A 1,153,433-nucleotide genomic window follows, 5' to 3' on the forward strand; every position below is an offset into this window, starting at 1 on the left:
GTCATCTACTAGTGTAAGGAATAATGGTGTTTAAAATCAGGGCCTAGATGAGGCTGAAAAGATAAAAACTTCATTTCCCTTGATGACAGTTAAATTTCTTCAGGCAGATAAAACAATCAAACGCTGAAGGATCCCAATTGGAGTGTGCAGTGTGGGTGAACATGTGTGTGCAACACCTATGTGATCTGGTATATGTACCATGTCTTCTGGTAGCTTGGACAAGGAAGTCTCAGAAAGCAGAGCCCAGACAAGGGTTTTTGTGCAGCTAGTTTATTTTGGTAAGTGACTCCAGGGAACAGGAGTGGGGGGTCTCAGAGAAATAAAACAGAAGTTGAAAAAGCCAATCCAAGGGCATGTTCTCAAGCTGGTGACTACTATGGACAGAGGGCTTAAGCCTGCTGGAACCCTCTGTGGAGCTGTCAGGATATGCCGCAGCGTGGTCCACCTGAGGTGTGGGAGAGAGAGTTGTTTTCAGGCTGTGTCGACAACCTTCACCCTCCTCATGTGGCTCATGCTTCAGAGTAGGCAGCCATGTTGCTATGAGTGGCTCACAGGCAAGAGTGAGAAGTCTGGAGGTAGGAGAGAGAGACACACATAAAGCTAGGGAGGCAGGTGCTTGGAGCTGGTTGCTGGTTGCTGCTGGGTGGAGTAAAAATGTATACGAGGAGGATGTGAGAGAAGGCACAGGAGGTATTTGATATTTCCTCCTACTAGAATGTTCTTTTTTGTTGGTATTGAAACCTCAGTCCTGTGTCCTCATGAAAAGCATCTGTCATATGTTGGAGACCACAAGTAGAGACCTGATGGGTTTTGTCCAAGTTTAGAGAACTGTTTAGAACCTTTCTGATATAACTGATTTATCAAAGGAGTGACATCGGGAAAGGACCTATGATGTATCATACACTGTGCTAGAAGGAAGGAGGAGGAGATGAAAGTAACATGAATTCCTGTCTGCAAGAAGGTGTTTATGGGGGGTGCTGGCTTGTGACAACCCGAAGGGGGTTAACACGTTACTCCTCAGCTGCTTAGCCAGGTGGACCTGGGAGTGCTTCTCTGAGCCTAGTTTCCTCCTTTGTGAAATGGGGATAATGAGGACCTCTCCAAGTGACTGTAAACTGCCTATCACAATTCCTGGCACATTGTACATGCTTAAAAATGATGGTGATAAGCTCACTTTCAAGTGGGGAGATATGAGTGTACTGATGTTTCCTGTGCACTGTGCTAAGTGCTATCTCTGTTAGAAGCAGAGTGAGGGCTGAGTGAAAACTTTCTGGAGAAGGCTCCATAAAGATAAATAGTTGATACAACAACACAAGGAAAGATGAAACAAAAGTGGGTATTTTTAACAATAAATTTAGTCAAGTCAGTTGAGAAACCCATTTGAACTGATAGCAAGTTCAGAAGTCTGAATGCTGAGTAAACGCAACAAGAGATTACGAGGCAGAGGTTTGAAATAACCGACATACATACCCTGTTTCTAGGTGAGAGGAGATGGTATCTTAAAAATGGCAGTTCTCCTCAAATTATTTTACAGATTCAATAATTCACTCTCATTGTTAGTGTGAGACTCGTTGCTACCTCATTATTGGAAAGAAATTTGGCAACATCTACCATATTGCAACTTTTGACCTAGCAATTGCATTTTTAGGAAAGTATCCTCTGGCAATACTTAAATGAGCACAAACATGTCCAGGGTTCATTGCAATAGTTAATGTTAGTAGAGAATTAGAAGCCATTTAATGGTTCTTCAGAAGGGAATGATTGCCTTACGGAATGCAATGTAATGGTGAATAAAACTTCTGTCAATCTGTATATATTGACAGGGAGATTTTCTAAGACATTAAGTCAAAGAATAATGCGTCGAGTATGATTCCAATTATGTGGAAAACAGTATGTGTGTATGAATGAAGAAAAGAGCCTGGAAGTCCAGTAATTCCTGAGGGAACTAGGGCAAGATTAAATAGGGACTTACTTTTTTTCAAATGAAAAAATATTATATTTGTTAATATAAAAAAAGTGAAAAGAAGCAACAGAGATACATATTTTTTATACAAACAGTCTGATACAGTTTTGATATATAATTGTTCCAAAATTTGATTCTTAAGTGATACTACTAATTTCATGAAAATAGCATAGTCATCAAGTAAAAGCCTAAATGAGGTTATTCATTCCCATTTTTCCTGATTTATAGCTCAGTATTTAAAATATAGCTTTTAGGCATGATCATTGAATATCGATTTTTCCATTTTCTTATACTTTTAGATTAATTTCCCTATTCATGTAAAAATCAATGTTTGGGTGACTTATTAAAGTTTCATATTCTTTAATATTCCTTGATCCTTCCGTAATTTTTTCTTTTTACATAAATAATCTTGAATACACTATTTTTATATTTCACTTTACATCCGGCTTAGATGGATTTGTTTATAACCTCTCAGCTGTGTCACAACATCTGTGAGTCTTTGTCTTAGCGGATGAAGCCCACACCCAGGATTCTGGAACATTGATACAAATTCTCTCCCCACTGTCCTCCTGGAGTCACTGATTAGTCTCTCAGGTTTGTCACAGTGCGTATTCAGGGTCCCCCTCCTACCTCAGACTTTCCTTCCTTTTTGCTGTCTTCTATAGTCTCTCACCTTTTCTGGGGGTCCTACTGGAGAACCTTGAGTTGTGTGACCCACAGGAAGCTCACAGCTTTCAGGCTCTTCCCCCCCATGAGACAAGCAAGCCTTTTTATTCCTAATGTCAGTGCTGTTTCCCAGTATTGCTTTGATGGGCTATCATGATATTGATCTGTTTTCCGGGAAAGGGGTAAGTGGGAAGGAAAGAAGGCCAAAAAAGGAAAAACACACTTCCTTTTGCCACAGCCTATGATAAGGTAAAGCAAAGATGAACAAGAGTTTGCCAGACTGAAGAGGGGGATGGTGGTGTAGGAAGGGAGGATTGCTACAGAGAGGAAATGATTTAGGGAGGCAGGGTCACCTGCCTCCACATCCCCCTGCCTCAGCAAAAGGTCCAGCAAAACCTACAGGGGCTGTAGTTCTTGACATCACAGAGTTTCTCTCTTTGCCTCAGTTTTTTCATCTATAAAATAGGGCTAATGCTAATGTATATCTCACAAAGTTATTGTGAAGATTTAGTGAGTTACTATTTGTGAAATGCTTAAAACAAGGCCCAGTGAGCTATAAAGGCCATATATGTGTATGTGTTATTATTATAAACAATCTATGGCCTTGAATTCTTTTTACCGTTTCCTTACATGAGTTATATGTTTTAAAATTTTCTTTAGAAAAAAATTTTTTTCAGTTCATAGAGAGAAAAGAAGCTGTCAGCGTTGTACATTTGAACAACAAAGTGGTTTTATTTCAGAAACAGTCCCTATTATGCTGTCCTGGTCAAAAGCTTTTTGGCAGTTCTTTTTCACTTGGGTTCATCTGATCTGATAAAAGACTTGACTGGCCTCTGAGCACATGTTCTTTTTTGCTGTTTTTTCCTCTTGTTGGAAGAATCAATGGCAGCTGGCTATCAGTGAGCCTCTGGGTGGTCCCATGTAACCTGTTGAAAAAACTGTTTAGCACAGAGGGAAGCTGTGCTTAGACTCATTGTTCCTCACAATGTCCAGCCTCCTGCCTCTGTGCACCCCAGGATGGGCCTGGATGGGTAGGATGGCTCCAGGGGATGGGGCTTTGATATTTGGCATTGCTGATTACTGTAGTGTAAATCCTCCCACTATGGCCAATTTCAGATTACTCATATGAGGTCATCGAATGCAGAGTTGGAAAGAGATAAGAACAACCATTCATGGGTGAGACAGGAGAAACCTTACTTATAGCAAAGGGGCTGGTGTGGGCAAGGTTGAAAATGTTCTTGTGGGGATTTCTTTTCCCAGCAGGGAATGTTGGAAAGACTAGTAGAGAATTAACATTTGCTGAACATCTTCTGAGTACATTGTGAGCTAGGTGGTTTGTAGACATTATCTCATCTGATCTTTGTAATGACATCGTAAGTCAGCTAACTTCAACCCCATTTTCATTTGAGGAGGGGAGCCTCAGAACTGTTAAGTAACTTGCCCAAGGTGACATAGTGATAGAACAGAGGCTGAGAGCAGTACAGGTGAATCATAATGATTCCTGGGATTGAAGCAGCAGAGAATAACACTAATGAAAAAAATTATAGGTAATTCTCTATGGGTGAATCCATTTTAACTTCACTCCATCACTCTGTCATAAAAATCATGGCTTTAAGACCTGGGAGGAGCCTTTATTTAGCTCAGTCTCTGATCAAGAAGATGAGGAAAGTGAGCTAGAACAGCTTAATTTTAGCACAAAATAGGGATAATATGAGTGCATGTGTTGTTATAGTTAGGAAGATGCTCTGTGCTCTTGGGAGAAAGATGCTAGGAAGGGCAATCTTACCTCCCTAGGGCTCTACCACCAGGGCAAAAAACAAGAGCATTAGTGCCCTAATTTGAGGAAAACAGAATGATTCCTGGAACCAGAATTGCAAATGAGCCCATAGGAGGATATGCATCCTTTCTTCTCCATGGGACCTTCTCCATGGACTCCAGGGACATGGATTCAAACCGAAGGAGAGGAACACTGCTTGAGGATACTGATGACTTTAAACCCCCCAGGTAGACCGTTTAGCTCAGACACATGCCCCACAATCTCTACCTAAGGAGAGCTGCATTTGTGAATAGTCCTTAGCATTGTGGTGCTTCTTGGTTGTTAATTCTGTGCACAAGGGATAGGAAAAGTACTGTCCCTCTTCTCACATTTCAGCCTTTGCCTATTAGAGAGGAAGTGAAGAGGTACATTTCATTTTTTTAAAAAAGATTTTATTTATTTATTCATAGACACAGAGAAAGAGAGGCACAGACACAGGCAGAGGGAGAAGCAGGCTCCATGCAGGGAGCCCGATGTGGGACTCGATTCCGGGTCTCCAGGATCACACCCTGGGGTGCAGGCGGCGCCAAACCGCTACGCCACCAGGGCTTCCCAAGAAGTACATTTCAAACTTACTATTACATCCTTTTTTGATTTCCTCTGCTAGTGTGATTAATTAGCCCCTGGGTCAGAAGAGCCATGTTAGTAGGGTCAGGGTCACCATGTCTTAGAGGGCCTGCAGGCATGCTTCTCTATCACATCCTGTGTCCAAAGGCGGTGGGTCCCTCTCTGCCTCTGGCCCATGTACAAGCTCACCTAAGCAGAGCCAGAGTGCTCAGCTTCTGGCCACCACCATCTTTTCCTATTCCAGACAGTCAAGCAGGAAAGATTATTCTAATGGTGGAGGCATAAAATAGCTGCTCGATTGAAATGAACAGAATTAGTTTTTTTTTTCTTATTCTAATGCTGTCCCGGGTTATTTCATATACTCTTTTAAAATCTGCAGTTGTGCTGGGGTGCCTGGGTGTCTCAGTTGGTTAAGCATCTGACTCTTGATTTCAGCTCAGGTCTTGTGAGATTGAGCCCCATGTCGGGCTCTGTGCTGGGCATGGAGCCTGCTGATGATTCTCTCTCACTCCCTCAGTTGCACTCTCTGTCTCTCTCTCTCTCTCTCAAAAAAAAAAATCTGCTGTATTTGGCACAGAGTTATGGTCTTCAGCTTCTGGGGTCCCTTGGAGTTAACCCCATCCTCCCTGGGGGTCTCATATTCCCAGTTCAAGGCTTTGAATCTGTAGTGCCAGATCATGTGTACTTCCCCCGCTTACCCACTGCAGACATAAGATTGGACTATGAATCTCTGGGATTTCAAAAGATTCAGGCTTAATGAACCAGCTCTAGCTTATGTCTATAAAAGTCAGAGAACCTTAGTGAAGCCAGTCAGCATAGCAGGCTGGGAGATCCATGGAGAAATGGGGGCCCAGAGTTTCACGGGGAGGAGGAGAGTTGGGGAGGACCCAGGAGCAAGGCTGCCTCTGCTCATGGCTGACCCAGGGGTCTGAACTAACGCAACAATAAGGGGGCAGGCAAGTCAGACCACAGTGATGGATGGGCCTCGCTGTCTCCTTGGGCAGAGCAGGGAGCCAGAGGCTTCCCCAGATGGAGCCAGAAGTCATTTTCCTTTCCAGTGAAAGGGCAACTTGTTCAAGTGGAAAGGAGATGGGAATTATCAGCTTGTGAAGTTTTCAGTTTCTTGAGGCAGAAAGACCAGAAATGGTTGCCGGGGGGAATGCCTGTAGCCTAGGCTAATCTGAGGAGAGCCACAGGCTTGGAAGCCCACAGACTTGAGTTCAAACTCTGGCTTGGTCACTCTGTGGTTTTGTGACTCTGGGTAAACATACTCTCTCTCAGCCTCAGTTGCCTTTTCTTTAAAATGGCGGGCAAGAACACCTTTCTAGATTGTTGTGAGAACTATATAAGATGATGTTTTTGAAAGGCCTGGCACAGAGCAGGCTCTTGATAAATGCTGATTTTCTTTTTCTCATCCTTAATTCACATTTACTTCTGTGGTAATTGGTCCCCAAAGATAGCTCCCCGTGTGCAAGGCCTCGTGACACTCGCACCTAGCATTTGGGCTGGCTGAGTCTAGCTTCTTGACCAGCAGAGTGCAGTGGAAGTGATACTGTGACTAGGTTCCAAGGAGTTGGAGCTTTGCAGATTCCCTTGGGCCTCCTGAACAGCTTGCTTTTGGGTTGCAGGATCTCAGAATACAGCTATCATCATTACATAGAGAGGGTATGTGTAGTCACTCCAGATGACAGGTCCAGCTGAGCTCCTGGGCAAAGCCAGCATCAACTGCCAGCTATGTGAGTGAGCCATCTTGCACATCCAGCCCAAACAAACCTTCAGATGGCTCCAACCCCAGCCACTAAGCTATTAAGTTGACCCTTAGAACCAAGATAATAATTATGTGTATATAATGCATATATTATGCTATTATATTTTATATAATATAAAATAATAATATAAAATATGTCTACATATATAAAATATATGTCTACATATATAAAATAATAATATAAAATATGTCTACATATCTATAGATATATTTTTCTGTCTATATATAGAGAGAGGGTTTTGTTTTAAAAGCACTATGTTTTGCAAGTTTGTTAAGCAGTAATAAATAACCATCAAGATCTAACATTTATTATTATGTGGAAATTCCATCATGACTGACTTATTTCTTTGGGTTAGATATTAAGCTATCTGGAGTCCCTTTTTAACATATAAGGCCTATTCTATCTCAGGTTTTACTAGGGTTAGGGTCCTGCATAGCCTGAAGCCTTGACCATGTGAATGAGAGAAGGGAATGGGCAGGGAGGACAGCTTGGGGATTCTGAAGCCAGACCATGTGGATAGAGAATGTAGCCTGAGTGCCATGGCTCAGCTAACAGGCTCAAGGATGGCATAGCTTCTGGATCATGAATGTCTGTGGTGAGCCCAGTGCACCATAGCTGTGGTGTTTGCTCATTTTCACCACAGCCTTTGAAGCAGAGTTGATTGTACCCAATTTATAGATGAGAAAATGAAGGCTCAGAGATATGGAGATATAACTTCACCCAAGGTCACAGAGCCAGTGAGAGCAGGGCCAGGTTTGTGTCCATTTCTGCTTGATTCTAAAGTGGGGTCTCTTTAATCTGAGGCCTAAGCATTTTTCTGGGGTTACTTCTTCCCCTAGCTCATGAGTTACTTTTTAGCACCAAAGACCTTTATTTAGCACATACTTTCAGGTGGTGGAAGAGTGGCAATTTCCCCTGAAGGGCAATAACCAGAGCCTGTTGTCCATATCTTCAAGAGTTCTGTGGTCCACAACAAGGTCAACGGTCTTCCTTCATTAAACCTCCAACCAGAGTACAGGTCAGTGTTTCCCTTGGAACCCAGAATTGCCCAGGTTGGCAAACCATGGGTCCATGTGTAGCAGGGGCAGGTGCCTGTGGAGCAGCTGGGTGGGGGCCAGGCCCTGCTACCTGACTGTGCTGGGGCTCCGTCTGCTACTCTACATGTGGCCTGCCACTGTCACCAGGATCCCATGTATATCCCAGGTCTCTTTACCAACAGAGGGAATAAACGTGGAGAAGTTCAAGATGGGAAGTCTAGGCAATTCCTTTTCCCATGATGGAGCTTACACTTCCCTGCTAGTGACTCTCAGCATGCCCACTGTATTTTTAAGGAACGAATAAAATGTGCTTCCAGCCAAACAGCTTTCAACCTAAACCTGCTATAAATGGCCTGCTAGTCACTCCCCATCTAAATGCCTAGCTTTCTTCAGAGATAGCACCTCCCTTGAATTCAGGAAAAATCTCCTTCTCCTATGGGTTGGGTCAGATTCAGGAAAGCTGTTGTTCACTGTGGATCGAGGAAAGGGACTGACTCACTCAAGGGCAGAGTGAGGGCCCCCCCATGGAGTAGGCTTTCATGTGGGGGAGGTTGATGAAGAGTTGCTATGGAACAACCCTTCATGAGGGTAAGCATAGCTCCACGTACTTTGCAAAGAAATCTTCCTTTACTTCTCATGATAAGACTGTAAGTTGAGTATTATTATCTCTGTTTAGAGGTCAGGAAACTGAGGCTCAGAGATCTTAAGTGACTAAGATTCTCTTTATTCACTCAGCAACCATTTACTATCTTAGTTTGGGTTCCTTGAAGCAGAGCCTGATGCAGGGATTGGGCATATGTGATGTACTGAGGAAGCACTCTCAGAAGAATCACACAAGGAATTAGAGGGAATAGGATAGGCAGTGGAAAGGGTTGAGCAAAGATGTGGTGTTAGGTGTAGTCCTGCCTTGGCCTAAACTATGGGGCTCTGGAGCATAAACAGCTCCACAGAGTTGCCCTAACTTGAGAAGGAGAGCTATGCTTTCATACCTCTGTATCAGTTATTGTCCTGCCACACGTGGTGATATAACCTCCTAGTATCTCTGGGTAGGGTAGCTGCTGTCAGCCAAAGGCCATTCTCTGGAGATGATCACATAGATAAGTTTTTGGTACCAGCTCTTGAAGCTGGTCTAAATGACACTCGAGGGTGACTAGTCATCTGGATATGCCCAGGACTGAGGAGTTTCCTAGATGTAGGATTCTCAGTACAGAAACTGAGAAAGTCCTGGGAAGTCTGGCACGAGTTGTGTACCATACTTGGCAGTAAAGCGTATCTGAATGGAGCACTGACTATGTCTACTACATTGACTGAGGATCTTGATGTGGAAAAACTCTTCTTGGTAATGGGAAGGCAGTGGTGTCTGCCTCCAGAAGCCCAGAATCTACTTGGGGATACCCACAAAATGACAATGGCTGCATCGAGTGGAAGGAAGCACTGGGGGCTCAGAGAAGGGACCCTCGCCGAGCTTAGGTGGAGGGTGGAGCATGTGTAGGAGGACAGGTAAGGTTTCCCAGGGATGGTGATATTCAGTAAGGAACTGAACATAAGAGGGACTTAGCCAGGTGAAGAAGTTGGGAGAGCAGGGAAAGATTATACTCTAAATATGGAGATTTGAGATGTAAAAGGTAGAAGCCCAATCACAGAAAAAACATGTGATGGGATGGGCAAGGTAGATTTTGAGATGCATCATATGTTGGCCACCTAATATTGAGAAACCAATTACCACAACACTTAGTAACTTAAAATAACAAACATCTATTATCTCACAGTTTCTGAGGGGTAGGATTTTGGAACAGTCTAGCTGTGTGGTTCTGGCTCAGAGTCTCTCATGAGGCTGCAGACAAGACATTGGCTGGGGGAAAATAAAAGTGCCTTGGCTGGGGCATCTGAAGGCTTGACTAGAGCTGCAAGATCCACTTACAACATGGCTCACTCTTGTGGCTATGGGCAAAGGCCTTCAGTTCCTCTCTGGCTCTTGGCACGAGGCCTTGATTTCTCACCATGTGGGCCTTTCTACAGGGCTGCTTGAATGTCTTCTGTTATTCCTCCCAGCTGGCTCCTCCCAGAGCAAGTGATCCAAGAGGGTGCAAGATAAAAGCCACAATGCCTTTAAGATGTATGCTCAAGGTCGCGTTTTGTAATTTGGATCCCTTTCAGTTGATTCATTAGAAAGGAGTTACTAAGTCCAGCTCATACAGAAGAAGAGGGTAGTTAGGCTCCACCTGTTGAAGAGTGGAGTTTCAGATTGAAAATGAGGTTGGTCATTCTCTCTTTCTCTCACTTCCTCTCCCTCTGTCAGTGTCTTTCCTGCTAACTTTTCTTTTTTCTTTCTTTATTTTTTAAGATTTTATTTATTTATTCACGAGAAACACACACACACAGAGGCAGAGACACAGGCAGAGAGAGAAGCAGGCTCCATGCAGGGAGCCCGATGTGGGACTCGATCCTGGTACTCCAGGATCACACCCTGGGCTGAAGGGAAGCGTTCAACTGCTGAGCCACCCAGGCATCCCTTCCTGCTAACTTTTCTATTTTAGTTTCTGTAGGTAACAATCTCTCCACACTGGAGGCAGAGAGAAAGGACGGCTTTTGGCAGCCTTTGGTGTACATTATTCTATCTCCCTAACCAAAGAGATAAGATCCACTTCTCCTCATTTAATAACGTCAAAGGGAAGTCTTCGCTTTGCCTTATTTGGAGCACATGATCTTACCTAGACCAATCTTAGTTCCAGGGGAAAGCAGTTCTCTGATTGGCTGAGCCTAAGTCCTATGCCCATTCCTATGTCCAGAAGGAATGAATCTTGGATCATAGGTTCCACAGGAATCACATGATAATCCCAAGAGTAGAAAGTTCCCCCTGGACCACAATTTCCACTAAATGTGACGGAGGCAAAGGGGACAACTTTTGTAAAGGTGATTGGTAAAGCAAGAATGTGATGCTTCCCGGCTAGCCAGTCTACATGTGTAGGTTAGAATGTAGGTTGGTATGAAGGAGCTAGAGGCAGCAGTAAAAGATAAGGCTACAGAGGAGGCCAAAGCTGTGATGATGGAAGCCTCCCATGCCTCGCCAAAACCCAATATGTCATGATCACATCTATTTGTAGAGATTACCCTAGCAGTAATTTAAAGGCTATAATTAGAGGAGGTTGATTGGAAACAAGCATGCTGGTTCAGAAGCTATTTCAGTGATACAGTTGAAAAAAATCATTTAATAAGAATTTAAAATGTCATCACACATGGTTTAATTTTAGTTACTCTTGTTGGGTTACTGGGAGATACTGCAAAGGAGAACTTTCTAGCCCTTTTCACCAAGTCTATGTTAGAAATGCCTCGGCTATTCCTGTTAAGCCCTTTCCCTCTGAGCTTCATGCATTCAGTAAATGTTTGTGAGGAAATGGTTAAACCAAAGGAATTAATTTCTAATGATAAAATATCAGGCATGTTGGTAGGTTGGTAGGGGAGATATTTTGGGGTAAGAAGAATAACTATCGCCTGTTCCATGCACAAAACTCTCACCCTATCATAATTAAATGAAAGGATCTTTGCTTTTCACACTGTTTCTCATTTCATTCTCATAGCACTTACTGGCCATCCACTCCTTTGGGAGCACCCAGCACCCATAAGTGTGACCATCCATCCCTGTACAGTATTCAACACCAGACAGAGGCTTGCAGAGGTAGGCTAAGTAACAACACCAACAATAGCAAGAAAAGCACTTTAAAGAGCCCCAGGCACTGTTCTAAGTGTTTTACACATACTGTCTCATCTGATTCTCATGATAGCCTCCAAGTACTAGTATTATTATTATTATCATTTTACAGCTGAGGAAACTGAGGCTCAAAGCAGTGGGAAAAGTTGTTCACAGTCACATGCTGGAAAGTGGTAGTTTTGAACCCAGGCAATGTGATACCTACCACACTGCTCTTTCTACTCTGCTGTGCTGACTCTTATTAACATACCACAGTCTAAGCCAAGAACATGAACCTCTGTGTGGAAACTCACTAATGTGTGTCACATGTGGCATCTCCATGTGTTCTCTGGAGCTAGCAGATGGACATGATTGTGAACACCCTGGGGAACATTTTGTTCTCTGTGAATCTCTAGGCAAGGTCAGGATTTCAACCACTGTCATTCCCTTGGGAAATGTCTTACAAGAAGCAGCAAACAAGAGCTTGGCAAGAAAAAATACAACATATTAGAGCAGGATATTATTGGATAACAACATGCATTTTTCTCTCTGCATCTTCATATAGGCTCTTGTACATTGAGAAGGTGCTCTGAAAATGTCCTTGAACAGAATCCTGTAAAATTCCAATCTAGATGTGGTCATTAGGAATGCAATTCATTAGGAATGTAATTCTGGTTCTTTTCCTTCTGAGGCATGGCATGGTCTCACATACTTGCCCCCTTGAGGTCAGGTGTGGCCATGTGACTTGGATTGACCAATGAAGTATGAGTGGAGGTGACATGTCTCCCTTCTGGGTGGAAGTCATGCTCCATTCCTTTGCTGAGGTGCCCAGCAAGGCTCAGATGGGGCATGCTCTGTCAGCTGTGTCTCAGAGCATCAGAGCCCCAGAGGACCTGTGATAGCCATGCAGTGAGAGTTACACTTTTTTTTTTTTTTTTAATCTTAAGTCATTGATCTGGGGGTTGTTAGTTACTAGATCATAATCTGGCATGTCATGACTGTTATAGCAAGTCTCTGTTCAACCAAAACAATCCAGTGTCCCCCTGTTAAAGGAGTTAACTGGGTGATTAATTGACGTCAATCTGGGGACAGATAATGCTTTGGTGGTTACTGTAGCTGGATTTGGGATGGATCTATTGCTTACCTCAAAGTAACATTAACTAAAGTAGATTATAAGTGGGAAATTGAAGTGGGGATCATGGCACTTGACAAATGCACAGAGATTTATTTTTTTCAAAGACTTTCTGTATCTATCATAATTTTCGTCCAGAATAACAATAAAAACAGTATGTGACAGATTCTACTTTCTAATATCTACCATCCCATTTGCTCTTCTGCAATGTGATGTTCCTTGTTCCTCAATTAAGGGATGAAGTTGATTTCTCCATCCTGGTGGGACTGTGACTACTTGGACCAATAGAGTAAATCCAGTGGAAGTTATACTATACTAGTTCTGAGAATAGCTTTTAGTTGATTGGAAGTTTCTGCTTCCTGACTGCTATATTTAGACTCTGGGGTGAAAAACCATGTGGAGGGAGGGAGGAAGGGTGACAGAGAGAGAGAGAGAGAGAGAGAGAGAGAGAGATCAAGAAGTATCATTGTGCCCGATATGTGAGTGAAGCAGCATTCTGGAATGGAATCCAAAGGCCCCAGCTGATGCCATGTTGGGCTAAGATAAATCATCTAGCTGCATCCTTCCCCAGATCCTTGACCCACATAATCATGAGTAAAATAGATGGTTGTTTTTAGCCACTATCTTTTGTAGTAGTATGTTCCACAGCACTAGATAACCAAAACATAAAAACAACAGTAAAACCTGGAAAGTAAGAAAGGCATGACTTTTTTTTTTTTTGGTTTTAAAGATAAGGAAACTGATGCTCAGTGACACTAAATCCTTTGCTTAGATCATAGTACTCCTTGGTGAAATAGGAAGGACTAGAGCACAGACATTCTAATTAACGTAACCCCAGATTTTTCCACAACAAAGCCACCCTGGCACACAAGTTGGCGCATGTCTTGCAGAGGATCTGTATGAAAGGAAAATGAAGCCCAAAAAGGTTGAGAGCCTTGCTTGAGGTCCCATGGGGAGTTCAGTCTACTGACCAGACAAGACTCCCCATCTTCTGACTCTGGGATTTAGTTCTTTGCCCTACAGGGTTCTGATTCCTCTATTATCTGAAAGAAGAAGAGCCAAATAGCTTGAACAATTAAAATGCGTTTTTGTTGCTTTTGTTTCTTGATAATACTGCGCAAAAGCAAACGATAATTCTCAAGGGGATGTTAAATAAAAAGCTATAAAAATATCTCATTGCCACAGGCTGAACATTTGAAGGGAAATTTGCTGAGGAATGAGCCGTATTGTTAGAGCCAAGGGAACTAAGTAGAGGAGAAGCCTGCAGTCTGCTTCCATTGCAGGAGCCCCCTGCTCAACAGACAGCCCTGGCTCAGACCCACCCTGGGCCATTTGTTTTCCCAAAACAAAAATAAAAATATAAAAATGTCTATTGGCATGCTTATTATATATATTATATAATTTATATAATGGGTGTAACCATTTTACTGAATGGTTAAAGTTCCATCATTGTCTTCCTATACATCCTGTCAGATTTCTTTCTTTCCCTGTAATGTAACCTCTAGAAAATTCTATAGCTTTCTGGTCATTCTCAGCTATAAAAATTCTGTTTTCAGGTATTAAAAGGCCTAGCCAAATCCAAATAAAAGCTCTGATGTCTCATCTCACTTCTCTGTCCAGTTTACAATGGCTCAGGCTTAGGATCTACAGTGGGAAAGGGGGCATGATCATTTTTCCCGCTCTTCCTTGCTTTCCTTTCACACCCTTGATGCTAACTGCTGTGCCCTCTACTCTTGCCCTCAAAGGTACACCCACAGCCTCTTCTTGGTGGGTTTCCCCACCTGGCAGGCACCACTTTTTTTTTAAAAAGATTATTTATTTATTTATTTATTAGAGAGAGAGAGAAAGAGAGAGAGAAAATGAGCAGGGGGGTGGGGCAGAGGGAGACGCAGACTCTCCATTGAGCAAGGACATGGATACGGGGCTTGATCCCAGGACGCTGAGATCATGACCTGAGCCTAAGGCAGATGTTTAACCAACTTAGCCATCCAGGCATCCCTGGCAGATACTACTTTTGAGCAAAATTCCATTGGGATGGCTCAAACCTAGTAACCTCTGTGTTCATTTGACACATGGGGATTTCATACATCCTTGTTATTGTCAAACTCTGTCCCAGCTCTTCTTGTCTGGACATTAAGGGCAGCTTTTGCCAGATTCTAGCCTGAAAAGTTTCCAGGAAGGAATCTCTAGGGTGACTATGTCACAAATTCCCAGAGTAAATTATCAAAGTGTCTGAAGAACTCACTATTGTATTGGTTAGCTCTTGGTACAATAATACTATATATAACAACTACCACCAAACTCAGTGAGTGGAACAATAAGCACTTATCCTCACACTCATTGGACTGCAGTTCAACTTATTGACAAGTTGGCCTGTCTGGAAAGCTCAGCTTTAAGCGGTGGTTCTTAGCATTCTTGGCTCTTTACTGCTAGTTGGGCTCAGGTTTGTTCCATGTGCCTTATGGGTCAAAGCTAAAGAAGAAGCAGTTGCCTAAGGTAGCTATACCCAGAAGATGACAGAAGTACAAAGAGACAAACAAAATTATGTATGGACCCTTCAAACCTCTGCATACACCATGTCGACTAGTATCTCATTGGCCATAGCAAATCCCATGACTGAGTGCAAAATCCAAGGGTGAGAGGTGGTAAGTATGCTTTGTTCACCATGAGGCCAAAGAAAATCACATGACCAAGCCTAACATTGATGGAGTGGGAAAGAATACTCCCATGATGATGGTTGATTGGAAGGAAAATTTGCTCAATAGATACCTAGTTTACCACAATCACTGAGATGGGATTCTGTTTTTACACCTTAGTTTCTAGCTGGCAAGCAAACTATTAGCTCTTCTCACAAGCATCCCAGTCTCTCCCAACAGTTCTCTTCTTGGGGACACCCTTTCCCTCCACTACAGAGTAAGAGAAGAATCCAATTTTCTAATCCTACTTCATGTTCAATGAACTCTGTTTGAATCACTCATCTTCTTATTCATAACCAGGATGGAGTAGTTGTTACTGGACTGGTTTTACTGCCTTTTAGCTGGTTCTGCATGAATGTGGCTACAGATTCTCTTTAGAATGGGTGTATATGTATCTTTTGTTCTCAGCTTTGGAGCTTACATCAACCAATGGAAAAGTCTGATTAACTAGTCTCTACAGGATTATGCTATAATTCCTCTCACACTAGCTTCTTCTGTTTTCCCCCCTTAAATCTACCAGTGGACATCTTTCTGTGGAAGCACATAAATGCTACTTTCATTCCTTTTAATGACCTTATGGTGTTTCAAAGTATAAAAATATATTTTAAAAAACCAACCTCCTAAATGGTAGACATTTTGGTTGTTTTTACTTATTTATTTTTTTGTTATTTTGAACCTCTTTGCAACAAGCATCCCTGACATGCATCTTTGTATATTTGTTTTATTTCCATAGCATATATTATTAGAAGCAGGATTGCTGGATTAGCAATAAACTCCAAAAAAAGTCTTATTTTGCATGGAGAAATTAAAATCCAATACAATATGTTCATACAACATTTCTTTACAACCACTATTGCAGAAAGCATTACTACTCTTTAGAGTTTTTGTAGACTGGCAATTCGGATGTGAAAATGGAAAATCCCAATGCTAGATCTGAGAAGATAAGAAGATAAAGGCAAGGAAAACACTTCAGTTGTTTCCTTTCTTTCTCTAAATTTTCTTGTACACATACCGACCAACAGTGACAGACTGAAAGGATTTCATAAGACCAAAGGAGAGATCAGTCACTGGAATTCCTGGAATTCATATTATTTGCAACAGCAGCAGCATTTGGTATCTTTTATCAGAGTTAAATTAACATGCGAGTGTGTGTGTGTGTGTGTGTGTGTGTGTGTGACAAGGATGACCATTTAAATAATGAATAGCCTCTTAATAGGATGGGCAAGTATCCAGAGTCCTGGAATTCATCATATATATACCCTTATATTTGATGATAATAAAAGGTAATACTCCAGCATTCATTTTGTTCTTTGTATTTGAATAATACTATTATACTGTAATAACTTTAAGATATTTAAAATAAACTTCTTTTCTGATTATCAGAGAAATATGTTCCCTTTCAAAAGTAAAGGAAAAGCATAGAGGTACAGAAGCAGATTTACCTAATCATCCCACCACTTAGAGGTTTATATAGAAGAGCAAATATTGGCGTTTGACTCTTATACAAATATTGCTCAGTCTATAATAATGGAGTATCATCCCCTGGTGGAAGCTTCTGGAATTGCAGGTTATGCAGGTGACCAATCATTTCAAAGGAAGAAATGAAGGAAAGGGAGTGATAGATTTGTTTACTTTCATTTTAAGACAAAAGCCCTCTGAAGATTAAATAAGAGGAATGAGGTTGGGGTGGGGAAGGAGGGAAGAAGCACAGGCTGGGCTCAGAGGAGGAACACAAATGTGATGGAGAAGGCTTTGAAAGAGTTTCATTCGTTCTCTTGCTGTAAGGCATCTGTGTGTATTACTGTCATTAAATTTCCTCATGTGTTCTTTGGCTAAAGCATAATAGGTTGAAGACAGTTTAAACCTGCTATTTTGATTGAGTAGCAGTTGGGAGCAAACTGAAATATAGGCTCCCCAAATTTGAAAATCAGGCAAAATTAATCTTTTTATTTAACTTTGGTTTCTGTGATTTTAAGAGAGCAAGATAAAAGAAAAAAAAAAACACAAAGACAAATCCAACCTAAACCTCTTTGTGTGTGAGAGGCTACGTGTGGAGAACTGGCAAAGTGGCTGTGAGCAGAGACCGTGACCCAGGGACCCTGGAAATGGCATTTATTTGCAGGAGTTAAATAAAGGGGCCCTTGGTTGTGGCATGATTCTCTTCTGTTTAAACTGTGCTTGAAAAGGTTTCTACTTTAATTATATTAGTTGCCACAGGAGGCCAACTGCTCGGGCATTGCCTAGGCAACCCTCTGTCATGGATGCTGACACGGGCTGGGGGCCGGGGAAGGGCAGCTGGACCACAGCAGGGATTTCTGACCTTGTCAAGTTTGAGGGTCTCCCTAAATGTCAAAATCTTTCTGGTACCTCCATAGGTTGGTGCTTGGGCTTGTAGTAACTCTCTATATTTTGTATTTGTTCATTGCCGTGGCAGCTTCCTACATTTGGAAAATGCAAGCTCATGCGTGGGATAGGTGCTGCTATTTTCTCAGGCTGCAAACAGTGCTTGGTGTACACGCCGATTCCTGCAGCTTCTTGGTTGCTCTGTGGCCCAATGCTGGGCCTCTGTGGGTCAGGAGATCTCTGTGAGCCGCTCATGGTGGCATGGTGACAGGTCTCCCAACACTGCCCTGGGAAAATGTAAAGTCCCTCTCACTCTTGCCTCAGTGCAAAATAAATCAGCTCAGAGATAGGCAGGTTCTCCAGATGCAGGACTTTGGAACTTGCAGGACTTGTGGACTCCTGCCAGATGGGGCACAGAAGTGGAATTTAGGGCTTCTTGACTTCACTGAAATCCTGTGCAAAATCCTCTGTGTTTGTGTTTTTCCCCAGGGTCTGTCATTTCTGCAGATTCTTAAAAAGAACCCAGTAATTTGGAAAAAGTTCAGAACTGCTCTGCCTTAACAGAAGCAGCCTGCATCAAGACACAACTGAATGGAACAATGGTAATCGTGTGGATTATCACTGCAGTTGTAGCAACAAATCTCAATTGCTGAGCATCTGTCACAGGCCAGGCACTCTGCTTGAGACTGTGGGGATATATTCTCATTTTATACCCCTGTAGTCTTCATGGCTATCCTTCCCCTTTTACAGAGTGAAGTCCTGGGGCCCAGAAAGTGTAAACACCTGCACAGAGTCCTATAGAAACAGATGGCAGAGACAGGACATGGGCCCAGGTCTGGTTGCCTCCATTGCTGGTGCTCTCTTGGGGCATCACTCTGGGAAGGTGACAATTACTCAAATGAAGTGTCCTCCTGGGGAGCCTGCAAATGCCTTAGAGACTTCATTTTCCCTTTCTGATTATTCCTGGAGAGCTGGGGGCAGGGGGAAAGCCTTGTTTTCTAATTAGAGTTGATCCATTGAGAAGATCCAGTCTTTAGAGTGGGAGGCCTGAGGTGAGTGAGGTCTCTCCAATCTGACAGATAGATTATCACTTTTAAACCCTCAGAGACATTGGGCTGGTGCCAAGAAAAGTTGATTTATTTCTCTAAACCATGGACATTCACTTTTACCCATATAAGACCTGCAGCTTTTTTTAAACTGGGAAACAAACACTTTAGTTAAGGACATTGAATGTCTGGTACTTGGATATCAGTGGCCTTTCTGCTACTATTCTTTGTGAGGAGATGGGCACCAAAAGCCTCTACTGTTATGAGGTGACAATGCAAGGAAAGGGTCTGTCTGGATCCTGTCAGAGGATCTTGGTGGGTGTTCCTGGGCCTGGGTGAGGACCTGGGTCCCTCATCTAATGCTTCTGTTCCCCATACTCACCTGGCAAACACCACATGCCCTCCATACCACCACGTGCAGCCTTCACTGGGAGCCTTCCTTGACTCCCTGGAGCATCCTGGGGCCGCCTCCTCACACTGTGACCCACCCTGTATGCTGTGACCCTTTCCACATGGTTTCAATCTTGAGGGTGGGGCAGCGTCTCCTTTATCTCCGTGTCCCCAGCACTTAGCAAGTGAGGAAGGCACGGATGCACCCCAGACTGATACTAATAAAGGGTGAAGGGAGGGCATACTGTAAGTAGCAGAACCTCCACTCCAATTAGCTTAAATTACAAAGGAGGATTTGGGAAGACTGGGGTGGATCCTGATGCAGACCCAGGAATATCGCCGAACCCCTCTTTACCTCTTACCTTTGCTTCTCTTGCCTTTCCATTTCATCCTCAGACAAGGCCCAGGGTGGAGGCAGCACAGAATGCTCACCCATCACAGCCTCTGGGTCGAGGGCTGCATTCCACCTCAACCTCTCTGTGCCACTTGTATGCTGTGTGACCCCAGACAAGTTACTTAACCCCTCTGGACCTCATTTTCCTTATCAGTAAAGTGGAGATCATTACAGTGCCTGTCTCAAAGGGCTTTTGTGAGAATTACACAGGCAGTACATATAATGTGCTTTGCATTTAGTGCCTGTAATATTGTCATAAATGTTACTTATTACTATTATAATTACTATTATTATTCATTTCCAGCTCAACAACCTATATATGCTTCTCATTAGCCATAGGATAAACTCAAAATCTGTTTTTCATCGACTCCTATAATTTGCCTCAAATCCCCATCAAGGCTTATCACTCTTGAGGAGGAAAACCACACTCCTGTGTGTTATTTCTCCTTTACTCTCAAATTGCTGCCAAACTTCACTTCTGACACTCTGACACCACATGTGTGGGGGCATTTCCCATACCACGCAGTTCTGTGAACCAGCTGGTATCCTATCACTCATGTCAATTCTGACATGATCTACCTGGAGTCAGCATCAGATCCCTCAACCTAAGAGCTCAGTCCCACAAGACTGGCTCACTTCAGACACCACTCGCATACCCTAGGTCACCTGGACTTCTGACCTATAGAAGATAGGCTATAGATCAGGGCTCCTACAACTCCTCCTTGGGTTTAGTCATTTGGTAGCTATTCTAGCAAGAGTAGCTCACAAGACTCAGGAAAATACATCTTGGTCAGATTATTATACTGGACATGATAAAAGATACAGAACATTATAAAGGACATGATAAAAGATACAGAATAGTCAGGTAAAGAGGTATATAGGCTGAGGTCTCGGAGGGTCTCAGCACAAGAGCTTCTGTTTCCATGGAGTTGGGGTGTGCCACCTTCCCAGCATGTGGATGTCTCCACCAGCCTAGAAGCTCCTTGAAGCCTAATGCTATTGGGATTTTTATGGAGGCTTCATCACATAGGCTTGATCAATTATTAACTCCATTCTGGCCCTTATCCTCTCTCTGGAGAATGAGGTGTGGGACTGAAAATTCTAAGCTTCTAATCATAGCTTGGTCTTTGTGGAGACTGGCTTCCATTTAGAAGCTCATTGGATTACCTCAGTAGAATGAAAGATACTCCTATCACCCAGAAAATTCCAAGAGATTTAGGAGCCCTGCATCAAGAACCAGGAGGAGAGACCAATATATATTTCTCGTTATTTCACATTCATGCATCTGACATACTAGTTTAGCTTCTGCATTTTTATTCATGCTGTTCCCCTACCTACTACGCTTACTTCTCATTCTCTGCTTCTTCAGTTCCCTTCAATTGTCATGACCTCAGGGATATCATGAATGGTTCTACTCTTAAGAAGTCTGGCCTGGACATCAAAGCCCACGTAGGGGTAGGACTTGATTTTTCTTCCACCATTTCATGTGGGAAACATGGAGGGCAGAGCTGGCTCTATTTGTTCCATATGCCCAGGGCCAGGTGGGTGCAGCACTTGGTCAATTTTTCTTGAGTGAATTTGTTATCTGCTTTGGTGCTCAGAGAGAAACTTCTCATACCTGGCTTTATTAAGATGAAATACTCCCTTTATTCTGATTTTCTTGGAAGGAAACAAAATCAAAGAAATAAACCCTGAAACTGCTACAGTTTTATATAGAAAGCATTATTTCTGAGCTAAATGATTTTTTTCCTGAAGGAAAATTTAGAAATTGTAGCTCCTGGTGGAATTAAAGGAATGGAAATGAAGTCATGCATAGATTCACAGCATCTGAAGAACTCTGTTTTGGACCTTATTTTGCTAACTTCTACAACTTGGTATAAAAAAATTCAAGCTTCTGGGCCCGCTTCAGCTTTGCAGTAACACGTGTCCCTTGGGCTTCTCCCCAAATTGCATTTTTTCCTAGTTTCAGTCAATTATTTGCCTTGGAATGTATTAGCTTTTCTGAGAACTTCTAGAAAACCTGATTCTTCTGGTCATTTGCTGACAAAGAAACCCTTTGATGTCAAGCCAGAATGTCCTCTTAGATCATTTGAAGACTAGGGTGGCAGAGAACTGCCTCACCTTACCCCCTTCCATCTTGTCTCCATACCCTGCCCTCCCTGCTCTGCCAGTGTCCTACCTTCCATCACAGATATTGAAGTGTTCTCTCAGGGACGCCAGGGTGGCTCAGTAGGTTAAGCTTCTGCCTTTGGTTCAGGTCATGATCCCAGGGTCCTGGGATCGAGCCCCACATTGGGCTGTCTGCTCAGTGAGGAGCCTGCTTCTCCCTTTCCCTTTACTGTTTCCCCTGCTTATGTTCTCTCTGTCAAGTAAATAAATAAAATCTTAAAAAAAATAAAAAAGCATTCTTTCAGAACTATGCCTATTTGATCTTCTAGTCCTTCAGCCCTCAAGGCAAGTCCTTATTAGTCCAGGAAGTTTTCCATGACCTCAGAATGGGTGATGTGGTACAGAGGCAGTGAATGTTGAACATGTGTGTGTGTGTGCATGCATGCATATGTGTGTCCATAAAAATGTATGTATACAAGTGCATGGGTGTTTGTGTGTCTATAAAGCATATGTGTGTGTGTGTGCTTGTGTATGTTGATATATATGTGAATATGTACTTGTGTGAGTGTGTGTGTGTGTGACATAGCTGAGTCTGTGATGGCATAGCTGAGTGTTGGTGATGGCTTGTACTAGGAATACATGGAAGCAGGCAAAAATAGGGACATGTGGGACCACCTAGGTGGCTCAGTGGTTGAGCATCTGCCTTTGGCTTAGGTCGTGGTCTTGGAGTCATGGGATTGAGTCCCTCTTCGGGCTCCCCGAAGGGAGCCTGCTTCTCCCTCTGCCTATGTCTCTGCCTCTCTATGTGTCTCTCATGAATAAATAAATAAAATCTTAAAAAAAAATAGGGAAACTTGCATATAGGAGTGCTCCCACCACATTCATGTTCTCTCTCTGTTTTCTGCATATACTATATTCCTTATTTACTTTGGAGTAGGGGAACCACTGAAATAATAGCAATGATTTAAATGATATCCAACATTTTCCTGTTTCTTATTATATCTCAAAACAAAAAGAGGGAAATACATACATGGCAAACTCAGAGTTTAACAACTCACCAGTGAGTGCTTTCTGTGTACCTATTATGCTGAGTTCCCCATTCATCCCTGCCTCCTTGCTCTTTTGCAAGCTGTCCTCATGATAGCCTTTTTTTTTGGCCTGTGTCCTCTTAGTGTTCTTTTTCTGTCATCAGTCCTCCAGTCTGTTAATCAGTCCATATATTCAATTCTCTCTGTTAAAAAGATTTGGTGTGGTTTCTGTTTTTCAGCAAACTGAATGACATGCACCCAGCTGCTACTGTTTGATTCCATTTACTTGTCCTTCAAGATCTTCACTCATTCAAGGCAGAATTCTGATATTCTCCAAAGCTTGTCCAATCTCCGCTACCTAGATTCATCATCCACCCAGTGCTTAATCCAGAATCTTGGGTATCATCCTTGAGTCCTCTCTCCTGCTTACCCACACCCTCTATTAGTAAGAAAGGGCTATGATTCCACTTTGAATCTGTCTCCCAGCCCAGGTATCCACGCTTGTGCTAACAGTCCTCTTTACTTTTCTGTTGGCCCCCCATGGCTTATTTCCCATCCAGAACCAAAGGCAATACCACTGAAATATAAATAGGGTTGTCACATTGCCTAGCTTAATTAACATCTTTCAGCAGCTTCCTGAGACACGTGCCCTCTGTGATGGCCCGTAGATCCTGACAAGGCCACTTTCTTGTCCTTTTCTCTCCTTTTTTCCTATACACCAGCCTCTCTAGATGTGTTCCTGTTTCTTGAACATGCCTTCTTCTACCTGGAATGCTTTTCTCCTCTGCTCATCACATGGCTGGTTCTTCCCCATTTTTAAGGAAATAGCTTTAAATTCATCTGCTGGGGAGTCTTTCACTAATACCTTTGTCTTAATCTGTGAGGGTGGCTATAACAAAGTGTCATAGACTGGGTGTCTTATAAACAATAGAAATTTATTTCTCAAAGTTCTAGAGGCTGGAAGTCCAGGATCAGAGTGCCAGGATGGTCAGGATCGAGGGAGGATCCTCTTCTGGGCTGCAGACTGCTGGCTACTTGTATCCTCTTTGATAGAAAAAGAGAAAGCTAGCTCTATGGCTTCTTATTAGGGCACTGATCCTATTCATCAGGGCTTCACCCTCATGACCTAATCATTTCCTGAAGCCCACCTTGGGATTAACATTTCAACACATGAATCTGGGGGGAAGGGCAAAAACATTGCACCCTCTTTAGAGTTGATACCTCTCAGCTCCACACTCCTTTCCTTCCTGGCACTTTCATCATTTCCAGTCATCAACATATCTATGTATTTACTTTATCTGCCTCTCTCTTTAGATTGTAAAAAACATGGGGTAGGGACCATGTCTACTTAATTCACCACTGTATTCTCACACCTTGCAGTACAGATGTGCTAAATGGAGAATAAATCTAGAGTGGATATCAAAAGAAAAAAAGGAAAAAAAAGGAGAGATGAACATAAACCACTATTTACTTAGCTAGTGACTATACCAACTTGCTGTGAGCTGTTTTAGGGTAGACATAGCAACTAATTATCTGTTCCTGTAGTCATAGACTCTTCTCTGAAGAAAGACTGATAGGGATGTTGAAATATATAGACATACAGAGAGATTATGGCTCAGCACAGCACATATATTTATGAATTTCTTGCTTATATTTGGCGTACATACATTTATGTATATGTACTACTGTGCACATACATATTTGCATCTTATAAAACCTCATCATCTTTACAGTATTTTCTGCTTTGTAACGTGCGATCACCTACATTGCTCACTGGAGTCTAAACAACAATCCTAAGAGTCAGGGAAAGGAGCATTATTCTCATTGTATTAAAGATCATCTAAAAAAATAAATAAAGATCATCTGTAAAATCTCCCATCAAACCACATCGTTGCATAGATGAAGACGCTGACACCCAGTGTGAGAGACGAACTTCCTCAAGGTCACACAGCCAGTTAGTGTTAAAACCAGATCCTTGCCTCCTCTGTTTTTAAACCTCAGGATGAGTCCTGGGAGGGGGGACTCTGAATGATGTATGGGGGGTTTTGTGCCATTAAGAAATCATATCTTGCATTTGATAGAATAACTTTGGTACTGGTTAGGTTGGCCTCTCAGAGAATCCAGCCAACTGTTGTGGTCACTAAAGGAAAGGCTATGTGTTCTCTAGAGAGGCAAGATCAGGGTGCTGAGGCTTATCTGATTCTGGACACACTTGCTTTCACTGTGTGTAGGTGTGATCATTGTAATGCAATATTCATACTACTCTATTTTTGTTAGTTTAATTTCATTTTAGTTTATCAGTAGTAAAATCCCTGCTGGCATGTCATTTAATTTGCTCTCTGTGCTAATGATGATTCTGAAGCCTTTTACAGAAATGATTATATGGTAATACCAAATCTGATGGTGGATTCAAGCCATCATTTACAGTAATAGGATCATAACGAAGCTCCCTGGGGAATTTCTTCTTGTAATACTGTTGGGGAGTGGGGCAGGAATCTGCTCAACTTCATCTCACATTATTAGAAGATTCTCACTGGGGACCTTTCACAGGAAAAGGCCTTTTCTGGCTTTGATGCTGAAGCTCAGGGCAAAATCAAAGGTTGTAAAGCAGTGGCCCTATGGGTCAAGCTAGATGGGGTAGCCATACTTGCCCGCAGGATAACTCATGAAAAGCATGGGTTAGAGCAGGTGGAGACCAGTGACTGTCTTTTTCCATGCCCACCCTCACTTCCCTGTGTAGACCTTTATGCAGATTGATATGTGGGGAGGTTCAGAGGAGGGTCATTCTGTGTGTTTGCCTTCCAGCAGTACTTCCTCCTCTCTGCTACTGATGTGCAATGTGAGCCTCACCAAGCCCGGCACTGAGGACAGAATAAATAAGATCCTGTCTCTGCCCTATAGACTGGGGACAAATGTGAGCACCTGAGTTTCAAGGGCTGGAATAGATGTCTGTGTCGGGGATAGGAGCAGGGGAGGAAGGTTTGTGTTTAGTGAGGACTCAGGGGAGGAGGGAGGTATCATCTTGACCCGGAAAATCAGCAACAGCTTCCCAGAAGTGGTTGAACTGGGTCTTAAAGACTGGTGGTATTTTCCTGGCAGAAGTGGGGTAGGGTTCAGGACAAGGTCATTCCAGGCCAATGGGGCCTTGTTAGGTCAGAGACCCTGGGGGCTTCCTATTGTCTGAAGGGCCAGGCTGAGTCCTGTGATGAGGCTGGAACTGCCATGTGATTCTGCCATTCTTTCTTGCCTTGCTCCAAAGGACCATAGAGGAGCCTCCAACCAGGCCTTCTACTGTTCCTCCTTTGTTCTTGGGACCAGTAGGAGTATGGAGAGGAGGGAGTGCTCTCAAGTCTCTATGGCTCAGAGGCAGACCTCAGACCATGGGGTAAAATTATAGGAAGGCAAAGGTCAGCTCTCTGGTCTGAAAGAGCATTCTAACAACACTCACTGCTTACTGTTGAAATAGACTAGATGGTAAGGTAAGGAGCTCCCCATCAATCAGTGACTTTCCCAAACCCTGAAAGCTAGTTAGAATGAATACTCAGAGGGCCCGACTGCTAAGAGAGTGCTGTGTTTACTACCCAGAGGCCTGCTGGCTGCCATGTACAAAACACCACGGAATTCTGAGCCTAGGATTAGGCTTGAGCTAATGGAGGCATAGAGACTTGCTGTTTTACATCTTAGTTCCAAAATAATGAGCAAACAGCAAGTCATGACATCAGGCATTTCCTTTTATTAGCTCTTAGAAGACTCAGAAGTCCTGAGAACATTGTCTACAACCTCAATGAAGAATGAAGTGAGAAAAATACGTGTGTGTGTGTGTGTGTGTGTGTGTGTGTGTATGTCTATCTGTGGTGCATCGCTGAGGTTGCTGCCTGCTGTGTGTGTGGGGGGGTGCTCAGAAGCGCTTCTGGAGGGCAGTCTGGATGTTCTTCAGCAGGCCCCACTTAGCTCGGTTCTTCCCACGCCCATCTGGGGTTACCACCTGCAATCAGAAGCAGAAAGCCATGGCACCAGCCACAGGGGAATAGTAGCTTCCAGGAGCATGGCCATGCCATGTGCCAGACCCTCACATATCATCTCATTAACTCCTCATGACAGCCACATGAAGCAGGTGCTGCTGACCCTATTGTATGAATGAGGACACTGAGGCTTGGAAGGACCAGGCAGCTTTTCGCTTTTCTAAAGTTGTAATATGTGGTGAGACTGGGACTTCACAGACCAGGTTCCTCTTCTAAAGCATCTCATTTAACTGAGTGTTGTGACCCTGGCTTCGCTGTAGAGGAGTTCCCCTGGTGTCCCCCCTAGCCCCTGAAAATTGCTTCTGTCATAGCAGAAATTCAAATTCCATTGAATGTGGTTGACTGTTAACAGACTGAGCACCTGTTGACTGGGTTGTGGGGGAAGTGACAGTCTTTCGTCTCTGTATTTCCAACACTGGTTATCATAGAGAGAAGGTTCTAGAGAAATAGATGGAAGGTGAATAGAACCACAATTTGCAAGTCTGCCAATCATCTCTCTCTGATGCTTTGCACTGTCTTTGATCACAATGAGCTCTCAGAGCTACCTGGAAAGGGCAGACTGCACTGGGCAAGTCTCCTACAAATCTAACCAACTCAGCTTACATGTGGATCTCCCTGCTGTATCTTGAAGGTGTTGGGCTTCTCCATGCCTCTGGTATGGTAGCATTCCCATTCCTTTCCAGTATACATTTACTGAACAGGCATTAAGGGAGTGAGGCTGGGATCCTGGGGTGAGGGATAGCCCCCTGGATCAGCGGGCTCTGTCTAGACAGATCAGGACTCATGGGGCAGATGGGGTGGAGGTGTGGTTTGGGCACAAGATTAATGTTTGTACAATGTCCCTATATACAAAGCTTTTAACTTTTCATATTTGTATACAAAGGGAAAGGGCAAAAAAAGAAATAGACACTACCATTATGCCCTCTAGTTGTATCAAATTTATTTTTAATTTTAAATAAAATAGGGCTTCATGCAAGGTAAAGATCATATTATATACATGACACAAGGTCACCCATTGCCTGATAAAAATGGAGATAACACAGAGAGACAGCTTTGGTAAAGATAATAGATATAGTGTAAGATATATACATAGAGCTATCAGGGGTGATAATGAAGGGATAACAGTGTTGTGGCAGTGTTGGGAATTGACTCATAAAACATAGAGGATTTGAATTCTGCTATAAAGTAGTCAGGGACTCCAGAGATAAAGACTGTGTGTGATATGTGAGTGGGGCAGTGAGGATTTGGGCATGTCTATGAACAAAGGGATCAGATGAAATAGAACAGAAGAAATAGAGAACAGAACCTGAGATACTAAAGAAATTGGAAAGATAGTTGACATCCTCTTCCCTGCCCAAAATGTTCAGATGATTTTCCAAATGAATTTTAACAAACTTTTAGGAAAAGACTTGTTCCAGAAAACAGGAAAAAAGCAAAAATTTCCTACCTCATTTTATTAAGCTAATAAACTATTAATTCCAGAGCCAAATAAAAACAATATAAACAAAACATTATAGACCCAGTTCATTTATGATGATAGACACAATAATCCAAAATAAAATAAAATATGAGTTAACTAAAACCAAGTATATTAACTAATCACATCATGATCACATATGATTATTCCATGAATGCAAGTCAAGCTTAACATCAGAGAATCAATGTAATACATTTCATTAAGGCCTGAAGGAGAAGAATCATGATAGTCTCAGATAAAACCAAAAAATGCATAAGAGTGTACAGCTCTCAGAAATTTAGAAGTAGAAGGAAATTTCCTTAATGAGAATTATATACCACAAAAACGAAATAAAAAATTATCATAGCTCAATGGAGAAGCATTAAGATCAGGAATAAGACAAAGATAGCAAGTATTTCAGCTTCTATTTTCTGTAGGACTCATACTCCTAACCAAAGGTATAGGGAAAGAAAAGAAATAGAAGTTCAAAGATTCTAAGAAAAAGCTAAAACTATCATTATTCATAAGTGACAGGGTCATAGCCTAGAAAAACAAGCAAAATCAGCAGATAGACTTTCAGAATAATAAGAGAGTTTATCAAGATTGCTGGAATCAAGATTAATCTTAAAAACCAATAATTTTTATTCTAAACCAGCCATACATTAGAAAGTATAATCAAATATAAGATAAAATTCATAATATCTACAAAGTCTGCAAACTATTTGGTTTAACCAGAAACATATAGGACCTTTATGAGAAGAATCTAAAGGCCTAAGTAAAGCACATTGAATACAATTTGAATACATGTCAGACCTATTACAAAAATATCAGATGTCTCCAAATTAATTTAGAGACTCAGTGCCTTCCTAATCAAATTCTATCTGGATTTTTCTTTTCTTCTTCTTCTTCCTCCTCCTCTCTCCTCCTCCTCCTCCTCCTCCTCCTCCTCCTCCTCCTCCTCCTCCTCCTCCTCCTCCTCCTCCTCTTCTTCTTCTTCTTCTTCTTCTTCTTCTTCTTCTTCTTCTTCTTCTTCTTCTTCTTCTTCTTCTTCTTCTTCTTCTTCTTCCTCCTCCTCCTCCTCCTCCTCCTTCTTCCTTTCTTTTTTTTAGGAATTCAATTTACTTACTCCAGAATTTATATGAAGGAACAAATTCCTATGATTCATTAAATAAACCTTAAAAAAGAAAGAAGGATAATGGGCAGACTTAACCTGAGCAGTTCATCAAGGCAAAGCACAAAGCTGAGGTTAAACTGTAATGATATCGAAACAGACAAATTTACCTACAGGAGGCCATAAAGAACTCACAGACAGACACCTAAATATATGACACCTTAATATAAAATGACAGTGGTACCTTTACTGTATACTAATGGAGAAGAGATTGGTTGGTGGGTGCTATTGGAAAAACTGGCTCACTAGATGGTCAAAAAAAGTGTATCCCTATCTAGCACCTCATACAAAGTGTATGAAGTGGATCTGGATCCACTTCATCTGGATGGATGAAAGTCCTAAATTTGATGGTAAAACGAAAGTTAATAAAAGAATATGTAGAAGATTATCTTTGTGATCTAAGCCTATGGAAGGACTTTCTTAAATGAAACTTCAAAAGGTCAAACCTGAAGGAAAAAATAATTGATGACTTTGATCATATCAAAATGGAAGTTTCCTGCTGTCTCATGAACTACATACACTATGAACAAAGTTAATATACAAATGTCAATACAAAAAAAAAAAAACCAAATGTCAATACAGAGAAGACATTAGCAATGTCTAAAACCATTATTTGGAACATATAAGGACACACTGCAAACCACCTAGAAAAAGAAAAAAGCAATAGAAAGATGGGCAAAGGATATTTCTCAGGCTATATATAGAAGAGGAAATCCTGAAAACTAACAAGCATTTGAAATGAAATTTCAAACAATAAGGAGGCAGCACTTTGTACCTATTGGATTAGCAAAATAGTAGAAAGCTGTATTGTGCCACATATAGGTGGGGCCTAGGATATAGGGACCCTCATTCATTCCTTCTGGACACATACATGCATATATCAAATCAAGTATCCTCATACTCTATGACCCAGCAATTTCACTCATAGTATGTATATATCTGATCGTGGCTAAATTGTGTCCTCTCGAAATTCATACCTGGAAGTCCTACCCCCAGCACTTTAGCACATGCCTGTACAGTAGACCCTTAAACAATGCAGGGGTTAGGGGCACTGACCCCCTGCACAGTTGAAAATCCATGTATAGCTTTTTAGTGCTCCAAAACTTAACTACTAATAGCCTACTGTTGACCAGAAGCCTTATTGATAATATAAACGGTCACTTAAAAATATCTTATATGTTTATTACTGTATTCTTACAATAAAGATAGAGAAAATAAAATGTTAAGAAAATCATAAGGAAGAGAAAATACAGTCCTGTAGTATAAAAAAATCAGTGTATAAGTGGACTCACACAGTTCAAACCTGTGTTATGCAAGGGCCAACTATATTTGGAGAAAAGACCTTTAAAGAGGTGATTAAGTGAAAATGAAGTCATTAGGGAGGTCCCTAATCCAATCTGACTGGTGTCCTTATAAAAGGAAGAAATTTGGACACACAGAGACTTGCCAGAGGTGCCCTCACACAGAGAAAAGGCCATGTGAGGTGTCTGCAAACAAGGAGAGAGGCCCTCAGAAGAAACCAGGCCTGCCAACAACCTGATTTTGGATTTCTGGTTCCAGGACTGTGAGAAAATTTGTGTTGTTTAGGCCACCCAATCTGTAGCATTCTGGTTTGGCAGCCTTAGAAAACAAATAGTGTTCCAGAGAAATTCTTAGACCTCCATCCTGCCCACAAAATGTCACAAATGAGGCTGTTCACTGCAGCATTATTGGAGGCCACCTGGGTGTCCATCCTGGCTGAGTGGACAGGTAAAGTGTGGTGCCCACATTCACCTTGTGAAGGATGAGGCAGCATCAGGACTAAATGTGTATAAAACACTGTGTTCATAGCTAGAGCATAAAAACACAGCTTTCAGGGAGAAAAGGTGAGAAACAAAGTAGGATATGTGGCACAATACTGTTTGTGCAAATTACCAACACATTGAAAACAGTACTATGTAAGAACTCAAAAGCAACAAGATACACATAAAACGTATTAGAATAGATGTCTGGGAAGGAATGGCCACAAAAGGGAATGCAAACATAGACAAGAAAAGGGCCTTGCATAAACCAGTGTTGAAAACAGACCATGAACTGGAGTGTATGATTAATTCAACCCTCTGTATATGAGGTTAAAAATAATAGGTCTGGCTTGGCCTAAATTATCCTCACTCCAGGGTTCAAGTCTGTCTGCAGAGCAAGTAGGGAGAGACTAATAGGGTTCTATTTGCATGAAGGATCAAAAAGCTCTTTGGCAAAAAAATAAATCTTAAAGAGATAGAGAGTGCAAACTCATTTTTCTTTCATTTCAGGGCAGGTTGTTGCTGTATATGGGTGGTGTGGGGTAGGTTTGGGGTAGTTATTCTTTTTTTTTTTTAAGATTTTATTTATTTATTCATGAGATACACAGAAAGAGAGGCAGAGACATAGACAGAGGGAGCCCGATGTGGGACTCAATCCCTAGACCTTGGGATTATGACCTGAGCCAAAGGCAGAGGCTCAACTGCTGAGCCACCCATGTGTCCCTGGGGCAGTTATTCTGAGTGTGGGATAGTGTTGATCACTCAGATTGCCCTGCAGCCTCACCTCCTGAAGATGTGGATCTCAGCCTAGACAGGAGGTCTGAAGTAGGGGCCGAGGTCAAACCAGAAGGGGGATTTCATGAACCCAAGGTAAGATGCTCAGAATGGCTGGGCAGCCTGCCTCTGTGCCTGAAGTTCCAGGCTGGGCAGGAAGGGAGCAGCATTTCAGAGACTCAGAGTAGCTGGCAGAGGGAGCACATGGGAGACACATTAGGTGTGACCTCCAGTACAGACTGAGAAGGAATTTGAGAGGGTGGATGAATGGGGCCGGGGTGGGCACATTTCTAAAGACCTATCAGGAAAGACCAAGAACAGTAGCAGTTTGTGACTATTGTTGGGCTTGAATTTTTACTTCCAAATGTAACAGGGGACATCTGGTTTACAGACTGTGGTAGGCAGAATAATGGCCCCCAAAGATGTCCATGTTGTGATCCCAGGAAACTGTGAACATGTTATGTTACACAGCAAAAAGGAATTAAGGTTCCCAGTCAGCTGGCTTTAAGACAGAAATATGCTGAATCATGAGGTGGGTCCACTGTAATCACAAGAGTCCTTCAAAGTAGAAGAGTTGGGCAGAAGAGAGCCAGGAAGATGATGGTGTGAGAAGGACTCAGCTTCATGATGCTGGCTTGGAAATGCAGGAAGGGGCCATGAGCCCAGGAATGCAGGCAGCTGCTGGCAGTTGGAAAAGGGAAGAGAATAAACTTCTCCTAGAGTCTCCAGAAGGAACACAGCTCTGCTCACATCTTGGTTTTACTCAGTGACACCCATTTTGGAAGTCTGATCTCCAGAATTGTAAGATAATAAGTAAATGTGTATGGTTTAAGCTACTAATTTGTTACGGCAATCATAGGAAACCAGTTACATAGATAGTTCCATTTGTTATGGGAAGACTTCCTGGAAGTTAGCAGAGATTGGAAGTCAGAGGGAGACAAAGTAAGGAGGCTCTTTTCAGAAATGGTGGTCAGGAGGGACCCTGGAGACTAGAGGAAGAACAGATTAAATGATATATGACTTGTCTAAAAATACATTTCTCCATTTCTTCGAAACTGTCAGTTAGGCTCTTGGATGTTAGAGGCTGTCAGCTGAGGGCCGTGGGATGAGAGGAATGAGGAGGGCCAGCACAGCACATGTCCTCTGGGGGCTTGCAGCCTAGTGGAGTTGGGGTGGGGTTGGCATACCAGGTTAAGTCCAATGCTCAATCTTGCCTCTCAAAAAATTTTTTTTTTTTAAAAAGTTCTATTCTTACTGCTGTTGGCTTTGACATTCTCCCAGAATCCCAGAGTGAGGTAGCAGGTCCCCAGGTGGAGCCCACTGACCCACACTTTGCTGAATCTAACTGTGGTGCAGGGGACAAAGAACTCCAGCTTGGATGACACCTAGGTTCCAACTCAACTCCTTCAAGTTTCATGAGGGCCAAGTGTATTCATCAGGAATACACTTTCTCTTCCTGAACCTCAGTGTCCTTATCTCTAAAATAGAGTCAGTAACTCCCCACTTCCAGTGGTTGGTATATCAGTGATAATGAATAGACAGTGTCCGACATGGAGTCAGCCTTCAATAAATGGGACTTTTAAAAAGCATTCAAGTTAATTTTCATGCTTCATGTATTATATTTCGAATAAAATTCCTTAAAAATCAGCAAGTCACAGACTATGAAAATCAAATATGAAAGGTGTTATTTCACTTCCTTTACAAAAGTACATATGATGGAAATATTGTATTTTGGATAAGAAATGATTCGACTTCCTCATTACAGTATTTTAAATGAAACCTTTCAGGAATACCTGCATAGAAGCAATGCCAAAGGAAAAGTATTTCGATTTTATAGGAAAGAACTGAAGTCATTACTTTTATGAAGCTTTATAAATGTCATTCAAACACACCATCTTATTTTCATTTGCTATTGAAGCCTTTACTTATGCAAATCATGACAAATGTTAAGGAAGCCAGTGTTTCCCCTAGAATGCTAATATAATCACAAAGAGGGAGGAAGAATTACTTCTGAAGGAAAAATCTATATTGCAGCTCTGCGAGTCAGATAAAAATGAAGCTTCCAGAAAACCTCATTAATTAGTGCTCTGCTCATTTAGAAATTGTGTTAAAAAGCAAAGAAACTGGAATGAGTTTCCTTCCCATATAGGGAGTACAAATTAATCGCATAAACACAATTTCAGGGGGAATGTTATTTCTTGACTGATTGCATAAAACACTTAGCTTTCAGGCATCTTATGGTACTTTGTAATTATTAATTTTATTCATCAATTTATTTCTTCACTCTTTAATTTAGACATTCATTCATATATTCATTTGTTTGGTCACATTTTCAGTCATGTATTCATTCAATAACCATTAAGAACCTGTGATATGCACAGTGCTGTGGTAAGCATTGTGGGAGAAAGAGAGATGAATTAGACATGAAGTTTGTTCTCAGGGAGTTCAGAGCTTAAGAGGAAGGACAAAACATCTATCTAAGAAGGGCCGACACATTTTAGTCTCTCCACCCCCCTGTCCTTGACCCTAGCATGTAAAAATGACAGGAGATACATTTAAAAAAAAATTAGTAACAGCACTGAGTGCCCTTCATAAGCAAGACATTTTTGAGGAATTTCTGAAAAATGAGAAGGCAGATGGAATTAGATGAAGGAAAAATCCATAGTCAAAAGGACATGCAAAATATGGTAGCAGCTATGGGTGTTTCATGCTTGGGAGAGAAGGGTAGTGATAAAACTTGGGCTCGGAGGCACCTTACTGATAGTGTAACTGGCAGGGGTAGAGCAAGAGGAGCAGCAAGGCAGACTTTCTCATTCCACTTCCTTCCCAGCTAAGTGTCTGACCTCTGTGGGTGGAGGGGGTGCATGTGGGTGCTGGCTCCAGAAGTAGTCCAGATGGACTAGAGAGCCTCCACCTCCAGCAGACTTGCTACTGGTAGGCCAACTAACAGCATAATCCTGCCCCCACCCTACCTCCTGCTTCCCTTCATCGCTAGAGAGAGCAATGAATCAGATTCCCTTCTGCAAACATTTGACCCAAGACAAAGGGAGAGTGGCTACAATCAATGATTGTGTTGATCACATAGAGATTGGGCCAAGAAAATCCAAAACCACAAGCAAGCTGAATTTAGGGGAGGTTATACTACAAACTGGCTGAAAGTCGTGCAGATTTGAGCAGAAGCAGGCATGGACAAGCAGACAGAGGGAGGACAGAGAGACAGAGACAGAGAGAGGAAGGCAGAGGAACTGATGGCTTTTCAGGTCCCGTGGGGACCAGATGTATGTCCTGGCTGGAAGTGGTCTCATGAGACTCCTCTTTCTCTGTACCATAAATTTCCCTTTTCCAAAGCTGAAATGAACAGACTTAACTGTCTTTCCTCTAAAGAATCCCTGATTAAGCCATAACCTACTCTTATCCCAAAGAATATCATCATGATTATATAGTAAGGTAGCTCTGGGAAGTCCCGATATTTTTCTTCCTTTTCTCCTTTGAGTATCACTAAAATTATACTCATGAATGCATATCCCTTGGGGATACAAAGAAGAGTCAACCTTGCATCACAAAGAAGATAGGAATAATCCTGTCTCTTCTGTTTGGGAGACCATTCTGACATGCTCAGCGGCTATTCCTTGACTTCCAGATAAACAGCAAATGAAAATTTATAGTATAACTATGCCCAAAATATTGCATGGGACATGCTTATACTAAAAAAATTGTTTGTGTCCTGTATTTATGTTTGTTAAATCTGGCACTCTACACTTGATTTGAGTCACCTCTTTTTTTGTCCTTCTCATGCCACAATGATCTGCCACAAGGATCCTGAGCTCCTTGAGGGCAAGGATTATGTCTTATTTTCCTCTAAATCTCTACATCCTAAAAGAATGCTTGGCCCAAATGTTTTTTGAATCGAACTGAACTAATAATTCTCAGGCCTCATTTGCCAAGTTGGTTGAGGCCAGCAGCCTTCTCTTTGACCTGAGTTAACAAGTTTTCTGGGATTAGAGGGGGTAATCACACAGTAGGTTCTGTGATTTCATGATCATCCTAACAGAGCTGCATCAGAGCTTATAAAGAAAGTCTGTCTGAGAAAAAAAAAATGTGCACAGTACCTTGCAGATGTCACTCCATTGCCCAGGACCATTGTCGTTGATGGCTCTAACTTTAAACAGATACTCAGTATTGGGGGTCAGATTGTGCAGTTCCAGATTCTGCTGCATTATATCCCGAATTTGCCCACAAAGCTCTGTCCGCACATTGTTAGGAGGGGTAGTAATGAGTTCATAAAATTCCATCTCAAAAGAATCCACATCTTCTGTTGGGCATGTCCAATAAACCTATGAAGCAATGAACATGTGGCTGTGATACTAATATATACCATTCAGCTTTCTTTCCTATAAAGATTTGTGTCACTGTCAGTGGGGTGAGTTTAAGCTGACCCCAACTCTTCCAGCTGCTAAGGACTTTGGCATAGACTATGTTCAACAGCCTTGAAAGGCTGCCTGATAAGGCCTAACATGTTTCTCGTGATGCATTTCAAGAACAAAAGAATGCCCCTCTGGGTTCTGTTACCATCATCCAAAATGACGGGACCACTGTTCTTACACAACTAAGCAAGGTAGATGCCATTTATTGAACATGTTCTATGCATCAGATTCTCTGTCAGACATTCCTTTACTCACCTAGTTTTTACAACTCCCTTAAAGGGAAATTTTATCATCCCATTTTACAGTTAAGGCTCAGGAAGGTTACATTTAGCAAATTCTTTTTTTTTTTTTTTTATAAATTTTTATTTATTTATGATAGTCACAGAGAGAGAGAGAGAGAGGCAGAGACACAGGCAGAGGGAGAAGCAGGCTCCATGCTGGGAGCCCGACGTGGGATTCAATCCCGGGTCTCCAGGATCACGCCCTGGGCCAAAGGCAGGCGCCAAACCGCTGCGCCACCCAGGGATCCCACATTTAGCAAATTCTAATAGAACCACAGACCAACCAAGATGAAAAGGTGTATCTATTCCAACCCTCTCTTTTACACACAAGGAAGTAGAATACCAGAGAGGTGAAATGACTTACCCAAGTTATGGAGAATAAATGTTCACACTCAAAACATAAAATTTCAACTTTTGGAAAGAGATATTTAACAAGTGTCAATTAGCAGCTTGTGCCTGGGATATAAATATTTTATACTGATTATATTTCTATGCAGTTACTGTGTTCTTAAAGTTTTAATAAATTCAAATGTTATTACATTTATATAATTAATTTTTTAATACTCATAAGAGCATACATTTTTGTGAATTTATATAATTTTTGGTTATTTTTATATATTTATACTTGTAAAACTTTTTATAAATTTATATAACTCATCAGTAAAAATTATTTTTTTTTCTGATTATCAAAACTAACATACTCATTGTAAAAGACCTGGAAAGTATAGAAAAAATATAAGGGGTGAAAATAAATATCACTTATAATCCCCAAATTCTGTTAATAATTAATTTCTTTCCAATTTTGGGACATACACAAATACAGAGATACACATAATTTGGATTATATTGCTTTGATTCTTCTTTTCTTTCACTTGTTATGCTTTACATATTTCCCTATATTATGAAAAACTTAGTAAAGCACCACTTTAATAATTGTCCCATAAGTGATTTAATCTTTCATAGTTGAACATTTAGGTTGTTTCTAATTTTATAGTCTAATAAATAATGATGCAATGAAGACTTTTGGGGCATGAATCTTTATCTAAATTTTTAATCATTTCTCTGGGAAAGATTTCTAGAAATAAAACTGAATTTTTAGAAAAAACTCCTTAGGATTTTTAAGATACATATTGACAAGTTATAAGACTAACATTAAGGATTTTTCCTATGCCAAAAGCCTAAGAGGACTGTCAACCATCATTTGTGAGAGAAAGCAACATTAAGTTAATCTTTGGCATTACTGAGCACTATGTTTCCCATGTGAATTCCATCCCATCATCCTAATAGGGATCAATGATATCTTCACACCAAAAACCACTATTTGGTAGTAGGTTTAGGTGTTCTGTCTCTGTCTCTCTCTCTCTCTCTCTCTCTCTCTCTTTTTTTAGGTGTCCTCTTTTGACAATGTCTTGCTTGACTAGGTTTTCCTATGTAGGCCTGTTTCTTGGGCTCCTCCAGGGACCACTAGCCAGTGGCATGGAGTGACTGTTTTCCAAGCCCAAGTATGGAGCAGATATCACTAGTCCTTCCCTTCCAGAGCAAGAAACTGCCAACCTCCTAAGCAATCTAAGTTGCATGGAGAGACCTAAGGTCATAACTGAGCTAATGTCACATACACTTTAGGCTTTGCTGATCTAGTTTCATTGGGAGATGAAAGTTCAGCTGCTCAGTTGTGGGTATCTCTTACATGAAGGGCAGAGATACTTTGCTGTGTCTGATAGCCCATGGGAAGGTATATTCTACTTTGCAATGTAGGTCATTCTTGCTGGCAATTATAGACTCTAAAACACAGATTATGATGTCTCAGGAGAACAGCAAAGTAAAGCTTGGTCAGTGTCTGGCTTTCATTTTCTTGCTTTTAGACCCTTGATGTTAAAGTGTGGTGTGCAGACTGGCAGCAATGGCAACACCTGGAAGGTTGTTAGAAACATAAAATCTCAGGACCCCCTGAGGCCCACTGAAACAGAATCTGAATTTTAACAAGACTTCCAGGTGCACATTAATGTTTGAGAATCAATGGGTTAGAGTTCAAGGATGCTAAAAATCTTTGGGAGAGTTCTCAAAACAAAAGATGGGTGGCAAAAGATGGGTTTTGCCACACAAAAGCAGGCCAAGGGCTGGTCTGGGAGATGTCCGTGTAGGGAACCCTAAGAGAGGCAAGGTAGCTCTAATAGAATATCTAATTGCAAGTTATTCTGTTTCCCTCCCTGAACCTTCATAACACATTCTATAAACAGTTCAATGTAGATTCAGCTGGATTTGAAAGGAATATCAAGGGAAGGGTCATTTGTCCATGTTAAGCCAAGAGGGTCAGGGAGGAGTTGTGTCCCCTGAAGTCAGATGATAGAAGCTATAGAGGTCTGTGAGAGATCCACGTCCCCCAAAATTTGAATCTCAGGAGGTTAGAATTGGAATTCCACTGGGGATTATCCTTCCATTCTTTCCAAATCATCGAGAGTATGGACACTTTCTTTAGGAAAGATAGCAATTTAGAGGAATCACAGCCTATATTTCTAACTTGAATTTCTGTGTTCTCTCTACTCTTATAGGTTTTCCCCTGGGAAATATTACACCCTCCAATCAGTCTCTTCATATTACTTTGGTTCCCAATTGGATTGCCCTTGAATGGGGTTGGGGCTTTCAGATGTATTTTTGTCTATGAGTTAAATATGTTGTTTGGTTTAAGCCAATCTTGGGGTACTTAAGATTTTAGGAACTTATCCCTTTTGAATGGGCTGACCCTGAGGAATGCAAAGGAGCAGACTTGAGTGACTAGACCCTAGAGGTCAAAGAGGTAAGTGCAACCTTTTCTGACTACCCACTTCCATTTTGTACCCCACATCCTCCCACCTTCCCCACAGGCCCAGAGCCTTTCTTACCTTGGCGGCTCTAGGATACACCAGAGTCTGGTAGATAACAATTGGGCCTGGGGTCTTCACAGAACCATCATTGAATGAGTACCAGTTGTGGAAGCTGTTGCTGTTCTGCACAGACTGGTTTTCTGCCCCTGCGCTCCAGTATGTATAGAGGCCATCTGTGGGTTTGGCAGGTGAGGCAGATTGGGCTCGCCCATAGGCTTCCAGACCCATCTTGGCCTTCTCACCACCCGTGGCATTGAAGGACAACAAGGAGGAGCTTCGCTGGTATATCTGTTGGTTGTCGAAGCTGTGAGTGCTGAAAGTAACCTTCCTGGCCATCATCATTTCTGAGTGCATGGGATAGTGGGAGGGCAAGGAGTCCCCTGAGGAGCATACCTTCTTGGGTCCTGTGGGGAAGAGCTCATGGATGGCACTGCTGAGCTCAGCAAAGTCCAGGGGCATACAGTGCAAGGAGTGTAGCCGGAGTTGCGGGTCAGGCCTATAGGTGCTCTGGATGCCATCTTCGATCTGGTCCACGAGAATCTTGGCAGACTGCAGGAACGCCACCTGGCCTGTCTCCTTCAGTGCTTCCTTGGAATAGGCGATCAGGCCATCCATTTCATTCACTTTCATGGTTGTGACGTACACATATTTTTCAATCTCCTTCTGCCTAGACACCTCCAGATTCTCTATCTGCTCCATGATGGACTTCTCCTTCTCCTGTAGAATGCTGCGCAGCTTGAGAAATCCATTTCGGATCTCTTTTCGCTTCACCTCCTTGTCAGCTTTAAAGCTGTTTTTTAAAATGTTGAACTCCATTAGGTCATTATCAATCTCATAGCGGACTGCAAAACAACCAGGTTAGTTACTTTCGTTAAAATTTTCATCTCCCCAGGTGTCAAAGCCGATGGCAGACTGGAGAAATTTCCCATGGATCACGAGAAAGTGGGCAGAGAGGGAGGGAAGCCTCTTGTAGTTGAACTGAATTAGGCTAGAACAGGTTTATGAGGTGTATCTGGCCTCCCTCAGGACCCCCCTCTCGGCCTCCTTATCTAATACTTCCCTCAGGAATAACAGCCTTTCTTTCTTGGCATAGTTATATCTAATTTCGGTGGCCCTGGGTTGAAATGGAAAGTCCAAGGCCACCCTTGATATGAATTTTTACCAGATTTCTCTTGTCACCATATTGGACTTGAGAAGAGGTGATGGTTTTCCCTATGTGAAAGGTAATAAGCTTCTTCAGGGGCAAGAGAAAGAACTAAATTTCTCACAACTTCTAAATGCTGCCTCGCCTGCCTCATTCACCAAAAACCTAGCCCTAGATAACGGGAGGAAATCAGCCGGGCTCCCTCTCTTGCCTTGCCCCCATTTCCTTCCAAGAAAGAGTCTGCTATTGCACTCAAGGAGAACCTAATTTTTCCTGTATCCTCTTATGTGGCTTTGGATTTTAGGTTCACTTAGGCATTCAACAAACATTCACTAAACACCTGTTTCATGTCACATGCCTTCCAAGGTAATAGCGATACAGATATGAATATGAAAGGGCACTGATGCTCAAGGCACTCATAAATACGATGATACTACAGTATAGAGGGTGCTAAGACAGAATGTATGTGGCACATCTCTGTGAAATGAGCACCTTTGTTGGCTTTACAGTGATTTAGGCATCAGGCAGCAACAGCTATGTGAAGACATGTCAACCTTCTGTGGCCTAAAGGTAAGATCTTATCCTGAACAGCCAACTTTGCAGTGAATTGATGGGCTATAATTCTCACCAAATTTTACTCAGGAGTAGGGGTGCCCAAGAATTATTTTGTACTTGGTTCTTAACATTGTCCCGGGTGCAGAGTAAGCTGGACTTTTGTGGGTGGTGGCCATTGGAATAATGATGTGCATTTGAGTAAGAGAAACTCAGGAATCCTTTTGGGCCATGAGAACCGGTGTGACTGCTGTCTTGGTTATCACTATGACTAGGATGTGTAGAAGGGCTTGAAAGGTATTTATTCAGTGAAAGTCAATGTGTCCTGTTTTTTAACATCTTTAGGGTAAATGTCACTCTCTGGCCTATTTTGTGAAGCTGCCGTTTCCTCTGCCCTCAAGCTGGCACAGAAGGAATGAGGAGGCGATACAGATGGGGGCTGAACAGGAAACAATCAGGTGATTGCAGAGGTGCTGAGAAGTGCTTCCTGCTCTCCCCTGATGCAAACTCTACTGTGGCTTATGGCAGCTGAAATTCAACTTTATTCATTCATTTCTTTGACTATTCAATAGTTACTCACTGCCAAAGAAACTTGTAGGAAATTCCTTGCTTTATTAGGGATTAAGTTTGTGTAAACTCCTGAGAGGTAGGATAAAAATTCCTTAGTTGAGGGGGAAAGAGGCAGCACCAAGAGAAAAGAAAGAGGAGGCCAGAAGCACTCCTCCCCCATCTTACAAATATGACAGCTTTCCAAGAGCTGGTCCTAGAGCAAAGTTAAATCAAGATCTCTTTCAGGCAATACTCTTAAAAGTAGGTATTATTTGTTAACCATTTATTATAGACCAGACCTATATGATACACATATTATGGATCACATCTCTATATTATCATATACAACACGTATCTTCCTATGAGGAAGATATTGTTCCCATTTATAGATGAGGAAACTAAGGCTCCAAGAAGTTAAGTTACTGTCCAGTGTCACACAGCTAGTAAATGGGAGAGACCAAGTCCTATCTCTAATTCTATAAGTCTGACTCCAAAGGCTATGTTTTGAATTGCTCCAGTGTGGTTCTCAGCCCTCTATGAGCTCCAAAATCCCCTGGGGAACTTTATTTTTTTATTTTAAAAATTTTATTTATTTATGAGAGAGAGAGAGGCAGAGAGGCAGAGATATAGGGAGAGGGAGAAGCAGAGGGAGAAGCAGACTCCCTATGGGGAGCCTGATGCAACACTTGATCCCAGGACCCTGGGATCACAACCTGAGCCACCCACATGCCCCTTCTAGGGAACTTTAAAGAAAACTCTTCTCTTGGCCTCACTTGCTGAGATTCTGAGTTGGCCTGAGTTGGGGCTCAGGAATCCAGATGAGGCATTTTGCTGCTGCAAATTAGAATCTAATTCAAGGAATTTTGGGGGGATCTTGTTAAAAAATGCAGATTCACATGAAATTAGTATGGGTGGGGCCTATGGTTCTGCATGCCTAACGGGCTCCTGAGTGGTGCCATTGTTGCTGGTCCTAGTTAGCTCCCCAGGTGGTTCCAATGTGCAGCTGGGATCAACACCACAGTTCAATCAATTGACCCAAACTTGATCTTCCCTCCCAGGCCCAGAGTTTCTCAGTGTATTGTCAGATCATCTGCTTTTGAATTACCTGAAGATCTGTTTAAAATGCAGATTTATGGCACCTTCCCCAAAAGTGAATTGAGTCCTTAAGAGCAAGTTTGAACCCTGGTTAAAAAAATGGGGGGGTGGGTGGGTGTGGGTAGTGGTAGTTCCCTTAGCAAGGATAGGCAGGGTTAAATTCTTTACCTACATATAAATGGATATGCCTTGAAGGTGACCCCTGTCTCCTTCCAATTGCTGGGCTCTCTGGAATTTGTACTGGTGTCCCTTTACACTGAATTGAATTTCATTGTCTGGTTCCTAGGTGCCCTGGACTCTCAGAAACTACCTTGGGTTTCTCCTGTGTTAAAAATCCAGGCTTCCTGTGGTTGCATGGGGGCCACAGCAGACTGTAGGCAGCAGTCCTTTCCCCATGCTGAGGCCCCAGAGAATCTAGCTGAGCCAAGGTAGGGAGTTAAGAAAACCTTAAGAAAACCCATTAGGAACTAAAGGGGCTACCCATTTACTTGGCAATGTGGCTCCTTTAGAGTTTCTTTAATATAGAGACTTCCCTGGTGGTGGTTCTAAAACTGAATAAATATCAATTGATAAACAGTGTCTCCTAGTAGAAGTAATTGAGAAATGAAGGTATTCCAGAAATATCTATGCTAGGGAGAGGTACTAGGTGACAGAGTTAGCAAAGTCCATCTCTGACCCATTTCTATGTCCAACAGGACCTCTGTGCAGCTCAGAGAAAAACTGCCTCCCACTCATATGTTCAGGCATGTTTACACATGGACACTGAAATATCTGACAAAGGGAAAGGGCTGGGGTGATCTGGTGCACTTTGGTCACTTGACTGTCGTCCACTTCTTAAGGAAACAGACCACAGATGATGGTGGTGGTGGTGGTTTCTGTTGCTTTTCTATCTTTCAATATTCAGATTCTAGTCACTGTTTAGCACAGGGTAGGTTGTCAAATGAATATTATGGATTTAACATGGGCGTTGGGGTCAGATGGACCAGATCTGCCCATTTACTAGCTGCTTTGTGTCAATGACTTCTTGGAATCCCTGTTGTCTTATTCATGGAGGAAATTTTAGTGCCTGTACTGTAGGACGATTGAGAAGATTAGGCCTGGGCAAAGTAGGCCTCTCTTCAAGGAAGCTGTTCCCAGGGGGCAAAAAGCCCTAAAAGGATATCTGAAATCCTCATGTCTAATCAGGTGGATCAACACCCAGACACTATGGGTTTCTTTGCTGAACTCTGCAAAATATTGTTGTACTGCATTCTAGCGTGGAAACTAGGGTAAGTTTCCCTTATACAAACTGTACCTATTTTATAGGTAGCCAATATAAAATAACCCTGAGCAGGCATGCAGAAGAAAAACCAGCTGTTGGCCACAATATTATTGGCTATTTTTGAGTTTTTCTGTTATTATATGTTTGCTACTAGTTCATTTACTTTGCTGTTTGCAAGTTTTGAGAAAACATTGTCAAGGAAAACTTAAAATGAGATAATTCTCAACGTGGACTTAATTCTTTCCCTCTGCAAATTGGGAAAATATCAAAGATATCCAACTTTAGTGACAAAACACTTTAGAAAGGCTCACAGATCTTTGTGATACTAGAAGATCAAATTTTCATTTTCCAAAGGAGGAAATGAGGTCCAAGGTCATGAGGATTATAACCAAGATGATAGAATCTTTCTGTGCTGATTATGTGCCAGATACTTTTTTGCATGCTTCACTTAGAGTAACCTATTTAATCCCTACAGTCACCCAATGGAGTTACTACTGCTATGCCTATTTTACAGATGGGAAAACCGAGGCACAGGGAAGTTAAGAGGCTGATGGTAGTTGCCATGCATGCACACCAGGCCAATGCCTTTCAGCCCCGTTCAGTGTTTCCCAGTGCTTAGATTGCCCCAAGGTGGGGTGGGGCGGGGAGGCCCTCCCCAAACAGCCTGCGCAGAGCCATTTTCCCCATCAGTTCCTGGATAAGGAGTTACTGTGCAGGAGAGGGAAGGGGACCAGAACCTGCTTTGAACTTGGCGATGGCGCTGAAGAGTGCGGCGGCCCTTTCGGAGCAGGCATCGATGAGGCTGATGGTGTCGTGGCCGTTGTGGAAAGCCGTCTTGCAGAAGGTGCAGAGCAGCTGGTTGTCGTGGCGGCAGTACTCAGTGATGCGGCTGGACGGGTGGTGGATGCAGATCTTCTCATCCTGGTCCTCGGTGCTGGTGTCCACGAAAACGTGGTCCTGCATGGCCACGTCCGAGTGGAAGGTCTTGAGGCAGTCGTTGCACAGGTTGAGACGGCAGGTGATGCAGCGCTTGTAGGCAATGCGCCGGTTGCGGCAGACCTGGCAGACGATGGGCCCGGAGGAGCGGTCGAAGCGCCACTTGAGGTAGCCGTGCTGCTGCATGTAGCGCTTGGTGAGCCGCCCGCGCAGGTAGTTCTCGGGCAGCTGCATCTTGTGGCTGTAGGGCATGCAGTGCGAGCGGCTGCACACGGGGCAGATGAGGATGAAGAAGTTCTCTGTGACCTCGGCGTGTTTTTGCAGCTGCCGCAGGCACTTCTCGCACAGGCTGTGGTTGCAGGGCAGCATGAAGGAGTGCAGGCGCAGCCGGCTGCACATGGGGCAGGAGAGATGGTCCACCAGGTTGCTGTTCGCAGGTGTGGGCTTCACTTCATCCACCTGGGTGTCGCTGGCCCCGATGCGCAGCGCGGTCTTGGAGCTGGAAGGAGAAGCAGACGTGGGGAGAGCTTTAGGAGGCATGCCCCAGAGCTCACCCGAAAGAACTGGGGATCACTGCAAGGCAGGCCAGTTGATGGCAGGGAGCATCGGCTCTGGGCCAGGGCCCCCCACAGGGTTCTAAAGGCGCCTCCACTATTCTTTTAGCTGGGTGATCTCAGGTCAGTTAGTTAACCTCTCTCTGCCTTTTTTCTCTCTATAAAATTCGCAGTCACATTATAGAGTTTCTTGAGGGGATTAAAATTACATTTAATACGTACAAAGCTTGAGAGTGGCCCCTGGAACACAGTAAGTAGTAGACAAGTGCATGTTGTGATTTTTGAGCAAGAGAAAGCAGGATAGACTGGCCTGGCACCATCAGTTGGGCCTTGGTGTTCTGTGACATTACTGGCGGGCCACAGAACTCCAACACCTGAAAAACCATTCTGGAACTGTGATGGAGCAAAGCAGAAATAAGACCACTTCATCCTCTTTGAATGTAAGCCAAACAAGAACATCGTCCAAACCACAAAAATAACCAAACTCAGCTTATTCTGGTTAGTGGGAGTGACTGCTGTTTTTTCACCAGTTGCAGTGTTAGGCACCCTGTGTTCTTCCCATCTTGTAGACAAGATTTTTTTTTTTTTTATCAAGCTATCCACTAGGAGATCTACCCCCACGTCCTCATCCAAAATGAGGCTAAATCCCATAATAACTTGCTGATGCCTTCTTACTGAGACACTTCACTTCTAACCATGCTGTTATGTTCTCACTTGTTGCAATGACTCGATAAATCCAATCCTATCCACCTATAGGTATGTTCTTGGTGAGTTTCGCTTGGTGGGCATTGACAACATCATTGTTATTGTATGTAGGATGGAACACAGAAGAGGATGGGTACAGTGTCCTTCCCAGGACACCAGGAGGTCAATCCCTGAGCCAAGCCTGGAACCTGTGTGCTTCAACCAGAAGACCCAGAGGTAAGAGTTAAGAGTCTAGGCTCTAGGGGAGAGTGCTCATGCTGAAGTACAACCTTTAGAGTTGTGCCTTTGAGGTGAGTTTCATACCTCTCCCCTTCTCAGTTTCCTCCTCTGTAATTTGAAGCTCAAAGTTCACAATCCTATGTACTTCATGAGAATTTTATGAAGTCTACATGAGGTAAACCATGAAGTCCTTAACTGCTGGTGCACAGTAAGGTCTCAATAAATGTGGCCACTGCAAATACTCCCCTCAGGTACTAGCCAGCTAATGTCCATAGTAGAGGACAACAATGGTCAAATCCAGGAAAAGTGTGTTTCTACTGTTTTGTTTGTGTGTGTGTGTGTGTGTGTGCGTGCGTGTGTGCCTGCATATGTATGTGTTGATTCTTTGTCTAATAGTTGAGGCTGATTTCATATATTTAATTCTAAGAGTCATGGATGAAGAAGAACCATAGATGAAGTAAAAGGATACTAGTAAAATTCAAGTGCATGTTCTAAGAAGCTATAATCAGGGCAAAAAGCAGTTTCTGAAAATAAGTAAGTTTGCTGTGAGGATTGAAGTGGAAACAGATACACAATTTGTGACTATTCCTGTCTCTTCACGTTAGTGATATTTGGGTGTTGATTTTGACATTATGTCTGTATTCTCATCTACTTCTGGCTTCTTGCAGTCTCTAGATGCCCCTATCTCCTTCCCCATCCCTTAGCCAAGGACCTATCTCTTAGAGCTCAGATAGTCAAAGGTGCTGCCCAAGCATACTGGGAAGGGGTGCCCCTGTGGTGATAGAGTGCCTCTTGTGGGGACTCAGGTTCCTGGAAAGCTCATCCTTTAGGAATTTGGATACTAGGTCCTAGGCCTGCTCTCCTCCGTGTTCTCAGCCCCATTCCTTCTCTGCTTTCTCGGTCTCCTGCCTGGGCCCTGCAAGGAGTCGCTAGAGGTACAGTCAGTTGTACATGTGATAGCTGGATGAACCTCTAGTTCAATAAGGTGGGACTCTGAGAATCATGGTGTAATATAAAGGGAGACAACATGAGAAATCAGGAAGAGGGGGGAAGGGAAGGTAATGTTGGGGAAAGAAAGAGAGAGCAGGGATGAGAGACAGGTAGCCCAGAGAGCTGGGATGGAGGTGAAAAAGGAAGTGAGAAAGAAATGGGAAATTCAGAGCTGCATGAGACCAGAGCGGGGCTGGATGAGCAAGGTGCTGAGCAGGAAGTGGCAATGAGGAGCATGGAGGCAGTGATGCAGAAACCAGGGGAGAGGCCAGTTGGAAGATAAACCTCAGTGTACCCACTGCCTACTTCCTGACACTTGCAGTTGGATCTCTGACCATCTTCTGAAAGCCTCAGACTTGGACCTGGGCATTCAGTGGCCATGGTTCCATGCCCAAAGAGCCACCAAACCCAGTAGCCTTGCTTTCTTGCTGAGATATCCAGCCTCTTCTCCTTTGCACAGCTCCCTCCTTATAATTTAGGCCTAATTCTCCTAGTACCTGGGTTCTTACTGTGTCACCTGGCAGGTCTCCCAGCTTCCCTCCTGTTCCCTCTAGGCCATATGTAATATAGAAACACCTGGGGTGGATTTTACAATTCTGATGTCCAGGTGATACCCCAGACCAATGATACCAGAATGTCTGGGGATGAGGATCTTTGTAAAGATCTCCAAGTGATTCCAATATAAAGCAGAATTTGGGAGCGACTGACCTAAGGCATCTTTCCAAAGCACCAATGTCATCCCTACTCTGTTAAAATGTGGTCAGTGACTCTCCATTGCTGAACATGCAGAAAATAGGGCAGTTGAGTCAAGAGGGAGGAGTGTGGATGCTACTTTCTGCACCTGAGAACTTCTGGACTTGCATCTAGGACCCCTGGGTTCTCTACTCATGCAAATGCCACAAGAGGTTCATGAATGGAGGGTAACGTTTGTTGAGCATCTATTACTAAGTGCTGAACTACAAAATGGATAATATTTTTTTGTGTGTGAATTCACTGAACCTTTGCTCATGGAATTGCTTTGCTTCAAACCTGCCTCTCATTTTCTGCCTCTCCAAATGCTGCCATCTTACAGTACTGAGCTTTGATCTTTTCTCCTCTAAGAAGTCTGCCTTTGCTACTCCAGACTCTCCTCAAATATGACATAAAAGGACTGCCTCCATCAGAGCAGGAAGAGAATATGCAGTGCTTGACACAGGGGTCTAATGCCCCATGGAAGTAATTGCGACCTTAAGTTCCTAAGCAGGAACTGATGGCCATCTGGGGTACTTCATAGGACACAGGAGCCAAAAGTGGCCTGGGGAAGTTGTTAACTTTCCCAATAAGTGTTGAAGGTATCAAAAGTTCAGAGGAGGAAGAAAAAGGACAATTTACATTTTATATCACATAACAGATTACAAAACACAAATCCCTGTACCCACCGAACCATGGCAGATATTATACTGAACACTTTGGAGTACAGCATTTTTAAGTAAAGACACAGATTCTGGGTTCAAAATCTGGGTGCATCTTACCAGCTATGTGATCCTGGGCAACTTAACCTTTTAAAAGCTTAGTTTCCTCAGTGGTGTGGTGGGTGTGGGCAGTGCCTGGTAGGTGGCTTATAGATGAAGTATTAGCTCTTGTTTGGTGCAGGTGAGAGAGTGCAGTGCTCATTCACTTGGCTGGTGGGGCATGGATTTGGAACTCAGGGCTAGATGCAGTTACTGGCTGTTTAGGACACACTCAATTGTTACAAAATTCTTGACCTCCTTTTTTCAGATAGAGAAATGGCTTGCGGGTAAGGGCATCTAGGAGCCCACAGCTGGTGAGGGTCCCATGGAGTGCCTGGCACTTACGAGGTGCGGATGCTCCTGAGGCGGCCCTTGCGGAACGTGATGGTGGCATTGCGGCAGCAGCGGCTCTCATAGTAGTAGCACTGGAGGTTGCTGCTGGTCGTGCAGCAGCATTTGCAGTTGGGGTCATTGGCCCAGGAGCAGCAGCACCAGTGGCAGTTGGGGTTCTCGGAGCAGGTGCAGTGGCAGCACTGGCAGTTGCGCTCATCCTTATACGGGCAGGGGAAGCAGGTACAGTTCCGCTCTGAGGTGAAGAGGAACTTGCAGCACAGACAGGAGCATAATCGAGGACAACATCTCTGCCATGTACAACATGGAGAGCAAACACACATAGCAGTCTCCATGGCTCCTACATGATCACCACCGGCTGTCTAGGGCTCTTGACATCTCTATCAGAATCTTGCCGTCTCCTAGGGAGTGGGTCCCTCCCCGACTCTGATGAGGCCCTCAGCTTGGAGGTTGCAAGAAGTTGGCTTTGTGAGGGTTTCACAGGTGGTGTCCCTACTAGGAAGCTCCTGGGCTGGCATTTACATATATCAGCCTGAGGCCATTTGCTTATGTCACAATCCCTGTCTCCCCACCATGTCTCACCATGCTGGTTGGATGAGATGTGGGGGGTAGTGCAAGGGGTGGGGAGCTGATGGACAATCCATGCTTCCATAGGATCGGTTCCAAAGGAGGGTTAATGCAAAGAGCATCCTGGAGGTTTAGCTGTCACTCATCATCTTTTGGTTTATGGGGTGAATTTCAGAAGCTATTTCTCTTTGATGATGTTTTCCCCTGCGACTTTGGCTAGTTGACTTCAGGGTATGTCTTCATGGGCTGAAAAGCCTGGGTATGATTGATTGGAAGTGGACTGACCTCGGGCCTTTTCTGCATTGATTGAACTCTTTATGCAATGAACAAAGCACAGTGTTTACAAATCATGGCCACATTTAAGGAGAATTACCATTTGGAGAAGGAATTAAGGGAAATAAAAAAGATAGGGGTTCACTTAGGCACATCTTTCAGCAGTCATTGAGTTTGTCCATTGCTGCATAGCCACTGGTGACTTTCATGAGGCTTCATGCATATGTCACTCTGAATATTTCTTGGCTTTTTTGTAGCCTCGTGGGGTTTGGCTGAGGTTCAAGCTCTGTTTTCCTCCCCGCTACCCACTCCTTCCACCCCATGGTCTCTTATCAAGAGGCTGGAACTTTACATGAAAATCTCTAACTCTTAAGTATGTGCTCAGTATTTCTAGAAATGATCTTATATTTTAGGGGAGAGTTTTGCTTTCTACTTTGCAACTTGCAAAGATTAAAAGAGAAGAAATTTCATGGTCATACTACCCTATGGTATAAACACTTATTTTTCCAAAAAGAGCAGAAGTGAGAGCTGAATTTGGCAAGGAGTTTATTGCATAATTTATTATCTCTCCCTGTGATTATCACCTTTATATTAGGAAAGAACATTCACTGAGTACTAACTGCCAGTCACACATTGGTTTTAGATTATCACAAATGAAAATTCTGGATCATAGGGTAAGTGTTTTATCATTATATTTTGATAGATTACTACTAAATTGCTTACCTAAATGAACGTGCCAGTTTATATTGACATCAAGAACGTACGGGAGACACTTTCCCTCCACATTTTCCAAAACTCAATTTTATCAATATTCCTCTCTATCTCCCAGGCACAGAAGTTTGAGTTTCACTCCTGGATTGATAGTACATTTTCATCATTTCATCTGTGCAAGGCTCCTTGTTATTTTAGTTTTTTTTCTTATTTTAGTTTTTTTTAATTTTAAAACTTGTATTTTATTGAGACATAATTCATTTATCATTAGAATCACCATTTTAAAGTGAACAATTCAGTGGTTTTAGTATATTCACAAGATTGTGCAACTATCACCATTTTCTAATTCCAGAACATTTTCATCACCCCAAAAAGACCACCTGTACCCATACCCATCACTGTCTATGCCCCCATCCCACAGCCCCCTGCAATCATTAGTCTATTTTGTGTATGTATGGATTTGTCCATTCTGGATATTTCATATAAATGGAATCATATAATACATGGCTTTTTGTATCTGGCTTCTTAACATAATGTTTTCAAGGGGCATCCATGTATTAGCATGTATCAATATTTCATTTCTTATGGCTGAATATTATGTGTATATACCACATTTTGTTTATCCATTGATGGACATTTGTGTTTTTTCCACTTTTTGGCTATTATGAATAATATTGCTGTGAACATTCATGTGCAATTTTTTTATGAACATATGTTTTCAGTTCTCTTGAGTATATACCTAGAAGTGGAATTGCTGGGTCATATGGTAACTCTGTGTTTAACTTTTTGAGGAACTGCCAAACTGTTTCCAAAACAGATACACCATTTTACATTTTCCCATTCATATCAGCAATAGATGAGAACAATTTCTCTACATCTTCACCAAAACTTGTTACTGTTCTTTTAAAATTATTATTGTTTCAGCCACCACAGTGGATAGGAAATGGGATCTCAAAATTACATCTGTTTACTCAACAATTCCAATTATAAGAATCTCTTCCAAAGATATACTGGCAAAAAATATAGAGATAAGAGCTTCATTCATGGTGTTATTTATTATAGCACTATTTTGATAGTACAACACTAGAAACAATCCAAGTACTCATCAATAGGGAACTGATCAAATAAACGGAAGCACATCCACACAGGTGCATCTACTGTCTAATGCAGTTATATCAAAGAATTGAAAAAGACCTTTGTTTACTGTTTCAAAATGATTTCTAAAGTATAACATTGAGTTAAAAAAACCAGGTATAGAAATGTGCATGTAATAAGCTACTATTCATTTTAGGAAAGGTCTTAAGTCATTGGTTTATCTTTTCCTATGATACGGAAAAATAAACCACAACCTTAGATTTATGAGGGAGCATAGAAACAGATTCAAGCAGTCTATATATCCTAATTTACATAATTGACTTTGAAATTACTTAAATATTTTATGGGGCACCTGAGTGGCTCAGTCAGACGTCCAACTCTGATTTCAGCTCAGGTCTCGATCTCAGGGTTATGAGTTCGAACTCTGCATTGGGCTCCATGCTGGGCATGGAGACTACTTAAAAAAAAAAGAAACTACTTAAATACTTTATATAATTAGAAAACAAAATTAAAAAGACTAATCCTAGAAATTAAAGCAAAATGAAACAAATGAGTCTGTGAATTGAGTGGGTGGCACATACGAAGAGGAATTATTTTAAGTTAGTTTAAAGCATGGTAATTTGATGATGCATCCTGGGGAGGGGGGGATTAATCCCTAAGGAGAAACAAAACAAAGTGAAGCAAAGCAAAGAGAAATCTTAAAACTCTTTCAGTAATCATATTGTTAATGGTACTGTTTTGGTATTGTTATTCTGGAAGACTTATGCATGTAAGACTTTAATTGTACAGTAAAGCAAATGAGGAATTATGTTGATGTCAATGAGATTCACAGTTTTGGACGAGGGGGAAGGGGCATGGAGATGGTCAACTGCTGAAGTTAAAATTTATAGTCCTGAATTTGAAACTCATGATGTATTTTATTTGAGCAAAAAATAAGTATTTCTTAGCTCCAGCCACAGAAAAGTCCCAGGAACTATGAGTTAACCAGTAGTAATGAACCCCTTTGTCTCCCAGATTGTGGCCCTAAATATCACTAAAAGGTACTACAGCTCTTTGAAGGAATGGATGATTTCAGGTCTAGGGCAGGAGATGTACAAAACAAATGTGGGCTTAGATCTAAATTTCACAAAACTGAGCGGGTTTCCCCACTGGCACCAGTTTATTTAGCTTTGCTAGGACATACAGAACGGGAAGGACAGCATGGCAGCAGGACAGACTCAGGTGTGACAGCTCAGGCGTGAAGAAATGAGACCAAATGAGTAGGTACAGTGATGCGGTGGTGCACAGCTTGGGGATCCTTGTTAAGACCGAGATCATCATTCCCCCAGTCGTATGAGTGCTGGCTGCTTGCAGTTCACATCTGAATCTGTCTCTGGGGGTTGCTTTCAGTGGTGAGAAGCTGTCTGGCTCAGGATTATGCCCTTATATTGGGACTTTAAAGGGCCATCCCAGCTACTGAGAAAGTCTGATTGGATTGGCTGAGGTTTACAGTTGCAACTATACTGTAGTTTAGCTTTTCCCCCCCGCACAATCCTATCTCCCTCACTCCCCAAGAGCCCTCTCCAATAACTTCCTGTGCATAAATCTCCATGTCATAGTCTGTTTCTCAGGGAATCTGGCTCAAGTGAATGAGTATAGGAGCTATTCTGGTTTATAAGCTCCATTCCCCATATGAGCCGATATCTTTTATTTCCTCCAGTGGGAATAGCTTCCAGGAGTCCTAGAAAGGGACATGCCCAGTTATAAGAATGCACTACATTCAGAGGAGCTCAAACTATGGATTCTTACTGGGTATTTATAGTTAATTCACAGTCCTCCCAGGACAGGTGTAGTTTACTAATTAGAGGTCATTTTTACCATAAGCAATGTTGCGTGGTAACATAGATGGCATCCCACCTTTATTAGGTTTCCAGGGGAACAGAGCTAGAAAGTTAACTCAAGGTCATTTTTCCATAGAGAAAGAGAATGAGTTTGTAAATTCTTTATTCACAGTTGAAAACCTGTAAGTTTATAAAAGTATCTGAAACAAAACAAAAATCCCAGTAATCCTCATTGAGACGATACTAGAAAACTAACTTGTTATTATGAAACTTGTTAAGTGAAGGGAAAGAAGAATTTATCCAGACTTGTTATATGGATTGGGGCCTTACAATAATAAATGAGTTGATAATGGGAATTTTCTCTTTTTCAAAGTATCCCAGCTGAGAAACGAAGAATGATGAAATTAAGATATCATCCATTTACATTCATCTCCTACAGAAAAGACAAATCTAGGCAATATTATGAGTGGCTGCTAATAGCACCAAAGAGGAACAACCAGACATGGTGTGTTCCTCATGGAAGTGTGCAGCGTTGCCAATGAAATATTCTTGCAGAGTTCCAACCTGAATCTGATCAAGCTTCTAGATCTTCACTGGGGAGATGATAATGGGGTGAGGCAATTTGCAATTGCAAAATGCAGATTGTGGAAAATTGTACAGGACAAATGACCTTTTTTTTTTAACAAAGATTTTGCAAGGGGCACACACACATGCATATGTACATACACAGAAATGTGAAGGGGAACATTTATACCCTAGAGAGACCTAAGAGATAAGAAATATATTAGCCAATTATAATTCTTGGAACTAAGATTCTGATTTGAGTGCACTATAAAAATATTTACTATTTATGATTCAATTGACAACTTGAACACTGCCTAAAGATTGGGTGATAGGAAGAAATAATTATTATTTTGGGGGGGGTTGGTAATGGTATGTTGTTATTTAAGAGTCCTCAACTTTTAGAGATACAGGCAGAAATATTTGCAGATTATGTGATAAAATACCAGTTTTTCCTCCAGACAATCTTGACTGTGAATAATGGATTCAATGAAACCAGACTGGCTATGAGTTCATAGCCGCTGAAGCTGAGCATTAGGTTTAGGGGGGCTCATTATACTGTTTCTTTTACATGTTTGCGAATTCCATTATAACAAATAGAAACATACGTACATTTACTTTTTAATATAATAATCTCACTCCTGGGAATCTATCCATAGATGTTATCCATGTATGGATGTTTAATGTAGTAAAACTAACAAACAGAAAAAAAGATTCTGGAAATAAATTGAATACCCAACAGTGACATATGGTTGAATAAATTGTGATACTATGCAGTCATTAAAAGGAATAATTTAGAGGCAAACCAGTTCACCTTCGATGAGTTTTCAGGAATGTTGCTGAACAAGACCTTGTTTAAAAAAAAAAATAAAGACAAAAACTCTACACAAGCACATTTGATATGTGTCTATGGGAGGGTGTCCATCAGGGTGTTAATATGGTTACTTGGGTTGAGGGGAGTGGGAAGGTGCTTTGGGTGGATGGTGGGGAGATGAGGCTGCTGAAAAGCTCTGAAAAGACAGAAGGCAGCCATGATGCGGCCCATGTTTTGCTGGCAGGGTGGGCTATATGGCAGGGGCACAGGCCATGGGGCCAAGTGCAGTGCAGTTCAGCTTTGCCAATTGCCAGTGGTGTTGCAGTGGAGAGTTCAGCAGTATTTAAGGAGCACCTGCTATGTGCCCAGCCTGGCCTGCATGCTTGTGACACAGGGGTGATGATTCTGCTCCTTGCCCCTCTGAAGCTGCTATGCTAAAGAAGGAGGGGGAAAGATCAACATATGTAGGTATTTTCCACACAGGGTGCTATGAGCATATTACTTAACTTTTATGAACCTCAGTTTCCTTATCCATAGAATGGGATTACACTGTGTGATCACAGGGCTACTATGAAGATTAAATATGTGCAATACAAATGTGAGTGCACCCTCTTGAGTCATGTTCCTCTCAACATGCTGTGATTGTTCCTACAATGGGAAGCAGTGAGAGTGGATAAGGTAAGGGATAGCTGTTGGTCAGGGAAGATAAATCTGAGAGCTAAGACACACACGTAAGGTTAAATTTTATGATGGTTTCTGGGACACAGGGGAAAGGAGGTTAATGTATTTGTTTAATCATTCATTTGAAAGCATTCGCTTAATTTACTTACGTTAGACATCAGTGAACAAAATAGACCAAGATCTGTGCCCCTTCAGAGGTTATAATCCAGAAGGAGGAGATGGACAACAGACATTAAAAGGGGAAAGATATTGTGTGATATATTTGAAAGTCCTGTGGGGAAAAAGAAAAGCAGAGCAAAGGGAGCTTATTAGTTTCTAGAGTTGCTGTAACAAAGTATCACAGCTGGGGGCCTAAGCAACAGAAATTTATTGGCTCACAGTTCTGGAGGCCAGAGGTCCAAGATCAAGGTGTTGCAAAGCCATGTTCCTTCCCTCTGAAGACTTCAGGAAGAATGTGTCCCAGATGTCTCTCTTTGGGTGGTGACAGCATACCGTCAGTCCTCACATGGCATTCTCCCCGGGGGCATGTCTGACTCTGTGTCTGAATTTCGCTTTGTTATAAGGATACCAGTTCTGTTGGATTAGGGACCTACCCTACTCCAGTAGGACCTCATCTTAACTAATTACATTGACAGTGACTCTATTTCCAAATATGGTCACATTCAGAGCCACTGGGGGTTAGGACTTGTGCGTATGAATTCACCCCAAGGGGGTGGATGAGCTGTGGTGTTAGAGAAACTTGTTGAGAAAGGGACATTGGAGAGAAGGCTTGAAGGAGGCAGAGAGGGGGCTGTATGGTATCTATTGAAGAGTGCCCTAGGCCAGGCCAGAAGTGCCATGACAGGAGCATGCCTTGGGTTTTTCTGGAATACCAGGAAGCCAGTGTAGTTGCAGCAGAGTGTGAGGGGGTTGAGCCAGGAGGTGAGGCCAGATAGCATCAGGCACAGGTCACACACGGCCCTTGGAGGCCTGTGAAAGACTTTGGCTTTTACTCTGAGCACAATGATCATAGGTTCTGGTCAGAGTGTCATGTTGACAGCACCCTGTGGTTGGGTGGGAGGCAGGAAGTCACAGCTGGGATTCAAGTGGGAGATACTGAGATAGGAGAGAGCAATGTCCTGAGTAGATGAGTGGGGTTGGGATCTGGTGCACAAGAAAAGGGATTGGCGTGGTCACCAGGCCTCAGCAAATATGTGCAATTTAAATGCTTTTCCCTTATTGTGTATTCAAAGGATCTAGCAAAATAAACAATGGACAGAAGATCCTCAATATTGGTGTTCAGTTTACTAACGTACAGAATAATACCCAGTGCCCGTCACCCATTCACTCCCACCCCCCGCCCTCCTCCCCTTCTACCACCCCTAGTTCGTTTCCCAGAGTTAGCAGTCTTTACGTTCTGTCTCCCTTTCTGATATTTCCCACACATTTCTTCTCCCTTCCCTTATTTTCCCTTTCACTATTATTTATATTCCCCAAATGAATGAGAACATATAATGTTTGTCCTTCTCCGACTGACTTACTTCACTCAGCACAATACCCTCCAGTTCCATCCACGTTGAAGCAAATGGTGGGTATTTGTCATTTCTAATAGCTGAGTAATATTCCATTGTATACATAAACCACATCTTCTTTATCCATTCAAGAAGATCCTCAATAAAGGTGTGTGTGTGTGTATCAAGGATTTATTTCTTTTTCTTTTTTTCTTTTGCATCAAGGATTTTTTTATTTTTATTTTTATATTTTAATAATAAATTTATTTTGTATTGGTGTTCGATTTGCCAACATACAGAATAACACCCAGTGCTCATCCCGTCAAGTGCCCCCCTCAGTGTCCGCCACCCAGTCACCCCCACCCCGCCCTCCTCCCCTTCCACCACCCCTAGTTCATTTCCCAGAGTTAATAGTCTTCCATGTTCTGTCTCCCTTTCTGATATATCCTACCCATTTCTTCTCCCTTCCCCTCTATTGTAAAGGTGAGCTTTTTTCCTCTACCTTCCATCCTAGAGTCTGGCCTCCTCTGTACCCGTGCTGCCATTCTCTGTTTTCAATCACTCATCTTAATCTCTATTGGCTCCCTAATCTGAAAAGAGGGCAAGTGCCATTGGCTTCAGGAAATGAATTGTAAATGATCTGAGGACTCATAGGTGTTTGAGATAGTGCCTTGGTGTCTTTGAGGGTGAAAGAAATGATAAGTGGAGAAACTCCCAGGTATCTCTGCCTATTCCCCCTGCCCCTGCTCCATTCCCCCACTTTATCTAGAAAAACTCACTCTCTATGGTTTGTATACAGCATGCTGTATATACTTGTTAAAGTCTTTTACTTAAAAAAAGAAGATTTCTGCTTTTTAAGATCCATTTCTTAGAGCATTTTTTCTGTCTGAGATATTTTAAAAACCTCTAACACCAAAGAAATGAATCTCTAATGGTAGAATTTTAGATCCTGGTTCTGCTTCTTTTGCTACAGACAGACTTTCTGACTTCATCGAATAATAATATGATGACATGACAACTAACATTTATTGAGAGCTAAACTTGTCCTTGTATAGGATCCTGCCTAGGAAATTGTAAAGAGTGGTGCTATGGGATAGTCAAAGTCATAGGTTCGTGAAGCCATAGATGGTTGGAGCTTGGAGAACTCTTCATAATATTCTCATTGTAATCCTCTCATTTTATTAACAAGTAGCTGAGAGAAATGTTGACTTGGTCAAGCACAGCTGGGTGTAAAGTCCAAGTGACCTATGTCCCAAGTCCTCAATTTTCTCATTACATCTGGCTAGAAGGCAGGTGTGTTCAGACTAGGAGAGGGAGTGCCATATTACAGCTGTTGAAACAAAGAGTAGACAAGAAATGTGTGTTGAAGCCATTTGATGTGACATTTACTGTCTCTGGGAGTTCAGGTTTATAAGCTCCACCACATTTAAGAGCCTTTTAAAGTCTCTAATTGCTCATTTATCTGATGTTACGAAAACAGTCTCCACAGATACAGACTGACAGGTAAATAGCTTGTTGAGAATTTATTTAAAATGATAAACTAACATAATGCATCTTCTCTTGAGAGAATTATCAAAAGCACCACAGTTTGTGACAATATTTCCTTTGTAGTTATTATTGGCTGTGGCCTCCTAATTTTCTTGGGAAGCATTTCATTTCTTGATCCACGAACTACCACACTAAATAAACCTGGTAGTTTCCCATGGGGACAAATAGATGAGAACACCTGGTGAAGAGTAAAGAAAACAGTTTGGGAGGTTCCCAGATCTGAATCCAGCCTCTGCCTCTTAGTTTTGTCTTACTTGGAATAAGCACTTTAGCTCTCCGTGCCTCAGTTTCCTCTTATATAAAATAGGAATTATAATAATGCCTGTGGGTGTTAGGATGGTTGCGGGAATGAAGTGAGTACAAGATGTAGAGCATCTTGTGTCATGTCTGTCTCGTGGCAGGTGCCAGGTGGTGGACATTCTGTTGGGAGGCAGGATAGAGCCGTGCATTGCACTCTACATGTGGTTCCCAGACCAGCAGCATCAGCCCATCCAGCTGGGAGCACACGGGGCTGGCTTTTGAGTCGGCCTGGTTGGGGTCAAGTTTCAGTACGGTTCCTAACTAGCTATGTAGTTTTGGATGAACCACTTCATTTCTCAGTTACTGTTTGCTCATCTGTGAAATCAGAAGGATGATGATAGGAGTTACCTACTTTATGGGCCATTTTACCTATCAATGAGATGCTGCGGAATCTCCCACAATGTCTGGTGTGTGAGGAGTCACCATTATAATTTTCCAGAGACCGTCATCCAGAAGCAGCAAGCCTGTGGTAAACAAAACTAATGTGACGTTTTGGGATAAGGAAAGATACATTCCATTTATATTTTCAGTTACTAACGCAGTACTGGGCAAAATGCTCTCCCGTGTATCTTCGAATTTTTCTCTGCATTTGTGTTTTCTCTTTTATTGATTCTTATTGTTATAATTTTGTGCTTTCCCTCTTTCATTCCTGATTAGGCTGCCCAATGATGTATTAGTTGTATTGATTTCTTCCCCAGAGAATTTGCTCTTAATTTAATTATACTATTTGTTGATCACAAATCCATTGTTTTTTGATTTTATGTTTTTATTGAATTCTTTTTTCCTTTATCTTTTAACTTTTTATGTTGAATGCTTTATTTAATTTATTTTTATTCTTGTTTGCTTAGTAACATGGGTGTTTGAGGTTGTAAATTTCCCTATGGGTACAATTTTGAGTGTATCCCAGTTCTAATTGGTAATATTATTTTATTTTTTAGATATTTGACAATTGTAATTCATCTATTACCTTTGACCTAATAGTGAATTAGAAGAGATATTTTCCCCCCTAGTTTCCAAGTGTTCAGCCTTTCTATGTTTCTATTTGCTACTTATTTATTGTTTCATTGTCTTGCAATCTTTGAATGTAGTTGTCAGCTTTTTGGAATTATGCCTAAAAGATGATAATTTTTGTAAATGCACCATAGCAACCTAGAAAGACCTAATTTTAATTATATTTTCACATATTTTATATCCTTACTTATTTTCATATACTTGATCTGTCAGGGATCTAAAGAGGTGTATTAAAACCTTTTATTACTTTCATATTTTTGTCAATTTCTCTTTGTGTTTCCTATGGTTTTACTTTACTGATGTTGATGCTTTGTTATATGATTCTTAATGGTTCATGACAGTATTATCTCCACTGTGGATTGCATCCTTCATCATTGTGAAGTGACTGCTTCTACCCCCACACAGTGCTTTTGACCTTGAATTCAACTTTATCTAATAACAGTGGTCACAATTCCTGCCTTGTCTCCATTCAGGCTTCTGTTCCAGGTTAAGAATCTGGTTTGGGGAAAGGAGTAGTGATACAGCTGGCCCACCTTTCTCTCAACTCTGCCTACGTAGTTGTTTCCCTATATGGTGGACACACAGCCCACAGGGGGCGCTGCTTCTCCCCTGGTTTACCTAAACCCAGTGTCTCCATGTCTTCTAGAAAACAGCCCTCTAGATCCCTCTTGCTGATGTTTTCAAATTTCCTAAGCACTGGGGATGCATCGGTGAGTAAGACACAGACCCTTGGTCTCAAAGCTCACTGTAGTGGGGACAGTCAAAGGGAGAAGTCACATTGCAGAATAGCATGAGTTACAACCAATGCTGCCTCTGTTCTACATAAGTGGATGGTGTTGTCCAGTCTTCTTGAGGAGGGGACATGGATCACATATAGTCTGAATAGGAGTTAGTAGGCAAATGGCAAGGAATTCATGGGGATTCGAGACAGAGAGGATGCAATGATCAAAGTCATGGAGATGGTATTTATATATTTATTTCACTAAGAAGGTAGTAGAATTTCAAAGAAGTAAGGTAATTAGCTCAAGGTAAAAGTAGATAACAGAATCAATATTTGAATCCAGGTCTTTCTGACTCCAAAGTCTGTGCTCCGCCTTTCCCAGTATACCCCATTTCCCTACATTGGTGTCCTGTTTTCTTGTCTTCCTCATGCATTTATGTTCCTAGTTATCACACTTTCTTCTCTAATAACAAAGCTTTCACCCAGAGGAGCAAATGATAGACAACAGTTTAATGTCTGAGCCACTTTCTCTCCAAAGACATCTTTATCTTAATGAGATTAAAATCAAAAGCTAAAAGAATACAACTCCAGTAGTGGAATTCCATTCCTTGTATAGAGAAAGAAGTTTGGGATTGTGTAGGTGCTTTGCCAATGCCTGAGAAGTTTCACCACTTGAGCTATACTCTCTGCATCCCTCTTTTCTTTCTTTCTTTCTTTCTTTCTTTCTTTCTTTCTTTCTTTCTTTCTTTCTTTTTCTTTCTTTTCTTTCTTTCTTTTTTTTCTTTGCTCACTGATTTCCAATTTCTTTTGTATAAAGGAGTCTCTAACTCATCTCTTAAGTGACCAAAGGCACAAAGTTGCTGTGGACCTCCGGGAGGGAGATGTTCATAGGGGACACAGGCTTCAGTGGTGAGAAAAAAACTTTGCTCAGTTTACAGTTTTCTAAATCCATTCCTGCCCATGTCAAGTTCTTCCTTCAATTCTCTTTTCGAGTCCTGTGCCTTCCCTGTCCGAAGCCAGCTTCTTCCTGCCATGGACCTCAGGCTTTTATGAGTTCCTTCCATAAATTCATGTTGCCCATTTCAGCTCTCATTCTCACATCCCTTTGATGTGGAAGGCACTCCGAGGCTCTGATTGTTCACTGCTCCAGGAGTGCATCTGCAATGTACAGGTGGGGATGGGAGGGGCCTCCCCTTAGGTTTGTCTGTTCCCTGTTTTGGGAGACAGGTGGCCTTGCCCAGAGACGGTCAGTGAGAACCTTCTTGTTCACTGCCACTTTATTCTATGGCTCAGCCTTTAGTGAGTTCTGCTCATTCATCATTGGTAGGCAGTTGCATATTTACCCTAGAGCTTCCAAGTTCCAATGATTGTTGCTTTGAAACTCAGAGGTTCTCTAACACTTGACATGAATTATTTCTGACAGAATTATTCTTTCCGTGTCCAATCAGTCCAACACACACACACACACACACACACACACATCATCATATCATTATCATCATCATCATCATCTTGGAAAGCTAGAGTGTGGCCAGGATGTGCTAGCTGCTTTAGGAAATGTAGAAATATAGGCTCTTTATCCCATCACTCAGTTTACACTTTTAGCTACACTGAAAGTATTTTTTAAACCTAACAGCAGGGTGTAAGGTGGGGCATTCAGGATTTTTGTTTATTTTTTTTTAAAAAAGATTATTTTTGAGAGAGAGCAAGAACAAAGGCATGGGGAGGGGCAGAGAGAGAAGAATCCCAAGCAGACTCAGTGCTGAGTGCAGAGCCAAATGCTGGGCTCAATCCCAGGACCCTGAGATTATGACCTGGGTTTAAATTAAAAGTCAGGTGCTCAACCAACTGAGGCATCCAAATGCCCCTGATTTGGTTTTGAAGTAAAATAATGTTGTATCAAAACTTGCTTAAACAGAAAACAATTTGGGGGGGGGGCTCATTTAGCAGAAGCAATCCAGTTATAGTTTCAGACACAGCTGAATTTAAGGACTCAAACAGTTTCTTTCCACATCTCAGCCCTGCCTTTTTCTGCCTTGACTGTAGTATCAGGTTTTACATGGTAACATGGTAATGGCAACAAATCTCAAACTCTTCCCTTCTTACAGCTTAAATCCAGAGATGAAAATGCTTCTCTCTGTCCCAGAAACACCAGGGAAGGCTTATTGCATTTTTATTGTCTCGGGTTGGGTCATGTCACCATTCCTAAGGCAATGGCCACAGCCATGGAAATGCAGTGTGCTGTTTGGCTTAGACTCAACTTATGCGTTCATCCCCAGAGCTGGGCATGGGCTGAACCCACTCAGAGGACTTGGTCTCAGTGTGGAAGAGGGTAGTTCTCCAGAGGAAGGCAGGGTTTAGGAGCAGAGTGGCAAGTGGATGGTTCAGGGACAAAAGCTGTAGGTGTTCGCCGCACCTAATCTGGCAAACTTTTTTGAACTTATAGACCTAAACCAGATTGATAGAAGTAATATGATGCCAGGGTCACTTCTGGAACATATCTTTTTGTGCAATGACGAGCCTGTCACAGAACATCAGGGATTTATGGTCACTGAACTGCTCCCTCAATCCCTATGGTCTTTATAATCATTTGGTAATATCTCCCGGAGGAAACCAGCAGAGTATAAACAGTGTCTCACCCAGTCTATGTATTCTTGGCAATTTTAAAAGACATTGTTTTGAAAATCTATTTATTATATGTGCAGAGAACTTATAAATTGCTTTCAACACTTCCCAGGGAAGTGTGAAGTGCTCTGAAGGCTGCCAATAAAATGCCAAGTCAGCCCATTGACAGAAGAAGGAAGAGAAACCTTTGGAAAAGACATTATTGCTTCCCATTAGCTTACTTTCCATCTGAATCTGTGCAGCTGACCTGAGGAAGGAGGTAGGAGAGGATAAAGGCATGAAATGCTGAGTAGGCTCTTCACTAATGGTTTCAGTGGGAGAGATGCAACCTTCATCATTGTAATTCTAAGGGAAACACCCATAGCTTCAAAGATGTTGGAATCCTTCTTCTTGTGGAGCCAGACTTTATAGTGTGAAAAAGAGACCTCAGCATAAATCTCTTTGGGCATCTTTTATTAACAGACTCAGGCTAACTAAATGATTCCCCAAAAGCTCATCAAATTTCCAAGAAGGCAAGCAAACTTATTAATCATGAAATATTAATTATTATTATTGCACATATTTTAGAGTGAACATAGAACAGTGAATTTGTTCCAGGACAGTGATCTGATAGTGTTGGGGAGAGAAAGCTGTGCTGCATAGACCAGAAAGCAGGGCAATGGAGGAATGGATATTGGAGAGTAAAAGCCATTCAATCCATGAACTCCCATGAAAAACTTCTATTTCAGCAGATGTAGGATCTCACTGCAGGTATCACAAACAACACAGTGCATGTTTCTCCTTGTCCTTGGATTTGCATAAGAATTTCTTTCTGGTGAGTAGTAAGGTATGGGGCTGCTTCTTGTCAATCATATCTGCTGTGTGCCCCATCAACACAGCAACACCAGTTATTTTATGGGTTTATAGGACATAAGGTCAATGTACAAACATAAATTATATTTACATATACTATTAACAAAAACATCAGACTTGAAATTAATAATGTCATTTAAAATAACATCAAAAATATAAAATAATTTAGGGAAAATATGAAATATTTAGGGAAAACATTTTAAAAATACACACAAAATCTGTACATGCTGAATATATTTTTAGTATACTGAAAAATATTTGCTGAGAAAAAATTTTAAAGGCTTGAATGACTTACAGTTTATGGTTCCATAGTCAGGAGCTTGTATGCCTCCACTCTGTCCTAACTAATAGATAAAAAGCTGAATGATAAAAAAAAATCAATAATTCTTCTTGGATCCATAAGAGAGGGGAGGACACAGGGCAAGCTACTGCCCCCAAGTTTAGAGAGACAGACAAGTGAATGCAGGGAGTGATAACTAGAAACCAGAACAGGAACCAGGGTTGGGGTAGGAAACCCTAAACTGGAATTGACAAACTGTTGGAGGCTTAGTGTGGACAAGTCTGAGAGTTAACAACTCCAGAGGGAATCCAGTCATAGGGGAGGATCCCATAATTCTGTGAGATTTGCCTCTAGGAGCTAGACTAGTTTCCCACCATATATATCCAGGAAATAGTACCTTGTAACTCTGGCAGACAGGAGAAAAAAGGAATCATTGTGAAATATGCCAGAGCACTCTGTTCATAACAAAGTCTGCCTGCAGGGGAAACTAGTTAACCAGAGTTTACCTTACTGGGGTATTTATCAGACTGACTGGGGGAAAGAGAGATAACCACTTCTAACTGGCTCTCGCAGTCTCATCCCACCCAAGGTAGGGAAGAAAAAACTGAGAAACTTGTGTGAAGTTCATTTGAGAGACACGGGCTCACTAAAAGACTAAGACCTAATCACAGGACTGTAGAAAGCTCTCCCTTCCATCACACCTCACCACCACATTACTAAAGGCTTATTTACGACAAGTTCTTCTACCCAGTACATCATATGCAGCTATCAAGAAAAACATCACAAGGCATACCAAAAGGCAAAAAACACAATTTAAGAGACAGAGCAAGCATCAGAGCCAGATGTGTCAGGGATGTTGGATTATCAGACCAAGAATTTGAAACAATTATGGTTTATTACATTAAGGGAATCTAATGGATAAAATAGACATAATGCCAGAACAGATGGCGTATGTAAGCAAAGAGATGGAAGTCCTGAGAAAGGACCAAAAAGACATGTTAGAGATGAAAAACACTGTAAGAGAAATTTAGAATCTTTTCATGAGCTTATTGGTAGACTGGATACAGCTGGGGAAACAATCTCTAGCTGAGGATATTTCAGTGAAATCCTTCAAAACTGAAAAGCAAAGAGAACAAAGACTGGAAAACATAGACTAAGATATCCAAGGACTATGGGACAACTGCTATAAGTATAAAATGCAGGAAATGGTAAATATCAGAAAAGAAGGGAATAGAAAGAAACAGAGAAAATAGTTCAAACAATAGTGACTCAAAATTTCTCCCACATTAATGTCAGACATCAAACCACAAATCCAGAAAGCTTAGAAAACACCAAGAGGATCAATGCCAAAAAATTACACATAAGCATATTATTTTTGAACCACAGAAAATCAAAGATAATGAAAAATTCTGAAAGAAGCCAGAGGAGGAAGAAATCTTACTTATAAGGGAACAATGATAAAGGATTACATCTGACTTCTTAGAAGCCATGAAAGAAAGGAGAGTGTAGTGAAATATTTAAAGTATTGAGAAAAAAAATTAACCTAGAATTCTGTACCTTGTGAAATTATCCTCCAAAAGTGAAGGAAGAAATTGACTTTCTCAGACAAACAAAAATTGAGAGAATGTTGCCAGTATATGTACCTTGAAAGAAATGTTAAAAGAAGTTCTTTAGAGAGAAAAAAATAGTATAGATCAGTAACTAGGATCTATATAAAGTAAGGAACAATACTGAAGAAGGAATACATGAAGGTAAAATAAAAACTTTTATTTTTATTATTCTTACTTGATCTAATAGCTAACAGTTTCTTCAGATAATACCAACAATGTATTTTATTATGCATGCTTTTATATATATATATCATGTGTATATATACATGCTTTAAAAAGACTTAAGATAACATACTTAACATACCGTGTTTATGAATTTGAAGTCTCAGTATTGTTAAAATATCAATTCTCCTGAAATTGATCTGTAGATTTAAAACAATTCCAGTCAAAATGATAGCAGGCTCCTTACGGCTTCTTTCACAATCTGATTTACACTTTTATAGAAATCCAAAAAACCTGGAATAACCAAAGCCATTTTTACAGAGAAGAATAGAAAGGGAGAACTCACAGTTCCTAATTTCCAAACTCACTATATAAAACTACAGTAATCATGGTAGTACAGATTTAGCATAAAGATAGATATGTAATTCAATGAAATGGAAGGTAAAGTCCAGAAATGGACACATACATACATCTCCAATTGATTTCCAACAAGGTGCTGTGAAAATTCACTGGAGAAAAGCTAGTCTTTTCAACAGGTAGAGTGGAAGCAATTGGACAGTAATATGGAAAGAAAAATGAACTTTCATCCTGACCTCATATAATACACAAATATTAACTCAAAATGGATCATACTATCATATAAAAGCTCAAGCTATAAAATTTCTAGAAGTAAACATAGAAAATGTGTGTGACTTTGGCTTAGGTAAAGATTTCTTAGATAAACACAGAAAAGCAGAAACTATAAAAGAAAAAAAACTGATAAATCAGACTTCATGGAAACCAAACGTTTTTGCCCTTTGGAAGACCCTGTTAAGAAAATGGAAATGCAAGCCTCAGACGAGGAGAAAATATTTGCCAACCATATATTGGATAAAGGACTTGTATCCAGAATATTTAAAGAGCTCTTGGGCTACCTGAGTGACTCAGTTAAGTATCCGACTCTTGATTTTGGCTCAGGTCATGATCTCAGAGTTGTGAGATCAAGCCCTGTGTTGTTTTCCATGCTTGGTGTGGAGTCTACTTGGGACTCCCACCACCTGCCTCTCTCCTTCCCCCACCCCGCTCTAGATAGATATAGATAGATAGATAGATAGATAGATAGATAGATAGATAGATAGAATCTTTAAAAAATATTTTGTTTAAATTCAGTTTGCCAACATATAGTATAACACCCAGGGCTCATCCCATCACCCATCAAGTGCCCTCCTCAGTGCCCATCACCCCAGTGACACCATCCCCCCACCTATCTCTCCTCTGCAACCCTTTATTTCCCAGAGGTAGAAGTCTCTCATAGTTTGTCTTCCTAATTTTTCTCCACTTCGTTTCTCTCCTTTCCCTTATTGTCCCTTTTGCTATTTCTTATATTCCATATATGAGTGAGCCCATATGATAATTGTTTTTCTCTGATTGACTTACTTCACTCAGCATAATACCCTCCAGTTCCATCCACATCAAAGCAAATGGTGGGTATCTGTACTTTCTGATGGCTAATTTTTCATTGTATATATATGTCCATATATTCTTTATACATTCATCTATCAAAGGACATTGTGGCTCCTTCCACAGTTTGGCTGTGGACATTGCTGCTATGAACATTGGGGTGCATGTGTCCCATTGTTTCACTACATCTGTATCTTTCGGGTAAATACCCAGTAGTGCAATTGCTGGGTTGTAGGGTAGCTTTATTTTTAATTTCTTGAGGAACCTCCACACTGTTTTCCAGAGTGGCTACAACAGCTTGCATTCCCACCAACAGTGCAAGAGAGCTCCCCCTTTCCACAGCCTCTCCAACACTTGTTGTTTCCTGTCTTGTTAATTTTAGCCATTCTTACCAGTGTAAGGTGGTATCTCATTGTGGTTTTGATTTGTATTTACCTGATGGCAAGTGATGTGGAGCATTTTTTCATGTGCTTGTTGGCCATGTCTATGTCTTCTTTGGAGAAATGGCTGTTCATGTCTTCTGCCCATTTCATGACTGGATTGCTTGTTTCTTGGGTGTTGAGTTTGATAAATTCTTTATAGATCTTGGATACTAGTGCTTTTTCTGATATGTCATTTGCAAATATCCTCTCTCATTCTGTAGGTTGTCTTTTAGTTTTGTTGAGTCTTTCCTTCACTGTGCAAAAGCTTTTTATCTTGATGAAGTCCCAATAGTTCATTTTTGCTTTTGTTTCCCTTGCCTTCATAGATGTGTCTTGCAAGAAGTTGCTGTGGCCAAGTTAAAAAATGTTGTTGCCAGTGTTTTCCTCTAGGATTTTGATGGACTCTTGTCTGACATTTAGATCTTTCAACCATTTTGAGTTTATCTTTGTTTATGGTGTAAGAGAATGGTCCAGTTTCATTCTTCTGCATGTGGCTGTCAAATTTTCCCAACATCATTTACTGAAGAGACTGCCCCCCCCCACCCTGGTGGTTATTCTTTCCTGCTTTGTTGAAGATGATTTGACCATAGAGTTGAGGGTCCATTTCTGGGTTCTCTGTTCTGTTCCATTGATCTATGTGTCTGTTTTTGTGCCAGTACCACACTGTCTTGATGATCACAGCTTTGTAGTACAACTTGAAATCTGGCATTGTGATGCCCCTGGCTTTGGTTTTCTTTTTCAATATTCCCCTGGCTATTCGGGGTCTTTTCTGATTCCATACAAATCTTAGGATTATTTGTTCCAACTCTGTGAAGAAAGTCCATGATATTTTGATAGGGATTGCATTGAACGTGTAAATTGCTCTGGGAAGCATTGACATATTCATAATATTAATTCTTCCAATCTATGAGCATGGAACGTTTTTCCATCTCATTGTGTCCTCCTCAATTCCTTTCAGAAGCATTCTGTAGTTTTTAGGGTATAGATCCTTTACCTTTTTGGTTAGGTTTATTCCTAGGTATTTTACGGTTTTGGGTACAGTTGTAAATGGGATTGATTCCTTAATTTCTCTTTCTTCAGTCTCATTGTTAGTGTATAGAAATGCCACTGATTTCTGTGCATTGATTTTGTATCCTGCCACACTGCCGAATTGCTGTATGAATTCTAGCAATCTTGGGGTGGAGGCTTTTGGATTTTGTATATACAGTATCATGTCATCTATGAAGAGGGAGAGTTTGACTTCTTTGCCAATTTAAATGCCTTTTATTTATTTTTGTTGTCTAATTGATGAGGCTAGGACTTCTAGTACTATGTTGAACAACAATGGTGAGAGTGGACATCCCTGTTGTGTTCCTGATCTTAGGGGAAAGGTTCTCAGTTTTTCAATAGATAAAATCTTTAATAAAAAAATAAAGAACTCCAAAAAAAAAAGAACTCTTAAAACTTAGTATTGGGAATCCAAACAACCCAATTACAAAAAACAAAGATGCTAAGACTCTTTACCAAAGAAGATATAGGTATGGCAAATAAACATGAAAAGATTATTAATACCAGTTGCCATAAAGAACATTCAAATTAAAATCTGCTTGAGATTGCATGACACACAGCATGAGTAGATTAAAAAAGACTGGCAATGCCAAATGTCAGAGAGGGTGGGGAACAACTGGAACACTTGTAAATTGCTAGTGGGAAAGCAAAATTGCCATTCTGGAAAATAGTTTGGTATTTTCTTATAAAGTTAAACATACATCTACCATATGACCCAGCCATTGCAGTTCTATATATTTACCCTAGAGAAATAAAAACATATCCTGCACAAATATTCTTACATAAAGTTCATAAGCTCTTTATTCAAAGTAGACAAAACCTGGAAACAACAAAAATATCTGCTAACAGGTGAATGGATAAATAAATTGTAGTATATTCATACAATGGGATATTATTCAGCAATAAAGAGGAATAATCTAATGATAGATACAAGAACATAATTGAATTTTAAAAGCACTATGGTAAGCAAAAGAAGGCAGGCTCCAAAGACAATATACTCTAAACATGCATTTTATGACATTTTAGAAAGAGCCAAAGTATAGCGATAGGATGCGGATCAGTAGCTTGGAACCAGGAACTTTTGAACTGCATGGTTCACTTATACATAGATTTTTTTTCAATAAATACAGTGCAGGACTGTAAATGTATGTTCTCTTATAATTTTCTTAATAACATTTTCTTTTCTATAGCTTATTTATTGGAAGAATAGAATATATAATGTGTATGGTATACAAAATATGTGTTACCAACAGTTTATGTTATTGATACGGCTCTGGTCAACTATAGGCTATTAGTAGTTAAGTATTAGGAAAGTCAAAAGTTATATGAGGATTTTCAGGTCTGTGGGGGTTGGCCCTCCTAACCCCAACATTGTTCAAGGATCAACTGTATGTCTTGACTGTGGTGGTAGTTATAAAATTGTGGTGGTAGTTATAAATGGGTGACTTTGTAAGTTAGACTGCAATAGATCTGATTTTTAAAATTGTTATAGCATCTGTTGTGTTGGATGCAATGTTTTCATGTTGTTGCACAGGAGATCAGGTCCCAGAATGTTGGAGGGCCTGAGTTAGGGAGGTAGTGGGATATGGTGAGGATAGGGGAGCAGCCTGGGCTGCCCAGGTGCTGGCAATTCTGGAAAGTGCCCACTTCCTCTAGCACATTTCAGCATCCTTTAGCACATCACAGGAATGTGATGTCACATTTCTTTCTCTTGGAGCCCCCATTACAATCCTGGGGTCCACATTTGCCTGCACAGGTGAAATTCCCAATGTCCATCCGGTGAAGAAGTAGTGGGCCCCAGAGCAGATGAAGGAAGTGAAAGTTGCTGTTTTTGTTGGGGGAGAGAACAGTGGTCTAGGAGTCAGACCAAGAAAGCACCTGCCTCTGCTGATTCTGACTTGGGCCTCTTCCTCCGTTGACAGACTAATCCAGCCAGGGTTGGCTGAGCATTTTTGTGAGCCCTGCCCTTTGTGATCGGCAAGGGCTATGGCAGGATCCCACTTGTCCCTCATTTTAAGGTTCTCACTGTCCAGGAGAAAAATCAGACATGGGAATAGGCAATTGTCATAATGCATTTGGCAAGGGCTGTGATACAAAGATGTATTCAGGAGAGAACAGGGCCAGGACTCTTGAACCTCAGCACTTTCACCCATTAAATGTTGGAAACAGCAATAGCAACATCCCAAGATCATTGAGAGGGGTTAATGGAATATCTAACACTGCACTTTCAAACTCCACATTGCTAAAGTTGCATAAGGAGCAGCATTCACAGCATGAATCTGATCTCCTCTATGCCCTAGCTGGCTTAGCTCCATCTTTCCTGAATGGAGTATGGCTTGTATCTGAATAAACTAATCATAATAATAGCTACCAGGTGTTGTGCAAACATTATACAATTTAATCCTTATAAACATCATGCAGGATCTGTACCATTAGCCCTGTTTTACCCAGGAGAAAAGCAAGGCTTCTAAAAGTTTAGACTTGTCAAAAGTCACCCAGCCAGTGAGCATTGACTCTGGTGGAAGATGGATAGAAAGGCAGGATTCCTTGACTTCTTTTTTCCTCTTAGTCTTACTCTGGCTTTGTTATCCTCTTGTCACACACCCAAATGCCTGCAGGAACCAGGTAAATGATGTAGAAGGGGGAGATAGAGAGTATCAGACCGGAGGGCAGAACTATGGATACTGAGTGGCAGGCGATGTACCCCTGTCTAAATTAGCAGCTCCTTAGCTCCAGCCAAGTTTTGCCAAGCACGAGTGCCAGCTCCATGTGACTAGCCCCTCTAGTTTTCCAAGAGAAGCGGAAATCTGAATCTAAAAGTGAACTCAAGTAAAGCATCCTGATTTTTAATTGTTAAATACTTCTAAAATTAACAAAAATTTTGCAATGGGGGCCTAACCCAAAAGTTTGCAACATCTAGTCTATATAATTTTCTTTTAATGTAAGATTAAGAACTAAAAAAGGAATCTTGCCATAGGCTATATTCAAAGATGTGGCATATTGTATTGGATTTTGGATCTACATGCTACTTTAAACCATCTTCGCTGATGTATTAGGGTATTCCAGAAAACAGAACCAATAGGATGTGTGTGGTGTGTGTGAAGAAAGAGATTTATTTAAGGAACTGGCTCATGAGGTAATAGAGACTCAGGAAAGAACCAATGTTGGGCTATTTGCTGCTGCTTGGAACAACTTGATCAATCAGTACAGGTCTCTGGGTTAGAAGCTAAGAAGCTGATGGTATTGAAGGCTAAAACTTTTGAGTCAGTGAATGAGATTTCACCTGGCTACAAGTCTATAGATAGTATTTGGTAAATGGACAGAATGCCTTGATTTGCATGCATATTATAAGCAAAGATTTATTAATTCAGCTTTTCAAAGGGGGAGTCCCAGTTTAAGATGGTGTAATAGGAAGACTCAACTCACTTCCTTTTTTTTTTTTTTAAGATTTTGTTTATTTATTCATGAGAGAGAGAGAGAGAGAGAGGCAGAGACATAAGCAGAGGGAGAAGCAGGCTCCCTGCATGGATCCCGATGAGGGACTCGATCCCAGGTCTCCAGGATCACGCCCTGGGCTGAAGGCGGCACTAAACCGCTGAGCCACCTGGGCTGCCCTCAACTCACCTCCTTCATGGAACACACCAAATTACACCTATCAGTAGAACATTTCCTCCTAAAGAAGAACTGAGGGCTGTTTGAACTGCTACTGAATGACTAAAGACAGAATGGCCAGAGAACAGCAAGAGAGAGGGACACATGGTTACAAGAGGGACTTCCCATCCCCAATACTGCAAATGGCAGTGGGGAAGGATAGCACTGAGGGATCAGGAACAGATCCCTTGGTTCTTAGGTACAGGAAAAAAAAAACCTGTGGTTTAAAAGAGCAACTTGCATATAGCAGAGGTGACACTAGAACTTTGCCAAGTGGCTGAGGAGCTATGGGAAAGCTTCGTAGGTCAGAAGGACTGGTGAGTGACATGGTTTATATTCTCACCCCACCTTGAAAGCCTGGACTGGAGCAAGGTCTGGACAGTGTGGCAGGCAGGTCTAATCATTTCTGTGGACTTGCAACTTCAGTAAGCCCAGGGTCCATAGGCCCACACCAGCCCGATATGTGCTAGAATACAGAGGAAAAACTGCAGTTTAAAGGTGCTGGGAAACCATGGGAATGTTCTCTTCACCTCCACCTGAAGGGCCCAGACCAGATCAGAGGCCAAAATTGGAGGGTCCCAATGGCATAACCAGTGGGTCAGTTCATGACAGAGAGCTTGTGGGCACACACCAGCCTTGATCACACTGAGGCACGTTAGAAAGAGCCGTGGTTTAAAAGGGTCAAGGAACTGTGAGAATGTTCTCTTCCCCTATACTTTAGCAGGGCCCCAGCTCATGGTGAGCTTGTGACTTCATTGGCCCAGGGTCCATAAGCCTATACTAACTACCTGGTGGTGCTGGGCACAAGGAGCTAGCTGTGGTTTTGTGAGTGTGTGTGTGTGTGTGTGTGTGTGTGTGTGTGTTTTAAATTTTTACTATTTTATTTTTTTAAAAAATATTTTATTTATTTATTCATGAGAGACACACACAGAGAAAGGCAGAGACACAGGCAGAGGGAGAAGCAGGCTCCATGCAGGGAGCCCGATGCAGGACTCGATCCCCGGTATTCAGGATCACACCTTGGGCCAAAGGTGGTGCTAAACCACTGAGCCACCCAGGCTGCCCTATTTTTTGACTTTTTAAACTTTGTCTTATTTTGTTTTTATTTTTTCAGTTTGGTTTTATTCTTTTCTCCTTTTTTCCTTTTTCTGTTATTATTATTATTATTTCTTTATTCTCTTTATAAAAAGCCATGGCTTAAAAGAGTAACTGGCTATATAGTCATAGCTCCAGTCAGCCAGCATACATGCATCTCTTAAAGCAAAGGAAACAAAAGCAAAAAAAATATTGGAACTACATGAAAATAAAAAGCTTTTCTCTGCACAGCAAAGGTGATAACCATCAATAAAAGAAAAAGACAACCTACTGAATGGGAGAAGATGTTTTCAGTGATATATCCAATAAAGGGCTGGTATCCAAAATATATAAAGAAATCATGCAACTCAAAAAACAAACAATCTGATTAAAAAATAGGCAGAGGACCTGAAAAGACATGTTACCAAGGAAGACATACTGATGGCCAACAGACACATGAAAAGATGCTCAGCATCACTAATCGTCTGTGAAAAGCAAAATCAAAACTGCAATGAGACATCACCTCACACCTGTCAGAATGGCTAAAATCAAGAAGATATGAAACAAAAAGTGTTGGCAAGGATGTGGAGAAAAAGGAACCCTTGTGCACTGTTGGTGGGAATGTAAATTGGTATATCCAATAATGTGGAAAACAATATGGAGGTTCTTCAAAAGATTAAAACTAGGAATACCATATGACATAATAATTCTACTATTGGGTATTAATTACCCAGGGAAAACAAAAACACTAATTTGAAAAGATACATGCACCCCTATGTTTATTGCAGCATTATTTACAATAGCCAAGATATGGAAGCAATCTAAGTATCCATCGATAAATGAATGGATAAGGAAATGTTGTATATGTACACAATGGAATATTACATAGCCCTAAAAAGGGATGGGCTCGTGCCATTTGAGACAACATAGATGGACTTGGAAGGTATTATGCTAAGTGAATAAGTCAGACTGAGAAAGAAAAATACCTTAGGATTCTACTCATAATTAGAATCTAAAAAATGAATAAACAAAAAGCAAATATGAATTATAAAGAACAAACTGATGATTGCCAGAGGGTAGAGGACTAGGGGGCTTAGCAAAATGTGTGGAGGGAAGAGGGAGATACAGGCCTCCAGTTATGGAATGAGCAAATACATCACAGGAATAAAAAGCAGGGCATAAGGAATATAGTCAATGATGTTGTAATAACGATGCAATGGGACAGATGGTAGCTATGCTTGTAAACATAGCATAATGTATAAACTTGTCAGATCACTAAGTTGTACACCTGAAACTAGTATTACATTATGTGTCAACTATACTCAAATAAAACAAAAACATCTCCAAATAAAAACAACAACAATAAAATGCAGGCTTTAAACAGACAAAGCAGCTGCCTGTAGAGGACAATGGTGTGGAAGAGCAAGTCACAGGGCCAGATTTGGACTCAGCCACTAGTGCTCAGAATCTGAGCTGTGTTCCCATGCATGGCGTGTGGGAGGTTCTGCAAGATCAGAAACAGGTGTGTGCTCGAGGCTGGAATTCCAGCTTCTAGCCCTGGCCAGCTTTTTAGGTGTTGGGGGCTTGAAGCAACCACTCTTAGCTTCAGCATCCTCATCTCATGAATAAGAGAGTTTCCTGTATGAGGTGTTTTTTTTTTTTTTTTCTACTTTTTTGGCTATGTACTTACTCTTTGATTGACTTCCACATGTCAATACTTTTGTGATATCATTGTTTACAGATAGAATTAACTGGCAATTCAGTCTTTCTGCTAGCATGGTTGATTCAAATTTCCTTTTTATTATTGATAATTTTAGAAACGTCCTTTGGTTTAATAATTTATTTTTGGAAATGTCATATACATTTTTAGGATTCTTCTCACATTTGGGAAATACTCAGTTTCTTCCATATATGTCTCATCTAATGACATATGAGTTTAAATATTTGTGCTTAACATCACAAAATTGGACAGTTTTGTCCTTAATGTAATTTCTACATTCTTTGAGGCATCTTTTTCTCTTGTCTTTAATATGTCAAAGATTGTTACTGAATCCAATTGATATGCCCTTGGAGGAATTGACCAAAGCATATTTAAAATGCTTAGAAATAAGCAAAAGAGAAAAGAAAAATGAAAATTTAAAAAGGTTTTATTTTATTATTTAATTTTTAAAAAGATTTTATTTATTCATGAGAGACACAGACAGAGAGGCAGAGATATAGGCAGAGGGAGAGGCAGGCTCCCTTTGGGAGCCTGATGCGGGACTCCATCCCAGGACTCTGGGATCATGACCTGAGCCAAAGGCAGATGCTCAACCACTGAGCCACCCAGGTGCCCCTAAAAAGATTTTAAAGTAGCTACACAGATCCATTGAATATGAAGAACTTCATGTGTGATAGATACTTATTTGCCAAGGATGCACATTCAGAGGAATTGCCTACTTTGGACAGCTGCACTTTGCTTGATAGAAGCCATGATAGCCAAATCATGCTCTGTGTTCCAGCCCGAGTCCTCCAGAGGCTTCAATAGGCCACTAGGGAATTGGGTTTCGGTGACTTAACACCTGTCCACCCTGCTTGGTGTCACAGAAATGGTGTTGAGGGTGGGAGCAAGAGAGAACTTGTAACATGGTCCTATATCCCTGACTTCTGTATGGAAATACTTCTCCTTAGCAACGCATACATTTGTATTTATGAGAACTAAAAATTTCTCTTTTTGCTTTGGACACTTGGAAGCTCCCACTGACTTATGTGACCTTAGTAAGCATGAAGGATTGTGCAATGTATATTTTTAGGAACTGTGGCTTCAGTGTCTTGTTCTGATGGGTGCTAATCAATTAATCTTTTTTGTCTATTGCATACAGATTTCAAAGCCCCACAAATCCTATTTGGGAAAAGAAAAGACATAAAAATGTAGAAAAAGGTAATGTTTGGAGAGAGAATGGCTGACGTGGGGTTGAGCAACAGGGGAGATGAATAAAAGAGCTGAGATGGGAGGGGAGTGGGCTTTGAATATTGAAGAAGTGTGAGAAATGGGATGGGGTAAGGGATAAGAAATTAAAGACAGGATCAAGATTTGAGAGAGTGTTAGCAAAGACAATGTACTGAAATCAGAGCAGTGAGGACAGCCCAGGAAGAGGGAGGAGAGTTTCCAGCCACACCCAGGACAGTCTAACCACCACATCTTATTTGATTAGCAATCTTTTTTTGTCTGGGTATTTTAAATATTTTTTTATCTTTTTTTCACTGTGACATGTCAGCTTTTGGATTAATTTGTGTCAATCCTGCTTTGTGCTCAGAGCAAACTTTTAATTAGAGAATTTATGTCTCTCTTAGGTCCTGGAAATGTTCTACTTTTCTCTCTCAAATATTATGTCTTCACTGTCCTTCAGGTCTCTTAGTGAATTTTTCTGATAATTATCTCTGTCGTGGCTGGATACAGCTCACTTCCTCTGAGTCCATTCTCACCCTGTGTACAGTTTCTTATACACTTCACCTATTGAATTTATTTCAATGGCTATATATTTAATTTTCAAGGTCTGTCTAGTTTTTCAAGAGTTTTTTTGTTGTTTTAACTTCTACCTGATTTTGTCTCATAATTTTGGTCCCTTTTTTGGTGATATTTCTTTTGAACATCTTAGATGTATTTATTTAAAGTCATTTTTAGGCTATAATTTTACTTTTGTCTAGAGTGAATTCGTGGAGTTATTTTGTTTCAGGCCTTTTATCAAATTTGATGTCCTCACGTGCATTGGCATTTTTGTTTGTAGGCTTTTCTTAAGAGGGAGGTCTTGGCCTACCTCCCTATCCACACACACATACACTATTTCAGTTAGGATGTATTTGACTTCCTGTAAGAGGAAATCCAGCAGCACTGGTTACACCATATATTATTAGCTTGAGGAGTACAGAGGCGGAGTGGTCCGGCACCATCAGGATTCCAGGTCAGTATCTTTCCTTTTCCTTGACAGCTGCAACAGGCTGTCTCAGCTTCAAGCAATCCTGTTATTACATAATAACTTCCCAGGTGAGATTGGCAATACAAGCAGAAGACAGCAGCTTTTCCCCCACAAATGCTTGATTTTGAAGAAAACCTTTCCCAGAAGCCCTGAGTGGTGAGCCTGATGTGGGTCCTTCACCTGGTGTTCAACACATATACTGCCTACCTACTGTGGAAGAACAAAACTCTCAGACATCCCAGACTAATCAAAACCTTACCAAGACAGCAGTGCTAGCTTCCACTCATACCCTTCTGGATTTCCCTTCCAATTCACATCTATTCACCATCATCTTGATTTTCAACTTGGCTATAATTTTTTTTTTAAATTTCATCTGTCATTACAATGTGGTCAGATTGGAGGAAAGGAAGGGGGCTTCAAAGTATGTACTTAGAATACTATCTTGATCCAAGTCCCACTCTTTCTATTTTGAATTAAGGGATGTGAGTCATGTGTTGGGTAAATTAACTTGCTTTGAAGGATGTGGGCCAGAAGGATAGAGAGGGCCATCTTTTATAATCGTTATGGATGTGTAAGACTTAAAACAGGTGAAGCTCAAATCAACAAGACGTAAACCCTCAAGAAGATGCACATTCAACTTAAAAGGACACACCTGCCCATTCAGCTTACTAACACCTGAGGGTGGAGACTGTGGCACAAATCTACTTTCCATATGACTTGAATTCCCAAATCAACCTCTAAAGCCATGAATTTTTGTTACTTACACCCTGAATTAGCTTCCTTATGGCAGTTGCAGTGAGGATCAATCAATATATCTTGGTTAATTTATCTGGTTAATTTATCTCTTTCCTACTTGGAAACAATAGGGGTAGGATATGAATACCTTGACCCTGGAGCCCCTTTTGTCTGCCCAGTGGGAACTTCATGTATACCCCATAAGGCATGAAGTTGGGAGGGGGCTGGAGGGACCCAGGGCCTTTTCTGTATCTCTGCCCTAGGAGGGCCTGTGCTACAGGCAGGTTACCACAGCAAGCAACAACACATTTTGTTTAATCCGCACTTACTTGTGGATTGCTGGCTTTTCTAGACTGGCCAGTTTTGGAGCAGAGGTGGGGCTTTTCCTAAGACTTTCTTTCAAAGGCTTTGTCTTTAGAACTCATTCCCCCCTCATTTCACCCTCATTTCCTTTTTCAAAGGAAAAAGAAAGTTCTGTACAGCTTATTTACTAGCAGTTTCCCCAAGGGAATTGGAATTCAGCATTTCAAAAGCCTTGCTTTCAGAATTTTTTTCTTTCTACTTTTTCCCTGCCAAAGACAGAAAGTTCCATGCAGTTTATTTACTTGAGAAGTTCTTCCAAAGGTATTGGAGGGTAGCCTGTGATGGGGCTGCATGATGCCCCCCACTGCCAGTCGTTTCCAGCTTCAGGTCTGCAGCTGTGGAAGCGGAAAGGGCCTCGTGGAGGCTGTGGGGGCGGGGGGCTGCTTGGCCCATCCCAGCTCTGACCATGGGGCCAGCAGGGGTTCCAGCCCCACGTGGTGAGTGGGGCTACGCAGGCTCTATGTGGCGTACTGTCTCCGATGTCTTGTTCCCCCCCCTTTTTATTTTACAGAACTGATTGGAATTTTATTTTTTTTGTATTTTTTATTGGAGTTCGATTTGCCAACATATAGCATAACACCCAGTACTCATCCCGTCAAGTGCCCCGCTCAGTGCCCCTCACCCAGTCACCCCAACCTCCCCACCTTCCCTTCCACCACCCCTTGTTCGTTTCCCAGAGTTAGGTGTCTCTCCTGTTCTGTCTCCCTCTCTGATATTTCCCACTTATTTTTTCTCTTTTCCCCTTTATTCCCTTTCACTATTTCTCATATTCCCCAAATGAATGAAACCATATAATGTTTGTCCTTCTCCGATTGACTTACTTCACTCAGCATAATACCCTCCAGTTCCATCCACGTCGAAGCAAATGGTATTTGTCGTTTCTAATGGCTGAGGAATATTCCATTGTATACATAGACCACATCTTCTTTATCCTTTCATCTTTCGTGGACACCGAGGCTCCTTCCACATTTGGGCTATTGTGGACATTGCTGCTATAAACATCGGGGTGCAGGTGTCTCAGTCTTTCACTGCATCTGTAACTTTGGGGTAAATCCCCAGCAGTGCAATTGCTGGGTCGTAGGGCAGATCTATTTCTAACTCTTTGAGGAACCTCCACACAGTTTTCCAGAGTGGCTGCCCCAGTTCACATTCCCACCAACAGTGTAAGAGGGTTCCCCTTTCCCCACATCCCTCGGTCACTTTTGAGGAGCTAGCGTTCTGTGCAGCCGCTCAGCTGCGGTGTTCATTGCATGTAAGTGAGTGAGCGCCCACAGATGGTGGGCAAGGCAGGCCCACAGTTCATTTCGCTAAGGGCATAGGTACGGAGGTGTAGGAAATGGGCATTATCAGGCCTGTGCAGCTGCTTGGTCACGTTGGTTTAAGGAGTTGGCTGTATCTAGAGTAGGGGTAGGCAAAATACAGCCTCAGTTTAGTGTGCCACCTGTTGTAAATTATTGGCCCTCAGCCACAGTCATTTGTTGATTTACATTTTCTATGGCTACTTTCACTCCTAAGCAGGGTATTTGCACCCCGGATGGTATGGCCCGCAAAGCCCCAAATATCTGCCGTCTAACTCTTTGCAGCACGAGTTTTGTCTTCAGTCTATTGAGAAGAAACTTAAGACTTCTGGCAAAGCCCTGAGAGATTTAGGAAAACTTCTTTCAGTCTGTCTGGCACCCCTTACATGTGTTCCGGGTGTGTGAGGTCCCAGTGATGCTTATCCACTTAACCAAGATAAATCTAAGTGCACTTAACTTTGCGTCTGACAGCCCGAGTGAGGTTCATGGTTTACATGAACCCGGTTAATTCCATCTGAGAGATGTTATGTCACTAGGAAAGGACAGAGCTGAGATACTATAATGTTAGAAACAATAAAATATTTGTGATTATTGGCATCCTTGTGAGGGTTTTGGGGTATCACATTGTTTGCTTTGGTGACATCTGCTAGAGATAACAGCAGATGTGTCCTTGACCTAACACAGTTGTATCCTAATACATTTGTATCAGTGCATCCTTGGTGGCCCCAAGGTCAAGGAACACAGCAGAGCTGTAGGCTGCCACAGTTGTGAGTCCAAGGCAATCCTCAAAAAGCCATGCCTATGGGAGAATGAGTTGCGCGTCTTCCTCCTTCTCGGGGTTTCTGTTTATTCATCCCCTGCTCCAGGTGGAACCGCTGAGGCAATAAGGTGCACAGAATGTGTAATTGATCTACGTGGGAAGAATGAATCAGCGAGAACATTGCCAGGTCTGCTCTACCTAAGGAGTTCCTGAGCTTGCTTGTTCAGGATATGGTTTTTTCCTTTATAACCCAAGGCTATTCTCCAGGATTGTGGTGTATCTCTCAAACAACGGTAAAGAAAATTTACTTGAAGCTTGGAAATAAGGCAAAAATATAGGACATTTTATTTTTTTTATTTTTTTTCAAAGATGTTATTTATTCATGAGAGAAACAGAGAGAGAGAGAGAGGCAGAGACACAGGCAGAGGGAGAAGCAGGCTCCATGCAAGGAGCCTGACATGGGACTTGATCCCAGGTCTCCAGGATCACACCGTGGGCTGAGGCGGCACTAAACTGCTGCACCACTGGGGCTGCCCCCAATATAGGACATTTTAAATGGCTCAACCAAGGGGCACCTGGGTGGCTTAGTTGGTTAAGCATCCGACTCTCGATTTCGGCTCAGGTCATGGTCTCAGGGTTGTGAGATGGAGCCTTGAGTCAGGCTCTGTGCTCAGTGGGAGGGGTGTGCTTGGGATTCTCTCTCCCCCTCCCTTTGCCCCGTCCCTGCTTGTGCTCTTTCTCAGATAAATATATCTTTTAAAAAAATAGGTTTAACCAAGCATTATTTATGAGATATTCCTGTGTTTGACCTTGTATTTTTACCATTAGAGCTCAGACATTGTAAAGTTACATGCTGACTTAAGTTCTGCTTGATAAAAACAAAACAAATTATGGTTTTATTGCTCTGTAGGACAGTAACTAGTTTCACATCTGGCCTAGCAATCATTTTTAAAGAGTTTTTGTGTTTTGTTTTTTCCCTGGAAATCTTATTCAAGCATTCTTTTTTTTAAATGTCTTTTATTGAGGACTACCACACCTGCTCCTCACATACTCTTGGAAACAGCTCTACCACCTTACTGGCACATACTTCTAGCAAAAGGCAGGCCCAACCCTGTAATTTTAAGTCCCTTCTCCTTTAATGTACTCTGACTTCCTATTGGCCAAGGTAAATCATGTCAAACTCGAGGTCAATGAACTCGAAATGAGGTGAGAATAAATATTACCTGAACAAGTATCTAACCTACTGTAATAGTTAATTTTGTGTGTCGACTAACTGGGCCATGGGATACCCAGACAGTTGATTAAAACATTATTTCTGGGGGTGTCTGTCAGCGTGTTTCTAGAAGAGATTAACATTTGAATTAGTAGACTAAGTAAAGCTGATGGCCCTCCTTAAGTGCAGGTGGGCATCCTCTCCTCTGTTGAGGCCCTGAATAGAACGAAAAGGCAGAGGGAGAAAGAATTCTTTCTCTGCCTGCCTGCTGAGCTGAACATCAATCTTCTGCCAGCTGCCTTCAGATTCATCTGGAATCTACACCATCAGCTCTCTGGCTCACAGGCCTTTGAACTATACACTACTGGCCTTCCTGCCTTCTCCAGCTTGCAGGCGGCGGATCATGGAACTTCTCAGTCTCTGTAATTGCATGAGCCAATACCTTATTACATATATTGGCTCTGTTTCTCTGGAGAACCGTGACTAATACACCTACCACAGTGAATGAACTGGAGAATTTCATTAGCAGAACCCATTGCAGATTCTTAGAACAAATAAAAATGATCATGTGCTAGACAAAATATAAAAGCATGCGAACTGACTTCTCAGCAAAAGCAAATTGCAAATTGCACCCCTGTGAATGTGAATCGCAGACTTTGTCGAGCATAGTGGAGATAATAAGTGAATCCAACCAATCCAAACATGGTGATGCCATAATCTTGCACTGGTATCATGTAGAGATTTTTTTTTTTAATGCCAGTTGTATGCAATGTTGTAGGAGGTAAACAGATATAGGTGATATAACTATGTTTATAATAGACTAAGCTTATACCCCTTGCCAAAACATCTAGGATGGAACAGAAAATTTGAATCAGACAGAGGTAGGAGACTCTACCAAATATGGCCCACCCTTCATTTTTGTCAATAAAGTTTTATTGGCATACAGTCATAAGCATTCCTTCAAGAGTAGTCTGGGGCTGCTTTTGTGCTATAGTGGCAGGGTTGAGTAGATGGAACAGAGATCACAGGGCCTATAAAATCTAAAATAGTTTGTCTCTGGCCTTTTACAGAAAATATTTGTTGAGCCCTAATCTAGAAGAATGCCACAGGTATGATTTTTGCTTACTCTTGAGTTGCCTCTGGAGACACCAGCCAGCCTACACGGCCAGCGAGGTGATAGTAAGGGCAGCAGGACAGGCCGTGCTACTGTCTCAGCCTGTGAGAAGTGGACTCTGCTCAGAGATGTAGGCCAGGGTCTGCCAGGAAAACTATTGAGAGCTCCTACCTCGCTACACCTTCTCCAGCTTCCTAGAAAAATGTTTTCTGGAAGCAAAAATGTTGTGGGTATTACCATCCCTCAAGAATTAGGAAGGTTTACCTCCGTTATACACCTTGAGCTGAAAACAAGAGATATTTATGTGAAAATGTGAAAAACTCAATTTGCAGCAGCAGCAGCAGCAGCAGCAGCGACAGACACATGCAATGTCAGGCTGCTCTCTCCCCACTGACATTGCCAGGATTAAAAATAGCTGTTCTGTTTGTCCTTCAGCCCTGTATTGAACTGGAGCCTCTGAGCTGAGTTCTCCTTAGCTTCACGCTTAATGAAGCATAATTTGTATTAATAGCAGCTATTAAATCTAGAGTGCTTAATAGGAATTTAGAGTGGAGGCCCTGAGCCACTGTGTGCCTCCAGCATGGTCCCCAGAGAGCTGAGCTCAGGCCTGAATGCTAGTGGCAGTGAATCTTGGGCCTGGTGAGGTGAAGCAGCTGTGGTTGAGCAGGAGGAGGAGTAGGGCTCAAAATCTCTGAAGTTTATCCTGTTCCAGGTCTTGTGGTGGTCGCTTGGTGGTGTTATGGCTGTATTCTGGAAAAGGTAGTGTTGGGCGCTTGAGAATAGACGGACATGGCAGTTTTACAGACTTGCATTTAGTTTTGGGTGGTATTGTGTGACCTGGCTCAGGTCCCCTTATCTCTCTGAGCCTCAGAATGTGTTTTTTTTTTTTTTTTTTTTTTTTTTAATCCTGGGAAATGGTTGTAATTGAATGGATATAATGTAAGGAATGCTTTGAAGTTGAGTTGCTATGAAGAATCCTAAGGAAAGACACACAGAAATGAAGACTTGATACTGGTTCTGCATCTCTCTCTCTTTTTTAAATATTTTATTTATTTACTCATGAGAGACACACAGAGAGAGGCAGAGACATAGGAAGAGGGAGAAGCAGGCTCCCTGCGGGGAACCCAATGTGGGACTCGACCCAAGGACCAAGGATCACAAGCTGAGCTGAAGGCAGACGCTCAACCACTGAGCCACCCAGGTGCCCCTGCACCTCTCTCTTTTCCCATCCTACTATAAAACCATCTATTGTAGATGTAATACGGAAGGACTTCTGTAGAAAATTACTATGGGAAACAAAATAGCTCTCTTTTAGACCTGCATTAGCAAAGATTTCCTTACTTGTCTAGGCTTCCTTCCATTAGCACACATTGTATTTGCATTTTTGCTGTGTTATAAATCCCCTCCTCAAATGTCTTGTCTCTGCCCCCACCCATCACCCTGAGAGCTCCTTGCAGGCTTTGGGAAAAGAAAATGTCTTTCTCATCTGGGACTTGCCATTGCCTTGCCCAGGTTCTGGCACCAAGTAGGTGTGTGGTTATGAGGTTGCTGTGATCACTGTTATTTTACAATTAAGAAAACAGTGTTAAACACTGGGTCTAACTGCCTGTTTTAATATCATCACCAGCTGCTTTTCTTGAGCAAATCACTTAGTCCGTCTGGACTTCAATTTCCACATCTGCAAAATGGGGTTAATAATAGTACACCTCATAGACTGTGGAGAAGATGAACTATAAAAATAAAGCACTTGAGATGTGTTTGTTCCCTATAGTTATTCATACCAGAGTTGCCCTCTGGTTATTTCTAGCAGAGCAGGAAAGGCAAGGCACCATCAGTGCATAGCCTGTAGCTCCTTCTGTCAGTTGTGTACTTGGTGTGAAAGTCCTTTTCTGTGCTGGTCCATGTGGTGGAGGCCTGGCTCTGTGCACAGCTTCTGCTCAGCATGCAGGTAGATGGGAGACATCTGCAGATCATGGACCTTCTAAGAAATTACCAAGTTGGCAGCCTCTCTTTGGAGGATACTGTTCGAAGCAGGCCATTATAGCAACGCTGGGGTCCTTTTAAAGGCAACCAGGAGAAAATGCTTTTAACAACCTACTAAAGCCCTGAAGTGGGTGAATTAATAGCAGCTCTTGTCTTGGACTCAGGCAGCCTGCGGGAAGAGCAACAGTGAAGACCTGGCCAGATGCAGGCCTGAGCATCCTTACTGAGCATACCTTTCCGAGGAAGGGGTGGTAGGAGAGGGGGAGAGAGTTTTTACTACTTTAGCAAACAGTGAGCAGCTGCTGTGTTTCATGAACAAGCAGGTGAGACTATAGACTGTCCAGAGTGGGAGCATACAGCAGGGGGATTCTATTGAGTGATTATTCATTTCTATGATGCTGGCTTAACTGCAGTGATTCAGTGACAGAGGTGGGGCTCTTCGCTGGGCTGTGGCCATCAGACCCAGAGTTCCAGGACACTTGCTCTTCTGTGGTGTGCAACAATGTGTGCACTCTGACTTCACACTTTCCCCAGCTCCAGGGAGCACAGGCCTTGGGTTAAGAAAGGACTGGAGCACTAAACTGTGGGAGTGACCTAAGGACACTTAGCAGTAGGGCAGTAACAGTAGAGCTGGTTCACAAGCAACCCCCCCCCCCCCCATTTTCTTTTCTGAACAAGGCACAGGGCAAAACAGTGGAGAAAAAGCATGGATACACACAGTTCCTATACACCTGGGCGTGGCCCCAGCTTTTGTGTGTCCTTTCCTGAAAATAAAATAAGATGAGGAACACAAAAGTAGGTAAAAAGTTGGAGTGCCTAGGTGGCACAGTTGGTTAAACATCCGACTCTTGGTCTTGGCTCAGGGCCATGAGATGGAGCCTTGTGTTGGGCTCTATGCTCAGGGGAGAATCTGCTTGAGATTCTCTCTCCCTCTGACCTTCCTGCTTGTGCTCACTTATTCGCTCTTTCTCTAAAAGAAATAAATCTCTTTTTTAAAAATAGGTAAAAGGGGGATCCCTGGGTGGCGCAGCGGTTTGGTGCCTGCCTTTGGCCCAGGGCGCGATCCTGGAGACCCGGGATCGAATCCCACGTCGGGCTCCCGGTGCATGGAGCCTGCTTCTCCCTCTGCCTATGTCTCTGCCTCTCTTTCTCTCTCTGTGACTATCACAAATAAATAAAACTTAAAAAAAATAGGTAAAAGGGAGATATTTATTTAGAAGAAGAAAGAAATCACATCAAGTTTCAGAGTTTTTAAAGCTGAAAAAACTAGACAAATAATTCTGTGCTTGATTTAACAGCCAGACGCAACTCTATAGGAATTTTTACTTATCTATTTTGAGAGCATATTCTTTAATTGTCAATTCATATATATGTAATGTGATTTAATTGAGGACAGAAAGGTGATTCAGTCTCTCCTCTTGCATGGTTAATCAGATTGCTGTATATTATTGGTAGTTTAGGAAAACATCTTTCATCCTCGTGAATCATTATAGTATTTAATGGAAGTGTGAGGATTGTTGTAAATTTGGAAAAAAAAACCTATTTTCAGTATATGGATCATATTTACTTCTGCTTGTTTGTTTCTTGTTTGGTAGTGTTCTGATCCTCATCATCTTCTATATCTCTTCTGTTATTTCATGATCTACACTTTTTGGATACCACAATTCTTTCCCTGTCTTCATCTGGATCTCAACATTTTAGTCTAGTGTGATGTGAGAGGTTTGAGCATGTTGATACCTCTCCTAATGTGTCTTTTAGTTGATATTTTTGACCTCCATCAGGACACTTCCTTTCTGTTGTATTTGAGCTTTGCAATGATAATTCTGAAAAAATATATAAAATAATCTGTAATTTAGGAACACACAAACTCAAATATATTTTTAGATGCTGGTACTTTGTATTTAACTGCATAGTTGTAAAATCAACTTTTATACAATATATATTGACTGCATAGGAGTTTTTTGTCAGGCAAGTTTTTCTTTAGTCATTTTCATGCATCAATGGTAATTTTTTTTCTTTCAAGATTTTATTTAAGTTCAGGTTAGTTCATATATATTAGTGGTAATTTTGTGTGTAGTTTTTACCTGAAACTTCCAGATGTTTTGGAGGAGAAATTGTGTTCGATTCACTAAGATATGCCCTGATACACAGGGATGTTTAAAACATACTATTTCCTACACAGACATATTGTGTTTGTAGTATGCTGTAGATTTGTGCCCTACAGCACAAGAATTATTATAAAATTTATTTTGTTCCATTCCCATAAAAAAGAATCTTAAAATGTTTGCCAAATTTATAGTTGTGTATATAACATTATTCGATGTATTCCTGAGAAGAGAGACATTTTCATCTAGGATAGCACTATCTAAGACAGTGTGGATAAGCACTGAAGCCTTTGCTTGTAATTGTAATCTTCCTGTGATTGTAAGAAGGAGCTCTGACTCTCTGCATTTTGAACTTGATTTCTCTTCTACCCCCAGGTGCTGTAGAACATGTTTATGATATCATACAGTCTCTGGACTTGTGCCTTTGTACAAGATGCTGGAGGAGGTGGCACAGTAGGTGGTAAGAGTATTCCCTGGAAGTGACTGCACAGCCCTTTTGTAAAATAAACTAAACGATCCCACCACTGCTCCAAGGCCAACTACAGGGAGGGAAATGACACAGAGGGGAAGTCAGCTGGAGAAAGATGGTGTTATTAACCAGTTATGTTTAAATATCTTATTTTTGACAAATCATGTGACCATGAGAACACATTTCTGGGGCTGCTATCAGGGCCTTGGAAAGGGGCTGGGCAAGTGAGGAGCATTGAGGAAAGGATTCTCAGCTTTGTGGGGGAATCCACCTCTGTGGGCCTCCAGGAGCTCATACAGGAGGGAGGGAGCAGGGGAAATAGGCTAGGGGACAGGCTATGCAGGGTGGTATGATGGGTCCAAGTCAGAGGGAAGCAAGGGCAGTGGAGAGTCAGGGAGGAGGGACCCAGGTCAGCTGGGAAGGCCCCTCCTTGAGGAGATGGTGTCCAAGTTGAAACCCAGGTGATGGCCAGTGCTTAGCCAGACAAACAAATAAGAGAGGAGTTTCAGGTGAAGGGCACAGAGAGCAAGGGCCCAGAGATGTGGGTGTATGCAGAGTCCAGGTACACACAGCAGTTTGGTATGGCTGGAATTCAGAGTACCAGGAGAGGAGAGATAAGTGGTTTAATAGAACAGCAGAGGTTGGACAGCAAAGGATCTACAGACCATGGTAAGGAGAGGATAGGTCCTGGGAGGCACTGGAAAATGCAGATGTGATTTACATTTAGAAGGCTCACTTGAAGCAGAGTTGAATTGGAAAGGAGTGGAAAGAGGCGAGGCTGGCGCATAGTATGGTGGAGAGTGGCTGTGTGTGTGAGAAGAGTAGGTCTGTATATTAGCAAATAAATAAATAAATAAATAAATAAATAAATAAATAAATAAATAAATAAATAAAATAATAAAAAAAAAAAAAGAAGAGAATGAGAAAGGAAACTTTGGATAAGTGAGTATTTCAAGGATAACAACCCGGGTATCTGGGTTGGTGGTAATGTCAAGTGAAAGAACAGAGGAAGAGAAGCAGATTATTTGGGGGGAAGATGATGGGCTGCCTGACGTTCTTGCAGTGGTGATGCCCCATTAGGGGCCTCTGATACACCCACAGTTCCAGTGAGGAATCTGCCCTAGTGGCGACTTTTGCAAATCAATGAAGTCAAAGGCAGGCATGAACTCCTGGAAGATAGCACCCTGTGAAAGAATCAAGGGCATAGCACCAAATCCTGAAGCACTAATACTGACGACAAAAAAGAGAAGTATGAGTAGGAGACTGGGGAGAGATGGTAAAGTGTAGGAGAAAGCTCAGATTCCAGAGAAGGTTTCCTGAATTTGAGTATCATCTAGAAAAGGATAGGATCAGGCAAAGCTTTCAAGGAATACTTGAAGGTTGGGGAAGCCCAAGTAAAGGCAAGCATGTTTTCCTTTTTGCATTTTCAGGTGGTTTTCCATGTTGGCATCATCTGGTGATTGGAAGGAAAACTACTTCCATTCTATTTTATTTTTTCTCAGAGGGATTGGAGAGAATATGAAACCATAGCATTCTCAGTATCTGAGGCAGACATTCCATTAAATTAGTAGAGAATGTGGACAAATACAAAATATGGAGATTTTGCCTAAAATTATCCTATCACTATCTCTGTGGCCTAAAACATGAACCTAGCTTTTGCATATACACTTGAATTTATTAATGACATTATTTAATTCCTATAATAATAGTTTTGTGTTGCATTCTATGTAGTTGAATATAGATATTCGTTATCTCAGTTAATTAGCCAGAATAATTCTATGTAATTTAACAAAGCAGAAGTTTATTTCCCAATCATAATTCCCATTTACGATGGGTCAGTCAGAGTTGTGTTCCATAAGGCTGTTAAGGGGTCCAAGCTGATAGAAGGTGCATCATCTTGAAGCTCCACCATCTGGAACACTTGGCTTCCTTAGTCACCTGAACAGAAAAAAAGAGAACTGTTGTGCCATGCCCTAGCTCTACAATGCTTTGGTCCCAGAAAGGATATGTACCACTTCGATGCCCAGCCCTTCAGCCAGGACAAATCACACAACCCCATCTAACCATCCAGGGGCTGCGAGTGTGGAGGAGTACATCCCTATATGGTGGGCAGTATATGTCTCTGCAACACCAAATATTATATAAATCCAAAGTCTCCAGAAACAATTTAGGTCACAAATACAAACAAAACAATAAGAAAATACCTTACAATTAATATGAACAAGTATCCGTAATGTACTTTTATTGGAAATTATCTAAACAAATACAAATGTAAATACATCTGTATAATTTACAATGTCTGATTTCATTGGAAGCAATTTATTTTTTAAAATGCTAGTAATTTAGATTTTGACATAATATTTGTAATATTAATTGGAATACCACATTGACATTCCACTTATATATTTTCCAGTATTAATTAAGAGTAACTAGAGTATTTTTTATTGTCATTTTTATATGAAAACAAGTATATAAAATTCAGAAAATTAGTCATAAAAAGTTTTAGCTGTTTTGCTTTTTTGTAAAACCTAATCTTAACATAATTTAAATATATCATGATATGTTTCTATCTTTGCTTTCTGTAATAAGTGCACAAATACTACAGAGATGAAACACAGTCACTCATAAGAAATTGAGTTTCAACAAAAACTTAATTCACCAACAGATTTTTTTCTCATTTCAATTTATAAGGAAATTACTAGACTGTGAAATGTTAAATTTCCCAGTTTTATTATACAATACATTTTTATTTGGAAGCAAAAGCATTCAATATAAAGTACCTATGTCTGGAATTTCTAATCATTTGGAGACAAGAAAGCTCATATGTAAGATTTTTTTGTTTTTTTGAAAAGAAAAGTCAGAGGATAGTTTCAGTTACTTGTTTTTGGCTCAGAATCCACCATTTCATAGGCAAAGATTGAAAGTGAGAGTTTTTATTCATTTTTTTAAAAAAAGATTTTTAGGGACAGCTGGGTTGCTCAGTTGGTTAAGCATCCGACTCTTGATCCCAGCTCAGGTGTTGATCTCGGGGTTGTGAGAGCAAACTCTGTGTTGGGCTCCATCATGGAGCCTGTTTTTTTTTTTTTTTTTTAAGGATTTTGAGCTTCATATTGAGAGAAACACCCCTCCTTTGTTTTTCCATTATTCACACATTCATGAGACTTCTGATACCACATGTGTGGGTTTTCCACATCACAAGCAATTGTCCGTGACACCAGCTGGATGTCCCATAACTCACTTTGATTCAGACACCAACTCCTTGGAATCAGAGTCAGATCCCATGTGCTGAGGGCTCAGTCCCACAAGACTGTCCAACTTCAGACACCAATCACAAGTCCTAGATTGTCATCTGTGCTTCTGACTGATGGGTTATAAATCAAAGTCCCCATAGCCCCCTCCTTGGGCTTGATAATTTGCTGGAATGGCTCACAGACTCTAGGAAACTGTTTATGGGGATTTTTTACAAAGTATGCAATGAAGGATACAAATGAACAGTCAGATGAAGAGATATATAGGCTGAGGTCTGGAAAGGTCCTGAGCATAGGAGCACCTCTTCCTGTGTGATTAAAGGGTGCCATCCTCCTGCCATGCGGGTGTGTTCACCAACCCAGATGCAATATGAATCCAATATTATTGGGATTTTTGTGAAGGATCATATAGGCTTGATTAACTGTTAACTCAATTTCCAGCCTCTCTCCCCTTTCCAGAGGATGGGGAATGGGAAGACCAGTTCTAAATTTCTAATCATGGCTTGGTCTTTCTGGTGACCAGCTCCCATCTAGGAGCCCATGGAGTCACCTCAGTAGAACAAACGATTCTTCTATCATCCTGGAAATGCTGAAGGATTTAGGAGCCCTGTGTCAGGAATGTCCAAGACCAAATATTAGAACAAAACATTCTCTTAGTGTTCCTATCATTTGGAAACTACAAGGGTATAGGAGCCCTGTGTCAGGAACTTGTGGCTCTTTACAAATACTTGCGTGTATTTCATTTTTTTCCTAGTCAGAGTATTTTTATGAAAAGTTTTTAAAATAAGTTTTTAAAATCTTTTATTTTAATTTCAGTATAGTTAACATATAGCGTTATATTAATTTCAAGTGTACAATGTTGTAATTCAGCAATTCTTATATATACCTCACTCAGGGTTCATTGTGTTAAGTATACTCTTTAATCCCCTTCACCTACTTCATCCAGCCACCTATCCCCCTCCTCTCTGATAACCATCAGTTTGTTCTTTATAGTTAAGAGTTTGTTTCTTGATTTGTCCTTTTTCCCCCTTTGTTTGTTTTGTTTATTAAATTCCACATATGAATGAAATCATATGGTATTTGTCTTTCTCTGACTGACTTTGCTTAGCATTTTTTTTTTTTTTTTTTTTTGCTTAGCATTATACTTTCTAGTTCCATTCATGTTGTTGCAAATGACAAGACTTCATTCTTTGTTATGGCTGAATAATATTCCATTGTATAAATATACACCACATCTTCTTTATCCATTCATCGATCAACGGACACATGGGCTGTTTGCATAATTTGGCTATTATAAAAAATGCTGCAATAAACATAGGGTTGTGTATATTTTTTTGAATTAGTATTTTCATATTCTTTGGGTAAATAGCCAGTGGTGCAATTACTGGGTCATATGGTAATTCTATTTTTAATTTTTTGAGGAACCTCTCTACTGTTTTCCACAGTGGCTGCACCAGTTTGCATTTCTAACAACAGTGCACAAGTGTTTGTTTTTCTCCACATCCTCATTATTACTTGCTGTTTCTTGTATTTCTTATTTTAGCCATTCTGACAGGTGTGAGGTGATAACTCTTTGTGGTTTTGATTTGCATTTCCCTGATGATGAATGATATTGAGCATCTTTTCATGAATCCATTGGCCATTTGTATGTCTTCTTTGGAGATGTGTCTATTCATGGCTTTTGCCTATTTTAATTTTTTAAAAAGATTTTATTTATGTATTCATGAGAGACACAGAGAGTGAGAGAGAGAGGCAGAAACATAGGCAGAGGGAGAAGCAGGATCCATGCAGGGAGCCTGATGTGGGACTCGATCCTGGGACTCCAGGGTCACGCCCTGGGCTGAAGGCAAATGCTCAACCACTGAGCCACCCAGGCATCCCTTTTTTGCCTATTTTTAATTTTTTCTTGGGGGGTGTTGAGTTATATGACTTCTTTCTTTATATATTTTGATTACTAACTTTTAATCAAATATGTCATTTGCAAATATCTTCTCCCATTTAGTATGCTGTCTTTTAGTTTTGTTGTTTCCTTTGCTGTGCAGAACCTTTTTATTTTGATGTAGTCTCAATAGTTCATTTTTACTTTTGTATCTCTTGCCTCAGGAGGCATATCTAGAAAGTTGTTGTTATGACCAGTGTCAGAGACATTACTGCCTGTGCTCTCTTCTGTGAATTTTATAGTATCAGGTCTCACGTTTGGGTCTTTAGTCCATGTTGAGTTTATTTTTCTGTATGGTGTAAGAAAGCAGTCCAGTTTCATTGTTTTACATGTAGCTGTCCAGTTTTCTGAAAACTATTGAAGAGATGGTCTTTTTCCCATTGCATATTCTTGCCTCCTTTCTTGTTAATTAGTTGACCATGTAGTTGTGGGCTTATTTCTGGGCATTTTGTTCTGTTCCATTGATCTATATATCTATTTTTGTGCCAATAGCATACTGTTTTGATTTCAACAGTTCTGTAAGAATCTGGAATTATAATACCTCTAGCTTTGTTTTTCTTTTTCAATTGCTATGACTATTTGGGGTCTTTTGTGTATTCCATATAATTTTTAGGATTGTTTTTTCTAGTTCTGTGAAAAATGTTGTTGGTATTTTGATAGTGATTACATTAAATTTGTAGATTGCTTTGAGTGGTATAGTTATTTTAACAGTATTTGTTCTTGCAACCCATGAACGTGGAATGTCTTTTCCTTTGTTTGTGCCATCTTCGTTTCTTTCAACAATGTATTATAACTGCTTAAATTTATTCCTAGGTATCTCATTTTTAATGCAGTCGTAAATCAGATTATTTTCTTAATTTCTCTTTCTGGAGCTTCATTATTAGTGTGTATAAATACAGTGGATTTATTTAAAAAATTTTTTTATTGAAGTTCAATTTGCCAACATATAGTATAACACCCAGTGCTCAACCCATCAAGTGCCCTCCTCAGTGCCCATCACCCAGTCACCCCATCCCCCCACCCGCCTCCCCTTTCACTACCTTTTGTTTGTTTCCCAGAGTTAGGAGTCTCTCATGGTTTGTTCCCCTCTCTAATTTTTCCCACTCATTTTCCCTCCTTTCCCCTATAATCCCTTTCACTATTTCTTATATTCCCATATGAGTGAAATCATATGATGATTGTCCTCTGATTGACTTACTTCACTCAGCATAATACCCTCCAGTTCCATCCACGTTGAAGCAAATGGTGGGTATTCGTCCTTTCTAATGGCTGAGTAATGTTCCATTGTATATATAGACCACATCTTCTTTATCCATTCACCTGTTGATGGACATCGAGGCTCCTTCCACAGTTTGGCTATTGTGGATATTGCTGCTATGAACATTGAGGTGCAGGTGTCCTGGCATTTCCCTGTATCTCTATATTTGGGGGAAATACCCAGTAGTGCAATTAATACAGTGGATTTATATACATTCGTTTTGTATCCTGTCACTTTAGTGAATTCATTTATTGGTCCTAGTAGGCTTTTTTGGTGGACTCTGTAGGGTTTTCTAGATATAATATCATGTCATCTGCAAAAAAGTGAAAGTTTTACTTCTTACCAATTTAGATACTTTTTATTCCTTTTCCCTGTCTGATTGGTGTGGGTAGGACTTCCAGTACTATGTTGAATAAGTGGTGAGAATGGACCCCCTTGTCTTGTTCTTGGTCTTAGAGTAAGAGCTTTCAGTTTTTACACATTGGGTATAATATTAGTTGTGGGTTTTTTTCCTATGTGTGGAGATATGTTCCCTCTAACCCTATTTTGTTGAGGGTTTTTATCATGAATGGATGTTGTATTTTGTCAAATGCTTTTTTCTGCATCCATTGAAATAATCATGTGCTTTTAATCCTTTCTCCTGATGATGTGATGTATCATCTTATGTTGATTGATTTGTGAATATTGAACCACTCTTGCATCCCAGGAATAAATCCCACCTGATTGTGGGGAATGATTTTTTTTAATGTATTGGTGGATTTGGTTTGCTAATATATTGTTGAGGATTTTTGTATCTATGCTCATCAGAGCATTGGCCTATATTGTCTTTTTTTTTTTTTTTTTTTTTTGGCTCTCTATCTGGTTTTGGTTTCAGGGTAATACTGTCCTCATAGAATTAATTTGGAATATTTCCTTCCTCTTCTATTTTTTGGAATAGTTTGAGAAGAGTAAGTATTTTAACTCTTTCTTAAATGTTTGGTAGAATTCACCTGTGAAGCTGAGTGACTTTTTATTGGGAGGTTTTTGACTACAGATTCAAATTCACTTCTGGTAACTAGCCTGTTCAAATTTTCTATTTCTTCCTAATTCAGTTTTGGGAGGTTCTCTATTTCCAGAAATTTAGCAATATCTTCTAGGTCGTCCAATTAGGTGGCATATAATTTTTGGTAATATTTTCTTAAAATCATTTGTCTTTCTATTTTGTTGACTGTTATTTCTCCTCTTTCATTTCTGATTTTGAGTCCTCTTTTTTTCTGTTTTTTTTTTTTGATAAATTTGGATAAAAATGTTCACTATTGTTGATCTTAAAAAAAAAGACTAGTTCTTGGTTTCATTGATCTGTTCTATTTTTTTATTATTTTTATCATTATTTTTATTTTTTTATTTTTTTAAGATTTTATTTATTTATTCATCATAGTCACAGAGAGAGAGAGAGAAAGAGAGAGAGAGAGAGAGGCAGAGACATAGGCAGAGGGAGAAGCAGGCTCCATGCAGGGAGCCTGACGTGGGATTTGATCTCGGGTCTCCAGGATCGCGCCCTGGGCCTAAGGCAGGCGCCAAACTGCTGCACCACCCAGGGATCCCTGTTCTATTTTTTTTAGTTTCTATTTCATTTATTTCTGCTTTAATATTTATTATTTCTTTCCTTCTACTAGTTTTGAGTTTTGTTTGCTGTTCTTTTTCTAGCTCTGTTATGTATAAGGTTAGGTTGTTTATTTGAGATTTTTCTTGCTTCTGGAAATAGACCTGTGCTGCTATAAACTTTATTCTTATAACCACTTTTGCTGCATCATGAAGATTTTGGACCATTGTTTTCATTTGTCTCCATATATTTCTTGATTTCCTCTTTGATTTCTTGGTTGACCCATTTGTTGTTTAGTAGCACATTATTTAACCTTTTTATTTTTATTTTTTCTTGTGGGTGATCTTTCATAGTGTTGTGGCCAGAAAAGATGCATAGTGTGACTTTGGTCTTTTTTGAATTTGTTGAGGCTTATTCTATGGCTTAATATGTGATCTTTTCTGGAGAATGCTCTATGTGTACTTGAAAGAATGTATATTCTGCTGTTTTAGGATGGAATGTTCTGAATATATCTGTTAGATCATCTGGTCCAATGTGTCATTCAAAGCCACTGTTTCCTTGAATGACTTTCTGTTTGGATTATCTATCCATTGATGTAAGTAGTGCAATAAAGTCCCTTTCTATTCTTGTATCACTTTAGATTATTTGTGTTTCTTATAAACTGCTTTATGTCTTTGGGTGCTCCCATGCTGGTTGCATAAATATTTACAACTGTTATATCTTGTTGGAATAGTCCCTTTGTGATTATTGAATGTCCTTCTTTGTCTCTTGTTACAGTCTTTTTAAAAAAGTCTATTTTGTCAGATACAAGTATTGCTATTCTGGCTTGTTTTTCACTTCCATCTGCATGATACATGCTTTTTCATCCCTTCACTTGCAATCTGCATGTGCCTCTATGTCTGAAATAAGTCTCTTGCAGGCAGCATATAGATGGGTTTTGCTTTTTTTTAACCCATTCCCTCACTCTGTGTCTTTTCATTGAAGTATTTAGTCCATTTACATTTAAAGTAATTATTGATAGGAGTACTAATTGCCGTTTTATTCCTTGCTTTATGGTTGGTTTTGTAGTTCTCCTCTGTTTCTTTCTTCCCTTGCTCTCTTCTCACAAGATTTGTTGGCTTTCTGTAGTGATATACTTGGATTCCTTTCTCTTTATGTTTTGCATATGTATTCTGGTTTTTGATTTGTGGTTACCATTAGGTTTATAAAGAACATCTGCATATAGCAGCCATATTAAGTTGTTTGCCACTTAAGTTTGAACTCATTCTTTAATTCTTTACTCCTCTCTTCCTCACCCCTCCCACATTTTAGGTACATGGTGTCATACTTTATATCCTTTTTTGGGGGGGAGGAATCCTTTGACTGATTTCTATAAATATACATATTTTTACTGCTTTTGTAATTCCTACATTTCTTCTAATTATGGTCTTTCCATTCCACTCAGTGAGTACCCTTTAAAATTTAGTTGTCATAAATTCGTTTAACTTTTGTTTTTCTGGGAAACTCTTTATTTTGCCTTCTATTTTGAATGATAGCCTTGCTGGATAGAGTATTTTTGGTTGCAGATTTTTTCCTTTCAGCACTTTGAATATATCATGCCACTCCTTTCTGGCCTACAAAGTTTCTACTGAAAAATCAGCTGATAGCCTTAGAGACTCTAAGGCTATCAGCTCATTGGTATGTAACTGTTTTCTTTTCTCTTGATGTTTTAAAATTTGATCGCTGTTTTTTTGCCATTTTAATTACTGTGTTTTGGAGTGTACCTCCTTGGGTTGATTTTTGTTGTGAGTCTCTCTGCCTTCTGGATCTGGATTTCTGTTTCCTTTCCCAGGTTTGGGAAGATTTCAGTTATGATTTCAAGTAAATCTTCTTCATTTTCTCTCTTCTATTTTTGAGATTCCTATAATGCAAAGGTTATTATGCTTGATATAGTCATTGAGTTTCCTGACTCTTTTCTCATTTTGCATAATTTTTTCTCTCATCTGCTTAGCTTACTTTCTATTAATCATTCAGAGGTTGCTGATTTGTTCTTTTGCTTCCTATAGTCTATTTTTTTTCCATTCAGTGTACTTTTAATTTCATTTATTATGTTCTTCATCATTGATTAGTTCTTTTTTTATCTCTGTTAAGGGTCTCACTGATGTCACCTACTCTCTTCTCATGTCCAGTGAATATCTTTATGATCATTAATTTCTCTATCAGGCATGTTACCTATCAGGCATGTTTCATTTAGGTCTCTTGATGTGATTTCGTCTGTTTTCTTTCATCTGGGACATATTCTTCTGTCTCCTCATTTTGTCTAACTTTCTGCCCCCAGTCCACTGCTAGGGCTGTAGTCAGACTGGTGTGTGTGGTTATCTTTCTCTTTCCCCAGAGCAGGAGTCAGTTTGGAGTGGTGATGGCCCCTGTCAGGTCTGCTTGCATACTGCCAGCTTTGTGGAACCACTTTGGTTGGGTTTCAGCTAAGAGAGTATTGGAGGGTGTGGTTTTGGGAGATATGGTGTTGGAAAGGTTTGCCCTGGTCTTCTGGGGGAGGGGAGACCTGCATCACCAGTGCTGAGGCAGGCCAGGTTGGAGGAGGTCGGTCCACTGAAATGGGGGTGGGATATGGCAGGAAGTTAGGTAGTGAGTGTTAGTGCTATGGTGATTCTTGCAGGTAGCTGTGTGGCTATACTGCGGGGCAGGGGAGTAAATCACACCCACTAGCTCCTTTGTTTCCAGAGGAGTTTGCCAGTCATCTGTGTCCCTCAGGGACGTGCTCCGAGATTAATAAACAACTCGCCCTTCTGTATGCTGCAGGTGTTTTTCAAACTGCTGTTTCAATGTTCCATTTCTGTGGTGCTGTTTGTTGTGCTGTCTCTTTAAGGGTGGGGGACTCCATTTCCTTTTGCCCTCCTGACTGTCCCAGAGCTAAGCCTGCAGATTTTTCAAATTCCAGCTGGTTGTAAGAGCTCATTATGTTTGGCACCTCTGGTTTTCTAGCCAAATGTTATGGGGTTTTGTCTCCCATGTGGGCTTCCCAGCGTGATAGTTTTGTTTCTCTCCTGTCTCCATGTCCATGAGTTCCTCCTTCCTGGGGACAGTCCCCCAGTCCCCTTGGTTCCCCACCACATCCCCACCCTTCCTGCTCTCTTAAGTGTGACCTCTTCTCTACCTTTAGTGTGTGGAATTTGTTCAGCCAGTCTTTGGGTGGTTTTCTGGATTACTTACACTGATATGAGTGGTATCTAGTTGCATCCATGGGACAATGTGAGCTTAGGGTCATCCTACTCTGTTGTCTACCTAGCAATCTCTTTTTAAAGAAGTTTTTAAAATATATTTTTACAAATGGGGTTTTAGACTTTCAATTACCTATATTTTATATTGCATGATTAGAAGCCACAATTTATAGTCTCTTGCTCTTGAGAATTATAATCTCTGAATATCATCTTAAAATTATAAATTACAAAAAACCTATAAATTACAGAACATTTGTGTAAATTACAGAGGACTAAGTTCACAACTATTTTTTTAATATTTTTTGAAGATCTTAGTGGCTTTATTAAGCGACTGATTTGTGAATCAAATAGCATCCCATCTAGCAAGTAGAGTTGTACAAAACAGAAGGTTTTTATAGGGAGATGGGTGAGGCAGGAGGTTATTAGTAAAAGAAAAGGATTGTTCCAGGCCAGATCTCCTTCCCTTAAGGGAAAGGGCAGGGGGTCTTATTTTACAACTTTTTTTTTTTAAAAGGAAGTCCTTATATTTGAAAATGAGCGGGAAGATTAATATATGGTATCAGGAACCCGTTTGTCTGCAAATAAGAGAAATCCAACTAAGTTGGCCGAACAGATAACAAAAAGTTGGAGTGGGAAAGGGAGGCAGTAGGGATCCAGGCTGTTGCCAGTGGCTCAGCAAAACCAGCAAGAGTCCAGGCTCCTTTGCATGCCTTCATTCTGTCACCCTCTGCATGACTATCTTTGCCTTGTGCAGGGTGTCCTGTCGTTATAAGGTGGCTGCTGTCCCTCAGAGCCCCTCAGCCATGTTCCGGCAGTGGTCAGGAAGAAAAGGAAAGGCTACCTTATTTATAATTCAAGCAAGAATATCTTCCTCAGGGTCTTCCCACTCCATCTTATCGGCCAGAACTGAGTGAAGTGGTCATGCTTAGGGGCCAGGCCTGGGAGACTGGATAGTTTGAATAGTTCTGTTAGTGAGAACGTGGGAGTGGAGACAGAACAGACAGTTAGCAGGGGCTGCTGAACTTACGTGATTTAAAACAAAGATACTTCTATAATTTAAAACTTCATGTGCACACATTTATTTGAGTAGTATATGAATAACCTTTTTCATTTTATTTATAATTGGCTGCTATTATGATTTCCCTCCCATAAAGAGAGCTATCTTAGAGCCCTTCTCAGACTTTGTTCTTTATAGCTTTCTCTCTTTGACACCTGGGTATTTATCCTTTTTCCCTTTTTAAATAAGAGGACTTTGGGTTACTTTTAAAATACAAGGAGGACTCTCTTGGTTAATTCATGGGGTGAGAAGGATGATGAAAACAGACCTAATTAAGGAAATGCTAGAAGCCTTAACACACAAACCCAAGTGTATAGAATGATTAATAGACAATGAAATATTAACTCTCCCGGCTTTGTTCTAATTCATTTTGAATTTGCTCATGTAAAATCCAGAACAAGTGTCCTGGATCAACAGGCAGCTCTCCCGTCAGTGCCCCATCTCCTGCCCCATTGTCCACTTCGGCTTCTAAGGATGCATGTTGATCTGCGTCTAGTGGTAGGAGAGGAAGAACCCAGAGAACTGTTCACAGCAGGTTTATAAGGGCCAGGCTCGGAGTGGCTGGCATCACTTCATGCCATTGGCTAGAACTTCATCACAGGATTATACTAACTGTGGCCCTGTAGAGAGGAGGGGGTGCTGGGAACTGCTTGCCAGGAAGACGATGGAGTTTGGGAAACAAACAGCTAGAGGGTCTTTGCCTCACAGCTGGTTAGGCTGTTCAATAATTACCTGGTTCTTCTGGCAAACACTGATTGCGTCTGGCAATTAGAGTTTGGCGGGGCTCTATTTCACTATTCTACACTTTTGCTGCAGAAATATCACAACAAAAACAATTTCTAAACTCAATTCTAGTGAATGTATAAGAAGTTAGACAATGGTCACATGAGCTATGCTTGTACATAAGGAGGTTCCCCTGTCTCTATCCTTAGCAACTGCTGTGAGTGCCTTAAAGGGCAGGTTCACCACAGGGCAGACCCAAAGGTACTCAAGATATTCTGATAGCAGAACTAGCTTGCCACAGAGTTGAGTGACTTGATGGAGTGCTCTGGAAAGTGAGGGCTCTAGACCTCAGTGCTGTTCTGAAGGAAGCAGGCGGCTGTGCTTGCTTTCTTACCCGTTGTTAACACAGGGGCCATGGAGACCCAAACCATCTCTGTAGGCAGCCACATATCCTGAGCCACTCCTTATTTCATCAATTCAAATTAGTTTACTTTTATTACTAGTAATAATGTAAACTGCAGGCATGAAACGGTTGACCTAGTGAACTCAATGGCTCATGTCCTGCTGTCTTCATTGATCTCTGTTCAAGGCCCCGCTCCCACTCCTGTTCCTTCCTTCCTCACACAGGCAAGCCATCTAATATATAAATGTGTGTGTTATCTGTGTATTCTTGAAAACATAGTTTTGTGAAAATGTGTATAGTACTGTTCTGTTTATTCTGTTGGGTTAGAGATCTCATTTTGTTACTTAATATTTTCTCTCCCTATTCTTACAAGATCTACCTATGTTACTATGGTCTTAGATTGGGTTTCCCAGGACATAGACTCTGAGATAGAGATTAGTGTGAAGGAAGTTTACTGGGAATATTCTATGTTCCAGGGTCAACCCTTTGGAGGGAGGGAAGGAGAGAGGGAAGCTGAACCGGGCAGAGGCAGGACCTGATCTGTAATGCAGATCTCGGGGATCTTGTGGGGAGCTCTGGAGCTAGGCTAGTCCAGCAGAGTTGCCCTCATTTAAGACAAAGGGCCTGGCCTCAAGACACCAACCTGTTATTGGATGTGGGCTGCCTTGGATATGCTGAGGTGTTGGACTGAGGTGAGAGGCTGCTTTGGTTGAGAACAGTTTTCCAAGAAGGATTGAGATAAGAGGATCAGTGGTCAGCACCTCCACGGCCTGGAAGAATGAGCACCTCTTTCTTGAGAGAAGAGGGAGGCAGAGGCTGGGGAGCACATATGCTATCTGCCACTCAACACCTAAGTCCAGTGTGCCACTTCCCACCCTGCTCCACATCCTACTTCACTTCCTGATTTGTGTCTTTTCAAGCAGTGCCAGCTCCCTGGCGCCACAAAGGATATTATACCCAACACCCCCATTTCCCATGTGGATCTAAGAGAGACTCTCTGGGAATCCTGGTCAGGGAATTCCTGGGGTCTGGGCAGTGGTGCTGGCTCTCTCTCTAGAGCACTGTCCCTGCCTCTGTTCCTACCACCCTTGCACAACTGTTTCTGGGGTCCATCAACTGTCAGCATGATCCGGCTCTAATTTTTGCCAATCTGATGGGTCTATGAGTCTGATTTAGGTTTAAATTTGCTTTTTTATTATTGCTAATGGGTTTGAGAATATCTTTATATGCCTTTTAGCCTCTTGGGTTTCCTCTTCTGTGAATTTTCTGTTCATAGTCTTTGTCCATTTTTCTATTGGGTTCTAAAAAAAATATTTCTGATCTCTTTTTAGCTGGTAAACAAACTTCCCATATACATTTTAATAATGATATCTAAAGAGTTTAAGCAAGCCTCTCTGGAATAGAGATTCCTGTTCAGAATATTTCAAGTGTTAACCAGCCTTCCCTTTCTCTCTCCTCTCTCTTTCACACACATTGCTATTTATAATGAAGTATTTTTGAAGAAATTATCACTTTTATGTAACAACATAAAATGTAACAATCCATCTAGTTACTTTTTAAAAAAAGATTTATTTATTTGAGAGACTGCGGGCACATTTATTTTAGAGAGAACACTTGCATGCGAGTGGGGAGAGGGGCAGAGGGAGAGAGAATCTCAAGTGGATTCCTTGCTGAGTGTGGAGCCCAATGCAGGGTTTGATCTCATGACCATGAGCCAAGACAAAGCACTGATGCTTAACTGACTGCCACCCAGGTGCCCCTCCATCTAATTACTTTTTAACTGAGGGTTTCTTTGGAATGGTTGCTTTTGTTTTTCCATCTCTCAATGCTTTCTTTGTAGCTACAATTAATCTTTTTCCATCTAAATTTTAAAATTTTTACAATATTTTCTACCATTTCTGAATGAGAACTACCATCTTATAGTCAATTGAATCTGTAAAAGAGCTGAAGAAGGTAGAAGGGCTGGTTTTCTTGCCTTTACCTCCATCCTTCCTCCCTTGTTCCCCCTCTTTCCTTCTCTCTCTAGCATATTAGTCAAAATAGGAGTCTAGAAGCCCTGGATTTATGATTTGGGGTTTTTTTTAAGGTACATGGTTTTGTTTAAAACAGAAGACCTTGTTTGAGGGAAATATTTTTTTATCCCAGGAAATGTACAGCCTTGATACCATATGATGTGCACATAAACTGTGTCATCATCCTGGGTGAGTACATTCTCAGGCGCTCTCTCTTCACACTTCCCCTCCACCATGGGAGAGAAACTCCTTCAGGCCAGTCTGCTTTAGCTTTCCAGAGAGGAAGTTTATGTCAGGGGAAGAATATATTCAAACCCATCTGTTTTGGGTTAAAATTTTCCCTGTTTACAGATCAAATCCCTCTGGGGTCCTATTGCAGAAACCCAGGTGACCATCAAGATGGCCTGATAGTGCAGGGCGAGCGTGTGCCCCATCCCAAGGAAAATTCAGGGGTTCCCCCAATCAGCATACAGTTCCTTTAAAAAATTTTTAAATTCCAGTTTGGTTAACAGACAGTGTTATATTAGTTTCAGGTGTACAATATAGTGATTCAACAATTCCACACATTACCTGGTGTTACCACACGTGCACTCCTTAATTCCCATCACCTATTTCATACATTCCCCCATCCCCCTCCCCTCTGGTAACCATCAGTTTGTTTCTTATAGTTAAGAGTCTGTTTCTTGATGTCTCTTTCTCTATTTTTTTCCTCTTTGCTCATTTGTTTTGTTTCTTAAATGCCACATAAGAGTGAAATCATATGGCATTTGTCTTTCTGTAACTTATTTAACTTAGTGTTAACCTCTCTAGTTCCATCCATGTTGTTGCAAATGGCAAGGTTTCATTCTTTTTCTGTGGGTGAATAATATTCTATTACATATATCTACACACACATCTTCTTTATTCTTTTATCTGTCAATGGGCACTTGGGCTGCTTCCATATTTTTGTTATTGTAAATAATGCTGCTATAAACATAGGGATAGATATATTCCTTTCAATGAGTATTTTTTTTTTCTTTTGGTAAATACCCAGTAAGGGATTACTGGATCATAGGGTAGTTTTATTTTTTTTTGAGGAAACTCCCTACTATTTTATCCAGTGGCTGCACCACTTAGCCTTCTCACCAACAGTGCAACATCCTTCCCAAAAGTTGCTGTTTCTTGTTTAATTTTAGCCATTCTGATAGGTGTGAAGTGGTATCTCAGTGTGGTTTTGATTTGTATTTCCCTGATGCCAAGTGATGTTGAGCATTCTTTCATGTGTCTGTTGGCCATCTGTATGTCTGTTCGTGTCTTCTGCCTATTTTTTAATTGATTATTTGAATTTTAGGGTGTTGTCTAAGTTTTTATATATTTTGGATACTAACCCTTTATCAAATATGTCATTTGCAAATATCTTCTCCCATTCAGTAGGTTGCCTTTTAGCTTTGCTGATTGTTTCCTTCAATGTACAGAAGCTTTTTATTTTGATGTAGTAGTCCCATTAGTTTATTTTTGCTTTTGTTCCCCTTGCCTCACAGGACATATCTAGAAAAATGGTTCTGTGGTCAATGTCCAAGACATGTCTGCCTATGCTGTTTTCTAGGATTTTTATGGTTTCAAGTCTCATGTTTAGGGTTTTAATCAATGTTGTTTATTTTTGTGTATGGTTTAAGAAAGTGGTCCAGTTTCATTGTTTTACATGTAGCTGTTTGGTTTTCCCAATATCATTTGTTCAAGAGACCATCTTTTTCCCATTGGATATTCTTGCCCCCTTTGTCAAAGATTAATTGACCATGTAATTGTGGGTTTATTTCTGGGCTCTCTATTCTGTTCCAGTGATCTATGTGTCTGTTTTTGTGGCAGTACCATATTGTTTTGATTACTACAGCTTTGTAGTATAATTTGAAGCCTGGGACTGTGATACTTCCAGCTGTGCTTTTTCTTTTTCAAAATTGCTTTGGATGTTTGGCATCTATTGTGGTTCCATATAAATTTGAGTTGTTTGTTCTAGTTCTGTGAAAAATGCTCTTGGTATTTTAATAGAGATTGCAATAAATGTGTAGATTGCTTTGGATAGTATAAACGTTTTAACAATATTTGTTCTTCCAATCCATGAGCACGGGATATCTTTCCCTTTGTTTGTGTCATCTTCATTTCTACTACCATCAGTGTTTTATAATTTTCAGAGTACAAGTCTTTCACCTCTATGGTTAGGTTTATTCATAGGTATCTCATTAATTTTGATGCAATTGTAAATGGTATTGTTTTCTTAATTTCTTTTTCTGCTGCATTGTTATTAGTGTATAGAAATGCAATGGATTTTTGTACATTGACTTTATATCCTGTGACTTTGGTGAATTTATTTTCTAGTAGTTTTTTTGTGGACTCTAGGATTTTCTAGATATAGTATCATGTCATCTGCAAATAGTGAAAATTTTACTTATTCCTTATCAATATAAATGCCTTTTATTTCTTTTTGTTGTCTAATTGCTGTGGCTAGCACTTCCAGTACTATGTTGAATGAAAGTGATGAAAATGGACTTCTTTGTCTTGTTCTTGATCTTAAGGAAAAAGCTCTCAGCTTTTCCTCATTGCGTTGATATTACCTGTGGGTTTCCTGTATTATGCTGAGAATGTTCCCTCTGAATGTACTTTTTTGAGGGTTTTTATCATGAATGGATGTTGTACTTTGTCAAATGCTTTTTCTGCATCTATTGAAATGATCACATGGTTTTTATCCTTCCTCTTATTGATGTGATTTATCACATTGATTGATTTGTGAATATTGAACCACCCTTGCATCCCCAAATCCCACTTGATTGTAATAAATGATTAACGTATTGCTGGATTTGGTTTGTTAGTATTTTGTTGAGGATTTTTGCATATGTGTTCATCAGAGATATTGGCCTGATATCTTTACATGATTTTGATATCAGGGTTATGCTGTCCTCATTGATAAATTAGGAATTTTCCCTCCCTCTTTTTTTTTTTTTTTTTGAATAGTTTGAGAAGAAGAAGTATTAGCTCCTCTTTAAATGTTTGATAGAAATCACCTGTGAAGCCATCTGGTCCTGGACATTTGTGTGTTGGGAGGTTTTTGATTACTGATTCAATTTCATTGTTGGTAATCGGCATGTTCAAATTTTCTATTTCTTCTTCAGTTTTGGGATGTTATATGTTTCTAGGAATTTATCCATTTCTTTCAGGTTGTCTCATTTGTTGGCATATAGCTTTCATAATATTCTCTTGTAATTGTTTATATTTCTGTGGTGTTGGTTGTTACTTCTCCTTTGTGATTTTGTTCAAATATTTCTCTTTTTTGCTTTTAAGAATATGGCTAGAAAAAAAAAAAGAATATGGCTAGAGGTTTATCAATTTTGTTGATCTTTTCAAAGAACCATCTCCTAGTTTCATTGATCTGTTCTATTGTTTTAAGTTTCTATATCCTTTATTTCTCCTCTAATCATTATTATTTACTTTCTACTGCTAGTTTTGGGTTTTGTTGTTCTTTTTGCTAGTTCCATTAGGTGTAAGGTTGCTTGAGATTTTTCTTGCTTCTTGAGGTAGGCTTGTTTTGCTACAAACTTCCCTCTTTGAACCACTTTTTGCTGCATCCCAAAGGTTTTGGACCATTTGTGTTTTCATTTGTTTTCATGTAATTTTTATTTCTTTTTTGATTTCTTGGCTGACCCATTCATTGTTTAGTAGCATATTATTTAACTTCATGTATTTGTGGTCTTTTCAGATTTTTTTCTTGTTGTTGATTACTAGTTTCACAGCATTGTAGTCAGAAAAGATGCATGGTATAACTTTGATCTTTTTGAGTTTGTTAAGGCTTGTTTCATGGCCTAATATGTGATCTATTCTGGAGAATGTTCCATGTACATTTGAATGTGTATTCTGATGTTTTAGGATGGAATGTTCTGAATATATCTGTTAGATCCATCTGGTCCAATGTGTCATTTAAAGCCTGTTTCCTTATTGATTTTTTTTGTTTGGATGATTTGTCCATCAATGTAAGTGGGTGTTAAAGTCCCCTATTATTGTATTACTCTCAATTAATTCCATTATGTTTCTTATGAACCATTTTATATATTCGGTGCTCCCTTTTTTTGGTACATAAATGTTTACAATTGTTATATCTTCTTGTTTGATCCCTTTATTATTATACAGTGTCCTTCTTTGTCTTTTGTTGCAATCTTTGTTTTAGAGTCTATTTTTTGACATAAACATTGCTACTTTTGACATCCATTTATGTGATAAATGTTTCTCCATCCCCTCACTTTCAATCTGCATGTGTCTTTAGATCTCTTGTAGGCAGCATGTAGATGGGTCTTATTTTTTATCCACTTTCACCCCATGTCTTTCAATTGGACCATTTAGTCCATGTATATTTAAATTAATTATTAATAAATATGTATTTATTGCCATTTTATTACTTGTTTGGTGGTTGTTTTTGTAGTTTTCTCTTATCCTCTTTCTTTCATGGTTTTCTGGGCTTGTTTAACAATATACTTGGATTCCTTTCCCTTTATTTTTTGCATAGCTATTACTGTTTCTTGATTTGTGGTTACCATTAGGTTTGTAACCATTATTATTATTTGATTATTTAGTGAGTGCCTAAAGGGCTGGACATTGTGGCAGATACTTCACAGAACTTATCTGACTTAATTATCACAAGAATCCTTTAAGAGAGGTACCATTATTACCATTTTATAATCAAGGAAAGGAAAACTCAGGTGTGTGCATAGATGTATTTGCAGCTAAACGTGTGTGTGTGGTGCTTGTCTAACTCCCAAGAAAACAATAGGCATTCATGACATGAATGTGCAATTATTAAAGGGCTGTAAATGTTTCTGGTGATTAGAAAGGTAAAGATAGATAAAGTGGAGGGTGGAATGGGAGTAATGTTTTGGCACTGTAGCCCTGAGGAAGGGAAGCCAAGGTCAATTCATAGAGAGCTTCTGGGGCTACCTTCCTGTTTTATGGGGAAAAGAGAACTGGACTAAGGGTTCTGAGTGAGGTCAGAGGGTACTGCTCACAGGTCCTGGGAGCCAAGACTGTGAAGCTTCTGTGCACAGTGTCCTGGTGACATCCATAGGCACATATGGAAGCCTCTGCAGAGTAGTCATATTTAGGATGAAATTCATTGTTGGTCCAGGATGATTTCCCAGTGATGCACTGAAAAAAGGAAGAACTCTGGGCCTCAGCTTCAGGACCTTATCTCAGATTGATACCTTATGAGGTAAAGGAATCCATACTGAATCTGGTCTGAGAAATATATGTAGTACAGGGATTCCTGGGTGGTGCAGTTGGTTAAACATCCAATTTTTGGTTTTGGCTCAGGTCACGAGCTCAGGGTTGTGAGATCAAGCCCCTTGTTGTGCCCTACACTTAGTAAAAGTCTGCTTGAGATTCTCTCCCTCTCTCCCTACCCCTCCACTCATGCTCATTCATACTCTCTGTTAAATAAATAAATAAATAAATAAATAAATAATATGTAGTACCAGTAATGCTATCAGATTATTAATAGTATATATGCATATGATTAAGAGTGTGTAATAATTATAATTTTGAAATTTAGGTATGCATAATACATTATTATACAGTATATAATTATAATTAAAATATACACTGTATTGCCATATACTATATTGATTACATATTATAATATATATTATGTAAAATATATATTAGGGCTTGTTAAGAACTCTCTTGAAAGAAAAAAATCAGAAAAATCTGGTAATAATGGGCAGCCATTCTTGCATTGACACAGTTGGCTAGAGCAGAGGGACAGTTTCCACTCTGGACTTGGCATGCATCTTTCTCTTCACTAGAGGCCCCATCTAGGTAGTGACACTCACTCGACCTGCTTTACTTCTGCAGGTATTTGAATTTGGCTTAGAGCACCACATCCTGTGATCTGTTTCCCTTACCTTTCACTCAGGGCACTTTATAATACATCAGGACATGCTCTGAGGGTGCAGAGGATGGTAGGATCACATTCCACTGGGGAAATCAAGAATGGTATCACTGACAAATAATGCAGGAGCTTGGGAGTAGGAACTCCTGTTAGGGATAAAATTTCTATGGTCTGATATATGGGAGGAGGGGTGGCATTCCAGGTAGCAGGAGCCACAGCAGCAACAGTGTGGAGGTGGGAACACTCACCATGGGTTTGGGAACACCAAGACATGGGACTCATGTTGGGTGACTGGGAGATATGAGGATGGCCCAATGTAGGTTGGGCCAGGTCATTAAGAAGAGGTTTAATTCAGTTCAGTTTAATTAATTCCCTCTGAGCCTTTCTATTGCGGGCTCTGCACTAGAGTATGAATATGGTTATGATTGAGATGAAACCTCTGCCTGAGACTTTTAGCCATAGTTTGGTAGTTTAGAAACTGGTTTGTTAAAAAAAAAAAGAAAAAAAAAAAAAAGAAACTGGTTTGTTGGCATATGTAAATTTTTGCATTGGACCCTCTATCAGGTTAACCCAATATGAAGCCTATACTCAGGCCTGATAATCCAGGACTCTTTAAGTTTAAAGAATGGAGTTCATTTACCCTAAGGATGAGGAGCCCCTAGAGCAACAGGGCCTTAGGCTCCCAGAAGTTTCTGTAGCCTGTTAGCCTGGGAAGCCACCTCCCAGGGAGCTTCTGCAGTGTGGTCTATGGCAAGCACAGTAACTGAGGAGGGAAGAGGGCAGGAGGCTGCTGTGGAGCTGAGAGATGAGGGGATGTTTTTGAAAGAGATGGGAGAGAATAGGCACAGAAGGAAGATGAGGAATCTATCAGATACAAGAACAGGGGCCAGATTTCTTTGGGGAAAAAGAGAGTGGAGAGGTCAGGGCTCTGGTAGTGAGCCGCTACACTGGGCTCCAGGGAAGCTCAGGGTTGGGGCATGGGGAGGTCAGTTGGTGTGTGTGTGTGTGTGTGTGTGTGTGTGTGTGTGTGAGACCAAAGTGAAGATGGAAGGACAAACAGACAAAGCCTTCCTCGGCTCCCTGCTGGCTCTCTGAGGTGTAATACAAAAATACAGCTCGGTGCAATATAAACATGCTGTCTTAACCTCAGGCAGAAGAAATCCTTCTAGGATGTGAATGATCTGTATTTGGGAGAAGATCATGGTGAACTAACTCCTTGGGGCAGAAGGATGGGCATGGATTTTAGCAGGACACCAGGGACTGAAGGAAAGATGACAAAGCTGCTCTCCAAAGAGAAAAAGAAAGTTGCCTCTTATTTCTGAGAAGGATGAGGAGGGAGGAGAGCAGGGGGCGGTAGGAAAAGGAAGGGCGGGGTGGGGTGAGCATGCAGGTGGCACATGGCTGGGGGAGGGTAGCCAGAAGGAGTTGAACAAATGACAGTGCCTTTTGTGATAAGTGATGGCTGTGTGTCATGTACAGCGTGGCTCCTCTTCATGACCCCAACACTTCTAAGAAACTGTTTTTGGCTTTTTCTTCCTTCTCTCTGGATTTTTCCTCCCTCTCTCTGACCAAAGGGCAGGCTTACCCCCTGGGTCAGGCCAATATGAAACAGGAAGGCAAGACAACTGTAACTGTAACTCCACCTAGGGAAGTGCTCTGGAGCTCTACCAGCTATGGGTGGGGAGGAGAGCCCATTCTCAGTGGGCTGCAGGGGCGAGATGGAACCTGGGTGTGAGGGAAGGTCAGCATGCAGGGGGCAGGAAGGGATGGGCTGGGAGAGATTCAGAGCTTTGCTCAGTCCCATCTGCCCTTTGGCAATGCCCGTAGCTCCAAAGATTAATTAAGACCAGACACAAAGGGCTCCAGCACTTGTAGGCACTAAGTACAGGAGGCTTGTCTTTGTACTGGTTTCCAGTAACAATGCTGCAGAGTTGTATTCTGGGTGTAACAGGGTACCCTAAGGGAGGCCTGACGGGGGCCAGCTTGCCATGTTACCACCCCTCATGTCCCACACCCCTCTCTTCCCCATGCAAGGATTTAGGATAGAGCTCCAAAGAATGTTGACCCAGCTAAGCAGTTCTCGGCACCTTGCCTCATCAAATAGTCTGAAGGATAAAAACTCTCAGAGGTCATCTTTACTGTGAAATTCTAAAATCATATTTATTCACCAATTCACAGAAAGTGTCGTAACGACCACCAGCATGAATCAGTTTGTAGGCATTTACAAGTCAAGGCTGAAAATAAATATCTGTCTGTGTCGAATAGGCATTTAACAAATTACTTGGAAACTGCAAGAATCTTAATTGTTAGAAATGTAAAGTTTGTGACTCAAATATGGATAAAATCACAGTCATGGGAAGAAGCCCAACAGATTCCTGTGGTGGTTCTTATTTTCTTCCTATATCTTTATATACATGGAGATTCTCAGCGCCCTTCACTCTGCATCAGCCTGAAGTGGACAGGACAGCTCAATTAGGCAGGGACTAGATCAGGGGAGGGGCTCATAGGTGTAGGGAGGAGAAGGGGCATTTTCTCTGGTCATCTGTGATTGGGCAACCTCATTCATTGAGCAAGATGATAAAGTGCTCTCCTGAAATTAAATTCTATAAATGCATACAGTCTTTCTAACAAGATAGTCCAAAGTTTGCATTGTTTCACATCATACACACTAGTATATTTAGCAAATAAACACATTTTCTAGACTAAAAGGAGTCAGTTTTTTGAGGCAGCTGAAAGAGCTCAGAGGTGGACATGTATCAGGTATACATACACGGGCCCACCTGTTGAGGTGGCATCTCCAGATATGGGTGATGGGAAGAGCTGAGAGAAGAATCATTAGACCTCTGAGACTGGCTGAGCCCAGAATCATTATATTTAGTTCTAGAATTGTACCCGAAGTTGGCACAACTCCACAGCATTGCACAAGTGTTTAGGAAATGGCAGAAGCAATAGGAGGGGAGCCCTCAGTCCTGTTCCCTGTAGAAATAGCTTGTTAGGTGTTATGCAGATGAGGTCTAAGTGATACAGACCCACTATGTGCAGCGTCCTAAGTGATATAGGCCCACTCTGTACAGCATCCCGGCAAGAGCCAGACCCAGTGCCTGCAGCCAGCTGGACATTGTTCTGAATCTTTGAATTCATGCAAGCTTCTCCTCAGCCGAGGTGTAATGATCTAGGAGGGGGATGTGGCTGACTTGCTTCCCTGTGGCTCACTTAATTGGGTGTATAGTGAGTACTGAGTCCCATGTAGCGACAAGTTGGACCTTCCATTTTCCAATGCTTACTAAACTCCTACTATGTGCCAGGCACTGTTCCCAGTGCTCTGAGAGCTAAAAGTAAATGAGAACAGTAAGAAAAAGTGTAACACCCAAACCTGTGCTTCTAAGGAACTGAAAATGTGTTGGGACCATTGACATCTTTATATCTTACTTATTTCTGTATTTTATGCATATGACGCACATAATTGCTGCCCTTAGCCTACTTTTCCCTGATAGCTTATATTTAACACATTAACTAATTTTCCAAGTGAATGTCCCACCAAGTCATTCTGAATCTTACCTTTCTGACATTATAATGTCCATGCCGATAACATAACACACCTAACTCTAATACCTATGGATATCTTTGAAAACAACCAACTTCTACATGCAGTTTCTTTTCTAAATTCACTGGCTGGTTTTCTTCAATTTCCTTCTCTGCTGTCCAGCTCAGGGCATCAACAACTTTTTTTTGGAAGCCACCGAGGTCAGGCTGGAAGCAATCAGGTGGATTGATCCATTGTGACTAGTTCAATTAAGAATGAAATCACCTTCGAATAGGTCTGACTTTGGAGGCATTGATTTGATTGCCTCAGGGTCACATGGCCAGGCTTCCCCATAGTTTGCTGAAACTTGGATACAGCTTTCAGTATAGAGCAATGCTCTGGCTTCCCAGGTGAGGGTGTTCCTGTTCCGTCACTCTTCTCTAGCCTCACCTGTTCCCTCTCTAACTCTGAGTCAGCTTTCCCGTCAATCTCTTTTTTTGCCTTTTGAGTGATCAGCCCTGGATATCAAGTCTAACTTCCTAATCTCCAAAAGGCTTTTGCCTTATTTCCACCACTTGAAGTTTACAAGCAAAGATGTGCATGCCATCTTCTGAATCCTGCACATTGATGGCTCCTTTGCAGACAAGGGAGGAGCTAAGGGGTATATTCCACACTGCGCAGGATGGATGGACTTTTGTCTGCAGGGGTGTGCACATTACATTCCTATCTGTGACCCACAGGCCCAACCAGAACCCTTTCTCACAGAGGCCCCAGTGAACCCTTCCTAAGGCAGCTGTCTCCTGGCCCTTCCCCTCCCTTTTTCAAAGAGGCTGGACTCTAGTAGCTGAGACCTGCAGTTGATTCCCTGATTCTGCAAATAGAGAAAACCTATGGGCTCTTTTCTTTGGTAGCTCTTTCTGCTGGGGAAAAGAACCCTTACCATGAGTGTGTGTGTGTGTGTGTGTGTGTGTGTGTGTGTGTGTGTGTGTATGTCCCATTTATGTTCTGAAATGCTCAGAAAAAAAGGTCTGGATAGCTGAGATGCATTTTCATTTCAAGATAAAAGCAAACAGATGTTAAAGTCGGCATGTTTTTGTCACCTGGGATTAATACACACTGCCTGCATTTTGGCTCTTCTCACCTCTATTGCCCTCTTTTCCTTCGGCTGTTGGGGGTTGGGCTTCATCTTGATGGATCTCTGCATCAAATCTGCTGAAAGGAGCTGCAGAGTAGCACAAGACTAGGGCGATTAACAGATTAGGACGTCCTCCTTCCTGGGCAGCATCGTGACTCAGGACCTGAGGATGGAGCAGGTGGGCTTACCAGTGCCCCTCCAGCTGCTCTGGGCTTAGGGGCACCTTTTAGTGAGCTAGCAAGGGGCCACTCTCCAAAGAACTCCATTCTTGTTCTTTTCCTGCCCCTAGATATACTCCTACTTCTCCTTGCTCTGATTTTATGAAGGATTCTGACCTATATACTAAGAGAAAAGATGGAGGAGTCTTTTTCTATGGAAGCATCTTAATTTTTCACATCCTGTGCATTTGCTGAGGTTAGGTGATCTCTGGTATTCTGTTTAATTCACCATTTATCAAGCCCATGCTATGGGCTATGTGCTGTGATAAGTGAGTGACACTTCTTGCCTTGATGAGGGCCTGTGACAGCAGAGGCGGCAAGAGCTGAGGGGCCATACAGCCTCACACAGCCATGTTTTCTGGTGCCTGGTCAGGGTCCCCAGTGGGTGCAACTGACAGTCCTCATGGAATGGGACTCTGACTTGAAATGGATCATCTCAGTGGTCCAGACGTAGCAGCACCTCTTTGGGGCTTAAAATGGGAGGGACTAGCTGATATTGGGACGCAGTCCTCCCCTGTTTCTGACAAATGTAAATGACTAGTATGGCTTGCACAGTGACATATCTTGGGGGTCTCCTCTGTGCCCATTCTTCCCAATAAATATCCCTCATATTCTTTCTTTCCACCTGGTGTTCTGGCTAGATTGGAGCTCCTGACCCTTCTGTCTGACTGGATACAGATATAAGCTTCTCAATGAGAACAGAGCCCATCCTGCTCCCAGAACTACCTAAGGCCTCTCCACCCACGTCCTGCCATCCCATCCCTTGTCTTTTTGTCCCATAGGGGACTTTGTAATAAGTGACTTAACTTCAGGGAAACAAAATTGTCTTAAGGTCTTGGGAGAGAGATGTCGCATCAGAGACCAGGCTGGAGAAGAAAATTCTTCTGGACCTAAGTGATGTGAACAGGAAGAAACTTTCCTTTCACCTCTTGGGTCTGCTCTCTCCTTTGCTTCTCACAAACAACTGGCAAACCGTTGGTTCTTTTTAGCACAATCTAATGTGTTAGAGATGGTTGTTCTTGATATGGTCACTGTGGTCTCAGGGGATTGATTGACCATTTAATCAGAAGACCCTTCCATAAACTAGGCTGGAGACATGGAGGTATCCTTGAGGGCATTTGGGGGAGGACTCAGCTAGGACAGGGCTGACAGGACCAGGAATGTGCCTTTGATCAAGAGGGAACTGGGTTCTTAGAAACTATACAGCAGGTGCCAGCTTTCCAAGGCCATGTGTCTGGGTTCCCCTCCCTCCCACTCCTCCTCTCTCCTCCCACTCCAAGGCCCAGTGTTCCAGTTCTCTGACTCCTAGTCTCAGAAACCCTTACATGAGGACAGATTCTGCACCACAGGTAGGTGTGACTGATAGAATGTCAACTTGTTTCTCCCGAAAGGTTCTAGATCTTTGCAGAGTTTAAGCCATGAATCAAAAACCTAAATCAATAATTGGCAGATCTTTGGCTTCTGGGAGGTAGGGGAAAAGGGAATTGGTGGAGACTGGTACCTTTGCAGGTCTTAGAGATTTGAAGACCAACACAGATTCCACCTGTAGAGAATGCTGCAGGTTTGTTTTAGGTTTTGTTTTCTACTTTTAGTAACATCCAGAATGAGTTACTGCCCTTCCAAGAAAAGCCATTCATTCTCCATCCAATTTTGTGTTTGGATTGTGACGCTGCATGACCCAGTCATATTACAGAAGGCGCAGCACCACAGTAAAGCTGGCAGTGTCCTTGGATGACCCCACGCCACTCTCTGTAGGCCCTGGTGGCTCCACAGCATAGATGCTCTGTGGGGACCAGTTCTCCTGGTGATGTAAGGACACTGCTACAGTTTAATCATTTCCTCTAATACATGGCCCTTCAGGAGGCTGCTTATATATGGGAATCTGGAAGGCAGTCTCCTTAGGGATGGGTGGCCTCACTACAGCCTCCCCTAGACTATGTGTCTCTCTAGGATTAAAGGGGCCAGACCAGCAGGAGATGGATCATGCCCTAGGAGAGGAGTGGAGTTGGGACGTGGCCCAAGGTTCCTTAAAATCACTGCTTCAGGGATGCCTGGGTGGCTCAGCAGTTGACTGTCTGCCTTCAGCCCAGGGCATGATCCTAGAGTCCCAGGATCAGGTCCCACATTAGGCTCCCTGCATGGAGCCTGCTTTTCTCTCTGCCTATGTCTCTGCCTCTCTCTCTCTGTCTCACGAATAAATAAAATATTTTTAAAAAATATCACTGCTTCAGGGAGTATGGACTAGAGTCTAGAGGGCCCTACAGGGTTCATAGAATGGTCTGCTTTGACTCCTTCTCTTCTCACTAGTAATTGACTCTCTTATCCTATTAATCATCTCCCAGTGCCAGTGAAAATTATTCTCATACTCCACATCTGTGGTTTTCAAACCTTAGAGTGCATCAGGATTTGAGAGCCTTGAAACATACACCACTGGGTGCCACCTGTGGTTTCTGATGCAGTAGCTCTTGGGTGGATCTTGTGCATTTGCATTTCTCACTCATCCCTAGCTGATGCTCTGGTCCAGGGCGCTCCTTGGGAATCTCTGCTCTACAGTGTCCTGTGGCCCTTAGCAAAGTCAAGCCCTTCTTCTCTCCTCAGCTCTGACTTCAGGCCTCAGAGGTCTTCCCTCATGTCATGCTTTTCATGTCTTTGAACTTGGCACATACCAGCCCCTGTATCTGGCTTACTTTCCAGGTCTGCCTGCCTGCCATTCATACGAAAGAACTTCCTTTGTAGTTTCACGGATTCTCAATCATCAGCCACGTGATATCCACCTTGTGGGCAGGGTGACTTGCTTTCATCCATAAGTGACCTGGGTCAGGCTGGGGAAGAATTAGGAACATCTAGGAAAGCACTGCCTGCCTCCCTAGTGCTCTCCTCCGCTGGCCTTGGCAATGTGTGTGAGGGCTCCCAGAATCACACCTGCCATGTAACTTAGGGTGGAGAACTGCCAGAGCAAGTTACTCCCTTCCCCCAACTCCAAACTTCTGTCTGCATCAGTCTCCACTGCTCTCACAAAGGAAGCCTGCCAACAGTTCATGAGACCGAGAGACTTCCCTGGGCAGGGCCACACCTCATTCATCTACCATTCCCTCATTTCTGGCACGGGGCCTGGCACACCATGGGTACTCAGCAAGGATTTGCTGAATTACATTGAACGTAGCTGCAAACACAGAATCCCATCTGTTCACTAATGGCATCCAGGGAATGTCTGATTGCTTTCTGGGGTGCTGGTGGAGATAACTTCTTGTGTCTCTTTGTACCTTCCTGGGATAGAGTCAAGTGTGACTTCTAGTCCACAGCCCTTGTAAAGCCAACTTCCCTTTGTAGTTGGTGCCAAAAGGAAAACTGGAGCAAGATCTATAGAGTAGGTACAGAATAAATTTATAAAATAAAGTAAATAAAGGCAGGGAAATGAAAGTGCTGGAGTAGACTTTAAAACTTTCACTGTTCATTTCCTTTGCCTACAGCTGGGCAGCAGAAAGTGATTACATGAAAATTAAATTGTGCCAAGGGCTTTGGCTTGTCAGCCTCGATAAAAGTCTGATGCAGATAGAGGATCCTGTACCGTCCGTAGCCCTCCAGAGTATTTCACGGAGGCTTTGTGGATACCCCAAAGGCCCAAGAATGATCCTACCTGAAAACCATCTACTTTTCACTTGTAAATTCTTTCAAAGAATTAAACTCATGCCCTCACTTTTTTTGGTAAAACTGATTTAGTTAATTTCAATGAGAGGATGATTAAGAAAAAGTCCTCTTTTCTTCCTCTTGCTAATATTGAATTATAGAGCCATGAAGAGTGCTAATTTTGAAATGTGCTGGGTAGGGCTTTCTACTGATTATGTTGCTATTGATTCAAACAGTCAAAAGTCTTTAGGATCATTTTTAGAGCAATGGCATGAATAGAGCCGAAATGGAAATCAGTCTGAGATAATGAACACCCCTGCTTAGAAATCATTATGGGCTGAGTCATGCTGGGAAGGCGCTGTGCCTGGGAGTTGTCCCTGAGCCCAAGGGGGTTAGCACTCAGTGGTCAGTCAGTTTGGGCACTCAGGGCTTGGAGTTCTTGATGAATGCTTATCTGCGTTCAAGTCAATTTGACGGGTAGCAGGTGTTTTTTTGTTGTCATTTTCTTGCTGGGACATGAACATTTAAAACTTAATTAAGGGCCGTGGAGTTGTTTGTAGTTCATTTTGGAGGCAAAGACCCCTGGGTGGATGAGGAAGGGTCTAAGATAGCAATTTACTTTCTCTTGGTAAATAGAAGGGCTGCTTTCCTTGAATGTATGGTAGAGGTATGCAAACTGTGACCCAAGGCCAAATCAGGCAGGCTGCTGGGTTTTGTATGGCCCATGGGCTCACAAGAGTTTTTAAAATTTTAAATGGTTGAAAGTAAAAATTGAAAAAGAGTAATAAAATTTCATGATATGTAAAAATATGAATTCAAATTTCTGCTCTTTTAGTATTCATAAATAATTTTTTTTGGAACATAGCCATATCCATTCATTTATGTATTGTCTGTGGCTTATTTCATGCGACAGTGGCAGAGTTGAATACTTGCAACAGAGACCATATGCCCTGCAAAGCCTAAAATATTTACTATCTGGCTCTTTCCAGATAAAGTTTGCTGACATCTGCTGTATGTACTGGCATGGAGGACATTGCTTCCCACTAGGAGCCCTCTTCCTGGAGGATCTGTGTCCACTAGGTATAGCTCTTGCTACCTGCAGAGTTGTGTAGTCTAAACCCTGCTTGATAGGATGATTGAGAACATTTAAGAAAATGATAATGAAATAAGATCCCCTGAAATCATATTTTTGTTACCTACTTACATTTGGGCCTTGGTCAAATTCAAAGCATTTGATTAACCTACTAGAATTACTTTTGTTATTAAGACAGCTGACCAACTAGTTGATTGCTTTACTCCATTGGGCAGCTCAGTCTGTATTGGCCTATTCCATTTCAACCTCCTCTTCCTCTCCCTCCCTGTCACCTGAGTCACTTGAGAGGTTTCAGCCTATCTCTTTCCCAGCTCCAGAGAGCAAAATCTGGTCATCCTCTTGGCAAGATAAGCAATGGTCTGGCCTGTGGCCAAACTGGTCAGCTGTTCCTCTGGGATATGAGCCTGCACCTGCTGCCTCTGATGTCTGGATGAGAGGCTGCATGGTGTACAGGCCATCTGGGAGTTCTGGTTCCTGGATACCAGCATATGGAGCCTGGAACATGCTGGGCTGATTGATGACATTTTTCACTTTATTAGAATATCTGGTGTAGAGCAAGTTAAATTACTACTCACCTGAATGGTCTCTGAAGCTTCTGCTACTTCTATATAACCACTCCTTGTTGAGTACGGCTTTGGGAACATGATAAATGCCCATTGACCCAGCAGTATTTCAAGTGTCTCATCTTTTGAGCTGACACACAGTGTGACTTGGCACAACAGTTGATGGAGAGGGTCCTGACTTGTTGTTCCCATTGTTTCTCTACATCAATCCAGTCACAAATGATTCAACTCTGCATCCCTAGCCAAGTGCCACTTTCACCTGCTCCCTCCGCCCCCATAATCCCTAAATTAGGGCCCAATTAGCTTCCTCAACCAGAAGTGATACAGCCATTGGAGATAGCCGGAAGGCATGAGTAACCCCTTCTCACCCCAACCAAACTGAAAAGACTGTGTAGACTCAGATATTTTAAATGTAAATCCGATTGAAAAAGCACTGGTTGTGATGAGCACCAGGTGGTGTAAGTGATGAATCACTAAATTCTACTCCTGAAACTAATTACACTATATATTAACTAGAATTTTAAAAACTTGCAACATCAAATTTTATCTTACGAATAACAAAAAAAATTGAAAAACCATAAATTTGGTTTTTACTGCCATAATTTTGATAGAATTCTGTTAGCTCCTAAATGCCCAACTGGAGAATCTTTTATTTAATGAAAGGGATTATGGAGACTAAGCAGTGTTAGAGATTTTCTCCTTGTAGCTGTGCAGACACAACCTGATAGAGCATTTTGCTTGGGAGAATTCACCCAATCTTACTCAGCTTTAGCATCTCCTAGGGCTGCTGGTTGAGTGCTTAGCACATAGTAGGTCCTCAACAATGCTTGTGAGCTGCATAAATATAAGTAGAAGCAGGGTTATGGGCACTGGACCAAGAGTGGCAGGTGGGAAGTCTGGTCTTGTCTCTACCTCTGAGTGACTCTGAACAAGATGCTGAAGCTATGAACTTCAGTTTACTCAAAATAGGCCTGACAATAGGTGTCCCAACTCCCTGACAGAGTTATGGTGAGGCTCAAAGGGGGGGAACAGAGTGCAAAAATCACTTTTGATGGTGGAAAAAGCTGCATCAGGTAATTTTCTTCAATCAGAAGCTTGCAGGGGCCTCTCATGGATCCTCGTTGGGTGGAGCTCAAACTAGAGGTCATTCATGATGGTCCCCCTTAAACTCTATTTTAGTGACATGGTGAGTAGAATGAACAGATTCTCAACTTACTTTTGAACCTGAATGCCCCTGTGACTAGGGGCCAGCTCTGTGCCTCTGCCAGTATGGGATGAACAACAGGGGGAGGGTGGGAGGACAGGGACAGATTGTCTCTGGCTTTATCCTTTGTACATTCAAAACAAAGACGGTCTCAGAGCCTTGTGGAAGTCCTAGAATGGCCCTGTTTTTGCCTGCTAATCTCTGGTCACAAAAGAGCACAGACAAGTTACTATAGCAACTGTTCTCTCCTTACAAGGTGTCCATGTTAGGATGGAGGTGGAAAAGATTTTATTGAAACAAGAAGAAAAAAATTAGATTTTCAGATATATTTGCCCTCCACCCAAAGCACTGCTCCTTTTAGAAGAATACAGCAGCAGCTGTTACTATCACAGATATGCTCCTAATTCCTAACATTCAAATCTCCAAACTTTCATTTTAGATTTGGTGCAGTTCATGCTGGTTCTAATACATCGGAGAGGGATGAATTTGCTCAGAAGGCAAAACAGTGTGAAACAGGTGATGAGGGACCCTCAGACTAGATGCTGAGAGCCTTGTCCACCTCTGGCTTCCCTCTGGCTGGGAAGACCCCAGCCACCCCCATCTCCCAGATCTGTGCCCACCATAGTGCCCAGCTGCTCATCCTATTAGCCCTTCCTTCTGGTCTCTGGCTGCAGGCTTGTCACACTGTTGCTTGAGGCAGTACCTCTGCAGAGTGCTTGCTGGTTCCTGTGATGTCATGTGGTGGCAGCCTGGTTGACAGAGAGCTTTGGCTGGGGCCCAGGCCCTGCTGTGGCCAAAGACCTAGTCTTGGTTTTGGACTTTTCATCTAACCTTATGTGACCTCAGAAAGGACAAAGGGAAAGGCTCTCCAAACTGGGGAGAGCGAATGTGTGCATGTGGGTGTGCGTGCATGTGAACCTTTCCCTATATGTTAAATCTGCCTCAACAAAGACTTTCTTTTAGAGTATTAAGGACTGAAGACCTCTTACGTGTGAAGTCTGACCACCTCGCCCACGTGAACCCACCTGAAAAGTCAGGTGAGAAGAACCTGCTGGTCTGTGTGGAAGGGGAGACGGGGTCAGGTGCACGCACAGTGAGCTGGAACCCAAGGGCCCTGGGCACAGGGAGCCCGGGGGAGGTGAGTGACATAAAGGCTGACTTTTTCCTTGCAAAGAAGAACAAAGGCAGAATTCTGCAGATTGGCTGACAGGATGCTAGGTGAGTCCAGGGCAGAAGTAGGGGCTACAGGGCAAAGTCCACCCTGAAGTCTCCACTAATGATGACCCTGGGCTTCTTGGACCCTCCCTAGGGAGTACCCAAGGAATAAAGGGTGACTTCCAGGACGCTGGGGAAGGCCTGCCCAGACTTGTCATAGAAATCAGAGGCGACAGGTGATAGACTCAGGCGTATATCAGGTGGGGCTTACAAAAGGGACACTGGGTGGGCACAGACAGCTGGGCACTAGTAGGGCAGGGCAGAGTCGTCCCACTCCAGCTGGGCTTGCCTGGCTCCACTCTGCCCATGTCTGCCCTTGCCCATCCCTTCCTCCTCCTCTTCCTCTTCGCTGTCCTCTGAGTCACTGCTGCTGGAGCTCATGTCTTCCTCCACTTCTTCCTCCTCCTCCTCAGTCTCCTCTTCCCCACGCCCTGGTTCTTCATGTTTCTGGATGTCGGGGAGAAAAGGGACATGCTCATCAGGGGTTGAGCAGAACCCACTTTGGAACTTACATGTTTCTCCCTCCACTAAGGGAACATTTCAGGCCCTTTGAATTCCTTTTCCTTCATGTTAAACCCATGGGCCTGGGGACAGGCGTCCTGGATGTGAGGTCCTCTGGTGAAAGGCAAATCAGAGGGCTAAGGACGAAGAAGAAATAGTGAATTCCAAGACCTGGACTCAAGGTAAATGGTGGGTTTTAAACACAAGATATCAAAGCCAGTCCCTTCCATCACTGAATGAGCCGTTTGCTTTCTGGCGTTCCTGGCACCTGTCTGTATGGAGCTAAGTCTTAGGTGTTTGCTTCTCAGTAAGAGCATGGCATTTACACTTACAGCCCATTTCCAGGTGAGATTATATTTGCTGGGAGCAGAAGGTCTTCTAAGCCAAGACTCAGGTGTGTTGCTCCTCAGAAATATTCCTCTGGGAAGGACAAAGTTCATGGTCCTCATTTTCCATGCCTCCCCCCTCACCATCTTTTCCAGTTCTATTCCTGTCCTACCCCCAGCCAGGTTTTTGGTGATTCTAGCAAAATCTTAGTTCTGGATTTATGTTTTAAGGTAATGAAACAGCCGTAAGATGCAAGTGCCCTTGTGTGGTTGCATCCCCTCCCTGGAGCAGCTTCTTTTCTACCTTACCCCACCCCCACCCTAACCCATTCTTCAAAGCCTCCCTTAGGCTAACCTCCTGCGGGAAATCTTTCCTGAACACTCCAGCCTCAATGGCTCTCCCTACTCATGCTTCACTGATGGCTGGCATTAGCAGGTTAGCCCCTCAGTGAGAACACTCCTGCCAGGACTCTGATCCAGGCACAGGGGCTTGTTTCCCACAGCTGAGGCTCAAGTTCTCTGAGGTGGAAATGCTGGTGTCCCCAACTAGTACACACAGCATTCTATGTACAACCTATGCTAGGAGAAGGAAGCTGAGCATCAGCCTGCTGGCTATGAAACTGGAGCATGAGGCCAACTCAGGAGGATCTTGGGGACCCAGCTGGGACAATCTTCATTCCTCAGTGACTGTTGATCTTCCCCTGCTTTTCTAGTCCCGCCTCTACCACCACCCAGGACCCATGGGCAGCCCGCAGGGTACTTAGATATTCATATGTCCAGACCTGGGCCTTAGACCCTCATGGGTGGATGTTGGAGGTTGCTGGCTAACTGAATATGACATTAGGGTCTGGCAACCTTGAGTTGAATATTGGCACTGCCATTATCAGCTATATAAGTTTGAGCACTTTGACTTTCTCTCGGAGTTGGTTCCTACCTTGGGAAGTGGGATGGTGTATACAGAACACCCTGTGCAGTGTCTGGCATGATGAGGGGCTCTATGAAGGGCAGCTATTGCTGTTGTATTTTTGTTTTAACCTATTCTGAGCCTTTAAGTGAGCTCTGTAGGCAGCACGGAGCAAAGCCATCTAATTTACACTGTTAATCAAAAATTCAATACTGAGTCTTTAAGTGTTAGTCAGCTCTGAGTTAAATACTATGGGGGAGGCAAGGGATAGACACCACATGGCTGTGTGCCTTAAGAAATGTCTGGTTCTGTTTGTAGGGTGAGAGCAATTCACACATTTTTAAGCACTGAATGCAGCTGGTGGGAGAGTATGGTCCATGCAGGTGGAGTGGGCTGAAGGTGCTCAGAGAAGGCAAGGGTCAGTGGGGCTGGGCTAGTTGGGGCAGGGCTGCCAGCACAGGGAAGATGGAGCTGATGGAGGGGAAGCCTCCTGCCCCAAGATCCCAGCCCCTATATGAGGATCACCTCCATGGGGTTGACTGTAATAGTGAGCGCAGAGTCGTCCCAATCCATCTCCGCCTCCTTGGCAGCCTCCGTCTCTTGGGTGAAGTGCTGGTGGGCAATCCGGACCCGGTACACGCCCATGGCCACGACAAACACCAGCATGCATACGGAGATGATGATGACCACTGTGGCGATGCTTGGGACCACTGGAACGAGGAAGGAATCCACATGATGTGGTGAACGGAAGGACTAGCTCAGTCTTGGGATGGAGTATGAATGAAACATCCACGTGCAGGCTAAAACCTGCCCTACTGCTTCTCAGTTGTGGAACTCTGAGCCAGCACCTTACTCTGTATGGGCTTCATTTTCTTCATCTCTATAATGGATTGAATAATTCTCACCCCATGGGTAATTGTGAGGAATAAAGCAAATGATTGATGTAAGTTCTCTTCTATCTTTTGCTTTCCCCCTCAAATTCTAGGGCGCCTTCCACTGAGAGCCAGGCACTGTGGAATTTCACAGGGACTAACACAGTGGTCACCAGACAGTAATACAAATGGCAAGACTGGAACTGAAGTAAGGTGTGCAGGTGTGTGTGTGTGCGCGCGCCCATGTGTGCACTTGCATATGAAGAGGCTCAGAGAAAGTGGTTCTGAGGCCTCAAAGGACTTGGAAGACTTCACCGTAGCCCTTTGTACTGACCTCTGTTATGCTAGATAGTGAATCTTTCCCTGACTAGCCCTCTACTGAGTCTGTGAATATCTCAGAGGCAGGACCCACATCTTTTCCAGTCCTGGGTTCCTCTTTCATTTCTGGGCACCTATGGCTGCTGCACCATACCTGTTAGTGGATGGTCTTGAATCACAATGACTGCCTGATATCCTGAGGTCCTTCCTCCCAGGCTACCTACCTGAACTGCGCTGGATGCTACTCTGGGACTCAGGGTGGTGGACAGACTGCAGGAAGGGAGGCTGCACAATAAGGTGGTTGACGTGCTCCTTGTCTGAGACTCTGGCCTCATGGAGGATGCTGACCTAGGAAGAGCAAGGAGAGGTGCTGCTGACCAGGAGTGGCAGGTGGGCCCAAACAAGGAACAAGTGATAACTCTGAAATTCCCTAATGATGGCAGGACCCACTCACCTCCAGGTTGAACTCATTGCTGGTATAACGCCCGTTGAGTTCTGAGCACTTGATTCTGAACCGCCGAGACTCAAGGGAAGCTGGATGCCAGTTGCGGTAGCGGATGTGATGCAGTACCTGTTCATAGCGGCTCATGGAGCCCACACCTGTGCCAAAAGACCACCCCTGTCATAAGAAGGTAGAAGATGGGGGAGGTAGGATGTGGCTGCTGGGACTTGCAGTTCTCTTGAACTTGTCTAGGGTAAGAACTTGAAATGTTGTTTAGGGGAAGACAAATGTATGGACACAGAAGGAGCCAATTGAACTGACCCACAGGATTTTGAAATACATTAGGCTCTGACCAGAATGGCCTCAGTCTGTCAAATGCTGCTATGAAATTTGCTGAGGTCAAACAGTATAAGAGAAAGCATGCACCTACTTTCTACAGAAGAGGTCCTCAAGATGCTGGAGTAGCTCAGTGACGGAGAGGCTAGAAGTTCATGCTCTGAGGTCAAGGATCCCTACCCTGACCCCTTCTCCACAGGTGACAGAACACCATCATACTCATGACTCCAGCATGAGGGCACTCTGAGAGGAGAGCACCAGGTTATTTATGCGGCACAGTGTGGTCTCACCGTAGATGGAGTAGCCTGCTGTGGAGTTGGTGGCATCCAGGTGTCGCTGATGGAGCTCACTGTGGTTGAGCTCCAAGCACTCCTGTCTTGGGTCCAGGTCCCCTCCAAGCACCAGAATGTCACAGAAATCTAAGTTGTGAAGCATTTCTTCTAAGACTGCTGATTTGGGTGCTGAGGGAAGACAGACATATGGGAAACACAGGCATGAGGACAACTCAGACAGCAGGCTTGTGTGTCACCTTCCTCCTCCATGACTGCATCCCAGGGTTAAAGTGGGTCAGGAGAAGAGGCTGTGTTATCCCAACCACCACCTCCACAGCTCAGACAAATGCCCTGAGGTTGGGTGGCATGGATTTCTGTGAAGAGCATGAGTAGTCAAAATATGTGAATTTGAATACTAAGATACTTATAGGACTGGAGAAACTACCTACCTCTCAATTTCCTATCTGTAAAGAGGATGAGGGTCTTGAGAAGTTTGAAGACAGACCTAGTGTGCTCAATAAGGGATATTTCTCTTTCGGGGACAGTGGTAAGTGCCCTTCTACCATGCTCTCCTAGCTTTCCCCATGTGGTCATGGTGTATCTGTCATCCCAGCAGACCCTGAGGTTTTCAAGTGCAGGGGCACTGTTCTTATTTATTTCTTTCCTTTTTTTAACGACCAACTCCTCAGTACTTAACCCAGTGGCTCATATGGAGCATATTGGTACACACTGCACAAATGGAGAAGCATTATTAATATGATGAAACGATTAAGTAAACTGGTTAATTGACAACCCTTTGGTCAGTCTAGCAATCCTGGCCTGAATGTATGACCCCAATTTTCCCAAAGGGATGTCTGAGTGACACATTGACAGTCCTAACTTAAATTGATTGGGACTTCTGTGGAATATGGAGGAGGAGGAGGACCCTAAGCTTACCTCATCCCATGGAGATACAGCATAGAAGCAGCAGTTTGAAAAATGCCTGGAGTATATGGGAGGGAGGTTTACTAATTTCAGAGCATGTGCTGAAGGGACAGAGATTATTGGGAGACTCTTACAAGAACAAAGGAACATGTAGGCACCATTTCCCTCCCCTGCTCCACAGCCTAGACACAGACACCTGAGGGAACAAGCACAGTGCCCACACATGCTACCTAACTTGTTAACAGTGCAACCATTCCTAGGTTCTCCTGAAGACATGCCCCTTTCAGCCAGGCCTCCACTCCAGGTTCCTACTCACAGCAAACTTGCATAAATCTTCCTAAAACCAAGGGGCCTGCACCAAGTTCTCCTGCTGATCAACCCCCTCCAATATGATCTTGGCCAGAGCCCAGCCAAAGTGGTGCCACAAAAGCCCGGAAGTATGCAAGCAGCCCTAGAAGGGACCAGTACTAGTCAAAAGGGATTCCTTTCCTGGGGAAAGGGGATGATAACACATACCCGAACTGCAGCCCCAGCAGTATGCTAGGGGCAGATATCTGGTCTGACTACAAGCTCCACCCACCAACAAAAGCTTCCTAAGGAACAACACAGGAAAAACACCTGCAGCTTGATGCTACTGCATCTCTGGCAAATGCCTGGTCTGCTCAACTCAAGCCCAAGGCAGGCCCAGATTGGCTAACACCATAGGGACCAAACCCTGCCCACAGCAGGCAAAGAGAGTCATTGCAGACCACTGGGCTGAAGGCAAAAAGCAGTTCATCCACAACAGTAGTTCACACACAACACACACATAGAGATGCTCCTGAAGCGCCAGGTTCTGGTGAACAGGGGACACTGTAGGGCACTATAGGACCTCTTCATAAGGCCACTACTTTCAAGAGCAGGAGGCCTTGCTGACTTTTTCAACACAGAGGGTTAGACAAAATGAGAGGAGAGAGGAATGTGTTCCAAATGAAAGACCTAAACAAAAATGAAGAGCAATATCCCGGGTGTAGAATTTGAAGTAATGGTCATAGATACTCAGTGGACTGGTGAAAAGAGTGGAGGACCTCAGTGATATCTTCAACAAAGAGACAGAAAACAACCAATCAGAAATGAAGAACCCAATAAATGAAATTAAAAATATATAGAGGGAATACATAGACTAGAGGAAGCAGAATGGATCGACAATCTGGAGGACAGGATAATGGAAAGCAATCAACAGGAGAAAATGAACAGGAGAGAGAATAAAAATGAAAAGAGACATAGGGAACTCAGTGTCACCATCAAAGATAATAACATTTGCATTCTAGAGAGCTAGAAAGAGAAGAAAAAAGGGAGCAGAGAATTTACTTGAAGAAATTACAGCTGAAAACTTCCCAAATCTGGGGAAGGAAACAGAAATCAAGATCCAAGAGGCACAGAGGGACCCCAACAAAATCAAAACAAGGAGGTCCACACCAAGACACAGAATATATGGCGAAGAATAGTGATAGAGAATTTTATTTAATTATTTTTTAGAGACAGCATGTGAGCAGGAGGGGAAGGGCAGAGGAAGAGAGAATTTTAAGCAGGTAGCATGCTCAATGTAGAGCCTGACCACTACCCTGAGATCAGGACTTGTGCCAAAATCAAGAGTCTGATTCTTTTAACTGAGCCAACCAGGCACTGAAAAGAGAATTTTAACAGCAAGAGAAAACGGTTACATATAAGAAAACCCATAAGGATACTAGCTGATTTTTTAGTAGAAAGGTTGCAGGCTAGAAGGGAGTGGCATGATATATTCAAAGTACTGAAAGGAAAAAAAATTGCAGCCAAGAATACTATATCCAGCAAGGCTATCATTCAGAAGAAGGAGAGATAAAGAGTTTCCTGGAAAAACAAAAGTTAAAGAAATTTATGACAACTAAGCCAGTCCTACAGAAAATGTTAAAGGGGATTTGCTGAGTGGACAGAAAAGACCATAAGGAGCAAGAAAAAAAGGAACCACAAAAGCAGTAAAAATAAGTTATTCATGAGTATCAGTCAAGGGGCTCACAAAATAAAAGATGTAAAGTATGACACTATATACCTGAAATGTGAGGGTGGGGGGATAGGAGTAAAGAGTGAGTTCAAACTAAAGTGACCAACTTAAATTAGACTGCTATATGCAGATGTTATTTATAAACCTAATGGTAAACACAAATCAAAAACCAGAATACATATGCAAAACATAAAGAGAAAGGAATCCAAGTATATCACTACAGAAAGCCAACAAACCATGTGAGAAGAGAGCAAGAAAGGAACAGAGGAGAACTACAAAACCAACCATAAAGCAAGTAACAAAATGGCCAATTAGTACACCTATCAATAATTACTTTAAATGTAAATGGACTAAATACTCCAATGAAAAGACAGAGTGAGGGAATGGATAAAAAAGCAAAACCCATCTATATGCTGCCTGCAAGAGACTCATTTCAGACATAGAGGCACATGCAGATTGCAAGTGAAGGGATGAAAAAGCATGTATCATGCAGATGGAAGTGAAAAACAAGCCAGAATAGCAATACTTGTATCTGACAAAATAGACTTTAAAAAATGGACTGTAACAAGAGACAAAGAAGGACATTCAATAATCACAAAGGGACTAATCCAACAAGAAGATATAACAATTATAAATATTTATGCACCCAACATGGGAACACCCAAATACACAAAGCAGCTAGTAACAAACATAAGGGAAGTAATCGATAGAATGATAATAGCAGGGGACTATAATACCCCACTTACATTGATGGATACATTATTCAAACAGAAAGTCATCAAGGAAACAGTGACTTTGAATGACACATTGGACCAGATGGATCTAACAGATATATTCATCCTAAAACAGCAGAATACACATTCTTTCAAGTGCACATGGAACATTCTCTAGAATAGATCACATATTAGGCCCCAAGACAAGCCTCAGCAAATTCAGAAAGATCAAAGTCATACTGTGCATCTTTTCTGACCACAATGCTATGAAACTAGTAACCAACCACAAGAAAAAAATCTGGAAACACCACAAACACATGGAGGTTATATAATGTACTACTAAACAATGAATGGTTCAACCATGAAATCAAGGAGGAAATAAAACAAATACCTGGAAATAAGTGAAAACAACAGTCTGAAACCTTTGGGATGCAGCAAAAAGTGCTTCTAAAAAGTAAGGTTTTGGGATCCCTGGGTGGTGCAGCGGGGATCGATCCCTGGGTGGCACAGCGGTTTGGCACCTGCCTTTGGCCCAGGGCGCGATCCTGGAGACCCAGGATTGAATCCCACGTCAGGCTCCCAGTGCATGGGGCCTGCTTCTCCCTCTGCCTGTGTCTCTGCCCCCCCGCCCCGTGACTATCATGAATAAATAAAAATTAAAAAAAATAAAAAGTAAGGTTTTAGCTATACAGGCCAACCTCAGAAGGAAGAAAAATATCAAATAACCTTACACCTATAGACTTAATGGAACTAGAAAAAGAACAACAAAATCCAAAACTAGCAGTAGGAAGTAATAATGATTAGAGCAGCAATACATAATATAGAAACTAGAAAGAACATTAGAACAGATCAATGAAATCAAGAGTTGGTTTTTTTAAAAGATCACAAAAATTGATAAACGTTTAGTTACACTCATCCAAAAAAAAAAAAAAAAGAGCTAAAATCAAATCATAAAAAGAAATAACCAACACCACAGAAATACAAAGGTTTATAAGAGAATATTATGACAAATCATATGCCAACAAATAACCTAGGAGAAATGGATCAATTCCTAGAAATATAGAACATCCCAAAACAGAATCAGGAAGAAATAGAAAATCAGGAAGACATAGAACATGCCAATTATCACAGTGAAATTGAATCAGTAATCAAACACCTCTCAACAAACAAAAGTCCAAGACCACATGGCCTCACAGGTGAATTCTTTTTTTTTTTTTTTTTTTTAAGATTTTATTTATTTATTCATTTAGAGAGAGAGAGAGAGGCAGAGACATAGGCACAGGGAGAAGCAGGCCCCATGCAGGAAGCTCGATGCGGGACTCGATCTCGGGTCTCCAGGATCACGCTCTGGGCTGCAGGCGGCACTAAACCGCTGCGCCACCGGGGCTGCCCCTCACAGGTGAATTCTATCAAACATTTAAAAAAAGAGTTCAGGGATCCCTGGGTGGCGCAGCGGTTTGGCGCCTGCCTTTGGCCCAGGGCGCGATCGTGGAGACCCGGGATCGAGTCCCACGTCGGGCTCCCGGTGCATGGAGCCTGCTTCTCCCTCTGCCTGTGTCTCTGCCTCTCTCTCTCTCTGTGTGACTATCATAAATAAACAAAAATTAAAAGAAAAATAAAAAAGAGTTCATACCTATATTTCTGAAAGTATTCTAAAAAAATTGAAGAAGGAAAGCATCCAGATTTCATTCTATGAGGTCAGCATTACCCTGATACCAAAACAAGATAAAGACACTACCAAAAAAGAAAAGTACATGCCAACCAATATCTTTGATGAGCATGGATGCAAAAATCCTCAACAAAATACTAGGAAACCAAATCCAACAATACATTAAAGAAATCATTCACCATGATCAAGTTGGATTTATTCCTGGGATGCAAGGGTGTTCAATATTCACAAATCAATCAATGTGATACATCACATCGACAAGAGAAAAGGATGAAAACCATATGATCATTTCAATAGATGCAAAAAAAGCATTTGACAAAGTACAACATCTATTCATGATAAAAATCCTCAAGATAGTAGGGTTAGAGAGAAGATACCTCAACGTTAATTAAGCCCACAGTTACATCACATGAAAAACCCACAGTTCCATCATATTCATTGGTGAAAAACTGAGAGCTTGTCTCTAAGATTGGGAACAAGACAAGAATATCCTCTCTCACCACTTTTATTCAACATAGTACTAGAAGCCGTAACCACAGCAATTAGGCAACAAAAAGAAAGAAAGTGCATCCAAGTTGGTAAGGAGGAAGTAAAACTTTCACTATTTGCAGATGACCTAATACTATATATAGAAAACCCTACAGATTCCACCAAAAAACAACTAGTACTGATAAATGAATTTAGTAAGGTCACAGGATACAAAATCAATATACAGAAATCTGTTGCATTTCCATACACTAATAATCAGAAAAAGAAAGAATCTCATTTGGAATGCGTGGGTGGCTCAGTGGTTGGGCCTCTGCTTTTGGCTCAGGGTGTGATCCTGAGGTCCTGGGATTGAGTCCCATGTTGGGCTCCCCGTGGGGAGCCTGCTTCTCCCTCTACCTATATCTCTGCCTCTCTCAGTCTCTCCTGAATGAATAAATAAAATCTTAAAAAAAAAAAGAAAACACTGACATCATTCTTCACATAACTATAAAACTCAATCCTAAAATTTATATGGAATCACAGAAGACCCTGAACAGCCAAAGCAATCTTGAAGAACAACAACAAAACTGGAGGCATCACAATTCCAGATTTCGAGATATTCTGCAGAGCTGTGGTAATCAAAACACTATGGTACTGGCACAAAAACAGACACATAGATCAATAGAACAGAGTAGAGAACCCAGAAATAAACCCATGCTTATAAGTCAATTAATCTATAAAACAGGAGACAAGACTGTACAATGGGAAAATGACAGTCTCTTCAACAAATATTGTTGGAAAAACCGGAACATCTTCTTATTATACCACATACAAAAATAAACTCAACATGGATTAAAGACCTGAGAGACTGGAAACCATAGCAATCCTAGTAGAGAGCACAGCCAGTAATTTCTCTGACATTGGCCATAGAAAAAAACTTGCTTGTTAGGTCTCCTGAAGCAAGGGAAACAAAACCAAAAACAAACTTGAGATTTCATCAAATAAAAGACTTTTGCACAGTAAAGGAAGCAATCATCAAAACTAAAAGATTACTTACTGAGTGGGGAGGATATTTGCATATGACATTATCTGATAAAGGGTTGGTATCCAAAATATATAAAGAAGTCATACAACTCAACACCCCCAAAACAAATGATCCAATTAAAAAAGGTCAAAAGACATGAAAAGACATTTTTTCCAAAGAAGACATACAGATAGATGGCTGCAGACACATGAAAAGGTGCTCAACATCATTCATCATCAGGGAAATGTAAATCAAAGTCACACACACACAAAAAATCAAAGTCGCAATGAGGCATCACCTCACACCTGTCAGAATGGCTAAAATAAAAAACACAAGAAACAATAAGTGATGAGGATGTGGAGAAAAAGGAACCCTCATGCACTGTTGGTGGAAATGGAAACTGGTGCAGCCACTGTGAACAGTATGGAGATTACTAAAAAAATTTAAAATCATCATATGATCCCATAATTCCACTACTACGTATTAACCCAAAGAATCCATAAACACTAATTTAAAAAGAACCTATGCAGGGCAGCCCGAGTGGCTCAGTGGTTTAGTGCCACCTTCATCCCAGGGCGTGATCCTGGAGATCCGGGATCGAGTCCCACATCAGGCTCCTTGCATGGATCCTGCTTCTCCCTCTGCTTGTGTCTCTGTCTCTCTCTATCTCTCTCTGTGTCTCTCATAAATAAATAAATAAAACCTTTTTTTAAAAAAAATTAAAAAGACCTATGCACCCCTACTTTTATTGCAGGATTATTTACAATAGCCAAATTACAGAAGCAGCCCAAGTGTCCATTGATGGATGAGTGGATAAAGAAGAAGTGGTGTGTGTGTGTGTATTTACACACATACATACACATATATGTGTATATATATATACACACACGCACATATATTTACACGATGGATTATTAAACTATAACAAAGAATGAAATCTTGTCATTCTGCAACAACATGGATGGATCTTGAAATGCACTCAAAGACAAATACCATATGATTTAACTCATATGTGGAATTTAAGGAACAAATGAACAAAGAAGAGAACCAAACCAGAAAGCATACCTTTAATTATAGAGAACAAACTGATGGTCACCAGAGGGGAGGTGGATAAGGGGATGGGTGGGTGAAATAGGTGGTGGGGATTAAGGAGTACACTTGTTGGGTGTGTGAAGTGTTGGGTGGGTGTTGAATCACTGTATTATAGAGCTGAAACTAATATGACACTGTATGTTAACTATACTGGATTTAAAAAAATAATAAAATTGACTGGTATTTATGGGGGTGCTTGCTATGGACCAGGCATTGTGCAAACAATCCTAACAGATAGATAGTAAATGGGGTATTATTATTATCCCCATTTCACCAACATTAAGTAGAGGGTCCAGGGAGTAGGGCAGATTGCACAGATACTAGGGGAAGAGCTGAGACAAAAGCCATGACTTTCTGATTCCATAGTTTATAAATCCATAACCTTTGGGCTGGTAGTCTTCAAATGTTTTTGATCTTGTAGCCTTTCTGGGAAAAATTTCTGAACTGAGATCATTTAAATATGTATACTTATTTATTTATAAAGTGGACTAATATTTTGTATACTATAAAATATTTATGAAAATAGAAATTTAAAAAGGATTTATTGAAGAGAATTATTTTAAATAATTATTTTCTATTTTAATGTTTTCGTGACACCAAAAATATTTTTTTTGCTCTCACTAGATATACATTATTCTAAATAACTTCATATGCTTAATTGTTAGATGCTTGTCAATCCCAGTGGCTTCACGTTTCACTGGCAGAATCTAAAATCGTGTTAATCTACACTTAAGACCTATCATTAGTGATAGCATATGTGTATCTGGATTTCAAATAGCCTTTGCGTGGTTTCTGGAATTTTTTGCCAGCTTGTCACGTGGGTTTAAGTCAGCCTCTCTCCTGCCTCCCCATGTGGCTGGCTCACTGCTCACGCTAGGCAGGGGGCACGCTGTGCCTATTTTCTTGTTCTCCTGTGGCTGCGTTATAAGTTCTGTCTTCCATCTGTATGTATTTCTCTTGATTCCCACGGTGCTGAAGGGACTGTGCTGGGCTCAGGCATTTAGAGGTGAATCAGCCACAGTTGAGCCCTCACGGAGCCCCTGGTTTGGCTTAATTAACAGATCACTGCCACCGAGGGCTAGCAAATGTGCATGTGACGTGACACAGAAGCATCGGTCACTGGAGGGCCTACAGAGCTGGAGAGCTAGCCCAGTCTAGGGGAGAGAGTGCTGGCGGTGGAGATGTTTGCCGGCAGTCACATGGATGGGGAGGGACAGGGACCTTCTAGGCAGAGGGTAGGGCACTAGCAAAGGGGAGAACACAGAGGTGAGGGGGTGTTGTACATTGGGGACTCGCCTGTCTTTGGTATTGACACAGCACAAAGAGGAGGTCAGTAGGGGCAGCAAATGATGCTGGGGCGGGTCACTGAGCCCTGGTGGCACATGCCATGAGCCTGCTTTCTTAAAGCATCTATAATAATGATTATTCTACAAATGAGGGGAAGGGAAAGATCACAGGCCCTAATGTACCTGGTGGTGGGGGGGGTGTCGCTAGGAAACAGCCCTGTCCTGGCAGGGACCCCTGGTAAGACACTATCTATTACCATGAGCTAAGAAAAGCTACGTTTTGAGGCATCCCATTCGCTAGGGACCATGGTGGTTTAAGGCAGTGAGTAATTAGGACTGTTAGAGGGGCAGCCCTTCAGGGACTCAGGCCCACTGGTGCCAGCACATCATTAGCAGCTGCTTTGGGAGGGAGGGAGGGAGGGAGGGAGAGCTGGAAGTCTGCTCCTGGAGGAGGCTGCAGAGGACGGTTAAATGAGTATTTCCCCTGTAGATCTGAGTCCTGGGTTTCCCTTTCTTCCTTCCCGTCACCCCTCCCTCTCCGACAGCTGAGAGCACCGTAGCTTTCCATGCAACTGTCTCTCCCAGCAGATCATCTCAACTACTCCACCTCCGTCGGGTGGCCCTCCCAAGGATAGATGTGTTGCAAAGTTTCCTGAGAGCTGAGACTAATGCTGCTGGATCACCTGACTTTTACTGGGTGTATATTAAGGTGCAGCTAGAATTTTTTCCTTGTGCCTCTTTAGCTGTTCTTCCAATTATCAAAATAATACATGTTTACTATTGAACATTTTGCATTTGCAGCAAAGTGAAGGAGAGCAGAGACAAACTGGCTCTTCTGTGTCTCAGAGAACGGCACTGCTAGCGATAGGTGTGTTTTCTTCTTGACATTTTCCTGTGTGTGTGTGTGTGGGTGGGCCCTCTGTAATTTGCATCTTGCTTTCTTTCATTTACCATTTGACATAAATACTCTCCCTCCAACATCACCTCACGTACGCAGGTGGACCAATTATTTGCCAAATGGTTCGTTTCCCTCCTGTTATTTGTGTTGCTTGCAGCTTTGTTTGCTTTGCTATTAGAAATTCCCTGCCGTGGTGAGCAGCGCCACTGTCCTGAAGCGGCACGTGACATGGCTGGGCGAACTGATCCCACCCCACAACCTAGTACGCATCCGTACCTGTGGTCTTCAGGTCACCTAGGGCCTCGGCTTTGGCGAAGGTGCTCACAATCTTGAGGTCGGGAAAGAGGGTCACCCCTCGGGCACTTTCAAACTGGGCAGCAGGTCTCCAGAGGCGGTCTGTGCCACGGAGGCTGATCTGGGGCTCGATGGCCTGCAGCACCATCACATAGGCATCCACGTCGGGGACGCTGATGCACACATCTTCTCCAAAGCACCTGGGAAAACAGCTGTGGTCACAGCGCTGAAGAGTGAGCGACAAAAGCATCCTTCACGCGGCCATGGACAAGGATACACACAACCCCCTCTAGTCCTTGCCAGGTACCTCAGAGACTCTGAGGGTGTCAACAGACATTCAGATTTAAAGCCACATTATAGTCAGAACTAATAACAATCTAGGGACTTAAAGAAGATTGGCTTCTGGGAGAAATGGGAATCTTCTATATAAGCAACAAGTAACTGTTAAGCCTTTAATTATCCTTTAACAAAGTAATCAGCAGCAATATTAATTAGCAACTGCTTGGTATGTGCATTAGGATTTGGTAAGCAAATTGCGGCCTAACTGGCTGGTGACGGGCACCTCGCCGAGACCCCAGGGCCGAACTCTCCTGCGCTTGTATATGTTGTCTCTCTACAAGGAGATCCCACCGTGCCCCTGTTGCAGATGTGCTGAGTGCTACTGATCACACTCTCTTCTCCTGATACATTGCCATAGAAATACCTGGAAGGTGGGATGATGTGACCCCATGAGCAATGCCTGGCAAGTTAGATAAGGTCCACGGCCTGGCTCTGGCATAATGGGCTTGGGTGACCCTGGGCAAGGTGTGACTCCTGTGAACCGGTTTCTCCATCTATACAATGTGGTTGATGATAATTATCTTAGAGTAGTAAGGATCAAATGTGATGACATATAGCAAAGAAGCCGACCCCAGAGCCTGCATCGTGGTTGGAGCTCAGTAAATGTTGGCAGATCTGACACCCTCATCAGATTCCATCAGGCATGTGAGTCACTGGCACTCTCCGCGGCTTCTCTAGGCCAAAGACCTAGGTTGCAAGAGCCCCTGGGGCCCAGATGGATGCTCTGGGTAGGCTGGGTGGACTCCAGTGGGTGGCATTTGTCAACTTGTATCCCTTGGGAAAGTTCCTGAGGGAAGCACACTCCATCTTCTTGGAGGTGGGCGAGGTGTGGGAGCAGTGGTGTGCTCCTGGTTTTGTCTGGCCTTTGCTGTACCAACCCCAGAGGGCACCCTGCCCCTTGTCAGTTTACGGTAGCCTGGTCCCCCTACTTGACTGCAGTGTGGAGCTGACCTGGAGGTGCTTGCTCCCTATCCCAGGCCTCCAAGGGTGCCCTTAGCGTGAAGGTGGGAGCACCTCCTCTGTCACTAGAACTGTTGAATCTAATTGCTGCCTGTGGGGTTTAGCCGGGCACCTGTCTCTGGCCCCAGTAACGTGGCAGTCAGCAGACCCATCTTTCCCAGCCTTGTTCCTGTTCTTCTGGGTTCAGTTTCCTTGTTCCAGGGGCTAGGTATCTTCCCCTCCCTGGAGTTTTTCTGGGGTCCTGTCCTTGCTGCCCTACCAGGCAGTGGCTGTGGCTGAGAAATGACTTGGCAGACCAAGAAGGGCAGAATCCACAGGCTTCACTAATAAATGGTCTCATCTCTGTTACTGAACTCTGATCCCTTGGGACAAGAGCCACACCCTCTCTTTTCTTGCATACCTGTGGTATTTAGTTGCTCTGCAAAGCTGGGTTGGTTGATTTAATCCAATTTGATAAACATTTGTCAAGGTACACCTACTATGTACCAGTTACTGTAACCTTAAATCAGACCACTTAAAACTGAGCTGAGAATTTAGAGGAAGCGGTACATCACATTCTGAATTAAATAGAGAAAGCTCGATATGTGTTGGCAAAGCAACAGCACATTAAAGAAGACAACACAGATCCATTGGGGCACCCTCCTAGGGATGGCAGAGAAACTGCGAATAGCTGAAGAAAGATGAGTTCTGTTTTGCCAGGGAACATTCCCCAGGGGCCCTCTCTGCCGCTTCGCTGGGCCCCTGGCAGACCCGAGTGTGTCTACTCACTGGACTTTGGAAGAGACTCTCAGGCGCCGCACGCCCGCCGTCGGGAACTGCCTGGAGTTGATGTAGGACACCTTCTGGAGGGCGCGGTTGATGTTCCCAATGTCGTCACCTTCCATCACCAGGATGGACTGCGAGGGGTTGAAGTGGTACTGGAGGAAGAAAGGGGGTGTCATGGGGGGGCATGATCAACAACAAAGCCCACCATCTCCATGGACAGGCCACGAAGGCCCAGTGTCTCCAGAGTGTAGGCCAGTGCAGCAGCCATGCGCACAGATGACTGTTTTAGCCCCTTAAGCAATTCCTGCTACCCCTGGGGGGCTTCCAGGTCTTCCCTGTAAGATCCTTGGGGGTTATAAACGCAGGATGGGATTCTGAATCCCTGTCACAGGGCTCTTGTGGTCCAGCCCTTGGCAGGGTGGCCCCTGCTCTGTGCCGCTGTGGGGTCCTGACGAGTCTTTCAGCCCTTGGACAGCCTGCCCCCTCAGCTGGCTGCCTAGACACTTGGGCTTTGGCTCCTTTCACTGGTCTTGTCTTTGGCCTTGAACTTTCCTCAGTTCACCCTGTGCTCTCTTTCCTGATCCATGCTGTCTTCTTGGTTTCCAACCTTAAAGCTCATCGTTCAGTTAACGGCCCTCCTCTCTCAGATCTCACTCCTTATTTTGCTTCCCTGTTGCTTTACTCTGCTTACCCATGAGTTGTGCTCATTTTCTGTATACACCCCTGTCAGCTGTCCCAGGTCCATTATCTATTCATTCCACCCAGAGACCCTAATATCCTACACTTGGTGAAGGTCTGGGGGCTGTGATGCTCCCCACCAAGTCACTTGAGTCCTCAAATTGGATAAACCAGATACAGACTCCTGCTTCTCCCTGCAAAGCCCTGGCAGTTACTCTTCCTTGCGTGGAGTGTGGAGCATGGAGCACTGCCATGGTACTGGTTGGACTTGCTGATCCTCACATGCTTCTGAGCAGGATTTATTATCAGTAAGATGTCAGGAGCTTATCAGTGCATTCAGATGATGTATCTGGAGTTCATGCCACAGGAAAAAAAATCTGGACATATATATATAAAATTATCTTTATACTCAATATGGGACTCGAAATTACACCCCAACTGAGTCAACAGTCATGTTCTCTTCCAAATGAGCAAGGCAGGCACCCCTGATCTGGATATATTTTTACATAGCTACTTGGCAACACTTCTTATGCATAGTATGTTCACATAACTATACACACACACACACACACACACACACAAAGTGAAAGTGCCCATCCTATCTACCCAGTTTCCAATATCTCATCCCACGAGTATTAATTTCTTAGTTCCAGGTTGCATTACTGTTTATAATTGTTTCCCCTCCCAGTGGGAGGCTTATACATGTCTGTCCTATTGTCCATAGGCTTGACTATGTGACACATGGAGCTCTTCCCTGCAAGATACACTTTTGCCCTGCTGCACTCAGTAGTGGTCATGTGACTTCCTCAGCTAATGAAAGGTGGCCAGAAATATTATTTGGTTCACAATCATGAAGAAGATTTCACAGCCAGTGCATGTTTTTCAATATCCCTTTCCCTCTGCCATGAAACCTGCCAAGTTCCCTTAGGGCCTGTTCCATTAGCCTGGGTCTCCCAGTATGGGTGGTATGTGGATCAGAGCTGAAGCCAATCTACAATGGACATTGGTTGTGAACAGTAAAAAAAAAAAAAAAAAAAAAAAAAAGTGTGTAATCCACTGAGATGTTTAAGTCACTTGTTACTGCAGCGTCACCTAGCCTATCCTGAAAGTTATACTTCAGCAGTCTTATGAATATAGAGTTCCTTTTTCTTTCTTCCACCAATGGTAGTATTTCATGTACTTTATTGTACTTTGCTTTTTTTTTCCTTAGCTCATATCTTAGAGATTGTTCTGTATTAGTACATCATAAGTTTCCTCCTTTTTACAGCTGTGTAATATGCTACTGTGTAAATAATTTATTTAACCAATTTTTTATGGACACTTGGATTATTTCCAGTCTTTTACTAATAATGCCATAATGAATAATCTTGGTGCATTTCATGGGTGCAAATATATATCTATTGGATAAATCCCTCTGTGTGAAATTGTTAGGTCCAAGAGTATACGCACTTTAAATTTTGACAAATGTTGCCTGATTCCCCATTGGTAGGGAATATATTAATATACACGCCCTCTCACAGTGTATAGGAATGCTTCTTTTCTCAAAACTTCAAAAGAATATGCTGTAGTTTGGGATTTTTGCTAGTCTGATAGGTGATAAATGCTACCTTAGTGTATTTTTAATTTACATTTCTCTTGCCATGAAGGAGATGGAGTATGTTATTATGAGTGGAAGGAAAAATCTATGTATATTAACTTTTCCCTGATAGGACTTGGTTGTCTTTTTAAGAGCTCTCCGTTCTGAGCCTGGACTCTAAAAGGAACTGGGTGTCCCATGAGTACCACTGTTGATATGACCCATGTAAGGTCCCTGTAATGTGGCCCCTAGGCAACTGAGAACTTAAATCTTTGCTTCCTTCAACTATCATTTGTTTTACTGTTACCTCCTCCTTGAGGCCGCCCCAGCTTCCCTCATTTAGGTCCCCACTGGGTTCCTATAGTGCTTATGAAATGGTAATATAATGATTACAGTACAGGGACCATGAGTTCACCGAGGACAGGGGTGCCACTTCTTATCTCTGAATCTCAGAACGTAGCCCTAGTGCCCTGTAATCCCATTAGATGAATGAGTTAATGTTCCCCCTTGGCCCACATTGTACTCAGTATCATCTCAGGGTTACTCCCAAAAAAGACTTTTTTAGTCACTCTCTTTTCAGTTAAGTCTCTGTGGGAGTTATTATCAGTGCTCACTAAACCCTGCTCTTCTTTGCATCCTCAGCATCCTGGAGGCTACCTTTGGCATCAGCCACCTGCCATGTATGGGTGGGCCATGTGACTGCATCTGGCCAATGAGGTATGAGAGGGAGTGGGGCAGGGCTTCTGGGCTGAGTCCATGAAGGACCCTGCAGATGCTCCAGCCTTTTTCTTCCTCCCCTCTGGTGGCTGTGGCATTCCAGGCAGAAACCCCACTCCACCTCCCTGGTTTGACATGAGAGAATAATAAACTTTTAATCATTAAGCCATGGGGATCTTGGTGTTATTTGTTACTGCAATATTTTAGCCTATCTGGAAAAATTGCACCCTTCCCAGGCAGGATTCTCACCTAAGGCTCTGTGGCAACTTGGAAAGATCGTGGGCTGCGTGGATTGCAGTACCCCAGTTCTAGGACGGACTATGAAATACAACTTTGGACAATTTACTTCCCCTTTCTGGACTTTATTTCCTCATTGAAAATAATGGGGATAGGGGATCCCTGGGTGGCTCAGCGGTTTGGCACCTGCCTTTGGCCTAGGGCATGATCCTGGGGTCTGGGGATCAGGTCTCATATTGGGCTCCCTGCATGGAGCCTGCTTCTCCTCTGTCTGGGTCTCTGCCTCTCTATGTGTCTCTCATGAATAAAATCTTAAAAAAAAAAAAAGAATGGGGATGTTAATATCTAGCTGTCTGGGGGCTTAAATGAGATAACATATATAATGAATCTAGTACTTACAGGGTGTTTAGTCCAAGATAGATTTTATTATAATTCTTAGCGTTGTAATTATTTCTAAATGGAGTCTCTGCCCACACAGGTACTGCTGCCTTCACTGCTGGTCTTTCAATGCCCCGAGCAGGGTCTCTGTGGTCTGGAAGGTCTGCTCACAAGCACCAATCCCTCTTTTGGGTTTGGGAGTCCCTGGATATATGTGCAGGTGATGTCACAGTCACGCTCTGAGTTGGCTTCTCCGTTGCTGTGGAGGACTCACTAGCTGAGTGGGCTCAGCCATAGAGGTGCCCTGTTCTGAGTGTTGCACAAATCATCCATTTCAGATTTGAGCAGATTCAAGTTCATTCTTCTGAAATACCACCTATGTTCCCACATGTCTTTCTGCCTCCCTATGGCCTCGCACCACCGTGTACCATTCCTGCTGTAGCAGAGTCATGGTGCTGTTGCTGTCTGCCTGCCTCCCCCAGGCAACTGTGAGCACCTTGAGGGCAGGGTCTATGGACTTTTTCCCAGGGTTACCCTCAGGTCTAGCACATGAGAAACATGACAAAATGATAGGCCCTGCAGTGGAGGCTGAGCCAACCTTCACACAAGGGCTAAACAAGAAAATCATGGGATGCCTGGCTGGCTCAGTTGGAAGAACATAGGACTCTTGATCTGGGGGTTGGGACTTAGGGTCCTGTGTTGGGTGTATAGATTATTTAAATAAATAAGAAGAAAATCAAACAGTTCTTCCAGAGAGTTGAATCGGCAGCATCATGGCAATCAGCACAGGGTGCATTCCCACCGCAGCCCCCTAAGGAGAAGGTGGATCGGCTATGTGTTGGATCTCCAGTTAATACCCTAGTCTGGCCGTCTGAGCATCCTGAGGGCTGCCACAGGGCATGAAGGTGGGTACAGGCCTAGCCATCAATATAGTTCTGGCAGGATCAATAAAACCTTCCACCAAAGTAGGTTTCTTTGTTTCGTTTTTTAAATTGTGGTGTTCCCAGCCCTGTGGCATGTCTGAGGTAGGTCTCTGTGTCAGACACAGTGGCAGTAGCATTATCTCAGGGACAAGAGATGGCTTCCTGGGGGCCCAGAAAAGGGTGACAGCACTCATACTCCTTTGGGAAGCTGTGTTGTGGCCACCGTGATTCCTTTCTTTGAGAAGCTGCTAGACAGATGGCCTTTGGGAATAGTCAGTTATCCCAGGTCAGCCGGGGTCACCAAGCACCTACCAGGCTGGGATATCAGTGAAATCCTTGTCCCAAGCCCAGGGCTGTTCCTCGAGGGAAGGCTGGCCATGGTACTCCAGGCACCTTGCCATTCACTTGGACACCTGCCAGCCCCTCTGGCTTGAGCCAGATGGAAGACTTGCCATATTCGAGGCTCCTCTGCCAAAACTGTCACCCAAATTTACCTTTCAAAAGCAGCTGGGGCAGTGGTAATACCAAGTGCAAGACCAGCCCAGTGGGAGAAGGGAACTGTGATTTGTTGAGAACCTATTAGGTTTGCTAAAGGTGATCCCTAGAAATTTATACCTGTATCTATCATCTCATCTATCTCTATACACATATTTTTCATCTGTAGATACCTAATGTAGATATATATAAAATATACATAAAATCCAATTCCCTCAGCATCACAACAAAATACACTTTATACATGAGGGAATTGGGGCTTAAGAATTAAATTACTTTGCCCAAGGTCACCCCGCTAGTAAATATTTGTAGTATAGTTTGAACCAAGGAGTGCCTTGTCCCAGAGGTCTGGCTCTTTCCCACTCCTCCAACACTGTGGACTTTTTTTTCTTACTCTCTTACTCTTTCTTTCATAAATTTCCGATATTTAAGCCAACCAGCTTGTGGTATATTATAAAGCAACCTCAGGAAACTAATATGCAACCTTTAAAACTTTCATCCCAAATGTCACCTTCTAGGTAAAGTCTCCTGGCCTTCCTCCCATATAAAGGGTTCCTGCCTCTGTGTTCTTTGTTCTTTTCTCTATTAGATTATCTTGTTTTATTAAACATTTTAAGTTACTGTACTTTATGTTAAGTACTTCCAGGCCTTGAGCTACTTGAGGACAGGTATCATGTGTTTTCATCTTTGAAATCCCTATGATCCATAACACATAGTATGGATTAAATACACCTAAGTTCAAGCTTTTCTAAAAATGCTGAGGTGTTCTTGGGCTATGAAAGAACAAATTGGCAGGCCTTATGCTAGGAAAATCAGAACAGGATATTCTTCAGGAAGGTGGTTATTCCATAGTATCCCAGGATCTCGTACGGGTACAAGACAGTAACCACCCCAACCATTTAATGACCCCAGACATGCTGGACAAATATTCAGAAATAGGCATGATCCAGGGGAAGACGAGTGAAAAGAGGAACCTGCACTGGGCCCTGCGAGCAGATGGATAGATAGTCTTGTTCATTAGAGGAGGCCCTCACTTTCCTCTGGACTAGCCAGGGAGGAGTGGGGAGGCCTGGAACCAGGAGAAAGGAGAAAAACAGTCATTATTCTGAAATGAGTGAGGGATATGAAATGGAGTTAGGGCAAGAGAGAAGGAAGTCTGAATAATTTTCAAGAATGCCTTATAATCTGAGTTGCTGGTGTGGAGGAAAGAGCATGGACTTATTTTGGGCAGGTTCCTGAGCCTGTCTCCTTATTTCTGAAATGGGGCCATAACATTTAATCTGTTGTGAGGCGTAGGGATAATGAACTTTGAATAGCCCCCGGTGGGTACACGATGACTTGTGTCTTATCATTAACTTCTCCTGCGGTGCTAGTTCGTGCCAGCTGTGCCTAAGGATGGAGAAGGATCCTCTGCGGTGACTGGGAGTCAACAGGTGGGATCCTGAAAAGTTGGAAGAGCCTCTGCACCCGCCACGGCTTTGTGTGCCACGTAGTTTACAACCCCCTCTCGTCATAGGCTCTGGATGCTCCGTAGAGATTGTGCATCTCCTAATGTAGAATTCTAAGAATGTGGGGCTTTTTGGTGCAGTATCTTTGGATTGTTTGTTTTGTAGTGCTTGAATCCTGAAGCCGTGATCTCATGGGATGCTCCGGAGCAGAGCAGATCCACTCAGAGGCGGGGAGCAAACCCAGAATTAGAGGGGGGGAGGGTTGGAGGACAGGTTTCTGCATCACTGGGCTGACAAAATGCTAAGGGAATGACTCCAACAGTTGGTTGAGGATCAAACCCCAGGCTCCGCATGCGAGGGTACCAATATCAAATGTGCCATGAAGTAGACAGGGATGGGGGTGGGGGGTGGGGTGAGGAGTCGTCCTTTCCAACATGAGGCAGTCTTGCAGGTCTCCTTCAATGACAGGTGATTAACTATTGAGTGCCCCTGTTCGTGCCTATTTAAGGTTCTGTAAGGCCATTCTTGCCTTGCCCTGTCTGTACGCTCCTCCCACCTTCCCCCTCTGACCCAGCCTCCAAGGTGAGCATCCTAAACTATGCTCCTGGCTGGATCATGCTGCTCTACCTGGAGTCCTTCAGTGGCCCCCTGGGGCCCACCGGAGAAAACATGTAAACACCTGAACACAGTTCACTGGGCCCCATGACACAGCCTATGCTTAGGGGACCACACTTCCACCTTTATTCCTACAATTTGGGCACTTTAACAATTTGGGGCATGTAACTCCTTCTTGGAATCCCAGTGCACGCTGTGGGGCACCCCAGCCCCCTGCCATCATCCATGCTCTCGGATCTGCCTAGAGTGACCACCCAGCTCCCCTCCCCCTGCCTTTCTCCTGCTTGATTCCTCCTCATCCTGAAACATGCTGCTCAGACCCCACCTCCTCCAAGGAGCCTTTTCCAACTGCTGCTCCTCAGGTTCTGGAACTCTGGAGCAAGACCTCCTGGGGTTCAAGTTCTGGCTCTGCTCATTACCAGTTCTGGGATCTCAGACAAGTTTCCATTCTCTTAAAGTCCTCAATTCCTTATGTGTGAAATAGGAACATTTATGGGAGCTTTGTCATAGGGTTCTTCTGGTATTGACTAAGTTAGTACCCACAAAGCATTTAGAGCTGTGTCTGGCACTTGGGGGAGCCTCGTGCTCATCGTTATCGCAGCTTACCAGCCTGGATTACAAACATCAGCTTGGGCCACTGACTTCCCTGAAGATAAAAGGCTGGGAATGTTCAGCTTTGGGTCTCCCTCCATCTAGCCCAGAACCAATACCCGGGTGTCCATGGCATGTTTGCTGAAGTGACTGCGGCTTAAAGAAAAACATGATGTGCTCAGATCACCAGCCCCTCCATGGCTCCCCATGTCAGAGCCTCATAGGCTCCCCTGGCAGCAAAAATAAAGGTGCTGTCTTTGGGAGGGGGGACTCCCTATACCCTGGGGTAGGGGTAGGCAGGGTAGGCCCAGGGTAGGAGGCACGGAGGAGACGGTAGGTGAGGGGTGAAGTGGGCAGCCTCTGCTCTGGTCACACCAGCCTTGAGAAATGGCCCATAAAGGAAACCTCCAGGCTGTGGGGAGGGGGTTGGCTCGTGGGGCTGGCCTGTGCTCCAGGAGGCCGAGGGTGGCCTGTCTACTCTCTCTGGGGTCCATTAGGACCGAGCCGGGGTGCAGTGATATTTAACCAGCTCTTTGCTCAGGTTCCCAGAGGCTCCCTGCTGGCAGGAGCGCGCAGGGTCCAGGTGAGGCCAGCAGGCTCCCTGCCGGGTGGGGGTGAGGTGACCGGGCCGGGTGCTCACTGAGGACGTTTAGCTACGCGTGTCCTGCCCCTCAGGAGGTACCTTTTTCAGAACACAGCTTTGATTCTTTCGGATCACATGAATGTTTTTATTTTGCATGAATCTGCTCACATTCCCTCTGCCAGAGATTGCTCGAAGCCCAACCTGCGCTTCAATTTCACGACATGAGACCCAGCAACCTCCATATCTGCTAATTCCAGCCCCCCTGGGCTGACCTTCCTTCCTAATTTATATTTAACATGGCCAAACTTTTCATTCTATTTTTAAATATTTTTTTGAAATCTCTTCTCACATGCTGCTCCTGTTCCTTTGGCAAACAAACAACAAAGCAACCAACCAACCCAGAACAGCCGAAATACAACCATCCCCTTCTGGTAGACAGGGGACACGTGTCTGCTTTTGTGTAATGAACTGATGATGCACAAGGGCTTCATCTAGGGAATCTCACGACACAGCAGAAGTCCACCACGGCAGTCACGGCCCCTCACCCCCCCGCCGCACCATCTCTGTGCAACTCGACAGGTGGGGACTCCGTTTCCCAGAGTGCGCTGGCCCTGGGCAGCCTCCGCCCCACAAGTCAATGTCTTACTGGTGGCGACACTGGCTCCTTCCTTACCTTTATGCCTTGGCCGAGGCTTTCCAGGGAATTGATATCCAGTCCTTCCTTGCAGGCCTGCAGGCAGGAGATCACCTTCTGACTCTCCATTTTGCCGGGGCGGATGGTGAGACTGGCCAGGCTGCCGTGGAAGAACTGAGCAAACCGTGGTTTGGTGACTTCTCCTCCTAGAAGTGAAAGCAGCACCCGGTCATTTGCCCTGTGGAGGCTGGGTATGGAACACCCACGATCTGGCTGGGGGACCAAGGACACACTGTGGCTGTGTCCCCGCAACCTGAGCCTTTCCTCCAGAGCAGTAAGCTCAGCGGCCGTACTCCAACAGGAGGATATCATCGGTGCCCCCCAGCTGCACCCGACTTAGAAAAGCTGGAATTCTTCAACTTGAAGCAGTTGCTTTCAGAGGCATGACCTGCTTTAGAAGAAAGGACCTAGAGAGAAAGAACGGGAAGGAGAGGGAGGCTGCCACTGACAGGAGGCCTGCTGTGCGCCCGGCTCTCAGCTAGGGCCCCCATCTGAGCAAGCCTGCAAAGAAGGGGTCCTTGTTTCCCGCTCACACCTGCAGACCCCTGAGGCTCAGAAAGGCTGAGGGACTGGCCCCAGGATGCACAGCCGACGCTGGAGCTGGTCCTCTGGTCCTGGTCTGACTCCAAAGCCGGCGCTCGCCTCCCGACATTCCACGGAGGGGTTGGCAGGCCGCCGAGGAGTCCCCGAGCCCTCCATCCACAGGCCTGGCTCTCTTGCAATGAATTGATTTCGTACCCACTTAAATTCAAGTTCCCGGATTCTGTTCTGCCTCTGCCTCTCTTCTCCTCGCCTACTTCTTGGTTTCCACTGTTCTCTCTATGGGCTGAGTCAAGGCCTATCTGAGCGCCGGCCTGCTCTTCACACGAAACTGTTCAGTGCTGCTCATGTCAAGGCCTCTCCTCCTCCTCCCTCCCTGGTTTTCTCCACGTCTCTAAAGTAAAAGCTCCCCCAAGGTCCGTTTGAACCCTCACCTCTTCTAGGAGGCCTTCCCCACAGCCTTCACGGAACACGGGCCCCTTCTCTCTGAGCAGCCTACACCGACACTAGCCTTGATCTCGCACTTCTGTCTGTTCAGAGATGTAGCAGGACGTAGGTAGCGGGATGTGGGTCGAATTCCAGTTTTGCTAATTCCCTGGGAAGGTTTGGTAAACAGCCTCTGCTGGCTTGCAGGGGACAATTCTGGGTTTTGGTCCCTGGGTCTCCTGAAATGCATCCCTAGCGAAGTGTGCTGCAGTGAGACAGCACGCCGGAGGGCCAATTTCTGACCATTTCTACTAGAGTGACCCCCACAGTGACTTCTCTGTGCCAGCAGAGCCTGGACCTCAGCTGGAGGGGGCAGAGGGCTCTCCCCGGTCACTCTAATTCAGCCCTGGGGTAGTAGATGCTCCTAATACCTGCGTTCCCATATTCTAGAGAGTTCTACTTCTCAGTAGCGAATCCTTGTGATTCCAATTCTCTATTATGGTTAATAATTCTTTATACTTATCCGTTGAAATTGTGGTGTGGTTTTTCTCTGGTGATTGAGTCCACACCAATACCCTGTGTTGGCATGCACACCTTGCTCACACCTGTTCCTCTTCACGCTTAGATACCACCTCCAAATGGCTTAGGTTAGGCAAACGCCATGGTCCTTCAAGGCCCCGTAAGCTCTCTGTCCCCGGCTTGCACACAGAAGCCTCTCATGGGTCACCCGGTCTACTTTCCCCCCTCCCTGGCCAGAGCCCCCCTGCCCACCACGTCCTCTCCTGAGCCTTGGAGCACTGACTTCATCCGACCACACCCTCAAAACCCCACGTTGCTAATGGCTTACATGTGTGGGGTTTATGTCCTCAATAGCCTATCACTGGGGTTCTCAACCTTGCCTGCACATTTTAATCATCTGAGGATCTTTAAAAAATCAAGTTGATTCTGGTGCTGGGTCCCACCTTGAGAGATTATGGCTGAGTTGGGGTGAAGAGCTTCAGAAGCTCCTCAGGTGCGCTGAATGTGAAGTCAAGGTCAGGAATCTCTGGCTCTAAGCTTCTTAGGCTGGGCCTTCTGCACACTGCTGTGCGATCTCTCTCCTTCACGCCACCCACCGGCTTACTCTTGCTAGCCTTTGCACACTGCTAGAATGTATTTGTTTAAGTCTCCTGGATGGCAGGGAGCACTCATGCATTATTCATTTTAATGAAGATGATACTGAGCAGGTATTAAGGGCCGAGGGTTGCAACAGGCACTTTGCGTAAGTTGGCTCATTTATTCCTTTCAACAGCACAGGTGCCCCGTGTGGTCCCGGCATCCTGCACCCTGCCTGGCACACAGCGGACATTTCATAACTGTTTCTTGAACTGAAAGAGGTGGCGGATTAATGCCAGCAGAGTAGTGGACATTGTGGAGTCTCTCCAACATCCATCTCCCCTCTGCCCTCTTGCAGCGGCAGCCCAGAGGTTCGGGGGAGTTGACTTGAATTCCAGGGATGGATTCTATTTAGTCACGGCTACTCAGGTTTTCCTCTTCCCCTTGCTCCAGTGGCTCAGTCAGGTGTTGGCATCCGATGAAGCCGATCGGTACCTGCGTCCACTAAGCCACAGAGGCTGGCCCAGGAGTAATCAAGACCAAATTCAGGCCAATGAGAGGAGAGGAGGAATTAATTGGCAGCCTTTGGGAAAAGAGCTTCCCTTTTTTTTTTTTTTTTTTTTTTTGAGCTTCCCTTTTCTATCCAGAAAGTTTCTGGAACCTACTCCTGCTCTCTACCCTGGAGATGGTGGTGTGAAGAAGGAAGGCTTAGGGCTGCTGCCGCCACCTTGTAAGCAGGCCAAGGACAACAAAGGTGATGCATGAAGGCAGGCAGAGCTGGGACAGTCCTAGTAGAGGCCCAAGTAGACCTCCTCACCACTCTACCACAGGGCATCCTCAGCTGGCGGAGCCAATCACCCACCTTTAAGCCATTTTGACTCATGTTGTTCTTACCTGCCATCAAAAACATTTTCACTTTGGAAATGAAAGGAGAAGGTTCTATCAAAGTACTCAGTCCACAGGGAACTTTAAACAGATGTGTCTTTGGGGAATGCCATGACATGGCAATGACTTGAGAGTGGTGGGGGAACCCATCGGGGACCTCCTGATCTTGGCCCTCAAAGCCCCCTTGGGTAAAGTGCTCCTCAGTGCCATTGACATGTTCCTGCCCTCACAGACGGGCACTCCCATTGATCTGCACAAAGAAAGGTGTGAGCATGGGTACAAATGGCAGAGCTGCCACTCCCCAGGGCACTCGGATGGTTGTCTCCTCTCTGCTTTGTCCACCCTGTGTCCCCAGAGAGCAGCAGATACAGCAACATTTTCTGTGTATGAATTGAACTATGTCTCCAACACGGTGTGCAGTCCTCACCATACATCATCATCTTACTGAACCTTCACCAAACTCTTGGGAGGGAGGTACTCATTCTGTAGTTACAGTTACGCCAACTCAGATCTCTCAGTAGTAAGCGGCCCAAGGCCACACAAGTAGGAAGGGGTGAAGTGTGTGCCCCTCCGGTGTGCGTACATTCGGCCATGCATGGGGCCAGCTGGAGCATCCCGGTGTACTGGCCAGGCCCATCCAGAGTGAGGCTGGGAGCGAGCCCTCTGTGGTCTGTTATCTAGACCCCCTCAAGGGCTCACTCTGCAGCTCCGCGACTTTGCGACTTTCTTGGGCGCTAAGGCATTTTCCTACACACCATTTTTTTCTCCACAAAACATTCAAGTTTAGTATTTTTGATGCAAGAATCCCAGATCTGTGGTGCACTCTGTTTATTAGTGATGCAGCTCCAGGAAATTGATTCAATTAGCAATTTGCAATAGGAGGCCGGTATAAAATTTGAAATCTATTTGCACTCAGGAGTGGCTGTGATGCAGGATTTAAAAAATAATAGATACACTGAAAGCCTCTTTCTTTTTAATATCTTAGTAAACCACATGGCTCCTCTGTTAACATTTAGACCCAAACATGGTCATGAATTACTTTAAGAAAAAACAACATAACCTGATTTCCTATACAAAGAACTTTCTCTACATGTTTGCGAATGTGATTTTGGGTTCCTGAGGCTAGCTCTGCACACATTTTTAAAGTGTTTGCTGAATGCCTAGCCTTCTGTTAGATTGAGTTAATTATAAGATGTAGTTCATTCTCTTTAAGAACTTCTACTTAGTTGGGAGAATAAAGTATAGACACTGGGGAAATAAAAACATGAGTAAATCGCCAGTATAATAGACGGTCTAAGGCAGGGCATGATTGATATCCAAAGAAATGATACAGATGTGGTGTCCAACGGATCAGAGGGAAAAAATAATGGCCATCATCTGTTAGGCCCTTAAAATATGGCAAGTTCTTTCATGTGCTATTTTAGTTAATACTTAAGTGGCAGGATAGTATGTTTGAGACCTTAGCCTCTATTCTTTTGATTTTTCCCAAGTATTTCTCTCATCTTACCCTCCATTTAGACACATATCTGGCTTGTGCTCATTGCCACAGGGAGGGTTGTGACAAGGAGATGAGCAGATGGAGCTTAAAGCTGAGTTTCTTTTGCTTCCAGAAGCCTAAACCCTTCGGAGGCTGGGGAAGATCTGGGTATGGATCCACATTTGGGGAAAAGTAGAAGAAGAAAAATCTGGCTTCCCGCAGACAAGAAAATGTCACCCCCGACTGGGAGGTGGGGGCTAGCAGGGAGGATGTGGAGGGGGTAAGGCACAGGGGTGCAGAGTGAGGCACCTGAAGCCCGCCACCTGGGCTGAGCCTTGGCTGGGGAGCGTGATGCTGGAGGCAATGCTGGTTTGTCGCATCTGGACAGATAGGCAGATGGACTGCAGATGGTCTGACAGACAGAACCTGAGAAGCAGTGAGGATATTTTTGTGCCCCTAAGTAAGGTGAAGAAATACCGAGAGCTGCCAGCCCCGAAAGACCGTTAGTGACAGGACCGAAGAGGTGAGCACCATCTCAGAGCACATCTGCCCGGGAAGATGACTGGGGTCCCCTCTGTCCCTGGCACCGCAGCTCCACATACATTTCCTTGCAATCGGCTGGCCGAGGAAATGGAACAGTTTCACATTTGCCAAGGTTAAATCTCCCCCGCTCAGATGGAATAGTGGTTCGGAATGAAACGAAGATGGATGTGGAAACAATAGTTTTTCTTTGTGAATTCAGATTCCTACCTGCTAAACTTCTAATTCCTTTCCCAGACGATGTTTCCAAAGTTTGGTCACTTATTCACAGCAACGCAGCCAGGAATTAGTGAACCAGATTCAGACTCAGGTCTCGCTCGCTGGCAAGGCTTTGACTTGCATGCAGCATGATGGATGTGGTGGTGGTGGGCGGGGGGGGGGGGTGTGGAGGCTCAAAGAGGGTTCTTGGAGGGTGTAATAATCGGGCTGCTTCCTAAAGATGGGGACAGGCTGGGACTGTCACAGTGCCGGGGGAGAATGTCCAATTACACTGGGGTTCTGTGGACACGGAGGGGCTTCGACAGCAGTTATTCTGAGCCAGAGTTTGCACTGGGACTGACTTACCCTTCAGCTTTCTTTCTACTGAGAGGTGGGACCCACTCACCTCAATAGCTTTTGAACCCTTTCCCTCTAAGTAGAAGATCAGAGCTGTGTGAAGGTGCCGTCTCCTCCGTTTGCAAAGCGTGTGCAGGATGGGCACCGCCTTCCCTCTTGCCCGAGTCGGATGCTGCTCTGTGCATGGCTTGTTGACGGGGATGCCCCTCAATGAACACAATTTCATGGATGGTTGGGTATCAATTTTGAGCAATGCAAATGGTGAGACGGTCTGAAATCTTGCTTTCCCTCATTTCCTCATTTCAACGATGGAGACACCGACGGAACGCAAAGACTAAGTGGAGTGTGTAATAGACCCCCAGAAGCTGTAGCTTCAGTACTGTCCACACAGCCCAGAGGGCTGCAGCTGTGGGCTGCAGGTGACTTGTGGAGACGGATGATCTGCAGTTGCAGCTGGCCACGACCGTTCTCAGCAGGCTTTCTCAGCCCTTTCCGTGTCTGTGTAGCCATCTCTCAGCCTTTCTAGTAGACATTTAATATATGGCATGTTCTAAGTCAGCAAAACCTATGACTCCCCCAAATCATCTCTGTGGGGTTGGGGACCTGAATTCATGGAATTGGAAGGACCCTCACATACCATCCAGGAGATCTCCTTCATTCTCCAGGTGAAGAACTGAGGACTACAGAGGCAGGACACTTTTCAAAGACCCAGAGCAGCAGAGCAAGGATCTCAAATTTTCTTCTTACAGCTCCAAACTCAACCCTCCCTACACTGAACCATGATGGGTCTGTAGTTAGGCCTCAGTTTGACTTTGTCCAATCTGTGGGAAGAATGCCCTGGGAGTTTGCTCAAGTGATCTGACTCCAGACTTCAGAATCCTCTGGTCTTTCATACTTGGATATGAAATGCCATCTGACTATACACGTCCTTAGAAGCAGAGGTGGTGTAGCAATGCAAATAAGGGTGACAGTTCCAGTGGCAGACACCTTGGTACAAATCCAAACCCCTCTCTCCTCTCAGTTTCCTCATCTGCAAAGTGGGGATCCCTTTCTTATCCAGGCAATAGGGTTGCAAAAGGGGAAGCCTTTTGGCAAGCTCGTTGTATGGGCAGCACGAACCAAGGAACTCAAATATGAAATTACATGATGTGAGTTTTGTCTGTTTTTCACTTCTGTGGCCTTTTCTCCTCCTCCCCTCTGGTGTATCTCTCAGGGAAGGTGAAACAATACTGTTTTTACTCCAAGATCCTTGTCAACTTTTCTAATTGGTATAATCTTTGGAATAAGATACAAAGTTAGAATACAACTCAGTTATACCGTGTTTCCAGACATGAATTTTAAAGCAGATTTCATCTATGTCTCCTTTAAATTAATATGCCCTCACATCCAATTAGCTCCAGGGCCTAGAGCAGTCTTGTCTTGATTTTTTGATACAGTTAATACTAGGAGACACCTTGTTAGTCATCCCCGTGTGTCGGACCACGAACAACACACCTTTGTCAAAACAGCTTCAAAAATGGGATGTAATCCAACAAACATTAGCTACTGACCTTCTCTCTTGACCTACTGGAATAGGGGGGAAGGTGAAGAGAGCAGAATCTGGGAGAGCAGACAGTCCTTGCCTCTGTAAACTGATAGCCTAGCAGGGGATGGAGACCTGCATTGGTAACTCCAATGAGATGTTTCCCGAAGAGTGTTCCAAGGACACTATTTCACAAAGAGTGAGTTCTGTAGTGAGTTAAGATTGAGAAATATGGGTTAAGTCATATCAAACGGATTATTTTATTGGTGAGCTTTTGAAAGCTCTTAATAAGCTAACGAGCATTGTGACTCTTGAACGTGGTGGTGTGGGGAGAATTTATGCAGTTTCCCACCCTTGACCATGGTCTCCTTGTGCCAGGGGCATCCTTTGGAACTGGAGCTTCACGAAGCCCTCCCTGGGAAATGCCCACCTGAATATAAGGCAGGCTATGTTAGCACATGCTGCTTTCTTCCAGCAGCAGAGACCCTAGGGATGCAGAATAATTTCAACACAGACTTTATTAAGAGAATTTGTACTAAATTAGACCAAGCTTATTAAGTGAAGGCATGTACTCCAAGTCCCTGTGCTAATTTTAGTGTCTGGCAACAAGATGACCTGGAAATGTGCACCAGATCTCAGGACCACGTGTGGCTCCAATTCTGCTCTGTCTGAAGGTGACATGCTATTGATTATTGAAACTCTCAGGGTTATGTCTGCCTTTTAATCCCACTATTGACCTCTCCTGTTCTTTGCCTTGGCTCCTCCCCAAAGCCACAATAGGAGTTCTATATCTGTCCCTTAACAAGAAGTTCTAATTTTTAGAACCACCTCTTTCTCTACCTCCTGTGGGTTTATTTGTTAAGTAGGCGGTAGGACTCAGCAAGATCAGGAGCTAGGGTAGAAAAGTCTCCTCATCTCAGACCTGGATAGTATCATAGTTAGGAGCAGGCAAAGCTGGACGCTCTAGGAAGGCCAAGGTCCAGAGTATTGGGGGAGAGTTCCTGGCAGCAGTAGGGATGTGGTGGTTGCTGGGGACAAGTGACAAGGAGGGAAGCCTGCGATGAGATCTGCCAAGAGTAGAGGAGGATCAGGGAGGGAGCAAGGGGTGGCTTCTTGAGGGCGTGCGGAGAGACATGCTTCTGAGATCTGCTTAGCTGCTTCCTTGAAAGAACCCTTGCAGATGCCACACAAACTAGGTGACCCAGAGCAGATCTGTTTGTGGTGTTGGGTGGAGGCGGCCCAGACTTCCACCTGCTGGGGCATCTCCCTGAAACCTCAGGCCCTGGTCTGACACCATCAGCAGCCTTCCTGACTTGCTGACAGCCAGGGACGCCTGGGTTCCAGACCCTGAGTGGGTGGGCCCAGTTTAAAGGTCCAGGGGTGAAGCAGGTGTGAGAATACAACTTTTATTATAGATCAGTAGAACTTGAATTTTTGTTGTTAGAAATGGATGAGGAGGAAATCTAAGGAAAAGGGCAAATTAATTAGTCTTTTAAACGATCTTCTCCCATGGTGTGACCCCAAGAGAGACAAGGCACCTGGAATTGGTCTAAAGGTAGCAATTTCTGCCTTGGCACAGACGGAGCTGGGCCCGGAGGGGGTCTGAGTGCATCCTGAGAACACTGTGACACAGAGGTGGAGGCAAGGAGGGGAAGAGGACTCTTTTGTGATGCCAGGTCCATCCTCGCTGCAAAAGCCTTTCTCTACAATTAAGATACATGCTCGGGGCTGTGCTGGCAACATTTCTTAAGTGTAAATGAAGTCTCTTTTTTTTCTTAATTACTGGAAAAAATACCAATGAAAATGAAGTTCCACTGATTACTTTGGCTTTCAAATTCACTAACAGGACACAGTAGGCTAATTGGGGCTGTGGAGCACTGCCCAGCAACAGTGCTGGAGCCTGTTCCCGGGAGCATCCAACAAGCAGCTGCTATCAAATTATTTTCTATCCCCATTGTTAAACCCCAATTGGAAAATTCACAAATGGGAGCTGGTTTCCTTGCCAACCTCAGAAGCACCTAAAGAGCTCCCTACAATCGCCAGCCCAGAGGCAATTAGAGGCTCACCCAGCAGGCTTATAATATGCATATAAGTGGACTTCAGAAAGTTAGAAATATGCCAAGTAAGGGGGTGCATCATAGGCTCTTGGTTTCACAGCACTGTGTCCTTTTGAAAGGTCTTTTGATGTCTTCTTCCAAGGCAAAGCATGACTCCAAGGAGGATGCAGGTATTGATGCGAATCCAAGCTCCTGCACGAGATGGTCGGGTGTCCTGTGGTCTGGTCGCAACTCCTCTTCCCAGGCTCTCCTGCACTCGTCTTGGCCCCCGAACCCCCAAGCGACCGGGTGCTCTGAGCACACCTGTGTGAAACTTCTCTGCAACGGCATATGCTGTTGTTGCCTTCTCTGTCTTCCTGGTGAACTCTTAGCCCTCTGAGAAGGCCCAAGTTTGAAGATTTTGAAGAATTTTCTCCTACGCTGAAAATTTACCAATATATTATCTTTCCTCTCAGGGCAGATGCCTACATCTCCAAGGCCTGACAGACCGCGTGATCAGGTTCTTGCCCACACCACAAAGGCTGTGTTCCAACACTTGTCTTCTCATTGGCTCTTCTCTTGCTTCACTGACCTTCCTTCTGACGTGTAGATGGACCTGAGAGATCAGGGTCTGTGTGGGATGGCTCCTCCTAGGGTGGGGTGGGGGGGAGAGTTGGTGCCCACAAGGAGCCACGGGGAGGCTGGAATGGCAAAAGCCAGGGCATACCAAAGGTCCTGCAGACTGTCTGCCGCGTAGGGTCTAGGTGCAAGGAATGGAGAAGGGATGGAGGCGGAGACCGGTAGATGTTTTCAAATTTAGGCCTTTATTCAACTGAAGCATGCTGAGCACACTCCATGTACCTATCACCTGTACCTTATAATGACAAGGGAGGTGTTAGCCTAGTTTTATAGCTGAGAAAATAGTTGCTCAGGGAAGTTACAGGTTCTGCTGGGACCATACAGCCAGCAAGTGGCAGGGTGGGGATTGGACTCACACTCAAAATTTCCTGACTCTAAAGCCTAAACTCTTCTTCCTTGCTCTTTGGAGGGTCGCTTGAGAGAAAATATAACAAGGGATGAGCAACTGGGATGCAGGGTTGCTGTGGGTTTTTGATTCCAGAGTTGACAGATGTGTCAGAAGGTAAAGGGGTTGCAGAGTTTACACATCAGCTCCAGCATTTTCCCAAACACATCATCACATCAACAGGATGATCAACTAGCAATGGAGAAAGAAGCCACAATGAGAAGAAAACAGGCTCTGAAGACCTGGGGTCAGGCAGGTTGGGTGGGGTGACCTAGGGTCAGCTACATTACCTCAGAAAGCCTCGGTTTCTTTATCTACAAGTTGGGACTCCTAGCTCTTTCTCACAGGATTGTAAATACCCAGGCACATAAAGGGCCTCCTTGCATCACTGTCTCTTGAAGTTTCATCCAGAAAATGACATCAGGCACTTCCACTCCCATTTAATTGGCCAAAGCAAGTCCTATGACCGCACCTTCCAGCATCCCTCTGGGAAGAGGGCAGAAACACTCGGCGGTGAACACCTCCTAGGCACTTTCTCCCACATTCTTTTAAAAGGAACATATGCTTTGGTTTGAAAAGCGTTTTGTGAAATAGCTTTTAAATAAATCATTATCAGATATAATATTAGTGCTGTTATTTATGGAGCAATGATGCTGTCTTATATGTAGCCTAGGAGAATATCAAGAAGGAAAGACTCCCAGAAAATGGAGTCAGGAGCCACAAAAAACACTCTCCGCTTTAGAGTTAGGGGCCCTTAAAGCATCAGCCCAGAGGGATTTCAGAATTGCTAGTGACCAAAGACTGCGGTGTTTCTCTAATTCTTCCTCTTGCTTAGTGGAAATGTTTTTTGGTTATTTTCCTTATTCCACTTTTGCATCGTGGGCGTGTATAGGAGTTGTGGTGGCAGCGTATTTCTTCCTTTTAGTGTATAGGTCTCCAGATCAAGTGGGGCCACAGCTGGTCCTGAAAGAGAGCCACCTATGCCTCTTAGCCTGATGAAGAGGTCGCCAGGAATCACTCAGAGAATCTGGACGTTGAGCTTAGAGTCAGGTGGAATTTTGGGTTGCCTCATTTAGTCAAGATGGTTGTGATTGTCCCCCCCCCCCCCCCGTGGGAAGGACAGTCAGATATCTGTTGCCTAAGTGAATAGACCATGGTGTTCATCAGTGTTGTTCATAAAATATTTTCAGTTTTTCTTCCAGACACAATGTAGATTTTTACTTCCCTGCCTTCTTGGAGTTAGGTGTGGACATATGAATTGCTTTGGTGAATAAAATGTGAGTAAAAAGGATTGGTGTCACTTGTAGGTGAAAGCTGTAGGGGCTCATGCACCATTCATTCATCAGACTTTTTTTTTCCTTTTTCTCAGTATGAAGCAATGTGGCTGCTCTGCCTGCTTGGGTCCCAGAGTCAGGAAAAAACAGAAAAGATCTGCAGTGAATATCAACTGAAGATTATTTTATGTTCCTGAAAATTGGGGCCTGATTGTCACTGTAGCATAACTTAGACTATTGTAACTGATTCAAAGAGGTCATCTTAATTCTTTATAAAATTACTTTTTATTTTGGCGGGACTGTTTCCCCCCCAGGGGGTACACAACCGCACAGTAGTGGTTCTAGCTGGCCTTGTAGAGGTGGGGGCGGGTTCCCACTGCAGGCTGGGGTGACAGGGATCTCAATGTGGTCTCTGAGGGCCTCTAAGGGAAGAGTCATGGTGAAGTTCATAGTGAGGATGTCACAGGACTCCCTTAACTCATGAGCAGCATTTAGCCTATGTTCCAGAATATCCAGAGGCTGGCTGTGGTGTCCGGCTGGGGCACTGAGCTGCATGAGAGGGCGGCTGTGTTCAGTGGCTGATGATTCCTGTGCAATCTCTGAATCAGTGGCTTGCTATACGAATTAGTTTCATAGACTCTTGCCACACGACACAGTCTCCCTTTTCTGAATTCCTGGAAAATTTTGCAATACGCATGAAGCTCTTAGCCAGTTCGATTGGCATGTTTGATGACTTCTTAGTATTGTGTGACATACGTCAGATGTCAAGTGGTTGACTTCAGCTAAAAATATATTCTCTTCCCTTGCCTCATTTGTGCTTTATTCCTTCCTGGGTTTTATATCCCTAGTGCTCCCAGACTGTGTTATGTGTGCATTTTTTGATCCTATCTTGCATGGTGCGGTCCAGCACCCACTCTTTGTCTCAACTCACAGGGGCCTATATGTCCCCTAGCTCACTCTTTGGTCAACTGGTTCTCTGATGTTCTTTCCCATGGTGAATGGTCGAAGTCACACATCTTAGTAACTTTCAGACTCCGTCATCACGAGGTTGGGTCATCTCAGGGTACAAATATGCTTATTTGGGGAGTATTTTTCTTCCCCTCTATTCTCACTGGTACTTCAAAGCACCCCAGCTTTTAAGAAAACAAAAACAAAGATTCCAACAGATCTGAGTGAAAGACAGAAAGGTTAAATGTATGTTCGAAGAGCTGGTTTTCTTGTTTCCAAAGAGGAGATTCACCTTCTAATCTGGGGATTGGAGGAGAGGCGGCAGCAGAGACCTTCTAGTGGGAAGGCAATGAGGAGCCTCTGCCCTTAGTGAGTGGGGAAAGGGCTCAGAGCTGAGCTGAACTTGATGGTGGCCTCCCATAGCCTCATGCCTGTAAACAATCCATCCCCTCAGCCCTGCATATTTATGAGCTCCCAGAGCAGAGGGTTGGGGGCTTGGACAACTTGTGTGGGGATAAAGGGAGATCCTTGGATCCTGATTAGCATCAAGAAAGTCAAATGACAATTTTGGTACAGGATTTTACTTTCAGCCTTTTCTCTACACAACCCCCATTTGAAAACAGAGAAGGTTCCAGAACAATTAAAGGCACTAGCAACTCAGAGGCAACCATGAAACTGCTCATGTTGATCTAACATCAAAATCTGGTCTCAAGCCAAGTGCTTTATTATTACACAAATTTAGTGTCTGAATTAATCCTTATTTTAAAAAGTCCTGTTTTATTAGTAAGGGGTAGTAAATTTTCTAGGCTAAATCTCACATCACTTGCTTTTCCCTTTTCTCTCTCAGTACCTTTCCTGGACTGTACACAGTATGCCAGGGAGAAGGGCCTGATGTGGAGTTACCTTGCCAACAAGCGCCGACCGTAAGTTGCATGGCTATGTGAGATGGATGAATGGGCCAATCGTTGGTCACCAGATAGGGTTCATATGTTGCTCCATCCATGTATAAGGTAACTACAGGAAACTCCACATTGATGACGTAGTAATGCCATTCTTTGTCACATATCTAATGAAAAGAAAGAGAAGCAACACTTCAAATTGAATATTCAATGAAAGATCAAATAGGCTTTTATTCTAATCATGAAAGGGGGAGAAGACATTTTTGGGTTAATCATTTTTATTGCCAAGAACTCAACAAACATAATGGTTGCCATAACTGAGGTTAGAGAAACTCATATGGAACATGATGGAGCAAACATGGGGCAGAGGAACATGGGAAAATCTGATCAGGCAAGTATTTGAGTATGGACAGAGTATCTTGGTCACAGAATTAACAGCTGTTGAGGCTGGCAAGTTCTTGGAGGACAGGTGGGGTTGACGGCTCAAATTTGTTTTGTATAAAATTCTTCTTAGTTCTTTAGTAGAGAAAGAAGTTAAATTAAAATTATTTTCCTAAGCTTGGGGGATAGATTAAGCTAGAAAAAGAGATACCAGATTGAAAGTAGAAAGGAAGGTGGGGATAGAGAAGGGAAGGAGGAAGGGAAAGAGAAAAATGAAATAGAGAATTAGGGGCAAGAAAGGAGGAGAGAAGGCGAAGAAAATGGGATGAGGAAGAAGGATGGAATGCAAATTAGTAGGAAACCCTGATTCCTTTGTCTCTAGGAGCAACCAAGGAGTCTTATGGCCCCTTCAACTCGTGCAAGATATATTCTGAGAAAGATGGTCTTCTCAAGGGGTCTCCCATGCATCCTACTTGGAGTACCTAGGGAGGCAGAGAAGGACCACACATGGTCCTTCTGGCCTGGACAGGTACAAAGCACTCTTATACTTACAGCCTCTCACAACTTTTGTGCCCAAGATGTATGGTCTTTGGGCTGGTAACCAACTTTAATGGATGAACAGAGACACCGAGGGCTAGGATGGAATTATAATTCTTGACCTCAAGGAGCTGAACTCCCATAGCATGGTCCAAAATAGAAACCAAGACTAGTTAACCTTGGGAAGGGAGACAGGAAGGTGGCCAGGCTGGAGAATGGTACCCCTTCTCTCTGATCCCCTAAGCCAGTGCCTTGGGAATCATGTTTGAACCTCTCCTCCACACGCCTTCCCTCTCAAATCCCCCTGTGGAGGCCACCTGTGAAATGTTTCTCATCTGCACCCTCATCTCCATTGCCCCCGCCATCTGTGGCAATGGAGACAGATGAGTTCGGCATGAAGGTGACCCCTATGTGAGGGCGTCAAAGCCCTCCCTACATCCCATTCTGGATTAAATGTGCTGTTGCTCATGAATAGATAACACCAACAGGGATGCTAAATGATCTTTTCCCTTTCATTTTGGAATAGGAATTTTTTCCTTAATGTTCTTTTTATATTGTCCTGTCTCATATCTCAGAAAATTACTCCTTTTGAAGCCCATTAGCCTGATAAAGCCTGATGAATATTTTAGGGGCCCTTGGAAGGTAATCAGGAGGTGTCCAAGCAAGTACTTCCAAAATCCTGTTACAGCCCACTGTATGTACAGCTCGGTACCTGCTACGAAGATCCTAACCAAGTTTACACCCCTCTGGCTCCATGCCTGAGACCAGGTACTGGGCTGGGGGCGGCTCTTGGGCTGACCCAGTGGTGTGTGAGCGGTACAGACGAAGACCTGCAGACAGAGCCGAGGGGTGTTAGAAGAGTGGGAAACTGAGGAGGAGGCATCTAATCCAAGCAAGCCCATCCAATGCACCTCGAACTTGAAGTCTGCAAACAAGAATAGGCAGACAGCATATTCCAGAATCTGGAATATGGCTCACATCCTGGGGGTGTTCTCTGTGGCACGGAGAGATCTCTGGTCAGTCCCAGGATGGGGTGGGAGCAGGTGGCAGCGCCATGACCCTGACTGCATCCTATGCCCTTTGAAATGTAGGTAGAGCATGAGAATCAATGAGGCGGCATTTGGGGGGCTCCCCTGTCCTGGCCTCCATACCACCCTCCTCTCAGCCATGACTGCCATGTTGAACCCATGTGCTCGCTGACTCTGTGGCCCTTCACACCAGCTGACACTGGATGGAGAACGATCTTCTGACTCACTTCTTTTTCACAACGCTTACAGCATTTTTTAAAAAAATTTTTTAAATTTTTATTTATTTATGATAGTCACAGAGAGAGAGAGAGAGGCAGAGACATAGGCAGAGGGAGAAGCAGGCTCCATGCACCAGGAGCCCAACGTGGGATTCGATCCCGGGTCTCCAGGATCGCGCCCTGGGCCAAAGGCAGGCGCTAAACCGCTGCGCCACCCAGGGATCCCCACTTACAGCATTTTTGTAGGGCGATACAAAAAAATTCCAAGGAAGAAGTAAAATAATTCCATAACTAACAGTAGCTGCAACCCCTCTCAATATGGCAATCGTTTCCTAGGTGTCCCCCCAGGTTTTCTGAAATGTGCTTCATGAACAGCAGCCCCCAGGATCCCCTGCATAAAAAGAGTGATCCTGCATACTGAGACTAGTTTTTTTTTTTTTTTTGGATTTCCCATTTCATTTGCATATCCAAGGCTTCCAGCAGCCTCAAAGTATATGGCTATAATAACTTTCCAACCTTGTTGGAAAATGGAACTTTTCTATTTATAGCATTCCTATAAGCACCCTGTGAAACAACAGTGGGGGAAGGTCAATTTGGATCACACTGTGTACACAATTTGAAAGTTTGCTGGTTTCACTTAATGTCAGCATTAAAATGCCTTTACCAGCTTCAGTTTAGGTGGCTGTATCGTATGGATATCCTAAACTATATTTAAATATTCCCTTATTATCAGGTGTTGATTATGTACCAGCAACATAAAAGATGCTGTAACATAATGCTGTATTTCTTTATGCATAAATGTTTATCTGCATTTCTGATGATATCCTTGGGAAAAATTCATGGAAGTAGAATTACTTCCAGGGTCAAAGGTTGAAGGTATTGTGAAGGCTCCTGACACACACTGTCAATTTTTGTTTTGTTTTTTTTTCTGCAAAAGTTTGTGTCTATTTCTTCTCCTGCCCACAGACTGTAAGAGTGCTCATGAGTTGTACTCTTTACCACATCGAGTATTAATAAAATACATAATCCTGGCAATTTGAAAGGGGATACATTTTAATCTCATTTTAATATGGTTCATAAAAGATGGCAAGATTTATATTCCCCAAGGTCAAAAGGGAGGGCCTTCTGGGAGTGGGGAGCAGTCTGAGCTAAGACACAGGCAGGAATGCCGGGGAGCTTGCTCAGTTAGCTCCTGATTCTGCATCTAGACAGGATTTTAGCTCAGACTAGGCTTATGTCTGCAGACGTCTCGCACCAAGTAATCTATGAAGGCAGCTAAAGGAAATGCCTAGTTAGGGTTTCACTAATGTGGATCTATGATTGGGAGGAGACCCACATTAGCCCTCTGCTAGAATTGGAGGGACAAACTGTAATTAAAAAATGATCAAGCCAGGAGGCAGCAAAAATAAATGTGTCAGTGCAATGGCTCAACCATGAAAGAAAGAAATTAGGCAAAGTGACCTTTCCCCGCGGGGAGAAAAGAACTTTAATTCCTGCCTGTTCGTGAATCATTGGTGAACGCAGTTGGCACCAAGCATGTCCAGTGCTATCCCCTGAGGCGATGCCCAGGGCCTCAGTTGGGCCAGAGATATTTTTCTCCCTGAACACCTGCAACTGTGTTCCCAGGGGGAGTGGCTGCAGCTGCCATTTACCGGGCAAGTGAACCAGAGACCAGAGAGCCAGGGATGCGTGTTGAGGAGGGACAATGCCAAATGGGGTCTGAGTTGGGAGTAGGCTGGTACTCCACAGTGAGTCAGGGGCCATGGAAATCAGGCTGCTGGCTGGTAGGTCCAAATATCCTTTCAAGTGTCAGCCCCTAGCACATAATAGGTAGGAGGGAAATGTATCTCATGTTGAATAGCTGCATTCAAAATACCTCATTCCCTCGAAAAACCAACGCCAGTCTTGCAATGTGGCCCCTTCAGGGTATCTGCCCTAGGAGTGGGGAAGAAGCACAGACACAGAGCATGGAGTGGTCAGGCTGGTTTGGGAAAGGCGAGGCTGGGAGATGAGGCTGCAGGGACAGATTTGAAGTGAGGCCAGAGGACCTGGGCTGCTTTCAGCCTGTGGGGGGCAGGAGGTATAAAGGTTTGGGGCAAGAGGAGGAGGATGGTAATCATAACAACAATCAATCCTGGAACATGCCTTTTGGTCTTTTTTTTTTTTTTTAAAGATTTTATTTATTTGACAGCGAGAGAGTGAGAGAGAGTGAGCATGAGCAAGGGGAGCAGGGGCTGGAGAAGCAGATGCCCGGCTGAGCAGGGAGCCCGATGCAGGACTCAATCCCAGAACCTGGGGACCATGACCTGAGTTGAAGGAAGACGCTTAAGCAACTGAGCCACCCAGGTGCCCCCTGCATCTTGGATTCAAAGCAGCTTTTTATATCCCTTATGCTTTGGAATCCTCACTGCGAACCTTGACAGTAGGAGGGCCAGTTCTGTCTCCAGCACCTCCAAAAGATCGCGAGAGAAATGACATGGTTTTGGATCTCAAGAAGTAGATGTCGGGAGTTCGATGTCACACGAACCCCAATTGGGCTTCCACATTTAGCTTCTTGTGTGTCCGTCTCACACACAGCCAGTGGCTCAGCTTTGCATACTCCCTGCCATATCAGGGCCTGGGGCAGATACTTATCTCCCGACGGACTTGCAGGTCCGATTGCCCCTGGACGGTCCACCTGACACACCACAGGCGCTTCCAACTCACAGTGTCCAACATTGAGCTCAATGTCTCCCACACTCGCTCCCCCTGTGCCCCATCCTAGGTCCCTGCCTCAGCAAGTGCTCCTCATCTGATTTGTTGTCTGGGCCAGAACCCTGGGCATGGCTTTAGGCTCCCCCACTCTTTACCTCCCTCCAGCCAGTGTGCCACCAAGTAGTGACGATGCCTCTCTCATCCATCCTCACCTCTTGACCTTCACTCATTCCTGCTCAGAATTTGCAACACGTACTCAAGGGGGAAGATTGAGGAGATGTGTTCCTGACAGGCTAGTGCAAGGAGAGCGTGCGGGCAAGGGGAGAGGCCCATCTGCAGCAGGGGGATGGCGAGAAAGCTCTGGCATGAGCCTGGGGGGCAGAGCCTGCAGCCTACTAGTGCCCGGCTGTGCCAAGGGCCGCACGGGAGGCAGTCTGCAGGCCAAGCCTGTGGCGGGTGGGCTGGGTGGTGCACCAGCTGTAGGAACTTCTGGGACAATCATGTTCTGGACTTTGGGAAAATAACTGAACCTTTTAAATCCTGACTCCTTCACCTGTAAAGTAAGGATGATAAGAGTACCTGCTCACAGGGTCATCATGTGAACTGAGCTAAAATAAAGCTTGTACCATGCTGGGCACTTATTTTCAGCCTGAGCAGATAGGGAAACCCCTTTCCTCTTCCAAATACATTGAGATGCTGCATAAAATAAAACAGAAATAAGCGAGTTAGAAAGAGAAGTCCTTAGGCATAAAAAGTTAACAAAACTCCCAGGCTGGCCCTGAGTGAATGGCTGCTGAGGGGTTGGGGCCCACCCTTTTAGCAGTGGTTTCAAAGCCACTGGGAGAGGAATGGAGACTCAGGGCCTCCACGCAGAGAAACCTGGAGGCTGACGTGTCTGCATAAAGCCCACAGCTGCGGAAGGACTGTCTGAAGCCTGCGTCCAGGGACAGTGGCCACCATCATCCTAGGAAGGCAGGCAGGAAGCCACACACGGGCTCTGGAACAAGTCAGCTCTGAGATGCTAGACCCCCAAGCCCACTCTGTGCACGGGCATTGGCTCCAAATGTATGTGGCCTGGCAGGTGTAGAAATCCAGGACTCAGAAAGGAACTTAATGGGACAGACAAGTCTTTGGGCTTTCAGAAAAGGCCTGCTCAAAATCTATTGACGGGATGTGCCCATCACCTGCCTAGGGCAGAACAATTCCCGATGGCCTAGAGCTCAGAGTTAACATTTACAAAACAAAGAGGAAGCAATCCTTTGTGTGCCAAAGAAAAAGCAGGCAAAACAAGTGGTCAAACCTGGGTTTCGGGAACCACAAGAAATGGAGATATTATTATTATTATTAAAGATTTTATTTATTCATGAGAGACACACAGAGAGCGGCAGATACACAGGCAGAGGGAGAAGCAGGCTCCCTGCGGGGAGCCGGTTGTGGGACTTGATCCTAGGACCCTGGATCCCAGCACCTGGGGATCAGGCCCTGAGCCAAAGGCAGACGCTCCACCACTGAGCCACCCAGGTGCCCCAGAAATGGAGCTGTTAGAAAGGAAATAGGCGAAGGCAGGTTTGAGAAAGAATCAAAGCAAAATTCTAGAAATAAAAGACGTAGTTATTGAAATAAAAATAAATCAAGAAAACTGACAATGGAATTAGAGAATTGGGTGATAGATGAGATTAGAGAAAAATGAGAATCTGATAAAGCAATGAAGAGGTATGGATCCTATGGATGATCAAAGGATCCGTTCCAGCAGACAGCCTAGCCTGACAGATGTGTGTGGGGAGGGGGCCTGGTGGAGAGCAGTGGGGCCGGGCTCCCGAGAACCTCAAGTGCCACACTGAGGTGTGTGCTACTTTATTGTAGTGCCTTGCATTCTAGAAAGCCATTCTTTACTTCCACAGCCTTCTCCTGTGTTAGATTAGATGACTGTGGACACAGAGAGAGCTCCATAGCCTCTGCCCCACGGGACGTATCTGATGGGTGGGTCAAAACTGAACCCCTTTCCTGAAATGGACAGCGATTGAACTAGGAGGGTTGAAACCAGGCAAATCAGGTTCTCACTGGGAACTTGCAAGGCCCTTTGGCCTTGGTCACTATTTTGGAACATTTAGAAAGAGGAGGTTTTGGTTAGTGCCAAGACCAACCTCATGCCAAAGCAAAGATGCCACTCTCCTTTGCAAATCTCTTTAAGATCCTCCCAGGAGGACGGCTGCACTTCCAAACTGGCAGAGAGACAGAGAGAAGTACGGGTGTGTTTTTAGGGGAAGGTGATTATGACAGCTCAGAAAGCACCCGCTGGGCCTTCTGTCAAAAAGCAATTGCTGACTCAGGGCAGCAGAGCACAGGGGAACAGGGAACATGAAAGGTAGCTTGTGTCAAAGAGACCACCTCATTTGCAATCTAGTTGAGCAACATTTGGGCAAATCCCCCAAAACAATCCTGAAAAACTGTCCTTGCAGTTGGTGCTTGTACCATGTAAATCAAGACTTGTGTGCACCCAGGATTTAGGCTCGTCCACGGGGAGAGAAAACACACCTAGTAGGCACTGAGGATATGGCTGGTACCCTGGCACCATGCTATGATCTTTGCCTGTGTAATCAGCTCCTTGGACTAGCTGTTTATTCTTCCCCAGCGCAGCCTTTAAACAATGCCAATCAGCTCTCCCTTCCACCCCGGCGGGACCCCCTGGGAAGATCCCTCAACTTCCAGGTCTCACCGATGGCTTTATTGCATGTATTCAAATTGAACTTCAGTTAGTCTCTCATCCAAGCCAAACCCTGGGTCTGCTGTGCAAATTCTGCAAAGCCCCATGGAGTTAGTAGGGTTGGCAGGTTAACGTGGGAGCCAGACGTTGGGGCAGCAAATCTGCCCTCAGTGAGGTGGGGACTGTGCATTCTGAGTGCTCGGTCTCTCACAGGAGTGAAGAGGAGGAACGGGACCGGCCAGGGGAGAGGGGCCCCTCACTAGCCATCAACCATCAATTCAGGGAAGTATGGCCCTTTCAGCATTCTTTCCCGACTGGCTGTTTCGAAAACAGTCCTGCGAGGTACATCATGAACAACGGTGCCAGGGTCAAAATCGGAAAAGCTCCATTTCACACAGTTAAACGGGTTTCTTCTGGCAAGACTCCATAAAACAATGGTTCTCAAAGTGTGGTCCCTGGACCAGCAGCATCAGCCCCAGATAGTGTTATGGACCGAATGTTTGTAGCTTCTCCAAATTCCTATGGTGAAGCTCTAAAGCCCGGTGTGATGATGGTATTTGGAGGCAAGATCCTTGGGAAGTTAAATAGGTTTGAGCAGGGCTTGATCCCAGGACCCCAGGATCATGACCTGAGCCAAAGGCACATGTGTAACCGACTGAGCCCACCCAGGAGCTCCGCTCTATTTATTTTTTAAAGATTTAATTGAGGGGAGGGGAGAGGGAGAGAATCTCAAGCTGATTCCACACTGAGCACAGAGTCTGACGTGGGCCCGGATCCCACAACCCTGAGATCACGAGCTGAGCCAAAATCAAAAGTTGGATGCTTAACTGACTGAGCCACCCAGGCGCCCTGGGATTAGTGTCCTTATGAGAAGAGGAGCCAGAGCCCCTCGTTTTCCCTGCCATGTGAGGACACAGGGAGAAGGTGACCATCTGCAAGCCAGGAAGTGGGTTTTCACCAAGAACTGAACCTGCTGGCACCTTGATCTAGGACTTCCCAGCCTCCAAAACTGTGAGAAATAAACATTTATTGTTTAAACCATCATGGGCTGGCTTTCAATAGATCACAGCGGGGGAGCCGTTCTGCAACGTATGAAACCCCGATCCAGAAGCAGGTCACCTACGAATGGCTTAGCACCAGGTGCCCCACATATGTGACAGGTGAGGGGTCGGACCTCTTTTCAGTTGCGTCCTGTTTCCCCCAGACGAGGAGCCCTCTGCACCTGACCCTGGTCCCGATGCGGGGGGAGGGGCACGCTTTATCGTATTTTGTTGTGCCTGGAGCTAAGACACCTGGAAATTGTAAGAAATGCAGATTCTCAGGCTCCACCCCAGCTCCGTTCAACAGAAGCCTGCGGGTGGGGCCCAGCAATCTGTCTCCAGCAGGTGTTCCGCTAGGCTAAGTTTGAGAACCTTTGCCTCAGCGACTATGCCAATGTGGGCAACAGAATAGTCAGTTTACCAAATCTGTTGACCGCCTTTGTGTTCCTGTTAGGTCCCTAAGAATATCACCGGAAACAAAAAAATCTCCAAAGACACATGCTGTGAAATTCATCGTGTGTGTCGAACGCTTGTTAACCGAGTCCCAGGCACCTTCCCGGCACTGGGGATGGGAGAGTGAACAAAGCAGGAAGATTTCCGCGGGTCCCTTCCCACTTTCCAGCATTTGCCCCAGTGTCGCCCCCCTCCCCAGTCCCCAGCCCCCTCACCCGCTGACGAGGCCTCCCTGCTTCTGCTCACAGGTTCCCTGCAACTCTTCCTCTTGAGCATGAGGATTCCCTTGCCCCAAAGCAAAAGGCCTCTCTTAAGCCTGCCAAGCTTTCTTCCTCCTTCTCAGTTTTTGCTTCGAGGACACACCACAGAATTCATCTGGGGATATTTTCCTCATGAGCTTACTGAACAGCTGACATCTGTCAGGACCCGGATGGGAGCTGCGGAGGCGGGCCAGGAAGCCCCGTGTCTTCAGTTTGACAATTAGGAAAGGGACCGTTTCTCCTCAGGTGTTCTTTCCCTGATCACAATCAATTGCACAAAGACCAAGCAGATCGCTTGCCCTGAGAGAGGAATGGTCTCGAAAGTGAGATGCTTTCCTTTGGGGCTGAGGTGGGTGCTGTCCCTCCTACAGAAGACGCTGAGCCTCTCCAGGTGCAGCGTAAGGGGCATGATGCCCACCCAACAATCCCGCTCACGGACCAACCGACCTACTGAACGAATGAATGGTTACAGTGAAAGCCGGTGACCCTGGAAACGGATGCTCTAGAAAAGGGGGCCCAGCTCAAAGCTGGGTGGAGAGCAGTCCTGGGGATAAGGCCCTACCTGGGTCAAATACTTAGAATTCTGACAAGCTCACCGGCATGGCGGCCCGAGAGAAGGGGCTGAGCAGGCCCAGCACTCATGGAAGGTTCTGGGCAGAAGATGAGGCACGGGGAGGGGGGGTGTGAAAGTCATCGGATCCAAGTGGGTCTAGAGAAGACCCTGACTAGGGAAGGGCCCAGGCATGTTGAGTAAACCTCCTCACGGCCTCTGGCTTCAAGGCCCATCCTGGGGTATCAGCGACTCTGCATTCCCACCAAGAGGCAGTGGCTTTGAAGTGAGTCAGCCCCAGGGGAGATTTCAGCTGTACCCTCTTACCTGGACTGGGACCTGGGGCAATTTTCCTTTCTTTTTTTTGTTTCAAAAGATTTTATTTATTTATTCATGAGAGACACAGAGACACAGGCAGAGGGAGAAGCAGGCTCCTCACAGGGAGCCTGATGTGGGACTCCATCCCGGGACCAGGGATCACGCCCTGAGCTGAAGGCAGACACTCAACCACTGAGCCACCCAAGAGTCCCTTCTTCCTTTTTTTTTTTTTTTTTTTTAAAGATTTTATTCATTTATTTGAGAGAGAGAGAGAGAGAGAGAGAGAGAGAGAATGAGCAGGGGAGGAGGAGGGGCAGAGGGGGAGAGGAAGGAGACTCCCTGCTGAGCAGAGAGCTAGATGTGGGGTTTGATCCTGGAACTCGGGGATCACAACCTGAGCCAAAGGCAGATGCTTCATGACCAAGCCACCCAGGCACCCCCTTTTTAAAAAAATATTTTATTTATTTGAGATAGAGTATGAGACAGAGCATGAGCAATGGGGAGGAGGAGAGGGAGAAACAGACTACTCCCACTGAGCAGGGAGCCCTATGTGGGGCTCAATCCCAGGACCCCAAGATCATGACCTGACCCAAAGGCAGACGCTTCACCGATTGAGCCACCCAGGTGCCCCTGGGGCAATTTTCTTAAACTTTCTTAACCTTAAACCTCATGGTCAGTTTCTTCATCTGTAAAATGGGTAGAACACCTGTGTTGCAGGAAGGTTTGATTGTTTATTCAATGGATGTCTACTGGTAGCAATTATAGATCAGGGACTGTTCTAGGTGTTGAGTATATAAAGTGGGCCAAACCAGAAGCAGCTCCTTCCCTAAGGGAATAGATGGAAAATAGAATATTCACATGAATAATGGAATGTTCTATCTGCAAGAAACACCATGCAGCAGGGTACAAGGTGCCATTTGAGCTTGTAGTTGGGAGATCGGACCTGTTTGGGGGGATGAGGAAGTGAGGGTGAAGAAAAGGAGGCCAGAGAGTGGGCCGATGGAGGTAAGAACAACGTTCAAGGAGGAGGGAACAGCACAGACAAGGGCCTGGGCTGAGCACAGAGGGGGAAGGCAGAGCTTGTGATATGGTGGGCAAAGGACTTGGCAGCAGAGGATGTCAGCCCTGCTGCTGCCAGCACCCCTTTGTGTCAACCCCAAACTCACTGCCCGTAGATTAATCTTCCTGTCTCCTCAGGCTGGGTTCTGCACTGCTCCAGATCTGTGGGGGTGGTGGTGCCCACTTCCCACAGCAAAGTGCTCACTGCTCAGCCTGACCCTAGCGAGGGGCGCTACACAGGTCAGTCCTAGGGCTCTGGAGCCAGACCTCCAGGGTTCATAGCCTGATTCCACCACTTCCTGGCTGTGTGACCTCAGGCAAGTCACCATCCCTCCCTGTGCCTCAGTTCCTTCATCTGTAAGATTGAAATAACAGTAGTAACTACCTTGTGGGGTTGTCCCAAGTCCCGCACAACCCTCAAGGCACGTGTGTAATTTCACATTTGTTAGTAGCCACACTAAAAAAACTAAAAAGAACCAGGTGAAATTAACTTTAATAATATTCTCCAGTTGGATATAACCATGTATCATTCAACAGGTGCTCAATCTTAAAGATCAAGATATTTTATTAATTTTTATATTTATAATATCTGTTTTTCTTACTGTCTTTGCAAAGCATTGTGTATGTTATAATGTTCGAACTAGCCCGATTTCAAATGTTCAACAGACACATGTGGCTAGAGGCTCTTCTGCTGGTCAGGCCAGCCCTTGACCCTGGGATCCATGAGGCCAGGGCCTGTTTGTACTCCAGGTTCTCCGTAAATGCAGACTGCACACATAAAAACATGGGTGCAAGGAAGAACAGAAGTCATGCTCCGCAAAGCCCCCATCTGCTCTCCTTTGGCCTCTTCCTCTTCCAGTTGTTACTGGGCACACAGCCCTCCAGCCACGATGGAGAGCAAATCCTAGGTACCAGGTGCCAAATCACCTTTCTGGATTGAAGGTGAGAAGAGCACTTCCAGGACCTAGAGCCCCAGGAGGCACCATTAGGAGGGCCACGTGAAGAAAGAGAGGCAGAGGGGCACCTGGGTGGCTCAGTTGGTTAAGTGTCTGCCTTCTGCTCAGATCATGATCCCAGGGTCCTGGAATTGAGTCCTGTGTCAGGCTCCCTGCCTTTTAGGGAGTCAGCTTCTCTCTCTGACGTTCCCACCCTGCTCATGCATGCTCTCTTTCTTTCAAATAAATAAATAAAATCTTAAAAAAAAAAAAAAGTGGGGGGATTGGTGAAGATTCATGTTGGGTCAGGGAGGACAGGCCCCACCCCAGGAATCCTTGGTCTTCCACCTACAGATAAGGGGAAGGAGGAATGGGCAAGAGGAGGGTGGCTTCTCCCAGTAGGGCTCTCTCAATTTCCTAGGGCCTTGGCCGGAAGAATGAAAGGAGGGAATACTTGGGCACAAAAATAATCCTTTCTGTGCTTAATTTCTTTTTTCTTATTAGGCAGATAAACAGCAGCACCACAGAGCAGTCACACATCACCCTTTCACCCTCAGGGAGACTGAGGTGTGTGGGCAGCTGCAGAAGGGCAGGTGGGAGGCCCCCCGGAGCCTCGGACCAGCCTGCTGGGCTCAGAGAGTAGTGGGGCCTTGCCCGAGGTATGCAGCTTTCTGCTGGTGGGGCCTGGGCCCAGAACTCCTGTCTCTTGTCCTCACGCTTTTGAAAGTTATCTCTTGGCCAAGATGAGAATACATTATAAGCTCTTTGAGGAGCACCCCAGTATATCAAACAAACAGGTGACTGAGATGCAGTTAACTGTTCAGTAATGTATTTGCAGAAAATTAATTTTTCATTCTGCCACTCAGAATATTGAGGCTGGCTGTTCATAAATACACAGTCTGACTCCTCCTTGCAAGTTTAAATAAAAAAAAAAAAGGACTCTCAGTGGATATCTTTAGAGAAACATAATTATAATTTAGTTGACATATCTCATATCTCGGTGCTGGTGAATAAACCTCCCCTGAATAATTCAAATAATAAATTCTGCCCCTTTGGAAAATTGAGCCGATCCTGAATGGAACCTGTTAAGCGTTCCCCTCTTGGAAGGCACAGCACGAGGCAGCCAGCGCGCACGTCTGCATCTGAGACCTCCCTGGACCGTCCTCAGGTACGGGTTCTGGAAACCAGCCATGGCCATGTGCCTGCCTGGCCTATCTGTTGGCTGCCGTGGGGGCATGTGAGAGGAGCGTGCATCTCCAGGCGGGCTGTTGACCCTCCTGCACTGACCCCCCACCACATGGGCTTCTCGTGCTGATCCTGCTTTGGTGGAATTCAGAATGCCTGAGAGAAAGTAAAGGTTGTGCGTGGCTGAGGCCACGGGATGACATCATCGATCCAGAAGAGGCCCATTCTAGCCCCCTTGGATCACCTGCTCCCCTGCAGGGAGGCCTATTTGCATTCCACAGGGGTGTCTGGGGAAGGCCCGTGAGCAGGGTGGTGTCTCTCCTTGGGATTCCACAGCTAAGACATGGGGCATGTCTCAGAACTACAGGTCAGTCTGTGAAGTCTGGGGAGACTTGGAGAACTCTTTAGGGAGCAGTTACAGTTTTACATTCATGACAGCATCCAGGATCTTAAGATCAAATATGGATATTTGCTAAGTGGGATTTTCATACCTGGGTTTTGGTCTCAATACAAAGATTTGGGAAGAGTCTAAAATCCAGCAATCTCCCCCATAAAAGAAAGAAGCCATTCAAAGAAACACAAAAACCCACTGGCACCAATCTTCCCTTGCTTTGGAGAGAAGGTGGGGTGGTCTGACCAGCTCCATGTCCAGATTAATCACTCGGCGTGGACTCCTGAGTGCTGCTCAGGTGCTGAGGGTGTGCTGGTTCCAGGCTGTAGTCTGGTGGTGGGTGTCAGAAAACCTAAGTGGCCCTCCACATCAGCTGAGCCAAGTGTGGCTCATTCATGCTGGCTTCCATCTGAGCTATCCCGGTCAGGGGCCAGGTTTTTACAAAGTCTTTGAAAAAGGCTGAGAAGGCCTACGTCCATGATTCTGTGTTGGCCTTTGATTAGTTTGCTAGGGCTGCCTCGATAAAGCACAACCCACTGGGTGGCTTATTTCAACAGGATCGTGATGGTCTCACAGCTTTGCAGGCCAAAAGTCTGAAATCAAGGTGTTGGCCGCTTGGGCCTGCTGAGGGTTCTGAGGGAAGATCTGTTCCAGGCCTCTCTCCTAGCTTCTGGTAGCCACAGGCCTTCCTTGGCTTGTGGATGCAGCACTTCAATCCTGTCTCCCCATGACACTGTCCCCGTGTGTCTGTGTCTTCACGTGGCCATCTCCATATAAGGACACCAGTCGTATTGGATCAGGAGTCCACCCTACTCCGGTATGACCTCATCTTAGCTAATTTAATTTGCAACAACCTGATTTGCAAATCAGGTCGCGTGCACGTTATTGGAGGTTAGGGCTTTAGCATCTTCTATGGAGGGACACAATTCAATCCGTCACAGCCATGTTCTCAGAGGGCGGGGCTGGGGACATAAAAAGTGCTCAGAGGATGTGTGCAGCATTCCATCCTATCACTCACCACGTCAGAAACTGCAAAGGGGCTCCTTAGAGTCGCCACCTTGTTTGGGGATGAGGAAAGAAAATTCTTTGAATCATGTGTGATAATAATAGTAAACTATGAGGCGTTGTGTACGTTCAGGAAGTGCTACTTTTTAAAGGGGCATCTCTTGTTCATAATAATAAAAGCTTCCCATTAAAGGGTCTGTAAACCATATTCCTTCATTCATCCATTCAGTCAATACGCATGGAGCCTGCCATGCACCAGGCACCCTGCTCCACATGGACGAAGCAGAGGTCCCACTCAGGAGACCTGGAGCCGTGGCTTGGCTAGATCTAGATCTAGATCTAGATCACTAGATCTCCTCTAGTGATCTGGTAAGAAGCAGGGAGATGCTCAGACTTGAGACCACTTCCAGAGCATTTATTCTAATGCCCGAGTGTGAGATAACACGAAATCTATATATATGTTTTTGCCCTTGGTTCTTGACCTACAACTGTTGTAAATTGGGGTATTAGGAGAATCTCTTGTTCTAACATTTAGTCTTGGCACCAGTTCCTAACACAGCATTCCTAAGACCTCTGTAATTTCCCGAGTGATGGGAGCATCTGATTGCAAGCTCTTAAATCCTTTGGAATATCCTGGGTGATGGGAACACCTTTTGCCCTAATGAAGTGACTCCTGGTGGGCTCTTAGTTAGGGGGGGTCAGTCATCAGAAAGGCCAAGCCATGATTGGAAGCCTGGAACTTTCAGCCGTACCTCCCTCCTCTGGACAAGGGAGAGGGGCTGGAAATTGAGTTAATAACCCATCTGCCAATGTAATGAAATCTGCATAAAAAATCCCAGAAGTACGGGCTTCAGGGAGCATCTGGATTGGTGAACATATCCAAGTATAGGAGGGTGGTGCACCCCAACTCCATAGGGACAGAACAAGCTCCTGCACTTGAGGTCCATCCAGACCTCACCTTATGCATTTCTTCATCTGGCTGTTCATCTGTATCCTCTCTCATCTCCTTTATTATTATATAATGAACTGATAAATGTAAGTTAGCGTTTGCCTGAGTTCTGCAAGCTGTGCCAGCAAATGATCGAATCCAAGGAGGGTGGGGTCTTTGGAACCTCTGATTTATAGCCAAGTTGGAGAGAAGTTATGGGTAACGTGGGGACCTTACTTATTGGCATCTGAAGCAGAGGCGGCCTCATGGGACCGAGTCTTATCCTGTGGGGTCTGCATGAACTCCAGATCAGCGCCACTGTTGAGCTAGACTGTCGGACACTCAGCTGGTGTCTCAGAGCATTGCTTTATGTGGGAAAGACCCTAAATATCTGGCAGCGGAAGAACTGTGAGCATGGAAAAGGGAGAGAGCAAAGGAGAAGCACACAGGGGGTCGTCCTTGCACACACTGAGGTGCTAAGGGAGCGTGTGGATTTATGTGGTAAGGCGGTGTCCTGTGGAGAGCAAGAGGTGGCCAAGGACAGATGCCACCAGGTGCCCTGAGTGCTGACTCTGGAGATGGAGCCCAGGACAGTTGGCAGCTTCCCCAGTGGGAAAGGGCGAGGAAACCCATTCTTTCCAGAGCCTTCGGAAAGAACACAGCCCTCCTACATCTGACTTTAGCCCCATGGGAGCCCGTTTCAGGCTTCTGATCTCCTTCTGATCTCCACAAACTCTAGGGTAATAACTGTGTTGTTGGCAGCTACTAAGTGCGCAGTAACACGTGCAGTAACGATCGGAAACAGTTGCACGTGTCTTAGCCCACACTCCTTGCTTCTGCAAACATAGGATTTCCTCATCATTGTCTTTTTGTCTGAAATGCTATTCTCACTCCCCACTGATCTGCCCTCTCCCCTGCCCCCACAAAAATCAGGCACTGAATGCAGTGACCTCTCAATCCCCTCCATATTTCGAAGAGTGTTTCTCATTATCCATAATCCATGACCATTTTCAACTGAACAAATAAGCAAGAGTCACATCTCCCTAGATACTGAGAAGGGCTGGGCTGGCCACGTACAGCAAAACTGGATACCGGACGAATCTCCCCAAAGCTAGAGCTCCCCATGAACTAACCCCTGCTGACTAAGGCTCCTTTCCTGACATGCCCACAGACCGCCCCTGCGTGGAACTGCAGGCTGCCGGGGGAGCTCAGCGGCTGGCTCTGTTGGTCCCTCCTGCAGACACAGGCCTCTGCACCTGCCCCTGCTCAGCCTGTCCCGGACGTGTCCATTTGCTCCAAGTCTTTCCACTTAGACACGCGAGGCTGCCTTGGGCCCCAGGCACCTCCTAAGCTTGAAAAATGTGCTCCTCAAATTCTTTGAAACGCCTCCCCAGGCAAAGGCCCATTTAGGAGTCTCCCATTTTAGCATCCTGCCATCACCACTGGCGTGTGGACCGCGTGCTCCCCTCCACTCTGTGCCACGGCCTGGGCTGAGAACTTTGCATGCATTGTCTTATATTTTTTCCCAACAATTCTTGTAGGTAATGCTATTATTTTCTCCATGTTACAGACAGACAGAAGCTCAGAGAGGTTACATAACTTGCCCAAGACCACACAGCGAGTTTGTGTCTAGAGCTTTGCTGAAAAGCCTCGCTAATCAGTGTGAGCCATCAGTCAGCAGCAGCGGGTGCAAGAAGCACAGCCTTCACCCGGGAGCTGGCTAGAAACTAGAGTCTCAGCCCCGCTTTCACCTTCTGAACTGGAATCTGCAGTCTAATGAGACCTCTAGGTGATCTGCATGTGCATAAAAGTTTGAGAAGCTCTAAATTGTTATGTGGTGTGATCACCCAAGAAAGAAAAAAACCAATCATTTATTGGATGAGAGCTTGAATAGTGCATCTGGGAAGGATTCCTGCAGAGCAAGTGAAAATAGGCTGGAGGACCTTGGGAGAGGAAGATGAGGCCTCCGGACGCATTCCATTTAATCCCTGAGCTTTTAGCTGCCAGGGTGCCCGTCATCCCTGCACCCAGCCCTCAGACCCAACAGGGGGGCTGCTCCCACCAGTTCGCTGGAAGACTGACACGGTGTTTGTCCTGTGTGGTGGCCACGGAGCCGATGGCCTGCAATGACAGGAGAGCTATCGGGGAAGCTCTAGCAGAGGTCCCTGTCCGGACTGCATTTTCAAGCTCAGCCTAGGGAGGAAGGAGTGGGAATCTGGGCAAGCTAGCTAGTGTGAAAGGGGATGAGAGAGAGAACGAAAGCAAGGTCAGGGAGGGGATGGCTTGATTGGGGAGAGGTTGCCTTGTGTACCAACGAGGTGAGTGAAGAGCACGCTCTCTCCACACCAGGTTCCCTCCAGTCAAGCAGGGTTAGGGGGTCCTCCCTGTCCCCCCAGCACCCACCTAGAAGTAAGAGGAGTGACACTGGTACTCAGTCATTTGAATGGATGCCTTGACATCCATCCATTCAGATCTTATTTACTTATTTATACCCACCTCATTTCGCATCAGATTTAGGATTAATTTGTATTAATAATAGATACTTAATAACCATTGTTAATGGCAACAGCACTGATAATTTTCCACTAATGAAATAATACTTTATTATGTTCAAAGTACTCTGCAGAGTCCCTAAGAGGACAAATGGGCGAGTGGTGTATGCATTCTACAGGGAAGAAAGTAAGGTCTGCAGAAGTACCATGACTTCATGAGAGGCAGTTTCTGCAGTAGGGGACCAGGGCCAGAGCCCAGGTCTCCTGAATTCTAGGTGGCATTAATTCCTTGGAATTTCCTCTAAATAACTCTAAACAAACATGAAAACGAAACCATAAAAAAAAAAAAAAAGAAAACGAAACCATGAGATAGGGAAACTGAAAGCCTCCGTGAAAATCTGCTTTTTGCTTCTTTTCCTGCTTCCATTCTTTTTTTAAGATTTCATTTATTTATTCATTCATGAAAGACACACACACACACACAGAGAGAGAGAGAGAGAGAGAGAGAGAGAGAGACAGGCAGAGGGAGAAGCAGGCTCCATGCCAGGAGCCTGATATGGGACTCGATCCCGGGTCTTGGATCACAGCCTGGGCCAAAGGCAGGCGCTAAACCGCTCAGCCACCCAGTGATCCCTCCTGCTTCCATTCTTGATAGGACCCACACCCTCATTTTACACATGCCTCATAATGCACATAGTGTGTATCCTCCTTGTAAGGGACAAGGAGTTCATGGTTTCTTTGGAGTCTTCCAGCATAACAGATGACATCTAAGGAAGGGCTGGGCAAGAATGACCAGAAGAAGCCATCATTGTGCATTTCAGACCACTGACACTACACAGCGTGATGCCACGACCCCCAGCTCTAAGGAATAAGTGACTTATGGAGGACAACTGGATGCTTGTCCTGTGATTGGTTCCTAGGTACCTGAGACAACACATACACCAGACCACAATCCTCAATGAAAACCCCAGACCCTGAGCAAACGACTCTGTCTTTTTTCCTTTCTGAGTCTTCCAGACAATCTGTACCTGCACTTTCTCTATACCTTCAATAAACTCTGTTCTCACTTCCTCCTGGCTCACATTTTGACTTCTATCCTGAGCAAAGCCAAGGACACTCTGGCTGGCCTGCATCAACAACTCTAATCAGATATGGACAAAGAAGGTAAGACTCCACACTCTGATTCGGGAACATTTACCGTGGTGTCTCATAGCCTTAATACAGTCTTACATTTTAGATTTATGATTGAGCATCCTGCTTGAATGATTTACTTTGGTTCCGTAGTGGGCCTGCCCACATGTCTTAGAAAGTTTCTCTCTTCCTCACACATATTTTGAGCATATTCCTCATTTTCAAATCTGCTTTTCTTCTGTGGTCACACATAGGTGTGTGTATGTGTATATATATATTGCTTGGTTTGTTTTCTCAATTCCCAGATATTTTCTGGGTCTTTAAACAATTACCAGCAAGGCTAGTTTGGGGATGAGCCTCTGATAGACAATGAGGAGAAATGCCTGTTGAACAGATGGGTGAATAAGGGAATACTTATGTCCAGAATCCCCAGGGATCACGAGCTGACTCTGAATTCCTGGACCCCTCCTTGGGAGTCCTTAACCTGAGCCTCCCTGAGTCCCCATGAATGCCCTGATTTCCACACCTTGCTCTCCCCCAGTGAGAACCTTGGTATTTTTACAGGGGTCTTAGGTACCTTCAGCCCATGCACAACAACGGGTGGAATGTCAGGCACTTGGGTGGCCATCAGAGATGCTCAGTGACAAATACTCGGAGATGGAGGGATTATACTGCCCGCTACACCGAGGGCAATTCTGTCCATGAGCAGAGCTGCCCAGCACAAAGCCCAGCCTCTCTACCTCTAAATGCTGGCTCATCATCTGGGCCAGAGCCGTGGCTCAGTACCTGGGTGGGACTTTGTTTCTTGGATCACAGTTCTTAGGCCCTGAGTCCAGAAAAAGAAAGAAAAGAACGCCCAAGCCAAAGGTGTCCTTCCATGTGGTTGGCTGACCATTTAATTACAAGGTCCAATCAAACTAATTACACTTTAGGGACCTCGGAGACATTAGGTAATTAAAGGCCACCTTGCTGCTGGCTTCCAGAAATGCAGATTGTTTTCATCGCAGTTGGTAGATGCGCTGTGTGAGTCACGCAGTGAAGAGGTAAAGCTTGAGAGCAAGAAAGAGGAGCATCTGGAGATAGCAGACTCTCTAAGGGCTTAATATTGGTTGACATTTTCAGACTCAGAGAGCTCTTTGAATTTTTTTTTTTTTCTGGGCAAAAGCTATCATCAAAGAAAATCTGGTTTCCTCATCACATTATATGACTGAGCCATAGCTGGCAAGGGCTGAGTTATGTGAAGACAGAACAGTGTAAACCAGCTAGTGCAGTGTTGGGCATATAGCAAATGTTCAATAAATAGTTATTAATATGACATTACATTATTTTACTGTGATAACTGTGAGTTGTTTGGTTCAGTGGAAAAACATGCATCAACTTCCCACAATGCCAGACACAGTGCTCAGTGCTGGGGATTCCAAGGACATGCAGTCCTTACAGATTCTTGGGGTTTCCAATGACTGATGTAACCTAGGCTTAGAGGAAGCACTTCAGCAAACAAAAGCCTTATACATGGTAGGAGATGTGAGTTCAAGGCCACGGTGTAGCGGAAGGAGAGATGGTGACAACAGCTAGTGGTTGCATCGATTCATCCTCAAGTACGTACCCACTTTAGTCACTCTTAGGAGCTCTTCAGGGAATAAAAGACAGGAGGTGCCTTGGGATTTGATTCTTAATGAGAGGATGGATTAACACACAACAAATAATCGTTGAATTTTCTATATACCCTGGCCCCCTCCAAAATATATTGAATGTGGCTTGTGATGATAAATGTCAGTAGACGATTTTTTTTCAAAAGTCAGGAAATAGAAGAAGCCAAAGAAAGGAAAACATGGGTAGGAGAGTCTGTCAGACATCTCTCTGGACCACCTCGGATCTGGGCACCATCTCTCTGGGGGAGGAGTGGGGCACAGGGCACGGCCGTGTGTTGGCCACAGCTGCCATCGTGGCAAATACCTCTGAATGGTCCACCTAGCTGCTGCTCAGTGATGGACCCCCCGAAGGCACAACCCAACAGCCCCTCCTCTCCCAGCTATGGGGCTCCCTAGTTGTCTCTGACGCATAAGGCTCAGTGGGACAACTACCACCTACACATACTGGGGATGAAAGCTCCTGGGGCAAGTTTTGGGCCAGTAGGAGACGGGTGCCAGTGGACAAATACTTCTCCCCTTCTCTCCTCATATAAGACTCAATAGTTCATTTTTAGTAGCTAATACTTCCTACGGAAGAACATTCAGCTGAACCTGATCATCAACAGTGCGACTCTTGATACCACACCCTGTTTATTTAAGTCCCTCGGTTCCTACCCCACACCCCTTTCCCACACCCTCATTCCCTGGGCTTGTGCTCCTTATTATAAAGGAAAGACTCATAAGCCTATGCCCCCAGGCTTTGCTTTCTAAGGACTTAGGGTAAGACAGAAAGTTAAGATGAAGTCTAGGAGGGAAAGTATGTGGCTCATCCCCAAAATGTACGTGGACAGGGTTGGCTCTTCAGCAGCGGGGCAGCCAGTTTGGTTCCAAGCTGTATAGCAACCAACGTGAAGGAGAAACTTGATGAGTCATATTGTCTTACCATGCCAACAAAGTGAAAAGATCCTTTTTTGTTAAAGAGAAGCGGAGCTTTTACTTATAGAGTCCAGACAGAAATCTCTCCTGTGGGTTCTCGAAAAGAAGCATTGTGTGATGTAGGGATCACCGTCCTCAACCTCACCCTATATTAATTTCACAATGAGTTTTGGGGGCTGGCTCTTATAACACCCTTCAACATGGCCTGAAAGTGTAACATCACAGTATCCTCCAGTGAGAGCCCACAGCCAGTGAGATTGCGTAGTGCACGGTTGACATCGAGGGCTCTGACGCAACATGGCTTTCCATAAGGCTCCCAGTTCTGCCACTGACTACCTGTGTGGCCTCAGGCAAATTAAACCCCCTAAGTTTCTTTCCTCTGTAAAACGGGTCATGATAGGGATAGATAAAAGAATGCAAGAAAAGTGCTCAATATGACACTCAGTACACAGTGAGTGTCCTGTGGAAATTACTATTGATCACACTGTCCTGGGATGGGCCCTGGAACAAAATCCACAGACAGTGTGGTTCTCAGATGGTCTGTCTGAATTCACAGCCGAGTGTTGAGTATTTTGAGGTGTGGCTCCCATTTCTTTTTCAACACTGAGGGTCTCTTTTTGGTTTCAAACATTTCAGGCTTTGCATATAGTTGTTTTAGTATCCGTGGTCTGAGAGAATAATATCACGACTTAAAGCTACTATGTATATGAATATATTAGTTTACTAATGATCATGGCATTTGAAACCCAAGAGGCACATACAGGCTATGTGTGCAAAGACCTTAGCAAGGCCAAGTGTGCAATGACCCCTCAAGGTAACACAGGGTTCCATTGTTGGGGGGTCCCGGAGCCTGAGATCTGCTGACCTTTTCATCTTTCAGCCCATGTGGAGAATAACTGAACTCTAGGCTTTTTTGCTTGTTTGCTTTTATTGGCTACCAGTGCTAGTATAGAATCTAGAAACGAAGTGCAGGGAAATGAATATTGGGAAGGACTATAGTAATCACAGCGGTTCCTAAAAAAGAGGCTCTAATTTCTCTTTTCTTTCCTCCCTTCTTTCCTTCCCTCCTTCCTTCCCCATCCCCTCCCTCACTTCTTTTCTTCTTTCATTCTACAAATACTCTGTGCCAGTGACTGTGCTAACGCTGCCGAGTCTGTGCTAACCACAGCGGTGGAGGTCTCTGCCCTCATAAATAAAGCTCACGGTTCGCAGAGGAGAGAAATAGTAAATGAACAATCATACTGATAACTATATATTGTAGGTAGTGACAGATGTTTTGAAGGAAGAGCACAGGGAGTGGCAGTTTTTATGGCGGGTCCTGTAGTCGAGGGGTCTGGGAAGGTTTGCTGACAGCAGGCAGGGAACTCCCGGTGGAGCTGAGCCTATGGACGTGCCTCCTCCTCTGACTGCCACGACAGCTCTTGTGGTTGACAGCTGGGATGAGGCCACCCTTCATGGATGGGGGCACAAGTCCCTGGGCCTCTCTAGGAGGCCATGGATTGTCATGGAGAGGGAGCAGGGTTTTGGAGAGACCCATTCAGGAGCTGTGTGGCTTCAGACAAACTCCTTCTGTGCTCTGGGCCTTGGGACTCCTATCTGTGAAATGGGGTAATGATTCTTCTTTGCAGATCTTCTTTGTATGATTAGAAGGTGAATGCTGGCAAAGCCCCTAGAGCACATGGTAGCGTGGGGGCTGGTAATCATGTTCATTCCTTTGACCCTCTTCGTCCTCCCCCTGTTGTATTACAGGGTGGTAACAACATCCGGCTCTGATACCATAGGGAAAGAGCTTTGCCAACTGCTTCTATGTGACCCCGCCGAACCTAGCTCAGTGCCTAGTACAAAGCAGGTATAGCAGGTAAAGCAGGTATAGACAGTAGGTGCTTCGGTATCTGACCGAAGAAGCCAACTTGTCACATTGCCCTCAGGTTCCACGACTAATGCTATAGTTACAAGAGCAGCACGGCTAAGAGTCCAAACAAACCCTATAATGGATGTAAATGATTCCCCACCATCCTAAATAATAATACAGATTTAATTAAAAACACTTTAAAGACATCCTTTCAAAGCCTTGGCCCAACCCTCTGTTCCTTTATCAGACTCTCAATTTGCTGACTGGAGTGTGATTTTTGCTGAAACCTCTGAATGGCAAATCACATTTTCATCCTGAAGTGTCAGAGATAAAGCCATGTAAGAGAATGGAATAATTAAAGGCCAAAGAGGTAAATCCAGCTAGGAGTGCAATGGGAAAACATGAGTGAGCCAATGAGGTTCACAGACTTTTTGTCTCTCTTTTGCTGATTAAACCAAAGGTCTTGGCTGTAAATTAGAACCATGTTCTCCTGAAATATTAATCTTTGTCTTAAGTTAAAAAAAAAAAAAAACCCATGGTTGATTGTTGTAACTCAAACTCTTGGTAAGTGTCCTTGGCAGAGGCAAGTATGGTTTGTCAAACCCTTTGTGGAATATTCCCTACATGGTGGCAGGCCCAAGCTTCCAGTGGGAGCTGCCAACAGGCAGCGAACCCCTGGTGGAGAATGAGCGTGTGGACATGCCTCCCTCCTCTGACTGGCAGGATGGGTGTTGTGACTGACAGCTGTGAGTAAGGAGTCACGGATGTGGACACAAGCCCCTGGGTCTCTCCAGGAGGCCAGTGAGCTGTCGTGGAAAGGGTACAGGGTTTTGGAGAGACCCCTTTAGGAGCTGTGTGGCTTAGGACAAGCCCTGTCCGTGTTCTGAGCCTCAGGACTCCTGTCTGTGAAATGGGGGTAATGAGTTTACCTAGAGATCCTTGAACTCTTATCAACTTCAGACCCCCATCCTCGCATCCAGCATAAACTCACTGAGCCCCCTACTCAGAGCCAGGTGCTGTGCCTGCTGCTGAGCAGGACACACGCTCAGCTCCCATGGAGGGAGGTCACAGAATCACATACACAAATCGTTACACAATGTAAGCCAGCGTTGTCCATACTGATACTCACCCAACCAAATTGCCTTGAGCAAGGTGCAAAAGGCCAAGATCACTTGGTGCTGAGGTAAGTAGCTGTTTCTTCCTGACAGGTAAGGGCCATCTGATGCAGCCCTGTATTTCTGGCGCCTAGCACAAGCCCAGAACATGGTACACAGTCAGGAAAAGTGTGTTCTATCAAGAAGAATCTGCTCTGGGGCTACCCAAGGACAGGGACGAGGTCTTACCTGCCTCTGCCCAGAGTGCTCCAGAATTGGTTTCAATTCATTCAACCAGCCTATTCCGAGACCCACACAGTTCCCAAATACTGCACACGTCTCTTAGTGAACACCTGCACGCGTTTCTGCTGGGTAGACACAAGCAGTACAGCTTCTGAGTCCATTTTAGGAGATGCTGTGAAGCGGCTTCCTGGGTGGCTGTACCAGTCTACGTTCCTGCCAGCTGTACGCGGCGGTTCCAGCGGTTCTACATTCCTGCCACATCTGGGCGTTTTTCTTTTTCTTTCTTTCTTTCTTTCTTTCTTTCTTTCTTTCTTTCTTTCTTTCTTTCTTTCTTTCTTTCTTTCTTCTTTTCTTTCTTCTTTTTCTTTCTCTTTTCTTTCTCTTTTCTTTCTTTTTTTCTTTCTTTCTTTTTCTTTTTTTTTCTTCTTTCCTTCCTTTTTCTTTAAAAAGGTTTTACTTATTTATGAGACACACACACATACAGAGAGAGAGAGAGAGGCAGAGACACAGGCAGAGGGAGAAACAGGCTTCATGCGGGGAGCCCGATGTGGGACTCGATCCCGGGACTCCAGGATCACGCCCTGGGCCAAAGGCAGGTGCTCAACTGCTGAGCCACCAGGCGTCCCCTTCTCTTTTCTTTCTTTTCATTCTGGTGGAAGCATCTAAGTGCTCATTATATGTTGGCTGTGCTTAGCCCTCCTGCGCACCAGTGGTATGTGAGCTGCACCGGCAGACCCAGCGCCAGTGGGAAATGGGCGTTCAGACAACGTGCCTGCACCAGGCAGCAGTGCTGTGGCCTTACTGATGTCTTTAGAAGGATCACCGAGGGGAGGTGACAAGAGGCTGGAGGGGTGCCAGACTGGCGAGACACACAGGGACATGGAAAGACAAATTAACACTTGACTCTGGTTGTGATAGAAAGTATGTTTTTAAAGATTTTAAGTGTCCAATTGTATTTTACTCCGCAGATAAAAAACCTGAAGTGTGTTAGGGACAAATGACTTGCAGAGGGTTAAGACAGCTAAAATCTTATTAAATGAACAGGCTTTAAATGTCCTGCCTCCCTCTCCTAGATAAGCGGCTGTTAGAGGACATGCAGAAGGAGAGTGTAATGAGGAAGCACCTGCTCCCCCCACCCCGCTTCTTCACTTGGCGGTGTGGGAGCCGGCCCTGGACACCACAGCCAGGCAGGCTAGGCTGTGGGACCTCTGCAAGACATGGGGTCTGCCCCGTGCAGACTGATCTGATGGAGGTACCCGTGTTCAGCCCATGACACTGCTCAATGAGCACACTGCCCATGACCTGAAGGTGGGAAGTCACAGGGTCCTGTCCTCAAAAGCCAGTAGCCTGCTTGAGCACAATCCTTGGGGGTGTGTCACATTAGGAACTGGTCCCAGGCAAATGGCAGTGGGGATGAGATCCTTCTCTGTGGCTCAGCTTCAGAGTTCTGGAACAGAAATCAGTGGGAAACCCCTAGTCTTGGCAAATTATGCCTTAGTGTTGCCCATTAGCTGCTGCTTCTAGGGATGAGCATCTAACACACGGGCCCCGAGGGGCATTCGTGTTCAGCTCTGGCTCCAGTGGGAAGGGATCCTTCCTTCGTAAAGGGGTGGAGCAGCCCCTCCCATCTCCGTGGAGGAAAAGTGACTGATGTGGAGCCCCTGCGGTCCATAGAGCAGACGCCAAGGCTGCTGCGCATCCCTGCACCTGCTGGCGTGCTGGGCCGAGCCGCAGAAGGAAAGTCTTGAAGAAAAGACTTCAGGCTTCAGTGTCTTCAGCCTGTGCTGAGCCAGACCTTGAGCCAAGAAAGAACGTCTGTAACTGGAGCAAGGATCTCAAAGACTCTCAAACTGAGAAGCCCCAGAGCAGTCTGTGATGGCCAGGGAGGGCTCCAGTGAGACCCCTGGGCCGTTCTGCTCCATGCTTGGGCAAGGCTTCTCGCTAGCTCCTTGATGCAGACAGCCTGAAGGCAGAGGTACGCCAGGTACCGTGTGCTGTGTTGCCATGTTTAATCCTCCCAGCCCAATGGGGTGTCAATCTAACCCCACTTTGTAGATGGGGAAACTGAGGCATAGTGAGCTTAGTTAACTTTCCCAGGCCACACAGCGAGTCGTGACAGATCTGGGATTCAGACCCGGGAAGTCAGGTTCCAAAATCTACACACGTAACCAATAAGCCAGGTCACCACTCACAGCCAAGTACACCAGAGAGGATGGCTTCTTATTTCCAGAAAGTCCTGAATTCTAAAATCCTCCAGGACAGATTCAGATTGGTTAAGCCAATTGAATCTTGATTCAATTCAAATTGAATCCCATTTGAATCTTTAAAAAAGATAAAAATTAGGACAAGGATTAAACAATGTAATTTGGGATGCCTGGGTGGCTCAGTGGTTGAGCGTCTGCCTTCGGCTCAGGTGGCAATCCCGGGGTCCTAGGATCAAGTTCGGTATCGGGCTCCCCGCAAGGAGCCTGCTTCTCACTCTGCCTATGTCTCTGCCTCTTTCTCTCTGTGTCTCTCACAAATAAATAGATAAAATATTTAAAAAATAAACAATGAAATTTCTTATCACCTAGCATGAATTAGATGCTTTAGGCACGTATCTAATGCTCATTAACCCATTTTACAGATGAGGATGGAAGGGGCTTCGAAGGGTTGAATCACATCCCCAAGTTCCCACCGCTGGGGGGTGGTCCTGGTAAGATGTGAACTTGGGGTTTTTTGCTCAAAGCCCATGCTCTTGCTTCTACACACTTTCCTTTGCCCCCGTATATTTTCTCGAAGTATACTACATGTACAGCTTTCCTTCTTCTCCCAGGGGTATGTGAATATACAGCCTCGTCGTCATCTGGGAAGGGGACCCCCAGCCTCAGGAAGCGCCCTGGCAAGCTGTGCCAGTTTACACTTGCCCGAGCAGCACAGATGCAATGCACCCCTGCCATACTCGGCATCCTCATGAAAACAAAAGCAACTTGGCCTTTGGTTGGACTTTGTTAAAAATGAATTAAAAATTTTTGTAATTTAGAAATTTATAAGGTCTGCTTTCCTGTTGCCAATCCCTTTAACTCCCGGCCTGGGCTATCCTGGGTTCTCATAGACTAACCACCTGTATCCATCAAGGGCCCACTCCCTCCCTGGAAAAAGAGGGCAGATTTAGTTGAAGTCTCAGCTCTCCTGTTTACTGGCCAGCTGGCCGAGGGCGGGTTGTTTTTACCACCGCTTGAAGCCACAGTGGCCTGACCCCTGAGGACGGGGGCAGTGGTGCCCGGCAGGAGTTAACTGAGACATGGGGTGGGGGTGTAGAAGCTGTGGAAAGTGCACAGCAAGGTGCGAGGCCTGCAAGCAGGTTCCCGGTGTCTCAACCCCCATCTCAACCACCTTCCCGCTCCGGGGAGGGTAGGCTCTGCTGACCTTCACAGCCCTCCCCTTCTCTACAGTTGGATCACTCAGGTCTGTACCTCTGTACATTATAGGCTTTTTTTCCCCCATTAAAAAACTAGTTTGTTCCATTTTATTATTTATTTAATTTTTAAAAGATTTTCTTTCTTTATTTGACAGAGAGAGTGCACAAGCAGGGGGAGCAGCAGAGGGAGAGGGAGAAGCAGGGAGGCTTCTCAGGGGCTTGGCAGGGAGCCCCAAGCACTGGGCTTGATCCCAGGACCCTGAGATCATGACCTGAGCCTGAGAAGGCAGATGCTTAACCAACTGAGCCACCCAGGTGCTCCTCATATGAAATTTTCAATGAGCTGAGCTCCCCATGGGAGTGAGGCATGGGATCATGACCTGAGCCACCCAAGTGCCCCTAGTTTGTTCCATTTTAAAGTCTTTTTTTTTTTTAATCTACAGATTCCTCCTCCATTGCTTTCTTTTCCTTACAGTTTATTTTTTTTTATTTTTATTTTTTTAAATTTTTATTTATTTATGATAGTCATACAGAGAGAGAGAGAGAGAGAGGCAGAGACATAGGCAGAGGGAGAAGCAGGCTCCATGCACCAGGAGCCCGATGTGGGATTCGATCCCGGGTCTCCAGGATCGCGCCCTGGGCCAAAGGCAGGCGCTAAACCGCTGCGCCACCCAGGGATCCCTCCTTACAGTTTAATTGCCAAAAAGCCCAGGACATTTGAACCTACAGAGTTTCCCTATCTGGATTTTGTGAGTTGCACGTTCACATGTAATTTAAAATGTTGAACTCTCCTCTAGTATTTCCTGCAAAGAGGCGACTGGCTCCAGTCTCACAGTATTCATTTTCCACCCTATACTTGGAATTGGTGATTTCTTCAGGAACCCCTGGTGATGGCCTTTTGTTTTTGTTATTGTTTTTTGGTACAAATGATACTTTAAGACCACAGTGTGGAAAATCTGAGCAGGGACCTATCATATTTTTGTTCACTGCTATTTGCCCAGCTCCCGTCAGATCAGTGCCTGGTGTGGAGTGGCAGAAAGTGAAAAAAAAAAAAGGAAAGAAAGGAAGAAAAAAGGAAAGAGTTGTGGATGCTTATTCCACCTGCTGTCCATCTGTCTGTCTGTCTACCTACCTCTTTGTACCCATGTATATGTGTGACAGTGCATATGCATTAAGATAGTGCTGGTCTGCAAAAACCACATTTCCACAGGTTGAATTCGGCTGCCGCTCCCTCCTCACTAACCTTGTTTTACATTTACTATACTTGCACCCCCAAACTGTTTCCAATTATCCTCATTTCACAGATAAGAAAACTGAGGCTCAGAGAGGTAAAGTGAGGCATTCGACGTCACACAGATAGTAAGGGGCAGAGCTGAGCTGCAAACTCAGGTCTGAGAGACTGAAGCCTGTGTGTCTTTCACGGCTCCTTGATGAATATTTGCTCTTGAAATAAAAGTTTGTTCACTTTAAAATTTAATCTTTTTTTTTAAAAGATTGTGTTTATTTATTCATGAGAGACATAGAGACAGAGGCAGAGACATATGCAGAGGGAGAAGCAGGCGCCCCACAGGGGGCCTGATGTGGGACTCGATCTCAGGATCCTGGGATCATGCCCTGAGCCAAAGGCAGATGCTCAACTACTGAGCCACCAGGTGCCCCAAATTTAATCTTGATCGAGATTTGTGGAAGAATGACTGAGTGAATGGATGCCTGACTTCGTGGGGCAGGATGTAGACACAGCCTGCTTCTACACTTTGCTCCACAAGAGAGAGCTTTTTTTTTTTCCTGCTTTTTTTGTTTGTTTGTTTCCCAATGTGACTTATTTTTGCTAGATATGGCAGAGGGATATTTTTAGCATTCTGGAACAAATCTGAAGGTATATTTTTGCTCTTGGCTTATGAGGCTCATTTGTATGTTTACAGATGCAAAAATAAGTGGATGGTATCATACTTCTTCAAATAACTCAAGTCTCAATTCACATCATACTCCGATTATGGGTTCACTTTTTATATGAATCTAGAAGATAGGTATGAGAATATATTTATGCTTTGAGCCCACATAGCCGAAGCTTTGTGTCCCCTTGTATTTGTGACTGTCACTAACCCTCTGACAGAGTTGTGTCCAATGGAAAGATATGTGGCCCTTGTGGCAGGAGCAGACCACACTATCAGACTGACACCAAGCTCTCTGTTTCCAGGAGAGCCAAAACAGGACAAGGACTCCACGGTATCTAACATTTCATGTCACGTCAAGAAGCAGGTGCTAGATTTTGTTATTGGGAGAGCAAAGAGCTCTTTTTCATGAGCACATGGGAAGTTACTATCTATATGCCAAAGAGTAGAAGGCGTGTGGATCTGTGGGATCAACGCAGGGTTGGGCCTACCATTGTCCTCTGTCTTCATCTCAAGCACTGAAGTCAGGATAGTGTTGGAAAGAATGACAACTCATCCCCATTGATAAAGAGGGTGGAAGGCCAGACTAGGTTCTATGTGTCTAATTAGCCCAGAAGATTATAAATGGAGGTTGACTGGAAAGCCTCCACTGGGCTATTCTTAGAAGCTGGTTTGGCTCCTGAAGGTAAAATGGCCAAAAGACCTAGAGGTCAGAGATGAGGAGTCAAGGAAATGCCAAATAAAAACGGGACATTCTTGGTGCAAATGAGGGATCATTTCTGAGATCTTTGTGGATATCCCAATTCCTGAATAGTATTTATAATTTCCCTCCTAACCTCTAATTTATGGCTAAAATCACTACTTTTGCAGACCTCTTTATTCACTGCCATGACAAGCATAAACAATTTCAACAAAGAGTGATATTTCTGTTTAAAAAGGGAAAGAGACATACTCTATCCTAGGGAGGCTGATTATACACGATGATACACACAGGCCTGTGACCCCCTAGGACCTTAGGTATACACTGTTTTAAAATTGTCTGCAAGATTTGTTTTAATCAGGTATGGCAAGATACACAGACACTGAATGACTGTCATAAAGGAAGAAGTACTGATACTCACAGATCCCTGGAGGCACTACACCACACCACACAGAGCCAAATGGGGTAGGGGGTCACCAGGATTGGCCAGAAGGCAGAGGGAGTGAGAGGGAGAAGGATGCTTTATTGTGGTTTTGTGGGAGGAACAGGCAAAGCTGTAAGCAAGCTGAACAGGTTTAGGATTGGGTAGTTTGAATAATTTCAGCAGGCTAGATGTCCAGTACCTGGCCCTGGGATGATTTAGGGCACAAAGATAGTGTCCTGGTCTGAAGGAGTGCAATAAAAGGAGGCAGATGGAAATATGGACTCAGGATTGGTAGGTTTGCATATCAAGGGCATGCTGGCTGTCAAGTAATTTACTATCTCTAGGAATGAGCTAACACTGCAAGGGAAAGTCCCTCTTTGGGTCCACAAGGCCCCAGGATGTCAAAGCATCAAAATGCAGAAGAAAAAAAAGATCTGACACACACACAGACAAAGTTGATGTCATTGCCTGCAGCCTCAAGAGCAGCAAATTCCACCTTGCTTTCTATTCCTGCACCCCTAGGTCACTCACTACGTCTCTCGAACTTAATACCTGTTGGCTCCCTTGGTTACTTTCTGAAATCTAAAGCTCAGAATTTTCTCTCTAGGTCCTCTAAGACCCTGTTTCATGGCAAAAAAGCAATCCTATGTTCTTAAATATTGTGTCCAATTCCAATTCAGCATTGCAAGGTCAGATTGGGTCCTCCTTCATCATTCATGCCCACTCTTGAGCACTCACTTTGAGCACCATCTAGAAATTTCAGATTCAAGTTCTCCATTCCTTACTGTGGCCCATCTACCAATAAATGTTCTTTGCTCTTGTCATGCCTTTGCCCATTTAAAGCAAAAATCTATGTCAAGAAATCTACAACATCCTAAGCTTGCATTTCCTCCCTGTGTATCCCTCTAATTTCATGGTCCTTCACCTAAAGTAGACCTTCCTTCATATGCATCTTCAGCCTGTCAGTATCCTTAACACTGTTAGCACTCCACACAAAACATGAGAACCATGGGGCAGTGTAACTCCCCCCTTAACATTTGTTCTATTGTGGTTATGTATTTGACATCTATGTATGTTATATGTCCTCAATACACTGCTAAAATTGTTGAATTAAAAGTCATGGCCTTTTAAAGAAATTAAGAAAGAAGGAAAGAGAGTATTTTATTTGCCCAGATATTTATCATTTTTAATGCTCTCCTTTCCTTCTTAGAGATCTGTTTCCCCAGCTGACACCATTTCCTTGCTCTCTTACACACTGCCTTTGTCATTCTATTGTCTTTTGGTCTCCAACATTTCCAGTAAAATGTCAACTGTATTCATATTATTTTTCTCCCATAATGTCTTTTTTTCCCTCCTTTTCTGTGGATGCTTTCAAGATTTTCTCTCTTTGTTTTTTAACACCTTGGGAATACTGTGATTAGGTGTGGTTTTCTTTGTATTTCCTCAGTTCGAGGCTTGTTTATTTCAGTCAACCTTTAGGTTGATGTTTTATATGAAATTTGGAAACATTTTTAGCTATCGTTTCTTCAATTAATTTTTTTGCACCCCATTCATTCACTCTTGTCCATTGGTTCTTTTCAGACTTTTCTCTCCTCCCCTCTATTCTCTTGCCTCTCTTTCCTTTTCTCTGGCGCTATATTTTAAGAAATCTTTCTCCCTTCTTTTTTCTTCATATTGGACAATTTCTTTTGATTTCCTTCCAGTTCATTAATTTCTTCTATCTCCATTCTACAAAGCCCATCCTTTCGCTTTAGGTTTTGTATTTTTCATTCTAGATTTTACATTTCTGTGTAGTTTCCATTTCTTTGCTGAGATTCCCCATCTGTTCACCCATTATGGCAATCTTTACAGTTTTTGAACATATTTAAAATAGTTGCTTTAAGATTATTTTCTAATTCCTATATCTGTCTCATCTCAGGGTCTGTTTCTCTTGAATGATTTTACCCTAGACCTTTGGTCATGTTTCCTCACATGTCTAATAATTTATATTTCATACTGAGAACTATGCATTGCGCATTGTAGAAACTCTGGATTCTCTTACATTTCTCCAAGATTATTGATTTTTGTTGAATCACTGAATGATCACCTTGTACTTGTAAAGTTTGATCTTATACTATATATGGGTATATTTGTTTAGGTTTACCCTTAATTCTGGGCCAGTCCCTTAATCTTGGCATATAATCTTTATTAATATCTCTTCTGGTGTTTTATTGGAAAACTCTTCGTGTTTATCTGGCCCTTCAAACTTGAGAAATTTTAAAATCTGTCTCCTTTGGAGTAGGCAGTAGCTAAAATCTCTACTTAATTTTTCAGTCTTTTCTATTGTTGCTTTTCACTGGGTTCCTCCTGAAGTTTCCCCTGTGTGTATACAGTTCTGGGGTCATCCAGGACTTAATAGGAATTTGAAGGAAGTCTATATTCCAATTTTGGGTCTCTTCTTCACTTTCCTTCTCTGTTATGAAGCCTGTATTGAAGCTCTTTAGAGTCCAGACAGTTCCAATATCATCTCGTGTCCTCAGAATGGGCCATTTCTCAATTCTTATTTTAATATCTTTATTGAGGCATGATTTACATATCATAAAATTCATCCATTTAAGTGTACTATACAATAATTTATAATAAATTTATAGAGTTGTGCAATGATCATCAAAATCTAGTTTTAGAACATTGCCATCATTCAAAGATATCTGTGCCCATTTACAGCTGATTCCTGCTCTCACCCCAAGCCCTAGAAAACTACTGATGGGCTATTTACAAATTTGCTTTTTTATTGATATTTTATGTAAATGAAATCATGCAATATATAGTCTTTGCTTTCTAGTTTAACATAGCACGATATTTTTGAAATTCATCCATGTTATATGAATCAATAGACTGTTCCTTTTTATTGCTGAATACAATTCCATATGTGGATATACAACAGGTTATTTATTCATTTACCTGTTAAAGGACATACTTTTTTGTTTTTTCCTGGAAGCTTTTTTCCTTTTTCTCAGTGTTCCTCAGATGATACATCACCAAACTGATACTTAAAGGTCAATGGACTAGTGTTTGGGGACCACAGATAAGGACTTTTTTTTAATTTAATAAGCATGTATTGAACATGTATTTGTGTTAGACACTGTGTTAAAGATTGAAGTAATAAGTAAGAATGATATTCTAGTACAGTGGAGGAAATGAACCAACAAATAAGTAAGTGTAATAAAGTATGAAGAACTGCTGTGAGAAAATTCTGGGGCCTCCATGGAAGTGAGGTCAGTTCTCTATTTGCCTGGGGGGAGGGCAGTTTACAGGAGAGTCTTTATCAAATATGTGAGCCTTGAGTATGGTCTGGAAAGATAAATAGGTAATTGTCCACACTGGAAATGACTTGCCTGTCCACGACACTCTGTTTTATTCTTCAGAGCCATGCAGATAGGTGCCTGCATAGCGTGGTCCCATCTGCCTCTGCCTGGGAATCATTTGGAAGGAAAGATTCCCATGAGTTCCTGCTGAGATGGAAAGATGGAGAAATCTAGTGGAGACCTGGAAGATATCCAGTTCTGCCAAGCGATGTAGACACTTCTTAACAAGACAAACACACCATGGAAAAGAACATGGAGCTTTGGAGAATGGTAGACTTGGTCCAATACCTTAAGTAAATTATTTCATCTTTCAGGGCCTCAACTTCAGTATCTATGAAACTGAGATAAGAAATGACTTCAAAAGTAACTGTGTAGTTTAGATTTAATGCATGGAAATCAATGAGTTTAGGGATTGGTCTCTCAAAAAATGCCAGTCTTTTCTCTTTCCCTCACATGTAATATGCATCTAAAGCTACCAGGAGTTAATGCAATCACAAGGCTTATTCCTTTTTATTCCTTTCTATCACAAGACTTCCTTTCTATTTCCTCAAGAAAGCCACCATCTTCTAAGTAAGCAAGGGATGTAGTAGCTGTTTCATAATGAGGCCTTGCTTCCTTCTAAATATGCGCTGATTGTCAAGGTGATGGAAGAGGTTCATTATTTAAAGGCATAATTAAAGGGCACTTCCTTTAGCTAACTAATGAGCAGTAACTGCAGCAATATTTGCATGTTTAGACATTAAAGATGGAAACAGATGACTCGTAGGGGATTGGGAGAGAACAGGAAGGTAGGGCAGATTAATCTCACTGCTGGACCTCTAGGGTTATTGCTGTGCAAGACTTCCCCAGAGGAGGGTCTTCCCTGAGAAGTCAGCTCCACTGGCTTCTCTTATTTTATAGGATGAACAGCACTCTCATCACCATGTCTCAGGAGCAAGCTGATCTTTAAAAGATGTTAATTCGTGATTCCTCCTAAGCTGAGCTTGGAATGTGCTCCTGGATGGACACCCATGCCCTGTTTTGAAGACTTAGTTATCAGCATGGATATTGGTTCATTCTTATCATCTTGGGTGTTCACTAAGGTTGTAAACTCTTCCAAGTCAGTAATGGTGCCTTTTGCCCTCTTGGAGTATGTGTGTTTTAAGGTTATATTTCAGGTTTTTTCCATTTATTAGGTAAGAGATGTGGAAAGCACCCTGCTATCTCTCCCATTCTTCATCTGTAACCTGGATGGTATTCCTGAACTGCAAGATTTTTATTAGAATTAAAAGAAAGTGCCTGGCACAAGTAAGCAGCGAAGTAATGCTGGTTCAAATTCTCCTCTCATTCCATAGGGACCTCACAGTGACCAGTGCCTTTACCTCATTTCTCTTAAATGAGGGGTTAGCATTAGAATTTGCCATTTTATATTAGCATTCAGCTTTGTCAATTTCTTGTCCTTCCATAGTGTGGAAGTGACAGAGAAAAATAACTTTCCTATAATGAATGCAGACATTTGGGTTTGATGCCAAGGAGGAGTCTCCCTCCCCTCCCACTGGCATCAATCCCTGAAGCGGCCTGGAAAGATAGGAGCACAGCGCAGCCAGTGTAGTGACTGAGTTAATGTTGCTTCCAAATGGGACTACCTCAAGGCTCAAGCACCTTAATTTATTATTGAAAAGGTGGTTTGATTTACTAGGCATTTTTAATTGTGTTGACATTATTTCTTCTTTTTAACAGTGAAATGAGAGACACTGACTTTAAATATCTATTATGGGATGTCTACTGAAAAAAAAATGCATCCATTGCCTCTGGGCAGATGTACAGGTCAGGACACAAATAATCATTTCATGGGAGCAAAAGGAATTGCTAAGCAGCTGCTCATGGGGGAAGAAAGACCAGAGAAGAGCCAGGTCTGCCAGCAAACGGGGGGGGGGGGGGGGGAATGGAATGCTAATAGAATTCTTAGCATCTCTGATTAGCTTAAATGTAACAGTTGTATAGCCTTCCACCTCCAGCCCAGATGAGGGAGTAGGGTAGAGGAAGCCAGTGAGACTGTGGCAGAGGAGAGAATGACATTCCAGTAGCTCTCTGGATTCGATAAGCATTAGGCTTCTCCCCTGGTACAGAATCTTCAGAAGAAAAAGTAAAGAGAATTTTTGGGTAATGGAAACCCAAGAAAGCCCTCAGAAATCAGCTCTTGAAGCAAATGGCTCAGGACATATTGATAAATAAGCCTACAATAACCCTCAGCGAGTTTGTGGACGCCATGTCCACAGCAAGACACTGATGGAATGATGTGCTTGTCATCAGATCTCATCGTTGGTTAGGTAGACAATCCACTCATTAATGTTTGGCAGCACTAATCCGAACTTCATCCGGTCTCTTGGTAATTTCCTCCGTCTGGTCATGGTTCTGCCTTGGGAACTCAGCAGACACCCCTTTCTTCCCAGAGATACCAGCAGGTGCTGTGTCCTAGTTTCTCTCTACAGATCAGAGATTTTCCCTGTGCTGCAGGGGTGAGTGAAGCAGAGAGTTCATCGGGGAGGTGGTTCCGGGGGGAGGAAAGAAGAAGTGGGAAGAGTGAGATGGCCAAGGAGTGGACCTTCCAGTGAAGCTGATGACTATGTCTGGGGGCAGGACAGGTACTATCTAGAGAATCTCACTGGTGTACCAGCTTTGTCAACTTCCAGCTTCCAGGTGAGCCTCTGTCAAGAGAGAGGATTTTCTAGGTTTGCTTTAGCATTTCCAGAACCAAGCAGAGTGCTCAGAGCTTCTTCCCTGAAAGCAGAGAAGGTAGCTTTTCCACATAATGGCTGGTGGGCGGGGGCAGCACTTTAAGTTAGAAGAAGAATATGGTGTTGAGCAGAAGGAAAGGCTAAATCTGCCCCTTGGAGGTCCTCCACAAGGGGCTTGTGGGAAGCAAGCTTGCTGGGAAGTGAGGAGCAGGCCATTGATGAGGAGCATTAGGACAGTGCCTAGTCCTCCTTCCCTCCCTCCCTGCCTCCCTCCTTCCCTCCTAGGGCCACACTTTCTGAGGGGACAGAGGCACCATTCACAGGGCTCAGCAGAGTCTCTGGGTCTGCCTGGAAACCCCAGCCCAGGGTCACCTCAATAAGCTGTGGGGGTGGGGGGCTGCGTCTACGAGCCTGGGGCAGCTCTGGGTCTCCCCAAGGCTCATGAGTGAGGTACTAGTTTCCCTTTGCTGCTAGAACAAATCACCACAGACTTGGTAACTTAAAACAGCACAGATTTATTACCTTACAGATTTGGAGGTCAGAAGTCTGAAATGAGTTTCAATGAGCTGCAGTCCTTCTGGAAGCTCTAGTACAGAATCTATTTCTCCCTCTCTCTCTCTCTTTTTTAGCTCAGAGAGACTGCCACATTCCTTGAGCCAAGGAATGTGGCAGTCTCTCTGAGCTCTGCTTCCTTTGTCACATCTTCTCTGATTTTTATCCTCCTGTCTCCGTCCTATAAGGCCCCTTGTGATTGCATCAGACCCATCTGGACAATCCCTCTATTTTAGGATCTTTAATTTAACCACCCTTTTGTCATGGGAGATAAGATATTCACAAGATTCAAAGATTAGGAGCTGTGCATCTTTGGGAGTCATTACTCTATCTGTGGCAAGTGGCCAACAGGGGAACTAAGGAGCCCCGCTGAGTATGGCATGTGGTGTTCGGTGGTGGTCGGGGCCAGAAGTGCAGCAGGGACCCAGGCCAGGCTGAAAGGCCTCCATGAATGGGGCTTCCAGTGGAGGGAATGTGGCTCAGGCAATAGAATGGATGCTAGCAGCTACCAGCCTGTTGTACCCTCTCGAAAGGAAACAGAACAAACGTACTAACTGTGTCAGAAGTCACCTTTCCAGAGAGTAGAGAATCCACAGTCACTGCACAGGCCCAACCTGAGAGGACCAAGAATGTCCTTGTGGGTGTGAGGACCCTCCTCTGCCATCACCATGAAGCCACGGAAGCCAGCTCTCTGCAGAGGTCTAGAAGATGGTAAGAGGCAGGGAGAGGGGCTCTAAGAGAAGGGCTCCTCTGGGGCCCTTATATATTAGCAAGAGAAAGACGAGGGAGAGTAATTGTGACCCTCGCCACATCCATTTTTCATTCAGAACAACCTTGCAAGTTGGCATCTTAGAAAAAAGTCATTTGGGATTCCGCCTAAAAGAGGTTCTGGACACTCTTCCCCCTGTTTAGGACACATGTTCCTAAAGGAACACACGTGTCACTGAAGGCTGGCGTGTGGGCAGGACGGTGAGGGGGCGGCCACTGCATTGGAGAAAACAGCTAATGCATCCAAGAATTAGTCTTGAGCGGCGGAATTAGAGTGCTGACAAAGCCCGATGATTCTGCTCATTAAGAGCACTGGTCTGGACTGGACTAACCATTCTCCAATTAACTCCTTGGCACTTGGCTATAATAATGATTGAACTAAGCCATGTGACTCCCAGTGTGGCTGGAAGAGCAGATGTGGGCAAACTGACTATGTCGTTCTGACATTCATCCCCACTAGGGATAAAGATTTATTCACTTGCAGCTTCCTGCAGGAGCTTCAGAATTCCATGCAAGAAGAAAGGATCTGACCAGCAGAGGCTCCAGCCCAAGACAAATGGGAGCATTTGGTTCAAATCCCGGCCCTGGCGTTATTCCTGCGGAGACCTGGGCCTGTGCCTTCCTGTCTCAGTCATGGAAGAGGAAGGGGAGACCACCACCCCAGGGGCCTGGGTCTAGGGCTCCTGCCCCACTCGCCCCTGCCCCCCTGTGTGGGAGGACATACTCGCCTGCCCCTGCCCCGGAAGCCCAGCACTCTTCTTGGATGGAGGGCGCTGGTACTAGAACAGGAAGGGCTTTCAAAGAACACGTGGGCCGGGATCCCTGGGTGGCACAGCAGTTTAGTGCCTGCCTTTGGCTCAGAGCACGATCCTGGAGACCTGGGATCGAATCCCACATCGGGCTCCCGGTGTATGGAGCCTGCTTCTCCCTCTGCCTGTGTCTCTGCCTCTCTCTCTCTCTCTCTCTCTCTGTATGACTATTGTAAAAAAAAAAAAAAAAAAAGAACACGTGGGCCTCGTTTAAGAAGATCTACATCTCTCAAATAGACGTGTTATGGTGTGGTTTTTCCTGTGTGGAAATCAGGGAAATTTGTTGTTTTTTTATCGGTAGCCTCAAACTGGTGACCAGAGTATAGAGGTACACTGTAGAACATTTGCTGAGGCTGATGATGTAGGCTTTTAAATGAGAAAATTGGGAGACTTTACATAAAAATCTGATTCTAACTTCTGAACAGTTGGAAAGGTAGCCCCAGGCCTGGATTCTCCCATGGTGTAGATCCATGTGGTGGCTGAGTCTTCAGTGAGGACCCACCTTCACCCAGCCAGGTATCTTCCCTCATTCTCTGCACCCCTAATCACTAGAGTTCCGGCTCCTGCAGGAGCATGCTCTTTAGAGTCTATAAGTGGGCAGGGCCATGAGCTTCCCCAGGGCAGGGCCATGTCCTCTCTCTCCCTCTCTCTCTCTCTGGTGCCTATCACAAGTTCAGGCACAGAGACAGCAACAGCCAACAGAGTGAGTCTCACTTCAGCATCTTGAGCTCATTGCAGTTTTTTCAGAGATGCATTTTTTTCTTTGTATGATCTGGGGGCACCTGTTCTCTTGCTGGTCGATTGAGGCTGTCACTTAAGCTGTGTCTTCCAATAAGTGGAACACACTGTAAAACATCAGCAGGTTTCCCTCTGACCACCAGGACATCCAAAGGGAAGATCATCAGAATTTGTGACAATGAGTCAACCATATCCAAATAATATTAAAGCCGGAAGGGGCTGCAAATTAATAAACCCTTCTTGTGTGAGATGGCAGCTGGGTGTTCTTCTCTGCTCCTGTCTGGGTTTGCACATGACCGGCTGAAGGCTCGAGGGATTTGCATTTAGCTGATCATGAGTAAAAATCCCATTAAAATGACATCCTCCTCATCATTAGGATCCTGTTAGTGAGGTGCACTGGATTGTCAGGACATTTCCTGGAGCTGCTTGATAATGGACTTACCAATGCAGTCTGTCCACCCTGGCAAAGGCTTTCTGAGGTGTGGGGCAGAGGGGTGGGTTGCTGGAGACCTGCAGCTCCTCTGTGGCAACTGCCTCCCTCCCCAGACACACACCTGAAGAGCTCTGTGCATATCATACCCTGGTTTCGATGCCCCTGAGCAACATCTACCGAGTGCTTGAGCTCCTGGCCTGGCCATGGAGGAAAGAAAGGGGAGCCCCTGGTTCTAATGCAGCCTCTGCCACTGGCTCTACTGAATACCTGGCCTGAGCTATATTCACTTAAATTTGATAAATTTTATGAATATCATACTAGCATTATTCACATTTCCCCATCCCTAAATTCTCCTTGAAAGACAAAGTTCTTCAACTATAGTCCATTTTTCTGGGGATAAAGTGCCAACTCAATAACATGATATGAAAAGCCTCTTGGGATTTAACCGACACCTGCTCCTCTAAATATGCATCCTAATACCTGCCAAAGCATTCCCTTTCTGCCCCATCCCTGTGGTCTGCCACATTGGAAACCTCCAGTCTCCTGAAGCTAGATGTGCTGCTCACATCTCTGTCATCTTGGCTGCCTGGCTCCCTATCACCGAGTTCTTGGCACTGTGTTCAGGCAATGTCTCCTCTCAGTGGCTTTTCCAGGCCCTTATTTTCAGGTCCATGTCAGGTGTCTCTAACATGAGCTCCCACAGACTCCCTACATCTGGTCCCTTGCCTTCTGCCCCAGCACATATCGCATAGGATGTAAACTGTTTCTGGGTACTTGTATACTTGTATACAGTAGGGGCTTCTGTTTTAGCAGGTGACCCCTCGTACCCAGCACAGAGCCAGGTACATAGTTTGTGTTCAGCATAAACTGCTGAATAAACAAATAGATGAAGCCCTGTTAGGTATTAGAACATTTATTATGCTTCTGGGAGCTCCAAGGTGGGTCAGGAATTTGAATACACATAATAGAATAGACTGGCTAGAATCCTTTCTGGCCAAGGCCAGAAAGTTCTGCAATAATTACAGAGCCACTGGCTGGCAAATCCAGTAAAATCTTTGGAATTAGGTATTAAGATAAAGGCTAAGCAACGTTTGAGATCCACAGAGTAAAAAATGGCAAAATTTTATAATTTTAAAATGCTCCATAAAATGAATCAAAAGATCGATTAATCACCAGGAGGTTGTAAAAGGCCTCTGGAGTTTTCTTCTCTCTTTCCCTCTCTCCCTCCCACATGTCATCTCTCCCTTCTTTTGATCTTCACATCCATTGGCAGTTATGCAAACATTTACTGGGCACCAACTGTGTGCTCAGGGCTCTAATATGCACTAGGAACTGGAGAGAGTAAAATTCAATACTGCCCTCTCAGAGCTCAGCGCAAAGTGATCAGAAAGGCAGGATAAATGGGCTACTGGGGTACAGTAAGCATTGGGATGGAGTTCTGTATGGAGTCTGGGGAGCACTGGGGGGAGGTAAGCTACTCAGGGAGGTGACCCAGGGTAGCTTCCTGGAGAGGAGACGTTATCAAGTATGTACATTTCTGAATACCAAGTGATTTACATCCAAGAAGCTTCTGGAAGGCTCTGTCTACACAACTGAGTAAGGGAGAGAGAGGTCTGTGGCTTGGTCTATGTGTACCACTGGATTGCTAGTATGCATGTGGCAGAGGTTTCCTATATCCTACCCACTGTGTCTCCTTTCAAAGGGGCTGGGGCTTCTGATCACTTGAAGTATTTACCCCCCAGTGTGACTGTAGAAACAGGAGGTCATAGGGTGGGGCCCTAATCCCATAGGGCCTTATAAGAAGAGGAACGGGTAGGTATCCTAGCATGCAAGCTCTCACTCATTCTCTCTCTCTCTCTGTCTGCCAGTGAGAAGGCGGCTGTCTACAGGCCAGGAAGAGGGCCCTCACTGGAGAACTGCGTCAGCTGGCACCTTGATCTTGGATGGACTTCCCAGCCCAGAACTGTGAGAAATCAATGGGCTGCGATACTTTGTTATGGCGGCCCCAGCCGACTAAGACAAAGGAGAAGACAAAGTTTGAGCAAAGCAAAGATTTGACACAGTTTCATGGAGTTTCATTAAGACTATAAACATTTTGCATCTCAGTGATAATGCGGATCCTTAAAACTGAGACGTGAAAACATTTTAAATTAGCAAGCTCACCAAAGCAGCAGGATAGCATAATGGAAAGGGCGGGTCCAGGCTGCAGTTCACCGTGTGACCTTGGGCAGGTCACGAGACCGTGGTCCCCTGCCTCATTTCATCCACTGGGCGGGGGCCCGGGGCAGACGTGAGAGTGAGCCTGGTTACAGAGCCGATGCCGATGAATGAGATCTGAGTAATCTGGAAAGTGTTCAGTGAGCCTCAGCCCCTCCTTAAATTCACCACTTTGGGAACAGATTTCAGAATTCCTAGAGTCATTATATCTTTTTCTATAGAGCCAGAATTCCTTCCTCACCTATTTTTAACTCCAAACCCTGTGACTTCATTTGCCTGTATCAGTACTTCTCAATCCCATCTTAGCAAATGCTGCAGGGCATCTGTAATTATCCTGGCCAGTACAGCAGTGTTCTTATTAAAACCCCTCACAATATGGAATTTATTTTAATTCATCTCAATTCGTATTATGTATTTAAATATATCCCATATAAGCCATATGGCACGTTAGAAGGTAGCTGAGAGGTTGCCGGGAAATCAAATAAGCAATGTCAAGCTTTCACCATTTCTGCAATACCCAGAATTCCTAATTCAGAGGAACATATACCAATCCAGATGCCATATTTGCAAAACCCCGGGATCCAGCAGGATGGGATTTACTGGGAATAGATCAGGCAATTGCCACTGGGCCTCCTCAAACATCTTTCCATCAGCTTGGCATCCTTGACCTTGTCACGTTGCCTGAAGTTCCAGCATTGAGAGATTCCCTGAGGTTAATGAATCTAGCTTTGAAAGAGCATATGTCTGTGCTTCTGTGTGGATGAAAGGGGGCAGCTATCATTCGGATCTCAATGTAAATGAGTTCCTTCTGGAACGCTTCCCAGTAACACTCTCTGAAACCAGCCCTACTGGGGCCTGGGGAGATGCCCATAAGAAAGAGAGAGAAGGCAAAGGATTCTGGAACATTCAGCTCTACACAAGGTGATGCAGGTAGCACACACCATAAGTTTTAGGGGGAGGAAAGAAGCCTGAGGTCCCCAGAAGCACTGAGAATATGGGTGGGGTACCAGACAGGAAGACCGCAATTTGAATGAGCATCATCTCACCAGCTTCATTAAGCAGACTCGTTCTTCAGTCTCCTTGCCTGTCTGCTGGCCTTCTCCCCCTGGATAGCTGACAACCATTTTTAAAAATTCACATGTGCCTTCCCCTCTACCCGCCCCCCGCCCCACAGTTCAAGTCTAAGTGAAGGCCAACTCTAGGCCTGCTGCAAAGACATTTCCTCAGTGGCACAGCCACCCAGAGAAGTGACGGCCACCTTCATAATCGCGGCCCTGCACAGCCCTTGGAAACAGACACTTCAAAGCTTTTCGCCCAGAGCAGACACTTCATTTGTCATTGACAAATATGACACAAGTAGTGACCTTTGTGATCACAAGTCAGGAGGCTCTGGTGTGAGTCATAGACTTTTGCACTTCAGAAAAGAATGTGCACCGCTCGCAGTGCACTGTGACACTGTTTACTTACAGGTCCTCAGCTCCCCCCACCCCGCTTGTTTTCAGCCTGGCAAGGCTGCACCATCACCCAAAGGAGATGACAAAGCATCAAAGAGGAGACACGGGCACTTATGCTATAAAGATGTGCTAACAAAGATCACAAACTGGGCCTGGGGGTCAAGAGAACCAGCTTCCCGGGAGCTCAACGTGGAGCAAATGGACAAGATTCATGTACTGGCAGGTCCACCACCTGGCAGGGGTCCCGGCTGGGAAGTGTGGCCTTCCCACCCCCAGCTGGTCTTTAGGGCGGCAGTTTTTATCTTGACTTTAAGATGCTGTGTGGCTCCCTGAGCTGATGTTTCCCAAACTCAGCAGCGAGCAGAACCTTGACGTGCCTCCTCTCTGTCATCACTGGGGCACACCTACCACCCCGCAAAGGGGTGGGCTGGGGTGAGGGGTGAGGTGAGTGCCATACCTGGTCCAGCTTCCAGTGGAACTCTGCGGGGCGGAAGGTGTCCGCCTGGTCGAAGTCCTTGCGCAAGAGGAAGACGAGGCGGCAGTTGTGCACGTACAGGGCGTAGTGATGCCGATTCATTTCTGAAAAGCAGAAAGAGGAGCGGAGTGGTTATAGTATCCCTGCATCAGTCTCTGCCAGGGGAGTCTTCCCCGACATCACTGAGCACACCATCCAGGGGGAAAGGGATGGGCATGGCAGTTTCCCCTTTTATTATCAGATGTAATGAATGTTCTAGAACATGCATGGGGGAGCTCACTGAAATGGAAGAGGAAGATTCAAGAAAACCCACAGCAAAACTTCTGCAGAGAAGCCATTTGGACTTTAAATACCAGCCTGACTTATACTCAGACACCGCATCAGGCCCAGGATAAAAAATTATGTAGCGTTAATGAGTTTTGTTTTGTTTTGTTTGTACAAATACTTCTGGGAGGGTTAAGGGGGCTCTCTGACAATCACGTCAGCTACCCCCGGCTCCTTTAACACAGCTGGTTCCTCCTAGGGTGCTGGCCTTTTGTTTCATTTCATCAGGCTTGACAATGGTGACCACAGAGCAGGTCTCCTTCTCGACCTTATTGTGTGCAGTTAGAGGAAGTGGCTCCATTTGTAGTTGCTAGGAGGAGGGGGCAGGTTGATTTTTCAGCATTAGTCATAGTTCTGTGTCCTTCAAAGGCAATGAATAAATACCTCTCCCCATACACAATGGATGGGATGTTTCCCGCCTCCGATACCAATACTTCCTTTTCTGCTTAGGAAATCTCACATCGTGGGTCCCAGGCATGAAGTCCTGCAGCCACAAGATAACAGCTACTGCCAGGGAGGAGCTGTTCTTTGACCAATACTCAGAGAACTCACATCTATACTACATAGTAGCATACACGAAATCTACTACAAGGCGCATGCTCCATAAATGACGGATGGATGAGCAGGTGATGTGCCCTTGTAGAAAGAACATGGGCCCTAGCAGTCAGACAGGCTTTGGGTGGAGTTGTAGCTCTCCATGATTCTGGGAGAATTCTTTAGTCTCTTAGAGCCTCAGTTTCCATACCTATGGAAACATCCCATGACAGGGATGCCAGATTATCCTAATGCATCATGGGAATAGGACAGGGAGATTGATTTTTGTGCATCCTGTATAAACCTTGAGGTGTGAGTGTGAGGAATCAATACCAATCCCTGGGCTCTGGTTGGCCTCCATGCCATGGCGATTGGTTCAGGGCCCAGGCCCAAGTCACGCAATGCAGGCTATTCTCTTGGCCACAGGCCTTCTCTCAGGAAAGCGATTCAGTTCAAGCCAGAGATTCAGGAGCTTTCCTGAGTGAGTCCAAAAAAGAACTCTCTTTTATCAGAAAGAAAATAGAAGAGATGTTCTCTCTCTAGAAGTTGTAGTATATAACCAGGATGCATGGAGCTGCTGCAACCATATTTGCTAATAACATGAAATCGATACATATATGGGGGCAGATCTGAGAAATTGCAGAGAAAAGAGCCAAGCCCTTGATCATATTTTGCCTGAAGCTGTCATAGCTCTGGACATTTTCAGTTACAAAAACTCTTAACTTCTCTTTATTATTTTGATTTCGTGGATCATCTGATATCAGCTTGATCTATATTTCCTGTTTCTTATAACTGAAAGCATCTTAATTGATACAGTGAGGAAGTATGTGCAAAGCGGTTGCCAGTGTGGCAGGGTTGCCCTGGGCCAATGTCTGGGTGGCCACTCAGCCTTGGGCCTGATAAAATGCCCAAGTCTTCATTATAGGGATTTTATCAAATATTTCTTGTTCCCCTCACAACTGCCCAACTGATTTCCATTATCTATTATCTATTGTCAGGAAAATATAGAAAGAAGGACTTTTTCCCCCTTCTTTTTATTTGGAGTCAGGAGAGATTGTGAGTGAGGAAGTGGAATGAGAGGAATGAATGGAGTTCTGGAGCATCTTCTAGCTTAGGAAAATTCTCCCTCCCTCTCCCTTTGTTAATCTGGATTCCTAGAGTCACCACCCACAGTGGGGTCACTGGTTTATTTAGTGGGCTAGGGACAGGGTACACTCAGAAATCCGCTTCATTTCTTTTCATGACCCTTGTGTTCTTTGGAGTAGTTAAATGTTTAACAAAAAGAAGCCAGATAAATGAAATAATAAAGCCCCATGACACAATCTTGGATTGTTATGTAATCCATATCTTTAAAGAATATTTTATCACGAAGAGAAATGATCTGGATATAATGTTACATAAAAGAAACAGGGAACATAATGGTATCACATGCATTATAAAAATAGTGAGAATTGTTAAGGACATTCTACATATGCATAGAAATAAAAATGAGATTTTATTTGGTAATGAAATATGCCAAATGTAATCAGAAAATATCTTTAGGTATTAGGGCTTTAGGGGATTGGTGTATTCTCCTTTATACTCTGTGTTTTTCAGGTTGTCTGATATAAACATGTCTTGAAAAGATGTTTCTGATATATAAAAGCCTAATAAAGCCTTAGTTTATTCCTGATATTTTTTAAATTTAGGGCAAGAAGGTGTTACAGATTTCTTTTTTTTTAGTCAAAGAAGTTAGAGGAACCTTCCCCATTTTCTTTGTGCTGGGGCTGAGCTGCTTACAAGGTGTGGCTCTGTGCCATGACCACAGTGGAAAAGCGCCAGGTAAGCTGCCTCCAGGTGCTGACATGCCTGTGGGGTAGACTGCTTGGGTGACAATGAAGCATCATCATTTAAGGTGGTGGGTTAAGCCAGAGCTGCACAAAAAGTTCCCTAAAAACTCCGACTTCCTGCACTGGGGTGGGGCCCTGGCATCTTTGCTTTTTTACAAGCGTGCCAGAGTTTTCTGCTGTGTAGCATGGTTGAGAACCACTGGTCATCAGAGCATGGGTCTGGATCCTGGGCCCAGGACCCGATCCAATCTTGTTTCTCTGGGTAATTGGCTGTGTTCCCCAGGCCAGCCACTCCACCTTTCATATTTTAACTTCCTCTTCTGTAAGCAAGAACATTCACATCTGTGTGATCTGCCTCCCAGGGGTATGTGATACATTGCAGAAAGGACTCTATGTATCTGGCCTTGAACCCCAGCCCATGCTGCTTTGCCTTGGTATGTTCAGCCCTAAGCCATTTTCTCATTGATGCAGGGCCCTGGATTATGATGGGAGCACCTTGCCAGGCGCTGCAAGGACCGGGCTGCGGGGTGATTCCTGAGATTGTGACCTGGACGATCGCTGAGCTCTGAACCCAGTCCCAAACCTCTGTGTGATCTCATGCATATCTGCAGGGTCCTTCCTGAATGAAGGTCCCAGAAAAACTGATCCTTGTCATAACCGTTCGGACAGACTTACTTTATGTCTAGGGAAAGCTGGGCAACTCTCTCAGTTTCTACATCTGAAAAAATGTGCTAACATAGATTGTAAGGAGTGATTGCAATTGAAAATGTGGAGTCCTAGGAGTAGCATAATGTGGAATAAAACAAGAAGTAATATGATAGTAACACCATCAAGTAAATAAACTGAGCACTGATTTTATATCTGATGCTGAGTGATTTCACGCATTATTTCATGTTTATTTCCCCCATTTTACATATGGGGGAACTGAGGCTCAGAGACATTAGCTACTCCTCAAAGATCCCACCTGAGAATGAAAAGGCTGAGAAATGAACTTTGGGTGTCCAGCCGCAGAGGCTGAGCTGTGAGCCACTCTATCCTGCCTTCTCACTGCAGTATCTGCTGGGGATATTATTTATTTTGGGTATTTTTAAGAAAAGTAGCGCTTGAAATAGGGAATTGCAGAATTATAATTTAAGATAGAATTGTAAAATTTGTATATCTAAATATTTGTGTGTATGTGTGTGCTTGTGTGTGTGTGTGCACAGGCACATGTGTATGCCTGCATGTGTGTCCGTGTGCGCATGTGGGGTGTGGTGACAAGTGCGCAGGATTGGAGTTAGCTGGATCTGAGCTTGCGTTTCAGTTCTGATCCTTACTGGCTATATAACTTGGGACAAGTTATTAACCTCTCAGGGATGTTTCTTTATCCTTAAAATGAGAAGTACAATCATGCTTTCCTAAAATTGTAGATCTGAGAAACAGTCTACAATAGTAATATCTAACGCAGATGGCACCTGCCCTGTGTCAGGCACGGTTCTAAAGCTCTACACGCGCATTAAGTCATCTAATCCTGATAAAAGCCCTATGAGGTAGATTATATGTCCATTTTATAGAGGGGGAAAGCGAGGCACAGAGAGGTTAAACAACTTGCCCAGTATCACACAGCCAGGAAGTGGTGGAGTGCTTTGAACCCCCAAGCTGTGAACTGCCTTGCGCAGGCTCAGCATGGGGAAAACACCTAATAGAAGTTAGCTACCGGTATTATGTTTGACAGTGATTTTGAAAATTACCATGACCCTTTCATTGAAAATAAACTTTTGGACATCTTACTACATACAGCATCGTGAAGGTAGAAGTGCTTTGAAGTAAGAATGAAGTCCCCCTGCCCCCCAACTCCCACCGCATGGGTCACAGCTCTAAGTTGCCTCTGGGGAGGCTGGGGTTCTAAAGAACCCGGTTTGAAAGCAACTAGTCCAAGATTTTGCATTCTTTGTGTCTGTGCCTCTTCCCTGGTCCCGCTCTACCCCAAGCCCAGAAAAACTCAGCAGCCAGAAGACCAGAGACAAGAGTATTTTCCCAGGATGCCATCATGCTCTTGCTTTTCATCCACATTGTCTGTGGCTGTGTCTGTGCCTAACCAGCTGGGATGTAACGGGCAGACTCACCAGTCTTGTCTGAGTTGCAGAGGATAGTTTCCTTCTCGGCTCTCACACCAGGGCTGGGGCCATGTTTCATCCACATGGTGATGGTGAACTGGTCTGTCAGGTTCTTGGGCACAATCCCATCGGGGATCTTGGCACCTTGTCTGCCATCAAACTTGAAGATCATCTCGCTGCTGTCCACGAGCAGTCCTGCTGTCCAGTTGGTGGCAGCACTGGGGGACGGCAAGAGGTCGATGATGCCAGAGGAGGCTCCTGCAGGGTAGGGGGGCCAGAAAGAACAAAGGGTTATTTATTCCTTACAGGGTGGGTGTCCTCACCTTCTGTTTTCTGCTCCTGGGTCAGGATGAACTGCTCAATGTATTTACTCAGCAATCTCAGCCAACCTTCCAGGAGGTGACTCTGGAAAAGAAGGGCCAAATGCCATCCCTGCCCCTGAAGGGTCTTGCAGAGGTGAAGGCATCAGTAACCGACAGACAAAAATGTTGCATGTGACACAACAAGGTGCAATGAACAAGGAGAAAGTACTGTGGGAATTTAGGGAAATGAGAACAGGGGGGCTGTTAGCAGGGAAGTTTCCTGAGCACAGAAGGCCAGATTTGGTGTGGATCAATGAATTCATTCATGCATTCATCCATCCATTAACCTATGAGCCATTTATTGAGTACCAACCATGTGCCAAGACCCCTGCTAGGAACTGGTGGTGTAGATGTGAATCAGTACAGTCCCTGAACTGAGGTAGCTCAGAGCCGACAAGTAGACAGACAGCTGTGACACAGTGTGATCAGGGGTCTTGGTCCTGTTGCCATGGGAAGGAGTGTGAGCCACTTTGTACTCACCACGCTTTTTTTTTTTTTTTTTTTAACACAACCATTATGTTTAGGCTGAATGATATGGTGGTCAAGAACATGGGTTCAGAAGTCTGCACACTTGATTTTGATGCCTTGCATGTCCTTTAGCTTTTCTGCCTCTCCAGCTCCTGCTGTGATGTCTCCCTTTCCAGTGGGCTGCAAGGACTGAATAAGAGCCCTCGCTAGAGCCTGCAGCAGCATGCTGGCCATGTGGAGAATACTCACTCCATGTTACCTGTGACTTTATCCTTATTATTATTATTATTTTTGCTACCACTATGATTCCAGGCTAAGGCACGAGGGCTAAACTTGAAGTAGTGGGAGTGTCACAGGTAGATTGATGTCTTAGGAAGGTCACACCAACAGCTTTGTGGAGGACAGAGCCAAGGTGGGCAGAAGAGGGCAACCCCACAGAGAAGACTGGATGCCTCAGTTCAGAGGACCCTTGGGCATCCTCTGACTTCCCTCGGAAGCTCAAGTACTGCCAGCAGAGCTTTCCACATCTTTATGTCCCACACAGGAGTCAGGACTTGGCTCTTTAGGGGAGGATAAGAGACAGGGGCTTCCCAATATTGTTAGGAAATGAGAGTCAGGGAGCTAAGGTGTGGCTGGTGCAGGGAGCTAGGGTTCTCCCAGGATGGCACTGACCAGCCAGTCGTAAATGGTGATGGGTTTAATAGACAGTGGCTGTGTGCATTACCTGATCTTTGTCAGAGGTCCCTGGATTTCTGAATTTTGTATATCAGAGTCTTACCTCGCCTAGTATTTGGGTTCCAAAGTCAGCTACCACAAATATCTACAGTTAATATCTACCCTTGAGAATCCTTCAGGAGGGTGCCATATTGAAAACCAATATACTTCTTTGAAAATACTCAACCAGCCAGTTTTCCCTTTCTCCTTGGAGCAGATGATCAAGTCTAGAGTTGAGCATCCATTGGTTTGCAATAGAAAGTTGTGCTATGTGAAAAATAAGTATCCTTAGAGCTAGTTGCCTTGTTTAGTGCTGTGAAAGGCTTGCCCTGGGAGAGGCCCCCAGGAACTGTGGCATCTGGGAGGCCAGGAGATTCCGGTCTGTCAATTCATGATCACCCTACAGCATATGCTTATCAAAGGGAAATGGGGGTGGTGTTGATTGCATTATTGAGATGTGTATGTCCTAGGAGTTTTGGGTTGGTGTCATGCCTGATACATAGGAGGCACTAATTAACATTTCTAAGTGTCCTTCCTCCCACCCAGTGCCTCCATGAGATACTTGTAGCCATCCACCCGATGCTCAGGTGAGCTTGCCCATGAAGCCTCCTGTCTGTGCCCCACACCTCTCACCAATAGTTATTTGTTCTCATCCCATACCCCTCCAGCCTTGTCTAATATCCATTTTATTTATCTGATAAGCTGATTCACACTAATATTTCAATGACTAACAAAGCTTTAAGGGTTATCACCCTCCAGAGGTATCTGAAAGAAAGACATCTATCTAGGTGGTAGCAGGTAGAGATTTGGGAGTGGTTTAAGGGTGGGAGATTGTGGTGTTTTGCAGCAAATTCATTTTCTAGGAACCCCCAGCATAATGCAATTGCTTCTTTGACCCATAGGTAAATTGGCTCTGACACCAGGAGTTGTGTGTCAGGCTCTGAAATTTCAGGTAATCAGAGAGGTGCAGGCTAAGTGCTCAGGACTCCTGATGGCCAGCTCACGCCAGGGAAGCCAATGCAGTCTAGCAGAGCCAGAGCAAAGGTGTGTGCTTGATGACTGCCAGCACTAGCTTTGCCACCAATACCATTATTATTTTCCTAGGAACCAGTTTTGGGGCACTGAGCACCAGACCTGAATTAAGTACTATAATGCTTTTTCTTAGTTATTCATCTACATGGTGAATACTGTCATGATTCCTGGCTACAGGTCAGAACCTGAGGCTCAGTGAGACCAGGATCACAACTAGCTAGTAAGTGGGCCCATCTGCAGGGCTTTGCAGTTCCAAAGCCCATGCCCCACACTGCACCACTTCAGTGAACCTGGAGTGAGACCTTGTAACCTCCTCCACATTTTACAAATGGGAACCAAAGCCTAGAGAAGGGAAATGTCTTGATCAAGGTCACACAGCCACACAGCTAGCTAGAGGCAGGCCCAGCTCCTAGAGACCCAGCTAATATTCATTCTACCACACAGTATGGTATCTTGCCAAGCACACAGCACAATCCCCTGGGATCCCAACTCCCTACACAGATGGCTGTCTGCAGAGAGGCACACTGAAGACAGCATGTGCCCTGGTAAGGCCACGGATGCAGACTTCCCGGATTCCATGGTGTGGGGAGCAGCAGGCCACCCTGCCTAACCCACAGATGTTGCCTACCAGAAAGCAACAAGCTGTAAGTAGCCAGATGGTACAGACTTCCCCAGCTTAACAGCTTATATTTCATTTCTCAGTGCACTTACACAAACTGAGAGAGATTTACTTTCTCCCAAAGTTCCTCTCTCTCTCTCTCTCTGTCTCCTCTCCTCAAGGGATCTCATGGAAGGCTGTGGGTAAATAGGACACATCACTTGCAAAGATGGTACGGCATTGTCTGCACACACGGTGTATTTAAGAAGCTCCTTGGGAATCCTCTGTGAAGGTCCCTGGGAACCCAATCAACCCAATCAAGCTGCTTAGAGTCCATGCTGGTCTGGTGCACAGCAGTTGCAGCTTGAGTGTGTGTGTGTGTGTGTGGGGGGGGGTTTGGAACCAGAGTTGAGGTATGATTCAAGGTCCCTGAGCTCTAGCATGGGGAAGCCTCTCTGAGCCAGCAAGTAGAGAAAGAGGGGGTAGATGAGGCAGATTTCAGGACACATTGTGGTATGAATGTATAAATGGAACCTGGGGACACTGAACTTCTTTTTCTTTTCTTTTTTCTTTTTCTTTTTTTTTTTTTTTTGACACTGAACTTCTTAACTGCAGGGTTTGCATTCTGCTCTGGGTTGGCTTTGGTCAGGATAGAGTGTCTGTAGCACTTCGAGGTGTGGCAACGATGATTGATATGGAAGCTCAGGTCATGCCTCCTCATGGTCCACCACAGGGCAAGAATAAGTGGGAGGGTCTTAGGGGAAACTATTATAACCAAAGACACAGGCCTCATTCTGTGGAGTATTCTCACAATTGCAATATCAACTCTCTATTATTTCAGTAAATATTTATGTAATGTCTAGGTTATGGCAGGCACTGTGGTGAGAAGGCAGCAATGAACCAAACAGAAGTTGGTCCTACCTTTAGGGACACAGTAGACCTTTGGTGGGTGGAACAGGTCAGCGGGAGAGACTGGCAGGGGAGGACAGCGAAGCCCCCTTGACAAACGTTGTACTAGAACTGCATGGCTGTAGAATGCATTCTGCTCTCAACACGCATCTCTGACCCACTGATGGCACTTAGACATGTGACTTGCTCTGACCAATAAAATGTGAGTGCAAGTGACACATCATACCGGGGCAGAAGCTTTAAGAGCCAATTCATGGTTTTCCATGTGTCTTTTCCATGTGCCATGAGATCCACGGTGCTCTAAATAAAAGCTGTTTGTTAGCCTAGATCCCAGAGGGAAGCCACATGGAAAAGAGCCACAGCCCATCCAAGAAGGACATGCAATGGGAATGATAAATGAACTTTTGCTGTTTTGAGCCAATGAGACATTACGGTCATTTGTGATTGCAGTATCCTGCTATCCTGCTAATCCACATAAGTGACTGACATCATTGGCTATGATTCCCATTTCTTCTTTGGCATGTCTTCAGCATGGACAGGGAGTACTTTCTGATGTCCTTTCAGGAGCTCACATGCCGTTGACTCTATAATCTGAGCTTCATTCCACCTTTGGAATCCTAGACGGGAAGGGTTCCGGCACGGCCTTGCAATTGGGAACTTGGGTCTTCAGGTGGAACAGGCTGGGCTCTGGCGGAGGGGTGGTCAGTCAGGCTCCTGGAGCAGGGCCATGGATACCCAGTTGCTGACCAGCTCGGGCAATGCCACTGAAGGGAAAAACCTTCTACCCAACATGGGAGGGCATGATCTAAGACAGCTGCTCAGGTGAAGCCAAAGAAATCGGCGTATCCACTGAGATGCTTCCTGCCTATGCAGCCCTTTGCTGATGGATAATTAATGATTTAATCTGATTCCTGATAGCTGTGTGCCTATTAAAGCAATAGGCCCACTTCTACTCTCTGAGAACGGAGGTACCAGCTATGCTAGGGGACTGACACTCAAGCCTGGAAGCTCCAGCCTTTCAGAGGCAGCTTGGGGAAACCGATGATAGCTCCTGGAATTGGGTGTTTCTGGAGGTACAAATACCTCTGACTGTGATTTGGAATGAGGATGAGCTCTGTTAAGTTTCATGGCGTAGTAAAAAACCATGATCTTAACTTTTTTTTTAACATGTCTTCCCAGAGACTGAAGTGTCGGGTTCTATATAACCTCAGGGGTTACAGCATTTGGACACTCAACAAATATTTGTCGAATTAATAAATACATAAATGAATGAACGAATGAATGAATGAGCAAATCATCTATGAAAATCTCCAGGCTCACAAGTGCAAAGATCCTGAGAACAGCTTCACGTCTGGTGATCAGAAGTGCTCCGACACTTGACTTAATAGCATGCTCTCATTCTGTGACCTTTCCTTTGACAGGGCCTGCTCTCCTAGTTCTTGACTCCACATAGAGAACAGCTGGCCCGGGTGGCGTCTGTGGAGGTGTGGGCCAAGGGCCAGGAGCCCTGTGATCCCGAGGAGGAACAGACCCTGGCCTCCGAGCTGGGGAAGGATGCGCGTCACAAACTGCTCTTCTATTTACTGTAATATGTAGTGACTTAGGGCCATTGAAGTGGTCCTTTCCTGGGGCTGTCGTTAATGTCAAATTTAATTTGGCCCAGAGGTCTTCCTAAGGGCTTCATGGGGCATGTCATACTCAAGGCAGTTCTGTGACATTTCACTTCTGGAAAGCCTGGGCCTCAGATGACAGACCCCTTCATCTTGAATCTCTGAATTCAGAGGAAATGATAAGCACTTTGCCCAACTTCCCCAAGAAGCCTGGCTTTATGCAAAGCAAGCCTAGTGGCCGGCCATTCTAGACTATGTTCTACAAGCTGAAGGGGACACAGGTTCAGGACCCCTGCATTGTTTTTATTTCAAGGCAGAATGGAAGTGTCTCCGTGCGGGCTCAGACAGGCTGTTTCAAAAGCTGCTGCACCTGTCAGGTACTTCCTGACAATAGGCTTTGAACCAGCTATTGTTTGCTTCTAATGGAGCCAGTGTCGCAAGAGGAGGAAGCAGGTGGACAGTGACCAGGCATGCAGAATGCGCCTCCACAGAGACACCCCTGCCTGGGTCACTGCACAGCTATGGTATCACAAAACAGATACTGGAGCTCAAAGGATCCAGGAAACACCCCCAGGATAGCCTCCGTAGTGTACAAAGGCCGGGAGAATATTGACAGAAGGGAAAGCCCTGGAACAGCAAAGGGGGGGAGGATTCTAGTGGGAAGAAAACATGAGCTAAGATTTAGGAAAGAGGGACCAGCCCGGCACAGGGACAGAGGAGGTGTCCCGGCCAAGAAGAGGGAAGAAACAGGCTAGGACATTGGATCAGCTGGGTGGGGGCAGGTCCTCCGAAGCATCCAGAGTCAGGCCAGCATTGAACACTCGCACCTGGGTGTCCTACAGGCACGTGTCCTCACAGTCCCTAAATCTGCTCGTGCCTGGATTCCTAGTCCTGATCGGTGGCACCCTTGGCCAGTTAGATGCTTATACTAGAGTCATCTTAGATTTCTTCTTTCTCATTCCTGACAGCTAATCAATCATTGATTAGCTTGCTGATTTTGCCTCCTAAAGCTGTCTTAAATGCATCCCTACTGCCACTCCCCTGGTTCAGAACTCATTATCTCTTGCTTAGACCATGGCAATAACATCCTAATTGGTCTCCCTGTTTCCATCCAGAGTCAATAAAGATTTGGAATATGAAAAATGCATGGCTGCTGAGGCTGAAAGTGTCATAGCCATTCCCTAGTTGGGAAAGCCTGCAAGCAACGTGTCTACCATCCACTGAAAACACATGGAAGCTTGTCCAGCACCTAAACTGCCCCATAGGAGCAGGAATTATAACCCAGACTCTGTTTTGGAAGCAATCCAGCCTGCATTTCCCTCACAGTTTGGAGAGAGCGTGGGGCCTGGTGGGCTGCCTCCTTCGGAAGCCTACTCTAGCACTGGATGTGCATCTGGGTTCCACGCATTTGCTTCTGCCCCCTTTTCCTGAGCTCTCCCTCCATGGAATTCAAGATTCAGGCTCCTGGCATGGAGGCAGGAGTGGCCCTGGCCGTCTGGTAACTCAGACAGAGTCCCCACAGGGTGGTGGGCGCCAGGCCCAGGAAGGTCACCAGAAGGACACACAGACCTCCCCCGATAAAGGGCCACTCCCAGAACCAGGTAAGCTCACATTCTAGGGGAGCCTGCTTTCCTCCCTGAATTGCCTGCCTTCCTGCAAGGTGAGGCTGGCAGCCCTGAAGGAATGAGCGCTGTTAACAACCAGATGCAATTTTGCTCAAAAGTTTCTTCCCTCAGGAAAAAAAAAAAAATAAATAAATAAATAAAAATCCTTCTTGCTCTCTGTATCTCCTCATCTCTCCCCAGCAACATTCAAAATCAAATCACAAGTGCGTGCCCTTGGGCCCACCTGAACTTTAACAACCTGATTCCATCATCTCCTTCTAACCCGGAGGAGGTTAGGAAATGACTGTAACCCATGGTGGCGTGAGGTCGAGTTGACTTCTAATCCAGGTGCCCGGGGAGTGAAATGGCCTGCTCGTTCGCAGTAAGATGTCGTCTGAGGTGGCTTCTCCGCACACGGAGGGAGGCAGAGCACTAGAGGCGGTTTTCTGCATACTCTAGGCCCGACATCCATTTTTGCAGGGGCTGTCTGGAGTATTGAAATTGTGGTGATCTCCCCAATCTACTGCTTTGTTCTGGAGAAGCGTGTGTCCCCACAGGCCTTCCTGACAGCTGGGTGACATGATAAATGGGAGGTGGCCCACATAGGGTCCACTTCACATTCACTTCTAAATTTTCACCTAATTCTTTGGGCAAGAGCAGTGTGTGTGTGTGTGTGTGTGTGTGTGTGCATGTGTGTGTTTGTGTGTTCAGGAATGGTGAGGGAGGCAAACTGCCCCAGCGGTAGCAGTGGAGGGCCCCCTGGGAGGGGACGGCGCCCCGGAATCGCACTGTGTTCAGGAGGCTCCTGTCCCTTTTGTGGAGATGGAATTACCCCCAAACACAGGTCTAGTCTAAGGGTAAGCTCTTTCCTAAGCTCCCCACAGAACAGATGTGAGTTCCTGAATATTCTGGGAGAGAACAAGACAGCAAGGAAATATATGTGGTCCACCTCACCCCAAGGCCCATTGGCACGTCAGTGGGCTGGCTTTCTATGCACGGGGGCCCTTCCCACCATATGGAGCACGCCACAGGCTGACTGGGAGACTGGCCTTCTAGCTCCCAAGGCCCGGCCGCCCTTCGCAGCTACTGAGCTGAACAGCCTGCATTCGGGTAGAACTACCTTCAAATTCTGACTCAGTCACCTTCTAACCAGGATCTCGAACCTGCCATTTCTTCCTCTCTGGGTACCAATTTTCCACCTTTATTTTTTTTTTTAAGATTTTATTTATTTATTCATGAGAGACACACACACAGAGAGAGAGAGAGGCAGAGACACAGGCAGAGGGAGAAGCAGGCTCCATGCAGGGAGCCAGACATGGGACTCGATCCCGGGTCTCCAGGATCACACCCTGGGCTAAAGGCGGCGCTAAACCGCTGAGACACCCGGGCTGCCCAATTTTCCACCTTTAAAATGGAATGAATAACAACCTCCTCACACTGAAGACAGAGAATTAAAGTGATGCGTGTGAACGGTGTGGCAGGTGTACCGAGCAGGTGCTTGGTGAAGCCGTTTCCTCATGTCGCACCGCTGTGGGCCTTGTTCCCCTAGTTCCCAGTGGCTCCTTCGCTGGGGCATCGCCTCATGAAGACAGCAGGTCCTCTCCCCTGTGCTGCGACACCTTCGCGGGGCCCACCTCCTCCACCCCAGCGGGAAGCTAGGCTGGCTTTATTGGTATGCCACCTAGGGTGTCACGTGGGGCCTGCGCTTGGGGTAGGCATCCCAGCTTGGTTTAATGCTTTGCCACTGTAGCCTTAAAATTCTTAAATTCTTAACAAAGGCTTCCCATTTTCATTTGCACTGGGCCCTGCAAATTATGTAGCTGATCCTTTGGGGAGGAAGCCGACCTCTCCCCGGTGAGAGACACCACCCTTCACACTGGCCCCTGGTCAGGTGCCTCTTTCCAAACCAACCCAGTGGAAGGGAGCCCAGGTTTCTTCAGGCTCCATGATAGGTTCTCTCAAATACACTAGGTCATTAATTAGGTTTTACTGATGAGGAGTAGAGGCTTTGTCACATGCCTTGCCTCCAGCCACACAGTTGGTCAATGGTGGGATCTGGCCAGGTGTTCCTGATGCCGAGAGCTGAGCCATCTGACCCTTCAACCATAATAAGTAGACTTCATAGTCATCCAGGAGTAACATATGCCAATGCGGGTTGGGAGGGACTAATTCTTTCATAACATATGTTTTGTATAAATCATTTAAAAGCAATTAAGTAAAAAAAAAGATCGCAACAGGAAAAACCTACCACATAATTTCTGAAGGGATCTCTCAGAGTAGGTCTCCCGGTCGCAGCCCTTCCCGATGTAATTGGTCTGCAGCTCCGTGGTGATCTGGATGGAGGACACGGCCCCGTCGCACGTCTCCAGGTGGATGCTGGGGAAAAGCGGCACGCTCCCGGAGCCAGGCTGATACTCAATCCTCTTGGTCCAGTCTGAATAAACAAGGAAAAGGTTAAAGTCAATCGGGTACGGCCAGTTCTGCTGTAGCTCTTGTTCTGAAAATGTGAATTTGTTCCAGCATAATTGATATATTTGGGAACAATCTGAGGATAAGAGGAATTTCACATTTGCCCATTATGCAAGATTTCCTTCCTGAGAAACACTGGGTGAAGGCAGAAAGCGGCACCCAGCTGAGCCGAGCCAGGTAGGAATGCACAAAACACGCCCATGGACACGCCTCAAACGTCTAGCAGCCACGCAGGCCACTGAGTGTTGAGGGCCACATCCACCTGCCCCCACAGTTACAACTTCCCCTCCATTCAGAAGCACCCCCCTTGTCGCGGTTCTGCTCCAGCTGCAGCCCTCCCCCATCCTCTTCTGCGGGCAAACATCAGGTCTCTTCAAGGTGACGTGCCATAGTCATCGAAGTACTTGTATATTTTCTTAACCACTTAACCTGTGTAAAACCAGGCTAACATGTTTTCTTCCTCTCTTTTCTGTGTGTCACTGATGACATTTTTGAGTGTTACGCTGCTTGCTCCACTTCCCTCATCTTGCCTAGTGGGGTGGCTTTTAGGAATGGGTATGTCCCGCCATATGACAAGAGGGCATGGTAGTTCCGGGTTCCTGGGGGTCATGAGGTGGGGTGCAGGATTCTTTCTCAAGCGTTCAGGACCGTGACCCACTTAAGTGGAGCCGATGGTCTTATCGATTCTTCTTAGTGGAAAAATAATTTGGAGATGACAAAGTGTTGGAGAGGAACAAAACCACAACCAAAATGGCACCACACAAGATAGAGCAATCAGCGAAGATAAACACCAACAGGGAGTGTACACATGAATTGGCTGGAACAACAAGAGCAGCAGTCGAAGGGCAGAGGACCCTCCAGGCAACGCTGCGCTCCTAGTGACCACGCACAGCGCTTGCTGACAGCAGTGGGCGCACCGCGCTCTGCGAGGGCACGTCTGTGAGGTCTGTGCAGACCTAGCCAGACCCGGGGGGCAGGATCAAGGAAGGGGACCTACGGACACCCTTGGCTTATGAAGCCACATGTTTGTCACATAAACCTTGCTGGAAGGTATCCTTTTGCTGAAGCAGAAATAAAAACCTATGAAATTGCCTGTGAGGAAATCTGGCATTGATGGGTCAGGTTCTTCACAAGCCCCCAGTGGGCCCCAGGCTGCCATCCTGAGCGATTCTGTGGAGGGGCCAGATGCCTTTGTTCACTGAGCAACCGTGTGTTCGGGGTTTCCGTGTACGAGGCTCTGCATGGAGCATCGAGGATACAGCAGTGAAGGAGCCAGGAAGGGTCCCTGTCTTGCGGAGCCGGAGCAGGGGTGGGGGTGGCTTGGGGGGAGGCCTGTGCTGTCCTGTCTGAGAGAGTGAGTCTCTGAAAGAAAAAGCGGTGACAGAGAGAGGCTCTTTGGATGCAGAGAACTGTCTGAGCTGAGGTCTCAATGCCAAGGATGGGTGTGCGTGGGAAGCCTCAGAGAAGCAGGTTTGAAGCAGATGCCCCAGCAATCTTGGCTTGACTCTGTCTGGTCAGGAAGTTTCTGGGCAGGTTAATGAAGGTCTCCAAGCCTCGGGCACCTCATCAATAAAATAGGGACCTTTCAGTGTTGGGGTGAGGAACGAGGGCCTCGGTGTGTGCATGGCATGCAGTAGGGCCTCGGGTGGTGTTATTCTAGGAGAGGAAGGGAGATGTTCAGTCCAGGGGTACGAGTGTCCTTGCTCTGCAACCCCGCCACGTTCCAGATAGCCACGCCATCTGGGTTTAGGTCTGAACCCCCAAGTCAACCAGCTACCCTTTTGGGGATTTTCTCAGAGCAGGCCAGGAGCAGAGACTGCATGCAGAGTTGTAGGTGGCTCACCAGGAGCTTACCACGGGAGGATATTTGGGTGGGAGGGACTGCATGTGAAAGAGAAGGTACCCAATTGCATGCTTTTCCTCAAAGCCTCCAGCAGCTGTGTCTGGACTAGCCCATCACCTCCTGGAGGATGAGATCCTGGAGCTGCTCTAAGCCATGTTCCAGAGGCCCCAAGTTCAGTAAAGATGAACCACTGGAGGGGGGCAGCAGGGCTTTTGTCGGGTGCATCTGAGGTCAGAGCTGTAAGCAGCAGTCCACACTCAGCCAGCCCTGGGTCTCAGGGACAACGTTTCCTGCCTCTGAACGCTCGATCGTGTTGTTTCTTCTATACAGAGCTCCCTTTCTATGCCTTTCTGCCGTGGTAACTCTGCGCAACCTTTCCGAATTTCTCTGGTCTGGGGAGATATGCTCACCTGTGCTCCACAGCATCCTCCACATCAGACACAGCACTGGACTCTAAGCTTCAGGGTACTCTGAATCCCCATCACGCTCTGTGCCCAGTGCCTGGCACAGAGTAGATGCTCACCCGATATTGGTAAAAAACGTGAATGAATCCTGCAGGATTCATTGGTATGCTTGCCTCCCCCCAGTAACTGGGAGCTGCTGAACGGCAGGGATTGTGATGTTTATTTTCGATCCGTCTACACTGAGGTCAGAGCGTAGGGAGTATTTGCCAGGTGGATCTGGGGAGCCTCAGTCACCTAACCCGGCTGCTGCCATGGCTGCCTTTCCTGAGCCACAGACAGAACTTGTGGCCTATTCGCCCCTCTCTGGTACTGCCCCCGTCTGCCCCGACCTGCAGTCTGGCCATCCCCACAGCAGCCCATAACATGTTGGGTTCTTTTTGTTCTCAGCAAGGCAGCTAGTCTAGAGCTGCTGATGAAGGGAATCTACTTCCTGATGCTAAGAAAGGGCACCAAGGAGGAGGTCTCTTACCCTTCCTTCCTTGCCTCACCCCTCTTTCCCTGGATTTTCCCTTCTTCAAAGATGCAGATAGGAAAATGGAGAAAGTGGTTTTGTGTAGAGGGCCATGGGGTGAGCCATGTGGCAGCAGCTCTTGGTTTTTTTGCCACTTCTGCTGATGCAAGGTCTTCCCACATCACCTCCTTCTGGAAGCTTCTTCATTGAAGAAGCCCAAGCCATCTGTGGTATTGATTCCCTCTCTTCTCTGGGGGCTGTGGGTGTCTAGATATTTTGGTGGTTATCTTTGATGAGAGATTCCACCTAAAATCGTTCCTAGAAGGAGTGCAAATAAAGAAGCAAATGGGGGATCCCTGGGTGGCTCAGTGGTTGGCTCCTATCTTTGGCCCAGGGTGTGATCCTGGAGACCCGGGATCAAGTCCCACATCAGGCTCCCTGCATGGAGCCTGCCTCTCTCTCTGCCTGTGTCTCTGCCTCTCTCTCTCTCTCTCTCTCACATGAATAAATAAATAAATAATAAAATTAAATTAAAAAAAAAAAAAGAAGCAAATGAATAATGAAGGGAAGGTCAGTGGAGGTACAGGCCTAGGAGAGATTTTATTTCTCTCACCACCTCCAGGCTGGGGGTGCGGGTGGGGGGCAAGGGCCTCTTTGGGAAGAAATCAGGTACAAAATAGCTCTGGAAACATCACATCTGCAGTGGCTTTGCTGACCTCTCAAGGCTCGCTTTTGAGGGTTCCCAAGGAACAGGCAAAAATTGCAACCACATAGTAAAAGAAATCGATGAAGCTTTCTGAGTGTAGTGTCCTTGAGAGAGTGGGAAGCTCACACAAACATCATTCGTTTTCCAAGAAAGAGTCTGAGATGGGGATCAAGAGAGCAAAAGGCAAGTCATCAGATTCAGCCTTTGTCACATGAAATGTCTATTCATCCTCAACTCCTGGAGGCAGGATAGCAATATGGGTGAAAGTCTGGCCTCTAAACTCAGTGTGCGTGGGTTCAACCCCCACCTCTACCATTTCCTGCATGACTTAGGGCGAATCATTTACCCTCCCTGAGTCTCAGTTTCCTCTTATCTAAACATGGTGTTTACCACCCAGTATTTGTGGGGGGAGGGGGATTAAATGCAGACTAATTTTAGTGCCAAACACAAAGATTATGTTCAATAGATATATTATGGTTGACTTACCGTTTATTCAATAGTACTTACTGCAGGAAAAAAAGGATATACAATTACTAAGCATCTATAAGGTGTAGGCACTTATACATCTATCTTTTTTTTTTTTTTTTCTTGATCCTCCCAGGAATCCAATAGTTATTATCTTAATTGTGCAGAGGACAAAGCCATGGTTGACAGTTGGCGTGCCTTGCCCAAGGCCAGGCAGCTCTTTTACAATAGTTCTGCCATGGTTCTGAGGATTTGCCAGGATGGAGAACAAGTGCAATTTTTACAGATTATTTTTGAATGTTCAATTTATACTGATATATATAAACATAAATATATACATATATACATAAATGTGTAAAGTGATCATCTCTGATGTTGGCAGAGAATCAAGGAGTGTTGTCAGTTTCATCACTGCCTGACCTTGAGGGCAGCTGGTGGGGGCACTGGGGTTGCTTTGACCCTGGAGACTGCAGAGGACTATACTTGAATCACATCTCCCCCAGAGGTGGGTGATGTGACCTCTGCAAAGCTGAATGAGTCATCTCTGAGCCTCCACAACCTCACCTGCAGATCTGAATTAGTTATACCTCCTCATGGCCTTGTCATGAGCGTTGAAGGTTAAGGGCTCAACATGGTGACCTTCCTGTTGAAGCCTCACAAAAGGAATGTCCCGCGCTCTGGTTCACAAGCTTCCTCAACTTCTCTGAGCTTTCCTGCTTAGAAACAAAATCTTTCCAGTTTATAAAGGACTTGGAGACTAGTTTATGAATTGTGGTTCAATTTTTTTTCTTAAGTGAAGAGAAAGGAAGCAGACTACCTCTTGTTTTGATAAATCGGGCTCAACTGCCTTGTAGGTATTCCTGGAAAAGTGAACAGTGAATGCCTTTAGGAATTAAACTCCTTCTTCCTTGGTTAAGGAATTAGAAACATGATGATTTTATTAGAACTAACTCCTGTTAAATTTGGGGGGACACATGCTTTCTTATCGGGAGAATATTAACCACTTGGAACTCTCATATTAGATGCCTGGAGTTGGAAAAAAGCAAATCTGAGAGTTCTGGAAAGCAGAGAGTTTGCAGGTTTTTGTAATCCAAGACATTCAGAATTGTTCCACTTCTGTCCTCAGAAGTGAGACTGAAGGATGAAAAGGGAAGACCCAGGTATGTCAAAATACTCTTCATTCCTTAACTGTGGATGCTTACGGGCCTCCAGCTCTTCTTGGTCTCCGCTGAATAGGCATCAGGGTTTCTAGGAAATCTCTGGGTTTATACAAAGTGAGTAGCTGGATGTGGGGATGCAGGATAGTGGGAGGGCAGGAAAAGGTTCCCCCTGCACAGGATCGTGCAGGCGGCTGACATTCTAGTCTCTGCAGGCATCATTAGAGATCTGGCATCTTTCAAGACTTTCTCCAAGAGGTGGGTGACTTTGATTTGGGCACCAAGGGGCTTCCTTTCCTATCAGCAGAAGCTAGAGAGGTACTTTTGCTCAGCAGGGAGCAACTTTATCTCCATGGCCATCCAGTGCATCTGAATTTGGGGTGGATTAGGAAGTAGAGGAGGCTGGAGAAGTAAGTAGAGGTCAGATGATGAATGCTGGGTAAGAGGTTTGGGTTTCACCTAAAAGCTAGTGAAGGGCCATAAATGCGTGTTCAGTGAGGGCATAACATATCCAGATTCTGCTTTGAAAAGGTCATTTGGCAGCTGGATTAGGTCTGGTGTTCATTTTCAGAACATTAGAATACTCCTGATCATCAATCCATGCAGAGGGCCCCCTCTGACAGGGTCACACAATGGGGAATTAACTTCAATTCAGTTCGATTCAATTTAATTAAATTCAAAAGTGTTAACTCTGCAGCTGGACACAGTCAGGTTTGAACCCTGACTCTGCCACTCCTTGGCTGTGTAGCCTTGAATAAATCACTGAACTTCTCTGAGACTCATTTTGCATCTGTAGAATGAGGCTAACCCCCTGCAGAATTGCTTTGGGACTTGGAAAAAAGATATGAAAAGCACCGGGAACAGAGAGCTACTCTCATTACTACTATTATTATTGTTCTTGTATCATTCTTATCACTTTTCAGATGCCAAGTGTTCACTGAGCACCTACTATGTTCCAGCAGAGCCCTAGACATGGGAGGCACAAAAGTATGACCGACTCCTAACCCTTAACTGGGAGCCCACAGCCAAGGCGGTAGCAGCCACAGACAGCAGCCAGCTCCTACTGAGCAGACAGAGGAACAAAGTGCAGGCTCCAGGGAATGGAGAAGTAAATTATGTTGAGTAGGGCAATCGATGAAGGCTTCCTGGAGGAAGTGACCTGGGCATTTGTCTTAATATAGGTTTTATTTATTTAAGTATGGTAAGGCCAAGAGATCAGGGTGCTGTTGCCACTGAACAGATCATTTATTACACTCAGAGATCCCAAGGAGAGGGGGCTATGTATACCACTGGGGGAGAAGCAGTGTGGCCAGTCAGGAGGCAGAGGGGGATGGGGAACCGGGCACAAGAGCCTTTATTGTGGTTTCCATGGGAAGGAACAGGCAAAGCATGGTAACCAGGTTTAGGATTGCCAAAAATGCTAGTTCGTATAATTTCAGTGGCCTCTGGTGTACAGGGGCTGTCCCTTACTGTCTGGTACCTGGCCCTGGAGCGGTTAGGGCAGATAGATGGAGGCACAGGGTTTGAGAGTCCAACAAGGAAGGTCGTTGGGGGTGTGGGTTCTGGATTGGTTGGTCTGTGTTTGAAGAGCAAAAGGGTAAGCTGTCTCTTATCTTTGAATTGCTAGGAATTGGCTAACCCTGAGGGTCAGCAAGACCCCAGTTGTCAAAACAGGAGAATACAGACAATAAAAGGCAAATATTGAGGAAGGTGGGGAAAGCCAGAAGGCAAAATAGAACCCCAGGATGTCTCCATCATGGGCTTGGGGCTGCACGAGGCCAAGGGGGGCTATTTAGCTGGGAAATGATGAGTATAGTATCCCCCATGTCAATCTACAACTCAGCACCCTGGCACAACTCAGAAGGTGTAGACCTATGTGAGGCTGGGGGTGGCCTCCTGGGGGCCCTGGTGCCAGGTGGGCCAGAATGGGGAACTTTGGGACCAGACTGAGTGCTGAGCTGGGTGGGGGATCTTCTACACTTTAGGTAATAGAGACTCTTCCAAAGTCTTCATATAAGGGTGACAAAAGCTGGCTTCTGAGCTTCATCTTCTCTCCCTGCTCCCCACGTGGCTCCTAGGGGTGATTTCCTCAGTGTCCAAGCCTGACCTTGGAAAGGGCCATGATGACACTTAGATGACAGAGTGCTAGACTTTTGGATTCAGACCCCCCTCTGTTCACCAGCTCTTGTACCTTGGGCAAGATACTCTGGGCCTTGATTTTCTCATCTGGAAAATGGGGGGAAACGACAACTCCATCTCATGGGGATGCTGTGAAGAATAAGTGAGACAATACAAGTGGTAGGGCCAGGACTTATTCCAGGCCCACCTAACTCCAAAGCCCAACCCCAGAAAGCATTCTTTGCTTTTCTGATTTTTTTTTTCTTTTTACATTTCCTCAAGTGCTGCTCTGGATCTTTAACTGTGAAGTGGGACATTCAGCTGGAAGGAGACAGGAGGTGGTGAGGTGTCAGTGAGGCTGGGAACCCAATCCTGGCTCCGAGACGAGCTTCATGCTCAGAAGGGCCTTGTACTTGCTTTACTGCTCTACCATCCCTGTCTTGAAATTCTTAATAATTTGAAAACGAGAGGCCCCCTACTTTCATTTTGACCTGGAACCTACAAATTATGTATCTGGTCCTGCCTTTAGCTGACTAACCTTGGGACTGTTCCTTAACCTTAAAAGCCTCTGTTTCTTCATCTGCAGAATGGGGATGGTTATTAACCACCCAAAAGGAGGAACCCGGGCCTTGGGCTCAGACCCACGTGTGAATCCCAGCTGTCCCGCTTGGTGCCATGTACTGTGGGCCAGTCATTTCCTTCTGTGCCCGAGCAAGCAAACCCTCGTGACACTCACGCGGACGCTGGTGATACTATCACCTATTTCAGAGCCGTTGAAAGGGTTTATGTCAGATAATAAATGCAAACCACTTAGCCCTGTGCTCCACATATAATAGGCCCACACACAACTTAACAGGGATTAAATTATGTGGCTTTCTCTTCTCCAATTAAAAGCAATTACATGCAGGCACAGTTTTAAAAGAAACCAAACCACAGACTCTCTGAACTCAATTACAAATACAAGGAATCCTCTCTCTTCCTTTATTGCCGACCCCTTTCCATTTACTACATTTTAGTTTCACAAAGTCAGAGCATTTTATTATCTTTTCATTCTTCCTCAAAAGAGATTTCTTAATTAAGTACAAAAGGGAAGAAGAGAGGGGAAAAAAAAAAACAAAACAAAAACATGCCCATATCACAGGGTAAGCCTCAGGCCCGGATGTTCCGTTCCTGCCCTACCTGTGGCTGGTCTTCCGCTGCTTCCAGGCCTCAACTTACAGGTGCCTTTGTAAAGGAGGCCTCCGGGCCACAGCTTGATGACCAGCACCCTGCTTCCACCCATCCCTGCCTGTCCTCCCCTCTGGAGCATCACTTACTTACTTGTTTATGGCCCATTCGTGCTCTGGAGCATGACTTGTGCATCACCGTGCAGAGCCTGGTCCACACTAGGTGCTCGGTAATGAGTGAGCGATTAAGTATATGGAAACCAGCACCCGTGCATGCACACACACACACGCACACTCACGCTCCAGGTCTGGCTGTCAGGGGCGAGGAAGGTGATCATCTGGACCCAGAGAACCTCTGCTGCTGTCCAGGTGGGATAGCACACCTCAACCCCAGCCAGCTGCCAAATGACAGACTGCCAGGCATTACAGTGGGAATGATTTAAGACATGGCTGCTGGGTGTGTGTGTGTGTGTGTGTGTGTGTGTGTGCATGTGTGCGTGTGTGCATGTGTGTGCATGTGTGTGCAGGCACACACCCCAGCCTGAATTTGAGTGTCTGTGGGAGAGTGTATATGATGATGAAATTGCACTTAACGTATGGCTCCAGCTCTGGAAAACCTCATATATCTTTACTCCTTTTAATATCTCCCTCACCCTGAGACATCTCAATAGATGCCAAGTGAAACAACGAGGAAATCTGTCCTCAAATTTTGTTCTGCCCCTGAAGTTCTCTCTGGTTCCTTATGGCAAAAGGGCTTTCATTTTGTCTCATATCCACACTTGTGGCTCCTCGGCCTAAGAAAACCCTCACAGCTGCCCCTCGGGTGATTTCGGAGTCCTGTACACAGGCAGACGCTTGCAAGCTTCATTGTAGGAGCACCTGGCAAACTGCAGACAGCTTCCTTCCCGACAGCTTCTGGCTGCGGCCAGAGACCTCCAACATACCCTCTTCAAAGCCTGCCTGTCACTGTCACCCAGGAGAACCGGCGCCACTAGGCAAGGACCACAGAAGGATGGCTGGTGGAGGAGATTGAATTGGAAAGATGATCCAAACCATTTCAGGTTTTGTGGAGGCGAGGGCAAGGACATGTTGCCAGAACAACGCTACGCACTGTGGCCTGTAGACCAGTTGGGTCCCTGGACTGCTCTAGGTCTGTGATGAGGTCATTAGAGAGATCAACAGTAAGCATTTAGAAACTTCTATGGCCATTTGACAGAGTGAGTTTATATTTGTTGACGCTAATAAAAATAAAAATTTTGGTTTACATTTTGAATGGCTTTGCTATTTATTTCATTTCCCCGGAAATTTGTTTCTATTACACATTTTTACACAATTTTGGTCCATGACTGGGAAAAAAAATCCTGGTCCTGCACCACAGATGATTTCAGAAGCATGGCCCGAGATAATACTCTATCATCATGCTGTCCTAAAACTAACCTCCAAAGGCTTCAGATATAGAAGGCTTCAGAGCACTGTTAACATTTTACCCTCCACATGCAAAGGGCCATTAAGGCCTCCTGCTTCCAAGATTGGTGTCTCTCCACTCTAGTGAAAGGCCATCATCACTTCTCACCTGGACCAATTACTATGATAACTTCTTATCTTACCTCTCTTTGTCCTTCTAATCTGACCTGGTCACCACTGCCCCAGGGTAATACATCCAGTTCACCTCTTCCAGGGAGTCCTCCAGGATTACTCCAGCCTAGATCACATTCTTTCCTCCCCAGTTCACGGGCTTTGCAACATACATCACCTACGTGGGACTCACACTGTGTCCCCTAAATCATTGTCTCTAGACAGGGGCAGGGTTAAGGCTGGCCTCTGGAGAATCACTGGAAAAACTTCTAAAGACACTAATTCCTGGGCCCCACCTGAGGAGATTCCCAGCGGAACGTTTTGAGGGCCAGGGCCTGGAATCTGTCATTTTAACTAACCTCCCAAGTGATCAAGATGCAGATAGACTCGGAAGCCACCAACCCAAACAACATTGAGCAATGGACTCTCATTCCTTCTCTCACCACATTCATGGGTCCCAGCGGCCAGAGAGGAGCTAAGAAAGGATTTCTGTGCCCTACACAGGATGCTCAGAGGGAGACCTGTTTGCTGCCTGGAACCTGACCCAGCAGGGTAGGAGGTCATACCAAATGAATTCAGAACAAGCTGTGTTTTCTTTCTTTACCTTCTGCAGGGCAAAGCACGGGTTCTGGTCCCGGAAGAACCACAGATGGAGCACCTACAGCTCTGAGTGGTGAGAGAGCCACTTCCTGTTGTGTGCATTAGACTATTGCTCCTGACCATGCCCCCTCCAGTGGAAGGAGTACATACCCACGCCCCATTGAGCCGGGGCTTAGCCATGTGACTGGCTTTGGCCAACAGAATAAACTATTAATTTATTTCTTAATTGTTTTTCTGCTACTCTCTATCCCCACCCCCACTCCCATCAGAGGTTCCATGAGATCATGGTCTGCATCTATTTTGTTAATTTAAAAACCTCCAGCGCCAGGTGCAGTTTCCAGAACACTGTAGGTTCTCACTGAATACTTGGGAAATGAACAACAAGGATGCTTCATGAGAGGTGCCTGCCCAGGTCCTGAGGCTCAGAGAATTCCCTTGGCCCTCCTGCTCTGCTCAGACTTTTTCCTGGTTTCATTCTTTGCAGATCCTCTTGCTGGGTCCAGCCTTTCTGGATGGAAGATATTGCCACGCTGCTGGGCAGGTTCGGGGTTGCTCTGTGTGCTGCTTCTCCAGGGCCTTTGGATCTACACACAGCCTTTGGGTTCTGCTCCGTTCTAATGCCTGGTGCAAGCCTCTGGATGCTGTGCCCCAAAGCAGCCAGCCTCTGGGCCCGTGTTGTGAGGGGCCCCATTCTCTTCTGGCTCTTTGGTGCCAGTGTGAGCACCTCAGTTCCTTGACAAGCATCTGAGCTTGCTAGTGTTGGGCATCACCTCTTTAAAGCCTGTGCGCCCCCTTCGCCCTGGCTCCAAGCTCCTCGGGGCTGTTGGAGGAGCAGCTCATGCTGCCATCAAAGGGAATCCTGTGGTGTTCAGAAACCAGGAAAACCCACTCAAAGCTTGGCTGCTAACTTTCTCCCCGACCCCTTCCTCTCCAAAGATCCTCTACTCACATGCTTCTCGGCTCCCAAACAGAAACACAGCAGGCAGATTGATGCCGGAAAGGTGCAGAAACCAGGCAATTTAAGAGCAGCTTTTCTGAAAGATAATTCTCCCAAGGGGGAAATCATTAACTCAACCAACCAGGGTACTTTCTCTTGGATTTATAGAAACTCTTCTCTCTTACGTCTAATAAACATGAGCATTTTCCAGGCAATTTTCTTATCTTGGGACAAATGTATATTATTGGTGCAAGATGGAGTAGCTATTCTTCAAAAATCTTTACTTTTATGGCTTCGAAAAGCATTTGCAATGCAAGAGTATGGTTTTTCCTGCACACACTCTCAGTCTTTTTGTAAAGGTGTCCTATGTATACTTTTTATGCTCCGGTAATATGGATCTCTTTAATTTCCAGATCAGTTGTACATGATTGCAAAACTTTTTATTTATTTTTTTAAATAAAAAGACCATGACTCTAGGTAATATTACAGTCCTACAGGACTTCTCATTTCACTAAACTATATTCTAAAATTGGAACCAAATTATTATCTCTTCAGAAAATATGGTACAAGTCTGCAGAGTTGAGTAAATACACCAGAAGCCCGAGAGTACGTGAGGGTGAAGGGGGCAGCATATGCCATCATAAACGACCAGACCGGTGCTTGGCAAAATGTGTCTCAGGCAGGACGTCTGGGTGGCTCAGTGTTGAGCATCTGCCTTCTGCTCAGACTGTGATCCTGGGATCCTAGGATCAGTCCTGCATCAGGCTCCTCATAGGGAGCCTGCTTCTCCCTCTGCCTGTGTCTCTGCCTCTCTCTCTGTCTCTCATGAATAAATAAATAAAATCTTTTAAAAAATGCATCTCAGACTAAGAAATGGCCACGTACTTGGGCCCAGGTGATATACTCCTGAGAAAGTGACTCAAAATGCAAAGACTTTTACACAAAGATATTCACTGGTGCACAAAAAAAGAAAAATGGAGCCACCCTAAAATCAATCACACTGCTCTAACTGCAAGGACACAGACAAGCACATCTGACCTTCTGTGAGGGAATATTATGTAGCCGCTGGGGGGGCTGGTGAGGTTTTATGAGGTGTGACAATACATAAGGCACAAAGGTAAGTAGAAAAAGAACACGAAGTTGAAGTGACTATTCAGAGAAAAGGATACCATCACATTGATGGTTGCATTAATTGGATTATGGGGAATTCTTATTGGTTGTTATACTTTTCAAAAATCATCTTTGAAAGAGCATCATAAGCCATTTTGTAATTTAAAAATGCTCATGAAAAAGGGCTGCTGCTTGTTAGCTCAGGCTCTCTAGCAGAATGCAGAACTTGTGTTTTGAAGACCATCCTTCTCCCTTGCCTGCTGGGGAGCCCCTCTCCCCAGCCCCAGGCACACAGACGGCCTGCCTCTTCCCTTCGCCCCAGGGCCCTGCTGGCCTGTGTGAGTCCATCCACAAACTAGGTATGGAGGGCTTGGTCTTGCATTTGGTAATGGGGCTGCTGTAAATTTACAGAAACTAAGGGTCTGAGGAGCAAAAATGTTTTGGAGGCCAGGAGGTGTCGGTGACGCACTATGTTTGCTTCTGGGCCTGGGTGCAGGGAGAAGCCCACTGAAGCTGAGGGTTTCAGCCAGTGGGAGGCCGTCATTAACCACAGCTCCCAGGGGGTAGACGGGCTCCCAGGCCTCACCTGCCTGGCTCTGCCCGTGTGAGGCTGGCTGCTATCACCCAGGGATGCGGAGCCTCCGGCCAGAGACAAACACTGGCACTGGGAGAAGCAGAGTGGCTTCTGGCCTCCAGAAAATGCCTCGTTGCTGAAACATGGATAACCAAACAACCTACTTGTCTTCAACTGTGGCTGAAAATAAGGTCACATTTTACTCTAAATATTGACTTCCACCAACCAGATTATCAGAAGTGAGCCCGCCTCAGAGTGTACTAGTTTCTAGAGGTCCCAGACAGGTTCCCCCATATTGGCCCATTGTCTGATTAGGCATCTACAGGCCCTACAGGCTTCCCTGAACCTACCATTCTGCTCACACTCACTTGTCCATGCCTGCTGCTCCCATGGTAAGGCAGGTAAGGCCTTGCCCTGCTCCACCTGACCAGCAGACATCAGCCTTCCAGCCGAGGGCACCAACTACAGGGGCTGAGGCTGGCCGGGCACCCCCAGAGAAGTGAGAAGAAAGGAGTCTCACTGGGGAGGCCGGGGGAACTCTGGTTGTTATGCTTACAGCCTTATAGAATCTCTCTGTCTACTTCATCCCCCATCTACCCTGGAGATCTCACTTTTATCATGAAAACAAACGCCAGTTCATCTGTCCCTGCTCAATTTTCTCCAAATCCTTTTGTGTGACCGAAATTCTTATCCTCTGTCAGCCATAAAGCAGGAGATGCTGAGCAGAACAGGGGATGGAAACAGGTTCCTAAAAGGTGCAGCTTTTAAGCACCGACCTCTCCCGGGGATACTCCTCCCTGCTCCTTCCCAGTAGTGCCTCCTTCCCACACCCTAGGGCACCTGGCGAAATTGTATTGACCCCTCAGACCCCAGCCTCATGACCCCCTCCCCAGAGAAGCCTTCCTGAAGCATTGGGCACCCCTGCTCTCTGCTTTCATAGCCTTTGGGGCCACTGCTCTGACTTCCTTGTATTGGAATGATCTATTTGTGATCTGTTCACCTGCTTGCCCTCACCCCACTGCTCCAGCGTACGGTCCCCAGGGACTCACCACCCCCTGGCACCCCGTTTGCTCAGAGTTAGCCCTGAGCAAAGTTCCCTGAGTTAAATGGAAGCTTTGAGAGTTCCTCTGTCATGGTAGGACCAGGGCTAGCCCTCTCTGTGATTAGAGAAGGTCAATGGTGCAAACCCCTGTAATGGCCTGTGAAGGGATGGGATATGCATGCTGTCATTCTATCTACCAAGTACCATGTGAGGTGGATGTGGGGAGAAGGGGACACTATCCTGCCCACTTTAGAGGTAAGGACAAGTATGGCAAGAAGAGGTGGGGCAGCCTGCCGTGGCTCACATTTATCACTGGAGCCCAAGTGGCTGGATGGCCTGCACACGATGATACTGTGCCTAGGCTGCCTCGGGCTGTCCTCCCACTCAGTGATGCAGACAGCAGGAAGAAAACCACCATTTAATGGCCCTGAGCCAAATGCTGGGCTTCTTACGTGTGTTATGGGCTTGCATGGCATCTACTTGAGGAACAGAGCAGGAGGGGGGCCATTTCACTGATGAGATAAGTGATGCTAAGATGTCAAGAGACCAACCCAAGGTCACACAGTCAGAAAATGGCAGCCAAAGGCTGGCCTGCCTCCTAAACTCACTTTAGTAGCTTCTAATTCTTCTCTCCCTGAACCTCCTTGCTGGAACCGTCGAGCCATTCCTATGTGTGCGGGGAGCAATTTTACCTTATGTCAGCCCTCTGAGGCTGTCCCTAGAGCCTGATTGTGCAGATGCCACATCTGAAGGTTTGCAAAGTTAAATGGCTTGCCTAATGTCCCTGAGTCAAGGCATAGTAGGACCTGCATCAAATGCTCTGCTCCTGGGACGCGTGGGTGGCTCGGTGGTTGAGCATCTGGCTTCAGCTCAGGTTGTGGTCCTGAGTCCAGGGATCGAGTCCCGCATGAGGCTCCCTGCATGGAGCCTGCTTCTCCCTCTGCCTGTGTCTCTGCCTCTCTCTCTGTGTCTCTCATGAATAAATAAATAAAATATTTTTAAAAATGCTCTGCTCTTTCTGGCTTCAGAGCCATCCCTCTGAAGCCGTGCCCTCTGCTGACTCCCTGTAAGAAGAAATTCTAGTAGGCTACAAATATTTAAAAGAGCTACCAGTGGAAGAGGCTGATTGTATGTGGCTCTGGGGCCGACCCAGGTCTGCAGAGAGAGGGGTTAGAGCAGGGATTCTGAGTTAGAATCCCCAATACCACCCACGGGTCCCCCTCTCAGCATCTGTGTGTCCTTGGGCAAGCCCCATGCCCTTTGCGGTCCTCTAGAGGTCATCTAAGAAAACTGAGAGATGGCCTTGCTATTTGAATGAAGACAGGACCCTGAGGTGGGCTTATGTGGTTGGAGTGTTACCTCCCTGCCCACCCCTCAACTCTATAAGTCACAGTCCTCTCTCGAGGCTGCCCTGATGTCCAATTATATATTCTCCTTACAATATCAAGGAAGGGGTTCCAACTATCAAATTTTTCTCAAAATAGTTTGCAATGATCTCACAAGGCAGCCAGTGTTCTCCTCTGCTTTGAGACACATTGTGGGTGAAGGGGCAGGAGCTCTGTGTCTGTAGAGAGATAGGACTGGGCTTGACGCAGCTCCTAGAGGCAACTAGCTGTATGGTGAGCATCTTAACTTCAGTGTTCTCGTCTGCTAAGTGGGAAAATAGCAGCTTTCAGGGTGTGGTGAGGAGTAAATTAGGAATAACGCATCACCATTAGACAGGCTTTGACAAAGAGTAAATGCTTGCACACTGGTGACTATTACTTTGACCGAGCGGTGTTTGGGATGAGTGCAGTCCGCCTGCACCCCCCCTCCCCCTCCCTCAGGGCTGAGATGATGGGCCCCAGAAATCTCCGAGGCCCATTTCCACTCATGCTCACATGGAGGCCCAGGTGGAAATAGGCTCATGCAGGCGTGCTTTTATCTAGCAGGTCTTTAAGCACATTAAGACGCCACCGAGTAGGTAAATCAGTATCCTGTACAGAAGCCATTTGTAGCACCTTAATGATCAGCTGTGTCAGTGATGTCAAAACAGGTCATTACTCGTGGAGGAGTGCCCCTGGAGGCCCTCTGCCAGGAGCTCGGATGCTTGCCTGGCAGATCTGAGCAGACCCAGGAGCAGCTGCCCCAGGGTCACACTGCCAGACTTAGTGGAATTTGGCTTCAGTGATGGCTTTTCCAATTATTTGGGGAGAAAGTGCTCTATTGTGACTTAGGAAAATCAGAATAAAAGGAAGTAAAAAGAACTGCTGTTCATTAGGCCACCTGTGTAGGTAGGTGGTCATGAGCATGGCATTCCACAGGCAGCCTTCCATCTGGGCCCAGGGGAAGGCATTATTCCATTTCCATGTGGAGAAGCCGAAGTAGGCATGAGTGACTTTCTTGAGGATGCACCATGGCTTAGAGGCCAGGAGGGACTGAGGCCGGTGTGCCCACCTATTCAGACTGTGCTCTTCCCTGTGCCCACCTATTCAGACTGTGCTCTTCCCACACACCTCACCTCCCTGTCTCCCTTTGGAATAATCTAAAGCTCTAAAATCAAGAGCATGATGCTCAAGCCACATAGTCTTACCAATTCTATGAATTTCAGTGTGTATGTGTACGTGTGTGTGTGTGTATTCATTTTATATGATGGTACCTATTTTACCAATTTTATTTTATTTTATTTTATTTTTATTTATTTTACCAATTTTAATCATAATATAGTTTGCATGGGAATCTAAATTTTGTAAATAAATAAATAAATAAATAAATAAATAAATTTTGTAAAGTACTTCCAAACACAGGAGCTCTTTTGGCCTCCTTACAGTCCTGTAAGATGATTAGGCCAAGGGTTATGCTTCTCAATTAATGGTTGAGGAAACCCCGGCTCAGCCAGCAAAATGGCTTCAGCAACGGCTATGGCCAATCACGACTGGGCTCAGGGTTGACCTGAGCCATTTTTGCTCCCACCTGGCTCCCTCTCACTGGTTTGTACTTGATTCCTGCACCTCTGGGCCCCAGAACCTTCCCCAATGATGGAGAAGGATCAGAGGATGAATATCAGAGCAATGAAGGGGGAGAGGAGGGCTGTGGAGATTGGGGGTACAGGGATAGGAAAGAATATGGCAAAGGGAAAAGTCAAGAGGACAGAAGATGCCTGAAAATGGAGGATACCTAGGGGGTGAAGGAGCAGAACCCCTGGGTTGAACTTCAAGTAAAGCCTGGTACTGGTGAACAGAAGGGTGGATGGATAACTTTCACGTTCGAGTCTCTTACGGGAGAAGGCGGCCCTCTTGCTCTGGTGTGAGCTGCCACACTTGGGCATGGCATCTTTGGCTTTGAAGCTTTATGTACATCTCAGGCTCACGCTGTGTTTCTCTGGCCCGTGTGCTCACCAGAAGCAATTTTAGGTTCAGGTAAAAGGAATCCAAGAGATGGACAGTCCACAAGCGTGGGTTTATTTTCCCATGAACTGTCATCTCAAGGCAACAGTGCACCAGACTGGCGTCAATCCAGGAGGGGTGCATGAGGCAGGGCGGGGAGAGGAGGCAATGAGCCGCGGAGCACCCCTTAGGTGCCACATGTGTCATTGAACTGTGGCTCCCTTTCAAGGTATGTCTCCTCACCATTTTGTAGATAAGGTGATTGAGAGGTGAACTGTGGTGCCTGAGGGTCTGCAGGTTGCTTATTTTCTTCTTCTTCTCCTACCTCTTCTTCTTCTTTTTTAAGATTTTATTTATTTATTGACAGAGAGAGAGAGAGAGAGAGAGAGAGCGAGCGCACAAGCAGGGGGAATGGTGGAGGGAGAGGGGGAAGCAGACTCCCAGCTAAGCAACGACCCCGACTCAGGACTCCATCCCAGGACCCTAAGATCATGATCTGAGCTGAAGGCAGATGCTTAACCAACTGAGCTACCCAGGTGCCCCCGGTTGCTTTTCTTCTGAACAGTCTCTTGAGATGCCCTTTTAGAGCTGGTTACATGTCCCTTTGGAAATTCCCAACCTCCTTATTCTATCCTTCTTCCTCCTAACAGTGACCTCGGGATAGGCTGATATAAACTTGAATTTTATCTTTGCCATTTATCAGTTGTGAGATAAGTCACTCAAGCTCTCTCACCTGAAGTTTTCCTCATCTGTAAAATGGGCTAGAATTGTTTATCTCACAGGGTTATCATTCCTGCCCTCTGGGCAGCAAACCTTACGTTGGATTCTCGTATTCTTTCGCCTCTGTCTAAATTTGTCTATTTGGTGTCGCATTCTTTCCAGGCTGTCCACTGTACTCTAATAAATTCCTTCTCGCTAAGGTGTCAATGGGTGATAATAGCTTCATGCAGGTGTCAGCAAGCTTTCCGTGGAAAGGCCAGAAAGCAAATGTGGAGGCCCTGAGGGCCATCTGGTCTCTGTCTGCTGTTATTGTGTGACAGCAGCCATGAGGTAATAGGTAAACGGAGGAGTGCGGTAGGGTGCCAATAAAACTTTATTTATGGGCACTGAAATTTGAATTTCATGTGCTTTTCATGTGGCCCAAAATATTATCCATCTTTTGATTTTTTTCCCAACCATTCGAGATGCACAAATCATTTCTTAGATCACAGTAGTACAAAAACAGGTTGTCAACTAGATTTGGCTTGTGGGCTATACTTTGCTGACCACTGGCTTAACAGTGATTCCTACAGGAGGCACTTACATTTTGGGGGGTGGGGGGAATTATCCTTTAGAACAACAACAAAAAAATTGGTACCCTAATGGTGGCATCTCAGACACATTGGCAGTACAGTGGAGGACAGAACGGGGGTCAAAGAGCCATCTTTCTTTCTGTCATTCTTACTATGCCCTTGTGCATTGGCCTGCATTAAGGGTGACACCATCGTGCAATCCTCAGATGGACACAGCTTCACCGTCTGAGCCTTGCCTGTCTCTAAGCAAATCTGGCTACCTTCTGGGCTTATCACCCTATGATTTGAAATCAGTGCCTTTTATGTACTAAAACCTAAGCCAGCTCTTCAGTGTTCTTGATCAATAACTGATCTGATTTTGGAAGGGGTAGAGTGAAGCCAGCTGACCGCTGTGCCCTGGAATATTTTTTTTTCCTTGGCAGGGCGGTGGGCAAGTGGACAGGGACATATGCTTGACAAAGCTTAGCATTGGTCTTTTCTATCTCAGACATGCTTGGCAGCCAGTCTTGTCCCCTTGCCTGTGGGGTCTCATGGGATTTGCCTGAAAATATAACTTCCTTTGCAGTCCAGTACTTTGAATTCGCTTTTGAATAAATATATGACTTTAGATACTTTTCCCAAAGTGCTCCATTTAAAAGAGCACTCAGGATTAATCATCCTTTTCAGCTGGTCTCCCTGTCCCAGTCTCTGTATCTCAGTCACCATCCATGTGGTTGGCCAAGGAGTCCTTCTTCCCTAAGATCTCCCTCACCACACGGGTCATGAAAGCTTCTGTGCTCCCCAGTGCCTTTGGGGTAACACAGGAGGCCCTTCCTCTGTGACCTGATCCCCACCAGCCCATCCAGCCTTCTCCCACATGCTCTGGTCACAATTTGCTATTTCCCACCTTTTTGATATCCATTCTCTAGTCCGGAATAGTCTTCTCTGTGCACAAATGATTATCCTTCAAGATTCAGCCCAGGCACATCTCCCCAGGGCCCCACCAAAGTTAAGTGTCTCTCCTCTGCGTCCCCAAAGCCTCCTCTGGCAGAGCTTTTGTCCTTAGCATTGTCCTCGTCTCCTTCTGCGCTACGAGCCCTGGGAGGTCGTGTCTGTCTCTGTCTCCCTGGCCTTCGGCACACAGCGGGCCTCGGGAAAGGGTAAGCAGATTCACTGGGCAATGTCCCCGCAGCCATGTGGCATGCGTGTCAATGCCCGTTATCTCGCAATGCAAATAACTACAGGAGAATTAATCTCCACCAAGCAGCTTTCATGCTGCTGTCCTTTCAACACAGAAGTCCGAGACACACTCTAGGTGTTCAGTGAATATTTTCTGAGTGACCTTCTTTGTTCAAAGTGAAGGCCGTGGACCAGCAACATCCAGGGCCTCCTCAGACTCATGAAATCAGAATCTGCATTTTACCCTGGTTCCCAGGTGCTCCTGTGCACACTTGGGCCTGAGAAGCCCTGCTCTATCAGATACCACCCTGTCTGCCTGATGGCGGCCTGATTTGCAGAATGGTGGAAACACCGAGACTGTCTGATGCACCTGGAGAATTATTCAAGCCCAGGGAACAGAGAAAAAGTGGTTCATTATATGGCTGCATTTCTTTTTCTTTCCATCTGAGATAGGGCACCTTGCTGTGAAGATAAAAGCTGCAGGAATTGGGCCCGTGAGAGGAGGTCTAGGAACCGGCAGTGCTGGGTGGACAGGTGCTGGGCGAGGGGTCATTGACCCCAGTGGGATCGTGCTCAGTGATGAGGGGGGCGAGGAGAGATGAGGTCCCGCGGGGGCCGGAGTCTGCAAACCTCATCTGACATGGGAACTTTGAATCCAGAACAGCTGCATGTCTGGTCAGCACCGTGTCTGGGAAAGAAATGGGGAAGGGCCACCAGGGCACTCAGCAGCGGCTCTCTCAGAGGGAAACTGTTTCACATAAAGGGACATGAAATACTGAACTTTGGGTCTCGACTGGCAGGAGCAGGTAACAGATACAAAAATTGGACTTGCTATAATAAAAGGGAAAATACACTGAGTAAGTGTTATGAAGACAATGGTTTCAGCTTGCAACATAGAAGGAGATGGGCGATGGGATTTTAAAGGACAATAAAAGAAGGCATCAAGAGGAGATGTGTTTCTCGACATAACAACTAAACAAACAAACAAAACCCAAACCAGCAACCAAATTACACAGGATTGTCTAAGGCACAGTCTGGGGCCCCTAGAAGGAGGGGTCTGCAGGGTCAGCTCCCCCTGGGGCTGCTGCCTCTATCCCCCTGATGGCCTCTGAAGGCACTACATCCTCTGTGGTGCTCTGATCCTGAACAGATGCGGACTCTTCCCTGAAGTCCTTAGCACCCACACAGCCGGGCTTGGGCAAGTATGACTGCTTGGCAAGAGGAAAACAGACACTAAGATGACGACAGATGTCTGGCATGAGAGGCAGGGCACAAGCCAGTCCTTAGCATCTAGAATTTTTCCTGCTTCCTAATAGAATCTTCTATCTTAAAAAAAAAAAAAAAAGAATCTTCTATCTTGATGAGTAAGAGCTGCTAGAGAGATACCATGAGATCTCAAAGCTCAGGACAAAGCACAGAGATTTAGTTCTCCCTTCCGTTCCCACAGGTCTAGTGGGTGCTTGGATGACCATCTTCTCTGGGCAGCTGAGAATGGGAGTGACATTCCCTTGGGCAAAAAGCTCCACCTCCCCATGTACAGTGAGCTGACCCCCACCACCTATTTAGAATTACAATCTCAGGATACGAGAGAGAGACCAAAACTCGTATCGTTTCTGGGAAGACAAGGCCCAGCCACAGAAAAAGACAGAGAATGGAAAACCACAGCCACAGGAGCCAATGCCTGGGCCAGGGTCTGAGAGGCAGGTGGCAACAGAGCCGGGGTCTGCGATGCCCTTGTGCAGAGCTGGGTTAAGGCCAGCTACATGCTGGGAAAGCTGCAGCCCCACACTCTTGAAAGGGGTTGATGTGATGGAAAACAGGGCACGCCCTGGGGTACCTCAGTAGTCTGGGAGCAGTCCCTCCTCGGCCTGGGAAGGAAGGGGAGGCTCTAGCTGTGAGCAGGCCCTTACTCCTCCAGGACAGCTCCTGGGAGAAGCTGACGGAGGCTCCTGAGCATGATGGATTGCTTGCGCTGTGCTGCAATCCCCTCCTGCCTGGAGGGAAATGACTAAGAACAGGTACAAGAATTTGAACTGCCACACTGTGTTTGCTTGGTGACTCTTGTCGTTTGGGGGAAATCAGCTCAGGGAGGAGCTTCTGTTCTCTGGGGCAGTTATCCCTGGCACATGCCTGCAGACCCCTTACTCATGGCTGGGTCTGGGGGGCTTGGGATCGTTGCAGCTCCTGACCCAGGCACTCAACATCTCGACTGCCAGCCCCACCCTAACTCTGGCCTCTCCCGCCTTGTTTCCCACTTCTCCACAGTCCCAACCACCTATGCAAGCCAGACTGGCTTTCTTACACTCTTCACCAGTGCCTTGAATGGCCTTCCCTCTCTGTGCTCCTCTCCCATTCTATATAGGATACGCTTCACCTTCAAGGCTGCCTGCCCTTTCCCCTAGGGGCCTGACCACCTCTCAGAGTGAGGGGTGGCCTGTTTCATCTGTGGCCAGGAAACTATGGCCTTCTCCAGTTTGCTCTGGGAGGCTGGGAGAGGGGATTGGACGAGGGACACATACGAGGGGCCAGCGGTGGTTTGCTCTTCCCTAGAGAAAGGCACACTTCCAACTACGAGGTTGCGGCCCCGACCTGGGGCAGAAGAGAGGACAGGCCCCAAGATGGGTCAGCTGGAGATGAGGGCTGCCCAAGTGGAGGAATAAAGTGGGCCAGTCTGCTGGAAGGAGAGGCTTGCTCTCCAGGTCTGGGGGTTGGCACAGGAATTGCTGGGAAGCAGTTAGAGCCCTGCCACACGCATCAGAGAACCTGGAAGACCTGCCAACGATCTGAGAGCCTGTTGGGATGACGGCTAGGGAGAGAGACCTAGCAGCTTCTAGAGGGGCTAAGCTGGAGGGAGGAGGGGCACGATGCAGAAACCAGTGTCACCTTCTGCCAACAAGGCTGGCTAACTAGGCAGGGAAGCCACCATAAACTAGTTGATTCTGATTTACACATGCTTAAATGGTTTTGTCTGACACAGCGAACGGATACAGGGAGTTGCTGCTTCCCCTTTTCTTCCTTCCACAGAGAGGTATGTTTTTCACCATTTATTCATCCATCCAGCACCTGCATCCAGGTGCCTGGCCCTGTGCTGGGCACTGGAGACACAGCAAATGGGCAGGACCTCTGCCTCCAGGAGCTCACTGTCTGGCTACAAATAGGACTGTGCACCAGACGGTTAGGGGCTCCACACATTCTGCACACACACAGAACTCAACATTATTAACATGAGTTTCTGTGCATACATTTAACACTGAAGCAAGTACAAACTCGGTTAGGAAATTGCATTTAAATATAGGTACAAAAATGTAATCCCAAATCTGTAGGTGTCTCATTTATCAAAGACACAAAACATTGAGATCGTTCTCCAGATACAGCTTTGTGTTTTACTTTCCCCACTGAAAATCCCATTATGAGCATGTTCTCTGCTTAGAAGGCTTTTATATTCTTTCCAGGCTTGCTTTTTCAAAAGCTACACTTTTACTGGCTTAGTCCTTATAAGTTAAAACAAAACAAGCTGAGTTCTTCTTTACTCAAATAGCTTTTCTTTCTTTCATTCATTCATTCATTCATTCATTCAATGGCTGTCTCTTGAGCACCTGTCACTGGAGTCAGATCTGCACTAAGTCTGAGAAATTCAGCTGTGAACAAGAGACAGAATCCTGCCCTCAGGTTCCTTGAGGTTTAGTGAATTATAACAACCAGAGCCCAGGCTCCCTGAGGTTGGTGACATGTAATTTTCCACTCTGGGTTGTTCCTTTTTGTCTGTCTCTGGCTTGATCCTGAACAGGCGACACAAAGATGGCTCTACTTTGTTATTTATGTCTCATCTGTCTTACCTGTGACTCCTCCACTGGGCATTTCATCGTGTCTACTTTTTTCAAAGGCAAATGACTCTGGCTTTCTCCAGAGGTGGGTTTAATTACCACCTCCCATTTTTCTAGTTGAAAGATTAAGGGTGATAAAGTAGTGTGGGGGAGGAACCCTTGGAGCACTGCCCTCTGAGAGGAATGACCCCAGGTGGGTCCTCAGGTGTCCTTGCTGTGCACCATGAGAATGAACGCTTGACCAACAGGCAGCAATTCCAAGTCTAACTGTGACCTATGTGGTTTCCGGGCATTGGTCTATCCAACAGAAATACAGATGCTTAACATGGCTAATGACACTCTCTCTAGGGAAATTTAAGAATGAAGTAGAGAGAGAGAGAGAGAGAGAGAGAGAGAACCAGGTAGACTGTAGCAGGGACTTGAAGCTTCAAGACACATGGAGAAAAGACAGTTGATAAAGCTACAAAGTGGAGACTCCATGAAACACCCTAAAGTTTTGAGTGGGCAGCAATCTGCAAGCAGCAACACAGGAAGCAGAAACAGCAGTGGCTGAGCCACCAAAACGGTGGCACAGAGATACCTCCAGCATCCCTGCCCAGTCACTGGAACATTGGTGTCAGCCCTAGAGCTACTGTTATTCCAGAAACCATCCAATTCTTGGCGAGATCCATCTATGCCTCTGGCCCTGAGCCCTTTATTTCTCTTAAGTCAGCGCTACACCTCTGTCACCTCAGTGTAACCTGCACCTTTGCTCTGTCTTTGCACACCAAACATCAAACCACAACAAAAATCCACCTCCATCTCGGGCCATTGTCTTTCTATTCCAAGAACCAACATTTGAGAAACGCCTTGATCCAAAGGCTGGATTCTGGGACTCTAACCTCTGCTTGTACACCTTCTGTGCCAGTCCAAAAAACAGGCCAACCTTCCCCAGGTACTGAATGATGATTCAAACTTGAGGCATAACAGCTATACTCGTTCCCTTAGATAAAGTGAATAGGCTTGCTGGCACTTTCTCCTGAGCACTGTGCGATAATTACTATTGATCCCAAAGTGTCATGAGATTTTAGAAAGGGTGCACTGGACAAAATGGGGCACGTGACATTAGATGAGTTGCCTCAGACGTTCTCAAGCTGTAAAATAGTGGTAATATGTCACCCAGGAGTTGTAAGAATCAACAAGCTACTCTACTTTTTTGCAGCAGAGTGACCACGCTTAAAAAAATTCCTCTAGCTACTTGTTGTGATGATTTTTAGGAACAGATCTAGCACCTTCTATACACCAGGCTAAGCTGCCTTCACTCAACAGGATCAACAAGAGATGGCCCACCTTGCCAGCCAGGCTTGCAAACTGGCTTCACATCCACCTGCACCAGCGTGTCCTGAGCGGCCGGCTTCTGTCCACAGTCATAGGCGGTCACCAGGATCTCGTACTGGCGTTGCTTGTCATAGCTCAGCTTCTCAGTATTTCTAATGTTGCCTGAGGACACAGGGAGATTTAAAATTGTTTCAGATCCAGTCAACCACACTGCAGTTCTTTTATTTTTTCCTTTAAATTAATTTTTGTTAACTTATACTGTATTGCTAGTTTCAGAGGTAGAATTTGGTGCAGTTCTTTAAAAATCCCTCCTCCACTCCTCTAACCTTCACTAGAATGGAATGACCCCTTTCCTTACCATCTTGTACAAATAAGGGCAAACAGGGGGCATGGCTTTCACACGTGGTCTGCTTGTGCCTTGGCGGCAGAGTCCCAGGAACCACTGGCTGGAGGCACCCGACTGTGAGACAGGACTACTGGGGAATTCCAAGCACACGTCCAGAACCCAATTGGTGTGTTTGTTAGTAATGGGTTGTCAGAAAATTCCCTCCTCAAGTGTGCCCATGTGGTCGTGTCCTCGTTGATGTAGGGCACCAATGCTCATCTGCCATGAAATCTCTGGGAAAAAGATGGGATTCAGAAATGTCCTGACACATATTTTTCAACATCTGGGCTTGTTGCCAGGAATGTTCACTGCCTCTTCTCACATTATTTTGCTACCAAATAGGAAGTAAAATCAATAAGAAAACGTGTGACCTCCCTTCTGAAAGCTATACAGAATAACGGATTCCTTGCCCTGGTGGCAAAGACATTTTTCTTCTCCAAGAGCGACTGAACCATTTTTCTGGACCATTTGTGAGTTTTTGTTCCCGTGGGTTGATACTATAATTCAGAAATGTGTATTTGATAATTAATGAGCAAAATTCTGATAGACCATTTTTGCTGAAACACAGTTTTGGTTCTAAGGAACGAAGAAAGGCCCAGCGTGCCTTTAATACTTCCCGGTTTTTTATTCCAAGGGAGTGAAGTCTTCCTTTGCGGGGGATAATTTCATTCTTGCCTTTTTTCTGATAGTGGAGCTGACAGCAAATTACAACTCCAATGTTATCATTATCCTTCAGCAGAAGTGAAATTAAGAAAATGGAAATTTAAAAACAAACCAACACACTAATAAGCAAACATGGAATGGCTGACTCAAGTATATTTTTACATTTCATCAAAACTAAGGGAAAAACACCCTAATGAGCTTTCTTCCATTTCATTGGATATCTATGGCTCCCATGAACTGAGGCAACAGGGACGAAGGCAAGAAAGCCTGGGGAGTTACCAAAGCCACAAAATGTCTTAAAGCTCAGGAGAGTTGACCTCTGATCATGCACCACTAGTAAAACAGTCCTCAGTGCCAGGCATGGGCAGGGCTCCTCTTGTGGGAGCCGTGGCTGTAAGGTGGGAAGCAGAGTTCCTACAAAGCTGCCCAAGACGTGGGATCCAGAATTAGGACCATTTATCCCGCTGTCTGCTCCATACTGCTTTCTAAAAAATGTAGCCACAGCCACTGAATTGAAGTAAAATGTAGTTTAACAAAGCCAATCAAAAATCTCTGAAAATGGGTTTGATGTGTTTTTGGCCTTGGGCCTGGTGTTCAGAATCCCTTTCACTCCCCCCCCCACCCCCCAATGTTAGCTACATCTCAGCTCAGGACCCCCCAGGGCTAGAGCATCTCAGTGCTGGGTTGGTAAGGTTCCCTGTGGGTTCTGTTAGCAACCTAGTTTGTGGTTAGAGACCTCACAGGGGAGGAATTCTTGCAGGTGGAAGCACCGCGATATAACCACGGGAAGTATGTTTCAGCAACATCAAATTGAATTTTGAACAAAAAGTTTTGACTTTCCCTTTCTTTAAAGTTAAATAGCTCTCAAAAGATATGCCTTTCGAAAGAGGAAGGCTCAGGGCTTACAAGCCGTGTGACATTAAGCAGACCCAACACTATTGACCGCGGTAGAAAAATAAACACACAGGCGGCAGTCCTTGGCCTGGTGAGCCGCCGCCACGTCCTAGCAAGTCCTGATGAAGCTGTCTGAGAAGCTAAAGTACTTCCTCCGCCACCACTGACTTCATGCATGTGAGAGTGGGTTTCACTGCCTGGAATTTGAAGCCTTAGGTCAAATATAAGTGTATAATGTTGTGACCAATTACGGTGCTGGGGAGAGTCCTGTTCAGATAAGACACACATCTAAACATTTTTGGAAGCTCAAAAAGCCACCCATTTTTGCTCCTGTTACAACTGCATTATTTTCCCACATTTGAATGATTTCTCCTAATAGTGCCTTCGGAGGAGACCTGAGTCCACAGTTAGCCCAGGTGAGTAGGAGTTCCTGGGCCTATTTCTCTGGTCCAGAGAAATGTGGAAGCTAACTCTCAAAGAACAATCAGTACCTCCCTTGCATATGAGTGAAGGTATTTTAAAAACTGAGGCAGGGTGGAGGTACAATGAGACAAGCATGCTGACCTGCACCCTCCTTCCAATGGAATTTAAATGGGAATAACGCTTTTGGAAAGTCATACAAACACTAGTCACTTTGCAACTGCTCATGCCTTTTGGGCATGCAATTCCACATCTGAAAAACTGATTCCCGGGCAAATGATAAAAATTGTAGATACAAGTGCAAATATGTTCGCCTAAGCATTATTTCTTTCAGTGAAAAATAATTTAAAAACCGGCTGCCTGATATTAAGGGAAGACCTAAGTAAAGGCGTCTATGCATCAGATGGAATGTTTTTAGCACTAAAAGTGGTAATTATGAAGCATTTTTAAGGGTCGAAAAAATCCGTACAACTGAATGTTAAGTGAAAGGGGGAAGATAAAGAGAAACAAGGAAAGTGTGGTCTTACTTTTGTTAAAAAATTTCATTGAAAAAGTATTGGTGGAATGTTAATAATGGCTATCTTTGGTGGGATTACAGGTGATTTATTTCCTTCTTCACACTTTTCTATGGTTTCTAAATTACAACGGGCATGTGTTACTTTTCTATTCAGATGAAAAAGAAATGTTTTCATTTACTTTAAAATAAGCAGACTCCAGGGCACACTTTGCCCAGAGGCAGCAGAGTCCCATTACTCACCAGGGCAGCCTGCTGCCAAAGACAGGCTGCCTGGGGACCACACAATTGCTGGAAAAGAAGAAATGTCTGCCGAGGGATGACTGGGTGTCATGGAGACCCCGGCTGCTCCCTCTGGTCATCCCTGAATGTGGCTGAGAGCTTGGTTTGTGCTGATACTCTGGTGAGCACCTAGCTGGTAGCACATCCACCGCTCACACAGGCACAGTACTTAGCATAGGTATTTAATTCCCATTTTTACCTGCAAGGATCTGAGGCAAGGTTACATAACTTGTCAAAGATCTCTCTCTGTCTGTCTCTCTCTCTCTCTCTCTCTCTCTCTCTCACACACACACACACACACACACACACACACACAAAGTAAAGGATGCAGGATTCAGATGCAACTTTGTAGTTTTGAACTAAAAAAACCTAGCCATGCATTCCTGTCAGACATCACTGAGGATTCTGTGATAACATCACTGGTGGGAAGGTGTAAGGGCTGATGCTCAGGGGATCTGGGCTCCACTCCCAATTCTGCTACCAGGGTGACAGGTGCTGTTAGGCAAGCTCTTTATACTTTAGGATTCAGTTTTTCCATCCATTCAATGGGAATGAGAACCTAGGCCCTACTGATCTCATAGAGACCAGCCAAGTCCCAGGAGATGGGGAGCGGGGAGCCATCTGAAGTGAATCCAGAACTTTCTGAGAGGGAGTAGATGTCACCAACTCAGTCACTTGCTCATAATTTCAGCCTGGAATAACCTTCATGTCCCAATCACCCAGGTAAATATTTGATGATTGCGGCACCATGAATGGAGCATTCCCTAGCTGCCAGGTACCCTGTGAACATCCTCCCTGGGGTGGCTTTCCTGAGGTCTCACAACCCCACAAGAAGGCAGGGGCGGTGGCTGCCCCGATTTCACAGGGAAGGAATTCAAACAGAGGGAAGCCTACGACCTCTGGTAGGAAAAGGTTGAGTCTGGGGCTATGACAGGTCAAGCTGAATGCACCTAATGTCTTCTATCCCCTCTGCTGTCCTGCTTCCCTTCTTTCCCCCCACAGACAAAGAGCCTGGCAGGTTGGAGGGGCCAGGAGCCATCTACCTGCAGTGACGGGGCTTCAATGAGGGAACCCCAAACTCAGCAGTACTTTCTCTGATGTGCATGCAAAGAACTTCTTCAAGGAGCCTGGAAGGTCGCTGGGAGAAGTGATGGATAAGGGCCAACTGGGAAGCTCATTAGAATGGGAGCAGCCGCTTCTGTGTCTGCCCCTGGGTCCTGCCTTCATTACTTGGAGGACTGCTTTTGTAAACCTCACTGTCGGGGGCCCACACTCCCTGGGAGTGCCCACTCTCCTCTTCATCTAATGTTGTAAACCAATGTTGGAGGCAGAGGCTTGGCAAAGGACCATTACTCACTTTTAATGAGACAGCTAGGGAAATAAATTGGCATATGTTAGTGAAATGGCTCATCAAGGTGAGTAATTATCTTCATGACTGGGGCAGTTTACCCTCAGATGAAAGGATATGCATCTCATCTCCCATTGGGCTGTGACTCTCCAGAACGAAGGCAGGAGGTCAAGTGGAGCTTGACCACTCATCACTGATACCTCCGCTTGTCGAGTCTTGCTCTTCACCAAGGACTCATCACTCCCCAAATTCCAAAGCTTTGGTGGACAGGGACCACACAGTTGATTATAGGGGAACAGAAAAAGACAAAGCAGTTGTTTTGTATTTTATGGAGTGGTGTGTGTGCATGCACGAATGCCCGTGTGTGCACGTGCATGCACCTGTGTGTGTATTTAATGTGTGTGAGACATGTGTCTGTGTGTTGGGGACAAGCCAGCCACTAAATAGGGCCTGTAGGAAAAGCTATCAGGAAGCAGTTCTGACAGGCTCTACTACTTGAAATTACCTACTTCTTAGCCCTGAACCAATCTTTAAAGTCCACTAATTTCTCCTTTGCCTTCTTGTGCACTGATGCACTGATCTGTGTTCCACACGGTGAGCATTTAGCACTGTCCAGGTTTGTAGCTGTCATTTCCACAGGTTTTATCATTCTACAAGGAAACTGCCTTACTACTATTTTGTCTGTTTCATGAACGTTGATTTCATCCTCCAAGGCAGATCATAAACCGCTGGAGGTCAGGGACGAGGGTGTCTCCTTGGCTCCCATCCCTTACGGAACCTGCTGCAGTTCTCAGGATACAGAAGCCTGGGTCACAGGATAAGTTTCTCCCTGGTCTCAACATCAAGGAGCACTGGGAGCCATGATGATACACAAGCAGGTGACTGATGGTACTTCTCTCTAGGCCTTGGCTATTACGAGGCTCTGAGTGAATCCACTGCCTAACCCTGGCTCGTGGTATGCTTTATGCACCACCCTCGCCCTGGATGCCACCTGGGTCTCTATTTTTTATTTTGACTTTCTTTCCACTGGATGGTAAGCTCCATGTGGGCAGGCCCATGTCTGTTTTGAGTTCCACTCTGTCTCCATTCCCAGTTTCCAGCATCATGCTTGGCGCTCAATGAATATTTACGGAGTAGATGAACTTCAGGTTTTGCAACATTTGCATCTTTATGCACTACTATATGATCCTATTTGAAACAAAGTGGGGATGATATATATATATATATATCCCACATACTCATGTAATTAAATAATATACTTGGCAAATAATGATCGTTTGATTAATATGGAGTTATTCAAAATTGCATTTAAAGTGGGCTGAGTCGATTGGGCCTCTGACTGTGGTGCTTACACTACAACAAGCTTTTTATTAATGATGATGGGGAATTAGACATGTGGCTTTATAGGACTGTTTTCAGTTCAGTAAGTTCATTTGGAATTGGGGAGTGGTGGTCGGCAAAGTATAGCCCACAAGCCAAATCTAGTTGACTACCTGTTTCTGCACTCCTGTGAGCTAAAAAATGATTTGTGCATCTTAAGTGACTGGAAAAAATCAAAAGACAGATAATATTCTGGACCACATGAAAATCACAGGAAATTCAAATATTAGTGCCCATAAATAAAGTTTTATTGGCATACTGCCACAATCCTCCATGGGGTGGCAGAAATTCCCAAAGACTCTGGCAAGCCCATTAAAGATTCCTAAATTAATCTAAGCTTAGAAGGTGTTCCCAAAAATCTTAGAAGGTGTTCCCAAAAATCTCCACCTCCTCTCTTAGCTTTGTCTGTTTGTTTGGTTTGAGAGCAGGAAGCAGATGACTGGGGTGAGGATTAGTGTCACAACTTGTGATATAGGAAAGGGACCCAGATATGGCCGAGTTGATGGTATGGCAATTAGAAAATTCTACCAGAAAACCATCCTGTCTTCAGTATCCAGATGTGTGGCATTATGAGTTCTATGGATTGTATTCATTGAGTAGGTTTCCAAGCTGTTTTGGGGGTATTGTAGACTTGGCTATGTGCTGCTGATAATGTGAGGCCATCCCCTCTAGTGTGGAACTGAGTTCTGGGTTATGGAGCCTACGTCATGGATGGCAAGGAAATTGTCACCTGCCATGGACATTTGGAGCCCCACCTGGCCTTCTGAGAGGGGGTGGTGGAGTTGTTTCCCTGCCTCCCACCAGGGTCCTCTCGGGACACTCACCATTTCTGTCAATGGCAAAAGACACACACTCACCATTTCTGTCAATGGCAAAAGGCACGTCAGTTGTGACGATTTCATAGTTGCAAATCTGGCTGTACTGGGGGGAGCAGTCTTCGTCGACGGCCTCCACCTGCAGGATGCTGTCGTAGATCTTCCCCTCTGTCACGACTGCCTTGTAGGCTGGCTCTTTGAAGGTGGGAGCAAACTCATTGACGTCCTTCACCTGGATGTGGACCACGGCCCTGGGACCGCACACAGGAAGGAAGAGATGGCGGTGAAGGGAGGATGACGCCGTCCTCCCACGCCTCCCATAGGCACTGACCCCAGGGCCCAGGGAGCAGAGAAACCACAGCCAGTCAGGACAGTTGTCATCTGAGCTTTCTGTCTGCCTGCCCACTGGAGATGCCTCCACCTGTCCCTTCCCTGGTCCTGAGATGAATCCGCCCTTTCTCCGGCCTTCCCTGCTACCCAGCTCTGGGCAATGATTCCCTCGAGATCACCTCCCCTTTTCCTTATTCATTCCTCTTCTGTTCAGTGAGAACTTAACCACTCTGACACCGTGTTAGGCTCAGAGCCCAACTCCATAGGGAGATAGAACTCAAACTAAAAAGTGCCATGACAGAGACAAGCATGTGGCACATCAGAAACCCAGAGAAGGGCCCCAATCAGGTGTGCAGGGAAGGGCTGGCTCAGGGGAGGCTTTTCAGAAGTGACACCTGGATGACACCTGAACACAAGCCTGCTGGTGGCAGAGGAATGCCTTCCTGCGAAGCTGAGGGGCAGAGGATTACAGGTGGAGCCTTGGAGAACCAGCCAGTGGTTGAGCACCCCGGTGTGACCCCTGGGTATGCTGGCCTGAAGAGCAGTGTGTGGTCCCCACGGGGGGTGGGGTAGCAGGGAGCCCTGTCAGGCCACTCACTTGTGCGACTTCTTCCAGGCTGTCTCCCGGGGCCCTGCGCCACAGTCATAGGCCTGGATGATGAACGTGTACTCCTTCTGCAGCTCACAGTCGATGGGGCTCTTGGCTCGCAGCCGGCCCTCTCCTGACGTCTTGTTGAGCACCACCGCCTCAAAGGGCAGCTCCTGGCCGTGGATCTTGAATGCACAAATTTCCCCTGTGGAAGGATGGAAGACAGCGGATGGGGACCCTGAGAATTTCCAGGCCGAAGACAGAGTTTCTCCTGGACCCAATTTGCAAACCCCAAAACCTCCGGGCCATTTCCTCCAAACAAAAAAATTGTCAAACTAGAAGAAGAGGCCTCTGGAGACCCAGAGCAACATGCTCATTTCATGGATGGTAAAATTAAAGTGGTTCACACATAGAAATGTCAACCATCAAGTGTATCTGGCGGAAAAAAGGGGAGTCATGGTGTAGGGAGTGCTGGCTGATTCCCAGTTTGCTGCTTTTCCTAGCAGCTCTCCCCACTTGCCCTCTGCCCAGTGCGAGAATAAAGATTTTACCCACGGCCTACGGATAAATGAGTGCAGAGCAAAGAGAAAAAGGCCAAAGCTTTCACAGTGTTTTGTGCCTGAAACCAGAAGCATGAACATTGCGAGGAACTTGCTAAAAATACAGACTCCCAGGTCCCACCAGGCCTTCCTGAATCAGAATCTGCATTGTGTTTGCTTATTTATTTATTTATTTATTTATTTATTTATTTATTTATTTATTTATTTTTTAACCAGGGTGCCTGGGAAGGTAATTTGTTTGCTCACTCAATGTAAGCAGCACTGCTCTGTCCTGTCCTGGCTTAAATACGCCACGTTGCTGCGGCCAGCTTCCCACCCCAGCCCTCCGTTCTTTCTCTCCCCCCACCACTTCCCTGTGGGGAGAGGGGCACCACTCAGTTGCAATTTTCTCTCATAACAGTGGGGGTGAATCTATGTGAGTTCCAGAATCCCCGTGGAGCCTGAAAAAGCTAACTTCGTAAAGAGCTGAACATGATGTGAAATTAATGCATTTCTCCCCCTCAGCTGGGTTAATGTGTAGTATAACTATTTTTCTGCATTAAAATTATAAGACCGTGAAAACATCTTCTTTTTCTCCATTGATGGATATTTATTTCTTGAACCCTGACTGCAAGTAAGCCCTGGAGTGAGTGCCTTGGGAAGTACTGAAAAGTTGAGACACATTCTCTCCCTATCTTGTCGGGGAGACCATGTGTAGATGTCCAGAAAGATAATTCATGGTGCAGAGGACTGTGTGAGCACCAGGACAGCAGAGAGTTTAGCTCTAGGCTGCTGGGGGATAAAACACAGACTCGGAGCCCAGAGGCCAGGACTCACATTCTAGGTTTGCCACAAACTCGCTGCTGTAGTCAAATTATATTGACTCTGGGTCTCAGTTGTGTCACCTATAAAATGGCCCAGGAGATGGTGTTGGAGGAGGGCATCTACCCTGAGATGCCCCAACCCGGGTCTGACATCATCCCAGCCGCACTGCTGGGGCTTGGGTGAGGGGCCTAGTGTGCATAGTTTAAGGGGGTCCTCACTCTTTGGGCAACCAGGTGTCTTCTAGTCCAGGTGTGGCCAGCTGTTCCAAAGAGGAACAGTCTCCCGACACTGTGGGGAGAAGGGGTAACATGATCTTATATGTGCTCTGTGCCAGGAACCGAGCTCCGTATCTCCACCCAGGTGAATATTAGCCAAACGTCATAGAAAATCTGGAGGTAGGTGTTTTATTCCAGTTTGTAAAATTAAAAAGGAAGAGGGGGGGAGGAGAGGGGGAGAAAAGGGAGGAGGAGGGGAAAGAGAATCAGAATCAGAGAGGTTATTACCTGCTCCAGGTCACAGAGCTGAGGTTGGTGTAGGCCCCAGGTATGGCTGACTCCGGAGCCATGCCCTTTCTACTCCACCGCACCCTCATAAGCAGCCCCATAACTTCAAGGGGACTGCGCTGGGGACTGCTTCTGGTAGCATTCTATATTCCCATTCAAGTCTCACTCTGGAGAGAAATCCCCCATTTTACATATAGGAAGCATGCCCTGATCTCTTACTAACAATGTTTTCTGAGATGGTCAATCAATACCAATCTTACCTGTAGGCTTTTATTTTTTATTATTTCATCGATCCTCAATTTCATTACGAGTGCTCCATTTTCACAACCACCCCCACCCCCACCCACGGACATTTCTCCGATGTGGGTGAGGAATAATGGACAAGACAGGTTGCAGACAAGGCCTAACAAGAAGGACGGGCCCCATTCCACCACCCTTGCTCAAGATCGGTGGTGTCACTGTACTGCCTCTCGGGCAAAGTTAGCTCTGCAGCCCTATAGGGCAGAAGGGCAGGTTTTGTCTGATTCTTGAGTTTAAGTTCTCTTCTGTGTTGGCTGGAGTTGAATGGATGAACTTCTGAAATGCCTGCCTTGTGATTCTACCCCGAGATCAATGCCAATATGGGAATATTACCAGCGAATGTGCCCAGCCCAGCTCTGGGGCAGACTCTGGCGTGCCCAACCACTACATGATTATAGGACCAATCAGGCCATTTTTCTTTGAAGAGTCAAGTTAAACTGAAAATAAATGAGAGTAATTTTCTGTTGGAAACATTTGATCACAACTAAAGTGGTTCTTAAGACTCAGAAGTCCTTAACAAGCGGGAAGGAGAGGATGGAGGAAAAAAGGAGGCACGGCGGAGGGAGAGAGACACAGGAAGCCTTAAGGCCACACATTTCATCTAAGTCCAGCTCAGTTGAAATTCAATAGGACCAGAACTTTCTGAGAGCTGAGTAAGCGCCAGGCCCCATGCTGGGCCCGGAGACACAAAGGATCCCTTAAAACACAAGGAGAGCCTATCATCCAGCACTCATTATCTAGAAGAGACAGCAAGTAAACAAGTGCCACAGGATGCTCACGTAGTCTCACCAGTTTGGGCTGAGACAGGATTTAGCCTCTTGTGAGCAAAAACTAGAATTCATGCCACCCTCATTTATCGCACCTCTTCATCTGACCCTTGTGCTCCAGTTGCAAAAACATTCAATCATTTTTTTTTTTTTTTACCCACTCATTCACCTTATGGACATTTATTAGGAACTATGTGCCTAATAGGTGACACATTAGTGAACAAAACCTGGTCCTAAACAGACCTGGTCCTGGCCTATATGCTGCTGGCAGTTCAGTGGGAGGACCCTAAGCCATCTGATAATCACAGCCTTCAATGGAGAATGGTGACCACGATGTGATTGGAGGAGAGCTCCAAGGTGCCGAGGAAGTTCTGACCTGTCAGCAGGGCAGGGAGAGCTACCTCAGGATGTGACAGCTGAGCTGAGATTACAGAAGAAGAAAGGCCAAGAAGGAGAGAACCAGTTTCAGGCAGAGGAGCACAAAATTCCAGAGCGTTCACGATGCATGGGAATCCGGAGGCCTCAGAATGAGAAGATAAGCGTGTGACGTCTATGATTGAGGAAGCAGGGAGCTGACCACCCTAAAAGGCACCCTTTCTGTTTGGAAAGAAACACCCACAATTGTTTTGGATGCAGAAAGAGGGCAGGGGCGTTTTAAAACCCATGACCAAGCAAAGAACCCCGTGGTATCCTTTCTTACACACGTTACGTCCCTGTAGTAGTCGATCGCTTCTGCTGGAAATGGCAGAGAGGAAGAGGACAGTTAGGACAGCCTATGGTTCCTTTTGTTTGGGGCTGTCCTTCCTATCAGTAGGCCTCGGGCAGAGAGTGTGGATCAGATGTGTGCATACCAAGAAGCAAAATAAAAACAGTTGAGTCCCGTTTGTGTTTGCGTGGCATTTACACTGCTCTGGTGAAGAATGAAATACATATGCACACATGAGCTATGAAATGTAAATTCTTTAATTTGGGGAGACCCTGCACAGCAGTTAACTGCTCTTCTATTTGCATTTAAGACTGGCATTGCACGGTATAAGGATGAATGGTAAAATTTACGCTCATAATTTCACATTTTAATTTGTCTTTTCCTAGAACGACACCAAATAGCAAATTTAGAACACCACAAGTTGAGAGAGGATCTGTGGAAGAAAGGTCCCAGGATGGAGTGCTGAGGGGGAAGGATACTTAAAACTGCAGTTCCCAGCACCAGTATGTGACTCAATTGGGCTGTTTCCATCTTTTGTGAGGCCTGCCACTAGGATTTGTTATTAGTGATAAAGGATTGCAGTGTGTGTGTGGGGGGGGGGGGGGAGGGGGGGAAGGGGTGGTGTGCTTAAAGTAAAAGTTTGTCACGATGATGACAAGTGGTGGTTTCCAGAGAAAAATATGCTTTTTTTGGTAGGAGAGCAGCACACATGGATGCGTATTCTGGACCAACAATGGGCTCTGTGCGCAAGTGAGACCAGCAGCACCAGGCCATGGCCTCAGGAGGCCAAACTCGGCTTCCCCAAAGGCCTCCTTGGGAGGCCAGACCAGAAGAGGGGCCTGGGCAGTGTCTGGGGAGGGCATGATGGGTCCCTCCCTCAGCACCCCTGTCTATCTCACCTTTACCTTCTCTTCCTCAGTAACGCCCCTCCCTACACCCCACAGATACTTGCACAGCTGTCTCTTAAGTCCTCTCATCAGATTCTGGGAGAAATGAATGAAATTGATGAATGAATGGGTGAATGAAATACACTTTTAGAATATATTTTGTTCCTACCCTTGAATACCCTTGAACAACAGGTTGTGTTGATTTCAGTTTTCAGATGGGGAAACTGAGTTCTCAGCTTAAGTGAACCACCCAAAGTCCCTTTAATAGTAAGGAGCGGATTGAGGACTGATTTAGACCCCCCAATTCTAAATCCAACACACTCTTTGTTCTTTCTTGTTGTTTATCACTAGGTGAGACTGACATTCTAGGACAGGGGTTCTCTAAATGTGATCTATGGACCACTGGGTTCCCCAAGACCCCTAGTGTGGTTCACAAATTCAAAATTATTACTCTATTAAGACATTATTTGACTTTTTCATTGTGGTGATACTTGCACTGATGGTATTAAAGCAATGATGAATAAAAGTGCTAGTGCCCGGGGGCGTGGGTGGCTCAGTCAGTTAAGCATCTGCCCTCAGCTCAGGTCATGATCGTGGGGTCCTGGGATGGAGCCCCACATCAGATTCCCTGATCAGTGGGAATCTGCTTCTCCCTCTCCTCCCCGCTTATGCTCTCTTTCGTTATCTCTGTCTCTCTCTCTCAAATAAATAAATCTTAAAAAAAAAAAAAAGTGCTGATACCCTAGTAGCACCTAGCTGCATTCTTTATTACACAGAGTTGGAGTAAAAAAAAAAAAAAAAAGTTAATTTCACTTAAGAATGACTTGAATAATGCAGTAAATATTAATTTAATTAAATCTCAATCCTCGAGTACACATCTTTTTAATTCTGTATAACAAAGTGGAAAGTATACATAAAGAAGCTTGCATAGCAAAGTGTGCTAGTGCGTCTCTGAGAAAAGCCTTTGCGTGAGGTGAGTGAGAACTGAACCTTTTTTCATAGAAAGCCTTTTTTCCTTGAAAATGATTTATGGACAAACGATGTTTATTCAAACTGGACTGTGTGGTAGACTTTTTTGTAAAGTAAGCCCGCCACTTCATGGAAAAGAACCAGTAGTATTTTGTGGCTGATGCTACAATTAGAGCTTTCAATTTTGGGAAACTTGTGTCTGCCACATTAAGTTTTCACAATTTACCAATACTTCAATACTTTTCCAATTAAGTGGTTAATCATATTAATGAATGTGACTGTAGGCTATTGTATAATGAAATGCATCAAGTTTTGAAAGATCTACTTTGGCTGGTAAATCAGTATCTTCCAAATGACCAAAGTATGGCATTACACAGTCACATATGGATAAAAGACCCATTCAAGGTGCAAGACAGGGACGCCTGAGTGGCTCAGCAATTGAGTGTCTCTCATGAATAAATAAATAGAATCTTTAAAAAACAAAACAAAAACAAAGTGCAAGATAGACTAGTGGATTATAATGTAATTTTAATGTAAAAGTATATGACAAGTTCATTCACGTGACTTCAGATTCCTTATTATAACTAACCTTTAAGAAACTATTACTTATGGAGTTCTGGTGTTGTTATCAGGGAAGAATATCTACAGTTACCTAAAAAGATTTAAAAAATATTCTCCCTTTTACAGCTACATACCTGGGTGAAGCCATATATTTTTTTCATGTATTTCCTCTAAATAATGTAGCTCAACAGATTAAGGAAGAAGCAGATATGAGGATCCAGCTGTCTTCTAGCAAGCTAGACATTGAAGAGACTGCAAAAGTGTAAACAAGGCCACTCTTCTCACTTACTTTGTTTTGGAAAATATATGATTTTTGGTCAAACTATGTTATTTGTTTTTTTTTAAAAAATATTTTTATTTATTTATTCATGAGAAACACAAGAGAGAGGAGGACACACAGGCAGAGGGAGAAGCGGGCTCCCCGTGGGGGAGGGGATCAGGCCCTGAGCCAAAGGCAGACGCTTAACCACTGAGACACCCAGGCGTCCCATGTTATTTATGTTAACATCTAATGAATTTATTATTACTTTAATGAATTAATAAATAAAGATTTGAAAATGACTCAGTTTAAATTTCTTCTATAGTAAATATTGATAGACATAATGCATATAGGCAAAAACTCTTGAGGGTCCTTAATAATGTTTAAGAGTATAAGGGGTCATGAGACCAAAAGCTTGAGAAGTACTGTTCTTGTCAGTTACCAAGCACACTTTCCATCTAGATCATGATTCCACATCTTGTTCCTGATGTTTAAAGCACAGCCCATCACCTCTCAGAGAACTCCCAACCTCAGAGCAACACAATATGCTTTGTTATCCCGAAGCCAAAGCCTTTGTAGTGAGCTCAACTAGGTAGCTCTTGATGTCCACAGACGGTTGGGGGGCAAGAAACTTCATTTCTAGATCTTCATCCAAACATGGATGGTTAAAATCTGGCTCTGGAGCTCCTACCTCTCAGGTTAACTACCTGTGTAACCTTGGGCAAGTCACCTACCTCTCTGTGCCTGTTCCCTCATCTGTAAGATGGGATGGTATTAGTAATAGTCACCTCATTGCAATATTGGTTGTTGGGAGGATTAAATGAATTAACATACGTAGAACACTTAACAGTGCCTGGTATGAAGTTAAGTACCACATAAATGTTAGTTCCTATCATTGTCATTATACTGAAGAAAAGTCACACACCTCTGGCGAACGCCCTCTTCATGTCTGAGAAGTGACAGGGCTGAATGTGGAGATGATTTCATCTGCAGAAATATTTTGAATTATTCAAAAACTGTCTGCTCCTTGAAACACCTTGTACTCATCAGCCACAGCTTATCCACACTTGGCTTCCTGAACATCACTGGTCAGTGACTATAACCCATGTCTGCAAAATCTCATCCAGGGCCAGTACTGCTTCACAGGTAGGGTTTCTGGGGGTGGGTGAGCACTGTTTACCTGTTTGATTTTGCTTGTCACAGTGACGGGAGGTCGCTAATGGCTGTTATTGGGTAAGAGTCAAGGGTGCTCTTGGTATCCTGCTCTGAGCAGGCCAGTCTCACCCAAAATGGCTATAGCGCCCTGTTGACAAACACTGTATCCAAAGCATGCAGCTAGTATTCTGTTGGAATTAATACCAGGCCAGGTTCGCAGCCCCACACCTGAGGAAAAGAATAGGCCTTGTAAAGGCTTTTCCTCCAGATTGGTGGGGTGCCTCCAGATGGAGGAGGATCCCATCTGCTCTCTGCTGCACGCTCTGTCCTCTGGTATGCACACTTGGCAGACGGTGAACACTGACTATGCTGCTGGCGGGCTGGGAGCGGGCCTACCTGGAGACATCTGCAGTCACTTTAAGTGTAATAAAATGGGAGAGGACAAATGCTAATCACATCAAGAGGCAATCATGTCCAGAATACCAAGTTAGGGCTGAACTTAGAAATAGACCTCCACTTTAAAAGAAAGAGTTGATTTTAAGCCCTCTTGCTCCAGATAAAACTTAAAATGTCCCAAAATTGAAAGGGAAAGGGAACGTTTCGATGGATCATCATTTTTGCTGCTCCTTCATCTGTCTGGATGACAGGCAGAGGACATTGTCTGGGGTCCCGGCTCTCTTCTTCTCAGCTGTGTGCCCTTGGCTGGTTGCTTAAATTCCTCTTCATTGTAACTGAGGATATGACCATGCCTAATCCTGAAAGTACGATGGGGGTTGCACTGACACACTAAATGTGTAAGTGCTCTGGGAAGTAGAAAGGTCTATTTGCTTTTTATTATTGTGATAATAATAAATCCTGCTTTCAAGCCTGCAAGTAGCTAAATGCATATTGGCAACTTATTTCTATTAGACACTAAAGTCAGGGAGAGGGGAGGTATCACCATTTATAGCTTTCTGTCTACTTAGTATTGAACAAAATGAAACATATTGCTTTATTTAAAAGGTCATTTTCCTATGCTCTGAGATCGAAATCCCCCTCCTTCTGGAAGATTTACGCAGCACAGTTTTTGCATTGTTGAAAAACCAAAGAAGACAATGCATTTTTCCTTCTTTGACAATGACTGTTGAATGAATAAATGCCACAACAACTAATATACATGCTGAGAGACTTGGAGAAGTCCCCCTGGGTCAGCTAACCACAGTTAGGTCAAGTAGAACCTGAAGAGATGTCGGGCAGTCATTTGCTCTGCCTGGTGCCCTAAGGTCTGGAGTTGAAGGACCCCGGGTACAAACATGTGCTGTACTCATCATTCACTCACCAAACCTTCCCTAGACATGCATAACATAATAAACAGAAATGGAGTCAATAATAATTGATAAAACTCACTGCAGCTCACATTTATTGAGCATTTATGAGGGATCAAGCATTTATTTAGGTCTACGTTGAAAACAACCCACATCTCTTTATGTGCTGACAAGAAAAGGAGGCAGGTGAACAAAGAGTTAAGTGCACTGAAGTACTCCAAGGCTGTAACAGGTGTCTGTTCTGGGTGTGGGGAGAACACAGAGCACGATGGTCAGTCAATGTCACCCCTAGAGCCTTCCAGACACAGCTGTTTGCTGTCACAGAGCCACCACAGAGGAGTGCTGTAGCTGCCAGGAGGACAGAATTTCAGCCTAAGCAACTGCTGGGATAAGACCTGCCTAGCGATGCCATCATGTCTTCCTCTTTACAATGGCATTTCCGGGCTTCTGTTCCTAGCAGAAGGGTGGTACAGGTCAGTGCCTGACAGACGAGACAGCTCCTTCCTCATCCCACCCTTGTGGCCTTGCCGCTGGGAGTGACTCCTCGGCCGCCTGCTGACCTTGCTGATTGGTCCCCAGGTAGCCACAGTTGGTCAGGAGTTGTCAGAAGTCAGAAGAAGGGAGCAAGCAGGGAAGCCACACTGAATAGGACAGTGACTGAGTTCATAATGGCTGTAGTTTTATTGTTTGCCAAGAATATTTTAATATTCCATGTCTCAAAAATTACTGACCTGGATGCAATTACTGGATGGGAAGAGATACCTTTCTCACTGCCAAGCAGGAATGGGGGACTGTCAAATAGGGTCGAAAATCTCATTTAAAAATGAAGGGATCTTGTTGGCCCACAGTTGTTGGGCCACAGCCAGTTCAGTCAGACCCAGTCCACAGCCTTACCTGGAATCTACCTCCACTAATTCCTACTTGGCCTTTTGGGGCAATAATGGATGTAGAAGTGCCTGCAGAATGAAAAAGTCCCATACTCATATGATGGCCTTCAACCACTCTCCAATAGTCTCTCAACAGAATTTTTATAAACACCTGCCTCCTGCTGGGAGGGAATCATACGAGATGCTGAGGTCCCTAGAAGCATTCAACTGTGTTCTTAAAATCAGGGCCAGGGTTCACAATTTCAGAAATAGGAGCTATCCATAGGACCAAGTAATTTTTTTAAATTGAAGTAGAGTTAACATACAGTGCTATATTAGTTTCCGGTGTACAATATTCAACATTTCCATACATTACTCAGTGCTCATCATGGTAAGTATATGCTTGATCCCCTTTATCTATCTCACCCATCCCTCACCTATCTCCCCTCTGGTAACAACCAGTTTGTTCTCCGTCCTTTAGAGTCTGTTTTTTATTTGTCTTTTTTTTTGCTTTGTTCATTTGTTCTGTTTCTTAAATTCCACAGATGTATTGAATTATATGGTATTTGTCTTTTTCTGGCTGACTTCAGTTAGCATTTTACCCTCTAGATCCACCCATGTTGCAAATGGTAAGATCTTATTGTTTTTCACGGTTGAATAATATTGCATTATATATATAACACATATCTAGATCTATATATCATATTTTCTTTATCCTTTCATCTATTGATGAACGCTTAGGTTGCTTCCATATCTTGGCTATTGTAAATAATGCTGCTATAACACAAGGGTGCAGATAATTTTTTTGAATTAGTATTTTTATTATCTTTGGGTAAATACCCAGTAGTAGAATTACTAGATTATAGGGTAATTCTATTTTTAATTTTTTGAAGAACCTCTATACTGTTTTCCATCATGGCTGTACCAATTTGCAGTTCCAGGACCAGTACATGAGGGTCCCTTTTTCTCCACATCTTCACTAATTCTTGTTTTTCTTGTTTTTCTTGTGTTTTTTATTTTAGCCATTCTGATAGGTGGAGGTGATATCTCATTGTGGCTTTGATTTGCATTTCCCTGATGATCAGTGATATTGAGCATCTTTTCATGTGTCTGTTGGCCATGTGCATGTCTTCTTTGTAGAAAAGTCTATTCTGGTTTCTTGCCCATTTTTTAATCAGATTGTTTGTTTTGGTGTTGAGTTGTATAAATTCTTTATATGTTTTAGATACTAACCCTTTATTGGATATGTCATTTGCAAATATCTTCTCCCATTCAGTAGGTTGCCTTTCAGTTTTGTTGATGGTTTCCTTTACTGTGCAAAAGCTTTTAATTTTGATGTACTCCCTGTAGTTTATTTTTGCTTTTGTTTCCCTTGCCTAAGGAGACATATCTAGAAAAATGTTTCTATGGCCAATGTCAAAAAAATTACTATGTATTCTTCTAGTTTTATGATTTCAAGTCTCATATTTAGATCTTTAATCCATATTGATTTTATTTTTGTGTGTAATATAAGAAAATGGTCCAGTTTCATTCTTTTGCATGTAGCTGTCCAGTTTTCCCAGAACCATTTATCAAAGACATTATCTCTTTCCCATTGTATACTCTTCCCTCCTTTGTTGAAGATTAATTGACCATATAATCATGGGTTTATTTCTGGGCTCCCTGTCCTGTTCCATTGATCTATGTGTCTATTTTTGGGCCAGTACCATACTGTTTTAATTACTACTGCTTTGTAGCATATCTTGAAATCTGGGATTGTGAGGACCAATTAATTAATGAATGCTAATGAGTTTTCAAGATACGAGGATTGAATATTATAAACGCCTCAATTAACTAGAAGAAAGCCTGAAGACTAATATTCAAATAGAATTGGTATAGATCATGCTGACAGATAAAATTTCTTCCTGTCTCCTTTTTCTCAGTGTCCAAACAGGGGTCTCAGACATAGCCTCAACACTGAACAATTCAAGCTCTAACCCAAACAAACCTAAAGGCTTTGTTTGCCTCCACTCATTTTTAAAAACTTTTTCCTATAATTCATTCTGAATTTTTCTCATCCACTTTTGGAACTTGGATAGGCACAGGATAAAAGTTTCCCTTTGAAGGACACCTTCTCGAATACTCTGAACATTTCAGGGTAGAAACCTCTAGCCATAGTGTAGTTCTTAAATACCAGATATGAGGCTAGTGTGACTGAAAAGGTGGATCTAAAATTTTATTTAATTTTTATCATTTAAATTGTACATTTAAGAACAGGTGCTCGGGATCCCTAGGTGGCGCAGCGGTTTGGCGCCTGCCTTTGGCCTGGGGCGCGATCCTGGAGACCCGGGATCGAATCCCATGTCGGGCTCCCAGTGCATGGAGCCTGCTTCTCTCTCTGCCTGTGTCTCTGCCTTTCTCTCTCTCTCTCTCTCTCTCTGTGTGACTATCCTAAATAAATAAAAAAAAAAATTAAAAAAAAAAAAAGAACAGGTGCTCAATTCAGTTACTTGAAAACTTTTAAATATGTTTGGGTACGTGATTCGGTTTTTTTCAACTACCAGCTATGAAATCTACATACAGATCAAAATTCCCAATGAAAATTTAGAGTCCAAATTGAGATGTCTTATAAGTGTAACATACACATATTTGACAAACTTTTTTATGAAAAATTTCTCATTAATAATTTTCTATTTGATAGCATATTAAAATGATAATATTCGATATATTGGGTACATAACAGATTTTTGAAAGCAGTTCTACCTATTTCTTTTTGTCTATTTAATGTGGCTACTAGAAAATAAATAATTATGTATGTAACTGGAATTATATTTCTGTTGGACAGTGTTGCTCTACATAATTAATAGTATACATCACTAAGACTAATTTTCCCATAGAAATAAATGTAGAGTACAGAGGATGCATCCTACAGTAATTGTAGAATTGTTCTGCTTTAATGCTGATTTTTATTTCTCAGCATTATTCCTAATATTTAGAGTAATGTTTTTTCTTAAAACAACAGCCCGTTTGGCCTTCTTCAGATGATTAAACCAAATTTAGCTCAAGTTCCCAAAGTGCTGTCAGGCCTTGAATTAGCACGGCCTCTTAATGCCTTGGGTGCTTTTTATTATAAAACAGAAAATACTTTGAAATTCTAATGATATGGCATCTTTAAATAATAGCACATTGGTCACATAGAAATTCAGATGCATGTATTGATAAAGGGCTTTTATTATTTATGAGCTAAGGTAGAAGCCTTCTGGCAATAGGATTTGAGTTTATAATCCACTTAGTCACCAAAATTAAAAATGTATAATCCTTTATAAAGAAAATTTTATTTTTATAAAATAAATTTAATAATATCACATTGGTACTATATTTATAGTAAAATACCAATTTTACAAAATAATAATTATATATTGCATGTCAGTGTCATATTAGGTCAATATCCTCATTACATTTTTTCTAATTAGAATAATTCAATAATTAGAATAATTTACACTCAATAAACCATGTTTATTTCCCTGAAACTGGGAGGACAGCAAACTTGGGGTTGTAAGGGTCCAAGTGTAGGGACCTAAGGGGTTCTGCTTCTGATGTGGATGGGCAGGCCCCTAACACACTGACTCTCTCACGAAGCCCACACCCTGGAAGAGTAGCTCCCCCTTCCAAATACCTGAAGTTTGGAGAGTGACTAAAAGTAAGCAGATTTTGGAGGGGAGTAGAAAAAAACTACTAAAAATGCATGAGTTCTTGGATTTTTTTTTTAAGATTTTATTTATTTTTTTTAAGATTATTATTTATTTATTCATGAGAGACACAGAGAGAGAGGCAGAGACATAGGCAGAGGGATAAGCAGGCTCCCTGCAGGGAGCCCGATGTGGGACTTGATTCCAGGACACCAGGATCACACTCAACCACTGAGCCACCCAGGCATCCCAGTTCTTGGATTTTTAATAATTTTAAAATTTGTTATAAAATGCACATAACATAAAATTTACCATCTTAACCATTTTTGAGTGTGCAGTTCAATATTACTAAGTGCGTTCATGAGTTTTCTGCTTCAATCGATCCTTTGCCCTGAGGGCAGTTGCAGCCTTGATGGAACAGGGGGGGATAAAACTCTGATAGCAAGCCTGTTGTCTTTCTGGCCAGATGGACAGGACTGCTGGAGGGTGAGGGAGGCTCCTGGAGAGGAGTGAGCCAGGGAAGGGGAAGCCCAAATTCTATCTTTAAATACCCAAGTCTCTGGCTGGTCCCAGAATGGTGCATGTGGGGGACAGATTGAAAGCCATCTGCACCGAAAGCTGAACTGCTGCCCATAGCAGGAAAGGGAGAGTTTACAGTTTGAGTTGAACTAAGTTAATTGCCTGTTAAAACAAAACATCAACAGTCCTTGACGAATATGACAATCCAGTGTCATCTCAGCATCACAGCAAAATATCCAGTATATAATCTAACCTTTATTGTCATATGAGGAGTCAGGAAAATGTGACCCTTTCCCAAGAGCAAAGACAACAGGGCCCAACCCCAAGACAACTCACGTGTTTGTATTTTCAAACAATTATATTATTTATTCTTATAAGCATGCTCAAGACTATAAAAGAAAATATGCTTATAATGAAGGAAAAGATGGAAATCTCATTGGACAAATACAACATAGAGAAAGGAATCAAGTACAAATTCTATCATTAAAAGAGATAATATTTGAAATAATATATTCATTAGATGGACTGAGAAGGGCAGGACAGAAATGATAGGAGAGGTGAGTGAATACGTGAGAAATCAATATAAAAGTATCCAATTTAAAGAAGAGAGAAAACAAAGACTGAACAGAGATAAACAGAGCTTTGATGACTTGTGAGAAATCTATCATAGAAAGAGAAAGAAATATTGAAGAAAAACATAATTTCAGGAACCTATGGGTTGATATCAAAAAGTCTTACATAATAGGTCGTTGGAGTTCCAGAAAAAAGAGGAGAGGGAGAATGAGACAAAGATAATATTCAAATAAATAAGTTTTGGCTGAAAACTTTCCAAATTCGGTGGAAGACATATACATTTATGCCAATAAATCCCAAAAGGAATATATAAGGATGAAACTATACCCACGTACATTAAAGCTGAAGAGAAAGAGAAAGTAGCCACAGAAAAATGGCATTATATACAGGAAACAGTATTTTGAAAGACTGCTAACTGATCACAAACCATGGAAGCTATAAGGCAAGGGAACAACATCTTCAAGGGACTAAAAGAAAAAAACCCCTATCAGCCCATAATTCAATAAGAAGCAAAAGGAGCTTTCAAGAAAGAAAGTGAAATGAAGACATTTTAGTTCATCTCCACCAGACTGTCACATAAAAAAATGCTAAAGGAATTTTTTTTCCTAGCAAAAGAGAAACGATATTATGGAAAATATGTGTCTGCAGGGATAAAGGGAGATCATCAGGAATTGGGAGTATCTAGGTTAAGTCTAAGAGACTATTTTTCTCCTCCTATTTCTTTAAAAGAAAAAAATGAATATATATGTATATATGTATATATATATATATATATATATATATGATTGTTTAAAGTAAAATTATAATATTGTGTAGTGGGGTTTATAATACGTATAGATATAATACATGTGACCACTGTAGCATCAAAGATGGTAGGAGAGGAGTGGTAAATGTATATGGTTGTGGTGTTTCTGCAGTTTGTACAAAGTGGTAAAATACTAATTCTAGGAAGACTTTAAAAATCTATAAATATATACAGGGAGCAAGTAGCCACTAAAAATAAAAGAAGCAGCTAAAAGTCAATGATAAACCAAAATAAAATTCTAATGAATATTCAAACAATCCCAAAGAAGGTAGGAAAGGAGCAACAGAGAAACAAATATCAGAGGTTAAACAGAAAACAAACAATAAAATGATAGATCTGAATTCAACCATATAAGTAATTACATTAAACATTCCAATAAAGAGGCAGAGATGGTCAGAATGAATAAAAATGCAAGAGACAGCTATATGCATGCTGTCTACAAGAGATGCACTCTAAATATAAAAACATACATAGGCCAAAAGGAACGGTAGAAAAATGTCTGATACAAATTGTGGGCAGAGGAAGGCTGAAGTGGATACATTACTATTAGATGAAATTGATGTCCAGCAAATAATATTGCCAAAGAAGGACATCACATAATTACAAATGGAATAGATAACTATTAGAAAAGCACATGCACCTAATTATAGAGCCTCAAAACACATGAAGCAAAAATGGACAAAATTAAAGGAAGAAATAGACAATTCCACAGTCACAGAAGAAGAATTTTAGTAATTGATAGAATTGCAACACACAAAAAAAAATAGTCATAAACAACCCAAACAATGCTGTTAATCACTTTGTCCTAACTGATATTTAAAAAACATTACATGCACCTACCTGCAGAACACATATTCGTTTCAACCTCACATGTCATGTTCACAAAGATCATGTATGGGCCATAAAGTAACCCAATCAATTTAAAAGCTGAAATCCTAGAGTGTGTTCTCTGACCGCAATGGAATTAAATTGGAAATCGACAGCGTTTAACAATAAGCGGTCTACAGAAAGCCCAGATATTTGGAAATTAAACAATATACATTTAAACAATACATGACCCAAGAAGAAATTGAAAGAGAAATAATTGGAACTGAAGAGAATACAAGTACAATATATTAAAATCTGTGAAATGCAGTTAAACTGGTGCTTAGAGAGACATTTGTAGTTTTAAATGCATATATTATAAAAGAAGAAAGATCGAAAATCAAGAAGGTACTAAAATAAGAGTAAAGCAAGTCTGAAGTGGGTAGATTAAGAAAAAAAACCCCTGTTAATTATTACCATATTTAAATCATATATTAAATCATTAGGATTTTTTTTTTCCAGAAGCTCTTTCCACAAAGCAATTCTAGGCCCAGATGGTTTCATTGGTTTCTATCACTCATCTAAGGAAGAAACAGCACTAATCACATATAATTTGTTTTTAGGAAATAGAGGAGGGAACGCTTTCTCCTTTTCAGAGGCTGGCATTACCGTAATTCCAAAACCTGGGACAGACATTATAAGTGAAGAAAATTATAGACCTCTGTCATGAACATAGACACAAGAATCCTCAACAATATATTAGCAAATTTAATCCAACTCTATAAAGAGGATTATGACTAACTAGAATTTATACCAGAAATGCAAGTTTCAGTCAATGTAATTACTATATTAACAGGATAAAGGAGAAAAAAACATATGGTCACTTCAATAGAGGTAAAAAAAAATTCACCAAAATTCAAGACCCATACACAATAAATTCTCTCAGGAAACTAAAATTAGAAGGGAGGTTGTTCAAGCTATTAAGGGGCCTCTGTGATAAACTGACAGCTAACATACTAATGGTGAAAAGTTAGATCCTTCCTTCCCAAGGTCAGGAACAAGACAGGAGGCCTGTTCTCACCACTTAATAGTTCTTGAGTGTTTATTATGTGCCAGGTACTGTGTCGGTGGCTTTAGACAAACCCTTTGTGCAAGGACCAAACCTATTCCCATTATAGAGATGAGAATGTTGGAACAAAGGGAGGGAAGGAGAATTTCCCAGTGTCATAAAGTAATTGTAAGCCAAGATTTATTTTTTAAAAATATTTTATTTATTTACTTGACAGAGGGAGAGAGAGAGAGAAGGAGAGAGAGGGAGAGAATAGGGGAGAGAATAAGCAGAGGGAGCAGCATAGGGAGAGGGAGAAGCAGGCTTCCTGCTGAGCACGGAGCCCAGCATGGGGCTCCATCCCAGGACCCCGAGATCATGACCTGAGCTGGAGGCAGATGCTTAACCGACTGAGCCACCCAGGTGCCCCATAAGCCAAGACTTAAATTCAGATCTCCCTGACTTTAGAGCCCACCCCTTAATCGCAGCTGTCTATTCAGTAGTAGCATGGCAATAATTATTAAAGGGATGTAGAGGCAGCACAGAAGCTTCTGTTGCCAGGCTGCTTCATACTTTCCCCGCTCACAGGTCTGAGCAAAAACCACTGCTGCTGCTTGTCTAGCCAGGGACGACACAGGCTAACCGGGATGTGGTTTCCAGGAGATGCAAAAGAGCCCTGCCTGATTTATGTGCCTCCATCAAAGAGGCCATGCTGTCCATCAATAGGAATATTCAAATTATAATGGTATTTTGCTACTAAAAGCGAGTCTAATTTGCTCATTTTCATTATTTAGAGGCAGTTAATTAAAAACCCAGCCGATATTTATTTTGCTCCCTTCACATCACCAGTGATTTCTGGCTGCTGTGCTTTCACAGCATTACAGTTTTATGACTTGACACGGCCTATAGTGGGTTTCTTATGGTTGTGTCTCCCATTACTTTAATTTCAAGCAAGACATTAAAACGCTCTAAGATTTCAGCCATTGCTGGTGAAGCGTGAGGTGCCATCGTGGTACCCGTCTTTAGGAAAGAGCGACTTTCCTGGAGTATATACTAGGAAACAGACCCTGGTCCCTTCCACAGGGAGAGTGTGGGGATTCAGCTTTTGAGCAGGTGAAGGATCGACCCCAAGTGTTCTCTTGGGCAGAAGCAGGCAGCCTTACGCGAGCCCAATTCAGATGTCCCATCATCTCCTAATAATGGAGAAGGAACTGCCGTGCCAAAAAATGGCTCATGTCAATGGTGATGTTTCTAAGAAAGCTCATTTCTTAAGAATCATGCTAATTTTGCAACTCACTCTATAAAATATCTAAATAAAATATGAACTCAATGTTGTTTCCCCTTGCATCTTTGAGTAGAATTAACATTCCAAGAAAATGTATCATGTTTATCTGGTGAATCCATCCCTGTTTGGTAAAGCAGCTTCTGGCAGACAAAAGCCCTGCTCTGAAATTGCTGGTTGAAGGGCAGCCTATCAAGGAGCCAAGTGGCAATTGATACTTAAAGTTTTCAGTCTGAAAATTAAGGAAGAATTAAAAGCACCCTAATAAGTAGGCTCTTTGCTTGAAAATGGAAACCTGTGGAAATAGAAAGGCTTGCAAGCTGCCCAAGGAGAGGTTAGGAAGCAGCTGATAGCGCCACCAGTAGCCTTTGCTGCCCCCCCCCCCCCAAAAAAGAGCCACCCTATCTGGTCTTGGTCAACTGACAAAGAACACTCCTTTGTATCTGTCAGGAGAACTCCTACACAAGCTTCAAAACCCAGTTTGCGCATTACCACTTCTGAGGAGCCTGCTGTGGCTTCTCAAGCTGAGATGACAGCTCTGCCAAGCCTCATGTTTCCCTGCACATTTCCTTCCTGTTCTGTCAGTTGTGCCCACAGGTCTTTTTCCCTATAAAGCTCCCAGAGGCAAGAATCTCTACCCTGACCTCACTGCCTAGTTTAAGGCCTGGCTTAATAGAGGGGCTCAAGGAACAACTGCTAGATATCAGAGAAATAAAGTTTCAACCAATTCAAAGGCAGCATGGTATGACGGTTAATACCAGAGTCTTAGAATGACTTGTCTTCAAGTATGAGCGTCAACATTCCTAACTCTGTGATCGTTGGCCAAAACCCATTAACTTCTCCAAACTTCAATCTCCTCATTCATAAAATATGAATAATGACAGATTCTACTATACTGGGCTGTTATGAAGTTTAAAATCAACAAGTTTTTTTTCTTTTTTAAGATTTATTTATTTCAGAGAGCGCACAAGTGTGCCCGCATTGGGGGGGGGGGGGGGCGGGGAGAGAGAGAGAGAGAGAAAGAGAAACTTTTAGCAAACTCTGCACTCAGCATGGAGCCCAAGGTGAGCAGGTGGGGTGGGGCTCCATCTCAGGACCCTGAGATCACAACCTGAGCCGAAACCAAGAGTCGGACGCTTAACGGACTCCGCCACCCAGGCACCCCTAAGATCAACAAGTTTAAACTCAGCACGCCGGCATGGAGAACGTGCACAGTACGTGTTGGTCCTTTGCTAACTCAGTGGCAGCACCTTCATACTGAAGCTGAAACTCATTTTCTTGTTCTTGTGACCTCGCCAGAGAGAAAGAGGCTCCCAGAAGGTCACCATCTAGTGTCAGAAAGATCCCAACAAGGACATACTAAGACTCTGCCTCCAGGTAGCGCCCTACCTCCTTCAATGGGCCTCATTTCACAATCTGTTTAGCCCCTGTGCCAGATCCCACTTGCTTCTGGGGCCCTGAACAGTGAGCCCCTCTGGTGGGCTGCTGTTCCAGGTGTCAGGGCTCCTCTCACGTCTGATGCCATCCATGCATTTATCCTATAGCTTACTTCTTCTGGGCTGTCTACACTGCTCTGTCTTTCCCCAGTTCACTGTGGACACTAAGAACACTACGTGTACAATCTCTCACTGCACCAACGATCCCATTGTCCAGGTGCATTCACCCCATTTGGCAGATGAGTCAGCTGAGGCACAGAGCAACTGCATGAGTTGTTCCAGGTCACACTGGGATCGGGCCCCTGTTTTCCCAGCTCTGGTCCTCATACTCTACACCAAGCTGCCTCCTTGTACAGCAAAGCCTCTGAAATCGATGAACAAGTGCAGGTACACAAGACCTCATATTTCCACTCCCTGACAAGTTTTGCCCATAATCCATATGTTGTACTGAAGTTCCCAAATGTCCAGGTGGGGAACCCCAAAGGGGCAGAGGCATATTTTAAATGTTTAATTCAAATTAAGGCTAGTGTCAGGAAAATCCATATTTTGAGCCACAGAAGAAAGAGAAATGGCAGCCCAATCAATATTACAGAAGTATATGGACTCTTTTACTGTTCTATCAATTCCTGGAGCTAATAAGTCAGCCTCTCAGGGGACAGCTTCATAGTTTAAAACAAAAGTTCAGAGGCCGCTGCCTGTCAGGCCTGATTCCAGCTTTCATTCTGATCAAGGTGAGTAGGAGATGAAGGGCCTTCTCACACGTGGACCCGACGACCCCTGGGCACCTCTCATCAACAGCAGGACTGCTCAGCTGATAACAAGCACCTCCCCTGTGGCTGGCTAATCCTTGTCGTCAATGCTGCTGGCAAAGCCCCCACAAGAAGGCATGCAGATTAAAATGTTAAATCAAATTCTGAAGAGAAATTTGAAAATCAATTTTAGGTTCCTGAAGAAAAGGCCAGGGAGGATAATTAAGACTCGTAACTCCCAGCTTCAGCCGCTTTATTTTCTAATTCTGGAGCAAAATAAAACCATTATTTTCCAAGGAGTCGGCCGCAGTAGGAACGCAATGGGGGAGCGGAGCATGCTCCCCAGCTGAGAGCCAAGGGGGCCAAGACATTCCCAGTTCACGGACACGCACTTCAGCGAGGCACCCGATCAGCAAACTGACTTGCAACACTCTCATTTTCTTTTCATGTACCTTTTATTTTTTTTCTTCCTGGCAACAGAAAGCCAATGCAAATGTGAAAGGTTGGCTGCTTCCAAGTTTACGGTAAATAAGTTGAAAGAGCTGTAGATTACCGGGGCCTTGGGTGTCAGGAGCTAATGCGTTCTAAATGTAACCCATTTCCAGCAGAGCCAAACTCCGCTTTGACATTTTCCTTCGCTGCACACGGATATTTGTATTATGGGTGCTCTGCTCTTGTTCTCATTTGCCTATTGTGATTCTCGCAGACCAGCAATGCTAATAGGATGCTTCATTGTCCCCTTGGGCCGGTGCAAGATAAATCACAGCTTCATGATCCATCTCACTGTACAGGAAGTACGCTTAGGCCGCTGCTCACTTTCCATGCAAAACATATGTGAATGCAGTTCACTCTTAAGCTACGTAGAAGTGGAAGGAGGGATGGGAGGGGGTATTTGTAGGAGACCTATGAGAATTTAATCCCCTGGCTCCCCGCAGCAAAGGTCACATAATTATGCCATCTACAGCGAGAGCCAAAATTCTGCATACCCCAGAAAAACAAAATTGACAGAAGGAGTGATTTCTGTAGCTCCTCACAACTGCCTATGTCTCTAGTGACTGGGAAGCCTGCATTGCGTGTTTCCACACACATTTATCAGCAAGTCATATTTCAGGTTTGTTTTTTTTTTTTTTTTATCTTACTCCTGCTTTGTGACTAGTATTTGGCTTAGAGCATTCATGATAAGTTCGGGATTCGACTACTTATATCTTGTGTCACTTGTTATTCTCCCAGCCAGTCACACTTCATGCATGAGGTATTAGGAATCATGAATGAACGAACACTCATTATACATTGCAGAGGAGGCAAAAGGAATGGGATTCCAGCACTGTCCTGCAAGCTGACATCTCCTTAGGAGGGGGTGCTGGGTGCCTCATGCCACCCTGAGGCTTTGGAGCAGCGAAGAAAGATACAGAGCTCCTCCTCTAGTATTTTTCAACATCAGTTTTTCAAGGGCCACCTTCATAATTTTTGCGAGAGTCGAGGAAGGCCTGTAATACTTTTATTTCATGAGTTTAACTAGATTTGTTAAGTAGATTTAACATAAATTTGTTAACATATGGTTTGTTAACATAAATTTAACTAGATCTGTTTCTACTTAAACTGATTTATAAAGAAGACATTATTACTATAGTTTGGAAAACAACATGATCGGCCACAAAGAGAAGGCACTGCTTATGCGCTATTTCTAGTTTGGAGGTTTTACCCTCACAGTGAGGAAATAGGCATGTGTCCATCTCATTAAAATGGAGTGAAATAAGTACGCCAGAGAGAAGAGAGGAAAGAGCAATTAACCAACTGTAGGGATGAGGGAAGGCTTCCTGGAGAAGGAGATACCTAAGTTGGACTGGAAGGATGATCAGGAGTTCATTAGGAACACAAGACAACCTTCCATACTCCCTTGAGGTCTTCTTGTGTTTGGAACCAGCCACAGATAGGCTCTGATCATTCCTCTTGTGAAACATCTCTAAAATGTTGCCGGTTTTCATACTCGGCATCTCCCATTTGCTTTGATTGTTGTGATTTATTTTAAAGACCACATTGTGGCTACTCTCCTTTCTCCAGGCTGTGATTCCCTGGTAGGGTCAGAAGCCCAACCTCTTTAGCTTGCCATGAACTGGCCATGCACTACAGGGCACTGAGCTTAGGGGTGCCTAGAGATTTGGTGGTGGTGACATCTCTGAGCCGAAGAAGCTATTCCCTGGTCACCTGTCATATAGGGGATAACCCTCAAAGCCCCTGGCTTAGACTTGCTTCATTTCACCTCCTGGGGGAACAGGATCATTTCACTGCCCTTACAGAGCATGTGCGAAGTAGTCTTGAAGACCTGGAGTTTATGCCAAGGAGAGCAGCTTCTAGAGTTTCCTCTTTGATACCACTTGTTTGTAGCAGTGAGGTTTTTCATAGGATTACCCCATTAACCTGAGCCCCAAAGAAATGAGGTGGAGTATAGCCCACAGACATAAACAAGGTGGTGGTGGCTGTGGGTGCTTGTCAATTTCTTTGAAAATGAACTAATTTCTTTGATAAATCAACATTGACTAAATACTACCCAGCTGGAGAAACTATGAATCACTCATTTTCCCCAGATGACTAGCCCCCCTCAGTCTTATGAGGCCACCTTGTCTGGGGAGATAGTGTCATTTTCTATCCATTTGATATACACAAATTGTCCCCAGTATTCAGGACTTGAGCTGGGTGGGAGGTAGTCCGTGGGGAATAAAACTGACAGAGACTCTATGTTCTGGGACCTGGCCTGATAGGAAAAAAGGCAAATATCAAACGAGTAAGTATATGATTGAAGATGTGGTTACAAACTGGGTTAAATGTTAGGAAGGGAATGAACAGGACAAATAACTGGGTGGGGGGAGATAGTGGGTAGGTAAAAAATGAGAAGAAATTAGAAACACTGAGGAATGGGCAAGGAGGGTAGAGGGTAGCTACACAGTGTATTCTGAGTAGAAGAAACAGCAGTGCAAAGGCCCTGAGGTAGGAGGGTACAAGCTTCCTCTTTCTGAACAAAAAGAGTCTGAACATAGTGAGGGTGGTGTCAGTGGCATGAGAAGAACTAGAGAAGTAGGAATGGACACATCATGTTTTTCAATTCAAGGCTTTCTGGTCTGACCCCAAATTTATTCACTGAGGACCTCTTGCTTTCTTATATCCATCCAGCAGGCCTCAGGGCAAATGTGGTTTCTGTGAGGTTGTTTTCAAAAGGCAAGCTTTGATTGTTCAAATTTGCAAAATTTGATACATCACCAGCCCTACGTCTGGTCCTGTGCTCTTTCTTGCTGGGACACCTAGCTAGTCAGCCTAGGAGAAACCCGCTGGCATGCCACCCTTGGACCCTCCACAGTGTGGAGCTAGAGCTGCAGTACCAGCCCTGGTTGGCTTAGGCTGGACTCCCCTGAATGGAGAGACTGTGTGACCAGCAAGTGGTAGCTTGTTAACAAGGATGAGAAGTCACACCCAGAATCAGCCTGGCATCGTTACGAGCTCCACCCATATTACTTCCTTTAGACCTTGCAATGACCTTGGAATTAGGTGTTCTTTTTAACTCCCATTTTACAGAATAAGATGTGGCTGAGGCTTGGAGAGGCTGTGTGATTTCCAAAGCTACATCAGCCTTAGGAATCATTGTGGATTGAACTATGTGTCCTCCAAAAGAGATCTTGAAGTCCTAACTTCAGAACACAAGCTTATTTGGAAATAGGGTCTTTATAAAGGCAAGCAAGTTAAAATGAGGTCTTTAGGGTAAGCTCTAAGTCAATATGAATGTATCCTTATAAAAAGGGGGAAATCTGGACACAGAGACAGGCATGCACAGAGAGAAGATGTGAAGACATGTAGCAGAAGATGACATGATGGGGGGATGCATCCACAGGCCAAGGAATGCCAAGGATGGCCAGTAAATGCTAGAAGCTAGAAAAGATGGAGAGCACGTGCCTGCTGACATCTTGGTTTCTGACTCCTAGCCTCTAGGACAATGAGACAATAAATTTCTGTTGTTTCCAGGCATCCAGTTTCTGACATTTTATTATGGTAGCCCTAGGACACTAAGACAGAAGCCAAACCCGAGGCAAATGCACTCTTTGTGAGCCTCAAAGCCCACAACCACATTTTCCTCAGCTGTCGTTCAAGTCCACCTTGGTCCTAGGTGGGAGCCGTGGGGTGCTGAAGAGGGAGAGGCGATCCCAGAAGGAATAGACAATCCAGCAGTGGAAGGTCTCGTATCTGTGTCTCCTTCCCCACTAGATCCACATGAGCAGGTGGGGTTCAGCATACAGTGAAGGTCCAAGTGCGCTTATTAAATAAACCAGGAATTATGCATCAGAGTCAGCCACACCGGCCCAGCCACTGAGGCACAGACCAGTGGTGTTTGTGGCGGGGTTGGAGTCAGTGGGAAAGACCCTCCAGGGGCCAGACCAGATTTTCTCAAGAGGAAAGAAAACTAATCCTTGTCAGTATTTCTAAAACTTGGAGACATTTCAGAATTAAGAAAAGAAATTCTCAAGTACTTCAATTAAAGGGCTATAAATAAATCTGTTATTATTTCATTGTAACCCACTGTCCCTTGAGGGAGCCAATCTGATAAGCCTTCCAGTTTACACCTGGCTGGTCAAGTCTTGGAACAGGAATACATCATGTGTCCCACTGTGTCCTCTCAGGAAACAGGGCCAGGCTAGGGTAGGGGCCCTGCTCCCCCTCTACCAGGGCTCCACTGCAGAGGCTGATTTGGTTGTGGCTGCCTGGATATCTGATGGGCACACACTCCCAACCGCTCTTCACAAGCATTTCTGGTTGTTCCCAAAGCCCAGTATTGTCAGAGTGGCTCAGCAGTCAGTTGCGTAGGCCACTGTCTGGGTGGCACAATTCAACAGGCCCCAAATGGCTCTTATTTCAACAAATATAGCCCTGGTAGTGCCTGAAATTCCACACTAGAGTCTGTTTCTTTGGGCTTAGTTCATCCATACTGGTGTGTCTTGGTTTTATTTCTGTTTCATGTTCAGTTTTTATCTTTTATGCTCAGTAGATAAAATATAGAAATATAAAAGATTAAAAAAAAAGGATAGTAATCCTACTTCTGGGAAGCAATCAAAAGTAACTTTTAGGCATATTTACTTCCAATCGTCTTTCAGTGAACTTTTTTCTAAATAGCAGAGATCATGCTTTATCTATTTACTTTTTACACATTTTTATTTTTAAAATACTTTATTTATTTATTTATTTATTCATGAGAGGCAGGGAGAGAGAGAGAGAGAGAGGCAGAGACACAGGCAGAGGGAGAAGCAGGCTCCATGCAGGGAGCCCGACGTGGGACTCAATCCCGGGACTCCAGGATCACACCCTGGACCCAAGGCAGGCGCTAAACCGCTGAGCCACCCAGGGATCCCCTTCCTTGCTTATTAAAGACTCCTTGCAAGTACGACTTTTAATGGCTACATACTGTTTCATTCTATGCATATGGTTAACATATATGACCCAATGCAAGTGGCTGAAATGGAGGTTGTTTGTAATTTCTTACAACCATAAATAGTGCTGGGATATACAGTTTCATATATATTTTTAAATATCACTGGCAAATGAGGATGGATTCCTGGAAGTGAAAATACTAAGTTCAAGGGCATAGATGTCTTACAGTTCTTGCTATGTTTTGCTCTTTTACTTAAAATGCAGCCTCCCACCTCCCCCTCCTTAGCAGGAGAATACATTCCATCACTCATGCTCCACTACCCTAATGCTAACTTCCCAGGACATGGAGCAGCCTTCATAATTGTGGGGTGGACTCTGGCTGACTGGCTGTCCAATGACCGGCCAATGAACGACTGACTGAAGAGTCACTGTCTCCTCCTTCTCACTCCTGAAAACCTCCACAGTGACTATGACCTCCCTGGGATCAGTCTCCTTTGTACTCTGGGAGCACATCCCTCTCAATATGGTCCTGAGACTGTCTGCTTATTTTTGGACCAGGCTGGTTGCCGAGACTGTGAGTGAGAAACAGCAGGTTCCTGCCTGCTGAATGCGATGGTCTCAGGATGCCTGGGTGGCTCAGCAGTTGAGCATCTGCCTTTGGCTCAGGTCATGATCCTGGGGTCCCGGGATTGAGTCCCACATTGGGCTCCCTGCAGGGAGCCTGCCTCTCCCTGTACCTATGTCTCTGCCTCTCTCTGTGTCTCTCATGAATGAATGAATGAATAAATAAATAAATAAATAAATAAATAAATAAATAAAATTATATATAATAATTATATATTTTTATTATATTTAAATTATATATTTTATATATATATATAAAAGAGATGGTCTCAGCTCCTGCTGGCAGACACCCAGCAGTAACTAACGGGGAAAAGTGACTCATTGTTTCTTCTTCCTTCCCCCAGAATGTGGGGGCCCTTTGGGGATTTTCAATTAGCACCTGACCCTCCGGACAGCAGGGTGGGAACAGAGTGGAGTGGGGCCGAATGTGCTCGCAGAGGAAGCCCAACTGCTAAGCTAACGCTGACAGTCAGCAATGACCACTGAACATTGCAGGCCACACGTGCATTTCAACAGCTAGCAGGTGGGCTCAGGCTATGATTGTGGCAGGAGGGCAGGGAGGGTAAAGCAATCTAGAAATGAGCGTCCACTATATATCAAACACTTATGTGGCATTTCACGTATATTAGCATGCTAAATCTTATCTACAGGCCTGAAAGCTAGTTATTTTACCCAATTTTAGAGAAAAACAAACTGGCATTCAGAGACGTTATATGACTCACCTAAGGCCACACAGCCAGTTAGTGACTCTCGGGCTTCAGGCACGATCTGTCTGATTCCTACAGTCATGCTCCTCCTGCTGGGCACCAGTCTCTAAAGAAGCCTTTTCTGGCAGAGCCTCTAGGCCTCCATGCTTCTTCTTACACAGCCAGGTTCACATGGGCAATAGGGCCGTAGGGCGACTGAGAAAGTCTAGATCTCAGGTCTCTAGCAGACAGATCATACAGCCTCAGTGTCAAATAAACAGAATAAGCTTACTGCATTTCGAGCTCCAACTTTCTTAATTTTGGCAGAGAGCTCTTAGTCTTTGGACCAAATCCATTAAGTCAGAAGGTTGTTGGCACTGGCTTCGTACAGCCTAAGTGTGTAAAGTGCCCAGAACATAACAGATCTGAGAAGATGTTAGTTCCCTTTCTCCATTAGGGTCAGATGGCTTTGCAGTTCATTCATCAAATATTCACTAAGCATCTACTATATGCCATCTAGAGTAATTCCTATACAGGTCCACTACCGGGAGAAAGGAGTAAGGGAGGACTCACAGCAAGAGATATTCTTTCTCTTAAGTTTGACTCGCAGGAAGGTGGTTCCTGTAGGCTTTAAGACTTCATCAAGAAACCATGATAAAATGATCCCAAACCCAGCTCATGGACCTTTCATTATGCTTCTTTCCAGGGAATCTCATGAGAAAGCTACAAATAACAGGGTGGGTTATTTCAATTAAACCAACACACTTCTCTCTTGTTGGCACATTTTGCCAAGTGTCCTAGGGTTGTATAGTCAGACAAGACACTGGATATCCAAAACACCTCATCACAGGGCCTGTAGAGAATGTGATATGAAAAAACAACTTAGTTCCAGAATTTAAGAGCAAAATCCATGCAGGGCTTATCTCTTGGGATGGAGATTTGGAATTTTGGCTAGTTGTCTACTAGAGAATTCAGCTAAGTACTTTTAAAGTATATAGCTGAATACTTAGTTGAAGGAAGAAGAGGTGGTAGGATGATGCTAAAGGGAGGGGAATCTTTGGGAGGAGGTTATGATGCTGTTGCAGGATATTTGGAAGGAGAAAAGCATCTAGTCTCCCTCCTGTCCCTCCATCACTGCCCTTAAGTGAGGAACCTGTCTGCGATGGCCTAGAAGTTACAGCCTTGGGCACTACTTGCTCCCATCCTGATGGCTGAAGCTGTTAGAGGTGATGAAAGGGTTAAAAGCAGAAAACTGAGCCAAACAGAACAATAAAATCAGATCCTCTCCTCCTGGTATTTGGCAGAGGTTAACCGAGACTAGTCTGTTACATAGTAGTAGATTCTGGACTGTAAGGCATGTAGACTTAAGCTTGGTGGTTAGGGTGGGCCCTGGGAAAGCAGACCTGTGCTGTTTGGAGAGGGCACATGAAGCAGAAGAGCAGAGAGGAAGAAATCAGGAACCCCAGATTGGGAGACAGATGGAGAAGACAGTTGTTGGTGATAATCTTCCATTTCTAATGGGGCTTGAATATCCTTATTGCTTTTCATTTCTTCGATATTCGCCTGTATCCTTCCAATAAGCCTTCACTAGACGGAATTATCATGAGTGGCTTGCTGCTTCTGGCCACTTGAGCTGTCCTTTCAAAGATACTGGACAACCCTCACAACTGGCTCCTTCATGAGTCTGCCTCTAACTTGCCGTTTTGTAATGAAAGAGCATAAAAGCCCATAGAGTAACAGTATGCTACCAACAAAAAGATGAATCAAGACAAAAGTCATTAAAAACAGCAGAAAAGGCAAATAACGAGGCTGAAATAAAATGAACAGCATAAAAATAAAGCTCAAAATAAAAGTTGAATATGATGAGGGAACTAGATAAAATACGAGCCATGGATAAAAGTAAAAGTGAGATAAAAGCAAGCCATTAAATTGTCGTCAGCTGAGAACAATTAAAATACAAGAAACGGAGCAAAGTGAATACTGAAAGAGTATAATCTACAAACCATAAAACTGGGATAATCAGGCAATAAGACAAAATGGATAAGAAGATAGAACTCATCTAGCCCTGGGGCATATGCCAAAGGCTGGAGTTCCCACCAGTGAAGACCATCAGGGCCTTTCCACTGGGGCACAGGTCTCCCATGACTGTCTTCCCATGGCAATGGATCCCCAAGCAAATGTTCTTGGGAGAGAGACCCACAGGAGTTGGAGAGCAGGATATATATTCTTTCCTTTGGTGTTTTCCCTTTTCTCCTTCAGTGAGGGTCCCCACCCCATACCAACTTCTTTATTTAATGTACCAGACTGAGACCTCCACCCAATCAGCCTCTCTCCCTCAACCCCTCCACTACATTCTGTGAATGGCAAAGAGCAGTGCCCATAAATATAGTCCATTAGGAGTCCCAGTTTCATGATCTAACACCACACCCTGCCTGCTAGATGGAAGGCTAACGGCCGTGTCTGTCTGAAATTCTGCAAAATGCACGGAGGCTTTGGGTTGGGCTGGTATGGCCAGAGGAAATCACCAGGTCAAGAGAGTGGCCTATGACTGGATGGTCTCCTTCTCCCAACCTTTGCCAGGGTACTGGAAATGGTCTGGTGGCCAACATCACACAGGCAATGTTGAGATACACTGTGATGCTATCAAGGAGCTCCCAGGGTATCAAGGGGACAGGCATCCGGCTATGAAGAAGTGCTGGTTGCTTTATTCTTGAGTTATAGGATCATCTAGGCTTTCCATTTTTTCTTGCATCAGTTTGGAAAGCTAAACTTTTAGAAATTTGTTATGTCAGTTAGATTTTCAAATGTATTATATAGTCATTTACAATACCACTTTATTATCCCTGACCATCTGATGTCTTTTTTTGTCATTCCTGTCATGTCTTGTTTCTTCTTCATTTGGTCATCCTTAACAGAACTTTATCAGTTTTATTGGTATTTTCAAAGAACCAGCACATCCAAACAATAGACATGAATGAAATAGCTAATAGAATCCTGAGCTTCTTAGTGCAAAAAAGGATACCTATAGAAGGCATCTTAGGGCAAAAAAAGATACCTATTAAAAGTAGCTAACAAAACATGAGTGGAAAGCTAATGTTACAAGGGTATTTAGGTCCTATCAGAGATCACTCTGTACAGACATACCAGGCAGGATGTGGAACTTCAGTATTTGCACAGGCAGGGCAAGGGGAAAGGAGGGAGTCTTGAGCAAAGCACAGAGTAGACAGGTTGATCAACTTGGTTTCTGTCACTTAAGGTCACAGAATTAAATAGTAAACAAGGGCCCCATCATAAAGGGCTGTGATGTGAAAGCCAGGGGGAAGGAGCTTATGGCACATCCTGAAGTTGGTGGGAAGCCACTGAAAGTGCCTGGCAGATGAAGGACATGGTCCTGCAGGAGGACTTCTCTGCAGAGCTGCAGAGGGGAAAGCAGCTGGACCACAAGACTGTCAGCAGGCGGTGGAGGTCATCCGTGCATGGTGATGAGGGCCTGCAGCAGGAAGCCTGCACAGAAAATAGACAAGGGTCTTGGGCCTGAGCAATCAGGAAGGGAAAAGAGCTGAGGGCACATGAAATGTCCGGTCCACAAGGGAGGGCTCCAGAAAGTTCTGGTGGGGATGAGTGGCCCATTTTCTGCTCCAGTGCTGGCAGGGAGCCTCCAGCCTTGTTGCTCTGACCCCTTTCCCTCCTGCTGATTGAGAATCCAGACTCCACCTCGCTCTTCAAAGAGGCGATTATGCTTTCCTGACTTTCCCACTGTTACAGCCTCACATGTGATGGTGTATGTAGGTCAGAATGATTGTTCCTTTGCCCTAAAATAGAGTTCTTTCTCTCCTGAGCCAACAGTACTGATTACCAGTGCCCCGTGCACTTCGAGAGCTCTTTCCCTTAAAGACAGTCTCCACGCCCTACCTGCGCAGCCCCGTGGCCTAAACTGAGTGAGGAGGGAGAGGTTTATTTCTTCTGGCTCTTGTTCTCTGATGCTCTTGTTCCACGTGACAGTACATAAGAAAGCAGCACTCAGAATGGACCCTTTGTGGGAGCACAGTGAAGCAGAAAGCTGATCATCTTCCATTTGAAAATATAGTTGTCAACACTGGGCATGTTTACATCCCTGGTGGTCACACAAGCAGCAGTAGGGGAAAGAGGTCGTATTTCCCTGATGGCTGCGCTGAGTTTCTCCCAAGAATAAGGAACAAGTCTTCAAAGTTCCAGTGAGATATTCTTTCATTACATCACTGTTGAAATAGTGTGATGATCATTTTTGCTAGAGTATGCCCTGCCATTTCATTTTTTTAAAGATTTTATTTATTTATTAAGGGGGAGGGGGCAGAGACACAGGCAGAGGGAGAAGCAGGCTCCACGTAGAGAGCCCAACATAGGACTCGATCTCGGGACTCCAGGATCAGGCCCTGGGCCGAAGGCAGCACTAAACCACTGAGCCACCCACCCAGGGATCCCCCTGCCCTGCCATTTCTTTCTTTCTTTCTTTTCTTTTTTTTTTTTTTTTAAGATTTCAGGTTTTTTTTTTTAATTTTTTTTTTATTTTTTATTTATGATAGTCACACACACAGAGAGAGAGAGAGAGGCAGAGACATAGGCAGAGGGAGAAGCAGGCTCCATGCACCGGGAGCCTGACGTGGGATTCGATCCTGGGTCTCCAGGATCACGCCCTGGGCCAAAGGCAGGCACTTAACCGCTGTGCCACCCAGGGATCCCATCTTTCTTTTTTTAAAAAAATATTTTATTTATTTATTCATGAGAGACACACACACACACACACACACACAGGCAGAGACACAGACAGAAGCAGGTTCCATGCAGGGAACCCGATGCGGGACTCGATCCTGGATCCCGGGATCACACCCTGGGCCAAAGGCAGACACTCAACTGCTGAGCCACCCAGGGGTCCCTGCCCTGCCATTTCTTAATGGATATTATAGACACAGTTTCCTTTATGGCTACCCATGTTTGGAAAATGCTGAGTTAACAATAGGTCTGTTAACTGCATGACTTCTCAGAGCCTTTAATATGCTGATTTATATTGTATATTTCCAAGAGAACCAATGTTCCCAAGAGTAGAGCATCTCATGCAAAGGAGCTTACAGCGTGCCGTTAGAGAAAATGGTCAAATGGCCGTTTCACCTCCATGTTGATGGAGCCGCCTGAATTCTGAGGGTTATATTCAGACTCACTTCCCTTACTTACCTCTCCAACAAAATCTCACAGATGCAAAGGGATTTTATTGCATCATAACTGGTGACACCAAGTGGCCTGAAGTTATTAAGTCAGCAAAATGTGTTGTCAAGGGCCTCCCTATCGTTCCCTGCTTCCTCTGCTCTTCTTACCCACCAAATGCCCTATATTCACTCTGACATAGTTATCTGAGTTTCCCCTCATAAAAAGGGGGGAGATCTCTCACACTGACACTGCTCACTGGTTACCTACCCACACAGGCATCCCTTTATCTCCTCATTTCATCATTCAGAAACAGCCAGTGCTGACTGTGCTGGCTACAGAGTAAGTTGTAGACCATGCCCTGGAGAAGATCTCAAGTCCAGTGAGAGAGGCAGGGAGCCAAAAAGATAAATACCCTCTTGGGCAATACACCATGAAGAAGGATGGACCAAGAGTTTTGGGAGCAGATAATGGATATCTCATCTGGTCCAAGAAGAACGCATCCAGAGATGGCTTCCAGAAGGAGGTGATACCTAAATGGAGAAGCAGGAAAAGGTGCTAGAGCAGAACAAATGACATGGACAAGGCTTGGGGATGAGACACGGCATGCTATGCTTGGGAGAAGAGTAAGTGGCCCAGCATGGCTGAAGAAGAGAATGATTTTAGAGAAATGGCTGGAGATGAGGCCAACAGGGAGGTGGAGGCCAGATCAGAGATGTTCTTATGGAGCAAGAAGTGTAGATATCATTCTGGAAACTAGGAGGAGTGCTGTGGTATGGATTAGGAGTAAACTGAGCTCTTATTACTCTCTCCCCACTTTGGGATTTCGTAGGCTTGGGACATCCCCATCTACTGTGCATCCTTCTCCAGATTCACCCTAGGGCCTCACAGTTACTCCTCTTCCACCCAGATCCCCCAGTTACAAACCCTGTCGCCACGCAGGAGTTACTGGCTTGCTTTCGTCAGCCACCTAAGGCCCATCATGAAGCATCAATATATCACAGCACCTCCACATATGCCCAGGGAGGGAGAGATGGGCATTGTGGGTATGTCCCTAGGGCCAGGGTTAGGTGCTTTCTGGCACCACTTTCTGGTGGTGCCACCGCTTAATGTGAAGCTTCCTGACCACCAATTTGCTGAACACATGCTATTTGGCTATTGTACTATAACTAGTTTGATAGAGAAACCTTGAAATTAGTGAATGTGTGGCCCTAGGCTGTTCCTATAACCTCCCTAAGTTGCAGTTATTCAACAAAGTAGGAATATAATTTTCTTCTTAGGCTTTCTTTAAGATGGATTACATGGGATGATGGACACTGAAGCTCTAGCCCGAGCTTAGACCAACCTCAACATGCCCAGACATGGTGGTCAACTGGAGGGTAGCACCTTGGGGACTGATTTGCAGGAAGGTTCCAGGGGTAGCCACTTGGTGGCCCTAATGAAAGCCAGGGTTGGAAAATCTATCAGTTTGTTCAGTCTGTAACATAAACTGAGTGGCTTAAACCACAGAAATTTACTGTCTCACAGTTCTGGAAGCTAGAAGTCTGAGATCAAAGTCTTTGGCAAAGTTTGTTTCTTCTAAGAGATGTGAAGGAGAATCTACCCATGCCTTTCTCCAAGCTTCTGGAGGTTTGATGGCATCACCCCACCTCTGCCTTCACTTTCATATGGCATTCTCTCTGTGTGTACATCTGTGCCCAACTCCCCTTTTTATAAGGACACCAGTCATACGGGACTAGGAACTTGTCCTTCTCTAGTATGACTTCATCTTAACTAATTATATCTACAAAGATCCTATTTTAAAATAAGATTACATTCTGAGGTACTGGGGGATTAGGACTTCAATGAATGAACTTGGGAGGGGGGACATCATTTAACCCATAATCAGGATGAGCATGGGATGACCCGTTAAGTTCACACGAGACCCTCTGGGAACTGCAAAACTTTGGATGGTTTGCAGCCTGGATCGTGCCAGCATTATGGGCTGCCTGAATGTTTGAATATGTATGTTCATAGTATATTACTAGTTACTGGTGTGGAGGTCTCATCTGCATCAAAGATTGGGGAGGACTGGGGAAACTCACTTAGGTACAGAAGTGCTTGGCATGTGCTTGGCCTTAACACATGACCACTCCTTGTCTCCCACCCTCTATCACCCTGTGTTCTTGCTGAGCATGTTTTCTCCTCAGTCCTCTATAGATTGTTTGCAACGACCTTCCAGGGCCATGTTTTCCAGGCCCAGCCAACACCTGTCTTCAAAGCTGCCTCGGGTCCTGAACCCCTCCACTTCCCAAAGCCTGTTCAGATCCCCGTCTTCAGAGGTACCTGCTGGGAATCCTAGAAGGCATGCCTTACCTGGCTCCCTTTATATTTTAGCAGCTTTGATGCCGAGGGAATTGCCAGTGCAATATGTTGCTGCTGAGAAGTGAGAAAATCTCTGCAGAAGGTGTTTGCCAGAAAGACAGCAAAAGGTGTTGTTTTCGCTTAGCAGGTGTTTAAATTTTTATGAGACACAAACCTGTGGAAATCACAGACTTTCAGATGGGTGTTTGATAGCTAGAGTCATTATGCTTTCCTGGCCAAGGCACTGGAGGTGGGGGTGGGGTGTATGTTTGTTGGGGGTGAGGGGTGCTACTGGGATTCTGAGGGAAGAAAGAAGTGCTCGTGGGTCTAACGTGGTCCCTGTTAGGAGCTGGATATAGAAAAAGACTGTTGAACTCCCAGAAGATGGTTCATCCTTGAAATGTGATTTGCTCTTCTGTAAGCCTTGAAAGGTGCTCTTTTCTCAGCTGTGTATACTTCCCACTTAGCCTGACTCCAGACCGCCCGGGGTGAAGGCATGCTGAGTAAATCAAGCTCTCTCTGGCCAGTGGAGTTATCTTGTGCTCTTCTCCTTCCTCCTTCAAACCTGACACAACAATCTTATTCTAGAACTACAAAATCAGCACCAAACCAGATCATAAGCTTCCTAGGACAACTCTTTTCCTCCCTCCCTTTCTCTCCTCCATCCTTTCATAAGTGTACACGATGCATATACCATGTGCCGGGTACTGTGTTGGTGAAGGACACAGGATCCTGGGTCTTCGGTCTACTGGGCAGGTAAACCTCCGAGGCTTTCAACCCAGGACTGCACCACTTCAGTCCTAGGATTACTGGCCTTCAGCAGACAGCCTTCCTTGGGACAGTGATTCTCCACCTTGACTACCCATGAGAATCACCATGGAGTTTTTACATATGCTGGCCTTAACCAGGCCTTAACCTGAGAGCAAGTGAACCTGACTCTGGGGAGAGCACACACCGTGTGGTCTACAGTGGAGCCTGAGCCGAGATGCCTGCCCCAGGACAGCCTTGGGCCCATTAGACCATCTGCTCACATATCCTAGCCCCTGTAACCCACCTTGCTTAGTTGCAGGGACTGATGGGGGGTAGGGGGAGTATTTCCAGAAGAAATATGGAGGCCCACCCTCCATGAAGCAGGGGACTCTCGGACTGCAGATATGTCCCCACAACCTTATGAAAGCAATCCTTATGAATTCCCGGATTACATACGTCGTTTCATATACGTAGCTACCCATCTGTAATATCAAATGGTCCCAGAAACAACTTCCAGGGGGACCACTATCTGCATTGCATGGGGAGGCTACCCATGGTGAGCCTGTGTGTCCATCGATAGCCTTGTTCCTCCATGATCTGCAGCTCGGCATTTCACCTCCTGCAGGGAGTGCAGGGCTAAGTACCTGTAGTGTGTGAAGCAGACTGAGTTAAGGACAAGTGGCGGTGGAAGCTGGGGCCAGGGTATCCCTGGGTGGCTCAGCGGTTTAGCGCCTGCCTTTGGCCCAGGATGTGATCCTGGAGACCCGGGATCGAGTCCCACATCAGTCCCTGCATGAAGCCTGCTTCTCCCTCTGCCTGTGTCTCGCTTCTCTCTCTCTCTCTCTCTGTGTCTCTCATGAATAAATAAATAAAATCTTTAAAAAAAAAAAAAAAAAAAGGAAGCCAGGGCCAGAGGAGGGCTAATGCAGGGGCCAGATTAAGTGATCTAGTTTTTACCTCCAACTCCCTGTGGTCAAGCAGGAACTTACGTTGGCATCTTCATTTTTTTTTTCTGCAGATTTTTAAGTGACATCTCCTGATTTTTAAGTGTCAAAAACCAAATTTTAAAATATTAAAACCAACCAACCAACCAGACGAACAAAAACACATTGGACAATGCAGGTCAGATATGCCAACCGATCAGATTTAGTTTCCAGGCCAAAGGGATAGCAAGTGCATCGGCCATGCAGGGCTCTGTGCACATACAGACCTTCTGTGATGGATCATCACTGGGAACTGCTGGTCCCTTGGGTTTATTAGTAATATTCTAGGCAGGAAAGCCCTATCGCTGGCCTTCCTCTGCTGCCTCCTATGAAATACAAGTACAAAGTCCAGAGAGACCTGGGACGTGAAAATCTCTCTCACCGACTCAGTATTGACTCATAATGGCTACTGATGAATTTTACACAGGACAATTAAACAGCAAGCCATAACGACTGAAGTGCCTGGAACCCAGCTGATGAGTTTGCTAATTATTCTTTCTTACCTAAATGACTGGTCTTAGGTGTTTGCTGGGTAGCCGAGCAGCCACAATCTGGCCAGAAATTCATTCTTTTACTTAAAAATGGCTACAGACCCTCTCCTTGAGGTGGGCTTCACTTTCGAGGTCCACATAATCCTAGAGGAGGAGAGTCAGTTAAAAGTACGCACTGGCTGTAAGGAGGGAAGCTGACTGTGGTTATGGAACAGGACGGGACCACCTGCCCTTCACTGCCTTTCCAGATTGTTTTCATTTCAAGCTCATACACAGAACATTATAAGAAAATCAATGAATGAGGATGCTATAGCAAATAAATTTCTATAGCAAATGAGCAAGATGCACTCGGGGAGAGGGCAACTTCTCTGCTCTCTCACCACAGCAGGGCAGAGATGGGGGAACAGAACTTACAGACCCAGCCTGCACTTGGGAACTTGCATGGCTTTTTGATGATTCTCATGGATCGTCTTGGGGGGCTTTAAAAAATAGGCTGAGACAAAGATTGGTTGAGAATTAACTGCAACTTAGGGAAGATCAGAATATTTGGCTGCGACTCATTGAGTGGGGCTTGATTCAGGCCAAAGAGTGTGTCCTCCAACAGGGTCTGGATGGCTCTGGGTCCTATCCTTCCTTTCCCCAAACACTGTCACCTCCAGCCAGAATGACTTCTGCCCCTCTATGGGGTTATTCCCACATCTGAAGCCTCCCCTCACAGAGTCACGGAGGTCCTGCCTCCTCCTCTGAATATCCCCCCAAACCATCTACCTCTGAGGCCAGTGTTTGTGCCATGGTGCCTTCTTTTCCAGGAAGCCCTTCTTGTCTAGTTGGCCCCTTCTGGAAGCTCCTACATAGGAGCGTTTATTGAGTGCCTATCACATACCACATGCTGTATCTATAAATAGCTCTTTAATTCTCAGTACAACCCAAAGAAGGTCTCTTTTACAGAGGGTCAGGGAAGTTCAGCACGAGGTGTGGGGCCAACCTGCTACTAAGTGTAGTTCTAGAATCTGATCTCATAGGGTTCTCCATGCCTTGCGGATGATCGCCATGCTACTGGGATGGGCTCTGGGAGACAGAACTCTGGGAGGGGATGAGGGCCATGGGTCAGGGAACTGTCACGGGAGATGTAACAGGTGAGCAGTCTACAAGGAAGAGCGGGAGTGAGTCAGACAAGGAGGTGCCAGTGGTCATGTCATGGTGGGGGTGCCAGGAAGAGGAAGCCGCTCCTTTTCCACGTGGCCTTCTTTCAGCACATCCTTCAGGAACTATACTGCACACCAGAAAATCTGGCTTCTTTTCTGAAAGCATTTGAAAGGACTCATTCTCCTTCTGTCAGAGCTTTTATATCTTTTTATATTTTTAATATCTTGCTAAATGGAATGGTCATCCACCAAGTCTTTTGATGCAGAAATTTGGGAAGTTTCCCTTTCTTTATCCCTTGTCCTTTACATGTACTTAATCCCTAGAATCCCCCCTCATTATCTCACGGATGTGCCTTGGCCTGTTCTTATAATCTCTCACCTAGAGCCCAAGTGGCCTCCTAAAGTGGGCTCCAATCTGGCTCCCCTCCAGCCCATCTTCCGTAAGATGGCCAGAAAGTTCTTTCTATAAAGCCAAGCTGAGCACAGTATCCCGGCATTTAAAATCCTTTTGGGGTTAGCATTTACCTTCAAATAAACTCCAAGCTATTTAGCTTAGCACAGAAGCCTCTCTGTCATGAAGGTCCCTGCTTCCTTCCCCAGCACAATGACCCTCTAGACTCCAGGCAGAGGGCCTGGCAGGGCCCAGGTCTAGTTCAGGACTTCTCACTTATGAAGGGTTCCTCTTTCCCTCTGTGTCTAATGTTTACCTGTAACCAGTCATGGTCCCAGGAAGAAACTGGAGAGGTGAGTAAAGGGATGACTCACAAGGGTGAGGTTCTGGTGTAGATAAACCACAGGAGCAGAGGTAGCCAGGGATACAGACACCACATCTAGGCCTAGGTGGGGGTGAGGAAGCAGTTTCCGAGGTCTGAAGCTGGAGGCTGAGGATGGAGCCACCTGACAAGACTTTGGCACTTGGTCAAGGGCATATCTAGCCTGTAGTGACCAAGCAGGGAGGGTGCCAGGGCAATGAATAACCTGGTGTCTCCTGCTTTCCTTCCTCTGAGCTCCTGCCTGGCCCCACTGGCTGACCCAGCTGGAAGGTAGAGGGCAGGGCACAGAGCAGGGCAGGAAAGGAGAGCCCTGGAGGGCGAAGAGTACCTCAATTCCAGCACAATACTCATCCCTTAAAATGCAGCCAGGCCACCTCATCTGGGAGGCCTTCTTGGTCATACCCCTCCTCCAGGTAATGCAGGTGTCCCTGTGCTCTGTGACTGGATCAGTTTAGGGACTCAGGGAGAGTGTATGGAGCATGCCCATGAATGCATCTTTTTAATTTCACTGGTGGCCTGTCTTCCCTGGGTAATAATCTCCATATATTTACAATATTCTACCTTAACTAGGCCTTCCATGATTTGTTTTTCCAAAAATAATCACCTGGAAGTTTCCAAGGCCCTCCGTGATTTAGATTTCAGGGTCTGAAGTTTTCTTCCTTCACCCCAGTGATGCAACATGAACCACTGACCATGTCCTCTGGTGCCCAGACAGAAGTAATGACATCTCTGAGGATTTGCTGTCTTCCAGGTCCTACACTCAGAGTGGACAGGCTAATTCAGTTCATTACACCTCCTAACAGGCAGTTACTACTGTTCCACTTTACAAAGGAAAGAGATGGAGGTCCAGAGAGGTTGCCAACCTTAGCCAGTGGCACAAATTCAGGTGGTACAGCCAGGACTCAGGTAAGTACCTTAGGACCTTCATGCATTAAGAATCCTATGGAGCCCTTAACCTTCCCAATTCAAAATAACACAAAACACTGATGTAAAGCTACTGCAGAGAATGGAAGTTTCTAAGTTTTGTGATTCTAAAGTTCTGGGTGCATTTCTCTGAAGGTGACCTTCTCTCCTTTTGGTGTGTCCCTCTCAGTGTCTTTGTTGGGTCACCTGGCCCTGAGGTGAAAGGGCTGGAGTCCAGGTGGTGGCGAGTTCAACCACTAGCAGGCCCACTGCAAGGCCACCCCAGCGAGCACTCCTTTGGCATGTAGAGTGGCCTCGGAACCTTCCCAGCTGCAGGTGGCCACACAGTCCTTGGGACTCTGACTTTGCCTTCCCTCCTGCTGACACCGCCCAGGCCAAACCCAGTGTTAGTTCTCTGGGTTGGCCAGTGAGAGCACCCTGGTCATTCCCAACTCGGATCTTTGCATCTTTCATCCTCCCCAGCTGGTCCCAGAGTGCCAAAGACCTTTAGAAAGATCCTAAGTGCAAGGACAAATCTTGAGTAGGAACAAGCCAGTCAGAGTTTGAAGAAGAAAGTGGTCATTATCTGCTGAGAGAGCTGCAGGTGCTGGGAAGAGACAGGGTCTGAGCAGATGCAGAAGGTGGAGGGGATTCGAGAGGGTTCTGGCCCCCCCACCAGCAGGACTCAGGAGCAGAGAAGAGAAGGGAGGCAAGGGGAGCTAATGACAATGCATGCGGGCGGGCCTGCCCACATGGTGTCCTCTGCAGTCTGTCTGAAATCAGCCCTGGGTGGCTCAGCCTGCAGCCCACGCATTTAAGTGCCTTGGTTTTGACTTACATATTTTTTTCTCTCTGAATATCTGATGACTGCTTTCTTAACTGCTCTCTTAAGGCAGAACAAATTCTGTCTCCGGTCCTCCTGCAGCTCACAATTGGTTTCAGGAGCGATGAAGTAATTAGGCTGATTGCTCCACACGGGGGCCGCTGCCCACACCTGATGGGTCACATTCTCCTCACACGGACGGCGTTTGGTTTACCTGGCAAGGCCTCTCCAGCATGAGTAACCGGGGTTCCTGGACAGGTGGGGCGGAAGGCGGTGCTGGAGACACTGTGCCCCAATCCATCCCATGGGTGGGTTCTATGGGGCATCGTGTGCAGGGTACCTGTGCCCCCCGTGTGATGTGTAGCAGACCAGCGTGTCCAGGTGCCCCAGCTAGGGCGCTGTGTTTTCCCCTCCTGGCTCAGCTTGTCTCCAGCCAGCGTCTACAAGGGCAGCCTCCTTTTGACAATCAGGGTGAGGAGCTGACCTGGGCCGTGCTCCTCCAGGAGGTAGAACACAAGCTTCTGGGGCGACCCTCCATCTAGTGCATGAAGTTGCACCTCATTGTCTCTCTACACATCTCCCAGGTGCTTCAGGCAGCTTGCGAATGAATTGAAAAAATTTAAAAAGCGAGAAAGTTCTTGTTTTGAACGTGCAGCGGTCTATCTCCATCTATCTCCAGTGCCCCGGGGCCTGGGACAGGCATTCAGGAGCGTAGAGCAGACAAATGGGAGGAGGGTGGGAGGAAGGCAGGCTCCAGGGCTCTGATTGTTTTTTTTTATTTTCAAAATTCCTTTTTTAAAATTAATAATCGAGCTGATTTTGTATTCTTTAAAAGGGCCTTAAAATGCATTCTGTTCATTACCAGCTATCTTTAAAAGCAAGATTTTTATTTACTATTTTATTTGAGAGAACAAGGGAGAGAAAGAGAGAATGAGCAGAGGGAGAGGGAGAAGCAGACTCCTCACTGAGCAGGGAGCCCGACGTGGGGCTCTATCCTCGGACCCTGGATCATGACCTGAGCCATAGGCAGATGCTCAACCAACTGAGCCACCCAGGTGCACCCCCTCCCCAGGCTACTTTTTCTTTTCTTCCATATTTTTATTTAAATTCCCTAGGGCTCTGATTTCGAAATCCTGTCTCTGGCACCACTATTCACCATGTATGTGGCTTTTGGTCAGTGCTGCCCTTTCTGAGAATTCCTGAGTCACCCTCATGTTTGGGTGAAGGGATCCTCCTAGGGCCTCTCAGCCCCTTGGGCTTCTCCACTGGACTATAAGCTCCCTTACTCACCACTGTGACCCAAGTGTGTGTCCAGTGTCCAGATGGGGCCTGGACAACTGCGGTACTCAATCAGTCTTTTCTGAATGAATGGATGGATGGATTTCTCTTGGGTAGTAACCCACATTTCCCTCCAAGGCAAGTGATGGCATGGAATTTGAACCAAGCACCTTCTACCTGCCCATCTAGAGGTGGGCCTCTGCTTCTATCCTGGCCCTTTCTCTGCTTCATTATGCTCCCACAGGCCCCAGGGTTGGGGATCCTCTTGTCCCCTTTCCCCAACTGCTGTTATAAGCTACTCATACCCTTACCCCACCCCTATGTCCTGTTTCTGGCACCCTGGACATGGGTTCCCCTTATTCCTCACCCCTTATTCCTCCTCATAGCTGACCTTCAAATAGGCACCAGCCTCACATATGCAAGTTCTAAGTTGGTTACTACTGGGTCCGACTGAGACCCAATGGTACATTAAGGGGAAGGTAAAGTTCTGTGGACTTTGGGCAGTTTCTGTAGTAACTGTTGGTTCCCCCTCAAACTCCCTTCCTCAACAGGAGATGGAGATAGGGCCCTTTGACACCTTAGGACAGAACCCATCAAATCCCAGGCCCCTACTCTGGACAGGGGCCAATGCCACTCAGAACTCCAGGGATCTCCTCCATGGACCCTCCCTCTTGGAATTCCAGGTGAATGTGTCTGATGGCTGTGACTGCCTATTTCACACCAATACAACTAAGTTCACTCCTTGGAGTTGACTTATGGGAAGGAAGTGGACTAGAAGGGCAACTCTTTGAGAACGTACACCCAGAGGTCTAGATTCAGGACTTAGAAAAAGGTGCAACACAGAGGGACTCTAGAGGGACACTCATTCAATAAACACATATGGACTGCTGTCAACTGTATGCCAAGTACTGTGGATGGTGCTGGGGTCCTGCAGTTTATCCCTCTTGGTTTGCTGATAAGGACATCAGGGGAAGCTAAGTCAGTCAGGGACATGAAGCTGGTGAAGGTGAGGGCCACCTGGAGACTCTCTCAGGATCCAGCCTCCCGCTCATCTTACCACTCTAACTTGGGCCATTGCAAGAGTGACCCACTTGGCCTCCTGCCCTCCAGACTCCCCATCCCAAATTTACCCTTTACTTGAGCAATCAAGGGGAATCTTTGTAAAATCCAACTTGGATCTTGTTATGCCCTAAATTTAAAATCTTCATGGTTGCCCACTGTGCGCAGCATAGAGTCCCAAAGGATTTTGTTTGTCCTCCCTGTTTTTTTCCCCACCATCCCACCTCTGCCCAGAGAAGGCCTGCTTTGGTGGAATTCAAGGCAGGGGGAAAGGATATACAGACAGGATCCTAAATAGGTATTATGTCCCTTTGACTGTCAGGCATCTCCATCACCAGTGGCCACTGAACCCAAGACCACTCTATCTATTATTATTCATGGTTTGAGAATCAAAAGTTTTGATCTCTTCATTTTTTAAGCAACTTCACTGAGGTATAATTTACAGATCTAAAAATTTACCCATCAGAAGCCTATACTTCAGTGATTTTCAATAATTTTATAGAGGTGTGCAACTATCACCACAGTCCAATTTTAAAACATTTCTATCGCCCCCAAAAGATCCCCTTTGTGCCCTTTTTTAGTCATGTTGGAGGCTTACATCCTTTATCTCAGGCAACATCTAAGACAAATCTACTTTCTTTTTCCATAAATTTGACTTTCCTGGACATTTCATATAAATGCAATCATGTAATACCCTGTTATAATATGGAATAACAATGTTATATAACCCTGTTGTGACCGACTTCTTGTATTTAGCATAATGTTTTTGAGATTCATCCATGTCATAAAAGTAAGGCATTCCTTCTTATTGATGTATAATATTCTATTATATGGACATATATTTTAACTACTCATCAGTTGATAGACATTTTGGATTATTTCCACTTTTAAGCTTTTGTGACTAACACCACTATTAATATTCTGTATGTAGACATATATTTTTCCTATCTCAGGTGAATACGCAGGAATGTAGGTTTTGGGTCATATAGTAAGTTTATGTTAACTTTTTAAACAAACTGATAGATTGTTTTCTAAAGTGATTGTATGATTGTGTTTCCTCACTCTTGCCCTGCACTCTATAAGCGTTACCATTTTTCCACATTCTTGTCAACATTTGTTATTATTGTCTGTTTTATTATTATTATTGTTTTTAAAGATTTCATTTATTTATTCATGGAGAGAGAGAGGCAGAGACACAGGCAGAGGGAGAAGCAGGCTCCATGCAGGGAGCCTGACATGGGACTCGATCCCGGGTCTCCAGGATCACACCCCGGACTGAAGGCAGAGCTAAACCGCTGAGCCACCTGGGCTGCCCATGTTTTATTATTATTATTATTTTCTTTTTTTAAAAGATTTTATTTATTCATGAGAGACATGGAGAGAGAGAAGCAAAGACACAGGCAGAGGGAGAAGCAGGCTTCATGTGGGGAGCCTGATGTGGGACTGGATCCCGGGACCCCAGGGTCACATCCTGGGCCAAAGGCAGGTGTTAAATCGCTGAGCCACCCAGGGATCCCTATTATTATTATTATTATTATTATTATTATTATTATTATTATATTCATTTTTAGGCTCCTAAAATGGTAGCTTACTGTGATTTTAATTTGCATTTCTCTAATGATGAATGACTTTGAATACCTTTTCACTTTTCATTCTTACATCTTCTTTGGTGAAATGTCTATTCACATTTATATTCTGCATTTGAGTGAGTCCTTTATCAGATAGATGATTCACAAATATTTTCTCCGAGTCTGTGGCTTGTCTTTTCGTATTCTTTATGGTGTCTTTTGAAGCATAATAGTTTTCAATTTTGAATAAGATCGATTTATCATTTTTTTTAATAGGTCACACTTTCGGTGTTGGTGTCAGATTCCTTGCCTAATCCTCAGCCATAAAGATTTTCTCCTGTTTTCATCTAAAGGTCTATAGTTTTATTTCTTATATTCAAACTAATTGTGGATGCATTTTGAGTTAGTTTTTGTGTATGTTGGAAGTAAGGGCCTATATTCATCATTTTTGCATGTGGATATCCAATTATCTGAGCACCATTTGTTGAAAGGACTACCCTTTTCCCCACTGAATGAATGTGTAACCTGTATTGAAAATCACTTGATCACAAATATAAGAGCTTATTTCTAGACACTCAATTTTGTTCCATTGATCTATATTCCTATCCTTCCAACAGTTCCCCACTGTTTTGATTGCCATAAATATAGTAAGTTTTGAAATCACAAAGTCTAAGTCTTCCAACTCTGTTCTTCTTTTTCAGAATTGTTTTGGCTATTTTGGGTCCTTTGCATTTCCAGGATCATCATGTCAAATTCTGCAAAAAAAAGCTTGCTGAGATTTTGATAGGGCTTTCATTGAATATGTAGATCCATTTGTGAAGAGCAATCATCATAATAATATTAAATCTTCCAGTTCATGAACTTGGAATGTTTTTCCAAGTATTTGGAAAGTATTTTTAATTTTTTTCTCAGCAATGTTTTTTATGATTTTTAGTGTACAAGTATTGCCCTTCTTCTGTTAAACTTTCTCCTAGGCATTTTATTATTTTGATTCTATTTTGAATGGAGTTGTTTTCTTAATTTCATTTTTGGATTGTTCATTGCTAGTATATAAAAATACAATTGACTTTTTTACATTGATTTTGTATCTGCAAACTTGCTAAACTTGTTCATTAGTCTTAGTAGAATTTTGTTGATTCTATAGGCTTTTCTACATTCAGCTTCATGTTGTCTGTGAATAAGGACAATTTTTACTTCTTCCTTTCCAATCTGAATGTCCTTAATATCAATTTTTTGGTCTTATTTCACAGGCTTAGAAACATTAGTTTAATGATGAATAGAAGTTTGGAGCGGGTATCCTTACTTTGCTCTCGTTTTATGGGGGAAAGTTTTCAGTCTTTTCATGACATTAAGTGAAAATAAGTGTGATATTTGCTATAGGGTTTTGTAAATGCCCTTTGTTAGGCTGAGGAAGTTTCTCTACTTTTAGTTCAAGTGAGGGTTGAATTTTTTTACACCCTTTTTTTTTTTGTATCTGTTGAGATGATCATGTGGTTTTTGTCCTTGTTAATTCTGTCCATTTAATAAGATGATATACTATTACATTGATTGACTTTTGCATATTAAACCAGCCTTTTATTCCTCGGATAAATCTGAGTTGGTCATAGTTATCTTTTTTATGTATATTGAACTTGATTTTTCAACATTTTGAGAATTTTTGCAGCTATGCTCAGGAGAGATAACGATCTGTAGTTTTCTTATGATGTCACTGTCTGACTTCGGTATCAGGATGATATTGGTCTCTCATCCTCCTCTTTTTCCTGAAGAATTTGTGAAAGATTGACATTATTTCTTCTTTACATATACTATAGAATTCATCAATGAAGTCATCTGGACCTGGGCTTTCTTTGTGAGATGATTTTTAATTAATGATTCAATTTATTGACATAAGTCTATTTGATTTTCTATTTCTTTTGAGTCAGTTTTAAGTTCTTATGTCTTTTGGGGATTTTCCAATTTGTTGAAATTGACTTATTGGCACAAAATTGTTTGTAGTATTTCCTCAGTTTGTTGTTTGCTTTTGGTCAATTTTCACAATCCTGAAATGGTTGTGATGGTTTTTGTTTTGTTTTGTTTTGTTTTTGTTATAGTTTTATTGTCCCTTCTTGGGAAGAGTATTTGCCAAACTCCTCATTCTACCATTCCAGAAGTCACACTCTTCTGGTTTTGGTACCATATCCTCATTTCTTGGTGAAGGGGACTTTGTGTGGGTGACCATTTCAAACATTTGCATTGCTATTAAAATGACAACGTCTCTGTGAGAGCTTTCTTGGTCACTGTCATCTCAAATGCCTCTCCGTCCGCCTCTATGTACTTATTATCATGTCAGTCAGTTGTATTTTATCACTACCTAAATTTATTCTATTTGTTCAGCCACTTTCTCATTTAGTTACGGTCTGTTTCTTACTCCATGCCCACGTCCAACCTCCTGGCCAGAATGTTAGTGCCACACAGGCACAGGCTATCCTCAACCTTCTGCATGGCACCCAGAGGAACCTGAAAAATACCTGCTGGTGAACGAGTGAGTGAAGGAATAAAAGAAGGAAGGATTATGGGAGGAGATCAGGCCTCAAACCTGAGACCCTCAAGCCACCCCAGAGTGGTGATTTTCTAGTCTACTGTTCTTTCTAACTAAATTATAAATGTGTTCCCAGGATGGAGGTGGGAGAAGCCATACGTGGGCAAACTAATGTATGTATACTGAGCTTACTGCCCATAGAGAGGCTGTAGGCATTTCCACACATTTTCAAGCCTCCCTTGCAGTAAGATTGGGGCCAGTTACTGGTGCTGGCCAGTGGAATACAATTGGAAGTGAGCCTTATGTCTCCACTATCACTACTCAGCAAGATAGATATTGTCCCCCTTTAAAGATGAGGCTGCTGAGCATCAGAGGTTAAGCCATATATGACCAACCTCACCCAAGTGACAGGAGGTGGAGCCAGCCTTCCTTTTAAATTTAGTTCAAAGGACTTGGGATCCTGCTGTGCTTTCACTATTCCAGTCAACCTACACGGGGGTAATTATGTCATTAAGTTATTATAAACAATTAACACCATAGATGGTTTATTGTGGGCTCTTTTTTTTCCCTTTTCCTTTCTTAATGTGACTACATAGAATGTTTAGCATCAGTGCAGCCCTGGCTAACTATCAAAATGATTTTTATGCTGACAATATTAAAATTTAGGACAGAATGGTTAGTTAAGTGTGGAAATGGTTTCATTATGTGACGTTCATGATTTAAACGGAAGCCTCGTACTTGAGCACTTCACATGCTTTTGCTCGTTCACTCACTCATCCACCAAACATTTCTTTTCTGGTTTAATTTTTCCTCTATCAGGGGATGTAAAGATGAGGAGACTCAGTCTCTGCCCTGAAGAGCTCAGAGTCCAGAGGGACAGCCAGAACCAAAGGCTGTATTTCCCCACATATATCAGTAAATAAATGGCCACCTCCTGTTTCTGCATTAATTCCTGGGGCAGCGTTTGTGGTAGATGTTGTGGGTGCATGATGGGTAATAGCAGACTCAGAGTTGACACCTTTGAATAACAGGATCTTTGCTCTTGGTATAGATGCCTGGATGTCAGAAGGAGGCTTGGTTGCCAGCCCTGCCCGGGAAGGGCAGCCTGGCTGTGGCCTCTGCTCTCAGGTTTATTTGGCCTCCTGATGACTGCCTGGATGTGTATCTGTGCTGGAAGCTCTGCTGCTCCCTGACCTCACTGCATCGGCACCCACAAAATAAAGAGCTGGACCAAATCTCCCTCCCCAGGTGCCTATCATCTGCATCACTGAAAACATCATTGAAAACACTGAAAAACACAAAGAATGCTTTTGTCCCATCCCCAGTAACAGGATCAAACTATGGGAGTTGCAGGGTTAGAGGGGTGGGTTGGGGGTGGTGGTTGAAGATGGGTATTTCTGAAAAAGCTCCCAGGTGACAGTGATGAGCTGCCAGGGTTGAGAACTAAAATAATATAAATCTAGAATAATCTCTCGGGCCCCTTCCAGCTCTGTGCAGATTCAAATACGCTGAGGCATGACCCAAGAAAGGGTCACAGTCTGGAATCACATTTCCATGGCTGAAAGGCATTTCTCCGCCTTGCCTTTGATATGGCCTTATGTTTTCCTAAGTGCTTTCCTATTCATCAAGGGAATGATCTTTAAATATGAATATGGCAGCAAGATAGGTATTTTAGATATTTTATAGATAGTTAAGTGTCTCCCAGGGTTACCAGCTATTTAGCCACTAGTTGGAACCAATACCCAGACAAGCTAGACCCTAGCCCAGAGCTGACTCCAGCAGCTCTAATTGCTCCCTCAAGCTGAGAAGCTTTTGGAACGTTTTCTCCAGGCCGGGGGTGGGGTGAAAAGGGGATGCCCACACCTCTCCAATACTCTGAAAGATAGAAGGGCCAGGTTTTCCAGAATTCTGAGCAAGGAGACCCACCAGTGGGCCACCTTTTGACACACAGAGCACAGGGAGCCCCAGCCTGCCCAGCAGGTGCTCCACCAGTTCTCAGCTCTGATAAAGGAGGTGGTGGGGTGGTGGGAGCAGCCTCCCTCTGTGTCAGCTGGGCTCACGCTATAACAGGGAGAGAAGTTCTTGCTAGGGCACTTCATACTTAACCCCCTGCTATTGGCTAATGGGCTGTCAGAATCCATAAAAGAGCCTGCATTTCTGCCCTGCAATCCAGAAATGTATCATATTTTCCTTGGTATGAAGTTGCTGAGGCTGGTCGGTCTGGCACTGAATTTACAGTTCAGGCGGAGAAGTCTGAGCCTCCGGAACATCCTGGTGACCCTTGGCCAGGCTACAAATGATAGTGTCTAGGTGCCCCCTAACCACAGTCCTCTGCTCTCTGCATGAGACGGTCTGGATCCCAAATATTCCCATCCCTGAATGTCATTGTAAAGGCATATGGAGAGAGTAAAAAATGTGGGGGACCATAGAGTCTCCACTCAGCTCTGATCCCTACAAGCAGAGTCTCCTGTAGTCTCTTCTCTATCCATGCTCGGTGTGTCTGTGTTTGTCTTCCTCACATAAAAAGACAATCTTGGGTCAACAAACGAGTACTAAAGTGACAATAATAATAAAAACTCAATGCTGAGGAGGGGGCACATACCCGTCTAGCCCAGCTGAAGGCCAGGAAGGCTTCCTGGAGGAGATGTCTGATGTCTGAACAGTAGGTGCTCCATGATGCTTGGCAGGGATGGGAAGGGTTGTACAGCTATCAGCAATCTCCTGGTGAGGACTCATCCTGTCTCACAAGGTGCCCGTGAACTTGCATTCTGTCTTTAGGGCATGCTATGTCATCTCCCACCACAGCCAGCGTCTGGGGTGGGGTAGCAGGTGGTAGCAGGTGTTAGGCCTGAGGAATACCTGCCATTTTCCTAGTTGAGGAAGGTAGAGCATTTTTGGGCATGGGGTCTCTGGGCAACTCCCAAGACTGGGCCTCAGGAATACCTGGAGCTCTGTGCTTAGATTCAAATCCTGCTTCTTTCTAGGCCTGTCCAGTTTCCTGCCAGGCCTGTTAGGAACTGAGCATATCCATCTGAATCTTCAGGAGGACTGTAAGACCCTTTCTCTGAGATTCATCCTCAGCCAAGGCCTGTTCGCGTGTGAGCAACAGGTTGCCCCACCTGGCACCTCATCTGGCTCCTCTGGGAGGCTGGAGCCATGGTCACCAAGGCACTTGCCCACCATGCTCCCATCATCTTTCTATCTATAGCTGGACTTCTGGGGAGATTCTCTCCTAGGGCAGGAGGAGAGAACACTCTAGGTTGTGGCAACCCCTACCAGCAGGCCTCTGGTGGTCTATCCTCAAACCTGTATGTCTGGATATGAAAGAGTAGCTGGTTTGACTATGTGGGTGTGTGTTGGTGGGAAACGGTGCCCATGGAGGTGGCTTCTGATGTTGCTGGTCCAGGGACAGCATTCAGAAACATGGGGTCAGTTAATCTTTCTAGCCCCTTCTGACAGGGCAGTCTTCACCCACCTTGGACAGTCACCACTGCTGCCACTTTGGAAGATTCACTGGACCAAATGAATTTAATTGATAATATTTCAGACAATTTAACCAAAACTAAGATCTGTTAGATACCTACTATCTCCCTGATCCTCTGCTAGGAACCGTAACATAGAACATCTTATTTCCTCTCCATTTTCCAGACTGAGGTCCAGAGAGGTGACTTGTCCTAGACCTGGCAGGTATTATGCGTTGGTCTGAGTTCCAAGCTTGGGTTTTGCTTTTTACTCTGGCCTGGGGCCATGTTCCTCTTGTAAGCCTCAGTTTCCTCACCTGTAAAATGGGGATGCCAACCACACACGGGTGCATTGTCAGGACTGAGATAGCACACGGAAGGTGGTTGCTTATATGAGTAACTGCTACCCAGTTCATGGTAATTCTCAGTTCTCCTTATCCTTTCCATTGTCTGAAATGACAATTTAAATATTAGTGTAATATGTTCTAAAGTTTTCTTTTTAATTGAGGACAATTGTCTTCCTAGCACAGGTAGGAGTCACCTAGCACAGGTCCTCATAGGGAAAGCCCTCCATCTTGTCTTAGCTCACAGGGAGTTTTGTCAGTCATGGGTGCTTTGGCTCATGGATACCTTCAGGGAAAAGCTCAACTGTGGCCTGCTTTGTGAATCCAGTCCTGAACCGTCCACTGGGGATGCTCTCTCACTCTGCTGGCTCCCAGAGCATTTTCTGCTTCCTGTCCCCTCTGATGTTGGTCCTTCCTTTACGTTCCCATAGTTATTGAGCTGTGGGTCCAAGGCTCTGTGTCAGTCTCTTCCCTGGAGAAGCCCCCAATCAGTGGGAGAAACAGATGGTCAGAATTCAGGGTGGTAAATGCTGGGTGGTGGAGGTAATGCAGGTAGGGAGATGGTGAAGTCTGAGCTGTGTCATCACTAATGGGAGTTTTGCTAGATGCTCAAAAATTATTATGGTTAACTTTTCATTCACTCTTATTCAAGGACAAAAGCCTACATTAATTTACATTTTCTGAAGGCAACAAACAGATGTTCACTTACCAAGGAAACAAGAGAAGCACTTGAACAGAATAAAATCTCTCCCCTGCAATATCCTGGACACAATGCTCCATGTCTACCCCTCCTGGGAGTGGGGAGGTACTGTGAGTGGGAGTTGGGGAGCAGGTCTGGCCCCAGCCTGTCTCCTGGCACCTGCCCCATGCTTGGTGCAAGTCAGGCCACCTTTCAACCCGCCTGACCCACGGGCTGTAGCACAGCACCTTGCTTCGCCAACACACTTCATAGGCTGCTTCCAATCACGTGGCCTTTCACTCCTGAAAGCTGGCAGCATGTCCTAACTGCCCCAGCCCTGTCTCTGATAAGCCCATACTGTTGACAGCCCTTTAACTACCGAGCACCCTCCTTATGGCAGATACCATGGTAAATGGGACATTTACCCATTTACCCATTTTCCCATTTTTGCCTCAAAACAATACTATGAAGTTGATATTAATATTCCCCTTTTACAGATAAAGAAAGTAAGGCTCAAATGACCAAAAGGCATGTGAAACGGCAGAAAAATTTCTTTGCATCAAACTAGTTATTCAAGAGAGTGAAGATTCACGTAGAAGCTTAAAAAATTAAATTAAAAATGCCATTCTTAAATAAGGAAGGCCAATCTAAGAAGGTACTTCTTATTCCTTTTTAAAGATTTTATTTATTTACTCATGAGAGACAGAGAGAGAGAGAGAGAGAGAGAGGTAGAGACACAGGCAGAGGGAGAAGCAGGCTCCATTCAGGGAGCCCAACGTGGTACTCGATCTCGGGTCTCCAGGATCATGCCCTGGACTGAAGATGGTGTTAAACCACTGAGCCACCTGGGCTGCCCTAAGAAGGTACTCCTTAAACCCATGCAGAATTTAATTGCAGTGCCACTTTCTCTCTGTAAAACACCCGGGACTCACCCATTAGCTTATCTGCCTTCTGACAACACAGTGAGAGTCAAGTATGAGGCCTCCCCCTACCAGCTCATTCAAGATCCCACAAAGACAGTCCCAGCCTGGAGCTGCTTCAGACACCTCGGAGAGTACGGCACAGGCTGGAGCAAATGGTGGTACCTGAAGAGGCCTTGTCCTGAGGAGTGTGTGTCAGCAAGCACGAGCATAGCCAATGTCATGGAAGAGGCACGTTCTCCATGAGTGCCTCCAGGTGAATTCTGGCCTGGTGGCACAGAGTAGGGAAGATGGGAGATTGTAGGCGCGAGAAAGCAAAGTCTCCCTTCGAGCATCCTCACAGAAAGGAGTGCCGTGATGTGCTTGATTCCCATAGACCCCACACCAGGCCTAACTCATTGTGGCCCCTCCAGGCTCCCCACTTCCACATGCAAGCAAAGACATACTCATAGCACAGCACAGCTCAGGCTGAGGCTGCATTTTGGTGGAAGTAGACCCTTGCAGAGTGTCAGGAGATGTCCAATGGGCTGTGGGGAGTCCAGGGTATTGTGGAGCAGGCACAGTAGTGATCAAAGTGCTAGGACATTTGTCATTATGGGTAATGTGGGCACAGAAACAGTTTCCATGGTTGGCACAGGGATGGCAATGCAGTGGGTAGAGAGGTACCATCAACCGACAATTGAAGAAGGTAAAGTTTCTTTAGCATTAAGGGGCATAAAGTGTCTTTAACCACAAAAGATACCTAATCTCACAAAGCTAGATATACAACAGAAGGCAATGAAGTCCATTTGCAGATTGTCACCATCAAGGCCCCCACTGAGCTCCCTTCTTCATAGGAATGATAACTTTTACCTTTCAGAGGCAAACAACAGGAAGAGCACCTACCAGCCTATACCAGTAGGAGCCCAGCCACCGACTCACACCTGCACAGATGGACCGTGGAAGGTCCGGTGGTTAACTCTACCTCATTATAATGTTAAAACCTATGCCCAAGGAGAAGCACGAATCTCACTTATATAACACATGATGCATATTTAGGCAAGCTTCCTGAGGATGCACGTACGACCTTATGCCCACCTCTACATCTGACGACAAAACTCCTCTTTCTGAATATTCATCCTAACCTGAAATCAAAGGAACCCACTCACCTCTGCTTGGGAAGTCACAGCTTTGGAAGTTATTTCCCATCTTATTCATGGCAAATCAATTTTCCTTGGTGTAACAACTCTACTTGGTGTGGTCTTTATCTGTGACTCACCAGAGAGTGAACTCCTATTAGGTCAGTTACAAGATGGAAATTCAGCATCCTTGGGTGGCCCCAAGTTCCGCCCCAATTGGTGCAACTATGAGTGATATCATCACCTGGAGGTAGGGTGCTGTCAGATGTTAGAAACAATATTGGCCACTTTCTAACTATTTCTAGCCTCACCTCCTTTACCCATCCCCCCCCCCCCCCCCCAGTTACCAAGGCTCTGTGCCTACTTACCGTCCATATGCAAGAAGCCATTGCAAATCAAGCCAACACATTCCTGAGTGGCTAATGTGTGATGGATGAATAGGACTCTTTGTCCAGGCTATTTTTCACCAAGCTCAGCCTTGAGACCCACCTCAGGTCCACTTGTGGGGTTCAGAGTCTCTGCAGTCTGATGCAGCCTCAGCACTGGGGCTGCCCCTCCGCCCAGGATCACCAGGCAGTCTGTTTGATTGAACCTAGGCAAAGAACTGATAGCACTACATGGCATTTGTATCATTACTCTTAGACTATTATTATTTAGAAGTGAAAAAGAAATATACAAGTAGCCCACAGTAAATACGTCATCACCATTAATATTTTATTGAGGCCATCTGAGTAAGTTTTAGGGCTAACGGGGCAGATATTACCAGCAATCTGAGTGGGGCATAGGAAGCCCCCTGAAAAGAGAGAGCCTGGCTGAGGATGCCATGAGTTTTGGGGAAAGGGATGAATTCTTCTGCTTTGAAGGAGATAATTGGTCCTGGTTAGCAAAACAACAAAACAAAACAAAACAAAAACCCAACCCAACCCAACCCAAACCAAACCCAAAACCTTTCAACAAACAGTATGGAGGTCCTTCAAAAAAAGTTAAAAATAGAAGTACCCTATGACCCAGCAATTGCACTACTGGGTTCACCCAAAGAGTACAAAAATACTGAATTGAAGGGATACCTGCACCCTCGTGCTTATAGCAGCCATTGTCAACAATAACCAAACTATGGAAAGAGACCAAGTGTCTAACGACTTATGAATTGATAAAGAAGATGTGGTATATAGAGAATGGAACAGTACTCAGCCATAAAAGGAGTGAAATCTTCCCATTTTCAACAACATGGATGGAGCTAGAAGGTATTATGCTAAGAGAAGTCAGAGAAAGACAAATATCATATGATTTAAGAAGCACAAGTCAGAGAAAGACAAATATCATATGATTTAAGAAGCAAAACAGATGAACACAGGGGGGAAAAGAAGAGAGGCAAACTAGAAAAGAGATTCTTAGCTATAGAGAACACACGGAGGGTTGATGGAGGGAGCTGGGGGGGTGCTAGGCTGAAAAGAGGATGGGCATTAAGGATGGCACCTGCTGTGATGAGCACCTGGTGTTGTTGTAAGTAATGAATGACTAAATTCTACACCTGAATCTAATATTACACCGCATGTTAGCAAATGGGAATTTAAATGAAAACTTGAAAAAGAAAAAAAAATAATAGGTATAATTTTAAAGAGTGGCTTTGAGGAAGCGCAGGTCACTGCTGACAGAGCCAGAACAGAAAGCACTGCTATGTTTCTTGGAGAATCTCTTTAGGCTTGAAGAAACAGGTAGGAATCACTGTTAATTAGCACATCCATTGTGGGAATGCAAATGGAGCTGCAAATCCAGCAGTTTTGCTCTAAGTACACTCACTGTGTCCTTGTTTACAAGGCAACTGTCCCCAGAGCCCTTGTTGTTTATAAATTGTTACTGGGGGTGGGGGATGAGGAGATTCTTAATAGGAATTCCAGGAAACGCTGGGCTTCTGAGCCCAGCCCGGTATTAAAGGTAAAGATGGAGTTGGTTTTAGGACAAAATCTCAAAGATCGAGGACCTGAAATGAGAAGGTAGTGAGCAACAGGACTCTCTATTACACCTTCAGGATCCCAGCACCAATCTTCTGTAACAAATTGTGGACTCAACTGTAGTCCTAGGCCTTCCCCTTGGCTTTAATAAAGACTATCAATAATAATTATATAATTAAAAGCTATCATTTATGGAATATTGAGAAATGCACTCTTTTTTATTGTCACAGCAACCCTCTGGCTAGATCCAATATTATTTTTATTTGTCAAGCAGGAAAATTGAGTTTTAGTAAGATAACCTCAACCCTCTCGGGTCACTCATTGGAATCGGAACTGATTTGACTCTTCTTCTTGCCCAGGTATATTAACCAGGTGTGCTTATTGCTACAGGTAAAAAGATAGTTGATTTCCTCCTAAATTATCCAGCTTTATTCTTCTTTGTATGGCAAATACTCCCTTTTCAGTGCTCTAGGAATTCTTACTCGCTTATAGCTCCCTAAACACAACATGTGAAATCAGGCCCTTAGTGCCTTCACACTTTTTTGGTTTCCTTACCATAAACTTATGAGAAAAACAGCACCAAAACTTGGAAATAAGTAAGGAAGATGATTATGTGACCCTTTAAATTCCTCCTGGAGCAGAGGTCAGCTACACACTGCAGGCCAAATCTAGCCAACCACTTGTTTTTATAAATAAAGTTTTGTTAAAACACAGCCACACTCATTCATTCAAGTGTTGCCTGGGGCAGCTTTTGTGCTGCAAGGGCAGCACAGAGTAGTTACAATGCAGACCTTACGGTCCACTAAGCCTAAAATATTTACTACTTGAGTCTTTATACAAAGAACTTGCTGACCCCTGCCTAGGCGGGGAGATGATTGAGTTTTCTTTAGGTTTCCTATTGATTGGGGCCCATATAGTGTGTCTTCTGTAAGACAAAAAAGTTAAATGAAACTCCCAAACATTCTCCCTCTCTCTCCATTTTGGGCAACTTATTTTTGACAAGCTCTTCCATATGCTTCTAATCACACTTCAGCACTCATCTGGGTTGTCCCCTTTTCTAGGAAGTCTCCCCTCATCCTGTCCTGGTTACCCGCCCCCGTGCGCCTGCAGCATCCTGAGCACACTTTCCCCAGCACTAATTCTCTCCACGTGGGAGTGGAGCACCGGATATTGAGCAAACAACCACGAAGAACCTGCTCAGGTGTGGATGGGAGAGGCTGGGGTGGGGGCTGGTGTTGAGGGGTCCAGGGGCTTGCTTAACACCTGATCAGCCTTTTGACAACTTTACTCAATGACTTTGTGTCTCGGGTGTCTCATCTCTCATCTCTCACTCTCTAAAACTACCCAGAGCCCCAGGCATCAGGGACATGGAGTCAATGGTAGAAAATCATTGGATGAAGGAAGTGCCTCATTATGTGCATTCCTTCTGTAAAAGGCTAACAGAAACTCAGATGTTAGGACATCTGGGAAGAAAGAACCCAAGAAGTTTCTAGCAAGCAAGGAGTAAGTGGGTAAAGGTAATCTAATCACATCCAGCAGCCACTGTTCCCATTTTGAGATGCAATTATGTCATTGATACACTCATTATTTGATGTGTCTTTCAATGTTTTACTTTTGGAAACATAAAACATGTAAAAGAGCTTTCACAAGTCACACCCTCCCCTTACCCCACATCCCACTTTCTCCATTAGATTTAGTCCCTCACCACAGGATGTTTTCAGGGACCCGCCAGCCACTGGCAAAGCTTCGTGCTGAAGGCAGATGTCTATCTACCTTCTATGGTAGATGGGGGGCTTTGAGCTTCCCCATAATACCTGCATTTGCAAGTTCATTTGTATGAGTGAAATTCCTCTAGCTGTTGTTACTTTCTGAGATTAGGGTAGATTTCTGGCAGATAGTGTTCTTGGCATCGTTAAAGAAAGATTTGATTTTTGGGAATGTGCTCCTTTTAGCTTTCCAAAGTTGCTATCTTTCTTCCTGACCACCCCCACCCTAAGCTGTCACCAAGTCAAGAGGCAGAAGGGCAGTTGCTCATGCAGCCAGCTCCCCTTCTTTGGGGATTAGAGCACATGTGGGTAGAAAGAGGTTCGTTAGTCCACAGCCTCAGCCTGACTCTTGGCTCTCCTTCTTGGACTTCAGGCAAAGTTTTAAAACCTGTCATCCAAATGACCCTTCAATCTTTTGGGCGATGTTAACAAGGTAAGAGGTGGGAGGAGGGTGTCAGAGAAGGCTTTGGAGACAGATGACATGATGCAAAATGTCTGTGCTCTGTTCACAAACCAGCCATGGGAACAGAGTGATGGGGAGTGTGTGGATGCTCACTCCACCCTAACCACATATATTTGCAGAGTCTTGTCATAAAGGACATTTGTGCATGGAACCAAAGTGGAAAAACAGCAAGCAAAGGGTAAATGGGGACTTGTTGCTTCAACTCTAGAACCTGTTGCCTTGCAATTAGATTCAAAATCTTGGATTCTTAAATGTCTGAGTGACCATTTCAAAGACTTTTCACTTCACAGATTTTGGATCTGGCCATTCACAGCCCTTATACCTCAGTCATTACTACCACCATAGTTTGGATTCCCACTGCAATGCCGTCTACTGTCCTCTTGATGAATCTACAGGATTATATAAAAAGTAAACAATGAATGTTTCTTGGATAAATGATTATTCCTATGGGGAAAGGATTTTTATTTTACAAAAGGGAACATGTGCTTTTTTTCCTACACTAAATTCCGTCAGTGAGTTCTAAAAGTAATTGGATTCTGACCCAGGGACAAAGTAGAGTGTACATTTGTGGTAGCGCATGAGGGAAACACAGTCAGCCCTAATAATGACTGACAGGCAGTCTTGGCAAAGTCACTGCGACCCTATCTGTGCCATAATAGGGAGGGAAAAGAAGGGGCACAGAGGAGGGGGTAGGGAGAGCAGGGGGAGAGAGTGACAGGAGTTCTGGACTTCAGGGAATTTACCTGTACTTGTGTGTGTGCGTGTGTGATTGACATAGTGAAATCTTTAGGGAAGGATTTCCCTCTGATGCAGACGCAGCAGAGCTGGTCTCCCATATAGGCTGTTATATATAATGTATGACTTGGAGCATAATGTAAAGGCTCTCCTGTATGAAATTATCTCCACTATCTGCTACTATGGCCTCCATTTCTGTCACTGGGGGTAAGGGGCTATCTTTCATTCCTCAGAAATTTCAAACTATGAATCTCTCAGGAAAAGAAAAACAGTGAAAGCCATGCTGAGATGTAAATGATTGAGAGCAGATCCCTTCTTGAGGGCACATGGGAGCTGATGCCTGGCGGGGAGAAGTGCCCAGGCTGACACGTACCTCAGGGCAGAGAGGAGAATGCAAGGCAACTGAAGCTAGTGTTTGCTGACCGACCCTCAACTGAAGCATCAGTATAAAGGTGATCAGAGAAAGGAAAAGTCCTTTTAACTTGAAACAGATGTTTAAAAACTTTTAAACGTTAGTTTTGGGCTCCAGTGCTCCAGAAGTAAAACTATGGAATCCGATCTATCCATGCCTAGGGGATTAGACTGAATGACTTAGTTTCTATCTGAGTTTGAAGCCAAAGCACTAGAGCTGCATCTCACTTTGGTAACTCCACAATTTCAAGAGGAACTTTTCCAAGGGCCAAAGCTCTATAACTTGACCACAACTGGTTAGCTTTGCACATCTAGAGGATAGAACGAATACCCAAATACTCATGTTATCACTTGCTTTCTACCCAAGTGACAGTCAATGCTAATTCATCATGGCATCCTCTGTGCTGAGCCAATATTATGCATCAGAATCCTTTTCAACCCAGCTCTCCAAGTTGCAGGAATTAATGAACTTAATCCTTGGGTCAAAAGCTATTTTCCTTCCTTGGTCAAAAGCAATGAAACAATGCATCTTTTCCCTCAAGAGGCAATTCAGAGTGGGCTACTCTAGCACCTATGCAACAGAGCTATAAGCATTCCATAAAAACTCATGTGTAAACGAGTACACATAGTCAACACATATAACAATTCCTAAGAGGTGGGTGGAAGGAAGCGTTACCTGGATATCATGAAAGTATTATTTGCTGTGACTGCTTACTCTCTGTTGCTTTGGGGAAAAAAATGATTCACTGAGGCCTTATCTACACAGAGCTCTAGCCACGTCCAGCAAGAAAGAAATATTGCTGCTATGTTTTGGTAATGGATCTGATGTTTGCTTAACCAAAAATCAGAGGAATTATGATGAGTTAATAAGTCTATTCTGGGTGACTCACTTTTGCTCCCTCTCTTGTTTAGGACTCCAGGGAAATGACTGAGCTCACCAATATGGTGGACTTCGGAGCACCATCTTGTAAATACCCATTAAACAAAACTATAGGAAACTCAAGCTTTCACAGTTCTGCAAAACCTTTTTGGAATCTTCAACTCTTAGATTCCATGTCACTGGAATGACTTAATCTCTCCTGTTCAGCATGGAAAAGTTCAGTAGCTATGAGAGAGAGAGAGAGAGAGAGAGAGAGAGAGTCTACTAGGAGAGAGCAAATAATACATTTTACTCATTGTTTTAGGAAATGGTGTTTTGTGAGAAAACCACCAACAAAACAACAGTTCTGTTCAAAATATGTGTATGATTCTCAGGAGGAAACGGAATCTGGGCCCCTTTAAAGAAAATCAAATATAACTTTTAGAGTTGTGAAATTCCTCCCAGGAGAGAAATATTGTAAAAAAAAAAAATAAATAAAGGTTAGATAAGATAGTCTTCCAGAGTTTACTGTCAGGCAGGTTAAGTGGATTGGTAGATGCAGGGACCCAATATTAACCATTATTTTAGATTCCGGAAAATCTATCAAGGGCCACATGCATTTCACTATCTTTTACCTGTAATCCTCACAACTGCATTCATGGTTATGGTTACCTTGTTATGTAGGTGAGAACCAAGAGATGCTGAAGGGTAGAGTCATCGGCAGAGGGCCCCTGGGGAAAGTGGGAAGCTGGCTGTATGTAGCGATGCAAAGAACGTTTTCAGTCCCAATTTTAGGTACTCTTAGATATAATGGCCTGTCATCTCAGCTTACTGAAGTCCCAATTTTAGGTAAGTAGGGACCAAAAATGGCTCAGTTCAGAGATTCTGAATATTTGACTCTTATTCCCAAACTGACTACTTAATTCTCCTAACTCAGTCCTACCAACTTATTGAGTAACTTCTCTGTGTAAAGCACTTGTGCCAGCAGGGGACCCTGCCTAGAAGATCTGAATGGGAAGAACTGGGAATGTGGGCAGGCAAAGTACTGCACAGAGAGGTGGATACACAGAGTGGGTCACTGAAAACAAGGCGGGAGTGCCAGACACAAGACTGCATCTATCCCGTAAGTTCTTATAGCTCCCTGCAGCCCTTCTCTAAATGAGAATACCAGAAAGAACTTGTGTAGGCTATTATATGCAGGATGGCTGCATGGACTTGGCTAATATGAAATTCTAAATTTGAATAAACAGTGTGATATCTTGTTTGATGAATTTTACAGCCAATTCAACTGGCGTGGAATAAACCCCTTTGAGAGGGTGAGACTCATCCGAATGTTTGCATTCCTGGGGGAATTAGAAATGGCACAAGAAGAGATAGCAGGGTTTGGGGCACTGCCATCCCCTGCCTTCTCTCATATTTTGTGTATTGATTTGGAAGAGGCTCCTGAATGTCTCCACTCACTCCTTTGGATGAAGACCCAGCCTGGGAAGCCATGCATGGTTTCAGTAAGCTGAGATGATAGGCCATTATATCTAAGAGTACCATATTGAACCGGCAAACACAGATAATTGAGTTACCTTCAAAATGATCATTCGCACTGAAAGGCTTTGGATTTCTTTAAATGAGGAGCAGCTGTGACTTTAAAGTACCACCCGGCAAATATATAAATTCCCATTTCCAGCCCTATTCTGAAGAAACTGAAGTCTGTAGTGGGTTGAAAGCAGCCTGTGAGTCTGTACCCTTCCACCCTCCCTATTGCCTCTGGAAAAATCCTAACAGAGATGAGTGGCAGCCACACATGTCACTGGCTTTAACCACATGCACAGCCTTCTGCTCCATGCTCTCGGCCCCACCCACTTTACCAGAAAATCAACACAGGAACACCAATGACAAATCAATGACAAATCCAGTATAACAAAGCCTGCGTCTACCCAATGTCTCCCTGCCTCAAATCCTCCAAGACTACTACCTGGGGAGCAAACTGGAAGCTAGCCAGGACTGCTTCTTACCCAAGTCAAGATAGGAGGAACAAAATTCAGAAAGGGCAAATGAGGATATGGTGCCCACCAGAGCAGAGCTTAAGCCACATGGTCTACGCTGATTTCCCAGTCTCCACATGCCTCAAAAGCAGATGGCATTTATTGGACATAGTCAGTTGTACCCAGACAGCTCATACGGTTCATTCCAAATGGCCCTCCTACTTGGAAATGTCAAAACCCCAGTTTTTTTCTGTGCTTTCCCCCAGAGCTGTCAGTGTAGAGAGGCCAGTGCCAAAATTCAACACATATTTGTTCTTTAAAACCTTTGAGCCTGCGCTACATGGGGGTGGGGGGTGGCAGGTAATGGTGAATAAGATATGGTTCAACATTCATGAAATGGCGGGAGTGATAAAGACAAAACATATTTACTGTGTAGGATAACAGGGTCTGCATGTACAGAATGGTATGGGAACCCTAATGGGAGTAGAGGAACCTGTGTGTTGTCAAGTGTCCCAAAGGGGGTGGCCACTAACTAACATCTAGGTGAGTCAGAATGAGGCAGGAAGTGGGATGGTTTAACCCCTGAAGAGAGAGTATTTCAGGTAGAGGGGAGGGTATATCAAAGGCCCAGAGGCCAAAAAAGAGCATGACACTTACAGAAATGGTTCTGGCCATGATAAATTGGGTAACCCCTCAGAAGATACTCAAGTATTCTCCCTTGCCTGCTGGGAGGGGTCTCCTGGCATGCAATGTGACTTTGGGCTGAGAATAAGACTTGTGTGGGCCATTGGTATGTCAGTAAACAGGATGCGAACAGGCTTAAAATGTGCCTGTGTAGTCATGTTTGTTGTCTTGTGCTTCCCATCTCTTGCCAGGAGAAGATATGTTGGGTAGCCTCAGGCCTGGCCACAAGGAATATAGAGAACAGACCTGAATCCTATTTCAACTGAGCTCAGCCTAAATCAGCCAAACTCCAGATGATGGTGCACAAGGGAGTAGTAAACAAATGTTTATCAGTGTATGCCAGTGAGAATTGGGATGGCTTGTTATGCAGCATTACAGAAATATGGCAGACTGATACACTAGGCCAGGCAAAGAATGGGAAGAAGAGAGGTTGAAGAAAGGACAATATGCCAACCATAACGAACTGGAAAGAAACACAGAAGAAAGACAAAAGGAACGAAAAGTGACCCTGAGACTTGAGAGCAGGGACTTTCTTCTTTTGGATGGTCACCCATGCCTGACACTTAGCATAAGTCTGAGCACATATAGCAGTTATTCAGTAAAGACAGCTGAATAACCAAACCAGCAAGTCCTCAGGCAGGAGCAAATGAGAGGCTGAACATACATCAGCAATGACAGTCTAAAAGACACTGGATCCCTGGGTGGCGAAGCGGTTTGGCGCCTGCCTTTGACCCGGGGCGCGATCCTGGAGAACCGGGATCGAATCCCACGTCGGGCTCCCGGTGCATGGAGCCTGCTTCTCCCTCTGCCTGTGTCTCTGCCTCTCTCTCTCTCTCTCTCTCTCTCTCTCTCTCTGACTATCATAAATAAGTAAATAATAAAAAATGTTTAAAAAATAAATAAATAAAAGACACTGGACTACTTGCAGCCCTGGCTTGAAACCATTATGGCAAAGGTTAAGTTGTGGCCACAGCCTCAGTCTTTCTGTTCACAACAATCATATGAGCTCACTGAGAACTTGCATAAGGGCTGAAGAGAAGTATAACTTCATGTTCTAATTATATTTTGCCTAGAAATTCCAGGCTCAAGAAAAATCTCACAGCTCTGATATAGACGATAGTGAGCATAATATAATACCCAGTCACTGAGATCAGAAACATTTATTCAGTAAACACTTAACTAAGAACCCAGTTTGTGCACTGCATATTGGTAGAGTCTGGAAACACAAGCTCATTCTAAGACAGTCTCTTAAAAGCAAAGATTTATGTGCAATCTTATTTCAAGTATATCAGCATGACAATTCTTTATTGAGCTAAGCTCATAGTAACCAATGCTGTAGTTTTGCCTTAAAATGATCTTTCTCAAGGTGAAATGGAGTTAGCTATTCTCAAGACCTCTAGAGTTGAGAATCAAATGGTTCTCAGAACCACTGGGGCTGGTCAGAGGGAATAAAACAGACAAAACCCCAGAATCTTCCGCCTCCAGTGGACTTGGAGGGTGATTTCACTTCAGTCTCTTTGATTCTGGGAGAGCCTCTGTGGTGAACAAGAGGAGAGAGCCTGAGAGAAAAGTGTTGGGAGCCAGGGATGAAGTGAGAAAAATATATTCTGTGCTACGGTAAGGCAAAGAAAACAACTGGGGCAGATGGCCACAACATATTCTGTCCTTGTGCTCTTTACAAGGTGACTTGGACACTCCTCCCATCTGGGAGTACTTCTGACCACAGTTGAAGCCATACCATGCGAGTTCCCACACTTGGTCATAAAAGGCAACACAGTTTCCACCTGGTTCTCTTGTGATCGTCACCTTTGGAGCCCTGAGACACCATGCAGGAATTGGAATGCTCTGAGGCCACCATGTTGTGTGGAAGCCCAGACCACCACATGGAGAGGCCATGAGTAGATGTTATGGCCACAGCTCCAGCTTAGTTCTAGATGACAGCAAGCACCAGCTGCCAGACATGCGAGTGAAGATAGCTTTGGATGGTTCTAGGTCCCCAGTGGGATGTCACTCTCAGCCTTTGAGTCTTTCCACTGAGGACTCCAGACATCAGGAGCAGGGACAAGTCATCCCTCCTGTGCCTCTTCTAAACTCCCCAGAATCCAGAAACGGTTGCTGCTTTATTGCACCAAGGTTCGGGTGCTTTGTTACACAGCAATAGGTAACTGGAACAGGAACCATGATGGGACTGCCTCCCTGGTTTCCCCTGGCAATCTCTGCAATTAATGGTTAACAAGTCATCAGCTTTCCACAGTCAGGAAGTAAGCAAATGTATTCCACTGTAGACGACCTAGAGAGATAGTCAACCCTTTAGGATAGTGGTTCTCAACTGAGGATGATTTTCCCCCTGGGGACAGTTAGCAATATCTGAAGACATCTTGGTTGTCACAACTTGGAGGAGTGGTGCTACTGTTATTTAGTGGGTAGAGACCAGGGATATTGCTAAACATTCTCCAAAGCACAGGGCAGCCCCTCACCACAAAAAATTATTCTGTCTATAATGCCAATAGTGTTGAGGTTGAGAATCTCTGCTCTAGAAGACAGCAACCACTCGGAGCTGCACAATTTGCCAAGAATGTTCAGTTTTTTCAGGGACTCCTATCTGGACCAGGACAGCAAGTCTCTGACAAGGTACGGTTGAGGACTCTTTCCTTTCAGGTGTTAAATAAATGAAGCAAGGTCCACCGGCCCTCCGCACCAGGGCACCCGCCTCCACAATGTCATCTCTGAAGCTTGCCTTCTGCACCAGGCTCCCCTTAAAGCACAGCAATTAGCCACCTGCTCTCAGACTCTGGAGAACTGTTTCTTTTGGAAAAAGAACAAAACCTAAAACAAACCAATTCACTAAGGACAGTAAATTTGGGAACAGTGTGCCTGCTGCAGGTGGCCAGAAAGCTGTTCCTGTAAGAAAAAGTGTCCAATTTCAATATGTTACTCTCACTAGCTTCTTTGACAAAAAGCCATGGATGAGATGAAGGTTCACTCATTTATCCCTATGGTAACCGAACACAATGTGCCCAGCTCGGTGTTGGGTGCTGGGTGTTCTCAATGAAAGGAGGTGTGGAGCAGATTGTCCTCTAAATGGCTGGGGTGCTTTCTGGTGGCTGGATAAGAATCTTCTCCTCCAGCAAGATTTATGCCCTGTTTACCTTCAACACCAAGGAGAAAGTGAGGCTGAAAGTCCCCTTCACTCTTACAGGGAGGGCAAGGCTCCCAGGCTGATTTATGGGGCCACTTGCTCAGGGCAACATCGGAAGTTATTCTGTACAACTCGCCCTCCGTGAGGCTAGCAGCCTGGGCCCAAGGCAAAGTCATACTTGGAAGGCACTGAGGCTGGTGACCAGACAAATTCCCAACATAGACTTCTGGAGGAGCGGTGTGTGCAATAGTGTGAAAATCAAGCCAAAATAAAATACAGAGGAAGGATGAAAGTCTTAGGAGACATTGTCAATTGTTTTTTTCCAAAATGCTTATCAAGGTAAATGTGCTTACTGAAAGAAGAAAACTTTGGATAATACGGAACACTAAAAAGGAAATCAAAGAGTATAGTATGGAAAAGAGGGTGGAAAGTGACCGTATGTTTACAGAGGAGAACCTGACAGACACCACCACAGCCCAAGTTCAAGTCCACATCAACAGTACTAAGTCAGGTTGATAGTATGTGCCCCTGATACCAGGTGGCGAAAACAGCCCTTTACCTCTGTGGTCTTCCTTCCCCAAAATCATAGGTTCAGTCTAATTATGAGAATAACATGAGACAAATCCCAGTCTAGGGACATTCTTCAAACACCTGGTCAGTATATTTCAAAACTGTCAAGGTCATCAAAAACAAAGAAGTCTCAGCCAAGAGGAACCTTTAAGGAGATGTGATGACTCTGTAATGTGGTATGCTACATGGAATCCTAGAACAAAAGATGGGCATTAAATAAACAGTAAGAAAATGTGAATACAGTGTGGACTTCAGTTAATAATAATACTTCCAGATTGTATTAATTGTAGTATGTATTACAACTGTTAATTGTAATAAATATACCGTATTAATGTAAAAAGTTAATAATAGGGTAAACTGGGATTGGGGTTTATGAGGATTTTCTCTACTATCATTTGACATTTTTCTGTAAATCTGAAACTACTCTAAAGAAATAAAGCTTATTAAAAAGCAAAAAGAAAATACAAATCATCTATAATTGCACCCTCCAGACAAAACTATTGTTAATAATATGGTTTATAGCCTTCTCTTTGCATACAGAATCATTCTATATGTATACGGTCTTATTTCAATTTTTCCAAACAAAAAAACAGGGTTATTCTATGTCTCTTTAACCCTTTTTATTCACTCTCTGGGCTTCATTTGCAAGTCTAGTCATCGTACACTACTGTGATGTTCCATATATGAGGGAAGGTGAAAGACATGTAGGAAGTGCATCAGGACTTCTTAAAATCAAGCCTACTTCACAAATCACCCTGCACCAAGATAAAATGCATGTTTTGGAAAGATATCTGCTGGGCAAGTACTAGTTTCAGCAAGATTATAAAGGGATACACTCAAGCTATAGGGAGGGCGTGAGAGAAGAACCCACGCTCCTGCTGTTGTATTGCACACAGCTCACCCTATGACCACTGTGTCTTTTATTCTCACAGAAATCTGGTAAGGTTGACCTATTTGTCCTCAGGAAAGAAAACTGGAGGGTCTGGGGGACATATATGCCTTGTCCAAGGTCTTAAAATTCAAACAGTAGGTGCAGAGCACGTGTCTGCACCAAGTCCAACTAGTAGGACTAGTTTATAGCCTGGGAATTGGCAATTCTTTTAAGTTCCCCAGGGGACGTGGATGTGTAGCCAGATTTAGAAGTCGCTGAGATGGATGGTCCCTTCTAGTTTTAAGATTCTAAGGGTAATTGATTAACAAACTAAATCCCTATAATTACTCTTTATAAATATTGCTGTAATTCCAGAGTCTCTTCTGGTCTTAATAACTTGTCCTTGGAGAAAGGGGGCGGGGGGAGAGAGAGAATCCAATTCCTTACGGTACAGACAGGGTACCAGAGTTTTGAGGGCCACATTGAATCCCGGACTGTGCACCTCAGACCTGAGGCTGAAAGCACTGCCCAAGAAGCAGATGGTGTGGAGCTGGTCATGCTCGCTGACACAGGGCAGCTCCGCGGAGAGGAGCCACCGCATGGTGCGACAGCATTGCCATTCTCTCCTAATAGAGCAGCATACGCAGGTCTGTGTTAGGTGGCAGGAACCCTCATCTCTGCCCCCCACCTCATTAGCTAAGAGCCCATAAAGCCCGCCCCAATGTCTGTCTGGAAAAAGCAGACAAGCGCAGTGCACATCAGATCAAGGGAGCAGCTGGCCAGGCTGAGGACAGGGACGACGTGGCATCTGTGCACTGGGAACGTTTAGGCCTGGAAGAACAGTCCACACTTGCCCCCTCTGTTCTCCAAGGTGTGTGCTCCCCCAGGTCTCAGGCAGGAAAGGCCCCTCAGGCACCAGGGCCAGGCCTGGTGTCGTAAAGGGTGCTAGTCTTTGTGCAGTTATTACGATCCTCCTTGGGCCCCTCAAATAAGAGCTCTTGGATGAGCTCAGTGACACACAGCGCCTGGCAATTCTGAGGGTGCACCCCTTTACTGAGCGCCCCCTAAGGGCCAAGAGTGGAACTGGATGCGTTAAGTGCTTTGCCACATTTCATCCTTGCTGCCATCCTCGTGGAGATGTTATTATTTCTGCTTCACAGATGGAACTCAAAGGGATTAAAATCCTTGGTCCATTTACAGAGCTGAGACTTAAGCCCAGGCATGATAAGGGTTGGCTACCAGAGGGCCTGTGGCAGTGTTAGGGATTCAGGTTTTAGTCTAAGAGCTGTGGGTCAGGCAGATCTGTGGCCTCAGGTTGCACTGCAAATAGATTCCTCCTCCAGCTGAAGAGTGGGGAAGAGAGTGGAGTGGTTACATATGGAGACCCATCACTAAGTGCCTGAGACAGAGATGCAGCAGTCAGAGAAGTGGGAGGAAAACCAACGTGCTCACACTGGCTAACCCTGAGGCCTGTGGATTAAAGACTATTTACAGTTATTTCCATAGAAATAGGAGGACATTTAACCAAAGTGTGGACCACAGACTCTGCATCAGAATCACTGCATGTGCTTTTAAAATTCAGATTCCTGGGGATCCCTGGGTGGCGCAGCGGTTTAGCGCCTGCCTTTGGCCCAGGGCGTGATCCTGGAGACCCGGGATCGAATCCCATGTCGGCTCCCGGTGCATGGAGCCTGCTTCTCCCTCTGCCTATGTCTCTGCCTCTCTCTCTCTCTCACTGTGTGCCTATCATAAACAAAATAAAATAAAATAAAATAAGTTAAAATTCAGATTCCTGGGTTCCATCTCAGTTTTGCTGAATCAGAAGCTCTAGGGGAAAAGCCTAGAAATATGAATTACTGAGAATTTAGGATTTAAAACTTGAGTGCTAATGTCAGAGTGCCTGAGTTTTCATCCAGACTCAGTCACTTCAGTGAGTTTGGGAAAGTTACCTGCTGTTCGTAAAACGGGTATTATGCTAGTATCCACCTCATATGGATGTTATACGGATTACATCAATTAATACATGTAAACCCTTTAAAATAGTTTTAGGCCAAGAGTAAGTACCCAAGGGCTACCAAAAGGGATAATGCAAACTCAATGTCAACTGGTAGAGGCTCAGGCTCCATTCTACCCTAGTAGAGATGCGTTCAGAGATGTGTTCATGATGGGCTCCTTCTAGGGCTCAAGAACTGAGATTGGAGGTGGTTATATTCTGCGTCTCAGACCAGGGTAGTCCCACAACTTGGGTGTACCTCACTCGCTGTGGCAGCTAACATATCCACCTCTCCCATGCAGATTCCAGAAATAAAGAAAACATTGTGGCCGATACGGGTTGAATTATTTTCCCCCTCAGGATGTTGAAGTCCTAACTCCTGGTACCTGGGAATATGATGATCAAGTCAAAATGAGGTCATTAGGATGGGCCCTAATCCAACGTGACTGTGTCCTTGATAAAAGGGGAGATTTGGAAACAGAGAGAGACAGACATGTACAAAGAGAAGATGATGTACAGACATAGGAAGAACACCATCTACAAGCCTACGGGATAGCTGAAGCCACCAGAAGCTAAGGAAGAGGGCTGGAGCAGGTTCTCCCACATAGCCCTTAGAAGGAACCAATCTTGCCAATGCCTTGATTTCAGACTCTGAGCCTCCAGAACCGTGCGACAATAAATTTCTCTTAATTAAAACAAGTGTTTTAAATGTGTTTCTTGCAGCAGCCCTAGGAAATTAATACATCTGTCAATCCAGAACGGGCAGTAACTGGCCTCTAGAGCTGAATGACAGCTCCCAAGAAGTAAGCCTTCAATTCCTGACAACTGGATCCTGAATCTGGCCTGCTGGGTGCCAGTGGGGGCAAAGGCCTTTCCGGAGACAGTAACGTTGCTACTGATTGGGATGAGGGGGTTATTAGTTCTTCCCTCAGCTGTTCATCTTCTGGAGAGTGGAGGAGCGCGAGTGTTGTAAGCACCCCTAGCCCTCCCTTGCCTGTGCAGATGTGCAATTTGGTTGGGGTGTTCTCAGCAGCCCCGTTAGCCTGCTGTCTGGTGAATGCTAATGACTGAAGCCTCTGGCGGTTGGTTTCATCACCAGGATTCACACAGGGCAAGCAGCAAGGGGTTGCATGAAAGAGATTGCAAAAGTCCCCTACCCCAGGACTTCAGCTTTTAATACCTTGAAAGTAGTTGGCTTTCAGGAAAGTCTTGGCATGTCTACACTGGCTCTGACAGGCTGTGAGTTTGGGAGAGGGTCAGTTCCCATCCCCACCTCAGGAAGCTTTGTGCCATACTGAACCCCAGAACCTAGGTGCTGAGCAGGAGGGCAGTTGTACCAATCCACGGGACTTACCCACACTTCAGGGGATGCTAAGGAGAGGCCCGTCCACAGGCAGAGCCTGAAGAACAAGAAAGGAGGAAGGTTGAGCCCCCTAGAATGGTACTCCTGCCCCTTCACGATTCACCTCCAACTGCAGTTTCATCTCCTCCTCTTCTCCTACACATTAGGCTCCAGAAATGCTGAGTGATGGGTTACTCCTGGGTTCAAATCCTGTCTCCACCATGTACCTGTTTTGTATATCCAAATACAACACTGAGCCTCAGTTTCCACCTCTGTAAAATGGGAGACTCGAAATAAAATGTTCAAAGGGCTTTGCAGTGCCCAACACACAGTCAGCACTCAATGGCTATTATTGATCATCATTGGCTCATTTGTCAATAACCAAATTCAACAGTATTCAATCTAGAAATTACTCATTGAGGACAGAATAGCAAAAACAAAACCAAACAAAACAGTAGTTGACTCATTCGACCTAGCTTCACAGTTGCTTATACTTATACTGTATAAGAGTAAAGAGTGGTTTTCTGGTATCTAGTATCCTGTTAACTTAGACTCTGGTGTGGCCTTCAGCCTCTGTTCCGAGTGGAGGAGTTCTGATAGCAGTGAAGGTCAGTGGAGAGAGACCATTCTGGTATCCCCACCCCTCGCTCACCACACACACACACACACACACACACACACACAACACATGCACATATGCGCACGTACACTGAGTCATATTCAAGTGTCCTGCAAGTTCATTTTTCCCCTTGTCTTGGAAGAACGGACTCACTGAAGCACATGGTCTCCAAGTTACAGGTGCATGATTGGATTAATACCAGTGGTGTAGACATCGGTGGCCACCTGAAAAACTTCTGTAAGTAATCGTATTCTCCCTTCAACCTTTATTATAATAATGTAATACAAAATAATGGGAATGAGTCAGAAATCCAGTGTCTAAGTCTTCCCATCTGAATTATCCTGTCTCTAACTGTCTTAGAGATTCTGGATGTCTCAGTCAGGGGTGCCCAGACCTCAGGCTGCTTTCTTCGGGCACTGTGGTCCTGGGGCCTGAGCAGGAAGGTAGCCCTTCAAGCTCATGTCAGAGAAAAGCCACTTCAGTTTCCACAGGGCTTTTTTTGCCTTCCACATCTTCCGAGCAAGGGCACACAGCAAGGGCTGTGAGCAAGGGCACACAGAGTTCCCTTGACAACTTCTCCCCCACCTGCTGTCTGCCATAATTGATCTTTTGTAAGAGTTAGAAGGTGGAACTCAAGTATGTATTTCTTTACCTACTACCATCCTAATAGTATATAATTCCTGAAAGATGAGTACACCTTGTGCCTTGCCTCATTTCCTGCCACAGCCACCAAATGGGTCACTAGGTCCAAAGGTCCTGGGTGGCCAGAGGCAGGCTGCCCGTCCCCCATCCCATATTTGAGTTTTAGTCAAAACTGGGATGAGACTTATGATCCACAGAGGAGGACACAGCAACATTTTGCCCATTGGAGTGCAAATAATCCTCAGTCTTCGAGTCCTCCCAAGGGTACCTTCAGCCAAACAAATGTCTGGTTGGGGTCAAGAGCCAGTCACTCATTTAAGAAGCCTTTGTCACCACTCCTCTGTTGGCATTTATAGCCTCCTGGACCTCAGGAGCTCCCCCGGAGACTCAGACCCTGTACCTGCCTGCCCTAGAAGTAGCAACAGGGAGTGACAATGACAAGTTCCCAAGGCTCTGGGGCAAAGAAAAGGTCGATTTCCAGCCTCTGCTTCCCAGACTGAAAACTTGGCTTTAAACTTGCTTGCAGGTTCATTCCTGTACCTTCTGCCAGTCGACATTCAACCCAGACTTCAGGCTCGTCTCCCCTTCCCCAGACAGCTCCCTTCCCCTTCTGCAAATGCCTTACTCATCCTGCAAAAGTCTTTAAAGCTTCCTCCTCTGAGAACTTTCCTGGATTTCTCTAGATGATTTAGTGATCCTTTTCTTAGCCTCACATGGAATATTCCTTCATTTTGTTGCTGATTAGAACACACTGCAATTGTTTTCCTTTGTGGGCCTCCCTATGTGGCTCTGAGGTGGTCTAAGGCAGGGACCCTATACTTCCATTTGTGTCTCCACAGCCTAGGGCAGGGCTTGGCACAGAACAGGTCTCTAGCAAATGTTGTTGCGTGCTCACTGAATGAGCATGGAATAGTAAATGCAGAAGTAACACAGAGCAGAAACTTTCAGCCGGGCAGTGATGAATGAGGCCACCAGGCTGTTTTTTCATTTTAATGTTTTAGAGCTGCCATGCTTCCTCTATTTATTCAGGTCACATCCATGAGAATGAGTCATTTCTCAGTGGCTGGGGTAGATGACTGGTTTAGCTCATTCTAGAAAGCCTTTCTGTAATGGATAAGCAATGACTTCATGATAACGCTTCCTCCCTTCAGGACAATGTTGGTATGTTTCTCTCAATGCACCTTTATATGCAATGTCTCAATCAGGGTAGGACACCCCTCCAGGGAGAAGAGCACCTTCATTTTGCAGATGAGGAAACTGAGGCCCAAGAAGGTAAGCACCTGGACTGAAAGGGCACATGGTGAGCTAAGAAAAAGCTGGAAGGAAGCTCTTACCCCTGCCTTCTTCTGTCATACTTTCCACAATGCTAGGGTGTCCCTCCCTGATCACAGTGACAGTCATATCCAGACATAAAATCCATGTGTCATTTTTTTCTCTGGTCTGCTCATAACAGTAGGCTGAATGTGAAGCTGCAAGTACTTATGGGGCCGCTGTTTCTGCCCTAACAACTGTCTAGATGGCCTAGTCTGGTGAACGCACCAACCATACCTCTGATTCTAAGTTCAGGCATTCTTTGTATTTCCCTCATTAATACCCAATCATAATGAAGTTGCAAACTAACTCAGCAAAAACAATATTGCTTATCTCCTCTCTGCCCAATACTGTTAGCTGCTATGATGAGACCAGAAGTGGGGATGAGATACATAGTGTGGCAGGGGTCCAGGGCAGTCACAGAGAATTCTACTGGGATGGGAAGGCAAGGAACTGGATAGTGGGGAAGAGGACCCAGTGATGAGGAGGGTAAAATTATAGTGAGACCATGGGTATGGGGACTCTGAGGAGAGCTTGCACACCATGTCACAGCATTTGGGCTTTATTTTCTAGATAGTGGGGAGCCATGGAATTATAGAATCATATAGTATTAGAGCTGAGAGGACTTTCACAAGTGATCCAGTCTATCCATCCACTCTATAGATGAACATACAGAGGTCCAGAAAGGGAATGTGACTTGCCAACAGTCATTTGGTGAATTACTGGCAAAGGAAGTGCACCATCAGAGCCCTGACTCAGAAGGTCATCACTGGTGGAGGCATGGAAGTGTATTAATCTGTAGAGAGATGGATGGTGCTGAGGCATGTTGGCACAGAGCTCACGTGTTTACAGAAAGAGAGGCAAAGAGATGTGGGAAAAGGCCCTCAAGGAGGAGCCAGTAGAGAGGAATGAGCCAATATCCAACCAGCCCCATCTGGGGTCACCTTCAGAGTTAAGCTCAGTGCCAGGCACTCTGTATTGGCCCCTTTACTTGTTCTAACAGCCCAGTGAGTAAATGAACCCTCTTGAAAAGGAAATTTGAGCCTCAGAGAAGTTTAATGACTTATCTGAGTCCAAACCTGGCTTTGAATATAGGTAAGTAAGACACAAAGATCTCAAGCTCTTTCTCTTCAACTGAGCCTCCCCATATTTTACAAGGTCATGCTAAGATCTTGAGCAAATAAACAGGTATGGAAACCCTCCATCTGGCCCACTGCCCACCCTCTGCCTTTTTTTGTTGCTCCTGTCTCATGTCTGTGTCCAGAGGAAGGGCAAATGGACCCTTCCTGTATACTGTCTTACCTGAAAAGATAAGAAAATTCTCTTGGGAGATATGCAGACCCGAAAACCCAGCATCCACTGTGTGCAAAGGATGTGGACAGGCAGAGGTGATTATAGCCCCTGATCTTTACTGATTCAGCACCTTCCATGTTGAGAAATCAAATCCACATCCATAGCATTTCTCATTCATTCATTACAGCCAAATACTCATCCCAACCCAATGGATCCTCACTCTGTGGCTTTCCATTGAGAAACATGGGTGGATTTGGGGGAGGGGAGGGAAGCAATTGAGTTTTTACCATTTCCTGAATATAAACAAGAGCAAAGCCCTTGCTGAGTACCTGTCTGCTTTTTATAGGGTTAGTATAAGCACCTTGATGGGCTTATCCTATAGAGCAGGGCCATCCCCAACTCAGCCCAGCTTCATCTCTCCTTTTTCTGCTTTCACATCACAGAATAGTCTAATGTCCTCAATGAACATTTCTTGTCTTCTTGCCCTTGAACTTGCCATTCTCTCTTGGAATGCCCTCCAGGTCTCCCTTGCTCTAACTTTATCTAGCATTAAGATAGCTCAGGTTACCTATTGCTGCCTTTACCCCCAGAACCCCTGAGCTTTCCTCTATCATTGCCTTCATCACTGTTCTACCCCTGTCATTCTGCTTTTTGTCCCTCCCTAGGACAGGGGTTGAATTGATTCATGTCCGCAGACCCAGAGCCAAGCACATTATTAGAAAACACCGAACGCATTCTTGAAGAACAAATGTATGCATAAATGAACAAATGGGACAAATCTCGATAAGCACTGCAGTGACACAAGTGCACTTGGAAGTCTACTAGAATGAGCAGACACGTGAAGAACAAATGCTGGAGAACACAGGTATACCTCTGGGAGAGGAGGAAAGTGGGGAGTCAGCAGTATACCAAGGGCACACACAGAAATGAAAATATCATACGGGGCATGAGAGCAAGGATGCCAGGCCACAGCTGTGAGGTTGGTGCATAAAAGTCATCAAACATAGGACATACCCCAGTGAGGGGTCTGAGGACCACAGCTAGCCTAGAAGATGCCTTTGTATGAACTGGAAAAAGGCACCCCTTTTGTGCAGATTCCAGCCTGCAGCCGCATGGCCTGGAGAATGGTCTGTAACTTTGTGCTAAGAAACAGGAGCCTTTGATTTTGGAGGATGCAGCCCAGAACTTGAGGGTTTGGCCTGGTGGGTGGAATGAGTGCCAAATTTCAAATTCCTGCATTAGGTGCCTTTGTGCAGTGCCCGCCCTGCATAACTGGATGCCGTAGCCTGATTATGGCAGTCCCAGCAAGATGCATAGACAACAAGAAGCACAGTTAAAGTCAAATTCTTTCCATAGAACCTGACTTTTAGAGGTATTCAGCCTTTTTGTCAGTCCCCAAGCCTCAAAGATCACTTCCCCTTCCGGAAATCCTCCTCATACTGTGAGCCTATGTCCCCTGAAAGCAAAAACTAATAGAAGGACTTGGACCAGGTGATATACCTGGGAGGTGTCTCAGGAAGGCAGAGTAAGGGGGCATAGAAAACAAGACAGGAAACTTTGGAAAGGGCACAATTGGGCAGTTATTGCTGTGGACACACTGAAGCTTGATCCATCTGGGGACCCTTTGATGAAACATGTAGAATGCACATCAAAATGCGCATCCTTTGTATCTGCAAAGGATGAGAGGCTGGGAGATATTTACAGTTGTTTTCATTTCAGTTCAATTTGCCAACATATAGTATAATACCCAGTGCTCATCCCACCAAGTGTCCTCCTTAGTGCCTGTCACCCAGTTACCCTAACCCCCACCCACCTCTCCTTCCACAACCCTTTGTTTCCCAGAGTTAGGAGTCTCTCACGGTTTGTCTCCCTCTCTAATTTTTCCCACTCAGTTCCCCTCCTTTCCCTTATAATCCCTTTCACTATTGAGGCTGGGATATTTGTTGACCATCACCATCCTCTGTCTCCCATTAGTTGGGAGGTGTTATTGGGAACATGACCTTTCTTACACTTCTGGGCAGCATGTGACTATGAGGTGAGTGGACTGTAGTGGGCGTGGGATTCTGAGAGCATGCACTAAACCACCCCCTGTGACTTCACTGAGAGCAGATGGGCCGAGGGGGCAGGATGAGGGGCACAGAACACATCTGCCATAGCCTATTCTTTTTTTTTTAATTTATTTTTATTGGTGTTCAATTTACTTACATACAGAATAACCCCCAGTGCCCGTCACCCATTCACTCCCACCCCCCGCCCTCCTCCCCTTCTACCACCCCTAGTTCGTTTCCCAGAGTTCGCAGTCTTTACGTTCTGTCTCCCTTTCTGATATTTCCCACACATTTCTTCTCCCTTCCCTTATATTCCCTTTCACTATTATTTATATTCCCCAAATGAATGAGAACATATAATGTTTGTCCTTCTTCGATTGACTTACTTCACTCAGCATAATACCCTCCAGTTCCATCCACGTTGAAGCAAATGGTGGGTATTTGTCGTTTCTAATGGCTGAGGAATATTCCATTGTATACATAAACCACATCTTCTTTATCCATTCATCTTTCGATGGACACCGAGGCTCCTGCCACAGTTTGGCTATTGTGGCCATTGCTGCTAGAAACATCGGGGTGCAGGTGTCCCGGCGTTTCATTGCATCTGTATCTTTGGGGTAAATCCCCAACAGTGCAATTGCTGGGTCGTAGGGCAGGTCTATTTTTAACTCTTTGAGGAACCTCCACACAGTTTTCCAGAGTGGCTGCCCCAGTTCACATTCCCACCAACAGTGTAAGAGGGTTCCCTTTTCTCCACATCCTCTCCAACATTTGTTGTTTCCTGCCTTGTTAATTTTCCCCATTCTCACTGGTGTGAGGTGGTATCTCATTGTGGTTTTGATTTGTATTTCCCTGATGGCAAGTGATGCGGAGCATTTTCTCATATGCACGTTGGCCATGTCTATATCTTCCTCTGTGAGATTTCTGTTCATGTCTTTTGCCCATTTCATGATTGGATTGTTTGTTTCTTTGGTGTTGAGTTTAGTAAGTTCTTTATAGATCTTGGAAACTAGCTCTTTATCTGATATGTCATTTGCAAATATCTTCTCCCATTCTGTAGGTTGTCTTTGAGTTTTGTTGACTGTATCCTTTGCTGTGCAAAAGCTTCTTATCTTGATGAAGTCCCAATAGTTCATTTTTGCTTTTGATTCTTTTGCCTTCGTGGATGTATCTTGCAAGAAGTTACTGTGGCCGAGTTCAAAAAGGGTGTTGCCTGTGTTCTCCTCTAGGATTTTGGTGGAATCTTGTCTCACATTTAGATCTTTCATCCACTTTGAGTTTATCTTTGTGTATGGTGAAAGAGAGTGGTCTAGTTTCATTCTTCTGCATGTGGATGTCCAATTTCCCCAGCACCATTTATTGAAGAGACTGTCTTTCTTCCAATGGATAGTCTTTCCTCCTTTATCGAATATTAGTTGACCATAAAGTTCAGGGTCCACTTCTGGATTCTCTATTCTGTTCCACTGATCTATGTGTCTGTTTTTGTGCCAGTACCACACTGTCTTGATGACCACAGCTTTGTAGTACAACCTGAAATCTGGCATCGTGATGCCCCCAACTATGGTTTTCTTTTTTAAAATTCCCCTGGCTATTCGGGGTCTTTTCTGATTCCACACAAATCTTAAAATAATTTGTTCTAACTCTCTGAAGAAAGTCCATGGTATTTTGATAGGGATTGCATTAAACGTGTAAATTGCCCTGGGTAACATTGACATTTTCACAATATTAATTCTGCCAATCCATGAGCATGGAATATTTTTCAATCTCTTTGTGTCTTCCTCAATTTCTTTCAGAAGTGTTCTATAGTTTTGAGGGTATAGATCCTTTACATCTTTGGTTAGGTTTATTCCTAGGTATCTTATGCTTTTGGGTGCAATTGTAAATGGGATTGACTCCTTAATTTCTCTTTCTTCAGTCTCATTGTTAGTGTATAGAAATGCCACTGATTTCTGGGCATTGATTTTGTATCCTGCCACGCTACCGAATTGCTGTATGAGTTCTAGCAATCTTGGGGTGGAGACTTTTGGGTTTTCTATGTAGAGTATCATGTCATCGGCGAAGAGGGAGAGTTTGACTTCTTCTTTGCCAATTTGAATGCCTTTAATGTCTTTTTGTTGTCTGATTGCTGAGGTTAGGACTTCCAGTACTATGTTGAATAGCAGTGGTGAGAGTGGACATCCCTGTCTTGTTCCTGATCTTAGGGGAAAGGCTCCCAGTGCTTCCCCATTGAGAATGATATTTGCTGTGGGCTTTTTGTAGATGACTTTTAAGATGTTGAGGAATGTTCCCTCTATCCCTACACTCTGAAGAGTTTTGATCAGAAATGGATGCTGTATTTTGTCAAATGCTTTCTCTGCATCTAATGAGAGGATCATATGGTTCTTGGTTTTTCTCTTGCTGATATGATGAATCACATTGATTGTTTTACGGGTGTTGAACCAGCCTTGCATCCCGGGGATAAATCCTACTTGGTCATGGTAAATAATTTTCTTAATGTATTGTTGGATCCTATTGGCCAGTATCTTGTTGAGAATTTTTGCATCCATGTTCATCAGGGATATTGGTCTGTAATTCTCCTTTTTGGTGGGGTCTTTGTCTGGTTTTGGAATTAAGGTGATGCTGGCCTCATAGAACGAATTTGGAAGTACTCCATCTCTTTCTATCTTTCCAAACAGCTTTAGGAGAATAGGTATGGTTTCTTCTTTAAACGTTTGATAAAATTCCCCTGGGAAGCCATCTGGCCCTGGACTCTTGTGTCTTGGGAGGTTTTTGATGACTGCTTCAATTTCCTCCCTGGTTATTGGCCTGTTCAGGTTTTCTGTTTCTTCCTGTTCCAGTTTTGGTAGTTTGTGGCTTTCCAGGAATGCGTCCATTTCGTCTAGATTGCCTAATTTATTGGCGTATAGCTGTTCATAATATGTTTTTAAAATCGTTTGTATTTCCTTGGTGTTGGTAGTGATCTCTCCTTTCTCATTCATGATTTTATTAATTTGAGTCTTCTCTCTCTTCTTTTTAATAAGGCTGGCTAATGGTTTATCTATCTTATTAATTCTTTCAAGGAACCAACTCCTGGTTCTGTTGATCTGTTCCACAGTTCTTCTGGTCTCGATTTCGTTGAGTTCTGCTCGAATCTTTATTAACTCCCTTCTTCTCCTGGGTGTAGGATCTATTTGCTGTTTTTTCTCTAGCTCCTTTATGTGTAAGGTTAGCTTTTGTATTTGAGTTCTTTCCAGTTTTTGAATGGATGCTTGTACTGTGATGTATTTCCCCCTTAGGACTGCTTTTGCTGCATCCCAAAGATTTTGAACGGTTGTATCTTCATTCTCATTAGTTTCCATGAATCTTTTAAATTCTTCCTTAATTTCCTGACTGACCCTTTCATCTTTTAGCAGGATGGTCCTTAACCTCCACGTGTTTGAGGTCCTTCCAAACTTCTTGTTGTGATTTAGCTCTAATTTCAAGGCATTATGGTCTGAGAATATGCAGGGGACGATCCCAATCTTTTGGTATCGGTTCAGACCCGATTTGTGACCCAATATGTGGTCTATTCTGGAGAAAGTTCCATGCGCACTTGAGAAGAATGTGTATTCAGTTGAGTTTGGATGTAAAGTTCTGTAGATATCTGTGAAATCCATCTGGTCCAGTGTATCATTTAAAGCTCTCGTTTCTTTGGAGATGTTGTGCTTAGAAGACCTATCGAGTATAGAAAGAGCTAGATTGAAGTCACCAAGTATAAGTGTATTATTATCTAAGTATTTCTTCACTTTGGTTAATAATTGATTGATATATTTGGCAGCTCCCACATTCGGGGCATATATATTGAGGATTGTTAAGTCCTCTTGTCGAATAGATCCTTTAAGTACGATATAGTGTCCCTCTTCATCTCTCACTACAGTCTTCGGGGTAAATTTTAGTTTATCTGATATAAGGATGGCTACCCCTGCTTTCTTTTGAGGACCATTCGAATGGTAAATGGTTCTCCAACCTTTTATTTTCAGGCTGTAGGTGTCCTTCTGTCTAAAATGAGTCTCTTGTAGACAGCAAATAGATGGGTCCTGCTTTTTTATCCAGTCTGAAACCCTGCGCCTTTTGATGGGGTCATTAAGCCCATTCACATTCAGAGTTACTATTGAGAGATATGAGTTTAGTGTCATCATGATATCTATTCAGTCTTTGTTGTTGTGGATTGTTCCACTGAACTTCTTCTTAAAGGGGAATTTTAAGAGTCCCCCTTAAAATTTCTTGCAGAGCTGGTTTGGAGGTCACATATTCTTTCAGTTGCTGCCTGTCTTGGAAGCTCTTTATCTCTCCTTCCATTTTGAATGAGAGCCTTGCTGGATAAAGGATTCTTGGTTGCATGTTCTTCTCGTTTAGGACCCTGAATATATCCTGCCAGCCCTTTCTGGCCTGCCAGGTCTCTGTGGAGAGGTCTGCTGTTATCCTAATACTCCTCCCCATAAAAGTCAGGGATTTCTTGTCTCTTGCTGCTTTAAGGATCTTCTCTTTATCTTTGGAATTTGCAAGCTTCACTATTAAATGTCGAGGTGTTGAACGGTTTTTATTGATTTTAGGGGGGGATCTCTCTATTTCCTGGATCTGAATGCCTGTTTCCCTTCCCAGATTAGGAAAGTTTTCAGCTAGAATTTGTTCAAATACATATTCTGGCCCTCTGTCCCTTTCGGCGCCCTCGGGAACCCCAATTAAACGTAGGTTTTTCTTCCTCAGGCTGTCGTTTATTTCCCTTAATCTATCTTCATGGTCTTTTAATTGTTTGTCTCTTTTTTCCTCAGTTTCCCTCTTTGCTGTCAACTTGTCTTCTAGGTCACTCACTCGTTCTTCCACCTCGTTAACCCTCGTCGTTAGGACTTCTAGTTTGGATTGCATCTCATTCAATTGGTTTTTAATTTCTGCCTGATTAGCTCTAAATTCTGCAGTCATGAAGTCTCTTGAGTCCTTTATACTTTTTTCTAGAGCCACCAGTAGCTGTATAATAGTGCTTCTGAATTGGCTTTCTGACATTGAATTGTAATCCAGATTTTGTAACTCTGTGGGAGAGAGGACTGTTTCTGATTCTTTCTTTTGAGGTGAGGTTTTCCTTCTAGTCATTTTGCTCAGTGCAGAGTGGCCAAAAGCAAGTTGTATTGGGAAAAGGAGAAAAAGAGAGGAGAGAAAGAAGGAAAGAAAAGAGAAAGAGGAAAAAAAAAAAAAAGAAAAAAACGAAAAAAAAAGAAGAAAAAGAGAAAAAGAAAGGAAAAAAACAGGGGGTGGGGGAAGGAAACAAATCAAAAAGCAAAACAAAACAAAACAAAACAAAAGAACCACGGGGGAGTATCTTCTGATTCTGTGTACTTTAAGTCCCTTGGCTCCCCCTGGAACTTGTCCGTCTAGCTGGTCTTCTGGGGGAGGGTCCTGTTGTGCTGATTTTCAGGTGTTAGCACTTGGGGGAGCTGCTCTGCCCCCTGCCTGGTGCAGGACTCAGTGGGGGTTGTTTACCCCGTGAGGCCGCAGGAGCAACAGCCCTAGTGGCGGGGCCAGCTCTGGAAACCTGGATTCAGCTCCCGCAGGAACTCCGGAGCTCTCCGTCTGCAGGGCCTGGAGGCTCCGGGGCGGGGCCGCTGATCTGCTCAGCTGGGGCAGGAGCGTCCTCGCTGTCCTGGGCCCTCCGGGGAGGCCGGATCCTGGGCTGTGTCCCGGCGCCCTGTGCTCCGGAGCCTGTGCTGTTGGATTCGCGCTCCCGCCCGCAGCCCCCTCTGTGGAGCCGCCCCCGAACCCTCCGAGCTGCTCCCGCCCCGCAGCCCCCTCCGCGGAGCCGCCCCCGAGCCCCCGAGCTGCTCCGGGTCCCGCCGTGCGCTGCAGCCCTTAGGGAGCTCGGCGCACTGTCCCGGGGCGCAGGTGTCTGTTACTGTCCCGGGGAGCCCGAGGGCATCCTCGCCCTCCTGGGTCCTGCTCCAACTCCCTGGGAGCCCCTCTCCGCCCGGGAAGGTCGGTGCAGCTCCAGCTTCTCCCGGACGGGGCTCTCCTGTCCTGGGGACACTCGCCCCGGCCTCAGCCCGGCTCCTCGCGGGGCCCCTCCCCCTTGGAGGCCTTTTGTTTCTTTATTTCTTTTTCCCCGTCTTCCTACCTTGATAGAAGCGCGAACTCTTCTCACTGTAGCTTTCCAGGTGTTCTCTCTTTAATTCTCAGGCCGAATTCATAGATTTTCAGGATAATTTGAAGGTTTTCTTGGTAATTTGGTGGAGACCGGTGATTTGGGGTCCCTACTCTTCAGCCATCGTGCCCCTCCTCCTGCCATAGCCTATTCTCAGGTCAGATCTCACACTGGGAATTCTCTCTTTACTTGAAGGGGTTCAGGAAGAGGAGTAGCCCCTCTGGTTCTCTTTCCTTCCTAAAGAGGCCAGAAATGTTGGATGGAGATTTGGCTCTGTGCCATTCATTCCCTGGAGTAGTGAGCATCATGGGACCCTGAGAAAGGTGGCTTCCATGGACAGTCAAGGTGCAGGCACAGCACTCATAGTCTGCAGGGGCCAGGTTGGGTGCTCCACGGGCCATTCCTTCCTGAACAGGGTGAGGAAAAGGCACCAGCTTGGCTCTGGCTCTTGGGTAACACTGAATTACTTACATTTAATATTTTATGACAGGCGTAATGATATAAGCTGCATTCTTCAGCATCCATTAGAAATGAAGGAACATTTATATTTCAGTGGCACCCAGCCATAGATTCCCACGCCTCCTTTGCTGAGGCCATGCTGTGAACGCAGGAAGTGGAGGAGAGGCCATCGATCAGATCTTGGATCTTAACCCCATAAATACGACCTGAAGTGCTTACGCCTATAAAATCAAAGGGAAGGGGCTGATTTTTTATGAGGTTGGGCAGAACTGCTTTTTTAATTCAAGGTGTGTCACATGTATTTACAAGCCAGATCACAATCCTTTCAGGAAAGGACTGGAGATTGTTCTATGAATACCAAGTGCTTAGCACAGGACACAGATGAAGGAAGGAGGCATCTAAGAGGGGGCTGGGCAGCAGACCCCAGGACCAGCCATCCCTGCCACATCCAGCGCCATGTCATAAAGTCAAAGGATATAAATGGGCATGATCAAACCACCTTGTCCCAAACCCAGAAAATAATAAATGCTGTGAGGATCTGGAGAAGTTGGAACCCTTATGCACTGCTGGTGGGAATGTAAAACGGTGCAGCTGCTAATGGAAATAGTACAATGGCTCCTCAAAAAATTAAAAATATTATAACCATATGATCCAGCAATTCCACCTCTGGGTATATACCAAAAATAATTAGAAGTAGAGACTTGAAAAGATATTTGTCCACTGCAGCATTATTCACAATAGCCAAAGGGTGCAAGTAACCCAAATGTTTATCAATATGTGAATGGATAAAAAAAAAAAAAATGTGGTATAGATATACAATGGAATAGTATTCAGCCTGAAAAAAGAACAGAAATTCTGACACATGTTCTACAACATGAATAAACCTCGGGACATTATGCTAAGTGAAATAGACCATCACAAAAGAACAAATAGTGCATGATTCTATTTATATGAGGTACCTAGAGTCATCAAATTCATAGAGGTAGAAAGTAAAACAGAGGTTGCCAAGGGCTGGGGGGAGGGAGAATGGGGAATTACTGTTTAGTGGATACAGCTTCAATATGGGGTGATGGAAAATTCTGGAGATGGATGGTGTGGTGGATGCACAACAGTATGAACATACTTAATACCACTGAACTATACACTTGAAAATAGTTAAGATGGTAAATACTATGTTAGCTATGCTTTACCATAGTTAAAAATAAAAAAGCAAGAAAAGATAGGAGGCCTTATGGATAATCTGTCCCAACGCACTAATAAACAAATGGGGGAAACTGAGGCCCAAAGAGCAAAAGTAACTTGGATAAACCACACACTAAATTGATGGAAGAACCAAGACTAAATTTAGATCCTGACTTTCAGTCCAGTGCTGTTTTGACAATCCCTATTGACTCACCTCATTGCAAACCAGGGGGCAAAATGTCAATAAGAAACTTATGCAAGTTTCTAACTTATGCAACTGTTCTAAGGCCTTTACATGTATGAACTTATTGAACGCTCACAACAACCCTGTGAGGAAAGAACTACCAATATTCTAATTTTCCACCTGAAAACACTGAAGCAGAGAGTAGTTATACAACGTGCCCAAAGTCACCCAGTGACAGAGACAGGGTTTGAACCTAGACTGTCTGACTCCAGCGTCCATTGTCTTAACCACTCTATTACTGCTTCATCAGGATTCTCCATACCCCATGTTTCAAAGGAGCCTCTCTACCCACAAACAGTCTAAAGAATTGCACTGTGAGGAGATAGCTTAATTCCCTTCTATTTATTGTACGTATGTTTGGCTCTGGAGAGTTTCTAGCCTAGGGAAAATTGGGAAAAAGAGAGAAGTGAGAACCATGGGAAGATAGCTAACCTATGATCCCCCCCAAATCCCAGACATTTATAATCCAGTAGGAAGGAAGTGCTCTGCATGGACTGGGAGGCTCAGTGAAACTTCTCTGTGGAGGGGGGTGTCTGCCTTGAGTTTTGCAGAATGAGCAGGGCTTGGCTAAAGGGGATGATCTATGTGCTGATTATCTGGTGTACAGTCCCACCCTAGCAACCATGGGGAAGGTGAAGACACACATTCCATTGATTTACTTTCCAGGGAGCCAGGAAATGTCTGTCTGTACTGGTTAGGTTGGGAATTGGATCCAGCTCCTGTAACTTTCCAACTTGGGCCGGAGAAGACACCCGGTTTCGTTCTGATGAATTTACAGCAGAAGCAAGGCTATTGTAGGTGGAATGAGCACCCAGGACAACTGACAAACCATCTTCCTGCGATTGCCATGGGCTTCTGGGACCCCCTCAGGCTGGCACTGAAGTACAATTGGCCTGAGCTGTTGGGACTCCAGGTATCTCAGTCCCACAGGTTAACTTTCAACTAGTTCACATGTTGTGTTTCTACACAGAATTTCATTAAACAAATGGGACCCTGACTAAATATGTTTGAAAACTAGAGTATGAAATTAACACGCTCCACTAAATTCTTCAGATCCCACGGGATTCTACGGATTGGCCCATGAGCTGACATTTATTGAGTTCCTGGTAGTGATTTCAATTAATTCCCACAAAATCACTAGGAGGTAAGTTTTACAGATCTGCCCACTTCATAGATTAGGAAGGAGAAGTGACTTGCCCAAGATGGCAGAGCTGTTTGTCAGTGGAGTCAGTATGTGGAGAGAGCAGCCTGACCTGATAGCCTCTCTTCTCTGGAGTCCAGCTGGCAGCATGTCCAGAGTTTCCCCCCCAACTCCATTTCCTAAAGTTTGAGGACAGGCATGAGGGAGGTCTGGCTAGCAGAACTCAGGAGACCTATACCCCAAACTTGAGACCAGCAGCACATGGATCCTTATGTGAGTACAAGGAGGCTCTGGGTCCTTCTCTTGTGTGAAGGCACTTCAAAAACTGGACCTGTTTCTGGGATAATAGGGGCAGGTTTTGAGTGTTTGGGGTTATTCTCCCTGTTGTTGTCCCTCTTCAGAACAGGACGATGGCTATGTTGTGAAGCGCAGTAGGAGCATTTGTTACCACAGTGCATGGTATAGCATCAGACTTTGACTATTATAAGCCTGGCTTCAATTCTAATGATTTGGTTTCCCCGTAAGAATGAACCCTGGTTGGGGGTGTCTGGGTGGCTCAGTTGGTTAAGCGTCTGCCTTTGGTTCAGGTCATGATCCTGAGGTCCTGGGGTCGAGCCCCCCCGCACCGGGCTCCCTGCTCAGCGGGAGTCTGCTTCTCCCTCTCCCTCCGCCTGCCGCTCCTTCTGCTTGTGCTCACTCTTTGTCAAATAAATAAATAAATAAATAATATTTTTTAAAAAGCCAAAAAGCCAAAAAAAAAAAAAGAAAAAAAAAAAAAAGAGAATGAATCCTGTCTCATTCAGGGTTGAGATAAGATAGACTCATCCTCTTTGTCTTCTGTGTGCTTCCCGGCATTGCTTTAATGATACTGACCTGTTTGCCAAGAGCTACAAACCCAATCACTTTAATGAGGTGTTATTTTTTTCTGTGCAATAGATAATCTTATTTGATTGCATTTTTAGTTATTCTTCAGGGCAAACACTTTGCATTAATCTTAGCAATGACGGATAAAAGGTCATGTATAAAATATTTCACATCCAGAAAGTCGACCTTTCACTCTTAAAATTGATGTCTAAAGCAAATACGGTTGTAGAAAGCACTTTGGGAAAATGTCACACCAAATTGCACAGGTCAATGAGAGAGTTTTGTCTGAAGGTGCAGAGGGAGATTCTAATGAGGCCCTAAGCTTTCCTTCTTTTGGTCCCTCATAATTGGTACAATGTCACAGTGTTAGTATCACGGGCATCACCACGGCAAGTGCTGCCTGGATGAAGGGGTCATCTGGGCAAAAAGGGTGGTAGCTTTTGGAGAATTCTGTCTCTTAGGCTCTTGAGTCCTCAAGAGGAATCTGGCTTGCAGGAGTAAGCCATTGGCCTTGACTCTCCCATCTGCTGTGGATTAACATGCAAATGTTCTGCTTCCTGAACAAATAAAGCTGATTTTCTTCTGAAAATGGGGAAAAGCTGAGACAACAAAATGACATCATGGATGGGAAACGCTCAACACATTCTATGCTCCCTTTTCCTCAGTCCATGGAAGAATCAGGTGGTTCACAGCCTTGGATGACTGTACTAACCAACGGGAACACGATCTTCGGAAGCTTTAGGCACAACACGTGCAATGTGGTGAAGATCCTGACTTTGGGGGCTACTTCTTGCTTTATCTCCCCGACTTCATGCCCGGGAGCCTTCCCTACTGGTGGTCAGTTACCAATCCACAGGACACTCTGGCAGCCACGTAAAGCTTTATCTCTCAGGGAGAAAATATTGTTTGGGGGCCCTTCAGAAACAAGGGCCTATTCAGTGCCTAAAGGAGTAAAGCCATAGTGGTGGCATTTCAGGTACAGTGCCTAGCAGCGGGGGAGAGTTTGGGTATGAGGTGTGGTGGGTAGAAATCGTACACACCCAGTGATTATTACAATGACTCAAAATGGTACTTTTTGCTTGTGGCTAACACTTTGTTGTGGGTTAGGACGCTGAGGAGAAAAAGTACACATCTGGCTTCTTAAAACTTTGATCCAGGGGTACTGGGTGGCTTAGTTGGTTAAGTGTCTGCCTTTGGCTCAGGTCATGATCCGGGCATCCTGTGATCCAGCCCTGTGCTCCCTGTTCAGCAGGGACTCTGCTTCTCCCTCTGCCCCTCCACCCACCTCATGCTCACTCTCTCTCTCAAATAACTAAATAGAATCTTAAAACAAACAACAACAACAACAAACAAACAAACTTTGATCCAGTATCAAGTTACGGCTGAGGCAGTCCAGGAAGGGGGGCTCTTACCAGCAACTCATCCATGGTGAAGCAACCCCCACCGTCGATTTACACATCAAACTGGCCCTCAGTAACCCCATCTCACGCTTCCTGAGCTACCTCATCAAACTTCTTGTCTTAGAAGCAGCTTCAGCTCTTTAATCTCTTTGTAATCAAAATAAATCTCTTCATAAGGATGCATGCCAATCCTCTTTAATTTGTCACGGACGTTAACTGTGGTTTCCCCGCTTTTTAGTATTTCCTTGACACATTTGCAGTCCCAGAAGAGTCCCCTAACCTATATTTCTGTGGTCACCACCACCACAGTATCACTTCTAGTTTATATTACCTGTTCTCAGGGCCAGAGGCCCTTTCCCTCATCTCTCATTTGTTTCAATAAACCCGTTAAAAATGCATGAGATGCAGATGCTTTCCCCACATGGTCTGAGTTGCTTTTGCACATTGATTTGGATAGAATAGGATGATAGAAATATACATGCAGATCCATGCCAAGGGGGCATTTTCTGTGGTCAGGCTAACCACCATTATTTTTTTAAATTGTTTTTCTTCCTGTTAAAAGACTAAACATGGGAATCATAGAAATCTTGGAACATTGTAGGAAAAGAAAAATAGAACCAATCAACTGGGCTCCCGCAACCCTAGAAAAATCACTGTCAATATTTTGGTATGATTACTTCTAGCACATTTTTTCCCCATATATAATTTTGTTTTATATATATGTTGGCTTTCCGTAGTGGAAATAATGTGGTATATATGTATTTTTATTTTAGTCACTCAACATTTTACAGTAGGACTTTATATGTCATTGGAAACTCATTTTTAATATTACATAATTAGAGGAGTACATTATTGATTATTCGATCATGCTTCTACTGTTAGACAATTGTTTCCTTTTCTATCCTGCTTTTAAAAATTATATCACAGGCAGCTTTCTATATAAAGGATAAATATCGCAAAACATGATAATTTTTGATAACTGAGTGCTTCATTAACTGCTTTTAATTAGGAGCAACACTTCCGCGAGGGCTAATGTATGCATGTACTTTTCAAGGTGGTAGAGGAGACATCTGACAATATAAGATCATGTCCTACTCCTGGAGCCTTATTTGAAGAGGTACAGCAGATGCTTCCGTCTGGCTGCCCCTCTGAGACCTACCCATTTTTCTTACTGGTGGATTTCTTATTATATTGATATCAGGAAGGCAACACTTCTGGGCATGGCTTGTGAACATTGTTAGGTACGGGTATGAGGCTGTACCGTCTTGTGAGAAAAGCAAGGGACCAGTCTTAGGACAGAAACCAATGCTGGCACCTGGATCTTTGGGGAAGTCATTGAGCTGCCATCTAACTTCTCCTGGTACCGTCCTGCCACCAGACTTCTTATTACAAGAAACCTATTTTCCTCCTGGTTTCTTCTAGTTGAGTTGGACTTTTTCCTAATTGCAGCTGAAAGCATCCTAACTGATAAAGCCAACACCTATCATAAAAATGGTGACCATTTACGAAGTTGTTACAGATTTTATCTTTTATCGAACGGCAATTCCCCTCACTGAACAAATGAAGAGACTGAATATCAGAGAAGCTACACAACTTGCCCCAAATCCATATATGTGTGTGAGTCTGGAGCCTCATTGACAGGCCAATTAGAGAAGTGAAGAGTGTCTGGCATCCTGTCCATGAGGGTGAAGAGAAAGGAGGTAGCTTCCTTCCTTTCTGCACCCTTTGTTTAAATGGACATGTGTGCAGCTCATTGCTTTATAGAACATTTTTATACCTATTCATTTATTTTATCCTTCCCCAGATACCTTGTAGAAGAGGAGACAGGTTCAAGGAGTTTAAGCGCTCTATTGTGAGGCACAATAGCAACCGGTGTCCAGACAGTGAACTGGAATCCAGGTTCCCTGACCAGTGGTCCATACCTTCCTCCAAAGGATCCCACTAAGGAGAATGTCTGCTCAAGGACAAAATCCCCTCCCCCTTCCCAGTTGTCTCCCGAGTCCCCACCATTCGATGTTTTTATTTTCTCTAGTGCAGCATCTACCCTGTGGCGCTGTTAACAAATATAATACATCAGAGAAAGAATTACAAATATTTATGGCTGTAATAACTTCCCACCCAAAACAGGGGCATGGATCAGATCATTAGAGAAAATCAACCCAGCATGAGGTATGCTTTTTATTTCTCCCCTAGATTTTAATTCAGGGAATGTACACGATTTTCTGGGAGTCAGAAACTTCTGCTTAGGGAAACAGGATTTTGCATGACAGGGATGCTGATTTGCAAATAGGGAGTTTATTTTTTGATTCACTGATTCCATCAGAATGTCGTAACCCAGAAATCCCTCGGAGGCTTTCCCAGTGAAACTCAGAGATTCTAGGAGTGATAGTGTTCTGATGGATGCGTGAGTCTGAGATACACGGGGCTTTTTCTCTCATGCATTCTGTGTCTTTTACGACCTGCATTTGGGCAAATATTTTTTATTAATTTATTTCTAAGGTTCAATAAGAATTGATAACAAGGAGGGTCATGCTAAAAGACACAGCTCATTGCCATCTCCTCTAGAAAACGTCCCTGGCCACCCTCTATCCTGAGGTTGCTCAGGTTGGGGTTCCTCCCCCATAGCCCTACAATCCCTGGAGATAATCTTCACTTGGCATCTATCATTCTGCATCCCATTGGGCTGTTTTCTTGTCCATGTCCACCGCTTGACTCTGATGTCCCATAAGCAGCAATTATCATACTGGGGTCTGTATTCCCAGCTCTAAGCATGGAGCTTGCCAGGGGGATAGGGACTCAGGACATTATTTATTCAACGACAGTGCCCAGGAAATGACTTAGTGTTAGCTCATATCTCAGTATTCAGGTGGGGAACTTGTAGCCAGGTTATCTTAGCCCAGTGGAGATGAGCAATGTACAAGGCAGTCTAGGAAAAGCTCCCGCCTCTCCTGAGCACTGACATTCTCTTCACTGACAGGGTCTTCTTGTCCTGGAAACTTTGCTATGACTAAAGCTCTGCCCTAGAGAAAGTCCTGACCCCAGGACTGCCCTTCTCCTGGAGGACTGCAATCTGGACAAATGGAGCCACAGAGGAGCAGAGGGTGACAATGAGGACCCAGATGTTGGCCCTAGAATGAGACACTAGTCAAGCCAGTCTGCTCCAAGTGCCAGTCCTGCACTGGACAAGGCTTTGGCCACATAGCCCTCCTTCCCTGAGAGCCTGGATTCCCTGGGAAGCTAGGAATAGTCATGGGCCCTAAATGCCAGTCTGTATTGGACACAAAAATGGCAGAAATGGGGAAAAATGATTTCCCAGAACTCTTTTCAAGGAGAACAATCTGATCATCTCAGGGAGTGACATGGGGCTAGGAACATCAATGCCTTCTCGGGAGGGGGACTCTGGGTATCTGAGAGTTTGGGTTTCTCAGTGAGGTGTGTACCCTCCCCAGCTGCTCCCCCACTGCCTCCAGCCTCACTTCTAAATAAATGAGCAGCAACACTTTCAGGACTATCGGCCTGAAGGACTGCTAAGTTATTTGCTTCGAGGGTCCCCAGCAGTCTCTCTCTGGCCCAGCTGAGGGAGGGTGGTGGGTCTCAGTGGGGATCCAGACCTGAGAGTTTAGGGAGCAAGTGGAGAAGAATGCAGTGTAAACACTGGACAACATAGGCCACTGCCAGGAGGCAAGAAAGTTCAAGAGATGGAGGAGGACACAGTTTTAGATCTGAGGGGTCCCCACTCACCACCTGGCTGGGCTTACCCCACCTAGCAGGTAGTGGAGTAGGAGGTGGATTGCCCTGGGCAGGAGGTGTTGGAGGTGTTATCAGAGAAGAGACAGGCACGCTGAAGACATATGACACGAGTCTGGACTTACTCTGGGTTTAAGGCAATGGAGGGTCAGGGGTCAGATCCATTCTCACCTGGTCCTCAAGTCTCCAGGGCCCTGCCTTGCAGGAACGAGCTGCAGTCTGCCTAAGGTATACCCAGACAGCTGAGGGAAAGCACCCTGTCCCACAATCATTTACTATGCTCCCTCATCCGTAGGTTATCTTGCTTCTTACCCTTCATAATCAAGCCTATTGATTTCAGCTCCGTGTCTACCAAAAGATAAGGGGGCGTTCTACGTCCTCCTAGCATACCCTATGTGTGGGCCATGTGGTGCAGTGTTGCTTCCGGCACCCAGTGAGAATGATGTCAGATATCGTCTCTGTCGCCTCTGCTCACCTCCCATCCAATGAACAGGGCAAACTGAAGCAACCCAGAGTCTTAGGAGAGCACCTCTGTTTCTGCCTTCTCTCACTCCTGCCATTTACTCACGCATTTCTGGAGCTGCTTAAGGCTCAACTGCATCCCCGCAAATGGACTTTTTCTCCTACCTGACGTGATTCAGGGCTCTAATTAATAATGAAGATGCTCCTGAATCTTGTACGATCCAAAAAATATCCATAAACTGAGCACTACCACCCAGCTCCCCACCCCCCCAAAATAGAAAGGAAGCCTAGGTATTATTTGTCTGGATGTGGGGCCTGCTTAGGGCCACCTAGTTCTCAGGGCCACTGGTAGAGGTCAGGCTCGAGATATCCTCTCAGGGCCAACGGTGTACCCTGGAGCATGTAACATCTGCATCTGAAAAATCATCAAATTGGGACCACATCTTCTACTGCTCTGTCATCTTTTTTTTTTTTTTTTTTTTAAATATCTTATTTATTTATTCATGAGAAACAGAGAGAAAGAGAGAGAGAGAGGCAGAGACACAGGCAGAGGGAGAAGCAGGCTCCATGCAGGGATCCCAACGTGGGACTCGATCCCGGGTCTCCAGGATCACACCTTGGGCTGAGGGCAGTGCTAAGCCCCTGAGCCACCCAGGGACCCTCTGTCATCTTTTCTTATCAACCTTATCACACTCTCTTTCTCTCCTTTAAGGGAAGGTGATAGGGCTCTTACTTTCCATTTTGGAACTTCTACTGGAGCTCTCTTCCCTGTTTTTCCTCTGGCTTCCCCATTCCCCATCTAGAAACCACAAATGGGGGTGAATTCTAATGAGACCCTCCAATACCTGATCTGTGATATTCTCCAGGTGGGCGGTTGTCCCAGCAACCCCGTGCTTCTGCTTACCCCAGGATCTCCTCGCTGGCTTGCACCATGAGGCTCCGAAGAGAACCTACTCCCCAGGGCTGTCAAAACAGCTGGGCTGAGGGAGGATGTGACATATGGTTGCCTGTGGTCAGACATGGACATCCATCATGCTCTGGGACCGTGCTCAGACACAAATACATTTCATGGCAGAACAAGGATATTTGTTTAGGACACTGGAACACAGTGTTCAGAGGCTGCTGGGAATGCACTTGCAATAAAATGGAAAAGCTATAAAGCAGCAGTGAAGTGTTTGCAGCAAGAGTGGCCTTTTTTTCTCTGAAGGGAAGTAGCTGAGTTACTGTGCCTAGGGCATGTTTCAAAAGAGCACAGTGATCGTTATTTGAAACAGGGACAGATGGAAATTCCTAGAAGGATTTGCACCTTTGCTTATTATTAAAGTGATCTATAATCATCTAAGGCACATGCTCAGAACTTTCCATGTGTCATCTCTTTACTCTGTGGGACAAAGCTGTATCATGGCAGTTGTGGTGGACACTGTTGCTGGCTGCCTTCCCGGCATGCATATCCTTGCCACCCTTCCTAATTGGATCCTGATTTGTTCTGCAGCCAGCCCATCGCCAACCCCACAGGAGCTGTCTGATTACTTAAGAAGCAAATAAGTGCCTACCATTTCTCTGGCCATCGTCACTTGACTGAAAGTGACTCAGGACTATGGCCCAGACAGACTGAGCATAAGGACACATATGCCATGCTTGGAGAAGCTGATTCTTTCTCTCTCACTCTCCTGCTGGGTGACAACAGAGTGGCACACAGTCCCGGGTGCCACTGGTGGCCACCTTGATCTCAGGGAACCACCCTTAGCATGGCACCCACGCTGAGGACAATGGAGCAGAGGGACAGGGAGACCTGGGTCCCTGAAGCCATTAGTGATCTGTCCACCCTACCTCTGGGCTTCCTTCTAGTGTAAAACAAGACATTTCCTTAATTTCTAATTCAGGGTAAAGTGGAATCACTCTTGTACTTGGAAAAGTCCTAATTGATCTGGGACTATTACTATCCTTGTTTTACTGATGAAGAAACCGAAGTTTAAGGAACTAATTAACTTAACTAAGGTTATATAGTTAGTAAACAGTGAAAATTCAAGGATACTTTGACTCCAGAGCCTAAATTCTGAATTACTGCTACATATAGGTTCTTATAATAATAATATGTGGAAATTTGACAATTCACCTTATTGGAAGAAAAATACATTAAATCTATATTGTCCCCCAAGAATTCAGAGCATAGATTGTTTTGCAGGATGGATTCATTTTAAACATTGCTTTAGAACTCAAATCTTATACGTCATTTGCAAATATCTTCTCCCATTCTGTAGGTTGTCTTTTAGTTTTGTTGACTGTATCCTTTGCTGTGCAAAAGCTTCTTATCTTGATGAAGTCCCAATAGTTCATTTTTGCTTTTGTTTCTTTTGCCTTTGTGGATGTATCTTGCAAGAAGTTACTGTGGCTGAGTTCAAAAAGGGTGTTGCCTGTGTTCTCCTCTAGGATTTTGATGGAATCTTTTCTCACATTTAGATCTTTCATCCATTTTGAGTTTATCTTTGTGTATGGTGAAAGGGAGTGGTCTAGTTTCATTCTTCTGCATGTGGATGTCCAATTTTCCCAGCACCATTTATTGAAGAGACTGTCTTTTTTCCAATGGATAGTCTTTCCTCATTTATCGAATATTAGTTGGTCATAAAGTTCAGAGTCCACTTCTGGGTTCTCTATTCTGTTCCATTGATCTATGTGTCTGTTTTTGTGCCAGTACCACACTGTCTTGATGACCACAGCTTTGTAGTACAACCTGAAATCTGGCATCGTGATGCCCCCAGCTATGGTTTTCTTTTTTAAAATTCCCCTGGCTATTCGGGGTCTTTTCTGATTCCACACAAATCTTAAAATAATTTGTTCTAACTCTCTGAAGAAAGTCCAAATGACGTATCAGATAAAGGGCTAGTTTCCATGATCTATAAAGAACTTCTTAAACTCAACACCAAAGAAACAAACAATCCAATCATGAAATGGGCAAAAGACATGAACAGAAATCTCACAGAGGAAGACATAGACATGCCCAACACGCACATGAGAAAATGCTCCGCATCACTTGCCATCAGGGAAATACAAATCAAAACCACAATGAGATACCACCTCACACCAGTGAGAATGGGGAACATTAACAAGGCAGGAAACAACAAATGTTGGAGAGGATGTGGAGAAAAGGGAACCCTCTTACACTGTTGGTGGGAATGTGAACTGGTGCAGCCACTCTGGAAAACTGTGTGGAGGTTCAAAGAGTTAAAAATAGACCTGCCCTACGACCCAGCAATTGCACTGTTGGGGATTTACCCCAAAGATTCAGATGCAATGAAACGCCGGGACACCTGCACCCCGATGTTTCTAGCAGCAATGGCCACAATAGCCACACTGTGGAAGGAGCCTCGGTGTCCATCGAAAGATGAGTGGATAAAGAAGATGTGGTTTATGTATACAATGGAATGTTACTCAGCCATTAGAAACGACAAATACCCACCATTTGCTTCAACGTGGATGGAACTGGAGGGTATTATGCTGAGTGAAGTAAGTCAATCGGAGAAGGACAAACAGTGTATGTTCTCATTCATTTGGGGAATATAAGTAACAGTGAAAGGGAATATAAGGGAAGGGAGAAGAAAAAGACTCCTAACTCGGGGAAATGAACTAGGGGTGGTGGAAGGGGAGGAGGGCGGGGGGTGGGGGTGAATGGGTGACGGGAACTGAGGGGGGCACTTGACGGGATGAGCACTGGATGTTATTCTGTATGTTGGTAAATTGAACACCAATAAAAAATTAATTTATTTAAAAAAAATAGAACTCAAATCTTCTGCTTTACTCTTTCTCCAGTTTCCTTCGCAGCTAGCTAGGCACAGAGCAGGCACTAAATGTGTGTTATTAAATGACACACCAAAGACCTCCCCAGCAGGGAATGGTGGCTCTGAGGAAGCCCTGGAGTGTCTGGATCCTTTCCTGCATTACACTAATTCCCTAGATCTCCAACATGTGGAGACATTCATGTTAAGTTCTGTTTGTTGAACAGCATGAAGAAAATAAAAAGCTTTCAGCAGTAGCAAAATTTTCACATTTAATCTCTAATATATTAGCTCATACCCTGAGACCTGAGGGGCCCTTGATAATCTCCTAGGCATGGGAATCTCAGAGGGGGTCTCCAATAACTGCTCTGCTCCCTCAGTTACCTTGAGCCAGCTTCTGCAGAAACCCGGCATCCTGATACCACCTTTGTTGGAAGACCTGATTCTTGATGCACCTGCTCTGTCTCTGTTGTCCCTGACCTTACCCTCTGCTCTCTACACATCCCTTGGGATCCACTGCATCCACATAGCCATCCAAGCCCCTTCTCCCTTGCACAGCCTTGGCTGGTCACTGGATCACATGATTGTCGCTGCCCAAGGTACCGGATTTACCAGGGTAGCATCATTCCCAGGTGAATGCCCGAAAGATGACATAGCTAGTCCACAAGGCCCCATCACTCACAAGGTGAGTGACTTTGGCAGGTCACTTCATTTCCCTGTGCCTCTCCATCCTCATCTGACATGGGAGCCATAATAGCCCCTGCCCCATGGGGCCAATATGTAATGACTACAAAGTAATGGGCCGCACAGCTCTAGAGAGTGCTTTTGATGTGGTGCCCAACCTGCGCATCTGCACAAGGCAGTCTTGACTTTTATGGAGCAAGTAATCAACACGTTTCAGATTAGATGTTATTATTGTTGTTGTTATTACTTTTGTTGACTAAATTCTCTGGGATCCTCTCTGCCATTCATGTCCTCCTGGCTGGCCCCTAGATGCTATGTCCTTACAAGAGGGGAGAGAGCTGGGGAGAGCCCCTCGGGACTGTGTTTGGCACGGATCTTAATATAACCCGGGGGGGGGGGCAGTTCTTTTTAGGAACCCTCGTTACAAGAGGTACAAGACTGTGAAGCTTCCTAAGGAACTGAGAAAGCTGGTATGAGACGTGAGGGAGGACACGGCGGCATCTTTAACATGAATTTCAGTATTTCCCATTTCCTTTACACTTGAGCATGGAGTTAGATAACAGTAATGAGCCAGTATAGTATTGGGAAAGTAAGTTATTAGGTTTCTAAGCCTCATATACATGGTGTCATCTGAACCTTGGGGGCCATGAGAGAAAGTCCAGGCAGATACATTTTCTACTCTACTTTCTTGCCCATGAGGGATAGAAAGTCTGGAGAGGTGGTGACCTCTGAGACAGCTGGTCACCGGTGGTCTGACACAAGAGCTGGGGCCTCTCAGACTGGGCCTGAGTGAGAACACTCTGGGGAGGTGACAGGCCTCAGTGGGAGGTCTCTGGCCACTCAAGCCTCACTCCATGGTTTTGGTTGCATCAGTAAACTGAGGCTTTCAACTATCTGAGGCAACTTATTAGATGTGCCCTCCCAGAAGACTCCCCAAACTTTACCACCTGCACTTTCAAAAGATGATGCAAAGAGCAACAAACCTGTTTATAAGTGAGCCATCTGGTCCACTCAACACTTCCTTGGTATAATTCATGAAGATTGTTTTCTTTCTTTGTTTGTTTTTTAAAAAGGCTCAGCTTCATTATAAAGAAGCGTTGTTCCCAGAGGACCCACTAATCGGGGAAATCACAGAAACTCTTAGATGGAAATGCCTCTAATAATTCACTTTATTATGACTCCGCCTAGCACTAAGAACTTATTTTCTTGATTTCCTCGAATTGTCTCTAAAGTGAGACAATTTTCCCATCAGCATGCTGACAGCCTACCCTGCATTATTCTATGACAGGCTTTATTTGCATTCACAGTGAGTTTAAAACTTGGAGTAGTTTGATGAGATTAATATGAGGTGTCTCTTCAAAAGTTGAGTGGTATAACAATTTAGCAATGACTCCACTAACTATGTGAAATGAAATATTAACTGCACAAACGTGGTGACAGATTAGAATAGCATTTGCCTCTAAGGCAATTACAGCTTCTGATCACACATCACTACCACCCCTGGGAAGTGTACGAGCCCCTCTGTCAATCACTCCCCAACAGGCATTCATGGAATACCTGCTTGGGTACCACACTGCTCCAGGAGACCTGAGACACCATCCCTGGCCTTAGGGAGCAGACACACCGGCACAATTAACTGATGACTAAAATGGTATACAATCAAGAGGCAAAATGGGTGACACAGAAGCCAAGAGATGTTGAGAAAAGACCGTGTGAGTTGAAGGAGGGGGTTCACGGAAAAGATGTGAATTGTAAGAGCATCGGTACCATTTAGCAAGTACGACTTATGCCAGCACCATGCTAGGCACCTGACATATGAGACCAAATTCAGACTTGATAAAAATAACTTTATGAGAGAAATCTGAAGTTCACCCGTGGTTGTCCTCTGGGACTTGCAATATGGGGTCAGGAATCTGGCCAGATGAGACCCCGTTCCTTGTGCAGCTCCCTAGAAAGGGCTTTTCTCCTTCATACCACTGCTCGCACTGCACAGTAGTCATATGTGAATCTATCTGTCCCCAGACCTAGTTGTGAAGGGCAAGGCGAGGTTTCATTTCTCACCACATTACTGGTGCCTTCCACAGAGCCTGACCCACAGCTGGCACCCAGCAAATGCCCACTGTATGAGGGAGTAAGTCTAAAGACTTAAAATTCCTCCAGAGTCGGAGAGATTGCACATCCCTCGGCAAGCCCATCCTGACTCTGTCTCCCTCCACTGAGCTCCCCTTCCTCTGAGTCCATTGCCTCAGTGAGACAGAAGTCATCTGGGAGCCAGTGACCACTCTCCACTTTGTATCCTCCCTACCCTCTACCCCAGACTCTATACCATTATGAGCCCATAGTATGGGCTCCAGAAGCTGATTAGAACAGGTGGGCTGTGACCTTGCTAAAAGGTCAGCTCTGACTTGGGATTTTTGCTCAGAGAGCAGTGTTAGCTCCCCCTGGAAGGCAAATTGCTATGGGAGGCCCCTATACTCAGGAAATAACCAGTCCATGGAACATTCCCTGGACACCTGCAACTTTCATTTTTTGAGTTTCTTTTAAAAATGATTTTATTTACTTATTCATGAGAGACACAGAGAGAGAGGCAGACATAAGCAGAGAAAGAAGCAGGCTCCTGTAGGGAGCTTGATGTGGCACTTGATCCCAGGACCCCGAGCCAAAGGCAGACGCTCAACCGCTGAGCCACCTAGGTGCCCACTTGCACCTTTTAATTGGCCTTTACCAACCGAAAACAAGTTTCTCAGCTGAAGCACCTGAGCAAGGAGACAATGAAAGGGCTTACATGTGGCACATGTAGAAGGCAAAAAGCCACACTTAGGAGAGGATAACACCATCCACAGGAACAAATAAACATTTTCATAATTTGCCTACTAATTAAAATAGCAAATACAATCAAATCCAATTAACGTGGATTGGTCTGTGGGGCTTTAAATCAGAGGAGCCTGGTTGATTGCTCCAGAGTCATTAATTAGGCCTGACATGATTTCTTCCGAGCAAAGCCTCTTGGCATGCACCTTTCCCAATTACGGGATTCATGATCAGCTGGGAAATCACAGGTGTTGCTCAGAACTGGACTTTTGCAAGGGCCTATTTTGAGGGTTTCCAACATTTTACTTACTTCGGGGGCAGGGGGCTTCCGGAGCTCCTGGATCTGGTTGGTGTGTGTGGTGGTTTCGGGGTCTGAGGGGGATACTGGAATGTCAGTGGAAGTGGTCCTCTGTGGGCCTTCACCTTTCTCCGCAGTGTTTTATCCCTGTGCTGTGTCCTCACCAGGAAGCATCTACAATTTCCAGGCCAATCTAATATCTCCTTGGCATAGGCTGAAAGTGATCTAACTCTCTCATCTAACTGAGAGACATAGAAACTTAGTTCAATCATGGTTCCATTGAGGACATTTTTCAGTGTTTGCTTTGTGCTAGAAGGTGGCCATGAGTGAGAGTGGGGACTCTGTTCCGAGGAGCAAAGATGTGTTTCCTTTAGGGAGACAGACATCTCTGTAGTTACTCCAGCGCCCCATGGGCCACTCCAGGCGCAAGACCTAGAAGTGGGCCTGGAGCAGAAAAACAGGGAGGGTCGGGACTATGGCACATGGGAGAAGACAGGCCCCTTCGTGAGGGAGCAGCCACTACTGATGCACAATGAGGGTTTCCTATCAGGAATATGGGCCCGAGTTCCTAGATGTCAGGGTCTACTCAAAGGTTAGAGATGCAGATCCTTCTGCAAAAGCTCCTATTTCTGTTGTTTCATTTTTTAAGATTGATTTTTTAAAAAAGAAAAACAAAAACACCAGAGCATGGAAACATGGGCCCCTTGGGGTAAATGGAAGTAAGGAGAAGAGCATCCGGACGTCCCATGTGAGCAGTCCTACCAGGTCTCCAGGGCATTAGGTCTTGACAACAAACAGCTCTTCTCCAGATTAAGGAGGTAAGGGTGGACGGGTAGGAAGCTTAAAACAGAACACATTCAATTCATGGGTTCGCAGGGACAAACTGATGCCTTCTCCAACCCGGGGGCCTTGGCTTCTCCAACAACAGTGATCCCAGAGGCAATTCCAGGACCACAGCCAAGGGAAGCTCCATGGCAGGACACTGAGGGGTTCTCACACACTGTGAACCGGAACCTGGCTTTGAATTAAACCCATGAGATTCATCTTTACCCAACTCTTTCCTAGGAGCTTGGCTTTCAGGATGGCTATTTCATATCTTAAATGGAAGATGGAGACTAAGAGTGCCTGGATGACTCAGTCAGTTATGAGACTGACTCTTGATTTCAGCACAGGTCACGATCTCAGGGTCGGGATATCAAGCCCCATGGTGGGCTCCGTGCTCAGCGGGGAGTCTACTTGAGATTCTCTCTCTCCTTCTGCCTCTGCCCCTGCCTCTTTTTATAAAATAAATAAATATTAAAAAAAAAGTTGGAGACAAGATAAACCATCTCGTGAGATGGTTGTAGAGATTCCATGAGGCCACAGCGGGAAGTGTACAGGGCCTGTCACCTGCTGGTATGTGCCCTACAAGTGGCAGTGCTCATTGCTGTCAAAAATCCCAGTGGCCCAAAGCACATCCTTGCCTTGAACTAGGCGTCCCTTGGCGCTGTGGCCACCCAAAGGCAGGGATTGGAGTGGGTCAAAGGGCAAATGGGCAACACCAGAAGGTAGGGCCTGTTTGTGTTCTTTTTCACTTTGAGCTGTCGACAATATTCCCACACTGATAGTGTCAACTTCCCAAAGGCCTGAGGACCAATAGCAGGCAGAGTTGCTGGTGCATTTGCTGTGATTTGGAGATCAGTGTACTGTGTTTTGTGTCACAAAGCCATTATGAGGTCTAGACTTTTTACCAATGACACACTTCACTTTGTGAGTATAGAAATAGCTTCTGAGTAGCTGGTACAGATGCACTTGAATGCTGTAAAAGCCTCCCTGTCAGTCTCTGCAGCATCTCACTCCCGGAATCATTATGCCCCTCTGCTACAGCTTTATAACCCATTTGTGCTTCTTCCAAAGCACTGACCACAGCTGCCACCTCCTCTAGATGCTCTTAGCTTGCCTCCGCTCTCAGCCTCTCTCAGAGGTAATTTGTCATATAATTCAAAATGACAGTGCGCTCCACTGAACGGCCAGCTCTTCTACGGAGCCTTCGTGGGCCCCCTTCTCAGACAGAAAGGATTCCTCCCCTTTTGGCCTCCTATTGGGCACAGGGGCTGCCCTGGGGAGTGGAAGGGGCAAGCTCTGCATCTCTACCACCTTGCTGTGAATCCCTGGCCAACCTCTCTGAGCCTCAGTTTCCTTATCTGTAAAAGGAACTAATTAGTCCCTGATTTGCAGGGTTATTGTGAAGATCAAGCACCATGAAATGTACAACATCTGACATGTAGAGAGATTCAAAGAAGAGCTGTGAAATGACTTGTTGCCCTTGTTTTTCTGTCCCCTCTGCTAGAATTTAAGTTTCTGGATGATGATAATGGTGCCTGATTCACCTGTCTTTACAACCCCAGCACCCAGCACCACGGATGGAACATTCCTTGATTCACTGAATGTAACTGCCCAAACCTTTTCTCTCCTGAAATCTTTGCATAGCTTTTAAGAAATGTTTTCTTGGGGCACCTGGGTGGCTCAGTGGTTGAGTGTCTGCCTTTGGCTCAGGGTGTGATCCCAGGGCCCTGGGGTTGAGTCCCTCATCAGGCTCTTCGCAGGGAGCCTCCTTCTCCCTCTGCGTATGTCTCTGCCTCTCTCTCTGTGTCTCTCATGAATAAATAAAATATTTAAAAAATGTTTTCTTTATGTTCAAAAATAAATTAACAAATAATACAAATACCACAAAATAGAAATTGCCCAGGATTTGGATGCAGACCTTTGGAGACAAGCTAACAAATAATCCAATTGCTGAAAATGTCAACCCTTAAAAGATTTTGCTCTCAATTTTCAAAACAAATGCAAATTCTCATCTCTGCTTCTCCCACGTACTTGTTGTCAGACTCTAAAACCAAGGCAAACCAAACTGTGTTCTTCTGAAAACCCTCAATTTTTCCCTTGACCTCAACTAATTATAATTTCATTGTGGTTTTAGAGAGTTCACTTCACTGCTGATTGCAACTTACTGGCTAATCCTGGCTTTTGACAATGCTTATACCATGACAGAAGGAAAGATCCAGAAGGTGTTCATCTTCTGTATTTCTCATTATTTTAAAAGAGGGCTTAAAATTTTCTTGCACTCTCCTAATACAGAATGATTACTTCAAACAAGCTCTTAGTTTAAACTCTACAGAAAGACTTACAGACTGAGGGTGATAACCATCCTGTCAAAACAGTTTGCTTATTTCCCCCGGGGACAAACTACTTGAAAGAAAAATAAAGAGCAAGAAAGACTCCTCGCATGTAATGATGACAAGGCAGGTCAAGGGGCCCCGTGCTGAGTAGAGTTGCCAGGTGACAGCTCCCCAAGCGGGCCCTGCCAAGGAAGGTAGCACTGCACAAAAGGCATGCACACCGCAAGGGAAGAAATCGTTTATTTTTGTGTAACTGGGATCCTGATTTGTAAAGTAATGCCCACCTAGCGATCTGAAACCAATTACTTGTTAGAAAAACTAGCACAGAGCAAACAGCTACCGGGAGGAGATTTCAGACTCATGTCCTAATGAAACACTTGGCCTTCTCATTAAAAATAAATGTCTACATTGCTTCCAAGCATTTGGGGAAGACAGTCACCGACTGTAGGGGAGAAAGGGAAAGCGCTGTGAGTCCGTATGAACCACGGAAAGCAGAACCGAGCTTAATTGGATTACTTCTAATTAGTGACTCAAATGAGAATTGAAGAACATTGACAACACATGTGTAGAGAAGTGACTGGAATAATCTTCATAATTAGAGATGTGGCTGTAGATAAGGCTTTTCATTCCCTGGGTGGTTTGTTAGAACAAACTTGTTCTTCCAGCTTTTCATCCTCCCGGAGCCCAGGATCTGGGGCTCATGGCTTGGATAGAAATCCAGGCCCACACTCACTAGCTGTGTGATTCGGGCAAGTTCCTTAACTCTATCTCTCCTCATCAGCTGGGTGCAGATGATTAAAATGGCACTTACTTCATAGGGTCCTCATGGGGATTCCGTGAGTTATGACATGCACAACCCTTATTATAGTGCCTAGAACATAGTATGTATTCATAAATCTTAGCTGTTATTATTAATTCACATACCCATCCACCATCTGTTTACTCAAACAGCATTTATTTGGGTATTTTCAATGTTCCCAAATCTGGGCTATGCAATTCTGATCATATTAACCTCAATTCAATGGCTTTCCACTATTTTCTAAAACGAAGACTCTATTGGCTCACAGCCAGGTCTTGCCCACCTTTTCCTTCCTCTCTCTGCTCTGGTGGCACAGGTCTTCCTCCTGGCCCTCTGACCTGTCCTGCTCCCTCTCCACAGGGCCTCGGCACAGGCTCTTCCCTCAGCCTGGAATGCTCCAAAAGGGCAGAGTCTGTATCTATTTTTTGTTTGTTCTTGAATCCGCAGCACCCAACATAGAAGCTGGTTTGTACTAGGTGCTCGATTAAAATTCATTGAACTAATGAATAAATAAATGAACTGAAGATTAAGAATAATAAATAAGACAGTGCTAAGGCAGGATAATAATAGCTAACATTTATTTAGCGCTTGCTCTGTGACAAGCACCCTGAGAACTTTTCTTATATTATCTTTACCTAGTCTACCTTGAAAGGAATGAAATGGGGTGGAGGGGAGTTGGAGTGCCATGTGCTGGAACAGTATAGGACAGGGCAGGAGAGGATAGGAGAGCCTAACCTAAGTCTATACAGGAGGGAGACCTGTGAACAGATCACTATAATTAGTGAGTTAACATCATGATGGAGGAGAGCAGAGGGCATGTCGGCAGCCCAGAAATGGCATCCCTGCTGTTTATAGACACTGAGGAAGGTCTCACACAGGTGATGAAGTCTTGAAGTGAGGGCTGAAGGATTGTCTGTAAGGCGTGAGTAGGGCCTTTCCAGGAAAAGGAAAAGGAATAGCAGGTACAAAAGCATGAAGGCCCACGAGAGCCTGGGAAACTGAACCAGCATATGAAACAAGGCTGAGTAGCTTGCCAGGGAGTGGTGGGAAAGGGGCTAGGGAAATGGAGGTGGAGGAAGACCAAGGAGGGCCCGTGGGCCAGCCTGAGTATTCCCCAAAAGCTTTAGAGTGGACATCCAGATGTATGTTTTATAAATATATCTCTGGCTGCAGCACTGAGTCTGGATGGCATGAGTTGTGCAGGAGACAAGGAGGAAAGATGTGAGACTGGTCTAGTGGTGTAGGAGACAGACGCTCAGACCTGAGCGGTAGCAAGAGGGGAGAAAGCCAAGCTAGAAGAAGGAAATGGAGATGGATTAGAAGAGAAGGACAGAGAGAGAGAGAACATGGAAGGCTAGAACTCTAAGACCAGACCTTCTGTGGAGGGGATATAAAGAGGTCAGGGCAGAAGGCCCAATCAGGGTGACTGTGCCACAGGCAATAAGAGTCAGAAGCATCAGTCCTGCTCAAACTGGAAGAACCAGGAAGAACCAGGAATGTGTCTTTGTAAGAGTATGGTGAAGATCGGGGAAGCGGGCAGATCCCAGGCTTGAGAATATGGGAAGGCCAGATGCCAATACAGGATGCAGACATTCAGGACTCTGAGGCCTTGCAGTGTGGGGAAGCAGCACAGAGGCAAAGGAGACACTTAGTCACTGCGAAATAACTCCTGGTAGGGCACATGGGGTGATTCCTGTGGCTGCCTGGTCATTGCAGCTGTGACCTGAAACCCTTGCCTGGATGCCCTAATCACCAAGAGGTTCGGCAGATCTGCTGAGATCCCCCAGCCTGTGTCCTCTGGCCTGCCTATCTTGCTGCTGGCTTTACCCAGTTGGGGACAAGACCAGACCTTTACGATATTGTGGTATGTACAGTGATACCATTTCACAGAGCTGCCCCTCACCCAGCTCTACCCCCAGAGCTCCCTGGAGTACCCACCTTCTTGCCTTCTTCAGACACCCAGGGTCCAAGGCCTTTTTCACCTTCTCTTGTCTCAGACAGCCCCAGAGCCAATTCCCCAGGATAGACCACAGTCCTGATCTGGGCCAGCCAGGCTTGCATGCCTTGATGCCACCTCTCGCCAGCCTTACCTGGGACCACCCTTCTGTGGGAGCAGCAGGTAGACCCAACATCTGCCTGTTACCAATATGTCCTGAGCATCTTGCCACAACAGGCCCTTCACAGGCATGTTCATTACCCCCCTTCCCCACCTCCTACTCAGTCTTCAGTTTTAGCCTAAATGGGGCTTCCTTGGAGAAGCCTTCCCTTGGGCCCCCCATTACGTGTTCCCAGAATGCTGTACTTGTCTCACTTGTCAAGACTGTAATTCAAATAATTAGTTGCTTAATCATGTGCTTAGTGTTTGACTCTCTGTGAGGGCAGGGACCGGGCTGGCCTTATTCCACACTGTATTCCTGGCCCTTAAAGTAGAACCAAGCACATAGCATGTGCTTAATAAACATGTGTTAAACAAACAGAATGAATAACCAATGCAACCATGGCTCAAGGATCACACAGCCAGTAACATGGGGATTCAAGATGCAAATCACCTATTCTACATAGGCTCCAGACAAGCCCCATTAGGAAATGAGGTCTAGAGGAGAATTTGCCCTTAGATCTACATTAGGGTGGCCCTTAGGGAAGCAGAGGGATGGTATAGGCAGGGAGGGGGTCTGATATGCCAATGAACGCCAGTTTTCTGAGAGTACTAGATGGCTTAGCGTAAAACTGAAGTGAGATTGTGCTTCTGAAATGTTTTTTTTTTTCTTCTGAAATGTTAAACATTGTTTAATAATTTGGCACTGTATGATGAGGGGTTTCTGTCAACATCGAACATGCAGCACTCCAGCTGGCTTAGAAATGAGCAGGGTGGTTTTGAAAAATTCACCAGTTCTCTTGGGGAAGGCCAACTCATCTGATTTTAACACCTCACACAATGCTTTAGAATTACATTCATTTACTTCAAAAACGTGCTTGCTAGAATTAACTGGGTAGGCTCTCCCAAGGGACATGCAGAGTCCTCCATACACACCACATTTCTTTATCTATCGGAATGTAGTGTGAATTCCAAGAGGGACTTTGAAGGATTTATAACATTTGGGATAATTTATGGAGAACCTACTATGTGTTGGCACTGCACGGGATCCTCACCCTCTGCCTTTCTCAGGGACGTTGAACAATACTCTCTGAATGGGTGACTCTTACATCTACGTTGTGGTTAAGTCATTTGTGTGAATCCTAACATCTGACACTAATGGATCAGGCATGAACACCCTGAAGCCGGTGTTCATTTCTAGTTCCATTTTGCCTGACTTCTGGGTTGATACTGGTACAGTCAGCATTCTAGGATTAAGGGATCTGTGGCTTTCCACCCATGCCAAGAGCCAATGTCATGGCGAATGGCCACGCCCCTGGGTTCACTTTCCCAAAAGGTTCAAGATGGAATTGATAGGCTCCAAGGTCAGCAAATGCAAGTGGTGTCTATCATGGAGGTTGGGGGGCTCTGGACTATCCTTCACTTTTAAGAAGAGCCTCAGGGATCCCTGGGTGGCGCAGCGGTTTAGTGCCTGCCTTTGGCCCAGGGCGCGATCCTGGAGACCCGGGATCGAATCCCACGTCAGGCTCCTGGTGCATGGAGCCTGCTTCTCCCTCTGCCTGTGTCTCTGCCTCTCCTTCTGCCTGTGTCTCTGCCTCTCTCTCTCTGTGTGACTATCATAAATAAATAAAAATTAAAAAAAAAATAAGAAGAGCCTCATATTGAGACTTGCTGTTGGGTCTGCAGGGATAACCCCAACAGACTTCAAAGGAAGCCCGTTCTGAATCTTAATTGTTCTGTGTAAACAGTAAGTGCACCATGGTGTTGCTGATTGGTTTGGCACTGTTCTAGCCTTTAATATACCAGAAGTCCTAAAAGGACAAATGGCTGACATCCTTCTGTTCCCATGAGCAACATGGAGGAAAATGTAAAATTCACTAATTGTGTTCTGGCCATTTTAGGAAAGTTGATTTCAACAAGATAGAGGGAATGTTTGGGGGAGTAAAAGGGCAAGACAATGAATCAATTAAAAAACTCTGAACGGGGCAGCCTGGGAGGCTCAGCAGTTTAGCGTCACCTTCAGTCCAGGGCTTGATCCTGGAGACCTGGGGTCGAGTCCCATGTCGGGCTCCCTACATGGAGCCTGCTTCTCCCTCTGCCTGTGTCTCTGCTTCTCTCTGTGTCTCTATGAATAAATAAATAAAATCTTAAAAAAAAACTCCAAATATTCAGCCAACAAACATTTACTGAACTCTGACTCCGTGCCCTGGGTGAGGCAGAGTTCCATGCATATGGCTACGTACGGTGAGCACTTAGTGTATACCTCATACCTAATGCCCAGGCATGCCTGATGGAACTTTTTAGAGATGATTGGCCTCACCTTTTCTGTTTGTGTAGCATGGGCAAGTGAACACAGACTTGGAGCTGTCAGCAGCACAGTCTACACCCCAGCAAAGGGGTTACACCAGGAGTCCCCAGGAGGATGAGCAAGGAGGGTAGGAGAAGGAGCAGCACTGGATCCTGTGGGGTAGGTTGCAATCGGTTGGTGACAGAGGAGAGGGGAGATGTCTCACAGCATGAGGGATTCTGAGTTACTCAGTGCCATTCATGTAGAAACAGCAAAATGGAAAAAATAAATTACAAAATATAAACGAGAATGGATCCCAGAACACCAGAAATCTAATGGGGATGAAACAAACTGCTCTGGGTAAGTAGAAAGTCATTTAGACAACTGAGATATCAATCTCCTATAAAAGCCACATTTTGTAGGTGCTAAGCCCAGAGGCTCAGAGTAGTAACAGGACTGGGGTGTGGGGTGGTGTGGTTTGGAACACATGGAGTGACCCAGGGAAGCCCAGCTCTTTTTTTTTTTTTTCCCTGTAAAGATTTTATTTATTTATTCATAGAGACACAGAGAGAGAGAGAGAGGGGCAGAGACACAGGCAGAGGGAGAAGCAGGCTCCACGCAGAGAGCCCGACGCGGGACTCGATCCCGGGTCTCCAGGATCACGCCCTGGGCTGCAGGCGGCGCTAAACCGCTGCGCCACTGGAGCTGCCCGGGAAGCCCAGCTCTTAACATAGCAAGGGTTTACAAAAAAGAAGCCGGAGTCAAAGATGTGTGAGGCAGGTGCTGTTCTCATTACACTTGTTTTCACTGATTCTCAAATCCTGTGGGTCAGGCCCTGAGTTTTGCTTCCATTGGTAGAAATGGAACTCAGTAGAAACTGAGACTTGGGTTTTATCAACCACCTAAGCAGTGGAGCGAGGATCAGCTGATGGTAGAGCCAGGATCGGGCGGCTGTAAAGCCAATGGATATTTTCCCTGAACATGCTATTGGCCTCTTAGAAGTTCCACGCTGTGGGGAGGAATTCTATCTTCTGCTGGAAGAGGTCATGGTGAATGATGGTAGCAAAGAGAAAAAATAGGGGCAGGAGGGATTCTGCGTGGCATCTGTTTCATGGATTCAGAGAATATTGATGAGTGCTGCCTGTGCGCACAGAAATGTCCTAGGCACCCTGTGTCCAACAAGAACACGGTAGGAGCTCTGTGGGAGCTCAGGTGGTGCACAAAATGCATGCTGTGAGTACATTTGACAAGGGCAATCTGGAGGACACTGGGCCTTGGAAGATGAGTAGGATTTGGATTTATGTAGAAAGGAGGAGAACTTTCCGTGGGGGAGAGGGGCTCTGCAGGAGCAGCCGACTGAGGGTGGGGATGACTACGTATCTCTGATATAGTCAAAGTAGAGAGATGGACACTTCGAAATTGCATTCCCTCCCTGACTGTAAAAGTAACATATGTTCACTGCAAAAATCCTTGGAAAGACAGTATAAAGAAAGAAGCTAAGAAGTCATCTATCAGTTTTTGCTATCTATCCTGCCAGGCTTTGTTCTACGTACTTAAGAAAACAGAACAAAAAAAAAAAAAAAAAAGAAAACAGAACAAAACAAAAACGAGGTCACAACAAGACTTATATACAATCCCATGGCTTAATTTTTTTTTTTTTTAACTTAACACATAGTGGAAGTGATTTTGTCCTGCTAAAATATTTTCAAGGATCTGGGTTTCCATGGTGCTCTGTGTAGGGCCTTCCAAGTTATTTTTAGGCCCTGCGAGCATATTGACCATGTTGGCTGATGAGGACGTGGCTCTCTGGGCTGAAGAGGCTAGTTCACCAAGGCCTTCCTGGGCTTCTCTTGGGGAACTTCTACTGGGGCAGGTCACCTTCTCATTGGTCCTGACCATGCTCCCCACTTCTTTCCTCCTTTGGTGTCTGGCCTTGCTAGGGGTCATCTGAAGGGAACAAAAGGCTGAGTCTGCTTTTCCTTTGGAGGCAAGGGACCCCACTGCCCCTCCCCACCTTAAAAACCCAGCAAATAAAGGATTTTTAGAAGGCATTATCTAGAGATAATGGGAGTTGAAAGGAATCTGTTTCAGGTTTCTGGAAGTATGAAGAGATGCAATTTCTAATTCAACTTCTGTTGGAAATCAGCATATCAGGCTATTAATACACAAATGCAGCTCCTTCTGACCCCGTCTTACATGGTGACAGCTTGAATCCATTTACAGGCTCCTCAGCATAGAGTAGAGGCTTCCCTTCCTGGTGATTAATACTGGAGGTGGGGAGGGAGGGGGTGTCGCACACACAGTGTGTGTGTGTGTGTGTGTGTGTGTGTGTGTGTGTATGTGTGTGTCTGACAGCTCACGTGATCCTGTCCTCCAGGGAGAAACAAACTATCATGCGTAGCTTGACATGTAGGGCATAAGGAACTTGATAGAGATTATTTTCCTTTGGATTTATAACAGTAGGTAAAGAAAGAACAACTGTTAGGTTTTCTTACCTGAGGAGACAGAAAGGTCGAGCATTTTGCCCAAGATGATATGCCTACTCAGTGGTGGGGTTGGGGCTGGGGCTGGGACTCAGATCAACCTGGACCCCAATCTGGCTTTCTTCCCACTGCACGGCCCCACCCCTGCACCGGTTCAATGAGGTGAGACGCCTCCTCCCCATATCCTTCCCACCCCAGCCCTGGGGAACTGTAGGCAGCGTCCAAGCTTCAAGCGGGGCTCAGGTCAGAGTCCTGCCGTCAGCAAAGGATTCTATTTGGAAGTGAACCCAGCATTTTGGAAGATTATCAGGGATAAGGAAAGAAACATGAAGGGCTTTTAGGTTGGCCACAGTTAGAGAAAATTCAAAGACATGAAGTTCCATGAAGTTACAGTCTGGAGGCATTTAATCTCCCTGCTGTCAGTTTCCGAGGTAACCGTCTAGCTCACACATCCTCTTCTGAGTTTTACACACATTGTCCACTTAATCCATACAATCCTCCTAATGAGTATGGTTTCTGATCACTATTTCAAAGACAAACAATAGGAGACTCTGAGAAAGAAGCAACTGGCTTAAAATCATAGAGGAAAAAAGTGCCACATCCTGCAGCAGACTTCACTTTCCCCAAGACTCTAGATTCTTAGGATGTTAAGGCCGCAAGCCCTGCCCTGTGAATGGTGACCCCATGGAAGGTGAGAGCAGGGTTCTTGGTTAGGGCTGGTCTTTGCACATTTCCTGCCAGAGTAGTGTGACACCTCCTAGGATGCAAGGCTCATGCTCCCTAGGGCATCTGGGTTCTGGAGCCAGGTCACCATGGCTGAGCCAGGTCACAGGCTGGCCACCAAACTGTCACTTCAAGCTCAAATTTGTCCTTACACTTTTTGAAGACAACCCTACAAACCCTCTTCCTTTGCCCCAATTGAGTTTGAGCTGGATTCATTTTAAAATTTGGAAGCTCTATGCTTAGAGGATGTTATTATAATTATACTTGGAAAAAGCTCTGGGAGGGTTATTTCAATTACTCCTTTATAAGTAAAAAACTGCCCAAAGAAGCTATCTGACTTGTTAAAGACTGCAAGGTTAGGCAATAGCAAAGCTGAGATGAGAGCCTGAACTTTCTTTTGGATTTGAGTCAGTGAAATACCAGTTGAGCACCTCCTGTATACTCACGATCTTGCCAGAAGCAAGGGAGAAGGAGAAGTTGCAAGTTCCTGATTGAGAGAGACCACATCTCGGTCTTCTCTGGTTCCCCAGGCCAAGTGGTATGGTTGGTGCCAAATAAGCACTTAAGAAATATCTGCTAAATAAATCAAGCGACTGAACTTCTGGATGCTCATACTCTTGTTTCCTCTTGTGAACCTACCTGAGGTCTCACTTCATCCAAGAATGCCTCAGCTTTCCCATCATCATTATCCCTCTATTCAACTGCACCCTCCATGAGACTGCATATGCGTCCAGAGTAGAGACCTTGACCCTGCTCTTGCCTCTTGTGCTGTGTGCATTGCAGAGCTGGACAGGGGCTGGGGACTCGGCAGTGGCTGAGGAATCACGGCCACACATCATCTCTGGGACTGAGCCTCAGTAAGGCTAGCATACCCTTGGCCCATACCAGTATGCCTGGGTCCTCCTTTGGAACCCTGAGCCACCTGGGTCCACATGGGTTCTACACCAGCCAGCTAGAAGCCGCCATTCCTCACCATCCAGCCTACCTGCATGGCCCCTGGCTGCTCTGTACACCTGCCTCACTGCCCCCATCTGGGTGGTGGGCCACAGTGAGGGCACTTTTTCCATAACCCCAACCACCCTAACATCTAGATCAAGGTTTTTCATGTGGTAGGGATGCAATAAGCTTCTGCTAAACACAGAAAATATTTTAGCCACACGTGTTTGGCTTGTTTTCAGCCAAGGTTTGCTGGCCTTTGAAAGTAAATGCTTTGAAGACCATATTTTTCAAAGAGCTCCTACGCAAACCCAGAATTAATAAGCATCTAAATTACAAATCTCACCATGTAGAACAAATTGGATTTCTTTTCATTAATAGCAAGGAAGCAGAAAACAGGCCCAATCCCAAGAGAGCCAAACGAACACAGTTATTCACCATTTCCTCTCGCATTCTTTTTTTTTTCATCTATAAACCCATCTTTATTCAATTATGTAGCTCATAAATATGGCCCCTGTATGTCAGCACAGCTAACAAGTGGTCTCCAATGTCACGGACCTTCTGACAGCTCACCGAGCCTTGCAATAACAGAGTCATGGCTCTGGTTCTGGGACTTTTTTTTTTTTTTTTTTTCCCAGAAAACAACAACAACAACAACAAAAACTGGCAATACTCATCTAAGCCTCAAAAGATCACAATGTTTCAAATATTAAGATGTTGGGCTCAGTGACTTTTTAATAAAAAAAATGTTAATGCTGTTCTATAACAGTAAACAATCCATGTCACTAATGGAAAACAGAGGCCAATCCACACAGAAGAGTCTTCTATATTATTATGCCTTCTTAAAAAGACATGTGCTTTAAGAACAGACTTGACACTTTTGCAGAAATCTGAGCACCAAGTTGCAAGCACTCTTCTCCAAAACAATTACTGTAGGAGTTTGAGGAAATTCCACTGCTGTGCTGGGTCTATTCTACTATTTTACATTTCCCATTTGCCCTGCTGGATGAGGAGTGGGGATGGGGAGCTGTTACCTGATGGACTCAGAGCTTCCAGGAAAGGCACCAGGTCCCCTGCCTACACAGCAGAAGCCCAAAGCCTAGCAAATTAGCCAATTATAAATCCTTGAGCTCCTTGTTCCCAAAACAGAAATTCTCAAAGTACAGTCCAGGGACCCTTGCCATTCTTGGTGACCCTTTCGGAGGAGAGCCCATGAGCTCGAACCTATTTTCATAATTTCACGAAGACGTTTTTGTCTTTTCTACTTTTATTAGCTCACGAATGTACAGCTTTCCAAACTGCACAGAGCTACACCAGCTGTAATGCTGCCAAGAGATCAAGTGAAAAAAGTAGCAGTGAGAATCTGCTATCTTCTATTAAGTCAGCTATTAAAGAGATGTGCTGTAATGTGAAGCAATACCACTCTTCTTGTTGGACTGACTTTGTTTTGGACGATATAGTTACTTTTCAGAAAAATGTTATGTTGACATGTAATAGGTTGATTATTTCTGAATTAGTAAGTATTTCTAAAACATGTCAGTTTTAATTTGAATAAGCATTGATACACATAGCCTACATGAATAAGTTCTTTGTGGTCCTAATTTTTAGGAATGTAAAGAGGTCCAGGAGGAAAGGGCATGAGTACTCTGTCCGAGGATGCTCCTCAGCTCTTCATGGCCTTTCTGGCTCCTGCTCATCCTTCAGTTGCATCTCCAACACACCTCTAGAAATCTGCTTCAGAGCCCCAGGCCCCAAGCAAACTCTGGGTGCCTCTATGATCACACGGATTACCCAGTATTGCATTCATAGGTTTCCTTGTCTGTACTTCCCAACGTTGACTGTCTGGTGCAGAGCTGGGAGGTTTTTAGTCCTGCATTCTGGATGCCAAAGAGAAGGCTTGATACCTAGGAAGAATTTACTGTGGGTACTGTAAGCTGTAAGGCTTTGCATGTGCTGAAGGAAGGAAGGAAGACAAGAAGGAAGGGACACAGACGAGCGAGCAGGGTCTTGTGGGGGCTTGGGTCGGAAGGACATTAATCAGCATCACAGACCCAGCCTGGCCTATAAACTCTCAACCACAATCATCATTCACAGAGGGCCTAATTTTGGTCCAGCTCTGCTTGCGGATTTCTGATACATGATACATAAAGCTATCTTGAGGTATTTGTTAAAACTTTGTATTTGGGGACCATACCCCAGGATAGTTATACAGCAAATCCTATAAAGCTGGTGAGGGGTACAGGGGTGGAGGGGAAGCTGATATATGGGCAATAGCTCCAAGTGAGGAAGCCAAGCCATAGTCTTCCGAGCAACAAGAGGAAACCCTTCCAGGTTGTTTACAATCTGGAAGTAGCTCTCCTCCCTCCAAAGGTGAGGCTGTACCCAAAACCAAATTCCCATGTGGCATTCTCCCAGCCACAGATAGAAATGTTGTTATCACGGGAAAGGAGAAAGAAAACTTTCACTGAGAGCTCCTGCAGGCTAGTTGGTGTAATGTAACTCACACCAAGTCCTGCAACTGCATGTGCGTGCGTGCAGCCAAATCAGGGGAAATTCGCTGGGGGGATAGAGCACCACCATGGGCCACAGAGCCAGATATCCCTGCAAATCACTTTTCCACCCTGTACAGGCAGTACTCTTCATGACGCAGCAGAGAGGGATGTCAGACAGCTTGGGGCACACCTGAAGATCAGTGGCTGACACCAAGACACAGTCAGAGAAGATAAAGAAGGGGATCCAGACAGGATGGGGACTGACAAACACTTCCTTGCTCCTGCCTGAGGGTTTCATCCCTTCCCTGTTGAGCAAGGACTGCAGGGATGAATTCTCTCTGTGAGTTTGTGTGCATCTGCAAACACATAGTGTATGCATGGTATGACTGAAACAGTGCTTTAGTAAACGGAACAGAATTTATTACGTAATGTTTCATTCTAAACTAACCTTTCAAACAACTCTTATGATCAAGGACTCCTGTAGGTTTGGTTAGGAAGAGGGGTGGGAAGCAGAGGGGCCCACGTAATCATGCAAGGAAAGATCTGAGGAGCAAGTGGACATCCAGGGGCTCAGTCTCTTCCTATAATGCGGCTGCCAGGACAGAGTCTGTTCCCACTCAGCTGGGCCACATACAACAATTACTGAAAACCATGCCCTGGAGTAATTTGGGAGGACTTCTTCGGGAGGGAGCACTCAACTCTGGGCTGTTAGGAACCAGTAGTATCAGGCTGAGTGGAGGGGCATCTCAGCCTATGGAGAGTCCAGGTGATAGTGAGGAGCTGAAGCCAAGGAGAAGGGGATAAGTTTGAGGGCTAGCCTTGTATTTGGTGCTCACTGTGTGCCCACCACCTAGTGAGGCACTATTCAGAGTCTCTTTATTGTAAGGGGCTGCAGATATTTCTGCTCAGCTCATGTCCAGACCTCGGGTCCTACATTCCAGACTTTGCTCAGGCCTGAAGCACCTTCCCTGTCTCCTCAAATCCCTCTCTCACCCTCTTAGCTCAGTTCCAATGCTCCTGCTGAACGCATGCTGCCCAGGTGGGTTTCTGTCCTCCTGCCTCTTCACTCCAATGGCAGCTTATCTGCATTTCCTTTATTCCCCCTTTGCTTTTATTCTAGTTTCTTGTGTGTTCATCACTACTCCCACCCACAGTGGACAATGAACTTTTTGAAAAACTACATTGCTCTCTGCCTGTCCAGTAAAGATTTTATGGACGAATGAATGAACTGCCGAATGAGTTTCCTTGTGTGATCTCTGGGTTTTGTCTTTCCCATCTATGGAACCTGGCCATTGACTGTGGCCTCCCCAGTGTGCGTAGATGGGCCCCCAGCCAGGGCTTAATTGCTCAGTACTTCCTGCTCCTTCTGCAGTCTGTTCGTGGGACAAACCCTCCTCACCCCACCAGACATACCAGAAGCAGCTGCTCCCCGCTGACCTCTTTGCAGCCCCTCAGTGTCCTCAGCATTTTATATCACAGTACTGCAGCTATGTGTCTCTATGCTAGTCTCTTTCTCTAGACTGTGAGCTCCTTAAAGGTTCATAGGCCGGAGTAAATTATAGTTATTGTTATCATTACTATTGTTACCAGCTTCCATTTAATAGATGCTATATTCCAGGTACTGTTTTAAAGACTTTCCAGAGATTATTTCCTTATATATTTAGAGCAGTCCAATGGGCTATTACCTATATTTTACAGATGAACTATATTGTGTCCATTTTACAGATGAGAAAACTGAGGCTTAACAGGGATGTGAAATGACTTGCTCAAGGTCAGTAGCATGTATGCAGCAGGGCCAGAAACTGTGTGCAGGCTTGTCTAAGGGAAAGCTAGACTATTAAAATGACTATTCTTTATACCATCCCACCTCTTAGCATGAGGCCTAGCATATGGTAGATGCTTAGTAAATTGTCAATAATGAATGAATGAATGAATGGATAATTATTAGATTGAGCCATCATTATGGAACTCAACAGTCCTACCTATTAGCCCATGTGGTCAGAAAGAGATGACTCAGGGAGAGTCACAGAGCTTTTCTGAGCGCCAGTTTCATTATCTATTCACCAGAGAGAATAGTATATGTTGGTACAAGCAAACTATGGCTCCAGGCCAAACCCGGCCCTATGCCCAATTTTGTATAGCCTACAAGCTAAGAATGGTTTCCATATTTTTAAATGTAAGATGTAAAAAGGAAACTAACCTTCTAAGAAAACGGTTGTTTGACTTTGCCCATTGGCCAGCAAAGTCAAAGTGAAATATATATGATCTGGCCCTCTCCTGAAAAAGTTTGCTGAGCCCACATTATGTAGTAATTACTTCGTAAGTTTATTGTGAGAATCCAGTGAAGGTTGTCCGGGGAGATCTTCTGAAAAAGAAGATGTAGTAACAAAGGCATTCATATGAATAATAACTATTGATATTTATTATGAGCGGATGTCAGAGGTGGCTGTGTTTCCCAGAGCCCTCTGCATGTGTTTAGAAACAGTGGGCATGAGGTCCTACCTCTTTCAGCCCTCACAGAGGCCATATGATTTCTGGGCAGGATCAATTCTCACAGCCAAAGCAGAGATCACTTCAAGGACTGAGGCTGGCTGACTAAATGCCAAACTGGCCAAAATACTTGGCAAACAAACAAATCAGATTGAGTCCAAATGTTTCCTAATTAGTCAAAATATTAGTAAGAAGTTAATTACTTTAAGTAATGCCCAGAGAGCTTCCTGCAGAGGAGTAGCTGGAAGGTCTGCATCTCACCTGAAGGAAATTGGGCATACCCAAGAGATGACTCCTGAAATTCAGCTTTATCTGTCCATACATCTGTCCATCTGGCAGAGGAGCAGAGGCTGCTTGCAGTGCTGGCCTGGACACTCCTGCTGGCTCTGTCTCAGCTTGCTCCCCATTCTCTACTAACCTCAGGTTCTAAATTTGAGAATGAACTCACATCACACCTTTTCTTTCTACCTAACAGGGTGGTTATGAGGAACTAATAGAAAAATGGATGTGATAGTATAGCCTTTGCTAGGATTAGAAATAATAAAGCACAGCCCTCACAGGAGACATGGTCCATGCCAGAAACCTTAAAGAAAATACTGGTAGATTTCACTTTATTAATTCAATATCCAACTAATATTTATTAAGCTTCTATTATGTGTCAGGCATGATAAAAATTAAAAATTTCTATAGGGAGAACAAACTTAAATGTCAAACAAAATTTTAAAATGTCTGTTGTATATGACAAAGAAATGGTAAGGGAAGAGCATCCTAATTAAAGGAAAAAAGGGTGTGAATCCATAAAAAATATAACAAGTGGACTGTAAACATCTGAAAAGATGCTTGCCCTTACTAGTAATCAAAGAAATGCAAAGTGAGATGACAGTGGGATGTCATGGTCCACTACAGCAATGGGTAAAGTGCCTGATGTGGACAGAGGTGTGAGGAGATGGGGAGAACGTCAATTAGTTCAAACTTCTCTGAGAGCAACTTGCCAGAATGGATCAGCATCTTAAATCCGTACACACTCCATCTCTAGCAACCTTCTAACTGGATGGTTTTTAGGGAACTGACACAGTGATTCTAAAAATCCTAAAGATCATCTTCAAGAATAAATATGTGAAGACTGCCAGGGTCTTCATAACAGAAGATCCTTCTAGATCCTAAGACAGATGAAAGGAGGAAGCTGTGAGTTGAAGGCACAAGAAAAGACAAATGAATCAGGACATCATCGTGGAGAACTCATAAATAAATTCAGGTATTAGGGCTGCAATGGAAATCAGAGTGGGGGGCAGCACTGGGATGACTATGTAACAGAAAATTTGGGGCAGTTGTATCACTCTTCAGGGAAAAAATATAACTAGAGATTTACATCACTTTTTATTTTTTAAAGATTTTATTTATTTATTCATTAGAGACAGAGAGAGAGAGAGAGAGAGGCAGAGACACAGGCAGAGGGAGAAGCAGGCTCCATGCAGGTAGCCCGTTGTGGGACTTGATCCCTGGACTCCAGGATCACGCTCTGGGCTGAAGGAAGGCACTAAACTGCTGAGTCACCCATGGATCCCCTTACATCGCTTTTTAAACCAAAATACGTTTTGGATAGACCAAGGATTGATTGACTGATTTAAGATTTTATTTATTTATTCATGAGAGACACAGAAAGAGAGAGAGAGAGAGGCAGAGACACAGGCAGAGAGAGAAGCAGGCTCCATGCAGGAAGCCTGATGTGGCACTTGATCCTGGGTCTCCAGGATCACACCCTGGGCCAAAGGCGGACACTCAACCGCTGAGCCACCCAGGCATCCCTAGACCAAGGATTTATATGTAAATAATGCAAGCATGTTAATGTTGAACAAAAAGGTGAGATCCTTTTATAATTTTTAATAAGCCTTTCTGGAAAGGAAAAACTATGATAAAGAAGGTTGAAAGATAAAGTCAAAACCTAGGGGAAATATTTTAACTTATGCGATGATGAAAGGCTAAAATCCCTAACATCCAAACTGACTTCAGAGTCATGAGGAAAAGTTCAGTACCAACCCCCCAATGGAAACAAGCAGGCAATTACAGAAGAAGTATAAATAGTCCATCAACATATGAAAGTATGATCATGGGATCATCCTTGCTTAGAATAAAATGTATATAAAGAAAAACAGGGTATCGTTGTTTCCTAGAAACTTGGCAAAACAATGTGCATCAAACTAAATATAGCTACAAAATTTTTGAATGAAGAGAAGGAAGGAGAGAGAAAATGAATGCTCCCTGAGGGCAGGGGTTGATACACTCAGGCATCATAGTGGGGGAGGAAAATTAGTCCTCAGCCTCATGGAGTCCCTGCCTTCTTATTGGCTAACAATGAACGTGACACTAGCTACCTGTAAGCAGGATTGCTATTTGAAGTACATGATCATACAAAGCCCTCTATAATTTTTTTAATATTTTTTTTCTTTATTTATTTATGATAGTCACACACACAGAGAGAGGTAGAGACACAGGCAGAGGGAGAAGCAGGCTCCATGCACCGGGAGCCCGATGTGAGATTTGATCCCGAGTCTCCAGGATCGCGCCCTGGGCCAAAGGCAGGCGCCACACCGCTGCGCCACCCAGGGATCCCTTAAAGATTTTATTTATCTATTCATGAGAGACACACAGAGAGAGGCAGAGACATAGGCAGAGAGAGAAGCAGGCTCCCCGTGGGGAGCCCAGTGGGGGACTCGATCCCAGGACCCCAGGATCGTGCCCTGAGCTAAAGGCAGACACTCAACCACTGAGCCACCCAGGTGTCCCAGTCCTCTATAATCTACACAGCACACTCACAGCCATGATCTCCCAGCAAAGCTGTGAGGGGTATATTGTTATTCCCACCCTCATCTGGCAAATGATAGAATTGAGCCTGAGAGAGGTTAAGTTGCTTGTCTGATGTCACTTGACTAATAAAGGATGGAATGTGGGTTTACAACATCCAAGTCTTTTAACTCTGAGTCCTGCATGACTCTCTTCTCTGTGTAGCGGCTGGTCTAATAGGCATCCAGCAATGCTGGGGTGGAGAGAGATAACTGCTGCAGCTTGTGGGTGGGGGTATCAATGGATTCATTCTTCAACAAAGACTTGCTAAGGAGTTCGTGCTTGGCCAGCTCGAGACGCAGCTGTGTTCAAGGTGGATAATGGCCTCGTGTGTCAGGGGGCTTGATTTTAGTGGGGCAGTTAGAAGAGAAACAAGCATCAATGGCACAGCTAACCGGGTGCATCAGAGAAGGCCTCATTGAGGAGGAGATATTTGGGCTACGATATTCACAGGGTCCCGCTTATACCAGCCGTGGGAAGAATGGAACAACTCCATCCCAGAGAGGGAGCAGCACGTGCAAAGGTGTGGCCTGTTGGAGAAACAGAGAGAAGCCACACAGTGTGTGTGTCCTGGAGCAAAGGAGGAAGAGCAGTGAGAGTAGAGTGTGGGCGGTAGGCCTCAGCCAGGCCACGGGGCTTGGCAGGACAGGGGATGAGGAGTTGTTTTTTATCTTCAGGACATAGGGAATTCTTTGTATTGAATTAAGGGAGAAAGAAGGATCTAGAATTTGCTTTAAAAAGATCCTCCGGCTTTGAATGGAGAATGCACTGAGGAGGGGCAAGAGCTGGAGCAGGGAGACCAGTCAGGAGGCTCCTAAGGTCCTCCAGGTGGGAGACCATGTGGCTGTGGAGGTGAGAAGGGCACGCTGAACTAGGATATGTTTTAAAGTTTGGGCTGCACTAGTAGGGCTGGTCTTGTGGTGCGGATGGGCAGGGACGAGTCAAGGGCAGGGATGGAGGTCGTTTTTGATGGAGAGAACCAAAGGGCAGTCATTTGAGGTGGGAGGAGGGGACGGAGCTCTGCTTTTGACATTGCGTTCCAGGGGCATGTGAGACAGTGGAGCAGAGATGCCCAGTAGACCAGGCAATACGCCGGCGTGCAGTTCACAAGAGGCCCAGCCTGGAGAGGGTGGAAAGGGTACAAACAGCAAATATAAGATCCCCAATATCTGGCTAGCTGGTGGAAGCTCAGTCCTTTTGCTGCTCCCCTCCCCACCTCTGAAGATCCAAGTATTACCAGCCCCCCCACAAGTCCCAACCTCGGGCTGACCACAGTCCTTAACTCATGAGAGGGCCTCAGTATAAGAATGTATGATGAATTCACATTGCAAACCAAGCTAAAAAAGATTCATAAAATGAGGTTTCCAAGACAATTCCAGAGTCCATCATTATCTTAAACACGCAAAAAGATAATGAAAATCTTTTCTGATGCCTGTTAGCAAAATTAGAGCACTAAAGGGACTTTTGATCTTTATTTCTCCACCTTTTACATAAAGTCTGGTTTCAAAAGCCTGAAAAATGCCTGTTCAGCATCTAGCAGACTGGTCAAAGAGGCTTCAGAGACTATTTTTACATGCCTCGCAAGCCCTGTTTCTAACCTGAAAACAGAGTTTTGCCTGATTCAATATGAAAATTTGTCATCATTAGCATAGATGAGGATCCTGATAAAATCTTATGTTTTGGGCTTTTAAATCTTGTCTGATGTGTAAGAAACTTGTATACGAGATTATTGACACGGTTATATTTTTAGTCCATGATCAAGTCGACAGGCATGTGATTTTAGAAGGGCAACAATTGCTAAACCTTGTCCTCATACAGGCATATATTTTAGTGCATTCATTCATTCAACAAATGTGAATTATGTCACCTATGATGTGACAGTCATTGTTTGTTAAAGAAGTAAAGATTTGCTTAAGCGTTTGGCCTTATTCTGAAGTCAGTGAAGATCCATGGAGGGGTCTGAAATAGGGCAGAGGTCCAGTTGTGCCACAGATGGAAGAGACCTATGGAATTAGGCTATGGCCCTTCGTACGGGCTATTCCTTCAGCTTAAGTTTTTGGCCAGTTGCAGAGATTAACTAGGTACCTGAAGAAAGACCTCAATTTCTAAAAATACAACTCACTGGATGCCAGCAAAATTAGAAACTGAACTCTGACCCAAGCTCTCTGGGTTTAAATCCCAGCACCTCCATTTCTTAACTGTGTGACCTTGGACAAGTCACTGAACTGCTTTGTGCCTGGTTCCCCTATCTATGCAATGGGTATGATACCACACTCACCTTCTGGAGAATAAAGGATTGAATGCAGGTAAAGCCTTTGGAACAATGCACATAGTAATAACCCATATTAGCTATTGGGGGTACTTTGCATTTGGTCCTGTGCACACAAAGGAGAATAACCATGGGTCTCTCTTCCCAGGGAGCAACCGGTAACGATCCCAGAGGATTTCAGTTTCATCGGGGCAATAATACAACAGCAGCAGCATGATTTTAGTGAGGAGAAACAGAGCATCAGGGTGTGGAAGGAGAGGTGTCTGGGGAGGCTGCTGCGACCAGTGGAGGCAGGTATAAAGGATGGATAGAAAGAATCCAGCTCATTCAGGGGGCTGTGGAGAATGCCAGCTCAGAAGCAGCTGAATTTTCCCAATTTATAGATTAATTCATTAGTGTCCACGCCTGGTTCACAGTTGTTTTTATATAAATCTCTTGGAAGGTGTTAATGGGACCTTCCACAGCATCAATGGTGGCATTGCAAACGATAATTAGTATCAGTGGTGTTGGTGGGAAGTAGGAGATGCTAACTGGAACATGGTGAGAAGAAGGAAAATCAAAACAATCAATCCGCATTCCTAAATCTAATATATAGGCCCCAGAAATTATGTCCTGCACTTGGGAGGCTGAATTCCACCAAAAAATTCAGGGAATCTAAGCGTCCCTAACCACTGTGATTTTTTTTTTCCAGCTAGCACTGAAGAATGTTTCTAAAAATTCTAGGAAATGGTGTTCAGTGATTGCCATAGAATCTTTCTCAAAAGAGCTGGGTATCTGGGAAGGTCCCAGGGGTTTGGTGAGATCCTCACTCTTACCACGAGGGTCTTATGTAGAGAGGGGCAGAGCTGGGAGGATGACTTGGCTGTACACTTGGCATATGCACCAAAGCAGAGGGTTTTTTTCCCCTTTATCTCTTCCTTTTGCCCTCCCTCCCTCCTTCTTTCTGCCTTTCTTCCCCTTTTCTTAAAACTTTCTCAAAACTTTTACTTCTATTTTTTGCTTTTCGGACATGTGTTAATGATTGCACATTCACACATTACAGTAGGTATATATCTGAAACATAAGTTGTCCACATACATCTCTGACCCTCTGGTTTCCTGTTCTGCTGATTCTTTTCTTTTCTTTTCTTTTCTTTTTAAAGATTTACTTACTTATTTATGATAGACAGAGAGAGAGAGAGAGAGAGAGGCAGAGACACAGGAGGAGGGAGAAGTAGGCTCCATGCCGGGAGCCCGATGTGGGATTCGATCCCGAAACTCCAGAATCACACCCTGGGCCAAAGGCAGGCGCTAAACCGCTGAGCCACCCAGGGATCCCGCTGATTGCTTTTCAAACTAAGGTTACACTTTGTCTATTGAGAAAAAATATGTGATTAAAGATCACTTGGGTTGGGTTACAAATTTGAGCCAAAATCATCCTGATATTCATAATGTAGAACCCTCTCCTAATCCAAACCCATTCTGGAAGATAAGAGGGAGTCCTCTGAGATTTTGGAAGTGCTTTGTGGCTCATCAGTTTGTCCCTCTGTCTTCCAGAACCCTGGGACATACTCTCAGAAGGAGATTAAAGTTTGAGAGGCACAGATACAGTAAATGGCACAATGATCTGGAGATTGGACAGACCTGTGTTAGAATTCTGGCTCCGCCCATCACTTACAAGTGGTGTGACCCTGGGAAAGTCACTGGACATCTCTGAGCTTCAGTTCAGAGTTTGTAAAATGGGAATTTTTTTTTAAGATTTTATTTATTCATGAGAGAGAATGAAAGAGAGAGAGAGAGAGAGAGAGAGAGAGAGAGGCAGAGACACAGACACAGGCAAAGGGAGAAGCAGGCTCCATGCAGGGAGCCTGACATGGGACTAGATCCCAGGACTCCAGGATCACACCCTGGGCCAATGGCAGGCGTTAAATCACTGAGCCACCCAGGGATCCCCGTAAAATGTGAATTTAATATCTACATCCTTGGCTGCTTGAGAGAATTACATGAATTGATATATAAAATATTGCCTTTTTCTTAATAAATTCTTTTTGTCAATCTCCACTAATGTTATGGCTTCTCTTTATAAGAAACCGCACATGTTGGAAGTGTGTATTTTGACCAGTGTTGACATATGTATATACTGTGAAACCACCACTACCATCAAGATCACAAGCATTTTCATCACCCCCCAAATTTCCTCAAAGCCCCTTTACAATCCACTTCTCCCTCTGCTCCCTTCTCCAGGCAACCACTGATCTACAATCTATCTTCAAAGATTAGTTTTAATTTTTCAGAATTGTATATAAACAGAATCACACAGGGTGTCTCTTTGGCCTATGTTCTTTCACTTAGCACAGTGATTTTGAATGCATCCATGGTGTTGGTTATAAAATAATTTACTGCTTTGTATTGCTGAATACTACTTTATTACCTATACTTTTTAAGCTGGTAAGGCATGCCCTAACATATTGCACAACATCCTGGAGGTCAGGAAGCCAGAAAGATCTTGTCATCTCTCATTCTCAGAAACCTTTGCCTATATTATATTTTCTGATTCATGATGCCTACCCTTCAGCTGGGCTATGAGGCCCTTCCCTCATCTGCTGCTTGGACTGAACCAATCTCTTTCCCCTCTGTTAAACAGCCTCATTCCTCATTCCAGCCAGGCTGGGCTTCCCTGTCACTAACATTTTCTAGGATCTCTTCAGCATCTGTGCCTTGGCTATTGCTGATCCATGGCTAGGCACACAGTCTCTTATCTTCTTGTGCCTAAAAAGCCAACCCAGCCAGATAGCCCAGTACCTGCCTTGCCTTCCTCAGACCCTGCTACTTCTTCAGCTGCCCTTCGGCCCCCTTCCCAGCATATATGTCTCATAAGTCAGCATGTACAACCAAGCAGGCCCCTCCTCCTTCCAGCAAACAATCCCGATTGGCAGCTCCACACCAGGCTCTGGGCTGAGAGTGGGAATAGGGAGAGAGGCAAGACATGATCCCTGCCCTCAGGGTGCTCACAGTCCAAGGGTGGGCAGGCAGGCAGCCAGGGGCACTGTCATGCCCATAGGCAGACAGAAACCAGAAGGAGAGAAAGAGGCCATGCCTATGTCTGCTTGTCTGCAATGGGGAATTGGGGATGTATCTTGTCAAACAACTATTTTCTCCCAATTTGTCAGGGACATCACAGGAGCAAAGAGCAAGCTTTATATACCACCTGTCAGCTAAACAGAGAAGATGATCAGTAAATAGTTATTCTTTATTTTTAAATTGATGTTCAACTTTTTATTTATTTTTTAATTTAAAGATTTTATTTATTTGAGAGAGAAAGAGAAAGAGAGAGAGAAATCACAAGTGTGGGGAGAGGCAGAGAGAAAGAGAGAGAGAAGCAGACTCCCTGCTGGGTAGGGAGCCCAATGTGGGGCTCAATCCCAGACCCTGGAATCATGCCCTGAGTAAGGCAGGTGCTTAACCACCTGAGCCACCCAGGTGTTCTGTTATTCATTTATTTTTTTAAATTTAAATTTTAGGTAGTTAACATACAGGGCAATATTGATTTCTAGAGTAGAATTCAGTGATTTATCACTTACCTACAACACCCAGTGCTCATCATAACAAGTGCCCCTCCTTAATACCCATCACCCATCTAGCCCCCCCACCTCTCTCTACCAACCCTCAGTTTGTTCTCTATAGTTAAGAATCTCTTATGGCTTGTTTCCTTCTCCTCCTTTTTTCTTTTTCCCCTTTCTATATGCTCATCAGTTTTCTTTCTTAAATTTCACATATGAGTAAGATTATATAGTATTTGCCTTTCTCTGACTTATTTCACTTCGCGTAATGCACTGTAGCTTCATCTAGGTTGTTGCAAATGACGAGATTTCATTTTTTTGATGGCTGAGTAATATTCCATTATATATGTCTCCATTCATCTGTCAATGGATATTTGGGCTCTCTCTATAGTTTGGCTATTGTTGATAATGCTGCTATAAACATCAAGATGCATGAATCCCTTTGAATCTGTATTTTTCTATCCTTTGGGTAAATTCCTAGGGTTACAATTGCTGGACCATAGAGTAGTTCTATCTTCAACACTTTGAGGAACCTCCATACTGTTCTCCTGAGTGGCTGCACCAATTTGCATTTCCACTAATAGTGTAAGAGGGGGCCCCTTTCTCCACATCCTCACCAATATCCGTTGTTTCTCATGTTGTTAATTTTAGTCGCCCTGATAGATCAATGGAACAGCATGGAGAACTAAGAAATGGATCCAAAACTATACGGTCAACCAATCTTCGACAAAGCAGGAAAGAATATCCAATAGAAAAAAAAATCCAGTCTTTTTAACAAATGGTTTTGGGAAAATTGGACAGCCTCATGCAAACAGCCTCATGAAGCTGGACCACTTTCTTAAACCATACACAAAAATAAACTCAAAATGGATGAAAGACCTAAATGTGAGAAAGGAAACCAATAAAATCCTAGAGGAGAACATGGACAGACACCCATTTGGCCTCAGCCACAGCAACTTTTTACCAAACATGTCACCATAGGGAAGAGAAACAAAAGCAAAAATCAACTATTGGGATTTCGTCAAGAGAAAAACCTTCAGCACAGCGAAGAAAACAATCAACAAAACTAAAAGGCAGCCTACAGAAAGGGGGAAGATATTTGCAAATGACATATCTGATTATCCAAAATCTACAAAGAACTTATCAAACTCAACACCTGGAAAGCAAATACCCCAGTTAAGAAAAGGGAAGAAGACCTGAATAGATACTTTTCCAAAAAAAAAGTAAATCTTTAATTGATTTGTAAAGCAGAAATGGTCCAAAGAGTCTCCCCAGCTCTTCTTGAAAACATCACACCTAACAATGAAACCCACAGCCAGGTGGGAATCAAAGGCCTTGTCACAGCTTGCCCTATTGTTCATTCTTCAGGCCACCAGCATCATCTCTGTTAGAATCAGGACCTGGACATAGAGGCTGATTTCTTTATTGGGGCTGCAGTTCTGGATGCTGTTCAAAGATTGGGGATAAGATCAAGCCTCTTGCTTCAAGAGGCCAATTAGGCCCTTGCTGTTGGAGAAGCAGCTCACCTTAAAGGCCAACACTAAAATTTCTCAGGGGCTATACCACCACCATGATTCTCCACAAATACGCTGGGAGGCGAGAAGGACTTTGTCTAAACTGCCCATTTGGTGAAGTCCCTGAGGCACACAGATGGTGGTGGCAGTGCACTAAGACACCTCCAGATAGGGTGATTGAATTGACTTGTTTCCCCTTGTTCCAGGACTGTTCTGGTACCAATATTTGAAAGTCTCATGTTTCAGGGCATCCTCTCCCCGAAGTCCTGAGCAAGCTGGGATGGTTGGTCACCTGAGCTCCATGTGCATCCTCTGGGCAACGTTTTACATGATCCCAAGGACTCTGGAAATGTGATCATCTGACCAGCAGCACAGGCATCACAAACCCTAGGGGTGGGCATCAGCAATCTGTGTCTTAAGCTGTCTAGGAGCGCCCAGTGCCCATTCAGCTTTGAGAACCACATCTATTGCAAAAAGCCTCACACACAAGTATCTCGCCAGCTCCTGCCTCTGTTACACCGCCAAGAGCTCCTACTTTGCACCTGTAGCTAAGCGGATGCAGCAGTGGTAGGGCAAGTGGGGCTGGTGCTCATAGAAACTGCCTCCTCCCAATAGGCTAATGGGAATGTGGGGAGTAGCATTCCCTGAAGTGACAGCAGACAGAGCTAGTGGGTAAAGGATATTTTTTCCACCCCTTTGGCCTGCAATTTGAAAACACAGTCTATAGATAGTCCATAATAAAAAAATTACTTAAAATGGAATAAATGAAAAATTCAGTCCCCCCATCTCATGAGTCACATTTCAATCACCCGCATGTGGCAAGTGGATGCAGTACTGGAAAACACGGCGAGCATTCTCAGCACCACAGAAAGCCCCAAGAGACAGTTCCTACTCTATAGGACTCCTCACAGGGTGACCAACTGGAGAATGTTGCTTTGCATCAGCTTTTCTTCCCTCCCTCTTTATACCCTGGCCCCATGCCCCAGGCTTGTTCCCTGGAATCATTTAAGCCTTCGTCTCAGGCTCAGCTTTCTTGGGGCAGGGGTTGGGGGGGAGGCAGGACAGCATGGGGCGTTGCCAGCACAGAGCCCATCCTGACACCAGCCCTGTCACTGGTCCCAGCTCTGACCATCCCCCAGTCCCTGGTGTTAGGCTGAGCAGGCCAAGCATGCAGAGGCTCTGCCTCCAGCCCAGCAAACACATGCGGTTGACACAGGGAGTCTTTACCTTGAGAAATGTAACCTGAAGATGATGGGAAAAGGAAGCCTTCAGAATGAACAGTTTTGGACAGAGGTTTGCATTGACTTTGAGAAAAGATTTGTGCTGCTTGAGCTTTTCTTTCCACAGAAAATAGGCCCCCACGGCAGGGCACATCCAGAGTGGCTCTTGAGCTACGAAACCCACAGTGGCAGCACACAGGCTTGATTTGAGAACTTGATTCCCACAATCCTCTGCAGTGTGTGAATAATGCTATTTTCTTTGAAAAAAAATCACTCTTTCATTTTCTTTAGGATTCCATCAATATTATATATGTGGAACAGCCCTACAATAGGCTGTTTTACCTTAAAGACTGATTAAGAGTGATGGTGTCTTGACATCTTTTCAATTCAGTTCAATCTGACAAGCATTTATTGAGTAATTATGGTGGGCCTAGTACGGTGCTTTTTAGCTTAGCAATAAATGTGAAGCCCAATTTGTTCTTTCATTAAAAAAATGTCATAGCATTTATATATATAAAATATATATAATTCTTCATTTGGACAAAAACCTACCTAGTTTTCATATATTTTTTACTGCATCTTTGAAGGTAAGGCTTGATTTCAATAATAAATATTTCACTGCTTTCTCTTAAAAAAAAAAAAGGAGATATTCTTTTTGGATGACAATTTTATTTGATCAATAATTGCATCAATTCCTGCCAAAAGCACATACTAGCTGCCCAAGGTGAAATTTACCAGCTTCCAATTCTTAATTAGCCTATATCTCCTTTACAGTTGGCGCTTCTAACAGAGAACTGGAGCAAAGTAACTCACCGAAGAAAGGCAAGTCATGCAGAAAATGCCAATATCAATTTTCTAAACAAGTCATAACTTAAATGCCACCCACCTGCTCTCAGCCCTAAGCTTTAAAGGGAGAAACAATCAAAGAAACTGATTGGGAGGGAACATTATCAATTAATGAGACAAGTTAAAAGGAAAAAGAATGCATACGTAAATTGGAAAAACAAATTTCAACTGAGGCTTGTTATTTTCAGTCTGAGGAGGAACGACTGTTCTCTTTGGACTCCTCTGTCTTTGCTTCTGAGTGGTCCAGGGCCAAGAGGAGACAGAGTGGTGGCTGGGAGGGGGATGGGTCCTGATGCCAGACAGGGGAGGCCCAGGGGGCAAGTCTGGCTCTGTCGCCGTCTGGGGGACTGGTGCCCATCTCCTAATCCCTCTTGAGGTCCTTATTCCTCCTCAAAAAAAATGAGGGTAATGCAGTCAGCCCCACAGACCCAACAGGCTCACTGGAGATGGTGATGCTTTATTTTTTTTTTAATATTTTATTTATTTATTCATGGAAGACACAGAGAGAGAGGCAGAGACACAGGCAGAGGGAGAAGCAGGCTCCATGCAGGGAACCCGATGTGGGACTCGATCCCGGGTCTCCAGGATCACGCCCTGGGCCAAAGGCGGCGCTAAACCGCTGAGCCACCCAGGCTGCCCAATGCTTTGTTTTTTAACCTGGGTAGTAGGAAAACAATGTTTTGCTGTATTAGCCTTCAGAACCTTCTGTGTTATGAAATCCACCTGTCGATCCATCTATCTATCCACCTATCTATTCATCCATTCACCCCCCCTCCCCCAGTCACCCACCCTCTTACTTACCTATTCTCTTACCTAAAGAACAAAGCAGTAAACCTCTGGTTGCAGTAGGAAAATAGGAGGTCTGAACACCATGACAATCCAAAAATTATTCCTCATCCCCAGCTCTGCTGTACGTCTCTGTATGTCATTTCGGGAGTAGATGACAGCACAGTTTTAGGGGAGAAGGCCATTTTGAGAAATGATTATCACTTTCCCTCTGGAAACAGAAGCTCAGAGACTCTTTTGCAATGGAACATTCCCTTGTTCAGCCTTGCCAGGATGGGTTGCAAATGATAAAAGTTGGCATGCCCGAAATTCTAAAGTAACACCCGCACAGTAAGACAGTGTCAACCAGAAAATTGTGAGTCTCTTTTGAGCTCATACCTAGTTGCAAAATTCGGTTCCTCTGACCACCAGCTTCAGGAACTTTGGCAAATGACCACACCACTCTATAAGGTGGCTTCCTCGGTGTGTGCCGGATAATAATACCCCTCCAAGCAGAGAGAGATCACACATGGGGGAAGGGAATAAGAGAGAGGAAAGAATCTTGGGGCCAAAAAAAAAAAAAGTGACAGATAAGTTTCATTGGTCTATAAAGTATTCTGAAAAATGGAACTTGTAACCATTTTATACTTGGGAGATATCACAGGAGGCTGCAATTTCCAGCTTCTTGGAGAACAGGAAGTCCAGACTCACCTGGCCTTCATCCCCATGTGCCTCAGTAGGCTGCAGTTCTGTGGGCACCGCACGCTGTCCAGCCCACCCCAGCCTCTCCAGGCCACCTGTCTGCACCTGTAGTGCCCAAGGGTGACGCTGCTATTTGTGACGTCTGAAGGAATATGCGTGGAGGACCTAGTTCAGCGGCATATCCTCACCGTCCTTTGGCAACCAGGATATGTAGTGTCTGGCTGGTGTGCTTAGTGTCTGAAAGAATCCCACTGCTGAGCTTTATTTCTCTGGGGTGGGTGCGGCCAATTGCCCGCCCCCTCCAAGAAGCACCTCTGTCCCCACGCCTTTTTTCTTTGGATCAACAGCCAATCTGATGCAGCAGCCTGTGCCAGGAGGGTCAATGGTTGAGAGAGATGGGCAGTAGCCCCAAGGCTGGCTTTCACTGGGTTTGTGTCTGCTTTCCTACTTATGGTTTCCAGGCTCATCTCTCGCTGTCTCTTTGATAGTGTCTTTTCTAATCTCGATCAGAGGGCTCTCTCTAGGATTCACCACCTCCACCCTCCATCTGAAAATTTGCCACTGCTAATCAGCTGTGAGTTGAGAAATCAGGCTACCAAGCTTTTTAAATCAAAGACATTTGTTCCATAAAATCTCAGTGAGTGGCCTATGAATGGGGCCTGAGAGCATCTCTCAGAGTAAATTAATGAGGTGGCTATGGCTAGGAATGTTCCAAGCACCCCCCCGCCCCCCAACCCCTCCATGTTTCTGGATTAAGAGATGTGGGCAAAATAATGGGATTACACAACCCTGTACCACGATCTACTTGAAGTGAGAAGCTACCAACATAAATTTTCTCAGGCACCAATGCTCCTGAGGCTGATGTTATTTTGTTTTGTTTTGTTTTGTTTTGTTTTGTTTGTTTCATTTCTGAAAGTTTCTCAAAGTCCATGAGCTCACAGAAGGCAGGAACACTCCTTCCTTGTAGCTGCCCCTGTGCCTTTGACATTACTGGCAATAAATATTTGTTAAAATAAAAAAGAATTTGTTCATATTATATTCCAGTACTCAAGGCACCTATATGCATTTATTTAAGAACTCACTCAAAAGCATTTTACAGAGTTCCTACCCTCTGCGAAGTGTTCTTTGAATGACATTTTAAATATTTAATGATGCCACCCACCCCTTGTGAGGCTATCAGCCATATACATGGATGTACATGGTCTCACACTCCCGCTTTGACCTTGAGTCTTGAAAGGAGCTTTAGGGAAATTAAACCACAGCCACTGTGCTCTCCATGGTGTGGGGGACAGACATTGCTGGTCGATTATGTCAATCATGTTGCTCTTTTTACTGAACCTTGATCCTAACTCAAAATCCTTCTCAGTCCTGGGAAGGCTCTACCAATTAAACAGAATTGGCATTTGGATGAATGTGAGTTATTTACCATCCCAGATCAAGCTGAGTATACCAAACTCTCATTGTACAAAGAAGGGGGTTGGGGCAACCCGGGTGGCTCAGCGGTTTAGCACTGACTTTGGTCCAGGGCCTGATCCTGAAGACCTGGGATCGAGTCCCACGTCAGGCTCCCTACATGGAGCCTGCTTCTCCCTCTGCCTGTGTGTCTGCCTCTCTCTCTCTCTTGCTCATGAATACATAAATAAAATCCTAAAAAAAAAAAAGAAGGTTGTCCCTAGATATGTTGGGTCATTCGTACCAATTCTCAAGTTTCTTGTTTGTTTGTTAAGATTTTATTTATTTATTCATAAGAGACAAAAAGAAGAGAGGCTGAGACACAGGCAGAGGGAGAAGCAGGCTCCCTATGGGGAGCCTGATGCAGGACTCGATCCCAGGACCCTGGGATCATGACCTGGGCCAAAGCCAGACACCCAACCACTGAGCCACCCAGACATCCCCCAATTCTCAAGTTTCCTTGCAGCAGGCCTGGCCCTTCTGCCCCAGTGTGCCTCCCCTACAAGCCCCAGTGTCGTTGCATGCAAAGTGTGTAGGAAGCTGGCCTGCCCCCCGCCCTGCTCCATATGTGGCATTGCACCCTGGAAGATGCTCCAGTTCAATATCCAAAACAACTGACCAGAAATGCAAGTGTCTACTGAGCTGTCTCTGAATCTATGGGAGGCGAGTTCATTCATTATGCACATCAAAACATCCTGCCCATCTTCTCTCTCTTTCTCAGCCCCTCAAAGACATGCACTTGCTTCTCAGTTACTGCCCTCACTCTTCTAGTTCAAAAATTCCCCTCAAACCAGCCCTCTTTGCCTCATGCCATCCTCTCTCCACATAGCTCCAGTCTACTCTCGTCCACCAGCAATTTTATGCCTTTTTCAATGCAAATAAATCCAGCCTGACGTTCTTCCCCTCAATTTCCCTGCTTATCTATTGCCATGATTCTGCATATCGAGGACACAGGATCTAACATGACAGAGCCGGCATCCACAGGTGGGGCTGTGAGAATAACACCTGTGAGCCCCAGGGGCTGCTCCCACTATTTCACTTTATGATTCAGGCCCCAACTATCCAAGGATCTAGAAAATGGCTTAACATAATCCAATTTAGAGTCCTCCGTCTTGAATACTAAATAGATGGAGGAGGTCAGGAAGGGCCATCTCAGACCATCCTGACCACGCCTGCCACCTTATTCAGCGGACCGCAGCCAGGCTGGTGAGGCTGGGTGTGCAGCAGGGCAGGCCTCGGACCTGGCAGCTGGCCCATGCAGGGGATGTCACCTAGCTCTGGCAGGGAGAGCCCAGGCTGCTTGTTTAAGATTCAGGTTAAGTCTTCCTCTGAGAGCACCACTGTCATGGCCAACAAAGAGTTATTACTTGTCTACATGTATTGTTTATTTCCTCCTTCAATAAAGCCTCACGGAACACAGATATTCCTTCATTTCCATTTCTATTAATTGCAGTGTCTTTGAGGTGAATAATAAGAGTGTGCAATCAATAGTAATGATGGAACCACTGAGCACAAATAATATCTCCTCCACCGTCTCTCCCCCAGCATCTATCTACTTTATTAAGTGGCAAAGTATATTATTTTTTTTAAAGAAAGTACACCAGTAGGAGAAACAAATCTACAAATAATTATTTAAAAAATTAATCGGTGGTATAATTCAATTATGCGGCATGCAAAGCAGAAAAGTTCTCTTAATTACAACAGAATTGAATAGAACATTATTCCCCCTTAACCTTGTTATTTTTCAAGGTGAGCAATTATAATCTAGACTCTAGGATGCCTTACAATAGTCTCTCTTTGCAGTATCTGCAGAACTATTCATAAGGAATCTGTCTTGGCATCGATGCAACTGGAGATGGCTGGAGGAAAAACAGATAACTAGAGGCCACGTGTGAAAGGCAAGGAGCATGGACTTGGAGGCTGGATGTGCCTCATGGAGGAAACAAAGCCGGTGACCTGGAGGGAAGCAACTTGACTCCTCAGACCTACAACTTACCTCATCATCCCTGCCTAGCAGAATTCCAGGAACAATGAAACGGTTTCACAGAAACAGAGACCTGAGATCCCAGCTACTGGTAGCTGAGCTTACCAATGCTTCTACCCGTATTCCCTTGTCCCACATCTGAGTTCGCCTGCACTCCAAGCACTGCTCTTTGTGTGCTGACAGCTTCTTACCTCAAGGGCCTGCAGCTCCTGGCTTTCCTGCCTGAAGACTTTCTCCTGGGCTCTAGTCACTTGCCAAGCTGCTTAAGAGGGGCAGCCCAGAAGTGCCCATCCCCAGAGGCAACACTCACCCAGTGAGGGACTTGTGTCTCTAAAACTCCAACTTTGGTGAACAGTCTACATGATACCAGTGGCCAATATCCTAGTCTGCAAAGGGCTGAGGGGATTCCAGGTATGCAGGACTTTCAGGGCTAATGCTTGTCAGTCTGGGTAGATTAGGATGGTTGATGATCCTAATTACAGCTCAGAAGGTCCCCAGTGGGATCGAGCCCAGATGCCCACAGAAGTAACCTGTGTATTACTGTATTATTTGTTGTTTTTTCCTCCTTTCCCTGTCTCATGTTCTCTGCTCTTGTCCTTGAGCTTTCTGGGGCCACTCCTACACCAGAGTCCTTGTGTCAGAGGTAACCCAGACTGAAAGAGCTCTTGGCTGCATGGTGGTTCCCTCCCTCTGCCCTTGCTCTTGCCTCCACTCTAGACCCTTTGTCACAATGGCCCAGAGGGTAGGCTGAGAGTGAGGAGGAGCATGGTAATAAAACCACACAGGAAAGACTGCCTCCTGGAAGTCAGGAGACTCACAGGGACTTACTTCATCGTGGGCAAGCTGGGGGAACGATGCGTCCTCTGTTTCTGGTGAATGGTTAAGGTGCTGTCAGCTGGCTCATTCTCCAGACACTGAGCTAGTTTCCATCTTGTGGAAGTCAACAATATGAGTTTGCTCTTTTTGAGTTAGAGACTACATCACGTAGGGTTGTCACACAAAGGAAACTTCACTTGGAGCAAACAAAGAGATCACAGGAGGGGCCCCTGGGTAGTTCAGTGGGTTAAGTGACTGCCTTTGGCTCAAGCCATGGTCCTGGGGTCCTGGGATTGAGCCTGGTATCAGGCTCCTTCTCTGTCTCCCTCTACCTACCGCTCTCCCTGCTTCTGCTTTCTGTTAAATAAATAAATAAAATCTTTTTTTAAAAAAGGGAAAAAAAAGATCACAGAGAATAACTTCCAAAGCCACATCTCCCCAAGCAAGGGTGAGTGGGTTCTTTTTATTTAGGGTTAGGATTAATGTTCAGATAGGGGAGCTTTGTCAGCATACACAGAGGCGGACATAAGGTCATGCATGCACCTTAAGGAAGCGTGCCCTTACCTACATTGTATTTTGTGTAAATGAGGTTTGTGCTCTTCCTTTGGTGCAGGTGCTAACATTCTAATGAAGCAGAGGTAACTGTGGGGCAACAGAGAGGGGCTGTGGGCATGCTTCCAGAGCGAGTGTCCAGTGGATGGGATCTGGGGAAAGGAATGGAGAACCCTACTGCTGAAAGGGCATGGGGAGTTTTTACCACTGACTTACTGTCTCTGAAAGGGGTATGGCTGTTTCCAGGCCTGGTAGAGAGTGTTAGTTTTTACATTCCCTTTGTCCCCTTAAAATCCTTAACTAGTAAGGACTTCTTTGCATTTCTTTGTAATTCTGACACCTCCCAGGAAGTTCTGCAAGAAGGGGGCCTGGGTAGCTAGAGCTGGTAGGGTACAGATCACTAGCTGGAGACCTAAAGTGACTTCTCTTGTGTTCCAAAGCCATGTGCCATCTTTCCTTTTTTCTGGGGACCTCTGACTCTTTCTGCTTACACTTGGAACATTCCCCACTGTTCCCATACCCATGGAGCTACTTTGGGTGGGAGAGGAAAGGGGTATTCTTTGTTTTCTGGGAGGAATATGGAAGGCAAGTCTCCAGTGCGTACCCAGGTTCTCTAGCCAATGCACGTTTGAGCCCAGGCAGCAAGGCCTCCTTGTCTCTGATCCCCAGACCCTCAGGGCTGGCCACTGCATCTGTATCTTTGCTCTTGTGCCACTCTGATTCCATCCTCCTTGGCCTCTCCAAATCCTGCGTTACCCAGTGTGAGACCTAGGAAGCTCTCTTTGAATGTTCATAGCCCACACCAACCTCGACCTCTCCATGGTTCCTGTCCCACATCGGTTGAACTCACTGTGGCTCATGGTTCTGCTGCTTCCCCCAAGTAATTTCAACCATTGAACATCCTCTGAGGTTTTGTGAGCTGCTCCAGGTCTGCCTCCTTTTGGAATTAATCCAAACCCTCAAAGAGCCACACATGTTCTTTGGGGACAGAGTGGGTGAGGATGCCTTTCCTGGTGATGTGAACTAATCAACTACAAAGCACTTTCCTACAGTTAAGTAGTTAGGTGTAAAATTTTGAAGCCCTCTTCAGTGCTTTGACACCCATACCATGAGTCAACAGAGAGGGCAAGTCACTTTGACAGACTGATTTGGTGGGCTTTCTGAAGAGACCCTGGCTGGGAGTGAGGAGAGGAAACCAAAAGCAAACACCCATTAGGAACTCGAGGCCTCAGGGCTCTGACAAGTCAGTTCACTGATTTTCTCACAACAGTTTATATAGATTTTTCCTCTGGACTTTAATATTATTAACCCTACTCATATGTGACATAGAAAAAAAATTATGAATTTTGGGGTCATGCTAAGGCCACATATACCTATGAGGCTTTAATTTCCTATCCATAACACTGTGGTGAGGATTAACTGAATTACCACAAGGGAAGTATTTTACAGCATCTTGGGTGATCAGTGTTATTTTTGGTTTTGGTTCTGTTTTTCTAGAGAGAATGCATGCATGTATACCCGAGGTAGGGGGAGAAGCAGAGGGAGAGGGAAAGAATCTTAAGCAGACTGCACTGAGCACAGGACCCCGTGCGAGGCTTGATCTTACAACACTGAGATCATGACCTGAGCTGAAATCAAGAGTTGGATGGTTAACCAACTGAGCCACCCAGGTGCCCAGTGGGAGATTATTAACTTTTAAAAAGAAGGAAGTGTGTATGTTTTCCAACCAACAAAAATTCAAAGATGGTGAATCTGATTTCAAGGGCAATGTCATTCTTTAGGAAGTTTTGCCTTAAATTGTGAGATAAATCCTTCCCCCTATCCTGGGTCTTCATCTGAATATATCACAAATGTGTCACAATATATAGTACAACATATCACAAATGACAACGGAGTGAGAGAGCCAAGGAGGACATGGGGGTGGGGGTCTGAAACCCTAAAGAACTGGGTCCATGTGTATAAGATCAGTTTCCTTTGAGGTTTTCAAAACTGAACCAAGACTGAAAAGGACATTGCCCAACTTCCTTAAATACTTTATGATTTTCTCATCTAGTAATCAGTATGATGAGATGTAAAATACAGAATATTAGATTTTAATCATCAGTCTTTCTAATTACTATAATCTCACTGACTGGCTATTGTGTTCTGGACACAGTGCATACCCCTTCCTATATAGGATCTTACTTCTTTTCATGCTTCCCTCATGAGAAATTAGTTGCTGACCTTATTTATGTCCTATGAATGATTAAATTGTTGTTCTGTGTCTCAGAGGGAAGAAACTGATACCAGCAACATTAAGTAACTTTGCCTAGGACACTTAGCTAGTTTTGGAACATTTGGGATGTGAACCTAGATTTAACTTGTTCAAAAACACCTAAGGTTTTCTTTACCCACATCACTCCATAGCCTTTTATGAATTTATGTGTGAGCAAAACAAAAACAGGGAAGGTAGTCCTTTATCCAACTTTTCCTTTGCCCACTTCCTCCATTCTAGAAGGGCAGGGAGCTAATGGCTTTGCTTTAAAAAACAGCCCTTGGCAGCCGCTTTATACACAGCACTATTTTCACGACTAGCAAGAAATATATTAAGAAGGAGGCTGGAGAATGGAGAGTTGGTTTCTGTTTGTACTTTTTATTCTAGAATCTTAAGTAAACACATTTTGTCTCAGCTAGGAACCCACGCACATTTGTGTGTCTGCGTTACACAAGCACACTTAGTTTGGATTTCAAAAGCTTTCCTTTTAAAAAAAAAAAAAACTAATCAAGCCTGGTAAGCAGCTTCACGTGCTACTCCATACAGAGAACTTTTTTTTTTTTTTTCATACAGAGAACTTTTGATGAAATAAAACAGCCCAGAGGGAGAGGCAAACAGACAAAAGCACTCTGAATAACCTGCCACTTGCCCTTTTCTGCCACTTGTCCTTTCCTGCTTGGACACTAGTTGGCATTGGAGCTTCTGCCCTCTTGTGTATCTGGGGCCCCAGTGAGCAGAGATGACCTCTGAGAGATTCGGGGATAAATGATCTCAGAATGCAACGGTGCTCTAAATCCATTCGATTGGGGGCAATGATGCACCAAGCCATCAGCTGTTTGGTGAGCCAGTACAAAGTGATTATGCTGCTCCCTGGGAAGGAAATCAGCCAGAGACACTAGTAAAGAATTATCAGGCATAAGGATGTTAGGGAGTAATTCCTCTTAAATTATTACGTTCTTGCAAGACTATCCAATGGTGCTAAATTGTCTCCACGCTAGGAGGAGAGGTCAAATGCAGGCATCTTACTGGGTCTGTTGGAGAGGAGTGACGATAGGAAGGGAGCTGCAAGCGAAGCCCTCCCTTAGGACCACTCTGGATCGCGGTTTTCAGAATCTGCTATCAGCAGCCAGATGATAATGAATGTGTGTTTCAACCATTCTGTGGGCTTTAATGAAATCATTTGGAAATGCTCAGTGTTTCTGTGGCACTTGTCATCTCCTGGACGAGGGTTTCCAATCATAGACACACAGAACCACAAGGTGGACAAGGGGATCCTTGTATCACTGTCCTGAAAAAACACAAGTTGGCCTCAAAGTAGAGGATAACGTTCTTTACTTGCCCAACACATGAATTGCTCAGTTGGGGGATACTGGGATTACCCTGAGTTGACAGTTCTCTGCTTGTGAATTCTGTCCTATGACCAGACTGTAGGTCCATCCCAAATGAGGAGCTTGTCTCTTTTTGTCTCAAAGGCGGTTGACACAAAAAGTAGATGACTGCCATCTTCTGTTCTGCCTCCTTCCTCCTGAGGACACCACCAGGCAGAGTGGGACAGAGTCTGGGCTCTGGAGCCAGGTGCATCTGGGTGCAAGTCTAGTCCAGCATGGACTCTTACCCTTGGTCTCTCTGAGTTTCCCTCTCCTCATGTATGTAGGAGGTTCTGAAGATCACAGTTGAATGGAGGAGGCAATGAGTGGCATGTGAATGAGTAGCATGTAGTAGAGGCCATACAGTCAGTTCTCTCAATAAATAGGAGCCATTAAATTCTCACTAGGACATTTATGTAGTTCCAGTATTTACTCTTTTCTAATTTCCTTGTCATGTTCACCTGTGAAGATGGGCTTATTGTGTACCTCATATGTTGGCTCTGAGGCTTACAGTTGGAGCCCCTGTAAGGAGCACTTGCTCAAGAAACCATCCTGCCTTCCCTCCCCCTTGTTTTTTCCTTTTATATCTTCACCACTTCAGACATCACCAAATTCTCACAAAATCTCTCTGAGATATATATAATTATTATTATCACTTAATGAGGAAACTGAGACTCAGAGAGTTTAGGTAACTTTCCCAGGATCACACAGCTAGTGACAGGGTGAGGCTTTGAATCCAGGAGTAAGCCCCTCTCTTAATACTATTCCAAATCCTTATGGGGCCAGAAGCACCCTAAAAATGGAGATGAGCTGCATTTCACACTGTCCTGATTTCCCACTACACTTTGATCCCCCCACTGGTTAAAGAATTGGGCTATGCACACAGACTTTAACTCAACAATATCAAAAGTTTTTCCTTCCAGAAGGGTCCAGTGTTTAATTACCTCCATCTCTGTGAATGGACCACAGCTCAGGCCACTCTGCCCCCTATGAGTGTTGATTATTAGATTTCTGTTAATTAATACTGAGTTTAATCTTCTTTGATTACAAACATTGATTGTTGCTGATCTTTCAGCCATCCCTGCCAGCGGGTATGTATCTGAGTTCCAAAACACTCAGGCACCATCATGCCAGGAGAAAGGTGAAATGAAACATTACACTGGGTTTATGGTCAATTTAATTAATGCAAATGTTCAGCTCGGTTCATTTGGCCCAATAATGCTTTCCAATAAAGCTATTGGGGACAAACACTTCTTGACTGTTTATTTTCTATGTCCTTTTTAAGAAAAATCCTTTCGGCAAGAAACTAAGCAAGGTACGGCCTAAAGGACACCATCCAGTTCTGAGTTGTGTCCAGTTCTAACCCCACAGAAAACCTGCCTCTTGACTAAAATCCTGAAAACAAAGAGAAGGGCCACTCAGCAAAGAGGGAGTAAGCCTATGAATTGGCAGGGCTGATGGTGGAAGGTAGGTGGGAGTGTGAGAGAGAGTGGGGAAGGGGGAGAGAAGACAGGGAAGCAAAAATGGAAGGGGTTGTGGGATGTAGGGTTTACCCACTAGCAGATGTATTAAAGATGTCTCTGATCAATTAATCAATAGACAAATCTCTATTGAGTAATAAAAAAATATTTCATCCATGTAGAACCTTCCAGGGCCCAGAGCACTATTGCATACATTATCTCATTTGACCATTGCTCACGCAATCAAGGTAGGTGCATATTATGGTTTCTATTCTGCACCTACAAAAAATGAGACTTTGAGAGGTCAAGTCGGCCACTTAAGGTTACACAGCATCAGAGTCAAGACCTGGGTTGTCTATGCCTCCAGCCCACTGCCATGGGAGTGCCGTGTATAAGCATGCAGGCCACTCCTTACAGAAGGGTACCTCGGTGCTCCCATGGCTCACTGCCTAAGTCAACACCATGTGTGGATCCTGGGATAGCCAGAAGACTGAACTCTTGTTCTAATGCACACAATGGTGCCTTGGCTTGCTAAGCCTTGTACCTGTGGGTGGCATTTGTCCAGAAGAGGTATCATTTTCTAATGTGCCCCGAAGTGCCACGTGGAGGCTTGCAGCAACCAGGCCTGCATGTTCACCTACTTGTACGTCAAATCCACCTCAGCATCCATAACACTGCAGATAAGTAAAACTCAGTTCCCTCTGCCTTGGAAGTTCATGGTGTGCACATCTGTGTGTCCCAGAGCCCAACATGGGGTTTATAAACATGGAATATAAGGTTGGTCAAAGGGCTGAGTGAATGAATGCATGAATGCTGTGTCCAGTGCTCCTGTCATAGCACGTTCCTGGCCCAGACCTCTGCTGGATGATCCGTCCCTCCTCTGAAGACTCAGAGCCCTTGGTCCCTCCCTGAGGGGGTCTCAGGTCATGATGTATTTACTAGACTACTCTTACTAGATAATATGCTACATGAGGTGGCCACAGAGGCAGGTTGAGGAGCTTTCTTGCCATGAAGCTCAAAGCTTGGCATTAAATGTTATTTGCCTCTCCTTTTCCTCTGCCTCCCATTTATTCCCCACTTTTATGTGGTCTATCTCTTAAGCACAAATGATATGCTTATGTAATAGGAGCTAGTGAATGCCAGTGTGGGTATAATTTCATGTCACAGAGTCAGAGTCCAAGAATTGTTACACTTTCTAAGAATGCAGTCTTCTGGAGTGTCCTCCTGAGGCCTTTATCCAGTGTTCTATCCCTAGGCTTGGGCTTCTGAGCCATACCAGAATTCCCATGCCTCCAAAGTTCAGGGCAAATGAAAAGTTGAGGGATGAAAAAGATGGCAAAGCCCTTCCTCAGGCCAACCAAACTAGAAATCACTGAAGGTTTCCCTGGTACTTTCAAAGGTTTGCTTGTCTGCTGGCCTAGGGCAGGGCAAACCACCTGGCTTTTGCCTGAAGGAGGTAACAGAGTTGTTCTAAGCAGCCTGCCCCTTGAGAGTGTAAGTACATCCCCATCTGGCATAGGCATCCACCTGCCTTCAGCTTCCTTTGGTAATTGCTATTGTTTGACTCTCTCTGCTTCAGCGAGGTTCAGCTTCCCCCCCCCCCCCGACCTTCATTGCTCCATCAATACACATAGGCTTTCACCTTGCTCCGCAACCCAGAAATGTGCAGACTCAGGGATTGGAGCCTGTGGACTGAGGCAGTTAGGCCAGAGTAGAGGGTCTCTACAACAGAAAAAAAAAAAAAAAAAACTTAGAAGAGCAATTGAAAGCTGGGTTTGTGCCAAAATCTTTTATCTACATTTGCTCATTAGGCTGCATTCTCCTCTTCCCTACTTCTTAAAGAAGGATCTGAGGCTTCTAGAGAGTGACAGGTGCTCAGAAAAGCCTAGGTGGGTTGACAAGAGGAACCAAGTATTGTAACGGGCATGAAGATATACAGTCTCCATCAGCTACACATTCAACTTGATGGTTTGGGAGGAACACGATCCATTCTCCATCCACCTGGGATTTCCAGGTATAGCTGGTTTCCAAATGTTGTAGCTCTGATCCAGGGATGAAAGACAGGTCTCACTTGTCCAATTCTGTCTACCTGTACTCACAGTGGACACTGCTAATTGATCATAACACTGTTCTCTACTGAGACAATTTCAGCCTTGGAATTCTTTCCAACAGAATGTTCCAGACTATAACTAACAATCAGAGTTGGTACATGAAATGCCACAGTGCTCTTTCTATACAGCTAGGACAAGTCACTAGTTAACATCCATGTCCAGGTAACACTAAACTGTCCAAGCTTTAATATCTGGCACAGACTAGATGGATGAAACCAAAACACAGCAGCGGAAATCCAGACATTTTCATTTATTCAACCTCTACTTGAGGAAGAAAAACCTACTTAAAACAAATGATAAGTTTTAGCAACCACTATATAAACAGGATAGCATATATCTCCTGACCGTTCTTTACACTGCTCTTTAGATATGCCCACATGTGGGTGCAACCAGGCATTTCTTACACTTAAAAGAAAGTTGGAAGAGCCTCTCTTGGTTTTATAAGAGCACCAAAACTACTTTCTTATAATATGAGCTCAATAGTTTTTCAAGTTTGCAGTGATTGTTTTGGATCTTACTGCTGTGGGATTCCCAATGTTGTCTTCCTTCCTTCCTTCTTTCTTTCTCCCTCCTTCCCTTCCTTCCTTCTTTCCTCCTTTCCTTCTCTCTCTCTCCCTCCCTCCTTCTCTCACATCCTCTGTCTATTTACACTTGGATTGGTTTCATTCACTCATCAGATTAAGAATTTAGGAAAATCTGGGATCCCTAGGTGGGCTCGGTGGTTTGGCGCCTGCCTTTGGCCTGGGGCGTGGTCCTGGGGTCTCGGGATCGAGTCCCGCATCTGGCTCCTGGCATGGAGCCTACTTCTGCCTCCTCCTGTGTCTCTGCCTCTCTCTCTCTATGTCTATCATAAATAATCAATCAATCAATCAATCAATCTTTGGAAAAAAAAGAACTTAGGAAAATCTGCTTAGGGAGCTGCATTATCTTTGCATTCTCTCTGGTGATGAGGGAAAACAAAGGACAGTGAAGAGGGGAAGAGCTGGCCAACACTGAGAATGGATTAAGTCACCCTCAACAATCCAGTGCCCCAGTTTCCAGTGCTAGGCTGCTGAAGATCTGAGGAGCACCCATGAATCACAGCTGGCTGAGCAGAGGCAATGGGTGTTGATGTCTGTACCAGCTGTGCTCACCTATGGAGAGGCCCAAGAACCCCAGGGCCTAATTTGCCCAGTGTGGGAATGCTTACTGAATGTATCATTACAGATCACAAGAGGGAGACTCAGGCTGGCACAGATGCCTCCATCTGCCTGGGCTTCTCACCCTGAATGTCCCTTTGATGTGTAACATTCTTGCTGATTTACAAGGTTCCCTTTTCAGGAACCCTGTGTAGGAGTAGGAAGAATGGGGAAAATCTTGCCTTTACCTAAGAAAACTCAAAGCACTGATGGTTTTATTTTTCTTCCAGATTAAACTGGCTTTTATTTCATATCTGCAGCAAGAGAATCACTTTTAAAAGTCAATGCTGATGGAAAGTGCATTCAAACTGCACTTAATCACACTCAATGGGGATAGGCTAGCTGGAATGATTGCCTTTTCTTTCTCTCTCTCTCTTTCCTTTTTTTTTTTTTTTTTTTTTTTTTTTTTTTTTTTTTTTTTTGCAGAAGCTTGTTTTTTTGAAGGTGGGACTCACAAGGCCTTGGAAAGCCCATGTACAGTTATGGTCAGAATTCCCACCACACAGAGTCTGTGTGGCTTCCAGTCTCTGAGCCCTCTCTGCTCTGTTGACAAGTTGTTAGTTTACACCCTCCCTTCCCTATTAGTGTCTGAGCCTCCTAGAAGCAAACTCCTGCTCCTAGTTCCCTCAGGCCCTGTGAGTACCACCCCACAGACAGCATCTATAACTGGGAACTGTCTTTGCTTCTACATGTCCACCAACCAGGAAGGGCAATGCAGACTCATAGTTGAGGGCCCTGGTGTCCACAGCTCCACTATTTTGACTCAGTTTCTGGCTCTGCCACATTCTGAATAAATTCAGGCAACTTATCTAGCCTCAGTTAACTCCTCTAAAAAGTGACCATAGTAGTACATCCTCATGGAGTTACTGTGGAAATTAAATGGACTATTATGCGTAATGCACCACAACAATAGCCAAAACACACCCAACACTTTGTAAGCGTGGGAGTGTGGGAGGTGGGGAATCAATGACGATGAGCTCCTGGATGACAGGGTCCTGTCTAAAACATCTCTGTAATCTCAACATCTAGTCTGACACAGAGAAAGCTCTCAGCAAATATGTGTGGAAGCATGCCTATACTCTGAGATTCTTTCCCACTGGCCCAGTTCTCAATGAAAAGTCAGGGTTCAGGATCCCTGGGTGGCTCATGGATCCCTGGGTGCCTCAGCAGCTTAGTGCCTGCCTTTGGCCCAGGGTGTGATCCTGGAGTCCCAGAATTGAGTCCTACATCAGGCTCCTGGCATGGAGCCTGCTTCTCCCTCTGCCTGTGTCTCTGCCTCTCTCTCTCTCTCTCTCTCTATCATGAATAAATAAATAAAATCTTAAAAAAAAAAAAAAAAGAAAAGTCAGGGTTCAATGAGATGAACCTGTTTTGCAGTTGTGCTAAAATCCACTGACCGGTCCTTTCTTCTCTCTCTGCCCCATGCTCCTGGGTCACTTGCTTAACACACTACAGATGACCTCTTGCTATAGGTCAACAGAAGACAATGCAAGGAAATCATCCTCAAAAGGGAATCCTCATCAATTATAGTCAATTCTTGTTATTTGCAGTAGTTATGTTCTACAAAGTTGCTACAAACACTGGATTAGTGAATTCTGAATCATTTGCCCCTAAGGGAAATACGGTTAGGTTCCTGAAAACTTCTGGTCATAAAATGTTCATCAACTGATGAATCTATAACCTGGCTTTCTGTGTGTTTCTGTTGAAAGACGCCTTCTTTAATACATGCTGTTGATTCATTAATATGAACTCATGACCAATAGCAGTATATCTTGTGCCTAGATGAAGCTTATCTAACACAAATGCTTTCTTCCTAAGGCACACCGTAGCTTCTTGTGCTTAGGTACACTAGACAGCTTTTTGCACTATGCTCAGAAGCAATTTTAAACAGCAAAATCACCAACAAAAAGCACAAAAACAAACAAACAAACAAAAAAAAACAGGCATGAAGTAGACCATGAAAAGCACATTTGCTTATGGTACAAAAGCTAAAACAAGGGGGCAGAATATTGCCTTGTTACCTTTAGCTAAAAACATGGACATTGGTCAACTCAAACTTTTGCCACTTTGCACATACAATGACCACGAAGGAGGCATCAGGAGTAATGATATTAGAATTGCAAATAATTTCCAGTAAGTAGGTAAATTTGTAAATATGGAATTGGGGAATAATGAGGGTTGGCTATATAAGAACTTGAAATAAGAAAGGAACATACTCAGTATGGCGTGTATTGTGAATGCCTGTAGGATTGTGGCTTCAAATGTTCTCAGACGTGGGTTCACTTTAAACTTCCTTTCAGGGATATTTCCCCCTCTTGGAATAATTGTATTCCTAATTAGCTCTTTAGTTCAATGAGCTAGTGACTATGAATGTTTTATTGTTCTAGTAAGGAACAGAAAGATATCTTTATCCATCTCAAAGGCTGGTCTCACCACTCATGTGCTGCATCTGATCAGTACTTGCATTCACTACAGCAATCAGCCCCTCTTGCTACCACATTATACATTTTATTCACACTCTACTAGATCATTTTCAACTGCAAATAAACCATGCACATAAATAGGGTATATAAGCACAATGAACCTGTAAAGTTTCTACTATAATGTCCATTTTCTGAATGAAGAGTCTCAGGGGCACCTGGGTGGCTCAGTCTGTTAAGCATCTGCCTTTGGCTCAGGTCATGATCCTAGGGTCCTGGGATTGAGCCCCATGTCAGGCTCCCTGCCCAGCAGACAGCCTGCTTCTCCCTCTCCCTCTGCTACTCCCCCTGCTTGTGTTTTCTCTCTGTCAAATAAATAAAGAAAAGTTTTAAAAAAGAGAGAGAAAAACTGAGTCTCAGTAAAGTTAAGAAACGTATTGAGGTCACACAGCTAATCAGGCAAAATAGGATGACTGTGAAATCTAACGTTTTTATAGTATTATATTAATTAGCCAAAGTTGTATGACCTTGAAATAAGCCTTAATATCAACCATAACTAGCAGAGCAAGCTCTAAACATATTGATACCTAAGATGAGTCATAAAAGATACACAGGGTCTAAGACACAATTACCAAAGGGACTGACCCAAATGTGAGTCAGTAGTATAGTTTGCAAATTTGCAAGGTTATCCATTTACAACTCCAAGGACATATCTATGTAATACTTCGGCTTCCTCTATATAAACAGTCAAGATGTTATATGCATATCATGATTTTTATCAGTGAGAAAGCCGATAGTGTGAATAGGTTTTGAAAATAAGGATAATTACACAGAAGACCCTTCTTAAGTACTCCTTGTCATCAGACAGCTTCTAGTAATCATACGGCAAGTGCCAGAATAATGGAAATTTCCAACATGTTAAAATTCAAAGAGGTCTTGTACCCCATAGAAAACAGTTCAAAGATATTAAGATGGAAGTTGCCACTAAAGACAGTAAAGGAAGGGTGGGGTGGGAGGGGGAAGATGAATAAGGAGGAAGTAATGAAATTTAACTTCAAGTAGAAAATGCATTCTCGCTTCAGGTTTGTAAAGCATAATACCACAGCAGTATATGGAGAATGATAAACCTTGCATCAGAAATATGACTTTCATTCTCATTGTGGTACATTTACAGCTTTTCCAAGAATTTGACTAAAGAGAGCCAGAAGAAGAAAAAAGGAAAAGACAAATGAATCGGAGATGACCTCATCCATTATCTACAGCCACATGAAGGAAATAATGCCTTCCCAAAGCTGGGCCATGGATTAGCTGTCAAAAGAAGAAACCAATGGACAAATACTTGACCTAAGCATAAAGCATAAAGTAATTTCAGATATATATGTCTATAAGGAAGTCACTGCCCATGTGGAATTAACAAATTAGTAGGTAGAAGTTTCCACACAGGGCCTTCTTTTCTTAATCTCAAAGTCTGATTAAGTAATTTTACAAAAGGGAGCTAACACAATAAAGGAGGCTGAAAAGCTATGAAGAGAGAATGTGTAAATGAGGAAATTAAAAATGCCATTAAGCACTGGGGAGAGTGCTCAATCAATAATTAAAGAATAACAAATTAAAACAAAGATCATTTTTGTACCAAAGTAGAAAAAATATGTTATAATATTTAATGTTGGCAGAATTTGTGAAAGGGAGAGCACTTGAGCACTGTTTGTCAGAAAGCAAATGGACAAATCTGAAAAGAATGCATGTGAGGGGTCTTAAAAATGTTTATATCCTTTGACTCAGCAATTTGTCTACTGGAACCTCGTCTTCAGGAGAGAATCTGAAACAGAGGCTGACATTTGGCACCAAAGAGATCATTGTAATATTTTTAAAAAGTATCTCTGTGTATATCTGCAAAGGTTTGGAAACAGCCTTCACACCCAGCAGGAGGATTGTTAATTAAAGTATGACACACCTATATGCCGGCACAGTTTTTGCAGCCATTTAAAAATGCATTTTCAAGATATTTTTAGTGATGTGGGAATATTTAATGTTTTATAGAAAAAAAATTTTTAGGGCGCCTGGGTGGCTCAGTCGGTTAAGTGTCTGCCTTTGGCTCAGGGCATGATTCCAGAGTCCCAGGATCAATGGAGTCCTACATGGGGCTCCCTGCTCAGTGGGGAGTCTGCTCCTCTCCTTCTTTGTACTCTCTTTCTTTCAAATAATAAAATCTTTAAAAAATAATAAAAAGAAAAACAATTTGTGCACAGAATGTGATCCCACAGCAGATACTCAGGCATGCACACACTTCTCCGCACGGAACACTGAAAAGAGACAGACTGGAATACTTACAATGTCACTCTGTGCTAGTGAAACTACCAGTGATTTTAACTTTATTCTTTATAAACAACTGAGCAATAATGAATGTTAAATACAAGAAGATATTATCATGACACATATATCTATAGTAAGTATTTTCTATCATTTCTCCAAATAATATGAGACCTTCCTCATTACCCAGGCACAGACTGTGTTACTGTTGAATGTATCTTGTCCACTGAATCATGGTTTTCTCCTTCTTATCCAAATACCTTCCCTTATGAAATCATTTTTTTAATTTATTTTTTAATTTGTGGGTTTTCATTTTATATGAAATCATTTTAATCTCCTAAGAAATCCCCAGAGACTGTTTCATTTGTAGTCTGTCCCGAGGGCTATTTATGGAGCATACACTTAATCATTGTAAAGCTCTTCATTAGCTTGAAGCATTTTTGCTCTAAAAGGTTGAAACTGATCCTCTATACCCTTCTTCAACCATTGAGGTGAACACTGAATTCAGTTTCATGAATACCTTCATTTATTTAAAAAATATTTATTAAGTGCCCACTATAGGTCTTTCTACACCACCCTGTTGCTCTCAAAAGTTTCCTGTGCATTAAGCTTGTTTCCCCTTTCACTCTTAAGTCCAACTTCCAGCGTGAGAACAGTTAGGCATACAGCAAACACATGTCCTTGCCTGGAAGGAGTTTTCCCCTTCTTGAATCAGAACGCAAATTAAAAACACACAGACAAAACAAAAACTCAGTGCCTTACCAACCTCATGCAATGGTCCCGACTATATTTTAAAATGTTAACAATAGCTATGTGTGGGTCTTTCTGTTGGACTGAATCAAACCGAAGTCTCAAACAGAAATTTTTGACCTAGGGATAGCCAAGTCCAAAAGGAAATGCTGCAAGGCCTAGAAAAACACTTCTTTACTAAGAATGTCAGATCCAGCAATGTTCTAGGGTGGAAAGCAAGGATGGCAGAGAAGGGAAATACCATGTGAAACTCATTCTGAAGGATTCCAAGGCAAATGACCACTTTCGTGCCCCTACTCTGGGGCAGGCATAGTGATGACACTCTTTCATTTCATTTCATTCAATCTGCACAAATAACCCAGTGCAGTTGATGTGATGATACTTTTTTTTTAGAGCTCAGAGACTGAAGTATCAGACTTGTTTTCATGTGTTGAAACAGGTTGCCATTATTCAAATATGTATTTTGGGAATTAGTTTGATCATAAAAATTAAAAACATAGCAGTCCTAAGGTTGCTTTTGGAACAGCATGGCTCAAAAAGTTTAAGATCCACCTTCATCAAAAAGGGGCAGACATTTGTATTTTGAAAGGAGAGGTCTCAATGCTCAGGAGAAGTCTAGGGTAAAGAAATGGGTGAGGGGGCTCTTGAGGATATTTTTGAGGAAAGGTCTCTCTTGTCTTCACCTGTCATAAGTAAGACTGACTCTGACCTAGAAAGAGCTTTGCCATCTCACATTATCCAAGACCCTTGTATTTGCAAAATGTGGGAAAGGGACTATTTGGCTTGTTAGAAATCTGATTTACACACATAGAAATCAGTTCTTCAGATTCAGGGTTTAAGGATTTTAAATGTCTCCAAATGTTCAAATGCTCCGGAGTATGTAGATGGAGCTGGTAATTTCTGCTCCTAAAGCTTGTACTAGAATTGAAGACCAGGAGTCAGAAGCCTGGTTATGTGTTCAGTTTCTGAGAATTAATAAGCATGTGGTCAACGAGCATTAAACATTTCTACACCTCAGTTTTCTCACTATAAACTGGAGATAATGATTTTTGCTCTGTTCCATTCACAAGGATAACAGGAGGATCACATGGGATATATCTAAAGGCTCTTCAATAAACCTTAAACCATTAAAAACTCTCCAAGTTCTTAAGCTATTTTAAAACATAGCCTTTGTAATTTTATGAATGATATAATTCTGCTTCCCATAAAGATGTTCAAATGGGTGTATATAAAAATTGTACACAAAATTATTTCTATAGTTCATGGAGTCCCTAAAGCCATGATGCGTTCCAGAATAAGAACTCTTATAAATTAGTTATGGGAAACTCTCACAAAAGTCCCCTCCATAGAGTCCAAGACTTCCTCACCCCAATATGTGATGAGTTTTCCTTTTTGCAGAAAGCCAAGATTGGTAATTCGATTATTTCCATCTCTTAGATAAGATTTGTAAGGATCTGTATCTCTTCTCAGATTTGTCATGTATTTGCAACATGAAGTGAGAACATAGCAAGTCTACAAATATCTTGTAATGAGTCCCTGCTAATGGTTTATAGAAAAGAATAGGGAGAAATTAAGTAAGGGACTCACAATTTCTGCCCGAAGGAAACTTCCAAAGGAGACAGAACACGACTTCCTGACCACTGTGGAAAGCTACTCAACCGCTCCTAACAAAGGGCTGCCTGTGGCTTTGAGCAGAACACTGACAGCCCACCCCCACCACCAGACATGGCAGTTCCAATTCCAGGAGTTCACTCAATCAAAGAATCCCACACATGTCAGAAGGATGAAAAGGCCACAGTCATCTCTGGATGGTGCCCTACCTGGGAGGGAAAAAAAATACAAGACTGAAACTCTGAGTGGATCTCTGCCTCCTGAGATCTTCAACTTTCTATCTCCTTGTAATGAAAAGAATGCAACTAAGGTCTGTCCCAGAGAAGGGAGCCATCCCTGATTTAGGAAACAGCTCTTCCACTACATATTTCTGGCTATATTCTCTCTTAGAACACATACCCTTCCCTTGTGAGGAAAAGGTTGGAATGCCAACATGTCAGGGGGACCCTGCTCACACTCTCCTAGCCTGAACTGAGCCATTTTGAATGATTTCTTTGGTATACTTTTTATTGGAATTCGATTTGCCGAACTATAGTATAACCCCAGTGCTCATCCTGTCAAGTGCCCCTCTCAGTGCCCATCACCCAGTCACCCCACTCCCCTGCCCACCTCTCTCATGTTTTGTCACCTGCTCCGATATTTCCCACTCATTTTCTCTCCTTTCCCCTATAATCCCTTTCACTATTTTTTATATTCCCCATATGAGTGAAACTATATAATGTTTATCTTTCTCCGATTGACTTACTTCACTCAGCATAATACCCTCCAGTTCCATCCACGTCGAAGCAAATGGTGGGTATTTGTCATTTCTAATAGCAGAGTAATATTCCATTGTATACATAAACCACATCTTCTTTATCCATTCATCTTTCGATGGACACTGAGGCTTCTTCCACAGTTTGGCTATTGTGGACATTGCTGCTATAAACATTGGGGTGCAGGTGTCCTGCCATTTCACTGCATCTGTATTTTTGGCGTAAATCCCCAGTAGTGCAATTGCTGGGTCGTAGGGCAGGTCTATTTTTAACTCTTTGAGGAACCTCCACAGTTTTCCAGAGTGGCTGCACCAGTTCACATTCCCACCAACAGTGCAAGAGGGTTCCCTTTTCTCCACATCCTCTCCAACATTTGTTGCTTCCTGCCTTGTTAATTTTCCCCATTCTCACTGGTGTGAGGTGGGATCTCATTGTGGTTTTGATTTGTATTTCCCTGATGGCAAGTGATGCGGAGCATTTTCTCATGTGCTTGTTGGCCATGTCTATGTCTTCTTTGGTGAAATTTCTGTTCATGTCTTTTGCCCATTTCATGATTGGATTGTTTGTTTCTTTGCTGTTGAGTTTAATAAGTTTTTTATAGATCTTGGATACTACTCCTTTATCTGATAGGTCATTTGCAAATATCTTCTCCCATTCTGTAGGCTGTCTGTTAGTTTTCTTGACTGTTTCTTTTGCTGTGCAGAAGCTTTTTATCTTGATGAAGTCCCAATAGTTCATTTTTGCTTTTGTTTCTCTTGCCTTCATAGACGTATCTTGCAAGAAGTTGCTGTGGCCAAGTTCAAAAAGGGTGTTGCCTGTGTTCTCCTCTAGGATTTTGATGGAATCTTGTCTCACATTTAGATCTTTCATCCATTTTGAGTTTATCTTTGTGTATGGTGCAAGAGAATGGTCTAGTTTCAATATTCTGCACGTGGCTGTCCAATTTTCCCAGCACCATTTATTGCAGAGACTGTCCTTTCTCCAGTGGATAGTCTTTCCTGCTTTGTCGAGTATTAGTTGACATAGAGTTGAGGGCCCATTTCTGGGTTCTGTATTCTGTTCCATTGATCTGTGTGTCTGTTTTTGTGCCAGTACCACACTGTCTTGATGATCACAGCTTTGTAGTACAACTTGAAATCCAGCATTGTGATGCTCCCAGCTTTGGTTTTCTTTTTCAATATTCCCCTGGCTATTCGGGGTCTTTTCTGATTCCACACAAATCTTAAGATGATTTGTAAACTCCCTGAAGAAAGTCCATGGTATTTTGATAGGGATGGCATTGAATGTGTAAATTGCCCTGGGTGACATTGAAATTTTCACAATATTTATCCTTCTAATGCATGAGAATGGAATATTTTTCCATCCCTTTGTGTCTTCCTCAATTTCTTTCAGAAGTGTTCTGTAGTTTTTAGGGTATAGATTCTTTACCTCTTTGGTTAGGTTTATTCCTAGGTATCTTATGCTTGTGGGTGCAATTATAAATGGGATTGACTCCTTAATTTCTCTTTCTTCAGTCTCATTGTTAGTGGATAGAAATGCCACTGATTTCTGAGCATTGATTTTGTATCGTGCCACGCTGCTGAATTGCTGTATGAGTTCTAGCAATCTTGGGGTGGAGTCTTTTGGGTTTTCTATGTACAGTATCATGTCATCTGCAAAGAGGGAAAGTTTGACTTCTTCTTTGGCAATTTGAATGCCTTTTATTTCTTTTCTTTTTTTTAGGTTTTATTTATTTATTCGAGAGAGAGAGAAAGAGAGAGAGAGAGAGAGAGAGAGAGAGGCAGAAACACAGGCAGAGGGAGAAGCAGGCTCCATGCGGGGAGCCTCATGTGGGACTTGATCCCAGGTCTCCAGGATCATGCCCTGAGCTGATGGCAGCACCAAACCATTGAGCCACCTGGGCTTTTATTTCTTTTTGTCGTCTGATTACTGAGGCTAGGACTTCTAGTACTATATTGAATAGCAGTGGTGAGAGTGGTCATCCCTGTCATGTTCCTGATCTTAGGGGAAAGGCTCCCAGTGTTTCCCCATTGAGAATGATATTTGCTGTGGGCTTTTCATAGATGCCTTTTAAGATGCTGAGGAATGCTCCCTCTATCCCTAGACTCTGAAGGGTTTTGATCAGGAATGGATGCTGTATTTTGTCCAACGCTTTCTCTGCATCTATTGAGAGGATCATATGGTTCTTGTTTTTTCTTTTGTTGATATGATCTATCAAGTTGATTGTTTTACAAGGGTTGAACCAGCCTTGCATCCCAGGGATAAATCCCACTTGGTCATGGTGAATAATCTTCTTAAGGTACTGTTGGATCCTATTGGCTAGTATCTTGTTGAGAATTTTTGTATATGTGTTCACCAGGGATTTGGGTCTATAATTCTCCTTTTTGGTGGGGTCTTTGTCTGGTTTTGGAATTAAGGTGATGCTGGCCTCATAGAATGAGTTTGGAAATATTCTATCCCTTTCTGTCCTTCGGGACAACTTTAGAATAGGTAATATATCTTCTTTAAACATTTGATAGAATTCTCCTGGGAAGCCATCTGGGCCTGAACTTTTGTGTCTTGGGAGGTTTTTGATGACTGCTTCAATTTCCTCCCTGGTTAATGGCCTGTTCAGGTTTTCTATGTCTTCCTGTTCCAGTTTTGGTAATTTGTGGTTTTCCAGAAATGCATCCATTTCTTCTAGATTGCCTAATTTATTGGCGTATAGTTGCTCCTAAAACTTTTTAAAAATCATTTGTATTTCCTTGGTATTGGTTGTGATCTCTCCTCTTTCATTCATGATTTTATTAGAGTCTTTTTATTTTTAATAAGGCTGGCTAATGGTTTATCTATCTTATTAATTCTTTCAAAGAACCAACTCCTGGTTTTGTTGTTCTGTTCTACAGTTCTTCTGGTCTTTGTTTCATTGAGTTCTGCTCGAATCTTAATTATCTCTCTTCTTCTGCTTGGTGTAGGTTTTTTTTTGCTGTTCTTTCTCCAGTTCCTTTTGGTCCAAGGTTAGCTTATGTATTTGAGTTTTTTTACAATTTTTTGAGGGATGCTTGTATTGGGATATATTTCCCTGTTAGGAGTACTTTTGCTGTATCCCAAAGATTTTGAATGGTTTTATCTTCATTTTCATTAGTTTCCATGAATCTTTTTGATTATTCTCTAATATCCTGGTTGACCCATTCATCTTTTAGTAGGATGCTCTTTAACCTCCACATGTTTGAGTTTCTTCCAAATTTCTTCTTGTGATTAAGTTCTAGTTTCAAAGCATTGTGGTCTGAAAATATGCAGGGGACAATCCCAATATTTTGGTATAGGCTGAGACTTGATTTGTGACCTAATATGTGTCTATTCTGGAGAAAGTTCCTTGTGCACTTGAGAAGAATGTGTATTCAGTTGCGTTCAGATGCAAAGTTCTGTATATATCTGTGAAATCCATCTGGTCCAGTGTATCATTTAAAGCCCTTTTTTCTTTGGTGATGTTGTGCTTAGAAGATCTTTCCTTTGCAGAAAGTGCCATGTTGAAGTCTTCCAGTATTAATGTATTATTATTTAAGTATGTCTTTACTTTGGTTATTAATTGATTGATATACTTGGCAGCTCCCACATTAGGGGCATAAATATTCATGATTGTTAGTCTTCTTGTTGGATAGACTTCTTAAGTATGATATAGTGTCCCTCTTCATCTCTTACTATAGTCTTTGGGATAAACTTTAATTTATCTGATATGAGAATGGCTATCCCTGCTTTCTTTTGAGGACCATATGAATGGTAAATGGTTCTCCAATCTTTCATTTTCAGGCTGGAGGTATCTTTAGGTCTAAAATGAGTCTCTTGTAGACAGCAAATAGATGGGTCTTGCTTTTTTATCCATTCTGAAACCCTGCGTCTTTTGATGGAATCATTTAGCCCATTTACATTTAGAGTAATCATTGAAAGGTATGAATTTAGTGTCATCATAATACCTATTCAATCCCTGTTTTTGTGGTTTATTTCTTAGGGCTTCCTCTTCCTTTTACAGGGTCCCCCTTAATATTTCTTGCAGAGCTGGTTTGGTGGTCACATATTCTTTCAGTTTCTGCCTATCTTGGAAGCTCTTTATCTCTCCTTCTATTCTGAATGAGAGCCTTGCTAGATAAAGAATTCTTGGCTGCATGTTCTTCTCATTTAGTATCCTGAATATATCCTGCCAGCCCTTTCTGGCCTGCCAGGTCTTTCTGGAGAGGTCTGCTGTAAATCTAATATTTCCCCCCACATAAGTTAGGGATCTCTTGTCTCTCGCTGCTTTAAGGATTTTCTCTTTATCTTTGGAATTTGCAAGTTTCACTATTAAATGTTGAGGTATTGAAGGTTTTTTAAATTGATTTCGGGGGAGGGGAGCTTCTCTATCTCCTTTATCTGAATGTCCTTTTCCCTCCCCAAATTAGGGAAGTTCTCAGCTATGATTTGTTTGAATATGCTTTCTGTCCCTCTGTCCCTCTTGGTGCTCTCTGGAACCCCAATTATATGTAGATTTTTCCTTCTGAGGCTATCATTTATTTCCCTTAACCTTTCCTCGTGGTCTTTTAATTGTTTTTCTCTTTTTTCTTCAGCTTTCTTCCTTGCCATCAACTTGTCTTCTGTGTCTCTCACTCTTTCTTCCACCTCATTAACTCGCATCATTAGGACCTCCAGTTTGGATTGCATCTCATTTAATTGAATTTTAATTTTGGCCTGAGTAGATCTAAATTCTGCAGTCATGAAGTCTCTTGAATCCTTTATGCTTTTTTCCAGAGCCACCAGTAGCTTTATAATTGTGCTTTTGAACTGGCTTTCTGACATCAAATTGTAATCCAAATTCTGTAACTCTGTGGCAGAGAGTACTGTTTCTGATTCTTTCTTTTGTGGTGAGTTCTTCCTTCTAGTCATTTTGCTCAGTGCAGAGTGGCTGTATGAGTGGGCTGAGTCAAGAATATCAACCACGATTTAAGTAAATTACACCCTAGATGATTCTGATGAGGTCAGAGACCATAAAATGAAAACAAAGATCAGAATGAAATAAAACAAAAGGACCATTAAAGTGAAAAACAAATTTTAAAACAAAGTAGTAAAAAATAAAAAGCCAAGATTTCCAAAGAAGAAGAAAAAAAAAGAGAAAAAAGAAGAGAAAAAAGCAAAATTAAAGAAGGAAAAAAGAAAAAAAAAGAGAAAAAAAGGAGGGGGACTGGGAGATGGTGGTAGTGAAGAAGTTGTAGTGGAGGGAGAATGTAATCTACCTGAGGGGTCCTAGAAGGCGATCCTCTTGGTTCTGAGTGTATTAAGTTCTGTATGTTAAAAGATGCTCACTCCCAAATTTATATAAACCAGCAATACTTGTAGAGAGCCCCAACATTTACCAGCCAAACATAAATGAGATAAAAGAGGGGGGCAGAATGGGAATAAAGAGAGAATATAATTTCCCAGAATGAACCAGCATGGTATACCACTTGGTTCTGGGTGTGGCTGGTCATGTTTTAGAAGGTATTAACTTCCGCCATTATAGAACAAAATGAGGCAGAGAAAACAAAAAACACAAAACAAAAAAACATATCTTGTCTATCTCCCCAAATTAAATTGAGTATGTTGAAGGGAATCTAGAAGTAGAAAATATATCTAGGACCAGTATGTAATTGTCGAAATATGAAAGTCAAAAAGGAAGAAACTTGAAAATGAAGAGGTGGTAAAATTGTGTAGTTAAGGTGGGAAAAGAGAAAAAATATTGGAAATTTATAGTCTGATATAAAAACGAGTTGTACTGGAAAAAGGAAAAAAAAATAGGAGGGATACCCTCTGGTTTTATATACTGTAAATTCTTCGACTTCCCCTGGAGCTTCCCAGCGCTGCTCAGTCAAGAACTTGCTCTTCCCCTGTCCTTCCAGCTGGTCTTCTGGGGGAGGGTCCGCTGTGCTGACTCTCAGGTGGGTGCACCTGGGAAGCTGCCCCGCCCCACACCGGGTGCTGGGCCCAGTGGGAGCCGTTTACCCCCGGAGGCCCCCATCCCCTGGTGGCCCCGCCCCTCCCAGGCACAGGGTGACACCAGGAGGAATGACCACACTGGCGGCGGCCAGCTCCCCAGCCCTGGAGTCCACTCCCCCAGTAACTCCCGCAGCTCCCAGTGCGCAGGGGCCTGGATGCTCCTGGGGCGGGGGCGCTGACCTGCACAGCTCGGGGCGTCCCACAGCAGCAGCATCCTCACTGTCCTGGGCCCTCCCCGCCTCTGTCCCGGGGGATCTCAGGATCCTGGGCTGTGTCCCCCGGCGCTGGAATCGCGCTGGAATCCCACTCCCGAGGCCCCGCAGTGAGCTCCAGTCCTTTACCGCGCTTGGCCGAGCGCCCCTCCTCTGCTAGTGACCCCGGGAACCTGGGGGCTCCACTGCCCCTCCTGCGATCCTGCCCTATGTCTCCCGGAGCGCCTTTCCCACCGCGACGAATCCAGTGTGGATTTTTAAAGTCCCTGCGTCTCCGGGGCAGGGCTCTCCTGTCCTGGAGGCTCTCACTGCCCTCCTCAGCCCAGCTCCTCACGGGGGCCCCTCCCCGACTGGATTCTTTTTTTATTCTTTTTCCACCTTCCTACCTTGTTAGAAGTGAAAACCCTTCTCTCTGTAGCATTCCAACTGTTCTCTAAATCTCAGGTCGAATTCTTAGGTGTGCAGGATGGTTTGGAAGTTACCTAGGTAGACTGGTGGGGCCAGGTGAGCTAAGGACCCTACCCCTCCACCATCTTGCCCCTCCCTCCCTTCCTCTTGATTTTTTAAAGTAAGTTATAAAAGAAAAAAAAAATAAATAAAGTAAGTTATAAAAGAGCAATTATACAAATTTGATTACATCACATCATAAGCAACTGTAGCTGCTGCGAACAGTAATTCGGCAGATCAATTGCTCGGGTGCCACATGCACCCCTAAGCTCAGAGGGGCCGACAACAGGTTTCCTAGCTATGGAGACAGCTCCCGCAGGTACCCTGGGAACCCACCCTCCCAGCCATTGAACAGCCCGGCAGTGACTATGGCAGGGCTTGAATGATGAAGTGAACTAGTCCCCACCTTACTTCTTCGTCTTGCCCAGGGACAAGACTTACTGACTCGGCCTTTGGAACAGTGACTTTGTAACCTCCACCTATCTTCTGTTTTCTATCCCTCTGCTTTGACTTCGGGTAGGGCTCCCACTGTCCCTGGCCTGGAGTGCCTGGACTATTCAGGTGGTCAGATAGATCCTAGTGATCAAACTCATACATGTACAAAGATTCTTAGGCAGAAAAGCACATTTGGCTGACAGTGACATAGTTTAGGTTAGGGCTGCGGGAGACCCAGGGATTGCTGTTAACTTAGCATGTTGGTGTGGTCTCCCTGGCTTCCCTGCAGACATTGGGCCAGCAGATCCAGCTGTCATTGGCTTTCATAAAATGGGCTAAGCCAGGGCTGAAGAAAGGCTCACCGGCTGTCTCTACTGTTCATATATATCTTCAAGTCTCTGAGCCATAGCTCTACTTCTTCAAGCAACACAATTGACAAATGCACCTGTACACCACATTGTCTAACTCACTTGCACCTTATAGAGTTGTGTTCCTCCTTCCCATAATCTACCACGGATGTGTCCTCAGACTTCCACATACACCTGAATGACTCAAAGAGTTTGTCAAAATGCAGATTCTGATTCAGTAGGGCTGGAGTGGGTTCTGGATTTCTAACAAACCCCAGATGGAGGCCCGTGCACCTGGTCTGTGGGCCATGCTTTGAGTAGTGAGTGTCTCTGAGTGCTAGTTTGGGATCTCCAACAAGGGTAGACTGCTGGAACCTTTAAAAATGCTTTAATTTCAAGCCTTGGGTCCCATTCTAGAATCTGCTCCCTCTTTTCCTGACTCTCCACTTCACCTCCCCCCTAATCAGCTTCCTTGTCCCAGGTTTACTCTCATTCACCACTGCTTTCCTCAGTTCTGTTTCCAAAGCTTTCTTTATAAAGAAAACACGTGTCTCATTGTGTCACCACCTTGTTTAAAATTCTTCAATGCCTCTCCACTGTGCTTAGTAAACCAACTTCTTAATATGACTTCTGTGGCTCTTTGAAACTTGGGCCTGTCTCTCCACTGCAACCTCATGTCCCCCCACTGCTGTCTTCTTATCCCAAGCTGATGCAGAACAAACACCCTGCAATCCCCGTGTGTCATGGCTGTCTGCCTCCAGGCTTTGAGCATGGAGCTCGGCTCTCTAAAACCACCTTCCACCTACCCCTTCTCCACCAGAGAAACTCTTACTCCTTTTGGGCTGCACAGATTCCACAGCCTTAAAGTACTAGGTCCATTCCATTGTGTTGTCTGCTTCCTTCTTTGTTTCTCTCACTTACAGAGTGCCATGAGGGTGGGAGCTGCATGTCCCTTCCACTACACAGAGTGCAGGGCATGGGGCTTGGCTCAAAGAAGGTACTCAGTACCTCTCTGAGGAGGGAGGGAAGGGAGAAAGGGAGAGGACCTAGCAGCCATGCTTGGTGATTTCCTTTCCCCTGTCACCCTTGTCAAGGAACCAGATGTCAATCACCAGGCTAAAGATGTCATCTCCAAACTTTATGAAACATTTTTAGCTTTTCCTGCCAAAATTTAAAGAAAGTAAATGAGCTCTTCAGACTCTTAGTCACAAAACAGTCATTTAATAACTAGGCAAACTACCAAAGTATAGAAACAGATGCTGAATAAATCATACAGGCCAAAGCAAATTTTAATGGAAGAAGACACTTATAATTATTCTTTCCAAAAATTTTTACAAATACCAAACTCAACAGCTTTGCTCCAGGGGGGATGCCAAATTTTAGTATCAAGAATAATGGAATTACCTTCTGGTAATGCTCCTTCCTTCCTTCCTTCCTTCCTTCCTTCCTTCCTTCCTTCCTTCCTTCCTTCCTTCCCTTCTCCCTTCCTTTCTTCCTTCCCTTCCCTTCCCTTCCCTTCCCTTCCCTTCCCTTCCCTTCCCTTCCCTTCCCTTCCCTTCCCTTCCCTTCCCTTCCCTTCCCTTCCCTTCCCTTCCCTTCCCTTCCTTTCTTTCCTCTCTTCCTCCCTGGCCTTCTTTTCCTTTCATTTCCTTCCTTCCTTCCTTCCTTCCTTCCTTCCTTCCTTCCTTCCTTCCTTCCTTCCTTCCTTCCTTCCAGATAGTTCCTGAATGCCTACCCGGCTGGGTTCAGAGAAAGCCAGCCAAAGAAGATGTGCTTCTGGCACTCACAGAAGGGTCCATGCACTCATGCTTCCCCACATGCATGCAGCCCGCAGGAGTCACAGTCAACATATGCTTGGCACAAATGTCACAGCATGGATACATCTGCCACGTGGAAACCAATCAATGGGGAAAAGGCTCTTCTCAAAATTCATCTGCTTAAAAAATCCCTTATAATTCCATATTGTCAGTTTTGGGTTTAATAAAGGTCACACAAGAAGCAATATTCTTTTCTGAGGAAAAATCAGCCTTTGAATTAAGGTCTGCCTAAAACCACATTTTACATTAATGAAGACTATATTATTAAAATGAATTTTAATTTTAGTATTTTACTCTGAAGTTTGGAAAAAGAGTGATTAATTAAAGAGAATGCTTGCCTTTCTTTTCTCCCCCAGGTGGATTTTCTCGCCCATTTGGCCTAATTATCCCTGGCCAGGGGCCTATCCAGTTGCAGCCGAGTACAGATTGGCTCTCCTTGTGTGCAGAAATGTCTGGCTCAAACTCCAGGGGCTGACGCACTTTCAGGGACAGCGGCTCTAATGCCACTCCAGGGAAGCCCATAACGAACAGCATTACATCAAATGATTATGTAAATTTGACTTCTAAAAAGTAATTGAAATAGATTTTCTCATTTCTTCCCTATGAAAACTCCATGAAGCATTAGCCCTAAGCCCCCAAAGAGGCCAGCCAAATAGCTGTGACTCTCAGCTGTAACTGACTGACATGGAAATATTCCTCAGCTTACTCTAAAAGGATCCTCCTCCATCCTACCATCATTTCGGCATATTCTGGAGGAGTATGGCTCTGGGAAGACAGGGCCAGACCTTACTCACTTAGGGTTCCCACATACTGGTACAGCACTGGGCACAGGGTAGGCACCCCTAAACCTATGTTGAGTGCATGCATGATCCTTCACACATGCTTGCTGCTGGCACTGAATGTCTGGTTGCCGAACGATGTCTATCTTCCCAGTATGCTGTTTGACTTGTTATGATAGATTCCTCCTTTGCAAAACTCCCAAGCTTTTTTTTTTTTTTTTTTTTTAAAGATTTTATTTATTATTCATGAGACACACACACAGAGGCAGAGACATAGGCAGAGGGAGAAGCAGGCTCCTCCCAGGGAGCCCAATGTGGGACTCAATCCCCAGGCCAGAGATCATGTCCTGAAGCAAAGGCAGATGCTCAGCCACTGAGCCACCCAGGTGTCCTTACTCCCAAGCTTCTAATAAAAGATTAAGCAAGGTCTTTCCCTAAGTGGCCTGAGGTGATCTCTGAAAATAGATCTCTATTCACTTGATCCAGAGAATCCCATAAAATCATGCAAATCAAGAGGTTCAACTCTTCATGTCCACTTTAAGAACACTCATGAAACTGCCCCGGGCATCAGGGTATGCCTAAGTGAAAAGCTACTGAGTATCTGAAAGACCTTATTTTATAGAAACAGTGTGTGCCATTCTGTCCTTATATGGTTGAGCTGGAAGGTAGGCCCAGACCAAACAGTGGGGCTGGACACAGGGTTAGTGGGCCAAAAAGAGTGCTGAGTTTAGGCTGCACCTGTTTAAAAATGCACAGACTAATGCTGAACTTAAGAGTTTGGATGTAGAATCTCTGGTCATAAAGTACATCCAGGTGAACACAGCCCCCCGATGTGCCTCTGAGCTTACAGAGCTCATGGTCTGAAAAACCCATGCATGAGCTCCACGTGCCACACTGAGATGATCCTTACCAAAGAAGAACAGATTGCTCCTAAACCACAAGAGGAGATTGCACAGAAGAAAAAGATATCCCAGAAGAAACTGAAGAACACAAACTTATGGCCCAAGAATAATTCAACATAAAATGAATACAAATACAAGTTTAAAAAAATTAAGCAGGTACCTCTTGAAGGAGGGACATTTGCTGTTTAGTAAATTGACATGATTCCTGGCTAGCATGTGCGGTCACACTGCTGTCTTTCTGGGCTCTCCCTGCCAGTTGCAGGCCACAGCTGCCAGCCCATTGCCCTGCTGTGCAGGGCTCTCTGATGGCCATCCTAATCTTCTACCTTTCCAAACCCCTCATTGACATCTCTAACCTCTTGTACTCCCAAGTTCCCTTGGCTGGGACCTATGAGTTATAGTAGTTTTCCAAGAATGGTGGGTGAAATAAGGATAGCTAGAATTTAGCACGTAATGGAGAAAAGAAAATAGGCTTTCATGCAAGGCTGCCTGGGGCACAAATTAACTCTCCCCTTATGAATCTTCAAGCCTTAATTTTCTCATCTATAAAATAGAGATCATAATGCCCTAGGGTCTGGAAGACAATTAAATTAGATAAAATGTGCAAAGTGCCTATACTGTACATGGAACATTGCAGGTGCCCAATATGGAAGCCGTCCCCCCTGCTCAGGTCATGTCAGGGAGTTAGACCAGAATCCATACCCTTTGACTGGCTGTGATCATTTCCTCCTAAGAATACTGGCCCTTAAAGCAATGAGGTGTCAGATTAGCCCTCCACAGAGTGTTCACCCAACTCCCAGCCTTGTCAGACTTCTCAGACTATACAGGCTGGCCATGTTGACTAAACGTTCTTATGTGAGCTACAGGGAAATTGCTCCAGCTAGAACATCTGTCTGTGTCAATTTATCTTCATCTAGGCTCAGCTTTGCAGCTGGAGTTGTTTGAACAGGGAAATAACTTCAGGAGCAGGACACTTTCTCTTGGGGCCCTGTTGTTGGAATGACAACAGAGGTTGCAGGGCTTGACTTGCTCCCAGCTGGCTGGCATCTCAGGCCTTCTGAGGCTCCAGGAAGTGCAGGGACATACTTAGGAGTGGCAGGGAGGGAGTAGAGGAATGTGACTGGGAGCAAGGAATCAAAGACCCATAGACAAACCCTACTTGAAAACCCTCTCTTAGGATATGGAGAAAGGGGAACCCTCCTGCACTGCTGGTGGGACTTTGAACTGGTGCAGCCACTCTGGAAAACTGTGGAGGTTCCTCAAAGAGTTAAAAATAGATCTGCCCTATGACCCAGCAATTGCACTGCTGGGGATTTACCCCAAAGATACAGATGCAGTGAAATGCTGGGACACCTGCACCCCGATGTTTCTAGCAGCAATGTCCACAATAGCCAAACTGTGGAAGGAGCCTCGGTGTCCATCGAAAGATGAATGGATAAAGAAGATGTGGTTTATGTATACGATGGAATATTCCTCAGCCATTAGAAATGACAAATACCCACCATTTGCTTCAACGTGGATGGAACTGGAGGGTATTATGCTGAGTGAAGTAAGTCAATAGGAGAAGGACAAACATTTTATGGTCTCATTCATTTGGGGAATATAAAAAATAGTGAAAGGGAATAAAGGGGAAAGGAGAAAAAATGACTGGGAAATATCAGAGAGGGAGACAGAACATGAGAGACTCCTAACTCTGGGAAATGAACTAGGGGTGGTGGAAGGGGAGGTGGGCGGGGGGCGGGGGTGACTGGGTGACGGGCACTGAGGTGGGCACTTGACGGGACGAGCACTGGGTGTTATTCTATATGTTGGCAAATTGAACACCAATAAAAAATGAATTTATATATATATAAAAAGAAAACCCTCTCTTACTTTACATAGATACTGTGGTAAGTTTACGTGTCATCTTGACTGGCTACAGGATGCCCAGATTAAACATTATTTCTGGGTATTGTCCATAAGGGTATTTCCAGATGGGATTACCATTTGAATTGGTGGACTCAGTATAGTAAACTACCCTCTCCAGTGTGTGTGGGCATCATCTAAGCCTTTAGAACCTGAAGAGACCAAAAGGCAGAGGAAGGAGGAACTCATCCCTTTTTCTCCTGCATCACTAATTGTGCTGGGACATTCCATTTCATCTTCTCTGACTCTCCAACCATAGATTGCCAACCACAGATTGTGAGACTTCTCAGCCTCTACAATCGCAGGAATCAATTCCTTATAATAAATATTTATGTATCTATAGATGTGTAGATATAGATATATGCCTGCTGGTTCTGTTTCTCTGGAGAACCCTGATTAATACAGAGACTGAGCTAAAAAACATCCTGACTTCCTAAAGATCTCTTAGAGATCATCTAAGCCATTTCTGTCATGTCAAAGTTGGGCAAATGGATGCCCAAGGAGGGAAAGTGCCCTGTCCAGGGTTGCTTAGTTATTTAGTAGGAGAAGTGAGATTGAAACCTGACCTCCAAATCGGTAGCATGCAGCTTCTTCTAGCTCTTGGGTGTAGATAAAAATTTTATAACAAACAATCTTCAAACATATTACAGAAGCCTTCCATTGGAGGAATTCCGTAAGGACCTTTTGTTCATGTGCTGATCCAGCACCAGGGTGAGCTGGTAAAATTGTTGTTGCCAGACCTCAACTCCTGGGGATCTGTGATGAGCTAACACTTGAGTGTTCCTAGTCTCTCAGCCCCACCTACATATCCACACCGTTTCAGCCGACCCTCTTCCGACTGCCGATGGAGGTCTCCCAAGGGACATAAGACTGGACGTTCTCTGGGTAAGTTTCATACATGCTCGAGAGCAAGTCCTCCTAATGCATTATAAATCAGCTGACGCCTGCTGCCCACAGCATTTGAGAAGGATCCTTGGCCTCTTCCACTGCTGCCCAGAATGACCAACATCACCTCCCTCCTCTGTGCTTGGGGCTGCTGCCACTTTGTAGATGTAGCTGTCACTGCCTGCAGGGCTCAGGACAGGGAGCCTTGATCTAAGCACACCCCCAACAAGGCCCCTAAGCACTAAAGCTTGTGTTACCATTTCAAAATGGCCCCTTCAGCTTAACCTGCAACCCATTGTTCTGTGGGATGTCAAATCTACTGCTTTGTTCTACGCAGGGAATGACATCATCTCCTCTCATCTCCCCTCAGATACCCATAGACAAGTCTTTGAAGTTTCCTTCTCACATGCCTATTAATTTGTGCCCTCAGATGCCTGGGAAGTAGCAGGTCTGAAATGTGCTGGCGTCTGGAACCACCTACTGTTCATACATCCTGTTTGATTACAAAAGTGATCTCAGTTCTGGCAGCATGTTAAAATCGCCTCAGGGAGCTTTTAAGGAATCCCGACGCCTGGCTCAATCTGGGATCAATTAAATCAGAATCTCAGAGGGTGTGACCTGGGAATCAGTATGTTTGAAAAGCTCTAGAAGGCAGGAACAGTGGTTCCTAGGGGGTACTAACTGGACAGAGGTGTAGGGGAGCCTGCAGGGTGCCCAAGCTGCTTTATGACTTCATGTCTTGCTACATAAGGAGACAAAAGTTTTCTTTGGGCAGGGATTGAAGGGTGGCAGTGTCTCACTGTCCTTGTGCCCTGCACTCCTCCACACATGAAAATGCCTGTATTTCCCACTCAAAGGATACACAAGCAAACAAGCACATCAACAACCATTAGGGGGGAGAACTACAGCAAAGTAAACAAATCACACCCTTTTGTTTTACTTTAGAGACCCAGGTGTTTTGTGTCCTTGTACTTGCCTTTTAAATGAAATAAATCTAATATGCTGCTTGGAGTTGATCTTTTTTTAGGCTTAGGAGAAAAAGTAGCTTAACACAAATGTAGTTCTGGGCACTATAAGGATGCCAGGGCTTTACAAAGGTCATCTTTCATCTGTAAGGTAACAAGTAGGAGCATGAACCATCTAGTTCTTCCTGAAAGAGTTTCTTAGGACACAGAACTCAGTGATAAAACTGGGAAGTCCCATGAAAACCTAACAAGTTGGTCACTCTATCAAGAATTAGTTGGCAAATGCTGAACAGCTGGGTTCTTGACATGGTCATGAAGGGAACTCAGGCTTACAAACTAGACCCTTATGGGACAGACATCACTGATAGCCAAGTCAAGACCTCAAAGACTAAGTCAATGCCCTTTCATTGTGATCTTCAGCTCACTTTTCTGAAAATTAACCAAAATCTCAATGGAATTCATCTTCAATTTGAAGAGGAATCTTCACATGCCATCATGGTGGATGTGTTCTCCATTTTATGTTTTCTGGTATCAGTTTATAATCATGGCTCCCAGTTATTTGGCGCCAGGAATTTGGATGATACTTTCATCCATTATTCATAATCCTCACAATAACTAAAATTGCATTATTCTTCCCATTTTAATAACCCTAGATTTAGACCCCAAGTTTATCTAAATTCACATCCCATATTATGCTGCTTCTCAGAAGCAAGTGAGGATTCTCCAGGACAAAAGTAGTCCCACAGATAGCTGCTAAGGAGTCCAACACCCTCTTCTGGGATTCCTTCAGACTCGTCTTCCTTTCTGCCCAGATGTGCCCCTGTCCCTCCCTGCCTAGCCCTTCCTTGAACTAGTTTATTAATTTGAGATTTCTCATTTTTACTTAGACTTCAAAAAAATAACAAGAACGCAGCAATGTAAGTGCACTTACTACGTGCCAGGCATTTCACTCTATATTTTACATGTTTTATGAAATCCTCATCCTATGAAAATCCTCATCCTATGAAGTGGGTATCATGCCCACCATACAACTGAGGGAACTTAGGCTTAGAAAGATGAGATAACTCATCAAAGTGTTATCAAAGCTACCTCATGGTATAGATGGGTTTCAAATTCCCATGTGTCTGACTCCTTCTCCTGGCTCAGACCGGCAGGGAAAGGGAAAGCATTCAGAATGATTCCTGGAACTCATGGCAGTGAAAGTTCTCCCAACAGCAACTGCCCATTCAGAACCACAATTATTTACCAGGAATATCCTCTGATTGAAGGGGCAGGAGGTGCATTCAATTAACATTTCATGCAGAGTCAAAATTCATGACTCTCCTGGGGAAAATAATAAAACGTCACCTTAATCATAATTAAAAATGATACTCAGCTTCCATCTGATATGCATCTAAATCTATTTTAGTGTTATTAGTATGGAAACAGATTCTCCATCAGTGTCATTCCCAGCTCATAAATAAACTAAAGTAAAAGCAAAATAAATTTTAAGTTGGAAGTATCAACGTAAACGCATTTTTACAAGTTGTCTTATTTACAGTCACTGAGATTCACAGTTTATTGATTGCAAGCTTAAAAAAAAAAGCTACACATATCTGTACTGCATAACAAGAAGACTTTAAGAAAATGAGGGATTCAATGGTATGCATGTCCTCAGTAAATGCCACCAGCCTTGCTGGCTAGAGCAGGGGCCACGTTCTAGGGCAGCCTCCCTCAGATCCTAGACCAGCAATTACGTGTGAGCTAGTAGGGTGAGGCCACTATCCAAAGCCATCATGGATCCCTGAAGTCAGGAAATGTGGCACCTTCCTGAATCAGGGCAAGATATTGTCCCCACAGAGCTACATTGACTCTAGGGGAACAAAGAAGTATGCAAAGACATTCTCAACTCCAACATCTGTCAGTCTTAACATTTTCCTTTTTGGAAATTACTACACTCTGGGACATAGCAATGTATTTCTATCAAGGTTTGGAAAATGCTGACCATCCTAGACTTTTTTCTCTGGATTGTTTTCCCTTATCCTTGTCAACCGTGGTCAACACGGAGTTATCTTTCCAAAACCTATGTTAGCCATTATGTAGGTAAAGGATTAAACATCCCTTTTCCTTTGCAACCTCCATGCCTCATATATCCACCATTTGTTCCACTTATGCACAGTTGGTCATTTCCTTCATTTAAATGCCCATATCTCCTTCAAGACTTTGAGTTTCCTGGAGATGCAGCTCAGTTTCCTTCACTGAGCCTACCATGCCTACCATCATGAAAGGCACAGAAGCAGTTACCTGCACATTTCACTGTGTTGGATTAGAACTAAATTGAATGAATATGTTTCACCCTGGAATTTATGTCTCGTTGATGCTCTCACAAGCTTACTTTTATCTAGTTAATCATTCAACAGGCAATCTTTGAATACCTACTATGCCCTCCGCCTTGAAGACTAAAAGCCAAGTAGAAAACACATTGACAGCCTGTAACACATGGTTGTCAAGTTAGGAGACAAATGGCACACATACCAAAACAGCTAGATCAGTATTTCCCGAAGTGTCTCCGGAGAAACCAAGACTCTGTGAGGGAGAGGCTCTGTGGTAAAGAAAGCTTAGGGAACCCTGCAAAGTCCTGCTTCTTGGGGAACTACCCTGCACATTTATGCAGCTCAGGGCTGAGAAGTCCTACTGCAACACACATGATGACATTTTTAAATTCTAATATTTCAAAATTTATTGCACAACAAGAACTTCTTTTAATATAAGATAAAATTAACATTCTGTAGGAGCAAGTGTTACAGGGAACAAACTGCAATAAACATCAAACTAGAACTATAAGCCTAATAAATTATAAGCACAAAAAAAATCTGTTTAGGAAGAAACTCAATAGGGCTGACCTCTTCTTTAGATAAGTGAGGCATTGGTCTTAGAGAAAGGCCTTCCTATGTTCTTTTACTGCAGTTGGGTTTGATCCAATGAATTTTATTAAGCAGCTATTATGTGCCAAGCATCATCCCAGAGGTTGAGGCTACAGAGATGAACCAGATACTGGACCAAGTGTAAAGCTTGTGCCTTGGTGCCATAAGCATGAGTATGTACGTATAAGTGTGTGTAGTTGTGTGTGTATGTGTGAGTATGTGAGTGTGTGTGCACATGTGGGCATGTGATGCCTAAGACAGAGACTCCTCCCATAAAGAGTGTAGACTTCTAGGTAGATGTGAAGTGAAGGAAAGAAAGGAGAGATGGCATTTCCTGAAGTATGGGGCAGGGTCTCATAAGACATAAAGACCTGAACGGCTGCAATGTGAATTTGACTTCATGCTAAAGTCACTGGTTTCTTGATAACTACCCCACCACCACCACCACACTTACCCCATATCAGGCAGCCCCACCCTGCACCTATTCCATTTCCTGTCATGTTGGTCAGGTGTGCCATGCAGAAGGCCACCCCTATTACTATGTAACGGTGGCCTGAGGACTCTGCGCCTCCTAGCTGTGACTGAGTTCAGATGCTAGTGCTTCTCCCTGGCACTGAATGCAGACTATTCCCCTCCACCCTTCCCCTGACATTCCTGACAGACAGTGCTCCTTGTAGAAGAGGAGCTGCACACAGGGCAGAAGAAACATGGGCACAGGCCTGGGCTGCACCAAGGAGGGCCCAAGTACGCTGAGCATTACCAGGCCTGGTTGTGGTTCCAGTTTAGACACAGACTGACCTTGAAGACTCATCTGGTCCTGTTTCTCACCTGCACAATGCAGGTAATAGACTCTAAGCATGTGCTTCTCAAACATTCATGTGCTTATGAAACAAAACCTGGAGGTTTTGTTAGCACTGACTCATAGATCTGGAGACTAGAGATTCTGCATATGGAGCAAGCTCCCAGGTGATGCTGAAGCCTCTGGCCCATGGACCACACTTGAAGAAGCAAGATTAAATTCTTCCCTCTCCCAGAGTCTGCAGTTTAAGTTCTCAGGACTTTCTGGAAAAGAGACCATGGAACTTACAGAGGCTCTGCATATATATAGTTGTGATCACTACCTGTGTGCCTCAGCTGCATACAGCCTAAACGGGGTACTTCACTATGTACGCACAGCCACATGGGGAATAAATAGACATCCACACACTATGCACTCCTATATAGCCATTCATTCACACATACATACCCATGCCACATGTCCTCCCTATTCTCCATGCTGTCCTCACCCAGACCTCCCCATCTGCTAAACCACAGAGAGATGACAGCAACAGTACCCAGGATGTCTCAAAACATCAACACCCTTTCATGACCCACTTGTGGGAAGCACACCACTAGTTGATCATTTACCCAGCAATGGCTTTCTTTCTAAAGTCTGGATTAAAATATCAAGCATTGAATTAGCCCTTGGAGAGTGAGGATTAATATCCTAACTTGGAAAGGGAAGAGCAAGAGTACATTGCAGTCCCTGTCCATTACCAGTGGGATTTAATGCATATATCTCCCACTGACCTTGTGATGGAGGTGGGTTCAACAATGAGAACTGAGAAGGCCTGTGCCCCGAGAGTGTGGCTGGGAAAATAGGACTGTTATAATTAGCAAACATGTGCTTCTGAAAATCAGGGAAGGAAAAAATAACAGTGGGGCTGTAGTGGCTTGGCAAGGGTTCTAGAAGAATCAGAACTTAACAATGAGTGAGGTAGAAGAGAAAAAAGTGGTGTTGATGAAAATAAGTACAGAAAAAGTATAGATAACTGTGGCAGCAGCGTATGTGTAGTCCTGTGGGGTAGTGGAGAGTGAGAGATGATACAGCTAAATACAGTCCCCTCATCTAAGGAGAGGCGAGCAACGCTGCAGTGTTCATCCCCAAGAGAATTACTTGGGTAATGTGCACTTTCCCTCCACAGGCTGTTGGGCAGTGAGGACTCCGTCAGGCCCTACCGCTTCTGTGAATGCCAGACATGGCAGCCTGGGGAATGAGAGTCATGTCCTCTCATAAAGTTCAGAGTCCCGTGAGCTCCCACTGCTTGCAAGCTTCCCCATGGGAAGCTGATGGCTGAGTATCAAAACCCTCCAGGTCCATAAAAGCCCTGTAGTTTCCAGCAAAGTGGGAAGGCACTGTGGTGGAGGCCTGCATCAGTCTTGTGTAGGGAGAAGTTAACTTTCCTGGTCTCTGGGAAGTCAGAGCACAGAGAATGGACATTCAGGATAAAGCACACGAGGCTTTCAAAATGTAAAGTAAATATAAGAAAAAAATATTCTCAGAGTTGGCCCATGGAAGACATATGGCCACATTTTTTCAATATTATATTTCAAATGTACTTCCTTCATATCCCTGTCCATATATCTCATAGACAAGTTTTCCTGGAAAATAGTGAAGATGTATTTTAAAACCGCAATGTGGTTCTATGTGTCTTTCTCAATGAAAATTTCACTGATTCCTGGAATAGGCCAATTTTCCCCATTTTTACATATTCACAATAAACTATAACAGGTCCTATCCTCTGTAACATGTAAGACAACTGTATTGAATAGTTTGTGTGCTTGCTGAAGGCATATCTTCCTTCCTGACAGCAGGACTCCAGGGGTTCCATCTGGCTTGTTTATTGATACATTCCCCAGATTCTAGCACAATTCCTAATACATAATAAGCACCCAATCAAAATTTGTTAAATGAATGAATGGGTGATTGAGTGAATTCATAGTCTAGTCACTTGTGCCAGAAGAGTCTGGGACACTAAGATTGGAGCAAGATGCCTGGGAAGAGTTATAGGATATTAACATCAAGATTGGAACTAAGTGAAGGACCGACTCCCTCCTCAGCCATCTCTTAAATGTTTGTTCAAACAAAGATATCTGGATGAGTGGCCTTAACCATAGGTCAGAGTCTGTGGATTCATGGAACATTGAGTCCATTCTCCTCTCTCTCTTCCATGGCAGATGGTAATATTTAAGTCCTCACAGAACACTTACTTTGCTAAACATAAAAATGGCCTGAGAATATTTTCCAATAGAGTACTTCCAGGAGTTACTGACAACTGATGAGATGACAAGAAGTAAGAAACCTATTTATCATCCTGACTACAGGTGACAGGGATGGGTAGGCACAATTTGACAAAATGGGTATAGTCACACCATGAAATGGCACTCTTAATATTCCTCTTTTTTTCAAATTATCTTGCTAAAAATATTGAAAAACAACACATAGAATGATAACTTATAATCTACAGCTGATTCCATGCATTATAATTTTTCATGTTCTGTCACACTGTCAACAGTTACAATTCCTTATCTCCTGAGATGTCAGTATGTTACAACCTGATGACAGGGAGACCCATACCACTTCTCCCACTTTGAGCCTCCTAAACGATGGTCAGCATCTCATCTGGGAAAAGGACGATTCTCTGATGGAGAAGGCATGTACAGAGGAAGGGCCCCATGAAACTTTGGCCCTCTTCTTTTACTCCATCTTTAGAATATTCTTTTATCCCCTGGTCAGTCTTCTTTGCTTCAATCTTACAAAGCTTTCTCACATCCTCCCTAGTTCTCTATTCTGATGCTTTGCTAGAAGCAAGACCAAGGATCATCCACAATCAGTAAAGAGCTTACCTACTGGCCCACAGGACATGTGCCAGCACAGTGGCAGTGTAAGTGAGATTCATGTGTGTTGTAATTTTTTATTTGTATAAATGTTATCTCATCTGCCCTTTTAACAAACCTGTCAAGTTGGTATTATTGCATCGTTACTTATAGATGAAGAAATGAGGCTTAAAGAGGGTATGTAACTTGACTAAGAGCTCATAGCTTATAAATATTACAGCTCTGTAGGGCTCAAATCTTGTCCCCTTGTTTCCAAATCTCATGCAGTGTTCCATGCTTGTTTTCTTTGATCGCAATAACTTGCTCAGTAAGTACTACTATAAAACGGACAGAACATCCAGCTGCAGTTAAGGTAGAGCTACAGCTGCAGTGGAGCTAGGGCTTAGAGAATGCCAAGGCCAGAAGGAAGTGTACAGATGGTACATCTTACAACTGATGCCATCAATACACAGAGCTCACAGATATATTGCGTGTTAATTCATACATGTTATGTAGGTCTATTTTGCAACCCTAAAGAAAAATTGAGTTGCAGGTCTGGACTGAATCAAAATTGTGGAGTTATCCCATTTTTGCTTCTCATGTCACCAACCAACTTGCCCCATCCTCACATTCAAGATCTGGGAAGACTAGCAGCAAAAATTGTGGTTATTAAGGACTTCCTGTAACCCAAATGCAGCAAAAGAATGCCAGGATAGATGATGAGATGTACAGTATGTTGGAGAAATGTAAAGAAATTTTTTTTCCATGTGTCACTTTGATTTTTCCCCAAAATGAATGTCTTCAATTCTGTTGAGCAATCTAACTTCCCTTTTAGATCCACATCCACTGTACTTTACACCATGAATGCTGAGCTAAAACTCTGGAATTCAAATCCCTTCTTGCCTTAATCGTTCTATTATTTCAGTGCATCACAAATTTCTTTGTAGCTGAACCCAAGGCTCTGAGGCATTCTTGAAATAGTTCTTTTAAAGCTGACATTTTAAAATCACCCCTAACTCAAATTAAAATGGTTTTGACATGATGTTCTGAGAAGGCACAGTGCTTAATAGCAAACACTTCTTGTGTATTAAGCAGGATTAGTAAGCCTAATTCTAAAAAGATGTCATAATGAGCACAATAGATGTTTTAAAATTTGGACCAAATTTGCTTCTATTTTTTCCCTTTTAATGTCCTGGAACATGAAGGGGAAGTTCTACTTCTGAAAATGAATAGAAATCTCTGATTACCAATTACAAAACAAAATGCAAAGAAAATGGGAGAGGTTCGGATTTATTATTCCTTTCCCTTAGTAGAAGTAAAATATATCAAAAGTAGTTTCTTCTGGATAGTATAGATTCTTTTTCCACTCTGCGCAGGAAATGTTCTTAAAATAGAACACAGAGAACTTTACCTAGCTGAAAACCATGCATAATTCAGCGTAGAGAGTGAACCATAATCTCTTTACACTGTTTGGGTAAATGGTTTGTGCTCTGAAAACAGGAATTTTCCAGATAGCAGTGAAAAGTCAGATTGTATTTCTCTTTAATACACGTATCTGCCACAACTGGAGGCGCTGGCAATCTATCCTTTGGTCCCAAAGGGTCAGGAGAAATGTTGTCTGTCCTTAGATCTGAGACAGGATGCAAATATAGCATTGAGGTTGACACTTGGAAAAGCATCCATGTTTAGCTCTGAGCACACAGATAAGTAGAATGGGCCTGTCCCTTTGAATGTTGGATGAGTTTATGTGAATACATGTTGATTTCTTTCTTCTGTAATTGGGAAGTACCAAATAATCATTCACAAAGATTTTTGACTTGTTTTACATAAACAGTAAGATGGTAGAGCCTAGAGTTTAGTAACAGACTAAATCCCTGGCTATTCCAATTGTTAACTACACAAACTTGGGAAAATTATTCTTTGTGTCTTAGTTTCACCATATTGGAAAACAAAGATAAAAATAGTAAAAAAAAAAATACTGGAAAAATGTATAAAACCATGGATTTCAGATACAGTACAAGAGACAGCACAGCATAGTGATCCCTGTGAGAAAAGTAACATGAGGTGAACCCTATGGCCCAGCTTAGTGCTTGGCAAGAGTTTCCAGGCTTTGCCATAGGTAAAGAGTACCCAGAGTGAGATCAGCAGTTTCCCTGAGTTAAGAAGTTAGATTCAGAAGTTTGAGAAGATCAAGGCAGCTAGAATCTGTGAGCAGGAGTATCAGAAAGGAAGAAGATGCAGCGAGCCAGAGAGAGACAGAGAAAGACAGAGACTCAGTGAGAGACAGAGAGGGAAAGAGAACACACTCTGGAGATAACAGAATTGCCCTCAAAAGTCTTTGATTGAGTACCAATTAGAGCATGCATGAGAAAATCACCAAGGCTGGTAAAAGAACTACTGAAAGAAGCAGAAAGTATAATCCCTAGAGCTTACACAGTGTTAGGAATAGTTTGCATTCCCACATCCAGGGAGGAAAATCTCCATACATAAGGCATGGAGTATTGCCTTAGTTGTGGGGACAAACAGACTAACAGCTGATCTGGTCCAACTTAACAATACTTAAAAGCAAATCTTGAAAATCTCAAACTGATTTCAAGTAACTTGACTGGTTACAAAATGAAGTCCTCGTATATTTAAAGATATAATAAAAAATCCTGCAACTCAACATAAAATTCAGTGTCAAAAATCAATAGAAATTTATTGTGCATGCAAAGAAGAAGGAAAACCTATGAGAGAACAACCAATTGATAGAAACAGACTCAAAAGTGACACAGATAATAGAAGTAGTAGACAAAGGATTTAAAACAAACATTATAAATATATTTCACATGTTCAAAAAATAAAGCATGGGCAGATAAGGAAGATGGTAAATAAGATAGATGAATAGATAGGTAGATAAATAGATAATAGATAGCGATGGATGTAGATGATTTTATATCTAACACAGAAATTCCAGAAATGAACAAAAATAATACATGAGGTTTAAAATACATTGGATGGGAAATAACAGCAGATTAAATATTGCAGGATAGCACTGAACTTGAAGGCATAGCAAGAGAAACTATCTAAAATCAAATAAAGAAGGAAAATAATTGGAAAATAAAATGAGAATAGGATCATTGCATCAGTGAGCTATGGGACACAGCCTAACATTCTTGTGACTGGAATCCAAAAATGTTTAAAGAAACAATTATTGCAAATTTAACAAATTTGATGAAAACCATAAACACACAGAAAGCTCAATAAGTCACAAAGAATTTTAAGAAAAACTTGAAACATAAAAAATTAAAAAGTAATGATAAAAATTAATCTTTCCCCAAACTGACCACTTTTGCACCTAGCAGTACTTTAGTGCTCCTCTACCACCACCCTTCTGGCAGGGGTGGGTGGGTGGTTACACTGTGGACCTGCAAGGACTTCAAGAAAAGAAGAGGGTACAAAATCCTGGTGTGCAACTGTCAGAGCCCTTCCTCTGGTCCTAAGAAGCCAATGACTGGGAGCAGCAATGCACATTAATCAGTCATGTGCCCAGCTATGTGCAAAAAGTCATGTGATGTGCAAAAAGCACGGAGGACAAAATGAATATGTTTTGATCTACTACGTGCAAGAAGTATTTATTGTATTATGGTTAATCCTTGCAACAACATGGAGGCATAACAATTATTATTCCTACTTTAGAGTTGGGGAACTGAGGCTTAGAATACCTGAGTGAGTCATACAGCTAAATAAAAGCCAAGGAGACAAATTTCACATATAGGTCAGTTGTTTCTCCTGGTGTTGCATGAACTCAGGAAGGAGGAGAGCACTGTGGGTGATGGCCACAGTCGTGGGGGGGCTTCCCGCAGGAGGTGGTGAGTCTGCTGAGCTTTGAGACAGGTAGAGAGGAGGGAAGAGAGAAAGCAGGCTTAAGGGACCATTATTACTAGAGCAAAAGAGCAAGAGTGAGAAGACTGAACAACATCAGAGTGGATGAAATGGATGCAATGCTGTTATGATCTTCTCAGGTGGGCAGGGAGATGGACAGAAAATTTCATGCAGAGCAATAGTATGGAGAAAGTTCCAGTTTAGGCATCTGGCTATTCCTAGATAGCTAGAAGTTTGGGGAGAGGAACACACAAATCCAAGAGATCTTCTTAGAAATTCTTACTATGTTACTAAGCACACAGCTGAATAAGACCATAATAGCTGGCATTTATTAAGTATTTTGAGTAAACCAAAGATTGTGATAAGAGCTTTCCATATCTCATCTATTTTCCACTATAACTTTGGAGAGGTGGATGTCACTCTCATTGAGCACATTTTACAGAGGGGAAAACTGAGACTCAGAGGGTTAAGTAAGTACCTTACTTGCTGAAGTACACACCATTGGTAAATAGGTAGCCAGATTTAGACAGTGAGAGTCCAGAGTCTTTGCTCTATCACCTCACAACCGAAAGTGTGGTCGGCAGAGCAGCAGCATGGGACTTACCTGGAAGCAATAGTATTTGTATTTGAAGATCTTTTCCTTAACGAATATGAAAGTACTTAGAAAAACATAAAGCATTATCAAAGGGAAGGTATTAGAAATGCCTTTCAGCCATGGAAATTGGATTTAAGACTGTGACCCTTTCTTGGATTATGCCTTGCATATTTGAATCTCAGCACAGAGATGAATGGGCCCAGATGTTCTTGAGCAAAGCTCTAGAGCAGCTGTTGGCAAACCTTTTATATAAAGGACCAGGGAGTAAATATTTTAGGTTTTGTAGGCCATATGGTCTCTGTTGTTATTACTCAACTCTGCCACTATGGCATGAAAGCAGTCATAAACAATACATAAATGAACAAGTGTGGCTGTGCTACAATAAAACTTTATTTATAAAAACAGGTGGTGAGCTGAATTTGGCCCCTAGGCTATGGCTTGCCATCCCAATTCTAGAACATCATATATTCCCTCTCAAAGAGGGGCTGTGGAATGTAAGGCAAGGTAAGAAAATACGCTTCATTTTGAATGGATATTCTAGTAGTCACCTGGGGGCAGGATATTCCAATGGATGCAAAAAAGGTTTGGATTCTGAGTGTCTAGAATGAACATACGTAGTATTAATAGAGTGACGAAGAGTAACAGACTATTTATGACAGGGAAAACTTTTTCTCCTTCATGTCAAGCTCTTATTGTTGGGCTCTGTAGAATAGAAAGAAATGTTAACTAACATCCATCAGTTCTGTTTTGTTTATCCATCCTTACTGAATGACTACTACATGCCAGGTAGTATAAATAAATACAGGATTCATTATGCAATGCCCCTGTTTTCTAAAAGTTGGTAACCCAATGGAGGAGGAAGGTGTAAATAAATAGCCCAAGCCAATGTGATGTATGGTAGAAAGGAGAAAGCCAAGGAGCACTGCATGAGCTTGGAGGAGGGTACCTTATATAGACCAGAAGAAGGGAAGTAGAAGCAGCTATCAAGGAGAAGCTTCTGTTGATAATTGAAGATTTGGAGGATGCAAAGTTAACCAGGTGAAGGAGAGGCAGAGTGTAAAATGTGCAAAGGTTGTAAGTGGGAAGGAGCATGGGAGCCTAAAACAATGTGCCTGCAGAACCAGAGATTCTAATCCGAGAAGGAAATGCAGGGAAATGAGGTAAGAGAATCTGGGGCCAGATTATCAAAGAGCTTTTTGGCCTCTGAAGGAGGGGATTCTAATTCTTAGGGCAATGGGGGTACACTGAAGCCGTACAAGCCAGGGAGAAAAAATGTCTGGATTTCTCTTTTAAAAATCTAGAGACATTTTACTAAGCTTCACCATGGAAAATGAATGGACCAACGGAGTGGCAATATAGAGGAGAGACCAATGTTAGGACACTCTGGAAGTCACTCAGGATAGAGCTAGTATCCTGGACTAAGATAGTAACAGGGGTCAGAAAGAAGGGAGTAGTGTTAGAAACGATTATATAGAATTGATAAGGCTTAAGAATTAAGGGGCTTGGAACATCAGTCTTTAGGACTGTGATCAAAGCCATGGCAGGGAAGAGATCACACAGAAAGAGTGCATAGACTGTGAAAAGCAGAATTCCTAGTAGGGATTCCTGGGGACAGCTGGGCAGAGTATGGAAACCATGAGGAGGAAGGGAAAGGGCACCTATGAGGAATGAAGGAAGATCAGGAGAGAGTGCCATAACATTCATTGTCAGGGATGGCACATGGATTATCTTCTGTGATGCTTCCAACTGTATGGCTAGATCTGATTATTCTTATTTTACAAATAAGAGATCTTGGAATCAGTGGGGAAAACAACTTGACTAGGTTTGCAGTGCCAGTAGGTTATGGAGGCATGATTAAATGAAATATGCACTTGTGAGGTGGTCTTTTTTTTTTTTTTTAAGCCTATGCCCTTCTAACCCACAAGCTACATCACAGATTTCAATAATGAAATGAATAACATTTATTTAGCATGTACTACACTCTATACACTATTATAAACATTTTAAATATATTAGTTAATTCTCGCGATGATCCAGTGATATCCAGTACCAATAATCCAGTGCCATTATTATCTTCATTTAAAAAAAATGAAATCAAGATTCCATGATTAGAAAATGACAGAGCTGGGTTTTAAACATAGGAAGTCTATGCTTTTAACTACTACACTATGCAACTTGAATTTGAAGCCTTTGAAACCTTTCATTCAGTAGAGGCTAAGAAAGTAGCAGGCATTATGCTCCATGTTGCAATTCAAACATGCACTGAAACATTAGGGTTTCTACCCAAATGGATCTTACAATTCAATACTTCCTCAATCTTATTTAGAAAAGACTCACAACAAAGAGACAAGAGTTTGGCAACAGAATGTGCAGGCAACTTGAATTGGGGACCACTTAAAAGAAACACAGACACTTATTGAACACCTCAGTGTAGAGTACTGCTCTAGACCTGAGATGAGCTGTAACAGGCAAACTAGTTTAAGGGCATAGACCTGGGTTATTTCAGGCTTGGTTTGACCTGAATTTGTCTCCCCTTGTGTTTTCCTATGGAAGGTATTTTTGTGATGGTTAATTTGCTGCTCCTGAAACAGTCTGCATTTTTTTTTAAATCATAAAGCCTTTTTTCAATCTCCTTTTTGTGATGGGAAAAGATTTAGACATTTAAAACTTAGAGGGTTGGGGTTTAGAGAAATTGTGGAGTTCATCCAGTGTTGGATGATGGGAAGGATATTAACAACTCTGGAGCCAGGAAAGGGAGACTGTATGTCTACTTCCATAGGAAGGACTCTTGGGTGACATCGTGACATATTGGGAGCTTCCTAAAAAAAGGTAAGACCCTATTGGTCCCCTTTATCTCTTGGTAACATCTCCCTTCCCAATACTCACCACGGGTTTTGATTGTTATGGAGATGAGAAAGGTCTGAATTAGAAGGGATCTACATTAGATGTTTCATTGTACAGAAATAGTTGACTTATAAAATAAATAAGAGAATTATTCTCCTGTTTAAAAGCCAAGTGTGAGCTATCTCATTGCCTTCAGGAATTGCCAGGCAGACTTGCCAATGAAGTCTCCTGAGATACTATGGGGTTCTTTGTCCTCACAGCATTTTTTCAGATTCTAGAAAGACTACAATATTCCGAAGGTGGTTTGGGAAGGATTCCCTCTATAGATATCAGCTTGGCATCACATGGAGGTTTTACATGACATTAAAAGGTGGTTTTTGAAGAAGATTATTCACCATGACCAAGTAGGATTTATCCCCGGGATGCAAGGCTGGTTCAACACTCGTAAAGCAATCAATGTGATTGATCATATCACCAAGAGAAAAAACAAGAACCATATGATCCTCTCAATAGATGCAGAGAAAGCATTGGACAAAATACAACATCCATTCCTGATCAAAACTCTTCAGAGTGTAGGGATAGAGGGAACATTCCTCAGCATCTTAAAAGCCATCTACGAAAAGCCCACAGCAAATATCATTCTCAATGGGGAAACACTGGGAGCCTTTCCCCTAAGATCAGCAACAAGACAGGGATGTCCACTCTCACCACTGCTATTCAACATAGTACTAGAAGTCCTAGCCTCAGCAATCAGGCAACAAAAAGAAATAAAAGGCATTCAAATTGGCAAAGAATGAGTCAAACTTTCTCTCTTCGCAGATGACATGATACTGTACATAGAAAACCCAAAAGACACCCCCCCCCTCAAGATTGCTAAAACTCATACAGCAATTCGGCAGTGTGGCAGGATACAAAATCAATGCCCAGAAATCAGTGGAATTTCTATACACTAACAATGAGACTGAAGAAAGAGAAATTAAGGAGTCAATCCCATTTACAATTGTACCCACAAGCATAAGATACCTAGGAATAAGCCTAACCAAAGAGGTAAAGGATCTATACCCTAAAAACTACAGAACACTTCTGAAAGAAATTGAGGAAGACACAAAGAGATGGAAAAATATTCCATGCTCATGGAGTGGAAGGATAAATATTGTGAAAATGTCAATGTTACCCAGGGCAATTTACACATTCAATGCCATCCCTATCAAAATACTATGGACTTTCTTCAGAGAGTTGGAACAAATCTTCTTAAGATTTGTGGGGAATCAGAATTTTCCCCTGGGGAATATTAAAAAAGAAAACCATATCTGGGGGCATCACAATGCCAGATTTCAGGTTGTACTACAAAGCTGTGGTCATCAAGACAGTGTGGTACTGGCACAAAAACAGACACACAGATCAATGGAACAGAAGAGAGAATCCAGAAGTGGACCCTAAACTTTATGGCCAACTAATCTTCAACAAAGCAGGAAAGAATATCCACTGGAAAAAGGACAGTCTCTTCAATAAATGGTGCTAGGAAAATTGGACAGCCACATGCAGAAGAATGAAATTAGACCATTCTCTTACACCACACACAAAGATAAACTCAAAATGGATGAAAGATCTAAATGTGAGATAAGAATCCATCAAAATCCTAGAGGAGAACATAGGCAACACCCTTTTTGAATTTGGCCACATCAACTTCTTGCAAGATACATCCATGAACGCAAGAGAAACAAAAGCAAAAATGAACTCTTGGGACTTCATCAAGATAAAAAGCTTCTGTACAGCAAAAGAAACAGTCAAGAAAACTAAAAGACAACCTACAGAATGGGAGAAGATATTTGCAAATGACCTATCAGATAAAGGGCTGATATCCAAGATCTATGAAGAACTTATTAAACTCAACAGCAAAGAAACAAACAATTCAATCATTAAATGAGCAAAAGAGATCAACAGACATTTCACCAAAGAAGACCTACACATGGCCAATAAGCACATGAGAAAATGCTCTGCATCACTTGCCATCAGGGAAATACAAATCAAAACCACAATGAGATACCAACTCACACCAGTGAGAATGATGAAAATTAACAAGGCAGGAAACAACAAATGTTGGAGAGGATGTGGAGAAAGGGGAACCCTCTTGCACTGTTGGTGGGAATGTGAACTGGTGCAGCCACTCTGGAAAACTGTGTGGAGGTTCCTCAAAGAGTTAAGAATAGATCTACCCTACGACCCAGCAATTGCACTGCTGGGGATTTACCCAAAGATACAGATGCAGTGAAACACCGGGTCACCTGCACCCTGATGTTTATAGCAGCAATATCCACAATAGTCAAACTGTGGAAGAAGCCTCAGTGTCCACAAAAGATGAAAGGATAAAGAATATGTGGTCTATGTATACAATGGAAGATCACTCAGCCATTAGAAATGACAAATACCCACCATTTGCTTCAACATGGATGGAACTGGAGGGTATTATGCTGAATGAAATAAGTCAATAGGAAAAGGACAAACATTATATGGTCTCATTCATTTGGGGAATATAAAAATGAGTGAAAGGGAAAGGAGAGAAAATGAGTGAAAATATCAGTGAGGGTGACAAAACATGAGATACCTAACTCTGGGAAATGAACAAGGGGTAGTGGAAAGGGAGGTGAGCCGGGGGTTGGGGTGACTGGGTGATGGGCAATGAGGGGGCACTTGGTGGGATGAGCACTGGGTGTTGGTAAATTAAACTCCAATAAAAAAAAATAAAAAATAAATAAAAATAAAAGGTGGTTTTTGAAATGGCTGTATTCAGCCACTCCATATCTTTTTATTAGAGAGTTTAAACCATTTACATAATATAGTATTTTAAGGCTACCAGACTAAGCATGGAAGCTTCCACACTTCCTCATTCACGGACTTGAATACTTACTTTTTTGCCTGTCTGAATATTTTTTTAGTCCTCTGAATAACCACATAAGAAGCATAAATATGATTTTTGCTTTGTCAAAGACATTTCAGGATGCTAGGGAGCAAGATGGTGGATTGGAAATCCTTAGACCCTCCTTTTCTCATGAAGATACTGATCCAACAACAACACACAAACCAATTCCCTTTGTGAGAAAACCAGAAACCAGTTACAAGGATACTGTACCCCAAGTGAATGCAAAACCAGCTGTTATAACTATAAAATGTTTTATGTATGCTCCACATAGTAACCACAAAGAATATACCTATAGAAGATATACAAAATAAAATGAGAAAGGAATCAAAGCATATCCCTACAAAATAAAATAAAATAAAATAAAATAAAATAAAATAAAATAAAATAAAATAAAATAAAATAAAATAAAATAAATAGCAAAAGATAAAGGGGGTCAAAATTGCTCTAAGAGAGACAGAAAACAATGAACAGATTGTCAATAGTAAGTTCTTCCCTATCCGTAATTACTTTAAATGTAAATGGTTTAAACTCCCTAATCAAAAGACATGGAGTGGTTGAATAGATGGAAAAGAAAAAGAAAAAATGAACACCAAGATCCAAGTATATGCTGTCTACAAGAGTTTCACTTTAGATGTCAGAACTAATACAGGCTGAAAATGAAAGGGTGGAAAATATATTCCATGTAAATGTCAACCAAAAGAGAGCAGGGATGGTCATACTTACGTCAGGTAAAATAGACTGAAAGTCAAAACTGTCACAAGAGATAAAGAAAGACATTATATAGCAATAAAAGGGGCAATTCATAGGAAAGTATAACAATGATAAAAATATACAAACCTAAACATTAAGTACCCAAAGAGATGATGCAAACTTTGACAGAATTGATGGAAAAAACAGCAATACAATAATAGTAGAAGACTTCAATAATCTACTTCCAATAATGGATAGAACATCCAGGCAGAAGGTCAGTAAAGAAACAATAGATTTGAACAACACTATAGACCAAATAGACATAACTGACATACCACCCAACAGCAGCAGAATACATATTCTTCAAATGTACACAGAATATTCTTCAGGATAAATCATGCGTTGGATCACAAAAACAGTCTTAAATTTAAGAAAACTGAAATCATATCAAGTATCTTATCTGAACACAATAAAATAAACCAGAAATCAATAGCAGAGACTGCAAAATTCACAAATATGTGGAAATTAAATAACATACTTTTGAACAACCAATAAGTCAAAGAAGAAATCAAAAGGGAAATTAGAGAGCATCCTGAGACAAATGAAAATAAAAACACAACATATGAAAACTTAAAGGATGCAGCAAAAGCAATATTGGTAATGGTAAACATCTGGTAGTGGTAAACATCTACAGCAAAAAGGAAGAAAGATCTCAAATAAACAACATAAATTTGAACTTCAATGAATTAGAAAAGGAAAAAAACTAAGCCCAAGGTTAGGATAAGGAAGGAAATAATAGAGAAGGGTGAAAGACTTGTACACTGAAAACTACAAGACATTGATGAGAGAGATTAAAGACAAAAACAAATGGACATCTTATGTTCATGGATTGGAAGACTTAATATTAAAATGTCCATACTATCCAAAGCAATCTATAAATTCAATGTAATCTCCTTAGGGCTTTAATATTACTTTTTTCAGAAACAGAAAAAAAAAATCCTAACATTTATGTGGAACCACAAAAGATCCTGAATAGGCAAAATAATTTTGAGAAAGAACAAAGCTGGAGGTTTCACACTTCTTGACTTCAACACATATTATAAAGCTCCAATAATCAACAATGGATTATATTGTCATAAAGACTAAGATAGATCGATCAATCTATCAATATATCTAGAAACAAAATAGAGAACCCAGAAATAAGCCTATGCATATACAGTCAAATCATATTTGACAAAGGTGCAAGACTACACAATAAATGGTGCTGGGAAAACTGGATATCCACATGCAAAATATTAAAAATTGGACAGTTATACCAAGAAGCTCAAAATTTAAAAAGCTAAATGTAAGACCTGAAACTAAAACCCCAGAAGAAAGTGTAGGGGGATAGTATCTAACATTGGTCTTGGCAATGATTTCTTGAATATGACACCAAAAGCAGAGGCAACAAAAGCAAAAGTAGACATATGGCTACTTTAAACTAAAAAGCTTATGTGTAGCAAAGGAAGCAGTCAGAAGAGTGAAAAAGTTCTATTCTAACCTATAGAATGGGAGAAAGTATTTACAAACCATATATCCAGTAAGGGGTTAATATCCAAAATTTATAAGGAGCTCCTACAAATCAATAACAACAACAAAAAAAAACAAGACCTGGTTTAAAAATAAGTAAAAGGACTTGAATAGATATTTTTTTCCAAGAAGACAAATGGTCAACAAGTATATGAAAAATTGTTCACTAATCATAAGGGAAAGTAAAACCACCACAAGCTATCACTTTACACCTGTTAGGATAGCCTTTATCAAAACAACATCATCATCATCATCAACAACAACAAATAAGCAAAAGAAAAAAGAAAAACAAAAGATAACAAACGTTGGAAAGCATGTGGGGAAACCAGAATTCTGTGCACTGTTGTTAGTCCACTGTGAACTCCACCATTGTATAGTTGGGTCCTGTCCTATATCTGTCTGTGTTAGGGCTATTGCTCATATTTCCAGTGTATTTGGTTCCAATAGCTTATTATGGAAATTTTGAAACATGGAGAAGAGGTGAAAGAACTTTCTAATGAATATCCATGTTAATGTATACAATACCCAATTGTACAATGAATCTAGTTTTATCACATATCTGTATATACATATCTACTCATAATTTCCTCTTATTTTTCAATGTGCTTTTTAGATTACACTTTTTATTTTGAGACAATTATAGACTCACTTGCAGCTCTAAGAAATCATGGAGAGAAATCCTATGCACACTTCACTCAGTTTTTTCCCAGTAATAACATCTTGAAAAGCTATAGAACAACATCACAATCAGGATATTGCTGTGGATGCAATCAAGATACAGATTCCATCACCACAAGGATCCCTCACATTACCCTTTTATAGCCACACCTACTATCCTCCCTTCTCTATCCCCTCCCTTAACCCCTGGCAACCACTAAGCTATTCTCCATTTCAACAATTTCATATTTCAAAAATGTTATATGAACAGAATGATGCAGTTGTAGCCTTTTGGCATTGGCTTTTTTCACTTAGCATCATTCTCTGGTGATTCAGGTTGTTGTGTGTATCAACAGTTCATTCCCAATGTGTTTTCAAAGGCATTTTCACACCCAGGGGAAGTTCTTTATAAGCTTGTGTCAGCATCACCCAAAAAAATCCCCAGAAATGTTAGAGAAGGAAATATACTCTTTAGAGTCTTTTCTTTTTTAAAAACAACCAACTTATGGAGGTTTTGACATTTTGCAATATTGGCCACAAACATTTTGAAAAGTTTCCAATGTGAATTTTGTATGTGTGAATTTGAGAAGGGAATAAAAATGTCAGTGGCCATATTCATCTTGCATAAAATATTTGAACTTTATGCTGCACTAAAACAATAAATTGTCTCTGTAATAAGACATGGGCAATTAAACAAGCAAGGGAAACAATTCATGTAGCTTGAGTTGAATGGAAGCCCTGCAATTGAAGTAATGTAATCACACCCTAGGAGCCCGAGGAGGGGGTGTGTGCCCAGGAGAGGTGACTGGTTTATGCTTCTTTATATAATGGATAAGGGAAGTGTAATTTAATTTGCAAACAGCAATCTTTAAAAATCAATTAGGAGTTTATTCCAAAGAGGGCAAACACCAGGTAGAGATTTATGGACTTCTCTGTAGAGGAGGGAAGTTGAGCATTTAGTGCTCATACCCCGCCTTCCCCACTTCTGCAGAAGTGACTCCCAGAGGGGAAGGAATGTGGGAGCCCACAAGGAGAGTTCTGTGCGGGGCCTGCAGCAGAGAGCCCTGCAGTGGCTGGGCAGCTGCTGACCAGGATAGCAGGGCTGATGCTCCTCTAGGGAGTTGGCAGTGAGTCCACACACAGGCAAATCCACCTGGGACAGACCCCAGTGGCTGGAGAGCACTGGTTAGTGGAGAGAACATTTTTCTCTTGAGAGCAGAGAAGTCTTTGCTTTTGGTAGAAGTACAGATCCTGGTACTTTTCACTATATTGTGTACTTACTTATTAGGTCATCTTTAGCTCTTTAGCTCAGCATTGCCTTCATGTGCTCCTCAGAACATAGACCCATGACATCCAGTCTAATAGGAATTGTTGAAGATTTTTGTGTTCATGTATGTTTGGGAAATGCTGGTTTAATCGAAGTTAATCAGGCGTCTTTACTGTAGGATGGCCCAGACTTTTCAGTATGAGACTGTGCGTGGGACATCCACAGATTATTAAGATTATACAGTCATAATTACTGATTACAATCATAATTTTTTAAAACTTATCTGGCCAGGTACCTCATTTTATTATGAAGCTTCACCCAGACAAAAGCATTCTGGGTCACATACATGCTCAGTTCCTGTCTGTGAGACCTGTGTGCACATGACCACAAAGAACACAAGAAGATAAGCTCTGTGCTAGAGAACTTCCCATTGTGGTCCCTACTGTCTGTCTACTGTCTAGCACAGTGCTTGGCTCACAGCAAGTGCTCAGTTAATGCTGGTTAAGTGACTAAAAATAAGAGCTATTATTTCTTGAGTTCCATGAAATGTGCTAAACTTTTTTTCTGGTATTATCCCAATCAACACTTAAAACAATCCTGAGAATTAGGTCTCATTGTTATTCCCTTCTATGGATGAGAAAACTGAGGGTTATGATGGTTCCATAATTTACCCAAGATCACACAGATAGGAGGGGGCAGGCTGGGGCTTGAATTCAGACTGTATGACTCCCCACCCACGTTAGTAACTATTTCTTCATTGTTTCTAAGAAGAAAGAGACAAATAGATAACTCTAAAACCCATCCAGGCATCCCTCCCCTGAAGAGAACTAGCCCCAAGTGGCCCCATCAAAATAGCCCATTCCTTCAAGTGAATTCATCCTTGGAGGTAGCCTTCCAGCTTGTTCAGTGATAACACACATTTCCAAAATCTTCCTGGCTGCAGAGGATGGCACACATGCTTGTGGGAACTACAGTGTCACCAATAACCAGATTTGCCTGAAATATTTGATTTGTCTTCATTTAGTTATATGTGGGTCTCCTAGAAAGAGTCAACGTTAAACACTGAAGCATGCAGAATACAACAGCCACAGGAACAGGTGTTGGGGGCAGGGGATGAAGTCTTTGTAAAGGATCAAGTAATCACTAAGGCTTCCAAACAGGAAATTAGGAGCATTTCTTTTAGCACAGCAGACAAAGGTCCAGGAGAGAGCATCTCAACATCTTGAGGTTCACAGCATGTCTATGAGACGCTTCCACCCCCCTGGCAGAGAGGAAATAACAGTTCCTCCCTCCCCTCCAGGAAAGTGGGTGTCCATATGGTAGAAAGCTAGGTGCAAAAAGGCATTCTGAAGATCTCTGTTTGGAAACAGGAAGTGAATCTCTCAGAAAGTTCACCCTATTCCTTAAGGGTCTCCTTCAGCTTTGCCCAAAATGCCAGCCCAGGCTCTAGACCCTATAAGGGGCTGTCCTAGGTACTGGGAGCTGGCTGCTTTGCATGATGCATCTCACACGTGACTTAGTCAGGCATGGCCCTGCCTTGTGGAAAAGCAGTCTTCTATTTTTCTTTCTTTTTTTATGGATAAGGGATTGTTCAGATGCCTGAACAGCATAAATGAATTAAATTATTGTTATGATTAGGGATTGTGCTGTAAGCACACTCCACTTGCTAACTATTGCTTCGCCCCATTGATTTCTCCATGCATCTTGTGTTTGACAAAAGATGGAGACTTGTTGCTAGCTCAGGGTAAGACATGAGCTCTGGCCCAGGCACACAAGGCCTCTGGGTGAGTAGGACATGTCTTAGGCAACATTATTGCAATTCAGCACACAACAGTGGTGAAGAAGGCAGATAGATATTCAAGCCAGACTGCCTGACTTTGATTCTTAACTCTGCCATTTACTAAACATCAGCTTTGAGCAAATTATTTCTTTGGGCCTTGGCTTTCCCATCTCTATAACAGGAACACAAATGATAGCATCTACCTCTTAAGATTATTGTTAGGATTAAAAGAGAGAATAGATGTAAGGCATTTAGATGTAAGGCCTGGTATGAGCACTAGCTGCCAATCATGCTATTCCAGGTGTATATTTCCTTCTCCAAAGTCTTTGAGGCCAACTGAGTTGCAGAATTCAAGATTTTTTTTTTTTTTTTTTTTGGCATTTAGGAAGGTAACATGGAACACAATATTTTTAAAAGGTTTTATTTATTTATTCATGAAAGACACAGAGAGAGAGAGGCAGAGACACAGGCAGAGGGAGAAGCAGGCTCCATGCAAGGAACCCGATGTGGGACTTGATCCCAGGACCCCGGGATCACCCCCAGAGCCAAAGGCAGATGCTCAACCACTGAGCCACCCAGGCGCCCCTAGGATCACAATTTATATTATGTACCATTCCATGCAGGATTGAGGGTAATGCCTCACAATTAAACATGTTAATATTTATGTAGCTAAATATAGAAACATTTGTATTGAGATAAATAAATATTATAAATTCATTTCTATAATTTCAGTCAAATGTTTTCACCCAATGACCTTTGACATCAGACTTTTAGGTTTCAGAGCTTTTTAAAATTTTGGGTAAGAGATTTTTGACTTGTCTGACTAGTACCATTGCAATAGGTTGCTGTGTCTACACTAGAATAGATGCCATCCCTACTCAGAGCCCTCAGCCTTGTGTCTGACTCACTGTGAAGGTCTGTTTCAGCAGCAGACGGTTCCTCCTTAGACTTTGTCCATGAACCTCCAGGAATGGTGGGTGGTTGGTAGTGGCCAGAGGCTTCAGTTATGCCAGGTGCCTGGTACCCAGTGCCTAGTGCCCAGTATCTGGCCAAGTCTGCTTGCTGGCTTCTGATACTGCGTTCACAGTGCCAGGTCCTGCCCTCAGCCTGGATGAGTGACGGATACCGCTTTATAGCTGGTCTTCTTGATAGAGCTCTTCCTTTAAGTGATGTGGGCAGCCTGATGTAGCCATGGGCCAGTGAAAAGTGGGTCAAGAAGCACCTTCTCTCTTGAGGCTCTAAAGATCACAGATTTATGGGCAGCTGAGTGAGGGCTGGGTGGGATTCAAATATGTCTACTCACAGGAAATATTTACTGTGTTCCTACTCTGTGCCTGGCCTCATACCAGGCTCTACATGGCCAGGAGTCCGCAGAGTCACAATGAGATACAGCTAACAAGGACAGAGTATTTGGAACATGGGCCAGGCACTGTGCTCTGCACTTTATCAGATTGGCAGACTGGATTCCTCCTTCCTTCTTATCTGGCGCCACTGGAGTCTGATCCTCTAACCCAGGCCCTAGAGTTCTAGCCCTTAAAGTCTGAGAAATAATCCCCATGAGATTCTTCATGCTCCATGAAAGAGCTTTTATCCTCAGTCCATAAAAGCATTAAGCTGGGTACCAGCTCTAAAGTTAGCCAGAATGGAAGCAGCAGCTTACCTGTCAATGTCTGTTTCCCCAAACTACATGAAGATGCCCCCAAGATGTGGTAATTTTTGCAGTAGGACACTGACTGGACTAAGCCCTGTCCTGTTCAGGACCACTTAGCAGTTCCCTTGCCTAGGGAGGCCTGAGGTCCTTGGGCTAGTATTTGCTGTAAATAGAGACAGGAAGGTGAGCTTCTGTCCTAGGCCCCTCTGTAAATTTTGGTCCCTGGTGCCCACCTAACGATTTGTCATCTCCTGAGCACAATCCTATCTTTCCAGACATTCTCTGAGTTCTAACTCCTGAGAAGGAAGTAGAGCTTCTCAACTTTATGCTATTTTCCCATGTTACACATCAGGAAAATGAGAAGTAGGGAGTTAGAGCACTGAATGTGGTGGTCTAGGCTATGGTCTAGATCTATTAAAAATCCAAACTTTGGCAATGAGAGACAGAAAGGTACCCTTACGTTCCGGGGCCCCACGCTACTGAAGACAATACATACTGTTGACAGCCTAGAGATATAAGAGGTACTTTACTAATAAAGTGCTCCCCAAGCTAGAAGCACTAATCTGTTTGAAGGCTTTTCTCATGAAAAGAGCCAGCCTAAAGACATAGCCCTGCCTGTTCAAGAAACAACCAGGGGAGAGGGTATCTCTTCATGTCCTATCCAAGACCTGTGGATGGTCCGCTCTTGGAACAAAGATGGACACACAGAATTTCAAAATGAATAAAAAATATTAGGGTGCCGAGTGGCTCAGTCAGTAAAGCATCTGCCTTTGGCTCAGGACCCCAGGGACGCCAGGTCAGCCCCTGCACTGGGCTCCTTGCTCAACAGGGAGCCTGCTTCTCCCTCTCCCTCTGCCCCTCCTCCCTCCTCATGCTCTCTCTCTCTCACTCTCTCTCTGTGAAATAAAAAAATATAGTCTTTTTAAAAAAATGAATAAAAATATTTAAATTGTCTAACTTTTTCTCCTAATCTTGGCTTTGAATCTCCAATTGTCTGGTTATATTCTTGCCTTTATGTCTTGGTGGCCTTCTGGTTTTCACACCAGCCTCATGTATTTAGGTAATGTATGACGGTTTCTTGGTGTTGGATCAACTCTGGGGCACAGATAAATTCTAGCTTTGGGGGGCTGCATGCCAGGGTTCTACTTGTGGCCACTCTGTGAGCTTTTTAGACCCTAGATACCTGGGTCTCACCACAGGCACCAGCCAACCTTCCTTGTAATTCATTCCCAACCACCTAAAGGGTATAGATGTCCCTAGAAGCTCCAGGGTCTGCTAGAATTGGAATGAGACTCTCAGGGCTCCAAATCTAGCCTATCCTCCTGCCTCCTAGAATTCTGTGTCTTAAGCATTTGTCCCACATTCTGATGAGACATTCAGTTCTTAGCTGCGGACATACTCAGAGGAGCATGTAGACTGATAATTGAAAATTAAAGTCATAGGGAAAGACTTGAGGACAGCAATCATGAGTTTAAATTTATTATCCCTCTGAGTATCCGTCATGTTTCTGCTCCATAAGAGCCCTTGAATTATATTATTAACTCATTCTTTGAATAATATAAAACATTATTTTTCAGCAAGTGGTAAAGGTCCAGCCACTATAGAGATACAAAGAGGAACAAGGCTCGGCCCATGATTTCTGCTTTGATTGATTGTCCATGTTGAAATCAGACTCAGTAAGGTCACATGTGCCCAGAGCCTGGCTGACTCCTCACCTGTCCCCTGGACTCCATCTGTTCTCAGCCTTGTCTCCTCAGAGTCACAAACCCAAGATCTCATAGAGTGAGTGCCTCAATTTACTTTCTGTATTTTCTGGCCCCAGATAATAGTATTGAGCTCACCAGCTGGTTGTGAAGATCTAAGGCCAAGTATAGGTGAAAGTCCCGAGCACACAGGCCTGGACATGAAGAGGCATATGTAAATTTTACCCTCCTTCCTTCTCTGGATGGAAACTGCCCTGTCTCCATCACCATTCAGCACAAATGGTATTTGGTATTGTGTTCTTTCTTTTCTGAGTTCTTGGGCTTTGCTTTTGGATTTTCAGTGAGAAAGTATTATGGAAGCAGGCACCAATTCTGCTCATGCGTCTTCAGTATTGGGCCTGAAGACATTTCTACTGAATTGAATGGAAATGGCTCTTGGCAAATTTTCCTCTGAATGCACCCAGAATCTTCTCCATGAGTAGGGGGTTAATAGTAATGGACATGGATGGGTTGCTTGCTATGCTGCCCAGGCAAGGAGGCCTGGTTCCAAAGCTAAAGACATCTAGGCCAATTTAAGGCTAAAAATAGAAACTGTCTATGAACTAACCAATGGGACTCAGGTGGGAAGACAAGAAGCCAAATTCCACATAGTGGACCTAGTAATATTCACAATTCTATTCTCCCAGGGTACTTGCACTCCCTGCCCCTGCCATGGTTATGGGCTAGTGACCAAATATATCATAATATTGATATGTATAGTATTATAAGCCCAATGAAGTGGCACCTGGAAGGTGGGCAATCTCTGCCAGGCTTGCTACCCTGCAGACCTTTGAGGAGTCCAGCAGCAGGTGACACAGCCCAGTCTGTGTCTTAAAGTTGAACTGATCCAAATGTTGTTTTCCTGGATGCCGGGATCCGTGAGAGGCAGGACAGTACAGCAGGTCAGAGCACAGTATCCAGAGCTCAACTGCCTTGGTCTGAAGCCACTTACAGATGCTGAGAACATATTGTAAACCCTCTTGTTCTCCATTCCCCCAACTATAAAATGAAGACAAAAGTAGTGCCCACCACCCCTAAGGGTGGAGTGACCAAATATGGCCAAAGTGTGGATCAAAGAGAAAACAGTAAGCAGTAGGTTAGCAGTAGATATGACGGTGATGACATCATCCTTTGGAGACATTCCTGTATCCCAGTACCTGACATAGCACATCCCAGGGAGGTATCACGGTCAGCCAGGAAACTGAAAAGGAAGCCAGGCTTCCAAGAGGTGCCTTCTAGAAGACTCACTTTGCCAAATGTATATGCAGGAGATCCAGTTGCCCCTGATGCCAGAGCTGAATCTGGACAGTCTTGAAGGGCTGGGTACTGCCCTTCCAACCTGGTACCACCGGTGTCCCTGCCTCTGTGTTTACCAGCCTCTACGACACCAAGCTAGGGTTTGCTCTGAACAAGGAGGGAGCACATCCATAAAACATTAAAAAATACATCAAGAAAAAGGACTCTGGCAGCAAGATTACTCGTAGATAAAATGCCACCTTGTTTTCTTAAAGAGCTTTGAATTCTCTGAATTAAGGAACTGTGGTTTGAAAGGTTACCTGTGGGGAATATGGAGTTTTTAAAGCCCTGGGCTTTAATTAAAACTCACTCATGCGCAACTAATGTGTGAGCCCAGAGGTCCTCTGCATGTTCTCCAGGAAGACAGGCCAGGAAAGGTCTCTGATGAGATGAGAAACTCCCAAGACCTCAGCCCTGCATTCGAGTCCCCTCTGTCCCTAGCCCCATTCCCATTTTTTTAAAGGAAAGGCTGTAGAGACCATTCTGCACCCAGAGTGCACCATGAATGCACCCAGGCTCCTGAATGTCCATCATCCCTATAATTCACACATGGGGCAGTACATGGTTGGAGTTGACACACAGGTGGTATAAAAAAAAAAAATCCCAGTTATTTAAACACCACCACCCAGGTCTACATGCCACCTAGTACAATCTTGTACGTGAACCAACCACTCCTAAATGGGGTTACCCGCTCCATCCAGGTTGGGCTCCCTCTGTTCCCACTCTCCCACCTCTGCTCATGCTGTTTATTGTGATGGTTTAAACCATTGCACCATTCAATCCTGCCCCACATGACCATGTTTGTGAAGGCCATTTCTATATCCTTGTCCTCCCAGGGACTCCACATAATCTGTTATTAGAGGCAAACTCAAGTCATCCTTTCCCTCAACGGATCCTACCCCAATATTACCTTTGCTCCACATTTCATGAGGCTTTATTTATTTTATAAAGCAGCTGCCTGCCTTAAAAAGCCTCTGGGGAGAAGGTTCCTCTGGGCTGAATTTGGTCCAAAGGCATGCTAGGCTGACCTACTCAGTATTTTAAAAATAACTAGCAGTTGAAATGTAAAATTCATGAAGGTTTATTATTTTGTTTGTTTCATTTATTTCTTTGTTTTGTTTTTGGTTTGTTTTTTTTTTTTTTGCATCATTTTCAGGTTCTTCTAAAAAAAATCAGAGTATCTAGTAATATGAGCCAGCAATCAAACGAGGCACCAATGGGTGGGGTCCTGTTTTCAGGGAGAGCAGCACTCTGCAGCTCAACACAATCCCAATACCTCTCTGTCTTACACACTCACTTGCACCTCTTGCTTTGCCCTGGGATAAGTCTTTCCAAACCAACAAGTAAGAATAAAATAAGTGAGCAAAGACTTACGAGCCCCTGGGTTGTTTCAAGAATACCACCCCAGATCCCTCACAGCCCCTCCAGGAAGGGGTTGTGTGAGGTTGCCTCTTTGCTTAAATGGCAGGGAAATTAATACACGCAAAACAACAGCAAATCCAGGGGCTCCAGAGAGTCTTGTTTCCAAATGCTGGAATGTCTCAGTCAATAGGGGTAGCCATTTTTCTAACAAGAATGCAAAATTTTGCTAACAGAGGTTTAACAATATAAAAAATTGTGCTTTAAAAAATGATAACTATAAAAAAATTAAAATTAAAAATAAATAAATAAAAATGATAACTATCACATTTTCTTATCAACATTCTAGTTTTACTTTTACTTCCTGAGTTCCAGCCCCTTGATGACTTTTTGGATTATGCTCACATTCCTATTCCTGGTCATCCTTCTGCTGAGGCAGCTAGAAAATGGATTAGTTCATGTATGCTGAGTCACAGATGAAGGTTTTAGGGAGGGTCTGGTTCATTCCAGGGCTAATGTGCTCTGGAGCTGAAGCAGAGCATGGTTTGGTTTCTTCCTTCCTTTCTACTGTAGAGAACTTTTAAAATTTAAAACCATAATTTCTAAGCTTTCTCTGCACTTGACATTTCTTATATAGTTTCATTTTCTAGTCCAGCAACAATGCTCTGGTTTGTAAGGTAAATATGGCCTTTTGTGCTTTAGAAGCAGCTGACAGAGAAAGCCAAAGGTGAGGGAAGGCTATTAGAAGAAATGGGTCATGTGCTACAAATCCTCGGACCACAACTCTCTCTCAAGATACCAACCATTTCTATTTCTCCCACATCTTAAAAAGGTGTAGAAGAAAATATCATAATTATATTGGAGAGCAAGGAGTTTTTTGCATTTTCTTATTTCCCATGTTTGTCATGTACAAAGTAATTAACAAATTTTAAATTTTTTTAATTAAAAAAAATTTTATGGTGACCATTGAATGATGATCAGTTTTTTCTGACTCTCAGAAAACCATGGAGGAGGGGCCACTGTGGGTTGAATGAGGATCTTGGGGCAGTTCTTAGGGCAGTTTATGACTCTCCATAGACAGCCATCCTGGGGCAAAAATGCTTTATCATTTGGCCATATTCTTTTTATAGGAGAACACATCCCCAGCCTTGGCACAAAATTGATGCTAGAATCAAGAAAGAAGGACCTGTGCTTTTTAAAGTAACCTCTACTTTGAGGATGTAAAAACCACACTGGAGCATATAACAGACCCTTGGCTACAGCCAGAGCCAGGGCTCAGGTAATATGAAGTCAGCCAAACAGGCTGTGCATTCCTCCTTTTGCTAGAACATGCAGTTAAGAAATTGTGTCACGGAATCAAACTGTTGGGATTCAAATCCCGGCTTGACCATTTGTGAGCACTGTGACCTTGGGCAAGTTAACTTCTCTGGACCATAATTTCTCATCTATAAAATGTGTATAATAGTGCCTCTTGCATGAGTTTTCATAAGGGTTAAGCGACTTAGCACATATAAAACCTTTATAATAGAACCGGCACATGATAAATTCTTAAATGCATCAAATTATCTATGGAACATTGTTTGTACTGTCACTTGGTTTCCCGGGTTTTCCTTTTGTTCTCCAGACTTCTTGGTAATATTTTTTTTCTTTTTAGGTTATATTTCTCATTTATTAAGCTCAATAGGATATGAATTAGAACAGGCAAAGATGTTATCATAATTGGAGAAAATATATATAAAAGACAATGTTTCACTGAAGAAATTGTTTTTTGTTTTTATTGTTTTTATTACATTTGTTTTTATTTAAGTTCGATTTGCCAGCATATAGTATAACACCCAGTGCTCATCCCATCAAGTGCCCTCCTCAGTGCCTGTCACCCAGTTACCCCATCCCCCCAGCCGCCTCTCCTCTGCAACCCTTTGTTCATTTCCTAGAGTTAGGAGTCTCTAACGCTTTGTCTCCTTCTCTAAGTTTCCCCACTCAGTTCCCCTCCTTTCCCTTATAATCCCTTTCACTATTTCTTATATTCCCTGTATGAGTGAAACTATATGATGATTGTCCCTCTCCGGCTGACTTAACTTCACTCAGCATAATACCCTCCAGTTCCATCCACATCGAAGCAAATGGTGGGTATTATGTGTCTTGGATTCATTGTTTGGGCATATTGCTCATGGCTTCACTCTCATTACCATCAAAATCTCCATTGAACTTTGAAGTTTACAAAATGCTTTTGTACTCTAAATCTCACATAATCTTCACATTAGCCCTGGTCTGATCTCCCTATTCTGCATGATTGTTTTGGGCAACTTAGTACCATTCTCTCTCCTCTGTGTTTTCCCCCATATCACAGTTCTATAGCCCTGGGAACTAGATTTTCTGGAATTCTAACCAACAGTTCATAGATTTTCTATCTTTGTAAGAGTAACAGCAAAGAGGCTGAAAATTTGAAGGTGGAAGAGTAGGAGCAGAAGTAAGAGTACTGCTTACTCTCTTAAGCAGTAGTGAGCCGCCCTGCAGGCTCTCTAGCAGTAGGCAAACAGGACATAGCAATGCCAGTAGCAGCTGGACATCCTCCTGCAAGTCATCCCCCCACCCAGGTGCTATAATTCCTGACTTCCCAAACACTAACAGTGGCTGTCTTTTTCATCCTCTCAGCTTCTCAAAAGAACTGTGTCCTCGAATCTCCTCCACAAAATCCCTTTCTGCTGGAAATTCCTAGAGTGTTTTCCATTTTCCTGACCAAACCCAGACCTACTTTATGTTAGATAACAATGAGTACCTACTTTATGACAAACACTGTTTTAAACATTTTATAAGAATTAACTTAATCCTTGTAAAATGCAGTTTGAAAAGTAGCAGATAAGGAAACTGGGGTGCAGAGAGGTTAAGTTACTTGCACATGGTTATTACTAGGCTCTGCTGACCCATTTAAGTTACTGAATGTTTACTCTATGTGCCCGGCATTGTGCTGAGTGTTTCAATGAACGATGAGTCTAGGTTTCCCAAGGTAACAGGTAGGGAAAAGGCAAGCAGGGATTCCCATCCTTTCCCAACTCCATATTCAGTGTTTCTTTCTCTCTGATGCCTCTTGCATGGAGATAATCACCATGGGGGTAAGGATAGATAAATGGTTACAATTAAAGAACACCTGGCTAAGAACACATTGCCTGTCTCCTGTTCTAAGTGCTCCTTACATTCTACCAAGGAAACTGTTTTATTCTAAAGAATGAGCCTGTAGTGGTTGGTCTTGTGACCCAGGGATAGTTTGTTATTGTCATATCAAGGTATAAGTAGGGGGAGATAAGGAAAGGAGAGGGAATGAGGAAAAGGAAGAGAAGGGGGATGATGCAAGAGAAGAATAAGGAACAACCACAAGGCAGAAGGAGGAGAGGAAGAAGAAGGAAGGCAGAGTAAGAGCTTTTTCAATCAAACCCACCAGCTACACATAAGAGCAAGGGCAGAAAAGGGACTCTTCCCACCTCCCTTTTCTACCAGGGAATCTAAATCTCTGTCACTGCAAGGACTAAGTGCAATTACTAAAATATTCATCCCTCCACCCCAGATTTACATCATAATGTAAAACCCATAAGTGTTAGTTAGCTATTTTGGTTGCCTGTTAAAAATTTGATACATTCTGATTAACGCATATATAATAAATAGTCTAATTTTATTACGTTGTATAAAGACTTCAAAAATATATGGTATCTGTGCTTTTCCAAAGTTTAAGAAAACAGATAAGGCTTCAGACAAAGAAAGATTGCTTTCATTAAATTATGCAGTTATTGAATTTCTTCCCTTATACTGTCCTCTCTGTTCTCAAAGCTATCTGCCACACGAGCAGTTACTTAGGGTGGGAAACTTGCCTCCTCCATCCCTGGAAGTGATCCTTGAAGATACTATTTAAATAATTAGGAGATTCTTTACTGAAGGCCTACAAATAGCAAGATATATCAGAGAGAGGTCAGATGAGCTAGTAAATGTGGTGTCAGGTCTAGCTGCAGAGGAGGCAAGCTCTCACTTTAGTACCTAGGGCATCCTGAGATTGAAGGATGTTGATCATCTTAGGCACTTTTACAAAAGCCTTCAAAGTGGATGGGCACATCATCCTTTAAAAAATAAATAAGGAAACTGAAATTGGGATAATTTTATCTAAGACAGAGTTAGAATGGTTGCATTGGGGATGTTTTATACTCATTGTTCTGGAGTTTAGGTTAGAACCATAAACCTAGCTGTCAGGACAGTTGACCTTTCCAGATCTCTGAATCTTGAATGGATTCACTCAAGGATAGGAATTAAGCCTGAGTCTTCAACCTCCTATGGCTTCTGTGAGTTCCCTTTACTCACATTTCCTTCTAGTAAATCCTTTTCTGCTTAAGTTACCAGGGTCTATTTCGGTTGTTTACAACCAAAGTGTGCTGACTGATAGAGGGCAGGGCTGGATTTGGGCCCTGACCTCTCTGAAGACACAAACCATATGTGAAGGAAAGTGAGAATCACCTCTCCTACCAATCCCACCAGAGGGTCCTATGTTCACATCACAGACCTTAGACTAGGTGAATGTGGGTAGACCAGGCATCCTGAAGGACTGAACGGAGAAGGACACCAGGCAGCAATAGCTATTCCCCAGCATAATGCTCCTGCTCTTCATGCTGGAGTAGTTCTAAGCCTGCCTGCCTAGGCCTAGGGGGCCAGGTGCTCCTCACTTTACTCTGATAAGAATCAGCAGGCAGGGCTGGGTCCCCAGCTTCCTTAAGACTGGCTTCCTCCAAAGCTCATGTCAAGAAAAATGGTCCAGGGGAGGTATTATGCAGTCTGTTCTCTTTGATCATGGTCATTTTCCAGGGGAACTTGGAATCTTCTTATTGCCCCCACCCTCACTCAGGCCTGCATTCCAGAAGAGTCCACACCCATTGTCATCCTAGTCTGATCCAAATCTACTTACATCCTGCTTCTTTTTCCCTTGGGGCCTAAAGTTATGCAGATGATGGGTGACATTAATGGACACATAGTGGTTAACTTGAGGAGATGATAATCTCAAAGAGCCCAGAGCCGGTTAGGCTATATCTAGTGTGCTGCATTTCCTCTTAAGAGTGGCACTTTAAGAGAGGATTTTCCAAGCCGGTGCATTCAGAAGGCTACCTAATGTTTACAAGGTCTAGAAATCAAATCCTAAAGGACTTGGTGAAGGATTAAGATAAATGGTTTGTGGGTGACAGTTCCCATCACACATCTGGAGAGCAAGTGGAGAGGAGGAGGAGGTGCACTTAGTGGTTGGGGTTCCAAAAGAAAGAACCAACAATGAAGGTGGAGATCAAAAGGGTGAAGATTTTAATTTAATGTGGAAATAAATTTTCTAATTAAGGTTGCCATCTCTGGTACAGAGCATTCTGTTCTTTTAAATATCCAAACAAGAATGGGAGACATCTGCACAGGACTCTGCGGGAGGGATTCCATTCTCTAGAGAAGATCGTATAATACTTGAAGTCCTCCCCCACCTCTGAAAGACTTCAGAGTCACTCTGTGCTTAAATACTGATGGATAGTAGGGGAGTAATTACATACACTGTTCTATCCATGTTCTGAAATCTTGACAGCCCCTAAAAAGAATGAATTAAAGCTAAAGATGTTAACACATGACCAAATTTGTATCATGCTGTAAATTTTAAAAAGCAAGCTACAAATATATATTCCCATATAATACATTTTCTTTGTAGTATATGTGAGTGCAAAAATACAAATGTGCAAATGTGTATACATGCACCTTAGACACACACGCATGCTAGGAAGGATAACACTAAACATAGGAGAGAATCCTGGGCCTGGAATAAGAGGAGTTTAGCCCCATTTGCAATGTTTCCTTCCTTCCTTCCTTCCTTCTTTCCTTCCTTCCTTCCTCTCTCTCTCTCTCTTTTTTTTTTTTTAGATTTTACTTATTTGTTTATGAGAGACACAGAGAAGAGGCAGAGACACAGGCAGAGGGAGAAGCAGGCTCTATGCAGGGAGCCGGATGTGGGACTTAATCCCAGAACTCCAGGATCACCACCTGAGCCAAAGGCAGACACTCAACCACTGAGCCACCCAGGTGTCCCTCTTTCCTCCTTCTTATATCTTTTTTTTAACAAGGAGACTATATTCACATATTACCTACAATATTAAAAATTAAAGGAAAAATGCGGGTGGCTATGAAGCTATGTCTCCCAGATAGAGAATTGCAAGTGTAATCTTAATTGAAAATTGGATCATTCATTCATCAATAGCCATTGAGCATTCCCTATGTACTGACACGGTAAGGATATGACTCATGGTAAGGCAGACAGAGCTGCTTCCCTCAAGGAGCCCTGGCAGAAGAATCAGCAATTGCAACTTAGTTTAAGTGAGGCTATGAGATGTATCAGCGTGGGCTTCCTGGGTCTGTGATCTGAGGTCTGGTGGGTCTTAACATGGGAAATGAGGGCCTCAGGCACAATGGACAACATGCTCAAGGTCTAGAGTGAACAGAAGCACAGACTAATTGAGAAAATGAAATAAGTTTGTTATAGCTCTTGAGAGGAGGAAAAATGGTGGGAAGCAAAGCTAAAGATAGAAATAAGCACTGGGTGTTATGCTATATGTTGGAAAATCGAACTCCAATAAAAAAATATACAAAAATAAATAAATAAGCAGAGGGACGCCTGGGTGGCTCAGTCAGTTGAGTGTCTGCCTTTGGTTCAGGTCATGGTCCCAGGATCCTGGGATTGAGTCCCACTTCAGGCTCCTTGCTCAGGGGGGAGTCTGCTTCTCCCTCTGCCTGCTGGCTCCCCCGCTCCTGCTTGTGTTCTCTCTCTCTCTCTCTCTCTCTGAAAAATATATTTTTTTAAATAAGCAGAATATAGATAATAGAGGCCCTATGGGTCATGTTAAAGAGATGAGATGTTAGTCTAAAAGCAGTGGGGAACCGCTGAAGAACATCAAGCAGATGAGAGGCTAATAGACTTTTATGCTAGCTAAAGGAATTTTCTGGGCAGACTGGCTCTGGGTGGTCCTCAGAACACAGCACATAAACTTTCTACTTACATAAACCACAGTTTTGATTTCAGAGAGGTACAACTGAATCAACTTGTAATTATCTATATGCAGATTAATTGCTTTGTGGATTACCTGTGGCAAATGAAAAATGTTAACCCCAAACTAATTTTCCATTGTTGCACAGGACACTGGTGGCTGCCTTTCTGTCATTAGTCACTAGCTCCCCTAGGCCTCAAACTCATTTTAACACTGGACTGAGTCAAACCAAATCCGGAAGGGAAATCTCTGGTAAAAATGATTAACATAATGCCTGAGAGAGCCAAGTGTAAATAACTGCTCATCCAGGGGAATACCCACAGCAAGCACCCATAGCGTTCCTGAGGAACCAAATGTCCCTGCAGTAATTCAGCACAGCCATATGGGAAGTGGGAGGCTGAGAAGGGGCTTGGTCATTTGGGGCAAGTGCATCCGAATCCTGGCTCCTCAGCAGATCTATGATGGCACCTGTCTTTTCATCTCATTTCTAACATGGATGATGCTGGGGAAATCTATGCAGGTTTAAGGTGGAAAATCAGCAGGTGTGCTGAGAATTGAAAATCAGGCACAAATTGCACTTTAAAAATAAAACAACAAAACTTTCAATCCTGTTTAAATTGTGAACACCAGGCATTTGGAAGCCCCAAAGTTTCCATTTACTAATATTCTTTTTTGTTTCTTACATTTTTAAAAAACTTACTAGAGGTTAAGGTCTAAGTATGAAAGCCTGAGGGAGAAATGGCAAATAGGGTAAGAGGGGCAGGGATGTAGAGATAAGTGAAGATGTCTCTCTTAGTGTCCATATTTGGTTTCAATCAAGTAAATTAAATGTGTATTATGATTCAACTCCATCGTACCAGTGTAACTATTGCAACTACCTAAAGTTTTTTAATTGTGGGGATTAATTGGATATATATGAATTAGCTAGCATATATTATGTGGTTTGGGGGCCTCTCCCTCTGTTTATTGGTCATGGATAATTGAGAACAGATTGCTCATCCCTGCAAACCAATCATTCTAGAATGAATCTTAAATAAGAGAGCTGGAAGTTTCCTTAAAATAATCTAAACTGAACTAAATTGCTCACTTTATGGAGGAGGAAACTGAGGCCAGGGAGGGAAGGGTTACCAAGGCCACACTGCTGGTGAGGGGCAGAGCTGGGAGGAGATCCCAGCCCCACAACAGCCAGTCCATAGCTTCCCATTCCACCAGGCTGATCCTCCACAGGAGCCTGCTCTGGCTATCCAGGAAGTGAGACACTGCCTCCACCATTTAGTGTTCAGAACTTCTCTTCAAAATCATACTTACAATAGTGTAGTGAGGAGAATGTCTGGTTATTGTTCATCGAATACTTGCAAAAGGGAGGAGTAATGTTATGAATGTGGAGACTACAAAGTTCCTAGGAAGTTGAGGGAATGCTGAGTTATCCTCAGCTTCATGGGTGTCTAAGTATTTGTTACAAACCCCTCCCTGTCCCCAAATTCTACCTCAATAGTCGTAAGTAGGCCTACTCTGCAGGTTTCTGTAACAATCTTCCTCCTTCAAATGCATTGCATGGATAGGGCCCACCAAGACCTACCCAAGATGAAAAACCAGACAAGTGGCACTCTCCCTCAGGAACAGTAAAAGAATGGTTAGGACATAGCGTGGCTTCACTGTGATGAGTTACCCAACCAACAAAGCAGCAGCTTGAGGTTTCCTTGAACCTCTATGACCTCAGCTCAGGCTAGTGCATGACTTCCCATAGGATCACAAGAGCAAAACTGAAAATTGCTCTCAGACATCAAGAGTGTGTTACTCCAGTTGGGAATGCCTCTTTCCCGCTGGGTGCATATCATGTGGGTTGACTGGTTCATTGTTGCCCAAACACCTGCATAAAATGTGTAATGCTTCCAGATGTGCCTCAGCATCCAGATGTCCTGCATGCTCCAGCTATTGCTGCTTCTATCAACTTGAACACAGCATCTCTGGTTGCAGAGTCATATCCTCATAAATATTTTCTGATTATTCATGGCATGTAGATATTGGTGGATTTAAGAAGCATAAACCAAGGGCTTTAGCATAAGGCAAACACTGGGTCAAGTCCCAGTTTTCCACTGATGCAATTCCTCATTTGTGAAATAAAGACAATGTTGGCAACATCCAAGAGGCATTACACATGCAGCGACGCTAAGACTCCTGAGAAATGAATGTACTATGGTAGGTGTGCAAAAAAGAGTAGTTTCTCTCAGAAGAGCTAGGGAAGTCTCTGTCTTGTTCACAACTGTATCCTCAGCACTTAGAACAGCAGGGGCTCGAAAAAATATGAATAGGGGAGTGAATGAGCACCCGAATGGCCTCTTATTTGCAGCCTTGTAGGGACTTAGAACTAAGTCCTTGAAATCTATGCCTGTGAGATTTTGATTATGGTTCCAACTTACATATAAAAAGTTAGTACCTTTTCAAAGTTGGAGCACTGTAATGCTCCCTTCCACTACGTCTGAACTAAGAGTTCACTCCCTTTCATCATGCTGGCCTCTTTATGCCACTTGTCCTCTCCAGGTGCTAGTCCACAGGATAGAGTGGTATATAGGGTTCTTGCTGCTTTCTCAGCCACTCAATAATAGGGTGCTCTAGCTCCATGACTGGGGAACTGCAGGTTCAGACAGTAATGGAGGTATCACTACAATTTCTACAGTGATATACATTCTAGAAGGGTCCCTGGGCACACAGTGGATACACAGTGGATTCAGTCTCCCTTGTATCCCATGCAAGTACGAACAAAGCCACTGTAAGGACCACCACTCAAAGAAGCACCAAAATCTGGCCCTGGCAGTTAACCTATTAACAGAATTGAGAGGAAAATACTATCTCCTACCAATAGAACAGAAATGAAAAAATACATTAACAGGCAACAAAGCTATGTGCCTGGAAGGAAGTGAACCTGCTGACCTGAAAGTACAAGGGATTATAGTCCATTCATTCACCATGGACCCTTGATCCAGAAGTGTAGAGTCAACACCAAATACTGAGCCCTCTCTCTTCTACTAAATGGATCCTGGTTTTATCAGCCGAATACTGTCCCCCAAGCATCACCTCCAACTCTGCATCCCCACTCCTGTTGACAACCACCACAGTACACACAACGGAATTTATTCTATACAAATTGAGTCTCTAAGTTTCAAAACTCTGAGAGCAAGAAATGAATGGGGTAGATAGAATGGTAATGACATATTTTCCTAAATATATGGCTCTCATAGGAAGATGCTATGATGGTAACAAAGATAAGAAGAAATTTGGGGGTATTTCAAACTGGGAATTGTCATTTTTCTATTCACTGTGTCTTTTCAGAGTATAAAATAACCAGAAAGTGTGGTGTGTGTTAATAATAAGTAAGATTAATTGTGTCCTTCTCTGTGCCAAGCATAGCTAGAAGCATTTTATAAGTATTGACTCATTGTATTCTCCAATTACCCCCTGAGAAGTATAGAGAAGGTACACAGCTTGCTCAAAGTCACAATGTCTTTATACATAAAACTGAGTTAAAAGATAACAAATAATAGGAAAACTCAACAGAATTAGCTAAAAAACATGAGTGAAATAAAAAGGATTGCAACATAACCCAAAAATATGGCATCACAATGAAAATTTGCATTGGTAGCACACAAAAGCAAAATGAAAACTGCAAAACTGAGGCAAAAAATATCTAAGAAGGCAGGAAAATGCCAAAGAAACAAACAACAATGTCAGAACACATAAGATACAGAGGACAGAGATTGTAAGCATTGTCTATAATTGTGGGGAACAGAATCAATAAACAAAGATATTTAAATTTCCCTTGACTAAAATAAAACAGCCAAAAAACACTAATCATAATTTAAGATGAAAAGATCTCATATGTCATAGAAAGAAAGAAAATCAGTGAACATAAGCCTTCCTAGATAAAACTAAATTTACTAGAGATTAATAAAATTATCTTCAAGAGAAATATTTTTGTGAATATTTTTACTCCTAAAAAATTTAGAGCCTCACCTCCAATCTTACATCAAAACAGATTTCAAATAGTTTAAAGAGTTGAAAAATGAGCCATATATAACCTTGGGAAAAAAGTATTAGTATTGTTTGGATTTTTGGATGAGGAACCTTTTTTTCCTTTCGCTTAGAGCAAAAAGTAATGGGAAAAAAATCATAAAAGAAAACATCAATGGGTCTGACTAATACCGTTTAAAATTTATATCCAAAACAATCTAATCAAAATTTAAAATACAAAAGAGTAATATCTCCTGCAAAACAAAGATATGTGAATGGGGTACTATTAAAAAGAGGAAGCTAGAGATAGACATTTTGCATTTTAATAGGGAAGCAATAATCTCTTCAATTATAAGCATAGACGAATACAAAATTTACAAAACAAAAAACACATATACCCCATAATGACTTTGGAAACGTTCACACTCCCCAGTAATCAACAAGATGCAAACTAAAGTGTGGCCACAATTTTGCTTATGAAATTAGCAAAACAGAGAAGACAGCAGTTCCTTTTTTAACTGCTGGCAAATCAGTTTCTTTCTGGAAGCCAGTTCTGCTCTGGGTACCAAGAACACTAACAGAGTATACATTTGACCCACCTATTCATCTCCTAGGAATTTACCCTGTGTGACAATCCAATAATTGCATCAAGGTGTATGTAGGAGGATTTTCACCAGGCACAGAATGCTCTATCGACACACTTGGTTATTTAAAAAACCGCCATCAATATCAGTCCTCACAAGTGTTTTAACTTTCTGAATTTGTGGAGCGTGTTCTCAAGCGTCATTTTATTTAATTTTTGAAACAACTTCCTAAGGAAGGCATCATTATTCCCACTTACAGACCCTGGAAGACAAAAGGATGGTTTAGGTATAATCTGAGTTAAAGGTCACAGGAGGTTTTCTCTGATGTCTGAAATCATGCCATTAAGACATGAATACAATGGGTAGGGTGTGTCACCTAGAACAACTCCTTCCTCTTACAAAGTGGAGAACTGGAATTTAGAGAGGGAAATTTTCTCACTGAGACTCGCATGGTGATTCTGAAATAGTCTTTCTCTTGGACTAACTCATCGTAAAGCACCAACATTCCCGGGAAGGAGGATCTGCTCTCAGAGTGCTTCCCTTTGCTGTCTGTCAGCTTATTAGCTAAAACACAGGCACCTTAGAATTTGGAAATGGGATACGTGACGGGTCAGTTGTGATGGAGAAATAGGGAGATTGAGGAAGATCTGAAGAAAGGTCTGAGATTATCCCAATGTCCACCCCTCACCCTCGAGGACTCTGGTCACTCAGTGATCGTGGGGATGCACGAAGAAGTAGATAGAATATAGAAGGAGGGAACCAATACCAACTGCCTAATCTACTGCTCGGGCAAGGTGGGCTCTGCTCCCTCCTGGGACTAGGAATTCCTGGGTCAGCAGCTGTGTTATGGATCTCACATCTACCATTTCAGGTCCAGCACATTCCTATTGGCCCCCGAGCACTCTCTACCCTGGACGTGCTCCACCAGTGTCCAAAGGGAACAACCCATCAGACCCTCCCTAAACAGAGATGCTAGCAGGACAGTCACAAATGTCTCCCTAGAGGGTCCAGAGGGTGCCTCGGCAGTGGCGGGGGGAGATACTCTAAACCTGGTCTCAGCTGCTCTCCTCAGCTGCTCTGAATCCACTTGGCCACACATTTATCAGATACTTCATCATTTAAAAGAAGAAGCCCTGAAGAGTTGGCTTGGGGAGCTAATTCAGGTCTGGGAGCTAAGAGTCCTGTTGGGCTGTTCCCTGTCGGGTGTCCTCATACTTGATGGAGCAGACAGGTGTCAGGGAAGCCACAACCGGCCTGGAGCACCTCGCTCGCGTTTCCAGCACTTCAGGGCTCTCTGCCAAATCCCAGGCCTGCTGCTCACCTTTGCCCTCCGCCTTGGTCTCTGGCCCCAACCTGGGGAGGCGGCCCTGCGGGGCCCTGCGGAGCTGCCCCAGGGAGGAGCGCGTCCCGAGGACTCCTGGCCTGCCCCCGGCCCACGAACAGACACGGGCGAGTCGAGGGCTGTTTAGAGCTGTAGATCTCAGCAGCAGTCCCACCGGCAGTCGTTTGTTACTAATAAAAGCAAATGTTCTGAAGTTGGTGAAGGATTTCCTTTTCCTTTTTTTTTTTAACAGGAGTGGATTCAAGGTTATATCTGTAATAAAATCCCTTACTCCTGTGCAATCGGGTGCGTTTTCTTCAGGGACAGGAGACGAAGCTCGCGGCGCCCAGGGGCGCGGCGCAGGCCCACGGCGGGGTGCTGCCCACGGGAGCCCCAGGCCGGAGCTGACCGGCGGGCTGTGCGTTCGGAGCCTCGAGACGCGCGGCCGGTTGACTATCCGGGCGTACACGCTGCGGCCTTGCTGTCCTCTGGGCTCAAGCCCAGGCCCAGCGCTCACACTCCGCCGGCGCTCAGCCCTCAGAGCGGAAGGTGTTCGGGCTGATGAGCCCCTGGACTAAGCATGACCTGCCCCGTGAACGGAGAGAACGTGGCCGTGTGGGGTCAGGTCCAAGCAAGGGGGTCCTCACCCCCTTCCGTGGCTCCCGGAGCGCTCTCTGCTCCCCAACCTCAGTTTAAGGGCTTTGCTAGTCCCACCTCCCTCGGGACCCAGGAAACACTTAGAATTGCCTTTCCGTGAACTCCCGCTTCCTTGTCCGGCCAACCCAGGCCCTGAACATTTATCACACGCCCAGTTCCTCCGTGAGCACGTTCTGCTTGTCTACACTCCTCACAGGTGGCCATACTGTCTTCTGCCCCCTTCCAGCACCGAGGACTCAACGTGAGCTCCGGAAACGTTTGAACTGAGTTGAACCACACACGTGCATAATGATAGAGAAATTAAAAAAAAAAATGGTATTTGAGTGTCAGAAGGACCTGGGTTCAGATGCTGGCAAATCCCTTTGGGTGCTGTGTGATCCTGGACAAGTTACACAATCTCCCTGACATTCAATTTCCTGGACTTTAAGATATACCTCAAAATGTTTACCTTGTCATGGGTAAGACAAAGTCCACATCTCATGGGAAATATCGGTCCCCTCCTCACATACCTCCTTGCGACTCCTCCATGCCCCACCATATTTAGATCCTCTAAGAATCACTAGCAGGTCAGTAATGATAGGGGGATCCACCAATGCAGGGTCACTAGGGATTGCCAGTCCCTACCAATGGCCTCCAGAGCCAGAATGGGACGCAGACAGGCCTGACCAATTGTAAGCACCACCGCAGTCTGACTGCCCAAGGAAGACTAACAGGGGAATAGGACCCTGGGCATTGGCAAGGACCTCAAGGTGGCCCAGGTTACCCCTAAGATGGAGGTCCCCCTCAGCACATCCGGCTTCCTGAGGAAGGGACATTTGGGCATAGCTGGAATGAGAGATGGGCTGAGCATCACACTGCTACCCTAGTTCCAGCTGCCTCCACCCCAGCCCCAGGTTCTACCCTGGTTCCATGGTAAGTACAACCAAGCAGCCAGGAGGTGTGCCTTTCCCCAACTGACACAAAACCACACACCCCCCCACACACACATGCATGCATGCACAAATAATTCTAACAACTAATTCACCAAGAAGTTATTATGTGCCAGACACTAAATGTCTTCCATACATTCATTCATCAATACTCCTCTCTAATCTGTAAGGTAGGGATTATGATAACTTTCACTTTATGGGTGAGGAGGCTCTGAGAGGGTAGGCTGCAGGAGGCTGGAGCAGAGAACCATATGATAACCCAGGCAGGCTGGCTTCTCTAGGCCACGATGTCTTCTCCATGGTCCCAAATAACAACAGCCTCCACTTGTGGACACCTGCCACACGCCGTAAACTACTTCAGATACGACGAGTTCTATATTCCAGAAGGGGGGAGCGGCAGACTGGAAAAGTTAAGTGACTTACTCAAGATCACATAGGCAGAAAGTGATGGTGCAGGAATTTAAAGTCAAGCCTTTCTCATGTGCCACACTGTATCCCAAAAGACAACTTTCCTTTGGAAAATGGGGAGCAGAGGAAAGGGGAGATCCATAGAGACTAACTGCAAAAGGAAATATCCTCACTGGGTGATCCTAGTTTTTTTCCTAAAAACCAAGACCCTAAGGAGACATATTTCTTCCATATCTTTGTTCCCTCCCCTGGCATCTGCCAATTGAACAGGACCTTACAGCTCACTTCCCTCCCATGAGTCAGGTTCCACGTTAAGGAAACTTTCTGCAACATCTACCCCTTCCTCCTCTTCTTCCTCCTCTGTTTTCCAGCATAATGCTGTTCATTACCATCCCTGGAACCTCTCCAAGACAAGCACTGCCAGGAGAAGCCATTGTCTTGTCAGAAAAGTCCATTAAAGCTGTCAGGTTCCCTAACAAATCAATCAGGCACCAGGAGGCCTTTCAAAACGATACCATTTGCTATTCAGGCGGAAACAAATAACTGTCCCAGGCGGGCGGCAGAGGAATGGGCCATGTGCCAAATTGCACCGTGGTCTCAGGAAAAGAGCTGACATTTCCCACCTACAAATGGCACAGGGTGTGCTTATTTCTCCCATCTTAAAACAAAACAACCCCTTACTTGACCCTCTTTCCCTGTCAGCTAGTACCCCACTTGTTCCCCTTTCTGATCACGGAGAGTGGGTCTGGACTCACTGTCACCAACTTCTTTCTTCCCACTTTGTATTGCACCAACTGTGATCAGACTTTCATCCATTCTTCCCTGAAAACCCCCTTCTTCTGGCCACCCGTGACCTGCAGGTGGCTACTGGCAACGATCCTTCCTCAGCCCTCATCTTCCCTGACCCATCCAAAGCCCTCGATCACTCCCTTTACTTGTCAGGATTCACTAACTGCTGTAACAACCAACCCCTAAATCTGAGCAGCTGAAAATAATAAAGGTATATTTCTCACACGTGTATATCCCAAAGTGTGTGTGTGTGTGTGTGTGTGTGTGTGTGTGTGGAGGTGGGTATTGTTCTTTGCAGTCATTAGGGGACCAGATCCTCCCATCCACCTGGGGCCAAGAGAGCAGCAGACTTTATTGGAGGTAGCACACATCACTTCCAGCACATTTCACTATCCAGAACTCAGTAATGTGGATGCACCAAATTTCAAGGAAGGGTGAGAAATGTTCTAGTTCTAGTGCCTGGGAAAAAGAGGACCTGGCTTGAGGAGTATCTCACTTGTCTCTTCTACATCCCACCCACCCCTCCTTTCCTTTAGTTCCAGATACTTTAGTCTCTTGGTCTCGTCTTAATTCACTGGCCAGTTTTCCTCAGTCTCCTCTGCTTGTCCTATCTCTTCTCCTGAACATCTTAAGATCCCATGGCTTAAAAGACTAGCTATTAACCGACAATTATCTATTTATTTCTCTAGTCAGATCTTTCTCCCAAACTCTAAATGTGGGTATCCAATTGCTTATTCATGTCTCCACTTGGATGCTGGAGGACATAGCAAATGGAACATTCTATAGTGAATGCTCACTATTCCTTCCCAAACTCACTTCACTCACTTAGGCAATGGCACCTCCATCATTCCAGTTGTCTGGCTCCAAAACGTTGAGGACACCTTAGACCCTTTTGTGTCTCCCATACCTCAAATATCAAGATATATTATTAGCTCTACCGTCAAGACATACTTACCCAAAGAGTCCCATGATTTCTCACCTCCTGATACAAGCCACAGGCACTCCTAGCTGGATTATTGCAGTAGCCTCCTGCCGGGTCTTCCAGGTACTACCCTTGCCCTCCTATAATCTACTCTCAATGCAGTTCCCAGAGACGTCCAATCAGAACATAAACCAGTTCATGTCACTCCTCTGCCCAAAACCCTGCGAGGGTTCCCACTGCACCTAACAGAAAAGTCGAAGATCTCACCATGGTTCACAAAGCCATGCTTGATCTGTCCCCCTCCCATTACCTCGATGACCCCAGTCTTTCCCTAAACAGGAGTCCCCAGCTCCAGGCCTCTGTACTGACATTGCTCGCTGCCTGAAACACCCTCTGACCCATCCATCCAGATGACACAGTGCACATCCCCGCCCTTCCTTCAATACCATCTTCACAGTGAAGCCTACCTGGCACTCCCAACCTCCCACTCCCTGCTCTACTTTTTTAGGATTTTCTCCCTCTTTCATTTTTATCTAACCTACCATATAATTTGCTGATTTTCTATGCCTGTTGTTTATTGTCTGTGTCTCACTCTTACCTCTGCTAGGATAGAAGTCTTATGAGAGTCCAGAACTCTTTTTTTTTTAATTTTTTTTTTATTTATTTATGATAGTCAGAGAGAGAGAGAGAGAGAGAGGCAGAGACACACAGGCAGAGGGAGAAGCAGGCTCCATGCGCCGGGAGCCCGATGTGGGATTCGATCCTGAGTCTCCAGGATCGCGCCCTGGGCCAAAGGCAGGCGCTAAACCGCTGCGCCACCCAGGGATCCCTGAGAGTCCAGAACTCTTTTTGGTTCACTGATTTGTATCCTAAGTTTCTAGAACAGGGGTTAGCACATAGTGGGTGCTCAACAAATACTTTTTGGATAAATAATTAGCATTTTGCATCACCAAAAGTTAGAGCATTCACAGTTATTCTCACAGTGGCCAAGATGTGCCACTTTGATCCCCATGCCTCCGTGTCATTGCTGTCACTCAAAACCTTTCTGCATCCCCACCAAATGCAAACCCCCAGGCTGGCAGTGAACACCGCATGTTTCTGTCCCTTTGCTCTTTCCTCATTGTGGCTCCCGCTTCCTTCATACTTGAGGTCTGTGTGCCAGCAAAGGGACTGAGAGCCAAATCTTGACATGCTCTCATCTTTCATCCCCTCTGTCTCTGCTCCTGGTTTCCTTTCTCCTCTTAAATGTAGCTCTGAGGGACAACTGGGTGGTTTAGTGGTTGTGTGCCTTTAGCTCAGGTCATGATCCCAGGGTCTTGGGATCAAGTCCCACATAGGGCTCCCCACAGGGAGCCTGCTTCTCCCTCTGCCTATGTCTCTGCCTCCCTCTTTCTCTGTCTCTCTTGAATAAATAAAATATAAATGAATGAATGAATGAATGCAGCTCCGAGGACCCACTCATCATCCAATAGCCACTTAGACAATTATCTGCCACACCGAAGCCTCCTCTGATGTTCCCAACTGAAGTGAGACCTCTCCAGTCTCTGAACGCCACAGTGATTTCCAGCATCCACTCTCTCATCAACTTCCCCCTCTGAGTAAATATTCTGAGGGCAAGGCCTTTGTTATATTCACCTCAAGCAACACTATTGGGCATTCTCCTCATTTGTCCTGCTCTCATTTAGGAGACATTTTTGCTCTGTGCTAGAATGGAGGAGGACCTGGGGGGAAGTAGGTCACCTTCCCCAACTTTAAGGTGGTCACCCTGGGAGAGAAAATTGTTGGATGAACAAGGAGTTCCCATCAAGTCCTGCAGATCTAAGTACTGAGTGATGTGTCACCTGGGAGGGGGAAGGGCTGGAAAAGCTTAGCACAGGAGGAGCCACAAGAACCAGAGCCTAAAGAAGGAGTGAAGAGACAAGTGGGGGAGCAGAGGTCCCCTAGTGCAGAGGCCAACCTGGGACTCAATATTTGTTTAATTTAATCATTAAGAAATGTTCTGCCTTTGGGACGCCTAGGTGGCTCAGCACCTGAGTGTCTGCCTTTGGCTCAGGGCGTGATCCCGGGGTCCGGGATGGAGTCCCACATTGGGCTCCTTGCGAGGAGTCTGCTTCTCCCTCTGCCTATGTCTCTGCCTCTCCCTCTGTGTCTCTCATGAATAAATAAATAAAATCTTTTAAAAAAATGTTCTGCCTCTAATGCTCTTTCAAATATCTGACTCTATATGCATGATACCTTAATGAGATTGAAGAAAAACTTCTGATGCCTAAGAATCAGACACTTTTTAAATAAGTCAATAACAGGATCCTGCATGTTGAAATAGACTTTCTAATGCTTCTAGATGCTTTCACACCATGATACCTTTTGTTTTTCACAAGTGATGGAGATCTAAAGACCATGGTATTAGCACTCTCATTTCACAGATTTGGAAATAAACTTGGAAATGTTGTGTGGCTTGTTGACCACTGACAGGTGAGCTAACTCTGTTTAAACCACAGGCCCTCTCTCTTCCCAGCCTAAGACTTACTGCTACATTTGGGGGTCATTACCTGGAGTCTATGGATGGAGTGGTGTAGGAGCTCCATGAATTCCTTGAAATTTATGTAAAATTTGTCACGTAGTTCTTAGGGCACTGAAGTTCTGTGTCTTTCGTTAGATATCACAGGGAGTGTGATTTTAAAATATGTGCAAACCACTGCACCATACTATAACCGAAGCCATTTATAAAAAGTAAAAAAATCTTGGCTTTTAGGATGACCTTGGTAAAAGACTAAATTGTGACCAGTATATGCAGCTCCTGCCCAGTATATAGAGCTCTGGCCTAGGATGCAACTAGTATGTACAGCTCCTGCCTCGAGTGAAGCTCCCAAGGAAAGATGTGTGAGGTTATATATGCAGACTACAGACTCCTCTGAGCTGAACTGCCTTTGTGCCTGCACTGCGGTCTCTCCTAGGAGGCACCTGGAGACTGCCACCAGCTGCTCCAATCCTCGCATAAATAATGCCCTCCAGCCAGAATCTGAACTATATTTGTCACAGTGTTTGGGTTCAGTGTCACTAAACTTAAAAGGCCTTTGCAATTTCTAACATCCAGTGTCTGATTTGGATTAAATGTCATTAAGTTCTAATTAAGTGATTGCTAGAAGCGAACTCTACTGAGTCCACCTGATGGCCAGGTGTACTCACTTGGTTTGTTTATGCCAGTGCATGGCTGACTTTGAAAAACATTGGATTCACCTGTGGTGCTTGTTAGTCACCTCACTATCCAGAACTCACCGAGGCTCACTGGCCCAGTCTCTGAGAAGATAAGCTACAAACATGTGTGGGGATTCCGGGGTGGAAAGAGACTGTGAGAAAACATGTTTGATGTGTCTCCATCATCCCTGGTGACAATAATTCCCCAGGCAGGGGCCTGGGAGGATCCAAGTTTGATGAGTACCCCGGCTGATTAGAAGCACTGATCTATTTAGTGGCTTCAAATCTGGCTCTGCATCAGAATTGCCTAGAAAGTTTCAAAACAACACTGATTCCCAGGTCCACTCCAGACCCCACTGGATTGAATTTTTAGAGACAAGTCTCATTAATTTGATTTTAGATTTTTTGGAAATCTCCCCAGGGGATTCTGATGTTCAGGTGAGGGTACAGATGATTAAATGAAAGGTTATCTGATGCATATGTCTGGACATCCACAAAGACTTTCTTTCATTTCTTCCCATGGAGAGCCCTAACTACATTTCCCAGCTGCCATCAGCCAGTGGCCAAGGGGCCAGAGCAAGGTTAAGGCAATACCGCACCTACTTCAGAGAAGAGGAAACAGGCTACAGACAGAATGACTGCCCAAGACCTCACAACTGGCACTCGGTTGACTAATTTTCTACCTTCTGACCCTGTCACCCTTGTGGGGACTTGAGAGAAATTAGCATCTAGAAGGAAGACAAGCAGATGAATCCCTGCACATGTGGATTCTGGTCAGGCCTTGCAGAACCAGACCTGGGAGCCAGATTCAGACCCACCTGGGTGCTGAGAGAGTCCAGTAAGTAACCTAAAGGCTCTGTGGCTCCATTTATTCATCTCTTAGTATTATAATATTTTAGCCTAATTAGATTGTTCAGAACAGGAAGAGGGCAAGCTACCACCCACATGAGCTAATTCAGCCAGCAGGTTTTTTGGGTTTTTTTTTTTTTTTTTAGTCTGCAGGCTAAGAATGGTTATTACATCTTTAAATGATTACATTTTATGTGATTATATTAAGTACTTAACCTAATAGCCTTGAAGTTACCTCTTGACCTGCAAAGCCTAAAATATTTACTATTGGACCCTTTAAGAAAAAGTCTGCGGAGCCCTGGTTTAGAGGGCTAAATGAAATAATCTATGTAAAATGCCTGCATATTCTATGTGCTGTATCTTTATAAGAGCTTTTAGGACCTGAGAACATCTCCTATCTGGCAGCCAGCAAGAAAGTAGGGGCCTCAGTCCTTCAGCTACGGAAGCTGAACAGCTAGGGAGTGTGGAAGAGGACCCAGCTCCATATGGGAATATAGCCCTGTCAATGCCTTGTTTTTAGGGGCAAGACCCTGAGCAGAGGACCCAGCCACACTGTGCCAGGTCTGCTGCCTCACTGTGAAATTGTACACGGATGTTGTTTTAAGGCAGTGAATCTGTGGCACTTTGTTACACAGCCAGTGAAGACTCATACAAGCCTTCAGACACCAAATAGCTGCCAATTCTCACCAGGAAAAGGCACTTCTAGCCTGCCCCCTCCAATACACGCTCTGGAAATCTCCCCCTACTTTTCTCTACCGCATCTTGCAGGTTCCCGGACATCTGTGAAGCCTCGCCCAACTATCCCCACCCCTCAGGGAGTATCCAGTCCTTGGAACACAGAGCCCTTGGGAGTACCACTTGGTTGTCCAGGAATTCATCCATTCCTTGGGAGTTCTCTGGGTCAGGTGCAGGGGATACTGAGGTAAGCAAGTCAAGGTTTGCCTTCACAGAGTTCCCAGTCCAGGCAGAGCAAGCTATGGTGACACCTTCAATGCAGTGTAAGTAGAGCTCTGAGGGAGAGAACTGTGCCTGTTGTGTTCAGCAGTGGTCACAGAGGCCTTCGTGTGCCTGACTCTGCATTGCCTTGATGATGCAGAAACGGTTCAGCCTGCAAAAACCTCCCCAGCCTTACAACTCTGACCCAGCCTCATGGCATCTAAGGATATAGCAGTGTCATTTGCCTCCAACCCAGCTCTACTATGCCTTCCCACCAAGAGATTGCCAGGTCCTTCAAGGCAGGAACTGAATCGTGCCCACATCTACATTCTACCCCATGACTCATAGAGAGTTGAGAATTTACCAATTTAACTTACCAATTCTCAAATATCCTCTTAAAATTCAAACAAATCCTTGCCTTCTTTTTTTTTCCCCACTGCCCTTCACAGAAGCACTAGCAATGAATCCTCAATATACTGAAGGTCTGTCCTCCACAATTATAAAAAAAAAAAACTGGATGAAGTTAAATCCTCGTAAAATAAACACAAATAAAGTGGTTGAAAGGTTTAATCTGTTGCCAGATATGTGGGTTAATCTATGTAGATGCAGGTGTGTGTGTGTGTGTGTGTGTGTGTGTGTGTGTGTAATTTTTGGTGTTTGAATAATTTTTTCCCCACTGACTTCCACTGGCCAGTGGGGCCTATCCAGAAGAATAGAACCAAGGTAAGGCTTATATGGCCTGTCCATGCTGAGAGCTCAGCTGGTTTTGTGATTGTCAGAGTCTGTGTGTCCATAATATAAAGAGTTGTTGATGGCACAAATATCCCACTGTTAGCTGACCTGCCTCCCCTCAGAGGCACCAACACACCACACCTAGCTTAGCCAGCCCATGGAGACACAATAATTGGCTGGTTCAGAATGGGCAACTTAATTATGGTAAGAAGTCAAAATTTAACAGGACCATCAACTAAGACCCAAATATAATATGATGTGAAGATTTTTTTTTCTATTACCAAATGCATTGTGTCCATAGGTATCCTCACAACAAAATTTATTTATGCCTTCCAAAAACTCTCCTTACTTTTGCTTGAAGCCTCAGTATGATTCATAGGTACTTTCAAGACTACTTCAAGAGCCAAAGATAAAATTCTAAAGTTTCTCAGGATCCATAGGTTAATAAAGCTGCAGATACCTCAGAAATAATCCAATCTAACAATCTATCACCTTGATTTACACACAAGAAAACTTAGGTTCGAAGAGAGGAAGTAAGTTTTTCAAAGTTACGTTCTGAGCTAGATACAAAATAGGAACTAAACCTGAGGCCTTTTGTCTTGTAGACCAGGGTTTCTCAATATCAACACTACTGACATTTGGGGTCAGATCATTCTTTCATGTTGGAGGCTGTCATGTACATTGTTGGATCCTAAGCAGCACCTGGACTCTCTGCCCACTAGACTAGATGCCACAGCAATACCCCTATCCCATTAAGAATGCCAAAAAAAAAATGTTTCTGAACATTGTTTAGTGTCCTCTGGGGGGCACAACTGCCCCCAGTTAAGAACCAGGGATCTGAGCAAACGATGCAGTCTATGTGAACTCTGGCTCCAACATTTACTAGGCTACGTGATCTTAGTAAGTCACTTACTTTTCTAAGCCTGAGTGTCCTTATCTTTAAAGTGAAAATAGTGCTAACTTTACAAGCTCATGTGATTGGTGAATGTAAATGAAGTTATGTAAAGTTCTAGGAACACAGCAGACTGGCAGTGGCTATTATTTTTATTATTTTTATGAGATGTGATAGTCTGACACCAGTCTATTTCCAGCAAGCTCTTTCTCCTTTCTGCAATTTGCTGTAAATGCCACTGAACAATCATTTCACAGTGGGGACAGCTACCTTGGCAGCAGTGAGCTGAGACTGTGACCTTCTCACATTTGGAGGAAAGGGGGAGTGCTTGCAAGTCAGGCAGGGTTGTATTTGCTGTACAGGAAAACAAACTATCTGCTATTTGTTTGTTTTTGTCATGTCTTTAAGCTTCCTTATCTTCAGCTGCAGGATTCTGCAAAATAAAATTCAATTAGTATTTATCATCCTTTTCCTAGCTGAGTAAGTCAACTTCTTTTATTGCTGAAACTCATAAAAAATGTGGAATTGCCAGAGACCTCTGAAGATTTCAAGGTTTTGAGATGGAAAAAGCCTGAGTGTAACAGAAGAGAACTAATTTTTTTTTTTTCATAACAAAGTAACCATGCTGCTGTTGTGATCATAGTGTTCAGATATGAATCTAAACCGGAAGTTCAGTTCTGGACTTTTCAAACTTTGGCTTCACCACAAAATGTGTGTGTGTAAAAGTCTGAGACTGTACAATACATGAGAGTGGGGCAGCTTCTGCTGTTCGGGCTACCTCTCTGTTTCTACCTCACTATGGGTGTTTATGCTGATTGGGATTCCAGAGCACCTAATGACACATATGCATTTTCAGAACAAGGACTGATTATCTCATATCCTGATGACAAAAAGGGTCAAAGAAATTTGTACTGGTAACTTCTTGGGTCCATCTTTGTCCCCTCTCTCGTCTGGAGATGGCAAGTGGTACTCACTGCATTCCAGCCCTGGTTTGACCAGGCAAGATCATGCTGAATGAAACCTCTAACCTTCGCCTCCAGGTTAGAGGACTTGTCTCCAGGACCTGTCCAGACAATGATAAATCATGACCCAAGCCTACATCCAGATGTCAGCCCTCCTGCTTCCTTGACTTTCATTAGTGTGACTCTGGATTTTCTTCCTTGCCTTTCTCTGACTACGAGGTTTGGGAGAGTTCTGTTACCTCTGACTATAGCCAGCTTCCAGGACAAGATATAGGTAAGAGGCACGCACCCTTTCTCTCTCTTTCAGCTGTCATTTGAGCCAGTGTGGCTTCTTCTAGACAATTTTCTTAAAAAAACTAGAAAGATGACTTTGGATTCCTGAGGAAATCCATTAGGAGTAACCATGAGAAAGACATCCCACCTTGGGAGCTGACAATAAAGTCACATCTATTTCTTTTTTTTTTTTTTTGCATATTTTTATTGGAGTTTGATTTGCCAACATATAACACCCAGTGCTCATCCTGTCAAATGCCCCCCTCTATTTCTGAAAACTTCTCCATCACGATGCCTGCTATAGTGTGTTTTGTTTATTCATATAAGCTGCATAGTGAGAAGCCCTTGTTGTCTCATTTACCATTATAGTTCACACACAGTAGATATGTGATAATTTCTTATTAATGAATGAATAAGTAAATGTGGGATAGGGCAACCATCCTTCTTTGGCAGTGTGCAAACCTCCAAGTGTACCAAACCCACAGCTCTTCATCCCTCATTGCCTGCATAGCTTAAACCAGAGATCACATGCAGGTGGCCTGAGGACAAATTCAGCTGGCAGTGCTTTTTAGTCTGTAGACTGCCTGTCCACATAGTGATTTATAGATAAAACTGAATTACTTACTTTAAAAAAATTGGGGAATTTCACACAAAAAAGCTCTGGATTTCTGACTTCTTTTGGAAAATGACAAGACTTGGTAGCCTAGGCTCATGTTTATAGATGAAAACCTTTAGACTTTTACCTATTCTTCCCACCAAGTACAAGTAAAAGCACTGGAAAAGATCGGTAAAACAAACATAGGAAGACTTTGTAAGTTGGAGACAAGACAGACTGGTTTGGGAGCTCAGAACCTGAGAAATGACATGGTGGTAAATTCCTGAGGTTTTCTTTTTGCTTCATATATCCCAAATTTGGAGCTAAAGAATCCTGCAACTCAGAAATGCCAACAGGCAGAGCAAAAAACAAAACCCAAAATAAAATGTTGGTCTCTCTAGCCAAAGGGCCAGGAAAGGAGCAGTCTAGCAAGACAGATAACTTTCAGATAACTGCCAGTCTATTCAGCAAGCACTATATAAAAAACTTGGCCTTACCTCTCCCCTGCCAAGAAAGTCTGATTTAGGATCCTAGACTTCCACCCTCATGAGGCTATAGTGAGGTATGCCCTAACATTCTAGCTGAAGTAGTATCAGGGAAGATCAAGCTGAGAGGTGAGACTTTTACTCCCAGTGGCCCATAACAAAAATCCTCCTACAGTGTCAATGGAGACCATGTGGGGAGCCTGAATGTCCACCCTCACCTGACAGTAATGAGGAACCCTCCCCTCTCCCTATTAGGGTGGTGTCAAAAGAGGCTTAGGTGAGAGTCAGGACTTTCATCATTGCCCAGCTGTAATGAGGCTATCTCCATCGCAGTTTCACTGAAGACCATGTGGGAAGCTGGAATTACCATCCCCCACCTAGTAATGGAGGAGACACCCCCCCCCCCAAATCAGGTGTCAGTAAAAGCCATGTACAGAGCCTGGATTTCTACATCTGGTTGTCAGTAAGGGGGTGGTACTGCCCCATTCCCTGCTGGAGCAGTGGCATAAAAGCCAATTAAGACAGAAGGTTTACATCAGATCCAGAGTCTCAGAGAATAATATAAAATTTTGCAGGTTTCAATAGAAAATCACTCATTATACCAAAAGCCAGGAAGATCTTAGACAGAATGAAAAACAGACAATCAATAGATGACACTGCTGGGATAACAGATATATGAGAATTATCTGACAAGGACTTTATGACAGATTTTATCTGACAAAGCAGTCATGATAAAAATGCTCGAATGATCAATTATGAGCATGCTTAAATCAAAATAAAATATAAAGCCATCAAGGAATTAGAAAATATCAGCAAAGAAACAGAATATATGGAAAACAAATGGAAATTTTAGAATGGAAAAACACAGTAAATTAAATAAAAAGCTCAGTGGATGTGCTTATCAGCAAAATGGAGGAAAGAATCAGTGGACTAGAAAAGAGAGAAATGGAAATACCCAATCTGAACAAGAGAGAGAAAATAGACTTAAAAAAAAAAAAAAAAAAAAAGAACAGAACTTCAGGGACCTGTGGGACTGTAACAAAAGATCAAAAAATCTAACATTCATGTCATTGGAGTCCTGGAAGGAGAAGGAAAAAAAGAACAGTGCTGAAAAAAATACTCAAAGAAATAATGGCTGAAAACTCCCCTTTTTGACAAGAGAGACAAACCTATAGATTCAAGAAGTATAGTGAATATCAAACAGGATAAAGTTAGAGAAGTCCATGTCAAGGTGACATAATTAAACTTCTGAAAATGAAAGACGTAGGAAAAAAACATTGAAAGCAGCCAGAACAACACCTCATCTATGAGGGAACAGCAGTTATAGTCTCAGTAGATTTCTAGCCAGAAACCAAGAAAGTCAGAAGAAAGGGCACACCATTTTTTAAGAAAAGAACTGTCAACCCAGAATCCTATATCCAGAAAAAATATGCTTCAAGAATGAAGGGGAAGGCAAGACATTCTCAGATGAAGGATAACTAAGAGAATTTGCCACCAGAAGACTTATTCTGAAAGAATGGTTAAAGGAAGCGTTTGAAATAAAAAATAAACTATAGAAGTAGGAATCTTGGAACACCAGGAAAAAAAGAAAGATTGTGGTAAGCAAAAATATGGGTAAATACAATAGTCCTTTCTTCTCCTCCTGAGTTTTCTAAATTACATTTGACAGTTGAGGCAAAAATTATAACACAGTCTGATATGGCTCTAAATGTATATAAAGTAAATACTTAATACAATTATACAGAGCGAAGGTAAAGGTACAGAAAAAGAAGTAAGGTTTCTATATATTATTTGAACTGACAAAATAATGATAGCAGTAGACTGTGGTAAGTTATGTGTATATATCAGCTAGAACAATAGCTAAAAAAAAAAGCTATGCAGAAAGCTTTTTTCTTTCATATACCTGAAAATACTATAGATAATTCAAAATGAATTCTGACCAAAGGCAGGAAAAAAGCCAGATACTTTAAAAGGAGAAAAACAACAGAGATTTTAAAAAAAGAAAGAACCAGAAAGAACATACAAAAAACAATAAATAAAATGGCAGACTAAACACTAACATATCAATAATTACATTAAATGTAAATGTTCTAAATATGCCAGCTGAAAGATAGAGATTGGAAGAGTAAATTTTAAAATCCAGTATACTATCTATAAGAAACTTACTTCAAATATAATGATAGATGCAGATTGAAAATAAAAGAATGGAAAAAGATATATCATATAAAAATTAATCAAAGGAAAGCAGACTGGCCATATTAATATCAGATAAAGTAAACTTAAAAGCAAAAAAACCACTGGAGACAGATACCATATAATAATTAAAAGATCAACCCTCTAAGAAGATATAGCAATCTTAAATGTGTACGCACTTGACAACAGACCTGCAAAATCTGTAAGGCAAAAACTAAGAGAGCTAAAAGGAAAGATGGACAGGTTTGTAATTATAGTTGAACACTTCAATAGCTCTCCTTCAACAATTGATAGAATTGGACAGAAAAGTAAGGATATAGGAAAAATTAATAACCAACAGGATCTAATTGACATTTTTAGAACACTTCATCCAACAATAGCAAAATATACATTATTTTTCAAGTGCCCACAGAACATATAATGACTGAGATAGATCCTAGGCTATAAAAGAAGCCTCAAAAAATTTAAAAGAACTGAATCATACAAAGTATGCTTTCTGATCATAAAGGAACTAACATAGAAATCAACAGCAGAAAGGTAATAGGAAAATCTCCAAACATTTGGAAACTTAGCAATACACTTCTAAATAACTATGACTCCAAGAGGAAGTCTCAATTAAAATAAAACTAATACACTGAACTACACAAAACTACAATACATAAAAATTTGTAGGGCACTGCAAAGGCAGTGCTGAGAGGGAAATTTATAGTATTAAATGCATACATTAGAAAAGAGAAAGCATCTCAAGTCAATAAAGTCCCACTTCAAAAGCCTAGCTAAAGAATAACAACCCCAAACAGGTAGAATGAAAGAAATAATAAAAATAGGAACAAAAAGCAATGAAATAAGAAACAGAAAGATAAGTGAAAAAAATCAATTAGTTGGTTCTCTAAAAAAGATCAATAAAATTAACAAACCTTTAGTAAGTTTGCCAAAAGAAAAAAGAGGGAAGACATAAATTATAAAAATGTTTGAACTGGCATATATCATTACAGAACCTTGTAGACATTGAAAGGATGATAAGACAATTCTAAAAACAATTCTGCATGCATATATCTGTCAACTTATGTAAAATGAGCCAATTCCTTGAAAAACACAACCTACCCCTACTTACCCAATATAAAATAGATACTTTGAATTGCCTTATAGCTATTAAGGAAATTTCACTTATAATTTTAAAACTGCCATGAAAAAGGTTTCACTGGAGGATTCTACCAAATGTTTAAAAGAAAATTTACAGCAATACATGATCTCTTTGAAAAAACAGAAAAGGACGGAGTATTTCCCAGTTAATTTTATGAAGCTAGTAATACCCTGATATAAAACCAGATAATGACAATACAAAGAAAGAAAATGACAGACTAATATCCGTCATGAAAATGGATGAAAAAATCCTGAATAAATCTTTAGCACATAAAATGCAGCAACCTATAAATAGAGTTATATACTATGACTAAACAAGAGTTTATTTTAAAGATACAAGGTTGGTTCAATACATGAAAATCAATCAATCAGTTACCATATAAACAAACTAAAGAAGAAAAATTATATATTCTTATAAACTGATAATGGAAAAAAAGAATTTGAGAAAAATCAACACCCTTTCTTGATTTAAAAACAAACAAAAAACTCTCAGAAACCTTGAAACAGAAAGCTACCTCAACTTGCTAAAGAACATCTACAAAAACCCTATAGGTTACATTATACTTACTTATTGATGAAAAGCTGCATCTTTTCCCCTAAGAACAGGAACAAAGCATGAAAACCTCTCAAGTCTACTCACTGCAATAAGACAATAAAAGGAAATAAAATTGTTTCTAATTGCAGATGACATGATTGTCTATAGAGGAGTCCAGCAAGGTTGGAGGAAAAGAAACATAAAAACGTAACCATAAAAGAGCAATTGTGTTTCTCTATACTCACAAGGAACACAAAATTTAAAATACAATACCGTTTACAGTCACCAAAAAATGAAATATTTGGGTCTAAATCTAACAAAACATGGGCAGGAATTTTATGCTATGAACTACACAACACTGATGAAGGAAATCAAAGAAAATTGAAACAAATTGAGAGAGAGAGCATGCTCATGGATTGGAAGACTCAACACAGTAAAAATGTCAATTCTCCTCAAATTGATAAATAAGTTTAACTCAATTCCTATTGAAATCTCAGCAGGATTTTTTGTAGATGTAGACAAGATTATTATAAAACTTATAGAAAAGTTAAAGGAACTAGAATGGTTTAAACAGTTTTGAAAAAGATAAATAAATTGGAAGTCATTCATTTATCCAACATTAATTTTTATATACTTGCAGTAACCCAGACCGTGTAGTTCTGAGGCAGCAGTAGACATACAGATTAATGGAAGAGTAAAGAGAACCCAGGAATAGACACACACAACTATGCCCAACTGACTTTTCTTGACAAAGGCACAAGAGTAATTTAATGAAGGAAAGATACACTTTTCAACAAATAACATGGAATTGAATATCCATTGGCAAAAAGGAGGAGAAAGGAAAAAAGAAATCTCAACCTAATGTAATCGTATACAGAAATAAAATTAGAATGGGTTATGCACTTAAATATAAAATGTAAAACTAAAAAAAATAAAATAAAATGTAAACTAGAAAACTTTTAGAAAAACACCTTAGAGAGAATATTTAAAATCTCAGACAAGGCAAAAAGTTCTTAAAATGAACACCAAAAACCCAATCCATAGAAAGATAAATTGGACTTCATCAAAATTTTAAAGTTTTGCCTTGAGAAGACCATGTTAAGAGGATTAAAAGCAAGCTATGTGATGGATAAAATATTTACAAACCAGATATCCAACAAAGAACTAGCATTTAGAATATGTAAAGAGCTCCCAAAACTCAACAGTAAAACACAAAGCATCTAATTAGAAAATGGGCAAAAGACATAAAGAGACAATTCATAGAATATGATATATACATGGCAAATAAACACCTAAAAAGATATCTAACATCATTAGCATTTAGAGAAATGCAAATTAGAACTACAATGAGATGACACTACATACGTATTTGAGTGACTATAATAAGAAATAGGAATAATACAAGTGCTGGTGAGGATGCAGAAAAACTCCATCACTCATCCCATGGCTGATGGGAAAGTAAAATGGCAAAGCCACTCTGGAAAACAGTTTAGCAGTCTCTTAAAGAATGAAACAAGCAAATACCATACCACTTTATAATTCTACTCCTTGACATTTATCCCAGAGAAGTGAATATTTATGTTCACACAAAAACTGTCTGTCTGTCTATCTATCTATCTATCTATCTATCTATCTATCTATCTATCTATCATCTATCTATCTATCTATCTAAAGAGACAGACAGAAAGCATAAGCAGGGGGAGCAGCAGAGAGAAAGGGAGAAGCAGGCTCCCCAACATGGGGCTCAATCCCAGGACCCTGAGATCATGACTGAGCCGAAGGTGGACACTTAGCAGACTGAGCCACCCAGGTGCCTCAGGTTCACACAAAAACTTGTTTTCAAATACTTACAGCAGTTTTGCTCATAGTAACTGAAAACTGGAAATAACCTAGATGTCTTTCAGGGGATGGATGGTTAAATTCTGGTACATTTATACCATGGAACATGGTATTACCATGCTTGGCAATATAAAGGATAGAATATTGATATGGGCAACAACCTGGATCCATTTCCAGAGAATGATGCTGGGTGAAAAAAGTGCCAATTCTAGAAGGCTGCTCAATGGATGATTCCATTTATTTTTTTTATTAAAAAATGTTTTAGAGGTAGAGTTTAGTAATTTCTCAGTTGCATATAACACCTAGTGCTCATTACATCAAGTGCCTTCCTTAATGCCCATCACCCAGTTACCCCATCCCCCCACTCTTCTCCCCTCCAGCAACTCTCAGTTTGTTTCCTATAGTTAAGAGTCTCTTATGGTTTGTCTCCCTCTCTGATTTTGTCTTTATTTTTCCCCCAATTTCCCTATGATTCTTATATAACATACTGGAAATGACAAAATTATTCAAAGGGGAACAGACTGGTTGTGAGGAAGTTAAAGAGTTTGTGGATGGGAGGAAAGTTGGATATGGCTATAAAAGGGTAACATAAAGGATACTTGTGGTGATGGAAATGTTCTGTATTTTGATCATCGATGTCAATATCATGGTTGTGATATTGTACTATGGCTTCCCACGAAGTTATCACTGGGAGAAACTGGGTAAAGAGTACACAGGGTCTCTCCATGTTATTTCTTACAACTGCATGAAAATAACCATGAGTTGAAAATAATTCGATTTTTAAAAAATCACCCTTTTTAAAAGAGATTTTATTTATTTATTCATGAGAGACACAGAGAGAGAGGCAGAGACACAGGCAGAGGGAGAAGCAGGCTCCACGCAGGGAGCATGACATGGGACTCGATCCTGGGTCTCCAGGATCACACCCTGGGCTGAAGGTGGCGCTAAACTGATGAGCCACCTGGGCTGCCCCAAAATCAACCTTCTTAAAAGAAATTAGCCAGTACTGAGTAGCAGCTGCCTCTTCCCTTAGGTTATGTCACTTTCTACTGCCATCGGGAATCTCTCTGGATCACCATGGTCCCCTCTAGTCCAGATCTCCATAAACCAGGCCTCTTCCTGCACTGGCTACATTGAATTTGGGAGTAGTGATCAGGGAAACGCACTAGCTGAGATGGATCTGCTCCCAATTACCTCAGAGGGCTGCCAGGAGTCAGTTTTAGCCCTTGCAGTGTGCAATGTGGATATCACGATGAGATTTCCCTGAATACCAGTGCTTCCCATCCCTACCCCCATGCTGTTAGCAGTAGGTTGGAATCCCACTCCGTTCTTTTGAGTTCTAACTAAAGTTAGCAGGTATTTACTAGGAGTCTCTAAGCTAGGTTGTATGCTAGGACATAAGGATTAACATGCTCACTCTGGGGTGAGGAATAGACAATTAAATAGATTGATTGAAAGTGCAGCAGAACTCAGCTGAGTCCAGGAGCAAATATGTTAAAATCAGTAAGAGAAGGTGATAGGTTAGCTTAAGAATGAAATACAGGGATCCCTGGGTGGCGCAGCGGTTTGGCGCCTGCCTTTGGCTCAGGGCGTGATCCTGGAGACCCGGGATCGAATCCCACATCGGGCTCCTGGTGCATGGAGCCTGCTTCTCCCTCTGCCTGTGTCTCTGCCTCTCTTTCTCTCTCTGTGACTATCATAAATAAATAAAAATTAAAAAAAAAAAAAGAATGAAATACAATATTAACCATTCATTGCACCAACTTTGATTGAATACCTACTCAGTGGCAGCTGCTAGAGACATGAAATGGATTCAGATTCTGACTCTCAAGACCAGTGAGAGGACAGGGGCATGGATAGACAATTAAAGCTCAGTGTAACAAGTAGCATAGCCAAGGAAAGAATTGATCATGGGAACTACATGGATGCCACTCAGGAAAGAAGGGTCTCTTTTACATGTTGTCAGTGTAGGAGTCCTCGCGGGGTGAACATGATCCTGATAGGGGGCATGTGGAACTATACGGTCCCTCTTGCCACTTTCTTGGTATCTGGCTGTTCATGCTGGCTTGCATGTGGTTCAGGACCCTCTGTGTAAATCAAATTCAGACATACAGAGTGATGTCTGATGGACTGTGTGCGGGGATGAGAGGAGGGTGAGTGGAGAAAGCCTGCAGAAACCACATAGCTGACAGAAATGTCTGCTTGTTAGAGGAAAGTAAAACACTACAAAAGAAGGAACTCAGACAGTCAAGGGCAGAGTCAGCAGGCAGCACTTGAGTGGAATATTACTTATCACAGCACAGCTCCGGTTGGCATATGAACCCATCCCTTATATCTATAGCCTGGGGGGCACCCATCTGTCTCTGGAGAGGGAGGAATTTATAGTAAAACAAAGAACAGTAGCACTGGGACTCCAAACAATGTTTCCGTAGGAACCCCTGAGCAAGAGTTGACCAGAAGAGGAAAAAGACCATTTTCTCCTGGTGATGAAGTGGAGTGCCATGTGGGCTGGCCTGGGGCCCATCATCATCACGGTAGACATGAAGGAGGTCATCACAGCAATAAGCATTTGGAAGGAGCTTATGGAGCCCCCAGTGGCAGAGGTTGGGATTATATACACCCCAAATGGCAAGGCCAGCCCACCACATGTGAGGCATAGTGGCACAGACGACCTCAGTGCTAACGTGACAGACACTAGGAACAGACCATCAAGTGAGGTGGTCTGAGGGCAGGCCACAGTGCATGTTTTAGCTATTATTCCACCTCTTTGGGGACTCTGAGCAAGAAGCACACCAAAAGGGGAAGGGCCACGGGTACTCTTTTTGCAGTGGACTCAGGGACAAAGAGCATAAAGTCTTCACCCTGTAATCCACAGCCTGGTGGAGCCAGGGAAGGGGCTTTACTTAACATACCCTCACTTTTCCAAACTTGTGTTTTTCTCTTCCTTGCCCTTCAAATTTTGCTATACTACCATTAATGTGGAAAAAAAAAAAAAAAAAAAAAAAAAAAAAACCTGTCACACTGGGATTCACCTTTCCGCTTAAACACACATACATACACACACAAAGTATTATATTTTAATGAAGTCCATGGCCATCCAAGCCAACCATTTCAGAGGATGTCATTTACCATGGCACTCAGCTGGAACTTAGATAAATAACAATAATTTTTAAAGTTTGTAGATCATATTGAACTTGGCTTAATAGGCCCTCTTTCCAAATCTCTGAAAGGATGGCTCATAAAAAAGTAATTAGTTTATATAGACTGTCAAGGTTCATGGGGGACAGCTGGCCTTTGATGCCTCATCTGTGATTACAGGCAGCTACAAGATAATAAAATCGAGCTCTGAATTCACGCCAAGGTATTCAGTGATCTCATGCTGGACACGATGCCAAGCAGAACGAACTATAAATGCCTGCTATACTCCTGTTCTTTGCTTTGGAATCTCAAATAAGTCTAAGACATTTAGGACTTACATTCATAGGCCCCAAATTCCTATTAAAGTAAAACCATTGACCTTACAAATTCATGTTCATAATTAATATTTGTGATGGGCTCCAATTTTAGGCCTACTCAATATGGCCACTGTTGTAAGCTGTGAAAATGGCTTCTGGAGAAGGGATTTGAATTGGTATTAACTTGTCTAAGCTTGACTATTAAATGGTCCAATTACTGACAGTTGGAGCTGGTTTTCAATCATCATTGATTTCACTGTGATGATCACCGGTTATGGCTTTTTAAGAGGATTTCTTCAATGTTTTCAAATTCCCTGCTCATTCTTCACTATGCTGCAGCCTTACCTGAACATTCTTGGGCGCTTTTTGATCCCAGAGCTTAAACAACGCCCCTGCCCGCAATATGGAAAACCATATTAAAAGATGGTTTTCATTTGGCCTCTTAGATTTCCAGGGATACAGAGATACATTCAGTCATCTCAGCAGAGAGTGGAGATAAAGTACAGTAATGAGAATAATTTCAGAGAAATCCAAGATCACCCAGACACCATGACCACTTGAGAATGGAGGCCACAGTTCCAAGAGGAACCACTTAGACTCTTCCCTCCAGGCACATCTACTTCTCCCTGGGCCTAACCGCATTGCCTCAGTCTGCTGACGAAGGGCTCATAATTATTATTTGCATGCATTACGGAAACTTCATTTGCAACCCTCACATTCTTGCATGTGCCTCAGCACTCAAACAGGAAGTCCGTTGGCCTGTGTGACCTTTTCTAACCAGGTAGCAAGTCCCAAGCTGTAAGTAGTTTATTCATTGGTTGCCTTGAGCCAAGTACCCACTTCAGGGCCAATCAAAACTGGGGAGGGGGTGGGGGTCATGTGGCCTAAAATTTGATCATCAGGGCCAGTGAAGGGGAAAGCACCATAAACATGCTTGCATCACATTTGTTAGCAAGGCCATAGATTTGTAGTCCCAGGATGCATTCAGGCTTGGAGTTTTGATGCCTAGGTCCTCTGAATTATTTCTCCAATAGAAATAAAGGTATAGTTTTTGTTTCTTTTTTCTTTTTTTTTATTTTTTTATTATTATTATTTTTTGATTTATTGTATAAGGAACCCTTTGGAATCAGGTTTGAGCCCACTGTCTTTCGCTAAGGCTGGGCAGAGTCAGGGACACTAATGAAGCTAGGAATGTCCCCAAGGACTGAGGCCAGCACCTTGTGCCCACTCCTGCTGAATCCACTAGCTTGGGTTGGGGCAGAGCCAAATGACCATGAAAAGAGAACAGTGGTGAACAGGGAACAGCAGAGAACAGTGGCCTGGGGAGCTACTGCTAAGAATCACCATCAAAATGGAGGGATGTGGCTCCATTTCTCCAGCAAAATATCAGGATGGCTACCAGCCAGCCCAGGGATTACTGCATGCCTCCCATTCTTCTCCTCTTTGAATAGGGGCTTGTTGAAGTTTTCCCTTCCCTGGAGGGTGTGTGGGGGAAGATAGCTTATCCTTCTAAGTTCACAGGGCTCTAGATCAAGAGACCTGCATCCAGACCTAATGAAGATCACAAAGTCTTGGGCTTCAAGCCAGATGCCATGATTAGATGCAACTTTTGGGGACCCTAAAATAAAGTGAGCATATTTTACATGAGGAAGAGGTGTGAATAGTTGTGGCCTAAGAGCAGGCTATGATAGAATGACCACACCAATGACCCCAACTGATTACCCCTCTTTGCCCTTGGTAGTCTACTCTTATGCTGACTCTGGGCTTGGCTCTGTGATTCGTTTAGCCAGAAAGACAGTAACAAACTTGTCCCAAGTAGCTTGCTGAAGTGCTTGCACATCTGTGCTCATCTATGCTTTTCTGCAATCACCACAAGGAGTTACTCAGCCTGGCCTGCTGACATGCTTGGGCCAGCACACATGGAAGAGAATGGTGTCATCCCAGCCAAGGCTGCTCTAGAACAGCCAGCCCACACCCTACCCATCAACAGCCCAAAGATACCTGGACAAGGCCAGCTGGGACCAGCCAAGCCTGGTTAACATTAGCAGAGCTGTGAGAAAGAATCCTTAAGAAAGAATTAATGGCTGCTTTTTGATGCTCCTAAGTTTTGAGGACGTCGTTGCACAGCAATACCTGATACATCTGGTTAGAATTACAATTTCACCATTAACTACTGTGTTCTGAGAAAATTATGTAATCTGGTTTAGCCTCAGTCTCTCCTTCCATAAAATAGAACAACAATAATACTTATTTCAGAGGATTATTATAAAACTTAAATGATAGAGTGTGTGCAAAATACCTAGTATAGTGCCTGGTATGCAGTAAGTGCTTGATATATGTTAGTTTTCTGTGCTGTTGTGTGCAAGTTGTTTCTCGTACAAGGATGTATAACTGAGAAGACAAGTAGGGGCTGAAATCCACCTCTTTCTCCACTTGCCAAGTCGTGCACTCAAGTGTGGGAGAATGTCCATATGTAAGAAAGGGCACCTGTTTCTAATTTTCACAGTCACCATATGGGCTGGCACCAGTCTTGCTATTATTATTCATTTCATTGTTCACTTTTCATCTTCTTCTAATACTGTCCTTAACTCAGAATCCCAGAAGACTTGAATTTCCTACCTTCAGTGGCTATTCTCAAGCAATTTAGTGGCAGTACTCAAGCTTTCTATCCTAGAACACCACATCTTTCCTGTTGGGGTAACCAACTCACTCCAGCTTACCAAGACTTTCTTGGATGTAGCACCTGAAAGTCCTATGTCCCGAAACCATCAGTCCTGGGAAAACCAGCAGGGTTTGACTCCTGAATGTCCCTCACTTTTTAGCCTGATAGAAAATGACTCACAGATAAACACTGGGTCTCCCTTAAACAGTAGTTTGAACTGGAGCAGGACCTCATCAGAGTTCTTTTAATGAGAAGTTCAGGGTTACTGGTGAATAGCCTCCTACTTCTAGTTAGACTATGGAGCCCAGCCCCTGCTGTGAGCATTATTCTAGGACTCTCTTCTTCCTCCTTAACTGGCCAGCACTTGTTCCTAACCACCTTCCTCTGTACTGGCTCCTAGTCCCTCCTCCAGCCATCCTGAGGGGGTGTCATCCTTAGCACCTGCCTCTGACCACTGAGTACAAGAGGAGCTCATGTGACCACACTCACAGGGGACCCAGCTACTGCCAAAGTACCTTGTATAACTAGGCTTCCATGGAAAGGCCTGAGACACCGGGATTAAACATAGAACATAATGGAGAAGAGGTGAACAGAAGACTTTTTCAGATGAGATGAGCCCTCCTAAACTTACCTAGACTGAGTTTCCATGCAGCAAAAATACACATGGCCTTCAACATGAGAGAAATGAAAAAAAAAAAAAAAAAAAAAAAAAAAAAGGCCCAGTGGCAGGCAATATACAGACAGCTTTAGGGACACTGAGAGCAAGTCTGGTGGATAAAGGAAGAGGATAACTAACAGGAAGAAACAAAATTCAGGGCCAAGACCCCAAATTCATGGACAGCAAAGAAGCTAGGAAGCTCCTCATTCTCTCTCCTGAAGAACAGCTCCACCATAGAAAGGGGCCACCAACCACCTCTGTGCCAGGACAGATGTTTCCTTCTCTTCTCAGCAAGGCCAGCATTTTGTGCTCCAGGCTCTGGGAGCCCAAGGATTATACAGAAGGCCCTGTCCAGTGCTGAGATCTGCCTCCCAAGCTTCTTGGCCATCAGCAGATAAGGAAGGAGGAGTGAACAGCGTGAAAGGGAAACACTGAAGTTATTGCAGTGCTCATGGAGGGATAACCAAGAAAGGGGCCCAAATATGCCCTAACCCCAACTAATCACTGTCCAGGCTGGCAGCTGACAAACTGGTGGAAGAAAGATAATCAAGAATAGAGTCAATTCAATACTTTAATTCTAGAGCGATGGATGTATCAGGTGTTTCTTCCAGTTTGCCTGGCAGGCCCCTCCACCACCACCAGGACCAGGACCACAGATGTGGTCTAATAGGTCTTGCTGCTCCTGGGGACTATAAATGGATGCTGTCATGGCCACTCTCCCCAGAGGTCACAAGCATCATCAACCTGACCAGGTCTTTTGGTTCATTTTCTGGTTGCTGTGCCTTCACACTGCATTTCCCCCCTAGCTTTAAAGTAACTTCTATATTGCCCTGCTGAGTTCTCAATTCATATCCTGACTACAACTGGAAACCCTTAGATGACAGTCACTATATAGTAAGGGAGAGAATTCACCACAGGGATGGAGGCCTGAAGCCTGTGGGGACAGGCACCAAGGGTCTGGCACAGGCTGTGGACAGAGTGTGAGAGTCACTCCAGTTCTTATTGCCCTGTCTGTTCTGAACCCCACCATCTGCCTGAAAATTGGGCGATCACAGTTCATATCAGCAAAAACATCTGACAACACAATCTCAATCTGTCACTGAAAATAGAACACATCTGTTTTTTTACTCACTATCTATGAACTAAACCATAAACATGAAATCCTGACTCCTGTTGGTTTAAGAAAGGTATTTCAAACAAAGTTGCCCATGGCAGTGTTATATTTTTTACATGGAAAAAATACTGTAAACAACCTAAATATACAAAAATGATGGAATGGTTAAATAAACTATGATATATAAATATGTATTCTACTCTTAAATAATATGTTTAAATGTATTTTAGTCAGCTTGGGAAAGGTCTATGAAAAATGAAAAGACAAAGACTCTGAACCATGTATACTGTGATCCAAATTAATAAGAACTATGTATTTATATATGAAGAGAGAAAGGTCTAGCAGGGTCTTAGGAATGTGGATTAATTTTGTTTCATTCTTTATTCTTCTTAGTAATTTTCACATGTGCTCTAATGAATAGATGCTGGTCCATGTCTTTCTGGTCCTGTTTATTCTTGGCTCTAACTCTGTGAGGTCCAACGCAATAACCCAGACTGTTGATTCCAGAGAATCCACAGTTCTCTGCAAGGACTGCCACAGACTGACTTCAGAGACAGAGTGGGACACCAGGGGGCACCTTTCCTTTGGTGCACAAGAATGAAGAATGACTCCTACCCCTCCCCACAAACCACCTGACATAGATGTTTCTTCTGCTGCCAGTGTCAGAGCTCAGAGAGTGGAGGGGAAGCACAGACTGGAGATGATGGGTAGTCCTGAGGTGGCTGGGTGGGGAATGAGGCCCAGAAGTGGTTGTCCCATGAGGGTGTCCTACTTGGTATTCAATCATAGACATCTTTCATGGTTTGTGCCACTTCTATGAACTATCTACTTATTTACATTTTTCTTTAAATCGGAGTTTTAGGGGCATCTGGGTGGCTCAGTGGGTTAAGCACTGACTCTTGATCTCAGGGTCATGAGATTGAGCCCCATGTCAGGCTCCCCTCTGCTCCGGGTGCAGAGTTTGCTTATCCCTTTCGCTCTCACTCTGCCCCTGATGATACCCCCACCCCCTTCACATGTAGGAACATATGCTCTCACTCTCTCAAATAAATAAATAAATAAATAAAATCTAAAAAAAAAAAGGGAGTTTTAAAAAACTCAAATGGATTTATTAAAAAATAAAGAAAACATGGGGCATCTTCCTTCAGCTCAGGGTGTGGTCCCGGAGTCCTGGGATGGAGTCCCACATGGGGCTCCCCTCCAGGAGCCTTCTTCTCCCCCTGCCTATGTCTCTGCCTCTCTCACTGCATCTCTCATGAATAAGTAAATCAAATAAATAAATACATACATACATACAAATAAACTGAAAAGCCAGCAATCCTTGTCTCAAAAAAAAAAAAAAAAAAGGAACTTAAATAAAATACAACAACAGAATGGTACTGAAATTCTACCTCAACAGTATTGCCCATGGAATGTTTTAAAATAGAGCATGTTTCTTCTTCGTCAAAAAGAGAGATTAGTAAATGTCTGAAAGTTGTTGAGGCTCCTACACTGCCTTTCTCCTTGACATAATCAGAGAGCTTAAAGAAGAATTAAAAAAGGAATAACCTAGTATGGGACTCGGCATTCTTTAACGTTTTGCCCAGGCACCCAGGCAAATCTTTTACTGCCAATGAGATGTATATCCCACACTGGACAACCGGCAGAGGAGAAAGAAGGCAGGACCTGGAGTCCGAGCATCTAGAATTTAGTTACAGGGCTGAGCCATTGTCAGCTACGTAACCTTGAATAGTTACTTCATTTTCTTAAGTCTTGATGTTCTCATTTGCAAAACAGAATCATGATAGCTAACCTTCTTGTTTCAGTGTTGGTGGGAGGTTTGGATATAATCTTATGTGTGCCACAGCTGGCACATATGTATGTGTGTGTGTGTGTGTATGTGTATGTGTATTTATAATAAAAGGGCGTATGGATTGCAGTAACCTACAAGTATATTTTGCAACTAATTACTCTACAGGGACAGATTATAGGTGCAATTTAAGGAAATGCATTCCCAACTAATATTTATAGAGTTCTGTGCAATTTACAAACTACTTACCTACATTATTTAACTAACTGTCCCCACACTGCCCCATGACCAATCTGGGCAACATAGTTTGATGGGTGAGGGCATTAAGCCTTTAGAACAAATTCCAAACTCACTTTTCTCCTTTCTTGAACATCATTATCACAGATTATAATCACAGCATTGTATTCAGCCTAAAATGAATAAAACACTGTGGCTTATTGATGATACTAAGAACTATACTCACTGTGATTACTCTCATTTCTATCTTGCTAGGATTATCAGCACTGTAACATACTGGACATTGACTGGTGGCCAGGAGTGCTCTAGGCACTCAGCATTAGTATCTTACTTAATCCATATACTAACCCAGATGTAGGTACTGTGTTTACTCCCATTTTCAATATTAGGAAACTGTCCCTCAGAGGAGTTCAGTAACTTACCTGAGACCATACAGCTAGCAAATGGAAGAGCCTGAATATAAAGCAACATGTATCGGTCAAGCCTGTGGCTGTTCATACCCTGCATTTACTTCCCACCATGACACAGGAGCTGCACAAGCCCTCGGGGGGGAGGATCCCTGCCACCAGGGCCCTAGGGGGCCTGAAGCACAAACAAGGGTCCTGGGGCAGGTCCAAAGATAAGGGAGCAGATAGGTGGGCAGACGCTGAGCTTAGCAAGGAGGGTGACTAGAGTTAACCAGAAAGAGGGGAGAACCTTCTGCTGCAACCAGCTAATCAAACCAGGCCAAATCATGTCCCAGGCAATTTTCCAGGCAGCCTTCAGAGAGTCACCCAGCCTGAGAAGCCAGCCAATTATGCCTTATCATTCTCTGCTACCCTGTCCCTACAAAAGACAAGTCCAGACTGGCCCAATGTAGACAAATGAACAGTTCTATTATCTCTGAAAGGCAATCTAATTCCCTTCAAATTTAAAAGTCTCCACAGTTTCCTAACAGGCCTCAGTGGGGCTCATGTAGAAATTAATAAGTTCACAGTGTGCCCAGCTTGCTTTCATTATCATTTTTTGCCATGCCATGGACAGGATTTTCATTATTACTCAAGGATTTTCCTGGATCTGATTCTCTAAGAAGGTCATGTCCACAGGGCTCAGACATTAGGTTGAGAACTGAGTTAGGTCTAATGGACTTGCTGAGGTCTGAGGGAGGACTCATGACTGAATGTTGGCACCTCTAGTAATCAGGCGAAGCAGGGATCAAAGGGCAACATCACTGGGAAAAAAGAACTCAGAGCAAGTGGTGAAAATCCCCAGGCTGCAGTCCCTGCCACATGGCTGGCCCGCTCTGGGATACTGAGCAAGCTGCTTGGCCTCTTTTCGAGTTGGTTACCTCCTCTACAAAAACGGGCAGAGAAAAGGATATGGAAAACAAAAAACAAAAGACACACAAACCCTTGGATGCATTAAGTTCCTACCATGTCTCAAATCGTGATAACGTGCACCACATTCTTTAAATTTAATCAAAACAACAAATCTAGAAAGTTTGTATTATTTTACAGATGAAGATAGTGAGGCTACCATGATTAGTGATTCTAACACACGGTCACTAAATAATACCAGTAGAATAAGCCACACAGGGCCCAGGGAACGAGACTAGTGCAGTGAGAATGGGACTGCAAACTCCTACAACTATTCTGGAAAGCAATTTAACATGTTTCTGGAACTTTCTCTTTTATTCATCTATTTTTATGATTAATTAGTTTTTGTAATCCAATGTGGAGCCCAACTTGGGCCTTGAACTCATGACCCTGAGATCAAGACCTGAGCTGAGATCAAAAGTCAGGACATTTAACCAACGAAGCCACCCACATGCCCTGTTCCTGGAACTTTCAAACGTTTGACCAAATAATTCCAATTCTGGAAATCCACTCAAATGGTAGAACCAGAAAGGTAGACACAGTATATTAAAAAAGAATTGTAATAGAGAAGTTGCTTACCACCTCATACCTGTCAGAATGACTATCATCAAAAAGACAAGAGTTGAGTATTGGCAAAGATGCAGAGAAAGGGAACACGTGCACTGATGGTGGGAATGTAAAATGGTATAGCCACTATCAAAACAGTATGGAGGTTCCTCAAAAAAATTACAAACAGAAATACCATATGATGTATCAATCCCACTTCTGGGTTTAAATTCAGGATTTCAAAGAGATATCTGCATCCCCATGTCATAATTCACAATTGCCAAGATATGGAAACAACTCAAGTGTCTGTCAATGGATAAATGGATAAAGAAGATGTGAAGATGTGATACATACATACATACACACAACACAATGGAATGTTATTCAGCCATGAGAAAGAAGAAAATCTTGCCATTTGTGACAACATGCATGGACTGTGAGGACATTATGGTCAGTGGAATTAAGCACAGAGAAGCAAACACTGTATGATCTCACTTGTACATGAAATCTATATGGCTTATCTGTGCAATCGCTTGTATCATATACATAATATTGCTTATATGTAGATTCACTTATATGTGAAATTGGCTTTAAAAAGCCAAACTCACAGAAATAGGGAGTAGAATGGTGATTATCAGGGGTGAAGAATGGGGGAAATTGGGAAATATTATCAAAGGGTGGGAACTTTCAGTTTCTAAATGAACTGAGTAACTGTATGGCCTGGTGATTATAGTTAACAACATTCGTTGTATTATTTACTTGAAAATTGCTAAGAGAGTAGATCTTAAATGTTCTCACCACACACACACACAAATGGTGAGTATTTGAGGTGATGGAGGTGTTTACTAACACTATGGTGGTAATCATTTTGCAATATAGAAGTTTATCAAATCAATATGCTGTGCTTCTTAAACTTACACCATGTGATATGACAATTTTATCTTAATAAAGCCAAAAAAACAGAGAATGGTAAGCTATAGAAGGACGTCATGTAGCTATTTAACCAGATGCAGAATAATATTTAATGAAATGGTATGTTTTCACTAGTTTAGTGGGAAAAATAAATTGTTAGAATTGAATATGAGGGGATGCCTGGGTGGCTCAGCAGTTGAGCATCTGCCTTCGGCTCAGGGCATGATCCCAGGATCTGGGATCGAGTCCTGCATCGGGTTCCCTGCAAGGAGCCTGCTTCTCCCTCTGCCTCTGTCTCTGCCTCTCTTTCTGTGTCTCTCATGAATAAATAAAGAAATCTTTAGAAAAAAAAAAGAATTGAATATGAGGTATGATCACAATTTTTGGAAAAAAAAAAAAGAGTAGAAAACTGACTGGAAGGAAATACACCAAAATGTTAACAGAAGCTCTCTCTGGAGGTAAGAAAACACATTTTTCATGCTTTTTTGTGTTTCACTATATTTTTCACATTTTCTACAATAAACACTTATTGTCATAATCAGGAAAAATACAGTAAAAGCTATTCCATATCCCTGATTTTGCATTTATATGCAAAGCACACTCATGACTTCCTATGTAAAATACATAGGAACTTTTTTCTTAGAAAAGTTTTTAAATGGGGGAAATCACAAAAGAGATGAGACAGAGCAAAAATGATATGGCTGGAACCATCTCCCAACAAGCTTAGAGCTCACCTCATAGGCCAAATTGGAAATAAAGACCAGTGGGAAAGGGGTGGAAAAACTGACACACAATACAAGAACAGTTGATAAGGGGGAGACTAAAAGCTGCAGTTGACTTCCAGAACTGATGGAGCTGGCAGATATGAATTTTTCAATTTTATGAGAATGATAGGGATCTGAAATAAATCTTCAGTATTTTCTTTTTAAGATAAATGTTTTAAAATAAACGTCTGTAGCATGGATGGATGGCTAGTGCCCGTGTCCTGTCTTAGAGCTGATCATAAATAACACTGAGAAAAATAGCTTTGACCATTCCAAAAAGCACCTTTATTTTTTACTCTTAAGAGCTTTGGAAGATTATATTTTGATGCATTAAGCTAGATCTTTTTTATGCAGCTACAAATATCAAGAGGAGCATAGAAATTTTCTTCAGATGGAAATAACTACTCAGGGCTTGGCTTAGTAGCAAATCTTAGTTTCCAGATGTGCCTGAAAACCAGTGGGCACATCTAATGGTCAGAATATAAATTCTACAAATTCAAGTTTAAAGAGGCATTGGATAAATTGATTCATGAATTACGAAGCCCATTGGTGAATCTTAAGGTGGAATTATTAATTGTTCTGCAGCCCCATAACCAAGGAAAACAAGTAACCTCTTATAAGTTCAACCTTCAAATATCAGATTTACTTAAACTGTTTTTCTTCCCACTTTGATCTGTGCATTAAAGAGCTTATATCTTTACTGTAGGACAGCTTCTTCAACAACTTCAGTTTCTTAGTTCACTATTGTAGGAGAACAGGGTTATGCTGAGGGTAGACATAATGAGGAATCAGACACATCCTTCATCTTTCAAAGCATTAGCTTCATTACACTAAAGTGACTTAATGGCACACATTTACTTCCTGTTTAATATGTCATGGGTTTTTTCCTGTTACATTTTAAAGAGGAATCACACACTCGAAAAGAAAGGTGAACGAGAGGACCTGCTTGATGGCAGGACCTCTGTACATAGACTGTAGAGAAGGGGCTGAGGGAAGCCAGGAGCACATGCTCTGTCTAAAGATGGAAGCAATGACTCAGCCCTGTGTTTCTGATCTGGTTCATCAAGATAAACCAGAATCCTGCCTTTTTATCCTAAATCTCCCAATTTTTAAATACTGCCTCTATTTTGTTAAGCATACAGTGCATGCCAAACCAAACATTTCCATCACCCAAACAGTTTTGCTAGTGTTTATTTTAAACTCTCATTCCCAGAATGGGGGGGAGGGGGTACGGGGGAGGGTTAAGAATTGCTGATTAACCCTAGTATCACCTAGTTATGCCCAAGAAGTGGAGGCACTGGAATATTCCCAGGCTGGCAGAGAAGGTGTGGGGATGACAACTCATCTTTTATGGAAAAGACAGCATAAGATTCACACTTCCAAGTGGAATTTGTTGAGCCAGGACCTCTGAGGATGGCTGGAGGACATATGGAAATATCCTAATCCTAAACACCATGGAAGTCACAGTTAGGTGCCATTTGTGGTTATCATTCTACATATAATAATGATAAAGCCTTCTTCTGAGAGTCAAGATATCTCCCCCATGCTCCAAAAGAATGCTTATGGGTTTATCTTCACGTAACACTGAATTTCCCCATGTAACCCACCTCCTTGCTCCTTACTTTACAATGTTCTGTAATGAAAAAAGGGCCTTCATAGAGCTTATCTCTTAGAAGTGTGAAAGAACTGATTTTTTTTTTTTTTTTTTTTTTTTTTTTTGCCCAAGTAGCTCATAATGTAGCAGACAAACTGTCAGAAAAAATAGACTTCATCATGGTGAAAACTTCAGCCTGGCACCCATCTATCATAAAGCAATCTTCTAGAAATCTTGAAAACCTTCATTAAATTTCCTGTCTTTCTCCTGACAGTTATAAAATGTTAACAATATTATTCATGATGCAGCATCTTCAGAAATTCTTTGTCCATTCTCTCCTCCCCTACCACCAGCCATCCCCTTCTCTTTGCCAAAATCTGTGTAAAAATGAGACATAGCCATATTCTTCACAGACCCTTCCTGAGGCCTGGCCCTTACAGGATGTTAGAGAAGGAAGTAGTCATAATTTTGATGATAATAAGAAGACTCTCTAGCCACATGCTGCAGAAAGCAAAATGGCACGGTCTTCTGATTCTTCCACCAAAAGCCACACCCACTGTGAAGCTCGAGGGCACAGCCCTGTTCTATCCTTAGCAAATATTTCCTGGTCCTTTTTTTCTTTCCCTTTTCTCTTGCCAACCTACCAAGCTATAAGTCTCCACCTGTTCATGATATATGGATAGTGGGGACAGGGGGTCACAAACTAATCCATCCATAGGTCATCTTTCTAGAGGGAAAATTATCCCCCTACAGACTCTACTAGCCCAGGTTTTCCAATCCCAAGAGGCTACCTCAGTAATATACCATCTCTCAGAAAACGAAATAAAGGTATTGCATTGGAGGCAATACCAAGGAAAAAAAATCAGAAATCAGAAATCAGAACCATATCAGATATCAGAACCATAGCAGCAGTCAGAAGAGGCATACAGCTTTGAAATCACAGGATGATCTATGAGACACACAGGGGATGATATATATATATATATATAGCCGAGGCCTGGGCTCTGTAGAGGTTTCCCAGCATGTCTCCAAACTGAGCCAAGCACAACCATAGTAAGCCATCATCTTACCTGCAAAAGGAACTGGTGCATCTTTATCCAGGGCTACAAGTGGTGGATCCAAGATGACTGTGTCATTGTTCTCAGTTATGACTCCGTGATATGAAGTCTCGATCCATGGTTTATGCTTGTTGACTAGAATAGAATGGAAAAACAAAATAAAGTTTGACTTTCAAGGTCATCACTTGACTAGCTAATCCATAATAATATTAATAATAATACAATTATAATATTGATATTATATAATATTAATACTATGATAGTATTAATATAATATTAGTGATAGGCTCTCATCCAACAACCACATGAGAAAAGAGCATGTTAGTCCCATTTTATACCTCAGTAACCTTCAGAAAAGTGAGATTCAGAGAGAAGTTCAACAATTCACGTAAGGTACACAGGGCAGCATCAAGACTCAAACACATCTTGGGCTCTAAAACCATGGATCTTTAACCTTACCCAAATCCCCTTATTTCTACTTCTGGATCCCCAGTGTAGACAGCTACTGTTAAAAACTGGCTAAAACCTTTAGTTCATAAATGTTACTATTAATAGATGTTTCAGGGTTAAAACCCATTATCAATCCATGAACTAGCAGATCATGGCTGTGTGCTTGAATTTCTGACCTCATTTCTGACCTCCTAATCTGATCCATCATTACATATTGTTACTGCATTTTATATGCATACGTATCTGTATAAGTACCAACATATGTGTAAAGATACAACAGACATTTGAATAATCTCGGATCACTTGAAAACTATGTCTATCTTAATGGTCTAAATTACCAAGCAATTTAAGTTGTTCTTCAGTAATTTGACCAGGTGAATGATACATTATCTATTGGAAAATTAACACACTCAAAATTCATACCAAATAAATGTTACTGTTTGAACTGTGACCCTGGAAAAAAAAGATAGGTAGGAGTCCTAACCTTCAGTACCTTGGAATGTGACCTTATTTGGAGAGATTCTTTAAAGGGGTAATCAAGTAAAAATGAGGTCATCTGGGCAGGCTTTAATCCAAAATGACCGGTGTCCTTACAAAAAGGGGAAATTTGGACAGAGACATACATGCACACATGTGATTGCCTGTGTTCTGTTGCCACCAGCCAAGGAACTACCAAAGCCAGGAGAGATGCCTGGGACAGACCTTTCCCTCATACCTTCAGAGTAAGCATGGTCATGTCAACAACTTTATTTCAGGTTTCTGGCCTCTAGAACTGTGAGATAATAAATTTTTGTTATTCTAAGCCACATAGTTAGTAGTACTTTGTTAAGGCAGTCCTAACAAATGAATACAAGAAACTTATGATCAACAGACACTCATGAAGGGTAGAGAATTTAAATAAAACTTGTGCTGGGGGGAGCCCACATGGCTCAGTGGTTTAGCGCCGCCTTCAGCGTAGGGCCTGATCCTGGAGACCTGGGATCAAGTCCCACGCCAGGCTCCCTGCATGGAGCCTGCTTCTCCCTCTGTCTGTGTCTCTGCCTTTCTCTCTGTGTTGTCTCTCATGAATAAATAAATAAAATCTTTTTTTTTTAAAAAAGAACAAAAAAAACCTTGTGCTAGGGTTGGTGTAATATTCCTATGTGAATATCCCATATCTGCCAATTCCAGATTTGTTCAGACCCAGCCATCACCTCTCTGGTGGGCTGCAGTGGCCTCCTGACTGGTCTTCCAGGAAGATATCCTATCCCATTCCAATCCATCCTCTCCACAGGCATTAAACATAATCCTCAAATATTAATCTGATTACTCAACTGTGGTCTCCTTGGTTTGTCCTTTTACACTCACACAAGTCTGAGTGCAGAGTAGGTGCTTTAGAAATAAAATAATAGGTTAGAGGGAGTCCTAGAATAGTCAGAGACGTCCTGATACCAATTCTCACACCCTGCTTCACAGTTTGAAAGATACTGTCATATATGTAATGATACCCACAGCAACCTAAGAGGTAGGTGTGATCATTATGAAAATGATGAAGAAACCATTTTTACAAGCCACAGGGTTAAAAATTAATAATTGGGAAGACCAAAAACGCTCATACTTGGTGATATCCAAAAAGTACACACATGTGCACACACACATATCATATTATAATATATAGTCATGCACATTATAATATATAACACACATTATAATATACATATTATAGTACAGAATTTTCAGTAGCCACCGCAAAGCAAGAGCTTATAAAATTGAGAACATCTCTGCTGCAGTGGCTCCTGTCCCCTTCCTGAACCATCATGCTTCAAAAGGTCACTTAAGAGTTGCTCCAGGATTGGTGGTAGCCTCAAGGTGGCCACCATATTGCTCCCACTCATCCATTCCACAGCACAGCAATCATGAACCAACCAAGAGGCAGTTTAGTGGGGCAGGGACACAAGCCTTTCTCTTCTTAGGTCTTGTCTACTGAGATCCATTTCTGAGGATTGGATCATGCCTAGGGCAGAGAACAGCTCTGCCCACTGCAGGTCTGAATGGGACATCAGGTTCCTCCATGCTCACATGCTGGCATTCAAACCAGTGCTTCATTATGGACTCTGGAAGAATTACAGCCACCCTGGGCTGTCCCCACATGCCTTTGCTCTTTTATTAGCCATCAACACAAATGCAATGTAAATAATTTGCAGCTGTTGAGAGAAACAATTAATCATTTTTCTCCTTTAATTAAACCTATGGGTCTATTCATTAGAAATGTGTATAGAGGATATGCCACAAGCTCATCCAGTGTTTCAGATTCACTGTAGCACTTGACGCGATGGCAGACAACAAAATCTAGAGTCACAGTTGCTGGGTTTCAAGCCTGGCTTAGTCAATTCGGGCTGGTTCTATGTGAGTCAGTTGGCCACTCAGAGTGTCAACTCCTTCAACAGTAAAATGGGGAAAATGATATCACTCGCAGGGTTGTTATGTCATTCAGATGCCCTGGGCTGGACACACAGTCCCTGACCTTTCATTACTCAGACTCATCACCCTGCTTTCTGGGCACTGACCATGTCAGTAGGTAGGTGACTTCTAGACCTTAGGGTTGAGTGGGATTGGGTTTATTTCCTTCTCTCTATAGGCCTGCCACCCTTTTCTCCTTTTAGTTGAGTAGCTATCACATATTAGGCATTTTACATACATTCATTAATCCTTACCACAGCCCCATTAGGTAAGATTTTACACCTCATTTTGCAGGTGAGGAACTGAAGCTCAGAGGGGTTTAAATGTTCCTTTTTTGGAAAATACAAGTGTTAATATCCCTACAATTTCCTCATTTTTCTCCCACCTTCTAACTTACTTCAGATCTTTCTTGACTTTCTCTTTGTCAAAATTGATAAATATTTGCATTTTGATGTGTAAGCAAAATTAAATCTTCTTTGCTTTGTCAGTAGATCGAATCCTCATGGTTGCAAACCAATACTTAAATTTACATTATTTTGACTGTGAGACTTTTGTTCATGGCTGAGCCAAGTATTATATGCAAGGATTACTTTTCCTTCTTAATGGTTCAACTGTCATTCCACAGGTGACATTCTTTATATCCAGATCAACTGGACTGTTGATCCATTCACACCATCAAATAACTGAAATATTTGAAACCATCCTCCTTTGTATATTCATTTTCTGAACGTAATAATTATCTTTTTCTTTCTATTGAGTTATGAAACACATGACCTTTTCCACACATCCCAAACATATTATAGCTTTTTAATCATTCCATCTATTACTCATTTCTCATTTGCAAAATGGAGATAATTCATAGCAATATTGTAAAAATTGCATGAGATCATTTAGGCAAATCTAGTACTCCTGACATGAATAGGCATTCAAATATTCTTAAGTTCCCCTAAGCCCATCTCATGCTTCTGAGTGGCTGAAGTATGGCCTTGCACTCTCAGAGGTATTTAGCCCAGCTCCATTCATTCAACCTATATTTACGGGGCACCTAAAATACGCAAAAACAGCTTAAGGTTTGAGAGTAAATAGGTGGTGGGGGGGGTGGTTCCTGAAAGAAATATTTGACAAAATTTAGCATCCATTCATAATCAAAATGATCAGCAAATTAAGATTAAAAGGGAACTTCCACAATCTGATAAAGAACTCTTGTAGAAAGTACTTTAGTAGTGCACTACTCATGTTGTACTGGAAGTTCTAACCCATTCAATAAGGCAAGAAAAAATAATATTGTAAATTAAAAAGTAAAATTGCCTTTATTTGCAAGGAACATGAGCCTCAATGAAGCAAATTCAATAGGATCTACTAAAATGCTACTAGAATAAATGAATTTAGGAAGACCATGGTACATAAAGTCAATATATAAAAATCAATCATATTTTTATGTACTAGCAGTAAACTATTGGAGATTTAAACAAAAATACTAATATGATAATATCAACAACCATGAAATATTTGGGAATAACTCTCACAAAATACATGTAGTAACTGTATAGCAAAGACTCTAATAAGATCTTGCTGAAAGAATTTAAAGAGGATCTAGAGCAGTCTTACTGGAGATATAGACGATGTTTATGATTTGGTAGAGTCAATATAGCTAAATGTAAATTTTTCCCTAATTGATTAATGCAATCCAAATCAAAATAATAGGATTTTTTAAATGGATAATCTAATTCTAAAAGTTATGTGGAAATGAAAATATCTGATATAGCCAAAACAACTCTGAAACAAAGGGCAAATTTAAAAGACTCACACCACTTGATTTTAAGCTTATTATAAAGCTACTCTAATCAAGTATTAAGGTTTTAACATAAGATAGACAAACAGATCAACAGAAAAAATAAAGAATGCAGAAAAAGATACACATATACATGATCAATTAATTTCTTTTTTTTTTGATCAATTAATTTCTGATAAACTTTCCAAGAAAATCCAATGGAAGGAAGGATAGTCTTTCATTTATGCTGCAAAAAATTGGATATCCATCTTTTTAAAAAAATATTTCAATTATACTGCACATTACACACAAAAATTATCTTGAAATGGACCATCGTCCTAAATGTAGGACTTAAAAGTTATGAAACCTTTAAAACATCCATAAAAGAAAAGCTCAGTGTCTTTGGGTTAGGCAAAGGTTTATTAGGAGGAACAAAAAGAATACTGAATAAAAGATAAACTTGATACATCAAACTCCATAAAACTATAAATTTCTATTCTTTGAAAACACTCTACAGAAAACATGTTTTTAAAAAGCCACAGACTGGGGGCAGCCCCGGTGGCCCAGCGGTTTATGCCGCCATCAGCCCGGGGTGTGATCCTGGAGACCCAGGATCAAGTGCCATGTCAGGCTCCCTGCACGGAGCCTGCTTCTCCCTCTGCCTGTGTCTCTGCCTCTCTCTCTCTCTCTGTGTCTCTCATGAATAAATAAATAAAATCTTAAAAAAAAAATAAACCACAGACTGGGAGATAATATTTGTGAGACATATCTCACAAAGGACTTATATCCAGAAATATATAAAGAACTCCTGCAACTCAATAATGGGAAAAATCATCTGTAACAAGGGGGGAGGGGGGCAAAAATTTGAACAGACCTGTCACCAGAGGAAATAAGAACATGAAATGATGTTCAACATTAGTAGTTATCAAGGATATGTAAGTTAAAGCCACAATTGGATGTCACCACACCACCACTAGAATGGTTAAAATAAGACCGACAATACCAAATTCTAATGAAGATGTGAAGCAATTGAAACTCTCATACACTGTTGGTATGAATGTAAAATAATACAGTCACTTTGGAAAATAGTTTAGCAATTTCTTATAAAATGACTCAGCAATTCCATTCCTGGGATCTATCCCAAGACAAATGAAAACATAAATTACCCAAAAAGACTTGTATGTAAATGCCCGTAGAATCTTTATTCAAAATAGTACAAAACTGGAAAATAAAATGGCTATCAACTAGTGAATGTATAAACAAACTGCAGTGTATCTATATAATGGACATCTATTCAACAGTAAAAAGAAATCAGCTACGGATCCATACAACAAAATGGTTGAATATCTAAAGCATTTCTCTGGTGAAATGAAGTGAAAGAAGTCAGACACAAAAGACTACAGGCCTCTTTGACGCCATTCATGTGATATTCTAGAAAATGCCAAAGTATAAGGGCAGATTATGGATCAGTAGTTGTCAGGGTCTGGGGGTGGAGTAAGGTATGCTATAAAGGGACACAAGGGAACTTGTGGATGATGGAACTGTTGTGCATCTTGGCTGTGGTGGTGGTTACATTTCTGTGCGCCTTTGGCAAAATTTAGCAATCTGCACATTTCAAAAGATTAAATTTTATTATATATAAATTACACATATCATTTATAATGTGGTAAGAACAAAGTTCCTATTTTCAAGGGTCCCTCAGACTGGAGAGGGATCCATGATAACCGGTATGGCAAGAGATCGATAAGCAAAGAAAAAGCAGATTGCTCCAGAAAAAGAAAGGAGAAGTACTAATCCAGGCATGGTTATATAGAATTACTTCCTGGAGACAGTAGATTTGAAGTTATGAGCAGTAGGAATCAAGCAGGGATAAAGGTTGCAGGGGTTCCAGGCAGAGGAACATGCGTGGGAAAAGACCAATGGTGAAAGCACTTGGTGCACCACAGGGGAAATGTGAATAGTTAGGTTTGGTTGAGAATGAAGTCTGAGGGGCAAGTCCAGCCAAGAGGCAGGACTCACAGATAGTATCTACATCACCCAGGGCTTAATGGCATTGGCATATATGGATTCATCCAGGAGCCACTTCCAAACGCTGGCTTCGTGGGACACCAGAGAATCAACTCCTTCCAGAAAAAAGCAATAGGTGTTGATGCTTGTGCCTTGGCTGTTGTTTCTTATGCAATCTGTTCCCTCCCTTGACAACTGTTCTGCCTTTTTGTTCCAACAGACTGAGGCCAGTCAGCTCATGCTTTTTTCTATTTGGATGTAACTTCAGAAGAGCTGACTTTTTATCAGTTCTTCACGAGATAACGTCCCTGTTACATAATTCTTCTCGAGGCTGAAGTTTGTCATATCATGTCCCCCGAGGACTGCTTCTTGCTTCTATCTTGTGTCTTTCCCACACTGTTTCAGCATCTGGAGAAATGCCTGTATCTTTGCACTAATACAGAGGAAACACCAGTGTGATATTTCTGCTCCATTTACAGAGAAATTAGGTCTTGCCACCCAATACGTCTTTAACTAGGGTGCAGATGCATTCTTAGGAGCACTCCTTGCCTTCCTCTCTTTGCCTCCACCTTTGAAAATGTGCATTAACACTCAATCCAAGCAGCAGGGCCAAGCAGCTGATGATTTACCCTTTCAATCTTTCTACTCTCATCCTAAAGTTGACCCTCAGAACTTCAATACCTCCCTCTGGGTAAAAGTGAACTGTTAGTTAAAAAAAAAAAAATACTGTACTGATTACAAAATGCTCTAGAAAGGTTAACTTACACCCCAGTAAATAGGTCAGTCTCATGGTCAGGCTGGTCTTTTGCCTGTGGTGCCCAGTTTTCCCCTTCTGACCTGATGCCCTGGCAGAGGTGCTTAGTCCCCTGGTGGATATCCAGCCCCAGGGGAAATCTATGGGTAGAGTAGGCTGGGCAAGTTGGTTGGATCTTTCAACCTTCATTTAAGAGGCAGGCTCAGAACCTATCATTTATTTAGTGATGGATACAGTTCTTAAAAGATTTTATCTATCTATCTATCTATCTATCTATCTATCTATCTATCCTTTATTTATTTATTTTAGAGAGAGACAGTGTGAGTGGAGGGGAGAGCAGAGGAGAAGGGAGAGGAAAAGGGAAAGAATCCCAAGCAGACTCTGTGTTGAGCATGGAGCCCAGTGTGGGGCTTGGTCTCATGGCACTGAGATCACGACCTGAGCCAAAACTAAGAGTGAGCCACCCAGGTGCCCCTGGTGATGGATAGTTGAGATAATAGTCTATTAGGAGTTGGGGCTGGCATTCATACAAGGTCACTCAAAGTTTAGGAGGAGCTGAGAAGCCATTAAAATCAGAGAAAGCTAATCTGCCAGGAGACAGAATTTGGGAGCCAATAACCAGAGAGAAGAGAAGCACCCCAAGCAGCTACATTCATACTTGTTTTCTAGTCGAGGTCCTGCTCAGCCTTCATGGACTCATCAGCCTGCTGTGTCTGAGGTTGCCAAGTGAAGCTTTTCATCTGTTCTGCCAAGGTACCAATTTTTTTCTATTTATCCTAGTTTGAGCAGGGTATCTGTTCTTGTAGTAAAATGATTCCTAACTACAATAATTGTAATAGCATTGTTTTTTAAAAAAGATTTTATTTATTTTTTCATGAGGGACACACAGAAAGAGGCAGAAACATAGGAAGAGGGAGAAGCAGACTCCTTGTGGGGAGCCTGATGTGGGACTTGATCCCAGGACTCCAGGATCACGAACTGAGCCAAAGACAGATACTCAACCACTGAGCCACCCAGGTGCCCCTATAATATCATTTTTATTTTTTTAATTTTTTAAAAAAGATTTTATTTATTTATTCATGAGAGACCCAGAGAGAGAGCGAGAAAGGCAGAGACACAGGCAGAGGGAGAAGCAGGCTCCATGCAGGTAGCCCGATGTGGGACTCGATCCCGGGACTCCAGGACCACGCCCCAGCTGAAGGCAGGCGCTCACTCACTCCTGAGCCTATAATATCATTTTTAAAAGTATTTTTATTCCCTTCTCCAGAGTGAAGGTAGGATAGGATCTCTGTCCAGGTGAGAGGTCAGCCTGTCTATAGGCAAACCTAATCCTGCACTTCCCTGTTTAGGATCCATCAGCAGTAATCCTGCCTTCAACTGCAAGATCAGACAAAGCCCCCGAAGGCATCAGCTCCCTGATTACCCACACCTTTGCCTTCATTGTGCCATCTCTTCCCCTCCTCTCCTTCCTTCTGACTCCTGCTTGTAGATCCTTCCAGCTCTACCTCCTCCAGTTGTCCTTCTCTGCACCCCACATCACCCTGTACCACCTGCTCTCATGCAACAGGCCCACCACATTGCCATTAGCTGTTGCCCTGCCCCTCTTTCCCATGGAAGCATGAGCCCTCTTCAGGGAGAAGCAGCGTTCTAGTCACTACGATATACACAGGACCTAACACAGTGCCTAGCACACTGGTAAATGAGGTGAGCACACTGCTGCCTTGCTGGCACCTCCAATGCCTGAAGCAATTAGTGGCACTTTGATTCTAGTGAGCAGGTATTCCTACATCACCCAAATAGAAAGAGGGCGTGCCTCCCAAATCATAAGGTGACATTTGCCATCACTTAATTAGAGGCAATGTATCTTTCTCACTAGAGGTACCAATTAGATAGTTTTAAATACAAATCCTATGTGTGTGACTCATACATGCAAATATTCACAGAAGATGAGGGTTACATTCACTGTTTTAATTGGATTGAAAAAGCATTTGAGGAAAAGATGACTTAACTGCTTGATAGGTACTTTCAGTGAAGTTGGCATGTTGCTTTCCTTCCCTTCCTACCTCCTTTCTTCTATCCATCTACCCATCCATTTATTCACCATTCCTATTTTTTTCTTCCCTTCCATCTGTCATTTTCTACCCATAAATACTCAATTGTATGGAGTGTGGGTTCTCTCAAAGTCTTTACCCCAGCCTGGGGATGAACCACATGCCATTATCCTGTTGGGTACTAGCATGTGGGCCAGGATTAAGGCTGGGGAGAAATGCACACTGGGGGATTGTGTAATCCTACAAAAGTAAGTTTCAGTTGTCTCCACATAAGCCATCTGGACAGAGCCATCTGCCCAAAGCTTGCCCTAAGACAAAGCCTGAGATTGGGTTCAAGGAGTACTGGGCTTCTTGTCATAGTTCCATGTAACCAACAGGGTATCTTACGCAAATCTTTCAATCTTCCCAAACCTCTGCTCCCTCTCCTTGATAAAATGGAGGTAATACCAATGCAGGGTTACTGGAAGGAAGATAAAGTGAGACTCTGGGTCAGAGCTGACTCAGTGACTAGCATGTTGTATGTCCACAGCAAAGCACTCTTGATTCTAAAGATTAATACCACAGGCTGGGGTCAAGACCCACATGGGACCCAGTGTGCCCCAGGTAGACAATGCTCAAGTTACCCTGTAAACCTGTTGGTGGGCTGCAGACCTAACAGAACTCCCAGGGGTGGGAAAATTGGTTAAGTCTTTGAAGAAGATTGGGAGCCATTCAAGAGGATCATTTGGAATAGGAAGAAGTAGGGTGGGGATTCTGATAGTTTAATGTTCCCACTAAGTTGCTGGAGCCAACTCATTTTTCCACACAAAATGTCTTACCTACTGAACAAAATGACTTACATCTATAATTCCCCAACATTGTTATTCCTTCAATATCTCATACTTCACTGCCTTTTAAACATTTTTAACCCCTAAATCCAGCCCTTAACTTACTTTGGAGTTGATGCTACTAAATGCAATTGTCTAAAACTCTTTCTGTAATCACTACTGCTCATTGTAGCTAATCAGGAACTGCTACTCCCGAGGGACTAGTATGTGCCAGGCTCTACAGCTGTGATCTCATTAAGTCCTTACAACCTTCCCCGTGAGAGGACAGCACGGGCTCCATTTCATGGATGAGGCTATGGAGGTTTAGGGTGCTTAAATGAATCAAGGTCATGGTCCCTCATGGAGAAACTGAGACCCTCACTCCAACTGGATATTCTTTTCTGTGACCAGAGATCAATACAACAACACATGTTTGTTTCCATCTCCTGTGGATCCAGCCTTGGACCAAGTGCTCTAGGGAGTGCAAAGAGACAAAACAGCCATGACTGAAATCAATAGGAGAACAGTCAGGGTTCTCCAGAGAAACAGAACCAATAGGAGATAGAGATATACATATACATATACATGCATACATATATACATGTGTGTATGCATACATGTGTGGATATATGTGCATAAATAAGGGGATTGGCTCACAAGATGATAGGGGCTGGGAAATCTGAAATCTATGGGGCAGGATTACAGGTTGCAAGCTTAGACAGGAGTTGATACTGCAATCTTGAGCAGAATTTCTCCTTTTCTGGGAAAACTCATCTTTTGCTCTTAAAGCCTTTCAACTGATTGTATGAGGACCACCCACATTATTGAGGGTAATCTCCTTTACTTAAAACCAATTGATTATAGATGTTAGCCACATCTCCAAAATACCTTCACAGGAACGCCCAAATTAGTGTTTCATTGAATAACTAGGTACTATGATCTAGCCAAATAGACACATAAAAATAGCCATCATGCTCATTGAAGAATCTTAAAATGTTATATTCAAAAATGGGTGAAAGGATTTGATGTGACAAGGCAAATTCCTTTTAACCTCAGATAGAAACACCATATTTTTGTTTCTCTACTGGCAAACTAATAAATAAAACCTTTGTGGCTTAAGATATCAACTTTGTTCCAGAGGATAGGAAATGTGTGATACATTTTTATTGCAAATTCCATTTCATGCCTTAGATCCCAAGATGTTCAGAACAACGAATGGCAATTATCTGGTTTATAGTATATTCACTGCAAAATGCTCATCTGCTTCTTACTGCTTTAGAAAGAAAGCACTGGCAGGCCAATTTCACTTCTTATTTATGTGGACTATCTGGCTCCTTTCTAGGAAGTTGTAGAATATCAGAGGTAGAAGAGAGGTACAAAAAAGCCTCTCTTCCACCACCACCAAATACATAATCCTAATAAAGCTATAAGCCAAATACTATAGGTCACCCTCATCATGATCAGCCCCAAGTATCAGGGTTTTCAGACAAAGTGGTTCCATTTGCAATTAAATGTCTACAGTATCATCAGCTCAGGCACCACTGACCCAGGGAAGCATTCTTTGAGCCTTCCCTTTTCCTCCACCCCTGAAGATATACCCAGACTGAATTAGGCGTCTCCTTATGCCCCCATATCCATCTCCCTATCTTAGCACAGTGAGGACCATACTGGGCTGTAAATATCCTTTGTGTTTTTCCTCTAGCAGATGGTGGGGAAAGATGCTGATTGTCCATGTCTCTAACCTAACCCTCTCTAACCCTAACACAGCAGTTCTTAAAGTATATATGGCCCAGGAATTCTTGGGGGTGCCTGAGACCCTTGAGGGTTCACAAAGACAAAACTATGTTCATAAAAGTACTGAGATACTATTGGCTTCCTTTGTTCTCATTCTCTCTGGAGTTTTCCAGAGGCTATAGAACATGAGACCACCACAGATTGAATGCAGAAGCAGACAAGAGAATTCAGCTGTCTTCTATTAAGCCAAACATTTGCAAAAATGTAAAAAAAAAAAAAAAAAAAAAAAAAGGCACTTTCTTCACTATTTTTTGGCTTTGGATAATTTGGTTATTTTTAATAAAATATTTTTGTCAACGAGATATGGGTTTATTATTATTATTTTAAGTGAATTAATAAATGTATATGTTAAATTTTATCAGCTTTAATTAGTAATGCAATAAACAATTGATATAATCCACATAAACATAAATTCTTTAGAGTTTTCAGTAATATGAGTGTGAAAGTGTTCTTTAAAAAAGTTTGCTCTAAAAAAAAAAAAAAAAGTTTGCTCTATGATCTGACAAAGGATTTACAACACAGTACTTACTCCTTCCTTATGTAGGAAGAAAGAGAACAGATGTGAATGGAGAAGACAGAGGAGAGAGAAAACAAGGAGACAGAGGGGAGGGAGGGAGATAAAAGGTATCTAAAGTTGTCAAGGGGAGACTCACATAATCAATTCTCAGGTTCAACTCAGTTGGAAGCAAGTTGGTCAATGTAGTGACAAGATCAGCCCTTTCTCTGGATGTGAAAGAAAAGCAACTGGTTGACTGAACAGCTTGCACACTGATTGTTGCTATACCAGGCGGGTAATAGAGCTTCTGATTCTTTTGGAAAAAGGAAGAGGAGCATCTTCTCTTGCTGTATGAACTTGAGCACATGCTGTCAAGAGAATAATTGTCTGAAATCACAGTTTTTATATCTCTTGCAACCTGGTTGGAGAAACTGCCATAAAAAAAGAAACAAACTTCATAAATCATTCCTGCAAAAGGCATCAAAGGTTAAAAGCATCATGATGAATTTCTGAAATAAATCTGTACTCTGAATTTTCAGAGTGTTTGGGAGGCAACCAGTGTGTCTCAAAAGAGAAATCATGATCTTGGTGATTTTAAAGGGTAACTCCACTGTTAAAGGTGTCAATTTCTCCTAGCTGTAAATAGAACAGGTATGTGCCAGCTAGAAGAGTCTCTCAATGCTTAAGGCATCTTTCCCAAAAGAGATATGTGAGATCCCTAACTGTACCAGTACTAGGTGTGGGGCATGACACATGGTGGGTACTCAACAAGTTTGTGTTAAAAGATCAATGAATGAATATGCTCTTACTGCTTTTGTCAACCCATGTATAATGTTTCTTCCCCAAATATGAATTCTCTTAACCAAGATTTCTGGTTTGGACATATTTACTTCTGAATAATTTTTGATCCATCAAGAGAATGTTGGTTTCCACATATACCAACACTACTTCTGGAGATAACTGAACAAGAAAGAAACAAGGAAAAGAAAAACAAACAATAGATGGATAGGAAAGGAAATCAGTAGAACGTGAACAATGGCCTGAAGCAGTACTGCATATAGTAAGAAGAATTACATGGAATCCCACAGAATTGAGTAGGTCACAGGAGGAAAAGTAACTACTATCTCATGAAATCAGACTGTCACAGGACATTTGGACGGGAAACAAGACATGCATATTATCTTCAACAAAGCACATAAATGTACTAGCAATTAACTGATTTAGGGTTGGGACAGTCTAAAAGATTCTTATGAACACAGAGTGATAAATGGAATTAATTACACAGAGCTCATTATATTGAATTTAAGATGAGTATCATGTCATTGATAGTGCATTATTTGGTGTGCTGTATATTAGCGAAAATTGAGATATTTATAAAAAGTTAATTCTCAACATCATTTTCTCATATATATATATTTTTAATGAGGATTGAATTTCTCAACAGATACCCTTCCCATTAAACATTTTTACAGGAACTCACTCTACTTCACAAAGGGCATGAGTCTGCTTTCCAGCTGGCATCTAGTAGGGTTAATAGAGTCCTGGTCTCTTCTGATATTAACAGGACATGTTGGTCCAGGTCCCCAAAATAAAACAAAACAAAAAAATAAGATGAGATTAAACATGCAAGGATTTTACAAGAGAAAAAGAAGGAAAGGGCTAGAAGAGGCTGGAAATGATTTTAGATCTTGATGCAAGTGTAAGCCTAGTTCAGGAAAGAAGAGAATATTGAGTGAAAGACTCTTATCCTGTCCTGGAGTCTAAGTGGAACTCTATAAAGCTAAAACCCTGGGATCATCCTCTAGCCAAAGCCAGCAGACAGGGGAATCCCATGTCTCTCAGGAGTAGGTTTGCCTTAGGATCCCCCAGCATCTCCACACTCAGTCATTGGCTGGAAATGGTCCATGGAAGGCATAGCCTCAAAGCCAAGATGTCTCAACACCTAGCAGCTGAGGCCCTCATTACCCGCCCTAAGGTTGGAGGTCTAGAAGACACTTTCTCGTGACTGTAGGGCACTCAAGGTATCTGGTCATGCTCTCAGTCCCCTCTGAGTTATCTTAAAGAAAATTCTCTCATCTAGTCATTTATTCATTCAATAACTCTATCCATTCAACAAATACTTATTGAGAACCTATTATGTATAAAACTCTATTCTAGGCATGAACAATGAAATTAAGAAGTATATTCCTGCAAATATCTGGGTTTGGTTGACATAGGTAAAATGTAATTAAAACATTTGGAACAAGTGAACAGAACCTATCCTCCTCTCATATCCATGACAGTCATGAGTAATCAATCCCACTGAGTCTGGGTATGACCTTAGGCTCCTACCCAACACAATGTTTCTAGCAACCCCCATCAGTCAATAAGAAGTAGCATTTAGGATGAAATCCATCTGCCACTCTTCTCCGAGAAGAGGAGAAGTGGTGGACAATGGAGCTATGGAATGTAAAGAACACTATATATCCAGCCTAGGTAGCTATGCTGAGAATGTAGGGCAAGACGAAGATAAATAAGATTGTCCCCCAGAAAGTTGGTAATAAATCTGTTTTAAGAAAAGAGAGAGAAAAAGGACACAAAATCAGCTTCTTACTCTTATATTTTGGGTCTAACAATCTTGGAAATGGTTTCTGAGACAGATCATAATCATAATGCAGTGAACCTTCATGCCTCTGTCCTGGAATTCTGGAATCCCTTGACTTACTGGTTATTCCATGACTGTGGGAATCACTGATCGTGGGGACTCAGCAAATGTGTAATGTCTTGGAAGGAAGGTGTGATTGCATTGCGGCGATTTGGCTATTATCCTCTAGGGTTTTCTAATGCACCAAGCAAACAGAATTCCTACACAGACTCAGGTTGCCCTAGACCCAGCCCCTGGCTTCCTAGAAAACAAGGACATTAAGCTTTTGAATCTGAGTTGCATGCTCTTTTCTTAAAAATGAATCCCTAACCAGGTATAATTTATCATTCCCACTAAAATGTTCAGGAAACCCTCACCTCTGGCTGCCACTTGGGAATAGGAGGCAACTTTTGATTTCCTTCCCAGGTCTGCTCCTCACCTCATGGCACCATATCAGAAAAGGGTACCATTTTTGCTGTTGAAACAAAACCCCCAGGAGGCACCTTGATTCCTGCCTTTCTCTAACCAACAGTCCTTCCATGTCCATACATAAGCCATATAGAAGTTGCCATTTCTATACCAACATAATAGAATGTGGAACTTCTCTTCTCCCACCTGCCAACCTCTCATCCCCAGCCAATACCATCTCTTGCTTAAAACTCTGCAAGAACCCTTTAATTTGCCTCCATGTTTTCACTCTTATCCCCTACAATCCCTTTTCTACAGAGCTTCTAGAGTGATGGTTTCAAAAAGAAAATCTGATCATAAAACAGGCCATGGCCATTTCTTCTTAGAGCCTGTCAAGGTTGTCTACCACACTTAGGATAACATTCAAACTTGTTCCCAGAGTCTGTAAGCTCATTCCTGACTCATCCCCCACCACTTTTCCTCATCCACTCTTGCCCTAGCCACAGTGGTTTCATTTTCAGTCTTCAGATTTACCGAGTTCAGTCCTAGCTTAGCGTATCTACACTAAGCTGTTCCCTCTGCCTGGATGCTTTTCCTGCCAGGGCATGACTAGCCCCTCCTCACTATTCAGCTCTCAGCTCAGACCTCAGAGAACCCCTTTCACAAGACCTCATCTGAAGTATCTTCCTACTGCCCAACTCATCCTATCACACCTTGATTATTTCCATTACAATTACCACACCTAAAATTGCCTTCTGTAAGTCTTGACTTTTTCATTGTCTTTGTTCCCTCTGGAATAGAAACCCTGAGAGCAGTGGCCTTATCTGTTTTGTCCATCACTGTTTCTCCAGAGCTTAGACAGTGTCTGGCCCATGGGAAGCACCAATAAATACATGCTGGGTCGCTAAATGAACTAGCACCCATCATACTGTCAGTGAGATCAGAAAAGTGTCTGACACCAGCCTCCTCTTCTTATACTGCTCTTTCCTAGCTCAGCTTGGCTCCCTCTGGGAAGCCCTACACCCACCATGATGTTTCTCTCATCTCCCATGCTGCCATCCTGTCCTCTCTTGCACACTCACTATTATTCCCAAGGTACCTGTGATGGATTATGCTTAAACCCTCTCTGTTTCAAGGCTCTTATTTTTGTGCAGAGAACTTTAAAGGTCTTTTAACTTCCAAAGAAGGAGGCTCTCCGAGAAGGAATTCAGGGTTGAGGTAATGATTTTGAGAATGGCCTACTTGATTCACTTATGCCTTAATTTCCTTTTTATTCTCATCCCGCCCCCCCAACCCCACAAGGTGCACCCAGTGCTCAGAACTCTTTTCATAGTACCCATGGTCTGGCCTGTGGAGACCAATTAGCAGAGCTTATCCGAGTACTGTAGAGGGAAGTCCTGCTCTTTGCCACTGCTGAGCAGAATGCTGAGGCTCCAAGCAGAGCTCTTGCCAAATTCCTACCACAGGTAGGTGACTCTAGCCCTGAGAGCATTCCCATGCTTTTGTGTAGGATTATTTGTTTTATCAACTGCCTGGCAGGCCCTTGTCTTCCCTGTGCCAATGAGTGCACCTGCTCCTCTACCCCCCCGTCTTCATACAACAGCTTCTGCCTACACAGTCTGAGCAACAGGGCTCAGAAATAAAGCTGAGAGGAGCCATGCAGGGGACAAGGTGCCAGGACCCTTTCTCTCCACAGCAGAAGCTGGAACCTCATCTCCTCCTCTATGGGAGTTTAACAAGCCCCCCACCATGCCTGGGCATGCAATTCCAAAATCCTCATAAAGCAAGCTCTCTGAGGCGCCACATAAACCAGGCAGGCACCCAAGCTCCACAGCCAGTGTGGCTCCAGTCGCAGGTAAATCAGGCCTCCTTTGGGATCATTTGAGCTGAAGTTAGCACATGTGGAGACAAACCTTGGCTTTAAGGCCTGTCTCTGGGGCTTATGCATAATAGACTCTCTGTAAGTATCTCTTGGATTCACGAAGCATTTATGTCTTGGATATGTAAATTATCTGCAACTCCACTGAGCATGGAGTAGGAGAAAATGGGATTTCCTTAAGTACAAGGGAAGGGAACTAGCTGTGAAGCAAATCTTTATGATATGGGGGCTGCTTACTCCTGGGGGGTTGAGGGAGGCACTACCATTATCTCCCTGAAAATAATGTGCAAAATGGCGTCCACCCACAAATAAGACCAAGCTAGTGGAATGTGAACCCCTATTCCCATGTACACAATGTAGTCCACAAGTAACAATTTCATTTAATAAATATTTATTTAATAAGCAACTATGGTATGGGGGAGGGACTATGCTAGGTATTGGAGGTACAGCACTATGTAGTTAGATTAGTAATTATTTTTTTAAAGATTTTATTTTTTTTATTTGAAGGAGAGAGAGCATGAGGGGGCGGGGCAGAGAGGAACAGAAGGAGAGGGAGAAGCAGACTCCCTGCTGAGCAGGGAGCCTGTCACAGGGCTTGAGATCATGAGCTGAACTGAAGGCAGATGCTTAACCAAAGGCAGATTCTTAACCAACTGAGCCACCTAGGCACCCCGTTAGACTAGTAATTAAATTGTGATAAGTGCTAAAAAAAAAAAAAAAGTACAAAATCCTATGAGGATATATGTCACAGGGAAGTGACCTATTTGAGGTTGCTGGAGGGACCACCATTCAAAAGTGACAGATAGGTAAGCTGAGACCTGAAAGCTGAGAGGGATGGAAAAATGTTCCAGAAGAGAGATCTGCAATGGAAGAGACTCTAAGAGAGGCTTGAGTGTGGTCTACTGAGAAACAACTATAGAACTAGCAGCTAAGGGGCAGCCCAGGTGGCTCAGCAGTTTAGCTGTTTAGGGCCTGATCCTGGAGACCCGGGATAGAGTCCCACGTCGGGCTCCCTGCATGGAGTCTGTTTCTCCCTCTGCCTATGTCTCTGCCTCTCTCTCTCTCTCTGTCTTTCATAAATAAATAAAATCTTGAAAGAAAGGAAAGAAAGGAAAGAAAGAAAGAAAAGAAAGAAAAGAAAAGAAAGAAAAGAAAGAAAAGAAAAAAAGAAAGAAAGAACTAGCAGCTAAATGTTGCCCAGGCACTTACTAAGCACCTGCTGTATTTCCAGGCCCATGACAACCAGCAAAAGAGGCAGAGGGGCAGGCACAGGCCTTGCATTTATCACAATGTAATGTCAGTGACATCACCACAAGGAAGGAGGCCCTTTCTAAGAGGGTGCAGGAGATGCCATGCAAAGCTCGGTCAGTAATGCATGTTTGAGCTTACTGTTCCCATTCTTTCATTGTTGTCATTAAAGTTTTCTTTAATGGGGTTGAATCCCTCTACATTGTGCCGGAACTACACCATATTTGCAAGTTGGATTTCCTGGGAATCAGACCCTAAGACTGAGTTTAGTGGTTAGGACATTTCTTTAGGAGTGCCCTTGCTATCAACAGCTATAGAGGAGAAGAGGAAGCAGGAAGGACAGTGGGAGAAGGGAAGCCATGATGCAGGCTCAGTAAACTCCAGAGATGCTCTAGAGTTTGAATGGCTCTTTGCAGGTTATTCTGGGCCGTTTTGAGATGGATGGATCTTTATATTCTTGCATTCATCGGTCCCTGGATGGGGGCCACCCCTAGGAGGGGTTTAACTTTGGGTAATGTGTCTCCCTGTAGCTGAAGTAATGCCAGAGGGGCTGACAGCTGAAAGCTGTTTCTTCTAAGACTTCTCCCAGTAGCTGGAGCAACTGGTACTTTACTGAAAGGGAGTCTAGATCGCCCACTGCAGGGCTCACTAGACAGCCACTTTCCAAGTTCCACTTTGAAAACTTACGATGACTCAAGATGTAGATATCATCTCCATTTTACAGATGAGAAACTGAGGCACAGAGAGTATCATATGACCAAAGTTGCACAGCTGGATTTGAGCTCAGTTCTGGTTTCACAGCTTATACTTATGTCTGTGCAATGTTCATTCCTTCCAAACAAGTGAGGAGGTGCTTGACTGTGTTCCCTCACCTACCACGGCACGAGCACAAAACAGACCATGAGTCACTGAAATAACCAGGAGATCAAAAGGTGGAAGTAGTATGCTCAGGTCAGTCTGGGTGTGAATGCAGCGTGCCACCATATGTACTCACCTGTACCCTTTGTAACTGGAACAGTGCCCCATCCTAGGCCACATTTAGGACCCTAGGAGATGGCACCAAGGCTAGGACTCATGAATAAGGCTGCCTAATTTAACAATTAAAATTTAAAATGCCGACTTAAATTTGATTTTCAGAAAGACAATAAAGGATTGTTTTAGCTAGAAGTATGTCCATGTGATATTTAGGACATGCTCCTACTAAAAAGTCATTTGCTATTTATTTGACATCCCTATTAACTGTGTGCCTGGTATTTTGTCTGACAATCCTACTCATGGTGAAGTGGAATCCCTATTCTCAAGACGATTTCAGTGACATCAAAGTTTCCGCAGACCATTCTTTCTCAGTCTGAAATTCATTTTTCTGCACCTAAAGTGTTTCATTGCACTGTTAAAGCTCATGCTTATTGTGTCAGCACTGCTGGGAGAGTGGACCCATGAACTATACTTATTCACCCTCAGAATGTTACTGAGAGTAGGTCTGGGGAATATGTACAAGAGAACACAGATGGAGAGGAGGGATGGCCAGAAGTGGACATTACTAAGGGGGTGGAGAGGATGAGAAGACAAGGTTGATAGTGTATGGAGTAGCCTTGTGAGCTTCTCCATTGATTTTGGTCAGACTCTGAGAGGAGAAGGTTTCAGTCTTTTAGGATTGTTCAACAGGTGCCTCTCTCTGGCTTGGAGGGTAATACTCCAGCTGCTCCATTCCCCTCCACCCCCTAAATAAGCCCCTGTCCACCAGTAACCAGCTGTACCCATGACCTGCTTATGGGCCACCAAGTGGTGTAGATCCACTGCATCTGGAACAGACCTAGGTATGAACAAACCTCCAGCTGTTCACTCAGAGTCTCCTCATCCTGTCATTGGCCTAGAACTTGAAGTGTCCTAGCTGCTCTGTAATGAGGAAATGGTATGGAGATAATAAAAAATGTCACCACAAGTGACCTGAACTTCTTTGTCTCCCAACTCTCCAGAAGAGTCATTCCTTTTTATTACCCAGAGATTCATAAAAATGCATAAGTGAATGCAACAGCTTAAATAGTTTTCTTTTAGGAGTTTGGCACTAACTACATTAAACAAATTCCCTCAGTCCTTGGACAAGAAGCCATTAGATATGGACTATTACTTGTATTATCATTACATTTGTGGGTCATTATGAAAAATAAAAGTTCTAATCAGCATGAACATTTATAAAGTGCCATGATGGGAAATATGCCAGGCTGGGCTGTCTCAAATATCCAAACGAAACACAGTGAGTAATGACTTTGAACAAAAAAAAAAAAAAAGGTTGAACACAAAGAATCACTTGAACAAATCCCACTCAAAGTCATTAGCAATTAAAGGCTTTAGGAAAAAAAGCAGTCCACCCCCATCTCACCAGCTAAGTGAGCTCTCTGAGCTCTCCCTGGTGCCCTGTGACAAGAACAGCTGTCTTTACCTTCCTCACCGCCTGGAAGGGGAGGACTTTCTGTGGTCCTCTCAAGGTTCTAGGCAGCCCTGGGGTCCCTCAGAGATAGCGCAGGACTGTGGTGGGTGGTAAGGAGCAGCTGTACAAGCAGTGTGGCAGACCCTGGACCCCTGCTTTAAGCCCATCCTTTCCCATGCATCTGTTCGCTTTTACTAACGTGATCCTCTTTATGAGTTCCAAATGTTTCTGGAATGGCCTTCATTTGTTTCCCTGACACTAGGTGATTTTAAAGTGACCACGCTACCTACTTATCATGTTGCAGGGGCCCTGTCACAGCTATGGAGAGTGTGGGTCAATTGCATCACTAGACTTTGTAGCTGGCACCAAGGCTGGGTCCTTGGCCACAGGCTGGATCAGGTGGGTCAGTTACCCCGGGGTGACCAGAAACAGACTGAACCAGTGGGCAAAGGGCAAAGTGTGCAAGCAGTTGGGTGAAGCATACAGCAAAGAAGCTGAACCATTCTGGGAACCAAACTCCCTCAAGGGTGAGCCTATGTTTGGGGCTACAGGCAAGGAGCATGGTGCCCATAAGATAGGTCATCTTTGAAGACTTGGCCTCAGGATGCCTCCATCCTCCTATGGGATTCTCTCCTTGACTTCCTAGGGTGAGTCACTGCCCAGGGGACCACTGGGTCCTGTACAGACTCCTATCTGAGCACATGGAAGTAGTCTTTTTGCACTACTTATTTCCATCTACTAGACTGCGGCCTCTGCTAGGGAAGAGTCATATCTAAATAAGCTCACCTTTTCATCCATCCATCCATTTATTCATTCAATCATTAATTCACTCAACAGATTGAGAGTCAGCAAGTTACTTTCTTAGTGACAGATACGTACTTTGTCTCTGTGTATCAAGCACCTGCAATAGAGCCTGGCACCCAGCAAGTACTAGATAATGTTGATGAATAAATGCACAGGTGACTGAGGACGTGTTCTGCAAACAGGGCTGTGTTCCAGGCTGTGCTATTCCTGGAGGGCTGGAAGGAGGTGGTACAGGAGGAAGGAGAGGATGATGACATTGTCATTAGTCTCCGGTTCTAAACTGACTTAAATATTCCAACTGCCCAGCAAGGTCTCCCTCACTGTTCCATTCTAGCACATGAAAACTCTATTCCCAGTGCTGTTACTCTTTTGGATTAAGATATTTTCTTCTCTGGTGTTGCTAGTAATGTTTACTAGATAACTTTTGCTACTTTGTAGATGCAACACAATTTTTTTCTGGTTTTCTTTTCCCCAGACTGAACTTCCTCTGAATTCCTACCTGCTTTATTTAGCAAAACCTCAAGGAGCTTTAGAGGAAGAGAAATACTCTGTGTTGGTCTGGGCGGCACTGCATCCTCCGTGAAACCCCAGCGCTGCTCACTCTCCAGCCTCCTCTGAACTACCTCCTGCTTTTCAGAGACAGCTTAACAACTCTTTGCTGAGCTTTTGCTATAATAGCCTTTTCCTAAGAAAAACAACCTGCATTGCACCCTGCATTTTAACTACAGTTAAATTCCTCTTTCCTTATCATGTGTTCAACTTCAGGGCATCCCAGCTATTGTAAGCTGTTATATGCTTAGCTGAATTTATTAAATTCCACTCGTCTCCAGTTTTGTTTATTTTCATTTCTGCAATGGATTCTGTGCCTCTTCGTATGTATTTTTCAACAGACTTTCAAAATCAGCTGTGGGGGTAGGGAATTATACCTCACCAGATAATGACAGACCAGTTCTCGGGAGGTCCTGGGGAGAGGTCTTTCCAAGTCTGCACTGTGGAGGCAAACCACATGTCCAGGTCCCTCCAACCAACTCCCAGAAACAAAAGAGGCTTCTTCTGGAAAAAGGGTTTTTGAAATGGTGGGCCATCGTGGAGGCTGGGCAATCTCACTCACGGGCAGCAATTTTCACCATGCAGAATGTTTTATAACACCATCTGCCCCACATGGGTGGGTTGTGTCAGAAAGATCATCCTGCCAGCTCCAGGAATGATATTCTTTGAACCCAAGAAATTTTCCTGTGCTTGGAAGAAGCACTGGAATCTTGCCCGGAGCTTGTTAAACTGCAGAGGGTTGATCAGAACATGCAGACAAAGCTGGAACCGTGTTATAATTTGCTACCAGGGCCCTTGGGCTGGGGGCTGGGACAGCCCTGGGCAAGGTGCTGTTTGAGCATGAGCCTTGGTAGTGAGAAGCAGAGCTGCATTTCCCACCACACACCACTGTCTGCTGAAGACAGTTGAGAGAGATTTCGTCTAAGTAGTCCCTGGGGAGCCTATGCACTTATTCCAATGATTCAGCCTTGCTGGAACCATTTGGAGAGCTTCTCTCTGAGAACTGCCTTGAGAAGCTATGATCCTTCCAGCAAATGCTTTTACACAACGGCCCATATGTGCTGTGCAGAGCAACTGATTCATGCCATTTATTTCTTTTAGAAACCCTATGTCCTTAGGAATCATTTTCTCCCATATGTGAATCAGAAGACATTAGGCACAGAGACACTGAAGTCTCCCCACAGCTCCCCGATTCCTATGGGGCCAGAGAAGGAATCTGAAGTCAAGGCTCTCTCATGTCATAGCCCAAACTCTGTCCACCTACTCATACTTCCTATTTATAGCTATCTAAAGTCACTGAATAAACATTTACTGAGGTGACACAATGTGCCAGATGCTCTGCTAGAAGCAGAGTTACAGAGGGTTTAGTAAAAATACGTCCTCTCCTCTGAAAGAAATCACAGTGTGGGGAAAAATCCCATAACTCAACTCTTCTGAGATGATAAAACCACTAAAGAATAGACGAAGAACATCAGGGGTACAGGGGCAGCAAATGGTGTTGCTGGGGGATAATTGGAGGTGTGGACCTTGTTCACAGAAGATATAAGTTGAAATGTTTCTTCAAAGATGACAAGGAGCCATCAAGCCCCAAAAGAAAGAGAAGTTGTTTGTTTCAGGCAAAAGAAATGCTCTGGGCAAAGGTTCAGAGGCAGAAGAATGTGTAGCCTGTTGGGTGAATAAAGATTGTTTAGTGTGACCTGAACTTCAGGTGCAATGTAGCATGGGGCTGGGGATGTAAAGAGAAGGCCAAGGCATATATATATCTCACATCTTCTTTATCCATTAATATTCAGCTTCAAAAAGGATATCCTGCCATTATGACACCATAGATGAGCTTAGAGGACATTACACTAAGTGAAAGAAATAAGCCTGTTAGGGAAGGACAAATACTGCATGATCCCACTTATATGAGATGTCTAAATTAGTCAAACTCATAAAAAAGAATAGAATGGTAGTTTCCAGGGGCTGTGGGGTGGGAGAAATGGGAATTGTTTTTCAATGGGTATAAATTTTCTGTTATGCAAGATGTTTAAGTGCTAGAGACCTACTGTATGACACAGTATCTATAGTTAACAATACAGTGTACTTCAAAATATGTTGAGGATAGATCCTATGTTAAGTGTTCTTACAAAAAAAAAAGCCACAAAAGAACACAAGGATAATTTTGAAGGTGATGAATATGCTTAGTGCCTTGGTTGTGGTGTTGGTATCATGGATGTTTGCATATGTCCAAACTCATCAGATATGTACATTAAGTGAGTGTGTTTATATAAATCAATTATATATATACATATATATTTATTAATAAATATAAAAGAGAGAGAGAGAGGTCCAGCATCACCTAACTTCCAGAAAAAACTGTACTTTGAGCCCAATATTGCCAAAAAAGCCATGGAAGTACTTTCGATATAATCAGAATAAGTGTGCAATCTCCTAAAGGGATTGCTTTTAATGTCAGCCCTCATTTGGAGGTCTGTTCACATTAACAAGAATCATATTTATCTCTACCCTTTATAATTTTTACCTGTCATCAGAAATAACTATGAAAATATCCATTCCCCAGCAAGTCAGCTGGCAGCCTGTTGACAAACATCCAATCCCCTAATCTTCAATCAGACTCAGTTCCATGCCTTTCACGTGAGTAGGGAGGCTCTTGCAAGCACATCACTCTCACGAGCCTCAGCCTGCAAAAGGATGGTATTAAGGCTTCTGTTAATTTTATCTGGCTGGAGCACTGGGGAGCACGTTCAGTTCAAGAAGACACCTATTAAGTTGTCAGTCATGATATCATTTGCCTTAACAGTGTTTAGTATCTACCGAGCAGAAGCTGACAGACAGCACAAAGGCACTCCGTGAGGGAGACAGCATGCTAATTAGCACGGCAGCCTCCACGCGCCTTCACTGGTTAGCAAAGCTGGACTCATAACATGTTCTGCACATTTCCTCCAAAGATTTCAGGCAAAGAGGCAATTGGAAGTTTGCTATCAGAGTATCTGAAGTTCCTACACAAGTAATTAAGCAGGCTTCTCACCTGAAGCCTACCCTGCATTAGAGGGACTAGGGGAACGTGCACACTCAGGACACAGGACCGTCCTTCCCAAACTGCCAGAATGGGGTGAAATGCACAGAGTAAGCCAGGGGCTCTCAGGCGATGCTCTTCATCTAGGCCCCATGAAGGCTTAGTTAGCAAGGTGGGTTCTAGGTTTTAATGGAGGTACTGAGAACCACTGTAGTGAAAAAGATGGGAAGGGAATTCTCATGAAAGAATTAAGGTCTACCCGGCAGAAATATCTCTATTCATTTACGTGATGATTATAACCAGTCTGATGATTATAAGCATTCTAACAACTGCCATTGTCTCAGGTTTGTATTCTATACGCCATGCACTGTGTTAGATGCTTTACACACATTATCTGAAATCATAGTGGCCCAATGAGGGTCCAGTGTTGTAATGAGTGTTGTTAGCCCCACCAAACAGATAAGAAAATGGGACTCTGAGAGCTCAGCAGTCACAATATTAGCACAAAGCTGAGGTGCTTTCAAGTAGTGACTGATCTGCTACTCTTTGCTCTTGTAGAGTTCAAAGTTGACTGCAACATCCCAATGCCCTTTCAAATGGATCATCACCTCTGATTTGGTATTATTGCCATTTTACAGCTGGGGAAACTGAGGCCCAAAGTAATAAGGTGCTTATTACCTGAGATTGCAATGAGTTCAATCAGGATCAAAATGCCACCTCCTGCCTCTTGGGACTTCTCTCCAGGTCACATAAAAGCCTAAGGTTACTAGACCAATCATTACTTGAGCAGAAATGCCCAGAGATAAGGACAGAATAATATTTCTCAACACACATAAGGGAATTTGAAAATAAGAAAAATGATCACAGGAATCCAGGTGCATAAAACTTGGTTATTTATAACACTTATTATAACTTATGGAGATGGAACCTGAGGGAGTCTCTGGCAGCTGGTGTGAGTTTGGCTAGGTGGTGAGCCCAGTCCTCACTTTGTCAACCATGTTCTACTCCCTCCCACCCCTGGGGTGTGGCTTCCTCACCCATGGTCCTCCATGCCTCACCTCAGGTCAAGGGTCCTCTGTGAGCAGCCCCCATGCACTCAGGCTCCCCCTCACTTGGGCATCTCTTGTCTCCAGCAACTATTTCCATTCATTCTGATGATATTCACAATGAAATCATGAGCTCTGCCTTCGGCCTCCAGATAAAGGAAGCAACACAAGCCAAGATCAGACTTTGTAAACACACATCTGGATGCTAAGATTTCCTAAAGAATGTGTGCCTCCAAGCCTATTTACTTCCTTATACAAATCGCAAATGATTAATCAGACAAATGAGGCAAGTGAGTCTGAGAATGAAATGAGATGTCCCAAATTTCAGTGCTCTTCAGTGGGCTTTAGGGCCCGGGGCCCCGGTCTCATTTTACCTTTCAGTTTTTGATTTTTCCATTGATCAGGGGAGACAAGGTTTGGAAACTCCTCAGGACATGACCCCTTCTTGGGGTCAGCTCTGAAGCAATGGAACCCATTCACTCCAGGGAGTCAAGAAACGTTCCTTTGTAGCAGTGGAGCTGGATTGGGCATAGACACGGATTCCTCTGCCACAGGTAATGGTGAGGATGAGGCAAAGACCATAGACACAGGCCCCACCCGCTGTGTGCACAGGTGTGCTCTGTAAGGCACACTGGCCAGTCTGAGCAGGACTAGAAGCTGGGGGCTACCTGGCTTCACTCTGGGACTGAGCATGCACTCTAGCCCAGGGATCACAACTGAAGAAGGGGCAGATCCTAGAATGAATGGCATGTCCTTCGAGGCCCACGTTACCTCCTCCTCCTCCAAGAGCCTTTCCTGACCTCTGCGGCCCACAGCCCTCTCTGCCCCTAGATGACTCTATGGAAGTGCTGGGCAGAAAGGAGCTCTTAGGCCCTGAGTCACTGGCAGTCTCCAATTGCTGTTGCTTTGGTGCATACCTGGGGTGGTTCTGTGAGTGTCCTTCCTCAGTGGAGACCACAAAGACATTTTAGGTGAGTTAGGGAGAGGTGTCTTGTCATTTCCATGGTGCCTAGAACAGGGCTGAGATTTTAGCAGGAACCCAGGGCTGGCCTGTCAGGAGGCATAGTGGCATGTGGAGAGGGGCAGATTTGGGAGGCCGTCCTGGGTTCAAATTTGGACTCTGCCACCTAATAAGTGTGTCCCTTAACAAGTTACCTAGCTCTTAGAGTTGAAGGTTGTCACGCCTACTCAAGTAGTTTTGGGAGGTCAGAGGTAAATAATACAAGGACCTAGGATGCCTAAACTAGAGGTTCTCAAAGTGTGGTCCCTGGACCAGCAGCATCAGCATCACCTGGGAACTTGTTAGAAATGCGTATTTTCTTTTCTTTTAAAGATTTTATTTAAAATCTCAAAATCTTAAAATCTCATGAGAGACATGAGAGAGAGAGAGAGACAGAGAGGCAGAGACACAGGTAGAGGAAGAAGCAGGCTCCATGGAGGGAGCCCGATGTGGGACTCCATCTCGGGTCTCCAGGATCACCCCTGGGCCGAAGGTGGCACTGAGCCACCCAGGCTGCCCAGAAATGCGGATCTTCAAGCCAATCTCAAACCCACTGAATCCAAAGCCCTGGGATTGTGCCTAGCTAGCAACCTGTGTTTTAACAATCCCTCTAGGTGATTTCAATGCACTGAAAGGTTTAAGAAATTTTGTAAGCACTCAGTAAATGTCAGCCTGTTCCCAGCCAGAGGTGAAGGAATGACCTTCTTCTCTACTGGCTTTCAGATCTAGAGCTGAAATAAGGAAGTGGCCGGTGGCCAGACCAGTCACAATGGAACCATGATCATGTGGGACAAGTTGCTGGGTGAAGGAGGAGAGTGTGGTTCCACTGACTTAAAACGAGCCAAGAATATGTCCAATTCAATCTAATCCAGTGAGAATGTGAGTGGTTGCTATTACAGAGAGTAATGAACTCGCCTTAAAAGCAGGCACTCAATATGTGCTGATAGAGTCAGAGTCAGTTAAATATGCGCTGCCGCTTATATTTCCTTAGATCTGCTTTCCCCTGAGAGCAGTGGTTTTCAGCCCTGGCTGCCAAGTTATAATCACCTGGGGAGTTTTGAAAAATCCAGATACCCACACTGCACCCCAGACCAATCACATCAGCACTTCTTGAAGGGGATGAGACCCCAAAATAAGACTTGTTAAAGCTCCCCCCCACCAGGTGATTCCAATGTGCAGTGAACCCCCTGACCCAGGTGGGTGGCCTACATGCAGGCAGGAAGCAGAGGCATTCCTGTGTCTTCTTCATTTCTATCCTTCATCCCCTTAGTCCCCCACATCAGGTCAGAGACTCAGCCATTTTCAGCACAGCTCATGAGTTGAAAGTCACTTAGACTTTACAAATCTTTGGAGAAAGGAAGGGCAAATGTTATTCTCCCACTTTTTGTGGGGGGAAAAAATCTAAACTGCCCCTGGGAGATTCTGAGATGTGTTCAGTAGCTTGCCTGAGTTGTGGGGTGGTCAGAACCAAGCTGAGACATACCTCATGGCTGTGGTTTTCTACAACACAGGAATTTGCTGTATTGTGAGGTGCTCCTCTGATTTGTTTTTTGCCAAATACTGAGCACCTGCTACATGACAGGCACATGATACCATCCCTAATCCTTAGCAACCACACTGCCAAATAAATGACTATTCACAAAGAGAAAACACAAGTGCAGAAACATAATTGACCTGCCCAATATCATACTAATAGTAAATGATGGAGCTGGAATTGGATTTACATCTTTTTTTTTTGTTCTAAACATAGCTCCCTTTCCACTATACCATCTGCCTTTCTAGGAGACAGGACATGAGAAAATGCCAACATGGCCTCTTAAAGTGGACTTTGATTTGGAGCCATCACAAGAAAGTAATTCAGAACCAGAAAGAAATACATCTATTACTTCTAATTTTTCATACTCCTCTACTTTTTCTACAAGGCCTGGCTGAACCAGGAGCAGAGAAGGACCTCAGATGGCCATACTGACCTTGGTAAGAGTAGAGGACAACCCAAGGATATGAATGGCTCAAAAAGAAAGCCATTCAGAGCAAGTGTCCACGTGTTTCCAGGGCCTGCCAAGCTCCAGGATAGGTGTTGACATATCATCTAATGCCTCACTTGGTGAATTTGTCCTTGAGGTCTGAGTTTACACTGAAGTTCCTATGTCTGCCTGGCTTCATTCAGCCTTGATTGCAGCACATCCCCGAATCATGCTGCCTCAGGGCACCAGGAAGGTGCTCCTACCTCAGATGACTCTGATCCAAGAAGGATTTTCCTCTCTGAGCCTGGTGGCTGAATGTGGTCCCACTTCCCTGTAAAGGGCCAGACAGGTGGCCTGATACAGCAAAGGACTCATGGCAGGCAGCACTGTGTGGGCAACAAAGCATGTTAGGCAAAGGTAAGTAATTTAGGCGAGGGAGGACACCTGACTAGCAGACTCCTATGGAAGGGCCCCTTGCTTGCTGCACTGGTGCCTGGGCTTTGTGTGTGCGCATGTATATGTTGTACCTTTGTGCATGTGTCTTTTCCTTAGGGCTTCTATTAAGTAAGAAAATTAACAAAAAAATTACAGTAATAGAGAAAGCAGAAGGATCTGGAATCACACAGACCTGGATTTGAATGCCAACTCTGACCCAGCACAGCTCACACAATCAGTCCTTTATTGATTCTCCATCTGCAGGACAGGGGACAGGGAGCAGGGAGGCAGAGCCTGCTCTACTGACGTTGACTGCCTCATGAGACTGGGTGAGAATTCAGTGAGAAAAGACCGAAGGAGTGCTCTGTAAACCGCAAAGCTTTCTGTAAATGCTAGCATAGTCATAACAACAGCTACCATTATTACATCTCTTTGTGATTTGCAAGTAAGCTAAGCCACATACATTCACATCACACTGGTACTGTCCCTAAGACACTACAGTGGGTTAGAGTCTCTGCATCAAGAGTTTGTGGTCTAGGAGGAAGATGTTCCCCAATGCAGGACACTGAGCGGGTGGGGTGGCGGGGTTGGAGGGGGTGCTAAACTAGAGGGAACGAAGCACAGAAAAGGAATGTGGGTTCCAGAGGAGAGACAACTAACCTAGACGGTGGTCCAGGAAGGCTTCATGGAGTAGGTACCCTTGAGCTTTGCCTAGAAGGACATATCGGAGTGGTACAGGTTGTGGGGCTGGGGACGGTGGGAACTTTCCAAGCAATCAGAGAAATAGTAGGTACAATGAAACAGGGCAAAGAACAAACATATTATGTTAGGAATTTCACCTGGGTTGATATCTGCAAAGGTCTTCAGCTCCTTGCCCAAGTAATTTCCTATCATGGGGCTCCTGAGCCCTGGTTGGGGCTGAGACAGGAGGAACATAGATTTCTCCACATCCCTGATTACAGAGCTAACCCTCATCAATGATTCCCTCTTCAGAATAAATCAATGCATCTCAGTGCCTAGCCCAAATCCTGGCTCACGGTTGGTTGAAATGGAATATTTGTTGAATAAATGCTTTCAACTTCCAATATAATCTGGAGGCAGCAGGCCAAGATTAAGATAAAATAATCACAGAATATCAAATAGCCCTACACTTTGATAGCCATTTAATTTATAAACGGACTTCAGCTATCTTTCCAGTGGCCTGCCATACTTTCTACCACCCAATCGCCACAACCCGTATCTGAAGTTAAATCGAGCTGCTCTGGTTCTATCCATCCACAACTCCCCCTCCTCAAAGTCCAAAGGAATAGCAGTCATTCATTTACCACATGCTCCCTGGCAGGACTGTTCTCAAGTAGCCCCTTAAGTTTTTCCATACAATTCCCCCAACAAATATACAAGGCAGTTGACAGTCACCACATTTTACAGACGGAGAAGCTAAAGCTCAAAGAAGCAACGTGATTTTCCCAAAATCACACAGCTGGTTAATAATCAGAGTCATGGTTCTAACTCAAGTCCCTTTGACCCCAGAACCTGTGTTCTTTGCTACATACGTGGTCAAGCCTCCACATGGGTTGAAGCCAGAGGGGAAGACAACATAACGGATAATAACAGTAGCAACAAAAGTAACTACTGTAGATTGAGTGTCATGTCTATCACTGACAAGGCAAGATGCTCTCACCCTGATTCATACGATTCCCAGAAGACAAATACCATTGTTCCCATTTTACACAGGTGATCTTGAAGTTCAGAGAGGTGAGTAATCTCTCTGAGGCACAACTACGAAGTTGTGGAGTTAAGTCTGCCTAATTCCAAAACCTGTCCTCTTTAGTGCCAACTATAAATGCAGCAATAATTGAGGGGCAGATGTGCCTGTTTTCAAGAGGAAACCAAGATCCTATTGGGGCTTGATGACTCTAAGTGATATATATTTTTAATTACTAGAGCACGGTTATACATCCAAATCATTTCAAGGAAGCTGTGGCTGACAGGCATAGTCAGCCTCTCTCTATTTCATAAGCCCTAAAGAAACTGCTCATTAAGAATGACAGTGACCCTCACTCTGCCTTCCTGGATCTAAAACCTTCAAATCTTCTTAAGTCCAAGATAAATAATGACTTACTCATATTAATGCTCCAAGATAGAAACCTAAATCTCCTAAGCGTATGTCTGCATTCACCAGTGCTGTCAAGGTGAATAGCAGAATGTAACTTAGTTAGGGGTTATAAGATTTTAGAGATTTGGGTTTAAGCCAAATTCTGAAAATGAAGGGGGCCCAGGCAGGAAGAGACCCAGACACCGTAGGCCATTCTTTTATAAACTGACCTCAGCTATCAAAAAAAAAAAGTTGAAATACATACTCCAACCTTAGTGTCATAAAATGTTCCACCAGAATAACGTCTCCATTTGCCAAAAGCCAACTGTTATTGTTCCATGCGTGATCACGTGTGCTCTGCTATGGTCCTGCTCCCAGTGTATGATAAGGCAGTGCCATGCGCTGCCCTATGGCCCCGTACTATCTGCTCCCATTCTCCCCCTTCAAATGCTTTTCTTCGATATCCTAGAAGCGCAGGTGCTCATGAATTTCTCCCAGCCAAACTAGTCTATATTTAGAGAATGTGAGAATAAAAACACTTCAGAAAGCACACATGGGGTCAACCTCATTCTCCATTCAGCTCCAGATCCTACCCTTGAGGCTGGCCACAAGGATCACACGGAGGCAAAGTGTGATGGAAACTCTTCAGAGTTCCCGAGTGTGTGCCACAGAAGAGGGACGGGATGCAATCAGGGACATCAAAATGGTTCCAGAATCAACAAGTTTAGGACACACTGAATGAATCAAAATTAAACAGGTATCTTACTACAGATCTCAGAGTCTTTTATGTGTAAATAGACATTATGTAACTCCATAAAAATGATCATGATATCTAGTATATCCGCAATATTTTTTATGTTTCAAAGGCATCACCTTGGAATATTGCTATTATATGGAACATCCTCTTGGAAATGCTGTTGAAACCTCTCTTGAACCCATTGTTCTTCACAAAGTGAACACAACTTGGGGCAAGAAATTCTATGTGTTCTCCATTCTAAAATATTCTTTTTTTAAAAAGAAATAATATTTTATTTATTTATTTGACAGAGGAAGGGAGAGAGAAAAAGAGAGCACAAGCTGGGGGGAGGGGCAGAGGAGAGGGTGAGGACCCCGGGACCATGACACACGCCGAAGGCACACGTTTAACCAACTGAGCCAGTCAGGTGCCCCCATTCTAAAATATTTTTTAAAAGGTTTTATTTATTTATTCATGACAGACACAGAGAGAGAGACAGAGACAGAGACAGAGACAGAGACAGAGACAGAGACAGAAGCAGGCTCCGTGCAGGGAGCCCGATGTGGGACTTGATCCCGGGTTTCCAGGATCACGCCCAGGCTGAAGGCGGCGCTAAACCACTGAACCACTGGGGCTGCCCCTAAAATATTCTTATAGGCACTTCTCAACCTTCCTTTTACAACCCAGCTCGGGAAATTCTTCACAACCCATCACCTAGGGGTTTGCTGCATGTATTTCGGAATGCTGGATGTATATGATGTTCCCTGATGGTTTAAGAGAATGACAGCACATGCATCTTAGGCACTAAATGACAGCTGCTCCCTATCCCCCACCCAGCCCAGGCCCGCACTGATGAACTGCACTGCACAATCTGTTGTCTGGTGGCCTCGGTGTTGCACTGGGAGAAATCTGTAAAGACAATGCTCAGCAAGTGTCAAACTATCTTCTCTTAAACTGAGGCCCAAGTGATAATTCCCTCTGCCCCAAGAAGCCTGATTAAAAACCCAAGCTTTCTCTGATTTTAGCACAGGTCAGGTTTCTATGGAAACATTATTTTAAGGAGAGCGTCCAGACCATTTGGATGGCCTTATGAGCCCTGTGCATGGTTGCTCTTCCCAGGAAGCCAGTTGGCAGGGGTGGGGGCTAAGACTGTCCTGTCACATGGAGAGGAGCTGCCCTGTCTGGTGTCACCCAGAGAGCAGACAGCCACCCGAGTTCGGAGACAAACTCAGGATGTAGAACACTCTGCAAAGCCAGTGGAAAGATTTCTTCTCTGTCCAGAAGGGAAACACCTAGCTCAGAGTATAAGCATATAAGCAAGAAGAATAAAACGAATGTGTCGTCAGTGCTTATCACTATTTGTTTAATGTAGGAAACTGTGATTCAAAGGCAGCGAAGTGGGCAGCCCACGGTGTGATCCTAGAGACCCAGGATCCAGTCCCACATCCTGCTCCCTGCATGGAGCCTGCTTCTCCCTCTGCCTGTGTCTCTGCCTCTCTCTCTCTCTCTCTCTCTCTCTCTCTCTGTCTCTCATGAATAAATAAATAAAATCTTAAAAAAAAAAAAAGGCAGCAAAGTTATATGCTAAAGGCCCCACACATAAGCCCCTTAGAGATGGGGCTCCAAGCCAGGTGAGAGTTTTGATTTCAAGTTACTTGCTCATTCCACTCTACCTACAACCAGTTACCCAAGGGACATGAGTTGGAGGAGAGGGTTGGATATCCCAGCAAAGCTGGGACTTCTCAGGGTCCAAACTGTAGTCAGATGTGTCCTATTGCCTCCACAGTAGCCTGTGAATATTCTTGTAAGGACAGACACTATTCTCTCATTTCCAAAGAAATGTCCCAGGTTTTCTTCACTGCACTGAATGCCCTACACAGAGCACCTATATTCCTATGTCCCAAGAGTTTTTAGTACTGTGTAATGCAGCTGGCCTCCCAGCAACATTATCTATGCATTCTCTCAAACCTAGTGATGTAGGCAGGCCCCTGGCTGTCCGACCCTGGCCATTCTCTAGGAATCAGCCTTCAGATGGTGTGGGAGTAACCTGGGTCTTTCTCATGCTTTCACTCCAGTCCTTGTTCATTGATTTAACAAATGTCAGCTGCCTCCAGGTCTCTGTGGAGACACCTTGGCTATAGATGGAAGTAGCCTAGGCATGGATCAGGACTTTGTCTCTGATTCCACTGAAGAATCAGGCCTCTGTGTGATTCAAAGTCAGCAGATCAATCCTGCCCTTTTAAGCAAACATTTTAAGAAGTCACCCCATCCTAACATTTAGAAATCCTTTAAAATGATGGCAAAAATATATCACTTTTCAAAGAATACACATTTCAGTATCTTCTGCATGGGATATCCCTGGGGTGAACTAAGGGGTCGGCTTTGCCATTTCCTCCAAAGACACAGATGCAATTCCAAGGGAGCCATTGTTTTCTGTGGATATTAGTTGCACTGCTCTTGTGAGAATTGTTTTAGGTGGCCTTTGCTACTAACAAGGTTTTCAACTTTAAGACACACAAAAATGTTTAAAAAGAACTCACTTCCCTGGAGCACCTACTTTGTGCTACACTTTCATGTGTCATCTGGTTTAATCCTCATGACACCCTACTGTGCTCAACTTCAGCCAGACACACTAAATAACTTTCCACACTGAGAAAGTGATAGACCAGGGACCAGAAATTGGGTCCCTCAAAGCCCACAGTCCAGGCATTTTCTCCTACAGCATGCTTCCCCTCCTCTACTGTATTTCTGAGCACAGGAGAATTATTTTCTCTTCTTCTCCCATATAAGGAGATAAAGTTGGTTTACAAAGTATTTTTTAGAAGATTTATGCATTCTAAGTGAGGTTACCTGTATTAGCTTGAAAAAATAAGAAGGTGCATATGGATCTATTTATGATTCACCTTCAAACATAGAAAAAAGAATCAATTATTTAAGTGCTGTCGGTAAAAATCATAGAAATCAGAGGAAGGCATTTCCCCTCAAAGTGAGGCGTCTTTTACATTCTTTCCTCCTGTTAAACTTCAGCCAACATGATGAGTTATGTGAGCCTGCCATGCAGAATAGCGATATGTATCATAATTGCAGCTCTCCATGTGAGCTATCTATCAGAAACCTTAATGTAATTGCCAGACTGAATCCTAATTCATCTCTGAGAGAAGCTTATTACTTTGGGGGTGTTGTATCACCTGCTTTTAAATCACACACCAGTAAAGCTGCAATGATCTATTTAGTCTTCAATGTTTTTAACATCACTGCCTATATCTACATTAATTCCCCATTGCCATCCAGTTCAGACAAGACACTGGTCAACCATAGGGCAATTTTAGATCCCTCTCTGTGTTTGCGTTCTTACCCTTGTCTCTTCTCTTCCAGTCTACCCTCCTTGACACAAATGCCAGAGTGAGCTTCCCAAAACACAGAACTGTCTGAGCCATGCCCTGCTCAAAAGCCTCGATTGGCTCCCCATCACCAACAGGCCACAAGACCTGTCACCATCCAGGCCACGACATGTGCATCTCACCTTGTCTCACACCTCCACCATCTACAGGCAGAAGCAGAATCATAGACAACACTGGAAGTAATCAATGTCACTGGCAACTATCCGAGGGAGCCAGGCCTGCCTGTTGGCTCCAAGGGGCTATGGATGTTCTGGATGTGAACCACAAACCTGACAACCTCTCTTAGGATATTGAACAAAGGGACAGGGGATCCCTGGGTGGCTCGGCGGTTTAGCGCCTGCCTTTGGCCCAGGGCGTGATCCTGGAGTCCCAGGATTGAGTCCCGTATCAGACTCCCTGCATGAAGCCTGCTTCTCCCTCTGCCTGTGTCTCTGCCTCTCTCCCTCTCTCTCATGAATAAATAAATAAAATCTTTAAAAATAAAGGGACAAAAAAGGTCAATGTTGTGATAGAGAAAATGATAAATACAGATGACTGCAACCATCAAACACACATAACCTGTGTATTGCAGAAGAAAATATCAGTACCAAGTATACCCTGTAGAAGCAACAAATGAAGGATAGAGAAGAAATTTGTGGAGTGAAAAAAAAAAGATGGCCTAAGAGCATCATTACACTAAAAAGCAAACAAACAAAAACCTTGAAGAAACTCTTAGTAACCTGCAAAAATTTGGATTTTAAAGGACAAAATATGGTCTAATAAGTACCCAAGCAAAAATCACAAAATGGGTTTGCTGCCAAAGAAATAGAGTCAGACTGCCCTCAGACTTCTCCTTTAGGACACTATCACACACCTATCAAGTTGTCAGCAACACAATAGTTGGGACCCGATGCTAGAACAGCAGCCACAGTGTCCATCTTTGAAGGCAGGGGAAAGATTACCTTCAGTATATAAGGGCTAAGAAAACATATCCCTGATGGACTCTTCCCAGTGGTGACGGTACCCAAGTATATCCGTGGGAATGAATTCAGTCCAGCAAATCAAAGAGAAGCAAAATTAAGAGCTCTGGAGTGGGAAACTATGGTGCACAAGGACCGTTAGCGCTGAACTAGGTTTAACCCAGGATCCAAATATTGCTTTGAATGAAGCTACACAACTGCAGAGGCCAGAACTTCTTAAAAGCAAAGAGACAAAATATAAAATCTGCATCTACACACAGAAAAGCATCACTGGATCGTGCTTCCTGGAATTGAGGACCCAGCAGGCTGGGCCTGTCCCCCACCCCACCCAGTCCCTGTGCTTCTATCACAGCACTCATCCCGCTGACACACTTTTAATTTATTTCCTATTTTCTTTGCCGTTAGGAGAACAGGAGTCCCTAAGAGCAGGGGCTACTTTACTCCTGTCTTTCCCCCCTCAGTGTGGCATGTGTTTGTAGCTGTGAATGTTTACTGAAAGAATGGATGATGACAATTATGCATGTTCCTTCAAAAAACCCCAGGCAAGCTCCCTTGAGGGCACAACCTCTGATTCCTGGCAGAGCTTCAGCGAGGGTTTTGTGGAATGTACATTTAATACCTACTCTGAGCATCAGCAAAACTTCCCTCCATGTCTCACTTAAAACAAACAACCCACCCAGTGGAGTGCTCACTACCTGGTGCAGCACGTAGCAGCTGTATTAGAGTGTGACTGCGGAGGACCGAGCAGACGGGGCTTCCAGGGCCATGCTGAGAGTCTGTGATTGCCACTGGAGTCTGTGATTGCCACTCCCAGGAGGCGGAGGCGGGACGCAGGCTCCCAGAGGCTGTGTGGCATTCCCAAGTGCGCGCTGTAAGGGGCGGATGGTAGCGGGCAGCTCTCCCTCACTGCAAATCTCCCCGCTCTCCCCCACTTTCTCATCCTCGCCCTCATCTGGAAACCTGTGTCAGAGACAATCACATCATGACTCGCAGGAGTTTTATCTCCTGAATGTCAGCAGCCAAGGCCGGCATCCGTCCCACTGGGCACCTCACTCAGGCTGCTCAGTATGCTGCGGAGGGCACCCGTGCTCCTTGCACATTAGGCAGTTCAGTTTACCAGGAGGACTCAGTGTCCCCTTGATGAATGGGGTCCTGGTTGCATTTACATGAGAGGGGGCCAGGAGAGCGGGCTTCCTACACATGATAAGGGGTCGGGTGATGCATCACTCGCTCTGCAGGCATGCAGAAGTCAGGATTGATGAATGGGGCTCCGAGAGAGGCCTCGGAATGGCACCGAGTTTCAACACACCGGGCCTAGTAGATGCGGTAGCTGATTAGGGGTTCAAGAACACCAACCCACTCGAGATCCGGTCACTCACACATTCCCTCGCTCGTCAACAACTGACTGAACACCTGTCCAAGCCAATGCTTGCGAGATGCTGAAGATAGAGAGGGAAGCTACAGCCCCTACCTACCATCCAATAATGAGAACATTAATTATCGAACACTTACTGTGTACCAGATATTGTACATGCTTCGTCTCCTTGACTTTTCACCACTTCCCCCTGGGGTGGGTATATCTTCATTTAGAGAATGGGAAAACTAAGACAAAGAAAGAGAAACTAAGCATGCCCAAACGTTACAGCTAATTAGTGAAAAAAAAAAAAAAAAACAAACCCAAAACCTAAGTTTGAATTCAGATCCGTTGATCCCAGAGATTTTGCTAGTAGTCCTTCTGCAGATACGCAGATAACGCTGGCCATGTACAATTAGTACCTTAGAATGTGTCAGATTCTGCATGCTTTATCTGTCTTGATTCTCACGACAACCTCGTGAGGTAGATATTATTTTCCAAATGAGGAAATCAGGGATCAGAGAGGTTAAGACATTTAATCAAGGGCACACAGCTTGCTAAGAGGTTGAAAACTACTATATGCGGGCGTCGTCAGGTCTTCCAAGAGTGCCACTGGGCTGTCAAGGGAGTGGCAAGGAGAGATGTTTACAGGCCTTTGGTCTACAAAGTCAGTGCCTATGAATAAACACCCTCACCCCATGTGACCCTCACACAATGACAGCGGCACAAGTTACATTCTAAAAGGTGGTAGGAATCTGGTTTTGATAATGTACTGTATTCAAATAAGATGTCACCACAGGGGAGGCTGGAGGAAGAAGACACAAAATCTCTCTGTGCTCTTTTTACAACTTATGAGCCTAGAATTAGTTCAAATTATTTTTTTTTCAAATTATTTTTTTTTATTTTAAAGATTTTATTTATTTATCCATGAGAGACACAGAGAAAGAGAGAGGTAGAGACACAGGCAGAGGGAGAAGCAGGCTCCATGCAAGGAGCCTGACGTGGGACTCAATCCCGGGACTCCAGGACCACGCCCTGGGCCAAAGGCAGGCGCTAAACCACTGAGCCACCCAGGGATCCCTGAATTAGTTCAAATTGAAAGTTTTTTTTTTTTTTTTTTTAAGTGGTAAGAATCAATTCTACTAAACACCCAAATTGAGTTCAGCTCTTTGCCACTATCAGGAGAAACTGAGATGGCCACTCAGTTTCCAGGATTACAAGTTTTCAGATATACTGGAATACACGGACCCTAAGATGTGATGACTTCATGCTCTCCAACTGTGGAAACTGTGAAAACACTCACTATCTACTCTTCCTGCTGGGAATTTAATTATGCATCATGTCTGTACTTCTGATGACCTCCTGTGTTACTGTCACATGATTCCCCCCCCCCCCCCCCAAGCTCAATCCCTGTCCTCAGGTCACAGAGCTAGACAGGTCATGTGCCCATCCCAGTGAACCTTCCCTTTTTCTGCCCAGCTGTGTGCCCTGGGGCCACATGTACCCCCTCATTTAGCTCCCTGGCCCGCCCTCTTGTGTTAGGGCTCACCAGCGGGGCTGCTGCAGGCACTGAAGGAAGGAAGGGAGAGGTTTGGGTATTTACTGCCCCAGCCTCCCTTCCTGTAGTCACTGCAACACGGCTGCATCCCTCCACTAAGAAGAAGGTCATGGCTCCTGGCAGGAGACCTTCCTTCCCCAGCTTTGTCTTCAGACCCCCTAATGAGTCCCTCCCCTCCTAGGGGTGGTCGCCATGCCTACCATGTCTAGACTAGGGTGCTGAACCGTCTCTCATCGCTCCCAACGCCCTGCCCACGCTTCCCTGAATACTCCCTTTATTAACCTTTCTTCCAACTACCTAATTTGAAGGTGCCATCTGTTTCCTTCCACGATACTGTCTGATACCATCTCTAAGAGCAGACACCATATTTCATGTATTGTTTCATTACCTACAGTATGGACCACAGAGCAGAGTCAGGCCCACAGTGGGTGGGACCTGCCCGACTGAGTATCTCTTCACTTGTCCAAGAGTTGGACTTGTAGCAAAATGTATTTAAATTGATTTTTTTTTTTTTTTGGCAAATGGAATTCTATGCTAATTGGGAAAGCTCAATGCTTCCTAGTGTATTTGGGGGACAAAGATCTCTCAGGAAATTTGATGAAAGCTGTAGACCTTCACCCTAGAAAAATGAACAAATGCGTGTGTTCACAAAGCTTTGTATAAATTTTTAGCTGACTGGTCCATTAAACCACAGGTTAGGAACACCTGCAACGAATTCACTATTTATTAAAGCAGAGAAGCCTATTATGATGGGAGTACCTGCTTCCCAATTCCAAGACACAGTCAATTCTGAACGCTTTACTATGAAGATAATGATTTAAATGTAGATGTCACTTGGATTTACAAGTCTATGTGGTATCGCCAAGATCTGGGATGAAACACAAAGATTCTAGAAGCTTATAGAGGACGGGAGAGAAAAACAACAGGAACTTGTACAAGGCCCATACTCTGTGCCCAGCACTGGCCTAACTTGCTTTATAAACATTAACTTATTCAGTGCTCACAACCACCCCACGATGTCAGTCCTGTTTTTTACTGCACCCTCATCTCCTCAAGCCCTTGAGATTAACCCAGCTCTTTCCATCCATGAGGACCAGAAAATGACTTCTTGAAGGAAACTGGATCCAGGAAGGGTCTAGAGCTATGATTTCTAGCAGTCTGCGCATCCCTACCTCCATAGCGTTTGGCTCTGAGCAATGTGCCTCCACTCAGCTGTCTGCATGATAGCCACCTGGTTGTACATTGCCCTTGCCATCAGACCACTGATTTTTGACATCTTTACCATGGCGATACAATTGGCCTGGAATATAGACAGTAGCATGCTAGTAACAATAATTAAACCAAGAATGTACTGAGAGGTTCCTATGTACTGGACTAGCCCTATCCTAAGAATTTTATAAGCATTATACCCCAGTAAATCTTCATGATAATTCTATCATTAAGAGTGTTATTATTCCCATTTTATGATGAGGATACAGAGGTTAAGCAATTGACCCCAGGTCAAATAGCTAATAACAAGTGGATCTGGGATCTAAACACTAGCAGGCTGTCCCCAGGTTATTACTGGCTTCCAGGGTTAAGATAATTCTATGGTGCACTCCCACAGAGCCCAGCCCACTGGCCTTAACATCATCCCTTTCTTCCCTGCTCCAGAACGCATCTTGGTATGGGAGTGAGGAACGGGGAAGAGTGGCATTATAATAACTTTAACCTCTAAATTTTTTGAATTCAATAATTTGCTAATTTCATTGTTTCAACATTTGATGGGGACACAGGACATGTACCTCCTGATGCACCCGCACACAGTATCAGGGGCCCACAGCGTCGGGCAGGGTCTAGGTAGGACCTATGTCTGTGTCACCAGCATAGCCCAGGCTCTTAGTGAATGTTTAAGTAAATGCATGCAAGGATACATGAATGAATGAAGTTCGGAAGGATAATCCATAAGTCTTAAAGGCCCAAGTAATTAGTAAAGAAAAATTGGCAAAAGGTTTGGGAAGAGAAGCAAGTGATAGAGAGACCACAGTAGCCTGTGCTTCCCCTTATGCTACGCAATGTCCCTCCCTGGTCTTCAAACCTGTCTCCTGGCCCTATGGCACTTAGAGAATATCAAAAGCAAACTCACTTCAATCCCATAGTCAGGGCTCAGTACTGGATAGTTCCTCTACCTTCTTATGCTAATGGAACCCAGAAGTCCCTCTGGGCACTATAAGTATAGACCTTTCTAGTAGTAGAGGCAAATTTTTCACAGCCCCCGGTCTAGAGGTGAGCAGGTGCCCTGCTGGACTCCACTTACCACTTCAAACCCTATCCCTGCCTTCCTCATTGAAAACCTCCAGGTCTTCTGAAGCATATCATCTGCTTGCATCTGCCAACTTCTCCTTCTTGCCATTCACTGATGCCTTCACCCTGCCTCCCTATCTTCATGTGGGAGGACCCCATCATCCATGGGAATGGTTTCTCCATAACCATGGCCTCTCAGTTCCTTGACCTCCTAAACCCAATCTTTTTTCTCCTCTCACCTTGGACACCCACCCCTGAGACCATATATCATTACCAATCACTGAACCAATGATGAAGTTTCTATCTCAATCACCTCCCATCATCCTACTTATCACTCTAGTGTAAATGCACTGACAATTATCTGACCACCCTGTTGCTGTCAACTATGTCCTTGTATCCCCATTTCCGTCCTTATTCTGCTGAGAGTCCATTATCCAGACCACTCTCCCTTGCAAACCTGCTTACCAGTCATGTCTCTCTCTCCTTCCTTCTCTCCAGGCTTTACTCCAACTCCAGTTTAACCTTTGTAATTCCCTTCTTAGTTCCCACATCCATGTAAGTGTGTCTGGAGAACACCAGGTAGATGGTGCCGATTGCTCTCAGTCTATACGTATGACCCAGCTCTCCAGTGGGTGCTCAGCACTGCGAGCAGTGAGCTAACATTTCCCCAGTGAATTCATGGTCTCACTCCACATCTGAGTATTTCATACCTCCTTCTCTCTATTTAATGCTCCAACACTACTCCTCACTCTCAGCTGGTAACTTCACCTCTTACTTCATAAAGAAAAGAGATGAAATCAAGAAAGACCTCACAGCCCCATCTCTAAGTTCTCTGGCTTCTTGTCATCTGTTCTTACATACTCTGCCTTCCCTTCAATTATAGTAGAACACGCTCCCTGTGCCCCCTGCCCAGGATCCCCCACCCCACTCCTAGGGCTGCCCCTGCCCCTGTGCTCTAGGTACATCCCTCTGGCCTACTTAAGGCCTCTCCTTCTACAAATGCTCTGTGTCTCCTGAACTGTCAACTCTGTTCTCAGCTGTAACACACCTTAACACTGACTCTACCTACACTTAATACTCCTTACCCTACAATTCCACGTTCCCTTTAGCCATTGCTCCATTTTCATGTTGCTGTTCATTGCAACTTTTCTCAAAAGAGTTGACAACAGGGTGCCTGGGTGGCTTCATTGGTTAAGCATCTGCCTTCAGCTCAGATCATGATCTCAGGGTCCTGGGACCAAGTCCCTCATCAGGCTCCCTGCTCAGCTGGAGCCTGCTTCTCCCTTTCCTTCTGCTCCTCCCCCTCCTCCCCTGCTCATGCTTGCTCATATGCTCTTGCTCTCTCCATATCTCTCCAAAATAAATAAATAAAACCTTAAAAGAAAAGAGTTGACAACACCCATGGTTCTCACTTCTCCCTATCTTTCCTCAACCCACTCCAACTGGGTTCTATCTCTAATGCTCCACTAAGGGTACTCCCACCATGGCCTCAGTTACCTCTACCCTGTTCAACCCAAGGGTCAGTTGCTCAGTTCTTAGGCCTCACCTCTGACAGGATCACACCAGCTTTCTTGAAACACTGTCTCTCTAGGCTTCTATGTCTCCACATTCCCTTGGGTTTCCTCCTACTCCATGGCCCCTGTATCCTTGGCTGATTACCCTTTCCTAGACTCAGCATTGGCCGATGGTTCTGCCCTTGGCTTTTTTCTCTATATGCACTCACTTCCTGCATGTTCTCATCTGGCACTGAACTTCAAATGCCTCCTACATGAGGATGATGTCACCATTACATCCCTAGGCCTGAGCCCCAGACTTGAATATTCAACTGCCGCTTCTACCAAGATCCCTGCTTGGGTGTCTCATGGGCACCTCAACATGCTCAGAACTAGGCTCCTGATGCCTCCCCAGATGTGTTCCTTGCGCAGCCTGCCTCATCCTGCTTATTGGCACGACTGCACACCTGGCTTATCAGACCAAACACCGGGGAGTCATCCTTAACTCCTCTCTCCACACTGCCTGCGCATCTCATTTGTCAGCAAGTCCTGTTGCCCGACCTTCAAAATTTTCCACAAATCCATCCATGTCTCACCACCCCCTACTGTTTTCACCCTAGTGCAAGTTACTGCCATCCCTTGCCTGGGCTACTGCAGTGGACAACATCTGCTTTCTCTGCTTCACCACTGCCTGTGACAGCTCAGCCCCTTTGCAGTACTCTGCTAACAAGCCTGTGACTTTGTATGGTGACAGTAAGTAAAAATCAGCTGTTGTGATGCCCTCCATGATTTAGCCCTGGCTTTCTTCACCAGCTCGTTGACTACCCATCCCTAAGTGCTGAGCAGCCACTTAGGCTTCTGTTCATTAATATACTGAATGAATTTCCATCCAGGGTCTTTGCAAAGTGCTGTTAGCTCTGCCTGGGATGCCAGTCCCCTATCTTTTCAGAGTTGGTATCTATGCATTTAGCATTCAGATTTTAGCCTCAGTGCCATCTCCTGAGAGAGGCCTTCCCTGACCACCTTAGCTAAAGCAGCCGCCCACTGGTGCTGATTCTCCTCATTTATTTTCTCTACAGAACTTACTTTAACGTAGGATGTACTTACCATGCTCTAAGAATTGCTTTCAGTGTGTTACAAATATTAACGTACTTCAATCTCATCCTAATCACATAAGATTAGATTTATTATTATCCCCATTTTACAGGTAAAGAAACTGAAGCACAGAGAAATCAAGTAACTTGCCCAAGGTCCAACTGCTGGCACAAGTCAGGGCCAGGACTAGCACTCAGGTGAAGGCCATGCAGGCTATGCCTTCTAGGGGCCCTGCTTGGTGGGGGGGTAAAGTTTTTTTTTTTTTTAAGATTTTATTTATTCACTCATGAAAGACAGAGAGAGAGAGAGAGAGAGGTAGAGACACAGGCAGAGGGAGAAGCAGGCTCCATGCAGGGAGCCTGACGCGGGACTCGACCCCAGGACTCCAGGATCATGCCCTGGGCCAAAGGCAGGCGCTAAACTGCTGAGCCACCCAGGGATCCCCAGTGGGGGGTAAAGTTGAAGAGAAGTTATTGGCATAGGAGTGAAGTGGTGTGATGTGCTGGGGCCAGAAGCAGGAGCAGCTCAAAGGCTCACTGTGTGATCTTAAGCAAGTCCACCCCTCTAGAGGTTCAGTTTCTTTGCTGGTGAAATGAGGACTTTGAATTTGATGAACTCATGAGCCCCCCAACTATATCTGATAGTGTGGCAGCCTTGACATGAATGGGGGAATGATCTGGAGCTTAACTTTGGTGCTGTAGGTACTATTAGTACCTCTACCACTATGACTACTAATACTATGTATGATGTGATGATGGTGGTACCTGCTACCATTTATTAAAATCTCCTCCTGTGACCCTGTACGTTCATCTACTTTCACAACTGCTCTTGAAGATTACTCTTTTATAGAAAAGATACCTGAGACTCAGAGTCTTGGGAAACCATCCAAGGTCATATGGCCAAGAATCAGTCAAGCTAGATTTTTGAAATAAGGTAGACCAGAATCCTCTTTCCCCATCCACCTTTCTCCAACAGTTCCTGCTGTTCTATTTCTATCCTTCTTAGCACTTATCACCCTCCTACCTGCTTACTTACTATTTTTTAGTTGCCCCTTCCCACGAGAATGTGAGATTCACAAGGACAGGGACCTCTGTTTATTTTGCCCACTGACCTATCCCACATGTCCTAGAACAGTGCCTGACATGCATTAGGTGCTCAGTGGAGACTACTTCCTGAGTCACTTACTTCCAAGTGAGGTTCCTTCAGTGCTTCAGATCTCCCATCTGAGAGGCTCATGAACTGACTGGCTCGCCATCTTCCAGGACGAAGAGTGGGCAAACAACCTGATGGCCACACCCAGCCAGTGGTCTGGTTTAGTACCACCCATAACCTAAGAATGGTTTTTGCCCTTGTAAAGGGCTACAAAAGAAGAAGAGGAAAAGGAAAAGAAGAGGAAGAGGAAGAAGAGGAGGAGGGAGTGAAGGAGGAGGAGGAGGAAGAGTGCCAGCAGCAGGAATATATGACAGACTGTCTGGCCTGCAAAGTCTAAAATATCTGACTCTTTACAGAAAAAGTCTGCAGACACCTGCTCTAGGAGACCAAGGGGACCGGCAGGCATGCCCATCTCTCAGGGGCCCTGGGGAGCATGCTGTGCCCACTGCTTTGCCACACCTTAGACGCTGTTCCCACGTGACCCTGACTGGCACACACTCTCCCTGCACCATTACTTCCACATTTCCAGCCCATTAAGGGAGCTAATGTGGTACATAGCAGAGTGCTCACGAGGTTTCTTCATGGGAATTTCTGAAGAATCCATTTCTTGGGAGTAAAGACATTCTTTATTATCTAATAAAATAGTTATACTGTGAATCAGGAGTCCATGATTCAGCTAACGTGATTCCATTAGCAGTTACCGCCACTCCTTGCCGTTTAGCTTCTGTTGTATACCAAATGTTCTTCCCCTCACATCCATCCACTGCATTTTGCTGGCTTTGAAGTTAAGAGGTGCCATCCAGGCTTGCCTCCTCATAAATGCCAACCCTGCACAGCTAATAGATTCATACTGTTAAAGATGCATTGACAAGCTCATGCAGCGGGGAGAGGCATCCTCCAGCTGCAAAACACGCGCTGCAAGCTGGTGTGCACCCATGGAAGTCGGAATTGTAGTCAAACCTCCGGGATCTTCTAAGGGCAGCATGAGAAAGGTCCAGTGGCAGATCCACAGGACAGAGAACCATGGGGGACTGTGTCACGCTCGGCTTCACTGTGCTCCTGATTGGATCAGAAACATAATTACCGGCCCCCCACGCCCACTACAATAGCTGCCTCACACTTCCTAAAGCTATTACTGGTGTCGACCTCAAACAGTATTTTCCCCACCAATTCAGGCTCGGTGAGAATTGGTTTCCTTAGGAGGGAAGATCAGAGCAAGCTTTTCCCATGCTTGCCCACCCTCGTGAGCCTCGCCCTGAATGCTCAGGGCCTGCTCTTCCAGGGCAATCTGCAGAGCTGGGCACTCCCCTGCAGGGACACTCTCTGCTGTCGCTCACCGAACAGCATCTAAGCTGAGCCATGCACCGCCCCTACCCACCCCACCCCCGCCCCAACCATAGCACGTCCCCCCTATAGGCATTCTATTTGCACCAGGCAGATCTGAGAAGGGTACTAAGGATTTAGAGGGGTGGTCCCAGCACCTCATGGCTCTTGCTCTGAGACCTCAGGGCCCGCCCAGCTTATTCTTGAACTGTGCCTGTTCTTGTGGCCTCCCTGTGCTTGCTGCCCAGGGGCTTCGTATTCGTTGAGTCCCTGCTGTGTGTCAGACACTGTGCGGGCTGTCTGGGCCGATCTTCACCTTGCCCCTCTTTGCTTCTCCTCCTGCTCCCGGCCACAGGAGGCCAGACTGTCTGGCCTGTGTCAGCAGGCTGCCTGCCTCTGGCTTCTGGCCGGTTCAGCCATCAGGAAATCCAAGGGAAGCTGGAGGCTTACTGCCTTGGCTCCCTCCCTGCGGGGCACTCTGCAGGGGCCAGCTGCATCCATCCACTGAAGGCCATAATTCCCCTCCAGAGCCTTTGCCTGGTAACCTCTCCATCACCCCTTGTCACTTCTAGCCCATGGGGAGTTCCTTGCTACTAGCCCTTGGGCACTGCACTATTTCCTGTGGCTCTCCTAGCTCTGCCCACACATTTGAAAATCGTTCTTTTATTAAACTCTCAGTTGAGTGTGTTATCTGTTCACCATGGGGGCCCAGACCGATACAGTGCTTTATCTCGATTTTCCACTGGTGGGTAATTCTGCAACACTTCCTCTGACGTGCTGGCAATGTATGAATACTTGGCTGCCAGGCGTTCAGTGGCCAGGGCACAGGGATGCCCAGGGGCCTGCAGGGCTTGGGACAGTCCTCCACACAGAGGTCCTCCAACCCAGGTGAATAGCTCTCCACTGGGAATGCTTCAAAGCCCAGGGAAGACGTCTAGAAAAGCACCACATTGCATGTAAGAGGAAATGGAGGCTCAAAGAGTGTCCACCAAGCACCACGTGGCAGATGAGGACTTGAAAGCCAGCGCTCCCTCTGAGACGTAGGATGCCCTGCTGCCCACACATGCCAGCAGTGAACTGTGTTCTAACTCACAGCTCCCATGAACTGAACATTTTCCATGTGCTGGTTGGCTTCCGCCCATTACTTCGTTTAATTATGCCTTGCCTGGACATCTCATCAGCCACAGCAAGGTCACGAGAGGGACTAAAGCCTCTCCTTTCTTCCACTCCTCAGTGGCCAGTGCTAGTCTGAACACGCACAAGGGTGCTCATTACCGATTTCTGATTGACCCTGGGTTGACTTGACTCCAGGATTGTGCAGAGTCAGGGCCATGAAATCCGATCATGTCCTTTCTGCTCCTAAACCAGGAGAAAGCAGTTTGGAGAAGGAGGCAGTGGGCAGGGGAAGAAATGTGAGCATGACACCCCCAGTCCCAATTCCTAAGCATACATCTCATCTCTTCCAGGCCCCATAACGATGTGAGAGCTAGGTCCTCTCTCTCTCTCCCTCTTCCTTGTACCCTCCTTGGCTCCCACCTGTTTGCTCTGCCTGGTTTTGGCCTCTGGAGCTGCTTCTCCATCTTCAGCACCACCACTCCTGCTCTCCTGTGTCCTGGGAGTACGAGGACAACACCAGAGGAACTGTTAACAAACGAAGTGATGATAACCACTGACGGAGCCTCTGGTCTAGTCCAGACATGACATGTATATTCCTGCCTTAGGAGAGCACACACTATCCATATTCTAACAATGAGAAAACTGAGCCTTGGTGAGGGTAACTCGCCCAGGGTCTGTACTTCAAACCCAAGGGTATCTGAAATGGAACCACATGCCCCCCAGGGCAGACTTCCTCTCGGAACTCGTTCTGAGGCTCACCATCCCCTCGTCTTTTGCCTGACCCCAACTTCCAAGAGAGGGCCCAGGACATGCCACACAGAATCACACCCATAACCACTGCTGCTGAAGAGAGAAAACTCCCAGTTCCCTTCCCAAGCCTCGGCATCACCCAGGTCCTCCAGAGCTTTCAACTTTGAAATATGTAAGGAGTCCCAGCAGTGACGAGACCAAATGATGAATCATTGCTCTGCTCTGGAATTGGGAAATTTTCCCATCATGCTCCTGGTCCACATAGCCCCCCACCCCCTTTTTCTGTCTTTTAATATATTAGTCAGCTCAGGTTGCCATAACAAAATACCACAGACTAGGTGGCTTAAACAACAGAAATTTATTTTTTTCACAGTTCTGGAGGCTAGAAGTCCAGGATCAAGGCGTTGGCAGTCCTGGCTTCTTCTGAGGCTTGCAGATGGCCACCTTTTTGCTGTGTCCTCACTTGATTGTCCTTCCATCTTTGTCCTAATGTCCTCTTCTGATAAGGACACAAGTCATATTGGATTATTGGCTCACCCATATGACCTCATTTTACCTTATTTACAATTTAAAGACCCTATTTCTAAATATAGTCAAATTCTGATGTGCTGAGGGTTACAACTTCAACATATGAATTTGAAGGGACACAATTCAGTCCATGATGTGGCCTAAGAGGGAGGCAATTAGCAGCTAGGTGTCCCAATAATGAGGTTCCCTGGAGGCAAAGGGACCAAATACAAGGTATACAGAATCTAGTTAGGAAACTTAAGCCCCAGGCCTGACTGCTCTGAGCTCTCTGAGCCTTTGGACAACTTACTTCACTTCCTTGATTTTCCTATTTGTAAATGGGCACAACTACACCTTTCCTGCCTGTCCCACTGTTGCTCTGCTAATCCTACACATTCATGGCCATGAACATTCTTTGAGAATCTAAAAGCACTGGACCCACATAGTGGGTTATAAAATTTCCAATGAGGGAGAAGCAGTGACAAGCATTGTTTACAGAAAACTAATCTCTCTTGCCCTTCCCCTCCCTGACTGGAGACCCACTTCTTTAATGACCTCCCTTCCAAGAGAACTACCAGTCCTGGGGGTGGTCACAAGCAAGCTCTGGGTCAAGGGATCTGTCCACTCTGCCGTGTGACATCCTTGCCGTTACCCAGGTGCCAGTACTACTAGCTCTGCATCACAGGTGGGGAAAAGCAGGATTCTGGAGGTCTGGATGTGCAGCATGCACAACCCCAGCTTCTGATTCTAGAGCCTGTGCCCTGGGACCAAGCTCTGGTATACCGGGAGCACTGGGCTGGGTAAGGCACATCCATGCCTTTGCAGAGATCACAGTCTGCAGAGGCCACTATATGTAATACACAATGCAGGACAGAAGAAGTGGACTGAGCAGGGGTCATCTTTATCATGGGGTGAGCAACACTCACCGAGGGGCTGGTAACACCTATGCAGGGCTTTGAGGGCTGGGAAGGAAGCAGGCTGAGAAAAGCATTTCAGGCACAGAACAGCATGGTGTACTGAGTCACCCTAACAAACTGCTCTCCTGTCCATGGCCGGGGTGGAGCAAGAGCAAGAGAAGGAATCAAGAATACAGAGGCAATGCTAGAAGACTGACCAAAAGCAAACAAACAGTTCCCAGGTTTCAAAGGCAGCAAAATGGTAGCTCCTGGACACCGGAGCTGGACAACCTGATAAAAATAGTCAGTGAACTTTGCCAGTGGGTATTAAATGGGTGCTGTGGGAGCACCTACAACAGAGTTCAGCCACAGTCAGGAGCTACCTGGGCATAAACATGCCAATTCAAACTCTCTCCTGGAGGGCATTGGTGTTTCCCAAGGCTGTGGCTGGCACTCCAGTGATGGCTTTAGGTGGGAAGGGGATCTGGTGAGGAATGGCACCCACTCAGAGGCCCAGGGCCATAGGAAGGCAGGTGCAGAGATCAGGGGGCAAAACGTAGGGAAGAGTGCCCTTGTAGCACTTCATGCCAGGGAGTCATGGGCCTGAGGGCGAGTGCCTCCTTAATTTAACCCCTTGACTGCCCTACTCTTGGCCCTGCTCACAGGGAAAAAGCCAGCCTCTTTTGATTCATGATCCAATCCCTGAGATACCTATAGGGAGAAGCCTGGTATTTCTCTCAACCTGGCCACCCGCTCTCTGGCTTTGAGCCGGCCTCTCACTCACAGCCTCCTCCTGCAGGCAGCAAAGTCTGTCTGGAATTTAATAATTGCTCTGATTTCACCATATTGACTTTCGCAGATTTATAGCAAGTGATACTAGTTTTCCATTCATGGTCAACATATAAAATTTCCTCTTACAATAAATTTAACTGCAGAAAAATATTAAGTCACAAACAGAACAGGGGATACACCGATGAGGTAACACAGAGGCTGGCATGTGACTGCAGCTGGGAAATGCTAGGTTTCCCCACTGTGGCTGTTCCTTCCATGGAACAGTTAGTTCGAGAGGGGCAAGGAAGTGCGTGCTCCTGGCAGTAAGCACAGGGCACCGGACACCCTGGCCACCGCACCAGAAGCCACTCCTGCCCCAGGAGAGCAGAACACAGGCTTCTGTTTCAGGCAAAGACACCAGGTTTACATTTCCCATGGAAACAATCCCAGAAGCGTGCTGCTCCCAGAGTTTCTCAGCTGAACAACTGAGCCTGCTCTCTGCAGTCACTTCGGCAAAGCTCCTCTGCACAGAGGATTTCTGATCAAATCTCAGAAGCCACTTTTTATTTCCTAAAGAATGAGGGCCTCTGACAAGTGGCTGTTCAGTGAGAACAACAGAATGGGGACGGTTCCTTGGGAAAGACATCCTTAATGTTTCAACCCATTGCTTGGGATATGACACCTTGGTGACCAATGAGGATATGGCTCTTGTGCTTTCACTTGAAACGAATCCCAAACACAAAAGCTTCTGGCCCAGGCTGCCCTGCCCAGTGAGGTGCAGAGATCAGAAGGGGACAAGCTGGTTTGGGAAGAAAATCTAATCAGAAGCAGGGATTTTTTTCTACCTGCCCTTTGCAAACGACCTTTTGTTCACATTTCCCTGCTCAGTCCCTGTGCCACTGGCAATGAAGAATGAGGTCTCTTTCCAGCCCTGGTGAACAGAAGGGGTGAGGGTCCAAGAAATATGTGAACCACTCCCCGCTCCCCACCAGGCAGGAATGAGGCTGCCCAGCGTTTCATGATTTTATACCTTTGAACACTATAAACACAGACCAAAAAAAGCTGTATATGTTTTAAGGAAATGTCATGCACCCGACTACGGTGCCCTGTAATTGGGAAGTAAAGATAGAATTGCAGAAAGAACATAAACAGGCTTAGGGGTGGAGGAATGAGGTGTAGTTTCCAGATCCACCTCTCACTTGCTCACAGCATGTGCTTTGGAATAAGTCTTGCAGCTTCTTGGAGCCTCAGTTTCCTCAATGGTAAAATGGGCTTGTGCATCTGCCCTTCAGAGAACAACTCATCTAATCCATCAGAAAGCATATTGGAAATGATGCAGTGTTGGCCAAACCAAAGGCCTTATTATAAAGTGGGAAAAGAGTTAGTATCTAGCCCTGGGAGTGAGTCTGGAAAAGTCAAGATGGAATTCGTATCAGGCAGGAGGGAGGGGAGACCACAGATGCTATCACCGAGAGGGTGACCCGTGCTGGCTCCTGGAACAGCTGGCATCAGACATCAGAAGACGTTCACCACGTTCATGAGGGGTAAAGACTGTTGTGTAGCCTGGATGGTGAAAACAATACCAATTCATTCGTTTTTCATTATTTTGGTTCATCCTACAAATATTTGAGTGACACACGTCCTGTATGCCAGGCACCAGGAACAGAAATGATAGAGTATTACATCCTGCCTCCAAGATCATTAGAATGCAGTGGCCCATACACCTGGAATAGCAGTAGTGGTCCTTTGAATGAAGGCACTCACTCGAATGCACAAGTTCTGCTGGGTACATCAGGTGGATCTTATTGCGGGCACTATTATCCCTGTATCTAAGACCCATCTCTGCATTCTCCCAACACAGATGTATTGAGAAGCTTGAGCTGGAGGATGCAGCTTCAGAGACCCGCCCCCATGCAAACCTATTCCCCAAAAGCTTACATGCTAGGGATGGGCATAACCGGAAGACAGAGAAAAGACAGGATGCTGTGTGATGAGGTCTCATGACCCACAGCAGCAGTGGGAGCACCAGGGAGTAGGGTAGGCCTAACTCAGCCCACAGGTGAGAACAGATATAATGGGGGGGGGGGGGGTGTCCTCAGCAAAGAACCAAGAAATATGAAGCTGGAAAGGTGAGCAGTTCAGTAAAGCCAGAGTAGGGGCAAGAAAAGAGGGGAGCACAGCCCTGGGGTGGAATCTGAAGGTGCATGAATAATATGAACTCTGCTGGGGAAGAGGTGTTTGGAGGCCGCAGAGGCCGAAGCAAGGAGTCTGGGCCTTACCCTAAGGCCAGCGAGGAAACTTAGATGGACCTAACTATGCATGTCTGTTAAGAAGCAGCTGTAAGTTACTGCAGGCTGCCACAGAGCCCCAGAGCACCCCACGTTCCCTGGCCTGACTGATCTCAGTTATGCCATGTGACTGGTGCCTTCCCCCTGGTTGTAAATAACTCCTCATATTTCATGCCGCTGATTCATATGGGGTGCACACATGTTTCAGTCACTTTGTTTCATTCACTTTGTTGCTTAAAATTAATCTTTTTTGCTCAGCCTAAGAGACCTGCTCTACCACCAATTAGTTTCATAATTTTGCACAATCTCCCCATCCAAACTGCCCTGTCTCATCATGCTTACCTGTGGGAGTGATCATGCCCAACTTAACTTGGAGGGTTATTATAAAGGTAAATAAGATGCTTCCCAGGAACCTCTGAAAAATTTAACCTGAGGCTAATGGAATCACGTGACTAGAACTCTAACCGCTCCCCCCCCCCACAGCTCCATCTCCCACCTGTGTGCAAAAGTTCCAAAAACAGGGCAAGAAAAGGGGCAGAGAGGAAGATGCCTGGACTGAGCAGAGCAAAAGAGAGGGGGAAGCATCTCTAAGGCACTGGGAGGGTAAGCAGAGATGGGAGCTCAGGTGAATGCAGTGTGGGAACCACTGGCTGTATGGATTTTGGAAGCAGCTCCATCCTGCAGCTGTTGTGAGCACCTGAGAGCCAGCAGCACTGAGGAAGAGAGTTGGGGTCTGTGCCAGAGTTCAGAGGGTCACCATAGACCTCTGAGGAAAGTAGCTTGAGGTGCTGCTGGATGTTCTGAATTTGGTGTCCACTGGGCCCAGTGGTGTGCTGGGAAACAGGCCCCCCAGAAGGCAGGCAAGAACCTCAATCTGTAGTGCATGCCGATTTCCATGGTGTAAAAACCCCAAACGTGGCCATTTTCAAGCCACCGATGGCTTAAAAATTGGCTCCGAAATTCCAGAATATTTAACAATCAGTTCCCACCAGCTGGCAGCACTGGCTTCAGCAGAACACTCAGGCAGCCTTCAGAAGGATGCATTTGCCATCTCAGCGCCTCTCCAGCAAATTACCACAGATTATGAGCCATTTTCTGTAATAAGCATTCACACTTGAGTTTGGTTAAATGGAAATCAGCCACAAAGGGATTTTTATGGTGTTCTCTGGCTCTCTCTCCAAAGGCATGTTTACAAAGCAGAAAGAAATGTTCAAATGTGCCTTTCCATAGCATCCATAAGCAAGATGGGCCTAGAGCTCTAAAGGGCAGGCTATGTGCTCGTACTCTCCAGGGCTTGCTGAGTCAGACACATGGTCTTGGCACAAGTTCATCTGCCTTTGGTGAAAACCCAACACCTCCCCTGGACTGAGCATATCCATGAGAAGTCAGAGGTGAGAGTGACTGCAGCCTCACACTCATCCATAATTGGCAGAGAGATGAGTAACTTTCGCATATACTGAGTTTAGGAGGGACCTTATGGTATTGTGTGTAACATACAGTGTGTGGCTGCCTGCATCCCCACCACTCACTCTCTGAGATTTTCCCCATGAAGAAGGGCTCTTGTGAATCATAAGCTCCCTCCTTATTGAAGCTTTTAAAAATGTATATGTTGTGCCAGGAAGTTTAGGGGAAAAATAATTATTTGAAATGTAGTGAAAAACATACTTCTGATATTTGTTCCTCTTGCCTCTAACCTCACTTCTGGGATTTCAAAAGCAAACTAAGCTTCAAAAATAAGGGTGTTCCTGAAACTGCTCAGAAGACAAGTTGATAAAGAATGCTTTCTTTTTCCTTTGCCACCCCTCACAGAACAGAAGGGAACATTCCATCGAGATGGCTCTTTCTCTTCCTCTTAAGCAGGAAATGAAAGCAGATTCTATTTTGAAGGAAGACCTTGGATTCAACAAAATAAAGAATCACTTTCATGTCTCTCTCTGGGGTTTGGAGCTGAGCTACACCAGGGATACCTGACATCTTCACCTTCACATTTTGCATATACTCCTGTGTTAGGAGAGGGGTAGAGTGAGGGTTCAGAGACAGGCCTTGAGGTCAGACTTTGGGTTGAAGCCCAGTTTTGCAGCCCAGGAGCTATGTGGCCTTGGGCAAGTCCCTTGTACTCCCTACCCCTTGGTTTCCTCACTTGCAGTGTGAACTTACCTTCCAGGGACATTCTAAGGATTAGACAGAGGCCCTTGGCACAGAGTGGGCATTTCATAAATGCTGATGATGATGCTCTCAAGCTGGTGCAACACATGCACCTTGTCTTTCAACTATACTTCAACTGCTTGGCAGGTTGGGCCATTTTTCTCCTCTTGAAGGTCCTAGGAACATGCAGAGTATAGATGCTAAGTAAGGTGTTGTAAACTGATACGCCAATGAATTAGGAGTTGGGAGTAAGAAGAAAGATAGCTGGGCCCCATAAAAGAAGGAAGCCCTCTTGGAGGGAAAAGAGAGTCTCCTGTGTGGAGATGGAGGCACTTTGCTAAGTAAAGACATCCTGGATTGGATCTAAGGAGGGACCCTGCTCCTCCACATTGCTTCAGAGGTTGTCTCAAAAGTGAGTGAGTCTCAAAGTAATGTGACTCACATTTCCATTTCCACTGGAGAGATTACCTCTCTGACTTAGCTAACAAAGACAGCGTCTTTCTGACTCCACACTCATGAGCTCTTGACCATGGGATGGGGCATCTGGCCAGAGGAGACAAACAATGAAACTCAGCTGGACAGGGCAAGGCAAGAAGAAAAGATACAAAAAAACAAAAACAAAAACAAAACAGGACAAGGGCCATGCCTGGAGACAGGAGATATATATAAAGCATAAAGAGAAATGTCATCCCTGAGCACAGGACTGCTTTAGACTGTCCAACAGTGTCCAAAATCACTGTTGCTTCTTGGAATAGTGACCAAAGAATGCAAGCACATGAGGCGGGGAGCTTGGAGTGACACATGCTAAGCCTTGATTATGTAGCCTCCTCCCTCAGAACAATAGGAGAAGGAGATGAGGACCCCACGGATCCTTCTGAAGCACAATCCAGACAATCAGAATCTAGACAATGTCTCTGTCCTGCTAGCCTGCTCTTCTTTCCTGGGATCCTGCAAGTCTCATCCTGCTCTGGGGGCTATAATTGGAGAAGCTATCACCTAGCCCTCGAGAGGCAGAGCTCCCAAGTGGGCAGCTTGGAATCAGCCCAGAGGCTAAGGGGCAGCAGAGTGAACTCAGAACTGACAGTCAGAAAGCTGAGCCCTTACTCCTTGGGTGACTGAGGTCAATGAACCTGAAAGAAACTCAGCTTTTCTATATTTACAATAGAAATAATGATAATAGCGATCCCAATGTTTGTGGCAACATATCTATCCTCCGAAGGAATTATTTTAGAACATCTATAATTAGTGTCCTTATTTTTCTCTAATAATAAAGAACAAATAAAACTTGAACAGAAAAGTGAAAAGTCCTGACCTGAGAATTAAAGTTCTGTCCTCTCCACAGAAGTACAGAAATTAATTTCTTAACTCAATAACACCATGTCCATGGTATTCCATGTTTGCATTTCCCTCTTTGCTGATTGCCAAAACGTAACCCTGCAAATACACTGTGAAGTTTCTCTTGCAATGTGGCCCATTACCTGATCTTTTGAATTTCCTGCATTAACAGTTTGGGAGTAGAGAGCTCTTTAAAGATGATGTTTATCATCTTTAGGTCCATGTGGAATTCAAAAAGGATGGAACCATCTAAGTAGCATCCTCCTCAAAATAAAAGGATTAAGAGATTCAAGGTAAAACCCGAGTATTAAGGTGGAATTACTCCAGTATTTGCAGACTTTAAGATGAGTGACAATAGTGACTTGAAATTGCCAGCTCTTTAAAATAAATATTTTAGAAAAACCTGGTATAAAATTGGCACAGTGAGAACCATGGTTCTGAAAGGCTGATGAGAGTTAGTGTAATGACAGGGTTAGAGGGATGTCCATGATCCAATGATGGAACTGGGAGGTAATCTGGAGAAACTATAAAAGTTCCTTTTAATTATTGTGGAGGAAAAAAAGCCCCAGAGAGGAGTACAAATTCCCTAGGTCACTTGGGTGTTGAATGAAAAGCCAGAAGCGGAACATGGACCACTGACTAGGTTGCATGAAATCTAAACCCTCACCATCACTTCTGCTCTAGGCAGACCCTTTGATCCTATCTCTGTGTCACCTTGAGATTGTTCTGCTGGGAACCTCTCCACCAACACTGAGGACTCTCTAGTGCCCACAGAATTCTCCAAGCTCTTCTGAAGAGCTGTGCAGAGCTCAGGACTTTAAGAGAATATAGACACCATGGGGACTTCTCTAAACTCAAAAGCCTTGAAAAGACAAAGGAGTAGTCTTCACAAAAGGCTCATGCCTCCACCACATCCATCACCGGCCTCCAGAGCCAACAGAAAGATGCCCTCCAACCCCTTATCCTCCCCTGGCCAGGTATGAGAATCTCTCCCAGTTGGAAGCAGTCAAGGCTCCTGAAGGCACAGGTTTTAGCTAAGGCTCCCCCCAAGTATAAGTCCCAGACTTTTCTGAGGAGCAGTCATAAGAGCCCACACCCTATCAGCAGATGGGATCCTCCACAGTTACATGTGGATTTCTGGGAAAGCAGGGAAAGCTGTCCTGGGACTAAAAACCTCCTAGGGAAAGTACAATGGTACAAATGGTCCTTTCCTATTCTATGGGAGCAAGAAAGGAAGCATTTCTCTATACAACATGCTGAGCCTCATGAAAGGTCCACATGCCCAGACCTAACTCTCGTAGTCACAAACCACAGAGCTCTGGGTCTTCTGTTCAAATCTAAGCTTTAAGACTTCATAGCTGCTTAGCTTAAGCAAGTTAGTTAACCTCTCTGAAGCACATTTTTCCCCACCTTGAAAATGGGGTCACGATAGCCAGGGTAAAAGGAGAGCTCTCCAGCGTCTGGTACCTAGCAGGATTGCAACAAATGCTGATCTCTTCCTTTTCCTGTGGTGAAGAGCTTCCCTCTCTGGGCTCACCTTCAAAAGGGAGTAGGTCCTAAGAAGGAACAATAATGAGTATATTCAGATGCATGCTCCTTGCAAGAAGAGATGGGACTCCTAGCTACAGGATAGCATTGGGTTCACAGGAGAGAGATGCGTCTGAAAAACAGGCTGGAGAGAGGTGGAGAGGGGTGGACTCAGCCCCACTGGCACTGTGGCAGGCTGCCCAGCTTTCATGGGCTCCAGAAATCCCTGAAGAGCTTTCCCTATAGCTTGGGCAACTATAATGAAGACTTCGATTTCTAAATAGTTGCACATCATACAATTTTAAGTACTGAGGTTTAATACTTTAAAGAGCAAGCAAATTTTATGCCAAACCTACTCTAATTTCCCCATGCAAGTTATGACTGAATGTTTGAAATGGCTAGTGTCAGCTCCCGGACTTGTTGATATTGTGGTCCTACCTGCATTTGCATAATTACTAGGAGAGTCGATATTAAAATTTCAGAAGAAGATCCTGTCTGAAAAATTAATTTCTATATTTTCTGTTAACTGGAGAGGGACATGAACTGCCTGAAACACCGTAAGCCACTCTTTCGTGAGTGGATCCCTTATTAACTCTTCACTGTTCCGGCACAGTGGCATGATAAGAACAACAGACTCAGCTCAGTTTGAGGTCCTATATTGCCACTGTCTGGCTATGTCACCTCAGGGAACTCCTTAACTTCTTTAGTCTCCATTTTCTCAACTATGGATTTGGGAGATGAACACCAATGTCTCTATAGTCTTGAGAAAATTAGAAGATTGAAGATAATAAAATCATTTCATTAATCCCAAACAGAATGGTGAATCCACTCCTCTTGGGATAACAAAAGGAGCAGCCTTAGAGGATACCCTGGCTCAAGTATCCTTCCTTGGGTTCATTTCTGAGGCTGAGGGGTAAGGACCCAAACGTTGCAAATGCCTGTGGACTTCACCAACACCACCTGAAGGTGGAGCCACTGACCAGTGATCCAAGCAGGGAAGTTTCCTTGTGCTGGCAGGATTACACGCAGGTTTTCTCAGAATCCTACTGTCACCCTTGAGAAATGAATGTGCAGATGTCTGATCCAACAGTCCCACACTCAAAGGACCAGCTGAGTCTGCACTCACTTTGGGGATGGAGGGTGGAATGGCAAGGAAGCTCTCCCTTGAAAACCTGCCCGCTGCAAGACTCCCCCCTGAAGCTGTTCTTGTATGCAAATGAGCAACAAGGACCATAGGAGCTGCTCCTGTAGAAGTGAGGCCAACTTGGAGAGAGCTGGGAAGAGGTGGATCCAGGGAAAAAGACACCTCCTTGTGTCAGGGGAAAGCAATGAGGAAGAATCTGAGAAATTGTTATATATAACTGATGAATCACTGAACTCTACCTCTGAAACTAATAATATACTATATATTTAATTGAATTTAAATTAATTAAATAAATAGGTGAAATCTTAAAAAAAAAAAGAATCTGAGAAGTGGGGGGAAATTTAAAGAGCCCCTAGGACAGGCTACACTTGGGATACCAGGGCAGGACAGGACACAGGAGCTCCCCAGTGGCTGTCATCACCAAGGACCACATCAATGTGGAAACTCCCTGTGGGCCCTGCAGAAATTCTGATGTAGGGGGATCTCTAGTGTGCTCTTGTCAGTCATTTTTTCTAGCTGTCTCAGCATTCAGCAAAATAATTCATAAGGATTAGTAGTCCTCTTAAAGAGAATCTTTATCATCAATGCCCCAACTGTGAGGTTGGGTAAAAAAGGAAAAGTTGTCACATCATTAATTGAACGATCATTTAGAAAGTGAATTCCCACTCAAATGCAGCCCCACTGCTTAATAATAATATTGGAGGAAAATACTCAACAAACAACTTAGCATGAGTAGCACATAGATGCAATTATAACACCATTTTTGTTAAATATAAAATAAAATTAACATGTTTTCATAAGTTCTAATTCCATTTTTCATAACAGTGTTTTAAAAATCTACCATGATATTTTCATATTTTGCTTTTTATAAAGATTCATTTTGGAAGTAGCCTTTCTTCTACATAAATTATGAATAGGGATGCCTCAGTGGCTCAGTGGTTGAGTGTCTGCCTTTGGTTCAGGTCATGACCCTGGGGTCCTAGGTTTGAGCCCTGCATCAGGCTCCCCACGGGAAGCCTGCTTCTCCCTCTGTCTGTGTCTCTGCCTCTCTCTGTGTGTCTCTCATGAATAAATACATAAAATCTTTAAAAATATATATGTGTAAGGAACAAGGGCCTTGCATGCTGTCCATTGTGGTATAGTGGTTTGGATGACTTAACTGACCCCCCCCCCATCTCTTTATAGGCCATTCTGATGAGGGCCCTTGGCTTCTAGAAGGAACCAATGTCTAGAATTCCAGGCAGAAACTGATGCAATGAATATTGCCACTGCAGGGGGACAGGGAGGGACATGGGACACTGGAAGAACTGAAGGTGGGACTCTCACTCTGGTCCATGTGTCAGAAAGGCTATACTCTGTGATGACAGGCAGTGGACTTCTGGTCTGCATGGTCCAGGCTGAGGACTCAGATACAATTCTGGGCTTACTCTGCCAGTGGGAAGAAAGCCCTTCTTGATCAAATCTGCTCCTTCCTTGGAGAGCTCTAGCAGGCTCTGGGGAAAATTCCTAGGATTGGCTCTCAGCAGAAAGCACATGTTAAAGACAATGCTAGTCATCTGGGGGAAACTCTCTTCAGAGCAGAAATGGCTCTGGTCACTTTAATACACATAGAATCTATCTGGACAGTGTGTTTCTCAGGATGGGACTGTATGTATAGCAAGCAGAACAAGTAGAGACTTTAAAGATAAGATCTTATATGAGATAACCTCAAATGCCTGCCATATGCATGATAGGGGTTAACACCAAACACATATAAAGAGCTTAGAGAACGCAACACCAAAAAAACACAAATAATCTGATTAAAAGTGGGCAGAAGACCTGAAAAGATGGTTTCCCAAACAAGACACACAGATGGCCAACAAACACATGGAAAGATGCTCAACATGACTAATCATCAGGACACTGCAAATCAAAACCATGGTGGGATATCACCTTATAACTATCAGAATGGCTAGAATAAAAAAGACAAGAAATAAAAATTTTGGTGAGGATCTGAAGAAAAAGGAACCCTTGTGCACTGATGGTGGAAATGTAAATTGCTTCAGCACTATGGAAATATGGAGATTCCTCAAAAAATTTTAAAAAAAGGAACTACCATGTGATCCAATAATTCCATTACTGAATATTTACCCAAAGAAAATAAAAATACAAATCCACAAAGATATATGCACCCCTATGTTTACTGCAGCATTATGTACAACAGTCACAATATGGAGGAAACTGAAGTGTCCACTGATATTGAGTGGATAAAGGAGACGTGATGTGCACACACACAGCCACACATGCATGCACACAAACACACACTGGAATACTACTCAGCCCCCAAAATAATGAAATCTTGTCATTAGCAACAACATGGATGGACCTAGAGAGTATGCTAAGTGAAATAAGTCAGACAGAGAAATACAAAAACCATATAATTTCACTTGTATGTGGAATCTAAAGACAAAAACAAAGAAATAAACAAAAAATAAAAACAGACCCATAAATACAGAGAACAAACTGATGGTTTCCAGAGGGGAGGGAAGTGAAGGCATGAGCAAAATAGGTGAAGGGAAGTAGGAGAAACAGGCTTCTAGTTATAGAATAAATAAGTCATGAGGATAAAAGGTATAGCATAGAGAATATAGTCAAGGGTTTTGTAAAAATGTATGATAGCAGATGGTAGCTTCACTTGTGGAGAGCATAGCATAATGTATACAGTTGTGGGATCACTATATTGTACATCTGAAACTAATGTAACATTGTGTGTCAACTATAATTCAATTTTATAAAAAACAGTATTTAAAGATAATATATCTGAAGAGGTGGAATTTAAAGAAATAAGCCTCTGGGTAAACTTGGTACTTATCTCACTAATCTGTTTTTATTTTATTTTTTTTTATTTTTTTTTTTAATTTATTTTTTATTGGTGTTCAATTTACTAACATACAGAATAACACCCAGTGCCCGTCACCCATTCACTCCCACCCCCCGCCCTCCTCCCCTTCTACCACCCCTAGTTTGTTTCCCAGAGTTAGCAGTCTTTACGTTCTGTCTCCCTTTCTGATATTTCCCACACATTTCTTCTCCCTTCCCTTATTTTCCCTTTCACTATTATTTATATTCCCCAAATGAATGAGAACATATAATGTTTGTCCTTCTCCGACTGACTTACTTCACTCAGCATAATACCCTCCAGTTCCATCCACGTTGAAGCAAATGGTGGGTATTTGTCATTTCTAATAGCTGAGTAATATTCCATTGTATACATAAACCACATCTTCTTTATCCATTCATCTTTCGTTGGACACCGAGGCTCCTTCCACAGTTTGGCTATCGTGGCCATTGCTGCTAGAAACATCGGGGTGCAGGTGTCCCGGCGTTTCATTGCATTTGTATCTTTGGGGTAAATCCCCAACAGTGCAATTGCTGGGTCGTAGGGCAGGTCTATTTTTAACTGTTTGAGGAACCTCCACACAGTTTTCCAGAGTGGCTGCACCAGTTCACATTCCCACCAACAGTGTAAGAGGGTTCCCTTTTCTCCGCATCCTCTCCAACATTTGTTGTTTCCTGCCTTGTTAATTTTCCCCATTCTCACTGGTGTGAGGTGGTATCTCATTGTAGTTTTGATTTGTATTTCCCTGATGGCAAGTGATGCAGAGCATTTTCTCATATGCATGTTGGCCATGTCTATGTCTTCCTCTGTGAGGTTTCTGTTCATGTCTTTTGCCCATTTCATGATTGGATTGTTTGTTTCTTTGGTGTTGAGTTTAATAAGTTCTTTATAGATCTTGGAAACTAGCCCTTTATCTGATATGTCATTTGCAAATATCTTCTCCCATTCTGTAGGTTGTCTTTGAGTTTTGTTGACTGTATCCTTTGCTGTGCAAAAGCTTCTTATCTTGATGAAGTCCCAATAGTTCATTTTTGCTTTTGTTTCTTTTGCCTTCGTGGATGTATCTTGCAAGAAGTTACTATGGCCGAGTTCAAAAAGGGTGTTGCCTGTGTTCTTCTCTAGGATTTTGATGGAATCTTGTCTCACATTTAGATCTTTCATCCATTTTGAGTTTATATTTGTGTATGGTGAAAGAGAGTGGTCTAGTTTCATTCTTCTGCATGTGGATGTCCAATTTTCCCAGCACCATTTATTGAAGAGACTGTCTTTCTTCCAGTGGATAGTCTTTCCTCCTTTATCGAATATTAGTTGACCATAAAGTTCAGGGTCCACTTCTGGATTCTCTATTCTGTTCCACTGATCTATGTGTCTGTTTTTGTGCCAGTACCACACTGTCTTGATGACCACAGCTTTGTAGTACAACCTGAAATCTGGCATTGTGATGCCCCCAGATATGGTTTTCTTTTTTAAAATTCCCCTGGCTATTCGGGGTCTTTTCTGATTCCACACAAATCTTAAAATAATTTGTTCTAACTCTCTGAAGAAAGTCCATGGTATTTTGATAGGGATTGCATTAAACGTGTATATTGCCCTGGGTAACATTGACATTTTCACAATATTAATTCTGCCAATCCATGAGCATGGAATATTTTTCCATCTCTTTGTGTCTTCCTCAATTTCTTTCAGAAGTGTTCTATAGTTTTGAGGGTATAGATCCTTTACATCTTTGGTGAGGTTTATTCCTAGGTATCTTATGCTTTTGGGTGCAATTGTAAATGGGATTGACTCCTTAATTTCTCTTTCTTCAGTCTCATTGTTAGTGTATAGAAATGCCACTGACTTCTGGGCATTGATTTTGTATCCTGCCACGCTACCGAATTGCTGTATGAGTTCTAGCAATCTTGGGGTGGAGACTTTTGGGTTTTCTATGTAGAGTATCATGTCATCGGCGAAGAGGGAGAGTTTGACCTCTTCTTTGCCAATTTGAATGCCTTTAATGTCTTTTTGTTGTCTGATTGCTGAGGCTAGGACTTCCAGTACTATGTTGAACAGCAGTGGTGAGAGTGGACATCCCTGTCTTGTTCCTGATCTTAGGGGAAAGGCTCCCAGTGCTTCCCCATTGAGAATGATATTTGCTGTGGGCTTTTCATAGATGGCTTTTAAGATGTCGAGGAATGTTCCCTCTATCCCTACACTCTGAAGAGTTTTGATCAGGAATGGATGCTGTATTTTGTCAAATGCTTTCTCTGCATCCAATGAGAGGATCATATGGTTCTTGGTTTTTCTCTTGCTGATATGATGAATCACATTGATTGTTTTACGGGTGTTGAACCAGCCTTGTGTCCCAGGGATAAATCCTACTTGGTCATGGTGAATAATTTTCTTAATGTACTGTTGGATCCTATTGGCCAGTATCTTGTTGAGAATTTTTGCATCCATGTTCATCAGGGATATTGGTCTGTAATTCTCCTTTTTGGCGGGGTCTTTGTCTGGCTTTGGAATTAAGGTGATGCTGGCCTCATAGAACGAATTTGGAAGTACTCCATCTCTTTCTATCTTTCCAAACAGCTTTAGGAGAATAGGTATGATTTCTTCTTTAAACGTTTGATAAAATTCTCCTGGGAAGCCATCTGGCCCTGGACTCTTGTGTCTTGGGAGGTTTTTGATGACTGCTTCAATTTCCTCCCTGGTTATTGGCCTGTTCAGGTTTTCTATTTCTTCCTGTTCCAGTTTTGGTAGTTTGTGGCTTTCCAGGAATGCGTCCATTTCTTCTAGATTGCCTAATTTATTGGCGTATAGCTGTTCATAATATGTTTTTAAAATCGTTTGTATTTCCTTGGTGTTGGTAGTGATCTCTCCTTTCTCATTCATGATTTTATTAATTTGAGTCTTCTCTCTCTTCTTTTTAATAAGGCTGGCTAATGGTTTATCTATCTTATTAATTCTTTCAAAGAACCAACTCCTGGTTTTGTTGATCTGTTCCACAGTTCTTCTGGTCTCGATTTCGTTGAGTTCTGCTCGAATCTTTATTAGCTCCCTTCTTCTCTTGGGTGTAGGATCTATTTGCTGTTTTTTCTCTAGCTCCTTTATGTGTAAGGTTAGCTTTTGTATTTGAGTTCTTTCCAGTTTTTGAATGGATGCTTGTATTGCGATGTATTTCCCCCTTAGGACTGCTTTTGCTGCATCCCAAAGATTTTGAACGGTTGTATCTTCATTCTCATTAGTTTCCATGAATCTTTTTAATTCTTCCTTAATTTCCTGGTTGACCCTTTTATCTTTTAGCAGGATGGTCCTTAACCTCCATGTGTTTGAGGTCCTTCCAAACTTCTTGTTGTGATTTAGTTCTAATTTCAAGGCATTATGGTCCGAGAATATGCAGGGGACAATCCCAATCTTCTGGTATCGGTTCAGACCCAATTTGTGACCCAATATGTGGTCTATTCTGGAGAAAGTTCCATGTGCGCTTGAGAAGAATGTGTATTCAGTTGAGTTTGGATGTAAAGTTCTGTAGATATCTGTGAAATCCATCTGGTCCAGTGTATCATTTAAAGCTCTCGTTTCTTTGGAGATGTTGTGCTTAGAAGACCTATCGAGTATAGAAAGAGCTAGATTGAAGTCACCAAGTATAAGTGTATTATTATCTAAGTATTTCTTCACTTTGGTTGATAATTGATTTATATATTTGGCAGCTCCCACATTCGGAGCATATATATTGAGGATTGTTAAGTCCTCTTGTTGAATAGATCCTTTAAGTATGATATAGTGTCCCTCTTCATCTCTCACTACAGTCTTTGGGGTAAATTTTAGTTTATCTGATATAAGGATGGCTACCCCTGCTTTCTTTTGAGGACCATTCGAATGGTAAATGGTTCTCCAACCTTTTATTTTCAGGCTGTAGGTGTCCTTCTGTCTAAAATGAGTCTCTTGTAGACAGCAAATAGATGGGTCCTGCTTTTTTATCCAGTCTGAAACCCTGCGCCTTTTGATGGGGTCATTAAGCCCGTTCACATTCAGAGTTACTATTGAGAGATATGAGTTTAGTGTCATCATGATATCTATTCAGTCTTTGTTTTTGTGGACTGTTCCACTGAACTTCTTCTTAAAGGGGAATTTTAAGAGGCCCCCTTAAAATTTCTTGCAGAGCTGGTTTGGAGGTCACATATTCTTTTAGTTGCTGCCTGTCTTGGAAGCTCTTTATCTCTCCTTCCATTTTGAATGAGAGCCTTGCTGGATAAAGTATTCTTGGTTGCATGTTCTTCTCATTTAGGACCCTGAATATATCCTGCCAGCCCTTTCTGGCCTGCCAGGTCTCTGTGGAGAGGTCTGCTGTTACCCTAATACTCCTCCCCATAAAAGTCAGGGATTTCTTGTCTCTTGCTGCTTTAAGGATCTTCTCTTTATCTTTGGAATTTGCAAGCTTCACAATTAAATGTCGAGGTGTTGAATGGTTTTTATTGATTTTAGGGGGAGATCTCTCTATTTCCTGGATCTGAATGCCTGTTTCCCTTCCCAGATTAGGAAAGTTTTCAGCTAGAATTTGTTCAAATACATATTCTGGCCCTCTGTCCCTTTCGGCGCCCTCGGGAACCCCAATTAAACGTAGGTTTTTCTTCCTCAGGCTGTCGTTTATTTCCCTTAATCTATCTTCATGGTCTTTTAATTGTTTGTCTCTTTTTTCCTCAGTTTCCCTCTTTGCTGTCAACTTGTCTTCTAGGTCACTCACTCGTTCTTCCACCTCGTTAACCCTCGTCGTTAGGACTTCTAGTTTGGATTGCATCTCATTCAATTGATTTTTAATTTCTGCCTGATTAGCTCTAAATTCTGCAGTCATGAAGTCTCTTGAGTCCTTTATACTTTTTTCTAGAGCCACCAGTAGCTGTATAATAGTGCTTCTGAATTGGCTTTCTGACATTGAATTGTAATCCAGATTTTGTAACTCTGCGGGAGAGAGGACTGTTTCTGATTCTTTCTTTTGAGGTGAGGTTTTCCTTCTAGTCATTTTGCTCAGTGCAGAGTGGCCAAAAGCAAGTTGTATTGGGAAAAAGAGAAAAAGAGAGGAGAGAAAGAAGGAAAGAAAAGAGAAAGAGAAAAAAAAAGGGAAGAAAAAGAAAAAAAAAGAAAAAAAAGAAGAAAAAGAGAAAGAAAAAGAAAGGAGAAAAAAAGGGGGTGGGGGAAGGAAACAAATCAAAAAGCAAAACAAAACAAAAACAAAAACAAAAACAAACAAACAAAAAAAGAACCACCGGGGAGTATCTTCTGATTCTGTGTACTTTAAGTCCCTTGGCTTCTCCTGGAAGTTGTCCGTCTAGCTGGTCTTCTGGGGGAGGGGCCTGTTGTGCTGATTTTCAGGTGTTAGCAGTTGGGGGAGCTGCTGTGCCCCTGCCTGGTGCAGGGCTCAGTGGGGGTTGTTTACCCCGTGAGGCCGCAGGAGGAACAGCCCCAGTGGCGGGGCAGCTCTGGAAACCTGGATTCAGCTCCGGCAGGAACTCCGTCTGCAGGGCCTGGAGGCTCCGGGGCGGGGCCGCTGATCTGCTCAGCTCGGGGCAGGAGCGTCCTCGCTGTCCTGGGCCCTCCTGGCCTCTGCCTGTCCCGGGGGAGGCGGGATCCTGGGCTGTGTCCCGGCGCCTGCGCTGCTGGATTTGCGCTCCCGGGCCGCGCAACCCCCTCCGCGGAGCTGCCGCCCGAGCCCCTCCGAGCTGCTCCTGGAACCGCGCAGCCCCCTCCGCACGGAGCCTCTTCCTCTGCCCGAGCCCCTCCGAGCTGCTCCCGGGGCCGCGCAGCCCCCTCCGCGGAGCCGCCACCCGAGCCCCTTCAGCTGCTCCGGGTCCCGCCGGGTCCCGCCGTGCGCGCTGCAGCCCTTAGGGAGCTCGGCGCACTCTCCCGGGGCGCAGGTGTCTGTTACGGTCCGGGGAGCCCGAGGGCATCCCCGCCCTCCTGGGTCCTGCTCCAACTCCCTGCGAGCCCCTTTCCCCCGGGAAGGTCGGTGCAGCTCCTGCTCCTCCGGGACGGGGCTCTCCTGTCCTGGGGACACTCGCCCCGGCCTCAGCCCGGCTCCTCGCGGGGCTCCTCCCCCTTGGAGGCCTTTGTTCCTTTATTTCTTTTTCCCCGTCTTCCTACCTTGATAGATGCGCGAACTCTTCTCACTGTAGCATTCCAGCTGGTCTCTCTTTAAATCTCAGGCCGAATTCATAGATTTTCAGGATAATTTGAAGGTTTTCTAGGTAGTTTGGTGGAGACAGGTGATTTGGGGACCCTACTCTTCCGCCATCTTGCTCCTCCCCCAGCCCTGTTATACTAATCTGTTTTTAAAGATCATATTCATTTATTCATGAGAGATAGAGAGAGAGAGGCAGAAACATAGGTAGAGGGGGAAGCAGGCTCCCTCTGGGGAGCAAAACTGGGGACTCGATCCCAGGACCTCGGGATCACAACCTGAGCCAAAGGCAGATGCTTACTCCCTGAGCCACCTAGGTACCCCTCACTAATTCTTAACTGCTATTAGTCATTGCTTAACCTAAACCTGGAAATATCTTAAGACTTGGACAGGACAGTTTTTTCTAAGCTACCCCAAGTCCTTGTCCTGGAATAAGATTGCTTCCATGTTACCTCTAGAAATTCAGGTTTCCTGTTTTGTTTTCTATTTCAGCAACAGTTTCTCTTTTTGTCCCATCTGGATTTGGGCTTTTTCTATATATGAACAGCTACTCTTTCTGGGGTAATCAATGAGTATTTGGAGTGAGCTAGAAGTTTAATATTTTGCCCGGCTATCAAACATAAGTCAACCCAAAAAACTCTATGACACTTCCTCTCAGCTGGGCATTGCTTAGTTGGCAACAAAGAAAGAATCCTGGGTGTTCTCTGATATTTGGGCTGGGAATAAAAAGAAATATCTTCTATTAGCAGCTCTCACTTGGAGAAGAACAATTATCTTCAAGTGTGTGTGTGTGGGGGGGGGGGTACACTTCTCTTTTTCTGGTGCCCTGAGCTCACTGCTCTGTGAAGACGAGGGCAGGTGGGAGGAACTGTGTTTGAAAGAATCCAGATCATCCTTTGAGAGGTGCTGTTTGACCCTTATCACTAGGAATCAGCATGGGGGAAAGGTAGCCTTACTGACCACATGATAGTGAATTGTACAAGTTGGCAATATTCTGATTAAAGCAGTACAATTCCTTCCATTTGGCTAAATTTACCAGCCTTTCATGTGAACAAGCATGTCCTTGTTCCCTGATAAGAATAAGGAGAAGATAAAGTTCTAATCAAGTTTCATGGCTCTCTCTACCTTCTCCATCAATCACACCCCAGTTCTCTGTAAATCAGAATCCCAGTTTTTTTAGCTATTGCCAGGTATTATTGTCTATCATTGCATGACCCTGGTATTGTGAGTCCTTTTTTCATGGGTTTATCCTCTCTCCCCAACTAGTCCAAAAACTCCTAGAGAGCCCACCTGGGACTGAATACATAGTAGGCACTTTACAAATGCCTGTCACATTGCATATATGACCCCCTAGCATTCCAGCAAGGCCATGAAAAACAATGGGCCTCCTTTGGAAAATCACTTCGTATTTTATTTCTGACAACCTAGACATGGCTAAGCATACTACCTGGCTTAGACTTCATTTGATATATTTTGACTAGAATTCTGAGATCACAGAATACTTTCTTCAGAAGGACTCTGAAAAAAACTTATCCATGTTTCTGATGGAAAAATAAATGCAGAATCTCTAAATGATGTCACAGGCTGTGGCCTGTGAAAATGGAGTTGGAAGCACTATGGCTAGTGTGGAAGTTGAGAAAAAAATGTACACAGAAGCTTCCTATCTCTTCTGAAAGCTCCCTGTGGAGGGTGTGGCTGCCTCTTCTCCACTCACAGTAGGCCAGTTGTGCATCCTTCATTCAAGTTCTGCAGCAGAGGGCGCAGAAGACAGTAGACAGTACGATGGCCATGCAGGAGTTAGCAATCCTTGGTTTGACAAAGGCACAAACCAGGATCTTGTCCAAAGGAGGCACTTCCGTCACCTCCTGGGTGGAACTGGGGTTACTGTTCCCCAACTTTTAGTAACAGTATCATTAAGAACATGAAATACTAAAGGGGTTATTTGGGTCATGGGAAGTCAGTGGCTCCCAATTGAGTTCTTGTTATCTATATGAGGAAATTACCTCTTGCTTATAAGAAATCTTGCTAGGCAATCCATATTAAGATTTTTAAAACTTCTACTTAGAGCAAAATCAATAGGTGTCTCTATCTGCCCACTGCCCTCCTTTCCAAGGACCTGAAAAATAGGAGGCTGCTCATCACTACAGAAACTGGCCTGGCTTAAAGTGAGGACCTGCAAAAAAGCAACAGCTATGGATGGTTTGGGTTGCCTGGAATGATGCTTGAACATAACAGGTTCTTGCTCCCAAATCATGGAACATTTGCCCTAGATGGTCCCTAGAAGATCAGGCTAGGCTCCTTGGTATAATCTCTGTTTGGGAATGCAGGCTCCATCTATATCTCCTTCTTAGAGAACATGTTCCTAACACAGCCTCTGCCAAGGAGGCAGAAGATCATGTGACTGTGACCCTCCTAGTCACAAATGATTGCCCCAAGGGTGGACAGCTGTTTATAGGAAGCCCAGTGACTAACTAGCAACTTGTGCATGACATGTGTGGTCTGGCTTGAAATAAGGAATTGGGAAAGTAGTCTCTCTTATTTAGAATTTGTACTAAGAAGGCTACAGGGATAATAACAAGGAGCTGGGGACACTGGATATGAAGGACACTGAATTTCTCCCAGAATGTGGCAGAGATCATCTACGTTTACCAAATATCCATGTACTCTCCTACATGTCCCAGCCTCCCTCACAATTGGGTTGGAGCTGCACTAACTAGTTCTGGGCAGTAGACTATGAGCAGAACTGAGTAGGGCCACATCTGGGCCAATGCAGTTAAAAGCAGGTGTACTTTTTCTATCGTTCTGTCCCCTTCTTGGGCCCCATCTTCCAGGTGGCACAGCTATAAGATAGAACTAGCCTGAATCCCTGAACTACTCCCTAGAAGAGAGCATACACACACCGGCAATACATTGCAGGAACTTAGCAGATGCAATGAGGAACCATATTAACGTTAATATAAGTACTAATGTTTGGTGACTGACCGATAAAATGGCAACCAAGGTCAGTCTATGGCCAGCATGAAGCAATGCAGTCCACTGGAGAGGGCAGGAGACAGAAATTCACACCACACTAATGAGTACTTATGATGTACTAGGAACATTGCTTCATTTGATCCTTATAAAAATATTTTATTTATTTCAGAGAGAGAGAAAAAAAGCACGAGGAGGGGGAAGGGCAGAGAGAAGCAAGACTCCCTGCTGAGAAGGAGCCTTGATCCGGATCCCGACTCCAGGTTCATGACCCGACCTGAAGGCAGATGCTTAACTGACAGAGCCACTCACATGCCTCAATCCTCATAAAAATCTTAATAATGAAGTAGATATTAGATACCTTATTTATTTATTTATTTATTTATTTATTTATTTGAGGGAGAGAACGCAGAGGGAGGGGCAGAGAGAGACAAAGAATCTCAAACAGACTCCCCTGCTGAGCACAGAACCTGACACAGGGGTCAATCTCACAACCCCGATATCATGACCTGAGCTGAAACTAAGAGTTCAATGCTTAACTGACTGAGCCACCTCGGCACCCCAGCCACCTCATTTTACATGGAAAACCAAAAGAATGGTCAAAGGACATGTGGCAGATAGTCCCCAACATCAGTAGTGAAACCCAGGTTTCATCCCTGCAAATTTGCTGCTCTCCTCCCAACAGGTTCCTACAACCTTGTCTTTGCCATCCACAAGGACCTGCGGTGATACATCCTGACCAGAAGAGGCATCACAAAAGCTACAGTAAAGACTGTTTGGCATCCTCTTCAGGGGCATCAGGGCGACAAGAACAGAAGGAAAATCATAATCACATATGGGCATGGGTGCCCTCAGAAAGCGTCACTGTGGCATTTATTTATGGTAGTTGTAAAACGACTCACAACTCTACAGACACCTGGTGGCCAACAATGCCTCTCACATCTTATTAGACAGAATGTGAGCCTCACAACCCACCTCCGCTGTGCATGAAATAATTACCTCCCCACAGAGAGGACTGTGTGCATGTCCCCATACTCAGTCTGGACCCTCAGTGGCATACTGAGCTGTGTGGGAGGCTGGGTAATCAGAAGTACGTTTAATCAAGAAAAGGAAGGGAAAACCTTCAGTGACTGCAAATTTATGTTTTCCTATCACAAGGTCATGTTTTAAAGAGAATTTAAGAGAATCTTATAATTTCCAGTTTTCCCCTTCAATCTTTAGAGTTTAAAACTGAATACTGAAAGCAGCATTTTAAATCATTTTCTTTTGCTTAAGAAAGAGGTGTTGACCTTGATCACTGCCTGAAGTTAATAAGTGCAGAATGAGGTGCATTACCTTAGGGTCACAGATAATATTTTTACTGCCTCAGTACAGTCCACAGACAGCCAAGGGGCTTGGGCAAGAACCACTTCTACATCACATGAGGGGTGGAGAAAAATAACAGAAAAAGACCTCATGTCAAGTCAAGAGAAAAAAAAAAAGTGAGTTCACAGCAAAGGATGAGAGGAGACCTCTGGACAAATGAAGAGTTAAGGACTTTCCAAAAAAGAAGTGACAAAAGTTGCAGTTTAAAAAAAAAAGAAAAAGAAAAAGAAAAAAGAAATGTGATTTACAGAGGCTGGTGATGTGGGTGGGGTTCTAGAAAGGTATTCAACATGTGTATGCAAGCACATGTGTTTCTACGGGAGACAGAAAGGAAAAAACTTTGAGTAACCTCCCAGGAAGAGAGGAAAAGAGGAAAGGAACAGAAAAAGTCCAATATTGCCAGCCTTTAGACAGGTCTCTGCAAGAGACCTTACAGTCTTACAGGGTGACCCAGAGCCTGGCCAACAGCAACTGCCTTAGTCTCCTAAATCCATCTGTGGCTCCTGTGTTCATCTTACCCCTTAATCTGCAACCACCATTTTGTTTAGGGTTGGCAAATAGATTTAATCTTGTCTACTAGCTCTAATTGAACCTACATTACATTGAGAGGAATTTCATGGGAGAAATGCATCCAGCTAAAAATGTGCATCTCTCCTTCTCCCCTGCAGGTAGGGATGGTTGTGGAACTCAGCTCTTGTCAATGAGATGAAAGCAGCAGTTTGGGGGTGCAGAGGCCTGAAAAGAGTGGCCCTCAAAGACATGTCCCCATCCAGGACTCTGTGAATGTGATTTTATTGGGGAAAAAGTCCTCTTCATCTCTTTGAAGATGTATTTGAATTAAGGATCTGGAGATGAGACAATCCTGGACTATCCAGGTGGGCACTAAATCCTATGACAAGTGTCCTTATTGAAGACACACCAAGGGCAGACACAGAGAAGAGGAGAAGCCCAGGTGAAGATGTAGGCAGAGATTAGAGTGACTGAGCCACTAGCCAACACTTCGAGCCCCCAGAAACGAGAAGAGGCAAGATAGGATTTCTCCTCAGAGACTTCAGAGGGACCCCAGTCCTACTGACACCTAGATTTCAGGCTTCTAACCTCCAGGCTGTGGGAGAACAAATTCTGTTGTTTTAAGCTACCAAGTTCACAGTAATTTGTTATAGCAGCCCTAGAAAAACTAATAAAGAGAGACTTTCAGGGAGAGCTTCTTAAAAGCTGGTGGCCTTTCACCCTTTTGCTCATTAAATTGGCCCCAGGAGAAAAAAATTGCGGTTGGATAAGATTGTCTGGGCCATGCGTAGATCGGCAGATCCTTGTGCCCTTCTCTGGACTCTGGCATTTGGCACACACACTCGGCTAACTGTCCCAATACATGGCTCTCATCACCTCAGATGTCCATGGATGATCTTACCTCTAAGTATGGCTCAAACCTGTGGTTTAGTCCTGGATTTATGATCTGGCCTGAAAAGTGTTGGCTCTTTTTTGTTTTGTCAAGGCAGTCCAGTGAATTTTGCCTCTTCCCCTGCTCCTGGGCAGGCACTCAAATTCCTAATGCTTTTACATAATATAAAATAATAACAATAATAGCAGTAATAGCAATAATAACAACAATAATAATATTTTTTGAAACACAAAGTCTATAGGTCAGTAATACAGAGCCAGGGAATAAGATGTTTGGAAGCCAGATGGGAGGAAAAAAGGGAAGTTCATATCTATTGTAAAACAGTGAACTATATTCAGGGAGGATTGCATGTTTTTTGAGTATTTAGTAATTGCCTCCAAAGCCAGGGGAATGAATAAAATCTCCAGAAAAAAAAAATTTACTGCCTTCAAAATAGTAAATATGCAGTGTCTATACATTTCCAAACAAACATATTTTGATTAAGCCATTAATGTCACTTTATAGCTGTTTCTCCCTCTTCCTCAGTCTTGCTGAAGGATTTAACGTCAAGCAATTTAACAATGACAGCTGGCGAGAAATCAGCTTTGAGATTTCTCATTAAAAGTAATGCTGTGTTAGTAGCCAAATACTTGGAAATGTGAAATGTTAAAATTTAATGGTGTGGAAAAGGCTTATTCTAACTTTGCAGATTGTACCATCTTTGGGGAAGTTGGTAGAAAATACCAACTTGGATTGTGGAAGGCCCAGTGCAGTTGTAAAAACAACGGTAGTTTGCTAGGAGGTATCCACCAAGCTGCAAGAACTTAAAACAGCTTGCTTTGCGGGGATCTAGAAACCTTAGCTTGGCTCTCACACTTGCACAGAATAAAGTCTCTCATTGGTGTCTCCTCCTTTATCCGCACTCTCACCATTACTGGCCTTTAAGCTGAATAGGCAAATTTATTCAACTTATATTATCTCCCCAGTGCTGTTTTCAGGAATATTCTGCCCAAAGTCTTATATCATTGCATTGTGCTGAGCATTTAGGAAATTCATTTCTCTGAGAGGAATAGCAGGAAATAAAGTTTCATTGTATTTTAGATGGAGAACAAAAATAGGAAGACTCACATCCAATGTAATCAAAGCTGCCCATTTGCATTTTGGGAAAATAATTACATTCTTTATCTCCTGATCTTAAATCACTTCCTGAAAACTTCCAACACCTGTGACAATGAAACTGTACAACTACACACATTATTCAATGGGTTCCATCTGCGGACTTTAATACCAGCGCTTTCCAGCCCTATAATTGCATTGGAGCTGAAGCTCGTTGGGAGGAGGGGTTACATATAGGCCTCTCTGGCCCAGCCTTTCTATTCCTTTTCTGTAAGTTAAAAGCACGTGTTCAACTACGTATCTATTTGGATAGTTTGTAGGGTTTTACCTGAAAGTTTCATATTAGCATGCTTTATCTCCTCAACTTGATTGTAAGCTGCTCAAGAGCACAGAATAAGGACTGAAGAATGTCAGCTGCTTTGATTATTGTGATGACAATGGTTATCAAAAGAGAAATGTAGCCTCTAAGTTAGGAAAAGAAATCCCTAAGCAGAGGAGAAGAAAGCGCAAACCAGATGGTTGGTATAGCTCTCCAGTTTGAAGGTAGGGTGGAGAGAAGAAAAGACTGCTGGATCTGGAAACACAGGTAAACCTGAGCCACAGCCCAAGTGCTTCCACTTTGCAATCCTGCATCAGGATTGCAACCCTCTGAGGCTCAGCTTCTTCATGTATAAAGTGAAGGTAATAACATAGTGGTTATTATATCAAAAAAATACATTTAAAGTCCTTGGCACATTATAGGTACTCAAAGTGTCCACTCATTTGAGGTGATAACCCTACAATATTATACCCAAAATTGGGACTGTAAGGAGTCAGAGAGCTCAGCTGGTTCAACTTCCCATCTTAGAGATCAAGAAACCAAGTCTCAGAGAATGAAGTCAGACTACCCAAGTTTAATCAGGAACTAGCCTACTCAGGGTTAATGGCAGAACAAGGGCTAGAGTTCCAGTCTCCTGCACCCAGATGATAGCTGTATTTACCCCTGCCTACTGCCATTGTCACCTCATGTCTCTTGAAACAGAACACCAAGTCCATGATCATGAGAACTTTCTTTCTTGTTTCGCCCATAGCATAGCCAACTAGTCCAGGCTAAGAGATCACAGATCCCCCATGAGATGAAACGAGATTGACTGTGAATCAAGACCCTGGGCACAGCTTCCCACATAGGCCATATGTACCTCTCTCTGAGTATTTTCAGTGGAGGCTCTGATGGATGTCTACCTGCACTCAAGCACAACGCCAGCTGAGAGATCCTAGCTGATATAGTCTTGACCATATCAAGACCAAGAAGACTACCTCACATTCAACTATTACAAGAAGGAACCATTCAACAGATGGCTAAAATACCAGGAAAGCACTCCCATCCAGGACTCTCTCCCACTACCCTCCCAGCAGTGCCACAGCCAGCCATCAGAGCTTTGATCCTTCCAGCTGTGACATTTATCCCCTGGTGCATCACAAATACTCTTGGGACATGTAATGCACTATGAGCCATTAGTGTCAATTGGACTCTCCGAAACCTTCCACTGGGAAAGCAGGGAAACTAAGCACAGCATGATTTCCATTAGACAGCACTGGCTTGAGAGGCAAAAAGGAAGGAGCTAGAAGCAGAATTAGTTAAGCCCTGAACTGTTTGGGGAATGGGGGATAACAAGAAACTCCTGGACATTGGAGGGCAAATGAGATTTCCGGAGCAAGGCAGGCAGAAGTAAATACGATGCCATCTGAGAACTCTGAAACTGGACTTTGAAGTCATTTGCTAAAATCAAATTACTTTCCCTTAGAATCTGTTCTCTGGGAAAGATGCTTTTGTTTTTCCAAGAAGCTGACTAAATTGTCATCCAGTGTCCTTAAATTTCCTCATCTACCCATTGTGCTTTATCTCCTAGGAGAGCAGCTCAACACAACTGCACAACCATTAGCGACAAGAGCCTGTCGTAGACAAATAAACAGCAACCCACTCACCAACAGTGTGGGTGCCAGCTTGTAGCTCAATTACTTCCAAGTCCTAAAGTGAATTATAGGGTTTGGAGCGGCTGCTCCTGTCCTTGGAAAACACATAGCACTAAAGAGACACAGATGTTTGTCATTGGTCACTGATACTGTCCCAAGCCCCCAGGTGTTCTCTTTCAGCCACTCACTCTTCTTTGCCTATTCTGTACAAAATTTTTAGTGCAGCATGACCAATACTCATAATCAGGACATCAGACAAAATTTCTGTGCACTTTATGAGAAGGGGGAGTGATTGTAGTTGAAGTGGAATAATATTAATAACCATGCCAGAGCCTAATGCTAATTATTGTGTAAAGCAGAAAATGCATGTCAGTTGGTCTCCATTAGCTGACATTATGTGGAATGGAATAGCTGTAAACAGCCCACTGGTTCCACCAGTTTTCTAGTGGCACTGGGCTTCCTATATTAAACATCCACACACATTATCCCTGTTGGCAGGACATGTAAGATCTAAGTAATTTTTCATTTTTGATATTTGGCTTGAGGGCATCAAGGGATATGATCAAGCAACCTGGAATACCAAGATAAGGGACATGGCCACTTGACAAGAGTCTGTCAGAGACCATCCTCCCCATGTGGTGATAATTCATGGAGAACTTTCAGAACTTGCGATGTTGCAAGTTAATTTATCCTATTACTCCATTAATATTCTATCATCATTGCTCCTAACCCCAGATATCCTTAATATATGAGTAGCTATGGTATAGTGTTGGGAAGGGGACAGAACCAATCAGAAAGGGATAAAGAAATTTGGCCCATTAATTCATTGTAAAAGCCTCTTGTAGGGTTGAGGATACCATCTGCCTCCCATAATATGGGGACATCATGCAGTCAATCAAATCTGCTTAAATTTCTATAATCAGTCTTGGTCTTAATTGAAGTTACTTCAAGACTTCAGAAAGGCATTGATAATCCCACTGGTTCTGGCAGTGTCTATGAAGTCCTGGCTGCAGTAGAACCACTGATTTGTTAGAGAACATCATTCATGCAAAGGTAGTTTATTACATATGAAAACCTGACAAATGGAGAAGACAGTGTGTTCACCAGACCTCAGAATACTACCGATTTCCATACTCAAAGGGAGCTTCCTGGCAGTATAACTTGGGGGCACAGACATGGTGAGGAGTGTTTTTTTCTTTTTTCCAATGTGTGTCTGCCATTGCTGCTACAGATTGATAGATACAGCATTAATATTGCACAGTACTCCAGTGGCTTAATTTAGGTACTTATGATGTTGCATTTTTAAATTAGAAAGAGTTTTGAGCGTTGAACATTTCATTTGCTAATATGTTTTTCCTTTCTTCCCTACAGAGGCTCCTGTACCATTTGAAATAAAAATTCATTTCCTTGAATACATGGAATTGATGCTAATTAAAATGCCTGCGAGAGTTAAGGCACCAGCCAGCCCTGGGAAAATATAAGGTCAATTTTATTTTTCAAAGGGCATGGAGAGAAATTAAAATACCCGTAATTCAAGTCATAGATTTCATTGAGTCTGAAGAGACTTACAGCTCCTCTAGGAAAGTAAAGAAAGGGCATAGCTCTGAAGTCAGACAGATGCAGGTTTGATGCTTGGCTCTGCCTCTTCCTGAGTCTGTGACCCTAGAAAAGGCGCCCTGCCTCCCTCCCCACTGGATCCTGAGTCTGTGACCCTAGACAAGTGCCTCTGCCATGCTCCCACTGCATTTGAAAGCTCTGCTAATAAAAAGGGTTTGAATTTCTCCCATGGGAAAACAGGCTGGCTTCAGAAGGAACTACATCCTCAGGGCATGAGATCTTTTACTGTGGATCCCTGTGTGGCAGTGTTTCCAACATTTGGGTCACCCTGACATTCCCTTCATAGGTTCTTGCCATATCTGGACACTATACTTTTATTTACTTATTTTTTTTTTATTTACTTGATTTCAAATAAACCCACCTTACTGAGTTACCCTTGTTTTCAGATGTTATCACTTATATATGAGAAATAAGAGGTTTGGCATGCTAATTGATACTAATTGTATGTATTTTAATATACAATGAAATAAATACAGAATTATAAATCACCCATATTCACCCCGTGCCATTCAAAGTCACTTTGTATATTGCTCATCTGGAAATACTTCTCGAGGGGAGGGTTAGAGTGAAGATCACCATGGTTTCTTCCCACCTGATCTCTCAAATGATCAGATTTAAGCCGGGCCTTGCCCCCCTAATAGATGCTGGAGCAGAGCCCACCCCTCACACTGCCAACCCTCAGTCATTGGCCTTGGGGGATGCTGAAACTCAACACCCAAGGATATGAAATATGCACAATCTAGAGGGGATGTGAGGGCAATTGGACTTCATTTTTGAAGGATGAGAGGAGAGGAGGGAAGGGATGGGAAGGCAGTGGAATACATATGAAATGAAGAAACTGAGAAGAGGGAAGTGGGAAGGCAGTGAGCACATCTTCAGGTCAAGGAGGGTGTGGAACATAGTTAGGCCAACTCCTAACTGGATGGCCCAGTACCATCATTTATTACATTTATTACTTGACTTTAAGTAGGCTCTGGTTTTTACTTAGCCTTACGTATTAATAATATCTGTGAAATAATGGTTCAGAATACTATGATGGGGGGCAATGCCCCTGACCTCCTCCCCTGGGGAAGCCTGGGCTGTGCTGGACTTGACAGGTAGCAAAATGGGCCTGAAGCCTGTGACTTTCTCTCTTTCCTTTCCATCTCTGTAACGCTCTGTAGCTCCCTTCTGGACACCTAGGGTCATGAAAGGCTTGAATCCTCCCAGGAGCCCAGGTGGTGTCCACATATCGTGGGGAAGGAGGGATGGATCTGGAGGCCCCAGAAGAGTGGAGTGGTCCCACTCACCCCTAATCTCTGCTCCTTGGCCCCCTGGCCAGCTTGCTTACAGAGGAGAACCCATTGCTAGGAGGAGCATCCACCCTAGAAGCACACTGTGGAGGGAAGGGGTGGGGTGGAGGTTCTCTCAGGATATCTTCTCTGGTGCGTGGTCCCTTCTCCAATGCCCACATACCGAGTGAGCTCACAACAAGCAGAATTTCCTTGTTAGTGCAGCCCCTTCATGTTGTAATTAACTTGTTTGAAGCCACAGAGGCAAGAATCAGACATAGGTCGCCTTGACTCCCAGCCCACTGCTCTCTGCAAAGTGACTTCATTTCAGTCTCCCAACCCTGCCAGCCTGGAACATACTGCAGTGCCTGTGAACACAGCTCCAGAGTCAGATACCCTCAGTGGGTCGCCTGTTCGGCTTCCCAGTTCTTCACCTTGGGCAAGACCTTCAATTTGCCCATTCCCCACAGTAAAACAGTAACACTTCCCTCTAAATTCCTGTCAGAGGGAAAGGAACATTTGTAAACATGAAACACATGCTAAGTGAACACCAGCTTCTTGCCAGGAACTGATCACTTGTCCGTGCCCAGGACTCAGAGTGAGGCATCACTGTCATCCTTGTCCTCTTATCGAGGTGCAGCTTTTCCCAGCAGTTTGTCCAAAAGCATGTTCCCAGGTGACAATTCTGAAAAGATTCCTCAGCGAATTGAAAAGCGAGACCACATCCATGGTCTAGGCATTTCTAAATAGGGCCAGGAGGTTTGAGGGATACACGTGATGCTCAAGGTGTCATCAATGATGGATGTTCTGAATCATTCCCACGGCAACCTCCACAGATGACTTTGAGGGAACAGCTGATCTAAGGTGCAGGAAGGAAGCCCAGGCCATACTCTCTTTAAAAAGTCCCCTGGGTGGGGTGCCTTGGTGGCTTAGTTGGTTGAAGGTCTGAGTCTTGGTTTTGGCTCAGGTCATGATCTCATGGGTTGTGGGATCAAGAACCATATCTGGCTCTGCCCCTTTCTGCACTTCCTGCAGGGAGTCTACTGGAAGTTTCTCTCCCTCTGCCCCCTTCTTCCTCAAATAAATAAGTATTTAAAAAATAAATTAATTTTTTAAAAGTCCTCTGGATGACTCTGAGGCACAGACAGGCTTGAATAATTGCATCCTTGTTAATTCCATAAACATTTACTGCACACCTACTATAGGCTGGGCATTATCTTAGGACTGGGAATATTAAAAAGAACTGAAGAAATTAGACAAAGCAAATGGAAATTGTATTATTGTGTGATGAGGCAATAAAGGTGAATGCAGGGGGCTATTGTTCCCATTCATCACAAAACTTTAAAACACAATATAACTTTTAAGCACATCATCAACAGAAACCTTAATGGGATATCTTTCCTTTTGTGTTTGTTTCTGAGGCTTTGTACTTGGCCCAGAGGAAGGACACAAGTCCTGTAGTCATGGTTGGCCCATCCTTCTTACATTTCAACAACAAAAAAGGAAGAAATGTGTTCATTCATTGAGTGATTTAGGAAAGTGATCTCATACAGAAGTACAAAAAGTCACCATAAACATTTTTAAAATGTCTTCAACTGGAAACAGATTTTGGTAATGAAATGTTCTCAGGTTCTCTGTCACGTGCCATCCAGGCTCAGAGGCTTACTAGCAATTCCTTCTCCCAAACAGAGCAGGGGGCTGACACTAGCCAGTGGGTGAAATATGAAAACCTGTTCACTGGTGAAACTCCTCGGATACCAACAATCTGAGCAGTATAGCTGGGGAGTAGATTTCCTTTTGTCTCTAGACTCTGCACCATTTTTTCTTAAAGCTAAAGAGCTTCCATTCAGGTCATGTCACTAAGGTGTGGTCTTCAACCTGGCACCATAGTGCCCTGGGTCTATCTCTTCCCCTGAGCTGCTCTGCACAGTCTTCCCCATGCCATCAGGGTCACGTGTTTATTAATCACTGACTACCTGTTGGGGAAAATGCTGCGCTTGAGGTTCACAGCAATCCCTGCAATACCCTCAGGAGGTCATTGTCATCAGCCCACCTTTAAAATCAAGAAACAGGGAATGGCTCGGGATCAAAACTTTGTCCAAGGCAACACAGCTGGTGACACAGAGCACTTCTCTGTCCATTCCAACACATTAGGAGCAGCCCAGTGTTGCTCAAGATTCTTCTACTTGAGAAGATCATCTGCCCACCTGACCTGCATGTCTCCAGTGCCCCCCACTGTTGCCTGGCTCAGGTTCATATTTTCTAACCTGGCATTTGGGGATCTCCTACTTCCTACCAGCAATCTCGACACCTCCCAACTCCTTTCCTATCTTTCATATTATGTCCAGCCTGCCTCTGAGCCTTCATTTCCTCCTTCAGAAACTTTACTTCCTTCCCGAGACTAAGCCTGCCCTGTGCTTCAAGGAACACATTCAGCTTCACCTCTTCCAGGAGGACTTCCATGGCTAGCCTAGCCCTTCCCCCTCCCATGAGAATTCACTGTTCCCTAATTAAGTTCTGTGTGTTAGTGCCGTGACTCCAATAAGACTTAAGCTCCCAGAGCAAAGGTGTCATAACTTCATCTTACTATTCCCCTATATCACCTGACACTATGTCAGACACCAGTCAGCATGTGTCCTGCATGTGTCCATCCATTGATAATGCCTTTGTTTTTTTCCCCATGATCCTGGATAGGGATTTACCAATTTCTTAGAAGCTGAAAAGGAAGGCCACCAAATGGAGTACACTTGAAAATGCAGGGCTTCAATTCTCTTTCAACGTTCTGGGTGTTGACAGCCTGTTGAACTAACACATTCATTTCTCCATTGGGCCTACCTGAAGGGCTATCCTGGGACCAGTGTCCTCCTGGAGAGTGATGTTTGGGGTATAGACTCAAGGGCCTGCGCTGAGGGAAGCCATCTAAGTATTAAAATCAGGGCACTCAGAGTCCACATAATCCAAGGTCAAATTTTACTTTCAACCTTGGCCAAGAAGGGAAGCCAGGGGTCAACCCAAAAAGAAGAAAAGAACGAAGTTTGATTTCTGAAGGGTGGCACAGGACCACACGTGGGAAAACAAGTCCTGAGTAAGGATTCTAAGAGGTCTCTGCAAGTGGAACATGAGGTGAGATGGTGAGTAGAGAGCAGAGCACAACCATTTATGAATTCTGGTTGTGTTGTGGCTACATGAGTAGCCTCTAAGCTGATAAGTCTCCAGGAAAACCTAAAGAGACTGAACAAATAGGAGAATGGAGCAAGCTTCGGTGAAATCTCATTTGTACGTTTGGTCTCAGATATTCTACTGCAAGCTGTGAAGGCCTTTCCCAGAGGGATGATGCATGACATTACCATATCCATTGTGACAGGTCAAGCCATCCTGGTTGTTGAAAGTCTCCCAGGCACCTCAGAAACACTGGGATAGAAGCATTTGGGGTTAGGGGAAGTGATAGGAGGGGGCCAAGTGACAGCTGCCATGGAAAGCTGGCTTCCTTTGTTTTTCTGCAGTTATAATTCTATAAAGGTCAGCTCAAATGACCTTGAATGTCAGTGTAGGCTTGGTGGCCATAAATGTGGGGGGTGGAGGATCGTGGTTCAGCTATATTCTAGATTAGAAATATAAGACTTTCAGAAAAAAATGTCTCCCCCAACAAGTTATGGCATGTCCAGGTGTCACATAAAAGTCAGCTTTGATATATGTGTTCTGTGCAAGAATAAAGGAGACTCTGGATTATAAACTGTGTCTGGAACTCATTGTCTGGCCATTATCAGAACAAATCCCATTCTCAGATAATGGACATCTGTTAAATCTTCCACTCTTAATAGAAAATGTTGCCTGTGGGACAGAGACTTTTATGATAGCACTATCTCTTCTGTGATAAAAATGTTCTAAATCTTATTTTAACCAAGTGATTATGTTTGCATGTGGTTTTCTTAGGAGGATAATATAATGGGCCACAAAAGAATCAGATGTGTCAGAAATGTCACAGCATAATGAAGGGCTGGTGAGATACCAAACTGTCCTGCCTTCAGCCATCCAAGCAACCCACAGAGATATGTGGTTCCAAACTCTTCAAACTCCAGACTATTTAACCTGGACTGTGAGACCACAGGGATATGGCCTGAGTCTAGCTCTTGCAGTTCATACTCGACCATGCCGACATTTTGAAGTTTGCAAATGTTCCAAACATTACTATATCTCCCTGACTTGACACATGCTGCTTTATTGAACTCCTTCCCATGCTACAAATGACTTACCTTACCTGCTTAACTCAAAATCCTAGAGGAGAACACAGGCAACACCCTTTTTGAACTCGGCCACAGTAACTTCTTGCAAGATACATCCACATCCACGAAGGCAAAAGAAACAAAAGCAAAAATGAACTATTGGGACTTCATCAAGATAAAGGATACAGTCAACAAAACTAAAAGACAACCTACAGAATGAGAGAAGATGTTTGCAAATGATGTATCAGATAAAGGGCTAGTTTCCAAGATCTATAGAGAACTTATTAAACTCAACAGCAAAGAAACAATCCAATCATGAAATGGGCAAAAGACATGAACAGAAATCTCACAGAGGAAGACACAGACACATGGCCAACAAGCACGTGAGAAAATGCTCCGCATCACTTGCCATCAGGGAAATACAAATCAAAACCACAATGAGATACCACCTCACACCAGTGAGAATGGGGAACATTAACAAGGCAGGAAACCACAAATGTTGGAGAGGATGCGGAGAAAGTGGAACCCTCTTGCACTGTTAGTGGGAATGTGAACTGGTGCAGCCACTCTGGAAAACTGTGTGGAGGTTCCTCAAAGAGTTAAAAATAGACCTGCCCTATGACCCCGCAATCGCACTGCTGGGGATTTACCCCAAAGATACAGGTGCAATGAAACGCCAGGACACCTGCACCCCGATGTTTCTAGCAGCAATGGCCACAATAGCCAAACTGTGGAAGGAGCCTCGGTGTCCATCGAAAGATGAATGGATAAAGAAGATGTGGTTTATGTATACAATGGAATATTCCTCAGCCATTAGAAACGACAAATACCCACCATTTGCTTCAACGTGGATGGAACTGGAGGGTATTATGCTGAGTGAAATAAGTCAATTGGAGAAGGACAAACATTATATGTTCTCATTCATTTGGGGAATATAAATAATAGTGAAAGGGAATAAGGGGAAAGGAGAAATAATAAGTGGGAAATATCAGAAAGGGAGACAGAACATGAAAGACTCCTAACTCCGGGAAACGAACTAGGGGTGGGGGAAGGGGAGGTGGGTGGGGGATGGGGGTGACTGGGTGGTGGGTACTGAGGTGGGCACTTGATGGGATGAGCACTGGGTGTTACTCTGTATGTGACAAATTGAACACTAATAAAAAATAAATTTATTAAAAAAAAAAACTTACCTTTCAGTAAGTTTTCAGTAACATTCCTCTCTCATCTCTAGATGGGTTAAATGTTCCCTTTGGGGATTCCACAGAGCCTAATGATGATCTCTATATAAGCCTCAACTTAGCCATGTAGGTATGTTTAGTTTTCTGTTTCCTCTGCTTAACTTTGAAAGTACATTCCAAAACAATGGGGGTCTATCTTATTCACTTCTTTATCCACAATATGACAACCTAGCTCAGGGGTGACTGAATGCATAAAGTCTTGAATAGGTAGAAAGATGGACATATCCATAGGGAATAATTCTGGGAGGTAGAAAAATGGACCCATGCAATGCAAGATGACAGCTAAATAGACAGTGGCTATTAAACATTTACCTAGAACCTTAAAAATTTATATAAATTCAATAGGAAGCATGGCTGCAATTCATATTTTTAAACTTTAATTGGCTCATGAGGCTAATCCCTGACCATATCCCTGGACTCTATCCTAATCTCAATGACCTTTCTTTGACCTATTGAGAAAATTTAATCTAAATTCAGGGCCTTCTTTCTACCTCCTTCACTTAAACTCAGCAAAGGCAAAATGGGCACATCACAACCTCCTGTGTGCTTGGCCTTAAATGACAGTGATTCCTGATTCAGAACTTTACCTCAGCTCCAAAATCCGGTCTCAGAAATCAACCATCATCCTCTGCTTTCGGTTTTTAAGATCTTCTCCATGGTATAAAACATCTTTAAACTAACTTTCATGTGAACAAAGACTGGGTTTGAATTCAAACTCTACCATCTGCCAGCTGAGTAATCTCAAGTAAGACATTTAAGTTCTCCAAATCTTAGAGATATTTAAGTGTTTATTTAAAGTGTTCTTATTGATAAAATGAAGGTGATCACAGTGCCAACCTGAAAAGGCTGTCGTGAGGAGTAAATAAGACAAGGAATAAGAGGTTCTTAACACTGTGCATGATACACAATGGAAATCAATATGTCACTAAGATCTGTCAAAGACATCTGTGTTCTAACAGAGAATGAGAGCAGGGCCTAAAGATTAGGCAATGGCAAAAGTCTTAATTTGCAAGAAATGAGAAAGCATGGATCCAAAAATATATGCTGTAAGATACACAATAATGCCCAGCAAAGTCATAGGAAATATCTTAACGAGACAGTTTATAAGCCCTTAGGAAAAAAAGTGGTAATCCTGAGGACCCAAAGTGGACTTATAAATGACAAACACTTGAGGTTAACCTTAACTCCTTCATTACATTTAAAGTCAAATGCATGCATTAATAATCACAATAACAGCAAACACTTCTATTGTACTTACTATGTGCCAGGAATCATTCTAAGCACCTTACACAAACTAGGTGATTCAGTCCATAAGGAAGCCCTAAGAGGTTGGTACTATCAATATCTTCAATTTACAGATGAAGATACTAAGGCACAGAGGGCTTAGGTAATTTGCCCAAGGTCACACACAACTATGAGACGTATCAGAGCAAAGATCCAAACTGAAGAAATGCAGCTCTAGAGCTGGTATTCCAAGAATTACACTAAACCGAGTATACACACCTCCCCTCTGCTCTTGCATTCCCACAGCAGACAGTGCTAGTCAATCCCAGCTTTCATTGTCACTGAACAGAGATACAACCTCAACATTCTTTTCAGGGTGGTACTTCAGAGGAACCACACCTAAGTTGTGGCCATTATTACACCAGAGGAAACTCCTTTGCTGTTTCTGCCATTGGCGTAACATATTCGAATGGCCATAAGATAGTAAACAAAATCTACTATGATATTCTTATAAATTAGGTGAGGAAAAGCCCCAAGATAGATTTGTAGTTGGTTGACACATGTAAAAATGTCATACATCTCACTAATGAGTCAATGCTCAACTCATCTGAGGAGATCTCCAGGAATTAGACAAAATGATTTGCACTTTAGTTGGTTCTACATAATATGACTGGTCAAGGATTTGCACGAAAGCCTAAAGCACAATATCTGGCAAGTACACAACTGAGTCACACAGAAGAACATAGTTCAAAAGCTCCTCTGAGGCTACAAATCCTAGGGAGTCCTCAGGGGCCAAGTTTTTAGTGTCTAAACATAGTTTCATTGAGCCTGTATATACCCAGGCTTGTGTGAGATCCTGAGGGCAGCAATGGAGGAAGAAGGATCACAAGAGGAAGCAGAGCCCTGCATGGGATGCTGAGAGCCAGTTATATCAAAGTAAACCTGAGGCTCACCAGACAGATCCCAGTACCTAGCCACAGGCTATTAATTGTGTCAGCTCTCTGGACAGGGTAAGTTGTACTCAGAGGACTCGGATTCTCACAAAATGTGTCCATAGCCCAACCGACTCCTCCTCACTTCAGAGTGAAGATGGTCCCAGGATAATAAGACTGGGAACAATGTCCCGAGGTATCAAATACCATCCTATACAAGAGCCCTACCTACATATACATAATGAGGAAAGTAAGTAGGAATAATGCTGGTCAAAAACAGTGAGGCTTTTAAACTGCTGGCAGGAAAAGGCTCCTTGTGCAAAAAGAGGAACAAAATGCTCCAATCCACCATTTTTCTTTCAGCGCAACAATGCAACAGCAATGACACCCATCTGTTTGTTGATTTCTACGGCAGGAAATGAGGTGTCCGCAGAGACCCTGGATGAATAATGCATAACATTTGCAAACAAAATCAACCCTCAATTAACTGTTCCAGTAGAAAGAGGCTACAAGAATCTAAAATATTCGACAATCCTAGAAAAATCCTATTTTCTTTAGAAATATAGGAGAGGTAGATGGTAGGAGTTTCAGTCACACGAATTCATGAACCACCATACTCACATACGCACAACGACATGCAAGTACATACACACAGGTTACATAAGTTCCAATTCATAAAGTGACTGGCCTTCCTCAGGAGAGTACTGCATTCCCTGTCACTGAAGGTGGGTAAGGAAGGGTAGAAAATGCTCGTTGTAGATACTGGAGAGGGGATTCAAGTATCTAATAGAAGGACTCCCTTCAGGCTTCCCTCAAATTCCCTAGAATTTTGCTTCTGGATTTGCTTAAATTTAGCAATAGGCTGTGTCCTACATCGGTGTGCCTTGTACTGTGTAGTATACCAGACAACCCTCAAATATGGTCTCCTTGAACCTGTGAATTGGGTAAAATAACCATAAAACAGCAGCACATTCTATTGCAGTTATCTGTGGGCTTGCTTTCTGACAGATGTTGGCAGACTCTCAGCTACTATAGGAAATTAGGTTTTGTCAGACAGCTGGAATACATATGAATGCATATTTATCCATATATACCCCTATTCCTCACATTAGTGACAGCCCACAGATATTAAAGAACTTGCCAGAGCTCACACAGCTGGTTAAAGGCTTCACTGAACAGGAACCCCATCCTTCCACTCTCTATCCAGTACTCTAGCCACTTCCTTAAATGGTAGGAAAGGAGGCTGTTTATTTATTTAGTACGATCATATCCTCTTTCTTGGGCTCACATACATACCTCTCTGTCTTTTAGTCACCAGGACAGGAGAGCGATGCTGCAAGCATGCATTGGTGCCTCTCTCAGGAGGGCAGATATAAAATATACATGTACCCCACTTTGCCACAAAAAAGGCAAAGAGCATACCAGTTATGCTGACTCATTGAGATTTGACCTCCTATTCCTCTGGGGACATACACAGCATCATGAAAAGTCTACATCCCAGATCAAGAGGACCTATTACTTCTCTTTAGTAAGAGCCTTTTAAAGGCAATGAAGAATGTCTCCCACCAATTTCTGATTTATGTGTCACATCAAAAATATAAGTATCAAGGGTCCACCTTTGATACGTACTGAATGGAGGCAGAGGATCAAAGTTTACTACTTAAAATTTTTTTTAAAAGATAGAAGAGAGAAAAACTCGAAAAAGATTGCTGAGCTCAGGACACATGGATACCAATATTCTCATTCTCTTTATTCCCATGGCTGTGGGCTGCACAGGGATGCCTCTTAGGCAGGGAAGAGAAGACAGGATTACATTCCTGCATTACTCTCCTACCCTGGGGCACAAAACAGTGCTGAGTGAGCACCCACCTGCTGGGAGTCTGGAGCAGTACTTGGCCTCCACCTGCTGCTCCAGTTAGGTGTTTAGTCATTGCAACAATCCTAATAGGCTTGTGGTCTCGGAATAGACGGGGAGAAATACCCTACCCAGACACTAACTCCAGGCAGGTGGAGGGTGGTAAGCAATGGAGGGGGTTACAGGTAGTTAAATGAATCAAACAATTCATAGTTATATCTGCATTCCATATAAGAAATAACAGTAAATAAATAAGCTAATTCCAGAGGGATTTAGTAGCTTGCTGAAAGCCAAAAGCCAAACAGTGACAGAGCTTAATAATTTAACCATCAACTCTCTCTGATCTCGAGAGCAGAAAGATGGTTACATCTAGCAGATCAAAATGAACAAAACTCAACCCCCGCCCCTAACCAAAGTCTTATAGTCTTCCTTTCAAGGTAGTTGAGGAACCACACCTAAATTGTGGCCATTATCACACAGAGGAAACTCCTTTGCCATTCCTGCCATTGGCATGACATATTCAAATGGCCATAAGATAGTAAGTAAAATCTATTATGATATTCTTATAAAGAAAAGCCCACTTTTGAAGATTTCAGAAGTGCTTCTAAAGGAGGTAGCGCGGCATAATACTGGGGCACAGCAGGGAAGAAGGAAGGGAAGGCCATGAGTGGGGGAGGAGGCAGGGGAAGGGGTGAGGAATTTGCTGGTGTGACCTATCAGTGCCTGGGGCTGCAGGAACCTAGCAATTTCCTTTCCCGATTCCCCACTAAATAAAATAAATGCCTCTGCCTCATGTCACAGTTTGCATTTTCAATCTGATTCATGGGGAAAGCATTGGCAGGTAATCTTTATCCGTTTCAAGTGTTTAACTTTTCACGCAGAATACTAACGACAAACAAGCGGAAGGAGAAACATCAGCCTTGGCATTAAGAACAGAATCGTTCCAAACAAAGAAACAAATGAAACTTTCCAAGGCTTTCAACACTTTTATATTTCCTATCTTTTCTTCATTGTTCATTTTTAGTAGTGTCTCGCCAGCCATGAGGGATATGCCCTAAGGGAGAAAACCCAAAACTGACAAATGCCACTTTAGTACAAAATGTCCCCCACTGGATGTCTCTTTTCTTGCAGAGAGCCATCACTTTCTCCAGCATCTTCACCTTTTGTTCCATTCTGTCATCAACAGAAGCTTCTTCCTTGCTTTTGGAGGCCCATTTTCTATTAGGAAATTATGTGTTTGTGCCACCCTTAGATTACTGTGCTATGGAGCTGAGGATGTGGGAGGTCAGCCAGCCACCAGCCACTCCAGAGACTCACTTGTACACACAGAACTTCCAGCATTCTTACAGTGCCCGAATCAAAGTTGTGCTTTGTAAAATTACTACCTGATAGGCACCTTTGACCTTATTGCACAGATGAGGAAAAATAGGCTCAGAGAGTTAGATGTCCCACAGCTGAGAAGTGAAGTGACTGGAAATCTTCCCCACAGTCACATCACTGCACTTATCCTCTGGCACACTTGCACTCATCTTATTCTTGTGGCAGACCATGGATGTCACCTAGCCTCTGTGGGAGAGCACAGATTTTAGGGTTTCTGGAGTGGTGGCTTCCTGGAGGCTTCATTGGTAGAGAATGAGCAGATACAGCCAAAACACTCAGGAAGCCTGTGAGCTTGTGGAAGCCTGTGAAGGAGGCAGCACCTTAGACAGTGGAAACATCCAGAAGAAAGCTGGGGTTAGGTCAGGGAAGCTGAAGATCCTAGTAGACCAAAGGAGTCATGGGCTGGAAGAACATTTGTCTTCATGAAGAAAGGAAGGGAAGGAAAGTGAGTTGGGATGAACATGAGACCAAGCAGGAAACTGCATAGATAAGTTGAGACCCACCATGGCTCAAAGAAAAGGGTTGAAGCTGGACACCTGGTTGCTGTCTTCCAACATTCACTCAATGTTGCCCAGGTACCCAATATGTGCCAGCTGCCCCAGGAAGGTCCTGCAGGTCCAGAGATGATGAGCACATAGTTTTTGCAATTGTGGAGTTCATTCTGGAGATAAGGACGAGTGAACAGACAAGCACAATACAGTGCGTTAAGTGGGATGAGGACAGAAGATACAACTGCTGTCAAAGCCTAAGGAAGGGCTCTCACTGGGCCTAGGAAGGGAAGAAATTTCAAGGAAGATTTCCGAGGTGCCAATATCCTCTCTTCCATAAGGCAGTAAGAAAGAAGACCAAGAGACTGGAATGTGAACCCCAGCCTCACTACAGTTCTGCAACTTGAGTCTACATTAAATATTTTACTCTTAATATCCTCATCTGTAAGATGTGGAGAACATGCCTCATGTCGCTGAATTGTGAAAAGAACACATATAATCATGTCTGCCGCAGTAAGTATATGTTAATTCCTCCCTGCCAAATAATCAGGAATACTCAAACTTATATGCTCTGGGCCATTTAAGAAGCTAAACATGAAAACCCATATATTTTTCCTCAGATTTTTTACCAGCTTTTAAAAAAAATAACTATTCAAACTTCATTTTGTAAATATCTATTACTATTTATTTTTTTAGAGAGGGGAGGAGAGTAAAAGAGTATGAGAGAGTGAGTGCAAGCGGAGGAAGGGGCAGAAAGAGAATCTCCAGCAGACTCCCTGCTGAGTGCGGACGATAACCCAATGCTGATTTCTGGACCCTGAAATCATGACCTGAGCCAAAATCAAGGGTCGGACACTGAACTGACTGAGCCACCCAGGTAGCCCTCAAACTTCATTTTTTTAAAAAAAACAATCTATATGTAAACTCTTATTTCTTCTTTCTATCCACCCTAATAATCTTTTCTATAATACCTATGTTATATCAACATTATACCTCTGCTTGGGTATTTCTAGGGCTTACTGTTAGGTTTTGAAGGGAATTTCTAGGCCTTTTAAAGGTTTGAGCTCATCCTTAAACTTTTGTGATTTTTTGTTAACCAACAGATTCAGAAAGTCACATATACCACACAAGTCTTTCTGTGCTTGTGGCCCAGAGGCCATTGAACTGGTGACTGCCATGAAGTATGAAATACCAGGATGGTGAAAGTGTTAGCAAACCATAGCCTTGGTTCGATGAGTAGCTATTGCCTAGTAGGTCCTGTGTTAGACACATTTACAAACATGCATGATGCTATTTCAGCCTTATAACTAGCTTGGCTAGGGAGATATACTTAACCTGTTATACAGATGAGAGAACTAGCCAATAGTTATACAGCTAGTAATAAGCAGAACCAGGATTCAAAAAAAAAAAAAACAAAAAAAAAACAGGTCTTCCTGACATTAAAGATCACACTCTATTCCCAGTATACCCTGACTTCCTCCATCTGCATATACATTCATTTCTCAGTTCACCTGTTTAAAGGTTATGAAAGTAAGTCTTAATTGACTCAACATGGCTGCGGTGTCTAACAAAAAGTTGGGAGTTTTTTCCCCCAAATTCCCATTTTCTCCAACCTATAAACTAAAAAGAATATCAAGTTCATAACCAGTTCATAAAAACCATCCCAGAAATAAATGATTGCATTTATTATCATGACTCTGCTAATGCTATTGATTTCCCCCCTACACACCATTTCCCTCTTCTTTGCTCTCTTTATAGACCACTAGCAGCAGGAAAGCTTGCCATTAACCCCACAGACAGCACTAATAGATCACTGTGCTGTCACTTGCCCTCTTTTGTGAGTGAGCATAATAATTCCAGGCTGTGGTGCAGCTTCTCACCTATCAGTCATCAAGGCCCCCTATCGAAGACAATATACTCATTACATGGAGCTCCTCAGATAGGCTGCTGTCAGCTTGCAATCCTGATTGAAAAGTCACCTTTAATTTTCTAGTGCTACCAGCAGTATATTGTATCACACTTTGGTTCTGTGTTAGCAAAACTATGGGTCAATCCTGCCCCAACCATCTCTCCTAAACCAGGAGACAAATACTGTGCTTTGGGGTAGTTCCAGATTCTAATCACCAATTCTTCAATCAACCAACCAGCAAAAACTAGTTCAGTGTATCTGTATTTACCTCCTTGTTAAGGAGATAAACCAAACACAGAGGCAAAGTTAAGAGTCAGAGTTCATTATTTGCTGCTGCAAGCCCCTCCTGATATTGATTTGCAGGAGGATGGGAGAGGGTGTTCTGTGAGTATGGAAGATGAGCTCAAGTGGACTAGAAGGAGTCCCCAAATGCCACTAGAGTACACGGTAATCCCTACTCTCCCCACTTCCATTGTCCCTCCTTCCTCTTCAGCCCTGTTACCCAAAATTGAAGTTCACAGTTGTTCCTTTGCAGAAGAATTTCTCCACCAAAACTTCTCAGGGTTGGTTCATTTCCCTCTAATTCCAACCACTTCCCCTGAGTTGGAGCTGCAAGCTTTAACAGCCACAATCAAATCTGGATGGATGCTAGGACAGTCCACCTGTAAATTATCAAACAGCTATGTCCCAGGAGAGGAGCAAGTCAGCCACTCCAAATGCTGGCAGCTACAGGTAGGCGGGCATTGGATATAGGATGAAAGGACACAAGAAAAAGGGCTTTGTGGCAGTGGATAGAAGAATCCTTCAGGGTTGAGTATTTTCAAACCATGAGGACTGAGTGGGTTTTTTCCCGTCTCCTCTAATTGAAGGAGAGGCTGAGAAATCCCTCCCACTATAGCATGATGGTTTTTTACAGAAAAGCCTCACCAGCTATGCAGGACAAGCCCTTCTCCTGCTCTACCCATGGCTGTCTAAGAGAACTTCAGGTTCACTATCACCATGTGTAGTTGATTAGATCTTTTTTTTTTTTTTAAGTTTTGGTTCTTTTTTTTTTTTAATTTTTATTTATTTATGATAGTCACACACACACACAGAGAGAGAGAGAGAGAGAGAGAGAGAGAGAGGCAGAGCCACAGGGAGAGGGAGAAGCAGGCTCCATGCACCGGGAGCCCGACGTGGGATTCGATCCCGGGTCTCCAGGATCGTGCCCTGGGCCAAAGGCAGGCGCCAAACCGCTGCGCCACCCAGGGATCCCTTAAGTTTTGGTTCTAATAAGTTTTCTGTGCTTTCCTTTTCATTGAGGGAATTTGGCCTTTTCCACTCATCCTAGAGCTTGTTGTCATTGTGAGTTCAATGTGGAAAATGCAACTCAAGCATCAAATACTGGGGAGCCAGAGCAGAGAAGACAGGTAACAGGAGCTTCAAAGCAGAGTGCCTGGCTGAGCCTCGCTGGATGTGTGGAGCATCACACCAAAGTAAGCCAGCTTTGTGTAAGGCAGCATTTGGAGCTGTGAACCCACAGATGCAAAAACTGTGGTTTCCATTTTCATGGTGTTCTCACCCTTCAAGGTGTCCTCGGTCAAGCTGGGGAGGCCAGAGAGAGCTATAAAAATATAGAAAACAATTCACACTGCATAGGCTAAGTGCCAAATAAATCATGCAGGCGTTCACTGCCGTTGAGTTCGCAGGCAGCACACTGTGGCCCAGGGGGATCAGGGACATTTTCAGAGAGAATCTGGGACTTGAAGGGTAGAGAAGCCACCACTGGGGGGAGGGCAGTCACTGACCACACAAGCGCATTTCCATGCAAGCTCTGTGAGAGCGTGGATGCTCACGGAGGTACCCCTAGTGCCTAGAAGAGTCCCCAGCACATAGTTGGCCCTCAATAAATATTATATGAATGAACAATACAATTTTTACTGAGCTCCTACTAGGTACCAGGCATTGGAGTTATAAAGATAAATAAGAATTCTTCATCTCAAGTAGCTCCTAGTACAGCTGGAGAGACAGAAGAGTAAGCAAATGGGTTCAATTTAGAGTGTTAGGTGCTACGGTGAAGCTGTACTCTGGACATGCATAACCACCAGCCCTGAGAATATTCATCCTTTTGTCTGTTATGTCATATATTGGGAATAGAAAACATAGAGACCCTTCACATTCAGACTATGTGAGTGAGAGCATGACAAGTTCAGATCTAATAGCATGCTCTTAGGCCCTGCAGATCAAAAGCATTGAAAAGAAGGCCTACCATTTGACCCAACAATTATTTTAGAGATTTATCCTAAGGTTATAAAGAGTAAAGATGTGCATATCAAATGAGCTCTACGGTTACTGCAGCACTGTTTATAGCAGAAAGGAAAAAAAGAGAGAGAGAGGAAGCCCAACAATACAATATTGGCTAAATAAATTACGGTACATTCATACAATGCAGCTATTAACATACTACACCAGAATACGTACTAACAAAGAAATATGTCTCTACTACATAGTGACTTGAAAATGTAAGATTCAAAAGAAAATGTACATGGTAAGATCCATTTTGTAAAATGCATTTCTCCTTGGGAAAAGTCTAAAATAAAATGTACTTAAGAAGTTAAAGTAAGGGACACCTGGGTGGTTCAGCAGTTGAGCATCCGCCTTCAGCTCAGGGCGTGATCCCAGAGTCCTGGGATCAAGTCCCCCATCGGGCTCCCTGCACGGAGCCTGCTTCTCCCTCTGCCTGTGTCTCTGCCTCTCTCTGTGTCTCTCATGAATAAATAAAAACAATCTTTTTTTTTTTTTTAAAGTTAAAGTGATTATCTATAAATGCTGAAATTGTAGGAGGGTTATCCAGGATGAACATGCATTAATTTTGTATAAGAAAAACCTATTATTTTAATTTTTAAAAAATGGACAGTCTCTCCCACTTCATACATGCTCTGACCAAACACCACAAACTAAACTGGCTGCCTAGCTTCCGTGAAATGAGTGAAGATTCCATGGCAATTGGGGCCGTCTCCCCTGGGGACAGCCCTACAGCTGGGATCACCCGTCCCAAGCCTGCCTCAGTCCTTGGCCAGCTGTAGATTTAGCAAATTCCACCAACTGACACCTGGCAAGTTAGATCCCTAACACTCAGAATCTCTGGACCATATCTTCTCCCCATTTCTCCTCTCACTACGTATCCTCTCACTACCTCAAGCTCAAATGACCTCATTATAAAACAGAAAGCTCTAGAAACTCTCAAGTTTATTTATTATTTATTGATGATCTCTGGAAAGGACATGTGCTGGAGCAAATTCTCTCTCCAGCTGACTTGAGTAATTTGACAGCAAAGAGATTACCTCCGAGCGGGCAGAGAAAAACATGCTGCGGGACAACACAATAATGAAAACCTGTGTGCCAAATCATGACCAGCGTCCTCATTTTTCTCCTTAATATTTGCTAAGGATGAACCACCCAGATGGGCTTGTTTTATGATGGGAATCATAAAGGGGCCGCTTACCGACAGGTCTGCCCGTCAAGTGGAGTGTGGGAGGCTGGCGCTGACATCCATCGGCTGCTCAAATGACATGTCACTCACATCCACAGGCAGGCCCTTCCTTCAGGCTATTTTTGCATTTTTATAAGTCATTTTTGCCACGCTGACCATAGGCCATTGCTCCTTGTGGTGGGTGGCTGAAATGAAGAAAGCTAGTGACCAGAGCCTGGGTTTGTTTTCAAAACTCACCCAGGAAGTCTGGAGAGGGCACTTTCATTCGTGAAAATGAGCACAAAGTAGGAAGTGAAGGTATGACTGCAGGGCAGCAAGCGCTGGGGCCACTGAGTGGTGATGACACAGGACCCCCCTCCCTCTGCTGACACCACAGCTCCCTTGTTCACATCCCTTGTGGCATGAAGAGGAGAAGATGGCAGAGCTGAGCTTTGGCACTGGGTTGGGCTGGGTCCACCCTTCCTCCCTCTACGCCCACAATTCCAGCACGCAAATTGTGTGACATTGGGCCAAGTCTTTAGTCTCAATTCCTTCATCTGTGAAATGGAGAAACAGACACAGCCTGAGTAGGGAGGGTGTAGGGAGCTGCAGTGATGAGGGGTCAGCTCCTGCCACAAGGTCAGGAGTGGTCAACAGGAGCCTATCTCTCCTTGACATCAGAGTATCAGGATTTATGGAGAAATCAATCACCAAAGGATAAACCACAGAAATCCCTCATGTGTGTGTAGAAGTTAAGATAACACACCTCTGAATAATCCATGAGTCAAAAAAGAAATAATACAAGCAGAAAATATTTTGAGTCAATGATAATAAAAAATATACAGATCGAAACATGCAGGATGCAGCTGAAACAGAATTTAGAGGAAAATGTAGAGCCTCATGTGAAAAAAGAACGAAGATTAATGAGCTAAAATGTCCATCTCTCTAAACTGGAAAAAGAAAAGTAAAATAAATCCAAAGGGGGAAAAAAAAGGAATAAAGATAAAAGTAGCCATTAATGAAATAGTGAGCATAATTTAGGGAAGGTCAAGAAAGCCAATAGTAGGCTCTTTGAAAAGGCCAATAAACATGATAAGCTTAGGCAGCCCCGGTGGCCCAGCAGTTTAGTGCCACCTTCAGCCCAGGGTGTGATCCTGGAGACCCGGGATAGAGTCCCAAGTCGGGCTACCTGCATGGAGCCTGCTTCTACCTCTGCCTGTGTCTCTGCCTCTCTCTCTCTCTCTCTCTCTCTCTCTGTTTCTCAAGAATAAATAAATAAAATCTTAAGAAAAAAATGATAAGCTTCTCAGAGCACCTGGGCGGCTTAGTCGGTTAAGTGTCTAACTCTTGGTTTTAGCGCAGGGCCTGATCTCAGGGCCTTGAGATTGAGCTCTGCATCAGGCTCCACACTCAGCAGTGAGTTGGCTGGAGGTTCTCTCCCTCTCCCCTTCCCCTACTCATTCTCTTGCTCTCTAAAATAAATAAATGTAATCTTTTTAAAAAATGATAAACCTCTTGCCTAGCATGGCACGATTGAAGTTCCCAGAGTTGAAGCCCTGGCCTCTGCTCCAGCAGGAAGAAAATGAGGGGAGAGACATATGTCCGTGAAAAGTAAAAGAGATTTGGGGCCAGTGAGCACTCCAGGCAGGAGGTACAGAGGAGAAAGAGCCCCCGGGCTGAGGAAGCCAAGGAAGCCACTCTGGTGGGGTTAGATGTAAAACCTGTAGGCTCCCACCATGACAGCTTTTATTGTCCACAGGGACTCAGATGACCTGAGAAAAGACTGCATCTCATAGTGGCCACGAGTGCAGGGTAGCGAGTCAAATGGAAGTGAGCTTGCATTCCATCTCTGCACTAACTAATTTTGTGACTGTGCAAATTGCTTACCCCCTCCGTGCCTTTATTTCCTCATCTGTAAGATGGAAGTAGTAAGAGTACCCCCTTTACAAGGTTGTCATGTGCATTAGAAGAGATTGATACAAAGCGCATGCCCAGTTACCTTGAGTATTACTATGAATATTATTATTTTTACATTTCTACGAACACAGTTGAAGGAACCAATTTGCACAGGGAGACAGAACTGCATTTCTGCAGCAAGGCCCCCCCAAAATCAGAGATCCCTCACCCCTCCATACCCTCAGCAGTCATTTATGAAATACCTCCTATGTGCCAAGAACATGACCATTCCCACCCAGGCTGTCGAAGAGCTGCCCAGTAGGGACAGGCATCTTTGGTCCATACCCAGGCCAGTGTGTGCTCCAGACTGGGCCTTCTGTCTAATACCATCCTGGGCAAGGGGTAGGCAAGGTAAGAAAATACCTCTCAGATGCTCAGATACCGAAGAATCAAGACAAAAATGGGTAATAATAGCCCTGAGAAGAAGTGGCAATTTTTTTTTTTTTTAAATAAACATGTTACCTAAGGAAAATCAGAGGTCAAATGGCAGATGGAAGAAAACCAACAGTGAGATGTGGCTCTGACATCAGTTTTCATGCCAAGAGCTTCGGGGCTGGTGTTCGCAGGGCCAGAAACGGAGGAGGCCAGCCTGAGTCACCAGCCGCCCCTGGGCAGCAGGGCCAGCATCTCCGCTTCCTCGGGCAAGGGCACATCCCCTATGCCTTGCTGAGTCTCCAGGGAGGGGGCCTGCTTCACACAGGGGTACAGCGGGAGTGGACTGAGTTCAGAGCTTTTCAGGCGAGTTCTCTCAGGCCCAAGCACCATAAATCACAGAAATGGAAAACAAGAGTGAGAAATAAAACCCCTGGCTTCCCTCGAACTGCCAGCCACTTTCTTTGGGCTGTAAATAACCACAGTTAAACCAAGCACCCTTTGCACTTCTCAGCAGGGAAGTGCATGAAAACATCTGATGTAAGGATTTTAAATGCTTAAATGCTCTCTGCCAACATCTACTTAACGGCCCAGGGCTGCGTCATCCCAATCTTTGAGGAGAGCCCTGGTGCTCCTCTCCACCATCCTTCTACTGCCTCAGACCACTGCCCTAGGTGCCCCGGTGACATCGTGAATGGGGAGCAGGGGTCAATTAGCCCTGGCAGAAGGAAGTGAGTGGCACGGAGCTGAGGGCCTAACTGCCCACAGTGCCAGCCCTGGCACTCGCCATCCTGTAAGCTCCAGATCGCACAGCTGGTGAGTGGGTGGCGAAGGCCAGACCTGAACCCCTGTTGTCCTAGTTCCAAAGCTCAGGCACGTTGTCAACAGGCACACTACAAGGCTGCCCAGGAAACCCATCCTGTGACTGTGACTTTGGAGTCACAGCCCTCACCCTGCCTTCTCTCTTCCAAACTTCGCCATATTACAGCGCACCTGGTAGTCCACTCAGGCTTCATGAATTCTGTGTTTTCATTTTGATGATGATATCTCCTGAGTAAATGAGTAAAATTCATGTTTTGGATCGCCTGGAGAACTACCTTTTAGCAAGAACCACCCCAAGTTGCTGCACAGTTATTTGTGTTTGTCAGGAGAGCCACTGCAAGTGAAGATCCCACCACATCACAGTGGTCCATGGAAACAAAGATTTCAGGGTAATTTCAAAGAAGACAAGTTGAGGGGGGAAACTGAGTCCTCCAGGTAGAATGGGGCAAAAATAGAGCTGAAGCCATACCCTGCCCAGCAGTCTATTCCTGTGCCTGGACAGTGTGCCTCAACTCATTAGCCACAAGCACAGCAGTACATACCCCAGGATGAATGTTTCTGCCCTCAGTTCCAGTGATAATTAGATCAAATACTATTAACACACATCTCAATAAGCCTCGATGCTGACTATCTTTGAAGAAATTGGGTAGCTTCATGAGATTATCAATGACACCATTTGAAGGGTTTTATTAATCATGGATCTGAATACCCTGAACAAAGACACAAAGCTTAAATGTATTAAGATAGTTTTAAAGCCTATTTATGTAAGCAGGATTAGGTGCTGAACTGAAAGTACAGATTTTACATATAAAATTGAAACCATGTCTATATAACCCCACTGTTAACATCCACAATTATTTTCAGCAGAATATACTGCACTTTTTTTTTTAAAGATTTTATTTATTTATTCATGAGAGACACATACAGAGAGAGAGAGAGAGGGGCAGAGACACAGGCAGAGGGAGAAGCAGGCTCCATGCAGGGAGCCCGACTTGGGACTCGATCCCGGGTCTCCAGGATCACGCCCTGGGCCGAAGGCGGCGCTAAACCGCTGAGCCACCCGGGCTGCCCTACCGCACATCTTCTAAACTTAATATTATGAACCTTAATTGTATTAGTTTTGGGTTTTTTTGTATGTACTTTATGCATTTGATTTTAATTTACAGAATTACAAAACTATATACCTATGAGGTTTGTACTTAGTTCAAATGTTCCACATTTTGGAGAAACATCATAATAAAAATAATTAAATTCAACAGAAAAGGTTTCTGAGAATTTCTTTTTCCCTTAACTGGAATCAATACATTACTCAGGTTTGAGAAACACTGACACAATAAAACCCTAATGATGGGTATTTAGATCATTTCTGGTTATTTTAAGAATATAATGTGCAATTAATCTCCTCTTCCAAATATTTTTGTGTGTTTGAGCATACCTGTAAAATAATCTAAGCATGGCAATGCCAGGTCAAAGTGTAGGTGCCTTTAGTGTTCATAAGTGCAGTCAAATTACCCTCTGACAAGACTGCAATTACTCTCTTCCAAACTATATATGCAAATGTCTGCTTCCACACACCCTTGACACTTTTCATCTTTTTGCCAATCTGCTAATCTGACAGGTACATTAAGATATATCAGAGTTGTTTTAATTTACACTTCTTTAATCAACAGAAGAATGAGTATTTTTCCATATGTTTATTTGCTATTTTTCATTTCTTTATTGTGTATGACTGAACTGCCTGTGGATGCTCTTTGCTGATATTCTATTAGATTGTTTTATTATTTTCTCATTGATTTGTTGGCTCTCTTTGCATTCAAGCTCTGTCTCCCAGGACAAGGTTACTTTGTCTTGTTTCTCATGTGCCTTTTGGCTTCACTATAGTAAATTTACTGAGTAGGCTTTTTAAAAAGTTTTTAAATAAAACACACAAACCGTCTTTCTTTTGTAGCTTTTGTTTCCTTACAGTTTTTTTTTAGGATTCCATTGATCATCATTTAATACTGTATTCATCTAGAATTTCCTTCATTTAAGGCATAAAGATAGAATTGAGATTTTTTTCCTTTTCCTAGATATCAACATTGATTATGGAATAGTCCATCTTTTCCTGCTGAATTGAAATGTCATCCTATCATATACTAGCTGTAAGTTACCCCAATATTTGGACTTATTTCTGCATCCTCTGCTGCACTGAATAATTTTTAATCTTATGCCAATACCAAACTAATTTAAATAGTATGTATTTATGAAACCTTTTGAAATTTGGTAAGGCTAGTCTGCCCATATCAATTTTTTCTTACGTTTTCATAGATATTTCCATGTGTTTAATTTTCTGGGCCAGAAGTCTGCAAACTTATTCTTAAAGAGACAGTAATTATTTTAGGCTTTTTGTGGGTAATAGTCTCTAATAACTACTCAGCTCTGCCTCTGTAGCTGGAAAGCAGCTACAGGTCATGTGTAAACAAATGAGTATGACTGTATTCCAACCAAACTTTTATTAAAAAAAAAAACAACAGCAGTCGGCTGGATTTGGATGAGCCATAGTTTGCCAGCCTCTCTTCTGAATGAACCCTAGTATCATTTCTGAAAGTTCTCACACCTGAAATTCTTATCAGTTAGAATTGCTTGGAATTTAATGATTAATAGTGGGAGACTTTACATTTTTATTTATTCATTTTTTATTTTTTATTTTATTTTTTTTTAATTTTTATTTATTTATGATAGTCACACAGAGAGAGAGAGAGAGAGGCAGAGACACAGGCAGAGGGAGAAGCAGGCTCCATGCACCAGGAGCCCGACATGGGATTCGATCCTGGGTCTCCAGGATCGCGCCCTGGGCTAAAGGCAGGCGCTAAACCGCTGCGCCACCCAGGGATCCCATTTATTCATTTTTTAGACTTACATTTTTAAATGTTGACTCTTACCATCCAAGAACATATTCATGGCTATTGTTGCTTCTTCATAAGATTCTGAAGTTTTCCTCAGAACTAGTGCATATTTCTTGTTTTATACAAGGTATTTTATCTATTTTTATGTTTATTTATTACTGCACATGAAACTGTTTCCATTTACTCCTGTTCAACCACCAATACAACCTACTAGATTAATGCAAAGCTTATAACCAAATATATAAGACTTCCCTGGGATTGATGGGTAAATCCCATGGGACCTAAGTACCCTCTGAAACTGCATGTAACATTTATGAGGAAGTATATTCTCATAGGAAGAGACCATAGCTTTCTGCAGACTCTCAAGATCACTAACCACTCACTCCCCTACCACTAATACGAGATCCCCTGACTTAAGGTGGGTGAAGGCCAGGTCTTTGGCATTGAAACAGAATCCAAATATAGGTAATTGCAGAGCCAGAGAGAGTAGGAGCCACTGACCTGACCTGGTTGCCTGAGAATAGGAGTGATACCCAGGTTTATGGAGCACCTTCCTGCTGTTATCCATGGGGGTGGTACCACTGAGAGCCCAAGCATCCTAGAAGGCCTGCGATCAAATTTGCCCTCATCTAGCTTTCCTAGACTTTCAGGCTGAGGTGTTCTCTTATCATGGGCTCTCTATACCATGCCCAATCTCACTTCCTTCCTATGGGGCCTTGATTTCCCTAATTGCTTACTGGTATCATGAACTGTCTGCTACCAATTTCTCTCTCATCCCCTGCCAGGACCCTCTCCTGGCCCTCTGATGGTCCTATAGTCCTATCATCATGGACAAAGGCAGTATGGGTGCACGAAGAATACAGGCAAAAGGGTTCAACAAACACAAATCTTGTCTTTGCCAACATGCTATAAGGCAAGATGTGAACTTCTCTGACCTTAGCTTTCTTATGATAAATTTTTTATACCTCCCTAGCATGGCTAAAGGGATCAAAAGAGATAATGCATAAGAGCTGAGAGTCACTCTTATGGCAAAGAGCTTACTATTTAGCAATGGTCAATTATAACCCACTTCTCATACAGCCAACTGGCATCAGTCAAGCCCATGAAACCTATGGAGACTAAAATTCTACCCTTTCCTACTAGTGAGTCTGCTTTCTGTTGGGGTCTTACCAGTTTATACTTAGCAGAGATCTACTGTGGCCCTGCCATTAGCCTGATCTCAGTGTCATGCTGTACTCAGGATGGCCCCGTGGGCATTACTCCCATTGAGTGGGAGGCTTATGTTCTCACATTGCAAAGAGCTGGCTTGAACTGAAAACGAATATAGGACAATTCTGAGATCCAGAACTGGATCTCAGGCAAGATTTAAATTTGAGTTTTCCTCTTGAAAGAGAAAGACTGCCTCACTGTCACTTCCCAAGCCTTGGTTTCTCTGTCTACAAGATATGGATAAAAATAAGGGCAGCTAAATGTTATTGGACTATGTGGCAGGAGACCATTCTTCCCCTAAACCCTATGATAGTGATTCTATTACCATCACAGAAACATATAGTGGTTAAGTCACATCCTGAAGTGGCAACAGTGAAATTTGAACCAGGTAATATGGCATTAGAAGCCAGGCTGTTAGCTGCTGCCAGTTATGTGCTGGTTTCATGGAAGGCTTTAAATCCCATATAATTCATACATTCCCTTTACCAGCTCAGGTCCACAACAGAGGTTTAATAAATGATAGCTGCCCTTTCTTGAAGCAGAAATTAGCCCTCCCACCAGGAAATGACCTCCTACCAACTAGACATCACTTTAAGAATTGGCCAGAAAGGGAGATAGAACATGAAGACTCCTGACTCTGGGAAACGAACTAGGGGTGGTGGAAGGGGAGGAGGGCGGGGGGTGGGGGTGAATAGGTGACGGGCACTGAGGGGGGCACTTGACGGGATGAGCACTGGGTGTTATTCTGTATGTGGTAAATTGAACACCAATAAAAAATAAATTTATTAAAAAAATAAAAAAAAAATAATTGGCCATACCAGGACACCTGGGTGGCTCAGCAGTTGAGCATCTGCCTTCAGCTCAGGGCATGATCCTGGGTCTAGGGATTGAGTCCTGCATTGGGGTCCCTGTGAGGAGCCTGCTTCTCCCTCTGCCTGTCTCTGCCTCTCTGTGTGTGTCTCTCATGAATGAATGAATGAATGAATGAATGAATGAATGAATGAATGTTTTAAAATTTAAAAATAATTTAAAAATAAAATTAAATTTTAAAAAAGAATTGGCCATACCTTCAGACACTGGCCATTCCATCAGGAACCAGATATCCCAGTAGAAATTGGTCATCCAACAGAAATTAGTCATCCCATCAGGATGATTCATAAAGGTCATGCCCCAGTTAATGCTTCTCAGGAAGCAAACTGTCACAAGGTAGAGTTCTATTAAAAAAAATACGTATAGTTCTTCAGTGAAAAGAGAAACAATGCATGTTACTATTTAATGCACATAAAATCCAAGTACTCAGGGAAACTTCAAGTCTATCTGGAAGGGAAGAAGGAGATAAGGGCATAAATTAGAGGTAAGCTGTCCATATAGACCCTCAGGGTACTCTATTATGTGCCAGGCAATGTGCTATAAGCCTCCAGGTGTCAGTTTATCTGAGCCTTTACTCTTGAAAGGGTTCCTTGAGCCTATTTATAGATAAGGATTCTGAAGCCAAGAGAAGTTAAGTGAATTGTCCAGATTATGGGAATTTATTTTATTTTATTTTATTTTATTTATTTATTTATTTATGATAGTCACACAGAGAGAGAGAGAGAGAGAGAGAGAGAGGAAGAGACCTAGGCAGAGGGAGAAGCAGGCTCCATGCACCGGGAGCCCGACGTGGGATTCGATCCCGGGTCTCCAGGATCGCGCCCTGGGCCAAAGGCAGGCGCTAAACCGCTGCGCCACCCAGGGATCCCCAGATTATGGGAGTTTATAAGAGGTAGGGATGGTATTCAAAAGCAGGTGGCCCCAGGCTCTTTCCATCAAGCTTCAATGGGTACAATGGATACCCACAGAAACATATGACCAGAACAAACCTTGCCTCCTGCATAACTGCAATAAGGCTGGCCCTCTGGACCAGAGCCTTTGCCTCTCTTGAGGCCATCTCCTGAGGAGTATCTGAATATGTGTCTACCACTGCCACAGGCATGGGAGTCTGAGCCTGGAATAGAACCAAACAAGTCTCATACAAATAGGGTCAAGACTGTACAGATATCACCTCTGTCAAAAGGGAAGAGCCTTCACATCAACAGGAAAGAGGTATCCAAATGCATGTCACTATTTTACATTGTTTTTAGGAAGGCAGCAGGATGAAGCGAAGAGATTGGTTATTTCAAGTATTTAAGGATTTCAATTACCTGAACCCAGTGAGGCACACATACCAACAACAGAAGCAGCCCCATTTCTTCCAAAAAAGTGCCCTTCCTCAAATGGCCACTAACAGGGAAGCCCTTGGGATTGGAGGGAGCAATGTAATCCAGGCATCTAATTGTCAGACACACTGCAATTTACAATCAAATTTACATCACTCTTAACTATGTGTCATCACCGGGAAATCATTTAGTCTTTATAAGACTCCATCCTTTCCTTCCAAAATGGGCACAATACCTACTTTCCTGGACTACTTGGAGGTTTGCATAAGATCAATTATGTAACACTTGGTGCAAAGTAGGTTCTCGGTATGGTGGTTCCCTCTTAAGACTGAAGCAGCAGTGTTGACATAAGACTGCAGAGACCAACTGGAAGTTATTTGTCCAGAATTGGGGAGTGGATGAAGGCTGTGCCCAACCACTACCACCACCACCACCCCGCCCCCCACCAATAGAGCAGGGATAGCTGGACAAGAATGCGATGGCTATAAAGAAAAACAGCACTAAGTGCTCTAAAAACAAGAACCGAAAGAGGTGAAGAACCCAAAACTGTCCTGCCCCAACCATGTGCCAGTGCATGGATGGCCCTCCAAGGAGGCACAGTTTCCCCGGTGTAGAGAGGAGGAGGCCCAGTGAGCCTACGTAATGTTACCACACCCCTCTGTGATCTGGTGAGACGCCTTCCCATTACCCTACATTACGTTGCATAATCCATCTTGGAGTCACACTGACTGGGGGGTGCAGGAAGCACTGGGGGTTAAACCTCTCCTCCCTCAAGATTGATGAAATGCACTCCAGGCATCTCTTGCTCTGATTAAAATACACGGATGATAAATTACCAAACTCCTTGCCGTGGAAATGTGAGTGATAGGAGGGTTGCTGACAACTGGTCCAGGGCGATCAGCACAGAAGGAGAAAGAACAGCGATGCACAGCCTACCTCCTCTCCATCATTTTCTGACTGCTGAGCATCTGCGAGTGTCTGTGGGTGAAGGGCAATGAAGGTAGCACAGGAGAAGGTGATCTGGAGGTCAGTGATCACAGATGAATGGAAGCTGACAACATATTATACCTTTGGCTTAACTAAATACCAGGAGCCTAAGAAAAGTAAAGAAGTATTTCTTCTTCCAAGGTGACAGTTGTAAAATGGGAAGAGTCTGCCTTGACAATCACCGGCCACTCCTGTTTGCCCCTATTCCCTTTTGATAGAAACATTCCTATATAAGAGGTTTGTGCCTTCAGCCTGAATCACCTTCCTGTCTAGAATTTCTTCCAGGAAAGCATCTCCTAGAAACCAGTCCCACTCTACGTTAACATGCAGCCATTTGTCTTCTTTCACAGGGCCATTTCCTCCCTTGGCCTTTTCTCTCATTATGGAACAAGTTTGATGCCCACAAACAGAATTTCAGGCATCAGAGAAAGATTGGAGAGAGTGTCTTGGAAAAACACCAGGAGAAGGGCTGTGTAGCCTGCCGATAGAAGTAGAAAGTGAGAGACTGCTTCTCCAGCTCACATCTGTTCCCAAAAACAGACAGGCTGCTTCTGGGCTCCCAGACGGGTGCCACAGAGGACAGGATGGAACATTTCAGAAAATCTTCTTTCTGGGCTTGTGCCTACCTGGAAAATTCCAGGACGGTGGAGTAGAAAAACCAAGGACCTTAGACCCAAGGTATAAATCACATCCCTGCCACTTTCTAGCTGAGAGACATTATAAGTTCTTTAATTTCTTCAGTTACCTATTCTGTTCAATGGGCATAATAATGACTCCGATCAGTTGGTGATGGTGAGCATGATAGGGGATAGTGAAGGTAAAATGGATGGTAAATCATGAGAACTTGGTAACTCTTCGCTCTCTTCTCTACACCATAGCTAAAGAGAGCATAGATTAATGCTGCCACAGGATAGTAAAAATAGCCATCAAGATCAAATATTCCCACGCAGCCTTCTATCGCTCAGTGAGTCTGGTGCCCCTTACCCTCAAGGCCACATTTGCCAACAGCATTATTTAGATGAATGGTGGTACATTTATTGATCATGGGGAACTGGGCCTTTAAAGTCCTAATGTCTTTTGTCTCCTGGTTCCAGAGAGAGTCTATGGAGAGTCTGAGAGGCCAGTGAAGGCTAGATGATGACCCAGAAAGAAAGACAAATTTGCATCTCACTCTGCCCCAGCCCTTGTGACATTCACTCTCCCATATGCTTCCCATATGCTTGAAGAACATATCCCATATTCAAGCATATGGGAAGCACCTGAAATCTTGAAGTTATGAACACCATGGCTTTGTAGGAACCAATTTCTTCACCATAACCAGGTAGTCTTTTCCCATAAATCACTGTTAAAATTGCATTTGTCCAAGTGCTCCAGATTTCCAAACCCTTTCCCATTGACATACATGAAACTCAGGGGTGAGTAGGTAGTAAGGGGCTATCTCCCTGGATGACCATGAAGTATAAAGAAAGACAGGACTCAGATGGCCAAACATGAGTCTCAAAAGTACACTGGGGATTGATCTCTAGGTACAATCTGTCCCAAGCCCCATTTACCTGACCTCACCTCCCATACATCTGCCCTCCACCCTGGGCCACCTGCTTTCATTCCCATCCCAGCCCCGCCTTCCCTGTGCCTTCCACACTGATCACTGTCTTGCCTCATCCTCTCAGCTGTTCCAGTTAAACCCTGCCTAGGTCTGTTTGGAGCCTTCTGAAATTTCATATATATTGTTTTTCATTAACATTAAATATTATTCATTAAACATCATTTTAAATTGCTCCCATGGCTGTTAGCCAATTTAACTTTTTCAGTCAAATCCAATATACCTTATCTCTGAATGTAGTACATCTCAGAGACTTTCTAATAGTCTAGTTTAGAGAGCTTTGTTTAGAGCTGTATTATTCTCTTGTAATTTAATTTAATCTATTCCATATCCGTGGTGATATTCCCTTTCTCATCTTTAATCTTGTGTATTTGCGCTTTCTCTCTTATTTTCATGATATCTAAGAAGAGCACATCCATTTTATTGGTTTCTTCAAAGAATCAGCTTTTAGATTCACTTATAAATTCTAATGTTTTTCTATTTTCTCATACATTAATTTCTATCATATTTATGGTTTATTGCTTCCTAATTTCCTCATATTTCTCTTTTTTTAACTTCTTGTGTTGAACGTTTTGTTGATTTTCATTCTTTCTCATTGATCATGAAGCATTTAAGGCTATGGATTTGCTTCTAAGTACAGCTTTGGTCACATTCCATAAGTTTTGGTGTATAGTGTTGTTCTATTAATAGCTTGTAATTGTGGTTTTGATTTTCATTTGTACCCAAAAGCCATTTAGGAAAGCTTCATTTCTTCTTTCCATGTGATTAGGTTTTATTTTGCTGTGATTTTCATTGTAAGTGCTACAACATGAGTCTCCATAGGCAGGGAAGACATTCCTACTCCATTTTTCAGAGAGGAAGAACCTGAGGCATGGCAAAGTTAAGCAACCAGCCTAAAGTTTCAGAGATTTTTACCAATGAAATCAGAAAAGGAAAAATGAGCTTCAAAATCTCTTGTGTAAGTTGATACCCCACCCAGCCACCAAAGTTGACCAAAATGGAATGCTCAACTGTCCGTGACCTTTTCTGGTGCTAGGGAGTGAAGTGAAGGGTTTCGACAGGTAGGGGCAAGGCCTACGACAAAGCATACAGGTCTCCCACCAAGTCATGCTGAGAGGGCACCCACCAGAGCGCTAGCGCTCTTCTCCTTGCTCATGCTCCTTCCTTGCAAAGGGTGTAAAGTGGCAAAAGATGGTTAGTGCTCCATCTTACAGATTAGGTCCAGAGCAGCAGGAGAAAAGGGCCTGGAGGATCTTTGTAACACAAGCTGTCCAGGTGGAAGAGTAGCACCCCGAGGTCACAGCTAGATTATCCAGATGGGGCCAGTGTCCATAACACTTCAGAGGTACTACTCCATAACTGTATTGTTTAATCCTATGAAGTAATTATCAGCCACCTTCACAGATAAAGAAACCCAGGCTCAGAGAGATTAAGGAACTCACTTCAGGTCAGGATTGATATAGCTGGATAGTACCTCCTACAAAAGAGTGACAAGATATTGCAGAAGGACTTGGTGATGATTTAAAATGCCTATTTCAGAGAAGACTTCTGGAGGAACTTTTAAAGATGGACCTGTAGAGTCCTGCCAGGGTTTTGGGACTCTTGATCTTGGGGTTGTGAGTTCAAGCTCCATGTTGGATGTAGAGATTACTTAAATATAAAATTTTTACATGACTTGTTCCCAACACTCTTTTCCTAAGATGAGAAGTGCTTTACCCAGACCTGGGGACTAAAGCGCATATGAAAATTTTAGGGTGTTTGCCCAGCACATGGCAGGTGCTCAATACGTATGGAGTTGGGAAAGCTCCTTTGCCCCTTTCTCCCTTTAGTTTGTGACTCAGGCTGAAGGATGGTGGCCTACTTCTTGCAGAGTCAGACATAGTAAAGTGCCAGAGCAGGAGAAGCCTATCTAGTCCAAGGGTTCACTACTGGAATTCATGGATAGAATGCAGGGGGTACCTAAAATTTGGATAGGAAACACTTGTATCTTTATCCTCACTAATCACTCACAGCAATTTAGAATTTCCTTCATTATGCATGTAGGCAACAGACCACAGTAAGCTGTGGACCTAGGACCTGCGACTGTGACTAATTGAAATCACAGGTGTTTGGCACATCGCAGTTATCACAGACATCTCAAAGTATCAATTATATGCACCACTCTTTCAGAATTTATATGCGTCACTACTTCTACCTACATCTAGATTTTGTCACTTAATATATTAATAAGTGTATGTGCTCCGATATATATAAATATTTTGATAACTATTTTAATATAATTAGTTTCCTTATAGTCTAATATATTTTATTTTACTGATTAAAGAAACATTATTCTGAGAAGGGCTTCAAATGCTTCACCAGACTTCTACAGAGGACCCATGGTACAAAACCAAGTTGAAGAACCAAGGGTCAGGGATAAAGAAATATGCCCAGAGAGGAGAAGTGATCCCCACAAGACCACACAGAAGAGTCAGGACCAGAACCTAAATCTTCCAACCCTACCAGCCTGTGATGATCTTACAGACAGTGGGGGACATGAGGATGCAGGTAGTGAGCACACAGCTCAGTTATATGCCACAGATCAGACTTGTGACAGCTCTGGGAACAGGGGTGTGGTTCAGCCAGGGGGGTGAAAGGGGCAAGGGAAATGGAAAGCCAGACTGCACTGTTTGCAGCCCTGCCTGCTGAGCCAGGGAGGCCTTCTGAGCAGCAATTACAAATATTTATTATTTGTTTTCCTGAAGTCTGCTCACATGGAACCAAGTAATAGATTAAATGATCTTTCAGTGGCCACATGAGAGGGTAGTGGGGCTTGATTTGTCTGGATAGTTAAAACCCACAGCATGTGCCTGTGTTCTCTATAATTGTATTTGAGTAGTTTAGGGGGATAATATAGTCCCTCAATATAATATCTCACAAGGGTTCATGCTTGCCAAAAGGAACAGAAGCTTTCAGTTAGTCCTTTTCCCTGCTACCTGAGACTTAATTAGATGAATAACTTGGAAAAAGAGACAGGGTGCTTCTTAGAGGAGGATATTCTCTTGTTTAGGGAAGACTGACATCATTGCACCTAGCATTTTGCAAACTGGGTGCCTGGGACTCCAGGCATCCACCCACCATTCTCCTGGCCTTCCCTGAATGCTCATTTCATTCACGGTAAGCCCTTGCTTGGAATTTTTTTTCTATATTTCTTCACCACCACCACTATTTAATAACGACAACGACTATAATAATAATTGGGTAGCAATTCCTATAGCTTGGGGTCTTCCAGCAGGCAGGAACTCTCAGTCTATAAGGAAGGCTGTTACATCAACAACGATTTTAAATACTGTGTGATCAATGTTAGGAGAGGTGAGCACTGGCTTCTGGGGCACTTTGCCAAGTCTTGAAGAAATGTATAAGCAAAAGGAGTTCTAGGCTGAGAGAGCAGCACATACAAAGGTACTGTGGCAAGAAACTGCATGGCCCATTCAGGCCTCAGCAAGACTTGCCATCTCCCCGGTGCAGAATGCAACTGTGTTCTTGTCCTACTACGGTGTAACAGTATGGATGGGTTTTCTTGGAGAGGCAGATTTTCTTATGGTCTTATAAGGCTGGAAGATGTTCTGACAGAAAAGTAAAGAGAGTATTCTTGGAAGGGGTTCCAGCCCAGGAGAGTGGTGTAGGGGTCGTTGACCTCCAGCTCTAGGAGAACACCTGCTCCAGACCTGGAGAGAAGCTGGGCTGGTGGTAGAAGTGTAAGCCAGGTTCCTTTGCATGATCCATAACCGTGGAACCCTCAGAGCAATCTGGAGATCCTCCACCTAGAAAGTTAGGAACACCAGATAGAGGGTGGACAAATTGAATCTTTGCAAAGCGGGGCTCTTCAACTGAGACTTTCTTCCCTTTCAAGTCATTGTAGAGCATGGTGGCTGAATGGATTTATGGACCCGTGTTAGCAACTGACTACTGCTTCAGATAAAGGAAACTGTCCATTCACATGCATTTATCCGCCTGCCTTTAATGCCTCACCATTGAAGATTTATCTACCACATTGGCTGCAAGACAAAATCTGATCCAGGAAAGCTCACTTCTAGAAAATGATCATTACTATTTCCATGTGAACCAAGAAGGCTAGTCTTTGAGAACCACAGGGATATTTCACTTCTCGGTCCCCATGCTGAGTAAGGGGTCCCTCCTCCTGTTCTCTGCTCGGGGCTTCCCTCTTCCTCCTATGTCCAGTCACTGCCTGCCTACTTCTCTGCCTCACTATCTGAGCCAGAAATTTACTGAGAGCAGGGATCATGGTCCATTCTTTTCCAGGTACCTCTGGCTTGGTGCAGACCTGGCCCTAAGAGATACTCAGAAAATGTCAAATGGCACCCTCATGCAACTCAAATCCAGAGCTCAGTACTTTTGTCTTGGAAGCTCAAATTTTTTCCTGTGTTGCTCAGCACTGGTTCACACCAGGTACCCAGCTCAGCCACAGGCTTTTTTACTCCGAATCCCACATAGGGAAGCTGCCTGGGCATGCACCCAGCCACCAGTAGGCTTGCTCAAGCAGCCAGACATGCAGCATCACCACCAGGCTAGGTATCCATTAGGCCCTATGACATCAGTCACCCCATCTGGCCCTGCCATTGCAAGGCTCAGGCGGCTCAGCCAGCCAGGAAGGGGCAGAGCTGGAATCCCATGAGGCCCAGGGATTCCCACAGATCCAGAAAAGCTGAAGAGCCGCCCTTGCCTTTGCAGGGCACATTCATTCATAAGAAGACACTGGGGACCATACTGAGGCAGCTCCTTGTCAATTCTGTAAGTTGGCAGTGGGGTAGCCTTGGTAATAATACTGGTCCTCCCCTAAGCCCTATTCCACCATCCTTGCACACCCACCCCCAGTGATGTCACACTAGATTTCACGCTGAGTTTACTCTCCTGTATGTGGAGGACTAGCCTTTCTTACCATCACATTATCCCCTTGGGGCCAGGCACAATAGGACATAATAATGCAACAGTAAATGGTAACAACCCTTCATTGACCTCTTTCTTTATGCCCAGATTCTTGCTGAGCTATTTGTAAACATGCTATCTAATTCTCCTGACAGCCCATGAAGAGGCCCCACCATACTCATCTTACAGATGAGGAAACTGAGACTCAGAGATTTAGCAGTTCATCAAAGACCACGGAGCTGGTCAGTGACACAGCTAGGCTTTGATGTCGGCTCCTCCTGAAAGCTGTCTTAGATGATGTTCTTCTTAGCCTTATTATCAAGCAAAACAACTCTTCTTATGGGAGCTCTGTATAAGTTACTACGAGTCCCTAAGTTTTGCTTAAAATGCTATCTTTGGACATGCTGCTTTCTTATTAAACTGCTTCCACGGGAGATCACAGATCGAGGACCCATGGAAGCAGCATGGGAAGGGGAAGACACAGGCCCACCTCAGCTACTTCTAAGCATGTATCATAAGCAGGTCAATTTCCTTACTGTCTGGACCTCAGTTCCTCACCTGGAAATGAGATGATCATATCCGTCCTGCCATGTCAGAGGAGGCCAGACACGATGGTGAGGGCATAAAGACACATAGGCCTGAGGAGGCAGCCTGGACGGGGCCTTGTGGTCCCCCGATACCTCCATGGGTCCCCAAGTAACACTTACTGGTCCCTTGCTCATGATGAGCACACTTAGCTCCACCAAGAGCATGCCTGTGTCCCAGGTCCCCGCCACACCATGCCTCGTCTTCCAACTCAGCAGTGAACACACACTTAGGGAGCCCCTGTTGTATTCTAAGTACACTCCCAGCCCTGGGGAGCTGACAGTGCACACAGCACCACAGCCCTGCCCTCATGGAGCTGCCAGCCTTCTGGAAATAAGACCTGACACTCCTCGGGCACTCATCATGGGCTATCCCAGGTACTTGAAACTTTGCTCACTTGCTCCTCCTTGGAAAAACTCTGAGAGAGGAGTTGGTATTACAGCCAAGGAAACCGAGGCACCGGAGCGCTATGGAAGTTACCCAGGAGGCAGTGCAGCTGGGTTTGAGCTAGCCAACTGGTGCTGAAGCTCACACACTCTGCTGCCACAGGTCTTTGACTGTTTTCTCTCTAACATCAACTCCTTTCACCTTTCCCTCCATAGCTTCACCAGCCTTCTCCTGCTCTACTTTCTACTATCTCCCCCTCCCTTGGTCCAAGCCCTCACCCTGTCCTTCTGGAAGCACAGCAGCCTCCCTCTGCCCCCTCTGCCTCTTCACCTCCTGCCCAGCTCCTACCTAGCCTCTCATATCTCTACTCCATCCTGCATTCCACCCCAGCTGAGTCCCAAATAATGTCTAATTATATAACCTTGTCTTTTAAAGCCTCCTGTAGTCTGTCCTAACATGTATTTCCATGTTTCTCCCTCCATTCACCAATGCTCAGTTCACAAAAGCTGTCCTCCAGGCCAGCGGGTCTATAATGTTAGTGGAGTCGCTGCCTTTTTTGAGAAGCCAACAAAAGTTATCCCTCCCCAGGAAATTAGTATGTGCAAACTCTTCCCAAAGCTGACACATGCTTCCTGAACTATCCCAACTCACAACGTCACCATGAAGACCTCTGCTATAGACACACCAATCTTGTTCTGTTTTTTAGTTCCTTTAAAATATGTGCTTTTCCCTCCCCCTCTCAGCATCTGCTCATGCCATGTTCTCCATCCATGATGCTTCCTGCATGCTCATTTTCATCTGATAAATCCTAGTGATCCCCCAAAACCCAGTCCCAACATCACTAGGCCAGGCAAGAGCTTTCCCTTGACACTTTCATCCACAGCTCCCTATATGGCACTTCAGTGCTCCCCTGCCAGGAATCTGGGACCACATTTCATTTCCACCAACCCGACCGGACCCCTTGAGGGCTTAGCTGTCTCACAATCTTTCACTTCATTTAGCATAGAGATCTATAAACAGTAGACATACAGGGTTCAGTTTTTGAAAAAGCAGAAGATCCTGGATGCTAACGAAAAGGACTTTCATCATCTGGGCCCTACTAATAAGGCCTTGCAGAAGCTGGGCTTACAGAAAATTTCACCAGACATAAGCATAGAAAAATTATCTCTTGCCTTTGCCATTTTTGAGAAATATAAACATTTCATACCCACTGACTACTGCAGTTCTGGAATTCCTACTTAAATCTCAATTTTGTTAGTAGTGGTAACCTAGTTTACAGGAATCCATGACTTCGAAATAAGGTCAGATCCTGATAATTAGTTGTGATCCATATTTTCTATCTGATAATTAGCTTATAGCTGCAGTGATAATTGGGCCCTACATTTTTGGGAGGTGGCATATTTTAACAAAACCAGGTACTCTTCACGTGCTCTGATCTTCTGTCTGCTTTGTTAAGAGGTCGTTAAAGTGAGAACTATAACACAGGAGAAAAATGAATACATTTGCTCTCGAGGATGCAATTAAAAATAGAATGTAAACATGACTAATGAGGCGGTTAACTTTTCTAGAAATATTATGCGGGAAAATCAATTCCTGCATGTAACATTTCCACGCTTAGAAATTCAGTTTGGTGACATCAATGACCAAAGGGATCTATCTAGGAAGAAAAGACGTTGCTATTGTCAGGGAAAGCCAACGAGAGCAGAGAGACGGCCACGAGAAGCACCCGTTTCTTTCTAGTGTGGTCTGCCCAGCCACGACACATTTGCTCTCAGAAACGCTCCCATCAGTGGCTGCCGCATGTGTGCAGTTCTGAGTCATTCTTTTCAACACGGTGCTGCTAGAACAGCATGAACTCAGGAATCCGGAGCACTGAGTTCAGAGCTCAGCTCCACTGGTCACTGCTAAGTGGCCTGGCTTGGAAGATAGCTTACTCGATTTCTCCAAATGTGAAATGGAAATAATGGTACTTGCCTCATGGATTATGAGGATTATATGAGTTAATGCACATTGAGTGTCTGCTCTGGAGAATAACAGGCCAGTGTGTCCTCAAGAAATTGCTACTGAAGCTGCAGAATGGGGAGGGCATGAGACATCTCTTATTACAGGAGGAGGCTGTGCCATGAGGAGAATTCAGGAGTCAGGAGCCTGGGCCCCACCATGTCCTCTGAGCTGAAGCCAAGTGATCTTGAGCATTGGCATCGTGCCTTTAATGTCCATAAAGTGACAGCATTCACTAAATGATTCCTAAGTCAGTTTTAGGAACCCGGCACTGTTCAGTGCTACAAAATAGTTCACTTTTTTTTTTTTTTCCAAACAGTTTGTAACTAAATAGCCTGAATTTCCTCAAATATGACCTATACTTACTTGGGTTTGGTCCATGGCTGTAAGTGCCCATAATCGTACTGAAACTAAACAGTCTGATTTGTAGCCCTTAAGGGCCTCTGAGTTTTTGCAAACATCCTCCTTCCTCTCTTTCTAGGTCCCATCCAGGAGTGCTCCCTGTTCTTCTGACTCCTGTCTGTGGGCACTGATCCAACCTGTGAGTTCCCTGAGGTAGGCTGAGGATACAGAGCACAGTCTTTCCTCAGGAGGACTGGAGTCAAGTGGGCAGGACAGATCAGAGACAGACTAGGCTAACTCAATGGGGTGGAGCCTCTGATGCACAGGTGTACCTGAGGCCCTGCAGACATAGCAGACAGGTTGGCAGGAAAGTTAAGGAAGAATTCTTGGAGGAGGCAATGCTTGAGTTGAGTCTTGGTCATCCAATCAGTCACCATCCAGCCAGCAGTCAGCAATTATTTATTGAGCCCACGTGCATACCAGGCGCTGTGCTAGATGCTGAGGCTACCCCACCGAATGTTCCCATAGCGCTCCCTAACTCGAGAATCCACGTGGGTCACCCGGGCCACTCACCCCACTGTCCACTCTGCACACTTCTCCTCCCGGACATAACTTCCCCAGTGTGGCTTGGCCCCCTCAGTGAACAGGCTATCTTTCTTCCCAACCACCCCCTCCACTCTCGACTCTCTCTCCCCACCCAGATTCAACACCAAGCCATTAGCACACTCAAGTTCAGCCTCTTCTCAGAACCTATGGCACACATCTCCTCCCCATGGAGCCCGCTTGTGGGGTATCTCAGCCACTTCATGCACCTCATCATTTATATCCCTACTCAGCTCCTTTGAGTTGGGGCCCAGATTCCTTTTTCTTTTACACCTTCCTGTGTCAAGGACCACTCTAGACATGAGCAGACTGGGGGAATGGTTAGCTGGGCACTGAAACTGAGATGTTTCCTCCTACTCATCACCAGTGTTCTAAAATTAGCACTAAACCAGAGCACGTTTTGTTTTCTTGTTCAGGGAGATGGAGAAGAAAAGGAATCATTTACTAAGCAGCTACTACATGCTAGGTGTTGTGCTGGACGCTTCGGTTTTATCCGTCTTTTAACCTCCACCACAACTCTGAAGCAAAGCATTTTTAATTCCTTGCCTTATGTGTAGAAATCAAGGCTCAAGGAGGTTGGTTAACCAGTCTGGGGTCCCACTGCTAGCAAGTGGCAAAACTGGGATTTAAACACAGCAATGTGCTCCTGAAACTTCAGCTCTTCTTCCTCCACCAAGGTTTTTCTCCAGAACATATGCCCTGTGCTACCTCCAAAGACCTCCTTAAATGCTGCCACCTGGAAAGATAAACAGAACTCGTTTGCTGTGTGGTGGTGGCTCAAAGAAGGTGCAACTCCAAGGCCTCCTCAAGGGAGAGGTACAGGCCCCTCCCAGCCAGGGTTTAAGCAAGCAAGATAAGAGGAATAAGAAAATGGTTTCTGGACACTGCCATCCATCTCTGGGAAGCCTCAGATAGGAAGCAGCAGGTGATGAAGTGAAATGAAATTCTGAGGAAAAAAGATGAAAATGGAGGTTTTACACATCACTGAGCTGCCTTCCTATCTGGAGGGAAAACCCGACATTAATAAGATAGAAAACCTCCAACAAATTCAAAGCCACTTTTTCTGTCAGGTTCAGAAACAACAGTATATAAACCTATAGGCATTTGCCCAGTATGTTCCGGAAATAGCCATGTTCCTAAGAACTTGGGTGGAAACCAAACTTGGGGTGAACTAGTCCCTACTACCCACGTGAGGAAGAGTGGCCTTTGTCACTGGGGTGGAATAGGAGCAGTACCTCTTACCACACTGGCTCTATATTTTCCTCCTAAACACATTCCCCTTCCCCACCCCAATCAGGGCCATCCTTCACAGGGAGTTAACAGTAGCCAACAAACACTTAATTGCACAGGGGAGCTCTCAGGGAATCGACCTCTGCTAATAAATTTGTCCGTGGAGAAAACACACACATACACAAACACACACACAATGCAGACTCTGTGCCTTGGCTCTCCTACAGGCAGAACGGCCTACACTCTATTCATCAATAGATGGGGCTTTGGTCTCCTCGCCTGGCCACCACCTAAGGACCTCTGGTGGACACAGGGGGCAGGTGGGTATTTAAGTAGTATGAGAGGTGGCTCCAGCAAAACCTGTGGGGTCGGACAGAGCCAGGTCAGAAAGTCACTCCCACTACTTACTGGCCATGTGCCCTTGGATTTACACATCTTATATTCCTTACTCAGCCCCTTGGGGTGCAATCACCTACCCTCTTGTTATCACCAATATTTCAGCAACTATCAAGGAGTGAAAGCCTGCCTGTTTCGTGGGTGAAGATTAAGACTAAATAAAATGACTGCATAAGGTTCTTGGCTCTTGGCATAGGGACGGCCCTTGATAAACACCTGGCCTCCCTGCTGTGTTCATCCACCCCACATCCGGCCCAGCTTGAAGGGCTGGCTCATCTTCACCTCCTTCAGGAAGACTCGCCTGTCTATATGGGTCCCCAAGGACCTCTCCCTCCCTCCTGTGAGCTCTGTGGTATGGTTGGTCACCACCAGCCCCTTGTCCATGGTCACCCACCATCTTGTCCTGCGAGAGAAGCATCAGCTGAGTGCTTGGAATTTCCCAGGTGACTAGAGCTGCCCAAGGACTGGCCACAGTAACCCAGGAGCGCTGGGCCTGAGCCTCACTCACAGGCAATTAGTAGATATGTGTCTTAAACAGATAAGGTATTCAGTCACCCGAGGCTGGGGCAGAGAGGGCGGTTCAGTGAAGGAAAGGTTCCTCACAGACACTGGGTTCCTACGATGTACCCAGCACTTGACAGTAATCATCTCACCCTCTCTAATAGACCTCTGAGGGAAGTATTTCTGATTCCATTTCACAGATGAAGAAACAGAGGCTCATCCAAGTGAGCCAGTTGTTTTGCAAAGCCTCACAGCTCAGAGCCAGAACTGGAAGTAGACCATGGAGGAAGGAAGGGAAGACAGAGGAGGGAGGTGGTGAATCGGGAAGAGAGAAGGCAGAGAATTAAACATGAAAGACAAATCTAGACTCCTCTCTGCTGAGCGCCTGTTTTGAGCTGCCCCGGCACTGGTCTCTGCCCATGTCCCGACCTTAAGGCTCACCCCCATGCTGGAGGCATCTGCTCTCCTGGGACTTGCTGCCCACTTTTGTTCATCATGCCCAATGAAATCTAGTGAGAGAGCTGCTGTGGCCCTGATCTCTGTCCCTGCCCAGCTGACCAGTGAGTTTATCCTCAGATACAATCCAGTAACTCCAGAGAATCAGAATTGGAACGAGATTGCTTTCCTCTAATAAAATTTACGGTGTATACAAATTCAATTACATCATCATGTGTGCCGATGGTGGCCGGAGGGGCCAAGGTCACTTACACACATCCATCACCAGGGTGCAAAGAGCCAGGGGCGTGAAATTACTTCCTGCCCAGAGCCCAGAGGACAGCAGGGGCACAGCAGGGGCACAGCGGGGCTGCAGACTGAGGGCTGGCCTCTTGGGCGGGGAGCTGCTTGTGCTCAGGCCCCGTGTCCTCCCTGCACCCAGGACTGATGGGGAGCCCAAAGGGATGCAGCGGAAGTCCCAATATCCAGTTCCACCCATGAGAAGGGGCCACGGTTGGCTACGCTTCCTTGATGGCAGCTGTGTCTGGCCCTACACAACCTGCTTCTGCCCTGCACAGGGGAGGGATAAACTACGTGCCATGCCCCCACCTAAGGTATGCTATTTAAACTTCCCTAAATTCTCATTGTATAGAAGTGGAGCTGTCAGAGAAGGAAAGTGGGCTCAGAGAAGTGAGGTAACATGCCCAAGGCCACATAGCTTATGAATTGAGAAGCTGTGCTTAGAATCCAGGTTTGTGAGGCTCCAGAGCCTATGCCAAGAGTTTTCTGGGAGGAAGACAGGAAGGGCTACGCTTCTAAATGGAAGCTCAGAGAGGCCAATGAGTGCCTTACGATGTGTTTCTTTTTTTATATATAAGATTTTTATTTTATTATTTATTCATGAGACACACACACACACACAGAGACAGAGAGAGACAGAGACATAGGCAGAGAGAGAAGCAGGCTCCATGCAGGGAACCCGACGTGGGACTCGATCCCAGGTCTCCAGGATCAGGCCCTGGGCTGAAGGCGGCGCTAAACCGCTGAGCCACTCGGGCTGCCCACGATGTGTTTCTAAACCCACTTCATGGTGGTGGGAGATACATCTGGCTATAAAGAAGTAATTTAAACAAATGCATCCCTTCCTCCATCCTCTCAGGAATTCTTATGATCTGGAAAACACAGGTCTATGAGAATAAACCGAGAATGGAGTGGGCAGCAGATCTGGACCCTGTAGTAATTTGATACCAGAAACATTTGAAGAAAATATTGGCCTTCTGAACAGGCTCACCAAGCCAGGCCTGGAGAGGGATAAAGACTCCAATTCTCCATCCACTGAGGGACATTTGACCTCAAGCAAGTCATTTCAACTCTCTGGGCCTCAGTTTCCACTAAGCAAATGATTCTTTTAAAAAATATTTTATTTAAATTCAATTTGCCAACATATAGTATAACACCCAGGCAGGGCTCATCCTATCATGTGCCCTCCTTAGTGCTTGTCACCCAGTCACCCCATCCCCCCCACCCGCCTCTATTCTGCAACCCTTTGTTTCACAAAGTTAGGAGTCTCTCACAGTTGTCTTCCTCTAATTTTTCCCACTCAGTTTCCCTCCTTTCCCTTGTGGTCCCTTTCACTATTTTTTTATGTTCCACATATGAGTGAAACCACATGATAATTATCTTTCTCCAATGGACTAATTTCACTCAGCATAATACCCTCCAACTCCATCCACATCGAAGCAAATGGTGGGTATTTGTCCTTTCTGAGGGCTGAGTAATATTCCACTGTGTATATATAGACCACATCTTCTTTATCCATTCATCTGTCGATGGACATCATAGCTACTTCCACAGTTTGGCTACCGTGGACCTTGCTGCTATAAACACTGGGGTGCAGGTGTCCCTTCATTTCACTACATATGTATCTTTGGGGTACTCAGTAGTTAAGCCAATGATTCTTGAGTATGGTCCCCAAACAAGCAGCATCAGCACTGTTTGGGAACTTAAGAAAAATGCAAATTCTCAGGCCCCACCCCAGAAGTAGCAGCAAATCTGGGGTTGGGGCTCAGCCATCTGTTTTCAAGCCCTCCAGGGGACCCTAAGGCAGTGGCCCTTGGGTATGGGGGCACACTAGAGTCTCCTGGGGAGGCTCTACAACAATCCTAGAACCCAGACCATACTCCAGATCAATGGCATCACCATCTCTGATGTAAATGAGGTGAGATGCAGGGGTTAGTACTTTTCTGAAGCTTTCCAGGTACAGCCAGGATGAGAAGCACTGCACTCCGGAGATAATCACACAGTCCTTGCAGGGAGTACACAGCCTGGACTAAGATCACAGATAGAGAAACATGGGTGTGAATGAACCCTCCTCATGGCCCCTTGCTGCCAGTGGACAGTCCTGTTATAGCGCCTGCTTCCTCCCCTGCCTATTGGGTTGGGCCCAACAAGCAAGCAGGTGGTTGTGAATGAATGACAGGAGAGCTGTTCAGGGAGATGCACAGTGCCCATGCCAAGTATGGATCAAGAACTGACCAAAGGCAGGAAAGGTTGCCGACTTGGATTTTAATGGGGCCTCATAAAAGTCTGTGATATTTCATCCAGGTCTGATTGTTTTTCATTCATCAGAAAAAGTCCTGACGGCCTGCAAACTTGTGCAAATTGCACATGCTACAAGATTGATGGCTCCTTCGGACAGCCTCTCCCTGGAGCAATTTACCATTGAAACCCCAGCTCTACCAAAGACCTTGAAGCTGCTCATACCATCAGCCTGGCTTGGGCTTTAAATGGTCATTGGAAGCCGAGTCTCCTGCTTCTTGGAGCTGAAGGAAGGCCAGAAGGAAGGCAAGGGCCAAGGAGTGTGTGCCTGTGTCAGGCCCTAGCCTGGGAACTCTGGAGGCTGTGCAGCATTCAGGACAGCCTCCCACGCCCCCTTCTGTTGTGCTGTTTCTTTCTTTGATGTTACTTAACCTTTGCATCCCTGCACATCCCAACTTGGCCTTCCACCCCCAACAAAAATGATGCCTGGTCTCTCTCTTTCAAGTGCAGGAGGATGACATCTAGGGGTTGCTTCATCCAAGCTCCCTTGCCTTCTTGTCTAGCTGTGTCTGACCAAAGGAGGTGCCAGGAGGAAAGTGAAGGGCAGGAGGCATGACAGGCTAGGGCGATCCTTCCTCTGGCTCCCTCTCTGTTGGCTTCAGGGTGGTCCTCTGCTCTTCTACAGAGGGTTACAGCTCCTGCAGTCTGCCTCCTCCCAGAGCCCCAGTCACTGCCCCTGATAATTGCTCTCACTCTTGCCACTCAGCCTGGGGGTGCCAGCGGCATCCACACTGCTAGCCTGGTTGTTTCACTATTCTTTACCAGGATGCCTACATTGCCCATCCTTTTGAACAATGTGAAACTACTGTCTGTAGATCAAAAATAGCCAGATCACTAGCAATTGTATATGGTTCAACCTAGTAAACAGTCCCCTCCTTAAACTCTCTTTAATTAATCCTTCCAAGTGGGTCTCTAAATCCTGCTCAACCCGTGCCTGGTGCAATGCTAGCTTCCATTCAGAGGTGAGAAACAGATTCCAAGAGTGTGCAAATCCATCTGAGGTCTAGCATAAGGTTGAGAAAACAGTAAGGACAGGTTGCATGTTTACTGCGTGCCAGACACCACACTAACAGTTTATACAGAGGACTTTGTTTAGTTCTCAAAACTGAGACAGATGGTTACTGTACCCATTTTACCAATGGGGACTGCGAGGACTGGGGAAGTTAAGAATAACCTTCCCCTGGTGCCTAACCCAGGGTCTTCCCCTGGGGCAGACTCATCCAGAAGCAAGAGGGCAAGGAGTCCACATAGGTAGCCTCCTGGGGCACAGAGAAAACCACAGACAGTAGAGAGTGAGTCTGGAGGGTCATGAGGGGAGCAAAAAGTTCATGTGCTTTTGCTGAAGATAAAAAAAAAAAAAAAAAAAAAGATCTTCTAAGGGCCCAGCACTGGGTACATTGCCTGACTGCAGACCCTTAATCAAAGCCCACTTGTTTCCCCCATGTCTGCTTGCTTCTTCTGCCCCTGTTCCTGCCTGCGGAACTACACCACTTTCACTAGGAGGGAATAGTGCTGCCATCTTGATTCTGCACACTCCCTCCTGCCAGCTGACCCTGACAGATTTAGTACAAGATTAGGTACAAGGTACAGCTTGAGGAGCAATGAGATCATACAAGTGGGGGGCATTAAGCCTGGAGAATGCCAAGTGAGGAAGCTGGAGGGGGGGTCACCTTTCAAGAGGTCCCTGGGGTCACCCTGTCTCGAGGCTTTGTGCTGGGGCACAGCCTGCCTCTCCTTCCTGCGACTGTAAGGTCCTGTCCAGCCACTGGGATCTCACTGTGCTTCTCTCAAAGTTATGAAGTTGATGGGATGCCTGGCACCTGTACCTCCTAACTCTATACTTGATCCTTCACCTGGCCCCCCTCCACACTCAGCATCTTCCCCCAAAGGGTGCTAACAGCCCCCTCAGAGAAGCTGAGAAGATGAAATAAGAGAGCAAAGTAAAATCTGGAGCCCCTAACAAGCATTTGATAAATGGCTGGTTCTGTTCTCTCATTCTGGAAATAATATTTTTAATCTGGAGATTAAAACTGGTGGTTTAAGGAGGGAGGCTAAAACTGTTTATCATACATTGATTTCATGCACCTGGGATAAGAAAATTTGCCTTAAAAGATGGTTCTCTTGATTCCGTTGTTAAATTCCTTGACAACGGCCTTCAAGAAGACAAAGAAGTCAGTTAAAGGCCACCCAGAGGATGGAGAATTGAAGGCAATTTATTCTTCTTTATTCCTCTGCAGAACTGGCCCTCTGCAGGGCCTGCTGGACACTGTGTCCTCCCTGGGGATGTTCTCTGTGCATCGGACAGAACGAACTCCCTGTTCTCCATGCTGCTAGGTCCCTTTGATTGCTGCTCTGGCCCAAACTCCAGCTCCTGGCTGCGAGTGCCTCCCCAGAGATGGGGTCAGTGTACAAGGACCAGCACAGGGCAGGGGTATGGGGGGCTCACTAGTGCTGGCCGGCTAAGCACCACTGGGTCAACCTAGAAAGAGACAGATGTGGTGAAACAGCCTGGAACCAGGAGACAGGTCTGGGTGAGCTGCAGTCATGGGCAGGATCTGAGTCTGGCCTTTCCCCCTGGGTGTGATGGGGCCAGAGGGGCCAACTGAGGTAGTGGGAGGGCTAGGGCTGCAGCAAGAGTGGTCACACAGTCTGCTGGCTCCCCTCTGGCCTGCTCTGGGGCCTTGAACCCAAGACCACCCCCAGAGGAGGGGCTCTGCGCAGCCCCAGCAGGTGATGGGAGAGAAGCCTGATGGGGCAGAGGGAGAAATCCTGGAGCCTAAAGTCATCATGCCCAGCTCACAGTCAGCTCTTCTACTCATGACTGGTGCAACCCTAGGCAATCTGTCATCTGTCTTTGCCTCAGCTTCCTGACATGTAAAATGGGGATAACATGAGCACCATTCAGTAGGGCTGTTGGGAGAACTACATTAATATACGTAAAGCATGTGATCGGTGCTGGCCCCCCAGTTAAGCGCTACCCTGGGTCAGCTGCCATTACTGCTGGCAGATTGCTAGCCAACTCTGAGGTCATCCTGTGCACAGGCAGGACTTGAGGAAAGCCTTCAATCTCACCATATAGCTCACCACCAGGATGCTGGCATGATGCCTGAAGTTCTACTGCAGAACATTCAATCTTGCATTCATTCGGTCATTAACAATGAGCTCAGCCATATTTCCCAGAGTATGTTCCGGGCACAACAGAACCATGAAAGTTGACAGGAGGACTTACACTGCAGAGCACTGTCCTAATTTTAATAGCCATGTAGTTTTTAAATTTCCTTATATCAATATTTAAGGCAAGAAATATCAACCTTCCATTTAAATAAATAATGACAATATCTCAGATAAGTTTATGTCCCTTTAGATCATGTTCCTGAGCTATATTCCTTCCTCCTCCTTTCTCCTCTCAGTCACCATGGGAACAATATCTTTCTGGTCAATTTTTTATGCTTTGTACTTTAATTTTAATAACCATGCATTTCTTTATTTCCTCGCATCATTATTTAAAGTAAGTAATAATTATTTCTCATTTGTAGGGCTGACAAAGTTTCCTTCTTAAATTAATTTACGTAAGAAGTTAAGGAAAATATTATGTAACAAGAGACCAAATGGAATTTATGTGGCAGTTAGAAGGAATGAACTATGGCAACTAGAAGGAATGAACTAGGTCTATGTATCAGCATGGATAGATAGTTAAGACATATAGCTGAATGAAAAGAATATTGCAGAGCAATATATATATATATTGTGGCATCATTTATGGGAAACTTAAAATATACCCAAAATACTATGACTAATACTTTTCATGACATTCATATATGTCATATGCATTCATATATGTACTCATAAAGATATACAAAATGGACTAGAAGGACAGCGTTTCCCATGGATGGTAAAGAGGAAAGGGAGAAAATGGCACGTGACTAAGACTGATGTTCAAAGGGAATATAAATTATTAAAATTATTACATTTCTTTTTTAAAGAGAGAGGAAGGGACTTCAAGGAAATTTGGCACTACATTAGCAATCTGGATTGGAAGCAACATGGATCTTTACTAAATATTCTTGCCTGTCCATTTGTTATCGAAGTCTTTCACCATAAACAATAATATAGACAGTATGCAAATGCACGAAACTCACCAAGGGACAGCTAAGTGGAGGCAGCACCATGCTAGGCCAGCTGCCAAGTTGCAAGAATGTAGAAATGAAAGGTATGTCCCTGCCCACATAGTGGGATATTTGAGTGGCAAACAGAACAAGCGAGCCAGGAAAGGCCTCCTGGAGGAGGCGACACCAGAGCCATCATTAGGAATCAGGGCTGGCATCCATCAATGCATTAGGGGATAAATAAAATATGACGTATCCATACGACAGCATGTTATGTGGCAATAAAAAGGAATGGAGCACTAATATATGCTACTGCACAGGTGAGCCTTAACAGCATTATGCTAAGTGAAAGAAGCCAGTCACAAAAGGCCACAGTGGGTAGGACTCCATTTTTATGAAATGGCCAGAATAAGCCAATCCATTGAGATGGAAAATAGATTAGTGACTTCCAGAGGCTCAGGAGGGAGGAGGGCGGGGAAACAGGGGGTGACTACTAATGGGCACAGGATTTCTTTTTGGTTTCAAATGCATACTGAATCAAATGGACTTAACTGTGAATTGACTGCTAATGTGCATGGGTTTTAGTGATGCTCTAAATGTTCTAAAAATTCTAAAATGTACTAAAATTGATTGTACTAATAATGGCGCAACTCTGTGAATATATTAAAAATCACCGAATCATACTCTTTAAAATGGGTGAATTCTATGGCATGTGAACTCTATTTCCATAAAGCTGGCACATAAAACAGAAAGTACAGACTCAGGGCTGCTGGGATGGATAGAGCAGGAGAAAGAGATGATAACTGAGGTCAGCTTAGTCCCCTTCACTCCACCCTAGCAGAGGTTTCTCTCACCCACTGTGCATAAGCTATAGTCAGGGATGCTGCAGACACAGAGGAGAGCCAGCCAACAAGGCCCCCGCCTCTGTGCAGGTTCCTGCCTGTTGAGCTGAGAGAAGCACCAACACAGATGGCATAAGATGACACAGACGCACCTTTAAAACTTCATAGGAGATGGTTCAGTCCAGAAGGTGGGGAAATGCCCAGTAGGTAGAAGGAACAACAGATGCAGGAGCCTAGAAGCACATGGGAGCGAGGCTTTGCAAGGAGTCTGTGCAGAATGTTAAGTACTGAAGGGATCTAGAGAGACAGGTAGGGCAGGAAGAGCTATAGGCCCCTGAGCAATAGCACCTCTGCCAAGGCCGAGCTTCCCAGCTCTCCTCCCCACCACCTACTCCTCTCCATAAAGGGAAGACTATATTTCTTCTGGGACTGTCTTCAGCAAAGATCTTTCTAAGGTGGAACTGAGTTCTCTTGTTGGCTCCCAACTTTCTGGACATGGAGAGAAACAGAGCATACCTAGAAGCCTTTCCTGCTTACTGAACCAAACGGTTGTGTGGAAGAGATGGCCATCTGAACCATAAGCTAGCCGTACATGGCCAAGTGACCCTCATAGACAGCTGGGAAACAACTCTAAATAAACCTGTTTCAAGTCAGCTAATTAAAGTGACGATCACAGCTTGTACAATCTCAAGATGATAAAAATGAGCACTTACATCTCCCCAGCTCTCTGGATTTAACGTGATAAATGGCAAGGGTAATATACTGCATGGAGAGCTCATAGAAGCTCTAGTGGAAGGTATCTCCAAGGTTTATTATGGGGCCTCTTCTCTACTCAGGCTGCCTGATGTGGAAGGTGCTTATTTCCTCCATTTATCACTGCCACCAGCAACAGGAGTTGGATGTCAAAGCCCCATTTTCTTCCTTCATCCCCCCATCACGCCAGACATGACTGATTCACAGCTGGGCCTGCCTAACAGCCAGATCCAGCACACTCCACCTTGTAATTGTGAAAAATACTCTCTCCCCTTCATTGGGACTGTCACTCGCACTGCATTATCAATAGCCTCCAAGCCAAGACTTTATTCTTTTTCTCTTGCCACTGAGTTCAAGCTAAATAGAAGCAAAGGCACATTTCTAAAGAAGTGTTCCATTTTCTTTAATCTCTTCAAATTGCTTGACTATTCGAACTTTCTTTTCACCCGTGGGGAAAACCACCAGCACTGAATAAAACATCCAGACTACTGGCAAAATTTGGATGCAACAGGATCAGGTTGCTTGGTGAAGAATACTAACAGGTGCACATGTAGGCACATGAGTCACTGGTGGTCTTGTTACACCTCCCAGGCAGAGGAACAGCACACAAGAAGGACACTGGGGTAGAAACGTGCTCAAGTATATAGCACACCTTGTAACAGTTCTGTTAAATAATTTGACCACATTTAATCTAGGCAAAGGAGTGGTCTGCCTCCTTCAAAAGATTCAGACTGTTCCTTGTTTGGACATTAGCACCCCAAAAGTGTTGATGAAAACTTCTGTGATGTATTTCTAAGGAGCAATGGCAAAGAGGAGCTAGAGGGCACATGGACTGAGTAATGCAGTCGGCTCTGGGCAGGGGGTTGGCTGCCTCAGCTGTGTGCAGTGGGTGGGCATTGCTTATGGAAGACACTAAAGCAGATGTACAAGGAAGGGCCCTGCTACAAGCAATGGCTGATGTGCAACACGGGAGGCTCACATCCCTGAGTTCAAAATCTGTAGCATCAGCAACGTTGTAAGCCACGTTGCCAGTCAGTCATGTAAACTCATCTAGTATACTGTCTGGTTTACAGGAGATGAATGATGAACTTCATTGTACAAAATGATATTTAATATCGAAGCTTTGATTTCCCTTAAAATAAGGAAAGAAAAGTTCCAGTTTATCTGACTCAAAATAATGTGGGCATAGTTCAACATTTTTGATTCTTAGTAAGTTATTTTTTTTTAATAAGTAACATCTTTTTTAAATTTTTTATTTATTTATTTATGATAGTCACACACACACAGAGAGAGAGAGAGGCAGAGACACAGGCAGAGGGAAAAGCAGGCTCCATGCACCGGGAGCCTGATGTGGGATTCGATCCCGGGTCTCCAGGATCGTGCCCTGGGCCAAAGGCAGGCGCCAAACCGCTGCGCCACCCAGGGATCCCCTCTTAGTAAGTTATTATTCCTGTTATCTTTTAATGGACTTGGTATTAATTTATCTGTTTATTCTTGTTTAGTTAAGCTAAATACTTTATAGTACACATGCATTTATGTATCTGTACACACATACACAAAACACACATCTACACACACAAAACAGAACTTCTTCCCTGAGCTTAGAATCTCGCCCATAAGTTGTCTCTGCCCCACAAACTACCTGTTGGCAATGGAGAGATATCAGGGCATTGTTGTGAAGAAGGAAATCAACAATGTTTTTAAGGCAGGCCCTAAATCTTAATTACCTATGAAAATGTCATGCACGGTTTTAAAATAAATTAAAAACTCTAATTTATTTATAAAAGTTCGGCATGTTTTTTAATACTGTTAGCATAATAACACAGATATTAATATGCAAAAGATGGAAGTGCAAACTAGAAGCATCCTTGTGACAAGGAACAGAGAAACAGACCAAAAACCTAAGCGTGAATAGTCATGGAAGCAGGAGAGGAAAGTAATTTGGCAAAACGTATCAAAAGCCTTAGAAGGTCTCTCTACCCCCCGACCCAGAAATTCCATATTTTAGAAATTTATCTTAAGGAAACAACCAGAAATTCACAACAAAGATTCAGATTCAAGGATGCTCACCACAGAGGTGCCTGGGTGGCTTGGTCAGTGAAGCGTCTGACTCTTGATTTCAGCTCAGGTCGGTATCTCAGGGTTGTGAGATCGAGCCCCACATCAGACTCCACATTGAGTGGGGAGCTTGCTTGAGATTCTCTCTCCCTATGCCTCCTCACTGCCCCTCATGCTCTCTCCCTCAAATAAATAAATAAATAAGTAAGTAAGTAAGTAAAGTTTTTAAAAAAGCATGTTCACCACAGTCACATTCATGATAAAGAAAAACTGGAATCAAAAAAAAAAAAAAAAAAGAAAGAAAGAAAGAAAAGAAAAACTGGAATCAAAATATCCAGGAATTGAAAACAAAAACAGGGATCCCTGGGTGGCGCAGCGGTTTGGCGCCTGCCTTTGGCTCAGGGCGTGATCCTGGAGACCCGGGATCGAATCCCACCTCGGGCTCCTGGTGCATGGAGCCTGCTTCTCCCTCTGCCTGTGTCTCTGCCTCTCTCTCTCTCTCTCTCTGTGACTATCATAAATAAATAAAAATTAAAAAAACAAAAAAACAAAAAAAAAACCCCAAAATATCTAGAAAAAGTAAATGGGTTAAATAAACTATGGTGTAGGCAAGTGCTAGATTTGCACCCATTTATGCAACCAATTAGTAAGTGAATGAACAAATGAATGAAAATCCTTGAGGGAAGAAGAGCAATAAGTAGGAGCTAGTTCTACCAGATAACTAGTTATCTAGTTACCAGCTCACACTGTCAGGATTGATGAAGTTAAATGAGAGCAATTTCATTGGGATATATCAGTTTGAGCTCAATGTGTTTTCTCTTAAAAATAGGTTAAACAGGGCCTCAGTCAGTGAAGTGTCTGCCTTTGGCTCAGGTCATGATCCTGGGGTCCTGGGATTGAGCCCTGCATTGGGCTCTGCTCAGTGGGGAGTCTGCTTCTCCCTCTGCCTCTGCCATTCCCCTCATTTATGCTCTCTGGCTCTCTCTCTCTCTCTGTGTCAAATAAATAAATAAAATCTTTTAAAAAATAGGTTAAACCATGTGAAATTGCCAATATTGGATCACTTTAACCAATAACATGACAACTTCATACAGTTTAACCAAATACATTTTCCCTATCTTTATCTACTGAAAAGACTAGAAACAACGAAAAACCCAGTAGCAATGAGCACCCCTACTACCTAAAAAAAAAAAAAATTGCCAATAAAGGAAATAAAGATTTCTTAGGAAAATGGCTAATTCTAGGTCTGGGATGGAAGATGAACGAGACTAGCTTAGAATATCTTGCCATGACAGAAAGCAAGGATGTCATCAAAGACTACGAAATTGTGTCTCAGAGAACACAGGCGCCATCCTGAAGAATCTTCCACTGACCAGAGATGGGACAATTTGAGCATTAATAACAGTATTAGTTAAAACAGATTGAAACCCATCAAATAAATTTAAATCCATGCATTCAAAGAACACAAAACATGTATTAGTTTCCTTTGAGTAAGGAAGATTAAGGAACAACTCTTTATTTTGAAAACTGCTAACTAAATAGTTAATGAAGGGAAGCTGATCTTAATAGAAGTATTGCAGCTAATAAGTGCAGAAGGAATTATAAAATTGGAGTATCACTATTCCACAGGCACCAATAAAATAATTTATTAGTCAATAAGCATTACTGATGACCAATATCACAAAAGTAAAGACAATCAGACATTACATACTATCATGGAAATACAGTATACCACACATGAGGTCATCTTGCCAAAACATCAGACCAGAACCTGGCAAAATGCCAGAGCTAGCTATCAATTTATAGGAAGTACCAAGCAGAGAAGAATATGTCATAAGGACACCACCATGACGCAATTTCAGACTGTGAGAAACTCGATGGAACAAATCAACATAAATTACAAGAAAGAAAAATTGAGTCTGTGTGTGTGTGTATGTGTGTGTATGTCTCAGAGGGATACTTTTAAATTAAAAGATGTGCAAAAGACACTTTAGCCAATTGCAGTTTATGGACTTTATTCAGAACCTGATTTGAAAAAACCATAAAAATCTTTTATAAGCCAATAGGGCTTATAAACAGTGACTAAATGTTTTACGATAATAAGGAATTACTATTAATTTTTTAGGAGTGATAATGACAGGTGGATGTGTATTTAATAAGATATGCCCTTATCTTCTAAAGATCCAGGCTAACATATTTATGGAGGCGATAATGTGATGGTGGAGAGGTGTTTCAAAATCCCTCTGTGGCAGGCAAGAGAGTGGCAGATGAACCAGTACTGCTGAACCTGGGTGACAGGTACATAAAGGTTATAACAGTGTTGTGCTTCTTGCTATAGATGTTTGAAATGTTCTGGGTTCAAAAGTTTTTCTATAGCTTGAAAATAATAATTAAGAATGTTAAATTGTGTCCTTAATGTATTCATTTTCAGGGAAAAAAAATGATGCTACGAAATTGCATATACTGTATGATTCCAAATTGGGATATAAATATAGTTGTACATACAACACAAAAGAAAAGACTAAAATTATATATACTCCAAAATGCAAGCTGTAATTATCTCAAGGTGTAGGGATTATATAACATTTTTTTCTTTATAAATTTTTGTATTTTGCACTTCTTTAAGCACATGTTTAATTTAAATTTTTTTGCTGGTTATAACAGCACACAGCATTCAAGAATTAGACTCAATATGCCCCCATCCCTAAATCAATATAATCTAAAATGTAGATCAAAATTAATGACAACCCCTAAATGTTGGAAACATTCTGATGAATGACAGAGTGCCTTGCATTTGATCTGATTGCACAGCCTCCTATAAAAATAGATCTAGCATTGTCACTGACGTGATAAGAATAATGGGGGTGACCAGAGCATTCGGTGCGATGCTGTGATGTGGATGCGGACACTGTGTTCACTTCATATACCATCAGGAAGGAAAGTAGAATCTTAAAGTACAAATCCAGAAATTCCCAAACGTCTTGAGTTATGCCCAGATTTGGGGCTTTTTACCTACATATCTGTATTATAAGATAGTGCCCCAAGACATCATTATTTCCCACTTACTTCAAATAAAAGTATCAACAAGAAGTAGAGATGTGCGGTGCCATCTGATTCTCTAGGGCAAACACTTGGTGAGGTCGTGGGGTTCCTCTAGGCTTGAGCAAGCTGTCTCAGAGCTGGTCCTCATTAAAAGCAGCATAAATCACTCTATGGATCTGGGGCTGGGTTGTAAATGTTTTAGATAATAAAATGGAAACAGTTGTAAAAAGTGTAACAAAGCATAAATATAATAAACGTGATTACTAGTGCTTTATAAGGTAAGTGTTCAACCACTCATTCACCGTATATTAGCCAGCATCTAGTTATGCCAGGCACTGGGAAACAATGACAGGCAATGAACACTGCCCCTGCCCTTACAGAGCTCTCAATATACTGGGAGAAACAGGTTTTAATCAGATAAAGACATGAGTGTATAATTAAAAGCAGTGAAAAAGCCATGAAGCAAAAGAGCAGGATATTTTGAAAGTAGATGATAGGGGACCTGGCCCCGTGCTGATGCTCAGAAAAGACCTCTTCCAGCTGAGATGTGAAAGTCCTGAAAATAGCATATATCACTCATGCAGATAGGGAGATGAGTTAGGAAGAAAATGCACCAGGCAGGAAAGAGTTGTCCTAAGGATAGTACTTCCAGGGACAAAAAGAAAACAAATGGGACTGGACCCCAGGTGAGGAGCTGAGGGTGAGGCTGCAGAGGCAGGCAGAGAGTGGAATTTAATATGGGACTTAAAGGCCATATTAAAACTTACAGTCTTCCAAAAAATATAAGAACACTAAGTCAAAGGGATACATGCACCCCTATGTTTATTGCAGCTTTATTTACAACAGCCAAATTACAGAAGCAGCTCAAGTATCCACCCATAGATGAGTGGATAAAGAAGTGGCCTATATATATTTCAGCCATAGAAAAGACCAATATCTTGCTATTTGCAACAACATGGACAGAGCTAGAGAGTATAATGTTAAATGAAAGAAGTCAGCCAGCAAAAGATAAATATCATATGTAGAATTTGAAACAGGTAAACAAAGAACAAAAAGAGACAAACCAAAAAACAGATCCTTAACTACAGAGAACAAACTGATGGCTACTGGAAGGGAGGTGGGGGGGAAGATGGGTGAAACAGGAGATGGGGATGAAAAGTATACTTATGATGAGCCTCAGGTGATGTGTAGAATTGATGAATTACTATACTGTACATCTGACACTAATATAACACTGTATGTTAACTACACTGGAATTAAAATGTTAAAAACTTCATAAAAACAATTTTAAAAAACTTTCAGTCTTGGGTCAGGGAAGTGTTGTAAGCAGATAACTGACAAAGTAGGGATAAAAGTGTCAATATCACCTGTGAATCAGATGCTATCCTGAGTTTACCAGGATTCCCTCACTTAATCTCCATAACAGCCCTAAGAGGCAGGCACTATTATTAACTGAGGTGGAGTGATGAGGACACATGGAGATCAAATAAGACGCGTGTTCCCATGGCTAGTAAGATGTAGAGCTGGGACTCAAACCCTGACTCCACAAAGTCCACCCTCTTAATCGGAGAAGTCAGAAGGAGAAGGACAAACATTATATGGCCTCATTCATTTGGGGAATACAAAAAATAGTGAAAGGGAATAAAGGGGAAAGGAGAAAAAAATGAGTGGGAAATATCAGAAAGGGAGACAGAACATGAGAGACTCCTAACTCTGGGAAATGAACTAGGGGTGGTGGAAGGGGAGGTGGGCGGGGGGTGGGGGTGACTGGGTGACGGGCACTGAGGGGGGTACTTGATGGGATGAGCACTGGGTGTTATTCTGTATGTTGGCAAATTGAACACCAGTAAAAAATAAATTTATAAAAAAAAGAAGAAAAAACAAAGTCCACCCTCTTGCCACACTGCTCTGTCGCCTTTCCACGCTCATCTGGCCAGTGGTCGGAATGGACAGTGGGGGTGGAATGGAAAAGAATATCATCTAGGAGACTACTGCGTCACTCGTTTCCTCTTGCCCTATACACTTTACAAAAAGCTCAGAGCACCATGGAGAAAGACCATGAAGAAAGGCCAATTCCAACTCGTGAACCACCATTATGTACTTAGTCATTCCCTTTGACAAGGCGCCACCAGGATCTCCAAGCCCTCTCCCAGTCTTGGGACTGATCAGAATTCCTAAGGATGCAGAGACTCAGTGCAAGCTCATTAGATGACACAGGCCTGGGGCTGGGACTCTCGCCAGAATTTAAAACTCCACAAGGAAAATGTTTATTTCAGAAAAGTTCCAATGTGTATGATTAGGCAGAAACAACGACCTTGGTGAGTCAATCATCCCTCAACCAGGTTAAGGGTAGGCTCCTGAGAATTCCTATGAAGACCACTAGGGGCAGAAGAGGATCAAGAATGATCCAGCAAAGCCCGGGGAAGGCGCTGTGCCTATGGATAGGTTGCATCTTACCCAGAACAGGGTAACAGTTCTTCAGTTCTAACTTGTATTATGCACAGACTTTACACCCTGGGCTTTGCATCAGTAATATACCTAACAGCCATCCTGAGGGGTAGGCATTACAATTCTCACTTCATGGGTGAGAAGAGTGCATTTGGATCTAGGTCTTATTTGACTTAAGAGTCTCTACCTCTACAATGAATGAATTGTTGAATGAAGAGTTTGGAGGGGAAAAGTTGATTGCTATCAATAGATATCAAACTCCAACCTCTCTGGCCCCCCACCACTGCCCTTCCTCCGTGTTCCTCGCTCTCTTGGAACTCCAGGGGCTGGATTTCCAGTTGAACAAGATGCTCTGATAAATGAGGGCACAGCAGGGCATCCTCCCTGAAGGCTGCAAGCCCTCTGGGGCCAGCCAGGCCTAGCATTTTTAGGCACGCTACCCAGTGCAATACCTTATGGCAGGATGAGGATCACTTCCCAGGGACAGCACAGAGTACCTCTGTGGCAAGGACAAGCCCCATTTCAAACTTTGATTCTGATTTGGCACTCAAGACTCCAGTGGCCTCTGGGATTTTTATTCCCTTTCTCTGACAGAATGATGACATCCCCATTCTAGGTTAATGACTAAAATATGAGAATTCCCATTAGATGCTTCCCCACAGCACCATCCTCTCCCCCACTACTATAGACACTCTATAAAAATCATTTGCTCCTTTCCACACAGCATACACTTGGATTTAAGGATTCATTCAGTTGCCTCAGGCTGTCACTAAGAAAATTACTTATTAATTTCTATGCACTGCAGAGCTATCTCTAAAACAAACAGTGAGTTGACTCAGGATTGCCAGTGTTAACCCCCATGCTCTGGCGTTGTGCTTTCTGTCAGAGTTGGGGAACGTTTCTAATACAGAGTCGTACACATTTTATCACATTTACAAAATGCAAATTTACTCAACATTAATTGAAAATGTTCATCAGTGAAGTCTCCAAAGTTTGCACCCTTTCAAGCTGTTAAAGGGCTAATGAGAGATGTTTTCTTCCATATATTATGATACGGTGATTTATTTCAATCTCCTCCTGTCTAAAAATAATAACAACTCAGTAGATTAATGGGCTGTAACCTTTGATCTTCAGTCCTTTATGAATATGAAGAGTCCTGTGGACCTTCTCCCCAGTAAAACCCATCATTTTACTCAGGTATACACACTCGCACACACAAAAAAAGATAATTTTGCACAGACATACAGCACATTTGCAGATATTTCCTGGATCACCCGAGAGCCCAGGAACTGTAAAGAATATTCTGCTTCTCTTCTTTTTCAGATCACTAATTTATGAAACTGATGGTTGCCTATTTCATCAGGGCCGTCAGTACTGAATGAAGGAGGCTTGCGGAATGAACGGTATTTGTATTTATCTCTCTGCTCCCCAACAAAATTATCCAAAATTATCGGGTGTTCTGTTTGCACTTTAAAGGTATGCTAATGGCCTATGCAGGGGACACTCAGATAAATGCACCATTAGAATGGGAGGGAAAAACATCTCATGTCTGGCATTCCAGGAAAAGCACAGCAGAAGAGGAAGGCTATTCTCCAAGGCCCAGCCCCTGGCATAAGGTAGGTGTTCAATAAATAAGTTTTGGCTGTCATTGTGAAGCTACTGATTATGTTGACCCCTGCCACCATGTTCTGTCCCTTTGGTCCATGCAGAGGTCTGTGCGGTACCAGCATTCTTTTAAGATGTGTCTCAAAGCATATTTCAATTTTTATATGCTATCTACTATGTGGCAGCCCTCCTATTTCTTGTGAACACTGAAACAACTAACAGAGGGGTCATTATTCCAATTTCACAAAAAAAGAAACTAAGGCTCAGAGAGGTAAAGGGACTCATGCTGGCTTACTGGCTGATACCTGGACCTGTCTGACTCCAATGTCCTTGTTTTAATCCAAGGGCCAGGCTGCCTCTCCCATCCCTACAGCTCTAATACCCTGAGGAGTATCTTGTTATTCTCAAATCCCATTTCATAAATGGGGAACTTGAGGGGCAGTGAGACCAAGTAACTTGCCCAAGGTCACACAGTTGGCAAATGGTGGATGCAGGACTAGAAACCAGATTTCCTGGTGCCTGGGCCACTGCAGACCCTGCACCATGCCCAATGCCCCATTGGCAGGAGGTAGGAAGGTGTGCGCACACCTCTGCAACCCTGTACCAGCTTTGGACAACCCAGTAATGGTACTTACTGGCTCTAGAAATGAGGCTTGATAGGAGCAAAGACAAAGCAAAAGAGTAATGAATTTTAGGCAGACTCATAAAAAGGCTACATGTGAAATATATTTGTAACAAATTAATTTTTCCCTGTGAGTAAATTTATGGTCCTGTTCTCCCCAGCAAGGCTTTTCATTTTGCACAGACATAATTTTCACCACAAGCCCTATGCAATATGTCAAGGGGCAGCATCCTCCTTTTGTCCTCCTTTTGTCTGAGGTATAGGAGAAGGAGGCCAAAGGGTCGCTCTTCCTCCTATGTGGGCTTGCTCTGGGTACAGAGCAGCCTGTCGCAGTGTTCCTAGTGTCACAGAGTGAGAGGCAAGGAAATCCTGGAGTCTAACCTCCCCCATTTTACACGAGGGCCCTGAGGTCCAAAAAGAGGAGGGACTTGTCCACCGTCACCAGTCAACTGTGCAGTGGCTGAGGGCACAGATCCTAGAGTCAGGCTGCCTGGTTTGAATCCCAGCTTTGCCTCTTACTAACCATGTGACTTTGGACAGATTAGTTGAGGCTTAGCACAGAGTTACTTGAAGACATAGAAATCTTCCCTGGCACATCTCAAATCGTACAAGCTGCCGGCCACCTGCTTTCTTCCCAGGGCCAGCTTTTTGGAGGCTCCATCCCATTTAGCTATAGCAGTGGAGACCCATCTCTAACAAAGAGCTTCTGAGTCTGTCTCCTGTCCATGACATCAAATTCCACTCACGTATATTGTCATTATCAAGAGATGCCCAGAAAAAGAAACTACAAATATATCTTTTTTTTTAAAGTGATTAAAAGTTTTATTGTAATAGCTAAACTATAAAACTTTTAGATAGAAACTCATATGTAGATCTTAGAGACCTTGAATTATGCTTATTAGATGGCACTGAAAGCAAAATCAACATCAACAACAAATAGGTAAATTCTACTTAGTCAAAATTTAAAATATGTGTGCATTAAAGAATACCATCAACAAAGTGAAAAAATGGACAGAATTAAAGAAAATATTAGCAAATAACATGTCTTTTAAGAGACTTGTATCAAGAATATATAAAGACTTTTTATAGGTTAATAATAAAAATATAAATAATTCAATTACAAATGGGCCAAGTATTTGAGTAGATATTTTTGTGAAGAAGATACACAAATGGCCAGCAAGCACATGAAAGGATGCTTAACATGATTGGTCATCAAGAAAGAACCAATCACAATCACAATCAGATACCAATTCTACAAATATATCTTGATATTCAGACTTATGCATTGGATGGAAAGAACTTGGATGCTTCTCCCAAATATAGAAGGACACTTAATTATCTGAATCTATTTGTTCCCCAAAGCTGGAAAGCAAAAAAGTAAGAGTTTGGATAGCAAAGGGTACCTGCCCTACCTCTAAATGTTTATCTAAATTATTAATCCAAATTTTCACAGCAGAAGTTCAGGTAGTGGGAGATGCCTACCAGGCACCCTCCCAGGTGGCCACCATGACACAGGCAGCCAACACCACAGCCACCTCAAGGATACGGTGGCTATCTGCACACGTACCCATACCCGCGTACACTTGAGAACTGTGTGTTGTTCCTCATTAACAAAGAACCAGGAATGACCGAGTAAGGCTCTTCATATTTCCACGGGCCAAGAATATCTTCCCTTTATGTGCCACATGTAAAAATCTAGTTTGATTTACAGCATAACCAAACAGAAGCAAAACATGACTCACATTCACTTCCTAGGAATGCCAGCCTTTCGACTGGATTTATTGGAGGCCTTTGAAAAACATTAGCATGTCCACTGAGAGCTTTCAGAAGGGTGTCTTAGCCTTTTGACATGGCACTGTTGAGATTTTCCAAGATAAATAAAAGCAAGAAGAGGCAGTGTCAGAGCTAATGTCTCCCCAACAGAAGACCCGAAGCGAAAAAGGGGGAAAAACTCACCCATTTGTCTGGGGCTCCTCTCTCCCTCAGCCTAATTGATGTTGAAGAGCCGTTATACTGTTTCGCTGGCTCTAATAATGTGTACCACCAAAGGGAATTCAAGGCAGAAGATACAATTTATCTGCCATTTGGGGTACTTAGCGAAAATGTTGTTGGGCATGTATTTCTTAATTAACAATTCCAAAAGTGTATTAAGGAGTTCTGATTTCAGTTAAATGAGCTCCAGTAAGATGACGGGATCCTTTTTCTCATTAAAGGGACTGAAAAGGGGTGTGGAAAAATACTGTATGTCAGGTACCTGACTAGCCCTGTGTCCTGCCCATGCTAAGGCTGTTTCCTCGATGGGAGCACATGGGGGACAGGTTCTCCAAGGCCCAAAGCGCTCTGAGTCTTCCACCTGGATGGTGAGAGTCTGCCTCGTGAGCCCACGAGAAGGAGCAGAGGTTGCAAGGATGAACTGCAACTCCCACCTCTGTCTCCCTCCAGCTTCCTGATGATGCAGCTTAGCATGCACCCAGGTTGAGAGAGTCACGGTTGGGGAAGGAAGGAAGAGCAGGGCTTCTGAGGACACCAGAGGCACAACATGGGGGAAGTTAAGCTGACTTTTCATTTCCATCTCTGTAATGGGTATAACATGAGCTGTCTCCCAAGCGGAGTGAGTATGGGTGAAGCCGGGTAGAGCAGCTGGTGCCTGACACTCAGCAAGCCCTCCAGACAGGAAATGGTGACTTCTTCTCTGTGGTCCTGTCGCTGTCCCAGCAACGCTGTTTTTTGCCGATACACAACCCCTGACAATGGTTGGTGCTGCTGAATGTAGTGCTGGAAGTGTGTTTTGTTATTGAACAGAAAACAGAAAATGTGAGGCCAAGGTAAAATGCTAAGAGAACCCACTGAAGCTGTGACCTCTCAGAAATAGCTTTGGCTTCTCTGAACTCAGCCTTCTGGAACTCTACGGGGCATCTGCTATATTCTGGCAGCTTTGAAATGTTGCTTATTCTTTTCTTTTTCTTTTCTTTTTTATTTTTTTAGAGAGTGAGCACATGTGAGGGGGACGTAGGAGGAGAGATGGGGGGCTAGAGAGGAGAGAGAATCCTAAGCGGGCTCCACCCAACATGGGGCTCGATCTCATGACCCTGAGGTCATAATCTGAGCCGAAACCAAGAGTTAGACACTTAACTGATTGAGCCACTCAGGTGTCCCAGAAATCCATGCTGTTTCTAACTTGAGTCTTTGAAGATCTCTGTGTTAAACTAATAGGGTGATACAGAGGGATCAGCTGGGCAGCAAGAATAAGCAAGAATCCTCGAAGGATTGAAGAATAATTATGTCAACCAAGAAATGAAAATATTCCAAATTCCAGAGTGGCTCAGTGGTTGACTGCCTGCCTTTGGCTCAGGTCATGATGCTGAAGTCCTGAGATCGAGTCCTGCATGAGGGTCCCCACAGGGAGCCTGCTTCTCCCTCTGCCGATGTCTCTGATTCTCATGAATAAACAAATAAAATCTTAAAAAAAAAAAAAAAGAAAAAGAAAATATTCCAAATTCCAGAGCTTTGGAGGAAATTTAATTTTATAATTTATACCATCCAGATACCTACAATATAACATTGCTCATCTCTGGGTTTTGTATTATGTATTTCGTACACACAGGTATTCCCCAAGCTTAGCAAGTTTTTTATTCATGGAGTTAAATAGTTTTAGGAAGACTGTTCTGAACCCTTGACAGTGTTCTTAGGGGAATAACTTCAAATTTCAAACAATAAAGTTAAAAACCAACATGTGGGGCATAGGCCTTGCACACACGAGCCAGATATCCTTCTGTTGCCCCAGCATCCTTTACAGATCTCAATCTAACTGTGAAGACATACCATATGTATACCAGACTTTTAGTCAAAAAAAACCTCCTATTTTTGGCATCCTTAAAATGTAAAAATGTAAGAAAAAAACAACAACAAAGAAGAAAATTCATTTCTCTTCAAAAACCAATGCTCCCTTTCTCCATGTATTCCAGACCACTCCCCCTTTCCCTCCAAACAGACTGAGAGAAACTTCTAGAAAGTCTGAATTACTGGATTCTCAGAATGAGAAGGCCTGGATCCTATGAGAGTTTGGGGAGCAGGCTACGAAAAAAAAGAAACGGAAACAATTTTAAAACAAAACATAGCATGAATGTGGAAGTGACCCACGGTACACATCTTAACAATTCCAGAAGGCAGGCCTCGGGGTTCTGTACAACCTACCCCACACGCATCAGTGGTGTTTTTTAAATGTAACACAGAAGCTCCACCATCCGCTCTGCAGGAGTTACACCCTTCTTGGCCACAGCTTCTGTGATGGTTAACCTTGTGTGTCAACTTGACGGGGCCACAGGGTATCCAGATAGCTGGCAAAACATCATTCTGAACTGTCTTCTGAGGGTTTCCAGATGAAATTGGCACTGAATCGGTGAGCTGAGTAAAGCAGTTTTCCTCACCGATGCACGTGTGCTTCATTCAGTCTGTTGAGGGCCTAAAAAGAGCAAAAAGGCAGAGGAAGGAGGAATTCCTCGCTTTTGGCCTGAATGCTTGAGCTGGGACAAGGCTCTTCTGCTCTGGGAGCTCCGGTCCTCAGGCCTTCAGACTTAGACTCATAACACCACTGGCCCTCCTGCAAGCTAAGCTCCAGCTTGCAGACGGCAGACTGTAGGACTTCACATTCATCCTCCGTAATTGCATGAGCCAATTCCTCATAACAAATCCTTTCATTTATATATTCCTATTGGTTCTGTTTCCATGAAGATGCCTAACACAACTTCCAAGGCAGAAAACCCAGTTTAGAACATTCTCATTTTCTCAAACTCTACCCTCTTGGCTAAACCCCCACACTCCATCTGCCCTCCTCAAAGAGGGAGACCCAGAACCAGCCCTGCTCTAGCTGTTTAGATTCAGGAGCCACAGTGATGTGCCTTACCACCACACGGTGGGTGGCTTTAAACAACAGAAACGTATTCCCTCACAGTTTGGGAGACTATAAGTCCAAATTCCAGGCATCAGCATCATGTTCCCTCTGAAGGCACCGGGAAAGGATTCTTCTTTGCTTCCTCTCTGCTCTGGGGGCTCCTGGCATTCCTTGGCTTGGGGCTGCCTCTGCCTCTACCTGGCTTTGTCCCCTGTGTCTCTATGTTCCCTCTCCTCTTCTTATAAAGATACCAGGAGCTGGATTCAGGCCCCACCTTAATCCATTGTGACCTTACCTTAACCAGTGACATTCGCAAAGACTTTATTTCCAAATAAGGCCACCTTCCAAGGTCCAGGTAAACATGAATTGAGAGGGACACTGATTGATCCACTCTCGAGTCTAAGGCGAAGCTGACTGTCCCACCCCTCGACCTGGCCTGCCGGTCAGTCTGGCCATGATGCAGTCCCTAGGCTGACATCTCAAGGGCCAACACTCATTTTCCAAGTTCTACTAACATGCACAGCTGAAGGCCAGCTCAGCACCAGCCCTGAGTCTCATCTGTGACGCCATCAGCAGTAATCACTAGGGCTCCATTCAGTGCGGGAAAGGCTATCACCCCACAGTGGCTTAGGATAGAGCTCCCATGGTCACTCTCAGGCCTCTGCCTCAGGAATCCAGGCTCTCAGCCAAGAGAAGGTGGTGCCCAGGCATGGGCAGTGTCAAGTGGGGAAGCCTCTGAAATTGGGGGGATCCTCATGTGCTATCTATGGACCCCTTGAACCCATCTGCAAAACAAGGAGCCAGCTCTTTGATCACAGGCATTCCTGACTAGGAACACTGCTAATGAGAAGGGGTGGCCTCAGGAGTGGAAAAGCTCTCATACTCAGCCCGTCCAGCCCTGGAGCGTCATCTTGCAGCAGGGGGCTGAGGGCTCTGAGGAGCCAGACTTTCTGAGATGTAGACTCCAGCCACCACCCTCCCATCCTTGTGACCAATCCAACAAGAAACAAGTGGCAGTTCCATTCCTCAAACTCCACAGCATTCTGTGACAGTGAAAGGAAGCAGAGAAAAGATGGCCCTTTATGGAAAGGCAAATTTTTTTGTCCGTTTAGTTTTTTCTGCTTTCTGAGCCTTGGGACACATTCAGCACATACACACCCCACACAGTACATAAAGGGCGCAGTGATGTATTTGCGAACCCTTCCATATACTATTTATTTTACCTACTGAAATATCATTTCTGTCTGGGTAAGATATTGGGTATGGTCGGCTTTTATGCTCTCGGCACTTTCCCCCCTAACAAAACCCTTCCCTATAAATCTGCAGTCCACAGCCCGGCTTCAGAAAACACTTTAATAGTTCCCAACTCCAATATTTTCCATAGCGATATATCCTCATGTCAAGAATACTGAAGGGCTGAGGCTTGAATTCATCGAATAGAACTCATCAATACTCTGCCAGTGGGGTTAGGGACTTAATCTCCTCCCACCCCTCTGGAGGATGCTGGGGGAGCAGAGATGGTGAAGATGGTGGATCTGTGGTCCCTCCCACCCCTAGGACCTGCAAGACCCGGCACCTGCAGGGAGGGAAGCATCGCCATCGTCACTGGCAGCGAGTGACTGCCACGGTCCCGGATCCCACCTCCCTAACTCCATGCCTGGTACTTCCTCCATTCCCAGGTGTGACTGCCCAGCCCGGCTCCACATCACTTCTGCTCCTGGCCCGGGAGCTGCTTCTGTGCCCAGCCTTATCTCCAGAGAGTGAACCCAACCTCCTGCAGTCCACTCAGCAAGACAGATATTACTAAAGATTTCAGAGAGGGCCGCATTATACATCACACTGAAAATATCTTTTAAAACTTCCTTGGACATCTCTCTGGCCACCAGCTGTCTCATCTCTCTTTTCTCTTCCCTTGCTTTGCTCATGCTTGTCATGTATCAAGCCCACCAACAAGAACATCCATCGAGAGGCAGAGAGAGATTAGAAATAGCCATCTGTAACATTAACAGTAACAGAAACCCAAAATGGTTGAGTTATTTGTTTGTTTTCATCTCACACCGAGGCTCATACGGGATAAGTAACTTGCTGAGCAAGCTGACCTGCTACTTAGCTACGAGGCTAAGCCTCAAGGCTTAGCCTCAAGGCTCAGCCCAGCCTCCCCATTTCTCCACTCGTAGAAAGTAAAAACCTGGATGAAAGTAAAGCACCTTTCTGGGTGCTGGTCATCTCTGTGCATGTGTCTGAAGGCCCACTATTAGATGCGCACATCCTTGGTTTGGGTCAGCATACTCATGAACAAATTTGGCTTAAAACATTTTCTAAAGAACTCAAGATAGTAAATGGAAACAAAACCACTTGAAAAAACTGTGGTCACTTTCAAAGCTCCTGCTTACAAACACACACACACACACACACACTAGGGAGCTGAAGGGAAAGGATCTGTGAAGAGCAAGGCTCCTGGCCAGGGAGACCCTGGACAAATTACCAGTCCTCCCTGGGCCTTCATTTCTCCTTTGCCAAATGTCTCCTTCCAGTTCTACAATTCTTAATCTAGTTCAAACGATTTTGTATGCGATCGCTAAGGTTTACCCTGAAGAAGCAAATCCCTGGCACTGGGTATATTTATTTAACAAAAATAGCAGTAGCTACTATTTATTGAGAAGCAAACACATGCCAGGTGCTTTACCTGCAGCGTCTTAAGTCTTAAAACGATCCTGCCAGATGAGAATTACCATCTCCATCTTATAGATGACAAAACTGAGGCTCTTGAGGCTACAGAGCTGAGAGTTGGGTCTTCCCACCTCTATGTCTACAACATGGGTCTCCTTTACCTGCAGGACACCATGAGACTCAAAACTGATAGCCAGCTGTTTGCTACCCCCACTCAAGTCCAGCCACATGGTGTCTGCCAGTAACCAGCCCTCCACTGGAGCCAGGCTGTCTGCCCAGCTGGCTTAAAACTCACCTGACACCATCAGTGATCTACAGGCGAAAGAGACCCTCACCTCGCAGGACAGAGGACATGCAGCAGAGGTGGGCCCTGCCCAAGGCTCAGCCCAGGTCTCCCTAGTGGAGGGCAGCACCGTTCCCAGGCTGCCACGGTGTGAGGGCCAGACACGAGGTAGGCACTGCAGGCAGGAGGCCTCCCATACACGGGATGTCCATGTGATGCAACACTCCTACCTCCATGCTCAGACTTCACAAGGTTTTATTAGTAATAACCACAAAGCAGCTGGCAGTCAATGGATGCATATGGTGCATCCGGTGTGGAAAGGGCTTCCTATACACTCCCCCACTGACTCCTCACCTTCTACAAATGAGGCACCATGATGCCTATCCTGCAGGTGAGTCCACTGGGACCCACACTGGCTGTACCATACAGTTAGTAGAGCTGGGCTTCAAACCCAGGCAATGTAGCTCAAGAGGCTGAGTGCTTAATGTCCTGGAGGAGAGCTACACTGAGGCTTGGAGCAGACAGGGCCCAAACTCCAGGTTTTGTGCCAGATAGAGGCCAAGAGCTTCCAGCCTCAACTCGTTTTCTTTGGAACTAGACTCCTGCTGAGAAGCAACAATGCCTGAGAGCAGTGGGGCAGGGGAAGTGGCAGAGACACACAGTGTCCAGGGAAAGGCATCTGGTAAACAAGGAGTCTGCTTCAGAGCTCCCTTGGGGCCCCTGGCTGCCACAAAGGTTCCCTGGCGCCCAGCTCGAGCCCCTCCTGGGGCCACAGAATTGGTTCATGGCACCGAAACCTACACCAGCAGGCTCTGTCCTGCCCCATGAAGCCAGGGCCAGGACACCGGGCACAGGGCAGCTGTCCTCTGCAGACTCATTGTGCACAGGTGCCAGGTGCCAGACCAGGAGCCTGCTGAGAGAATGGGGGCATCATCAGGTGCTCTCCACAAAGGGGAGGCAAATGCCCCAGAGCGTCAGGTAGCCCAAGCAGCTCCCGCCTTGGATCATCCAGTCTGTACTCCTGTGAAAATTGGGACACAAGCTCAGAAAAGCAAGGGCCAGTCCAGGGCCAAATGGCAATTTGTCTTTGAGATTCAAGGGAAAACAATGCCAGGCTCCCTCACTTTGAAGAATTTCCATCCGCTCTCTTCAACGCGTCTGCATTTCAGAAAGCCGTCCCAAGCCAAGAAGGTGGGGACAGGAGCCAGCCCGGGTCTCAGGCAGGAGGGCTGCAGCCTCTTTTGAGCTTTGCTCTGGGCCCTCACTCAGAAGTGAGGTTCTCCCCAGTGTCCTCACCGCCTCCTGACTCCGTCCCTTGGTCATAACTGAGGAAGAAATATGACTCACAGATAATGAGGCCCCAGCCTTCTCCAACATGGTGTGTGCCATGGGTGGGGGTGATGGAATCGCTTTTGTGGGTTTCTTTGCTCCTCATCTCCCCCATCACTCAGTTACCCCAGAGGGCCCAGAGGGGGTCTCATAGTCACTGGTGTATCCCCAATGCCTAGCAGAGCTGGCACACGGCAGGCAACTGACAATTTTTTTTCTTTAATGTTTCACAACCCCACCAGAAATTCATCTCACAAACTAACAGTTCTTCAGAGGAGGCCCCTTCTGCAACTGTGCACTTCATCCAGTGACACCTGGCACAGCCTGGATATTCCTTGTGGGGGCTGATTTCCTGGGTCCTGTTCCTGACTCGTGCCACCAGCATCACTCACCTGGATGCAGCACCAGCAACTCTCCATAAGGCCTCCTGGAAGGTAGCTCCCACCCGCAGGACAGTCTCCCGTTTTACTGACCTAGGCCAGGGTCCCCTCCCCTGCAGGTGAGATCTGTGAGTTTTCTTGTCTGCTCTCTGACCCATTTACTTTGGGTGAGTGCTGATGGCCGGTAGCCACCGACAGGTGACTGACAGGTCGGGTGGGGCCTTCCCAGACTATATCTCCTACTGATGGCAGAGGTCCCTGCGGGAGGCTGAAGCCTTCCCCTCCCAATTCTGCAGCACTTGCCTCCTCTACCCAGCACTTCCCAACGCTGCAGGGGTCCTGGTGGGGTCTGGAGGGCATCAGCCCTCAGAGTTGGCCTAAGCAGGGACAAGAGGGCTCTTCTCATGTGTCTTGTTAGAAGGCCCACTTCTGGGCCGGGCTACAAAGGCCCATGACCTAGTTCCCATGGGGCCTGCCTGCCATCACATTAGTAATAAAGTCATCCGATATTCTCCAAGCCACCCCAGCACTTGTCTTCTTTTACAGGGGTCTGGCACTGCTAGGTAACCCCTGCCTGCTGCTGCCACTTTGCAACCCGTTCTGCACACAGCATGTGTGTACTTATGTGGACCATGTGGCCTTCTGCGAAGATGTTGCTTTCCTGCTAAAGACCCCACGGCCCTCCCCGTGACACCTCCCGCCTGAATGTCAAGTGGAACCCCCACCAAATAGCCCTTGCCTAATTCAGCAGCAGCCTCCCCTCCGGTATCTCTTTGTCCGCTTCAGCCTTATAAGCCTTATAAGCCCCTGCTTGCCCACAGAGCCATGCATTCCAGGCCCCCCCACATGAAGCTCTCTCTGCCGGGTACCCTCTCTCCCATGTCTCCGCTGCCTCCATCTCTGGGGTCTGCAGATCCTCCCTGCACACCACACATAGACTGGTCCTGGAACTGACCCCGACACTGTGCTCTTTGCCTGTCTGTCCCTCTCACTATCAGTCCTCTAGCGGTGGGGCTGGCACAACTCTGACACTACCAGAGGGGCCAGGCCTAGGGACAAACAGACTTTCATAAATGTTTGGGCCTCCATAAAATATATAAAAGGCACAGAAAATCTGTTGCATTTCTTTAATGATGCTCCTCGATTTGTCCATGTTTGGTCATTTGATTTATCAAAAAAAAAATTATAAAAATGTCCTTGAGCCCTTTTTGCCAGTAGATCACACGCAGACCATTATATCAGTCCAGGGAAACAACCCACCTGCCCCCAAGGGCCGATCAGCCCACTGGAGTCTACCTCTCCTCTCTTACTTGCATTTGTATGGCTAAGGAGCTGGGACCACATGCAGCAGGATGGGGAGCCCTTGGAAGGAAGGCTTGGGGCACCACGAGCCACGTGGCTAGCTGGAGGCCAACCAAAGAGCCAGAGTACTCTTCATGGAGGTGGAACAGACCTCTCTGCTCCCCTCACCTGGACACACAGGTGGCTCAGGCCCTCTAGGTAGCCTGTGCTCCTGGCCCCTCACCCCTGCAGGCTGCCAGGCTCCTTCTAGCAGCATTGGGAGAGGGAAGGGCCGTGAGCAGAGCACCTGGGGCTCCTCTCTTCTCCTTCAGAGCACCCTCAGGCATCCAGGCTACTACTCTGCCATGGGCTACTCCCCTTCCCACTCCCCTCCACCTTGGAATGGACCCAGAGTTCCCAACACTCTCCCCCATTGAAACAGCCTGGCATGGGCCACACCCGTCAGTGACCTCACGCCGGAAGAACTGTGCCCAGACCCCCGCTCTGCCCCCCCCACACGGCTGGGTGAGGAGCACTCCCTCTCTGGTCTTTGTGCCTCTCGCCCTGGAAGTGAGCGTGCTGGACGGCACAGCCTCATGTTTAACATTCCGAGCTCCACACTTTGATCTGAACTAACAGATTAGTAAAGGAGAAGGGAGCAGAGGTAGCTTTCTTACCTGGACTTTAATGAGAGTCTTCTAGACAGAAATCTCAAAGAAATGCATTGGGTGGAATATCAAATATAGTGGCGAATGGGTGAAAAAAAACAAAACTGGAGGGCTCTGAAGAGAGGACACTTCATAGCACCCCAATTCATCCCAAAGTGGCCTCCTGAGTGCTCCTGGAACAGGAATCAAAACCCAGCCCCCACGCACGGGGACGCACTCGTGCACACAGCCCACCCAGATCATACTAGTACCAAGCACACACCATGGCTCTCACCCCAGGCAGGGTAATTTTCTAACAGGACGAGGGGCCTGAGTGGAGAGAGCCTGGCTCCTGGCAAGGCTGCGGGTACACCGTATAACTGAGTCACCTGTGTTTACCTGGTTTCAGCCCAGCACTGGCACACAGCTGCTCTTACAATCCACTTTCTCCTGGGACTCCATGCTGGAATCGAGCTCTTCGGAAAGCAGCCCAGGAGTATTCACGAGCACAGGGCCAGTAACTCAGGGTACTTAAGAGTTTGTAATAACATCATGGCACTTAAGAGCCTGGGGAGCGTCTGCAGAGCTGACTATGATGCTTCCCCCCCAGGGGCTGAGACCTGGGGAGACCATGGCTCCAGGAAGCATGTGGGGCCTCAGATGGGGGAAGCATGGAGCCCCACGTCATAAAAGTTATTATCTAGCAGGAGAGTAATTTTTCCTCTGATTTGTATCTGAATACGAGGTGAAAATGAGTGCTGGGTGGAGAAGGGAGCACACGAGCATTTAAGTCATTTATAGTTTACATTTTTACGGCACAGCAGAGATCGGCATCCGTTTTCCATCTGCAATTAGAAGCCAGAGCAGTCTGCCAAGCCTCCGTGTAAATTGTGCCTATTAAAAGAGTCTACGCCATGCAATGATTGATCAACACCAAGGATTTATTCACTGAGCTAACAGCGGTTTTTACTTTTGCCATTACCCAGGGTGATACATAACAATTTAGATAATGCACCCAGACAGATGCATTTATAACCCTGGTGTCAGAGTCCTGCCTTGGAGGCCAGTCAGCCAGGGGGAAGAGGGATGCTGTTCCCCGTCACACCAGAGGCCCAGAGCCTGTCTGGCCTCGGATATGCCATCTTGAGATGGGGCCCACAGTGCACCCAAAGGGAGGACTTAGGGCCAAAACTGTTGCCTCTCACCCTCGGAGCATATTGAGCCTTTCTGCAGGCAAGTGGCCCTCACTGTCCCCCCACCCCCGCCCCCATCAGTGCACAATAAAGCTGTCATGGGGGTGGGGGACAGAGGTCTGGGAAGCTGAAAATTAAATACTGGATGGTAGATATATAGAAATTCAATTATTCATAAGTGCATGTGAGCACATACGTGATGGCTCTACCTGAGTATGTGCACACACGCACGGACAACCCTCCCTCTATTCCCTCTAGTACAAGCAATGCGCCTCTTCCCTTCCACGTAGGATCTTCTCAAAGCCTTTTTTTTTTTTTCTTTTTGTTTCTCTTGGTTGGCACCAGACGGTGTTTACCACCTGTGCTGAGTCCTGGTGACAGGTACTGAATGTTCCCTCTTGGCATTATCAACCTGCTTTTTGTCTTGGGCTCCTGGGTGAAGGCCTGGGTATACCTGGCAAGGCACTCAGATGGCTGTCCCATGGGAACAACATTCTGGTGGAAAAACAGACAAGCTCCACACACTCCACAGGGTTTCATATCCCGAGCCCTCAAATCTGTGCCCCTGCCCCAGCACCTCCCCAAGGATGTCCCAGAGGCTAATCTAATTTGATATCCACCACAGAAAACTCAGCATCCTGCCCACCTACTGCCCCAACCTAATTCCCCTCTGTGCCATCAGGCATCAGCATCCCCAGGGTACCCAGGCCAGGAAGGAGACTTACCCTGACTCTCCTGTATCCCTCATCCAAGGGGTCCTGATTCCTCTTACGTTCCTCTGCCTAAATACCTGCCCACTCTGCATCCCTTTCCATCCCATTTCTGCCATCAAATTCACCATTTCCCACCTGAATAAGTACACTGGTTCCCCTACCACCAGTCTCCCACACACACATCTGATCCTCCCCAGCATCTTTCTAAAATATAGATCCAATCATGTTCTTCTTCTGCTTTAAACTCTTCAGTGACTCACACCAAAATCAGGATGAGGCCCAAACTGCTTTACCTGCAAATGAGTCTAACACACATTTAGTAAAAAGACCCAACTATGTTGTCTACATAAGTCAGGACTCTGCAGAGAAACAAAAATAATGGGCTCCTCTGAAACAGAACCAAAAGAACCAATGGGGGTGGGGGGCAGAGATCTTAAGGACTTGACTCACGCAATTGTGGAGTTTGGCAAGTCCAAAATCTGGAGGCTAAAGACCAGAAAAAAGGCGATGTTACAGTTCTAGTACAAAGCCATCTGCTGGCAGAGCTCTCTCTTGCTCAAGGGAGATCAGTCTTTGTTCTAGTCAGGCCTTTAGCTGATTAGATCGGGCCCACCCACATTATGGAGAACAATCTGCTTTACTCAAAGCCTCTAAATGTTAATCTTATCCAAAAACATACTCACACAGAAACACCTAGAAGAATGTTTGACTAAATATCTGGGTACTGTGGCCCCAACAAGTTGACGTATAACGAACCATCGCACCAATTCTTTTCTATAAAGACAGGATTAAGGCTTTGGGAAGCGAGCAAAGCTTATCTCCCTCTTGCACGAGGGCAGGATCCCCTGAGTGTTTCTATGCAGAGGAAATCAGACCTTCAGAGCTGGAGAGAACCCCCCAGGATCATCTGTTCAGAGCCTCTCATGCGGCAATGAGAAGAGAGAGGTCCAGACAGGATCAAGCATTCACAGACACCTAACAATCCATTAATCAGGAAGGCGAGGCATACTGCACACCAATTCAGTAAGCATTTAAAATACGAGTAACTTGAAAGGTAAGGGTCCCATATGATGTAAGCAGAGCCCATACCTACTCAGTGCCAGGCATGGCGGAGGCAAGAAGTTCCTCTAAGGGCAGGAATGCAGTGGGCACGGGCTAGGTGGGGCTAGGGTACCTATCCTGAAGCTGTATCTCCATAGCCAGCACTTCCCTCTTAGGTGGTCTCCTTATCTAGAGTCATGTGGGACAGACGAATGAGAATGATGAATGGAATGAGCCCTTAAGACCCCCCACCCAACTTGGAAGGGACACTGTTTACACACAAACTGGAGCTTATTCCTCAGAGGAAGGACACCAGACATGGATAGGAAGGGCCTGTTCAAGGCCTTGCAGGCAGTGAGTGGGGAGCTCAGCCTTCCCCAGGTCACCTTCTTTCTTCTACCCACCCCTGCACCCTTCCCTGGAAAGCCAGCAAAGCACACTGATTCTCTGGGACCCACAGCTTCTCCCAAAGATCCAGAGCTTCACAATGCCCCCACAGAGCAGCCCTGGAAAAAGGCAATCCTTTAAATCACCCAGATCGAGTTTCTTATTACAGCCAACCCTGCAACTGTCTCACAGGAGAAGGTCTTTGAGCAAAGATAGCTATAAATCATGCTGTTCCCCAAGTTACGGCAAAGAGCATCCGCTCAGACCTGAGGACTTAGAGAGAAGCATCATGGCACAGCTGTGAGGGGATTGCCATTTGGCCATCACGTAAATATGAATGGAAGCATCATGCCAGATTCAAAGCATTTTCTAGATGCACATTTGCAGCAACTACAGCCAATTGTCCAACAGATACAATGGGAAATGAGGAAAGAAAAACAAGTTTTTTCTTTAAAAGTATGGAGGAAAGGGATGTCCTGAAGTTATACTTTATAACTGGAGATCCATTACTCAGCCTCAAAACTTCAAACCACTCTATCCCATCCTTCCTTAAAAAAAAAAAGAAACACAAAAACGAAAACGCTGCGCTCTGCTTGGTCGGCAGAGGCACCAAAGCGACCATCTCCCTCCACAGAGTCATTTAGGAGAACAATCTCTGGCACCGACCCTGTGCTCATAAATATTCCAGGATGAGGCAATAAAGCAGCTCCAGGCCCTGGCACGGACTCGCGCAGAGGAGCCCTTGTCCATACCACTTGCAGGTAGACGGGAAGGCCTGAATCAGGCCTTAGCCAGCCTTTGCTCACCGCAGGAGGCTCAAACAATAAAGAAAATCACATTCCAGGTCTCCTTCCCATTTGTGGCCTCTGGAACGCCACCTCCTTTCCCTTATTCTGGGAAGGAGTCACTTCACGTTGAAGTCCAGGGATGAAAGGGCGCTCCACTCCCCATCCTTGCCCCTCTTGGTGTCTCAAGCCAGAATGGGCCTCCTTGTATGCACGATTCTATGCATGTGTCTAGGAGCTGGGTTGGGGATAATCCCTAGACCCTGAAGCTCTTAAAAGACCAAGCCCCCCCACACCAAACCATACATAGCCCTACCTATCTAGGGACCCCTCCTCACTGCTACACCTGGATAATGGACCAAGTCCCCCCACACCTTCACTGGACACTGTACCATTGTAGGCTGGCTTGGTGCCCTGCTCTGCACCCCCTGGCACAGCCCTGGTGTCCAGTGGAGAACCGAAAGGGAGAGTCAACCCAGTGGCATGAGAAGACACATGGCTTGGAAAGGTGGAGCCATGGCTGAGAGCATCTTCTATCTGGCATCTACCCTCCTGACCAAAACAAGTGGTTCTCCAATCATGACAGCCACTGCTCTGTGCAGACAGGTCTGCTCACTGGCCACAGCTTCCACAGCCTTGCTTTGTGAGCCATCTACAAGCAGGAAAAAACTTGTCGTGCCCAGAACTTCTAGAACTTCTGCTCGCTCCAACCAAACGCGTTCCTCCCACCATGTTCCCCAGCTCAGCTGACAGCAATTGCATCCTTCCATTGCTCAGGCCGAAACCTTGGAGTCCTTGCCCCTTTCCTTTCTTACATCTTCATGCCATCTGTCAGGAAATCCTGTTGACGTCACCTGCAATCACACCCAGAATTTGGCTTTTACTTTCCAACACCTCCGCCGCTGTGACTGCGGTCTGAGCTTCTTCATCTCTTTCTCAGGTCACTGCAACAGTCCCCTGATGGGGCCCTCCTGCTTTCCTGCCTCACCCAGTTTGCTGTCATCCTGAAGTGGAGGGGTAATTCTTCATGGTACTTCTGTTTGTCTCGTGACAAGTTTGTCCTAGACTATGGTTTCAAGGATGTTTCTATACAAGCGTCCCTGGAAGATAATCTCCTTCTTGGACAGAGAGCAGATTGTCTCCTGAACAGGATATAAAAGACACTGATTCTAGGGCAAGTTGGGGCAGGTTTGCCAATAGCCGCTGGCAAGGTCGGAGGTTCCTCTGCTGTGACACAGGCCCACTGTGTGCAAGGCATCCACAGGGGCTGCTCCAAATCACCATCTGGAACATGGGGAACAGGGCAGCAGACGTGAACAAGAAGTTCAAGCTGCACAGTCTGCCATAGTAAAGCCCTTCATCTCTGACCATAGTCTCATGCCTGCCAGCATCTGTGGAACTGGGGTAGGCGAACCCGTTAGCTTGCAAGCAGTCCCTTCACAGTTCTTGATGCAGAGCAGCCAAAGTCCTAATTTAATATCCAAGTCAGGTCCTCTATTCAAACTCCTGCAAGGACTCTCATCTCATTCAGTAAAATCCAAAGTCCAATGGCAGCAAGGCCATGCACGAGCCCAACCCCAACCACCATTACACCTCTGATCCCACCTCTTCACTGCCCTCCTGTCACGATGGCCTCCTCACTGTCCCTCAGACACAGACATGCCAGGCACGTGCCCTACTTCGTATTTGCTGTTCCATTAGCTGGGTACTCTGCTCCTCACAGCCGCACGGCTCACTCCCTCACCTCCTGCACGTCTGTTCAACATCACCGTCTCACTGAGACCATCCTGAGCCCCGGTTTGAAACTGCATCCTCCCTGCCGTCACAGGCCTTCAATGCTACCTCCCTACTCCTGGATCCTCAAAGAGCCACCAGGTCCCCACCTGTGCGGGTCCCTCCTCAAGTATGGCCCTCCTGGGTCAGTTTGCCAAGTCTGACCACTACCCCTACCCCCGGCAAATTGACCTGGTCACAGCTCCTCACGATGACTGACGATCCAGGAGGGCACCCAAGGCTCGCTTAGCTGTGAAATGGGGAAAATGGCACCAAGGAACACAAGAGCAGAGAGAAGGAAGCAGCTCCCTATTCAGCAAAAGGGCAGAGAGGGCAGAGCCCTGGCCTGGTCCTCGAGGCTGGCTGGGGAAGCAAGGGGTGACCAGCTCTGGCTGGGATAAATGTCAGCCTTCCCTGGGTCACTGCACAAATACTTGGGGAGGAAGACGTGACACAGCACCAAGCCCTGGCCAGGCAGCTGGAAAAAAGGCTAGGACTGTAGTGATTTAGGCATCGAAGGTACGCATGGACCCTGCCCACCCCCCACCTCCAGCATGGGCTGGTGACATCTGGAAGAGACCGCTTATTTTTCCAAATGATACATTTTCTACAGCATCTTCTACTCTTTTCGGTTAGGGTTTTGAGTTTGGCAATTATGACAGGCTTGCTCTGCTATTTATGTTTCCGATTATTTTTAGTGTTTTGCAATTAAATTCTCTTAAATTATAACTTTAGACCTAAGCTTCAGATTGTCTGCAATGTACCCCAGTGTGTTCGTATATGCAGTTTATATATTTGGGTTGCAAAAGCCTCCGAAAAAAAGATATTTCAATATTTGGCACCCAAACCGTCTTGTTTCCATATCACCCACCCGTTTCCATGCACTTCTCTCTATTCCCACACACCCGGCGACGCCCTCCAGATCCTTGTGAGCCACAACAAAGCCCTGCGAGAGGTAACTAGGCTCTCCTTCAACGCCAGGCTGGCCGCCTTTCCCCACCGCCTCGGCACCCACTGTGGGCTGCACCCTGGCCAGCACAGCCTACGCACCCTGCCCTCAGCCCCAGGCTCCCCAGAGCTGCACCCCTCCCACTGCTTTCCCCCACCTGAACGCCAGTCCTCAATTCCCATCTAGGCACTCTCTGAAACGTTCTGCCCAAACTCATATGTGGTTTTCCTACCGGCCCCCCATTCTCCCCAGTAGTGCAATCCTGGGCTACTGATCCCATCCCCTGGACAGGCTCTCCCTCCTTCGGCCTCCACCGGGCTGTGCTGCCCTGGCGGCCCCAGGCCCCTCTCCCGCCTGCTGCCTGGAGGAGGGCAGCACTTTTTCCTCTGTGGCTGCACTCACCCCACGGTTGCCAGGGCCACCTCCACATCTCCCTCCAGGCCACCGCCAGGCTGCATCTCCAGAGCCGGCTTTGTTTCTACTTAGATGCACCTGGAAATCTCAGGCTCACCCATTTCCCTGTGAAGTCCCTCCTGCCTCCTCATCTCCCTCACCAGATGAATTCAGCTGCAGCCCCTCAGTCACCCAGGCTTAACCCCATGGGACCAACCGGACCTGCTGTCGCTCACTCCACAGCCTCCTCCAGTGCCTCTGACTCACCTCCCTGCACAGGCTGCAAACGCTAATGACTCCTCTTTGCAGCTGGCAGTATAGTCAGGAGAAGCAGTTCTGTCCAGTGACTTAGAAACAGAAGTCTGCTGGGATGTCTGAGAAAGCTTAGCTTTTCTCAAAAAGGTGCAGTCCCCCAGCCCCGCCCCCCCATGCAGCTGGTCTCCTGCTCTCAGCTGCCCCTCCCCCTATGTCCCCCAACACTGATGTGTATGTGGAGCTGCTGTAGCAAGAGAGGAACTATGAGGGGGGAAAGCAGGGGAGGAAGAAGCTGCCCTGCACATTGCAGAGGCACTGCTGAGTTGCCACGCAAGCTCTGGACAGGGACAGCCTGCCGCCAGCCAGCTTGTCCTGAGGGATAAACAGGTGTTTGTATTGTATTTTCCGCGCTTGTAGCGAAAGCAGCTTTACCATACACTGCATTCGTTCTCATTTCTCCCCTCTGCTCTCCCTCCCATTGCTCACAGCCCTTCTTGCTCAATTGTTCTCTTGCTCTGTTCCTCCCCTCACCCCCCTCATCCTTGCTGTAGCAGGTGCTCGCCTCTTGAGCACCCACTCTGCACCAGCTCTCGGGGCTCTCCGCAGGAGAGAAAGCAAGAGCCAGCCCCACGCTCGCTGTGGGAGCACCCAGCCTAGGCTTCACCTTGTGCACCAGGCAGTGCGGAGCCTCAGGCCTCCTGTCCCTTCTCTTCACCTTCTTGGAGTGTTTCCTGCGTACCCCCAGGGAAGTCAGAACTGCAAGGTTCTCCCTTGAGCTACCACAATGGCCCTCCAGTTTTCCCAGCGCTGCTCTGGCCTCAGGCTCCTGACTAGGGCCCTTCTGCACCCCCGAGCTGGGGTCCTCTCCCTCACAGCTCCCCCCTCCCAAGCCATACCCTCAGCTCAGCACTTAGACCCTACTCCCTGGACACTCATCCCTCCTGCATGACTCTGAAACTCTGCCATGAGGGGGACAGCAGCCAGGGAAAGGGGCCCCAGTAGTCCAGAGGTTGAGAAAGGACCAGGGTTATATTCTGGTACATCATCCAGAATCAAATAGTTCTGTGGGGAGTCATCAGAAGGACCAGCCAGGGAGGTAATGAGCACTGGGTAAACTTAACAGTACATACTAAGCCCTGGGCCAGGTGGTATCCATGTATTATCTCATTTTGAAGTACACAATTGGGATAGTTTTATATAGAGAATGGATTCCAAGGTTCAGATAGATTCAGCAGTGCAAAGAGTCAGCAGATCAGCGGTCGGAGGTAAAGAGAAATGAGTTGCAGGAGCTGGTGGTCTACAAGTCAAGGTTGCTAGCAGGCGTATTCTGGAGCAGGGGATGGCCATCTCCCCCTGCACTCTGCTACTAGCTCCTCAACTATGCCTAGACCCCTTCCTAAAGCCAAGTACCCACTCAAACACCAACAGAACAGTAGTAACAGACCTACGGCCATGCCATCAATCAAGGGATCATAGATTCTTAGAAACAAACTGTCAGCTTAGCAGCATCATAGCCCAAGCCCAGAGCTGGAGAGGGGGTGGGGGTGATCCCTGGGTCTGTCCAACAGGGTCTGCATATGCTCTAACTGCAAGGAGATGCTGCTCACCAGGTGGTAGAGGGGACCTGGCTTCGTCCAAAGAGCTCAGTCTCCAGCCCTCTAGCTGACACCCTCTGTAACCTCTGTAACACACAAGCCACTCAGCTCCACCTGGGAAATAAGACAAAGGTATTTCTAAATCTAGAATCTGAAGAGATCTTCTTTTTTCAAATTGTGTTATGACTGCCAGAGTGCCTTCACAGCCAAGACTTCATTGGGTCCCCATAACAATAAAGCCAGCATCACTTTTCTAATTTTCTACATCAACAGCATCAACAACAACAAAGCAAGGCATGCTAAAGAACTCACAACAATTTTAGAGTGTCGTAGCTGGTAGTAACTATCAGTTTTGTTTCCTCTCTTCCCTCTTGGTTTCCTAGGGGACCCAGGGGTCCAGAGGACTCCCTTTCCTTGGGCATAATAGAAAGTTCAGAAAAGGGCCTATGACCCTTGTCAGGCCACTCAGAATCCTCCCTTGGATGTTTGATGGAAGTCTCAGGAAAGACCAAGATGCAAACCTGGAACAGCCAAGGGTTCATCGCCCTCACCAGAGGAATGCCTGCCAGAGGATGAGTTCAGCTTTCAGGAAAGCCCCAGAATGTCAAGATGAGTTTCTGAGAATATCATTGAGCACACAGATCTAGCAATGCCTGAAGCCAGCCCCACTTCTAGAATTTTCATGTTTGTGAGTCAATATTTTCTCATCCCTTATAACAGCAGAGTCTCTACACCAACCCAAAGAGTAAAACCACAGCCTCCTACCTGGGCACAGAAATCTCCCAAAAGATAGTGAGAATCAAAGAAAAGCATAAGATAACCACAGACAGTTACTTTTCCTCATTTGACAAAGAGTTGTGAGCCAAGCACCATGCTAACTGGTTGCACAGACAGTGGTGAGCCTAATAAACAAGACCCCTGTCTGCAGTGATCTTAATAGGACAGGAGAGATATAGACACTACTGTACCTGGGGGACAGCAAAAATAATACAAATCCAGTCTGATGGAGAGTCAGGAAGGACTTTCTCAGGTTTAACTGGAACTGAAGGACGATCAAAAGCAAGGCTCATGAAGCAAAGTCTGGGCAACAGCATAGGTGAAAACTCATTGCTGAGACAGTAATTTCATTACCAGTGACTCATGAATATTGCTGCATTTTGAGGGTAGGGGATATAACTGAATTGGATTCTAACCTTCTTTTATAATTTGGATGTAAATTCACATGAAAAGCCTTCCAAACTAATCAGACAAGCATGCAAAGAAATATTTACAAGGACCTTTGCTGCAGCAATGTTTATAATAACAGCAACCTATAATAGTTGAAACTTAAAAACAACAACAAAATATGTCATTATGCCCTTGCAACTGGATAACATTTAAAAAGACAATGTAAACACACATTTATTGACTTGGAAAGATGTACACGTCTAGGAGAAATAAGCAGGTCTCAAAGAATATATATAGGATAATTCCATGTATTGAGTATAAAATAGGAATTCAATAAATATTTGCTGAATGAATGGCAAGTAAATATATCTGAACAGATAAACACCAAACAAAATGTTTGCAGTCATTATTTCTCGGTGATGGGATTATTGGTGATTTTAAATTGTTTTCTATATCTGCTTATCTGAACTATCTAATTCTTTGTACAATACACATGAATTACTTGCACAATAAAAAGGAATAAATAAGAAATCTTTCCAAAGCAAACAATGACTCACCAAGGTCAGTTCTAAATCTTATGACTTCTAATTAGGAAATAGGACCTTAAGAAAGAACCGAAATAGCCTGGCTAGATAAGTATAATGGATAAGAAAATATTCCTCCCATAAACATTGGAGAGAGACAACCCTTTCGTCAATGTCACCGCCAAAAACTGTTTAGCACAAGTCCACTCCATATCTCATATTTATTCAGCTATGTGTAACACAGCACATTAGTTAAATATTAGAGAAAAACACATTGATGCAAAAATAGAGTCAACGAGGCTTATGTTTGCATGATGCCAAAAATTTCACATTAAAAGAAGTCTATGTATGCCAAACATCTAAATATTTGGGAAAATCTGCAAGACAAATGCCATGTGGATTGATTTCTAGGGTGGCTGAGTACATCGTCCACATTTCTCCCAGATGTTTCAGCCTAATAGAGAATGTGGCCTTCACCAACCATGCCAGTGGCCGGGCAAAATCACAGACTGCTACGCCGTCACCATCACTAAAAGCGAGTGCTGGGCAAATAACACTCCCGGCTCTCGGATGTCCTTTTGCAGCCAAATTGTAATCTCTGATTGTTCACATCATTAGGACAATTCTGTTAACTTTGAAATTCTGGAAGCCCTGATGGAGGCAAAGCACTGGCTCTGATCCTGGCAGATTTGAAGAAGGCAGACAGCAGGTGCTATGGAGAGTTGGCCAAATGGTGGGCTCTGGGGCCCTGGAGACCCCCCGAAATTGCAAGAACAGCTGCCTGTATCTTACACGGCATAGCCTCCAGGCTCCACACAAGCAGTGCAGTTCCCACCTTCTTGGAGTTGCCCCACGTACCATGCTGCCCCTCCTCAATCAGCGCGACATGGAAGGAGTTCACCTAAGGCTGAAGAAATCAGGAGAGGCATACTGCAGAAGGGGGAGGTGAGCTGGCTGAGCCTTAGAGTACTGGCCAAAGGGAAAAGGATGCCAAGGGCATGGTCACACCGGATACTGCAAAGATCTAGACCCATAGCTCCTGGGGACAGCTCGACAGCTCAAAGCTGCTACCTTGAAGAAGCATGGAACATTTATGGGATAAGCTCAAAGACTTGAGAAAGAAGAGAGGCCATCGCCCCCACAGAACCATGCCCTCAATACCATTCCCCTGATACTGGAATCAGCTGTTTAAAGGTAGTCATTTTCTACTGGAACATGAGCTCCTGAAGCTGGAACCATATCCTACTAGGCTTGGCATCCCTGAGGCTGGCACACTATCAGACCAAGAGTCCTTAGTACCTATTGGCAATTAAATGAGTGAGTTGATGAATGTATAAAATACCAAAACTGTATCTCATCCAGAGGCTGGGTTTCTAAGTCAGCATATGCTTTGAAAGTCATGGATAGTCTAAGTTACCTCTAAGAAATCCCTTAAATTGTCTAGAAAGTACATATGGAACCAGCCAGCATCTGTCCTCCACTACTAGACAAAGTTGGTTCTTCTGTTGAAAGCCAGAGGAACAGCTACGCAGCTCACACAGAGTTAGCAGGTACACAGTCTCACACATGCACACACAAGTACACAAACACAAGGACATACAGGGTATCCCAAGGTTTCACACCGCAGTGGTACACAGGAATGTCAGCCAGGCCAACCCTCCCACTGCCCCCAAGCATGCTCAGTGTGGGGCCCACCTACTCAGAGTGGAGTGGTGGATGGAATTCTCAGCACTATTTCAACTGTTCTCTTCTCTCCTTTTCAAATTGCTGGTAGCACAAATGAACAAAGGAGTTAAATTCATGTACAATCCAACTCAACTGCACTCCTTGAACTGAATCACCATAAACTCAAAAAGCAATTAGGGTGGGATGGGGTGGGATGGGCAAAGGGGAAGGACTGCCCCATTAGAACACAGCCCCGGCCAGCAGGTCCCATGTCACTACTCATGGCTGTCCTAACCACACCAGCTGCCAGCACACCCATCTCGCCTGATACCCTGTGTCCTGTTTCTACCCCTGCCTACTCCAGCCTGGGCTTACTCTCTTTATTATTATTATTATTACTCTCTTTATTATTCAGCCTCTACTCAGGCCTGCCTACTCCAGGACACACAACCATGGCTTTCTGAACACTATTTCTTCAGCAAGCCAACCGCTTGGCAAAACCACTCCCACAAGATGGACAATCCCTCAACCCATTTCATCTAATTTTCAGATCCCTAGTAAGCAACAGAGCAAGAGGGACTTCCTGGTGGAAAGGGGCAGGAATAGCCATGGACTTATAGTTACACATCACTACCACTGCCATGCCAAGCCATATTGGAGCCAAAAAGAAAAACCAGAAACACGGATCTTATATTTACTTAAAATTTCGACATTTGTCATCATGAATTTTTACATTAATGCTGACTTTCTAAAATACTGCATTAGAACATTACTTATCTTTATTTCTGAGGGATTTTGATTTGTGTCTCATTCATTTCACTCTAGTCCCTATTGATAGAGCTACTATTGATTGACTATAAATAATACACCAGACACTGCACTTAAAAAAGTTACATAGAAGTCTCACAATAGTCTCATCAGTAAAGTTGAGAATGTGCTTATTTGATAATTGGGGAAACTGAGACATAAAAAGAAAACAGCATATGAAGTGTCCCACAGCTGGTAAGAGGCGATGAAGACACAAATTCAGGAGGCAGTGGAGTGGACCACACTTGATTAGAAAATACCGACTGTGCCTCTGATTTAGGGGAGAAATGGCATGGGGAAGCAAGGGGAAGCACTCCACAGCCACCCAGGAAGATTACACGAGTGGATCCCATGCTGGCCACAGAGGTTCAGAGACAGTTGGGGTGGGGGGCAACCACTTTTGTGGACATTTGTGTAAAGGCTAAGGAAAGGCTTCCCTTGCCAGAGGATTCACATACTGAAGAAAGCTGGGTAGGGATTTTAAAAACCAGGCTTTGAATTTTTCATAAGATTATTTTAGATTTGTGGGAGGAAGACTATTATGAAATCTGTGGCCCAAAGTATTTTTCTTGCGATTTAAATTTTTCAGAAAGAATAAAACAAAATATCTTACAGGAAAAATGTCTAATTTGATGTAAAGCCATTGGTCAGCATTCTTTATCTGCTTATGAATACCACATTCTCATTAACACCCAGGATTCCATGGAAACCCCATTGAGAAACCATGAAACCTCAATGTGGATTTAAGTAAGAGCTGTTTTTTCAAGAATGTGTATGCTATATTGAATATCAATATATCCACTTTGGCTCCTGATCCGTAATTTTGCTAATATTAGCAGTAGCATGAATGAACTTAGATAGTGTTAACTCTAGACTAGATCAAATATGCACTATTGTTCAGGCTACGCTGTCAACATTACAGACTATGAGTTATCACTTTTCTGATATGTGTGGATTGGCACCTCTACAATTCCATTTATCATTTCATTTCTTTTGTCCTTGTTGCTTGCCAGACACTTTGCCGACTGGTGATGACACTGGCCAAGGTCCAGAAGTAGGTCAGAGCACACACCCCAGGTCAAGATCTACTTTTCCTACCACTTAAAACTACATTAACTTTTCTCTCATCAGATTTTCTCTAACACTAATCAGCACCACACCATTTAGCACATAATCCAATACAGGCCCATCTTAAGAATTGAGATAATTTTGTCTCCTCAGGTGGAATGTAGCTGCTTAACAGCAGGAATTTTGTTTCACTTACTCTTCACTCACTGCACTCAGCTCAAGAATAAGTACATATTAGGCTATCAGTTAGAAGGCTCACTAGGACCAAAAGGAGACACAAAGAAAGGCAAGTGGGGCTCTGTGTGCACATCCTTGTGGGCAGAGGATGAGAAAAAATCTAGAGGCCTGGTAGGACTGTTTTAGACAGCCTGGAAAAATGTAGCCAGAGGCTAGATTAATACCAATGACAGGAAGAAAGGCCAAGGTCATCATAGGGTAAGCACAGACAGGAAGGACTGTGAGCAGGGTAAGCAGTAATCACAGCACAAGCTGGGCAAATCTGGAGTGGAGGGGGGATGCAAATAAACCCACACATGTGGCTTAGGACTAAGACCATGCCTGACACGAGGGCATTGGAGGTCACCCTGATGGCCAAGAAATCATGGGACACTGGTCTCCTCAGAAACACTCTACCAAAAAGTCCTCTCACGCCCAGGGCAATGTCTGTAGGGCTGAGCATTTTTGTCCTTGGATTCCTGGGACCCAGCTTAAGCTCCACCTTTCCCAGTTGGGGTAATATCCAGGGTTAGCCACTGACCACCATTCTCTCTTTTCTAGCCTTCTCCAATGGCCATAGGAGATGGAGGCTACCAGATGTAATGGTATTTGCTTATAAATTATAAACTTTGATTCCAGTGGACCAATAGAAGGGGTATATTATATGGCCATATTGTGGAGAACTGAACAACAGTAACTGCTCTAGGATGGAGAAGAGTTTTGTTTTAGATTTCTATAACTTGCCCCACACTCAAAAAGAAAACCATGGATCCCCCAACAAAAAAATCCAGTGGGTCTTTTATGAAATGGCCAAAGACTATAACCAAAATAATATAAGAAGCCCTTCACATTCAATTTTATTTGTATTGTTTGAAGGGGTCACAAATGAAATATTCCTGACTATAATTTTTTTTTGTTTTTCGAATTCAGACATCTTCCCCAAGGATTCACTCCCAGATGAAGAGCCTCATTATGCTAGTGAATTACTGGAAGGTCATGAAGACAGAAGGCTAGGTTCCTGGGAGAGCCCCAGCATCAAAGAAGGTCTCCAAACAAAGACCTCATAAATATTTCCAATGCCTCATCCTTCCTACTGCCCTTTTGGGTGGCTCTTAGTGGTGATTGCTCTAGAGTTTCCCTGTTGGGATCTAGATGGGCAGAGGCAGATTTATCGAATTTTCCCATGTCCCACTTCATCAATGTCTGCACCTCCCCTGGAGGGGCTCTCCAGATGGCACCTGTCATAAACGGAAACTGAGGTCAGATTAGTCGTGTGCTTACGTTAAGAAAACCACCTTCCAACTGATGGACTCTTTTGGTTTAATTTTATGACTAAGCATGAGGACTGCACGTTAATGAAGGTACTTGTTTAATTAATTGGTATTAGAGAAACTGCAGCTTCATCCTTGCAAGGAGGAAGATTGCTTGACTATAGAAACCTCAAAGAAGCACTGGGCACTGGTTGGTATGTAGTATGAGAGTGTGTATGCTTCATTGGTTGAGGTTTCCTCACCCTATGTACCTAATAGAAAAAAAGAGGGAGCTCCCTCTGATAGAAGATAATATCATAGTCTCTATAGTTAACAACCAAAATATAATTAAAACTTGCCAGACATATGAAGAAGCAAAAAAAGAAAAAAAAAAGAAAAAGAAAAAATCTGACCAATGATCAAGGGAAGAAAGATTCTAGAAACAGACCCACAGATTACCCTGATTTTGAGTTAGCAAAGACCTCAAAATAATTACGACTAACATGCTGAAAACAGAACACAAAATGAGGAAAATGAATAAGATAGAGTATTGCAACAGAAACTGGAACATGTAAGAAGGAGTTTAAAGGGGAATTTAAGAATTGAAATATGCTATGTATCAAGGTAAGAATTCATCAGGACAGCAAACTGGACAAAACAGACAAGATTAGTAAAAACAGCCACATTAATGTGCAAAGAGAAAAAAATGGGGGATAAAGAGAAAACAGCATAAGGGATCATGGGGAAACAGGTCTAGCATACATGTAATTAAAATTGTACTGTGTCTTGACTTCAGACAGACCTGTGTTGAATCTTACCTTCCTCTGGGCTTGCTTAGTGGATCACTTAATTGAGGGAGTAAATGGCATGCCTGGTAGGTGGCCTATATCCTCTGAGCTTCAGTTTCTGCATGTACATGGGAACAAACGAGCCAACATTGAAGCTTTTTTTTTTTTTAATGGGGAAGAGTATTTTAAAAAATTAACTGTGTATGTGCTTCGCTCAGTGATCTCCACCCCAGGATCAAGATGCAGGCCTACAACTGCAGAATCCTGGAATAAAAGCCCCTAATATTGGACTTCTAGGCTCATAAGCCCTTGGTTCACGTGGAAGATGGAAAAATAGGATGCAGACTCATGGAGTGGCTTTTCCTATCTCTCAGGCAAGATGAGAGATGGCACAGGATGGGAAACTGGAGAAAAGAGATAATGTAGGTCAGGGAAGCACAAGATGTAAATCCTAGACTACTTTATCAGAGCAAGCACCATCCTCTGCCAGTACCCAGAGAGCACACAAAAAGAGCTCAGTTCTTAGACATGCTTCACACTGCCATCATCAGTGGATGACTACCGAAATGGGACAATCTACAGACTAAGGTAGGAACAATGCTTATCTGGGCCCTGACACTTTGTTAAGTCTCCTATCTGACCCTCTCCATTTGGGCAACCCCTGTTTTGTGGATTAACACATGGATAAAACAAGGCAATAATTCTAATATTCAAAATATTATGCACAATTGTACTATTTGTTATGACCTACTGTATATTATTTCATGCATAGCTAATATTTAATGAAAGCATACTATATGCCAGGTCTTAACATTTCACATGTATATTAACTCATCTATCATAACCACCTTCTAAGATAAGTGCTAATTAAATATCTTCCTCAAGGCTACCCAGCTAATGAGGTTCTTCATCAACCAGAGATGGGTAGTATCTGTTGAGTGCCACTATATATTAGGAATCGCTATACTTGACCTAACTAAATTAACTAAATCTAAACAGTAATGTATGGAGTTCAGTTTCTCTTTTACAACATGGTTATGTTGTTAACCATCACTACCCCCACATTGTTGCTGTGAAGCTTAAAAGAGATAATTATATAAAATGACCACCACAGTAATCAACACATTGTCAACACTCATTAAACATGCTGTCTCTTGCTTGCTTTTCTGTGACAACAGAGATCTCAGAAAAACAGGAAGACTGAGTTTAAAATGTTCCATATATATAATTTACACAGAGAATGAAACTTAGGAGCATTTACTTTTTTTGTGCTTTTCCATGTATTTAATGCAAGCGAAGTAAATAACAAATGTATGTGTCTCTAATTTGGTTTAGGGTTGTACGCTAGGACATCAGAGATTACTTGGATCTATCTTAGTGTTAGGGTCCCATTCTTGTCAGGCATATCTAAGGTCAATTTGAGGCCCCTAGAACAGCTATCCTTCTCTGACCAAAGAACTAACCACAGGGGCCCCAGTTCAAGGCTCTGATTCCACCTTAGAGAGCTGCACAGGTGGAAGAACACTTGCCCTGGGGCCTGAGGGCAGGTAGGTATGGGATGCAGGATTTATTCCTCATCCTCAGAGTCCCCTGAAGTCTGGATCAGAATACTCAGAATACTTCCCGGCACCTTGGGCCATCACCACAGAGACTGCCCCAAGTGGCTGATGCCTGGAGACAGCTCCAGGGTTGGCACAGTAGTGTCTGTCTGGCCCAGGCAGGCCAGGCCATGGAGACAGGTAAATATAATGGGGCCATTGGAGGATTCAAAATTAAAAAGGAAAATAATAAGGTCCAGGCAGAAGAGGAAAGCTGAGTCTGAAGCACCTGCTCTTCCCATCAGAGCTAATCTCATTTTAAACTTGGCCTCTAGCTTTCCAGAAACTTATTTATATTTTGTGTAGCCTCTGTGTGTGACTAGCATATAAGTCAGAAAGTCATCTGAAGAAATAGGGCTGTCAGCTTCTGAGATCATGCTGGGCCAGACCAGATCAGGTAGCAGGACTCTGGGTGGAAACGGCCTGTGCAGGTCCTGAAGTTGAAGGGAGATGGTCAGTGGCCTGGCCTGGCCTCAATTCAGAGAGGATAACCACTCTTTACCGAGTTCCTACCTTACACCAAGCACCAAAAACTGAACTTCACACTTGGAAGAACCTTCCCAGAAGTCCTGTGTTGTAGATACTACTATCCTCAATTTAAATAGAGGAAACTGGGATTAGATGTGCAGCTCCTACCTCAGACCACTTGGGTGGCATGTGCAAAGATATAATAAAGCCAGGTCTGTCTGATTCCTAAGCTCAGTAAGGTTTTTTGCTTTGTTTTGTTTTGTTTTTTCCTGTATCATGCTCTAATTACTGAGGTAGCCCCCTGGACCAGACACTGCACCAGATCCTCTACAGACATGCCTTCATCCGAATTCTCATAATCCCCCTGAGTAAAGGAAAGAAAATTTTTGACCAGCCTAGATGTCTATTAATATTTTTTGTATTATAAGACTACAAATTTCTAACTGGAAGAAGAAAGAAGGTGGTACTCTCTTTTAAACATGTGCTTTGTAATTCCAGGGTCCTGAGAAAGCTATAAACTCCAAGCCTCTTCCTTATGGAGAGATATACCACATTCATGGAAAGGAACTTTTAATATTTACAGAAATGTCATTGTTCTCCAAATTGACCTATAAATTTGATGCAACTTCATTCAAAATAACAAGTTTTAATCAGCTTGATAAATTGATTATAAATGCATAATGAAGAGAAACAGACAAAGAACAGCCACACTACTTCTGAAGAAGAATAAAGTAACTTACCTTACCAGATACAAAGACTAAATATAAAGATACAATAATTAAAACAGAATGGTATTGGTATACAACTAGAAAAAAAATGACCAACAAACCAGAATAAAGAGCTGAGAAAGAGATCCTCACATTTCTAGAACTTTAATATATGAAAGACACAGCATGATCACCACAGGGGAAAGTGAAGATAATTCAATCCATAGAGCTGGAAAATGTGGTTCTTCATGTGTAAAAATTGAAATTGGATCTCTAACTCATCATTCACAAAAAATCAACTCTGTGTGTGTGTGTGTGTGTGTGTGTGTGTGTGTCTTTCTGACCTTGGCATAGGAAAAGATTTCTTAAAGAAGATTCAGGAAGTTCTGGCAACAAAAGAAAAAAATTATACATTTGACTTCATTATTCATTTATTTATTCATCAAAGGATGACTCAAGGAAAGAGAAAGATCAGGCTATAAGCCAGAGAAGGTATGTGTGAAATTAATGACCAATATAAATAATCTATAAAAAGTATATACAAAAAATAAGAAAAATACAAAAAAAAAACTGGTAGAAAAATAAGCAACAGATACTACCACATATTTTCACAGAAGTGAAAACACTTATAGCCCATCACATATGAGGAAATGCTACAACTTAATAGCAATGAGGAAATAGAAAAGTCATGATCATGAGATTTCATTGCCATTCACTCAATTGGAAAAATATTAAGTCTGATAATAATGTCCAAAAGAATGAGGTTTAATGTGGATATTTTATACATTGCCAATAACAATGTAAAATGATATAAGTATTTTGAAAAGCAATTTGGCATCATCTTATAAATTTGGACAGTCACCAACCCAAAAGCCCATCAATAGCATAATGGACAAATTAAGTATGGATATTTCACACATTGGAATATTATACAGATATTCACAGTAATATCATAAAGTTGACTAGAAAAAAGAAGTCCGTTTTTATCTTAGAAGATACACAGTAAGATTTTTTTTATTAAATTCAATACAAGTGAAACTGGACAATTAGGGTTTAGGTATTATGTGTGATTTTAAAAAAATTTTAAGATTTTATTTATTCATTCATGAGAGACACAGAGAGAGGGAGAGAGAGGCAGAGACACAGGCAGAGGGAGAAGCAGGCTCTCCATACAGGGACCCCGATGTAGGACTCGATCCTGGGACTCCAGGATCACACCCTGAGCCAAGGACAGAGGCTCAACAACTGAGCCACCGAGGTGTCCCTAAAAAAATTATTTTAATAAACAAGGGAATAATAATCACAACCTTCAGAATCATGATCACCTCTGTGGCATAAGGGAGGCAGATAGTAGGATGAGGGGAGAGCACATGGGTAGACCTAAGTTATTGATAATATACAATTTTTCAGTTGTAGGTTTACAAATGTTTGTTATATTAAGAAATCAAAGAGAACCAATGATAATATAGGTCATAAAAAAACTATGATTAATCCAATTTGATATACGTGGGGTCCAATTTTTAAAAATCTGGAATACAGGCGCAATTGCATATTGGTGATTGCCAAAACACTGTCATCTACTGCGGCAGACTGGTAACATGAGCCAAAGATTCTCCATCCCCTCTTCACACTGAACATTGGTGGCAAATAGATATGCAGCCATCTTAACCCTACAACATTTCTCCTACTCATGACCATGACAGACATCAACATTGGATCTGCTAAGACTTCCAATCTCTCCACATAGCATCCCTCATACTCACTTGAGAGGAAGCACATATAAAAAGTAGGTGAATTTTGTACACAGAAGCCCAGTTAGGATGTCCAAATTGCAGGCAAGGCAGAGAAGGAGGATTCATGGGACCACAGGCAAAAGAGGAGAAAAGTCGGCTGCCGGAGTAGGATGCAGAGTCCATAAAACAGCCACATGACTCCCTGGTTGACAAAGCCCTGAGTACAAGCCCCTGCCTGCTTGGTTCCTGAGAGGAAGAGAAAATCAGGATAGACAACAACATATTTAACTTGACATGTGGGAAATATGCTATGCTATGAGGTGTGGAGGCTAGAAATGGAAACCAATTTCCCAAAGAAATATCTCTGTTCATGGGTGACTGGGTCATTTTGGGTCCCTGAGAGAAAACTGGATGTTCAGAGCTCAGGAAGGAAATGTGATTCCTCTAAGGCATCTCTGGATGCTCACCACAAGCAGGACCTCAAACTGGAAAGCTGGATGCTGAAAAAGACCCAGGGGCATGGCTGATATCACCAGTCTCCAGCTCTCCAAATGCCCCCAAAACTCCTCAAAGTCAGAGCCAGAGTGCAAAACAGGCAGCTAGCAAATGTCAGACAGATGAAGGCCAAGACATAAGTAATGCATGGTTTTCTTTTGGTTCAAAGCCAAAGTCTTCTGAGCTTGAGAAGTGAGTCATTTAGGAAGATCATCAATATTCTAAGGAAGAGAAGGGGGGTTAGAAATCATAAAAAAGGGAATCATCTCTTCCTTATAAACTATAGTGGCAAAGGAAACATCTCTCAATTCTTACATCATCTCCATTGCCCAGCAGTGTGTGGGGCAGAGCATATCCTAACTGCTGTTGATTGCCCAATTTCTGTAATCCAAGAGGCTCCAGAAATATGCACAGAAAGGATGCGATGGTGTTAGTATCATACAGGCATTAACTAGGAGCAGAGGCCAGAGGAGGGAGTGGTGAGCAAGGGGAAGGCAGGAAGCAAAGGGGGGGTGGTCCCCCTCAAGGCACTACACATTCTAGAAGGGTTGCCTGCAGCCTAAGATCTCAACTACAACAGAGTAACAAAAGTAGTAAAAGCTCACAAAAAAAATAATAATTTCCATATAAAAAATAGTGAAAGGGAATAAAGGGGAAAGGAGAAAAAAATGAGTGGGAAATATCAGAAAGGGAGACAGAACATGAGAGACTCCTAACTCTGGGAAACGAACTAGGGGTGGTGGAAGGGGAGGTGGGTGAGGGGTGGGAGTGACTGGGTGATGGGCACTGAGGGGGGCACTTGATGGGATAAGCACTGGGTGTTATTCTATATGTTGGCAAATTGAACACCAATAAAAAATAATTTCCATGTAGTAGTAATAAAAGCCTGATGTCAGATATGGCTTGAAACAATGGAATAAAACCAGGAAATCTAATGTAAGATCTCGTGTCTCAGTTTCCTCATCTGCCAAATGATATAACAACGTCTATCAAGGCTGTGTAAGGGCCAAGTGATATGGATGTGAAAGTAGAAGGAAAGGAATGAAACATTATAGAAACACAAGGAAAGGTCACTGGCAGTTTCTAAGCCAACCCAAAGACGGGATTGGGGGTAAACAAGCTGAAAGTTCTTAGAGACAAACACACTTCAGTCCAGGGAGACACAATCCCCAAATCCAAGACCTGGACTGGTTCAGGCATGGCATAAAAGGATCTGCCCAAGGACCTCCGTGAATAAGCTTTGCTCTCTTCCCTACCAACACTTAGGTACAAAAAGCAGATGAGCCATTATCCCTGGGGACTGAGCTTAGGCTAAGTCAGTGCTCTGCTGGGAGACTTTCCCTGGATCCCTGTGAAGATCTCATCACAGGAATTCTGTGGGTTGTGCAACAGCAAGCACTGGGGGCCTTCCCAGGCAGCACCCCCATAAGCAGCTCACAGGGACCAGCCCTACTTCTACAGACTCATCATACCAGTCACAGGACTCACTGATGGAGCAGCCTGCTTTTACCATTTGCTTGTCACCTACTATCATTGATTTCCCCCAACCCCACCAGGTCAGTACTTTTATCCCTATTTGACAGGTGGGAAAACTGGAACTTAAGTTGGCCCAAAATCGTACAATGGTTTGTGGCAGAGTCAGGATTTAAACCAAAACATGCTTGTCCACAAAGCCAACACTTCTGTCCACTATTTTGGGTATTTATATTGATAAATTAATCAGTATGAATGAATTAACACTCAAGAAGATGTAGGCACAGGACATCTAGGTGGCTCAGTGGTTGAGCGTCTGCCTTTGGCTCAGGTCATGATCCTGGGATTGAGTTCATCAGGCTTCCCACAGGGAGCCTGCTTCTCCCTCTGCCTATGTCTCTACCTCTCTGTGTGTGTCTCTCATGAACAAATAGATAAAATCTTTAAAAAAAAATGTAGGCACAGTTTATAAGTTTCTTTTTTGGGGTGTGGGAGAGATGAGAACCTTCCCTTTGGGTATAATGCCCTTCAGGAGAGGGTGTGTAGGGGTTAAGGTGAGGTTTTGGTACCTATTTGCTCACTGTCTATAGACCCAGGACTACCCAGGCTGGCATTTTTCACCCCTCCTCTTTCTTAGGTTCCAGGGGAAGAAGCAGTGGTAGTGGGAAACAAAGAGCCCCAGGTGTCCCTCAGTACACACGCTGTGGTGCAGGCTGAGTTGGGATGTGAGGCACAGGCCACATGGATCTGAATCCTGGGACCAGTGTGTTCTAGAACCTCTGCAGGCAGAAAGAGAGAGACCATCAGGCTCAGGAGGAGGGTTTGGCCTAAATTACATGCAAGTGGTATGCATGGAAAAGAAGGAGGGACTAGATTAGATCTCCCTTGGGAGCATGAGAGAGAAAAAAGACCTGTGCCCCGGCCTCTCAGAGCTCTTGGAAGCCCCCATGTATCTCCTTGCCCCTGTTTCTCTTGCCTGATTCTCCCATGGTCCCTCATAGGCTCCTGGGCACCCCGGAAGTGCTCCATACTTGGTGGTGTAACCGATAAGGGCCAGCAAAGCTCTGATTTGATTAGTGAGCCTGGAACATAGTAGGGACTCAATAAGTACTCGTTGGCTGAGGCTGTATTTTGCCTACAGAAACAAGAGTACAAAAGGCTGGCACTGCTGCTGGAGAGCTTCAGCCCTGGGGAGCCCTCTCTTCTGAGCTTTGTACAGGCAGATTCTGAACCTCCAGGCAAGGCTCCATGCTCACTGCTCCCACTCCCACCCTCTCTCAGAGGGTAAGAATAGGGAGCTGTCAAACAGCAAGACACAGTCTTCTAATTTCCAGGAGATTCTGATATGACTACATCGTATGCTTCTCCATCCTTGAGAGTCACTGTACCAGAAATCCCTGATTTTTAGTTTTCCAAATGCCTCATCCCTACTCATACCTTCATGTCTTCTCCTGAATTGCCAATGATCCCCTTAAAGATAGAACATTTGTTGTCTGTGTCCGAGCTGGTTGTCAGTACCAGAAGGACCTCACCTCAGTCCACATAGGTGATTCCATCCTCACCCCAGGAAATAGAGCAAGCAAGCACCCTGGCCAATGAGTTTTAGCTCTTAGAATTATGTCAGTTACTATAGAATAAAGCTTTCTGTTCCCCTGAAACCAGTGGCTACTTGCCTCAAGTTGTTAGGGGCTACTACATGGAGAGAACCTCGGAGAGTGAAGAAGAAAGCAGAGCTGCGAGATGGATAATACTGACTGAGCACCTAGATTCATCCATGGCTGAAGTCCACACCTAGACTTTTCATTGTGTGAACCTATAAATTCTTGGTTAGATTATCCGAGCCAGTTTGAGTCAGGTTTTCTATCACTTGCTCCTAAAATGATCCTGGCTCATATAAACATCACCACCTCCCTAGGGACCTAATAGAGCACCTTACATAGTAGACATTAAGTAAATATCAAATTAAATTCAACAACTCTGAGGCAGCCTATTTAAACACTGGCTTTCAAACATACAACTTAACAACAACCTGTGCCTTCTTGGAAAGAAGGAAATTTTCCTGTTCCACTTTGACTTCTGATCTCATTGAGACATCACTTTGGCTCCTCAGGAGCTGTTATGGGGAAAGGCTTATTGTCTTCCAACTTCTAGAAGAGCACTTCTAATTAAAGCAATATTAAACAGTAATAACTGTCTTATAGTTTTATGGCAATGCCCATGATCACATAAATAAGGATTTTATATCCAATTAGCATTTTATATTTATTCAATCCTAAAACAATCTAGCATTTTTATTAATCAAATAAAATAGCATTTAATAGATATGGTTGTTTTAGCTTCTGAAATTAGCCACATATAAAACAGCACTACATCCAATTATGCGATATATTGCCCCAAAAGAACAATATGTGCTTGCCAGGATTTTCATCAACCTGACACCCATATTTACCTAAATAAGCTAAACCCAACATTTTCTAACATTTCATCATTGAGTAATACTCTCACGATTTCTGCTATAGCCATGTGCCACCTGTACTATTATTTACTTACAATGTTTCTTTAAATAGGCCCATTTTGTTCATTTAAATAATTTTATTTTAAAAACTTTGTATCGGGAACCTGGTGGCTCAGTGGTTGAGCATCTGCCTTTGGCTCAGGGTGTGATCCCGGGGTCCTGGGATCGAGTCCCACGTCAGGTTCCCAGCATGGAGCCTGCTTCTCCTTCTGCCTGTGTCTCTGCCTCTCTCTCTGTGTCTCTCATGAATAAATAAATAAAATATTTTTTAAAAAATAAAATTAAAAAATTAAAAAAATAAAAAATTTATGAGTTTGATATGCTAGCTATGCTTTAAGACAATATTAAAAATAAAGTCATAAAAAATAAAAATAAAAAATAAATAAAAATAAAGACATAGCTATTAACATGAAAATGGTTTATCTCTACCAATTTCAAGTTATCTTGCATTCCAATAATGGTAGTCATGGTACATTTGGGGGAAACTTGTGAGCTAAATCCGTTCCAGTGAGAAGTCCAACGGCGTCCTGTCTGGCACCTTCCTGAGTCGACATGTGTTACACAGCATCTACCTGTTTAACAACCAGGTGGGGCCTCCCTATAGTGAGATACCTCCCTAGAGTGGGTGAACTTACTCCTCTTTATTAAGCATTTGGTTTTGTTGCTAGGTTATGAACCTGACAGTGAAAAGTTAGAAGCAACTTTTACACTATAGATGATGACCTTTTTGATCGTGCAGGGCAACAGCACTTAAGCAAAGGATGAAGTTCTGAAGGTGTCAGACAATTTAAACAGGTACATTTCCAGACTTAGGGATAAGTACAAAGTAAAGGGAATGAACCCCAGAAGCCATAAATCTGCAAACACTCTCACATGCTTTATCTCAAAGCTGCTTTTTATTTCCTCAGCCTCGGCCCTAATATCCCATGGAGCATTCATACCTGCATTACTGTGCAGCCTATCATGGTGGTGGTCTGGCCTCCTTCATGGTACTTCATCAGATCTACCCTCTGGACCAAACTTACTGACCTTCAAGTATAATTTTCAGGACTAACAATGCTTCATGAACACTTGAGTGATTATTTCTACCCCTATAGGGTACAAAAAGAGGATTCCAATGATAATAACAATGAATGTTAAAATAACAGCACAACAGTTACCAAAATGACTCACAGCCTGCCAAAGCATGCGAGCCACAAAAGGATCCCCAAGATGGGAACAAAGAATGGGGTATTTCTGTTTACCAGTTCAAGGGTGAGTGAAGTTTATAGTTCAGCCATCTGGCTTTGAAATCATGCAATTTGTAAGGGGGAAAAAAAACGGGAGGATCAAATTATTTCCAAATTTGTGCATAAAGGGACATTCTTAAAACTTGTATATTACACTTTTCAAATCTGCTCATTCAACTGCACACGGATTACACTGTGGCTGGCAGGGATCTTTCAGAGGGGAGGACCACCAACTGGCAGGGTGGGTGGGAGAAGCCTTGTGGCAGTATTTTGTAGGGCATTTGATGATCGCAAGGTAGATAGAAGGACCTTGCCACTTGTCAACACCCCTGAGGCAGTAAGGCTCAGTGCAGAACTACTGAATATATTATCCCAATTGCTTCGCACATCTTCTCTTTAGAGGTAAAGAACTGGCAGGCCTAGGTAGGTTCCAGACTTGCTCACCTGTGCAATTTCTGAGAGTCCAGACCCCAAGAGAAGGAGGCCCCTACTTCAGGCACAGGGAAGTGAGGGCAGACAGAGCAAAGACAGGCTCAGAGGGATGGACAGTGGAGGAGCTCTGTGACAACCCATGTGGAGGCGACAGGCACAAGCCACATGCAGAGGGCAACTTCTCTCTGCAGATGAAGAACAAAACCCATACAGGAGTGAAAACCCTCTGAAAGACAGAGGAGGAAGGAAGACTGCAGCCCCAGAACATGGAAGAATAGTGACTTGGAAAAGGAAGCATGAGTCTGTGATGATCTGTAGGATAGGGACATTGAGACCCTGCAGGGGAAGGCGGGGGTCCCAGTGGCTAGGAGGCAGCCTGCCAGACCCATGCCAGGCCTGATGGCCAAAAAAGCAGGGTGCTGATAGGGGTTACATTATCAGATCTGAAACCCAAAAAGTTTTGAACACAACCTTCTCATTTTCACTCAAGTGACCTGGGCTGACTTTTGGCTCTTCCCCTCAAAGGCTACTTTGAGAGTGGGCTGACTGACCCAAGATGGTCCAGTGCTCCCCAAATTATAAAGCAGATGAGAGTGCCTGTCCTGGGGTGGAGAGCTTTCCCTGTGCCTGCTGGGGAGGGAATGTGACCAGACTCCTCTCCATATCATACACACAAGATGACATGTGTCTGTCACATTCTCTCCTTAAGCTTACCAGGGGTGCCTAAGTAACTACCAAGCAAATCCATCTGTGTTGCAAGCCCCAGACTCATGAATTTATTAATCTAGAATTTATTTATATAAAATTTTCCAAATCCAGGCAGGCCCCCCACCAGGCAACAGTGGACTTTTATTTGCACAGGGATAATACTTGGCCCCTCACCAAATACTCCAGCACTACCATGCTCTCTGATAGCTCTTTGCAACTTTCTTTGCTTGGACATCCTCCCCACTCCTTGCTCTCACCCAAAGAGCATCTCCTTGCCATTCCAAGAAGCCTGCCTAACCACACAGGCCAAGTTAGCTCCCACAGCTCCTAGATGTCTGTTTACTTCTTAGCCTCCCCATGAAGACCATGAATTCCTTGAGGGCCAGAACCATATCTTATTCACCCTGTATCTCACCAGTACACAGAAGATACTTAATAAACATTTGATAAGGGGAAATTAAAGTGTGACCGACACTCCACAGACACTGTGGGATATAGAACAAAGAGTTGCCATATTTGAATGTTCCCTTCATTACCCTAGGGCTTTGTTCTCAATATAATACTTGAAAATTCCACCAAGCTGGAGCTTGCCTATCTTGGTGAAGATGGCATGATTTGCTAATCTTTTTTTGTTGTTGTTTCTTTGTCATTTGTTTTTGATACATTTAATTTAAAGGGTAAGTCTGATTGGGTCCAACAAGGTAAAGGAAATGTTTGCCATCCCTGCTGGTGGCTCTGAGTCAGGGCTTCCCTGAAAAGGAAAACAGAGGGTGGTGAGAGTAGGAGCTGCATCAGCTCCATCCTCGTTCAGCAAATGTCCCTAGATCCCCCAAAGCAGCATTCCCAGTAAGATGTCTTTAGAAAACATGCCAGCTGTACACTGTTAATACCACTAGAAAGGCTGGGTGGTATCTACCATTAGCCTTCCAATACTATAGAGGAATCCAGCCCATTCTCTGGTTCTGAGAATTCCAATGGGCCATCCTCATTCCTTGGGAGAACTGCTTCCCTCCTCCTCACTGGTCTGGAGTTCAGAGTAACACCTTCAGCTGCTATACAGGTAATACAAGTTTCCAAGAACAAAATCAAAAGCAACTTCTTTAACTTATTCTAGCTCCTACAGTTTACAGGCTGAACTCACCAGGAGTTTGGTGACTACCTACTGCTCTCAAGGTGCACAGCTTGAGATTTCATGTTCCTGGCACCTCAACAGGATCACCAGAGGATCAAGGGAGCTGGAAGCAAGAGACCTAGTAACCTTCTACCACCTGCGGTGGATAAACTCCACGGCGAGCAATGGCATCCCTGTGCTGTTTGTTGGTCTACAGAAAAACAGGTTTAAGAAAGCACTTTTCCTCTCTATTTAATATCTCTCTTACCTATGGGACAGACACCTGGGTGGCTCAGTGACTGAGTGTCTGCCTTTGGCTCAGGGTGTGATCCCGGGGTGCCAGGATTGAGTCCCACATTAGGCTCCCAGTGCATGGAGCCTGCTTCTCCCTCTGCCTGTGTCTCTGTCTCTCTCTGTGTGTTTCTCATAAGTAAATACAATCTTTTTTAAAAAAATATCTCTCTTACCTATAAAATATAAGCACCCTGCCACCAGCGGTTTGTAAGGACCCAGAACCGGGCATGGTCATTGCTTAGCGTCTTTTCAAATGACATAATGGTATAAGGAAAGGGCAGTTATACTTTCAGTGTGCTTTCACTAGATTATTAAAAATATTTGACTCTCCAAAAGATGTAGAAACTGAAATTAATAAGGGTGCCTTCTCCTCTTAGGACTGCTATGCCAAGGAGAAATATTTTAGTTTTTTTGTTTTTTTTGTTTTTTTTTTTATTTATTTATGATAGTCACACAGAGAGAGAGAGAGAGGCAGAGACATAGGCAGAGGGAGAAGCAGGCTCCATGCACCGGGAGCCCGACGTGGGATTCGATCCCGGGTCTCCAGGATCGCGCCCCGGGCCAAAGGCAGGCGCTAAACCACTGCGCCACCCAGGGATCCCGGAGAAATCTTTTAAACAGCATCAAGCCAGATAACAGATACGTACAAAACATCATTAAGTCAAGGAGGGTGCGTAAGAACAGTCACTAGTGTAGCTTACCTTGTGGATACCCAGCCCTCATACCAAACCTGCTTCTTAGGCATTTCTGCCACCTTTCAAATATGGCCCAGTCACATCAGACCACCATCAACCCTAGAGTGTGCAGTGGGTGCTGCTGACAAACCCAGCTCTCTGGAGCTCCATGGTCTGGTGCCGGAGCTGTGCGGATCCTGAGAGACATACCTCTCCTTACATCCAGGCAAGAACCTATCAAGAGCCTATCTCTGCTCATCTTGCAGGGATGAGCAAGGTGGAGCACTACAGGAATGCACAATCCATAAAGAAAAGTAGGGCTAGTAGAGACCCACCCAGAGCAACAGAGAAAATTCAAGTTAGGGTCTGAATAGCCTGGGCTGAAGGGCCGGGGAAACCAGAGAAAGTCTCTACTATGAGACATGACAGACAGAAAGCTGAATGTGCTCCTCAGAGGGTGGGCTGTGGGGGTTGGCTGAATAGATCCTGTCCCCACAGTATGCTGGACACTGCATCAAATGAAAGGGTATTGGGCTAGGGGCTGTCTGAAAGAGTGCAGATAACAAGGGGTAGATGCCACTTACAGTGAGCAAGATACTGAGCCTCTCTGGAACTGAATCACACTCCCTCAAGGGACGGGGACAGAAGTAAGGGATAACAGAGCACAGTATCTAGGAGCAGAGAAGCACACAATGAAGACATGCAATAAAAGGTAGCTGTTATCATTATTAATTACAGTAATGATTCACAACAAAACCTTTGTGGTGAAGGTTTATGCACATGCAATAACTTAAAATTTTCAGTACATCCTGGAACTTTTTCTATACATACTCAGTTCCATTCCTAGAAACCCAGACAAATTGTGCAAACATGCCCATGTTTTCTCAGTAATACTTTAGAGGAAAACATGCTCAATCTCCCTCCCAGGATTAGGATGACGTGGGAGAAGAGATGTGGGGGAGCCTGGAAAGCTCTGATGTGCTACACAGCATCGGGAATAATTAACTAATGCCTACCACACGCAGACAACGACTGGAGTTTGTGTTGTCCAATGCAGTAGACATGGACTATGTGTAGCTATTTCCATATTTCCATTTAAATTAATTAAAATTAGATACAGTTTTAAAATTCGGTTCCTCAGTCACACTGGTTACATTTAAAGTGTACATGTTGCTAGCAGCTACCATCCCCAATGGCACAGACACAGAACACTGCCATCGTCAAAGGAAGTCCCACTGCTACAGTGCTAGTTTGGATAATAGGAACAGGACCTCATGGCAACAAGGCCCTCAACAGAGACCTCAAAGGAATCTCAGCAACCAGGAGTCATTACATTCTTTCCTCAGCTTTATCCCTAAAACACTATATTTATTTATTTATTATTTTTATTTTAGTTCCAGATAGTTAACACACAGTATAATATTAGTTTCAGGTGTACAATATAGTTATTCAGCACTTCCATACATCACCCGGTGCTCATCACAGTAAGCACCCTCCTCAGTCCCCATCATCTATTTCACCCAACCCCCCCACCTCCCTTCTCTTAAATATCACTTTGTTTTCTATAATTAAGAGTCTGTTTCTTGATTTGTCTTTCTCTTTTTTTCCCTTTGTTTTGTTTCTTAAATTCCACATATGAGCGAAATCATATGGTATTTGTCTTTCTCTGATTGATTTCACTTGTCATTATATATGATAAGTAGCAAGATTTCATTTTTTATGGCTTAATAATATTCTACTGTATACCTATCATAATGGCTAAAATCAACAACACAAAAAACAACAGGTGTTGGCGAAGATGTGAGGGGAAAGGAACACTCATGCACTATTGGTGGGGATGCAAACTGGCTGTGGAAAACAGTATGGAGGTTCCTCAAAAAGTTAAAAATAGAGCTACCAAAGATTCAGCAATCGCACTACTGAGTATTTACCCAGAGGATACAAAAACACTAGTTAAAAGAGATACATGCACCCCTATGGTTTTTTTTTCACCCCTATGTTTATTGCAGCATTATTTACAATAGCCAAGACACTGATTGATGAATGGATAAAGAGGATATGGTATGTAAAGCACTGTATTTAAATAAGTGATTTTAGTGGCAGCTACAGGCCTCTTTGAGAAGCTGATGAAAACAATAGATTCTCTCTCCAGAAAGAAAAAAAATGATGCATATAAGAACACAAATACATAAACACACATGCACACAATTTTACAATGTCAGAGTTTCACGATGTACATAGCCATGGATATCTCTACCTAGAGAACAACCCAGAAGGCCTATTTATCAAACACTGATGTAAAGCTGGGAATAATACCTGTGAGGTTTTACAAGGAACAAAGTTCAAAGAGCTCTATTTCTGTTACACTTTATTTGTAGCATTTTCATCTTATTCCTTAGTTAGATAGAAATGGTCAGTTCCTCAGTGGTGGCAGTGCGAGGCTTAGTCCAATCCACTCTGCTCTTGTGAGCCTCCTACATCACAGCTGAGTTTGGATTTCAGGCAGAGTACAGTGAAGAGCTACTGGAGACTTTCAAGCAGGGATGTGATATGGTCTTATATGTCATAAAAAAAAAAATTCTGTTCAGTGGAGAATTGCCTATGGAGGGCAGGGAAAGCAGAAGCAAGAGAGCAGGTAACAGGTGATGTGGCAACAGTGACAAACAGTGACCCATACTTGATTGTGGCAGTGGAGATGGGCACACTTTGGAGACAAAGCTGAGGACACCGTTGCTGGTTTGGATGTAACATAGGTAAAGAAAAGTTTTTTGGCTGGAGTAAGTATGTGGTGCAAGTATGAAGGAAAAGATTTGCCACAGATTGTGGATGGAGAACAGGAAAAGGAGAGTTATGTTTTGAACTTTGAGATACACAGCTGGGACCCAAGTGGAAATTCAAGCAGAGACTTGGACATACTAGCCTGAGGTAAGAGGTGCGGCTTCTGGAAACAGTCCTGTTGCGATGGTATTTAAGACATTTCATCCCAGGGCTGGATGGAATTATCTAGGAAGTGATGCAAGGAATGCTGCTGAGAAGAGCATCTTAAACAGGGCCAGAGGAAACCACATGATATGGTCAGAGGAGGTGGACAGAGGAAAGGTGATTAGACAGCACGACTTGGGAGGAAGGAGGAATGGAGAGGCTGGTGCCCCAGCAGTGAAGAGAAGGTGGTGCCTAGGAAGGAAGAGGTGGCCGTTTGTATTAAATGCTGTTGAGAGGCCCAGGAATAGATGCATGATAAAGGGCCCACTGGAATAGGCAGTGAACAGAGAACACTGTCTATGGTGAGCACAGACACCAGGAATGGGGTAGAGGGACAAGAGGAGCAGAGCATCCACCAGATATATCTCTTGCTGGTGGATGATGCTCTACTATCTTGAAGAAACATCTCTGATGACACCACCCTTGTTCATGAGGGATACTGATCACCTATGGCCTCCATGGTTCATCCTAGAGAATAGTTCTTGGAGTAAGAACTTGAGTTTTTGTCTAAGAGTAGAATTCACTAGTCTCTTCAGTTACCATGTAATGGGTGTCTGGTCCCCACTGCTCCCTCAAACATGTTTCCTTACAAGTTCCCCCTTTTTCCAACTCAGCTCCCATGAGGAATATTTTGACCACACCATTGTTATAAAAAACCCATTGCTCAGCTCATTAAAGACATGGATCAATTTATGGACTGACTCCACTAAGTTTCACTTTTGGTTCTAACGAACAACCAAGAGAGAAAAAGAGAAATGTAATGAAATGAGTACATTTGGTAAGTTTGAATCAAATTACAAATGATTAAGAAATAATACTGCTTTATGTATTCATTATTTTAGAAGCGTTAGACGGCTGGATTTTAATTTCATGTTACTACAAATATGCAAAGTTAATAACATGCCACTGATTGGGTAAGCTCCCATTTAAAATGCCAAACACTTTACACAAAACAAAAGAAAATACATAGTATCTCCTAAATAACCTGGAAGTTGACTTTTAAAATATATTAAATATTACATATTGAATAATTATACAGTTTAATACTATCATGCAGTGAGGAAAAATGTGACCTCTTGATTCTCCAAGAAATTTAAATCACACGGGTATTTAAAGATTTAATAAAAATAGGCTCTACACATAAAATTCTCTTTTAGAAATCCAATGGATAACAGTCTTAGTAATATCCAATAATTCCTCCTATCACTGAAGTTCATAATATAGTAGCATGTGGATTCTCATGGCTGTAAGGGTAAAATAGGGGATTACTTCAAAGCCTTTGGGGGAATACGTGAACCAAGTTATGATAGTGAATTAAGAAAAGAATTAAGAGTTTCTCTCTTAGCAGTGCTCTCAGGCATATTTCTCCAGATGAGACCCACAGCTTAAAATTTCTTTTTTAATTAAGATTTTAATGCAGTTAGATTATATTAAATCAGATAAAAACCATCCTTCCCATCTTCTTTTTTTTTTCTAGTTCACTCTCTGTAAACAGATTTCCACATGAGTAGCTGCTTATGAAAGGTGAGTAACACGCATATAATCAAGTTTCACCAACCAAAGCATGCAGAGAAAACATGCCAACACCAACCCCAAGACCCGCCAGTAGTTTTAGGGGGGAAGTACTCAATTAGACACACACGCTACATAGGAAAGAGCTAATCTCTGAGGGCTTTTTTTTTGTTGGCTTTGTTTCTAAACTATCAAAAACTGCTTTGGAGTTTTGTTCATTATGGACCACTGGTGTATAGATATCAAGATACATATTCTTCTTTGAATCAGTATCTGGAACCTGCCCAATATCAACATTAGCCAACTTAATATTATTTAGTTATATCCAGTTCCTATTAATTTTTATCGAGTCCTTCAGGATTCCTCTTGTGCTCATGTATACACATTTCATCTTCTCAGAATGCAACAAAAGCTGGTTTTAGACTTTAGCCATGATGTAAATAACTTCCCAGAAGGATTTTTAGTAGCAACACTGCAAAACTATGAATGGACCTCTGTTCACGAATGGTTCTGAATCCTCCCACCTAGTGGTGGGACACAGTTGGCAAGCCTTTACCCTGGTGCAAGCTTTCATAGATCTATGGAAGTTTATAAATTGCAGATACCAAACAAAAAAGCCTCTCCAAGCATTGTCAAAGACCCAGCATTTCTAACTATCAACAATTAGCACCAAAAATTAAGCCCCCAGAGAAGCATGTTAATGCCAAGGGCATTACATTCACTTAGAAACCCATGAGAACTTTTTAACTAAAAAAAAAAAAAAAAAAAGTAAGGCATTTTAATATGATATACTATCACTCACAAGTATAAACATATTAAAAATACTGGAAGACAGGGATCCCTGGGTGGCACAGCGGTTTGGCGCCTGCCTTTGGCCCAGGGCGCGATCCTGGAGACCCGGGATCGAATCCCACATCGGGCTCCCGGTGCATGGAGCCTGCTTCTCCCTCTGCCTGTGTCTCTGCCTCTCTTTCTCTCTCTGTGACTATCATAAATAAATAAAAATAAAAAAAATTAAAAAATAAAATAAATAAAATAAATAAAAAAATAAATACTGGAAGACTTCTTTAAAGTACCATTGAAGTATGTGATAAGTTCATTGGTTCACCTGTAATCTAAAAATACATTAATAGTACGATAATATCTGGGAAAAAAAAACCCAAAAATTTAACCAGAAACAAACAGGCACACAAGAAATTTGTAGCATATTTTAATTTGCTGATGAACACTTAATTTGGTTGTGAAAGCTGCCCACAGTGCATTTGGCTTCTCCCAAACAGCAAATAAATTATTATTGGCTGAATTAGTAAGTTCCTCATCTCTTAGGCCTACTCTTCCTCGCTCTGCCAACAGAAGGAAGGGAATGCACAAATCATGATGACTCACCTACCAGCCATGCTTGAATACTGAGGGTAGATACTGACCAGCAGGAGAGGGAGGAGCCAGGGTGGAGCCTTGGAAAAAGACAGAATTGCCTCTTCCACTTGTGAGTCTCTCCCTGGAAACCTACCTTTGCATTTGTGTATCATACACCGAGAGCCCAAGGGAGGCAGGTACTCCCAGAGCCACGGGGTGGCTCCAAAGCAAGGCAGTTAGTGGGAAGAACAAAGATTATCTTGGAGAAGGCAACCATCTTGCTTCCCACGGCAGCCAGACAGCTTTACACAACTAATTGAAATTGATTTAGCAATGCAGGGACACAGTCTGGAAGCCTGAACTCTTTCTGTTCCTTTGATTTAGTCTGCCTAACCTCTCTCACCATTTAATTCTAATTAGATAGAGCCAGAAAATTGAGCTGGCAGGAATAGTCATTGACATTTAATTAATGTCTGGTATTCCATTTGTCGAAGAAGAAAGTCCAAGTAATGGAAGTCTGGCATAGCCATCTTGAAGCATGGGCAATGACAAAAGCGACACGAGAGGCCTATACTTTCAAAGGGCACCACTGCCCACAAAGACATATGCTCTTTGCCGTGGGTCACCCTTGCCCCCGAGGAGAGACCTAAACTCCAGGGCTAATGTTCCATCTGTATCCCTATTGCCTAGTACAGAGCTAAGAATACAGCAGATGCTCAAAAATATTTGTCAAATATCGCTACATTTGCACAGAGGGCAATCTGGGGGTGGAGGCTGTATCACTCCCCATGCACAGTGCCAAATCTTCTCAAAAAGTCAGTTGAAAGGATGACATTTTCCAAGAGGCTGAGAGAAAGAGATGATACCACTGAGATACATTAGTAACTCAAATATGTACAGGTGACCCGTAGACAGAGGTCGCTTTGATCTGCCCAATCAAACACACACATAAAAGTTTCCTAACTGCAGGGAATTCACTGCTCTGTTCTCTGCCCCACCCCCCTCCATGCCACACACCATTCATTCCAGCCTTCCAGGCAAGAGTTATAAGAGGGAACTAAGAAGGCAGGCGGTACGCTACCTCCACAATTCCTGCTGGAAGTCAGTATGGGCCACTCCCTGTGGTCACATAACCCTCCATGGGCGTGACAAAGCTGATGCAGGCACAAGTCCAGTGTCTCTGCATAGTCGCTGGAAGCGCGTGGAAGCAGAATTCATTCACTGGGACATTCGGCAATATCTCCCAGGTGCCTACAAATGTGATGGCACTGTTCTGGGGCTATGGATACATGGGGATCAAAATGACAAATGCTCTTGTGGAAATTACAGTCTAAAGGGGAAGATAAACACATGTATAATACAGTGTAGAAATGTCAAGTGCTATGAAGAAATATAAAGCAGAAGGGGACAGACAGGGGAAGACAGGTAACCATTTTACCTAAGATAGTCAGAAAAGGCTTTTCTGGTGACCTTACATCTAAGTGGCAACCTCAATGAAATGAAGGAGCAAGGCATGTGGCTACCTGGGAGAAGAGTCTAGCAGGGAACAGCAAGTACAAAGGCCCTGAGGCAGGAGCAGTGGTCAAGGAAGTACAAGAAGGGCAGTGTGGCTGCAGCAGAGAAGCTGGGGTCACAATGATGGGAAATGAGGCCAGACAGGTGGGCAGATCATGTAGAACCATGCTAACCATTGTGAAGACTAAATTCTACTGCAGGAGCCCCCGGAAGGCATCAGAGTTTAAGATTTGCTTTTCTAAACTGTAGAGCCCAGGGGGAGCAGAGAAACTATCAGGAGCCTACTATGGTCAACCAGGCGAGAGATAATGGTGGCCAGGGTAGGACGGGGACTGTCTGGGGAGAGAAATGGACAGACTATGGATACATTTTCTTTTTTTTTTTTTTTTTTCACTTAAATTCTAGTTAGTTGACATACAGTTCAGTATCAGTTTCAGGAATAGAATTCAGTGATTTATCACTTATATACAACACCCAGTGCTCATGACAACAAGTGCCCTCCTTAATGCCCATCCCCCATTTAGCCCCCCCCCCCCTCATTTCCCTCCACGACGGTCAGTGTGTTCTTTGTATTTTTATCATCTTTGGGTAAAAATCCAGCAGTGCAATTGCTGGATCATTGGGTAGTTCCATTTTTAGCGTTGTGAGGAACCACGGTACTGTTCTCCACAGTGACTACGCCGGCTCACCTTCCCACCAATGGGTGCATTTTCAAAGCAGAATTCACAGGATTTCCTGGTGGATGAGGACTGGAGTGAGAAAAACTGACAAGAGTCAAAGATGACTATAAGATGGCTTGAACAAGTGGGGGAATGGAAGTGCCCCTAACTGAAATGGGGGTCAGTGGGGAAGAGGAAGGATGAGCTGGAGAGGGAGAAGCCAAGAGCTCAGTTTGGGAAATAAATACTAGCCAATGATGACAATGATGATAGCAGTGATGGCGATGCAGTAGAAAGCAGAGCAAATAGGTCCTCTTGATTTAAAAAAATTAGAAAGGTATTCCTCACAGAAGCAAGCACGAAGCCTGCTCTGGAGCTCTCTACACGAATGTCATCTCAGCTACTTGCATGCGAGAAAGAAATGGACTAAAGTTATTTTAAGTTTCATGAGCAAGGAAATGTAAAGGGCAAATGACAATAGGACTGTCCTATATCCACCCTGGACACCCTCAGTGAACTTGTGACAAATCTCAGGGGCTCTGCTGTGCTGGGCAGGAATCACTGCTACTAAGCCCCTCACAGAGGACACAGGAGTCCAGCAGTCAGCGCAGACTGGCCTGCAGCCTTGGTCCATTGTCGCAGATCAGAGGCCACTGTTGCTTGGGCCTCAGAGTCAGAGGTCAAGCGCTCACAGCTCTGGAAGGTAGGCCGCCGAAGCGGGCATAGACACCCTGGGGCGGGAGCAGAGGGATCCACTTGGTATTACATATCCACTTTTTAATATTATCCTTTCCTTAAAATCTGTGACTACTTTTTATCAAAGTTCTACATACACATAGTTAGAAGAATCAAATAGTTCTACAGGGCTTGTTACAAAAAATAGCAGCTATCCTGAATCTTCCCTGTGCCCCATTTCCCACTTCCCAGAGGCAACTGCTTTTAACTGTATTAGATGGTTCTTTAATTATTTACCTCTGTATCTCTAAATAAACAGGTTTGTGCTGCTACCTCATTTTTCACCTCCAGCATTATCTATTGACTTTTCACTTGGGAAGACGAGGATTTAGCTCTTGTTCTCTCTCCCCTCCATATATCTAAGCACACATACACACATGCACACACACACACGCCTTTGTACACATACATGTATATACACACATAAACACACACCTTCACATAGGCATGCATGCACACGTTCATGCATAAATACACCCACACGCACACACACCCACACACAACCCCCAGTCCTTTCAATAGTTAGCTATGTTACATCTGGTTAGCGCATTCAGTGTTGACATGGCTATGATTATGTAAATGTCACTCACATCTAAGTCACACAGATGCCTTAGTCACCTTCCTCTTTACAGTGTTTTGTGTTTTCAAACTTTAATAATCATCTTGATTTCTGTCTGTCTTGTTCCCTGTGCGTTGTGCAGAAACAATATAAGTAACGGAACAGAATCTAAACCTATAAACTTCAAGTGTATGTAGTCATTCTAACTCTCTATGCCCCGTGCACTATCAGAGAGTTTTTAGGCAGAAAGGAACTATTATCCCCAGAGCAATATTTCAAAAACAAATTTAGAACTATCCCATGTAAAAAGAGTTACAGAACGAGTAAGGTTAAGAAAGGCCTAGTGTAGCGCCTGACGACAGCAGGTACTTGCTTTTGTTAAACTCAAGTGTTTTTGAACTATTGAACAGATGAGTTCAAAGGATCTTTTGCTATTCTCTGCTTCCTAGTTCTGCTAAGACAAAATGTCCCTTTTGGTCCTCCCTACCTTGCACAAGCCTTTTCTCTGGTGTTTGAACTCAACAAAGCATTCCCCAGAAGCTGACGCCACTGTTTGGGGGGACCTTCCTCAGAACTGGCCCCCTCTTACTGACAAAATGAGAAATACCTAAATGCCTTCCCCTGTCACCACATGTCGCAGAAATAGGCCAGCAAGAGAAATATTAAGAACATGCTGAGCAGAGAACATGGGTAAATAACCTCAATTCCAAAGCTCTATTTTCCTCAGCAGGGGAAGGATAAAAACTAATGTGATTGACCTCTGCCTGGGCCAGTATACAGAAGCACCAGCAGGTCTGTTGCATGGCTGCAGTGGCTTTTCTGCAGTGCCCATATTGCTTGGTCTGGGGCATTGCTCCTACCCTGCAGGCCAAACAGACCTGGTAAAATGTCAGTATAAGGGAAGAGCCTCAAATTTTGCAAAGCATGTGAATCAGAATGATGTCAGCAGAAACCCAGTAATCATGACACTGGAATACTTAATCTATCAGGGTCCACGGAGACTCAGGTGAGGGGAAAAGGTATTAAAATCCACACTAGTTGACATTGTTCATAGTCAGTGCTGTCACTTTACTCAAAAACAGTCTGGGACCATGGAGGGAACAAGAGAAGAGAGAGGCAGGCTAGTAAGACTCAGGAGATCTTAGGGAGGCAGAGCCCATGGATGCTTGGCAAGATCATCCCCACTTGTTGGAGGCTTCCCCATCATGCACTGGAATTCTCAGTGGCCCTTCCTGGTCAATCTGTCTCTTATCCTGCCAGACCATCAGTTGGCTGGCCCATGGGGCTGTGAGGCACTGCTCAAGCCTTTAGTGAACCGATAGGGTGGGCATGAGCGATCAGATAAGGAGCCAGGAAGATTCGAGAAAATAGCAGAATAGCACTGACTCCCTCTCACCTATAAATCAAATGTTATTGCTGCCTGCCGGGCAGGCCCAGAAAGGTTTAAGGTTTTCTCTTTTCCTGCCCACTGATTCTTATTTGCAAGTGGCTGCGGGTCCATCCCAGGGCCGAGGGCCCAGATGGCAACTGGCTGGAGCAGGAAGAGGAAGCAGATGGAAGGGGCGGGCACTTCATTAGTGGAGGTCTCTCCAAAGGAGCAGACTGCATATTTTCCTTCTAGAAAGTATGATTGCCGAGGAGGTTTGGAGGTCTGTAGCTTGCCAGTGTACACATGTGTGTGCATGCACACACACACACACACATACGCTCACATCAATACCCACATAGCATTACATGAACACCCCAGGGCATCAACCCTCACCATATTTAGCACCTATCACAGATGTGCAAGGTAAGATGACTTGTCCAAGACAGGCTACACGCTGAGCCAGGACCCAGGACCATTGTTCTATCTTCTGAGCCAGTATCATATCACTGTGCTCGGCACACTGGGGTGGGGGTAGGTGGAAAAGGTAGGACTTCGGGCTCAAGCAGACTCCATTTGAAATTTGAAACCTGGCTCTATCATTATTGGCCGAGCGGCCTTGGACAAGTTATTTAAGCCCTCTGAGCCTCAGTTTCCTTCACCTGCACACCAAGGAGAGCGGTACGTACGTACTCCCTGCATTGTGTTAAGGATTCTGTGAGAGTCCACATGTGCAGCACCTGTCACAGGGCCTGAAGCACAGCAGCCGCTCCCTTAAAGTGGCAGATGCAGGGCAGCCCGGGTGGCTTGGCGGTTTAGCACCGCCTTCAGCCCAGGGCCTGATCCTGGAGATCAGGGATCGAGTCCCACATCAGGCTCCCTGCATGGAGCCTCCTTCTCCCTCTGCATGTGTCTCTGCCTCTCTCTCTCTTTGTGTGTCTCTCGTGAATAAATAAATAAATCTTTAAAAAAAAAAAGTAGCAGATGCTAGTAATTTTCATCTTAATACTCAGACTTGTGGCAAAAGTAGATAGCTCTGCCCATCTTAACTGAGCCTTAATCCCTGGGTGGCCCCAGACAAGGGGACCAGGGGCCAGGAACCAAGGGTACAGTCACACAAGAGATTGCTTACCCTAGGGTAGCAGAACAGGCTCTTTCCGAAGTTTCCAGGGTGTTTGGCTGGCTATGGCTGTTCTGCTGAAGTATTTGGTGGCAGTCTTGGGTAGCTTCTGAGGCATCAGCGATTTACACACAGGGGTCATAGTAACTTGGTTAGTTGTATTCTTCAGCCTTTTCACTGGAACTCCCGCCACAGAAAAGTCAAGTCAGTGCTACCCTTAAACCTCAGTCTCTGCCTCCGAGTACCTGCCTCCTGTTGGAAGACCCTGGCAAGCACCTGACATGCACTAAGCACTCAATAGGGCAGCTCCTGTGCTGTAGCTGCTGTTGTGATGACTGTGCCCATGAGTGAGCCAGAGCCCTAGAGGCCAAGGAGAAGGGTGCACACACATGACGCTGGGGCCATTCTAATCCATCTGAGGATGCATTCTGTGTAGAAAGGTGATGGAGAAATGGCCCATTCATTCATCTATTCACTGGACACATACACACTGAGCCTGTGGGCCAGCCTGGCCTGGATGCTGGGACACACGAATGAACAGGACTCGCCTCCTTCATGAAATTGTTTCCAGGAGCCTGTGGCTTTCCCTCCTCAGCACATGTGTCTAAGAGTCAGATACCACAGGTCCTTTCTTACAATCACGATCTTCTAAGGCTTATTTTTATCAGGCTCCCTTTAGTCCCTTAATCCTGATTAAGTTGAATGACCTCTATCCATGGTCCTAATTAATGCTAGGGACAACAATATGATTCATTCATTCATTCATTCATTCACATTCAACAAGCAGCTACTCCATGCTCTCAGGAGCCAGTGGGCCATGACAGACAGTGTTTGCCTTGAAGGAGAGCACAGCCAAGCACAAACCCAGCAGCCTTCCTGCAGCCCTATCCCAGCACCTGAGGGACCTCACTGGGCTGAGTCTCCCCTTTGGCCAAGGTACTGCCTAACAGAGACTCCCTCAGCCTTCCTCCTGCTCCTGTCCCTCCTGCTCTAGTTCATGAGGCTGTTCCAGCTCCCCCCACCCCAATCTTCAATTAAGAATCTAGGAAGCTACAGCTCTCACAGCTAGACCCAGAGATGAGGATACCACTCTAAGCTCTCTCTCACCAACTGAGAGGCATTTCAGGAAACTCACTCAGAGCTTCAGCTTCCAACTCTGCAGAGTAACAGTGTCTAGGGATTAAATGAGATAAAGCATGAGCTGTGCCCTGCATATGTTCAAGGTAAAGGAGCACCCTAACTTCTCCTTAAGGCCCCACTCTTAGGCCGTACCATTACCACCCAGCTGAACCTATGCAACGGCGCACCCCACCCCCTCAGCTCATATCTCTAAGACAAATATCTGAGACCTCTGTATGGGCCAGAGGGCTGCCAGCATGACAACACCACTCAGGCCTGGTTTCTTGAAATACACTATAGCACAAGACATTAGGCTCGTTAGCAGGGAACCGGCAATTGATTTTATACATAATTTGGAAAGAGAAGAGTATTATTGTACTTTGTTTTCCTATGGCTATTATCCCCATAAGAGCTCATTTCTACCTCTTAACGGGTTTACTTGGATGGATAAATTGGTTAAAAACCTTCCTGCCCAATTTCAATTTACTCAGTGCGACACAGGCTGTAACACATTTAGCACAAATGTAAATTCGGCCAATGCAGCTCCCTAAGGGATATTGCTACTCCTCCAGGAACACCCTACCTTCCCTTTGCAGGACTCTGGGGAGATCACACAGTGGCCTCTAGGGAAGCAGAAGGAGCAGGGTAATCGGCCTGGGATATCACTCTCCCCGGAGTAGGAGAGCTAACAACATAGATGGGGCCCCATCTAGATATGGGCCGAACTGCAGGGAGAGAGTCTCACAGCCTAGGGTGTCTTGGTTGAGTCCAAAGCACCAGAGATTTTAGTACTTGCCCCATGGCTCCCATTCCCAAACTGGTTCTCATCGAACAGGTGGTCTCACCCTGAGGCCCCACACCTGCAGCTTCACCCTGTCATAGCAAGGTTCCTCCAGAACATTTATATCAAATTGCTTTCTCTCAGGCTTACAGTACCCTGGGCTTGGAAAGATCTACAAAACCGGCCATTTGGGACAGGAACAACAAAGACAGGGGTGTAATGAATCATTCAGTGGCTTCTACCCCAATCTCAGCACCAGACTTCACAAATTCCATGCTAAGCTCTTCCTCATGACATAACCACAGTCCCCATCCTTTCCCAGAAACCTGTAAGAACAGGCCACATCAGCTTCCTGAAAATGCCAGACACATTCAGGCCCCAAGTTCCCAGCTCCCCTCTGCCCCATAGCCCAACCTCAGGTGTTTCAGACCAGCTGACAGCCCCTTGTTCCTGAGGATAAATCCTGCCCCTCCACTCTAGTTCTCCCAATGTCATGCCTTTAGGTCAGAAAGACACCCCCCACCACCACCAACCTCTCACCTCTTGAAGCCATCATCTGAGATGATCCTCCAGTCCTCAGCTGAGTTTCTAAGTCCAAGTCACTAATCCGAGCCAACTACTAATGAGGCTGTAGCTGGAACTCTGCTTGGCCACATACGTCTTTCCAAGCCAGTCAGAGAGATGTGGCCCTTCAATGATGAAAGAAACTTAGCCAGGGGGATGGCTCCTGGCAGACCACACCCTGCCAGGGGCTACCTCAGGGCTACAGCCCTCTGGGTCACGGGCCCCTGGCATCAACACCTTGCCCCTCATGTACATCAGTAAAGTACTTAGCGCCCAGCTCACAGTGAGTGCTGAACAAGGGCAGGTTCCCTCTCCTACCAGCCTCACTGAGAACCGGACTCCAGACAGGTCACTCGTATGTAAAACTTCACAGGAATCCTTTTTACTTTCAAGGTAGACTAAAGGAGCAATTAATTTCTAACAATAAAGACAGATGCACAGACAAAATTCCTAGCTAAAAATAATAGAGTGGCAGTTCTGTTTTTTTTCATTCATTCATTCGTCCACCCACCCAGTCATTCATTCAACAAACACTGCTGAGGGCCAACTGTGGGCCAAGGCAGGAGAAAGCAACGGTTCTCCAATCCTCACACTCTTGGTCCTGGACTGAGGCAGTGCCACGTGCCACCAGCGCTGCACCCTACATTCCACCTCACGCATCCCCCTCACTGTGAGAAGTGACCATGATTTACTGAGTGCTGGCTATGGACTGTGGCATCTGCTGCGAACTTTCATAGAGATCTCATGGAATCCTCACAAGCCTTCAAGTAATAGACATCACCCTCATTTTACTGATGAGAAAGCAAGACCCTGAGAAGGAGCTGGGTGGTGCTGTCAGCAGCAACAGAGCTTAATGAGCAGCCTGCTGTGGGGATCCACACCCCATGCTTTTTCTTATCCTCTAGACATAGAACTTAGAAAGAATTCATCTCCTCAGAGAGATGCTCATAATAACACCATTACTTCCTTTGGCAAGCAGCCCCTGCCTGCAGCCTAAGGGAAGGGCAGACCAATGAAATGCTCTTAGGAGGCATGAAAGAATAAAGAGGGACCCATCAAGCCCCTTCCTCCAGGAAGCCTCTGTAGATATAGCCTCCCTGACCCTCTTCAGCACCTAACCTATGGTCAGAGGCTATCAGAGGGATTCAGAGACTATCAGAGGCTGCACTGGGTAGATGCTGGCACTGGAGCCCAGTGGGCCTCAGTGGCTGATGTCATACACAGGCATGGGGCAGAGCTGGGGCTACAGTCTATGTCTCCTGTGCTCCTGACTCCACTGCCTGCTGACTAAGGGGGCTTTGTCATGTCCGGCCCTAGCCTTGGCATGAGCCTGGTCTGCATTCTGCAACCATGTGTGAGCTGAGAATCCAGGGCACCTTATCAGGAAGGCAGTGCTGCATCTCTGGGTAAGCCCAGCTCATGGGGACTTAGACCCCTTACCCTGCTCCACAACTCTTCCCTCCTGAGTAACCCCTCCGCTTCCTTCAAGCCTGACCTAACCACACCCCCTCCAGGAAGTCTATGCTGCTCTCTACCCTCCACCTCTCTCTAGCAGACATAGACCTTTCCAGGGACAGTGACTGTGGCTCAATTGCTCTGTGTCTCTCTAGCCCCTCTCCCAGGGCCTGGCATAGAGAAGTGCTCAATAAATGATTGTTGAATAAATTTTGTTGGATATACCAGAAATGATACAACAGCCTCAGGCTCAAATAGATATTTCATTATCCAGAGAGGAATTAAAAGATGCCAACTCATCTTTAAAATAATTGACTACTCTTTTATGAGGCCTCCCCTCCCATTTCTTTTCAGCCCTGCAGAGCACTGAAGCTCTTCAATAACCTTCATAATCAGAGGTACTATTTATCCCATAAGCATTTCACTTAACAGGAGTAAGATCCCAAATCTTCAGTGGTCATTTCTTTTCTCTGGCCTCAGAAAGGACTACTAATAGCTATTTGGTTCTGAGAAAAACAAATGAATACCAAGAAGAGAGCCTGATAATTCTAAACCATATTGTTCCCTTTGATTGATTTCCTCCAGGCAAAAATTCATCATTAAAGGCAGCGTTGCCTACTCAAGTTTTCACAATACCACCAACCCCCTCCCCATAATGTTGTGCAGAACATCTGATGCAGGCAAAGGGCAGGTGGACAATGGGTCTCATCATCACTCCTTTAGCTGAATTCATCATTATGTTCCACAGCTACTTTTTTTTTTTTTTTTTTTTTTTTTTCTGTGCAGCTACTTTAAAATGTGTGTCCTCTCGCAGCCACTGGCCCCCTCACGACTTGGTGAAGAAAGAGGCCATAGATCCCCTTTGAAAACAACAGTGTCAGCACCTAGTCAGCTCCGCCCAGGTGGGGCTGCAAGAGGCAGCCTCAGGTGGACATCCTGCACATGCCCATGGAGGCGGGGGCCTGCCACGGCTGACTGCAGCCATGTTCAGGATGAACAACACAAAGTGGTTTATAGACCAGTGCGGCAACCACTGTCACCAAAATGGTCAACAGAGTTATTGACAGGTCACATTTCTGTCACAAAAGCACACACTTTTCTTATGTTTCATATTTGAGAACGAGGCTTGAAGTACTTACTATGTTTGGGCCTTGTGTTAGGTGTCGTGGAGGCTACAGCATTGAATCATACTTATAATAGCCCCCATTTATGGGCAGCATATGGAGAATAGATACTTTATGCGCTCCCTCTCATATGGTGCCAGGAATTCTGGGAGAGAGGTGTTTTATCTGAGAGTATGTTTCAGCCTACCTACTCAAGCAGATTAAATTAGTGACTCTCAAATGTGTTGTTCATCAGAATCAACCAAGAAGCTTCTAAAAATTCTAATGCCCAAGACCATAGCCCAGCCCAAACTAGAGCAAAATCTCTGAGAGGGGGATGTACATATTTTTAAGTCCCAGGGGTGATTTCAGCAATGGTATAATGATTGGCTAAAGTTCTCATGGCTGGTGGTAGGGGAAACAGAGTGGCTTGACCCTATATGGGTCTGGTTCCAAAGCTAGTGTCCCAACCTTTATGTCACTCTATCCATAGATCCCTGCCTTCAAGTCATTAACAGACTCTAACAAGAGGAACAAGTCTAGTCAACAGTGTCACAGGACAGAGTCAATCAATGTCATGGTGTGGGTCCAAAGGGCCATAAAATTCAAGGGAGGATAGATCCCTCCCAAATTCAATCCCTTGAATTTGGGGCAAGAGGATATTGTATCTTTGGGAAAGTCTCATCTGAAAGGGGCCCAGAGGCACAGATTCATGGCATGGTGATGCAAGCTGTTACAGGTGGAGCTTATCCATGAGCAAAGCAGGGAGGCAGAAGAGCAGGCAGGACCAAAGTGAAGAAAGTCACTCAGTTGGGCTGGGGCTTTGAGGATGCCCAGCGAGTTGGTGGAGGCAGGGTAGGAAGACAGGTAGATGTGGGAAGGAAGTGATGATTTACGTGGTTGGCAATGGGAAGGAAGCTCCTAAAGATCCTCCAAATGGCAGACATGACTGTGGTTATGCTCTAGTGAGAGTCATGTGGCTGTGTTCACAGGAGGCACTTGAGGATTACTATAGGACAAGAAAATAATTGAGATGATGTAGATTGGGGTGGGAGCTCACCTAGGAGGATGGAAGTATCCCAAGAATTAATAATTGACCTAGGGCAGAGCAGTAAGAGTGGAAGGAGTAAGAGCCATCAGATAGCAGAATGGACTACACTTGGCAGCAACTGGCCTTGCTTTTGTCAGCAGCCCTGTCCTTTAACTAATTAAGTGACCCTAGCAAGTCACTTAACTCTCCATGTCTTAGTATGCAGCTCCAATGAATGGGAATAACAAAATCTCACAGGCAGGCTGGGGGCCTCAAATGAGAGAATGCATGTGAATATGTCCAGAGGGGTAAAAAGCATTATATACAAAGCCCTACACAATTTCATCATGTTATTAATACTCTGCATGTTCTCTTTACTTTTCCAAGCTCTTAAACTTGAAGGCTATGCTACCATATGAGAAAAAAATGTTAATAATGATGTCTTTTATAGCTCAAAGTTATGAACAAATTAAAAGAGTTTATGTCTTTTGCTGCTGCTGGAGAACAGACTTACCAACATGAATTTGAATTAAAATGTCAATAATTTTTCATTTGAGTTTCTTAAAATATATTTAATTTCTTTTTACATTTTCCCCTTATTTTATGTGGCAATATATTCTACATACTGAGTTTCTGGAATACTTCAAGATCCAAACTAACTAGCGCACAAAATCGTAAAAAAGTTGCCTTCTGTCTTCCTCTTAAGAGAAAAGAAATTAGTTATGGGAGTTCTTGGAAGATGGTGGTCATGAGGGTCATAACGTTTATGCCAACAGTCTTCAATCTAGTGTAGTTCTTGAAACTTAAAACACACAAAAGGGATTATAAAAGAGAACAGGTTTGAAGACTAATATACAATTATCCCTAGAATTCTATTATCTGGCATTCCATAGTTCCAAGGGGCCCAGTCCCTGTGGCTCCCATGTGCTAAATTCTCTAAGGGCTTCACATTGTTCAAAAAAGCATAACTGACATTCAGCTGAGAAGCCCATTTGGGGTTGTGAACCTATTGTAAACCAAATAACCAATTATTAGGTATTTTTATTATGTCAAATATCTGCTTGCTGCTACACAGGTAATATTATGTGTGTCTTAATATGTGTGTATTTTATATATATACATATATATACATATATATACATTATATATATATAGAGACATACACACATTTTATATATGTGTGTCTGTGTGTGTATATATATATATATATATATATATATATATATATTATACACACACACACTCTTATTTTATCTTCACAACAAACCAGAGTTATGGCCTGTTGCTGCATGCATATTATCATGAGTAAATCTCCACATGAGTGCAGATGTGTAAAAACATGGGGCTGCGTCATCATTTTTAAATAGCCATTTGCCATAACTTGTAAATATCCAAAACAACTGGGCATATTTTATTCTTAGGAAACCAGGAGTTCTCATCTCTCATGAAAAAAATAAATTGGCAACCACTTTTGATAATAAAACAGTCCCTCCTAAAGCAAGAGAGAAGACAGAAAGGCACCCATAGTCTTGGTGACAAAATTGTACAGAGAAAATACAGTTTAGGCTCCCAGGAAACATATGGGATTTTTTTTTTCCTGTAGCCACCTTGAGTCCCATGTGCCAAATTCCCTTGGCCTGTTCCTGAAGGGCAGACATGGATGGCTGCCATGACCTTTATCTGGCAGTACATCCTGGGAAGCCTGGTGTTGAGGTTGGAAGATGATAGTGCCTACTGCTAGCAACTTATCTGACCTCAATGCCCAGGTCAGATGGAGGCATAGACAACTGAATTAATCACATCCTAAGGAGCACAATTTAAAAGACATGGCCATCTTGCAGGTTATTGTTGGACCAATGATGGAAGAACGCAAAGAAATGGCAGGAGGTCTTCTACTCACAAGATACCTCAAAAGTAGCTCTATTCCATTGCTCCTGAAATGCATCCCATTCATTCACCATTCCTGTGGCTTCCAAGTCAGTCCCTGACTTTTTCTAGGATCCAGCGCAAGTGTTCAGGAACACTTGTATGAGGGCCAGCCCCATCAAGGTCTTTTACCATGGATAGTGGCAATTTTTTAGGCAGAGCCTTATGAGCTGCAGGCTTCTTCCACCTTCAACATGCTGACACACATCTATCCCCCTGCACATTTTCCTCTCCTGATTTATACTTTGGCTTCCCAATGGTGAAAGCCTAGGATCTTGCTGCAGGATGAGGTGCTGACCATTGCCTCACTCTTACTAGTAGTGACCCTTCTCCTTAATACCCCAGCCTCTGGCTTAGGGCATGCCACTTCACACAAATGGACCCAAAAATGATTCAGCCACAGGCCTGCTTCTAAGCACCTTTCCTTCATTCATTCAGTCCATCAACAAATACATATATACTTACGAGGTTCACAATGGTTGACTTCAATTATCTCATGTCCTAGTGAAGGAGACAAATTAATATACAAACCATAAGACTGTACTGTGGTGCATGCTCCAATAGATAGCACAGTGCTATGCAAGCTCAAAGAAGGAGCTCCAACCAATTAGCAGAACCCTAGGAGGGCTTCCTGGAGATGGGGAGGCCTGGTCTGATGAGTCTGAATAGATGAATAGGAATTAGCAGGCTACTTGGGTGGGAGGCAGGGAGGAAACGAATGGCCATCCCAGGCAGAGGAAATAGCATCACCAAGAACAAGAATAATAGCTATCATGGTGTTTCGTGTGGGAACAACTAACAACCACAGGGTCAAATGTTAATGGGGGCTGGATTATAAAGGACAATAGATGCAGGTTAAGGAGCTTTGACTTTATTCTTAATGCAACTGGGGGGGACTGAAGGGATTTAAACAAAACAGTGGCACAGTGAGATCTTGGTTTGAAGTTGATGTCTCTGGCTGCAGAGCAAATGATGTAGACTGTGGGAGATAGCACAAGTTATGGACAGGGTAATGGGCTGCCTCACCCCAGGTGGAGCGCTGAGACTGGAATTCAACGTCATCCCCACCCACACTAAGACTTATTCGGATGGTAACACTGGCCCTGTAGAGCCCAGGTCTTCCTCTGTCATTTGTTAGCAAGTCAGAGCCAAGGGTATCTGGGCCTGGCCCTGGTTCTTTCCTTCTTGTCCTCCGTGGGTCAGCATTGATGAAGTGCCAGCATACTCCAGGGGTAAAGAGGCAGTGCTACTTCAATAGGCCAGTCATCAGACTACTGTCCAACAGAGGTTGTCAGGGCAGTTGATCTTGAAAAAGAGGCATGAAGAAGGATGTGGGATTTACAAGTAGTGTGTAAATGAGCAGCCTCAGAATATGGCTGGGGCACACTGGAGCTTCATGAGGATGCAGGATGATGCAAGGGGATGCTGGAGAATACAAGATTATATGTAAGGGCTCTGGGCTCCTGTAAGATGTAGGGACAGATCCCAAAATGGAAGAAAGCTAGGCTCTGGTGCCTTACCTGATTCTCAAGAAGGCTGGGCCAGATGACGTTGGCACCCTGAAAAAGGAATGGGTTTGCCTCTTTGTCTCTTGATATCATTTAACAGAGCTGGCCACACTGCCTCGTATGTGGACAGAGTATTTGCCATTTACCTGCCTACCTTCTCCTAACACCATCATACAGAAGCCCAAGCTTCAGGCATGTAGGATGTCTTTACCACTCCACACCAGGGAGGGCTTAAGAGTAGAGATAGATCAACCCAGTCTCTGCCCAGAGCTGCACGTGGCTTGCTCAGAAGTCCAAATGTGCCCTTCCTACCCCTCTTCCTCCCTTTCAGCCCACTGCAATATTTGTAATAGTATCTGATAATACCAAAGTAGAAAGGACAGTTTAGACAGCTCTGTTGTCAAAGGATCAATCGATGCCAATCCCTTCCTACAGAACCAGTTCCCCCAACCAGACTTGGGCAAATGATAGAGTCTTTCATTAATTCTTTAAGTAGCCTTCGACTAGAATCGCAGAAAAGCACCTTCTTCACCAATAGACACCATGTAAACTTTCTGGGGACCAAGAAAGGTTGGCACTAAAATCATAAACACATGAGATAAAATCAGTGAAGGAAACTCGCAAAGTACAAACATCAAAGGAATGGGGGTGCCTGGGAGGAACATCAGATGGTATTTGTCAACTTACTGTTCCGCAGGACAAGGCAGGTCGTGCCCCAATCTGAGAGAAAAAGGCACCTACAATGGACTCAAGACTGGAGCTGGGAGATGCAAATAAACCTCCTAGAAAACACAGTTTACAGCACTAGCAAAATATGTTTCATTTTTGTTTAAATAAAAAGGAAGAAAGAGAAGAAAGGTTCTCTCAGGAAAGATTTGGGGCTGCACCGCCAGCAGGTTCTGGGGAAGAAGACACTGATGCAGCCCTTCAGTCCAAAAGCCTGACTCCCTCCCTTTTCAGAAGGCAGCCGAGGCCCCAAAATGCAGGTTCCACCCAGCTGCAAGCCTCCCCTGGCTCCTCCTGGGTGGCTTGGCCCCGTACTGGGTGCTGAGGCATGACAGCATCTTCATCCCTGAACACAGTCTCCCCTCCTCCTCGAGCTCACACTTGGAGAACAAGCTCCCATGTCGCCTCCACCCAAAGCATCCTTGGTCCTCAGGTTAGATTAGAATATATGCTAACAGCATACCTTGCACCTGCTTTATCCCACCACACACTCTCTTTGATGCATGAGCTCTTCATATGTCATGCATAACACCTGCCCTGACCTCCAGTGTGGCCAAGGCTGGATTATATTGTGATTGCTCTCGCCCTAGACTAGGAGGGCTCTGCAGGGCTCTATCCCTAAAACAGAGGACCCTGCCAGCACCAGACAAACACTGAAGTGAGCAGAAGGAGGCCCATCATTCTCAAACTGTGAGTTTAGGCAGCATGGGGAGCCCCAGCAAACTCAGAGAAGCCACTGGATCGTTGAGATTTTCAAGGGAAATCTGATCCGTCAGACACCACACAAAGAGCTAGCTCCAGGTCGTTCAGTTTCTGCATTAGGTCACTGCATTCTTTCCATGATGCCACATCTTTGTGACCCTTGGGTTTCAGGTTTGCTATGATAAAAAGACAAGTACAGTGTGAAAATCAATATGAAACAAGACATGAGTATGGCAGTGTCCTATGTGATTCCATGGTTGGAGACATCCTTCAGTACCCTCTAGGTACCAAGCTGTTAGGATATAAATCCTTATGAAATGTTGAGAATCAGTCTATTTATTTCTTCATTTTTAAAGATTTTACTTATTTATTTGAGAAAGAATGAGCACAAAGGGAGAGGGAGAAGCAGGCTCCCCACTGAGCAGAGAGCCTGACTGGGGCTCCATCCCAGGACCCCAAGATCATGACCTGAGCTGAAGGCAGATACTTCATCAACTGAGTCACCCAGCCACCCCAAAAATCAATCTATTTAATAAGACCACTGTTGGATATTTTTTTTTCACCTAGAGATACTGTAAAATATTTACCAAGACCCAAAGGTATGGTGAGCTGAGAAAGCTGGGGAATCTGTGCCCTTAGGTGAGCTAGTGGAGACAGCATGGGAGACAGCTCCCAGGCCTGTGCTGGTGGCAGTGTGCATGCCAGCCTGCAAGACTCTTCATTCCTGTACCTGCTGAGTGCCTGCCAGCTGTGCCAGGTACCATGCTCAGCACTGGACCATGCAGATGGGCTTCTCAAGGGCAAGGCCCTGCTCCAGCAGCCAGCCCAATACCATGTAAGACACTGCCTAGGAAGAGCTCCTTGTCAAGCTGTATTGAAAGACACACAGACCACATCCACTGTCCTGCCCATAAGGACAGGATGTGAAGCCAGGAACCAAAGACCTTCTGGATAGGACTGCAGTTCCCAAACAAAGAAACAAACAAAAAACAGTTCACAGAACTCAAAAAAAAAGACCTTATCAGATACATCAGAAGCTTGTCTCTAGGATCGATGTAGTGAGACAAGAAGATAAGAAAAAAATGAAGACTGGCACAGGAACAATACCATTCTCTGCCTGTCTTTTTTGGCTCCTAAATAACCAAGATGCTGGGGTCCAGGGCCCCAGTGTAAGCCATATATGAGCTGGACATCCTTGGGCAGCTTCAGTGGACAGAGGGAATCATCACAGCCCCATCTTGGCACAGAATGTGCTCCCAAGAAGAGCAGAAAAGGAGGTTCAGGCCATTTCAGTACATTCCTCTGCAGAGCACAGGGGCTCATGTTTCTAGGACCAATGGATAAAGAAGAAGTGCCTCACACCACTCAGGGGACAAAAATGATCTCATCCTTTTTCTCATCCTCATCATGTCAAGGCCTATCCCAGTCCTTCAAAGAGGGTGTGCACTCCTTCAGCTCTCTTCCTATTCGCTGGGACCTTGGGCAGACTTCCCAAACTCTCTGAGTCTCATTACCTCATCCAAAAAGTGGAGATGATAATCCAGCCCACATGTTTACTGTAACCACGAGATGTTATGGTATATAGAGAGTTTCTGGAACAAGAAATGCAGTTCCCTCCCTCTGCTGCCATCCTCTGAGCCACACAATAGAAGGTTTTATATTGTATCTTATACTGCTTTCTCACAGAGTGCCATATGCTTCAGAAAGACTTCTCCAACTGCCCAAGGCAGGCAGGTTTGATCACTCCCTCCTCTGCCTGCTGATGATGCTTAGTTTTTCTCTTATTATGTAAATTCATTTGTTCAACATTTCTTTGTTAATGGTCTCTTCATGCCAAATGAGAAGCGAGAAGCAAGGCTGCCTTCATGGAGTTCCTTACCTAAGCCCTCCACCACCACTCTTCATCCTAGGAAGCCTAGGGAGTGTAGACAAGGTGAAGGGGATGATGTGACTGGCAGAGGAGGACTAGGTCACCTCATCACAAAGTACTGTAAAGAGAAAGGAGGTTGAACCCAAGAAGGATGCTCCAATCAGAGACCAGAAGGACCTGTGTCTGTTCTGAGGAAAATGAGGAGTCTAGAGGTATCATGAACAGAAGTGGGGGTACAGACCCAGTGTGGGGAGCAGGGGTTGTAGAAAGTATGCACAGGTCATCCCCCTTGCTAACTCTGCTGAATACCTAAAAGTGGGGCAGAAAGGAGGTCTCTGTCCCCCTTCTCACTTCCACTCCTCCCCCACTTCATCTTTGATCAGGAAACCAGTGCAATGTCCAATGAGCCAGTTAAAATCATTTAATAATAATTACTACTATTTCTATCATGATAATGCGTTTATGTTTTATCCTAAGAGATAATTACTACTAACAAAAGATGCTGGTTAGTTAAACATGCAAGTACCATATGACTCATCCATTCCATTCCTAGGTATTTGCCCAAGAGAAATTAAAGCATATGTTCACTAAAGACTTGTAAATGAATGTTCATAGCAGCTTTATTTGGAAACAACCCAGATGTCCATCAGCTGAATGGGTAAACTAATTGTGGTTCATCTACACAACGGAATACTATTCAGTAATAAAAAGGAATGGATGATTAATATATGCTACAACAGATGAATCTCAAAATAATTACGCTGAGTAAAGAAGCCAGACAAAAAGAAGAGAGTACAGATTGTGTAATTCTATTTACACATATTCTAGAAAATACCAACTAACCTACACTGAAGGAAAGCAGACAAGTGCTTGTCTGTGGGGAGGGAGTATAAAGGGGATAAGTGAGGAAACATTGGGAGGTGACAGATTTACTCATTATCTTGGTGGTGGTGATGGGTTCATGGGTGTATATGTATATCAGAATTTATCAAATCATCCACTTGAAATATGTGCCGTTCATTGTATATTAATTATACCTGTTAAAAATGATAGTAAAGGATAGAGAAATAGAGGGATATAAATAGGAATATAAACCAATGGGTCCCTCTTAGAAAGCAGTTTGGCAAAACATTTCAGGAACCGTAGATGTCCTTATCCTTTTAAATCTCTTCTAGAACTGTATCCCAAGACATAAAAAGACACAAAATTTTCACTGCAAGATTATTTATAATAAGAAATGGAAACCACTAATGTATCTGACAAAATGACTGCTCAAATAAATTAGGGTATGCTCACATACTGAAATATTACGTCGTCATTAAAGGCAATGCATATGAGGAGTTTTTAATAACCTGAAAAAATACTTATGTGATGTTAAGTGAAAAAAGCAAGATATAAATTGTATATATGGTATAAACTAAATTATGTAAAAATATGCATAGAAAAATCTCTGAAATATTTTTAGGATTATCTCTGAGTGATGGGGAATATGGGTAATTTTTCATCTTTTCATGTGAATTTTTAAACTTGTTACTTTTTATGTATTTCCTTAAGTTTCTACAATAAGAATGTATTTTTTTAATTATAAAATAAATGAAATAAATAATATTCAAGGAAAACCTCTAGTCTTTCTCATTCCTTGAAAAAGCAAACCCTGCAGAACCAGATTGCATTTCTCTAATCCTTACATCTGTGAAAATGTAGAAATGTCTTCACTGCAAGTTGCCACTCTATAACTCGAATCCATGTTCCTTTCTCTACTTTTAGACCACCTAGAGAACAAACTGGTGCGCGCCATATGTTGTCACCTAATTTTATTCTACAATTTGTTTAAACTCCATTTGAATCCACATTTTGAGTGTGATCCTCTTGAAAGGCAGAGGTGGGATCTTTCCTTTCATTTTCACCTCCCCTGTCACCCCATTCCACCTTGCCATAATAGGTAGGAAAGAGGTATGTGCACATGTGCACACACACACACACACAAGGATGATACAAATGAATAACAATGCTATATCATGTTCTTAGATGCTTTTCAGAGTCATCTATTTCAATCAAAACCCCAACAAAACAAGAGCACTGGGAAGTGGGTAGTAGGGTTGATGGCACTTTGGCTCCATGCATAAAGAAGATGAGGTGAAAGCACTAAATGGCTGAGACTAATTTCAGGAGTCTTTCCCTGACTTCCCTATATGAACAGCAGACAGAAGTACTGGGACCCCATGGTCACTCACTAGCCTGTGAGTTTCTTTTTTTTTTCTTTTTTTAGCCTGTGAGTTTCAGCTATGTCTTGCTTATCTCTGTATCTCCAGGGCCCAACCCACACACGCATTTGGTATACTGTTAGTTCTTAGAAGAAAGGGTTAGCAATTAGGCAGAGGCACAGCTTGCATTTGAATCTGTTTTCTCTAACATAACACATATCCAAGAGAATCTTCAGTTTCTCATGACCTATTTAATAATTTCCCAAAGATGTGGCCCTGTAAACTATAATTTGTCGCATGAGAGTTTTTGCAGCAGCCCAAAATGACCGACACATTGAGGAGACCTGTCCCCTGATCTCAAAAGTCCTCTAGCCCCATTCCCAGGCCCCAGGTGCAAAGCTGAGTCATCCTCTGGCTTTTTTCATGGTCATCAATGCACAGCCCACCAAGCAAATATATGGTTGCATACTTAAAACAGCTAGAGTGATGAAAGGCACACAAGGAAAATAAAAGTAAAACACCAAGAGAGTCAGGTCCTTAGTGACTCAAGCCCAGTGTTAGGCCTGGGAGGAGAGCAGACATGGCCACATCCTCCACAATCAAGGCCAAGAAGACTATCTCTGGTATGCTCCTAAGCAGTGGGAAACTCCTAAAGCTTCTCAGGTAGGGGCTGATGTGCTCAGGTCTGGTAAAGGACGCCTAGGAAGAAAAGAGACTGAAAAGGCAGCAAGAAACCATCTCAACAGGGCCTGGACGAGGCTGAACCAGAGAAGATGGGATAAAAGAATGACAAGAGTGCACTGGTACGTGGAGCAGGTGCATACCAGCTCACAAGAACTGATTGTGCACATCTCTTGCCAAGCCCGTGTTCAGTCATATCACACACTGGTAACTGGAAACCACATCCGTTATGGAATATTTATATACATACACACACACACACACACACACACACACACACACAAAACCTGACAAGTGCCATGAATCAGAGAGCTCTTCCCCCACTGCAGAGAGCTGATTGTTAAATATTTATACACACCGTTGGGCATACAATTTGGAAACCAGCTGGATTTAGGAGGTAGAGAGTAAAGTCCCAGATGACCTTCTGATGTTTCTAGTCAGGATCTTAGGATGGATGAGGCTCCATTTTGTGAGGTAGTGAATAAAGGGGATTGATCTGGTATAGGGTCAGAGTATAGATTCCCTTGAATCACTTGAAAGGAAGTTCAACCAAGGACATTTTGAATTTGGGAGATAAGACAACCCAAGGAGAGTGGTATTCTGTGTCTGAAGCTTGGGATATAGTTCCATGCTGCAGAAACGTTGTATTTAAACTGTGGGTGTGGGCAGGTGGAGTGAGAAAAAGGGGCAGAGGAATCTTGGGAATCTGCAGAACCCAACATTCGAGGGAATTGCAGAAGAAGTGTCTGGGAAAAGAAGACTGAGGAAATTCAAGAAGCAAAGGGAAAGAAGGGGTGGATGCCCCAAGAAACAGGGGAACGGAAGAACCAACAAAAGGGGAATAGCTATATAGTCAAGTGCAACTTGACAGTGTAGACAGTATAGGCTTCAAAGAGTCTTCTGAGACTGGCATCAAACAGACCCTTGGTAACCTTAACTTGACCAGATTCAGTAGAATATAAGGATCTGGGAAAGAGAAGTAACGGCTCCTCGGCGCTTGATCTTATGATGATGTACCATTGTGTTAAACAAGATCTAACAAGGAAAACAGTAACTACTCTAGGTACTTTAAGGAAAGGAACCTTAGTGCAAAGAATTGGTTACCCACGTGATGGAGTACAGCAAAGCTCAACAGCAAATGACAAGACAGGAAGGCACGACCATCCCGACTGGAGGGACAAATGGAGAAGGAAGGGTCACCAGAGCCCAGGAGATGGGGCCACATGGCAACACCTAAAACCCTGCCAGGTCTCCCCTGCAGCAGGGAAATTAGCAAGGACAGATGTATGGCAGCAACGAGATCGCCCCAGGCAGAGAATGGGAAGGAGAAATACTTTGTCTTCTCCCTTTTCCACCTTCCCCAGTATCCTACCAGTGCCTCCCACTGGTTGTACCTAGCCAGAAGCAATTGCCAAGGTAGCTGGAGAACGTAGTTGGCTACCATACGGAGTGGAGCAATGGAAGAACAGGAAGAGATCTGACAGTAAATAAGCCAATGAAAGACAATGCCATTTATCGCATTTCATGACATTTAGGACATTGATTATAATACTCATCCTGCTTTTAGAAATGTTAGCATCTGAAAAAAAAAATCATCCTAGAATTGATGAATATGGTATAGCTATGGAGACATGATGCACAATGCTTCACAGAGTACTGCTTTTCCTAGACATGCTGGGTTTCCTTTGCAGGAGACTGCTGCCCAAGCTTGACTCAGCAGAGACAAATATCAATCGCTTGAAGGAGCATAGGCTGCCAGGTGTGTGTTTGTGTAGATTCCTAATGCATCTCCCTTCCCCAGGGCTTAATCCTTCAGCCCACCAAGTAGAGCATGGCCAGCTGTGTCTCCCAGGTTCATCATGCCTCCCTAGGCAAAAATCAAATTTATTATTTTATCCATTGTGCCCCATCACACAGTATGATGGACATCAGTCTTTTGTATAAAAATGCATCCTGTGCCAAAGGAGAAAAGTAATGGAGGCACAGGAAGGAGAGAGATGAACAGCAGAAAGATAAAGATCAGAAAAAATGAGGACGCATCACTTACTCCCACACCTCTTGGACAAGTGCTGGAGGTGGGCCACCTACACCATGTGACCATTAAGCCCTTGCATGAGTGGACCAGCTTTATTGTTGATCTTCATTGGCAGTACTGCACCCCCAAGATCCTAGGAGACATCACTAAGGGGCAAGGGTGCTGGTGTCCGTACTCCGACCCAGAGCAACAACGCATTCAATCATGCTGGAACAGTATTAGCTCTGGCCAGCCTTCTGAGTGAAAGTTGGCCCCAGGCTCCCTTTGGGAAGGAGACCAAGCGGCCTCGGTCCCCTGGCTAAGCCTGGTGCCTGTATAGCCCTGGCTGCATCTGCAGTGTGGATCAACATCAAACATGGGATCCCCCACTGATGGGTAGAAAGTGACTTCTTAGGCAGTAACTCAGCAGGAAAGAGAATCAGAAAAACAAGGGAAAGTGCTTGCCTTTGATGAATCTGACACATGGCCTCCCTTGGTATTTCTGAGATCTTGAGTGCCTGAGACATTGCCTTGTGGTTGCCCAGCCCCCCTAGCTCAGGGCTGTAGGGAACCAACAATAGAAAGGGGTGCCTGTTCTTCCCAGACCTCAGATGGAGGCCCAGGGCAAACAGGCTAGGCTTAGCATGTATCCGACATGGCACTTGCTCTCTCCTGACCTTGGGACGTTTCACTGACATCACTTCCTTTCTCCAGAACCCTCAGAGTCCCACACACTCCAAGGCATCTGATTGAATCAACATCCATTCATTCCTTTGTTTACTCACCCAGCCAACGGTTAGTTATCAGGCTGGGAAACAGGGATGAATTCAGACATGAGCTCTGCCTCTTGACAGACCTCACTATCTGGTAGGTAAACTCAGCTTTTCAAATTAAAAATAAAAAGGATTTCATGAACTCTATTTGAGGGATGTGCAGGTTAGAATCACAGCACAACTGTGGGAGGAAAAAGGTAAAGCTTCATAGAAAAAGTCTCAGATTCACCAGTGGAGATCTGGGACGAGGTTGCTCCCGCAGGGAGGAGAGGAGGGCATCCAATCCTACAGGGAGAGGAAGTGGTGCTGCCTGGAGGGTGAAACAGCTGTTAAGTGTCAGGTGTGGCTAGCAGGCACCCCTTCCCCATCTCACCTTCCCTCATTCCCATTGGCCCTGACTCTCCAGCCCCCCTCACTCTTGTGTTGCCCGCCTGTCCAGAATCACTGCTTAATATTTTAATGTCAGCTGGTTGGTTTCCCCACTAAAACTTACATCTTCTTGAGGGCAAAGAATTGTCTTTCTGATCATTCCCCAAGTCTCCTATGCTCCAGGCAGCCTGCCAAACTCAGGAAGAGGACAGGGGTGGGGGTAGGGGTGGGGGGGGTGCAGGTGGAAGGCATCAGGATGAAGCAGCCCCAGCCTGGGTGAAGTTAGGTTCAGGGAAGGCAATAGTATAAGCCTGAGTAGTTCCTCAGGCAAAAGGATACTTACCAGCAAATATAAATTATGTGGTCTTTCTTTTTAATTAAGATTTTTAGCTTTTCAGGGAATGCTATTACTGGTGAATGACAATCAGCATTGTGCTCAGGTTTTTGTCATGTAAATTCCACATTTATCCAGCAGCTTTAACCTGTCAGAGCCATTCACAATATTCTTTGGAAGATTTTCTTTCTGTTTGCTTCATGGTTATTGCTTTTAACTTGAAGACAGGGAGGAAAAAAATAGAGCCCATTCCAAATGGGACATCCCTTTAGTAGACCTTCTGTGTTTCCATTTCAAAACCCATTCTTCAACAATAAACTAAAACAAAATTTCCTTTGGAGACGAGGATATAAGCCACAATGCCTTCCCTGCTCTCAACCCACCCGAGCCTCGAGCCTAGCTGGTGTGGCTAACAAGACAATCATTTCGCTGGGCCCCTGAAAAGGGATGGTAGTAGACTCTTTGCCAAGCCCTGGTGTTATTTTCTCAGGGTCTCCCATGTGCACAGGAGGGGAATATAAGAGGAAAAGACACACTGTTGCCCTCAATGAGCAGAGAATGAAGTCAGGGAAAATGATGAATGCACAATAGAGAAAAAAATAAAAAATGTGTCACCGAGTGGGAGACTATATACCACGATGATATTAAGGGTATAGGCTCTGAAGTCAGACAGATGTGGCTTCAAGTCCCAATGCCAGTACTTAGGGACTTCCTAAAGCTTATTGGGAGACTCAGTTTCTTCCTATAAAATGGGGAGGTTAGGAGACCCACTCACATAGTTCCTGTGAGGATGATGTGAGCTAATGTGTGTGAAGTCTCCAGGACGGGGATGACTATCCTCAAAGTCTTATCACCATCACCACACTTCCCTTTGGCCTCCGCTTCCAACCTCCTATAGGGACCTGTGTCTCCTCCAGAGTTCTCACCATGCATGCTGCCCCCCATACAGGGTGTGCCCTGGGCTTGCTGTGTAGGAAATAAACATCCTCCATCCTTTCTCTTTTGGGCCATGGGAGAGTTATGACCATTCTGGCTAAGGCCAAGGTCATAGACAAATAGAACCAAGTTAGAACTATCTAGCGAGAAGCACACTTGAGGTGAGAAGGGTCTGCTTCTAGACGACTCAAGAGAGGGACTGAGCAAGAGCCTTGCAGCTTCCACTTTGTGCACTGGAGCCCTGAGCTACCAGGTAAGAGGTATGACTATCCCAAAGTCTTCATGCAGGGAGGAAGCCGAATATGGTAGAGGTCATGTCATGCGCAGGCTCTGGTCAGTAGCCCCAGCTGAGCTCAGACCTTGAGTCGGTCAGGCCCAGGCACCATGTGTGAGTAAAGAAACCTCCAGGTGATCCCAACCAATCCCCAGTCGTTTAAGGCTGCAGACATCATGGAACAGAGGCAAGCTATCCTCCCTCCCTCCCTTTTATCTAAATTCCAGAGCCATGGGATCTATGAGCATAATACAATGGTTGCTTTCAACAGTAAGCTGTGGGATAGTTTGCTGGACAGCAATAGATAACCAGATCACCAGACTCTCGTATGCCAAGTGTTTTTTGTCCTTGGGCTCACTTTATCTTTAGAGCAGCATCTTGAAATAGGACTTAATATACCAATCTTAGAGGGCACCTGGGTGGCTCAGTGGTTGAGCATCTGCCTTCGGCTCCAGTCATGATCCTGGGGTCCTGGGATCGAATCCCACATCAGGCTCCCTGCAGGAAGCCTGCTTCTCCTTCTGCCTTTCTGTGTCTCTCATGAATAAATAAAACCTTTAAAAATATATATATATATATATACACACCCATCTTAGAGATGAGAAATCTGATGCCCAGAGAAGTGAAGCAACTTTTCCAAGATCACATAGCTTCCATGTGATATAATCAGAACCAAGTCAGGATCCATATACTATTTATATACCCTACATCAGTCAGCCACCCAGAATTAAGAGAACTTCTTAAATAAATTAGATGTTGTATTCAGCACCTGAAATGGCCTATTTACATATATTTTATATGCTGATAACACCTAAAGTCATTTGGTTGTCAAAAAAATAAAAACTACTACATCCCATCCACTTGAGCTAGGCCATGTAAGAAGCTAAGCTGAGGGCCTGATTCACATCCGACTGTTCAGCTGACAGTGGCTCAGTGCACTGAGGCTCTCAGACAAAATCAGTCAGCTTTTGTAGCACCTTACCTGGACTAAGAGAATGATCATGGTAATTCAGACCAGTGGGCAAGCTGGGGTGAGTGTAGGGGAGAGATTTTTCATTCTGTCGGCTATTCCACATCATGAAAGAAGTGTCGCCGTCAGAGGTAACTGCTTTGCAAATTCACTTATAGGTGCTCTGAGAGAATGCTGAAAATAGACACTCGAGAAATCTGGCTGCGATCAAGGGCCAGATGTTGCCCCAGACGCGTGAAGGATTGTGTGCTGCAGGCACTCGGCCTAATTCAACTCACGTCACCTCTGGAGGGTGGGTATGTACCTCAGCCCAGAACTTGGGCAAGGAGCTGGGGCTACCCTTCCCTCAAGGAGCCTTAAGAGTCCTGGGCCCAGAGTAAAAGCTGCCAGCACCGCCAGGCCAGCTGCGTGCCCTGGTTGCAGAGCACTGCATAGGGCATTTGTTGCAGGGAGGCCCTCTAACCCCAGTGCATTTGAAGGAATGGGTGTGTAAGTGCCACACACGGGCATTTGGTGCGCAGTGAAGGGAGATGCCACCAAAGGAGATGTCCTTGGAGACAGCAGAGCTGTCAAGTCTGACCAGATGTGCCAAGAAACTCCAGTGTCCAGATCCTAAAATATAAGACTTACCCTGGGGGGCGGTATGGAGAAAGAGCTCAGCATGCACCCCCTATAAAATATCTTCACTTCCTCTATCAGTTTGAGGTCCCTCGGAAGCAGGCCCTGCATGAGTCAAGGATTTGGGTGCAAGTGGTGTATCTGGGAAGATGATATAAGGAAAGACCAGTAAATGTAGAAGCCAGTAGCCATTGGGGGTGCATGGAGCCCACGCCTCAGTAGGACCTCGAGGAACTGTGTGCAAGGCTGCAGATGTTCTCTTACCAGAGAGACAAGGGTTTTGGGGTACTGATCCACCAAGTCCTGTCAGTCACTGGCTGAGGACCATTCCTGGGGGCATTAATTCCCTGGTCTTCTGACTTGGCACCCATACAGCCAAAGAAAGGTCTCATGGCCAGAGAGAGCCACAGGCAAAGCACCACTGGTGCTGGAAGTAGGGCCTGAATGCATGAAAACAGCAGGAGCAGAGGGAATGTGGACAGCGCCCTACTGGCATCTGTTACAATCACAGTCCATGGCCACGTAAATCCCCTCCCCACACACACCCCCATGGCTACTGTCAGGTCTCCATCCAACCTGCACCTCACTGAGTCTGATGACAACGCATGCTGAAGAGGGGGTCATGACCCGCCATAAGCTCTGGCCTACACTGCACATCCCCTCTGGGGAGGAAGCCCCTAATTCCAAGCCACTGGTAACAGGCTCCACCTAACTCAATAGCTATTCTATTACTCTAGCCCTGCTGAATGGGTAGATGGAGGAAAGAGTTTGCTCTTCTTCATCCTAGACTGGCTCTTGGTAGAACTGGGGGCCATCAAAGACTTGATTTTGCGACCACCCTCTGGTGTAGGGAGGTCTGCTCCTGAGCCCCCTGGCAAAAACAAAACAAAACAAAACCAGTACTCCACAAAACCACTGCCCCCTAGGACAGCCTAAGTATAACCGCTGACCTTAATTGCTGCCAAAGACCATCATACCTGGAACTTGATATAATCCATTTAGGGCTTTTTTTTTTTTTTTAACTTGGAGAGTGAGAGGATGCTCAAATGGGAAACAAATAAGTAGAGAAGGTCTGAATTTATCTTGAAATGCCAGAAAAATAACAGAACACCATGCCCTAGACACTTGTTTCACTCCCCAAGTTTCCTGTTAGAAATACTTTTGTCTGGCTGGCAGAGGTATTTCATACAACCTCAGGCTTTTACTGCCATGATTTTACCTTTCCCAAGTTCAACCATTTCAGGCAAATCGCTATGTAAATTCCTCATGAAGTTAGAAAAGATTCCGCTTTCAAAAAAAATCCCCAAGGAACCAATGTTGGGGGGGGGGGCCAGGATGGGCGGGGGGAGGGGCTACCAAAGCCATCTCAGGGAAGGAAGCATTTTAGTAATAAGTTGGAAGAGTGGGTGTAAGAATTCTCCCTCCCACCCAGGCTCTTCTCTTTATTCCATACAAGCTGGGTCTGTGCGGGAGCTTGCAGGGAAGCTGCTTTTAAATTCACAGCTTATAGTCCATTATAATTGAAAATATGGTGACGCATAAGAGATGATGTTGATTTTAGAATCAGAATGTCAACCAGGTCTTCTCATTTCAGAAATACATACATCCCTTAGTGCCCTGAAGTTACTGTTGGGCTGAAATTTTTATAAACTCCACTCCAAGTCAAATATTACAGAACTACCAAATGTCACTGAACTACTTATTGAGGGGATATACCATTTCCTATTAAATCAAAATATTAAAATGCATTTTCATCTCAAAGTTACTGAAGCTCTCCTTGGCAATTCAGCCTCTCTCTTAGTAACACCTCAAGCTTATGTGAAGGAAGGAAGAAAAACAAGACACCTAGGGATTAAAAACAAAACACAATAAAAACCCTCATCCTCTACATTATGAAGGAGAACACTAAGGAAGAATCTTCCATCCAAGAGACCAGTGTTTTAACGGTGAAATATTAGTATTGACCATAATACATACTCTGTCCTGTGTGTTGGGAGTTTAATTCATTGGGTTATAAACATAAAATAATGTTATTTCTGCCCCCCTACCATGCTATATCAACCTCCTCTTTCTCACTGGGTAGAAACTGCCTCAAAGATACTCTGGCCCAATTTCACAGCTTTTCATTCCCTTTCAATTACTAAGGCTCAATCCAGGTCATTTTTAACATCAATTTCCTATCTTCTCCAAATATCTACTCTCTCTGCCCCCTCCAAAGGCAAGGCATCCCCAAATCTCTGTTGGAGGGGCCAAGTGTGATCTGCCCCCCTTCCCTCCAGCCTGCTCTTGTGCTCACATAGTGGAGAAGCAGAAGAGGGGGAAGACCAGGGGATAGCTCTATACTTAACAAGGCAAAGTAGCAGTTCTCCCTTCCACTGGTCTAAATAATGTTCCAGTACATGGTTATTGGGCTTCATAAGGACTTCCAATGCCTCACTGGGAAGCCTTATTCTTGAGAAGACCTTCTTGTGAAATGTGACAACTTCGTTCAGTCGTCCAGGCAGCATTTTCCCATTTTTCCCCAAAAGGCACCCAGAAAGACTGTAGTTCCAGAAATTATCTACCCTGTAAAGCAATTTCAGCCTGCAAGCACATATGGGATCCATCTTTGGTGTCTCCTATAACTGGGAATGTGTAAGTGAGTGAGTGAGTGAGTGAGTGTGTTGCAGGTGTCCAGGCATCTCTTGGGCTGAATGCCCCCAACACATCATCTAGAACTCTACAGTCTCTTCCTTATGCCAGTGGTACTGGACTGGTTCAGCTAAATATTCTTTGTGTAGCTTTAATAAACCCCAAGTTTTCCAGGAATACAGCTATCCTATAAATTGAGGCCAGAGTGTACTTTGTCTTGCTCAGGACTTCACCAGAAATATCTCACCATTTCTAAACATCACGTCACCCCAATACTGCCCATGACATTTGAATTGCCAAATACAACGCACCTAGATCCATGTGCATTTATTGCGTGGGATTCACAGCAAGCATCTAACTCACTACTTCCTCCCACAGAGTTGGGCCCAGGGCATTACATAGTATTTTATTATATGTTTTCCTTTGAGTTCCTTTATATTTCAGTTAAGGCATTACACTGATTTGTTAAATTATGTATACTAGCAGGCAATTACATCACTAAGTTTCATTTCAGGATAATAATGGGAGCAGTACAAAATATTTTTTGTAGAAAGGGGCCATTGGTTCTGACAGGGATGACAACCAGTGGTCTAGATTCATAATTCTTTCAGTTTATTTCCCTGTTATGGATCCTCAGACTTTAGTAAAACCCTGATGGGTCCAAGCTCTAGCCTTGATTTGGGAATAAAAGGAAATGCTCCCACTTGAGCCAGGGCTACAGGAAGATGGTGTCCCTCTCCGGTCTGGATCCCTAACCCAGCCCATGTGGGGAGTGGCAGCATGATCCACAGAAAAACCTCTGCTCCTAGAAGGGAGACGTCAGGATCAGAATCAGAGCAGTTAGCCACCTGCCCTGCCCCTGCTCCACGGCTCATATCCCTGCCCCAACCCCGAGAGCTTTTCTTCCCAATGCCAGCCTCAGAAGTTTTAGGTTTTGGTCTGGATAGGGAAGGTGGGGTTTCCCTGTGCACAGTGCCAAATCTTTAACGCTCAGTACAAACCAGTATATCCTTAGATCCAGAAGTAAATGTTTTGACTTTGGAGAGATTCCCACTTGCTCATTTTTTGTGGACTACATGCACAGCCTAGAAATTTCAGCACATCCAGAAGTCTATACCTCTTCCTGATTGCCTGCTTCCCTAGCTGTGGGGGGAGAATTTCATGGGCCTCATCCCATGTGGCCATCCCATTTTAACTGATGACAGCTTTTCCTACTTAAAACCTCATTCTTGCCTCTACATATCCATGCATCTGATTCCATATCAAAGTGCTCTTAATGATCTATTTGGAAATGAAAGCATGCTTTATATACATAGGACTTCTACAATCTAGGGTCTAAGAGAATGCTGACGGGAATACACAAGATCCACAGGGCAACACAGAAGAGTGTAGTGGGGAGAGTATTAGCCGATGGTCACAACTAAATTCTCATCAGTGCAGTCACAGAAAATGTTCTGCCAACTGTGCAGTGTTCAATGCTACAGATTAAAGACGGAGCTTACAACAAAGCTATTTCACCGATGGGAAAGTTACTTTACATTACTTTTCTCAGAAGATACATTCTGACAATGGCCTCCAGCATCATCAGCACCTAACCTGTCTCACACCCAGCAGGTCACCCACCTCCAGCCTGGCTCCAATTCCCCATCGTGGAATGCGCCAGCACATGCCAGGGAGAGCCAGTGCCCCGCCTGTGATGCTGACCTTTCCTGATCAAATCATCCTACCGCATCAGCCCTACTCTGGTATGTCTGCACTGGGAAGATGGGCAAGACCCAGGGGGATGAAGGAGAATGCTGAATCAAGGAAAGCTCCAACCCAACCCTGCAACCCCCACAGGGCAAAGAGGTGGGTTCCTGGGAGCTCCAGCCGTCACTTATCCACCCATCCTACTCCCTAAACTTCTGGGGACACAGGAACGAGATACTGGGGACACAGATACTGACCTTGCATGGTTGAGTGAGGGGCAAGCAAGCAGGTGACAATACAATCTGATAAGTGCCACTGGGGGAGGGGGGGTTCTGTATGACAGCCGTGTAATAGGGGAGGAAGAAAGGGGCCATTGGTTCTGACACCCCCTCCTTTGGCCAGGGGGTACACAGGGATGGATTCCCAGAAGAGGTGCCCACAGTGAGGGCTGCTGCCTGGCAGGGCAAAATTAGAACAGCAAGTGAGGCATGGTACGCAGCAGCACAGAGGCAAAAGAGGGCCCCATGAGGCAGGGAACTGGGGTTCATAACCACAGAAGCTGTCCACAGTAAGCATCAGGTTTTCTCATGCCAGGACCCAAGGCTGAGAAGACACTCAAAACCCACTAGCACTGGCAGCCAGCATGGTCAGGAGCCCAGTTTCCTAAGAATCTGGAAAATTTGTTTTTGAATGTGTCCAGCCACTATCAGCTTTTAAATGACAGAAGGTATATCTTATAGACTCATCCACACAATTTGGGCACAGGAATTGGTATCAGTCTGACATGGTTTGAGCATGACGACAGAGATCCATCTGCTTCACACATTCTCCACACCCTCCAAATGTCCTACTATGCTGCCCTTAATGCCACCAATGTGTGACTGCTTAACCCTATAGGTGGAGCAGTGCTCTCTCTTTCTAAAAGCAAACATCACCAAACAAGACCATGTATCATGTCTCATTACCTTAGTTTACTGGAAAGTTACATGTGCTTCCTCTCTGATAGATGATATAAGTAGAGCTTTAGGCACCAGTGTCATATTGACTTGGGGCAGGAATTATGGTGGCCCCAAATCTCCTATATAGGAGCCCATTTGGTTGGAAGTGTTCCAGGTGACTTGTTTTGGAACTGTGGCTACATAGTGAGTCCTCAGTCTTTAATAAGAGTGAGTAGTTCTGATCAATAGCAGTGGCAAAGTTTTCTAAAAACACTTTTCTCACATTTTCCCACTGGACTGAGAAAACAAATCGTAATATGAGGTTGAGGATGATTTTCATCATTATTCATAATATTTTTTTGTACTCATATTTATCAGCTGCAATGATATATTTACATTATATATCATGTAACATATAACCATTACTGTTTTACACTTTCACATTTAGAAAATGATTCTTTTTTTTTTTAATTTTTTTTATTATTAGAGTTCAATTTGCCAACATTTAGCATAACACCCAGTGCTATTCATAGTATTTTGAAGAGTGGCTACAGAGAGTAGCCAACCCTACCTCCAAAAGCAGATCTTTGTGACCCTAAGGTCTTGATAAAAGAGACCCCAGCATGGTGGGGTGAACAGTAAGGGTTATTGCAGGGCAGAGGAAAGTAAAATGATATAGGTGCTTAAAGGCCGACTCAAATATTTCGTCAACCTTTCCCTTTTCCCCCATGGGCTCTGTAACAAAGGAGTGGTGGGACATGTCTGGAAGCAAAACCCCAGGAAAAGCTACAGTTTCAAGAAAGATCCTTGGCTGGTCTCTGACTTGAATTCCTCTAGGTAGGAGGGCTGGGATTACCTAATGGAAAATTAGGGTGGAGAAGAGGTAGGCGGTTGTTCAAAGAGGAAAAAGATGCAAGTGCAATTTTAAAAAATGCTATATTCATGATATCTAATTAAAATAAAAACAAATCACTAAAGAGTCTTAAATTTTAAAATAAATAAGCAATATATAACCATCTTGATATTTCTGATGATGGTGCAGTAAAGCAGAAATGATTTACTTTTCTTTAGGAAAAACAAATAGCCAACATAAAAGCCAGGAAGGTAAAATCTAGATCTTGAATGTTAAATCCTTTTTACTCTTATTATGAATAATTTCAGCCTCCTCTCTCCTATTCCAAGGATCATTCACCCTCCCACAAACAAAAACAAGCAAAAATAAAAACACCACCAAAAGAAGAAAAGAAAGGAGAGAAAGAAAGAAGGAAGTGAAGGAAGTGAAGGAAGGGAAGGGGAAGGAAGGGAAGCGGAAGGGAGAGGAGGGGAGGAAAGAAGGGGAGTAAAAGAGGGAAGGAAGGAGGGAAAGGAGGGAAGAAGGGAAGGAAGGAGGGAGAGAAGGAGGGAGGGTAGGAAGGAGGAAAGAAGGAGGGAGGGAAGAATGGAAGAAGGGAGGGAAGGAGAAGAGAAGAAGAGAAGGGAAGAAGGGAAGGAAGGTAGGAAAGAAGGAATGAGTGGGAAAGAAGGAAGGAGGGAGGGAGGGAGGGAGGGAGGGAGGGAGGGAAGGAAGGAAGGAAGGAAGGAAGGAAGGAAGGAAGGAAGGAAGGAAGGAAGGAAGGAAGGAAGGAAGGAAGGAAGGAAAGTGGGTGGGTATTAAAATCCCATGAACTTCAAACTACTTCCTTTCATTCCCCAGAGTTTCTGTGAATGTCCGAGTGATGGCCTTTTAGCTCTTGGCTCTAAGTCCTGATTGTTAATCCCAGACTGGGTCTGGAGGGAAGAAGCTGGGACAGTTCACAGCAAAGAGATGTGTGCCAAGAAGTGGGGGCGGAGCACAAGGAGCTGAAATTCTAGGGCTGGGTGGGCTTAAAGTGCCCTTGCATGTGGGCCTAGAGGATCAGAGTAAGTGACTTCCAACTCCAGAGCCGGAGAGGAGAATCTCCCACACCCCAAACTTGTTCTACACTCTATTTCCTGTCTAACCATTAGTGATTCTCATTCCTTTGGGTTAACATTGCCCATGGTAGGTTTGGAACCACTAGCTACAGGGCAGACTGTTATCTGACATGAATTGCATCTCAAAACGGTCTGGTTTGGGGAATATAGTGAGAATGTGCCCCCTAAGAGAGCACTTGTGGATTTGAGAACTTGAAAGAGCAGAAAGAGTTGGAAAAAGAAATTCAGAACCTCAAGCAACTAAACACTCAATCACACTAAGCAAATTCTTAGAGTCTCCACCCCTTATTCTCTGAAAGCTTTCACAATGCAAGCCCCCATCCTCTTCCTCTCCCCTGTGTGCCTATCTTCAGGAGGCCTGGGGCAATGACAAGAAGTCCTGCACACAGGCACGGCCCCCGCAACACATGGGACATTCCTGGCGTCGAGCTACAGCAGAAGACCCAGATCCTCACTCAGGAAATTTTCCTGGAGAAACACGCTTTTAGGTAGACAGAGAATGAATCCTTCCTCTCTCAGGGTCTCCATCTCCATCCCAGCAGGTGAAGAGACAGCAGTTCCTGCCATCCATCCACCAGATGGACCTGAAGAGACACCCCAGAGGAAAGGTTAAATCCCATTTCCATTTCCCTGTCACTCCTGTTTCTTCTCCCATTCACATCCCATGTCTTGTTCACTGGCCCATCCTCAGTGTCTAGATAATCAAGAGGAGGGGGTTAAAGATGGGATAGAAGCCAGCCAAGACCCTCTAGATGCCTGGGTGGTTACTAGGGTCTCATCACCCACACCCACTTGGAGATGCCCTGTTCACAGCCAAACCCCCGGCTGCTGGGGTACCTATTACACAATAAGGCCGAAGTTTCCTTAGAGCATTTGGCCTGAGCATCAGACAGAAGCGTCTCTGGCTTCAGGTAAAGAATGACATGCTAAGCGTTTCCTGGCAGCCCAGAGAGCGAGCCTGAATACCTACCCATGTTCTCAAGCTACATAAGTCCAGGATAAACTGTACTGCCGCAAAGGAAATCATAAATAATGCATCCTAAGACCAGGACTTCAATATCTTTGAAGGGTTTCATTTCTCCTCCCTTCCAACTTTGATATATGTACTTACTTAACAAGGGTCTGGGGAGGGTTAATTGAATTAATATATGTAAAGTGCTTTGAGTTTGAAGAGAATACGCAATATAAATGGAAGTGTCACTAAAAAGGTTAATCTAATTTATATCTAACACTTTCAGTTCACGGTGTTAATGAACTATATCCTTTTAGAGAGTGATTAATTTATAGAAATGTGATTATTTTTCCTAATGCTATATATGGGTCAGCTTCTCCTATTACTATATCTAACTTTATAGGAGAATTCAGCATTTTATAAATTAAAACAATAAATCAAACACCCCTGTAATGGCTATATTTCATTAATTACAAGGAGACATGCATTAGATTAACATTTATCTGTTTTAATTAATTTGCTGCAATGCAGCTATCCATGCAAATTGGAAAACGACACATCAACTTGACATAATATTAACAGTTTTGACTGGTTCTTCCCGGAAAATTTATGGACCTGCAGCTGTTGCATTCTTGGGTAACCATGGTGACCACCAGCTGTGTGACATATGCAGGCTGTACATCAAAGAGCTGGGAAGGAACTTAACACTAAATTCAAACTTCTCCTGAAAATATACTTAACTAAATAGGTAAGGCAGTGTAAAAGAAAATGATGCGGGGTTCTGTTTGGGGGAGTTGAGTCTCAAAGTCTCAAAACAAATTTCTTAAATCTGATCACCTTCCTTTCGTAGACACTTTATCCTTGCAAAGGGCATTCAGAGCCACTTCCATGTGGATACTCAGAACTTTTGTGGGTAGAGGAGGGAGGGGGCACAAAGCCGACCCCAGAGGAGTGAATGATTTGCCCCCTAGCTTCACACTGATCAGTGGGTCCAGGTCACAAGACGTCATTCTCCACAGTGACTTCTGTCAGACTTGTTTGAAGACTGCAGATTTAACTATACACTACAACAGACATCATGGACATGCGAAGTGGTGTAAGTCACAAAAATGATACTTTTTTTTTTAAAGTCAGTCAAATTTCAGCCATTCAAGCATTTTTATTTTTTTTAAAAATTTTATTTATTTATTCATGAGAGACACAGAGAGAGAGAGGCAGAGACACAGGCAGAGGGAGAAGCAGGCTCCATGCGGGGAGCCCGATGCGGGACTTGATCCTGGGACTCCAGGACCATGCCCCAGGCAGAAGGCAGCACTAAACTGCTGAGCCACCCAGGGATCCCCAAGCAAGCATTTTTAGGGCAATAAGAGTAGCACTTATAGCCTTTCTCAGTGAGAATTCCAATGGCATCTGCCGGACTTGACGCCCTCACACATTTTGGTGTGGTTAATGTTCTCCTAACTCATCTGTAGAGCTCAGTGTTTTCAACTTTTAAAGTGAATGCCATTAATTGGTTTGGAAAGTCAGATAACTAAAAGGGGGAGGCCTGATGAACAGTTCCTACCAGTGCCCAAGGGCAGGAAGGGGCACTCACCAGGAGAAATGTGCAAGAGCAGAGCCCTGAGGGACTCACAGCCTTCATGGGTGGCACCACCCAGCACACATTCACCACCCCCACACTCAGCATTCACTATGAACCTTGGGCAGTGCCGGACACTGGTCACACAGAGGTGACCGGGATTCTTTCTCCAGGAGGGCCTCACAGTCTACCTGGGGAGGCAGGAAGGCAATAGGCCTTTTTTTTTTTTTTTTTTTTTTTTTAAGATTTTATTTATTTATTTATTCATGCAACACAGAGAGAGAAGCAGAGACACAGGCAGAGGGAGAAGCAGGCTCCGCGGGGAGAGCCCCATACAGATCCCAGGACCCAGGACCACGACCTGAGCCAAAGGCAGATGCTCAACCGCTGAGCCACCCAGGTGTCCTGGCAATAGGCACTTTGATGGGGGAACTAGAAGTGGTAAAATATGGAACAGGTCACCACCTGGAAGCAGCTTTGTAACCTACGTTAAAGAAACAAAGCATTCTTTGGGGAATTGTTAGTAGCCAATGGGAGTACTTCTCAGATTTGGCTGGGCATCAGAAATACCTGAGAGCTTTGAGGCAACCTGGTGGCTCAGTTAAGCTTCTGCCTTTGGCTCAGGTCATGATCCCAGAGTCCTGAGATAGAGTCCTGAGACAGAGGCCTGCATCAGGCTCCTGGCTCCATGAAGGTCGGCCTCAAGGTGAGCTTAACCTTCCTGGCCTTGGTTTTCTTACCTTTAATAAGAGCATACTTATTATCCCCATTGAGTTGAGTAGCTAGAAGGCTAAATGAGTATTAATACCTATAAAGCACTCAGAGCAGTGCCTAGAAATAGTCAGCTCTTGGTAGATGGCTGTATTTGCTATCTGGAAATTGCTGGAAAATTCTTTGAGAAGAGAGGAGGCCTGATGAGAAGTGAGGGGAAAACCATCAACTTTTATGGCAGAGTTTGGAACTATCTTGAGAGGTACTATCATCAGAGGTGAGGCTCCCTGTTCTCAGAAAGCAAGTGGGCCTTCATGTACCCCTGCTTCAGAGGCGGCTTGGGTTATAAAAGTGCAGGCACAAGTTCTCTGCAGATGCTTCCTGTCCTAGCCTTTGCCCTATGAATATGTGAGCTGCTAGAAGGGGTTAAGGTAGGGATGGGAGAGGCAGAAATGTGGGAGAGAGCCTGGTTTCCTCTAGAACAGGAACTGGTGTCCTCCTCCCTCTCATAACCCCCACAGCACCCCTTCCAATCCCAGGGCAGTGGCTACAGCATGTGGCAGAAGGATTAGATTTCCAGTACTAGGGTCCCCATGGCAGCAAAGATCCTGCTGTCTCTGGAAGTAGAGAGTCAGGGACATCGAGGGGCCATGCTGTTCAGATAGTGGGCATCACAAGTGGTAGCCTGTGACAGAGAGAAACTTGAAGCCATTCCAAGAGTGCAAAGCTATTCTCAAAACCCTGGGGCCCTACCAGCCCCTAGTATGAATGGTGCAGGATGGATTCATGAGGACTAGGATGGAATTTCCTGTAGGCCTGGTGAGACTGGAGTTAGTGCTACCCTTCCTGATAGCAGTGTGAGGGAGGGGTGAGGAGGAGGTAAAAATTAAAATTTAGCACTTTCATTGCAACACCTGCTGAATAAGGTAGTAGCAATGAGCACAGAGAGACATGGGAAGGATTCTAGATATTCTAGATATTCTAGATATTCATGGATAGAATCAACTGGACATGATGAAGGATGGGGTGTGATGGAGGAGAGAGAAGCATGCTGGAGGAGTCCTGGGGCTCTGACTTGGGTGAGTGCACATCCAAATGAAGGCCACAGACAGAGTAACAGCAGATTCCTGGAGGGAGGTAAGAGGTGGGGCATACATGGGACTGATGGTCCCCCAGAGCATCCTAGAGGAGGCAGACATCGATGAGCCTCTGAGCAGGGCTCAAGATGAGCTAGAAAAATTGGTCAGGGCCAGAGATGACCCTGGGAGAGCTGATGCAAGCAGAGGGCATTGAGCTGGGGACAAGCAAGGTCCTGAGAATGTGTAAGGACAAGAGCCGGTTCCAAGGATTAGAAAACCACTTAAGGGGGCAGCCCCAGTGGCGCAGCGGTTTAGCACCGCCTGCAGCCCAGGGCGTGATCCTGGAGACCTGGGATCGAGTCCCACGTCAGGCTCTCTGTGTGGTGCCTCTTCTCCCTCTACCTGTATCTCTGCCTCTCTCTTTCTCTGTCTCTATGAATAAATAAAATAAAATCTTTAAAAAAAAGAAAAGAAAAGAAAAGAAAACCACTAAGGGATAGCAGAAGTGGGCTTTGGGTGACATCGTCCAAGACATCACTTGGCTCTCTGGGGCAGGATTACAATCACCTACAAGCAGTAAGACCCCCTGGTCTGATTTCTGGCTCTGTTGCTGCAGGCCCTGTGGGGTTCCTTTACCAACCCATAAACTGGGTATTTGTGAAAAGAACAATTGACATATATAATCATGCCATGCCATGAGAAGAAAAGGCAGCCTTATGAGTAGTCAGGCACCTGCTACTCCATCTACACCATCTCCTCCCACTCTTGCCATGTTCACTTTTCAGCATCCCCACCTCATTCTCCCCAGCATCCAGTCTAATATATTTGAAAGCGTTCATGGTATCCTTTATTCATCCTAATGAAGGAGTCAGAAGAAGGCCATGCTTAACCCAAATGAAAGACCAGCTACAGAGCTCTTTCTGGTGCAGGAGACCCCTACAAGCACATCTCAGGCCACGCAATGCAGACAGCTGCCTTCTCTGTGTGGGGCCAAGCATGACTGTGATGGGAGGTGAGAAAGGCTTCGAGCTGCCTGGACCAGAAGCCAGAAGCCATGCTTACTCCTCATGGCGAAGCGAATCAGAGAAAGGCTTGAAAAGAAACGGACTCTTTTAGCAATTTTGTGGTGAAGCCCAAATGTTCTCAGACAGTGAGGAGATGCCTTTTCAAGGTAGGAAGAGCCTCTCTGACTCCACTCAGACCCTTCCCCGAGCAGACATCACATCACTCTGGTCGGTAAGCCCAGGTGATGTGGGAAATCCATGTCTATCACACTGTTCTGGGTTCAAATGTCAGTTCTACAACCTCTAAGCTGTGAGACCATGAGCAAGTTACTTCACTTCTCTGGGCCTCAGTTTTCTCAGTAAAGATGGGATAGTCAAAAAAAAAAAAAAAAAAAAGATGGGATAGTCATTCTACCTGCATCACAGGGTTGGGGTTAAGACCAAACTAATGGACGCCTGTGAAATGCTGAAAAAAGTGCCTGGCACACAGTGTGCATTCAATAAACATTTGTTCTTTTATTAGCTCTGTAATCTGTATGCAGAAATGTATTCTCTCTCAAAAAAAAAAAAAGGGAAAGAAAGAAAAGAAAAAAATGGGGTGCCTGGGTAGGTCAGTCAGTTAAGCGTCTGACTCTTGATTTACACTCAGGTCATGATCTCTAGGTCATGAGATCAAGTCCTGTTTCAGGCTCTGCGCTGGGCACGGAGCCTACTTGGGATTCTCTCTCTCTCCCCCTCCCCTGCCTTTAAAAGAAAAAAAAAAGGAAAACAAAGAAACACATTTGGCCAAGGCTGAGCTCCCTCTTGACTCCTACCTGTGTGCCAATCATGTGCATTCTTACCAGCCTGCATTCACCGTCCTGCCCCCCTCCTATCTGCTTACCCAGCTCCTACTCACCCATCAAGCCCCCTTTCATTTTCTCGGTAAATCTTTCCTGACTTCTCCCATCCTTGCCAATTTCTTCTTTTTCTCCAAGATTTTTCTGAGGTCTCTAGTGCACAATCTACCCTTTCCCCGTCAGCTATGAAGTTCTCCAATAGTTCGTGTCATGTGTGATGTCTGCCCTACACAGAGTGTGAGCTCTTTGATATCTGGAACTTGCTTTATCTTTTTGTTCCCCTCACGGAGAATAACAGAAGACTAAGAAGTAGCTCCTGGCTGATAAGGCTAAAGAACAGGGCCCAGCGCATGTTTGCATTGGCCTCTCACCCAAGGCACCCTTCTCTGTCACCCCCCAGCCCCGCCTTCTGCTGATGCTCCCTCAAAGCCCACTGCATGACCGTTGTGGATGAATGTCTGCGTCCCCTCAAGATTCATATGTTGAAACCCTATCCCCAAAGTAACGGCATTAGAAGGTGGGGTCCTTGGGAGGTGATTGCAGTAAGAGGGGGCCATGGGGGTGGAGCCCCCTATCAATGGGATTAGTGCTCTTATAAAAGTCAGGAGAAAGCCTGCTTCTTCTCTCTGCCCTCTACTCTTTGTGTGGGTACAATGAGAAGCCGGCAGTCTGCAACCTGGAAGAGACTCTCACCAGAACCCAACCCTCCTGGCATCCCGATCTCAGACTTCCAGCCCCCAGACTGTTAGAAATCAATTGCTGTTGCTTACAAGCTACAAAGTCCCCAGGATTTGTGTCACAGCAGCCCCACCTGGTTAAGATGATGTCCCTCCACCCTACACGGTCCATGTCTTGAGCTCAGCAGCCTTCCCCCAATTCAATCCTCTCCTGGCCCATCTCAAACTTACCATGCCAACAGAAGCACTTCCACAAGGTCCAGTTAGTGGTGGGCCAGACAACCAATAACAAAAATAATCTGTTTCAAGCTGCCATTTGGTTTCGTACCTTGGGTTACCTTCTTCTATATAAACAGGCATCATCAGAGAGGTTGTCTTAAGTAAAACCAGAATGTGTCTCTGCTTCCTGGAATAGCAGGGCTCGGAAGAAAGTGCTAACTGGGTAGGGAACTCTCCTAACAGCCCCAACCAACCACAGATCTTTCCTCCGGAGACCAGAACCCGCACACCTCCAGATCTGGCTCACCGAGACACGTTTATTTACTTATACAGCACACATTGCTGAGTCCTTCCTCTAGGCTCTCCCTACATTAAGTACCAGGGCTTTTGAGATGAGTGAGAAGGGGGCCCTGGCCTCGAAGGTGTCCACAGAGTAATGAAAGTGGTAAATGTTTTCTTTTTTTTTAAGATTTTTTTTTTCATGAGAGCCAGAGAGAGAGAGAGGTAGAGACCTAGGTAAAGGGAAAAGTAGGCTCCTGAGGGGAGCTCGATGTGAGACTCCATCCCAGGACCCCAGGATCACAACCTGAGCCAAAGGCAGACACTCAACCACTGAGCCACCCAGGCATCCCAGTAAACGTTTTCACAATTCAAGCCAAACGTGTATAAATGTGCACTTACATTTATATACAGTATTTTCCACACATATGCACATACACACAGAGAGAAAATAGAGCTTGGGCTGAGAAAAGACATGAACAAAGCTACTGAACTGCCAAGAGGTCAGCAAGAGGAGGTTACACCAAATCTCAGACTCTAGAACCGTGTTTACGTGACTAATAATTACAGTCACTACGTATTTAGTGCCATTTGCATGTCATAAACTGGGCTAAATGATTTCTAAGCCCTCTCCAGACAACCACCTTGCAAGATAAATTTTTTGTATCCTCCTTTTATAGATAAGGAAACTGAGGCTCAGAAAGCTTAGCTAGTTTATTCAAGATTATCTAAGTAGGAAGCAGTAAGACCAGGACTAGAACCTGGGTTTCTCTAAGTTCAAATTTTACTCCATACAGGAGAGGAGAAAGCATCTCAAACATCTACATCAGGAAACAACAGCACCTCGACTGCAAACAGGTGGAGCCACTAAGCCCATCACTACTGACTGCTCAGCTTCCACCTGCAGACCAGGCAGCAGCACGGCCCTAAGAGGCAGGATGAGATTCCAGCCCTCAAAGCTCACAAAGCGGTGCTGGGGACAGACGAGGAGCACAGGTGTGCCAGAGCGAGAGCCACAGTGTGCTGGGGGTGACCATTCTGGGAGATCAGTCTGGAAAGGTTCCTAGGGGAGGCTATGTCTAAGCCTGACCATGTGATGAGTAACAGAAGGGATCAGGCTGAGGAAGGTGACCTTTCAGTCTGAAAACATAGTCCAGAGGATCCATGAGCACATCCTGGTCCAGCAACCAGAGGGTTACATTCGGGATGAATGGAAGCTGGTCTTTTCAAGGAATCCAAGAAGTGTTCATCTTTTTTGAATAGCCAAGACAGAGAGGAGCAGAGGGAAGTGGTTATAATCACTGTCTGGGCACCAGATTATTTCAGAAATTGGGAATATGTTTGCACTGCAAGTTCAGTGGTTCTGTGAAAATCCCAAATAGTTGTACGGCATTAGCTGCTCAAATCCCTGCAGCAAGAAGCAAGGAATACAAAGGCCAAATGAGCCGTGCACCACAGACCTTACAGGAGCCCAAAGCTGGGAAGGCATGTTTCCAGACAGTTGTCCGGAGGGCACATTCAACTCTTGCCAGCCACGCTCCCTATTTTCTTCTACACGTGATACAGAATTGTATGCAGGAAGAAAACTATGTTTTGTTCAGTCTTCTTCACACGTCTCCTGACTTCTCTCTTTCTCAATGACGGGAGTAACAATGCTACGAACCTTAGAAACGGCAGTCAGGGGCAGTAGGAAACATACCTTTACTATTTATTGCACATGTTCTTCAGAGATTATGTGAGATTTGGGAACGTAAAATGCAAGTGCATTGTCATAAGGAAAGTCAGTCCTGTAAATACCGACTAAAGTGTCATAATGAATGTCTCTGTTTTGATCAACTATTACACATTTGTCTTTAAAAAAAAAAAAAATGCAGCTAACAGCGCTCTTTGCAGCCCCCCAGTGGTTAGAAGGGGAAAGAAAGAAGAAGGGGGACTCAGCAACTCTCATTCCTCTAGGGTCAATCAACTTTTTACATTGGAAAGACAAATGGCTTGTTTTCACCGCGAAATGAGTATATTCTAAGTGAAGGAGATGAAAAATGTTGGTTAAAATGCAATAATTGTACACATAAACAGTGAATCACTGGTAGCTCGGATTTTTTTTTTTTCTTTTTCATCTTCCTCTCTTAATCTCTGCAAAGCTTTCTATTCTGACCTGAGAACTCTGCAGTGCATAAGCACACCAGGTCCTTTACCCAAACAAGCTTTCCCTTTTTCCTCACTTGAGGCAAGCTCTCCTGTTTGCAGACATCTGCTTATAAATACACCCTTTGTTCTACTACAAAGTGATGAAAAAAATCTTTAAACACATGTCATCTGCCTGTTTAACAAAGTATCTATATGGGAGAAGGACGGCAAAAGGTTTGGAAACTCGTTGTTTTTAATTCTTGTTTTTACCAAAACGGCAGTCTCTCAGTATGATCCCTCCTATCAGGGACTCCTCTACCACACTTTGAGACATTTTCCTAATGAGATTTTCCTTGTCTTCTAAAAAAAAAAGAAAAGAAAAGAAAAAAGAAACTGCTTCTCAAGAATAGGGGTGTCGTGGCCGGATTGCTGAAAAGAAACAGGATGTCTGCTCGTGAATTAGTTTCAAAAACCATGTCACCAAAAATGTAAGGTTAAAGGATCAGCAGGAACTCTCCTATTCTTCTCAAATGTATCATTCACAAGTTGTGGGAGAAGCATCCCTGAGGTCCGGGGGTAGCAAACTGTCGACCTCTCGCTCTCCTCACCCTGCAGGTATACACACACCCCTCCCTGAGCCCTGGTAAGCTGCAGTCCAAAGCTCGCTTGCAAAACCAGGTTGCCCCTAATCGGGAACCTGTTTATCTACAGGTGCAAACCCCTCCGTGCTTGGACGACGGTCAAACAAGATTTCAGCGACCCCGTTCCCGCCTCTTGGTTACCTGGCAGGTCTGGCCACAGCCCCCAAACCAAGCGCACACCGGGCTCGTCAACAGCGCGAAGAATCAACAAGTTACCACCCAGCGGGGCGCTCCTGCCTCCCCAGCGCCCCCCGCCACTCGGCTCCCCCTGCTCCTCCCTCGCCCCTCCCCGCCCCGTCCTGCCGGCACGTGACCGCCTCTTTCGGACCCGCCCTCCGGCCGCCCCTACCCCGGCGCCCCCGCCCCCCTGGCACCCAGGCAGCTGTCAAAGTCCGCCGCTCGCCAGCCTACCGTCTCCCCGCAGCGCCGGGCGTTCCCCCGGACCCGGCTTCGCTCTGGGAGCGAGCAGCGGGGAGATCGGGACCGTCCACCGCACCGGGTGGGCGGGGGAGGGGCGCCAGGTGGGCACCAGGTGGGCGCCAGGTGGGCGCCTCGGCCCGCAGGTGCCCGAGCGCGGTCGGCTTGGCCGCGGGGGGGCTCGCGTTCCCGGGGGAGCCTGAGGCGAGCCAGAGTGGGTGCTTCCCCGGAGCCTGCAAGTTTCCACCCACCTCCGGGCTGGGGACGCGCTCAGCTCCGTCCTCTGAAGGTGCCGCCGCGGATTCCCCCTCCGTCGGGGCAGGAGCCGACAACCGCCCCCCCCCCCACCCCGGCGCCCGCGCCCTGCTCAAGCAGTCCCCGGGCTGCAGCCCGCGACGCCCCCACCCCTCGCCACAGGCAGCCCCCAAAGTTGTCCAGACCCCGCAGCCCTCCCTTCTCCTCCGTCCCCGGGCCCCGCCCAGGCTTGGGCCGGCGTCTGCAGGTGCAGCCTCTCGGGTCCCGGGCGCAGGGCGCTCACTTCGGGGACCCCGCGCGCGCCGAGGCCGGGGCAGCTGCGGCAAGGGAGGGCGTGCAGACGCGGCGTGAGCCCGGGCGCCCGAGCTGGCACCCGCACGCCCGCCCGGCCTCCCTCCTCCGCCAGGAGGAAACTTCCCCAGCACCCACCTCTAGCCGCGAGGAGGCGGCGCCGCCGGCTGCCCCCGCCGCCGCCGCCGCCGCTGCCGCTCCCCACGCCCAGCGCCAGCAGGAGCGGCACCCAGCACAGCCTCCCGGTCAGCATCCTCGCCGCCGCCGCCGCCGCCGCCCGTCTCGCCCGCTCTCGCCCGCTCTCGCCCGCTCTCGCCCGCCGCCTCGCGCTGCCTGCGGGTGCGCTGGGGGCGCCGCCGCGCTCGGCCTCCGCCGCCCGCCGCCCGCCGCCCGCCGTCCGCCAGCAGCGGCGCTCACTGGCGCGGACCCGGAGCGGCTCCGGCGCTCACCCCGGGACGGCCCGTGACGTCACGGAGGGAGGGAGGCGGCTCGTGCATATTCATGAGACGCGGACTCGGGCCCCGCTTCCCCGCCTCCGCGCTCCCGGCGCCGCGGCCCCGACCCCAACTTTCCTCCCGCGTCTCCGCGCTCCCGGGCGCTCGAGCTGCAGGGGACTCGGCTCCCGGGGCCGCGGCTGCGGGGGGGGGGGGCTCGCCTGTCCCCGCTCCGGCTCCCCGGGTAGTTCCCGCGGGGAGGGCGGGCCCCTCGGAAAGCGGTCGCCGGGGCGTGCGCGTGTCTGCGGGGCTGGGGCCGCCCCCGCCACGCCCCTGGAGCCGACGCCCGGGCTGCGGCCCTGCCCTGGGCGCCCGGGCTGGGGAGGGGGGGCGGGGTTGGAGCGGCAGGTGCGGGCTCCCCGAGGCTGGCGGAGCAGACCCGCACAGGCAGGCTGGGGGTTCCGGGCCGGCAGTGCGGACCCAAACTTCCCTGCAGCACGGTACCTCGAGGCAAGGAGTTCCCGCCTCTCTGGGTCACCCCACGTATCTAAGGCCAGGCCGCCTGACGTCATGCCTCGTAACGTTTTATGCCATTAACTGTCAGTGCCCGGAGAGCAGGGGCGACGCGCGTCGGGGCATCCCCTCCCACCCCAGGCCACGCAAGGCTCGTAAAAGCACCCAGTTAACGTTAACGGCTCAGAATAAACCCTTGCCATAGTTGCAGATATGCGGTGCCAATATCGCGCACAACCCGGGATTCGTAAGGAGTAAAGAAATACAGAAACAAAAGTTAGTTATTCACGGATTCAACACATTTACTGAGCACCTAGACAGGTGGTATTACCTGCCACTGGGCACTGGGCTCGACAGACATCGGAGGTCCAATGGCCAAAAAGAGTTGTCTGTCTTCTCCCAAAGCCTTTGTTTCCCCTCTGAGAAGCGAGAGGGCAGTACAAGGCAATTACAGTGCTCTGGAAATGTTATGGTCCCGCACATTCTTTATGTTGCCAGATACGAGCCTATACAAATCAATTAACAAAATGTATATATTGCAACAGTGTCTAAACAGCATCCTATAATTAATAACTGTTGTTTGGGGTGCTCAACAAAGCCATAAAATCCATTAACAGCCCTCCTGCTGCTCAGGCTTCCAGCACCGCCCTGGCAGCTCACCCAGCAGTTCTGAAGGCCAATTCTTCTGCATCTCCCTGCTCGGGCTGGCAGGGGAGAGAGGGGCGGCACCCCCCCCCCCACACCCCAGCAGTGAAGCACGGCGGCTGCAGACAGGCTCAGACCAAGCAGGGCACTTCACTGCAGGTCTCTTTAACCTGCACAACCACCACTCCGCGCTATTATTATTTTCATTTCACACATAAGGAAATAGAGGCTCCGGTAAGTTAGTAACATCCTTGCTTGCCTAAGATCAAAGACCTAATAAATGCACTAGGCCAACACCAGAATCTTGCATTTTGCCGACTTGGTATCCAGATCTAGAAAAGATGGCAAGGAGAAGGGCAAGCTGACCCAGGCAAAATCGAGGAGACCAGCAAATACAGGAGAAGTATAAATCTGTCTCATTTCCTTCCATTTACACTCCATCCAATTGCATATCTGCCTCGCCTTCATTTTCCCTAACCATTAGACTTCCTTTAATGACTGATCTGCGCTGTCCCTTGATATCATTCTACGGGGTTTCATTAGGACCCGTTGGTTATGGTTAGTCTCAAAATTTTACATGAGATTTCAAATGCAGACTAAATAATGAAAAAGAAGAGAAAATACAGCTGATTGGAAAACATCCCCCACCCAATGTAGCTGATCACCAAGAAAGAACACAACAGAGAGACACCAAAGAGCAGGCCAGTGACCAAGAGGCACAGTATTACTGGCCTCCATCTCCTCCTCTACAAATGGGGTTAGAAACAATGCCTATTGAGGGAGACAAGTACACTAGTGCCCCCCCCCCATTTGTTCATGTCTCCCTAATTCCATTCCCTTCAGATATGCTGTTCTATTTCAACTTAAAGCTTGGCCATATGACTTGCTTTGGCCAGTAGGACAGTCACACGCATGTTTCCTTTTCCTTTCCTTGGACCTCTGCCACCATCGTAAGAACAAGGCCAGGCTAACCCTACAGGAGGGTGAGAGACCGTATGGTGCAGAGCTGAGCTGTCCCGCCAGCCAAGGCCAGCCCAGGCTGGTTAGTAGCAATTGACTCCTGGCTGAGCACAGTTACATGAGCAAGCCCAGGAAGATCAGTCACACCTTGCCCACATCAGAGCTGCCCAGCTGACTAAAAGGTTCTTGTATTAAGCTGCTACATTTGGGGCAGGGGTTTGGAGGGGGGTTGATTAAGAAGCATTACACCTACTTCATAAGGTCATTACAAGAGAAAAATGAGAAAACGTATGTGAAATATTCAGTATGTTGCCTGGCACAGTGTCAATGTCCAATAGATATAAAAATGCCCCCCCCCCATCTCTATTTCTCAAGTCTCTGAAATGCCACTCATAACTCGGTTTTGTTTGGGAGAAAGGCACCAACCTGGCTGAGGGGATGAAAGTAAGTTCAGCCCTGGAAATACTCCGGCCTCAAGAACTTCAAGTCCACGTCAACTGTGTGGAGTACTGCTGTGCCCGGTGCTTCTTCTGGACCACTGCAGATGCAGAGAGCGGGCAAAGCAACCCAACAGTTAATGCATCACATGGTGCCAGGCTTTGCAGTGGAGGGTTGACATTCCATACTTCCCTTAATCCTTGCAACAGCAGGTATTATTTTTCCCTATTTTATTATAACCAGATTACTGGCTTAGAAAGTTTGAGTAACTTATCTACATTCATGTAATTATGCAGAATATGAATTCGTGTCTGCCTAATTCCAAATTCCATCTTTCTCCCACACATCATTGTTTTGAGAAGGCGTGTAGAAAAAGTAAGCAGTGAAAAATAGTTTTGTATCAGAAAAGGTAGCTTTGGCTATTTGATTTTTTTTTTTTCGTCTTTATCCACCATCACCTCTGAGTAATAAATAACCAGCTGTCACCAAAGTAGTAATACAAATCTCCAAATTTGTTGAGGTCCTACCCTTTATTTTTGACTTACTATTGGCACATGTTTCTTTAAAGACCAGGCTCAGAATATGGTAAGCAGGATAGTGTAAGGCCTTGGTCACTTTAAGCCCCAAGCCCAGGGGTCCCACCTGGTGGTGCAGTAATGAATTTCAAACAATTTATTTGGGTCAATAGATTTTAATAAATAATTTTCCTGTTCCAGAAAATACAATCTAAGAAGAACAGGCCCAACATAAGACCACCCAAACCCTCTTGTTTTCACTAAGGTCATTAATGCTTTGCCCAATTAAGCACCAAAATACAGCCCCTGAATAATTTAAACTGGGTAAAAGAAGAAAATAAATAAATTACAGCAGCTTGTGGAATCTTCTTTTTAAAAATAAAATTAATCAGATGTTTTCTGTTTTTAATTTAATTCAATTAAAAGTATTTAACTGTAAAAGAAAGGTTGAAAATCTGATCCTTGAAGACCTGAGGCCGTTAATTGTTCCCGTCCCTCATCTTGGCAGGTAAAGCCAGGTTTTCATGACCCAAAAGCAATTGGACAGGTTACAGAATTTCTAACATCTCTCAGATGTTTTGATGCTAGTGCAGACACTGCTGCTGCCAAAGGAGCTTTTTAAAGTTTAGGCATTTCTCTTCAGGAAAAAGCAAGACAAGCTTGTTCGTGACCAAATCCAGCTCATGTTCAACACTATTTAGACATGAGTGTTTTATGCTTGGCAAGCCAAAGTGCCCCGACTAAAAACAAATATGTCATTGATTATAGCAAGGAATTAGTCCAGTATTCTCTCCTATACTTCCCTTGGACTTGTGTACCTTGAGGCAATTAAAAACAAAACAAAACACAATCATAAAATCCAATGACACTTCTCCCATTGAGGGATAGAATCTATCTCTCCTGCCCTTGAATCTGAGCAGACTTGTGACTGCTTCTTCCCACAGAATTCAACTGAAGTAATGCTTTGTGACTTTCCAGCCTAGATCATAAAGGTGATGCAACTTCTGCCTTTCTCACTAAGATGCTCACTTTTGAAGCCTAGGGCCACCAGGTACAAAGTCCGACTACCCTGAGGCTGCCATGCTGTGTGGATCTCAGGCCATGTAGGAAGGCCACATGCAGGTGTGCTAAGAGCCCCAGCTGAGTCCAACATTTGAGTCATCCTGGAACCTTCAGATAATTCCATTTCTTAGCTGCTGACTCACCTTCAGCTGTTTGGATCTTGCCAGTTGAGTCCTCTGACATCATGGAACAGAGTGAAGCCATTTCCACTAAGCCCTGCCCAAATCCCTTGACCCACAAAATCCATGAGTGCAATAAAATGACTGTTTATGCCACTAAGTTTTGGGGTGGTTTATAATGCATCACGAATAACTAGAACATACTTATTTTCGTTTGTTCCCTACAATAAAGACAGAGGACAGGAAAGAATACTGAGGTAAGTCCTGTTATTAGTCCCATTTTGTAGCTCAAATGTGGAGACTTGTGAAGGCCAAGAAGAGTGACCAATAGAGCTCCGTGTGAAGAGAGTGACTTCCAGAATCAAACAAAGCTGGATTCCAAACCCAGTTCTACCATTTTCTAACCACGTATGACTCAAGAAAGCTACTTACTCTATTAGGAACTCAGTTTCCTCAGCTACAAATGGACTAATGTAACAAGGTTGTTTTTAAGGTTAAATGAGTTGCAAAGAGCTGAATCTTTTCCCTGCTGGATAGGAGAGGTACAGTAAATAGAGCTATCCACAGTGATAATTCACCCAGGGCTCTACGGGTTGTTGGTGGCCTTTTTCCTGATCCTTAGTCCAGTATTTGGTATTTTTCCATGCAGGCAAAATGTGGACCCGTGGACACACGTGGAGCCATGCCAGCTCAAGCCTCACCAGCACCTTTGCCAACACCGCCAAGGAAAGCATCAGCCCACAGGCACTGCCGGAGCAGTTCAGATATGCTGTGAATACCTACACCTAGCTTTGTTCCACCAAAGGGGATAGGAAAGAATCTACTACTTATTGAGCACCTACTATGAGCCAGCCATTATATACATCACCTCATTTAGTCATCCCACAGCTCTGGAAGGTGATTTATTACTCCCATCAGACACTCATGGAAATTAAGGCTCAAAGAGATTAAGTTATACTGTGCATTAATCAGTGCTCACCAAAGAAGTGGAACCAATGGGAGAGAGACAGAGAGACAGATATATAGATACAAATATCTTTATATCTATATCTGATATAAAAATGATTGATAATAAATATGAAGAGAAAGAGATTGACTTATTATAAGGCTCATGCAATTACAGGGGCTATAATTATGGGATCCTAGACCAAGATCTAGGTCCTTGACCCCCAGGAGAGTCAATGGTATACTTCTAGTCCTAGTCTGAGAGCCTGGGGACCAGGAGAACCAATGGTGTAGTTTCAGTCCAAAGACAGACAACCTTGAAATCCGGGAAGAGCCAACATTTTAGTTCAAGTCCAAAAGTAGGAAAAACAAAAAACAGCATCCCGGTTGAAAGGCAAGAGGAACCCTCTCTTACTCTGGAAGGGTCAGCCTTTTTGTTTTATTCAGGCCTTCAACTGATTGGAAGAGGGCCACCCCAGTTAGGGAAGGCCATATGCCTTATTCAGTCTACTGATTCAAACGTTAATCTCATCCAGAAACACCCTCAGAGGAACACACCCAGAATACCCCATGGCCCAGACAAGTTGACACATAAAATTAACCATCACATACTGCTACAAATGAAGGAACTGGGATTTAAACGGAGGTCTGTCTGCTTCTGAAGTTATACTTTTTTGCAGCCAAATGAGACAATCTGTCCAGCTGCCATCATGACTTTAGGTGCCAGGTTTGGATGGAGACCAAGGTGGGTTGCCCTGAGTCACCCCAATCATAACACCAGTGCAAGTTTTACCCAGCAGCCTTTGTCTTTCAGTAAGCTTTCACAGTTTCTCAGGATGGAATCCTGTCACCCTGCTGCATGAATTGTCACTGGCAGGTCTTCCCCAGAACGTTCCTTCCTACTTCTTTCCTTTCTGTATCTAAGGGCCGGACTTGAGGCCCCTGCCCCAAGCTTTCAGCTGTTTCCACCCTCTTCTACCTGGTGTTCACACAATTAGCTGCTTCATCCCTTCTCCACTATTAGGTACCCTCCAAGGGTCCACAAGACCTATAGCAGAAGGAGGATGCCTGAGTGGCTCAGCGGTTGAGCACCTGTCTTTGGCCCAGGGTGTGATTCCTGGGATCAAGTCCCACATCGGACTCCCTGCATGGAGCCTGCTTCTCCCTCTGCCTGTCTCTCTCTCTCTCTCTCTCTCTCTGTCTTGCATGAATAAATAAATAAAATCTTTAAAAAAAAAAAAAAAGACCTATAGCAGAAGGCCAAAGTTCCTTACCTATATTCAAGACTCTTATCAGCCTGGCTTTCACCTCCATTGATAACCTGACTTTCATTATGTATAAACTATGCTTCTGGCTGCTGTTGACACTGTCAGAAAGCTCTATGCCAATCACGTCTCTGTACATTTGCTTACACTATATCGTCTACTCTGTGGGTTAAACTGAACCTTCCACCACCCCAAATTCGTATGTTGAAGTCCTAACTCCCAGTACCTCAGAATGTGTCTCTATCTACAGAGAGGGTCTTTAAAGAGGTAAATAAGGTAAAATGAGGTCACTATGATGGGCCTTAATCCAATACGACTGATGTCCTTATTAGAAAAGGAAATTTGGACACACACATAACAGAGGGAAGCCCCTGTGAAGATACAGGAAGAAGACAGCCATCTACAAGCCAATAAGAGATGTCTCAGGAAAAAACAACCTTGCCAACATCTAGATCTCAGACTCTAGCCTCCAGAATTGTGAGCAAATAGGTTGTTTAAGGCACCCAGTCTGTGGCAGTATGTTGTGGCAGCCCTCGGATAGGAATACCACTGCCTGCAGTCTCTCTTCCCTCCCCATCTAGCCTACTCTGTCCTACCGCCAATAGATGTTTCTCCTAACTCCCCAGCACGTGTTTATCTTAAAATCTTCCAGAGACCCTCCAGTATATTTGAAGTAAAACAAAATAAGGGAAGGGGGAAGAAATGTGTGGGAAATATCAGAAAGGGAGACAGAACGTAAAGACTGCTAACTCTGGGAAACGAACTAGGGGTGTTGGAAGGGGAGGAGGGCGGGGGGTGGGAGTGAATGGGTGACGGGCACTGGGGGTTATTCTGTATGTTAGTAAATTGAACACCAATAAAAAATTAAAAAAAAAAGCAAAAAAAAAAAAAACAAAAAAAACAACCATTCTTAACTGTGATAAAAAAAAAAAAAAAAAAAAAAAAACATTGTAGGCTAACTCACAAAGCCCTATTTGATCTGCTCCTGCTTGCTTCTCAGACCATCTCCTTCTCTACTGGCCTTGGCTCTTTTGGACATGACAAGGTCTTCTCTGCCTTGGGGCTGAACTCCTTTCTGGGATTGTACTTCTGACCTTCCTGGGATTGTACCTCTGACCATCACATGACATTCAGGTGTCATCTTAAATGTCACCTCTCCAGATATTTTCTTATGAATTTACTTGCTCATTTTTTTCTTGTCTCTTCCCAGTAGAATATAGATTTTAGGAGAGGAGAGCCTCATGTGCCTGGCACATGGGTGCTAGATAGTTATTGAATGAATAAATGGTTTACCTTCCTTGAACAGAGTAATTTTTTCCTCATCACTCTTTTCTATATCACCAAACAATGTATTGCAAAACCACTTAAATATACACTCTTCTTATAAAAAATATAGAACTGATATTTTCATGTAGCTTGAGTATTTTGCTGGAAAATTTAAAATATCCTTACTGGTGGGGTGGTGGTAGAGAATAAAAGAGTATCTGAGGAGTTGGTAGGGCAGATATTGTTTTCATTTTATACAGGAAGAAATGGAAGCGAAGATAGGTCACACCCGACTTAAGGTCACACAGCCTGGGCTAGGTTCTAGTTGTCTAGAGTCCTGGTCCAAAGCTCTTTCTCTACATCATGTCCACTTATAATGGGGGTTAATAAGTATATAAATGCCAGTTGCTTAAAACACCTTGAACAGACTGAACTAGGAGTCAAGAAATGCCTTCCACACAAAACATCCCAATGGAGAGCTCTCCTCCATGAAAGAGAAGTGACCAGATAGCATTTCATTGCTTTCCCAATTCAGAGAAAGAGACTACCCATCCCTGCTCCCTTTTTGGAGCCTTCCAGTCTAAGGGTGACAGCTGACTCTCTAGGCTGCTCCAAGGAAATCATTCGACCTAAGTAATTTTTAAGTTTTATGTCTCAATTTCTCAATATTTAAGAAAATTTTTTCCAAGTTGGCGTGGCCATGTATAGTGAATCATGTGTCCAAAGGGGACAGGATATATTGTATCACCTTCACAGGATGTTCTACAACACCCGAGAATGTCAAAAAAACAGTGTTGAGTGGATGGCACATGATAAATGGTATGTATTCACCGGCAGAGGAATTGAAGGACATTAAAACCCAAGCCTTGCTGAAATGGCAAAGTGGGGGGTCTATTCCTGCTTTAGTCAATGAGCAGCAGAATACTGGAAAGTGACTTCACTGTAAAAAAAAAAAAAATCTTAAGCTATTTTTTGGATTTAGAGTTTGAGGGTGAATACTCTTAAATCAGACTACTAAAATCCAAACTAAGTACATTTCCCTAAAATTGGTCTAAAGGTTGATTTAATGCTGCAACTACTGAGAAGAGAAGAAGAGGGGACAAAGGGTTTTCAGAGAGGAGCTACACAAACAATGATTAAGGATTCTGAGGATTTATACAACACAATGCACATATGAATATGGAACTGTGTACTTTATAAACGGAGATTAGACCTTCTCTTAAACTCTCCATAGATACGACCCAGCAATTGCACTGTTGGGGATTTACCCCAAAGATACAGATGCAATGAAATGCCGGGACACCTGCACCCCAATGTTTATAGCAGCAATGTCCACAATAGCCAAACTATTGAAGGAGCCTCAGTGTCCATCGAAAGATGAATGGATAAAGAAGATGTGATTTATATACAATCTTTTGTATAAATCAATCATTTATATACAATGATTCCATATACAATGGAATATTACTCAGCCATTAGAAATGACAAATACCCACCATTTGCTTCAATGTGGATGGAACTGGAGGGTATTATGCTGAGTGAAATGAGTCAATCGGAGAAGGACAAAACATTATATGTTCTCATTCACTTGGGGAATATAAATAATAGTGAAAGGGAATAGAAGGGAAGGGAGAAGAAATGGGTAGGAAATATCAGAAAGGGAGACAGAACATAAAGACTCCTAACTCTGGGAAACGAACTAGGGGTGGTGGAAGGGGAGGAGGGCGGGGGGTGGGGGTGAATGGGTGACAGGCACTGAGGGGGGCACTTGACGGGCTGAGCACTGGGTGTTATTCTATATGTTGGCAAATTGAACACCAATAAAAAATAAATTTATTATTAAAAAAAACTCTCCATAGAAACTGATCACATGCTTCTATCTCCAAAGTGCTTAAAACATGCCCATAATTAATAAATTCTTTAAATACCTGAACTGTAATTTGGGAGTGAATATGAAATACAGACATTTTTAGACATCAAGTGCTAGTTTACTAGTGGGCCCTCATGAAAGGAAATTCTAAGATAAAAGAAGGAATAGAGAACAATAAAAAAAACATGTGGAAAGATCCAAACAAGATTTAAACCAGAAAATAAAAACATTAGCTAAAATGATGGGTAATTTGCATGGCGTATAAACAAAATTGCAAGAAAATACTGGGCAAAAATAACATGGAAACTAGAGTGGAGAGATCAGATTAAAAAAATTCTAGCCTCCATGTATTGTTCTGAAGTAGAATGGAGATATAGATGGCATTTAGGGTGCTCACCAAGAGTTCTTGTTCAAATTTAAGTGTAAAGCAGTTAGTTAAAGATTAGATATAGAACAAATAACTTTTGGGATGCCAGGGTGACTCAGTGGTTGAGCATCTGCCTTTGGCTCAGGTTGTGATCCCAGAGTCCTGGGATCGAGTTCCACAGCAGGCTCCCTGCAGGGAGCCTGGTTTTCCCTCTGCCTATGTCTCTATCTCTCATGAATAAATAAATAAAATCTTAAAAAAAAAAAGAACAAATAACTTCAAATTATTCAAGAAAAGGAGGGGATGGAAGAAAACTCAATTCTATAAGTGACGGTAAAAAAATTAAAAATGTGTATAGGAAAGGCATATTTATTAGAACAAAATAAATTGATATAGCAAACCCAAAATATATCATTACTAAATAGGAAAAGAATGAACTTACCTATTATTTTTTTAACTTACCTATTAATAATAGAGCTTCAAAATTAGATATTTTTCAAATGTTGCCGTGAGTCATTTACAAGCAAAACACCTAAAATATAAGTACACAGAAAAGTTGAAAATGACAGTGTGTGTATTTATATTTATATGTGTGTTTAAAAAAGCTTTGCTAAAGCAATGAGGGTCATTGCATAGAGATAAAATGTTAAATTTGGCAGGAAGATTTAATAATTCTAATCCTCTGCATACTTAATAACATAACCTCAAAATATATAAAGCAAAAATTTACAGAATTACAAGAAGATTCATAAATTCACAATCACAATGAAAGATGCTTCATTTTATAATTTGTAGGTCAAGCCTGCAAAATTTAGTAAGAATAGAGAACATTCGAATGATACATCGAGCAATTCTGCTCTAACGGGCCAATTGAAACCCAACAATGAACAATTAGAGTACATAATTTGACTTTCAAACACAAATTATGTATTTGCAAAGCAAGTGTCAACAAATAGTAAGGTATCTACATCATGTAGTCAACATTTTTTATCACCATGATGTTAAAACACAGTAACAAAAAAAAAGTTTTAAAATGCTCACATATTTGGAAATTGAGGGGGAAACTTCTAAATGGTTAATAGCTCAAAGAGAAAATAAAAGTTTAAATTAAAAAACATTTAGGAATAAACAATAGTGAAAATACTACATAATAACACAGAATGGTGCTAATGTGGTATTTTGAAATAATAGTATTTAATACTTAGCTTGGAAAAGAAACAAGTCTGAAGACTTTTCAGTGGCTCATGCAACACAAATGCTAGACAATGCACAATGATAGTACCTAGGATTGCGTGATACTGCTGAAACGACAGACAAAGAAATAGGATGGAGTAGAGAGCCCAGAAATAGATGAATACATGTATAAAAACTAAATATGTGCTTAGAAGTCAATGAAGGAAAGGATGGACACTCTATAAATGGTAATAAAAGAACTCCAGATGCACCAAAGTCTGAAAAATGCAAAATTACAAATTTTAGAAGAAATTTAATAATATTTTTATGGCTAAAAAAATATTTTTTATGGCTTACAAGTAAGGAAAAATCTCTTAAATGCAAAACCAAAAGCACAAATCATGAAGAAAGTATTGATATATTCAGTACATTAAAATTAGGAACTTTTGTTCATTAGAAGATACCATAAATAAAGTGAAATGTGAAACTGTGCCAGGAAAATTGATATTTGCAAGCCCATAACTAACAAAGGACTGGTACCAGAATATATGAAGAATTCCTACAAATCAATAAGAATAAACTAAGCAATTAAGAAACCAGGGGAAATTTATAAACTGGCAATTCATAGAAAACTAAATCCAAAAGGCAAGTAAACACACAAAAAAGATGCTCAATCTTACAAGTCATCCGGGAAATAGAAATTTAAAACAATAAAAAGATACTGCTCTGGTCTGAATGTTTGTATCTCTCCAGTATTCCTGTGTTGAAATCTAACCCCTAAGGTGATGGTATTTGGAGGAGAGGCCTTTGGGTGGATTACTGGGTCATGAGGGCTGGGATTAGTACCCTTATAAAAGAGGCCCCCCCTCTCCACTGAGCTCTGGAGCCCCTTATGCCAGTGAAAATAGGAAGAGACAGCAGCCCAGAAGACCTTCACTCGAAGGTCTGATCTCAGACTGCCAGCTCCAGAACTGTGGGAAATAAACTTCCATTGTTTGTAAAGTGCCCCATTTGTGATATTTTATTATAGCAACTCGAAGAGACCAAAAGAGGTGCCACTTCGCATACATCAAAACTAAAAACGTTTTAAAAGTGTAATAGTACCATGTACTGGTGAAAATGAAAAGCAATGGGAATATTCATACTGAAAGTGGGAATATAATTGGTATAACTACTTTAGAAAGCATTAAGTAGAAGCCATGAAAACAATATATGCATATTTTCCACAATCTAGTGTAGTTTCCCAGGGCTGCCATAGGAAAGTGCCATGAACTGGAGAGCTTCAAACAACAGAAATTTATTCTCTCACAATTCTGGAGCTTAGAAGTCAGAAACTGAGAGGTCAGTAGGGCCATGCGCTCTCTCTCTCTCTCTCTGAAGCTTCTAGGGGAAGATCCTCTCTTGCACCTCCAGGTTTCCAGTAGGCTGGAGTTTTCCTTGCCTTGTGGCAGCAAACTCGAATGTCACCACTGTCTTTGCATGGACTTCTCCCTGTGTCTCCACATCTTCACATGGCCATCTTCATGTCCAATTGGATTAGGAGCCTACTCTACTCCAGTACGACCTCATCATAACTGAACTAATTATATCTGCAAGCACTTTATTTCCAAGTAAGGTCGCATTCTGAGAACTGGAAGTTAGGAGGACTTCTTGGGCAGGAACACAATTCTACCCATAATGTCTAGCCATATTTGTTGGTTATATATTTAAAAAACATATATGTGTGTGTATATATATGTATATATCTCCCTCTCTCTCATGAATAAATAAATAAAAACTTTTTAAAGAAAAAAAAAGAAATAAAAGAGAAGCTTGGAAATACCAACCAAATGGAAGGAATAGAATACATCTTTAAAAAGTGGGCAAATTAATGGACAAATTAATCCACAAATATAGGTAGCTGCAGAGAGAAATTGCAAACTGCAAAATGGATTCCAATAATTACTCAAAATTCCAGCCAGAGAGATGATGAGATTAAAAAATATAAAAGGAATGTCAACATACAGGGAAGAAAGAGGGAGAATCCAATATAATTGGAATTCTAGAAGACAAAAGAGAGAAAAAGGAAAAGATATTGTAAATACAATTTCTGAAAATATTTCAGAATTGTTGAGAGTTGTCAAGTCTCCAGTACAGAAATTCTAATAAATGCAAAAATGGGTAAATATTTCTAGAAATCCACATCAAAATACATCAAAGGGAAATCTGAGAACGTTGTGGAAAAAGAGATCTCAAAAGCAACCAGACAAGGAGCGGTTTGATGATGACTTTTCTATAGCAACAGCAAGAGCCAGAGCACAAAATGCTGAAGAAAAGAAATGTCAAGCTCTAGTTCTATGCCCAGCAAAAATGTCTTTCAAGAAAGAAAATAAAATAAAGTCATTTTCAGACCCAAAAAAGGGAAAAAAGTCTGATCACCAAAATCACTCCTGTTAACAGAAATTATAAAGGAATAGGGAAATAATCCCAGATGGAAATTTACAGTTGCAAGAAGAAATGGTGTGGTATGATAGGTAGAATAATGACCTAAAGAAGTCACATCCCAATCCTTGGGATCTGTGAATATATTACCTAACGTGGCAAAGGAAAATTACAGTAGCAGATAGAATTCAGTTTGCCATTCAGCTGACCTTAAAATAAGGAGGATGTCCTGGATTATTGAAGTGGACCCAGTTTAATCACAGTGGTCCTTAAATGTGGAACAGGGAGGCAGAAGAGGAAGTTGGAGAGATGGCAGCTTGAGAGAGACTTGGCCCAACATACTGACTGTGAAGATGGAGGAAGAGAGTCCAGAGCCAAGGAACGTGGGCACCTTGTAGAAGCTGGAAAAAGCATGAAGAAATGGATCCTGCTTAGAACTTCCAGAAAGGAATGCAGCTCTGCCAACACCTTGATCTGGACCCCAGTGAGACACACAGAACTAGACCAGAGAACTGCAAGATAATAAATTTGGGCTGTTTAAGCTACTAAGTTTGTAGTGGCAATGGGAAACTAATGCAGATGGGGAGCAAGGGTATTAGTACATACCTGTGCAAGCATAACAAGGGTTACAGTATAAAATAACAAGAGCAATGCCAAATTTGAAGGAAACGGGATAGAATTTAAATATTGAACCATAATAGCATACATATTATAGAGAATATATTAGTCAGAGTCCTGTCAGGACATTAGAAAGATCACAGTGATTTGAACACAGAAAATTTAATATAAAGAATTATTAATAGCGACTGAAGTAATATGGAATTAGCTAGTGAGAATGAAAGGGATTTATAAATAAGACAAGAATGGTAGATATAAGGAACAACCACTATGTTTTGGGTGGGTTAGAGTACCCAAGGAAGAGTCCTCCACACTTCCCCCAGAACTGAGATCCAAACGTCTCTGGAAAAGGCAAAGCTTGGCTCACTGGACAGCAGAGAATTCACTGAGGTGCAGTGCCAGTAGGACCTGTTAGAATCTGCCCTCTGGGGTGCCACTAGAGGCTGCAATCAGGTGGGCATCAAGCCTCAGAATTTGAGAGGTGCTAGAGGAAGCTGCTGGCTGCTGCTGGAAAGAGCCACCAGAAAGGCTACTCTCTATGGAAAGGTAGTTTACTTCTCCAAGCAGGTAGGGTCAGCAGTTCCAGGCCAGCTGTGTAGAAACAGGGCACGTAGAAAGATCACTAGAAATTGTCATAATTCATTAAGTGTGTGTGATGAAATAGCAGTGTGAGCACTGAAAGAGTAAACACAGAAGATGTAACTGCCAAGCAAGTATCCTGAAAAATAAAATTAGAAGAAAAACAATACTAGCAACAGCAACTCGATCAATTCAAAGAAGACAAAAGAAGAGTAAGGCGGAACAGAAACAGAAACAGTGGAACAAATAGCACATAATTAGCACTCAGACATAAGCACGACTTTTTAAAAATGTAAACTCTTCAGTTAATAACTCTTCAGTTAAGAGACATGGATTGCCTGATTAGAAAATAAATCTTACTATATATGTCAACTTCAAGAGATGTAATTAAACATATTGTCTGAAACAGAGGGACTTAGTAAGATGAAATTCAAAGGATGTATAAAGAGAGATGAAGCAAATACTAACCCAAAGAACACAAGTAGTTCTATTAACATCTGCCAAAGCAGGCTTTAAGGTAAGAAGGTTCACTACTTCAATATCAAATATTCAATTCACAAAGAAGATAAAACAGCTCTAAACTTCTGGTTTCTTAATAACAGAGCCTCAAAATCCATATGGTAAAATGTTGAAAGAACTAAGGGAAAAACAGAAATTGTACTGTTCAGAGTAGGGAACTTTGCCAGACCTCTTTCAGTAACTTCTTTTAGACATTAATAAGGTAAAAAAAAAAAAAAAAAAAAGTAAAGGGATAGAAGACATACAGGAAAATAATTGAGGTGAATAAAAAGGGCATTAAAGCACATCATACCCAACCAATGGAGAATATGTGTTCTTTTCAAATACACAGAAACCATTTGTAGTAGTTAATATCGCTAGTCTCAATTCCATGAAAAGTGTGACCTATGCACTGTGTTCTCTGTCTACAACACAAGTTATAAACAAACAAACAAACAAAATATAAGAAGACAAAGAGCTTTAAACTTTTTATCTTTGGAAGCTTGGAGACACACTGAAAACAATCCTAAATCAAAGAAGAAAACATAGCAGAATTAAAAACCAAGCAGAAGTATTGAATAGCAGACATTTTGGGCACAGCTAAAGCAGCACTTAGAGGGAAGTTATATCCTTAGTGGTTATATTAAAAAATAAAAATATTCACATTTAATGAGCTAAGCAAAGGACACTAAAATAACTTCCAAACCAAGCAAAATAAAAGGAATAATAAAGATAAAAACAGAAAACCATTAAATAGAAAGAAAATGATGGAAAGAGGAACAATAAAGATAGAATTTGGTGTTTGAAAAATATTATTGAAATAGGAAAAACTCTTAAATAATCAATCCAGAAAAAGAGATAAAACATAAGCAATATTAAGCAATGTTAAGAATGAAAAGAAGGACAAAATTAATGTGCTAGAGACATTAAAAAGATAAGAGGATATGCTAAACAATTTATACTGATAAATTTTAAAACTGATGCAATAAATTCCTAAAAAGCTGAAAATTGTCTTCAAAATGTCAATGTTCTGAAAGATATTTCAAACAGGCTTGGGACTAAGTCTAGCAAGAAGGAAACTAAAGAAAAATGGAGAATGCAACATAGGATTATTTTCTTGGAGCCTAGATCAATTTAAAAAAATTTAAAACCTATAAATGATACTACTAGAACATTAGGGGAAATATGAATGTTATTGAATGTTAGATAAAATAATAATATCAGTGCCAAAGTGCCAAATTACCCGTGAGTAGTACTAGGAAAACACTACATAGTGAAATATTTACAGGTGACATTTTTATATCTACAGCTAACTCTTAAGTGACCCAGAAAAAAGATGTATGTGTATCTCTAGTTATGCATTGTCTGTGTGAGTGAGTGGGACAGAGAAGAGGAGACGGAGCGAGAGTTCAAGGAAGCAGGATACAGATGTGGCAAAATGTTAAAAATCAGCAGATCAAGGTTGAAGGTATATGTATGTTCATTGAGATATTCTTGAAACTTCCAGTTGGTTTGAATAATCTCAAAATAATTTTAATACAAATTAACAATATAAACATTATATACAAAAGAACTATAATAAAAACACAATTAGGAATATTAACTCAAACAATACAGGAAGTGATCCAGTAATTTAAATCTTCTCTCATAAAAAACACTAGGCTAATATTTTCATAAACTTTTAAGGAATTGATAATTCCAATCTTACATAAAATTTTCTAAATTATAAAAAAAGCAAGAATGACTCCAAATTCGTTCTGTGAGTGTACATAATCTCGATGACCAAATCTGACAAGGAGAGTCTAGAATAGAGAAAATTACAAGATAACCCCACTCATGATCTCAGACGCAAATGTTCCCCTCCTTCTGAAAACAAAATTATCAAGCTGACCTAATGGAGTATTAAAAATTGGTGCTTATTTCAGAAATTCAAGGTTCATTTAATTTTAGAAAATAGAGTAATATAATTCACCACGTTAACATATTTAAAGAAATAACTGGGATGCTAAATTAAAATATGCAGAAAGGTGTTTTTAAAATTCAATATATATTCATGATTTTTTAAAAGTCTCGTAAAACCATGAGTATAAAAACTATGGCAGAGGGCAGCCCAGGTGGCTGGGCGGTTTAGTGCCACCTTCGGCCCAGGGCCTGATCCTGGAGACCCGGGATCAAGTCCCGCATCGGGCTCCCTGCATGGAGCCTGCTTCTCCCTCTGCCTGTGTCTCTGCCTCTCTCTCTCTCATGAATAAAAAATAAAATCTTAAAAAAAAAAAAACTATGGCAGAAACTTCCACATTCTTATCAAATGAATATATGTAATTTGTATACATATCTATGTAATATATACTATACATGATATATATTAGTACATGTATTAATCTTGTGTGCTAAATGTCATATGTAATTGTGGAGCTGAAAGCTTACCCTTTTTTAACTGATAATAAGGTAAAGATGTTATTCTTTTGTTCAGTTTTGCACTGGAGGACATAGAGCATGATTTTATTTATTTTTTAAGAGTTTTTTAAAAGATTTTATTTATTTATTTATTTATTTATTATTTTATTAATTTATTCATGAGAGACACATTAGCCAAAGGCAGATGGTTTACCACTGAGCCACCCAGGTGCCCCAGTGAGCATGATTTTAAAAAATAAAGAAAGAAGAAGAAGGCATAAAGATTGGGGGAAAGAGGAAATGAACAATTATTGTTTGCAGATTATATGACTGAATGTGGAAGTAAAAAAAATCTATAGAAAAATCATTAAAGTCAATAAGAGCCTTTAGCAAGATTATTGGACACAAAAAATATGCAAAAATCATTTGCCTTTCTGTATACCAGCCACAATAATTAAAAATATTAAGAAAACTATCAAAAAATAACTAGGAATAATTACAAGAGACCTCCACAGAGAACACTATAAAACATAAGAGACATTAAATAGACTGAAATAAATTAGAGAAACCAAGTTATGAGTCTGAAAGTATTTTTATTTTAAAGAGGTGATTTCTCTCTAAAAAAAGTGTTATGTCAATTCAATGCAATCCCAATAAGAATCCAAAAAGTCGTATTTATCTGTTTATTTGGTGGGACTTTGTAACCTGATCTAAAATACATTCATAAGTATAAAGTGCCAGTAAAAACCAAGACACTCTTGCAGAACAAGGTGGTAAATTTTGTCTTACCTTGTATCAAGAATTATTATAATGTTATAGTAATTTAGATAAAAAGCTATTTGCTCAAAGACAAACAGCCCAGTGAACTAGAATAGAGTATAAGGAAACATACATGCATATATGGATAAAGAGATTTTGGATATAATGAAGACATAGTATCTTTTCAATGAATTGTGCTGGGACAATTAGATATGCATAAGGAAAAACCAATGAAATTCTGTGCCTACCTTATACCAATTCCTAGTGCATTAAAAAACCTATATGAAAGGTGAAACTATAAAGTTTTTAGAAGATAATATAGGAGAATATCTTCATGACCTAGTGGTAGAGTAGTTTAATATATATTTAATATATATATATACACACACACATACATAGATACATATGAAATACTAACCATAAAATAAAAAATTAATAAATGTGATTACATTAAATTAAAAATGTGTATTCATCTAGTATAATAAAAAGAGTGAAAATAGGAGCCACAACTGGGAGAAGATATTTGTGCTACATCTAATTGAACTAGGGTCTAGTATCCCAAATGTATGTAGGTGCTTCCTAATTTACAATGAGAATTATAGCCACCAGATTGTACAAAATTAAAAAGCCTACTCTTATCAAACATTAATGACAACCTGGAACAATGGGAATTATATTACTAATGGGGGTGTAAGTTTCTGCAATTCTTTGACAAACTGTTTTACATAGCCAAATTTAAGATATACATCCAGTGACCAATAAGTACTACTGTAGATATTTACCTTGGAGAAAGTGCACACATGGACCAGAAGACATGTATAAGAGTGCTTATTGCCACACTGTTTGGGATAGCTCCCAACTGTAAACAGCCCAAATGTTAATCCACAGTAGAAGGGATAAGTAAATTGTGACATCTTCACTCAATGGAATACAACAAAACAACCAAAATGAACATACTACTCCTATACACTCAAAAACAAAGCCATGAATACACCATGCATACAACCCAAAAACATAATGTTGAGCAAGAGAAGCCAGACACAAAAGACTGGCTAGTTAGGATATTATTCCATTCATATAAAATCTCAAACCTAGGCAAAAAGAAATTGTATTTCTTATGGGTGGATTCATATATGGTAAATCTATAAAGCAAAGCACAGGAATGATTATGACAAAAGCCAGGAGGGGCTTCCTATGGAGCTGTAAGACCCTGGAGGGCAGGAACCAGGTATTTTTATGTTTGTCCAAAACATCTAGTGCAGACCAGACAAACAGTTGGCACTCAAGAAATGTTTATTAGTTAGATGCTACAGTGTCTACAATATACGTTATTAAAAGTTAATTGTTAAACATTTTGTGGCCTAAACTTCTCTCCATCTCAGGCCACAGGTTCCAGCAACACAATCACAAAACATCCCCTGCTGTTCATGACTCTTCATGCAATGTTTGCAGAGAGCTCTTGCAGACAACACTTTTATTTTAGGCAATGGACACTAAAAGGAAGGAAGGAGGGAGGGAGGGAGGGAGGGGGGAAGGAAGGAAGGAAGGAAGGAAGGAAGGAAGGAAGGAAGGAAGGAAGGAAGGAAGGAAGGAAGGGAAGGGAGGGAGGGAAGGGAGGGAGGGAGGGAGGGAGGGAGGGAGGGAGGGAGGGAGGGAGAGAAGGGAGGGAGGGAGGGAGGAAGGAAGGGAGAAAAAAGGAAAATACCAGACCCCCCCAGAACTTCCCCACAAGGATCTCACATCATGATAGGGAGGCACGAAAAGAGACAATGACAGAAGAGGGTAGGTCATTAAAACATTGCTAATGATTAAGTATGTTACATCTCCTGCGAAAATGAATTGCTTTTAATAGGACATTCAATCCTCCAGCCAGCACACACCAAAGGAGGTTGGAGGGAGAAATTCTGGCCAGCAAGGAGGGAAGGGAAAAGAGATTTGAAAATAACCCAAATCTTACCACTTCTACTTACCTCTAGTGGTTGCTGGTTACTTCTAGAAGAAAACATGCTGAGCTCACCACCACCCCCCCTCCCCACTCCCATCATGTTCCTTAGCATACACAGGAGAGGCTGGGAAACTTGTGCTGGATTTTGACAATGAGGATGAGGGCCAGGAAACCTGAGAAAGGTAGTGAAGGGCATCACTCATGGAAGAAGGTGGTCATCTGGTAAGATGTTCTATCTTGGAAGGAAGCCAGAGGAGCCTGGAATCCAGGGATTGAGACATGCTGGCCAGAGCGGTAGGTGGAGCTGGCCTCTGGCTCAAGGAGGTGGTCCAGGGGGCCTCCCAGAGTGGCCCTAGATGGACTAGTGGACTGAGCTGTCAGTTATCACATGTTTATTTCTCTAGCACTTGTAGTGGAGTCTCGGTTAAATATTCCTGCCTGTGCCAGCTGCTGCCCACAGGGAAATAAGCGAAGAGCTGCAAGTCTCTAGGATCAGAAGAGGAGTGGAGCTGCCTGAGGCCGCTGTGGTGATGCAGCCTGAACTGGCCAGGAGTGTCCCAGGAGAAGCTGCCCAGGGGAAGACAGGACTCAGGGCTGCTGAGCCCAACTCCCTCCTGCAGCTCTCCTCCCAGCATCTCAGCCCCCTGCCCACGTGACAGGCCCCTTTGGTTTCACTAAGGGCATCAGCAGGTCTCACTTTGCCTGGGCTAGCGCAGGGTGGCAGAGGGATTCTGTTTCTCCCTAGGAGACTGCATTTCCCCAGGAAGCATTAGGACGTTGGACAAGTTGTGCAGTGGATGATCACAAAGCAGGACAGATGGGGGCTTGCAAAATCTCTTTTCCAAATATATCTCAAAGGGTTTTTGAGACAACTGTCAGTGGCTCCATAGGACATGGGGTGCCTGGTGGAGACACAGGGTGAGAATGGCCTAAAAAGCCAACCTTTCTCTGAGGCCTAATTTGTCACTCTCGGGTCGGGGAGCAAGTAGGGGCATGTTCCCGATTTAGTCTCTGTCTTGTCCCGTTCTGAGGGAGAGATATCCCAAGGCCAGCAGACCGGGCTGCTCTGTTTTCACAGCTGTGCACTGGTTGCTGTTACCAGTTCATGGAAGAGAGACCTCCAGCATAGACAGGACTCCCAGAAGAACAGAGAGTGAGCTAAGTTCCCAAAAGAGTTTTTAGAGGCAACAACAAATAAACAACTCGGATGTGAAACCTGAGGACAGGGTCTTCTGTTAGCAGAGGCTGACTTAGAAGAGCAACCTCACTTCCAGACTCCAGGGGCTAATGTCCTGGAATCAAGCTCAATGTGTAATCAAGGCTATGAAAAAAGGAGATCATCTTTGCCTGCCAGTTTTAATTACATTGTGGGGAAATAATGATTAACTAGAGCCCAAGACAGATAGCTTCTTAAAATACCAAGGAGAGCAGCCACATGCTATTTGAAAGTATATTGCTGCCATCACAGCAGAAAACAAAGGCATGTCAGATGTGGCTTCCTGTCTACAGATCCCAGATCTCCAGTCAGGTTTCCAATCCAAGAAATAACAGGGAGGCGCTGAGATTCCAGCTCCAAATTATTCCTGCAAGCACTGCCTCTCCAACTTATCCAATTACAAAGTGGAGTTTTAGGAAAATGAATGCTCGTACAAATCTGGAAATATCCAAAGTGGCACATTGTTTTGAGACATGTCATTACAGTTCTGCTTAAACCCCGGGTTTATTTCTGCTTGGGACATTTGCACAGGCAAGAGTAGATGAGTCAGGGGCAAGTGGAAGGCTCTCAGGGCTGTGTTGAGGAGAAGAGAGTGCGGTAGAATGGAGTGGGTGTTGAGAAAGTCCACAAATCCACTTGATTTAACTCTTTACGCATCACCTCTACAGTTGGTAAGAAAACTCCAAATCTTCCACTTATCCAAAGACTGGAGAGGAAAGCATGCATCCATGGAGGAGAAACACACTTGAAAGAACCAAAGAATTTTCATGTCTAATAAAAATAAAATTGGACTGCCACTGAGGGAAATGGAAATGGACTTCTGAAAAGAGATGAATTTGGTGGTTTCCGACCCATGGAGTGTAGTCCAATAGCTCTCATGGAATAGGGCATGTATCCTGAAGAAACTGGTAACAAAAAAAGATAAGGGGGTTATGGACAAGCTGTGCTCCTGTGATTTGGACCAGAGATTTCCAAATTAAACTGGTTAGATATTGGCCATGCTGGAGGAAGTGCGGGATTTAGCCATTTCCACCCAAGCCCTCGGTGGTAGGCAGTTTGGAATCCACCCTGTGCCTCTGTCCTCAGATTGTGATGTGCTTTGCAGACCACCGATGCCTCCTGGCCTGGTCTGGGAGAGCACCCTTTGCCAATCTCTAGGCTCTCCGCCCACCCAACTGTGGAGCCCTGCCTAGCCTGTGACCAGTGCATTCTCTGTGCCATTTGGCAGCTTAAAAACAAGTAGAGTATACAAATGGCCCGTGTGGGCAGCTGGCCTCTTCCTCTTCCTAACAAAGAGGTTATGGCAAAAGCTATTCGAGTTTCTCTCCAAATGAAGCTAAAGATGACATGTAAATCTTTCTGCTTGTTGGAAGGTTGCTGCTTTTCGAAAGAAATTCAAAATTAAAGATTCTGCAGTATAAATGTGTGTTACAGAAAGTAGTAAGATGACCATTGATTGGATGTCGAAGAAAGAATCACATCTCAGATATTGCAGAGCCTCGTATACACAAAACTCCCAGAGAATTTTGAGAATTCCCCACAAAGTTAATCCCCCCACAAAGTTAATCCCTTCAGCCTTAAAATACTCACCATGCATACTGCATACACACAAACTATTTTTTCTAGGCTATGCAAACCTTATAAAAAACTGAGATTTGATTCACTGATGTAGAAATAAGCATGACTCAATCCTGCTCCGTAACAGAGTACCACATGTGAAAATGGCTTCAGTAGGAACAATAAAGGTATTATGATGATTTTTCTTATAGGTTAATCTTCTGGGTCTCACAGGGAGTTTACCCTACCTGGATGCTGGGAGGCTGAGCCAGTGGACATCGTACACAAAACCCCTTCTGAGAATGGCTGGAACATGCCTCAGCAGGCTGGACAGCAAATCACAGGTTTCTGCTTGCAGGATGGTTTTCAATTGAATTCGGCAAGTATTTATCGAGCTCCTTGCTGTGCCCAAAGCCCAAGCTAGACTAAGCTAGGATAAAAGACAGAGAGGGAACATACTGATGGCTCCAGCCAGAGAGGAAGATGATCTAGGCTCAGAGGAGATGCTTCCGGCCTCGGCTGGGTTGGGATTTGGGACATGTCAGGCTGGAGAATGTGCTTCCAGCATATTCATCCAGAGTCTGCCCATGGCAAGTTACATTAGAAGCCCTTCAAGGGAGGCAACATGGAAAGAGAGGGCATTTCAAGACCCCCATCTCGAGACAGAGGGTGGGGGTGAGGTGAGTCATGGCTGGACACGAACTGAGGGGGAGTCAGGTTGGTAGCCCAGGAGTAAGAGGGGGGCCATAAATGCAATCAGTTATGTGGTGTCAAAGGCCATGCAGGGAAGACCCTGAGTCTGACCTCTCCCCTGTATTTTATTTCCAGAAGGCAGTTGCCCCACAGTGATAATTCCAATCCCAGTTTGGGATCCCAGCCCTCCTCATTGCAATAGTGGAGCACTTCATTTCTAACCAAGAATGCAAGCTCCAGAGTAGATATGCTTGGGATTAAATTCTGGCTCTGATACTTAAACTTCTAAACCTCCATTTCCCCACCCATAAAGGGGGTAATAGTAACAATACCTCCCTGACAGGGGTAATGTGGAGGCTGATGAGATCATTTCAGCACAAGGGCAGGCAGACAGGAAGCATTCCATACATGTTGCCATTGCATTCATTTCTCAGCGAATATAAATTAAGTGCCCATTAAGACTGTGTCAAGCCTATGCCCTGGGCCTCACAGAAATAAACCCAACAGAGTCACCATCCTATGTGAATGTATAAAGAGATGAATGAAGAGAAAACAGTTATACCACAGGCGGCAAATGCTATGAGAAAGGGAGCCAAGAGGCTGTTGGAACATGAAGGAAGTTCCCTCTATCCAGCCTGGGGAAGGGTGAAGCTTCTTGGAAGGTTTGATACCTGATTTGCCTTGAAAGGGGAATAGTAACTAACTTGGTGTAAGGGAGTATGGGAAATCAGAAGGGCATCTCAGAAAGGGGATCCAGCATGAGCAAAAGTAGGAAGGTTGTAAACAAGCAAAGCAGTGTTTGGAGAGAAAAGATAATTTGCCCAGGGTTGCAGGAACATTCTGCACAGAGCAGAGGGTGTAAGAGCCAGGCAGAGGCAAAGTTTTACAAGAGACACTAAGTGACTTGGATGCTCTCCTAGGGGTGGGGGTGGGGGAAGTAGGGAGTCAGGAGAGGGACCTGCATTCCAGAAGGGTCCCACTGGCATTATTGACTAGCTCCCAACAGAGAGAGAGAGAGAGAGAGAGAGAGAGAGAGAGAGAGAGAGCCTAAGAAGACCTAATAACCAGGAGTTCTTGGCAGTAATCCAGGGCAGAGATAACAGGGGCTAGACTGAGGGCAGTAGAATCTAGAAAGATTTAGGAAGTAAAATTGTTGCATGTAAACTGTGAAGGGAGAAATCCAGGTCAGGCTTCTAACATGGGAAGCTGAATGATGGTGGCACCAGTGTCCAAAGCAGAGCAAGCAGGAGAAAGGCAGGTTGGGACAGGAAGGTAAGGAGCTTGGGTCTGAGGCAAGTTGAATTGGGCTGGCTCAAAGGGCCCAAGGTGAGACAGTAAGGAAGGGAGGGTGACATTGGTGATGGGGCTAAAGCAGGTGTCTGGGAGACAGCACCCGAGCAGGAAGGGCTGAAGCCTGCTCCTGTCAGGGCTCCTGCAGCATACCTCGCCCTCTACCAGGCTGTACAGGCCCCAAGTATAGCTGTTTGCAGCAATGAGAAGGTGTCATGACTCTTCATGACTCATCTTCTCTTGCAGATGATCCTGGTGCCATGAAAACAACTTCTTCACTGGTGCTCTCGTCTCCTGCCTCTCTGCCCTCAAATGCTTCCCCCTCCCCTCTGCTCTTTCTAAAGGACTACATAAACCACCACTTACTTCCTTGTTTGGTCTTGCATGGTTCCCCACTGGCTTCACAAATCCAGCAAATCTCTTCAGCATGGTGGTTTGATAACTTTCTACTCATATAGTATCTACATGGTTTTCAAACAACTAAACAGAGAAAAGAATAAGTGTAATTAGCTACCTGGATATTTTAGAACAGATAGAGATGGTCTCAGCACCCTTCAGGATCTTTAGCCCATCCATTCTATCAGGTAATACCTTGGCCCCAAATATTGCCAACTTCTAGCTTGTCCTAGAATTTCAGAAATGGCAGGGCACTTAACACTGAAGATTTCCCCACCTCCTGCAAGGCCTTCATGTATAGTTCCTATTGCCACTTCTCAACTATCCTTCCTTTCCACGCCTACTGCCTTTCTTTAGGGAAATACATATTAAAGCATGTCTCTGGTGCTATCCTTTCTCATGTCAGACTCCTACATGTGCTGTACCTCTTTTCCTCTATCCCCAAAGCCTTTCATCTCCCCTCCCTTTGATTTTTGCCAGACTAATTACACAGAGACTCAGCATGGAGTAGGCACCCAGAATAGACAAGTTAATTTCTCTAAAAACCCATGACTAAGTTTGTTTCCCCTTCACGAGCTTCATCTAGATGCCAGACAACTGCTCAACCCTTGCCTCCTCCAAAGAGTCAGCGAGGTCTGCAGTAGCATCGGTTTCTAACCATGAGGACTCATTAACACACCAAGGGGAAGCCACTGTAGGAAGGATCGTTTGCTATCTTGTGGCAGGAACATGATTATAAACTGGAGCAAGTGGCCTTTGGGGAGTGGCACCATTTAATTGTTATCTCTTGCCTTCTCCATTATTCTAAGAAGCTGAGGTAGAAAATGAATATGAAACAGTTATGTCATTCCCCAAAGTAATAACTTTCCTTTTAGACAGTGTCTACATGGTTTTTAAACAACTGAATGGAAAAGTAGAAAGTGAGTCCATTGCTCAGCTGTTTTATTTTTATTTATTTATTTATTTATTTATTTATTTATTTATTTATTTATTTGCTCAGCTGTTTTAGACCAGGTAAGGATGGTCTCAGAATCCCCCAGCATCTTCAGCCCTTCCATCCTGGTGTGTGACACCCAAGCCCCACATAGCCCAACTTACCAGGGAGCCTTCGCTTGCATTTTAGGACTAGAAAATAATCTCAGAGGCCATATAATCTCACAGTGTCATTACAAATATTAAGGGAATGAAATCTCAGGCCCACTTATAAGTCTAGATGTACTGCATCCAATTAACTGCACACCTAAAACTTCAGGGAACAGGAAAAATTTCCAAGAAGGTCAAAGCACTAAAAATGCTCCATTCGGAGCATGAGGTCTCTCCTCTAGGAGCTGATGAGGAAAGAGATCATTTAAATGGGAACAAACAGATAATTAAATGGGAAATCATAAGGAGAAGTACTGGAATCTGTGTAAGCACTGGTGGGAGGGGGCAGTTAACCCAGAAGGGGGAAAGCAGTGCCAGCCTCTTATAGGAAAAACTGGACTGAGACCTCAGATACGAGTTAGTGAGGTAAAGTGGGGGAGCAGTACAGTGATGTAGACAAGAGAAACTGCATGTACAAAAGCCTTAAGGTGAGAACTCAGGGCAAATTTTGTAGATGAAAAGTGGTTCAGAAACATTGAGCCTTGGATTTCGAGATCGGGTAGGGAATAATGATGGGGAAGCTGGACAAAGAAGCCAAGGCCAAGCTCTGGCACATCTTGTATCGTAATAGTAATGCATAGTAACACTGAGCAATTTAGATCTTCTCCTGAGGTCAATGGGGAGAAATTGAAGGGGAGTGACATGGGCAGATATGCTTTTTAAAGTGATCGCTTCACTCCAGCTGCAGGGGAGGGAAAGGCCTGGAGAACCAGTAGGGAGCTACAGCCAAACAAGAGATGAAATGCAGAAAGGGCAGCAAGAATGGAAAATGGGGGAGGGGCAGAAATATTTAAAAGGCGGACTAGAGAGTTATTGGTTATTGGTTAATGTGGGACATTAGGGATAGGAAGGAATCAAGGGTGAGAGCAGGTTAAAACTCGGGGGACTGGGTAATGGCATCCACTGAATGAAGAACCCCCAAGAGGAGGCACCAGTGTGGAGCAGAGACATAAGAAGAAGTGTCTCACTTACTACTTATTGTTACTTATTTATTACTATAGGCCAGGCATGAAGATCAATGTTTTTCCTGTTAATACCTCATTTAATCCTCACTACAACATTATAAATTAGGCAATACTATTATGCCTAATTTACAAATAAGGTACTGAGGCACAGAGACATTAAGCACTTTTCCCCAATATCTCACCACTCATGAGGGGCTGAGCCAAGATTCAGACATAAGATTGAGTGGAAATCAACAATACTGTTCAGCTTGGGATGCTAACTAGAGACAAGAATGGAGATATTAGAGAGGTAGCCCAAGTCTAGATTTTGGGAGAAAAGTCAGCCTGGTATCCCGTAAGTCAAGTAAAGAAAAGGTTTCAAGAAAGAGGGAGTGATCGACAGTGCAGATGTTACTGAGAGAGGAGCCCAAAGACTGGAACTAGATTATTGGACTTGGCAACATGGAGGTGATTGATCTCAACATGAGTGGAATCAGTAAAGTGGTGAGGACAAAAGCTATCTGGAGTAGACTCAGAAAAGTGGGAAGTGAGGTGTTGGAGACATTAAGTGTGTACTCTCCCAAAGAGCTTTGCTTCACCACGGGAGTAGAGGAATAGGGCATTGGAGAGGAATACAGGATCAGGGAAAGTTTTGTTGTTAAGACTGCAGCAGGCTTGGGGCATCTGGGTGGCTCAGTTGGTTAAGCATCTACCTTTGGCTCAGGTCATGACCCTGGGGTCCTGGTATCAAGCCATGAGTGGGGCTCCCAGCTCATGGGGGAGTCTGCTTCTGCCTCTGATCCTTCCCCTGCTCGTGTTCTTTCTTTCTCAAATAAATAAGCTTTAAAAATAAATAAATTAAAAAGACTGCAATAGGCTTGTATGCTGATGGGAATGAGTCAATAGAAAAGGGCATTTTCATATTATAAAAACGAGAGAAAGGAAATCCCTGGGAGAAAACCCAGCCTGCAGGTGGAATGGTCGGCTTCAGATAGGACCAGAGGAGTGTGTCACAGGGAGAAAGGAGAACACTTGGACGGGAAAGGCCGATGGGCATTCTGGTGGGAGAGTGAAGCAGCTTTCTTCTATTTTCTCAGAGAAAGAATTGCATGATTATAAACTGACAGTAAGGAGATGCTGGAAGCTTGAGAAAAGAAGGGAGGTGTGGAACACTATCTAGATCCGGGGACCCACTTGGGATCTGTGATGGTAAATTTAAAGTGAGAACTGATGTGTTTCTCCAACCATGTTTATCTGCTTAGTTGCTTGTGTAGAATGGATGGAAAACTGGCTTTAAGCACAGGAATTGGGTTTTTCCAGGAAAAGGACAATGAAAGGAAAGAAAAGCAAAGGTGTGTGTTCAAGAGCAAATAGTAATGAAATACACATTTGAGAATAAAGGAAATAGGCCTGATGGGTAGTGGAAGTTGGCAGGACTCAATCTTAGGGTCCCAGGGAGTCCAAGAATTGCTAGAGTGAATTCAGCGAAGGTAGCACAGGACACAGATGGGAAGCTGGCAGTGGTCAGTTTGCTGTGCTCTGAGTTAAGGCTTTGCAGGTGTAGTTATTGCTAATGAGGACGTCTTTGGTGTGCCCGTGGGAGGGGGTACTGAGGTGGAATGGATGAAAATATCACCAGAGGTGGGCAGGTAAGCAACTAAGAGGTCAAAAAGTTGGGTGCCTCATTCCAGGAATGCCCAAGCCACCAAAAATGATGGCAGCAATCATGGAAGACAGAAATACAGTGAGCCACAGGACGCCTGGGTGGCTTAGTGGTTGAGCATCTGCCTTTGGCTCAGGTCATGATCTAGGGATCCTGGGGTCAAGTCCCACATCAGGCTCCCCACAGGGAGCCTGCTTCTCCCTCTGCCTGAGTCTCTGCCTCTCTCTGCGTGTCTCTCATGAGTAAATAAATAAAATCTTAAAAAAATAAAAAAGAAATACAGTGAGCCAGAAATAAAAACTTCTGACGACTAGTACCTGAAGAAGACGGAGTAAGACAGCATATGATTGCACTGAACGAGGCTAGATGGCATCTCATCCAAGGATATGCAAGTCAAAGAGGATGGAGGCCTGTCTCAGAAGAAGGAAGAAATGATCATCGGGAAATGGAATAAGGGCAAAGAGGACATTGAGCTCGAGTCTTGGCTCCAAAGGAAAGACAGCCTCTGCTTGCAAAGACTGCTGAAGAAGCCAAGTCCTTGGGGGAAAATCAAGTGTCAGAGAGAGCAGGAAGGTGGAGGGATCCTTTTGAGAAGAGGGCTCTGCATTCCAGGGGCACAAGGGAAGCATAGCGGAGGGTGGCCAAGGGGGAGCTTGGGCCACACAGAGCTGATAGATGATGTGGGTGAGGAAAGAGGCCCGCAGCGACACAGGGCCTGATGAGATGACTCCTGGTCGTCCCTCAGGCCTGCTGTGTCACAGGTTCTTCTTTGGGGTACACTTCAGGTCACTGACATCTGGTGGGTGGTGGGAGCTGCGGGTCTGAGAGAGAAAAGAGGCCACACTCGACACACAGCCTTGGGAGCTGGAAGCCTGCAGATGGAACGTGTGAGACCATCCAAGGATGGGGACGCTGCGATGAGCAGAGGACCGAGAATTCCCAGCAACACCAACCCAAAGAGGTGGCAGAGGTTAGAAAAGTCACTCAGAAGGACAGAAGGGGCTTCCAGAGGAGATGGAGAAAAACAAAACACTGGGGCCATGGAGGCTGTAGGAAGATGCTGAAGGCAAATGCTGCAGAGAGGTCGGCCAACGTAAGGAAGGGATGCTTTCCATGGGATTTAGTAAAGGTCACTGGTGGCCCCAGGAAGAGCCATTGCAGGGGCGCATGGAGGAAGAAGCTGGGCTGCCATGGGACAAAGCATGAGTGGGAAGAGGCGGAGACACTCATCCCCAAGGTGCAACTTCCTACCTGCCGCCCCTCTGAACCTCCATTTTTTTCATCCAGAAATCAGGATATTAATACTAATCATATGGGGTTGTTGTGATTAAGTGAAATTAGGTAAGACTATGTGTTTGACCAATCGTCGTGCAATAAATAGTGACCAAGACACATGTTATGGCTGCCACTTGGCTGTAAAGGATTTGAAAAACAAGATTGGAGCAAGAAAGGGATATGGGGTTAATGGAATTATTTTTGTTGTTGTTTTTTAACATGGAACAGATTCACTGGAGCATGTTTAGAGATGGAAAATATAGCCAGAGAAAGTGAGGAACACTGTCCCCCTGTTGAAATGAACCTATGACCTTGGCGGTATCAGCTCTGGTTATAAGGAAACGGAGCTGACTTGAAAATCCTCAAATGTATTTGGAAAAGCCACTAGGGTTCCCAGAAAGCATAGCTGTTCAGAAACCTCAGGAAATGCCATCCGTGGCTTCAATAGGCCTTATCACTCCAGCTATAATATGCTTTCTGGAATGAAATGTTGTTGATTATACAGCCAGGCTATGATTTTCTGATTTGTGCAACAATATCTCTCTGGAAGGAAGATAGATTGTCATGCATTGAATTCCTAATCTAATGCCTAATTTTGTCCAAGGTACTATAAATCTTGATGTGTTACCTGAAGGGAAACCTTCGATTTCCAAAAAAAATGAGTATTACAGAGTTTTCTATGACCCAAAGAGACTCGTGCAGCAGGCACAGGCCACGCAGCATGGATTTTTGCCAACCACATTAAGATGCTGAATATAGAAAGCAGCAAGTGCTGATCCTGACCAACTGTCACCCTGTGTCCGGCGGTCTCTCAACTTCCGCAAACACAATTTTTCGAAGTCTGAATTAGCACCAGAAATAAAGGAGGACACAACGCTGTTCTCTAGCAAATAAAGTGCAGAAGGGTTAAGTATGCATGTAACTGTCACCGGGGCATTTTTGGTCTATGAAGGGGTCTGCAGGAGAACCATCCGAACTTCAGTCACCTCTTCAGACCTAGTAGGAGAGAGCAGGTGGGGTTGAAGACCACAAAGGCAGTTAAAGATGGGTTGCCAGGAAACAAATTTGCCCATAATTTTCTTTCTTTTTTTAAAAAAAAATTATTTTTTTATTCATGAGAGACACAGAGACACAGGCAGAGGGAGAAGCAGGCTGCCTGTAGGGAGCCTGATGCGGGACTCGATCCCAAGACCCCAGGATCACAATCTGAGCCAAAGGCATATGCTCAACCACTGAGCCATCCAGATGCCCTGAAATTTGCCCATAATTTTCAAACTTAGTTCAATTGGTTTCTTCCAGGTAGAAGATATCTTCCTGATATCCTTAGGTATAGGGGTTGTCTCTGTGTTCCCATCGTCTGCGGTGCTTAAACTGTTGAGGTTCTTATTTATTGAAGACTCCAGAATGTCTCGACAGGAATGGACTAATGGGCTTCCACCTGATGGGCAAGGGCCGCTCGAAGCTGTAGTTTATCATCCTTTTACAAAGGATTGAGGAAACACCAATTGTCCATATCCGCAATTTGGGGGGAAGGGGCCACTGGAAAATAAAGGAAAACCTCAGCATCAACCAGTGTCTACTATGTGCTAAGTACTCAGGAAGAGTTCATTGGGATTATTTCATTGATGCAAAGTCATATTTGTGGTCTAAGTAGTAAAGCAAGTCTGAGCAAGATGAGGAGAGGAGGCTAGGGTGAGATCTGCTGTGCCTACGGTAGGAGATAGGAGAGAGAATGAAAAGGACCCAAGGCCATATTATGGGAGGGCTTGAATTCAGCTCCAGGACTTCAAATATACTTTGAAGGAGGAGCCACTGAAGGTTCTGGAACAGGGGATTCTGAAAAAAAAAATTTATCTACAAGATGTGGTTTCCCAAAGTTTGCATTAAAATAACTATCCACTGTTTCAATACTAAGGGTTCTTAATAATAACCACTGTTTCTTGAAAAATGTTATTGATGCATGTGGTTCTCTTTGATAGATAATATAAATGAGGTCATGTGGATATGTTATTCTAGTATGAAGAATCCACTCATTAAATTTGTAATTGAATCCCTACTACCTGTATCACACTGTACTAGGCACCCTGAAGATACAAGGATGTGTGAAATCCTAAAGTCCTGTCTGCCGGGAGCTTAACGCGCCAAGGAAAGATGGGGTAACTATAATACACTACACAAAAATCCAACTGAGTCAGGTTTGTGAGGTCATCAGTAGCAGAAACCTGCTCAATTAGTCTAGAACGGGTTATGGACATAAATCCTGGAAGTGTCCATGGTAAGGATTCAGATGTGACTGGGGTCCAGGAAAAGGCAGAGCAGCTGGGCCTCCCCAAGTGCCAGTTCAAGAGACTGGAAGCAGATCCCCCTTGCCCTTCCTTCCTTCCCTGCCCCCTCGTTCCTTTCTCTGGGCCAACACTCCCTGCAACACAGGTCACATGGCTGTCCCATGTGCCTTGGATCCAGCCACATCCCAAAACACTGCCTAAAATCAAGGTCTTTCAGGCCCAAAGTCAGAAGTCCCATGTTGGGTCAGTTGTCCAGCCTGGTCCAATCAGCTGTGGGAGAAGATATGTGGAGATGAGTCATGTGGTATCACCAGTTCCAGACCCCTCACCCACGGCAATGGGGTGGCACTCTGTCCAAACAGAAGGCAATTGTGACATAGAGAGACACCCCAAAACATACCTCCCTTGCCAGTGTGATTGGAAGAGCTCAGGGGGCAAGTGGTCTAGGGGTTCAGAGGAGGGTAAGATACCTCACAGCTGAGGAATGCATGGAACCTTCCTGCCATCAAGGATCAAGGATTTCCAGTCACACGGGAGGACATTGTAAGTAGTACGACACACACGTGCACTTGCACACACACATACCAGTAAAGGTAAAGACAGATAAGGACTGTGAAGGAAGCCATTGAGATACCAGCCGTTGAAGAAAGCAGCAGGGTCTACTTTAGATGGTCTTGCACTAGTGAGTTGTCTCTCCATTCTCCCTGAGATGGTGAGACGTAAAGTGAGAACTAAATGATAAGAAGCTGGCCATAGAAAGTAGCATTCCAGGCAGAGCCCAGCATGTGCAAAGGCCCTGAGGTTAATGTGAGTTTATGTGTTGAGGTGGAGCCCAGTGACTGAGGGAGGATCACCTGAGGTGAGAACAGATGGGCAGGAGCAGGTCATGTTGACCTAGTAAGCCTTGGTAGGAGCTGGATTTTGTACAAAGTGAAAGGGGAAGCTATTAAAGAGGATGGTAAGCAGAAGTATATTGTCAGACAATTTAAATGTTCAGAGGAACCTTCCAGCAGCTGTGTGAAGAATGGATGAGAAGAGGCAAAAATGAAAGCAGGAAGTCTAGTTTGGAGGCTGCTATGGTAATCTGGTGAGAGACATGGTGGTGGCTAGACCCCCACCTCCAGGAGGTGGACAAATGTGGATGGATCAGAGACACAACTAACTGGAAAAACTGGTTGGCCAGAGGGGCTGAGTGAAAGGGAAGAAGCGAAGGTGGCTCCTGTATTAGTAGGAACACGGGAAGGGGTAAGGTGTTGTGTCCTGGAGGGAACAAACAAGAGTTCCAATCTAGACGGGTTAGATTTGTCACGTCTTTGAACTTCCTAGGTACGGTCAGATTTGTGCAAAACTGGAGTGTGGAGGGGACCTGTGGGCTGGAGTGTGCATTTAATGTCAGGGAGAAGCCCCTCAGCAGAGCTTAAGTAAAGTGGGATTTGTTATGAGGATTCTAAGGAAGGAATCTCCCCAAACCTGAGGGCACAGGTCAGCCCGGCAAGCAACGCGCACACCAGAAGCTGAGGCAGCCTCTCTGCCTCCGTATATTGGATGAACCCCTTCAGCCCCACTGAGTCTGAGACTCCAAGCTGTCTGTCTGTCTCCTTTTCTCTGTGTCTGTTGTGTGTGTCTCTGCATCCTTCTCCATGTCTATCTGCATTTGTGTCTGTGCGTCTGTCTCTTTCTTATTCCAAATGCACGGCTATGCGGGTGGGCCTGTGCCTCTCCCTGTGTCTGGCATCTCCACGATCATTTCTCCCCTTTTCCCTCTTCATGTGTTGGGAGTATCTGTGTGCTCTTCTCTGCCTCTGTCCATGTGTCTTTCTCTCCGGCTGCACTGTCCCTTCCTTACGCTGCTGCCTTTGACTTGCTTGTTTCCTTCTCCCCCTGCTTCTGTGTACAAGTGATGACACTTGGCTGCTCCTAGTCCACTTTTACAACACCTTCCAATTCCCCTGCCTAAGCGGAGGCTGACCACCGACTCAGAATTCCAATTCCAAATTCCTGGGGGAGAGGAATCTGATTGGCCCAGCTTGGGTCAGGCCTTAATTTCTAGTTCAATTCAGCTGCGGCCAGGGAGGCATGAAGCAGGGGCAGGGAAGTGTCAAGAACCATAAAAATGATTGTATGCTACTGATCAACAGAGCTCGAAGGTCCTGGCCAGTGGAAAAGAAAAAGAGGTAGAAGACTTTGAAAAACAGATAAAATGCTCACTATTAGGAACTATTATAAACATCTAAACTAGAAACATAAGAGAGCTTGGCAAAATTACTGGGTTTAAGGGCAATCTCAGAAAATCAGTACCATCTCTCTACACCAATTAGCCAGTATAGTAGGTAATAACCAATTAGCAAATATTAGTTTTTAAAAGATATAATTCACAATGGCAACAAAACTCATAAAATATATAGGAATAAAAAAATCCTATAGGAAGTAGAATTTAAAATTCAAATAAATACAGGGGCGCCTGGGTGGCTCAGTCAGTTATGCATCTGACTCTTCGTTTTGGCTCAAGTCATGATCTCAGGGCCGTGATATCACGCTCCACGCTCAGAGGGGAGTCTGCTTGTGATTTTCTCTCTTTCTCTCTGCCCCCCCTCTTGCTCATGCCTACTCTCTTCCTCGCTCTCTGAAATAAATAAATTTTTAAAAATGTTTAATAAATGCAAATATGTGTATCTATGACTTGAATGAATGAATAAATTCCAAGGGTTTGAATGGGATAACTTAATATTACAGGAATATCAATTCTCCCCACATCAGCCTAAATTCAAGACAATCACCATCAATTTTCCAAATGGAGTTGAAAGGAACTTTATAGACTTCCTACTTGCGATGGAAGTAAGAGACTTGAAGGAATTCCCTCTAAGGAACTCTGGGCCTCACAGGCAGTGGCGGCTGTCACTGGGAACAGGGCAGAAGGTGCTTCACCAGGGTTTAAGCCTCACCAGGTGCACCGCAGCCACCCTCTGAAAACTGGAACAGGGCAAGAGGACACGAAGACAGGCTGATGATGGAGACCAGTGTGACTCCCCACAGTGCAGAGCTCCCATGGTGCAGAAAGCTGGCAGTTGGGCTGAAAAGTAGAAGTATAGAGGGCCCTGGATCTTCAGATCCCCATCCCTCCTGCAGGGGAGGTCTTGATTCTACACTCACAATATTCGAAGCCAGTGATAACGGAAGCAAACTACAGGCACAGGGAAGCCAAGAACTCACTTTAACTAAAGGTTAAACTGATTCAGCCCTTCCCACCCACCAGCAGCCTGAGAGAAGGACCACACCTTTCCTGGGGGATAGCACAACTTGCCCCAGATTTTATTGGTCTTTTTCACATCATTGCTATGATATAGTTATTTTTTTAAGAATATAGATATAAAAAATAAAGAAAGAATCTAGATATAAAAGAATATGGATTAACTCCACTTATGGGAAGTTCTAAGCCAACCATGGTGGGGGGTGGGATTGGCAGAGAGCACAAGAAAAAATATCTGGGGTGCTACAAGAGTCTGTATCTTAAGTTTGTCTTAGCTTACTTAATTCTGGACTTTTTTTTTCTTCCATATACTTTTTTGAGATATAATTTTACGCATAACAAACATGGAAAGATCATAAATATTCATTTAAATAAATGGTGAAAGTGATCATATAATTTTTGATATATGCAAGTTATACCTCAATAATTTCTATGAGAGAATAAAAATCTAGTTAAAAAAAATCTACAGTTAATTGGAACAACCTTAAAAAGGAAGAGTAATGAAGATAAGCTTGCGTTAGCACATAATAAAATATGCTATGAAACCCTAGTAATAAAAACAGTCTGGTATTGCTTTACAAACAGATAATGGACCAAAAGAACAGAATAGAGAGCCAAGGGAGACTCATTATTATACCTCTTATATACTCTTACTCTTAAAGTAACACCATAAATCAAAGAAAATATTGCTTAGTAACAGTGTGAAAAACTGGAACAAAAGAAAAATAAAACTGGATTCCTACCTAATATCACTTCATTCCAAATGGTTAAAAGATTTAAGTGCATAAGATAAACATATAAAATAATTAAAATAAGATATAGAATATTGTTGTGACCTAAGAGGTAAGCAGTTCCTAAACAATACCTTGAATACGTAAACCACATGACAAAAGTTAGATGGATTTGAGCATATCAAAATTAAATATTTTCCAATTCAATGAAAGAGATTTTGGAGTTAATAGGTGGCAGAATGAAAAAATGTATTTGTGGCATTTAATATCAGCAAGGAATACATTATTTAGAATATACAAGAAACTCCTGTGAATTGAAAGGAATATAGCCAATAACCCCAAATTAAAAATGTTCAAAGGATATGATTTAGCAATTTTATAGAAAGAAAAACTCAAAAAGCTAATAAGCATGTGAAGAGATCCTCAAACACATTAGTAATCAGGGAAATTCTAATTAACAAAGTGCCATCTCTTTATGTTTATTAGACTGGTAATATTGGAAAACTGGATAATGCCAAGCGCTGGAGGGGATGTGGGGTATGCAAATTTCCATGTATGGCTGCTGGGAATGGTGTAGCCATTCTGGAAAGGTTCAGTGAATACTTAGTCAAATTAGGTATGCAAATACCTATGACCTAGCTACCCTGCTCCTCGGGTCTATATCCCGGGAAATTCTCACACAGTCCACGAGACACAAGTGTGGGGTTGTTGAGTTGTTTCAGGTTCCAGGGGGTTGGAAGAGTGTCTAAGTAAATTGGGGTGGATACACATCATGGCATGGGTCAGCAGTTAGTAGCAACAAGTTAAATAGGTACCTGGCAGGAAGGATGGATCTGGCCAACAAAGAATTCAGTAAAATAAGAAAGAAAATAGAATGTATGACACAATACTATTTAGGTTCACTTAAGACACATACACACAGAAAGAACACCACTAGATCTTTGTAAAAGGACCCTCGTTGAACACTAGAATGATTGGTTGGGGTAAAAGGGAAGGAGAATAGGAGCATAAAATGGAGAAGAAATAAATAAATAAGACAATGTCGGAGATTGGGGGGCATCTTGCGTGGGCCATGATGGTTCTAGGCTACTCATTCTTCGGTACTAACTCAACCCTCTGCACCTGAGGCTTAACTCTGGTTGTAGGAATTCCTTCTCACGGAGAAGAAGGACAATGTCCAAAAGGAAGAATATAGGCTTGTTATTAAGTTCCTGAGGGCCTGCAGTGAAGCAAGTGATTGCAAGAAGGAAGTGTCTTCATCCTTGATTTTCTCAGAAGAAATTGAAGTTCAGAGAAACTAAATAACTTATCCAAGGTCACAGTTTGTAAGAAGCTGTGCCAGGATTCAGACATAGTATCAAAGTGAGTCATCATTCACCAGCTACTGCTCTGGCCCAAGCACACATGGTCGCTCATCTGGACAGCCGCCACCGCCTCCTCACTGGCCTCCCCAGCCCATGCACCCCTATCTACACACACAGCAGCCAGAGCAGCTCTGCGGAAATATGAGTCAGATCATGTCACTTCCCAGCTCAAAACCCTTCACAGCTATCTGTCCCACATCATTCAGAATAAATCTAAAATTCTTACATGCCCCCAGATGGCCTTGACCCCATCCTAGCTTTCCAGTCTCACTGCTGATCACTCTCCATCTGCTCTTCCAGCTCAGCCACTTTGACTCCTTGCTGTTTCTTAAATACTCCCAGGAAACTCCAACCTCAGGACCTGGCACTAGCTTTCCCACATTTCCACTTGGCCTATTTATCACTTCACTCAGGTCTCTGCTCATGTGACTTGCCAACAAAAGCCTTCCCTGCCCATCTTAACTAATGCACCATCTTCTACTCATCATTTTTAATGCTTTACTCTGCTTTGTTTCTAGCACTATCCTTACCTGACAGCATATTACCTATATTTTCGATTGTTTTCTTTTTGTCTTCCACCTTAGAATGTGGGCAGGATACTGCTCTGAATCATGTGCTCTGTACAATCCCTGGCCCATGGTGAGCCCTCATGCAACGTACATGGATGACTATTTGAATGTCTGAGCCCAGAACCCATGTTCTTTCCATTGTGGCACCACCCACAGCTCCCAAACAGAATTTGGGGAAGGGAATATGGTGCAAATAGAAACAACAACAAAGATCAAAAGTGGCCCTTTGCTAGGAAGGAGGTGTGAGGGCCAGAGAGACAAAAATGGGGCTGAACAAAATTGGGGCAAGAGGAGGAAACAGCAGGTACAGGAGATTTTAGGGTTTCAGTTTCTCTGACCTTTCTGTTTCTGCTTCCAGAAAAGATGACAACAAAACTGACCGACCAGTTCTTCCACCACCAGATCAGCCAAAGCCTGATTTTCTTCTTGTGAACCTCATGGAGGAGAAATTTCACAACTGCCCTACAAAATCCCCTTCCCAAGTCTGATGATGATCATCACAATATGAAATCAACCCTTATTATAGGCATAAATGTCTCTTGCTGCAATTTTATCCCATTTCCTCCTGGAAATAAAAAATGGGGTAAAGTGCCATATACACAACTCAAATAGGAGATTTCCCCCTGGATTGTAATTATGTCTCTTGTTAATCCCAGTTAGCTCTCAGAATCTAGCTCTTAAGGCTGACTTGGCAATCAGCTTCCCTAAAAATGTCACTTATTGTAGGGCTCTCCTAAGAGACACCATCGAAGAACCATTAAGAAGAAAGACTCCTTAGGAGGAGGAGAGTAAAATCTTTTCTCAATTTATTGCCCTTCTCTAAAAGCACATGCACTATTCATTTTTACTCCTCACTAAATGATGTTCTTAAGAGCACTGGAGGAACTCTGGCCTGGCCATGAAGCCCATTTTGGCCTGCAAAAGGAGAATAAGCCACTCTCTCCAGCACCATCTGAAACGCCATCCTCATAGATTCATCTCTTTGAGTTGAGCATTGCTCTCTTCAGGTTTGCATATAAAATGTCAATAGCTGGGACACCTGGGTGGCTCAGTGGTTGAGCGCCTGCCTTGGGCTCAGGGTGTGATCCCGGCATCTGGAATCAAGTCCTACATTGGGCTCCTTGCAGGGAGCCTGATTCTCCCTCTGCCTATGTCTCTGCCTCTCTCTTTCTGTGTCTCTCATGAATAAATAAATAAAATTTTTTTAAAAAATGTTGATAGCTGAAGATGAGATACAAGTCCTTCAAGTATCAGCCTAATGGGCATTTATTGTTTTTGCTACCTGTGCTCAGCCATCCTTCTTCTGGATACTGCACCCCTCCCATACACACATCCCAGTTCACTTGCAGTAATCACCCTCAGTAACAGTTTTTACTATGCCGCATAACAAACAATCCCAAAACCTTAGTATTCATAGCAATAAGTGTTCATTGTTCACATGTCTGGGACCAAGTATGTGTTTATCTTGTCTGGGTTACCTCATATTTCTGGGGGCCACCTGGCTGTTTACTAATCCAGGTTGGCCCCTGCTACACAACTGGGGTGACTTGACTCTCCTCCATGTGTCTGTCATACACCTAGATATGTCCTCACGTTGATGGCAGCAGTGCAAGAGAGCACACGAAAACAAACAAGCTCAGAAATGACCCCAGCTCCAGAATTAATGCAAACTCAAACACAGTTAACTGAAAAGATAAATGTTGGTGAAATGATGTTGGATGGAGAACCAACTGGTGAATCTCCTCACACAGTGATTTGGCAAATGTACAGTCCCTTTCACCTGAACGTAATACTTCTGGGGACTTATCCTAAATAAACAGAGAACTGTTCAAAGATGGGTGTACGAGTGCACCTATATATATATATGACATGATACATATAAGGCAAGAAATATTTACTCTGCAGTTGGGTATCACATTTGTGGGAGTCTACTTTTCTTAAGAAACCACACATATTTATATAGACATATATTCATTAAAAAAAAGTTTAAATGAAAATACAAAAATGTTAATTGCAATTATCTGTCTCTGGGTGGAGAATTAAGAGATATTTTATTTCCTTTGCTTGTCCATATCTTCATATTTTCCCACAGTGGACCTATATTATCCATTTAATTTAAACTTTATTAAAATGTGCCTGCTTTTCCATTCTGGTGACAGTCTAACTCATATCTTTTTTAGGAGTGTTTTGCCCTTGGCCTGGTACTTCTTAGCAATGCTGGCATCCTAACCATAATCTTCTCCAGTTTCATTACCACATGGGCTTATCACCCTGTAACCAACTAATTCAGGGATGGCCCCTGGCTCCCTAGCCCCACCTAGAATATGCAGCCTAAGACGCCTACCCCAAGGCTGTGGTTCTATTCCCAGCTGCAGGAAACTAACTCAGTTTTCTTTCTGCAAAAATCAAAATGCACACAATTAAGAGTGCCTTCCTCTGGAGGATTCCAGGCCCCAGAGCTGCTGCTGGCTGCACCTTGGGAACAGGAGCCTTGTGCTGAATGCACTAAGGAGCTCATTACTCAAAGGTGCCCTGTGGCAAACCATTTGCAAAGCAAGAAAGCTGTTTGTAGAGTGAGTAATCACTCTAGCGTTTGAGTTTCACTCACAAGAAATGTTAACAGCACATTGTAAACATCATTCATGTTAATACTGTTTTTTTCACTCCTTCGTTTTCAGAGTGAAGCATTTCTTCATCTGTCCCTGATCCAAAACTTATATATACTTGAAAGAATGTATCTGGTTGGCAAATAATGTTTTTCAATTTGTATTTCAATATCTGAATTGGCTTTGATTTGGCCTTAAAGACTTGGCTGACCTTCCTAGACTGTAAAGTGACAGATTCTTCCAGAAATGCATCTAGAATAAGCACAGGGCAAAGATAAAATGAGAGGCTCATATGATCTTCACTGAAGTGTCCCCGGGGGCGACGGGAAATGGGCATCATGACCACCAAACCTCTCTTTCCTCCCCCCTCCCACTTCTGTACATCTTATAGTCCACTCAGGCTGCTCTAACAAAAAATACCATGGATGAAGCAGCTCAAACACCACACATTCATTTCTCACAGTTCCCAAGACTGAGAAGTCCAGCAGATGGTGTGTCCTCACTTGGTGGGAAGGGTGAGGGAGCTCTCTGGAGTCTCTTATAAAGGCACTAATCCCATGAGGAGGGCTTCACCCTCATGACCTAATCATTTCTCAAAGGCCCCACTTTCAAATATCCTCACACCCCTCACACCCAGTGTGATGGGATTAGATTTTGGGGGACACAAATCTTCAGTCTATAGCATCTCTGCACAGGACTCATGAGCCCAAAAGCCCCTGACTAGTTCTCATCTGCTCTATCCATCAGTGCGTAACAGCTCCGTATTAACATCTCCTCTTAAGACGAGGGATTGTCCATTTCTCCTTGTAATCCTACCTATTTTTAGGCCATGTTATTAGGAGTATAAGGTCATAATTATATCTTGATGAATGACACCATTAATCATGCAGCGTCTTAATGCTTTTCACGTTAAAATCTATTTTGTCTCAAAGAGCAGCTCTCTTTGGGCTAGCATCTGCCTGATAAATCCTTTCCATCCTTTATCTTTTCTATATTAATTTTGTCTGTGACTCTTACAAGCAGCAAACAAATGGATTTTAAAACTTTAGTCAACATGATGGTCATCATATTTTTCTAAAGATTTTATTATTTATTTATTTATTTATTTATTTGAGCGAACAAGCTCGAGAGAGAGAAAGAAAGAGAATGAGCAGGGGAGAGGCAGAGGGAGAAGCAGACTCCCCCCTGAGCAGGGAGCCAGATGTGGGGCTCAATCCCAGGACCCTGAGATTCTAACAGAGCTGAAGGCAGCCACTTAACCAACTGAGCCACCCAGGAGCCCCAGTCATTGTATCTAATTAGTTAGTTGAAAAAATTTACATCTGGATGAGTGATACATTTTTTTTTATTGTTTTAACATATTTTTCCTATCATTTTTTTCTCTTTTCTGAACTTGGGGGTTTTATCCCCCCCGATTTGATTACATTTCACTTTTTTTTACTCCTCTCTTTTTTGTCCTTTCATGGTTATAATATCTGTTTCTATTAGTTTAGTGATTGCTTAAAAAACTTTAATACTTATCTTTTGTTGTGTATATTTTCTAACAAAGTCCAATGTTTGGGAGTGTCACACTTTCCTCCTTCTAAACCATATGGGGTCATCTTCATTGTTGATACTGTTCAGAATGTCAGGGCCACCTCTGTTGAGGTGGGAGAGAGGAAAGGAACCAGATGGAGGGTTATCCCCTGACAGTAGGAATATTAAGGACACTCATTCACAACCCTGAGATAACTAGATTTAGGTGACCACCCATTCATGTATCTCTAGATTGAGACATATAGATATATACATGTATCTATATATTTTCACACATAACATTTTCATAAGTGGACTTACATATTTGCTTTTTAAATCCAATGACTGGTTTTATTGAACTTTTTGAGTTTTGTTTACCTCTCTCCCACTCTAATACTCACATCTTATATAACCAATATATTAATAATTTGTCTAAACATCTGTATTAGCTTTTTCCAGACTCATTTAATCATAGATAGGTAAATGAGGGAAAGAAAGAAAGAAAGAAAGAAAGAAAGAAAGAAAGAAAGAAAGAAAGAAAATTGTAGTCATTATTTCATAAAACTAGGATTATGTTATACTCTGAAGTTTGCTTTTCCCACTTTATAATTCATCACATAAATTCTCTGTAGTCAGCTGTTATATACCTTATTCTCTGGAGGTTTTTATTGTGGAATTTTTCACACATATACAAAAGAAGTGAGAAAAGTATAATGAACTCTCACTATATCCATCATCTGGCTTCAACAGTTACCAATATTTACATTTTGCCAATCTTGTTTAATTGTGCTAGGCATCATAATAGCTCCCCACAGCCCTTCACAGTCTATCCTCTAAGTATATGTTACTTTACATAGCAAAAGGGACTTTGCAGATGTGATTACGTTAAGTGCATTGAGATGAGGAGATTATCATGGATTATCCAGGTGGACCCAACCTAATCATGTGAATCCTTAAAATTGGAGAATCTTTCTTGACTATAGTTACAGAAGGAGACGTAACTGTAGTAGAATGACCAGAGAAATGCAACCTTGATGGCTTTGAAGATAAAGAGGGCTGCGAACCAGGGCTTCTAAAAGCTGGAAACAAGATAATGGATTCTTCCCTAGAGCCTCCAGAAGGGAACACAGGCCCTTGAGAAGCAGATCAGACTGCTAACCTACAGAACTGCAAGGTAATAGATAGGTGGGGTTTTTTAGGTTACTAAATTTGTGTTAATTTTTAACAACAGTGAAAAATGAATATACCCAATTAAAAAATGAATATACCTCCCTTTCCTCTTTTCTTTTTTCTTTCTTTCCTTCCTTCCTTTTCCCTCCCTCTTTCTTTTTTTTCTTTTTTCTTCCTTCCTTCCTTCCTTCCTCCCTCTCCTTCTCCTCCCTTTCTTCTTTCCCTCTTCTTACTTTCTGGTGCAATATTTTATAGCAAATTTCAGATATCATTGTATTTTATCTATAAATACTTCATTTACCATATATTTTCAACAGATGAGGATTTTTTAAATAACCACAATATCTATTAGACCTTACAAAATGAATAATTGTTTAATATCATTGAATAGTCTGTGTTCAAATTTTCCTTAGTGTCTAAAAAAAAAGTCTATTTTTATTCATGGTTTTATATAATTGGGTTCTAAAGAAAGTTAAGTTACATTTTATTGATACTTCTCTTAAACCACTTAATTCACACTAGTTTCCTCTTCTCGATCCTTTTAAAGAAAAAGCTGGTCATTTGCTCAGTAGAATTGGCCACATTCTGAATTAAGATGACCATAGGGCAGCCGGGTGGCTTAGCGGTTTAGCACTGCCTTCAGCCCAGAGCATGATCCTGGAGACCGAGGATCAAGTCCCATGTTGGGCTCCCTGCAAGGAGCCTGCTTATCCCTCTGCCTGTCTCTCTCTCTCTCTCTCTCATTCTCTGTGTTTCTAATAAATTTATTAACAAATAAATTAAAAATCTTTTAAAAAAATTTAAGATGACCACACCTCTTAAGGTAGCAATTAACATGTTCTTCTATCCTGAATATTTCCTGTAAAATGGAGGTTAGATCTAGAGGCTTGATAACATTTAGATTCAATTCGTTCAGCTTCCTGTTGCATTACACATGGTTATTTTGCTATGAGCGATAATGAAATGGATTGGTGGGTTCATGTATTGTCAGCCTACCCATCCTTCATAAAGTATCCCAAAAGCTTTAGAGAAAATCTGTGATATGGGGAGTCAATTGCCTAAATCTATCATTTCATTAACATTGTTTTAGTATCCTTAGAACCCATTTACATATATGTGATGCATTTTTATATTTGCAATTTTTAAAATTACTCAAGTTTCCCCAACTTTAGCCAATGGAAGCAACTCTGATTGACTCCTGTATTCTCTTGACAAACCCCTTTAGTGCTTGATAGCCTCCGCTTAGTACAAAATACCATTTGGAGACCACAACCTAAGTGATCAGGGTTAACTCACTCTTTTAAACCCTAAATAATAGTTCATGCTATGAGCATCAGAAATTACAGGTGAGTGCACTCAACTGTATTCTAATCCTCTTAGTGTGGCTTACTGCATGCTAAAGACTACATCTCCTGCCCCTCCTAGATATGTAATTCCTCATTTGACTGAGTTTCTACCAAACAGGCACCTGGAGAGATTTGGAAGTCAAAAGTCTGGAAGAATTTTGCTTTGGCTTCTTCTGTTAGCACAGTCACAGAGGCTGAGACATGAGAGCTGTCCTAGAAATCCCAGTGACTGGTGCCTAGCTTCACAGATTGCAAGAAGCAGGGCAGGGATTTTGCTGTTTTAGACAACTGCTGCAGTATATTTTGAATCTAGCAATTGGAGCTGGTGCCTCCTGAATGTCTGGCTTTATTAGTCAGCTTTTACTAGGTTATGCTGCTTAAAAAAATAAATTCTTACTAGTTAACGACAAAGGGTGATTTCCCCTAATGTTGTACACCGACTATATGTTCGATTTGACTCTACCCATGTGTCTTCTTTATTCTAGATCCAGGCTGGCTGAGAAAAACCCATCTAGGGACATGCCATTGCAACAGATTAAACAGAGAGATGGTGGAACCATGCAAAGGCAGTTAAAGCTTTCATTTGGAACTGGCACACATCCTCCCACTGACATTTCATTGGTCACAGCAAGTCATGTGGTTAAGCTTAAAGTTAACGGGGTAAAGTATAATCTTTTGCAAAGAAAGGGGACAAATAAACTGAGAATAATGCAATCCGCCACTGTGGCATTGTTTGTGCAGAGAGAGAAAAACAACCATGATGGGCCAGTTCTATGCTGGTGTCCTGAGACTCTCTCCTCCAGGCCTCCCAACCCTCCAGGCACTTACCCAACCCTCCATATCAACTCACTTTTTCCTCCAATCTACTGTAACTGAACTCTGAAGCCACAGAATGAATGCACCATCGTTGTTCAGTCCACATTGATAGGCACTCATTTTGTCTCTACATTTTTTTTTTTTTTTTTTACTTTTTCTACTAAATGTCATGCTGCAACAAACCCCTTTAAAATATAGACGTAAGGGATGCCTGGGTGGCTCAGTGGTTGAGCGTCTGCCTTTGACTCAGGGCATGATCCCAGGGTCTGGAATCGAGTCCCACATCGGGCTCCTGCGGAGAGCCTGCTTCTCCCTCTGCCTGTATCTCTGCCTCTTTCTCTGTTTCTCATGAATAAATAAATGAAATCTTTTAAAAATATATATATATATATAGACTTAAATGCTATATCTTTCTTTATTCCTATGGTACTTAGTTCTAGATGTGGGATTACAGAGCCAGAGAATATAGATGTTTTTAATTATAATCATTATTTCCCTTTTTCTTTTTTAAAACTAAAACAATTGTTATTTTTCCCTGCATGTTTACCAGTGGTATCTAATGTAATTCTTTGATACTTTTGCCATCTGATAGGTGACAAATGTTATTTCTTAGAACCTTTCATTTGTATGTTGCTGCCCACTGGTGAAACTAGACATCTTTTTTTTTTTTTTTTTTTTTTTTTACAGATTTATTGAGGTATAATGTACATCTATAAAATTCATCCATTGGAACTTTACAGTTGGATGATTTTTAGTGAATTTATATTGTTGTGCAATCATCACCATAATCCAATTCTAAAACTTTTTCCTCACTCCAAAAAGCTTTCTCATGCTTGTTTGTAATCAATTCCTGCTACTACCCCAGCTCCAGGCAACTACTGATCTGCTTTGGGCTTTAGGTTTTCCTTTTTGGGATACTTTATATAAATGGAGTCATGTAACATACAGTCTTTTGTGTCTGGCTTCTTTCACGTGGACTGTTCTCACTGTTCATCCATGTAGCAGCATCTAACAGTTGTTTGATCCTTTTTATCGCTAAATACTATTCCATTGTATGGATATACGCATTTTGTTTATCCATTTCCCAGTTGATGTATATTTAGATTGATTTTACTTTGGGCTATTATAAATCACACTACTATGAAAATTTGTGTTTAAGTCTTTGTGTGGACATGAATTTTTTATTTCTCTTGGGTAGATACCTAGGAATGGAATTGCAAAGCCATATGGTGTTTATATTTAACTTTTTTTTTTAAGTGCCAAACTTTTCCAGAGTGGTTGTACCAATCTATTTTTCACCAGCAATGTACAGGCTTTCTGTTTCTCCATATCATTGTCAGCACCTGACTTTGTCATTTTGATTAGAGCCATCCTAGTGGGTATAATGACATCCCACTCAGTGGTTTGAAATTGCATTTCCCAAATAATTAATGATATCAAGCACCTTTTCATGTGCCTTTGAGCCATTCATATACTTCCTTTGGTGAAATATCTACTCAGATCTTCTACTTGCTTTTAAATTGTTGATAACTTATTATTGAGTTGTAAAGCTTCTTTATGTATTTCGAATACAAAACCTTTACCATATATATGATTTACAAATATTTCCTCCCAGCCACAGTTACGCTCAGACATTCATGCTGCACCCTACCCTGGTTGAACCACTTGGGCAACCAAGTTTAAAATGAGGGAAATGAGGAATAAGAACAGTCCCAGGCAACAGTCCTATAAACTCCCACTGTTCTCACCTGAAGCTCAGGGACTTTGCAGAATAAGCACTTCTCAATATGTTGTTTGCCCCTGCTCAATTTCCAGACCTCTGAAATTGTTGTTTTGACTATTTTTTCCATTCCTTAATTGTGTTTTCCAATTCTTAATTGTGTTTTGAGGATTTACCAATCTATTTGCTCCCCCATGGTGGAAATTGCTAGACATCTCTTTTTATGTTTATGACGGGTTGGAGTGGGGCTTCTTTCTCAACAGCCCCAGAAGCACCCGGTTTTATTGTCTGGAACTGAGTCATATGCCAATCCCCAAATCACTCACAGTGGCCATGGGACACACAAGCCTGCCTAAAGAGTTGGCTGATCCTCCAGAAGTGCACTGTACCCCAGTTCATGAAGCTAGGACAGAAGGCTAGGTGGCAAGAACAGTCAACATTCACCACAGCATCCCTTCAGAGTTGTGACTCCCCATGTGACCAACCAATCACATCACCAGCCAATGACCAATCCCTATAATGTCCACCAGCTTCAGAGATAACCTGTCTGAGCATGTGACCTTGCTGAGTTCTTAATGAACTAAGTTCTAAACAAAGCCTCCCAAGATTCAGGTACAGAAACCTGCTTTGGAATAGAGAAGATTTCAGTACCATGCCTCCATCCCCACTCACCACACCAAGGTCTCTTCCAGGCACAGCCTAAGAACTTAGAATTCTAATTTTCTCTTGTGTTTTATATTTTACTTTTTCTCATGTTTCCATTTAGTCTCTTGTGCCTCCTTCTCAGCAATGTTCTATTTTAACATTCCTTTACCTTCTCATTTTAATGACTTCCATGTTCTGCTTCTGTCATTCTCTGGCTTCCTCTCTTGCTCTCTCTCTTTCTATTATCAACATCTATTTATTGAACACCCACAACAGTCAGACACTGTGTACAGCTACAACGTTTCAAAACAAAGATGTATTAACTATAATCCCTTCCCTCAAGTTTACAATGTCTTTGCCAGAAAGAGCCTATCATTCATGGTGAAGCTTACAGCAAAAGTATAACAAGTAAGTGCAACATGAGTGATGCTGACGGTGCAGGCTATGCATTCTCCCCAGGCTGGCCTTGTGCACAGACAACTTAGCTGAAAGCTTCTGTAGCATTAAGAAGGCCTCCAAGCCCCCAGAATACCTTACTTTACCCAGGTTTTGAAATTCCTCACTTCACCTCTTCACACACCTAAAAAATTCTCATAATTTGAGAATCACTAGGGACTAGATGCCAGGCATTTGTAATAGATTAGTTCCAAAAGGTTGCTCTCCTCCCCCTTCTCTTCCTCCTTCCCTTCCTCCTCTTCAAGAGAGAGAGAGAGAGAGACAGAGGGAGAGAACATGAGTGGGGGGCAGGAAACAGAGGGGGAGAGAGAGAGAGAGAGAATCTTAAATAGGCTGATGCCCAGTGCAGATCTGGATGTGGGGCTCCATGCAGGGCTCAATCTCACAAGCCTGTGGTCATAACCTGAGCTGAAATTAAGAATCAGATGCTTAACCAACTGAGCCACCAAGTACCCAAGGTTGCTTTCTTCTTAAGATGAGTGGTATCAATTAAAAAGTAAGGTAGCAGCTTTGACGTGGTGGAGAAGGGATTGTAGAGCATGGATCCACGTTAAAGAAATGGGCCTGCATGGGGCTCCCCCAAGGATATCATGTGCCTTTGATGCAGGATAACATGGGTACAGAGGAAGGACGAGGACCCAGATGAGGAGAGAACCTCCAAATATTGGTCCCATATACTTCACTTCTGGATCAGGGACCACTCAGAATTCCATCCATCCATTATCCCGTTTAATTTTCTTCCTTGTTTTCCTCTCCCAATCAACTGCCAGCGATGGGCAATAGTTTATATATAATTTAGAGTTCAGTGACCTAGACAAGGCATTTCCACTTCTGATGAAGTTTAAAAAATGTTGCAGTTCATGTGATCAAGTCTTGCTAATGTCATGGGCTAGTGAATAACTGCAACGAAAAGCAAAATCTTCCATTCTATCATGGGCTTCTTACCCATAGTGAGTTATCACAAGGGCAAGCCAAGTGCAGAAACACCCCATTGGCGAGGGGACAATGGAGAGAATTATTCATGCTATGGAAATTTTGAGAAACTGAAAAAATAGACCCTAGGGAAAGGGGGAATCACACTATAAGAGAGAAAAAAAACTTCACCTTTAAGTGTGAAATTAGTTTACCTTTGTTAAGACACCCATCCCATGAAAACTATAAATATAGCATCCTGATTATTTAAGAGAAAAACTCTAATTTTCAAGTTTGTGCTATTTCTAGCAATTCCAATCTGCTATGCAGGAAGCGTGAGAGTGCTGATAATTAAGGAACACTATGTTAGGCGATGATAACACACCGCCTCTGGATCCCGGCTCACAGTACCTTGTAAATGTGACAAAATCAGATTTGATACTGCTAAAATGTCAGGAATACATGTTAGCAATCCTCTGACTTCAATACAATTCAGTGATGCTTAACGTCGCACTGCAATCCTTGTGTCAGTGTTCCTTGTCATAGATAATACGAATTGAAGATAATTATTACAAGGAAATATCAAAAAGCCACAAGCTGAAATAATTTACAAATCACCCCCCCTCCTGCTTTTTGTCACTGACCTGCATAAACTGCAGGACCAGCAGTCATGAAAATGAGGGGGGGTTGCCTGAGTTCCTCAGAATCTTCAGGACTGTAATGCATCAGAAAATGAACTCATGATTGTCTTACACATCCACCCACCTCTAAACACTACTGATGACCTCCTAGCAATCACTTAAACCCCAAGCTGATTGTATTCCCAGATTCCTCCTTTTCTCATACCAATCTCACTAAGTCCTCTCAAGTTTACCAACTTCTCCAATCCCAGGTTCTGTTTCAGATCTTCCCCAGCTCTTAAAGTCATCTCCTGTCTCTGGTCTAATACCTGAGTGAGGTACCCAAACCACAAGTCTGGAAGTGTCCCTGTCCTGTTTAAAAGCCCTGCAGTGGTCTCCTTTACCTCTAGGTTGAAGGTCAAGTTCTTTGGCATGCCTACGCGGTCTTCCGTGATCCGCCCCTACCCATCTCTTTGGCTAGACCCCCAATCCCTGCTACCTGCACCTTGCACTTTGTACCCAAACCAGGACCATCAAACCATGTAGGTACATATACCCTATACTGTTCTAGGGCATGTTTTTCAATGCCAGCCTCACCCACCACCTTCACCTGGAGAGCTACACTCATCTTTTAAGACTGTGCAGGAGGCATCTCCTCCAGAAAGCCTTCTCTGAGCCCACAGAGAAAAATAGATGTGCTTCCTTGGCCTTCTCCCATCCTTCTCTCTGTCGTATCATATTGTTTACTTTTCCTTCAGTCTCGACAGTTAGGAGGCCCCTCAGGGCAAGGACTGGATCTTATTTATCTTCCCTATGCCCAGCACAGAACAACAGACCAGGGATGTTGTAGGCATTCTGGAATTTGAACCTGAGCACAGATTTAATTAAGTTACGGTGAGAATTGTACAAATCAAAATTTGTACAACTTCTCAACAACTCATTGGTTGAGGGGACCACTTTCTTCAATCCCTAAAATTCCTGTATTAAAGGAGCAGTGATTGGATTCAAGCATTTATTCAAATAAGTCATAAAATTATAAAATCATGGACCACATATTTATTTACATACAATATACATTGTTCTATGTTCTAGAATGGACATAAAAGTGTCATTCTTTATATTTTGAGATATATCTTTTTTCACTCAACAATGTACTTTTTAGATTTATCAATGTTGATACATTTAAGATCTCATTTATACATTTTCATTGGTATGGTGTATTCCATTGTATGAATATATCATGGCTTATATGTTCATGATATATTTTATTTTTTTTTTAAAGAAACTTTTTTTTTTAAGTTTTATTTATTTATGATAGTCACAGAGAGAGAGAGAGAGAGGCAGAGACACAGGCAGAGGGAGAAGCAGGCTCCATGCACCAGGAGCCTGATGTGGGATTCGATCCCAGGTATCCAGGAACGCGCCCTGGGCCAAAGGCAGGCGCCAAACCGCTGCGCCACCCAGGGATCCCTCATGATATATTTTATTACTGGAATATGTGACCAATATGTAGGACTTTTTATTCCTAATAATATTACCTCCATTACTGAGTTTTCTCTTATACTGAAAATGCCACATAGATTACTTTCTTTTGATTTGTACTTGTAGGTATATCTTGCCTGATCTCTTTATCTGCAAATATTCTGACTTTATATTAACAATATCTTTAATGAACAACAAAGAGCTTGATTTTATTATTTGTAATCAATCTGTTATCTCTGCTTTTGGTAATTTCAAACTTCTGAATGCTGATATATTTAGACTTATTTATTACTGGGTAATTTTTTTTGGCTTGTTTCTTTGCTTCTTTTAATTTCCTTTTTTGAAGAACTTTCTTGCCTTCTGTTAAATTAATAAAGTTCTTATTCTTTCCTTTTACCCTTTAAATAATTTGGAAGCTATGGACTGTTTTTTTTTTTTTTTACTCTGTTTACATTTACCTTTTAAGTTCTTTTTTTAAAGATTTTATTTATTAATTTGAGAGAAAGAGAGGGAGCACTAGTATGGGGAATAGCAGAGGGAGAAGCAGACTCCCTGCTGAGCAGAGAGCCCAACTCTGATCCTAGGACTCTGAGATCATGACCTGAGCTAAAAGCAGATGCTTAACCAACTGAGACACCCAGGCACCCTATCTTTAAATTCTTTTAATAAAAAATATTTATTGATATATAATTCATGTAATTCACACAAAGTGTATAATTCAATAATTTATAATATATTCACAGAGTTGTGAAACCATCATCCCAATCAATTTTAGAAGATTTCATCACCACAGAAACAAACCCCATATCCGGTAGCAGTCACTCTTTAGGGTTCTTTGGATGCCTCCCTCCCTGCCCAAGGCAACCCTAATCTACTGTCTATCTTCACAGATTTGCCTAACTTTGACATTTCTTATAAATGGAATCATATTTTAGTCTTTTGTGACTAGCTTCATCTTTCACTAAGCATACTTCCATATTTCACTGATGCTATAGTATGTATCAGTGCTTCATTCTTTTTATTGCTAAATAATATTCCATTGTATGGGTATACCACATTTTATTTATCCAGTGATCAGTTGATAAACATTTGGATTGTTTCCAATTTGGGGCCATTATGGGTAATACTTTTACAAGTTATTGTGGGAACATACACTTTTCTCTTGGGTATTCTTAGGAACAGAATTTATATATTTAACCTGTTGAGGAACTGTTAGACTGTTTTCCAAAGTGGCTGTACCATTTTGCTTCCCTACTAACAATATGTAAGAGCATCAATTTCTCCACATTGTCACATTTGCTGTCTGCCTTTTTCATCCTAGCCGGTCGAGTGGGTATGAAGTGGTATCTCATTGTGGTTTTGATTTGCATCTCCCCGGTGGCTAATGTTGTTGAGCTTCTTTTTTATGTGCTTTTGGCCATTTGTATACCTTATTTGGATACATGTCTATTCAGATCCTTTGCTCATTTTAAATTGTATTATTTATCTTATTATTGAGTTATAGAAATTCTTTATATGTTCTAGATACAGTCCCTTATCTGTATATAATTAGCAAAAAATTTTCCCCATCTGTCTGTTGTCTTTTCACCCTCTTGGTGTTTCTTTGCAGCACGTTTTTTAAGTTTGATTATTTTCAATTTATTTTTTCTTTTGTTGCTTGTGCTTTGGTGCCATATAAGAAATTATTGCCTAATCCAAGGTCAGGAAGATCTATACCTATGCTTTCTTCTTCTATTTTTTAAGATGCATACTTAATTGTGCCACCATTTCCTTTATTCTCTTTTTTTGTGTGAAAAATCTAACACTTCAAAGTCTCCCCATGTCTCAACTGACTTTTTTATTTTATTCCTTTCATGCCATGTTTCAAATGAATCCAAGCCTATTACCTTCCAGTTTTTTCAGCTTTCAATCTGGAGTCCATTAATGTTTTTATTTTCATGTTCCATTTGTTTATATTAACAGGATTTCAAATGATTTTTTTCATATCCACTGCTCCTGTTTCACTTTGCCTATTTAATTTCATCAATTTATATTTTATTACTAGATGCCATTTCTTTATCTCTTTGAGGATCTTAAATACATTTTTTTAAGGATTTTATTTATTTATTCATGAGAGAGAGAGAGAGAGAGAGAGAGAGAGAGGCAGAGACACAGGCAGAGGGAGAAGCAGGCTCCATGCAGGGAGCCAGATGCGAGACTAGATCCCGGGACTCCAGGATCACGCCCTGGGCTGAAGGCAGGTGCTAAACTGCTGAGCCACCCAGGGATCCCCTTAAAGACACTTTTTTAAAAGTAACTTTCACACTGTCATTTTTATTTCATCTGTTGTGGATTCAGCTCACAACTGTCAATCTTTTTTAGCATTAGATTTTCTCTTGGGTTTTGAAATTTTTATTTACAGGTTCACCTTGAGTAATAAGGTTTACTTTTTCACCCTCTGTCTCCGAACTCAACTTTTATCCAAAACCAGAACACATACTGGTTCCTCACAGTTCCTCTCCAGTAGTGATGTTCTGGATATTTCCAAACAGTCAGGCAGTAGATGTCACCTTGGCTTGGACCTCCCCACTTCTGCATCCATGCACCTCTCTTCCAATGGAAGGCAGCTTTACATCAGCCATTGCTCCAAGCAGCAGGACTTTATATATTGAATTTCCTTATTTCTAACTGACAAGAAGACTGAGGCTCAGAGACATAAAGAAGCTCACTCAATCATCATATGGTTTCACTCATACATGGGATATAAGAAATAGTGAAAGGGACCATAAGGGAAAGGAGGGGAACTGAGTGGGAAAAATTAAGAGCGGGAGACAAACCATGAGAGACTCCTAACTCTGGGAAACAAACAAAGGGTTGCGGAAGGGGAGTTGGATGGGGGGGATGGGGTAGCTGGGTGACGGGCACTGAGGAGGGTACTAGATGGGATGAGCACTAGTGCCAATTTGTTGGTAGATTGAATTTAAATAGAAAGGAAGGAAGGAAGGAAGGAAGGAAGGAAGGAAGGAAGGAAGAGAGAGAGAGAGAGAGAGAGAGAGAGGAAGGAAGGAAGGAAGGAAGGAAGAAAAAGAAAGAAAGAAAGAAAGAAAGAAAGAAAGAAAGAAAGAAAGAAAGAAAGAAAGAAAGAGAGAGAGAGAGAGAGAGAGAGAGAGAGAGGGAGGGAGGAAGGAAGGAAGGAAGGAAGGAGAGAGGAAGGAAGGAAGGAAGGAAGAAAGAAAGGAAGAAAGGAAGGAAGAAAGGAAGGAAGAAAGGAAGGAAGAAAGGAAGGAAGAAAGGAAGGAAGGAAGGAAGGAAGGAAGGAAGGAAGGAAGGAAGGAAGGAAGGAAGGAAGGAAGAAAGGAAGAAAGGAAGGAAGAAAGGAAGGAAGAAAGGAAGGAAGAAAGGAAGGAAGAAAGGAAGGAAGAAAGGAAGGAAGGAAGGAAGGAAGGAAGGAAGGAAGGAAGGAAGGAAGGAAGGAAGGAAGAAAGGAAGAAAGGAAGGAAGAAAGGAAGAAAGGAAGGAAGAAAGGAAGGAAGAAAGGAAGGAAGAAAGGAAGGAAGAAAGGAAGGAAGAAAGGAAGGAAGAAAGGAAGGAAGGAAGGAAGGAAGGAAGGAAGGAAGGAAGGAAGGAAGGAAGGAAGAAAGGGAAACTCAAGATCACACAGCCAATCAATAGTGAGACTGGAGTTTAAACTTAGTTCTCTGACTCCAAAGCCCAGGCTCTTCCCAGTGTGCTGGGCTACTCTAAAGGATGACAGCAATGAGTGATGGGTTACATGGGCCCTATGACTCCAATTAGAGACAACATTCACAGCCACAGGAAATAGAGGGCTGCCCTGAGGGTGGTTTTTATTAAATATCCCTCCACTTGAATGCATCGATTACCATTCCTGAAGCAGCTTTATGTGCCCAGGAGGAGCTTTCTGGTTAGAGTGACACAAGTTCCAGCCCAAATCTGCCCCTTACTTTCAGGGTAAGTTGGACATATCACATCTCTGAGACTGTGTCCTCGTTATGAAGTAGGGTCAGTAATGTTTCTCTTCACAGGTCATAGCAAGGACGCCATGAGCTAACTCACAGAATAGGTACTCAGTGGTTCCTGTTTCCTTTTCTATGGACATGGCCAGTTTTGCACAGGGGCCTACGCAGGGCTGGAAGCATACTTTTCCTCCTCCTCCCCTGGAATCTGAAGAAAGCACATGCCAGGTAATCCTAGGCACAGTACATCAGACCTTAACACACCCCCATTCTGTAAGATACATTTCCCTACTGATTGCGGCCATGGGCATGAGAATGAGTGGGTAGCAGAGCAAGGCAAGGATCAGTGCCCATGAAGGCATCCATTCTAGTCTTCATAAGAGAACATTTTCCCTTGATAACCTGGAATAGAACAGAGCCTCTAGGAGGCAATAATTTTGGGTGGCAGCTCCAAAGGCTGATACAGCTATGAAGTAAGTCTCAAGAGAATAGAGCTGTTTCAAAGAAAATAAGAGTAATTCAGAGACTTGGGACTTTTCCTGAATAATGTATTTGAGTTCTAATTTTGTTTTTTCTTTTAAAGATTTTATTTATTTACTCATGAGAGACACAGGGAGAGAGAGAGAGAGGCAGAGACACAGGCAGAGGGAGAAGCAGGCTCCATACAGGGAGCCTGACGTGGGACTCCATCCCGGGTCTCCAGGATCAGGCCCTTGGCTGAAGGCAGCGCTAAACCGCTGAGCCACCCGGGCTGCCCAAGTTCTAATTTTGGATAGGTTTGCACACCAAAACTCCTTAACACTACTTGTGCCTGGGCTAGGCAAATATTTCTTGGATATGGCATCAAAACCACAGACCATTCAAGAAAAAAGTTAACTAGGGTTCATCAAAATTAAAACTTCCTGCTGACACAAATAAGAAAATGAAAAGTCAAGCCAAAGATTGGGAGAAAATATTTGCAAACCGTGTATTTGATTTTTTTAAAGTGTATTTATAATATATAAAGAATTCTCAAAATTCAATAAAACAAATAAAAAAACAATTTTAACAATGGACAAAAGATTTTAGCAGGCACTTTACCAAAGAAGATATATAAATGGCTATAAAACACATGAAAAGGAACTTGATATCCTGTTTTAATTGAAGACAGGCACATTAAAAACACAATGAAATACTACTACACCCATTAAAAGGGCTAAAATTAAAAATATTCACTGTGGCAAGAGTTGTCAAGGAACTAGAATTTTCACACACCGCTAATAGCCAAATAGAAAAACCACTTAGAAAATAATTTGACAAGTTTCTTAAAAAGTCAAATTTACACTTATCATGTGACCCAGCTGTAGTCCTAGGTACTTACCCAAGAGAGAAGCATGTATTCATGCAAAAACTTGTACATGAATATTCACGCAGCTTTACTTGTAATAGCCCCAAACTAGAAAGAAGCCAAGTGTCCATTCACATGTGAATAGATAACAAATTATGGTATATCCATATAATGGAATACTAGTCCACAGTGAAATAGAATTTCTACTGGGGCATTCTGAGTAGCTCAGTTAAGTGTCTGCCTTCAGCTCAGGTCCTGATCTCAGGGTCCTGGAATGGAGCCCTACATCCGGCTCCTTGCTCAGCAGAGCATTCGCTTCCCCTCCCTTCCCCACTTGTGCTCGCTCTCTGTCTCAAATAAAGAAATAAAATCTTTAAAAATAATAAAATAAAATAGAATTACTATTGATACATGCGACATGGAAGTATCTCAAAATAGTTTTGCTGAATGAAAGAAGCTGGACCAAAAAAGAGTTCATACCATATGACTGCACTTATATAAAACTCTAGTAAATGTAAACTAACATGTAAAGAGAGAGTGGTTGCCTGGAAATGAGTGGGTAGGAGGAAAGGATTATAAAATAGTGTGATAAAATTTGTAAGGTTGATTGTGGTGCTGTTTTCATGAGTGTGTACACATGGCAAGACCCATCAAATTTTACGCCTTAAATATATGCAGCTTCTTGTATGCAAATTGTATTTCAATAAAGTTATTAGGAAGAGGAGGAGGAAGAAAAGACCTAGGCTTAGTGATTCTCACCTGTTGTTAGTACACTAGCAAAAAAAAAAAAAAATCCAAAAAGCGAGAATATTTTCTCAAATTTGGAAATTGTTATGGAAAACTCAAGAATATACAGGGTTTTCCAGGAAGTTTTTATAGGTTTAAGGAATTTTTAAAAATTGATACTTGGAAAGTGTTTGGTAAATGAGTCTCACTCCATCCTTTGGAGTCTTAGATGGAACTACCATTCGCCTCAAGCCTTTATTTGTTTGCAGTTCCGGTCATTTTCCTGCAAACTTGCTGCACACATTACAAGCATGTCTTATCAGCTTCATGACAGTTGCCATTGCAGACACTCCTGCCTCCATGCCAACCTGCTCCCCTTCAAGTCCTTGGCTCTGAAATCAGGTCTTTGCCTGCCAGACATTTCTTGGCCTGCTCCTGCCATCTAAGCTGCTGGGTGCACTCAGCTTTTTATGCTCTATCCTTTGTCCTCTGGCTCACTACTTCTGGTTACCTGTGGAGGTGTACAGCCCCAGCCACGGGCTTCTAGGATTTAAACACTAATCAGACCTACCTGATGCCTCTGTCTGGGTCTGAGAGTAAAATTGTGGGGATGTGGTTCAGATTCTCTTGAGCTGGATTATTTTCTTACCTATGAATAATATCACAGGTTTCTTTAGTCTAAAGGTAGACAGTTGGCTTCCCCAAGAGACTCCAAGTATGTCCATGGAAACCTTCCTGACCTCTGCCACAGGCTGAGCTGGGTTTCCTCTCCTCTCCTCTAAGATCCCACACTCCCCTTTATTATCCCACTTACTTTGTTTGCTTTGTATTTTCTTGCTTTTTCCCAATCTATATCCTGTTTCCAGTGTGGAAAATTCTAGAGAACAGGAATCTTGTCTTACACATCTCGTTTTGTCAGCATGTAGCACACATTCAGGCACACAGGGGACAGATGGCTAAACAACTGATTTAGTTAGAATAGGAATACTAGCAGGACCCAAGTTGGTAGGTCTTGGGGATCATCTGTGTTTGCTTCAGCTTCTATTACAAATGTGGTTCCTTGACTTTTGATTTTTATCAGTGTGGTTTGGAAAGAAGCATTACCCTTCTTATTCTCTGCTAAACTGTATAGAAACTTATAAAATGTCTAAGTCTTAAAGATACATAAACACTAAATCAATTTATTCTGTCCAGATGAACTCTAACCTGCTTTCCAAATATATTACATTTCTTAGTCATATTCAGCAATCAGAAAGCTATGTTTGTTACATTTCTTAAAAAGAGAGATGACCAAGATTTGCACCCTCAATCTCTGGCCAATTTACTTCCCACATGTACCTGCTAAAGTCCTCCAAGCAGAATAGAGCAACCACTCCAGGAAAATTCACTTCAGAAAAATGCTGCTTCCCGATTAACTACTCCCCCACCAGGGAGTAGACGAGAGAGTGAGAATTATCTGGGAGCCCTCCTATAATCCCTCTGGTTTGAGTCCGGTACTAGAGGCCAAAGCTATCAGTCTATACCTGCCCCAATTTGCCTCTCTGGTTGCTGCTGGGATAATGCCCATTGAACAGGAGGTCTCACACCCACCTGACCACAGTGCCCCTAAGGGGAAGGGAATAGATGTTGCCCATCTTTCCCCCTTCCATTTCTGGCCCTAACCTCTTTATCCCACCCACCTCCCTGGGGAACAGGTCTTGGCCCGGACCTGAGTTCATCAACCAAGGAGTTAGAAGGATGATTTAAGGTACATACATACTGGACAAGAGCCAAGAGGGAAATCTGAGGAAATGGCACCCTAACCCCATTTCTATCCCATATTTGCCCTCTATCACCAAATCCCTATAGCAGTAACTCAATAAGAAAGCAAAACTGACAATGAAGATGGGAATAGCCCTGAGGCTGAATCCTAAAGAGCTATGACACATGTCTAAGGTATCAGGTTCCAAGAGGATTGGACAGCTGTGGGCAGTAGGATGTGCTTCTGTCACCTGGAGGATGTGGGCCCCAGTGACAAGACAGGAGGAGTCTTTTCTGGCAACATCTGAGGTGAAGACATCTGACCACCCAACAGCATGAACAGGCCCAAGACACTGAGCTGTGATCTCCTCCAAGGCACAGAGAGAACTGTGCAGCCACCTACTCACTGCTGTCAGCACTGAGAGAAAAAACAAAGCCCCTCATTTTCTCCTGCTTTTGCCCTCCAGTCCTCCAACTGTCTGCTGTCTGAGACTCTTGGCCTGATGTGAGCATGTGCTAGGAAAGCCAGACCCACTGGCAGGGCATGGAATGGATGATTTCAAGTCAAGACATGGAGTATCAACAGAGACCAAGCAAAGAGCCAGACCTCTTCCTACTGAGGAAGCTTTACTGAAAGAAACAGAAGAAAAGTTAAATAAAATTCATAAAACTGCCTAAAGCTATGCAATTAGAGAATTTTAAAAAGTTTGTGTACATTTTTTAAAAATCTCAATTGAAAAATGCAGTTACAGAACTAAAAAATAGAATTCAATTGAAAATGGAATTTACAATCTAAAATATCAAGTCAAAGAACTATTTTACTATGGAAGAGCAAAAAATACAAAGGAAAAAAAAGTGAAAAGAAAAAAATGTGAAGACTAGACCCAGGAGACCTAAGATGCAAAATGCAGAGTTGCAGGAGGTGGTACTAAACAGACCCAGGACGAGCAAGAGTGTAAACGGAGGGGAAAAAACTCTGAGTTGGAAAAGAGATACATTTTTGCATTGAAAAGCTTATATAACATCAGGCAGAAATAATGAAAAATCAAATACACACCTGATAAAATCTCTGAACTCAGGATAAAGAGACTTGCCTTGGCTTCCAAACACAGTGAGAAGATGAGTTTCAGAGGTAGGAGAATCAGAGCAGCAACAGATTTCTCATCTGCAACTTAGGACACCAGAAGATAGTGGCACAATATACATTTAGCTTTTCAAGGAAAGCATGTGATCCAATAATCTTATACTACCCAATAAAATATTCATATGGGAAAAGAGGATTTCTTTTCAGCTCAAGAAGACTTACAAGGTATGCTACCCAAGCATATTTCTAAATAAATTACTTAAGAGAGAACTCTAATTAGAAAAGAATAAAGAATCTCAAGGTAGGATGAAATATTCAAAGAGTAGAAGTCAGTCAAAAAAATATTTATTAAGTTCTATTTTGTTCCAGGGTGGAGTGGAGATAGACAGAGACCCTCCAGAAGCTCCTATTCAGGGACTTGGTGCTGTGAAGATTTCATGGGGTAGTGAGAAAGAGAGGGACAAGTACACAGGTGCTGTTTTGATAGAGTTGGGGATGATGTTTGATATGAGGATGGACCGTAAGGAGAAGGGGACCTTGCCATCTCAGAGAAGAGTACTCTGAGCAGAAGGTACACGGTCTCCGAGAAGGAAAGAAACATGGTGTGTCCCTTCATGCAGAAAGAAAACCAGTGTGGCTGAGTGTGGGGAGCTTGGGCAGAAGGAGGCAACATGGCAGAGATGGTCACCAACTCACTGAAATCAGGTTCTTCCTCTTATTCCTGGGCATGTGGTTAGACCACCTTCCCAGCCTACCTAGAAATGGGGTATGAGAGCTCCAGCCAGAGCAATGTGGGCAGAAGTGATATTCAATTATGCCCCCTAAAAACCATCCAAATGCCCTCCTCCCTCCTCGTTTTCCAGCTAGTTAGACTGGAAATGGCCCCAACAGTGACTTTGAAAGAGAGCTGCATATTGAAGATGATGACCACTTGTATCTTTGAATGATTGATATAGATGAACTTCACCAACCTGATCACCAAGCTGGTATGTGAGCAAGAAACAAAACCACCACACTGTCTGAGCCATTGTTGAATACTGGGTAAAAAACAAAGCAAAGCAAAACAAACCTGTTAAAGCAATTAGCACACCCTGACTACTACAAGTGGATAGGGTCTTGTGGGACCATTGTACAGAGTTCGAATTTCTCTCCCAGTGTAATAGGAAGGGCTGAGGGTGTAGTGGGAATGAGAGGGGGAGGGGTTCAGGAGGAAGTGACACTATCAAATTTATATTCTAGAATCTAGGGGCAGGGCTCCGAATCAGTCTTAGGAAAGATCATTGTGGCTCAGAGTGGAGCTTTAGAGAATGAGAGGCTATGCAGTGATTGCAATTTGGAGAAGTTCTGGAGGTAAGAGTTGGTTACAGGATATGTGAGAAGATGGAAGAAAGGAGGACTCATACATTTGAGGTAATTACTGAAATGTGGACAATTAAGATTTGTTCACCCCTGTTAAATCTGCAAGGTCTATTAGGCACCCAAGGGAGATGTTAGGTATATGAATCCAGAGTTTCAAACAATAAATTAAGGTTGAGGAAAGAACCATGAGAAACATAAACATATCCATGTTTCTGGAGCCTGTGACTGAGATCTCTTAGGGGAGAGTGTTGGTAGAGAAGACAAAGCAGAGCCCCAGGATTCTTGGCATTGCTAGGTGAGGAGGAGCCAGCATTACTGTCTCAGAAGGCGTGCCATTGAGGTAGGAGAAAAGCCTGGCTAGTGCAGGCTCACAGAAGCTTGGGGTGGGGGGTTTCCAGGTAATGTTTGGCTGCTGCGGTATAAGTGGAGAATAAGCAGGGAGTAGTTCAGGGCTTTTCCAGTCAGATACTTAAGCAGGGATGTATTAGTTTCCTAGGGCTACCATAACAAATTGGTGGCTTAAAACAACAGATTTATTCTCTCACATTTCCAGGGGCCAGAAGTCTGAAATCAACAAGATAGCAGAGTTGAATCCTTCTTGGAGGCTCTGGAGAATTCGCTCTATGCGTCTCTCCTAGTTCCTGATGGCTGTTGGCAATCCTTAGCTTATAGACAGATCACTGCAATCTCTGTGTCCATCTTCTCTCTGGATTTCTGTGTCTGTTTCTCCTTTCCTCTTCTAAGCACTTGTCATTGCACGTAGGGCCCTGTTCTCATCCAGGACAATCTCATCTCGAGTTCCTCAACTTAATTACATCTGCAGAGATCAGTTTTCCCAAATAAATTCACATCTATAGACTCCAAGCCAGCATAGCTTTGAGGAGGGGTCACTATTTGACTTCCTATAAGGAGGGAGTGGGGGAGAGCAAGTGAGTTAAAAGGATTTACAAAGAAGCTATTCAGTTGGATCATGGGATCCAAGCTGGATGAGTAGGGAGAGGAGGACATGAGAAGGTCATGGAGAAGAAAGAGCAGCTAAGCAGGAGAACTAGAGCGAGGGAGGATGACATCATAATGGTTGATGGAGTTCACTTATTGATGACGACACAGTCTGGGCAGGGGCATCTGAGTGAGAGACTGAAGGGACATGGAGGAAAAGAGGGCATGGATTCAGAGTGCTGGCTGGATCACCAGCATGGGCGATGAAGCCCTCAGAATGATGACCAGAGTGGAGAAGTCGAGAAACAGTGAGTCCATGGCCGGGAGCATCAACAAGCAAGAGACAGGACAAAAGCAGGAGGACAGCAATTAGGAGGACTGAGCAAGGGACAATTATGGCTAAATCAGAATAGACAAATGTAAAGGGACTGCAAGCTATAATATAAGGAATTAAAAGTTATAAACATAAAAACTAAAAGGGGAATCAGAATTCCAAAGGATTCCAACAAAACCCAGGAGTTGGTGGGAGAGGGACAGAGGGAATAGAGAAGTAATCTAACAACTTCATTCTACGTAGGGTATGCGGCTGGAGTGGAATTGAATAAAAATGATGCTAAAAGGTCTCCTCTTGGGAAACTGGAACTTTTAATATATTGATAGAGGAATTCAAAATACTCTTCAAAATATATGTACCCACTAAAATACAAACATCTAAATAAAGCTTCCCAATCACCAGAGGCCAAAACAGTAACTAAAACTAAAAGTCTATCAATGCAGTAAAAAACTGGTTAAGGAAGGAAACAGGAACAAATAATACATAATAGTACTAAAAGCACAAAATAAGATTTAAAAAGGCCAAATATGTCCTTTATTTCAATTATAGTCACTGTAATTAATTATCCCTATTAAAAATGATAAAAGAAAATTAGGCAGTCATTAAAAACAATCATTGTGATTATTTTGCGGGTATATAATTGTACACTTTAAATATGTACAGTTTGCTGTATATCAGTTATACTTCAATAAAGCTGTTTAAAAAAAACAGCAAAAACTCCAAGATTGGGTGGAAAAGCAAATTCCAATTTTATGCCTTATCTATATATCTAAAAATGATAGAGAAAGGCTGAAAAGACACATGCTAGAAGAAATAAATAGAAAACTGGGGAGGCAGTATTTATTTATATCATATAAAGTGGATTTTGAAGCTACAAGTATTGTAAAACAATATATTTTGTAATGACTAAAACTAAAATCCACAACGATATTTGAAAAGCCAAAAAGCTATAATGAATCTGTAATATAACTTTAAAATATATGAATCAATAACTTCTAGAAATACAAACAGGCAAATTCACAATTATAATAAGAAATGAATACACTTCTCTCAGAACTGAAAAAAATTGAGTAAATATAAAATTATAGAAGGTTTGAATAATAAGTAACAAACTTGACTCAATGCACATGTACACACATAAAATTTCATACTCAAATAGAAAACATACATTCTTTTCAATCACCCTTAAAACTTTGCTTCTATGTTAGGGCACAAGGAAAATATCAGCTATTTTTGTCAACAAATAGAAATCATACAATTGAACTAGGAAGTGTAAGAAAAATTTAGTCTGCAAAAAGTAAACACATAAAAAATCCACTTGGAAATTTTGAAACCTCTTTTTTAAATCATCTGTGAATTAAAAAAAAATCAAAACTAGAATTCCAATTAGAAAAAAATAAGATGATTACATACTAAAACCTTATGGGAATCAGCCAAATATTGATATCTAGTAGAAAAATGTGTAACCTTCATATTATGTGTTAGGAAACAAAAAGGGTTTTTATAAATGAACTAAACCTCTAGCCAAGAAAATGCAAGGAGTACAGAGTAAAACTAAATGATAGAAGTAATTTAAAAAAAAACAGAAATTATTGAAATATAGAACAAAAGGAAAATCATGGTCATAAAGTTTGTTCTTGAGAAAAAGTTTCAAACAATGGAAGGCTATGCCTTTGACAGAGAAAAGACAGTAGGTGCCTTAAGAATAACAGTAAGAGAAAAATTACAAATGCTAAGAAGATTTTAAAATTAAGACAACACACTATGACAACTACTTTGAAAATCTAAATGTAACGAAGGATCTTCTAAGAAAACATAAATTACCAAAACTGACTCAAAAAGTAGAAAACCTAAACAGACCACAAAACAGGGAAAAAGTTAAGCCATCAAAGATACGTTTCCCAAAAAACACTTGGCACATTTAAAATTCATAGTGTGATCACTAACAGTAAAGACTTGATTTTCATCCTTGCTTTGCCACTGATTGTAGCACTTCAGTATGGTTGCCAGATTTAGCAAATAAAAATACAGTACACCCAGTTAAATTGGAATTTTGGATAAACAAATGCTTTTTAGTATAAATATTCTCGTGCAATATTTAGGGTACAACTTACTGAAAAAAAATGCTCGTGTTTATATGAAATTCCAACTTAACTGGACATTCTATATCTTAGTGGCAATCCTAGACTTTAGATAGATTGCTCACCTTTCCTGTACTTGCTTTCTCATTTTTAAAATGGGGATGATGATCATCCTACCTCAGGAGGATAATTGGAGGATTAAATGAGTTAGTATCTAGGAAACCCTTGGGGAAAATGTGGCACATAGTAAGCACTGTGTTAATTGAGTTATTTTCATGATAGCTCCTTTTCTGCCCCTCCACTGCCTAACCCCCCATCCTCATTCTTTCTTCAAAAAGAAGTACTGAACACTGCTAAGTGCCTGACCTGACCCTACCTAGGCTAGATACCAGGGCAGACCCACAGATAAGAAAATTAAAAGCATTCTTCCCATTTTGTTCCTTCACTCAACACCCCCACAAGCACATACTAGAAGTGGTTCCAGCTGCCCACAGTGCTAGGGGGCCATCCTGTTGCGACAGAGGGACAGGAACACCACACAGACACACACCCACCCCTGGACGCCCATAGTCAAGTCTTACATTGACAACCTGGGATGTTTTTCACCTGAGAATCAACAACCCGTGCCATTGTTCAGTGGCTTTATCTCTTCCAGCCTCTCTACTGTAAAATAGGCTCTTGAAGAAGATAATAAATGTACCTAAGAGTCTCTCATACCACAGGTACTATTTGCTTTCTCTTACACTGAAAGCATTGTGACGGTCAAGCCTTGGGTGATTTTTGCCGGCCTAGGTTTTTCCCTTAGGTTAATTTTTGCAGTCATTGTTCTCTGCTGAGAAACAGTAATTAAGACAGAGACTTTGCCCAGTCTGTGTCCCAGGAGTTCTGAGAGAGCCTCTGTCTCCTTTGGCTGGAGCATTTCTCCTGGTGTCACAGAAACCACGCGAAGAGCACCACCTGCTCTCTCAGATCATGCCCCTCTCTCCTCTGGAGCCCGACTCAACTCCTCAACCAGCCCTTGCCCCTTCCGCTGCCCAGGTACTGACACCTGGCTCACCTCAGCTCGCTCCACTCGCCTCTGGGAATGCTCACCCGGTGGCATTTCTGCAGGACCATAAAAGGGTCTCTTTTCTAAACCCCTCCAGGCTGTCCTGATGATGAAGTCCAGCTCCCTGGTGTTCCCAGACTCCTCTTTCCTCCTCAGCCCTCACCTGCTTCCACTCACTCTGGTACTCTATCCTGATACGCCACACCTTTGCACACCTTTTATTCACACTGTAAAGTGGCGCAGGAGAGGGAGAATTTGCCCTCTCTAAGTTCTCCCAGCTGGACTTGTGTACAGAGGCTCAATAATGAAATTGAGACCCAAAGAGATGACCAAGGCAGGCAGTTTTTATACATTCCGGACAAAGAGATAAGAAAAAATGGTGAGGAATTTTCAGGATAAGAAAGACAGATGTTTGGGAACTTTAGTAAGGAATTCTAAGCGGAATTTAGGCTAAGGTAATAAAATGACAAGACAGTAACAAGGTTGGTTTCTATAGCTTTCTTGGCGTTAAAGTTTCTCCCTGGTGATAAGGAGGTCTTTTCCCTTCTTGGTACAAGGAGAGTATTTTTCATATGGGAAATTATATCCTGATTTCAGGGGGACAGAGGAGGGTATCTTTGCATCAATGGTTTTCCAAATAGCTTTGATTTAAGATAACCATAATGCCACTGTGGCACATGGTGGCTGCTAGACAATAAGAACTCTGCACTTTGATGGTGGAGAGAAAGGTTTTGTTCCTGTTAAAAGGAGAAAAGTAACATCTGCTAAGTCCCTAATATGTGCTACTCATTAGCATAGGCCCCTTTCCACACATTTTCCTCATTTAATTCTCTAGTAACATGTGAAACAGGTGCTAGTACCTCCATTGCACAAAATCAGAAAAACCAGTTCAGAGGGGTTAAGCACCTGGCCCAAGGTTTACACGTCAGTCACAGAGCTGGAATTTAAGTTCAAATCTCTTTGACTCTAAGTCCAATATTTTCCCCACTACCTTCCATTGTTGGCCACCTTGTGGGAAATTGGCTTATATGTGTGTTTATGATTTTTTTATTCAATTTTTGAGAGAGAGAGAGAGCATAAGTGGGGAGGGTGGAGCAGAAGAAGAGAATCTCAATAACTCTGTGCTGACCATGGAGTCTGAAGCAGGACTCAGTATCAGGATCATGACCTGAGCCAAAATCAAAGATCAGACATTTAACTGGCTGAGCAACCCAGGTGCGCATGCAGTGTTATTCATAATAGCCAAATTATGGAAGCAACCCAAGTGTCCATTGATAGATCAATGGATAAACCGATACGATATGGAAGTGGAAAATATTCATCCATAAAAAAGGATGAAATCTTGCATTTGCAAAAACATGGATAGACCAAGAAGGTAGTATGTTAAGTAAGACAGAGAAAGACAAATAGCACGATTTCACGTATATGTGGAAACTGAAAAAAATTTTTTTTTTAAAAATGGCACCTAGATCTGTGTCAAGTCTGTTTTCCCTAGCTTCTTGGTCTCTCTGGGCTGCTGGTTATGGGTTTGTGGCTTCTCCCTTCTATCTATCCAATCTTATGATCAGCCAGGCCCAGAAGGGGGACCATGGGCCAAGTTACGCCAAGGTTGCCCACTATGTCTCGCTATTGTTGTGTAACAGATCCCAGAATAAATGCCTGACTCTCCAGGCAATGTCTTGTCTTCTCTGAAAGCACATACTCCTACTGAGTGGGGAGCAGTCAGCTTGGGATGCACCCTCAGCCTTGAGCTCTGCCCACCATGCCCATCAGCTACCATGACCATGTCTCTCTACTCTTTCATTTTATTTACCTCTCCCTTGCCCCTTTCTCATCTTTCTCTTCATTGCCAGGGCTTCCATCACAAAGTACCACTGACTAGGTGACTTAAACAACAGAAATTTATTTTATCACAGTTCTGGAGGCTAAAAGTCCAAGGTCAGGGTGTCAGCAGTGTTGTTTCTTCTGAGGCCTCTCTCTTTGCCTTGTAGATGACCGTCCCCTCCACTTTCCAAACCTGTGAAAGTCATGAATATAAGGAATCTATCCTTACAAGGTCATAAACTCTTAAACTAGTCATATTGGAATAGGACCCACCCTAATAACCTCATTTTAACTTAGCTGCCAGTTTAAAGGCCCCTGTCTCCAACTACAGTCATGGCCCGAGGTACTAAGGGTTGGGGTTTCAATGTATGAATTTTGAAGAACAAACTTCAGCCCATCACATTCTCTTTCGTTCCCTCCTCCTCTCACATGCAGTAGATACCTATCTGTGCTTAACACAAACACACACCTATTAAAAGAAGGCAAATACTCGCTTGAAACAGAGGCTCTACCTGTCTCACTGGGGATTCTGGTCTCCTAGGTTCTTAGGAAGCAAAATTCAGTACCTCAGCCACCTGCTCCTTATTAATGAGGAAGAGCAACTCGTGCTGGCCAAGGACTGGGCATGGAAGGAAGGTTTCCTTCAGTGTAGATGGCTTGCAAGGGACCCAGGGATCTCAGGGAGGGGTTCTTGGGCCTGGTGCATTTCTCACCTGTGGGTCTGAAAGTCTGAGAACAGTGTTAGGAGATTTGAGGCCTATGGTTGAGCTGTTTCATTAACTAGAGTCCACTGTCATATTCATAGTCTTCAAAGCCTCATTAAGGATAATTTTTAAAATTTGTGTCCATTTCAGTGGTCATCTAAGAACATGAACATAAGTACATCTTGAAATATCAAGATAACCACCCAAATTCAAGGACTACCATGTCATTTCAAAGCCTACATTTATGTTCATTTCTATAATTGTTGGTGCCAAGAAACACTATTGTAAGTGCTCAGAGCCAGAAAGAAAGGAACATATTTGAATCTATGCATAAATGTAATGTTTATGCAAAATGAAGGCCAAATAATGTCACAGCACATGGTATGAATTGGAGTTTAAGTTATTTAGTTGCTGGAATAGAGCAAAGAGATAGGAGGACTGCATTATCACAAAGTACAATTTAAAACCTGACATAAAAAAAAGAAACAACCCTGACATATTAGGAGGTAGTCACACATCATAATCCATCATTTGTCATATTAAATCAACAATAATTTTAATGATTCTTAAGTTGATTAAATTTGTTAACCAAACTTGTTAAATGGATTTAAATTTATTTGTTTTGGTTTTTGTTTGTATAAGTCTATTAACATAATCTTGATTTAGTTTATGATTATACACATTTAAGAAACATATTAAATTTAAATTCAGACTTACACTCCCAGATAAAATGGAGTAGTTTGTATCAGACTAACAGACTAAGAAAAATTGTAAGAGATGGATCATAATCCAAGAAACCAAAGTACCTAACTGTTGAGGGATCAAAATCTGTGGAAAAAAAAAAAAAGAAAATACGTAAAAATATAGATCATTTTACCAGAGAATTATAATCTAAAAAAAAATCTTTGAAAAGAGAAAATGTTTTGTGGTAAGTGCTGCATTCAACATAGCCTTTTTCTGCTTGAGTCCATGATCAATTCTGGCATGGAACATAGAAGTAGAGGGGGAAAAAGCAGTGGTCTGGAGCTTACCACAGTCTCACTGAGCTTGATAGGCAAAAAATAAAGTTCAAGCTACAAAGAAACCAAGGCTTGAGGTCCAAGATCCTAAAGAAAAAGGAAACAGAGAGGTGAAGCTGACATTAAGCCTGAATTCACTCGAGTCATTTATGATTTCCAACCTATATGTTGGATAAGACACCAAGAAGCCAAGTGGAAGAAGCTGCCAAGATAGTAAAAACCTATGGATGGCATGTTTAGTCTCACAGCGCTAGAAAGCCAAATATTGGAGTTTGGTGCTTGTCATGATCAAGGCCCTGGTAAACACCTAGAGGTTCACTTGAGACCCCAGAAAAGCTATTTCTTAGGAGTAAGAGCAAACCAGAAACAGAAGAGCCTCTACTGAATCACTCTGATTTGCCACATCCCATCTACTTGCAAGAGAAAGACTTATTTCCTTTCCGGCCTGGAGAGAGCAAGTTGCCACAACCTGCTAAGCTCCCACGTGTGGGACGTGGAACCCTGTAGGCTCCCCCTGTACTTCCAGGCCTCTGCATCAACCCTGTGGAGTTCAACCCCAACTTTATGGTATGTGTGACACCAAAGGCGAGGCAGGAAGCACTACTGGAAGTGCCCAAATAGTCAATCCATAGGCATGAGAGTGAAGAGAAATTTCTGAGGGAAACACACATTACTCATTCCCCATATCAAACTAGCAATAATTGTAATGATTTCTAAGTTGATTACATTGCAGGAGGTAGATGTGTTGGCGGGAACTCTGCAGTGTCCAGAATCTGTTCCCTGTCACCTGTGGGGACCCTTAACATGCTGAATGATGGAGAAACTGAAACTTAACCATACTAGGCACTATTTTCTCATGCTGCAACCATGTGTATCTTTGCTTATATACATCCTGTTTGCTGACCCTACCATATTAAGATGCAACTCTTGACCCAATGACACATCAAACATATCTTTTCTTGAGCTTGACATAGATACATATTTTTTCTCATAAAAATTTCAAAACAAAACAAGAGGAAAAAAGGGCTTATTTCCCTCTGGAGAAAGAAAACATCATCTGAAGTCACAAAAACTGTTTAAATACAACGTCCAGAAGTCCACAAAAAATTTACCAGGCATACCAAGAAATAAGATCAAATTACGAAACCCAAGAAAAAAAGAGAATCAATATATAGGCCCACAGGGGATCCAGATATTGGAATTATCAGACATGCACATTAAAATAAATTATGTTCAAGAAAAAAAATACCTAAAAATATAGATCATTTTACCAGAGAATTATAATCTAAACCAAACCAAAACAAAATGCAAACAAAATGGGAATCATATAGCATCAACCTCTCAGTAGCTTAGTCTAGAAACCTAGGTCTGATTTTTGATTACTTTATCTTCCTCAGCCCATAATACATTTGTGCTTCACTATCCATTACTCACTGTCATTTTCCTAATTAAGACTGACATCACCTCTCACCTGCAACTGTTGTGCCCAAGATTGCAAATCCGAGAAACCACCAAGGAGCCAACACCAATGCAAGTACATGAGGGTTTATTTACAAGCTCAGGCTTGGGTCCAAGTATACCCGACACAGTGGAGCAGGGACTTGGACCCCGAAGTGGGTTACAGTTGGGTTTTTTATGGGCTGGTCTAGGGGATCTACAGAAGGGGTGGAGGATTTTTTTCCATTCCAATATGGGGGAAAGGGTGGGGGAGTTTCTTAATATCTGATATGGGATTCTCTGCCGAGGGTATTCTGAGCTTTATTGTCTTTCCGATATGGGATTCCCTGCCTAGGACATTCTGCAGTTTTTCCTGTAAAGTTCAGCTCTTATTCCCAGGGACCTAAGATGGCTGTACTTGTGCTAATGCTAAACTTGAGGTGGAATGGCCTTAATTTTTCTCAGCTTCCACAGCAACCACATTCCATGCTATGGGATGAACTTTATTATAAATCCAATCATCCTATTCCTCTTCAAAACATCATTCAATGGCTCCTCTATGGTCTTCAGAATAAACTCCAAGCTCCTTTTTGCGTGGCTGTAGACCATGTATTACCTGATCTTTGCTTTCCTCTACAGTATCTATCTTGCAACTTCACCACTCCAAACCCCAGGGAGCTCTTGTCCTTCAACTATATAGTAAGTTAGTTTCAATTATTCACACATACCTTGTTTTCAGCACCTGCTGAAATTTGCATATGCTGTTTCCGTTTCTTGACACCTTTACTCTCTTTCACTTAGCATATTCCCACCCAGTCTTCAGAAACCTTCTCTTCCAACAGGCTCTCTCAGGACCTCTTTAGATCCCTCTCCTAACATAGCATGCCCTTTATGGAGCATTGTCAAGCTGCATGAATTTGAATATTTACATACTTATCATCCGCCACAAAATTACAAATTCTTTGATGGCAGGGACCACAATCCCCTGGCACTTTGCACAGCAACTAAAGCATTATAGGTACATTTGAGGGTGGGAGATGGCATTACAAGCAGGGTCTGGAGAATGGGAGCTCAGCATTTTTTTTTTTTTTTTTAAAGATGCGTTCTGCTCAGAACCCAAGTAAGGACTCTGGGACTGTAGCTCTTTGCCTTGACCCACATGGGTCTCTGGGGAGAGGCCATTCTCCATGGAGGATTGATAATGGGCAGCCAATCCCAGAGCCTCTGGAGCCCCACACCACTTCACACCAACTCAAGACCAGCATAAACCCTGGTCTTTTTGCTTCCAGGGTTTGCTAGTGTTTGCTTCCAAACCTGTGAAAGTCATGAATATAAGGAACACACTCCCCAAGGTCCCTTCTTCAAACTGCAGGCAGAGGGTAAAGCTAGCTGTTATCTGGCTGCAACTGCTTTCCAAATGATCTATAAAACTGTGTGCTCCTCCCTGCAGTGTTCTCTTCACTTAAAGCCTATGTGGGTCTGATTTTTTTTTTCTGTGCTACCTACTGGACTGGAGGAATGTGTGTGTATAGAAAGTTCATTTGGAATGACTGTACAAACATAAGGAGCAGCTAATACTCTTGTGGTTGTTGCACAGACTGGAGAAGCTGAGGCTGTTCTCATCAGTAGCGAAGCTTAGATGGTCTTATAGCCCCCACAACGCTGACCCCTACAGCACACTGCAGCCTACTTGGAGGTGGTGGCTTTAGAAGACAGCTGATACAGTCACAGTCCTAGCAAATAATCACTGCTGAAATTTGTATATGGCCTGCCTCTCCAGCTTAGAGGCACTAAGCTGAGCATTATCTCCACCTTGGAGGGGAGGAAAATGAAACCAATAGGCCGAGTAACTCGCCTAAGGTCACACAGCTGGATGCTGTCAGGATTCACACGCGGGTGACTCTGATGGATCCACATATCTGGTGATTATCTCCGCTTACATAGAAATAACTTAATCGTTCAGAGCATACGCTGCTCCTGTTCCTCGGGTGGTGCTCTGCCCTCCACCTGTAAACAACTATTCTAAACTTGTAAACCTTGGAATTCTAAACTTGTAAACCTAACCTGAAAAAAAGGTGTAACATCAGAATTGGGCAAGGGTCAAAGCCATTTCAACTCTAGGATGATGTTGCCAAATGAGAATCTGTTTGAAGGGTCTCTCTTTTCAAGAGTGTGTCTGCTGTCTGCATAACTTTTGTGCCAAGCAACTTCCTTCGTGTGAGAAGCTCAGGCCCACCTCTCCCCGGACCAGTAAACCAAATGTTTGTGTGCCTGAAATCTCCTTCCAAAGAGCACAGGCCCTCCTGATCCTCTGATTACACTTGATGGTACAAGATAAAGCAAAAAAGAAAGCTTCATAATGATGATGCACTGCTTCCTGCCGCAGCTGTAGGAATGAAAAACTCACTGTGGCCTAATTCACAAGACAGCCAGCAACAGCCCAAGTTCATTCCAAGGTACAGACGTTATTAACTTGTGACCCAGCCTAGGAACCAGGCAGCTGTGAAATAATGTTTCAGTTAAAAAACAAAAAAGAAAAAGGGTGGGGAGGGGGAGAAAACCCTCCTGAACATATTGCTGATAAAATGTTTACACTCAGTTTAACAAATTTTATAGTAATGATGCTTTAAAAATGTGTTTCTCATGAATGGCTTTTCGATACTGAATGCAAATAAAAAAATAATGAGTTTGGAATTGCAAACAGATTACCTCTGCACCGGAGTTGATGGTATCAGCACAATACCCACCCCCCAAACCCACATGCATGGATTTGCCACGTGACTCTTGGCAGAGCCTATAAATTGCATTTAGCCACCCTGTCAATTCACATGGTTGCGTATCGCTGGAAGGTTCTCCATGCTTTAGGCACCGTGACAACAGATCAGACTCTCCTAACCCCCTCCCGAAAAACAACCAAACAGCCTAGGAATTTGGTAGTTGGCCATGTGAGCACCATGGAAACAAGAGAAACTGAGGAAAGTAATACAACTCCAGACTAACCTCAGAATGTTTGGCCTGGAATAAATCTGAAACAGAGAGAAATGCCAGTTTTGCAAAGCAGCAGCGGAGATGCTATTTTAACCCAGAGAAAGAGCAAAACTACTGACTTCTAATTGGGCCCCTGATGGGGCTGGATGCTAATGTAAGACCCTGGGCACACCTGAATCAGCCTTTCAGGCAGGACCCTGCAGACTATAGAAACACCTGTGTCTGGGAAGTTCTCTGTCTCCATAGACTTCGGATGCACAGGAAGGGAGAAGTTCAGTTTAATTCTCTGTGATCACTCAAACTCACAGTCACGATTCCAAGGCAGGGGTGTCATGCCTCAGCTCGGGCCTCAGCTGCTAGCTGCTTGGGGAAGGTGAGAAGGGGAAAACAGGTGGTGTTCGAGCGAGCCGGGAATGCTCATCAGGGTACAGAAAATCCAGACGCTAGAACGAAGGGAGAATCAGGGCAATTGGTAAGGGTGACCAGTCTGCCCCCGTCTGCCCAGAACCTTCCCAGAAGAGCCATCCCAGTCTGCCCCCGTCTGCCCAGAACCTTCCCAGAAGAGCCATCCCAGTAGCCATCCTACTAGCCATCCTAGTAGCCGGGCACTAGGGTCAGAGAGAAGCATAAGTTGCAGCCCCAGTGGCCATTCCCAAATTAAGCCTCCTGCAGGTCAGGCAAGCTCAAGGGGGGACTGCTAAGCCCCCTCAGAGGCCGTGTTTGGAATGAACGTTGAAGTCTTGCATCAACAAAGACCTGGGGCCAGACACTGAAGGTCTGGAGGGAAAGGGTGCACTTCCGCAGGCCACTCAGGAGGGTCCCACAGCTGTAAATAGGAGAGGCTGGTGCGGGGAGTTCAGCTGGTGCCCAGGTTCTCCTAAGTTCCCACAGGACTTGGAAGCGGCGGTCAGACCTCACGACGAATCTTATAGTTTATGTATGGAACTATGACAAGAGTATTTCTTCTCTCTGTGTGGGCAGGGCTCAGTCACGTTCAATACATTTTTCTGTCCACCTCACAAAGTCCTTAATTAAAGAACCCTTCTGGATCATGTCATTCGTGAGCGGGCTTGGCCTGACTATTGGAGAAGGATTCTGGTTAAAATTCTACTCTAATTACCCCTGGTCTTCCTCCACTTGCACATCTCCCTGATAGAGTTTTGCCTTAATGAGGCTCAGCGTGTTCCCTATTATACAAATAGGATTTCACAGCCCAGGCGGTGATAGGGCTCAGGGAGAGGCAAAAGTGATTCCTCCAAAGGACCCAAGTGTGGGTTTATGCATCATTCATTCCTGACAGAGGCCACAGTATAAAACTACCTTTTAAAAACCAGGCTTTGAACACCACGAGATCTTCACCGTTGAAGTTGCATGAGGGACGAATATTGTTAGTTATTATTGCTGGGGATTAAAGTGAAGTACGATCTGTTCTTCCTCTCGCTCCTCCTGCCCACTGGGGCTCTGGCAGACAGAGAACATCGCAAGAGATGTAGCTAGGAAGGGACCTGCAGATGTTTTGCTCATAAGTGAGACACAAGAGCCGCTGGACGAGCTGGGCCAAAGAGGATGCTTTTCTTCACTACCCCCCTGTGACTGGAAGACCACCTGAGAAGTGAGAGCTTAAAGGCTCTGAGAAGCTGAACAGAGAGCAGTGGTGTGAGCCTCTGGTGGGCCTCCAGAGGCAGTGATCCCTGAGGAGAGGAGACTTTCAAACGCGAATGCCCCCAGGTGACTAGGGGTTGGCCAATCCAAGAACAGGAAAGGGTACTCAGGGCAGCTGTGTATGGTTGTGCAGCGTGTGCACTGCACAAATGCACTCCCTGAGGGGGCAAGTGGGAGTACAGTCTAGCTCCAGCTCCATTCACCAAGCATCCCATGTTATCAAAGGGGGGACATTTGTCCTTGCACAAATATGGCATCTACTCATCACTCATCAGACCTTGCCTGCCCAGATGGAGCATCATTTTCCAATGCACAGAGGCACCTTCTGGGTCAGCCTGTCGTCTGTGAGCTGTACCTTTAACACGCCTATTCCTGGTCAACACATGGCCTCCTGAATGTTAGCGACTCTACTGTCCTTGAGACAACGGAGTTAGCAGATGGCAGGGAGGAAGCCTCTTCTCTGGAAACAGGAGGTAGGCGGAATTAGTGTTCTGTCCTAACTCCAGCCGGAGTCTGCCCACTGGTCCAAACGGGCCACACGGCCATGCCCGGGGTCAGCCCCGACACACCTGTCCTCGCAGGGGGGAGGCGGGCAGGAGAACTGTGCCCTCACAGCTTCCGGCCGTGCTGCTCAAGGCCGCCCAAGGCGCCTTGGGATGGGCAGCTCAGCTGTTACCCCCAGAAGCCTCTCAAATGGTCAGAACAGGGTATTAAGTAAAATCATTCCAAGTCCCCATTGTACCCTAGGCCAAAAATTCACCCCGATTATATTCCCCTCCTCAAATTTCAAGCCACCGCTGTCCAATATAGCTCAGCAGAGGAAGCCGCAAACACCACATGATAGGTAAAAATACCCCAGGAGCACCACACCAGCAACTTAAAAATACCCTGAACTTGAGCTCTGTGGAGCCCTCTCCATTATTAAATTCTGGGAGAGCAATCAAAATTCAAGGCGGCTCTTCCTTTTCCTTTGCAAATTAAAATCCGAAGAAATGAAAGCACGCACTCCCCCACCCCAGCCCCCAGCCCCTGATTTGAGCCTTCCCGGTCTCAGCCCCCCCAGCTGCCCCAGCCAGAGTCTGGGTGTGTCCTCCAGGGACAGCTGCTCTCCCCCACATCTGCCCCAAGGGGCTGCGGCTCCCAGGGAGGCCAGGGGGTCGGGGGTATCCAATCCCAAGTCACTCCTGTACCCCGCTTTTAGGAAAGTTTGAAGGTCAGTAGGGTGCACGGGGAGTATCGCAGCCCTCCCCCCAAGGGTAGGGGCTGTCCTCTGAGCCCGTGTTTCTGCCATCCGCCTAGGAGGTAGCAGGTGCTCGGTGACATCTGGGGGAAAGGAGGTGGGGGAAACAAATGTGAGACGGAGAGGGAAAATATTCCGGGGTTCAGACTCTTGAGAGCAGCCCGTGAGGACGGCATGAGCCGGGGGGAGCCGCGTGGCGCCAGGTCTTAATGGACCTTCCAGCCTGGCCCGGCCACCCCATATGGGATCCCCAATACCGCCCGGCCACCCCATAGAGGATCCCCAATACCGCCCGGCCACCCCATAGAGGATCCCCAATACCGCCCGGCCACCCCATACAGGAGCCCCAAGACCGCCCGGCCGCCCCATACAGGATCCCTAGGACCGTCCAGCTCCCGCGGCTTCCCTGGGGAGCGGGCCCAGCTCGGAGGCTCTGCTTTCTCCCCACCGCCCCATCCCCCCACCGCCCCATCCCCCCATCCTCCCATGCCGCCCATCCCCCCCACCCCCGCCCCCGTGCAGGTGGCCGGGTAGTCCCTTCCGCCCGCACGGGCGCTCCTTCTGCCTCCTGCCAGCCTCCTGGCTGAGCCCCCCCCCCTCATGACTCAGCGCAGGAGCACCCGCCGCCCAGGCTGCTGCTGGAGGGGAGCGGCTCTTCGTGCCGCGGGCTCCGGCCCAGATCTCGCCTCCCCGCGCCTTCCAGGCTCGCTTCCCACCGCCCCCTCTCCTGCGGCTGCGGGCTAGCCCGGCACCCCTTTCACGCTGTCTTCAAATGTTTCCCCGCCTCTTCAGTTCGCCGCTTCCCTTCTCTACCAAGCGTGGGGCTAAGCATTGTTTGCTGGGTCCCGGTGCTTTCTTTCCTTTTCCTGTTTCTTTGTTTTCAGGCCCAGATACGTGTGGTCCCGGCCTTCTCCTGAGATGTCCTGTGTGGTCCCACATAGCAAGCGAGAAGGCCAAGTTAGAGGGAAAAGAATTCACTCTGCAGACACAGCCTGCCTATCCTTGTCACTTCCTCTCTGAGAAGCAGAGACACGAGGATGCACCTTCTCAAGTCAGTCATCGGCGAGGATCTACGGGGGACCTGCTACGTGCTAGGAACTGTCCGGGATGCAGGGACACACGGGCAAACAGGACCAAGTCCCTGCCCTCCCTGGCCTTGCACTCAGCGGGAGACCAGTCCAACCTCTAGCCTGGACTTGGCTCAGCCATGACTCTCCCACCTGTCCCCCCTAACCTCTCCCCCCCCACCCCGGCTTCCCTTCCAACCCTAACTCCATGTGTTTCCTGATCCATTTCTTCAAAACCTGGGCCAGCCTCCCTTCCCCATTCATGGCAAGTATCCTGCCTTGAAGTTGGCCTTAATATGCTAGACTCATTCTCCCAGTGCTGTTCTCATTTTCCCCTCTCGAATCTATACAATCTTTTTTTCATCCACTGTGGTCTTCAAGCAGGGGTTCCCCAATTAAGCACAAACTCTTCCTTGCTAAAGCTTTTAATTCCTTTCTTAGGCGTAGAGTTTATTGCAATAATTCCACTTATTAATTTTTGACACCTCCATCCAGGAAAATGACATATGCCTTGTATAACCAGAATCCTCATGCCCCTTTGTCCACTCACGGATTACAATCCTCTACTTCTCTAAGGAAAACCCCACATTTCAGGTCCCTGAATGCACCAGGATGTTCAGACCTCATGCAAAGAATGATCAAAAGCCAGTTTGAAAACATCTGAGAGGAGGTGGTTCCAGGAGCCTGTGAACCAAGCACATGGATGTGAGGCTAACTCACAAGGGTCTTTCCTGGTCCTGGGTGTAGCCTCACAGGGGATTCCAAATACACCATCTGAGATAGGAGAGCCCGCACCTTCTATCAATGCCTGACCCAGGACCAAAGACCCACCTCACTCTCCAGTTCTCACTTCCCATAGGGAGCATGGACGTTTTTAGTAAGTTAGGGTCTCCGGCATCTCATACTGAGTTCAGTTTGCAATACTAGCGGTCGCTGTAGTCTGAGTTGCCAAACGCCAAGGATTCCCACAGAGCTCACGGCCTGCAGTTGCTCGAGCTAGGCTAGGTTATGTAGTCCTAACAAACAACCTCAAAATCTTAGTAGCCGAACAATAAGTGTCACAGGACATCTGGGGAAAAAGTGCACGTTGCTGTGTATTTTCTTTATTCAGGGATCTTGACTAAAAAGATCCATCTCTGTCCTTCTGGCAATATAAAGCTATAATTTTTGTTTTCATCATCCTTATATGTATACCTATAGTATCAAAGTGAACTGCATGTGGAGTCAGAAGAGTTCATCTCAGTCCTGATTCCCCTATTTAATGACCTTGTAATTTTATATGACTTTGCCCCTATAGACCTCGGTTTCCTCTTCTGTAAAAACAAAGGATGAGGTTATAAGTAATCTTTAAAACCACTTTCATCGGGCAGCCCAGGTGGCTCAGTGGTTTAGCACCTGCCTTCATCCCAGGGCGTGACCCTGGAGACCCCAGATCGAGTCCCGTGTCGGGCTCCCTACATGGAGCCTGCTTCTCCCTCCGCCTGTGCCTCTGCCTCTCTCTTTGTCTCCTCTCTGTGTATTCTCATGAATAAATAATAAAATCTTTTGAAAAAATAAAACCACTTTCATCTCCAAAAGTCTACCTTGGAAGAGAAGAGGAATTCATGTTTACTGAGTACCTACTGGAAAGCCTAAAGATTCTCACTATGCAGATTGGAAAATTGAAGCTCAGAAAAGGTAATAACTCGTTCAAGACCACACAGATAATGAGTAACTGATGCAGTATTCGAACCCAAGTCTGTCATCCTGCACTTTTCATTGCTTCTCATTCAATACACAATCTGACATTGCAACCATAGAGGCAGAGTGTGAAAAGAAACAGATGCAATGAGATGAGCAACAAGGCATGCCTCATGGAGTGGCCTTGGGGAGTAAAATGACCCATGGTGTTTTCATTTCTTCTTATGGTTCAATTTAACTTAGTGACAAAATATTTAGTACTTAAGCACCAGATCCTGGACTGGGTGCTGAATATGTGAAGAGCAATTTCACTTGAGAAAGTAGGGAACGCAAGTGTCAGGGAAATGGAAACCATTCTCCATATTTCAAAAGGTAGGGATTTATTGCAAGAGATTCAATACTTGTCAAACTGATGCAAGATCTGGGGAAGTAACAACAGTTGAAAACTAATGCTGTTTTTCAGGAAAATAAGGCAGTGAAAGAGCTACCCAAATCTGCCATTTGCCCATGCGACTTTCTGCCGTGCCTGGAAGTAAATGATGACTTCCCCTTTTCTCTCGACCTCCATATCTCATAGGCAAGCCTGTCCTTTGAAGAATTTAAACTGGAATTCTGCTGGTAAGGGAATCTGGGTAATGTCATTTTGAGACTTTCAGCCTCTGTGATACAAGCTTAGAAAGCCAGGGAGGTCTTTGAATATCAGCAGACAGTTGGTAGCGCAGCACACAGTTCTAACTAGAAGGGTCAGGACAAGTCTCCTGTGGGGTGGTATCGGCTGAGTCTCGAAATAAGATAGAAAATGAGGATTGTCCAAAGTGAGTGGCATGAGTAAAAACAGTATGGCAAAGCCTCCTAAGGAATGTCAGGTCACTGAGTCCAATCAGAGCATTGAGCGAGAGGAAATGGGCTGGATTGAGGCCAGACAGGTAACCAGACCACATTCTGGAGGGCACGGTGTGCCAGGCTGAGGAGTTTGGACTTGAGCCAATCAATAGTGGAAAACCACTGGAGGTATTTAAAGGAAGAAAGTGAATCTGTTTAAAGATCCCTTTGTTGATGTTGAAGAAGGTTCTTGAAGGACATAGGGACACCAGTGAGAAGGCTTTGCTGTCATCCAAGGGCCAGATGATGGTAGTTCGGACTCAAGCGATGGCCGTGGGGATGAGGGCAGGGCTGGCTTGAGAGGCAGTAGAGAGGTAAGGCTGAGTGATGCATGGGCTTTGGACATGAGTGGGAGAAGACCAGCCAGGCTTCTGACGTGGCTCATTAGAGGATGGTGACCATTCCCTGAAGTGAAGCTTGGGAGCAGGCTTGGCGGGGGGGGTGGGGAGATGGAGATTGCTGAGCTTGGTTCTGTAACAAGCGGAGTTTGAAGTGCCTGTGTAATGGAAAGAATGATAACGCTAATAAGTGTAATGGGGAACACCCTACCAGAGGCCAGACGCTCTGCTCAGCACCACAAACACTCGGCAGAACATGGCAATCCCTCTGTTGGAGGAACCCTGAAGTCAATCTGCCCTGAACGTCTGTGACTCCAGAGGGGTCTCAACAATGGGAATCTTTGGGGAACATCCAAGCTTTACTTGAGGCAAATGTTTTTCAGTTCCACGACATCTGCAAGTAAAATTTCCCTGGAGACTTTCAAAAGCACACTGGAAATGGATGCTTATCTCCTCTTCCTCTGGGTCCGAAGGTGGCCTGAGAGGAGAAAGCTCCTCCATGGGAGGAGAGGAGAAAGCTCTTCTACTGTTTGATCTTGATGAAATCCTGCACCTCTCTTAGGTCTTGTTTATCTATCACATGAAGAGTGGCTTAAGACAAGAAATGTTGGTAACTAGGCACTGGGGAATTTTAAAGATGAATAAGACAAGGCTGGAAACTTGGACAGCCAGTCTGCTCGATATGGCTAGGCTGATGGTTCACTGGGCTGGGTTAGGAGTAAGATTCTACTGAGACACTGGTGTGGGGAGAGGGTGACCATTTTCCTCCATTCCCTGGGACTTTCTAGGTTTTTGCTCTGACTCTCCCATGTCCTGGGAACCCTTCCATCCCAGACAACCCAGGACAGCTGGTCACCCTATGTGGGGGGGATGTGCTTCTCCAGCCTCCCTCCCCAGGGAGGTTGCCCATGACAACTGGGGAAGATGTCTCAAGACCACCGAGACCTACATACCAAACACTGGTCAACCAAGATGGTGAAAAGTTACCTAAACACCATCTACATCAAATCCACTTTCTCACTGAAAACATGTCTGACTGCCCTATTTATTGCGCAGTATTGTTCCCCTTCCCTGAACCCCTGTTACCTACTCCCTGCTTTATTTTGTAATTTCTTCCATGACATTTTTCACCTTCTTTCATACTAGGTAATGCATGCAAGCATTGTGCGTAGTATTTGTCGTCTGTCTCCCCCTCCAAGAATGTAAACTCCTTGAAGGCAGGATTCTCTAATTATGTTTGATTCTCAATGTATCGCATTTGTCTGGAACAAGCCCTTTTTGTCCATTTGTGGAATGAATGAATGAGTTCAACATGTTCTCAACCGATAGCATTTTAGACAGAACATGGACTGATCTTGACTTTTTTTTCTAATTCAAATGAAACTAAGAAGATATTTGCATTATTTCATATTCAAAGCCGACTGTTGACACATTTAATCTTGCTAAACTCGCCAAGTGTGGCGGCTTTCTCCTGCCAGCGGGTTACATAATCTTCCAGGCACACATTTGAAGCACCAAGCTAACCTTCGCGCGTGGCAGCTGTGGAGTGGTAATTGCGAGGGGGCGTCTCGGAGGGGCTGGAGATGGCAGGCCATCTGCTGCGGCGAAGGGGACAGCCAGGGGCCAGGATGCTGGGCCTCCCGTGATGCCTCACTGCCAATTAGCTGTCCCCACACCAGTGCGTGGGGGCTTCCAGGCTGGCCAGTTAGAGCAGCCGAGGGAACAGAAAAGTCACCAGCAGAGTGACCCATCAGCCCACCTGCGCTGGAGGCCGCAGGGGACCAGGTGGGTGTCGGTATCTCCTATCAGAAGTGGAGCGGGGAGCTGTAGTGCTCCCCTTGTGTAGTCCCCTTGCCCAAGCCGGGGTGGTCAGCCGGGCTACCGAGCTGCTGCCTGGCTCCTGGAACACACTGTGTCACACCGAGGCCCCCCCATGTTGCAGGCCCACGTTCATCTTAGCGCCCGCAATGCCTTTTTCCCTGATGACCGCCTGGTGGACATCCTTTCACCCATCAAATCTCTGCAAAGATCTCACCTCTTCTGTGCAATCTTTCCTGACCATCTGCCAACAGAATTAGTCCTCCTTCATCTGAGCCTACTTCAGTAGCAGTAATAATAATAACCACCACCGCAGCAGCAACTGAATGCGTTCCCACTGACAACGTATAGTAAAGTGGGGAAGGTCCCCGGGCCCTGGGGCTGTTGTGATGCTTGAGTCCGCTGACGCACAAGCATTCGCTCCCGTACTCCTCACCGTGGGGCTGCGGCACAGGTGCCGTTGGCTCTCCTCTACAGGTGAGGCCTGGGCCTTCGAGAGGTCAGCTCATTCGCCGAGACCGCACAGCTACGAAGGGAGAGCTTGGGGTTGACTCTCAGTGGGCACCGGCCCAGAGCTCACGCACCAGCCCCCGTGCCAAGCCTTGCACGTGGCCCTGCCTTTCCCACCTCTCACATCTCTGTCTTCACTGGTGGCACAGTGTCTCCCCGCTGGGCCTCACTCCTCTGGGTGTCAAGAGACCAGGTCTGTGCCTCGCTGATTCCCCTCCGTCTCCCAGGTCTTAGCAGAGCTTGGCACATAGTGGGTACTCAGGAAGCATTTCCTGAATTGAATAATAATACAGGTAAAGAGCCGGCACTGCAGGGGGTTTGACCCACCGGATCTTACTAATTAGGTTAATGAGAAGTATCTGGAAATTGTGACAGGTTTGAATCTGTATCTACCAAATGACCCCACATTTTCTTAAGTTTCCTGGGATGGTACAAATCTGTTGGAACAGCTCCGCCTCACCAGGAGGAGAGGTGTGGATGGCCATGCCGCCCCAATCTCCTGAGCATCCTCTGTGCCCCGTGATGCCCAGGGCTGTGTGCACAGTGGGAGACTGATGCCCAACGGCTACCCCCAGAAGCTGGCAATCGGGTTGTAGATGTGCATGAATGGAGGGGTTGCCAGGAGAATACCCCCAGAGGGGTCCAGACTTGTGTGGGAGCCCAGCTCAAGCAGCAGGAAGCCATGACCGCAGAGCTGTGGACCCCACGGTGAGGGGGATGGGAGGCCACGGCACTACACCAAGGGCAGATTCTCCTTTCCCCACATTTCCTTGTCCACATGCCCTGTGCACAGGTACCAAACCATCCAACCAAGAATACACTGATGAGAGGAGACAGGACTCAGGCACGAAAGAGGTGACACCTGACAGCTCGGTGAATGGCCTGATCTTCCGCCCTCGGACACAAGGAATGCCAGAGAATCCTTCTCTCCTCTTGCTATAGGAAATAACATCCAGCTTGGCCCAGCATAGGCACCCCAAGAGGCCTGGGTCCCCAGGGGCTAAGGAACACCAGAAGTGGCCTGGTGGGGAAGACAGGGGCTCCTGGGCTCCTCCGTCTGGCCACCAAGGTCCACCTGCCCAGAGGAGGCAGGACAGGGGGGAGCAGATGGGCGCAGCCACGGTCTTTCCCCTGGGAATCCACTGCTCCGCCCCTCAGGAGGACTGTCCTCAGATGTGGCAGGAGATGGCAGCCGCTGCCCTGATCACAGTGACTGTGAAAATGGTCACATCCACACAGCACCTACCCTGTCCCAGCACCGTTCTAAGCAATTTTACTCACAGTAACTCATTTAAACTTCACAACAACTCCTGAAATCTCTGTGTATTACTGTTCCTATTTTTATAGATGAGGAAACCAGATACAGAGAGGCTGAACACCCATGATGTGGGGCTTAGGAAGGCAGTCAATTAACTCAAAATCCCTCTTCCATTAATAGCTAATTTTACCACTGCTGCATCTCTTTGGACTAAAGTGCAAAGCTCTTCTGGGATGAAAGGTGCCCGGTAGGGAAAGCCCGGAGTAGACAGTAATACGTGGCTAGGGGAGGTGGTTAATACTTCAGGCTCCTGGACTGACTCCCTTCCCCGCCATGCATCCGCTGTGTGACCCCGGGCAAACCGCTGAACTTCTCTGAGCCTCACTCAATTCCCCTTCATGTAAAGTGGAGATAGGCTGGAGTTGTCCTGAGAACTAAATGGGCCAGTCCTTGTAACGTGTTTAGCAGCCGGCGAACCTTCCGTAAATGTTAGCTGCTGTCATTATGCTTGTGTTGCTCTTCCCTCTCGGAGAACTGGTTTCTCTGTTCCTTTTCTCTGCGTCCCCAGCAAAGAGTAGTACCTCGTCGGGGGCAGAAGGGAGGGCCACAAGCCATTTTGCAGTTGGGTTTCTGTCCTGGGAGCCTGTTATGAAACCGAGGATGGGAGCGGGGGGGCGGGGGGTCCCCTGAGGACACTGGTCTCACTGAGGAGGTGCCAGAGGGAGCAGGATTCGTAGACATGTGAGGATGGTCCAGACAGAGAAGCTTGGCAGGCCTCAGAGGTGTGCAGTCGTGTCTGGGCTGTCGAAGGAGCGGAGGCCCCTTCAGCAGCCGCCGCGCTGCCAGCTTTTTGCTCCCAGACAAGCTGCACGCAGAGGGACTCAGCCTACTTGGGCAGGCCTGGGCCCTGAACCAGCAGCCCCGGGCAGAGCTCTCCTCTGCCCTCACTTCCCGGGGCCCAGGGGTAGGTTTCTTTTCCTTTGGGAGGCGGGTTCTTCCGAGAGCTGCTGGGCCAACAGGCCAGCGTGGAGGTGGATGTGACCAGATGGCACTGTCTCTTGCGTTACCCACTGGCTCTTATGTAAGGGTCCCCATGACACGCTTCCTCCCAGAATGATGAGCCAAGGACAGGAGGAGTGACTACCAGGCCCCCTGCTTACAATAATTATAATAATTGCCTTTATTTTACAGATAAGGAACCTCCGCTCAAAGAGGTTAATGCCTCGTCCAATGTCACACCTGGATCTTAGGCCTTTGTGTGTCTCAGAGGCCCTTTCCCGTCCAATATGCCAACGCTGCTCCGCCAGCTGTTTGCCTCCACGCTGCTCGCCTCGTTCAGGCACAGGGAACTAAACAAACAAGCGTGCTTCCCTTTTTTCTAGGGATGCCGGGAGCTTTAAGCTAAATTTAGAGATCACCACTGCTTATTCTGATTTCCTACTGCAATTTCCTCTTTTTTTTGTTTTTAATGTACTTTCAGCAAGCTCTTTTGAAAATCTTTGTCTTAACTGTCCTAATTCATGCATAAGCTACCTCAGATCCCTTTTGGGAATAGGTACAAATAAATAACAATTTTCAAATATTTACATTTAAACTTAATGTCTACACAGCCCCCTGATACAGAAAATGTGTGTTTGGGAAGTGAAATGTTCTGATTAATAGAATATTCTGACGGAGAAAGAGATGAGCGGGCCTACCCATGAGTGGAGCGGGAGGCTGGCAGCTTGCAGGGTGTGATCCGGGGGGCGTAGGAGCTTGATGTGTGGGGGGTAATGCTTTCCCCGCTGCTGGCTGACACCCGACGCGCCACAGTTCGAGTTTCATCTTCTAGCTTACCATTTTCGGTACCAGTTAAACTTGAAATCCCTCAGGAAATGTGGAAGGTGGGAAGAAGGAAGTGTCACATGCGAGCTGGTTCCAGGCAGGGCCACCTTGGTGTACCTCCGCTGATCAGATCTGGTCCCCAGGACGCATGGCTTCCAGGGGACAGGGCCTCTGGGGTGGTTCAGCGAAGCGCCGTGCCTCTCCCAAGCCATGGGCTGGCACCACGCGGAGAGGGGGCACCTTGCCTCCTTAGCGGTCTGGGTGCCACTTCTCACCTCTTGGCCCCACTGCTCCTCCCGCCACCTGTGGCCTGCTCCCACCCGTCCCACCTCTTATCTGTAAAATTAAAAAGTCCCCCAGTGCCTGTCTTCAACCTTCCCCAGAAGAGTCCCTGCCCTCCCAAGGGGATCTCCAGAGCTAGGCCAGCCCCAGAATTCTCCCTCCCTTCACCGTCCATCCAGTACCATCCGGGACCTTCTCAATCTGCTTTCTGGTAGTTGACAGAAAGGAAAACTATGTGATGGCCCAAAGTACACTAGGAAGTGGATGATGGCTGATGTCTTACAGTATTGCCAGGATGGGAAGGAATGAGAAGGGGGGGTGCGCTGGGATAGCTCTCCATCCCCACTCTTGCCCCCCACATGCCGTGAAATTCTCGCCTGCATCAGATATCACTTCTTGATAAAGGGGCACCTCCTTCCACTCGTTGCTCAAGTCAAAACAGAGAAGCTGCCCTGACTTCTTCCTTCAAGTCATAGCATATATCTAACCTGTCACCCAACCAGGCTCTGCCCCCAAACTCCCTGTCTCCATCCTCTCCTGGGCATCTGCATGGCCTCCATCCTGCCCCTCAGGCTCCCCTTTCTCTCACCTGGATGCTTGCTATAGCCTCCTGGCCATTCTCTGGCTCCCCATCTAGTTCTCTACAGGAGAGTATGAATGATTCTTAAAAACACCCGTTAGAGCACACCCACCCCTGAGCCAGTCCTTCTCAAGACCTCAAAGAAAATGCAAGACTCCAGTGTAGCAACCTCAAATAAAATGCAAGATCTTTATCTCACAAGGCCTCACTTGATCTGACTCAGCCTCCTCTGATTCACCCTCACCCCATTTCACCCCAATCCCACTGGATTTTTTTCTCTTCTTCTAAGTTTATTTCCACTTCCCACTTGCCCTGAGTGGGCTGTCCCCATGACTGGCTCCTTCTTGACGCTGAGTCTGTTTAGGTATCTCTCCCCAGAGAAGTCTCTGCTAAAAGCTGCTCTTCCTAGGTCCCTGTCACATGACCCTGGCTTGTTACTGCCAGAGCACTTAAGCCTCCTAATACTGTCCTGCGTATTCACCGCTTGTCTCCTCCACAGAATATAAGGTCCATGTTATGGAGTCTTTTTCTTTGTTGTATCTTGAGCATCCAGTGGTCACTCCTATATAATGGGTAGAATAGAAAGAAATGGGTGTTGAGTCAAGATAGACCTGGACTTGAACCTTGGTGTGTCCTTTACCATCTCAGATCCCTTTTCAGTCCTCTAAGGCTATGTTTTTCTCTTTAGAAAGATGAGGGCAATATATCCTGGAGGCCACTAGAATGATTACAGAAAGTAGGGCTTTATAGGGCCTAGTGGGCACTGGGCATATGCAAACCCTTGAAAGCAGTACCCTTCTGCTCCTTTGCAAGATCTGGAGACTGTCACAAACCCAGCTGTGACTACAAGGGACATGCCCAGATGTGCTGTAACAGAGAACCAAATCTGGTTAATGGAATTACAGATTCACAGTGGATCGAATGGTGTCCCCCAAAATCGACGTCTACCTGGAAACTCAGAATGTGACCTTATTTGAAAATAGGGTCTTTGCAGGTATAATTAAAGTAAGGATCAAGATGAGAGCATACTGGTTTAGGGCAGCCCTAAATCCAATGAGAATGTCTTCATAAGAGACAGAAAATGACAACTTTGGCAGTGAAAGAAGCTGAAGTGAAGACAGGAAGAGATTGCAGTGATGCGTCTACAAGCCAAGGAATGCTAAAGTTTGCCAGTGACCACCAGAGACAGGAGAGGTAAGGAAGGATTATGCCTCAGCGCCTCCAGAAGGAACCAGCCCTCCTGACTTCAGGCTTCAGACTTCTGGCCTCCTGAACTATGAGAGAACAAATGTCCGTTGTTTAAGCCGCCCAGTCTATGGTGCTTGTTAGGGCAGCCCTAGGATGCTAACACGAGGGCCAAGCGCATTTGCAAAAGGAAGAGCACGCTGGCACCATGCAAGGTGACAGCTTCCAGGGCTCTGTGCTCACCATCCATGGGGCCTTTATAGCATCTGTGATTCCTTCCATTTCTCAGAAGAACCGCGAGAGGCTACCTGGCTTACTTCAGGGAAGGCACTGTCAGGGGATGGGTGGGTAGCTCTGTTTCATCTTTCAGCCCCCTATTTTGGCTCAGCAGTGAGGAGGTGACGTTCACATATTCACTCAACAAACATCCCTGGACTGGTGGCTGCTCACCAGCCTGTATGCCAGGTGTTCCTGGAGAGAAGACCAGAGGACCCCGCTCTCACAGCATGGCTCTGAAAGCGGTGATGTGGACGTAAATACAAAACTACAATGGATTGGGTGAAGACAGGCAGTTAAGGCTGCCTTGTGATCCAGAGTGGAAAGGACTTAATGCTTAGGGGGTGGTGTATGGAGGTGACACTGGAACCGCATGCCTGCCACTGACCCTCACGGGGCCCCAGCAGTACAAGAATTAAGTTGCATTTAGCACCTCTGAAGCCCTCCCAATTTAGACATTCTCTGGTTTTCTAAAGCGTTTATTTAGGGCTGTGCATCAGCTTGAAACATCCCGATGGCACCCATCTCAATTCTGCAGACTGTACAGTGTGCACCCCACCCCCACCCCTAGGCCTGGTGCCTTGTGGCTAATTCCTCTATGGGGCTAAAGAGCTAGATAGACTGAAGTCCGGAAACCATTAGACGGCAGGCTGCCAGGAAAGCCCTTGCCCTAGACAGCCAGCAGCTTCATCCGCTGACTGGTGCCCTATAGGAGGGAGCAGTAGGGTGGGGGCTGGTCTGAGAGGGGAGGAAGGGGCCTCCTCTGGTCCTGCTGCTCTCAGCTACCCCTGCACTTGCATCCTGGAGCAATCCTGGGCTGAGTTGACCACCTTCACCTCGCAGATGGCTCCTGAATGTCTTTCATGCACCAGGCCCTTCACCAGGCCACAGGAGTGGTGGGCAGGTACGGAGGAGGAATCACCATTGACTCAGCCAATCTCTGCCCTCAAAAGATTAATTGTAAACAGGTGATTGTTTCCCCCTCTGTCTCCACCAACTGGGAGACATGGAGCAGTTTTCTTCTAGGCCTTATTGCCAAGGGCTGGGTAGATGAAGATGAGGAGGGCTTTCTTTCTGGGCCACTGCCACTGCCCACAGTGTCAAGGCCCCCTGTCCTCTCTGGCAGCTCAGGCGTGCCCTACGCCATGGAAAGCAGAGTGTTAGCATGGGAAGGGTACAATGGAGATGTAGCCAGGCCTCGGGACCCAGGGGGCCATCATTCCTGTTAGCTCCTCAACATCGACCTGATTACTAAATAGCAGGGGGTGATCTTCTTTGGCTGCCTCTAAAAGGACAACAGACAGGGCTCCTCAGCTGGGGCAGTGTCCTCTGCTCAAGCACAGAAAGATGGACATCCTCCCGGGATCCCTGATGGCCCTGCTCAGTCAGAGCTCCAGGCAGCAGGCCCTTTCTTCTGACTTCATGCAACTTCACTGGCCCCCGCCTTCCCTCTTTTCACAATTTTTTTTTTCTTTCTTTCTAGTTTTAAGGTATGTTTGTATGTGTGTGTGTGTGTATGTGTTGGGCTGAGTACGAAGGGAAATGAAATTCCATTGAACCACAAAGCTCGCCTTTTTGTCTGGTCCTGATTTTTTCATTCCAAAGCCAAGAATTTGACATCTTTGTTCTCTGTTGTACTGTGAGGCCCTCTCACCCCAAGGCAATGTAATTCCAATTTAGTGCCTGAACTGGGGGAAAAGCTTCAGGATACAAGGAAGTGAGGTTAGGATATGGTTGGTTAAAACAAAATGTTATTTTAACACACAATCTAATCTGAATTTAATATGCATAATTCACTATACTAAAAAAAAATTAATTCACTATACTACAAGGCATGCCTAAATATTATAGTAACATTTATTGATCATATACTATACACTTAATGCCAAGTAATATGCTAGGGTCTTGGGGGAATGGGGGGAGATGGTATAAAGATAAATAAGACAATTTCTACTTTCAGACAATCTACTATAGGCAATAAAATACACAGACATTACTACAACTCAAGACAGGATATAAAGGCAATGAGATAAATTATAGAGCACATGTGGGGAGTTAAAGTATAAAAGGAAGAACAGCTTAACTGTGGTAGGGGAGACTATCTGACTCCTTACCTAGAAAACTCAGAATAGTGCACTAAAGAGCCATTAGAACCAAGTAAGTTTGGGGAGGTGATTGGTACAAAAGCACACAATAAGCAGGAGCTTTCTCTACATCAGCAATAGCCAATTACAAAATGTCATGGGAGGCAATACCTTATTCATGTCCCCAACCAAAACTATAATAATTCTAGGAATAATCTAACAAGAAATGTGCAAGACTTGCTTGAATAAGGCCATAAATGTCTCACTGAGGGACATAAGAAAGAATTGAATAAATAGAGAGATAGCCTATGTTGCTACCTGGAAAGATTTACTATTGCAAAGATGAGAATTCTCCTCAAATTAATTTGCTACTCAACATAGCCCAGTTGAAAAGTCCAATGGATTTCTTTTTGGAGTTTGATGAGCAGATTCCAAGTTTATCCCAGAAAAGAAAATATGCAAGAAGAACCAAGAAAAATGTTAAGAAAAAGAGGAAGGAAAAGGAAAAGGAGAAAGGACATTTTCTGCCATATATTATAACATATTCTAAAGCTAAAGTAATTAAAATAGCATGATAGTCATACAGGATTAGATAAATAGATGAAATCAGAGGGAATAAAATATTCCAGAAATAGATCCTATATATATATATATAGGATCATATATATATGTATATATTTAATATGTGATAAAGGAGGCATTTTGCTAGCAGAAAGAATGAACTGCTCCAATAAATGCCATTGCCCTTGAACCCGTGCTTTTTCCCTTGAGAAAGGCATCATGTGAAATGGGGACCCTCCCCACCTGAAAGCTGGAAAAACCTGGATTTGAACCTCAGCTCTACCACTTAAAGTTCTATCACACTGAATGCTTTTCTTCACATAGGGCGATCAGTCCCTGTCCACTACCTCACAGGACTGTGACAACAAATGAAGTAATCTCTATATGTAAACAGAGTTCATGTAATTCTCAGGCCTCTAGGAATGAAGATTGTAGGATTAAAAACCAAACTCAACCAAACCACAGCCTCCTACGTTTGAAGCCTGAACTGTCACCATTAGAACGATCTTCCCTTGCTTCATGGTCTCCTCCTTGCTAAAGTATAAATTCCCTGAGAGGCAGCTCTTTAAACCATTACCAGCCACCAACTCCTGGGTAAGAAGAAATGCCCTTAAATCAGACTTAAATGAGCAAGACAAGCATGAAACAACCAGTGGGAGACAAGCTGAAGGGCAGAAAGGCCGAGGAGACTACAGACCATCTCTACCACCTTCCAAGGATTAGAGTGGGTCACTGCTTCAGGCTTTGTAAGTCATACCGCTCATTGGCTTGCTTGCTCCCCTATCCTTTTCCTTCTCTTTTGCTGCCCTTCTCTGTATGGTACAGAGCTGCACTCCCCAAGCTCCATGCCAACTTACTCCCAGGTAGTTCAACTAATGTGTACACTACTAGAAGACTGGAAAGTTGGAAGAAAGAAAACAGAACATTCCTTCCTGTCTTGCATTACCTCCAGTGATGTCTCAGCAAGAAAGACCAGCAAGGGCTACTCTTCTCCTATGACCCTGGCTCTGGAGAGACATATGGATAAATCTAACAGAAAAGTTTGATGGCTTTATCCAAACAGGCCTTGAGCATTTCTCATCAGATCTATGCCTTTATTGTTCCACCTCCCACTGACCAGGTCCCACAATGTTTCTAAATCTAGCCTAATGGCCTTGGCCTCTAGACTCTCTTCTTATTCCTCCAGCACTGAAACTGATAGCAGCTTCCTGTTGTTGCTAAACTCTGGGGTTCCTCACCGTCCCATGGATTGGTTTCTTAGCTCTTCCATGATGTGCATAACCAGTTCCCTGTGTTAAATTCCCTCTTTGAAAGATCTAGAATGTTTTCTGTTCTCGTGAGAGATAGAAAGTATCCTAGGGGGATCCCTGGGTGGCTCAGCGGTTTAGCACCTGTCTTCAGCCCAGGGCATGATGCTGGAGACCCAGAATCGAGTCCCACGTTGGGCTCCCTGCATGGAGCCTGCTTCTCCCTCTGCCTGTGTCTCTGCCTCTCTCTCTCTCTCTCTCTCTCTCTCTCTCTCTCTCATAAATAAATAAAATCTTTTAAAAATATAAAAATAAAATTAAAAAATAAAGTATCCTAGGGAATATATTGAATACTTATACTAACATTAATACCAACTGTACCTAAAATTTATTGAGCACCTATATGTGCCAAGCATGCGCTCAGGCCTTAGATCGTTGCATTTATTCTTCACATCAACCTCATGAGATAGGCTCATGACGATCTTGATATGACAGATGACAGAAACTGAGGCTTACATTCAAAGGTGAAATCCTGTTTTTTCAGGAAATAGTTCTTATTCAGGGTGGCTAGCTGATTCTGAAAGAGGAGACACCTAAGCTCCATATCTTACCTGCTCAACCCATAAAACCCTGGACCCCATAACAGTGTCTTTCATGCTCTAGGAGGCTGGGAGAGGGCATGTTGTTAGGCCCAGTCTAAACTACAGCTCCCTGAAACTTCTGTGTGGCTACAGGCACTCTTTGGCCACCTCATCAGCTGAAGTGGACAGTGGTCTAGCCAGTGACCCTCCCCCCAATCCACATCCTCTCTAAGTAGAAAAGCATGTGACCTTGACCAGCAGATGGTCATCTATCTACTTCTAATGAACATCTGTGTGGTGGCTTTGATGAAGAAGACTGAGGCTGACACCTCAGCCATTTCCAACCATTGAAAGTTTTATCATCAGCCAGAGCCCTTGCTGAAGATTAGGCTGGTTGAGGCTTTTCCCTCCTGAGTCTTGTCTTTGATCATTTTGCACAGAAAATACGAGCTGTTTTTCCAACTGCACAGAAAAGCCTGCAAATTGCTCTTCTCTCTCCTAATGCTTCTCAAAAACATTATTTCCCCCATAACTCTCCCCACCCCCTCTCCTTCCATCACCACCACCTATTTTCTTAATATCCTTCCACAAGATAACTGCATTGAAAACTCATGAAGACTGGCTTCTGGGAGGTCTTCTGTCTGCCTCAGCTCTCTCTTTCCAATTCAAAGAAGCCAATTATTATTTTCTCATATATTCCTTGACACATCCTTCCACTTTATCACATCTTGAGATCAAGAGTCCTTGGATTCAGCACACAAAACTTCATCAGGCTCTTTTCCTAATTTGCATGTCTATCCCCTTCTAAAGAGCTCCATACCTTACTTGCTTAATGGAAGTACTGAATTCACTTTAATTTATTAAACATAAAAAGACACATGATAGGTAGATGGAGAGAAGAGAAGAGAAGAAAGAAAGAAAGAAAGAAAGAAAGAAAGAAAGAAAGAAAGAAAGAAAGAAAACATTCATGAAGACCAGTTTCCCCCCCCAGATTCCAGCTCCAGAAGAATATAAAGAAATAATGGAACAACAGTAACATGGGCAAAACATAAACAGAATTCTTGTTTTGTTTTGTCTTCTGAGGAAAGGAGGTCCCCAACGAGGTCCACAGTTTGATTTAACAACAGACTAAGCAACCAAACATTTTTTTGTTCAGAACAGATAGCTCCCTTTTCCATTACCCTTGGGGTCTAATGGAAACTAGATGTGGCTCTAGTTAATCACCCAGCTTCTTTTAAACTAGAAACCACTCATATCTGCTTGTAAGAGGATCCAGCTGGAGAACAGACTCAGACTTTACAGCTCTTCCCTTCTTGAGTTCTATTCACTTTTAGAAGCAATTAGGCAGAGCAATTTGAATAGTGTAAGTAATTACTTTAAACTAATATAACTTCTTATCATGCCAAGGGATCTATTTTGTAAAGGAATGCAGTCGCTGGTGAGAAATCGGAAATGTAATGCTGTCTCTTCATCATCAATCAATCTGTCTGTCTCTAGGTCCAGATGTAGGCATTGACTCTCTGCCGGGTCCTAGGAGGAGGCAAGAAGTGACTGACTCAGCACATGAATTTATCATAAATTTAAGGAGCCATGGTTAGTAAGGGCCATACCCTAATCCTAAAAGACACTTCCCTTTAAGTTGTCAGAAGGGCAGTTGGCTGTGCTTAGCCGGGGCACTTTTACAGGAGAGGCCTGGAAGCCTCCTAGAAAATAAGTCAAAGCCTACAAGTTTGGTTGTAGGACAGTCAGCCAGTTTAATGCTGGGGCAGAGTTGGTGAGTAGTTCTGGGCTTAGTATGGCTCCATAGCCTGGATCCTTCAGCAGAGAAAACTCACTCAGAAGCCTAGACAAAAAGGACTGGCAGTAGAGGGGCAGAGGGAAGGAAAAGAAAGCAAAGTATAAACTAAAGAAGAAGTTCCATTATGTTTGTTTGGACTCTTTAATTACAAGTAACAGAAACTGTCTGAAACTGGATTAAACAGAAAAATAGAATTTATGGGATACCTGGATGGCTCAGTCAGTAGTTGTGCGACTCTTGATCTTAGGGTTGTAAGTTTGAGCCCCACATTGGGTATAGAGATTACTTTAAAAAGAAAAAATCTAAAAAAAATAAAAATAAAAAGACGAAGACGAAGAAGAAGAAGAACTTACCTTAATGGTGTGAGTTGGCTCTCAGCACTGAAGGATAAGAATGCAGCTGGAGACCAGAAGGTCTATAACCAGGAATGGAAATCTAGGAAAAGTCCAAGAGTAGTAGGTCTCCATCTCTTTTCTCTGCTTCTCTCAGCACATGGCAGACACTGTTTTTTCAGCAAACTGTCATTTTGCTACATGAAGGTCACCTGGAAGATGGTAAAGGCAACACCCAGTGAATGTCAGGATAGGAAAATATATAGAAATACAAGTCGGGGCCCTGATGAACTATACCTACCACTGGACATTTAAGTAACCTAAATCCCTGCTATTTTCTAAGCCAGCTTATGTTGAGTTTTCTATTAAGTACAACACAAAACATCCTAACTAATACATACACTCTGCCCTCCAGAAAATTATATTATTTCCTTATATTGGGACAGAACTTGGTCATTAAAGAACTGATATGGGACTTATCTCATGTATTCTCCTAATAAGTGTCTAGAAGCAGCTTGGTGATTTGCCTTTACTCTGTGTTTTGTTGAGGAGGAAAGAAAATTGAATATATTGCTTTTTTTTTTATTGTGGTAAACCATACATAGCATGAAATTGGCCATGTTGATCATTTTGAAGTGGCATTAAGTACACTCATATCGTGCAGCCTTCACCACCATCCGTCTGCAGGATGTCCACATCTCCCCCAACTGAAACTCTTCCCATTAAACACAAATTCCCCATTAGTCCTGCCCTCCAGCACCTTGCAACCATTTTGCTTCCTGTCTCTATGTATTTGACTGCTCTAAGTGCTTCATATAACTGGAATCATCCCATTTTTGTCATTTTGCAACTGACTTCTTCCACTTAGCATAACGTCTTTAAAAAGGTTCATCAGTGTTGTAGCATGTGTCAAAATTTCCTTCCTTAAAAAAGCTGAACAATATTTCATTATAAGCTACATTTTTGCATTTATCAGTTGATTTTAGGTAGCTTCCACCTTTCAGCTATTGTAAAAATTCTGCTATGAACATGGGTGCACAAATATCTCTTCAAGTCTCTGCGTTCAAGTCAATGCCCAGAAGGGAAATGCTGGATCATATGGTAATTCTATGTTTAATTTTCTGAGGAACTGTCTTACCATGTTACACAGCAGCCACACCATTCTATATCCCCAGTCAGCAATGCAGAAGGATCCTAATTTCCTCAATCCCCGCCCATGCATACTGTATTCTGCTTTGTTTTGTTTTGCTTTATAACAGCCATCCTAACAGGTGTGAGGTATGTATTGCTTTTTAATTATTAATAACCTACCTATCAGCCAGGCAAGTGTACCCAGGAGAGGTGGGTCACCCCTTAGCTATCACTTGATGATGCTATGGGAGCACAAAGATGGAATTCCTAACTGAGCATGGATCAAACAAGCAGGAATGGCTTAATAAATGTTAGGGAAGTAGCTTAATAGAAGTGACTCCCCCACCAAAAAAAAAACCAGAAAACTCTACTAAAGAGATGGGAATATAAAGTTGATGGCTACTTAGTCCTGGCACTCAAATCCCCCGAGGACCCCCTTCCTTAGTTGGCTGCCTTTGTCTATGTCTACCACCCTTTTTGTTGATGTTTTAAAAGTCTTTGCCTTCTGGAGCAGTCCACTGTAATCAGAATATCAGAAATGGCCACACATCATACCAGCAGTGTGCGTCATGAGCACTCAAGTAGGGTATCCCTTCACATTCCATGTCCTGTCAAGCTTTCACTGGAGAAGGACTTTCCAGGGTCTAAGTCTCAGCAAACTTGTCTGAGAGCAGCCACAGAGATTTGTCCTTAGGACGTAAGCCCAGGGATGATCAAATCAATACTGTCCCCATTGGGAAGACCCCAGGGCATTAAATACTGAGAATTTTTAGAGCATCAGGAACACTTCAAAGCATCTGGAAATTTTGCCTCACCAAGCCCGTAAAAGCAATCAGATATTTATCTAAAGCTCGTCCAAACCACTTTGGTTTGGACACAGGTTGGAAATCTCCTGAGAAGGAGCTTCTTTCTGAAGCTTGCTTTTCTCTCTTTCTAGGGAGGATAGAAATAGCAAACAAACAACAATGTGACCTTGATGATGTGATTTTCTCCTGAATAAACAGGCCATGAGGCGGTGTGAAGCATGTTGTTTTGCTATCTCCTGGGCTCTGCTCTGAAAGCCCTGGCTGCCGTTTCTTTGACATTTCACTCCTGCCACCAGTTTCATCCCTCCTCCCCTCCCCCCTCCCCCCATACATTCTGATCTGCAACTCACCCAGCAACAGCTAGAGGGTCTTCCAGGGGTATATGGACACGTTAATCCCTCCCTGGAAAGGAAAGAAAGGGCAAAATGATTCCTGCACCCAAAGTCCAACTATCCCAAATAGCTAATGAATTCCTGTTCTTCAAAATATACCTTTCTGGCTCAAATGGCTTCACTGGAGAATTCTACCAAACATTTTAGGGAGAAATCCTATCTATTACATAATCTCTTCCAGAAAATAGAAGAGGTAGCAATGAAAAAGAACAAACTACTGATACATGCAGCAACATGGATGAACCTGAAAAGCATTATGCTGAGTGAAGGAAGTCAAGCACAAAAAGCCTTTACCTGTTTGATTCAATTTATACAGCATTCTGAAAAAGAAAAAATTATAGGAACAAAGGTAAGATCAGTGGTTTCCAGAAATGGAGGTAGGAGGAGGAGATTGGATGTAGATAGACACACAGGACCTTTTTTTTGAGGGGGGGGGTGATAGAGTTCTATATATTGATTACGGTGGTGGTTATGACTGCATACATTTGTCGAAATTCTCTGAGCTGTACATTTAAAATGGGTGGATTTTACTGTATTAAATTATACCTCAATTATGCTTTTTTTTTTAAAAAAAAAAAAAAAGAAGACAATCCTGGCTTTCAAAGCATTAAATTCCAATTTATCTAAAACTAGCTTTAAGAAAATATGCTTGCATTTATTGTTAAATATATATGTACACACACACACATTTTTTTCTTTCTTCTCATGTTGCCATGTTACCATATCATTCCCAATGCCAGGAATAAGAACCACTTCTCAGTAGATCTCATTTTCCCAAGTAGCTTCTGCTCTTATCTATCTTCTTTGTCTTAGGCAGATGTATCTTCTTTAAGGTCAGCTCTGTACATAGACATAGCAATGACTCAGAGAAGGCCTGAGTCAGGTCTTGCCCTCAGGAAACACATAGCTTGGCAGGCATTGAGGGGATCTATGCCATGGATAGACAGTGGGTTTGTGAATTATATTGTCTTTCTAAAATAATAGGTATACTGTGAGAATTCAAGTGAGAAAATTTATGTTAAGTGCTACTCATACAGTAAGTCTTCCAAAATATAAACTATCCTTGGTATTTTTTATCAACATTTCTACTTATTCTATTTCCTACCATCAGTGTCCCTTTGATTTTCCCATGTTGTTTGGGCACCATTTACTGGAAATAAATTAATCTTGTCCCAGGCACCTTCCCACCTTGAGACATGAGCAAAAGGTGGGAAAGAATCTTACATTGCATATTGAAGTATGAGGACCCTTGGGTGATAGTCAATTAATTCTTCAGATGTGGGTTCTGGCATCATCTCTGTTGTGTCTGGGTTCAGAAAATGTCAGCATTCATGTTTCATGTTTCAATTATACTGCAAATATTTACTGAGCACCTAGGATATGCCCAACATTCTTCCATGTACTAGGGAAACAGCAGTGAACAAAATAGACAAATCTTCCCTGCCCCCAAAGATCCTGCTTTTTAATTTAACTCAAGGTGACCAATATAAAAGAAATACTGGATTTACATCAACAGTCACTCTGCTAAAAGAAGTAAAGGGCTACGGGATGAATAGCACTTTCCTTTGAGTTTCCTTTGAGTTTAAAAGTTTTCCAGTATGAGACAGAGAAGGACCCTGAATGTATAGAGGAGCAAACCTAGGAAAGATGCTAAACTGGAGCAATGTGATGAATAACAAGCTAAGAGCAGTAAGTGTGAGACGCTTATTCACATACAACTTTCAAAATCCAACTCCAGATTTTAGGAAGGATATAGACAAACTTTTATGTGCAGAAGAAAACAACAAACAGCCAAAAGGACATGAAATAATGTCCCACAAGGAATAGATGGAAGTTAGCCCAGAAATGAGGAATGTGATATCTCTCCTCAAGTAATTGAAGGTCCAGGTATGAAGTAGAAGTGACAGTGGCTTGTTCTATATATCCCTAGAAAGTAGCAGCTATGGGGAGACAATTTTTGGATCAAAATGAAGAAGACTTTTGCTATCATAAGAATCTTAATATGGAAAAGGATACCTCAGTTTGGAGTGATTTCCCCATCCCTGGAGATGTGGAAGCAGAGCCCATGAAATTATTTCTTGAAAATGCTATAGATGAGTTCCTGCTTTGCCTTGAGTGGGAGGCTCATTAAACATCAGCCTATTAGTATTCCTTGTATACCTACCATGTTCCAGGCACATGATCCTGGCCCTCAAGAACCTCTGTGTCCGGTAGAAGAAACACACAGTTACCCAACAGAGTGATCAATGTAGTGATAATAGGGAGTACAGGGCTAAAGAAGCACAACCCCTATATAAGGGAAAGCTTCCTGAAGGAGGTGCTCTGAGCTTAGTTTAAAATGAAAAAAAAAAAAAAAATCACGCAAGCAGTCAAGAGCCAGAAAAAGATTGGACTAAAATTACTGGTTTTCAGGCTTGTACCATCAATCAATATCATATCTGCATAGACTCTTGAGGAGCTTCTGGGGGTTGGACTATGTGGCTGCAGCTTCAGACTTCTCCCCTACTTCAAAAAAAAGTGTGGAATTATAATCTATTGTACATCTCAGGAATCTGCTTAAGATTTTCAATCAAATATTCTGTGTCTAAACACAAATCAGAAAACATTAAACTAGTATTTATATCCCAGAGTCTGTGCCTTCTAACCTGGATTATGATTCCTGGAGCTCGTGGCTTCATACTGGAAGTATGGAGGCAGTTTATGACGGGGAGATGTACCATGGAGCCCCAGACTCAACAAAGGGCCTTCTTGTTTCAGACATTCAGCTGTACTGATGAGTATTGGAATAATCAATCAGATCAGGAAACACTGAGTTAATTTCTTCTTCCAGACAGAGGCTGTGACTTTATAAGAGAAATAAAAATCCAAGTTTTCCAAGGTGCTAGCCCATGACGCGGTTTTCTGAGCCTTCTCTCATCATCGTGGGGAAAAAAAAATTCAGCACCAAGGACAGCACTTGACTCCAGGCGGCTCACCTCAAGGAGAGATGCAGCATGCCCTCCAGGCCTCCATCCATGGGAGGGCTGTGCCTTTGTCTCCCCAGTCACTGGAAACCCCAGTTCTACATTTACATTTCTTTGGAGCCTTATCTTACTAGAAAATCAGACTCTGCTAACTTAATCATTTCCCATTTAGCTTGAATGATCTCCTTTGATCCCGAAGTATAATTAGCCTTAATACCATGCTAAATATAAAGGTATACCACTCACCTCCAAGACATGGCAAATGAAAAGAGAGCTGAAGGAAGTACCCTAATATTTTCTGCATTCTCCACTAAATGCCAATAAAGTGGCCAATAAACCACAGTTGGTGTTGATGGCTTTTTTTGGCGGTGATATAGGAGATTTGCAGAAGGAATCACCTCACAGATCAAGGGGAAAATTTACCCACGCAGTGCAAGGAGCATAGGAGGGGAAAGGACAAATTATACTTTGTCATAAGGAGATAGTCAGGAGGTGGTGAGAAATTGGAGTCTAGGCCCTGGATTTCCAGGATACAGGATGGTTGGTCAGGTACACCTGGTCTACGTCTCAAGGAAAGTGCAGGTCAGAGGTTTCTCTTTGTCTACCTTCACTTCCCCATCCTACAAAAAGATACCATAAAACAGTGCGAAGGTCACTTGGATCTGCCCTCAGTCTTCAGTTTGAGTCCTAGGCACACCCTTGGCCAATCACTTTAATTTTCTAAACCACAATTTTTTTCATAAGTAAAATCAACATAGCATCTTACTACCCCCATGGGATCATTAAGAGAATTAAATGGCATAACTTGTATGAAAACATCTAGCACAATGCTAGGTGCAAGGTGGGTATCAGAAATATTCTATTTGGTCCTGAGCACTTGGAAAAAATTGGTTTTCTGCAGAGTGAATTGATACACTTTCTAAGTGGCTTATTAATGATTGTCCAGAAAGCATAAACATCTCCCTCCATCTGCTCACTTTCAGCAAAGGTAGACAGACATGTTTGTTTCAGGTTCTCAGCCCAGTCTTTTCTATACTGGTGCTTGGCAACATCAGTTCCACATGCTCCAGTGAAGTCAGAAACAGGTCAGTAAGTTTTGTGTAGGAGTCCAAGATGGCTCTTCCAAATCGCCGATTTCTCAATTACAAAGGAAATGAGCCTGAAAAATGTCTATAGCTTAATCATTAAAGGTGTTTTTGCTGAGAACCAAAATCTATAGTTTTTCCCCATTAACTAGAAAGTGATGGTTAAGCATTTACTACATCAAGTATTGTAGTCAGTCCATTCTGGAACAATTTGTAGTAGTTATCCCTCTGTGCTGAATATGGCTACTGCAGGCCTTGGGCCTTTGTCTGGTTCAATACTCCTTGTTTTGGGCACTCATCTCAAGTGTCTCCTCTTCCAGGGAGTCTTCGCTGCCTCAGCACGGCCTGGAGATCCCCTCTCTGTGTCCTTCATTCTTGTCTTCCTTCCCCAGCTGAGGTCCCTAGGAACAGGGCCTGAGCCTGAAATTTTTGTGGCCATAATGCCTGGCCAAAGCCTGAGACAGAATTAGCTGCCAGTGGTGTGTTGCATGCTGAATGATTACGCCTGAGATCTTTTAGAGAAAAATTTTCCAAAGTCTGTTGCACAGAATTCTGGTTCTGTGGGTGATGAGTAGCTATTACATGGAAAAAAAAAAAAAAAAAGCTGGGGTGGGGGGAGGGTAGGGGGTTGGTGATCAATCTAGTTTGGGAAACCTTATGGAAAGGCAATGTTAAAGAAGGTTCCTTGTTACAGAATTCTGAGAGCTATGTAACACACTAAAGTGCCCTGTGAGTCTCTAAACAAACTAGCAGGCAGCGCCTCCCAAAGTTGTTTACACTTGGAACACTTAGAAGGAGGTTAAGAAAGGGAAGGGGTAGGGGTGCCTGGGTGGCTTAGTTGGTTAAGCATCAGACTCTTGATCTCAGCTCAGGTCTTAATCTCTGGGTCATGAGTTTGAGCCCCACATTGGGCTCTAGGCTGGGCATGGAGACTACTTCAAAAAGGTTGGGGGGGGGGGTGTCTTAGACTAGAGTTCCATAGAACACGTTAGAAAACTCTGTCCTATACCTACTTGCAGAAGGTTGTATCTCATAAATCTAAGAATCTGAAAAAGGATGCAGAGCAATGACAAAGGTACAGCCCCTGCCAAAAGCATGCTGCCCCAGGAATGATGACATGGTGGGGGAGCTTGAGGATTTGGGCCATCCATTCCAACCAACTCCTCTAATCGAGTAACAAAACACAGGCCCTCCTGTCACAGGAGTCTGTAATTGGGGAACTAGATTTCCTCTGCCAGGAAGTCTGGAATTTCACTTGTACCAGCTTCCTGGAAATGCAGATTGAGACCAGATGGACAGTCTCTGTCTGCGGTGTGGGCAGCCCAGTTGCCCTAGGGCCTCTTTACTGGGAAAATGCCTCCCAAGGCATTTTAGCCTTCTGAGAAACCTCCTTATCAGAAAAATGCATTGCTGTTCACAGGGAAGATATGGGAAGGGAAACTCAGGCCTGGAAATGTGTCCTGCCATCTTGTCCACCTTCCTCATTAGACTCCGCCTCTTGTTAGGTATGGGCCAATTGCATTTGTATCCTCTAGGCAAAGCCCTACAGGGAACTTGCTGAAGAGCTTAGGATCATCCCCCTTGATGGGCTAGCACTTCATTGCTGGCCACCTCTGGGCTCTTGACACCCCATAAACAGATCCCTCCTGGATCAAGGGCTGATCCCTGGTCTAATCAGCAGCACCTTGCACCTCTTACAGGAGGCTCAACACCACATGGTCTCTTTCAGCAAGGGGTAGGGAAGAGCACCATGGGCTGGAGAAGGACTAGCCATGCAGACACCAAGATAGACATGTCCAGAACAGATCCCCTCTGGCAACATTACTGAATGGACTGATGGGGGTGATGAAGGCATAGTCACTTTATGAGTCTTTCACAGAAGGAAGTGTATTCACGACACCACACTATCTGAAGACAACTGTGTTGCTCACACATGTTAGAATAGGGCCTAAGTTTGTGGATTTTGGACTGGGATGCCTGGGTTCAGTTACCAGTGCCGACATCCGCGACACATACAACCTAGAGCAAACTATTAGCCTTTCTGTACCTCAGTCTACTCATCTGCAAAATGGGGATGACAGCCAAAATAAATCACTTGGCCATGTGTTAAGCATGTAGAACAGTGCCAGACATTTAATGATCTAATGACTGTCACTACTCTCCTGGGAGGCATTATTGGAGAATCTCAGGTGTGTGTTTCACACCCAAGACTCAGCTCAGGGGTGGCAGGGATAAAGTGTTTGAAAACCACTTGGTTAAAACCAAATTAAAGAGTTAAATGTTAACCTGTAGACACCGAGCCCACATATGGTGAGGTTTGTGGGTGCACAGGGGTTAAAAGGCTCCTCTCGGGAAAAAGGAATGATCCACAGCACTTGAGAAGTGAAGAACAAATTATCATCTTCTGCCCAGATCAAGTCTAACCAGGGATTTTGCTGCCAGCAGCAGCTAGCAATTCTTGGCTTATCCCAAGCAGTAGTATTTAATGAAAACAGTAATCATTGCATCCAATTTACTGAACCTCCATATATATATATATTCTGGCTACTTCTATCCTTCTCTATGCCTTTACCTTAGCCCTGTCCTCTGTCCTCTGTCATGTGGACCACGTCACCATCTCCCCTTCATTCACTCTTGTTTCTTCCACACTCAGCATCATGGTGCATGAGACATATGGATCCAGTCTCTCCCTGCTGAAATTCCGCCTCACACCACGAGGCACAGGGGGACCAGCTCAGTCATTTTCTCTCTTGCCCTCTTCCAGGCTCCTCAGCCCCCTAGGCATCACTAGTTCTTCATCAAATTCTTCAGCCCCATACAGTCCTGGACACACTGATCCCAAGCCCAGAAGGTTCTCCTCACTCATCACCTGGCTTTCCTAGTGTTTTCTCTGACCACTCTCCCCAGGTTAAACCTGACCCTTATTGTACTCTTTTCTTGCACCTTCTGCTTTTCATTTCTAGAAACTTAATTATATTAATGTGACATTTAATTATATTAATGGGATTAGGTGTCTGTTGCATATGCCTTCTAAAACACATTGCTCCTAAAAGCATGTTTGTCCTATTAACCATTGTATCTCAAATGCTAAGCTCAGCTCAATAAATATTGGTTGAATGAATAAAATTGAATGTGGTTTCTGAAATTAGAGGCAGCCAGCAGAGGCAACCCTGGGGGTCCCAGCAAGAACGCCCCAAAACTCCCCTGAGTTGGTGAAACTGGTTTGGGGGAAAATCTAATTTTATAGAAAGTTACTGAGCTGCTTGGTACAAAATGTAGCCCAAGGAGTCTTTGTGGAGGTTACAAACTGTCCAAGGGCAGGTCTACAGACATGTTTGGGGGTTTTTTTGCCTATAGTATCAATAATTTTTAAATTTTTTTACTTTAATATCCAGATTTCCCAATATCCCTGTAAATCTAGAAGATCTAGCAACACCAAGGCCACATGCCCATGCAGTGTAGCCTACACAATGCTCAGAGGAAGGTTATTCAATGCAGGTGTTTATTCATCTGAAGGGTGGATCTGAAAGAAAAGTGCTTCTTATTACTCCCTCTGGAGGTTCCTTTTCTGTCTGCCCATGGCCTGGGTCCTTTGCTGGTCTTGACCATTGCTGTTATCTCCCCCAACACACACACACACACACACACACACACACACAGTACCGAGAGAGGTGTTTTTTCTAACCCTCAATGGCCCAGAATTAAAGCCCACATTCCTGATCATGAAGACACAACTACCACAGTCTGGTTGAATTGTTCTCTCCTACTTACCTCTAATCACCCCTTATTACTTAGTTCTGCCCAAACCTGTATCTGAAGCTTCCCTCACTTCCTCAAGCTTCAGATCCTATGTTCCTCTGTGTTCTCCTCATGTCTACTGGGATGTCCCTTAAACCCTGTAAACTCAGCCTACGTCTAACTAAGCTCAAATAAGATTTTCTCCTGGGTTCCTGTTTCTGCTTCAATCAGACCTCCTCTTGCCTCATAGACACGTATCTTCTAAATCCTACATTTCTAAATCATATTAATCTCACTTTTGAATGTCTCCTGTGCCCATCCTTTTTTCTCTATTCTAGTTTGGGACCTTACCCTTTGTGCCCGGAGAATGGTGATGGCTTGACAATGCTCCTGCTGCCTTTGCCCAGGACCTGGGTTGCTTTTTCCTAAAGTGAGCTTATCCCTGCTTTGTGCATAATGCTTTGATAGATCCCCATGGCCTATGAAACACATCCTCAGGTACAAAATAGGATTATTATTACCTATTTTTTCAGGTGTGTTTGATATGAGCTCCACAATGATGATAAAATGAAAATATGCCAAAATATCTAACACTGTGCCTAGCACAAGACAAATAGTAAGTGGTCACTTTATTATTATTATTATTCATTCATTTACTCAAAGATCTATTGAGTACCTAGACCCTAGAGATAAGCAACGAACAAAAGTCCTTATTCTCACAGAGTTTACACACTAGTGGAAAGAAAAAACAGTAAGTACACAAATAAACATCAGTTAATAACAATGCAGTGAAGAAAAATTAGGCATAGTGAGGAAATAGAGACAAGAAAGTGCTATTTTATTCAGGGTGGAGGGGGAAGGTGACATTTGAGCAGACACCTGAATGAAAGAAGGAGGAGGTAAGGTGGATGGTGGAAGGAGACACATTCAAGGCAGAGGGAACAGTACATTTAAACATGAAATCTTGGTGTTCCTGAGGAAGAACAGAGACCTGTGTTGTTGGAGCAGAATGTGCAAAAAATTAGCTGACCGATGAGAGCAGAGAAGTAGTGGAGTCAATTTTACATAGGATTTTGTAATTCAATATAAGGACTCGAAGCTTTATTCTAAGTAAGAGTGACCTATGTTGGAGAATTCTGAGCCAAACACAAACATGTCTGACTCTCATTCTAGAAAAATTGCTCTGACTGCTCCATGGAGGAGAGACCAAGAAGTAGAGCATAAGTCCATAATGATAGCTCAGGTAAAAAATTCACAAAGGCTTAGACTACAACCACAGAAGTAAAGATCATGAAAACTTATAGACCTCTGGGTTATATTTTAAAGGTAGAGCTGAAAATATTTGCTGATGAGTTAGAGATGGGGTTTAAGGAAGAGGGTCCAAGGTCGGCTTCTAGATTTTGATCTCAGCAACTGGAAGAATAGAACTGGACTTTACTGAGATCAAGAAGACTATAGGAAGAACATTTTTAGGGGAAAAGGGATTTAGTTGGAGGTATGTTTACTTTAAATGCTTTTTAAATATTCAAGTAGAGACATCCAGGGGGCAGTCAGGTAGACAAACCGGATCTTCAGGGTAGAGCTCTTGGCTGGAGATAAAAACGTCAAAGTCATCAGCATGTAGTTAAATCATAGGACTGGATGAAATCTCTTAGGCTGTGAGTGTAAATAGAAAAGAAAAGAGGATCAGAAACTGGGCCCTGGGGCATCATTAGAGCAATGAGGGAAAAGTAGCAAAGAGGAATGAGAGGATTGTGGGAGGAGAAGCAAATCCAGGAGAGCGTGGTGTCCCACATGCCAAGTGGAGAATGAATTTCATGAAAGGAGTGATCCACTGTATGAAATGCTGCTGGTGGACTGACAGGTCAAGTTAGACGAGAATTAACCAGTAGACCTGGCAACATGGAAGTCATTGGGAGCCTGAATGAGAGCAGCCTGGTGGAGCAGTGGAAAAGATAGAATGATTGGGGAAAGAACGAGAGAAACTATAACTAAAATATTGACCTGGCATTTAGGGACTCAGCAATCCTCCCAGCCCATCTTTCCAGATCCATCTCACTCAACCGCCCTCACACAAGAGCCTATCAATGAGACAGACATGTACTTCTCTCTATGTTGTTGGCATCTTTCCTCCTCTGCTACTCAGCCCTGTCTAAAATCCTCTCCCCCTCATCCCAATATCTGTCCCTTGGAATCCAGTCCATTCTTTGTGGCTGGGCTTAGATACTCTTTCCTCCCAGGAGCCCTTCCTAAACAGACAGCTTTGTATGCGAAACAGTTTGCATGATGCATATGTTATACGCATATGTTATAACAATCAGTATTATACCCAGATTTTCCAGGAAAGCCTGTATATGTTTCCATTACAGTTGTAACAAATCACTACAAACTTAGTGGATCAAACAATTCAATCTTTTTTCCTATACTTCTGGAGGTCAGAAGTCCTGAAATCAAGGTGTTGTCACGGCTACAGTCCTGCTGGAGGCTCTAGGGGAGAATCCATTTCCTGGCTTTTACTAGCTTTCTAGAGGCCACATACACTCGTTGGCTAGTGACCCCTTCCTCAATCTTCAGAGTCAGCAGCCAACTGTCATGGCTGCCTTTTATTGCCTTTATGATTACATTAATCCCATCCAGATAATTTTTTTAAAGAGTTTTTATTTATTTATTCATAGAGACAGAGAGAGAGAGAGAGAGAGGCAGAGACACAGGCAGAGGGAGAAGCAGGCATCATACAGAGAGCCTGACGTGGGACTCCATCCAGGGTCTCCAGGATCACGCCCTGGGCTGCAGGCGGTGCTAAACCGCTGTGCCACCGGGGCTGCCCCCATCCAGATAATTTAAGATGATCTCTTCATATCAAGATCTTCAACTTAATCACATCTGTGAAGTTCCTTTTACTAAAACGAAAACATTCACAGATTCCAGGGGTTAAGATGTGGTGAGTTTGAGTGACCATTTTTCTTACTACCACACAGCCCCAATTCAAAATGTTCTATTCTCAAAAGATACGCCTCCCAATTATTTTGTCAATGGAAAAAAATGACTCTTTATGATCCAAGGTCACTTTTCTTTTAGATGCCTTGTGGGCACCTTCATGGGTGTGCCCCATCCCAATTCTCACAGAAACAGCTGCTCCTTCCACTCATACACGTTGGGGGACACATACAATCCAGCCACAGCTGAGCACTCATTTTGCTTTGGTAAATTTATTCCACACTTACAGACGGCTCTGTGTGGGACCCTGTGATAGAGAGATGAATAAGACAAAGTCCCTTCCCTGGCAGGCTTATGGCCTCCTTACTCTCCCTGTGTCTCACTCATATCTTTTCCTGATATCCAGTCCTTGCCTGGTACATGGTACTACTTAGCAAAGAGTTTGTGAGCTGTAGTGATCTAAGATATTGCTCACCACCATGAATTCTCTCTGCCACTCTCTTCCTGTCTCATCATCCTTTGTGCCATGGGTGGCTCAGGGGGAGATATACTGGAGCCCTGGCTGAGGACAGGGGATATGAGCAGTATGTGTATGCATGTGTCTGCGCTGCTCAAAGCCAGGCATCTGGTATTGGAGATGGCTCTCCTATATGAGGCAATGGGTGAAATGCCTGGGCCATAAATATTTGTTCCATAGACAAGTGCCTGTCAGGCCATGCAGACATGAGGGGCTCCAAATGCACTAAAAGAGTGTGTTCCTGCAGCTAAAGTCATATTAAGTATGGATGCCTGAGAAATTGTACGTTTTCTCCCACAGAGAAAGAAGTTAGGCGTACATTCTAGAATGGTTCTGTCATGAGTGAAAAACAGCAACAACAACATGGCACCAGCAGCATCCACAGCCATGCTCTGGCAATGAAGAGGTTCTGAGAACACTCATTTATTCAACAAATACTGGTTGAGGGCCTGTGGCATGCCGGGCACTGTCGTAGGCACTGGGGAATTGGCAATGAGCAGGAGACTCAAAATCTTTGCTCTTCCAGAGCTTGCTTTCTGGTGAAGGAGGAGTGGGAATGATTGACATTTATTGGGAACTGTGTGCCAAGCACTGTTCTAAGTGCTTTACCTGTGCTAACTCTCTGGGTCATCTAGGGATATTAGTTTTATACTTGCTTCACAAAGAGGAAAATAGCACATAACAGTCAATTCTCCAGACCCAGATCACAAAGCTTCAGGGCAGACGAGTTGAGATTTGGTTCCAGTCATCCCTGTGCTGTGAATCCTATGTGGAACTTCCCCTTGCCTCCTTCTTATAAGGGAGATGGGGCATTTCATAAAAAGGCTTAGCCTCCCAAGAATTTGAGCAGAGAGAGATAAATGCTGGCCTCTGGGATTTGGGAATTGAGAGCAAAGGGAGAGAAGTTATTGAGAAGGAAGAGGAAAAGGTATTAGGCCTCCTCCTGGTCCCCATCATGTCTGAAGTCTCATCATCAAAGGCTACGTTCCTCTGAACAAAACATCTCTCGATCTCTAGAAGATACTTCTTTAGAGTGTCTTCTAGAGATTAGGAATGCAGTAGACATTTGATATATCTTATTTAACCTTTATATCCACTCTTTAAAAATCAATATAACACCATTTACCAAAGGATAAAATCAGGTTAGGCTATCGAATGAGGCAGGTTTTGAAACCAGGCATGTGGAAAACCCTGTCTAAGGCTCTTTCCAAGACCGCACACCCATCTCTTTTTGGTCTGCGCTATCAGTACTATTTAAAACCTTCAACATTCAAACCTGTCATCCCAGAAAATCTACTTCTAAAAAGTTGTTCTTAGAAAACAGTCAGAGGGCAGCTCGGGTGGTTCAGCAGTTTAGCGCCGCCTTCCACTCAGGGCCTGACCCTGGAGACCCGGGATCGAGTCCCACGTCGGGTTCCCTGCATGGAGCCTGCTTCTCCCTCTGCCTGTGTCTCTGCCTCTCTCTCTGTGTCTCTCATGAATAAATAAATACAATCTTTAAAAAAAAAAAAAAGAAAACAGTCAGACAAGAACAAAAATGTTTATTGTAGTCTTATTTACAATAGCATATTTTATAAATGGGGGGAAGGAGTAATAAATATCCACTAACAGGAAACTAATCAAATAAGTTATGAGACTCATTTAATACAATCCAGGAAAAGCTTGTATTATAAAATGTATATTTAAACATAGAGAATTGTTTGAGACATATTAGGCAAAAATAATCACATTTTGAAATAAATGTAGAGCTATGTGTGCATATACCTGTATTAGGTAGAACCATATGGAACTGCCATTCCGTAGACCAAAAATGACTGAATATTGGCAATTTCATGTGGTTCAACCTAACAGGGGAAAAAAGCCTGATGGATGTCCACCAAAATGCTTAATTATGAATGTGTTATTTGTGATTTCAAAAGGATTTTCATTGTTTGTGCTTTTTTATAGTTAAGTTTTTCTGCTCAAAAGCAATGCATGTACACTATGGAAGAAAAATTATTAAAATAAATGCCAATAATTAGAAACATTAAAAGACTATTTTGACATTTATTTTTCAGGAGTATGCTTGGTCTCTCAGATGTTATGATTTGAGAATAGATTTTTTTTTTAAATGATCCAGTTCCAGTGGTTAAATTGAGAACTCATGACAAAAAAATTGAACAGTTGGGGAAATTGATTTGTGAAGTGGCTTTTTTTTTTTTTTTTTCCTTTTGGAAACATTTGAGCTGTGAGTTATCAATCAAATTGTGTGCACCTTTTTTAAGGTAGTGAAACCACAGGACCGTCTTAAAACTGCATGAGATGGATATGGCATCAGATTCGAAGTTAAGCCCTTGCCTTTGAAGAATTTGTAACTGGCTGAATTAACTGCAAACCAGCTAATCTGGTGTGCCATAAGGATCTAATTGTCAGGGTTGGTATGACAAGCCAATGTATGTCTCCAGCAAGAATGCTCATAACATTTGTAGTCAAGATTTAGTTTATACTCCTCCCCACCACCACCAAGAAATATTTTGTTAATACTTCCCTGGGGAAGGTCAGACATTTATTAGATTACATGAGACTTTAAACTTTGAGCCACAGAAAAATGCAAGCTGACCTGGAATCTGTAAGGAAAGATGAGTGCATTTTTACACATACATTGGTAATATGCTCCCAATACAAAGGAGGTAATGAGTCTCCTTGACAATGGAATGTCAAGGAAACCCCAGTTAATGGTTTTGATTATTGTACCTCCACATTGCAAACATGAACACTGAAACCACCATCTTCCTTGACTCTTAACGCCAAGTTCCACGTTAGAGATTTTGTGCCCCAGAGAACCGAGAAGAGTCCTCCGGAGCTCTGGTCTCCTTCCCGATTAGAATGCTTAGCCCTTGCTGACGATCTTCCTTGTGTTTGTTGTTTTTTAAACTTTTTGAGTTAAAGTTCTTTCTTTCTTTCTTCCTAAAAGTGAATTCCTCGAGGAAAGAAAGCATCATTGATACAATTCTATGCAAACCATACAATCACACACATCCTTATAGATTAAATAAGAAAAACAGGGTTAATGTTTTAAAAGGTTAAACTGATGTGCTTTTTTACCCTCTCCTGCGTGAACAGTGTTCGCCCGCGTCCAGGCAGTCATTATGGCAGCAGAAAAGGAGGGAGTGGACATGGTAGATGAGAAAGGCACTTTAAATAGGAACCTGCAGCAGGATTCCCACCTTTAGTGGATAAGAGAAGGGGGAACAAGTAAAAGCAGACAGTGAGAGGCCTGTTCTGAGCCCCACCTCTAGACGGGAAGAATTGTGCAGAGGCCAAGGGGAAACAAAGGCAGAGGTGCTTTCATCGTGCTTCCTGCTTAGGGCTCAGGCAGTCACGCAGCAGATCTGGGAAGATGACAATAGATTCCAAGTAATGGCTCCATAGAGCCGAGAGAGAGAGAGAGAGAGAGAGAGAGAGAGCACATGAATTAACATTCCCAACCATGTCAGCTGCTGTGTGCAGAGAACAGACCCAGTGTAGTCAATGGAGGGGGTCAAACTCTATTTTATGCTCCATGCTGGAATTGTTTTGCCCATCAACTTCTCCCAACTGGCCTCTGTGCTCAGGCCATGCCCATCTCACTTCTGATTCTACTCATTTTTCCTCAGGTTCCACCACTCCTAGAGTACCAACAGGAAGCCCACCACCACCCCTGATTATGTCTGATTTCCTGATTATGTCTATCTCATCTCTCCCTGACAGCCATTGCTAGCAAAGGCTAGGTGGTCAACAGCTGCAATCGCCATCCAAGGAGTCCTACGGCCAGAGATCAAGTCCCACCTCTTGAGAGTCTTCAGTCCTCTCAAGGTGGTTATAGGTGTTGACTTGTATCAAAGTACAGCCATCGCCCTGCTGGGAAGACAAGCAGATACATCACGTCCCAACATATGCCCTCTTGATTGGGCCAGAATAAAAATCTAACCTGCCACCTACCATCCCTCCACAACTGCTTCAGGAATTGATTTTGCCCCCCAAATACTTATGACTTGTGGAATATAAGACAGCTTCACTGCTCTCACATGCTTCTGAGAGATTCAGCTGTGCTTCATCTCATAACCCATTACTGGGAAAGGAGGCTGCTCTGTCAAGGACGGGGAGAGAAGCAGAACTCACACCATCTTCCTTCCAGCTACCAACACCTCCTCAGATCTGTGGCCATTCTGCATGCACATTTCAGCCAACCTTTCTACAAATGTCAAAAGATACTCCCTGTATGCCAGGGCTTGTGCTCACTCATGGAGAGCTTGATAAAATGCAGACCCTTCCTGTAGATAACAACCTGTAGTAGGTTGAATGGTGGACCCCAAAAAGATATGCCTGTGTTGCAATCCCTGAAACCCATTAATATTACTTTATTCAGCAATAGATGTAATTAAGTTAAGGATCTTGAGAGAAGGGATTATCCTGGATTATCTGGGTGGTCTCTAAATTCAATCATATACATTCTTACAAGAGAGACACAGAGGAGGAGGCAGAGATTGGAGTATGTGGTCACATGACAAGGAACGTCTGGAACCTCCAAAAGCCCGGAGAGACAAAGAAGGATTCTAACCTCAGACCTTCAGAGGAAGCATGGCCCTGCAGCTTGATTTCAGACTTTTGGCCCCCAGCACTGTGAGAAGATAAATTCTGGTTGTTTTAAGCCACCCAGTTGGTGGCAATTTATTATAGCAGTCACGGGAAACTAATATAGCACCTAATAAAGGAAATGTTCCAGTTAGCTTTTTTGGGAACAAGTGGGAGATGGGGGCAGGGGCCTCTCCTCAGACCCACAAGTTCCTTCTGAGGGCAGATGTAGATCTTAAGACCAGTGCTGGTGGATCAGATTCGTCTTCCATAATTTGCAGGATTCTGGGGGGACAGACTTCTCTCCCAGATCTCGTGTTCTAAGCAGGGGCTCATGGTTTCCTCCAAAGCGTGGCTGTAGAGAGAACAATTCCAGTCCTGGATGCCACTTATACTCTCTCCCCAAAGATTGTTTTCTAGTCTTAGAAACTCTGGCAGAGGGAGTGAGTTCCCGTTTGTGTGGATGGGTAGTCTTTAGCACACTAGGTGCCTCTCCTACAGGTCATCCCAATCCATGTCTGCCTGTCAGCAGGGTCCCAGGCGGCCACATCGAGCCAGGACCCAGGAGAAGAACAGAGTGCTGAAGGTCCAGGCTTCATAACCTCTGAATGGACACCACGTCCTCGCCCTGGGGTCCATTTGAAGATTGTGCTTCTCTGGTTTCATTTAGATTTTGCTGGTGGATAGATACTAAGGTGTTTCAGCCAGCCAATGCAAGAGCTCCACCACTGGAGTAGATTTCAATATTGTACATAACATTCAGGAAGTGAGATGTTCTACCTCAAGGGCCAGTGCTACCTCATCGCATAAACCACATTGCATGTGGCTTTTCCCATTCTTTTCTTCTCTCAACACTGTATTCTGTGTGAATGGAGTCTCCTGAAGATGTGCAAGATGATGGTTCTGACACAGACAGGCTGACTCAACAGGGACAGCCAGGACAGCTCAGTAAACTGATAGAAAACCACAGAATGATCACTCTGGACAAGGCACAGCACAGGGAAGGGCCAACAGGGAGTGATGTGGCAAGGAGCCCTGAGGACCATCAGCCAAGGAGGCAGGGAAGGATTCCTGGGAAGAGGAAGACCTCAGCTGGGCTTGGAAACTGTACCATTTGAGAGGTAGTGCTATAGGATGTCCAGGTTCATCGTCTCATTTCTCACTAGCTTTTGCCCCGTGTTGTTTGTGACTGTCCACGATTTGTAAGTAATGAAACCCCTGCTGCTACTCTCACCCAGGAGCATGCTAAGTGAAGTTGCCTGTGTGGGAAGGGGCTCTCTCACAAGTCCTGTGTACCTGGGAGGACCTGCACTTGGGATGGTTGATTTAGGGTGCATGTTGGGAACTCCTGCTTGCTTTCTGGACCCACAGTGCATCAGTACACATGCTGTGTGCCCTTGGCTGGCCATTGCCAGGCCTCTCTCTACACTTCCTTTCAGCTGCTGTGAAGCAGTCTTTGTGCTGCTCTAAGGTGCCCCCAGAGACCCCCAAGGCTTTTAAAGAGGACATATGGCCTGTATTTGAAAGCAGTCCATCCCAAACATACTCCCTTTTGTCTTGCAATGACAGATAAGCACAGGGAAACTTGATTTCATTTATATAAATTCTGGCTGAATTTCTGTCTGCACATCAGAAGGCCCCTGAGGAATAGGAGGTTCCCACCACCAGGAGGGGGGTGTTTATCCAAGGCCATCCGAGATGGTGTGGTCAGCGTGGAGAGCTAGGTCTGCTCTCTCAAGGACCCACTTTCAGAGCCAGGGAAAGAAAGGGCAGAAAGAGAATGAGCTTCCAGGTCACAGCGGAGGGTATGGGGAAGAAGAACACAGCAGGTGGGAGAAATAGGTCAGGGCAAAGTGTTCAGAAGTAAAGCTGTGAATGCTGAGAACACAACTCAAGATGCCAGATGGTTCCACAAAAATACCTGAAATGCCTAATAAAAAATGTGTCACTTCCAAAATATATGTATACCTGATTTGGATGTTTATCAACAACTAACATCACCCACTTTTATTCTGTACTGCATTTGATGGCTTTTACTCATCCTTTTTTCTCCTATTTTACTTAGAAAAATGTTAGTCCTAAGGAAAATAAAGCAAACAGCGTTAGCAAGACTATATACCTTCGTCTATAGTCAAGGTTTATTTTTGCCACGTAGTTTCATCATGTCTATTCATTCTCTCAAATAGTTCGGCCAAGCTATTTAAAAGTAAGATGCAGACAAAAGGATACTTCATCAACAAATACGCACCTATTGTTTTGACTTTCGGAAAGCTACATTTTATTACCAAAAGCATATTTTCAAGAAGCACAAAACTCCCTGATAAAGACTTCACGCTCGATGTGTTGTGTTCATTGGTCCACGGATTATTGCCCAACAATTTTTCACACAATACAACCTAAACCAGAACGCTGATCTTTTCAAACCCATTGGAATAGTACGCTCTCTGCAGAAAGAATATATCCAAATATCAGAACTATTACGTCTTTCAGGGATGGGATGGGCAGCAGGAAGGATCACATGAGCCCCTCCGAGGGGGCGGGAGGCTGAGGCTGGGTGCAGTTGGGGTGCAGTCAGAGCTGTGGGCAACGGGAGCCCGGGGCAGGTCAGACCCCCAGCCACCTGCTTGTCCCCTCTGCGTGGGTGAAGCAATGATGGCAAGGGTTAGTGAGTGGATCTGGGGAGATCTGGTGCTGTGGCGGATTACAAACACCAGAGGAGAGAAAAGGGCAAGGCTGACCGGACGTGTGGTGCTGGTGATGCCACAGCATGACTAGTGACCATGACTGGGTCCGGGTGCTGGCTTTGCCCCAGGGACCGGCTGCAGGCTGTATATGTGGCAACTTGTTTAATCCCCACATCTCCTGAGGCAGATTGTATTATCTTCACTGAGGATGAGGCAAAGCTAAGAAAAAGCCCGAATCCATGGCATTTGTCAGGATGCTATCTGATACAAACTATCCTCAAACCACTTTGTGTCGGCTCACATAACTGGAATGACCAGCGGGTTGCACCCTGCCATACTCCAGGTCAAAGCCAGGGTGTTCCTCCCCTGACCCCCTCAGCAGAGGAGACCTCACCATGGGTGCAGAAAGAGGTCAGATAGCCAGTCCTAGGAAGGCCCACAGTGGCTAAACCCAAAATCAGGGAGGAAGGAGAGCTGGGGAGTCCGGGTCAGGCACTCAGACCACAGATGTCCCACTGCCAGAGGACTGCTCCCTTGAGTAACCTTCTGCTGGGGCAGGAGTGGGAGGTCGGGAGGGATGGGTAAAATCTCCCTTACTAGTATTTTAGCCACAGGGCAAATACCACTGGGTGTGACAAACCTCCTGGAAGTCCAAGGAGGTGTGGGACTCCCCACTCCCCCCAAACTCTGTATTAGTAAGAAATAGCCACGGGTAGGACTCTCAACCTGTGTCCTACCCCAGCTGCCCACAGCTGCCGAAGGTTCCTGAGGAATGGGGCGGAGGGGTTGCCCCAGCACCGTTACACCACCACTGCAGGGCTTTGGCCCCAGCCCTGTGCAGGCAGTCCCAGGGAACAGGAAGGTTCCTTGTGCTTGGATCAGAGACCAGACTAGGCCAAACTACACATACAAGCTCCAGCAGCTCCAGAGCCCCATTCCCTAGACCAACGGCCCAGAATTGACCTTCAGTGCCCTCCTATTCCCCATCCGCCCAGGGCCACTGGCCTAAGCCAGCTACCCAGGCCTCCCTGCACGAGGGACCCCTGAGTGGGTTCCTTCCTACCTGGCTTGTTACAGGGAAGCCAGCAGAGGTATACCCTCCGGAGCAGAGGACCCTCTGGGCTCTTCTGACCCCACTAGAGTGCCCAACGAAGGCAGTTCCAAAAAGACGATGTCCTGCAGCTGAGGAAAGGTCTGAGAGAAGGAGCAGCACCTCATGTAAACCAGAGCCCCAAAGCCTATGCCCATCCCAGCAAAATCCCTCCCCTCTCCCAGGTCCTATGTCTTTACTACCCAGAGCAATAGAGTGAGGGGGCCTCACTGGCTTTGGCCTCCAAGGCCTACCTGATCCTCTCAGCTTTGTCCTCCTGCCCTGCTGTCAGCTCCGATCTCAGGGGACGACCCCTGTATCAATCGGCAACAGCTGCCCTAACAAAATACCACAGACAGGGTGCTTAAACAGCTGGAATTAGTTTTCTCAGAGTTCTGGAAGCTGGCAAGTCCAAGATCAAGGTGTCAGCAGACTTCTCTGTGTCCTCTACACACCCTGGTTTCTCTTCCTCTCCTTAAAAGGACACAGGTCCTATGACAGGAGGGCCTGACCCTCGTGACCTCACTTAACCTTAATTACCCCGTTAAAGGCTCCATCTCCAAATACAGTCACACCATGTGTTAGGACTTCAACAGGAATCCTAAGGGGACACAATTCCGTGCTTGACAGTTAGCTCTCCAGGCCTTTCGTGACTGCCTGTGCCCCTTGGCCCTGCCCCTTTGGTTCCAGCCAGGCACAGTGCAGGATTCAGATCTCGGAGTGTGCAAGCCCGCTCACTTCTGCGCCCAACCACGTGTGTAAGAGAAGCCACAGCCAGGTCAAGTCTGAGTCTCCTCCTTCCTTGTGGGCATTTCCGCTCAGAGCGTGGGGCTTCCCAAAGCCAGGTTTTTGTTTCTCTCTTCCATTTAATTAAGAAGTGAGGCAGAAGGGTGCTTTCTCAAGTTTAATGACTGTTCTTAGTTAGCACCATCCAGCAAATGACTTCTTAAATTGAGGACCAGAAAGCACTCAATTTTCTGGATATTTACTGTCACATCTACAGCAACACAGCTGCCACCGAGCGTGTGATTCCCAGGGCTCATGCTGAGACGGGAGGCGACACCAGTCTCACAGCACGGAGACCTCCCGAACAAAAATAACAACTGCCTGCCGGTCTCAGGACTGGCAAGACGATGGCCATTCGCCCAGGCCCTCCTGCTTGCATTCCAGGGGCACCCTGATCCAGCAGCCACCACCAGGCACAGCTGCCTGCGAGGGGAGGCAGGAGAAAGGCATCTGATCCAGGGGCAGAGCCCACACTCACCTCCTCCCAGTAAATGCCCATAAAACACTGCCTCAGCTCCATCCCCATCCTGGCAAGAAGCAAAAATGCTACCTTACAAGAGAAATCAGTGTTGTGCATTCCAGACCCAGTGCCGGTGTTTGTTCTTAGCAGAGAGGCTCTGGGTGGACCAGTAAGGCTTAGTTCAGAAGTTAGCCTGTATGCCTGCCTACATGGAAACCCATATCTTGTTTCTGGATTTCTCGGTAGCTGATGAGAGAAACAGGGAGAGGTCTCATGGCATCTCGGCTGCTAGAGTGAGGAGCCAGCATCATCTCCTCTAGATTTCTTTGAACCATCTCTTCCCTCCTACATGTGGCACAGAGCAGAAGCATTTTCTCTAGCAATCGAGAAAGATCTGAAACCCCAGAATACCTGGCTGTGGCCACAAGCTCTGGGAAGAGAGACCATCCATGGGGTGCTCCAAGAACCCTGGCAGGTAGTTCTCCAACCTCGAGCTGACAACAGCCACATCCTGCGCAGTGGGCTCTAAGGAGGCTGTGGGCATGACAGCTGACATCTCAGGAAAAGCACACCCAAGCACCACGCTGGCCCTGCACCAGTAGTGAAGACCAGAGTGCCTGCCCTCAACCCATCATCCACTCCCAGTCACCCCCCGACCCATAACTCTTCTGCAGCTTCTCCAGTGTGACTGTCAAAGCCATAGACACATGATGCCCACATAGCTGTACTCCGGATACCAAGCTTTCCCTATTAAAGTGTTTGTGAGCTGGAATGTTCCAGTCCCTTCAGGTCAAGGGCCTTGCCATGAGCTGTTCCCTTTGCCTAGAAGTCTTCCCTCATTCCCTGCTGACAGGCTAACTCTTGCTTTGGGAACCTGGTGTTTCAGGAACTCCCTGGAAGCCCCTGAAGATAAGCACTATGTCTTACATGTCTACTCCAGACACGTAACTAATCCTGTGCCCGTTGGTGCTCACTTCACAATCATTTATTAACTGAGTGAATTAGTTTTCTGTTGCTACACTAACAAATGACTACCTGAGCAACTTTAAACAACACACACTTATTACCTCACAGTTTCTGTGGTCAGGAGTCTGGGCACAGTTTCAAAGGATGCTCTGCCCCGGGGTCTCACAAGACTCCAATCGAGCCATCGTCAGGCTGTGCTGGGGCCCTCCACCAAGCTCACATGGTTGTGCAGACTGCAATGCCCGCAGTCGTAGGGCTGTGGGCCACATAGGACCAGCTGTTCACATGTCCTTGCCATGTTAGATCCATCAGAGCAGCTCCCATTTCACAACCAGCAGGACACTCTCTCTCTCTCTCTCTCTCTCTCCTTTTCTCTCTCTCCTTCCCACTCTGTCTCTCTCTCATCGGCTAAGGAGTCTGACATGACATGATGCAACCACAGGAGTTAATCCCATCACATCTGCTATATAATGTAACCTAACCAAGGAAAAGTATCCTATCATCTTGGCCATGTTCTGCTGGTTGGAAGCAAGGCAAAGGTTCCACCTGCACCCAAGAAGAGGAGATTACACGACAGCGTGATTCACTGGGCATCACCTTTCAGTGGTCTTCCACAATGAACAATTCAAAAGGACAAGAAATTTTTTTTTAAAGCTGATACTTACTGAGCTCTTACTATGTACCAAGTACTGTTCTAAGCCCTCTCTAAGCTTTAGCCAATGAACGAATGAAGTAAGGAAACTGATGAATGAATGAAGTAGAGAGAAAACCAGGAGGCCGTGATGTGGAAGAGAACGATGGAAGGGGAAAAGCAACGGAGCGCCCTCCAAAAACCCACTCCACATCCCCCCACCAGCTCATTCAGTGACTCAGCTCCAAATAATCTATCTAGCTATTTTTGCACATATTCTAGAAACTGGCTCCCATCATGTGACCAGGCACCATGCTATGACCCAGGTGCCCTCTAGACCTGACCCAGACTCTTCAGGCCTCGAACGTCAACCTGTCCATTGAGCAGATGTATGCTGGGCCAGGCCCCACACCCCCTTTCCTGTGGTTGTGGATGCTGGAGACCACTCCCTCATTGGCACTCTGTCCCTGCTCCTGGTTCCTTCCTCCCTCTCCTCTCTGGTTGCTGATCTTTGGCCAGAGCTTGCCTCTTGGTAGTGCCCAGCTCTGCTTCCAGATGAATGCTGCTCTCATCATCTATCCCTCCTTCCTCTATCCTCTACCCCATGAACGGAGCTGACCCCTGGCTTCAACTTCCAGTACCTGTCAATGACTCACAAATCTGTCTCTCCACCCCCAGCCTTCCCACCCATATTTCAGCAGTCAGTGTGGGATATCTCACAATGTCTAGGCCCAACATGGTAAAATGGAATTTGCTATTCCCCAAACCTCTTCCTCCTACATTCCCTCCTTGTCACCAAGCACTGGGCTCTGGCTCAGCTCTCCTTCCCACACCTAGGCCTGCTGATTCTACCTGTGTAACATGCTTCAATCCTTCTCCCATCTCTGCCCCACACTGTCCTTCACCATCTATCCCAGGCTATGCCCCACTCCTGCCCCCAGAAACCTGCCCTCCTGCTACACTGGGCCATTTTCAGTTTCCTGAAGGAATAAGTTTTCTTTCCTCTCCATAAGCCCTCCACCTGGTAAGTCTCTCCCTGTGTACTCTTTTTGGACTGGATAACTCCCACTTGTCTTTCAGGCCTCTACTTGATGTTACCTCATCCAAGAAGCCTTCTTGGACTTCTCCGGGCACATGGGGCTGGCCTCTTTGGGGTTCCCAAGCTCCTTGTGCTATCTCTGCCACAGACAAGGATGTCATGACATGGTGCCAGCCCCTCCAAAGTCCTAGCACAGTGCTGGCATCATCTGTTCACTCAGCTGGTCTGTGAATTCCTCGAAGGCAGGGTCTCTGTGTCCCCAGGGCCCCGCCGGGGCCTAGCTGATAGTAAACAGTGACAAATGTGGGCTGGAGTGGTAACACATGAATCACCTGCCACCTGCCTGAACCTCCAGCTGTCACCTGTCCATTTTGCCTGCATACCCACCCCCATCATATTTGTTTTAAGACGGCGTTATACTATTTCTGGACCAAGAGCTGAGGCTATGACCTCTGCTGGCTTCATTTCAAAGATACAGATTTCACTGGGCTCTGAAGAGTGCTGGACACGGGGAGTTTTCAATGAGAGGCTGAATAAACACAGCTCTCCTCAGCCACCCCCACCAGACCCACACACTCATTTATTTTGCCTGGAATGTGCCCTCCTTTTTTCCAGGTACCTAATCCCAGCCATCCTCCATGGTTCAAGTAACCTGCCTCCTTTGTCAAGAAGTCTTTCTTGATGCCCAGGCTGGATTGGGCACTCTGACACCATGCTCACAGAGCTACCATGCTTCCCTCTATGGCACACTCAGCCTCCAATATTTCAACTTCCTATTTACTCCGTCTCCTCCACTGGATGGGAGCTGCCCCGGGACCAGACAAAACCCAGATCGCTGGCCAGAACAGCCTAGGCTTGCCGAGAAGGGACCCGTTGTAAAAGCTGGAGCCATGGGGTAGCAAAATGAAAGAGAAATAGGTCTCCATTCCGGCTGCTTTTAACAGCTCGCTTTAATGGCTAAAAGGAAGATTCACTTGATGAACTCTGGGCCTGAAGATGCTTAAAAGATAAATATTTTTGAAACAGAGAAGCTACCCTTTCTACCCTGGATTTGGAAAAATCAAAGCCTTTCTTTCATGTCAGTTTAAAAGATTTATGAGGCCTGCTCCTTGCTGTGTCTCTGGGTAGATGTTCCCTACGAATGCATTAACGAGTAGTAAAGAAACCTCACAGCAGCGTGGTAAGTATGTGCCACCGGAGCCCTGTCTCACTGTGACCCTTGCCAGGGGCAGGGGCTGATTCCTGGGGCCATCACCAGCAAAATCGACCCCATCAAAGCTTTTTCACAAGCCTTTATGAGCAGCATTTCGCTGTAAATAAGCCCTGAGCTTGCAACCCCAGGTATGTCACAATCCATTTGGATACAAGTGTCAGGAACCCAACTTTGGCTGGCTGAAGTACAAAAAGGGTTTTATGGGCTCACAAAACTGCAAAGTGCAGCGGTACGTCTGCTTGCAGACCTGACCAGACTCGGGAGTCAACCGAAGCCTGCAGGACGCGGGCTCTCCATCTCTCAGCTCTGCCTTCCTCCCTGGGCCCACTTTCACTTGGTCTCCCTGCATGAGGGCTCCCCCAACAGCTCCAGATTTCCAACCTGGCAGTTGGGTAATTCTGGAAGATAAGAGGGCCCTCATGCCCAAGAGTGTCCGCACAAATTCCAGGACTGACTCTGATTGGGCAGCTTGGGATCATCGGCAAAGCAGGACGACAGGGCCAGCGCAAGCCCACCACCTGGCGTAAGAATTTGGTTCCTCCGAGAAGGTGGTTCCTCAGAGAAAATCACAGCAATGCTAGACAAGGGGAATGGGAAAAGTTAGCAAAAGCATCAGATGTCCACCGTGTTGGAAAAACCACTGTGCCTTCCTGGGACTCAGTTTCCTCACCTATAACACATGTGATTGGCCGCATCTGAGCAATCTCTAAAATCTCTAAAATTCTTTAAAATACTGATATGAGCTGAAAGTTGAAACAGAGTCTTAAAAATGTTTTACCTGGGTCTGTTTAGGTATCAGGGAAGAGGTAGAGGGAAAGGTCAGGATGGGCAACCACTCCTCCCCGCCGCAGAGCCAAACCCTGCCTAAATGGTAACTTCTGGGGCAAAGTGGTGCATGATCCTCCCTCCCCTGCCACCCCTGCCTCCCTGAGGGCCCTTCCTAACTCATTGCCACTGGGCCTACAGCAGGGTTCTCACTGGGGGTGATGTGTACCCCCACCCCACACGAAGACATCCGGCAATGTCTGGAGACAGTTTTAACTGTCATGATATGCAAGAGAGAGGATGCGGGTTGCTAGTGTCCTTTAGAAAATAAAGCAAATTATCTAGATACTTAGATGTTGCTCAATATCTCACAGTGCATAGGACAACCTCCCACAACAAAGAATTATCTGGCCCAACATGTCTATAGTGCTGAGGCTAAGAAACAGGTCTAGAGGGAACAGTCTAGAGCACCTACTGTGTTTACCTAGGCCTTCACTCCTTAGAGCTGCAGAGCCACACACTGACTCCCCCTCATGCACGGTCACTGTGGCTGCAGGTTTGAGAATGGCTTGAAGACGTGGCGAGAGGGGGGAGGCAGGGAGACCAGTCAGCAGGCAGTTGTTGTAGCCCAGGACAGAGCTGGCCGCCATCACACAGACCCCATGCTTGGAAAGGACCACGCTTGGGTTAGTGCTCTGCTGTCACTGTCTGGAAATGCTCAGCAATTGTTGAACGAGAGGTCTCGCATTTTCGTTTTACCCTGTGTCTTGCAAATTACACAGCCAGTCCTGGGTGAGAAGTAATGGAGCCTGAACCGGGGCATTGGCAATGTGAACAGAAGGGCCTTCCTCCCTGGGAAAGCCCTGCCCACTTTCCCAGCTCCCCAGTGTGCTGGGCTCTGGCTAAAGTCAGGGATTGGGGTTGCTAAGAATTGACTGTTGCTGGTCTAGCACCAAACAAGGCTGACTGTGTGAAGGGGTCAGAGGTGGAAGGATACACCGCCTACCTCTAGGCAGCTGGAAGGATACTGCTAATGAGGAAGGGGTGGGTCTTGTCCACTTGGCTATGGGAGAGAGACAGATGGCACCTGAGCAGGACCTGTAGGCAATGAGAAGCCATTTGAGGGTTTAACATCCAGAAACGAGAACCCATTTCTCCCCCAGGGGCCATGCACAGGCTGAATGCTGGGCTGCAGCCCCAGAGCTGGATTGACCCCTGTCAGCATCTCAGGTTTTCCAGGGGAGCCAACCAGCTAGTTATGCGTACAGACTCCAGAATCAAAGGCTCCTGAGTACCTATTCACTCCGTCACCATTAGCTCTGTGACTCAGTGGTTTACTTAACCTCTCTGAGCCCCCATTTCTACCAAATGGAAAACCAATAGCCCTAACCTCACGATAGCTGGGTGGATCACCTGAGACACTGTAAAGTCCTTAACTGAGTGCCTGGCCTGGAGCAAGCTGTTTACCTCCCGAAATGTAGCCCCTACGTCGCTGTACTGTGAGGATTAAAATGGATGACTCGCAGGGTACGTGGTGTGTCCAATTGCATTGTTCTCACCATTGCCTGGGCTCACCAACTCGGAACCATGTGCCAGGAAACCTGTCTCTGAAAAAAAAAAAAAAAAAAAAAAAAAAAGAACTGCTCCCGTGGGGAGTATTGAACCTCCGGCCCAGACCCTGAGATCTGGAAACTGTGTCCCCACCCCCACCCCCTCACCCCTGCATCTGCACCTCACTATGAGGAGATGGATGATTTCCTCCATATTTCCCCTGGTGGTGCCCAAAGGAACCCTCAGTTTGTATTTATAACCCTCTTCTTGATAGTGAGATCAGCACTCCTGACCCTATGGGGCTTGGCAGTCTGGCTGTGTGTGTGTGTGTGTGTGTGTGTGTGTGCACATGAAATGACCAAGGGGTGATTGCACAGATTCCCAAGAAGCTTCTGTCACTGGCAGGTGACCCACCAGGGACACATGTGTCCTCTCTTCCGCTCCGAGTCCACAGTGACCAGCAGCGCTATTGACTGTTTCTATTCTTTGGGGAATGGGTCGATCTGAATGGGTTTAGAAACTTGGGGCTAAATGCTGTAAAATAACGAATGCCCTATGGGAGCTAAGGGGGTCATTATTTCACTGAGAAGGCACTTTTCAGTGTTCTCACCAGAGAAACAGGTAAAGGTGGAAGCTGCTGGCAGTAGGGAGGCGAGCCAGAGGAGCAGCCCGGGAGCCCTCCACCCTAGTTCTCCCAGAGGTGCTAGAGGAGGCCTGGAAAACCAGCTAGTGTGACATTATTGTTTATAACGGTTTCGGCAGGCATCACTTTCGAGCATCGGTTTGAGAGTTTAACATCCAGAAATAAGAACACGTTTCTCCCCCAGAGGCCATGCACAGGCTGAAACCCGGCACATCAGTTTGTGTGCCCGGCAACATGCCACGTTGTGCGTGATCCTCGTAGCAGTGCCATAGTGGAGTGAAGCAGAAGGAACGCAGGCCGTGGAGGTGGACCCCCTGGGTGAGAGTCACCACCTGGGGGAGCTCAGGCAGGTCACATAAGCCTCCGGGGCTCAGTCTCCTCACCCACAGAACAGGGATGACGGCACCTTCCTCTCTCTGTCTCTCTCCCTCCCTCCCGAGGTCTGTTGGATACCAGCTCTCACGGTTTGTGGGGGTTGATCGTGCACCTCTCTTCCCCCAGCTCTGGGATCGATGATGTCAAGCTGGCAGCTTGGAATTAGCCGCAGTGAAAATGTGTACACCGCAGACACTGGCAAACCACACATCAAGGCTCGCCCTTTGTAGAGAGTCCGTTGTTAAACATCCACCAGCACACCACTGCCTACTTCATATGCAGAGACTTAGGGAAATAATGTCTTTCCAGCACTTTGCACCACGCTTGGCACATAATATGTCCTTAACAGTTGATAACAGTAATTACAATTCACATTTTCATATAATAAAACTGATGCTCAGAGCCGTTGCATAATCTGCCCTTGGCCGCAGGACTGATGTGTGGCAGGTGGTCTGGTTCTGGTTCTGTTTGGTACCGCTGCTCGTCCCACTTCTCTGCCCAGCTTCTCACGCAGAGGTGCAGGGACAGTGGCAGAGGGAGGAGGAAACCACGTTGACCTACTTGATGACTCCTTGGTGGAGAGGCAGGGGTAGGAGCGTGAAGAGCAGATCGGGAAGGAAAATGGGACTCAGAGAGGCCAAGAAGCCACTCCACACTGGGCATGACCCAAGCAGAGACACATGATAGGAAGGTGGCCCACGAGCAGAGTGAGGGGCCTGGTGTCTGCCTCCCTCCTGCAGCAAGGACCCAACCCAAGCCAAACTCAGAGCCCTTCTTAGTTCTCTCAATGTTGGCAGAACTTTGAGGTCTGTTGCATTCGGCCTTTGGGCCTTGGGTTTACAGCACCTCCCACTTGGCAATGCGGTCCTCCCCAAAGCCACTGCAACGTGCTCGTCCTTTCTGCAGCCTCCCGGACAGGCCGCTCCAACGGATCCAAGCTGTGCCCTTTCGTTCCACACCTCACTATTCAGTTATGTGTTCAGAATTAGATATTACCCAGTTATATTTAAAAGCAATTATTAAGGTGGTTTTTTTTTTTCAAATAAAGCCATCACTGTCATTAGTCATCGCAGCACATGTATGCAGCGTCCTCATCATGTTGTTTAATTCTGTCCGTGAGGTTGGTGTCATCACACCCATTTGACACATGAGGAAATGGGAGGCTCCGAAGGATTCAGTGACTTGATCAAGGAACCTCAGCTGGGAGGCGGCTAAGGCAAAACTCAGACCCAAGTCTGTCTGCCACCGAAGTTCCTATTCTTCACACCAAGTCACCCACTCTTTTTCTGTGGGCTGTTTTACAACACATTCAGCTTCCTGGCAACCGCCTCTACTGCTGCTTTCCCCAGACAACCTCGCAAAAAAAAAAAAAAAAAAAAATCCAGAATGCACGTTCTGATCAAGTGTTGCTCAAACAAGTAGCTGGTTTTGGAAGGCACCCCAGGGCCTGCAGAATCACCCCCAGCATGACCGGGGGGCTGCTGGGAACACACATTACCTGTTCTGCGCTCCTGCGTGGGGATGATTTCATCTCAGTGAACCTGGGGACAGTGCACCCGCGAATGCTGCCAGCCCCGCGCCGCCCAGGGCCCCCGCGATGCCAAGCAGCTGGTGCTGAGACATACGGGGAGCTGCACGTGAGCAACGCAGCCCCGCCAGGGGCGAGCGTCCCAGGCGGGCTTCCACCCAGCCACTCCAGATAAACAATCAGAGGCTGAGGGCCGGGAGATGCCAGCAGCTGCCCATGGGCTCCTCCTGTCACCAGGCAGCTGGGCCTAATGAAAAACCCACGTGCCCAGAATGGGGACGTGGGCTCGCATCCTGACTACTAATGCTGGTGAGTGACCTTGAGCAAGCATCACCCACAGGTCTCGGGCTCCCCAGCTGTCGAGTGGGAACAGCAGCACCTGCCTGGCCTACCTCCTTCAGGACCACTGGTCATGTAACACAACGCCTTTCTCGAGTAGGTGCTCTTTTGGGGGATTTTCTGATGACACCGGGCCAGCACTTCCCCCCCACCCCCCACCCCTGCACTGCTGAAGGATTTGCTCAACTATTCTGGTTATAAACACAATATCTAATCACTGTAGAAAATCTGGAAAATACATTTAAAAACCAAAAATTACTCTTAGTCCTGCCATTTGTAAGTACATGTTCTTAATATTTTATTAGCTTCCATGCTATCCTACACAGATGGTTAAGATAATTCCCTGCCGCTTTGCACTTTTCATTTAATGCTATATCAAAACAAATTCATGTCATTCAAGCATCTTTGTAGCCATCATTTTTATAGTCTGTAAAATATTCTATTGTATGAAAGGGTCGATCTGCTTAATCCTTTCCCTATTCTTGAACATTTAGAAGTCTTCTGATATTTTGGCATTATAAATTGTATTCCATGAACACCTTTGTTCGTGAAGCTTTTTCTTCTCCACTTCTGATCATTCCCTTAGACAGATTTCTAGAAGGGAAACCATCTGGTCAAAAGGTAGCAGCAACATTTTGAAGGCTCTTGCAGCACACAGAAATGTCACAGCAATGTTCGTGCCCATCAGTGGCATGGGACAGGGCCAACCTTCTGCAGCCTTTCCATCATTTATTTTCCTCTCTAGAAGTCTTGCTACTCTGATCCAGATAAAATAGATTCTCGTTGCTGCTTCATTCAGATTTTTTAAATGACTTGTTAGGTGTTTTGCTCATTTTCTCAGTGGGTTTAATTCTGCTTTGCAGATTTGCTTCTTTTCCATTACATAACCTGTACCTTATATCTAATCTTCTGAGAGATAAGGCCTGAACCTACTGTGGTGAACTGAACCAAAATTCCTTCTCTGGCCCTTGTTTAAAGGTTGCAATATGCTCTGTCACTTTCCTGTCTTGACTGTCCATCTTGTGGCTCAGTCTGGCTTCTCCTTTGCTGACTCATGATCTTAAAAGACCTCTGGGACAGCATCACATATTAGAGGTAGGCAGCCAGGAAAGAGTGTTGTGACAGCTTACCAGTCTTTAGCCCCCGTTCCCCCGAGATGGTCCATTTTTTGAGGCATTCTCTGTATCTTTGACCCGTAATAGAAATATCCAACCCCAAACCCCAACCAGAAGCATTACTTAGAGGTGTGTATCCTTCCTCCAGTTCCCAGTCACTCCTGTCAATATATGTGATGAGAGAGACTGGCAAGAAGGGCTAGGTGCATCCAGAGCACAAGCCGACCTCTAGCACTTTCTCCAGTGGGGCTGCCTGCCTTCAAGATGCCCATGCTTCTCCACCAGGAGAGGGGAAACAGGACCTCAGCTGCAGAGACCTCTCTCTGCCATCCCACCTCATCATCCACAATGCTGGTGTTGAGGTCCCTCCCTAAACTACCAGGACTTATCCAGAGGAGGAAAGAATTCTTGGCACCCCAAACTCTGCAACACTCACAAAGGTGGTTTTGTGTAGGGAAAGGCTGTACCAGTGCTCTTGCTGCCCTCTTCTAGAACCAGGTGAGAGGACAGAGGGTTAACAAGTAATTTCTAAAATCCATGAAATTGACTTTTTCTCTTAGACCATTATTTTCCAAATCTGTTTCGAAATTTTGTGGGATATGGTTGGGGGTATAATTGTAAAAAAACATTCTGTGATCAATTTCCATTAGAAAAACGTTGTTAAACAAAGTAAATAGGTTTGTTACCCACCAGACTTCCGGAGTCTTTAGTAAACTAATATATGTTAATGACTTTTCAGGAGGAGGTTAAGGAATGTGTTTCTCAAACTTCCTTGATTTGGTTTTGGCATTATAAATTGTATAATTTACAATGGTGCAGTTGGTTAAATGTTCAACTCTTGGTTTAGGCTCAGGTCATGATCTCAGGGTCTTGGGTCTTGAGATCGAGGTCTGCATCGAGCTCTACACTCAACATGGAATTTGCTTGAGGTTCTCTCTCCCTGTCCTTCTGCCCCTCCTGCTCATTCTCTCTCCCTCTCTCTCTCTCTCTCTCAGATAATAAATAAAAATAAAATTGACCTTTAAGAAACATCCTTGATTTCTAAACTCTCTATCTGGGAGCATCTTACAGGACATGCCCTGGACAACCTGCGTTATGCAGCCTAAGATGTCCCATTACCCTACTGCCCAGGAAGAGGGGCCTCTTGTCCAAAAGGAAGCTCTGACCAGTCTCATCCTCTCCTTGTCCCAGTGTATGGTCTGATACTCAATCTGCCTAGATGGTATAGGGAGGAGGTAGGCAAACTTTTTCTGTAAAGAGCTAGATTGTAAATATTTTAGGTTTCGCAGCCATATGGTATCTGTTGCAACTACTCTGCTCTGCTGTCATAGCTTGAAAGCAGCCATAGACAAGATGTAAACAAATGGGCATGGCTGTGTTCTAATAAAACTTTATTTACAAAAACAGGTGGTAAGCTACATTTGGCCCTTAGGGTAAATTTTCTGACCCTTGGTGTGGGGCATCTCAGAGCCCGAAACTGAGTGTGAATTAGGTTAGAGAGAGCAAAGTCATGACAATCTTCCAGAGGGTAACCCACTCTCAGATGAGGAAGCTTCACCTATAGGCTGCCATAGGTCAACAGATGGGGAAATGCTGCGTGCCCTTCCAGCTTTGGGGCTCTGAGGACATAGCCACCCTCAATAGTGCTGCCATCCTGTGCTTCTAGGGAGACTCTAAACCTCAAAGCCTCAAGGGAAGCCATGTGAGACCTGTGTGAAATCCCCAGCATTCCTGAGGACGTGCATTTACTTGGGTGAACTGAGGGTCAGTGGCCTCATCCAAACCAGATACTTCATTGGAGAGCAGCTGCTGCAGAGCTCAGGGCAGGAGAGTAGAGCTGAATTCAGCTCGCATTCCCCCATGGTATTCTTCTCCTGGGCCGACTGTGGGGAAATGTGAAGGGAATCTCAGGACTGCCAGCAATGCAAACCCCACAACGTTGGACCACGTGGGCTGGACAGGCTTCAGAGACATCAAAACAAGCACTTTTCTCTGTAAATTGGGGCCTCATCCTCCAGCCCATGATGGAGGAAGCCTCTTAGCCTTGCCATTCAGAAATCAAACGTTTTGTCCACAGTGTGAGGGGCCAGACTGGGAGGGGTGTGGCTGCAGACAAAACCAGCCCAGAAAATTTTACCCAGAAATGGAAGCCTGTATGTCTGTTGAGAACTTACGATACATTGGGCATCTTTCATACAACAACCCGGATTCTTGTCTGCAGGGTAGATATAACCCCAACTTACAATAGAAAGCTGAAAAATTTTATGTGAGTTGTCAAAGTTTACGGAGCTAGTAGGGGTCGGAGGTGGGATTTGGGCCCAGATCTGCATGACCCCATTGGTTTTCCACATGCCTCAAGCTGTCAATCTTCTCTCCTTCACTAGTCCTCTCCATATGCTAATGCCGCTTCTAGAGTTATGGTCCTGAGTTGAGTTAGGGGCTCTCCACAGCTCTGTCCATTCCCACCTGTACTTTTTAAGCCATCCTATTCTTGGAAAGGCTAGTGCAGGTGGTCTAATTAATAGGATGTGAGGCTTTACCAGATTCTGAAGTTTCCATGTATAGACATCACATCATGGCATAACAAGAAGTCACTGGCAAAGCTCTGAAAGCCCCCTCTGGAAACACAGGCTCTCCCAATAGTTGCCCTGTTCCATGTTCCCAACTTCCCTGACCTGTGCAGCCCACACATGCACAGTATATACCCTGTCAGTAGGCATTGGGCAGCCAGGGCCCTATAGGGCTCTAAAGCTTGGAAAGTTCAGCAGCCACCTGCATAGCCTCCTGGCCAAAGGGATTCTATACCCTGGTAATCCTTCTGGTGCTACAGCTTTAAACTGGGGACATGCTCTGCTCTATTTTTACCATGAGTCCTAATTTGTAACTCTGAAAATGCACACAGTGACCATATTTGGGGAAATAACTATGGTAACCTAAGGTTGACAATGAATTTGGGAGCTAGTTCTACATGGAGGAGGCTGCCTGGGAGGGTCAGGCTGGAAGATGTAGAAATATTGAACTTCCTGGGTCATCTCCAGAATTAAGGGACTCCGGGATAAGATGTCTAAAATGGGATTTTGCTAGAAAGACTCATATGGGGGTTGACAAGGCCTTCTTTCTCATTGAATCTTCCACGGATCCTAGCCCAGAACTAGCAACACAGGAGGCTGAATAGACCCCCCCCCCCTTTTTTTTTTCTCTGATGAATGAAATTAAGAGTCAAATGAGAATCAAATACAAACATCACTGTTGTCTTGGAGTACGCTCCCTAGAAACAGAACTGGAGATGGGATCTATACTAGGGTTGTGCACTCAGGGAAAGGGGAGTGAGGAAAGTACATGGAGCAGAAGAAATGCTGAGCACACTGTGGTCTCAGCCTGATCCCATGGGGATCTCTGAAGTGCAGATTGAACTGAAAAGTCAGTTCCTGCTACAGTCAAGGGGCCCAGCCTTTCATATACCCATCTCCCAAATCAGAGTTGTCTTTGGTAGACAGTCCCTGGTGTAACCTCCTGAACAGGATGGTTCCCTTTCAGCTGAGGGCAGTTCTCTGGGAAACAGGAACTATGACCCATGAGCAGCCAATACACACAGCACTTGGGGTGTACCTACCTGGTAAAGTGGGATTCAGCAGGGACCAACAGCATCCATCATAAATGTCAAAATTAGAAGTTAAATATGCAGGCCAGAACCAATGGGGTGCCAAATGCTTCACAATTAACCAGTCAGAGAAAACTAAATGAAAGCAAAGAGGCCTTTCTGCAGTGTTTTCAACAGGCCTGTATTAAAGACCATCTGTGTAGGAAGCCATCTAGGGAATGTAGGGCAACTAGAGAACTTGCCCTCCAGAAGCTATAATCTACTTAAAGAGTCAAATGGTTAAATAAGAAAATTACACAATTATGGAAAAGTCCAATTATATATCTGAATAAAACCAGATCATTAGGCAGTATTTTGTACCTGGGAATGGGCCTGAATAAGAGAAACAAGCGGACAAACTTTATGAGTTAAAAAAACATTGGGGGGAGAGAAGAATGTGTTCTGGCCAAGTCAGGGAAAGTTTCATGGAGGTTGTCCATAGTCCTGAGCTGGAAGAGACCTTCAAAACTACCCAACCAAGGAAATAATTATTAGACATGAGCCTCTCCTTCAGCCATAGCAGCACTTCTAATCAACCATGGGACTCTTTTCAGCTAAGCCCAGAAATACACTGCTCCAAAGAGAGCATAGCCCATCAATCCAAAATGACACCCAAAATGAAAACTGCCGTCATTGGCCATCAACAAGAGAGGAAATGGACATAGCACATCCAGCCACCAAGTTCTCACCCAGGGGCTGAACAAAGGACCAATACTAGAGCCCAAGACCCTGGCACCCAATCCTGGTCTTTCCCTAGCCTTGGGTGGAAACCCTGGGGCCTCCCCAGAATGTATCACGTGCTTGGAACCCCAGACCCCAATGGGAGGATCTCCTTTCCTGTGGCAGCTGGAATTCCTCCTTAGCAGAAACCCAGATCTTGAGCAGTCCAGGGAAGTTCTCAGAAATCAAGATGGAACCTCCCCCTGAAGGGTGAGAGCTCTATCCTACCACCCTGAGTGATGAGTGTAGTTCCACAGGGGACAGAGAGGGGTCCCCCTTTTCTGCGGATGTAGGGATATGGAGTATAAAAGGTAAAACAACCATATCTGGCTTTTGTCAATGGGGTTGAATTAGCTCCAGGAGGCGGAAGGCTGAGCCCATCTCCCAGCTTCAGTGAGTGTGGGCTGCTGATGGCTCCTATGGCCCCATTCTCTCCAGGATTGCCCTGGGCTCTGTCCCAGAGGTTACACACCCTCACCTACCAGGAGATGGGTCCCATGATTCTTTGGTAGTCCCTTGGTGGAGCCTAAGTAGAATTAACTAGGCTCAGTTAGCAATGTCACATATATTAAGTCAATGGTCCCAAACTTGAGAACACAGGAGAATCACCTGGGAGCAGGGGCTCTTTTACAAATTGGCTCTCAGGCCTCCTGAATGATGGCCACAAGGGATCACAGTGAGAGCAAACAGTCTAGCCCTGCACGGAACGCCTTCAGCGACAGAACTGGCTGATGGTGGTTTCTATGGTAAAAACCAAACTCCTAGTCTCTGGCCTTCAAGATCATTCAAGGTATAGCCCCCACCTACCAACTGCATGTCTCCCCATTCCTCCCCCGTCTGCTCCTGCCACAAGGAACTGACAGGAGCCCTACTTCTTGCCACCTGAGGACCTTCACAAGAGGTGTTTCCTCTGCAGGGAGAGCTCTGACCCCACTCTCAACCCAGTTGATCCTCACTTCATATTTCATTTCAAAGCTCATGTCCTTGGGGGCCTTCCTTAATACCCTCTCCCCAAACCAAACTAGATTCCCACCCTGAAAAACTGCACTACTGCCTGCCTTCCTCTCTGGGCTGTAAGCTGCCTGAAGGTGTGAATATAATCGGGTTTTGTTCGGATATGTCGGGCTTTAGCCCAGTGCCTGGAGCAACGTAGGTGCCAATCACAAGTGTTTGGCCAAATGGCCTTGCCATTAGGCTTTTGTTCATAAATGGTTAGAGCACCCTCCACCAGTCCTCACAAATGTTCACTGAGTATCTACTGTGTGCCAGGAATCAGACTTCTGGTGCCCACCTTCTAGCTGGTATGTGGATGTTTAGCTTGTGGGTACCAAGGCCTTTAGACGTGCCCTCTCTGGGATGAATGTCAAAGATTAGAATAAATCCAACCTTTGAGCCTCACCAAGAAACAGGCAGAAACTTTCAGTCTGAGGCAAGGGAATATATCCAGCCCCACCTGACGTTCCCCCCCTCCAACATCCCTGTCATTGCATAGGGTGGCTTGGGCAGATCTCTCGTTATGCTGGGAATGTAGTGAGAGAGAACCAGCAAATTTAGTTCAGAATAACTTGGTGAAATGCTCTCTCTCTCTGCCGGGTTCAGATGAGGGCTTGATACATGTGACATATCCAAATCCTGGTTCTGAAAATTTTCCCCAAGCCTCTTGTTTGTTGGTTTGTTCTCATTTTAAGCCGCCCTAGACCACCACCACTCACAAGGTATTTGTGGCATCCCATGATGCTGGCCTAATCCAAGTCATCTTCCTACTGGGGAATGTCTAAAACACTGTCCACATGTCACTCTGTGGCTCTGGACCATTTGGCCTAAACTCACTCTGTTCTTCTAAAACCAGAAATGAAGCATCATGGCTAAGTCTGTAAAGGAGAAACAAAGGGAGCAGTGCCTCTCTCCCTAGGGCACGGCGAGGATGGGCAGCTGGAAAGAAGAGACTTGCAAGGCCACGGGAAGGCCAGTGGACATCGATGTGTGAGCACCTCCTGACCCCAGGGATCAGTGTGCATGCAAGGTTGCTGCTCAGGCCGCCGGAAAGATCAATCCAAGGCAGCTAGGGAACGTGAGTGTGGGCAGGGGGTCAAGCATCCCATCAGCCTCACATGCCTCAGCCAAGGCTGGCCTTCTGGGAAAGCAGAGGAATCCACTCCCTTTGGGGTTAGGGTGGGGGTGCAGTGGGGGCCCCCTGTTACCAAACACCTGTCTCTCCAGCTTACTTCGGAGCCCAAAGCTTTCCCTTACATGCTTCTCTGGGCTGGGATTCCCCAGGTCCTTATTCAGACATCAGAGAGCACACCAGGGGAGGTCATTCTTTACTCTGGCAAACCAGTGATGCTTCACATTGACTGCACAGTAAAAACACCTAGGCTAGGGAGATTTTAAAAATCCAGGACAGGCCACACCAGGCCAATTACATCAGAACCTGCAGGACAGGGATCAGGCGTGAGCATTTTAACTCTTAGGTGTTTCCAGTGTGTGGTCAGGTGAGCACACCTACATCCACACCTTGGTGAGGATGCACTTCTCAGGGAAGCCCAGTCTGAGAGCAAGAGGACAACACACAGGTGCGGAGGCGGCTGTAAGGTGCCAGCCACCCCACTGATGTAGTCCAACCCCATCTGCATCCCCACAGCAGATGCAGGAGGGGCTTTATCATCCTCAGGACCTCAGTGACGAGTCCAGAGCTCAGGGAAGAGGAGCAGCAGAGTGGGAGGCTCTAGCAGTGGGGTCCCAGAGCCTTCATTCTTCTCAAGATACCACCTGCCACCGGGGTGGCTGACAAGGAACAATAAGTAACTGGGGACACTCAAGGACACTGTATCAGTCTTGTCATCTGAGGGCTACCAAGGACCTTGGCCAGGCTGGGCTTAGCACTCCTACAGCCTAATGAACAAGGTGAGCAGCAGCATGTTTTCTGCCTCAGAAAAGTCATGATTTGTCTGGAACCCCTCTTTATACACATTGTGCATTTCTTTTGGGTAACACTGACCACCCCCACCAGCTTTTTACAGACACAGAACAGAGGACCTCCTGAACATTGTAACCTGAGAAACAGCAGAAGCCTTCCCATCCCCCTTCCCCACTGTGTGAAGGTCCACCATTATAGCACCATGCCTAACAGGTTAAACCACTGGCTCCCAAGCTTTGCTGCACATTAGAATCACTTGGGGAGTTTTAAAACTCCCATCGCTCAGGACACACCCCATATCAACGAAATCAGAATGTCTGGAGGTGGGAGTCAGGCATTGGTAGTTTTAAAGGTCCCCAGGTGATTCGGCATATGACAAAGTTTGAGAGCCAGTGGGTTAGGCAAGGCTCTGGAAGGGCCCCCTTAGAGCGAAGAGGCCAAGGGACCCTTTACTGCCCCAGTCTGTCACCACCCCCCACCTGATGTCACGGCATCAGGGACATCAGTGGGTCAATCTGTCAGTCCCCTCCCCACTGCCTAGGTAGGTCATGGTTGCTCAAAACACGTTTTTCTCCATCACTTAGCTGAGGCCAGTTCTGAAAATGCTTGTTAGGCTGACATCTATGTCTCTCTCCCCCTCTTTTCTGGAGCAGTGGTTTTCAAGCCCCAACAAACATCAGAAGCCCCTGGAGGGCTTGTTATACACAGATCACCGTGGGCCCTCCCTGAATTCCTGATCTAGTGTGTCTGGGCTGGGGCCTGGGCATTTGCATTTGGAAGGGTTCCCAAGTAATCCTGAGGCTGCTGGCAGGGGGACCACATACTGACAACTGCTCAGAAGAAAGGAAAGGAAATGGGTTAACAGCATAATGGTCACAGGGGCCTGACACAGGAGACCCCTGGGGTACTCCAAGAAATGCACAATGATTCTTTTTTTTTTTTAAAGACTTTATTTATTTATTCATGAGGGACACACAGAGAGAGAGAGAGAGAGGCAGAGACACAGGCAGAGGGAGAAGCAGGCTCCATGCAGGGAGCCCGAGGTGGGACCCGATCCCGGGTCTCCAGGATCACGCCCTGAGCCGAAGGCAGGTGCTAAACCGCTGAGCCACCCGGGCTGCCCCCAGTGTACAATGATTCCTAATGAAACCTCCTATCTCCAGCTCCTTCAAAGATCAGGAGGGGGAGGCTGAAAAGAGGTGCCAAGTGAGAGATGGCTGGTGCAGGGCGGATCTGTGTGGCCACGGCTCTATGTGATGTGACTTGACACAGGGAAGGGGCCCCTCCTAGGGTGTGAGGATAGACTTTTAGATCTCTTTCGTTCAGAGCAAAACCTCAGTGTAGATCTGGTCTTCCCGGCAGAGGAGGTGCATTAAGCAAGGGGTTCTTTAATTTCCTCTCTGAAGGCAGAGTCTCTCTTGTACGATCAACTTTGTTTTCTGTCACTTGGAGAGGCAGCAATGAAATAGTGCTCAGAAAAATTACATTCCCAGCAATTTCAGAGCGTGCCTGGCTCGTGAAGCATGCACATAATTGCTACTTCATAAAAGTTTGATAAATGAGATGCAAAATATACAGCTACTTTCTCTGAGCAGTGTAGGGGGCCTTATTCCAGGGGTCATTTTAGATAATGAAAAATACAACTAATGAGTTTGATTAAAGGATTCATTAATGGAAGAGAATGTTTAGAAACCAAAAACAAGCTTCTTTTCCTAGGAGTGCCAAGCAAGTCACATCAGCTCAAAGCTTGACTGGCCAAGCTTTTGGAGGAGCCAACTTCCAGGCTGTGCTCAGCCGCCTCCCTCACTGGATGACCTTGGGCAAGTCCCAGCCCTTTGTTCTTCCTCACTCTCCCCAGCTAGGGAGCAGAGAATATGCCCTGTTGATTCTCAGACATTGTTTCTGGGGCTAGAGTTTGCTACAAAAACCAGGCTCTTGGGTTTACCAAAGAGAGCCTGCCGCCCGGTAGGACACTCAGGACAAAGTTAGTGGCAATAGGTGACTTTCCATCCAGATGTCTTGTTTCTGAACACAGTGAAAGAGATAGCCCTGGGAAAATGGAACAGCTTCCATATTAAATGACCATTTTAAATTTCTATAATGATGAAAAATGGCCTAAGAGTATGTGTTTAGGGATGCCTGGGTAGCTCAGCAGTCGAGCGTCTGCCTTCGGCCCAGGCTGTGATCCCAGAGTCCCAGGATCGAATCCCGCATCGGGCTCCCTGCATGGAGCCTGCTTCTCCCTCTGCCTATGTCTCTGCCTCTCTCTCTCTCTCTCATGAATAAATAAATAAAATCTAAAAAAAAAAAAAAGAGTGTTTATCTGAACCTGTGTGGGAATGTGTGTGCATGTATATAAGTGTGTTTCATGACTGTCTGAGTGTGCATGAGTGCGTGAGTGGCTAGATGTGTGTGAATGTGCATGTCTCCGTATACATGTATCAGCGACTGTATACGGGAGCATACAGAAGTGTATGTGTATAAGTTGAGTGTGTGTACAAGCGTGTGAACATGTGCATGTAAAGGACATGAATATGTGTGTGTACACACTTGAGAATGTGTTATGTGAGTGCATCCACGTGCATGTGCGTGTGTCCACGAGACTATGTGTGTAAGGGCATGCATATGAGGTCCTGCCTCTCCCCCTCACAGTGGGTATTGCTTCCTGCTGGTCTTCATGTCCTGTCCTTGGTCACACCCTCACAGTAACCCCAAAAGGCAGTTCAATAATGCAGGCTGAAGGTGCGTGTAAAGCAATTTGTAACTGCCTTTAAAAGCAAATTGTTTTAAGTGAAGACTACAGCATTATAATGGCAGCCCTGATGCCAGCAGGCTGGGTCTGGGAACCCAGAGGGGGTCTTGCAGGACCAGCCAAGAGGGTACCTGGCTGTGCACAGGATAGAAATCAAACGTGAGCCAGCAGGAGGTGAAAGCAGAGTTTATTGAAGGTATAGAGGGAGTACAGGTACAGAGTGTCTGGGAGACTCAGAAGGGAAAGAGAGAGTCCCATCTTTCTTCAGGACCTGGGAGTTTTTATTGAGGATGATAGTCTGGTGTGTGTGTCCTCTCAGGCATCTGGGAATTGGTTAGAACAAAGACAAGGGCCCAAGTGTTATTCCTAGGGGGTAGGGAATTCCCTGTCTCCCTAACCTATTTATATTTTGTTGAAAAAAGAGTTGGTTCTGCGGAGGACAAGGCAGACTGTGGCCCAGAACTGAAGACCCTGTCAGCTGTGAGAAAACAGAGCAGAGTTTATAATTTAGAAAAAGGCCAATTATGTTCATGCCACAAACAGCTACATTATTAATGCTTAAACAATAAAAGCTTTCATTTTTAAAAAATGCCTAAGTCTTTTATTAAGACCTGGTCTATTTGACCTGAGTTCATTCAAGATTTAACTATGAGAAATAAAGAGCTGCTTTCAGCACGATGAACTGAAGGCAAATAACCGACCGAAGGCATCCAGACGCAAGGACATTACCCTTACATCTGAGCAAGGTTTGCAGATGTGAGCCAGTCCTCACCGCCTGCCTGGGTTTCAACATGCTCTTTATTAGCATCTGGGACCAAGAATGGACAGATCATACAGGAATGTTCTAGAAAAATGAGGAAAGATGCCCATGAGCTCAGAGGAGGAAGGCAAACTCCCTCAGTTCCAATTTCCAACAGGGCATCTGGATGTAGTAGATGCACACACACAAAAACTGTTTCATAAATTGTGAACACATGAATGGATGAATCAATCAATCAATCAAATAAAGCTAAGGAAGAAAATAAATGAGCCCTTCCTGATTTACAGAACAACCCTTCATTAAGATGAATCCTGCCAAATGATGTTTTTTTTTATCTTTAAGCCTGCATGATCCCCAGAAATGACAGGTTTTCCAGAAGAAATTCTAATAGCAAAATAATGATTTTTCAGACACCAATGTCATTGCCAGCCTGAGAGACCAAATGCCATGGATAAATCTACAGCAAATGTTGTAGCTCTTATTGTCACAGTGACTGTTCTGATCATTGCAAAATGGCCTAAAACGTCTTGAAGCAGTTTGATTCTACTAATTTTTATTAAGTAACAAATGTACTGAAGGCTTGGCAGTTCTAATACCTGCCAAAAAGACCAGACCCATTCCTAACTATAGAGCTTCATGGGTCCTTACTTGGCATCTGTTAACTTTTAGTTACCACACAATGCTTGTAAGCCAGGAGATCTGCATTCCAAGGCACAAAAACTCAACACTTTAAGGCAGAAGGTAGATTGCTTAAAGACAGGCATAGTGATACTGATAAGAAATGGAATCATATGTGAAAAAGTTGGAGGGATAAATCTGTATACTACTAGTGAGAAATTTCTAAGATAAGTATAAAATGCAAGGTAAAGAAAATGTACACTATTCTACCAATTATTTACAAGATGAAGATACATGGATTTTATATATATAATATATAAAAATGTATATGCATATATAAATGTATTTGCATATATATATAAAGGTATTTGCTTATATTAAAAGTATATCAGGGCTAGATTTTTTTAAAACATACCTTGCTTTACAGATTTAATTTTGGAACCACGTGAATAGTTTACATAAATAGAAAACAAAATTAAATTTTTGAAAAGTAATTCCCTTAAAATCAAAAGCAAAATGAAATAAGTGAATCTAATTCTATACTTAGTTGGTAGCATAACCAATGGAGAGGAATTAATCAGTGCAATTTTAAGGCAGCAATTTGATTCTACATCCATTCTTAGTGGAATATATCCTAAGGACAAAAAGAACTGCAAAAAATTCTTAAACCCATGCTTAATGTTTAAATCCTAATGTTCGCGGTCATGTTTGTATTATTATTCTTAGACTATTGTGTGTACGTTGTACAAGAAAGCACACGAGTGACATTGAGGAATGATATTTTCACAATAAGAAAAAGCATATAGACATAAGATCAATGAGTTTAAGTATAATTCCATCATCCTAAATCTGAATTGGTAGCAACAATATTAACTCACAGAATGTTTCAGCTTATATACACACACACATTTTTCTTATTGTCCACTAAAAAACCCTAGAAACAAGGACTAAACCAGCAACACAAAGCAAACCTCATATCCATTTCCCACTAAAAGAAGCCAAGAATTCTTGTAGAAATGTTCGGTTAAAAGTTTGGGCAGGAATTACATAGGTCTAGGACATCTTGTCATACTTAAACAAAGAAACTCTCAGAGTCTTCTAGGATCACATCAGAAGGACTCAGGAGCAAACTTGAAGAGGCTTCCACTGGGTGGGGTGGCGAAGGGAGGCAATTTGAGTTTCAAAAATGATAAAAATTGAAATAAATTAATAGACATCAAATAGGTTTCAACCCATGAGCTCATAAAAATCGAAAATAAATGATTTAGTCATCATTGGAAGGCACAAATGAACCAACTAATTATCCTAAAAATTGGTGAAGAGAAGAGGAAACAATCAAGCATTTATCTTGCTTTTTCTAAATGAACCATCCCTCAGGGTAACTGCAGAGTTGATGAAGAGAAGGATCTATTTATAGACATTTCCAGCTAATAAACAAAGATGGAATGATAGAATTGGTGTAGTAACATTTTGCCACTGCCAATGAATGAACAGATCTAGGCAATGAGCATCCCTCTCTTCCACCATGACAGAGAGAGACAGCCAGACACCGTGACTCCTGATGGAAGTACACAGCACCACCTATGAAGGGGTCATATAAACTGAACCTGACTATAATCAAGCCTCTACATCTGACTACCACCTTACAAGACATACAGGCAGCAGAGGAACTTGTTAAACTATGCACATGAATCCACAAAATCCAAAGCTTGATAAACTCTGCAGGACAAATGATCCAGATCAGCCTCTCCAATAAATAAACTGTAAGGGACAAAAATACAGGGGAACCTGTAGACAAAAAGTTCTATCAATCCATCACAATGGATGGACATTATTTATATCATGATTCAAACTATTTAAAAAGGTATGAACCACTCAGGGAAATTTGAGCACAAGTTGGTTATTTGATGAAATTAAGGACCTACTATCGACTTTTATAATGTGATAATGGTATTGTGGCTATGATTTTTTTTTTAGTCCTTATTGTACAGAGGTATAACATGAAACATTTAGGGATGAAATGATACAATATCTGGAATTCACTCTAAAATAGCCTGGAGTGGAGGGGAAGGAAGTGGGTAGAGAGTACAGAGGGAAAAAAGACTAGCTATGAATCGATAATTACAAAGCTGGACGAGGGGCAAATGAGAGTTCATTATGCTATGTCTTGTACTTTTGTATATGTTTGAAATTTTCTGTAATGAAAAGTAAAAGAAAAAAACCCAGCTGACAACCCCATAGTGAAGAGAAGCAAACAAACAAACAAATAAAGAGCAATAAGCTTTAGGCAGTATCTAAGAAGGCAGAGGCATGAAAGCTATTGTGAAAAGAGCCTTCTCAATAAAAGAATAAATCACAAAAGCCACACGAGTGCCATCTAACTGAAAATTTTCATTTCTGGGAGACTTGATCCCCTAACACCACCAAAGGGGATGTTTCACTAATTTTTTGTTTATTATAAGCATGCCATTTATATGGCACCCCCTTGGTCTCAAGTAACTTCTGTACATACTCTCTAATTTCATATTTCCAACACCTATGAGATGATGCCATTAATATTCTTACTTCACAGTTAAGAATACTGAATCTCAGACATAAGTGACTTGTCCAAGGCCACAAAGCTGGTTGGTGCTGGAGCTGGGACCACAGACTGAGTCTCTTACCTTCCTTGCAGAGAAGTTGGTTTTCCACCTACCTATGTTGGCTCCTCTTTGGGAAGGGCGCCAGTGGTCTTTGACGGACACACGGGGTCTCTCCCTTGGAGAAGTGACACCCCCCTCTCTAAAATGGCACACCTGCATGAAGCTAGCAAGCCTTCTGCATCCAATCCATTGGTTCTCGCATTCCCAGGGCACCCACTTTTTCATCAGCATGCCATTGCTGCCCAATTTATTCTAATCTTATTATTAATGTTGAAGGATGTTTTCATTAGTGTTTTAAGCTTCATTGTGCTCGTGAGATAAGAATACTTAGTTGCAGGTGGCAGCTTTCAGCTCCTAAGGGGTCTTGTTGCAGCTCAACACAATCTGGTGCCATGAGGCCTTATTTCTGCAGTGGGAGGTGCAGGATGTCCCCCCGATGTGGACTAAGTTAAAATCACTCTTCTGGCCTTCACTCCTCAGAAAGGAAGTGCTCCTTTAGTTTAGTGGATGTTGGAGCTAGAGAATTTGCACCAAAGGCAGCCAAACTGGCTTAGTTTCTTGATGCAAAGCAGAAAAACCAAAGCCGTCAGCTGAGAAAATTTGCCGCATTGTGTCACCCTACATGCCCAGTGATGTGACACAGGGGTCCCATCAGACCAGGTGTTTGGGGGCTTGTGTAGCATTCTGAGTCACTCCCTTCATCCTCTAGACTTTACATTCCCCCAGCTGAGGGTGATAATCTCCACCAAACTAAGCATATTGGGAGTGGAGAGAGTCATTCAAATGGGTGTCCTCAGATCCCTGATGTGATTATGACACCACGACAGAAACCAGCTCTCAGAGCAAGAACCCCAGTAATAGCAGCCTGCATTCAGCAAGTGCTGGCCACATGCTAGGTGTGGGTTTTCCCACAGTTCATCCTCACAGAGACATGTGAGGAATTTAGCATTATGGTTCCAATTTACAGACGAGGACACTGAGACACACGCAGAAGGCAAGTAAATTGTCCAGTTACCCAGCCAGCAGGTGGCAGAGCTAGGGTTAGACACCAGGTCTTGCTGATGCAAAGCCACACCCTTAATTGTTTGCTTCACTGCCTTTATATCTTTGAATCCTAGACTAGAGGTAATACATGCTGAATATCCAATCAATGCTTCAAGTGAACGAATAAATAAATGAAAGAAAGAATGAGTGATCAGTAGCCTCCTGGTCCCGGATAGAACAGAATAGCATGCATGCTGGTGGGGAAGTGATTGAACTTGAGGCTTGTGTACTGTCATATTGGAGACGCTCAGGGCTTTATAAATAGCATTTTTCTGCTTATAATGGTGATAATACATGTTTGCAGTAGAAAATTAGGGAAGTGCAGAGAAGTATAAAAGAGAAAATAAAACTCATCCATAATCCACCCCTCAGAAGGTAGGTGCTATGACATTTGGGCATATTTCACTCCAGGAAAAGAGAAAATCTTAACTAGTCCAGAGCTGTGGCAGCCCTTGCTGTCACCACTGTGTTCTAGCAAAGAGATTGCACCTCAAGCAAAGGAGTTCGGCCCAATTCCTATTCCCCCCACAACCCCCCACACAGACACCCATAATGATAATAACAAGCTTTTCTGTAGCACTTAACATGTTGCAGACCTTATTCCAAACACTTCGCGTATTAACTCATTTAATAGTTGAAGAAAGAGACATTATACGTGGTAAGTTTCCAAGATTTTACAGCATCATAAAATTCAGCCCAATAACCTCAAACTCTTTCTTTTCTCTTCCCTGCCCCTGCCACTCACAGGGAAAAAAAGAAATCTTTCTTAGTTACTATATGACCAATGACTTATTAAGCAGCTGTTTTTACCACAAGAGTGGTAGGTCAGTGCCCTCATGATGGTTAGGGTCCTCTGCTCCCACAGGCTCCTGCTGGGTCACTAAGGAAATGGCAGGAGCCCACTGAGCAATAATTATCATTTTAGACCAACAGCATCAGCAGCATGGAGGGAACTTGTCAGAAATACAAATTCTCCAGCCTCATCTGGGACCTACTGAATCAGAGACACCAGCGTGGGACCCAGAAGTCTGTGGTTCAACAAGCCCCCCCGGTGATGTGATGCCCACTAAGTTTGGGAACCTCTGCCTGGAGATAACCTAGTCCTGGCATTGAAGGGTTGACGCTGATCACACCAGCTGTCAGACTTCAGCGAGGAGAAGATGCTATTGTAGGCTAGAGCAGTCGGGGAAGCCTTTCTGGAAGAGGTGATGGTGTCCTTACCTGGACATCAAAGAGGCCCTCTTTAGAAAAAGAAATGGGAAGTGAGGGAGCGCTAGGCTTGGATGAAAGGTGGATGAGAGATAAGCGCCTCGCTTTGTTGCATCTGGGGCAAAACAGCCAGAACGTGCGGAAATTGCCCACTCCTGCACCTTCAGATCCAGCCGGTCACCATCAGTCGATGGCTGTCAATGGTGATTACTGTGAAGAGATAGGGAAATGCTGACGGGGCAGAAAGAGAGTGAGAGGTGTGGGCGATGAGGAGCCCAGAGGTGGTGGAAGGTGAGGCCTGGAGCCCACAGGCAGGCCTCATTGATGGTTATATCCCAGGAGGGATCACCCCCCTCCTCCATGTGCTCTGTTACCACCAGGCTGCCGAGGCCAGGACCCCATGGACTCCAGGATGGCACACGAGGACCAGAGCACAAGAGCCAGGATACTCCAGGAGAGTCTATCCTATGGCCAGCCTTAGGCTGGGGTGGGGGCCCATGATGGCTCTTCTCCCTCTCCATTCTGGAGGACAGAGGGGCTGACCCCTCCCTCAGGGCTCCATTTCCCAAGCTCCTGGCTCCACCAGTGAGGAAGGCAGGGGGAAGAGAGAAGCCCGGGTGTGTGTCACCTGCCCTCTCTGCCTCGGCTGGCATCCCCAGCCTAACTGCATAACCTCCGCACCCAGAAGGGGGTGGGCTAACAAGCTTCTCCCCTGTGTCCCGCACCCCACCCTACCTGTGCTCACAGCTGCCACTGCTGCTACAGCTGTTACCATATTCAATTTGCTGCCCCCAACTGGGTGGGGTGGGCTTTCTTTCCCTCCCAGACTGTCAGACCCAGTGCCCCACCATTTCGCCCTCCCACAACACCCCCCAAGGAGTCAGAGCTCTTCCGAGGCTCTCAGTCTTCACACAATGATGCCCAGACTCCTCAGCAGTCCCCAGACCCCACTTCAGTTCATCCCCTTCTCTCCTCTGCCCAAAGAGAAAACCTTGCTAATTTCAGCCATATTTTATGCCCTAGGCCTTGCCCTTTCCCGCATCATCCTGGCCTGCTCCGTCTTACCTGTATTGACCCGTCAGGGCCTCCTCCTTCATCCCGTGCCCGCTGTGAGTGCTCCCTTTTGCAGGAAGCCTTCCCACTCACTCTCCTCTGATCTGGATGGGAGGTTTCTTCCCACCCTCCCTACTCTCCTGGCCTATCTCAACTGCGATATTAGAACACCCGTCAGGATTCGCACAGGTCTGCTTCTCCAGCTCTGTGAGGACGGGACCGAGCCACTCCAAGCCTGTTTCCATCTAGTGGTCTTCCTAAAACCATCACGTTCACTGCCTGCCCCTCCTGAGAATGCTTCAACACGCTTGCTGCCCTCAGGATAGTCTTCGTGCTTAGCATGGCCCATAGGCCCTCCCTCATATGGCTAGGCCTGGGGCACGTGGCCCAGATGGCTTGCCTGGTCTTCTCCTCCTTCTGACCTGGTCCCCACCCCACCTGATCCCCTTTATGTTCAGCACCAGACACTTAGGTGCCAACAATATAATAAACAGAACCTGATTCTTCAGTAGGTTTGTTGACCTGACCAAGTCCCATGGGGATTCTAATAATGCTTTAAATCCTTTCTGACTTGCTGCTGGTCTTGAAGAGCACAGGAAGGAGACTGGGGCTGACCCAGACTGTACCCCAGCTCCACCACCCACTGGTCCTCTCACTTCTCGGAGTTTAACTTCCTTTCTGCAACATATGGATACCTCCCTGGAAGGGCAGCAAAAGAATCCCAGCATGCTGCCGGTGCCCTGGACGCACTGGGCACTGCATTTTAGTGACTGAGGTATGCCTTCCACCTGACTCGCTGACTCGCTTTGCCCTTGGGGTGTTTGGGTGTATCCTTCTCATAGGAAAACAGATCCTCAGATCCTCACCCATGCACATTGTTGTGAGGGGGCTAGGTCTCTGCTGCTCTCTGTCAGACACCCTGTTTTAAATCTTCCTGCTTTCTTCTTCCCTGAATAGCACGAAGTCATTCAGCAACCCTCCCCCCACCAGTTCAGCCCATCAATAGTTTTTCTACCTGGCAGATTAGAGCACCAAGAGTAAAAATTGCAGTCCTGATGGAGCATTCAGGCATTCCAGAAGCTTCTGTACTTTGGGAATATACCCCACGGCTTGATTCTCTGAGATTCTGGGGTCCTTGCTCCATGTCCCACTGGTCACTCATCCCTGATGGCAGAAGACCCCAGAGTATGGAGTAGAAGCTCAGTGGTTTCTGTGAACCAAGTGATGAAGAGATGTCAAGGACTCATCCTCAGAGAGTCAAAAATGTCTCCTCAGCAGAAACCTCAATTCAGGTTGACAAATAATTAGGAACTGGCTATGATATGCCAAGAACCAGAGAAGCTAAGACTGTAGGGTTTGGGGGACAATGTTTTTCAACTCTGTTATGTCCAGTCCTTGCATAGTATCTGTTCTCAGCAATGTCTTAAGGAATTAAAAAGGGAAGAGGGAAGGAGGAAGCAGAGTTCCCTGTGTGCTGGGATCTGGGATTCAGAGATGAACAGGAAGTGGTCCCTACTCCTGTGGGACCTGAAGAATCCTTATTTAACAGACATCACACACACACACACACACACACACACACACACACACACACACACAAAAAAAAAAAAAAACAACCAGACATGACAGCCCTTCAGATGGTCTGTCTCCCACCGCATCACTCGGCACTCTGAGGAGACTCTCCCATCAGCTCTTCTCAGCTGGGTCTCTGAGTGCACCTCTGGAGTCAGGAGGCTACCTGAGTGAGATCCAAGGGGATATGAATTCAGCCAAGGGAGAGGACTTGATGGCCAAGGCTGTTGCACCCCTAGACAGAAGGGAAGGTATTCACGTAGTAAATAGAGCAAAAGTATCTCCCAGATGGCTTCCTGGAGGAAGTAAACCCAAAGAAGAGCCTTGGAGGATAGGCTTGCTTCATCTGAGTGGAGAGGGGGAGCAGGGCGTGTGAGCAAATAGACAGGGCAGGAATACACATGGATGCATCAGGGAACACAGAGCAGGGAGGCCACGTTAGCCAACGAGTATGCCAAGTGGAGGTTCCATATAGAAAAATATTAGTAAGTTCCAATACAACTGTTAGCAAAACTGACAGCACTGTTGCTTTTAGCTCTTGAGCACTTGCTTTCATCCACATAACTTCCTTCAATTGTCCCAGTGATCCTCTTGGCCACCATTTGGCCATCTCTGGTTGATTGTTTCTCATATTCTCCTTGTCAACCATTTCACACCCTTCCCATCCTCCTTAAGTTCCTACCACTCCTCATACCCATTTGCTCTCAGCTCTTGTGCCCTGTTCCATACAGAAATGGAGACCCCTCAGGAAGCTTCTTTCACAGCCTCTCCAGCTGAGTTAGATGCCCACTGCTGGCTGCCCTGAAGCCCTATGCATGAACACCTATTTGGTGGCTGCCTTTCCTGCTAGACTAGGAGTTCCTTTTGGACCTGCCTTATTTATCCCCCATCTCTTGGTCGCAGAACATAGTCTGAGCTAGAGTAAGTGCTTAGGAAATATTTGCTGAAAGAATGAATAGCTCACTTGTAGGGTGGGCATTATTATTTCCATTTACAATGAAGGGAAATCAAGTCAGAAAGGTCCATTGAACTGCCTGAGGTTACCCTTCCAGTAAGGGGCAGAACTAACTCCTAAATCCAGCACTTCTGATTGCAGGGTCTGTGCTCATTCAACCCTAAGATTACCAAAAGGAGAGCCCTTAAACCTCCTGAGATGGGTCATCCTTCCTGCCTGAGCAAGAGGCTGCCATATGCACTACTGTCCAAGGTGGCACAGACAGCAGCAATGGGGCCACGGTGACAGCAGTCACTGTAGAGTTGATCTATCTCCTCATTTCCAATCCGTGTGTATGCTTCCCTGCCAGTCATCCTCAGACGGCTCTGGATGAACGGCCAGCTTCTGGGGAAGCTATGTGGGTGGAGAGCGGCCAACATATGGCTCCTATGCCTTCCTGTTTATGCATGTTGATATTTCCCCACTCCGTTTGCAGAGCCCATATCTTCTGTTTGTTTTGAAGTTGGTATAATTAGTGAACTGGGCTTGACTTCTCTCTCTGTGCCAGCTCTTGGCTCCCTTCTAAATGGCTCCACTAGAGGTTTTTCCTGGTGTATATATCAATGCTGTGACACCATCTGCCCTTCCAGAGACATGCCAGCCAACTGCCTCGTCCACCCAGAGAGTGGGCATGACAAGTCAATAGTGGCAGGGCCGACATGATGCAGTGCTTCCCTTCATTTCAGCCTCTCTCTACAACTACAGTTGCCAGAACACAGGACCCCAAAGGGAGTGTTTTTAGGGGCCTTTCAGCACACACAGGCAGGAGTAGTACTTCATGTGACCGTGCCACATCTTGGCTTAAACTAACCCTCAGAGACCCATTTTGACAGGTTCAGATGATATCTCCTTGCGGTTTTGATTTGCATTTCCCTGATGATGAGTACTGTTGAGTGTCTTTTCACGTGCCTGTTGATGGTCTATGTGTCTTCTTTGGAAGAGTATCTATTCAGGTCCTCCATCAGAATGGCTAAAATCAAAAACACAAGAAATAACAAGTGTTGGCAAGGATGTGGAGAAAAAAGAATCCTCATGCATTGTCGGTTGGAATGTAAATTGGTGCAGCCACTCTGGAAAACGGTATGAAGATTCCTCCAAAAGTTAAATATAGAAATACCATATGATCCAGTCATTCTACTACTGGGTATTCACCCAAAGAAAATAAAAACACTAATTCAAAAAGATATGTTCACCCTTATGTTTTTTGCAACATTATTTACGATAACCATGATATGGAAGCAATACAAGTGTCCATCGAAGGTGAATGATAAAGATGTGATATATTATATATATATATAATGGATATATATAATATATATATAATTATATATATAATGGAATATTACTCAGTCATGAAGAGAATGAAATCTTGCCATTATCAACAATGTGGATGGACCAAGAGTGTATAAAGCTAAGTGAAATTAGTCAAAGAAAGACAAATACCATATGATCTCATATGTGGAATTTAAGAAAAAGAACAAATGAACAAAGACAAAAAGAGACAAACAAAATAGCACTGGGTGTTATTCTGTATGTTGGCAAATTGAACACCAATAAAAAATAAATTTATGATTAAAAAAAAAACAAAAAAAACCAGACTCTTAACTATAGAGAACAAACAGATGGGGGATGGGGGAAATAATTGATGGGGATTAGGAGTACACTTACCCTGATGAGCACTAACTAATGCACAGAATTATTGAATCATTATAGTGTACACCTGAAACTAATATGACACTATTAATATGACAGCTATCCTGAAGTGCTGTCCATTGCCCTATTGCTCACCCACACTCCGGCCCTTCCCATAGCAGGTGTGACTTTCTGCTCTGCCCACACCTGAGTCATAGTGTAAGCTACCACGTAAAGAGAACTATTATTATATTACTACAAAGTGTGGTTTATTTTTTTTTAAGATTTTATTTATTTATTCAAGACAGACACACAGAGAGAGAGAAAGGCAGAGACACAGGCAGAGGGAGAAGCAGGCTCCATGCCGGGAGCCCGACGTGGGACTCAGTCCCCGGTCTCCAGGATCATACCCCGGGCTGAAGGTGATGCCAAACCGCTGGGTCACCGGGGCTGCCCCAGAGTGTGGCTTATTGTTCCCATTCCACAGAGGAGGAACTCGAGGAGTAGAGAAATTGAGTCATCTGTCCATGGTCATGCAGCTAAGTGGCAGAGCTAAGATTTTGGCCTGAGATCCCTTTGACCACAGACCCTTTGCTCTTAAAACCTGAGTATTTCAAGGCTGGCCTCTCATCACTCAGGACTCAGTTCCTGTTTCCCCTCTTTCCCAAGCTCTCTCCTGACCCCTGTTGACTCTGACAGGAGATTCTCCTCTCCCTCCCCACAGCCACCCAGGCAGACTCAGAACAGAGCTCCTAAAAGGGTGTGCAGCACTCTGTCTCTCTCCGCTGAGTGTGCACAGCTCAGCAGCATCCCCACACTTCCAAGGAGCGCTGAGGCGCCTGTAGGTGGCCACTACATTCTTTTTAAATGGGCTCATTAATGGGTGATGAAGAAAGCCAAAGCCTTAGCGCAGGCAAAGGGTGGAGGACACTAAAACTTTGCCTTCTCGGAGTGACACATCCCTCTCTGGTCATCACAATACCAGAGGTGCTTTTTGAGTTTCCCAGCTTTCTACTCAAAAGGCTTCCAACTTTCCCTTGGATGTCTGTCCTGCACTGCAGTGGTGATAACCTCATGTGACATGGGGTACCCCTGTCAGAGGCTGGCTGATGGTTGCTCTGAGCTCAGGCTAGACCATGCATCCCTCCCTCTCCCGCAGTTAGGTGTGGCCATGTGACGGAGAGGCAGGTGGCCATCATGGGTCACCTTCTAGGCTGCAAACACCATATTTAAATCCTATTCCTTAGGGAGAGACTTGCAGAGAACACAAAGTCTGGGGCAGAGTTCTGTCTCTCTCATCGGTGCCTACCTGAATGCTCTCTGCCCTCACGCGAGAGGAGGTCCATGACCCTTCTCTGTCTGGGCCTTGTACAGCTCCTTCACCTAGAAGCCGACCTTGCTAGACTTCCTTTTACTGGGGCCATCCTTTTTAATTTTGCTTATGACTCTTCTTACATATCCCAGGAAGACAACTTCCCGATAATGCTCTTTCTCATCCTTCATCTGCTTGCTTGCAAAGGCAAGAGACACTATGGAGTAGCCCCAGGGGCTGCGAAAGCCTGATTGAGTGCACCTGGTCCAAGGTCCTTCCCATTTCTTGGAAGATAATTCACGTAGAGTGAAGCCCCCCTGCCCCACAAAATCTGCCCTTCTGGCAGAGGGAAGGCAGGGAGGATGGCAGACATGGGCTGAGTGATCATTTCCTGCTGTCTGCTGCTCCTCTTCCTCACACTTCCCTATAAGGGTGTCACTATCCTATAGCCTAGTTGTCTGGGTCCCTACTCCTCCCCACTGTGGTATAAGATTCTGGAGGAGGGGATTTTCTTCTCATCCCCACATCCCCTGTTCTTAAATTTCACCACTGTTCAGCAAAAGTTTGCTGAATGAATGAATAAATAAATGTATAAATAAGAAAATGGGTCACTGGGGGCCATGAGTCATTGTCCCATAAGATTTCACTTATAAAAGACAAATTCAAAGATTATTATGAATTTCAAAACAGCGGTCATAGAGCATTAAACCCCTAGTGTGGGACCTTCTAAACAGAGGGCCCTATGTTACTACACCCAGGAAGCTGGCCCTGGGCTGGATGGAGGGTCACCAACCATAGGATCTCTGCAGAAAAGAAAAACAGGAGAAACAGCTTACCAGAGGAAACACCAGGAGGAGGTGAGATCTGGGAAGCCCTGCATAAGCAAGAGGAGGAGAAAGACTGTTACAGCTCACCCCATGCTAGATATAAGAGAGGATGAGCCTGTTCTATACCTATAGTTCTCAAGGTAAGGTCCCTAAACAAGCACCATCAGCATCACCTGGGAGCTTACTAGAAAAGGACATGCTGAGGTCTCACCTCAGACCCACTGGATCAGAAATTCTAGGGTGGGGGCAGCAATCTGTATCACAAGACGACCTCCAAGAAATACTGGTACGTGTTCAAGTCTAGACCAGGCAACGCTTGTAGACCATCAACGCCTAGTGACCCCAGAGGCAGCAAACCGCAAACCTAACAACAGAGGCAGCACAGAGCAGTGGTTCAGAGCAGAGGCTCTGGAGTGAGACTACTTGGGTTTGAGCCCCAGCTCTGCCACTCTCCTAGTTGTATGACTTTGAGCCACTCGGTTAACCACTCTGTGCCTTCACCTCTGTCTGTAAGACAATAAAGATCCTGGGGCACCTGGTGGCTCAGTCAGTTAAGCACTGACCTTTGGTTTCAGCTCAAGTCCTGATCTCAGGGTCGTGGGATCAAGCCCCACATCAAGTTCCATGCTCAGCCCAGAGTCTGCTTGTCCCCCTCCCTCCCTCTCTGCCCCTGTCCCTGCCCTCTCTCTCTCTCATACAAATAATTTTTTTAAAAAAAGCTAATAAAGATCCCACTTCATAGGGTTATTCTCATGATCAAATTATTGTGATCAAGTGCTTGCAAGAGTGCCCAGCACATAAGTGCACAGTAAGTGTCTTTAATAATAATAATAATAATAATAATAATAATAATAATAAAAAGAAGAAGAAGAAGAAGAAGGAGAAGGAGAAGAAGAAGGAGGGAAGAAGGTCATTGTGATGGGAGTTAACACTGGTCAAACGTATACTATGTGCCTTGCACTGGGCTCTACTTAGGTGATGATTTATGACATAGTCAGGGAGGGGGGGCGTGTTATTTGCAGGATGAGGTTTCTCTGCCACAATCTCAGCACACAGATGCCAGAGAGTGCTTAAATGCCACATCTCTGTCCCAGCCTCATGAGAAAAAGAGAAAGCTCCCTCCTGTCGTTCCCAAACCTTTCCCTTTGAAGCAGCTGGGGGTGGCAGCCTGGGCTTTCCCCTTGTTTTGGCCATTTCTGCCGTTTTCTCCTCAGAGAAGGTCTATAAATATTCAAAGAACATTGGCATTTAGATGCCCTACAATTTAAGGATGTATTTAAAATTAAGCATGCTAAATAAAAGTCCTTTATGAGGTGTTCTAAACCCCTATAAAATACCAACGCCGACACCTCGGTAAGCGGGTTATTTGCAGCTTCATAAACAGGGCGAGTGGTGGGTGTCTCAGGCACACTTGCCTCTTCCTTGGCTCCCTCTCATAAATGTGGTTCAGGCCCTCGGAACTCTATGTTTATGAGCCTAAGCAGAAGGCTCCAAGCCCAGCCTAGGATTGGGGGTCCATTGAAGAATTATGTCCCGGGACACGGTTAATCTGTGAGCCGAGGGAAAAGCAAACTGAGACAGGGTTTAGAAAAGCCAGCACACAAATCCCAAGGGCTGAAATGTCCTTCCTCCTCCACACCTGCTTTTCTGCCTAGCTGGTGGTGGGGAGCCTGGACGGCCTGCAAGCGCCTTCATCTATCTCCTGCAGGGCTGTGGATGTGGAAGCTGAGACACCCTCACTTCAGGGGCTCTTTGGCCAATGCCTACTCCGGGGCCTTTGGCTGTCTCCACTGAAGCTTTCTCCCTGATTTCTTGGTTAAAACAAAGTCACAGTTCAGAGGGAGAACTATACACACATATTGTACCATCAGAATTTGTTTGGTGCCCATATTGTACCATACTGACAGAAAAACTGTAACCATTGGGGGACACAAAGTGAACATGGGGGACATGAGACATCTTTGTATTTGTTTGCAACTTTCTGTGAATCTATAATTATTTCAAAATAAAAAGCTTCTTAGAAATCAAGGGAGAGCTGGAATGCCAGTGGTTGAGCATCTGCCTTTGGCTTACGTTGTGATCCTGGGGTCCTGGGATTGAGTCCTGCATCAGGTTCCCCGCATGGAGCCTGCTTCTCCCTCTGCCTATGTCTCTGCCTCTCTCTCTGGGTCTCTCATGAATAAATAAATATAATCTTTAAAAAAAAATCAAAAGAGAGGCACCGGTAGTTCAGTTGGTTATGTGTCTGACTCTTAATATCCACTCAGGTTGTGTGATCTCAGGGTCCTGGTATCGAGCCCCACCTTGGGCTCCCCACTCAGCGGGAAGTCCACTTGTCTCCCTTTCCTTCTGCCCCTCCTCCTGCGCCCTCTCTGTTCTCTGTCTCTCTCTCTCTCAAATAAATAAATCTTTTTTAAAAATCAAAGGAGACACCAGTTTTTAAGGTACCAGTAACTTCTCTGCTGCCCAGGGAGTGGCACACAACATGATGGAGCTATCACCATCTGCCATAGGGAACTGTTTCCTAAAAGCATTTGAGTGACTCTGTTTTTTTTAATAAATTGATCCTTTTACTTTAAACTGAAAGAAAATTTAATTCATTACACATTTGCCTAAATGTCTGTGAAGTATCCTGCTCTGTGCTGGACTTTGAGTTTAGTTCTTTAAGGAATTTATTGTCATTAAACACCAATACAAAATGACAGAGAGTATTACATCTTATACTATACTAAGGCCTACAAATCCTCACGTAGGCTAGTCCCTTGGTCAGCACTTAAGAAAATTTTCATTGACTAGTTGGCCAATCCAATGCTGTCTCTCCTGTATTAGTCTTGATTAATTCCAACTCAATAAACGATTCAACAAATGCCTATTGAGCACCTATGATGTAAAGTCTGGAATTCAACAAATACCTACTTAAACCGATTATGTGCTCAGTGCAATGGACTCACATAAGTAGTTCTTTTTTTTTTTTTAAGTTTTATTTATTTATTTATTTATTTATTTATTTATTTATTTATTCATGATAGACATAGAGAGAAAGAGAGAGAGGCAGAGACACAGGCAGAGGGAGAAGCAGGCTCCATGCCGGGAGCCTGACACGAGACTAGATCCCAGGACTCCAGGATCCTGGCCCAAGCCAAAGGCAGGCACTAAACCAGAGCCACCCAGGGATCCCCTCACATGAGTAGTTCTAATTGTGGCCCAACTGTGTCAATCATAGTGATGGTGGTCACAGGGCACTTCGCATGTGTTGTTCATTGCAGTGGCTCTGGGTCATAGGTGGTATCATCATCATAATCATCACATCATCATCATCATCATCTCCATTTCATAAATAAAGTCAAGAGGTGGAGTAACTTGCCCGAGTCAGGGTTCAAACTCAGCAGCATGATTGCAGAGTTCAAGTTCTTGACCCTACGCTACACCGCCCCCTCCTGAAAGATAGAGCTAAAAAGTGCTATGGGATCACCCAGACAGGAAGAACTCACTCTGAGTTGAAGGATAAGAAATGATCTCCTGGAGAAGATGACATCATAGCTGAGTTTTGAAGAATGAGAGTTTGGTCAGCAGACCTGGAAGACAAAGAAAGTGAACCTGAATGTGCTGAGTAGCATCTCTGGTGTGTCCTCCTCAGCCCTGTGTACCAAGCTGTGCTTCCCTTAGCATTGCCTGGTGAGGTCCCAAGACAGCCCTTGGGAACAGGTATGCCCACCATCAATGCAGCCCGGCCCCGCAGTCCTTCTCTTCGGGAGAACTTCCTCTCATCATCTGGAATGCAGGGCTGTCTGACCTCTAGCAGAATCCCCTGTCTTAGTTCTCTAGGTGGCAATGGCTTGTTGGTGCCCAAATATGGCAATGGTACTTTTAAGTGCTCAGATAAAAATTTGTTTTATTGTGATAAAAAAGCACATGAGATCTAGTTTCTTAATCAACTTTTTCGTGTGCGGTCCAAATGCAGCAACAGAAAAAGAACCTCAGCCACTGTCTTATTCAGCTATCTTCCCAGTGTTGAAAATGAGATATAAACCAAGAGGATAAAGTCAGAAAGTGAAAGATTTTCCTTAAATAAAATAAACTAGCAAAATATACTACTGACACAAGGCCACTTTGGAATCTACAGTGTCACAAAGGTGGGCTGTTTTTCAAAGAGAACACTGTGACTCTGGTCTAATGAGCACTGGACTGGGAGTCCACTGAACCCAAGCCCAAATCCCAGTTCTGCTCCTCAAGTAGTAATATCTGCCATTCCAAGCTCACAAAGATCAACAATAAAAATGAGATACTGCATGAGAAGGCACTTTTGTATCACAGAAGCATTAACACATAAGATATTGTTATTGCTAGTAAAGTAATAAATAGTGCAGCAAGCATTGCCAGGTTAGACGGATTTATTCCTACCAAATAAAATCTCTTAGGGTTCTGATTCTCTCACAAATACTATAGAGTAAAGCTCTAAGTCCTCTTTTTATGGAATCAGCCAAGCCTGTTAATAAAAAGGAGGCCAGCTCTCTTTTGAAGAACACTCCTCCCTGACATATCCTGAGTGATAAGCAGGACGTTGGACAATAACCTAATGGCAGGACAGGAAATTTGCCTTCTCTGGGACAGATAGTAATGTGTCAGAACAAGCAGAGAGGTCTCAGGCCAGACCCTGTTAATCTGTACAACAGGCCCTGAGATGATGTTCGGTGGGAGGTTATGTTAAACACCCCCAAGCTAAAAATATACTCACCTCACATGCAAGAGCATCAAAACATGTTTATTCATTCAACAAACACTATGGAGTCCCTGCATTCCCTGGTCTCCAGCATCCAGTAATTTAATGCAAAGGATGGCAGGAGTGAGGTTAGGAGCTTTCAACTGAGGGCTTTAAATATCATCCCCAAAATTTGCCTGGAGAATTTAAATAGAAGAATGGAAAAGACCAGTCTTGGTTTTCAGAAAGATAGTGGGACTCCCACTGAGATGGGTAGAGCCATCAAGGGCAAGTATCTCAGCAGGAGAGAATGAATTCTAAACTAATAGTGAAGAGAGATGGAAAGAAAGGTGTAGCTTCGAGAAGTAATTTGATAGGAGACTCTGCTGGGTCTGTGTCTGGTAAGACAGGGGTAGAAAAAGGAATTCTATGTTACCAAGATTCCTGGATTGCCATCCTGGGTTGACACTGGTGCCACTGAGCAGGCTGTAGAATACAGAAGGAGGAGCAGGTGGTGAGGATGACCAATTTTGTTTGGCTTGTGGTAAGTTTGGAGGTCCTGGGGTCAGTGCAGTCCTGGTAGAGACAGGTCTGGGATGCAGGACTTAGCTGGACTGAGAGTTTGCAGCAAGTGAGTGGTAGCTAAAGCTACGGGGTGAGAACTTCTGGCCGCGCAGCAAACAGACAGTGAAGAGACCACAGATCCAAGGCCAAAATCCTGGGGCCACCTGGCCATATGGAAGCAGGAAAGGTGTCGTGGGAGACCAAGAAGGACCAACAAAGGAAATGGGAGGAAACCCAGGAGAGTGTGGTGCCAGGCGGTACCCTGCGATCCAGAAGCCCAGAGGTGAGAGTTCAAATTCACCTGGAATGAGCAACACCAGCTCTTCACGTTGATGTTGTGAAATCCCAAAAGACGTAAGTAATAGAACGTTTGCTGAGTACAGCCATTTCCTAAACGTCTTCGGGGAGACTAGAGGGTTATAAAACAGAACTCCGCCCTCAAAGCACCTCAGTCCATTGATAAAAATTAGGTTATTACCAAAAGGAGGGCGTGGCCCCTGGGGGTTATGAGGAGTCTGAGAGGGGGCTGAGAACTTGGCAGAACTTAGGAGGGCTCTGTGGACGGGGGGCTTGACGCTTGAAGGGCGGCAACGTATCGGAAGGTAGACAGGGGGCCCGCAACACAGGAACAAGGGCCAGGATGGAAAGGAACAAGGATCCGTTTCTTAGTCTAGGGTGCGTGCTGTGTCTCCCCCACACTCCACCTTGCAACCACCCTGACAGGCAGTTCCTCGAAAACTGCTGCAGTTCTGTCGTGCGTCCAGGTTAGACACCTGCTGTGACCAACGGACTGTGACCTCCTTGAAGGCAGAGACTGTATCTTGTCTACATACCTCTAGCTCCAAACGTAATGCTGTTAAATTTGCAATATCACGTTTGTCAAAGAAGTAATTTGCGATATCACATTTGTCAAATAAGTAAATGAATGCTAAGAAACAGCGTGGAATGGGCTGGAAGAGGCAGGGAAGGTGCTCCGAGAAGCAATGTGTTTTTCACCGATTTACCAGGTGTTAGAGTTTATGAATTTACTTTACATTATTTCAATGTGAGATGAACTGACAGATCAATAGATTTTATAGTGGCGGTGCGAGCCTGAATTAGATTTGGAGAGAAGCAAATATCATCTCCAGATTTAGATTTTCTTTTTTTTTTTTTTTTGCCTATCAACTTTTTAACCACAAAATGCATTTTGATCCAAAGCAGACTGGATAATCACTTCTGAAATATTGCAATGTATCAACAACAGCTACTCTGGAGCCTGAGAGCCTGGCTTTATAGAAAGATAAATGTTTCTCTCTTTGACTCCTTGATGTTCAGAGTTACTGGCTTGGGAGAATTCAAGTTGACCAGTTGCCACTTCCTTACGTGCTGGGCTGTGCCCTGCTACCAGCCCCTGCTACCCAGCCCCACCTGAGTGTGCTGACAGGGAAAGGCTTCTGGGAGGCAGGAAGCTCACCAGCCGCTTCTCCTCGCATCCTGGCTGGAACCACTTCTATTTCCCCCACTCATCCAGACACAGGCTTCACAGCCAGACTGCTAGGGTTCAAAATCTGTTTGCTATACCTCCTAGCTAAGGGATCCTGGGCAAGTCCCTAAACTTCCCTGAGACTCAATTTCCTCAATTGCAAAGTGGGGATTACAACACGGCGACCTCAAAGGGCAAAGGTTCTCAACTGGAAGTGATTTTTTGGGAGGCCCTCAGGGGACATTTGACAATGTCTGGAGACATTTTTGATTGTCATGAATTTTGGGGAGTGCTATTGGCCTCTAGTAGGTAAGAGCCAGGGATACTGCTAACCACCCAGCACTGGACACCTTCCTCAACAGAGAAATACCCAGCCCTAACTGCTGAGATTGAGAAACCCTGCTCTCAGGGTTATTAGGAAGCATTCTGTAAACATTAGCCCCCCACCCCCCATCATTCTCCTAGCCTCTAGCCCGTTGTTCGAAAGCCTTCCTCACCTGTGCTCCTTCCCGTCACCACCCACAAATATCCTGATGAAAGCCCACATTTTCTCACACCTGCAACTTCCTTCCTAATTAATTTTCCTTGGCTCCCACCTTGGACCAAAACTCCCCCGTGACGCCGTGAGCTCCTCATGGCCAGGACTTCGAACTTTCCTGTTTGTGTCTTCAGCACCAACCTCAGCCCCTGGCACATGCTATGTGCATGTTTGCTAAGCCTGATGCAAAATGAATGACCTTGCTGAAAGATCAGATCATTTGTTTCACTACCCCCCAGATGCTAGCCCCCAAAAGATAAAATGCAAACATAAAGCCATCTCCTCCGAAGTCCTAACCCCCACTTATAACTTCATTTCCCACCACCCTACATGAACCTTTCTTTAAACCCAGACTGTCGTGTTCACTGTCTATGCAGTATGTCTTACCTGGCCTTGTTTCTACACATTTGCTCAATCCATGTCCTCCACCTCGGCACCTTCTCCTTGCTCTTCATGTGATCAAATTCTACCCATCCTTCAAATCAAAACCCAAACCCACCTCCTCCTAAAAAGCTTCCCTGATTACCCCAACCACTCTTATTACTTCTTACAGTTTGAGCCCTTCCTCTGGCCATGTTCACTTTCTGAGACTCCGTTTGTTCATCTGTGAATGAGGCCCTGACGGAGTCTTTTATGGAACCCAAAATTCACACTTTTTCTCCAACCAAGTATTAAAACCATTGAGAAATAAGGCAAAGTCTGAAAAATAACTCTGAATTCTACGTCCACAGATATTATTAAATATTATTCGAGTAGATCACCTAGCTTGCTATTGATTTTTTTCTCATTTAAATTGTCCAATCCTTCCTCATAAATTAAGAAGAGCTCTTTTTATTTAATTATTTGAGGGAAAGGAGGATCAGGAAACACCAAATGGTTATTAAAACCCCAGGCTCTCGCCTCCCTGTGCTCTTCAGCTCCAGGCTCTCTGAATGGAAGTTTGACCATATGTTCCAATAAGCTTCACCCTCAGAAGCTCTTAGCTTCCATTAATAAGTGTAATTGAGAGCAATGAAACATTTGGATCTCACTTTAATAAGTCGACCAAATGTAAATGAAGACTTTGGTTGGCAGGCGCCTTTTGTCCTGGAAAAGGAGGTATCTCCTCTCCCTGCAGTCTGCTATTTAGGGAGATGCTCAGGATGGAAGCTAAGACCTGGGGAGCCTATGTGTGGACAGCCATCTGTAGATGAGATCTGAGGGCCACTGAGAAGCCCCCACACCCCACGCATCTCTGCCATTCATCTGATACTATGCCTGAGATCTCATCAATATGGCTCAGTTCATTCCTACCCACAGCAGCTTCTCTCTCAGGGTTCACTCCTAACTCTCACTTTGAGACTGATTCTGTTCCTGATTTGGGATAATTTAATAAGGTTGAGTGAAGAGTAGAAAAAGCACCAGAAACTTTCACATTCTTCAGAGAGCCTGATAAAGGTATCTTCTCTAGCTGTCTTTTTCTTACCTAAGGTGGGAGACAACCCTACAAGGCAAAACCATCAGAGAGAAGCGAAGGAATAGTCAGGGTGCTGCGGGGCTGGTAGCTGCCACAGCAACCCCCGGCCAAAGGGAGTGGTTCTTTCATTCACACATTCAACACCACATACCAAGCCTTGGGATGATGGTGACTATTTCAATTCTCTGAGATCTAATGCCTCCTAGATTATCTATGGTTGTCCCACTGATTTTATTAATGGAAGGCAGCTTGGAAATATTTAGAGCTTCAGATGTGCACATCCTTGACCCAGAAATCTTACTTTCAGATATTTATCAGACAGACACACTTGCACATGTGCAGGGTGGCACAGATACAGGGATATTTAAGGCAGCATTATTTATAATAGCAAATAATTGGAAATAACCTAAGTGTCCATCAAAAAAGGGATGATAATAGTACAGCTGTGAAAAAGACACTTTTGTGTATACCTAAATGAGAAGCTACCCAACATGTTTTGTTAAATTAAGAAAACAAGACGCAGGACAGTGTGGGGGCGGGGAGAATAATATTCTGAATATCTATCTATGTTTGTAAATACACAGTCTCTGGAAGGACACTCAAGTTGCTGGTAATGATGGTTGGCTCTGGGAGAGAAGAACTGGGTGGAAGGGGAGGTGGAAGGATGGCTTACTCTTTCTTCTTGTTTCCTATGTGAATCCTTTCAAATCTGTGCCAAATGCATGTTTTCAAAAAATAAGTAACTTGACAAAAGGAAAGAAAAGCAGGAGTTTTATATGAGGGTATGAATCCCAGCCTTTCCACCTATCGAGTATCTGGGGTGGGCTAACTCTGCTGAGCTTTAGTTTGCTCAGTTTTTAAGCAGGGATAATATTATCCCCCATATCAGATTATCATGAGGACTGGAGGAGATAATGGTCCATGGTAGGGGCTGAGTAAGTGGTACCCACAGCCACCAGTCACCAACATCACAGCGAAGGAAGAGCACCGAGTGTCAGCAAAAAGGCTGGTCAGTGCCTGGATCAGAAGATGGACTTGTTCTCTCCTGGGCCACAGACTGATCCCTAACACTGGCCAGGACTACCTCCAGCCTTGAGCTCATTGTACTCCTAAATCCCATTCAGATAGCTCCCAAACTGTGATCGTAGTCATGACTAGGGCAAGGTGTTACCTACCCTAAGGGGAGCCTGCAGGAGAGGCAGAAAAATACTGGAGAGTCAGATTATAGGTGTGGCCATGACAATCTTGGTTTAAAAGCTCTCCAGTATAATTCCCCTCACTGCTGGCAGGAGTGGAAATTGGTTCAACACTTTACAAAACTGTTGGGCAATATTGACTAACGCTAAGCATAAACCTACCCTATAACCAGCAATTCCCTTTCTCAACATACTCCCAACAGAAATGATTGCATATGTCCACACAAAGACTTGTACAGGAATGTATGTTCATAGCAGCTTTATTTACAATAGTCAAAACTGATAACCAGAGTGTCCATCGTTGGAAGAACAGGTAAATAGACTGTGGTATATTCATGCAACGGGATGCTACCTGGCATTAGGAAAGAATGAATTACTGGTGGCGAACACAACATGGGCAAATCACAAAGCTATCATACTGGGTTAAAGAAAATCCAGACACAAGAGTAAACATACTGTATGCATGTAACAGCTGGGGGAATTTATCAATGGTGACAAAGTCGAAATAGTCATTATCTTTGGAGGGTAGGTACTAATGGGAAATGGTACAAAGGAACCCCCCTGGGTGTTAGGCATGTTTAATATCTTGATCTGGATGCTGTTACAGGGGTGTCCACAAAGGGAAAAAAACACCAAGCTATGCACTTTGAGATGTGTGCGCATCCTATGCATGTTATGATAGTTATATCATACCTCAAATAAAAGGGAAAAATGTAATAGAAAACTAAATTAAGCTCTCTCATTAAGTTTTCCCAAGCTTCTCCCCGGACCCACCGATCCGGGCTGGGCAGAAAGTCCTTCCAGTGAACGAACCTGTCATCCCTCCCATGAAAATGGAGCCTTTCCCACCTGGCTCTGGTCACACTGGATCTGGAAGACTTGTCTACCTGGAACGGCCTCCTTTTCGAGTGGCCACCGTGTCCCTGGGGCGTCTGGTGGCAGAGGCACCCTGCCTGTGCCGCGGGCCTGGAGCCCAGGGGGGCCCGCGCCTCCCAGCCACCGAGGAGCGCAAATCCACCTACAACTTCAGGAGTCCTTTGTGTCTGGGGAGTTGTGGAAGCCCGGAGAGAAACAGATGGAAGGAAATCGGAGTTGCTAAGGCTCCCATCCGAGGCCCTGGGAGGCGGTTGGCTGCCACTCGAAGCTCCCTCTGCTGGCTCTTGGGGAAATGCGGCCGCTTGGCAGGAATCTCCACTGGCACTGGCCTGGGGACGGGGTTCATACTGGAAAGCTAGCTTCCGCCCTGCCTTCTCCTTTTCCATCTCTCCCCTGGAGCCCCCGAGGTGGCCATCACAGATGTCCTGACCAGTGTCTGGACAGCAGTGCCAGGAGGGCACCACTGCCTTCCCAGGCCCTGAAATACCCAGACTTGAAGGGTGGAGAAGAAGTGGCCTTCCAGTCCCCAGTTACAAGTTACTTAAAATAGGTGCCTCTATTTTCCATCTCTGGGCCCCCCTCCAGGGGATCTTGTCCCTCAGGAATTCTCAGGACTGTTTTTATCTGGAGAAAGCTAGGAGATTTGTGAACTATGCCCAACCGAACATAGGCCTCTGCTTTTGTTCTAACCTAAGGTTTCAGAATTCCCTCCGTGACCTTAAAAACACTGGAGGTGTAATTATAGCGCCTCCACCCACTGACCCCTGGGAGTGGGGTGCGGAGGGAGAACCGGAATGTTCTCTTTTTAGACTCTTCGGCTGGACCCCAATAACAGCTATTTAAAGCCCAGTCAGGCTAACCAGTTGCTATAGTCTTGTCAGAAATACGTCTGTCTTTTTATTTTCATTTCTCCAATCCCTAACTGTGATTAAGTTTAGGTAAAATTTAGTTTTAAAGTCCTCAATGAGGGCAGCCCCAGTGGCTCAGGGGTTTACCGCTGCCTTTGGCCCAGGGCGTGATCCTGGAGACCCGGGATCGGGTCCCACGTTGGGCTCCCTGCATGGAGCCTGCTTCTCCCTCTGCCTATGTCTCTGCCCCCCTCTCTCTCTCTTTCTCTGTGTGGGTCTCTCATGCATAAATAAATAAAATCTTTGAAAATAAATAAATAAAGTCCTCAATGAATGTTTGAATTGATAGGGGCATCCACATGAAGCGCAAAGCTGGCCCCGGCTCCCCTCTCTGTCTGGCTGATGGGGGCGTTTGCGGCACCTCTGACGTTGGAGAATGCATTTGTTCCATTCCACAGGACCTGGTAGGACAAAGTGTAAACATGACATCAACCTGGACCCCGAGGCAATATATTTGGAAACATCTGGTTGACTGTTTAAAGTGGTATCCAAATGATAATCCCTATCACTTGTCTAAAACAGCTGGGCTTCATGTTGTCTGCACTTGGACCCACATGATAGGAGTCACATGTGGGCCACATTCCGGGGCAGTTCCCTAGGCCACGTGGGAGTCCATTCCTGACTCCACTGCAAACGATGGCCATCCCCTCCCACTCAAGGAAGCATCTTGCATGCAAGGGAGTGAGTGAGCATGATGCTGTTATGCGGACAGCAAGAAATCTGCTCTAATCTGTTCAAAAGTGAATCTGTCACAAATACAATTTTCAGGGACAGGCTGTGTTGAATACTGGGCAGCCAGAAACCCACCAGTCAAGCCCTTCAGAGACCATCCACATGTATGATCCACCTGACGGGCTCATGGACTCGAGGTTAGTATTGCTCAGCTCCATCTCATTCATCATGCTGACTGTGGCTGGGGGAGAGCCTGCGGGGCTCCATGCTAGGGTGAACGCTGTGGGGCCCCAGGGGCAGGACAGGAACTGGCAAGAGGAGACAGAGGAGGACCCCTTGGGCAGAAGGGCCATCTGAGGAAGAAACTGCTATCTGGGAGGTGGGCATGGCCAAGAAAGGGATGGAGCATGAGGGTAGAAAACTGCCCAACATCCTTTCATCCAGAGCACCCGGGCCGTCCGTGGTTGCTATGCCCAGGAGAAGAGAAGGTTGAGTGGCCAAAGAATGCTTGATTAAAATTAAAATTGCTTCTTTTCAGCAAGACTTGAGGAAGCCTTTAATGTTCCTCTGATGAGGGTTGTAGTTTTTGGTACTTAACACAGCCTGTTAGGTCTCAGATTCCTTTTCTTTGTTTTCCAGAGCATCTGTATAGTGCAATCAAATGCACCATTCTTTTGTTGATTAGGTCAAGTTGGAAGCTGTGTTTCCCAGAATCTCCTCTCTACGGTTCCAAGTTCAAGTTGGCTAAAAGTGGAACTTGCACGAGATTTGGGAAGTAGAAGTGAAGCAGTAACCGTTTCTCTCTGAAAGGTTTCTGAGGTCAGAGAAGGTGACAGATGACACAGAGGTGCCTGATGGGTTCCAACTTGTCGTTCCTCGTGAACTCTGTGCCCAGCTCTGCTTCCTCATTTCTACCCTAATCACCAACGGTGACCCCAGGCTCACCATGAGATTCTTGGCAACCACAGGGGTGGCAGCTACAGGGGAAACAGCTGTCTCTAGACCTCTCCATGAGTTCCCCCTTCACATTTCCACTTTAGCAGTGGGACCTGACTGGATTCTCAGATTTTTCCTGCAGGCTCCTGCTTTCTTACCCATATCAGGGCCTCCAGAGGATGGATAGTGACTCTTTATAATCTTCTGACTTCCCTTCCAGACTATATTAGTTTGCTCAGGCTACTGTAACAGGCTGGCTGACTTAGAAAGTTATTTTCTCACAGTTCTGGAGACTGGAAATCTCAGATCACCATGTTGGCAGGGCTGTTCTCCTCTGAAGTCTCTTTCCCTGGCTTGTAGATACGATCTTCCTTCTCTGTTTTCAGACGCTCTTCCCTCTGTGTGTCTCTGTCCTAATCTCCACTTCTTGTAAGAACACAGGTCGTATCAGGTAAGAGTCCACCCTAGTAACTTTATTTAACTTTAATTACCTCTTTAATTACCACTCTTTCCAGATACAGTCATACTCTTAGGTACCGGGGATTAGGATTTCGATGTATGATTTTGGGGAATGTAACTCAGCTCATGACACAGACTTTCACTTCCTAGTTCCCCCACAATGGAAGTTTAAGTCTTACAGTAAACCCCCTATTTGAGGACACGCACGCTTCCTAAGTCCTGACACAGAAATTGGTAATAGAATTGTGATGCTATTATAGAGGAACACAGAAACGAGTGGCATTGGCTTGGAGGGTAAATGACAGGCAGTGGCTGAAAAAGTATGGGGTCCAAGGGTACCCAAAACTGCATCCTGCCTCCAGCCTGCAGAAAGGCAGCAAGGGCTCTAGCCAGGGGTGGGCTGGGGTCCCTCACAACCAAGCATTCAGGGCATGACCACAGACCAAGACTTCCAAAGCATCCTTGCCAGCCCAGCCATGACTTGCTTTGCTGATGGCTAAACCCAGAATCTGAAGAGGCAGTCCTTGTCAGGGACGTCCAGACTGATCCTGTTGTCGAGTAGAGCACCCGACAGGAGCTTCCAACCCGTAGCAAGAGCCATCTTCAACAGATGACAGACTCACATGCAAAGCAATTAGACAACTACCTAAGACCATCTGTAATTATCTATGTGTACACCACAGACAATGCATGTCCCTCCTCACCCCTACACTATGCTCCAGTCAAACCAAACCACTTACAGTTTCCTGAAATGTCAGACTATTTCATGCCTCAGGGCCTTTGTTCTACTGCTCCCTCCTGCCCGGAAGCCCTGCCTACACAGCTGCCTCACAAACATCTATTCATCTTTCAAGCATCACCTTTTCTATGAAGCTTAACTTTAGGTATCCAGGTGTCTATCATTTATTAAGCACTTGTCATGTACCAAGGAATGTGCAAAGTACTTCATTTGATCTTCTTGATAGTCCTATGAAATAGGTATTCTTAACCTCTCATTTGCAGGTGATTTAACTAAGATCCAGAGAAATGAAGCGATTTGCCCAAGTTCACCCAGTTTATAGGTGGTGTAGCTGAGTTTCAAACTCAGGCCATTGTGATCTAAGTCTGGCTCTGCATGTACCCATATATACAATATAGTCTGCTCCTTTGCAAGCAGGTTTGAGCTAGAGGCTGAGGCCATCCCAGGTCCTTACTATCATCCTGTTGTGTGTATTACAGCAGTCTAGAGGTCAGCAACCCCATCTGAGAGCAGTCTTGCCAAGCATAGCACCTGTCAGTGTGCAGATCTCTCCTGAACTGCCTGGACAGGACAAAGAAATGCTGGTCTACATCAGAAGGGACACTCTGTGCCAAGGGGCAGCTCCCATGTATGTATGGGAACTTTATAGATGATCTAGGTGGAACCACAGATAAAGAGAGAAAGAAAAGATTGTTTAGTCAGTGGTGTTAAGACACTAGCTGGTCATAAGGAGGCAGAGAATGCTACATGGCTGCTTTATGCCAAAAGATTCCTGATAGAATAAACACCTAAGCATGAGGGGCATGTGGGTGGCTCAGTGGTTGAGCATCTGCCTTTGCTTCAGGGCATGATCGCAGGTTCTGGGATCAAGTCCCACATCAGGTTCCCCATAGGGAGCCTGCTTCTCCCCCTGCCTATGTCTCTGCCTCTCTCTCTGTGTCTCTCATGAATAAATAAATAATTTTTTTAAAACACCTAAGCATGAAAAGTGAAACTATAAACCTCATAGAAGAAAATGTTGAATATCTACAATCACATTCCCAAAAGCACAAACCATAGGGCTAAAGAGACAAAAATAGGGAGCTATCACAACTTGGTAGTCATGGGGTTTAACGAGAGCACCACAGCCAGAAATAACAAATCAATGACAGACTGGAAGAAGGTATTCCAATATCTAATACAAATAATGGATTAACATCCACTCTAGACTCTACCAGGAACTCCAAGTGATCAAGAAAAAAAGACAGGAAACCCAATATTTTTAAAGAAGCGAGGATATGAATAGACAATTCACAGAAAATGAATAATGAGGTGATGCTCTTATTCCCTAGTAATCACAGATATGCAAATTAAATTATGAATGAGACAGTGCTTTGCAGCCCTCGCAGTAGCAGAAGCGGGGAAAGTGGGTAATTCATAGTTCAGGTGAGGACGTGAGGAGCTGGGAATACTTGTGCACTGCTTGCTGGGAGTTCTAAGATGGTACAGCTGTTTTGGAAAGCAATTTAACAGAATTTAGTAAAATTACGGGTATTTATGTCCTATGATCTGGCAATTCCATTCCCATTATACAACCTAGAGATTTTCCACAGATCTAATAAGAGAACCAGTATAAGGATGTTTGTCAACAGCGTTATTATTTCTAGTAGCAGGAACTTAAACTTGGAGGTCCATCACTGAAGGGATAATTAAGTGAAATGTGCTGGAGAATAAAATACCAAGTAGCAATGAGAAGCTGTGGACTAGATGCCCGTAAATCAATATGCATGCATTAAAAGCATGCATTTGAATGGGCAGAGTCAGAACCAGAATGGGCTTTACACCACAGCACCTTTTATGAATTAAAAACCAAATATGCATAAGACAGACATTTTACAAGGAGACATACAGATTAAAATTTTTATATAAGACTTATTATAGTAAGAACTTCTAGGGGGTTGGGGCAGGGGGATGGGTGTAGGGGTCAGAGATGGGAGAGGAAATAAACAGATCTGGAAAGGGTCCCTGTGTGGATAGATGGCGATGGTGAGGTATGAATCCAAGGGCAGGGCAGCCCGGGTGACTCAGTGGTTTAGCGCTGGCTTCGGCCCAGGGCGTGATCCTGGAGACCCGGGATCGGGTCCCATGTCAGGCTCCCTGCATGGAGCCTGCTTCTCCCTCTGCCTGTCTCTCTCTCTCTCTCTCTCTCTCTGTCTCTCTCTCTCTCTCTCTGTCTCTCATGAATAAATAAATAAAATCTTTAAAAGAAAAATTTAACCCAACGGCATAAGGAGCTCACCTCGGGAGCCAACGTCCTAACTGAGGAGAGAGGGAAGCCTCCTGGAGGGAAGGCACAGGAGCACAAGAACCAACTTGCTAGTGATGGCCCTGCAGTGAACTGCCCGGCTTCTAATCCTGGCTCTGCCACTTAATAGACTTGACCTTGAGCAAGTGAGTTCACTGGACTCCGCCTCAGCCTCTTCAGTGTAAAATGGAAATGCTAGCCATACCTGCTTCAAAGGATTGTTTGAACAAAAGGTTAGATGGTGTCTGTGCACAGCGCCCGATAAGTAGCGGGGGCTTGGTGGACATTAGCCATGACTGTTTCTACATCAATTCTGGGTTCCATAGTCCTGCCATGTACTTTAAAGTCCTAAAGTGATGTGACAATGAGGACACATACGGGCTCTTTAATCAGCCCTTGCATGGATCATTTCATTTCACCAGCAGGATAGTCTTTCAACCCTGGACGTTGTTACAACCACGTTCTCCCTGGAAACCACAGTGGCCTCTACAGCTACCTCTTTTGTATCAGACAAGATGCTGGCAATGCTGAGAGAGCTGGACAGGAGAGCACAGGAAGGCTCACACTCCTCCCTGGTTTTGTGTCCTGGATCTGCACTCACCGTGCCCATAACCTGTGTCTTATTGTCTTGATCCCTAAATACAGATAAAAATAGTATCCCCACAAAGATGCAGTGAGCATTAAAATGTGATAATTGGGATCCCTGGGTGGTTCAGTGGTTTAGTGTGCCTTCAGCCCAGGGCATGATCCTGGAGTCCTGGGATCGAGTTCCGCATCGGGCTCCCTGAATGGAGCCTGCTTCTCCCTCTGTCTGTGTCTCTGCCCCCCTCTCTCTGTGTCTCTCATGAATAAATAAATAAATAAATAAATAAATAAATAAATAAATAAATAAAATCTTTTTTAAAATTAAAAAAGAGTAATAATGTCCAGAAATAATGTCCAGAAAGCTCTTAGAACATATCAAGTGCTTTATTAACTAATAGTTACTGTTACTAGTGCTGCCCAGTTAGCACTCCCAGGAGAGGAGAGGCGAGGCCAGTCTGGATTAGGTGAGAGCACCCTAGCAAAGATGGAAAGATGAGGGACTAGTGTGTGTACAGTCTACTAAGGGGCCCTTAGCTCTGCCTGTAAGTTACTAGCTGGGGTGTGCAGTGGGCTTCCAGGGCAGAAAGAACCCTAATGCTTAAAGGAAAGCATCTGTTAGCAAACAGCCCTGGGGATCAGCACCTGCTTCATAGCAGAGCATGCCGGAAAGCAGACACTGTCAGATTGGGGAAATGATTTTGTTATTCTTATAAATGATTATTTTACTTCCCTTGGGAACTCAAGAGGAGCTTATAAGAGAGAAACTCAGCTTCCCAATGACGGGGCTGTTTTCAAATCAGAGTTGGCATTTGCATCAATTTTGCTGAGGGTGAGCAATTCTTTTTTTCCCACTCCAGCATGATGGAGTGGGATAAAAGAGCTGGGTCCCTTACACTAGAGGAAAATATGGCTGAAGCTACAGCCCTGGGGAAAAGAAGAAAGTTTGTTGGCCGCGCTGGTGTAATGGGAAGGATGGCTGTCATGAGGAACAGCGTGTGGGGCCGATGGGCTCCAACAGGATATGATCAACTGGTGACTTTGACCAGAACCCCCAGCTTCCTCCCCAAGGCAGCAGTAGGGAGGGCAGATGGCTGGCTGGGGCCACTGTGGCAAGTGCTTCCCAAAACCCATTGGAGGCATCACCTGTTTACTAGCTGGGCAAGTTTCCATCCATTTTTGTTTTATTGACCTAAGGTTTGCTCTGAGTTTGCTAATTTCTCTGATTTCTCTTCTGAGCCTCCCACTCACAGATATCAGAAATCTTCACAGGGCTCTTGGCTGCATTTGATGGTCCATGGCTAGATACTTCCAGTGTTCCCCTGTGGCCTCAGGATCAGTTTACATTTCCCAGACAGTTCCTGCCTGAAGTCCACTTGCCCAAGAGTGGCTCTATCTTTGCTGGATTTTATTCCTCTCTTTCATTCAAGGACCTCCCTCCACAATCTTCCTCTCTGACCTAGACTCCCTCTCAATCCTCTGCAGACCCCCTGTTCATTCTTGCTGCCATGATTATGTCCATATACCACCCTGAGCTGCCCTCTCCACTCCTTTCTGCCTCTTATCAACAACTCCATTCAGCCTAAGTTCATTGAGCTCCATCCCTGGGCCAGATCATGGGCTGGGGTCCAGGGTCACAGAGAAGACCAAGTCGGAGCTTCTGCTCTCATAGAGCTAGTAAGGGGGAGAGATGACAAGGGAGAGACCAGCCACAAGGACTGGGAATACAGTGTGGTCAGCAAAATAGTGAGAGAGAGCACACAGCACAGTGGGGCACAAAGGGGGGAACAGTCAGCGGAGGCCCAGGATATCCCCTTTCGAGTGCCAAACCTGGCTCCATCCACCACCTCCAAAGAACCACCCCTGGCCCTGCCTGCCTGACCCTCCACAATGCATCCGAACATCTGAGAGACAGTGTCTAAGAGCACACTTTGAAGGCTGGCTGCCCGAGTCTTGAATCCCAGCTCTATTACATGCTAGCTGTGTGACTTGGGCAAGTTACTTAACCTCTCTGAGCCTCCATTTCCTTATCTGTAAAATGAAGATAATAATAGTACCGACCTACCAGTGTGATTATAAGGATTAAGTGATATATATATGTAAAGCACTAAACTTAGAACAGTACCTGGCACAGTGTTAGTGCTACAAAAACGTCTGCCACCATGATCTAGGGCCTTCACGGCACTGTAGGTCTTCTTTAGCACACCATCGCTGCCCCATAAATGCTGCTGGAAGGTGGCATTCAGCTAGGGCTTGGCTTTCATCTCTATCAATACATATATGTCACCATAACACTCTGCTTTTATCTCCATAATGACAGTTCTTCTGTTGATCATAATCTACCTCATTGGCTCACAGATTACCCATTGACTCCCAAAGAGTGAAAATCACATTGTACGTTGATTGGCATTTAAAAAAAAATAATAAAGAAAGAAACTTCTGTCTTGAACGTCTAAGAATAGACTCTGCAGTAAGTCTTCCAGCTTCAGGCCTCGGACAGAATTGGAAGAGGAAGTGATCATTTGTCGTCTTTCTTTATAAGCTGCATTTCTGGCATCACTTCGATGCTAAATGGGACTTTTTAAAAATAGTCTTAACAAGTATTTTGACAGACTCCATTATGGATACCGGAGAATGTAGCCATGGGGAGTGAGCATGTGTGAAATCTGACCCAGCTCCAGCCAAATGGCCAGTGACTGCCAGGGGATGTGCCCGGTGGCAGCAGGGACACTCACTGGCTCAAGAAGACCCATTGGGAATATGGTATTGTTTGACACTAGAGCCCTACATGTCACAATCCAACAGCTGACACTTATTCCCCAGAGTCTGAGGTGGTACCAGCCAGATGAGAGGCTGTTCATCCTGCAGTGCCCACCGGTCTGTTGGGAACTATGAATGAGACCCCTTGGGAATACACCCTAGGGTGGTTCTTTTTTGGAGCCTTGTCTCTTTGGGATCAAGTCCAGGTCAAACTTTCAAATGTCAGTGAATACTGCCCAAGAGACTTGTCCACAGGCAGTGGGCTTGGCAGGAAGGAGGGCCTGTCCAGAGAGGAAAGAGCCCAGCCGGGCCATTGAAGCACAGCATCACGGGTGGAAAGAGCTGGGTCTGCAAAGGCAGATGTGTGGAGCTTTCACAGGGGCCCTTAATCTTGGTACACTCTGCTTCACCATCTGTGGAGTGGAGGTGATGATAATTGCCTCTTGGGGATATGGTAAGGAAGTTGCAGTACCCAGTACGGAAAATGTGGTAGTGATTGCTCTTAGGAGATCACTGGGAGAGGAGCCCCTGTGGAGGCAGGTGAAGTCAATGCGCACCAAGGCCACCTCAGCCAGGTGGGAAGATGTTTCACTCTGGGGAGAAAGACAGGGATGTGCTGGCAGCCAGCATCCCAAAGTAGACACGGCCGTGGCATCACCCCAAAGTGACTACAAGGATAGCTGACTGATGCCCACAGTTTTATGCCTTGTCTTCCCCTCTGACCTCCCTGTAATCCCTCGCCAGATATTGCTGCCAATTCCAGACCCTGTGCTCCACTCCTCTGCAGCCCTGTCCATTAGGGCCTTCTCTTTTTTCTCCTCCCCTTCTCCTCCCCTTCCTCTTCTTCTTCCACCTCCCCCTCCTTCTTGGTTTGCTCTAATCACACCACTCTATCTTGTCTTCTTTCGGCCAGAGGGAAAGTAAAAAATCAAGTTGGGATCAGGGAATGGAAGGGGAACATCCTTGACTCAAGTCATGGTGGCCACCAACAGATGAGGGCCCAAGGTCTCCATCTGAGTATGCTCCCATCTGGAAGCTTACCGCTGGAAGAAGACAGAGAGTCCCCAGCACCCAACCTAAATTAGCGCATATGGGAAATGACTGCCCGGAGAAGGAAAGGGATTTGAACTCTTGAAAGCCTGTGGCAAAGCTAATATTCCAGACTCCAAATCAGGATCTTTCCCCTAGCCTCGGGCATATGATGTGCAGGTTGTAAGGCATCTTTGGGATTTAACCTCCAGCCCCTTCCTCCACAGATAAGCAGCTGAGTCCCAGAATCCAAGCCACGGGCCAGGTTATCAACTGAGCTCGAATGAAAACACAGGTCCCTCCATTCCTCACTGCCCTCTTCTCCTTCCCCACCCACTGGCCCATCCGCTTTAGAAGGACCACAGAGGTGGGAACATCTCCCAAACAGTCTGTTTCTTGTTCCAGCGCGTGTGCCCCCCTCCACCCCACCCCACCCACTAGACACAGGCACACCTGTTGATAATGACAGATGTGGGGGATTGTCTCTTTTCTCTCTGCATTTTAAGAGACATGTATCAATTTCTCAATATTTATCAATCAAAGTGAACTTTCTGGTGCTCAGCACTGTGTTTGCTTCGATGGCCGAATGGAAGCAGAAGGTTACCAGATTTACCCTCAAAGAACTCACAATTGGGTGGGAGAGACTAGCCTAGTACCTGACATGAGTCCCAGCAGCAGATGCGCCCTTGCTCGGGAGAAGCCCCTGTGTGAATTCAGTGGCAAGGGAGGCTGTGGAATCAGGACAGACTGCAGTTCTTATTTTTTTATGATAGATTTATTGAGATACAATTTGCATACTATACAATCCACCCACTTAAGGTGTACACTTCAGTGGTTTTTTTAGCATATTCATGGAGTTGTGCAAACCTTACCACAATCACTCCAGAAAGAAGTCTTGTACCCACTAGCAGTCACTCACTATCCCCCGCTTCCCCAGCTCTAGGCAACCACTTATCTACTTTCTATCTCTATAAATTTGTCTACTTGGATGTGTCATACAAATGACATCATACAGCGGGTGATCTTTGGTGACCGTCTCCTTTCACTTAGCATCATGTTCCATGTGATAGCGTCTATCAGCACTTCATTCCCAGTTATGGCCAAATACCATGCCATTGTATGGATCTACCGCGTGTTGTGTACCCATTCATCAGTTGAGGAACATTTGAGTTGTTTCCACTTTCTAGCTATTATGAATAATGCTGCTGTGAATCTTTGAACGCAGGTTTTTGTACAGACGTGTTTTCATTCGTGTTGGTCATATACCCAGGAGAGAACTTGCTGGAGGAACTGTCAGATGGTTTCCAAAGGGGCTGTACCAGTTTATATTTTTACCAGCGGTGTATGAGAGTTCCAGTTTCTCCACATCCTTGCCAACGTTGATCTGCCTTTGTGATTACAGCTCTCCTAGTGGGTGGGAAGTGGTATCTCAACGTGGTTTTGATCTGCATCTTCCTAAAGACTAATTATGTTGAACATCTTTTCGTGTGTTTATTGGCCATTTGAATATTTTCTTTGGGAAGCTGTCTATTCAGATTCTTTGCCCGTTTTTAAATTAGGCTATTTGCCTGCTTGGATTTTAACCCTTTGTCTATTAAATAGACTTTCAGTTCCATCAGGATTAATAAATATTTCAATCCATCAAGTCTAGAAATACTCATTTTAAAACATTTTTGACTCCCATGCCCCAATTGTATTACATTTTTCACATTATTCCAGAGTTTTGTTGGAAAGCAACAGATCGGCAGACAGCTGGGGAACAGACATGAACCGTGAGGAAGACAAACTTAAGCTTCAATCCTGCAAACCAGAGTTTCTGGGTGCCCATTTCTCACCAGACATATGAGGGGGATCAGTGCTGGCCATCTTTCTTACAGCCCTACGAGCAAAGGGGGAACCAGCCTTAGAGCAAGGAGAAGCAGTGCCTGCCTGTGGGACAGAGGCCCAACTTGGTCTAAAGGCAACAAAATTGGAAATGACTCACACCTGGGGGGAGCTTCTATATCCCGCCCCATTCTCCACCCACCTGCCTAGTCCCTCATCCTCAGACAGCTTGAAGGAGGTCAGTTATATGTGCAAGAGCAGGGGTTTAGACTGTGCCCTGTTCTGTGTAAGAAGCTTCCTCTGAGCATCTACCATGTGCTAAGTTCTGGTCTGAGCACCACGGTATTCCAAGCATTCCCTGACCTTTGTTAAATCACAGTCTGATGGGGAAACAGGCTCTGTCCCATGTGATCCGTGCTTTTATAGGGGGCCTCATAAGAGGCATGGGGGCACAGTGGGAGAACTTGGGTCAACCTGGAAGTCCTGGGAATCTTCCTGGAGGAAGGACCTCAGGCTGGCTCTGAATGATTTAACAGAAGTCATTGAGGCACCCCTGGCTCAGGACACAGTCAATACATACCCCCAGGAGCAAGGGAAATTGCAGTGCCTACAAGTTCAAGTTTTTTTTTTTTTTTTTATCAGTAATGCTCATAATACCTCTGTACTTGATATTTTCTCATTTGTTTGTAAATTCAACAAATCTTGGTCAAAGAAAAAGGACAACATCCTTGTCTACAAGAAATTCTTCCATTACGGGCACTTCATCCATCTTCTCTGCATTCCATTTCACCCGGTTCCAGATTTAACCAGGTATGCTTTGTGTTCACCTTTGGACTGTAGCTCTCTCAGAAGCAGGACAACTTAGCAAGGACAAGAAAATGACCTCCCAGAGGTCAGAAGCTGCATCGTTTCTCTCTGCATGTGACTCCCCCACTCTGAGAACAGGATCTGGCCCATCACAAGGGTCCTCTGAATATTGGAAAGTGGAAGGCAGCTTCAAAGCTGAGCTGTACTGGCCAAGTCTGGGTCCTGGGTCACAGACTCCCTAAGGGCAAGGCCAGGTGGTGCTCACATGGGAGTCCCTCCAGTTCTCGTTTTGGGGTCCCTCCAGCAAAGAGCCTTGCACAGTGCCCTGTATGCAGCTGATGTTCAATGCATAGTTGTTGAATGTGGCTAAAATGTTCAGAATAATCAAATACAGCTGAACCCTTTTTACAGAATGACAGCCTTCTTTTTGGATGACTTTGGGGGGCTGGGAAGAGTGCTCAGGGGGAGTCTCTGTCCCACCCACATTTTCAGCCATCTGATGCCTCCTTCCTGCCTGCTACCTTGACTTCTGGTCTGACCCCTGCCAACTGAAACAGAGCATCTGAGGTACCAATTGAGCTTTCCTCTGGAACAAGGATTTCTGTTCCTCAGGGGAATTAGTCCAACAGGTATGGTGGCTGTTAGGGCTAAGGAGAGTTGTCCTCGTGTCAAGGAGCCTTGCATACGTGAACCTTGGGCACAGGACAGGTGAGAGAGGGGGACAAATTTTGTTTTAGCATATTAGAGCTAGGGCTCTTGGCTAAACAAGCAAGCACACAGCTTTATAAGAAAATTCACATTGGGGCACCTGGGTGGTTCAGTTGGTTAAGCATCCAACTCTTGATTTATGCTCAGGTCATTATCTCAGGGTCTTAGAATCGAGCCCTGCATTGGGCTCTATGCTCAGTGGGGAGTCGGCTTGAGGATTTTCTCTCTCTCTCTCCCTCTGCCCCTCCTTCCACTCATGTGCTCTCTCACAAATGAAATAAATAAGTCTTGAAAAGTGGAAGGCAGTGGAAGTCTCTAAATAAATGAAGTCTTTAAAAAATTTTTCACTTTAAAACTTCTGAAATGGAAGAGGAAGGACTTCATGCACCATGCAATGCAAAGAGCTGAGCAAGTGTGGACAGGCTTAGCAGCACTCTGTGAAGCCAAGTAAAAATGGTTTCATTCAAGTGACATCATAAGTTGGGTTTTAGCAATGTGTTCATTGTTTCTCTTTTTCTAAAAGTGTATACAAAATAATAGATACAATACATGATTTTAAGCAATAAATAATGACCTAAAGCTTACAGTGACAAATAGCATCTCCTGACCTCTGAAGGGCAGCTGTACCTTGAAGCCACGATTGATGCCTCATCTTCCGAGACCCTTATTTTGACACATCCCTCCCAAATCTTCACTCCTAATTTTATATTTACAATTATTTTTCTTAGAACACCGCAAAATTGTGAGTTTCGGGTTCTACCCCTCTCTGCCTTCCTCACTATCCTTCATACCCCAGCCCTGCCCCTCAGAGGAAAAATAATTTCAGCTCTTTCTGCATGTTTCCTCTGGTCTGTGTCTTCCTCTTGCTAAGTAAGACACTCATAAGGCTAGTCCTTGATCTGTTTTAGGGAACATCCATCAACTCCTACTAGGAAGGGTGAGGATTGAGCCCTCTCCCCCTCCCTCGACCCTACCATCCCACCACCTTTCCTCCCTCAATCCTCCTGATTGAATTACATCACAATTTATGGATGAATTACTATAGTGTGTATATTTCTAGAACCACATAAATATTGTTCACGACTGAGACAAATAGCATATTATAATTACATGTATTTTCTTGTACACATTGTCATTTTTCCTGAAGTTGAAATTGCCTTACCTTTTTGTTTGCTTGTTTTCTGGGCATCAATCACTAATTCATGCTAAACACTGACCCTGTTGTAAAACAATTCTCAGTTAAATATATGAGGCAATCTCTACTTTTTTTTTTTTCTGGTAACATCTTTCCTGGATCCCTCGATTCTCTTGCATTGGTCTGAAAAGCTGCTCTCTAGAGCTGCTGCACATCTGTCACCAGCACATCCTTTGTCACCAGCTTGCAAATCCCCTTCACCTCTCTGCGTTGGCTCCTCTATCTCCTGGATCTCATGGTTTTTGTTTTGGTTTGGTTTGTGAGTCCTTTATTTTTATGGAGCACCCCTTTCTAAAAAAATAAGTGCATGAGAGGTCATTATTCCATCCTTGACAGTTTGGCCACACAGAGAATTCTAGACTGGAAAACATTTTTCCTAAGGATTTTTGGAGGATTGCTCCTTATATAGCTAGCAACCTGGGTTGCTGCTAAGAGGTCTGATGCCATTTTGATTCACACTTTTGTGTGATGCATTCTGTCTCCCTCCCCCCCACCCCAAAAAAAAGATTTTAGGATCTTTGCTTCATCTCTAATACTTTGGCCTTGGCATGGGTCATTTTTCATCCACTGTGCTGTGCATGCGATAAACCCTTTCTATCTGAAACTCAAGCCCTTTGGTCTGGGAAATGTACTCTTATTATGTCATTGATCATTCTCCACCACCACCACCAATCTTCTCTGTTCTCTCTTTCTGGAACTCCTATTAGTTAGATTTAGGCCTTTTAATTGAGTGAGTCCATAATTTTCTTTTTCTTTTTTCCTTCCATCCTTCCTTCCTTCTTTTCTTCACACCTTCCCTCCTTCCTTTCCTTTCCTTTCCTTTCCCTTCCCTTCCTTTCTTTCCTTTCCTTTCCTTTCCTTTCCTTTCCTTTCCTTTCCTTTCCTTTCCTTCTTTTCCCTTCTTTTCTCTTCCCTTCCTCTTCTTTCTTTCATTCTTTGTTTGTTTGGTTGGTTTTTTGGTCCTATTTCTTCTTTCTTTTTTTTCTCCATTCTGGAATACTTACACTGACTTCTGCATGGGTGTTATAAGCTAGGAAGTCAGCATGCTTCTGGGAGCTGAGCAAAGGAAGGGAGCTGTACTCTCCCCAGTCAATTATGGACTATGTCTTGATTCTCCGTTTTCAGCACCATTTCCAGAGCCCCTTCCCTCTGTGTCCAATGGCCTGATTTCAGGGCCTGCCTAGTAGTTTCTGCAGAGCCATCTCCCATAGTCAACCAAAGAAAAGGAGGTCTGGGGGTCGGCCTCCTCCTTACATGGACTTGTATTCTGTCTACCTGTCTTGAGTCTTCCTCTTGTGTTGAGAGGTACCTAGGCCTTCCCATCCCTGAAACTTCTGGCTCTGAGTGTGACTTAGCCTCTCACAGGCATCCTGGCTACAGACATGTGCACTCAGCTACCTCACCACTGACCTTCTATCTTCCCAAATTCCTTGACCTCTCCTGTCCCCTGTCTTCTTTACTCTTTGTCTTGGCAAATTTATACTATTTTTATTCCTTTTTCTGCCTTTTTATTAATATTTCAAGAGGCAGCAGGGATAAATGCATGTGTGCAAACTACCCTATTTAACTCAAAGCTTCTATTTTTATTTCTTTTGTTTCAAAAATTGCAATTTTATATTGTTTCATACCAAACAGAGCTGTGATTTGTAGTTCACAATTTAAAATGCCAAATTTCTTACATTTTACAGCTCTAACACATTTTCAAGAGCCTAAAAAACTTCTCTTCTGGGAATTTCAAGGAAGGATATATTCACTCCACCTCAAATTCTATATGCCCTGGTTAGGATGCAATCATCAAGTGTTGAGTGGGAGTGACTGGGTTATTACTACATTATTAAATTGGATACTCAGGGCCCTGAAAGACCCAAGATGGTGGTAGTGAGCACTGAAAGACAGGTTCCAGACAAATGGTGAAGAGCAGCCTGGACAGGAGACGGGAGAGAGGATGGAGAAGAAGGTCCAAGAGGAATAATTTCATTAGTGAAATCCAATGCCGGACCATTGGATGGGTCAACCACACCTGTAGGGCACAGGTGAGGCCCAGAATCTTACTGAACCTGGATTCTCCAACTAGACAGTGCAGGGAAGAAGCAGACCTTCACTCCTTAGAAAGATGTTGAAGGAGTGAACTAAGATGATAAATCTGAAAGCTCCTGGAAAATAAAAGGGCTATATAAATGCTGTGTCATTATCAGATCTAGTGTGGCTCAGACAAGTCTGGTCTTAACTCATTGTAACATTATTGGGCAAGTATATTACCATAATCTATTGTGGAGATAGAAATATCCCTTGCATATGACAAATGTCTGGAATACCTGTAAAGAAGAAATGCAGCATTCATTAAGGAAATTAAAGCCCAGGCCATCCAAGATTGACTCAGAAAGAACCCTGCTCTATTCCTCTCTTCTTGTGCCATAAAGATCTCGGGAAGATATGTGTTAGGTGGCATCCCAAATGGAGGGAGTCTGGGGCCCCGAGTCACCAAGTGGAGGCTAGTTCTTGCTGACCCACATCAGACTTGATCTAAGTGAGAAATAAACTCTTGTTGCACTAATCCACTGAGATTTGGGGGTTTATTTGTTACCACGGTGTGGTAGCTTGCAGAAGCTAGAGGTCATCTGGTGACCAATGGCCCAAGTAAGACTGTGATCCATGTCCCACTTAGAAAGGGATTAACATAGACTATGGATGAAATAAAGACTTCTGGAGAAGTCTTCAGCTGGGGGAAGCTGAACCCTGCCCCCAAAGCCTGTGTATACCATCGATGTGGGGACCATCATATCAGCCCCCATCCAGAGTTAGTCCTGCACCAAACCTCAGTGAGGCCAGCAGCACCTCCCCCCTTCCACTGACCAGTTATCAGGGTTGAGGGAAGACTTCTGCTCCCTCCTTTTCTCCCCTTGTCTTTAGCCCCAGACCCAAGGAGTGGAGAGGAGCAGGTGTCTGAAGGGCAAACTCCATGCCCTCAACTCTCAGGTGCCAGGAAGAGGGTAAACCATACCTCTTCCCCTCTACAACTCCCCAGAGTCATGGTATCTTAGTCTATCAGGATGCTATGAGAAAACACCACAGACCGAGGCTTAGACACAACTGACATTTATTTCTCTTAGTTCTGGAGGCTGGTGATCGGAGATCATGGTGCCAGCATGGTTGGGTGAGGACCCTCTTCTGGGTTGCAGACAGCCCGTTGCATATTCATGGAATGGAAGGGGTGAGGGAGCTCCTTGGGGCATCTTATTATAAGGGACTAATTCCATTCATAGGCTCCACCCTCACGACTCGAGCACCTCCCAAGGGCCCCACCTACTAATACCATCACCTTTGGGGGTTAGGATTTCAACACATGACTTCTGGGAGGGCAAAAGCATTCATACTGCAGCATGTGTGTAAAGTCTGTATGAGGGAGGAGAGGAGATCTTCTAAATGGAGTTTCAGATTGAAACTTTAAAATGGACTCAATTTCTAATAACTCAACATGACAGAAAAATGGTAGAATTTGCCCAAGATGTTGCCAAGGACAGAAAAGAGTCTGCATATCACAGTTGAGGGCAGTAATTAGAGAAAACTGAAATAATCTCATGTTTCTACCCCAAGTAAGACTATTCCATAAACCATACACGCATCCAAACCTTGGCATCCGATTTTAAATGTGTATATGAACAACCAAAGTTTTTCTTTTTTTTTAATCATCCACCCATTTTACAGATGGGTAAAACCAAAGACGGGAGGTATTTTGTTTAAAGACACATAGGTTATAACAGAACCTAGAGCAACTGGTGTCCACTGACTCCTGACAGCGTTAAAGGAAGCACCTATACCAGACCTTATCCTTAATCATCCAGCTCAGGCTCCGAGGACAGCCTTCTGAATCCCAACTCCTGAATGGCCTCTCTCATTCCAGGATGGGCTGAGGCAGTGTGGAAACCAGCCTAGATTGGAGAGAATGTTTCGCATCCCTTTAAGGGTTTGAGACCAAGGAGAGGCAAGCTGCAGGAAGATGAGCTATATACGATGCACTGTTTTGCTTGAAGCCCTATGAATTTCAGAACACACACATCCATATTTACACATAAGCTAAATAAAGGCCCCAAATAAACCCAGAACATAAAGATTATTGGATCATATTCCACTTTGGACAATCCACCCTTATTCGTACCCTCCAAGATTGTTGACTATTACATTTTAAGAGTTGATTTCTGTGAAGTCTAATTAAGAGGAGAAGTGGAATAAAGTGTGAGTAATGAACAGAAAGCTCACTCTCACCTCTAAGGAAAGTGATGTGTTTCCAAGTTGGCCTTAAATACCACTGAATTGTTTCATTTTTCAAAAGCTACAAACCACCCTTCCTTTTCTGCTAGAAATTGTGCAAACATGGCACATCTTCAGCACGCCTTGCTAACCACAGATTCCATTATGTGTTTAATAATTGACTATTCAATAGAGCATCGATGCATTTTTGTCTGGAACTAATTCACCTTTGTCTGTGGCTTAGCACGAATGTTCAGAGAATCACAGATGGGATCATAGATGGGCTTCGAGTGCTGCTGCCCAACACAGAGCCACATCCTTGGGATTATTCATGTCAGGCCCTGTTCTCAGAAATGTTCTAGCATGCTAAAGCCACCTGAAAATGTGATTTATGAAAGCCGTGGAGTGCGGGACTACACCTTTTCCCTTCTAATGAGAACTAACAAATCACAGTCTGCAGGCCGCTTAAGCCAGTGAAGAAATTGTCGGCTGCAAAATTAACAAAAATGAACGCCCTTACAGCTCATTAAGGCTGCAGAGCTACCCAGTTGGAAATTGGGCTGAGATGTGTTGGCTAGGGGAGCAGGTATTAGCAAATGCATATGTCTTGACTTCTCTGTGCTGGAAGGAAAATCCCTACTCCCTCCTAAAGAATTTCCGCCTTGCCTTTATTGGTTTGGATTTATGAATTTGAGCAGCGTGGCAAACAGCACAAATGGTGCATAATTTTGTGATGAACTGGGTACACAGTCCTGCAGGGTGCTCTCCTGGGAAGGACCATCTCTATGCTTGGGCTTATGTGCTGAGCAGGTTTGGCCTGGCATGAATGCCATGAATTTAATAAAAGGGGGTAGGGAAGAACATTCCAAAACCATTCTTAACCCATTGTAATTATTTTGGCTCTTTTTGCACCAGAAGCAGACGACTGGCTGGAGTGGAAGTGCCCTCCAGCAGGAAAAGGCCTAATTCCCTCTCCCCAGCCATGAAATAGTATTCTAGAATGGGGAAAACACAGACACATGGGAAATATCTCTTCAATCCTTTGTAGAACCTGGGGTATGAGTTGATAGCTAGCCTATTATTTCATAAACACGTCCATTTATTTAAAATTTCCAGCCACAGCATCAATGCCTTCTTGTTGTAACTTGAATTTGTCAATGGAGTCTCCCTTGCTTGGGGATGTGGGGTCAATTTTTTCATTTTAGTGGTTGTCCTAAAGTAATGGATGACTAAATTTACTTATTCTATTAAGGGACTCTACTCTTCTGTTAGACGCAGGGGAGGAAAAATGCTTCTAACTTTCTCTACCATCCTTATTGCTTTGACTTGTTCCATTTTGCTGACTTGAATGCGGGCAGGCAAATTAGCATGGGGCCAGGGTCCAGAGCTGGGGATCACGGGTGCTTCTTGGGCCTGCCAGAGCTTATGATTTTAGCCACAGTCACAATCAAATCTGCACATTGGCAAGGATTGCAAAAGTTTGGCCTGCCGATCAATTCTTTTTTTCACTAAGCAGCGAAGTTGTTAAAATACCCTCAAAACCACTAGCCCAGACCTCAAAGCCTTTTGAATGAACAGGATCCAGCTCATGTTTTCCTTTGTTATTCTTTTCCAGAATAGTCAAGCTGGAGAACGAACACCCCGTATTTTCAGCTATAATAGCAACTGAAACTTATGTAGCGCCTACCAAAATGCAGTCTCTGTTGTGTTTGTACCTATTAACTTACTCAATCCAACAACCGTGTAACTATCTCAAAATTAGAGGTGTGGAAACTGAGGCACAGAGAGGTTAACAACTTGCTGGAGGTCACACAGCCAGTGGTGGAACTGGGCTCAGAATACAGGCATCTGGTGCCACAGTCTGTGCATTTCACCAGGGAGTTGGAATGCAACGTACGGTTGTATCCTTCATGACTAAAGACTTTTGACCTTTTTTTCCCATGAATTCCTTCATTGAGGTCCTGGTATATGCACAGCATTGTGATCAACCTTAAGGGAATAATAAAATATAAATCCAGAGCATGGTCTTTGCCTCCCACAATACAAACTGAATGGAAAGGCGAGTACTGCCCAACGGTACAGAGCAGGCTTGGAGGAGAGGGAAATACCAGCTGCACCTCTTGGTGGCTGTGTGAGACAGTAAGCACCACGGCGAGGCATCCCAGCACCTTGCACAGGGCTGCACTCATCCAGGTGAGCAGTCACCCCCGGAGGTGGCTGTGGAGGGGCATGGAGGGCCCAGGTCTGGGGCAGGGAGCATGTGCTGGTACAGCTTCCATTTGCTTCTAGAGTACACAGAGTCCCAGTGCAGGTGCAGCTGGAAACCATGCCATGAAAAGTGAGGAGGACCTGGTGGCTCTAGGAAGCCCCTCTCCCACCACCTGTCTGCCCCAGGCCTCAGTGCTATGACAGGTGGCACCGTGCTACCCAGAGTGAGGAGAGGAGCCCTTGTGAGAAGATGGAGCAAACCCCTGCACGCTTGGCCAAGCCTCCCATCTTCTCTGGGAGCAGCGCACTAGAGGGCAATGGGAAGACCTCCTTCCCAGGATGACTCACTGGACCCATGATCTGCGGCTTCCTACGGTACTCAGTGGGGCAGGCATTGCTGGTGGGGGACAACCAACACCTACTCTGGTCCACGCCTGGGCCTGCTGGGTGCTGCAGGGCACCTGCTTGCCCCTTCAGAGATCTTTTGTTCTGGAAAGAGGGTATAAATAAAAGCCATGAACATTCATCCAGCCTGTAAACATCCATTCTTCCTAAAGCAAAGGGCCTCAACCAAGTGGCACACACATCAGACTGGCTGCTGACTGTTACTGCTTCCAGGCTGAACAAACACAGAGGAGCCCCCTGCAGCCTTGCACCCCAAATGAGAGGCTAGAACCTGGAGGCTACTGGGGGACTACAGGTTCTACGGTTCCAGCTACACTGTGACTTTTGAAGGCCTTGGCCACAGATTATTCTACCAGAGAGGGAAGGGTCACTGGCCGGGCACTGGCCTGCCTCTTTTCCTGTCCCACATTCTCCCCAATCCTCACACTTGGGGAAAAGGAAAAGATACCATTTGCTGAGTGTCTAAATGGGCCAGATACAGGTTTGGAGGTTTACCCCTATGAGACAGATGTTAGAATTCCCACTTATGTAGATGAGAAACAGCCTTGAGCATGAGAAAGTGGCCCACAGCTACACAGCTGCTAAACAGCAGAATCAGGATTTAAGGCCATCAGACGTGCCACAGGCCTGACTCAGTCCTCTCACTACGGGCTGGTTTTATAGGATGCTCCATGGCCAGCCCTAGCCAGCCTCTCTGGCTTCACTTTTTCCATTCTTGCCCTATCTACGTGCCACTTCTCCTTCCATTCACACCAAGTTATTTGTATACCCCTAGTGTCAGTGGGCCATTGCCTATGCCCTTTTAAATTCCACCTCTGTCCAACACTCCTCAAAGCTCAGCTCAGACATCATTTGTTCTGGAAGGTTTTCCTGGACACCTCCTCCGCTGCCACCACCACCACCGAGGCTGAGCTCCCCTCAGGGCTCCCATTGCACCTGTGCTTACTTTTATCATGGCTGACCCATGATTATTATTGTCTTTAACTTCTCTGTACCCCTTGGGGCCAGATTGGGTCAGATCCATTTCCTAGTTCAGAGCCTAGACCACAACCTGGCTCAACCGGGACCCAAGAATTATTTGTGGAACTGACGGTTACCAGCGGAGAGGTGGGTGGGGGGATGGGTGAAATAGGTGGTAGAGATGAAGGAGTGCGCTTGTTGTCATGAGCACCGGGGATTATATGGAGCTGTTGGATTGCTGTATTGTACACCTGAAACTAATATCACACTGTATTTTAACTAATGGAATTTAAATAAAGGCTTAAAAAATTATTTGTGGGAAGGGGGGGACCCTGGCCCCCACAGGTCTGCATACCGCCTTTCCAGCCCTACCTGGTCTGACCTCCACTACCACCTGACTCCAGAGCTGGCGATAACACCGATTTCTCTATCCCCAAACCAGGGCACAGATTCCCAGGCTGGGGCAGTAAATTGACACTGCAGTCAATTTTTAGTCTTCCCGAAGGGCACGATTTGTTGGCCGATGATCCACAGTGAATTTTTAATCACAGATCAGCCGCCTCCCTCCCCCTGCCCCTGACAGGTCTGTGCGCTGCGGCCCGTGGTGAGGGAAGAACGGGATTCTGTTTGACTAGGCTCTGCAGCAAAACTAATCAGGAAGGGGGATTGCTGCCTAAGCCTCTGCCTTGGCTGTTGAGCCTCATGCAAACATTTTCATATGGTAACTGTCCCCTCTGATGTGGGGATAGTTCAGAGCCCAGAGCATTAAGGGGTGTGGGGATGGCTTTCTCAGACCTAGTCATAAGGGCCATGATGACCAGGAGGGCATGGTTGGCTGAATGGCATTTGGGTCCATGTGGATCTTGGCTTCCCAACTCAGAAAGTCTTTTTTGTCTGTGACCTCGAGGAAACTTCACGACAACATAGGAGGCGATATCATTAAAGCTATTATCTCACTAGATGCCTACAAGATGCCAGGCAAAGCACACACTTGCTTTACAAGCCTTCTCTCGTTTATGTCCGCAGCGTCTATGCGATAGGTTCTATTCAGATGCTCATTTCTTTTTTTTTTTTAAAGATTTATTTATTTATTTATTCATGAGAGACACAGAGGGAGAGAGAGAAACAGAGACACAGGCAGAGGGAGAAGCAGGCTCCATGCAGGGAGCCTGATGTGAGACTCGATCTCGGGTCTCCAGGATCACGCTCTGGGCTGAAGGCAGGTGCTAAACTGCTCAGCCACCCAGGGATCCCCCAGGTGCTCATTTCTTAGGTGGAGCCCAGGCATGTTAGGCCCCTTGCCCAAAGCCATACAGCTCGGAGATGGGAGGTCTGGAGCTGGAATTCAGGCCTGATAACAAAGGCCATGCACCTGACCACTTAAACAAGCAACAGACGAAAAATTGGTACACAATGGACCCAGGGCAGGATCTGAGCAAAGGCACAGAGAAATGAGCGGCGGCCAGAATGGGCTGTAAGTCTCGGCTCTGCCACGTACAAGATGCGTGGCCTTGGGCAAGTTGCTGAGTCTCTGTCTCCTCGAGTGTAAAACAGAGAAACAGCACCTGTCTTGCAAGATTGTTTGCCGCAAAGCTCCTCAATGTGCTGCTTTGAGAAAATCAAAAGCTTTTCACTCTGGCCATCTCCTGGACTCCTGGAGCCGTAAGTCTTCTGAAGCCACTGAGTCATCCTGGGCTCAGGCTCCCTGGGTCTGTGTTAAATGTTCATTCAATCAATGGCCACGGGGCAAAAGGAGTAATGAGTGCAGCTGAGCCCTGACCATGACTCGGGCACTGCGCTGGGCACTTTCCTATGCTGGCGACAGGCTGCAAGATGGGGAGCATCAGGCATTTCACAGGTGAGGAAACTGAGGCACAGAGACGCTAGGGGATGGTGTGGAGGTGTGGTCTGAGGCAGAGCCCAGGGCTGTCCGGCCCCACCCTGCCTCGTGGCCTCTTCCTGCCTGTGGTTTGCTGTGAGGGTCAGTCACCTGCTGGGAAAATACCTTTCCTCCTCTGGGTGCCTGTCCTTTCGGGAAGAAACAAGGCCACAAGTCACCGATGTCAGTTTGGCAGAATTTTAGGAAAGCACAGCTCTGCTAGGACAAAGACTTAATTACGTGGCCTTTTATTTCTTCCCTTTCAGAATAAAATGCATTCATCATGTGGGTAAGAGCTTTTTCCTCCTGTTTGCAAATAATATTATTTAGCCTTCTTTGTACTGAATGGAATTTACTTAGAAGTAAAAAAAGAAAACGAGAGGAAAAAGAGAGAAAAAGAAAGGGAGAGATTTCAGTGAATAGAAGACCTGGGGAATATAATTACAGAAATACTGCAGGTTCTGCATTAGCTGGAAAATTGCAGCCATTTCATTGTGGGAGTAAAGCTATTTTCTTTTATTTTAAAGTGGATCTTTCACCTTCCAAAGGGCTAATTATGGTGCTGCCTACATGTTGTGCTCATAGGCTCCAATTTCATCTTTTCATTAACCACAATGGCAAATAACAAAATTGGGCCTGACTCTGGAAGCATCTCCGTGATGGCTCCTGTAACAGGCAGGAGGGACACGGCAATCACTCATCTCATGACTCAGGCCATGTTTTCCATAATTGAGCCCAACAGGGACCTTGTCAGAGGCCCCTCCTCCAGCTCGGAAAACAAAGCCAGTGGGTGGGAGGAGCTGGGAGGTCCAGGGAGGGGTCAGCAGTGGGAGAGCGACACAACAGCTATAGAAAAGTAAATGCCCGGAGCTGATGTTTATGGAGAGGTTTTCACGGTGTGGAGAATGTTTGAAATATGATGCGTATGAGAAAAAGCAGGATATACGATATGCGGACAGTATTTCAACCAGGTTAAATGTGCATTTGTCAATATAAAGCCATCATGATATTTGACTATATTTGGTGTTTAATATGTATATCAATTAACAGATTTCTAAAATATCTATGTATAACTCGAACCTCACTCTTATCGAAACACAGGAATCCAAATCCTCTTCACCGAGATTTCAAGGACCCTCTGAGAAAAGGGGATTTCATTTTCCTACGGGTTGCCCCTGACTTCTCATTCCAAAACATCCTCTTGGCTCAGTTGTCAATCCCCTTGATCTCAGCTCAGTCCCACTGTACCCTGCTCCTCTCTCTATGTCACTTTATCCCTCTCAAGACAAGGACCGCTCTCCTGCACTCCCCAGCAACATCAAGCTATTTCTGGAAAGGGATCGTTGTCTTAAAGGTTTGAGGACAGTAAGGGTGGGCTGCTGCAGAGGGTGGCTGAATTCTGAAAGCTAGAAATTTGGCTTCGGCTCCAAAGTTCACTGAGACATGCTGGCCCCAACAAGCAAAATCAGCCCGGCTCCTGGTCACCTTAAGAGGCAGGGTGACACGGCTGTCCCCGGGCTTCAAGCTCTGCCTGCGTGTGTTCCAGTCCCTTCCTGGCTTTCTCCCTCCGTGGATCTGTCCCCAACAACCTTAGGCTGCTTACTGTCTTCCCACCCTTCCTTTTTCCAATTTCCAGAGCCTCGAAAATGGAACCTCCTTCCTCTCTGCTTTCAACCCAGCCCCAAAAAACTTCTGTTTGCTTAGTATGCAGAAAATTCAGAAAACTTCTTTCAATGCTTCCCTTCCAGACTAGCCAGGGAAAGCAAGGGAGGGGATCTTAGTAAGCCCATTTAGGTGTCTTCCCAAACAAATATCTTCCTTGTCCTTGTGCCCAAATGCAGAAACAGCTGCAGCTTTAAAAATAGCATGTTTTCATCTTTTGAAGGAAATATGCCAAAATTCTAACACTGGCTGCTTTGGGGTGGCAAGAAATGCTTTCGTGTTATTCGTTTCTTCCTATTTTTCTGAGTTTTCCAAATTGTCAGAGGCAAGCATGGACTACTTTATCACAATAAAATCTCCGATGTATTATGCATCTGCCAAATACCTTATTCAATCTTCACAACAGCCATAATAGGTAGATATTAATAGCCCATTTAGAGGTTCAGAAAGGTTAGGTAATTTGCTCAAGGTCACAAAAGCAGGTAGAAATCAAACTAGACTTTAGGCCCTCGGTCACTAAATCATGCTGCTTGTAGAGGTCCATCACCTACTTCGCCTACAGGTACAGGGCCTTAGGCACACCTGACAGCATACTAGATCATCTGAGCCGCCTCACTAGACTCCGCACTGTGAATGCTAGTGGTTCTGTACATTGTGGTTCACAATATTAGCCTTCCCTGGGGGAGGAGTCTACTTTCTTACATGAGGCCTGTAACTTGTGGGAAAACTATACATCCAGAGCCTGTTGAACTTGGAAATGGCACATGACTTGCTTGGGTTACTGAAAGATGGATTGAAAAGGCCATGTCACTTCTGTAGAAAGAGCCAGCTAATGGTTCTCCATGGCTCTCTCCCCTCTGCCATGAGGCAGTGCCCCCAGGAAGGTCTATGTACAAACATGGAGTGGAGCACAGCTGTAATTGACCCATAACGGACAGGTAGCTCGAGCAAGATGTAGGCCTTCATTTTTGTAAGCCAGTGAGACGTAGGGTTGTTTGTTACCACGGCATAATGTAGCCTAAGCTGATTGACTCAGTCAGCATATGAGAACTGCAAATGCATAGGCAGTTGCTAATGTGTTTCATACTTCTTCCTCTTAGAAAAAATAGGAGGAGTCTTGAGCAAAGCATTAGTGTGAAGTTCCACTTGCCCTTTCTGAGAATGATCTTGGGAAAATGATCTCCTCCTCCAGGGTGTATTCCTGCAGCACGCCTTCCTAATGGAGCAGAGTGTCAGAATCAGTCCCAATTATAGTCTCTGGAACTGCCCAAGGAGAGGCAGGCCAATTAGTGCGTTGCTCTAAGTCATTACAGGACCATGTGGAAGGGAGCGGTCAGTCTGCTCTCCTCGCCTTGAGGGCCACTGAGCTCCGACCAACTGAAGGCTGGAGGCTCAGGTGCCATCTGGGCAAAGTGTGAAGCAATAAAGACTGATGGAAGGAGGGCTCAGGGGTAGTGCAGTCAATTACCACCTTTGGTCTGAGATCCAGGGAGCCACACCGCTCTCATAATTTGCGCTCTCTGTGCATTTAGCAAAGCTGCCTTCAAGGGAAGAATGGTGACTTAACCAAAAAAGCCGAAGACTCAGAGTAAAAAGAATAGCAGTCATTGCTGGGGAATAGGCAAGAGAGAGCAGAGACACTGCCTCTGCCACTGGATGAAATAGTCAAGTGATTTTTTTCAAAGAATCCCTGGGGGCTGGACGTGATCATCTCATCCCTAAGTGACTCAATTGGTAGTTCTGATGCTGAAGTAGCTTTACTCAATTTGCTCTTTTCTCGGGCCTTTTCATCATTCTTGCATCCTTTCATCTGGGCCATCATTCTATTCTTCACTCATTCTGTATTTCATTCATTCCTTCACTCGTTCAGCCAGTGAGACCTCCGAGCACAGCACTGTTCAGATATTAACAGCCTGCATAGCCTAAGAGGAGGTATAGGCAAGGGGACAGGGCAGGGCCCAGCAGGGGAGGGAAAGACACAGAGCCAAGTATCACAGCTGAGCTTTTGATACTAGGGAATGAGAACTCAATGGTAAGGTTTCAGTTCTAGCTGTTATTTCAGGGTCTGGGATATGGACAAAACCTCTCACTTGCTACAGATAGAGTCCTAACTTACTCTGCCCCACTTTGCCAAAAACTTTGGCATAGAGCCATGAGTTGTGTGGGGACCTAGGCCACTCCATGAGCTCCCGTAGACAAATACTGGTTGGGGTAGAAGGTGTGGCAGGCCCAGACTTGCTTCCCTAGCGGCAGAGGCATGGCTTCCTGGAAGTCTTTGGCTTTTCGCTTCTTCAGGATCTGGTCCACTTTTCAAGCCAAGGTAGAGCTTTTCTCAGGGCAGACCCCACCCGATGCCTGGCCATTTCTACCCAACACAGAACTCCTCCAGTGGGCAATCTGAGCTCCAGAGCTGCTTGAGCCTGCGAAGACTGTCAGGTCTTTATCATGTTCTCCGGGCTGCCTGGTCCAGTCCTGCTTCTGACCCTTCTCTTTCATCAGCGTCCCTCCCCTGTAAACTTTTTGCACTTTTAACTCCATCTCAGTGTCTGCTTCATGGAAAACCAAACAGACATGGAAGGGTGGGAAGAATGTGAAAGTGAGGAGAAAATGAACAAGCTCTTTTCAGGCTAGGAGCTCTGCAGCCTGAGTGTTTCTTGCCAGTTCCTTCTCAAATGAGAAACCCAGGTTAAGAGCTGGCTACATCATAAGGAGTCCTATTATCTGTAAAGCTCTCACCAGAGAGGAGTCAGGACCATTTAGGAGACACTAGGTTAGTGAGGAAGGCCAGGACATAGCCCAGCTGGGCAGACTGGCCGTGGACAAGCTACTGTGACTTTGAGTATTGGAGTTAGACTATGAAGGGCCATTGAGTGTTCCAGGCCCCAAGGGGCCATTGGAGGTCAAGGCCTTGCTCAGTAAAGTAGAAAGAACAACATGGCTTGCCTGGAAGTATGTGGATCAGGAAAATGCTGCATGGAGGAGGAAGGATATTGGATTTGAGCCTAGAAGAGTGAGCTCCCTGAAGACACAGGTAGAAACCAGGCCCATGATCTGCTCTGCATAAATGAATTTAAAGATCTGAGCATAGGCCAAGGTATCACTCAGGCCTCTTTGGGCACCAGCAACAGAAACTCACTCTGGCTAACACAAAAGAAAAGGTTTGTGGGTAGGCCACAGAGGAGCTGAAGAACCAGGCCAAGAATGGACAGAAACCAGGCAGCTCTGAGACCCAGGGCTCCAGGAGCTCTTTAACAATTCCATGAGGGCACCGCCATGGAAATGGAAGAATGCCACCATTTTTAGTGTGAGTTTCTCTGCTCATGATTCAGTTTCTAGAGAGAGGTAGGTACAGGGTCCTCCCGTTAGCTAGGGTGTGCTCTGATGCCTTGATTAGTAGGTCCTGCAAGACAGTGTGCACACTCCAAGAGGTAAGAAGAAAATCAGGAGAATGGAAGGCCTCAGAGCCCAGGGAGGAGGAGGTCTGCAAAGGCAGTGGCCAGTGTTATCAAGGGAAGCACACAGGGCCAGTCGAATAAGGACAAAGATTTACCCATAGGAGTTAATCTGTAGAGCCGTTTCAGTGTGGAGGTAGGGACAGTAACTAGATGCTCTGGGCTGAGGATTAAATGTGAGGAGAGAAGGTGTGGACAGATCCCTCCTCTGAAAAGTTTGGATAAGTAGAGAAGGCAAGAGATTGGCTGTTAGAGAGGTCATTGACGCTGGGAAAGACTTGAGTCTCCTTATAAGCTAAGAGAAAGAGCAGAGGAGAGGCAAAGGTAAAGATGCAGAAGAGAATGGCAAACCAGTCAGAGCTCAGGGATGGAGCGTGGAGGATGGAGCAAGGGCCTGGGCAGAAGGGCTGGCCTTAAAACTGTCATTACCATTGTTAACTGTTTCTTACTCTTCAGAATGTATTATGCATCACAGGTTCTTGCTCTTTACTTGCTTGAGAATATTATTTTAGCCTCACTTCAGTCCTAAGCTCCTTGAAGGCAGGGATCCTGTCCTTATAAGCAAAATAGGAATGGTGCTACATAGGGAACCAAGAGACCACAGTTCTAGGACCGATTTGTATTATCAGACTATACAAGTCTGCACATTACTGATACCAAAGTATAGTGGTCTGGTTTTTAATTTTCTTTCTTTATAAAGATTTTATTTATTCATTTGAGAGAGACAGAGAGAGAGAGAGAGAATGCACAAGTAGATGGAGAGGCAGAGAAGGGCAGGGAGCAGACTCCTCACTGAGCAGGGAGCCCAATGCAACAAGGGGCTCTATCCCAAGACCCTTGGATCACAATCTGAGCCAAAGGCAGCTGCTTAACTGAGCCACCCAGATGCCCCAGTTTTTAATTTTCTTACAAATAAGAAGTCTACAGGTAGGCAGTTCATAACTGGTATACTTAGCATATCAGATTCCTTCTGTGTGTCCACCTAACCATCCTTAGCAAGCGACTTTGGAATTCACGCTTGTCACCTCGTAGACTCAAGATGGCTGCTTGGCCTCCAGGCTCATATCTACATTCCAAGAGAGAAGAAGGAAAGAGAGAAGGGATGAGGAGCTCCTGTGTTTGCAGAGCAAAACCTTCCTGTAATCCCAAGCCGACTTCTGTTTGCTTTTCATGGCCACCTCTAGCCACACAGGAGTCTACCACTCTAAACTAAATCAGGGTTGCATTGCATCCTGGCTCCCGGCATCCCTGAATTCCTCTAACAGCAACTTCAGGGTTCTTTTTGGGGATCTGCCTTTCTCCACTATGAGAGTCTTAGTGAGAGCGTAAAGTCAGGCACCTCCTCTCAATATCCAAAGTCAAAGGGGTTTGCAGACACCTCCCCCAGGACAGCCAGAGGAATATGTTCTCACCTTGGCCAATCAGATGGTCTCTCCCAGGACTCTGACCCATGCTTGAAGTGGCCAGGATTTAGTCCCCTATCCCTGCAGTGGCATTCTTGACTAGACCAGCAGTTTCTGCGAAGAGATAATTCCTAGGGTTTTCACTTTCAAGCTTCTCAGAACTGCTTTCCTCCCACTGCTTTCTACGAGCCTGGGTCCCCAACTTTCCTGAACGTTCTGAAGGGCCAATCCTCCCAATAAGCTCTTCTACTCAGCAGAGACTGTTTCTGTTGCTTATAACAACAACAAAAAGTCCTAACTGATACTCCAACCCCATCTCTGACTAGTTGTGTGTGATCTTGAGAAAAATCACCTCGCCTCTTCGGATATTCTCTCCTCATCGAAAAATGGTGGCTTATTCCTAAAGTGCTTTTCATCGGGAACAATGTACTACATGACTTTGACCTCCTTCAGAGGTCTTCTTTGTACCAAGTGGGCCCAGACAGACATCAAAGCCTGAATTAGAGTTTTAGCTACAGTGGTAAAATGTAAAAGCTCCATTAGGAGAGATCATTTGTAGCATTGGGGTGCTGGTACTGGAACATATTTAGGCAATTAAGCCTAGGTAGACATTAACCAAAGCCCACTCCACTGCTGGTGACACCAGGGCGCAATGTTTTCATTAGCTAAAACAGGTACCATTTAGTGTCATCTTGCCATAATTTCAATGGTCCACTTATTAATTCTATGACTTCAATTGTTCTCAATTCTAAGACTGCCTAACCGCACCACTTGTAAAACCTGTTTTTAGGAATCTTTGTTTCCCACTTCAAAATGTCTTTGTAGCAGACAAGCATCTGCCTTAAGAAACTTTGGAATACAGGGGGGAGGCCTCTGTAAATTCATAGTCTGCACCTTCAAGGAAAAATTAGTTTGTTAGAACGGCAAAGTGGCCCCAGTTTGGCCTTATGTTCTAGCAAAAGCTCATTGCTTAGCCACATTTAATAATCCATGAAACATTTCTATTAGCTTTAGTGTGTGATTTGTGCAGCTGCAGAATGGGTAAAAAGAATTGGGACACAGGAATAAAAAAATATGCAGAAAATAAAAATAAGTGAAATCTTAAATATTTGATCAAGATCTCTATTTTCAGGTAAGCAGTTACCATCTTGGGCCCTCAAATGCCAACAGAAGCCACAGAACACCATTCTGAATTATTAAAATGACTAGGGGAACCTTTTTTCTTTTTTCTTCTTCATACTTTTAAACGAGTATGTAGCCTTTAAATTAACCTTTTCTTAAATATTTAGCACAGACATGGTGTCAAAGACAAAGTAGCAAAGGTACTCAGTCCAAAACTCATCTGTAATTATGAATCTGATTATATAATGCGTCTCAACCACTTCATTTTATTTTTTCTCACTCTGCTCCAACAATTCTCTGAGAGGAATCTAATCTGGGTTAGTTGAAAGTCCACATTCTGGAGTATTTTTTAACTATATATTTAATTGATTTTTTAAAATATTTTTTGTTCACTCAATTCAATTGATTGATTCATTTAACAAATATTTATTAAGTACCTACTAGGCATCAGGTACTGTTTGCTCTAAGTGTGGGGATATATCAGGGAACAAAATATATAAAGAGTCAGCCCTTTTTGGACCTTATACTTATTTATTACACACATAATAATCAAAAACTTATTCCGGTGACAGATAATAAGTGCTATGAATGGGACAGTATGGGAGTGTTTTTTGTTTGTTAGATAGTGAGATAGTGGTCTATTAGAGAGCTGATGAATTCGGCAAATTCCCTTAAGAATTGAGGGAGGTAGTATTTTAATGAGAACAGGAGTACAGTAACTCTGGGGCTACTGCAGACCCAATGTGTTCAAGGGACAACAGCAAAGCCAAGGAGACTAGAGGCGAGGAACACCCAGGGGTCAGTGTCAGGAGACAATGTCAAGAAGATCTTGTCAAGGCAGATCTCACGAGGGCCTTGGAGGCCAATGAGGAGCACTTGGGATTTGACCCTAATTGTGGCAAAAGCCACTGAGAGCTTTTGAGCCAGGGGAACTGTTTCATGTTTTAAAAGGATCATTTTAGTCCAATAGCAAGTATGGCTAATGAAGCCAGGGTTGACAAAATGACAGCTTTCTCATGGAAGTCTGTCTGAAAGGCCATATAAGACAGACTCGACATTGGCATTATCTGTTCTCTGCTGTGAGAAAACATCCATCTTCTGAAGTACTTACAGTGATTGAAAAGTTTGCCCTCATTGGACATTTTAAAAGTCCACCAGCCTCTTTTTTTTACGTGTTAGTTTTACTCAGCCAAAGTATGCCATTTCTTATGAGAGAGTTCAGAAGTCAAGATTATTGGCTCATCCAAATGCAGAGGGTGACCCAGCTGAAGTCCTATCATGATCTGTCTGAGAGCGGGTTTTCCAGAATATCCTCAGGACACAATTCTAGGCCTGAGACACTGACTCTCAACCATCTGCACATTGGTCACTGCCCAAAATTCTCCTACTGAAACTTTGCCCGAACACCATTGTTAGGTGATAGGAAGAAAATGTAGTGTTGCAGCTTGATCTCACTGGCTGACCATATTTTTATGCCTGGAAATAATTTGAAAAATGTTCAAAAATGAGCTGATCTGTCCGTACAGTTTTTTCCCATTAGACCTCCCATCTAGAGTCTTTTCTTGGATAGAATAATTCTGTGGCATGCTCTTTACAATGTCTAGAGTCTTCCTACAGAATTAAGCTCCCATCTAGTAGCTGGCTTAACAATGCATCCTTTACTGGATTGCCTTTTCTTCCCTCCATTCTTCATCCTTCTCCATTCTTTCACTGGTGTTCCCCTATCTTCCAAATAAACTACTCATACTTGAATCCTTGTCTCAGGATCTGCTTCCAAAGAACCCAAACTGAGATACCCTCTATGTGAAATCCTCCTCCATCCTGAACCATCATGGTGATAGGATTTGGGAGAAATGAAACTTACCAAAAGTTTTATCTCCAGTAAATCCATAATGCAGTAGCCCTTCATGTCCCCAACCAAAGGACACGACTCTCATCCAGATATGTATTCCCCCTTCTAATATATTAGTTGTTTCTCCAGAATGGATTTCTCATCTACTGCTCCTTCTCCGCTTAGGTTATGGTAAGGGAGGTTATTGTGTGAGGTTCTTACCTCCCACCACTAGGAGCCACTATTTCCTGTCTACAAGACAGACTTCTTACCTACCCCAGGGAAAGAGGAGTCCCTTGCACTGTCCAGTGTCCCTCTTGCTCTTTCTGTCCAGGGTCAAGACTCAGCATGACTTACCCCTTGTTTTTTGTTTTTTGTTTTTTGTTTTTAAGTAATCTCTACACCCAACATAGGGCTCAAATTTAAGACCCCAAGATCAGGAGTCACATACCCCACTGACTGGGCCAGCCAGGCGCCCCGATTTAGCTCTTCATTTAAGTCCAACCTATGGTACCAACATGCTACACACAGATTCTTAGAAGTCCCTAGCCTTTCTCATGAGCCTCCCACTCTGCTGGAAGACAAACTGAGTTATGAAGAAGAGGACATCCAATGGTAATTTTACTTGAATTTTTGAAAAAAAATCTTAGAATAGAGGGGTGTCTGGGTGGCTCGGTCAGTTAAGCATCTGTCTTCAGCTCAGGTCATGATCCCAGGGTCCCAAGATGGAGCCCCACATTGGGCTCTGGTCAGTGGGGGAGTCTGCTTCTCCCTTTTCCTCTGCCTGCCACTCTCCCTGCTTGTGCTGTTCCTCCCTCTTTCTGTCAAATAAACAAATGATAGCTTAAGAAAAAAAGTCTTAGAGTGGGAACGGCATTTCTAAGTATGACAGAAGCAAAAAAAATCCAGAAGCAATAAAAAGAGAAGAGCAAAATCCAGAAGCAATAAAAAGAGAAGAGCAATTAATTTTCATATGCGATAAGTTTAATTTAATATTTAACATTTGTGAGTTAGAAAAACAAAGTTTTAAAAAATGAACAAAATCCTGTACACATGGGTATTATGCCACTTAATCCTCCCCTAAAACTGAATGCGGTAGAGATTCTTACCTCCAATGTCAGAGAACAAGACAGGCTTGAATTGGAAAAGTGACTTTGCCCAAGGTCACCGTGTAGAGCCACATTTCACGCCCTCATTTGGAGTTACTCCCAAGTCCTCTACCATCAGGAACTAGATAAGGGAAAGAGGGGAGTGAGCAGAAGAGAAGAAAGAGCAGAGGAAGGGGAAAGGCTGAACTCTGAAGTGAGAAGTGGTGTCAGGGAGGGTGGGGACACTGTTTCTTCCATCTAAGTGAGGAGGGGGAACCAAGCCCCTTCACCTGGGCATTTACTCGGGGACTAACTGCTACAAGAGGGATAAGTATGAGCCCTCCTAGAGTGAGGACAGTGAACAGGTCCAGCCAACCTCATGTGAGCACTGCCAGGATCTGGGGCAGGGAGGGGCACAGAGCCAGCTTATAAAACACTCTTCCTACTAAGGTTAAGAACTTGTCACTGATGCTAGGAAAAGCTGTGCAGCAATCACAAAACCTTGACATCATCCTTGACGTCTCTCTTTTTTGCACTCTCTAGTTCACTCCATTAAGAAATCCTATTGCCAGAAACTGATGAATCTTGACCTTCACCTCATAACCCCTGAGAGGGTTGGGCTTTTTATGGAAGATTCTGCATGGGCAGAAGACCCACCACACTGGGGAAGCAAATTCAGGAAGTAAATTATCAAAGAAGGTCTCAGTGGATAGAGCCCTGAGTTTCCAAGGTCTCAGGATTTTGCTCCTTCCAAATAAATGTTCATTTGCAAGCCTTAATTCTGCAGGCCTTTCTAAAATAGCTTTCCCTTCTCCCTGCCCCCACAACTGTATTGGCTGTAGGTCCAGAAAACCTCCTCTCCTCCTGCCTCGAGGTCTCAGAGCTCACCAGGCCAAGACTTAAGAATAGAGGTGTAAATTTGTCAGGAGAAGGGAAGCAGGGGCACAGTAAGAAAGTAAATCCTCATCTAACATGGCAGAAAGTCAATAGATAAATCAAGAAATCGCTATGTAAGCTTATTTTTTTTTTAGCGACAAGGGGGTGACCACCAGAAGAGCTAAACGGAGGAACTGATATAAAAGACTGTGCGTGGGGAGCAAGGGAGAAGGGCCTGTTGCCTTCATTATAAGAACATTTAGATAACTTTATTTTGTAAAGAGTGTTCATGCATTGCTTTGCTCTATCTTTTAATTCGATCTTTTAAGAACAGGGACATAGAAAGAAGAAATAAAATGGAATACAAAGCAGGAAAATTAAAAAGCGAAGAGGCCCCACAACACAAAAGGGTCCCCGGGGGAGAGCCGGGAAGGGGAGGGCGGGCGGGGCTGGGAGAGAAGAGGCGGGGCGTAGGGCCCGGTCTCCTTAGGGACCGCCCACAAGGGGGCGGGGCGTAGGGCTGGTTTCCTTAGGGACCGCCCCCGAGAGGGGCGGGGCGTAGGGCCCAGTCTCCTTAGGGACCGCCCCCCAGGGGGCGGGGCTCAGGCTGGTTTCCTTAGGGACCGCCCACAAGGGGGCGGGGCGTAGGGCTGGTTTCCTTAGAGCTCGCCCCCAAGGGGGCGGGGCGCAGGGTTTCCTTAGGGACCGCCCCCGAGAGGGGCGGGGCGTAGGTCCCAGTCTCCTTAGGGACCGCCCCCAGGGGGCGGGGCGCAGGGCTGGTTTCCTCTGGCTCCGCCCACGGCGGGGCGCCCCGGGAGCGCGGGGTCAGGTTCGCCTTAGGCCCGCCCCCCTCTCCGCGCGCGCGGGGGCGGGGCAGGCCGGTCTCCCGGCGGCGGGGCCTCGGAGCTGCGTCGGGAGCAGGCGCAGCCTCACGCCGCCCTCCGGAAGCCGGGGTTCGGCGCGGCAGGTACCCCAGTCCCTGGCAGTCCCCCGAGGCTCACAGAGAGCCTCTGCGGAGCCCCGCCACGCGCAGGTAAGCCCCAGCCCGCCTTGGCCCCCGCGGGCGCCGGCCCACACCTGGGCGCGGGGGCGACAGGTGGCGGCGGGGTGCGGAGCCCGGCAGCGCTCCGGGGCAGGTGGACGCCGGGACGCTCCGGGGCAGGTCAGCCGAGCGCCCACTGCTCCTTTGGCTCTGACCCCAGGCAGGCAGACACGAGCTCGGATCCCACCTCCCCGCTCTGGCAGCCTGCACTTGCAAGGACGTGGCCAGCAGGTACTCCTCGTGTGCCCCGTGTGCCCGCCACCGGGCCAAGTGCTGGGCGTCCGGACGTGGTGCCCTCGGCGGGGCAGCCCACCAGTCTAGTGGAAAGACCTACAGCCGGTAGATAGTCTACACACACAGTGTAAGCGGTTAGAACTGTGCTAAGAGCTGGGTAGATAGAAAGTGCAGGGTGCCGGACAGCCTCCAACCGCGGTCTCTACCTCTGAAGGGTGCTGGAGCGCAGACTTCAGCGGGGGTCCAGCAGGTCCAGGGTGCAGAACCACAGAGTAAACACATTTTGTTAGGAGACAGTGTGGCTTGTTTGAGGAAAGGAGGGTCTGTGGGGCCTGCCTGCAGAGAGCTAGGAGGAAGCCAGTTCCTGAACTTCCTGCCCTGCAAAAGGGGGAGGAAGATTGAGGTGCCTATTCATAGAAGATTGAGGTGTTGAATTTACAGGATTTAGGGGGTGTGCCCTGGGTGAGTAAGGGAAGTACAGGTGAAAACGTTTCTGGATGGAGAAGGATGACGTGGACTCAGGTGTGTGCCTGCCTCTGAGCAGACTCCCTTCCCCTCTCCTGGAGTCTACTTCTCTTGTCTGAGTAGAATCCCTCAAAACAGCCTGTTCTGTTCCCTGAAATGATGCCCGCTTTGGCTCTTTATTCTGGAAGCATTTAACTAGTACTCACTTTCTACTGGCTCTGAGAGTTCAGAGAGAAATCTGCCATGGGCCTGCCCTCCTGGAGCACATGGAGGATGGGCCAGGGGAAGTAAACTGAGTTTCAGCTTGTGGGCTCAGTACTCTGGGAGCCTGGTGGAGGGCTTCCGACCCACTGGCCTTGCTGGGAGTGCCCCTCTGCTTCCAGCCAGGTACCCATTTCCCAGAGAGCCTCATCTGTTATTGCCAGTTCCACGAGCCCCCAGAACATAAGGCTCATGTTCCGACCATCAGTTGCTTGCTCATTTTCATTGGTGGTATCACCCCCTACAGCTGGCCAAGCAACTCTCCAGAGGCAGTAACCCCTCAGATCTTGAAACTCCAGGGATTTAGGAGGGGTTGGACACTTCAGGGAAGTGTCCCTTCTTTGTGTCCACCTCTTCGTGTATTTTATTGGCTTGAAGGATCCCAGATTTCTTAGGCTCTGTTTACACAGTTGCTGTAGACTTGAGGATTTGCTCCATGAAAACTGGCTGGGAGGCCCAGACAGTGGGGGAACACAGTTGACAGAGGAGTCTGGCACAGTTTTTGGGGTAGTGGTAATAAAAACAGAGGACAGGTGTTAACAGAAGCGTGTCTTGGTGCAGCCACTCTGTTTCCTCTTGCAGACCATGGCAGTGCCAGCCATGGAGAAGGGAAGGGGAACCATAGGCCAGACAGTTGCAGACCTGGGTCCAGATTCTTATTTCTTACTTCAAATCTCTGTGACAGACCCTGGGCAGGTCACCTATCCTCTGATTGTGCAAGCTTAACAGTGCTTGGTGTACAGTTGGCCCTGAAGAAATATTAACTCCCTCCCTCTTCCCCTAAATGAACTAAAATAGGAATAATAATAGAGCCTAGGTCAGAGGATGATTATGGGATTTAATGAGTTAGTGTACCTAAAATACATCAAGCAGTGCCTAACACGTAGGAAGTTGGTACTGAGATACTATTGTTCTTATTCCTTATTTTGGGCCAAAATTGGTGAAACAGGGCAGGAGGACTGTGGGGGTTGGGGGTGAGGAGGTGGCTCTGAGGGTCTGTGCAGGGCGATTAGCTGAGGAGGGTGGGTTATCTGTGGCCTTGCTTTTACCGGAAAGCTTGGGCCCAGAGGAGAAAGGAATGTTCTGCATGATAAAAGGCCTATGGGGAGCCACACTGTCAGAAGGCCCGGAGTTTGAGGTCTCTGGCCAGAGAAACAGGGCAAAAGCTAAGGGATATATATGGGAGGAGGTGGGGACCAGGGTGAAAAAGATCTAAAATTGTCTTGTTCAGTTTGTATCTCTACCCCACAGCTCAGTGTGGGTCCCCTGTGAGGGTCTGCCCCTGCGTCATACTGCCCTCGACCTTCCTAGGGGTGTGGTAATGGCCTGAGACTGGTCTTAGAGCTGGAGAATGCCATCCTGTAAATCCTGCTTGCAGAGGAGTACTGGGCCCAGAATGAGTGGTGAATGGATGAACCTAAACCCGAGAGGCAAGCTTCTGGGTGTTAAAAGTGTGCTGATTAAAAGAAAGGAGTGTGAAGATAGGCAAAAGAGCTAGTGTTTTCAAGTACTTGCTCATGACCAAGTATTTTCATATATGTTGCCGTGTTGTGGTGAACACTGCAGCTTTAGAGTCTGATAAAATTGCTTGTGTGACCTCACGTGAATCGTAGAAACTCTAAAGCTCAGCTTTTGCATCATCTGGAAAATGGGAATCATTGTGTAGCTGGGGTACAAAGATGCACGAGTACCTGGCTTGGGAAGGGAGGGGGGGATCCAGCTTCCAGCTACTCACTGCGGACAAAGTCCCAAGGCAGAGGGACCATTGGTAATGAAACAAGGAATTTACTTCAGTGAGGCCAACACCCAGGAGACAGCAGACTAACATCTTAAAGATTGTTGCCAAAGTGTCAAAAACACTCCCAGGTTTATATAAGGAAAATGTGGGACAAAGGTCGGTGGGTACAGGCAGGTGGGCAGTAAAGGTCAGGTCGATCAGTGTCTTGGGGTGCGTCATGGGGTCTTGCTGGCTCAGGGCAGTCCGGATGGCTTGAGGGGGTAGTTTCAGTTCCCATCAGGGATGCTTTCCTGCAGGGTCTCTTGCCTAGTTAAGAGATGAGCTGGAAAGAACTAATTAGGGAGCTTGAGGCCCAGAGGGAAGTAGTTGAAGTCCTCTCTCAATTGTATGAACTCCCGGGGCTGTTAGGAGTATTATGTAATGCTTGTAATATGAAGTGCTGTCCTAGTGTGCAGACCGCCGTATGGAGAGTGCTCAGGCCGTTACAGTTGCTGTTATTATTATCATATTTATCAGTCCTCCAAATGATCTCCACTGAGATATGGAAACAGAAGGCCACAGACACAGATGGGTGGCTTTGATTTGGAGCTCAACCCCATCTAGAAGCAAAGACTCTCTGCAGACACTAACCAGACAACTCTTGTGAAATGAAATCAACTTTATGTGCATTTCATTCATTACTTAAAGCATTTGACTATGTGAAATCTTAAAAGGAAAAAAACCCTGCAAATTGATAATTTATGTGCCTTTCAAGTTCAGGTATTTTATCATCTAGATAAATCTTCCATGCCTCTATGTAAAACCACTTTCAGCTGTCGAAGCTCTTAAATAAAGTGGATTGTCCTGACCAGTGTCTGTCTTTGCTCGTTTATCATAGTTCCCTGGTGAAGACAGACGGATCCCACTTTTCAGGGCAGGCCTCGGGATGGCAGCTCCTACCCCACTGTTTTAGCCGCGCACTTCTGCATGGTGGTGTTTAACCAAGCACAGTGGGCTTATGGCTCCCTCATCGTTGTCTCTCTCACATGCCCACAGACCCATAGCCTCAGTCCAGGAAATAGGAATAGAAAGGCATTCGTTCGGTCTTTAGTATGAATCTGGGGAAATCTAAGGTTCTCCGTGATGGGTTTTTGGATGAAAGTGCCTTGGATGAGGGTGGCCGCGACTTCTGGAAGTAAGAACTATCTGTTCTTTCTCCCTAGGAGTGGCATCTCTGGGTCTGGCCTCCTCTCCAGTGTAGGTCTGATCTGCATCGCCATGCCTCCCTGACCAGAACTGCCCCTAAAGCCGGAGTCCTTGGAACAGCTGTAGAGACACAGCCTATTGCAGGGAAGCTTTTCTGAATTGGCCCTTCCTTCCCACAGTCGCAGTGGGCACCCCTGCTGTGCATGCCCTTCTCCAGCTGACCTGGACTTGCTTTTTGCTGGGCTGTGAGCACTTCCATAGCTGTTGGACCAAGTGTTCCTGGTACCCAGCTCTGCGCCTGGCTCCTTGATCCTCCCTCCCTCTCCCTCCCTTCCTTTAGGCAGGGTCCTGGGGATTACAATGCTGAGTCAAAGTGACACAGTCTCAGCCCTCCAGGGGCCCATAGACATCACAAGACAGGTTATTAAGAAAGGTAGAATTAAGCACATAAACACATGACGTCGTGTTATAACCTGGATTAACTGTCAGAAAGGAGAAGCCTGGCGTGCTAGAAGAATGTGAAGAGGTGGGACAGGTACAGAAATCTGGTCAGTATCAGCATAAAGCATGTCCATAAAGGTTGGTTGGAGGCTTATACTCATTCATTTATATGCCTTTGAAGACTGGTGGATGGTATTTTTCTCTAAATTCTGGTGTGTACTTTAAAAAGTAATCATGCTTTAGCTTCAGCCTCAAAATGGCAGAAGAATGCTAATGTTCAATTTACTTAACCCTTTGGAGTTAACAGAGCCTCTCCTTGGATGTTATCTCATTGGATGCTGCAGTCCTCAGCCTCACACATCTACCGGGTAGTGGTGGCAAACAGGCATCCGGCTCGCCTGAGGGTAAATCTGGGGGGTGGGTCCCGGAGCCCTCTCCCTTCTGAGTGATAGGATCGGTCTGAAAGCCTGTTTTCACTTTCTCCGATATCCCTGGGTGCACAGGCTCAGTGAGGTTCCAGCATAGATTCCATCACGTTGGAGCTAGTGACCTGCCACCGAGAGGACAGTGTAAAGCTGACCGCTGTTGTCCAGGAGGGCAGGACTACCCCTGCAGAGCTGGGTGCCCCAGCACCATTTTTCATGAAGAACCAGCAGTCCTCCAGAGAGACACCATGCCTGCCTTCACGCCCATTCAGTTCCAATGAGAACAAGGAGAAAATAACACCAAAAGGCAGGTTTTCGTGTTATTAATAAGACATGATCCAAACAGCCTCAGGAACCATTCTGTCTTCATGACTGAATATTATTAGAGAGTTATTTTGTCTGGCCAGAGCTGACGACAAAATACATCTTCGATCCCCACCAGTCTCAGATGTGGACCTTATTACAAGAGATGAGCTACCATCTTCCCTGAAGCAAAGGGAGCAAAGTAGCATTGCTGTGCGCAAATTGAGAAGGCCAATCTTGGTGGGTGTGACTGCCGTGTTCTCAGGGTGCAGCTTTAACGGGGCTGTAATCGCGTGGCCCTGAGCCGTGGAGGAAAGAAGCAGCTCTGGAAATCTCCCTCCCATGAGGCTGACACACAGCGACGGTATTTATTCCCCTTTGGAAGTGTGCGTTAAGTGGTAGGTGTTTACGAAAAAAGGTTCTGGGAAGTAAATGTGTCTATCAGTCAACCCATAACTTTTTAGAGCTCCTAAGATGGTTTTAAATTAGAGCCAGTCTTCCTGCCTTTCCACCTTCCATCCGTCCCCCTCCCTTGCTTCCTTCTATGGAAGTGAACTGTCAAGGCAGGACACAGCCCAGGGAGGAGCGTTGGAACTGACTTGCAGAAGCACAGCTAACAATTATTGAAGGCAGACGCTAAGGGTTTAGTGCCTTGATGCTGGTCCTTCCCACCTCGTCACAGTGTTTGACAGAGAAGGGAGTGTGGAGCAAGGCTGACCAAGGCTGACCAACGCAATTCAGCCTAATTGCATCCTAACCGCAGCCATCAGCAGCTAGGCTATCAGCCAGTCTGCTCGCTGAAAAGCGTTGTAAGTGAGGAGGGAAAAGAATGATGAAAAAAAGTGATGGAACTCACCCCCACTTGGGCCTGGTGAGCTGCCCGTGGGAGAGAGTGAGTGACAGTGTCAGGAAGGGAATCGCACCAGGCCAGGTAAAGAGCAGGCTTTAAAAGGCTAGGAGTCTCTCTGTGAGCAGGTGATTATTAGGGCAAAATGCCTGTTACGTGAATTAGTGTGTAGGAGTCTAACTTGAAATTACTCTCCACTTTCAAATGTTCATTTGAAAGATCAGAAATGAGTGTTTATTGCACGGACCCTATGCTTAGTATGAAAGACTGCTTTGCTTTTCATTTCTCCCATCTGGTCTCCTCCTATGTAATTTTTACAATGCTGTCGGTCAACCTTGTCTTCCTGTGTGTGTGTGTGTGTGTGTGTGTGTGTGTGAGAGAGAGAGAGAAGAAGGATGCCAGTGTTTTACCCACTTTGTATTTTATGAGCAATCAGAGCACTGCAGATGATACAAGGAGGAAGGCTGCCTGTTTCAGGGGTCCCTGAAATACTACCAAACCGTGGGCTTCTGGGATTCTGTCTTAAAGTAATTTGAAAAGTGAAAAAAGCCACTGTGTAAAGATGCATCATTATTTATAATGGTAAAAACTTAGAAGTGACCTGAATACAGAGCATAGGAGAGTATAGTCAAACTACAGATTGATGGAATATTATGTAGTACTTAAAACTATGAAGATCAGTACACATTCAGGAAAACAGTCTGCAAGGATACCTCAGAGCAACCAAGAATTGCTCTAGAACCAAGGAACTAGGGATAACTTTTTTTCACATTTCAAACTTTCTATATTGTATTTTGACTCTCCTTAAAAAAAAAAAAAAAAAAAAATCCTAAGGGCAGCCTGGGTGGCTCAGTGGTTTAGTGCCACCTTCAGCCCAGGGCGTGATCCTGGAGACCCGGGATCAAGTCCTGTGTTGGGCTCCCTGCATGGAGCCTGCTTCTCCCTCTGCCTGTGTCTCTGTCTCTCTCTCTCTCATTCTGTGTCTTTCATGAATAAATAAGCAAAATCTTAAAAAAAAAAAAAAAATCCTAAAACAAGCCAAGTTAAATAATGACCTTTATGTTTGCAGTTTTAAGGGCACTCTATTTATGGCCTTCTCTTGATTAAATCTTTCAATCAAAAATTTCTAAAGTCAGTGTTGGCTCCCTGCCTCCATGTCTCTGGGCAAAGGACTACTCTGGATCCACTAGCTAAGTGGCCTGCAGATGTGCTCACTCTGGCTTGTAGATTCAGATTCTCAGGGGTTTTTATGGTGAAGAAGGCTGCTGCTCCTCCTTGATGTGTAGCTTCGTGTCCTTCTGCTAGCTTCCCTCATTCTTGCTCCTCACTGGTGGGATGGGGATAGGAGATTTGGGTTTATAGTCTTCGAGGGTTTTGTTGGCAAAGTTTCAGCAACCTCTGCCCTCAACACACATGCAGTTCTTAGGTCAGCAGTTATCTGGGGCAGCCCTGCGTCATTGTGGCTTCCTGTCCTGCTCAGGCACTGGTACTCCAGTACCTCTGGGACTAGGTTTTGTTTTCTTAATACCAACTACCCCTTAGTTGGCCTTAAACCCATGTATCCTCTCTGCCTGGCACTGGCAAGGGCCAATGGTAGGTCCTAAAGCAGCAGTTCTCAAACTCATTCAATCGGCTATAGATTGGCACATCATAACATGCGTCGTTATTTGAGACAAGACTTTGAGTCTGGTGATTGATTTGGGAGGAAATCCCATGAAGCACTAGCAGAAAATAGGGAAATGAGCCAGGCGAGCACATTGCTGAGCAGGTCACCGGTGTGGACCATTGGAGTTTGAATCTGCTAGGAATCTCTGGCAGCCATTGTAGAACACCCGTCCCAGAGTTAGCCTGTCCTGGGGTGTGGGGGCTGAATATATAAGCACCACTGCTGTTCATCATTGGGTGAGTATTGCTCCTTACGTGGAGTTAATTCTCTGGGGCTTCTGGAACTTTCCATTTGCCAGGTGAAGCATCAGAGCAAAGGGATGCAGATGCTAGCACGTGGAAGTCAAGCTGGCTTGCCTTAAAACAGTGAGGTCTGAGGGGCTTCTGGGTGGCTCAGTCAGTTAAGCATCTGACTTCAGCTCAGCTCATGATCTCAGTGTCCTGACATCAGGCTCCCCACTCAGCAGGGAGTCTACTTGTCCCTCTGCCCCTCCCCCCTGCTCATGCTCCCATGCAACACTCTCTCTCAAATAAGTAAAATCTTAAAACAACAACAACACAACAAAAGACAGGCCTGAATGCTCAGGGCACAGCACTGACAGGGTCTGCTGTGACATTCTTCCCTAAGCACCACGAACATTATCAATGTTCTAAACTGAAAATAACCAGATTCGTAATTCTGTGCCAAATCAGAGACCCCTTTATACTAAATTGAAGACTGCGTTAAATGGTAACCAACCCCAGAAGTTTATGAAAAATTGTGGGAGGAAATCTTTAAATAAGAAAACCATTACCATATTTATCCCTGTGAACTGGGATGGCCTATTAATATTTAACACTAGTGGAATGCTAGTGTTCACAGCTGTACAGTTTGAGACTCCACAGTTTATTTTTTTTATTTTTATTTTTTTTGAGACTCCACAGTTTAGAAGAGGGCCTGAGTGTGTAATAAGATTGATCTTTATCATGGCAATATTTCCACCTCTGTTGTATCTTGACTTTTTTTTCTCTTATTTCTCAAGTACTACGTGAAGATGATCTTAAAAGAAAAACTCATTGGGAGACCACATTTAAACTCGTTTGTCAACCTATGATTCTATCTCCAGTGCCGTGTTTTAATATTAATACTGGATTCACCATACTGACACTAATACCATAGGGTGGGAGAGAATTTCTGTAGTTATGGCTTTAGGCACTATGACAGATGTTTTGTGGTCATTGCATTTATGTAGAAATACTCCACCTCCATTAAAGATTTAGTGAGCTCTTCATCAAGATATCTACTCACAACTGAGGCCTACAAAATGGTTATGCTGACATTTCAACTTAATTCACTCTTAAGTTTTGTGGGTCTCCATCCATTTTATATGCTTGGTTTGTTTGTTTCTATGCATGGAGGAGGAATAGTGCCAGAAATTTGGGGGCATAATGCAGATTCTAGAAACATTTTTCATGTACTTATTATTACTAACTCTCTTGGCATATTTGTCACTACAAATGAAGGCCTTATTCCAAGAGATTTAAGATTGTTCATGTCGCAGGCTCAGTAGAGTTTAGTGGCTAAACCCTTTGCTCTGAGTTATAGGCTTTTTAGAATGTGTAGAGAAAAGAGTCAAGATCCCAGTGTTTTAGAGAAATGTGGCCATTTTCTGTTCAGCTATGGTTCAACATGCATTCTGCAAAGGATGAGCTGGTGAGCACCTGGTGCTCATGCCCTGTTCCTGCGTCCTGTGTGGATGCCAGACATGACTCAGTGCATCCTCCTGCATCCTCCTCTGCAGGGCGCTCCTTGCAGCCACGGCACTTCGTCAGTACTGGGTCACTGGGTGAAGCCTGTGCAGTCTCCATGCTCTTGCTCACTTTTTTGCTCATCCTTGCCATTGCTGTGAACGGCCAACAAAGGAATCTTTCATAGTCTCTCTCAAAAACAAAACAAGGATGAATGCAAGAGGCAGTTGATCACCCTGTGCCTTTTTACTTGTGTCTCTGCCATGCAGGTGGTGGTTATTCAGTTTGCCAACGTTTGTCTCCCTCTTTTCTTCTACCCTGAGCATTTGATGTTTTTCCTTTCTTCTTATTTTTTCCTCCAGTGTTTCTCAGAAGATAAAACAGGAAGCCCCAAATTATTTGCTGATTGGTTGCATAAAGTTCGGTTGAAGTGATTTGTATTAATGGGAATGCATAGCAGGCTTAATTTTTTTTCCCCTCCCACTTCAGGAGGGCTGCTCTGTGGTAGGTTACCAGTGACCTCCACATTGCCAAGTCTTCTGGGCTTTCCCTGTATGTATCTTCTGTACAACATTTGATAACTCTGACCATGCTCAGCTCTTGAACTCTTCTCTCTTGGATTTTCCTCCTTCCTGCACGATTGTTTCTTCTTTGATTTCTCTCCCTGCTGCCTTTCCTCTGCTGGCATTTTTGAGCCCCAGGGTTCTCTCTTTGGCCTTCTCTTGACATGTCCATACACTCCACCTGGATGATTTCATCCATCACCTTTACATAGGTGCCTCCTGCAGCCCCATCTCCATATGCCCCCTCTCTGCCCAGACCTTTGTATCTGGCAGCCTGCTGAATGGTGCCTCTTGTGGTTCCCATAGGCATCCAGAGTCAGCATCTTTCACTTTTTCTAGGTGATTCCTGTTTTCACAGGCCAATCAAATACTTGCCCCTCTCAGGTTGTTTCTGCTACCTCCTTGGGGTCACAGGTAAACTGTTGTAAGTTTGTCCGAAGACTTCCATCTTAGAAAATGAAGTGTAAGACAAAGGCACAAACCAAGAGCTATTCCTCAAAGTTTAGGGGCTTAAAAGAAAACAGAAGAAATAAAACGGAATACAAAACAGGAAAATCAAAAAGCGAAGAGGCCCCACAACACAAAAGGGTCCCCTTTTAATTTAATTAGCATCTCTCACAGTTCCAGGGGTTGACTGGATTCAGCTGGGCAGGTCTCACTCTGGATCTCTCATTCAGTGGCAGTTAGATGGTAGCAGGGTGGGGGTGGGGGGCCGGGACCTGGGCCAGGCTGTTGGCTGGAATGCGTCATCATGCAGCCTGCGTTCCTCACAGCATGGCAGCTGGATTCTAAGAATAGATATCCTAGGGGACCAACCTGAGAAGTCTCCTGGTGTCACTTTTGCCCTATTTACCATCCTGCCCAGCTTCAGGGGGATGGAACATAGACCAACCTCTTAATGGAAGGCAGGTCACATTGTGGCTGTGCTGGAAAATACATCCTGTCATAGTCCCCACATATGTCTGACTGTTCCTTTGAGAACTGCCTGGAAGGCCACAGCTTTCTGTTTTGTTTTAAATTTCTCTTTTTATTTTTCTTGAGTCGGTGACATATTTACCTGATTGGAAAGTTAAGAAGAAATAAGTATAAATGTATACTGTGAAAATGTTCTTTCTCATCCCCTACGCCTGTCTCCTCATAGACAACCACTGTTATGTTTCTTTACATTTTTTTCAGTTTATAGGTATTTTTATATTTCTGTTCTGTGCTTTTCTTTTTTTTTTTTTTTTGATTAACAATATATCTGGGAGAAATTTCCTTATCAGTACATAAAGCGTTCTCTTGTTCTCTCTCCTTCCCTCCCTCTCCCTCCCTCTCACACTTTCACTCAGATGCAGAGTATTCTATTGTGTGCCTTTACCTTAGTTTACTTAATTAGTTCTCTACGGGTGGCACCAGACTGTTGCAGACACTACTGCAGTGAATAGCATTTATGTGCTGTCTTTCATGGGATAGAATACACTGGAAGCCTTCCTTGAGAGCTGTAGTTAATTATGAGCATCCTCTTCCCATATACCTCACCTCCCATCCCATCCTGGCATTTCCCCTGCCTCCTCTCATTGGACCCACGGCCACCCAAAGGTTGCACACTGTGGCATTGTAGCTCAAGGAGCTCTGTGTCCACAGCATACAGAGGAGGCCTGTACTGAGGAGGGGGGAAGGAGGGAGAGATTTCTGGCTGCCCTGTGTTCCCCGTCCTCTAATTTCATTTGTGTCTACATCTCCTAATTCTAGTTATTGAGCGTGTCACCACTTGAGCGTGTTGCCAAAACTGGAATCAGGTCCTACCCTGTTCTGCTTGGTCTTGTAAGTTCAGGCCCAAGCCCAGTTTTTGTGCAGTCCCCTTGGTCAGCCCAGAACCACTCTCTGGCAGCTTGTCTTATCCAAAAGTAGCACCACATTGGGGGTCATTGGGGGAAAGTGTGGATGGTAGTCATCATATAGTACTATGATATCATCAATGAGTTGTTATCCTATAAAAAAAACAGCAAAATAGAATTCTTCCCTTGTTGAGGAAATATTCTGAAATCACACACTTTTTCTGTTTCCAATAGGAAATGTAGTCCCTGAGGAATACACATTGTTTTTGTTATGAAGGTCAAACTTGACCCTCCCCAAGAAAGATTGACAGTTGTGCTTATTGCTTTAAAGAAAGCTCTCTGGGGGTGCCTGGTGGCTCAGTCGGTGAGGGGTCTGCCTTTAGCTCAGGTCATGATGCAGGGGCCTGGAATCAAGGTCCTCCTTGGGCGTCTCACTCACTCAGTGGGGAGCCTGCTTCTCCCTCTCCCTCTGCCTCTCCCCTGCTCGTGCTCCCTCTTACTCTCACTCTCTCTCAAATAAATAAATAAATCTTTAGAAAAACAAAAACAAGAGGAGCAGGGTGCCTGGGTGGCTCAGTAAGTTGAGTGTCTAACTCTTGATTTTGGCTCAAGTCATGATCTCAGGGTCCTGAGATTCAGCCCTGCATTGGGCTCCAAGCTCAGCAGAGAGTCTGCATGAGATTCTCTCTCTCTCCCCTTCTCTTGCATACGTGCCCATACTTTCTCCCAAATAAATAAATAAATCTCTAAAATAAAAAGAGCTTTTTTTTCTATTTTATTTTTTATTTTACTCATAAGAGTCACAGAGGAAGAGAGAAGGAGAGAGAAAGAGAGAGGCAGAGACATAAGCAGAGGGAGAAGCAGGCTCTGCAGGGAGCCGGATGTGGGACTCAATCCTGGATCTCCAGGATCACAACCTGGACTAAAGGCAGCACTAAACCGCTGAGCCACCCAGGCTACCCAAGAGCATTTTTTTCTGCCTTGGTTTGGGAACTCTCAACAAATAATCCTGTATGTCCCTATATGTTTGCTATTTGATTTCCCTACTGTTTTTCTTTTCATTGTACAAAGAAACCTTAATCTTTATTCCCTTCTAAGCTGGGAATTGGTAGGAAAACACAATAGTTGACTGAAGGCTTGTGTGGTTGCTAGGAAGGGGGGTTTGATATAAGTCAGTGGGTGCCCTTAAGTCCATGTCTCCATGGTTCCCAGGACAAAAACCTTAGAAAATTCCAGCCAGAAGACAGAAGGATGTTCATCCGTGACCAAGCCAACATCTCTTCCTCTCATGGTCAGTACTTGAGTCTTCGTCAGGGCAGACAGACCAGGTGTGGGTTTCATGGGGTCCTTAACTTTATGATCCATATATGTTGTGAGGGGAAGGCCCAGATCCTCTGCTGGAAGAAATCTTAGCATTTATTTATTTTTATTTTTTTAAAGGTTTTATTTATTCATGAGAGATACAGAGAGAGAGAGAGAGGAGAGGCAGACATAGGCAGAGGGAGAAGCAGGCTCCATGTAAGTAGCCTGATGTGGGACTCGATCCCGGGACTCTGGGATCACGCCCTGAGCCAAAGGCAGACACTCAACCACTGAGCCACCCAGACATCCTGAAATCTTAGCATTTAGATAGACTTTTCATTTTATAGATGAGGAAACAGGCCAGAGGAGTTAAGTGACTTGCCCGAGGTCACACAGCAAAGTAGTGAGAGCGGAGCTAGATTGGAGTCCACATAATCTCACTCCTGAGTCTGATATTCCTTACTAGCTGTGTGACGTTGAGTAAGCCCCATTATCTCTCAGAGCTTCAGTCTCCTCACCTGTGAGGATAGACACAATAATGGCCTTCCAGAAATTTCTGGAACCTGTGAGTATGTTAGGTAGGTTACATGGCGTGGGGAATTTGGGTTGCAGATGAAATTAAGGTTGCTAATCAGCTGATCTTACACTTATCTTGGGTTGTCCAGATGGGTCGATGTGGTCACAAACATTCTTGTAAGTGAAAGCAGAAGACAGGAGAGTCAGTCAGATTCGTGCAGTGTGAGAAGGACTGGGTCAGCCATGACTGGCTTGCCAGAGGGAAGAGGGCATGAGCTAAGGAATGTGACAGCCCCTGACAGCTGGAAAAGGCAAGCAGCAGATTCTCCCCTGGAGCTCCAGAAAGGAGTGCACCCCTGCTGACACCCTCATCTTAAAGTGAGACTCTTTGGACTTTTGACCGCTAGCACTGTAAAATAATAAAATGTGTGTTGTGTTAAGCCACTATGTTTGGGGGTAATTTGTTACAGCAGCAACAGAAAACTACTACATCTATAAAGGCAGATAGTCACACCTGCCTCAAAAAATGGCAGCATGGAGGCAGGGAGATAAGGTTTGAAAATGATCCAGCAGAGCTCCCAGAACATAGTGGATGCTTGCTAAACAGTCGTGTTGGTAGTGGACGGTGGTGGTGGTGCTGGTGCTAGTGCTGGTGCTGGTGCTGGGCAGTGGTGATCATTAATAAAGAGTAAAGGCGGAGTAGCCAATGGCTGGTAACTCTGAAGAGCCAAGGTTGGTGCCTCTGAGGTGAGGTTCAGGGCTATTAGGAGGTTAGTAGGAGACACCAGCTGGCCCAGGTAGGTGACCAGAGGCCCCTTGACAGAGAACCTTTCTACTCTTGTAGTCCACAGGCCTTCCTCCAGTTCTTCAGCACTCCATTTGGCAGTGCCATCCTACACTGAGGGAGCAGGAGCTAGGAAAGGGCTGACCCTGACCCTACGACCTGTTCCATTTGGTAGAGACCTGCCTCAGAGATGTGGTAGGATGAGGCCTCTCTCTTGGCCCAACACTGGCTCATTCTAATGCCTTTGGTTGCCCTATGGCCTTAAAGATAATTTTTTTTAATATTTTATTTTTTTAAAGATTTTATTTATTTATTCATGAGAAACACACACAGAGAGAGAGAGAGAGAGAGAGAGAGGCAGAGACATAGGCAGAGGGAGAAGCAGGCTCCATGCAGGGAGCCCGATGTGGGACTTGATCCCGGGTCTCCAGGATCACACCCTGGGCCAAAGGCAGGTACTAAACCCCTGAGCCACCCAGGGATCCCCGGCCTTAAAGATAATTACTGCTGCAGTGTCAGCATCTGAACTTGGGTGAGCTCATTATAGCCTGGGCAGTATGCTGGGTGCTCCCTGACAGGGCCTGGGCCACGGTCTCCTTCAGTCTTCATGGCAGCCCTCTGAAGTGGCCTTATTTCCTTATTTCCCATATTACAGAGGAGCAAACAGAGGTTAGGCCACTTGCTCAAGGTCAGATAGCCTATCAGTGACAGAGCTGGGACTACAAGCTAGGTTCATTTGACTCCAGCTCCAGCTTCCTGTGCACAACTGGTCACTGAGTAGAAGAGAGATGACCCACCCACGGGCTGACGGACAGAGCATAGGAGTGCTGTGTTTGGATGGGGTGGCCTGTGGGAACAAGGTCCCTAGGGTCTCTGGAAGGAGGCTCCACTCGAGGGAATGCTTTCCATGCCCTCCTGCACCCCTGGGAATGGTGGAGCGCCCGGGTGGACAGAGGTGGCACATGTTTGCTTCCTGGGCCCTGTGGTGGGTCCCTCAGGGTTACCGCAACCACGTCCACCTTTACTTTCTTCAGAAGGCATATACTGACCTTCAGACTGCTGTTAGATGATAGTGAGCAGATTTTTAATTACTGTTAATTTTATCAGGCGTGATCATATTACGGATAAATAAGAAACTCTCCTATTTTTAGTAGGAAATTATTTTTGAAGCATTATTTATTTTTGAAGCATTTAGAGGTGAAATGTCATGAAGCATTTAGAGGTGAAATGTCATGGTTTTTATAATGTGCTTTAATATGCTTCCAGGGGAAAAAAGATGAAGTAAACATGGAAATGTGTTAATGACCATTTGGAGACCTCTGTGTCGCAGTTCATTATGCTGTTCCGTCTACTTCTCTGTATGTGGTAATTTTGTGTAAAAAAAAAAAAAAAAGTTGTTTTTTTTTGTTTTGTTTTGTTTTTTTTTTCCATAAAAATCATTCACAGAGCCCTTAGGATGTACTCAGTCTCAAGCTAAATTAGACATAGCTTTGCACTCTGGAGACCCACAGATAAATGACCCACAGTGGTAGGGACAAGCTTGGGGGCAGAGGTAGAGAGGCGTGACAGGGCCTGGTGGGGACAGTCCTTGGAGGAGGAGCCAGCTTGGAGAGGAAGTCCTATTATAGGACCTGGTTCTGACCCTCCCAGTTGTGCAGTTGCTTTGGTCGAGCTGTTTATAGTCAGTGCTGAGTCAAGTAACTAAGAGACAGCTGGCCGAGGCCTCTTTAATGCGTGATCACTGAAGGACTCCCCGCAGTGTGTGACTGTCCTTCCACAGGCAGGGTGATTTTCCCTTCATAGTGGCGTTATCCCTTCGCTGTGTTATCCTACAGAAAAGGACTGTGGTGTTTTGTCAAGCATGTTCTCATGGTACATGCTACTTACTAGGAATTCCATTGTCACTGCACATTCCCTAGCACATTTTCTTTGGCAAATTCTGTAATCTTTTGGGTTCTACATGAAAGTTCATTTTTCAAACTTAGCGTTGGAATAGATAATCAGGTTCCTGATCTCCTGTTAGCCTCCTCTTTCTTTTTATTTTTTCCTTATCAAAACAGCCAGCCGGTGAAGAGGAGCAGCCCCCGGAGTGTCTTATCTTCTCAATGTTTCTGTTTCCAAGGACTTTGCCAAATCTGTGGAACTGTGTTGGGCATCTTTTAATACAGACCTCACTGCTAACCTACTGGTTAGCAGTCTTGCTACTAACCTACTGAGCAGTCTTGGCCAAGCACTGCTCTCGCTCTCTAAATACAGTGTTATTCTTCAACTAAAACTCGATTTCTTTCCTGTAAGCCTTTGGACATATGAACACATAATAGGTGACCTCTGAGTGGTAATTTCATAAATTCTTGGTGAAATGAATTGTATCAGATCAATATATCCGTGGACTCATCACATTTTTTGAGCTGCAAGGGACTTTAAGGTGAATCTGGTACAGCTCTGTTAGTGGAGGAAACATTCATTTTAACTGCATAGTCAATTCTCAATTAACAAGGGTAATGGAGTGGAAGGAGGTCAGTGATAATCAAAAATCATGGTGAAAATAAAATTATAGTCAACACTGGATTTTCTGGGGGCTGATTAACTGGCTTGTGGATTAATTGAGGTTAAGACACGGTGGGCGCCAGGATGTCATCCCCTTGGTAATTGGTCAACAGCTGCTTACCACCTGGCCTCTGCCCACCCCACTCTATCTGTCTCAGGGAAGAGAAGGGCTTCCTGGGAGCTAAGTCTAGCAGAGCTGGCTAACCTTGGCTGCACTGGTACCATGACAGCATAGACGTCGGTCTCGGGAGCTAGGTGAGGGCTGCTTTTAGGGTTTGTCCCACCATTGAGCTGTAGTTCTCAAACTTGAGCTGTATCACACCGACCTGGAGGACTTGTGAAGAACCAGGTTGCTGGACCCCAGCTCCAGTTAATGATTCAGGAGGTCTGGAGTGGGGTCTAAGAATTTGCATGTCCAATAGGTACCCAAGTGATGCTGATACTGCCAGCCCAGGGACCGCACTTGGAGAACGGCAGCTTTCCAGATCATTCTTTCCATCCCAGCTGCATGTGAGCATTGACTGCGGAGCTTCTTAAACCTACCAATGCTCGCGTACACCTCAGCCAATTATATGAGAGGCTCTGGAGGTGGGACCTATGCGTGAGTGTTTTTAAAAGTCCCAGGTGATTTTGATGTGCATCCAGGATCGACTGTATCCTGCTCTCGGGACTGTTTCCTACACCTCAGGAATCTGTATACAAGGGTCATGATTTTGTCCATATCTTAACTCCTTGTATATTTAATACTGATTTAAATGAAGTTTTGTCATGTAAATTCATTCATTTAAAAAGCAAACTATATGTCGCCTTCCTATGGGAAAACTAGTTTCACAGGCTGGATAAGGGACATGCCTGTAAACACATAACAAGTTCTTGCCTGCACTCCTCTTATATCCCATCACACTTTGGAGTCTCTGTTCTGGAACTGTACTTTTTACATTTTTCATAAGGGTGATGGAATGTATTATTTCTGTCCTTCACCCTCTCTTAGGTCAGGTAGGGTTGTGCCACCTCTGAATACACCTGATCTTCTGGCCACAAGAATACAAATGTGACTGACTTCACAACAGAGTCATTTCAACTAGGAGATCATCTAGAAGAATCCATAAACCATGGTGTAGCCCAGGAATGGAATACTGCTCAGCAAAGAAAAGAAACAAACTACTATTGCACACAGCCACTTGGGTGAATCTCAGACATTATCCTGAGCCAAAACCAGCCAAGACTAGACACTATATGATCCCATTTATATTTAGAGTTCTAACACATAGATGAGCAAGACTCATCTATGGTGGAAAAATTCAGAATTGGAGTTGCTTAGGGGAAGGGGGACAGGGAGATTGAGTGCGAAGGGACAGGAGAGGAGGGCTTTCTAAGGTGATAGGATGTTCTGTATCTTCCTAAGCCTTGAAGTTATGTGAGTGCATGCACGTGTCAAAATTTGTTGAATGGTGACCTTCAGGATGTGTGCATTTATTTGATTGTATGTTCAAAAAGAAAAAAAGAACACTGAGCAAATTAATGAACTCCAGTTAATCATATGCATGCCAGAGCATTTAGGGAGCCGTGCACTGCTGTCTGCATCTTACTTTGAAAGGCATCAAAAAATTAAGGTGGATTGACGAATGGATAGAGGGGTAGACATGTGGCAAAGCAAGCATCATAAGACATTAATGGTAGACTCTAGGTGGGGGATATCCAGGTGTTCATTTTAAAATTCTCTCAACTTTGCAGCATGCTTGAAAAGCTTTCACATTAAAGACTGGGGGGAAATGGGCATATACCTTCAGAACAATAAACAAGCGTTCCTCCCACATGCCTGAGCTTTCTAACAATTGCCACTCTGGTGGGTCTTGCCAAGGAGGCTCCTGTGGAAGACAGGCTGGAGGACCAGAGGGGGAACCAGGAGGGAAGGACTGCGGTCCTTAAGAGAGGCTGCTGGATTAGGAAAGCAGTGTGGCTCCCCTGTGCTGGGCCCAGATAAGAGGTGAAAGCAGAGGGCCTTTCCTTCCTTCACCCGTGCTGTGACCTGGAGGGTCCTCAGGAGCATTGCCTTGACTGGGAGCCCTGGGGGGAGGGGCCGTGCAGAGGCTGTGGAGATGTGACCTGCAAACACCAGCTGGACCCTGCCACCAAAGGTTGGTAGGAGTGAGTGAGGAAGAGAAGGGGCTTCCTGGGCTCCTGTTAATGCCCCAGTATCTCACTGGATATCCTGAGCCCAGATGTGGCTGGGGGAAAATTGGGATGCTGGGGCATGAGCTTACCATCATGGGAATCAGGTAGGGGCAGTGGCAAGGGCAGCCTTCTCAGGCCTGGTAGTGGGTTCTCTAGGGGGCCCCCAGCACTGACCAGGGACCTGCTGAGTCCTCCATACCCTCAGCACACCCCCATGATACAGCACAGCTCACCTGTGACACAGCTCCACAGCCCCTCGCCCCCACGCTGTAATCCCACAGCACAATCCCAACACCACGCCCAGGTCACACCTCACAGTATACCCTCATGGCCCATCTCATGATATACCCCCACAGCATCACCCCCCTGAAACATCCCCCCCACCAACATGATTTCCACCACACACCATGCAGTACATCTCTATCACCTACGCTTGACCCTCCCCACATCCACAGCACACCTCCCTCTGAGACACACCAGAGACCCACCTCCACGGCAGACTCCCCACCACAGAAGCGCCCACAGATCCTCTGTAGCATATGCTCCTGTATAACACCCCCTGCTACCCACCCCACTCCTCATGGAGCACACACACGCACCCTTATGATGCACCCTTGCTTGAGTGGAAGCCCCCTTGCCTTTGCTGTGGAGGGAAGAGCACCTGCACGCTAATCTGCTCTTACCTTTCCTTACTCATGCAAGGATCTTGAGAGACACAGAAAGGAGGAGAGCAATTTACTTACTCTTGAGGGAAGAATTTATGATTGATGTCTAAAGGATGGTTAATATGCTGATTACATCTATTGTTTCCTGCAAAAGTGAATGAGCCCATCTTGAATACCAAAGAGCCTGGGGCTTGCATGGAAGGGCAGTCTGAGCCCCTCTTGGTTTCTGAGCCTTCAAAGGCAGTGGGGAGTGAGATGACCTGGACTTTGTGATCAGACAGGAGCTTGTCCTTGCTCTGCTTCTTCCAGCCTCACATCTTTGGCCAAGCCCTGAGCCTCAGAGCCCCAGGTTTCAGTGTCCTCATCAGAAACAAAATGGTAATACTTCTCTGTACAGTGTTGGCGAAGATTAAAGATACACAAAAGGCAGTGTAGTAGCAGGCACAGTAGATGTGCTGCGAAAATAGGAGTTAGTAGACCTAAAAAGTGCCTAGTGCATAAAAAATGCCTCAAACATTAACTTTTAGCTATTTTCATTGTTACTGTTATTGATTTACTGCGATAGTTAATTATTGTCATCTATGAGGATTTAAAATGTGAAGAGAGTACAATATTTAGAACTTCCACAGCTACAATGATAAGAGTTTTTGCTTTGACCACAAATGGCATTCTGAACATTTAAGTATCTACTTGTTGGTTTTTTCCCATGCCTGACCCCCCTCTAGAGTGAGTGCCTTGAGAGCAGGCATTGCCCATACCCTTGTCCCCAAGACTGAGCACAGTTGCTCATGGAAGATGTTAGGAATTTGGATGATGGCATGGTTTTTCTTTTTCTTTTTTTTTTTTTAAGATTTTATTCATTTTTCATGAGAGGCAGAGACATAGGCAGAGGGAGAAGCAGGCTCCCCGTGGGGAGCCTGATGCAGGACTTGATCCCAGGACCGCGGGATCACAACCTGAGCTAAAGGCAGATGCTCAACCACTGAGCCACCCAAGGATTGGCACAGTTTCTTGATGAGCAAGTCATTGCAATATTAAAACTTTTTAGCTCATCCAAGCTATGCTTTTAAAACAAAGTCACCAACAGCACCTTCCAAGCTACAAAGCCACTGGTCGCGTTCTCATTTACATGCTACTCTGTCAATTAATGTTACATGCCAATTAAATGGGACATTAAGCTGCCAGTAGGCATGCAACTTTGCGTGCTAGCATCCTCTTCACCTCAGTTAGTGACCTGAATTCATTGCCTCCCACCCATTGCCAAGATGCTTCCTCATCCCCGTCCCAGCCAGCCCAGGCCGGAACACAAAGACAGCCAGACAAAGCTCTGTGCTGCATCTGGTTTGGGAGAGGGGTCAGCGATGCCAGTGACTGTGGCTGCATCCTTGTGAATTCCAGTCATAGTATGGCCATAGTCACTCGAATGCATCTGACTAGTGACAATCCCATCTTTTAAAAATTCCTCCTAGAAGCAGAAAAAGCAAGTGTTTGTGCCCGAGAGTACAGGGGCTGTGCCTGTCACCTAAAGCATGCAGTCTTCAAGAAATCATTGCGGAGAGCCCTTGGGGCAGCAGGTCTGCCCCAGCTGAGCTCTCCCCTAGTTTGCTGCAGTCTGGGCCCGGTTTTAGGTAAACTGCTCATGGTGAGCAAATGTACCTCTCCAGAAGGTCTGGTCTGACACAGCCCACCAACTTGCGTTCCATTTTTCAAACTCTTGCTATTATATTGCCATTGGCAAAAGCTGCAGCAGTGCTTAATTCTTCCCTCCCTCTGTGGCTCAGGCACTTCAGTAATTTAAAAGTGCTTCTTTTCCTTCTTCATCCAGAGAAGTAAAAATAATTATAATAGAAAATGGGTAATTTGCAGCTACAATGCCAGGCTGATAATCAAAAACTTGTAAATGGAAACATGAGCATATGTTTATCACTTCTTGAAATTAGAATGCAGTTGAAAGTAGCTGTGGCCTCAAAGAGGGCATTATGGAAGGCAAAGAGGCTTAGTTGTTTGTTGGGAGACCTGCCTGCTAATGAGGCTTTTAAGTTCTGTTGCCTCAAGAGCAGCAAATAAAGGAAGACGTCCCTGGATGCTGCTCAGCTGTTCAGGGGCCCTTAGGTGATCGTTTGTGGATTGATCACTCCCCTGTGTAAAATCATGTTGGGGCTCCCCAGCCACCACCATCAGGATCAGGTTTGATCTTGTCAATATAGAATACAAGGCCCTTGGCAACCTGGCGGTGGTGAACCTTGTCATACCCTCCCTCCGTCCATCTTGGCTACTCTTTTGACCTTCTTGCAGCCCATCCACACACACACACACACACACCCATGGCCTCCCACAGGCTGAGGCTTTGCAGATGCTGTTATCTCTTCCCAGCTGATTTACCTGCCTAACCTCCTGTTCATCTTTCAAAACCCAAAACACCTATTGCCTCTTCCTGGAACACTTTCATACTCCTTTTGCATCCTTCCCCAGCCTGGCTGGGCGGGAGATACTCCTCTGTGCACACAGGCTCCCTCTCTTTTTATCTATGCCAGTTCTTACTTACCACGTTGGGCTGTGAACGTTGGTCAACCCATCCGCCTCCTTACCAAAAATAGGTGAAATCTATAGGCAGTGGGTAGCTTATCCTGCTGTCTCCTTGGTTCCTGGCATACTCTTAGGTATATAGCAGGTGCCGACTGATGTTTACAGAAGGAAGGGATTATTAATGGCAGTGGAGTTTGGAACAGTTTTTTTTTTTTTTTTTAAGATTCTATTTATTTGATAAAGCGTGAGCAAAAGCAGAGGGAACAGCAGGCAGAGGGAGATGGAGAAGCCTCGATCCCAGGACCTTGGGATCATGACCTGAGCCAAAGTCAGACCCTTAACTGACGGAGCCACCCAGGTACCCCAGAACAGTTTTCAAATTTGTCTTAAAAAAGCACAGTTATGGGACGCCTGGGTGGCTCAGTGGTTTGAGCATATGCCTTTGGCTCAGGTCACGATCTGGGATCCGGGATCGAGTCCCACATCGGGCTCCCTGCATGGAGCCTGCTTTTCCCTCTGCCTGTGTCTCTGCCTCTCTCTCTGTGTTTCTTATGAATAAATAAATAAAATCTTTTTTAAAAAAAAAAAAAACACACAGTTATCACATAGCCATGGGTAAAATAAATCCCACAGTGCATTGCACAGCCCGCGGGAATGTTTGGATCCTCTCTGTCCATGTTCATTTTGGTGATAAACGAAGGGGCAGATCAGGAGGTGGGCCTGCCCGGTTTTCAAGTCAAAAGCAAAACTGGCCTGAGAGACCTCATGGTTTCTCTTCTGTCTTACATTCTGCGTGCCTCGGTACCACAATCAGGACAGCAGTACGTTCACTGCTTTGCATCTTATTTCTGTGATGGAATTGCAAGGATTGAAGACCACACAAATGCTTTCAGCATGAAAAAGAGGTCAGTCTTTTTAACGAAATGTCTGTGAGCCCAGGAAGCAAGTTTATGTCCGTTTATGCCATGGCTCTGTAAGCCGGAGTCCGGCTCTCTGCCTAGTGAGTGGGCACGTCGGCCAGCGGGGGGCTTTCTCATCACCGCACTTATTCTGAGTCAGTTCCAGACTCCTGGGTCAGTAGGAGTGCAAGGTTTACATTTAAATTAGGTCCGTGGTTTGAAGTTGACTTAATTCTTATCTGCACGTTAACTTGCTGAAGCTAATCAGGTATCTCGCATGCCCCAAGCCAGGAGGAAGAAGGGGCAGGTGTGATTGCCACCCTAAGGGTCTCACCTATAAGCCACTGAGGCAGAGTGGGGATGTTCCAGAGCCATCCTTGGCTGGGCTATGCCATCATGGGACTCTGCGTGTGCCATGTGCTTTGCCAGCCCCTGGGACCCAGGAACAAGAGAGGAAAGGAGCCCAAACTGGGAGGTGGGGGGAGAAGTGCCGGTCACACATGCCCCTGGCCAGATCTCTTAGCTTGTCTCCATCTCCCTGACCTGAGAACCGTGAGGCTGGACTGGAGAGTGCCCCTGGTCCCCTGCATCTGGGTCTGAGTTAGGCCACACGGCTGACTATGTGATGGGCGGTGAGTGAGTCCGAGTAGGGAGGGGAAGTATCTGGCAGCTGGGATTTGCTAGAAGAGTCTCTGGAGCTGGGGAAGGGCTGGTGTGTGAGGGGCCTCATTTCTCCATTCAGCCAGCCTTTCCCAAGGCCAGATTATGCTCCGGTCCTGTGCTAGACTGAGGTCATAAACACAGGGAGCTGGGCCGGGCTCTCTGGGCCTGGAGTCCGTAATCTGGTGGGGGTGGCAGGTGTGTACGCTGCCCACATGCGCTCAGCTGTCCGCATGGCCCAGCCCCGCAGGCCCGGGAGTCCGTGCTCTGCCGACCGGTCAGCCGTGTTGCTTCTCGAATGTGTCTGAGCCCATTGTACTTAGTAAGTACACCTAACTTTATTAAACATTAAATATTACAAACACCGATGGATTGTGAGTATAAAAGGGAAGAGTGGGGTTTCTTGAGCCATGGGTGCTTTGAAGAGACTTGAAAAGGTGACAGTGCCCCACCCCCCCACCCCTGCATCCTGTGGGGTGTTGAGGAAAGAACTGGACTCAAGATTGGTGGTGGCAGAGGCAGGGGAGTCTGAAAGTCAAGACCGATTCCATCCTCGTGGTCTTCCTGTACACCTTCAGGTGCCCTCCACCTAAAAGACCTGGAATGGGGAATTGTCACCACCCGATAGGGTTTGTGAAGCGCTGGTCCCTGCTCCAAAAACAAAGCGTAGGTCCTGCATCAAATCACTTACCTGTATAGGTTTAATTTAAAGCAAAAGTTTGCCTAGACCTTTTTTGATTGACTCCCTGCTTTGACCATTGGTTTCTGCTCTACCAGCCAGCCAGGGTTGGGCAAGAGAGCTTCTGTGGCACCTGGGTGCCAGGTGACTGCTGGGCTGGGGCCGAAGACTCACTCCTAGGAGCAAAAGCTTATGGGGCAACCTTTCTGCCTTAACAGAAAGCCAGAGGACAGAGGGGAGCCAGGGAGGGACGAGTTGCAGTGTGCAGCCAGACCAGGCTACACCAGGGAGTGGGGAGCAGGACACCTCTGTGAGGACGTGGCCCCACAGGTGGGAGGAAGGCCAGGGTCCTGCATTACAGAGAGGATGAGAAGGGAGGTCAGAGAAAGAGCGAGGAAGCAGAGTGTATAGGATTCAGTGCTACATGAGTTTTAGGACATCCTCTCCTAAAGGGGGCCAGACTCACTACCACACAACCAACTGGACAATGGTGCTGTTCATTTATGGAGAATTGGAGGAGACGATATGGATGGGAGCATTCCAGGTAGAGAGAAGAGGTCCAGGGACGGGAAGGAAGCAAGTGGCTCCTGGCCAGATGCCTGGATTTATTCAGCAAACATTTATTAAGCTCCTCCTGGGTACTTAGAAGAAGGATGTTGGTCTCAGGCATAGAGGAGGAAGATCCTATTCAGAAAGTGCTTCCACTCCATGGTGACACTGACTGGGTTGAAAACATGGGGTGAGGAGCCACTTTTGTGGAGAAACAGTGCATCATGGCAGGCTGAGTTTCAGGAGGTGGTGAACAGGGGTACCGGGGTGCCAGGCCCCAGACAGAGGCCAGAAACTCACCTTAGGAAGTAGAGGCGAGGAAGGGAGTAGAGGGAGAGGTCAGGCTGAAAAGAGGATTCTCTCAGGGGTGCGGATACAGAAGGAGAAAGGGTTTTGGGGTCACAAGTGCGGCCTGCCTTTATTGCACGCAGGATTCTGATTGAGGAAAACGGAATCCGAGAACCTGCTGATAAATGATCCGTTTGATTGCTCAGAAAATAATGGCTTCAACTCCAATGAGCATTTTATATTTTCTGAGCATTTTATGGTTTTCTATTATTTTTGAATTAAACAAGCTTCTTTTTTTTCAAATGAGGTTTTTAACCATATCACTTACCTTTTGCATTATTCCATGACTCATTGGAAGGTGTGAGGTTTTTTGTGACATTTTTTTTCAGCCGTCCCTAAGTCTCATTTACAGGATCACCTCTTAGGAACCTTTTAATCCAAGCGTAAGTATTTTTATAAAATGGAATAGACATAGGAAATGCTAGAAAAACACTAATATGGTGACATTTATGAAATAGTGATTCCTTACATGGCACATGTGGCATTTCTTCCCCCTGTAAGTGTCCATTCCTTTAATATTTCCATTGTTTCAATAAAATAGGGGAAAACTGCTTATCATGAAAGTCATTTTCTACTTTGAATTCTTTTTACTCCTCTCTTGAGTGAATGTGCATCTCTCATTGGTTAAGCACATCAAGCTCAGGTTTTTCTTTCATGGCATTTGCTTGTGGACTTCTACAGCTGGAGCCAAAGCTGTTTGCAGTTGGAGAGGCAGAGCTGCATTTGCTTCCACAGTGGTTCTCACCCTCTCTCAAGGGTGGGAAGGGTTGGCAATTTATTGGATCTCGATCCCCTCTCCTAGGAAAAGGGACTGCTGGGCATCTGTTCACTTTTGCTTTCAATATTAAAGGGAATTTAATTTGGTTTTGAGAAGTTTGCAGTCCCACTTAAACCTTGTGCTGTTGGGGACCTGAGAATGCGAGCTGTGCCACTCCCCTAAGCATGTGCTCCCAGTCCCTTGCAGAAATGAGAAGTACTGTTGTCACCTGGTGCACTCCCAGGCAAGACAGGTTGAGAACCTGTGGTGTGGGGTCAAATTCTAGCTCACTCCTGCTTGCTGTGTAACCTTGAACAAATTAAAATTAGTTCATTTTTCTAGCCCCAGCCTCCTCCTAATCTGCAAAATGGGAATAACAGCATCAAAATGAAATAATATGTCAGGACGCCTGGGTGGCTCAGCAGTTGAGCATCTGCCTTTGGCTCAGGGCATGATCCTGGAGTTCCAGTATCGAGTCCCACATCGGGCTCCCTGCACGGAGCCTGCTTCTCCCAACGCCTGTGTCTCTGCCTCTCTCTCTCTCTGTGTCTCTCATGAGTAAATAAAATCTTTTTTTTAAAAAAAGAATATGTATAAAGCAAGAGCATCCATGCCACCATAAATGTTTAGTACTGATAATGTCCTGCTCAAGTGCTTTCCTTGGCTCCTGTACTCAGAGCCATTGAACCTCACTCCTGGGTTCCCTTGCATTCTTTTTTTTTTTTTTTTTTGAGTTTTGTTTTTTTTTTTTTTTTTTTAGTTCCCTTGCATTCTGTGAGTACCCATACTTCACTCTTCACTGGGTTACGGCTGTTGGCTCAGGTGCTCTTCCAGTAGCCATGGCCTGCCTCTGGGCTGAGATGCTACTGAATCTCCCATGGCCCCACACCAGGGCTGGGCACTAGCTGGTGGGGGCAGAGCCCATGGTGCCCATCTTCTCCAGGTATGGTTCCTCCCAGCATTGCTTCCAGCCTGGGCTTTCGGGGCTCTAGCTGAGGCCCTTGACCTTTCTCCCTCTGACCTGGAGCTGGGTGGAAGGTGAGGGTTGGACACAGATCCAGGATTGGCCTCCATATCCAGGTCCAGATCGGGCTGCAGAGGGCTCTGTTCCTCTGTTCTGTGAAGAACAGAAGATGTGGCCTCTAGCCCATCAGTCACTGGATGGGTGAATACCAGGGGAGGGTTGGAGCTGGGGGTATTCAGAGAAACAATTGCTTTGGAACAGCGGATGAGAAATGCCTGGAACAGGAGCACTGAGGCAGGCTATGAGAAGATTTAATAGGCCATTAGGAGGATGGTGTCATGGGGACCAGGAGAGGGGTTAAGGAAGGGCATTTTGCACCATTGCCCAGAGCCTGAGACCCTGAGGCTGGTGGTCACTGTCCGCAGACCTGCCAGGTCCCCGCACAGACAGCCTGCTCTGAGCCACAGACTTGGGCCACCTTATCTCCAGCAGCTGCCTTGGAAGTACACCCCTTTAGTACATTCTCAGGAGAAAGTACATTCTCAGGAGCCCAGAATCCCATCATCACTCATCAAAAAGCAGTCCAAAGCCACTGGCAATGGGTCAGCAGGTTTGTCTTCAGATGAAGTGCCACACGTTATTAGCTTTCCCTCTCTTAATATCACGGATGTTAGGCAGACTTCCTCCTCTCAGAATAACCTCTGGCTTTTGGATCATTTGGCAGGAATATGTGTGGAATTATTGATAGAGTTTTTAATCTATTTTGTTTTTATTTTTTTTCCCCTTCACATTACTTAGAAATGTACTTTCTTGATCTAAGGCTTGCTGTAAAAACTGCTTTGCAAAAAAAAATGGGACTTTTTACAAAGCTTAGAGGTGCCAGTCATACAGTAGGAGCCGTTACATGGTTTCTAACTCAGATACTTTCATGTTAAAAATGTTCTCTGCTCTTCTGGCCTCTATATATTATCATTTCTGTCAAAGTTCTTCATGCAACCAGGCCTGAGTGAGTCTCCAATGTTCTTACAAATTCCTACAAAAAGCATATGTAGGGTTTCATGGTATCCCTATGCTCTTCCTATTTTCCAAAATGTTTTCCTGTCACAATAGAAATGTTTAAGTAGGACTAAATTGGAAGGTGATTTTATTTTTATTTTTTATTTTTTTAAAGGATTTTATTTATTTTAGAAAGAGAGAGCAGGGAGGAGGAGCAGGAGAGGGAGAGTCTTAAGCAGACTCTGTGCTAACTGCAGAGCCTGACTTGGGGCTCAGTCTCATGACCCTGAGATCTTGACCTGAGCTGAAACCAAGAGTTAGATGCTTAACCAGCTCTGCCATCCAGGTGCCTCTGGAGGGTGATTTTAAATAATCACTTCTGAGGCATTGGGGTGAGGAGCATTTTATGTTTTTTTGTGTAAGAGCCTATGCAGTGGTTTTATATGGTTACTTCTTGGATCCTGCTATCGAGAGGAAATCAGATATTCCTTTTTGTAAGTCAAAATTATGAAATCTTCCCTGAAGGCTTTTAGAAATAAGATACTTCTCTCCTGGAATGGTGTCAGTGACTTCTGCCTCTAGGAAGGGAAATGGAGTAAGAGAGTGGCTCCAGGTTCCTTCCAACCTTATTTCTCTGAATTTATTATCTCCCGCATCCTCTGCACTTGTCCCATGGTGCCAGTCTCATTAGGCCCAGTGATGCAGCTTATGTGTCACAATGCATTCCTCGGACAAAACTTAAAAATCTCTATAACCAAAGAGCTTGGTTTATAAGGCAGTGTCACAGTGTGATAGAAGTCTCAGCCCAAGCTCCCAATTCTAGCTCTGTTATTATCTTCCTGTGTGACTTTGAATAAGTGACTTCACCTCTCTGGTCCTCTGTTTCCTCAATTATAAAATGGGGGGGGGGGGTTGACCAGATGTTAACACTCTGCACATGGAAACACAAAACCAACAGGACGCAATATTTTGATTAAGCATAGGCTGTCTAGATATGGCATTCCCTCTGCTTAAGGAAAAATCCAGCTTCCAATCTTCGTTTTTGCAACAGTTTCTTTAAAATACAGGAGATGAAAGTCTTTCTTGAAATTTGTAATAAGAAATCATAAAATGTCATGACTTTTAAAGATTTGCAGCAAATCTTGGAGAAGCATACCTTGAAAAATAAGCACTTCATGTTACGTGGGGGAGAAAGAGGCTTAATTCCTTTCATTCCGCCAAAAGCAGTAATTTCACTTAAGAGCCATCCCTTAACAAGTCTTTGCAGAGACCTGTTTCCTTCAAGGTCCCATAGCATGTGTTTGAGATAGAAGTGACCCACGCCCCTGCTTTTATCTGAAAGAGAATTGTGCTTGTCATTTCTTATCTGGAAACTTCATCTTTGCTTTGGGGTTCTGAGACCACTCCCATTCATCTCTTCAGTACCCCTGATTCGAATAGTGTGAGACCCGTGTATATTTCCCCTAACTGTAGTAATGCCATTTTGGTGCACAGCCTGATGGTACATGAATCCAAAACAACATTTCCAGTACACAGGTACCTGGGAGACTCTCTTGATCCAAGAGCTAGCTCTGCCTTCATATGTGATGGAACGTGGCTGGGTGTACTCTGGGGTGTACTCTGATGGGGGAGGCTCAGAGGGTCCTTTTTCAAGGCCTAGGGCCTGCCATCTTGCTGGGCGGCTCACCAGCACGAGGAGAGCTGTGCTCAGTAGCAAGCACAGGGATTGTGTGCTCGCCTGGTGAGAAAACTACCATTCCAGGAGACATGAAAACCTTTAGAAACAGCCTCATGCAGAATTTCACAGAAAAAGTGTTCAAAAGACAGATTTCCCTTGGCTTTGGTGTAAACCACTGAGTTGGTGAACAGTGGCCTGGTCCTACTCCTGTGGAAGAGACAAAAGACACCCTTGCTGGGGACTTTGGTCTACTTACTGTGCCTTTCTTGTTTTCTTTAAATAAAAACATGGAAGCCCCACTAGGGCGCCTGGTATAAAAGGTTTTTGCCTCTGGCCCTGCAACATTAGCTGGCTTCCAGGCAGCCTCCAGAAGCTCCAGCCAATGTCTGAAGACCGCCTGCAGCACACCGCTCCTAGGGCATGCGGTTCCTCAGAGCCTTCGCTGTTTACCGGACACTGGCAAGGTTCTCGGAGTCCACTTTTTCTTTCTTAAAACTACAAAGGGAGGGACGCCTGGGTGGCTCAGTGGTTGAGCATCTGCCTTAGGCTCAGGGTGTGATCCCGGTGTCCAGGGATCAGAGTCCCACATCAGGCTCCCTGCCAGGAGCCTGCTTCTCCCTCTGCCTGTGTCTCTGCTTCTCTCTCTGTGTCTCTCATGAATAAATAAATAAAATCTTTAAAAAAAAAAAAAAAGGGAGTACACGCTTAGAGAGAAAGCTCATTCATTAAAGAAGTCCTAGTCTGGCCATTCCTCCCGCTGTCCCTGCAACAACCCTCCCCTTTCTCAGAGGTATAAACCTTCTATTTGCAGTGTACATCCAGGGGATGTACACATGTACAGAGGGGCTTTTATCATATATAAATATATTATAAAAATATATAATTATATGCATATAATTATATATTTACATATAATTGGAAATTATGTATTATACATTGTATTATAGATTTCTGTGTATTACAGCAACATAGATAGCTTTGTTTAACCAAAATGAGAACACCATAATACTGTCTGCAACTTGCCCTTTTTTCTTATGTAACATTTACTCATTCATAACCTCTAATGTCAGTATGTGTAGAATTATGTTATTCTTTAATTGCTGCGTAGTATCATTGGAGACTTAACCATTCTCCTGTTGGTAGACATTTGGGTCTCTAATTTTTCACTATTACAGATAAACCCTCAGAGAACAGCATTGTAACATATGCTTGCAGGCATCTGGCCATGTTTATTAATAATTACAATGCATTTGTTTAAAGATGTGCTCCCCTGACATATACACACCAGCACAGCCCTCTCTGAGCTCTGAGGCTAATTTATAGGAAATCTCTTAAATCCTTGGTACCCCCTTCACACTTCCCCATTCACATTTTTGCTTTAAGAACTAGACATGTTTTCTTCATGTCCTTAGCACCCTGCTTTGGGAAGGGACATTGCCTAGAACTGTCCCCAAGGATGCAGAAGCAAGGCTACCGCTTTTCCTAACGCATGCTTCAGGGGGGACCTGAGTTCTGAGTTCCAGCAGTCTCTTGCCCTGCTTGCTGGAGACAGGAAGTTCAATTCTGCCAAATGCCATTGAAAAAACCATTGAGTGTTTGGGATGGTTTTTGTAAAGACTGAAACTCTCCCTCTAGCCCCTCTGTGAGTGTGTTTAATTTTCTAGGGCTACTGTAACAAATTATCACCAATGTGGTGGCTTAAAACAGCAGCAGTGTATTCTTTCACAGTTCTGGAGACCAAAATCAGAAATCAGTTTAAAGGCCCAAATCAAGGTGCCAACAGGACTGCATTCCCTTCACAGGGGACCTGTTCAGAGCGATCTGTTCTTTGCCTCTTCCAGCTTCTGATGGCTGCTCATACTCCTGGGCCTGTGCATCACTCCAGTTTTCAAGGGCAGCATCTCCAAATCCCTCTCTGTTCCATCTTCACGTGGCCTTCTCTGTGTGTGTTCATAATCTCCCTTTTCCTCCCTCGGAAGGATCCATGTGCTTGCATTCAGGGCCCTCTAAACAATCCAGGATAATCTCTCCATCTCACAAGCCTTAGTCAAACATCTGCAAAGACCCTTTCCCAAATGAGGCAATATCCACAGGATCCAGGGATTAGGAGGAGGTATCTTTGGGTGACATTATTCAGCCAATTGCAGTGGGATTTCCAACCTGTTTTCCAACATACTTAACTGCTGGAGTACACTTGGTATTTCCTTTAGATTCTTTAGAATCATGTCTTTTCATTCATAAGGAAGGCAGAAATCAATATTATTTTATTCTGTGCACTGAAAAAGGCTAGAAGGTCAAGGTCAGACAAAATCTCTTGACTGATGAGCTCCTTTAACTGGAGAATACATGACACGAACTGCATGTACAACTGCTAGGAGTTAAATTACAAATGTGCCTGTCTTTCTGTTTTAATTTGGAAATATTTCTCTGTATAATAGTTTGCATGCCCTAGCTAGAAGGAAGTTGAGAAGCCGTCTGTTCTCCCTTCCCCCCTGTAGATCGAACCGTATCCAGACCATGAAATTCATCTTTTAAATCTGCTCAGGGGCATCTGGGTGTCTCAGTGGGTTAAGCATCTGCCTTCGGCTTAGGTCATAGTCTCAGGGTCCTGGGATCGAGCCTCACGTCGGACTCCCTGCTGAGCTTCTCCCTCCCCCTGTGCTGCTCCCCCTGCTTGTGCTCCCTCGCTTGCTCGCTCACTCTCTCAAATAAATAAAATCGTAAAAAAATAAAATAGGGCGCCTGGGTGGCTCAGACAATTAAGCATCTGCCTTCGGCTCAGGTCATGATCCCAGGGTCCTGGGATTGAGTCTTGCATCAGGTTCCCTGCTCAGTGGGGAGTCTGCTTCTCCCTCTACCGCCCCCCCCACTTGTGATCTCTCTCTCTCTCTCTCTCTCTCTCTCTCTCACACACACACACACACTCACACACACACACAGTCTCTCTCAAATAAATAAAATCTTTAAATTAAATTAAATTAAATCTGCCCAGACAAGGTGCATATGAGTGTTCTACTGTTGTTAAAAACAATGGAGGGTGTTGGACAATATTAAGGACATACAGCCTGTAGGAGCACATTCCTCTCAGGTGGTTGGTGGCATTAAAATACAAGGATGAGGTTCATTAGCACACTTTTATTTTATTTTATTTTATTTTATTTTATTTTATTTTATTATTTTTTTATTGGAGCTCAGTTTGCCAACATATAGCATAACAACCAGTGCTCATCCTGCCAAGTGCCCCCCTCAGTGCCTGCCACCCAGTCACCCCATTTAACTTACAGTGTGGCTGCTCTTTCAAACTCTCCAGTCCTCCCTGTGAAAGGTGTATTACCGTTTTGGACTTGGCCCTGCCCTTGCCATGTGAATGCTAATGTCTCATACTTCCATTTCCCAATTTCACAGCAGACCTGCATGCTCATAAATTAAACTGCATTGCTCAGCATTATCGTGTGCATTCTAGGATTTTGTCCAAAAAGGCCCAAACTACTGCCTATTTCAGCAGAACTCCCTTTGGCCACAGCCTGTTAATATATTATAGAGACATTAGGACAGCGAGTTGAGAGTGCAGGCAGGCAGGTAGAGCACACACATCCCTGCACAGAGGTCCGGAGCAGACAGGAGTGGCCCGGAAGATGTTCAGACAGAGGGTGGGGCATAGGTGGACCTTCCCCACCAGAAACAGAAGAGGTGATGTGTCTGCCAAGCCAGTCCATCTTCTCAGAAAGAATCTTTTTTTTCTTTTTTTTTTTTCAGAAAGAATCTTGAATGTGAACGGCTAGAGTTTAAAAAATAACACATCAATTGAAAGAAGTGAAAAAAAAAAAGGTTGATTTTTGTCACTTTCTAAGTCAGTGAGGGGAGTTTCAAAACATACCAAAATGGGGATCCCTGGGTGGCGCAGCGGTTTGGCGCCTGCCTTTGGCCCAGGGCGCGATCCTGGAGACCCGGGATCGAATCCCACATCGGGCTCCCGGTGCATGGAGCCTGCTTCTCCCTCTGCCTGTGTCTCTGCGCCTCTCTCTCTGTGACTATCATAAATAAATAAAAATTAAAAAAAAAAAAAACATACCAAAATGCCTGCCACCACTGACCCAGGCTGCCAGGGGTAAAGGAAATATAGGGATGTTCTACTTCCCAAAAGAATAGACCCTGGTAACTTTTATAATCAAAATAATAAGTGCACATGGCTTTTTAAAAATTCAGCTAATTCAGCCTCTCTGGCCTCTCCTCTCTTTTTTTTTTAAGAGCCCCATGCTTTGTTGTCTTGCCCAGTGCTCTCTAGCCTATACAACTCTCATCCTAGTTTCACCATCCTCCTAGTTTGGATGCTTGTGTTCCACTTTGTTTTCCTTCCTTGTTTTGCTGGAACATACCATCAAAGAACTACCCAAGTAAAAGTACCTGAGAGCTAAACTTTGAGTCCATTCATATATAAAAATATGTTTCTTCTATCCCCATACTTAATTATCTAGCCAGATAGAGAATTCTAGGTAGATTCAAAGTCCTCTTTTCTCAGAAGTATGCAGGCATCGCAAGTTGTCTTTTGCATCTACTGTTGCAAATGAGGGGTTAAATGCCAGTCTTATTTTCAGCTTTTGTCTATGAACTTTCTTTTGTTTATTCCCTAGAAATCTTGAGGGTCTTTTTTTAATTCTTAGTGTTCTGGTATTTCAAATCAAGTATAATCTCAATTAGGCTGATTTTGGTTGCAAGTCACAGGACACCAACTCAAACTAGCTTAATGTTAGAAAGGGGATTTATTGGTTCATGTAATTGAAATGCCTTAGGAAATACAGGCTTTAGGAGCAATTCAGTCAAGGCTCTGGCTCTTCTCTCTGTGGTTCTTTTGGCTTAGCAACTGGGTAGGTCTCAAAACAATCCTGAAAGAACAGAAAAGAGGGCATCAAGGCAGATGGATAAACAATGTAGTGCAATCAGAGCCTGCTATCAGAGAAGGCTTAACAAAGGAGACCTTTATTTTAAACTTACAGCTGTGGTAAAGTAATATAACAAAGAATTTACCATCTTAACAACTTTTAAGTGTATACTTCAGTAGTGTTAAGTACATTCATACTGTTGTGCAACCATTTCCAAAACTCTTTCATGTTGCAAAACTGAAACTATGCCCACTACACAACTCCCCATTCCCTCCTCCCTCCATCCCCTGGCAACCACCATTATACCGTCTCTATGAATTTGACTACTCCAGGTGGTAGTCAAATATATATGGAATTATACAGTAGTTATCTTTTTTTGCAACTGAGTTATTTAATGGAGCATAATGTCCTCATGTTGTAACTTATGTCAGATTTTTTCCTTTTATTTTTTATTTTTTAAAAGATTTTATTTATTCATGAGAGATATACAGAGAGAGGCAGAGACATAGGCAGAGGGAGAAGCAGGCTCCCTCTGAGGAGCCTGATTTGGGACTCAATCCCAGGACCCCAGGATCATGACCTGAGCTGAAGGCAGATGCTCAACCACTGAGCCACTCAGGTGTCCCAGATTTTTTTCCTTTTAAAGACTGAATAATATGCCACTGTATGTGAATTTTATGTGTGTGTGTGTGTGTGTGTGTGTGTGTGTGTGTGTTTGTGTGTGTGTGAAAAATATGATGATATATATAAGCATTTTGTTTATCCATCTGTGGACAGTTGGGTTGCTTACACCTTTTGGCTACTATGAGTAATTGCTGCTATGCACATGAATCTGTTCATGTGGCTGCTTTCAGTTCTTTTGGGTATATGCTCAGAAGTAGGATTGCTGGACCATAGAGTAGTTCCGTTTTTAATCTTTGAAGGAACCTCCATGCTGTTTTCCACAGGGGCTTCACCAGTTTGTATTCCACTGTTCACAAGCAGTGCACAAAGGTTCCAATTTCTGACAACACTTATTTTCTATTTTTTTTATAATAGTCATCATAATGTATGTGAAGTGGTATCTCATAGTAGTTTTGATTTGCATTTCCCTAGTGATTAGTGATGTTGATCTTTTCATGTGCTTATTGGTCATTTGTGTGTCTTCTGGGGAGAAATGTCTATTCAAGTCCTTTGCCCATTTTTTAGTTGGGTTATTTTTTGTCATTATCAAGTTAAGGAGACCTTATGCGGTTGGCCTAATGTGTGCTAAGTGCTGGAGGATCAAAGTCTGATAGGTAGAAATGGGTAGACAGGGCATTCTAGGCAGAGAGACCAGTAGGAACAAAACAGAGATGGCGTGTGGGTGTGTTCAGGCTTCCTCAAGTCAGCAGGCTGTGTTGGACCACAGACACCTTAGGCACTGTAGGCAAGTAGCCAGCACTGAAACTAGGAAGGCACAGCTGTCTCCACCTGTGGAGAGGAGCGAGGAGGCTACACCAAAGGCAGTCTCCCTGCGGAGCCATTGAGGGTGTTAAAAGTCCCAGGAGATACAGAGCTACCCTCAGAAAGGTCCCTGCATTTGGTGCCATGGGAACAGTGAATGCAATTGAGAGGGGTATGTTAAGAGGCTCAGGAGGCAGCTTCCCCTGAGGCAAGGATCTGAGGTCACAGTGTCAACCAAAAGTTGTGTTTGTTGAAAACGGTCCCTGGAAGAATCCCAGTATAGCTCCACATTGGAGTTCAACATGCCATCCCTCCCAACGTCCCACAGAGCGGATATCTTCCAACACAGATGCGGTCTCTCATCAGTGGCAACCCAGGTGAAGCAGCCACCTTGACCTTAGAGGCCATGGGATGTAGAAGTACCTGTCTTTATACACTGGAATCACATGAAAGTGCTCACGCTGTGAGGGGAAGCAAGAACTAAAGCCTCCTGAGATGTTCTGTTTAGATGCTTGAGGACACAAGCAGTTGAATAAATGGCCAGCAGTAGCTATGGCAATAAAGATATTTTAGCAGTTCACATAATAAAGTCTAGAGAGAGCCTGTACTAGGTTATTGCAGCGACTTAATGAGACCAAGTCTCTGGGTTGTCCTTCCCTGCGGCAGTTCTCTAGGCCTTCCTTTCGTGGTCACAGGAGGGCTGTGGCAGGCCCAGGTGTCATCTCGACACCACAGCATCCAGGCCAGGAAAGGGCAGAAAAAGGACTGCTGTTATGGCATTTTCAAAATCTTTCCCATGGGCCTCCAGGCACTGCCTCTTGGATCTTATTGGTCAGGACTGGGTCACATAATCGTGCTGACCAATCAGGGGCAAAGGAAGTGGCCTGCCTCGGTGGCTGTGATGCTATGGTTTCTATCTGGATCTGTGCCCCTTGTCTCTGAAGCTGAATGAAATCAGGTTTGTTGGTTTTTTTTTTTTTTTTTTTTTTTTGATTTTATATTTTGGTCAAGATTTACTTATTTTAGAGAGAATGTGTGTGTGTGAGTGGGGGAAGAGGCAGAAAGGGAGAGAAGCAGACTCCCTGCTGAGCATGGAGCCCCACATGGGGCTTGATTTCAACACCTTGAGATCATGACCTGAGCCAAAAATCAAGAGTCCAAGGCTTAATGGACTGAGCCACCCAGGTGTCCCCAAAATCAGGTTTCTTAGCAAGGAGAAAGGGGAGTTGCCGCGCTGCAGGAAGGACCAGCAGATTCTTTGCCACATCACACTCCCTCTGGAACATCTGCTCATGGAAGACAGTGAGCTTAAATCATTTCATTTTGGCTATATTTTATTTTACGCTTAAATTATTATTTTACTGATTTAGTGAGGCCAGCACGTGTAAGAGAATTCACATGAGCTAAAAGCCTGTGGGATGAAGCTTCACTGTCTTAATTTTAGAGTTGATAGCTCCAGATGTCTGCATCTGGCTTCACCCCCACCTCTGGGCATCTAGTACTCTTTAGTTCTTCTGGCCTGATTGGATTCTAGCTCTGCCCATTGACCTTGAGGCCCTGGGAACCCACCCATTCCCCTGGGGCTGGGACCCTCTTTGGACCTCTGGGCAGGCTCTCTGCTCCAGCCACATGCTGTGACATGCACACTCATGGATCACAGGAGCCTATAAGAGACATCAGCCAAAGTGTGTCCCAGATAAATACATTACTTCTTCAGAAATCTTAGAAGCATATTAATGCCTTTGCTGGTTTTTAAATTCATACATAGTAAAGTAAATCAACAAGTCTTGACTTTGTGGGAGGGGGCCTGATGCAGGTCAGCTGGAGTGTTTGTAAGACCTGGTGGGCTGCTTCAACTGCCCCAACCCAGGCCTGAGTTGGCCAGAAATCTGTGATTTTTGTACTGTGCAGGGGTGGATGCACTCAAATAGCAGCTTCACTTGTCCCGTTCCTACAGGAACTCAAGAATTTGCCATGGACATTGGTGTCTTTACGCAGGGTTGGCACATACGAATCCTGTTCCCTAACTCCGCGATGGAAAAGTTTCACCCTCCTGTGAAGGCAGCGTAGGAGATGTAGTCCTAATGTGTCTCTTTAGTTCATCTTCACGGCCTCTGTGGATGAGCTTGGGTTAGCCTCATTCTATAGAAAACTGAAGGGGGCTTGTTCAAGGTTGCAGAGTTTATAAGTGCCAAGCCTTTTCCATTGCAGAGGTCCCTCAACTGCAAGCACAGGCAACCTCAGTTCAAGGCTAGATGAAGTGCCCCACGCCCTTCACTGTTTGCACATATTCTCATGTGCAGGAGAAATGCATGGGCTTTAGTGGGGACACGGGCAGGGAATGATCTGATAGTCCTGCTAGTGGATTCTGAAGCAGTAACTGAAAGAAGAAACAAAATAAGGTTTGTCCGTTTAAGAATCCCGGGGACTGTGGTATTTCGGTGCACTGCCCACTCTTTGGGCCTAATTTCCAACCAACACAAAAGCACTTATGCATAACATTAAATATATGTGGGATGAACTTGGTTAAAAATTTTAATTAATCACATCCCTAAACCCAGGTCTGTTCTGATTTCATAGATCACTGCCCAGATTTGCAGTTATCTGCTCATGACTCTGGCAGTCTGCTTATAGCTCAATAAAGAAGGGAAGATGAGCTGCTTGGCTTATCGTTTCTGGAGGAAATTCTATTACATGAAATGGGAAAGGATCACTCTGGACGTGGTTGTGTTGTGCCCAATGAAATTCCCAAGTGAACGCGTGTTCTTGAGCAGCAAGCCTCCTGCCTGTTTGTCCCCTGCTGTGGCTCACTGGGCCTCCACTGGTTGGTTCTGCCTTCGTGGAGAGCCTGGACAGCTTCCTACCTTTCCACGCATTTTGGGATCTTCTTGTCACCTCCTGTTGCCTTGAGGAACTTGATGGCAGCTTATTTTCTTTTTTAGTGAAGGAGCAAGCAAGCTAAACAAAGTTGCCTTGTTTGTTAGAAGTTTTTTTTATTTGAATTTAAGGCTGGCCCTAAAATTCCATTCAAGGGTACTTAGGATGGAATGGAAAGCAGTTAGATGGAGCAGACCCAGGGAGGGAGTTGGAAGGTAAGTGATGAGGCTGATGAAACAGGTCATAGGCAGACTATAAGGCGCATGCATGCTACACTGAGTTTCATTACCCACAATGCAGCTGGGTGCCAGGGGAAGCAGGAACCATATATGCAGTTAAAAGATCCATTGGGCAACTGAGCAGAGATGGGCAGAGGAGGTGACACTGGGGGCAGGTTAGGAGTTCAGTCAGGTCCAACTGAGAAATAATGAGTCCCAATCCAAGGCAGGGATTGTGGAGTTTGAGAGAGGGATGGATAATAAAGATATTGCAAAGGTGGAACTGACAGGCTGTCAAGGCAAGGGAGAGAGAAGAGCCCAGATGGCTGCCAGTTTTGTTCTTTGAGCACAAGAAGGGCCATGGTGCCATCCCCTGCCATCATTATGGACAGCTCTGCATTTTTCTGCCATACAGGGAATCTCCGAGGTCTGTAGAGGTTGTGGGACTGCTTTTCCAACACTAACTGTGGCTCATTGCCCACTGCTGACTGGAGCAGGGCCCTGGACATGAACCCTGGCTTTGGCAGGGGCAGAGGCAGGGAATGGACAGAGGAATCAAATGCTGCCTCTAAGGTGCAAATCAGGATCCTGCCTGGAGCCCAGCCAAGGCAGCAGACACAATTTATGGGGTGAGAGCACAATTCAAGTCCAGAAGAGAGCTGATGCTCCAGATAAGGAGACAAATCTGCATCAGGTAAAGCAAATAGGAAAAGCCAAGAAGTGTTAGGTATTGGAAGCAAGATTGGAGGTGCTTCGGCCTAGACCATGCCAGGGGTAACCAGTGCTCTCTGGCTCTCTTTTTGATCTACCTTTCATTTCTACCTTGTTCCCCAGAGACTAAGGTGAATATTCTGTATCCGTTCCACTCTGTGTTACACCCCGTGAGATCCCTGCCCTCGGGGATTTATAATCTGTTAGGCAAGAAAAGAGTAGGGACTCAATAATATAGACAGAGTGTCACCTTTAAGAGGTCAGAGGATGGGGACACCTGGGTGGCTCAGAGGTTGAGCGTCCACCTTCAGCTCAGGGCATGATCCCGAGATCCTGGGATTGAGTCCCGCATTGGGCTCCCTGTAGGGAGCCTGCTTCTCCCTCTGCCTATGTCTCTGCCTCTCTCTGTGTCTTTCATGCATAAATAAATAAAATCTTAAAAAAAAAAAAAGTTCAGAGGATGGAACAGTGACTTCTAGGTGGGCTACTATAGGAAGCTCAGAAGACCCATCAGAGAACAGCAGGTGGTCTCAGCTTGGGGAGGACAAGGAGCATGTGTAGGGAATAGAAAGGGTGATCAGGAAGCAATTAGGAGAGGCCAAGGGGGCTAAAATCTCCAATGTTCTAATGCCAGATGAAGGATGTGGTTGAGCAAATAAATGCCAGTGGAGAACAAATTACTGGAGATTTTATCCCTGGCTTGGAATCAAGGTCCTGGTTTGTTTTTTTGTTTTTTAGATTTTATTTATTTGACAGAGAATGAGCATACAAGCAGGGAGAGCCTGTGGGTGAGGGAGAAGGAGAAGCAGCGAGAAGGAGGGAGAGGGAGAAGCAGGCTCCCTGCAGAGTGGGGAACCCAACACGGGGCTCAAACTCAGGACCCTGGGGTCATGACCTGAGCCAAAGGCAGATGCTTAACCGACTGAGCCACCCAGGTGCCCCAAGGCCCAGGTTTTATACAGTGTTTGGTGCATGGTAGACACTCAGTAGTTTATCACAGTGACTTAACCCAAACTTTAGGACTAATCTGTTTAGCATATTGAGAAAGGGTTAGATTGGGGCGAAAGTGGTGGGGGAAGATGATTCCAGAGTTTCTCTCACCAGATGTGGAAGCTATCAGTGGGGCGGGGGGATGTCCAGCCCACATCAGTGGCCCCTCTCCCGGAACAACATTGTACACTGGTGTGATGAGCCTCACTGACCATGTCTGTACCATAGGACTGTGTCCAGACTGAGCTGTGGCACTACCCTGTCCCTTGTCCACCTTGAGATCTCATGTTCAGCTCTTCCTTTACTCTATGTGATGGCCTGGTGGCCTTCTGATGATTCCATGCTCCTTTACTGCTTTGCCTTTGGTGGGGAAGGGGACTAGGATGACCAGAGTTCATTTCTCTTGTTTGCAGTTTTTAAAAATCCTAACTTATACAATATGATAATAAAATCTGGTAGTAGGGTGAGTCTCAGTGATGGAAAGTGAAGACTTCATGTGGGGAATATTGGTCATACTTGGAGGTTCACTGTATTGCGGACATGAAGAAGAGACGTCATAGCTAATTGGCATGTTTTGATTGAAAGTGACTAGAAAAATAGTGGAATCTTCTTCAGACAAAGGGTTGGGGCAGCTGGAAGCAGGTGTGGGAGATTGAGATTTCTGTTTTGAGGGCAAGGAAAGGAGCAGGTATTTCCAGAGAACTTTCTCCTCTGCCAGCCACTGTTCTAAGTGCTCTGTGTGGGTCAACTCTGATTAACCTTTGTAACAATCTGAGGAGGTGTGTGTAATTATCCCCATTTTCCAGATGGGTCACTGAAGCTCAGAGTGGTTGATTAATTCACTGGAGTAGGCACAAGGCTATTCTCCAGATATTTCTGTGTCCTGAAGGTGGAGAGCTAGAGTTGGACTATATTTTCTAACTCACTGAAGTTGGGTGAGGTTGTTAGCAGTGACATGTGCCAGTTCGAGCCAGCTATACAATATAGTTGCTGGTGAAGAACGTTCTGGGTCCCTTTTATTTCCCTCTGCTACAAACTGACCATATTCCAGGTAGTGGCTACTCCATCAGCTTGAGTCCTGGACTGAGGGAGAAAGAGAACAGAGCCCCAACCAGCATGGGATGTTCACATAAATAGGAGTAGGAAACAAACTTTTATTGTTTTAAGTCCCTGTGATTTGGGGATTGTCAGTGTACCTCATCTGGACTCTCCAGACTGATAAACTCAAGGTCACTCAGGAAGTCTTGTTGGATGGCTTTCAATCCAAGTTTGTGTGCCTTGTTTTCAAGCCAATGCCAGGTGGACATCCCTGGACCTGTCGGGGCCCATAAGCAAGGTCAGGGCTAGAGCTGTAGATTTGGTATCATCTGTACAGCATGGCAGGGAGTAGAGAGAAAGGCATAGGGATTTGATCTGCGGGCTTTAGGATGCAGCTTCCTTCCCTCGTGTTCTTTCTCTCCCGAGGGTTTGTGGTCGGCGGCACATGTCCTGCTGCTAAGTAGGACATCCCTACTGCCTGCGGAATCTGGTGGTTGAGAGACTTTGGCTTGAGTTTGTTGACAGCTGCACACTCATAACATTGCTAAAAACTTCATAAACTCTGAAGCCTGGAAATAGCCCAAGTGATTTGAGGTTTTGCTCACTTGTAAATGTTTGAGTATTGTGTCCACAAATTGCAATTTGAGTAACTCAATTTTGAGGCACAGCTGTTATTTGGAAAAGGCCCATCTAGGAACACAAACTCCTTGCAAAATGATTGTGCTTCATTTTTGTCAAGTATCAGAAAACCATTAAACTGCCAAGCCATATGGCAAATGCCCACTCAAAGCAGAGTGCAACAGCACACCATAATGAATCTGTTTTTGGGGGGGAAGGAGATAGGACAGAGGAGCCTGGTTTTTGTGATCTACAGAAAAGCTCAGATTCACTGCTGCACATTTTAGCCTTCTAGAGTCCTGAGTAAGGATTTTTCCTCCCATGAAAAATGCATATAAAAAATTAAGTTATGGTAGATTTTTTTTCCTAAGGTGTATTTTCCCTTTCAACCAATACCCATTTGAGTTTCTGCATATAAAACAGGTTTAACTGGGGCAGTAGAAACTTCTAAAAGTTGACACACTTTTTCATTTCTTTATACACTAGTTCAATAAACATTCATTAGGTATCAGTCTATCAGTTAGAATTAGGTTTAGCTGCATATAACTGAAAAATAGAAAATGATGGTGACTTAGAAGATTATTTCTCCCCCAGGATAGAGAAACCTAGGCAGCTTGGGACTGGTATGGTAGCTTCCTGGTCGTTAAGGTCCCGGCTTTCTCTTGGCTTATTCTCTGCCAAACTCGGAGTTGGTCCAGTATAGCTACCATGCTCCAGCCTTCACATTCTAGACAGCAGGACTGCAGAAGAGAAGCACAAACCTTTCCCATTTCAAGAGGGTTCTGGAAGTATCACACGGCATTTCTGTTCCCAGATCTTTGGCCAGACCTTAGGCACATGGATGGCCTTACCCTACTGCAGAGACTGGGGAATGTGGTAACCTGCCAGCTAAAGACAGAGACTGTTACTAAAGAGAAAAAGGCAGAAATGGATATTGGGAGGTTCCCAGCAGACTCTGTCCCACCTGGGCTCCTCATGGTTTGTTCTTCCTGCCAGACTATAACCTTCTTGAGCATAGGGGCCAGGTTTGATTTAGCCCTGTGCCTCGAAGACACTGGTGGGTTGTGATTTTATTTATCTGCTACTTCGCACTCCTCACAGGAGATGCCAGGCACTTCTTCTCATCTTCTGTTCCCTCTCCTACCTTTTCTGTTCAATGTGACCTGGAGCATATTTACTCATCAGATGTTATTTCTACCGGCATGACACTAAACTACCCATTTCTCACGATCGAGTCTTAACTCCAGGGACAAGTGATGCTCAGAGCTGAGTTGTTACACTTGGAGCTAGGTGGAAGACGAAGCAGAAGTGTGTGTGGGTGGCCTCCTCGGGAGCGTTCTGCTGTGGGAACAGCTCCCAGGCCAGGCTGGTCTGGAAGAGATGCCTTATAGGCAGGTGGGTGCTGACGTGGTTCCCAAGGCTGCCAGGTGTGATCACGGGTGACTGCAGAAACAGTGAACAAGCAGGTGGAGGTGGAGGTGGGGATGGTGAGTTCTGCTTTAAACATAATGAAAGGAAAGAGGAGCTAAAATTTCTGGAGAACCCCCTATGGGCCAAGTACTGTGCTCCGTGGGGCAACTCCGGTAACCCCCCACGCCTGACCTAGGAGGTAGGTGATTTACCTCTGTCTTGCGCGTGGCTTGCTGAGGCTCAGAGACGTTGATTAGGCTCTTGACCAGAACGCAGGCCCGGACCCTTTCCTTCTAAGCCTGTTTAAAGAACCAGCACCGAGGTGTGTAAAGTTTAGCACCACGCCTAGCCTTTCACTCGGTAAACCCAGTAGCTGTGGCTCCCTTCCACCTTCGTGCAGCAATCGGAATTCACCCCAACTCCTGAGTGTGGGGTTGCAAGAGACCTCATTCCTTCCCTTCCTCGTGCTCCTTCAGATCTTTTGAAAGTTCTCAAAACCGAAGAGCCAGGCTGCTTGCTTTCCTGGGAGTCTCATAATTAGGACGAGTGCTTAATTGGCATGTTTGTTTCCGTGGAGAGGTGGCTGGCGGAGGATCCTTGCAGGGACAGAGAAGGCTCGCTTTGCTTTTGTTCCTCGCAGCACCGTGTGCCCATAGCAACGGCGGGTGAATCCAACAAAGTTGAAAAGAAAAAGTGCCCAGAGTTCGCGTGAAGGTTGATTGCCCTGGAGAAGTTGACATGCCCGTGCAGATGGAAATGATTTCCCTAGGTCCTGAAAAATGTGCTCGTCAACCCCAGAAATACAAACCGCATCTCTTGTTTTCTTTAAGATGAGGAGTCCGGTCAAGAGGTCTGTGTAATGAAAGATGTTTGTAGAATCCATTTCCATTCTGCCTGAAGCCATCTGCTTTATGTCTATAATAAACAGGGATGTTTGCAGCCACTTTCCCGGGCCGGGTCCTGTTAGAGGCGCTCACCGCAGGGAAAGGTAAATTGACTGCCTCCCAAGCGATGAGCATTAGCACATTGCATCTGCAGCGACGGCACTTAACCTTCCTGGCTCGCCTTTCCTTTCTGTGTCTCAGCGATGGCCTGTGACAAATGGGCCGAAGGGTGCACACTTAGTTAGAATTTGGTGCATGCGGGGCATCGGCTGGCATCACGTTGCTGGGTGATTGGAGTGAAATGTAGGCAGCAGGAAAGGCCGTCCTGGGGGCGGGGGGGGCTGCGGAATTGCCTGCCCTTCCCCAGGCACAGGGGTCCTGGAAGTAGCCACCCCTGGGCTTCCCGGACGCACTCTCCGGGGAGCACCTGAGAGCTGTTTCTGAAACAGAAATAGGAGTAAGACACACCCTCGTTTACAATCTTCAGAGGTTTCTCATTGCCCGAGGAATAAAATCAAGTCTCAGGAGACCCCCTAGGGGCCTGCAGGATCCTTACACCCTCTGCAGCCTGGATCCTGAGTCACCCACACCGCGTGGCTGTGCTTTTTTAGTTCATCACCCACCCTAGTGGTGGTTTCTGGGCCTTTGCCATGCTGGTCCCTCTGCCTGATGCCCCCTTCAGTACCCTCATCGCTGGCTCAGTTCTTCACTTTCCTTGCCCCTGGCTTGAGGTCACTGGAGAGAGCCTGCCCCCACATAGGTGAGTGTATTCGTTTCCTATGGCTGCTACAACAAATTGCCATTAATTGCTAGTTTAAAGCAACACGGTTTTATTTTCTTACAGTTCTAGAAGCAGAAGTCTGAAAGCAAGGTGTCAGAAGGGGCTGCATTCCCTCTGAAGCTCTGGGGGAGAATCTGTTCCCTTGCCAATTCCAGCTTCTGGAGGCCACTTGCACTGCTTGGTGCACAGCCCCTTCCTCTTTCAAAGTCAGCAGCATAGAACCTTCCTTTCTGATTGTCACTTTGGCCCTTCCATCTTTCTATATCTGACCCCCCCTCTTCCTCCTCCTTATTTACCCTCATGATAAAACTGGGTCCACCTGGATAATCCAGGCAAACCTCCCTCTTTCAAGATCCCGAGTTTAATCACACCAGCAAAGCCTCTCCCTGTCAAAGCAGCAGCTGGTGGCTTCCAGCTCTCCAGAGCAGAGGGATGGATGCCCTTGGTGCCAGCAGGCAGGAAGTCGGTGTATCCCTGCCGATGGGATCCTGACTGACGAAGGCACCCCAGGGCAGGAATGTCTTGTTTGACTTAGGTGTTCAGCGGAAGTGGGATGTTGGCAAGGGGTCTCAAGTGCCTCTTGGAAGCCAGAAAGGTCAGTTTCGATCTGTGGAAGGCCCAGTGCATTGGGCCTTGTCTCTGGTTTAATGATAAATTCCGAGAAGGCCACGTATGCCTCCTTCTCAACTTGTTAAGTCCTTCAGCAGCAATTATTGCTCACTCTGTGGGCCACTACCCCCGCCCCCCGCGCCCCCAGTTAAATGCTTATTGATGAGAAGCCTTTCCTGATAGCAAAAGTCTCCCACACTTGCTTTGTCTCACTAGATAGTCCTAGATGGCAGGGCAGATGAGTCACTCGCGTGCATCTGTCCTCGTGTCTGACGAGAGAGACCTGCACTCAAATCAGAGCCTGGTTTATTCTCCTGGTGGCCCCTGGAGTTAGTCCATTCTAAGGCCGACACTGTATCTCTCTGGGTTTGGGTTTGAGAGGGTGTTTAGTTGAGGCAAGAGTATACAAGTGAGGCAGGAACCCCGATATCATTCCTGAGCCTGGAAACAAGCTCTCATTGCCTCCTCCCGCCGCGGCTGCGGTTGTCAGGCTAAGCCACTCTGGAGCAGTGTGGCTCGGTGGGCTGCTGGCAAGGAAAGAAAAGACAGACACCTATTAAATGTCACTTCTTCCCAACATCACAATTCATTGCTGTTGATGCCACCATTCAAACAAATGATCTAATTTACAGTTTCTGGGAACTTTTGAAAAACGAATCAAAACCCCAGGTTACCTAAGATGCTGCAGTTACATGTTTTAATGGCTCTACAAAATTATATTTTGTCAAAATGAAATAGAACTTTGAAAGGCTTCATAATAGTTGTGAACAACAGCCAGCCTCTTCAGATACACTCATCACAAGGCTGCTCTTGTGAATAGCTAAGCATACTCTGCAAATAATATCTCATTAAACCATCCAACCTCCCTGGGAAGAAGCTAGCAGCAGTAGCTTGCAGACCGCTTTCTTCTCACGCAGTAGGGGGTGTTCCTGCTGCCTTAAAGGAAGCTTGAAGAAACCATAGCCCCCCCTAGGTTGAGAGGTTTTTTATCTATATGCTCTACCTCAGAATACATCCAGAACAACTTCTCTATATTAGGAGGGTGCATTAGGCCTTTCCCCTACCAGGACACAGGTCCCCTCTGCAGCTAGCCAGTACCCTTTTTAGTCTTCACTGAGCCCTATTCTGGGCCAGGCACTGTGCTTGAAGCTGGGATCTAGAGATGAAGGAAACACCACTCCTGTTCCCAATGAGCTTGTTGTCTGGTGGGTAGGAAAGAAACAAAAGCAATTTTTTCAATAGGATGTGCTATATGATTTACTGAGGGTAGGACATAGATCAGCTGACCTGAGCTAGCTGTCAGAAAAGCCACCTCGGCAGCCTTGTACACAGTCAGCTCCATGTCTCCATGTATCCCCAACTCTGTGGCAGACCCTGTACATGAGCTAATCCTATTTCCAATTCCCTTTTCCTTGCTGCTTCCCACGGGAGAGCATGTAAAGCTACATACTTGCTTTTCCTGCCTCTCTGGCAGCAAGAGGGGCCATGTGTGATCTAGTTGGGGCGAATAAGAAGCAAAATCTACAGGGTGGTTCTGAAAAAGCCCTTCTGTTTTGGATTAAGAGGGACAACCAGTCTAGTAGAGCTCTTTGCTCCTTCTTGCCTTGTACATTTTCATGATGGCTGCAGCTACAGCAGCAATCTTGTGACCATGAGGGAAAAGCTGAGAGAATTGCAGGTCCTTGTTGAGCCAGTGACCTAATAGCAGCTGCCTACTTAGACTTCTTGTCATGCGAGAAACAAATAACCTCTGTTTGTTCAAGCCACTAAAGTTTTAGGCTTCTGGGACTTGTAGCCAAATGCATCCCTAACTGATACAGGCACCTAGCAGGCAGTCAAAAAATAGTGATTGAAGTCACAAATAATGTGATTACCCGAGTTGAATCTTAACAGATTGGGGTGTGCTGGGGATATTCTAGTTGGAGGAAAGTGAAATAACATGTACAAAGGCTTGAAGCAAGAAGCCATGAGGAGCTTACAAAGAAACCACTGACAAGTACTTCAGTGTTGCTAGAGTATAAAGTTTGAGGCAGGCAGTGGTTGGATGTAAGTCCCAGCCTTTGTAGCATTTGGCTAAAAGTCCCAGAAGCCTAACTTCAGTGGCTTAAACAAATAGAGGATATTTGTTTCTTGCATGACAAAGAGTCTAAAAGTAGGCAGCTGCATTGGATTTGGAGAAGCAGACGACAAAGGCCAGATTAAAACAGTTTCCTTAGGTAAAAAGAGTTCAGGTTCCAGTGAATGAGAACTCTCCACATTTACCCCTGCAACTGCAGAATTACAGCGAAAGACACCATAGCTAGAATGAAAGGAAGAAAGTGAATGCGTTTTCCCTGTTGGCCACCATATTAGTTACCCCCTTGCCACTTAACAAATTAACCCAAAATTTAGCAGGTTAAAATATTACACATTTATTATCTCATAGTTTCTGTGGGTCAGGCTCAGAGTCTCTCAAAAGGCTGCAATGAAGATGCTCACAGGCCTGCAGCCTCATCTGAACATTTGATTGGGGAATGACCCACTTGCACATTCACTAATGTGCTTGTTAGCAAGATTTAATTCCTTACAGGCTCTTGGCACCAGAGGTCTCCTTTAGTTCCTTGCCCCGTGGGTCTCCCTGTGAGGCAACTCACAACAAGATAGCTGGCTTCATCAGGGTGAGCAAGCAGGAAAAAAGGAGGGAAGCCAGAGAACTTTCTGTAACCTCTCCAAAGTAAAAGTCCGCTTTTTTCCTGTATTCTATTTAGTTACTAGGCCCAGCCCACACTCAAGGGGAGGGGACTGCAGGTGAGTACTAGGTGATGAGGATCACCGGAGGCCACCTCCTCTCTCCCTTCCACCCTCCCCCTCCTCCCTTGTCATGGTCAGCAGCTGCAGCACCCATTTCATTATGGGCATGATCATCACCACAGCCACAGTAATCTACTAAACGCTTCTTCTACACCAGACTTCCCATACATAGCTCATTTATCCTCACAACTACCCTGTAAGGGGAAATAATATTATCCTCATCTTGCATGTGAGGGGACTGCAGCTCACAGAGGGACCGATTTGCTCTACATCACACAGCTAGTAAGAGGTAAAACTAGGAGTCAGAAAAGGGCCTAACTCTCCAGTGGAGCTTCTCACTCCAGAAGGCAGCATCTCAGAGGCAGGAGAGCCATGTCTGCCAGTGTGCCCTGGAGTGTGTTTTCTGCTTCCCTTTAATCTCACCCTGGCCCTGAAATCCCCTGTGTGGAGACAAGAGGGTGGACCAGACCCTCAAAATGCTTCTGCCCTAGATAAAGGACAATAGGTAAAATCTTTAAAAATAAATGAAAATAAAAGTGCCGGTCTACTCTGGGACCTAGTAAGTTTCACTTGGACTATCAGAGATGATGTATGGGAGTCTTCCATACTTCCTTTTGTTTCCAAGGTGACCCATCAGAGCCCAGGGAGGGTATAGAAGTTACAGGAAGAACAGTCTCTGCAGTCAGGTGTCTGGTTCCAGTCCTGCAGCTTCTAAGGGTCCCTGGGCTGGGTAGGTGATCACTCAGGGTTGTTGAAAGGATTCAGTGAAACAAGGGAGATACTGTGACATAGTGTTGAACACAGGTAAATCCTCCATAAATGTTATTACTGCCCCTTCAGTCACCTTATAAGTGAGAAATGAGAATAGCCTCTGTATGCTTTAGGGACACTGATCTGGATGGTGGTCTGGTGCCAACTCTGACCTGAGTTTCTGTCCCCATGAAGGCAGGGTGGCCACTACCGTGGGCGTGGATGTGCCCGACAAGATGAAGAGCCGAATCCCAGTGGTTCTCCTGGCCTGTGGCTCCTTCAATCCCATTACCAACATGCACCTGCGCTTGTTTGAGGTGGCCAGAGACCACCTACACCAAACAGGTCAGTTGGGGGTGCCAGGGCCAATGTACAAACTGATGGATTGGGCCCCTTGGGGTTCTTCTGGCTGTTGTCATCATCACTATGATTAAAACTGCTTAGTTTATAAATTCACAGAATAACTGGTGGCATGCATTCCTCCATCATATTGAGAGCTAACAACACCCCTTAGCCCTGTGACCTGTGTACAAGTCATATTCCTGGCCAAAAAGCTGAACATTTCCCAGGGTCCACCATCCCCTGCCACCTCATGTTGCCTATGAAGGCTAAAAAGACACTGGGCACTTTACAGAAACTGCATCTCTAGGCATTCATCCTAATGCTCCCAGGAAGCAGTTACCTGCACAGCCAGATGAATAGGTAGCATGTGCCTTGCTCCTCTTGTTGATGTTTATGAGAGCCCTTGCTGCTCTTCAGTGGGTAAGCAAACACACTGTAATGGGAATTTTGACATTTTCTCCTTTGAATAGATCTTAGACAATTACAAATTAACAATCTTGCATATAGGGCATTTCCAATCCAGATGAGATGGCTTGGCCAGAAATATTTAATCAGCTGGGAATATTTAATCTAGAAATGTTTCATCTCTTTGACTTTCCATTTCATTATTTAGAGAGTAAAATGGCATTTGGAATCTGCATAATTATTTCTAAAGGATGTAAGTCCTTTATATGGTCATGTCAGATATATATGAAACTATTTATATATGTATACTTTGTGTTCATATATGTATTTTTATATTAAAAAATATTTGCCTTTAAGGGCATTGTTGTTAAACCAGAATCCATTCCTATTTATTTTTAATGTAGAAAAAGAAGTATTTGAGCAACATGCAGATCATTTCTTCAAAGAAATTATGTACAGTGTTAGTTTATTTTTTTTTATTTATTTTTTATTGGTGTTCAATTTACTAACATACAGAATAACCCCCAGTGCCCGTCACCCATTCACTCCCACCCCCCGCCCTCCTCCCCTTCTACCACCCCTAGTTCGTTTCCCAGAGTTAGCAGTCTTTACGTTCTGTCTCCCTTTCTGATATTTCCCACACATTTCTTCTCCCTTCCCTTATTTTCCCTTTCACTATTATTTATATTCCCCAAATGAATGAGAACATATAATGTTTGTCCTTCTCCGACTGACTTACTTCACTCAGCATAATACCCTCCAGTTCCATCCACGTTGAAGCAAATGGTGGGTATTTGTCATTTCTAATAGCTGAGTAATATTCCATTGTATACATAAACCACATCTTCTTTATCCATTCATCTTTCGTTGGACACCGAGGCTCCTTCCACAGTTTGGCTATCGTGGCCATTGCTGCTAGAAACATCGGGGTGCAGGTGTCCCGGCGTTTCATTGCATTTGTATCTTTGGGGTAAATCCCCAACAGTGCAATTGCTGGGTCGTAGGGCAGGTCTATTTTTAACTGTTTGAGGAACCTCCACACAGTTTTCCAGAGTGGCTGCACCAGTTCACATTCCCACCAACAGTGTAAGAGGGTTCCCTTTTCTCCGCATCCTCTCCAACATTTGTTGTTTCCTGCCTTGTTAATTTTCCCCATTCTCACTGGTGTGAGGTGGTATCTCATTGTAGTTTTGATTTGTATTTCCCTGATGGCAAGTGATGCAGAGCATTTTCTCATATGCATGTTGGCCATGTCTATGTCTTCCTCTGTGAGATTTCTGTTCATGTCTTTTGCCCATTTCATGATTGGATTGTTTGTTTCTTTGGTGTTGAGTTTAATAAGTTCTTTATAGATCTTGGAAACTAGCCCTTTATCTGATATGTCATTTGCAAATATCTTCTCCCATTCTGTAGGTTGTCTTTGAGTTTTGTTGACTGTATCCTTTGCTGTGCAAAAGCTTCTTATCTTGATGAAGTCCCAATAGTTCATTTTTGCTTTTGTTTCTTTTGCCTTCGTGGATGTATCTTGCAAGAAGTTACTATGGCCGAGTTCAAAAAGGGTGTTGCCTGTGTTCTTCTCTAGGATTTTGATGGAATCTTGTCTCACATTTAGATCTTTCATCCATTTTGAGTTTATCTTTGTGTATGGTGAAAGAGAGTGGTCTAGTTTCATTCTTCTGCATGTGGATGTCCAATTTTCCCAGCACCATTTATTGAAGAGACTGTCTTTCTTCCAATGGATAGTCTTTCCTCCTTTATCGAATATTAGTTGACCATAAAGTTCAGGGTCCACTTCTGGGTTCTCTATTCTGTTCCACTGATCTATGTGTCTGTTTTTGTGCCAGTACCACACTGTCTTGATGACCACAGCTTTGTAGTACAACCTGAAATCTGGCATTGTGATGCCCCCAGCTATAGTTTTCTTTTTTAAAATTCCCCTGGCTATTCGGGGTCTCTTCTGATTCCACACAAATCTTAAAATAATTTGTTCTAACTCTCTGAAGAAAGTCCATGGTATTTTGATAGGGATTGCATTAAACGTGTATATTGCCCTGGGTAACATTGACATTTTCACAATATTAATTCTGCCAATCCATGAGCATGGAATATTTTTCCATCTCTTTGTGTCTTCCTCAATTTCTTTCAGAAGTGTTCTATAGTTTTGAGGGTATAGATCCTTTACATCTTTGGTGAGGTTTATTCCTAGGTATCTTATGCTTTTGGGTGCAATTGTAAATGGGATTGACTCCTTAATTTCTCTTTCTTCAGTCTCATTGTTAGTGTATAGAAATGCCACTGACTTCTGGGCATTGATTTTGTATCCTGCCACGCTACCGAATTGCTGTATGAGTTCTAGCAATCTTGGGGTGGAGACTTTTGGGTTTTCTATGTAGAGTATCATGTCATCGGCGAAGAGGGAGAGTTTGACTTCTTCTTTGCCAATTTGAATGCCTTTAATGTCTTTTTGTTGTCTGATTGCTGAGGCTAGGACTTCCAGTACTATGTTGAATAGCAGTGGTGAGAGTGGACATCCCTGTCTTGTTCCTGATCTTAGGGGAAAGGCTCCCAGTGCTTCCCCATTGAGAATGATATTTGCTGTGGGGTTTTCATAGATGGCTTTTAAGATGTCGAGGAATGTTCCCTCTATCCCTACACTCTGAAGAGTTTTGATCAGGAATGGATGCTGTATTTTGTCAAATGCTTTCTCTGCATCCAATGAGAGGATCATATGGTTCTTGGTTTTTCTCTTGCTGATATGATGAATCACATTGATTGTTTTACGGGTGTTGAACCAGCCTTGTGTCCCAGGGATAAATCCTACTTGGTCATGGTGAATAATTTTCTTAATGTACTGTTGGATCCTATTGGCCAGTATCTTGTTGGGAATTTTTGCATCCATGTTCATCAGGGATATTGGTCTGTAATTCTCCTTTTTGGCGGGGTCTTTGTCTGGCTTTGGAATTAAGGTGATGCTGGCTTCATAGAACGAATTTGGAAGTACTCCATCTCTTTCTATCTTTCCAAACAGCTTTAGGAGAATAGGTATGATTTCTTCTTTAAACGTTTGATAAAATTCTCCTGGGAAGCCATCTGGCCCTGGACTCTTGTGTCTTGGGAGGTTTTTGATGACTGCTTCAATTTCCTCCCTGGTTATTGGCCTGTTCAGGTTTTCTATTTCTTCCTGTTCCAGTTTTGGTAGTTTGTGGCTTTCCAGGAATGCGTCCATTTCTTCTAGATTGCCTAATTTATTGGCGTATAGCTGTTCATAATATGTTTTTAAAATCGTTTGTATTTCCTTGGTGTTGGTGGTGATCTCTCCTTTCTCATTCATGATTTTATTAATTTGCGTCTTCTCTCTCTTCTTTTTAATAAGGCTGGCTAATGGTTTATCTATCTTATTAATTCTTTCAAAGAACCAACTCCTGGTTCTGTTGATCTGTTCCACAGTTCTTCTGGTCTCGATTTCGTTGAGTTCTGCTCGAATCTTTATTAACTCCCTTCTTCTCTTGGGTGTAGGATCTATTTGCTGTTTTTTCTCTAGCTCCTTTATGTGTAAGGTTAGCTTTTGTATTTGAGTTCTTTCCAGTTTTTGAATGGATGCTTGTATTGCGATGTATTTCCCCCTTAGGACTGCTTTTGCTGCATCCCAAAGATTTTGAACGGTTGTATCTTCATTCTCATTAGTTTCCATGAATCTTTTTAATTCTTCCTTAATTTCCTGGTTGACCCTTTTATCTTTTAGCAGGATGGTCCTTAACCTCCACGTGTTTGAGGTCCTTCCAAACTTCTTGTTGTGATTTAGTTCTAATTTCAAGGCATTATGGTCCGAGAATATGCAGGGGACAATCCCAATTTTTTGGTATCGGTTCAGACCCGATTTGTGACCCAATATGTGGTCTATTCTGGAGAAAGTTCCATGTGCGCTTGAGAAGAATGTGTATTCAGTTGAGTTTGGATGTAAAGTTCTGTAGATATCTGTGAAATCCATCTGGTCCAGTGTATCATTTAAAGCTCTCGTTTCTTTAGAGATGTTTTGCTTAGAAGACCTATCGAGTATAGAAAGAGCTAGATTGAAGTCACCAAGTATAAGTGTATTATTATCTAAGTATTTCTTCACTTTGGTTAATAATTGATTGATATATTTGGCAGCTCCCACATTCGGAGCATATATATTGAGGATTGTTAAGTCCTCTTGTTGAATAGATCCTTTAAGTATGATATAGTGTCCCTCTTCATCTCTCACTACAGTCTTTGGGGTAAATTTTAGTTTATCTGATATAAGGATGGCTACCCCTGCTTTCTTTTGAGGACCATTCGAATGGTAAATGGTTCTCCAACCTTTTATTTTCAGGCTGTAGGTGTCCTTCTGTCTAAAATGAGTCTCTTGTAGACAGCAAATAGATGGGTCCTGCTTTTTTATCCAGTCTGAAACCCTGCGCCTTTTGATGGGGTCATTAAGCCCGTTCACATTCAGAGTTACTATTGAGAGATATGAGTTTAGTGTCATCATGATATCTATTCAGTCTTTGTTGTTGTGGACTGTTCCACTGAACTTCTTCTTAAAGGGGAATTTTAAGAGGCCCCCTTAAAATTTCTTGCAGAGCTGGTTTGGAGGTCACATATTCTTTTAGTTGCTGCCTGTCTTGGAAGCTCTTTATCTCTCCTTCCATTTTGAATGAGAGCCTTGCTGGATAAAGTATTCTTGGTTGCATGTTCTTCTCATTTAGGACCCTGAATATATCCTGCCAGCCCTTTCTGGCCTGCCAGGTCTCTGTGGAGAGGTCTGCTGTTACCCTAATACTCCTCCCCATAAAAGTCAGGGATTTCTTGTCTCTTGCTGCTTTAAGGATCTTCTCTTTATCTTTGGAATTTGCAAGCTTCACAATTAAATGTCGAGGTGTTGAACGGTTTTTATTGATTTTAGGGGGGGATCTCTCTATTTCCTGGATCTGAATGCCTGTTTCCCTTCCCAGATTAGGAAAGTTTTCAGCTAGAATTTGTTCAAATACATATTCTGGCCCTCTGTCCCTTTCGGCGCCCTCGGGAACTCCAATTAAACGTAGGTTTTTCTTCCTCAGGCTGTCGTTTATTTCCCTTAATCTATCTTCATGGTCTTTTAATTGTTTGTCTCTTTTTTCCTCAGTTTCCCTCTTTGCTATCAACTTGTCTTCTATGTCACTCACTCGTTCTTCCACCTCGTTAACCCTCGTCGTTAGGACTTCTAGTTTGGATTGCATCTCATTCAATTGATTTTTAATTTCTGCCTGATTAGCTCAAAATTCTGCAGTCATGAAGTCTCTTGAGTCCTTTATACTTTTTTCTAGAGCCACCAGTAGCTGTATAATAGTGCTTCTGAATTGGCTTTCTGACATTGAATTGTAATCCAGATTTTGTAACTCTGTGAGAGAGAGGACTGTTTCTGATTCTTTCTTTTGAGGTGAGGTTTTCCTTCTAGTCATTTTGCTCAGTGCAGAGTGGCCAAAAGCAAGTTGTATTGGGAATAAGAGAAAAAGAGAGGAAAGAAAGAAGGAAAGAAAAGAGAAAGAGAGAAAAAAAGGGAAGAAAAAAAAACGGAAAAAAAAAAAAAGAGAAGAAAAAGAGAAAGAAAAGAAAGGAGAAAAAAAGGGGGTGGGGGAAGGAAACAAATCAAAAAGCAAAACAAAACAAAACAAAAAAAGAAAAAAAAAAAGAAGAACCACCGGGGAGTATCTTCTGATTCTGTGTACTTTAAGTCCCTTGGCTTCTCCTGGAAGTTGTCCGTCTAGCTGATCTTCTGGGGGAGGGGCCTGTTGTGCTGATTTTCAGGTGTTAGCAGTTGGGGGAGCTGCTGTGCCCCTGCCTGGTGCAGGGCTCAGTGGGGGTTGTTTACCCCGTGAGGCCGCAGGAGGAACAGCCCCAGTGGCGGGGCAGCTCTGGAAACCTGGATTCAGCTCCGGCAGGAACTCCGTCTGCAGGGCCTGGAGGCTCCGGGGCGGGGCCGCTGCTCTGCTCAGCTGGGGCAGGAGCGTCCTTGCGGTCCTGGGCCCTCCCGGCCTCTGCCTGTCCCGGGGTAGGCGGGATCCTGGGCTGTGTCCCGGCGCCCTGTGCTCCGGAGCCTGTGCTGGTGGATTCGCGCTCCCGGGCCGCGCAACCCCCTCCGCGCAGCTGCCGCCCGAGCCCCTCCGAGCTGCTCCTGGAACCGCGCAGCCCCCTCCGCACGGAGCCTCTTCTTCTGCCCGAGCCCCTCCGAGCTGCTCCCGGGGCCCCGCAGCCCCCTCCGCGGAGCCGCCGCCCGAGCCCCTTCAGCTGCTCCGGGTCCCGCCGGGTCCCGCCGTGCGCGCTGCAGCTCTTAGGGAGCTCGGCGCACTCTCCTGGGTGCGCAGTTGCTGTTACTGTCCCCGGGAGCCCGAGGGCATCCTCGCCCTCCTGGTCCTGCTCCAACTCCCTGCGAGCCCCTTTCCGCCCGGGAAGGTCGGTGCAGCTCCTGCTCCTCCGGGACGGGGCTCTCCTGTCCTGGGGACACTCGCCCCGGCCTCAGCCCGGCTCCTCGCGGGGCCCCTCCCCCTTGGAGGCCTTTGTTCCTTTACTTCTTTTTCCCCGTCTTCCTACCTTGATAGAAGCGCGAACTCTTCTCACTGTAGCATTCCAGCTGGTCTCTCTCTAAATCTCAGGCCGAATTCATAGATTTTCAGGATAATTTGAAGGTTTTCTAGGTAGTTTGGTGGAGACAGGTGATTTGGAGACCCTACTCTTCCGCCATCTTGCTCCTCCCCCCAGTGTTAGTTTATTTTAAAGGAAATGTCTTTGTACCACAGAATTTTTTTTAATAATAAATTTTTTATTGGTGTTCAATTTGCCAACATACAGAATAACACCCAGTGCTCATCCTGTCAAGTGTCCCCCTCAGTGCCCGTCACCCATTCACCCCCACCCCCCGTCCTCCTCCCCTTCCACCACCCCTAGTTCTTTTCCAGAGTTAGGAGTCTATATGTTCTGTCTCCCTTTCTGATATTTCCTACCCATTTCTTCTCCCTTCCCTTCTCTTCCCTTTCACTATTATTTATATTCCCCAAATGAATGAGAACATATAATGTTTGTCCTTCTCCGATTGACTCATTTCACTCAGCATAATACCCTCCAGTTCCAGAAGTTTTTTTATTCAAAAGATGAAAGTTGGTTAAGTATCTGACTCTTGATTTAGCTCAGGTCATGTCCTCTTGGGTTGATCGAGCTCCACATCGGACTTTGCATTCAGCAGGGAGTCTGGTTGAGATTCTCTCTCTACTTCTGCTCCTTCCCCAACTTGTGCACACGCTCTCTCAAAAAAAAACAAAAAAAAAAAAGTGAATGTGGGTATCTATCCTTAATAAATATGTAGCTCTTACAAAGGAATAAAAACATCCAAACAATCCAGTGAACATTAGTAGCACTATACCAAAAAAGAAATAGAAGTGACCAACAAACTTGGGAAAAGATGCTCAGTGTCACTGATAATCAATGAAAAAACATGGTAAACACCACAAAGTTATAAAGCACCATGAGGACAGCTACTGTGGTTGCTTGGTCGTCACAGAATTGCTGCCATCTATCAGTAGGCTTATAGTCAGTGCTCAATAAATATCTGTTGTAGTAGCAAATAGCTTTAGTCTGTGTGATTGGCAAAGATTAAAGACTGACAAAATTTGGTACTGGCAGGATAGGAAGGGAAACAGACACTCATCCATTGGTAGTGATAGGATAAATGATAAAACATTTTTGGAGGGCAATTTGGTGTTCTGTGACAAAAAATTTAAAGTCTGTACTCATACCCATAATGAGGAGAAAAATCAATCAATTGAAACTGAAACAGAACTCACACAGATGTTAGAATTAGTAGATTGCATTAAAACAGTTACTATAATTATGTGCCATATGCTCAAAAAGTAGAGACCTGGAAAACATAAAAAGGTTTCAAAACAAATATTAGATGAAAACTACAATACATGGGATAAAAAATATACTGGAAAGGATTAACAGATTAGATATTGCAGAAGAATAGGTTAGTAGACTTAAAATTAGAACAGTAGAAATGACCTAAAATGAAACACTGAGGGGAAAAAATGGAATTCTAAAAAAAAAAAAAAAAAAAAAAAAGAATATAAATAAGATGTCACGTAACTTTAAAGAATCTTGACATAATTGGAATTGTAATCATAGAAGGAAAAATAGAGGAAAAACAGGAAATAACTGAAAAATTAACAGATTTGATGAAAACAGATTTTATCAAGTAGCTCAACAAATTCTAAACGTAAGAAACATGAAGAAAACAATACTGAGGTATATGATAACAAAATTTCTCAAAACCAATAAAAAATCTTAAAGGACAGTACATTTTCCATTACTGAATTCATCAAAAGGGAATTTAGTGGAACAGCATCTTTAAAGTACTGAAAGAAAAAAAACTGTCAACCTAGGATTCTGTATCCAGTAAATATACATCTTTCAGAAGCAAAGGAAAAAAAAACTTTTTAGCTTTAACAAACAAAGATTTCACCATCAGATTTTCACTACTGAAATGCTAAAATCCTTTAGGAAGAAGGAAATGATACCAAATGGAAATATGGATCTACACAAAGGAATCCAGGGTACTGATAACCACATGGGCAATTACGCATGTTTTTCTCTAATTATTTAAACTTCTTTAAAAGATAATTATTTAAACAAAAATAATAGGAATGTATTGTGGGGTTTATAAAATGTCAAAGTAAAATATATGACAAGTATATAAGACATAAAATATATATAAGACATAAAATATGATATGATTCCATTCTTCTAGGGAAAAATGGAAGATGACTATTGTAAGAGTCTTATATGTGAAATGGTATACTATCACCTAAAAGTAGATTGTGACAAGTTAAAGATACATAAATATAAAGTGATTTATAACATGTATATATAAAGATTATATATATATATACACACACACCTCTTTCCCTCTTTATATATATATATATATATATATATAATATATGTTATAAACCCTAATACAACCACTAAGAAAAAAAGATAAAGCTAATAAGCATACAAAGGAGATAAAATAGAATATACTAATTTGAAAGAGGAAAGGGGACCGAAGAATAGGTGGGACAAATAGAAAGCAAATAACAAAATGACAGACTTAAATCTAACCATATCAATAATCACATAATATATAAGTACAGTTGATCCTTGAACAACACAGATTTGAACTATGTAGGTTCACTTGTACAGATTTTTTTCAATGAATACAGTACAATTCTGGGAATGTATTTTCTCTTATGATTTTCTTCATAACATTTTTTTCTCTAGCTTGCTTTGTCGTAAGAATATGATATATAATTCCTACAACATATGTGTTAATGATTACTTATGTTATCATTAAGGCTTCTGGTCAGCAGTAGGCTATTAGTAGTTAAGTGTGAGGGAGTCAAGTGTTATTTATGGATTTTCAACTGCATGAGGGGTTGGCACCCCTAATGGTCAATTGTAGCCTAACTATTCCTACTATAGGGCAGACACTGTCTGATTGGATGAAATAAGCAACACCCAAGTACAATTATATGATGCCTACAAGAAAAACAGTAAATATAAAGACACAAATAGGTTCAAAATAAAAGGATGGAAAACTACTCCATGCTAACGCTCATTAAAAGAAAGCTGAAATGGCTATAGTAATATCAGAAAGGAGATTTCAGAGGAAAGAATATTACCTGGGATAAAGAAAGTCACTTCATAGTTATAAAAAAGGCCAATATTTAAGAGGAAATAAATATTTTAAGGTTTATGATTATTATATCAATAAGAAAAATAGATAAATCTGCAATTACAGTCAGATACTTCAGTTCTCACTAATTGATAGAATAAATACACAGAAAATAATGAAGGATGTAAAAAATCTGAACAACATTATTAACCAATTCGACCTAGTTGACATTTAAAAAATACTCAACCACGCATCATCAGAACACATGTTTCTTTCAAGAACACAGAGAATATTTACCAAGATAGACTATTTTCTGGGCCATAAAAGAAATCTCAATAAAGGTAAAAGGATTGAAATGCTACAAAGTGCATTCTGGAAACACAATAGAATTAAGTGATAAATCACTCACAGACCTCTGGAAGATCCCCAAATATGAAAATGAACTAATACACTTCTAAAAACCCATGAGTCACAAAAAGAAATGCAAATGGAAACTAGAAAATATTTTGAACTGAATGGAGATGAAAACAATATATCAAAAATTTTGGGATGTCACTAGAGCAGTACTTAGGGGAATTTTATAGCACTAAACACCATATTAGAGGGGGAAAATCAATGACTTCACCTCCTACTTTAAGAATTTAGGAATAGAGGAGCAGCTACAAAACAAGCATAAGAAAGGAAACAAGATTAGAGCAGACATCAGTGACATAGAAAACAGAAACATATTAGAGAAAATTAAGAAACCAATACTCTTTGAGAATATCAATAAAATTGAGACCCCTCTAGACAGACTATCAAGGAAGAAAAAAGGAAAGACACAAACTACCATAATCAGGAATGAGAGAGGTGACACAACTATAGAGTCTACTGATATGAAAAAGAGACAGGAAAATTATAAATAACTTTATGCCTATAAATTTGACAACTTAATTAGAATAGACATATCCCTTGAAATACACACTGCCAAAGCTCATTCAAGAATTAATTTTTAAAAAAGATTTTACTTATTTATTTATGAAAGACACAGAGAGAGAGAGAGAGAGGCAGAGACACAGGCAGAGAGAGGAGCAGGCTCCATGCAGGAAGCCTAATGTGGGGCTCAATACTGGGACTCTGGGATCATGTCCTGAGCCAAAGGCAGACGCTCAACTGCTGAGCCACACAGGCATCCCAAGAATAGATTAAAAAATAAAAAGAAGTAAAAATAACCTAAATAGCTCTATATCAATTTAAAAAATTTCATTTGTAGTTTAAAACTATCCCACAGAGGATTCTGGGAAAATTGTGGACTAGGAAACACCAGCAATCCATCTCCCCACCTAAACAGCAATTGCACTGGCAAAATTTGTCTGATGTAACTATTTTAGAACTCTGGAGTCTGTTAAAGGCTTGCAAACTTCTAGGGGAGGATTTGGACAGGTAAATTACAGCTAACTTCAATCAATTTTCAGTGCTCAGGACAGTAACAGCTCCCCATCCTCCCTGCCACACACACATAGCAAGCAGCTATGCACATGTTCCTGATGCAGCCTGCACACAGCCTATGGGAGCCAAGGGGGGGCAAAAAAGGACCCTGTCCCCCAAATATCAGGGATCTGTGCTCTGATCTCTTGTTGCATTTCCCCCAGCCCCCAGGAATTGTTGCAAGCCTCTCCCCCTCTGGTTGAAGAGATTTCCAGGGGATTGAAAGGGCCAGTGCCTTCTCCCTCTCCCCACATTTTCCTTTTTCCCTTTTAGGAGCCAAACATTTAAAAAAAAATGCATGTACATGGAAAAGAATTAGAAATTGGCCACACATGTCCAGGGAAAGACTGAGACCTTAAGTGTATACCTCAGGCTGATCCTCAGCACAGGGAGAACTTAAAAATTTAAAAACAAAATAATAAACAATAACAAAAAACACACCCTGGAGAAGGAAGATAATCTGATTTTCAGAGCTACCACATCATTAGATTCAAATGTTCAGTTTTCTACAAAAAAGTTAAAAGACATACAAAGAAACAGGAAAGTAGGTCCACTCAAAGGAAAAAGACCAATCAACAGACACTGTCTGTGAAAGACCTGTGGGCAGATTTACTAGACAAAGACCTTAAAGCAACTGTCTTAAAGATACTCAAAGAAGATACAGAGAAAGTCAAGAAACCCTGTGTGAACAAAATGGAAATATCAACAAAGAGAAAACCTAAAAAAGACTAAAAAGAGAAACTGGAGCTGAAAATTACAATAACTGAAATTACAAATTCACTAGAAAGATTCAAAGACAGATTTGAGCAGGCAAAACAAAGAGTCAGCAAATTTAAAGAGAGAATAATGGAAATTATCAAGTCTGAGGAAAGGAAAGAAACAAGATTAAAGAAGACTGAACAGAGCATAAGAAACCAGTGGTACCCCATCAAATACACCAACATAGACATTGTGGGAGTCAAGATGAAGAGGAATATAGGAGTAGAGAGAATATTTGAAGAAATAATGGCTGAAAACTTTTCAAATTTGCTGAAAGATGTGAATATAAACATCCAAAAACCTCAATGAATGCCAAGTAAGAAGAAATCAAAGAGATGTCCACTGAGACATTATAATCAGACTTATAAAGGATAAACACAAGCATCTTGAGAGCAATGAGCAAATCATCACATACAGGGGATCCTCAAAAAGATTTTCATCAGATTTCTCATCAGAAACTGTGGAGGCTGAAGGCAGTGGACTGATATATTCAGAGTGCTAAAAGAAAAAATAAAAAAACTTATCAACCAAGAATTCCATATCTGGCAAAACTGTCTGTCAAAAGTGAGGGAGAGAGCTAAGTATTGTGGGACAGATCAGATGGGTCATAACAATGCCTGAAATAGACACTGGCAACCTCTGTAAGCAGCAGGTTCAACTCCTGGCTGAGATGTGTATTATCCTTACTGATGAAAATGATAATACAGTTGGGGCTGAGATCAACAAGAATTGTCACCTGAATGAAAGGATTATTGCATTGAGCTTTTAGGATCTCATTCAATGCTGAAAATGAGCTCATGCTACAACACAGACCAGATGCTCAGATGCTAAAATTATCTTTCCAGGTGGTTTTACCAATACTTGTTGTAGTCATCCATTAAGTAATACAGGAGAGCTAGAAGAAAATGATGCAGTTGGAGTAAGAAGAGCAGCAGAGAGACATTTAAAGGCTGAATTAGGAATCCCCATGAAAGAGGTTCCTCCAGAAGAAATTAATTATCTAACACAAATTCACTACAAGGCTCAATCAGATGGTATTGGGGGGGGGGGGCGGATGGGGGGGGGGGACAAGAAATTGATTCATTTTGTTTGTGAGGAAGAACATAATTTTGAATCCAGAGCCCAATGAGGTTAAGAGCTATTTCTGTGTGTCAAAGGAAGAGTTAAAAGAACTTCTGATAAAGGCAGCCAGTGGTGAAATTAAGATAACTCCATGATTTCAAATTATCGTGGAGACTTTCCTCTTTAAATGATGGGATAACTTAAATTATTTGAATCAGTTTGTTAACGATGAAAAAATACAGAATGAGATGAATGGTTAGTAAAATACTGAAAAATTTCTCTACTTAGTAAACTTAACATGATTTTTTAAAAATTTAGTTCCCTAAGAACTCTCACTTGAAACATTGATACTTTTCAATGAGTATTTGTATGGAAAATACAACCAACTTCTTAATTTTATATCACACACCCCATATGAATGCTATTTGTAAAAGACATTTGTGAGAGGCTATTGTCAAAAAAAGAGAGATTAACTTAACTGTCTAAGCACATGGTCCTAACAAACTTGAACAAGTAAGTGAAGCTTTTCATTTTTGATACGTTGTGATAAACATTGTCAGCACACTTGTAGAGCAATTTGCTCTTTGCCAAATGCTTTATAAATCATTAGATTTTTATCATAATCCAGGGAAAAAAGTGAGGGAGAAATTAAGACATAGCCAGATAAACAAAAACTGTGAAGAAGTTTGTTACCACTAGACCTACCTTGCACAAAATGCTCAGGGAGTTCTGGAAGGTGAAATGAAAGGAAACTAGACAGTAACTTGAATCTGTATGGAGAAATGAAGATCTCAGTAAAGGTAAATGCATTAAAAATGATAAAATCTAGTATTATTGTAACCGTGGTCTGTAATTGCACTTTTTGGTTCCTACACATTTTAAGAGATTAAATTTGTAAGTTCAAAGAAAAAAGTCTATTCATCTAAAAGCTAGTGTTGTTGTAACTTTGGTTTGTAATTCCAAATCTTGTTTATTTTATTTTTTTTTACATAATTTAAGAGACTAATGCATTATAAAAGAATTATAAGAGGAGTGCCTGAGTGGCTCAGTCGGTTTAAGCATCTGCCTTTAGCTCAGGTCCTGGGATCAGGCCCTGAATCAGGCTCCCTGCTGAGCAGGGAGTCTGCTTCCTCTTCTGCCCCTTCCCCTGCTCATGCTCACTTCTCTCTCAAATATATATATAAAATCTTTTAAAAGAACTATAAGTTTATGTTTTTGAGCACACAGTGTATGAAGATGTTATCTTGTGACATCAGCAACCAAAAGGGGGTGGGGACAGAGGTTTAAAGGAGCAGAGATTTTGTATGCCATTGAAGTTACACTCGTGTAAACTCAAAGTGTTTTAACTTTTGGGTGTTAAATGTAATCCCCATGGTAACCATAAAGAAAATAGAAATAGAATATACACAAAAGTAAATGAGAAGGAATTTAAACATTCTACTACAAAAAAAAACCCAACTAAACACAAAAGAAGACAGTAATGAAAGAAATAAGGTGGAGAGGAACTATAAGGCATATAAGAAACAAAGAGCACTACTTGGGAGAGTAGTAGATAAGTAGTAGATGAGGAGGAGAAATTCCTCCTTATCAAGAATTACCTTAACTATAAATGGATTAAATTCTCTAATAACAGATCAGCTGATGGAAAAAATACATGATCCAATTATATGCTATGTACAAGAGACACTTTAGATCCAAAGACAAAAACAGATTGAAAATGACAGGTTGGAAAAAGATACTCCATGCAAATAATAACCAAAAGACAGCAGGGGTGATTATATTAATATCAAACAAAATAGACTTTAAAACAAAAACAGTTACAAGAGAGAAAGAAGGACATTATAGGGATGCCTGGGTTGCCCAGTGGTTTGAGCATCTACCTTTGGCTCAGGGTGTGATCCCAGAGTCCTGGGATTGAGTCCTATATCAAGCTCCCCACTGGGAGCCTGCTTCTCCCTCTGCCTATGTCTCTGCCTCTCTTTTTGTGTCTCTCATAAATAAAATCTTTTTTTAAAAAGTACATTATATAATAATAAAGAGGACAGAAAATCAGCAATGAAATAGTGGCTGTGAATGATACATTGGACCAGATGGATCTAAAAGATTTAGAATATTCCATCCTAAAGCAGTAGAATACAGATTCTTTTTAAGTGCACATGGAACGTTCTGCAGAGTAGATCACATAGTAGGCCACAAAACAAGCCTCAACAAATTCAAAAAGATTGAAAACATGCATGCATCTTTTCTGACCACAACACTATGAAACTATAAATCAACCACAAGGAAAAATCTGGAAAAAACACAAATACATGGAGGTTGAATAACCTGCTGCTAAAATATGAATGGGTCAACCAAGAAATGAAAGAGGAAATCAAAACATACATGAAGACAAATGAAAATGAAAACACAATGGTCCAAATTCTTGAGATGCAGCAAAAGCTGTTCTAATAGAAGATTATAGCAATACAAGCCTACCTCAGGAAGCAAGAAAGATGCCAAACAAGAAGCAAGCAAAATATCAAATAACCTAACCTTACACCTAAAACAGCTAGAAAAACAAAGAACAAAAGCCCAAAATCAGTAGAAGGAAGGAAACAATATAGATTAGAATAGAAATAAGTAAAATAGGGGGAAAAAAAAAACACAGAACAAATCAAGGAAACCATGAGATGGTTCTTTCAACAAATCAACAAGATTGATAAACCTCTAGCCAGACTCAAAAAAAAAAAAAAAAAAAAAAAAAAACTCAAGCAAAACCAGAAATGAAAGAGGAAAAATAACACCACAGAAATAGAGAATATTATGAAATATTATATGCCAACAAATTAGACAACCTAGAAGAAATGGATAAATTCCTAGAAACATAACCTCCTAAAAACTGAACCAGAAAGAAATAGAAAATTTGCACAGACCAATTACTAGCAATGAGATTTAATCAGTAATCAAAAATCTCCAACAAAGTCCAGGACAGATGGCTTCACAGGTGAATTCCACCAAACATTTGAAGCGTTGATAACTATTTTTCTCAAAGTATTCTAAAAAAATGGAAGAGGAAGAAAAGCTTCCAAATTCATTCTATGAGGCCAGCATTACCCTGATCCCAAAACCAGATAAAGATACTACCAAAAAAGAAAATTATAGGTCAGTATCTCTGATGAGCATAGAGACAAAAATCCTCCACAAAATATTGGCAAACCAAATTCAACAATACATTTTTTAAAAATCGTTTGCTGTGATTAAATGGAATTTATTCCTGAGATGCAAGACTGTTTGAATATTCACAAATCAGTGTGATACATCACATCAATAAGAGAAAGAATAAAAACCATATCATTTCACTGGCTGCAGAATATACATTTGAAATAAAAATCCTCAACAAAGAAGGTTTAGAGGGAACACACTTCAACATAATAAAGGCCATATGTGAAAAACCTATAGTTAACATCATACTCAATGGTGAAAAACTGAGAGCTTTTCCCCTAAGATCAAGAACCAGACAGGAATGCCCACTGTCACCACTTTTATTCGGCATAGTGCTATAAGATCTAGCCACAGCAATCAGACAACAAAAAGAAATAAAAGACATCCAAACTTTCACTATGGCAGATGACATATTATATATAGAAAATCTTAAAGGCTCCTCAAAAAAGCTACTAGAACTGATAAAGGAATTCAGTAAGTTTGCAGGTTACAAGATCAATATACAGAAATCTGTTACATTTCTATACATCAATAATGAAGCAATAGAAAGAGATTAAGAAAACAATCCTATTTATAGTTGCCCCCAAAATAATAAAATACCTAGGAATAAACTTAACCAAGGAGGTGAAAGACCTGTACTCTGAAAACTCTAAAACATTGACAAAAGAAATTAAAGATGACACAAACAAATGGAAAGATATTCCATGTTCAGGGTTGGGAAAACAAATATTGTTATAATGTTCATATTACCCAAAGCAATCTACACATTTAATGCAATCCCTACCAAAATACCAACAACATTTTACACAGAACTAGAACAAACAATCCTAAAATTTGTGTGAAACTACAGAAGACCCAGAATATCCAAGGCAATTTTGAAAAAGAAGAACAAAACTGAAGGTATCCAAATCCCAGATTTTAAGATCTATTACCAAAGCTATAATCAAAATAGTATGGCACTGGCACAAAAACAGACACATGTCAGTACAGAGCACCAAGAAATAAATCCACAGTGATATGGTCAATTAATCTTTGACAGAGGAGGCAAAAATATGCAATAGGAAAAAGTCTTTTCAACAAATAATGTTGAGACAACTGGACAGCTACATGCAAAAGAATGAAACCAGACCACTTTCTTAAACCATACACAAAAATAAATTCAAAATGGATTAAAGACCTAAATGGGAAAACTGAAACCATAAAATCCTAGAAGAGAGCAAAGGCAGTAATTTCTCTGGCATTGGCCATAACAATAACAACATTTTTTCTACATATGTCTCCTACAGCAAGGTACTAGAAGTTTTTTTTTTTAAGACTTTATTTATTCTTGAGAGACACACAGAATGAGAAAGAGAGAGAGAGAGAGAGAGAGAGAGAGGCAGAGAGAGAAGCAGGCTCCATGCAGGGAGCCCGATGTGGGACTCAATCCCCGGTCTCCAGGATCACACCTTGGGTTGAAGGCAGTGCTAAACCTCTGAGCCACCCGGGCTGCCCGCAAGGTACTAGAAGTTATAGCCAGACCAATTAGGCAAGAAAAAGAAAACACATCCAAATTGAAAAGGAAAAGGTAAAATGATCTCTGTTTGCAATTGATATGCTCTTATATGTAGAAAACCCTAAAAATCACACACACAACTATTAATGAATTCAGCAATATAGCAGGATACAAAGTCAACACAGAACTCAGTTACATCTATACAGTAACAATGAACAATCTGAAAATTAACTTACGAAAACAGTTCCATTTAATAGCATCAAATGGATTAAGATGCTTTGAATTATCTTAACCAAGAAAGTGAAAATTTGGACAAAGAAAACTACAAACCAATTGCTGAAAGAAATTATAAATAAATGGAAACATATCCCATGGTCATGGATTCAAAAAAGTTATTGTTAAAAATAACTTAGGTTAAGATTTTTAACTTACTGTTAAAAAGTCAATGCTACAAAGAGATCTACAGATTCAATGTAGGCCCTACCACAATCCTACTGGGATGTTTTGCAGAAATAAAAAGACCCTAAAAGTCTTACGAAATCTCAAGAAACCCCAAATAACCAAAACAATCTTTAAGAACAAAACTGGAGGGCTTATACTTACTGATTTCAAATTGAACTACAATACTACAATAAAACAGGGTGGTCCTGGCATAAATACAGACATATATAAACCAACAGAGTAAAATAAAGAGCCCAGAAATGAACCCTTGCATATATGATCAATGATTTTTAATGATAGTACCAAGATCGTGCCATAGTGAAAGGACAGTCATTTCAACAAACAGTATTGGGAAACTAGACATCCACATGCAAAAGAATGAAGTTGGACTCTCGCCTAACACCAAATACAAAATTAACTCAAAATGGATCAAAGACCTAAATATAAGAAAAAGAATAAAACTCCTAGAAGAAAACATAGGATTAAAGCTTCACAGGATTGGATTTGTTAGTGTTTTCTTGGATATGACAACAAAGGCACAAGTAACCGAGGAAAAAATAGACCAGTTGGACTTTGTTTTGATGCACAAAATTTTAAAATTTTGTGCATCAAAAGACAGCAAAAAGGTAATCCATAGAATGAGGGAAAATATTTGCAAATTATGTACCTAATAAGAAATTAACATCCAGAAAAATCAAGAACTATTAAAACTTAACAATAGAAAATAAATGAATTAAAAATGGACAAAGACTTGAATAGACATTTCTCCAAAGAAGATGAACAAATGGCAAAGAAGCACTTGAAAAGATGCTCCACACCACTAATCATTAGGGAAATACAAATCGAAACTATAATAAGATTCTACTTCACATCCATTAAGATGATACCATAAAAAAAAAAAAAAAAACACCAGAAAACAGCTGTTGGTGAGGATGTGAAGAGATTGAAACCTTTGTGCATTATTGTTGGAAATGTAAAATGGTATTGCCACTGTGGAAAACAGTATGGTAGTTCCTGAAAAAGTTAAAATAGAATTTCCATATGATCCAGCAATTCCACTTCTGGTTATATGCCCAAAATAATTGAAAGCAGAGTCTCAAAGAGACATCTGTACACCCTTGTTCATAGCAGCATTATTCACAATAGCTAACTGTGGAAGCAACCCAAGTGTGTCCATTGATAGATGAATAGATAAGCAAAATGTGGTATATACATACAATAGACTATTATTTGGTCCTCAAACGAAAGGAAATTCTGTAATCTGCTGTAACTTGGATGAATCCTGAGGACATTACATACTAAGTGAGATAAGCCAATCAGAAAAAAGAAAAGTCTGTATTATTACATTTATAGGGCTACTTAATAGTCTAATTCATAGAGATTAAAAGTAGAATGGCGGTTGCAAGGGAATGGAGGAGGAGGAAATGAGGAAGTATTATTTAATGGATATAGAGTTTCAGGTTTACAAAATGAAAAGAGCTATGGAGACGGATAGTGGTGCTGGTTGTACATTATGAATCTATTTAATATCACCAAACTGTTAAAAATGGTTACGATGGCAAATTTTGTTATGTATATTTTACCACAATTTTTAAAAACTGTTCCCCACCATATCTACATAAATTAATAAATTCATTGATGAATTCTACCAAACATTTAAGGATGAAATAATAAGAGTTGTATACAATCTCTTCTAGAAAATCAGAGGAGAGACTATTTTACAATTCCATCTGTGAGGCTAGCACAATCCTGATATCAAAACCAAGCAAAGACATTACAAGAAAAGAAATCTATGTGCTAACATCCCTCATGAGCAGAGATCAAAATCGTAAACAAAATATTTCCCCAAAAAATCTAACAATACATATACAGGATAATATATCAGTACCAACCCCATCTCTTGGTTGTCCCAAAGATGTGTACTTAGTTTAACACCTAAAAATCAGTTCATGTAATTCATTGCTTTAACTAAAAATATAACTATATATAACTATATATAACTATATATATATATACATAACATTTAACTATAATATATATAAATATACATATGATTATCTCTGTAAAGACAATTGTCAAAAGCCAACATCCACCCCTGGTATTTATAAAAAAGAAAGAAAATGTTTGTCCTTCTCCGACTAACTTACTTCACTCAGCATAATACCCTCCAGTTCCATCCACGTTGAAGCAAATGGTGGGTATTTGTCATTTCTAATAGCTGAGTAATATTCCATTGTAATGTTCTCATTCATTTGGGGAATATAAATAATAGTGAAAGGGAAAATAAGGGAAGGGAGAAGAAATGTGTGGGAAATATCAGAAAGGGAGACAGAACATAAAGACTGCTAACTCTGGGAAACGAACTAGGGGTGGTAGAAGGGGAGGAGGGCGGGGGGTGGGAGTGAATGGGTGACGGGCACTGGGTGTTATTCTGTATGTTAGTAAATTGAACACCAATAAAAAAAAAAAAAAAAAAAAAAAGAAAGAAAATACAAAGCAGCATATTAGAAATAGAAAAGAATTTCCTCAACCCAATAAAAAAAAAAGTATCTGTGAAAAACCCACAGTTAACATCTTAGTGGTGAAGGCTAAATGTTTTACCCTTAAGAACAAGAATAAGAATAAGGATCTCAAAAAAAAAAAAAAAAAAAAAAGAATAAGGATCTCTATTCTTGCCACTTCTATTCAACACTGTACTGGAGGTTTTAGCCCAAACAATAAGGCGGGAAAAAGAAATAAAATGCAAAGGCAATGCAGAAGAGAAAGAGTAGTCTTTTCAAAAAATGGCGCTGAAACTGGATATCGGTAATATGCAAAAATAAGAGGGGGAGGCACTTCAAATCATAGCACACACTGTATGCAAAAACTAACTCAAATTGTACCATAAACTTTAATGTAAAGCCTAAAACTATAAAATTTCTAGAAGAAAACATAGGAGAAAATCTTATGGTCTTATGTTAAGAATTCTCAGATAAAACACCACAAAAAGCATAATCCAAAATAGGAGAAAAATGGACAAATTAGACTTCATTAAAATTAAAAGCTTCTGTTCTTCAAAAAACACTATGAGAATGAAAAAACAAGCCAAATATTGGGAGAAAAGATTTTTCAAAGCCTATATCTGATAAAAGACTTGTGTCCACAATATATAAGGACCTTTTAATTCAGTAATTAAAAGAAAACACAATAAGAAATTGGGCAAAATATCTGAACAGGCTCTTCACCAAAGAAGATACAGGGATGGCAAATAAGCACATGGAGGGATGCTCAGCTGAATAAAGGAAATGTAGAATAAGACCACAGTGAGCTACCATGGCACCCATGTTAGAATGTCTAAACCTGAAAAGACCAACCTAGAACTATGGCCAAAGATGTGGAGCAATTGGACGTCTCAGACACTACTGGTAGGAACCTGAATATGCAACGGCTATGGAAAACAGCTTGACAATTTCTTACAAGTTAAATATTTACCTACCATATGATTCAGCTGTTCCGTTCCTAGGTATTTACCCAAAAGAAATTAAAGCATATGCTCATGCACAAATATTCAGAGCAGCTTTAATTATGATAGCCCCAAACTGCAGACAATCCAAGATTCTATCAACATGTGAATAAACAGATGGTGGTTTATCCACACAGTGGAATAGTACTCAGCAACAAAAAAGAACGAACCAAAACCACAGATGAATCTCAAAGTAATTATGCTGAGTGAAAGAAGCCAGACCAAAAAAGAGTACATACTTTATGTATTGCGTATATATAAAATTTTAGAAGTCACAAGCTAATCTACGGTGACAGCAAACAGATTAATATCTGAGGCTGGAGGACTAACATGGGGTGGGAGAGATGGATTACAGAACGGAACAAGAAAACAGTGGAGGGCTGATGCCGTGTTTGTTATCTTGATTGTGGTGTTGGTTTCCTGGGTATATACATGTCAAAACGTATTAATTATACCCTTTTAGCATGTTTGGTTTATTGTATGCCAATTATACCTTGGAAAAACAAACACACACAAGATTCCACAAGGTTGCTTCAGTTATATAAAAAATGTGATACATTCTATAGGACATACCCAATTTCTTCAACAAACAGCTAGAAAGAAAGAATTGGAAACTGTATCATTTAAGAGATTTAAGACACACATAAAACAATACCATGTATGGACTTTATTTGAATCCTGATTCAAATCAACTATAAAATGATATTCATGCGAGAGTTGGGAAAAATCTGAAGACCAACCAACTGAATAAATGTATTAAAGAATTATTAATTTTTAAGGTCAATAATTGCCGTTGTGTTAAAATAAAAAGTGTCCTTATCTCTTAGAAAGTATATACTTTTGGTCTGCAATTCCACTTCACAAAATTTATCCTATAGCAAGTGTATAGCAAGTGTATAGAAAAAGAACATTTCTATTTGGGAGAAAGAAGAAATTTATTTCCCTATAAATCTTAAAACACTGGGTGGAATAATGTTCTTTTTAGGATATATACCCTCTACTTGATATAAACATCTGCTTGGCTCTTAGCCACTAAGTGGCTTTTCCTGCCAACCTTGACTCATCAGAACTGCCCCTGGCTTCATGACGTTGTATTTGCTGTGAGGTCTATCAGGATAGAGTATGTACCCTGCGTTGGAGGACATGCCACTTCACAGACAGCTAACTACATCTGTACTGTTTGGGGGACATAAGAATCCCTTGATATAATTGCAGATGCTCTTTTTGCTGCAGGGGAAGGCTCTGGCATGGCCCAGCAAGGTGTCAGAGTGTTCCTGATCTCCAGAAGTCATGGTAACCACAGAATGCATGGATAATCAATCATGGAGACATTATATATTTATATATGATTTCTATCAATTTGGGGTGTTAGTAAGTGGAAGGCCCTTGGTCATGAATGACCTCAAGCACTTTCTTGCCTTTATTCTCAGTTATTCTTCTATGCAAAGTACTTGGTCCAGAATGGATTCCCCTGCTTGTGTGTTTGAATTTTAATACATTGGGTTGACACCTTTCAACATCCCACAGATACTTACTGCATCTTCTCCAGGCCAGGCACTGTTGCTGGAAATAGAGTTGATTAAATTGCATCCCCTGCCCAACAGGAATGCATGAGTAGCATAGGTCACCTGGGGAGTTTCACTTCTGTTGGATTTGACTGTCTGCCTCCCTTGGACAGTAAGAGACACATAGTAGCAGACGACTTTGGTGCTGGGTACAAAGGAGGGGTGTTTCCCACCTGGCAGGTAGGGAGAGCTTCCTGGGGGAGGTGACATCCAAGGCATCAAGAATGTGAAAGACAGCCAGGTACAGTTTAGGAGGCATTATGGGTAGAGAAAGAAACATAGAGGTGGAAGAGAATCGCATCCTAGCACATGGCAGGGAGATGAGATGAGGCTGATAATATAGGGAGGAGCCAGGTCATGGGGAAAGGAATTCTCTTGCCACCGTGAGGGGTATGTGGCGTATTCCTTTCTTTGTTTGGTTAGGCATCATCTCCTCCTCCCCACAGCTCCAGTCACTGGCAGCAGCCCCCAAAAGCCAACACATCTATGCAGCGAGCCATAACCTGTCCCCCGTCATCTCTCCAGGGACAAGATATTTAAGCAGTGCCTTTTCTGCTCATCAGAATCAGCTCACAATTAAAGCTGGATGAAAATCCGGCCCCCCAGCTGATGCCTTTTTTCATGAAGAAAACCAAATCTCCCTTTTGTTGGTGTATTTTCACCAAGACAACTCAATTGTAATTTGATACTGCGTGCATATAAATTGAATTAAACCAGCTGAAGCATTTATTGAGTACTTTTACGGAGGAATGAACAGGGTCTCCCTACTTCACCGCAGCAGCTCTAAGGGCTTTCTGCTTAGAGCTCTTTCCCTTTTCACAAACATCCCATCTCAAACCGCAACTGTCCTTCCTTTGCTTCCTCCTTCCCCTTTCTCCCAAAACCACAAAACCTCTCAAACCAACAGAGGCCAATATATCAAAACTTTTAACTGTCCTTGGTCCTGTGATAACACACTGCTTTCCAGGGAAAAACTTGTACATGAGATGAAACTTAGCTCTGTAGATTTTCAGTGTGAGTACATAGACAGTCACACGAGCTCAGAGGAGAAAATATTGAACGGGCTTTTTTTTTTTCCCCACACTCCTTCACTTGAGAGAATGTTCAGGAATAAGACAGGCTAGCAGGAATGTGTGAGGCCGGTGGGTATGCAGACATTATAGTGCGGTCCCTGTTACAGACTCTTTCTGCTCTGTACTGCATGCCACAAGGGGCTCTCACAGAGAAGGTTCTCAAAGGCTTGATGGATGAATTTGTGTGGTGGGTGTAGGTGGTTTTAAAAAGTTCATTTGGGATTTTTATTCCCAGTTTGCTGATTTTTTACAGAAGTGATTCAGCACAACATATGACTAGTCAACAGCATAAGCCATACCTACAGCATTCATTGAATATATTAAGAATTCGAGTCTGCATTTATTTTGAGATGTTGGATGTATTCCCAATTGTTAGTTGTTGTTTTCCCAACATGTAGTCACAAATTTACTAATGGAGGATGAATTAAATTTAAAGCCTGTTTTCTGTTACTTCGAAGGTCTATTTCTAGGCAATATGATTTGGCCATTGGCCTGTATTTCAACAGCAGTCACTTATATATCTCTTTTCAAATCAGTCTCTTTCAGTTTAATACTTATTCATTTAGCAAACATTCACCTGTTTGCTTTATGTATTTAATAAACGTGTATCTTCTTTACTATCTGCCAGGTAGTAGGTGCATCACATGAGCTCATTTAACCTTCATTACAATCTTGCAAGGTGGGTACTGTTACTCTCCCTGTTTTACAGATGAGGAAGCTGAGGCTCAGAGAGATCGTGTCACTTGCCCAAGGTCACGCAGCCAGTAAGCAATAGAGCCAGTCTGCCCCACAGTCTGTGCCTGTAACCACCACACCATGCTGCCTCCTTCATTCCACACATTTCTTATCAAGCCCCAGTCCATGCTGGGAACTGTGCTAGATGCAGTGACAGCATGGGAGCAGAAGCAGTCCCTGTGCTCCGGCGGGGAGTGCCTTAGTCATTCAGACTGCTATAAGCAAAAACGTCATAGATGGGGTGGTTTGCAAGCAAACCAAATACATTTATATCTATAGTTTTAAAAGCTGGAAGTCTGAGATCGGGATGCCATCAGGGTCAGGTTCTGGTGAGAGCCTCTTCCAGGTTGCAGACTGCTGACTTCTCATTGTACCTGCATAGGGTAGGCAGCAGAGAGAGGAAGCAAGCTCTCCTCTGACTCCTAGAAGAGCACTAATCCCATTTGTGAGAGCTCCCACCCCCATGACCATATCTAACTCTGGTCACCTCTGCCTCCTAATACCATCATATCAGGAGTTCTGGTCTCAACACATGAACTGGGGAGGGGGAGTCACAAACATTCAGTCCATAACAGGGAGGCAGACATTAATCAAATCCCACAGATATAAAATTACACAGATGACTGAGGGGAAGCTCTGATGCTTTCAGCGTGAACCATGAGCAATTCAACATCATCAGAATCCAGGAAAAGTGCTTCTAGGAATGTAAGGGCCAAGCTAGAGAGAATAATGAGGCACTTTTTAGGTTAAAAATGAGGTTGTCCGGGGATCAGAGGATACAGGGCATTCTTGGCCTAGAAAAATGCATGTGCAAAGACCCTGAGGTAGAAGAGAACATGGTTACCAAGGACAGAACAGGTTGTGATGATTGCAAAGCAGGGAGCAAAGGGGAATGTTGTGAGAGATGACACAAGGGGAGAGGAGAAGGGGCAGGCCAGGATGGCCTTGCAGGTCATTGTTAAGGAATGAATGTGTTTTTCATCCTAAATGCTGTGAGAAGATCTGCATTTCCCTCCTTCCCTTACCTTCTCTCCAAAACGCGCACTAAGGAGTAGATGGAGGGAAGCCAGTTAAGCGGCAGCTGAAACAATACTTTTGATAAGAGGGTGACACGAAGGCCATAAAGAGAAGGTGACAGATGTGGAAGGTGACTAGAAGGTCAAGCTGACCTGACAATGGATTGGATCTGATAGGGAGAGTGTGCCACTCACTGAGAGAGAGTCCTGGATGGGGACCAGACTTGGACAAGGGACAAGTTCAGCTTCAGATACGTTGGGCGAACGAACATCTGTGGGAGGGTGGTGATTAGAGTCAGAGCCAGGCCTGGAGATGGGCATTCGCAAGCTACTTGTAGATAAAACAAGATGGCCAGAGGGGTAACTGAGACCAAAGAGAGGGAGAGAATTACAGAGGGAGGGAAGCCCCAAGGGACAGCAACTTTTTACAACCCCATGGAGGAGGATGAGCTTGCAAGGGACCCCGAGAAGGCTGAGAAGTGGGAAGGAACCAGAGCGTTTTCTATCACAGAGGGCAGTGAAGACAAGGGGTCTCGGCACTTAATGCTGCTAAGAGGTCGTCGTGTTAGATGAAGAGTGGAAAAGCACATCTTTGAGGTTTAGTAGTGTGGATCAGTTCTCTGTGAGAATGCTCTACAAAACAGTAGCATTGACAACCAGATTGGAGAGAATAAGAAAAAAAAACTGGAGATGCTGGTAGACAAAGTCCTTGCAGGAATGGCCAGCTCCAGGTGAAGTGGGGTTTAAGTGTACAAGAACAAGAAGGGATTATTTATAGTTAAAATCAGAGAGAACAAGCAGACTAGCGGCCCAGGGGGAGCATGTGTGCTACATCCAAAGGGAGGAATAGCCCTACCTTCTGAATTCATAAGGGAAACTGCAAATATGTATGTTCATGTGTGAAAGATTATTGGTTACTGCATTGCTTGTGATTGCAAAATATGGGAAACTAAGTATTCACATGTAAACGAATATTCAACTCTAGTAAATAGGTTTCTTTTTCCCAGTGTCTTGGACTAGCAATTCTGAAACTACTTTCTTTGTATATTAGCACTAAGTGATAAATACCTTGGGGAAAATCAAAACCAGGCTTCTCACTGTTGCAAGACAAAGGAGTTACAAATATAGACAGAGGGAACATAGAAATACCCTAGTGATGTGAGATTGAAATTGAAGGTATGAGTGTGAGGAGTTCACAGATAGAAAAGATAAGAGAGTTGGACAGACGTGTCTGTCAGTATGTATGCAGACACACATACATTTTATCTTATCCCTGTCTGCTGAAAGGGTCTAGAAACAATTATACCCCAGTAGCAATAGTAATCTAGCATTCTAATATTGGTTTCTAAATACCATTCTGTATCAAAAAGGGCTCTTTGGGGGAAAATGGTTGATTCTGGGGCCAGGGCAAGGAAAGTAAGTATAAGATGAACTTGGATTATCTTGCAGAGCCAAAAACTAAGAAAGTGTTCACATATGGGGACATAGCAGAAGCACAGAGGAGCTGGTTTGAAGGAGTTACCACTGATAAAATCTAGGACAATTTAGCACAAAAATAAATAAGGATTATAACTCATTAAATAAAGTAACAGTCTATTAATCTAAACTGATATAAATCAACTAAGTTAGTTAAACGAACAAACAGATAAAGAGAAACAAGATAGCTCTTCCTTACAGTTGAAAGCCAACTAATAAATGTAGAAGGAATGATAGAGCTAGAAAATCACCATTTGGCAACCACATAATAACTGACTGAAGAATCCTTAATGGGTTCTAACACTAGTGGGTTGAAATAAGATATTTATATGCTCAGAAAATAACTCCCGATAATAGACTTATTAATCATAAAGGAGAAGATCCCAACTTTGCAGCAGAGAAACCCAGCAGACAGCACCTTAACCAAATGATCAAAGCTGACATCCACAGGATGGGAGGTAAAGACACAGGTGTTGCCTGACCTAATGTATGGAGAAGGTCATACCATCACCACTGCTTCCTGCCCACCAGGAACGCACACGCTGAATCTTTTCCTAAGGAAACATCAGATAAAGCTAGGGCAAGAGACAGTCTACGAAACAGTTGGCCTGTATAAAATGTCAGTGCCATGAAGAACAGACTATAGAGCTATTCTAGATGAAGAAAGAGCTAAAGAGAAATGACCCCTGAATGCAGTCTACTGATCATGGATTATTACTATAAGAGACCTCAATGGAAATTTGGTGGAAAGCGAATTGGATCTGTAAGTTAGTGAACAGTATTGTATCAGTGTTAACCTCTTAGTTTGATTATTTTATAGTAGTTATGCAAAATATTGTTTTTGTTTAAAGGAAACATGGGGATCCCTGGGTGGCGCAGCGGTTTGGCGCCTGCCTTTGGCCCAGGGCGCGATCCTGGAGACCCAGGATCGAATCCCATGTTGGGCTCTCGGTGCATGGAGCCTGCTTCTCCCTCTGCCTGTGTCTCTACCTCTCTGTGTGTAACTATCATAAATAAATAAAAATTAAAAAAAAATAAAGGAAACATGGTGGGCAGCCTGGGTGGCTCAGTGGTTTAGCACCACCTTCGGCCCAGGGCATGATCCTGGAGACCCGGGATCGAGTCTCACGTGGGGTTGGGCTCCCTGCATGGAGCCTGCTTCTCCCTCTGCCTATGTCTCTGCCTCTCTCTCTCCCTCTGTGTCTCTCATGAATAAATATTTATAAAGATTTATAATATTATAAATAAATTATATATAGGGAACATGCTAAAAAATATATATATATATAGGGAACATGCTAAAAAAAGTATTTGGGAACACAGGGACATCATGTCTGTAATTTATTCATCTGGTTCAGAAAAAAAGTGTATGCGGCCAGAGAGAGAAGGATAAAGCGCTTGTGATAAATATTGCCATTGGGGAATCTGGGTGAAGTATATATGAAAATTCTTTGTAATATTCTTGATATTTTTCCTTAAGCCTGAAATTACATCAAAATTAATTTTTTTAAACAAAGCTCTAATATATTAAATATTGGCTCACTAAATATAAAAAATGTTTAGACTCTATGAACCAAGCAAGACATGCCTGCCATGAGCAGATTCAGGCTGCAGTTGACTGATTTTTAGTCTGTGATGGTGTTTCTGTGGGGTAAGGAAGGACTAAAAGTTCAAGCCCAAGCGGATGGATTGGCTCTAGGCTGCTGCTCTTGTAACTGGGCATCAAACGGGCCCAGGACAAAGGACAAAGGTGGAGGGTGGGGATACTCCTCCGTGTGGCTTCTCTTGCCTTCTAAGACAGGTGGCATGGTCCTCAGCTGGAAGTGACAGTTGCCAGGAGTTCAGAGGCTTGAGGAGGGAAGCTGGTGGGTGTGCACTAGGAGACCACTTGGGCCAGAACTTCACCTTCGTGCAGGGCGTATGGCTAGTGCATGTGGAGTCAGCACTGCAAGAGACCCCAGGGATGGTTTTTCCCAGCAGTTTTGGTCGCTCTGCGGCAGCCGCAAAGAAAGAAGGTAGCTGTGTTTGGCAAGGGAAGGAATTCGCTAGCTGAATGTAATGGAAGTATGCAGGGGCATGGGACTTTGGGTATTGCCATGTGCATCCTTGAAAGGACTGACCTGGAATCTCCCAGGTGATCAAAAGTGAAGTACAGAGGGAGAGGTGGTGGGCAGGGCAGGATCAAGAGTGACTAGAGACCCTAGCAAGGTGGATGCACAGTTTTATCAGGCAGGATAGAATGGTTGGCTGCCAACAGCTGAAGGAATGGATTAGTGCCTGTAGCAGGGGGAACAGGGTCCAGTGCATAAAGGAATCCATGAGTGGCTTCAGGACACAGAGGAGAGCATTTTGCTAATGAGGGGACTGAGAACCAATGTGTTGGGCTGCCTGTGTGGACTTGGAAATTGCACCCCAGTAATGGCCAGATTGTAGGTGGAGAGGATCACAGTGTGCCAACACGACTGGTTTCACGGATTGGTAGACAGAAGCTAAGCAGGTGCGGGAGGCGGGGCAGAGTGGGGCACAAACCCTTGGTGAAGGAGGAGATGCTGGCGGATGTGCCATTACGGAGAGCAGAGTGGAAGAGTCTGGGCGGGGGGGGGGGGGGGGTGGGGGTGGGGACAGCTGAGTCAGGGCAGCGAGGTAAAGAAGAGCCATATAACATGCAAACCTCCGAGTACAGAAGGATTTTACAAAGATGAAGGTACTTTGAGTCCCACTCCTGAGACCTTGCGAATCTAATGGGACCATCGGGGAAGTTGGGTTGAGAAGGAATGATCTGGAGCACAAGAATAACAGTGTTGTGTGTCGTGATGAAAGGAGGTGTGCAAGCACAAGAACTGGAATGCAGGGGCTGTTCCGGGGCCAGGGGGTGGTGTTATCCCTCCCTGTAGAGACAGGGAGACCGAGGCCTGGAGAGGTTGTCAGTGCCACAGCTACTACCTGGGAAGCCGGAGCCTGAACCCAGGCCTCAGACCCCGAGGCTAGTGCTCTCTCCTCCCCGTGCTGCAGAGATGCAACGGCAGGCTTTTGTGAGGCCTCAGGAATGGCAGGCCTCAAACTCAGATTTGGTGAGAGCAGAAAGTCTGCGTGGCCCCCTGGAAGTGGGGAAGTGGCTGGGGCTTGAAATGCCAGGGAAGGAATGTGGACTTTAAAGTGGAGGGACTCATTCGGAGTCTTAACCAGGTGGCCAGCAGATGTCTAGTAGGTGAAGTCTCAGCCACGGAGGGAGCCTTGGCACGGGGCTTCCCAGAGAGCCTCAGGTGGCTCCGACCACCATCCAGTGCCAGCGCTGCTGACGGAGTTCAGGCCTCCTTCGCCCGCAGGACTGGGCCTTGAGCACAAGGCGCCCTGTACGCCTCCCGGCAGCAAGCTGGCCCAGGGTGCACTTCTCACCTCGTTGTGAGGCCTTGTCAGGTGCCTGGATAAGGTTCCTCCCTCATCGACTGTTTCTTTCCTGCTCATCTGGAAACTATCCAGTAGGGAAATGACTTCTTCTCAGTGAACTCTTGCTGAGTCTGAGCAGACATTTCTTTTTCTTAGGGCTCAGAAACCGTTTTAGGCTCTGTTCCCTGATTTTGCTTTGATTTGAATTCAAGGTTCCAAACTATAGCCCAGAGTTTACCCTTTGTGCTTCTCCTATAACTAAACAGATGCCTCCAGAAGGAAGAACACTACTTTTTTAGGCACGTGTAGCAGAAACGTGTCTCTGCCCGAGCCTAGGCAGGATCCAGGAGGCCGTGCCTGTGCCTGGCTACCAGCCTGCTACCCAGCCACACTCGGCCTTGGTCTGGTTCTGGGTGCTGGGATTCTCATCTCTATTTTTCCTTTCTCTGGGATGCCACAACCCACAAGAGAAAGCACTGCAGAGCAGTGAGCCATAGATGGGGCATTCATTGCTACCTTCCCTGTGACCATAAGATCACAGAGAGAGCACCGGCTCTGGAGTCAGCCTTGGTAGCAAACCCACTCACTAGTGCATGACCTTGAGCAGCTTATTTTGCCCCTCCAACCTGTGTGTCCTCAACTGCAAGAGGAGAATAACATCTCCTAACTTTGCAAGGTTATTTCTTATAAGGCTTCAATGCGAGATGTCCATCCAGCATCTGGCTTGCATGACACATTCCAGGGCATATTTGGTCTCCCTCCTTGCATCGTGAGCAGGCCTCAACCTAGGGCTGGCTTACAGCAGTTCCTGTGGCCACGGCCCGACAGGTTCACATAATATTCTCATATCTATGCATGGGGTGAGAAAACCACAAAACAGTTTCCCCTGTTTTCTTTAGCCCTTTCTTGATACTTTATGATGTTATTTCCTAACGATCCTGCCCCACATGTTTGTGGCATCCCAGATTAAATTGCATCGTAAAGATAACAACCCAGTTGAAAGCCTTGTCCTTTTTTTTCCCTTTGGACAACCTTGAGGAGGGGAAGAGTATTTTATGGCTCCCAGGTTTTCCTCTCAGCGACTTGCATTTTAAATTGAAGCATATTTATTGCAATATCACTTACACCAGCAGCTTTCTGTGTTAAATAAAAATATCTGATCAGTGTCCAGTGCCGTGCACATCACTTTTGCTACCCCTGTGACTTTAATTTTGATTCTCTATTACACAGTGAATATAGAGAGAATTAAATGCATCATGATAAGGTGGTACAGTACAATCTGAGATAAGGGGGGAAATTAAGCTTTAATAATTCTATTTAAGGCAGTGACAACTCCAGTTTTAGGTCTTCTGGGCTTTAGGAGATACCATGAGAGCAGGAGTAAATATTATATAAGCTCAGCATGTTGCTTTAATCTTGGGCTCACACAGACGTTTATTAATCAAATAGAGTGATTTTAATATATATTCATGGGCAATTCTCCAGCCTGGCCTGAAAAACTGTTTATTTTCACATTTCTAATTTAAAAGATTTTTCTGGAGGAGATAGATTTAAGAATGTGGAATTACTTTGGCAATTGTTTTGAGCCAAGATAATTTTTTCTTTCTCATGTGAGGCTTCAAGGGCTTCAGACCACACAAGTGTTACATTCCAGAGTCTTTCAAAAGGAGGTACTTTCCTGATGTAGTAACAAATCAGCATTTTCTTTCCCTTTACATGTCTGCCTGGAGATGTGGCTTACATGAGACAGATCTGAGAAGGGCCTCCGAGAGGCCAGTTTCCGTAAGTAGGCGCTCTCCCACAGATTCGGCTGGGCCAGGTTAGGGGTGAACAGCCCTTCAGCAGTAAATGTGCTTTGTATCAAGGCCCTCAGACATTTTTCTGGTTTCCATTCTGTCTTACTACTGCGCATATACAGAATGCTGTGAACAATGGGAACCATTACTCATGTCTTCATAAACTACAAGATGCCTCTTCGCATCTTTCCATCCTCTTCCCCCAACCAGATACAAAATGAAAACAAATCAGTGGCTTTTGTTTAATTTTTGGCTTATTTAAGTGTGACTCCATCCTATTACTCAAAGAGTTGAAGTTGCAAAGCACACATCCAACAGAGAACTACTATCTAAACTATATAAAGAACTCTCAAAATGTAACAATAAAAATGCAAACAGTCCAGTCAGGAAATGGGCACAAGACATCAAAGAGATATTTCACTGAAGAGGATATCCAGATGGTAGATAAGCACATGAAAAGGTCTTCTTTAAAACCTTTAGAGATTGCAACTTTAATGCCACAAAATAAGGTATTACTGCACACCCATTACAATGGCTAAAAGAAAAATAATGGCACTGAATGCTAGAAAGGATGCAGAGAAATTGGACCACTCATGATTGCTGGTGGGAATGCAAAATGGCATAGCCACTCTAGAAAACAGGTGATTTCTAGAAAACTAAACATGCAACTACCATATACCCAACAATTGCACTTTATCCCAGAAAAAGGAAGACTTATTTTCCACACAAAAACCTGTACACAAGTGTTCACTACAGCTTCATTTATAATAGCAAAGCACTGGAAAAAAAAAATCCAGATGTCCTTCAAGGGGTGAATAGTTAAACTGTGACACATCCGTACCAGAGAATATTACTCAGTAATAAAAAGAAACCATATACACACAACAACTTTGATGAATCTCCAGGGAGTAATGCTGAAATGAAAAAGCTAGTCCCCTAAAAGTTTACAGATTATAGGACTCCATTTACACAACATTCTTGAAATGACTAAATTATACAAATGAGGATATATTAGTGGTTGCCAGGGGGTAGGGATGGGGCTTGAGAGGACAGAAAGGGATGTGCTTATAAAGGGGGTGTGGTTATAAAGGGACAACCGAGAAACTATCATGTAGCTCAACTGTGGTGGTGGTGGATAAATGCAGCTGCAGGTGTGATGGAATTTCATGGAGCTAAATACACATGTTCAGATGAATGCTTGTAAAGTTGGTGAAATGTGAGTAAGATGGTTGCATTCTCTCAATTGCAATGTCCTGGTTGATACTGTACTATAAGAGTGCAAGATGTTACCACTGCAGGAAACTGGATGAAGGGCAGATGGGCTCACTCTGTACTATTATTCCTTAAACTACATATAAATCTACAGTTACCTTGGGGCACCTGGGTGGTGCAGTCAGTTAAGCGTCCAACTCTTGGTTTCTTCTCAGGTCATGATCTCAGGGTTATGAGATCGAGCCCCACATCAGGCTCCGAGCTGAGCACAGAATTTACTTGAGGGTCTCTCTCCCTCTCCCTACACTTCCTGCTTGCTTTGCACTCTCTCTCTCTCTAATAAATAAATGAATCTTTGAAAAAAAATCTAATCTATTATCTCAAAATAAAAATTTTAATTAAAAATTTAGAAAAGGAATTGAAATAACATACACATTAATAAAAGGATGGGGGGGGAGGTGAGGAAGGATGCTGTCCTTCAGTGCACAGTGGTTTGGGGATTCAAATAGTCACATCATCCTCAAAACATTGCTGTGACTAAGTCTTAATATTCCCATTTAAAGGATACAGAAGCCTGAGGCCTGGTGAAGTAACACATTTTGCATATAAGACCCCCAAGAAAGTAAAAGACTTAGAATGAAAAGGCAGCACTCTTACCATCTCACCACGGGGACACCCCCATCTCTGTAGCAAACCCTATTGTCTCTGCCTGCTGCTGCTGCTATGCCAACCAGTCAGGCCTAACCTTCAACACCCTCTGGAGACAGCTCCCGGGCTAATATGCCAGGACCTGCCACCATCTTTGTCTTCCAAACAGGAAGCAAAGATTATTCAGAGACAGGATCATTTGCCTTCTTTGCTAAGCAGATCATAAAGAGAACTCATGCAAAGAACATACAGAAAACCCAGGCCAACATCAGATAAAACAGTTAAGGGAAACTCCCAACAGTACAAAGGGCATTAATTAAAACAAATTGAAAAAATACGTCTGTATAAACATTTTTGAAGCCAAGGTTGTCGAGCAAAGAGTTAGGCCTTGGGGAGATTTATGAGTTACTGATAATTATAGGGAAAATAAATGGTAGGAAGACAAAATCATTTAAGAATAGATTTTGTAAACTAATGAGATTGGTTCCTTCCAGCAGGTGGATAGGAAAAGAGTGGAAAGACTGGGAGGATGGGAAGAAGGTAGAAGCTAGGAAGTACACATTAGTACTGTTCTCTAGTTAGAACACTTATTTTCCACAGGGCTAAAGGCGAGCAATTTTGAAGCTGCTTCATGTAAACCCTGGGAACAAGCAAATGTGTAAATTCCTGTGGATGGTAGAGCCGGGTTTCTCACTGTTGAAGAAAGAAGTTACAGTAAGGAAAGGAAGGGAGTCTGGAATGAACTGGTGTTGGATTGGAACTGTCAGTATGAACTCAGGGTTCTTAAGGTATACACAGATTGTTATGGAAGGAAACACAGAGGGGTGTGTGTACGTGTGCGTTACATAATTATGTGATCTATGATTATAATGTCTAACATATAATTTCCTAGTTCTGTCTTCTAAGAGATGCCTAGAAACCACAAAACCCCAGTAGCGTTGAGCACAATTAGCCCTCTTGGTTTCTAAATGCCATTCTTCAATTAAAAAAAAAAAAAATCCAAGGTTTTTTGGAGAAATGTTGGATTCCCAAGCTGGGGCAGAGAACAAACAAGATGAGCCTGAATATCCTACGGTGCCAGAGAGCAAGGAATTGTTTAATAAATGATGGGATCATGTCAAAAAGACACCAGAGCCAATTTAAAGAAGCTTTCCATTGGGCAAATCTGGGATAATTTGAGAAACAATATAGATGATAATGGATTACACCCCATAGAATAAAATAAATATCCATGAGTCCATATTAATATAAATAAATGATTGAATGAATAAATGAATGAACACAGGAGAAAGGACAGTTCTTCCTTAGAGTAGAATTCTAATTAATGCTGGGGAAGGAATGTTGGAAATAAAAAATCACCACTTGGCAAACATCACAGTAACGGTTGTTGCACACCAGCATCATCAATGTATGCTAAAGGATGGTGGGCAAAAGGATGATGAGAAACAGGATATTGGCATACTCTCGAAGTATTTTCCCATAAGAGGCTTATTATTTACAGATACACGGGAAGATAGTACCTTAACAGTAGAGAACACTGACAGACACCTCGGTTGAGGTGTCAACTGAGTATCAAATGTCACCAGAATCAAGACAAAGCGATGGCTGGCACCCCAGACCTGCATTGGGAAGTAGGACAACATCGTCTCTGAGGTATTCTTGCTGACAAGCATAAATTCCATCTCATGGAGAGAAAGTCTCAGATAAACAAACCAAGGGATGTTTCACAAAAAAAAACTGGCCAGTACTTTTCTCAAGTGTCCAGGTCATGAAAGACAGAGGAACTGTCCCCAGGCCGAGGAGTATAAAGATACAGGACAGTTACATACAGTGTGGGATCCCGGACAGGACTCTAGACCAGGAAAAGGTGACCCAGGGGCAATATGACCATGGTCTGTAGATTCGTGAGGAGAATTAATGTTAACTTCCTTACATGTGCTGTGGTCATATGAGATGTTAACATTAGAAGCTGAGTGAAGTATATCAAAACTCCTTGTACTGCCCTTGCTAAGTACATAAGTTACTTTTGTAACTCTGTTGAGTCTAAAATTATTTCAAAATAAAAAGTGAAAATAGGTCAAACTACAAAGGAAGTTATATTGAGATCATTATCTAAATAGCGAAACGGACTTGTTATGTTTAATTTTGTCAGACGAAACCTAAATAACAGTAATATTATTACATGGAATGGCTCTTTACATTTTACAAAATGTTTTTACATGCATTCTGTTATTTAAGCCTCAAAACATGCCCCTGAGTAGCATTATTTCCACCCACCCCCATTTTTGACACCAAGAATCTTAATCTAAGAGGTACTTGATGTAGTTAAAACAAGCACAGAGCACATAAACAAGCAAAACTTCAAAGCCAGACAAACAAACAATGCTTCCATCCCAGCACTGCCATTTCCATCCCATGTGATGTTGGCCAGGCCAGCAAAACAACCTCAGGGGAATGATGGTAGCTGTCTTTATATATATATATATATATATATATATATATATATATATATATATAAATTTATTTTTTATTGTGTTCAATTTACCAACATATAGAATAACACCCAGTGCTCATCCCATCAAGTGCCCCCCTCAGTGCCATCACCCAGTCACCCCCACCCCCCGCCCACCTCCCCTTCTACCACCCCTAGTTCGTTTCCCAGAATTAGGAGTCTCTCACGTTCTGCCTTTTGAGACTGTTGTGAGGATCTAAACCCTATAAACACTCTACACAGAGCCTGGCACATCCTTGGCACTTACTAAGCAGCAGATGACAAGCATGATGATGGTGACAATGGTGGGATTTTAGAGCTGGGAGCACTTTCATATCCAGCCCAGCAACCTTTCCCACCCAATATAGGAGTCAGAGCATCACCGACTATGGTTCTGGCCCCACTGTGGACACTGGGAGTGGGGTACAGCTTAATGCTATCTGAGGGAATCCATCTCTTTTTTGTAAAACAAAAAAAACTGTGTATGTCTGTATTGTGTAGAATTATCCAGAGAAGCGTGCATATATTTATATATTTTGAAAAGTTAACAATAGGTACGTTTGCAAAGCAATTATTTCTAAAATGGGTATGTCTAGTGAATGAGCTAGGATGAGGAGGAAAGACAGACGCCCTGGCAGGCATCCTTTGCACCACCCTCAGAATCATGCCCAATCTTCCCTAGTGCTCTTGCTGTCTGTGAAGTGCTTGGAAACTTAAGCTATTTGAGCCTAGGATATCTTCTTCTGAGGTCCACTTGGGACTTCAACATACATGACAAGCTATGGACTAAGGGGTAGGAGCCATGGCATTGCCTTGCCTTGCCTAATGCCCTGCACACGGGCTGCTCATTGCATACTTATGTGAACTTAGCCTAGAGAGTAGTCCTCATCACTATATTTTACACCAAATTGCTTTGCACTTGATCTTTTGTGTCTCTCTTTTCGACTGTGTGTGATTCAGTTGACTTAAATCTCTTCTTAAAAATTAGCACATGGGGGAATCCCTGGGTGGCTCAGCGGTTTAGCACCTGCCTTCAGCCCGGAGCGTGATCCTGGAGACCCAGGATCAAGTCCCACATCAGGCTCCCTGCATGGAGCCTGCTTCTCCCTCTGCCTATGTCTCTGCCTCCCTGTCTCTCTCATGAATAAATAAATAAAATCTTTTAAAAAATTAGCACATGAGGAATGCCTGGGTGGCTCAGTGGTTGAGTGTCTGCCTGTGGCCCAGGGTGTGATCCCAGAGTCCTGGGATCAAATCCCACACTGGGTTCCCTGCATGAAGCCTTCTGCCTATGTCTCTGCCTCGTTCTCTGGGTCTCTCATAAATAAATAAATAAAATCTTTAAAAAAAAAATTAGCACATGAGACAAATCACATGTAATCAGCAACGTCCTTGAACATCCCTTAAATCACTCCATGCAGGCTGACGTGTAGACAGCTGAAGTTATTATACTGCATATGTGTGCAGACGATGTGCAAGCAGGGTGTAAACAGTGTACGATTTTGATTAAGATCATGGGACCTGGACCAGACTACCTAGGTTCATACCACAGTGCTACAGTTAATTCACTTTATGACCTTGGGCCAGTTACTTAACTCCTCTATTTCACAGTTTGTTCATCAGGAAAATGCGACTAACAGTCACACTTCTTTCATACAGGAGCCCTGAGAATTAAAGAGATAATACGTGTAAAGCCTTTAGCACAGTTCCCAACACTTTGTTAGCACTCGATACATGCCATCCACCATCATCATCATCAGTATTACACATTCATATGTGTATAATCTATACAACATACATACATACTTTTTTTTTTAAGATTTATTTATTTATGAGAGAGAGAGAGAGAGAGGGAGAGGCAGAGACACAGGAGGAGGGAAAAGCAGGCTCCATGCAGGGAGCCCAACATGGGACTTGATCCCAGGACTCCAGGATCGCACCCTGGGCCAAAGGCAGGCACCAAACCGCTGAGCCACCCAGGGATCCCCAAATACCACTTTAAAGTAACTTAATTACATAAACTGTAACATATGGTTAAGTTTTTTTCTGCTGTGACCCCTCCGCTCACCACTACCCACCAGACTGGGTCCTCAAGCAGTAACAAGTCTCATTTTGTGCTGGTTTTAAAGTCCCTCTGTGGTCGCCACAGAGGAACAGGCTAGCACTGTTCCTAAACTAGCTAAAAGTCCAGCTTCCACATTTCTGAAATCAGGTTGGGGCTGAATCTTCCCATCAAAGGAGCTTATGTGGCCAGTGTATGTGACATGTTTTACTCCTGTCACAGAGGTAATTGAGGTACCCCTATCTTGGATTGAAGATCCTGTTTACACTCTAGATCCTGCTGTGACACCATGTCTGGTTCCACTTGATGATTACTGAGATGCCACAGTAACTCAGGATGAATATGTGCAATTATATCAAGCATTCCAACCTTTGAGTGCAACCTGAAATAATAACACTGTTGTTTATCTCCTCGAGTGCGGTGGTAGTGGCTGCTCTGAAGCAGTTCAAGTGGCTGCAGTGGTGTTGACTGGTTGCACTAGTGGTGGTGGTGGTTGTAGATCATGGCATGATAATGGAAGTGGTGTTAATTGCTCACAGTGTGGTGTTGGTGGTGATGGGACAGTTCATGGTGTTGGTGAGGGCAGTGATCTTGGTCCTGGTATGATGGTGGTGACACTACCAAAGTGGTGGTAGTGGTAGGGATTATGATGTTAGTCAAAAATGCTAATCATGATCTAATGATGATAGCAGTGGTAGTGATGATCAAGGTTGTGATTCCATAATTTACATCAGTGCTCAGACCTAATGTCAAGGTGGCAAGGTCTGTATTTGAGGAAGCTCCCCCACAAAGTGATCTAATATATATACCTCCAGTTGTAGAACACTTCCTAGGCCTGGGTCTTGTGAACAGTTCATCTAAATAGCCTAATCCCCATGATATAACTTGCCAGTGGAGTTAACAGAGTATCTCACAAGGTGTGGTCCTCTCCATACTCATCCAGCAAAATGTTCCATGAAACCTAAATGAGCTTGGTAAACCCTGAGATTTCTGTACCCTTCTTGGAGAGTTAACTATGCACATCCCCATATTAGAGGCTCTCAGGGGATCTGCAGTCTGCAATCAGACCTGTTTCACTTAGTCTACTTTGGTATTTTCAAAGCTTATTTGATGACTGAACCCTTTTGGGGGTTGAGGGTTGCTGGTAGATGCCTATAAATCATTACACAGAACGGCTAGAGAACCACTAATCGAAACAATGTTTGGAATGGAAAGAAAAATAAAACTTTTAGGAAAAATGTTCCCCCAGAGGGACTAATTTTTTAGTGCTTGGTAAGAATGGTTAGCTTTTGGTTGGTTCTGCAACTCTAAATTATGCCTTACATGGCAAATGGAAGATGATCATCTACAATTTACAAAATCAGAATTGACCGATGAGTACATTAACCAGGTAAATTAAGGGTATTATTAGAAACCAACCTCAAAAATGAAACTGTATTAAGTTCTATAAAACATTTACAACCTAGGAAACCCAATCCTTCTTTTTGTCACTAAATATTTTTCATTGAGATGCAATTGACTTTATCCTTTTATTCCATACTCATAACATAGGTCATTTGGCCCTTACAGCAAAGTGGTCCTTCTTCACTTCAGAGCCCAGTGGTGGGCTAATAAAAGATCCTGTGTAACTGAAAGGGAGTGTTTCCTCTACAGTCAGTGCTGCCCCACAGATCTCCATGGGCATCTCACAACCGCCCGGGATGCTTGGGAAGAATCTAAGTTCCCAACCTTCCTGCCAGAGAGCAGGTCAAGGCGCAGTCCAGAATATGCATTTTTAACAATGACATCAATCAGTGCAGACTCACTTCAAGAAATAATCAGGAAAAAGGCTGGTGTTAACATGCTGTCTTCCTCCTCTTCCCCCCACTGTCAGTCTTAGGAACAATTCCAGCTTCAGGCTCCTTGTTCCTGTAGCAGCTGGTAGAGGTGGGCTAACAGGCTACTCAAGGTCTCTTCCCTAATGCAGCGACTGTTAACCTCAAGAGCAAAGTCCACAACCCCACCAGGTATGCTTCTAGAATTAGGAAAATGGCTACCTCACTCTTACAGTGATCCATTCCCATTCACTGAGTGATCCTTAGTCTTAACACGAATAATGCAAAAAGGCAGCCAAGCAATTTATATTTTATCCATAAAATTAAACCCTGTGTTTCACCACAGCATTTAACTCTGTGACCTATTTTATTGAATCCCTTAGCAGATCTTGGACAGTTTCCTTGAGTGTAAATTACCATGAAGGTAAATTGAAAACGTATCAAGAAATGGGCAAGGATATTAGTGCAGAATCAAGGAGTCATCAAGCTTCGGTTGTTCTGAAGACTTTTTTTTTTAAAAGTCTCTATTCAATATAGTTAGAGTAGAAAGAATGGATTTGATTAATAAGGCTTTGCCTTTTTTTTTTTTAAGATTTTATTTATTCATGAGAGATACAGAGAGAGAGAGAGAGGCAGAGACACAGGCAGAGGGAGAAGCAGGCTCCATGGAGGGAGCCCAACGTGGGACTTGATCCCGGGACTCCAGGATCACACCCTGGCCGAAAGCAGGCGCTAAACCGCTGAGCCACCCAGGGATCCCCTAAGGCTTTACCTTTCTTAGGTTACCATATATACTTCCTGCATCATACGTAACTCAGTTTAGGGGTCTCTTCTTCCAAAAAAAATCTCCACCTGTTTAGAGCCTCTTCTGGGCTCCTTGTGCACCTCTGCCCTCCACTGACCACCTGTGGTGACTCTGTCTCCCCCAGGACTGAACACCCCCCCCCATTAGGACAGGGCTCGCACAGTATTCATTTCAGAGTTTATCATGCTGATACACTACCTAGCTTAAAGTGCATGCCAAGCTGCCAGCTAAATAAATGTGTGGGGCCCTCTCTTATTTTAAGAGACATGGTGTTTGTGGTAAAAACAAGGAATAGGTAGGGGAAATTCAAGTTCAATGGATATTTCTAATATACCCTTCAAACAACCAGCGTTTGCTCTGAACTGGGCTTTGTCTCCTACCTTAGCTCATTGGACTCAGGTAAAGCGACTGAAAACAGAGAGGTTAAGTAATTTGCCCCAGCTAACACAGCTCTTAAGCAGCAGAACGGAGGAGCCTTGAGCGCTGAGTCTTGAGGTATGCCTCTGCCTACCCGCCCTGAAGCTCCTGCCACTACAAAACCTGTCTTAAGAGCACAGTTGTGGCATATTGCCCAGGAGCAGTAACTCATCAGTGGGAAATGAGGCTGCTTTGCACATCCAGAGATGCCATGTATAGAGGCTGCCCACCGCAGTGTTGTGGGCTGCTTTCCCATGACTCCTTCAGCAGACTACACATCAAGCCAGAAGTGCCTGATTACAACCTGCACCCCCCCTCCACCGCCTCCTTTCCTATATACAGTTACTGCTAGATCTAAGGCCCCCAAAGAGAAAGTAATGAGTTTCTGAGGAGCCTCAAGACTCTAGCATTTGGGAGTTCTGGCAAGATCTTTTTTAAAATCTACCTAGTCTGAAAGGAGACTCATTCTGTTCACCAGGCAGAGAGACGTAGCCAGGAGTTAAATGTTGGAAAACAAAAGCACACAGAAGAAAGAGGTTCTGTTACCCTGAAAGCACATGGGACCCCAAGGAGCCAGCCACCCCATCAGAGGCTTCGTCAGCACTCCCAGAAAATGGACCAAGCACCTGAGACTCTGGAAAACCAGTTGTAGAGAATGAATGGAGCAGGAGAGAGGAAATCAAAATGGCCTTGCTCTCCAGGACCAGAAAGGAAGTTTAAATCCTATGAAATATTGCTGCTTTGTTGTTTACCTCGCCAAGTTTTTAAGAAGTCGCACACAAAGAAAGCATGACCTTTGGAACCGAAAGAAAGAGAAACCTCACACTGACAAGCTCAGGCATTGAAGGATTCTGGAAACCAGAGGGGGCTTTGTAGTGTGCAGGAAGAGCATGCTGGTTGAAAGAAAGCTGTGAGGGACACGAGGGCAGACAGAGCCGCTTAGTCCACAGGCACTGAAGGGGGAGGGAGGGTGGTCACACTTCCGTGGCACCCACTGCACTGCCAGAGGACCGCAGCTCTGCTTGGGATGCCCCAAACTTCTGGATCTGTACCCCCCTACCCCCGCCGCCCCAGGCTTCCTTGATCCAGACATTTAGTGGCCTCTGAAAGTGAGGGGTGCTTCTGGCCAGCAGCACGCAGAGCAGAGCAAGAAACAGGCCGTCTCAAGTTCATCTGGACCATGAGCACTAGGAGCCATCTGGCTAAAGGAGCGGACAACCACAAAGCAGAACGTGATGAAGAGAATAAACAGGAGTGTGCCAAAATGGCCTTAAAGCCTCAACAGCCTCATGTTTTCCAAATCATGTTTCCCAGACTTACTTTGGAGGCCAAGTTTAATCACAAGAAGCTCTTTGTAAAACTTGCAGAGCCATTTGGTTGAGATCTTGGTCTTTTTTTTTTTTTTTTTTTTTTTTCCCCTCAACCTGCTCATCGTCACTCTGGCTTCCTTTTCCTTGTTTACCTGGGTCCTTGCAGCACTTGCAACACTTGTTCCTGATATGTCTTAAGAGTCCTTTGCCTTCCAAAGGCCCTGTTTCCCAAGGTGCTTTTCAGCCAGCACAACCAAAGAAAGAAGAAAAGGGCCAGAAGGGTCCACGAAGTGGGTAAGGGTTGGACCGTGCCTGCGCACACAGGGATGCTGGGTTTCTCTGAGCAGGGGTGGAGCGTGCCAGGGGCCAGGGGTGCAGTAGGAGCCAGCCAAACCATCACCTAACGCTTCTCTCAGTTGTTTGGACTAGTATAGTTTTAAGTACATATGGTAATTCTTAATAAAATGCTGATAAATGTGCCAAAACATTCTTTGTGCTAATAATGAGGTCTTTCTTTACACTTTGGAATGCTATTAAGACTTGCTTTGCGGTTTGTGAGGCTGCTAGCATTTTAAGAAGCAGTAACATTTTATGGAAGCCCAGTCTTGCTGGGGGACATGGTCAGCTCTAGAGGGGGTGGAAATCTCTGTCATACCCCCAGAGTGATCTAATTTGGGGCCACATACACACAGAGGTGGAGCTACCGAGTGGTGCCCTCCTTAGTTCTGGCTGGCTTAGGGATCTCTGAACCTCAGTGTCAGTCACCGGTTCAATGCAACAGAAAAAGTATAGACAGACCCGATTCGGATTCCAGTCCTGCCATTTGCTGGTAGTATAACCACAGGAAAATGATACAATTTTTCTGAATCTCCATTCCTGTTCCCAGTTATTATTACTACATAACAAGCCACCCCAAACTCAGTGACGTCAATTGACCATTGTATTACACTCACAGATTCAGTAGGTCAGGAATTTGGACACAAGCACAGTGCGAATGACCCGTCTCTGCCCCACAGTATTTGGGGACTCAGCTAAGAAGACCTCAAAGACCAGGAGTGACTAGACAGCTGGGGCCAGGAGTCATCCGGAGACTTGTTTACCCACACATCTGGCCATTGATGCCAGGTATTGGCAGGGATATTGACCATGGCATGTACAGGTGGCTTCACAGCCTCATTATGGAGGTCTCTGCATGGGCTAGCTTGGGCTTTCACAGCCTGGCAGCTGGGCCCCCAAACCGAGTGTCCCCAGATCTTAAGGTGGACGTGCATGACATCTTTTTTTTTTATTGCAGTTCAATTTGCCAACATATAGCATAACACCCAGTGCTCATCCCGTCAGGTGTGCATGGCATTTTTATGACCTTGCCTCAGCAATGACATAGTATCACCTCTGCTTCTGGGTTCAACATTCACCAGTGCTCACCCAGGTCCAAGGGGGAAAGGCACAGACGTTCAATGGAGAAGTGGTTGGGCCCTGGAAGAGCATGCATGCCAGGAGGTAATGTAGTGGCCATAGTAGGAGAACATGACCCACTGCAATTCCCTCCTCTGCTGATGCACCAGGCAAGGGGGTGGAGGGGGTGACAATTGCTGAGCACCAGCTAAGTGCCACAAACTATATGTTATCAAATTCTCACTGGTTAATTTAAGTAATTCTGGGTCTAGGAAAATAGAAGAGGGTAGTGACTACCTCACATAACCTTCTCCTGGAGATGGCACAGGCACGGGATTGCAAGTCCCACCCAGCAAGCAAGTTTTGAATTTTCGTTCATCTCACATATGCTAGTTTGCTATTTTGCTATTAGCCAAAGGGAGTCTCACAGCCAAGCCCAAAGTCAAGGGGTGGGGAAGTACATCCTTTGTGAGGCTGTGGCAGGGGTGTGTGTAATACTCTAATGACAGAGTGAGGAATTAGGACCCATAATTCAATCTACCATAGCCATTTTCTAGAACAAAGAAAATTGGATAAAGATATTGTGGCATTACAGCTGGTGTTTAACAGTATAATCTGGGATGCAAAATACCCATATAAAGTAGTAGGTTATCAAATTGCTAATAAAAGAATAATTCAACATGACCAGGTAGCATTTATCCCAGGTATTCAAGGACAATATACCATAAAGATATCTATTAATATATCGCATTACTAAGACAATATATTTTTATGGAACCTAAATCATCATCTCAATACACACTTAAAAGTCATTCAATAAAATCCAACACCTACTTAGGGATTTTTTTTTAAGCTCTTAGTAAATTAGAACTATAAGGATACTTATCTAGCATGACATATAATGGCATAACACTTCAGAAGCATTCCCACAGAAGCAAGGAAATAGAAAAGAATGCCTGGTCACCACCATTACTTTCTAATGGCATCAGTCAAAAAAATAAATAGACTTACAGATAGGAGACTCAGTTTTCATTATTTGCAAGTGGTATTACTGGATCCCTAGAAAATCCAGGGGAAGCCTTTGAAAGCCAAGCAGAACAAATACATTTAGTAAGGTAGTCCAGATTAAAAATAAACCAAAAGAGTTTGCTACATAACAGTTGCAATACAATGTCATGACATACATATAATACATATATAACATATATAAAAATACATATGACCTATATATTATATAAAACATAAGGAAAAAATTATCCCCCAGAGAAACCGTCAAGGACACCTGTCCCCAGGACTAACATGAACTAGAAACGTGAAGGGCACGGAGGGAGTGGCTCTGCCCCTCTGCTGAGAGATTTAACTAAATGCAAATACGAGCAGCTTCTCAGGGGAATGGCCAGTTATTGATGGGCTTTCCGGCAAAAATACCCATGGCTATTTTTCTTTATTTAACTTGAGAAAAGTATCCCCAGGTTCACCTAGAAGGCTAACCAAGTGCTCAGAAAGCTTTATGAGACATTAAAATACAACTTTTAAAAAAGTGATTCAGGAGGGTGATACTGATTTTGTACAGCACAGTGGAACACAAAGTATGTAAAAAGATAATATATAGTAAGAGGAAATCAGTGGTGGGGGAGACACGGTATTTCAAAAAGGAAATAGAACAGTCCCTCAAGTATTTTTTCCCTTAAGTATTTAAGGAAAAAGTCCCTTTGATTTCCTACACTATATATTTACTATTCTTAAGATACTAAAAATAAACCTTGGTGGGAGGGAGATTTCCCATTGATGGATATTTCCTTTGATCTATAGCCCCTTCTACTACACAAGCAAGCGTATTTCTGAGATGCAAAGAAAAATCACAGTAAACCTAAATGTTGCCCTTATCCTTTTGCTGTGAATATAATAATTAATCAGGAACCTACCCAGACTGCAACAGGGCTGCCCAGCAGCCCGTAAGGGACAGATACACCTTTCTGGAGGCAGTGAACTAGTCAGAGAAAAGTAACAGGTCATATGAAAAGGAACTGCCCTTCCAAAGATGGTCCTAGCATTCAGATTCTGGCCAAGGGACTTAGAAAGATAAAATAAATAAATTTCTGGTTCTCAATGAGACTCCAGAGAAAAATGTGATCATAGTAGAAGAGCAGTCTATGGGGGAAAAACAGCAGTCTGAGGACAGTGAAGGACATTTGGGATGAAAAACATTATTGCCAAATTAACGCTTAGTGGAGCTAAGGCAGGAGGGAGGTGATTTCTGGCAACTAAATTGAGAATTAGAACACCAGCTCAAGGTTGGGCACCTACGAGGCTCAGTCTGTGAAGTGTCTGCCTTCAACTCAGGTCATGATCCAAGCATCCTGGAATCAAGCTCTGTTTCGGGCTCCCTACTCAGCGGGGAGCCTGTTTCTCTTTCATTCTCAAAATAAATAAATAAAATCTTAAGGAAAACACACACACACACACACACCAGTCCAAGGGATTTTTCTAGAACTCAAGAAAAAGATAAGGATATGAAAATTACAAAAGGAGATAAAGAATTGATACAAGCAAGTAGGGCAGAGGCACAACACCAGTCAGAGAAATGAGAGAAGCATCCCTGAGAGGACCAATTGAGGCTTTATTTCACTAAGATGTGGGGAGTGTTAGTTGGGTGAAGACCCAGAACAAATTCCCAGCAGCCAGACTAGAGTTGGGGGAGAGGTCTAGAATATGGAAGAGAATCCTCTCTGCGGTGCCAGCAGACCCAACAGGAAAACATTTCTTATACTTGTTAAAAAAGAGTTCATACACATAATAAAAAGACCATGAGTTTGAACAAGTGGTTCACAACCACAGAAATCCATGTCTAATAAGTAATAAAAATCACATAAATAATCTTAAATGCAAATTTTATTTTTAAAGATTTTATTTATTTATGAGAGACAGAGAGGCAGAGACATAGGTAGAGGGAGAAACAGGCTCCCTGTAGGGAGCCCAACATGGGATCCCAGGCAGCAGGGATCATACCCTGAGCCTAAGGCAGAGATGCTCAACCACGGAGCCATCCAGGCATCCCTCAAATGCAAATTTTAAACCACAAAAAGTTCCTGCAGATTGGCAAAGATGTTTCTAAATGAGTAATCCCAGCACTAGCCAGTATGCAGTAAAATGGGTTCTCCTACCATGCTGGTGGTGCTCTCCCCTTGTTTAGAATTTCCAAAAAGCAGTTTAGCAAGATGTAGCAAAAAAAAAAAAAAAAAAAAAAAAAAAAAGGTTCAAGCCACTCATTTTTCTAATTATCTTAATAATGCATCTAAAAATTGCAACTAAGATGTACAAAGATGCTCACAATATATCAATTCAAGTACATTATGTATCTCCATTATTAGCCATTAAGAGTGATATTTTCAAGAGTGCTAATGGCCAACAAGAATGCTTATGATATAATCTAAATAAAGAAGATACCAAAGTGGAATTTACATTATATGAAGAAAAACATAAAAGAAAAAGACAGTTAACCAAAGTATAAACAATAGTAATTTCTTGGATGTGTTTTGTTCTGTAAACTTTTCAGTATACTGAAGTATTTCTAGAAAGTGCATTCATTTTAAACTTATTTTCTGTGTTTATAAAACATGTATATGATAGAAGTTACGTTGCTATAAGGCTTATGGTAACTTTGTGCCATCCCTCCTTACCCCTGATTCTTAGTTCCCAAAGCAGTCATATTTGACTTTTTTCAGCAGTTTTCTCTAGTATGTGTCTCCCTAGTTTTATATAATAAGCTTACCCTGTGTTTCTCAATTTTTCAGATTTAGATATTATCTGTTGCCTTCCAATTATGAAAGATGAAGATTTAGCTCTCTCACACCTCTACCCTCACACTCACACTTCATCTCCACCACGTGCTCCCAAATTGACTGGCTCACAACTCTAGGCTAAAGTAATATTGTTGACATTTATGTCTGTGTAAATGTCATTAATTTAGCCACGTAGTATACACTATGATTGCAGCACATCTCGAATAAACTTTGGTTCTTCCTAGAGTTAATAATTGCCTCATTTATTTGTTTCCTTATGTTCCTTATACCTATCACTAGTTCAGTTCCAAATTTTCCAAAAGATCTTCAACCCTCCTCTTAGTGTATACAGAGACTCGTCACGTAATCTGTCACATTTTCTTTCTGCTCATACCCTTCCTGGGGTCCTCTGGCCCCTGTCTGGACAGTGAGCTCGCTGTGCTCCTACAGGGTTGTCCTCTGGGATTTCCCTGCCCTGTTTCCCTGGGGATTCCCTTCGCCTCCCCTGGTGTGGAAGGATCTTGGATTTCTCAGATCCTGTGCCTTCTTTTTTTGGTTTACTCCTATTCTGGTGGAGTGCATCCTCCAGCATCTTTCTGAGAAAGGATCGATGGGAGATACAGTTTCTGAGACCTTGCATATATGAACACAACTTTATTCCACCCTCCAGTTCAGAGATCAGTAAACTACAGCCCATGGGCCAACTCTTGTCCACAGTTTGTTTTCCTTCTTTCTGTGAGCTAACAGTGGGTTTTTGGTTTTGGTTTTTTTACATTTTAAAAGAATTGTTTAAAAAAGGGGTGTTTGGGGGTGGGGGAGATCCTGGGTGGCTCAGCGGTTTAGCACCTGCCTTCAGCCCAGGGCATGATTCTGGAGTCCCGGGATTGAGTTTCGCATGGGCTTCCTGCATGGAGCCTGCTTCTCCCTCTGCCTTTTGTCTCTGCCCCTCTCTGTCTCTCATGAATAAATAAAATCTTAAAAAAGGGGGGGGGGGGCAGGGAGGAGGTTGATACTTGACAAAGACTGTAGGCAACTCACAAAGCCTAAACTATTTGCTGTCTCTCTTTTAATAGATAAAGTTTGCTGATCCCTGTTCTAATTGTTCGGTTGTTTGGCTGAATACAGAATTCTAGGTTGGAAATAATTTCTCTTTGACAATGTGAAGGCTTTGCTCCACTGTCTTCCGGATCCCAGAATTGCTGTTGAGAAATCCAGTTCTATTCTGCATCCCAGTCCTGTGTGTTGGACCTCTGGTGGTTGTTTTTTTTTTTTTTTTTTTTTTTTTTTTTTTTTTTTTTTTTTTCCGCCCTCTCCCCTCCCCTCCAAACCTTTGGAATCTTTTCTTTAAACCTGATGGTCTGAAGTTTTCTGATGGTTGTGCACTCTCTTTCCTTCAAAGTGCTGAGCTGTCAGAGGATATTCAGCTCTGAAAACTTAAGCCCTTCTAGTCTGGGAAAACATTATTTCTGTGATGTTTTCCTCCTCCTTTTCTCTTCCAAGAATTTCTGTAATACTTAGCTGTTGGACCTCCTGGGTCAGTCCTCCAGTTTTGTCTTATTGGCACATAATTTCCTCAAATTGACCTTCTGATTCTTCCACAAACTTACTTTATTGCTGCTGTCATCCACCAGAATGTTATGTCCATGAGGACGGAACTCGGTCTGCTTCGTCATCGTTGTATGTCCCCAGCACCTCGCATACTTAGTACCTGGCATGGAACGGGCAGTTGGTAAATACTGTTGAATGAGTGGATGGATATTTTTCAATTTCTAAAAGCTTCTTCCTGTTTTCTGATTGCCCCTTTTAAAGCATCCCATTCATGTTTCACGGATGGGCTTATCTATCCTCCTGACAATAGGATTTGGAGATTTTTGAAATTTCCTTTTGTTCTCTGCATCGACTGCCTTTGTGCAGTATATGCTGGTGGTGGTGGTTTGGGGCTCTTTTTCATGGTTAGCACCTTTCTAAAATTTGTCTCTTCTTAGGCTATCTGCTCATATTCACAGATCAGGCCCTAAATGCTGGCTGGAAGCTTTGAGTAGGTGGGTGAAGCTGGCGGGCCTCATGGCCATATGCTCAGGCCCTGGTTCCAAGACCCCTAAATGTGAGGTAGGTGTCTTCTCTGTCTACTCTGGAAGTCAAAAATTTATCCTTCTGTCTAAAGGATGGTACTTTTCCCTCCTCTCACCTGTGCTGGTCTCCAGGAGGCAAGAGTCTCTCCGGTCCAACCTCAGCAGAAAGCAGACATCCAGCCTCTGCCAGGATGGGGGAATAGGTAGGATCTAAGGGCGCTTTAGGCAAACTCTGAACTGGTCCTCCTGTGTTCAGGCCCTCTGGCACCCCCTTCTCCAGTTCCAGAGGTACTCAGCACTGCTGCCATGCAAGGCACCTTGCCTCTCCCCTCCTTTGCTGCCTGCACACTCCACTTGCTCGGTCACCATTGTGCATTGTCTCTATAGCTTCCCAAATTGTGTTGAGCTTTCCCATCCATCGTTGTCTCTTTTCCTACTCTTTTTGCCCTTGTGATTTCATATGTATTGTATTCCTTCGTTGCCATTTTATTAGAACAGAGGTGGAGATAAATAAGGAATTCTATCCACCATGTTCAACTCACAGCCATATATCGCTATGGTAACCCCAAAGGACAGGATAGCTTCATCCTAAGAGATGTGCTGGTCAGGTTACCCAGCATTAAAAGTCAGGTTCACATCCTTGGAGAGCTATCTGTCTCATGGGAAAGATGAACGGATCTTTACAAATGCTATAGTGGAGGTGTGTCTGGGCAGCAGTGGGGCCACCGGAGAAGTACCTGCGTCTACATAGGGAGAAGGGGGTCCTGTGAGAAGAGACACAGGGACTGTGGGAAAGTGAAGAGCCTTGAGCTCATGACCATTTGGAGGGCAAGGAGTTTTAGCCCAGATTGTTGTAGCACCCAGGAGAGGACAGTCAATAAAAATAACAAAGCACTGATCTCTCCTTATACCACCCGCCCTGTGAAGAGGAGCTAAGCCATCTAAGGCGACACCTGAGTATCCAAGATGCCTGACAGAGCTGCCTGGAGGGCCGCCTGGTGCCAGCCAGAGATTAATGTGAAAGTTAAACATACGTAAATTGCCCAAGAAAGTGGGCATTCTACAGAAGTTGGCCTCTACTTTTTCTAAAGTGGGGGGGAAAAGATCATATTCCATGCATGATCTAGGACTCAGATATACAAAAATAGAACTTACTTTGCTTTCTAGAACACTCACCTTGCTCTTAAGCCACCATTTCCATGAATGGTAAAAAACAAACAAACAAACAAAAAGGTTGCCACTTCAAGATACCTCCTGATCTTAAACTCCTTGTTATAGGTCAATTTTTAATCAAATTAATCTTTTACTGCCTATGTCCCCAAAAGTGAATTAAGCATCATAGATGGTCTGTCATCCTGGCATCTGAAAAAGGGGCATCTGGCCCTGAATGCCCTCCAGCTGAGAGACGTGCCCTGGACCTTGGGCACTGGCCTCTATCCTCTCTGCCTCCGCTACAGAAGTCTCCCCAGCCTCTCCTGACTATGGCATCACCGCACCTGTCTGGGCCCATGCCTGGGCTCTCCCTGGTTCTAACACCACCACTGTCCTTGGCTTTGCACTGTACACCCTGTACCCCTGCCAGCCACCTCGCCCCTCCCCCCAAAGTAGCCCAGCTGACTGTCCACCCTCAGCCTCTCGTGCTCCTCCTCTCAAAGAGCTTTGGGCATTTTCTTTGCATGTCTGCCACTCCCCGCTGAAGGCAGGGGAGGGGATGTTTCCTGAAGCCCTCTCTGCCCGTACATGTCACGCTGCCATTTCTGAGTTGATGCTGTACTGCTGTACTGACACGGAGCACGATGGACCCCCCTCAAACTACAAGTGGGAAGCAAAATACCAGCCCACCTGCTCTGCAGTTTCCAGAATTCACTAAGCCTCTTAACTATGCCGTCCCCCACCCAACACACACAAGGTTTAGTCTCTGAAGGGTAAGAGGGTGTAGGGAGCAGGTCTCGACTTGGGTCTAAATTCTTGGCCACCACTAACCTTTTCTACCAGGTTCTTCCCTATGCCTACTGCTCATTCCTCCCCCCAACCCCACCTTTGATCCAGAAGGGGCTTTTCCTTTCATTTTCATATTCTGTCCTTACCACTCTGTGGATTTTAGTAAAACTGTGTGCTCTGACTCCCCAGACTCTGATTCTTGATATTTTTCAGGGCTAACTTTTAAAACTTAAATCAACAAACCCTGATTCTTACAAACGAAAGGTTTAACCTTCAACAGTGTTCCTCTGAAATGAGTTTTAGGAGCCAGTTCTGGAAGTCAAAAGATGAACATCTTTCCTTATTCTCATCCCCCTGGTACAGTGGATGGCTCAGCCTCCAGGAAGGAGGGGCCCAGGGCAACCAGGTTCACCAGGGCTGGAAAAAAAAGCATCAGAGAACTCTCAGCTTCCCCGCAAGTGTGGGAGTGGTGGTGGTGGGGGCGGGGGTGATGTCAGGCTGCCTTCTTTGGATCAACTCTCCCACTAAAACAAAAATAAATGGTGAGTAGAACATTTTTAAACCTCACTGTTAAAGCCAAAAGGTGGGGATGTCTCAGACCAGCTGAGAGACAAACCTCTACAACCAACCAGGGAGGGAAGTAAGTAAGCAGGCTATTAGACCGTCAGAGCCCCTGATGCCCTGTGGGCACCTGCCAGTACTGCTCACTTAAGCTTTGAATCAGTGGCCATACAAGCCAAGAGAGAAAGAATTCAATGGCTAGAGCCTATAAACATTGGGGAGCAGGTGTTGTGGTCTTTCACTGCATCTATATCTTTGGGGTAAATCCCCACCAGTGCAATTGCTGGGTCGTAGGGCAGGTCTATTTTTAACTGTTTGAGGAACCTCCACACAGTTTTCCAGAGTGGCTGCACCAGTTCACATTCCCACCAACAGTACAAGAGGCTCCCCTTTCTCCCATCCTCTCCAACAATCGGAGAAGGACAGTCATCACATGGTTTCACTCATACGGGGAATATAAAAAATAGTGAAAGGGATCATAGGGGAAAGGAAAGAAAATGAGTGAGAAAAATCAGAGAGGGTGACAAAACAGGAGAGACTCCTAACTCTGGAAAACAAACAAAGGGGTAGTGGAAGGGGAGGTGGGTGGGGGTCGGGGGACTGAGTGACAGGCACTGAGGGGGCACTTGATGGGATGAGCACTGGGTGTTATACTATATGTTGGCAAGTCAAACTCCAATAAAAAAATATATACAAAAAATATATATATATATATACAGAAAAACAAAGGCTAGAGCATTCCCAGGCTGAGGGGCCTCGTGGGTAATTTCCCCTATCTTAAGCTGGTCCTCCCAAGGAGCTACACTCTCAGGGTATAGATCTTACCCCTTCTTCCCCTAATCCTAGTGGACTGCAGAGAAGCCTTAGTACCAAGTCAAGCTTAAGAAGAAAAAGGCAAGGATAAATTATCAATGGGAAGAAATGGCCGCACATCAGGCTTTGCTCAGATTTGCAGCCCCTTGCCTGAATTAGTCAAAAAGAAGCTTAAGTCGACAATCTCATTTAAGGTCATCCGTGACTTTTAATAACTCCAGGGACCTGGGAAACACAAACATGAAGCCTCTCTGGAGGAGGGCATATCTGTTTTACACCTGGGGGAGCCCCCCTACCCCCTACAAATGATTAATCAGGGGCGTTGACTGGCAAGTAGTCAAAAATAACACAAAAATCACACCATCGTTTCAAGAGTTGCAGAGAAAACATTCGATAAAATTCATTTATGGCAAAAGCTCCTAAACTGGAAATATCTGGGAATGTCTCTTAAAGTAACATATTTGTCAGGATAGACCAGGTTAGTCTACCATAACAAATCCCCCAATTTCAAGAGCTTAGCACATTAAAGAACTTTTCTCTCTCATCAGATAAATCCCACGTATATCCTGAGAGCTGCAGGGCAATTCCCTGCCCAGCTGTGTCTCAGGAATCCTAGTAAGCCCCACCCATGGCTTTGCTTCCTTAATTATAGCTTTCAGATTCACTATAAAAGAGTTGGAGGGTCAGCAGAGTTTTTATGGCCAAGTTTAGATGGGGTATACATCACTTCCACCCACATCCCATTGACTTACAGCTCAGTGAGATCACATAAACCCAACCTAATTTCAAGAACAGATATATTAGCTTCCTATGTGCCCAGAAAGAGGGAGAAAGAGTTTTAATGAACACATGGCATGGTCTTTGCTACAACTGAAAAAGGAGATCTACAGAAAACTTGCAGCAGATATCGTATGCAATTCTGAAACTCAAAAGCTTTTCCTCTGATAGTGGCAATAAGGCAAAGAGGCCTGCTAACACCACCTCTATCCGGCATATGCGAAAGGTCTTCAGTGGTGTAGTGAGAAAAACAAAAGCTAGGGATGCCTGGGTGGCTCAGTGGTTGAGCGTTTGCCTTCGGCTCAGGTCGTGGTCCTAGAGTCCCTGTATCGAGTCCCACATTGGGCTCCCTGCATGGAGCCTCCTTCTGCCTCTCTCTCTCTCTGTCTCTCATGAATAAATAAAATATTTTTAAAAAAAGAAAGAAAAACAAAATCCAGGGATTGGAAATGTGGCAAATTTTCAGTATTTTCAGATAGTACATTTTGAACAGAAGATTCAAAAGACTATACAGATAAACAATTAGAATAAGAGGGCTTAGCAAGGTTACTAGACATGCATCCAAGATGCTTAAATCCTATTTCTATATATTGGCAACAAATATAATGAAAAACTTTTTAAGCTGTTATTTATTCATTCATGAGAGACACAAAGAGGCAGAGACATAGGCAGAGGGAGAAGCAGGCTCCCCATGGGGAGTCCAATGTGGGACTCTATCCCAGGACCCCCGGATCACAACCTGAGCCAAAGGCAGACCCTCAAACACTGAATCACCCAGGTGCCCCATAAAAAAGATTTTTTAAATGCCATTTATAGTGGCATCCAAAAAATCAAGTGTCTAGGAATAAATCTTACAAAAGATGTTTAAGTCCTCTACAAGAAAAACTGTAAAGCTTTATCTAAATATATTTAAGGAAATCTAAACAAGTGGAAAGATATACCGTGCTTGTGGATTAAAAGGCTAAAAATTGTAAAGACATGAGTCCTCCCTAAATTGAATTATAAATTCAGTTCGATTCCTATTGAAATTTCTCGGGGTAGGGCAGGGGCAAGGGGTAGTGTTTCATTTGTGGAATCTGACAAGCTTGTTGTAAAATTTATACGGAAAATACAAAAAGTCAAGAATTGCCAAGACAGTCTTGAAGAAGAACCAGGTGGGAGGATTTGCTTAACCAGATATCAAGATGTGTAATAAAGCTGTATAAAGCAAAGTACAAGGACAGGCAAATAGGACAATGGAACAGGAGAGTAGAGAAGCAGGCCCTTGCACAGATGAAAACTGGGTGTTCGACACAGGTGGCAGTGCACCAGCAGGGTGGATGGGGTCTTCTTGGTAAACACTGCTGGAATAATTGACTATCCAAATGAAAAATAACTTAATAGGATTCACATTGTGCACAAAGACCCAAACGTGAAAAAACAAAACTATAAACCTTTTATGAGATAATATAGGAAAATGTCTTCATAATATAAAATGCCCTAGCAATAAAGGAAAAAACTAATAACCCAACCCAACTACATTAAAATTAAGAACTTTCATTTTTTTTCATTTTCAAAGGATTCCATAAAAAAGAACAATAAGACAAGCCATAAAACAAGAGGGTATTTATGATTCACATAACCAACAAAAGGCTATAGTATTTGGAATATATAAAGAACTCTACAAATCAATGATAAAAAAGCAGACAACACAAAATATGGGCAAAAGATTTGAACAGGCGCTTCAAAAAAAATTTAAGCTTGAATGTTTAATAATATGTATGAATAAATAAATGCTCAGCCTCATTAGTAAGCAGGAAAATGAACTTTAAAACAATGAGATATAACTACATATGTATCAAATTGGGAGATCCTGACCATAACCTTGTATGGCATGGCATGGGGCAAACGAAACTCTCATACATCCCTGGTTGGAGGGTAAATAGCTACAACCACTTTGGAAAACTGTCCGGCATTATCTAGTAAAGATGCAATCACACCTACCCTACGACCTAGCAGATCCACTCTTAGGTGTGTGTCCTAAGAAATGCATGCCTGTGTGCACAGGGAGACTTGTGGAAAAGTGTCCATAGAGGCACTGTTTTTAATTGTCCAAAGCCAGACTCAAACCAAGTCTGTCAACAGTAAAAGAATTCAATTATTTAGTATATAATCTTGCAATGGAAGGCTATGCAGCAATAAAACTGGTTGGAATTTTATTTACATAAAGTGAAAAAGGCTAAACAAAAATATTCAGTATGATTCCATTTATAAAAGTTTCAGAAGGTAAATGAATCTGTTTTTTTAAGGCTACATAAATACATGGTAAAGCTATAAAGGAAAGAATTAATTTTATAAAAGTAAGAAGAGTGATTAACTTCCGTCAGAGTGGGACCTGTGGTAGGGAACATCTGGTGTGCCAGAAGTGCTTATATCTTAATCTAGGTGATGATGAAAGCAGGATATACTTTATAACTATCAGGCCATATGAGTTTTGTGTTCTTTTATGTGCATATTTTATAATTTTAAAAAATATATCATATACTTAAAATATCATCTTACTATATAAGGATTCCCTAATAGGTCTCCTTAGCACAAGGTCCCGCCCAGCATGTATGATCCCATTTCACATTCAGGAAAACTGAAGTGCAAATGATTAAGTATTTTATTTTTCCAGATAGGTTGGTAATTGCCTCGGGTGGACTAGAGAGTGATGAAGCTGGAGCCCCCACCCAAGGCTCTTGGAGTCCTGTTCTACTCTTTCCTGGTTCTCCGTGGCTTCCACAATGTCACTCTAGCTCCAAACTTAAAGCGTCCCATTCTCCAGTCCCTGAGCCATACAGCATCACTTACCTACACAACACACGTCTTTCCCAAAGTAGGCCTTCCCATGCCTCCTAGAGCCACCACTTCCCATCTCCTTCCCACCTCCCACCTACCTGGTCCATGCTCACCCCATCTCTTCATCTTTGATTCACAAGCCCCCTGTTGGGGCTAAGAAACTGCATTTAACTACCATCCCAGACCTGATTAGAGGAGGTAGTGCCTCTGTTAAGTCCTATGCAGGAGGACGTCATGATGTTCCTCCAGCATATTCTTACCCTAACTGTCCACACTGCTATCTAGGAGTCTTGTCTGGCCACATCCTCACAGCCTTGCTCTCCAAAGTATGACTCTGTGCTGTAGAAAGCTGGAGAAGCATGCGGCCCCTGAGGGAGCTGGCCTACCAGGGGAGAATGCCTGGTCTGCTCCCACTCGGGATGAGGCAGAGAGTTCTGCGCCTGCCTGGATTCAGGCCACCAGGCAGTCAGTGTCGGCACATACCACACCACTGCTCTCCTTTGCCTAGGACTGTACCAGGTGATCGGCGGTATCATCTCCCCTGTCAACGACAACTACAGGAAGAAAGACCTCGTGTCTGCCCACCACCGGGTGGCCATGGCCCGGCTGGCCCTGCAGACGTCCGACTGGGTCCGGGTGGACCCCTGGGAGAGTGAGCAGGTGCAGTGGATGGAGACAGTGAAGGTGCTGAGGTAATAGTGGACATGCTTGTGCGTGATGACCAGCGGCTGTGGGACACATCTGCAGAGCCCAGTGGGTTGAAGTAGGGACCAGGTATTAAGTGGGGCTTCAGCCAGGCTTTCTCAGCCAAAATCCCAGAAGTGCTTCCTCTCAGAGGGAGAGCGACCAACAGACACACTCTCAAAGAGGTCCTGAGTATAAAAATCACAACCCACTGACTGCCCTTCAGGACGCACTTTCTGGAAACACCCAATCTTGTTTCAGAGGGCTCCAGTGATGCCACCTAGTAGCTGTGAGGCTAGACACTTATGATCTCTGAGACGTATTTCTCACTTGCAAAATGGGGACAATAAAACCTAATGAGGGTTTTTTTGTTTTGTTTTATGTAAAGAACTTTCCTGACCCAGATGTCCCGGAAGACTGTTCAGTAAGTGGGACACATCATTGACTAGTTTGAAACCTGCATCTACATAATAAGCCATCTTTTCTAATTGTACAAATCCTGGGTTCTGTAAATCTAAACTTTTATGTGAAATAGGAAAAAAGGCTATAAATCTAGAAAGTTGCTCAGGATATTTTTTTTTTTTTCCTTTTGGAACTGTTTTTAGCATCCAGCATAGGTAAATTGCTGTTTCAAAGCCCTGGGAGCACTGGATTTTGGGACAGCGGGTCACTGATGTGTGTCTGACGTGTGTCTGAGAGCTGGTCCTGGGAGTTTGCTGGAGAAGCAGGAAGCCCCACCCAGCCTGGCTATCAAGGGGGACAGGGAGGTGGGCCTGCCTGTCACTAGTGACAGCCATCTCTGCTGGAAGGGATTGCAAATGGAGGGTGTGTCTTTTATCTATTTGGAAGCACTAAGATTGTCAGGAAATAGGAAGCACAAGGGACAGGGTCAAATAATTGGCAGGCCTGTTCACCATAAATCTATTTAGGTCTTCATTTTTTACTCTGCTTCAGAGTCACTTGGTTGAAAACTTTTAGTCAAGGTAAACATTTAGTTACATATCCTGGTTCTGATACTTTGCCTTTTTCTTGGGAAAGAACCAGCTAGAACCATTCAGCAATTCAGTGCTGCTTCAGAACCTACTGCCAAATTAAACGAAGAGCAAATATGAAATAATTGTTAGGATATATGCTCTTTTTTTAACATAAAGCATAAATTTATACCTAGATCATCCCTTCAGAACAAGCAGTATAAAAAAATTTTTTTAATTAAAAAAATTAAAAAAAAAAAAAAAAAAGAACAAGCAGTATAGCCAGCTCTCATCTCTGGAGGATAGCAGAGGGAAATACTAAAAAAAAAAAAAAAAAGAGTAGATAATCCAGCAAATCATTTAGCTTTAACATGTAGTCACAGAGACGCTTCCCTCCTCGACCCTGTGAAGGGCAGTATGGCTTAGGGCCCAGATTTTGGAGACCAGTTTACTAGCTCAGTGACTTGATAGAAGTGAGTTAGCCTCCCTGAGCCTCAGTTCCTCACCTAATAAGACGGGGATGACACTGCCTACCTCTCTGGGGTACTGTGTGAATTAAATGGGACGATGTGGGCAAAATACCTAGTTTATGGTAGGTGCTTAATAATGTTAGCTACCTTCCCTGCATCCCTAACACTGGCCCGTAATTTATCTTCAACACACATAAGCCATTCCTGGATAAATAGCAACTGACCACAGAACTACATAATATTGTCACTCCTTCTGCTGCAAAATGCAGGTATGAGCTAAGATTTTATGGAACATATTCTTTTTCTTTTTTTTTTTTCTTTTTTTTTTTTCTTTTTTTAATTTATTTATGATAGTCACAGAGAGAGAGAGAGAGAGGCAGACACACAGGCAGAGGGAGAAGCAGGCTCCATGCACCGGGAGCCCGACGTGGGATTCGATCCCGGGTCTCCAGGATCGCGCCCTGGGCCAAAGGCAGGCGCTAAACCGCTGCGCCACCCAGGGATCCCCTTTTTCTTTTTTTTTTACTCTGTTCTTTAGTCCAGTGCTTTTCAGCCCTGGCTGCACACTGAATCACCTAGGGAGCTTTCAAAAGTACCAAACCCCAAGAGTTGTCCCAGAGACCAGGATGTATGTCATCAGTCTGGGGTGGGGCACTGGAATATTTAAGGGCCCCCTGGTGATTCTAATGTGTGGGCAGGATTGAGGCCACAGCCTCAGTCACGAAGTAGGTTAATCAGGTTTATGATCACTACCAAGATCCATCCAAACTAGTGGACCTTAGCTGTAGGAATCACCTGGGAAGCTTTTTTAAAATGCTCATCCCCCTGCCCCAACCCAGGCCCTCAGAGATTAAGATTTTTTGGTGGGGTCTAGGCAGGAGTATTTTTTTAGAAGGTCTCCAAATGATATATTTTGTACAGCCAGGGTTGAAAATTCACTGATATAAATAGACAACACAGTTTTTATCAGATAGCTGATTACATTTTTTTCCCCCAATATTTAGAGCGTGCTTCATTAGGAAATTTGATTGCTCATGTTTTCCTACAATTACTAAAAACAGTTTTTTTTTTAAAGATTGAAAATCTGGTCATTATAAAGTTAGGTGATTTTAGAAGCATAGGAGAAATCACCTTTTGCTCCATTTAGTATCTTCCTGATAGAGTCAACTGTGAATTTACATAGTGACGTCACTATGATGGAAGTTCATAGGGTTCATTGAGGATTCTTTTCTCTCCTTATTGGGCTTCTTATTTTTACTCTAATTTTTTTTTAATCTAGGTCAGCTTTCAAGCTTTTAGGACATTTGATAACTTCTTTTGCTCACCTTCTCCCCATGTTGTAGGGGGAGGTCCTTAGTCACAATGCCATTTGATGTGGTCCATCATCATCAACATCACTACTGTCATCTCTGGTGCCCCTTTGCAAGCATGATCTTGTGCTATCCTCGTTTTATAGATGAAGAAACAGGTTCAGAGAGGCTAAGTTAATCACAGTCCCAAAACAAATAAGCTAGTGGTGGAGCCCAATCTGACTCTGAAGCTATGCTTATGGTCATCTTCAAACCAATGATCTATGGGTGGGGACACAATGGGACTGACTTTGTTCCTGCCACAATGACTCTCTAATCGGGCATCCATGGAGACCTGTGGGGCTGCAGAGGACACAGAGAATGAGGTCCCAGGGTCAGCCCTCAGGCCCAGGGCCCGGCACCCCAGAGCACCACTCAGGCAGGCAACAAGAGGAAGCCATGGCCACTGCCCACACAGGCAGAGTAGAGGTCTGTGAGGAAAATAATTATTCATATGTCAGAGTTCAGAGATCATATTCAAGGTAGGGTCAACTTGAACTAGGAGCTTCAAGGTAAGTAAAATAAGATGACAGTCACCACCACCTTTACTGATCACTATTGTATGGCAAGCTTTTTCAGGTAGGTAATATCTAGTCACCTCAACAACTCTGAAAAGTAGGTGAATTTAGTCCCACTTTACAGATGGGGAAGTGAAGGCTCTTAAAGGATCAGTAACATCCACAGAGTCCTAGCGTTAGAAAGTAGAGGTGAGACTCATGCCAACTTCAGTCTGATGGGCGATTCCAGACCAACTCAGGAGTGAATCCTCAGACTTGAAGCTTACCAAAACCAAAGCAGACAATAACAGAGACACAGAGTCCAGCTAGGCCCTAAGAAGACTCAACTGAGTCTCCGAGATCATCAGGAAGGACCTTGGACCAGAATTAAACGTATTTATTTGTCCACTCCTTCCATCATTCCTGACTTTAGGTAAGCAGTTCCTGAGGATTAAGAACATAAGAATGAATGAAATGGGCTCAGCGTTCACAGGCGAACAGCCAGTGTTGATTGAGCACTCTCTGTGGATGGGCCAGTGCTAAGCCTCTTCATGAATCCAAGGCGCGGCTCACAGGGGTGGGTGCAGTCATCTCCCCCCTCCCTGCCCCATTCTACAGACCGGAGGCAGATTGCTTAGGGAACCCACCAAGATTCCACAGCTACTAGTTGGAAGCAGAATTCCAAGCAAGCAGTCTAATTCTAAAGCTCCACCTTTACGCTGTGCCTTCCCCTAGTGATAATCAGCACCGAGCTGCTAGGCCAGCGTCTGGCAGGCTAGAAGCGCTTTCTCTCTCACGGTCTGGTGATGCTCCGCAGAGAGACGGTCAGCATTAACTTCCATGATGACCAACAAACAGATGAGGTCACTGAGGCTCTGAGAGTGTCAGGGACTCATCCAAGGTCATACAAGCAAGAAAATCTAAACTCGAACCCCCCCGCCTCCCCAGTCTGGCTTCAAAGCACCTGTTTTCCCACCAGGCACTTTCTCCTCCCAAACACAGCTCTCATAAATATATATAATCTTGCATTGATACAACGTGTTTGATCAGCTATGTCTTGATTTGCACGCTGGTTGCTAAAGCTGGTTGCTAAAGACGCCAGGCATGCTGAGCTGGTGTAAGTCCAATCAGATCTGAAATGCGAACACAAAATGAGACCGTCCTGCACACTGCTCAGTGCGCTCTGCGTAACTCCTTCAGTCCTCATGACCACCCACGAGAGATCACTATTCCTCGTTACCATGCACAGGGAGACCTGTTGGTCAGGGTCACCCAGCTGGCCCGTGGGGTGCTGGGATGCAGCCCAGGCCGTGTGACTCTAAGCCAGATTCTTAGTCTTCACCCTGTGCAGTTCTGAATGGCAGTTTATGACAAGAGTGAGCTGTGGGCCAACACTGTGCCAGTGCATACTGCACAGTAGCTCATTTACCTTCACAAAAGCCCAAAAGGCAGGCGTTGTTATATCCTGGCTTTACAAATGACAGTGTCTATTTTGAACTCCGGTCTGATTCTAATAGCCTGTGTCCTCAGTCCCCACCCAGCTTTTAAGTGAGGTATTGAAAAACAGTGTTTAAAAAGTAGAAATATGCTCACTTCCCCCCTTTCACTGAAGCTCACAGAAGGCAGTGGATGGTCAGGACCCAATCACATCTGCTTCCCACCCAAGCACCTGGCACAGGCATGGCACCTAGTAGGCCTTCCACGAATATGTGTGGAACCAGCTACCTACCCAAAAGGGGCAAAAGCAGGCTGAGACTTCAACACTGAGACCCCTGGGTGGCTTTGGGGGATGGACATGCCCTGAGCCTGTGTGTTTGCAATGCAGGCATCATCACAGTGAACTGCTCAGATCTCTGCCCCAAACGGAAGGCCTGGACCATGGCAGGGCTGGCTCGACAGCCCGGACAGGTGGGTGCAGACCCTCTTGTCCCTGAGAGGGAGACATGTCAGGGATCTACCCCCCACCCTCCTTCCCCGGGACCAACTCCCAAGCACGGCTAAGGATTCTGAGGCTCCCCTGGGTGTGGTGACCCTTCCCAGATTGAAAGGTCAAATTAAACCCTTGGCCACCATCCCTTGTAAATCATTATGCTGATTTAGGATTTTCTGCCCCAAAAGAGTTTACCTACCCTTGTGACTTGTGCTTGTGACAAGGATTACAGTCAGGGCTACACGGGGATAAACTGGTGAGTGGTGCTGAGTCCTTTTAAAAGCCTCAGCCTTTCTGAGTACAGATGTGCTGCTCTAACACTTAAAACTGCAAGAACGATACTTGTGGCCATGTTCCTCAAAGGCTTACTCAGAAGAGGAAACCTATTTTTAGGGGAATTTCAGATATGGATTGTCCTATCAGTTTGTAACCCTGGGTCTCTACCCGGTTGTCAACTCCTGGTATTTGATAGAACCTTGTCAGTTGTGACTTCAAAGCATCCTCCCTCTCTAATGGCAGCCCTGGTCCTAGGGGTCAAATGCATAGGCCCCTCATGCAAACAAAGAGAAGCACCTGATGATGGAAGGGCCGGATGTGGAGTGAGTAGGGAATCCCTGGCCCCGCTGGGCTGAGTGCCCAGCAGACCCATCTTGGGGTTTCCTACTGTCCAGTCTCCCAACCATGGGTGGTGGGACACTAGTTCCAGATCAGAAGGGCTCAGGAATGTCACAGTTAAACCAACCTAAAATGGCTTCTTTCCTGCAGGACTTTTCAGAGCCTTTACTATGATCACGTGCATTGCGACTATAAGGAAGAGAACTAGCTCGTCACCATTATCACTTTTTGGTCATGGGACCCTTTTCAACACACACTGGCGCCACCCTGCACCTTCTCCCCACCCCCGGAACGCAGACTGGGAAATGCTCTTCTAAAAGAAATAGAAAATGCCACCAACCTCTAAAGGTTGCATGCCCCAGTCCCCAAATGCTGGTCAAAGGATCACTCACAGCAGAATCACCTGTGAGGGGTCTAATAATTCTCAGGCCACACCCCAGACCTCCTACTAGAGTAGGAGTCTAAGAAAGGAGGAGTTACAGCTTCTCCTGTGTCCTCAGCTTTACAGTGTTCATTGTATTCCTCTGGTCTGTCTGCCTCTCTCCACCCCCACTCCCACCCCCACCCCCAGCCCCCGGTGGGAGCACAGGCAGTGTTAATTGTCAGCCTGTCTTCTTTCAGAAGCCTCTCTGGCTCAGCAACTACTCCTACCAGAGTCAAGAGACACTGGCTGAGCACCTCCCCAGGCCAGGCTCTGGACTCAGGTGGAAAACAAAGCCCGCCTCACCTCCGACCTTAGGCTAGAGACAGGCTGCGAATGGTGGGGAGTCCAGGCATGGACTGGAGAAGCTGCCCGGAGGAGGAGACACTAGTACCAAGACTCATGGGATCAGTAGGTTATCTGGGGTTAGAGGCCTTTCCGGGCAGAAGGGCAGCTGAGCAAGGCACAAAGGCAGGAAACAGCATGGGTGCCTGACATTCCTTGCTGCAGTGGAATGCTAGAGCTTCCAGTGACAGGCAGGGACCCTCTAGTGACATGGGCAGGATGCCACGCGGAAGCTTCCAGCCTCTCCTGCTCCAACTCTCTGCACATACTTCCAGAATCCTGTCTCCGCTCTTTCAGGACTGCTCCTCCACCCCTTCCCTTTGACTCCCTTTTTGAAAAACCTCTCTCTCCTGTTAGGCCCAGGTTGGACCCATCGTCCCTGTGAAACCAGGCTGCTTTCATTGGAGATGGGCTCTCCCCCTCCCGACACCAAAGCACACCCACATTCTTTTCAAATATACTTTTCTAGGCGCTACTCTGCTTGGCCCTATGGAATTTGTTCTTTCTGCCCTTTATTGCTATTCAGACAGTAAGTCCTGCTCATCTTCTCCCCTAAAGTAACTGTTAAAAAAGGATGTTTATGTTGAATGAAAAGTGGGCTTTTCAGTTTACCAAAATATATCAGGGGCTTTAAAAATGTTCACGTCCTTTGCTTGATAGATTCCCCTTCTAGGAATCGGACTGTGGAAATAATTAGAAATTGGGACAAAGATTTACGTAGAAAGATGTTCATCAGAGCAGTTTTTATAATGGCAGAAAATAAAAGCAACCTCCATGTTTAACTGTAAGGGAATGTTTAAATTATGCTGTATACATAGGATGAACAATTGACAAAAAGGTTTTCGGAGAAAGACTTATGAGGTAAGTGGGAAAAAAAATCAGGATATGAAAAAAAATCAGGATAAGAAAGGCTTATGAAGTGGGGGAAAAAAAATCAAGATATATATATAAAAACATGCAAATATACTTGCATATCTATCTGCATGTCTAAATCAATGGAAAAAAAACAAAATACACAAAAGTATTGATAGTTTTCAGGAGAAGCAGAATTGTTTTCTACCTTAAGTACATATTATCCATATATTTTATAAGCGACACAGAATTCACATTTGTAATGGGGGTGGGGTGGGGACTAGAACAATTAACCAAAGGAAGGTGGATTCCCTCAGCATAAATCTGACTTCTGATGAGGTGGCTTGTGTGTTATTAGCGACATATTTGTGAAGGACCATTTTGTGTGCTGTGGGTTTTATTGTGTGCTCTTCTGTGGGACTACAGATTACGGGCTGAGCTCAGCACTTTCTGGCAGCCAGAGCCCGGCTTTGCCCAGCACTCCCATGATTTGTGGGTCTCCTTAGGCTGACCCCGTGCCGCAGACTGCCAAGTCCTGGGCTGCTCAGGTGTGACACCTTGGATGGCTGAGGCCTCAGTCGGTCCTCTAACAGCCGGACGGTGTCTGTCTTTTGTGCAGGTGGTCCCTGGCCTTGGCTGATGAGGCTGAGCACAGCTCGGCAACCTTCAGAGGATTCCCTTTCCACACAACCAGAGCAAGCACACCCCCCCCCCCCCCATTCCATCTCATGTCAATTGTTCCGCGGTGGCCTTGTCTGCTTAACTTGGGCGCCGCCCTTTGGTACCTAGCTTCAGCTCTGCTGTCCGGCTTACCCAGAAATCCCACAACTCCCAAGTGTGTCTGCACGGCCATGGCCATACCCTGCACTGGGCCCCAGATTCACACTGCATTCCCTTTCCCTCGGTCACTCAGTTCCCACAACCTCCACAGGAGGCCATCCCTATCTGACAGCACAAGGAAACCCGCCCATCTGCTAGAACTCTCCCAGGCTTCCAGCAGATCTGGAACTGGAACCCAGAGCTGACTGACCTCAGGGCTGGTGTTCTCGATATAAAGAGTCAGGGCACCTGGACATCCTAAGAAAAGGGTACTGGTGGCACTTCTCTCACTTTGCACGTAAATCTCTGCTTTGTCTGCTTTTCAAAGCCCATGGCTGTTCCAAGAAAGCACACTGCCCCAGAATGCCCACAGACATCTGATTTATGTCACTACATCGTGGTTAGGACGAATCAAATTGGCAGCCTTTATTCAACACCTCAGACTTATGGACTTTGGACCTGGACAGTCAGTCACTCAATCCGAAGAGTCTGTAGCAGTGATGTGAATGGATTGGAGAGAGATATGTAAGGGTCTCTGAGGCCTGCCCAGACTTCGAGTCTAAGGCACATGTTGCCAGAAGAAGTGATTACCCCACAGACATGCCTTTGATTTAGGGAATGGGAAGGTGTGGGCACTTGTCCCCTGAAGGCAAGAGCTCAGGGTGAATTGTATTCCTGTCACTGTTAATAAATCAAACTGTGTGTAATATCAAAGCCAGTGTGTGGAAATTGCCCCCACAAAAATCCACTGAGATAAGAAGGGATTGTCTTCTGTTCCTTGACCTGTGGGAATGGGGGGGTGGTGGGAAGGTGTGCTCCAGGCCTCTAAAGGCCCTACAATTAAATGCCCATCATTTAACCTCCCCCATAGAAGAGCACATGAAAAATCACCCACTTGTTTAAAAGGTCAAAAGATGGTCACCTGCTATATTACAATGGTTGAATAAATAAGAAATTGGAGTAGAAACTCAGATGCAAAATAATCCAAATCTGCAGATGTTGTGAGCAATGGGACCAGCCCAACGTAGTGAGAAGTGTGAGTTATTGAACAATTTTTAAACTTAGTTTTATTGACTTTAAAAATATTCCCTAAGTGTTGAGTGGATGTGTCGATGAACGGGTTAGTGGATAAGCAGGTAGGTGGATAGACGGAAGTTAACACCTATCACACTTATTCTGTCCCAAGCACTCTTCTAAGTACTTTATAAGCTCATTCAATTCTAAAAATAATCCTATGAGATAAGTACTGTTAGTATCCTTGTTTTAAAGTTGAGGTCACACAGGTGTTGAATGGCAGAGCCAGGATTTGAATCTAAGGTGCCTGGTTTTAAAGTCCTAGTTCTTCACCATGGAGAATTCATGAATGCACGCGTCAGTGAGATGTTTCAGTATCCTTTCATTACACTGATATTCTGCAGCTAGAGTGTTTGAAAAGTCTGCTCTCTGTAATTATATCTGCTCCTTCAAGATTAGGAAACAAGGCCAGTGTTTCATGGATGGGGACACTGAGGCCCAGAGAAGGATGGATCTTGGCTCCAGCCCCACAGCAGCCTGTGGCCAACCGCGGCAGGAATTCAGACCTCTCCGTGGCCCCTCCAGTTTCTCACTTTCTATTCCACAGCCGGTCTGATGCTCCCTTGCATACTCCTCTCTCTGACCTGTATCCAGATTCCTTCCAAGGTTGCACAGTAGAAGAGCCTCAACTGACCATTTACATCTGCTCTCTCCCCAACAGGAGGTATCCCCAGAGACCCTCCCCACTGAGGTTTCACGGTGGCTGAGAGCTGCCAGCACTCTAGGAACACAGCCTTTGCCACTTACTGAAGCAGGAATCACCTTCCAGAAGGACCGGAGATCCTTTGGTTTTCCCCTGTCCACATTAGCCCATTCAGAGGGCCATGAACTTGAACAGTGCCAGGAAAATCCTGGAAGGGCCTCTGGGTTCTGATGCACATACAGTTCCCGCCAGCAGGAGGCAGCAGAGCTCAGCAGTTACAAATACCCCACCCCGAGGCTGGCTGGCGGGTTTGAATCCTGCCTCCACCTAGACGGGTGACCTCAAGCAGGTCACTAGCCTCTCCAGGCCCGTTTCCCTCTCCACAGACGAGTGACGCCTCCCTCATGAAATTGTTCTGAGGATCAAATGAGATTAAACCCATAAAGCGCTTAGCGATGGTGCTCACAGCGAGCACCCAGCAAACATTAGGCATCCTTTTATCACCGCAACCATCATTCTGTTAGAACAAATGCCAAAGGATTAGCCACATTGATCAGTTGTTCTAGAGCTTTGCTATATTGAAAACAGATGAAAAGGTCACTAGATGTTGATTATCCGAAGAACCTTTATGACGAGTTTTTACTTATAAGAAGTACCAGGTGTTAGGGCTGAAATAGATTTTGACAAAGGTGGTGACTTGCCTGAGGCCCACAGCTCGTTAGTACCTCGGATTCCACAACCTTACCTTCTATCAGAAGGTTCACAGCCATCTCTGGACCGCCGTGCCGTGGGGTCCAGCCACCGCAGACACACTTGATATAACACTAGAGGGGAGTAAAAGGAAAGCTGTTGTGTATTTCCTGATATTTGCCAATATCAAAAGATTAAGTCATTACTTACAACAGTATATGTCCCTGAAGCACCTTCAGATTGACTTGCACGCTTTTTCCTCTTTCAGTCATGAACACACAGACATGGAGCTCCCAGTACATTCCAAGAAAAGCAGCTTGTGCAATTTTAAAACGGAATATGATGCTGTCTTTACTGGCCGTGACCCTTCTCTAACCTTGTCGGGATCCACCCTTGTTTTTCCAGCTGGGCCTGAGCTGAAGCTCCTCTGCGGGGCAGATGTCCTGAAGACCTTCCAGACCCCCAACCTCTGGAAAGACGCGCACATCCAGGAAATAGTGGAGAAGTTTGGCATAGTGTGTGTGAGCCGGACAGGTCACAACCCAAAGGAATACATCTCGGGCTCGCCCATCCTGCACAGGTACCGGCACAACATTCACCTGGCCAGGGAGCCCGTGCAGAATGAGCTCAGCTCCACGTACGTCCGGCAGGCCTTGAGCCAAGGGCACAGCGTGAAGTACCTGCTCCCAGATGCTGTCATCGCCTACATCAAGGACCACAACCTCTACACCAGGGACAGCTCCAGAAAAGGCAGTAGCACCCAGAGGAATGAAGGAAAGCCAAGCTGGGGAGAGCCAGCCCCTCCTCCACGGAGCTCCTCCTAAGGGCAGTTAGGGTCTCGGCTCTTTCTTTCTTTCTTTCTTTCCCACTTTTCCTTCCTTTTATCTAGGCAATCCGTTTATTTCAGAGGCGTCTCTGTCCCAGGAAGAGATACCTTCTTTTGGGAGAAGCAGGTGCCTACATCTCAAGAATGGACATTTACCAAAGAGGCTAACATGGCACGACAGGTCACCAGAACTAGCCCACAGCTCTCGGAACCTCTCGCTGCAGAGACCTCCTTATTCGATAAATGGGGACTTGGGCACGCGCACTGAAGGCAGTTCTGCGCAAGGCAGGGCCCCCTGAGGGTCAGATCAGAACTGCCCACACGCGCTTTTTAACTAGGACCAGATGCAGCATGCTGGTCTTGATTGGACAGCCTTGACAGGATGCTAATTACCAAACAGTGGGCTTTGTCAACGCCTTGTTCCAGCAAAATAATACTAATTGAGGAGTCAGAAATTTGGAAGCAGCGCTTTGCCAATTTACATTGAATCTTCCCTCAAGAACCACCGTCTGCCTAGGCTGTAGATAAAATTTAAACTAAAATCTTTCTAAGGAGCGGCCCTCAAGCAATATTTTTGATACAGCAGATATTCTTAACACGACTTTTTTAAAATATATAAATACCAGGGCTCCTGATTTCCAGGTTTCTAAAAAAAGGAACTGAGGTAAAACAGATGCCTTGACTATTTTAGAGGATCTTTTTTGAATGTTTTATGACCGCCTGCCTGTTTGAATATTGGCAAAGGGATAAATAATAAATTGACATCAAAAAATACTAATGAAAAGTTTCTCTTTTTTCTTCCTTTGTTATATTATTAATGCCCGATGTACCAGCTGTTGCTCTTCTTTTTAGCTACCCCATGAAATTTGCTACTGTTGCAATGGAACTGACATGAATTTAAAAGTTTCTATTTCCGGGTACCAGCAGTGGAGGAAGCAGGTGCTTCTCAGCACCTTGCAAAGAGTGCTCTAATCTGAAGCTGTGGGTCGATGGCTCTGTTCAGGTGGGCCCTAAAGGATGAGCAGAGGAGCCCACAGGTGTTCAGGATTTGTTATTCCAGGCCTGCTTAAGAACAGGTTTTAATTAGCCTAATTCTGTTGGAATTTATTCTTTACACTTGCTGACCAAATAACTGCATGCACTCAGAATGGAAAAGTCTCCAGACTTTTACTTTGATTCACCCTTGCTATAGCTGTGTAGTCACGCAGAAAAACACGCACTGAAGGCCAGTCAGGAGGACACTAATACCTCCCCAAACATACTCCAGTGTTTGTGTGCATGTGGTGCTAGAGAGGAATAAAACAGACCATCAGGATTTCCTGGGTCTAAATTAGTGGAGGCCTCCGATTAGGGGGAGAGTCCCTAGATCCCCACCGCTGCAACCTCTAGGGCTGCTGGCCATTCCTCATCCTGAGTTCTGTACCCCAAGGGGTCTCTAAGAACCTTGATAATGCAGGGGAATAGGAACCAAACAGCCTTGTCCGCAGCAAGCTGTGTGACTTTCACCAAGCTCCCTTCCCTACCATGCACCTCGGTTTCCCAAACTCTGAAATGGGGCAGCTCGACTAGATACTCTAGATTCTCTTCTAGCTCTGATTTCCTGAGGCTCTTAGTGCCCTCCTTCAGCCTGTCCGCGCTTTTCCCGGGTCCAATTCACTTCTGGCCATACTGGCAATTCTCCAAGGTCAGAGGGTCTTTGTTTTGTTTGCTGACATATCCTAAGTGCCAAGAACTTTGCTGTCCCAAACACGGTCACGGGATGCAGTGTTTGCATCCCCTGGGAACTGGACAGAAATGCAGACTCTCAGGGTCTACCCCAGACCTACTGACTCAGAATCTGCATTTTAATAAAATTCCCAAGCCAGTCCATGTACTGGCCTACAACAGTGCCTGTTACAACAAATATGAGTTTTATTTCTAGGAGACTGAATACACGATGGAAATGTATGATTGCATCGCGTTTACTCCGGTGAATATCCTCCTTACCCTCTGAACAGCATTTTCCCCACTGTTCTGTATGGAGTATAGAAGGCAAACAGCCAGAGTGTCCAGAAAAAGGGGGGTAGTGAGGGATCCTGTGGGTTTGAAACAGAGTTTCTCAACTTCAGCAGTATTGACATTCCAGGCAGATCATCCTTTCCTGTGAAGGGCTTCCCTGTGTAGTTAGGATCCTGAGCAGCATCCCGGCCTCTCTCCATTCCATGCTGGGAGTACCCACCACCACCTCTAAGTGTAACAACAAAAATGCCCCCCTAGACCTTGCTAAATGCCACCTGGGGCACAAAATAATCACCCTGGTTGAGACCCTCTGGTTTAAGGATATGGAGAGGGGTGGGGAAATATATGCAAGGAGGGGTTCGTACCTTTCTCAACAGGGAAAATCAGCAGGCAGCAGATTTAGAAAATACCATCCTCTCATAAGGGACTAGTTTGAGAGGTGTCCCCACCATTCACGAAGTCCTATTTGTTCTGGGGGACACAGTGGTATTTACAGTGGGAATTAGAAGCCACACCCTTGACTCAGAGGCACCCCCAGCTTCAGTCTCCTTTACTTCCACATGCCCAGAGTGGCCTTCTCTCCCATGTTTTTACAGGCTGAGACTTCCAGCACACTCTGCACCCTCTGTACTGACATCATAGCCTGGTAAGTGAAGACCCAATGAATGGAAGCTAGAAGTCTTGTGATTACAATTTTTGCGATTCAAATTCAGCGTTCATGTATTCGAGTCATTTATCATGCGCATCTCATGTACCTAGTATATCAATACTAGGAGTATAATGATGCATAAAGTAGACAGTCTCTCCCCTCGCGAAGCTTACAGTCCAGTAGGAAGGTGAAGAATCAGATATTCACAGGACTAAACATCTGATTACAGACTGGGATGAGGGCTCTGTGCCCTGCAGCCAGAGGCCCAGGTTCACCTGCCCAGACCCTTTCCAACACCCTGGAGGGGCCCTAATCATGTGGATACCTAATTTCACATTCATGATTTTTATTTATTTTTTTCTGACAAGTGGCCTTCAAAATCGTACAACGTAGACTCCATAAAACATCAGGGACTCACCCTGATGACAGAATACAGAGAGAGCAGGGAGGAGAGGATGGATTTGGGACCTGAAAAATGAATTCACGAGACTTAGGGATGGCTGGAGGCAGCTGGCCTTTCAGGCAAAATGATGCAAAGGCCCTGAGGCAGAGGAGGGCAAAATGAGCAGCATGATGAGCTAGATTCATCATCAACTCCTCAAGGAAGGGGTCTCCTACTGCATGTGCATCTCGCAGCAGGCATCCTGCCTCGCCAGCATCTCCCTGTCCTGCCCTGCCATAGGTGTAGGGCACCAGGCCCAACTAGGCCTGGAAGAGATGCCCTCATCTCTCTGCTTCATGGCTGTACCATGTGGCTCCCACCATTTCCCACCATTGCCTTCTTCTAAAATAAAAAAAAAACACAACAAAACCTACTGTATAATAAGTAGGTAGATACACACACACACACACACACACAGACATACACACACATATATCTTTCTCAATTTCTGGACTCTTACTTTGTCTCATTGATTCATGTAGCCTTCTTTTTTTAGTATCAGAAGGGAAAACATGTATCACCACTGTGCTCCTGATTTATTGCATTGACATTGCCCTGCATACCTGATCTCACATTCCTTTCCATTCCCTCAGGCCTTCTTTGCATCCAGTGTGCCAAGGTGTTTTGTTTATTTTGCACGAACAGGAAAACAGTGTTTTGGCCTCCTGGGTAAATAGAATTTCTAGCCTTAAATAAAGGTTCTCCCATGATACCAGATGCCGTCCAAATGAGAGGAGCTCTGCATCCCAGACCGAGGAAAGGATTTTTCATTTATGATAGTGTCTGTGTCACTTGGGACAGTATGATGCAAAATCCCATTTTAAACCAATAGTGCGCCAGATTGGCAAGGCACGTTTGGTAATTGGGTTAATACACAATCTCGAATTTCCTCATCCCCGTCCTTACACTCCCTTTGCTAACAGTGTTCCTGCCTTCACTTTTGGCAAGGGTCTCTATGCACAAACTATATTCGGTTTCACTCACCAAGTTATTTTCTTGGACCAAAGCTCAGCATTATAGACACACAGGTATGACCAATAAACAATCTATAATAATACACGTAGGAGCACTCCTCAGAGGATTTTAGAATTGTTAAAATAACCTCAGAAAGTCTTGTTCATGGCACCAGAGCCTGTGAAAACCGGAAGGAACCCTAGTGTTCATCTGATCCCACCTTTCTCAAATTATCAGAACACTGAAATTAATGGGAGTTTCACTATTAAAAACAAAAAGAATATGGTGTCCTATGGACCAGTTTGCAGAGCTCAGCTTTCCTTCTGGTGAAATCCACAATGGGTGTTTCCAGGCCCTGCCAGTCTTGTTTTCCATGCATTCCTCACGTGCAGCCTCTCTCTCTCCATCCTTCCTGGCACCCCGTAGCCCAGACCACCATCATCTCTTAGCCAGACTACCATAATGGGCCTCCCCAACCCCTCCCCTTGGCCCCTGTGATCCATTCTCCACGTGCAAACCAGCACGGTTTGTGATCACACATAAATCATGTGATCATAATACCTCCCTGCCCAAACTTCTTCCTCGGACACCATTAAGCAAATGGAAGACAAGTCACAGACTTGGAGAACACATTTACAAAATGTATATCTAATAAACGACTTGTGTCCAGGGTATGTAAACATCTCCAATAATTCAAAAATAAGAAGACAAAAAGTCCGATTAAAAAATGAACCAAAGGGTTAACTAGCCCTGTGTAGGAGGGCTGATGCCGCTATTTAGAAAGGCCTGCTCATGAGAGTGGCCCTTGGCTGGTACCTGAGAATTTGGCTTTTGGAACGCTGCCTGTGATTCTAACCGATAAGGCTCTTTTGTCTACCTGACAGGACTGAGTCCTGCTGTCCCAACCTGCCTAGGCTGGTTCAAACAGTGTGACTTAGAGCGAACACCTGCTCCCCTAGGAGCAGAATTTCATAAACCATAGCTGGTCTTGTAGGCAAAGGGCTTACAACACTAGCCCACAATAAAACCCTTGGTTTCAGAGTCCCAAACAGACTTCCCTGGACAGAAACACTGCACACTGTTGCTGTATTTCACAGGTGGAAAAAGTGTGTTGTGTGTGGCCACCATCACAGGAGGAAAACACTGGAAGCCTTCACCTGGACTCCCCCAGACTCTCCCCAAAGTGTCTTTTTCCCGGGCTCGTCCTGCCGTGTGTTCTTTCACTGTAATGACCCACTGCCATGAGGATAACTGCCCCTGAGCCCTGTGAGTCCCTCTAGAGAGTCACCAAATGTGGAATCCCAAAAATAAGACACTTGGCCAGAGAAGATACACGAATGACAAATGAGCACAGGAAGATGCTTGGCACCAATCGCCTTGAGAGACCCACAATGAGATATCACTTTGCACCTCCATGAATGCTTATAATCAGTCAGGAAAATCCCATTCTTAAGAATCTGTCCAAAAAGATATGCAAACGTGTGTCTGTCCACTCACTTGTGTGTGAATATTTATAGCGGCATTATTTATTACAGCCCCAAACTGGGAGAATTCAGGTGTTTTCAACTGGTAAACGGATAAACAAATGTACTGTATCCATGCAATGGAAAATTATTCAGCAACTCAGAGAAGGAACCAGTGATAGATACCGCAACAAAACAGATGACTCTCAGAAACACGCTCAGCGAAAGACGCCAGACAATAAAACAACATACTGTATGATTCCATTTACATGAAATTTCTAGAAAAGGCAAAACTATAGATAGAGGCACGGAGCAGACCAGCGGTTGCCTGAAGGTGGGAGTGCATGATTGCAGGTGGGCACAGGGAACTGGTTGTGGGGAGGGGGTGGTGGTGACAGGAATGTTCTAAAACTGGATTGCAGTGCTGATTGCACAACTCTGTACATTTACTAAAGCTCATCAAACCATGCACGTCAAATGAGTAAATTCTGAGGTATTTAAATTATATTCAATAAAGGCGTTTTTTAAAACATCTGAGCTTCCTTTGCTTGCCCTTGGAGTGGAGACCTGACTCCTCCTGGGGTGGCTGACCCCCCCAAGCTCCCACGCCCCACAGCTCACTCCTGTGGCTCCAGCCCCGCTTTGCTCAGTGTCCCACACCCACGCCTCTCCTTCTGTCAGCATTTTCCCTATGCGCCCCAACCCATGCGTGCTCTCTCTCTGCATCCCTCCTTTGGGCTCATTCCCATTTCTTCTTCAGTTCCCTGCCTCACCTCGCCTTTTCCAATAAATTAGACTTGTCCACTGTACCTGTACCCCCAACTCCCTGCCCTCCTCGTAAGAGAATTTCATCACTCTAGAAATGATGAGTTTGGTGGTGACTTGAAGTTCCCTGAAAGCAAGAATTTGTCTTAATCATTATTCTTTGTCCGGAGCACAACTCCTGGCTCAGGAAATATTTCAGAAAAGAATACCCTAATAAGCATCTTAATAACTCTGAGAAGCCCGGTAAACACACCTGTTGAATTTTGTATCAATCAGTGTTTCTGAAGCATGTTTACAGATGTATATACTTAATAATATGTGGAACATGATACTCAAAGTTGCACTTTACGAAGTTTTTTTTTTTTTAAGATTTTATTTATTTGAATTATTTATGAGAGACACACAGACAGAGACATAGGTAGGCTCCCCACGGGGAGCCTGATGCAGAACTCAATCCCAGGACTCCAGGATCATGACCTGAGCCAAAGGCAGACACTCAACCACTGAGCCACCCTGGCATCCCTACGAAGTTCTTATCTAAAGTTTTTCCCCCAGTTTTTTCTATTACAAACAGTCTTGCAAGAAATACCCTTATCCATAAGCCCTTACAAACCAGTGCTTTTGTGGGATAGGTTCCCAGGAGTGGTATTGCTGGGTCACATGCTACGTGTACTTTGTATTCTTATCGATGTTACCAGACAGTAGATGTTAGATTTTTTTTTTAAGTAAATTGATTTTTTTTTTTTAAGAAGACTCCTAGAGCTGCTGAAATTCTCATTTCCTTATTCCTTTGCAGGGAGTCACCTTCACTACTTTTTATACAAACCGAAGCAATATCCATCTCTTTATTTCTATAGATAATGTGTGATAATGAATTTTAGGAACTCGCTCACCATAGAGAGACACAACAATGTGCAAGCGAACATCGTTCCTGGTATGTTCAATGGGCGGTGAAAAGCAGGTTCTTTGGACCGATGGTGGATTTATGGATGGGTGGGCAGATGGTTTTCACGTCCTAGTCTTATACCTTGGGCCCAGGAGCACAGTAGCACGGCACCAGGACAACTGTGCTTGCCACCATCCAGCTCTTGCAATGTCCTGGCAGGTAGAACAAGTCACTCTGCCCGCTGCACCCGCCCCACACACTCTGCACCTCCAGGCTGGGGGTAGGCAGGTGGGCTCACACAAAGGCTCCCTCCCGGGCCTATTACCATGACCGCCCATGTCCCCTTTACTCCTCTGTGATGGCATTCCAGTACCAACTCATCAGTGGCTCCCCATTTCCTACAGGGTAGAGTCTACATAGCAGCTAAGGTTCCCCATAGCCTGGCCCTACTTGTTTCTCCACATTTTCTTGCTCTGTGTCAGACCAGGCCATCCCTCCACCCCCACGGCTCCCCCTCAGCCATGCTGTCGCCTGCCACACTGGATCATCCCACTTTCCCTGAAGATGCCAGCCTGTCCTACGCCTCCCTGCTTTTGCAAGTGTCACTCCCTCTTGGGAGTGTCCTCTACCAGCTGGGTCGGGCAAATCTCTACCCCCTCCCCCTTCTAAACTCGGTCCCTGTGCTCAACTGCCAGAGTGTCCAGGACACACTCTGTACAAGCCTCTGCTTGCTGTGCCCTCATCTCCCCTACACCTGCCCTCCTCCGGGCGGTACCTCGCTCAGGGCAGTGTCCTCAGCATCCAGCCCAGTCCCGGGCACCTGCCAGGTGCTTAGTAAGCGTTTGCTAAACATGCAGCTCTGACACTTGCCCCAGTTCTTCTGGTGAGGACCCACTGGGTTCGCGCTCCTGGATGTGCAGCCCATGAACAGGTGAGGAATAGGGAAGGAACTTAAGACACCATCTCTGACCGTGGAGCACAGACAGGCTCGCTGGGGGAGCCGAAGCAGGCATGCCAACTGTGTGCACACGAGAAAGAGCTCTGTCCTCCCGAGGCAATGTGGATGAAACAACACGACGGGGGGAACCCATGGTTCTTAGACTCCAAGAGAAGGGAAAAGGGAGGATACTTGGGCCAGGAGATCTTGGGGAATAAGTGTGGGCTGGGAGACTTTGGGAGATGAAGCCGCTAGTGCCAGGGCAGGAGGACGACATGGGATGACTGGACTGCAGGGGACAGGGGACAGATGGCACTGGGAAAAGATTTTGAGGCCAGATGGTGACAAAGGCCTCAGATGACAAGAAGAGAAGAAACTAGAATTTATTGAGGCTGTGTGTTCCTGAATCCTCAAAACTGCACTATAAGGCGCTGGCTCAGAGACATCAAGTGGCTTGCCCAAGATCACACAGCCAGGAAGTGGTGGGCCTGGAATTCAAAAGCAGTCCGACTCTAAAACCCAGGGCCACCACAAAGGAAGCCCACGGAGAGGAGGGTCTTCACAAAGATTATTAAAATGCAATTTGGAATGAGGTTTTTGTCCCTAAGCCAATGAGCTCCTGGCCTGTTTCTTCCCTTTTTGGAAACAGAAACCTGCCACCAGCTGCCTAAAAAGCGTATTCACCCTCCAGTGCTTCTAAGGAGACAGGTCCTAGACTGAGGCCTTGAGGCCAGCCCTGAACTGATGGGAGAGCTTGGCCCACCCCACCCCTGCCATCCTTCCCTCTGAGGCCACCTCCCCCTTGCCACAGGTCAGCGCAGCCCTGCTCCGGATTCACTCTCTGGGCGGTCCTCCGAGGGCCGGGTCACGGGCTTCCTGGAAATCAGTGTGTGTTTGACCAGCTGCCTCCCTTCCATCCTTCATTGTATAATTCTGCCCCAAGAACACAAAAACATTGGTCCAGCAAGATTTGTTCTTTTTAAATCTGGCCGGAGCCTCACTAGGGTGCATTAATCTTTAACTGTTTATAGATTTTTCTGCTTAGAATATATGCCCTGTGCTTTCATCTCACATGGGGATTCAAGTTCTGCTTCCATATTGATGATGACTTAGGAGACGTATTTTCTCTCTGGGATTTTCTTCTGCGGGCTTATCTATCAGATCCAGCACCCCAAAGCTCCCATAGATCTTTGCCTCATTCGGGGGACAGTAGCTGGTCTTAACCTTGGGCTTCAGGTCAGACAGAGGCAGACACGAATTCAGCTCCCTGCCCTGCCACTCCACCCATGGGACTGCAAGCAAATCACAAAATCTCTCTAAAGTTCATTTTCTTCTGAAAACCAAGACCCAGTGGAGTCATATCTTGCCCAGGGTTCTATAATCAGCACTAAGCACGTATATGGTCATAACGATGACTTCTGAAAGCCCTCAACTCTGCAAGGACTCCCTCTCCTCACCACCCCGCCTGCCCCCCACCCTCTTCCATCTCCCATCTTCTTCCAAGGCCAGCAGCCTGCTCCTTCTCAGTCCACTAAGTCAGCCTGTGGGGGCCGCCTCCAGCCCTCGCCTTCACCCAGCACCTCTAATTAGCTCCATAAGAAGGCCCAGGGTAAAGCACTGAAAACCAACTTCCTTAAAAGGCGGGGAAATGGGAAAAGTTGTAAATATATATAGTTCATATTTTTTTCAAATTTAATACTGGCCAGAAACATAGAGTTATCATCCAAAGTAAAAACACAAAATCAATGTCCTGTTTAAGTCTCAACTTCTCGAGTTCCTCAAGACTGCTCTGAGATACCCTTTTTCAACCAGCAAAAATCCAAGCTTTTGAAAGCACAGCCTGCTAGTGAGGAAACAGACACTATCAGGGGTCCGTGCTGGTGACACGGTGCGATCCTAGGGAGGAAATCTGCTAACACCGAGCGAGAGTACTTCAAGTATTCATCTTTTGACAGAGCAATCCCACCTCTAGGAATCTAGCCCAGAGAGACACTCATAAAAATATGAAAAGGCTTAACCTGTTCCTTGCAGCGCTATTTGTTACAGCAAAAGACTGGAAACAACCCTGAGCAGGAGGGGATGGCTTCAGTAAGCTATGGCACAGCCAAGTGGAGCGCGATGCCATGGGAGGGAAGGAGGAGCTCCTGAACTACTGCGAGTGATTTTAAGTTTAGGGGCGCCTGGGTGGCTCAGTTGGTTAAGCATCTGCCTTTGGCTCAGGTCATGATCCCAGGGATCCAGGGATGGAGTCTTGCATTGGGCTTCCTGCTCAGTGGGGGGTCCTCTGCCTCTCCCTCTCCCTCTGCTTGCTGCTCCCCTTTCCTGTGGTTTCTCTCTATCTAATACATAAAATCTTAAAAAAAAAAAAAAAAAAAAAAAAACAAGAGACAAGGATAGGGGTACCTGGGTGGCTCAGTCAGTTAAGTGTCCTACTCTTGTTTTCAACTCAGGTCATGATCTCAGGGTCCTGGGATTAAGCCCTGTGTCAGGCTCTGTGCTCAGTGGGGGTCTGCTTGTCCCTCTCCCTCTGCTCCTCCCCTGTTCTCTTTTTCTGTCTCTGTCTTTCTCAAATAAAAAAATAAATAAATATAATCTTAAAAAATAGCATATAGCATGCCATTATGTATCTAAGAAGGGAAAGTATGACTGAATGATATATTTATATTTACATTTAAAATTTTTTTAAAGTAGGCTCCACACCCATCGTGGAGCCCCAATGTGGGGCTTGAACTCTTGACCCTGAGATCAAGACCTGTGCTGAGATCTATCTAGTTGGATGCTCAACCAACTTAGCCACCCAGGCACCCTGATATTTATATTTTTAAATGAAAAGGTAGATCATAAGATAAAAGATATGTATCAACCGATGGCAACATATGAAACTCATTTGGATCCTTATTCAAACAAACTAAAAAAAATGAGATAAGTGAACACTTTCTGGATATTTGATAACATTAAGGAATTGTATTATTGGTTTTTAGTTGTGGTAATAGTGTTGTGTTATTTTTTTAAGATTTTATTTATTCATTCATGAGACAGAGAGGCAGAGACATAGGCAGAGGGAGAAGCAGGCTCTCTGCAGGGAGCTGGATGTGGGACTCGATCCCAGGACCCCAGGACCATGCCCTGAGCCAAAGGCAGAAGCTCAACCCCTGAGCCACCCAGGTGCCCCTGTGTTATTGTTTTTAATGAGTCTGTCCTTTAGACATACTTCTTGAAATGTTTCCGGATGAAATGATACGGACATAGGTGGTCTTTGCTTCAAAATAATTTAGAAATGGGGGGGGGGGGCAGGTGGGAATATAGATGAAATAAGATCAGCCGTGGGTTAATAATTGTTGAATTATGGTGGTGAATCCACAGGAGTTCCATATACAATTCTCTTTATGTTTATGTGCGTTTAAAATTGTCCATAATAAAACAGCTAGGAAAGCAAAAAGAGAGGGAAGGGAAGGGAAGGGAAGGGAAGGGAAGGGAAGGGAAGGGAAGGGAAGGGAAGGGAAGGGAAGGGAAGGGAAGGGAAGGCTTCCCATGCAGCGTGTGTCACAAGCTGTAGGAACAATTGTCATGTGTCAATGAAAGGTGGCACTGAGCAGAGCCATTTCTGGACAGAAATAAATCCCCAGGCTAACCCCACAAAGTGGGTGTAGGATTCTGTGGCCTGCAGACACGGTGTGTCACTTGCACTTCTGCATATTCATGAACGCATCAAAGAAGACCATCCCCAGGAGACCCGGCGCCCCTCAGCCCCATGGCCTCTTGACAACCCCTCTCACTCCTGAACACAGCCGACATGGAAAGGCAGCCTGGCTGGGCCACTCTCATCCCTTCAGACATTAACCTCGCAGATGGCACCGTGACAGCTCAGGGACTGGAGCAGGGTCGTTCTCCGTAAAATAACTCCAGAGACATATTTGAACACAGGAAAAGGGAAGATTTTTTTTACAAGTCACCAAAATAAAACGAGCCCTTTAGAAGAGAAGCAGGGGGTGTGATGTCAGATGAGGAAGGTTTTCTTTATAAGCACGAGGGAGGAGTATGTGGCCGCCTGTCCCCCGCCAGGAGACTCGAGTCTCTGGGTGGGGGAGACCTGCACCGGGTGGGATGGGGCTGGAGGCCCACTGCGCCCCAGCACCTTGCAGGGAGCAGCATCGGGGGCGGACGGAGACTCAGGGTCTGCTCCAGGGCCTTCTGTTCCACCCCCTTCGCCCCGAGCACCTGGGGACACCCGGCAAGCTGCTTGACCTCTCGGTGACGCGGAGACAATACTGCCCACCACGCAAGGCGATCATAAGGCTCGTGGGCAATCGAATCCTCTCGCGGAGACGGCTCCCTCCCTCACTGTAAATTATCCCCTGGAGCAGACTGATCCACTCAAGAGGGGAACACACATCTCCTGCCTAGCTCCTCTGAGCTCTCCTCTCCCCAGGACTCACCCTGGGGGCCCTTGGCTCTCTCCTGTCCTCCCTCCCTGCACCCCAGGAGTGCTCCCTGGGCTGACCAGTGGCACGACAGACACACAGCCCCGGGCTGGCTCCCCACTGGCCTGCTTCCTCCTCTCCGTGCTCTGGGTGGCTCTTTGTGATTGCTCCTGGGTCTCCGAGGCTCTTCTCTAAGGCTGAGGAATGGAGCAAGCCCAGTGAGGATGTTGTGGAGTGCTTACACCTCTCTCCCTTTCGGTCATTCACAGAGCCTTCCTCAGCACTCCGTTGTGCCCCGCCCCCTCCTCCCTTGGCCTTCCTTTCTACTCCTCCTCAATTCTCAGATCCCGGCAGTTGTTAAGATCCAGCTGGAGCCTCACTTCCTCCAGGAAGCCCTCGCTGATTGCCAACTCCACCGAGACCCTCCTCTCTTCTTTATACACCCTTCTCCCTTACTCTCTTTGCCTTACACATCCCAAGTGATCGCACCCCAGACAAAAAGAAACTCCACTAACTGAATAATGGATTACATCAAGCAGGATGGAGAGGGCTGAGAAGGATAACCATGATGATACCCAATGATTCCGGGACACAGAGCACTTTCACCTCGATTCCTTGGATTGACCTTAAGGCCCCAGAAAGGGGCACAGGCCAGCACCCTCTCTCCCTTGCCTTTCCCCTTATTCATAAGGCTCCCCTGGATCAAACAGCAATGTGCCTGGAGCATACTCTGTGTCATGCTCCTGTTTATGCATTGTCTCCTTTGCTTCTTACCTCCCTAAGAGATAGGTAATCAGGGTGTCCGCATTTTACAGATGGGGGAGCTGAGGCACAGAAGGGATAAGCCACTTATCCAAGATCACTCAGCTAGACAGTGACACATTCATTCAGCTTCAAACCAAGCACTCTGCCTCTAAAGCCTACCCTCACAACCAGCGCCCAGCTGCTGGAACAACACCGCCAGCAGGGGCCACACTTTGAAGAGCCCTCCAGGGAGGAGACCCAGAAGGACAGGAGCATACTGACCCACAGGGGGACATATGTAGCACAACCAGGCTGAATTAAGTGCCATGTGTCCAGCCAGCCAGCTCAGAAGAATGAGGTCAGATGAGCAGTAAATGTGGCCAGAGGAGGGAGGAGAAGCCAGATGTTGGTCCTTTGGGATGGATGGGGGAGGACTGGACAGGTGAGGAGGGCATGCCTCTCTGCCCAGAGCATGAAGGGACCACTGAGGCCATGGCAGAGAGCCAGAACTGACTGGGCCCCTGCTGTGTGCCAGACAGTATGCTGGGCACTTGGCATAAGGCCATCGCAGGAGACTCAGCACAGAGAGAAAGAAGAAAGAGGGTGAGAAATCTGGCTAGCTGAGCTGCATGACTCAGGGGAGCAGGAAAAAGAGTTTAGACTCTTTTGGGGGGTGACCAAGAAATGGCCAGTTCACTGTTTAAGTCTCTGGCTGGTTCTCTGTTCTGGTGAGTCAAGCTGACAAGGAAGCCCAAGGCCATGGGGAGCCCCAAGTGAACGCCACGGAGAACCCAATCCATGCCAGGCCCCACTCATCATCCACCTGACTGAGCCACAGGAGTTTCCTCTGGCACCTTCAGTTTGGGCAGGACTGCGATAGGTTGCCCTGGCTGTCCCACTGAGATGCGCCCTGAGCTGCCTGGGGAGAGACACAGAGCCAGGGTCCGTGAGAACAAGAGATGGCCTGAGCATCCCAGAGCCAGGTGGGAAGAGAGAGGAAAGCAGCCGGATAGGGGGACAGCTGTCTAGAGCAATGGTTCTCAACCAGGGGTGATTTGGTATCTCCTTCCCAGGCATTTGGCAATGTCTGGAGACATCCTTGTGGGAGGTGCCAACATGGATCTAGTGGGTAGAAGCCAGGAATGCTGCTAAACACCCTTCAATGCGAACAGCCCTCCACCAAGACCACCCCCAACAGAGAATTATGTGGCCCGACATGGCAACAGTGCCTGGTTGAGAAAGCCCGGTGTAGAGCAAGCTGGGTAAGGGGGGCTTCAAATCCAAGGCTCTCGCTGGGATGGAGCTGCCCCTACCCTGAGGAAGACGCATCCTTCCCTAACTCCGCCAGATGCAGTGTGAGGACTAACAGGAGCCCCAGGCTGGGGGGCGAGGGGGGAGCCACGGCAGTGCTAGGGGAGGAAGAGAACGCACCTGCCGTCACCTACGCTTTGATTCGTGCAGAAGGCAATTTATAAGAGATATTTTGTCTTTAATGGAGGGTCAAAAAGTCAACCCAGATGATTCTGTCATCTCCTTCCTGACAAAGGCAGAGAGGTTTTGCAGCACTCTGACAAGCCCACCAGGTGGGAAATGAAATGTGATCAAAGATCTTCATCGTGGAACCGTTTCTAACCCGCAAAGGACCGGAACCAAAAACACAAATGTCCATCAGTGGCGGACAAGCTAGGTCAAACAATGGAAGGCCCTGCGAAACATGACATTTTCTCTGTGCAGAAATAGAAAGGTCCCCGGAATGCATCAAGCGAAAGACGCAGCGCGCAGAGCGCCGTGGGGAAAGGGAAGCCTAGGGGTGTTGGTTAGGGCCTGCACTGGCGGAGAGCAGGAGATCCCAAACCTCGCTGGGCATCAGAACCACCCAGAGGGCTTTTTTTTTTCTTTTTTTTTACACTTTGTTCAGACGACATCAACCTTGCTTTTATTTGAAGGGGGTGGGGGGGTGGGGGGTGGAAAGTCCCCGCTTGCCTGGCCCTGCGCGCAAGCACCCAGCCCTCCTGACCCCGACGGCTGCAGACTAAGGCCTGCAGGTGGCCTCTTCCTAACCACCTGGGCGGACGGCAGGAGGCGGCTTCTTGCCCCCCAAGCGCTGGAAGGAATCTCGCAAGAGCCCAGGAGTCGGGGGCCCTCCTCCCCCTCCCCCTCCTCCCCCTCCCCCTCCCTCCCCTCCCCCCTCCCCCTCCTCCCCTCCCCCCTCCCTCCCTCCTCCTCCTCCTCCCCCCTCCTCCCCTCCCCCCTCTCTCCCTCCTCCTCCTCCTCCTCTCCCCCCCCCCCCGTCGGGAAGCGGCCCGGAGGTCGGAAAGCAGGAGCCCGCGGGCCCGGGACGCACCTGCCCCCCCACCCCGGGGCCCACCCCGCCCCGCGAAGGGGCGGAGCGACGGCCTCGAGGGCGCCTCCCGCGGGCTTTGTGCGCCCGGACCCCGCCGCCGCCGCCCCGCCGAGCCCCCGCCCCAGGGCGCACGACTCCGGCCGCCCCCGCCCCGACCGCGCCGCCAGCCGCTCGCCCGCGGAGCCCGCAGCCGCTCCCGCCGCCCCCCGAGCCCCCCGAGCCCCCCGAAATGCCGGTCGACTTCACCGGGTACTGGAAGATGCTGGCCAACGAGAATTTCGAGGAGTACCTGCGCGCGCTCGGTAAGCAGCTGGGCCCGCTCCCCGAGCCCTCCCGAGGCCCCGGCCCCGGCCCCCGCCCCGGCCCCCGCCCCCGCCCCCGGCCTCCCTCCGCCCGTGCGGGGCCGCGGCCGCCCGGGCTCCCAGGGTGCCGGCTGGGTGCCCCCGGGGACGGGGAGCGCGGCGGCGCCCGCAGCCCGTAGGTGGCTCGGGACGTGGGGAACTTCATTAAGCAGAGCTGGGTGCAGTTTGCTTTTTGTTTCAAAGGGCAGAAAACTTTGTTGCAAGGAAAAGATAAAGAAAGAAGGAAGGGAGGGGGGAAGGTGGGAAGGAAGGAAAAGAGGAAGGAAGGAAGGAAGGAAGGAAGGAAGGAAGGAAGGAAGGAAGGAAGGAAGGAAGGAAGGAAGGAAGGAAGGAAGGAAGGAAGGAGAGAAAGGAAGAAAGAAAGAAGAAGAAAGAAAGTAAGAAAGAAAGAAAGAAGAAAGAAAGAAAGAAAGAAAGAAAGAAAGAAAGAAAGAAGAGGAGGAAAGGAAGGAAGGGGAAAGAAGAAAAAGAAAGAAAGAAAGAAAGAAAGAAAGAAAGAAAGAAAGAAAGAAAGAAAGAAAAAAGAGAAAGAGAAAAAGAAAGAGGAAAGGAAGGAAGGAGAAAGAAAGAAAAAGAAAAAAGAAAGAAAAAGAAAGAAAAGAAAGAAAAAGAAAGAAAGACTTTTTCTCTGAAAAGAGAAGAAAAAGGCACAGACCTGGCTGCTGGCTAAGACAGCGCTAAGCGAGCAGAGCAGGGAACCCCAAAAGTCCTCCCCGCCCTCCCCCCAGGAGCTGGCTCCTGGGGCCCCACTGCCTTAGGGACCGTTCTCTGGATTTTCCTGCCAACTCTCTGCCCCTCTGTTCCCCGGCACCCCCTGCAGATGTCAATGTGGCCTTGCGCAAAATTGCCAACTTGCTGAAGCCGGACAAAGAGATCGTGCAGGACGGCGACCATATGATCATCCGCACGCTGAGCACTTTCAGGAACTATATCATGGACTTCCAGGTTGGGAAGGAGTTTGAGGAGGATCTGACGGGCATAGATGACCGCAAGTGCATGGTGAGGATTTGCATACACCAGGGCACCTCCTGCCCAGGGCGCCTGACCAAAAAGGCTGGGCTACTTCATCTGGGAGGGGAGCGGGGGCCCTTAAATTCTTAGGGACCAGGGATCTTTGCACTGCCAACCCACAAAGGTGACAGCAGGGACTCATCAAGCATACTCCTCTGTCCAAACAGGATATAATGGTTATGAAAGCTGCAGTTTGCTGAGGCCCTGCGGTGTCCAGGGACTGAGCCAGGTGCTTTATACATTTGACTTCACCTAATCTCACAACCACCCCTGAGGGAGGTAGGAGAATGCCCATTTTACAGATGAGGAAACGGTTTCAATGAGTAACCAGCCCAGAACAGCACAGCGGGGAGGGGCTGGCCTGGAACTCCCCCGCAGGTCTGTTGACTCCCAATCTGTTGGCTCCGTTCTCCTCTGGCTGTACCTTGGCCTGGTGGAGGAAGGAAAGAAACACCGGGAACCCTTCTCAAGTGTAAAACTTTCTCAGTGACCTAGCATGAAGCCACCCTAGGAAGCAGGGGACATCATGATCTCCCGGAAGCCTCTGACCTGTCCCACCTCATCGCCAAACTGAGATCTGGCTCCTGGCCGCCCCCTTCCCCGTCCTGGCCTCCACTGCCCGCTGAGCTGCCTTTGAACTTTGCAGCCTACCCCTACTCGGTGGGTCAGTGCCACTGAGCCCAGGCTAGAGGAAGCCTTCGTGCAGGCGGGGAGGGAAGTACAGCCTAGCCCCAAGGGTGGGAAGCTGACGACCCCGAGACCCCAATTAGCGTTAACACAGCAAACTGGAAGGTCAGCCCAAGTCTCCATCAACATTCTCGGGTCGTTGGAAGGTCAGGTTGCTCCTGGAATCCCTTTCACAGTGTTGGGTCCACAGCTAGTGTATGCTCACCCCCAGGGAGCTGCCTTGCGTATTGAGGAGGTGCTCCCCCTCTTTCTCCCCTCCCCCTGGGACAATTTACCAAAGGTCTGCTTTGTGCCCTACACTGTGCCATAGCCCAGTGAGGGCGAGATTCGTGACCCCATCGTATACAATGACAAAGGCCCCAAGAGGGAAGGAGACTTGCAAGAGATGGGATTTGAACCCTAGGTCTTTGGACTTTGAGGCCCACCCTCCTGCTCTCTGCTAGGCCCCTCTCTTGCTGGTTGCCTTGGCAGAAACCAGATGGTGGAGGTTTGCTGGGACAGTGGCTATAGGGGTGTCAGTGTGTGAGGATAAGAAGCCCCAGGCCTGGACTACTACTCATCCCCCCCACCCCCTTTGTCGATTCATCTGACAGCAGGTAGGAGTTAGTGTCTGAGTGTGTTGTTTGCAATGACGGCAGAAGGCAGGGTAGCCAGCAGGGAGTGTCTTTGGAGAGGCCAATATTGTTGTAGGAACATGTCAGGCTGTGCCTTTAAAAGGCCCAAGGCCTCTTGATCCTCAGCCGGGCTCACAGTGGGAAAGGAGACCAGCAGACAGGGCTGCTTGGGGGGGTGGGGGGGGCTGCCTTTCAGATCACTGCCCCCGGGCCTGCTGCACAGCACTGCACTCTTCTCCCCGGCTCACTCTTAGGGTACCCACAGAGCAGGGCAGGCATCCCTGTTTGTTTTGGGTCACTGCAACCTCTGGAATGTGCTAGCTTGTACTTACTTGGCTAATTATCTCCCGCCTTGCTTTCCCTCCCTCATCCAGTAACATGTGAAACATTTACTGACCACCTCCTCATACTCACAGGTGCTCACTACGCACCGAGTACCATTACCAATTAATTTTAACTCCCTCACTCTTCACAATACTGTTTTTTCAACCCCATTTTACAGATTAGAAAACCAAGGCAGGATTTCTTGTTGTGAGGCGCTGGGGAAGTTAAGTGAGCGGCAGAGGGAGGATTTGCACTTTGGCAGCTCCAGAGTCCCTGCGTGAACCACTGCACCATACCTACTGCCTTCCTTACACGCTAATCGTGGTGCCAGGCACAGGGATGTGGGGCAGGATGTCACAATCCCTGATGGCCAGGAACTCATAACCTTTGTGGTGGAGACAGACACACAGAACAGAGTGTGATCAGTGGTGACAAAAGAAGGTACCCAGAGAAGGACTTCTGGAGGAGGTGACTTCTACACAAAAGGGAAGGGGTAGAAGGAAGGGTTTCAGACCCAAAGGAAGGAGCACATGGCCACCTTCTTTTCTCAGCCTGGCATTAGGACATCAGGACAACCCAGGTGACCAGATCGGGGAGCCCAGCACCTGGGCAAACTAGAAGGGATTGGGCTAGGACTCATGGTCACCTTTGCTACTACAGGACTCGGGGTGGCCCTCTCTCAAGTGTATGGCACTGGCTTACCTTGCTGTTGCTGTGTGGGTGGGGGAGGTGGGGGGTGGACAGCCCCTCTGCCCTGGCCTCTCTGTGGCCCTTCACATTGCAGAGAAGCCGTGGCCAAGGGAGGGTGGAGCATAATAGAATTACAGCAACTGTCCAGCCTGAGGCTTGCAAGTGCAGAGGAGGTGCCTGCAAGGGGCCGCGTTGGCTGAGGTCTCCAGGGCCCCCGGGGGCCTGGGCGGGGTGGTTGCCACAGATAACTTCCACCACTGCCTCTTCCGCTCTACACACTCTGTACCCACCAGCCGGGAGCAGTGGCCAGGAGGACAATCTGTTCTCAGCACCAGGTCGGCTTCATTCTGACGCTTCCTCCCCAGCACATTACAACAGTGTCAGTTCTTACCTGGGATCAGTCATTCATCTGTTTTGTTAATTCCTTTCTTGGTCTCACAAGCGTCTCATGGTCCCACAAGCTTACTCTGTCTTTGCAGCCCCCGGGTTAGTGTTACTGAGATGAATCGCACAAGATTCCTGACCTCACGGAGCTCAGTGCGGTGGGGAGGCCAGTCCTGGTGTGATGGCGTGTGGGTGGGGGCAGGATGGCCAGAGGACGACCTCCTCCTGGGTCTGGGAGGTCAGGGAAGGTTCCTACAGGAAGTAGCCTGAGTCGTGGCTTGGAGGATAGACAGGAAATAGCGTGGCAAACAGAAAGGGGACAAGAGGAAGGCCAAGGCCAAGAGAAAAGCAGTTGATAAATGCTATTTCAGACCTTCCTTGCCCCCAACACACCCTCCTCCCAGGCTCTGGGTTCAGCCTGGGGACACAGAGGGAGCAAGACCTCCCTAGCACCCAGGTCAGTGGAGGAGACTGATGAGTCCTCAGGCCATTTTCTTCAGTGATGGAAGCATAGTGGGTTAGGAGCACAGTGTGGAGGCATGGGGACGCAGTGGTCAATGAAGTTACCTGGATGAGGGGGGTCTTAAAAGACAGGTAAGAATCAGGGCATATGTGGAGAAAGGATAAGAATATTCTAGGCGGAGGGAACCACATGCACAAAGGGCCAGGGGGTCAGAAAAGGCTTGATTGGGAGAGAGTTTTGGAAGTGAGAGAGGTGCAGTCCACAAAGACTGGGGTGCAGGATGTGGCTGGGGCAGATGGGAGCGATGAGGACCCAGTAGGGAGCCTCGATGTGGCTCTGAGAGGCTGCAGGGACCTCTCGCTAGGAGATGCACGATCACGCTGACCATCCTTCCCGATCACACTGACCATCCTTCCCCAAAGGACCCAGGGGCTTGCTCGCGTGGAGACCTCTGATCCTGCCTCTGTCTATGGGAACATTATCTGTACTCTAGAACAGCGGCCAGGGGGTGAAATCTGGCCTGCAGATGTGTTTTGTTTGACCCGCAGAATGTTTAAAAAACTGCAGAGCCAGTTGCCAATGATTGCCATACACTGTAAGATTTCGTAGAAGGATCCGTATCTCTGGCTGTTCTTAACCCACAAAGTCCAACACTGGGTGCCCCTTTCTCCCTGGGCTGTGTGGAGGCCGGGACGCTGTCGCAGTGCTCCCTTTAAATGGGACGCTCTCCAGCTCACCGCAGGCCTCACCCCACCCGGTTCCAGATGTCTTTGTTTGCACTAGGGGTTCCTTGGGGTCGCGGCTCCCCAGGTGCAGACGTGCAGTGGCCACAGCAGAACAAGGTAGAGACACAAATTCTGCAGCCGCAGCCCTGGCCTCCTGAACCAGCAACTCCAGGAGTGGGGGCCGGTGGTCACCTGGCTCTGGTGCAGCCAAAGCTGGAGTTCCACTGCCCTGGAGGCCAGAGCCGTCTCGGTGTCCCTGGTGTCCCCGTGGCTCCGCAGACAGTGAGATGCAGGAGCAGCGCTGCAGAGGGCCGTGTGGCGCTGGCCGGGAGTGGCTCTCCGCTCCCTTCCCAGGCCCAGGGCCAGAGCCCTCGGAGCCCTCGGAGCCCTCGGAGCCTGCGCCAGGACTGCTCAGCTCACCCTTCCCGTCGGTGCTAGGAAGGTCCTAGGAAGGTCCGACGTGCCCCGCAAGCAGCCTGGGCTGTCATCTGGGTGGAAGTGCACACAGGGCGCAGCTTTGCCCGGCTGCCTCCTGCGCGCCTTTATCCTTGGAAAGGAAATCTCGGGCCGCTTTGAGACCTGTGTGGTGCATTAGGTCCTGCGCGGGTAGCTTTGGCAGGGTGCGGGAGCGTGAATGAGGAAGATGCCCCTCGACTTCCCAGAGCCCCCACGCCTGGGCCAGGGAACCCCTTGGAAGGAGGAAAGATCGAGCTCTTTGTTCCCGGCTCTCCCCAGCAGGAGCAGCTTTTGCAGAAGACAGCCCCCTGGGTCAGGAAGCACAGCCATGAGCCTGGCTCCACGTGATGGTGGCAGAAGGGCCATTTGTCATCCCACCCCGTGGACACTGGGTCAGGTTTTCCCTGGAGGGGGCGCCTTTGTTCATTGGGGAGCCTGGCGCCTCCTCCCCACCCCTGGGCTGCTGGCTTCTCCTTCTCCAGCTGTGAACTCAGGGTGACCCCTTCCACAGAGCCTCCCTTCCGCTCACAGCCCTCCCCTCCGCCCCTCCGTGGCTTTCTTTGTTTTTATTGTAAAAGGAAAAAAAGAATTCAAATAGCACAGGAGAGAGTGGACTGCAAAGGAAAGGGCCCCTTCCCCCACTTGGCCTCATTCCCACTCCCCAGAGGTTATCACTGCTACTGTTTCTGTGGATCTGTCGGAAATCTTTGAATATAGAAGCTGTCTATCTATTGATCAGTTTAAAAAAAAAAAAGGAGAGAAAGAAATCCACTCCTTGGTGCGTTGTTTTCTCACTCAATGCTACTTCTTAGGCATCTTTCCATGTCAGTGTTTATAGATTTTCTGAATTCTTTCTCTTTTAACCATGTGTTTCCTTCCCTTCCACCCTGACTTCCTTCCTTCCGCCCACCCACCCATCCATCCGTCCATCCATCCATCCATCTAATTATATATGGTAATGCATGAAATCCACCAAACTGCTGTTAACACTTTGGTTTAAACTCTTGCCAGCTTTCTGCTTCTGTCCTTGACTCACTAATGGATTTTTTCTGGTTCGTATTTTAAACAACACAATGCCGATGGCAGAAAATTAACTCCCTGGGCCACAGAGCTATGAATGCCCTCAGATTCGGGAGCCTCCTGAGGGCCTCGGGACCAGGCCCCCAGCCCTTGGCTGGGTCCTTTCCACAATGGAAACACGGAGTCTCTTTCATGTGTTAGCTCAAGTTCGCCGACCTTCGGAATCGGCGTCAGCAGCGTGCTTTTGAGGATTACAGAAAGAAGGATTAAAGCAACCCAAGTAAAGTGCACAAAGTAGCTTTCAAGAATCACATTGTCGTGTTAGGTTTTGTGTTTAGGCAGTAACAAAGGAAAATAACATGCACTAAATCCTTACCAAGGGCCATGCCTGCGCCAAATGGTTTTAGCACTTTTCCTCTTTCGGAAGTGGCGTCAGTGTGCCCATTTGGCAGGTGGGACTCTGAGGCTCAGAGAGGTGAAGAATCTTTGTAGCTCTAGGTCACCCAGCCTGTGGTGGCAGAGGAAGGATTCTAACTGGTCTGTTGTTGAAGCTCTCTATTTCAAGGTCTCCCGCGGAGAGGGCCAGCACCCGGGTTCCTTATTTTGAGCCTGGCGCAACCTGGAGGTGAGCCCAGAGTACTGGCAGGGCCTGGGGGTATGGAGAGGAGTGCTGCTATGAGAGTCTGGGTTTGAATCCTCCTCCATTATCCAACTGACAGTGACCTTAAATGTTTGGATCCACTGCCTCTGTCTTCACATCTGTGAAATGGGCATTATGATTGCTGTCTCACAAGGCAAATTCTGAGGACCATAGAGATAGTCCAGGGGACATTGCCTTGGGAAACCACAACACTGTGCGCAACAAGGGGCCAGAAGCCTTAGGCTGGGGCCAAAGTAATCACTTATGATGGCCGGGTGGCAGTTCGGGGAGTTAACCACCGTTTGTGTTTTTCTGACCGACATTGCTCCCTAGTCACCCAAAGAAGCACCGCCTGTTCTGCTGCGAGTTATGCCCCTACTCTCCTTGTGGGGTCTGGGGGAGCTGCAAATCATGGTACGCTGTCTCTCGTGGGATGAGTACCTTAAGCCAGGGTGATAACAGTGTCCCATGACCTGTCACATGATTGTACATGTGACCTAATGTCACCCTTCCCTGGCAGAGAGCTGTGTTCTAGTCCCTCTAAAGTTCATAAGCTGGCAGGATGTAAACTTCCACACCACCTCCCATGGCTGCCTGGAGAAATCCAACAGAAGGAAGGGAAAGATAAGATGAGGCCAGCAGAGGAGCAGAAATGAGAGAGAAAGAGAAACTGCAAGGCTGGGGGGTTTGCTGGAGCCCCTGACACTAGCACATCTCCAAGAATCTCCGTGTACTTGAGCCAGCCAGGGCCTTCCCTTCCTTTCGCCTTAAGCTATTTGAACTGGTTTTCTTTTCCTTTTTTTTTATTAAAAGCTTTTTTTAAAATTTTTATTTATTTATGATAGTCACAGAGAGAGAGAGAGAGAGAGAGGCAGAGACACAGGGAGAGGGAGAAGCAGGCTCCATGCACCGGGAGCCCGACATGGGATTCGATCCCGGGTCTCCAGGATCGCGCCCTGGGCCAAAGGCAGGTGCTAAACCACTGCACCACCCACGCATCCCTGAACTGGTTTTCTGTCACTTGCATCTAAAAACATCCTCAGACCTTCAGAGTTCACAGATCGTGGGTTGAGAACCACATCAGTAGTTAGAGCAGTAGTTCTCAAACTTGAGCTGCCCACCCCCACTGAAGTTTCCGATTCAGAAGGTCTGGAGTGGACCCAAGAACGGGTCTTTCTACTGAGTTCCCAGCTGCTGCTGCTGCTGGCTCCAAGACCGTGCCTCTGATAACTACTAAGAAAGAAAAATGAGGAAGTGGGCCGGCCCGTGCTGAGGATGCTGTGATGTGCTGGTCATGATTCTGTGCAATAAACCTGTACCGGGGTTCTGGGTGCCTGGTTCTGGGGGCTGAATGAGAGTGCAGAGATGCGGCCCAGTCTCAGCGGATGGCGTCTCCTTGGGGATGCCAAACTTCCAGCGGCCCAGGATGGCCCTCCGCTAGTGTGTGCAGCAGGTACCAATAGCGTGTGGGCAAGTGCGGGCTACAACGGAGCACTTGGGAGCTTTGGCTTGGAGATGAACCTGGATTTGAATCTTGAGTCTACCTTCCAGCTGTGTTTCCTGGGCGAAGGCACTTTCTGGCACCCTCGTCTGTAAGAAGGAGCCAAGGGTAGTGGTACTGATGGGATTATTGTGAAAATTCAGTGTGGTGGTGAATTTATTTCATTTTTCTATTGCTGTCTAACAAACCACTCCAAAATGCAATGCTTCCAAACTCCGAGCCACAGCGGTGGTTCCTTTTGTTCATGAATCTGCAATTTGGGCAGAGCCCAAAGGGGGTGGCTGGGCCTTGCTGCATGTCCTGCTAGCCGGCAGCTGGAGGATTCGTTTTCCCCATGGCCCTCCCTCCCCCAACTGTCTCCTGGCTGCTTGAGCTTCTTCAGATCATGGTAGCCGGGTCCCACAAACGACGGCCAGGAGGACAAGGCAAAGGGAGGGGACGTTGTGATTTGCCTAGCTTCTGAAGTCATAGAGCAATATTTTGCTGTATTCTGTTGGTTGAAGCAGTCACAGGGCCCGGAACAGAAGAGGTGAGGGGGCAGGAAACCCCCTTTGCCTTCCCCTCCAGGCATCTGGAGGCTGAAAGCTGATGACTGACTTTGGGGTCCCTTTGCCCCATGGAAGGCTTCTCTGGTAACCAGCCCCAGCAACTCAGGTCCCATCGCTAACCTTTCACGTGGGCTTGAGGATTTATTCATATTTGACTTGGAATTGATTGAAAACTCTGACAATAGGCACTATGCCTGACTCACAATAGCTTCCTCCCTGGGAAGGATTTTCTTTAAAAGATTTTATTGATTTATTCATGAGAGACAGAGACAAGGCAGAGGGAGAAGCAGGCTCCCTGTGGGGAGCCCGATGTGGTACTTGGTCCCAGGACCCCAGGATCACAACCGGAGCCCAAGGCAGATGCTCAACCACTGAGCCACCCAAGTGCCCCCGCCAAGGAAGCATTTTTATGGCTACCTCTGTTGTACGAATTGCTAAAGCACGTGTGCATGTGCACACACCTACACATACACACCACCCCCTGTCATCCAGACAGGAACTGCAGGTCTCTGTCATCCTGCCTGAAATTCCAATATTAGAGCACATTTATTCTGGTTAAATATGCCAAGACTTTTCTAGGTGTTTAATAAGCAGATACCTGAGAGTGCCAATTGTCTTTAACACAGGGATACTCACGAGTCTGTCCTTCCTTGTCCCCTTCCCCCCTTCTTTCTTTCCTGACCTGAGGGTCCAAGGACAGCAGAGGAGACTCTGGGGCAGAGCTATATACACAGGATAGACATGAAAGGTGTGAGGGCCGGGGCTGGAGGAGACTCCAGGCTGCAAAACCCACCGTTACCAGCCTTAACAGCATAACTGGCTCTGCACTCAGAAAATGAGGGAGGAGAAATCCTGTCTGATGGTACGCAGTGAGTCAGAAAAATCATCTTCCTCTTTGACTCAGAGTTCCCACTTAAGTGATTATATTCCAGGAAAATCATTCAAAAGATAAAAAAAGCTGCATCTATCTGTACAAAAGTATTTGTTTGTAGCTGCGTGGTAATAATCCTCACCAGCCCACATTATTATAAGCCCAGCCACCGTCTGGGGGCTTCTGTGCGGCAGGCTGTGCCCTGGCACTGTACAGATATTATTTAATCCACCGATGATCCTGGGGAGGAGGTGCCACTCTTATTTGATAGACAGGGACCCTTGGGTCCTGCCCAGGGTCACATTGCTGGTTAACCATGGCCCTGGGATTCAGCTTCACATCTCTCTGACCCCTGACTCTGTGTGGTTCACAGAGCTGGCTGCTTCCTGCCGGTGTTGCTAAGCGCTGCTTGACCACAGGTGGTTAGAGTGACGGTGGCTTTTTAATTCCACAGACCACTGCATACCCCACATAAATAATCACTGTGAAGATAAGTGAAAAGTGTTTATGGGCAGCCAGTCAACAAGTTCCACAAATTCTGCGTCTTAGCCTCTCTTTCCCCTTCCCCCCCTCCCCACAGCTCTGAACATCTCATGCCTCTAACAATAATAACAACAATAATAATTAACGCCTCTTATGTTTCCTCCTATGCACCAGGCTCAGCACTCTCCGTGAATTATTTCTTCACATTGATCTCCCTTCCACCATCCTCAACATTCCTGCCCATCCTTCACATCCTAAAAAGGGAATCTGGGGGCACCTGGGTGGCTCACTCGGTTGAGCGTCTGCCTTGGGCTCAGGTCAGGATCTCAGGGTCCTGGGATCGAGCCCCACATTGGGCTCCCTGCTCAGTGGGGAGCCTGCTTCTCCCTCTCCCTCTGCTGCTCTCCCTGCTTGTGCTCTCTCTTTCTGTGTCAAATAAATAAAATCTTAAAAAAAAAAAAAAGGGGGAATCTGATCAGGTCACTCCTTAGCCTAACCCCCTCCCCCGGGGGCTCCCCAGCGCCGACAGGCAAGGGCCAGAGGGGCTCAGGTTTTCAGGACTTGGCCGCTGCTGCCTCTCCAGTTCCCTTCCCTGCCTCACTCCTTACCTTCGCCCCATCCCGCCACTTATAGGTGCCTTCACTTGCCGTCCCCCTTTGCATCTCTCTGCTCACGTCCCTGGGACAAGTGCCCTGCTTTCTGCCCGGGAGAATTGGTGAAGACCGGTCCAGGATTGACTGTCTCACCAATCTTGTCCTGATTCCCCAACCCACCTCATCCCACTGCCCTTCTCTGCAGCCATTGCTCCCGGGGCACCTGCGACCCTTGTTCATGCATTTGAGATGTGGGACCATGGGGCCCACACTTTGCATGTCCATCCGGTGCCAGGCACAGAGGGCTCCAGTGCATTTGTCGAATGAGTGTTCAGTAGAAATAGAACCTCAAGCAATATAAATGGTGAATGATCTCCCTGCAGATCCATTTGCCCTTTAATCATAGCTAGTGTTTGTGGGGTACTTCCCACGTGCTATGAGCTCTAGGCACTTTCCATGCATGAATTCTTGTAATCTTCACGATTCTAGAATGAAGATGTCAGAATGCTTCCTATATGATACATAAAGAAAATGAAAAGTGGAACAAGCCCTCACTTGTCTGAGACCAGGTTAGCTGGTGGAACCAGAATTTAGTTCCTGGCAGTCAGACTTCAGATTGTTACCCGGGAGAGGTGGCATCCTTGTTATGTTAAGGGTCACAGCCCTGGGCTAATTTCTCTGTGAGGCTTTTGAAATCTCAAATGCAGCCTCCCTGGTGAAGCAGTGCCGTGTCATGGGATGGAACTGTCAGGTGCAGAGGGGCCAGGTCGGCTCTGCATCTCGTTGTCCTCCACAGTAGAGGCTGTCCAAGGCCCAGCTCCCTCTGAGGCAGGGCCTGGCAGCGGGGCTGAGTCATAACCGGTTCGACTCTGGAGCCGGACCATCGTCTCTGGAGTCCCATCTATGCCACTTCCAGACAGGATGGCCTTACACAGGTTATTTCAAGTCTCTGCACCTCTACTTGTCTGTGAAATGGGGATAATGATGAAGTCAGAAACACTCACTACTTCGTGGGGAGGATTAGAGGCAGGAAAGCCTGCAGTCGTCTACTCCACTGGTAGGGGCTGTTACTATTAATTCTCTCATCTTGTGAACTATGCGCTCCAGAAGATGAGTTCTGGAGGCGGTGGCATGTGTGAAGGACACCTGGCTATCCAGACAAGAGCTAGTGGAGTCACGTCGGCGGAGGTACACCTGCAAGGGCATGTGCCTCTCTGCAGCCAAAGAGAACAGGCTGGGCAAGGCCAGCAGCAGAGAGAACTATGCTCACGGAGTGTTTCATGTGTCCGGCGCTCAAATGGGTCCTTGCTACCCCTCATTTCATTTCATCCTGATGGCTCTTGCTCTATAGCAAGACTTATCAGCCCCACTTTGCAAGTGAAGAAATGTAGGCTCAGGAGGTGGGGTGCATTGCAGGATCTCCCTGCTGGAAATAGGGACGGACTGGGGCTCAGGCCTGCATCTCTCCAAGGCTGTCATCGCCACCGTCTCCCCACCCCCCAAAGCCCAGCTCAGGCAGGCATGCTGTCCGCTAGCTGGGCCAGACCCAGGCCCACAGCCTGCCAGGCGCTGTTTGGCAGGAAAAACATCCGTGGCAGCAAGATGCTCATGTGGGAACAGTGGGCAGGCCGTGGGTTCAGAGTTGGGTAGAAGTGGGTTGAAACCATGACTCATACTCGTCCTGGCTTGTGTGGCCCTGGGCGTGATGACTAAGTGCTCCGGGACCCAGAAGCCCTCGCCAGTGTCACACAGTGGCTAACCCATTTCTATAAGGCTAATTTGTGGAAGAATAAATAGCTACGTTGCCTGGGATATTTTGTCTAAAAAAAAAAAATGTGTTCATCGCCCAAAAAATTCTAAAAGTACCCCTAGAATGTTTTCTGCCATTTGTTCATTTGTTCTACAACTGGTAAATGCATGTCCTCGATTCCAAGGTGGCGGCTGGTATCCTGTAGTGAACAAAAGGATCCCAGACCCCAAAGAGCTCTCAGTCAGGAGATCCTGACCTGCTGGCGACTCCTCCTCAGTTACTGAGCTAGCGCCTCTTATCCTGTGGGAGCTGTTTGTTTCTGTTTGCCTTGAAAGATAAAAAGTAGAAGAAGAAGAAAAAAGAAAGATAAAATGTAGAAACCAGAGGCACTGGTGGATGAGATGAGGCCTTGGTGGACTCTGCCCTGCGGAGCCCCTCTGAGCACTCTCCGGTAGGATGGCTCCTCCCTTACTCCTCATCACCCTCTTCCCCCCAGCCATGTGGGGGGCGGGGGGGGGGGGGGGGGGGGGACTTGATAATAAGCTGGTTCCTTGGCCTGGCTCCAGTAGCAGGCCAGCCTGCCTGCCAGATAAGCAAGCATCTGGATTGTCCTTTGCACCAGGTCTGGCTGGTTGGAGCCACAAAGATGTAAAGTACAGGAAAAGAGAGACTGAGTCATCTCCCTGGTAAATTCTGGGGTTAGAGGTGCAGGGTCAGGCTCCACGGGGAGGGTCATGCTGAGAGATCCTGCTGGGCAAAGCTCATTTAGAAGCCTCACTCACTCACGCAGCCCCTGGCCTGCCTGCATTTGTCCAGGCTGTTCCCTCTGCCTGAGATTCCCTCATTCCTCTTCTCCAATTTCTGCTTCTTAACCTCGTTCTCAAGGTGTTTTCTGGTGTCAATTCCAGCATTATTTCCAGCATTACCTACCTCCTCCAGGAAGCCTTCCCTGACGGACCTCTGTCCCTATTGTAGAGACTGATGAGAGGCCTTCCCCTTCCACAACTATGTCACCTGCCTCCACCCAGCACTTGCCATTCTGCTGGAATTCTGGCTTGTTTTCTTCTCTAATAGCCTGTGTGCTTTTGAGAGTAGCGTCCTCGCCTCACCTGCCTCTGTTCCCAGCACCCGAGACTAGTGTGCAGGTGTCGAACCCACGATCGCCACATGTTGCCTTGTGCAGAACCGTGATGGAGAATCCTGCTCACTCAAGGGTCAGCTTAGATCAGATAGCTGCAGAGCACAGTAGCCAAGAACATAGACTCTGGACTCACATCTCATCCCCTTACTATATGGCTGGGTGACCTGAAAGCCCCAGTCTCCATACCTGTAAAATGGGAGACGTGTAACTGCTCCAGGAGGATACGACCCATGTTGTGTTTAATACCCTGCCCAGCACGTGGTAAGTATTTAGCACATGTTGGTAGGGTGATGATGGTGATGGTGACAACCAAGAAGCTTTCCCTGTCCCTCCAGGCTGGGGTGGGTACCCGCCTCACACCCCAACACAGAACGCAGGGGAGTCGATGCCAGTTTACCTATCTGCCTTCCCTCTGGGCTGAGCTGCTCCATGGCACAGCTGGGATCCAGCCCAGCCTTAGGGCCCAAGATTAGGACACTCAGTACTGGGTCCCTGGATTGACCGAGCATAGTTCCATGTGAGCCCTGTGACCTCTTCCCTATCCAAAACCTTGACCTCACAGGGCCTTGAGCTCTCTGAGGGCTTCTTGTTTTAAAATTGATCCTGGGCACTTCCTGGAATGTTAAAGGAATTTTAAAAATGACGTGTCAAGATTAGTCTTAACATTTTAGTGTTTTGTTTGTCCTAAGAATTGTTACCATTTGCTGTTAGCTCCGTCGTGGCATTAGCGTCGCATTCTTTCATGCCCACAAAGGCCTTGTTGTGGCTTTACTGGTTTGTAGTAGTTGCTTTTAACAGCTTTTATGTCTCTAATTACTCGCTCACATTTTAAGGCCTTATTTTTTTAGTTGTAATCTGCTTTTAGAGAGAATTGGCTCCCCCCCCCATCCCCCAAATGTGCTGATTTTAGATAATTGCCAGCCTCCTAGGAGTGGGTCAGAAGGAGAGGAGTGAGCATGTCACTCACCCAGCCTCGTCTCATGGGCAGCGAGTGGACTTCTCTGCCAGAAGGAACTGGATCCGAGCAATGCTCAGCCCATAACCCCTAGGAGACGTAGGCTAGGCTGGTTACCTAACTAAGTCTAATACTAAATCTAATTTTTATTGGCTCTAAAGCTTGAAGGTCAAGTGAAACAGAAGTACCTGGCACTCGGCAGGTTCTCTGTTACCTTCTCTGACCTTCTCATCTGCTCACTTATTTAACCCAGGCACCAGAGGCCGAGAACCTTCTTACTGTCCCAGGAACCCTCAAAGGGTGAAGCACACTGTAAAATTAAACTCCAGGAGGAATGGCCAATTTGCATCTTCTAGCAATTCACATCATGTACAGGAAGTGTCTGGTCACTGTCTGGTTTTCCAGTCCCTCACCCCCACCAGAATTTAAAGAGCACAGGCAGGGATCCCCAGGTGGCTCAGCAGTTTAGACCCGCTTTCAGCCCAGGGCGTAATCCGGGAGTCCCGGGATCTGGTCCCACATCAGGCTACCTGCCTGGAGCCTGCTTCTCCCTTTACCTGTCTCTCTCTCTCTCTCTCTCTCTCTCTCTCTCTGTGCCTCTCATGAATAAATAAAATTGTTTAAAAAAATAAAGAGCACAGGCTTTGGAGTCAGACCTGGGTCAGTCCTGGCTCTGGCTTCTGCAGACACAAGACCTCCCTTCTGGCCTGGCTCTGGAAGCACAGAGACAGTAAGATTCAGTCCCAGCCATCTCCGGGCTTCCTGGACCTTGTGCGCAAGTGTAGTAGGGTCAGTGATCCATCCTTCCCCTGCTCATTGGAATGGGCGTTTGGGGCATGTGGGAGCTTTAACAAATTCTGGGATCACAGATCCCTGGGAGGCAGATTAAATCCCACCATTTGTAGATCATGCCCGGTCACTGCCAAGAGGTGAGTCTACTCAGCAGGTGTGGCCTGTTGCCCCCAGGACGGGTCATCTGCATGGGGCAAGGGGGCCTTGGGCCCCCCGGGACATGCTTCCATAGACTGCCTGCAGGAACCAGGTTTCTGGGTCACTGGCCCCCATGCAGCAGTGCCTGTGGGGGTTTCTAAGTGGTCAGGGGAGCTGGATAATGGCTTTGAAGTGACAGTCCCTTGTCAGAGTGATGCAAAGCGGTCTCCATTCATCTGTTGGTCTTTCTGGGAAAGCTGCTGACAAGGCCAAAGTGTTAGTGGTTATTTGTAACAGAAAAGTTAGACCGGATTCACTCTACCGCCTGCTGCCCTGGGTTCCAGCCCTTTCTGCAGACCTGCACGTGGTCTCTTTGGGGAGGATTACTCAGGAAAGGAACGGAAGGTGGCCAGATACCCCCTGGTCCTTGAAATTGTCTGGGCTTCATTTCTGGGGTGGAGTCCCAGAGCTCCTGGTGGGAGGCGGAGGCAGCCCTGCCCGTCCCCGTGGTTTGTACCCATGTCCACCACGCGCAGCTTGGACAAGCAAATCCCCTCCCTGTCTAAACTCTGGATGTCTTGATTACTATGACTGAGAGCCTCATATGCCAGCCCTCTGCATTGTATGTATTTTTTTCTCTCATCCTCAGCACAACTTAGTAAAGTAGGTCTTTGGGTTGTCTAAGGCCATGTAGCCGACCACCCCAAACCTGATGACTTAAAAAGGCAATCATGTATTCCCATGATTCTGTGAGCTGATTGGGCAGTTCTTCAGCTCCATGTGACTGCATTTAGCAGGAGGCTTAGCTGGGGTGCCTCAGTTTTCCTGTGGTAACCTCGCAACAACTCTTCCTCTGTAAGTTCATTCTAAGAACATGATGTGTTCAGGGTGCCTGGTGGCTTAGTTGGTTAAGCATCCAACTCTTGATTTCAGCTCAGGTCATGATCTCAGGATCACAGGATCGAGCACCGTGTGAGGCTCCGCATTGCACATGGAGCCTGCTTAGGACTCTCTCTCTCTCTCTCTCTCTCACCCCACTCCCTTCACCCTCTGCTCCTCCACTGCCACCCCCAAAGTACATGATGTGTTCAAAACTGTATACACCAGGCAGTCTTATTTATAATAGCACAGAACAATAAATAACCTAGATGCCCAAGAATACAGAATAAGCTAAATAATAGTATGTATATATAATGAAATACTGACCGGCTTAGCTTCATGGTCCTGTAATCTGTGCCGTCACACAGGCCACAACGCACGAAGGGCCCCTCACATAGTTTAATGCTCTGCTGTCACCATCTTAAAATTCCTAATCATTTTTTAGAGAAGCCCCTCGTTTTCATTTTGTGCTGGGCCCCACAAATTAGCCCTTTCCTGAATATTTTGTAACCATTAAAATAAGGCTTATGTAGAATATTTATTGAAGTAGAAAATTGCTTCTATTAAATGAAGAAACTAGGATACAAAAAAAATAAATGATGTAATCCCAATTCTTTAGAAACATATATATACCTAGTAAAGGAACAAAAGACTGGACATAAATACATCAAAATGTTAGAGTAATTATCTCTGAGGAAGCAAAATTACAGGTTTTCTTTTTATTACCGTGCTCCTCTTGGCCTCTGACTGAGTCTGGAGCCCTTGGTGTGCGGGGTAGACTTCTGGATCCACACACAAAGAGGAGTTCCGTTGATGAGGAAGCCCAGTGTTCTGACAAGCTCCTTGAAGCCGAGGAGTATCTGACTTCTCAGTCCCCACTTCCTTTCACAGGCCGGGCATGGACAAGGTACCCAGAGGATGGGCACCTTGTGGCTCGAGTCATTAGTGGTCTTTACCTGCGACACACCTTCATCATCTTCATTATATTCATCAGCAACTTCATTATGTTCTGATTTGGAGGTGGGACCTTCTCTCTGGCTTCCTGCTGGACGTGAGCCCTGAGTGATCTCTAGACCCCAGAAAGGAACGTCCCTGCCTCCAGTCCCCCTGTGCTCCATCTCCCTCAGGCAACAGGCTCCAGGACCAGAGGTCACGTTGATGCCTGCACCCGGCTGGCCCCCACCTGGTGCCTCTGTGCCGCGCTCCAGTGCAGGCTTCATCCAACAGCAGAGGGCAGCAGTCATCCGCAAGCCCAGGAGGAAGAGGAGGGCTTGGGAGAAGGAGGCAGGCAATCCTCCTATAGGGACTGGCCCCACTCACTCCATACCCATTTCCCAGATTTCTCCTCCTCTCTTAAATCCTGATTAGGCTGTTGCTGACTGTCTGGAACATGCCCTGGAGTACAAGGATCCTACAACCTTCCCTCCATAAAGGCAAGGCCTCTGAGTTCATGGCCTCTGGCCCCCTCCTAGGACAGATGGGAACACTGGGGCCCAGAGAAGGGCTGGACTTGCCTAGAGCCACACAGTGAACAGGGGCAAAGGAAGTTCTAACTGCTGCAGTGGGGAGGCAGGACTCATAATGTGCAACTGCCACACGTGGAAGGGCTGTTCTTGGAGAAGTGGATAGCTGCAAAGATGGGGCATGCTCTCTGCACCGCACATAGGTCCCATCCAGACCATGAGCTCCTGGACTGTCTTGCCTCTAAGTTCTAATACTCAAGCCCTGTCTTTCCGAGTGAGCCCTTGCCACTCCAACAAGACTGTGGAGTCTCCCATGGGCATAGGCTGAGCCCTATGTGGCTTCCCTCCTCCTGCTGTCTTCCCTTCAGCATCCCCAGCACCTGGGCAGGGCCCGGAGTGCTCAGGGACGATAAGACCAGCTGATCCACATACCGTAATAACAGCACATGGTGGACAGAGTTAGGCTGCAGATTTTCTGTAACAAAATTGACTTGAGCGCCCCCTGGGTGATCAAGCTTGGGGCTGCCCCTCGCCCAGCCCCCAGGGGCTGCTTGCTCAAGGTTGACCACCATGTTCTTTTGCTTGGCAGACCACCGTGAGCTGGGACGGGGACAAGCTCGAGTGTGTGCAGAAGGGTGAAAAGGAGGGACGTGGCTGGACCCAGTGGATTGAGGGTGACGAGCTGCACCTGGTAGGTTGCTGGGGTAGGGGGTGGAGGGTGGGGGGCAGAGCTGGGCCCGGAGGCTCTGGTGGCTATTGAGGTCTGATGGACCTTAGAAGAATGCCCTATGGCAGGGCCTGCTCGGAAACTTCTCTTCCAGGGGCCTGGAAAAGACGCTTGAGTGACTGTAAAAACTGAACAATGTGTTTGCGAGATCTAGGCCGACTCAATTGTCCAGTCAGGAAGTGAGGAGGAACATCTGCTAAGCAGCAGATGTGGAGCTAAGCTCTTTTGCATTTCATACCTCTTTCTATTCCCTTAGTGACCCAGTGGGCCAGGTACTATTGGGGTTCCTATTTTGGAGATGGGGACCTGGAGGGTCACATCCCAGATACACAGCTAGAAACTGGAAGAACTGAAACTTGCTCCCAAATGATGTCTGTGTCACCATGCCAACCTGTGGCAGGCTAGAATCAAGGAGAGTCCTTTAAGCTTCTCTGAGACCTCCCTAGGTCAGGTGAGGAGAAGCCCTTCTCAGGTCAGGCGTGGGCCTCCAGCCTAGGAACTCAGGTCAAAGCCACTTCTGCTCCATCCATTGCCTGGGAAAAGCACACAGAAATCTAGAGTAAGGGGCTTAGCCCCTGGAGGCTAAAATAACACATGTCCTCTGAAAGGAGACCTCCCATCACTCCTGCCCCCTTGGAACTCCCGATTACCTTCCTTCTGAGAAAAAAAAAAAAAACCTGGTCCAGGTGACCTGGGTTCAACTCCTGACTCACTGGGTACCTTTGAGTAAGTGCCTTCCTTTCCTCAGCCTCATCTACAAAATTCCATCCTACCACATGGCGCTTCTGCAAAGATCAGAGTCCATGGGAGCTCTGGGATGTGTGTGTGCTGAGAAGAGGCAGGAGGGCATGATTTTCAGAGATAGCTTCCGCTGATGCGGAGGGCCTGGGCTGTGCCTGACCTGGAACCATCTTCTCCCGGGGCCTCTCTTCCTCACTTGCCTAGCAATGAGGGTAGATGCTGTGATCTCCACCGCTCTTTCAGCTCAGAGGCTCTGTGGCTCTGTGCCAGAGGTTACAAGCTGGGGACCTCGGGCCTCTTTTATTTGGCCATCAGTGAGCTCCAAACTTCTTCAGGCAACGATTTAAAAATTAGGATGTCATAAATATTCAGATTTCCCGCCTCCTTCAGAAAATAAAACAAGGGACGCCTGAGTGGCTCAGCAGGTGAGTGCCTGCCTTCAGCTCAGGGCATGATCCCAGGGTCCTGGGATCGAGTCCTACATCGGGATCGGGCTCCTTAGAGGGAGCCTGCTTCTCCCTCTGCCTATGTCTCTACCTCCCTCTCTCTGTCTCTCATGAATAAGTAAGTAAAATCTTTTAAAAACAAACAGACAACGCTTCCAAGATGTGGTGACCCTGTGCCGTCATTCCTCCCAGCAACTTGGCAGCGGCTGTCCTGTAGGCAGGGCCTGGGCTTTCTGGGCTGCATTTTACTACTACCTGGGAGCTTTCAATAATAGCAATTCCAGGGCTCCACCCACTGAGACACTGATATAACTGGTCTAGCCTGGGACCCAGGCATTTTCCAAACTCCCCAGGTACTCCAATATGCAGCTGAAGCTTGGAATCTCTGTGCTAACTTGCCGCTTTGGCCTGTGACAGCCTACTGAGTCGTCTGGGAGTCAAGCCGTGTGTCTGGGCCTGATTTCTTCCAAGCCTGGGCACAGACTCTGTCCTGGCCTCAGGCCCGGGGTTCTTAAAGCCTTTTGGGCCCCTTGAGCATAGTAGGAGGAGGGGAGCAGCATTTATTTCCCAGCCAACTCTGCCTACAGGGCATAGCAGAACCCCATCTCCACTGATCCGGTTCAACCAACTTTCCAAGGAATCGGGCTAGTTCAACCCAACTCTTGAGGAAAAATAATAGACACTGAGTATTTTCAAAGCTCCTGGCCCTGTGCGCACTGAGGCCCAAGTGTGACCTTGCTCTTGCCAGTGACAAGCATCTGCTTTCGTTTCAGGAGATGAGAGTGCAAGGTGTGGTCTGCAAGCAAGTATTCAAGAAGGTACAGTGAAGCCTGAGCACCCCTGGATCTCGAGGAATGAGCAGCATGGACACGTAGGCCAGGATCCCCTTCTTTGTGCAGCATGGGGCCAAAATGTCCAGCCATCCCCCCAGCATCTGTTAGCAGAGGCTTTCCCTTGGCTTTGTCTCTTTTCTTTTCCTTAAAACAAAGCCATCCCAATAAAAGTGATTTCTCCTCTAGACGTCTGTTTTGAAGAAGCTTCAGTACCCGTCTGTGCTCACTCTTTCTCTGGGGCTTCCGAAGCCAGCTTCTCCTGATGCCACCCCTTGAGCAGGGGAGAAATTCATCCACACACCTGCATATTTGAGCCCATAAAGTCTTTCCTCAGGGGCACAGGCTTGGGGTCAGGATGTGTGACTTCACATTCACCATACATGTAATAAGTACCTACCATGTTACATGTCCATTTGGGATCAAAATGTAGTGAGTGCCACAGAAGCAGCAGAAGATGCCCTCCACCCTGGGAACTTAAAGCCTAGTCAAGGAGATCTGGCCAAGAGAGATCTCCAACTCTGCATTGTACACATAGGAGACGCTCTAAAAATTATTTGTAAATGAGATGGAACTGGATAGAATTATAAGCCAAAGCTAGAATGAAGTGAACCTTAATCAAGGGCAATTACCAGTTGGATTTGATTTCAGAGGCGTCATGAGCACATACTTCACCACCCCAAAACCGTTCCCACCTCATCTATGGGCTGATGTAAAGCATTCCTTTTCAGTATTATAGAAGAGGCATGACTTGCAAATCCTTCTAGAGGAAGGAAAGCAGCCTCCTGTTCAGACTGAAGTGTAAATGACTGCTAGTGTGCTTTTGCATAAAGGAACACAGGGAGAGGGGCAGCTGGGTGGCTCAGTGGTCGAGTGTCTGCCTTTGGCTCAGGTTATGATCCCAGGGTCCTGGGATCGAGTCCTGCATCAGGCTCCCTGCAAGGAGCCTGCTTCTCCCTCTGCCTATGTCTCTGCCTCTCTCTATGTCTCTCATGAGTAAATAAAATCCTAAAAAAAAAAAAAAAAAGAAAGAAAATTTCAGGAAAACTGAAGGGTGAGTGAGGAGATGAAAGACGAGGATAGGGAAGACCACTGGGAAACAGAAGACTTACATCCAGGACCCCTTCAAAGTCATTTCTGCTTAGTCTGTGCCCTGCCCCTTGGAAAGCATACCGAGGTGGGAGTCAGAGGAGCTGAGTTCAAACTCCAACCCCACTACTCACAGGCCAACAGCTCACATCTCTGGATACACTTCACAAATCAGAAAATCACACTAACCATCTACCTCACCTCCCACCTAGGTGGGTTGTGAAGCTTGGTGACACATAAAACTTGTAGACTGGGACACCTGGGTGGCTCAGCGGTTTAGCGCCTGCCTTTGGCCCAGGGCCTGATCTTGGAGACCCGGGATCGAGTCCTACGTCAGGCTCCCTGCATGGAGCCTGCTTCTCCCTCTGCCTGTGTCTCTGACTCTCTCTCTCTCTCTCTCCCTGGGTCTCTCATGAATAAATAAATAAAATCTTTTAAAAAACAAACAAACTTGTAGACTGCCAGGCACTAGACCAGTGGCTCTCAGACCTGGCTGAGCACTAGAACCACCTGCGGAGCTTAACGGAATTCCCTACGCCTGGTACACGCCTCAGAACCGGTTACATCAGAGTGTCAACAGGTGGGACCCTGGCACCGGTAGTTTTTAAAGCTCCCCATGTGATTCTAATATGCCAACTCGAGAGTCACCACCCCAGACCATTGTTTCTCACCTGAGGGTAATCCAGCCCCTGCCCGGGGCATTTGGCAATGTCTGGAGACATTTGACTTAACAACTTGGTTGGGGGTGGGGGCTACTGGCATCTACAGGCCAGGGCTACTGCTAAACATCCTACAAGGCACAGGATAGCTCCCACACGGAAGAATTGTCTGGCACGATATGGTAACAAAGTTGAGGAACCCTGCCTTAGACACATGTAAGAAAAATTTAATGTTTTTTTATTATCCAGGTCACTTTCCTGCCCTAGGCCAGGGAAATGAAAAACTCGGGATTGTCTAAGATTTTAGAGACCTCTTCACCTATATGCTGGTCTCTGGCCCTGGAAATAGAGCAAAGAACCTTATAAAGGCCATCCAGTCATTACACAAATGTCTAATGAAGGTTTATTCTGTGCCAAACACTGAGTTAGCGTCATAGCTGCTGGGCATCCCAGAGTTCCCATCCCATCGCATCCCATCCCACCTCAGGGATCAAGACCTCCGTCAGATCTCACCCCCAATACGCAAAGGCCTCACCCAACAGTTAGGTTCTGGTGGGGACACACAGCGTGGCCCTGGTAGCGTGAGTGTGCATGTGACCTAGGCGCCACGGCCCACCCTTGGGAATCTCTGGTCCCAGGGGGAGACGCAGCCCCATTCTGACTGAGGAGCTTGAACACCAGGCCCTATTTTAGCCACCAGCGAGTGGGAGGTGGGAGCCACTTGAGGTCCTTGAGCAGGGCCGTGGCGGCACCAGTCTTTCAGCAGAACTAACCTGGGAGCCCTTGGTAAGAAGAGAAAAGAAGGAAAACTGCCCTTTGGAGCTGAGCACAGGGCAGTGACCTTTAACTTAAAATTCACTTGGCGGGAGATTAATCTTCCCAGAAAAGTTCATGTGAAGTGGGAGGGTTGTTCTTACCGTGTGTAGGCCCCGAACCTCAGAAGCAGACCTTTGGCTTCCGTGCAGCTTTCGGCGGCCCCCGCACCGTCTCCAGTAGTTTGCACAGGCCTTGCTCCTAAATCGGCAGCGGCGGGCATGTGGGATTTTTTTTTTTAATAAACTTATTTTTTATTGGTGTTCAATTTGCCAACATACAGAATAACACCCAGTGCTCATCCCATCAAGTGCCCCCCTCAGTGCCCGTCACCCAGTCACCCCCACCCCCCACCCACCTCCCCTTCCACCACCCTAGTTCGTTCCTCAGTTAGGAATCTCTCATGTTCTGTCTCCCTCTCTAATATTTCCCACTCATTTTCTCTCCTTTCCCCTTTATTCCCTTTCACTATTATTTATATTCCCCAAATGAGTGAGACCATATAATGTTTGTCCTTCTCCGACTGACTTACTTCACTCAGCATAATACCCTCCAGTTCCATCCACGTTGAAGCAAATGGTGGGTATTTGTCATTTCTAATGGCTGAGGAATATTCCATTGTATACATAAACCACAGCTTCTTTATTCATTCATCTGTCGAAGGACACCGAGGCTCCTTCCACAGTTTGGCTATTGTGGCCATTGCTGCTATAAACATCGGGGTGCAGGTGTCCTGGCGTTTCATTGCATCTATCTTTGGGGTAAATCCCCAGCAGTGCAATTGCTGGGTCGTAGGGCAGGTCTATTTTTAACTCTTTGAGGAACCTCCACACAGTTTTCCAGAGTGGCTGCCCCAGTTCACATTCCCACCAACAGTGTAAGAGGGTTCCCTTTTCTCCACATCCTCTCCAACATTTGTGGTTTCCTGCCTTGTTAATGTTCCCCATTCTCACTGGTGTGAGGTGGTATCTCATTGTGGTTTTGATTTGTATTTCCCTGATGGCAGGTGATGCGGAGCATTTTCTCATGTGCTTGTTGGCCATGTCTATGTCTTCCTCTGTGAGATTTCTCTTCATGTCTTTTGCCCATTTCATGTTCGGTATGTGGGATTATTGCAGGATTATTCGGCCCCCTGCGTGGGCTTTTAGCACCTCTCCCCTCCTGTCCGAAGCTACGGACGTTTGCTCCCTTTGTGGAAGGCTACCTGGAGCCCGGCCACTCACCTGCCCCTCGCTCGCCCTTGCTACAGGGAAGGGAACGATGCCCCTGCCAGGGGCGCTGGCACTGGACCCGCCCAATTTCCCTGGCGTGACAGCAGCCCCGACAGGCCCACGGGACTGACAAAGGACGGAGCGTCGCTCTTTACCAACCTGCCCGGTGCCACTGAGCTTGCAAATCGCTCCAATACATCTTGCCATTCTTCCCTGGGCCAACTTGAAAAGCTGTTTCCTTTGGGGGTTTTTTTTCTTTTCTTTTTTTTTTTTTTTACATTTTTTCGAACTGGAGGTTACACTTTTGCAAAATACATGCTGCACTAATCCCACCTTCTTAACATGTTGGCATGCCATAACTTCAGGTTTTCTTTTTTTAATATATTTTTAAAGATTTTATTTATTTATTCGTGAAAGACACAGAGAGACAGACACAGGCAGAGGGAGAAGCAGGCCCCATGCAGGGAGCCCGACGTGGGACTTGATCCCAGGACCCCAGGATCATGCCCTGGGCCCAAGGCAGACGCTAAACCGCTGAGCCACCCGGGCTGCCCAGCTTCAGGTGTTCAAAAAGCTAGCCTGGAAACTGGAGGGTATTATGCTGAGTGAAGTAAGTCAGTCGGAGAAGGACAAACATTATATGGTCTCATTCATGTGGGGAATATAAATAATAGTGAAAGGGAATATAAGGGAAGGGGGAAGAAATGTGTGGGAAATATCAGAAAGGGAGACAGAACGTAAAGACTGCTAACTCTGGGAAACGAACTAGGGGTGTTGGAAGGGGAGGAGGGCGGGGGGTGGGAGTGAATGGGTGACGGGCACTGGGGGTTATTCTGTATGTTAGTAAATTGAACACCAATAAAAATAAATTAAAAAAAAAAAAAAAAAGCTAGCCTGGCCCCGCGTGGCCCCTCGGGCAGAAGTGCTGAGGCTGACCCCGGGGCAACAGGCAGGCCCTCCCGGAGGAGGGGGGCAGTGGGGTGAGGTGGCTGAGCTCCCAACTCTGGAGCCATGTGGCCTGGGTTCAAGTTCCATCTGTGCTACTCCCCAGCTCTGTGCAGTTAAGGCAAGTTGCACAACCTCTCTGTGCCTCAGTTTACTCATCTGCAAATCGGGGCTAACAGGTCGTCATAAATTCTTTGGGAGGATTAAATGAATCTAATCTCTGCAAGCAATTTAGAACAGACACAGTAGCCCCCTTACCCTTTGCTTTCAGTTACCAGCCTTCTTCTGGAATCTCCTAGAAGCACAAGGTTCTTCCTCCTGAGGAATCAGCAGGTCAATAGTAGCTTAAGGCTCCATTCCAGCGCCTGTGCCAATCACCTCAGGACATCTCCTCACATAGGCTTTTTATCGTTTCACATCATCACGAAGGGTGAGTAGGTATTATATAATGTTTTGAGAGACCACATTCACATTACTTTTATTATAGTATTGTCATGATTTTTTATTATTAGTTATTGTTATTAGTTTTAGTCATTATTTTATTATTAGTTATTCGTTATTAATGTCTTCCTCTGCCCAATTTATAAATTAAACTTTATTGTAGGCATGTCTGTATAGGAGAAAATACATAACATATAAAGGGTTTGGTACTATCCACAATTTCAGGCATCCCCTGGTGATCTTGGAACGTATCCCCCACGGATAAAGGGGACTACCGTATATATTTTATTTACAGAGATTTGAACAGTCCCTGGCATACAACAAGCCAATTTATATGTGGGGTTAAAAAACAAAACAAGAGTTCTGAGAAGCACCTCAAGGGTGGAGTCAACGTGACTTGGTTGCTGACCAGTGTGGGTGACAGGAACAGAAGGAATTGAAGTTCAGGGGGTGCAGGGAAGCAGTGAACACAACTCAAGTAGGGTGGCTCAGCTAGGGCAGAGCAAGGAGCTATAGCAGGGCCTCTCTGATGTTCTCTCTCTCTGTCTCTCTCTCTCTCTCAAACACACACACACACACACAAACACACACACACACACCATACCAACAGGGATCCCAGAGCTTGTGATGTACAGACATGTGACCTACCATCCCAGGATTGGCAGGAGGATGGACCTCAGACCCTAAATCCCCCAAGGTCCCTGAAATGTCACTCTCTGGGCAGCCTCCAAAACTCTCCCAGGAGAAAATCCTGACAAGGTGAGCCCCAAGGACCTCTCTGGAAGCCCTCATTTATAACCTCTCTCAATTAATTAGGACAGCACCATTGTTCTTTTCAGGTGCAAATTAAACAGCTCAACACTGCCTGGGTATTTAAACTCCGCTTCATTCCCCTAAATGTCCCTCATCCATGCCAACACTGACAGGACCAGTCCCCCAGCCCACCCCCACCTGCGGAGCTGAGTCTTTCCTAATCTCAGTTCCCAGGGGCTTCACCAATGCAGCCCCAGCCCTGCAACCCACCCTGAGCTGGGGACCCACGGGATTGAGTCAGTATAGGTGGTGGGGACCTGCTAATCACCCATGCTACAGGAAGGGCTTTTGTCTCAAGGGGAGTGGAGGGAAAGGAATGAATATCCCTTTGAGAAAAGGGGTTGATTCACTCTGGGAAGGACACTTCCCCATGATGACATCCCCCACGCACTCAGCAATAATCAAAACCCTACCAATCCTTCAGACACAAAGTTTGGGGCCCTCCTCTCCTCCCTTCACAGCCCACAACCCCCTCCCTCCCATTTTGAATGCTGAGCCACCTAAAGGTGATCCTGGCCATTTCTTCTTAAGATGCCTCCAAAAAAGAATACCAGATTGAAATCAATGAAAGTTGTGGTTTATTTTAAATGACTGCAGGTCATAAGTAGGTTAGTACATAAAAATACAGTATAATTTTGCGGTGCTCATTCTGAATGCATACCTGAGAAAGTCTGGTCCAATCATGGTGCACAGGCTTAAAGGTAGAGAATGAATTCCATTCTGTCCCATTACTGTCTCTCTGTGACCTTCACATATAACTTCATATGGTAATAACATCAAAAGTTGAAAATCCCTTCATGGATGTGACATCTGGGCCCAACGGATCCCTTCCACATGCCCCAGTCAAGGTTCTGTCTGAGTTCCTAACACTTAACTCTCAGTCTGAGCAGTCTTGGACACATACCCCTATGCACATTTGTCACATTTGTGGCTGTCTGTCATCTTGTGAACAAGTCTCTCATATTTAGGGAATTCCTTCATTAAAAATTCCATCTCTCTAAGGTATTCACAGAAGGAAGAAATAGCTTTGCCAGCCTACCTTGCATGCGGGCTCTAGGTGCGAGACCAAGATCCCCTCAATTACACACACCAAGTAAGGAGATCCGGAAAAGGAAGTAGGTGGGGAAGATGGATAATATGAATTCAGTTTTTGAAACAGTGGCAATAGAGGAATTGGCTTGGGATGACACCAGTGACAGACTCTGGTTCCCAGTGTCCAGTCGCTATGTAAACTGGCAATGGACACAAAATAAAAGGCAATAAGATCTCTGTGATTCTTCCACAAAGCACCTATCAAGTGGTCTCATAAAAAAGATCAACATAGGGCAGTCCAGGTGGCTCAGCGGTTTAGCGCCACCTTCAGCCCAGGACGGGATCCTGGAGACCTGGGATTGAGTCCCATGTTGGGCTCCCTGCATGGAGCCCGCTTCTCTCTCTGCCTGTGTCTCTGCCTCTCTCTCTCTCTGTGTCTCTCATGAATAAATAAAATCTTTAACAACAACAAACAAAAAGATCAACATAGAATCTGGTCAAGTCTCTGGATCTAACTACATATTTACAGGAAATGCAGGGGACAGAGGGACATATTAAAGGACATTTGAGGGATTCAATCAGCAAAACCTAGACTGTAAGAAATAACAGGACAGGGTGCCTGAGTGGCTCAGTCAGTTAAGCATCTGACTTCAGCTCAGGTTGTGATCTCAGGGTTCTGGGATTCAGCCCTATGTTGGGCTTCCTACTCAGTGGGAGTCTGCTTCTTCCTCTCCCTCTATGTGTGCTCACTCACTATCAAATAAATGAATGAAATATTAAACACACACACACACACACACACACAACAGGACAAACAACCTGGTTTCTTCAACAAATAAATTGCAAGGAAAAAAAAGATACAGAAAGAGAATTTATAGTCTAAAAGAGACTCAGGACGGGGTGCCTGGATGCCTTAGTGGGTTAAGTGTCTGACTCTTGGTCATAATCTCTTGGGTCATGAGATAGAGCCCTGTGTGGAACTCTGCACTCAGCAGAAAGTCTGCTTGAGGATTTTCTCCCTCTGCCCCTCCTTTCTCTCTCTCTCTCTCTCTCTCTCTCTCTCTCTCTCTCTCTGATAAATAAAATAAAAAATAAAGGGTATCTGGGTGGTTCAGTCGGTTAACTGTCTGACTTTCAGCTTAGGTCATGGTCTCCAGGTCTTGAGATCGAGCCCTGCGTTGGGCTCCCTGCTCAGCAGGGAGTCTGCTTGTCCCTCTCCCTCTGCCCCTCCCCCTGTTTGTGGTCTCTCCCTCTCTTTCTCAAATCTTTCTTTAAAAATTAAAAACAAATCAGTATATAAATAATAAAAGAGACTCAGGAGACACATCAACTAATTATACTCTATAGCCTTCATTTGAATCCTAATTCAAATAAATAAATTGTAAAAACAAAATAAACTAAAACAAAAAAGTATATGAGATAATTAGGGAAATTTGTACCCTGACAACATTTGATGATATTGCCAGAAATACTATTAAACTTTTAGGTGTGATAATGGCATTATGGTCAAATATTCTTAGAGTTCTTATCTTTTAAGAAGCATACTGAAATATTTATGGATAAAAAGGCATGATATCTGGGTTTCATTTGAAGATAATTGAAGAGGGGAAGTGTAGTAGGAATGGAGATGAAATAAGACTAGCTATGATCTGATAAGTGTTGAAGCTGGGTGAGGGCATATGGAGTTTATTCAACTATCCTTTTAAGTATTTATTTATTTATTTATGAATGAATGACACACAGAGAAAGAGAGGCAGAGACACAAACAGAGGGAAAAGCAGACTCCATGCAGGGAGCCTGATGTGGGCCTCGATCCCAGGACTCCAGGATCACACCCTGGGCCAAAGGCAGGTGCTAAACCACTGAGCCACCTAGGGATCTCCTTATTCAACTATCCTATCTGCTTCTGTAGATGTTTGGAATATTCCATGATGTTTTAAAACTAATATAAAAATATAAAAGCTTAAACAAATAATGTTGCACAAAATCAAACTCCATAGGGCTTAACTATGAATACCCTTGAAAAGCTGATATTGGGACTCTAGGGTGGCTCAGGTGTTGAGCATCTGCCTTCGGCTCAGGGTGTGATCCTGGGTTGGGGGATTGAGTCCCACATCGGGCTCCCTGCGAGGAACCTACTTCTCCCTCTGCCTATGTCTCTGCCTCCCTCTCTGTGTCTCTCATGAATAAATAAATAAAATCTTAAAAAAAAAAAAAACTGGTATCTCGCAGAGCCCCCTGGCAAGGTTAGCCAGACACTTTCTATTTTAGATCAAAGAATGAAAAGCCATCATTTCTCCTCTGGGGGAGATGGAGGATAGAGCTGCTTGAATGTGGAAGCTAAGAATCTTTAGTGCACTCTGGCCATCTGGTGTCCCTCAGCTTCATGGATGCTGTGGTCTCCAGGGCTGCCTTGGGAACTATGGTGCCCAGTGCCATGACTACCACGCATCTCCGCTCTACCCCAGCTAGCTAGCTCTACCACCCACCTGCAGCCAGCTTTCTATGCCACAAACTGTCCGTATGCTCTTCTGTAGCCAAGGGGATATTGGAAAGTGTGTGGAGATGATGGATCTTCCAGAGCCAGATTCAGGTTCTGGTACTCGGGAAGAGTTGAAGAGGGGCCAGTGGGATGGTGCTCCAGCCTAGCCCAGGAGAGTGGCAGTGAGAGGCCATAGCAAGGCAGTGGTTTGGAGGAGGAGGAGGAGTTGCAACCAGCAATGCTAAAGGAGAATCTATGGGACTTACCAAATGATTAAATACAGAGAGAGGGAAAAATAGAAGAATCGGAAAAAAAAAATTCCTATCACATGCCAGGTAGTTTATATATTTTATCTCCTTCAGTCTTTACCACAGTATTGCAGACCACAGCTGAGTTGCTTGTTCCAAGTCTGGTCCCTTTTCTTCTGATAGTAACACTCAGTCCATGTGCTTCAGACAGTTCTTACCTCCCTTAGCCCCAGCCAGTTCCAGGATTGGCATACAACACAGGCCTGGCCAATCAAACCCAGGGTCACTAGACCTGGCACAAGTACATAATCTTGGGTTCTTCATTCAAGCTACTGAGGAAGAGATGTTCTCTGTCCTTTGGGGATACTAAAGGGATAGAATGTGAGCCTGGAGCCGCTGAGAGCCATCACGTGGAGGGAGTCTTACTGAAATGAAACTTAAATGGAAAAAAGCAGAGGCAAGAGATAAAGAGATGCTCCATCACTTGAATGTTAAGATCCAGCCCTGCCTGATGTCAGTCCTAACATTGGGCTTTTTAGTTATCAACCAATTTAGTTCCTGTAGTTTGCATTTGAATGTCAGTTTATGTCCACTTTTCAATTTGACCTAAGGAAGCACTACTAGGTTTTGAGTGTTGCCTAGGTGTTTGAGAAGCCTAAAGTCATTAAGATAAAACCTAACATCAAAAAATTGGAAGCCAAGTAACTTGTGCAGAAGGAATACACAAAACTTGGGGTGCTTCGGTTAGAGTATAATTAAGGGAGGGTGTGCATAAGGTAGATTTTTCTGGTTTTCAGAAATTGAATTGTAATTTTTTTGATGTGCTATTTCAATTTAGTCCTTTGTTTTCCCTAAGTAGTATCACACACACACACACACACACATACACACACACACCCCACTGTGGCAGAGATCTTGGACTCCAAGTGTAAGGATGAGGGAACAGAGTAGTAAGACCAAGTAGATGACGACAGAGGAGAAAAAGGATGGAGACCTAGTGGAAAAGAGAGCTGTGGTGGTTTTTAAATACTTTGGCAAATTCTTTGACGTGCTTCCTTCCCAAAGCCTCATTTCCCTTCTCTTGAATGTAGACTGGTGGTAGAAGTGATGGTATGTGAGTTCTGAGGCTACAAACAGCTGCCTCCTTGGTCTCTGTCTTGGACTACTTGATCTGAGAAAATCCAGCCACCATGTCACAAGGACATTTGAATAGCCCCATGGAGAGGCCCACATGGAAATCAGCTGAGGCATCTCACCAGCAGCCTGCAAGGCACCTTTAAAAGCAGGTCCTCCAGGGATCCCTGGGTGGCGCAGTGGTTTGGCGCCTGCCTTTGGCCCAGGGCGCGATCCTGGAGACCTAGGATCGAATCCCACATCGGGCTCCTGGTGCATGGAGCCTGCTTCTCCCTCTGCCTGTGTCTCTGCCTCTCTCTCTCTCTTTCTCTCTCTCTCTCTATCATAAATAAATAAAAAATTAAAAAAAAAAAGCAGGTCCTCCAGTAAAGCTAAGTCACTCTCAAACTCCCGACCCATACAAACTGAGATAATAGATGTTTATGTTATTTAAAGCCACTAAATTTGGAATAATTTGTTACACAGCAATAAAGAACCAATACAGGAACTTTCAGACACATGATCAGGGTGGCCTTTGTGTGACAGTGTCTCAGTGAGACCCATGAAGGATTACTGTACTCCATGAGTATGACATATCAGCCTGTGGCAAGGCCTTCCTTTCTTCTCTAAAGGCCTTTCAAGACCAAGAGAAAGCGCTGAGATTGGCACCTGGATTTTTGAGATGCCCCAAGACTGCAACCCTTCCTTCCATAAGGTAACATTTCAGAGTCTGGATGCCAAGGAGCTAGAAGATGGGGAGGGAATAGCTAATCAACCTCAGGTTGTTTTTGTTTTGTTTCATTTTGTTTTGTTTTATCCTAGAGAGTTCAGGAATTAGAAGATAAAAGAAGATGGTGCTTCTGTTACTAATATAATTACTTCAGTCCCATGGAGATGTGACTAAGGTAGAATCAAGATAAGAGGAAAATCCAGCAAGACTGGCCTCAGAGGAGACAGAAAAGGGCACACACAAAAGAAGGTGGTTAGAATATGGAAGCAGAACATTGGACTGAGGTGCCTCCAAGCCAAAAAATGCCAGGGATCACCAGTAACCACTAGAAACTAAGAGACAGGCACTGAGTGAATTCCTGTTCAAAACCCCAGAAGGAACAAACACCTGGAATTTGGACCTTTGGCTGCCTAAAGTGGGAGAATAAATTTGTCTTTTTAAGTTAAAATAAAACAAAGGTAAGCTACCAATGATATTAAATATTAATGGGTGAGACAGTGTCAGATAATCATTTCAAAATGGCCTGACTGGGTTAAGATGTCCCCTTATTGTCTTTTGTTGCTGCATAAATGTGTACTGATCTTCTGAGCAGGGCCAGGGCCATGCCTGGGCCATTCATGCAGGAAATGTTACACCAGGCCCAGGGGCCACATGAGTGCCTCAGACGCGGTGCTACAGGAGCGCGCTGGCATATTGCGAACAGTGCGTGGTGCAGGACTCTAGAGAGACTCCCTGTAGAGGGGGCTGAGCGAGCCGCCTGCATGTTTGGAGAGGTTAGAGGGGGACGTTTTCTAGCAGGCGAAGAGATGCAGCACTAGCTGAAGCACTTGAGGTTGGTCTTTGGTGTGTGAGGAATACCAGAGGGAAGAAATATCTTTAGACCGTTTACTTCTAAAAGAAGAATCTGGGCAGCCCGGGTGGCTCAAGGTTTAGCGCCGCGTTCAGCCCAGGGCCTGATCCTGGAGACCTGGGATCAAGTCCCACGTTGGGCTCCCTGCATGGAGCCTGCTTCTCCCTCTGCCTGTGTCTCTGCCTCTCTCTCTCTCTCTCTCATTCTCTCTGTGTGTGTGTGTGTGTTTCTCATGAATAAATAAATAAAATCTTAAAAAAAAAAAAAAAGGAGAAGAAGAATCTGAAGGGAACAATGCCTTACCCTGAAGAAGTATGCCCTGGACCCTCCTGGACATCTCAGACACCGTGACAAGTGGTACAGGAGAGTGTGAGGCACTGCCTGAGCCCACGGGGTGGGGGGCAATTAATTCCTATCCTATGGCATCTGCCCTTCTCATTTTGGTGTCCAAGGCCCCCTCCCGAAGTCTGTTCCCTGAGTCCCAGACACAACCTTTCTGTTTGGGCCTGGTTGGTCTCCTGAAGTGAACAGTGATAGTTCTGGCAATACACTATTGTTTTCCCATTCTCACAGAAAAAATGCCTAGTGCTTCCCTTTCTAGCAAATTCTTATGAACGTCTCTAAGTCCCTCCTCCAAAAAGCCCTCTTTGACTGACTCTTTCCTAACTAGTTCTGCTCAATTTTGATTGGTTTGGTGCTGCTGTGATGTTGGAAGTGAGGGGTCAAATCAGGTTGCACATTCCAAGACTCATTCTTATTGATGACCGCATGGCCTCCATCAGACTTTCTCCAGCCAGATAGGACCTGGTTACATGTCATTCTCCTTTTCCTCCTTACTTTGTCCTGTGTTTTCTGAGTTAACTGGGCTGTGCAAGTAAGTTAATTACTGCTCTGAACTTCACACATTGTGGTTATCAGCCCAACTTTGACCACGATTTCATTTATGGCCCTTCTAAGGAGCCCTCCGGACAGTGTTAAGAAATCTTTCTGCCACGCAGCAATATGTAGAGACCTTTGGCCCATCAAAGAGGCCACCTCTGAGAGGATGTTGCTCCTCAGATGAGGTGGCCATTGCAACACCTAATCTAGGATATCAGGATAATGCCTGGATATGTCTTCAGAAAATTTCTGCTAATGCACTTTGGGACTCTATTTTATAGCTCATAATTGATAATCCTCAAGGTTGCTGCAATCAATACAGATTATTTTCCCCCAAGCCCTACCTATTTTTGAAGACTCAGCTAAAGGCCCTACCGAAGCAAGTCACCTTACTTATCAGACTTGGATGGCCCCTCTCCTGACAGACATTGTGTCATTATTAAAATCCACTCTTTTTATGGTATGTTAACTCTCTTAAAAATATTTTTAGATCAAACAGTAAATTGAAACTGGAGTAGCAAAATGGTTAGATAATGATAATAAAAAGGCTACATGGGAGAAAACATACATGATTTATATGTCCAGCAAAGGATCTGTATACAAAATATGTAAAGAATTCTCTACACTCAACAGTAAGAAAGCAACAGTCCAGTTAGAAAATGAAGGAAAGATTGAATATGTCAAGTATGTCACCAGTGAAGACATAAGAGTGGCAAATAAACACATTAAAATATATTCAGGATCATTAGCCACTGGGAAAATGGAAATTAAATCACAATGCTCAGAAAACATGCTAATAAACTTGTTAGAAAGGCTAAAATTAAAAATCCAATAATACCAAGTGTTGGCAACCATCCAGAGAGATACTAGATCACTCATACATTTTTGGTGGAAATGTATGAGCTAAAATGGTAGAGCTACTCTGGAAAAGAGTCTGGCAGTTTCTTAAAAAATTGAACATACATTTATCATACAGCCAGTAATCATACTCCTGGGTATTTTTTCCAGAGAAATAGAACCTTATATTCATGTAAAAACCTGTACATGAATGCTCATAGCTGCTTCATTTCCAATAGCCAAAAAACTATTAAAAAAATTCCAATGACCTTCAACAATTGAAGGATTAAACAAACATTCATACAGTGGAATGCTAGTCAGCAACAAAAGGAACAATCTCTTGATACTTAAAATAATTGAATGGATCTTAGGGCATTACACAAAGGGGAATAAAGCCAACCTCAAAAGTTGCATATATTATAGGGCTCCATTTATATGGCATTATCTAAATGACAAAATTATGGAGATGGAGGACACATCAGTGGTTACCAGGAGTTAGGAAGGGACAGAAAGATATGACTACAAAGGGACAGTCTGAGAGTGTTTTTGTGGAGACAGAACAGTTCCATATCTTGACTGTGGCGGTGGCTATATGAATCCATAGTTGTGATTAAATACCATAGAACTGCACACAAAGACAAAAAGTGAGAGCATGCAAAACATGGTGAAATCCAAGTAAGATTTGTAGTCAATTGTATGTATTGTGACAACCAATTTCCTGGTTTTTATAATGCTCTATAGTTATAGGAGATATCACCAGTGGCGGAATCTGGAAGATAGGTACTCAGGTGCTCTCTGTACTATTTTTGCAACTTGTTGTCAGTCTATCATTATATTACAATTAGAAATATTTTTAAATAATACTACATATAAAATCTTAAGGGTTATGATTAAAACAGGGCTTAGAGAAAATAGTCATATCCTTAAATAATTAATAGATTAATATATAAAATACAATTAATATGTATATTAATATTATTCAACAAAGTAAAAATAATCAAATTAATAATTTATTAGAAAAGGAATAGCAAAATAAGTATAAAGATAATAGGAAACAGGACCTGATAAAGCAAAACAAGAAATTAGTGCCATTGAAAATAGACAAATAGGGGCACCTGGGTGGCTCAGTCAGTTAAGTGTCCAACTCTTGGTATCAATTCAGGTCACGATCTTAGGTTGTGAGATTGAGCCCCAAGTTGGACTCTGTGCTGAGAATGGAGTCTGGTTAAGATTCTCTCTCTTCCTTTCCTTCTGTCCCTCCTCACCCCAGCCTCCCCCAACATGCATGCATGCACGCACGCTCTCTCTCTCTAAAAAAAAAGAGAGAAGAAAAAAGAAAATAGAGAAATAGAACAAATCTTTAAAAATGAAGTGTTGGATCTTTAAAAATAAAATACAGGACCACTAGCTAATTAATATAAGAAAAATTAAGAATTTTTAAGTATACAAAACTAAAATTACAATGAGGAAATGGCTACTGATATAGAGGAAATAAAAGTATGATGATTTCTCCAAGAAATGGAAGATTTTCAGGTAAATATAAAGGTGAAAACTGATCACAGAATAGAGATCTAGAGAGACCAATGACCTCGGTTGAAATTAAGGAAATTGTCAAAGAATCACCCTTCCTCACATGAGGCCCAGATGATTTTACAGACAAATTTTATTAAATACTAAATAGAAATACTGATACAAATAATGCCCTTGTACTTTTTTTCTTTTAAGGTTTCGTGGAGTTAGGTTTTTGGTATGGGTATATTTTTTTTCTATCTTTGTATTCTCATTCTCTTTTCCCCATAAGCCACCATTTAAAAAAATATTTTATTTTTAAGTAATCTCTACACCAAGTGTGGGCTCAAACTCACAACCCCAAGATCAAGAATTGTATGTTCCACCACTGAGCCAGCCAGGAGCCTCATAAACAACCATTTTAAGGAGTTTAATGTTAACGTATTTTAGCAAGGTACACATTCTTTTCGGCACTATATTCTTAATTTTTGCAAATGATATGTTATATATCTCATTGTTTCCTACCATTTCTGATACTAACTTAAAAATAAAAGCATAGCAAAATAGACTTGGGTGGTTGATTTCTTATTAAGGTATATTAGACTAAAAACCAATCCGTTACTGATAAAACATTAAGAGCATTTCTACTAGGGGCGCCTGGGTGGCTTAGTCAGTTAAGCATCGGACTCTTGGTTTCAGCTCAGGTCTTGATCTCAGGGTTGTGGGATTGGCCCCAAGTGGGGCTCCATGCTCAGCATGGAGTCTGCATGAGATTTTTTCCCTGTCTCTGTCCTTCTCCCTCTGCTCCCCCACCCTGCTCATTTTCTCTCTCTCTCTCTCTCTCTCTTTTAAATAAATAAATAAATAAATAAATAAATAAATAAATAAATAAATAAATAAAATATTTTTAAAGCAGTATTGGGGTGCCTGGGTGGCTCAGTCAGTTAAGCATCCAATTCCTGGTGACTGAGTTTGGCTCAGGTCATGGTCTCCTGGGTTATGGGGCTCATTCTCAGTGAAGACTTTGCTTGAAAATTCTCTCCTTCTGCCCCTACTCCATTCACATGAGCGTGGGCACTCAGGCACTCTTTCTTTCGTTTCTCTGTCTCTGTCTCTCTTAAATAAATAAATGGTTTTTTAAAAGGCATTCCTACTAAAGTCAAGAATAGGACATGGATACCCACTACTATTCTTCTGTAAGGATTAGCCATTGCCAACATTCCAAAAGGAATAAAAGGGTAAAAATTAGAAACAAGGAAGGAAAATTATCATTATTTGTAGATGATGTGATTATATACATGAAAATACAGGATTACAAGCAAATCAAGTAAAAAACTATTACAGATAATAAAAGAATGAAAAAGAGTAATTGAGCACAAAATTAATGCCCAAGTCAGTTGCTTTTATATATGCAAACAAAAAGCAACTAGAAAATATAAAGGGAGAAGATATTCCATTTATAATAATGACCGACAAAATATTTAGAAGTAACTAACAAGAAATATGAAAGATATATAGACAAAAACTTTAAATGCAATCTTAATATAAAATAAGATTTGGGTTAATGGAAACCCCTACTCTGTTCTTATATAGGAAAACTCAACATTATAAAAATGTCCATTCTTCCTAAGTTAATACGTAAATTGGATGTGAACATTTTCCCATTCCCATAACAAAATGGAATTTAAAATTTTTAACTTAGTGGGGAAGTGAATTGAAATGGTGCTGGATGGGATGCCTGGGTGGCTCAGTGGTTGAGCGTCTGCCTTCGGCTCAGGGCATGATCCCAGGATCCAGGATCAAGTTCCATATTGGGCTCCCTGCGAGGAGCCTGCTTCCCCCTCTTTGTCTCTGCCTCTCTCTCTGTATCTCTCATGAATAAATAAATAAATCTTTTTTTTTTTAAGTGAAATAGTGCTGAAACAATCAATGACAAATTTTGGAAAATAAGCTAAATCAAAAAGTTTACAGGCTTAAAAGTGAAAGTGTAAAGGTTCTAGAAGTAAATACATGAGGTTTTATTTTTATTTTTTAAATTAACCTTAGGATAGCAAAGACCTTTCTATGACATAAACCTTAGACGTGAAGGGAAAGTTTGATAAATTTAAGTACCTATAAAGTTGAATTGCTGCACAGAACTTTCATTTAAAAATGTGGATTAAATACATAAATTCATCACTACTCTTTCCCAAAATTTCACTACAGTGACAATAAAAATGTTAAAGGACAATTTTTTTAAAGACAATAAAATCATGACCTTCATACAAACATAAAATAAATGCTTGGCAAAGATTTTATTTAATTTATTAATTAATGAAAGAACCACTGAGATGTTACAACTCTTACAAAGAAAGATTTGACTTAGAGATTTATATCCCCCACCTAACAAAATCTACTTGCATTGCCATAATCAGACGTCATTTGCATAGCTCTAGACTGGAGACATTTGTGTTATTATCAGTTTTACAGGTTAACTTCTATCTCATAAAGTTAGAAAATAGCCTAGTCAGAAACAATCTATTGATGATGATAATGATAATTAAATATTATTCAAGATTATTATTAAACCTATGCAAATAACTACATTGCCATAAAAAGAGACTCAGAATTTCCAAATTCATGGAATTTGTGGAATTGGGTATCACTTTTAAATGTTTCATTTCGGTTTATAAAAGCAAAGTCTACCCAAATTGCCTTGGGAACAGAAAGAGCTTCCTTATATATATGGAAAATAGTGCATTAAAACAACATCAACAATCTTCCAAACAACCACAATAAAAATTTTCTCATCAGTTCATTCAGTTCTATATAATTAAGTCTTCCTCCATTCCATATCCTAAATTCATAGTCTCATGAAGCCACCTGTTTCTCAACTAAAAAGGGTTCTGGAAATCCTGACTTAGTCTACTGATATGGTCTGAAAGTTGCCTATGTGATTCCAACTCAGATGCCTCTACTTAAGAGTTAATTCTTTGAAAGGTCAGTATTTGGGAGTACTTTTTCTATAAGGCTCTGAGACTTTCTTCATTAACAACACAAATTCTAACCTGTAGCTTATAGGAGAAACTTTGACAAACATCAGAGTAAAACAAAAACTTTTTTTTTTGTTCTTATTCGTTGTTGTTGTTGTTTTTCATTTATTTTATTTTTTCATCATAACAAATGCACTCTTTAATCCCCATCAGCTATAGGGCAGCCCGGATGGCTCAGCGGTTTAATGCCACCTTCAGCTCAGGGTGTGATCCTGGAGTCCTGGGATCGAATCCCACATCAGGCTCCTTGCATGGAGCCTGCTTCTCCCTCTGCCTGTGTCTCTGCCTCTCTCTCTCTCTCTCTCTCTCTCTCTCTCTCTCTCTCTCATGAATAAATAAATAATACAATCTTTAACAAAAAATCCCCATCAGTTATTTCTCCCATCCATCATCCAGCTTCCCTCTGGTAGCCATCCGATTGTTCTCTATAGTTGAGTCTGTTTCTTGTTTTGTCTCTCCCTGTCTTTTTTGTTTTGTTTTCCTTTGCTCATTTGTTTTATCTCCTAAATCCCACATATGCGTGAGATCATATGATATTTGTCTTTCTCTGACAGACTGATTTCGCTAACCGTTATACACCTTAGCTCTCTCCATAGTAACAAGATTTCATTCTTTTTTTTATGACTGAATAATATTCCGTTGTATATATACCACCTCTTCTTTACCCATTCATCTATGGAAGGACACTGAGCTGCTCCCATAGTTTGGCTATTGTAGATAATGCTATTATCAATGTAGAGAGGTATATGTATCCCTTTGAATTAGTGGGTTTTGTGGGCTTTTGGGGGGGATTAAATACTCAGTAGAGCAGTTACTGGATCATAAGGTTCAGTTCTATTCTTAACTTTTTGAGGTACCTCCCTACTGTTTTCCAGAGTGGCTGCACCAGCTTGCACTCGCATCAACAGTGGAAGAGGGTTCCCCCTCTCCACACCCTCGCCAACACCTGCTGTTCCTCGTATTGTTGATTTTAGCCATTCTGACAAGTGTGAGGTGATATCTCATAGTAGTTTTGACTTGCTTTCCCTGATAGTAAGTGATGATGAATATCTTTTCATGTGTCTGTCGGCCATCTGGATGTCTTCTTTGGAGAAATGTCAGTTCATGTATTCTCCCCAATTTTAAATTAGATTATTTGGTTTTTTGGTGTTGAGTTGTGTAAGTTCTTCATACATTTTGGATATTAACTCTTTATTGGATATATCATTTGCAGTATCTTCTTCCAGCCCATAGGTTGTCTTTTGATTACGTTGTTTCATTACTGTGCAGAAGCTTTCTATTTTGATGAAATCCTAGTAATTTATTTTTGCTTTTGTTTCTCTTGCCTCAGGAGACATATCTAGAGTGTTGCTGTGGCCAATGTCAGAGAAACTATTGCCTATGCTCTCTTCTAGGATTTTTATGGTTTCCTGTCTCACATTTAGGTCTTTCATCAATTTTGAGTTTATTTTTATGTATGGTGTAAGAAAGTGGTCCAGTTTCAGTTCTTTTGTATCTGTCCAGTTTTCCCAGCACCATTTGTTGAAGAGACTGTCTTTTTCCCATGAGATATTCTTTCCTGCTTTGTTGAAGATTAATAGACCATGTAATTGTGGTTTTATTTCTAGGTTTTCTGTTCTATTCTATTGATCTATGTGTCTATTTTAATCCCAGTACCATATAGTTTTAACTACTACTACTTTGTAACACTACTCAAAGTCTGGAATTGTGATACCTCCAACATTGCTTTTCTTTATCAAGATTACTTTGGCTTTTCAGGGTCTTTTGTGGTTCCATACAAATTTTAGGATTATTTGTTTTGGTTCTGCAAAAAATAATAATAATAATAAAAGCTGTTGGTATTTTGGTAGGGGTTGAATTATATCTGTATATTGCTTTGGGTGGCATGGATATTTTAACAATACTTGTTCTTCCAACCCATGAGCAAGGAGTATCTCTCCATTTCTTTGTGTCATCTTGAATTTCTTTCATCAGTGTTTTATATTTCTCAGAGTATATGTCTTTCACTTCTTTGGTTACATTTATTCCTAGATATTTTGTTGGTTTTGGTGCATTTGTAAATGAGGTTGTTTTCCTCATTCCTCTTTCTGCTGCTTCATTATTAGTGCATAGAAATGCAACAGATTTCTGTACATTGATTTTGTGTCCTGCAAATTAACTGAATTCATTTATCAGTTATAGTAATTTTTGGTAGAATCTTTAGGGCTTTCTATGTATAATGTCATATCATCTGTATGTAATGAGAGTTTTACTTCTTCCTTGACAATTTCTATGCCTTTTATTTCTTTATGTTGTCTGATTGCTATGGCTAGGACTTCCAATATTATGTCGAATAAAAGTGGTAAGAGTAGATGTCCTTGTCTTGTTCCTGACCTTAGGGGGAAAGCTCTTGGTTTTTCACCATTGAGTATGATGTTGTCTGTGGGTTTTTCATATATGGTCTTTATTATATTAAGATATGTTCCCTCTAGAGTTGCTTTGCAGAGGGTTCCCTCTGCATCCATCCATTCCCATGAATGGATGTTGTACTTTGTCAAATGCTTGTTCTGCATCTATTGAGATGATCATATGGTTCTTATCCTTTCTCTTATTAATGTGAAGTATCATGTTGATTGTTCGGCAACTATTGAACTACCCATGCATCATAGGAATAAATCTCACTTGACTGTTGTTTGATTTTTTAAATATATTGTTTGATTTGGTTTGTTGAGAATTTCACATCCAAATTCATGAGAGATATTGGCTAGTAATTGTCTTTTGTCTTTTTCGGTAGTGTCTTTATCTGGTTTTGTTGTCAGGGTGATACTAGCTTCATAGAATAAATTTGCAAGTTTTCTTCCTTTTGTATCTTTTGGAGTAGTTTGAGAAAAATGAGTATTAACTCTTCTTTAAATGTTTGGTAAAATTCACCTGTGACACCACTTGGTCCCAGAATTTTGTTTTTGGAAGCTTTTTTTATATTACTGATTCAATTTTATTGATGGTAATTGGTCTGTTAAAATTTTCCATTTCTTTTTGCTTTAGTTTTCTTTTTTTTTTTTTGCTTTAGTTTTCATAGGTTATATGTTTCTAGGAATTTATCCATTTCTTCTAAGTTCTCCAATTTGTTGGTATATAGTTTTTCATAATATTCTGATATAGTTGTTTGTATTTCGGGGGTGTTGGTTGTTATTTCTCCTTCATTAGTAATTTTGATTATTTGGAATCTCTCTCTCTCTCTCTCTCTCTCTCTCTCTTTCTCTCTCTTTTTAATGAGTTTTGCTAGAGGTTTATTCATTTTGTTGATCTTTAAAGAACTAGCTCCTGGTTTAATGGAACTGTTCTTTTGTTTTTTTAGTTTCTACATCATTTATTTTTTGCTCTAATCGTTATTATTTTATGCCTTTTGCTAGGTTTTGGTTTTGTTTCTTTTTTGTTTCTTTTTCTAGCTCCTTTTAGGAATAAGGTTAGGTTTTCTCGCTTCTTGAGGTAGGCCTATATTGCTATAAACTTCCCTCTTAGAACCACTTTTGATGCATATGAAATCTATTTTTAAATGACAGAGCTATGGTTATTTTATTACTGAAAATTTTCAAATGGACTGATGAGAGTTCACAATAATAATAATTCAGGAGTAATTCAAACTGACAAGGTATTTTGTTATTTGGTTAGTGGTATACAAAAGAAATACAATAAACCTATTCTCCCAAAAGAAACTTTAAACAAATGTCTCTCGTTGAGACCCACTGACCTAAAAATTAACTTGATTCAAATTTTTTTTAAAAGACTGTGGCAATGAACATTTTAAACAGTAATTGAAATGTATTGTTGCTCAATGTCATCAGACAAAACACTACTAAGACTCAAATAAATAAGAGAAAGTTCAACAGAACTATTTTTATAAGGCTTTCAGTCAGTGTTTTCCCTGAATGTAAACACATACAGAAAGCAAGGCATTGAAAAATCTCCGGGGACTTCCCATAAAGCATAAAATTTCTGAAATGTTTATATTAATAACATCTTACCTATATAAATTTAACCTAGGGAAAGCTGAGCATTTCTTACGATTTAACAACTCTTCCCATGCAGCTCACCAAACCTGATTATTTCTAACATCCCTTTTTATAAGGTAAAAGAACAAAGCTTTGGGGTTTTCCAGGAACCCTCTGGGAAATCTCAAAGACTACTTTAGGTGTAAAAGATTCCCTGCAAGTTTTATTTATTTTCTTCTAAATTTCAGACCTGATTTTTGGAAGACAAAAATCAAGAGTTGTCAGAGGAGATTTAGACACTTGATTAAGACAGGATCATTGGTGCCTGAGAAAAAATACTTGGTTGCTTATTGAATCAAGGTGACAATAAAACATTTAAAAATAAATACATGGAGGAAATAAAATTGTAAAGAAGCTTAGCACTTTCATAAGCAAGGAAACTTTTTTTCTTCTCTTTTTTCTTCTCCTCTTCCTCTTTTCCTTCTTCTCTTTCCTGTTTGGAGTAGAGAGCATAAAGTCAACATGGAGAATATAAGAATATTCAGGCAAGTCACAGAATCTTTGCTTTCTAGGTAGATTACACAGAAAGTAAATAAGGTAGCTAACCCTCTAGGCTTCCCCTGGATGTTCTGATTATAATACTAAAAGTTCCATATCCCAGGAAACCCTCAGTTCTAGACCAAAAAGAAATGTGGGTCACTTTAAAAAGAATAGCCATTTGCATTGTAGGTGAAGACATTAATCAGAAAATCAAGGATGCAAGCCCATCAAGAGTGGGAACTTGGCAAAAATTCTAACACATTTCATAGTTTATAAGACTAAGGATTATGAGCCAAGGTAAGAAAAATATACTTTCCAAGATTTGTCCTTCATTATACTTTTTCATGCTCTGGTTACACTTTTATTCCAATACAGATGTCAAGGGATTCATAAATTCAAAACTAATTCTATAATAATATTAAGATGCTATTTTGATAGCACGCCATGCATTGACTATCTCCAAATTAATGCATAAATGAGTATTTTAAATATTTCTCAGTTTTGATTTTTAATAGAGGTGGATATAAATTGTTGTAACCATATAAATCCCAAGAACCACTGCTTGTGGAAGAGCAACAGCATATTCTAGGTTGTATTTTTCTGTCATTGCTCCTAGCATAGTTGCAACCACTTATATTAATTATAACTTTTCACTGAAGTAATTAACTTCTATTTCGCAGGGAAAACTAGACAGCAGATAATTGAGAACTTTCTGTCATACTGAAGCATTTTAGCAGATTAGCAGAGTTCATAATACAATTTTTTACAGTCACATGCTTTCCTGTGTGGCAAAAATGAGCACATTCATTAACATGACTCATTGCTATAGCTTATGTTTTAGCATATTAAAAAAGCAAAATTATGCTTAGTAATCAATGTGTGAGTGCTCTATCCTCCTTAGAAAGTACCTAGATATACACTGGTTATATAATAACTAATTTAATTTAATATCGGCTCATGGTTTTTTAAAAAGCTGTTGAAATTAACAATTTGTCAGAATAATGATTCAATTTAGTCAAACATAAATTTATATTTTTCATAATCTTAAACATTTTGTAGGAGTAATGTTAACTTATTTCATCAGCAAACCTGTAAATATCTAAGAAAAACATACCTATATAGAGAACACTGTTTATATTATCCTGAACAGTGGTAAATCAGAGAAGACAAAGCTGTTTTTATTAAACTCACATTAGTAAACTGGTCTTGTTTGCCAAACATTTACTTTAATTATGTGAATTTGGATTCTTAAAAGGTTTCTGACTAGGCTTCATGAAGAATAATTTTAGCATATTTTTATAGCACATTTAAAGTATTCAAAGTTTAATTATCAAAAAAAAACAAAGTTTAATTATCTTTTTTGGGGGGATTTTATATAGGCACTTCTTTATTCTATAAACCAATCAGAACAAAACTCCTTTAACTTAAAAGACTTTGGGATCTAATTCATTGATACCCTCCAAAAATAGGAAAATACACACACACACACACACACACACACACACACACACACACATTTAGAGGTAAAATCCTTTCCAAATTACAGAGAGCTTATAGCTTCAATTCTACAATTTTAGTCACAAGTCACATGACACAGACATGGACATTTTTTTGAAAACCACCATTCTGTGTATCAAAGAATAGTGTTCTCCTTCCTAGTGAGCATGATTTTTAAAATTAATTTATGTTCAAAATAGACAAATACATAAGCAAACAACAACAAAAACAAATAAAAAGGACTAATAAACTGGATTCTCTGTTGTCTCTCACCCAGTTAAGAATATATATCTGTCTTCTACAGAAACCACCAAATGGCCAGACCACCAAGCCAAAATCCCAGTTATTGCTGTCACTAATGAAGTTATAACTGATTGACTGTAAGTGAACAAAACCAAAATGCAAAATTAATGGGGGGAAAACCCAGAGAATGAAGACTTGGCAAAGTTAAAGTTCTATTGACACTTGTGATTCACCTAGGAGCCAAAAACAAAACAAAACAAAAAAACATGTCTTACTTTAAGCTGCTCATGAAGTATACTTCTCTGGACACACAGTCTACTTACTTCTGTCAGGTGAATCTACAGTGCATCTCAGCAGAAACTTCAAAATTGTTAAAAGATATTTTTTAAAACATGACACTATAACTCTCATACAAATGTAAAATGAACACTTAGCAAAGATTTTAAATTAACTTGTTAATTGATGAGGGAACCAGTAAGATGTTGCAACTGGTTCAAATGATGATTTGATTTACTAATACTTGTTCCTGAGGCCTAGTTCTCCCAAATTCAGAGGGCAGCACTCATAGAATGCAGGGCACTAAGGGGACCAAAAAAGGCTGATGCTTTCTGTGGTCCAACATCTTTGGCCACCCTGGGCTCTCATCTCCATCATCCTCATAGTGACACTTCCTCTCTTGAAGAGTTGCTGAGAGAGTTAAGTGAAACAAGCCAGGAATAGTGCTTGGCATCAACAAAAGACCATGATTGCTATTCTAATCATGGGTTAAACCACTTATTGGAAACAAAACATTGTATAATAAGAGATTTTGAATGGATACATCTTCATTGATTTTAACACATCAAATGGCATTTGATAAATGGTGGGAAAGAATATGGACCAATATCTTATTGATTAGATCACCAATGTTTTCATTTCATTTGAGGTCTTAAAAAGAAAGATTGCTGGTAGCTCACAGCATCACTAGTAGTCAAAATGCTTGTCTTCCCTTCACAGAGTATGCAGAAAATTGGGGCTTCTGCTGCAGAAATACTCCCCCCCATTTACATTCAAGACCAGCAGACTTCACAAATATTTGCTTATTCTTCATCTATAGTGTGTTAGATACTGAAGATATAGCAGTAAACAAAACAAAGAGAAAGACAGTAAATAAGCCCCTAATCGCAGGAAGAAGGACAATAAATAAATAGATTTTCCCTAATCTGAGAAATCTCAGAAATTCCTTAGGTCTGGTCTGGTGAAAGATATGTTCAGTGAGAAGCAGTTTCCATCTGGTGGGATTTCCAAGGGCATCCCAAGAAACCTTGGAAGAGAGTCAAGGACATCTCCCTTGGGAAGAGGTAGTCTAGAATGACTCACCCTTGCCAGCTCCCTATATACTCCCAACTGCTGGTAAAAGTATAGGGCAGGGTGGGAAAGACAAGGGGATTGAAAATGGGCCCCTACCTGAGCCAAAGCAATCTGATCCCTGTGGCCCTGGAAAGAATCAGTATTTGAAACTTCCTGCTCTCAGGAGACCTGGTCACAAAAATGGGAAAGGGGAACAATTTACAAAAAAAAAAAAAAAAATCTAGAGCAAGACCCAGCTATGTGTGGTGGCTGAAGGAACTCCAGGTCTCCTTCCTCTTGGGGACTCTGGTGAAAACAAATTTGATAGTATCTAGTTCCCATAATAAACAAAGTTAGTAAAGACATTTAAGTTGCAGGGGCATTAACCAAAAGAAGGGGAAGGAGTGGGCCCTGGAGAGAACCTGAGTGAGCATCCAGCTGATACCATTTGCCTAGTAGAAAGTATGGTGGCTGAACCCACAAAAACAATGGCATCCCATGTGGACGATGGGTTCCTGAGCCCAGACTCACCCATCTATATCCTGTACAGGGACAGAGCAGAATGAGCTGATGTAGATCCAGTGTCACAGAATGATGGGCCCAATTCAGTGGTTTTGATAATTTATTGTGAAAAATTTAGAGATGTTTATGATTACTTATGGGTGTGATAAAAGAAGTAAATGAGCTTTTAAACTAACCAGAGATGCTATTGAGTTAAATACAGCCAATTTTACATGGTGGCATTTTTGGAGAGTTCTCTTAAAATCACTTCAAAAGGATCTACATGAGGAAATGAACTACATCACTGCAATAATTGAGGAACAGCCCAAAAACTATCAAGTTTGGCATCATGGGTGAGTATTAGTAGAATGACTGAAAGATCCAGGAACTTGAGTTTATTGCTGATATTCTCAATCAGGATGCAAAGAATTATCAATGGGTTATTCAGGAATTTAAACTTTGGGATAATGAGCTGTAGTATGTAGACCAACTTCTCAAAGAGGATGTGGGAAAAAATTCTGTCTGGAACTGAAGCTACTTCATAATTTCTAACACCACTGGCTACAGTGATCATACTATACTGGAGAGAGAAGTCCAGTTAGTAATCTTCACTTGTTTGCTCATTAAAAGGACATTTGTGTTTCTGTTATGTATGAGGCATTGAGGACATAACAAAAATCAAAACTGCCCTTGATCCTGCCCTCGTGGAACTAATAGGATAGAATACTTAGATGAACACTATAATGACAAAGTTACAGACAGTATAGTATACCTCTACTTTTTAGTATCTTAATTTTCTTGAAATATTGTTGCTACTACAGATTGAGAAGGAATCAGATTTCATAGGGTCCAGGAAGCTTTATTTTAAAACTATCTTGTTAAATTCTGGTGCCCTTTAGATGATAATCCCCAGAAGCCATATTATCAACACAGGGTTTGGAGCAGGATAAGTCTTTGTGGTAGGATGTTTAGCAACATTCCTGGCCTTTATGCCTTATATCAGTACTAACCACCTGCCCCCCCCACACACACGTTATAATAAGCAAAAATGTCCCCAGACATTCCTAAATGTCCCCAGGGGCAAAACCATCCCTGGTTGAAAACTACTGCTTTAGCATACAAAAAGCTGTTATAAGTGCTAGAATTTTCTGAAATGGCATGAATTTCTATGTTAGTATCCATAAACATTAATAGCCACCCCTTTTCTGGAAAAAAAGTCTACTTGGTCTGATATAACTATTATTTTCTTTTTCACTTCCATGTGCATGGTATATGTTTCTTCATCCCTTCACTTTGAATCTGTATATGACTTTAGGTCTGAAGTAAGTCTCTTGTAGGCAGCATATAGGTGGGTCTTGCTTCTTTATCCATTCAGTCATCCTATGTTTTTTGATTGGAGCATTTGGTTCATTTACATTCAAGGTAATTCTTGATAGGTAAGTACTTATTGCCATTTTGTTCATTGTTTTCTAGTTATTTTTATAGTTCTTCCATTTTTTTTCTTTTCTCACTCTCTTCCTTTTGTTGTCTGATTGCTTTCTTTAGTGTTATGCTTGAATTCTTTTTATTTTTTTCTATCTATATAGGTTTCTGATTTGTGATTATCATGGAGTTCATATATACATATTTTGTGTATAACAGTCTACATTAAGTCAGTTGTATAAGTTTGAACACATTCTAAAAGCACTAAATTTTTACTTCCTCCTTCATGGTTTATGTATATAATGTCATATTTTATGTCTTTTTATTTTTTTGTATCCCTTGATTAATTTTTATATAGTTGCTTTTTACTACTTTTACATTTTAACCTTCATATGGCTTTACAAGTGATTAATCTACTACTTTTAACAATACATTTGCTTTTACCAGTGTAATTTTTTCCTTTCATAATTTTCTAACTTCCAGTTATGGGCTTTTTTTTCCATTTAAAGAATTCCCCTAAACATTTTTTTGTGAAGATGGTATAGTGGTCATGAACTTCTATAATTTTTGTTTGTCTGGGATACGCTATCTCTTCTCCTATTCCGAATGATAACCTTACTGGATAGAGTATTCTTGATTTTAAGTTTTTTTCTTGTTGGCATTTTGAATATATTATGCCACTCTCTTCTGGCCTGCATAGTTTCTGCTGAAAAATTAGCTGATAGCCTCATGGTTTTCTTTGTATGTAACTGTTTTCTTTTCTCTTTTTGCTTTTAAAATTCTTTATTTATCATTACTTTTTGCCATTTTAATTATTATGTGTCTGGTGTGGACCTCCTTGGGTTCATCTTGCTAGGGGTGCCCTGTGCTTCCTAGACCTGGACACCTGTTTCCTTCCCAGATTAGGGAAGGGTTTCAGTGATTATTTCCTTAAATAAGTTTAAGCCCCCTTCTCTTTCTCTCTTCCTTCTGGGATTTCTATAATGTGAATGTTATTACATTTATCTACTCTCATTTTTTATTATTATTTTTCCTGTTCACCTTAGTTGCTTTTTATTACCCTGTCTTCCAGATCACTGATCCATTCTTCTGTATCCTCTAATCTGCTGTTGATTCCTTCTGTGGGTTTTTTTTTTTTTCAGTTATTGAGTTCTTCAGCTCTGTTTTGTTATTTTTTATATTTTCCTCTTTGTTGAAGTTCTCACTGAGCTCATCTACTTTTCTGTCAAGTTCAGTGAGTATCTTTATAACTATTACTATAAATTCTTAAAATCAGGCATATTGCTTATGTTGTTTCATTTAGATCTTTGACTATGATTTTTGTCTTGTTCTTTCATTTGGGACCTATTCCTCTGTCAATTCATTTTGCCTCTCTGTGTTTATTTCTATGTCTTAGGTAGGTCAGCTACATCTCCTGGTCTTGAAAGTATTTGCCTGGTAAAGAAGGGGTCTTGTGGTGCCCTTTAATTCAATCCCCTCTGATTACCAGAACCAGATACTCCAGGGGTATCCCCTATGTGGGCTGCATGCACCCTCTTGTTGTGACTGAGCTGCAATTGCCTTCAGCCCAACTGGCTGCAATGACCTGCTTTGTCTGCTATGGACACACTGGGCAGGGTTTGGTCCCTATGCTGTTGAGAGATCTGTCTGAGGTCACTGAGGTCTTCTTGGTGAGTTGGGCTGGCAGTCAGATTAACTGTTTGCCCTTAGCCTCTCTGCCACAGATGCAGGGATACCAAAGGGCAGGACTTGCTCTCTGGGCAGTCAGGTAATAGCCCCATCTGCTACAACTGCAATGGTGATGTGTAGAATTATCTTCCTCCCTCCCCCGGGCAGGAGTCACTTTGGAGTGGCACTCTTCCTGGCCAGAGCTGCCTATAGAGTATCATAGGGCAGGAACTGCTTTGGAGGGATGCCTGCTGAGGTTGGCAGTTTGAATAGGGTAGGTTCTGCAGGGGAGCACAGGGCCAGGGCTCATATTGCTAGCAAGGTAGATAGAAAGTATTAGTGCTAGCTTCCACAAACATCAGGCTATCTAGGCTGAAAGAATGGAACAGAAACTCTTCTTGGAGATATCTCCTGAAGGTCCTGCCTCTCCAGCACATGTGCTAAGATTAGTCAATAAATCTGCATGCATACCCCAGGCACTTTTCTAACTGCTTTTTCTATGCTGTGTCCTGGACTGAGTTATTTATTATGCTGGCTTTTTAATGGATCTCAGTTTCCTATCACCCTCCAATTCTCCCAGAGTTAAGCTCACTAATTTTTAAAATTCCTGAAATTAACCCCTGCTGGTTTTCAAAGCCAGATGTTATGGGACTCATTTTCCCAATGCAGGTCCCTATGCCAGGGTGCCTGGTACTGGGTCTGACACTCTCATTTCTCTGTCCTTGCAATGTTCTTCCCACTTGAGGTTAGTCTCACTAGGAGAGTTTGGTTCCCAACTGTTTCTCTACCTTTCCTACCCTTTACAACATGGTTTTCTAAGATTAACTGTGGAAGGTCTGTTCTGCCAGAATTCAAATCATTTTCAGAGTTAAATATATAGATGTAGCTGTTATCTCTGTGTGCCCATGGGGCTAACTGAACTCAGTATGCTCCACTGCCATCTTCCTGCCTCCCCTCAACAATCTGTGCTTTAATTAGCCTTACAATTAACTCTGGTACTTGCTGGAGTTTAAGAACCACTGCTCTAGAGGTTCCTTTTGTTTTTCAGATAATATTTAAACATATTTCTTACAAATACCTAGTCAAGCAATAATTACAGCCTCCTAAACACCCACATTTACTTCATGTCAATTAGCTAATTTCCCATGCAGGTATAATATGAGATTTTGGTTTGGGCTGCTACTAAGGTTTTTTTTGGCAAAAGCCATCATGAATGAATGCATGAATAAAAATGATTTTATTAATTTTTATTGTAATTTAATTTACAAACAATAAAAAGGAACAGATATCAATTGTAGTTTTGGTTTTAACAATTGTCATACAGCCACCATCTGAACTATAGAACATTTCCACTCTACCTCCCCAAGAAATTTTCCTTATGCCCTTTCCTAGCCCAACTTTTCTTCCTGTACTCACCAAATTATTGATCAACTTTATATCACTGTAGATTAGATTTTTTTCTGAAGTTTCCTATGAATGGAACCATGCAGTATATGATCTTTTGTGTCAAGTTTCTTTCCCTCAGCACAATATCTATGAGATTTATTCATATCATTATCAAGAATTTGTTCTTTTTTACTGTTGAATAGTATTCTATTGTGTGAATGTACCACAATTTGTTTATCCATTAATTTTTTAATGAATGTTTGGGTTGTTTCCAGTTTGGGGCTATTATATCTAAAAGTATTTTAGTTTTTAAAAGCCTCATATTTTAATGAAGTTCACTGCCTCTAGAATGCTTAGTCAAAATCATTTCCCCTCATCATTGCAAGATATTGTTCTATTATTGTCTTCCATCAGAACTGTTGAAAAGTCTGATATCAATCTGATTATTGTATTGTTTATTTATAGGTAACCTATGGTTGTTTTTGTTTTCTCTGGAATATTTTACAATTTTATTTTTATTTTGACAATCTAAATTTCCACCAGTGTATTCTGTGTTGCATACATTCAGGATAATTCCCTCAGCTCTATCATCTAGTTACTAAGTCTCTCTTCAGCTGTGTTTAATCAGCTATTTAACCTACCCATTACCTTTTAAATTTCAATGACTATATTTTTAAATTTCTATGAATACTCTCTGGTTATTTTTCAATCTAATTTTTAAATGTCATTTTACCCTTTTATGTATTTTTAAGTGCTTTTAGACTGTTTTGCTCATTCTAAACATACTTATTTTATAGTTTGTTATTGACCATTTTTATCATCTGAGGCTCTTATTGTTTTTTTTTTTATTTATGATAGTCACAGAGAGAGAGAGAGAGAGGCAGAGACATAGGCAGAGGGAGAAGCAGGCTCCATTCACTGGGAGCCTGACATGGGATTCAATCCTGGGTCTCCAGGATTGCACCCTGGACCAAAGGCAGGCGCTAAACCGCTGTGCCACCCAGGGATCCCGTCATCTGAGGCTCTTAGACGTCCATTCTGACTGTATGTTTCTGCTGATGCTTGCTTTTTGGTGGATTTTCATGTGTATTTTACAATTTTGGATGAGCTCACATTTGGCTGACTTTATCACAGGAAATTCTGGTTAGCCTGGTTTGAAAATATGTTCCTTCAGTTTTCACATTTACTTCCTTCTGGAAGCCTATAACTTTTTCAAGTTTAGGACTCCATTTATCTGATATATTGGCTAGCAGGAAGCATAAGCTCAAACACCAAACCAGAGGCAGAGCAAGGTAGAACTTCTTTATAACTCACATAGATCCCAGGCCAAATAGACAAACTTTCTTATTGTCTCTGGGCAGATTTGGATATTTCACACTTTGACTGACAAAGTAGTTTGTCCAGTGTTTTGGTTTTATACAAACATCTTAGTTTCAACGTCCTGCCTGACACAAGGTGAATGTCCCTATCCACCCATTAAAATTCAAATCTCTAACTTATTGCAATTAGCAACCTCATTTTTGCCCCCAACCGTCTCCCACTCCAGGTCAGCTTTTTATTATTTTTTGCAAGGGAGGCCTATAGGAGATTCAGTTTGGAGTAGGAGGGGCTGTGTGGAAGTTCTTGAATCTGAACCTGGAGAGGAATACCTGCCTTTTCAAACCAGGAGGCTAGTGCTCAGCTTATAGCCACTTTTTGGCTGGACAGCAAATAATGAAGACTGATGCTTTCTCATCTGTCTATTTCTTCTGCCTTCACTCATTTTCTGTTTGTGGGAAGTTGTCCTTTACTCTCCCCCTTTTTTTAAAAGATTTTATTTATTTATTCATGAGAGACACACAGAGAAAGAGGCAGAGACCCAGGCAGAGGGAGAAGCAGGCTCTACGCAGGGAGCCCAACGTGGGACTCAATCCCGGGTCTCCAGGATCAAGCCCTGGGCTGAAGGCAGTGCTAAACCACTGAGCCACCCAGGCTGCCCTTTACCCTCCCCTTTATCCCATATTGTTTTTTTGCTAGCAGCTGGACCATTTTTCACTGTGTGTCTTCCTGACTCCAGCATATTTACTAAAAAATAGATGTGCTGCTTTATATCCCCCAAACCACACACAGACAAAACCATTTGCTTAGATTTCACAGCATATGAATACAGATATTAGAACTCCAAAGTGCCATAATCTAAATTGGTCTCACTTTTGGGGATTCATGGTTTATCTATCTCAGCCCACACTTCTATCCTTCAGAGTGTAGTGGCCCCTGCTCAGGCCTCATCTCTCAGAACTATGTATCAGAGCAGTAAACCAACCCAGTTTCTGACAATTGGGATAGCCAATTTGGGGGACAGCCTGAACCAAGAGTCCTTAACCAAATGCCAACTATGCCCCCACTTTGGTCAAGGTGATCCTTAGCTTGCTCCTGGGTTCTTTAAGCAGAGTCCCGTTGCCCTTCTTTCTCCTATCTGGCCTGCATCCAGGTCTGGCTTGCATTTAGTAGATTTGGGCCCACCCAGTGTGGAATGGGCACTGGGTATTTGTTTTCCTCAAGTGCAGAATAGAATTTCAGTATGGGGCTAAGGGGTCTGTGGGAGCCCAGGCTGCCAAATATGAGCTATTCTGTTACTCTGCATGTGGATGAAGTCACTGGGACATCCAGGCTGGCCATGTTGGACTTTGAGTGTGAGTTGCTCATAGTCCTGCTGAACTTTGCAAAAGAAAGGAAAGTTTGTTTGGATTGTGCTTATAACCTTTGAACCTGTTATCTCAGAGCCATAAACCTGGTCCACTACCCTATAAAAGTAGCTCATTTCAACATGTTCTCTCTGTAGCCTGCTCTTTGACATTCAATACTCATCTACACTGAACCAGAGGCTATCACCATGACAAAGGACCAGAATGGAACCTGGGAGATGGAGAGTAATGACAACTTTGAAGGTTACATGAAGGCTCTAGGTAAGGGGGAGACCAGGGCTGGGGGGAGGAGGGGCATTTTGGGAACTATTGTCCAGCCCTCCAGACCAGTACCACCATGGAGTCCAACAGATCTGTGTGTAAGCCTCACTCTTTATTTGCTAGCTAGGTAATAATAGGTAAGTCATACAAATTCTCCGAAGCTTGGATTCCTCATCTGTAAATTGGGAATAATAGTAAATGGGATAATGTCTGAAATATCCTTAGCATAATACACAGAAAAGATACATGAATGGAGGGTACACACACATACACACACACACACACACACACGGAGTAAAAACAAACTTGACAGAATAATGCAGTAGCTCTCTTCCCCCCTTTGATCACCATCTCTCAGATCACCAATTGGGACATGATATTATCCATGAATGGCCTCTGCATTGCTCTTGTGTCAGACTTGTGATGGGGAAGCAGACAAGGAGTGGCTTATAAATTTCTCAGCTAGAGAATATCAGACCCACAGAAGGCTAGGAGTGGTTTTTGTCACATGGATCAAACAACTCACTGCTTTACCTGACTTTTGAACTGGACTGTAAGCCAAGAGCTTGATCAGTGTGTCTTGAGTTGACTCTTCTGTGGGATCTCCCATGGGCTGACAGAAATCACATGAAATCTGAAGGAGTTGCTGACTGCGTGGGGCAGCTGCTGTGGGCCAGGCACTGGGCAGGGAGCTTTGGCTGCCTGTGCTCATTTCATCTGGTAACAGCCTCCTCATCACCTTTCCAGCTTTAGAGCTCTTCATGTAAGGAGCTCCTGGTTGGAATCTCCCCACTGCTGGGGCTCCCTGTGGGGTCAAAGGCCCAATAATTTGGATATGACAACGGGAAGTCTCAAGAATGGGAATTGTGGGATTTTCTGTGCAATAATTTCTAACTTGATGAACATTTCTACCATGTTCAATAAACAAGAAGAGCTGAGGTATATTGCACAATTTATAGAGGTTGAAACTTTCTTCATGTACTCTAAACATGTTTCCAACATAAAATTGCTTTGTTTTTCTTCCTGGATGTCAGAATTTTACCTCAAATCCTTGGATAAGGACAGGGGAGGCACAAATCTTCCTACCAGAGCCCCCGCCCTTCTGCGCTGTGTTTAGTGCACTGAGTAGGAAGTAGAATGGAAGATTGATTCTATACATGGGCGGATGGTCTGGAGCTTAGCTCAGAAGTGTAATTCTGACCAAGATCATGCAGGTGAGGAAACCAAACCAGAGGGGTTGGCCCAGTTAAGCCTTGCTTTCTAAACTTGACCAATTTTTTAACCTTCTGGAATCAGTTTCTTCATCTGCCAAATAGGAATTTTCTGGCTCGGGTTTCCTCATAAGATGCTTGTTATGTCCAAAGAGAGAGGATGCAGAGGCTGAGTGGCCTTTTATAACCCATGCTCAAAAATCATACAGCATCACTTACATTGTATTCCATTGGGTTGAAATAGTCATGAGCCCACCCACATTCAAGGGAAGGACACATAGGCCCCATTTCTCAGTGAGAGGAATATCAAAGTCACATGCAATGAACAGCATGTACAACAAGAAATATTGTTGTAGCCATTTAAGAGAATGTGATCTGTCACCCAGGGAACAGTGGGTGATTCCATCCCTTGGGCCCCTAGCAATAGAACAATAGGAATAAGATACATGTGTGGGGTGGTGGAGGGAGCTACTGTACACAGGTCATTGAAGGCTTCCTAAGTGTTGGGTGGGGTTTTGGAGGATGGAGGGAATTTTTCCACACAGGCTTGGTAGGTGTGTGCAAAGCCCAAGCCAGTAAGAATGTAGTGTGGAACAGGGGAATAGAACAAGGTGTATTGCCAGAAGGTGAAGTGCAAGGAGGGGATGAGAGAGGGTCAGAATGGTGTCAGGTCAGATCTTGAAGGTGGTGTGCCACCATGTGTGGACTTCATCCTACAAGGATCCTACAAGGACAGGAATTGTCTGCACAGTAAAGAGAAGCAAGCCAAGGGCTGTTTGGCAGTTTCAAGCTCTCAGCTGTACTGACAAGCCCGACTTAGAGAAAATGCTCAGAAAGCTATTTTGTGTTCTTTGTTGCATATTCCTAAATAATACAAAATCTTGTGTGGCTTTATGTACAAAACTGAGTCTCAGTTCAGTTTTCAGTTGTGCAGACTGGCCCCTAGTGCCACTCTCTCCAGTCTTCAGGTGAGAAGCAAGCCCTCCTATGACCATCTCCTAGAAGCCGCTGAGGTGGCTTCCCCCACAATTTAATCTGCTAAAAGCAATCCAGCAAATCTGTACAATTTCCCCAAGACCCACCGTACGAGACAGGGATTGCTTTCCCAACATTGACAGGTAGTAAAGTTTGCCTTCTTTGCCCTTTTGAGCGTTTGGCCCTTGGCATTTGGGAAGAACATATGTGGAGATCTCTGGAAATCCCCAGATACGGAAATATTACTAAGTATAACTCCATTTCCTGCTAAAGAACTGTCACTTTCTTATACTTTAATCCCTTGCACCAGAAAAGTGGCTTTCTCTGGGGCCCTAGTGGCTGATTCAGTAGGGAAGGAGAGACTCCTGTTGAAATGTGGGTCTGGGGAGCAAACTGGCTTTGTCACTAGCCAGTGATTCACTCTGCACACCAGTGCCCCCACATGACTCAGCTGCCAGCCTCAGTAGCATGACATGTCACAGCAACCTTTGGGTTTGCCACAAATTATCAAAGTTATTAAATGTTTAAAGAGTGCCAAAGGTTAATGGTACCTCCTTTCCTGCCTTCTTAGACACATGATATTTCTTGAGGCTCTAGACTTTCTTGACAGCAAGGAAAGCAGCCGGTAAACTCTTTCACCCCAAGGAGTTTGGGTATTCTGAGGTTCTCCTGCAGGCTGGATCAGGGAGTGGGGGCAGTGGTCTTCAATTTAAAAGAGAGCCTGAGGAGGGCAGATCTGAAAATGAAGTTACAGCATTGTAACAGAATGCTGGTGGAAGGTTCGTTACCTACTGAGGAGTGAGGCCAGTAGCGTATAGACACAGGGAATCACTCAACTTTTCTACCACAGTTGAGGCATTTTCTGTAGGAGCCAGGGACTGTGCCATCTGAGGCAAAAACCAAACCCAGTCTCTGCTTTCAGGGAGCTCAAACTTGGGCAAACAGTTAAATTACAGCCATGCACAAATGGCATTCCTGTTTTCTGCTACAAATGACCCCTAAAACACAGTGGCTTAAAACCTGGGGTAATTTTATTATTGTTTCTCATAATTCTGTGGGCTGGCCAGGTTTACCTATGAGGTTCTTGCTAGGGGGCTCTCATTCAATTGCAGGTAGATAATGACTATGGCTGGAGCCATCCCAAAGGCTTCCCTGCTTCTCTGTCTAGCAGTTAGTAGTGGCTGGTAGCTGAGACACTAGCTGGGCTGTCAATATCAATATAACCACTACATGTAGTGTCCCCATGTGACCTGAGTTTCCTCATAGGATGCTTGTTATGTCCAAAGAGAGAGGAGGCAGAGGCTGAGTGGCCTTTTATAACCCACGCTCAAAAATCATACAGCATCACTTACATTATATTCCATTGGGTTGAAATAGTCATGAGCACACCCACATTCAAGGGAAGGACACATAGGCCCCATTTCTCAGTGAGAGGAATATCAAAGTCACATGCAATGAACAGCATGTACAACAAGAAATATTGTTGTAGCCATTTAAGAGAATGCGATCTGTCACCCAGGGAACAGTGGGTGATTCCATCCCTTGGGCCCCTAGCAATAGAGCAACAGGAACAAGATATATATGTTGGGTGGTGGAGGGAGCTACTGTACACAGGTCATTGAAGGCTTCCTAAGTGCTGGGTACGGGTTTTGGAGGATGGAGGGAATTGTTCCACACAGGCTTGGTAGACGTGTGCATAGCCTAAGTCAGTAAGAATGTAGAATGGAACGGGGGAATAGAACAAGGTGTATTGCCAGAAGGTGAAGTGCAAGGAGGGGATGAGAGAGGGTCAGAATGGTGTCAGGTCATATCTTGAAGGTGGTGTGCCACCACGTGTGGACTTCTTCCCACACAAGGACAGGAATTGTCTGCACAGGAAAGAGAAGCCACCATGCTCACTTTGACAGCCAAAGGTGAATGGTTCTGCAAGGACTGTCAAAGAAGTGAAAAGGTTGTTGTGATAGCCCTGGAAAGATGGTAATAAGAGTGCCAAGAAGGTGGACAGAGGGATGTCTAGAATGGGAAATACACTAGATTTGCTGACTGGGTGGGGACAGGGCTGGGAGGGAGCCTAGAAAGTAAAACCCCACCATGTAACTTTAATCAGTGAAGATGTGGACATATAATGGAAGGTGTGTGTTCTAAAACTGCTCAGTTGATGTTCAATGTTCTAGACTTCTAGAAAATCTTTAGTACACAAATTGTAAATATTAAGGAAAATCCAATTCTTCTCTTTATTTGGAAAGGAAGGTGGGGGCTATCTTCTACAAAGACCATCTTTTCATTTGAATTAACATGCACAGATTTAAAAGAGCAGAGGCCACTGCAAAATGTCCTAGTGGAAAATTCCACTACCAGAAAGGAGGTAGGCTTAGAGGCTGAAGTCAGGTAGCTCCCACCTGAGTGGTCTCTACCAGGAAAGGCTTCCTGAACACCCACAATGTTCCAAATCCTGTCCTATTTAGGAGCCACAGTCCAGCTCCAGAGGCGAGCACATGCTATGATAAGCATTATCAAGCCATGATAAGCATCTTGCCAGAACTTGATATACATTATTTCATTTAATTTATTTAGTTTCAACAAGTGTGCTGAGCACCGATTACATGCCAAGAAATGTTCTAGGTACTGGCAACATGGTGGTAAATGACTTGACAAGTTTCTTGCCCTCCTGGAGTGTACATGCTAGCGTCAGCAAGAGCAAGTAAATAGTTTAAGGTAAGCACTTTAAAGAAAACTAAAAGGACTTCTTGAGTGAAGAGTGATGGGTGGTCAGGGAAAGCTGTCTGAGGAGGTGACAGGTAAGCCAATGTCAAGATGTGGTGTTGCAGGTACAAGAGACAGCAAGTGCAAAAGTTCTGAGTGTGTTCAAGAAACACAAAGACTGGTGTGTTGGGAAGTGGCCAAGAAGGGGAAGATCAGCCCTTACAATGGAAGACTATCTTATTTATATTCTTTAAGGATGAGTATGGCTACAGTGTAGAGAATGAACCATTGGAAGGCAAGACTAGAAGCAGGGAGGCCCAATCTAGGAGGCCACTGTGTTGTTCAGCAAGAAGTGATGGTGGCTTAGGCTAGTAGTACCCAGGGGCCTGGAGAAGAGAGGACAGGTTCAACATATATTTTGGAGATAAAACCAACAGGCTTGCAAAGGAATATAAACCAGAGGATATGGAGGAAACAAAGATGGCTCCAGGCTTAGGGCTGAACAACTGGGACGATGGTGATCCCATAGGCTGAAATAGAGAAGATACAAGGAGGAGTGAGTTTGGAGAGGGGTGCTAGGCAGGGCAAAATGCACCAAGACTTCTGTTTTGCATATTTTCACTTCAGATGCTTATACATCCAGATGGAGTTTGAAATTGGCATGTTGACACCAGGTCTAGAGCTCAGGGTGTGATCAGGGATTGAGATGGAAGGAATGCTTTCCACTTCACAGGATGAGGAATTGAATCCCAGAGAAATAAAAGGACCTCTCCGGGGTCACCCATGGTTGGGAAATGATGTTGTGTAGGCAGGAGCCCATTCTGCCTGCTTCTGTCACCCAAGCTCTCTCCATAGCCCTACGTGCAGGTATGAAGGATGGGGGTAGAGGAGGAAAAGCTTCATTCTGAGCAATTGGGGTGGTGGACAGCCAGGCCCCTTAGAAACATTGCCAAGAGTCACTCAGAGTCCCTGGGTAGAAATAAATTACCAAGTGAGAAAGAGGGAGAGAGAACAAGAAAAATTGTCTGACGACCCAAAAATTTAGTTTCACAAAATTTGGATTTCTGCTGATGCTTACAAGTCAGAGAAGTTATAGGTGTTGCCAAAGTCTTTACTTGAACCGCATGGTATCTGGTCGGACTTTTAAACAGGGAAGGTACTGGGGGTGGGGAGTAGAAAACCTCCAATGAAAATAAGTTCAGACGCTTCCTAGCCTATTCCCCTAGGAGAGAGAGAGCCCCTTCTCTCCTAGCTTGTACTGGTCACGCCTCTACCCTGCCCCCATCCCGGTGGTGAGCACTAGAGGATGAGTGGGGAGAGAAGATCCTGCAGACGGGGTAGGGAGGCCCCCCAGGGTCTCTAGCCTGCCTCCACTGGCTAGGACAGGCTTTAAACATATTTGAAGATGCCAACGAGAGACAGGAGGAGGCAAGCAGGGGGCCAGTCCAATTTCTCTCTGAATGTGTTATCTGGAGGAAAAGATGCGGAGAAGATTGCTCTTGCACTCTGCGCCTCACAGTTGCCTCCGAGTGCTGATGATTTGCGAATTAAGGAGTCCAGGTTTGAAGCCCGTCGAAGCTGCGCTTGAAATGGCTTTCAGATTTTCCATGATGAATATGTGGGCACCTCTCACTCTAATGTGCAAAGAGTGCCTGCCCTTTTAGCCTGCAACTTTAGCTTTTTTCACAAGCCTATTACAAAGCATTTTAATGGTGAGTCGTATACTCATATTTCAACTTTATGACTTACATTGTTCAAAATGCAGTTATGGAAAGTATGCTTTAATAAAGTCGCTTCAGTGTTGTTGTTTTCTTCTGCAGTAGCTACAAGCCACATATATTATTCAGAATAGCTTGCCTTTGGACCTTTTTCCTCTGAGATAGAAATTCATTTCACCTGGCTATAAATCAGGCTCGAAGATACCTTTAATCCAGAAAAGCAGATAAAACACACTCGATAACCCTGGTGTTAAAATACCGTATCGGGAAAATAATTTTCTCTGCAAAGTACAAAGAGGAAGTGTTTTTGTAATCTGTGCGTGTGTATATTCGACGGTTGCAGTTAAACCTTTCCTTTTGATTAGAAATATCACGAATCCACCATACAGAACACTTGGCTCCCTTCCCTGGGGTGGAGCAGAGGTGACATGATTAACTAGCCTGTGCAAATGCTAAAGGGTAGCCAAGAGGCCGAGCCATTTTTCAATCCAGAGAAGCAGCAAGCCTTGATTCCATTTGCATAGAGCCCCTAATAAGATTCCCCCGGCACTGGTCAGAAAGATTGACTGGGGGTGGTGTTGCCAGGACAAACCAGTTCTTTCAGCAATTGGCATTTTTAGCTGTGATCTACCTTTCTAGGCAACCAGGGACGAGCAATTATTTTCGTTAGGGGAGCCTTAGTTGTGAATGATAAACAGAATTTATTTCTGGGTAGGCTCTCTGTCAGCAGCTCTGTCCCAGTTGGGTAACTCTGAACCCACCACTTTAAGTCTCTGGGCCTTGGTTTGCACACCCTCTTTGAGGAATGCTGCCATTCTAATTTTTTCTGTAATTCCCAGTTCTCTCTTATTTGTTTTGCCTGGAGCCCTCTCCCTTGTCTCACCTGGCTAATATTTGGTTTTCTTTCTCGCCTCCTACCTATGGCTCCAGCACCATGGTTGAAAGCAGCATGGACCTCCGGAGCAGGAGCTAAAGTTGTGTCTACCCAATGGCCAAACTTTGCAGCGAGGAAGCTGGTCCTCGCAGAGAAATGTTTGGTCAGGCTGGATAAAATGCTCATGTGACAGGCCAGGGCTACGCTAGTGAGGGAATAGATCAACCACCATTCTGACTGTTCCTTCAGAGTCCAGAGCCCTTGGAGATGCATAAATATGGACAAGATACTTCATTCTGGACTTAATGCCAATCTGACCACTGTTTCACCTAAACTGAAAAGGTCAAGGGGTGGAGGCCAATGTGCACAGAATACCTGCAAGCTCATTGGTATTTTGTAAAGCATTTTACCATCGTTTTAACTAAATCCTTACATAAATAACACTAGAAGATGAGTATTCTTTCCCCATATTACTGTGAGAACATTTAGGCTCAGAAAGAGAAAGTGACTTCACTGAAGTCACCTAGCTGGGAACTCTGAGACAGGATTTAAACCTGGATCTGACCCTCACTCTTCTATACTGGTGGTTCTAAAACTTTAGCATGCACAGAATCACTTGCAAGGCTTGTAAAAAGAAGCAGGGCCCACCCCCCAGATGGAAGGTAAGTTCTAGAACTGACATTTCTAAGAGGTTCCCAGGTGCTGTGATGCTCCTGGCCCAGGGACCTCACTGTGAGAACCACTGCCCTGACCTATGGTGCCCATTAACCAATTTGGAAGTGTTTCTTGAGCACTTGCTCTGTGCCCAACCCTGGGGACACAGAACAAGATGACAGCATTGTCCTTATCCTCATAGAGGTAAGATTTTGGAGGAAAGAACAATCACCGCCCCCCCCATGAAAAAGTCAGAGGAAAGTACTGGGTACTATCTCCTAGGTGGTAAAACTGTGTGGTCTGAAGGCACAGGTGAGGAAGGAGGCAGGAAAGAGCAGAATCTGCTAGAAAAGACAAGGCTGGGGCTGGGTTTTGTGAGGAGAGCTGAGAGGAGGGTGGCCAGGATTTAGGGGGGAAACACACAGGGCTTATCTGGGAAAATGCGAAGGACTCAGAGCACACCAGCCCGTAAGATCAAGGAGCTTCATAATGATGATTACGATGATGGCAGCAGCTACCATTTATGGGGCCATTACCTCAGGCTGTCAGCCACTGGACAGGACTCTTCACAAACACCATCAAATTTAATCCTCAAAGCAACCTGATGCAGTTAGTAATAGCTCCACTTATGGCCACTGCCCTCTGCTACTTGTAGATGTGGACTCGAGGGCCCAACAATGGGACTGAAACTGAACACACAGGTGTCACCAGACTCACCAGACTGTATTTCTGGGGTAGGAGAAGAGAAACAGGAGCTGGAGTGTGACATGTTAGCCCTCTGCCTGCCACAGGCATGTGTTTATACCAACTAGCTATGGAAGACTCTTCAGTGGCTTATAGCAATTTTAAGGAAGGATTAATTTCTAAAACAGAAATGCTTGACTACCTGGTCCGGTTTAGTCTTTTCCCTTTCAAATAGGCCAGCAGTTGCCTTAAAGGGAGAAAACGAAACAGGTGATAGTTCTGTGATTGCAGGGCCCGGGTGACTGAGATAAAGCTGAAGGGTTTCGTCCACCCTTTCTGCATCTTGTTCTGTGGAACAGAGCAGCTGGGGGCATGTCCCACCATAAGGTGATCTACGGCCACACAAGACTGGGAAAGTCCAGATCCTCTATCCCCGCTGTTGTAGTTGCAAAGCATCTTTCCTAGATTGAAGGCTGTGTGAAGTTTTTCAGTGTAGAAACCAGCTTCTCTTGGTGTTACTTCCTCATTTTCCAAATGTAGTTTATCATGAGCTACATTTTGAGACCACCCAATGACCCATGAAGCTTAGCACCGTGGCAAACACAGCAAGGTACCCCAGGCTCTGAGAATGCTGCCCTAGAAGTGTTCACAGCACAAAGGGCAGCAGGGAGAGGCTTTGATTCCACATCCTGTGGCCTCATTGCAGGCTATGTGGCTTGGTTGTCCCTGGTCCGATTCCATAAGCCGTGGAGCAGAAGTTAAATGAGGTACCATAAAAAGGCCAGGGGTTAGAGAGTGATTGGTCCAGCTCAGCCTGGACCCTATAGTACCCTGAGCCCAGAAAACAATTGCTGTGTGGTGAAGACGGTACAGTAGAGCTCCAGGAAACATAAACTGCCCCAAACAGGGAGGTGTCATCCAGCTGGATCTAGCAGTCCCTGTGGGCCCAGGGAAATTGTAAAGATGACTCACTCAGAAGTATTTGGGCGGCCACAGAAAGTGCACAAACTCGAGTGGTCTGACCTTTTGACAAGAAGAAGCTGTGTTGCTTTCCTTAGGTTATACAGTGAGGAAGTGATAAAGGTGGAATATGAACTCAGAATGGCCTGTCTCCGGGTCAGCCCAGAGCTTGTGGAGTGCTGTGCTGGCCCCGGAGACAGGCCATTCAGAATTCATATTCCACCTTTATCACTTCCTCACTGTATAACCTAAGGAAAGCAACACAGCTTCTCTGAGCCAGTTTCCTCATTGATAAAATGGAGATAATATAATATTTATCTCATGGGTTTGTTGGGTGAGGTTTCCCAAAGGAGTTTCCAGGGGCACCATTCCTGGTTGGTTCCAAGGCTTGTCTTAATTTTCACCTCAAATATTATCAAGGTTCCACATAGAGTAACCCCCAGATCATCTAACCTAAAATTCAGTTCCTCTCTTCTTCATAAGATTAATTCTCTCTCCAACTTTCCTGTATCTCATCTTGACTCCCAAGCTCAAAACCACTGTCTTCTCCTCCCAACCTGGTCCCTTCACACATATCCATCCAGTTATCAAACCTCGTGATTGCATCTTCATGTTTAGACAAGTTACTTAACCTCTTTGGGCCTCCATGTCATCATCTATGGCTTGAGGAGTAGGTCTTAAATCATGGCTTTCAAATTTCTTAAACCATAGAAGTCTCTTTAAACACCCCCTGGAAAAAAAAAACACCCCCTGATGAGGAAATCTAGACCTAAAACCACCCAGAGATTCTGGGTCTAGGATAAGACCCAGAAATCTCTAGTTTTTACATCTCCCCATGTGATCCTGATGGGCAGTGAGCTTTGGGACTCACTGGTGAATTCTTAGAAATGACAGGTTCTCAACCAATAGTCATGAATGATATTAGAGCAAGGCACTGGCATTCATGTGCTAGCTCATGCCAACTGCAACCTGTTTTTCCTTTCAACTTAGGATATAGGCATAAAATCCTTTTACCTTGGAGGCTGCCTGATGTTACTTGAAATTATTTCCTTTATGATAAAGGCTGACTATACAATTTCAGGTCCAAAGGCCCAGCTGGGGCCCTTCCCCATGCAGGTGTTATACTGTTGTGGGTTCCCAACTGTGGCCAAACTGCTGACCCACAGTGAAGTCTAACCAGTCAGCTTTAGTTTCTTCTTGGCCCTTTAGGAGAAGAGTGATAGTCACTAAAGATCCAGAAGGAAATGAGTCAGAAAGTAATGGGAAGCGAGGACAAAGGAAGTGATACTTGGATGCCATGAAAGGGTAGCAGAAAGGGTGGGGGTAGGACCGGTGGAGGTGTTAATTCTCCATATTGCCAGGAGCTTCCTAAACTGTTGGTAACTGCTGGTCTTCCTCATGGGCACAATAGTATTCATCCCCCACCAGACAGCCCACAATGTGAAGTTTAATTTCTGACCTACCATAGAGATGGGGCTGGGATTCTCAGAGAAAGAGCACTCAATGAATCTGAATTATTCTTACTCTTGAGGCCATTATTACCTGGAAGTTCTCAAAAAGACCAATGTCAGTGTTTTTGAAAACTTCCAGGTGGAATTTCTGGGGAAAAAAATGTTAAAGATTTAGATTAGCATCCAAAAATATCTGGAGAATTCACAGACATAAAGGAGACCCAATTTAGATACTAAGATACTAAGAGCTTAATAATGTTTATAACAAGTTCCAGAATTACCCTCTGTTTCTAAATCTATTCTACAGGACAGTGACATTTTACACTCAACCAGAGGTTAACAAGAAGTTTGGCTCTATACTTAGCTTCATACTGTCAAAATCAAAGCTTAGTAAATGAAACACCCCACTGAAGAGCACACTCCTTTCTTTTTCTCTCTCTCAAATAAATAAATAAAAATTTTTCAAAAAAGAGAACTACTATAGAATTTGATGGAAAAAAATCAAGGCAAAGAAAAGATATAAATGGAGTAAATGTGGCAAAATCTTGATAATGGCTGAATCTGGGTAATGGATGTGTGCGCTTCTTGTACTTTACTCTCTGGTTTGTTTTAAACTTTTCACAGTAATAAAAATATAAACAATTATTCATCTCTTCCTCAAAAGCAACAAAAGAAATCTTTGCACAAGTATTTACTGCCTGGCATATGCTTAAAGTTGTCCTGGGGGCCATGACTGAGCCTATCTAAGTACACCCCAATCTGCTTTAAAAACAGGAGTTTATATGTATCTTACTTGCCGTGGACATTAACAAAAGGTCTGCTTTTACCCATGATCTAGCCTGGTTATTTTTAAGCGGTCTTTTTTTCTTTTAAAACATGAAGTCTTTTATTCAGCAACTCTTAGAAGGAAATCCAGTATGTCAGATAGAATGGAGCCTCTCTGCAGGAGGGATGCGTGTGTATGCATGTACTTGCATGTGTGTGTGTGTGTGTGTGTGTGTGTGTGTGTGTATGAACACACCTGCGCACTGGGAATTGCAGCTTAGGGGTGAGCCCTGCCTGCTACCTGCCCCCCCAACCATCAGAGCTCCTGAGAAAGCTCCAAGACCCTAGGTTTCCAGACGATTGACTGAGATGCACAAACTGGCCAAGTGTGAGACAACTCTTGTTTCCCATTTGAGCAAAGAAATGTGGGCTGCCCATGGTCTGTGTCTCTGGTCCTGAATGTTTGGCCTTGTTAAAGAAATGAATGAGTCTGGCTGAGCACATCATAACCTCCACAACTGCCTTTGCCAACAGATATTGATTTTGCCACCCGCAAGATCGCAGTGCGTCTGACTCAGACGAAAATCATTGATCAAGACGGCGATAACTTCAAAACGAAAACCAACAGCACGTTCCGCAACTATGACCTGGATTTCACTGTAGGAGTGGAGTTTGAGGAGTACACAAAGGGCCTGGACAATCGGACTGTGAAGGTGAGGACCCAGCCTGGCAGTTTCTACTCAAATAGTCTGAGTGCAGGCGCCAGCTATCTGGCTTCACGATGAAAATACAACAGAAACAACTAGGGAGGGATCAGGAGAGGGAACCAGAGTGGACTTAATGATGCTGGCAATAAGCAATTATTGGAAGCTCAGCAGGAAAGGCAAACTGGCTTCTACAGTAAGATTATAAGCAAAGGAGAGAGGGGAGGCTGCCGACCTCTCCAGGACCTGAGGAGGAGGCCAGCTCCTATGCCAACATGGGCCTGGTGGGCAAGGGGGATACCATAGGGACTGACAGTGATTTCCAGAGCTGGGTAGCACAGCTTCATCGGGGCAGCCCTACTCAGCAGCAGCCAAGCATTGCCATGGAGCACTGAGGCCTCCTGTTGCTAGACTTCCTTTTTCTTTTCTAGAGATGTTGAGAATTCACACATTTTTATATGAAGTACCTCAATCTTGGATGATCTCAACTAATTTGATTTTCTTAAGGAAAATGCAGTGTTAATCAAAAAAAGTCAGTAGACTAAAGAAGTCAAGGTTTTCCCAGTGCTAGTCACTTAGAGAAACCTCTGGCACTATCCGGATGACTTCTGTCCCAGCATCACCTTAACTCACAGAACATAATCGAGGAAATCCTTGCGCATCGGAAGGCCAGACCTCCAGCCACTTGAACTGCTCAGATACAGGTAGGGCCCTGAAAGTGAGCAGACAACTTTGAGTGTACAAGGGGGGAGTTATCTCAAAGCCTGAGAACTGGACTCTGCAGAGAAAGCGGGCCCTCGCCCAGAGGAGCTGTCTGTAAATAAAGCAGAGAATGACAGCAGCAGAGAGAAGTGGGGTTGAGGGCAGGAAGCAGGGGGAGGCAGGGTCACAGCAGGTCCCCCTCTCCTTTTGCATCACCCTGTGGTATCACAGCCACATGGTTCCTGCAGTGTTCCAACCGCTGCAGTGCTCACACTCATACTCAGGGCACCTGTCTTTGGTTCTCCAAATCCAATTACACCTGTGCAGTCCCCACAAACAGGAATGGGGAGAAATGCAATCTCAGTCATACTTAAGGATTCCCCCATTCCAATCTTTTTAAGAAGATTTTATTTATTTATTTATTTATTTATTTATTTATTTATTTGAGAGGGTGCATGCATGAAAGAAAGTGCGAGCAAGAGGGAGCATGAGTTGGGGGAGGAGCAGAGGGAGAGGGAGAAGTGGATTCCCCACTGAGCAGGAAGCCTGATGCAGGGCTTGATCCCAGGACCCTGAGATCATGACCTGAACCTAAGGCAGATGCTTTAAGCAACTGAGCCACCCATGTAGCACTCCTCCCCACCCCCCACCTCATTCCAATCTTAGCATCATGCAAAAACCTTGTGGTTTACACAGTCCAGGAAACTGGGAAGGATTTCTGGTTTGTCATTTAGCATGGTTGCCACTGACCACTCACTGTCCAGGCTCATGCAGTTTATACAAGGGTGGGAAGCTTGCATATTTATTGCACCCACTCCCTCCATGCCAGTGGAGCCACCAGGACCTCTGCTCTGGTTCCCAAAGTAAGGGAGGGCAGTGCTGAGGATCCTATCCCCGGCTATCTGTGCCCCCACCGCAAGAGTGGGCCAGCCCTTCAGAGTGCCGCAAGGAAGCAGGACCTTTCACCCTGCCCTTCCCCTTTCTCTCTCCAGTCCCACTCTTCTCTGGTGCTCCCAGGAGCTCTTTAAAAGTCAGGGATCTCAACTCTCCCCCCAAAGCAAGGGATGTGAGCTTTGGCTGCTCTCCTGGGGCGGGGAGAAAAAGCTGTCATCATTCTTTGGCGATGACTCTAAAGCCAAGAGAGCAGGACACATTTTATTTCTCCATCAAGTTGTCCTGCAGCATTGATAATCTCAGCCATCAAGTCAAGGTTGAATTATATTTAGTGCTCCTTGCTAAAGAAAAGTGGGAAATGAAAAGCACTTTGGAACTGCTTCCATCAGAGCAGTCTTGGCATAAGAGCCTAAGCTTCCGGGCTTGGAACAGCTTCTGTAGAATCCCTCCCTGAGGGGTTGATGGATCGACAAGACTTCTCTGAACTGTGTGGCTAGGAGGCCAATTCCTCAGACACCAGAACTGATGGGAAATTTGTCTCTGAATTTTTGCATCACTCTGCTGTTCCAGCCTAATCTGTTCACAATGATTCATTTCCCCTTGCCTTTCCATTCTGGATGTGGGCTGCTGAAAAGCAGGCCTGTTGTCTCTGACTTGTTCTTTCATCACCTTTGATAGTAGAGAACTCACTTTTCCTAAAATAAGTCACGTCCTTTCAACCCTTCCTGATCATTAGAGGATTTTGGCTCTCAATACCCACTGTTGTGCCTCTTCGCCTTCCATTCTCCCTGCCTTCCCCCCTGCCCTGGGAGCCCCATCATGTCCCCAGGATCAGCTCTTGTCCTGCAAAGAGAGAGAGTGAATCCCCCCTTCCCATTTCTTATCTCTGCTTTGTCCACAACAAAAAGTTAGGGCACACGTACACGCACATGCACACACGGGATGGGTTGGGGCTGAGAAGTCGCCAGAACAGAATTTGCCCAGTCTCCAGCAAAAGGCTGTTCCCATAAGAATCACAATCCAGAGCAGATACCCTCAGGACTACATACTTCCTATAATTTGACCAAAACCCTTCAGCTGGAAAGGGATCACAGGGAGCAAGTGAGTCAATCTCTGATTATTTTCCGTTGCCGCATGTGGTGACATGCCTGAGTGCACACAACACTGTGTCTGTGTGCATGTGCACACATGTGCATGTGTGTGTCTGCTTGTGTGCAAATGTGTCCTGTGCACATGTGCATGCATCTGTGTGTGTGCATGCGTGTGTGAGCCTGCACATGTGTGCATGCATCTGCACGTGCCTATGTGCAGGTGTTGCAGTAGTACTCATGCTCTGATTCTTCAGGGCTCTACTTCTGAATTCCTACATCACCCTCATGAGAATCTCCCCATTTGGAAGTTTGGGGGAGAGATGTGTGTGGGGTGGGGTTCTAGCAGAGGTGGAATAGAGTCCTAAAGTGCCCAGATCTATGCCATCCCAGAGCAGGAATGGTGGCATCACTTTAACTGTGAGGTCAACTCTTTGTGGGACCCAGGAACCCCCACCTTTTTTCCTTCCTGTAGATCATATATATTCTTCACTTACTGCCTTAATTTGTTTCTAAGAGGATTTAAAGCCCCTTTCAAAAATACACAGGCTACTCAGAATAAAATTTAAAAGAAGTAACTGATCCTCCTGTAATGGAATAGCATGCAGGCGTAATAAGGAATGGATCACCCATTTATACTGTCACCCGCATGAACTCAGGAAACATCCTGCTAGGTGAGGGAAGTCAGACACAAAGCCCACATATTGTGTGACTTATATGAAATGTCCATGTTAGGCAAATCCCTAGACACAGAAAGTGGTTGCCAGGGGCAGAGAGAATGAGGAGTGATGGCTGATTGGTGAGGGGTTTCTTTGGGGGGCAATAAAAATGTTCTGGATTTGGACAGTGGTGATGGTTTTATAACCTTGCAAATATACTAAAAATGACTGAATTGTACTTTAAAAAGGTAAATTTTGGGATCCCTGGGTGGCTCAGCAGTTTAGCAGCTGCCTTTGGCCCAGGGCATGATCTTGGAGGCCCAGGATCGAGTCCCACGTCAGGTTCCCTGCATGGAGCCTGCTTCTCCCTCTGCCTGTGTCTCTGACTCTCTCTCTCTCTCTCTTTCTCTCAGGAATAAATAAAAGCTTTTTTTTTTAAAAAAAAAAGGCAAATTTTATTGTATGCGAATTATGTCTCAAAAACAATAAGTAGGGGTGCCTGGGTGGCTCAGTCGGTTAAGTATCTGCCTTCGGCTCAGGTCATGATCCCAGGGTCCTGGAATCAAGCGCTACATCGGGCTCCTGCTCAGTGGGGAGTCTGCTTCTCTCTCTCCTTCTGCCCCTGCTGATGTTCTCTCTCACAAGCTCACTCTCACTCTCTCTCAAATAAATAAATAAAATCTTAAAAAAGGTCAATAAGGATTTGGGGTGGATACTCAGGATAGGGGAAAGCACAGATGATAGCAGTTGGAACAAATGATGTCTGCGAGGGCCCAGGGGAAGCAGGCTTCTCTGGGAGGTCCCTACTTGGGGGAATTGCAGGAGGGGAGCTTGGGGGCTGCCAAAATAGCTCTTGCACAAAGGCAGGTGCGCTGGGAGGGCTTAAAGACGTTCATAGTGCCTTTCGTCAGGCTTGATTTAAAAAGCTGTTATTTTCCTTAAAAAAACAAAAACAACAAAAATCTTTGAAAACTGATTCAAATCTACAGGAAAGTTGCATGAAAGTAGCAAAGAACATCTGTGTATTCTTTGCCGAGAGCTACCTATTGTCAATATTTTGCCCCATTGGCTTTATCTTTTGTACTTGCTTTCTTGCCATTGTATACATATTCTTTTCTGAACAATCTGATGTGTTACCTCTAAGTAACTCAGTGTTTCCTATGAATCAGGATATTATCTTATAAAATCACAGTACAGTTATCCACCTCTATAAATTTAACAGTAAGACAAGACAGTACCTTATCTAATTTCCCATACAGGGCTGTTTTTAACACCGTTAATTTGGACACAGAGGGCGATTGCAGCGTGGGCTCAGTTTTCTTCTTTAATTCAATGCAAGCACGTCTTCTTCATCCTCTGGCTCAGTAGCAATGGTTTTCCTCATTTATATCCATCTCCTCAACCTCAAAATCTTTTAAGGCAATTGAGCCTCTTTCAAAAACCTCCTCTGAATTGTGGAATTTTAGTTCTTTAACTGCTCTCTCTTCTTACTGTCTGTTTTACGTAGGAGTAAGGCTATGATATTGTAAGTATTACCATAATTCATTGGTAACCAATTTACTTAGGGTCAGAATAACTTTTAATCTTGCTGCCTACTAAGATTTATTAAAAGAAAACATGAAGACAGGCCCTCGTGCACCAACATTTTTCTTTTTTCTTCCTTCTGCAAATTTGCCAAGCCCCTACTATGCGTGAGACCTAAGTCAGGGGCTATGGGTAATGTAATGAATCAGAGCCCTTTCTGCCCTGAAAGATCTCACAGCCTCATGAGGAAGCAGACAAGTAGATGGACAGTTACCATCCAGTGTCCATAGTGATGGTCATATGCACACACCAGGGGGACCATAGAAACCAAGGCAAGGAAGCAGACTGGCTGAGTCGTTGTCAAGAATCATCATCAGTGAAGAATACATATGCTCATTTATTCTCTCACATGGATTTATCTCAAGATTCCATTTCAACAAAATAACTCAATCACAGATCTTCATTCAACACTGCTCACCAAGCACCTTTTCTGCACTAGTGACTATGCCGAATCTGAATTTGCAGAAATGAACAGCTGACGTGGCCTCTTCTTTCATGGAGCTTACTATCTACTGGGGGAGAAAGACACTAGTTCAATCAACATGTTTTAGGTGTCCTTGATGTGGAAGGCAATGTGGGTTGGGGGAGGTTGTTTAGAAGACATAGTCTTTGCCCAAATAGAAGACAAGAGTCCTTTCCCATCCTTTTGGGAGAGAACTGAGTCCCAAGTCTGATGATGGGTAACAACACATGAATATCCCTTTCTCATCTATTTGAGAGGGAATTCTGGAATATTCCAGACAACATCTCCCTCCCAGGAGAGCAACCTGTGATTTAAGCTTCTCTAAGACATTCAAAGAGGTGAGGCTTAGGGTGGCCCCAAAGAAGAAGACATATTTTCTTTAAAAAACATGCAGAGTTTTATTGTTAAATTAATTTAGGGAATATTAATACATGCAGATGGTTTTTAAAAATTTAAATAGTAAAAAGTGAAATTTCCTTCCTATCCTGGCCCCCAATCTCTCCATTCCTTCCCTAGGGACAGTCACTATTAAGGGATCTTTTGCTTCCTTGCAGAGAACATGTGCAAGCATATGCATGCATACACGGTCTTCCCTGGTTTTATGCACATGGACCTGCTCCTTGCTTTTTTAACTTAAGTATACACTATGGAAACTGCCCTCCTCCATAAGTATAGAATTGCCTCCTCCTTTCAAGGGCTGCACAGCTTAGATGAACTACACGTATTTGACCAGCCACCCACTGACGGAATCTGTGAGGCTTCTAGTCCTTTGCCATAACAAACAACAGTGCGATGTGTTGAGGAGTAAAATGCGGAGGAATAGAATTGTACATAAAATACATAATATGAGGCAGTCTGGGTGGCTCAGCGGTTTAGTGCCGTCTTCAGCCCAGGGTGATCCTGGAGACCTGGGATCGAGTCTCATATCGGGCTCCCTGCATGGAGCCTGCTTCTCCCTCTGCCTGTGTCTTCTGCCTCTCTCTCTCTTTCTCTGTCTCTGTGTCTCTCATGAATAAATAAATAAAATCTTTTTAAAAAAATACATAATATGGTCAAGGCCAAGTCCTATTTTAGAACTAGGTAGACTTAATAATCTGTAGAAAACAAATTTGTCCCCCAAAATAGACATGAATATGCAAGGACAGTGAATAAAGAAACACAGGTCAGTTTGTCACCAGCTAGGTTTAAAAGAGAGAAAAGCGAACGTCTGTTCCTTAGCATAATATTGTTCATAGAGGAGCAATATGCTTTGCACATACTTGGAAGAAAGCCAGCTGGCATCAGGGTCATCCCTGGGAAAGAACAGTACTGACACAAAACCACAGCCTGGATGGGGGTGACATCATCCTTCAGGAGGTGAATACGCAGTCATAATCTGGGCTCAGAGGCAGGTCGCCCTGGAGAACCACCTCGAGATAGTACAAATGGTCCTGAGGCAGGTACTAGAAGAAATAAAAGGAGAAACAGAAGGCAAAGGAGTTGGGGGTATATAATTTGTAAGTATGCGCACAGAATTTTGAGCGTCTTGGGGTTCAGCAGGTTTATGGCTCCTTTAAACCTGCTGGTCAGCTCAGCCTGGCTGGCCAGCATGAGCTCTGCATCTCCGCTGCCGCCCCCATGCTACTAACCAGTCTGCATTGCTGCCTGGAGGAACCCCAGGACCCGGAGAAGGGCCACCCTCCTGGTTCTGGATGATGAGGATGGCACTAGAGCCATCTGTTGAGGTCCCCTGCTAGTTAGGTAGCTTCTCTGCCTGTGTTATTGCCCCACAATAGGCAGTCCTACAATGGGGTTCCTGGAGGGAAAGTCCCAGGAGCGGAATTTCTAGGTCAGAGAGTATACACAGCATTATGTGTCAAGAGGCACTATAAAATTGCCCTGCAAAAGGATTCATCCGATTTATATACCTACCAGCCATTTATGGAGGTGCCAGCTTCTCCACACTTCCTCCAACTCAGTGTGTTATCAGACTCTTTGATCTTTGACCATATGATGAATTGTATCGGAAAAACAGCCTTAATTTGCATTTCTCCTTTTAGGACTAAGGTTGAATATCTTTTCTTATGTTTAAAAGCCATCTGCTGGGTTTTAGTTTTTTGGGCTTTTTTTTTCCCCCTTGTAAGCTGTTAGCTGGATCCTTTTTAAAATTTCCTATTAGGTTAATGGTCTCTCTCTTATTGATTTACGGGAACCCTTTATATATAAGGAAGTCAGGTCTTTGATATGTGTTACAATTATCTTTTGCAGTTTGTTCTTCATCTGTTGACATTATGCTATTTTGCCCGTCCAGAAATTTTCTATCATTTATAGTCAAATGCGTCGTCTTTTTCCCCCACTGATTTGGAATGCTATCTTCACCATATGGTAAAATGGGAGAGTAGAATTCTTTTTTTTTTTTTTAAGATTTATTTACTTATTTGAGAGAGAGCAGGGGCAGAGGGAGAGGAAGAGAGAGACTCTCAAGCAGACTCCCTGCTGAGCATGGAGCTGGAAGCGGGACTTGAGCTTACGACCCCGTGATCGTGACCTGAGCCAAAATCAAGAGTCAGACACGTAACCAACTGAGCTACCTGGGCACCCCTAGAATGCTTTAAAAGAGAACAGAACCAGCCACAATAAGCTGATTTGGCAGGAGTGGAGGATAGATGCAGAAAGTGAGTCTGGCAGACCTTGGCTGGGCAGAGGCTGAGGTCTCTGCCCTGTGGGGGCCTGGCGATGGCCACGGGAACCGCAGCTGCAGCCTTAGGTGTTTATTCAGTCCCAATCAAGACAATACATCTGATTTGCCTCGGAACCTGTCATTGCAGACGCTGATCACCTGGGAAGGTGATGTCCTTGTGTGCGTGCAGAAGGGGGAGAAGGAGAACCGCGGATGGAGGCAGTGGGTTGAGGGGGACAAGCTACACCTGGTAAGTCCCAGGGTCTGCCCAGCTGCCTTCCACGGTGCTTACACAAGCTGCAGGTTCACCCAGCCAGGTGCCTTGACAAGAAAAATGGCCCTGCACTCCTCCCCTGAGCTCCAGCCAAATGCGTGTGGTCATATAGTCAGAAAGCCATTCCCATCTGGCTCAGGGGACTCCAGGAAGGAATCTATATGGCTGTTTCTGTGAACGGCTGCAATTAAAATGAAAGTTCAAAATGCTGAGTTAGGAAGCCGAGATCCAAGGAGAAATACAGGGAACCTGTGAAAGATCAGCCAAAGAGAAATGTGAGGCACAGAATGAAGATGCCCCAGAAGAGGGTGGGTCCCGGCCTCCTCACCATTATGTGAGCCTGGAGGAAGAGGGCTGGGAGTGGGGTGGATAGGGACAGGTGGGCTTGGGAACCACCTTACAGACCACAGGTGTTGGCCTGTCGTCACCAGGTATGTCCACTTAATCCTGAAATATTTTCGGTTAACTCAGTATTAGAACAGAACAGTAGGAATGATGGCTGGTCTCCTGAAATAAATTATATGTGTCTAGATAGCTGAATTTTTCAATCTTCAATCTTCAAGGCAATTTATGTGTCCAGCATTCAAATAGAAATCTCTCTCTCCTACATGCATTCAGGCACTCATTTATTAAATAGCTCTTCATTCATTCAATCATTCATTCACCTATGGAGTCGGGCAGCTACTTGGCTTACTTGGCTCCAGTGTCAGTATTCAGGTCACCACGGTGCCCTTCAGAACCAGGCTTGCCTCACCTGAGATCTTTATTTTGGAGGCAGTGTCAACTGGTGATAAATGGGAAGCACTCACCGTGTTTTCCATTGACGATTTTCCCTACCTGCACTGGTTTGGATGATGGATTTTTTTAATTGTAGTACAATCCTCAGTGGTCCCTGTGGCTAAGACAATGGATTCATTGTCAACCGCAATGATTTTGTGGCCATCCACACACTCATATTTCTCCCTCCTCCCTCAAGGAGTCATGAGGTGTGGATAAGGCCTGGGGCCTCCCTCTGTCTGGATGAAAAGCAGCATCTTGTCTGCACAGGCAGGCCTGGGGGGTGCCCTTCTGCAACCCATGCCCTGTCACCCTGCCATTACCCAGGATGCCAGCAACCAACATTCTAATCACCAGAGACCAGCAAGTCCACAGCATGAAGTGAGAGCCCACCAGCCAGCATATTCCCAGGCCCTTGCTTTCCAAATGCTACTCCCCACTAGATCCTTGCCTTCTCCATGGCTTCACTGCCTTTTATAAATTAGGAGATGTTGCTTTAATCACGGGAGTAGGAAAAAAATCCCACCCAAGAGGGTAATTTCTTTGCATTTTTCATTTTTATAGTTGTTCAAGCTCAATTCAAGTGTCAAAATCAAATTACTGCTACCTGCAGGGCATGCCAGCTGATTGGGTCTATGAAATGCACTTTGCCCAGAATGACTAAGTGTCCTCTGGATTCCAGCTTCCCTCCTTCAACTCAACTCACAGACACCAAGAGGGGCGGGGGGCGGGGATGGGGGACAGAGGAAGACTTGGCTTGCTAGTCACTCACCTACTTTCTGACCTTGCAGGAGCTGACCTGCGGTGACCAGGTGTGCCATCAAGTGTTCAAAAAGAAGTAATGGCCACAAGGCGGCCTGCCGAGCATGTGCTTCACACTCCCCACCAAGGGTTGTCTGCGGGCTTTGGGAAGCGGCTGTGGGGACCCTCTCACTCCTGACAGAGCCCATTAAGGCATCTGGATGGGTTGTAAACAGAACAAATGTGTAACAGTTGCCAGACATACTCTTCCTTCTTTGAAACCTGACATTAAATGAATAAACAAAAATCACTCCCATACTTTGAAACTCTTTATATCTATCTCCCTTTATTTCTAGAACTGTCAGTATTATCCACAGGCAAATGTGGTGATTGCCTGCGCGGTGGTTCTCTGTGAAGTTTTGTTGCGGTGGTTGTTGTTTAGTTTTTGGTGTAGTTTTGCTTGTTTTTTGTTAATTAGTTTGTTTGAGGGATTACTTTACCTAGAAACATTCTCTGGCTAAGACAGCATCCCCTCCTCATTCTTAAACATTGCCCTTTGATATTCATTCCTTTGGATAACACATTCATTTTTCCAAGATTCTATTTTAAGATGCACATGGCTTCCAGTTTGTGCCTTCAGCAGCATGGGAAGAGCTACTTGTAAAGGTCTCTGCGGGTCTGCAGTACCAGCTGCTCTCAGTCCAGGATAGCCCTTTGCCCTTCAGCCCTGGGCAGAGTGGCACCCCTGCAGAGGACTTCCAAGCTCTGCCAAGGAAGCCTGACTTCCAATCTTGCTGCTCCACTTCTTAGGTGGGTAGCCATGGACACATCACTTGGCCTCTCTCTCCTTGTTTTTCTCATTTATAAAATGGAAAAGACAAAAAGAGCATCTCCTCCACTGGATCGTCATGAGGGATAGGCAAGTCAGCACATACAGAGTGCTTGGAGTTGGGCCTGGCCCCATGGCAGGAGCAAGGTCCCTGCTAGCTGGTTATTAGGTAGAGTTACACCCTCCACATCCCAGGGGTTCAGATGAGCGGAAGCCAGGTAGTGATGGCTCAGTACCCCCTGAGGCTTCCTGGTGATTCCAGGACATTATGTTTATTATTCTGAGCAGAATTATATTTTCCTGCTGGATACACAAATGTAATGGTGCATCTGGAAGAGCAGAGTGGTCAACAGGGACAGATTTATGGTGGATCACTCATGGGGTACCCTGCAGGTCAAAGCCATTTCCTTTCCTCCCTGTAGCAGTGCCCAGAACCCCACCATTAGGCAAGCATTACCTTTGAAAAGCAGATTTATCCCCAGGGAGGTAGCACATGGTGTCAGCACACTGGGGGCGGAGGGGGGGGGGGGATGGGACTTGAATGAACAGATCATTCATTGATCCTGAGCATCCTAAATGGAATCAAGGATGGAGAATAAAGTTGTAATCTGTCCATGTGGACCAGGGCCAGGCTTGGCCTAAGCCCTTGTGACCAGACAGCCATGCCATGGGCCTCCTGGCAAGCTGCTGTCCCCAACAGCCATACCTACCTTCCTGCAGCAAGAAAGCCAGGGAAGTGCTGGGATGGAGTCCCACACTGGCAGGGGGAGGTGTCTGCCTGTGGACTCTGGAGAGGAGGAGAGCCTCCTGAGGAGCTGCAGGCCCATCTCCTGGGGCAGACCAGGAACAAGTGCAGGGGCAAGTGAAGTGAACTCTTTGTCCTCAGCTCCCCTGGAGCTTCTTCAGGAGCCTCAGTTCCTCTTGTGATGCCCCCTGATTCCTGGTCTTGCCCTAGCCCACCACAGCCTCAAATCACCCTCTCCTTTGTTCTTCAAGAAAACCTTTGTGAATGAGATCCATCTGAAAGCCCATTGGGGACTAGCTATAAAGCCTGCTGTCCATGGCAGGGGTTCTAATAATAGGTAACTTCTGAGCCTTGGTTTTGCAAAGTGTATTCCAGGGGATGTTAGCCAACCACCACCACCTCCACCCATGATTCTGTGAAAAGGTTCCTGGTCAAATGAACTTTGGAAATGCTGAGAACTATATCGCCTTCTTAGAAATGCATAACAACAACAACAATAAAAAATAAAATAAAAAAAGAAATGCATAAAAAGAATTCCTGTTTTTAAAGCTCTGAAAAGTCCTGCAGCAAAGAAGCTGGACCTTAAACCCTGGGACCCTTTTACCCACAGCATTTCACTCCGGCACAGTGTTTTGGGAACGCTGACTTGTTGCCATACGTGTGCAGAGCATTTTTTCAATTACAGATAACAAACAATATAATTTAAAACTCCCATTTCCGAGCGGGATTTCTCGGTATATTTTTTCCACAAATGAAGAGTAACTGAATGGATTAGTTTACATGTGGCGTGCAAGACTGATAGTGACTATATTCATTCTACTGATCCTTCTTTTTCAACGAAGATGCACCTGTACTCAGAGGCTATCGAATTTGAGGTGCTCATTTCCAAACCCAGCAGATATTCTGGGCCAGGGCCTGTCTCCCGGGCCTGCACTCAGTGTGGGTGTGATGGGGCAAGTCGCCTGCTTCATATTTCTGTTCCCTCGGCCTATTTCAAGGCTAAGCCATGACAGGAATGCTACCCCCCAGCATGGACGAGGCTGTTTGGGAGCAGAATGGAAGAAAACTGATCTTACACAGAGGAGGGGTGGAGTTGCTGGGAAAGACTCTCAGAACCTCAGAAGGCAGCTTCTAGAGGTGTCATGAGAGAGGGCTGGCTAAGCTGTGAAGCGGGGAGGGGGCTGATCTTGAAACTTAAGGAAAGCTTGCCCTGTGAGAAATCCCAGTTCATAAATGGGAAGCATCGTGCAGTCACTCCAGCGGGGGCTTTGGCCTCAGTCCTTGGTTCAAATCCTGCTCCACCACACCCCAGCTGTGCGACTGCGCAGCCTCTATTTCTTCTTCTGCAAAGTGAGGAATGAGGGCTGTGAACCCGCGTCACAAGGAGTAGCTAGATGGAGCAGGATCTTAGCACAGGGCCTAACACCATAGGCAGTACTCGTTCTCCTCCCTAATTCCACGTATTTATACCTGCGTGTATGACGAGGTAATGATCCCTTCATTAAAACTCTTGCTTTCTAAGAGCTTGAACACTGACATCCCTCACACAGCCCTCAGATTTGAAGATCACAGGAGGACTGATTAAAAAATACAGATTCCCGGCCCCTCCCCCTTCAAGATTCTGGCTCCGAGGCCATGGGCAGGGCCAAGGAATCTGTATCGTTACAAGGTCCCCGGGTGAGTCACCTGCAGGTGTTTGGCAGGCACAGTGACAAGCCCTGCTTCTTTCATTTGAAGCAGGATCCATTTTAAATGTGTGTTCACCCACGTAGCCACACCTGCACACTCTCATGCAAAGCCCAATCCATCTCCACAGGTGGTCAAAGTGCAGGCGAACCACCTACACATCTCTCTGTGAGGCTGTGTTGGCCCATGCGTGCTGAGCCATAAGCACGTAAGAGACGTGTCATGTTCTCTGGAGCAGCTTCGTGGCAGCAGAGGCATTTGGGCTAAAAGATGGTAGGGAGTGAAGTGGGGGCGGGGGGGGGAGCATAACAGAGAAGTGACTGCCATGAGCAAAGGCGCTAGGCAGAAAATGGTACAGAAGGTTGGAGAAAGTGCCTGCTGACAGTGGAAGGGAGGAGGCCAGGGAGGGAAGGTTGCTAGCTCAGACTAGAGTCTGTTGTGAATGCCTGGAAGGGCCCCAGCAAGAGGATCATGGGAGCCAGTGCAGGTTTCTGAACACAGAGTGATGTGGCCTGAGACATGGGCCAGGAAAAATTCAACAATACAGCTATTGTTGGCAGGACAGATGGAGGTGGGGGGGAGGACGCAGGTTCACCTGTTCAGAGGCTATTGTAATAAGGAGTTCTGGGGAGAAGCAGTGAGGGATGCGTGTCAGGGCCAGCGAGTGGCCATGGGATGGAAGAGGAGAATGTGAGAGGCACTTAAATTTAGGAGGCCTTGCACTAGGCAATGGTCGTGTGACACTCACAGAGGAGGTGAGGCAACAAAGATGGAAGTTTGGGGAAATGGGGGAAGGATGATCCTCAGCAGGGCTGGATGGAAGATTGTGGATTTGGCTTAGGCCTGTTGCATGTGAGGTAGCAATGCAATGACAGCCAAGGCCAGCAGGCCCTCTCCCCAGTTGCCCGCTGCCACCCTGCAATGGCTCGATGTTATCTGCTTCGTGAACCTACTAGCCCCCAGGTGCTGGGGAGGGAGGAAGGCCTGGGCTGGGGCTGGGACTTAAGGAGCACCAGGCTGCCACAGAAGCTTTTGAGACAGGGAGTGCTGGTGCCCCCAGGAGGGAGGGGAGGGGAGGGGAGGGGAGGGGAGGGGAGGGGAGGGGAGGGGAGGGGAGGGGGTTCTCTCTAGTTTATCCTCTACCCCACACACTCCCCAAAGCACAGGAAGGTCTACATAAGTACAGCTAGGCAAGTCAACACAGAGGAAGCGTACTTCCAGCCACTCATGAGGCCAGGCCTGGGTCTTGAATCAAAGAGAGGATAATAGGCCTTTTGTCAAGTACCTCCTCTGTCCTGGAGCTCTTTCCAGTCTATGATGGAGAAACCCTTTATACACATGAGGAAACTGAGGTTTAGACCTGGTCAAACACTCAGCCAACCCCCTAGGGCTGGTACGAGCCCAGGAAGACTGAACCCGGAGAGGTCTGTCTCCAGAGTCTGAGACCTTCCAGCCAGGAGGTGGTTCCTGGTAGGGACCAGTGGCCCTCCCCATTCCTGGATGTCCAAACCTACCCAGCAGCCCCCAGACACCCAGTATATTTGGGAAATCTCTAATGCCATTTCTTCCCAGTCATCTGAAATCAGGCTTCATTTTTTTTTCTCAATTCAGCATTCACCCTAAGTTTCTCCCACTGCAGAGTGGATGTCACTGGAGGTGACTTGTTCCCATCCTCCCTGGCTGGGTGTGGGGCAGGGTGGTTAGTCCCATCTTTGTACAGAGCAGGACAGAACTGATGGACAGAGCAGACCTCCCAGCGCCAAATCTCCCTCTTGAACAAACTCTTTTCACTCACAATTTGTGATTGATTAGAAATGCAGAAGTCGGGGTATTTAATTTTGGCTCACTGGGATGACACTTGTTATGTAAATGGACCCAACTGGAAGCTGGGGCTTGAGAAGATGAAATAGAATTGAACTGGACACAATTTGCAAGAACTTTAAAGATCTGGGTATAGATTTTCTGGGGTTGGCCCTCACTTTAGCTGGCTCCTCGTGCTTCTGGATCACTAAGGGTTTGGAGGGTGAGGGGGAAGCACTAGCAAGACCTGGGAAGGTGAACAAAAACCCCACCTTCTTTAGGATGTGACAACAGAAAATGCACTCGGCCAATCAGAGCTCCTGTCAAGGCTGGGGACACGGAATGCATCAGTCTGCTCCTGTCTGGAAACAACCGTGCTAGACATTTCATACGGAGGGAATTCAGTCCAGGGAACTGCTTATGCAGAAGCTGGGAGAGCCCAGAAGCCTGGTAGGGGATGGGGAAGCAACTTGGAGCTCAGCAACAGCAGGAAGCCGCCTGTACCACCAGGGATTCGGGAAGGACAATGGTGTTATCAGAAGCCAGGAGCCCGGATGGCCAGGTAGGGCGGGACCATGGCAGGAGATGCTATCAGAGGAGATGCAGGCCCCAAACAACCCCAAAATAGAAGAGGGAGGATGAGACAGAGAAGCACCCTGGCTCCTCCTTTCTTCCCACTTTCTGACCTCCGTCAGTGTTCCCACGGGTAGAAACTAGCTTGAGTCCTGCTGCCAGGGAGGCTGGGAAATGTTCCCTGCAGTGCAGCAGAACAGAGAAGGGTGAGGAGACTGTCCCATAGCAATCGGGCCCTGAGGGGCACTCAGTCCCTGTGCTCCAGGAGCTCCTGGTCACACTCATATGGTTGCAAGGATGCATGAGAGTGAGAGTGCAGAGACTGAGGAAGCCCAGAGGGAGGGCCCAACGGCAAGGTCTCCTGACCTCAGTGTGAAAGGCTGAACCTAAATTTGGAAAGGCTGGCTCTGAAGTGAAGGGAAGGGAGGGGGTCACCCTGAGCCAGCCCCCCTTGTACCCCACGGTGTACCAGGTGTACCTTTCCACAAGTGCCTTAGTTGCCTTCATCTCTAACCCAACCTTACACGGTAGTACCACCTCATCTTCACACATGAGGAAACTGAGTCTTGGTAGAATAGGGAGGCCGAACAGGTGTGGGGGGACAGCCAGGCCATGGCAGGGCCAGCGCTCGGGGCGCCTCGCAGAGCCCTGTCTCTTCCGGGCGCTCCCACTGCAAGTGGGTGCCTTCCTCCGCTCCTCCAGCCCTTGGGCAAATGTGGCCTCTTCCAGATGCAGACAAACCTGAATCCCAATCTTAACGGACAATGAAGTTAATAAAAGAAAGTGCTAATTGAATTGGAACGGAACAGACTATTTGATTAGTTTTAATTACTTTTAACTCCTATTAAGTGTTTAAAAGGTCAATGGAAATGTTTTCTTTTATTAAGGTTTATTGTTTTAAGCTTCAAAAGCAGTGAAAACCTCTCTAAAACTTCTCGATCCTTGGCTAACCACAAGCCCACAGGCTGGAGCACCGGGCACTTGCTCTCACCTGCCCATAGTTGGGTGTGCTTGGGTGTGAGTGTGTCTGGGTGAGTGTGTGGGTGACTCTGAACCTCCACTTCACAATAGTTTTGTGCCTTCAATTATTTAATAATTGTAATTCTTGTTCTTTGCTGTTCCCATCCTCCTAGATCACCAACTCCTCAGGGCAGAGGCGGTTCTGGGTTTTGTCCTGCTCATAGCATCTGATGCCTGCTGGTGCCTCTGACACACAGTCAGACAGGAAGTATTTATGGGACACACATCAGTACCAGTGCCTGTGATAGATGCCAGGCATTTTTCTTCATTGACCTATGCATTCAAGGAGCATTCATTGATCATCTACTATCTACGCACCAGGTCCAGTGGCCTGGCATTGAAGAGAGAGTGGTAAGCAAAGCAGGCATGCTCCTCCTCCTCACAAATTTGTTTCTGAGCCTCACAGCCTTGTAAGGCCTGTATTATTACCCTCATTTTGTAAATGAGGTTCCAAAAGAGTGACAGGGATATCTAAAAGCAGAACTGATACGTCCAGGACTCTACTCTTTTTCCCCAGCCCGACACTGCAACTTCTCTCTATAGGGCCGGAGGCAGAGTGAGAACCCATGAATTAACTAGAAAACCCAGACCTTGCTGCTTCATGTGTTTCTCATGATAAAAGAAGAAAATAAAAGGCCCTGTAACCCAGGAGCCACAGATAAACAGGATCCTGTCTCACCAAAGCCCTTAACACAGTGCCTGGCATGTAGCAGTCCACAGTAAAGAGTGGCCAAAATGACAGTCTATGATTACTTTTTTTTCAAACCAAAATGGGATCATTTTGCCCCCTAGGGATATTTGGCAATGTCTAGAGACATTTTTGGTTTGGTAACTAGGGGTGGGGTGCTAGTGATGGTTGGAAACCAGAGGGGCTGCTAAATGACCTACAACACACAGGACAGCCCCACAACAAAGGGTAACCCAGCCCCAAATGTCAGTGGTGCAGAAGGTAGGAAACTCATCTAGTGGGAACTTTTCTTGTGTCATTAACATTTTCAGTGGATACAGAGCAATTGATGACATAGTTGATGATCTAGAATAAATTAGAAGACTCTTTTCTTCTTGTGACCCAAGTATAGGATTGATTTGCTTTACCCTGCCCCCCTGCCTTCCAGACTTCAGAAGATTTTCATTTGCCTGTGAGGTTTCCTTCATAGATCAGCTATGAGGTGTTGCCATATTGACTCATTCCACATCCCTCCCCATCACACTAGTTCTCTCAGGAAGCATGGAAGAGTTGGACAAAGCCTACATCTTTACAGAAAAAGTCAAAATTCCAGAGATTTAGTGAATATTTTTAAGTGATCATCCTCTCAAAGTTCCTTCTCTCTCCACCACAAGCCTGGAGTCTTCTTATGACCTTTGGGGAATGTTAATGCACTTTAGTAATGGGAGCCCTGGAAGCCAGTGCCATGTGACATGAGCCCAGCCAGATTAGAGCTACTTCAAGTCCTTTTAGACCTAAGGAACAATGGCCTTGTTGGAAATATCAGGATAATTAGGGAAAAAATAGTATTTCTTTTTCTACTCAGGGTGAGGGTCAGGAGACTACAGAGGCATCAGATGGGAAGCAGCTACCTTTTCTCTACAATGTGAGGATATAGAGGACCTACAAGAATCAAGGCTATTCCTTATTACTCCATCTTGACCAGAAGTGGATGTCCCAAGTTTATTGTTTGTGCCAGTTACACCTCCATAAACCCTTTTTCTTTTTTTTTTTAAGTCAAGACTCCATAGTGGCAACCTGATTATAACTCAATAAAACTCATATATAACTGGACACATGAGGGGCCTTAGTAGTTATCCGAGCTGTTACTCAGCCACAGTAGTCCTATTATGTTCCAGAGCTTTCTCCACTCCTCTGGCTCCCACATTTATTGCAGACACAGAAATTCTAAAAGGCAGGAAAAACCCCAGGGTCCCCAGATATCCCTGATGGGGCTTCTCCAAGTTTGGGAGACTCCCTATGAAAAAGATTAGAGGGAGCCCTGGCAAAGAGCAGCAGATGCTGATGCCACTTGTGACATGTTGGCCTGGAGGGTGGGTATTTCAATGGCTAGAGGAGCCCATGGACTCTTGCTGGCACCTAGGAAGGGAAGCCTCCTTGTCAAAGGCACGAGGGTAGGATGGATATTCCTTGGCTCTAGTTCTCTCATTAAAATAGAATAAGAATGAGAAAAAGTCCACTTCTTCCTACAACCCCTTCAGGAGAAAATTAAGCCCTACCTGCCAACAAGTGGACTCTACTTCCTTGGCTCCTTTGAAAGCCAGATTGTCTGAAGTCCTGTTTCCAATCTCTTATTTTGTACCAAACATCAGCAGGGAAACTTAGAAGGAACCACATCTTCCAATGGACAAACACTTGCCTTAGGAGTCAACATTCTAGCAGGCAGCCGCTGGGCCCGTCTGCCCAGATCTGCTCAGATGGCCTTTGCCAAGGAGGGGAGCTGCCCCAGCCTCTCTGCCCAGAAATGTCCTTTCTCTCTCCCTTCTCCTTGTCCCCTGCCTGTCACACCCACACTGGAAGGATATTGTCATTAGCTGATAGTAAGTAATCTTGGTACAAAGGGCACTAGAGGTGGGAAGGCAAAACATGAAAAAGCACAGCTTGTGGGTAGGAAGCAGGGATGGTGGCAGGGAAAAGCTGGGAGCCAGAGAGCAGTCAGTTGGCAGCTAAGAGCTGGGGGTGGGGAGGAGTCAAGCACCAAAGTCCTAGGATGCACAGGTTATGGAATTCTCTCTGAGAGAGTTGTTACATACCAGTAGTACACACAACAAACTTGCTCTCGGGCCATAGGATTCCAGACCATAAACAAGTGCTGAGTGGGCAGGGAAGGTAAAGAAAGTCCTGCTGCTGTTCCACCACCTGTGTGACCTTGTATTAACTTATTAACCCCTCGGAGCCCTTTTCTGGCAAGTAGGTAGACAAATCCTTGCTCACCTCTCAAGTTTGCCATGGATGTTTATAAACCTAGAGGACATCACAAGTCCTGAAAACCTGAGAATGCTTCCCGAATGCCAGTGTGAGGTATTTATTTGTTAGAAGATGTTAAGAAGTTGCTCGCCTATACCCAACCCATAGGTCCCCCCTGCCCCCTTTCCAAATGAGTCTCAGATTTGTTCTGGGATCTACCCATCTCTGGAGAGAAACTATTATTGGTTTGGGGCACCCTACATTGCCCAGTCAGGCTAAATGGAAAGGTTTACATTTCATAGTCAGGGGAGACTGAGCACTGGCCCCCACCCTCATGAGGAGGCAGGTACTTGTCGGTTCCCCTGGCAACCATCTTGAGACTCTGAAGGAAACCATCTTAGGAGGACGTCCATGCAAGGATGGCAAAGCTGAGACATAAAGACAGCCTGCATTCTTGATAACATCATTGCACCACCAGTAGTCTCTCACCAGAGCCTGCCTTACCTTTGGACTTCTAGAAGGATAAGAAACACACCTGTTCGGGGGGTGGGAGTGAATGGGTGACAGGCACTGGGGGTTATTCTGTATGTTAGTAAATTGAACACCAATAAAAATACATTAAAAAAAAAAAAAAGAAACACACCTGTTGCTTGCAGCTTAAAGTGTCTTAACTGCCCATGGTGAGTTACCAGCTCACTTGGCTCTCTTACCAGCCACTGAATCCATCATGGAAGCTGCCACATTTGTCCTGATACACTAGGAAGCAAGACATACATACAAACAATGTCCTCTCACCACCCCAGGATCAACGGACACTCTCCAGCCCGGCTGTCATTATGTTGGATTCTTTCCAACATTTCCTACTGGCATCCAGAAATTCAAAAAGAGGACAGAGCCAGAGTACTCTTATTCCTCCTCTTCATTTTCATGGTATCTGGTTTCACGGGCTGACTCGCATGCCCACCCAGGGGCCATCTCTAGGGCATAGAAGAACCTTGGTTTGGGTCCTGAAATGCTGCCTCAAATCTGTTTCCATTCTGCTCCTGAGTCTTCCCTACACATGGACTGAACCCTGGGCCCTAGCCCATGCAAGCCCTCAGAGCCTTCCCTGAGGGACAGAGTCCTCAGTTGGCCTGCTCACTTTGCCTCCGCTCAGACCTCTGCCCAGGCCCCCAGTGATTCAAAGGGACCCTCTGTCATGCAGGAAGCCCTGCCTATTTTCTGTGGTCAGCAGCAAACA

The 1,153,433-nt window shown here is 44.4% G+C and overlaps 6 protein-coding genes, 5 long non-coding RNA genes and 2 pseudogenes across 29 annotated transcripts; 9 read left to right on the forward strand and 4 right to left on the reverse strand.

Moving 5' to 3' along the window:
- Positions 1-265: 265 nt before the first annotated feature.
- Positions 266-49,785, reverse strand: TRIM42 (tripartite motif containing 42). 4 transcript variants are annotated; one of them, XM_077864940.1, is made up of 5 exons: positions 49,255-49,784; positions 44,753-45,450; positions 39,433-40,256; positions 35,958-36,182; positions 266-569 (listed from the first exon to the last, which is right to left on the reverse strand). In XM_077864940.1, exons 1-5 carry the CDS (start codon positions 49,593-49,595, stop codon positions 549-551), a joined length of 2,109 nt encoding a protein of 702 aa, XP_077721066.1. In that variant the 5' UTR covers positions 49,596-49,784; the 3' UTR covers positions 266-548. The 4 variants fall into 4 exon arrangements, with proteins under 4 accessions (XP_077721066.1, XP_077721064.1, XP_077721065.1 ...); XM_077864938.1 differs by lacking the exon at positions 266-569 and adding an exon at positions 3,364-3,555 and having other exon boundaries at positions 49,255-49,785; XM_077864939.1 differs by lacking the exon at positions 266-569 and adding an exon at positions 22,726-22,847 and having other exon boundaries at positions 49,255-49,785.
- A 61,705-nt stretch (positions 49,786-111,490) lies between these two features.
- Positions 111,491-727,974, reverse strand: CLSTN2 (calsyntenin 2). 2 transcript variants are annotated; one of them, XM_077864941.1, is made up of 17 exons: positions 727,841-727,974; positions 495,373-495,495; positions 252,844-253,039; positions 251,958-252,166; positions 245,227-245,376; positions 219,830-220,015; positions 210,294-210,542; positions 205,484-205,605; positions 160,518-160,680; positions 147,272-147,438; positions 138,361-138,509; positions 136,276-136,493; positions 125,924-126,094; positions 125,310-125,455; positions 125,080-125,203; positions 124,191-124,375; positions 111,491-122,381 (listed from the first exon to the last, which is right to left on the reverse strand). In XM_077864941.1, exons 1-17 carry the CDS (start codon positions 727,953-727,955, stop codon positions 122,181-122,183), a joined length of 2,874 nt encoding a protein of 957 aa, XP_077721067.1. In that variant the 5' UTR covers positions 727,956-727,974; the 3' UTR covers positions 111,491-122,180. The 2 variants fall into 2 exon arrangements, with proteins under 2 accessions (XP_077721067.1, XP_077721068.1); XM_077864942.1 differs by lacking the exon at positions 727,841-727,974 and adding an exon at positions 600,976-601,090.
- Positions 290,867-301,125, forward strand: LOC144293807 (uncharacterized). Of its 4 annotated transcripts, XR_013361125.1 has the most exons (5): positions 290,880-290,959; positions 291,686-291,712; positions 292,545-292,647; positions 297,649-297,725; positions 300,942-301,125. XR_013361125.1 is itself a non-coding variant. In XM_077864943.1 (3 exons), the coding sequence occupies exons 1-3, from the start codon at positions 290,874-290,876 to the stop codon at positions 293,702-293,704; spliced, it is 357 nt and encodes a 118-aa protein (XP_077721069.1). In that variant the 5' UTR covers position 290,873; the 3' UTR covers positions 293,705-293,722. The 4 variants fall into 4 exon arrangements, 1 of the variants encoding a protein (XP_077721069.1); XR_013361123.1 differs by lacking the exon at positions 291,686-291,712 and having other exon boundaries at positions 290,867-290,959; XR_013361126.1 differs by lacking the exons at positions 291,686-291,712; positions 297,649-297,725 and having other exon boundaries at positions 290,867-290,959.
- On the forward strand, positions 691,215-714,024 carry LOC144294309 (uncharacterized). Of its 2 annotated transcripts, none has more exons than XR_013361730.1 (3): positions 691,215-691,334; positions 708,962-709,099; positions 713,664-714,024. It is a non-coding gene; the product is annotated as an uncharacterized LOC144294309 (long non-coding RNA). The 2 variants fall into 2 exon arrangements; XR_013361729.1 differs by having other exon boundaries at positions 713,667-714,024.
- Positions 727,975-728,557: 583 nt separating the features above from the next.
- LOC144293808 (uncharacterized) lies at positions 728,558-734,879 on the forward strand. The gene is made up of 3 exons (XR_013361127.1): positions 728,558-729,528; positions 730,673-730,904; positions 733,038-734,879. It is a non-coding gene; the product is annotated as an uncharacterized LOC144293808 (long non-coding RNA).
- Positions 734,880-738,558: 3,679 nt separating this feature from the next.
- Positions 738,559-791,404, reverse strand: LOC144293809 (uncharacterized). Its single transcript, XR_013361128.1, has 4 exons — positions 790,887-791,404; positions 753,614-753,727; positions 751,513-751,694; positions 738,559-738,633 (listed from the first exon to the last, which is right to left on the reverse strand). It is a non-coding gene; the product is annotated as an uncharacterized LOC144293809 (long non-coding RNA).
- LOC144294311 (uncharacterized) lies at positions 761,165-767,467 on the forward strand. Its single transcript, XR_013361731.1, has 2 exons — positions 761,165-761,496; positions 767,223-767,467. It is a non-coding gene; the product is annotated as an uncharacterized LOC144294311 (long non-coding RNA).
- Positions 791,405-928,596: 137,192 nt separating the features above from the next.
- Positions 928,597-1,049,838, forward strand: NMNAT3 (nicotinamide nucleotide adenylyltransferase 3). Of its 10 annotated transcripts, XM_077864949.1 has the most exons (8): positions 928,597-928,823; positions 928,993-929,063; positions 978,729-978,878; positions 1,030,059-1,030,169; positions 1,037,387-1,037,570; positions 1,037,951-1,037,986; positions 1,042,675-1,042,757; positions 1,048,644-1,049,838. In XM_077864949.1, exons 3-8 carry the CDS (start codon positions 978,770-978,772, stop codon positions 1,049,060-1,049,062), a joined length of 942 nt encoding a protein of 313 aa, XP_077721075.1. In that variant the 5' UTR covers positions 928,597-928,823; positions 928,993-929,063; positions 978,729-978,769; the 3' UTR covers positions 1,049,063-1,049,838. The 10 variants fall into 10 exon arrangements, with proteins under 10 accessions (XP_077721075.1, XP_077721073.1, XP_077721072.1 ...); XM_077864947.1 differs by lacking the exon at positions 928,993-929,063 and having other exon boundaries at positions 978,733-978,878; XM_077864946.1 differs by lacking the exon at positions 928,993-929,063 and having other exon boundaries at positions 928,603-928,823.
- LOC144293812 (uncharacterized) lies at positions 986,195-1,068,909 on the reverse strand. 2 transcript variants are annotated; one of them, XR_013361133.1, is made up of 5 exons: positions 1,068,747-1,068,909; positions 1,048,294-1,048,372; positions 1,029,502-1,029,602; positions 1,025,124-1,025,191; positions 986,195-986,577 (listed from the first exon to the last, which is right to left on the reverse strand). It is a non-coding gene; the product is annotated as an uncharacterized LOC144293812 (long non-coding RNA). The 2 variants fall into 2 exon arrangements; XR_013361132.1 differs by lacking the exon at positions 1,068,747-1,068,909 and adding an exon at positions 1,048,449-1,049,558.
- LOC144293583 (isopentenyl-diphosphate Delta-isomerase 1 pseudogene) lies at positions 990,078-992,531 on the forward strand (annotated as a pseudogene).
- RBP1 (retinol binding protein 1) lies at positions 1,064,822-1,086,087 on the forward strand. The gene is made up of 4 exons (XM_077864954.1): positions 1,064,822-1,064,969; positions 1,065,850-1,066,028; positions 1,083,747-1,083,848; positions 1,085,845-1,086,087. The coding sequence occupies exons 1-4, from the start codon at positions 1,064,897-1,064,899 to the stop codon at positions 1,085,896-1,085,898; spliced, it is 408 nt and encodes a 135-aa protein (XP_077721080.1). The 5' UTR covers positions 1,064,822-1,064,896; the 3' UTR covers positions 1,085,899-1,086,087.
- Positions 1,086,088-1,112,652: 26,565 nt separating this feature from the next.
- Positions 1,112,653-1,113,329, forward strand: LOC144293611 (protein farnesyltransferase/geranylgeranyltransferase type-1 subunit alpha pseudogene; annotated as a pseudogene).
- A 6,598-nt stretch (positions 1,113,330-1,119,927) lies between these two features.
- On the forward strand, positions 1,119,928-1,142,959 carry RBP2 (retinol binding protein 2). The gene is made up of 4 exons (XM_077866078.1): positions 1,119,928-1,120,086; positions 1,132,616-1,132,794; positions 1,140,983-1,141,084; positions 1,142,677-1,142,959. Exons 1-4 carry the CDS (start codon positions 1,120,014-1,120,016, stop codon positions 1,142,725-1,142,727), a joined length of 405 nt encoding a protein of 134 aa, XP_077722204.1. The 5' UTR covers positions 1,119,928-1,120,013; the 3' UTR covers positions 1,142,728-1,142,959.
- The last annotated feature ends 10,474 nt before the right edge of the window (positions 1,142,960-1,153,433 follow it).

This window comes from Canis aureus, chromosome 22 (assembly GCF_053574225.1).
Source record: "Canis aureus isolate CA01 chromosome 22, VMU_Caureus_v.1.0, whole genome shotgun sequence".
Taxonomy (NCBI): Eukaryota; Metazoa; Chordata; class Mammalia; order Carnivora; family Canidae; genus Canis; species Canis aureus.

What these genes read in the sequence shown, in the direction of transcription:
- TRIM42 (XM_077864937.1), bottom strand. Translation starts at nt 49,595, where the DNA reads ATGGAGACTGCTATGTGTGTTTGCTCTCCATGTTGTACATGGCAGAGA. An exon ending in TGTATCCTAGAGCCGCCAAG is followed by an intron (nt 36,183 to 39,432) that starts GTAAGAAAGGCT and finishes ATTGCTTCATAG; the next exon opens with GTTTATTGGACATGCCCAAC. An exon ending in AATGGAGTGACATCTGCAAG is followed by an intron (nt 26,630 to 35,957) that starts GTACTGTGCACA and finishes TTCTGATTGCAG; the next exon opens with GTGGTAACCCCAGATGGGCG.
- LOC144293807 (XM_077864943.1), top strand. Translation starts at nt 290,874, where the DNA reads ATGCTACTGGGATGGGCTCTGGGAGACAGAACTCTGGGAGGGGATGAG. An exon ending in TGTCACGGGAGATGTAACAG is followed by an intron (nt 290,960 to 292,544) that starts GTGAGCAGTCTA and finishes ACCTCCTAACAG; the next exon opens with GCAGTTACTACTGTTCCACT. An exon ending in GTGGTACAGCCAGGACTCAG is followed by an intron (nt 292,648 to 293,536) that starts GTAAGTACCTTA and finishes TGCTCTCTTAAG; the next exon opens with GCAGAACAAATTCTGTCTCC.
- CLSTN2 (XM_077864941.1), bottom strand. Translation starts at nt 727,955, where the DNA reads ATGCTGACCGGGAGGCTGTGCTGGGTGCCGCTCCTGCTGGCGCTGGGC. An exon ending in TTTTGCCATTGACAGAAATG is followed by an intron (nt 245,377 to 251,957) that starts GTGAGTGTGTGT and finishes CTGTGTCCTCAG; the next exon opens with GCAACATTAGAAATACTGAG. An exon ending in TTACAGTCAACCCCATGGAG is followed by an intron (nt 122,382 to 124,190) that starts GTGATCCTCATA and finishes CCCGACATCCAG; the next exon opens with AAACATGAAGAACCAGGGCG.
- NMNAT3 (XM_077864944.1), top strand. An exon ending in GAGACAGTGAAGGTGCTGAG is followed by an intron (nt 1,037,571 to 1,037,950) that starts GTAATAGTGGAC and finishes TTTTATGTAAAG; the next exon opens with AACTTTCCTGACCCAGATGT. An exon ending in ATGTCCCGGAAGACTGTTCA is followed by an intron (nt 1,037,987 to 1,042,674) that starts GTAAGTGGGACA and finishes TTTGCAATGCAG; the next exon opens with GCATCATCACAGTGAACTGC.
- RBP1 (XM_077864954.1), top strand. Translation starts at nt 1,064,897, where the DNA reads ATGCCGGTCGACTTCACCGGGTACTGGAAGATGCTGGCCAACGAGAAT. An exon ending in GGAGTACCTGCGCGCGCTCG is followed by an intron (nt 1,064,970 to 1,065,849) that starts GTAAGCAGCTGG and finishes CACCCCCTGCAG; the next exon opens with ATGTCAATGTGGCCTTGCGC. An exon ending in AGGGTGACGAGCTGCACCTG is followed by an intron (nt 1,083,849 to 1,085,844) that starts GTAGGTTGCTGG and finishes CTTTCGTTTCAG; the next exon opens with GAGATGAGAGTGCAAGGTGT.
- RBP2 (XM_077866078.1), top strand. Translation starts at nt 1,120,014, where the DNA reads ATGACAAAGGACCAGAATGGAACCTGGGAGATGGAGAGTAATGACAAC. An exon ending in TGGACAATCGGACTGTGAAG is followed by an intron (nt 1,132,795 to 1,140,982) that starts GTGAGGACCCAG and finishes CTGTCATTGCAG; the next exon opens with ACGCTGATCACCTGGGAAGG. An exon ending in AGGGGGACAAGCTACACCTG is followed by an intron (nt 1,141,085 to 1,142,676) that starts GTAAGTCCCAGG and finishes CTGACCTTGCAG; the next exon opens with GAGCTGACCTGCGGTGACCA.